Source organism: Tenrec ecaudatus, chromosome X (assembly GCF_050624435.1).
Source record: "Tenrec ecaudatus isolate mTenEca1 chromosome X, mTenEca1.hap1, whole genome shotgun sequence".
In the NCBI taxonomy this organism is placed as follows: domain Eukaryota; kingdom Metazoa; phylum Chordata; class Mammalia; order Afrosoricida; family Tenrecidae; genus Tenrec; species Tenrec ecaudatus.
This window is the reverse complement of record NC_134548.1, coordinates 77750300-78715870: the sequence shown is the minus strand read 5'-3', so window position 1 is coordinate 78715870 and position 965571 is coordinate 77750300. Positions and strand designations below refer to the sequence as shown.

Here is a 965571-nt window from a genome sequence, read left to right as displayed (position 1 = left end):
TCAACTATCTCTGGTGGCCAAAACATAGTGAGGCCCAGAAACCTTGGTAAATGGTATAAACTAGGGGGTACCATTGTTTCTTACCCCATTGGTTGGCGGGGGGCTGTATTAATACTCTTTTTCCTGAATTCTGATCTGTAGTATAAACTAAGGGAGGAGCTTGAATACATTTAGTTTTAGAGGCCGCAGTAAAAAATTGGTTCCCAATTTCAAACTTGTAGGTTCTTATTAGGAGTCCTGGTGGCCTAATGGGTTATCAATTAAGCTGTTAACTACAAGAAGAGTAGTTTGAAACTACCAGGCATTCCACAGGAGTAAGATGAGGCTTTCTACTCAGTTACAGCCTCAGAAATCCACAGGGGCAGTTCTACCTTTCCTATAGTATCACTGTTGTTTAGAATAGACTCTAAGGGACTGAGTGTGGAATTCAGTGTGAGATTATTATTCCCTGACTGCGAACTACCTGTTTTCTGTACTCCCCCCCCCCATCAAATAACCTGCCATGTTCTTAGAGTTTTTGTTACTAATCCACTACGTTGCAGGCCACATCACATGCCATCTCCATTGGCTTGTTCAAAATACCCATTTAGAGTTGAAGGTTTTCTAGTAAGATAGGGGGGCTAAAAAATAAGCAAAGACCTCCCCCAATAAATAAGCTCACAACCATCGAGTTGAGCCTGAATTATAGCAACCTTGTGGAACAGACTAGAACTGCTCCTATGGGTAGCCTCATCTTTCTCCTTGGAGTGGCTGGCGAATTTGAACTGCTGGCCTAGCAGTTAGCAGCCCAATGTCTAACCCACTATACCACCAGGGTGCCTATGGGGTAAAACTACCCCTATAATGCAGCTCCCAAATTAAGGACTAGATATTTATCTTCTGTCTAGTTTATTTATAGTTTATTTATATTTATCTTCTCCTGGATAGTGAAACTATTAGTCGGAGATCGGGCTTAGAAATCAGAATTTTAAAATATACAACTAAGGCACGTCTTCAAACAATGGTAGATATAGTTGTAAACAGTATAACATCTCTAGTGGAAAGATTTGCCTCTCCCTATAAATCCCCCAGCTCTCCTATGGTACCTCTTCTACAGGCTTAGTGTCATTTTTGGATAGCAACAGCTATTGTGAACAGAACTGGAGATAGTTAATTTAGCTGTATATGCTTCCTGAGCAGGAGGAAAATGAACCTCTCTTCCATAAAGAGTTGAAGTCTTGGCCCATAGAGGCAATTCTGTTCTGTCCTATAAGGTTCATATGCGTCAGAATCAACTCAATGGCAGTGAGTTTGGCATGGATACTTCCTGCTCTATCCGTTCCCTACCCTCTCCCCATGGCCCTCAGAGAAAACAACAATAAAAAAAAAAAAAGAGTAGAGGTTTAGGCACTTCCAAAGGTGTATGGGCTCAGATTCTCTTCCTTTGGTAGAAGTGATTGACTTGAAAGGAAGGGCACTAGCTACAAAGGAATAACTTGTGGGTTAGGGTTAGATAGTACTGAAACACAAAAGGAAAAAAAGAGATTATATTCAAAGGATGAAATGATTCGGGGCCTTTGGGTTGCATGATGAGATGGATCTTGCTAGTGCTCCTAGATGGAACAAAGGGAAATTATGGAAGAGTAAGAGGACAGTAGCGGTGTCGGAAAGGGGTATTCGTTTTCCATGCAACTAGTTTGGTGCTGGTCTCAAACATGTCGAGGTCTGAACAAATGAGAAATGATGAAAAAGGTAAAATAGTGGTAGCAGACCACTTCTGACCCAGAGTTACTGATGGCTTTCTCTGCTATGAAGATGCTTCTCTGAGATTAAGGCCCAAGAGACCCTGAAGCCGTGATTCTTCTAACCCTCTTCCCCAAGTAAACAGCACAACAGATTGGCCAGAGAGATACAGCTGTAGGTATGCAAAAGTTCTCCTTTCACCTTACCTTTTGTTCTGAGCAATCTTGTTATGCACTAACATGATGGCATCACCTTTTTTTTGGTTTGTTTTAGAGGCATTTAGACAACTAAGAACAATTAGATGGCATTCAGAAGCAGTGTAAAATGGAAAATTATCAAACCAATTACTTTATAATGTATTCCCCCATTGTAATTGAAGCAAAAAGTCTGTTTTAAGGGAAAAGTCAGAAAAAATAGGCCATTATATATTTTTTCCTCTATAATAAGAAACAGCTATAAAAATCTAATTGTAATGAATTGGATGTTGGCTTGCATATATTAATGCTTAAGGACAATAGGCTGCCTTCTTGAGTTTTGCTTACAAGTTAGTTCCAGTGCTGCAACTAATTCAGATTCCCCTTTATTTATTGCTCTTGTTTGTCTTCAAGAGAGTGGCTCTGGAAAGCTGTTTTTCTCTGCTTGCTTGTTTTAGTCTGTAGATTGTATACTATCTGGCATATGCCTGATGGTCAGGCTTCAACTTCAGGAGTTGAACTATAGGTGGAATCTGAATTCTCTGAAACAATTTCGAGCTCCTCTTCTGTCTCTGGAACACTGACTTTTGGCTTCACCAGCTCACCACTATCCGCAGGAACCACCCATTGCCAAAGGCCATAGGTTTTTCCTACAACAGTTTGCCGTCGTCCCAATGTTCCATCTTCCGAACCACTGGCTTAGAGCTCTCCATCAGGACTGAATCTCACACAGTGAAGAGGACCACAGTGTCCTTTGTAGGATTCTAATTCTCCACTATTATAAGCATACTTATCAAGTTTAAAATCCTCACCTCTTGCAACAACAAATTCTCAGGATGCAGAATTGATGGTTGCAGGAACTTCAGAAGATTTCACTGGATCCAAATTTACTGCACTATGAAAAGCAATAGATTGTCCATGAGGTATTACCAAGAGCTTTCCCTCAGGAATATGCTCCATCCTGCTAACAGACATATTAAAATTGAGAGATTTTGCTTTTGCCATAGTAACATGATCCCAAAGGTGAACAGTTTTACCATCAGCTGGAAGAACTTGTTTATCCTCACTGACCGTAGCCCAGTGGTTCTCCACCTTCCTAATGCTGTGATCCATTTTAATACAGTTCCTCAGGTTGTGGTGACCCCCCAACCATAAAATTATTTTCGTTGCTACTTCATCACTGTAATTTTGCTACTGTTAAGAATCAGGTAATCCCTGTGAAACGGTCGTTCGACTCCCAAAGAGGTTGCGACCCAGCTGCCAGGAGCCTTTTTAATACCAGAAATGTGGCCACTGATTTCCTTAGGCTCTGCTTCAGGTTTGTTCAAGTCGTATATGCGTAAAAGTTTATCTTGTCCTCCAGTTAACAAACAATTACTATCCTGAGTGAAATCCACACTCTTGACCATGTGTTTATGGGCCAGGGTCATCAGGTCATCTCCCGAGACAGCATCCCACACTTTGGCTGTGAAATCTGCAGTTGGTGTAGCGGCTTTAGTAGCATCCTTATTCAATGTTGCACCCCAAATAGCTCACTTATGACCCCCCAAATGTACCCATCCAGTCTCCCCTATCTCCCTGACATAGCCTAAGCTCTAATTAAGAAATAGCCGTAAGGTGTGATGTTACTGAAGGCCAAATCCACCACCAGCCGCTTGTGGTCAGAGCAGGTGAGCACTATCTGCCTCAGAGCCATGACGGAGTGTGATCCCCCTGCGGAGCTGAGGATTGAGGTGTTTTCTCAGCTGTGGCGCCTCTAGTTCCTCCAGACTCCCGCCTAGGCACTGGGACTAAGCCAGGAAGCAGGAAAAAGGAGGCCGTTTGGATGGTCTGAAGGGGTCAGGTAGTATACCACCTAGGGGAGCGATAGCCACTGAGGGAGGGAAAGGAAAGAAGGGGGAGTATTCGCCTGCATACCAGCCACAGGCGTCGCCTTTTGATGGCTGTACATTTATCTGTTTCCTTGAAAGAACTCACCTGTAAGAGCGAACATTGCAGACTTAAAACATTTAGTCGAGGTTTAGAAATGATGATGTACATGCCCATCCTCTGCTAGTCTTAACCAACCGACCTATTGCTTCCTTCGTAGTCCCCTTTCAAATAGAACATCATATAGCACCCACTTGTGATAGAAGCCACCACTGCAATAGTTAAATCATGAATGTAGCTGGGAAGTAGACTGCAAAAGCCCTCCCAGCCATATGTGTCTCAAAGCTGCAGCTGAACTTGTGCATAACAAATGTTTAACAATGGGGAAAAGAAAGAAACTGGCCCATAAAGTCCTATAGCTTAATTGAGCAGAATAGAGAGGCAAGGGGCCTGGGTCACTGGAAGGGAGTGTTTTGGTCACTCTAAGTGACCTAGAGCCCTAGGACAAATCTTTCTCAGTGTACTGCTTTGATAAGGAAGACCCTATAGAAGCAGAGTGAAGGATTGAATAATAACATTGTGTATGTTATAGGTGGAAATTGAAGAGAGAACAAGAAATATTACAGGGCTTGGTGATTTGGGGAGACTATCTTCAGGTAATCTGGGATGGTGCTACACTACTGTGATGAATAGGCCAAAGAGATTGAGATATAAAGTTAGTAGTATGGAAGTTAACGTTAACTGTTCTATTCTCCAAGTACATGGTCAATTCCAATGGTTATCTGCAAGAGGGTCAGATATTTACTCTATCCCTAATACTAGAGAGCCTAGAAGAATGGGGCAGGGTCCTGAGGAGGTTGCTCTGGCCCAAATTGCCAACCACTACAATAGGTAACTGTCCTCAAAAGGAAATTGACTTCTATTCCTTGCCACATCTCCTGGCCCCCAAAGTCCAAGGCAGACCCCCCCACTGCTATGTTCTTCAGGCATAGAGTTTAAATTTGTACAGGGCATGCTGGTATTCTGGTCTCTCTTTGGTTTCCAGGGATCAAAAACATACATCAGTGGCTGCTGTAGGCCTTTAGATAGCTGAATGGGTTCAAGCTCTCTGCTCCCTACTTCATGCCAGTCTTATGACTAACTGCTGTTGGGCACCATTAGCTTTGCACATAGGCTCCCCAGCATATGAGTGACAGCCATGCCCTCTGGGGCCCTCATAACTCCTGCAGCTTACACAGTGATAGGAGAGGGTGACTGCCTAGACGTCAGGGAGAAAGTGGAAGGTAAGTATGCCACAAAGGATAAGCTTAGGGCAACTGAGGGAAAAGCACATGCTGCAGTATAAGCCAATAACACAGGATAGGAGGAGCACGAAACTGCAATTTCAGTCATTCCAATACCCTCCTGGAAGAAGGACTATCAGAGGAAATTCCAAGTATATCTGTATACACTTATTAAGAATGTTAACCAAATATAGACATGCAAGTCTTTTTTGAATCATTTTATGAGGGGCTCATACAAATCTTATCACAATCCATACATACATCAATTGTGTAAAGCACATTTGTACATCCATTGCCCTCATCATTCTCAAAACATTTGCTCTCCACTTAAGCCCCTGGTATCAGGTCCTCATTTTTCCCCTCCCTTCCCGCTACCCCCTCCATCATGAACCCTTGATAACTTATAAATTATTTTGTCATATCTTGCCCTGTCCGATGTCTCCCTTCACCCACTTTTCTGTTGTCCGTCCCACAGGGAGGAGGTCACATGTAGATCCTTGTAATCGGTTCCCACTTTCCAACCCACTCTCCCTTTACCCTCCCAGTATCACTACTCACACCACTGGTCCTGAAGGGATCATCTGCCCTGGATTCCCTGTGTTTCCAGTTCCTATCTGTACCAGTGTACATCCTCTGGTCTAGCTAGACTTGCAAGGTAGAATTGGGATCATGATTGTGGAGGTGGGGGGAGGGGAGAAGCATTTAGGAACTAGAGGAAAGTTGTATTTTTCATCGTTGCTACATTGTACCCTGTCTGACTCATCTCCTCCCTGAGACCCCTCTGCAAGGAAATCTCCAGTGGCTTACAAATGGACTTTGGGTCTCCACTTCACACTACCCGCCTCGTTCACTTGGGTAAGATTTTTTGTTCTGATGATGCCTGATACCTGATCCCTTCAAAACCTCAGGATCGCACAGGCTGGTGTGCTTCTTCCATGTGGGCTTTGTTGCTTCTGAGCTAGCTGGCCGCTTGTTTACCTTCAAGCCTTTAAGACCCCAGACACTATATCTTTTGATAACCGGGCACCATCAGACACTCAAATCTTATCCCCTGCCCCTCAGCTGCCAAAGTCTCTTGGCTGTCTTCATCAGACTTCTGCCACATGGATTCCTGGATGAAGTTCTTTGCAAATGCAGCAGAAGAGAATGGACAATGAAGAACCCCTTTCTAGGCGACCTCCACAACTATACCCCCTCCCCCTTCCTTGATCCTAGAGAAATGATCACCCCTCACTGCTTCCCAGACCACAGCATTGCTCCCCACAAGTGGGCAATGTGCTTTCTCCCCCTCCCTGAACCATGCTAGTTTGTTTCCCTTCATTGCCTCCTAATTATTTCAACACAAAACCCTGAGAGCATTAGAAGGGAAATAAGAATGGAAGGTGAGAAACAAGGAAAGGAATGAAGCAGAAGAAGGCATAAGAGGGACAGAGGAAAAGGAACATAAATGGGAAGAATAGAGGGATATTACCCTAATAAGGGTTCTTGCCCTGGAAGAACTGAGCCAATTTATTAACTCCTAAGTAACAGCAGAACACATAGAATATATCTTTTACTTTAGAATTTAAACTTTAGGGAGTCACATATAGATGTTTTATATTAAGGTTTCAGGATAACCATGGGAAACAGTTGTTTACCTACAGAGAGCAAGCAACAATAAGATTCTTACAGTCTTAGGCCAACCTCAGGATATCTGGTGATTAAGTAGATAACAGTGTCTATCTTTTAATCACTGGTCAGGCAAATAAGAGAAGATTCTCAAAGTTGTCTGGCTCTTCTAGGTGATATCTGTACCCAGCCTGCCTGATTTTGAGCATTGTAGTGAGTTTAAAAAAATTCCATAGAGACTGCATTCAGTACTTTAGGCTAACTGTGTTTTGTAATGGGGATTTCTCTAACTACATTAAGTTTAAGTAAAATAACTTGATACCTTGAACTACCGGGGGAAAGTTGATCCTTAACGAGGAGGGGTGGATAACAAGGAATACATAAAGAAAAAGAGGCCTGTGAGCACAACTAGATGATTAGACGCTAAATCTCATATTTCTTTTTCTAAAAACATTTTATTAGGGGCTCATACAACTCTTATCACAATCCATACATACATCACTTGTGTAAAGCACATCTGTACATTCCTTGCCTTCATCATTCTCAAAGCATTTGCTCTCCACTTGAGCCCTTGGCATCAGGTGCTCTTTTTTCCCCCTCCCTCCCCACTCCCCCCTTCCTCATGAGCCCTTGATAAGTTATAAATTATTATTTTGTCATATCTTGCCCTGTACAAAGTTTCCCTTCACCCCCTTTCTGTTGTCCGTCCCCCAGGGAGGGGGTCACATGTAGCTCCTTGTTATCGGTTCCCTCTTTCCAACCCACTCTCCCTCTACCCTCCCAGTATTGCCACTCACACCCCTGGTCCTGAAGGTATCATCCGCCCTGGATTCCCTGTGCCTCCAGCTCCTATCTGCAGCAATGCACACCCTCTGCTCTATATAGACTTGTAAGGTAGAATTCAGATCATTCAGATCGTGAGAGTTTGGGTGGGGGTGGAGGTGGCGAACTGGAGGAAAGCTGTATTCATCAGTGCTGCATCACACCCTGACTGACTCATCTCCTCCCCTAGACCCCTCTGCAAGGGGATCTCCAGTGGCCGACAAATGGGCTGACAAATTGACTCTGGTAAGATTTTTTTTTGTTCTGATGATGCCTTATACCTGATGCCTTCGACACCTCGTGATTGCGCAGGCTGGTGTACTGCTTCCATGTGGGCTTTGTTGCTTCTGTGCTAGATGGCCGCTTGTTTACCCTCAAGCCTTTAAGACCCCAGATGTTATCACTTTTGATAGCCGGGCACCATCAGCTTTCTTCGCCACATTTGCTTATGCACCCGTTTGTCCTCAGCGATCGTATCATGGAGGTGTGCACCCAATGATATGATTTTTTGTTCTTTAATGCCTGATAACTGATCCCTTCGAGACCACGTGATCACACAGGCTGGTGTGTTCTTCCATGTGGGCTTTGTTGCTTCTGAGCTAGATGGCCGCTTGTTTATCTTCAAGCCTTTAAGACCCCAGACGCTATATCTTTTGATAGTCGGGCACCATCAGCTTTCTTCCCCACATTTACTTGTTCACCCGCTTTGGCTTCAGCAATTGTGTCGGGAGGGTGAGCATCGTAGAGTGCCAATTTAATAAAAGAAAGTATTCATGCCTTGAGGGAGTGCTTGAGTAGAGGCCCAAGGTCCTTCCGCCACCTTAATACTAAACCTATAAATATAGGCACATAGATCTATTTCCCCAACCTTATATATATTTGCATATGTACATGTCTTTGTCTAGACTTCTATAATGCCTTTTGCCTCCCAGCTCTTTCCTCTATTTCCCTTGACTTTCCTCCTGTCCCACTATCATGCTCCCTCCCCACCTAGGTTTCAGCTTTACCCTTGATCATGCCCTACCAGGCCTGCCACACCCACCTTGCCACCAATTTGGATCACTTGGTTTTCCCTTGTCCCTGGGTTTGTTAACACCACTCCCCTTCCCCCCACCCCCCATCCCATGTCCCCCCTGAACTATCAGTCCCATTGTTTTTCCTCCAGATATTTCATCCAGCCTATCTTATTTAGACAGACCTGCAGAGATAATAACATGCACAAAAACAAGACAGAGCAAAACAAAGCAACAATATACAACAAAACAACAACAAACCACTGACAAAGAACAAAACAAAACACAACAAGAAAGAAAAGCTTGTAGTTAGTTCAAGGATCGTTTGTTGGCCTTTAGGAGTGTTTTCCAGTCCAGTCTGTTGGGGCACCACGCCCTGACCCCAAAGTCCACTTTCAGCATTCCCTGGGGATCTTGCCGCTCCATTCCCTTGCTGTTTCACTGAACTCCCCCAGTGCTTTGCCTCAATGTGGTGGGATCAGGTTGAGCACAATTCCCACACTGTGTGTCAGGTGCTGTCCCCCGCAAGGCTATGGGTTAGTGAGGGATGTCATGTCTCATAGTGGGGCTGACCATGTGGCCCTCTCTGTGGACTGGCTGCTCTAATTGGAGTCATCGACCTCAGAGCCTGGTAGACCAGGATGTGCTCCACTCTCTCCTACTCCCCCTTCATTAGGGTTCCGGGGGGATGGGGGTGGGGAAGGGGGATAAATGGGAGCTGATATCAAGGAAGAGCTACCAAAAAAAGATATTTGGAAGACAGCTACGTAACTGATCGATCAATAGAAATCCACCTTTGTGCCTATTCCAAAGATAGGTGGTCAAACAGAATAAAGACATTATTGAACAATTAAAAAGAAAAAAGACTGGTGAATATTACACTGTAAAATGCTAAAATAGCAGCAAGATCATAATCTTTAAAGTAATTATGTGATATGACTTTTCTAGCCACAATCTTTGCAAGTTCCACCACACAACTTTTTCCTGAAGTGTGGGGGTAAAAGAAAGTGGAGGAAGATGCTGATAGGATTATATTATTTCATTGTGATTGATTGTTAACAGAGCTATTTATGATTGTAAAGTCTTAGAACTCTAATGTGGTGATTGGTCAATTTTACCATTCTGCTATGTATAAAATGAGCCATCTTATCAGCAGAAGGGGCTAGATAGATCTCATTACCATCAAGAAAGAAGAGCCAAGAATGGAGTGCATTCTAAGATCACACATTGAAACTCCTCAATCCATGACCAGAAAGCTGTGACGCTGGAGAAGTAGCAGAGAAATGGCAGCAGGAGGGCCACAGCATGAGATAGATTGGTAGGCTTCTCAGCCCACTAAGTGACCAAAGTTAGCTTTCATGGTTTGGTGCCTCTAGACACTTCATCAAGGAAGTTGGGTTTGCTGATTCATCTAGCAAGAACAGAGTGCTGTTGAGCTGGGGCTTATGATAGTGTGTCCTTTGGATATTTACCAGCAGTACTAGAAGAATTTTGTAATATTGCCCAAGCAGGGCAGAGACTGGACCAAGGGACAAAGGGACATAGAGAGGCCTGCCTGCAAGTCTGGCAGAAAAGAGGCTGTCCTGACTAAAGAACTATATCATAAATATTTCTCATCCTGAATTGTAGCATGTTAACTTCCCTAAGAAACAACACTATCATGTGTCTGGTTTGTGAGTTCTGTGTAGCCAGTACAATGAATTAGCAAACCTAGCAGAGTCAGAGAGTACGGTAGGAGGAATGAATGATGACAGAATTTATAAAGAAGGTTGGACAGTAGAGGCATGTCTGACTTCTGCCTTGTAGGAATTGGCCTTGACCTGATGTTGAGTTTGATTATCCTTCTTCCTTGTGATATTGAAGTAGGTCAGAAATTTTGAACAAGGGGTTAAGCCTTTTTAAACAAGGGGCTATCCTGGTGGGCCAAGTGTAGTGTTTTTCACTTGTGTGATTACCTTATAACTGCTTTTGTTCTTTCTCTTGGATCTGTAGAAATGATGGGACAATTTGCCTCTCTGACAACAGCCCCTGAACATCAGGGAAATCTTGCAGCTATCAAATGCAAAAACCCAGATGATAGAGGTATTCCTCTAAAACTGGATGATTTGGGACAGTTTGAGAGCTGTTAAAGGTAGGAAATGTGTTGCAGTGAATACTGAATGCTGTACGTAAACACCAGACTGCCATCAGGATATTATTGACTTGTTAGGCCACACGAAGAAGCAGGGAGAGGCCCTAGAACCACTTGATGGCTGGTTTCCTTTGGCCGCCTGGATTTCCTCCTTTTCCTATGACTGGTGACAATTTTTACTGGTGTTCATCCTTTCCTTGGCAATGGGTTGTTTTGTTATGTTTTCCTGTCTTGCTGATGTGACCCTTACCTCCAATTTCCAACAGTCTCTAAGTACCTAACATTGTAACACCTAAACTTGTAACACCTCTCCTCAGGGATCTCAGGGAGAGAGTCAGATTGTAAGAACCAGACTCAAGGGGTGGATTGTAGGAGAATGGGCTTTTTTGGAGGCTGTCTATCTCTATAATCCTTTTTGTTTTCTTAAACTTAGGTGGAGGTTTATATTTCAGATTGTCAACTTTGTCTTCCACAGTCTAAACTACTAGTCAAACCCCTCCACAGTTTCCCCCTCCACAGTTCCCCCCTCCCTCACTCCTTGATTTCCCTTCTCCCTCCTGTGGATTCCCAGCTTTCACTAACCCCCAAGTCAACACACATTCATTGTCTAGTCCATAGCTTTCTCTTCTCTTCCTGACCTCTCGACTTTGCCAAAAACCAAAGGATGTTTACTTCCATGTGAACGTCTTTACCTTGGTTTGTGAGTGACTAATTTCACTCCACGCAATGTTCTCCAGGCTCATGCATATCATGAGGTGATTCATGATTTTTGTCATTGCTTTATATGAGTGCATATTATTTCATTATGAGTATGTGCTAAAGTTTCTTTGTCCATTCTTCTACTTGTAAGCATTTAGGTTGTTTCTATCTCCTTGCTATTGTGAACAATGCTGTGATGAACATAGTTGTGCATATATATGTTTGTGTATGAACAACCCCCGCTCCCCCAGAAAATGTTAAAAACCAGATCAGGCCCAATGTGCCCTGGTGCTATAGTGGTTACTAGGTGGGCTGCAATCCTCACAGTCAGCAGTTCAAAACCACTATTTGCTCTTCATGAGAAAGACTGGGCTTTTTACTCTTGTAAACACTACAGTCTTAGAAACCCCCAGGAGTCGCTATTAGTCAGCATGGACTCAATGGCAGTGGCACACACAGGTAAATTCCTCAGAAACACTCCTATTTCTTGGGCAGAGAAGGAAGGAGCCTTTGGACGGGAGTGAAGCAGATTAATATGTAGTAAGGGAAGCAATCTAAATAGCTTCAGGTAAGTCAAGAGTGAGTCTAGATCAAGTCAATGGGCAAGGATAGGAGATAGTCACAAATGAAGAGGACAGGTGTAGTCACAGCTACCTGAGTCAATTCCAACATACAGCAACTCTGTATGTCAGAAAGGAACTGCCTTAGGCTATAATCTTTATTGGGAGCAAACTACCAGGTCTTTTCTCCTGAGGAGTTGCTGGTGGGTTGGAACTGGCAGCCTTTCAGTTAGCCACCTAGTGATTTAAGGTATAAAACAAGCAAACAAACAGACATAAAGATTTAGTGAGCTGTTTTGCAGCAGGTTTGCTGCCAAAACACAAGTGTTGGTATAAATCTAAGCCAAATGGGAAAGGAAAAGACCTTCATCTGCATCATCTTTAGACACACAATTTTGGGCACGTTCACCACTACCTGAGCTACACATTTGAAACCGACAAAAGAATATTTGAGGAGGAATCTGCTGAGATGAGAAAGGGTTCTTTCAAGTATGCCTTGGTCTTGGATAAACTGAAAAGTGAGTGGACGTGTGGTATCTCCCTCCTGGAATTTTGAAACCAGCAGGTACTAACTGCATGACCATCACTGACGCGTAGGATATAGAACCTTTATCAAAAAAGTGATTATGTGACCATCACAGACTGACTGTGCTGTCCTGATTGTTATTGCTGATCTTGGTGAATTTGATACCAGCATCTCCAAGAAAAAGAACCCCTGTTGGGTAAGCGCCCTTCTAAATTTCAATTTATAAGATTAATGGTTCAAACCCACCAGTTGCCCTGGGGAGAAAGATGAAGCTATCTCTTCCCATAAAGATTTAGAGCTTTGGAAATCCTATATAAAGGCTTGACTCTGGATTGACTCTGTGGCAGTGGGTTTTTGATGTGTCTCCAATAATGGACAGGCACAAAAACATGCTCTTTGGGCTTAAACATGCCCTTCTGGTTGTGAAACAGCTAATTTTTAGTATTAACAAAATGGATTGCACTGAGCTGCTACATACCCAGAAGAGAGATGAGGAAATGGGTGAGGTAGTCTGCACCTACATTAAGAAAAGATGAGTTAACCAGGGTGCAGTTAAGCACCGATGAAATACACAATATTTCTCTGGTTCCTTAAGGCTGACTCACCCCCCACTATCATGACCCCAGTGCTGCTTCTCAATTCAGACCAAATGGGAGCATGTACACAGGTATAGATAAGAGATGGGAACTCACGATGAATCCAGCATCAGGAGTGGGAATAACGATACCAGAAGGGTAGGAGGAAGTGGGGGGGAGGAGGGGCGAAAATGGGAACTGATTGTAGTGATGGACACATACCCCCTCCAGGGAGGAGAACAATATAAAACATGGGGGAAGGGAGACAACTATTGGTATAAGATATGAAAATAATAATAATTTGTAATCTATCAAGGGAGAAGGATGGGGGAGGGAGGGGAAAAAAGAGGAGCTGATACCAAGGACTCAATAGAAAGTAAATATCTAGAAAAGAATGATGGCAACATATGTACAAATATGCCTGATGCATTCGATGTATGGATTGTAATATGGGTTGTAAGAGCCCCCAATAAAATGATCTCTTAGTAAAAGGAAATAGAGGAAAGAACTAGGAGGCACATCAGCATTTATAGAGGTCTAAATACAGGCATGTACATATGTAAATATATTTATATGTGAGGATGGGGAAATATATCTATGTGCATATATTTATATACATAGGTGTAATATTAAGATAGCAGATGGACATTGAATCTCCACTCAAGTACTCCCTCAATGCAAGAACACTTTGTTCTATTAAACTGTCATTCCATGATGCTCATCTTCCCGACACGATTGCCAAGGACAAAGCAGGTGCATAAGCAAATGTGGTGAAGAAAGCTGATTGTGCCCAGCTATCAAAAGATATAGCATCTGGGGTCTTAAAGGCTTGAAGATAAACAAGTGGCCATGAAGCTCAGAAGCAACAAAGCCCACATGGAAGAAACACACCAGCTTGTGCGATCACGGGGTGTCAAAGGGATCGGGTAACAAAAAATCATATCATTGTGAATGACGGGGAGTGCAGATTGGGGACCCAAGGTCCGTCTGTAGGCAACTGGACATCCCATTACAGTAGGATGGAGGGGAGGAGATGTTGAAACATACAACTTTCCTCTAGTTCTTAAATGTTTCCTCTCGTCCCCACCTCCCACTATCATGATCCCAATTCTACCTTACAAATATGGCTAGACCAGAGGATGTACACTGGTTCAGATAAGCACAGGTAATCCAGGACAGATGAACCCCTCAGGACTAGTAGTGATACTGGGAGGGTGGAGTGACGGTGAGGGAGAAAGGGGGAACCTATTACAAGGATCTACATATAATCCCCTCCCTGGGGGACGGACAACAGAAAAGTGGGTGAAGGGAGACATTGGACAGCGTAAGACATGAAAATAATAATAAGTTATATATTATCCAGGGTTTGTGAGAGAGGGAGGGTGGGGAGGGAGGGGTTAAAATGAGCTGATATCAAGGGCTCAAGTAGAAAGCAAATGTTTTGAGAATGATGATGGCAACAAATGTACAAATGTGCAGGACACAATGGATGCATGTATGGATTGTGATGAGTTGTACAAGCTCCCAATAAAATGATTTTTTTTAAAAAGATCTTTTCATTAAAAAAAAAAGTTTGATGCCAACAGCTGTTCCACAGGAGAAAAATGTAGCTTGGTACACCTAAAGATGTAGAGGTAGAGTCTTGGTTCCTCTTTGATTGGAAATTTTCATTTTATTGAAAGAATGCCTTAGTTTGTCACAGTTCATTTGGAATTACTGAAAGTGAAGAAATAGTCTACATTCCATCTAGCAGGTTCTTACATGTTTATTGGCACTTGCATTTGCATTCCAGTTATGTCTTTGTTTCTTAATTTACCTGGGAATTTTTAGATCCCTGTAATTGATTTGTGTGCGCACATGTACAAGTGTGTGTGTTTTAGTAGAAAATAAAACAAAAATATAAAGCCAAACCTATTGCCATCACGTTGATTCTGATTATGGTGCCTCCAGTGTTACCAAGTAGAACTGTGCCATAGGGCATCCCAGGCTATCCTCTTTATAGAATCGTTTGCTAGGCCTTTCATCTGTGGAGCTGCTGGGTAGACTCAGATTGCTAACTTTTAAAGTGGTAGCAACTGACTTGTGAGTTTTAAGAGAAAATAGGTTGTGGCTGTTCATCTAGTTCTTTAGCGTATGTTGAGCTTCTAATGTTACTTTTCCCCAGAACCTCAAGGCTTTGTCCTAGTTTCTGGCACCAACCCTTAAGAGCCGAGATGGGAGGTTTTCTGGCCCACCATGAGAGAACCTTATCATTCCTCTACAAGCTGACCTGGTATCTCACTCTCTGCTGGTAACCTCATTGCTGCCTTATTGAGGTTGCCTTCTTTTCTTCATATTCCAGATCTGTTCGTGAAAATGAAATTGATCTAGATAATTATAGCTAATATTCTGGTGGAAATCACTGGCTATCAGGTACTATCTTAAATGCATTATGAATGCCATCTCACTTAATTCTCCTAATAAGCTTATTAGAGGGTCTTCACCAATGAGAACGTTGAGGTTCATACATGGTAGCAAACAATAGCAGTGTTTCCCAAAGTGGGCAATGCCGCCCACCTGGGTTATGCTGGAACCGTCCATCAAGGCTGCAAAAGCAGATGCCTGCACTTTACCCTGGATTGTGGGCCATAGAGCAAAGGTTTGCACTGAGTGATTTCTTTTTTCTGAAGAGAGGAGGCCAAATAAGTTTGGGAACCTGTGCAATAGAGGCAGATGCACATTGTTCTCTGTATCCGAGTCCCTGCCTAATAACCACTCCATTTAGCATATTGAGCTCCCTTTTGGTAATCAGTATAGTCGCGTGTACTTAGCCTAATTAATGAAGAATATTGGCCTGAGCATAGCATTCATATAAAGAATTCTCTATATGGGCTAAATCTGACCACTGAACTCCAGATGAGAGCGAGGGTCCTTGCAAAGGCAGGTGGACTCACTGAAGGTAACTGGGTCTCCTGTTACTGTGTTCATTAGCTGTGGCTTCCTGGGTGTGACAGTCCTCTTCATTCTCCTTCATATTCACCCCATGCTAACTTCACAACCACAAGATCTCAGGTCTGTTGCCTTGTCCTCCAGTTACCCAGTTTTACAGATTGGTGTAGCCTTCTCTAACAATTGGCAGGTGGTTTTTTCATGCATAACTCCATCACCCTACACCTCTCCCATCTTTACTCCACCAGTGACTGTTGACCGCCATGGGACTCTGTAACCTATTCTAGTCACTTATTCCCTGAAATGAGAGGCAAAGACTGATTGAATCCCAAGATTTGACCAAGTTCTATAAAGAAACTAGCCTCAACTCCTATACAATTATTAGAATGTATAATTTGCCCATTTTCCGTTAAATAGATATTTATCGAGCAGAAACTTGGTTTGTGCTTTCTAAGAACCTAACATCAAGTAGGATATGGGGAGTAGGTGACCAAGAACAGTGAAGGGTTTGAAATCTGTGTCCTCCTTGCAAACCAACAAGTTAATGTGCCACAGTGTAAAGGATGCTAGTGTAAGACTCCTGGATCGGACAAAGGGCTCCATGCCAGCCCAGCCAGCAGCATATTCGCATCCACTTCCCTTGCCTCTAAGCTCGCAGGATGGCCTGGATGGACTCGGATGCCTGGACAAATAAGCTGAATTACAGGAAAGCAACTAACCCTAAGTTTGTGTTGTTGTTATTGTTAGGTGTCCTTGAGTTGGTTCCGACTCATAGCAGCCCTCTGCACAACAGCATGAAACATCACCCGGTCCTGTGCCATTCTCATAATTGTTTTTATGGTCGAACTTGTGATAGTTATATAATTTGATGTTGACTAGACACACCTATTATGGGTATCTGGAGGACAAAGAAAATGCAGCAATGAGAGACGGGTTGAGTTTGGCCACTGACACCCAAGGATCTGGTTCACAGGCACTGGAGGTAAGATGAGAGCAGGTTGGAGGTTTGAAGTTTTAAGAGTTGTGTACAACTTGAGTCCATGGCACGACCTAGCCCAAGGGTGCTAGGGTTCTTGAGAATGTGTGAAGGGGGCAGTGGTGAAGAGGTGAGGAGGCCAATGGGCATCTTGCTAAGGCTAAGTGAGATTGAGTTGAGTTGACCAGAATCTGACCAGATTAAGTTAAGATTTTGGGGCCTGTGTATTGGTTCATATTGCCTGCTTACTTTATGGATGATGTAGCCTGATTTGACTTTCTTTCTTTCTTTCTTTCTTTCTTTCTTTCTTTCTTTCTTTCTTTCTTTCTTTCTTTCTTTCTCTCTTTCTTTCTTTTAATCGTTTTATTGGGGGCTCATACAACTCTTATCACAATCCATACATATATCGAATGGTGTAAAGCACATTTATACATTCATTGCCCTCATCATTCTCAAAACACCCACTCTCCACCCAAGCCCCTGGCATCAGCTCCTCATTTTTATCACCTCACTCCCCGCTCCCACTCTCTCATGAACCCTTGATACTTTATAAATTATTATTTTGTCATACCTTGCACTGTCCAACATCTCCCTTTACCCACTTTTCTGTTGCCCGTCCTCCAAGGAGGAGGTCATGTGTAGATCCGTGTAATAAGTTCCCCTTTCCAAACCACCCTGCCCCCACCCTCCCAGGACCGCCACTCACACCACTGGTCCTGAAGGGATCATCTGCCCTGGATTCCCTGTGTTTCCGGTTCTTATCTGTACCAGTGTACCTCCTCTGGTCTAGCCAGATTTAGAAGGTAGAATTGGGATCATGATAGTAAGGCGTGGGGAGGAGGCGGGGAGGAAGCATTTAGGAACTAGAGGAAAGTTGTATGTTTCATTGTTGCTACATCGCACATTGACTGTTTCATCTCCTCCTCGAGACCCTTCTGTAAGGGGATGTCCCGTGGCCTACAACTAGGCTTAGGATCTCCACTCTGCACTCCCCCTCTCATTCAAAATGATATGATTTTTTGTTCTGATGATGACTGATACCTGATCTGTCGACACCTCATGATCACACAGGCTGCTATGCTTCTTCCATGTGGGTTTTGTTGCTTCTCCGCTCGCTGGCCGCTTGTTTACCTTCAAGCCTTTAAGACCCCAGACGTTATATCTTTTGATAGCTGGGCATAATCAGCTTTCTTCGCCATATTTGCTTATGAACCCATTTGTCTTCAGTGATCATATCAGGGAGGTGAGCACACAATGATATGATTTTTTGTTCTTTGATGCCTGATAACTGATCCCTTCGGCACCTTGTGATCACACAGGCTGGTGTGCTTTTTCCATGTGGGCTTTGTTGCTTCTGAGCTAGATGACTGCTTGTTTACCTTCATGCCTGTCAGACCCCACACGCTATATCTTTTGTTAGCCAGGCACCATCAGCTTTCTTCACCACATTTTCTTATTTACCCGCTTTGTCTTCAATGGTTGTGTCGGGAAGGTGAATATCATAGAATGCCAATTTAATAGAAGAAAGTATTCTTGCATTGAGGGAGTACTTGAGTGGAGGCCCAAGGTCCTTCTGCTACCTTAATACTAAAGTTATAAATATATGCCCATAGATCTATTAACCCATCCTCATATATAAATATATTTACATATGTACATGCCTTTATTTAGACCTCTATAAATGCCCTTTGCCTCCTAGTTCTTTCCTCTATTTCCTTTGACTTTCCCCTTGTCCCAGTATCATGCTCAGTCTTCAGTTGAGTTTCAGCAATTTCTCTTGGTTACATTACCCTTGATCACACCCTACCAGGCCTCCTATATGCTCCTCATGACAAATTTGGATCACTTAATACCACTACCTTTCCACCCCACCATGTCCCCTTCTCCCTGATTTGATTTTCTTATGGATGTAAATACACAGGGTTCCAACTGGCATGATGTTTCTTCACATCAAAGAACATGTTTGTCTCCTCAGAACACTGGATTGATAGAAATGGGCATTTTAAAAATTGGAAACCCAAAAATGTAGGGAGACAAAAGCATGAAGTGGCTGGCTTACAAATGTTCATAGGTAGGGGAAGATGTTGATAGGATTATAGGATTCATATGTGGGTGTTCACATAACTGTACTTGTTAGGCCAAAATATTTTGTTTTATTCACTTACAGCATGTAAGCTTTAAATGGAGCTGGTAGTTTCCATATATATGTGTGTGTGTGAGGTTTAGCCTGTTGGCTGCAAATATGATTTTTATTGTTTCTGTTTAAAAATTATGTATAGCTGAAAAGTTATGTAATAGTGACTAGTTAACAAAAGGTGGTCTGTGGTAATTAGATGATTTTTCATCAACTAGGCACTCCTGGAGAGCCCTGGTGGAATAGTGGTTACATGATGCACTACAATCCTTAGCAGTTCAAAACCACCAGCAACTCCATGGGAGAAAGACTGGGCTTTCTATTCCCATAAACAGTTACACTCTTGGAAACTCACAGTGGGTTGCTATGATTCAACAAACAAGCCTAGTCCTTGGATTTAGAGGTACAGTTGGAGGACAGTGAGATGGACTCAATGGCAGAGAGAGACTCGGCTAGGAGCAGAGTCAAATTTATCAATCAGCCTGATGCTGTCTACTTAGGGGTGTGCCTCCCCCCAACCATCAAAACACACACACACACACACACACACACACACACACACACACCTAACTTCACCTTCCTGCTTTGTTATGTTTCCACAAACCATGGATCCACAGAACTCTGCATCCACTGGCCTGTGATCTTCCTGCATTTTGCATCATTGCATGTGGCTGTGTGAGTCTAAAGAGGGACATATGAACTATTTTTGACTTATGGACTTATGAACTGGACTGGGATGCCTTCTTGATATAAAATTTTGTTTTGATATAAAGTTCTTTCTTATACATCTATGAGTGTCACTGGATCTGTTTCTCTAGTCACCCCAGCCTAACACAGAGTCCAATCAATGCAAACACTCTGTCAATTCATCTTGTTGAAGATCTTCCTCTTTTTTGCTGCCCGGCTACTTTATCAAACATGTCTTTCTCCAGAGACTAGTCTCTCCTGACAACATGTCCAAAGTATTTGAGGTTAAGTCTCACCATCCTTGCCTCTAAGGAGCATTCTGGCTGTACTTTTTCTAAGACCGATGGCTTTGCTACTTTGATAGTCCATGGGATTTTCAATATTCTTTGCCAGCACCATAATTCAAATCCATCGATTCTTCTTTCATCGTCCTTATTCAAGGAAAGCTAAGGCAACCTACATCTTTTAGATGGAATATTATAAAAGCTTACCTAGGTAGTTGTGTCCTAATGTTAATGTTTTGGAAAAGGGTGTAGAGTGGTATGTGGACGCTTTCTGTGCTGCACTACTTTCTTAACATTTTTGTACATCTAAAACAATTTTTGAAATAAAATGTTTAAATATTTTTTAAAAGCTTATCTAACCTTTGCTTTGGAGGTAGACGCTGTATCTTCCAACCGTATTTTCATGCAAGCATTTTTCAAAAGAGAGCCCTATACAAAAGCAGTTAGTGCCTTTGCTGACAAGCCACATAGCAATGTAAGAAAAACTGTCTCCCAACATCACTTGCCCATTTCTACACTGTAGTTTTTTTTGGGGGGTGAATTTTCCTATAAATATTCCAGGGCATTGACTGTCATGATTAGTTTACCTGACAGAGGTTGGGGCCAGATCAATTTGCTTTGCTTCATACATCTCATGAAGGCCACAATCAAAAGGAATACAAGCAGATGAGGCGAATATACTGCAGTACTAACCTTAACCACACTTTTGCGCATCTCAGGGTCTCACAATCAGCCTGTTGAACAAGTCCCATAAATCACCAGGGTCTAACAAGAAAAAGCAGGTCTCTTCTAAGTGTATGCACTGACCTTTTCCCTTGACCTTAGTCATTAATGGAGGTTAAAACAAGACATATTAGTAATTACACAGACTCTCTCTTGGCCTACAAGCAGGAAATCCCAAGCACTTATGTCATTTGTAACAACCCGGGCCAGCAAATTGAGACTTACTTGAATGTCTTTCCAGGGCCAAAGGACAAATTTTACACTGTTTTTTTTTAATTAATTGGATGACTTTCTTTTCTTTTTATTAATTGCATGACTTTCATTGTAGCATAGCTGACCACAGATTAGGCAAAAGTAACGAGTCATTTAGCCCTTGGGGAAGCTTCACCTGAATCGTGAAGGGATGTTTCCTTTTGGCGAAATCTCCACATTTGCCTGAAGGCTATATACTCGATTGGTAATGTTTCTGTAGACGCTTGAAGGTTTCTTACCATCACCTCGAAGGTACAAGTCACCATGTTTTTGGGACAGAGTAAACATAATGCCTGGCTTCCAGACAAGAAACACACATAGTATGCCTACAAAGAAAGTTTGTTAACAGTTTTTGCCTCCCCGCTCACCTTCCCGTCACAGCTACACCATGCAGTGGGCAGTTTGACAGTGTCTCTGATGATGGTCTCAATGCTGGCTGGTCAACTTTGATTAATTAAGCCCAGTTCTTGGTTTTGGAGGTATGCGCTGATGGCAGTCAGCTTAGGCTCTCCTGCTGGTCTCTGCCACCTGCCAGATGGCATTTATCTATCCCACAGAATGATTGGGCAACAACTATGGGAATAGGGCTGGGGGAGAAATGTTGACCTATTTTGCATGGGAGGTGCAGGAATCAAGGTCACCCCCTGCTATTTCAGCATGAGTTCTTTATAAAATTAAGGCCAATAGTGATCCAACCATGGTCAGAGTTATCTGGCAGGAGATGGCAAACCCAGCAGCATTGGGTTAAATTGAAAGCGCTGGCCTCCATTTAGGACAGCCAGGTCAGGATGTTTCCCTCAAGGGGAAGATGTTCAGGATGAAGATGAAAGGCAAAAATCAGCATGGTCCTTCCTTTCCACACACCTGGGTGTTACTTTCCAAAATGGTGGTCCTTCCTCTACTGGGTAGTAGTTCTCCCTCTCATGTCACAAAATCCATGTGTCCTATTCCATTACAATCTTAACTCCTCTCCTCATACCACCATGTCCTACTCACAACCAGACTTTTCATCTAGAACAGCCTCCTAGAGGACAAAGGCATTCCTCCCCCCGCCCCCCCCAAACCTCACAGACTCCTTATGTCTCCCTTTGGCCTATAGAGGGGGACTTGTAGGGACTTGTAACTGAGCCTTGGTGGTGTACTGGTTATGAGTTAGGCTGAAATACATAAGGTCATCAGTTTGAAACTATCATCTATGGGAGAAAGATGACGCTTTCTGCTCCCGCTAACATTTACAGTCTCAGACACTCACAGGGGACAGTTCTATCCTATTATATAGGGTCACTATGTGTTGGGACCCTGTAGGAGACTTGATAAGTTGTGTGGTCAAATGAGTGACTCATATTCTTATGAACTTTGGTACTGTTGTTAGATAGGGGGTGGAACTTTCTGACTATCCAGGATAAATGCTGGTACTAATCTTTACAGTGGGCCAGACCTAGATTGACTTACAGAGTAGTAAGGAAGTGCCACTGCCTGTCGGGGGGTTCACAATAACCATTGCACTATTATGGCTTGCAGCCACCTCTCCAATTCTTCTTCATCAACAACAGTAAAGTGGGGAGTCATTTATTTCTCAGTTGATACAGTGTAACCTCACACCAAATCACAACGGTCATACAATTTGGCTTTCTAACTACTCTTGTGGGCTTTCTTCAAATTCCGTTAATTGGCACATGGTATCCTTATTCCTCTTTCAGAAAGCGATGCTTCTGGACTATCTCCTCCATGTCACTAATACTATTGATAACTGTAAAGAATCTGAGATTTTACTCTATCCCAGTCCATAACAGTTTCATAGGTGCTGATTAGAAGATACAGAGACAGCAAACTTTATTTTTTACCACATAGCAATACAGAGGGAGTAGGTTCACATCAGTTTCCCTTGTCTTCAGTTCCCACAGGGAAGGCGTGGATGGATCCACCCAAATCGTTCACAGCCTAGAGTATGTTGTTCTAGTGGAGACCTTGTCTCTATTTTCTGATGTTGTTTGCTATACAAACTACGGGAAAAAATAGTCTAGGGGTGCATAAGCAAATGTGGTGTAGACAGCTGATGGTGCCTGGCTATCAAAAGATCTAGCATCTGGAGTCTGACAGGCTTGAAGATGAACAAGCAGTCATTTAGCTCAGAAGCAACAAAGCCCACATGGAAGAAGCACACCAGCCTGTGTGATCACAAGGTGCCAAAGGGATCAGTTATCAGGCATCAAAGAACAAAACAATCAGATCATTGTGTGCTCACCTCCTTGATACGATCGCTGAAGACAAATGGGTGCATAAGCAAATGTAGCGAAGAAAGCTGATGATGCCCGGCTATCAAAAGATATAATGTCTGGGGTCTTAAAGGCTTGAAGGTAAACAAGCGGCCAGCTAGCTCAGAAGCAACAAAGCCCACATGGAAGAAGTATACCAGCCTGTGCGATCATGAGGTGTTGACGGGATCAGGTATCAGGCATCATCAGAACAAAAACTCATATTTTGAATGAGGGGGAGAGTGCAGAGTGGAGACCCAAAGCCCATTTGTAAGCCACGGGATAGCCCCTTACAGAAGGGTCTCGGGGAGGAGATGAGCCAGTCAGTGTGCGATGTAGCAATGATGAAACATACAACTTTCCTCTAGTTCCTAAATGCTTCCTCTCCCCCCACTATCATGATCCCAATTCCACCTTACAAATCTGGCTAGACCAGAGGATGTACACTGGTACAGATAGGAACCAGAAACACAGGAAATCCAGGGTGATGATCCCTTCAGGACCAGTGGTGTGAGTGGCGATACTGGAATGTAGAGGGAGGGTGGGTTGGAAAGGGGGATCTACATATAACCTTCTCCCTGTGGGACGGATAACAGAAAAGTGGGTGAAGGGAGACGTTGAACAGTGGGGAGTGGGGAGAGAGGGGAAAAATGAGGAGCTGATGTCAGGAGCTTGGGTGGAGAGTGGGTGTTTTGAGAATGATGAGGGCAATGAATGTACAAATGTGCTTTACACAATCGATGCATGCATGCATTGTTATGAGTTGTATGAGCCCCTAATAAAATGATTAAAACAATAGTCTAGAACAAAAGCAGTGCTTCTGCTCTGAAGACACTCAAAAAATGGAAAGTGCCGTGAAAAATTGCGTACCTGTGGGAGTCACAGAAATAAATTTGTAAAGGCTGAGATAAAAGACCTCAAAGACCTAATCCAAATATCAGTTTGCATGATTTATTTTGATAACTTTTTGGCCTGTCACCCTCTCGCTTGGAGACTCCCTTGGAGTCAATTACCTAATGGATTAGGTGGATTGTGAAAGACATTTGTAAATTCAGAGAATTTAGGAATTGGGGGATTAGAGAGAAGCGGCTTATATTTAGTAACTATTTGAGTTTTTATTAAACTGATGGGTACATTATGTCTACCAAATACTAACTTTCTGGGATACTATCTTAAGGCACTAAGTGGAAAGGAGATTAAAGTAAATAGATTTCGTACGGAGCAATGATTCCTTTGTGCAGAATAATAGTTTTTCAAGATATTTCCTACTGTGCCACAGAGAGCCATATTGGTAGATTCAACAAGGCAGAAGCCCTAGTGGTATAATGGTAATGACGTTCAAGAGCCACAGTCTCGGAAACCCACAGGGGCAGTTCTATCCTGTCCTATAGGGTCGCTGTAAGTTGGCATAGACTCGGTGGCAGCGAGCTTGGTTTTTCCATTCGTTTAGGGACCAAAATTCATGGAATAGCTGCTGTCAGGTAGACGCGGATAACATAGCATCTGTTCTCTTCCCCTCTTGGTCAGACAACGTTTGAAATGTGGCCATTCCTTTGGTTATAAAATTGGTTCTGCCAGATGGATGACCTTATTTCTCATTTGGGAGGTGCAAATAGAGATAGATAGTTTACTGGAGGCCAGATTTACGCTCTCTCCCTGTGAGACATTCCTGTTGACTAGCCACATGGAGCGATGCTGATGGCAGCCAGAGCTTTGGCGCTGAAGTAGCCACGGGGAGACCCACGCCAGCGCTGATATGCTTCCACCGCCACTGGGTCCGCAAGACTTTCCACCCACTGACCTGTGATCTTTCTTCCTGCATTAGATGTCATTACATGTGGTGTGTGAGTCTGAAGAGGAAATTATAGACTGGTGATGGACACCATAAGGGCTAATATTGGATTTATGGCCTTAACTTGGACTAAGCTGGGATGTTTTCTTAATGTAAAATTGCTCTTTGATATAAAGTTCTCTCTTACACCCACAAAAATTGATTCTGGTATTATCTGTTCAATGCTTGCTACTCACAATGCATACTCAAGACTCTGTAGTAAAATATAGTCCTAGTAAGGTTGGTAAAAAGTAATGTTTGAAATTGCTAAGTATTTTGAGAATGCAAGGATATTTCCAAATTACAAATTTTGTTTCATTTAAAGAGAATGATTTTGTCTAAGAAAGGCAGCAATGATGGACTCAAACATAGAAACAATTGTGTGGATGGCCGAGGACCTGGTGGTGTTTCTGTTGTCCATATGGTCTCTATGAATCGGAACCTCAGCACCTAAGAACAACAAAGAACGGTAGTGTGAGGCTTTATGCTGCAGAGGTTAAAAGCATGGGCCCTGGAGATAAACATCATAGGCTCGGGACTCAGATTTGTATTTATTAACTAACTGGTCAAATGACCCTGTGTTTCAGTTTCCTTATGTGTAAGATAGAGATAATCCCAATCTCACAGTGGTGTTTGACAATGAAATGAGTTAATTCATGCAAAATTCAAAGAACAGAGCTGGCACATAAATGTTAAAAAAAACAAAAGGAAAACATCTTGCCCTTGCCTATGTTACCATGTTACATGCTTATTTACCATGTATGGTCTTCCTGTCATTTCAGTTATCTCCATCTCTCATCTGTAAACTTGAACATTTCCTTGTGTACTTTCTCATCAACTCATTTATAAAGCTATAAAATATAGTTGGGCCCTGGTTTTCGAATTTGTACAATGAGTGGGTTGGACTAGATAACCTCTAAGGGACTTTCCAGCTCTGACAATCTCTCAGGGATGGAAGGAGGGACAGGCCCCTTCCCAGCACCGCCCCCTTGTATATGCCCTCTGACTGCCAAAGGGAAAGGTGTTAGAATCAGCTGTGCTCGTCTTAAAGGGGACCAGGTAAGAGATGTGTCAAGGTTCTTAGATAAGGGTGGTAATGAAACTCTTGGGTTACGGGCAGGCAGGGGAAGGGATTAGAGGTAAATATAGTATGGAGACACTGGGACCAGGGTGAGAGGAAATACCTTATGGGGAAACACTCCTCTTCACGGGGATAGACAGCTGCTGGAAGGCATTAGTAGAAAATCTGGGCACCCTCCACTTTGGGTGGCCCTACTAGGCCCCCACTCACTTCAGCTAGCCAAGCTCTGAAGGAGTCAACTGCAATAGGAGAGCACCTCATACCCACCCTTCTGAATCTCAGAACTGCTTGCTCTCCACTCTTACCTGGGTTGGACCAAGGGAATTCAGACAGGGGCCAGGCTGGCCTCCGTTGCATTCAGATGCACTGGTCTTAGCCACCACTTAATGCTTCCACTATCAACCATCCTATTCTATTTTTTTTTTTGGCGCTTCGGGGAGGGTCAGGAATATTAAGTACTCTCACTTCTGCCCTTTTCACCTCTAGGAGGCCATGACCAGTGCACCGTCTTTGTCGCTCAAATCCCTAGGCTCCCGCCCAGACCCAGGCAGCAATGAAATGGAGGTGGACTGCTGGTTTGATGAGGAGTTCAAGTTTATCCTGCTTCCTGTGAGCTACACAGTTGTGTTTGTACTGGGCCTGAGCCTTAATGCCCCAACCCTCTGGCTCTTCTTCTTTCGCCTCCGACCCTGGGATGCAACAGCGACCTACATGTTCCACTTGGCACTGTCAGACACGTTGTATGTGCTGTCACTGCCTACCCTCATCTATTACTATGCAGCCCGCAACCACTGGCCCTTTGGCACTGGGCTCTGCAAGTTCGTCCGTTTTCTCTTCTATTGGAATCTCTACTGCAGTGTCATTTTCCTTACCTGCATCAGTGTGCACAGATACTTGGGTATCTGCCACCCATTAAGGGCACTACGTTGGGGCCGCCCACGCTTTGCAAGTCTACTCTGCCTGGCAGTTTGGTTGGTTGTAGCTGGCTGCCTTGTACCCAACCTGTTTTTTGTCACAACCAGCACCAAGGGAGCCACCATCCTGTGCCATGACACCACTCGGCCTGAAGAATTTGACCATTATGTACACTTCAGCTCAGCCATCATGGGGCTGCTCTTTGGTCTGCCCTGCTTGGTCACTTTAGTCTGCTATGGTCTCATGGCTCGGCGCCTGTTTCGGCCCCTACCAGGAGCTGCCCAGTCATCTTCTCGCCTCCGTTCTGTCCGCACCATTGCTGTGGTACTGACTGTCTTTGCTGTCTGTTTCGTGCCTTTCCACATCACCCGCACCATTTATTACATGGCAAGGCTATTGGAAGCTGACTGCCGGATGCTGAATATTGTCAACGTGGTCTACAAAGTGACTCGACCCTTGGCCAGTGCCAACAGCTGCCTGGACCCTGTGCTCTACCTGCTTACTGGAGACAAGTATCGACGTCAGCTCCAGCAGCTCTGCTGTAAAGGGAGGCTTCAGCCTCCCATAGCTGCCTCCTCACTAGCACTCATACCTACACCTGAGGATAGTAATTACAGGTGGGGAACCCCCCAGGACAGTGTCTGCCCTACTCCTCGGGCAGGGAGATTGTAACACTGGAAGCCAGGAAATGAGAGAAACGGGGATGAGTGCAGGGCCGAGAGGAGGGGAAATAATAGTGACACCTGATATAAATGTTTTCTCCTCATTTGCCAGCTCTGGAAAAAGGCTCTGCCTCTGAGGCATAGAAAGAGGTAGGAAAATCATGTGTGACACCCATCTCCCCTAAGTCCTTCAAGTCACCTCCTCCTTTTAAACTAAAGGCAGTAGCAGTCGCCTGTCCGGTCGTACTTCTTTCTCCTTGTTCTTTCCCCTTGGGGAGCCATTTGCCTTGTTTCTTGCTCCAAAAAGGCTTCCCAGAAATTTACTTCAGTAATCCTTTTCCATTCCTTTTTCCTCTCACACCCGTGTATAGAATTCCCTCTCCCTAGCCAGACTACAGCATTCAACTGGACAGGTGGAGAAGGTGGGCGATCTCAGGATTGAGCTAATTTATCCCATGATCGGGGAATCAGCAGCGCGTCACAGGTGCCAAGGATGTGACATACTTAGTACCTACATCCATTTCCCAGTTCCCCCTTTAAAAAGGCTTGTGTCATCTACCGAAGTGCTGCATTAAGATGGAGTCCCAGAGAGCCAGTATGCCAGGGTCCCCGCATGCAGCTGGAAGTTTGGCACTGGGTGAATGAGCCCCGAGCACTACCATGGTGGTGGCGGCTCTAAGAAGTCTCAAAGGGCAGAGTCTAAACTGATAATGACTTTTGGAACAGGAAGGGGATGACACTGTCTTTATGATGCTTGCTGAAAGCTTATTTAACAACTCTCTTGTATTTAATGAAGGGGAGAATGATAGTGCAGACTGGGAGAGAGGGCCACTCACATCTATGGTTGTAAATTGCTGCACAGAGATATTGCTAATTTGTGCAGAGCATAGGGTAGGGCCAGGAGCTGACGCCCAGAACAGGCTCTTCACTGGGTCTCTCTCGCTTCTCTAGCTCCTGCCCTACATAAATACTAAACCAGTCCTCTTAGATTAAGTTTGAGGACTTTAATGTCAAGGCTGAGATCTGAGACTAAGATGATTCCTCTTAGAGTTTCCTATGCCATCATTCCCTCATCAACAGTATCATCTCGGTACTTAGGGCTTTGGGGAATATGGAGTATGGAAATTAGGGTACTAAGAAGCAACCCTGGGTGGCAGGCAGGTCCTCGATAACCAGGGAGGAACAGGGGCCGGTTTAAAGAATGAAAATAATTCGAGGTCACAAATGTTCATCCTATATTGTGACCACTTAAGGAATATTTTGCCTGCTGCAAAACTCAGAATATCTACTACCTCAAATTCTTCCTGCTTCACTTCAAGATAACTTCTAGGTCCATATTGTCTTTCACCCTCTGTTCTCTACAGTTCCAGGGTAGGAGGTAGTCCTCTTGTTCCTTCATATATCTTCCTTTAGTATTTTCATTCTCTCCCATCACTGACTTCACCTCATCTTAAAACACACACACGCACACACACACACACACACGGCAAAAGACAAAGCATTACACACATACATATTACATACAACAAAGAGCCCAAACATCTTGACCCTGCTGTCTCTTTTACTATCATTCTATCAATCTTACTCACTTCACTGTCAAACTTCTAGAAATAGTACTATAAGCCCCATTTCCTCACCACAAAATCACCTCTTAGCTCCTCAAATCTGGCTTTTACCTTCCTAAAATTTCCTGAATCTACAAAAACATACATTACCTCCTAAGAAAGACGTTCAATGATATTCCTCTACTATTATCCTCTTTGATTTCTCAACTTCGCTTGACGTAGTTGCATGTCCTCTATAGACTGTTTATCGTAGTAGTTTATTAAATGCTCTACCATGACAACATAAAAGGGAAATTTGAACAAAAATGCTCTATACTTTCAAACTCTAGAAAACTATTTTCATTTTTCCATGTTCTATGTTTTGTCAGTTTGTGTACACAAGTACATCTTACATAAAATTCTACTTTAAAAAATTTTTATTGTAAATATTTTCTTTGTTACTTTAGTCTGTTATACTTATCATTTAAATGGCTATATATAATTTAATCCTTCAAAAGAGTACAATTGATTTGACCATTCTTTTATAATTGGACACTTACGTGACTCCACTTTTTCGGTTACTTGAAGATCTGAAAGTCTGTGGCTTTTCCTTGATTGCAATTCTGTCCCTAGGAGAATTTTCCAGAAGTGAGATTACCAGACCAAAGTGCATGAACATTTTTATTGATTGTTATTTCCAAAAGGACTGTACAAATTCCCAATGCTACCCGATACATAGTATTTCAGTTCTTTTTCAGTTCTAACATTGAATGATATAATAAATATTTTAACATGGTCTAAAAATTATTTTGTTAATGTCATTTCTTTGATTACTTGTAGGATTGAAGTTTTCTATGTGTTTATTATTTCTATTTCTTCTTATGTAAATTGTCTGTTCATCTTTTCCAATTGAAATCTTAGTAGCATTTTTAGTGGTATTCTTATATAAGTATTTCCTTTATATAATATATTTATACATATGTAGGTTAATCCTTTGTCACATTTGCTATATATAGTATATATATTTATCAAATTTGTTGGTATATTTTAAAGTTTTTAGTTCTTTACTTTATTCCATGATTTCATTTATTTTTTAAACTTTTTAGTGTGAATTTGTTGAAGGTTAATAGAGCAAATCAGCCTTCCATTCAACAACATATACGCATTTTGTATCGCGTCACTAATGGTAATCCCCACTGTAGCATCACTAATCTCACTTCTTTGTGTCTCCCACCGCCATTCTTCCTTTCCTAACCCTTTGGAAATTGATCCTGAGGTAAATTCGGTCCTTTGTTCTCAAATGGCTAATTATTTAAAGTGTGAGTTACCTTCCTAGTGTAATTGTTCTTTATAGACCGGTCAATTGTTTGCCTGAAAATTGAACCATTGGGGAGAGTTCATTTGTAGACCTCAAGGGTATCTAAGGATCTCAGATTCTACCAGTCTCCCTATCCAACCAGTAAGCCTGGTCTATTTTTATGATTTTGAGTTTTGTCCCTTTTTTTCTCAATGTATCTAATGTGATCTTCTAATCTAATCCCTATCAGAACAGTTCGGGTAGGTGGGCACACTTCGAGTCTCATAGAGACTGATAGTTGAGTTCGCTGGATTGCTTGTTTCTATGGGTCTTCAATTGTCTTTCTTTTTTTTTTTTTGCAAAATGATCATGTTTATTCTTTTTTTCTTTCTTAAATCATTTTATTGGAGGCTCATACAACTCTTATCACAATCCATCCATCCATCCACTGTGTCAAGCACATTTGTACATTTGTTGGCATCATCATTCTCAAAACATTTGCTTTCTACTGGAGCTCTTGGTATTAGCTTCTCATTTTCCCCTCCCTCCCCTATCCTCCTTCCCTCATGAACCCTTGATAATTTATAAATAATTATTATTTTGTCATGTCTTACACTGTCTGACATCTCCCTTCACCCACTTTTCTGTTGTCCATCCCCCAGGGAGGGGGTTATATGTAGATACTTGTGATCGCTTCCCCCTTTCTACCCCACCTTTCTCTTCTTCTCCTGGTATCACTACTCTCATTATATAAACCCTAAGGTGTTTATCTGTCCTGGATTCCCTGTGTGCGGTCTTCAATTTTCTTTTCTTTTATTTTTTTTTCAATTTTCTTCACTCATTCCCTCAAGATGTTTGTCTATATTGAAGGTATTTTCTTAAATTTACCTTCTGTGTCCTCCACTATATTCATGGATATATTTGCAGCACCTATAGAAATATCTTCTGTAAAACCTATATATATTTGTGTTGTGTATAGTCCCACTCCCCATTCCACATCTGTTCAGCTTGTGTGTTATCCATGCATGCACTCATAGATCACCTTTATTGCAGGATTATGCACATGACAATATTTACCTCTGTGGCTTTTAACTCTTACACTCCTCCCAGTGTCTTCTCCTGCCTGCCTCAGTTTTTTTTTTTAACTGAACTTCCTTTTATTGTATATTCACCCAAGTTAATATGTGGCTATCCTCTAGTAATTTATCCTTTCTCCCACCCCCCAGTAGTAAACATCAATCAATGTTTCTTTTAGTGTGAAAATATTTCTTGAACTTTTATAATTCATACATATATTTCCATTTGTAATTATCTTATTTTTAAGTTTTATTGACACTTCATCCACATAGCATACAATTCAATAGTTCAGTCATATCAAGAAGAGTTTTATGTGACTGTCTTACTTAACTTAGCATAATGTTCTTTAGGTTCATTCATATTGTGAAGTGTTTCATGGATTCATCGTCATTCTTTAAGTTTGGGTAGTATGCTCTTCTGTATATGAACCAAAGCTTGTTTGTCCATTATTCCACTGATAGACATTTAGGTTGTTACCATCTTTTCCCTATGTTATGGTGAACATGGGTATGCATATATCTGTTGATGTCATGGCTCTTCTTATTAATCTTTTAAAAAATTAAAGCAATGTATGTGCAATGTGAATTTTTACGTTTCTTTCTAGAAATTTTACAAATTTATGATCTACTAGCACAAATATTTTCTATTGCATTCTATGGACTGCGGTTGATTATTTTGCATATGAATAACCAACATACGAATACAGGCAGTCCCAACTTACTCCAAAACCAAACTCACTGTCATGAAGTCAATTCCGACAGACTCATAGCAACCCTATAGGACAGGGTAAAATTGCCTCTGTGGGTTTCTAAGGCTATCAATCTTTATGGGAGAAGAAAGCCTTATCTTTGTTCTGCGGATCAGCTGGAGGCTTCAAAGTGCTGACCTTGAGGATTCTGACACAACGCATAGCCCACTACACCACCAGGGCTTCCCTGCTACTACTTACTAAACTTTTTTTTTTTTTTGAGAACTTGGCCAGAAGTCAATTCTGATAGTGTTAAATATTTCTTTCCTGTTGGGTATTGGAAACATTACATTTAAGTGTACAGATATGTTTTAATACATATATACCAGAGGCTTTAAAAGTTTGTGGGGAAAATTCGTTATATAAAATTTCTATTTTCCACAAATTTTTGAAGTCCCCTCATACATACATAAAAGCACACAAGTCATAAAAATTCTCCCTGATGATGAAAAGGAGTTGGACAATGTTGCATTTTATCAGTTGTATTGATAATTTCTTTGTGAAAAGTTCTGGATTATCTGAGTTATCTTTGGGAATGTGGATGGTATTTCTTATCACTGAGAGTTGTCTGTATAGCTCTTTGTTTTTTCTTCATTTTGTTCATGGTAATATCTCAGCATTTGGGCCCATATTTTCAAACAAGAGAAATCTTTGATTTTGTTTAGGAAAAAAAATCTCTTTTTTTTTGTACACTTAAAAAATCATTTTATTGAGGGCACTTACAATTTTTATAACAATCCATCCATCCATCATGTCAAGCACATTTGTACAAATGTTGCCATCATTTTCTTTTTAAAATTGCATGTTGTGCTTTTAATATAATTTATTTTATTAAAAAATAATTTTATTGGGGGCTCTTACAGCTCTTCTCACAATCCATCCATCCATCCAATTTGTCAAGCACATTTGTACATATTATGCCATCATCATTTTCAAAACATTTTCTTTCTACTTGAGCACTTGGTAGCAGCTCATTCCCCACCTCCTCCCTCATGAACCCTTGATAATTTTTATATATATTTTTCATGTCTTACACCAACCGCTGTCTCCCTTCATCCACTTTTCTGTTGTTTGTCCCCCTGGGAGGGGGTTACATGTTAATCATTGTGATCATTTTCCCCTCCCCCTCCCCACCTTCTCTTTCCCCTCCTGGTATCGCTACTCTCATTCCCTGTGTTGCGAGCTCTTCTCTGTACCAGTGTACATGCTCTGTTCTAGCCATTATGATAGTAGGGGTGGGGGTGAGGAGGAAGCCTTAAAGAACTAGAGGAAAGTTGTATGTTTTGTCGGTGCTATACTGCACTCTTTGTGTCTTCGCTCTGCCCTCCCCCTTATCCACATTTATATGATTTTTTGTTCTGGGTCTTTGATGCTTGATACCTGATCCTATTGACACCTCATGATCACACAGGTAGGTGTATATCTTCCACGTGGGCTTTGTTGCTTCTCATCTATATGGCGGCTTGTTTATCTTCAAGCCTTTAATACCCTGGACACAATATCTTTTGATAGCCAGGCACCATCAGCTTTCTTCACCACATTTGCTTATGCTGCGGCCGGCCGTATGGTTCTTTCTGTGCATTGTCTGCTCTGAGCAGGAATATCATCCCTGTTTCTCTTCATTATGAGGGCCTTTTTCTTCAGCATCTCTTCCCTGCTACATGAGTGTTATGATAAAAAAAAATAAAATTGAGCATCTGCAAGTGAACATGATACTAATAATTTGTACTGAAATTTTGTATGCAGTCAATCTTACTAATGATGAAATATAGTTCAATAAAAAATGAATTGTGTGATTGATTGTAATTGAATACTTCATGAATCAAGGGCTACCATTAATTAACAGTTAAACAACATTAGTTGAAAAGACTATCATTTCTCCTCTGAATATCCTTTGAAATATTGTCTGTTCTTTCTTTAAAATCATTTTATTAGGGACTCATACAAATCTTATCACAATCCATACATACATCAATTGTGTAAAGCACTTTGTGCATTCATTGCCCTCATTATTCTCAAAACATTTGCTCTCCACTTAAGCCCCTGGAATCAAGTCCTCATTTTCTCCCCTCCCTCCCCACTCCCCCATCCCTCATGAACCCTTGATAATTTATAAATTATTATTTTGTCATATCTTGCCCTGTCCAACATCTCCCTTCACCCACTTTTCTGTTGTCCGTCCCCCAGGGAGGAGGTCACACATAGATCCTTGTACTCAGTTCCCTCTTTCCAACCCACCCTACCTCTACCCTCCCAGTATCGCCACTCACACTACTGGTCCTGAAGGTACCATCTGCCCTGAATTATCTGTTTCCAGTTCCTATCTGTACCAGTGTACATCCTCTGGTCTAGCCAGACTAAAAAGGTAGAATTGGGATCATGATATTGGGGGGTGGGGGGGGGAAGAAGCATTTAGGAACTAGAGGAAAGTTGTATGTTTCATCGTTGCTACGTCGTGCCCTGACTGGCTTGCCTCCACCCTGAGAAACTTATGTAAAGGGATCTCCAGTTGCCTACAAATGGACTTTGGGTCTCCACTCCGCACCACCCACCTCATTCACTATGGTAAGATTTTTTGTTCTGATGATGCCTGATCCCTGATCCCTTTGACACCTTGTGATCACACAGGCTGGTGTGCTTCTTCCATTTGGGCTTTGTTGCCTCTGAGCTAGATGGCCGCTTGTTTACCTTTAAGCCTGTAAGGCTCCAGATGCTATATCTTTTGATAGCCTGGCACCATCAGCTTTCTTCACCACATTTGCTTGTTCACCTGCTTTGTCTTCAGCGGTTGTCTTGGGAAGGTGAGCATCATAGAATGCCAATTTTTTTTCATAGAATGCCAATTTAATAGAAGAAAGTATTCTTGCATTGAGGGATTACTTGTGTGGAGGCCCAACGTCCTTCTGCTACCTTAATACCAAATCTGTAAATATATGCACAAAGATATATTTCCCCATCCACACACATAAATGTATTTGCATGTGTACATGTCTTTATCTAGACCTCTGTAAATGATCTTTGCCTCCCAGCTCTTTCCTCTATTTCTGTTGACTTTCTTCCTGTCCCACTATCATGCTCAATTCCCCACCAGGGTTTCAGCAATTCCTCTTGGTTACGTTACCCTTGATCATGTCATACCAGGCCTACCACACCCTCTTCACCACCGATTTGGATCACTTGATGTTCCCTTGTCCCTGGGTTTGTTAACACCACTACATTTCCCCCCACCTCCCCCTCTACCATGTACCCCCGGAACTGTGGGTCCCATTGTTTTCTCCTCTAGACTGTTCATCCAGCCTGTCTTATTTAGACAGACCTGCGGAGATAATAACATGCGCATAAAAACAAGACAGAGCAAAGCAAAGCAACAGTATACAACAAAACAACAACAGCAACAACATACCCTTGACAAAAACAAAACACAACAGGAAAGAAAAGTTTGTAGTTAGTTCAAGGATTGCCCATTAGCCTTTAGGAGAGTTTTTCAGTCCAGTCTGTTGGGGCACCATGCCCTGGCCCCAAAGTCCACCTTCAGCATTCCCTGAGGACCTCGCTGCTCCATTCCTTTGCTCTTCTGTTGTACCACCACCCCCACCCCCCGTGTTTTGCCTCGGTGTGACGGGATCAGATCAGATGCAATTCCCACACTGTGTTTCGGGTGCTGTCCCCCGTAGGGCTGTGGGTCAGCGAGGGGCATCATGTGTCATAGTGGGCCTGGCCATGTGGTCCTCTCTGTGGACTGCCTGGTCTAATTAGGAAAATCATCCTCAAGGCCTGCTGGGCCAGGATATGCTTCACTCTCTCCTCCTCCCCCTTCATCTGCTCCCATGTGCGCTGATCAGATATGTCCCTCTCCCAGATCTGCAGATTCAATGCCGTCCTTTGAAATAAATTTTTCTGGGGGGAAGGGCAAGTGTCCACTTAGTAGTTGGGATTGGTTCCAGCCCCCTAATCCTCTCTATTGGTTCCCCTTCTCCACGCCAGCTTGTTGCATTCACATCTTGGAGCACTGGTTTGAAGTCTGGTCCCTCTTTCCCTGGGGAGCTATCAACAATACCCTCCCCTTGGGTGGGTTAGTGCCCTGTGCCCCTGCTACCCATTTCTTTTAAATATATATATTTTTTCCTTTCCCCACTTCCTTTTTAGTTGTCCATCATGTGTATCCCTCTATTTGGTCTGGTCCATGCCATATTACCTGGTCCTCACCCCAGGAATGTTTGTATACAGTAGCTTTATCCCTATGCCCCTTTTGCATTTTTTTAAAAGCTTACCTCAACGGACTCATGTTGTATTTGTTCTTTTGTGCTCAACTTACTTCGCTTAGCATGATTTCCTCCATTTCTTCCCATGCAGCGATGTGCTTCATACGTTCATCACTGCTTTTTAGCGATGCGTAGTGCTCCATTGTATGTATATACCACAGTTTTTAATCCAATCGTCAGTTAATGGAAATATGGGTTACTTCCAATTCCTTGCAATTGCAAACTGTGCCACAATCATCATTGGAGCACAGGTATCTGGCCTTGGCTTGTTTCTTGCCTCTCACCCACTTTTCTGTTGTCCATACCCCAAGGAATAGGTTATATGTAGAACCTTGTAATAGTTTCTCCCTTTCAACACCACCCTCTCTCCCTCAACCTTCCTAGTATCGCCACTCTCACCACTGGTCCTGAAGGGATCATCCACCCTGGATTCCCTGTGTTTCCAGTTGCTGTCTGTACCAGTGTACATCCTCTGGTCTATCCAGATTTGTAAGGTAGAATTGGGATCATGATAGTGGGGGTGGGGTGGGGGAGGAAGCATTTAGATTGGAACTAGAAGAAAGTTGTATGTTTCATCATTGCTACACTGCACCCCGACTGGATGGTCTCCTCTCCACCACCCTTCTGTAAGGGGATGTCCAATTCCTTACAGATGGGTCTTGGGCTGCCACTTTGCACTCCCCTCATTTAGAATGATTTCATTTTTTGTTCTTTGATGGCTGATACCTGATTCCTTTGACACCTCGTGATCACACTGGCTGGTGTGCTTCTTCCACATGGGCTTTGTTGCTTCTGAGCTAGATGGCCACTTGCTTTCTTGCAAGCCTTTCAGGCTCCAGACACTATATCTTTTGATAGCCAGATACTATCAGTTTTCTTCACCACATTTGCTTATACACCTGCTTTTTCTTCAGCGATTGTGGCGGGAAGGTGAGCATCATGGAATGCCAGTTTAATATAACAAAGTGTTCTTGCATTGAGAGAGTACTTGAGTGAAGGTCCAATGTCCATCTGCTACCTTAATATTAAACCTATAAATATATGCACATAGATCTATTTCCCCATCCTCATATATAAATATATTTACATATGTACATTACGTATATTTAGACCTCTTTTCCTCCTAATTATTTCCTCTATTTCCTTTTACTTTCCTCTTGTCCCACTATCATGCTCAGCCTTCATTTGTGTTTCAGTAATTTCTCTCTGTTACATTGCCCTTGATCAAGCCCTACCAGGCTTCCGATACCCTCCTCACCACCGATTTTGGATCACTTGTTGTCCCTTGTCCTGTTTTTGTTAATACCACTTCCTTTCCCCCACCTCCCCTCTCCTATGTCCTGCTGGAACCATTGGTCCTTTTTTTTCTCCTTATGATTGTTTATCCAGCCTATTTTATCAAGATAGACCTGTAGAAATAATAACATGCACAAAAACAAGACAGAGCAAAACAAAACAACAACAAGCAATGACAAAAAAGCATGTAAATAGTTCAAGGACTTTTTGTTGGCCTTTAACAGTGTTTTCCAGTAGAGTGTGAATGTGGTGCCATGCCCTGGTCCCAAAGCATAATTTTGGTACTCCCCGGGACTCCTTGCTCTGTTCGCCTTGCTGTTCTATGCATGCCCTTAGTGTTTGGACTCCGTGTGGTGGGGTCAGATTGGGCTCAATTCCCATATTGTGTCTCAAGTGGTGTGCCCTGTAGGGCTATGTATCAGTGAGATATGTCATGTCTCATAGTGGGGCTAGTGATATGGTCCTCTCTGTGCATTCGCTGCTCTGTGCTGCAATATCATCCTCAAGGTTTGATGGATCAGGATGTGTTTCACTCTCTCTTCCTCCCCCTTCATTTGCTCCCGTGTGCTTTGATCAGACATGTTCCTCTCTCTGAACTGCAGCTTCAGTGCTGTTCTCTGAAGTAAATTATTCTGGGGGGAAGGGGCAGCTGTCCTTATAGTTGGGATTGGGGCCGACCCCTCAGACCTCTCAACTAGTTCCTTACTGTATGCTGGTATGTTGCATTCACATCTTGGGGCACTGGGTTGAAGTCTGGTCCCTCTTTCCCTATGGAATAGAAACAATACCCTCCACTTGGATGGGTTAATGCCCTGTTCCCCCACTACCCATTTATTTTCTCCCCCCCCCCTCCTTATTAGTTGGCGACCAAATGTATCACTGAATTTGGTTTGACCGCTGCCATACTACCTGGACTTCACCCCAGGAATCTTTGTATACAGTAGCTTTTTCCTATGACCCTTTTGCATTGTTTTTAAACTTACCTCAGTGGACTCATGTTGTACTTGTCCTTTTGTGCTTGGCTTACTTCAGTTAGCATAATTTCCTGCAGTTCTTCCCATGTGGTGATATGATTCATGTGTTCATCACTGCTTTTTAGCAATGCATAGTACTCCACAGTATGTATATACCACAGTTTTTTAATCCATTCGTCAGTTGATGGAAATTTGGGTAGTTTCCAACTCTTTGCAATTGTGAACTGTGCCGCAATATTGGAGCACAGATGTCTGGACATGGTTTTTTTCTTGCCTCTTCTGGGTATATGCCCAGTAGGGGGATTGTTGGATCATATGGTAGCTCAATTTCCATTTGTTTTAGATATCGCCAGATCGATTTCCATAGTGGCTGTACATACTTACAAGTCCACCAGCAATGGAACAGAGTTCCTGTCTCTCCACAGCCCATCCAACACTTGTTGTTTTCTGATTTTTTGAATTGCGCTACCTTTGAGGGTGTTAGGTGATACCTCATTGTTGTTTTAATTTGCATTTCTCTTATGGCTAATGATCAGTAACATTTTATCATATGTTTGCTGGCCATTCGGATTTCTGTCCCTGTGAAACTTCTGTTCAGGTCCTTTGCCCACCTCTCGAGTGGGCAATTAGTTTTGTTTTGTTTTTTTCCTTTTTGGAAGCTAGTAGAGTATTGTAGATTTTAGTAATGAGGCCTTTGTCTGATGTGTCATTGCTAAAGATGTTTTCCCAGTTCGTGGACTCTCTTATTATTCTCTTGGTGAATTCTTTTGACGTACACGGGTGTTTTATCTTCAGTATATCCCATTTGTCAATTTGTGCCTCCTCTGTGTTTGTGTCCTTCCCTATTTCTGATAGCCTGTATATTCCCTGCGCCAAAGTTCTCAAGTTGGTCCCAATTCCCTCATTGATGGCCCTAATAGTTTGGGGGTTAACTTCAAGGTCTGTTATCCACCTTGAGTTTATTCTTGTGCATGGAGTGAGATAAGGGTCTTGCTTCATTTTTCTGCAGGTAAATATCCATTTTTTTCCAGCACCACTTGTTAAAGAGGGCATCTGCTTCCTATTTGATATTTTGGAGCCCTTATCAAAGATCAGGTGTCTATATGCTGATGATTTTATTTCTGGGTTTTCAGTTCTTTTCCATTGGTCCGAATATCTGTCATTGTACCAATGCCATGTGGTTTTGACAACTGTGGCTGTATAGTATGTGCTAAAGTAAGGTAAAGCAAGCCCTCTCTCTGTGTCCTTCTTCTTGAGGAGTTCTCTGCTAATTCTGGGCTTCTTCGCTCTCCATATGAAGTTGGTAATCAGGTTTTCCATTTCTTTGAAGAAAGATGAGGGTAATTGTATCGGGATTGCATTAAACTTATATAGGGCCTTTGACAGAACCGACATCTTGACTATATTGAGTCCTCCAATCCACGAGCATGCGTTATTCTTCCATTTGTTGAGGTTGCTCTTGGTTTCTTGTAATACTGTTCTGTATTTTTCCCCATATAGATATTTTTTCTTTTAGTCAAATATGTCCCTAAATACCGTATATACTCGAATAGAAGCCAACCTGAGTATAAGCTGAGGTACCTAATTATTACCTGGGAAACAAGAAAAACTGATTGACTCGAGTATAAGTCTAGGGTGGAAAATGCAGACACTATTGGTGAGTTTCAATAATCAAAACAAATGAAAATAAAATTACTAAAAATTGAGACATCAGTGGGTTAATGTATTTAAATATTTATTTTAAATAAAAACATAAATAAAAGGACAACAAGTCATTTAACATTAGTAAACCAGCACAGTAAGGGGGAAATAGGTTCAACAAAAACAATAAGGTATCAACAATGATACCTTAAGAGTACTATTCCCTGAGCTCAATCAGCAACCAAGCTAAAATGTAAAGAGTTAAAATCCTTCAAAACTGGATTCCTCATCATCATCCGTATCCCAATGCAGAGCTTCAGCTGGTGTGAGGTCATCATAGACGCTGTCCTCACTGAGATCGCCGTCATCACCATCACTGCTGTCATTTTCATACAAAGCGCAGTCTTCACTGCCATCCATAGCGTTACTAATATTACATTTCTGGAAGGCACGTCACACCATGTCTTCTGGAATGTCTTCCCATGCATTTCGAACCCATTTTGCTATTAACTCTATGTCAGGCTTCATGAGATTCCCTCCTTTTGTTAGTTGGGCTTGACCAGATGACATCTATTCATGCCACTGACCTGTGTATAAGCTGAGTATACACGGTATTTCAATTTGTGCTTGATTATTGTGAAAGGTACCACCCTTTTGCTCTCCTCTTCTGTGGACTTATCCAATGTGTATAGCTGTCCAATACACTTCTGTTTTTCGATATTGTATCCTGCCACTCTGCCATACTCCTCCATAAAATTGTTTTTGTTGCTTCTTCACAACTGCAAGGTCGCTGCTGTTATGAATCGGGTACCCACTGTGAAAGGGTCGTTCCACCCCCAAATGGGTCACAACCCACAGGTTGAGGACTGCTGATCAAACTAACAGATTGGGGAAAAATGGAAAATCAAATCAGTGAACTCAAAGATAAGCAAGTAGAAGATAGCAAACAAGCGAAAAAATAAAATAAAAAGGATGATATGGGATACCATGAAGTGAAGCGCCTGAATAGGAGGAAACAAGCCTACATTTAAATAGTAAGGGAATTTTTGGAAGAAAATTTCCCCAATATCACAAAGGAGGAGATGATGACCATTCAGGAAGGAGAGAGAACACCAATTAGATTGAACTCCCCCAAAACACATTAAGACATATAGTAGTCAATTAAGGAAAATGAGAGAATCAAAGCAGCAGCGAGAGAAACAAAGCTGTCACATATAAAGGTAAACAGATAAGAATAAGCTAAGATGTCTCTGCAGAGACCGTGCAGGAAAGAAGAAATTGGAGTAACATGTTCCATTAGTTGAAAGGCAACTACTGCAATCTAAGAATCATTTTTTCACAAAGCTCCCCATCAAATTTGAAGAACATATAAAGGTTTTCTAAAATAAGTAAACATTTAGAGAATTCTTAACAATACAAAACCAGCATTACAAAAAATACTTTCCAGTTCTTTATGGTCAGAAAACCAACAACTGCAGCACACAAACATGAGACCACCATATGGTATAACACCACCCAGAAACCAACACACTAACAGTACCCAAAACATTACAGATCCAGTAGAGAAACAAAGACAAGCATAAACTCTCACACAGATACCACCGTATAAAAGGGGAAGAAAGGAAACTATCAAACACAAATAGTATGAGTTGGCAGTGACTAATCTACTTTTAGATTTAATTTCACTGAATGTTAATGATCTAAAGCACCAATTAAAATACATAGAGTAGCAGACTGGATTAGACAATTCAAATCCATAATTCTTCAAGAGACACATCTCAAACTCACAGAAAAAAATAGACTGTGAGTCAAAGTTAGGTGAAAAATTTACCAAGCTAATGGAATTTTTTTTAAAGAGCTGAGGTGGCAATATTAATCTCTGACAAAATAGACATCAATGTACACAATATAACAAGAGATAAGAATGGACATCACCCTGATCTGACCCCAACACAATGGGGTGCCATCATCCCAGTCTGACCCCACCACACCACACTAGGGGCGTGAAACAGCAGCAAGGGGAGCAGAGCGATGAATTCCTTGAGGAATACCAAAAATAGACTTTGGAGCCGGGGCCTGGCACCCCATCAGACTTGATCAAAAACACTTATAAAGATCAACACACAGACCTGGAACTATTTATAGCCTTTTCTTTGTTTTTTTTTTGTTGTTGCTTTGCTTTGTTTGGATTTTGTGCTTATTATTGTTTTTGCATATCTATCTCGATAAGATAGGTGGGATAAACAATTCTGAGGAGAAAACAATTGGACTGATGGTTCCAGGGGGACACAGAACAGGGGTGGCAGGGGAAATGAATGGGGTGCCAACAAACCCAGTGACAAGGGACCAAATTATCTAAAATCAATGTTGAGGAGGGCGTAGGATGTCTGGTGGGGCTTTATCAAGTGCAATGTAGCCACCAAAAGGAATTAATGAAAGTCGAATGAAAGTTGAACACGATAATGGGACACAAGGAAAGTAAAAGGGAATAAAGGAAAAAAAACCTAGGAGGCCTAGGACACTTATACAGGTCTAAATACAAGTATGTACATATGTAAACATATTTATATATTACAATAGGGAAATAGATCTATGTACATATATTTATATGTTAAGTATTAAGGTAGCAGACAGACATTGGGCCTCTACACAACAACTCCCTCAATGCAAGAACATTTTGTTCTACTAACCCACATTCTGCAATGCTCACCTTCCTGACATGATTGCTGAAGACAAAATGGGTGCATAAGCATATGTGCTGAAGAAAGTTGATGGTGCCTGGCTATCAAAAGATGTAGCATCTGGAGTCTTAAAGGCTTGAAGGTAAATAAGCAGCCATCTAGCTCAGAAGCAAATAAGCCCACAAGGAAGAAGTACACCTGCCTGTTCGATCATGTGGTATTGAGGGAGGCCGGTGTCAGGCATCAATGACCCAGAACAAAAAATCGTATTGATGTGAATGAGGGGCATGGCGGGGTGGAGACCTAATACCCATCTGTAGACAATTAGACATCCCTCCAATAGAAGGGTCACAAGGAAGAGACTATCCAATCTGGGTGCAGTACAGCACTGATGAAACACACAACTTTATGAGAGTAGTGATACTCTGTTGGTAGGTGGATAGTGGGGGGAGAAAAAGGAAACCAATCACAATGATTGGGGGGGATGGGGGAGGAGACATTTAGGAACTAGAGGAAAGTTTTATTTTTCATCATTGCTACATCGCACGCTGACTGACTTGTCTCCTCCCAAGACCCCTTCTGTAAGGGGATGTCCAGTAGCCTACAAATGGGCTTTGGGTCTCCACTCCACACTCCTCTCCTCATTCACTATGGTAAGATTTTTTTCTGATGATGCCTGATACCTGCTCCCTTCGATACCTCGTGATCGCACAGGCTGGTGTGCTTCATCCATGTGGGCTTTGTTGGTTCTGAGCCAGATGGCCGCTTGTTTACCTTCAAGCCTTTAAGACCCCAGATGCTATATCTTTTGATAGCCGGGCACCATCAGCTTTCTTCACCACATTTGCTTGTTCACGCTCTTTGTCTTCAGTGATTGTGTTGGGAAGGTGAGCATCATAGAATGCCAATTTAATGGAAGAAAGTAGTCTTGCATTGAGGGAGTACTTGAGTGGAGGTCCAACGTTCTTCTGCTACCTTAATACTAAACCTATAAACATATGCACATAGATCTATTTCCCCATCCTCATGTATAAATATATTTGCATATGTACATGTCTTTATCTAGACCTCTATAAATGCCCTTTGCCTCCCAGCTCTTTCCTCTATTTCCTTTGACTTCCCCCCGTCCCACTAGCATGCTCAGTCCCCACCAGGGTTTCAGCAATTCCTCTTAGTTACAATACCCTTGATCATGCCCAACCAGGCCTCCCACACCCTCCTCACCACTGATTTGGATCGCTTGTTGTCCCCTTGTCTCTGGGTTATTTAGTACCACTACCTTTCCCCACCTCCCCTCTCCCATGTCCCCGCAGAACTGTCAGTCCCATTGTTTTGTCCTCCAATTGTTCATCCAGCCTATCTTATTTAGACAGACCTGCTGAGATAATAACATGCATAAAAACAAGACAGAGCAAAACCAAGCAACAATATACAACAAAACAGCTACAACAACAAACCAATGACAAAAACAAAACAAAACACAACAAGAAAGAAAAGCTTGTAGTTAGTTCAAGGATTGTTTGTTGGCCTTTAGGAGTGTTTTCCAGTCCAGTCTGTTGGGGCACCATGCCCTGGTCCCAAAGTCCACCTTCAGTATTCCCTGGGGACCTCGCTGCTCAATTCTCTTGCTGTTCTGTTGCACCTCCTTAATGTTTTGCCTCAGTTTGACGGGATCTAATTGGGTGCAATTACCACACTGTGTCTCTGGTGTTGTCCCCCTATAGGCTTATGGGTCAGTGAGGGGCGTCATGTCTCATAGTGGGCCTGGCCATGTGGTCCTCTCTCTGGACTGGCTGCTCTAATTGGGAACATCGACCTCAGGGCCTGGTGGACCATGATGTGCTCCACCCTCTCCGCCTCCCCCTTCATCTGCTCCTGTATGCTCCGATCAGATAACTGAATGTATATTTAAATGAGAACTTTAATTCAGTTTAGAAATTCAAAGATAAAATTCTCCACATTTTGTGTGCATACAGTTTGCCATATTACTTAAAGTTTCTACTAAGGATTTTACAAATAGACAAGATAGGTTTAAAGTGTTTATCTGATTTGATTAAACTGTATACGTCACTAAACAAAAACAGTGAAATGCTAAGTGGTTTAGCTGGCTGCTATTAAATATTAAATTGGAGTTTATGCATGCAAGCACACACTTTTATATGGTCCTCATTTGTTTTCAAAGATAATGTGTGACTATAAAATAGTATGACATATTTTAGTAGCCAACTCCGTTTAACTACTTTTTAGTCAAAATTGGGTTCTTAATATTCATTGATGAGAATCATAAAGTTCCTTCTACTGGAAAGCCTGAATCACAGAATAAAGGATGAAAATTGTATTTGCTGACATTCTGTACTAATTATAAATAATTTATGATTTCTTTAAAATGAATAATTAAAAGAACACAAAAGGAAATTTCAGAAGTAGTTTGCTGCTAATAAATACATATACTATATAAAAGGGTGCGTATTGGTCTTGTTAAAACCCTTCTTGACTTTTCTAAAGTAAACATTTTAACTTGTTTTAATAAAAATGTTCATTTTGGAAAAACGAACTGTCCCTTTTTTCTGTTTCTGAAATAGAAAAGCCAATCTTCAACTTCATGTGGAATTTCAAGGAGCTACTAGTAGTCCCATCCCCAAATAAATAACAACAACAAAATGAACAAAATTGGAAGACTTATGCTTCCTGTTTAAAAGTTACAGCAATAAGAACATGTATAAAAACTGGTATAAAGATAGACAAATAGCAATGGAATACAACTGAGGATCCAGAAGAAAGTTAATCTATGGCTAATTTATTGATATTTCATTTATAATCTTTTAAATAATTATTTTGTATATTTGTAACCGTTTCACCAACATGCAATCCCCATATCATTCATTTTAATAGTGCAATGCACTCCAGAACATGTCTTCTTCCTTGTACTTGTTGGTAGCTTCTCATTGCCTGCCAGCCTCCCCTGCCATGTCCCTTTAAATCTATCAGTCCAGTTGTTGTCTCTATTGGTCTACATAGTCTGGGTTTCAGATACATGAAAACATTCAAAATCCAAACAAAATTTTAAAAATGGCCCAACAGCAATGACAGAATGAGATAGGAAGACCTCAATTAAAACAAAGCAGAAAACATTGCAAACTGGAACAAGACAAGTAGTCACATTTTGAACTAACTGCAACTTCAGTAATCCACCCTACAATGTACTATCTCTGTTAACAAGTCCTTTCCCATCTTTTGTCCATAGTCAGAGTGGATTTGTCAGAGGCTTCAACCAAATGGGGCACTCTGGGAATGGGTTTGGGGCTTTCACCGACATGTATAGCCTTTTGCAAACTAAGTGTTCAGAATTTAAGCTCTAATATTCCCTCTCCGGGTTTGGATTTTATTATTTACAATCCTTGGATCATACAGGATGCTGTGCTTCTTCTGTGTGGACTTAGGCAATGTCTCACTTAGATGGTTGTTTGCTTTAAGATAAACTTTTATGACTCCAGACACTAATATTTCTGATAGGTGGGCACTATCTGCTTTCTTCACTACACTGTTCTGTAGCACACATATCTTCAGTGATCATAAGAATGAATTGTTCTTAGTGTCTAATTAATTTTTTATAAGAGTCCCAAGAATTGTCGTCATCAAATGGTGCTGGAGCAACTGGATTTCTCAATCAAAAAAGAAGAAAGAGAAGAAGCTGGATCCGTACCTCATGCCATAAACAAAATTCAACTAAAAATGGATTAATGAGCTTAATATAAGAGCCCAAACCATGAAACTCTTAGAAGAAAACATAGGATCGATATTTATGACTTTAGACTTGGTAAAGAGTTCGTAGATATGACCCTAACATCATCAACAATAAGGAACAAAAGGTGAAATGGACTGTGCCAAAATTATATATATATATAATGTTATTATTAGGAAATTGAAAAGAAAAGCTACAAAAATGAGAGAAAACATTTGGAAACCACATATCAGATTTATAAACAAATAAAACTAATTTCATTGCTATTAATTCCATTCTGGCTCAAAGGGACCTTATGTGTTACAGAGTAGAACTCCATTGGACTTTCTTGTGTGTTTTAAATGAGGGATTAGTATTCAGAACATAAAAGAACTATGACTCTGTGGTAGTTATAGAATCTGTTGTCAATTTGAGAGGATTAAGAGTGAAGGGGTGGAGGTTGATCGGTCAAGCAGGTCGCAGCTTGATGGTCTCATTTTCTCAATATCCAATTGCTCTTGTTTATAAAACTCTTTCTTATACATATGAGAGTGGCTCTATGACATATATTTGTTCCTCTAGTCTACCCAGACTAACACAGACTCAATACCAAAAAGACAAACAACTGAAACAAAAAATGGGCAAAAGGCTTGAATAGACATTTATCCAAAGAGGATCTACAAATGGCGAACAAGCACATGAAAAGATGTTAACATCATTAGTAATTAGGTAAATGCTCATTAAAACCACAATGAGACACCAGTTCACACCCACTAAGATCCCAATGATCAATAAAACAGAAAATACTATGTATTGGCAAGGATGTGGACAATTTTGAACGTTTACACCTTGCTGGTAGGAATGAATACTGGTACAGTGCCTGTGGGTTGCAGTTTGATGGTTTCTCAAAAATGTAAACAGAATTACTATATGACCTAGCAACTCCACTTCTAGGCTTACGGTATTTTGGGGAACCCCCTTGTATACTCCTTGGTACATAATTGAAAGCAGGAACTCAAACAGATACTTGCATATCAATGATCACTGAAGCATTGTTCAAAAACCCAAAGGTGGAAACAGCCCAAGTGTCCATGAGCAGATTAATAGATAAACAAAATATGATGCATAAATACATACAATAAGCCATAAAAAGAAATTTAATTCTATACATGCCACATTATCAATGAACATTGAATACATTATATTAAGTGACATAAGTCAATCACAAAAGATCACATGATTCCACTTATATGAAATGCCCAGTATTGTCATAATCCACAGAGATAGAAAATATATTAGTGGTTGCCAAGGTCTTGGGAATGGGTGGTGATGGGAAGTGTATACCAGGGTTTGGAAGTGATTAAAATATTCTGAAATTAGATGATATTGGTGCTTGCATGATTGTGAATATTTAAGTATCACTGAATTTTATACTTTAATAGGTTAAATTTATGGTATGCAAATTATATCTCAATTTAAAAGCACAAGAAAACTAAAAATAAGAAAACAGTGCAGTGGCTACTCAGGCTTCTTCATTGTCATTTCGAATCCTCAGAAGTTCTTTAAATGTCCTGTAATATCAGGCTGAAATAGGCAAACCCGTCGGGAGCAGAGCAGGAGCATGGCCTTGTATTTGGAAGAATGAATAAGTGAAGGTCCTCAGGAAGAACGCCTGCGAGAGCTCTGTGGCAACAAGGGAGTTTAGAATGGTCCTTTCCCTGCCACCTCCCACAGCCCTCCTTAATCATTATTTTTCTCCCTCCCACCTTTCTTTGATTATCTGGCAGGTCTCAGTCTCTCACTTTGAAGAGGGTGGGTTTGCAGCCTCTTCAATCACAGGAAAGCCAGTTCTTGTGTCTTTGAGGAGCCAAACTGGACCTTATGCTGCTCAAACAGTTTGTGCAAGGCATCCATATAGAGTGCGTGGTATTTATCCACGATCTCCTGGCTTGGCTTTTCAATATGGGGCAGGGGAAGAGGCTCCCCAACTGGCAAAGGAAATGGGAAAAGGAAAGTGTTAGAATCCTGTTAACTTCCTTCTACTTCCCTGGACCTGATGCTCTCATATCCTGTCTGACCTTCTCACATCCTAAATCAGAATCCGGTCTCCCTCACTCTCATACTCTCTTCTATGGTAGGGCTAGGCTGAAATTGAGACAGAGTTGGCTTTGGTAACAAATTTTGCACTCACCCACTGTAACGATAGGCAAAGGGTATGGCAGAAGTCCAATGGTGCCTTGGCTGAATCCTTGTCCATAGAAGACACAAAAATAGAAACCCACACAATGCCGAAAGTAGTTCTGAAACTTGTACATCCAGCTGTTTTCAGGGAATATCACCTGTTCATAAACCTCGGTCTCTCCGAAAGTGAAGGTAGGAACCAGATGTGCCCTGTAAAAAAATCTGATTAATTTACCAAACACAGGCTAGGGAGGGAACTACCTAGAAGAACATAGTTTACGTCTATGCGTCTATCTTTTGTAATACACTCCTTGTAGCATAAAGAATTTCTTTCTACACCAATTAGGGTTTGGATGTTGACTTTCTCTTGTCCTGAAAATTTCAAGTCCAGGGAGAATTTTGTCCGGACCAGTATCACATGCATAGGCTATGAGGTATTGGGAAGGAAGATGAATTCAGACAGAGATCATCATGCAGGAGCTTAACCATAAGGTATTCAATCTTGGTTGTTGGGACTAAAGCAGAGAAAAGTTGCTCATCTTCATTAACCATGAGAATCCACTCTGGCAGTGCCTTTCATAGAGAATAAGGGTCCTGTTTTCCCGTGCGAGAGAAGTATAACTTCATATAACCTTTGTGAATTGTGAATACCAACCTCTTAGCACTTTGAAATGTTTTCTTACTTGCTCCTTACAATAAAGATAGTAGAGGACACTGTGGAGAATTTTCTTTTTGCCTACAGCATCCCAAAATTCAGGTGGACAAGATCATGTAAACAGTCAGTAAATTTCAGAATTTAAATTGGAGTCAAGGACTCTTCTTCTAGCTTAGGCCTCTCATCTATATTATGCTCCAAAATAATGAATAGACCACTCAGGCAAGGTCCTTATAAGAAACTTTTCTCTTATCTGAATCTTCAATAAGGCAATTTTCTCTGGGTCTGGTAAGCTGGTCTACTGACCTGATGATCTCTTTACTGTATGCCAGGCACATAATGTTTTATGTGGCTGAATTAACTTGTGCCCCTTAACAACCTTACAAGCAGATATAATTAGTAACCATGTAGCCATGTCATAAGGGTGAAAAACCCAAGACATAGTGACCTGAATATTAGAAATAAAGTAAGATAATAAATTAGGCCCCTGAATGTAGATCCTAAACTCAAGATCACTCTACTGTATTACCTCTTACACATACCATTACCAGACAGATATAGATATCAATATTGATTTGTCATGTGCTCACGAAGCACTAGCCGGATTCCCCTCATATTGAGCTTGGTTTTGCTCCCTGGGAACTGGTTGAACTAGTTCAGAAAAAGTGGATCACCCAAAACTTGGAAAAAACAAACCAAACCGATAACTCTCTCCCCTACTCACTAATCAAGTCCTAAAAAGAAAAACTAATGCCTGGATCATCTTGGCATCACCTCACAAACAAACAAACAAACTCTGCCACTGAATCAATTCAGATTATAGTGGCCCTATAGGAGGGGGTCACTGGACTTTTGAGACGCTAACTTTTGGACCTGGAGGTGAGCAGCCCAGCATGTAACCACTATGCTATCCGGATTCCTGGCATCACCTCCAGGGCCCTACTTCTCAAAGACGGCGAGCCCGTCCTCCCATGGGAGGAGCACCTACCCGTGCTGGAGAGCTGTGCGCACAAATCCTTTATGCTTCTGGAGAATGAGGTTGGTGGTGTTGGGCACACTTTGCAGGGCTTCTCCCACACCTCCCACTACAATGCCCACGAGGTTGCCAGGGCCATGGCTCAGCAGGTAGTCAATAGTTGGCTGACTCACAGAGCACACACCTGAAAAGCATTATGAAGCAAAGAGTGAGAAGAAAATTAAACAGGACAATGGCTTAGAGGAAGCTCTCATTTTGGCCCCAAAACTAGTCTGTGTGAATGATCTCGGTTTCCAGGAATCCTAGGAGGGGCTAAACAAGACAGGACTAAAAGTGTGGAGAGAAGCAGCCTGTAGGCAGACATAACAAGCTTCACTTTGAGGCACTATCTCTACTTTGTAAGGGGTATTGGGTGAAAACTACAGTCGGAAGGTTTTTAGTGGGATAATCAGAACTTTCTGAATCCCTACTGTAATTCTACCCCTTTGTTTCCCTCTATTGCCTTGAAATCAATAACTATTATTAATGACCACATGTTTTCTGACAAGCTGAATATTTGCATTACCTCTTTTAGTCATACAGTATCTGAGATGAGATTATTATCAACCCCACTTTTCAGATGAGGTAACTGAGGCAAATAGTAGTTTGCCCAAGACCGCAAAGAAAATGACATAGCCAGGAGTCAAATCCAGGCTGTTTAGCTCCTGAACTTATGCTTTTAACTATTTTCCTATGATGATTAGAGGTGAAGGGTAGGGAATTTTGGTGTATAAAATTGCATCGCCAAGCACAGAAATCAACCAGAAGCTCCAGGAATTATGGTTAGAAGCACCTTTGGCCATGAGGTATTCCCTAACAAAGGGAATCTTGAAGAACCAAGACAGTGTAGCCAAGTGAGGCGTGATGCCTGGAAAGATCTTTGAGAAACCTGTGGCCTCAGTGCAGAAGTTGCAGAAGGCACCGAAGGTCAGGATGCCGTGGGGGTGTACCCCCATGATGTAGTTGTGCTCAGGTGGCAGGTCTTTAGTCTTCAGGATCTGTAGCCACGGAGAGAAATGCCAGAGGGGTGAAGTGAAATCACATTCAACAAAGGTGACGGCACTTTAGGAATTAGAGTATTATCTAAATACAAAATGTCAAGCAGGTATGCTATGAATGTGTTTGCAGGGCCTAGGATATTGGTCCCTTCAGTCTTTGGGAATCAGGTAGTATGGGGACATCCAGAATCCCCAGGTTGTCTCAGATAGTTATGTTAGTGGTGATATGTGAAAAAGATTAGGAAGTTCTGTTTTAGAGTTGTCTGGTGACAAATGAGTAAAACTCAGGACAAACGTGCTGTCTATTCCAGAGTACCCAAAAGATCAGCAGAGTAGTACAATTCTACAACCTCTTACTCGTATTTTCTCCTCTCTAAGTTCCTTCCAAAGACTGCCTCAATAATTTTATATTCAACTTTAAAAATTACATTTACATATCACCATGTCTGCGAATCTTTTCCTCACACCCTAGAAAGAATTTTTTCTTCCTATGAACTATATCTTTTATCAGTCAATAATTATATACTTGTCTATCCTGGTGCGTTGTGAACTTCATGATGACAGAGGATCATTCCCTATACAATCTCTATGGTACATAGTTAGCTTTCAATTAGTTTTAAACTGCACTGTATTTGTATTCTGCCCATGGAATTTTGCAAGTCATGCTGATGGTGTCCAAAGTCTCCCGGTATAGTATAGATTGCCCAAGAGAAAGGTTGGATCTAGCCTGGACTCAGCCTTTTTAAAAATGTTTATCTTCCTTGACATAAATGCTAATATTTGGGAAACTGAAGAATACTAGGGAATAGACACTTACTGTGATGGGAAAATAGTCCCTGATGTGGGTCCAGACAGGCCAGTTTCTTACCCAAGTTGAACGCCTACCACCTGAGAAAAAATAACAGCAGGGGATGATGTCAGTGTGCCACTCGACACTTCCCACTCACCCAGGGTTTCCTAACAGCATGGAGGCTATGGCTCCGCTAGAGAGGTGAGAAAGGAAATGACTCCAGGATAACCTTTTCTGACTGATCTAGCGCCAATGGCTCTGAGAACTTGGATGAGAGGCTTGTAGCATGAGGAGGTAAAATGGAGCATTCTTATAACCCGTTCTACCTAGATTTATGAGTCTTACCTTGTTCAGGCGTCTTCCAGTCCAGGAACAACCAGGCAAAATAAAGGGCCGGTAGTGGCCACAAGGATGTAAACAGCAGGTAAATGAGCAATGGCTGAAAGACCCAAACTGACAACAGAACAAGTCAGCCCAATTTGTGCTCCCAGCAGAACTTAACCATGCCCAACCCCATTCCAGTCCTCCAAGCTACTCCAGTCCTTCGTACCGTTTGCACAGTCCAGTTCCTGCCTATCCATCATCCATGTGCAGTTACCCTTCAAATACTTCCTCTGTTATCTACTATGCACCAGTCTTATTTCTCTGCCTTTCTGTCATTCCTTTCAACTTACCTCCCTACCCGCACACTATAGCTATATTCTTGTTCTCTGCCTGTCACTTGCCTTTTCTTACCTAGTCTCATTAATTCCCATATTTTCCCTCATGTTTCTTGTTCTCTTGTCTTTCTACCTATCCATCATCCCTGAACCCTTATTAAATCACTAGACCACCTTCTGTGCCTAGAAATTATCCATATCTCCTTACGCCCTACCCAACCATCTTTGGTATATATTTACTGTTTTCTATCTACCATTCGTGTGTTTTTTCTCATTCACTGTTTCTTCCATTACCTCTCTTTCCCCTCATGTTACCACTAGCCCCTCCCAGAACAGAAAACGCCATGGTTCAAACACAAGCTATACTTTCCGAAGTTTGTAGTCTGCTAATACTTTTTTTTGTTGTACTCTGCATGCTCCCCTATGAGCGTGGACATATCATAGCAATTTTCTAGGCCTCATTTTCTCTCTGAATGGTGAAATAAAATCAGTTATCTAGATATTCCATGTATTTACATTTTTAAGTATATGCTATAAAAATAGCATAATATATTTATAAAAACTCCTCCCAAGGGGAGGGAGTAGTTGGCAAGCATAGAAGGCACATGTTATTTGTTTATAAATATGGTATTCAAATACATTATGATCCTGTTTTATCCCTTGTATGGTTCCACTGTTCTCTGGGGCTCTATCTCTTTCTTCTCCGGGGCACGCATAGAACTTAAGATTCCTTTGCTTTAGTCTATAGCACCATCTCCGATGACCAAAGGCCAGAGATGCAACTTTCCATGGCCTCTGACTCTGACTTTTTGCTGTTCACTTTGGGGTTGGTACTCACATATGGCAAGATAGCTCAAGGGCCACTGCAGAAGCATCAGGATCTGGAAGTGAGTAGGCTGCTTGGAGCAAGACATGGTGCCCAGAAACCTGAGAGAGATAAAGTCCCAGAAGAGTATCCCAACTAATGTTGCCGCCAGCCTCTGGAAGCTCATTCACTGGTAAACACATGCGACTATGAGCAGTTTTTACCTGCCCTCTCTCCACCTTGTCTTACCTCAGACCCACCCACTGCCAGGGGCAGGTTCTTATGTACCAAGGATTGTCTCATCAGACTTGAGCCCTAGGCCCAACCCTTTTTCCCTTTGACTTTATTTCTTGGAATTAAGACATCAGGTTGGAGAGAGATGAGCATGCCTGCCATCCAGTCCTAAGGAACCAGAGACGCAGAAGGGAAAATCTCCTCACAGGCAACTTGGGGATCTCAGGGGTTGTGCTCTTAGGTAATTGTTTGTGGAAGGGAATTGTGACGGTTGTAGTGTAAGGAGCATCTGGAATTAGGTCTCTGTTGAGACCAACTGTTGGCCTTTTTAACATTCTATTTTAAAAGTTTCTAAGCACACAAAAATCTAGAGAATACAACAAATTTTCATGGATCTAGCATTTTTCTTAAATGATTAGCATTTTGTTTTCTCTGTCTCCCCAGCCTTCCCCCTTTCTAAATACTTCCCTATGCATCTACAAAAATAATTGATATTTTTTACATAACTACAATACCATTGTCATATTTAAGAAACTTAATATCCCCAGTGATACTCAGTTCATACTTTAAAGTATTTTTATAGTTTGGCTCCTTTTATTTGGGATTCAGATGAGACATTTGGTTTCTCTAAGTCTATCTTCTTCTCTTTAATTTTTCATTGTAAAACTCAGAAAGAAAATCACCTAAAGCTAATACATGGTTTAATTATTATAAGACAAATACCTTATAACCAACACTAGGTCAGGAAACAGAACTTTTTCATCTACCCCAGAAGTCTTTCCATGTGACTTGTTTTGATCAAAACCCGCTTCTTTATCCTAAAATAACCAAAATCCTGACTTTTATAGTCATCTCCTCTTTGCTTTGCTTTATGGCTCTATTTCCTAAGTGTACTTCCCTACTGACTATGATTTAACTTTGCTTATTAAATTTATTATGTCTTTTAAGTTTCTTCCCTTAAAAATTATTATTAAAAGTCTACATAGCATAAAACATGCTATTTTAACCATTGTTAAGTGTACAATTGCATTAATTACATTCATAATGTTGTGCAACTGTCACCACTATCTATTTCCAAATGTGTTCATCATTGCAATAGAACCTCTATACACATTAAGCAATGACCCCTCACCCCGCTCCTCTCTACTCTTCCTCAACTTCTGGTAACCTCTTATGTCCTTTCTGTCTTTATGAATATATCTAGTTTAGATATTTTATACAATTGCTTCTGGCTGCTTCCATTGGGTATGTTTTCAAGGTCCATTTCTGCTGTAGCAAATGCACTTTTATAAACTTTTATTTTGGGATAAATTTTGATTTATGGGAGAGTTGCAATGACACTACAAAGTTCCCTATACCTTTCACTCGGCCTCTTCTTATATTAACATATTAAACAACCATGTAATATTGATACCAACTAAGAAATAAACATTAATACAACACTATTAACTAAACTCTAGGCTTTATTCAGATTGTACCAGCTTTTCCACTATTTTCTGTTGTAGGATCCTTTATAACATTTAGTCATGTCTACATAGTCTCACCAAATCTGTGAGAGTTTGTTGGTTTTCATTGTTTTCCATGATCTACCAAGAATTTTGAAGAGTTTACTCTGAATCTATAAAATACATGGATATTTTCCATCTATTGAAATTCCATGAATATTTTTATTTATAGAAATTGTTCTGAAATAGAGTTCAGGTAAACTTTTCCAAAACAGAGTTCAAGTCTTTTAATTGACAGATTCCTCTTCCATATCTTTCTTTACCTTATGATTTATCTTTTGAAGAACTCATGGTATTTGAACTCATCCAATTTCCCAGTCTGAATGCTACTTATTTCATACTTATGATGAAGTTCAGCGTGTTCCTCTGTACTTTCCACAGGTTGTCAGCTGAATTCAATGACTGGATCAGAATTGGGTATGATTCTTTTTTGCAAGACCTTAATTTGCTTTTAATATAGCATAATCTGCCTTCCTACCCCCCTTTTATCTCCATTCATTAACATACTGAAGTAAGCCAATCTCTGAGGTTTTAGCACCGGCTTCCGTGATCAGGGATCCTGTTTCCTAGTTGAATTCCAATTAAAGGTCCAAGTGGGAAGAAGGAAGCAAAGCCCTCATTCTTCTCTCCAACTCCCATCTCTTACCTTGCTGTAACTTTATGCCCATTAAAGCAATTTTGATAATGATTTTTGTTTGTTTCACTTTTTTCTACCAGAAGACTGTATACTTCTAAATGGATAGAGACCGTATCTTAAATTTGTCAGTATTTGTCCCCAATGCCCAGAAAATCCTAGGCACTCTGTGAATGTCTTGTTTGAGGTCTGAACTAACATGGTTTCTTACATGTAATGAGATCACTGAAGTCTTATGGAGGAGTGTGTCCTGACAGGAGGACAAGAGATTTCCATAAACAGAGGAAAGGGACACATTACAAAAGGGAAGAAGAAAGAATGAGAGAAAAGAAGGCAAGTGCTGGCCTTTGAAGCAGTTTGGCAAAAGAGCAAGTTCCACACACTTTGCTTGCCCCACATCCAAAGAGCCTCTTACTTCCTATATTTCTGTTGAGTGAACACCAACTAGGTCCTAGAGCAAATTTCAGCACTCAGGTATTGCAGCCCCATTCTACCTATGTGTTGACACATCCTTGTGCTTGAAGATGTGAACTAGCCCCTGGCAATAGTGGAGGGATTAGCACTGTCTTTTCATAATAGCACTTTGTAGGCCTATATTAATTTCCTGTATGTCCCATCTATCATTCTTGTAAATTCTTTTCTTCAAGAAGTATCATTCCTAGGTTAACATTTAATAATGTGTACATTTTCAGCCGCCCCCTCCCCATTTCCTCATCCTCCCCTCAAAAAAGTAGGTACATTGTTAAGAAGACATTCAAGCTAAAGAGTTGATATTTTTCTCATTTACTGGCAGATCTCATCCTTTGATTTAGTTTTTAATATTTAAAATGTCACAAAACTCTACATAACAATTATATTTTAAATATTCATTAAGTGAAAATACATAATAAATTAAAGTCACTATGTGCATACATTACTACAGTATTCATGTACATTTGGGAAAAAAACATGTGCAAGGCATATTTTTTATTCATTCTAAATAGTACTTGGGTCTTACATCAATTTCCAGAGCCACTGTAATAATTAGGCTACTTTCTTCCATCTTTAGCAGTCTGTTGCCTACAGGATGAGAATGAGGTTTTTTGCATTGCTTTTTTCAAACTGAAAATTATTGTTTTCATTATTGTGTTAGACCAGGTTGACTAAAGAAACAAATCCAGAGATACTTATATGTGTGTAAGAGAGACCTTTATACAAAGGGTAATTGTATATTAAGAACACAACCCAGTCTAGCCCAGATCAAGTCCATATGTCTGATATTAGCCCATATGTTCAATACTCGTTTTTAAAGTTCTCTTCAGACTCACACAGCACATGTAATGATGCCAAATGCAAGAAGATCACAGGCCAGTGGTTTAAAAATATTGTGGATCCAGTGGCAGTGGAAGCATCTCAGGGCACTGGCTGCCATCAGCATGGCTCGAAGTGGTGTTTCAACAGGAAAGTGAGGCAGAGAGTGTGTGTCCTGCCTCCAGGGAAGAAGAGAGGAAGTTCCCAGAATCCTCATGAGAAGGCCAAGGCCACATGGAGGCATCAGGCTATGACATGATTGACGGGCTATACTTCAGTCCTTTCCTCTTAACATCTTCAAGTTGGCATGAGATGATGCAACTACCAAGATTACAAAAAAAATCTATGTAAACTATGAAAGTTTTTACTACTCAGGAAAGTAGTAAAAACAAAAAAATCTAAACTAAAAAACTCACTGCCTGTGGTAGTTGCATAGTCTGTTATCAATTTGAGACTTAAGAGTGAAGGGGTGGAGTTTAACCTGTCAATCAAGTCACAGCTTGATGATGTCATTGGGAGGTGACAAGGATATACATAGCTGGAGGCAGGACACAGGATCACTCCCTGGGAGACATTCCAGCTGACAAGACAGATGGAGCTAGGCTAGTGCCCTGAGCTGGAGAAGCCATGTAGAAGAAGCCCTGCCAGCATAGAAATGCTTACACAGCCGCTGGATCCACAAGACTTTCCAACCACTGGCCTATGATCTTTCTACATTCGGCATCATTGCATGTGTTGTGTGAGACTGAAGAGGAATTTATAGATTGGTATTAGACATATGGGTTAATATCAGACTTATGGGATTGATCTGGACTGGACTTGCATGTTTTCTCAATATTCAATTACTCTTGTATATAATGCTCTTTCTTATATACATATCAGTCTGTCTGGATTTGTTTCTCTAGTCAGCCCAGGCTAACACACTGCCATTGAGTCAATTCCTACTCATAACAACCCTACAGTCCAAGACTATAAATCTTTATAGGTATAGAAAGCCTCATATTTTTTCTGTGGGGTGGTTGGTGGCTTCAAACTGCTGACTTTGTGGTTAGCAGCTAAAGGCATAACCCTGTGCCACAAGGGAGAAAAAAAATAACTCATAATCTCATTACAGGGACCTTGCCATTTCCTTATCTTCTTTGGTCAACCTTAGTTTTTCTGTCAGGTCACCCTACCCACCTTTTAGAACTATTTTGTTTGCTTAACAATTCGAGGAATTCATGATGTATCATGGGTACAGAGGTAGCCAAGTTGGGGGGATTTGTTTAAGTCATTGTGATAGCTGCAGAAGTGAAAGCAATGATTTGCCATAAAAGAACTATGGTGTCCTATATGGTTGCTATATCACATTCTACTCAGTGGCAGTGAGTTTATTGTTGTTGTTTTAAGTTAATACTTTCCTGAGTAGTAAAAAATAGGACTTATATAGACTTATTTTACAAATTGCTGAATGTGACTAAGGGATCACTAACTACAAAGACACTTCCCCAATATGATTGGGCTCTGGAAAATTATTATCAGTCTGAATAGGAACAATTCATTCATTGTAATTTCTCTGGTACCTTTACACCCTCAAGGGATTATTTCTAACTCAGAATTACAGGAACCATCGTTTGTATACACCAATTAATAGCTATTCATCTTTCGCTGAAGACAAAATGGGTGAATAAGCAAATGTAGTGAAGAAAGCTGATGGTGCCCAGCTATCAAAAGATATAGAGTCTGAGATCTTAAAAGCTTGAGGGTAAACAAGCGGCCATATAGGCCAGAAGCAACAAACCCCACATGGAGGAACACACCAGCCTGTGTGATCACGAGGGGCCAGAGGGACCAGTTATCAGGCATCAAAGAAAAAAAAAACCATATAATTGGGTGCACACCTCCATAATACGATCACTGAGGACAAATGGGTGCATAAGCAAATGTGGCAAAGAAAGCTGATGGTGCCCGGCTATCAAAAGAGATAGCATCTGGGGTCTTAAAGGCTTGAAGGTAAACAAGCGGCCATCTAGCTCAGAAGCAACAAAGCCCACATGGAAGAAGCACACAGGCCTATGGGATCACGAGGTGCCGAAGGGAGCAGGTATAAGGCATCATCAGAACAAAAAAATCTTACCATAGTGAATGAGGGGTGAAGTGCAGAGTGGAGACCCAAAGCCCATTTGTCCACCACTGGAGATCCACTTGCAGAGGGATCTAGGGTAGGAGACGAGCCAGTCAAGGTGCCATGTATCACCGATGAGAAATACAACTCTTCTAGTTCCTAAATGCTTCCCCCCACCACTATCATGATCCGAATTCTACCTTGTGAGTCTGGCTAGACCAGAGGATGTACACTGGTACAGATAGGAACTGGAAACACAGGGAATCCAGGGCAGATGATACTTTAAGGACCAGTGGTGTGAGTGGCGATACTGGGAAGGTAAAGTGAGAGTGGGTTGGAAAGGGGGAACCGATTACAAGGATCTACATGAGACCTCCTCCCTGGGGGGCGCACAACAGAAAAGTGGGTGAAGGCCAGGGAGACGTCGGACAGGGCAAGATATGACAAAATAATAATTTATAAATTATCAAGGGTTCATGAGGAAGGGGGTAGTAGGGAGGGAGAGGAAAAAATGAGGACCTGATGCCAAGAGCTTAAATGGAGAGCAAATATTTTGAGAATGATGAGGGCAATCAATGTACAGATGTGCTTTACACAATTGATGTATATATGGATTGTGATAAGAGTTGTAAGAGCCCCCAATAAAACAATTATAATTTTTTAAGTGGAAAAAAATTAAGTGTTATACAGTTTTAAAAAATAGCTATTCATCTTATATTTTCCTGTTTCCTTGTATTATGCCCTGGCTGCAGTAGTTTACTCCACTGGCTTTTTGATATTGCTGTAATATTTTAGTGTCCCTTTTTGTCTTTGGTGTCAGAGAAACAACCAAAGTCGTAAAGAATCATAAAATTCGTCAACTTATTTTCTGGAACAGGCCAGCTGGTGTAACTTTCCTTTTCTTAGTCCCGACTCTTATTTTATAAGATAGTTAAAAACCCTATATGGAACAGTTCTACTCTGCCATATGGGGGTCAGAATGAGTCAGAATCATTTCTGTGGCAACTAGCAATGACATTTTCTAAAGTTATTGTAAGAACTTTGGGAGGCATCTCTTCTCTGAAGGGTAGTGGAAAATTGCATCAACTTTTATTGTCCTTTAATTTGTTCAAAAACTAAGCTTTGTGTATGGATTATTCAGTTTATGGAAATGAGAAAAACATCTGTGATGCCCCAAATACCATAAACTGTTTACATGTGAGAGATAAGGAAATTTAGAAGAGGTCAAGACCTACAAGTTGAGCCAGAGGTTGTAAACTCAAATGTTTCTAGGTACCAGAGTAATTAATACAAAATAGGAAATCAAGTTGAGAATTATACAATAGGGACAGTAGGGATTATGGTGAACCAGAGAAAGCATGCCCCCTTTAAAGCATTACAATTTAATTTACTCAACTTTTAAGTGTAAAAATTTTCAAACATATGGGGAAATTGAAAATTTAATAGGATAAAACTTAATAGCATATTTTAATAGTATATATCACTTACCTCTTAGATTCAACAACTATAAATATTTTATGTATTTATCTTTGTATGTGGGTATTTTTATCAAAGAATTCAAATTTTAAGACAATAGCTGTGCTGTGTAAAAAATAAACACACACACAAAAAACAGATACACACAGCTGCACAGCTGAAAAAAGCTAAAGCCCAAGGACTGTTTATTTATGATAACTTGGAAAGGGGTAGAATAAGGAATTACTTCATATAGTTATTCTAATAAAAATAATCAAATAGTGGGTGTGGCCATGGAAATAGGGTGTAATGAATCATATTGTGGAAATTGGTCACTTTTGCCATCCCACTGGGTTTAGAATGAGCCATCTCAGAAGCAGGAATGGGGGATCTCATAATGATCAAGAAAGAAGAGACAGACTGGAGTGCATCCTTTGGACCCTGAGCTCCCTGTGCACTGAGCCTCCTTGATACAGGAAAGAGAAAACTGTGACAACAGAGGAATGGTAGTAGCAGAACTAAGACCGGAGCATGAGAAAGAACAACGGGCTTCCCAGCCCATGGAAGGAATAAAGATGAGTGCCTTTGGGCAGAAGGTTTGCTTGTAGTGGGAGCTGCCTCCAGGCACTTAATTAGGGGAGCTACATTTGCTCATCTAGCGGGGCTAGCACAGAGTATCTTCAGACTGAAGCGTATCGTAGAGCAGAATGTCCTTTGGTCATTTATCAGTAATGCTAAAGGTGCTTTGTAGCAGTGCCCAAGCAGGGAGAGGAAAAGGGACCACATACCTGAGAAGGCAAGGACCAGAGAAAGATATGCCCATGGGCATGGCTAAAACGAGGCACTCTTGAGCAGAAGAACTATATCATGAGCATTTCTGATAGTAAATTGTAACCTGTAACTTTCCTAATAAATCCCATAGTTGTGAATATTGTCTTTTGAATTGTCTTGTGAATAATGAATTTTGTGTGACCATTACAGTGAATTTTTGACCCCAGCAGAGAAGTGGAGGGTGTAATGATAGAGATCGTTGGTGTCAAAATTGTAAGTACAATTTGCAGGTCTGACCTCCATGTCATAGAATTTGGGCCAATGTTGAATTTGATTTTCCTTATCTCTTGTGAAATCAAAGGAAGTCAGATATGGTCCCCACACCATTCTCTACAGACATGGACCAAGTGTCTGTATCAGAGAGGAGTTCTGGTAGTCCAATGAATATCAGAGAGAGATGATATGGCATAAAATGTGGACTGGCAGAAACAAGAATGGTTTTCCAACTCTTCCACTACCTAGTTCGTTTTAAGATATGATAGAATTTTTAATTTTTTCCTTTGAGGTATTAGGAAATATTCAAATAAGAAAATAAATATAAATATACAGTGTAGAAAAATAATGAGAATATATGTGCACCTACTGACATCCAGAAATAATATGGTACTAATACCCTTGAAGGCCCTTGTGTGCCTCAGTCCCTCCTACAAGGCTATACTGCCATGTTTGTCTATAATCCTCTTCCTTAAAATCTGTAGTTTACCACATACGTATAATCACGTATCACACATATCTTCCTAAACAAGTTCTTATTTATTATGACATATAATGCAATATGATATGATGAAATATAGTATATTATTCTGTGACAGGATTGTTTTCCACACAACACTGAGGATTTTGAGATTCATTCTTATTGGCTATGTATTTTATGTTCCCTCGTGGTATAGTTGTTACATATTGGGCTGTCACCCATAAGGTCAGCATTTCAAGTCCACCAGTGGCTCCATGGGCTAAAGACAGAAACTCACAGGGCAGTTCTACCCTGTTTTATAGGGTCACTATGAGGCGGCATAGACTCGATAGTAGTGAGAAAGAAAGTTAATTGTATGAATATGGAAGCATCACAAGCTATTAAACTATACTCATTTGGGTTGTTCAAAATTCATGTTTTATATGATAATCTTTATTCCCATAATTACCTTCTGGTACTCACAAAGGTTCTCTAAGATATACTTGTGTAGAAGCCGAGATTTTCAGCACATTTTAATGCAGTTTTTGTGGTAAAATTAGGGCATCCAATGATATTCTGGTTCGCTTATACACGAGTATATACCTAGGAGTCTAAATGCTGGGATATATGATCTGTGAACATTCTGTTGTATTGGGAAATGCTAGATTTTTTTTCTGAAGTCATTTTATCAATATATACTCTCACCAGAGTATGAGAGTTCACATTGCTTTATGTATTTTCTAGCATATGCCTTTAGCTGACCTTTAACGTTTGCCAACCAGTTTAATGTGAGCTAATATCGTGGTTTCAATGTACATTTTCTTGTTTACTAATGAAGTTGTGTGCAAATTAATAAGTTTATGAGCCATATGTCTTCTGGGAAGTAATTAATTATGTATTTTGATCATTTTTCTGATAGTTGATTTCCTCATTATTGAATTCTAGGAGCCTTGGTGGCCAGACAGATGCTGCAAATGTCAATATGCCGTCTCTGTAATCAAGCATATAGTATGTACTCATTATTTCCCTAACGAATGGTCTTTGTGATCGTGTTATATGTCAAATTCATTCCTAGAATTTTGTAACTGTCCTCCATTTTTTGATCTGATGTAATTATCCTCTATTTTATGTGTTGTAAATCCTACTCTGTATATGTCAATGAGATAGGATTAATGTGAGGTATATCTTGAGTCACAATTACAAGTTGCACTGTTACTCAACTCATACCCTCGGGTATCTACTTTGATGTAAGAGGAATTTCCTTGGGTGTTTGACCTACATCCAATATATGAATGTTTTGACAAGGCCTATTCTTACTCTGGATCCTGCATCCAAGTTGTCAGCATCTGACCTCTGGATCTTGGGACTTGAGCTTAACATCCTGTTATCTGACCTGTTGATTCTGGGGTTCCCCAGCTTTTGTAGCCCTGTGAGCCAACAAACTATCATTTGATCTAACAATTGTGTGTTCCTCAGCCTCTGAACCATGTGAGTAAGGAGAAGCCTCCAGCCTGATATGTAATCCACAGATTTAGGACTTACCATATTCCACAATTAGATGAGCCATGTTCTCTCTCTCTCTCTGTATGTATATGTTTACATGCATATATATATATATAGTTTGTGGAAAAGTGGCCTCATGTTTACATATACACAAATACACACACAAGGGTAAATCAAAAAGTACTGTACATAATCATACCACTGACACTGCCATCAAGTCAGTGTTGACTCATAGCAATACCATAGGTCAGAGTACAACTTCCCTGTTAGAATTACTGAGATTGTAAATCACTATGGGAGCAGACAGCCTCATTTTTCTGCTATGGAGCAGCTGTTGGAAATGAACCACTAACTTCGTAATTAATAGCCCAGTATTATACTCACTGTGCAAACAGGGCTCTTTAAAAATCATAGAAATCTTAATTAAACAAAAATATTAAAATAACATGAGTGCTATAGCAAAGGGTGTTAAAGAAAGCAGATGGTGCCTGGCTATCAGAAAGAGCAGTGGCTGGGATCCTAAAGTTTTGTCTACAAACAAGCAGTTGTCATAGTGAGGCATCCACTAAGTCCACATAGAAAAAAAATCCTGTGTGATTCAAGGATTGTAAATATTAAAATTCAAATCTGAAGGACGAAATAGTATCAGAGTTTAAATTATGACCACCCAGTTTTCAGAAGGCTATGGGTGACAATGGAAGATCCACATCCATTTGCAGGGTCCCCACATGGATTAAGCTTCCAGTAAATCTCCTCTATCCATAGTCTAAGGATGTGAATAACCTTTCCATCAGACAGAGACCATTGAAAAGTAGATTAAAATAGATGTAATTAGGTTTAAAATATAATACTTTATGACTTAATCTCCCTTTTGGCTCATTAAAAAAAACTGCTTTCTTTTCAGTTGAGGCTTTGCTCTGGTTTGTCTGATCATTGCTGTTGGTTTTGTTTGTTTGCTTCCTGTTTGAGTTTTTGTATGATTTTCTGTATATGAAACTGAGGATAGGTAAATCTATAAAGACAATAATTGGAATAATAATTACCTAGAGGCATGGGAGGGGAGGGTGGACATCTCTGTAATCCTTCCCTAAATAATTCTGTTCTCTTTCATTTATACCACAGCAAACTGGTAGTTTGATATTTTTAAGGGACTCAAATTGTGTTCCTTTTCAATGGCTATTGAGTTTAGAGATCAAAAAGAAGTCTCAAGGGGCAAGATTATGGCTATAGGGTCATTGGGTAAGTTTTCCCAATGAAATTCTCCTACAATAGTCCTTATTCTCCTAGACCAGAATAAGGAGGTACATTGTTGTTATGGTAAAAAAACAAAACAAACCCAAAACATTAATTGGTGCAACACCCCTGGCGTTTTCTCACCAATGTAGGTATCACATTAATTTGATTTAAACTTCTTTTTAAAAAATCATTTTATTAGCGGCTCATACAACTCTTTTCACAATCCGTACATACATCATGTATGTCCAGCACATTCATACATATGATGCCATCATCATTCTCAAAACACCTGCTTTCTACTTGAGCCCTTGGTATCAGCTCCTCATTTTTCACCTCCCCCCGAACCCTTGATAATTTATAAATAATTATTATTTTATCATATCTTACACCAACCGACATCTCCCTCACCCAGTTCTCTGCTGTCCATTCTCCAGGGAGGAGGTTGCATGTAGACCTTGTCATCTGTTCCCCCTTTCTCCCTCATCCTCCCTCCACCTTCCCGATACCGCCACTATCACCACTGTTCCCGAGGGGCTCATCTGTCCTGGATTCCTCATTATTTCCAGTTCCTATCCGTGCCAGTGTACATCTTCCGGTCCAGCCAATTATGTAAGGTAGAATTGGGATCATGATAGTGGGGGGGGGGGGAAGCATTCAAGAACTAGAACAAAATTGTATGTTTCATCGTTGCTACACTGCACTCTGACTGGTTCATCACCTCCCCACAGTCCTTCTGCAAGGGGATGTCCAATTTCCCCCAGATGGGCCCTGGGTCCCCACTCTGCGCTCCCCCTCATTCACAATGCTATGATTTTTTTAACTCTTTGATGCCTGATACCTGATCCCTTCGATGCCTTGTCATCTCACAGGCTGGTGTGCTTTTTCCATATGGGCTTTGTTATTTTTCAGTTAGATGGCCCCTTGTTTATCTTCCAGCCTATGGGACCCCAGATTCTATATATTTTGACAACTGGACACCATCAGCTTTCTTCACCGCACTTGTTCATGCACCCGCTTTGTCTTCAGCGTTCGCGTCGGGGTAGGCTGGTGTGCTTCTTCCTTGTGCGCTTTGTTGTTTCTTAGCTAGATGGCCGCCCAATTGTCTTCAAGCCTTTAAGACCCCAGATGCTATATCATTTGATAGCCGGGCACCATCAGCTTTCTTCAAAACTTTTGCTTATGCACCCACTTTTTCCTCAGTGATCGAGTCAGGACAGACCTTAAACTTCTTTTTAATAAGAAAAGCATCTTCAATGTTTTTGAAAAAATACATGGTGATGATCCCTTAGGAGTCCTAAACAATAATGATAACTATGTGAGACTGGGTCCTCTATAGAAGCAGAATCAGTGATGTGTATGTGTGTGTATATATATATATATAGATAGATAGATAGATAGATAGATAGATAGATAGATAGATAGATAGATAGAGAGAGAGATTTAAATGAAGAAAATGACTCACACAGTTATATAAACAGGCAAGTCCATCTAAGTTCTGCTGGTCAAATGTTAAATTAGAGGCTTCTCCTGACTCTAGTAGGTTTGTGGGCTGATGCACCCAAGATCCTCAGGAACACCACAAGCTGATATCAGGATGCAATGTCAACAGGTCAGGCCTGTGACTGGAGGGCAAATGAATTCAAAGTCAGCAGGTGAGATGATAGCCTTTTGGTAGCTTCTGGTGTGGGCAGGCAAAATGACAAGACTGTCTGCTTAAGTTAAAGAACCAGAGGTTGACAAGGAAAGAGGGAACAGACTTCAACCTAGTGCTCCAAGATGTAAACGCAACATACCAGCACGAAGCAGGGAACCAGTAGAGCAGTCTGTCCCAACTACGTGGACAGCCACCTCTACCCCCAGAAGTATTTACTTCAGAGCACAGCACTGAAGCTACAGAGGGACATGTCTGATCAGAGCACACAGGAGCAAATGAAGGGGGAGAAAGAGTAAGTGGACCACATCCTGGCCTGCCAAGCCTTGAAAATGATATTCCCACTCAGAGCAACCAGTGCACAGAGAGGACCACAGGGCCGACCCCACTATGAGACATGACATCCCTCACTGACCCATAGCATGGGACAACACTGGAGACACAGAGTGGGAATTGCTCCTGATCTGACTCCCACTCCAAGGCAAAACTGTTGGAGCCAGCCGACGAGTCAAACAGTCCTGAAAGGGGGAGTGAGGATTGAGGAAAAAAAGAGAGACAGAAAGTATTGGGAGGGCAGCAGTCTGATGGACTGAAGCACCCGAGTTTATTCTACACACTCCTTACATTCATGCAGAAACAACCCGGGGTTAATTATCTCATTGTTAAACAAGCACATTTGATACACATAGCAACTCTATCTTCTGCCAAGCCAGACATTCTTGAGAAAATTAAACCACCTGTTTTTTCCAGACTTTCCATACTTTCTTGTCCTTGACAGTCTGTTCAAAACGTAAAGTCACAGAAGAAATCAGCAAACACATAGGTCATGAGACTTCTCAGCCGTTTCAAGGCTGAGTCTTAATGGCCTTCAACACAAAACACTAAGGCATGCAACAGAACAGCAAGGGGAGAATAAAATGGAAGCCAGAAGGTACTCAACAGATGATCACATCAAATTAATAAATTGTTCTCCTACTTCGAAAGGTTTAAACATTTTTCTTAATGTGGCAAAAGACAGAGATGCAAAAAAATAGAGAATTTTGTTACTCATAGGAAGTTTTAAAACCTCCATAAAAGTGAATCTTATTGCTTCTCGGTCTGCAAATGGGTTTGGAACAAGATAGTCTTTTAGTTCTTCTTTAGGCTCTTTTTCGAATGTTTTTAGTCTCAAGGCTAATTCCATCCTAACCTCCTCCCCAGAGCTCTCTCACGTATGTATTAGTTAAACATTCAAACTCCTTGAAATACTAATAGAAGGATGAAGAGAAATATATCTTGTAGACCATTCATTCATGTAACAGACATTTATTTTGTGTCAACTGTGTTTCAGCACATTTTCTAAGTATTATGACAACAGCAGTGAATTAGAAAAAGGTTCTCCTGACATAATGCCATCTAGGGAGGGAAGGCAGCAATATGAAAATAAATATAAACGATCATTTGAAGTGGTGATACATTCTGTGAAGTGAAATAAATCATAGTCAGGGGCATTTGTTCTTGAATACAGCAAAGCTAAAGTGAAAGGAAGAATTGGTCAAGTAAAGAGCTGGACAGAAGATTTAAAAGGGTAGCTAGATAACACAAAGTAAAGTATTATAATAAAATGGGCAGAGATCTGGAATTACAACACCAAAAGGGATGAATATACCTGGCATTTCTTAAGCCAAATAACTGAAGAAAAATTCACACCTCAAATTGAAATATTGAAGGATTCTATGTAAAACCTTCAGAGAAGATGGAAGAAAGACACAGTCACTGTACTGAAGAAAATTGGTTGACATTCAATTATATCAGGAGGCAGTATATGATCAACAATCATATGCAATGAAGGAAGAAGTCCAAGATGCACTGAAATCATTGACAAAAAACAAGACTCAAGCAATTGGCAGAATGTCTATTGACATATTTCCAGCAATGGCTGCAATGCCAAGCTATCCATACCAAGAAATTTGAAAGAGAGGTAGCAAATCAACTGACTCAAAGAGATCCATATTTGTATCAAGTCCAAAGAAAGGTGACCCAACAGAATGTACAAATGATAGAACCATATCATTGTTATCATATGCAACTAAATTTTTACTAAAGATCATTCAAAAACTATTACAGCAACACATCAAGAGAAATTTAAGCCAGTTTCAGAAGAAGATGTACAATGTGGTTTACCATTGCTGATGTCAGATGGATCTTGGCTGAAAGCAGAGAAAGATGTTTGTCTATATTTTAATGACTATGCAAAGGCATTTGAGTCTCTGGATCATAGTAAATCATGGATGACGATTTGAAGAGTTGAAATTCTAAAACACTTAATTGTGCTCCTGACCAACCTGTACATAGACCAAAAAGTCAAGGGATATTCTGTAGTGAAAGTAGAACATAGGATTGCATTCTTTCAACATACTAACTCAGTTTGTAAACTGAGCAAACTATCTGAGAAGCAAGACTACCTGAAGAAGAATATGGCACAGGATTGAAGGAAGACCCATAACGACCCGAGAAATACAGAAGATGCAACCTTGCTAACTGAAAGTGAAGAAGACTTGAAGATCAAAGATTACAGCCTTCAAAATGAATTCTACTTCACCAGAAAGAAAACAAAAATCCTTACAACTACACAAATAAGCAACATCATAATAGAGAAAAGATTGAAATTTTGAAAGATTTCATTTTATTTGGATACACAATCAACACCCATGGGAGCATCAGCCAGAAAATCAAAGATGTGCTACATTAGAGGAATTGGATGTATAATAGCTATTTGAAGTGTTGAAAAGCAAAGATGTCACTTTGAAGACTAAGGTGTACCTGACACAAGCTATGGTATTTTCAATGACCTCATGTGTGCAAAAGCTGGACAACCAAAGAAGAATCGATACATTTGAATTATGGTGTTGGTAAAGAATATTGAATATACCATGAAATAATATATCTGTCTTGGAAGAAGCACAACCAGAATACTCTAGAGAAGCAAGGATGGAAAGACCATGTCTCACATATTTTGGACCTATCAGGCAGAACCAGTCCTGGAGGACACTCTGCTTCATAAAGTACAGGGTCAGGAAAAAGAGGAAAGGACTTCAATGAGATGGAGTGACATGATGGCTGCAGTAATAGACTCGACATGGCAGTGTTTGGGAGGATGGCACAGGACAAAGCAATGTTTCATTCTATTGCATATGCCATGCCGTCACAATGAGTCAGAGCCAGCTCAATGGCACCGATCGACAACAGCAAGAGGGATATGAAATGGATTGCAATTTTAGTTGATCAGAGAAGACCTCTGAATATTCATTAGAAGGAAATGAAGGAACGATTCATGTGGTTGTGGGCAGAGCCACTGTAGACAGAAGGAACAGCAGATCCAATGAACAACAAGAAGTCAGTGTGTATGAAATAGATATATCCAAATTTAGAGAAAATAGAATGAACTGGAGAGGTCACGGTGAGGTTAGTCATGTAACTTCGTGGTATTTTTTTATGGAATATTTTTAAAAATATTTTTATTGGGGCTCATAAGGCTCTTATCACAATCTGTACATACATCAATTGAGCAAAGCACCCTTATACATTCGTTGCACTCGTCACTCTCATAATTCACCTTCCAATTGGGTTCCTGGAATCAGCTCGGTTTCCCTTTTTTTCCACCATCCCCCTCCGTCCCCGATCCCACCCCTGGTCCCTTGATAGTTTATAAATAATTATTATATCTTATCTTACACTCCCCGGCATCTCCCCTCACCCGCCTCCCCCTTGCCAATCTCCCAGAGAGGAGGTTACACATAGATCTCCGAGATCGGTTCTCCCTTTCTACATGCCCTTCCCTCCTGGTGTCGCCACTCCCACTACTGGTGTTGAGGGGTTCGTCTGTCCTAGATTCCCTGTGCCTCCAGATCCCCACTGCACCACTGTACATCCTCTGGTACAACCAGGTCCGCAAGGCAAGGTAGGATTGGGGTCATGATGATTGGGAGGGGAGGAAGCGTTCAGGAACTAGAGGAAAGTTTTGAGTTTCATTGTTGCTACACTGAACCCTGAGTGGCCCATCTCCTCCTCACTACCCCTCTGGAAGGGGTGTCCAGCTGTCCACAGGTGGGCATTGGGTCCCCATCATGGACTCCCCCTCTTTCACGGTGATGTGATTCTCACCACCACCCCACCTTTGATGTTGGAGACCTGGTCTCCTCTGTCCTTCATGGTCACCTATGTTGGTGTGCTGCTTCCGTGTGGGCTCGGTTGCTTTAGACCTAGAACTAGGTTTGTATTTTGGTTTCTTTTTAGTTTGGTAAAAATTGTTACAACTTCTAGCTGAAAAAATAAGCAGTTCAAATACCCAGAGGGACATCAGAAGACACACATGGTGATCTGTTTCTGAAAACCCAACAGAACTGCTACAACCACAAGAGTTGAGCAAGACAAACATGCTGCTGTGGACCTGAGATTTGTGCCTGGTTCCTAGACCCACTTCCTAGACATAAGGTGAGGAATCCTTTTGGAGCAGATTGATTAGCGTGAGTAGGAGGCATCCTCCCAGGCACCTGGACCTTGCCATCCTGAGTGTGCTGCAGAATGAAGCCTCAGCCATTGCCACTCTGGAGTGGCAGTCCATATACTTAACCTATAAATATATGTACACAGACCTATATCCCTATTGTTATATATTAATATATTTACATATTAATATATTTACATACCTCTCTAAATGTCTTTTGCCTCCTAATTCTTTTCTTCTATTTCCTTTTATCCACTATCATGTTTGGCTCTCTGTACTTCCTCTTGGCTATTTCACTTTATTGAACCCCATCAAGGATTCTGCCCTCCTCCCCATGGATTTTAGATATCTTGGTGTTCACTGGTCCCTGAGTTTGTTGGCTCCCTCCTCCATTCCCCCCATCTCCTTCTCTCTCCCCTGTGTCTCCTGGAACCATCTGTCCCATTGTTTTCTCCCCTGGGTTGTTTATCCTGCCTATCTTATATAGAAAAACATGAAGAAAAAAGAACAAAACAAAACAAAATAGCCTATGAATACTTCCAGATCTGTCTCCTGACCCTTATTGGATGTTTTCTGATTTGGGGTAATGCAGTGCCAAGCCCTGCCCCACTGAGACCAAAGACTATTTTCAGAATTCCTTGGGGAATTCCTTGCGCTCCCTTTGTGTTACGTCCTGGTGTTGGGGGAGGGGTGTGTGTCAAACCAGGCACAATTCCCACACTGTGTCTCCCGTGCTGTCCCCTGTAGCACTGTGGGTCAGTAAGGGGACATTGTGTCTCATGGTGAGGCTGACCCTACAGTCCTCTCTGTGCATTGGCTGCTTCGAGTGGGCATGTCATATTCAAAGCTTGGTGGGCCAGGATGCTGTCCACTCCCCACTTCTCTCTCTTTCCTTCTCAGTTTGCTCTTGTGTGGTCTGGGCAGACCTGTCACTCTTCCCGGGCTGTATCTTCAGCATTATCCTATGAAGTGCATTCTTCTGGGTGGGGGGTGGGGGTTTCAACCTAGCTGGGATAGGGGCCGGCCCCACAGACCTCTGTTAGTTCACTGCTTCATGCCAGTATGCCCTCAAGTTTGGAGTACGAGGTTGAGGTCTGGTCAGTCTCTTCTTTCCTGTAGAGACATAAACAGTACCCTCCCCATAGTGGTTTAGTGCCTGTTCCCCCAGCTGTAAGTACTTACAGGAGCAGAAAGCCTTATGTTTATCCCCCAGAGTCACTGATTGAATTGAACTGCTGACCTTGAGGTTAGCAGCCCAAGGAGTAACCCACTAAGACACCAGAACTCTTTAATGTGAAGATAGCCCTCCTTAAGTCATTTAAGGTAAATGGAAATCACCATCCCAGGTGGTGCCCTAAGGAACTGCCATGTTGAGGTAAACAGGAAAGAGGTCTTGGAACAGGTGAGAGGTCTGATTAAGTTATTCAGAAGGTCTACAAGTTCTAGCCTCTTATTAATGGGTCATAAAAACACTCAAGGGGAAGAACTACACCTCGCAGATGTTGTGTGCCTAAACTCAAGGTCAACAAGGTATTATGTTTAGAAGGAGATAGTGCTAAAATTGCTTTATTTTTGTGAACCCTACCTTTAAGCCATTTTGGTGTACTTTGGAATGTTGTAGTTTCAACATAGTTATTGTCCTATTTGTGAAACAACTCGAATTTATCTTGTTTGCCTCTTGTATTGCGTATACCCTTGGCAACTGTTTTGATGATGACATTAAGTTCAAATTTTCTTTAAAAACATCTTCACTATTTGTATAAAAAATGATATTTTAACAGCTTAGCCTCTAGAGTTGCTAAAAATTGTCACCTTGAGAATATAAATAGAATTGTAAGTTTAAGTGGTTGGTTATTTCAAGGGACTGAGGGGAAATAGCTGCAATAAAGCTTTGTACAGGTTGCTGTTGGTGTTAGGTGCCATTGAGTTAGCTTCAATTCATAGCAACCCTATGTTCAACAGAATGAAACACTGCCTTGTCCTGTGCCATCCTCACAACTAATCTTATGTTTGAGCCCATTGTTGAAACAATCCATCTTGTCTAGGGTCTACCTCTTTTTGATGCCCCACCAACACCACTATACCAAGCCTGGTGTCTTCTTCTGGGACTGGCCTCTCCTGATAACATGTCCAAAGTACTTAAGATGAAGACTCATCATCCTTGACCCTAGGAAGCATTCTAGCTGTACTTCTAGGCCTGATCTGTTCGATCTTTTGGCAGTCCGTGGTACTTTCAATATTCTTCACCAACATCATAGTTCAGATGCATCGATTTTCTTTTGGTATTCCTTATTCAATATTCAACTTTCAAATACATATGAATAATTAAAAAATATCATGGCTTTGAGGCACACTTTAGTCCTCAAAGCAACATTTTTGCTTTGAAACATTTTAAAAGGGGGGCCTGGAATTATCTACTGTTTTTTTTCTTGTTTGTTTTATTTTGTTTTGTTTGTTTTTCTTTCACCCTATGTCTATCTATTTAGGCAGGATGTTTTCTGAAGAGAAAACAACAGGACTGGTGGTTCCCTGGGGACATGGGAGATGAGGGGGGCAGAGACAAGGAGTGGGGAGCCAACAAATTCAGAGCTAAGGGAACAACAAAGGATCTAAAATTGATGGCAAAGAGGACGGGTAGTGCCGAGTGGGGTTTGATCAAGGGCAATGTAGCCAAGAGGAAATACTGAGAGCTGAATGGAGGGTGATCATGATAGTGGGATAGGAGGAAGGTAAAAGGAAATGGACGAAAAAATAGAAGGAAAATGCTATTTATAGATTTATAGCTATAGGTATGTATATATATATAAATATAATGAAAGAGGTAGAAGCCAATACACATCTATTTATATGTTAAGTATTAAGATAGCAGATGGCCTTTGGCCTCTATTCAAGGCCTCCATTAACACAAGAACACTTTGTTCTGATAATCTGGAGCTCTTTGATACTCACCTCCCAACATGATTGCTGGAGACAAAATGGCTGCATAAGCAAATGTGGTGAAGACAGTGGATGTTGCCTGGCTATCAAAATATATAGCATCTGGGATCTTAAAGGCTTCAAATCAAACAAGCAGCCATCTAGCAGGGAAGGAAATAAGCCCACATGGAAGAAGTACACCAGCCTGTGTGAACATTAGGTGTGCATGGGAGCAGGTATCAGGAATTTAAAAACCCAAAAACAAACAACTATATAGATGCAATCGAGGGGGTAGGAGTGAAGACACAAAGCCCATCTGTAGACAATTGGATATCCCCCCACAGAAGGGTTATAAGGAAGGGATGGTTCAACCAAGCTATAGTATAGCACCAATGAAACACACATCATTCCTCCACTTCCTGAATACTTTCTCCCCCGCTACCTAGTACTACCTTACAAGAAAAACACATTGGTACAGATAAGAGCTCTCAATGCATGCAATTCAGGAAAGATAAAACCCTCATGAACAGTAGTGGGAGTAGCGATATCATGAAGGTAGGGGATTGGTCAGGGAGGGGGAAGGGGGAGAAAAGGGGAACCCATCACAAGATTGGGTATATAGCCACCACCCCCCAAAGGGTACGAATAACGGAAATGTGGGTGAAGGGAGACAATGGACAGTGTAAGATATGAAATAATAGTAATATATTATCAAGGATAACAATAACTATATTATATCAAGGATTCATGAGGGTGAGAGTTGGGGAGAGAGGGGAAAAAAAGAGGAGCTTATACCAAGGGCTCAAGTAGAAAATATTTCAGAAATGATGATGGCAATATATGTACAAATATGCTTGATACAATTGATGTATGGTCCCCAATAAAATGAGTGATTTTTTAAATTTAAAGTGATCTTGAGCAGCAGACTTACTTAATGCAATGTTGATTGCTACTTTATGATCATTTATTGTAGATCCAAGTAATGATATTCTTAACAATTTTAATCTTTTCTCCATTTATCATAATGTTACCTATTGGTATAGTTGTGAGGATTTTTTACTTCTTTACATTGAGTTGTAATCCACACTGAAGGCTACAATCCTTGATATTCATCAGCAAGTGCTTCAAGTCCTCCTCACTCTCAGCAAGGAAGATCATGTTATTTGCATATCACAGGTTGTTAATAAACCTCCAATACTGATTCTGAATTCTTCTACATATAATTCAGTTTTTCTTATAATTTTCTTACCATACAGACTGCATACATATAACAAGAGGATACAACCCTGAGGCACACCTTTCCTGATTTTAAATCATGCCATAGTTCCTCATTCTGGTCACACAGCTACCTCTTTATGCACTTTGTATGCATGAGCACAATACATTGTTCTGGAATTCCCTTTCTTTTCAATGCTATCCATAGTGTGTTGTGATTCACACAATCACATTCTTTTGCATAGTCAATGAAACACTAATAAACATCTTTAAGATATTCTCTGCCTTTAGCCAAGATCCATCTGATATCAGAAATTATACCCCTTCTTCCACATCCTCTTCTAAATCCAGCCTCAACCTCTGGTAGCTCCTTGCCAGTGTACTGTTGTAATAGTTGTTTGATGATCTTCAGCAAGATTTTACTTGCATGTAATATTAATGATATGGTCCTCTACTTTGAGCATTTTCTGGGGCACCCTTCTATGGATCCCTTAGATATAAATATGGATCCCTTTACATCAGTTGGCCAAGTAGCTCTCTTCCAAATTTCTTGGCATAAACAAGTGAATGCTTCCAGTGCTTTATCAGTTTGTTGAAACATTTCAATTGTTATTTCATCCATTCCTGGAAACCTGTTTTTGGCTAATGCTTTTACTGCAGCTTCAGTATCATTGGTTTTGCTTATATGCTGTGCCTTGAAATGGTTAAATATCTCCTAGTTCTTTTTCATACCTCAAATCTCAAAACCAAACTCATTGGCATTGAGTAAATGACAACTCATATCAACTCTATAAGACAGGGTAAAAAAAAAAAGACAGGGTAAAACTGTCCTCTGTGAGTTTCTGAGCCTATAACTCTTTATGGGAGTAGAAAGCCCCATCTTTCTCCTGTGGTTGGTGGTTTCAAACTGCTGACCTTGCACTTAACAGACAAATGCATAATTATTATGCCACCAGGGCTTCTTTCTTTTGATTCAGTCACTCTGTATTTTTTTCTATTTTCTTTTGATACTTCTTGTATCATTAAATATTTTGCCCATAGACTCTTTTAGTATTGCAACTTGAAGCTTGAATTTTTCTTGCATTCTTTCAGTTTAAATATGCTAAGCATGTTCTTTGGGTTTTGATTTTCTAACTCAGTTTGTCATACTGTGGAGGCTTGTGTGTTGCTGTGATACTTTAAACTATGTCACTGCTATTTTAAAGACTGGTAGAGTCACATTCTACTTTTCCTAAGTTGAAAATTTTTTAAATAATCAAATCTCAAGTTACAATATTAAAGGATTACATGGATAGAATATTTAATGGTGTAGGAAGCATCAAAAGAGGATGAACGGAATACAGTCGCTAACTGGTACAAAAGAATTTATCACCATTCAAGTATTTTAAGATCATATGATCAAGAACCAATGATATTGAAGAAGTCCAAGCTGTACTGAGCGGATTAGCAAAAGATCAATTTCCAGAAATTGATGGCATAGTAATTGAAAGGTTTCAACAAATTGGTGAGACATTGAAAACACTCAGTAGTCTATCCCAAGAAATTTAGAAGACAGCCACCAGATTGAAAAAAATCCTTATCTTTGCATGTTCCAGAAAAGGTAACCAAATAGTGTGAGGAAACTATTGAACAATATAATTAATATCATGTGCAAGTAAAATTTTGCTGAAGATAATTTAAAAACAGCTGCTGCAGTATATAACGGATATTCAAGCTGGATTCAAAAGAGAATGTAGAATAAGGCATATCATTACTGATGTCAGATGAATCTTGACTGAAAGCCCAGAATACCAGAAAGATGTTTACTTATGTTTATTGACTATATAAAGGCTTTCAACTGTGTGGATCATAATGAACCATGGATAACATTGAGAAGAATGAGAATTCCAGAACACTTCATTGTGCTCATGCAAAATCTGAACATAGATCAAGAATCAGGCATTCAAACAGAACAAGGGGATGCTGTGTGGATTAAAATCAGGAAAGGTATATAGCAGGGTTGTTTTTTCAGGATATCAATTTGTATGTTAAAAAATAATCAGAGAAGTTCAACTGTATTAAAAAGAATATGGCATAATAATTCAAGGAAGGCATTTTAATAATTTGCTGTATGCAGATGACACAACCTTGCTTGCTAAAATGAAGGATGACTTGAAGGACCTGCTGCTGAAGAAGGTCAAAGATTGCAGCCTTTAATATGGATTGCAATGCAATGTGAATAAAACCCAAAATTCTCGCTACTGAGACAGTAAAGTACACTGTGATTAATAGAGAAAATGTCAAAGTTGTCAAGGATTCATTTTACTTGGATCCACAATGTTCATGGAAGTAGCAGTCAAGAAATCAAATGATGCATGCATTTTGTCCATCAGATAACAAGACCTCCTTCGAGTGTTAAAGGGCAGAGAAGTCGCTTCGAAGACTAAGTTGTGCCTGACTCAAGCACTCAAGCATCTTCTTTCTTTCTTTCTTTTGTTTTTTTAGTGAAACAAAAACAACTTTATTTCACTGGGAGGTGGGCAGCTTGGAATTTCTGAAACTGCTTCTTGGTGCTTGGTGACCTTGAGTGTGTTGAAGTGCCGTCTTACTCCGGAGCCAGCACTTGCCAGCAGTGAAGCTGTCACTCATTTGGATATTCCTGAAGCAGGAAGGACAAGTGGACAGACATGTGGTGCTTCTCAAAGCAATTGTACTTGCAGATGTAGTGGAAGTAGTCTTGGCAGATGACAGTGGCCCTCTGCACCTTCATCTTGGTCACCGCGCCAGCATCACGGGATGCTAAAACCATGAGGTGAAAGGCTAATGTTTAATGTCACCAACTGGCCCTTTCTCATCAGTCTTAGAATCTCCACAAGTCAGAGAGCTCTAATGTTGAGTATCTGCTAATGTTTTGCAATATAAAGTACACAGAACAATCTACAAAGTATTATTCCCCACATTAGTAAAGTTGTTTTATTAATTGTCAGTAGTAAAGGTTAGCAATTTTGCAACTACTTTAGCTCTATTCCAGAATCGAGCAACTAAGTACACACATTGTGCGAAGGGAGGCTGGTTTTATACTAACAGAGAACATATTTTATGAAAATGGAAAGGGGTCAGGATGATTCTTGTTGTGTTGCAATGGGATTGGAAATAGAACTGTGTGAACATGATAAAGGAAAACAATGTCTTTTACAGGGAAATGACATTTGAGTAGAAACCTGAGAACACATGAACCATTCTTTTCTGGGAAAAGAGCATGCCACGCACATGTGTATTTCCTAGCCCAGTTCACTGAGGGAGTCTAGGAGCAATGGTACCCTATAGAAATGAACACGGTGTCCAGAAATGAACACGGTTTCTACATACCATTTTTTCATCCAATAGAACCAAGGATACGAAATTCATGGATAAAGGCCGGTTACAGGGATGGCGCAGAGAAAAGAAAAGATTAACCTGGTACATTTTATGGCAGAAAGTAAGTGCTCCATTGATAAGAAAGGTCACATGGGCAGATACTGAAGTCACTAGCCAAATGTAGGAAAATTTGAGTACCAAAAATCTAGAAACAAATAATAAACCACTGAATAAAATCAGAATGCAAGTTCATCTTGATATAGGTGGGGTGGGTGGAGGGAGCAATTCTTACCTTGGAATGTGAACTTATAAACTAGATTGTTGTTTCTTGCCAACTGTCATCCAGTTTGCCTCCTGGCTCATGGCGACCTCACACACAATGAAAACACACGGGGAAAGACTGATTCAAAATGGTGTGGGGAAAGCAAAGTTTACTCTGGAACACCTTTTTGTGGTGACCCATACACTGAAACAAACTGCTACCCAGTTCGGTGCTGTCCTCATGACATATTGCAGACTACCATTGTGAGACACAAGGTTTTCATTTACTGAATTGTATAAGGAAGTCACCAGGCCTTTTTTCCTAGTCAATTTTGACAAATTTGATTCCAACATTTAAATTTAATCTAAATGAACTCTAGCTAAATTCTGGTTTATAGGAAATAGAAAAACTAAAGGAACAAGTTAGAAGATATTAGAGAAGCCAAGACACATCTATAGTATAAAACTTATGACAGGACAATTGATCTAGTTTTTAAAGAAGTCAGTGGTATAAAGACAGAGAGAGGACAGTTTCAAGGCAATGATGGAAATTTGACTGGACTGAGTATTAGATAAAAATCAAGATATTATCAATTTTTAGATGTGGTAATGGTTAATTATTGTTTTATAAGACAATGGTCACTGTATTATGTGTGGCATATATAATGTGGAATTGGGTTTAAATATTTTAGCAAATTTTTTAATGAAATAGATAAATAAAATGATATTAACCTTCATTTAATTGTAAAAAACACTTATATAACACATCGTTTACCTTTTCAACATTCTTCTCATGTACAATTCCATGACCTTAGTTACGTTTATCATGTTGTTCAACCATTATTCTTAAATGTTTCCAAATCATCTCTCTTAACACAAACTCAGTGTTCTCTAGGCAGTGAGTCCTCTTTTTGCCCTCCCTCCCACCTTCTTATGGTCACCCACAGCCATCGAGTTGGCTCTGATTCCTAGGACCTTTTCTAGGGTTTCAGAGATTGTGAGTCTCTATGAGAGCAGGCAGCCTCATCTTTCACTGGCAGAGCTCCTGGTGGGTTTGAACCACTAATCTTGTGGTTAGCAACTTAACACCTAATCCACAGTGTCATTAGTGCTCCGGTAACCACCAATGAACTTTGGTCTCTATAATACTATCCTAGATATTTCATATAAATGGAATCATATAATGTTTGTTATTTTGTGACTGACTTATTTTACTCAACATAACATTTTCAAGTTTCATCCGTAGTGTAACATGCATTAGAACTTAATTTTTCTTTATGGCTGACTAATATTCCATTGCATGTATATACCACATTTTATTTATCCATTCATCAGCTGATGGACAGGTAAGATGCTTCTATTATTTGCTGCAATGAACATAGTTTTACAAGTATCTATTTGTAGTCTTGCATTTGACTCTTTTTTGGTATATAACTCGGTGTGGAATTGCTGGATTATATGGTACTATATTTAACTTCTCAAAGAACTGAAAAGCCATTTTCCAGTTATCCTATTTTACAATACTAAAATCAATGAATAAGCATTCCAATTTCTTGCATTCTCATCACTACCTGTTACCTCTTAATGGCTAATGATGAGAGAAATGGCTGTCTAGTCCCATAAAGCAGCGGTTTTCAACCCGTGGGTTGTGACCCCTTTGGGGGTCAAATGACCCCTTTCAAATGTGTCCCCCAATTGATAACAGTAGCAAAATTACAGTTATGAAGTAGCAATGAAAATAATTTTATGGTTGGGGAGTCACTACAACATGAGGAACTATATTAAAGGGTCACGGCATTAGGAAGGTTGAGAATCGCAGTCTTGGAAACTCACCCTGCTCTATAGGGTCGTTATGAGTCAGGATCAACTCAATGGCAGTGAACCTGGGTTTGGGTTTTTAATGATTAATGATGTTAAGCACATTTCCATGTGCTTGTTAGTCATTTGTACTTATTTGGAGAAATACCTCTTTAGTCTTTTGGAAGTGGCAAAGAAGCTGTCTTGACTGAAGAACTGTATCCTGAGTCATTCCTGATCGATATTGTAACTTGTTACTTCCTTAATAAACCTATAACTGTGAATATTGTTTGTGAATTCTGTGTAGCCATTGCAAGAAATTACTAAGCCCAGAAGAATAGAGAGCACCATAAGAGGGACAGCTGGTGTTAGAATTGGGAAAAGTTTGGAGAGAGAATTTAGCCTTGGACTAAGGTTGATGGCTATTCTCTACTTTTTGTGAGGTCAGATGTCACCACACCATTTTCTTTTCATAATTTTTTTCTTTTTTTTTAACATTTTATTAGGGGCTCATACAACTCTTATCACAATCCATACATATACATACATCAATTGTATAAAGCACATCTGCACATTCTTTTCCCTAATCATTTTCAAAGCATTTGCTCTCCACTTAAGCCCTTTGCATCAGGTCCTCTTTTTTCCCCTCCCTCCCTGCTCCCCCTTCCCTCGTGAACCCTTGATAGTTTATAGATTGTTATTTTGTCATATCTTGCCCCATCCGGAGTCTCCTTTCAACCCCTTCTCTGCTGTCTGTCTCCCAGGGAGGAGGTCACATGTAGATCCTTGTAATCGCTTCCCCGCTTTCCAATCCACGCACCCTCTACTCTCCCAGTATCGCCCCTCACACTCCTGGTCCTGAAGGTATCATCCACCCTGGATTCCCTGTGCCTCCAGTTCCTATATGCACCAGTGTACAACCTCTGCTCTATCCAGTCTTGCAAGGTAGAATTCGGATCATGGTAGTTGTGGGGAGGAAGCATCCAGGATCTGGGAGAAAGCTGTATTCTTCATCCGTACTACATTGCAACCTGACTGACTCATCTCCTCCCCTAAACCCCTCTGTGAGGGGATCTCCAGTGGCTGACAAATGGGCTTTGGGTCTCCATTCTGTACTTCCCCCTTCATTCACTATGGTGTATATATATTTGGATGATGCCTTATACCTGGTCCCTTTGGCACCTCGTGATCGCACAGGCTGGTGTGCTTCTTCCATGTGGGCTTTGTTGCATCTGAGCTAGATGGCCACTTGTTCACCTTCAAGCCTTTAAGACCCCAGACACTATCTCTTTTTGATAGCCGGGCACCATCAGCTTTCTTCGCCACATTTGCTTATGCACCCGTTTGTCCTCTGCAATCGTATCATGGAGGTGTGCAGCCAATAATATGATTTTTTTTCTTTGATGCCTGATAACTGATCCCTTCGGGACCACATGATTACACAGGCTGGTGTGCTTCTTCCATGTGGGCTTTGTTGCTTCTGAGCTAGATGGCCGCTTGTTTATCTTCAAGCCTTTAAGACCCCAGACACTATCTCTTTTGATAGCCGGGCACCATCAGCTTTCTTCACCACATTTACTTGTTCACCCGCTTTGGCTTCAGCAGTTGTGTTGGAAGGATGAGCATCGTAGAGTGCCAATTTAAGAAAGGAAAGTATTCATGCAATGAGGGAGTGCTTGAGTAGAGGCCCAAGGTCCTTCAGCCACCTTAATACTAAACCTATAAATATAGACACATAGATCTATTTTCCTATCTTCATATGTATATTTGCATGTACATGTCTTTGTCTAGACCTCTATAAATGTTCTTTGACCCCTAGCTTTTTCCTCCATCTCCCTTGACTTCCCTCCTACCCTACTACCATGCTCCGTCCCACCTGGGTTACAGCTATACCTCTTCTTTATGTAACCTTACCCTTGATCATTCCCTTCCAGGCCTGCCACTCCCCCCTCACCACCATTTTGGGTCCCATATTGTTCCCTTGTCCCTGTGTTTGTTAACACCACTTCCTTATCCCCCCCCCCCACCTCCCCCTACCCTAATTCCCCCCGGAACTGTTGGTCCCATTGTTTTTCTCCAGATAGCTCATCCAGCCTGTCTTATTTAGACAGACCCGTGGAGATAATAATATGCATGAAAACAAGACAGAGGAAAACAAAGCAACATTATACAACCAGACAACAAAACAACAATAACAAACCACTGACAAAGAACAAAACAAAACACATCAAGAAAGATAAGCTTGTAGTTAGTTCAAGGATCGTTTGTTGGCCCTTAGGAGTGTTTTCCAGTCCAGTCTGTTGGGGTACCACGCCCTGGCCCCAAAGTCCACTTTCAGCATTCCCTGGGGACCTTGCCACTCCATTCCCTTGCTGTTCTGCTGCACTCCTCCAGTGCTTTGCCTCGGTGTGGTAGGATCAGGTCAGGTGCAATTCCCACACTGTGTCTCCGGTGCTGTCCCCTGTATCGCCCTTGGTCACTGACGGGCATCATGTCTCATAGTGGGGCCAGCGATGTTATTTTCACCCTCAATAATTATTGAATAGAGTTTTATGTTTGAAATGCTTCATAACGAGGAAAAATGTTTAGCCCTCTAATAACTCTTCATCTAACTTATAATAAAAGCCAAAGTAATTGCTTTGATCTGAGATCTACATTATCTAATCCCCATCTACCTCTCTCACCTCATTTTCCCCATTGCTCATTCCATTCTAACCAGTTACCAGGCTGTTTTGCTGTTCCCAAGTAGATTTCACATGCTTTTGTCCCTGTTACCTCTGCTTGGTTTAGTCATCCCCAAGCTATTGGTATATCTGGTTCCTTCACTTTATTCAGGTCTCTATTCTAATAACACCTTACCAGGAAGGCATCCCTCACCTCCCTCTCTGAAATAAGATTACCTAATCCAATCTGAACCCTTATTGATTTTATTTTTCTTCATGGCACGTAACCACTCTCTGATGGTATTGCTTGTTTGATTGATGAACTGCTATTTCTCCAATTAGAATATAATTTTGGTAATGGCAGGGCCTTTGATTTTTATTCAGTGCTGTGACCTTAATATATAGAACAGTGCATAGTGCATAACAGAAATCCTATAAATATCTCTTGAAATAAGGGAAGGAATAGTGTAATGATCTCTTAAAGCACTGGATGATGTGAGACAGTAATTCAAGTGGACACATTTACTGAAATAATCCTCTAGGAACAATGTGTGCTGTAATGATCAGCATATGTCATATGGTGTGATAGATCTTGGGGATAAAGAGTGAGAGCTCCTAGACCTTGCTTGTTTTCAGGGAGTATGTATTTACATAGATGCTATTAGGCTGTGCTGCTTTGGGTTTGCAAAGGAGGTGGAGTTCCCCTCTAGCTACCAACACAACTCTATTTTCTGACTCATCACTTCCTTGTCCTAAGCTTTCACTGAAGTGTTTTCTTTCAGTTACTAAGGAAAACAGAGGGAAACTGGCTATTGAGGATACAGTTCCATAAGACTCTAGGAGCGAGAGATTAGGCCCTGGAAATTTTCTTATTTTATGCTCTAGCATCATGCCTTGAGACTGCGGTAGGCTGTCTTTTGGAGGCCCAAGAGTGAATTCTCATAAGAGAGTTCACAGACTGGGAAAATATCTTTAGCAATGACACATCTGACAAAGACCTAATGATTAAAATCTGCTAGCTTATAAAAAGGAAAAAAAGAATTGCCCACTGAGGAGGTGGGCAAAGGACCTGCACAAGTCGTTGTACAAGGGCAGAAATCCTAATGGCCAATAAACATACGAGAACATGTTCCCGGTCATTAGCCATAAGAGAAATGCAAGTTAAAGCAACTACGAGATACCACCTGACACCCTCAAAGACAGCCCAATTCAAACAATCAGAAAATGACAAATGTTTGGAGGGGCTGTGGTGAGATAGGAACTCTCATCCACTGCTGGTGGACCTGTAGGTATGTAGAGCCACTATGGAAATCGATTTGGCAATTTCTAAAATGGATGGAAATTGAGCTACCATGTGACTCAGCAATCCCTTTACTGGACATATACCCAGAAGAGGCAAGAAGCAAACCACCGCAGACATCTGTGCTCCAGTGTTACTCATAGCACAGCTCACAATTGCAAGGAGTTGGAAACAACCCAAATTTCCATCAACAGATGAATGGATTAAAAATTCATTCATACCTACAATGGAGCATACCTACAATGCAGCACTACACATTGCTATAAAGCAGTGATGAACACATGAAGCACATTGTCACATGGGAAGAACTGGAGGAAATTATGCTAAGCAAAGTAAGCCAAGCACAAAAGGACAACTACAACTTGGGTCTGCTGAGGTAAGCTTAAAAATGCAAAGGGGGCATAGAGGAAAAGCGCCTATATACATGTATTCATGGGGTGAAGCCAGGTACTATGGAAGGGGTCAGACCCAATAACCAGGGACACACATGGCAGCCAACTAAAAAGTAGGGGAAGAGGGAATAAATATGACATGGGTACCTGGGGAACAGGGCACTAACCCACCCAATGGGAGGGTGTTGTTTATATCTCAACAGGAGAGGTAGAGGGGGACCAGACTTCAACCAAGTGTGCCAAGATGTTAATGCAACATACCAGCATGAAGGAGGAAACCAATAGAGAGGTCTGCGGGGCTGACCCCAATCCCAACTATGTGGACACCTGCCCATCCCTTCCCAGAAGAATTCACTATGGAGGACAGCCCTGAAGCTACAGCTCAGGGAGACGGGCATATCTGATCAGAGCACAGCGGAGCAAACGAAGAGGGAAGGAGAAAGAATGGAACATCTCCTGGCCCACCAACCCCTGAGAAGGACAGAGAACCCAATGCACAAAGAGGACCATAGGGCCAGCCCACCACAAGACAAGACATTACACACCGACCAATGGCACTACCAGGGACAATACTTGAGGCACAGTGTGGAAATTGTGCCTGATCTGACCCCACCACACTGGGGCAAAACACTAAGGGCGTGCAACAGAACAGCAAAGAAAGCAAAGCAATGAAGTCCTGGGGAAATACCAAAAATAGACTTTGGGGCCAGGGCATGGCACCTCATCAGACTCGACTGGAAAACATGCCTAAAGGTCAACGAATAGTTGTTTTTGTTGTTGCTGTTTGGTTTTTCGTTTTTCTTTTGCTCTGCCTTATTTTTAAGCTTATTATTGTCTCTGCATGTCTATCTAGATAGGATAAGCGGGATAGGAGTGTGTAGGAGGCCTGGTAGGGTGTGATCAAGGGTAGTAACCAAGAGGAATTACTGAAACACAATGAAGAGTGAGAATAATAGTGGGACAAGAGGAAAGTCAAAGGAAATAGAGGAAAGATCTAGGAGGCAAAGGTTATGTACAGAGGTCTAAACACAAGCATGTACATATGTAAATATATTTATATATAATGATAGAGAAATAGATATATGTGCAGATATTTATGTTAAGTATCAAGGTATCAGATGGACAACAGACCTCTATTCAAGTACTCCCTCAATGCAAGAACAAGTGTTCTAATAAACTTGCATTCCAAGATGCTCACCTTCCTGACACAATCACTGAAGACAAAATGGGTGCATAGCAAATGTGGTGAAGAAAGCTGATGGTGCCCAGCTATCAAAAGTTATAGCCTCTGGGATTTAAAGGCTTGAAGAAAGCCAAGCAGCCCTCTAGCTGAGAAGCAACAAAGTCCACACGGAAGAAGCACACCAGCTGTGTGATTGTGAGGTGTCTATGGGATCAGGTATCTGGCATCACAAACCCAGAACAAAAAATCATATCAATGTGAATATGGGGGAGTGCAGTGTGGAGGACCAAACAATTGGACATCCCCTTAACATTTAAAAACAATTGGACATCCCCTTACAGAAGGGTCGCAGGGAGGAGACAAACCAGTCAGGGTGCAATATAGCACCAATGAAACATACAACTTTCCTCTGGTTCTTTAATGCTTTCTCTCCCCCCCACACCCCCGACTACTATCATGATCCCAATTCTACCTTAGAAATCCGGCTAGACCAGAGCATGTACACTGGTACAGATAAGAGCCGGAAACACATGGAATCTGGGACAGATAAACCCCTCAGGACCAATAATGAGATTAGTGATACCAGGAGGGGAAGGGAAAGGTGGGGGGAGAAAAGGGGAACTGATCACCATGATCTACATATAACCCACTCCCTGGGTGATGGACAACAGAAAAGTGGGTGAAGAAAGACATCGATCAGTGTAAGACATGAAAAAAAATTGTAAATTATCAAGGGGGGGTCGGGATGGAGGGGAGACATGAGAAACTGATACCAAGGGCTCAAGTAGAAAGAAACTGTTTTGAAAATGATGACAACAAATGTACAAATGTGCTTGATACAATGGATGTATATATGGATTGTGATAAGAGCTGTACCATCCCCTAATAAAATAATTTTTAAAAACACACCTCTGTATCATATACTTTAGAAAGGCGAGTCTTATGCTATATTGATTATATATCAATTTTTAAAAATGCAAGTCCTTGAAGTTTGGAATGAAGATATATTAGCTGGGAGCCCCTTATCGAGTAGTATGGGAGCCCATGGAGCAGGTAACTGAAAGAAAATCCTCATGTCCAATAGAAGGTGGGCCATCACTTTATTCAACCCAGGCAAGACAGAAGGGCTGTCTCAGCAGCCAGGAGACTTTCCGCCAGATATATGCATGCTCATTACATGAAAGGTCTTTTGTCATATACTTTTCACGGGCTTACAAAATGGCTACAATATGATTATTAACACATGTGCAATACTAGGAACTTTTATCTTAGTCATTTTCAGCAGAAAAAAAATAACGTTATGCCCCAAATATTTTTCTGCCAAATATTTATTGAATTAACATGTATTCTTTTAAAAACACTTTTATTAACATAAAATTGACATATCAGAATACAATGGTTTCAATATATTTTAAAAGCGTTGTGCAGCCATCACCACAATAAAGTTTAGAACATTTTCTTCATTCTTGTACTCATTAGTATCAACTCCTTTTATCACCCCAACCTCCCTGCCATAACCCTAAGGAACTAATTAATTAAACTATTATTTATCAAATTAATCTAGTTGCTAGCTATATAGATTTGCCTATCCTGGAGCTCATATAAAAATCATACAAAAAACTCCAACAATAACATCAAAATAAACCAAAGAAAAACAGCAATTCAAGTGAAAGCAGAAGAAAATACAAACTATAATAAATTTTAAATGAGTGAAAATGAAAAAAAATGGTAATTTGTTCAATTTTAAACTATATTTTCAGTAATCCTCTTTCCAATGTACTCTGTCTGAGGGAAAGACTGTTCATGGTCCCAGGGCATACATTGGAGGCTTAATCCACATGGGGACTCTGCAAACGGATTTTAGACTTTCACTATATTACCCATAGCCTGCTGCAAACCAAGTGCTCAGAATTTAAGCTATGATACAATTCCCTCCATTGACCTTGCATTTTATTGTTTACAATCCTTGGGTCACACAGACTAGTGTGCTCCTTCCATGTGGACTTATTGGACATCTCCCTTAGATGGCCGCTTAGTTTGAGACAAGCCTGCAAGATACCAGACATTATTCTTTATGATAGTCCTGCATCATCTGATGTCTTAGCCACACTTTGATATAGCATCCAGATCTTGAGTGAAGGCAAGTATTGAGCAGGGCCACATTGTAAGAACTAATTCTGAGATTAACATTTATGATTAAGTGGAAGTTCAAAATCCATTCATATGTCTAATACACACACACACCGGGACCACTTTAGAGATAGCATAATCAGCTTTTTGAGAAATAACTTAAGTACCCTCCATGAGACACTTGGTAATTCTAATTATGGTATCATTAATATGATATAGACTTTAGAGTACTATTGAGAAAAGGGAAATATATGTACATAAGAAAGCTTTTTAGATTAAAATGCATAGAATGTTCACCTATACATTTAAAAAACTTAAGTAACTAAATACTGTTTAAGAAAGCAATGAGGGTTAAACAGAAGGCAAAATTTCAACCACACATGCACTAAGGCAAAACTATTTCTGCAAGACTAACACATATGACAAAAGCAAAGAAAATATGAAAATAGCAAGTATATAGTAGTCATACGTTTCCAATTACTAGGCAACCTCAAAAGCAAGAGATTTGAACCAAAGTCCAGTGACTTCCAAATATACCACCCAGGGATAGCAGTCCTCTGCTTCTTCACACAATAGGGTGTTTCAGCTTAAAGTCCAAAGAAGTATTTATGTTCCTTTAATTTGCAACAGTTGTGTTTAAGGTAATGTCCAGTTTCCTTAATAGGATTTACAATTAACACAATTCTGATATATTCTATAAAGAATTCTGTACACCTCAAAAGACAAAATATAAAATCCAGTAGCCTATAGCATGCTGCCAGTGTCAATGAGGGCTGAAAAGAAACTTGTTCAAAAATGCATGATTAGCAACATAATAATGGGTAGATTCTCCCATTGGGAGTTTATATGGGTAATGGTAAGCATTTTTCTCAAAGACTGGCTGCCACTTTTGGTTTACCCACCAACACATTCTCAGAGACAAACATCTCCCCCCCGCCCGCCTTCTTTGGTCAAAAATTCCCATGGAAATTCACTGATCCCCATTATGTTGTTGTTACTAGGTGCCACTGAGTTTGTTCCAACTCATTGCGACCAGTGCACAATAAAAAAAACACTGCCTGGTCCTGTACCACCCTCACAATTTTCCCTATGTTTGAGACCACTGTTGCAATCCATAAATGAGTGCCAATCCACCTCACTGAAAGCTTAGTCTCCTTCAGTGCCCTACTTTACCAAACAGGATGTCCTTCTGTAGGGACTTGTCTCTCTTCACAATATATCCAAACTAAGATAGATTGTTCTTTTAGCAATTCATGGTGCTTTCAGTGCTCTTCTCCAGCACCAAAATTCAAGTGCATTGGTTATTTTAGACCTGCCTTATTCACTGTCAAAGGTTCTTCTTTAAAAAAAAAAATTATTGGGGGCTCATACAACACATCACAATTTATATATATAAGCATATTAGTACATTGTTGCCATCATCATTTTCAAAACATTTTCTTTCTACTTCAGCCTTTGATTTTACCCCTCATTTTTTCCCTTCTTTCCCTACCCTCCCTCCCTCCCTTATGAACCCTTGATAATTTATAAATTATTATTATTTTTTCATGTCGTATACTGACCGATGTCTCACTTTACCCACTTTTCTGTTGTCCGTCTCCTTGGGAGGAGGTTATATGTAGATCATTGTGATCAGTTCCCCCTTTCTCCCCCCACCTTCCCCTTCCCCTTCCCCTCCTGGTATCACTACTCTCATTATTGGTCCTGAGGGGGTTGTCTGTCCTAGATTCCCTGTGTTTCCAGCTCTTATCTGTACCAGTGTACATGCTCTTGTCTAGCTGGATTTCTAAGGTAGAATTGGAATCATGATAGTGGTCGGGGGTGAGGAGGGGGGAGAGAAAGCATTAAAGAGCCAGAGGAAAGTTGTATGTTTCATCGGTGCTATACTGCACACTGACTGGCTCATCTCCTCCCCACGACCTTTCTGTAAAGGGATACCTAATTGTGTACAGATTGGCTTTGGGTCTCCACTCTGAACACCCCCTTATTCACAATGATATGATTTTTTGTTCTGGATCTTTGATGCCTGATACCTGATCCCATTGACACCTCATGATCACACAGACTGGTGTGCTTCTTCCATGTGGACTTTGTTTCTTCTCAGCTAGATGTCTGCTTGTTTATCTTCAAGCCTTTAAAACCCCAGATACTATACCTTTTGATAGCCAGGCACCATCAGCTTTCATCACCACATTTGCTTATGCACCCATTTTGTCTTCAGCAACCATATCGGGAAAGTGAGCATCATGGAATTCCAGGTTATTAGAACAAAGTGTTCTTGTGTTGAGGGAATACTTAAGTAGAGGCCCAACGTCCATCTGTTACCTTAATACTTAACATATAAATGTATATACATAGATCCATTTCCCTATCATCATATACAAGTATATTTGCGTATGTACATGTCTGTATTTAGACCCCTATCAATGCCCTTTGCATCCTAGTTATTTCCTTTTACTTTCCTCTTATGCCATTATCATGTTCAACCTTTATTTCGGTTTCAGTAATTCCTCTTGGTTACATTGCCCTTCATGAACCCTTACCAGGCATCCTACATCCTCTTTGCCATCAATTATAGATCACTTGTTGTTCCCTTGTCCCTGCGTTTGTTAACACCCACTTCCTTTCCCCTGTCTCTCCCTCTCCCATCTCTCTCTGGAAACATTTGTCCAGATTTTTTCTCCTCCGGATTGTTTATCTTGTCTATCTTGTGTAAATAGACAGGCCGAGACAATAATAAGCACAAAAACAAGACAGAGCAAAACCAAGCAAGAAAAGAAAACAATAACAGAAAAACAAAACAAACAACAACAATAAAAGAAAAGCCTATAAATAGTTCCATGCTTGTTTGTTGACTTTGAAGAGTATTTTCTGGTTGAGTCTGATTGGGTGCCACACCCTGGCCCCACAGTCTATTTTTGGTATGCCCCAGGACTTCATTGCTTTGCTCCCCTTGCTGTTCGGTTGCATGCCCTTAGTATTTCACCCCGGTGTATTGGGGTCAGATCAGGCACAATTCTCGCACTGTGTCTCCAGTGTTGTTCCTCGTAGTGTTATGGGTCAGTGAGGGACGTCGGCCAACTTTTGTTTCTTTCTTTTTTTTTTTTTACCAGCACCAAACCTCCCCTTTCTTAATCAACCCTTCTTCTCGTCTTTCGCTTTCCGGACAGTCCCGTGCCCAGTGACCCTGTTTTGAAGTCTGACCCTGTGCCCACTTCTTCTCTCCTTATGTCCCAGGGCACGCTCTCTGTTCTCTCCTACCACTGCCACCATTACTTTAGCTACTTCCCTAACTACCTTCTTTGTTTCACCTGCTTGGAACCGTCAATCTTCCACCCGCTGTCTTTCTTTCCTCTCTTCCGGGGTTTCTCTATTGTTATAGACCCTTTCTGCCACTTCCAACAAATCCTTCAAAATCTTCTCTCCCAGCCTTTTGTACTCTCTGCAACTTTCTTTTGACATCTGGTGCAGCTTGATTAATAAAAGCCAGAGGCCAATTTTCATATGCATATGAGGCAGTTGAAAATACCATGGCTTGAGTCAGGCACTTATCAAAATATCACCCTTGCTTTTCAATATTCTACAGAGGTCTTGTGCATTAGATTTACCTAATGAACATGCCTTTTTATCTCTTGATTGCTGCTTACACAAGCATGGATTGTGGCTACAAGCAAGACAAAATCTTTGACAATTGCAACCTTTTCTCCATTTATCATGATGTTACCTATTGGTCCAGTTTTGAGGCATTTGGTTTTCTTTATATTGGGTTGTAATTCATTCTGAAGGCTGCACTCCTTGATCTTCAACAAATGTTTCAAATCCTCCTCACTTTTTGCAAGCAAGGTTGTATCAATTGTATATCATAGGTTGTTAAGCCTTCTTCCAACCCAGGTGCTGCATTCTTATTCATATAAGCCAGCTTTGCTGGTGATTTTCTCAGCATACAGATTGAAAAAAAATATGATGAGACGTTATAGACCTGATGCACATATTTCCTGATTTTTGAACCATACATTGTAGCATCACCATTATAGGAGTCTGTATTAATTTGGAGTGACAGTGGGTCAATGCTTTATGGCAGGAATTATTTTTTCCTGTCCATTTCTACCACAAAACAAAAAAACTTACCCCAGCTAATGTGAGGCCTCCTCTGAAGAAGTGGTTTTTAAGGTGTACAAATAAGGTTGAAGAATAAATCATAAGCATCAGACATCACCAACCCAAAGAACAACAACACAAAAAGCCGGAGTGTTAATACTTATCTGCAATAAAAAAGACTTTGTGGTAAGTAAACATCACGATGGACAAAATGAAAAAACGCTAGGTAATGATTAGATTACAACAATAGGACAAGATTGCATAACTATATAATAAACATATATGCACCCAGCAAAAGACCCTTCAAACATGTTAAAACAAATTCCTATAGAACTGAAGAGATAAAGAGATCATGCAACAACAGTAGTATGTTTTAATTATGCCACTCACAAGAAAGGACTGATCATTGGGAAAGAAACTCAATGAAAACATGAAGAAATATAAAGCAAAATTAACTAACTCAACTTCCTAGAAATATACAGAACACTTCACTCAACAATAGTGCTGTATACATGTTTTTTCAGGGTATATGGAAAATTCTCTAGAACAGACTACATAAGGTCACGAAGAAAATCTTAATAAACTTTAAGATATTGAGGTTCTATGCTTCATTTGCTCAAACAACAGTGCCATAAAAGTAGAATTAACAAGGGCAAAAAATTCCACTTATGAAAATTGATCAAGACCCTACAAAAGGTGATCTTTTTAATTCCTTGGGTGGGCGGAATGAGAATGAAAAAAACACAACATAAAAAAACCTTTGGAACACAGCAAAAGTTATTATCAAAGGACAATTTAAAGCTATCAGTTCACACATGAAAAAGGAGGGGAAAACCGAAATCGATTCTGTAGCCCATGACCTTCAACAACTAGAACAAGAGAAGCAAAATAAACATCCATGACTAAGAGAAAATAAATCATAAAAACTAGAACAGAAATAAATGAGTTGAAAAACACTAAATTAAAAAAAGTCAACAAGACAAATTGTTTCTTTGAGAGGATTAACAAAATTGACAATCCACTAGTAAACTTAATAAAGGAAAAGAAAGAATAGATGCAAATATCAAGAATTAGAGATGAAAATGGTAACATCACAACAGAACCAAATTAAATAAAAACAACACATTATTACAACACTGTATTCCAACAAATATAAAAACCTATGTAAAATGAACAAATTTCTATAGACATAACATCTACTCATATTAACACACCATGATATAAGAAACTTCCGCAGATTAATACCAAATGAAGAAACAGATCATTAAAAATCTTCCAACCAAAAAGTCCAGGACCAGATGGCTTTACTAGATAGTCAGACAAGAGCTGAAACCAATTCTAAATAAACTATTTGAAAATATTTAAAAAATGGAAAACTCCCAAATTCATTTTATGAAGGAATCATAACCCTCATGCCAAAACCAGGCAAAGATACCACAAAGATGAAAAACTACAGACAAATATCTCTTATGAATATAGATGCATAAATTCTCAACAAAATCCTGGCCAATAGAATCCATATATATATATATGTGTGTATATGCATATATATATATATAATATGCTCAAAGCATGCGAGGATAGTTCAACATTAGAAAAGCAATCAATATAATCCACCATATAAATAAAACCAAAAATAAGAACCATATAGATTGTATTATATTGTATCACATCAACTGATGCATAAGATACCCATTCCTAATAAAAACACTCAACAAAATAGGCATAGAAGAGAAATTTCACTACAAATATAATTAAAAAATTTAAATTAGAAAACAGAAAATTCTCAACATAATAAAGGCCATGTAGGAAAAACCAATGGCCAAGATCTAAGTCAATGGGGAAAAATTGAAAGCTTTCCTCAAGTGGTCGGGGGCCAGTTAAGAATGGATCCTGTCACTGATCTTATTCAATAATATGCTGCAAGTCTTAGCCAGAACCATTGGGCAACAAAAATAAATCAAAGAAATACAATTAGGTAATAAAAGAGCAAAACTCTTACTATTTGAAGATGATATGATTGTATATGTAGAAACCTCCAAAGATTTTACAAAAGAGTTGTTAGAAACAATAAAAAATCTTTGGAATGTGGAAAGATACAATATTAATGTGGAAAAATCAATCTGATTCTGTATACTGAGAGTTCTGAAAAAGAAATCAAGGAAGCAATACCTTTTAGAGTAGCCACACAAAATATTAAATACTTAGGAATAAACTTAACCAAAGAAATAAAGCCCAATTTGTCTGTTACTTTCTTATATTATGGTGTGTTGTGTCTTACTGTGGTTCTGGAAGCTATGTCATTGGTGTTTCAAATACTAGCAAGGGTCACCCAAAGTGATAAGGTTTCACTAGAGCTTCCAGACTAAGAACAGACTACAGAGAAGGTATAGGCTGTCAACTTCTGAGGAATTAGACAATGAACACCTTATAGACAGAATTGAAACCTGAAAACTTCATAAAAACTTCATAAAAAGAAGTAGAACTTTGTTGGGGATAGAGCAAGATGATGGTCAGAAGGCACTCAAAGTATGATTGAGGAAGACCTGCCTTCTCAATGTAGAATCAACTAAACTGACATGGATGGAGCAAAGCTTATGGGAATAGAGCCTTTGGGACTTTCATTTGCTGGTGGAGCACGATTCAAAATGAGAAGAAACAAGTACATCATGCAACAAAAGGAAATCAAGGGAATACAATTTGGAAAAGAAGAAACAAAGCTCTCACTATTTGCAGATATGATTTCATTGCTTCTTGATCTTTTGGCTAAGATCAAGTGCAGATGATATGATTTTATAGAGAGAGAACCCCAAGGACTACACAAGAAGATTGTTGGAAACAATTGAAGGATTTGGTTAAGTAGTAGGATACAAGATTAACAAGCAGAAATCAATCAGATTCTTATATACCAGGGAAGAGAGCTCAAAAAAATACATCAAGGAAACAATACCATTTACAATAGACACACAAAACATGAAACACCTAGGAATAGACCTAACACAAGAAACAAATGACCTGTACAAAGAAAACTAGAGAACATTATTACATGAAATAAAAAAAAAGATTTACACAATTAGAAGAATATTTCATGTCCGTGGATAAGACTTACTATTGTGAAAATGCCAATACTACTGAAAGTAATCTAAAAATACAATTAAATTATAGTCCAAATCCCAACTTAATTCTTTAAAGAAATGGAAAAACTAATTACCAACTCCATATGGAGAAAGAAGAGGTTCAGGATAAGCAAAGAACTTCTCAAAAAGAAGGCTTTCTTTGCACCACCCACCCTCAAAACTGACAGCACAGCCACGTTAGTCAAAACAACCTGGTATTGATTGTTACCAGTACTTATATACACATACACAAGTGGAATAGGATAGAAAACCCAGAAATAAAAGCACACACCTGTAGGCAACTTATTTTTTCCCCTGGCAACCTATTTTTGACAAATGACTAAAAAACATTAAATGGGAAAGGGACACCCTCTTCAACAAATTGTGCTGGAACATTGGATCTCCATCTTCAGAAGAATTAAACAGGACCCATACGTCACCCCATGCACAAAAAAACAAATTCAAGATGGATTAGAGACCTAAATGTAAACTCCAGAGCTATAAGGATCATAAGTGAGAAAATTGGGAGAGACTAACAGTCCCTATTGCAAAGCATATATGGACTGCCAAATATTATAAAGGAAGCACAGGAAAAGGAAAAATAGATGGCTGAGATCTCTTAAAAACAAAACACTTATGTACATCAGAAGGCTTCATCAAAAGAGTAAAACAAGAGCACATGAACTGGGGCTATGGCATAATGATCAAGAAGCTAATTTTAAAAGTCTGTAGAATTCTGCAACACATCAAAAAGAAAAAAAAATCCAATTAAAAGGTGGGCGAAGGACATGAATAGACAATTCACGAGGATGGAAACCCAAATGGTTAGCAAATACATGAGGAAATGCTCATGATTATTTGTAATTTAAATGTTTTTTTCTTTTTAAAACATTTTATTAGGGGCTCATACAACTCTTATCACAATCCATACATATACATACATCAATTGTATAAAGCACATCTGTACATTCTTTGCCTAATCATTTTCAAAGCATTTGCTCTCCACTTAAGCCCTTTGCATCAGGTCCTCTTTTTATTTTCCCCTCCCTCCCCGCTACCCACTCTCTCATGAGCCCTTGATAATTCATAGATTATTATTTTCTCATATCTTGCCCTATCTGACGTCTCCCTTCACCCCCTTCTCTGTTATCCGTCCCCCAGGAAGGAGGTCACATATAGATCCTTGTAATTGGTTCCCCCCTTTCCAACCCACTCACCCTCTACTCTCCCAGTATCACTGCTCACACCCTTGGTCCTGAAGGTATCATCCACCCTGGATTCCCTGTGCCTCCAGTTCCTATATGCACCAGTGTACAACCTCTGCTCTATCCAGTCTTGCAAGGTAGAATTCGGATCATGGTAGTTGGGGGGGAGGAAACATCCAGGATCTGGGGGAAAGCTGTATCCTTCATCGGTGCAACATCGCATCCTGACTGACTCATCTCCTCCCCTAGACCCCTCTGTGAGGGGATCTCCAGTGGCCGACAAATGGGCTTTGGGTCTCCACTCTGTACTTCCCCCTTCATTCACTACGGTATTTTTGGGGGGATGATACCTTATACCTGATCCCTTTGGCACCTCATGATCGCACAGGCTGGTGTGCTTCTTCCATGTGGGCTTTGTTGCTTCTGAGCTAGATGGCCGCTTGTTCACCTTCAAGCCTTTAAGACCCCAGACACTATCTCTTTTTGATAGCCGGGCACCATCAGCTTTCTTCGCCACATTTGCTTATGCACTCGTTTGTCTTCGGCAATCGTATCACGGAGGTGTGCAGTCAATGATATGATGCTTTGTTCTTTGATGCCTGATAACTGATCCCTTTGGGACCACATGATCACACAGGCTGGTGTGCTTCTTCCATGTGGGCTTTGTTGCTTCTGAGCTAGATGGTCACTTGTTTATCTTCAAGCCTTTAAGACCCTAGACACTATCTCTTTTGATAGCCAGGCACCATCAGCTTTCTTCACCACATTTACTTATTCACCTGCTTTGGCTTTAGCAGTTGTGTCGGGAGGGTGAGCATCGTAGAGTGCCAATTTAATAAAAGAATATATTCATGCATTGAGGGAGTGCTTGAGTAGAGGCCCAAGGTCCTTCCGCCACCTTAATACTAAACCTATAAATATAGATACATAGATCTATTTCCCCATCCTCATGTATATATTTGCACGTACATGTCTTTGTCTAGACCTCTATAAATGCCCTTTGCCTCCTAGCTCTTTCCTCTATTTCCCTTGACTTTCCTCCTGCCCCACTATCATGCTCCGTCCCCACCTGGGTTACAGCTATACTTCTTCTTTACGTAACATTACCCTTGATCATTCCCTACCAGGCCTGCCACTCCACCCAGGGACAAGGGAACAACATGGGACCCAAATTGGTGGTGAGGGGGGAGTGGCAGATTATTTGTCATTTTGACAATGCAAATTAGAAAAAGGATAAGCTATCACTTTACACTTACAGCAATAGCCCAGTTAAAAAAAAAACAAACAGAAAACAACAAATGCTGGAGAGACTGCGAACAAATTGAAACTCTTATACACTGCTGGCAGGCTTGTAAACCTGTGCAGCCATTATGGAAAGCAATATGGCCCTACGAAAACAATTGGGAATAGAAATAATATATGAGCAAGCAATATCTATTCTTGGAATATATGCCAAAGAAATAAGAGACAGAACACAAAGAGATGTTTGCTCTCCCACGTTCAGCTCAGTTCACAATAGATAGAAACTGGAAACAGCTCAAATGTCAAATGTAAGGCAACGGAAGAATGGATAAAGAAACTTGTATATACACACAATGGATTACTACTCATATGTATTCTTAGAAACTATTATTCTGAGTGAAGTTAGTAAATAACAAAAGGACAAATACTGTACGAGTCCACAACTATAAGGATAAACACCAAGAAGAAGGCTGGCTTCTGCTCTCAAGTTATGCAATCTGTTAACCCAGTCTTCCAAGCAATGAGGTAAAGAGCCCGCCTAATGTCCATGAACCATATGCCACCTCCCTTTATATGTGCATCTTAAAAACTCTTTGACAGAGAAAACCTCACCTCAGTCTGGGGCAGTTTTTCAAGATGAAGGAAGAAGAAGACCATTCAATTGCTGCCATATAATATTGTGGTAAAGCCACCCCAAATCAACAGATACAACAGTGATAAACAAACCTTACTGGAAATTTCCGTCAAGATGTGGGGAGAGGAGAATATATGTCTCAAAGAAAAGGAATACACTCCTGTTGGTTGGTAAATTGGGTTAAGAAATCTCCCAGGGGGAAAATATGCTTAAAATACATATAGAGAACCCAAGGGGAGAACACAGCCAGTACTATATTCCTAACTGGATACTTGTAACCTAGTTTCTATCCTGCCTTTGGTAACCCATGCCATGTGCTATAGACTACCGGGACTTTGGACTGTTCTCTCGAGGTGCACAACATCCTTCATAGGCCACATCGGAAGGGTTGGATGTAGAAGCCCCACTAAGTGAACTGGGCTTTACTTCCAACTCACCTGTAGCATATTTAAGGAACCAATATACTCCCTTGGACTAAAGGCGGAAATACCCTAGCTGTGAGAGGAAGCAGATTATTGCTATCCCAACATTATGGAATTGGCAGTCATTGGATTTAGGGTTGGATCTCCTGCATTGAAGGTGCCCAATGAATGGAGGCCCAGTAATACAATAAATTTACTATTTTAATGCTCTCCTTGCTTTCTTATGGCATATATTAAACTGATAGGCATGGTTCTGCCTTTGTGAATGAGAATTATTGACACAACCCCATGGTTAGTGTAAATAGTTTCCATTCACTTAGGAGTTTAATCTGTACAAGTCAACAGTTCATATATTGTGGTCTGAAGGTGGACTATGCCTGGATAATTTCCTTTTCTCAACAATGTTTTCAATTATATATCATTGGCTACATTAATGACACTATCAACAGAATTACCTTATGCCCCAGGGAGATGAATCATAATGTTCTCTATCATAAAATAATGATGTCTCTAAAGTGAATCAGAGACATACATAAACCATAGATATATGAATGGATTTTGTGATTTCATTTAATTCTTGCCCCAATCTGAGAGCAATTATTTCCTATGACCTTGCCCTGCTCAATGCTTGCCTTCATGGAGAGATCACTGAAAATATAAGTGCTATAGCAAAGTGTGATGAAGAAAGAAGATGGTACCTGGCAACAGAAAGAATAGGGTCTAGGGTCTTAAAAGTTTGTCTTCCAACAAGCAGCCATATAAGTGAGGTGTCCACTGAGTCCACATGTAAGAAATACAACAGCTTGTGCGATACAAGGATTATAAATAATAATATCCAAATCTGAAGGAGGGAGTTGTATCAAAGCTTAAATTCTGAACACACAGTTTGTAGAAGGCAATGAATGACAGTGGAAACCCAAAATCCATTTGCAGGGTTCCCACATGCACTAAGCCTTCAGTGAATCCCCTTTGAACAGAGTCCAGGGATGTGAATCGCTTTGTTATCAGACAGAGAGCATTGTAAAATCAATTGTGGCAGATGTAGTTAGGTTAAAACATAACACCTTATCATTTGATCTCCATTTTGCCGCATTTTAAAGTTGTTGCGGTTTAAAATATTTTCTGCTTTATTTATGATTGATTTTCTTTGTATTGAAAAAGTTTATATTTAACATTAACCAGCTGAACTCTATTTAGATGATTCTGATTTTGTTGGCAATATTTAAAGTGTCATAGTCAGGAACCATTCAAACATATGTGTCATAGGCTTCTTCACAACCTGTTTGATCTGGTGTTGTTGGCATTGACATCTACAATGAACACAAGTGTGTTGTAATCTTTGATCTTCTTCAAGGGACTCTGTGGTCAAGGAGAAATTTGGCATACTGGTTAAGCTTATTTTTCCTGTGGGTGCTCTTCTGAGGGATTTGGGCTGCCTTCTAAGCCTCAGGTGTTTGGGCTGCCAGAAAGTAGGAGAGGTGCGGATCTTTTGTGTGTGTGTGGCTGTGTACACGTTTCAGGATAATTTTCTTGGCTTTAATGCCTTTGCTTTGACTTTCAATGTGGTAGGGGCAGGAGCGTCCTTCTTTGCGTTGGCACCATCTTAGTAAAAAGCTGATTGAATTTTTCCTGTTTCTCTAATCATTGTGGTTGTTTATTTTTGTTTGCTTCCTTTTTGTGTTTTGTATGATTTTCTGTACATGAAATCCAGGATAGGTATATCTTTAGAGACAGTAATTGGAGTGATAATTACCTATGGGCATGGCAGGGGAGGATGAGGGAAAATAGGGAGCTAACAATGAGTACAAGAAGAAAATGTTCTGAAATTGGTTGTAGTAATGATTACACAAATATTCTTAATATGATTGAACAATTAAATTGTATGATATGGGACATATATACCCAAAAACTATTAAAAACATGATGAGCTATCACTATATACTTATCAGACTGGCTAAAAAATTTTTTTAATAATGAGAACACCAAGTGCTGGCAAAGATGTAGAAAAACTGGATCACACGTATTTTGGTGGTGGGGACCTAAAATGGAACAACCATTCTGGAAAGTTAAATGTACGATTACCCTACAGCCCAGCAATTTATCTCAAAGAAATAAAATTTATGTTCACACAAAACCTGTGTATGAATGTTTATAGAAACTTTATTAATAATGATCAAACATTGGGGGGGGGAAGTAATATCTTTCATTTTTAAACAGATTTATTGGCACACAATCCAATAATATACAATTCAATAGTTTAATCATATCAAGAAGAAAAAAATCATATCTTTTAATGGGCAAATAGTTACCAAAAGAGCCCTTAGGTCACATTTGACCTCCTCTGGCTTCCACATTTTCATGAGGCAGAGGTGTACCATGTCTGTGCCCTCCATTTTATTTATTCTGACACCAAAATTTCCTTCCATGGCACTCTAATTCTAGGCTGGTTTGATAATTCCTTGCAGTGGTCACATAGAATTCACAGACTATGCTCACAATTAGCAGGATTTATTACAGAACTTAAGAGGTTACCACAATCCAGGATCAGAAGAAATAATACAGTTATTAGTCTACAGCAGGAAGCCCTTCCCCATAGTCTTTGCATTTAGCTTTTCAACTTACTTCTGCTCTTCTTTCTCTTTCTGTTTGAAAACCTTATCTTCCTTGTCCATTTCCTTGATCTGATTCTTGGGTTGTTTCAAGGACTTTTTCTTGCCACCTTAACAGTCCAACTTGGCACCTGTCACCCTTCCCCAGACCTGCCATCCCAAAACAGAACTCCCATCCCCCATCGCTTCTATGTCTAGTCAGTGAAAAAAAAAGGGAGACCCTCCATGAGGTGGACTGTAAAAATGAGAGTGGCTATGAAGATGAGCCTAAACATAGCTGTGAGTATAGTGTAGGTGTAGACAAAGTTTCATTCTCTTATACATAAGGTAGCTATGAGTTTAAGCAGACTCCAGGGCACCTAGCACCAATACACAGGTGTAAAACTGTTGAAAGTGGAATAAGGCATGTCGTTTAATTAATGGTATTGTACAAATGTCAATTCCCTGTTTTATATTGTTTTATAGCTGAATACAATATCATCATTTGGGAAAACTAGGAAAAGAGTTCATTGAAGTCCACTTTTGTAAACTGTGAATCTACAAAAATCTCAAACTAAAGGTATTTTTAAAGCTTTTGTGATAAAAAGACTGTCATATACCTTATATTTTCAGGTTAACTATTATTCCCCACCCCAACATTTTTTATTGACACACAATTTACATATCATACAATTGAACACCTCAATTGTTCAATCATATCAAGGGGAACTGTGCAATCAGGACCACATCTATCTCAGAGATCCCTCCAATGGTTAAATCTTTAAAATGAGTTGTGCAACTACTATCAATTCTAGTGCTCCTCGTCACTCCCTCCTTCATTATTTACTACTGAAATCGCCTTAAACTGTTCTTAAACATTACTTTTTTATTGAGATATAGTTTACATGCTATAAATATTTAAAAGTATAAAATATAGCAATTTTTAGTATATTTACAAGGTGTATAACCACTATCTAATTCCTGAATATTTTCATCATCCTAAAATGAAACTCCAGAATGACTGACTAGACAGATATCTATGTAGATCCTTGACAGCAAAGACATAAGAGACCAAATGAAACGGATATGGATGATAATTCAGGAAACCCGAGCTTCAGAGGAAAAAGAAGTGGATTGAATACTGACTTAGAAAATAAATTGAACAAAAGAGTCCAGAGTAGACAGACAGGTGAATAGTTGGTTGCCCAATTAATAACAATCATCTTGAAATTTTGCAAGTAGCATTTGACCAAGATAGTGGCCTGTCAACACAAATGTACACCAATGACTGCTGACCGGAAGCGGAATCTTCCCTTCTTTCCTACATTGTCCTAGTGATCAGAGCATGGCCAGCCTCCACCCTAACCCATTTAGCAGCTGGTAACACACCCACCCTTGAACAGCCTCTGTTCTACCCAATGTTGGGGTCTGGCCCTCTGGCAGTTTCTAGTCTGCCACTCCTATGTCTGGAAGTTCATGAAGTTTGCCTCGTAAGGCTAACAGAACCTGCAGTGCTAGACAGGCAGCCTGGAACTTGCTACCCCTGGTTGACTACCTTTTGTAACCAACTGTCCTGCCTCCAGTTGCAGGAACAAGCACCCTGACCTCAGCCATGCTCTAAACTGGCATGAACTACTTCTGGATTAGGTGCTCTTACTGATAAAGGGCACCTAATGAAGGGAACTGATGAAGTTTCTTTTAAGCTCTCATTGACCCAGACAACATCTAGGCTAGCAGAATTGAGCACCATACCCTTTCTCCCATCTACTCCCACTCTGGGAGCTCTTTGGAAGGCAGATGGTTCAGTTCCATACCAGAGTCTCTGACTCCTACAATTTATTCTTTCTGTGTCCTAATCCTGCCTCAATTTCCTTTCTTTGTTTTTCTTTTCTATCATTATATCTACTTTCCCTTTTAAAAATATTCTTGTTTATCTGCCTTAATATTTTGTTTTTTCTTTTATTTCTTTCTTTTTTCACTTCCATTGTCTTTGTTTATTCCTTTTCTCTTAGTTTTAAAAACTATTTTCTATTCTGTTTTTCCTTTACCCCTCCTTAGTTTTGCTTATTATAATTTTTATATTTCTCTCTTTTTTCTTTGTTCCTTGTTTTTATTTCCCTTAACCTCCTTTTCTCTGTATTAAATTGTTTTCTTGCTACAATTGGCCTGCTTTTCTCGGCTTGTTTTTTTCCTTATTTTCTTTCTTTCTTCTTTTTTTTGTTCCATCCAACTGGAGGCAATGAATCATGCCCACATAGACAGCCATACTCATATTTCCTGAAGCCCCAACCACTGGGAGGGGACCAATACTCACCCCTGAACTACCTGATTATCCATAGGAGGCAACTTTAACATAACTTATCCTTAACTGTCCTTAACAAATAACCAACAGGCTCTACATACATACAAACCATATGCACATTTGCTATTACAGCCACCAGGAGACAGGTGGTCAGTGCCTAAGCACACACTGCAAACTATTTTCAATTAAATACAGATGCAACACCCCCAAAGCATCTCAGAGACAAAAGATACTTTCAGTTCAAATGAAGAAACAAGATGCCGTGGCTCACAAACAGCAAGCACCCAAATTAATATCCATTCTAAAAATGGTGATCAGTGAGATTCAGGGGAATTCATGACCAGAGAAGGGGGAGTGTGTCTCTCTGATAAGGTGATTTCATTTCTGTTGGTGAGTAAACCAAGGAGGGGCAGCTAGCTTATAGAGAAAATATTTAAAATTACTTATATAGATTCTCAATGGGAGTATCTACCCAGTATTATATTGCTGATTATGAATGTTTTTCAAGGCCACACAGGTCTGCAAGCTTCTAAGAGAGACTGCATCTCCCTGGGCTACCTGGAGCGAGGTGAAGGGAATTCACACTCCAAAGCCCTCTGCCTGAGGGCCAGAGTACCTACAACCTGGCTTCCTAGTCCGAAAGCATTCAATGGAGAGTTACTCTCTGTGGGACTCTGCCATCTATGTGAGGACTTAATCTATGCAGGGATTTGGGCCTAGCACCACTATGGTACCCTTTTGCAAAGGAAGGTATTCAGAAGTTAGGTCTAATACAGACTTCGGTCATCAGTGGAGTGGCCTGATGACTTCAAGGCTGGCCTCTCCTTTCAGTAAAGGCCACACTGGGGTCACCTGCTCTCATGTCCGAGACCTGACTTAGAGGGAATGCGGCCCAGGCAAGAACCTACCCTCAATGGGGCCTTTCTGGAATGAGGGGTGAGGGTGAATGAGGGACTCTGATCAGGAAAGGAGGACAGGAGTATTCCTAGGGCCATGGGCAGAGAGGCTTGTAATCAAGCTCAAAAAGGATTTGACTGGAATTATCCCAGGGGGTCGTGGCAACCTGGAACACGGGCAGACACATGTACAGGAACTGTAATATCCCTGGGGATCCGGACACAGCTGGGGATGCCAGGCCTGGAGGGGACTCTGAGCCTAGGACCAACATAGAAACATAGAGACTCATTCACCCTCGCAGGACGCTCATGCGAAACCTTCTCAGTCAGAGGAAGTGAGCTAGACTGAATATGCAATTTTTATGGAGTTTCTTTTAAGTGCTCATTGAACCCTGGATGTGTGCTATAGCTTTTAGGATTTTATAAGATTTTTAGATTTTGTCTTTTTGAGGTGCATAGAATTCTTCACAGAGTACATCAGAATTATTTGATTTTGAAATCTTACTAATGGAACAGGACATTACCTTAAACATGCCTGTTGCAGACAAAAGGAATGGAAATATTCCTTTGCACTGGAAGCTAAAACACCCTAGTATGAGAAGAAGCAGAGGACTGCTATCCAAGGGTCATGGATTTAGAAGTCAGTGGCCTTTGGTACAAATCTCTTGTTTTTGAGTTTTGGTTGCCTAATATTTGGCAATTTATGACTACCATATATTTGCTATTTTCATACTTTCTTTTCTTTTTGTCTCAATTTCTTACAGACATTGTTTTGCCGTAGTGAATGAGCATAATTGAAAGTTTTGCCTGTGTCTAACCCTCAAAGCTCTTAAACAGTACTAAGTTACTTAAGTTTTTAAGCCATATAAGTGAACATCCTATGCATTTTAGTCTAAAAGTATTCCTATGTATGTATATTTTCCTTTCCTTCATAGTACTCTAAATTGTATACCATTGGCTAGATTAATGATACTATATTTATAATTACCAAATGTCTTATGGATGTTTCTTAAATTATTTCTCAACAAGCTAATTATATTGCCTCTAAGGTGGCCAAGGAGATTACACACACACACACACACACACACACACACACACACACTTTAGATGTATGAATGGATTTTGAGCTCACACTTAATCATAAACCCTAATCTAAGAACAATTAGTTTCTTATGATGTGGCCTAGCTCAATATTTTCATCACCACAGCAGATATGGGTGCTATAACAAAGTGTGGTGAAGAAATCAAGTGTTACCCAGCTATGAGAAAGAATAGGGTCTGGGGTTTAAAGGCTTACATTAAAGTAAGCAGACATCTAAGAGAGGTGTCAGCTAACTCCACATGAAAGGAGCACATCAGCCAGTGTGATTCAAGGATTGTAAACAATAAAATCCAAGATCAGAGGAGGAAATTGCATCTTAGCCTAAATTCTGTGCACCTGGTTTGAAGAAGGGTATGAATGATAGTAAAAATGCAAAGCCCTTTTGCAGAGCCCCCTTTTGGATTAATCTTCCATTGAATTCTCTTACATCATTGACAAGGGATGTTAATAATCTTGGCCTCAGAGTGCATTGGAAAGTGGATTACTGCAAATGTAGTTAGCTTAATATTTAAAATTTAAAAGTTGTTTTTCCTTTGGACCCATTTTAATTTTGTTCTAATTTTGAGTATCTCCTATTTTCATTTAGATTAAGGTTTTCTGTGTTTTATTTTGGTGTCATTGATTTTTTTAATTAGAAGATCATTTAAAAAAACATTTTATTGGGGGCTCATACAACTCATTACAATCCATACAGCAATTTCATCAGGCATATTTGTACATATGTTGCCATCATTCTTTTCTAGACATTTATTTTCTTTTTCTTAATTTTATTGGGGGCTCACACAACTCTTATCACAATCCATACATACATCAATTGTATAAAGCACATTTGTACATTTGTTACCCTCTTCATTCTCAAAACACTTACACTCTATGTAAGCCCCTGGCATCAGCTCTTCATTTTCTCGCCTACCTCCCTGCTCTCCACTCCCTCATGAACCCTTGATAATTTACAAATTATTATTTTGTCATATCTTACACTGTCTGACATCTCCACTCACCTACTTTTCTGTTGTCCATCCCCCAGGGAGGAGGTTATATGTAGATCCCTGTAATCGGTTCCCCCTTTCAACTTCACCCTCCCTCCACCCTCCTGGTATCGACACTCTCACCCCTGGTCCTGAAGGGATCATCCATCCTGGATTCCCTGTGTTTCAAGTTCTTATCTGTACCAGTATATATCCTCTGGTCTAGCCAGACTTGTAAGGTAAAATTTGGATCACGATAGTGAGTGGGGTGGAAGCATTTAGGAACTAGAGGGACGTTGTATGTTTCATCATTGTTAAACTGCAACCTGACTGGCCCCAAGACCCTTCCGTAAGGTGATGTCCAGTTGACTATAGATGGGCTTTGGGTACCCACTTTGCATTCCCCATCATTCACAAGGATATAATTTTTTGGCCTTTGATTCCTGATACCTGATCCTATCGACAACTTGTGATCACACTGGCTGGTGTGCTTCTTCCATGTGGGCTTTGTTGCTTCTGAGCTAGATGGCTGCTTGTTTACCTTCAAGTCTTTAAGACCCCAGACACTATATCTTTTGATAGTCGGCCACCATCAGTTTTCTTTACCATATTTGCATATGCACCCATTTGTCTTCAGCAATGGTATCAGGGAGGTGAGCACACAATGATAAGATGTTTTGCTCTTTCATGCCTGATAACTGATCCCGTCAGGGTGTAGTGTAGCGAAGATTAAACAAAACTTTCCTCTAGTTCCTAAATGCTTCCTCACACCGCCCCCCCCCCAACTATCATGATGCCAATTCTACCTTACAAATCTGGCTAGACCAGAGGATGTACACTGGTACAGATAGGAATTGGAAACACAGGGAATCCAGGACAGATGATCCCTTCAGGACCAGTGGTGAGAGTGGTGATACCAGGAGGGTGGGGGGAGGGTGGGATGGAAAGGGAGGACCAATTATAAGGATCTACATATAATCCCCTCCCTGAGGGATGGACATCAGAAAAGTGGGTGAAGGGAGACATCGGACAGTGTAAGATATGACAAAATAATAATTTATAAATTATCAAGGTTTCAATGAGGTGGGGGGAGTTGGGAGGAAGGACGAAAATGAGGAGCTGATGCCAGGGGCTTAAGTGGATAGGAAATGGTTTGAAAATGATGAGGGCAACAAATGTACAAGTGTTCTTTACCCAATTGATGCATGTATGGATTGTGATAAGAGTTGTATAAGCCCCCAATAAAATGCTTTTTTAAAAAGAACAAAAATATGAATACATACAAAATATCAAAGATAAATCTAGAGATTAATGCTAATATTTTAGAAATAAATAATACATTAATTTAAAAGACAAAGAATGGAATAAATGGAAGGCTGAATTAGTGAGCTTGAAGACAGATCTCTCATTACTAACCTGCTAGAGGAATGTTCACCAAAAAAGATGTGAAAAATCCAAAGAAAACCTAAGAGTTATATAGGATATCATCAAGAATATAACATTCTGCTAGAGATTCCAGGACTGGAAGACACACCAGAAAAACGGCACAGAGAAAAATGTCAATGAGCAGGGAGGTGGGGGGGAGGGGAATACCCTCATCGTGGAAGATGCTTCTCTTCATGGAAGATGAGAAGACATGCATTCAAGAAGTTGAATGACCCCTATAGAGGATAGCTCCCAAAAGAAAATCACCAAGTAAGATATAGTCAATTAATATGACTCTTCTAGCTATAAGTCCCTCTGTGATGTACTACAATTTTAGACTCTCTAGCTGTAACTATGCAACTATTCTGTTGCAGGATTATGCTCAATCGCTGCCATGGAGTCAATGCTAACTTGTAACAAACCCTTGTGGGTTTCTGAGACTGTAACTGAGACTGTAACTGTTTATGGGACTAGAATGCCCAGTCTTTTCCCCATGGAGCACCAAGACTCCTACGTTTAAGGTGGGGTTAAGTTCTGACCTTAGTAGTCACACCCTTTTTTTGTTTAAGGGCACCTTTAAAATACCATCTTTTGTTTTCCTTGAGAGTAAGCTTGGCTAAAAGAAAAAAAAACACACCACACATTCATAAAAGCTATTTTTCAGTGTATAAAAGTCATCCTGCACACAGAGAAATCTTTGGACAATTGGAAGAGCATATCCATGATCTCTGTCTGAAGTAGCAGAGGCTGCTGAGACCTGACGCACCAGAGATTGTGGCACAGAGGCTCAATGGCGTAGCACCTAGACTATGGGGTACTCTCTCCTCACGTAGCCCAAGACTATGGGACTGTGAGACAGTGTGATGGACAGGCTAATTTCCTGGACCAAGAGGTAGAATCCAAGCGACTGACAGGTTAAGGGTCAAAGAGAGGTCAGATATGTCCACAGCCACGCTATTAATAACTGCACCAAGACATATCATAATCAAGCTTTCAAAAACCAAAGACAAGGAAATAATCCTTGTCTTTCCAGAGCACTATGGAAAAACAACGAGTTACCTACAAAGGAGAACCAACAAGACTAATTTCTCATTAGAAACAATCCAAGCAGGGAAAATTGGGATGCCACATTTAAAACTCTAAAAGAAAAAAATGCCAACTAAGAATTTTGTATCCAGGCAAATTGTCCCTCACGTATTATAGTGAAGTTAGTAGAGTCTCATATAAACAGAAGTTAAAGTAATTTGTAAAAAAAAAAAAAAGCAACTCAAAACAGATTAACCTTAAAAGAAATGCTAATCAGAGTTCTTGGAACAGAAAATCAACAGCAGCAAACAATGTGAGAGCAGCATATATGACAACAAAATCCAGAAGTCAATCCAGATGGAGAAGTATCCAAAGTAAAATAAAACTATAAGACTGAAAATAGGGAACCAGGAATGTTCATTTGTAATGAGGATATTTATAAAGTAAAAAAGAAGGAATAGTGTAGCTATAGAACGTCCAAATGGACAGGAAGTCAAGTAAATTTAACATAGGTGAAGAGGAATGCAATGTACCATAGGAGAGCTTGGGAAAACCGTGATAAAGGGAAAGGTACTATGAACAGTGCAATAATGGTGATCTGCAAATAGATGCAAGCATAGGTAAGATGATTGCTGCAAATATAGCCACAAATGTGGTGAAGATACAAGGAGATATGTTATAAATACTTCTTATATATAACCAAGACACCTGTGGAAATTAGTCATTGGGCCTTGGGGCTGAGGAACTAAGGTCAGTTGGCATAACATAATCCACAAAGACAATGCTCTATATATTTCGGTTGAGTATCAACTGGGGTCTTAAAAATGTGTGAGTGGCCATCTGAGGTGCAAATGTTGATCTTTCCCTGTCCAGAGGAAAGAAGAGTGATGGAAATCAGACCATGGAAACAGTCCAGTGTACTAATGGGCCATGTGAACATCAGTCTCCATGATTCTGAGAACAGAAAGCTATGTGGTACCCAGCTATTGCTCTTAAAGGTATCACATTAGAAGTTCCTATATAGAGTGAGAGAAAATGTGGAACAAAACTCAAAACTGTTTTTAAAAACTAGAAACTAGTGGAAGCCCTGAGACTATGGCCCTTAGTGACCCTCTATGTCTGGAAATGAACTCACCACCTTGGCTCAATTTTCAGCCAAACAATATACTGGTCTACAAGAGGAACATTAACACTAAAGAGGTACACACACCATACAACAATAAACCATTTGAGACGTTTAAAAGGCAGCATTTACTCCAAGGACAAGTTTCAAAGAGGTTATGACGGATAAAAACAAAAAACAAGGGAGAAAGCAAGATAAGTGATGTTACATTGTGCAGATTGCATTAAAATGAAGATGAAACAAAATGTATATGAATTGTTGAATGTAAAAGCAATTATCTACTTTGTAAACCCTCAATTCATGATAAAAGGTTTAAAAGAGAAGAGAAACCTCATGCCCCTTAGCATTCATACCCTGTTCCTTGTAGAAACCACTTGCTGCTTCTAGAGATTTTTTTTTTAACATTTCATATAACTGGAATGATAAAATATATGATCTTCTGCGTTTGGCTCCTTTCACTTAGAATTATGATCCTGTTATTATGCTAAAATATATAGTGAAACATTTGACCATTCTTTCACATGTACAGTTCAGTGGTATTAATTATATAATCAGCGCAATTGTTCATTTCTAAATTTTGTTCCTTCATAGAAACTCAGTGCCGTCTTAAGCAGTGACTCCTTTCCTCTTCCCTCCTGTTCTTGGCAAACATTTGATTACTATATATATGACAAATTCTACATGTGTAATAAAGTGTAATCATATAACATTTGTTTGTGATGAACTTATTTCACTTAGCATAATATTTAAAGGCTTATTAGTGTTATATGTATCAGAATTTATTACTTTATTGACTGATATTCAATTACGTAGATACCCACATCTTATTTATCCATTCATCAGTTGATGGATATTAGGCTGTTTCCATTTTTTGAATTTTTAAAAATAATTATGCTACATTCATGTAAAAGTTTTATATGAACATATGCTTTAAGTTCTCTTGTGTATATACCTAGGAATGGAACTGCTGGGTCATATATAACTCTGTTTACTTTTTTGAGGAACTGCCAAATTATTTCCCACAACGGTGTCATTGTTCACTCTCACCAACAATGTATGAGGGCTTTGACTTCTCCACCTCACCAACCCTTGTAATTTTCCATTTTTGTAATAATACTCACCCTAGTGGGGGTAAAGTGTTATCTCATTTTGGTATTGATATGCACTTCCCTAATGACTAAGGGAATTAAGCATCTTTTCATTATATCTCTTTTATGAAAAATATCTATTCAAACCCTGCTTCCATTTAAAAATTGGGCTATTTGAGCTCTGTTATATATTCTGAATAGTAGACCCTTATCAGACATGTGATTTTAAATATTTTCTGTGGATTGTCTTTTCGTTTTCTTAATCATGTTTCTTGAAGTATAAATTATTCAATTTTAATAAAATCCAATATCTCTCTTTCTTCCTTTTGTCACTTGTACTTTCAGTGTTTTGCTAAGAAATCATTGCCTAGTCTAGTCATAAAGATTTTCCCCTATCTTTTAAGAGTTTTAGCTTTTTCATTTGAGTCTTTGATTCCCTTTTAGTTAAATTTTGTATGTGTTATGAGGTAGGTGTCCAACATATTTTTTTGCATGTGGATATCCAGCTCAACAACATTGCTTGTTGAAAGGCCATTCTTTTCTCCATTAAGTGGTTTTGACACCTTTGTAAAAAATCAATTGATGAGAAAAGTATAGATTTTTTTCCAGAATATAACAACTATTCTATTGATGTGAAAAGTTGTGGTGTATGTGTGTGTGTGTGTGTGTGTGTGTGTGTGTGTGTGTGCATTAGGCCGGGTAGACTAAAGAAACAAATCCAGTGACACTCATGTGTTTTAAAAAGAACTTTATATCAAGAAGTAATGATAGATCAAGAAAGCATCTCAGTCCAGTCCAAATCTAGTCCATACATCTGATTCTAGTCCAAAGGCCCTCCTCAGGCCCACACAGCTAAAGACAACGATACAGAATGTTAGATCACAGGTGGGTAGATGCAGAGTCCTGTGGATCCAAGGTTGGTGGAAGCCTAGCAGGGCTCCAGCAGTTCTCATGGTGGCCAGCAAGCAGGAAGATGGAAAGGAAGAGAGAGGGATCAGGGTTGAGGGGAGCCACAACGCAAGGAGACAGAATCAGGCTGTGACCTGATTGACTCCACCCCTAGCCAGGAGTAGCTTGTTGATATAAAATCATCTAACCACCACTATGGAGTGTGTGTGTGTGTGTGATTGATTTTCATTTTCCCTGGGACCTAACTTCTAGCCACTCTGAAGAGAAATCTGTATTTTTTCCAGTTATGAGGTAATTTCAGAGGGATGTCAATGAACCTTATTTAGGAAAACAAACTAATACAGAGGTCTCCAGAAAATGAGGAATGGGAGGCATAGTGGGGTATAAGAAAGACCTTTCATTTAAACTTAATAGGTCCTAAGTTTGAATCCAAGCTCTACCCAAAGGTTTGAAGCTTTAGGAAGCTAACTTAATTTCTCTATACTTTCCCCCTTTTCATTGAATTGATTCTAACTCACCTACCGTTGCCATCAATTTGATTCTGACTTATAGCCACCATACAGGACAGATAACACTTTGGGTTTCCAAAGCCATAAAGCTCTATAAGCAGAAAGTTTCGTGTTTCTCCTGAGGTTTGACTGGTAGGATAGAACTGCTGATCTTGCAGTTAGCACTGCAATGCCTACCTGACAACACCACAAGGGGTCTAAGCTTTAGCTACAGTAAAATGGAGATGATAGCAATCTAGATCCTATAAATCCGTATTATGAAGCAATGGATGTGTCTTGAAAATAGATGAGTGAAGATTAAAGAGTCAAGGAAACAGTCTGATAGTTAGCTGCTTTTATGTCAACTTGAAGATGTATGAAATTATAGGGGTGGAAGTCAACCTGTCAATCAGTTCATAGCCTGATAATGGCTCCATCGGGGTGTGGCCTTCCCATAACTGGAGAGAACTGGGAACCTTCCTTTCTCTTGGCCCCTATGCCTTCCTGCTGGTTTCAACTTTGCCACTGACTCTGAGAACTGCTAGTTCCCTACTCTGTTTTCCACCAGCCCTGTATCCACACAACTTTGCACCCACTGGCCTGTGATATTCCTGAATTCTTCCTCATTGCATGTGGCTCTGTGAGTCTCAAGAGGGACTTATGGACTCGTTTCAGATTTATGGACTTGAGTTGGACTAGGCTGGGATGCCTTCTTGATACATGATTACTTCTTGCTATAAAACTCTTATATGTATATGAGTGTCACTGGATTTATTTCTCTAGATAATCTGGCCTAATACACAATCTAAAGGACTATTGCACCAAGTGAACCCCAGCCTTGATGACACTGAGAAAAGAAGAACAAGATGATGCCTAGATATCATGTTGACTCCTTTGAAAGGGTACACAATAGGAGGTCTTACTGTGACAGTTGGAGAAAACATGGGGAAAATGAAAAAACAAAACAACAACCAAAAACAGGTTTACTGGGCTGATAGGGACTGGTGGAACAGAGTTTATGGTCCCTAAAAATCCTTCAAGCTTGGAAGTGAATTCACCCGTTACCAAACTTTCAGCCGAGCAATAAAAGGCCTATAAAGTGAAAAATAGCACTAGGGAGGTATACACCAATGAATCATATGTGATTAAAAGGGCAGATAAAGCTCAGAAGGCAGGAAGGGATAGGAAAGGGTAAAAGGAAATGAGAAACTCAGGGAGGGAGGAACTAAGAAGAGTACTGTTATATTGTGGGGATTATCATTTTTATTTGAAAAGGGAGTATTCTCTTAATTTTATTTTGTTGAGAGCATACATAGTAAAACATAGTTTCTACATTTACAACTTAGTGACAGTGATTACATTCTTGCAGCTGTACGACCATATGACCCCTCTCTCATTAACAAACCCATTACCCTATCAAGTAACTAATCTTTCAAGTATGTATTATAAATTTGAACCCACATACACTGGTGTTAAAATAGCATAATGCTCAGGCAGGCAGACTAACTTTAAGACCACTTCAGGGGATAGTTTTGAGTGAAGAAGATAGTTCATGTGTTAATGTCACCATTTATCTTAACTGAAGAGAAGCTGGTGGCAGGAAAGTGTTCCCCATAATCCTAATTTCTGCATAGTAATTTACATTTTGTCGTGGCAAGGAACACTTGTAAGTTGTTCATTTGAAGTAGCAGGCAGATTGAGAACATGTCTTCCAAATAACTATGTTGAAATAGCCATCACCTGTCTGCTATTCATTCTTTCTACAAAAATGGTCTGTGAATAAAGTGGGTAGGCCAACTCACAGCTCAGTCCCACAGGTGCTTTCTGCAATTAAACCATCAACTTTGGGTCTGCAGCAAAGCACATTAAATATCCTTCCCAATTTGTCACGAAGGCTACGAAAAAGATGTATACTCTAGGATCAAGACTCAATAAAATTAATTATTTTTACACCTTTTACTACATTATTAAAAAAATAATTTTATTGGGGGTCCATAAAATTCTTATCACAATCCATACATACATCCATTGTGTCAAGAACATATGTACATTTGTTGCCATCATCATTCTCAAAACATTTGCCTTCTACTTGAGCCCTTAATATCTGCTGCTCATTTCCCCCCTCCCTACCCACTCCCCCCTACTTCATGAACCCTTCATCATTCATAAATTATTATTATTTTGTCATATGTTACACTGTCCTACATCTCCCCCGCCTTCTTCTCTGCTGTCCCTTCCCCAGGGAGGAGGCTATACGTAGATTATTGTAATCAATTTCCCCTTTCTACCCCACATTCTCTCCACCCTCCAGGCATCGCCACTCTTACCACTGGTCCTGAAGGAGTCATCTGTCCTGGATTCCCTGTGTTTCCAGTTGCTATCTGTGCCTATGTACATCCTCTGGTCTAGCCAGACTTGTAAGATAGAATTGGGATCATGATAGTGGGGGGGGGGGGAGTATTTAAACTAAAGGAAAGTTATATGTTTCATCGTTGCTACCCTGCATCCTGACTGGTTCATCTCACCCCCCCCCCACAACCCTTCTGTAAGGGGTGTCCGGTTGACTACCATTGGGCTTTGAGTCTCCACTCTGCACTCACCCACATTTTCAATTATATGAGTTTTTGTTCCTTGATGCTTGATACCTGATCCCTTCGACAGCTCATGGTCACACAGGCTGGTGTGTTTCTTCCATGTGGGTTTTGTTGCTTCTGAGCTAGATGGCCACTTGTTTATCTTCGAGCCTTTAAGACCCCAGGCGCTATATCTTTTGATAGCTGGGCACCATCAGCTTTCTTAACCACATTTGGTTATGCACACGTTTGTCTTCAGTGGTCGTATCAGGAAGGGGGGCACCCACTGATACAATTTTTAGTTCTTTGATGTCTGATAACTGGTCCCTTCTACACTTTGTGGTCAGCTAAGCTGGTGTACTTCTACCATGTGGGCTTTGATGCTTCTCAGCTAGATGGCCTCTTGTTTATCTTCAAGCCTTCACAACCCCAGATGCTATATCTTTTGATAGCCGGGCACCGTCAGCTTTCTTCACATTTGCTTATGCACACATTTTTCTTCAGCAATCATGTCGGGAAGGTGTGCATCCTGGAATGCCAATTTAATAGAACAAAGTATTCTTGCATTGAGTAAGTGCTTGAGTGGAGGCCCATTGTACATCTGCTACCTTAATACTACACCTATAAATATATGCACACAGATCTGTTTCCCTAAACGCCTATAAATATATTTACATATGTACATTCCAGTCTTTGGACCTCTATAAATACCCTTGGTCACCTAGTTCTTTCCTCTGTTTTCTTTTACTTTCCTCTTGTCCCACTATCATGCTCAGTCTTCATTTGGGTTTCAGTAATTTCTGTTGGTTACCTTGCCCTTGCTGAATCCCCACCAGGCCACTCACACCCTCCTTGCTACTGATTTTGGATCACTTATTGCTTCCCTGTCCTTGGGTTGGTCAGTACCACCTCCTTGCCCCCTCCTCCCCCTCTCCCCTGTCCCCCCGGAATCATTGGTTCCGTTTTTTTTCCTCCAGACTATTCATCCAGTCTATCTTATTTAGATAGATCTGTAGAGATAATAATATGCACCAAAAATCAAGTCATTGCAAGATCGGCAATGAGTAAGAACACAGCTATGACAATAAAAAAGGAAACCAATTACCCATAAAAGAATAAATTAATTAAAAGAAAAAAATTTTAAAAAGAAAAACCTGTAAACAGATCAAGGTCTGATTTTTGATCTCTAGGTGTGTCCTTCAGTCAGGTTCAATGGGGTATCATGCTTTGGCCCCAGAGTCTGTCCTTTGTACTCCCTTAGGGGCTCCCTGCTCTGCTCCCACGGTTGCTTTGCAGCATGCTTTTAGTGGTTTGCCTCGGTGTCATGGGGTCAGTCTGGGCCAGTCCCAGCCCTGAGTCTCCAGTGTTGTCCCCCTTAGGGCCCTGGGCCATCAAGGGATGGTGTGTCTCATAGTGGGATCAGCCATATTGTCCACTCTGCTTTGACTACACTCTTATGTTTCTAATTATTCCTTTTAATTACATCAATAATCCAATGGATTTTTAATTTTAATAGTGTTTAATTTTCATGAATTTATTTAGCTTTCCTTATTCTTTTTGTTAATGACTTGTAGCTTCATTCTATTATGGTTAGATGCTTTCAGGTTTCAATTTTTAAGACTTATTGAAATTTCCTTTTGTGTCTAAAAATAGTCTACACCAAACGTATGTATAATAAAATAGCATGTGTATTGTGCTACCCTTGATTGGTGCGCTCTGTGTATGTTAAGCCCAGATGGTTTATATTATGCAAGTCTTATGTTTCTTTATTCCCTTTTAAAATGGTTCCATCTACCATCAAAAGGTGGTACATATAATGTCTTTCTTTGTTTCCTAATAAAATTTCACTTAAAACTTTTCATAGATTAACATTGCCACTCCTACTCACTTTGTATTGCTGCCTACTTGTTATGTCAAGTATCTCCACCCCCACTTTAACCTATTTATGCACCTGTGTTAAGGCGTGCCCCTTGTCATATAGACATGTCATATTTGTAGTCCAGTCTACCACGGTTTCTTGACTAGAATATTTAATCTATTTATATACACTGCAATTAATTATCCATAGGGAATAATTAACTTCAAACATTTTGTTAAGCATTCCCTCCACCCCCTCTCTTTATGAGACAGATGGCTTCTTTGTTCTCTATCTTTAAAGCTGAATTCTTTTTAGAAATATATGTTTTCCTTTTTTACTATTATTATTTTGGATAACTTTTATTACCATATCACTTAGATTCCCTTTAATGCCTGAAAGTTCTCTTATCTATACCAATCATCTTAATTTTATTTTTATGTTACTGTCAATTACAGTTGTGTAACCCAGATCCCCCATCTCATTGTAAATATATTTTATTATATGTCTTCAGGTAGTTGTTCAGTGTCAACACTTTGGATTGTTGGGTTGGGGGTTTATTGTCTTTCTAGGGAACACCCTTTAATATTTCTTGCAGGGCTGGTCTGGTGGTTACAAATCCATTAATTTCTGTTTACCTGGGAGAAATAATGTTGCTGGGTAAATTATTTCTGGTTGAGATATTTTATTTCAAAACTTTGTTATGTCACCCCATTGTCTTCTTGCCTGCATCATTATTTGTGAGAAATCAGTACTTAATCGTTTTTTGTTGTTAGATCATTGTATTGGGGGTTCTTACAACTCTTGTTACAATCCATACATCAATTGTACCCAACATATTAGTACATATATTCTATTGTTCTTTTCTAGACATTTACTTTCCATTGAGCCCTTGGAATCAGCCCTTTTCCCTCCCTCCTCCCCCCTACTCCGCCAACCCTCATGGCCGCTTGATAGAGTATAGATTGTTAATTATTTTCAAATTTCACACCGACCACTGTCTATATTCCCCTTTGGTTTCTGTTGTTATGAATGGGTGTGTGTGGCTATGTGACGTTCATTGCTATCGGTAGCCCCCTCCCTCCCCACCTCTCCCCTCTTTTCCCCTACCCTTTTGTTATCTCTATTCCCATTCCTGTTCCTGGGTCCCATGTGCTGTGAGTTTTATCTCTTATATATACCTCTGTCCATGGTCCCATCTAGTCCAGAGTGGGAAGTGGCACTGGGGTCATGATACTGGGGGTTGAGGAAGCTTCAAGGGATCAGAGATATATTGCGTGACCCATTAGTGCCCTGATTGACTCACACCTTCCATGTGACCCCTCTGTGGGGGGATGTTCCATTATCCACAGATGGGCTTTGAGTCTCTGCTACGACCTGCCTCCATTCTCACCAATGTATTTTTGTTTGTTTGGTTACTGTTTGTTGTGAATCTTCTGATGCCCATTGTCTGGCCTCAATGACAACTCATGATTGCACCGGCTGGTGGGCTTCTTTAATGTGGGCTTATTGCTTCACTGTTGGATGACCATTTGTTTAACTTCAAACCTTTAATACCCCAGACATTATATCTTTTAACATATTGCCAGACACCATCCTCTGTCTTTACCACATTAAAAAAAATAAATCATTTTATTGGGACTCTTATAGCTCATAACAATCCATACATTAATTTTATGAAACACATTTGTACATATGCTTCAAAACATTTTCTTTCAACTTGAACTCTTGGTACCAGCTACTTTTTTACTAAATTCTTTTTTTTAATGCATTCATTTTGTCTTCAGAGATCATGTAGGTGAGGAGGGGGGTGGTGAGCATCACAGAATGCAAATTTGTTAGAACAAAGTGTTCTTGTATTGAGACAAGATATGAGCCGAGGGCCAAGGCCCATCTACAGCCTTAGTGTATTTCCTTATAAATATATGTGCATAGGCCAATACCACTATTGTTATAGATTAATGTATTTACATAAGTGCACACCTGTTAATATCCCTATCTATGTCTTTGATTCCTAGAGCTGGCCTCTGTTTCCTTTTGCCTCCTCCTGCCTCGCCATCACTTTCCCCCTTCTTCCACCTACTTCCTCTCAACTAGCTTGATATTGCTCTAATACTCACAGGATCTGTACCCTCTCATAGGTGTTGGTTTTGATTCCCTAGTTGTTCCCCTGTCCATGACGCCGTCTGCTCATCATACCCTTCTCCTAACCTCCTTCTTGCCCATATACCTTCTGGGACCATTGGTCCCATTGCCTTCTCCCCGAGATTCCCTCCAAAGACCGACCAATGTAAGTAGGCAAACCAGCAATGTCCTAGTCTGAACAATAAGAAAACATACGGTTGGAAAAAGAAAAGGAGAGAGAAAAAGATGGGGGGAAAGAGAAACAAACCCGACATAGATCTAGGTCTGTTCACTGGCTCCCATGAGTCCCTCCCCGCTGGTCCTGCGGGAGATCCAGGGACTGCCCCTCCTAATCCGAAGTCCATTCTTGGGGCTCCTCAGGGACTCTGTGGATCAGCTTTACTCCAATTGAGAGAAGTCAGCACTTAATCGTATTGTTGCTCCTTTGTAAGTGACATTTCCCTTATCTCATGCTGCTCTCAAAAGTCTTTATCTTGTATCTAATAAGTTTGATCATGATATATCTTTGGGTGTATCTCTTAGGTTTAACCTAAATGGATCTCATTTAGCATCTTGGATGATAATCTCATCTTCCAGATTTGGGAAAATTTCGAGGACTATTTCTTTGATAATATCTTCTAGACTTCAATTCCTCTCTCTTTTTTTTAAACTTCCTATTTTAGGTATATTATTTCTCTTCATGTTGTCCCACAGAGGCCCTATGCCCGGTTCATTTTTTTTTCTACTTGGCCTTCAACCTGAGTCATCTCAAAGTCTTTGTCTTCTAGTTCACTAGTTTTTCCTTCCATGGTTTCTATTCTACTTCTGTATTCTTCTAAGGTGCTTTTAATTTCTGTTAGTTTATTATTAAGCTTCAGAATTTCAAGTTGCTTTTTGTTTAAGGTTTCTATCTTCTTACTACGTTCTTTGTTTTATTCTATTGTTTTTCAAATGCATCTAAAAATTTCCCATATTTTTCTTTATCCCACTGAGAAAACTTAATACTAGTTTTTGGATGTCTTTGTTGAGAATTTCATAGCCACATGTGCCTGAAATATTAGGTTTATCTTTCATTGCTGAATAAACAGAAAGCATCCACTTCCCTGAAGATTCACAAACTTCCATGTCTTTTACCATTCCTTCCACAAGTTTTTTTTTGTATTTCTGCTCATCAGTGCTAAGTGATACAAATGTGTTCTAAGAGACTGCCTCCCTGCTGGTACTGCTGGCTGAGGCTCCAAACTGAAATGAACCCATTGATGACTTCTCTTGGTCTTTGCTGCCCACTCATGGTGCAGATTTGAAGAAATTGAATGGCTGGATGACACCAGAGTGTTTCTGGTTGAGGCATCCCATTCACATCTATTACTACCTAAGGGCTATTGCTCAAGTTGCTGCCATTACCCAGACACACTTCTGGTACCTGGATGTTCATTCCAGCACCAGTCTCCAAAATGGCACTGGTTTTGAAGGAAAAATTGACAAATGGCTAATTGACAGTTAGCTTGCAGAGCAATATTCCAGAGATTGCAATTAATGTCATAAAACAACGTGTATGAATTGTTGAATGGAAAATCAGTTTGCTCTGTAAACTATCACCCCATTAACAATAAAAATTTTAAAGCAAGAAAGGTTGCAAATTCAATGGAATCATACACAGTAGGTGTTTCATAACAAGCAAACCCTCAAGTGATACATGGTTACTTTCCTCCCTGTGGTTAAGTGAACTCTCATTGTGCTCATGTACAGCTAGTACATGGATCAAGGCTGCTGTATGAACAGAATAAGCTTTGTTTAAAATCAGGAAAGGTGTGTGTCAGGGCTGTATCCTCTCACCATAGTTATTCAATCTATATGCTGAGAAAATCATCAGAGAAGCTAGACTATATTAAGAAGAATGTGTCACCAGGATTGAAGGAAGGCTTATTAATGGCCCGAGATATGCAGATAACACAACCTTGCCTGCTGAAAGTGAGAAAAACTTGAAGTACTTGCTGAAGAAGATCAAGTATTGCAGCCTTCAGTATGGATTGCAACTAAATATAAAGACCCAACTCCTCACAAATGGACAAATATGTAACATTGTGATAAATAGAGAAAAGATAGAAGTTGTCAAAAATTTTGTCTTGCCAGATGGACAGTGGGTCCCTACTCAAGTACACCCTCAACACAAGAACACTTTGTTCTAACAATTCTGCAGTCTGAGATGCTCACCTTCCTGGAACAATTGTTGAAGACAATGGGTGAATAAGCAAATGTGGTGAAGAAAGCTGATGGTGCCCGTCTACCAAAAGATATAGCATCTGAGATCTTAAAGGCTTAAAGATAAACAAGCAGCCATCTAACTGAGAAACAACAAAACCCACATGGGAGAAGCACACCAGCCTGTCCTGACTCGATCGCTGAGGACAAAGTGGGTGCACAAGGAAATGTGGTGAAGAAAGCTGATGGTGCCCAGCTATCAAAAGATATAGCGTCAAAAAGGAAAATATATAGCGTCTGGGGTCTTAAAGGTTTGACGACAAACAGGCAACCATCTAGCTGAGAAACAACAAAGCCCACATGGAAGAAGCACACCAGCCTACCCCCACATGATCGCTGAAGACAAAGCAGGTGCAAAAGCAAATGCAGTGAAGAAAGCTGATGGTGCCTGGCTGTCAAAAGATATAGAATCTGGGGTCTTATAGGCTGAAAGATAAGCAAGTGACCATGTAACTGAGAAACAACAAAGCCCACATGGAAGAAGCACATCAGCCTGTGAGATCACAAGGCGTCGAAGGGATCAGGCATCAAAGAACCCCCCCCAAAAAAAACACCAAAAACATAGCATCGTGAATGAGGGGGAGTGCAGAGTGGGGATGCAGGGCCCATCTGTGGGAAATTGGACATCCCTTTGCAGAAGGGCCGTGGGGAGGAGACGAGCCAGTCAGGGTTCAGTGTAGCAATGATTAAACATACAATTTCCCTCTAGTTCTTGAATGCTTTCTTCCCGACCACTATCAATTCCCAATTCTACCTTACAAATCTGGCTGGACCGGAGGATATACACGGGTACAGATAAGAAATGGAAACACAGGAATACAGGACAGATGAACCCCTCAGGACTAGTGGTGAGAGTGGCGATACTGGGAGGGTGGAGGGAGGGTGAGGGAGAAAAGGGGAACCGATTACAAGGATCTACATATAACCTCCTCCCTGAGGGATGGACAGTGGAGAAGTAGGTGAAGGGTGACATTGGATGGTGTAAGATATGACAAAATAATAATAATTTATAAATTATCAAGGGTTCATGGGGGACAGGGAGAGGGGAATGAGGGAAAAATGAGGAGTTGATACCAAGGGCTCAAGTAGAAAGCAAATGTTTTGAGAATGATGGCAACATATGTACAAATGTGCTTGACACAATGGATGGATGTATGGATTGTGATAAGAGTTTTATGAGCCCCCAATAAAATGATTAAAACATTTTTTTGGTCTAGCTTGGATCCAAAATCAATACTCATGGAAGCAGCAGTCAAGAGATCAAAAGACATATCAGATATATCTGCTGCACAAGACTTCATTAGAATATTGAAAAATGATCTCCCCAGCCAGCTTCTGGCAGGCCCTGGCTTCTCTCCCCTCTCCCTTCTCCTTTCTCAAAAAAAAAAAAAAGAGAATATTGAAAAACAAGGGTATTACTTTGAAGACGAAGGTATTAATTATTCAAGCCATGGTATTTCCAATTGCCTCATAGGCAAATGAAAGCTTGACATTGAATAAGGAAGATTGAAGAAGAATCAGTGCATTTGAATTGTGGTGCTGGAGAAGAGGTAGTGTGACCAGAGTGCTCCTTAGAGGTAAGGATGGTGAGATTTTGTCTTGCATACTTTGGATATGTTGTCAGAAGAGACCAGGCCCTAGAGAAGGACATCATGCTTGGTAAAATGGTGGGGCAGAGAGAAAAAGGAAGGCTCACGATGAGATGGATTGACACATTGGCTGCAACAATGGGCTCAGAATAGGAACAGTTGAGCGGATGGCATTGGACAGGGCAGTGTTTTATTGTGTTGTCACTATGAGTCAGAACTGACTTGATGGCTGGGGTAGTTACATAATCTGGTGTCAATTTGGGACTTGAGAGGGTTAAGAGTGAAGGGGTGGATTCTAGTCTGTCAATCAGATCACAGCAAATGAGGACTCTGTGTGGGCATGGCCTACTGAGAATTCTGGGAATTCCTGGATTTCCTCCTTGGAGCGGGGAGACACACTTCCTCCCTCTCAGCTCACTCCCTTAGAGACTCTCTACTGACAGGACTGACTCCTTGAGGAGAAGACACATGACACTACGTTGATAGACCCAATGCCCTGGGAACTGAAGAAGCCATGTAGAGACCCCTGTCAGCACTGAGATGCTTACAACCCTACTGGATCCACAAGACTTCCCACCCACTGGCCTGTGATTTTCCTGCATTCAGCATCATAGCATGCGTTTCGTGAGTCTGAAAAGGACTTTAGAGATTACTATCAGATATATGGGCTAATATTGGACTTATGGACTTGGTCTGGACTGGGCTGGGATATTTTATCAATATTCAACTGCTCTTGTATGTATAGCTCTTTCTTATACGCATGACTGTGTCTATGAATTTGTTCCTCTCGTCTACACAGACTAACACAATAGCTCCTAACAATAATCTTTGAAGCAGAGGCAGAAGCAGAGAAACCCCGAGGACCTTGGGTGAGCAAGTTCAAGACCTTTGTCTGAAGTGGCAGAGGCCACTGAGATCAGACACATTAGATATGGTGGCATGGAGACACAGAGTAATAGTCCTGAGACTGTGGGATATCTTCTCATGTGGCCTGAGACTATGGAACTGTGGGACAGAGTGACAGGTAGGCTGCCTTCCTGGCCCATGGAAGCAAAGGCCAAGGGACCATGTGGCTGAGAGGCTGAAAACCAGAGAGAAACTTGGCTATTGGTTGAGGAGATCAATGACTGTATTCTAACTTGTGGTAACCTATTTATTTTTCTAATAATACTCCTTAATTGTGAGTATTATCTATGAGTTTTGTGTAGCCCCTACAACGAATTAGCAAATCAGCATAGATGCAGAGTGGCAACGTAGGACCTGTTGGTATCAGAATAGGTAGCAAGGATGGACCATGAAGGCATGTCTGACTCATGCCTCATGGCAATAAAGCCAGAGGAGGTCATTTATGTCTACCTCCAATGCTGTTCACCACACTCCCTCATACCTAAGGTAGCTGTGTGGCATCAGGAGAGATGGGTACTCAGTGGGTACCTGTAGCAGTGTCTGTGGCTTTGCTTCTCTTCTACAGGGTACAAAAGCTCTAGTTCCATTCTCTTACCTTTCTGTCAGGAGTTATGTGGCTATAGGGCAATATACCAGGGGCAATGTGGTGGACAGAGAAGAGGAATATAGCTCCCCACAGACTGTATTTCTGGCCCAAAGAGAAAATCTTAGATTTGTGAGAAGCTCGTTCAAAAGCGAACCACAGAGCATTAGGAAATAGTCAATTCTTGTATTTAGTTTTTTAATGTAGAGCTTTATTCTACATTAAAGTCTAGAATCTTATCACTCCTGAGAGAAGCCTAACTGCTTGTGACAGCAGTCCATAGTCAAGGGCTTAAGGAAGTGCCCCAGTTGCAAATAAAGGACCTTGGAGGAAACAAATCACCCTTGGCCCAGACTGAGCTCTAAGCCTAAACCTGGTTTGACTCAGGATTAAGAGGAAGGGACACAGTGTTCTTTGACTTCTTGTTACTCTGATCAGTGATAACTATATAATATAGAGTAATATATTTTTTTTTTCAAAAAGGAGACCTTGCTTTCTAAACTGGCTAACTGCTTAGCAAAGCCAAGGATGAAAGAGCATCTCCTGTGCTAGCCCACACATCCAAACCCTCTCCTTCACCCTGTTAGTTTCTTCTCTACAGCCTATCTCAGACACTTGGAATTAAATATCCTTTCTGGAACCAATTGAGTACTTTCTGACTTCGCTCCTGTCATCTCTTAAGATTCTCCCTGGGTCCTTCCTGCGATGACTTAATGTCCTATAATTTACCTCCAGGTGCTAATATTCTTTGAAATGGTTATACAGAAACTCACAGGACAAAATTCATGATTAGAAGGTTTACTAAGGAAGTTAACAAGTTGTACTGCCAGTTAGAAATATTCGGGTTAGTTGTGTACCAGTTTCAGATCTGCTAATAAATGCTCAAAGGGGCATACCACTCTGCTGTAAGTCTCAACCCGAAGGCATTCAGCTCCACTTCCACAGGTCAGCAAAACCAGCTCCCTGAATTAAGTGTCCAGAGGCACCCCATTCCACAACCCAACCTGCTGCACGAAAGCTCAAGCTTAACTTGCTCCGTGGATTGAGAAGTTCATCACTTTGGGAAGTTCATGCTCTGGCTCCTGGTTCTGCTCCGGATCCCCTGATGGTGTATCTGTTATCTGGATCCAGAAGGTTCACTGCAGAGATTTCACTGGTAATTTCGCTGGCTCTTGCTGGTAATGAGATCCTTCCTCCTGTTTCTCAGAGGGCTCATTTAATACACGGCAGGATGACACTTTAGAGAATCCTGTTCTTAATTACTCACAGGTGAATCCTATCAGTACCTCCCCTCATCTTCTTACCAGACCCACAGAGGGAAAGGTCATTTGGTGGGAATTAGAGACTTGGGTTAGAAGAGCCACATTAAAAATATTCACTTCCCCTGAACTTCCCTATCCCCAAGCATTCCTGCCTGTGACCCTATGTGGATGCCTCCTGATTGTGAGGGTTCGGTCATACGGGAGTCAAGCTCCCGTTATATGATTGTCAGCTCCTGTGTCTCGGGGACTCCGTATTGAACTTTGTGCTGGTCGAACAGCTTACGCAGTGCATTGATGTAGAGTGCGTGGTACTTGTCCACCGTCTCCTTGCTGGGCTTCAGAATCCTGGGGACTGGCACCGGCTCCCCAACTATGAGGAAGAAGAAACAAGGGTCAGCGTCCATGACCTACCTCCCCTCCCAACCTCCGTGCCTATTATCCAAATTATCCATCCCTCGGGTATGAGTTCTGAACATCAGTATCTGGGGACTCTCTCCTTCCTTCTTTCTCTCTGCTCCAGATTCAGCCTGTCCTTTATTCTCCCATCACATAATCCCATGCCTTTTAAAAAGAATCATAGTGAGTTCCAAAGAACACTGAAACAATGTGTATAAGTAATAATGCTGTAATAGCAGCAATTGAACTCACCCCCCCCACTCTTCCAATGGCCACAATCCTTAGTTTTTTAGTTGTTCTCCCACTTTGCCATCAATCACACCCACTGGAATTTCCATTATGATCCTGTCTGCTGGCACTTGATGGATAGCCTGGGGAGGGGAAGGTCAAGGACAAGGTTGGTTTGCAGGTACTGGAAAGCTCACCAACAGTGGTAATGGGACGATTGAAAGGCAAGAGGCCCCAGGATCCATGAGTAAAGCCTTGTCCATGGAAGGTACACAAATTTAGACCCAGGATTTTTCTGACGTTTTCCTGGATGCCTTTTTGGAAGAATCTTATCCATGTGCCCTCAGGAAAAGTCGTCTGATTGTGAGCATCATTCTCTCCAAAGGAGTAGGAAGGGACAAGGTATGCTCTGCAAAGAGTAGGTGAGAGTATGAGCTTTCCAAAGAAGCATCCCAGCAAAACCCTCTCTAAGGTGGGAAACCTGTCCAATCTCCCAATTACAGCATAAGAAACCAAGCATCCAAGCATCTTTAACCTCATGGCTCATTCCTGCCATATCCTATCCTTCAGACTGAACTCATTAAGGGGATCTGCTCCTCCTTGTCCTATGATGTAAAAAAATTAATCTCAGATTATCTAATTGACTTCATTGCATCCAACATCCAAAGTGTTCTTCCTAACTGCATATCATGCTTTTGCTTAGAGCAACTTTGTTATTGCTATTTGTCAAGTTGGCTTAAACAACAACAAGAAAACATTGTTGGAGACTGATAATCTCAATGATCCTTGGTATGTTCTAGCCCCTTGTTGTGGCCACTGTGTATTTTGAGTGCCTTTCAACCTAAGGGACTAATATAGTACTCCATCAGACAATATTCTGTTGTGATCCCTATGGTTTCAATTGGCTAATTTTTGGAAGCCGATCACCAAGTCTTTCTTTTTATTCATTCTTAGCCAGGAGATGGCAAGCCAATCAAAGATGGAGACTTTCTTTGAATTCCAAGGGCCTGTCACAGGGTCGAGATATAATTTTTATTAATATTTCAATTCACCAAGACTTTCTTCGGAGTCTGTCTTAGGCTGAAAGCTGCTCACCATGGGGCCCCTGCTGGTGTTTGAAATACAAGAGGTACAGCTTTTAGCACCACAGCAACATGCAAACCACCACAGTGTGACAGATGCGTAATCTACTATGTTGCCTAGTGTGGCCTTTATGCTCTTGCTCTGTCACTTCTCCTTCCTGCCTATGTTATCTATGTTTCTTTTTATATAAGGCTCTCGCTGCTTGTAACTCCTCCCTCTGTCTCCATGTGGCTAATTCTATTTTGCTGTCCAATGCTCAGTACCTATTTCATTTCCTTGAAGCAACTTACTTTGACTACCTCGAATCTATTTAGTGTAGATTCTCACTCAACTCACTACCATCAGGTTAATTCCAACTCATAGTGACCCCATAGGAGGGGATAGAACTGTCCCTATGGAGTTCTGGGACTGTAACTCCTTAAAGCAGTGAAATGCCTCATCTTTCTCCCTCAGAATGGTTGGTGGTTTCTAACTTCTCACCTGTGGTTAGCAGCCCAATGGTTAATGACCATTATGCCACCAGGGCTCCTTAGTGTGGACTAAGAACCTCTTATCTAGTACTTCCTCTTTCTGACACCAACACTACCATAATCCTCTGTTGCCATTATCGGCTTACATGTTTGACTCACTCTGTAGATGGCAAGCCAATCAAAGCTGAAAACTTTACTTATTCATCTTTGAATCCCAAGGGACTGTCACAGGGCTGACATAATTTCTACTAATATTTCAATGTGCAATTATGACGTCACCTACTTACACATCAAAGTCTTTCCATCAATCAGTGCTCCCATAGCACGTTGAACATATTTCCATTGTAACACTTAATTTAGCTCACAAATATTTGCGTTCTTTCTATGTGCCAGCATTGTATTAGGCCCTGGGAATACGTCAGTGAATACAACATATCAATACAGAACTTCTGTTCTCATGGAGTTTACCCTTTTTTAGGGGAAGATAAGCAATAAACAATAAAGATTAATACATAAATAAAACAGATTATATTGAGCCAGTGGTAAGTGAAATGGGGGCGGGGATAGAGCAGGATGGTTAAGGTAGACTTTATTGAGAAGATGATATTTGAGAAAAGAGTTGAAGAGGGTAGAAAAATGAGCCAAGCAGTTATTTAGAGGACTTGTATTCTAGGCAGAAGAAACAGGGCAGAGGCACTAAGGCAGGATTTTGTGGCTTGTTTGACAGCAAGGAGGCGAGTGTTGCTGTAACAGAGCAGGCAAGGGGGTAATGAGGTCAGATGAGCTGGAGACTAGATCATTTGGGGTCCTGCAAGCACTTGTAAAGAGTTTGGCTTTTGCTCTGAGTAAAACGGGAGTCATAAGGACAGTTTTATTTTATTTGTACAATATGTATAATTTTAATAATTATTTTTTTTCTCTAGGGCCCTTTTTGTTATCTTTTTAATTTTAAAAGGTTTACATTTTGAAATAGTTCGTGCATACAGAAAAGTAGGTAGACTAATATGACAGACACCTTGAATTCACTACTAATAATTAAGACTATGAAATACATTTTTTTAGGTAAAGAAATAAACATGACAGGTTCTGTTTATGTCGTCCTGGCCTTTCGTTTCCCTCCATTCCCAGGGAAAATAGCAAACCTTGAAATCAGTGAAGATCTTTTCTGGCTTTGTTTCCATAACTTACTACCTAAATATTTTCCATAAATAATATATAGTAGTGCTTAAGTTTAAAAGGCATCACATATATCCTTCAGCCGCTCTTCAATATTATTGTTATGTATTTATTAATTATTTTTAAAAACATTTTATTAAGGACTCATACAACTCTTATCACAATCCATACATATACATACATCAATTGTATAAAGCACAGCAATATATTCTTTGTCCTCATCATTTTCAAAGCATTTGCTCTCCACTTAAGCCCTTTGCATCAGGTCCTCTTTTTGCCCCTCCCTCCCCGCTCCCCCCTTCCTCATGAGCCCTTGATAATTTTAAAATTATTATTTTGTCATATTGAGCATATATTCCTCAGATATTAATTCAGCAATGAGTCCATGTATAATTTAGTTACTGATTACATTCTTCCAGTTGTCTATTTTCATCTTATTTTCCAAAATTGTTCCTCCCTCATTAACATAAATGTACCACCTCTTAAGGTTCTGATCTAATCTTTCAACTTCTCTTGTCAATAAAATCCACTGCTATTGATTGCATTTTAACTCATAGAGACCCTGTGCTGGGTTTCCTTCCTAGATTGTTGATCTTTTTTTCTTAAATCATTTTATTGGGGGCTCTTACAGCTCTTATAACATTCCATACATCAATCATATTAAGCATATTTGTACATATGTTGCCATCATCATTTTCTAATATTTACTTTCTATTTGAGCCCTTGGTATCAGCTCCTTTTTCCCCTCCCTCCCTCCCACCCTTGTGACCGCTTGATAAATTATAAATTATTATTGTTTTTATATCTTAAACTGACTGCTGTCTCCCTTCACCCACGTTTCTGTTGTTCATCCCCCCCAAGGGGGCGGATTATGCATCTATCATTGTGGTTTCCCCCTTCCTCCCCTCCTCCCTGCACCTTTTCCCTACCCTCCTGGTATTGCTACTCTCAATTCTGTTCCTGAGGGGTTTATATGACCTGGAGTCCATGTAACCTGAACTCTTATCTGTACCAGTGTACACACTCCTGTCCAGGCCAGAACTGAAAGGCAGGACTGGGGTCATGATAGTGGGGGATGAGGAAGCCTCAAAGAACCAGAGGAATATTGTGTGTTTCATCAGTGCTATATTGCACTCTGGTTAACTCATCGCTCCCTTGTGACCCTTCTGTGAGGGGATGTAAAAGGACATTTTTAGTAGTGACATGATCTAATTAGGCTTTAATAAGATCACCCTGGATGCAGCTGAGAATAGATTATTGAGGTGAAGGAAGTAGGTACAGAAGCCTGGAGACCAATTAGGAAGTACTAATCCATGGGAAAAATAATGGTAGTTTAACTAGGGGATGCTAATCAAATTGGTAAGAAGCAGTTGGGCCCTGGATATATTTTGTAATTATATGTGTGTCCATCTGTTTTCCCCATTGTACTGTGAGTTCCTTAAAATCAGGGATCAAGTTTTATTGATATTTTTATCCTTATTGCCTATACTATGCCTGATGGTTCAATAATTACTGAAGAAATTCATGCCATTTCTCAAACCAGCTTGTACGCTCTTTGAGGGTAATAACCATGTGTTCTTTACCCATGTGATCCCCATTGTTGCAGGCCTTTGGTAGACTAATGGGCTAATAGGTTGATTTAGAGTCAAGTTCACCTACCCTAGTTCCTCAGCCAGATTAATTCGCAAAACGTAAAGGGTCTTCTGTTGTTCTTCCTCCAAGCTCAAGTAAGAAAGGTGCCCACTAAAATGTGTCTGGTGCTCCAAATTCCCTTAAGACACAGTATAAAGACATTAACACTTGCTCTAAATGAAATGACAATTGAAGTGAAAGGGGTCCCCTTTAACAGGTTTCTCAGGAAGGGTGCCATCCCAGAGAAGTGTTACAGTGGGCTTATGACACCCTAGCAAAAGAACATCAGAACGTACCCAGTCTTCAGTGCCAACTTCACAAAGCCTTTGCGCTGTTTGAGGTAGATGGTGGAGATTCCTGGTCGGCAAAGGAGGGATTCGGCAGCTCCACCTACCACAATAATCGCTGCATTGCCTGAGCCTTTCTGGGTCAGCATGTAGGTCAAAGCCAATTCACTTACTGGAGTCAAACCTGTGAAACCGAAGAGCCAAGTGACATAACAAACTTAGTGCCTGAGGATGGGGTAAGGCTTTCCTGTGGATTCTTCCTACTGGAGACAATTCTGCTTCATGACTATTGTTGTTTCTACCCATGAATCACTACTCTCCTCCACTCTGCTCACTGGGAAGCACTAGAGGCCCTCTAGAGTTCACTCTGATCAAAGATTACCAACCACCAACTTGTTTTCTCCCAATGAGAATCTGCTTAAGTGGAGCCATAGCTGGGGCTTCTGGAGTAGGTAGACCTAGGTGAATAGTCAAAACCAAATTGAAGTGCAGGTGAACAATAAAATAAAGGTGGTGTCCTGTTGTTCAACAATAGTTAAGAGTCTTTCTTCATTTCATCTCCCATTTTTGTCCAGTGTGAATGGTCTTCCATTATTTCTGTGATGGTAGAAATAGTCTCATGTCTCAGTCATTAAGAGACCCCTACCCCAGAGCCATGAAAACTTCAGAAAGAAGAAGAAACAAACAACAGCCTTAGGGACTCAAATGGTCTCACCTCGTCTCCCCAGAAACCTGTATCTTGTCTTTACATGTTTGGTTTCAGTTGTTTACTAGTGTCCAGAAAGATGGGTATTCATCAGAAAGAAGGAGATTTGTCACATGCTCTGGCTTAAGGTGTGTCATGAGGAAGCTGTCTTAAACTCTGTTTCCTCTCCTTTATTTCTTGGTGTCTTATGAAAGGGTGAAGGATTTCCCAGGAGATGAAGTGCATGAGCCACAAGTACACAAGTTGGCATACTGTATTTTAAAATATCTTTAAGACATTCTGGAATGACTAATGACTAATCAAAAGAACTAGACTGACATCCCAGAAAAAGTTCCTCTGAGAAGCCCCAGTCATGCTTTATTTCCCTTGTGTTTGGGTTGGACACTTGGATTTAACCTTCTATGTTCCAACTGGCTTGACCTTGGTTGGACTCAAGACTTCTGGTTCCTCCTTTAAAAGGATGCTTTGTGACTCTTAGTAATGCCAATAACTTATACTGCTGCCCAACCCTGCCTCCCAAATCTTGGATAGAAGTTGATACTTGGTACTATACTCCTGGCTCAGTGTTTTTCAGAGTCATTTTCTACTAAGCAGAGAATGAGAGTTGAACTATATGGGCTTATTAGGGCTGGGGCCCCGAGGTGGATCAGAGAATCGGATGAATTTTATACTCACCCATTGACATAACATATTCCCTCACAAGTGGAATCCAGAATATCCCCTCCAAAGTCCCTAGAGAGGGGGTGATGCCTGGGAATATCCGAGAAAAGCCAGTAGCCTCAGTGGCGAAGTTAATGAAGACACCATAAGAAAAAATTCCATGGGGGTGGTTGGCAATAATGTAGTTATGTTTTGGAGAGAGGTCATGAGTCTTCACCAGCTAGTGAAAGGAGATTGAGTCAGAATATTGGATAAGAAGAAGGAAGATTGGAGACGTAGATTCAAGCCCCAGCAGTCAGCCTGTTTCCCTTAACTGCCATCAAGTTAATTCCAACTCTCAGTGACCCTATAGGGAAGAGTAGAATTGCCCTTGTGGGTTTAGAGTCTGCAAATCTTTAAGGGAATAGAAAGCCTCATCTTTCTTCTGGTTTGCCTTGGGGAGACCCAAATCCATGTTAATTGGGATGTCGTCATGATCCAAGGATTGACAACGGTCATGATACTCAGAAAGGCCTCAGCTACAGTTTTCCACTGTGGGGAAAGGCAATTTTCCACATCCCCCTCCACACCCCCGCATGCCCATTCATCTTGAACCTCTGCTTTGATTTAAAACCCTGGGCCTTGACTTTCACTGCTGGCTACCAAAACCTTTTGCAAGCTTGAAGCTTAGAAAGAGGAAGAGTATGGGCAAGAGGGACTGAGCACCCAGAGGAAGGGTAGTTACCTTTATTGGGAAGTAATTTCGGAAATACTTCCAGAGTGTCCAATTTCGTACCCAAGCTGAACGCCTCCCACCTGTGGGTACAGAGAAAAGGAATGAATAGCTGGCCCCATGCCAATCTCTCTATAATCTCTCAGAGGTAAAGGTTTTCCCCTGAAGCCCTTCGGTCATAGAAGGGGCTTCCTTATTACACTTCCCTACTTCTAGGGCTCAAAGATATACATACTCCTTGATGTAGAGTTGATTTCAACTGATAGCAACCCTAGAAGACAGGATAGAACTGTCTCCACAGGATTTCCAAAATGCAGACTGTCACATCTCTCTTTTAGCTATTGGTGGGTTAGAACTGTTAACATTTTGGTTAGCAGCTGAGGTTTTAACTATTGCACCACCAGGCCTCCCTAGAGATACAAGGGGGTACCCCCCATAACCTGGAAAAAGCTCCACCCAGAGGACCTTTCGCAGTACTCATATTTCCCACTAGGTGAGCATCAAGGAACTCTCTCTGAGTTAGTGCGCCCAGTGGCATCACCTGGGAAGCTTCTCTCTGGTCACAGTGAATTTTTTTTCATAAAAGCAGTTTTACTCAAACCTTGTTTTGTTTTGTATTTTTGATGACCAATTTAATAGAACAGCATGCAGCTGTGACATTTTATTCCTGCTCAGGAAAAATGTCCCAGAAACCGTTAGTGTATGAGTAAGTTTTCTTGTTTCTAAAAAAGTAAAATGTTGATTGTTGATTGATGACAAACCTCATTCTGGACATCCATCAACTTCCTGAACAGACAAAAATGTTCACTTGTAGTTCCTTTGGAGTTTTCTATTTAGATGTTCTAAAAAGATTGTGTAACAGTGTACGACAAAAATGCTTGATTTGTGGCAGACAGGGGACTGGTTTTGCAACCATGACAATTCAACTGCTCACAAAGCCATCTCAGGAAGCGAGTTTTTGGCAAAAAAACAACAACAAAAAAACACCAAACAAACAGCATGTCTCTCTTGCCCCAAGCATCTTACTCACCTGATCTCACTCTGTGTAACTTCCTTTTGTTTCCACAAAACAAAAGGGACACGAAGAGGGACATGAAAGGACAGTGAGGTAATGACATAAAAGAAGTGAAAAAAAAATAAGGGAGGTGTTGTCAGCTGTCCAAACAGATGAGTTTGAAAAATGTTTCCAAGAATGGAATTGCAGATTTGACAAATGTATTAAGTTTAATGGAGAGTACTTTGAAGGTGATAAGCTTGTTTTGTTTAAATACATACATACATACATACATACAAAGCTTTGAAATAAAATCCAAGTTTTTTTTTTGGTACCTCCTCATATAGATACTGGCTCTGAATCCAATCTCCAAGGTATAAGGAACCAGCCAGAAATAGAGACAGCCTAAGGTTGGGTCATGTGCCTTAAAAAACCCCACCCCCTGATTTTTTTCTGGGCAATATGACAGAGACCTTTGTCTCTGCTGAGCTTTGCTCTTCTCTTCGTCCCTCCTGTTTTTCATCCCTCTCTCCTCATTTCTTCTGTCTACCTCTCCCATTCTCTTGATCTACCTTTTTCTCACTCTAGGCCCTGGCATGATTTTTATTTGTCACAGACAGGCAGTACCACGGTTCTACTACTTCTCCTTACCTTGACTGTGAGTGTTCCAATCATAGGCAAGCCAGGCTAAGCAGAACATGGCCAAGGTCCAGAACTTTGTGAATATGAGAAGGTACGGCACAAATAAAATAGGAATTATTCCTGAAAGGACACAAAAGGTTTATGTTCTTTAGGGCCCTTCAAGTGTCAGCACAACTTTCAAAACCCTGATCTCTCTGAACGGGTGAATTAAAGCTGTTGTGGGGCTTTTCCTCTTCCTCTTCTCCCATCAGCCTACCTCTTGTGGTCAGAACTGACCTCTGAGCCCTTGGCCTGGTCTCCTCGATGGATGAAATCTTCCTTGATGAAACAGAGAGTTTAGGAAGTTCTCAGAGTCTGCCCTTAGCTGGGATCAAAGAGCAGCATTATTCACCAAGGCAAAAGAATATCTCTGGCTGGTGACAGGCATTCTTATCCTTGGTCTTCAGGAAATCCTTTCTAAAAGCTTGAAACCTTCCTTCCTTTGTTGACTCCATGAGTAATCATAAACCAGTGAAAAGAGGTTGCCTGCAGTGTAAAGGCTAATTGATGTTAAGAATAGGACATGGTTTAGAAAGTGCATTACTGTATTTTGTTTTGTCCTGTTCATAATGACCCAAAGGATCCAATGGGGACAATTTTGTTTGCATAGGGCGACGTCAAGCTGAGAAGTGCAAACATGCTACATCTCACAGCAGTGGGAAGTGAATTTGATTTTTAATCCTTCATTCATGAGAAAGGGGAGCTATGTACACATATTGTGAATTTTAAAAAGACCTAGCAAAGAGAATGGCCTGTTTGGCCAAGGTGAATGAAACCTTCAGAAAATGGGAAGAAACTCAAAAGGGGAAGAAATTCAAGAATGACCTACCAGCAGGTTTAGCTCTTTTATTTTGGACATGAATGAAAAAAGCAAGAAAAAGATGAATGAAAATTTCTTTTTTAAATGTTGCTATGAGGTAAAAGAAAACTTAGTGATACACTGAATTCTCTGAATTGGGTGGGAGGATTGTTCTTAGTATCCTCATTCAATAAGAAATAATGGTGGAAGGAATTTTATTATGAGACATCTGCCAGGACTAAAGTTTTACTACCTCTGATTCCCATTCAAGAGGGGAGCAAATGTCCCAGTTATGCTTCAGAAGGACACTCAGATAAATTTAAATAACAATCATAATTAATCAACAGTAGTCTAAGTGTCCCCTTTCTTTATACCTTGCTTCAAATAAATTTTCTTTTAATCCTCCGTATTTAAGAATAGTGCCTGGTAAACTATAAATGTTCAACAAATGTCTATAGACTGATTGAATACATATATACTCATGTTGTTACAAGATACTGTCCAGTCAGTTCTGACTCATAGTGAACCTATGTATAAGAGAAGGAAACAGCTCCTGGTCCTTTACCATCCTCACAATTATTATTAATGTTTGAGCCCATGTTGCAGCCATGTGCCAATCCATCTCATTGATGATCTTCCTCTTTTCTTTTGACCTTTCACTTTACCAACCATAGTGTACATACATAAAAATGAATATTTTCTCTTTTTAATAATAAACCAACACCAAACTCACAGGCATCAACTTGATTCTGACCCAGAGTAATGCTATTGAACAGAGTAAAACCACCCTTGAGTCTTTCTCAGGCTGTAAATCTTTTGGGGGGCAAAAGTCTCACTTTTCTCTCTCAGAATGGATGGTGGGTTCAAACTACTGACTTTGTGTTTACTGCTCAGCTCAGAACCCACTACACCACCATGACTCCTTATTTTTAATACTAAGTAAACTAAATTATTAATATTTAGTCAATATTTATAAAGCTACTTACATATATACTCAAGTATAAGCCAAGCTGAATATCAGCCAATATTTTACCCTAAAAACTGAATTGAAAATGTGCTGGAAAACTCGGTTTATACATGAGTATATATGGTAAATATGATGTTAGATGGATTAGTTGTGCTTCTTATATCTGATCTTTTTCATTTATCAATAAGTCCTAAAAAAGCCTAACCAAAAGTTATTTATATTTGGATAAACATTGCAGTGATTTATGTGTATGTCTAGGACCTAAAACAAGCCTCTGTACTAGCACATAAACTTTGAGCAATGAATGAATGAATGGCTTATCTCTGCTAAGAGAGAATCAGGCCTGTGCTTGATTCACTGTTGTAGTCTCATCAAGGACAGTGCAAGACCCGCGTATTTGCTCAATAACAGTTGTTAACCACCAAACAAACAAAAAAGCAGAAACAGGATATCAAACATCTAAAAGACTAGGTTCAAATTCCTTATAACAATCGAATGGTATGAACTCTAAGGATCAGATTTTTCCCAGAGATAAAGCTCAGAAGTAAGGAATGAGAAAGGACAAAGGGAAACAGAAATCCCAGCGAAGAGGAGAGGGCTGTTACATTTGGGGGATTGCAATCAATGTCACAACACAAAATGTGAATGAATTGTTGAATTGAAAACTAATTTGCTCTGTAAACTCACCCAAATCACAATAAAAGCTAAAGAAATAAAAATAAAAGACTAAAGAGAAACTAATGGAATTATACTCTGAAAAAATAAAAGAGAGGAAACAAAAGCCAGAATTTGTGGAACACATAAAAAGTGAGAATAGATTTAAACCCAAGTATATTCTAACTGTAAGTACATTCTAAGCATAAGTGCTATGATCAATAGACTGTATTTTTTAAAAATCCAGCCATATATTTACAAGCATATCTAAAACATCAAGGTATAAGAAGGCTTAAAATATAAGGATACGAATAGATAATGTCATGCAAAATTATAACTAAAAGAAAAGTCACAGTAGTTTTTTACTATCAGATAAAACAAATGGAAAGTAAGGACATCAGTTCCTAATGAGCCCGAGATGCTCCATTAGAGAGGAATGTTTTACCTTATATTTAGCCTACAAGTGCATTCTTGGAAGGCCAGGAGAAAGGAAGACGACAAGAGTAAACTGCTTTGGACAAAGACCTCAAACTGCGGTGCTCCTTCTCTCTGCAGCTCAATCACTGCTATACATCACTGGGATAGACAGAGGGAGGCCCGAGACAACTATCTTTGCATGGCCTCTTCCTCCAGCTCGACACCAGGTTCTAGCATTTTGTAATGTGTAAAGTGCTCTACAAATATAAAAGATTAGTCTCCTAACTCCATTCAATTCGGTCCTAGCTCAAAATCCTGTGGAAACCTTTGTTTTCATGTCTCTCTCTCCATGTAATGATCTCAACTCAGCCTCCTAATGTGTTCAGGGATCACAACTCTACCAAACTACCCTACTCTGCAATCTGTTGCCTCTGTGCCAAAACGCAGGTGAAAGAAAGTATCCCCAATGTTCTGTGTTTTCACAAAGCCCTGGTTTCTAGCTGGGCAAATCTTGAGTTTTTTGGCCTGTTTGGCCAGCACTAATAACTACTGGGCTCTGAGTTCACGGGAAAATGGACTAGAAATTCTGTCTAATGAGGCATTCAGGAATCTCGCATAGTTTCCATAATTCTCTTTCCATAGTCTTAATGCTAGCAAACCACCTTACATGTATATCTCTGGCATTTTCCCACTTCCCACCCCCAAGCATGACTCTCTTAAGCTGCTATATAGAGGGCAAGTCCTGAGCAGGATAGGGTGACTTTTAAGCAAGAATGGCCCCAAGCTCATTCTCGGCTTTTATGCTCTCTCTTAAGAGAAGAGAAGTATAGTGGTGAGTGCAGCAGTAGCAATCATTCTGGATGGGGGGCATACTTATTTTTGGAGTCAGGAGACCCACTAGAATAATCTCTGTGGATCCTTCCTTCTCTGGAGATTCCTGGCCTCTTTTTGTACTGGTCCATGTGCCCTCCAGCCCAGAGTTCACTCACCTAAAAATATATAGAATGGGATCCAATGCACAACCGAGAAGGTTTGGAGGATCTCCTGAAGATCCAGTCGAGGAAAGAAGTCCATCGCCACAGTGCTATTGAGCTGTGGCAAAAAGCCCTGACAGAGGCTAGAGCCTTTTAAGCAGAGTTAATTGCATGTACTTTGCTCTAATCACTTATCACCGAGTGTATTTAGCTGCTGGGATTTGACGTTGTCCTAACCTTTCCACCAATCCAAACTGATCTCTGCCCCACTCCAACTTCCTACACACATATATGGAGTTCCAGGTCGCACTGCCTTATCTGCCTGACGCATATGCATACTGTCCTTTGTTTTGTTTTGCAACTGTTGCAAATTCCATGATTAGGTAAAATGTACAGTAGTGTACCTCTCTGTATGATTTTACAGTTTACGATTTTATTAAATATATATTCCAAATGATACCTTGAGATAAAGATATTTATTAATTATTTTGCCCTTCCAGCAAGGGAAGAACTAAAGAATATTTAATCGGGAAAGGTAATATCAATGTACCACTGTAAAGCACCAAAAAGGACAAAGGGGAAGACATCAGGACCTTGAGGCCAACCAAGATAACTAGTAGATGCCTAGAATGTGAAGGATGAGGAAACTCAGGGGTTGCAACACCGTTGGGCAATATAACGTGTAGGCATGGATGCTATGAAAACAGAGAGAAACACAACGTAAGTGTATGTCCCACATTGTAAAACAACAGGAAAAGACTGTAACTGAACTGGTCGAGTTGAACTTGGTGATTTCTCAGAACACATGATAGATGGCCACCAACCATGGTGTCTGAATCAATTGAGTTCAAAATACCATGGGGTGTAACAGAAGCTTCCTTGACATTCTACATTTAACAAAGATTATTTGAGGATATATAATGTTACGTCCTGGTGGCATCCTGGGGTAGCATCTGTTCCATCAATCATGTTTAACATCTTACATAGAAAAGGGGTTTCTGAGCAGGAACAAGCACTACAGGTCAGAAGTCAATACTAGAGTCATCTCTAGGAGATCGTTCTTTAAAAAATCACTCTATTGAGGACTCATACAACTCTTATAACCATCTATATATACATCAATTGTGTAAAGCACATTTGTACATTCATTGCCCTCATCATTCTCAAAACATTTGCTCTTCACTTAAGCCTCTGGCATCAGCTCCTCATTTTCCCCCTCCCTCTCCGCTCCCCACTCCCTCATGAACCCTTGATAATTTATAATTATTGTGTCATGTCTTATACTGTCTTATGTGTCCCTTCACCCACTTTTCTGTTGTCCATCCCCCAGGGAGGTTATATGTAGATCCCTGTAATCAATTTTCCCTTTCCACTCCAGCCTCCCTCCACCCTGCCGGTATCGCCACTCTCACCACTGGTCCCGAAGGGATCATCTGCCCTGGATTCCCTGTGTTTCCAGTTCCTATCTGTTGTACCAGTGTACATCCTCTGGTCTAGCCCAATGTGTAAGGTAGAATTGGAATCATGATAGTGGGGAGTGGGGTAGGGGAGGAAGCTTTTAGGAACTGAAGGAAAGTTGTGTTTCAACATTGCTACCCTGCACCTTGACTGGCTCATTTCCTCTCCGTGACCCTTCCATAAGGGGATGTCCAGTTGCCTACAGATAGGCTTTGGGTCTCCACTCCGCACTCACCCTCATTCACAATATTATGATATTTTGTTCTTTGATGCCTGATACCTCATCCCTTCGACCCCTTGTGATCACACAAGCTGGTGTGCTTCTTCCATGTGGGCTTTGTTGTTTCTGAGCCAAATGGCCACTTGTTTACCTTCGAGCCTTTAAGGCCCCAGACACTATATCTTTTGATAGCCAGGCACCATGAACTTTCTTCACCACATTTGCTTATGGACCCGCTTTGTCTTCAGCTATTGTGTCGGGAAGGTGAGAATCATGGAATGGCAGTTTAATAGAAGAAAGTATTCTTGCATTGAGGGAGTACTTGAGTGGAGGCCCAAAGTCCATCTGCTACCTTAATACTAAACCTATACATATATGCACATAGTTCCATTTCCCCATCCTCATATATAAATGTATTTACATATGCACATGACTTTATTTGGACATGTATAAATGACCTTTGCCTCCTAACTCTTTCCTCTATTTCCTTTCACTTTCCTCCTGTCCCACTATCATGTTCAGCCTTCATTTAAGTTTCAGTAATTCCTCTCGGTTACATTACCCTTGATCATGCCCTACCAGGCCTCCTACACCTTTCTCAACACTGATTTGGATAATTTGTTGTTCCCTTGACCCTGGGTTTGTTAACACCACTTGCTTTCCCCCCAGCTCCCCCTCTCCTAGATCCCCCCGGAACCATCAGTCCCATTGATTTCTCCTCAAGATTGTTCATCCAGCCTATCTTATTTAGAAGACCTGCAGAGATTATAACATGCACAAAAACAAGACAGAGAAAAACAAAGCAACAAAAGAAAACAACACAACAACAAGCCAATGACAAATTTTAAAAACCAACAACAACAAAAAAGAAAAGCTCGTAGTTAGTTCAAGGACTGTTTGTTGGCCTTTAGGAGTGTTTTCCAGTTGAGTTTGTGGAGCTTCAAGCTCTGGCCCCGAAGTCTAATTTTGGTATTCCCTGGGGACTTCGATGCTCTGTTCTCCTTGCTGTTCTGTTCCACACCCTTAGTGTTTTGCCTCGGTGTGGTAGGATCAGATCGGGCGGAATTCCCATACTGTCTCCAGTGTTGTCCCCCATAGGGCTATGGGTCAGTGAGGGATGTCATGTCTCATAGTGGGGCCAGCCATATGGTCTTCTCTGTGGATTGGCTGCTCTGAGCAGGAATATTGTCCTTAAGGCTTGGTGGGCCAGGATGTGCTTCACTCTCTCTTCCTTGCCCTTCATTTGCTCCCATGTGCTCTGATCAGACATGTCCCTCTCCCTGAGCTGCAGCTTCAGTGCTGTCCTCTGAAATAAATTCTTCTGTGGGAAAGGCCAGGTGTCCACGTAGTTGGGATTGGGGCCGGTCCCTCAGACCTCTCCACTGGTTCCCTACTTCATGCCAGCGTGTTGCATTCACATCTTGGAGCAGTGGGTTGAAGTCTGGACCCCTCTTGGAGATTCTTAATGAAAGGACTGCAAGTGTTTTTCCAGAGAAAGCACTGCCTGGGTATGACACAGGCAAGACATAAATTCACATTATGTATTCCTGGTAGGGGAAAACAGAGAAGTAAGCCCAATGAGACACATGATTTTCTAATATCACTTCTTTGTAGAGAGCTCCCTGAACACATCAAGCACCGATGTGGAAAGGTCTGAAATAGCCAATATAGACAACGTATACAAACTGGAGAACTTGAAGGCACTTTCAAGATTGGGTATCTACCCTCTTCCACTTTATTATCCTGGGTCCAGCCTACTCTGGTCGCAGGCTGTCTCCTCATTCTTCAAAGTTTAGTGAACATGTAATTCTCGGGTTCTCGGATTGTACCTCTGGGTTCCCAATGTACAGACTTTGGAAGGAACATACGCGAGGGAATGAGCGTTTGTGAATGTCGACCTCACCTCTACCACCTTCTAAGAACTCTAGGTTATTGAAGTCCTCTTCCCTCTCTTGGCCATTAGCCACTCAGCAACCCTACAGCAGGGCAGCCTCTCTTGCTAGCTTCTCCTTGATCCCTTGTGGGTAATTTTATGTACACAAAAAAGGTAAATTGCTTAGGTTAAATCAAAAAAGGAACACACTATAAAAACCTGGAAACAACAGAAGTGTTTAAACTCTGATAAGTGAGCTGTGATATATCAATGTTATAGACAAAGTTGTGGTCTGTAAAGGTCATTAAAATCATAATAAGGCATGTCTGTAGTATATGATATGTTGTTTTTAAAAGCAAAATGTAAAGCAGACCTCTACATTTAATATATTTCATAAAATTATGATCTCTACTATCATACAATGAAAGGAGTTATGAGAGCAAAATGATTGCTGTTTTAAGGTGAAGGGATTCTGTGTATTTTAAATATAAGGTTACTTGAATATGAAAAGAAATTGGATGGATTATTGTAAAGTTGCCTGAAGAAGTGTGATTCATGATGGGGTTCATTCACATAGTGATTCATTCAGAAAACGAAATGTTTGGTTTTCAGAACAAAAAAGCCAAAAATAATTCTGAGTTACCCAGAATGAGTACCAAGTGAGTGATGGGGAAATAAGAAGAAGTGGTGGGGGAGAGGGAAAGGAATGGGATAAGTTCAGTTGAGTTATGCTTGTCCATTACGAGGCCCTGTGTACAACCTGCTATGGAAAGAGACCTCATAAGCAAAGTGCTACTAGGGAATAAGAACGAGGCCTCACACATCTCAAAATACAGCCAGAGTAGTACAACAGCATACACACAGACCAATGGCATAGACTATAAAATATAAATCCACGCACCTATGGACAGCAGGCAAAAATGTATTCAATAGGGAAGTGATAGTTTTGTTAACAAATAGTGGTGATAAAACTGGATATTCATTCACAGAAAAATGAACCAGTACCCGTATCTCACATAACATACAAAAATAAATTCAAGATGGATCAAAGACTTAAAATAGGGACAGACTTATGGACCCTAACATATGGCATAAATGCACTATGAAACAATGAAAAACACAAAAACAGCAGAAGACAAACTAGATGACTGGGCCCTCCTAAAAACTGAACACATGCAGATATCAAAAAATTTCACCACAAGAGGAAAAAACTCAGATCCTGTGAAAAGTTTTCTGGCCATAGCAAATTAGACAAGAGAATAACCTCTAAAATTTAATACCTCAGTAAGAAAAAGATAAATAAGTCGATTTTAAAATGGGTAGACATTACGAACAAATATGTCATCAAAGAAGATATTCAGGCTGTCAAGAAACATATGAAGAAATGTTCAAGATTATTAACTATTAGAGCGACGCAATGCAAATCAAAACACTCCAACAGTATTGCCCACGCTAAAACAAAACATAAAACAATAGAGGCTGGTGAGCAGTATGTAAACCCTCATACACAGTTGGCGGGACTGTAATATGGTGTAACCACTGTAGAAAAAGTATGATGCGTCCTTGAAAAGTTGGAAATACAAATATCCTATGACAAAGTAATTCATCTACTTGGCATATATCCTACAGAAATAAGTGCTATGCCGAAAAAGATGTATGCACACCCATGTTCATTTCAGCACTGCTCACAACAGAAACAAAGATGGAAATAACCATAAGTGGAAGAATTAATAAACAGACAATGGTAAAGAATAACAATGAATCTGAGAAACACCTCATAACTGGATCAACTTGAAAGACACTATTCTGAGTGAAATGAGTCAATTACAAAAGGTAAATATTGCATGACATGAATATTGTAAACCACCACTTGTCTGTCAGCATGTCGTACCGTGGTGCCTTGTGTGTTGCTGTGAGGCTGGAAGCGATGCCATTGGCATTTCAAATGCCAGCAGGTTCACTCAACGTGAACTGGTGCCAGCAGAACTTCTAGACTATGAACAGACTATGAAGAAATTGACTCCCCACTGCGGAGCAAGTAGCTGCTGAAAACCTTTTGCATAGCATTGCCAAATATTGAAGGTTTAATGAATGGAAGCGGAACACGGTCAAAGACAGTGCCAGAGGATGGATTCCTCGGGTTGGAAAGCACTTAAAAGGAAGTAGTCAGCATTCCACCATTGCAGGAGGTAGCATATGAGCTAGCCCCAATGGTGCTGAAGGAAGTTCAAACTGCACTAAAAGCATTAGCCAAAAGCAAGGCTCCAGGAATTGATGAAATACCAATGGGAAAGTTTCAAGTAGCTGATGATGCCCTGGAAGCACTCACTCGTTTCTGCTAGAAAACTTGGACGACAGCTACTTGGAAGATATCCATATTTGTAGTCATTCCAATTCCCAAGAAAGATAAATCCATATAATGCTCAAATTATAGAATATCATTGATATCACATGTAAGTAGAATTTTTCTGAAGATTATGCAACAATGGTTGCTGCCATACATAAACAGGGAGCTGCTAGAGATTCAGGCCAGATTCAGAAGAGATGTGGAACAAGGAATAGCAGATGGATCTTGGCTGAAAGCAGAAAATACCAGAAAGATATTTACTTGTGTTTTATTGACCTTCCCAAGCCAATCGACTGTGCAGAGCATAACAAACACTGGATAGCTTTGAGAAGACTGGGAATTCCAGAACACCTCATTGTGTTCATGTGGAACTTGTACATCGATCAAGAGGCAGCTGTGCAAACAGAACATGGAAATGAGGAAAGGTGTACTTCAGGGTTGTATCCTGTCACCATACTTATTCAATCCATATGCTGGGCAAATCATCAGAAAAGCTGGCTTATGTGAGGAGTGTGGCATCAGGATCAAAGGGAGGCTTATTAACCCACGATGTGCAGATGACACAACTTGGCTGACTGAAAGTGAGGAGGACCTAAAGGACTTGCTGATGAAGATGAAGGATTGCAGCATCCAGAATGGATGACGACCCAGTGGAAAGTTGTCCAGGATTTTGTCTTGCTTGGATCTACAATCAATACTCATGGAAGCAGCAGTCAGGAGATTAGAAGCCTTGCCTTGTGTAAATCTCCTGCACAAGACCTCTTTAGAGCAGCGAAACGGGCTAAGGTATGTCCAATCCAAATCTTGGTATTTTCATTTGCCTCCTATGCATGTGAAAGTGGGACACTGAAAAAGGAAGACCAAAGAATTGATGCATTTGAGTTGTGGTGCTGGTGAAGAAGATTGAAAGTACCACGGACTGCCAAACAAAAAACCCCACAAAACTATCTTGGAAGTAGTACCGCCAGAATGCTCATTAGGAGCAAGGATGGTGAGATTTTGTCTTGCATACTTTGGGCATGTTTTCAGGAGAGACCAGTCTCTGGAGAAGGACATCAAGCTTGGTAGAGCAGTAGTGAGAAAAAGGCAGACCCTGAACAAGATGGATTGATAAGTGGCTTCAACAATGGCTTCAAGCATAGGAACACTTGTGAGGATGGCATAGGACAGGGCAGTGCTTTCTTCCGTTGTGCAGAGGGTCATTATGGATCAGAACCAACTCGATGGCACTTACCAACACAATAATTATTGTAAAAAGTCAAGAAAAGGCTTTTGCACCAGAAGAAACATTATTTGATGGTTACAAAGAATGGGGGTGGGTGGGAGTATGTTACTGGCTTGAGGTTAAATCTGTGTTATCTGGGGTGAAAAGAAGGTAATATACAATAATAGACAGGCTATTAAAAGATGGTGGAAGCAGAGGGAAGTGAGCAAGAGTTAATGGCAACAGAGGTAAATACTGCTATACACACAATCCTCGATAGTGGTGATCTATGAGTCGATGCATGCATCGACACACAGGCTAAACAAATGGAGGAGAGAAAGTGGGGAAAAATACACACACATGTATATATGGACACATACATAGGTTTGACAGAGGACATTTGTATATCGATATTTATACCTTTGCTGCAAATAGATCCATGTATGTGGTGGAGTATACAGGGGGCAAAATTGTGTAAATTTTTTTTAGATATAGCCATATACCTTGAGAGAATGAGTCCTTGAAGCTCAAGGCCATAATCTCAGGAGACACCAAGGTCAATTGGCATAATGTACTCATAGAAGGTCTGGCAATCTGTTTCCATAAAGACCACAGTAAAGAAAACCTCATGGTTTTACTGCCAAATTCAATACATTACCATGAATTAGAATGAATAGACAGCACTTTGGTTTGTGTTTCCCTTAGGAGCCCTGGTGGCATAGTGATTATGAATTGGGCTGCTAAATTCAAAGTTTGAAACCACCAGCTGCTCTGTGGAAGAAAGCAAAGCTTTCTACTCCCATAAAAAATTTAGTCTTGGAAACTCACAGGCAGTTCTACCCTGTCCTATTAGTGTCACTATGAGTCGGCATCACTTCAATGGCAGTACGTTTAGGTTTTGATGTCTCCCTAATATATAGAAGGTATTCAATACACAATAGCAATTATTATTGTTCCTGTTATCACACTGAGCTAGACTGGCCTATGATATGGCTGCTTTGTTCTTCCTTTGAGAGATTTGCTGCTAGTTCAGACAAGAAGCCAAAATTTAAGACTTTGTTCACCAGTCTTTCACATACATTTGTCAAAGATGGCCTGGCATACATGTGCAAAAAACTGGTTCTCAGTTTCCACTACACAGAGCAGTTTTTCCTTTGTCTATCATCACAGGATACAAAAAAGCATGTCACAAACTTTTGGTTGGTGGCAACAAATGACACTGAGAAAGCATTGGAGGGGTGTGTGTGAAAAGAAAATGAAAAAAATACTGGATTAAAACGGGTATTTCTTTTCTAAAACATCATTTTATTGGGGGCTCTTATAAATCTTATAACAATATCTCATTCAATAGTATTAAGCACACTTTTACATGTTACCATCAACATTTCCAAAACAATTTCTTTCTACTTGAGCCCTTGGTATCAGCTCTTTTCCCCCCTCCCTCCCTCATGAAACCTTGATCAATTATATATTATTATTGTTCTTTCATGTCTTACACTGTCCATGGTCTCCCTTCATCCACCTAAAAAAGGTATTTCTTATTCTCTCCTTAGTCCTCGTAATTTATTAAGACTACTCCCCTTACTCCTCATTCTTGAGTTATGTTTCTACACTTTATAATATGCTTTCTGTAATCATTTACTTCACGGTATGGCCTGTGAGTGGGTGGGTAGTTGTGTACATCTGGGAAAGGATATGACAAAGCCAGTGAACTATAACCCACGTCTCTGTTTTGAAATATGAGTGGGCTGACCAGGTTGACTTGTATGTTAGATGAATGAGTGAGTTAAAAGGAATCTGTGAGGAAATGATACACAAGTGTCAGGGAGATGTGAGGGGCGATACAGTGAGGGTAGAGGGTGAGTGGGTTGGAAAGAGGGGATGGATTACAAGGATCTACAATATGACCTCCTCCCTGTGGGACGGACAACAGAAAAGGGGGTGAAGGGAGACGTCAGACAGGGCAAGATATAACAAAATAATAACTTATAAATTATCAAGGGCTCATGAGGGAGAGGGGAACAGGGAGGGAGGGGGGAAAAAGAGGACCTGATGCAAAGGGCTTAAGTGGAGAGCAAATGCTTTGAAAATGATAAGGGCAATGAATGTAGATGTGCTTTACACAATTGATGTATGTATGGATTGTGATGAGTTGTATGAGCCCCTAATATAACATTTAAAAAACAACAACAAAGAGATAGGCAACAATACTATACTGCTATAGGCTGAATAACAGAGATGGGTGGTGCCCAAGTAGCTTAGTGTATGGTAAAAGAAATACCACAAATAGATTTGAGCAAACAGAAATTTATTTTCTTATAATGTAGAAGAATAGAAGTTCAAATTCAGGGTGTGTCTCCAGGATAAAGTACTTTTTTGTGTATTTCAGGTTCTGCTGTGGACCTTTGAGTCCATTTTAAGTGCTACGAGTCTATATAGCAGAGCAGAACTGTCCCACAGGGTGTCCTAGGCTATAGTCTTTATGAGAGCAGATCACATCACCTGGTCATTTCTTCTGAGTTCTGGTTGGTGGGTTCCAACTGCTGAACTTTTCATTAGTAGCTGAACCACTAGACCATATTTTAGCATCTAATAGCTGATATATATTTTTTGAATTCTTGGAGCTGTGGATTTATCTGCATCTGTCGTATCAGATACTATCTATATATCACCCCCTCTCCTCATTTGTGTTCACTTGCCGGTATTGTCTAGGTTATTCCTTACAACACAAAAGACACTAGATTTAGGGCATTCTTCACTGTTATGACCTATTAATATAATCAAGAAAACCCATCCAAAGGTAATAAACCAAAAACCAAACTCACTACCAACTCACAGGGGTTAGGATTTCCATACATTATTTCAGAGGGTAGGAGACAATTCAATCCATCACAGGTGGCACTGTGCCTACTGTGCTGATGAGAAAGCAGAGGACATTCTGTAGTTCAGATGATACAGAGAGGTGGTGTTAGGTTTTTTAAAAATTCCCTTTTCAAATTATTTTAAACAAAAGTGAGTTTCCAGGGATCTTCTACTTATGGAGTATCAGCACCCTGAGAAGTCAGACTTTAACTTTCTGGGCTTGAACACAGCTCTTTCAGTCCTGTCTTCTTGTTTTCACTAGGGTGTTGAAAAGAACAAGAGTAGAAAGGACAAATCACTGTGCAGAGGCATTACAAAGAAATAGTGCCCAGAATTCATCTTTCCCAAAGTTAACTAGCCTCCACGTGAGAGCCATAGAAGGTAAATACTATGGCTAAAGTGAACTGTTTGCCTGATCGTCACTGGACCTCTACTCAGGACATCATGGAGTTGGGCCCTTCTAAAAGTCATTTGCTCCCCAAGCTAGCTTCTTCTACAGTAAAAGAAAGATATCCTCTGTCTTACAGGCTGTTGTGTTAAATAAGCTGTGAATGCAAAATCACCTTACAAACTATAAATTATTATCTGTTAAAAGCTTTTAAGATGTCTCACCTCCCACAATCCACCAAGCTCAGCTCCTTCTAACACCCTGGAAAGCCCTAGCTCTGGTGGGAGAAGAGAAGGTGGATCGTTTTGGTTTCTCTTGCATTCTAGAGTGAACTGGGGAAGAAAATGGAGAAAGATGAGCTTGTTCACTGCCTCCCTCCTCTTACAACCAGCCCACCACCCACCCGTGGCTGAGTAGGGGAATGAGGGGGAGTAAGCATAACCTTCATTTTGGTGAGTCAACTAAGACTTACTAGAGCTCCAATGATATGACATTTTTTGTTTGAATTATTAAAGCTGTTCCTTCTGAGTAGCTTTGAAACACAGAACAAAAAACAAGTATTCTTACTAGTGCAAACACAAGAAAACCAGCTTCTCTGGGCCTGTTTTCCCATCAATAAAATTAGGATAATGCTACCTATTTTGCAGGTCTGTTGTGAATGTTGAGATCACAGTGTGTGAAAGTGCTAGGTCCAGTGCCTTCTCCTTGAAAAGCCCAACACTTAGCCACTCATTTCCTGTTGTTCTTAGTGGTCACACTGTTGTCACTGAGTTTGTACAAACAGAATACGTTTCTTCTTCAGTTGCCAGAATCTGTGATGATGGTCATCAGTATCCATTTAATTCTACCAACTCCGTAAGACACTTTTATACATTGAGGAAACTGCATTTCAGAAATGTGTGCTCAAGGGCAGCTTGTAAGTTTTAAACCCAGGACTCAAAACTCTTTTGTCTGTCTTGTCTCTTAGCTATCAGAATGTGTGAGGGGGCTTAATCAAACTGGACCTTCTGAAGGGTCCATATTTACGAAGACTTTGACCAATTTGGCCTAAAATTTGGGAATGAACTGACTCACAGAAGATTCCCAAGGGCAAGGAATGGACCGCTGCTAGAAAGCCAGCCTGGCAGTAATAAAGAGCAGAAAATCTGCTTGCTGAACAAATCTTTGGGGGAATTTTATCCGTGCTCTAGCAGTTCCAGGAGTTCATGTTGTAAGGGCCAGAGGAGTCCTTTATCAAGCATATACAAACAGTTTGAGAGCCTTTTTCCCTGTCATCTCCGACTACACACAACTTCCTACTCATCACCTGACAGTCCTCCACTCACCACCCAATGAACAAGAGGAAACTGAGTCTCCTTTTCAAAACCCTCCTAATCTAGACTAGAGACATTAGGAAGAGGTTTGTCATCTTCCTATTAAAAGAAAACCTATGTGTAACAAAACTACATGGTACAATTGTTTTCTTTACACATTGACACATGGCAGCCTTTGAAAGCTATCACCTCAGTGCTGATGACATCTCTACTCCAGAAAGTAGGTTATCTTTCAGTGTCATCTGTTTATCTTCCTCCTTAGCACTCGACTGTGTGACCCCCGGCACCTCTAAACCAGTAAAACAAACACTATTTTGTTTGTTGAAGCCAGGTACAGGCTGTGTAAATGACTGCACAGCATAGGCACATGGGGCCCAAAGTGGTCTACAGGGATAATTCAGGGGTCAGCCTCCAGTCTGAAACTACTGCTCACCCAAAGGACTATGGCAAATATTTCCATGACAAGGGCATGACTCTTCCAGTGCTTATTTGCTTCCCTCTTTTTTTTTCTTCATCTTATAAAGAATACCTAATTCTTTGCCTCCTTTATAGTATTTAGTGCTGTATCTTACATGTAGACTTTCAATAAATGTTGGAATTTGCATAAACCCAGTATGTCTAAGGCACTGTGGGATAGGTATTGGGGCTTCCAACCGCAAGGCTGGTGGTTCCAATTTACCAACAGCTCCAAGGGAGAAATATGAAGTTATTTGTTCTTGGTAGAGATTTAGTCTCAAACCCCAATAGGCTTTGGTAAGCTAAGGCTACTGTTGAAGATAAAAAGGACAAGGTAGATCGAAAGGGAAAATAGTCTAACCATTCACCGTGAATTCACTTACTGCTCTCATTTCTGAAAGCAGTGCTGTGACGCAGGGAAAGTCCTGAACTTGGTGCTCAACCCTTAGAAAGCACTGTTATTGGAGCAGTTCACCTAAACTTCACACCATGTGCTCAGTAGGAAAGAGAAAACCCCCAGCTAATCTGAGTAAATGATTTTGGGCAATTCTCTGCCCAATGTGGGTCCCTACCCACAGGTGAATCCCCGCCACTCCTCCCTAAAAAAAGGCAACCGATTCCCATATTATTTTGCAGAGGCTCGTGTGATAGAAGGGCCTTTATTGTTTTTTACACAGAATTCATACAGCCATTGATTATACAGAGCCATTTCCCAGAGCTCATTTCTTTCCACTTAAGAAATCGTAATACACCATGATGAGAATGATAATGCTGAAACAAGATTATTGGCTTATCTTTAAGGTACAAATACACACTTAATCATTTGACACTTTAATGGACACAAAGCAAGATGAATTGTCTTTGCTTTTGTTGTCGACAGCTGAAGCAGGAGCCCAGGGAGAAAACGGTATAGCTTTCCTTGGAGATGAAGATGTAAGCTCCTCCTGTTCCATCTTGTCATGGGACAATTAACCCATGTTCTGTCTGTTGCCATAGCCCCTAGGATGGGTATCCTTCCAGTCATCCCAACCCCGGGCTCTACGCAAAGTTTGTTCATCATCTTCTTCCTCCTTTTGTTCCTGATCTTCCTCTTGCTGAGCTGCGTTTCTGAACTCTGCTCAAGTGGAACAATGAGAAAGTGGGGTGAGAAAGTAACACCAGTATGTTAAGTAGAAGTCAAGGTTTTCAGCTCCACTCTGAATGAGAACAGGGAATTCACATAAAGCAAGATCACAGGAATCTAGGTTGCTGCCTATACTGTACCTAGAAGTGGGTTGAGCACTTATTGTTTAACACATTGTATGTTAAATAATAGTAAAAAAAGGAAACCGAGCTGATTCCAGGAACCCAAGTGGAAGGTGCATTTTGAGAATGACGAGGGCAAGGAAATATATAAGGGTGCTTTGCTCAATTGATGTATTCATGGATTGTGCTAAGAGCTGTATGAGCCCCAATACAATGATTTATTAATAAAAAATAATAATAGTAAGAAAATTTTACAGAAGGTAAAAACAAGTAAAGTTGTTTTCTCAGAATGAATTCTATTTGGGGATACAAATCATTGCTAAAATGGTAAAAAAAAAAAACCCCAAACCAACCAGTCAAACAGAACCTCAGAAAAACAAAAGCACTAAACTAAATATTTTTATTTGTTTTATTATATTTATGTTAGGGAGGTAGGACTACAAGTGACCCCCCCATTTCCTTTTTTGTAGTCATATAGTTAAATAGGTGTGTAAAATGGAAAATCACATGCCAGTTGGATCTACTGGAAACTACCTGCATTATTTTGCACATGCTTGCAAGTGATCTAATTTTGCCATGTAGTATACAGCTAAAAGAGCTAGTCTCCCTTTTGCATCAAGCTTTTCATTTGTAAGATACAGCAGCAATTCTTTGGACACCCCTGAGCTTGCCCATGAGAGATTCTCATTACTGTAAAATATGACATTATATGAAGATCACATCTAGAATTCTTTAAAAACCAAAAACCTTTTATTATAAAACAGAAACAGGAAACAACACATACTTTATTAACAGACACACTCAAACCTCAAATAATTGAGTCTATTCCAATTCATTGTGACTTTATCTAGGGCTTCCAGGTATGTTAATCTTAATGGGAGCTGTTGGCCTCGATTTTTCCCCACAATGGACATACACACACATTTTATGTGCTTTTAGAAGATAAATACCCCGTCAGTCTCCAATGAAGCCATGACAAAATACTGTATATACTCAAGTATAAGCCAACCTGAGTGTCCGCCAGGGCATATAATTTTACCACAAAAACTACACAAAAAATGTGCTGAAAAACTCAGTTTATACTCGAGTATATATGGTACCTTTTTGACTCATCTCAGAAGCCTATTCCATGTACCTCAATCAAATCAAATTCCCTTTTCCCTCTCCAAAGTAACCTTTTAGAGTAATATCCTTCTGGATATAGCTTCATTACCCTAGTGTGCATCCCCAGACATCATAGCTACCCGCTTGATTTTCTATCACTCCCAAAGGTCCTCTGTGCCATTTACTTCCCATGCACCCCTCTTCCCAGCCCCTGTCAATCACTACTCATTTCCATGCTGTTATTGTTTAGTTGCTATCACATCAATTCCAACTCATAGCAACCCCGAATGTTACAGTACTGCTCCATCGGGTCGTTCTTAGCTCCAATCGTCACAAAAACAGATCACCAGGCTTATCCTTTACAACAATACAGGGTAGGTTTGAGCCACCAGTCTTTAAGTGAGCAGTTTAGCACAAACTGTTTACACCATCTAAGGACCTCTGTCAACAAGCCCTGGTGGGGTTGTGAGCTAAGCATTGGGCTGTTAATTGTAGGGTCAGAAGGTTAAACCCATGAGCTGCTCTGTAGGAGAAAGAGAAGGTTGTACGCTTTCAGAAAGATTTCCAGTCTCAGAAATCCAAAAGAGCATTCTACCCTATCCTACACAGTGTTGATATGAGTTGGAATTGATTTAATGGTAGTAAGTGAAGGAACCTCTGTTGCCATAGACTTGCCTTTTCTAAACATTTCCAACATATTGAGCTATATAATACGTGACATTTTGTGACTGGTTTTTCACTTAGCATGCTTTTTGTTTTTTTATCATCAAATAAAATTTAATGATCATACAAGAAATTATAACAAAGTATTATATATTTTTTCTAGATCTTTCATCCTTACCCCATTGCTGTCAAGTCAATTCCAACTTAGGACAGAGTAGTACAGCCCCATAAGGTTTCTTTTAAACATTTATTTCACTGTTTTATATATTTATTTTTAACAGTTTTATTGACCTATAATTCACGTACCACACAATTCAATGGCCTACTAGAGTTATGTAAGCTTCACCATAGTTTTAGAACATTCTTTTCATTCTTGTGCCTATTATTAGCTCCCCGCTAGCCCCCAATTTCCCTGCCATAACCCTTAGTAACTATAAACCTAGTTCCTGTCTCTATAGCCCTACTTATCCTGGATTTCATCATGTGAGAAAATCATACAATGACAACAGCAAAATAAAACACAGAAAATCCTCAAGCCTGGAGAAAGCGGAAGATAAAAGAAACTGGAACAAATGAAAAGTGCAACACACGGGAAAGCGAGTGATAATATGTTAAATTTTAACCTACCTACAGCTGCAGAGTACTTTCCACCAATGCACTTTCTCTAAGGGCAAGATTATTCACATCACTAGTCAATTGTCTAAGGGAATTCCATGAAGGCTTAATCTGTATAGGGACTCTGCAAATAGATTTTGAATTTTCATTATCATCTATAGCCTTCTACAAACTGAGTGCTCGGAATTTAAGTTCTAATGCAATTCCCTCTTCTGATCTTGGATTTTAATATTTATAATCCTTGGATTATATGGGCTGGTGTATTCCTTCCAGGTTGGCTTACCTCACTTAGATGGCTTCTTGCTTTAAGATAAGCCTTTAAGGCTCTAGAAGCTATTCTTTCTGATAGCCAGGCACCATCTGATTTCTTCACAACACTCTGAGTTGACAAGTTTTACTTATGGATTTATATTTGATCTGTCAAATCCTTTCAGCATGATTATATGTGATGCTCTGTTCTTTCATTAGGACATATAGGTTGGTAAGCCAAACAATAGTGTTAGAAAATCATAGTAACTACTTTAAAAACACCGAAATGTGAATTTACTGCCAGTGTATCCTCTATCTATGTCCATGCACTTCTGATGGGGGTGCTCCCATCTCTGTAACCCTTCACCACAGAATTCTGTGCTCTTCCATTTACATCACATCACAGTGGGAGTTTTTACATCCTTAGGGAACTCCAGTCGGGTTCCTTTCCCATGTTTTGGAGTTTGGGGCACAGAAAGAAGTTCAAAGGGACAAAAGGAAATCTGATGGGACAAAACCAGGGCTGAGGGTTGATGGGGTTTTCCAACTAAATTCTAAATTCCTCAAACTTTCCTGTGTTCTTGCCCATCAAAGCAGTTTTCAATGGTCTTAAAACTTCTTTAATAACCCCCTGTGATCATCCCATGTACTTTGAAAAAAATCTTTGGAATCTGGAAAAAAAAGTCACCAAAATTTGAGCGAATTTAACTGGCCCACCAGATCCCCTTGGAAGCCACTATTTTGATTGGCCTGTTTCTGGAAGCACTCTAAGAAAACTAAGAGAACTTGTCTATAGTCACCCAGTAATCACAGAGACATGGTTAACTATGTTTTTTAAAAAAACAACAATAAACGCATGCATGTATGAATTAGGATGCTAGCAGCAATAATTTTTGGTGTGATGTAAAAGCTGTTGATATTCTGTGCCATGAACCACTGATATATTTACTTGGGGGAGTGGGGATCTAAATGATGATGATCATAATTTTATCATTTCTTTTTTATTTCTTTGCCCAGTAGTAAAAATAAATGATTCTCCCTTCACCCCACTATCATGACCTTAATTCTACCTTACAAATCAGATTAGACCAGAGCATGCACACTGCTACATTTAAGAACCCACAACACAGGGAATCCAGGACAGATAAACCCCTTGGGGCCAACAACAGTAGCATTGGGGGGGGGGGGTGAGGGGTAATCGATCACAAGGATTAATCTAGAAGCCCCTCCCAGGTGGACGAATAACGGAAAAGTGGGTGAGGGGCGACGGAGGATGACGTAAGATATGGAAGTAATAATCTAGAACTTATCAAGGGTTCGTGAAGGAAGGGGGGGGAAGGGGGAAGAAATTGGGAGCTGATAAGGGGGCTCAAGTGGGAAGAGAATGCTTTAAAAATGATGACGACGGCATATGTGCAATTGTGCTTGACACACTGGATGAATGTATGGATTATGGTATGAGATGTAAGAGCCCCCAATAAAAGTATTCAAAAAATACATAAATAAATAAATGATTCTCTTTATTTGCCATTTCTCAAGACAATTGGTTCCCTGTTGAAATTAAGTTGAAGAGTTTATTTTTAAATTTATAATTATTAACCCTTGCATCTAAACATGTTTGATGGGCTTCATCAAAATTATTCCTTAAAAATATTTAAACAAACACTTTAACTTCAGAATAGCTTACAATATATAAAATGTTAAATAAGATACTTCAGAGTTCCCCTGTACCCACTTTCCCTTATTGTTAAGAGCTTATATTACTGTGATTTATATGTTCCAACAACTAATATCCATATTTTCTTTGGGTTTCCTCAGCTTTTACCAAATGTTTTCTTTTGATCCACGATTCCCTCTAGAATACCACATTACATTTAATTAACGCGTCTCCTTAGTCTATTCTAGTCTGACAACTTCTCAGACTGGTTTTCAGTGTCGAATTGTTATGAGATGTCACTGAGTTGGTTCCAACGCCTAGTGACAACTTCCCAGTACTGTGCCATCTTCACAATCTTTCCTATTTTTGAGCCCACTGTTATAGTCACTGTGTCAATCCATCTCATTGAGGCTCTTCCTCTTTGCACTGACTCTCTACCAAGTGTGAAGCCTTTCTCCAGGGACTAAATGACAAACAAAAAAAAATACCCAACTACACCCACTGCCATCAAGTTGATTGACTCACAGTGGCCTTATAGGACAGAGCAGAACTGCTCCTGTGGACTTCCAAGATTGAAACTCTTTATGAGAATAGAAAGCTTCATCTTTTTCCTGTGGGGTGCCTGTGGGTTTTGAACTGCTGATCTTGCAGGTTAGCAGTCCAATGTATGGTCCCTCTTTAAAACATGTCAAAAGTACATGAGACTAAGTCTTGCTAGCCTCATGTCTAAAGAGCACTTGAAGACAGATTTGTTTGTTTTTCTGGCAGTCTATTCAATATTCTTCACCAACACAGTCATTCTAAGACACCACTTCTCCAGTTTTTCAGTCAGTGTCCAGTTTTCAAATACACATGAGGTGACTGAAAATACCATGGCTTGATCCAGGTGAACCTTAATCCTCAAAGTATTATCTTTAACACTTTTTTCCCTTAACAACTATTTATTTTACAGTTTAGGAACCCAGAAGTTCAAATTGAGGGTACTGGCTCTAGGGCAGTGGTTCTCAACCTTCCTAATGCCGTGACCCTTTGATACAGTTCCTTAGGTTGCAGTGACCCCCAACCATAACATTATTTTTGTTGCTACTTCATAACTGTAATGTTGCTGCTGTTATGAATTGTGCGACCCCCGTGAAAAGGTTGTTCGACCCCCAAAGGGGTCGTGACCTACAGGTTGAGAACCGCTGCTCTAGGCAAATGCTCTATAGGTACAGTCTGTGGGAAAATCCTTATCTCAGCTTCTAAAAGTTCTTCTCAGAGATCCTTGGTTATCTACATGTGGCATCTGTCTATCCTCATTTGCTCTTGCTTATTTCTGTATCTAATCTGAGTTTTTTTAAACAGTTTAAAATTTTATTGGCATGCACATATACAATTCAAAAGTTCAATCCTATCAAGAAGAGTTGTACAATCACTCCCTCATTGCAAGGACACTTTGTTCTAATAACCTGGCATTCTGTGATGCTCACCTTCTTGACATGATCGCTGAAGACAAAATGGGTGCTTAAGCAAATGTGGTGAAGAAAGCTGATGGTGTCCAGCTATCAAAAGATATAGTGTCTGTGGTCTTAAAGGATTGAAGGTAAACGAGCGGCCATCTAGCTGAAAAGCAACAAAGTCCACCAGCCTGTGTGTTCATGAGGTGTCGATAGAATTAAGGATCAGGCATCAAAGACCCAGAACAAACATTCATATCAATGTGAATGAGGGGAAGGCTGGAGTAGAGACCCAAAGCCCATCTGTAGACATTTGGACATACCCTCACAGAAGGGTGACAGAAACATACAACTTTCCCCTAGTTTTTTAATGCTTCTTCCCCACCCCACCCCCACTATCATGACCTCAATTCTACTTTAAAAATCCAGCTAGACCAGAGCATGTACACTGGTAGACATAAAAGCTTGCAACACAGAGAATCCAGGACAGATAAACCCCTCAGGACCAATAATGGTAGTAGCAATACCAGGAGGGCAGGGGGAAGATGGGGGGAGATGGGAAGAACTGATCACAATGATCGATGTATAACCCTGCTCCCCAGGGGGACAAACAAGAGAAAGGTGTGTGAAGGGAGACAGCAGCTGGTATAAAATATGAAAATAATAATTTATAAATTATCAAGTATTCATGAGGAAGGGAAGAAAAAAAATTAGAAGCCGATAGCAAGGGCCGAAGTAGAAAGAAAATATTTTGAAAATGCTGATGGCAACATACGTACAAATGTGTTTGACACAATGGATGGGTGGATTGTTACAAGATGTGTAAGAACCCCCAATAAAATGATGTTTTTTAAAAAGTTGTACAATCATTACCACAATCAATTTTTGGACATTTTCTTCTTCCTTGTATTCACTGTTGTTAGTGTAATTATTATTTTTTAATTGTGGCATGAATATATACAAAAGATCTTCCAATCCAACAATTTCTACATGTAAAATTCAGTGCCGTTAACTACACTCTGGGTCGCGCAAACCTCACTGTTAGTCTTTTCCATAGGATTCCACCACTATTAACATACATTCACTCACCCTAAGCAAAAACTCGTCCCCCTTCACCCATGGTAACCTGGGGCAAGTTTGGTTTCTTTACTATTTTCTCCTTGATATAATATTCATATATCATACACTTTCATAGTTAAATCTTGGTTTTTTTGTTTTGTTTATTGCTATTATTAAGAACAAAAGCTGTGGCTTAGAACAACAAATTCGGAGAAAATTAAGTAGCAACAATTCATTCTCTCACACTTTCAAGTGGTCTTTTACTGTGGATTTACCCAATGCAACAACATATCATTTTATTTCTTGACTGCTGTTTCCATGGGCTATCATTGTGGATCCAAATGAAAGGAAATCCACAACAATCTTTTGTGTCCATTCCAAAGAAAGGTAACCCAACAGAATGCTCAAACTATAGAATGTTATTGATGTCGCACACAAGCAACATTTTGCTTAAGATCATCCAACCATAGCTGTAGCAGTACAATGACAGGGAACTGCCAGGAGTTCATGCCAGATTCAGAGGACATGGAACATGGGATAGCATTTGTGATGTCAGATGTATTTTGGCTGAAAGCAGAGAATACCAAAAAGATGTTTACTTGTGTTTCATTGACTGTGTGGACTGTAAAAAACTGTGGATAGCTTTGAGAGGAATGGGAGTTTCAGAATACTTAATTGTGTTTATCTGGAACTTGTACATGGACCAAGAGGCAGTTGAGTGAACAGAACAAGATAAGAGTACATGGTTAAAATCAGGAAAGGTATGCTTCAGGGTAGTATCCTTTCACCATAATCATTCAATCTATATAAAAGAATTGAGTTGTGGTGCTGGAGAAGAAGATTGAAAGTGCCACTAAAAGGACAAATAGATCTATATTGGAAGAAGTAAGGCCAGAATACTCTTCAGGGAAAGGATGGCAAGACTTTGTCTTACATACTTTGGACATGTTGTTAGGAGACACCACTCCCTGAAGCACATTATGTTTGGTAAAGTGGAGGAGCGGGAAGAGTGGCAAAAAAGAGAAGAACTGACACAGTGGCTGCATCATTGGGCTCTGGCATAGGAACAATTGAGAGGCTGGTGCAGGACATGCAGGGTTTTGTTCTGTTGTGCATAGTGTCACTATGGATTAGAGCTGACTCAATGGCACCTAACAACAACAATATGCCATGAGGGTGCCATTTTCTGGCAGTCCATATTCAATAATTCAACACCGTAATTCTTCCTTATCAATTGAGCAACTTCCACATGCTATTGTGTTTATTCATTCTTGTTTCCTTCTAGACCAGTCTTTATTTCTGAAGGGATTCTTCTACTTTGTTTCTCCCCAAGTACTATCATTTCATTGATGAGTTTTTCGAACTCTTTACAGTTGCTTCCATGAGCACTGATTGAAGTGCCAAGCAAGACAAAACCCTTGACAACTTCCATTTATTATGTTACCTACTGGTCTAGTTGTGAGGATTTTTTTGTTTTCTTCAAATTGAGTTGTAATCCATGAAGTTTGCAATCCTTGATCTTCATCAGTAAGTAGTTCAAGGTTTCAGCGAGCAAGGTTGTGTCATCTACACATCACAAGTTGTTAGGAAGCCTTCCTTCCTACAATCCTGATTAACACATTCTTCTTCATACAATCCAGCTTCTCTGATGATTTGCACAGAATACAAACTGAGTAACTATGGCGACAGGAAACAACCCTAATACACACCTTTCCTGATTTCAAACTATACACCATTCCCTTCTTTTGTTCGCTTCTTGATCAACATACAGGTTCTTTATGAGCACAATGAAGCGTTCTAGAATTCCTATTCTTCGCACGGTTATCCACAATTTGTTATATCCACAGTCTAATACCTTGGGACAGTCAATAAAACACAAGTTAACACCTTTCTGGTATTCTTTGCTTTCAGCTAACATCCATCTGACATCAGCAAAGATATTCCTTTTTCAACAGGCTCTTCTGGATCTGAACTGAACATCTGGCAGCTATTGTTGCATGGATCTTCAGCAAAATTTTACTTGCTTGATACTGTTTATAACTGAGCATTCTGTTGGGTCACCTTTCTTTGGAATAGGTACAAATAAGGATCTCTTTCAGTCAGTTGGCCAAGTAACGATCATCCAAATTGCCTGACAGATAAGTGAGTGTTTCCAGTGCCTTACCAGCTTGCTGAAACACTTCAATTGGTAGTTCATCAATTCCTGGAGCCTTGCTTTAGTCTCAAGAAGCCCTGTTGGTATAGTGGTTACAGACTGGGCTGTAAGCCGCATAGTCAGCAGTTTGAAACCACCAGCAGCAGCTGCAAGGGTGACACACTGGGCTTTCTACTCCTGTAAACAGTGATATTATAGTCTTGGAAATCTATGGGGGAGGGTCACTATGAGTTAGCATCGACCAGATGGCAGTGAGCTTCAGTTTTTTGCCAAGGCTTTTTCTGTGCAGTTTGAACTTCTTCCTTCAGCATTGGTTCTTGCTCATATGCTACCTCCTGAAATAGTTGAATGTTGACCAGTTCTTTTTGTTACAGTGACTCTGTAGTCTTTCCATCTTCTTTGGATGCTTCCTAAAACATTCAATATTTTGCCCATAGAATCTTTCAATGTCAACTCAAGGCTTGCATTTTTACTTTAGTACTTTTGGTTTAAGTTTTGCTGAGCATGTTTTCATCTTTTGGTTTTCTAACTCATTGCACATTTCATTATATTTTACTTTGGCTTACTGATCTATTCTTTAAAAGTTACTGTTCAATTCTTTGAGTTCATCGTTTATTCCATTTTCCTTAGTTACTCTACGTTGAAGAGAAAGTCACAAAAATCTCTTCTGACATCCACTTTGGTCTTTTCTTTATTTTGATCTTTCTTCATAAATGATGCACTTGATGTCCTCCCATTGCTCATCAGATCTATCATTAGTGTTTAATATATCAGATCTATTCCTGTGATGTTCTCAACATTCTGGTGGAATACTCAAGGTCAGAATTTGGCTCTCAGGAACTTGTTTTCATTGTCTTCAACTTCAATCTCAACTTACAAATGAGCAATTTTAGTCTGATTCATAGTCAGCCCCTGGCTTGGTTTTGGTTGCTGATATTGAGCTTCTCCATTATCTCTTAAAACAGATATAGTCAATCTGATTCTGTGTATTCCATCTGGAGAAGTCCATGTGTAATTTCGCATTTTGTGTTGGTTTCAGCTATAATTTCTACAAATATTTTTCCTGTCCCCCCTTTCTTTCCTCTCCTCCTGACACTCCAATTGCAAGTATGCCAGACCTTTGTACATTGTTCCATAAGTTACTGAGAATCTGTTTACTTTTTTCTCCAATCTTTTTCTGTTTTTCAGATTAGATAACATCTATTGATGTATCTTTAGTTCAACTGGTACTTTGTTCTGTCATTGCCAATCTAATAAGCCCATTCAGTGATTTTTAAATTTCAACCATTATAATTTTCAGTTATAGAATATTTTATAGATTCTACTTCTCTGCTTATATTTCTTACCTTTTCTTCCATTACAATTATATATTTCTTTCTATCCAAGAGCATAATTGTGATACTTGCTTCAGAGTCCTTTTTTTTTTGATAATTCCAGCAGTGTCATCTTGAGATTTGCCTTCATTGATTTGCTTGCCTTTCTGCCTTTCCTCTTGAGTATCTCTCACCTCCCACGTCTTATAGTTTAGGAGGCACTGGAACCCTGATGGTATTGTGGGTTATGCATTGGGTTGCTAACCACAAGAGCAGCAGTTCAAATCAACAAGTCACTCCATGAGCGAACGATGAGGCTTTCTACTCCAGTAAAGATTTAGTCTTGGAAATAGCCTATGGGGGCATCTGTATTCCATCCTAAATGGTAACTATGAGTTAGAATAGATTTGATGGTAGTGAGTTTTTGAGAGAGAGCTGGTGGCACACATGGTAATGTGCAATTACTAGCTGGAAGGTTGGCAGTTTAAACCCATCCGGAGGTACTTTGAAAGACAGGCCTAGTAATGTTTCAGTAGGTCATAGTCTTGAAAACCCTCTTAGCTAGTTTTACTCTGCACCCATGTGTCATAATCAACTCAGTGGCAACTAACAACAACAGTAGTAGTAATAATTTAGGATTAAATTCTAAACATTTAAGATGAATTCTGTAGCGATTCTAAATTCTATTTTTCTCTTCCAGGAGTGCTGTTTTTTTGTTTTGTTTTAGCAGCAGTTAACTTGGGCAGAACCCAAGCTCTGAATTATGCTTCCTTTGCACTGAGCAACAGGTGACTTCTGCATTGAGTTCTTTTGGCTTTCACATCTATCAAGTACATGACCAGTTTAAGTGTCCCCCCTCTGTGTTTCTCTCCATTAGTCTATTCTCCCTCACTTTTCAGCTACTATAGTGACCCTGAACTTATTTCTCTCATTCCTCAAGAAGTAAGACTGTATGTTTCAGCTATATTACATCATTGCAACTACAGCCAAGCCACAAGGGAAAAAACTATTTAAAAAACAAAACAAAACAAAACAAAACAAACCCAAACCAGAAAACCCTTTCAAATTAGCATTCTTTTCTATTCTATAGTGGAAACAGCAGCACTACAACTGGGAATCTGAAGACCTAATTTGATTTTATAGCCTAGCCTCTCCACTTGTTAGCTATGTAATGTTGGGCCTCGATGGCCTATTACCTTATCCTAACATAAGGAAAAAGAATGGCTGCTTCCTGGGGATAAAAGTATCAAATGAAATAATATATACAATAAGGAAATTGAGGGTTAGTGGCACTAGACGTTGGATCGGTCAGCCAGAACAAAAATGGTACTGTTAGCCGGCCTAACGTCTGGGGTCTTAAAGGCTTGAAGATAAACAAGAGGCCATCTAGCTGAGAAGCATCAAAGCCCACATGGAAGAAGCACACCAGCTTTACTGACCATGAGGTGTAGAAGGGACCAGTTATCAGACATCAAAGAACTAAAAATCGTATCAGTGAGTGCCCACCTCCCTGATACGATCAAAGAAGACAAATGTGTGCAAAAGCAAATGTGGTGAAGAAAGCTGATGGTGCCCATCTATCAAAAGGTAAAGCGTCTGGGGTCTTAAAGGTTCAAAGATAAACAAGTGGCCATATAGCTCAGAAGCAACAAAGCCCACATGGAAGAAGCACACCAGCCAGCCTGTGTGACCCACAAGCTGTCGAAGGGATCAGGTATCAAGTATCAAGGAACAAAAAATCATATAATTGAAAATGTGGGTGAGTGCAGAGTGGAGACTCAAAACCCAATGGTAGTCAACCGGACACCCCTTACTAAAGGGTTGTAGGGAGGAGATGAACCAGGCAGGGTGTAGGGTAGCAATGATGAAACAAATAACTTTCCTCTAGTTCTTAAATACTTCCTCCTCCCCCTCCCCCACTATCATGATCTCAATTCTACCTTACAAATCTGGCTAGACCAGAAGATATACACTGGTACAAATAGCAACTGGTAACACAGGGAATCCAGGAAAGATCGCTCCTTCAGGACCAGTGGTGAGAGTGGCGATGCCTGGAGGGTGGAGAGAATGTGGGATAGAAAGGGGGAACTGATTACAAGAATCTACGTACAGCCTCCTCCCTGGGGGATGGACAGCAGCGAAGAATGTGGGGTGAGACGTCGGGCAGTGTAACATATGACAAAATAATAATTTATGAATGATGAAGGGTTCATGAGGTAGGGGGGAGTGGGGAGTGAGGGGGAAAATGAGCAGCAGATATTAAGGGCTCAAGTAGAAGGCAAATGTTTTGAGAATGATGATGGCAACAAATGTTCTTGACACAATGGATGTATGTATGGATTGTGACAAGAATTGTACAAGCTCCCAATAAAATGATAAAAAAAATAAATGGCACTGTTGTCCATGGATTTCTGGTTGTGCTATCTAGCTGCTCTGTTTCCAGGTAGTGATATGGAGATCAAGTTATGTTGCCACTATCTCATGTTCTCAAATTTTTCTCTTGTCTATTTGACAATAGACACAATACTGCCTAGAATATATTACTCAGAATCCTTGCCCAGGTCACTTCTCCTCCTAAAGGACAATAATACTTGGTATGAATTTAATTGTTAGGTTGTAGAACACCAGTAACATCAGTGATAGTTAGGTTTTTTAGTGCCAACATGGCTCCTATAAGAACATATGGGCAGAATTTAGCCTGTCAATCAGGTCACGGCTTGACTAGACGGCTACCAGGATAAATGGCTCTCTGAGATTAGTCCAGTCCTCTTTCTCCCTGGAAGTGGGCCACACACTCTCTTGCTGCTTTCACCTTTGTTGACAAGCCACATGGAGCCACACTGAGACCTGGGAGGGCCCTGGAGATGCTTCCACTGCCACTGGATCCACAAGACCTTATACCACTGGCCTGTGATCTTCCTGCATTTTGCATCATTGCATGTGTTATGTGAGTCTGAAGAGGGATTTATGGACTAGTATCGGACTTATGGGCTGCTATTAGACTTACGGACTTGACCTAGACTGGGCCAGGATATTTTCTTAATATACAATTATTCTTTGATAGAAAGCTCTTTCTTATACATATATGAGGGTCTCCAGATTTGTTTCTTAAGTCAACCTGGTCTAACACACTACCATCCCTTCATACCTGATTTTGTCTTGGCTGTTCCCTGATCTGGTAATGCTCCATATTTCCGATGCTGATCATACCAGTCATTCACTGTCATAGTTGCCAGGCTTGGATAACCAGCTCCAAATACCCTGTGAGAATCACATGACATTTAGAATATTAAACAGGAATCGCATGATTAAAATGCCTTTTCTCCTTTGTGACAAAGTGGGTCACTTTTATCCTCATTCCCCCAACAGTTATGTCCTACGGAAATTTATACACAAGCACAAGTTTCTGCAAGGATGTAAGTAAAAAGCAGCATCCAGGAGTGGGCGTTAAAGCCAAGAGCTTTAATAAAAGGATAAGCTGTCTGGGAACATCTCCTAATAAGCGAATTTAAAGGTCCCACAGAGCAGTGGTGACACTAATTCTGGTTTCTGGGTCTCAAAGGTATAGGGAGAAAGGAGATTCTCCTGAAACCCTACAGAAAAGCAGCTAAAGAGTTCAGAATGAAACCCAAGACAAGATTAAATTGAGAACTGTAGCTGAATATAGGAAGGGTGGCAAAATCAGAAGAAAAACTTTTAAGTATACAAGGGGGCTTCAAAAAGTGTGTGGAAAATAGAATGAAAAGGTAATGGACGTTTTCCAATTGTTTAAGTTCTTGGTCTATTTCTCAATTAGACTGCTCCTTTCCTTCAGTTTTATTAATTAAAAACTATTAGTTCACATATTATACAATAGTTCAATCATATTAAAGAGTTGCACAATTATCACTACAACCAGTTCTGCATTTTGCTTAGTGCACTCATTATTATTAGCTCCCCGACTTCCCAATCTCCCCTGCCAGACCACAAAGATGCATTAATGTAGCTACTTATCTATATTTACCTGCACTGATTCCATAGAAAGGACAACATGCAAAAAAGCCCCAATAACAGTAACAAAATAAACCAGAGAAAAACCTCAATCAAAAAGTAAGCTGGAATTACTAAAAGGTAGAAAAATTTTAAATGGGTCATAAGGAATATCAAATAAGGTGTTTGTTTAACCTAACTGCATCTGCAACAATCTACTTTCCATTGCACTCTGCATGATTGTAAGGCCAGTCACAGCCTTCGTTGATGGTTCAGCAGAGGCTTAATCCAGGTGTATTTCTCCTTCATTAAAAAAAATTTAAATAAGTTTTATTCGTTTTCGTTGCCTTTGAGCCTATTTTTAGGTTTGAGGATGGCTATAGAAAGCATTGTAGCATGAAAGACAACAATATTTCTTTAAAGAAACCCTCCTTTTAAGTCAAACCATGACTTTTCAATAACACCCTTTCTATCTGTTATTAATGCACTGTAACTAAACTATGAAAAAACAGGGGACCTGCCAAGGTAAGCTATTTTCAGGTGATACCTACTTGGCTTGGGCCCTGTCCCGAGTGAGAATGAAGGGTTTCAATGGTGGTCTGTCCTGACGAGATGAGTGAGAAGTTGATGCCTAGAAAAGAAACGGTACATTTGCCAGGTTGCCCATCTCCCTACATAGGATGTTAAATCTTCAAGAATTTGCAAACTCCTCTGTTAAAATTTCACTAGCCCCCTATAGCAGCAGAATACTGATGGTAGAGGTTGTTTCTGAGAAGATCTGGGTACCTTGCTAAAAAGGGAGAAAGTTCTTACAGCAATTATTTCACAAGTTAAAAATTACTTGGCTTTAAAACACTTCCTCCAAAGGAAGATATTTCACAGCCTCTTCCATGTTGTATCTACTTTTGAGTTGAATTTGAAACCCTTTCCTTTAGCTTGTTTTTTAGTGGAAAAATTAATATCCACATCTACTTCTAAATTCCCTTTCAGTGCAAAAGTTATATTAATGGTCAACAACTCCAAGAATGTTGTAGAACATCCTTGGATGCTCCTAAATGCAAGGGTTAGTATTTTTCCCATAAAAACATTTCAGAAAACACTGGTTTTCTAGGGATTTACTGAAATAACCTAATGTCACAGAAACAGTGTATACTTGGGTCCAGCTCCATTACTTTTAAAGCCAATCCCAACAACACGTGAGAGAACATTAATTTTTTTTAAAGAGGAGGAGGAAGAAAGGGACAGGGACGAATCCAGAAGATTCCAGCCTCAAAATGCTTGAAAACCATTCTAGATTTGTTCAGGGAGCCTTATGGTATTAGAATATTTACTTCTTCATTCTTTGATCTTTAATTTGGAGGTAAGAGTTCCTGAGCTAATTTATTTAGTACAAATCAAATTAGGAAAATATTTCTCTGAAATCTTAAGTGCTTGTGACCAGCTGATAACTTCAATTTGTGATGCACACTGAACAAGTTCAAGTGGTAGCAGGGTCTATTCTTTGGAAGCAGCGGCTCTAAAAGAGGGCACTAATATTCAAATGCAGCCCAAACTATGTTACACCGGGTTTTCTTGATCAGTACAGTACACCAGCATTTTTGCAAGCTGTCCTTGCTGCGTTTCATGTTTGGGTGATCTAAAAGTAGAACGTTGTGCAAAGTTTGTGCCCTAACCGAAACATAGTCTGGCCTTCATTCTCATCTTTTCTCTCTATCCTTCAGTTTCATTTTCCTTCTCCTTTCCCATCTCATTTCTCTTCCCCTTTGTCTATTATATTCAATTAGAAGTAACAACTGCCCACAGCCAAAATCAATGTATAGTTCAGAGAAGTCTCCTTCACTCATGGTAGGCCATAAAAATACAAATGATCATAAGTATATTACAGATGCCCAGGGATTGGGAAATACTACTATAAATTAGTGTTTGCCCCATTTTAATCTTAGTAGGACAGTCATTTTATGAAATCTTAAAATAATTTTAATTGAATCATTCTTCTGTAGAATATTCCAGTCTGCTGGCAGTAGCTTTTTAAGACATATGGGTAATAATGAGGCTTACCTCTTTTGAGTTGTCTTTTTCTCTCAGAATCTTTATCTCTTGGTCAATGCTCTCAATCTCTTCCAAGCTGATCCCAATCCACATCCGAAGATGAAGGAGGTAATATTCCCGAACATGCTCATCATCGGCTTGACCACTTTCCACAGCAGGCTTCAGTGCAGCTAATCTGTGCTCTATTTCCTTCTTCTGCTTGTATCTGTTCCACAGGGGAAAAGCGTTACTTATATACTTAAAAATAGAGCAATAATCCTTCAAAAGGGCACGATAAGTTTTATTTTTCACATGCCCAGGTAGTAAGTAGGTGGATTCCCCACCTTAGCAGCAATGTGGAGTCTATAAACCAGAGCTTGTCACCAAAAGCTTGCTCAGATGAAACGGTAAGAAACATACCAGCAGGGGCTGAGAAATACATTATGCAGACAAGAAAATATAGAAATAACCTAGTCTGAGCAACTCCTGTCATTATCTTTAAGGAAACTAGGCTAGGGGATTAATATCACACATGCTTCCATTTAGGAGTCACCCTTTCAAAGAATCATACAATCTCAGGACCCACTGATGCAGGAATTGCTTGTGGAACAACTTAATGATCATCAATCCTTTTCTTCTGGGAAACAAAAAACATTTCTAGGCCTCAAACATCCTTATATAATTTAAAGACTCACAATCTCCCTGGGTGACAGTTAATTTCTCAGCTACTAAGTGAAAATTTGGAAGTTCAAACTCAGCCAAGGGTGTCTCAGAAAAAAAATGCCTGGCACTCTATTTCAGAAAGATTATAGACAAGAAAAACATTGAGCACAGCTTTACTCTGAAAAAAAAATGGGGGCGTTCATGAGTCACAAATGGCTGTCTAATTTGTTGACTAGCCGGCCTGCCTTTTGCAGGGGGCATTCAATTATGTTAGGCGGCACTTCACTCATTCAGTCCACCATTACTTCCTATGCGACAGGCACTCTTCTCAGTGCTAGAGAGACACAGCGAGGCATACACAAAGTTCTTGCTCTCCTGAAGCTAAAGCGAATAGATAAAAGAAACAGATACGCCAGGTGACAGGTGGTGTGAAGAAGTCAAAAAGCAACAAGTGAGTAAAGTGATGGTGTAGAAGTAGGGGTGTTATTACATATACAGCAGTCAAGAAAGCCCTCTTTGAAGGGCTAACAGCTAAACAAAGACTTCAAGAGAGTAAGGGAGCCAGCCAGGAATACAGAAGGAAGTGTTCTGTGAACAGGGAAAGCAAATACAAAGGACCTTATGGGAGAGTGCCTAGTCTGTCCTATTTGAGAAACAGCAGGAAGGGCAATGTAGCTGGCATGAAGTAAAGATAAGAAATTAGGTGAGATAGTCAGCGCTCTAACTTGTAGAAAGTGAAAGCCACTGGAGACGTCTGAATATGTGGCGAGACTATGAAGGAGGCATGGGAAGACTTTTTATTTTAGCTATTGTGTGGAGTGCTGACTGTGGAGGCTGAAGGCAAGGGTGAAAGTAGGGAAAGCAATAACAATTCAAGTGAGAAACAGTGACTTGAAATAGGTAGTGAAGAAGGTGGTAAGACATGGATGTATTTAAAATATAAAACAAACAGGATTTGCTTGCTAACTGAATGTGATAAATGTAGGAAAGAAAGGGGAAAATACAGGAAAAATGATAAGATTGTGGCCTAAGCAACTGTCAGAACAAGGTTCTATCTACTATAATGAAGGAAGACAGGAGGTAGGAGGTAAAGTCAAGAATCAAGAGTTTGGTGTTGAAACTTAGCTCTGAAGTCTATCCAAGTGCCAGTCTCAAGTGTTTTTGCTGTTGTTAGGAGCTGTTGAGTCAGTTCTGACCCACAGCGTCCTTCCATACAACAAAATCAAACACTGCCCTGCCGACTACCATCCTCCCAGTCATCAATTTCAAATAGTCTAGAGGATATACAAATTTGGAGTTCAAAGAAGGAGCCAGGGTTACTTAAGGTCACCTAGAAAGTATAGAACAGAAGATTAAGAATTGAGCCCTTCACACTGTATCCTAGCCCTAACTTAAGAACAATCAGTTCTTACATCAGGGACCTGCTCGATACTCACCTTCATGAAATGATCACTGAAGGGTGCTGCAGCAAAGTGTGGTGAGGAAAGCAGATGGTGCCTGGCTATCAATTGGAATAGTGTCTGGTATTCAAGACTTACATTCAAACAAGCAGCCATCTAAGCGAGGATTCAACTAAGTCCACATGGAAGAAGCACACCAGCTTGTGATTCAAAGACGACAAGTACAAAACTCAAATATGGTGAGGAGAAAGCATCACAGCAAAAAAATTATGAACACCCAATTTGTGGAGGGCTATGATGGATGGTGAGAGGCCAAAACCCATCCTCAGAGGATCTAGTCAGACTGAGCCACTGGCAGATCCATTCTAGCTACAGGCAAGAGTCTCGAACAGCCTATCAGGCAGAGACCATTGGAATTTTGAGTATGCTGGATCAAACTTAGCCAGTTGACCACCCTACAGACCTGAATTTGTTCTGGATGCAAGTATGTCTTAATGGATCCATGACAGAAATTTCTTCCCTGGCTTTTTGAATATTGTTAGGGGCAGTATTAGTATTTTGTCTGTATACTATTATGTTATTACCCTTACTACCTTACTGTAATTTTGTTTTTTATTGTTTTCAGTTAGGTCTCCCAGTTGTGAAGCACAGGAGTGGATGCATAATGAGAACAATACAAGGATATAAGCAATACAGGGGTGGGGTGGGGGTGACAATAGGGAGGGAAAGGGGATTTGGGGAGTAACTAATGAAGATGGGAGGGGGGAGGGAGCACTAAAATAGACTCTGATTGCCTAACGCATCTTAAAGGCAATTTAACCATTGGGGGGGATGTGGGGGTATTGTAAAATTCTCTTTGATATGACTGAATGATTGAACTATTTCATTATATGATATACAAATTACTTGCCAATAAAACTGTTGAATAAAAGAGAATTGAGCCCTGGGTGAGTTTTGAAATGAGAAGGCAGATATCCAAATCAACACCCTGAGAGGTGGGCTCAAGTGTTGGGTAGATGAAGTAGGAGTTCTGGTGTTTGAAATAAATGGAAACTTGCTCTATTCATCAACTCTGCTCATGTGAGCCCCTCCACTCCCAATAGTGTGGTAAATGCTTCTTGTCCCAGACATTTCAAAAACCAGAGAGACTACACTGCTTACCTATGTTCATGAGGCTGATGCTGAGCATCTAGGTCTCAAAGGATTTTCTTCCACAAACTGTGCCCAAACCCAATGCACAACCATCCAGTCACTTCTCTGCAACACAGATGATTTTCTGATAGCTGAAGACAAGGGTCAACTGTTCAAAGAAGATGCCTTGGCTTTGAGAAGCAAAACAAGTTTCCCAAGACCCATTCTAAAGCAATGGTCCTTAAGCAGGAATAAACATCAGAATCAAGAGATTTTCTCAGAAAACTCTTTGCCGTGGAGCCCTCTCCAGACCTGGAGAATCTGATATCCACGGATAGAATCTAGGTTGGACAAAGGGCTTCAATTCTGTGAAAAATTATACAGAATTCTACATGTATGCCTTTTTTTAACTGGGGGAGGAGAAGCTGAAGTTAATTTTTTCCCCCAATTTTCTGTATCAAACTATAAAAGGGATTCATGGCCCCCAAACACTCAAGCACCAGCACACACATTTCCTATTATAAGAATCGTTGTCCTGCTTTGGGTATGTGTATGAAACATGAGTTTTATTCACAACAATTACTCTAAAAGCAAAGTAGGTCATTCGGATTCCAACAAAAGCAAACAACTTAAAGTAGGCTCTTCTCTTCCTCTTATCCAACAAGCAGTCTGTTTTAGGTGTCATCGAGGCAGCTCTGACCCATAGCAACTCTATGCGCAACGGAACGAAACACCGCAGTCCTTTGCCATCCTCATAACGGCTCAAAGCATTCTACAGGACATTACAAAGAACTGTCACACCTTCCTAAATCTCTCTCCGAATTAAACGTAACAACAACCAATTCCCACATGGTAAATTCTATTAGAATACTTTTAACATATCATCTTGGTACCCTTCCTAACCCCTCTCTTCCCTGAGTGTACCGAATCACAGGAAAAAATAGGTACTAGAGCCTTAGGTTATATATAACTTGGGGTAAGTTCTAAGTTAGTTTAGTGGTGCTCTGAATAAGGTTCATTTGCTTCTTTCCCTGTTCTCTGCATGCATATGATCTAGCCCCTCTCTGTTCTTCCCCCCCAAGAAACGTACTTTTACTGTGAATTGCTTCAACTCTCAAGGATGAAATCACCTTACAGAGAAGCTCCTATTCATTTCATTCTATTTCTATCATGTGGGACTTTCCAATTGTACATAAGTGAGCAGTTTTGTTTCTTAATATCATTTTACTGGTGGCTTTTATAGCTCTTAAAACAGTCCATACATCAATTGCATCAAGCCTATTTGTACATATGTTGCCATCATTATTTTCTAAACATTGAATTTCTATTCGAGCCATTGGTATCAGCTATTTTCCCCCTCCCTCCCCCCGTGACCCCTTGATAAGTTATTATTTTCATATTTTACACCAATTGTTTTCTCCCTTCCCCAGTTTCTTCCCCCCTCCCCTCCTCGTATTGCTACTCTCATTTTTATTCCTGCGGGGGTTTATCTGACCTGGATTCCGTGTGTCGTGAGCTCTCATCTGTACCTGTGTACATGCACTATTCTAGCCCACAGTGAAAGGCAGGATTAGGGTCATGAGATTGGGGGGAGAGGAAGTCTCAAAGGAACCAGATTTCTTTGCTCCTACTAACTTTGCCGTTTGTTACTGTCGACATTTGTAGTTACTAAACTCCTGTTCTATTGGCCCACTGTTTTTAAAACCCTTTAGTATTAGTATAACATAAAATTGAGTTGGTTAAATTGGAAGAGAGTGTCCAAAACTCTATCCAGGCATTGTGATGGAATCCTAGGGCTCTAAGGAACTAATTAAAAACTGTAGGCCTAGATCTTCATTTAAGGAAGCCTGGTGGTATAGTGGGGAAGACCACTAATTAAAAGATTGGAACCCAACAGCTTCTCTTCAGGAGAAAACACCTGGTGATTTGCTCCTGTAAAGATTACAACCTAGGAAATCCTATGGGGCTGCTCTGTTCTGTCATACAGGATTACAGTGAGCCAGAATTGGTTCCATGTCACATCATAGACCTTCATCACTGCTCTGGGTGCCACATGGTAAAACATCACATGGGATTCACCCTATCACCCTAGAATCCCATCCCTGGGATGAGTCTGTAACTCTGGGCAATATTCACTATTCCCTTCACAAACTGGTGAAGATAGTTAACGAATCACAAATTTATGTAAAATGGATCAACACAAATTCATGTTAGCAAACTTTAGCTTCGTGGTCATTTTTGCTCCCTATCCTTTTTAATCTTTTGTAGACTCCATGCCACCATCCACCATGAATCACCCTTAGTCGAGAACAAGTCAGGGACGACTTTAATTACTTTCTTCAGTTAAAATATTTATAGCTTTTACTCTTGTATTCTGACACTTATAGTCTTGTGTTTAAGGAACTAATGTTATCTTCATCAAGGCATCTCCAAGGCAACGTCTTTACCATTTAACTTTTGCTATCAGTCCATTTACTACACATGTTCTTTGATGCCTCTCTCAATCATACTGTCATTAGCAGCTGTTTTTCACTGTAATTTTTCACCTTTTTCCTGTCCTAGAACACATGCCCTCAACCCATTTTATGTCTTTTTTAAGTACCACTCTTTGCTGTACTGTAGTGGAAACAGCACGAGAACTGAGAATCGGAAGATTGAAATTCGACTCTGGCTATTTATTAACTATGGAGCTTAACTTTGGGCCCATTTCCTTAACTCCTAAAAGTGGATAAGCATTCCTGCTTCGTAGCGATAAGAGGATTCAATACAATGCAATAATACACATAAATGTGCTTTGGAAGTGGCGATATAATAGATATTATTAGTGAATGAAGAAATTGAGGCTGAGAGCTAGATGCTGCCCCATCTGTAGTAGAAATTGGATTGTTGACCTCAGGTCTGTTTGAATTTTACTGTTATGCCCTATTGCTCTCATCTTTCTGCATCTGTCCTTCTCAAAGGCATTTCCAATTACTTACTGTGATCAAATTACTGGGTTGAACATCAAGGATACAACTGAAATATCAAGGGTACAATAATCAAAATTTCTAATTTTGAGATGTTCAAAATCCAGACACTGACTAGTAACCTTAACATCAACATGAGCTTGAATATCAAGGATACAACTGAAATATCAAGGATACAATAATCAAAATTTCTAATTTTGAGATGTTCAAAATCCAGACACTGACAAGTAGTTATACCTTAGCAGTAATATGAGCTTGAATATCAAGTACACAACTGAAATAACAAGGATACAATAATCAAAATTTCTAATTTTGAGAAGTTCAAAATCCAGACACTGACAAGTAGTTATACCTTAACAGTAATATGAGCTTGAATATCAAGGATACAAGTGAAATATCAAGGATACAATAATCAAAGTTTCTAATTTTGAGAAGTTCAAAATCCAGACACTGACAAGTAGTTAAACCTTAGCAGTAACATGAACTAAGTGTTACAGTATCTGGAATAGGGGACAAGTAGGCGAAGCTTCAGAGTTTACACCAGCTGTTCTTTTTTCTCCAGGTGTCAATGAGTACTTCAATTTGTAATGTGATTATTCTCTTACCTCGAATTAATTGCTTTCTTTCCTCTTCAATTAACCTGTTTCCAAGGTTTTAACCTTGGCATTCTCACCCCTTCTAAATGCTTCCTTGGCAAACTCACGCACTCGCCAGAACAGAGGGCTCCTAAAAATTTAGCACTAGCCCAAAAATCTTCAAGTAAATTTCAGTTGCACTTTTCCATCTGTCTATAGATGGTGCCTAAGAAGCCCTGGTAGTGTAATGGTTACTCGTTGGGCTGCTAACCACAAGGTCAGCAGTTTGAAACCACCAGCTGCTTTGAAACCATGGGAGAGAGATGAGGCTTTGAATGCTTGCGAATACTTCCAGTGGTGGAAACTCACAGTGGCAGTTCTATTCTGTCCTATTGGGTCACTATGAGTCAGAATCGACTCAATGGCAGTAAGTTTTAAGATGGATGGTGGCGCTTAGGGATAAGCATTAGGTTGCTACTACAAGGTCGTCACTTTAACCCACCAGCCGCTACATGGGAGATGAAGTTGTCTGCTCCCTTAAAGACTTAGAGTCTTGGAAACCTTAAATAGGGTTGCTATGAGATAGCGTCAACTCCCTGAGAGTGGGTTATTTTATTTTAGTAGTTATGGCCATCTAGTTGTCAAGTTAGGACAAATTCAGTAAATTAAAAACCAGACTTATTACTTACCCAACTCCTAACTTCCCTATTTCTGTTGAAATAATGGAGGTACACAGTTAAACAACCAGGCTCATACTTACTCCTCAAAGATGGTAAGAATACATAAGGCAGGAAAAGCAACACGTTTTGAGAGGGAGAAAAACAACAACAAAAAACCCAAATGCATTACCATCAAGTCAATTTCATCTCATGGTGAGTGACCCTGTAGGACAGAATAGAACTGGTCCCTAGGGTTTCCGACACTGCCAATCTTATAGAAGCAATCCTGTGCAGCAGCTAGTGAGTTTGAACCATTGACCTGGCAGATAGCAGTCCAACACTTACCCAAAAGCATCACCAGGGCTCCTTTAACTGCCACATCTCTCTCTCTCACAGAACAGCTGGTGGGTTTGAACAGCTGATCTTTCAGTTATCAGCCAAGTGCTTTAACCACTGGGCCATCAGTGCCCCACTGAAATGGAGTGGATACACCATTTATGAATTTTATATAGGATGGCTTCATAGACTACTGGCCACAGTACTTAATTTCTCTCAACCAGACAATTTCCCATTAGTGCTGCTGGAGGTGAGGCATCAGACTGCAAATCTAAGGTGGGTAGGTCAAGCCCACCAGTCACTCCATGGAGGGAAGATAAGGCTCTCTGCTCCTGTAAAGATTCAGTCTTGAAAAGCTTATATTGGGTCACTATGAGTCAGAACTGACCCACTGGGAATAGATTTGGTTGGCTAGGTTTTGTATATACTTCAAACTACACTGGTGTTTGGGATGTTGCTTACGCAGTTCCTCCTGCTTGTCAACAATGTGTTACGCCAAGTCCAGTACTAGGTATATCACAGTGAGAAATGATTCCTGCCCTCAGGCAGTATACGTTCTAATAGGGGAGAGACATACAAACCCGGAAGACAGATAGATGAAATAATTGCAAATATTTAAACCTTTTGACCTTGCCACTAGTCCTAAATATCTATCATTTGGAAAGGGAAGGATGCGATAAGGCCATGGAGAAAATAAGCATAAGGCTAAGAGAAAATGGCAGCTGCTAATTACCTCGAAAGATTGCTCTGGAAAAGCCTTTTTGAGGAGTGACATTTAAGCTGAGACCTAAGAGATAAAGAACAAGCCGCATGAAGTGCATTTCACTGCATGTACAAAGACCCTGTAGAGAGGAGTCAGATCGAGTTCAAAGAACTGAAAGGTCAGTGTGGCTGGAATCTGATGAACAAGCAGGGGAATGGAGATGGACAAAATAATGAAGCAGGCAAGATCGTGTAGTACTTAGTAGGTTAACTGTCAGATGAAAAATATTGGTAGTTTTGATTAGGTATGACAGCGGGAATGGAAAGAAATAAAAGAACTTAAGACATATCTTTTTACATTTTGTTCTTTTTACATTTGATTGTTAAGAATGAACACGTTTTGCTGATGGATTGGATGTAGAGATTCAGAAAAGGGAAGGAGTTGAAGCTAATTTTTAGGCTTCTGGCTTAACTTCCTGGGTAAATAGTGAATGGTATTTACTGAGATGGTAAAGATTTGGGCACGGGGGCAGATTTAGGGGTTAAAAACACATCAAGGGCTCTATTTAGTGCATGTAAGTTTGAGATGTCCATAAAATACCCATAGCACAAAATGAGCTGATTCCAGGAACCCAAGCGGAAGGCGAATTTTGAGAATGATGAGGGCAACGAATGTATAAGGGTGCTTTACTCAAATGATGTAGGTATGGATTGTGATAAGAGTTGTATGAGCCCCAATAAAATGATGTAAAAAAATACCCAAAGCAGGCAGGATTTTGGAAGCAGAAACTTGAAGTTCAGGAGAGGTCTAGGCTAAGTAATACAAATAGGGGAATTATTAGCATAAAGATAATGTTTATATCCCCACGTACAATTTTTTTAAAATTGCAAAGATCAAACTTGCTAGCCAAAGAAATGAAAATCCTACAAAAGAAACCTAATTGTTTAACCTATTAGATTCTCTTTACATAACACCCAAGATTAGTGCAATGGCACAGTCTCTGAAACTGTTATTATAGAAAGCAATACTGTAACCAGAACCTTAAAATATTTAAACCTTTTGACCTTGTCACTAGTCCTAAAAATCTATCATATGGAAACAATGAAATACAGTTAAAGGTGCTTGTTCACCCATTACTCAGAACAGCAAAACAAAAAAAACCTGTAACTAATTTAAGTATTTGTCAACTATCAGATTATTTCAAATAACTAGGGTATCAAGGAACAACTATAGAATGGAATATTACATAACCATAAATATCAGTTTCACAAACTATACTAAGACAACAGAAATGTTCATAGTATGTTAGGTTAAAAAGCAGCCAGGCTAATACTATCCCCAATTTATTAACTGAAAAAAGTATGTCTATAGGAAGAAATATAACTGAAATTTAACAACAATTACTTGACTGTTAGGATTAAAGTCTATTTAAAAATTTTTTTTCAATGAAGGCAGGTTACGAATATCTAACTTCGGTCAAAGTCAGATCTACATATGATCCAACCTCTGCTATATAAAGCCTACTGTACTAAACATTTGAGTTATATACACCATGGTTCAAAATAAGAAATGGACACTACTTTGCAACTCAGATGAAAAAAATATTATTGTATTTTGTTAAACATATCTTAGTGTATATGGACATGTTCAATACTTTTATGCATAGAAAAGTATCTAATAAACCAAGGCAAATATCGGGTTAACTGATATTAGAGACGAACCATACCTATTTCGATGTACAAGTTCAACTTAAAGACTTTCCACAACGAGCATCACTTTTGCAAAGGGGACGTCAACACGTTCATGGAACAATCCCATTATCTTTGCATTCCATTTTTCTACAAACCTTTTGACTCTCCCTCTTACATTATTAAGCCTCATCTCAAATGCTATCAGGTTCTGAAACATTTTCTTCATCCCTCCAACCAGATGTGAGCATTCCCTCATTTTTCTCTATAACAGTTTAAGGCATTTACAGCAGTTTTTATACAACTTATATATTTGAAACTCCTATTCTTTTTGCCTACCTCCAATTTCTTACAAAGGACATGATGCTGAATTACACGTCCTATTCATTTCACATGCTGCCCCGAAACCACACTTCTCATAGCGCGCTTAGCAACGGCAACTGCAGTGTGCTTTACTAGATGACCTGTTTGCTCCGCCAGAAAAAGCCCTATGAAGGAAACAACTCGGTCTGGTTCTTCAATGCCTACAACTGTTAGCTCCTACACACAGGAAGACTTCTTAAATAAATGATTCGAACTTACAGATCTCTAGGCTAGGCCTCTCCTATGAGCTTCATACTACCCAATGTCTCCTAGTGTAACATGTTTCAATAATGCATTCATACTCTCTCTTATCACCTGATCTGCTCTTCCCCTATTCCCCTCATCACCTATCCATCTAAGTCAGAAGTATGGATTTCTTTCTCGCAGTTTCCTTCTACTTTCTCCCACAACCACGTGATCAGCATTTTCTGCAGATTCAAACCTATGAAAGCAAATATCATTTCCCCATTCCCTACAGCTACAGTGCTAGCTGAGTTCTCACCTCTAGTGGAAACCACCCACTAACTGGGTCAAATCTTTCCCCTCACATTGCTTTCTAATTTTGCCAGAATATACTAATTAAAATGCAAACATGACCATGCTAATCGTTTAACAAGCTTTTAGAAGACTGGAGTTACCAAGAAAATGTCAAGCTTAATGATAGCTAACATTTATAGAACACTTTCACTTTACTATGGGTTTTATCCTAATATCTCTGTGAGATATAGATATAATTTATTATTTATATTTCACTTTTAAAGAAACCTGAGGAATAAAGGCCAGGTCTCCCACAGCACATCTCATATTCTTGTCCACAAAGATACTATAGTAATAGCTGACTCGGGAGTGCTTACTCTGTGCTGAGTGCTTTATCTCTGTAACCCTAACTACTACTTGATGAGAAAGGACTTGTTATTAAGCCAATTTTACAGATGCGAAAACTGAGGCAGAAAGAGAAAACAATTTGTCCAAAGTAAGAGTAATTAAATGGTGAAGCTGATATTTGATCCCCTTACCAGGTTATAAGACGTAAGGTTATGTAGGAGGGGAAAGGGAAGTTGGGGAAGAAAGGGGGAACCAATCACAAGGATCTGCAAAGAACCCACTCCCTGGGGAATGGACAACAGAAAAGCGGGTGAACAGAGACCCTGGACAGTGTAAGACATGAAAATAATAATAATAATTAATAAATTATCAAGGGTTCATGAGGGAGGGGGGAAGGAGGATAAAAATGAGGAGCTGATACCAAGGGCTCAAGTAGAAAGAATATATTTTGAGAATGATGCTGGCAACAAATGTCCAAATGTGCTTGACACAATGGGTGTATGTATGGATTGTGATGAGTTTTGTACAAGCCTCCAATAAAATGATTATAAAACAGAAGTAAGGTTATATATACTCCTTCACTTCCCTTGGTCTGCCCCTACGACATTTTTCAGCACCATTCCTTCCCCTTCCCCACCACCCCGTTATATCACTGTTCTTTAATGTGATGCCTTTTCTCTGTTAGATAATATCCTTTTCTCTCTTCTGTAGGGTACTATTTGCCCTTAAGAACATCAGCATGGGAGTCGCCTCTTCCGGGGGTTTCCTTTTCACACTTCTCTTTGGTTCTGCGTCTTTCCTTCCTACTGTCACAATATCTTGTGCATCTCTCTATTACATCACTTGATACTGTAACCCCTTTCTATGTTTGTTTCCCTCATTTGACTATATGTTCCTCCAAGGTACAAGACACTTATACACGTTAAAAAAACAGTCACACAATTATACACACAAACAAGCATACAGTATATGTAAATCTCCAAGTCCTGGGATTGCTCTTAAACACTGACACTCATCATTTGTGTTTAAGAGAGTCAGTAACATATTTAAGGTCACATCATGAGGCCATGCCAGAACTAAGATCAGTTTAGGATGTTACATACCCGATCTGGTGCTGTTTTAGAACAGAACTTCTCAATCAATGGACAGTTTACACGGACCACAGTTAAGCTATGATGTGAAAAGGGGTGGAAGACACTTTCTTACACTGCATCACGAATGCTGGCACGCATGAGTTAGGAGGGATCTAATGGTTAGGGGGATGATCACCTCAGAAACAAAGGTAGAGGCATCTTGAAAAACTCAGAAACGTTTGCTCTCACCAGGATCTATGCTCAGTAAGAACCAAGAGAGTGACAAGCACCATTCTGTTCCCCTCCACCCAAATTTGCGCCCCTCAAATTTTAGCCACTGACCCACCTCTCTATTTTCGCCTGTCTTTGAGATGCCATAACAACAAGGTTAGGATAGGCCATGGAGGAACTAGCAGTATTATTTTCAGCCAAGTTGTTCTTGGGTTTGGGCAGCTCAAACTCCGCAACATGATAGTGATGGCAGTGGGTTAAGTAGGTTAGAAAGTGTTCTTGAGCCCATTGCAAATGATCTAGGCGCTTGCTGGGGTTGACTTGTTTCATGGCGAGGGCTCCTTGAAATGCTGGCACCAACAAGTACTTCAGGTCAGTGGAAGCGATCTCTTCTAAGTCTTCATTTCGGCTATAAAGAGTAAAGAAGAGGCTGTAAAGCCAGGCTAGCCATTCAAACATCGGCCCGAGCTTGGAGGGGCGGGGGCGGGGGGAGGAGCCAAAGGGTGAGGCAGGGAGAACAATGGCCAGGTTCCCCGCCCCCCAAGAAAGTGGGTGAGTGTTTACACAGCACGTATGCAGCCAGCCCGGGGAGACGAAGCCAGAGTCAAGGGGTTGTAAGTCAGTGGTAAGTGCAGATTACATGTACTAGGTCGCAGTGCGAGCGAGGGGATTAAAGCGCTCCCTCCGCGCCCGCCCCGGGCTCAATGGCTCCTCCCTTAGTAACCATTATTCCCTTCGTTCTCAGCGTCACTGCCTTCTCTCCCATACCTGAACAAGTCGAGCTGCGAGAGCATTTCGGCAGCCTTCTCAAGGAGGTCGAGTCCCTTAAGCACCTTATCCTGGACTATCCGGGAACCAGTAGGTTCCGTCGCTATTTCCACTTCATCCAGAAACTGCTTACTGGTTTCGAAGAGCTCAGGGAGCCTTGGCAGCAGTAATTCGTCTTCGGCAGCTGCCATCTTGTGGGAGGGAGGAACCCCGAAGACCTGACTTCCGGGGTCAAAGGCAACTTTAGTAAAGGACTGAAGGACATGAATGAAACCGGAAGGGGCGTTGAGCTGGCCCAGCTAACTCTTTGTTAGCAGTGGTCAAAAATGGCAAAAAAACAAACCCTAAACCCCACCCCATCCCCAACTTCCGGAAAGAGTTCTCTGCCGGCTCTGGTGATCATTTTCAGGGACTCATTTTACCAGGCAGCGTATAGTAGACATGGTAAAAGCAAACAAGCCAAACTTCCGGCGTGGTTTACTAATTTGGTCTTCTTCGTCAACTCTGAAGTTGCCCGGCCGGGCTGTGTGATGAGGTTGGAGAGTGCAGGCGAGCGTGAGCTTTAGGAACCTGTAAGGCGTGCGTCTTACCTCGCAAGAAAAACCTGGCTAGCCAGCTAGGATGGCAGGAACGCGCAGAGTCGTAAGGAAGTAGCGCCCCCTCGTGGTGTCCGTCTACCCGCCCGCTGCAGCTCCGGCTTCCTCAAAGCCAGCCAATCCTCTTCGGTTTCTTCCCCCTTCAAGCCACCCCGCCCCTCCACATTACGCGTTCGGCTCCAGGCCAACCCTGTCCTGGCAACGAGCTCTCAGCCTGTCGCCTAGGAAACCGATCTGCATAGTCTGAATAGTTTGGTAATCTGCAACTCTGGTCACTAGCGGTGACCTTCCGAGCTAAAAAGTTCCCAGGTCAAATGTTACTTCCTCTGTGATACCGTCCTTGGCCCACCTTATCCTTTCCCTCACCCCAACCCCGGTCACTAAATCAGGGTTTTCTTTGTACATCTCTATCATAGTCCCAACTGTATTTTAGCTAGTGAGTTACAAATCTGCCTTCCTTACCAGAATGAACATTAATCAATTTTGTGACTCTATGATTAGCACTTATTAAGTGCTCAATGCCATTATATAAATTAAAAAATGATCGGTCGGGAAAGCATTCCAATTATGTAAAACGGCACTGCTCACTATGGTGGCCACCAGTCACAAGTAGCAATTGAGCATTTTAATGTGGCTATTTTGAAAACTTTTCCATGCTTTTTAACAGGTTTATATGCATGGAAAAGGTGGATATTGACTAAGGAAAATCAAAGAAATATTCATGCATTTGAACTATGGGACTGGTAAAGAACACTGAAAGTACACGGATTGCCAAAAGAACAAACATCTGTCTTGGAAGAAGTGCCGCAGGAGTGCTCCTTAGAGGCAAGGATGGTGAGACTTCTCGTGTACTTAGGACATGTTGTCAGGAGAGGCCAGTCCCTGGAGAAGGACAGCATGTTTGCTGACAGGGACAGGGGCTTCTGCTAAGGGAATGAACAAGGGGCCCTGTGAAATAAGTTACAAACAGAGGACTGTGAGAATTGGCTTGGTAAACACCAATGTTGAAGACAGGTCCTAGTAAAAATCTTGCAACAAAGTCCACATAGAAGAAGCACACCAACCTGTGTGGTCATGAGGTATCAATGGGATGAGGTATCAGGCATCAAAGAACAAAAAAAATCATATCCTTGTGAATGAGGGGGAGTGTGGAGTGGAGACCCAAAGCCCATCTGTGGACAATTGGACATCCCCTTACAGAAGGGTCACAAGGAAGAGATGAGCCAGTCAGGGTACAATGTAGCACCAATGAAACTTACAACTTTCCTCTAGTTCTTTAATGCTTCTTTCCCCCCACTATCATGATCCCAATTTTACCTTACAAATCTGGCTAAACCAGAGGATGTACACGGGTACAGATAAGAGCTGGAAACAGGGAATCCAGGACAGATAAACCCCTCAGGACCAATAATAAGAGTAACGATACCAGGAGGGGAAGGGGAAGGTGGGGCGAGAAAGGGGGAACTGATGAAAATGATCTACATATAACCCCCTCCCTGGGGGACAGACAACAGAAAAGTGGGTGAAGGGAGACATCGCAGTTCTCAACCTGTGAGTTGGGACCCCTTTGGGGGTCAAATGACCCTTTTACAGGGGTCGCCTGATTCGTAACAGTTGCAAAATTACAGTTATGGAGTAGCAATGAAAGTAATGTTATGGTTGGGGTCACCACACATGAGGAACTGTATTAAAGGGTGGAGGCATTAGGAAGGTTGAGAACTACTGCCCTAGAAGGGGAACCTTCTCACTTTGAGAGAGGAGACCTTGTTAACTCCAGAGCAAAGTGTATCTTATATGTTCATAAGGTGTCCTCAACTTGTGTGAGGGACCTGCTTAATTTCTTTTAAAGTGACTCTATCCTTTAATAAAACTGTGGCTTAACTCTTTGTTGGCGCACACAGCTTATCTCTGGGACCTAATAAATCACACCGGTTTGGAGTTTGCTAGTTTCCCCCATGGGCTCGGGTACCTAACTTCAGACTTAGTAAAGTGGAAGGGCAGAGAAAGAGAAAAAGTCCTCGACAAAAAGGATTGACAGATGACAATTCTGGTCTCAAACATAAAAGCAATTGTGATCATCGATACAGCAGTACTGGGGCGGGGAAGGGGGGCGGCGGGGAGCGGAGAGGTTTCATTCTGTTGGAACCTAACCACAAACATTTTGAAAACTGATGTGTGTTGTAAGTGGAAAATACACACTTCTCATGAAAACTTAAACCGGGAAAAAAGGAACACAAAATACCTCATTAATTTGTATATTGACTACATGTCGAAATCATAATATATTGGGTGTATTGGATGAAATATATTATTAATATTAATTACTTTTTCCTTTATCAACATGCAGGTTGAAAACTGAAAAATATGGCAATGGCTCACATTTGTGGCTTACATTATATTTCAATTGGACAGCAGCTAAATTATAATTCTAGGACTTTGAGAGAAGGGATTGTTGCTTTGAACCGATCAACATAGATTTAATTGGCAGGAAAAAATGCCTTCCCATGAAAATAAACTTTTAAATGGAATATATTTCAAAGTAGAGTTGAGAAGAAAAAACCTCATATTAGACACAACTAGAGGGCAATTCAGACAGCGTATAATTAGCAGACACATTGCATTGCATGGGCTTTAGGAAAGCAAAGGAGGGACAAATTATGCTAGAAGTGGTTCACACTGCTTCTTAGACACGACATACGGGCATCGAATTTCAAAGGTGTAAAGAAACCTCAAAAATCAAAGGGAAAAAAACGAAGACAGGAAAGGCTAAAGGGATTTGCCCCGTTTGTAACAATGGTAGGGGTTCATCTTCAGTTCGTTATTTCTACTCCGTAAGACATGACTGGAACTTAGGAAAGTGAAGATCGCATTTGGGGTAGAATGAAGCCCGCAGGGAGAAGTATGCTTTTCAAAAAGGTTAAGTGTAAAAAGCTTCTCTGATGACTCTGGGGGTGTAGTGGGTTACATATTGGGCTGCTAACGACAAGGTCAGCAGTTTGAAACCCAGCTGTACCTAGCCATTCCTCCCGAGTGAGATGAAGCTTTCTATTCCCATAAAGATTTACAGTCTCAGAAAACCACAGGGCAGTTCTACTCTGTGCTGTAGGGTCACTATGAGTTGGAATTGACTCAATGGCAGTGAGTTTGGCTACCCTTAGGGAGGACACTCATGCACCCTTTCTTAAGGTGCTCTGTCCTCCATTTCATGAAATCCAATTATTCCATAAATAAAATATATTGTTTTATTTTCTAGCAGGTTATTCTAGTTTCCGATAGGACACCAGGATTTTAAAATACCCGCTGCCATCAAGTTAATTCTGACTCACAGTGGCCCTATAACATCTTCTCTTGGAGCAGCTGGTTGCTTTGAACTACCAACTTGGTGGTTAGCAGTCCCAACACTTATCCAACAGGTGGTTAAAAATCATAATAATTACTAGTTATTTATTGTGCTTCTGTGCATAAACACTTTCGCATTAAATCCCTATCACACATGGGAGGCTTTTTAAAAAAAATCCTAGTTTGGGGGATTGGAAGAGCCCCTAGAAATCATGGAAGCATAACAGTAATGAAAATTATTGCTGTAGCAGAACTTTTATTTCCAAACCAAGTTTTAGGCAGATCCACAATTTCTGAAAGGGGTGAAAGTAGGGCTGCTGTCTCAAGGAGATCCACGAAAGCCTGCTGACTATGCTGCTAGACATCTTCTCAATTGCCTGGTGACATCTGAGACACGTTTTAAGTAGCAAGGAAAAGGACGAATCTAGTGTAACTTGCCCATTCTGCAAATGAAGAAAACGAGAGCCCGAGAAATTAGGCCTCACAGCTAAGAAGATTAATTGAGCAATAAATACATGGGGTAAATTGGAATGGGGGGGGACAAACTAGAATCCAGTAGAGTAGTAGAAAATATTTTAAGTAATCTATGCAAGACTATAGAAAGATCATTTTCAAGATTCCCTACCCCCCCCCATCTAACTGCCTGATAAAAATGATGGGTGTCCGTTTGTCATGTGTTATCTGAGAGGTGAAAAATGGGGGAGCAGAACAGAGATAGAATTTTGCCAGGCTTGTGAAGTTGAGAAAGATTTTATTGAGGAAAAGAACTCCCGGGAGGGAAAGGAGAGCAGAGAAATTGACAGGAGCATCTTGAGTTCTGGGGCGGGTTCCACGACCCAATGAATTAAGTAAGGGAAATCGTGCCCCTTGGTGGGGCAGTGGGATATTTGTAGGATTTGGGCCAGGGAAATATGCAAATGAGTTGAAGAGAGCTGCTGGTGCTCCAGCCCATAAGGAGCAGGGAGGCTTCCTGGCGTGCAGCTGCAGAGTCGGAGTCCTTCACGGACCAGCTTCTTGGAATGCGAGGCAAGAGGCTGCACAGTCCAGCTCTGGCCTGTTTATCTGGACCCTGATCAGAGAGATAAGCTCCTTGGAATACTGGAGGCATCTTCTGAGAGGCTGGAGGAAGGGGCTGCCTGGTCCAGACTGGCCCAAGCATTATCTTAACACAGGTTTGATATCTTGATAACAAATCATGTGATTAATGAGAGAAACTGCTCTTTAGATATTTTCCTGCCAGTCTGAATTGAGGTTCTTGGTACTTTAGTTTTTCTTTGGCCTATTTTAGACACTGTTTTGTCTTGAGTGGATAATATTTTATTGATATTCATACCTAATATTTAGAAAAATTACTGGATGGGATTGACCTGTGTGTAGTGTAACCCAAAACTGGATGTAACATAATCTTTCATGTCCAAATTACTTAATCTTTTATATCCAAATTATCTTCACCCAATATTTTTGCAATCTGAATTTGCCTAATGGCAGGAAGTTCATTAAATTAATACATGATGATTGTTTATCCAACTCTGAGCAATGTGATAATGAACTTTTTTTAAAACGTTTTATTAGGGACTCATACAACTCTTATCACAATCCATACATACATCAATTGTGTAAAGCACCCTTGTACATTCATTGCCCTCATCATTCTCAAAGCATTTGCTCTCCACTTAAACCCTTGGCATCAGGTCCTCTTTGATTTCCCCCTCCCTCCCCGCTCCCCCCTCCCTCATGAGCCCTTGATAATTTATAAATTATAATTTTGTCATATCTTGCCCTGTCTGACGTCTCCCTTCATCCCCCCCTTCCCCCTCCCCCCCCCAGAATGAACTTTTAAGGGCTGCCTGGAGACGTGAATGGTTATGCATTGTGATGCAAACCACAAGGTCAGCAATTTAAAGCCACCAGCTGCTCCATGGGAGAATGAGGCTTTCTACATCTAAAAAGAGTTACAGTCTCCAAAACCCACAGGCTCAGTTCCCAGTCTATCCTATAGGGTCACTATGAGTCAGGATTGACCTGATGGCAGTGAGGTTGGTTTTGTTTACCTTCTACTGAGTGGAATCTTTCTAGTCTGATTCCTGGAATCGTTTCATTCTGGCCCTCCATGGATTCTCAAGGTTAGCAGTTTGAAACTACCAGCCGCTGTGAGGAAGAAAGATGAGGTTTTCTTTTCCCATAAACAGTTACAGCATCAGAAACACACAAACAGGTCTACCCTGTCTTATAGGGTCGTTATGAGTTGGCATCAACTTGATGGCAGTGAGTTTTGAGAGTTTGTGGATCCCAAGTTCCACCTTTAGGGACCTCTCCTATTTCTCCAAAGCCCCTTTGTGCGGTCGTTTGTATGCCTGGCAAATTTCTATTCACTACTCATGACTTAGCTCAAAGATCAATTCCTCCAGGAAACATATCATGGGCTTTCTCTCGAAAGTGATGCTCCTCCTTCTCAGCTCTTACAGAACTTTAAAAATCTCTCTCTGATTGTACTGAAGGCGATATAGTGGTACAATGGTTAAGTACTGGGTTCGTAATCAAAAGATCAAACTTACCACTAACTCATTAGGAGAAAAAAAGTTGGTGATCTGCTGATTCAGTGCCTGAAACTAAAAGCCATTTGTTCTGAAGAAGTCTGAAGTCCACAGGCAGAGCCCAGAATGATTCCATTCTGTGCCTTGAAGCACTCCAAAAGCCATCTTGAGTAAGTTACACACACAATTCTGATCAATAAACTGCAAAGGTAGCCAGGCGCAGACACACACAAGATTTAGCCTTAGGGAGCTTGGCCTTAAGGGGTCTGTCCTCAGAACCCCCAAACAAATTCACTGCCATAGAGTCAATGCTGACTCATAGTGACACCCCACCCCACACACACGCCCTGTGGGTTTCTGAGACTGTAACTGTTTATGAGGGCAGAAAGCCCAGTCTTTCTTCCTTGGAGCTGCACATGGTTTCACACTGTTGACTATGCAGATCACGCCCAAAGTACAACCATTGCACCACCAGGACAGTGCTACCTGACCTGAATCTTGAATGATGATAGCATATGCAGGAACTTGAAATATTTTAATATTTTTGGAGCCTACACTTGGAGACAACAAGCAATAGGTGTTGGAATGAATGAGACGGACAAAATCTCTGGCCTTGCGGATAGAGAAAGGCAAGCAAAGGCTACTGTATGCACATTCCACTTGTTATCCACCACGTACTTCCAAAGACCTTAGGGAAATGATTCCTCAACCACTCCCCACCACAGCTCTGAAAGCACCTTGACCCAGGCTTTCCCCAGTGCAGTCTAAGAGAATAATTTAGGTAGCACATGGAGAAACTTAAAACACATTTTTTTTATATTTAAGTCTAAAGGAAACATAGTGGCCATCTACTGTAAGGAACCTTTGGTGGGTTTAAACCCAACAACATCTCATTAGGAGAAAGATGTCTTGGAAATCTTTCATAAAGATTTATATAAAAAGCTCATACATTTTATATCCTTGGAAACCCTGTATAGGGTTAGATGGGTTGGAATTGATTCAACGGCAGTAAGTATTTGGTCTAGCATTAGAGGTAGAAAACCACTTGCAATGATTTCTTGGCTCTATCTCTCCCACACTGGTTGCCATGGAGACGAGCTGCTTAATTTCTTCAATTCCTCTACCCACACCCCTAGGTAAGCCTTAATGAGCCTCTCCATTCCCCAGGAAAGAACTCCGTGCTTTCCAACATTTCTTCGAAGACACAGAGAGTCATTGTACCAAAAAGACATTCCACCATTTCAGGAGGTATCATATGAGTAAGAACCAATGGCACTGAAGGAAGAAGTTCAAACTGCGCTGAAAGCATTAACCGAAACCAAATCTCCAGGCAGTGTTTCATTCTGTTGTGCATAGGGTCACTATGGGGTGGAAAAGACTGACTCAATGTCATCTGAAAACAACACATCCCGCTTCTGAGGTTAGCCTCATAGAAACTGAAGCCTACCTCCTCCACTCATTCCCATGGTGACCCTCAGCTCTACCCTCCACCCTCACCCCACCCAGATGTCACCAGGATCAATCTTTCCTAGAAACTCAGGTACTGCTGAAAGGCCAGGGTGACCTGCTTTCTGCGGTGGTTGCAGTGTGGGACTCTTTCCCTTTCTACAAGCAAAGCCTAGCAATCTCTCTCTTTGAAAAATTCATTATTAATTGGGAGTTAATACATATATCATACTATAGTTCAATCACCTCAAGTAGAATGGTACAGTTGCCACCACAATCAGTTTCTAAACATTCTTTTTCTTCCTGGACTCCTTCACATCATCTCCCCTTCACCCATCCCCATGCCTCACCCACACCGCCACTGTAATCCCCACTTCCTGAAACCCTTATTCTACTTGCTCGCCCTGTAGGCTCATCAGTCCTTAGTTTCATATACCAAAAAGCAGAAAAACATACAACACAATTTCAAAAGGGTGATAAATGTCATAATGCCTATGAGATACACCCTACTAAGAACGAACACAAACAAAACAAAACAAATTTGGAAGCCAGATCAGATCTAACCTGCATCATAGGAGGGGTCTACTGACAAAGTTTTAACTATTCAAGTCAGATGTGTGCCTTTGACCTTGTATATTCCTCTCTCCCAAGCACTCTGTTTAATGACCGCTTTGCTACCCCTCCCCTCAGTTTTAGATAGGAGGACTTCTCTGGAGGGTTATTTCCTATGCAATTCCAACAATGACTCTTGAGCTCTCACTGTTAACGTTGGGATGGATATCTCAAGGTTATCCATCACCCTCTGTGCACTGGGTTCTCACAATTTAGGCTCTGATACTGATTTCTCCTTCTATTTCAGATGATATATATTCCGATCTTTTGGTGACTGATGATAGTGTGTTTTTTCCATGTGGACTTAGTTGACATCTCACTTAGATGACTGCTTGTTTGGAGACAAGCCTTTAAGACCTCAGGTGCTATTTTATCTGATAGCTGGGTACCATCTAATTTCTTCACCACATTTTGTTATAGCACCCATACCTTCTGTGTTTTCTTTCTGAGGGTGAGTATTCAACAGGGTCATGCTGTGAGAACTAATTGTTCTTAAGTTGGAGTTAGGATTTGATGTGAGCCCCAAACCTATTCCTGGATCTGTTTTTCCTTTTAATTTGTTATTACTTCACTTCAAGCATAATTGTACAATTGCTTCCACAATCAGTTTCCAAGCACCTTGTCTTCCTGGGCTCCCTGACATCATCTCCCTTTTACTTGCCCCCCACCCCCACCCCTTCACTCCACCCATCCCCCAAAAGCTTTATTCTAATTGCTGTCACTATAGGTTCATCAATCCTGATTTTTATTTACTGAAAAACAGAAAAAAAACACACCTATAACAAAACTTCAAGAGGGTGACCCCCAAATGATTTAACACCTCGGAGATATACCCTAATATGAACAAACAAAAGCAAAATCAAACAGAATGTCTGTCACAGGTTTGCCGGAATAATACTGCATATAGGGTATTGCTGTAGCAAGCTTGTTGATCCACCTATCAACATTTCACCAATCTTGGTACAGCTGTCCTCTGCTTCCTCAGACACCATGTATTTTCCAACTTGAGTCCTCAAGCTACCAGTGTGTCTGAAGTAGAGTCCAGTTCACTCAGTGGAGTGTCTGCGTGGGATCTTACTGATGCAGCCTTTGGAACGTTCTGTGCACCTTGAAGGTTCAGGATTCAATGTCCCCGCACTTCTCATCACTCGGTCTGAGTCCCCAGGATACACCCAGAAGCCAGGACCAAAGACTCTCCCCCTTTGGAGTTCCCCAAAGCATTTTCAGTCATGCTCCCCAACTGAAGGTTGGTCCTCCTTTTCCTTCCAACAGACATGCATTTGTGTTCCCCCAGATGTGCTTGCTCCCTTTTCCCTCTGCAGCATTGTTTTCTCCATCCCTCTGATAGGACTTTATACATGTCCAGGAGAACTCATCATAGATTTACATGGCAGTCTCTTAGTGGACAATATCCCCTTCCCCTCCCTTGACCCTTTGACCCCAGCTGATGTGAGGCCCCCTCTGGCCAACTGACCTACACTATACTTAGCTGGAGTAGATGTGTGTGGTTCCTTGACACTGATCTGGCTCTTTACCAGACTCTCTGGTCCCCAGCCTGGAGACTGCATGGTTTGCAAGCTTGAGCTTCTGCCCATTCTGCTGCTTGCTCCTACTGCAGTCGACTCACACAGTATTTGTGCTTGACTAACTTCACTCAGCAGAATGCCTTCCAGATCCCTCCGTGTCTTGAGGTGCTTCATGCTTTCATTGCTGTTTTTTTTTAGGTATGCACAGTATTCCATTGTGTGTATGTACCAGAGTTTTTTTTGTTTTATTTTTCATCCACTCTTCTCTTGATGAGAATTTAGGCTGTTTCCAGCTTCTTACTACTGTGAACTGTGCTGCAATGAACATGGGGGAGCAAACGTGTTCCTGATCTGTTTATTTCTTTTGGGTATATGCCCAGTAATGGTATTGCTGGATCATATGGTAGTTCCATTTCCATCTGTTTTAGGCATGACCATAACACCTTCCATAGTGGCTGAAGGTAATTACAAGTCAACCAGCAGTGGTTTAGAATTCCAATCTCACCACACTCTCTCCAGCATTTGTTGTTCTCCATTTTTAAAAATTGGGCTACAGTTATGGGTGTTAGATTGTATCTCATGGTTCATTTGACTTGCATTTCTGGGATGGTTTAGTGAACAGCAGCATTTCCCCATGTGTTTATTAGCCTTTTGAGTGTTGTCCATGGTGAATCATCTGTTCAGGTTCTTTGTCTACCTTCTCATAGGGTTAGTTTTTTTTCTTATTGTAAGCTTGTAAAATACTGTCGATTTTAATAATCAATCCTTTGTCTAGTATGTCGTTACTAAATATATTTCCCCAGTCTGTGGGCACTCTTTTATTGAAATCTTTCAATGGACCCAAGTGTTTTTCTCTTAATAGCTCCCACTCATCTAGTTTGTCTTCCATGGAATGTGATTCCTTTGTTATCTCTGATAGCCTGCATATTCCCTGAACTAGGCCACTCAGACTGCATAGAAATCTCTCTTAACAAAGGGGGAAAGGAGGACGGAAAGAGGATTTTATTTTCACCATTCTCTTTTCCTTTGTGGCCTTGGGAAAACAGCCTTCTGTCTCTGCGATTCGTTTCCCCTGGATGAAATTCGAATGGTGAAGCATTCCCTTCTTTATGTCAGTTCATAAGTGGTTCTGATATCACTCACAGCCTAATTTTCAGATATGAACGCTGGCAAATCCCTTAAGGTTCTCTTTGCTTTTAACATACACAATGGAGGTCTCCAAAAGTTGAAAAATTAATACCCTGGCATATTGTTTAAAATTTCTCATGTTTTCTTTTAGAGTTTTGTTTTGAAACTGTCATTTTGAACTAATTTATAAGAAAGTTGTTGGGAAAATCCACACACCCTTCACCCTACTTCTGTTAATACTAACATCTTGTATAATATAAAAAGGAGGAAATGGACATTGGAAGAATCCACAGAGCTTGTTCAGATTTCATCAGTTTTATGCTCATTCGCTTGTGTATGTCTGTGTGCAATTAACTTCATGCAATTAAAAAAACTTTTACTAGATTTTATTATAAGCTTGATTTACTCCCAAGCCATAAGTTTTTGCTTTTTCAGTTTCTCATGAGAGATCTTTTTCTTCTGGGATACCTCCTCTTCTGATTTAGGAACAATTTGTTCCTTTTTAGTCAGGATCATTTGAAAGTGGCAGGTGTGGCCGTTAACTTAATTTCGTGTCAACTTGAAGTGTAGGGGAGGAGTTTAGCCTGTCAATCAAGTAACAACCTGATGGTGCCTCCTTGCGGGTGTGACCTCCTAGTAAGGAGGGCCCTGGGAACCTCCCCCCCCCTCCCCCCCGCCCCACCCCGTCTGCCTCGCCGTCCTGTTGACAAGTCAGTCCAGAGACCTGCACCAGTCCTGTGATGCTTCCACCGCCATTTGTTCCACAAGACTTTTTCACCCCCTGGCTTGTGATCTTCCTGCATTTTGCATCATTGTTTGTGGCTGTGTGACTCTGAAGAGGAATTTATGGACTAGTATCGAACTTATAGACTAGTATTGTACTTATGGATTTGATCTGGACTGGGATATTTTCCTGATAGATAATTACTTACAAAGCTCTCTCTTACACATATATGAGTGTCACTCTATTTGTTTCTCTAGTCAACCTGATTTAACACACAGGGGGAGCTCATGTGTAGGTTGATCCAACCATGAGCTCTGTAAGTCCGGCGGCGCATCTCGGGGGCTTTGTTCACCTGGATGTGCTCAATGACCAGAGAAATCCACATCTAAACCCTTAAGTTCAACATTACTTTCTGCACTGTTAAGCATGTGCAGCAAAACTTCACTGACCCTGGGTCCAACCCCACTGTTTGGGCGCATCAACCACCTCCACCATTGTAATGTCGGAAGGACACGCACTGCTTCTGCAAAGTGACATGTGTAAAATACTTGGTGGCCTTCCAAATATGCATACCCTTGATGGCCGGGCAGCTTCACAGGTGTTCTTAAAATGGGCTGAAAGACACCACGCTCTTGATTGGCATGATTTTGTGGGGTTTTCTGCTTCAAGTGTGTAACAACCATTTTGGCTGATCACCTCAGTCTGCCATGGGAAGGGAAAGTTCATGCAATTGTATCACATTTATATGTTCCTGTACTTAACCACTACAGTCAAGATACAGTCAAGATCCAATTTCCATTGGATCAATTCTGACTCATAGTGACCAGATGGGACAGAGTAGATCTGCCTCTGTGGGTTTCTAAGATGGTAAATCTTTATGGAACTAGACAGCCTCATCTTTCTCCCACAGAAGTAACTGGTGGGTTTGAATTGCTGACTTTGCAATACACAACCCAAGGAGAAAGCCGCTAAGGCACCTTACCTCAAAGATCCTTCAAGTTGCCCTTTTATAACCGCATTTACCTGCCTCCCTCTGCTCATCTTTCAAACTCACTTCCATTTAGTCGATTCCAACACATAGTGACTCTGTAGAACTGCCCATCTGGGTTTCCATGGCTATAACCCTTTACTGGAGCAGACAGCCTCATCTTTCTCCCACGGAGCAGCTGGTCGGTTTCAGTCGCTGACCTGTGGTTAGCAGCTCACTGGATAGCCCACTGATACACCAGGCCTCCTTCTCTGGTCCCAAGTCCCTAACCCCTGGTAAAGCAAATCTATTTTTATCTCTAATTTTGTTATTTCAAAAATACCATAAAATTGGATCAAACAGTAAGTACTCTTTTGGGACTGATTTTGTTCACTCATAATGATATCCTGGAGATTTATCCAAGCTGCTAAGTGTACTAATACATTTTGCTGTTTTCTTTTATTACTTTCCATACTATGGATAAACAAGTTTGTGTGACCTTATTCATGAGGACATTCTGACTTTTTCCAGCTCCCGATTCTTATAAATAAAGCTGTTATGATTATTCACATACAGATTTTGGGGTGAATGTAAATTATCATTTTTCATAGGATAAATGCTGTGTCATATGGTCATTACATGTTTTGTTTTATAAGATACTGCCAGGGATGGGGGTGGGGAAGCAGGGGAAAAATGAGGAGCTGATACTAAGGGCTCAAGTAGAAAGAAAATGTTTTGAGAATGATGATGGCAACAAATGTACAAATGTGCTTGACATAATGAATATATGTATGGATTGTGATACGAGTTGTACGAGTCCCCAATAAAATGATTTTAAAAATGATTTTAAAAAAAGATACTACCAAACTATTTTCCAGTCTATAATTTTGGGTTTCCTCAACAAGTTAGATAATAAAAATTCCTAATTATTTAAGCCATTTTTCATTATATGGTATTTGAAGCTAATAGCTTTCTGTTACATCATTTATATATTTTTTTGTTTGTTTTAACTCAAACCTCTATTTGTAGTTTCTAAAATGTTGATCCACGGACCACTGTCTTCTTACACATGTGTACCAATGAAAACAAAAGGAAACATTCCCTGCCATCCCTATGAAAGAAATGGTTCCTTTTCTAACATCCTTTAAAATATACATTTTACAATTCTTACATCTCAACAAAGGTGACAATGTAATAAGTACACTTTTTCTTTTCACTCCTTCCTCGCCATTCAGAGAAATGTCCACCAACTACCTGTTGTAAGCTCTCTCTTTTTTGGACTTCTCCTCCAGGGCCTTGTCCATAGTTTTCTCACTTTCCCCTCTGCATTTGGGGCAGTACCACTTGCCCTCGGGTTTGTGATTCAGCCCCACACAGGAGAAGTGGAACCCCTTGATGGGGCACTCCTCGTTGTCGCAGCCGATCATCTCCCCGTAGGAGACCTGGTTGCACAGACAGTAAATTGGCTCGTTCGGGTCGATGGGGAGGTCTGCGGGAGAGGCTTCCCGCTCGGCTTTGGCCTTAGAGCGCTTCTTCTTCTTGGACGTCTTGGCTTTCTTCTCCCTGGGCGTGGCCGAGGTGAGGTCCTCGGGATCGTGATTATTGGACGCATTCTCCCGGTTCTCATTGTTGCCCTGTCGTCGGGAGCGCTTGTTATTGGGCTTCTCCGCTGGAGTGATTGTCTCGTTCTTGGACTTTTCTTGGCTGGTTTTGCCACTGCTGCCCGTGGAGTCGTTGATCTCTTGATGAGCCTCAAATAGTTCCACATGGCTGTCCACTTGTCTGGTCCGGTTCTCAACCAGCTCCACCATCTGACTCACAATAAGAATCTTTTCATCGCCGAGTTCCTGGCTCTGAATCAGGGCTCTCTGAATGCAATGCAGAACGCTCCTCTTTTGGGTACCGTCGGTCTCATGCTTAAATCTCTCGTAATATTCATCCAATTCTTTTAGGATTTGTTTACAGAAGGCACTGGAGCCTGATGACCGCGCGGCCGCCAGGAGGAGCCCCGCGCCGCCCAGCGCGCCGTGGGGCCGGGCCCTGGGTCTGGAGGCAGGCCAGGCCAAACGACGGGCGGGGATGGACTCCCCGCGGGCCAGGGGCCCCTGGGCGTGCCGGCCCGGTCCCTCCGCGAGGGCGACTCTGGCCGCTCCAGCAACCTCGCCCCGGGCCCAAGCCGAGCCTAGCCCCGAGCCACCAGCCAGCGGCGGCCACCCGCCGTTGTTCCGCTACCGCCATCATTTATATTTTACATTTATATTTTACATCCTTAACAGCAATATATAGAGTTATAGTTTCTTTTTCTTTCTTTTGTTCTAAAGAGAAAATCAGTTTTCATGAAAAATAAAGCAATACATTTCAAATAAGACTTTGTGTTTAGCAACGTAAATTGTAATTTGTTGAGAAAAATGGCCTTCCTAAGTGGTATAGTGGAACTAGGTATTTGAATGTCATTAGTTTTTCTTTATGATAACTCAGCTATGAATATTAAAAATAAGTTTATTTTTCATTAAATTAAAAATCGGTGAAGCCTCCATTCTCAATTCACTAAAACAAAAGGAAATGTTGTAAACAATAATTTCATTTTCAGAAATGACCAGGTAAGTCACTAATTTCCTTATGAAAAAAATCTACACGAGAATATGACTATTATTGATATTAAGCTTTATGTGCAACATTTCAAAATACACGTTCATTACTATGATTTTTACCATATAGGTAAGTTTTCTTTTCAACAAGTTCTCAAATCCCAAAAATGGTTTCATTTGACTGAAAGTATTAAATTTTAGAATTATAATTATTAAAATTATTGTCTTACACCAAAAAATTATGATAAAAAGTGTTTAAAATTAATTAAATAACTATTCTTAGAACTGCATTTATGTACTGAAGAACAAACATTCAAGCACAAAATAAATATCACTTAAGAATGACAAAACAAAGGTTTATCTTCAATTAGATATATGGCTCTTTAGCATGATTATTAACACCCATATAAAAATAATTAGTGTTAGATTGAAAATGTATTTTTACAAAATCTACTTTCAAAATTAACATTTTTATTAAATCAAGTTTAAAAATGCTTACTTTAGAAAAGTCAACAAGGTCATACAACTCAACAAAATCCATGCATACATCAATTGTATAAAGCACATTTGTACATTTGTTACCCTCATCATTCTCAAAACATTTGCTCTCCACGTAAGCCCCTGGCATCAGCTCCTCTCCTCATTTTCCCCCTCCTTCCCCGCTCCCCCTCCCTCATGAACCCTTGATAATTTATAAATTATTATTTTGTCATATCTCACACTGTCCGACGTGTCCCTTCACTCACTTTTCTGTTGTCCGTCCCCCAGGGAGGGGGTTATATGTAGATCCTTGTAATTAGTCCCCCCTTTACACCCCATGCTCCCGCCACCCTTCCAGTATCGCCACTCTCACCATTGGTCCTGAAGGAATCGTTCGCTCTGGATTCCCTGGGTTTCCAGTTCCTGTCTGTACCAGTGTACATCCTCTGGTGTAGACAGATTTGTAAGGTAGAATTGGGATCATGATAGCAGGGAGTGGAGTGAGGGGATGGGGAGGGGCTGGGAGTGGGGAGAGGAGGAAGCATTTGGGAACTAGAGGAAAGTTGTATGTTTCATCATTGCTACACTGCACCCTGACTGGCTCATCTCCTCCCCTCAAGCCTTCTATATGGGGATGTCCAGTTACCTACAGATGGGTCTTGGGTCCCCAATCTGCATTCCCCCTAATTCAGAATGATATGATTTTTTGTTTTTTGATGCCTGATACCTCATCCCTTTGCCACCTCGTGATCACACAGGCTGGTGTGTTTCTTCCATGTGGGCTTTGTTGCTTCCTAGTGACATGGCTGCTTGTTTACCTTCAAGCCTTTAAGACCCCAGACACTATATCTTTTGGTAGCCAGGCTCCATCAGTTTTCTTTACCACATTTGCTTATGTACCCGCTTTGTCTTCAGCGATTGTGTTGGGAAGGTGAGCATCATGGAATGACAGTTTAATAGAACAAAGTATTCTTACATTGAAGGAGTACTTGAGTGGAGGCCCAATGTCCATCGGCTACCTTAATACTAAACCTATAAATATATGCACATAGATCTCTTTCCCCATCCTCATATAAATATATTTACATATGTACATGCCTTTATTTAGACCTCTATAAATGCCCTTTGCCTCCTAACTCTTTCTTCTATTTGCTTTGACTTTCCTCTTGCCCTACTATCATGCTCCGCCTTCATTTGGGTTTCAGTAATTCCTCTCGGTTACATTACACTTGGTCATGCTCTACCAGACCTCCTACACCCTCCTCACCACTGATTTGGATCACTTGTTCCCTTGTCCCTGGGTTTGTTAACACCACTACCTTACCCCCCACCTCCCCCTCTCCCATGTCCCGTTGTTTTCTCCTCCAGATTGTTCATCCAGCCTATCTTTTTTAGACAGACCTGCGGAGATAATAACATGCACAAAAACAAGGCAGAGCAAAACAAAGCAACAAAATAAAAGAAAACAAAACAACAATAACAAAAAGCCAATAACAAACAAAACCAAAAAAACCACAACATAACAACAACAACAACAAAGAAAAGCCTGTAGTTAGTTCAAGGACTGTTTGTTGGCCTTTAGGAATGTTTTCTGGTTGAGTCTGATGTGATGCCAAGCCCTGACCCCAAAGTTTATTTTTAGTATTCCATGGGGACTTTATTGCTCTGTTCCCGTTACTGTTCTGTTCCACGCCCTTAGCATTTTGCCTCAGTGTGGTGAGATCAGATCAGGCGAAATTCCCACACTGTGTCTCCAGTGTTGTCCCCTGTAAGGCTATGGGTTAGTGAGGGATGTCTTGTCTCATAGTAGGGCTGGCCATATGGTCTTCTCTGTGGATTGCTTAATCTGAGTGGGAATATCATCCTCAAGACTTGGTGGGCCAGGATGTTCTCTACTCTCGTTTCCTCCCCCTTCATTTCCCCCCGTGTGCTCTGATCAGACATGTCCCTCCCTGAGCTGCAGCTTCAGTGCTGTCCTCTGAAATAAATTCTTCTTGGGGGAGGGGCAGTGTCAACAAGGGTTTTTAACAAAACCAATACACACCTTTTTATCCAATATATGTATATGTGTATATTAGCAGCAAACTACTTCGGAGATTTTCTTTTATGTTCTTTTAATTACTAATTTTAAAGAGACCATGAACAATGTATATTTTGGGTGGAATTTCAGCTAATCCACTCTTCATTCTTTGTTCTGTGAGTTGGATTTTCAAGTACAAGGACATTTATGATTCTCATTAATGAATACTAAGAACACAGTTTTAACTAAAAAGTAGTTGGCTGGTAGAATCTGCCCTATTATTTCATTGTCACACATCTTTGAGGACAACAAATGAGCAGCATATGAATGTGTGTACTTGCATGCATAAACTCAATTTTAAAGGTATAAATAGCAGCCAACTAGACCACTTAGAATTTAACTGTTGTGTTTATTTAGTGAAATACGGAATTCAATCAAATCAAATATACACTTCAATACTATATTGTCCATTTGTAAAATCCTTAGTACAACTTTTAAGTAATCTGGCAAACTGTATGCACACAGAATTACTAAATGGAAATGATGCTCTCATTTAAATATATCTTCAGAATATATTATAACCAATTAAATGAGACACATTTTCTTTGAATCCTCATCAATATTTAGTGTTCCCAACATTTTTAATTTTAGATATTCAGATTCAGTTATCCCTAATGGCATAGTGGGTTACGTGTTGGGTTACTTACCACAAGGTCAGCAGATTGAGCTCACTTGCCATTCCTGGGAAAAAAGATGAGGTTGTCGGTTCCCATAAAAATTTATGGTCTTGGAAACCCTATACAGTGTCACTACAAATCGAAACCAACTCAATGGCAGCGGTGTTTTTAATGCCTATTGAATGATGCAAAAACAAACTCAATTTCATTGAGTCAATGTTGACTCATAGCGACCCCCTGTGCGTTTCAGAGACTGTAACTGTTTGATGGAGTAGAAAGCCCAGTCTTTCTCCCATGGAGCTGCTGGTCATTTTGAACTGCTGACTGTAGGGATTGCAGTCCCAAAAGTACCCACTATACCTCGCCCCCTCCCCCCAAATATGGAAAACTTACTCACTTCCATCCGTTCAATTCAGGCTCATAGCAACCTTATGGACAGAGTAGAACTTCCCTTCTGGGTTTCTCAGGCTGTAAATCACTAAGGGATCAGAAAGTCTCATCTTCACCCCCAGCAAGTTCAAACTGCTGATCTCTTGCTGAGCATCCCAACATATAACCCACTATTCAAAATGAAAGCATCAAAAAATGAATACACAGAAGGAATACGCAGTCATAACCAAATATAATTAAACTATTTTAGGAAGCTGCCTATGATTAAATACCAACGTTGTTTGTTGTACAAATGTTTATGTCAACTTGAAGATGTATAAAAGTGTAGTGGTGTTATCCAAATCGTCCATCAGGTCCCTCCTTGCGGGGGACGGGGGTGGCCTTCTCATAAGGAGGACCCTGGGAACCTCCCCGTCTCTTTCCCATGGACCCTGTGAGCTGCTGGAGCTCCGTCATGTTTCCACCGACCTGGGATCCACATGACTCTGCCTGTGATCTTCCTGCATTCTGCATGAGTCTGAAGAGGGACTTACAGACTAATATCTGATTTATCGACTTGAGCTGGAGCTAGGCTGGGATGCTTTCGTGATAAATAATTACTTCTTTAAAAAAATTATTTTATTGGGGGCTCTTATAACATCCCATACATCATCTTATAACATCCCATACATCATTTGTAGCAGGCATATTTGTACCTTTGTTGCCATCATAATTTTCAAAACATTTTCTACTTGAACCCTTGATATAAGCCCCTCTTTTTCCCCTCCCCCCACCCTCCTACCCTTGTGAATACTCGATCAATACTATATTGTAATTGTTATTTCATATTTTACACTGTCTGTTCTCTCCCTTTATGCACATTTCTATTATCTGTCCCCTTCATGTGTGGGGGAGGGGCTGTATATCCAACCTTGTGATGGGTTCTCATCTTTCCCTCCCTTCCCCCTCCACAAACATCCCCCTCCCCTCATGATATCGCTACTCCCACTATCATCCTGTGGGGTTTATCTGTCCTGAATTACAGGTGGTGAGACCGCTTATCTGTATTAATATGTGTTCTCAAGTCTAGCCAGATTTGTGAGGTAGAACTGTATCATGGTAGTGGAGGGGTATGGGGGGGGCGTGAAGCATTCAGAAACTAGAGGAACGATGTGTGTTTTGTCAGTGCTATACTGCACCTTGGTTGAATCATCACTTCCTTATAACCCTTCTATGTGTGTGTGTGTGTGTGTGTGTGTGTGTGTATTCAATTGCCTACAGATGGGCTTTGGATCTCCACACCAAATCCCCCTCATTCCCATTGATATAATTGTTTGTTTGGGATATTTTGATACGTGATACTTGATCCCATCAACACCTCATGGTTTCATATTTCTTGGATGCAAAATCAATGCTTAGGGAAGCAGGTGTCAAGAAATCACAGAACAACAAAAACGAAGGTGATGGGGAAACAGGCCACTGATACACCCATGGGGAAGGTATTGTTTATGTCTCCACAGGAAAGGGAAAGAGGGACCAGATCCCATCCAAGAGAGATCCCATACAAAAGAGTCAGCAAACAGACCTGGAACTAAATATGTTTTTCTTGTTTTTGTTTTTGTTTCATCTTATGTCTATCTATATAAGATAGGCAGGATGAGCAATCCTGAGGAGAAAACAATGGGACTGGCAGTTCGGGGGGCGGGGCATGGGAGAGGAGAAAGTAGGGAGGGGGAGGGGGAGCCAACAAACTCAGAGATAAGGGAACAATGAGATCTTAAATTGATGGTAAGGGGGGTGTATAATGCCTGGTGGGGTTTAATCAAGTTCAAAGTATCCAAGAAAAATTTACTGAGAGCATAATGGAGGGTGAGCATCACAGTGGAGTAGGAGGAAGATGAAAGGAAATATATGAAAGAAATAGGAGGCAAAAGCTATTTATAGAAGCATAGCTGTAGACATGTATATATGTAAAAATATTAATTTATAATGGAAGGAATAGAAGCCAATATACATATATTTATATGTTAAGCATTAAGATAGCAGACGGATTTGGGGCCTCTACTCAAGGCCTCCCTTAACACAAGAACACTTTGTTCTGATAACCTGCACTTTTTGATATTCACCTTCCCGACACGTTTGCTGAAGAATAATTACTTCTTGTTATAAAGCTCTTTCTGATACATTTATGAGTGACACTGGGTTTGTTTTTGTAGTCAACCCAACCAAACACAATATTTAAGGAAGAAATCCAAGCTGAACTGACCCAAATCAAACTCATTGCCATGGATGGAGTCAATTCCTACTCATAGTGACCATGTATAACAGAATAGAACTGCACTTTGAGTTTCTGAGACTTTAAATCTTTAGAGAAGCAAACAGCCTCTTCTCCCACAGAGTGGCTAGTGGGTTGCTACTGCTTGTGGTTAGAAGCTCATTCTGTAAACCACTACACCACCAAAACCCTTTAGAAGCCCTGAAGACATTGGCAAAACACCAAGGCTCTTGCTATCAAGCAGAATGCCTTGGAAAGTGGGTTGTTGAAGACAGACTAAAATTTAGCATCCTATCATGTGATCTTTCATGATTACACGAATGAAGAAAATGCTCTAAAACGGATTGTGGTGATGATTGCACAAATCCTCTTGATGTGATTGAACTACTTACTAACTATATGATATACTAAACAAACTGTTGGGGGGAAAAGAAATACAAGGCTCGAATTTATAGGGGTCTAAATAAAGGCATCTACATATGTAAATATATTTATATATGAGGATGTGGAAATAGATCTATGTGCATATATGTATAGATTCTGTATTAAGGTAGCAGATTGACATTGGGCCTCCACTCAAGCACTCCCTCAATGCAAGAATACTTTGTTTTATAAAACCGGAATTCCATGATGCTCACCTTCCCGACACAATCCCTGAAGACAAAGCGGGTGCATAAGCAAATGTGGTGAAGAAAGCTCATGGTGCCTGGCTATCAAAAGAGATAGGGTCTGGAGTATTAAAGTATTAAAGGCTTAAAGATAAACAAGCGGCTGTCTAGCTCTGAAGCAACAAATCCCACATGGAAGAAGCACACCAGCCTGCGTGATCACCAGGTGCCAAAAGGATCAGTTATCAGGCATCAAAGAAAAAAAATCATATCATTGTGTGCTCACCTCCCTGATACAACTGCTGAAGATATGTGGGTGCATAAGCAAATGTGGCGAAGAAAGCTGATGTTGCCTGGCTATCAAAAGATATAGTGTCTGGGGGCTGAAAGGCTTGAAGGTAAACAAGTGGTCATCTAGCTCAGAAGCAACAAAGCCCACGTGGAAGAAGCACACCAGCCTGTGCGATCATGAGGTGTCAAAGGTATCAGGTATCAGGCATCATCAGAACAAAAAACCATATTCTGAATGAGGGGATGTACAGAGTGGAGACCAAAAGCCCATCTGTAGGCAATTGGACATCTTACAGAAGGGTCACGGGGAGGAGACGAGCCAGTCAGGGTAGAAACAATGAAACATACAACTTTCCTCTAGTTCCTAAATGCTTCCAACCCTCCCACTACCATGATCCAATTCTACCTTAAAAATCTGTCTACACCAGAGGATGTACACTGGTACAGATAGGAAATGGAAACACAGGGAATCCAGGGCGGATGATCCCTTCAGGACCAGTGGTTAGAGTGGCAATACTGGGAGGGTAGTGGGAGGGTGGGGTGGAAAGGGGGAACTGATTACAAGGATCTACATATAATCCCCTCCTGGGGGACAAACAGCAGAAAAGTGGATGAAGGGAGACGTCATACACTGTAAGATATGATGAAATAATAATTTATAAATTATCAAGGGTTCATGAGGGAGGGGGGAGAGTGGAAGAAGGGGGGAAAATGAAGCACTGATGTCAGGGACTTAAGTGGAGAGCAAATGTTTTGAGAATGATGAGGGCAATGAGTGTGCAAATGTGCTTTACACATTTGATGTATGTATGGATTGTGATAAGAGTCGTATGAACCCCTAATAAAATGATTTTTAAAAAAAGAAAAACTAGGTTCTGAATACCAACTGAAAACTTTCAACATATGAACAGCACTGGAGATGCTCACTCATCTATGCCAAGAAATTTGGAAAACAGTTAGCTGCCCAACTGACTGGAAGATATCCTTTTTCATACCCATTGTGAAAAAAAGGTGATCCAGCAGTATGCACAAATTATAGAACAATATTATTAATATTATATGCAAGTAAAATTTCTCTGAAAATAGTTCAAAAATGCTTGCAGCAGCCCATTGTCAGGGAGCTACCAGAAGTTCAAGCCAGATTCAGAAGAGGATATGGAACTAGGTATATAATTGCTGATGTCAAATGAATCTTTACTGAAATGAAAGAATACTAGAAAGATGTTTATTTGTGTTTTATTGACTATGCAAAGGCATTTACCTGTGTGATTCATAAAGAACGGGAATTCAAGAATCGCTATTTGTGCTCATGTGGAACCTATACATAGACCAAGAAACAGGCATTTTAATAGAACAAAGGGTTACTGCTTGGTTTATCTGGATAGGTGTTGTAACTTTTTTCCATAGCTACTTAATCTTTATAAGACCAAACTCACTACCAGTGACTCAATTCTGATTTATGTCAACAATAGAGAGCAGGGTATAACAGCCCCTGTTGGTTTCTGAAACTGTAATTGCTTATCAGAGCAGAAAACCTCATTGTTCTCCTCTGGTTCAGCTGGTGGTTTCTAACTGTTGACCTTGAAGTCAGAAGCCCAATATGTAACTACTATGCCTGCGGGGCTCCTTTTTACTCAATATGTATACTAAGGAAATAGTCCAAGAAGCTGGACTATATGAAAGACTGTGGAGAAGAAGGACCAGACTATTAAACCCTTATCAGATTTGTTAAAAAGGAAACAGGTCCATTTTAGGAATAAGGTGTGTCTGACCCAGTCAGGGTGTTTTCTATTGCCTCATTTGCATGTGAAAGCTGAACAGTACTAGAGAAGAATTGAATCCTGGTGTTGGTGAAGAATACTGAGTATTCAAAAGGATGAACCAATTTGTTTTATAATTATTACCGCCAGAAGGCTTCTTTAGAAGAAAGGGCAGTGAGATTTTGCCTCCAAATTTTGGACAAGTTATCAAGAAAGAGTAGTCCCTGTATAAGAACATCATGCTTGGCAGAGGATCAGCGAAAAAAAGGAAGACTCTCAATGAGATGGATTGATACAATAGCAGCAACAATAACTTCAAACATAGCAAGATTTATGAGGACGATGCGGGACCAGATAGTGTTTTATCCTGTTACACATAGGGTTGCTGTGAGTTAGAACCACTCTATGGCACCTAACAATAACAACAATGGCTAATAAAGTTGAAAATCTTTTACTGTATTCATTATTGGTGCTAGCCTGTTCATGTCTCTTGCTCATTTTTGAATCAGATTGTTTGCTTGCTCTTTACTATTGAAGCTTGGCAGTTCTTTATATTCTAGATACTAATCCTTTTTCAGCTATGTGACTTACACCTAGTTTCTCCCTGTCTACATAGTATTTTTTATTCCCTTAATAGGTTCTTTCATAGAGCAAATGTTTATAATTTTTATTTAACCCAGTTTATTAATTTTCTCTTTTGTAAAATACCCTTTGAAGGTGAGTCTAAAAACTCCTTGCTTAGTCCTAGGTCTGATAGATTTTTCTCCAATATTTTTATCTTCAAAGAGTTGTATGTTGTTATTGATGCCATTGAGTCAGTTCCAACCCATAACGGCCTTATGCTCAAGAGAATGAAATACTTCCCAGTCCTGTACCATCCTCACAATCATTCTGACGCCAAGGCCATTGCTGCAACCACGGTGCCAGTTCATCATTTTGAAGGGCTTCCTCTTTTTGGTTGCTCATCCACTTTATCAATCATGATGTCCTTTTGAAGGGACTATTCTCTCCTGACAATATATTCAAATTATGGAATGATAAGATATCTCTATTAACTCCCAATAAAATTGTTTTGGAATGAATGCATAAATAAATAAACAAAATGTAAAAACTATAAAAAAATAATAATACTTGCACATGGTCAAAAAAGGAAAGGGAAAATGAAAACATCAAAAGGCATAAAGCACCAGTATAATAAGGAATGGCGTTAAATTAAACGCCAAAGATTTCTGCTCCATCACACTTTTTTACCTAGTTCTTTTTTTTTTCAGAGACATTACCTTCAAGAATTTAGGTTTTTATACTTTCCAATGGTTATTATTCTGGTGGTGCATTGGTTAAGTGCCTGGCTGCTAACAGGAAGGTTGGCAGTTCAAACTACCAGCTGCTTTGCAGGAAGAAGATGTGGCATCCTGCTTCCATAAAAATTGCAGCCTTGGAAACTCTATTGGATAGTTTTATCCTGACAGGGTTGCTATAGAGACCTTATAGATGTATGTGGCGTAGTGGTTATGTGTTGGGCTGCTAACCACAAGATCAGCTGTTGGAAACCACCTCGGAAGACAAGACTTTCTATTGTTGTAAAGAGTTAGTCTTGGAAACTCACACAGGGAAGTTCTACCCTGTCCTATAGGGTCAAGTCAGAATAGACTCAATGGCAGTAAGTTTGAGTTTTGAGTATAGGCTTGCTAAGAATCAGAGTTCAATGAATGGTCATGGATAATGGTTATCTCATCACAAGGAATCTGGGTGACTCAGTGGTTAAGAACCTGACTGCTAATTGGAAGGGCAGTGGTTAGACTCCACCAGTAGCTCTGTGAGATAGAAGATCTAGTTAATCAGCTCCCTTAAAGATTACTGTCTACGAAACCCTATGGGGAGTTTTACTCTGCCCTGTAGTGTTGTTGTGTGTTGGAATCAACCCGACAGCACACAACAATAATAGTTATCATAACTATAATGTGCTTGTATCTCTTGTAGTAGTAGATTCTGTTGGTTGCTTCTTTAGCAACTCTTCACTGCCCTTTACCCTTCTCAGAGAACATAGATTTCATTTGAGTAATCTACCTCATCCACGTCTTGTGTAGATATGTGGTTGCTATCTTGGGAACATGAGGACACAGCTGGAAGACAAAATTCGCATATGAAAGGTGGAAGAGAAAGATGGTTACTGCTTTGGGTCTTGATGACATCCTGGAGTCCCTGAAGCTTTTCTATCTTGGACGTTTCAATATGTGAAATAAATACATTTTGTCATTTTAGTTTACAGATACTTGCTGCTAACACTTTCTGATATATATCTATATCTTTTACTAACATTGGATAAAACCTATTGACATCCTGCTTGAAAAGAAGACCTATTTAATTTACTTCTTCCTCAGGATTTCTAAGGTGATTTTTAAGGTACTCTTGCTATTTTTTAGGCTACCTTTATAACTTTAAGTAATACACTCAAAACACAGTTTCTTGTTTCATCAAATAAAAATAAATTATTTTATATATTCCATAGGGGTGAGGTTTCACAGACAATTATTATTGTCAATAAGTTGTACATCTGTAAAAAGTCGAATTGGGGGAAAAAAGAGTTGCTGAGGTTGCTTATATGAGCAGGTACCCCGAAAAGGAACTGGTAAAAAGCTCTGCTAGGAGGAGCTTTCATAGACCACATTTGTCTCGCTTGCGTTAGTGCACACAGTGGTGTCGCCTGCAAAGGTTCTCTCTGGTCACAGTGGAGTTTTTGGTAAAAGCAGTTCACTCAACCTTGTTTTTTTGTGTTGACCGATTTAAGAAAACAGCATGTGGTTGTGAAATTTTGTTTCCTGCTTGGGAAAAATGCTGCAGAAACTGCTATGATGTTTAACCCAGCTTACAAGTATAGAGTTATAGGGGAAAACCTCAAGTGTGAAAGTAGTTTTCTCATTTCAAAAAAAGCGAAATGTTGATAGGTGACAACTCTTGTTCTAGACATCCTTCAACTTCCTGAATGGCCAAAAATGTAGGCAAAATTCATACACTTGTGCTTGAAAACTGACAATAGACCATTATCTGGGCTATCTTTGAGCTATGTTCAGCAAATTTTAATGGAAAGTTTGCAAATGAGAAGGATCGGGTTTTGACTGACCAGGGAAAAGGGTGTTGAGTGGAAACATGCCGTGCTTTGAAGAACAGTTCCAAAGCAACCCAGCCTTTTCTGCCAAGGGAATTACAGGTGATGAGACATGGTGCTATTGTTGTGACCATGAAAGTAAACATCAATCAAGTCAGTGGAAGATGCCATTGTCATCTCCCCCACCACCCCCAATAATCATCAAGTGAAATGAAAAATCAAGATGTTGCTCATTGGTTTTTTTGGATCTGCATTTGGAGTTCATTCTATCGGGTCAGATTGTTAATCAGACTTTCTATCTAGAGGTTCTGAAAAGATTGTATAACAATGTGAGACAAAAAAGGCCTGATTTGTGGTCGACGGGGGGTGGGGGTGGGTGGGTTTGTTTTGCCACCATGACAACGCACTTGCTCACACAGCCATCTCAGTGTGCCAGTTTATTTATTTATTCATAATAAATTATTTTATTGGAGGGCTCATACAACTCTGAACACAATCCATACGTACATCCATTGTGTCCAGCACATTTGTACATTTGTTGCCATCATCATTTTCTTACTACTTGAGCCCTTGGTATCAGCTCCTCATTTTACCCCCCTTCCCCTCTCTCCCTCATGAACCCTTGATCATTTATAAATTATTACTTTTTCATGTCTTGCACTGATTGATGTCTCCCTTTACCCACTTATCTGTTATAGGTAGGCCATTGTGATCGGTTCCCCCTTTCTCCCCCTACTTTCCTCTTACCCATCTGGTATGGCTATTCTCTGTGGGGGGAGGTCAGAGGCTTACAGACATCCTCCCTGAGGGCAGTTAGTCACCAGACTGCAGGGTAGATCTCTAGGGCAGTTAGTCACCAGACTACAGGGTAGGCCTTAATCCCTGCTACTGGGGACAATAAACTATTTCTCCCTGAGGCCTGCGACCAAGCGTTCACACCCTACCAATAATGGTCTCTATCAGTTGAGCAAGGGAACAGGCCAAACTGGCTCTGTGACATCCAAAGTTAAATTGCCATCCTAAATCTAGGATCCAACTATCTTGTCACATGTATGGCCCCAATCCCTCCTCTCCCTATTGCATTTATGTCCCTAGACCACCCCCTCTTATTACTGTATTACCTATAGCACAACCCCTTCCTGTGATGGTTGTCCTCACCTGTAATTAGGGGGCTTGCATGTCCCCAGAGAATATAAAAAGCCTGGGCTGGCATTAAAGAGAGCTCTCTCCCTCCATGTGGACCACCAAGCGGGGCTGAGGTGAGCATGCTTCCATGAATCGTGCCTGACTCAATTTATTTCAATATTTCTCTTCTATCTCTTATGCTCTCTATAACTTTACTATGATCTTTACTTATTATCGCTGTACAATTGCGCCTTCCGGACCCGTAATGATGTATTAGGGGCTGGCTTCCCCTGACAATTCTCAATATTGGTCCCGAGGAGTTTATCTGCTCTGTATTCCTTGTGTTTCCAGTTATTATCTATACCCATGTACATGCTCTGGGCTAGGCAGGTTTGTCAGGTAAAATTAGGTCATGATAGTGGCGGGGTTGTGGGGAGAATTAAAGAACCAGAGGAAAGCTGTGTTTCATCGGTGCTACACTTCACCCTGACTGGCCCGTCTCCTCCCCAGAACCCTTCCACAAGGGAATGTCCAATTGCCCACAGATTGGCCCTGGGTCTCCACTACGCACTCCCCCTCCTTCACATTCACATTGACATGATACTTTTGTTCTGGGTCTTTGATGCCTGATACCTGATCCCATCGACACCTCATGATCACACAGGCTAGTGTGCTTCTTCCATGTGGGCATTGTTGCTTCTGAGCTAGATAGGCACTTGTTTACCTTCAAGCCTTTAAGACCCCAGGCACTATGTCTTTTGATAGCTGGGCACAATCAGCTTTCTTCACCACATTTACTTATGCACCCACTTTGTCTTCAGTGATTATGTCGGGAAGGTGAACATTTCAGAATGCCAGATTATTAGAACAAAGTGTTCTTTTGGAGCGTTTGATTGACATATTCCACTGATGACTTGTTCGGCCAGTAAAAGTTTAGGATGCTTAGTGGTTCTTGGTCTACGGTTGCCTTGAGCATTATATAGTGTCCCTCCTTATCTCTTTATGGTATTCACTTTGAGATAATTTTTATCTGAGATTAGGATTGCAGCTCCTGCTTTATTTTAATTGCTATTTGCTTGGTATGTTTTTCTCCAGACTTTGATTCTCAGCCTATTTTTATCTGTAATCTTGAGATGTGTCTCTTGTAGGCAGCAGATCAAGGGGTTGCGTTTTCTAAGCCAATCTGTTAGTCTCTCTCTCTTAAGGCCTGAGTTCATTCCACTGACATTCAGGGTTATTACACCTATCTGTGGACTTGTGTTGGGTGTTTTCTACATCCATTTCTTTTCTCTGGGTTGTGCATATGTGTGTGTTTGTTGTTCATTCTCGCCTTCTTTCCATTGTTGAGCCAATGTTATCTTGGGGGCCATTTTCCCTTTGATAGTCTCTGGGTGGAGTTGTTCTGTGTGGCAGTAACTTATAGGTGCTCGGTGAGTGTTGTTCTGCCCATACTGGGTTGGCAAATATCTTTTGTAGTGCTGGGTTCCTTGTAGCATATTCTTTAAGATTTCACTCGTCTAGGAAGACTCAGTTCTCCATCAACCTTGATAGTTAATTTGGCTGGAGAGAGTATTTTTGGGTTTGCATTATTTTCCTGCAATTTTTGGAATATGTTGCTCCACTCCTCTTCTTCATAGTGTCCGCTGATAAGTCTGAGCATGTTCTATCTGCTTGCCTTTATATGTGATTGCTTGTTTTTCCCTAGCTGCTCTCATAATTTTATCTTTTCCCTCACAGTCAGATAGTGTAACAACTGCATGTCTTGGTGATTTCTTCTTGTGATTTAGTCTAGCTGGTGTTCTTTTGGCCTCCTGGATGGTTGCCTGGTTTTCATCCATTAAGCTAGGGAATTTTTCCTCCAAGAATTCCATCACTATTTTTGACATTGATTTCCTTGATGTGTATTCCTCCGGTAATCAAATTATTCTGATGTTGTTCCTTCTCATAGCATCAGACATAGATCTGAGGTTTCTTCAGCTTCTTTGATGGACTTCTTAGACTTTTGCTCACGTTTATTAATTTCTGCTATTTGTCCTCTAGGTCATTGGTGTGGTTCTCTGCCTCCTGCATTCACTGGAAAAAGTCCATGGGATTGCTATTAGTTTTGTTATCTCACCCCTTAGCTCTTGTATTTCCCTTTGATATATGGCCTTTATCTCCTCTATCAGTTCATCCTTTTTCTGTAATGCTTCCCTCATGTCCTGTATGACTCTAAGCAGCATTCTGAAGATTTATTTCCGTGAGAAGTCAACATCTGCCTTTTCTATGACTGCTGTTAGGTCCAGGTTATCCTCTGACACTGGATTTTGTTTCTCTTTTCCTGTTGAAGCTGTGGAAGCAGCTTGCTGGGGTTTTTTTTGGTTGATTTATTGGAACCAGATGCCATTTTCCTGGTTGTCTCAGAGCCCTGGGCTCTCTCTTTGGGAGGTTGGTGCTGGGGTTTCTGTAGGCTGCCTATAGCCAACTTCCTTGAGGAATTGTGTTTCACCTTTTGGGATTTCCCTATTGCCTTGGCCTATGCTTTGTGCTCCAGCCACCCTCAGGCCTCTGTAGGGGCTGTTTGCAACTGTGCATGCTGCAATCTATTATAAAGTGTTGGCCCAAGCCCACGGGCGCATAGTTCAGGTGGGGATTGGGTGATCTGTTCCTGGCAAGGGCCACTTCCCACAGGTAGGCAGGTGGGAAGGAGGGCCCACTACTTCAGTTAGCGTGCAGATCCACAGCTCAGAGCACAATGGTGGCGTTGGGGGGAGAGGATTGTATAAGGAGAAGGCAGAATGCAGTAGGAAAGCCCTGAAGGCTTGGGTCCCTAAGCTGCAGCTGCACAAGCTTCTGCCAGACTTTTGTCAGATGCCTGGCAGGTCCAGAGCTTCATGGCGGAATGGGAACCTCTGTGTGTGTGTGTGTGTGTGTGTGTGTGTGTGTGTGTGTGTGTGTGTGTGTGAGAGAGAGAGAGAGAGAGAGAGAGAGAGAGAGAGAGAGAGAGAGAGGTGGGGAGGTGAGAAGCAGGGGAGGACTGGCTGGTGGGTCTGTGGGGATTGCCAAGATGGGTCAGGCACCATTGGGGTATGGTACTGTTTGGCGGGTCTGCATGGAGTGCCAAGGCAGGGTGGAAGCCTCCACTGTATGCCTGGCTGGCCTGTTGAACTAGTTGAGGCAGAACAGGTGCCCTGAGCACCACAAATAAGGCAGCTGGTGGGCCTGAGACCTCAGGAGTCCACAGGGAGTGCAGGCAATGGCTTTAAAGTCAGCTTTTGGCTAATATTATGCTCTGGACTGTCTCAGGGATCAACTGACATCTTTAACACCCCTACTAGCCCCCCAAATCTCCCCACTCACCAATCTCCACGGAGCTCGGGGTAGGAGATACCTACTTGGTCCCCATTTTGGCCCTTTGGCAGTGTGCCAGTTTTTGAGCAAAAAACCTTCATGCCTCTCTTTCCCCATGCACCTTAGTCACCTGACCTCACCGCTTATGTAGAAGAGGTGAAGAAAAAAAACAAGGGAGGTGTTGTCCACCATCCAAGCACATGAGTTTGAAAAATACTTCCAAGAATGGAAATTCAGATTTGACAAATGTATTAAGTGTAATGTACAGTGCTTTGAAGGTGATCAGATTATTTTGTATTTTTTTAAATACATAGTTTTGAAAAAAAATTCTGGGTTTTTTTTTGGGGGGGGTACCCCCTCGTATACAATAAAAAACCTCGTGGGATTTGATTTTTTGTTTTTAAGACTCAGGGATCATGGTTTCAAGGAACAACCTAGTTAATTGGCCTAATAACATATTTAATGCTTCCATTCTATCTCCTAGTTCTTAGTTTGCAAGCAAGCAACCAAGGCATAACAATTGGTCTCTATTTAACTGGAGAAATAAAAGAAGGAAAATGAGGAATAGGGGGAAAGTAGGAATGTGTGACTAATTGTCTGCATGAACAAGTGCCACCTTTGCCAGGAGACCAGAACTGAATAGTGTTAGGCTACCATTACAGAACATTTTTATCAACGAGTCTAAAGAATAATCTTGATCGAAAGGGGAAAAATGCATAACAGAATTTTCAATTCGTATAGACTCCGGACTTTTTGGAGCCATGAGGCTGGATGCACTCCTGAAACTATTGTCCTGAGAGAATCTATAAAAAAACCACAAAACAAAAATATCCCTTAAAGTCTTTTTGAAACCAAACATTTGTTTAGATTAACTAATAAAGAATATGAGCCTTAAGCATTATCTGTACTTGGGCAAGTAAAAGAATATTGTTACTAGGTCTCCAGTTCATACACGCACAGGTTTATTCCAAACAAAAACATTCAAATATGTCTCCATTATCAATGGAGGCTGCAGATACATTTTCTCAAGCAATGCATTTGTCTTAGTCTTAGTCTCATTAGAACCCCAAACCAAACCCGCTGTCATTGACTGAGTTGATTCTTACTCATAGTGACCCTATAGGTCTGAGTAGACTGCTCTTTAAGATGTCTGAGATTAAATCTTTACAGGAGCAGACAGCCACAGCTTTCTTTCACAGAGCAGTTGGTGGGTCTGAAACGCTGATTTTGCTTAACCCACAGAGCCACCTTGACTCAATATAGAGGTAGGAAACAATAGCAGAATGCAATCTTATAACCAAATTAGACATAATAGATATACAAGAGTAAATAAAATGGTATTGATACTAGGGTTCCAGTTCACACATGTACCAGTTTATTCCAAACAAAACATGTTTAAACAAGCTTCTGCAATCAATATATAGCTTCAGACAACTTCTCTCTGTAATATTGGGATGCCTTCCAAAAATGATACAATCGAAATAATTACATCAGGGGCAAAAATGTCAGCTCAGAAGGTTGTGATAACTTTGGGGGAGGGAGAACTCCTAAGGAATTATGGGTCATCATGATAAATTTTTCTCAAAGGACACAGGGTGGTCATAGGAGGCTTGTTAGAAAGAAGTTTTAAGAAAACTGAATACGACATTGTTGAGAAAAAGGCCAGGAAAGTTGCACTGAGGAATTTTACCCCATCAATACAATACATTTCTCATTCATACATTTCCTATGGGATTTTGGTGGGAAACCTTAACCTACCTTAACCATCATTGCCTCTGCAGACTTCTTTTTGTACCCACAACTCAAAGAACATTGAAAAAAGAATACAGTCTCTGTAGGATGCCAAAACTGTTGTGTTGAAGTGGTCTTAATCAAAGAGCATAAAATTCATTGGGGGAAGGATTAAAGAGATGGACACACTACCATCCGAAGTATATAGATAGACCTAGATGGAGGATATGTTGAGAAACAATTGCTTCACATTTTGATATTTTGTTTAATAAAGGTTTCTATGATTCAGTAGCAATTTTTTTACTTACCTGTGCATAGGATTAAATTGACAACAGCAACCCCCCAAATTAGATAGTAACCTGAGGGGGTGCTAAGAGTGAGAAAATTAATAAAAGGGGGGGTTGGAGAACTAGAAGATTAGAATCAAGGATACTGAATGGTACATGCAGAAATTCTTGAATTGGTGTATGTTTTCTTGTGTATATGCTCAAAAACAACAAAAACTAACTAAATAAAAATTTTCAATAAATGATTTTAATTTTTTTTGTGTTCAAGGACATGCGCTGAGAAGTTGATTTAAGTCTTCCACCCACCTTGACACTCGGCATTCAGTTTCATTTTCTTGAAGTAACCATTGAAAAAGAGAGAGAGAGAGAGAGAGAGAGAGAGAGAGAGGCTTCAAAAACCTTATAGACAATGGAATAAAAAATAATGGATTTTTTCTATGAACTTTTTGAAACCCCATTCTCTGTGTAAAAATACACATTTATATATACTTTTTATGAACATGGTAGCAATTATACAATTTTGTACCTTATTTTAAATGCATTACAGCTATCACTGTATATCAAAATAGCAGGTTTCTTTCTCTTTTTTTTTTTGTAGTTGCATAGTGTGTTAGAGAGGATTCTCTAGAGAAACAAAACCAGGACACCAACATAAGAAATAAACAGCTAATTAGTCCACAGAGCAGCACAAATGACTCAGTTCAACTAATTTCCGTGATACAGTTAATACCTCTGCAGTCCTTCAACTCACGAGGACTGATGGGTACAAGTCAAGGAAGCACACAGCCGAGTCTGCTTTACAAGCAATCCGATCACAGGCAGCAAACAGCAGGGCAGGTCACCAACAGTCAGCTAGATGACAGGATCCGACAGTTCCCAGCTCAAGTGATGTACACATCAGCAGTGTGGTGAAGCAGGTCTCCAAGAAACCTCAAAATATAGCGACACAGTCCATGGATTGGTGTCCCCCAGGTAGTGTAGCTCAAAAATTGAGGCAGAGAACTAGCTAAGGTAGCTGCCCACTGGTCTGATCATCAGAGAGCAAAAGACAGAAAGGCTAGGCTCACCTAGCCATTTATCTTTTCCCTTCAATTAAACTGCAACCTTATTAACTCCTCGCGTGTTTATTGGACAGTTTAGCACAATAATCCTACCTATCACACATAGAATTCCACGCTCTGGATATATCACCACTCCTGTATTGTGCTTCATTACCTTTACACCATATCACTTGGATTCCCACATTCATTAAGAAATGAATGTTTCTATGCTACTCCAAATCTCAGCTGTGCCACAACTTGTATCTGAAAGGACAGATTTACATTCTGTTTCATACCAATGGCTAAATTTTTTGTGCTTTGCCTAAAAACTGAAAGCCAAGTAATATCATTGAAACCAAAGAGAAGAAAATCAATGCCATTTAAAGAAAAATGTTCCAATCACAAGGATAAATAAGTTCCCCCTTTAAAAAAAACCTCTATTTCAAGGACCTGCATTTGACCTCCTTCCTGGGGGACATACAACAGAAAAGTGGGGGAAGGGAGATGTGGGACAGAGCCATATATGACAAAATAATAATTTATAAATTATCATGGGTTCATGAGGGAGGGGGACGTGGGGAGGGAGAAGAAAAAAATGAGGACCTGATTCCAGGGGTTTGGGTGAAGAGCAAAAGCTTTGAGAATGATGAGGGCAATGAGTGTACAAATGTGCTTTACACATTTGATGTATGTATGGATCGAGATGGGTGGTGTATGAGTCCCTAATAAAATGATTTAAAAAAAAAGAAGTGGGGGAAAGTGGGAAGATGCCATTATATTTTAATTCATTTTTTCTACACCTTTAAAAAATCCCCTCACATTATGTTTAACGTTAAATAATAAATTGTTTAATGGTATTTTTAAATATTATATGCCATCTATGTAAAAAAAAGAAAGAAAACGTTTTGAAACCGATTGTGGTAGTAATTATACAATACTGTTTTATGTAATTGATGGAATGCTATGATATATGTAAGAGCTCCCAATAAAATATTTTTTAAAAACTCCATCAGTTGCTTTAAATCTTATCACATATTAGTTGATTTCATATTTGGACCACACTTCTATTTATACCACTACAACCCTTCTCTAATCTTCTATTACAATCGACTCTATTTTTTGGTGGTGCTCAATTCCTTCATTTTATTGCTTTTTTTAGTGCCAACAATGTGGTAAACACTGTGTGCCTTAAAAAATGCCCATCTGTAGACAACTGGACCTCCCTTGCAGAGGGGTAGTGGGGAGGAGATGAGTCACTCAGGGTTCGGTGTAGCAACAATGAAACTCAAAACCTTCCTCTAGTTCCTGAATGCTTTCTCCCCCACCCCCCAATTATCATGACCCCAATTCTACCTTGCAAACCTGGTTAGACCAGAGGAAGCACAGCAGTACAGTAGGGATCTGGAAACACAGGGAATCTAGGACAGATGAACCCCTCAGGACCAATGGTGAGAGTGGCGATACCGGGAGGAATGAGGGGGTAGACATGGGGTACCTATCTTGGGGATGTACATATAACCTCCTCATTGGGGGATGGGCAACATGAAAGTGTGTAAAGGGAGACGCTGGGCAGTGTAAGATAAGATAAAATAATAACTTATAAATTATTAAGGGTTCATGAGGGAGGGGTAAGTGGGGAGGGAGGGGGAGGGGGAAAAGGAAAATGAGTCGATTCCAGGAACCCAAGAGGAAGGTGAACTTTCAGAATGATGAGGGCAACGAATGTATAAGGATGCTTTGCTCAATTGATTTATGTATGGATTGTGATAAGAGTTGTATGAGCCCCAATAAAATGATTTTTTAAAATGACTGTGTAGTATGCAAGAATCATATTACATTTCAGCCACATCAGGGTATCGTGTGAGCAAATTGTACTCCCCAGGTTGATTCTGACTCCAAGTGACCATTCGGACTTAGTAGAACTCTTCCTGGGGGTTTTTGAGTCTTTAATTCATTTTTTTCTTCTTTTAAAAATCATCTTATTGGGGGCTCATACTACTCTTATCACAATCCATACATACATCAATTGTGTAAAGCACATTTGTACACTCATTGTCCTCATCATTCTCAAAACATTTGCTCTCCACTTAAGCCCCTGGCATCAGCTCCTCATTTGCCCCTCCCTCCTGCTCCCCCACTAATGAACCCTTGATAATTTATAAATTATTATTTTGTCATATCTTGCCCTGTCTGATGTCTCCCTTCACCCACTTTTCTGTTGTCCGTCCCCCAGGGAGGAGGTCACATGGAGATCCTTGTAATTGGTTCCCCCTTTCCAACCCACCCTCCCTCTACGTTCCCAGTATTGCCACTCACACCACTGGTCTTGAAGAGATCAACTGCCCTGGATTCCCTGTGTTTCTGGTTCCTATCTGTACCAGGGTATATCCTCTGGTCTAGCCAGACTTGCAAGGTAGAATTGGAATCATGATAGGGGGTGGGGGGAGGAAGCATTTACGAACTACAGGAAAGTTGTATGTTTCATCATTGCTACATTGCATACTGTCTGGTTCATCTCTTCCCCGAGACCCCTGTGCAAGGGGATATCCAGTTGCCTACAAATGGGCTTTGTGTCTCCACTCCGCACTCCTCACCACTCATTCACTATGGTAAGATTTTTTGTTCTGATGATGCCTGATCTCTGATCCCTGGAACACTCCATGATCGCACAGGCTGGTGTGCTTCTTCCATGTGGACTTTGTTGCTTCTGTGCTAGATGGCCGCTTGTTTACCTTCAAGCTTTAAGACCCCGGACGCTATATCTTTTGATAGCTGGGCACCATCAGCTTTCTTCACCACATTTGCTTATTCACCCGTTTTATCTTCAGCAGTTGTGTTGGGAAGGTGAGCATCATAGAATGTCAATTTAATAGAAGAAAGTATTCTTTCATTGAGGGACTACTTAAGTGGAGGCCCAATGTCCTTCTGCTACCTTAATACTTAACATATAAATAGATGTAAAACACCCTATATCCCAATTATTATATATAAACATATTTACATATGTATGTGCCTTTATTTATGCCTATATAAATGTATTTTGCCTCCCAGCTCTTTCCTCTATTTCCCTTGACTTTCCTCCTGTCCCACTATCATGCTCAGTCCCCTCCAGGGTTTCAGCAATTCCTCTTTGTTACATTACCCTTGATCATGCCTTACCAGGCCTCCCACAACCACCTCACCACCAATTTGGATCACTTGCTGTTCCCTTGTCTCTAGGTTTGTTAATACTACTTGCTTTCCCATGTTCCCCTGGAATTGTCGGCCCCATTGTTTTCTCCTCCAATTGTTCATCCAGCCTATCTTATTTAGACAGATCTGCAGAGATAAGAACATGCATACAAGCAAGACAGAGCAAAACCAAGCAACAATATACAACAAAACAACAACAACAAACCAATGACAAAAAAACAAAACACAATAAGAAAGAAAAGCTTGCAGTTAGTTCAAAGATTGTTTGCTGGCCTCTGGAAGTGTTTTCCAATCCAGTCTGTTGGGGCACCACACTCTGGCCCCAAAGTCCACCTTCAGCATTCCCTGGGGACCTCGTTGCTCCATTCCCTTGCTGTTGTGTTCCACTCCCTTAGTGTTTTGCCTCAGTGTGGCGGAATCAGATTGGGTGCAATTCCCACACTGTGTCTCCGGTGTTGTCCTCTGTAGAACTATGGGTCAGTGAGGGGCATCATGTCTCATAGTGGGGCTGGCCATGTGGTCATCTCTGTGGACTGACTGCTCTAATTGGGGTCATCATCCTCAAGGCCTGGTGAGCCAGGATGTGCTCCACTATCTCCCCTTTCCCCTTCATCAGCACCCATGTGCTCTGATCAGATATGTCCCTTTCACGGAGCAGCAGATTCAATGCCGTCTTTTGAAATCAATTATTCTGGGGGGAGAGTCAGGTGCCCACTTAGTAGTTGGGATTGGGGCCGGCCCCCCAGATCTCTCCACTGGTTCCCTACTACACACTGGCATGTTGCATTCACATCTTGGAGCACTGGGTTGAAATCTTTCCCTGGTGAGATATAAACAATACCCTCCCCAAGGTTTCCTGCTTCCACCATTGGCATCTTACAGTCAATTCTCAATAATAATAACTCAATTCTCAATAAGTCAACACAATAATCCAAGCAGGTGAAAATGTAGGGAACACAACAGATCAGCATGGGGAGCAAATCAATGAAGTCCCCGAGGAATCAGACTTGGGGTGCAGGACTTGACACCTCATCAGACTCGATAGAAAAATATTCACAGGGGTCAGCAGACAGGCCTGGAACTATTTATAGGCCTTTTCCTCCTCTTCCTCCTCCTTTTCTCCATGTCTTTCTATATAACATAGGATAAATAATCTCGAGAAGAAAACAACTGGACCAGGGGCCATGGGAGAAGGGGAGATGGGGGAAAGAAAGGCGGTAGCCAATAAACTCAGGGACGGGAGAACAACAAGTGATCTAAAATTGATGGTGAGGAGGGAGTAGAATGCTTGGTTGTGTTTGATCAAGTGCAATGTAGCACAGAAGAATTACTGAGGGCCAAATGAAGGTCAAACTTGATAGTGGGACAGGAGGAAAGTAAAAGGAAATAGAGGAAAGGATTAGGAGGCAAACACCATCTATATAGGCATAAATAAAGGCACGTGCATATGTAAATATATTTATATATAATAATTGGGATATAGGGTTTTTACATCTATTTATATGTTAAGTATTAAGGTAGCAGATGGTCATTGGGCCTCTACTCAAGTATTCCCTCAATGCAAAACATTTTTTTCTAATTACCTGGCATTCTGTGATGCTCACCTGCCCAAAACAATCACTAAAGACAAAATGGGTACATAAGCAAATGTGATCAAGAAAGCTGATGGTGCCCAGTTATTAAAAGATATAGCATCTGGGGTCTTAAAGGGTTGATGTTAAACAAGTGGCCATCTAGCAAAGTAGCAACAAAGCCTACCTGGAAGAACACCAGCCTGTGAGATCACAAGGTGTTGGCAGGTATCAGGCATCAGAAGACTCAAAACAAACAATCATATTGATGCAAATGAGGGTAGCTTTAGTGGAGACCCAATCCCATTTGTAGATAATTGGATATCCCTTCACAGAAGGGTCACAAGGAGGGGAGCAGTCAGCTGGGGTGCAGTATAGCACCAATGAAACACATAACATTCCTCTAGTTCTTTAATGCTTCCCCCACTCTTATGACCTCAGCTCAACCTTACAAATCGGCTAGACCAGAGCATGTACACTGGTTCAGATAAGAGTTCTTGACACAAGAATCCAGGACAGGTAAACTCCTCAGGAACAGTAATGGTAGTAGTGATACCATAAGGGTAAGGGGAGAAGGGGGAGAAAGGGAGAACTAATTACAATGAATGATGTATAATCCAACCTCAGGGAGACGAAAACAGAAATATGGGTGAAGGGAGACAGCGAAGAGTGTAAGATATGAAAATAATACTAATTTATAATTTATCAAGGGGTCATGAGGGTGGGAGGGTGGGGGAGGTGGGGGAAAAAAGGAGCTGATACCAAGGGCTCAAGTAGAAAAAAATGTTCAGAAAAAGAAGATGGCAATATATGTACAAATGTGCTTGATACAGTTGATGTATGGATTGTTATAAGAGCTGTAAGAGCCCTCAACAAAATTCTTTATAAAAAAATTAAAATAGCAACAAAAAAACCAACAAACACACCTCTCCCCAAAGCCCACGTAATCCTTTTAAAATATAAGTGAGATAACACAAATCCTGTGCTCCAACACCTCCTCTCTCCGCCATGATTTCCTATCGCAGTGTATAAAATCAGCCCATGTCCTTGTAGAGGTCACCAGGAGCCTTAGCTGGTTTACTCTTGCCTTTTTCTGTGTGTCTACATTCCCTTACTCTTGCCCTTGTTCACTCTACTCCAGCCACATTGTTCTTACTCACATCACACACTCATGCTGTTTCCTAATCCCAGAACATTCTTCTGGAACATTCCCATGATTACCTTCCTTACCTCCTTCAAATATTTTATCAAATTTTATGTTTTCAGCAGGGCCTTCCCAGACCAATATACTTCAGATAACAGACTCATTGACCCTTCATTTCTATGCTTTTCCTCCCATAGCATTTATCACCATCTAACACACAGTACTATTTATTTATTTATTTTTAATCTGTCTCCTATCACCACTAGAATATGAATTCCACAAGGGAGATTATTTTTCCCTGATTTGTTCATGCTTTTATTCCCAGGTCCTAGACTGTACCCAGAACAACATACTTTTGTTGAAAAAAGTGAATGAAGAAGGATGGATAAATAAACGAATGCATGAATGAATCCTGTGATCCAGGACCTGGGCTCTCTACCCCCCAAATAAATGAAAGGTATGTACCCAATCATGACCCACCTACTTGCCTCGCTAAGGCTGACCACCATGTGGCAGTTGGAGTCTGAATCTCTGCTTGCCATATTTGCTCCAGCTTGCCATTTCTCTGCCACCTTTCAGACCTGCTGGACCTTCTAAGCCTAGGCATTAAAACAAGCTACAAAACACCGTGGTTGCATTGTAGGTTAAGCAATTGACTCCTAACTTCAAAGTTGCTGTCCAAAGTCCACTAGCTTCTCTGTGGGAAAAATATGAGAGGGTATCTTTATCAGATGGAGGAAGCCACAGGGTACTAGCTCCCAAGTCACTTTCTGTAGTCTATAGGATATTAGGGCACATGGTCATAGAGATATTTCACCTCCACATTTGCCCAATTTTATGAGGCAAAATTTGACCTCCCAGAGTTTCTGAAGCCTGAATGGTAAAGACTAGACTAAAAAGGCACTTTAGGGCCATAGGACCTTTGAGTCAGCATTGGGTTTGAATCCTCATTGTGCCCCTTAGTAACTTTGTGTCCTGGGCGATGTTAGGGAAATGGCCTTAGTTTTCTCAGGTATAGAATGGAGGTAATAATGATACCAAACTCAAAGGATGACTGTCAATATTCAAAGAAAAAATGCATGTACAGTATTAGCAGAGTGACTAGTATAGAAAAAAATCTCAATTAAATAAAAATCAGGGGTGATATCAACACAAAACCAAACATGACAGCAAATGGCCAGGGAGTGCAAGAAGGATGTTGCCTAGGTGACTAGAAGTAAATAAAAGGTGAGACTAAGCAAAGGTGTCATGAAAGATATCACATTTTAGCTGTAGCTTATATGACACATCAAATTCTGCCAGAGACAAGATTGGAAAAAGCATTCCGGGAAGAAAGAATGGTGTGTGTCAATAAAGAGTGATGGTAAATGATACGATTATATTCTAATAACTCCAATTAGTTAAGTATAACTGGGATGCAAGTTTCTTGTAGGAGTGAGATAAGAAATAAACACAGATGCTATATCTTTTGACCCCAGACATGGGTGAGTGCAGAGTGGAGACTCACAGCCCAGCAGTAGGCAACTGGACAGCCCTTACTGAAGGGTTGTGGGGAGGAGATGAGCCAGTCAGGGTGCAGGGTAGCAACGATAAAACATATAACTTTCCTTAAGGTCTTAAATGCTTCCTCCCCGCCACTATCACGATCCCAATTCTACCTTACAAATCTGGCTAGATCAGAGGTTGTACACTGGTACAAATAGCAACTGGAAACACAGGGAATCCAGGACAGATGATTCCTTCAGGACCAGTGGTGAGAGTGGTGATGCCTGGAGGGTGGAGGGAATGTGGGGTAGAAAGGGGGAACCGATTACAAGAATCTACGTATAGCCTCCTCCCTGGGGAATGGGCAGCAGAGAAGAGGGCGGGGGAGACGTCAGACAGTGTAACATATGACAAAATAATAATAATTTATGAATGATGAAGGGTTCATGAGGTAGGGGGCACTTGGGAGGGAGGGGGAAAATGAGCAGCTGATATTAAGGGCTCAAGTAGAAGGCAAATAAATGTTTTGAGAATGATGTATGTATGGATTGTGATAAGAACTGTATGAGCCCCCAATAAAATGATTTTTAAAAAAAGAAGTAAACACAGACAGACATGTAGGGACCAGATCACAGAGGGTCTCATGTGTCAGGCAAAAGAGCCTATACTTGATCTTGTGGGCAGTGAGGAGTCATTAGAGAGTTTTAATCAAGAAAGTGACATGCTGATAATGGAAGGCTTGGAGATCCAGCTGCCTAGAAGGAAAGCAGAGACTGGAGGCAGTTGAAAGATAAGGCAGTTTATATCAGAGAAATTGTAGTGGGGATGGAGGGTAGGGATGAAGTCCATTGATGTTTTTTACTCTCCAGAGGAAGAAATAAACAACCAACCTTTTCTAAGATGTTGGCTAAAAAAAGGAAGGTGATAGGGCGAGAGATCTAAGTAGGGTCATGGTACAGTTTCTATGGTTTTGTTTATTTTTGAAATACGGGTGATATTTGTGGATCTTTTGTTTCTCCCAGGGACTGGCACTCTTTAGTGAGTGGAGGGAGGGGTACCAAACACAATATCTCCCAAGTGACAGGGACCTATCCCAGATTCAGTTTGGCATGCACTTCTCAGCCAGAGGCCAATGACAGAGGGGTAGGGAAGTTAAACTTTCTATTTAGAGCTTGTATTCTAAGTAGGGATTCCCCTATGACAGCCCCAGAGAAACATCCCTGTTAGTTAATTTTCTGGTACATTACACTTATTCCAGTTAGAAAAAACCAACAATTTTAATTTGTGTATTTCCTTTTCCTTTCAAAGGCCCCTGCCATCCTTTCCAATCACCTATCCAATACTTCTTCCTTATTTCAGGAAGAATAGTTGGTTTCTGCTTTTCTTTTCCTACAATGGCTCTTCTTATGCCAGCATGAGCTATTTTAAAGTACCCAAAGCCAAGTCCAGGTTTATAATTTGGGGAAAATTGAAGGAGCTTAAAAGTATGGTCCAATCAGAACTTTGCCTGTCTCTGCTGTCTCTGCAGCAAGAGGGGCAGCAGTAGAAATTCTGCCTCTCTATTCCAAGACTAAGAGTCCTGTCAGCCCTGTGGTTAAGTCATCTGTTGCTAATGGTCCAAATCCACCAGCCATTCTGTGTAAGAAAGATGTGGAAGTCTACTTCATAAAGATTACACCCTTGAAAATCTTAGGGGGGCAATTCTACTCTGTACTGTAGGGTCATTATGAATCAAAATCAACTCAAAGAGAGTGGGTTTGGGTTTATGTTTTATTTGTTTATTGGTTTTTTTAATCTCAAGACTGTCTAAGTTTGCAGAGGGGTCTAGGGGAGGAGATGAGTCAGTCAGGGTGCGATGTAGCATTGATGAAGAATACAGCTTTCCTCCAGTTCCTAAATGCTTCCTCCCCGCCACTATCACAATCCCAATTCTACTTACAAATCTGGCTAGACCAGAGGATGTACACTGGTGCAGATAGGAGCTGGAGGCACAGGGAATCCAGGGCGGTGGATGATACCTTCTGGACCAGGGGTATGAGTGGCGATACTGGGAGGGTAGAGAGAGAGTGGGTTGGAAAGAGGGAACCAATTACAAGGATCTACATGTGACCTCCTCCCTGGAGCATGGACAACAGGAAAGGGGGTGAAGGGAGACGCCGGATAGGGCAAGATATGACAAAATAATAATTTATAAATTATCAAGGGCTCATGAGGGAGGGGGGTGCAGGGAGGAAGGGGAAAAAAGAGGACCTGATGACAAATGCTTTACAAATGATGAGGGCAATGAATGTACACATGTGCTTTACACAATCGATGTATGTATGGATTGTGATAAGAGTTGTATGAGCCCCTAATAAAATGTTTTTTTAAATTAAAAAAAAAAGACTGTCAAAAAAAAAAGACTGTCTAAGCTGGCGACATTTCCTTTCTTGGTCCAGTATGAAGTAAATTATGAGGCTTGTGATAGATATGAAAGGAACAGATGAATATTTATAGATAAGTACTTGGCATTATGTGTTTTAAAAATTATTGCATTGAGTTCTCCATCACCACCCCATGAGGGAAGTTAATATTACTATTTTATAGGTGAGGAAACTGAGACTCAGGGAAGTCACAGAATTTTCCCAAAGCTATTAGAGTAGTTAGTGAAGTTTTAACTTGAACCCACATATTATTTCAAAACCTGTTTTTACGCAGTAAGATATGTTCCAAGGGGTAAGAAGAGAAACCCTCTGTTGACTCCTTTCCCAAGGGAAAGGGCTAGACATACATTTCTACTGTGAGGAGTGGGTACCCCATTTCTAAAGAATAAGAACTGTCAGTAGACAGCATCCACCACAAGGAATTCAGAAATTGATCCATTGTTGTCTCTCCCACATCTCTTCATCCTACGTAGTAAGATGCAGAGCATAGAAGACAGGCAGGCAGGTACAGGTTTGCTATCTCTTTAGATAAGCCTCTTCCAATGCTTGAACCTTCTTTCCTCTAGTTTTGAAATGAGAGGATTGTTGGAAAGGAGAGATGGTCTCTTAGATCTCTTCCAGCTATAATATTCAAAAATTGTTTTTGCTGTATTGTGCTGCAATGTTGCCTGATACAATATTGTGTTCTATCAAGCACAGTCTTCTTAATTCCTTTATGGACAGAAACAAAATTCCTGTTGTCATAGGGAACAAGGACTTTGGAAGTGGAAAAGATTTACTCAAGGATGCAAGATAAACAGAAGGCGGGGTTAAAATCCTGTGCGCTGGACAGGGGGCACTTTCCTTCTCTGAGAAGAATATTGAAAATATGGTGTAGTGCTAAAAGGAAAAACGGATCTGTCTTGGAAGACGTACTACCGGAGTGCTCCTTAGAGGCAAGGACAGTGAGACTTCATCTTATATACTCTGAACATGTTGTTAGGAGAGACCAGTCCTTGGAGAAAGACATCTTGTTAGGTAAAGTAGAAGGACAGAGAAAATGAGGAAGGTCCTTGAGGAGATAGATTGACACTGTGGCTGCAAAAATGGGTTTGGGCTTCGGAACAACAGTGAGGCTAGCACGGGACCAGCATGGTTTCCTTCTGTTGTGCATAAGGTCCCTGTGGGTTGGAACAAACTTGATGGCACCTAACACCAAAAATACAGCAGGAACAAATACCCTACAGTCATTATTGTGAGTTAATGCATGTGCCATGGAATATGCTCAAAATTTTTCTTTTTAAATGAATAGGGTTCAGTTCGTCCTTTCCCAATTTACCCTAGTCCTTCTCTTGCTCACAGGACATCTTTGCTCCCATCACCATGGAAGCCAGCGTTAGAGTGTTCCCAGCTTCAACTTTTCAACTTTTTTTGGCAGAGCTACTGTACAAAGCTTCTTAAACTGTTTAGAGTAACTGAATGTCGGGGTCTCAAAAATTTGGCAACAGTAAAAGATTTCTGAATGTGCAATGGCAAAAAAAGAAATTAACTAGCAATTATGTAATGAATCAGATGTTTCAGGCAGAACTTGCCCTTGTTGGATCACACAACCTCACTGTAGCTTTGGTTCTGAACATACAACATGCTCTTGTAGCCCCCCTCCCCATATCCCACCCCCAAATCCCTGGAGTTAGATGGTGTGCATCTAAATACGATCAAAATAATGAACTTCATCAAAAGTTGTATTTCGTTTGTATACTTGTTATATATCTATACACTCGGGTCACGCAAAGATTTCTCAGGTGAAAAGGGGTTGCAGTTGGAAACAGTTTAAGAAGCTCTGCATGGGATATACAGGTGGAAACGAAAATTACTAATTATAAAACAGAGTTTAGGAAAGAGGTCCTGGCCAGAGACAGGTGTTACAGTGACTACAACAAGCAGTCGTGTGTTCAGAATGAAGACTTCACCTTCAGAAACCTTTTACTGTTGCCAAATTTTTCACCATCTCCTACATTCAGTTATGCAATCCCACTGCTTAAACCAGAGTTAAAGAAGCTCTGCATAGAGTGTGAAACAACTTGAGATCTCTTTTTTCCCCTCACAATCTTTTAATAGCCTTTGGGAGACAGTGGACTGAAAGTCAAACCAAGCGTCAACATTTGAATTTGAAAAGCAAATCAACATTTGAATTGTAAGGCAACTAGCTGAAAGTTCTGTGTTTAAAGGCCCTTTGCCAGTGGTAGTGAGTGGTTATGCATTTGGTTGTAATGATCCCAAAAGGTCAGCAGTTCGTAACCACTAGCCTCTCCAAAGGGGAAAGTTGGGGCTTTCTACTCCCATAACAGTTACATCTCGGAAACACACAGGGCTAATTCTACCCTCCCCTGTAAGGGTCGCTGTGAGTCAGCATTAACTTGATGGCAGTGAGTTGCTGTTGTTTTTTTTTGCCAGTTTCATGGGTTCTACTCCTTGATCTTGGCATCCAACCTCCCCAACCATAACTCTCTGGCCAATGGCAGGACTCTCCTCTTCTTATATCACTTCCAGGAGAGGGGCCTCTCAACCAAGCACCTCAACAGTGACATGACTGCTTACTATATAGCCCAACTCAGCTCCATGGTAAGTAAGCCTAAAGCCCCCAGACAACCATATGATTCACCCAGTCCAGTGCACATTTGTGGGTTCCCCTTTACTGTTGGACATCAACCTAAACAACAAATACATTCTGGAAATTAAGCAGGTGCTTTTTAAGGCTAGTCTCTGCTGCAAAATTTCATCTTGGTCAGAGATTCTGTCCATTGCCTCTTTGCTTTCAGTCTCCCCAACTTGTGGCAGTTTAAATCCTACTTTAATGTCTTGTCGTTCAGAAATGGTTTCATTGTTGCCTCTTGAGAGTTGGATGGGCATCATACCAATTTTAGGTACCAGACTTGAATCACAACCAGCTTAGTATCTTCCCACTTCTTTCTCCCTTAAACTATTTCCTCCATCTTAACCTCTCTGACAATTCTGCCTTCTCTAGAATCATGTCCCCTATCTCTAGCTTCAAAGATTGCCGATTGGTACCTGATTCGCAGTGGCCCCGAGTGGCATTATCTTGGCATATCCCACTTGACCTAAGGGAGAACTAATTTAGAACTAATGAAAATACTTTCTGTTCGTTTTAGCACTCTTGCAAGGGTTGGAATTAGGTCCAGAATGTGAGCCAACATTGGCATCACCAGTTCAAGGCCTGTCCCTACTTTTATACTGTCCCTTGTGCCCTTGAAATTTCTACACAGAAGGAACACAAAATCAGGCCCATGCTCACAGTGGGCACTAGGCTGAAACAGCTTTTTGTGAGCAACTGACCAAACAATCAGGGTAGAAATAAGTAATCAACAGGAACATCTGCATTATGTACAAGAATAAAGATACACGCTTACCTAGGAGCACAAAGGTAACCGAAAAGACATAGAAAGCCACTGACCTTTCTAACTAATCAGGGAAGGTTCACTGAATAAGGTGGAATTTCCTATTTCTGAGCATGTCTGCCATCACTGTAATGTGATTAAAATGGGTTTAGAAATGCATGCTATATTTCAAGTGAGTGCCGTGCTTAAAATATAATTGCATTTGGTCATATATTTGACATACTTGAAATTAGAGCAGCTTGCATGAAATAAGGAAATGTGTCCAGAATGGAATTTGGATTTTAAGCCAACATATAGAAGAGCATCTGCAATTTGAGCCTCTCTCTGATGGATAGTTCCTTCAAGGGTGCCTCTCGACTGGCTTGCTCTCTCTGCACTTCCTGTTTAGTCTGGAAATCTTCTCCCACACTCAGCAGGAAGGAAATGTCTTGACCCTCAACTCTAGAAACCACATTTCTCCTGGCATCCCGAGGCAGTCATTTGTGGGCACCCAATTTCAGCCTCATGTATATGTCTTCCAACCTGGAACAGTTAGGGAATCACCCCCAGGACTCGGGATCTTGTTCTGAGATCTAATACTTTGTGCATCCTGGCTTCATCTTTGTTAGAATCCAAAACAACTGTTTGGATTTCTGGCTAATTCCCCCTCTTCACTGTCGTGGAGGTCAGAATGGTTGCTCACAATTCTGTCACCAGGTCAATAAGAATGGCAATGAAAAAGAGTGAGAAAAGGAAGTGGAGTGGAGGTAGAGATGTCACATTGTCAGAGTCATCATGCATTGTATTCCATGATGTATTGTGCCACTTCCTAGACTAGACTTTTGCTGGGAATCTGTGACCTCACAGTTAGGGTGTGGGGAGGGTAGAGAAACAGCCTGCATGTATGACCACAGGGCTAAAAGTTTATGTAGTTAATCAACACATATTATGAGCACATACCACATGGCAGACATTCTGCTAGGTGTTGTGTCATAAAGGTGAATAAAAGAAACATGGTCCTTCCCTCATTAGATCTTCCAGTCACGTGAAAAAAATAATATAGTCAGGTGTATTTGTTTCATTGCCTTTTTAAGTATGCAAAATGCTGAGTCAATAGAATATATCATGGCTTAGTCCTGAAAGTAGCATCTTTGCCTTTCAACATGCTAAAGAGGTCTTGTGCAGCAGATTTACCTAATGCAACTTATTTTTTTATTGAATGCTGCTTCCATGGGAATTGACTGTGGGTCCAAGCAAGACAAAATCCTTGACAATTTCAATCTTTTCTTTGTTTATCATGATGTTACCTATTGGCCCAATTATGAGAATTTTTGATCTTCTTTAAATTGAGTTGTGGTCCACACTGATGGTTGCAATCTGTGATCTTCATCAGCAAGTACTTCAAGTCTTCCTCACTTTCATCTGCACATCATAGGTTAATAAGCGTCCTCCAATCCTATACCACATTCTCTTCATATAAGCCAGTTTCTCTGATGATTTGCTTAGCATACAGATTGAATATGTATGGTAAGAGGATACAATCCTGACACACACCTTTCCTGATTTTAAACCATGCACTATTCCCTTGTTCTGTTTGCACAATTACCTTTTAATCCATGTACAAGTTCCTCAGGAGCATAATGAAACATTCTGGAATTCCCATCCTTCTCAAGGTTATCAATAGCTTATTATGAGCCACATAGTCCAATGCCTTGGTATATTCAATAAAACACAAGTAAACATCTGTGTTGGTCTGGGATGATGTGAGAAACAAATTCATTGACACTCATATGCATATAAGAGAGAGCTTTACATACAAGAGCAATTGAATATTGAGAAAACATTCCAGCACAGCCCAGATCAAGTCCACACGTCCAATATTATGCATATGTCCAATACTAGTCCATAAGTTCCTTTTTAGACTCACACAACCACGCAATAATGCCGAATGCAGGAAGATCAAAGGCCACTGGGTGGAAAGTCTTGTGGGTCCAGTGGCGGTGGAAGCATCTCAGCGCTGGCAAGTCTCCGCTTGGCTCCTCCAGCTCCCAGGGTTCTGGCTGCATCAGCATAGCTCCATCAGGCTCATCATCAATAATGTCTCACAGGGACTGTGTGTCCCACCTCCAGCAAGCTATTTATCTCCTTAGCTCCTCCAAATGAGGTCATCAAGCTCCAACTTGATTGACATGTTAAACTCCACCCTTTCACTCTTAATCCTCAAATTGACAACAGATCGTGTAACTACCACAACATCTTTCAGGTATTACCTGCCTTCAAACAAGATCCACCTGACATCAGCAATGATATTTCATCTGCATGTCCTCTTCTGCATTTGGCTTGAATCTCAGTCAGGTTCCTGTCAAAGTACTGCTTTAACTGTTGTTGAATGACCTTCAGCACAATTTTACTTGCATGTGATATCAATGACATTATTCTATAATTTTAGCCTTCTATTAGGTCACCTTTCTTTGGAATGGGTACAAATAAGGATGTCTTTCAGTCACTTGGCCAAGTAGTTGTCTTCCCATTTTCCTGACACAGATGAGTAAGTGCTTCCTGTGCTTCACCAACTTGGTGAGACATTTTAATTGGTATTCCATCAATTAGGAGCTCTGGGCCTCAATCTGCATGGTCAGCAGTTTGAAAACACCAGCAACTCCACTGGAGAAGGACTGAGCTTCATACTCCTGTAAATTGTTACAGTCTCAAACCCACAGGAGGCCACTGTGAGTCAGCATTGACTTGATGGCAGTGAATTTGGTTTTTTGAAAATCAAAACCAAACTCATTGTCAAATCCAGTGTGATTCATGGAGATTCCATATGTTACAGAGTAGAACTAACTGCTCCATAGGGTTTTCTTGGCTATAATCTTTATAGAAGCAAACCACCAGGCCTTTCTTCTGCAGTACCACTGAATAGATTCAAATCACCTATCTTTAGGTTAGTAGTCAAGTGTACACCATTTGAACTACCCAGGGACCTTGATTTTACATATACCTAATTAAATTTTCACAACATGCTTAGAGATTTATGCACATGAGGAAATATACACAGAGAGGCAAAGTAACTTACATTTACAGAGCTAAAAAGTAAGGGGGCTAGAATTCCAACTTAAACCATATTGGTTAAACTTTCCCTACATTTTCACAGTCTTTCTGCAAGTTATGATGCTCTTACCAAGCAGCAGCCAGGGAGCTGACACCACTGTTGTCGTTAGGTACCTTTGAGTCAGCTTTGACTCATAGCGAGGCTAACGAAACACTGCCCTTTCTCGTGCCATCTTCAGTTATTGGGTTTGAGCCCTGGTTGCAGCAACTGTGTCAATCCATCTTGTTGAGAGTCTTTTTCTTTTTCCCTGACCCTCTACTTTACGAAGCATGATGTCCTTTTCCAGACACCATTCCAAACCCCAAATTCACTGCCTCAATTCTAACACAGAGGCTTTATAGCACAGAACTGCCCTGGTGGGTTTCCAAGAGTCTAGAACTCTTTGAGTGGGTTGTTGCTTGAACTGGAGCACTAGAGCCCATGAAGCGGTGACACCCCCTTGAGATTGTGGTCCTGCCCCGCAGACATGGCAGGTGCCTCTTTATGGGAGTAGAAAGCCTCATCTATCTCCCAAGGAGTGGCAGATGGTTTCGAACTGCTGACCTTGACGTTAGCAGCCCAATGTAAAACCCATTATGCCACCAGGGCTCCATCCAGATATCGTTCTGTTACTCTCCATCCTGGGACTTACCTTTCATGCCCAACAGGAGCTGCTGTTCCTATTCTCATTACTCATGTGAAGAACCAACTGGTAAAGGCCTGGGTTCCTCTAATCAGCTTGAGCCCGGTGCTCATCACAAGGTCAGCAGTGCAAGACCACCTGCTTCTCCAAGGGAGAAAAAATGAGACTTTCTGCTCTTGTAAACAGTTAGTTTTGGAAGCACACAGGGGCAGTTATACCCTGTCCTATAGGTCAGAATCAAGTCAGAGTTGGCTTCATGGTATTGAATTTGTTTTTTGTTCTAAGGCAAACCTTTATTCAACACTATAGCATACCACCTAGCATAGGACCCGAGGATGAGGCTGCTAAGGGATGGGTGTGCAAGAGTCTCATTTGAGTCACCTTTGCAGAACGTGCTCCCCTTGGGGTGAGGTGGGCACAGCCTCTCCAAGTACAGAGAGATAATGCCCTGTTGCCTTAGAAATAGTTCCTCCTTGCCCCTAGGGAAGGCAGCTAGTTCTCTGAACCTGTAGCCTCTTTGGGATCCTCAGTATTCCATTTAACAAGTCATACACATTTTGTTTCATCTCACAGATTGCAAACCCTACAATGTAACACTCCTTATTCCACTTCTTCCAAGTTCCTTTTTTCCATTCTTTCTTCTTTCCATTCTCCCTTCTATCATTGCCCTTGTATAAATGCTGCTGTTTTGATCTCAAAAGATTCATTATACTAGGGGTTTCATACCTTTCTACTCTAATTTTCCCTTTTATAGAGCTGTTGTTTCAGGCTGTCCACACTTAAGGGTCACACAATCCCTCTGCGAAGGCTTTTTGCTCTCCTTATGAAAGAGGACTGGAAAATGTGAGAAAATTAAGCATAAAGCAGTGTTCTGTATGTTCTATAGGATGATCTGGGTCTTAATTTCCAATGTCACTTCCCAAGAGTACCAAGGAAGGTGGGGTGGGATATCTGTATCAGTGACTATTGATTAGGCCTTACCTCTTTTTCTCTGCTGTAATTTTTCTTACTGGATCGGCCTCTTTTATGAAAAGAAGGAACAATTCTTTCACAGAGCATTATGACTTTCAGCATCTAATCGTAATAGATATTAGGCACTGAGATAAAATTTAAAGTACTCACACTCTCTGAAGACCGATTGATACTGAACTGAAACGAAGTTCTTTCCTGATAAGTAAACTTCCTCTTTGGAGGAGAGAGATCACGTGGGAAAATGACAACTCAAATCTACTTGAGGAATAAAGAAGACGTTAAGCCAAAAAAGGTGACAGTGGTGCGATGGACTAGATGACATGTTCTAAGATAAAGCTGTTCCACCGGTGAATGTGGATGCTATGAAAATCAGAGCAAAGACTCCTTTACTCTAACTTGAGTAAGCACCTGACTAAATAGTTTATTCCTTTTCCAAATAGTTTCTCTCCTCAAATCTAAGACCAGATTCTAGGGTTTGGAGTTCGATTTCTAGATTAAAAGAACTTTATCCTGTGGCAAATGCCTGCTTTTCCAACTGGAAATCTTTATATTATTACGCACAGCACCTTTCTTTTCCACGCTGCCCTATGTTTTATCTATGTCTCTGGTTCATCTTAGAGGCATTATTGTCATTTTATGTCAGAGAACACAACCATCTTCCTGGGGGATCACTTCCACTGCCACCAAGTCAATGCTGACTCATAGCAACTGTGTTAGTCTGGGTTGACTAGAGAAGCCAATTCATAGACACACATATGTGTATAATAAAGAGCTTTATATAAAAGAGCACTTGTACATTGAGAAAATATCCCAGCCCAGTCCATATCAAGTACGTAAATCTGATATTAGCCCATATGTCTGATACCAGTCTGTAAGTTCCTCTTCAGACTCATGTAACACATGCAATAATGCTGAGTGCAGGTAGATTACAGGCCAGTGGGTGAAAAGTCCTGTGGATCCAGTGGCGGTGGAAGCATTGTAGCACTAGCGTGGGTCTCCACATGGCTTCTCCATCCCCAAGGCTTTGATTCCATCATGGGTCTCCATGTGGCTTGTCAGCAGGAAGAAAAGCAGAGTGTGTATTTGGCCTCCAGTTAGCCATTTTTCTCTTTTATACCTACAAATGAGGTCATCAAGCTGCAACCTGATTGACAGGCTAGATTCCACCCTTTCACTAGTTGAGAGGAAATTATGTAACCACCACAGTAACCCTGTACCGCAGGGTAGAGCTGCCTCTGTGACTGTCTGAGTCTGCAAATCTTCACAGGAGTAGGAAGCCTCATCCTTCTCCTTCTGAGCTGGCTGGTGGTTTAGACCTTATGATTAGCAGCCCAATATGTAACCACTACCCATTGATAGTGTCATTACTTTAGCCAATGGTACAGAATTAAAAACTCTGTCGAGAAAAGAAAAGTATTTAAATAAAGGTCCGCTATGAACTTCAATACATGATTAGTGACTTGTACAGATTGAACTCTGAAGTGATTCGACACTATTTACACAAACAGTGGGGGCAAATCTTGCAATAATATTCATTCACAACAACAAAGCCACCCTACAGGATTAATATATGTCACAATGTTGCAAGGAGAGCATTATAAGTATATTGTATCCTTATCATTACACTTATAAGTATATGGTAGTTCCAGGTCACGCTCAAAGCAAGAGATTAGAACCAAAGTCTAGTGTCCACCAGTTCTATGCCTTTGGGCTAGCAGTCATCTGCTTCTCACATGGGAATTTCAGCCTTAAGTGGAATGGCTTCAAGGGAGTTTGAGTGAAAGCCCAGTTCATTTCATGGGGTTTCCACATAGAGTCCTTCTTGTTCCCTTTAAAGGATGTTGTGTGCCTCAAAATAACAGCATCAAAAGTCACTGTGGTAAGCCAGGTTGACTAGAGAAATCCAATGACACTCCTAGAAGCACAAGAAAGAGCTTTATATCAAGACATAATTACATATCAAGAAAGCATCCCATCCCACTCCAACTCAAGTCAATAAGTCTGGTACTTGTCCATAAGTCCCTGTTAAGATTCACACAGCCTGCGGAAGAATTCAGGAAGATGACAGGCCAGAGGGTGCAACGTCATGTGGGTCCAAAGCCAGTGGAAATGTAGAATGGCTCCAGCAGCTCTCAGGATCAGTGGCAGAGTCATAGCAAGCAGGAGACTGGATGGGTTAGAAAGAGAGAGGGAAGGCCACAGTCCCAAGGAGGCATCATCAGGCTTTGACCTGATTGACAGGTTGGATACCACCCCTACACATTTATACATCTTAGACAGTCACCAAGGGCTGCATACAAACTAGGTCAAAAGTGTCCAATCAGGAAGCTAGTACCAGGCATATTTTCCCTTTGAGTTCCACCTAAGTATTGTTCAGCCTTTTTTTTTTCCTCAATGGGAGGTTGCTTCTAGGCCGGGCTAGGTTTAATGGAAGATTAAACAACATAATCAATCTTCCTATATTGCCTTCTGATCCCATGAGCCCCTAGCTGACTGCTGACCTTGAATTCATTCAACTTTGTATCCACCAGCCTGTGGTCTTCCTCATTAATCTTCCTGCTTTCTGTTCATCAGCCCCTGCAGGTGCATTAGTCAGGAGAAGCCTCCAACTTAACATCTGACCCATTACTTGAATCAGCTTAGAGTTTCCAGTTTCTATAACAGGGTGAGTCATTTCTTGATATATAAAATGCAAAGGAAAGAAAACAACAACAAAGAAAGCTAACAATACAAAAAACACTTACATTTCAAAGATTTTGCTCTGGGTTCATCGTGTCTTTAGAGCTTAGTTCTGGTGTTTGACAATGTATTATAGTAGGCATCAGGTCTGTGCACAGGTAGAAGAAAGGAATAGAAACTGATCTACAAAATTATGTTAAAATAAAAATTTATTGTGGGATTAAATTCAGGAAAAAAGTATACAACTTTTTTTTTTACAACTTTTAAAATATAAATTTAGCTTGCCTCACAAGAGATAAGAGTATGAAAGGGATGGAATGTTGTGACAGGTAGGTCTATTGTACCAAGCTGGCCAATGGGGACATGTGGGATTAATAAGGTTGCAGTTTGATTAGAGAGCAAAGAGATCAATGTCTTGGCAAGCCCCACCCCTTCTCTCTTGCTCTCTGGTGGATTGGACTAGGATGCGGCAGCTTTAGCTAGTTCTCTGCCTCAATTTGTGAGCTATACTACCAGTGGAACAGCCAACCTGTGGATTCTGTCACTAGAGCTTGAGGTTCCTTCGAGACTTGCTTCGGCACACTGCTGGTGTATACATTGCTTGAGCTTGAGGCTGTCAGATCCTGTCATACTGCATTCCTGAGTTCGATATCCCATCTGGGCCTGCTTCTCTAAGCTCCTGAGCTGCTGTTGGTGATAGGCCTTACTGTTTGCTGCCTGTGGCCGGATTGCCTGTGTTATTTTGGGGAAGACCCAGCTGTCTGCTTCCTTGACCTTGGACCCAGCAGCCCTCGTGAGTTGAAGGGCTTCCAGTATATTAAATGTTCTATGAAAGTGAGTTAAACTGAGCGCTCTGTACTATGCTGTTAACTAATTAACTGTTATATTTCTTTGTGCTGTAATATATATATAAATATATGTAATATAAAAATATATATTTGATATATATCAAATTGACAAGTGGTTGTCTGTGGTAGTTACATAATTGCTTATTAATTTGAAAGGATTAAGAGTGAAGGGATTAAGCATGAAGAATGGAGTATAGCCTGCCATTGGAGGCATTGAAGAGATAAATAGCTCGCTGGAGGTGGGACACATGCTTACTCCCTGTGAGATATTTGCTGCTGACAAGCCACATGGAGAGAGGCTGATGAAGCCAGACACTTGGAGCTGAGGTGTCACATGGAGACACATACCATTACTGAGATGCTTCCACCAAAACTGGACCCCAAAGTCTTTCCACCCACTGGCCTGTGATCTTTCTGCATTCAGCGTTATTGCATGTGTTGTGTGAGTATGAAGCAGAATTTATAGACTGGTAATGGACATATGGTCTAATATAGGAATTATGGACTTGTTCTAGACTGGGATGGGATGCTTTCTCAATATTCAATTGCCCTTGTATATAAAGCTCTTTCTTATACACATATGTGTCCATGAATTTGTTTCTCTAGTCTACCCAGACTAACACAAATGTGTATGTGCCAGAGACTATGAACACAGTAATCAATGATAAACACAAGTTATCTACTTGAGAACAGAGTGGGCCAAGACCTTCATACATCATATTGCTGAAGCTCCCTGTCTTATCATCATTGAGTTATTCTGTGTTGGGGACATTACTGTTAAGGGTTACTACTATATGACCATCAACATGCATTTAACTTGCTACTGACTTTATTTTTAAATTTTATTGTATATGTAAAATTTAAAACTGTATTTATATTTGGGTAAGCAACATATTCCCAAGCCTTTTCCTCAACCACTGAGTATACTTCCAGGAAACTTCTTGTATATACTTTCTAATACATATGCCTATGCAGATACACCTGAACAAACACACACTTCTTCTACTTTATTCCCAAAGCAACAACAACAAAAAAACCAGATTGTCAGCAACTCAATTTCAACTCATAGTTTATATCAGTGGTACTTAGTTTGCACAAGCTGAACCCATGGAATCCAGATACTGTATTTGATGGGCAGTTTAAGGGATTTGTGGTATAGCTAACACATTTGCTGCTAAATGAAAGATAAGTCCACCTAGAAGCCCTTGAGAAGAAAGGCCTGGAAATTTGCTTTGAAACTAAGCTATTGAAAACTGTATAGAATACACTTCTACTCAAACCTATATGAGGTCACCATGAGTAGGAGTCAACTTGATAGCTACTTGTGTTAGTCTGGGTAGACTAGAGTGAAAAATTCATAGATACTCCTGTATATATAAGAAAGAGGTTTACCTACAAGAGAAATTGAACATTGAGAAAATGTCCCAGTCCAGTCCAGATCAAGTCCATAAGTCCAATATGGACTTATGTCCCATAGTCCGATACCAATCTATAAAGTCCTCTTCAGACTCACGAAATACATGCAATGATGCCAAATGCAGGAGGATTACAGGTCAATGGATTGGACGTCTTGTGGATCCAATGGTGTTGTAAGCATCTCAGTGCTGGCAGGGGTCTCTACATAGATTCTCTGACTCCAGAGGTCTGGTTGCATCAGGGTAGGTCCAAGTGGCTTCTCCAGATACCAGTGGCTAGCATCACGTGTCTTCTCAGTAGAGCGTCTCTCAGGGAATGAACAGGAGAGAGAACTGTCTCCCGCTTCCAAGGTGGAAAGACAGGTGTTTCCAGGATTCTCAGGAGAAGGCAATGCCCACACAGTGGACTCATTGGTTATATCTTGATTAACAGGCCAGACTCTTCCCCTTCACTCATAATCCTCTCAGATTGACACAAGATTATGTAACTATCACATTACTGGTTTAGTTTTATCTCAGTTATTCGTGTAATAAAACAGAGAATTACCTCAGTTTCTGCCTTCAGCCTTACTCTCCACAAGAACCAAAAACGTATTGCTATTGGGTTGAGGCCAACCTCCTTGTGGGTTTATGAGAGAAGAAAGTCCAGTCTTTCTCAGGAGGAGCACCTGGTGGTTTTGAACTGCTGACCATGTGGATCACAGCCCAACACATAACCACTACACACATCACCCTGGCTCCTACATAAGTCAAATGTTAATTCTATTCCAAATGTCCATCATCTTAATCTGCTCCTCTCTGCCTACTGCCACTAGTCTAGTCTAGGTCAGCATCACCTGTCATTTATTCAGAGAGAGCCTCTACTTGCCTTTGTGTTGTCATGTTCAACTCTTTCTTTTCTCCAAAGGTTATCAGTTTCATTATCCCTAAAGTGTAGCTCTCATGTTTCATTCTGTATTTGTTGAAATGAATTAGAATAATCGTAACAGCCCTGGCTTATTGTCTATAGAGTAACATTCTAAATCTTCAATACGGATTTTGTTTTTCCCTCAAAGTGTGAGTGATTGCACAAATAACAACTCAGACATTGGCTTGCTGTTGAGGTTGGTCCCTATTGTGATGGAACCTGGTGCAGTTGCCACAGGAGCTGGTCCTCATTATCAGAAATAATATTCCCCATTCCCCCTGTGAGGACTTGTGTTCTTGGAAATGGACAAACACTAACTCAGAATTTCCATTTACTTCTCAGCACAGAAGCCATTCTGTAGAGGTTAGAATACCCTTAGTGCCCCTTTCCTGGAACCAAGATAGCTGAGAAGCACAAATACAGCTATTTGGGGAACATGAAAAATACCTGTTACCACTCACTTCCTTCCTCCTTTCTTTGAAAAAAAGTCCAGATTTTGGTTTTCCACAAACTTTGAATTCATAGTGGGGACTGATTCAATGTGATTTCTTTTTTTGACGCACTTGGGACACCTTGGTAACTGCCACTCTTGTCCCTATCCCCAGTCCTATCTGTTCAAAGGTGCCAGGGCCCCCAGATTCAGTCCCCCTGCAGTTCAAATGATTAACTATGTCCCTGTACTCACTAACCAAGTCCAGAATTCACTGGCTGGACTGCACCAGGGTACAGGCTCACATTGAACCATCACGGTGCCCAGGAATAAGGGCTGCTTTGATAGACAGACCTGAGAGGGAGAGCTTTGTACTCCAAAAGAAAACTAGGGGCTTTGCAGGAATAGAGGGAAATGAATGCTAGAGACAGGACTAACAACTCTTTTCTACATGTATCGTGCACACTGCCACTTGTGTGTGTTTAACTAGTGGGGTTCCCTCTTGCTGGAACATCATTCTTGATAGCGCTGTCCATCTAAGTCTAAGCTGCCTTTTCAAGGCTCTCCATTTTAACTTCTGTGTCCCTACTTCTCCCCAAGCTGGTCCCTGACATTCCCACCTCCTCTCCTCATCTTCTTACTCTAACACAGCACTCATTTATGGGCCTTGGGTTAGAGATAACGTATATATGTGTGGATTTCACTTCTGAGTCTGTGAGACCTCCTTGGAGAGCATGAATCAGGTCAATCATTCTAATTTGGACCTTTCATTCAGCCTTCTCTGGACCCTGCATAGAAATATTGCCTGCTATCAGAGATACTATATTTGATTAGAGTAAATAGGATACGTAAGAAAATAAGCATTTTCAAATCTCAAATATTTCAAAGCACTATTTACACACTCAAGAATGTGTTCTAGTAATTTTAGGATATGTAATAGAATAAATCCCTTCAGGAATTCTTCTCCACTGTCAAAGGCTGAGGTCCATATTGTAATCATTGTATTGCTCCCTTAGGTTGGCCCTTCAGCTCCTTAGGTTGGTAAGTATTCAAACTGACTAAAGAATTGTCAGGATGTCCCTAGAAAAGGACATCATATTTGGTAAAATAGAGGGCCAGCACAAAAGAGGTAGACATTCAATAAGATGGATTCACAGTGGTTGCAACAATGGGTTCAAACATAAAGAGAACTGTGGAGATGGTACAGGATGGCTAGTGTTTCATTCTTTTGAACTTATGGTCACTATGAGTCAGAATAAACTCAACAACATCTAACTACAAAGACTGATTAGGTTCTGAGGGAGGGATTAACATTTATCTGGGTGATTAAATGGGACTTAATTTTCAAAAGAGGTCATCCACATGCACTGGGACTTCTGTGCCAAAAGAAACTTCTGTTTTCTAATTTCTTAAGTTTACTGGCAAGTGTAAAATTCCCACCAAATGTTTGCATGATCTGCAAACCTCTTGTGAGCTGGTGATGATCCAGACAGGGTTTACATACCTCCAGTAACAGGAAGCTCACCTTTATATCTTTAAGTTCGTGTGATTACTGGAACTTTCTTATATCAAACACTCATTAACAACTTGCAATATAGAGATGACACAACTTTGCTTGGTGAAAGTAAGGAGGACTTGAAGCACTTGATGAGGATCATGCATTACAGACTTAAGTATGGATCACAACACTATTAAAGAAGACCAAAACCCGCTTCTCAACCTTTTGGCTAAGATCAAGTGTAGTTACGAAAACCAAAACCCTCACATCTGGAACAATAGGCAGCATCATGGTAAATGGAGTAAAGAGGCCAAGGATTTTTTCTTGCTTAGATCTACAATCAATGCTCATGGATACAGCAGTCAAGAGATCAAAAGACAAAATGCATTAGGTAAATCTACTGCACAAGGCCTCTTTAGAGTATTGAAAACCAAGGCTGCTACTTTGAGGACTAAGGTGCTCCTGACTCAAGCCATGGTATTTTATTTTTTATTTTGTAAGTTTATTTTTTAATCATTTCATTGGGGGTCCGTACAACTCTTATCACAATCCATACATACATCTATTGTGTCCAGCACATTTGTACATTTGTTGCCATCATGTTTCTCAGAACATTTGCTTTCTGCTTGAGCCCTTGGTATCAGCTCCTCATTTCCCCCTCCCTCCCCACTACCCCTCCCTCATTAACTTTTGATAATTTATAAACTATTATTTTTTGTCACATCTTACACCCCATAAAAATACAGGTGTATGTGACAGGGTTGGCGCCGTAATGTACTTATGCAGACCAGTCACACATGTGTAGAGAGCAGCTGCTGTGTAGAAAGCAGCTGCTGTGTTGAAAGTGACAGTATCAGAGGTAAAATGGAACTTTGTGGCCTAACTTGTTATCTCTCTATAACAGCAGTCCTCAACCTGTGGGTTGTGACCCTTTTTTGGGAACAAACGACCCTTCCTTAGGAGTCACTAAGACCATCAGAAAACACATATGCCTGATGGTCTTAGAAACCAAGACACGCTCCTCTACTGGTCTCCAGGCGGGTCTGCTACATGTAGATATGCCCACATACAATTACCCAGCATGATGATATTATCGCGCCAACCCCATCGCATATACCCCATACAAATACATGTGTATGTGACAGAGTTGGTGCCATAATGTACTTAGGCAAACTAGTCACATGTGTAGAGAGCAGCTACTGTGTAGAGAGCAACTACTGTGTAGAAAGCAGCTGCTGTGTTGAAAGCAGCAGTATTGGAGGTAATACGACACTTCATAAATTATCATTACTGGGTAAATGTAAAATTATGTATTGCAAAGTCATCAACTACTGCAAAAAAAGCATATCTATACCATGGGAAATTAATCTGGATGCTGCTAGATCTTTTTATATTCAGCTGTGGTTGAGGTGAATACCTGCCCCCATGTGATAGAAACAGGTATGTAAAAAAAAAACCAACACAGACAATGGTAAATCATAGGAAACTTTAATGAACTGTATTGACTGAACTATGCAATGTATCATCTTTTGTATTATTAAAGCTATTGTTACATTATTTTCATTAGCAAATCATCCAATGACAATGTATAGAGAAGAACGTTGAGAAAAGAAAATATAGTGAGGCCTTTTTTATAGTATGGTTTTACCTCAATAACTGCAGCAGGGATTGAGAAACTGCAATGTGTTATTTGTTGTGAAGTTATATCAGCTGAATCCATGAAGCCAAACAAACTAAAATGCCATTTTTGATAGCAAACATCTGAGCTTTGCCAACAAGGATACCAACTATTTTAGAAGCAAAATTGATGAACTCAAGAAAGCCAGACTTGACACTGGTGGCAAGTACTGCAAACAAAATGTAGCAGCTATTGAAGCTTCCTATTTGATGGCACTCAGAATCACCAGAGCTATGAAACCTCACATCATTGCTGAGGATTTACTGTTGGCAGCGGCCAAAGACATTGTTCGAGTTATGTTCAGAGACGAATTTGTTACAAAATTGAGGGCAATTTCCTTATCTAATGATGCTGTCCATAGAAGAGTAGATGACATGTCTGCTGATAGTCTTGATCAGATCATCCAGGAAATTAAATCTGCTCCACTTCCAATATTTAGCATCCAACTTGATGAATCTACAGACATTGCCAACTGTTCACAGTTACTGGTTTATGTGAGGTACATTAATGATGGCGACTTTAAAGATGAGTTTCTTTTTTGTAAACTTTTTGAAACAACAGCTACCACACGTGATGTATTTGACACAGTTGGTTCCTTTCTGAAAGAGCAGAAGATCTCTTAGGAAAAGGTTTGTGGTGTTTGCACAGATGGTGCTCCAGCTATGCTAGGATGTTGATCTGGATTTCAACGTTTGGTACTGAATGAGTTACCAAAAGTCATCGGAACTCACTGTATGATTCATCGGCTAATATTAGCAAGGAAGATACTGCCACAAGAGTTATAAGAAGTAATAAAAAGCGTCATAATTTCTGTCAATTTTGTAAAGGCAAGCGCTTTAAGCAGTCGACTGTTTTTGCAACTGTGTAATGAATTGGATGTGCCGAATAATGCTCTGCTATTTCACACTGAAGTGAGATAGTTGAGAGGAAAAGTTTTAAAACGTGTTTTGAGTTTGGTGATGAACCCAAAACGCTTTTTAATCAGAAAGCAAGAGCGCAGTATGAAGCACTTTCCAGTGATAAAAGTGAACTGCAGAAAATAGCTTACTTGGCTGACATCTTTGCCATCTTGAATGAGTTAAATTTATCACTGCAAGGATCAAAGGCAACATACCTCGATTTGTCTGAAAATATCTGATCATTTTAAATGAAACTTCAGCTTTGGCATAAAAAATGGATGAAAATAAGATTTACATGTTGCCTACCTTATATATGCTTTCTTTGAGGAACATGACACTGAACCAGGCAAAAAGATTACGATGATAATTTCTGTGAAAGAACACTTGCACTTGCTTGCAGATGAAATTTCATTGTACTTTCCAAATCCACCTGACACCCCATTTGCACTTTCTAGAAGCCCATTCACCCTCAAAGTTGAAGATGTTCCTGAAACAGAACAAGAGGAGTTCATTGAACTTATTAACAGCGATGCATAGAGAACTGACTTTTCTACAATGCTAGTTACAAAATTCTGGATCAAGTGTTTGCAGTCATATCCTGTTCTGTCTGAGATTGTGTTGTGCCTCTTCTTCCATTTCCAACAACATATCTTTGTGAAACAGGATTTTTCAGCTTGTTGGTTATCAAGTCTAAATACAGAAGTAGACTTGTTCTGGAAGATGATCTTCATTGTGCTCTTGCAAAGACTGCCTGAGAATGTCTGATGTGGTGAGAAAAGCTATCGCGAACTTCGAACTGACATTGGCTTTTTATGCATACTGTCTCAAAATGTAGCAATGTAGTTTATTGTTGTTATATTAAGACTGCTACCCATGCTGCACCATGCTTCAAGACAAAATTTCATTCATTTGTAATTAGAAAAAATATTTCACAATATAGAATTACATATTTCTTTGTGATTAATCACTATGCTTTAATTATGTTCAATTTGTAACAATGAAAATACATCCTGCATATCAGATATTTACATTGTGATTCATAATAGCAAAATGACAGTTATGAAGTAGCAACAAAAATCATTTTATTGTTGGGGTCACGACAACACGAGGAACTGTATTAAAGGGTTGCAGCATTAGGAAGGTTGAGAACCACTGCCCTAGGGGGATGATTGATAAGACTCTCTACCATAAATTAACAAGGAGGTTTTGAAAGGGAGCCCAAGGCCGATAAAACAAACATAGATCCTGGAATGGGTTTTGGGCTCACACCAAATCCTAGCTCCGACTTAAGAACAATTAATTAGTTCTTACATCATGGCCCTGCTCAATACTGGCCCTCAGGAAGGGAACACAGAAGATACAGGTGCTATAGCCAAATGTGGTGAGGAAATTAGATGGTGCCTGGCTATCAGATGAAACAGGGGTCTTAAAGGTTGCTCTGCCAACAAGCAAGCCATATAAGTGAGATGTCAACTAAGTCCACATGGAAGAAGTACACCCTCATCAGTCACCCAAAGACTGTAAATTGTATAATCCAAAATCGAAGGAGGGATTAGTATCAGAGCCTAAAATGTCAGAATCTGGCTTGCAAAAGGCTGTGGATGACAGTGGGAGCCCGAGATAAATTTGTGGGAACTGTATAGGAAATTAGCCTGTGGTAATCTATCTCTATCCATAATCGATGGATGGAAGAAAGTGGTTACTAAACAGAGTGCATTGGGGAGATGAGTATAGAAGATCAAAGGGATCAACCTGACTTGAACAGTTAATCTGTATCTTTGGTTTGTTTTTATTTGTTCATATTAGGCTTTATCTCAGATATGTTAGGTAATTTGAGGTCACCCTCTTGAAATGGTGTTACATGTCTTTGGTATAAGAAAATCCAAGATTGGTGAACCTATAAGGACAGTAAGTAGAATAAGGGTTTCTTTTGGGGGGTGGTGTGGTATCGTGGTGGTGGTGGTGGAGAGTGCATAAAAGGGAGACTATGTCAAGGAGTCGAGGAAGGAAAAGAATGTTTGGAAACTGATTATGGTAACAATTGTATAATACTGCTTGACATGATTGAACTATGGAATGATATGATATATGTATTAACTTCCAATTTAAAATATATTTGAAAGCAATACTTCTAGCCTTCCACCTGCCCATATATTTGACCTGTACTACACATTTGACTGGACTTAGATGCTTTCACACTTAGATGATTTCATATAGTCTTCACAGGTACATACTTCAAGATGCCCATGAACAAGAGACACATATTTACCTTGGTATAGATACACATACATAAAGACCATATGCACACATGCACATGAATGGAGAAATCACATTTGTCAATAAGTTGTATACTTGTAGAAATTTGAATTGTCAAAAGTTGTGTGATGGATATATTTCCCAAAATAAATAGCAGCTACTGTGTCTACCTCTGTATAACCCAACACCACATAGAATTTGATTCCTTGATTTCAAGGTTCAGGGTCATTGCTTCATAGGACATACTACTTCATTTGCCTAATAGTGTGATCAGTGCTCCTGTTATACCTCCCAACTCATTGGAAAGTGCCTGGGAACTTAAAAGCTTGCAGGGGGCCATTCAAGACACAATAATTGATCATTGTTACTCTCCTTGAGAAACAGGAATAGGAGGAGGAAACAGAATGTGTGGCTAATTGCCTCTATGAAAAAAAATATCTCATTGGTCCTGAGACCAAAGGAACTGGATAGTGCCTGGCGGCGACCACATTGAATATTTCAAGCAAAGATTCTATGGAAAAAATATGATCAAAAGGAGTTATGCAGAACAGAATTTCAATTCCTTTAAACTGCAGATAAACTGTAGCCATGGAGATTGGATGACCACTGAAACAATATGCGGAGAAACTTTAACCACTAAAATCTTTCACTGAATTTTGACCAATATGTTTTTGACCTGTGCAAGTCAAATTCCTATAAAAATCGAGCATGTTACAACTCTCCCCCACAAATTGCATACTGCTTTATCCCAGCCAATCACCAGAGCCATCCCCGGGCTCTCACGCTCTTTTGCTATAGTTTTATCTGTCCAAGAATTTTATGCACATAGACTAATATGATATATATATTTGTTTATTCATTCAATAACACTTTTATCAGCACCTACTAAATGGAGAAAAGATTGAAGTTGTCAAGGCTTTAATTTTATTTGGATCCACAATCAATGCTCATAGAAGCAGCAGTCTTGAAATCAAATGAACTGCATTGGATGAATTTACTGCACAACACCTCCTTCAAGCTTTGAAGAGCAAGGATACAACTCTGTGGATTAAGGTGCGCCAGACCATAGCCATGGTATTTTATAATGCCTCATATGCTTTCAAAAGCTGGACAATGAATAAGGAAGACTAAACACGATCCAAAAGAATCAAGGCATTTGAATTACAGTTTTGGCAAAGAATATTGAATGTACCAGGGGCTGCCACAAGAACAGCTGAATCTGTCTTGGAAGGAGTCCAACGAGAATGCTCCATAGAAGTGAGGATGATGAGACTTTCTCTCATGTATTTTAGATATTTCACCTGCAGAGAATAGTGTCTGCAAAAGGGCATTATGCTTGGTCAGCAGATGGTCAGTGGCTGCAACAATTGAGGATGGCGCAGGATAGGGCAGTGGTTCGTTCTATTGGACATAGGATCACCATGAGTCAGATCTGACTCCACTGCGACTACAAACACACCTAACAACAATAGCAGCTAACAATAATTGTAAATAGTATTATATTCTTAATTTCTTTTTAAGAGAAATCTCTCTTCATTAGTATTAAAGAATCTGATACATTTTTGTAAGTTGACCTTGTATGCCACCATGTTGAGGAATATTTCAGTTGGTTCCAGTACAGTTTTGTCAAGTCTGGGGTTTTCTATGTATATAACCACATAATCTGCAAATAGAGAGTTTTACTTTTTTGCTACTTTTGATACTTGTGATTTCTTCTTGTTCTCTAACACTGCATCTGCAGACATACTAGTGATTCCCGTTTGCAAGGAGTAGTGAGTTCTCCCAGAGTGACCAAAAGGTACCACATCGTGTCTGAGACACCATGGACAATTGAGTCACAGCAACAGAAATGCAGGCTTTCTGGAACTGTTCTTTGGGTTCCTCTCCATAGAGTTTTCCCTGCTCATACAGACTAGCTTTGAAGGTCTCTCATCAGCTCTACTGTCACTTAGTTCTCACGTCAGGGCCTTATCCACATAGGTCTACCTAAGTGGCATAATGATGTCACATTCTCAGAGTGAAGATGGGTAGGCAATTGAAAGGGCTGGACAGACAGAAGTGATCCTGTGGAGGGGTTGGGGATGAGAGTGTGGACTAGGTAGGGGTTGGATAAGAAAGCATGAAAGAGAAAATATTGCAAGCCACTGAGAAATTAGAGCTAGCACTAACCTAGATCTTATTCATAATATAATGCTTTTTCCCTACAAGAAGGAACTCAAAACTGCCTTGCAAATATTTGCTGTCTTCCAGAACTCATTATAGAACAAGTCCCCAGCCCCCATCTGCCATTTGGAGGTGTGAGAACTCCTTCTGGGAACAGATATTATAACATCTGTTTTTAAAATTGTACTGTGATTGTATTATAATCCCAGTCATCCTGTGAGCCAACATTAACTCCTTCTGGATCAGGCACTTTGCTCCCTGACACATTCTAGATCACCAGAAACTTTGTCTGTGATCTCCTATGTGTATCAGGTGCCCTGGCCCCACATAGTTTTTCTTTCTTTACCCTGCCCCCCTAATTTTCTCCTTTGTGTAATTCCTTTTCTTTCTCTCTCCTTGATTTTATTCCTCATTCTCTACTTTGCTTTTCTTTTTTCCCCTCCCCCTTTTTTTGTGCATATATTCTTTAATTTTTTTCTTTATTTATTTGACTAAGAAATAAGAAACTAACATTTACTGTACCTTACAGTTATGTTTCCTTTGACAGATCTAATCAGTTTAATTCGTGTACATTCCATTTGATAAGACCTAAGTGTATAGTTGCCACTTATATTGTTGAAAATGTGTTTGAAAATGAATAAGCCGTCCTAAACTCACAGAGTTTCGGATTCATAGTGACAATTCCTTGGAAAATGATGTTAGTATTATCCCACTTGTTTAGCTGTGAACGCTGACCTCTGTGAGACTAATTTGGACAAAGTCACAAATCATAAATAGCAGAGGCTTCATTTGTACCAATCCCCTCCCCTTTTTATTCCATTTTAAAACTTACTTTTTGTATTCTTTTATTTTTCTCTATTTTCTCCACCTAAGCTTCTTAATTTTGTTTATTGTGTTTTTCTTTATTTTCTCTCTTCTTGTTCTCTTGCCATATTTTCTTTTCTTTTTTAGTTATTATTTTCTTTTTCTTGCTGTTGTTTGCTTGTTTACCTCCACTTTGTTTTTCATTTCCCCTCCTCTCTTTTAAAAAAAAATCATTGACAAGAGACAACAGCTATGCCTGTATGGCCTAGATACACTCAGGTCTTTTTCAGCCTCATTAATTGGGCAAAGACCACTACCCACTCCTTAGCAACCTGATTATACATATGCAGAGGATAACACTAGTTAAACCCACATTTAATTGTGCAACACAGACACTGAACAGAGAACTGTGTACACATCCAGAAGGAGAGAGTGGGTGGGTACTTAAGAGTGCAACATACAATTAGAAACAACATAAATTTTTAGTTCTCATGAAGAAACAAGACAAAGCATCTAAAAAAAGTGACCAAATATGGAGCCAGAAACCATTTCTGAAAAAGAAATGACATTGTAAATACCTGATAAGGAATTCAAATGAATTCTATTTAGATATTTTCATTAGATTGAAATAAAAATGGAGGAAGTTGAAGATGATATACGGAAAATACAAAACTTAAAATGACATCTGGGAAACACCCAAGACAAAATAAATTAAAGACTAGAAACCACACAAAAATAGCAAATAGATATCCAGAAGACTAATAATATGATTTCAAAAATAGTGTATTGAAAGAACTATTGAGTAGAATTACATAACGGAAAAACAGTATTAATTTGCTATAATAACAATCAGGAAAAAAGATCAAGAACAATAAAATGAAGAAAGCTACTATTTACGTGGGACACCATCAAGAGGAATAATTTATGTGTGATCAGAATTTCAGAATGGGAAGAGAAAAAAATCAGAAAAAAAGTATCAAGCGGCCCTCTAGCTGAGAAGCAACAAGGCTCACATGGAAGAACACACCAGCCTGTGTGATTATGAGGTGCGGAAGGGATCAGTTATCAGGCATCAAAGAACAAAAAATCATATCATTGTGTGCTCACCTCCATGATATGATCGCTGAAGACAAATGGGTGCATAAGCAAATGTGACGAAGAAAGCTGATGGTGCCCGGCTATTAAAAGATATAGCGTCTGGGGTCTTAAAGGCTTGAAGGTAAAAAAGTGGTCATCTAGCTCAGAAGCAACAAAGCCCACGTGGAAGAAGCACACCAGCCGGTGCTATCACGAGGTGTCAAAGGGAGGAGGTATCAAGCATCAAAGAATAAAAAAAACCACCTATCATTGGGGGGGGGCGGCAGAGTGGAGACCCAAAGCCCATTTGTAGGCCACTGGACATCCCCTTACAGAACGGTTGTGGGGAGGAGATGAGCCCGTCAGGGTGCAGTGTAGCAATGATGAAACATACAAATTTCCTCTAGTTCCTAAATGCCTCATCCGCTACTATCATGATCCCAATTCTACCTTACCAATCTGGCTAGACCAGAGGATGTACATTGGTACAGATAGAAATTGGAAACACAGGGAATCCAGGATGTATGATTCCTTCAGGACCAGTGGTGAGAGTGGCAATACCGGGAGGGTGGGGTGGAAAGGGGGAACCGATTACAGGGATCTAAATATGACCTCCTCCCTGGGGGATGGACAACAGAAAAGTGGGTGAAGGGAGACGTCGGACAGTGTATTATATGACAAAATAATAATTTACAAATTATCAAGGGTTCATGAGGAAGTGGAGAGCAGGGAGGGAGGGGGAAAATGAGGAGCTGATGCCAGGGGCTTATGTGGAGAGCAATTTCTTTTGAGAATGATGAGGGCAAAAATGTACAAACGTGCTTTATGCAATTGATGTATGTATGGATTGTGATAAGAGTTATATGAGTCCCCAATAAAGTGATTTTAAAAAATAGAAAGAGCATAGAGTTCTTGGAAGAAAACTTCCCTTAAATCATGAAAGATGAGAAGATATACATTCAGAAACAGAATGAACTCTAAACAGCATAGACCCCAAAGGAACGTCACCAAGATATACCATAATCCAACTTTCAAAAACCAAAGACAAGGAAAGAATTCTGAAAGTAGCTTGGGAAAGTCAAAGGTTACCTACAAAGTGGAACCAATAAGAGATATTTATGATTTCTCAGCAGAAACCAAAAAGACAACGGGATGACATACATACAACTTGGAAAGAAAACAAATACCAACAAAAAAGTTTATGTTCAGCAAGATCCTACCAACATTACAACTGCAAAATTAGGGCATATTCAGAAAAGAGACTATCTTAGTTTGGGTTCATTAAAAACAAAACAAAAGCCAAGCTCATGCCATCAAGTCAATGCCGACTCGTAGAAGCTCGTATAGCACAGGGTGGGACTGCCACTGTGCATTTCTGAGACGGTAACTCTTTACAGGAGTCGAAAACTTCGTCTTCCTTCTACAGAGTTGCTGACAGTTTCAAACTGCTGACCTTGTGGATTGCAGACCAACGCTGCACCACCAGGCTCCTCTGGGTTCATAGAGAAGCAAAATGAGTGAAAAAAACATATAGAGAAATGTATATCCAAAAATAACTTACACAGTTGTAGAAGTGGGCAGGGTTCCAAGTGTGTGAGTTACGCTGAAGGCCTCTACTGACTTGTTTAGCTATTGGGGCTGCAGAGAGGAATGAATCCCGGGTTAGCAAGTCAGACTTGTAACTACAGAGGAAAATAAATCCACATTTGGCAGGTCAGTTGGCAGGTCACTAACAAATCCCAGGATCAACAAGCAATATGACAGGCTGTTGGTTCAAGTCCAAAACACTGGAGGTTAATCAGCCAGATTCAGGATCCAGAATCAGCCCCAAACAAGCAATCTTTCTACAGCATACACCTCTATACTAAGTAGGCCAAACTCTTAAGGAAACTTTCTGTCATTTGTTTGCATCAAGGATTTGATCTGAGTCAGGGTGTTGCATTCCACACTAAGCTTCCTTTAATTGATTTTCTGAGATTACATTGTGTTAGGTCAGGTCATGGCTAGATGTTAACTGCCAAACCATCAAGAATTTTGGCCTAGCCAAGTTGACACAAAATTTTAACTATCATACAGAAATTAAAAGAATTTTTAAAAAACAAACAAATCAAACCAGACCAAACTTACAAGAAATACTCCAGGAAGTTCTGTGGACAGAGGAACCACAGTAGACAACATAAGATACATGAACAACACTATCCAGAAGTCAATGTAAAGAATGCCTACAATATTGAAAACATGGGACCAGAGTTATCACTTTATAATATAGATAATTACAAAGTAAAACGAGGGAATAAATAAATACAGAATTTCCAAATGTAGAGGAATTCAAGGTGATTTCAAGATAGAATCGATTATTTTAAGCCTACAATTATCAGAAGAAAAGAATCTCTAAATAGAGATTAGAACAGAAAGAAATGAAACAGAAAAGAAGAATCAATAAGATTAGAAGTTAGTTCTTTGGAAAGATTAATATACTCAACAAACCGAATGATTGGGGCGGGGAATGTATGGATGTGCTTTATACAATTGATGTATGTATATGTATGGATTGTGATAAGAGTAGTGTGAGTCCCTAATAAAATGTAAAAAAAGAAAAAAAAAATAAAATCAACAAACCACTAGCAAACCTAACAAAAGAAAAGTAGAAGATCCAAGACACATGAGTAAGAAACAAAATGGGCAACGTTATAACTGAAGAAACAGAAATAAAAATTGTAATAGAGCGGGAGCGGGGAGGAAGGGGGAAAATGAGGAGCTGATATTTGAGCTGAAAAGGGCTCAAGTAGAAAGCAAATGTTTTGAGAATGATGAGGGCAACATATGTACAAATGTGCTTGACACACAATGAATGGATGTATGGATTGTTATGAGTTGTACAAGCCCCAAATAAAATGATTTTTTTAAAAGAGAGTTGTATGATCCCCCAAGGAAATGATTTCTTTTAAATTGTAATAAATGAATATTATGAGGAACTGTACTCCAACAAATTTGAAAACCTGGAAGAAATGGGAAAATTTCTAGAAATATATTACCTACCCAAACTAATACAATCTGAGAACACAGTTTTAAAATTCCTATCAAAAAGGAAGAAATTAAACAGATCATAAAATACTCATAACAAAAATTAAGTTCTGGCCCAGACAATTTCAGTGGTGAATTCTATCAAATATTCAGATAAAAACTGACATCAATTATACTCAAACATATGTACACTCATGTTCACTTCAGCACTATTCACAAGAGCAAAAATATGGGGGAAAATAACATAAATGTCAATCCATCGGAGAATAGATTAAAAAGTAAAGTGTGCTGGATACATATAATGGAATACTATTCATTATTAAAAAATAATGAATATGCAAAACACCTTGTAACATGGATATGTTAGATCTCTCATGGGAAAGACACACGTTGGTTCTTGGCTTTGCGCAAGAAGGAATTCACTGAAGCCTGGTTTGTGATCCAAGTGAGTTCATAGAGAATAGAAGTGGTACAAGCGCATGGGACAGCAGCTCAGCCACTCGGGCCGTAGCCCACTCTGGGCCTGCCACCCAGTTCCTGCTGCACTGTGTCAGAGCTGCTGGGAGAGTGCCCTGTTGGGAGGCGTGGCCGACAATACTGATGGGCCCCATTAGCTGAATTGAATTCACCTGTCCCAGATGGGCTAATCCAGGCGCAACGCTCACCTGGATGGATGCTTGAACCTCTGAGCATGTGTAATGGATGCCACAGTCCCTATCCTAAGCTACTAATATTTCCCCCCTGAAGAGGTATGGACCCAAATCTTTGGGGTACTGGGTGATGACATCTCTAACTACTTCCTGCTGACAAAAGGGGTGAAGCAAGCGGGGCTTTGGGTCTACACCCTTCCTACTCTGTTGGTAGTTGGTTGTCTGCTCAGGGCCCAGGATGGATAAAGTTGAGGTGGTCTGGGAGCTGGCACATTGGGTCAGGGGCCTTGGTAACCAGAGAATTTCTGGAAAAACAAACAAATGGACAAACAGTTGAACAGTTTAAGTGAGACCAGGGTAAGATTGCGAGGTGTCAGTGCCTTGGAGTTAGGTTAGTGTCACAGGAAATAAATAAAAATCTTAGGATTAACAGGCATGAGTGTTTGTTCATTGTAAACACAGGAACAGGGTAAAGGCCCCACAGAACTGCCGAGTGAGTAGGGTCAAGGAGGGTTTATGGCTAAGGTGGCTGGCATCGTGGAAGGCTTTCACGACTTTCCACTGTAACCTTTGTGGCAAGAGGAGCTTGTTGTCTTTCTCCCACCATCCATCAGGTCGAAGACAGAATTCCTGAATCTTCACTTGTTCCACTTCAGCTGGCAAGTCATCTGGAAGAGGGAGCTGGTTTGGGGGAATTAGGGCATTTGTGGAGGCTGAGCTGCTGGTGCCCAGGGCTGCTTGTCTGGTGGCCTTGTCAGTGGATCAGATGCTCACAGAGACTTGTGAGTCCCCCTTCTGGTGCCCATGGCAGTGCACTACTGCCACTTCAGCTGGGTTTTGGACAGCTTCCCAGAGTGCCTTGATCTGGCTCCCATACTTCATGGGGCTTCCTTGAGTGGTGCCAGATAGAAGAGTGGGCATGGAGAACCAGAAACTCATATTTGGAGTCAGTAAATAATGTTAATTTCCTCCCCTTTGCTAGTTCAAGGCCCCGTTCAGGTTATGAGTTCAGCCAGCTGGGCTGAAGTTCCCGGGGGCAGGGGATTGGCTTCAATAACTTGGTCAAGGGAGACAATGGCATAACCTGCTTTGCGCACTCCCTCAATCACAAAGCTGCTTCTATCTGAGAACCAGACACAATCTGCTACCGCCAGCGGTTCATTTTGAGGTCTGGTCAAGGCAAGTTATTAGTAGACAGCAGCTCAAAGCAGGAATGAAGGGGTTTAGTGTCCTCCCCACAGCCATGGAGTAATGTGGCGGGATTGACTGTGCTACAAGTCTGGACAGTGATATCAGGGTTTTCTATAAGAAGAACCTGGTACTTCAATAGGTGGCTCTCAGAAAGCCAGTTATAGCCTTTAGCTTGTAGCACTTCGGAGATCCAATGATTAGTCAGGACCTCTACAGTTTCTCCTATGCTGATCTTTACTGACTCTTGGACCAAGAGGGCCACGGCAGCTATTGCTCGTAAACAAGGTGGCCAGCCTGCTGAGGTAGGATCTAACCTCTTTGATAGGAAGGCCACTGGCTGAGGCTGAGGTCCTAGCTTCTGGACCAGCACCCCCAGAGCCACCCCCTTTCTCTCATGAGCATACAGGAAAATCTTCTTTGCAGGGTCTGGGAGATCCAGCACTGGAGCTTGGAGCATAAGAGTCTTAAGTTGGTTTATTGCTTCCCTTTTCTCTGTGCCCCACAGTGGCAGTTCTAGATCGTGCCTCACTTTCAGGCTCTCATATAGGGGTTTTGCTAGAAGTCCGTAGTTAGGAATCCAGATTCTACAAAACCTTGTGAGGCCTAGAAACCCCCACAACTGCTTCTGTGTTTCTGGCTCAGGCAGCTCCACTATTGCCCTTACTCGCTCTGAGGAGAGCCCCTTCTTTCCTTTTGATAAGACTAGTCCCAGGTACGTTACCTCCTGTTGCACTAGCTGGGCCTTGGCCCTGGAGACTTTGTAACCTCTCTCTGTCAAGAAGTTTAGAACTTGTCCTGGATGGGCAATGGACTGTTCCCGAGTGGCCGAGCAGATGAGGAGGATGTCTACATACTGTAGGACCATGCCCCTCTCTAGAGTAAGACCAACTAGGTCCTGGCTTAGGGCTTGTCCGAACAAATGAGAACTGTCTTGGAAGCCTATTAGCAACACTGTCCAATTGAGTTGCTGTGAGTGCCCTTGCTCTAACTTCCATTCAAAGGCAAAGAGGAACTGGCACTGTCCATCCAATGGAATGCAGAAAAAGGCATCCTTTAAGTCCAGGACACTGTACCATTGTGTGGAGCTAGGAATTTCTCCTAGGAGGGTACAGGGGTTTGGCACTACTGGGTGCAGCGGGATCACTGCTTCGTTTATTATCCTGAGGTCTTGGACCAGCAGATAAGACCTGCCTTTCTTTTTAACTGGTAATATTGGAGTGTTACAGGGGGAGTTAAGAGGGACCAAAAGTCCATGTTGGAGGAACTTACTAATAAGGGGTTGTAATCCTTTGATGGCTTCTGGTTTCAAAGGATACTCTTGCTGATGGGGAAAATGGGTGAGATATTTTAGGAAAATCTTTACAGGAGTTGCATACTTAGCTTTGTCACGGAGTTTTGTGTCCCAAACTTCAGGGATTATGGCTTGTTCTCATCGTTCCTGTGGGGGAATCTGCAGCTCCTCTATCGTAAGGAGTATTTGGAAAGCTGTAGAGGGACGAGGATGAGGCCCGATAACTATGCAGGTGTGTAGCTTAGACAGTATATCTCGGCCTAGGAGAGGAGCTGGGCATTCAAGGACTACTAGGAAGCTATGAGAAAAATAGAAAATAACCCATAGGCACCTGAGGGGTTTGGTAAAATGTTTAACAACAGATTTTTCTGACACTCCCAGGATGGAGCAGATGCGGGGTGCCAGGAGTCTGGGGAAGTAGGTAAGGACAGAATAGGTGGCCTCAGTATCTAAAAGGAAATTTACTGACCTACCTGTCATGTCGATGCTCATTCTAGTCTCCAGATCAGTAACAGTTATCTCCTGCTGCTGGGTGGTCCAGACCAGGCACCTTCAATCCTCCACGTCGGTCTGTGGGTGCCCCTCCTCCAGGTTTTTGGCATTAGGGCAGAGTACAGCCATGTAGACGGTTTGCTTGCAGTGGTAACATAGCGCTAGAGGAGGCTTGTACCAGTTAGGACAATTCCTAGCCCAATGACCTGGCCACTGGCAAATGTAGCACTTGGTACCTGATTCAAAGGTCTGAGAAACCTCGGAGGCATTTGACAGGTGTTGGTTAGTAAGTGTAGCCAATACCTGGGGCTAACGGATGTCTTTCCTTACCTCCTTCTCCTTGGCCTGAACCTCACCTTCCTGCTCCCTATTGTAAAAGGCTGAATTATCACAAGTAACCATCGCCTCTAGGATAGCTCCTTCAGGTTTCTGCATTAGTTTTTGGAGCTTCTTGCGAATGTCCGGTGCAGCCTTTTGAGAAACATGTCCCTGAGTAAGACTTGCCCCTCATAGGATTCTCTATATATACAGCAGTATGATTCTCATGCCTCCAATAGCCACTCTAAAAAACCTACAGGAAGCTCCGCAGGTCCCTAGTGAATCGCTGTCACTTTGGGGTAATGAATGGCTTTTTGCCTACCTGACTTTAGTCCATTTGTGATTCACACCATAAAATGTTCCCATGCCCATTTGTCCTGAGGCTCACTGTGATTCTAAGCAGGGTCAAATAAAGGTACAGCCGTTTCCCCTACTGGGTACTTATCATTCATCCCATGTAACTCCTCTGGAAACTTCCTAGCACCTTTGAGCACTCGCTCTTTCTCAAAGTCTGCCATTGTCTGTCCCGGTATGACCATTGCACCTTTCCAGGTGAAATCATAGGCTAGGGTGAGGTGCTGGAAGTGTTCTATGTACTGTCCGGGTTTGTTAGAGTTACCGCCCAGGTCATGTTTAACTTGATTGAGTTCAATTAGAGTGAAAAGCTGGTAGGTGGCCTGGGGACCAAACTCCCCAGCTGCCTCTACTACGGGTAGAACGTTGGCACGTTCAGGGCTAGGAAATATTTGACCTTAAATCCAGGGTCCCTTAGGGGGTCCTGGGTGCACTGGGAATGAAGGTCTCTACTGCTCCTCAAAAGGAAAAAATGCTCTAACATATGGCATCTACGCCCACTTCCCCATCCATCCAAAGAAATGTTCTAACTAAATCAGGGTTGGAAGGGAAAGTGTACCATTCTCTGGCTACGATTCTCCCTTTTCTAAATGATATTATGGCCAAATAGAGTTGCAAAATGAAATCAGCTTCTGTTTGTCCAGCCTCTCCAGATCAAATCTATCCCAATTAGTCAGGATATATCCGAGTGGGGAACTCCTGGGTATCGAGCTGGTAAGTCCCATCTAGAGAACACAAAACAAGGAGCTTATGAGAGCTTGATGCCTCAAGGTCAATAACCGCAGCTTCAGCGCACACTTCTAGGGTGCTGTGAATCTGAGACCTCAGGCAGGTGCCCCTGCCTGAGAGAGGGGTCAAAGGTCGGTCACTGCAGGTACAACCGTTTTCTAGACCACAGGTGAAGAGGGCCACTGATTGTAGTGGCCCCATGGCCTTAGGTTCCTGCTGGCAAAAGGAGTCTCACAAATCTCTGAAGGGTAGGGACATCTGTCCAGCAGCTCGGTGAACCTTTAGGGAAATTGGAATTTCTAGCTGGAACATCGTGGCATCAGAGCTGTAGTAAAAGCTGTCCCAAAAAGTGTTAGAAGCAGTACCACTGAAAGGTGAAAGTTAACAGTCACTCAGGATAGGCTTCTGAATGACTTTGCCCTAGGCCTGGGCTACAGAAAACCAGCCAGTAGGAAAAGAACAAACCTATGTTGGCAAAACACCAAAGCAGCTTATTTGTAAAACCAGGAGAAAGCTAAAGGGAATGGGGGGAAAGGGAAACATTCAGCTCCTGCGACTAGGCGGGACTAACTCCTGGGCCCAAGCAACCAGCTACCTAGGCCCCCACCCCCATGAGTCTGGAGTGGTAGGTGCCATCTTGGCCTGGGTCATGTGCTCCATTTCCCACAGCCTAAATGGCAGATACCAGGTGGTGCCATCTTGCTAGGGAACAGAGAGTCACGTGGTTGGGAAAATGGTGGCCACAGCTTGCAGCCTAGCCGAAAGTCAGCAGAGGGGGAGCCACTGGACTAGAGTCCTGCAGAAACCAACATGGTTTACGCGGATGCACCCAGCCATCTAGAAAGCTGGAACACAAACATAACACCGAGACTCAAAAAAGCTTTGGGAATCGAAATTCTCCAAACCTGTAGGCAACAGCGTCCCAATCCACCCCCTCCACCCCCACCCCCAGAAATCAAGACTGGGGAAGACATGCAAGCTCCCGGGAAGGTAGACACAGAAAGGCAAACGTAAAGTCCCGTATACCAGTAAGGATAAATGAAATGACAGAAGGAAAAGGATGGGGCTGTGGCAATACATTACGTGTGTCCCCGTCAGTCGGTTCCGGGGACCATCCGCCTAAGTGGTGGTGTTTTGGTGGGAGGAGTTGAGCCCGACTTCCTTTCCAGCTACGTGCCATCTCCCAAGGGTGGTGAGGTGAAAGAGTCCAGAAGGTACCAAAAAACCCATGAGACCAGGATGTGAGGGCCTGCTCCAGGGAAATATCTGGAGCCGCTTACCTTATATCTCGGAGTCACGACAGCAATATGTTAACTCTCTCATGGGAGAGATAAGCCTCGGTTCTTGGCTTTGTGTGAGAAAGAATTCATGTCAAAGCCTGCTTTGTGATCCAAGTGAGTTTATAGAAAATAGAACATGCACAAGTGCATGGGACAGCAGCTCAGCCACTCGGGCTGCAGCCCGGTCGCTCTGGGCCTGCAGTTTGATTCCCACTGCACTGGGTCAGAGCTGCTGGGAGACAAGAGCAGAGCAAAGCCTTTGGCTTCTCAGGTGCCCCGTTGGGAGGTGTGGTTGACAATACTGGTTGACCCCATTAGCTGAAATGAATTCACCCGGCCCAGATGGGCCAATCTAGGTGCAATGCCCACCTAGGTGTACCACCTCTTCCTGACCGACAGTTTGAAGCTCTGAGCATGTGTAATAGACGCCCCAGTCCCTATGCTAAGCTACCTAACAGATGAGCCTAGAGGACATTACATTGAGTGAATTTAATCCATCCTAAAGAGATGGATGAAAATGGTATCCAGTTTGATTTTAAGCCCAGAGCTCCTGCTGCCAGACCAGAAACTTGGGAGGTCAGGTGAGGGAGACTGGGAGGCAGAGTCCTAAAATTAGACTCAAGGTACTAGGGTCTGCCATGAACCCTGCTTTTTTTGTTTGTTTGTTTTGCTTTTCATTCAAAAAGCGAACCGAGAATGCACTGAAATGCTCTCGTGCTGAGTGAGCTCTTGGGCTCTGGACCAAGCAGTGACCTATGCCCTAGTCCTGCAGTGAGCAGCAATGTCCCCAGACTTACATCAAAAGGGCCATAATCCCAGACTCAAAGAGAAATTCTGAAAGGTAGTCACAAGACCCCACACCAGAGCTCCCACACTGTTAGCTACCTTGTGCTCATAGCCTAGGGGTTGGGGTTGGCACCGGTAGCCATAGATTTGGAGCAATTAAAAAGACATCAGGGAAATTGCCGGAGATAGATGGCGGTGTGACAGAACATAAGCTGGTAGCAATAGCCCGGGGAGTGGGGGGCAAATTCAGTTCCAGTTGGCTGAGGAGAACACCACCTCTCTGATAAGCTAGATCTCCTCCCCTGGGTGTCAGTGGGACAGACCGAAATCAGGGCACCCCAATATAAAAAAAGAAAAAAAAATTACTCGGTAAAAACTGAAATCCCAGGCTCATTGTTTAACTCCAAGGCTAACTGGTAGAACAAGTTCTTTAACGCACATTAGCATAATAAGGGAGCCTATGCAAGGGAATGCCAGTTAGCTATAGAGTCTGGAAGCTTTCAACATAACAAAGACTCTCTGGAGTAAGCTTCAGTTTCTGTTTCTCACTGAGCACAGACCTAGAGCCCAGAGCCAGGAGGCCAATTTAATTTAATTCAATTCCAGCTGGCCAGGAGCAAAACAAAGCAAAACAAAAAACCTCTGAGCTAATAGGGCATCAGCGGACTTGGCACAGGCTAGGGCAATTCTGCAAGTCCAATGGAGGAGTGGGGGGGCTACTGTCTGACCTCAGTGATCCTACATGCAGCTGGGGAGGTCCTGCCTGTCCTGGGGTCCTACACTTGGCTTAGGAAACTCCCTCCTCTGCTGCAATGCTGCATACAGCATAAGGCAGCTATACCAATGATCTCCAGCACTCAGCACTGCTGTGGGAATCGCTGACTGGCCTCTGCTATAATCTTGCCTTCGAGGGTGTGTTAGTCTGGATACTTTAGAGAACAAAATCCACAGAAATTCATGCATAAGAGAGAGTTTTATATAATTGTTAAGTGCACATAACAAAAAACCATCCCAACCCAGTGCTGTCCAAACCCACAAGTCCAACATTAACCCATTAACCCATATGTCCAACACCCATCCACACAATCCTCCTCCATCTCACAAAACAGACACAATGATGCTGACTTCAGGAGGGAAGCCGAGTCAGTGAATGTGTAAGCATCTCAGTGCTGGCAAGAGTCTTCACACGGATGCTCCAGCACCCAGGGCTGAATTGGGGTAGGATCATGTGGCTTCTCCTTGGGGATGTCTTGTAGGGAACCGGTAAGGCAGCTGCATCCTGGTGCAATGATCACAAAGCAAGAGACCTGAGAACTAGCAATTTGAGGCTCACTGAGCCATTTATCCCTCTGCCCTTCAATTAACACCACATGTGTTTATCGGCCAGGTTGGCACAACAAACTAAATACTTCAGAGGGTAATTCCACCCAGTATCTGTGGGCACCTACACCAAGTGGGCACCACCAGCCCACCACCTTGAGGAAGGGTTGGGAAATGTCCAGCCCCACGGTCAGGCGACCAGGCCTCAGCTATCTTCTCACTTACTATTCTTTTTCTTCTCCTTTATTCTCTCTCCCTTCTGTCTTTCCCATCGCACTTGATATTAATTTTGTTTGGTTTTGTTTTCTATTTTTCTCACTTTTTCCTCTTCTCTCCCTCTCCTTTGATATGCCACTGCTGGCTTCTGGGCCACTACCCTTTGCCTAAGGAAACTCCACCCAAACAGCCGGGGGAACTCCAGTAAGCCCTCTGTGGGAGCACTGGACACCAAATAAGGCGGTTGTGAGAGCCATCTACAGCGCCGCACGCAGGTGAGAAAACCTCTGTCTGGCCTCTACAGTGATCATGCCAACTAGGGAAATTCCACCCAGCACCAGTGGGACCCTGCACTAAAAGGGCACACCAACCTGCCACCTTGGGGCAGTGTTTAAACCCCTCCGGCCTCATGTTCAGGTGATCAGGGATCAGCTATCTCTGTACTCTTTATTTTTTCTTCTCTCTTCCCTACTAAAGTCAGTCCTAGTGAGCACAGTTGTGTTTATTCCCCTTCTTTCTCTTTCTTCCTTTCTCTTCTTCTTTCCTGTTTCTCTGCTCTCCCTCTCTTTCCTTCCACATGTCACTGCTGGATTCCAGACCCCTATCCTCTGCCTAGGGCAACATTGTCCACCCTTTGGGGGGGACCCCTGTGGCAGTGCTGCACACGTCACGAGGCAGCATTATATAGAGTATGAAATGGGGCTCAGCTATCCCTTTATCTATTTTTTCTTTCATTTCTTCTTTTAAGTTTTCCTTTTTCCTTTTCTTCAATCTATTCTCCCCTGTCACAGTCTCAGCACATTCAGCATTTCTTTTTCCTTATTTTCTTTGTTTGATTATTTGTTTTCATTTTTTGTTTGATTTTGTATTGTCTGCATTTTTTGGTGTGTGTTAGTTTGTTTATTTTTGCCCTGTCTTTGTTTTCTCATTTCTCTATTTTTTTTCTTCCCTCCCTCTCCTTTCAAAAGCCAAATCCGGCTTCGAGGCAACTCCACTCCACACTACTTGGGGGAGCTCCCACCTGTACCTGTTGGCTTGACAGCCAGCTGGGTTAATCATGCCCACCTTCCAGCACACGCCAAGCGGTTGGGGGATCTCCCCTTCAAATGGCAGGAGTTAACTCCCACCTATACCTCAATGCCCTACAAATGAGTAGCGCAACTCCTGCCCACTGTCTGTGGTTCTTCATGCTGCCTCAGGAACATCTGCCCAACCTCCATGGCGATCTCCCTGAATTGGGTAATTCTGCCATCCATCCATGGTGCACTAAACAAAGGAGAGTACACTCACACACCCTCCGTGGCACTCCAGTTGCAGAGGAAAACACCACACACCATCTAGGTGCTCCAAACTTCATGAGACACATCACTATGGCTTCCAAGGTTATCATTCAGTGAAACACCATCCTCGTGGGCCCACATCCACCTCACCAGCATCCGGTGAGAGGATTATCCAGCTCACATTCTAAATATTGGAATACTGGATGGATAGGGAAAGAATGAAACATCAGGAAGATACAGCGGTAGCCTGATCCTCCAGTGCAAGTACCTTTGGGTAGTGCATAGAAGCACTCATACAAGTCCCTCAAGAGAGAGCTCAGTGCTCCTCTAAAACAACATGTAAACAGCAACCAGTGCAAAAATCCTCAATAAAAAAGCAGGAGAAACCATACAATGCCAGAGGAAGTCATGAACTTAACGACGTGCATAGAAGAAGAAGCAGACATTGACCTGCCAAAGAAAAACTCCTCAGAATGCTGCTTGGAGTCATACAGGATATGAGGGCTGCAATAAAGAAAAAAGATGAATTGATAGAGGAGAAAAAGACAATGCACAAAAGGGAAATACAAGACCTAAGGGATGAAATAACAAAATCCAGTAGCAAATTAACAGACTTTGCCAACAGACTTCAGTAGGAGGGCAATCACACCAGTGACCTATAGGATAACCAGGCAGACTTCAACAAATGAGAAAAGCAGTCAAATAAGACAAACAGGGAAGCTGAAGAAAACCTGAGAGCCATGTCTGATGCTAAGAATAGGAACAACATCAGAATTATTGGACTTTCGGAACAAGACATAGCAAAGAAGTCAACAGCGAAAATAGTGAGGAAATTCTTAGGGGAAAATTTCCTCAGCTTATTAAATGAAAACCAGGCAACCATTCCGGAGGCCAAAAGAACACTAGCCAGACAGAATCCCAAGAAGTCATGAAGACACATAATACTTAAAATATCCAACTATGAGGAAAAGGAGAAAATCATAAGAGTAGCTAGAGAAAAGCAAATAGTCAATTATAAAGGTACCCAAATAAGAATATGTTCAGATCTATCAGCAGACATGATGAAGAGGAGGGAGTCGGGCAATATATTTCAAAAGTTGAAGGAAAATAACACAAACCCAAGATTACTATATCTGGCCAAATTATCTATTAAGATAGATGTCGAAGTAAGAGTCTACTCAGACAAGGAGAAGTTCAATGAATACATTAAAAGAAACCCAGCCCTATAAAATATCCTTGCCAACCCAGTATGGGCGGAAGATCAATGGTCACTGAGCACAAATAAGAGACCATCACATAGAACAACTCCACCCAGAGGGTGAATAAGAGAAAACAGCTAAGATAGCATTAGCTCAGTAGTGGAAAGAAGGCAAGAATGAAACACACACACACACACACACACACACACACACACACACACACCACAAACCGATAAGATATGTAGGTAGGAAAATATCCAACACAAAAGTTACAAGATGATATCACAGAGTCCACAGATGGATATAAAACTGAACCTAGGCATTAAAATGCAGAGGCTAACAGACTAGCTTAGAAAACACAACCCATTGATCTGTTTGCCATAGAAGACATATCTCAAGCTTGTACACAAGAACTGGGTGAGAATTAAAGGTTGGAAAAAAATATACCCAGAAAATGGCAATTCAAAAAAGTGGGGTAGGAATCCTAATCTCTGGAAAAAAATTATCTCAAGATACAAGCCATAACAAGAGACAAGGCGGTGCACTATAGGGAACAGTAGACCAAGAACCAGTGAGCATAATAAATAAATATGTGCTCAATGAGATACCCACTGAATACGTCAACCAAACGCTCCAAAAGAGGAAAAAAGAAACCACAGCCTCAAAAATTATAGTAGGTGACTTCTATACACAGATCTCTAAAAAAGATAGATCACAGGGAATGAAATTCAACAAGGAGGATAGAGATCTAAACACTACATTGAGAATATTTGACCTGATAGACATTTACAGAGCTCTTTTTTTTCATTTACAGAGCTCTTTACCCAAATAAAAAAAATCCATATTGTTTTCAAGCCCACATGGCACATATTCGACGAGAGGCCACATGCTCGGCCATAAGTCAAATCTGCATAAATTTCAGCACATTGAAATCATACAGACCTCTTTCTCTGAAAATTGTACCATAAGGCTGGAAATCACCAAAGGCATAATTAAGGAAACAAGAGAAAATAATTGAAGGATGAATAACTATATTACCAAATGAGTAAGTATTGGCCCAGATCTAGGAATTTTCTAGAAATCAATGAGAATAAAAATACGATGTACAAAAACCATTGGGACACAGCAAAGGCATATATCAGAGGAAATTTGATATCAATACATGCACACGTGAAAAAGGAATAAAGACTTATGGTTGATATGCTGACACAAAACTTACACCTACTAGAGCAGAGTCAAAAGGACAATCCCACTAATAGTAAAAAGAAAGAAAAAAATCTGGGCTGAGATACAGGAGAGGGAAAACAAGAAAACTATGGAAAAATTAATGCAGCTAAAATTGGTTCTTTGAAAGGATAAACAGAATTGATAGAGCGCTAGCAAAACTAATCAAAATAAAAAAGGAACAAATTTCAATAGCAAGGGTGATGGATGAAATAGGGTTCCTTAGAAGGGACCCTAATGAAATCAAAAGGGTAATTAGACAGTACTATTAAGGCCTGTACTCTAATGAATTCAACAACTTGGAAGACATGGACAAATATTTTGAAAAACAATCCCTCCCTAGACTCTCTCAGATGGACATCAAGAATCTCAACAGAACCACAGCAATGGAAGAAATAAGCAAAGTTATCAAGGGATTACCAACAAAAAATCACCCTGGTCATATGGATTCACAGGAGATTTGTATCAAGCATTCAGTTAAGAACTGACAGCAATCCTACTCAAACTCTTCCAGTATATAGCAAAAGACGGAAAATCTCCAAACTCTTTCTATGAAGCTAGTATAACTGCGATACCTAAAGTGTGCAAAGATCTCACAAGAATCGAGAACTACAGACCAATATCCATAATGAACATCAATGCAAAAATCCTTAGCAAAATATTGGCCAAGAGAAAACAAAAGCATATAAAACAAATAATTCACCATGACTAAGTGGGATTCATAGCAGAGATGCAGGGATGTTTCAACATATGAAAGACCATTAGTTATATTTGCGACATTGACATGAAATATAAAAACCACGTGATGATATCAATAGATGCGGAAAAAGCATTTGACAACATCCAACACCCATTCCACTTTAAGACACTCAAGAAGATAGGACTGGAAGGAAAATTCGTCAATATTATACAATCAATATATGAAATACCAACCTCCAACGTGGTAGTCAATGGAGAAAAGATGAAAAAAATTCCACTGAGAAAGGCGACCAGACAAGGATGCCCCTTGTCCCCACTCCTATCTAACATCGTACTGGAGGTCCTAGCTAACAACATAAGACAAAGAATATACATCAAAGGTATTTGTCTGGGGAAGGAAGAGGCAAAACTATCATTATTCACAGACAATATGATCTTATATATCGAAAATCCCCCAAACTCCACATTGGGAGAGTTAGAAGTGGTAGAGGATTATGGCAGAGTGACAGCGTACAAAATCAACAAGCATAAGTCTATCAGACTGCTATACTCATCAGACAAGATCACAGAAAAGGTGATTAAAAAGGTAGAACCCTTTATAATAGCAAAGCACAAATTGAAATATCTAGGGATATACCTGACTAAGAAAACAAAAGATTTGTACGGAGAAAACTAAAGAACACTATTATAAGAAAACAAGAGCAATCTCAACAAATGGAAGGATATGCCATGCTCATTGACTGGGATACTCAATATAGTAAAGATGTCAGTTCTGCCCAAGGGACTATATAAGTTTAATGTTATTCCAATACAAATATCATCACCCATCTTCAAAGAATTGGAAAATCTGAATACCAACTTCATTTGGAGAATAAAGAAGCCCAGAATTAGCAGAGAACTCCTCAAGAAGAAGGACAAAGTGGGAGGACTTTCTCTACCTGACTTTTGCATGTATTATACAATCACAGTGGTCAAAACAGTGTGATACTGGTAATAACGACAGATATTCAGACCAGTGGAAAAGAGCTGAAAACCCACAAATAAAACACCAGAATACAGACAACTGATTTTTGATAAGAGCCAAAAATATCAAATGGGAAGAGGATGCCCTCTTCAATAAGTGATGCTGGAAAAATTGGATATCTGCCTGCAGGAAAATGAAGCAAGACCCTTACCTTACTCCATGCACAAGAATAAATTTAAGGTGGATCACAGACCTTGAGATAAAGCCCCAAATGATTAGGGTCATTTATGAAAACCTTGGGGCAGAGAATACATAGGCTATCAGAAATACGGATGGATACAAATACAGAAGAGTCACAAATTGACAAGTGGGATATATTGAAGATGAAACACCTGTGTACATTGAAAGAATTCACCAAGAGAGTAATAAGCAAGCCCACAGAGTGGGAAAACATCTTTAGCAATGACACATCAGACAAAGGCCTTATTACTAAAATAAAAAATACTTTGTTAGCTTTCAATAAGAAAAAAACTAATTGCCTACTGAGCAGGTGGGCAATTGACCTGAACAGAAGTTTTACAGGGGCAGAAATTTGAATGGCCAATAAATATTTGAGAAAATGCCCCCAATCATTAGCCATAAGAGGAATGTAAATTACAACATCTATGCGATGCCACCTAAAACACTCAAATATAACCCAATTCAAAAAGTTAGAAATTAACAAGTGTTGGAGGGGCTGTGGTGAGATAGGAACTCTTGTTCATTGCTGGTGGACCTGTAGGTACATACAGCCATTATGGAAATCCATTTGGCGATATCTAAAACAGATTGAAATTGAGGTACCACACGACACAGAAATCCCCCTGCCTGGCATACACCCAGAAGAAGCAAGAAACAAACCATGGCCAGACATCTGTGCTCCAATGTTCATCGCGGCACAGTTCACAATCGCAAGGAGTTGGAAATAACTCAAATTTCCATCAACAGACGAATGCATAAAAAACTGTGGTATATACATCCAATGGAGTACTATGAATTCCTAAAAAGCAGCAATGAACACACGAAGCACATTGTGGCATGGGAAGAACTTGAGGAAATTATGCTAAGCAAAGTAAGCCAAGCACAAAAAGACAAGTACAACATGAGTAGGCTGACATAAGCCTAAAAAATGGGGCATACAGGAAAAACTACTATATGCATACATTCCTGGAGTAAGGTCCAGTTTCTATGGCAGGGGTCAAACCCAATCCAGGGACCACATCTGGAGCCAATTAAATAGTAGGGCGAAAGAAAGAGGAAAAATATACATGGGTAGTGGGGAGCAGGGCACTAACCCACCCAAGGGTAGGGTATTTTTTATATCACCACAGGAGAGGGAGAGAGGGTCCAGACTTCAACCCGATGTGCCAAGATGTGAATACAATATACCCGCATGTACCAGGGAACCAATAGAGAGGTCTTCAGGGCCGGCCCCAATCCCAACTATGTCGACCTCCTCCCAGAAGATTTACCTTCAGAGGATGGAATTGGGGCTACAGCTTGGGGAGAGGGGCATGTCAGAGTAGAGCACATGGGAGAAACGAAAAGGAATGGAGAGGGAGGAGAGGACATCCTGGCCCACCAAGCCCTGAGGACAATATTCCTGCTCAGACCAGACAACACGCAGAATGGACCATAGGGCTGGCCACACCATGAGACATGATGCCCCTCACTAAACCTTAGTGCTGTGGGGAACAACACTGGAGACACTGTGTGGGAATAGTGCACAATCTGAACCCATCATGCTGGGGCGAACATGAACGGCATGCAACAGAGCATCAAGGGGAGCAAAGCAATCAAGACCCCGGGGAATACCAAAAATAGACATTGGAGGCAGAGTGTGGTACCCCATCAGACTTGACTGGAAAACACTTACAAAGGCCAACAAATCTTAAATTATTTATAGGCATTTCCATTTTTGTCAGTGGCTTTCTTTTTGTTATTTTGTTTTTGTTGTTGTTAATATTTTGTTGGGTTTACTTCCTGTTGTTTTATTTGGCTTTGCCTGGTTTTTGCACTTAATGTAGTATCTGCATGTCTATCTAGATAGGATAGGCAGGATAAACCATTTGGAGATAAAAAGAACTGGACTAATGGTTCCAGGGGGATAAGGGACAACAGTAGGTGGGAGAAAGCAAGGGGGGTGGGAAACCAACCCAGGGACAAGGGAACAGTAAGTGAATGAAATCCGTGGAAAGAAGGACATAGGATGCGTAGTGGCTTAATCAAGGGCAATGTAGCAGCGAGGAATTGCTAAACCCAAACGAAGGCCGAACATGATGGTGGGACAAGAAGAAAGTAAAAGGAAATAGAGGAAAGAACCAGGAGGCAAGACATTTATAGATGGCTAAATACAAGCATGTACATATGTAAATATATATATATGAGGGGAATAGAACTATGTACTTATATCTATATGTTAAGAATTAAGGTTGCAGATAGACATTGGGCCTTGACTCAAGTACTCCCTCAATGCAAGAGAACTTTGTTCTAACAATCCAGCATTCTGTGATGCTCACCTTCCTGACACAATTGCTGAGGACAAAATGGGTGGATAAGCAAATGTGGTGAAGAAAGCTGATGGTGCCCAGCTATCAAAAGATATAGCATCTGGGATCTTAAAGGCTTGAAGATAAACAAGTGGCCATCTAGCTCAGAAGCAACAAAACCCACATGGAAAAAGCACACAAGCATGTGTGATCATGAGGTGTGTATGGGATCAGACATCAGGCATCTAAGACCCAGAACAAAATCATACCCAATGTGAATTGGCAGGGGGGATGGGCAGCATGGAGTGGAGACCCAATGCCCATCTCTAGAAAATTGGACATCCCCTCATAGAGGGCTCACAGGGATGCGATGAGTCAGTCAGGGTGCAGTACAGCACCGATGAAACACACAACTTTTCTCCAGTTCTTTGGTTCTTCCTTCCCTCCACTCTCATGATCTCAATTCTACCTTACAAATCAGATTAGATCAGAATATGCACACTGACCATGAAACTTGAGCCCAAACAGATACCTCTGTTTGATGGGTTCAGTCAGGATACCCTATCTCTGCCGGCATACTGGGCCCCGACCATTTTCTAGACAGCATGAGAGTGATTGATGGGTCACCAGCTCCGGTGACCTCACAGGGCTGATGGGATGTCTGTGGGTCTAATCTGGACCAAAGGACGGGTTACAGTATACAAAGCATTCCCTCTGCAAAAGGACTCTTGAATGCCCATCTAGAAAACAAAACAGCAAAGTTAGAGAACCCGGTGTCCCAGGGTCATAACTTGAAGTCCTGGCGTTTGCCACACCCAAGGCACTGTGAAACTTGCGCCTTGAAAAGGTGCCCCCATTCAAGGGAGGGCGTCAGAGGGGTCTGTCCATGTTGATGGATTGGGCCCTAGCTATTTTCTAGACAGCAAGAAAAACATAAGCCACCGGCTCAGGTGACCTCACAGGGCCGATGGAGGGAATTACTGGCATGAGTTATTCACTGGGACCTCCAAAGACAGGACCACTGCTTGGAGTGGCCTTATAATTGCCTTCAAAGGTGACCACTGGCTTATGAGTGGCCTTTTCGCAACCTTTGAAGGGGATGAGACCTGTCAGTTGGCTCACTGTACATTCAGCCACTCTAGGGATATTGGGATCCTTGGAAGGACACATATGGTCACAGCAGAACTGTACCAGAAATGCAAATGGCCTGAAGTTCAGGGGCGAAGGCAGGGAGGCAGCTGTGCTTAAAAGCCTTTCAAGAGAGCAGGGTTAGCAGTTACTTCAGTGGCCGAACTTCCAAAAGCCTTTTGCCAAAGCTTTGCAAAAGGAAAACCAACTAGTAGAACCCAAACAATAAGCTAGCAGAAAGTCAAAGCAAAATACCAACACAGGACCAAGCTACTTGTTGGTGAACAGGAGAAAAGAGTTGGAGGGCATCGGTGGGAAATCTCAGGCCCCAAATCGCAGGGAAGTGGGCGGGGCCAACTCCCATGGGAACTGGGAGGGGTCAACCCCATGGGAACTGGTGGGGGCCAGCCACTAAGTCCCCACCCCCACGTGGTTGGAGCACTGGACACCATCTTGGTGAGGTCGGTAGAAAACGATGTGTTCAGTTGCCTTAGAACAGAATGATGGACACTGGGAGGCACCATCTTGGTGAGGTCCATGGAGTCATGTGTTCAGCTACTCTTAAAGGTGTAGTCCAAAAGTTTTCCTCTGAGCCATTTGCACCAAATGTAAGGTTTCTCGAGTGAGTAATACCTGAGTTCTTGGCTTCGAATGATGAAAGACTTCACGTTGAAGGCCATTTTGTAATCCAAGTGAGTTTTTATGAAGGGCAGGACAAGTTGCAGGTTTTACAGTCTCAAAGGAGTTCACAACGGGGCACAAGCAACCTCATGGAAAAAAGCACCCACGTGTGCAGAACCTGGGGTGTGGGGGGTGCGTGAAATCCAGCGACCAAGAGGTCCATGGAGCAAGGGGCAGGAGGGCGTGGAAGCCAGAGAGTGAGGGGCTAGAGAGAAGGGCAAGAGAACAAAGGGGCAAGAGCATGGGGCATGAGAAAGGCTGTGGAGCCTGAGTATGCCTGGAGCAGGCGCATGTGTGTCTGTGAGGGCCAGGGAGACCCTTATCCTCCCCTGCCACTAGGGGTCGGTTAAGAGTGGCCTTCCCACAGCCAGGTTATTTCAAGCCTCTGGCTGGGGAGGCATGGTTGAAATTATTAGTTGACCCTATTGGCTGGGTTAAGCCCACTTGGGTGATACAATGAGCCTGAGGCTACTTTGGACAGCCCCGGTGTACCTCCCACCTGGCTCAGGGGCTTGAGTACGAGCATGTTCAGTTTGGGGCCTTCATAGGTGTCTAATGGTTGCCTGCTTTCTATTCAAACCTCCCAGGCCTCTGCAGGCATGGGAAGGACACCCACCTGTCCCTAAATCTAGTAATTAGCTTGGGTCTTAAAGAGCTTGAGAGAAGATCCTCACAATAAGTTTGTGAGGAAGCTTAGGCAAATCTTAGCATAGTGCTTATCATTTTGCAGATGAGGAATGGGAATTTAGAGACTTGTATAAGGTTTAGATCAAATGTCTATCATCAGTGGCTTCTGTTTTGTTCCCCAGAGGCAGCCATTTCATCTTTCTTCTGGCATTTACCTTTGTATTTCTAAATTTTCCTATTGTCTATTGATTGTTTGCATGTGTTATTACTATAATTTCTGGTCCACCCCCTTCCCCATCTTCCCAAAGTTGCTATATCATGGTTTTTGGCTATCCTTGACTTTAAGGTTGTTAGTTGTAAAAATATTGATACGAACTCATGGAGACCCTTAGTGTGGAGAAATAAACTGCATGACAGGATTTCCAAGGCTACCACTGTGCGGGTAAGACCTACAAAACTTTTGGCTAGTAGTACAGCTTCTAACCATTTGTGTTACCCAGAGATTCCTTTCCTATGACTAGGAAAATATTATTTACACTTGAGCTATTTGATGTACTAAGATTACAGTTCCTTTTCTTGTACAACTCCTTGCTTTCCCTTGGAATTATTAACTGTCTCATTATTTAGTTAGTTATTTATGTACTTATCACTAACTCAAGTCCAACTCTCCACAAATATGTTAATTGATCAATATATGCAAACACAACAGGAATTGTGTCCCTTTACACCCCCCACCTTTTTTCCTTAAGGACATTTCTGCTAAAACGCCTACCTTCCTGTTACAGTTGGGCTTCATGGATAGCTGTCACCTGTAGAACCTTTAAGACAGCCTGGGTGCAAAATTTAAAAAGGTGCCTGTTCTTAGTGTTGTGCAAGTGTAGGATCAGCTTTTGCAAGATCTTGGAAATGCCTCCTCCAATCTTGTGCTCTGGTCAACTTGCTTGCCCTACCCTAGTTCTGGCCCTTCTCCCTTTCCTCTTTCCTGAAACCAAACTGAAACCCACTGCTATCTAATTGATTCCAAGTCATAGTCACCCCATGGGACAGAATAGAACTTCTAATGAGGGTTTCCTAGGCTGTAAATCTTTGCAGGAGTAGATGGCCTCATTCTCCCATGGAGCACCTGGTGAGTTGGAATCATCATCCCTGTGGTTATTAGCCTAACACACTTCCACCAAGGTTCATTCATTCCTCTTGTGGTTCACTCCCACTTCCACTGTTTTTCCCGTTTTCATGTTATCTTTCTTGACTTGCTTTCTCATTTTGATAGAGTTCATCTCCCAATAGTTTGCTTAGAAAGGGACCCAACCCCAAACCAAATTCACTCTCATTGAGTTGATGCTAACTCCTAACGACCATGTATGACAGAGTAGAACTGCCCCTATTAGTTTTGGAAACTAACTCTTTATGGGAGTAGAAGATCCAATCTTTTTCCCGCAGAATGGCTGGTGGTTTTTCAACTGCTGACCTTGCAGTTAGCAATTCATCAAATAACCACTAAGCCACCAGGGCTCCTCTCGAAAAGGACATGGGAGATTAATTATTTGAGATTGTGTATATCCCAATCTCTGCATGTAGCAAACGATACTCAGTTGCTAGCTGAAAGGTTGGTGGTTGAAATCCAAACACAGGTGCCTGGAAGAAAGGCCTGGTAATCTCTTTCTTAAAAAGTAGTCAGAGATAATCCTTTGATTTTCTACTTTGATATACACGGGATCTCCTTGAACTGAAGTCAACTCAATACCTGACTTGAGTTTGCGTACATTTGAAGCTGTCCTTATTCCATTTTCCCATCTGACTAGTTATTTGGCTGCATATATAATATTGTAAGTATCTGAGTCCAGTTATTTGGTTCAGAGCAGTGGTTCTCAACCTTCCTAATGCCGTCACCCTTTATTTAATACAGTTCCTCATGTTGTGGTGTCCCCCCCAACCTTAAAATTATTTTCATTGTGCTTCATCACTGTAATTTTGCTACTGCTATGAAGCGGGCGACCCCTGTGAAAGGGTTGGTTGACCCCACAGGGGTTGCGACCCACAGGTTGAGACTCTAGAGAACATCCCTGTAATTATTAGGTTGTGTCGGGGAGAGGAGAAGACCTGGAGTGTTAACTATTTCTTTGACAGACCTTATGCTTATTAGTCCTGTGCCTCCTTGTTGCCTTTTGTAACATCAAAAACAAAACAAAACAAAACACAAAAAACTTACTGCCATTGGCTCAATGTTGACTCATAGCAACCCCGTGGGTGTTTCTGACACTGTAACTGTTTCCTGGGGTAGAAAGCCCAGTCTTTCTCCAGTGGATTTGCTGGTGGTTTCAAACTGCTGATCATTTGGATTGCAGCCCATCTACCACCAGAGGTCTCTTTGTAACACCAGGACATCTACATTCTGAGTCTTTATCAGATTTTCCGGTGCAGGCTTATTTCTTGTTGGCATTCCTCTTACTAGGGGGAATCTGTAGAACAAACATTTTTGCAGAATATTTTTCTTTGTTCCACATCAGTTACTTTGCTTCTCCATCTATTTCTTATTATTACAATTTTTCTCTCTTTTTATTTTTTAAAATTTTGATTTGGGTGAAAGTTTACATAGAAAATTGTTTTTTTTCATTCAACAGTTGATGCAGATTATTTTTGTGTGTGACATTGATTTAAATCCCACAATGCAACAGCACTCTTTCCTCCCACACTGTGTTTATTTATAATTTCCCTTCATCTTATGCTATCTCTTCCTGTTCTTTATCCTTGGGAAAATCCTACTCTTTTGTTCACCTGTGGTTGATTGTTCTAATTAGTGTTATTATTCACATTATTGACCTTTCTATCATTTGGCTGGAAGTTGAGCCATAGAGTGTGTTCAGTACCATGCTTGAAGTGTATCAAAAGGTCACAGTCTTTAGGATTCTATCTCCAGAAGTCTATCAGACCAGTAAGCATGTCCTTTTAAAATTTATTATTTTGAGTTTTGCTCCATGTTTTTGTCCCGCTCTATAAAGGACCTCCTATTATGATGCCTTTCAGAATGGTCATTTTGGTAGCTGGGCACCATCTAGTTATTTTGGTCTCAGGGTTGTGGAGATTGGGGGTTCATGTAGTCTATTTATCATTTGGACTAATTGTTTTTTTAATTTTTATTTTCTTCACCATTCTTTGCTTCCAATGGGAAAAGATTAATAGTTGAACTTTAGATGGCTGCTCACAAGTTTTAAGATCCCTTTAGTCACTCACCAAAGTAGGAAGTACGTGAACATTGTCTTTGTAGACAATGTAATGGTAATTGTCCTTGGTCTACAGTCTTGAGCTGTAAGGTCCAGTGATTCATTTTCTCAAGGTGTTTGGCTCGAGCTTAGATGCTTTTATAATTCCTATATGTTCTAGTATATTCATGGATATGCTTATAGTACATATACATATGCAGAAATATTCTCTGTGAATTTTGTACCATTCATCTTCCCACACCTGTTCAGCTTGAATGTTGTAGATTATTGTAAATACTGTTGTTATAGGATTGTGTATGCAATAGTATTTAATTTTATTACTTTTAACTGTTGTGCTCCTACCATTGCCTTGATCATTTTGTGCTGACTTCCTTATTGTATACTGTCTTTCCTGTCAGTCAAGTTAATACATGTCTACCCTCTAGTTAGTGATTTACCCTCTTTTATCCTTCCACCTTTGGCAACCTTCAAAGAATGCTTCTGGGTGCAAACCTTTCCTTGACTTTTTACAGTAGTGCTCTTATACAATATTTGTCCTTTTTTGATAGACTAATTTCACTCAGGATAATGTCCTCTATGTTTATCCATGTTCTGAGTTGTTTCACAAATTCATCATTTTTTAATGTTTCATAGTATTCCATCGTATGAATGTAGTGTAGGTTGTTTATTCATTCATCAATTTATGGACACTTAAATTGTTTCCATCTTTTTGTTACTATGAATAATACTGCATTTAATATGGGTGCGCATATATCTGTTCATGTCATTGTTCTTACTTCTTTTATCATATATATATATGATTGCTAGACCATACTGTATTTCTAACTTTTTAGGAAGTACCATATTATTCTCCACAGCGACAGTGGCATTTTACAGATCTACCAGCAACATATGCAGGTTCCAGTCTCTTCACACCCTTGTTAACAGTTGTTGTTTTCTGTTTTTTGAACTTTGAAATTAATGCTGAAATGTAATGATATCTTCTTGATGTTTTAATTTATATTTCTCTAATGGTTAATGACTAACCACCATGCAGTAGATTCTGACTCCTAGTAACCCTACAGGAAAAGGTGAAAGTTCCCCTGCGGGTTTCTGAGACTGTAAATCTTTATGGGAGTGGAGAGTCTCATCTTTCTCTTGTGGAATGGCTGGTGATTTCAAACTGCTAACCTTGCAGTTAGGACCTGAACATGCAACCCACTGTGTCACCAGGGCTCGACTATGCTTGGGAAAGTAGATGGCCACAAAAAAAGGGGAAAACTCTCAACAAGATGGATTGATAAAGTGGCTGCAGAGATGGGCTCAAGCATGACAATAATTGGCAGGGTGGCACAGGGCAAGGGAGTGTTTTGTTCTGCGGCACATAGAGTCACTATGATTCAGAACCGACTTAATGGAACCTAACAACAAAATGACTAGTGATCCCAAGCATGTCTTCATGTGTTTTTAACTGCCTGAATATCTTCTTTGGTGAAGTGTCTACTCATGTCCTCTGCCTCTTTTAAATTTGGGTTACTTGTCTTTTTGTTGTTGAACTGTTAATATTAAGAATAAATAATAGAGCACAGTCCCTTGTCCAATTTGTCATTGCCACATTTTTTTGCCTAGTCTGTATGTTCTAATTTACTCTTCTAATGCACATAAACGTTTATTTAGGAGGTCTTATTTTGCTATTTTCTAATTGTTGGAGATGTTGAATTAACATTCTGATTTTGGTTCTTTCTTGTGTTAGATGTATGTATTCAGTACTATAAATTGTCCCCAGAGCACTGCTTTTACGGTGTCCCAAAGATTTTGGTATGTTGTATTTCCATTCATATTTGATTCAAGGGCTTTTAAAAATTTTAATTTTTTATTGTTTCTACTACCCAGCAGTTTGTAAGCTTAGTGTTATCCAGTTTTCATGCATTTGATTTTTGTTATTAATTTATAATTTTATAGTATTGGAGTGTGAGAAGATACTTTGTAGAATGATGATGTTTTAAAATGTATTGAGGCTCGCTTTTTTGCCTAACATATAGTCTATTTGAGAGATTGTTTCATGTGCTCTGGAAGATAATGTATATTGTGCTGTTGATTGGGTGGAGTGTTCCGTATATATCTATGAGGTCAATCTGGTTGCTTAAATCTTCTGTAGCTTGAATGAGTTTCTTTGTAGTTATTCTATTCTTCATCAAAAGTGGTGTATTAGTCTCCCGTTATTATTATCTCATCTGTCAGATTGTCATATTGTGGTGGCTTGCCTCCTTTTGTGATGTTAGAATTTATGCCACTGTTATTTCACATACCAGCAGGGTCACCCATGGTGGACAGATTTTGGTGGAGCTTCCAAACTAAGACAGACTAGGAAGTAGGAGATGATTCACTTCTGAAAAATTAGGCACTGGAAACCTTATGACTCCCAGTGGAATATTGTCTGATATGCTGACAGAAGGCTTTGTGCTGAGTAATCACCTTGATATTTTGGCACCTTCACCTGGCAGTGTCCTATGAGTCAAATGGACTCAATGGCAGTGAGTGAGACCTGATGGTGGTTACAGGTTTTGACTGGAAGACCCTTGAATGAGTAAGAACCTTGCTGGAGACTACGTTACCACATATGCTCACGTCTTGTTTTGGGTTTTTTTTTTTTTTTTTGCTTGCTTGCTTTATAATCCCGAGAGACTCTAGAGTGACACTTTCCAGGAGGCGCTTCAGCTGGCATTCTCTGGGCTAGACAAGCTGAGAGAAGGGGCTCTTTTAGAGTAACAGAAAGGCCCATGTTAGAAATGGAGTGAATTAGGGAAGGCAGTTCATGAAGCAGAAATCTAGTTCTGTCCTAATTGGCTCTGACTTGCTGTAGTTCTGTCCTGGTTGTCACTTAAGAAGCAAGGAAAGAACAAGGAAGGGAATATGCTGTGTCAAGTCCAAAGGGCTCAGAAGGGGACAGTTGGGGTCCGGCAACCTTAGCTATATTGTATCTGTTTTCAGGTGGCCACTGGCTTACCAATGTGAGACATTGGTGCCTTTGGAAATGGCACTGTGAATATTTCCCTCTCAAAGTGAGTAGCCCCAGATTCCTACAAAGACCCACCGCCTAGTCCCAACTCTAGAGGTTACAGTGGAGATGGAGGGTGCCATTCACATCAAGGCCTTTGTGAATGATGTGTCCCCTGGAGTTGTGCTTTATCCTGCCTCTCTGGTTGGACACAATAGCCCTTTCTTTCCCTTCCAGGTATCTAGTTAAAAGAGGAAATTCAGGTAGACCCTTGCTGATTCCACTTTCCCTCACAGCTTTTGAAGATTCGTGATAGCTCTTCCAAATACAACTGCACCCTTATCTGATATTGTCACGGAATTATGTCCTACTTTGGCCACTTTTCCACAGAGACCACAGAGTTTTAAAAGATATTTCCTGGCTTCACTCCTCATATTCATAGATCTCCAAATTAATCTGGCCTACCTCCACCTTTCAGGGAAAGAAGTTTACTCAGAACCTGCTGAAAAGTATCAACATTTGTAAAATGGTTCATAATTAAGGGCAAAATATAGACACCTGCTTTGGCAGCCCCCCTGGCTCATCCTAGACCACATCCCAGAGGGTGTTGTTTCCCACTTTGGGAAATACTGTCTTATATGTTCATATTTGGAGCCTTTTTCTGGTTGCCTTTCCTCAGAGACTATATAATGTCTACAGATAAGTTGGCTTCTAGGATATAAAGCCAAAGAAAAATTGGCTCTCCAAGGGAAAAGTTGGAAAAGGATGGGTGAAAGACCAACTCCAGCCTTAAAGAGATACCTTGGGCCACCTGCTTGATGTGAGGCTTCTGGCTCATCCCCTCCTTTCGTAGGAAAGTTAGGGAGCTTGGGACGTGGCTAATGACTTTGTCCCTGCTCACCTACTCTATAAGTGCACCTTTCTTGGACCTTCTGCAAAGGCACAGATCAAATGCTCCTGGTAGTCTAGTGGCCTGGCTGAATACAGAGACAGTGGCCAGGCTTTCCACTCAGGTCTTAAAGTATCAGAGAGACTTTGTGTTCATAGTCTGTCAGCATGGGTCAGACTAGAGGAAGACAGCTTTGGTCCAGACTAGGGGAAGGGTCCAAAAGCCCCACAGAGAAGGAAGAAGGGGTTTTGAGATAGTAGTACCTACAGAGAACGGAATAAAGCCACTTCGGGGTTCAGGGGGAGATGAGGCCAGCATTAGCGGAAGAGCTCTGAGCTTGTTCTTCCGCTCATTATCCTCTCACTGAAGCCAAACCCATTCTGCCTCATTGAGAGAGAATAAAACTGCCCATAGGGTTTCCAAATCATCAAATCTTCACAAAAGCAGACTGCCACATCTTTCTCTCACAAAGCAGCTGGAGGTTCAAATCAATAACCTTTTACTTAGCAGTCAAGTATTTAACCACTGTGGTACCAGGGATCCTTTATTCTTTCACAATTACTCTGTAAAAATAAACTGGCTGAAATCGCATCTCAGAGAGAGCCAAATTGATCATGTTGGTTAAAAGGAAGAAAATTAAACGAAATAGCCCTTAGTTCTTTTCTCCCAAAGATGTAGGCCTGTGGGCTCACAGTAGAATCTGGGGGTGTTTTCATTTAGCGTGTGGCTGCTCTGTCTCCATTGGCAGCCTAATATAGGCCATGGGGATAGCTATGATCACTGATGGTCAATATTTCCGGCTTTCAGAAGGATCCCTACCATTTTGAGCCTCAAAGAACACGACTTTCCTCTGAAGGCTGGCTTCAATCCCAAGCTATTTCGTTGCGAAGGATCAACAAATTTTCATTCCTGAGGACTTTATCAACTCCTTCTAGAGGTGATTCCAGGGTATGGTATATGTCTACTCCAGTGTTTTCTGTGAGTATGGATTCACCAAGAACTACAGGAACCTTCTGCCTCATGCTCAGCCTGTAAGCACCAGCGGTGAGTGGATCCTTCTGTGGGAAGCCTGGGTTTCGGCTGTGTGAATGATCTTTGAGGTCTAATCTCAGCTCCGGCTGAGTCCGGAAACAGCGAGACTGGCTGAGGTAAGTGGCACACTGAGGAGTGAGAACGAAGAGAACCTGGACTTGAGGGTTGGAGCCCATTCTGCCAAGTGTTCTTATGGTCCCCCTTTCCTCCTAGGCTTGCCCTGGCATACGGGGAACCTCTGCCACTGTGCAAATTGAGCATAAACAGCACATGCTTCATATTTACGCTCTACATAATATGCCATCTGACCTGCATTAAACCACATTTGGCATATCAGAGACCCAGGAGCTGGCAATGGTTTGGCAGACATCCCCAGCCACCTCTGAGACTGGCCGGAAGCTATGGAGCTGGTGAATCTACAGGAGAAAACTAACTTGGCCAGGCTTCAAGATGGAGAGGGGCTGTCTGCTTGGTTGTTTTCTGTAGTCCCCTCCCTTCCCCTTCATCTCTTACTTTCTTCCAGCTCTTCTCTGTTTGTTCCAAGGAACTAAAAGTCTTGGGAGATAGACCCAAGGTGCAGGGATAGGCTTAGGTGAGAAGTGCTCTGAAGGCTCACTCACTCCTGTTCATTCAGCACCAGTTTTTGAGGAAAAGAATAAGTACAATAAAAAATACCATCTTCTGATACTGCTTGTGTCCCAACTAATCTGTGTTAAGGGCTCCAGGACTTGTCTTGTCTTCTCTGTCAAACAATCCCATCTCCTGACACAAAGTCTTGCAGGTTTTCTGAGATCCAGTGGGTTTCAGCCATGTGACTTTGGACAATCAATTACTACTAACCCCCAGTTTTCTTCTATATAAAATATGACAAAAAAAACCCCTTATCCAGCTTACTTCAAAGGCTGTAGTGAAAATGAAATGATATCGAATGTGATTGAACTTGGTAAACTAGAAAGCTATACAGCATTATTTTCTTTCCACAATTTTGCCCATTTCCTGTCCTTGAATAATGCCCTAAACTTCATGGCAACTCATTTTAAAAGAAGGTTTAGCGTGTAAGATCTAGTCAGTAGTCCTTGGAAAGTTTAAATAATAAATACCTCCTGTTATCCTTTAATCTACACTTAGTTTTTAAACTCATGTGGTAGTTACATAATGTTGTCAATTTGACACTTAAGAGTGAAGGGGTGGAGTTTAGCCTGTCAATCAGGTAGCATCTTGATGACCTCATTTGGAGGCGCTAAGAAGATAAATAGCTTGCTGGAGGTGGGATACACACATATTACCTACAAGACATTACTGAAGACGAGTCTGATAGAGTGACGCTGATACAGCCAGGACTCTGGAGCTGGAGGAGCCATGTGGAGATCCACACCAGCACTGAGATGCTTACACCACCACTGGATCCACAAGCCTGTGATCATCCTGCACTTGGTGTCATTACATGGCTGCATGAGTCTAAAGAGGAACTTATGGATTAGTATCGGACATATGGGCAAATATCACTTATAGATCTGATTTGGACTGGGCCAGGATGTTTTATCAGTATTCAATTGCTCTTGTTTATAAAGCTCTTTCTTATACACTTGAGTGTCTCTGAATTTGTTTCTCCAGTCTACCCAGACTAACACACCTCATAAAGCTCTAATAGTATGGGTCAGAATAAGAACTAATTTGCTCTCCAGGATACTGGTGGTATCTTCCTCAGTAACTTGTCTGTACATGTTTGGCTCTATAACTCTGCTCTTTTTACAGCTATTCAGACGCTCTGGTAAGGGTGCAAGGGAAGAGTCTAGCTTCAAATAACCAACCATAAAGAACTCATTTAAAACAGCGAGTCTCTCCGTCTCATGGCCCAACAGTTGCTGGCAGCCAAAGGTTATAGAATTTGGTCTACGCCCCATTGTTCCCTTCCTCTTGGGTGGATGGCATGTGCTCTCAGGTATTTACCCGTGCCAAACTTGTGAGTTTAGAAAAACTTGTCAATCGAGAACATTTTATGTGCTCACCACAGTGTGATCTGCTGGATCTTCCCTGGGAACCTGCCCCAAATAATGAGTCAGGGAACTTTTTCGACTTTTCTGTTGTCTCTGTTATTCCCTTTTGCCAGAGATGATATTTTCTGAGCTCTTATAAAGTGTTTTTAAATGGTTTTCAGGTTTCCGGTGGCTGTTTTTCTTTAAGAAAACATCCTGCTTCTCACCTAAGGCAGTCAGAGGAGCAGCTTGAGCTCTAACACACAGGCCATGCCCACTTGGTTATTTCAGATTTATCACAGGCACATTGCTGCATAAGTGCCAAATTCATCACCTATACGATGAGATCAAAGACGGCAGGGTTGTTTACAGTGTCTTGAACTCTCTAAGACCTCAGCTGCATCTAGGTCTTCTCGTCTTCCTAATCTTTCTGTGATCCTCTTCTTTTTGCCAGTCTCCACATGGCTTCTCCATGTATTGTGGTGGAGAGCCAACTGAATTTGGAATCAGAACAGTATGACACATTCTGTAATCTTGAATAAAATACTTAAATTCTTTGAGCATTGATTTCCTCATCTGAAAAATGGAATGAAACCTTATTGAGGAACTAGAGGCTATATCTATCCATACTGTTTGGGGCCCAGGCCTGACATACCTGTGATACAGATCACAGTCTCAAGCAGAGGGTGACTTCATGTTGTGTGTCTCTGCACCAGCAACATGTTCTCTTAGCAGGACTTCTAGCATGCACTTATAGAAGGTCCAAGGTGGTGGGGATGGGGCACAGGGAAGATGTGGGTGCTCTGGTAGGAGATCCAGGCTACTTTTCTTCTGCTATTCCCTCAGAAATGGGCACCTTGACTCTTAGGCCATGTATGATGTCACTTATGAAGAAATAGTATGTAGGAAGTGCTCAAACCAATTTCAAGAACAAGGGGAAAAGCTTTATTTGCAAAGAATAAACCCTTAATTTACACAAACTTACATCACATTTTATATACATTATATATAGTTTATATACACAGTATATCACACTGGATGCTGACCCCCCAAAGCAGCACTGGGCCTGCTCTGGGCCATTCTTACAACAAAGACCACCCTCTATGCAAGCTAAAAGCTTCTGGAGTGGAGAAATGATACCCCTTAATACTTTCTGGAGAGAGCTCTGAAATGGATTAAAAAATGTTTAAGTCAGATTTCTTCTTTGTGTTAATGCAGCTTTAGGGAGCCTCCAGGCAGGGATGGGGCCACGGGCAACACCAGAGGGGTCTACATACTTCAGTTTCAGCCTTGAGCTTGCAGGTAGAAGAGAGAAGTAGGTTTCTGTGGACAGGAACTACCCTATCCTGCACTCTATAGAGACAGAAGGACCAGGCACTTGATCAAGCTTGTTTATTTAATACCTTGGATAGGTCACTTTTCCTCCCTGGACTTAAGTTTTCATACGAGTAGAAAAGTAGAATTCCACATGAGATAAAATGTAAGTTGGTCTAGATCAGTGGTTCTCAACCTTCCTAATGCTGCGACCTTTTAATACAGTTCCTCATGTTGGGGTGACCCCCCCAACCATAACATTATTTTCATTGCTACTTCATAACTGTAATTTTGCTACTGTTATGAATCAGGTGACCCCTATGAAAGGGTCATTTGACCCCAAAAGAGGTTGTGACCCACAGGTTGAGAACCACTGGCTAGATTCTCTCTGATGGCCTTTCCAGCTCTGAATTTCTCTGAATCTATTTGCATCCACCAGACGTTGTATAAGTACATGTACCCACATATGGATCAGTCTTTGTCCACTTCCAAGGCCCTCAGTCCTTTCCTGCTCAGGGAAAGAAATTTGGTTCAGGATTAATGAAAAGGGAAATAAGGCATATACTGCATATTCTCAGGGATCCTCTTGCCAAGCAGTCCTTGTGTTTGCCATTTGTGCCAGTTTTGGCTGTTGTAGCCCAAGAAGCTGGCAAAGAGGTGCTGCTTAATCCCCCTTCAAATCTCTGTACTTTGCTTGCTCTCATGTGTCCTGGTCTCATTTTCTATGCTAGCTTTGATTCTCTAGTACACTCCTGCCAGCATAATTCCACACTGTACATCTATTTCTACATTTTCCTATCAGTAAATCGCTTTACCACTTTACCAATACCTTTGCTGCATCAGGACTCCCCATCTACCTCCTTGCTTCCACCAGCAACACCCTTCCCTCTAGGGTTCCTTTTGAGGGTTCTGAGTGGCTAATGATTCTTGGGGAATCTTATTTCGTTCATACTCTCCTTCATATCGGGAGAATACGACAGTTGTCAGAATGTCCATTAGGGACACCATCAAGAAGGCTTTTCTTTCCCACATCATTTGGCTTTAGGCCCAGTCCTCTCTCATGTCTTCCTTTTATCCCTGAGAGATGCTGGCAGTAAAAAGGTCTCTGCAGGGTGTTCAAAGTGATAAACAAACCATTTAGTAGCTGTGTGAAATGGGCGAGCTTCTTGAAACTTGTCTGTAAGGCAATCAGCAGAGGACCTTTCTACAGCAGCAGATGAACTGTTGGTTTCTTGGATGAGTGAAAAAGCGTGAGGGATACATGTTTTGGTGCTATTAGAAGCCTGGATGATGCACATGGTTGATGTGCATGGCTGCTTACCAAAAGGTTGGTAATTTGAGTCCACCCTGAGGTATTACAGAAGAATAGCCTGGTGATCTATTTCAGAAAAAAAAAACAAACCATCATTCTAAACCATATGAAACATCAGTCTATTCTGATACACAGCGGGTTGCTGTGAATTGGAATCAACTTGAAAGTAACTGATTTGGAAGCCTGATGTTTGGGAGTGATGCAAGAAGATCCTTCTGTCCAAGGACATGAAGGATGATGGTCATTTACAAAGAAATATCCCAATCATCTTTTGCTACAGAGCTCATGGGAATCAAGAGAACAGGTCTATCCATCAAGGAATGAGAATAAGCATATCTGGGTTTCTCTGTTGAATTCAAGGATTTTGACTTCACATTATGTTATTGGATCTCTCTAGAACCCCAAATTCAACACAATGCTGTGGTATGATGGAATAGTACTATCTTTAGAGTCAGATCTGACTTAAGCTCCAGGTCTGTGACTGAAATTAGAGAAAATCTTGGTCAAATCAGTTTACCTCTCTGAAACAATGGGATTTATAATATCTGTCCTACCTTCTTCAAAGGAATAATAGAGATGAAGTACTTTTCAACCTTAGGGAAAGGTTCTCATCAATTCTCGCTACAACTGGGGGCTATCCAAGGTACGTGATAGGAATTGGGGTAGACCAGGGTCAGCAAAGTTTTGAGATGGAAGAGCCAATCCTGTCCCTCACAATAATTTAAAAATTATTCAGGAGCCATAAATATATTTTTACAAACAAATGAAATCACCACTATCTGAATAATATCCTTGAAAAAATTTCCATTTTACTTCAGAGCCACATGTACAATACTGAAAGAGTTCATGACCCACAGTTTGTTGACCCCTGGGGTACACATCTGTCTAAAAAAATGTTGCCTCATCTTGGCTTACAAGTTCATCCTTTGCAAGCAGACAATGATGGCGTATTCCAATATCTCTTCCACCGAGTCTTGATGGCCAAGAGTGTAATGGCTTAGAAAAGGAAGCCACAGATGAGAAATAGGGACTTGTTGTTCTTCGTGGAATTTAGCTGCCTGAGGAACCTATCGCCTAGCTCTTCAAAAGCAAACATGCTTCAGTAGCAAGAGCAGCAGACTGTGCAAGGCTGGCCCTCCAAGCTTTTGTCTGGACCTAGAAGCCAAGCTGGACGTAGGCAGAGTATAAGCCTATAAAGACCACATTAGAAATGATGCCCACCCTTTGAGCTGGTGGGAAGCTTAGGGTTGGGGGCATGCCTTTGGACTGGAACTATGGGTCAGAGCTCCACCCAATGCCCACAAATGGTATTCTCTTGAGTCTGGATTCCAGGGCAGCAGTACTATACTCTGGGGTGACTATGTTTTGTGGTGGCTTTCCAAAGCTAGAGTCATTAACTTCTGTCCTTTCAGGTAAGAACTGAGTTAATAGCCATTTGGGTTGTAGCAAACTTGGAAGCAAGAAATAAGACTTTTGTCCTGTCCCTCACTCTTTTCCCTTTCTAGGCCAAGTAGAAAATCTCTGCCTTGTTTATGTCCTGAGCAGTCTAGGGATTGGGAGTTTTAGTAGGCTATTAAGATTTGCAAATACTAGAATTTGTAGGAGTTTCTGGAGATCATCCAGCCTGATTCTTTCCCTTCCAGACACAAATTGACTAGATGATTATCTGTGTTGTTTATAAATGGAAATTTCTTTCTGTGCCCATGTAAGCTAATGATTATGCCTGACTCACATACACACAGGTCCCAGATTAGACACCTTTCTCAGACAGAGTCAGGCTCTGTGGAGAAACTAGTCAAGAGTTCTAGCCAGGCTGGGGAGGGGGGAAAGTGGGAAGGCACATTGGAGACTTTTCTGAGCATGGAATAGAGCTGTAAACAAGTGAAAAGCATGTGGAGCCAAGTATGGCTTTTGGTTCTGATGTAGGCATGTTTATGGCATTCCCTGCAATTGTTCAAAGGAAGAGCAAGCTTTCTGTCTCCAAAGCCCAGAAAGCTGTTCTCAATATGGCTCTCAGCCTTAGTGGGCAGAGTCACTGAACCCTCTTAGAAGCTGCAACTCAGAGCAACATGAGTGCTTCCAGTGCCAAGGATTCACCACGGGCCGTTTTCTCTTTGGCTTTGGACACAAGCACCTGTATTTCCTCTCCCAGCCCCCTTCTTTCAGCTGCAACACTCGGCCCCCTCACTCCCTACTCTATTCCCAACCAAGATAGGAACCAGGAAGGCTATTTTGTTTGCTATCTTTGTACCTCTGAGGCACCAGCACCCCCAGGATCATATGTTCATCCCAGAGTCTGAAGTGCACTTTTACTTTCTCTTGTCTGCTGCCCCAGGTCCTCATTTTAATGCAACGAAGGATGCATTTGAAAACAAGGACTTTGAGGTTGGAAGAGCCATGCCATAAGCTAGGCAACAAGGAGTCAAAAAATATCCGGCTTCATGTAGGCTCTGGAGCTCCATCAATTGTCCTGTTAACTCAAAGGCGTAGAGGAAAGTCAAGCAGGCTTTATCATCTGGAAGTAACTGGGGGAATAAATAGCACGGGGCATTTCTCTCTGTAGCTGCAACGCCAGTATACCTCACTCCACAGCAGCACTTAGTGGCATTGGGAGTCCAGGCTCCCAAACCTGGGACAGGGGCACGGGGATGACAGAACAGGGGGAAATCTAGGAGGCAGGGGCCTCTCCCAGCCTAATGGCCCCAAAGAAGGTGGTGTGCTTGCTCATATTGATTGAGATGTCGGCATGCACCATCTTGACTGCAATCTTCTGCCGGGCTTTGAGTAGGCAGACACCAGCTGTATAACAAGTGTTGTAGTTGGTCTTGCCTGTCTCGATGCTGCGAGTACACTGAAGGAAGGGCTTCTCATCCACCACCACTTCATAGCTGGCGAAGTCAGTGAAGTTGATGTAGTATACCTGGGTGAGAGGCAATAAGAAGGGATTGGGGCGAGAGGAAAGAGAGCATGGGGGCCCTCCTGTGATCATAACAGACAAGATCTTCTCAGGTGAGCTGCCAGTATACTTTGTGAAGTGGGGGGGGTCCCATTTGAGGGTGTGTCAATGGGAAGGACAGAATGACAGGCACATACAATGTCCCTTCTAATCTCCATGGATCCTAGTGGTTGAGCAAACCATTCTTACAGTACACCTGCTATAAGCTCGGGGAGGGTGGGGACCATTTGTGCTTCCTGTTTCTCTGCCTAGCCCTGGCATGAAGCTCAATGCTCTGTATACATCCTGCGTTCAATTAGGGCTACAGAAACAAATGAACATTGACTTCCAGTTTCAAGTCAACCACAAGGAGATTTTGTTTAAGGAGAAACTTAGGAGTCATTGATTCAGTGAATTCTCGTTAACAACTTGCCATTTCTGTAGCTCTTTAAGAAAAATTCACTTAGCTTAGCTCTAGCTTAGCTTAGATCCTCCCCATTCCAGTCTTGCCCAGCTGAGCTGTTCTCACAGATTTTCACAATGTCCTCTGGCCCTCTATGTGATGACTGAGAAAACACATACAGGAAGGTGGAGAATTATCCACCAAATGATATAAAGAATTTTAAAGGGCGAAGCCCAATTCTTAATTATACTTATTTCCCAGTATGCTCAATAGCCTCATGGGGATTTTTCTCACCTGCACGTTGTCTATAGATTGAAAACTAAAATAAAAAAACCAAACACAAACCTCACTGCCATTGAGTCAATTCTGACTTATAATAATTCTACATGACAGAGTAGAACTGCCCCTCTGGGTTTGCTAGACTGTAAATCTTCAAAGGAGTAGACTGTCTCATCTTGTCCCCAAACAACAGCTCAGCTGATGGATTCAAACTGCTGACCTTGAGTTTACCCAATGTGTAATCCTCCATGCTCCTGAAGCCACTCTTAATTATCTTTGAGATTCAGAAAATGAATTTTTCTGTTCTTCTCAACTCTTATTAAGCTTTGATGGCCCTCCCCTCCCCATCATAGGCCAAATAGAGTTTAGCTGTTGGGAATTTACCACTTGTTCTCTGGGGTTATGGATCTTCAGGCCCCACCTTAAACCACTTTATAAAAAGCCACCACCTCCACAGGCTTTTCAGAAGGGAGCAGAGTATTCAGGTGCCATATAATATCTTGAGTTAGGACCCAAACTATGTCAGGATGCAAATACTTGTTAGCCCACCTTCTCTGTCCTATGAGACCCATCGGCTGGCTTTGCAGTCCTCACCATTACCGGCTTGCTGCCTGCCTCACAAAAGACTCAACATCAAGGCCCATTTACTTCTGGCTCTGAGGAACCACCTCAGTGGAGGCAAATAGCTAGGGACAGACCTGGGGAGTCAGTCCCAGGCATGAAAAAAAGGGCTGGGCAGTGACAGTAGAAAAGAGAAAGTAGTGGAGAGACAGAAAAGAAAATGGGAGGACAGAAAGACAAATCTTTTGCGTTGGAGAGAAAGTTGCAGAAGCACTACACATTATTATATCCCAGGTAGCAATGCTGTGGGGAGGGTTTCTGAGCCAGCCTGGAACTGACTTTCAAAGAATCGACTGAGACCAAATTCAAGCTTGGGAGTAAAACTCAAACAGCTTAGGCAGGGAAACAAGGAGGAACCCACCCAGAACAATGTACGAGAGGGGCTTCTTTTCAGTTTTTCCAATGACATTTGACTAGGGAAAATAATAGAAACCACACCATCTCTTTCCCCCTTTCAAATCCCTCCCTCTGTGATTCTGCCCATCCAGCATCCTCCGCCAAAGCAGGAAGTTAGCTATTGGCTGATTTTGGCTGGCTCCACAATGGCCCTATGTGACCCGCATGGGATCTACATCCTGGACATAAGAAGAGTTAGGCCTAAGACCGTACTCACTTCTACCTGACTATAGACGAAGTAGGTGCCGTCCACCAGTACCTCCAGCTCCCCACTGCGGGGATGTAGCTTAAACACCTTGGGGTTCATAGTGATGCGAGACCAGTCATTGAGCACTCCACCTGAAAGATCTCAGTATGAGAGAAGGGCAATCACTCAGTACATGTCAGAAAGATCTGGGTCATAGAAGTAAGAAATAGCAAACAGTATTTAACTTCCACCTTATCCCAACAGCAACTGGATTAAATCATAACATCTTATCATTTGATCTCCCTTTTGACTCATTTTACAGTTGTTCCAGTTTTTAATATTTTCTACTTTCTCTTAGATTGAGGTTTTCCTCTGTTTTATTTAGTTATTGTTACTTACGGAGACAGTAACCGAATTAATAATATCCTAGGGGCATGGTAGGGTAGGTTGGAAGAAGTTAAGCATCTACAATGATTACCAGAAAGAAGAGTATGTTTTGAAATTGATTATTTTGGTGATTATACAACTCATCTCAATATAATTGAACAATTAAATTTATGATTTGTAAATTATATGACAATAAAAATAGTTTTTTTTAAAAGAAAACACTAATCAAATGGTTTCTGGCTATCAGAAGGCATAGCATGTGGAGTCTTAACAAAGCAGTCACCCAAGTGATACATCGGCTAAATCCCCCTTGAGGAATTATAGCAGCCTGCTGATCCAAAGATTGTAAATAATAGAGTCCAAACCCGGAGGAGAGAATGGTATTAGAAATAATTCTGAATGCCTGGTTTGCAAAGGCTATGGATGACAGTCAAAGATCAAACTCTATTTGCAGGGCCCCATGTGGATTAAGGCCCTCTGCCCAGAGATGGGAATAACCGTGTTATCATCCAGTGTGCATTGTAAAGTGGATGATTGCGGATGCCGTTGGGTTAAAATGCAACACCTTATCGTTTTACCTTCCTTTTGACACACTTAAAAATCGTTCAATTTAAAATTGTTCTGCTTTCTTTCCAATTGAGGGTTTTTGTGCTTTATTTTATCTTTGTTAGATTTTGTTGTTGTTGTTGTTGTTGTTTAAATTTTATAGGGTTTTTAAATATGAAATCCAGGACTGGGAAATCAATGGGGGACAGTAACTGGATTAATAGTTTCCTAGGGACAGTGGCAGGGGAGGTTAAGGGAAAATGGGGAACAAACATCGAGTACAAGAAAGAAGAAAATGTTCTAAAATTCATTGTGGTGATGATTGCGCAACTCTATTGACTATGTTGAATTATTGTATGAAATGTTAATTATATATCAATACTAAAAAAAATAAATCACATTTGCAAGCAGGGACGGTTTTTTGTTTGTAAAGCAGCTGCTAGGAGGGCTGCCTCAGGCCTCCTGGGGTTTGTTTACCTGTCAGTTGTCCCCTCTCATTTCCTGACCATTCCCTTCTGTAAGAGTCTTTAGCCAACATCTTCTAGCCAGATTTTTTTTGACATGGGAAGCGGAAGTTCTAAGGCCTTGAACAAGCAAAATTCAGACACTGAGTGCTAGACTAGCTCTTAGTAAATTTTACTTTCCCAGCTGTAGCTCCTCAATTTCTTTCCTGTCTCATAGGTTCATGGATATTTTTTCTTTTGCTTTATGAGATTCCTTTTCATGGTTTCTCCATATCCACTCCTTTATGGAAAGCTTTCCTAGGCCCCCAGTAAAACTACTCAGCACAATAAACTGTCTATTTGAAGAAACTTAGGGATCAGAGATGATTTAAATTCTGTAGCAGCCAGAATGAGTGCTTACCGGGGACAAGGCACTTGTCCCGAAGGATCTTTGTGAGAGGGATCTCTTGAGACGGATACTTGGGAGGGATTCTTATGAGATTGGGGACTAGACGGCAAAGACACACTAGAAACATCCATGGGGAGAGGGAAGGGTGTCTAGAAGCTGAGACACACTTGGCAAAGCATTTGTTTCTTATCCCCACACTAGTCAAGGGTGGAGGGGCTCATACTTCCTTGGCTAGATGGTGGGGGCCATCATGCACAAGGCCACTGTGTGTGTGTGTGTATTGGGGGGTGGGTGGAGGGAGAGATTTCCTTTTCTACCCAGAAGGGAGAGGGATGTATTTTTCCCACAAAGAGAGAAGAAAGTAAGCATATAGGGCCTTTTCCCCTCTAAATCATCCTTTTGTGATCCAGGGAATTATGTCTTGAATGTCCATACATGGCCAGTTTCAGGAGGTAGGGGGAACAAGGCCTTCTGGAACAGGTGACCATCTTTCCTGGATATTATATATAGATGGGGTAGGAGTCAGGAGGGGATGTGCTAGATCCCATACTACTATGGACTGCTTTGTGTGACATTCTCCTATCCGATTCCCTCACTTTTCTTTCTTTTCGTTAAGCATTTATTGGGGAATCATACCACTCCTATCACAATCCATACATACATAAGTTGTGTCGAGCACATTTGTACATTTGTTGCCTTCACCATTCTCAAAACATTTGCTCTCCACTTAAGCCCTCGGTATCAGCTCCTCATTTCCCCCTCCCTCCCCGCCCCCCTCATGAGCCTGTGATAATATATAAATTGTTATTTTCATATCTTACACTGTCCAGTGTCTCCCTCCACCCAATTTTCTGTTGTCCCACTTTTGTTTCTTGTGGACCTAAAAGGGTCAGTCCAGGCTACTAATAGGGATTGACTCAGAGAAATGGGAAGCAATCTTGTTATGTGGACATGGTGGCAAAATCAGCAGTTGCTGGCACAGAATACATCTTGAAGCCACCCTCCATATATCCAAACAAATCTATTTCCCGTCCTCCCTGGACAGATTGTGATCATGGCCCACCCGATTCCCTGAAGCACATGGCACCTGGCCTCAGCAGGACTCTTGGGTTTTGGTGCTATTCTGTTCCTATTTACGTTTCTGCAGCCATTAGTCAGGCCTCCAGGTATCAGTCAGGAGAATAAAAACTCAAACAGACTGCCATCAAGTCAATTCAGATTCATAGTGACCTTATAGGACAGAGTAGAACTGCCCCTGTGAGTTTCCTAAGACTGGAAATCTCCACAGGAGTAGAAAATGAGTAACTCCGCACAATCACTAGAGAAATCCAAAAAAAGCCAGTGTAGCTCTGACTGGGGTCTTAGAAGCTAGCCTATCGTGGTAGGTTTCTTTGACTACATCTACATTCACAGTCCCTTCTTCCAGTTCCAAAGCTGGTAAGCATCTTACATGTTGGTTTGATCGCTGATTTTCAAGGTTTGGGGGGGGGTTATGGATTTTAGGTTTTGTTTATCCTTGGGAGTGGATATTATTTCAAAATTCTATTCTTTAATTAATGTTTAAGTCTCTTTGAGAAGGAAAACAAACCTAATCATTCAGTGAAGAGTATATACATATCACTGAAGTAGCACAGTGCATTGGGAAGAGCAAGCATTGTTTTTCAATCCTAGCTCTGCCGTTTAACCAACAATGCATTCTTAGACATGTTAACCTCTGTGAGCTCCCGTTTTTGTTTCATTAAGAGGAAGTAATACCTACCTCATAGAGTGGTTGTGAGGATCAAAGGAAATACAAACAAAGCATGTTGAAGAGTGAAGTACCATGCAAATACTTGTACAAGGCAGTACAAGGCAGTACAGTTTATTCAACCTCTCTGTTTCCCAATCTTGTAAATAAAGAAAGCCAAACTTACTATCATCGAGTCAATTCTGACTCATAGTGACTTTTGTAAGACAAGGTAGAACTGCCCCTGTGAGTTTCTGAGACTGGGACTCTTTATAGGAGTAAAAAATCTCATATTTTTCTCTTCGTGCTGGCTGGTGGTGTCCAACTGCTGACCTTGCCATTCGCAGCCCAATGCATAACAACCATACCATCAGGACTCTCTTTAAATGAAAGGATTACAATAAAGCAGTATTTCTGAACCTTATTAAACCTTTTCCCCGTTTGATAGACATTACTACTACTTACTGCCATAGGGTTGGTTACAGAAGTTCTAACATACTCCAACCCTAGAGAGAAGAATCCCTTCTCCATTTTCTGTGTAGACCCATCACACAAGAATAATGTAATTGTATGTAACTTTTTATCTAATTTAGATTGTGAAAATATTATTAAACTATAAATATTTCATGGCGACTGATATAAGCGTTCTCGTTCCCAACTCTTAGGCTACATGATCTCTCAAGTTCCGTCCAGCTTCATCATCAAGATTCTAAATACAATTTGGGTGTTGGCTTTGGTGCAGGCAAATACTCAGGACAGCCAGCAGAGGGCAATATGGAGTAGTGAATGGCCCGTTATGCCAGAGGTACCTCAGGGGCTCGGAAGTTTATTTAGATTATTTAGAGACGTTGTTTAGATTATTTAGAGATTGAACGTGAGAGAGGAGTTCTTCTTAGGGAGAAAGCCTATTTTGATTCTTACCATTCTTGACTTGGATTGCTGACCCTTGGCCCTGTAGATGCACCACCGCTGGCTGGGAGAATGAGAAGGACAGAGAATGGTCACTGTGAATAATGGGTGTTGCTTCACTGCAGGTTCTCAGGTTTCCATTTCTGATTTCAAGCCTTCTTTTGAATCCAGATTCTGATCCCTCTCTCTTGCCAGTGAGCACATTTCTATTAGACGGTAATATGATTTTGTAGCTCTACCACTTCTTAGCTATTTAGCCAAATATAATGCCCAGGTGTTATTTCCCTAACTGGAAAATGGGGAGCAGAAGAATCTACGCTTGGCTTCCCTCACTGACATGTTTGAAGATCAAATGAGGTGATGGATATAAAAATTTCCCTACAAACCATTAAGCGCCATGCAGCTGTGTAGATTTCTCACTGGGAGGAGAGAAGGTTAAGCAAAAGAACCTGCCAATAAAGACAAATGAGGAAGCTCAAAGACTAGGAGCCCTCCAGGCTATTAAGGGAGAAGCTCAGACTAGGCTTGACTGGGGCTGGGTGGTTCTTTTTCAAGGACATACTTTCAAGCATCTAAGCTCCAGATTGCAGGTGGCCGGAGTGCTGAAAAGGTTTTTGTGATGGCAGGGGAGTTGAAAGTCTAGGTGAATAGGCCTGTCTGGCAACTAGTTTCAACTGCCGGTTGAGCTGGGATATTATGACCCTCTATGTCTTATGGTGTCAATAAAAATGGTTTTAGAAAGGTTCAATTCCTTTAGCTGAAGGTGGGCCCTGGAGCAAACGTTTCTAGTCCTACAGATGGGAGGAAACTGTGGAAAGTTTCAGAAATTACAGGGTGTTCTTACAAACTAAGGTCTCAGTCAATTTAATAGCCTATAGCCTTCCTTCTTCCCCAAGAAGAAAGCAATCTCCAGCCAACCTGGTTTTCTCTTGTTCCAGCTTTATCAGCAGCACCTGCAAAACAGGACAGGACAATCAGAGCACAGGCTTTTTTAATTCCCCTTACTCTCCACCTAGGCCACCAGCGCCAGTGAACCTTGCTCACTACAACCAGCCTATTTGAACTTACTCTCCAGTTAAGAAAGTACAAGAGGATAGAGAGCAACAGAGGGGTTAGTTAGAAGACACTCTTTCTTTCCTGACTTATCTCTTTAGTGGATCCAGCCAATTGGGAAACAGGTCATTTGCCAATGCTGGCCCAAGCCAAAACCCACTAGGCGCACATGGAGACAGATGAGATGGCATTCTTATTTCCACAAGTCCCTGGGGAGCCCTGGTGACACTGCCCGGTAAGTGTTGGATTTTTAAGCACAAGGTTGGTGGTTGAAAGCTATCAGCCACCATGTGGTGGAACGATGAGGCTATCTGCTCATGTAAAGATTTACAAGTGCAGAAATCCTATGAGTCAGAATCAACTCAATGTTGGTGGTTTTTTTCTGGGGGGAAAAAAGTGGTTTTTGCTTCTCTACCACCCTGCTGTTAGCCTTTAGCTCTCTTTTAATTGATTTTCTTCATAAAGCCAATTACCAAACAAGGTAATGACCTTGTTTTTAAAATTTTCTCTTCTCCTCTAGCATATAAACTCTATGAGAACAGGGAGCAAACAGATATCTCTTGCACATAGAAAGTACTCAGTGTGGGAAATAGAAATGACCGATGAATAAAACTCCTAATTCCATTTGTTATGCCAAAGACCATGGTGAGATGGATAAGCCCTGTTTGAACTAAAGTTGAGTTCTGCTACAATATTATTGGGTCTAAAGAGATGAACTGTAAAGAGCCCATTTCTTTAAAGCCTCACATCAGAACTGCAGCAAGTGGAAAGATACAACTGACAGAAGTCCGAGTAGTTTGACTCCTGCCAACTCCAATTAGACATGTTTAAATTTGCCTTCTTATCTGTTGGATGCCATTCTGGGATCAAGGGAAAATATATGAAGGGGTTAAATGGCATATGAATGGGCAGTGTGGTGGGGATTAAGATTTAGTGCAAGAAACATTTGGATCCTGGACAGCACAGTCTTGGCACCTCGGTTTGCTTCATGCAAAGGCCGAGTGGCTCATAAATTTCCAACTTTCCAAATTAATGACTCCTTATCTTATCCTATAGAAAAGTACTTCAGAATTAGTGGGATAAAATGGTTCTAGGGCTTGTCATTTTGTCCAGTTCCCAACATTCATCCCAACAATACATTTCCATGCAAACATCAGCATGTGGAGTTAGATACTAAGAATCAGAGCAGACCAAGCCCATATTCCTTGAGAACTCCAATTAGTCCTCAGAGCCTCTGTGTCTAGTTCATATGAGTTTACTATTATGTATACACAGGGAAGTCTAAAGTGAGGGAGAAGGTGTGATGGAAGGGATAAGATGGGACAAGGACAAAAAATGAGAGAAGGCAGGATATACTGGTTTGTTCAATTTACAGCTCTCCACTGGGCTAGGATACATTCACACCAATGCTATAACTTTCATTTGAAATGGTTTTCAGGATTATACATGCCTGTTCTACTAAAACACATGGAAGGAACCTAGATCAGTGAAAAGACAGAGAAACTCACCAGAAGGCCCCTGGAGTCCAGGGGGTCCTTGAGGACCAGGGGGACCAGGAGGACCAGGTGGTCCCATAACAGTTGTTCCTGGAATTCCAGGGATCCCTGGAATTCCCGGGGGTCCCTGAGGTCCTGGAGGTCCTGGAGGTCCTGGAGGGCCATTGGGACCAGGAGGTCCCGTCTTCTTTCCTAAAAAGCAAGGTTCAGGGTTATAGTCAAACACCTTGGGGAAATGAGTCTCTGGGCCTGGGGATGAGGACCATAATTGGGGGACACCAACGTCAATTGGCATAATGTAGTTTATAAAGACAATGTTCTACATCCTATTTTGATGAGAGCAACTGGCATTTTAAAAGCTTATAAGCAGGCATCAACGGTGCTCTCCTCATACAGAGAAAAGAAAAATGATTCAAATCGAAAGACATGTGGAAATATTTTCTCCACTGGGTAATGGAGCACAAAAACATCAGTTGCCATGACCCTGATGTTTTTGTGCTCCATTACCCAGTGGAGAAAATATTTATAGAAGAACTAGATGGTGCCCAGATACCACTACCAACTGCTTTGAAAAGAATCACACTAAAATATCTTGAATAGAGTGGGACAAAAATGTGAAATAAAACCCTAAATCATAAGAGCCCAAGCTTACTGGTCAAATAGAGACTGGTGGAACCTCCAACAGTATGGCCCTTAGTCACTCTTCAGGTCTGGAATGGAATACAAGCCTGATAGAATAATTGACCATTTAAGATAAAAACGGCAGGGTTTACCTAAAGACAAAGTACAGAAAGTTAGGAAAGGAGGAGGAATGGAAACAGAAAACACAAGGAGGAAGTGGGATAAGTAATGGTCCATTGAGGGGATTGTACTGGATGGATTGAAACAAACTATGTATGAACTGTTGAATGCGAAACTGTTGATCTGCTCTGTAAAACATAACCTAATTCACAATAAAAGGTTTTAAAAGATTCAAGGTTAAATTTGCAGTTCTTTACTACTAAGAGTATACTGTCAGGGGTTCTATAGATTCTCAATGTCTGCCTACTGGGAGTTCCTGCTATTAAAGAACAGCACACTTGATACATACACATACACACTTATACCTTTCTATCCTCTTTCACTCAATAGACATTTACTGAGTGTGCTAGTCTGGGTTGACTAGAGAAAGAAATCCAGAGACGCTCATATGTGTATAAGAAAGATCTTTATATAAAAGAGCAATTGTGCATTGAGAAAACAACCCAGCCCAGTCCAGATCCAGTTCATAAGTCTGATATTAGCCCACATGTCTGATACCAGTCTATAAATTCCTCTTCAGACTCATGCAACACAGGCAATAATGCTTAATACAAGATCACAGACTAGTGTGTGGGAAGTCTTTTGGATCCAGTGGCCTTGGAAGTATCTCAGCACTGGTGTGGGTCTGCATGCGTCTCCTCCAGCTCCATGGCTTTGGATCCATCACTGTAGCTCCATGTATCTTGTCAGCAGGAAGACGAAGTAAAGAGTGTGTCTGGCCTCCAGTGAGCTATTTATCGCCTTCGTGGTTCCAAATTAGGTCATCAAGTTGCGACCTAATTGACAGGCTAGACTCCACCCCTTTCTCAAGTTGACAGATTATGTAACTGCCACACTTAGCTAGGTTTTCGGATGTAGAAATATATAGCCCTCAAGGAACTGAGAGGTTAGTGTGGGAAACAGACATTATCACAATATAGTATAAATGCTAAATTATAGTCAGGGAAAAGTGCTGAGGAGGACAGGAAGGCCTCAAAAAGTAGGTTACATTTCAGCTGAGCAAAAGAATGAGAACTACCAAGTAGATAGATGTTTTGGGTCATTGTTTTAAAAAATTGGGCTATTGTTGAAGAGTGGGGTTTTTATTGTCTAGTTGGTAGACTTGATGTGGCTAACAAGAGAAAGAAGGGTAGCCTGGCCTTAGGAACAATATTCCTGAAGGCTCTTTTCTCATCAACTCTGAGAAGATTTCTAAAGGGGTCAGGATGTATAGGAAGCTAATGTTAAGGTTTGTGCTAGTTGAGAATGAAGAACTGGAAGAAGTTTGGGTAAGGAGTAGTGTTCAGATGGACACAGAAACAGATACCTAGAAGAAGGAGAGGCAGAGTAGAAGGAAGTAGAGAGTGGAGGAACCAGCAAGTTTTGTTTTATCAACTATCTTCTCTAAAGCCAATTTTTAAAGACCTCTGGGATAGGAAATTCTGCAAACTTCCTTGGTAACATTCCAATGTTTATCAGTCTTCACTGAAATCTCTCCTATGTCAGCTTAAGCCCTTATTCTATTCTTTTTAAAGATAAATAAGTATAGTTACCATAATATACAAAATAACCCTCAAATACTTAAGGAAACGAAGTTACTGTATCAATCTCCTTTTTTGTAGGTTAGAGAATCCACCCCCCCAGAGATGCTATTCTTAAATGCATTATTAATCAAGTCACCAACACCTCCTCTTTCTTTTTCACCATCCTTCCAGAATTATTTTAGCTATCCTATTCCTATATTCCAGCTCCGCCTACTAGGATTTAATTATGTTTAATTGAGCCATAACCGCGGTCTTCAACAAAAACCTCCAGCTCCCCCTGTTTGCTACTTCTGCTGTGGGTAGCCCTACTGAAGCACAGTAAGTTGTCATATGTGAGTATCTTCTTCTCTTCATCATTTCTTTTGAATTCTTTGGAAGTTCAAGTAAACCTTTTACCAGATTCCATCACAGTGCCTTAATCTGTGATATTTTCTTGCTTTTAAATACAACTATCTGAAGTCTGACTTTAAAGCCTTCTACTAACTCAGATTCTCTGCTCCCCAGATGCTTTGGCAGGAGAATGCTCTCCTAACTTACCAAGTCATCCTTCAGTAATAATGCCTCATGTCTGAGAAACCAAATTATCAGGACAACACCACTCAACAATTAAGTTCTCCACATTTAACCACATATGCACTTCAGATGAAACAACTGGGTCGTTGTGGGATCCCTTCCCCAGTGAGGAAGGAAAGGATATCTAGAGTTCATCTCTTCCAGGAATGCCCTCTCCTTGTAGTCTTAAAGACCTTAAGGAACAAGATTTAGAGTTCTGTTTGCACTTAACAGAAGCAGATTAGATCTGCCCAGTTTCTAAATCTAGTTCAGTTCAAGATGCTGAACCATATCCCTTCCGATTTGGACAGCTTTAAATTCAGCCTTATTTAGTACCCGACTTTCAGTGACATCCACTGTAGTGGAAAGAACAAGGACTCTGTAGTCAAGAGATAAGGATGTAAGTTATCTGCAGCAGTACAATGAAGGCGCTTCGGGTAAATCTTTTCCTTTCCTAGAGCCTTAGGTTCTCCATCTGTGAAATGAGGAGTTTGGCCTCAATGATCCCACTGTTTCTTTCCAAGACTGAGGTTCCATAAAGAGGGCTGATGTAACTCCAACAATCAGGAAATATATTTAGCTTGATTGCAAACTTTGCTTTTACCTAATTATTCTATTGGTGGGGCAGACACAGAAAATGGTGCCTATTATAGGCTGTCCTGTGTCCTAGCATTTTCAAGTTGTGATTTCAAGTTATAGGATGTTCTGTGGGTAGAATAACTTCAGCTTCAAGAATGTGAACCTCTTGTGTTTGCAAATACGAGTTTGGGAGAATTGCAGCCAGAACTCGTTCAGTCACAGAGAATAATGGTTGCAGTATAAACAGAGAATGTCCACTTCTGAAAATGTTAGAAGGTATTTGGCAAAAAGCTCCTGACATGATCCAATACTGGAATTAGTCCTCTATGCATCTCAGTAACCAGATTTAGGCAACTGTGCTTCTCAAACTTGCATACTTACCACAACTTGGACCTAGAGAGGAGCATGCACTAACTCACCACTGAACCAAGAGGATGACTTTTAGAGTATTGGCTTCCTTCTCCAGATTACTTTAACAGGACACTCCATGATGCCAAGTCTCAAAGATTTAGTACTATAGTGTTGGATGAAAGAATATGTATATTCCTTTCACAGCTAAATTTTATGAAAGGACCATTTTTCTAACCTTTTAGCTAGCCCAAATTGCTGGAGAGAAAACACACACACACACACACACACACACACACACACACACACCACGCACGTGCACAAAAGTGGAGCTTCCAGACTAAGAACAGACAATGAAGAAGGACGCAGCTTCCCACTTCAGAGAAAGGAGTCGCCGAAAGCTTCTGCACAGCTTCAAAACATTGTCAAATAGTAAATGCCTAATGAGTGGAAGCAGGAGATGTTCAGAGACAGTGCCAGAGGATGGGCCCCTTGGGTTAGAACACTCAGAATGTCACTGAGGGGGTGCTGATCTCGTGGAGTCAAACATGATGGTGTGAGTCAGGTAAAGCCTATGGGAATAGAGTCTTTGGGATCTTCATTTACTTGTGGGGCAGGACTGAAAGTAAGGAAAACCAGCTACAAAAATTGGCTAATGATCAGAATTTGAATTGTGAAGCACAAATCTAGGAAAATTGGAAATCGTCAAAAGTGAAATAGAATGCATAAACATCGGCATCCTAGGCATTAGTGAGCTGAATAGACTGGGTATTGGCCAGTTTGAATCAGAAAATCATACTCTTTACTATGCTGGGAATAATGCAATCAAGAAGAATGGCATGGCATTCATGATCAAAAGGACGTTACAAAATCCATCATGAAGTACAATGCTGTCTATGGTAGGATTATATCTATGTGTGTTCAAGGAAATCCAATCAATACAACCATTATACAAATTTATGCACCAATGTAAAAAAAGAAAGGGAAAAAAAAGAAAAAAAAAGATTGGGTAGGGCAAAGAATGTACAGATGTGCTTTATACAATTGATGTATGTATATGTATGGATTGTGATGAGAGTTGTATGAGCCCCTAATAAATTTTTAAAAAAAATTTATGCACCAATCACAAAAGATAGTGATGAAGAAATTGAGGAATTCTACCAATATCTTTAGTTGGAAATTGATCAAACATGCAATCAGGAAGCATTGGTAATTACTGGCGATTTGAATGTTAAAGTTGGAAACAAAGGGGACTTGGTGATAGAAATGAAGCTGGATATTGCATGATAGAGTTTTGAAAACCAATGACTTGTTCACAGCAAATACCTTTTTTAAACAACACGGAAGTTGATTATGCACACTAACTACATTTGTGGGAAGAGAGGCTGCAGAAACAAAAGAACAGCAGCTAAAACCAGGCCATGGGCTGACTGTAGAGCAGAACATCAGTCGCTCATATGTAATTTCAAGATAAAATTGAAGAAAATTGAAACAAATCCACAAGAGTCAAACTGACGTGTACTGTGGAATCTCAAATCTTCATAGTATCCTAGTGTTCAGAGAAGGACTGGGCTAAATTTGATGCCAGTCTCTTTGGCATTGTCGGGGTTTCATAATATACTCAATAAAGCTCCAGAAACATTTTTTTATTAAATACTTTTGTCAAGCATATTTGTACATATGTTGCCATCATCATTTTCAAAGCATTTTCTTTCTACTTGAGCCCTTTTTGTCAGCTCCTCATTTTGCCCCCTCCCCCACCGTCCCTCCTTCATGAACCCTTGATAAATTATAATTTATCATTTTCATATCTTCAGTTGTTCATCCCCCTGAGAGGGGGTTATATATTGACCCTTGTGATCGGTTCCCTCTTTCTCCCTCCATCTTCCCCTTCCCCTCCTGGTATCTCTGTTCTCATTATTGGTCTCCAGTGGTTTATCTGCCCTGGATTCCTGTATTGTGGGTTCTTATCTATAGCAGTGTATATGTTCTGGTCTAATCTGATTTGTAAGGTAAAATTGAGGTCATGATAGTGGGTGGGGGAGGAAGCATTAAAGAACTAGAGGAAAGTTGTATGTTTCATCGGTGCTATACTGGCTTGTCTCTTCCTTGTGACCTTTCTGTAAACGGATGTCAAAATGTCTACAGATTGGCTTTGGCTCTTCACTCTGCACTACTACCCTCTGGCTCCATTCATGTTGGTATGATTTTGTTCTGGGTCTTAGATGCCTGATACTTGATCCCATCGACACCTCATGATCATGTGGGTTTGTTGCTTCTCAGCTAGATGGCTGCTTGTTTATCTCCAAGCCTTTAAGACCCCAGATGCTATGTCTTTTGATAGCTGAGCACCATCAGCTTTCTTCACCATATTCGCTTATGCACCCATTTTGTCTTCAGCGATCGGGTCGGGAAAGTGAGCATCACAGACTGCTAAATTATTAGAACAAAGTGTTCTTGCATTGAGGGAGTACTTGCAATGAGGCCCAGTGTCCATTTGCTATCTTAATACTTAACATATAAATATAAGTACAACGACTTATTTGCCTATTGTTATATATAAATATGTTTACATATGCACATACCTGTATTTAGATCTCTATAAATGTCCTTTGGCTCCTAGTTCTTTTTTCTATTTCCTTTTACTTTCCTGTTATCCCACTATCATGTTTGGCCTTCATTTGGGTTTCAGTAATTCCTCGTTGTTACATTGCCCTTGATTAAACCTCACTAGATAGCCTACACCCTTCCCTCCATCGATTTTAATTCACTTGTTGTTCCCTTGTCCCTGGGTTGGTTGACCGTCCTTCCTTTCTCTCACCTCCTCTTTTCCCATGTCCCCCTGAAACCATCGGTCCCATTTTTTTATCCTCCAAATTGTTTACCCACCTATCTTATCTAGATAGACATGCAGAGACATTAAAAAGCACAAAAACAAGGCAAAGTCAAACAAAACAACAAAGGAAGACAAAACCAACAAAAACAAAGAAACAAAAACAAAACCAAAGGAAACAATGACAAAAAAGGAAAATCCTATGAATAGTTCCAGGTCTGTTTGTTGACCTTTAGGAGTGTTTTCCAGCCGAGTCTGATGGGGTGCCACACACTGTCCCCAAAGCCTATTTTTGGTATTCCTCAGGGTCTTCATTGTTCTGCTCCCCCTGCTGCTCTGTTGCATGCCCTTAGTGTTTCCCCCAGTGTGATGGGGTCAGATCAGGCACAATTCCCACACTGTGTCTCCAGGGTTAATGAGATCATTTCAATTAAAGCATTTTAGTGAAAAAATATTAGTTTCACTTTATCTTCCTCTCCGCTTAGAACCCTGAAGCTAATAGGTATTAAAATGGTTTCATAATTGGTTCATCATAATAAGTGTTGGCAGTTTGAACTCATTACCTGCTCTTCAGGAGAAAGATGTGAAAGTCTGCTTCTGTAAAGACTTACAGGGTTGAACCTATACACTGCTACAGATAAGAACCCACAATACAGGAATCCAGGACAGATAAACCACTCGAGACCAATAATGAGACCAGAGATACCAGGAGGGGAAGGGGAAGATGGGGGAGAAAGAGGGAATCGATCACAATTATACTCTATACAGGGACCAATTATACTCTATCCTGTAGGGTCATTATGAGTTGGAATCAATGCAATAGCAATGAGCTTTCTCTCTCTATTAAACTTTTTATTGTAGGTTAGACTGAGTGAAAGTTTACAGAGCAAGTAGGTTTTCCATTCAACCATACCTGCATATTTTGTCTCATGTTGTTGATTGCAAACCCTATTAAAGTAACAAGACTTATTTTAATTCCTCCCTGTGTTGTATATTTACATTCTTCCTTCTTTCCTAATCTTTCCTACTTTCTAAATTTTTACTTGTGCACATGCTGCCCTTCTGATCACATATGGTTGATTATTCTATGAAGTGCATACTTCCCTAGTGTTATAACTTTCCTTACAGACCTGTCTATTGTTTGACTGAACATTGAGCCATGTTATTGAATTCATTTGCAGACCTGAAAAATAATTAAGAGTTATCGTCTTGAGCGTGCCATCATTCTCTATCTAACCAGTAAGCTTGTTCTTTGCGATCCTTGTGAGTTTTGTTCCACAATGTTCTCCCATTCTATCCAGGTCCTTTGAATGAGATCCATTTCAGAGCAGTTGATAATGATAGCTGACTACCATTTACTTCTGGTGTTCTCAAGGTCATGGAGAATGATGTTCACATGGTGCATTGGACTAGTTGTCCTAGGTGTCTTTGGTTTTCCTTGCTCTTTTTCCCTCCAGATAGGGAGAGATGAAAGTTTATACCTTACATGGCTATTTGTGACCTGTTAAAACCAAAGTTGCTACTTACCAAAGTAGAATGTGAAACCCTTTCCGGAATATGTTATGCAAATTGACATTGGTGTTCTCCAAGACTATGTTACTGAATCTTCAGGCCGGTTGACTCAATTTTCCAAGATGTTTGGTTATGTCCAAGAAGTAGTGGGGCAGTGAACAAGAGGAAGACTCTCAACAAGATGGATTAACACAGTGGCTGTAACAATGGGCTCAAACATAAGAACAATTGTGAGGATGGCACAGGACCAGGCAGTGCTTTGGTCTGTTGTACATCAGGTCACTATGAGTTGGAACTGACTTGATGGCACCTACCAACAAGAAGACATTTTCATAACTTTGGTACATGCTCCACTGCTCATGAATATAGTTGTAGTAAAGGCAAATACATATGTGGAAAAATATACTCTGTCAAAACTATATATATCTGTAGGGTATACTCCCAGTCTCCCTCTCATAACTGCATCTACCATCCATGCATGTACTTGTATATCACCATGATTGCAGGGTTGTATACATAAGAGTATTTAGTTCTTTGCCTTAAACTTTTGCACTTCTCCCAGTGTATTCCTCTGCATCCATCCTATTTTATTGACCTCTCTTTATTGTATATTGCCTTTCCTCTCACCCAAGTTAATATGTTAGTCATTTCCCCTGCTTTCCCCTCCCAACCCTTGTAATGATCAAAGACTGTTTTTTTAGTGTGAAAACTTTTTCTTGACTTTTGAAAATAGTGCTCTCATACAACATTTATCCTTTGGTGATTGACTACTTTCACTCAGCATAATGTCCTCCAGGTTCCATGTTGTGAGGTGTATTTCACAGATTTATTATTAGTCTTTTTTCCATTTAAGTGCCTTTGATATGAGATGTTTCACATTTTCATCATTACTCTTTAGCATTGTATAGTGTTCCATCATGTCTATATGCAAAAATTCATTTATCCATTCTTCCATGGGTAGACATTTATGTTGTTTACATCTTCTGGCTATTATGTCATGAACATGGGTATGCTTGTCTGCTCATGCTTTGTTTCTTATTTTTTAAACCAAAGCTTTGAGACATTTTATTATAAAAAGTCAGACTCATATAAACTAATAGGTACTTCAAAATTCATCATACATTTACTTCATTTTTTAGCTTGGCCTTCTAGAAAATCTTTAGCTTCGTTGATTTTGGCTGCTATGTACGGAGATCCTCCCTTATCTGGGTGATTTAAGAGCATAATTCGTCGATGAGCATCTCTTATTTTTCCTTTAATGGCAGTAGGACTTACACCCAGAATTAATGCTGCCTCCCATTTCGTCATTTTGGGTTCAAATCCACCTCGACAATAGCCACCGCGGAAGGCAGATTTTGGTAGACTTTGAAAAACTTGTTTTACTTGAGGCTCCACATGCTTCATGACTTGCAAAACATAACGGCCTGCAAATCCTGCAGCAGCTATGGTCAGTCCAACTGCCACCACAGTGCTGGCCATGGCTCCGCGTCGGCTGCGCTGCCCCCGCTGGGCGCGCGGCTCATCTGCTTCTTATTTCTTTAGGGTATCTACTGGGTAAAAGGATTTCTGGGTCAAACGGCATTACGATTCCTAGTTTAAGGAAACACCATACTCATACTGCATTCCATAGTGCTTGCACAGTTTTCCATGTAGAGCAGTGCAAGAGGGTTCCAATCTCACCACACCTTCTCCAGCACTTGTTATTTTCAGTTTTTTAAAAAAAATTTGCTATCCATGCCAGTGTGAGGTGGTATCTCATTTTTGTTTTGATTTGCATCTATCCAATGGGTAGTGATTCATAAGTCTGTTGGCTCCTTGGACATCTTTGATGAACTGTTTATGTCCTCTGCCAATTTTTAAACAGGATTATTCATCTGTTTTGTTGAAGTGTCATTGCTTTCTATAGATGTTAGAATAATCCCTCATCCCATATATGATTTCCAACATTTCCCCCTTTTTACTCATTTTTCTCTTTTTACATATTTGATGAAGTCTTTTAAGATGTCTGAGTCATCTATTTTGAGGTCTGCTGTGTGTGTTTTTCATTATGTTTGATGATGTGCTTATGCTATATAGTAAGGCCCTTACATTTGTTTCTGTTTTTTAATTGATGACCTTTATAATTCTAGGGTTTACATTTAAGTCTTTAATCTATATTTAGTTCATTTTTGTATATGGAGTGAAGTATGGGTCCTGTTTTATTCATCTGCAAAGGAAAATCCAATTTTGCCAGCACCATTCGTTGAAGAGAGTCTCTCTTCTTTAATATATTTTGGCCCTTTTTCAAAGATCAGTTGTCTGTAGGTAGATGGATTTATTTTTGAGTTCTCTATTTCGTTCCAATACCGGTACCAGACTATTTTGACCTACCATGGCAATATAGTAGGTTTTGAGGTTCAGAAATGAGAGGGTCATCTACTTTGTTCTTAAATTTTTATTTTGGACTATGCTGGACTTCTTTCTTTCTATGTAAAGCTCGCGATTAGCTTTTCCATCTCTTTAAAGAATAATGCTGAGATCTGGATCAGAATTGCATTATATTTACAGATTGCTTTGGGTAGTATCGACATTTTTTATATTAAGTCCTCCTATCCATGTACATGGAACAATCTTCCATATGTAGGTCTCTTTTGGTTTCTTGTAGTGTTGTGTAGTTTTCTTTGAACAAGTCTTTTGTTTCTCTGGTTGAATTTGTTCCTAAATATTTCATCTTTTGTTTGGACATTTTAAATGATATTATTTTCTTTTTCTTTTTACATTATTATTTTCTTTTTACATCTCCATTAGTTTACAGGAATCTGGTTGATTTTTGTATGTTAATCTATTACCCTGCCATGTTGTCAATTATTTCCAACAATTTTCTTGTTGTTTTGGATTTTTCCATATACAGAATAATATTACTTGCAAACAGAGAGTTTTAATTCTTCTTTGTGAAGTTAGATGCCTTTGCTTTGTTGTTATCTAAAATCTCTTGCTAATTTCCAGCACAAGCATGAATAAAAGTGGCACAATAAGACATCTTTGTCTGATTTCTGTTTACAAAGGGAATGCTTTCATTTTCTCCCTATCAAGTGAGATACTCACCATTAGTTTTGTGTATATGGCCACTATTATGCTGAGAATTTCCCTCCTATTCTTATTTTGTTGGGTGTTTTTATCAGGAATGGATGATGGATTTTGTCAAATGCCTTCTCTATATCAATTGATATGGTCATGTAGTTCTTTCCCTTTGTTTTATTTATGGTGGATTATATTGATTATTTTCTAATGTTGAGCCATCCTTGCATACTTAGTATGAATCACACTTGAATATGATATATTTGTAATATTTTGCTGCATTTTATTGGGTAGGATTTTTTTTGAATTTTTTGCATCTGTTTGTAAGGGATTAGTCTGTCCTTTTCTCTTCTGGTAATGTCTTTGTATGGTTTTGGAATCAGGTTATACCCACTTCATAAAATAATTTCAGGTGTTACAGTCCTTTTCTGTATTCTGGAATAATTTGAGAAGAATTGGCATTAACTCTTCTCTGGATGCTTGGGAGACTTCCCCTGTGAAGAGATCTGGTCCTGTAATTTTTTTGTTGCTGTTGGAAGTTTTTAAAAATCATCGTATCTATTTTGTCTTCTGCTATGGGTCTGTTGAGGTTTCCTACACCAGTTTGTGTTAATTTAGGAAGTTAAAAATTTTAGGAACTTGCTCATTTCTTTGAGTTTTTAAAATTTATTTGAGGACAGTCTTTCATAATATTGTGAAATATTATGTCTTTTAAAATTTCAGTTGGTTCTATTGCGATGTCACTTCTTTTGTTTCTTATTTGTGATGTTTCTGACTTCTTTTTCATTTATTAGTTTTGTTAATCCTTTCAAAGAACTACTTTCTTGTCTTCTTGGCTTTTTCGTCTTGTTTTTATATTTTCTGATTCATTCATTTCTGCTCTAGTCTTTATTATTTCTGGTGGCTGTCCTTGTTCAAATTGCTAAAGATGCTGGGTTAAGGCACTGATTTTGGTTCTTTATTCTTTTTTGGTGTGGGTTTACTGCTATAAATTGCCCTCTCAGTAGTAACTGTGCTGTGTCCCAAATATTTTGGCCTGTTGTGTTTTCATTCTTGTTTGTTTTAAGGAATTATTAAATTTTGTTCCTATTTCCTCAATTATCCAATAGCTTTTAAGCAGAGTGTTACTCAATATCTATGTGCTTAATCTCTTCCTTTGCTCTTTCTCTTGTTAATTTATGATTTTACAATGTTATGATTTGAGAAAATGATTTGTAATAGCTTTAAGTTTTTATTTATTAGGGCGTACTCTGTATCCTAAAATCTGGCCTATTCTGGAGAATATTCCATGTACACTGTGTTGTTGTGTGGTAGAGTGTTCTGTATTTGTCTAAGAGGTAAGTTTGATTTATTGTGTGTGTTGTTTTATTCTTCTGTGTCTTCACTGAGTTTCTTTCCAGTTGTTCTGTCCTTCCTGGACAGTGGTGTATTGAAGTCTCTTATTATATTATTGTAGTACTGTCTATTTCTCTTTAACTCTATAAGAGTTTAATTAATGCCTTTTGTGGGTCCTTCATTAGGGGCATAGATTTTTATCATGATTATGTCTTCTTATTCAATTGTCCCTTTAATCATTATATATTGCCCTCCTTTATCTTTCATGATAGACTTTTACCTTGATGTCTATTTTATTAGAGATTAATATTGTACCTACTGCTTTTTATTATTGCCATAAACTTGATATATTTTCTTCCATCTTTTGAGATGTTAATTTTTATATAAATATTAGAGGTTAGTTCTTTGATATGTTGTTACCATTTTTCTTTCTCCAGTTTGAATATTCTCTTGTTATTCTTTTGGTTCAATATTTTTATGTAGATAAGTCTAACTTTTTAGGAGGTCCCAGGAATGTATGTCTTCTGACAGTTGTATATTTTAATTTATGTTTTATGCCATATATTAGAGCTTTAAGTTTGTATTTATTTTTCTTTGATGATCGGTATAGTTTCAGATTTTACATTTAAGACTTGGGCTATCTTGAGTTCATTTTTGTGTATGGTATATGAGATATTCTGCAAATTGATATCCAGTTTTTCTAGCACCATTTAAAAAGGGGCTATCTTTTCTCCATTTAGTGACGTTCTGCCTTTTTTAAAACATAAGTTGTGCAGGGACACCATATGGCCTTGTGCTGATGGTCTCCTACATCTAGATGATTTGTCTTTATTTCATTTTTTGTCCTGGATAAAACTTAATAAATGAGTCTCTATAAATTATACTTGAATTTGATGTCTCTTTCCCCTCATAGAACCATATGGCATAGTCTGGCTTGGCTTCAAAGCCATATTTCTTGGCAGAATCTCCACAGGTGTTGAGGATTGATGCCAGAGAATGTATACTTCCCCCGCCCCCACACCACCACCACATTTTCATGGACCTTGGTGGAACCTGCGAAGTAAGTGTTCTTGGATTTATGAACCTGTGTTTTGGGCCTTTCCGTGGATTAATTTAGCTTTATTACGTCTTTTGTGTGTTTTCTTGTCTGTGGACTTTGAAGCTTGTTCATTTCTGTTTGTCCTATTTGCAAACACTTTTGAGTGTTCTCTTACAGTTTGGTCTGGTTTTGCAGTTTTCCAGGTTTTTTTTTTACATAGGTTGTAGTGACCCGGAGAAAATCTGGAAAATAAGGCTCTGTTTCTGTGTTCAATGGGGGTGGTTATAATTTCAAGGAGCCCTGGGACATTCTATTTGTGTGAGTGTTGAAAATGCAGATGGGTGAGGGCTGAAAATGCATAGTTTCGTTGTTGTTTCTTCTCTCTGATTTTGTGTGTCTATTTGGAATGGAAACACCAGATCATCCAAGAAATGACAAGATACAACAGGCAGCAGGTCCTAACCTGTTATAAAACATGTGTTGTTGACAAATGCAATGGGAAGATCCTTAAAGATTAGGCTAAACCTCTACTCATGCTGTTGATAGTGGCATGTGAGTGCAAAAAAATCTTAGAAAATCAGTGACCACATTTGAAGGAAATTTTCAATAATTTTAAGATATTTTAGCCCAATAGAAGCAGCTTAAAATAATATAGCTACATGTGCAGAGTGGAGACCCAAAGCCCATTTGTTGGCCACTGGAGATCCCCTTTCAGAGGGGTCTAGGGGAGGAGATGAGCCAGTCAAGTTGTGATGTAGCACCAATGAAAAATACAACTTTCCTCTATTCCTAAATGTCCCCCCTCCACTATCATGATCCGAATTCTACCTTGCAAGTCTGGCTAGACCAGAGGATGTACACTGGTACAGATAGGAACTGGAAACACAGGGAATCCAGGGTGAATGGTACCTTCAGGGCCAGCGGTGTGAGTGGCGCTACTGGGAGGGTAGAGGGAGAGTGGGTTGGAAAGAGGGAACCGATTACAAGGATCTACATGTGATCTCCTCCCTGGGGGACGGACAAGAGAAAAGTGGGTGAAGGGAGACGTCGGACAGGGCAAGATATGACAAAATAATAATTTATAAATTATCAAGGGTTCATGAGGGAGGGGTAGTGGGGAGGGAGGGGAAAAATGAGGACCTGATGCCAAGGGCTTAAGTGGAGAATAAATGTTTTGAGAATGATGAGGACAATGAATGTACAGATGTGCTTTACACAATTGATGCATGTATGGATTGTGATAAGAGTTGTATGAGCCCCTAATAAAACGATTAAAAATGAAAAAAAATGTAGCTACTTTTGTATGTATGTTTTACTTTGTTTCATGCTGAGCTGTTTCATGGATGCTATGCTGTTGCCAACTGTTGTAACATAAAATTTATATCATAAGGATGAACACAGTGATCTTAGAAGCCTGTCAGCTTACTTTTGAGACTCTGTGTGTATGTGATCTTTGCACACAATGGCATACATTTTGATGAAATCTATTATGAAGGTAGGTTAAATTTCATTTTGAGAACTTTTCTTTTAATGTGGAAAATATTTGGTGTAGGTTTTATTTTACCCCCTCCATTAATAACTACTTTTGTGAATCTTAATTAGGCCATCCATTAAAAAGTGAACTATAGAAAAATGATTTATTTTTGATTGGTATAACAAGACTGTTTTCAAAAGCAAAAACATTTATGAAAATACAATTTTTGCATCAGGATGGTATTATCAATTTGTTACTACATTTTTCAAGGATTTTATAACACATGCATGCTTATAAATTAAATTGTTTTCATATTGTGAAAGATTAATCAAATTCATTTTAACAGAGTTTTGTGTGTATGACAACATTGGAATATAAACTCTTTATAAGTAACTTGAGTTAGATACTACAGAATGTGTTTCATTTTGGAAGTGATAGAGATTTTAAAGATAAAATTAATTTGCTCAGAAACCTAGGACAAGCCTTGAGCCTGATATTCAACCCGCCCCCGCGCCAGTCCTGTTAAAGAAAACAACTTGCCTGAAATTTAGTCGCTCATACTTTTTCAATCACCTTGGCCAGTTTCAACATATTCAAATGATTAGTTCTAGTCTTTAATTGGAAGCCAAAGCTAAGGCAGGGCCTTAGACTCTATTTCAGCTGCTCCTAGGAAACCCCCACTTTCCCCTTTACATTCTCAGAAACCCTGGAAAACAGTTCTATGTCATCCAAGGTTGCTATAGGTCAGGATCAACTCAGTGGTAGTAGGATTTTAATTGTAGACATTTTCAAGGAATCTTGAAACACTAATTTTAGATTTAGGGAAATAGGTTAAAACATTTAAAGTCTTAAAATAACTAAACTTTATTTTAGCAGCAGTCATGTCTTGTGGCATATAGATAATTTTAAGATCTTTGGGTAATTTACTGGTATTGAATTTGGTTCACACACGTTTGTTATAATTTGAAGTTCAGATACCTTTGTGTGTTTTTTAAGAGAAAAGGTATTTCTTCAAATCTGCTAAATAGTGTGTTCACTTTTTTCCATTTAAAAATTATTATGAGAAATATGCAAGAGGAGCAATGTTTAGAGGATTCATTAAAAATGAATTTATTTTACACTTGACCTTAGCCAAAAGGCCGAGAAGCGATAAAAATGAATTTATTTTATATAGTTGAAGTTTTACCAATTTGCCTAAAGTTTTATTTGAGTTTTGGTGGCATGCTTTAATGTTAAATAACATAAAACAAAGAATTGTGTTTCTTGCCTTTGAAGTAAGAAGATTCCCTTTGATTACTATTTGAAGACAATTAATTATTTGGTCAATCTAATTTCCAGGACATGGGTTGGGGTGGATGGGGTTTACCAAAGAACATATTTTTTGCCTTTGCTGTTAACAGTTTTGTTGGCATATAATTCAAGTGCTATACAATTCAGTGGTTTAAGTTCATTAAAAAGAGTTGATCTATTATCACTACAATCAATTTTAGAATACTTTCTTCATTCTTGTACCATTATCAGCTCCCCATTACTTCCCAACATCACCTGTTATGACATTAAGGAATTATTAATCTAGTTAGTGTCTCTATGGATGACCTATCCTGGATTTCATGTAAAGAAAAGCAGATCAACCCTCCTATAAACAACCGCAAAATAAAATATAGATAAATCTCCATCCAAAAGAAAACAGGAGATAACAGAAACTAGAATGAAAAATGTCCCTAAAGTGAATCAGACATATATAAAATATAGATATATGAATGGATTTGAGGCTCACACTTAATTTTACCCCCAATCTGAGAAGAATTGGGTTTTTTACATGTCCCTGCTTGATGCTTGCCCTCATCGCGAGATCATTGAAGATATGAATGTTAAGCAAAGTGTGAAGAAACTTGATGGTGCCTAGCTATTTGAGTAGTGTCTAGGGTCTTAAGGATTGTCTTTGAACAAACAACCATCACAGTGAGGCATCAAATGGTGCCACACAGAAAAACACACCAGCCTATGTGATCCAAGGATTGTGGATGATAAAATCCAAACCTAATGGAGGGAATGGTATCAGGGCTTAAATTGTAAACACCTGATTATCAGAAGGCTATGGATGACGGCGGAAGCCTAAAATCCACTTGCAGGCTCCACACATAGATTAAGTCTCCAGTGAATCACCTTTGACCACAGACCAGGGATATCAATAGCTTTGCTATCAAGCAAAGTGAATTGACATTTCGTTTTTCCCCCCCTGTATTTTGTTTTCTGTGTTTTTCTGTATAAGAAACCCAGGATGGATAGAGCTATAAAGACAGAGTCTGTACTGATGGTTTCTTGGGAAGTATCATGGGGAAGGGTGGAGGGAAGTGGAGAACTAATGACAATGAGTACAAGAAAAAGTAAATGTTCTGACATTGATTGTGGATATGATTGTACAACTGTTGTTAATATGATCGAACTATTCAATTATATGACATGTAAAATATATGCCAATAAAATGATTTAATAAAAAATGACTCAAAAGGGAAAGCAAATGACAACATGTTAAATTTTAACCTAACTATAACTGCAGTAATCCACTTTCCAATGTTCTCTGATGGCTACTCAAATTCCTAGTCAGTGGCCTTAGAGAATTCAATGGAGGTTTAATTCATGTGGGGGCTCCTCAAGTGGATTTTGGACTTTTAGGTCATCCTTAACCAAACCAAAGCCACTGCCTTCGAGTGGTGACTCATAGAGACCCCTTGTGTGTTTCCCAGACTGTAACTGTTTACTTGAGTAGAAAGCCCAGTGTTTCTCTCGTGGACTATTGGTAGTTTTAAACTGCAGACTGTGTGAATCGCCATCCAACACGTAACCACTACACCACCAGGCCTCCTTAGCCTTCTGCAAACAGAAAATCCTGATGCTTAAATGTTTTGTCTCAGTAGATTCTTATAAATTACTGATAATTCAAAACTGTGCAAAGTCACAAAAATATTTTTACATAATAGGCTATTGTTTTAGTTATTTAAAAATTTGATTTGTTTATTATTCAAAAAAGCTACTTTTATGTTTATTTAGCTTTCTGACTCTGTGCTTGTGCCTTCAACATTTTCACAATGATTTTCAGCTCCTCAGTCAGGAAAAGCTGCTTGATCCTGCCTTGGACACATTTAGCGCACATGGAACTACCAGAGGCCCTGCTGACATGTTTTTGTTTTGGACAACCCCACGAGAACTTTAGGTCTCACAGCAAGGACCCCTTGAAGTAGGCTTGAGCACATGGAACATGCAGATTCTGGTGCTTTATTGATCTTCTTTGTAGAAAGGTAAACAATTCTATTACCAGGGGTTCAGGACAGTCTACTTTTGTTAGAAGCTGTATTGTAGGACAGCCTATGCTGGTAGCGTCCCCAGAAGAGAGTTTTAGTTATTTTAATTGCTACCTTAGTCAAAACTTTGTTTCTTTTGAATCTAGCTGCCTATCTATAGGCTTAATTCAGATGCTCAGCAGCTTGATGGTTAATCATTATATCTGAAGCTTTTAAAAATATGATGAATCATTTTCAGATACTTTTGTCTAACATTTCTTCAGACTGTAAATTATTTGGCTCTGCATTGGTTCCTAATTGCCATCAATGCAGAGCCAAATAATCTAATTGCCATCAAGTCTTTCACTTAAAAATATTATTATAAGGTAACCACAGTCATATTAAGAAGTTTATTATATACAGATAAGCTTTTCTTTTGGGGAAATGCTAAAATGCCCGAGCAAAATTTTCTAATGCAATGATGGATTATATTGGACTTATGAAAATAACTGATATTTTGAGTTTGAAGCCCACCAGATTAAATCAAGAGTTACAGACATCTGGAAGGTGACAGGGTTCACAAATTACAACTGATCCAAATCATAAGTATGGAAAGTTAGCCACTGAATAGTCTAAAATGTTGCCGTGGGTTTTTATAGGGGAATATTGTTGAAATTTTAAGAGTCTATTTTCTGGACATAAAAAAACCACTTAAATCCATTTTTATAAATTCTCTAACACTTGGATTTAAATATTATGACTCTGATTAAAGGGGTTTGTTAGTAAATCTAACAAGAATATATAAACCATAAGTGGAAAAGTGAATAAATCTGTGATTTACAAATGAAATGGCAGTAAGGTTTTCTGCTAAGCCTTCAAAGAGACATTTGTTTTAGACATGGTTCTCTATAGAAACAAAACCAGTACACTTATGATTATATCTATATCCATCTATATATAGATATATTAGATGTTATATTCATTCATGCTATCTATATTAGATACAGATAGCATGAATGAATATAACATCTAATTAGTCCACACCGAAGTACAGAGGGTTCTGTTCAACTCACTTCCATGGAACAGTTAATATACTGGAAGTCCTTGAACTCAGGAGGGCTGCTGGGTCCAAGGTCAAGGAAGCAGACACTTGAGCCTTCCCTAGGACAATGTAGGCAGTCCAGCCACAGACAGCAAACAGCAAGGTGGGGTCACCAATAGTCAGCAAGACGACAGGATCCAACAGCACCAAGCTCAAGTGCTAAGTGCACCATGGCTAAGCAGGTCTAGAAGGAACCTCAATCTCTAGTGCCACGTTCCACAGGTTGGCTGTCCCACAGTTAGTGTAGATCACAAGTTGAGGCAGAGAACTAACTAAGGCAGCCGATCACCAGAGAACAAGAGGGAGAGAGAGGTGGGGTTGCAGAGCCATTTATCTCTTTGCCCTCCAATTAAACTGTGACCTGATTAACCCCACATGTTCCCATTGGCCAGGTTGGCACAAGCCTACCTATAACAACAGTTTTTTGTCTTAATAGATTGATATTTCAGTGTCTGTTTTCATATCCAACACCAGGTTTTACAAAATAAATCTGCTACTGGTGCAGCTTAGGTATAGACAAATACCTCATGATAATTTTTATTCTTGAAACAGAACTTCAGGTCTTGTGGGATATTTCAGACAACTGCCCATTATTGTTTTTAATATTTCTGTTCTACCTCTAACTTCCATGAAAGTTGGGTAACCCATGCAAACCATTGCCCCTAGATGTCACTTTTGAAATTAGAATCTTAAAAACAAACAGAAACTGGTACCTAAAAACCATTCTGAATTAAACAGTAGTCAAGAGAAATGAGTGAGACTGTTTTGCTCTGAACATTATGTTCTTTTGACAAATTCTGTCTGTTTAGAGAAACAGGATAAAAAAATCAGACTAGACATTTGGGTTTAGGGCAGGTCAGTAATCATTTTATTTGCTCTATAAGCCCATGTTATGATATGCTTGTCTAATGGTTGTGACCAAACTGTCATTCCCTTATTACACAAATTAAAGCTAGTTCTTCAGAGGAGACTTTGCCTCAGCTTGAGTCAGCTCTTTTGGAAGGAGAAGGGTGAGGGGACTACTATATGGTATTTTGATTATTGTTTTGCTGGGAAGTTACCCTAATTTGGTAAGATACTCCTACATTGGTAAACAAAGAATTTCCATGGAAATTCATGATGAGAGAGGGGAACATATGTGAAAGAATCCCTTGTTTTGTCTGTCTCCGAAAAAGTGACATCACAACTTTAACATTTAACCTATTTTACATATAGACTCTCAATGGGAGAGTTTGTCCTGTGTTATCTTGCAAATAATGTACTTTTAAACAAGTTTCCTTTTCTTCTGCCTTTGGTGATCTAGGCCTCATGACTTAGGATACTTGGACTTCACATTTGTTTTTGCAAAATGTATGTGTATATATGTATGTATATATATACATATATGTAACTTTATTGGGGGCTCTTACAGCTCTTATAACATCCCATACATCAATTGTATCAAGCCTATTTGTACATATATTGCCATCATCAAAATATTTTTCTTAAGTTAAAGAGGCCTGGTTGTCAGGGTTGCTTGATTTCACCCCATAATACTATATATTAGAGGAGACACTAAAAGGACTCGATGGAACCACCGCAAGAGTAAATTGTACTTTGCTGTGCTTAACTTTAAACACACTTATCATAGATTAAAGGTGCTGAAACACAACTTTGGATCTGAAGTTGAACTGTTTCACTGGGCAGAAGCAGAGGACAGCTACCATAAGGTCGTGGGTTTTGAGATTAGTGGACTTTGTTCAATTCTTTATTGTTTTTCATGTTGCCTGACACTGGCAATTTTAGTTTTTTATACATGTGCTATCTATTTTCATATTCTTTGCTTTTGTATTACATGCCTTAGGTACTGAAAGACTAATAGTTTTACCTTAGTAAATAAGTGTTGTTGAAATTATTGCTTTGTGCCCAACCCTCATTCCTTTTTTAGTAGTTTTGTTCTATTAGTTTGCATAAGTAAACTTTCCCACATATTTTAGCCCTAAAGCTTTGTTTTATATATACATTCTTTTTCCCACTAGTATTTTTAATCTATATTGTTGACTAGATTAATGATGCTGTTTATCAGAATTATCATATGTTGAATGGAGGTTTACGGATATTATGATTTCTCAGGAAGTTAATATCCTGCCTGTAAAGTAGACCATAGAAATACAAATAAGGCAAATTATATAAGCACATTTTGAGTTCTCACCTTAAGGAGTAAGCCCTAGTCTAAGAATAATTAGTTCTTTCAAGATGGCTTTAAGGTTATCACTGATGATATGGGTGCTATAGCAAAGCTCAGGGAAGGAATCAATTAGTGCCCAGCTATCAGAAAGAATAGCTTCATGGTTTCATAAACAGAAAACAGAAAAGCATGTAGCACAGCTTTAAAAGGGTGGCCCCCAATGACAAAACACCTCTGAGATACGCTCTAATATGAGCAAGCAAAGATCAAACAAAACCATATAAACCAAAAATACAGAACATTTTGGGAACCAAATCAGCATAGGGGGAAACCCTGGTTTGATGAACCTCCTGGGACAGGAAGTAGAAAAACATGTTTGGGGGAAGGGGAGTACAGTGGTGGGTGTGGGGTGAAAGGGAGACGGTGTCAAGGAGTCTATGTAGAAAAAATGTTTGGAAACTGTGCTAGCAGTTGTACAAGTCTACTTGATATGACTGAAATATGGAATGATATGATATGCGTATTAAATCCTAATATATATGGCATATATATGGCATATATACATATATATGGCATCTGGGGTCTTGTCCTAACACAATGGACATCTGGAAAATCTATCAACTAGTCCATACAGAAGCAAGAACAACTAAATTTGATCAAAGGATTTAAATAAAATTCATGATCAGAGAAAAGGGTTATTCGAGTTTAAATTTTGACCACTTGTCTGTCAGTTTGTCATAGTTTATAGTGTAATTCTGGAAGATAAATCACTGGTATTCCGATATCAGCAGGGTTAACCAAAGTGAACAGGTTTCAGTTGAGCTTCCATTTCAAGAACAGATTCTAAAGCAGCAATAGGAGGAATTAGCCACTGGAGACCTTATGAATAGCAGCAGAACCTTGTCGAATACAGAAAACCGCAGGAAGAGCAGCAAACATAGCAACAATTGTGAAGTGGCACAGGGCCAGGCAGTGTTTCATTCTGCTGTACTTAGGGTAGCTATGAGTCAGAACCTATTCCACAGTACCCAACAATAACAGGTTTGTGGAAGGTTATGGTCTACAGTGGGAGATCCAAATCCATTTTTGTTTTGTTTCTATATAGATTCAGCCTCCATTGAGTTCTTTCTGACCTTTGACCAGCAATGTGAAAAGGCAGAGTGTGTTTGAAAGTTGACTATTACCATTCCCCCTAGCCAGCCCTAGAAGGCCAGCCTCACTCTCAGGGACTTGTATGCACGTGCCTTTGATAGAAATTGGGGTACTAGAGTCACATGGTCATGAGTCATACCTTAGCTGCTGTAGTTGAAGGCCCTGAACCAACCATATAAGCATTTCCAGTCTATCATAGTGTATGTAGCTCAATCATGATCCCTTTCCTGCTTCTGTAGTCTCACCTACACCTGTGATAAAATGACAAGTCACCTGTCATGATTTTCTGAAAGTTTCTTTTGTTTTCCATGTCCTACTTAAGCAACGATATGACTGAGAATCCTTGGACACCATTATGTGCTCCTATGGATAGTCTCTTTCATCTGGATGATTTGTCTGGGTCTTTTTCCTGCTTAAGACTTAATAAATGAATTTGTCTATAAATTATATTTGAATTTAAGATCTCTTTCCCCCCTAAAACACGTCTTGAAAATAAAAACTTCTTCTTAAAAACCACGCAAACAAATAAGCAAACAGATAAGCTGTGCATAAGGGGATGGATTTACTTCTGGATTCTCAATTCTGTTTCCTTGAGCCATGTGTCTGTTGTTATACCAGTACCAAGCTGTTTTGACAACCTCTGCTGTGTAGTAGATTTTGAGATCAGAAACTGTGAGGCCTGCTACTTGGTTCTTATCGTATCTGGTTTATCTTTCCTTTCCATAGAAAGTTGGAGATGTGTTTTTTCATCTCTTAATAGAATGATGTTAGAACCCAGATTATATTTGGAGACATAGCTGAAGAACTTTTGGCTTTTGGCTATTGACATTTTCACAATGTTAAGTCTTATTATTCATGGATTTCTTTTGGTTACTTGAAGTACTTTTTAATAGTTTCTTTTATAACATTTTTTGTTTCTCTAGTTAGATTTTTTCCCAAATATTTCATCTATGGGTTACTATTATAAATGGTATTGTTTTCCTAATTTACTTGTCAAAGTTCTCTGTGTTAGTGTAAGGAAAACCTACTGGGTTTTATATGTTAATCTTGTACCCTGCCATTTGGTTTAATCTTTCAATTAATTTCCATAATTTTCTTTCTTAGTCTTTAGGATTTTCAATGTATAGTCTCCTGTCATCTGCAAATAGAATTTTAGTTCTTTACCAATTTGGATGACCTAAATTTAGCTTTCTTGCACTATAACTCTGGCTAAGACTTCCACCACAATATTAAATAGGAGTGGTGATAAAGTACATCCTCACCTGGTTCTTGTTTACAAAGGGCTTTTTTTTTCTTTCAGTTTCTCTCTATTGATATGAATGTTGGCCTTTGGTTTTGTCCTTAATAATGTTGAGGAACTTTCCTTTTATTCCTATTTGGTTGAGTTTTTTTAAAAATCAGGAATGAAAGTAAGATTTTGTCAAATGTCTTTTCTGCATCAATTGATATGATTGAGTTCTTTTTCTTTGTTGTATTGATGTGATTGTTTTTGAATGTTGAACCATCCTTGCACACCTCATAAACACTACTTGATTAAAATATTTTTGTTTTTGTGTTTTTTTAATATTGTTGCATTCTGAAGGCTAACCTTTGGTTGAGAATTTTGAATCTATGTTTATGCTATATATCATTGTATAATTTTTTAGCAGCGCATTTGACTTATTTTGGTATCAGATTTATCCTTGCTTCATAAAATGACCCTGGGAGGTTTCCATTCATTTGTAGAATATGCTCTGGAATAGTTTGCGTAGAGCTGGTGTCAGCTTTTTATACCTGACTGTTTGGTAGAATTTATCAGTAATGCTATCTGGCTCTGTTTTTTGTTGTTGCTGTTGTTTTTGTTGTTGGGAGTTTCATAACGATTTTGTTATATGTCTGTTCAAATGTTCTACTCCAGTTCATGCTTTAATTTGGGTCGGTAGTATGTTTTTACGAATTTCTCCTAAATTTTTGAATTTGTTACTGTATAGATGTATATTATTCTTTTTATTTCAGTCGGCTCTGTTGTAACATCACCTATTTAATTTCTTATTATTTCTATCTAATTTTGCTTTGCTAGATTTACCAGTAGTTTTTAGATTATACTAGTCATTTCAAACAAATAACTTCTAGTCTTAATTATTCCTATTTGTTTTCCATTTCATTTCTTTATGCTGTAATTTGCATCTTTTCTTCTCATCTTTTGATTTTAGGTTTATTTTGCTGCTCATTTATTAATTGTTGGAAGTGTTGGGCTAAGGTGTTGACTTGGGTTTTTCTTTTTTGATGTGTGTGTTTATTGCTACAATTGCCCCCTGAGCCCTATTTTTGCTATGTCTTAAAGGGCTTAGTAAATTATGTTTTTATTATTTGATTTAAGATTATATATGTTTTCTACTTATGACTAGTTTGTAGGCCAGGCATGGGTTTTCTTTCCTAAGAAGTGGGGTATATTATGTAGTCCGAACCATGGAGCTTGTTCTTCCTTTGGATCCCTTTTTTCAAGTAAGCAAACACTTATATAATCACTTGTGTTAGTCCCATTGTAAGAACAATGGGGATTTAATTACCAAACAACAGACAATGGAATTGCCTAGCTAAAACTCCTTTGAAGACTAAAAGAATAGGATGATACTTCAGCTGAGCATTGTGTTCTCTTTTAAATTACAGAGAAAATAATATTGAAACTCTAAAGCAAGAAATATATTTCCTGACAATTTGGGAAATAGTGTAAGAAGAGTTTGTTAGGCCAAGAAATGGGGTACTGTCATTTCTTAGTAGTATACATAGTTTCTACCAGCTATCTGATGATTACATTTTTACCTAATTTGATAAAGTTGGAAGGAAAGAAAAGTATAAAAGAGATGGGCAATGGAAAGAGGAAAAATGAAGAAAAGAGACATAAATGGAATTGAATAGAAGTGGGAGCAAGAAAAAAGCAAAAACAAGAACAACTTTTATATGATTGCTATTTTTCATGGGTCATTGCTGAAAAACAATTTTTAATCTTTCTTGTTTTTTGAAAGCAACAATACTCAAGCATACCACCATATTTGATTGGATAAATTATATTAAAAGAATGTAATACAAAAGCTCTACTCCCTTGATATATTCTTCCAATTTAGGAAAGATCACGGGGAACATCTATAGAATTTTAATAAAACCAAGAACTTAACTTACCCTTTTTCTTGTTTTTAACCGGACCTAAGAGAAAGAGAAAACAGAAAATTACATCACTGGAAATTCTTAGAAAACCTTTTATTATTTAAAAATATTTATATTCTTTAAAAATTATTATGACTTTTTCAGGAAATCTTAAGTTTTAAAAATATAGTCAGTAGGTGGGAATTTCAAGACATTGTAAATTCAAGGAAGCCTCAGAGCACAGGGGCAGCCTTTTGGCAAATCAGGGAAAGTCCCAAGTCTGTGGGCCAGTTGTTAGGCTGGAGGCTTCTGATGCATCGTTGCAGGGTCTGTCAAGCCCCAAGTCAGTAGGATTTGGCACATAAGTCATGCAATTTAATAATTCAATTATATCAAAAAGAGTTGTACAATCAATACTGCAATTAACTTTAGAATATTTTTCTTACTTTTTGTACTCATTGTTATAAGTGCTCCATTTCCCCCTAACCTTCCCTGTCATACCACCAAGAAACTTTCAATACAGTTCCGGTCTCTATAGGTTTACCTATCCTGGATTTCATACACAGTAAAACATATGAAAAAACAAAACCCCGAACTAAAAACTAACAACAACAAAGTAAAACACAGAAAAACCTCAATTGAAATAAAAGTAGAAAATATTAAATATAGTACCTAAATTAACAGTTTCTTGGTTGCTCTGCTTTTGCTTGGATGCACACTGCAAACAGAAGGGGATATTCCTCCTATGCATGGGTGCACATGTGCCTGCTTGACTACCCAAGGCACCCTGGGAGGTCCACACTTTCTTGGCCCCTGGGGATTTCCTGGTTCGACATGCGTGGTTTTGTGCTCCTGTGCTAGTATTTTTTCCATGTGTTTTGACCCATTTTTCTTTTTCTCTAGTTTCTATGATCATCTGCTTGCTTTTGAATTTAAGTTTTACTTTGCTGTCTTTTTTTATTTTGGTATGATTTTATTTATATGACATTCAGGATAGATGATACATAGAGAGAGTAACTAGATTAATGGTTCCTTGGGGTTATGGTAGGGGAAGTTGGGGAATAATGAAGAACTAATAATGGGTACAAGAAAGAAGAAAATGTTCAAAATTTGATTGTAGTGATGGTTGCAAAACTCTTCAATATATTGAAAACATTGAATTATATGGTACACAGATGATAAAACTCAAAACTTTTTTATGGATCTCAACTTTAAAATGCTATATTAAGTGATTTTAAGTTTTGTTATTTATGAAATGTGTGGCACAGGTTAAATTCCATGATAAAGGGCAGTTTTGAATAACAATGCTATTTTTATACTGAATCAAATTGCTGGCAGAAACAGTGTTTTGTCATTCTGATTATAATGAACTTTGTGTAGTGAATAATTTTGTATAACAATTGCTTTCCTGGCTTTTGACCCCGTAATTGTTACTCTTTAACATTGCTCTAATCAATTAAAGAACTGTCTTGCGCTTTATTTTTATTGTAGATGTGTTAGTCCGGGTAGACTAGAGAAACAAATTCATAAACACTCACGTGGGTAAAAGAAATAGCTTTATATAAAGAGTAATTATACACTAAGACAACATGTCAGCCGAATCCAGATCAAGTCCATCAATCAATTAAGTCCTCTTCAGATTCACGAAACACATGCATTGACAGTGAATGCAAGAAGATCACAGGGCAGTGGGAGGGAAGTCTTGTGGACCCAGTGGCGTTATAAGCATCTCAGTGCTGGTAGGGGTCTCCACATGGCTTCTCCAGCGCCGAGGCTCTAGCTGCTATCAACCTGCTCCATGTGGCTTGTCAATGTGGATGTCTCACAGGGACTGAACTGAGAGATAGAGTGTCTCCTGCCTCTAAGGAGGAATACAAGAGTTCCCAGAATCCTCAGGGGAAGGCCATACTCACACAGATACCTGATTGGCTATGACCTGATTGAGAGGCTGGAATCCACCCCTTCACTCTTAATCTTGAAATTAACAGATCATGTAACTACCACAGTAGATACAGAGAGGGGAATTTATCCAAGCTATAGAATTTCTTTTTGAGACATTTATGTACAGTTCCATTATTTTAAAACAAAGAAACAAACAAAACTCACTGCCACTTAGTCAATATTGACTCATAATGCTCCACCCCTGTGGGTTTCCGAGACTACAACAGTTTATGGGAGTAGAAAGTTTAGTCTTTCTTCTGTGGAGCTGCTGGGCTGGTGATTTCAAATTGCCAGCCATTTGGATTAGAGCCCAACACATAGGAGAGATTAAGTAATTTGTCAGGGATCACAGAGTTAATAAGTGACAGAGCTTTGAATAGGAGTTTGGATTAGATGAGTTAGAAAACTTAGCGATTTCACTTCAAATTATTTCTCCCAGGTTATACGTAAAGGTGAAATACAACCAAAAGCAGTTATTGGAGAAACTGTACTGTTTATACTTTCCAATTTAGTGAGATGTGTTTTTATTATTATGTTTTAACCTTGCTCTTAATTTCTTTTGATAAACTAGCTCCTCTAATTTCATGGTAACACCAATTCGAACACATTAATGTTTGGTGCAAAACTTAAAGTTTGAAAGTAGAAATGAAAAAGGGAAGTAGAAATAAATTGCATCCATTAGTACTTAAGATAAAAGTATAGTTCTTCACTTTTAATATCAACACAAGAACACTTTGTTCTAACAATTCGGCAGTCTGAGATGCTCACCTTCCTGGCATGATCACCGAAGAAAATGGGTGCACAAGCTAATGCAGTGAAGAAAGCTGATGGTGCCCGGCTGTCAAAAGATATAGAATCTGGGGTCCTATAGGCTGGAAGGTAAAAAAGTGGCCATCTAACTGAGAAACAACCCACATGGAAGAAGCACACCAGCCTGTGAGATCACAAGGTGTCGAAGGGATCAGGTATCAGGCATGAATGAAAAAAAAAATTCATAGCATTGTGAATGAGGGGGAATGCAGAGTGGGGACCCAGGGCCCATCTGTGGGAAATTGAACATCCCCTTGCAGAAGGGCCTCAGGGAGGACATGAGTCAGTCAGGGTGCAGTGTAGCATTGATGAAACATTATTTTCCTCTAGTTATTGAATGTTTTCTTCCCCCACATTATTATGATCCCAATTCTACCTTAAAAATCCGGCTGGACCGGAGGATGTACACTGGTACAGATAGTAACTGGAAACACAGGGAATGCAGGACAGATGAACCCCTCAGGACCATTGGTGAGAGTGGTGATTCTGGGGGTGGTGGTGGTGGAGGAAAGGTGAGGGAGAAAGGGGGAACAGATTACAAGGATCTACATATAACCTCCTCCCTGGGGGACAGACAGCAGAGAAGTGGGTGAAGGAGATGTCGGATGGTTTAAAATATGACAATAATAATTTATAAATTATCAAGGGTTTATGGGAGAGGGGAGGGTAGTGAGGGAGGGGAAAAATGAGGAGCGGATACCAAGGGTTCAAGTATAAAGCAAATGTCTTGAGAATGAATATGGCAACAAATATACAAGTATGTGTGACACAATGGATGTATGTATGGATTGTGATGAGTTGTATGAGCCCCCAACAAAATGATTTTTAAAAATAAGAAAAAAAATCAGTTAACAGGGACAGAAATCTCAACTATTAATATCAAAAGTAAGTTGTTATATCTGTGTTTTTCTCACCTACACATTCTTTCATCTCTTTCCAGGATTTTAACTCGCCTGGAGAATTATATTCCAGAAGTCTCAGCCCATGCCTCTAACTACCAGTATGACATTGCCACTTTAATGTATTCCTATTACTTGGATATTACATGACTCTAATTGGACTCATTTCTAAATAAATGGTTCTAAAATATAGCTATACATTGGAATCATCTAGGAAAAATTTTAAACTATCAATCCTTGAATCCCACAAATTCCAATTCTGGTGTAATTGGTTTGAGATTGGGACTGGGCATGAGATATTTCTTGTGGTGTTGCAAATTAAATATATATTTTGTTGCATTTTAAGTGAAAGTGTTCACTGCAAAATTGATTAACAACATCTATGCATCCTACTCAGTGACATTGGTTATATTGTTCCTACACTCTCATGATTTTCATTCTAGTTGTTTTATTTACAATAAACTAGTCTCTGCCCCTCTAATTTCTCACATGTGCTTTGTAGTGTTTCCAAAGTAGAAAACAATGTCCTCTGGGGTTGGGGTGTGTGTGTGCTGGAATGATCCGGGGGTGGGGACTGCAGAAAGAGATGCCTACACTTTATCTTGGATTCTAGGCTATATTATTAGGGGCTCATACAACTCTTTTCACATCCATACATACGTCAATTGTGTCCAGCACATTCGTACATATGTTGTTATCATCATTCTCAAAACACCTGCTTTCTACTTGAGCCCTTAGTAGAATGTTTTTAATTGTTGGGGAGGGAATTGAGTAATTCATTTTTTCTGAGAAGGGGGAGGTAGGTAAAATATGTTTGAGAACCTAGGCTTAGAGAGTATATGTTGATTATTTGACCTCATATAGATGATTTTGTACAAGCACACAGCACTGAAAGATATTTATTACTTTGTGTGATAATTTGCAATTCAGCTAAGAGGTGATTTGATGGATAGTGTCAGTAAAAAATTTAAAGGCTATCTCAAGGCAGTATTTCTAGGGATTCCTCCAGTTTGAATAGGCCCCAATAATCTAATATTTTTTGTTGAGAATTTGGAGGTCTGTTGCATACTTTCCATATTTGTTGTCACCCTGATCATACAGAGTGGTAGCTTGGCACCATATAGTTTTCCTGTTTTCAAGGTAAAAGAGACTCTATTTCACGTAGACAATTAGTCCTATAAGCCAGTTCCTTCTTCCTTATTTTTCTTTTATTCCAAATGAGTAAAACCAGTAGTTTTATGTTAGATGTGTCTTGAAATCTTTTAAGACCCCAGATGCTACCCAAGCAGGATATAGAACACAAACTTCATAAGCTATATTGTGCCAAGTGATTTGGTTTTCCCATTAAGATCCTAAGTCTTCAAACCAAGAAAACTAATCTCGTGAAGTAATTGGCTATGTCTAAGAATGATCAATTTCTATGATTTTATTATATCTGTAACAATATATTATTACATATGTGCACACAGACTTATAGGTACATATAGGTACACTTATACATGTCCATAAACACATGTGCATTTTCATAGTTGTGACAAAATTATATGCAACATACCATTTAAAAACCGCCTTCTATGTGTGTTTACAATTTAATGGCATCAGTTACATTCATCAATTTGTGTACGAGGGGGAAGTCCCCCCAAAACTGGAATTGTACTGGGTAGAGCAGAATTTTCATAGTACACATTTTTCCCTTCAGGCAATTATTGAGCAATTTGATCTGAGTTAGTGCACCCAGTGGGGTAACCTGGGAAGGTTCTCTGTGGTCACAGTGAATTTTTCGTAAAAGCCATTTCTCTGGGAATCTTGTTTTTTTTTTTTGTGATGGTCAATTTAAAAGTACAGTGTGTGTTTGTGAAATTTTGTTTCCTGCTGATGAAAAATGCTGTAAAAACTGTTGTGAGGTTGAACGAAGCTTACAAGGGCAGCACTGTGGGAAAATCTCAAATGTATGAATGGTTTTCTCATTTCAAAAAGGGTGAAATGACAAACCCTGTTCTGGACATCAATCAACTTCCTGAACAGATAAAAATGTCACCGTGTAATGCATTTGGAGTTCATTCCACCAGGTCAGACTGTTAATCAAGCTTTCTATATAGAGGTTCTGAAAAGATTGCATAACTGTGTGCGACAAAAAAGGCCTGATTTGTGGCAGACATGGGACTGGTTTCACCACCATGACAATGCACCTGCTCATGCAGCCATCCCACTGAGCAGATTTTTTGGCTAAAAACAGCATGCCTTTCTTGTCCATGCACCTTACTCATCTGACCTTGCTCCGTAGGACTTCTTTATGTTTCCTTAAATGAAGAGAGACATGAAAGGACAGCGATTTGATGAAGGAGAAGAGGTGAAGAAAAAAATGAGGGAGGCACTATCCGCCACCCAAACAGATGAGTTTGAAAAATGTTGCCAAGAATAGAATTGCAGATTTGACAAACATATTAACTGTAACAGAGTACTTTGGAGGTGATAAGGTTGTTTTATATTAAAAAATTACAAACACAGTTTTTGGGGAAAATTCCAATTTGGAGGGTACTCCCGCAGATAACCACCTACATTTGGTAATAACTTTTTATTACCCTAAAATAGGCACCTACTATCTAGAGAACAAATCCCTGGTAACCAACAATGATAGTTGTTCTCTGTATATGTGCATGTCACAACTATCATTATATAAAAGTGACATGAGAAGGACTCCAGGAAGGTGGCCGCCAGATAGATAGCTCACACCTGGAGTCCTGAGGAGATCGGTGATTGACGAGTTGGGGGTGGAGTAGGGGTATCAAATCTGTCTGTTTGATTCCCAAGACCACTCAGAGCAACTCTTGGACACAGAGGTGGACCCCCACCTGATCGCCAGGGCTCCGTGTGGACACCTGTGGTCTCTGGTGCGGCACTTTGAGCATCCACTTTGCCAGGACCTTCGCCACAGGGCAGCTAGGTGCATGGCTGAGGCTGCGTCCCCCTCATTGCTCCACGCAAAATTGCCAGTCAGAAACCCCACCGCGCCTCAGGGTGTCCGGGGTCCGTGTGAGTGCTCCAGTCAGCATGACCTCCACCCCCTGCAGATTAGGGCCCCACCTGGGCACTCCTCGCAATCCAGCAGGCCAGAAACTTCCCCCTTCTTCTGGGAGGAGCATGACCAGCTACACAGCCAGGCGGAAGGCAGAGGCTGCGGTCCTGCCTTAGTACTCCGTGCGAACCACCAATCAGACCTGCCGCATGCTCAGAGGTCTCAGCCCAGAGGTGCCTGCCCCATCACCTTGCTCCTCGCAGATCCACCATACAACCCCCTCCCTGGGCCTCCTCCCCACCCCCTATACATGCGCACGCCCATGCGTGCCCAGGGACACACGCATGCAGAGATTCCCATCCTGCCACACCACTTCAGGCCTGCCAGGCAGAGGACCCCAGTCTGGCAGAACTTTCTGCAGCTGCGGCATAGGAACCCAAGCCATTGGGGCTTGTTCACTGCAATCTTCTTTCTCCCTGCTCACTCTGTCCCACCCTTTGGGCTGCAAGCGGTGCGTCTGCACACCAGTCATGGGCCCCCCTCCCACCTGCCTACCTGAGGGAAGTGCCCCATAACGAGAAATAGATCACCCAATCCCCAACCGATCTGCTAAATACTCTCCCCAGCACTGGGGCCAACACTTTCTATCAGACCGCAGCGCGCACAGCTGCAAACAGCCCCTAAGGGACAACTAAAGGTGACTGCAGCACAAACCATAGGCCAAGGCGAGAGGGACTCCCCAGCAGGACAAAGGGGAAACACAACACCGCAAAGACACTTGGCTAAAGGCCACCAGTTGAAACACCAACACCAACCTCCCAAAGAGAGAGCCCAGGGCTCTGAGACACCCGAGAAAATGGCACCAATTTCCAAAAAATCAACCAAAAAACAGCAAGCAGCTTCCACAGTTTCAATAAGAAAAGAGAAACAAAATCCAATGCCAGAGGACCACTTGGACCTAACAGCAGTCATAGAAAAGGCAGAAGTTGACCTCCCACAGAAAGAAATCTTAAGAATGCTGCTTGGGCCAGAGACAAACGGATGCATAAGCAAATGTGGCAAAGAAAGCTGATGGTGCCCGGCTCTCGAAAGAGATAGTGTCTGGGGTCTTAAAGGCTTGAAGGTGAACAAGCGGCCATCTAGCTCAGAAGCAATAAAGCCCACATGGAAGAAGCACACCAGCCAGTGCGATCACGAGGTGCCAAAGGGACCAGGTATAAAAGGCATCATGCAAAAAAAAAGAATATATATATGTGTCTGTGTGCGTACATATATGTGTATGTATATATACGTATATATATACCATAGTAAATGAAGGGGGAAGTGCAGAGTGGAGACCTGAAGCCCAAGTGTCGACCACTGGAGATCCCCTCAGAGGGGTTTAGGAGAGGAGACGGGTCAGTCAGGGTGCGATGTAGTACCAATGAAGAACACAGCTTTCCCCCAGATCCTGGATGCTTCCTCCCCCCAACTACCATGATCCGAATTCTACCTTGCAGGACTGGATGGGCAGAGGTTGTACACTGGTGCATGTGGGAGCTGGAGGCACAGGGAATCCAGGGTGGACGATACCTTCAGGACCAGGGGTGTGAGGGGCGAGGTTGGGAGAGTGGAGGATGAGTGCGTTGGAAAAGGGGAACTGATTAAAAGGATCCACATGTGACCTCCTCCCTGGGAGATGGACGGCAGAGAAGGGGGGGAAGGGAGACTCCGGATAGGGCAAGATATGACAAAATAACAATCTGTGGATTATCAAGGGCTCATGAGGGAGGGGGGAAGCAGGAAGGGAGGGGGAAAAAAAGAGGACCTGATGTAGAGGGCTTAAGTGGAGAGCAAATGCTTTGAGAGTGGGGCAAAAGAATGTACGGATGTGCTTTATACAATTGATGTATGTATATGTGCGGATTGTGATAAGAGTTCTATGAACCTCTAATAAAATGTTTTTTTTTTTTTAAAAAGAATGCTGCTTGGAGCCATACAGTACATGAGGGAAGCATTACAGGAAAAGGATGAAATGATAGAGGAAATAAAGGCCCTGTACCAAAGGGAAATACAGGAGTTAAAGGGCAAAATAACAAAAACTAATAGCAAACTCACGGACTTCGCCCAGAGAATGGAGGAGGCAGAGAACCGCATAAGAGACCTAGAGGATTCGCAAGCAGAAATTAATAAACGTGAGAAAAAGTCTAACAAGTTCATCAGAGAAGCTGAAGAAAACCTCAGAGCTATGTCTGATGCTATGAGAAGGAACAACATCAGAATTATCGGCCTGCTGGAGGAATGCACATCAAGGAAAGCAGCATCCAAAATAGTGATGGAATGCTTGGAGGAAAACTTCCCTAACTTAATGAATGAAAACCAGGCAACTATCCAGGAGGCCGAAAGAATGCCAGCGAGACTGAAGTCCCAGAAGAAGTCACCAAGACATATAATTGTTAAACTATCCAACTTTGAGGAAAAGGAGAACATTATGGGAGCAGTTAAGGAAAAACGGACAACCACATATGAAGAGAAGCAGATAAGAATATACTCAGACCTGTTAGCAGACACGATGAAGAAGAGGAGACAGTGGAAAAGCATATTCTAAAAATTGCAGGAAAATAATACAAACCCAAGAATACACCTTCCAGCCAAATTATCTATAAAAATTGATGGTGAAGTGAGAGTCTTCCCGGACAAGGAAAGCTTCAAACAATATGCTAAAAGGAACCCAGCACTACAAAAGATCCTCACTGTCCCAGTATGGGCAGAAAAACAACACTCACCAAGCACATACAAGAGACTGCCACACAGAGCAACATCACCCAGAGACCATCAGAAGGAAAACAGCCCCCAAGATAGAACTGTCTCAATGATGGAAAGAAGCCAAGAATGAACCACAAACACACATATGCACAACCCATAGAAAAGAAAGGGAGGTAGGAAAACACTCAACACAAGAGATGTACAGTGACATCACAGGGTTCAGAGATAGATGTAATAGCCCTGAATATTAGTGGTTTGAACCCCAGCCTTAAGGGACAGAGGCTAATAGACTGGCTTGGAAAACACAAACCCTCCATCTACTGTCTACAGGAGACATAGTTCAACATTACAGATAAAAACAGGCTGAGAATCAAAGGCTGGAGACAATCATACCAGGCAAACTGTAATTCAAAAAAAGTCAGCATTGCAATCCTAATCTCAGATAAACTTGACCTCAAAGTGCAAACCATAAAAAGAGATAAGGATGGACACTATATAATGCTCAAGAGAGCATTACATAAAGAACCAATAAGCATTCTAAACATTTACTCGCCAAACAAGCATCCAGCAGAGTATGTCAAGCAAACACTGCAAAGGATATTAAAAGAAATCACAGCCTCAAAAAGTATAGTAGTTGACTTCAATACACCTCTCTCTGAGAATGATAGATCACTCGGACAGAAACACAACAAGGAGGCTAAAGATCTAAACACTACAATTAGACAACTTGACCTGATAGATATCTACAGAGCTCTCCACCCAAACAAAAAAGAATACACTTTCTATTCAAGTCCACATGGTACATTTGTGAAAATAGACCACATGCTAGGGCATAAGTCGAATCTACATAAATTCAAGCACATTGGTATCATAAGACCCCTCTTTCTGACCACTGTGCCATAAGATTGAAAATAAACAAAAGGAAGATAAAGAAATCAAGTGCAAACCATTGGAGAATGAATAACTCACTATTTCAAAAGGAGAGTGTGCTGGCTCAGATCAGAGATGAAATTAAGAAATTTCTAGACACCAACGAGAATGAAAACGCGACATACCAAAACTTATGTGACACAGCAAAGGCAGTCATCAGAGGAAGTATCATAGCATTACATGCACACATAAACGAGAGGCTTATTATTAATACACTGGCCCAAAATTTACAGAAACTAGAGTAGAGCCAGCAAGAAAATCCAACTAACAGAAAAAGAAAAGAAATAATAAGAATTAGATCTAAGATTCAGGAGAGAGAAAATAAGAAAAGTATGGGGCAAAAAATCAATGCTGCTAAAAGTTGGTTCTTTGAACAGATAAATTGAATCGACAAACCTCTCGTTAATTGAACAAAGAAAGGAAGGAACACATTTCAATAGCAAGGACAAGGGATGAAAGAGGGAATAGTACAATGGACCATAGTGAAATCAAAAGAACAATTACACAGTACTATGACTGTACTCCAATGAATTCAAAATCTTGGAAGATATGGATTAATTCTTGGAAAAACAATCCCTCCCTAGATTATCCCCAATGGCGATCAAGGACCTCAACAGACCCATATCAATAGAAGAAATATACAAGGCTATGAAAGAATTACAAACCAAGAAGACACCGGGACCAGACAGATTCATTGGTGAATTCTATCAAGCATTCAGGGAAGAACTGACACCAATCCAACACAACCTCTTCCAGCCCATAGAAAAAGATGGCAAACTCCAAAATTCCTTTTATGAAGCTAGTATAACTCTGATACCTAAACCGGGCAAGGATCCCACAAGAATTGAGAACTACAGACCAATTTCCCTAATGAATATCGATTCAAAAATTCTTAACAAAAATACTAGCCAAGAGAATACAAAAATATATAAAACAAATAATTCACCATGACCAAGTGGGATTCATACCAGGGATGCAGGGATGGTCCAACGTACGGACAGCTATTAGTATTATTCATCACATTGAAACGAAGAAATATAAGAACTGCATGATAGTATCAGTAGATGCAGAAAAAGCATTCGACAACATCCAAAACCAATTCATGTTTAAGATACTCAAGAAGATAGGAATGGAAGGAAAATTCCTCAATATAATACAAGCTATATATGAAAAACCAACGGCCAATGTGGTAGTCAATGGAGAAAACACCAGATCAATTCTTCTGAAAAAGGGGACTAGACAAGGATGTCCCTTGTTCCCACTCCTATTTAACATTGTGCTGGAGGTCCTAGCTAACAATATAAGGCAAAGAAAGGACAACAAAGGTATTCATCTGGGGAAGAAAGAAGTGAAAATATCGTTATTCAAAGATGATATGATTTTATATATGGAAAATCCTAAAAGCTCCCAAAGAGGAGTACTGAAAGCAATAGAGGAATACGGAAGAGTAGCAGGTTACAAGATCAACAAACAGAAGTCTATCGCACTACTGTACACACCGGACAAGGACACAGAAGAGGGCATCAAAAAGGGGGTACCCTTCACAATAGCCAAACACAAATTGAGATATCTAGGGATATACCTGACTCAAAAAACAAAAGATATGTATGAGGAAAACTATGAAACACTATTAAAAGAAACTAAGGTTGACCTCAACAAATGGAAGGAGATCCCATACTCGTGCATTGGCAGACAATATTGTAAAGATATCAATTCTACCCAAGGCACTATATAAGTTCAATACTATCCTGATCCAAATTTCAGCAACTTTCCTCAAAGAGTGGGTAAAACAGATTACCAAATTCATATGGAGAGGGAAGAAACCAAAAATTAGCAGAGAATTCCTCAAGAAGAAGGACAAAGTCGGAAGGCTTGCTTGACTTGACTTTAGCACCTACTATACAGGCACAGTGGTTAAAAGAGTGTGGTACTGGTATAATGACAGATATTTAGACCAATGGAAAAGGATTGAAAACCCAGAAATAAAATCATCAGCATACAGACAACTGTTCTTTGACAAGGGGTCCACAAATATCAAATGGGAAGCACATAACCTCTTCAATTCATGGTGCTGGAAAAAATGGATATGTAGCTGCAGAAAAATGAAGCAAGACCTTTACCTCACTCCCTGCACAAGAATAAACTCAAGGTGGATCACAGACCTTGAGGTAAAACCCCAAACTATTAGGCCCATCAATGAGGGAATTGGGACAAACCTGAGAACCTTGGCACAGGGATTACATAGGCTATCGGAAATCGGGAAGGACACCAACACAGAGGAGGCGCAAATTGACCAATGGGACATATTAAAAATAAAACACTTATGTACATTGAAAGAATTCACCATGAGAGTAATAAGAGAGACTACAGAATGGGAAAACATCTTTATCAATGACACATCAGACAAAGGCCTTATTACTAAAATCTACAACACACTGCTAAACTACAACAAGAAAAAAAACAATTGTCCACTCAGGAGCTGGGCAAAGGACAGGAGTTTCTCAAGGGCAGAAATCCAAATGGCCAATAAATATATGAGAAAATATTCTAGATCTCTAGCCATAAGAGAAATGCAAATTAAAACAACTATGAAATATTACCTAACACCCTCAAAGATAGCCCAATTCAAGAAATCAGAAAGTAACAAGTGTTGGAGGGGATGCAGAGAGATAGGAACTGTTGTCCACTGCTGATGGACCTGTAGGTATGTACAAGCATTATGGAAATAGATTTGGCGATATCTAAAACAGTTGGAAATTGAGCTACCTTATAATCCAGAAATCCCCCTACTGGGCATATACCCAGAAGAGACAAAAACAAACCACGGCCAGACATCTGTGCCCCAATGTTTATCACGGCATAGTTCACAATTGCAAGGAGTTGCAAACAGCCCTCATTCCCATCAACAGAATAATGGATTAAAAAACTCTAGTACATACTTACAATGGATTATTATGCATCCCTAAAAAATAATGATGAACACATGAAGCACATCGCTGCATGGGAAGAACTAGAGGAAATTATGCAAAGTGAAGTAAGCCAAGCACAAAAGGACAAGGACCACATGAGTTCGCTGAGGTAAGCTAAAAATAAAATTCAAACGGGGCATAGGGAAGAAGATGCTGTATACATATGTCCCTGGGGTGAGACCCAGGTAATATGGCAGGGCCCAGACTAAACTCAGGGATACATATGGGATACATTAAAAGGGAGAATGGAAAAAGGTATGGGTAGCCGGGGGAACAGGGCTCTAACTCACACGGGGGAGGGTGTTGATTTTGTTTCCACAGGGAGAGACAAAAGTTCAACCCGGAGATCCAAGACAAGAACACAACACACTGATATGAAGTAGGGAACTGATAGAGAGGCCTGAGGCACCGGCCCCATTACCAACTAAGTGGAGAGCACCACCCTCCCCCCAGAAGAATTCACTACAGAGGCAACACTGATGCTACAGCTCAAGAAGAGGGGAAGATGGACTGGTCTGGTGCAGAGAACACAGGAATCAACGAGGGGGTATAGGGGGAAAAAAAAAGAAAAGAGTGACGCACATTCTGGCTCACCAAGTCCTGATGACAATGTTCTTGCTCAGAGCAGCAATGCACAGAGATGACCACAGGGCCGGCCCCACCATGGGACACAGCATTCCTCATTGACCCATAGCACCATTGGGGACAACACTAGAGACACAGAGCGGGAATTGTGCCCGCCATGAGCCCACCACGCCGAAGCCAGCCTCTGGGGGCATGCAGCAGAGCTGTTGGGGAAGCAGAGCAATGAAGTCCCCAGGGATAGAGGCGGTGCCAGGGCATGGCACCCCATCAGACTTGACTGGAAAGCACCCGTGAAGGAAAACAAACAGACACTGAACTATTCATATGTTTATGTGTATATGCGTGCGTGTTGTTGTTGTAACTTGTTTTATTTTCTGTTGTTGCTTCTGTTGGCACTCAATCTTGTGATAGTACATAGCATGTCTACCTGGAAGGGATAGGCGGAATACACAAGCCAGAAGAGAGAACAACAGGATGACAGTAGTAATACTTCCAGTCTTGCTTAAATGTGGTCTCCTGGCTACCCTTCACTGGAGAAACGTGCATCTATGACATAAATGGTATTACACTGAGAATCACAGTATGTTAGGTTGGGTTTTCTAGAAAAGAAAAACCAGTGATGCCTGTATGTATTGTATATAGAATGAGATTTATTTTGAGAAATGGCTTACAGAGGTGTCAAAATAGGTAAATCATTTTAAGTCAGGCTTCTTCTGACTTGTGGAAGCTGATGGACAAGATAAAGGATAATGAAGCAGAGGTAGCAGGGGGTACAGGCTGGCAATACAGAGGTCTGAATAAATGGAATGAATCCACGAGCTGTAGTTCACTGATGGCTCCTGGAATCTGCAGGGAATTGAGGAACCACACACCAGCTCCAGCTCCAGTAGAAAGCAAAGGGCCAAAGGGGATTCCACTCTGTTCATTATCTCTTTCTAACACAAAGAAAGGTTTATGACATGAAGGAGATGTCCTTAGGCTACAACCCAATTGATAAGTTGGGCCCCACAGCACACTTACTCAGGAGTGTCTAGTTGACATAATCCCTAACCAACATGGCTCTAAATTGGTCCTAGAATAGCAATACTTAAATAGAATCCAAAGAGTGAACACGCCCAGTACTACGCCCCTAATTAGACACTTTTGGCAGTTTCTATTCTGCATTTGAAAACCCAGGTTATGTGTTACAAAGTACTGTGACTTTAGGCTTTGTACTTTTATGGAGTACAACATCCTTCATAAGCCACACTAGAAAGACTTGATGTGAAAACCCCATTAAATGAACTAGGCTTTACCTCAATCTCACCTATGGCCCATGGACTGCAGACTGAAACTCCTCAGTGTGAGAAGAAATAAATGACTGCGACACTAAGGCTATGGAATGGGCATTCATTGGACTTTGGCTTGGATCCCTGGTTTTAAGGGTGACCAATAAAAGGAGGCCCAGAACCACCATATATTTACTATTCTAATGCTCTCCTTGCCTTAGTATAGCATTAATTAATGTGACTGAATGTTATTGAAAATTTTGCTCTATTAACAACCTTCATTGTCCATTGTCGGTGTAAATAGTGCTCAATCACTTGAAAGTTTAATCTGTACAAATCAACAACTCATGGAATGCAGTTCAGGGCCAGTCTATACTTGCATAAGTTCCTTTTTGAAAATGAGTTAAATTCCATACCCCACAAAGTGACATCTTATTTTTGTTTCTTGCCTCATTACATTTGCTAGAACTTCCAGAACAATGTTAACCATCAGTAATCATAGTGAATATTTTTGTCTTATTCCTGATTTGGGCAGAAAATTCTCTAATATATTTACTATTATACTGTTGTTTATTAGGTCAAGATAGTCTTTATTAAATTAAAGAATATCCTTTTAACCCTACTTTACTATAAAAAAAGATGTTAAACTTTTATGAAATATATTTGTAGCACCTGAGATGATTTCATGATTTATATCTTTTGAGTAAATCACGTGGTGCGATATTTAGAGATTTTCTATTATTGAATCATCCTTGAATTCCTAGGACAATTCACTATATTACATTTCACTATGTTTTCTAATATATCACTGTATTACATTTCAAATATATGTCAGGATTTGAATTGCTCTATTTTTAAGGGAGATTAACATTTGACTTCCTTTTTATGTTGTTTCTGCAGGGGTTTGTTACTAAGGTTATGCTATTTTCATAAACTGAAGTCGTATGCATTCCCCAAAAGCTTTAGAATAATTTATAGAATATTGGAACTGTTGGCTCCCTAACATTTTCATTGTGCCTCTTTTTTATTTCAGGGTGTTTTTTCTCTCTTATAGAAAAATATTTACATTTTAAACAAGTCACAGTTATTTCTAGTTTGTTGTTTATACCTACTTTGACAACTGGTAATTGATTTCAACAGTGCATCCAGGAAAGCTAATTTTACAAAAATCCATGATATCTTTTTCTACGTACTTTCATGTAGACTCTAGTGTTATCACCTCCAGAGGAACAGAAGTAGGAAGAATGAAAGATGAGGGTGTGGAATGATGGAAGAGAATGGCTAGGCTCAAGGAGCATGAGTGACAAAAGCTGGTTAGTTTACCGTGGAAAGACTTTATCCTGAGGATAAAACTTTTAAGAATTTTTTGGAGGAGGGATGATTGCTGACCAAAGTGACTATTGTAGTTATTGGGGAAGGAAATATCACTTTAATATTTATCACCATCACTTAATCTTTGTATTTACATTGACATATAGTTTACTTTCATGTTTTTGATAAACCAGATAAAGGAGAATTTATTACTAAAACGCAGTGCTTGCTTTCTTTTTTGAATAATTTTTGTTGTACTTTAGGTAAAAGTTTACAAAGAACATGTGGTTCCTATTTGACAATTTCTGTACATATTTTTATAATGTGTCACTACTTTTTTCTTTTATATAGTAATATTGACATAAAATTTACATATTGTACACTTCCATAGTTAAATCGCTTTTAAAGAGTTGTATATACATCATCACAATCAGTTCTAGGGTACCCTTCCCCCTCCCACATTCATTACTTGCTTGTTTAAATACAAGACTTTAAGCCCAGACACTATTCCAATTGATAGCCAGGAACCATATGCTTTCTTTACCACACTTTACTGTAGCACCCATATCTTCAGTGATCACTTCATGTAGGTGAGTATGGAGTAGGGCCATGTTATAAGGACTTTAACATGTTATAAGGACTAGAATTAGGAGGGAATCTGGATACAGCTGCTTGTCCCAGGTTATAAAGGACTCTGGTTTACTTTAGAGTCTTACTATCATTTTATGATAATGTAAAAATTATAAATCACCCCGTTATATATGGAGATTCCAATGATAACATCAATAATTTATCCAATGGCATAGAGTTTAAGGTCCTGTTGATAAATGGAGGTTATGCGAGTATAGTTGAACTGCCAAATGAGCTATTGCTTTATACAGATTAAACTCTTAGATGAGTGACCTCTGTTTACATCTCACATGGAGGAAATTTTCCTGTAACATTTTTTACAGGGGAAGATCCTTACCCTTCAGATCAATATGTGTCATATAAGTGCAAGTTATACCTTTTTAATGCATAGCTATATATGAAGCATACCACTTATGGGTTAGTTCAGTAACTTTCCTTAGATACTTCAATTTATTTTCTCTAACCTCCATGTTTATTATAAAGATTAATTGAAATCTAGGTTGTGAGTCAGTTGGGTCTGATACACTGCCTAGATTTAGCATCTGGAAAATCCCAAGTTTCATCCTTCTATAGTAAAATCTGTCACGCTGTCATTAACAAACAACTCAATGGAAGTGTCTGTGCTATGTGAGGGCTGTGCCTCCTGGGTTAACAAAACATAGCAACAAAATACATTTGCCTATTTTATTAAAAATATTTTTAAAGCTGAATACATTAAGAAAATAATTTTTAAATAAAGCCCTTACCCCATACACTACCTCAAAAATCTACTGCTAGCATTTCCCATTCCAGTGAATGAGGTCATGCTTTATGGGAGACATCTGCAGCCGAGAATATTACTGCCCTGAGCACAGAACATGACTTCATTAGAGCAATAGTGGACCATAGAGATTAAACAAGAGATTTACACATGTGACAGTGAAAAGAAACAGATAAAATGAATTGAGATTCTCCTCCAGTCTCTAGTCTTCAGAGCAGAACTAAGACCTGGTGATTTCACCCTCATATTACTTTCTTGCTTGGAAATCATCAACTATGTATGAAAACATCCAGGAAATTGTAACTCATAATAACACCACCTGTATTTGTAAATAGTGAAACTGTCTTTGCTCATGGGATTGGATGGATTGCATTGTGGGAAGAGGCCAGGTGTCTGAGAATTTGAGAGTAGCTACTGAATGCTCACTCACACAGAATGAACTCGGTTTCAAAGCATAGCTTCAAACAGTGCTGCAGATATATTAGCTGTCATTTTCAGTTTAGAAAAGAAAATTCAGAACATTAGCAGGGATTTGGGGTTTCCAGAAAGTTGATTTCCAAAGTGGGTTTATAGGATTTTTGACATGGTATTTTTTATAACCTCAATTTTTAATATGTGTAAGTCCAATAAGTCTGTTACCAACTAACCAAAATATATGCATGTGCTCTAATTTTATTTGATACTGTAATAACATTTGAAAATGCAGTTAAATATTTTGCTGTTATTCATAGTTTGTACTCCTATTGACATTAAAAAAACCCCAAAACAAAAACCAAACCTTAAAATTATCAGAATTTAAAAAGGCAATAATTGGTGGTTTACTTTACCGGGTTTTGCTCCTAAGGACCCATGTTGCAACTGGAATCCAGATGTGAAAGAGATCAAGTGGTTAGGACTTCGCCCCCTGTGAAAAACTTGTCTGTGCTTCCAAAATAGGCCACTATAGAATAAAGCAGCCATAAAATGTCCAACTTTCTGTGGTCTCATGTACTCTAGCTTCTTTTCCTCTCTTCTCTTGACTCATTTTTTCTTTTTAATTATATAAATGTCTCTTTTCTATACTCTTAATTTAACAATTATTTACTCATGGCTGGTGACCTTATATGGACAGTATGAGTTGGAGCAGATAGATGGTCATGTGTAAAGTATCTCAGTGCCAAAAAGTTGATTCTGATTTATAGTTACTCTATAGTACAGAGTAGAACTGCCCCTGTGGGTTTCCAAGACAAAATTTTTATAGGAGTAGAAAGCCTCATCTTTCTCTTGTGGATCAACTGGTGGTTTTGAACTGCTAACCTCGTGGTTAGCAGCCCAATCAGTAACCCACTATGCCACCAGAGTCTGTGCAAAGTACACTGTTGCTAGGTGCCTTCAAGTTGGATCTGACTCATAGGAGCCCTAAGTACAACACAATGAAAGACCACCTGGCCTGTGCTATTCTCAAAATGTTTCTAATGTTTGAGTCCATTATTACAGCCACTGTGTAAGTCCTTTTTGTGCAGGGCCTTCACCTTTTCCACTATGCCTATACTTCACTACCTTAATGTACTTCTCCAGGAATTGGTCTCTCCTGAAAACATGTCCAAAGTTCATGAGATGAAGTCTCGACAGCCTTGCCTCTAAATATCATTCTGGCTGAATTTATTCAAACACAGATTTATTTTGGCAGTACAAGGTACTTTCAATATTCTTGGCCAACACCATAGTTCAAATGAATCAATTTTTCAACAGTCTTATTCAGTGTATAATTTCCACATTCTTATGAGACTACTAAAAACACCATGGCTTGGGTCAGGGGTATCTCAATCCTCGAAGTAATATCCTTGCTTTTTAACACTTTAAAGAGGTCTTGTACAGCAGATTTACCTAACTCAATGCGCTATAGGATCTCTGGGCTGCTGCTTCCATGAGCATTGATTTGGATTCAAGCAAGATGAAATGGATGAAAATTTCAGTCTTTGTCTCTGTTTACCATGTTGTTACCTATTTACTGGTCAAGCTATGACGACTTTTGTTTTCTTTACTTTGAGTTGTAATCCGTAAAGAAGACTACAGTCCTTGATCTTCATCAGCAAGTGTTTCAAGTCCTCCCCACTATCATCAATCAAGATTCTTGTTATTAAATAAACAAACCTTCCTCCAACATTGATATCGCATTCTTTTTCATATATTCCAGTTTCTCTAGTTATTTTCTCAGCATACAAAATGGATACGTGTGGTGAGAGGACACAACCCCAAGGCACATCTTTTTGGATTTTAAGCAGTATTCCCTTGTTCCATTCCACTTTTAATGACTTTAAATTTCCCAGATTAATACTTTGTGTAACGTGAAGTGCTATATATTCCAGGTGGAAAATAAAACAAAATAAAATTTAGTTGCCACAGAGATTATGACAGTGAATTATAACAGCATGCATGTTAGATTAGAACTGTATTCCACAGTGGTTTTCTTTGATTTCTTTAGTTATTTTGTGAGTCTGCACAGCAAACCCCACAAATTCAACAATTGCTGCATATACCAAATCCTCACTCAGTGACATATCTAGGATTCAAAGACCAGACATTTATGTGAAATTGAAATTATGCAAGCCATAGTAGGATGAGGAAACAACTCCTAAACCAAGACCCTAGGAATTCTTATTTCCTGAACCCCAAGGTGTTCTATTGGACCTGGTGTTTGGTGGGTGGACTATAGGAAGATTTGGCTGGTCTGGAGCTTGGGTAATGGTGCCATCAGGGTCAAGAATGGTTGGTATGGATTTTTCCCTGCCTGTGTCCTCTCATATCTGTTGCCTCTGTAACCCTAGCCAACTGGACCTCATGAAAATGAATGATATGCTACCTCCTGGAGAGCTGTGATTCAGATGTCACTTTGACAGACAGGGGTGGCTCTATGAGCTCGGAGCTAAATGTGGGGAGGAAATCCAGGTTAATGTACAATAACTGAATAGAATTTTTACTATTGTAAATGAGGAGTAAGTGTATATAAAGGAATACTGATAGCATAGTGAGTTGTGCTTTGGCCTGCTAAATGTAAGGTCAGCAGCTTGAAACTCATCTCAGGAGAGAGATGAAGCTTTACATTTCCATAAAGAATTATAATCTCAGAAACGCACAAGGGTAGTTCTACCCTGTCCTATAGGGCTGCTGTGAGTCACATGCAACTCCATAACAGTGAGTTTGGTTTTGGCTTTGTGGGTATATACACTTCAGTGCCATTGATTACAGTTTATTACATGTACAACTATTCTAACCTTCTGTTCTCAGTTTTACTCCCCATTAATATTAGGATGTTTTTAAAGTGTTGCTATCAAAGTGAGCAATAATATCAAAACGTGAGACCATTATTTCTCAACATGTAGTGTATTTTTTCCATTTATTTAGTCCTTCCCTGAAAAATTATGTCCTATCCAATTCACACCATGTCAAAAAGACAAGTTTTGGTACTTCCAGGGGACTCATACTGTATTCCTTGTAAATATTCTTTGACATTTGGGGGAAAAAACGTGTGAAGGGGTAAGACCAGGGCTGTATGGTAAATGAGGAAAGGTTTTCTAACAAAATTCACATAGAACAGCCCTTGCTACCGTCATAGAATGAGCAAGTGCATTACTGTGATGGTATAAAAATCCTTCATTGCAGCTTTCATGGCCCCTTTCTCATCAATGCAATTTTCCATTTTCTTTTTCTGTTCTTTTCCCTTCCTTCCTTCCTTCCTTCCTTCCTTCCTTCCTTCCTTCCTTCCTTCCTTCCTTTCTTTCTTTCTTTTTTCTTACAATTTTCCATTTGCTTACAACTTCTTCCTAGTAAACCCTCATGACTGTTTTGTTTGCTCTGAGAATATTTATCAAGATGATCCCTTGGGAATCCCCAGTCACAATAATCTTTTGAGCTGGCCTTCTGCCTTGAATTGAACTGATCTAGCAGATTCCTTGGAAGCCACCACTTTAACTGGATCTTGATCTCTGCATCATATTGGTAAATCAAAGACTTGTCCCTGGCAATAATTCATTTTATAAAATTATCTTCATTGGCTTTGTTCTTGCTTAAAAGACTGATGGAGGCTCAGCTCTTCAAGCTACCTAATGTTCACGCAATGCTCTTGGCATGCACAGAGCCCAAAGTGTGCTGAGGCCAAGATGTTCACTCAACATTTACAATGCAAAACCACGAGAAATGTCAACTTTAGTGGTTATTGAATCAATGGTAATTAAAAAAATATTTTATTAGGGGCTCATACAACTCTTTTCACAATCCATACATATACATACATCAATTGTATAAAGCACATCCATACATTCCCTGCCCTAATCATTTTCAAAGCATTTGTTCTCCACTTAAGCCCTTTGCATCAGGTCCTCTTTTTTTTCCCCTCCCCCCCTCCCCCATGAGCCCTTGATAATTTATAGATTATTATTTTGTCATATCTTGCCCTATCCGGCGTCTCCCTTCACCCCCTTCTCTGTTGTCCAGTCTTCACCCCAAAAATGTTTGTATACAGTAGTTTTTTCCCTATGTCCCTTTTGCATTTTTAAAATACTTACCTCAGCAGGCTCATGTTGTACTTGTCCTTTTGTGCCTGACTTACTTCGCTTAGCATGATTCTCTCCAGCTCTTCTCATGCCGATATGTGCCTCATACGTTCATCAGTGCTTTTTAGTGATGCGTAGTACTCCATTTTATGTATATACCACAGGTTTTTAATCGAATCAATGGTAATTTTATGGTCTTCCACTAGCTTCTGGGCTTCAGCAACAGTTTTGTAATTCATTGAGGTTGGTGGTCTTCCCTCTCTTGGCTCATCTTTGAGGTCTTTCTGACCTTCCTTAAAATGCTTGGTTCATCTAAAATCTATGTTTTTGTATGAGGCAACATTCCATAAATTTGTTGCAAAGCTTCAGTGATTTGGGAAGGTGTCCACTTGAGTGTTGTTAAAAATTTGGTACTTTCTTCCATGGCACAAAAAGCATCCTTCTACCTTTTTTTGAAGGCACCCTAATCAGGCTAATAATATAAGTGTATTACTGAGTTACCGTCTTTGAAACACACAGAGGCAATTATACCCTTCCATAAATTGTAGCTATAAGTTTGAATTGATTTGATGGCAGTGATTTGGTTTTGGGATAATTGTATAAACCCGTTGTCCCAATGGGTTGCTATCAAATCTTTCAACTTCCTATTGTCAACAGAGAGCTCTCAAATGAGTATAATGCTCAAGGCAAACTTTTAAAAAACTATTTAAGCAAAACTATTTTTTATTTTTAAGAAGATCTCAGAGGCTTAAGGTTTAAAACCATAAGGTTTTCAATGGTTGATACTTTGGAAGTCTTCTAGGTGGATTCATATTTCCAACCATTTATTATTCACTACTTATTTTTCAAAGTGGTTATTTAAAATGGCAAATTTTGTTATATTTTAATCACAATACAAAAAATTTTAAAGCGGGATATAAGGCATCATGCAAAAAAAAAGATATAAGTGTGTGTATGTATGTGTATATATGTGTATATGTATATATGTATGTGTATATATATATTATATTAAATGAAGGGGGAAAAGCAGAGTGGAGACCCAAGGCCCAAGTGTCGGCCAATGGAGATCCCCTCATAGAGGGGCTTAGGAGAGGAGATGGGTTAACTAGGGTGTGAGGTAGTATCGATGAAGAACACAGCTTTCCCCCAGATCCTGGATGCTTCCTCCCCCCAACTACCATGATCCGAATTCTACCTTGCAGGGCTGGATAGGACAGAGGCTGTACACTGGTACATATGAGGGTTGGAGGTACAGGGAATCCAGGGTGGATGATACCTTCAGGACCAAGGGCGTGAGGGACGATGCTGGGAGAGTGGAGGGTGAGTGGGTTGGAAAGGGGGAACTGATTACAAGGAGCCACATGTGACCTCTTCCCTGGGAGAGGGACAGCAGAGAAGGGGGGAAGGGAGACCCCGAATAGGGCAAGATATGACAAAATAACGAGGTATAAATTACCAAGGGCATATGAGGGAGGGGGGAAAGGGGAGGGAGGGGGGAAAAAAGAGGACCTGATGCAAGGGGCTTAAGTGGAGAGCAAATGCCTTGAGAATGATTGGGGCAGGGAATGTATGGATGTGCTTTATACAATTGATGTATGTATATGTATGGATTGTGGTAAGAGTTGTTGGAGTCCCTAATAAAATGTAAAAGAAGAAAAGAGAAAAAAAATGATTAGGGCAAAGACTGTACAGATGTGCTTTATACAATTGATGTATGTATATGTATGAACTGTGAAAAGAATTGTATCAGCCCCAATAAATTGTTAAAAAAAAATAATAAAAGAATAAAATCAAGATACAGGTTTTCATATCAAAAAAAAAATCAAATAGAAAAACACCACAAACCAAAATTCAGAACAAAATACACTTCATATTATGGAGTGGGGTAGGGAGGGAAAAAAACTACTATAAACCAAGCAGAAGCAGACTGAGAGGCATCAGTTCTCACCCATATTCTTGATTCTCATTTGTTGTCATATGCAATATTTTCCTTAATTTTAAGCTAGTTAATTTTTTCAAGTAAACTTTCTTATAATAATAAGTAGCTTAAAAAACTCATTAAAATTTTCATTGTTGTAATTCCAGTTTTTTCATGAACTTTTAAAAAAGTAGCTTTGTTGTCATACACTTCACATATCATATAATTTAATCATTCAATCATATTAAGAAGAGTTGTGCAATCATCACTACAATCAATTTCAGAATATTTTCTTTTCATACTTATTAATGTTAGTTCCCCATTTTCCCTATCCTCCCCTGCCATGCTCCTAGGTAATTTAATTATTAATCCAGTTACAGTCTGTATTGAATTACCTATGCTGGATTTCATATACAAATCATCACACAAAGCAGAAACAGAAAGCAAAAAACAAAACAAAACAAAACAAAAAACCAAACAAACCCAAAACAGAACAATGATTAGACAAAACACAGAAACACTTCAATTCAAAAGAAAGCACAAAAATATTAAAAATTGAAACAACTTTAAAATGGGGAGAGGAAGGGAGAAAGGAGGAACCAATCACAATAATTGACACATAACGATTACATCTCTCGACGGAGAAGAACAACAGAAAAACACAGGGGAAGGGACAGCGGTCGGTGGGAGAGATGAAAATTAATAACAATGCACAATCTATCAGGAGCTTATGAGGGTGGGGGGTTAGGGGAGTGGGAAAGAGCTGATACCAAGGGCTCAATAGAAAGTAAATATCTAGAAACAATGAGGGCAGCATATGAACAAACATGACTGATTCAATTGATGTATGGAATGTGATAAGAGTTGCATCAGTCTCCAATAAAATGATTTTTAAAAAATGGGCCAAAATTGAGATCAAATTATAAGGTATTACATTTTTAACTAATTACAACTGCCATAATCAATTTTATGTCTTGGTAAGGCTATTCACATCCCTTGAATACGGTCAGAAGGTATTCACCTGAGAATTAATCCACAGGTGGACCCTGAAAAGGGATTTTGAGTTTCCATTGTAATCCATAGGCTTCTGTAAACTGAGTATTCACAATTTAAGCTTTGATACTATTCACTATTTCAGATTTGGATTTTATTATTCACAATCCTTGGATCATACAGGCTGATGTTCTTCTTCCATGTGGACTTATTTGATGTCTCACTTAGATGGGCTGCTATTTTTAAGCCAAGCCTTTAAGACCCCAGACACTATTCTTTCTGATAGCTGGGCACCAAATGGCTTATTCACCATACTTTTCTATAGCACCCATATCTTCAGTGAGCTCTTCATGAGGGCAATTATCAAGTAGGGTCATGTCATAAGAGAAAATTATTCTTAGGTTGAGGTTAGAATTAACTTTGTGCCCCAAATATTCCAACCACTTAGTTAACAGTGGAATGTTTACACCATCCAGGGAGTTAATTTCACACATATGGGACCAATATTTGGATGTGTTTAAAGAATCATCTAGAGATAATTTTATATATATATATATTTTTCTAGACTTCATCTTAGATCCAGTAATTAAAATATAGTGTAGGGTCAGAAAATTTGTATTTAAAATCAAGCCCTATGTACTATTATGTAGTCAGTCTGGTATCAGTTTGGGGATCAGAATTTTAAAACAAGAGCATTAGGGTTCCTGTATTAAGTAAGGTGCTGCTGGTACAGATATGGCAAGAATAGAATTTATTATAGGGAATAGCATATGAGTAACAATAGTGCTATTTCCCTTTGCACAGGATTTCACAAAGTGAATTTTGATTATTATTCTTTTCATCAACTCTATCATTGGGTGTGTATGCTCACTTAAGAGAGAAGACATTTTAAGCTCAAGGGAGAGGATATTGCTAATCTAAGATCGACCAGCCAAAATCTGGGTCAGAAAATTTTTGGGCTGACTTTAAAATGTTTATTCTTTAAAACATTACTTGCTTTTTATACAGCATACAATGTTCTTAATGTGTCTTTGGCAGTGGATACAATGGAATTTTACAACTAAATAAAATGTTACCTTTGCCTAAGAAACAGTATTTACTGTTTGTATATAGTTGACAGAATTCTCTAACATCCAGCACCCTAATTAATTGAGCTATTTCAAAAGGGACATTACAGGATTTCTGAGAGAGAGAGAGAGGAGAAAGACACATACAAACCTTCTCAAAACACAGTGTCAAAGCCCATTCACAGGCAACTTGCAATAATCGCCAGATACAAATTAGTGATAAGAAAAATCCACTCAGTAATAAAAAATTCTTATAAGTTCTACTGAATTACTGCTTTAGTTTAATTGTACATAAAAATCACTTATGTGCAATCTGCTATTACAAATATATTTAATGTTAATTTTTAGAGATAAACTTTCTTCTCCCTCCCCCAAACCAATTGCATTATTCAGTAAAAATAGCGAAAGCTGGAAACTGTGTAAGCCCTCCCTGAGCTATCTGATACCAAATCTCTTGCTTTTGCCACTTACTGAGGACTTCAAAAGTTTGTTTAAATAATGATCATTTTCTTTATTTTTTAAAAATAACCCTGAGAGAGGGCTTGCTTTACCTGACTTTGGCACATACTACGCAGCCACAGTTCTCAAAACTGCATGGTATTGGTACAATGACAGATACTCAGACCAATGGAAGAGAACTGAAAACCCAGAAATAAAAGCATCAGCATACACACAGCTGATCTTTGAGAAGGGCCCCAAATATATCAAATGGGAAGCCAATGCCCTCTTTAACAAGTGGTGCTGGAAAAAATGGATATCCACATGCAGAAAAATGAAGCAAGACCCTTATCTCACTCCATGCACAAGAATAAACTCAAGGTGGATCATAGACCTTGAAGTTAAACCCCAAACTATTAGGGCCATCAATGAGGGAATTGGGACCAACTTGAGAACTTTGGCGCAGGGAATACACAGGCTATCAGAAATAGGGAAGGACACAAACACAGAGGAGGCACAAATCGACAAATGGGATATACTGAAGATAAAACACATGTGTACATCTAAAGAATTCACCAAGAGAGTAATAAGAGATTCCACAGACTGGGAAAACATCTTTAGCAATGACACATCAGACAAAGGACTTATTACTAAAATCTACAATACTCTGCTAGTTTCCAAAAAGAAAAAAAACCAATAGCCCACTTGAAAGGTGGCCAAAGGACTTGAACAGAAATTTTACAGGGACAGAAATCCGAATGGCCAACAAACATATGAGAAAATGTTCCCGATCTTTAGCCATAAGAGAAATGCAAATTAAAACAACAATGAGGTACCACCTGACACCCTCAAAGGTAGCCCAATTCAAAAAATCAGAAAGCAACAAGTGTTGGAGGGGCTGTGGGGAGACAGGAACTCTCATCCACTGCTGGTGGGCCTGTAAGTATGTACAGCCACTATGGAAATCAATCTGGCGATACCTAAAACAGATGGAAATAGAGTTACCATATGACCCAGCAATCCCCCTAGTGGGCATATACCCAGAAGAGGCAATGAACAAACCAAGACCAGACATCTGTGCTCCAATGTTCATTGCGGCACAGTTCACAATTGCAAGGAGTTGGAAGCAACCCAAATTTCCATCAACTGACGATTGGATTAAAAAACTGTGGTATATACATACAATGGAGTACTACGCATCACTAAAAAGCAGTGATGAACGTATGAGGCACATAGCGGCATGGGAAGAACTGGAGGAAATCATGCTAAGCGAAGTAAGTCAGGCACAAAAGGACAAGTACAACATGAGCCCGCTGAGGTTAGTATTAAAAAAAATTTAAATTAAAAAAATTAAAAAAAAATTTTAATGCAAAAGTGGCATAGGGGAAAAGCTACTGTATACAAACATTTCTGGGGTGAAGATTGTGTAGTATGCCAGAGACCAGATCAAAACCAGGGATGCACATGGTAGACAACAGTGGAGGAGGTGGGGAAAGGAAAATAAAAGGATGAATATAAGGAAGAAAAGGGTAGTGGGGTCATGGGGCACTAATCCACCCAAGGGGAGGGTATTGTTTATATCTCCACAGGGAAAGTGGGACCAGACTTCAACCCAGTGCCGCAAGGTGTGAATGCAATATCTCGGCGTGGAGTAGGGCCCAGCACCAAAAATTAAGTGGATTCCTGCCCCTCCCCCGAAAAGAATTTGTTTCAAAGGATGAAATTGACTCTGCAGCTCCGGGAGATGGACATATCTGATCAGAGCACACGGGAGCAGATGAAGGGGCAGGAGGAGACAGTGGAACACAGCCTGGCCCACCAGGCCGTGAGGATGATGTTCCTGATTAGAGTAGCCAGTCCACAGAGAGAACAACATGGCTGGCCCTACTATGAGACATGATGCCCCTCAGTGACTAAGGGCAATACAGGGGACAGCACCGGAGACACAGTGTGGGAATTGCACCTGACCTGATCCCACCACACCGAGGCAAAGCACTGGGAGAGTGCAGTGGAACAGCAAGGGAATGGAGTGGCAAGGTCCCCAGGGAATGCTGAAAGTGGACTTTGGGGCCAGGGCGTGGTGCCCCAACAGACTGGACTAGAAAACGCTCCTCAGGGCCAGCAAACGATCCTTGAATGAACTACAAGCCTTTCTTTTGTGAAGTGTTTTGTTTTGTTCTTTGTCAGTGGTTTGTTTTTGTTGTTTTATTGTCTGGTTGTATACTGTTGCTTTGTTTTCCTCTGTCTTGTTTTCATGCATGTTAGTTTCGCCACAGGTCTGTCTGAATAGGACAGGCTGGATGAACTATCTGGAGGAAAAACAATAGGACAGACAGTTCCGGGGGGACAGACAGATCTGGGTGGGGGAGGGGAGGAGGGTAAGGAAGTGGTGTTAATAAACACAGGGACAAGGGAACAACATGGGACCCAAAATAGTAGTGAGGGGGGAGTGACAGGCCTGATGGGGAACAATCACGGGTAAGGTTGCGTAGAGAAGAGGTATAGCTGTAGCCCAGGTGGGGACGGAGCATGGTGGGGGGCAGGAGGAAAGTCAAGGGAGAGGGAGGAAGGAGCTGGGAGTCAAGGGGCATTTATGGAGGTCTAGACAAAGACGTGTACATGCAAACATATATATGAGGATGGGGAAATAGATCTAATTGTCTACATTTATAGGTTTAATATTAAGGTGGCGGAAGGACCTTGGGCCTCTACTCAAGCACTCCCTCAATGCATGAATACTTTCGTTTATTAAATTCGTACTCTATGATGCTCTCTCTCCCGACACAACTGCTGAAGCCAAAGCGGGTGAACAAGTAAATGTGGTGAAGAAAGCTGATGGTGCCCGGCTATCAAAAGGGATAGTGACTGGGCTCTTAAAGGCTTGAAGATAAACAAGCGGCCATCTAGCCTAGAAGCAACAAAGCCCACATGGAAGAACACACCAGCCTGACTGAGCGAGTGATCCCAAAGGGATCAGTTATCAGGCATCAAAGAACAAAAAATCATCATGTCATTGGCTGCACACCTCCATGATAGGATCGCTGAAGACAAATGGGTGCATAAGCAAATGTGGCGAAGAAAGCTGATGGTACCCGGCTATCAAAAGACATAGTGTCTCTGGTCTTAAAGGCTTGAAGGTGAACAAGTGGCCATCTAGCTCAGAAGCAAAAAAGCCCACATGGAAGAAGCACACCAGCCAGTGCGATCACGAGGTGTCCAAGGGACCAGGTATAAGGCATCATGCACACACACAAAAAAGAATATGTGTGTGTATATATATACATATATACCACATTGAATGAAGGGGAAAGTGCAGAGTGGAGACCCAAGGCCCAAGTGTCGGCCACTGGAGATTCCCTCATAGAGGGGTTTAGGAGAGGAGATGGGTCAGTCAGGGTGCAAGGTAGTACCGACGAAGAACACAGCTTTCCCCCAGATCCTGGATGCTTCCTCCCCCCAACTACCATGATCCAAATTCTACCTTGCAGGGCTGGTTAGGGCAGAGGTTGTACACTGATACATATGAGGGCTGGAGGCACAGGGAATCCAGGGTGGATGATACCTTCAGGACCAAGGGTGTGAGGGGCGATGCTTGGAGAGTGTAGGGTGAGTGGGTTGGAAAGGGGGAACTGATTACAGAGATCCACATGTGACCTCCTCCCTGGGAGAGGGACGGCAGAGAAGGGGGGAAGGGAGACTCCGGATAGAGCAAGATATGACAAAATAACGATGTATAAATTACAAAGGGCACATGAGGGAGGGGGGAGCGGGGAGGGAGGGGAAAAAAAAGAGAACCTGATGCAAAGAGCTTAAGTGGAGAGCAAATGCTTTGAGAATGATTGGGGCGGGGAATGTATGGATGTGCTTTATATAATTGATGTATGTATATGTATGGACTGTGATAAGAGTTGTATGAGCCCCTAATAAAACGTTTAAAAAAATAACCCTGAGAAAGAGATGATTATAATTTCCAGTTTATAGGAAAAAAAACCACGGAACAGCAACAACTTCTAGAAACGTGAAAGATTAAGTTGCCTTGGGTCACACAGCACAGTGGTCAATGTTCAAACACAGGTCTGCCTGATTCTAAGGAGCTTGTTATTGCCATAAAACTAAAGTGCTTTCTTGGGAAAGCTGATTAAACTTAACCTAGGAAGCTCTGACATGCCTGTTATGAGTAAGAGATATATTTCTGGCAATTCAGTGATTTAACCAAGCAAGTATTCTCACAGTGATTGCTTTGTTCGTTGGTACCCTTGACTAGTAAAAAACATCAGTCTAAAGTAAATTCTTGCTTCCTCTCTTCCCCCTTTCAATTTTTATACAAGAGGGCTTAAAAAATTCATTGAAAATGTAATTAAAATGTAATAAAAATTCCAGGAACTTTTAGAAGCCCACTCAAGAAAATGGAAGAAAGGACTTTTCAAGGAATAGTGTTGATCAATGAGTAGTGTTGGGATAATTTGCTTTCCAAAAGGAATAAAACAGAGTTCTTTTCAAACAATGCACACAAAAAATAACAGTGATGTACTCAAGACCTAACTTGAAGAAAAATATTTTAATTGTGTTAGAAACAAATATCAGAAAATATTTTTATTACCTCAGTGCATGGAATGGTTTCTTATAGACACAAAAAAATTCATGAGAGAGAAGCTGAATAAAGCTTATTATATTGATACACATTTTGGTGATGATCTTAGACATAGTTGGTGAGGGTATCAATTTGTACAGCAATTTTGAAGAGCAATTTTGAAATATCCGATTAAAACGAAACTTGGCATATTCTAAATTGAATGAAATTGAAATTGGATGATCCAACAATTTCACTCTGGAGATAGACCTAAATAAATCCTTTCACATTTACACAAGTAGGCATGTATAAGAACATTCATTGATTTGTAAGAGAGGAATGGAAACCTAATTTTCTACCAATTAGACAATGAATAGAATGATGTGGCATATCCACAGAATGGAAAATACAATGGCATATTACTTAAAATGAATAAATTGTATTTTTATTAAAATGAATGGATCTCAAAAATAACATATTAAGTGAAAAAAGAAAATGGAACAATAATCAAGCCAGCATAATCTCGTTTATTACTATTTTAAAATATAGAAATAGGGCTTCCAGGACAAGGTAGTTACTTCCCTGTAAATATAATTTAAAAGCCGGAAACAATTCAACAGACATCTATAAAAGGATTTTGAAAGATAGAAAGAAAGGTATGTACTGGTTCAGGACTTGAGGATATACATAGGGGCAAGGTCTCTGGGTTTTCTTTTTAACTCCCATATATCTTATACTGCAACTTGGAACCACCAACAGACTTAGATAAAACTAAAAACAAAGAGAGTAGTTTTAACCCTGCCATGTACAGTTGCCATGAGTCAAAATCAACTTGATGGAAGTGAATCTTTTGGGAGAATGTTGGCTTTTTGGTTATGACAACAGTAATGTAAGGTATGACCAAATTCTCTGTGTTATCATTGCAATTCTATTGTACATTAAAATCATTCTAAACTTAAAAATTTAACAAAACTGTTCAGCTACAAAAGTTTTCACTACTCGTTAAAACAAAAATCTTGGAGCAACCTCAATATTCAACTATTGAGGATTGTGTAAATGATTATGAAGTCTCATAGAAGGAAACACTAAGTTGTTATTTAACATAATATTTATGATCAAGCAAAGATGTACATATGTTATGTAAAAAGATATGTACAAAATATTTTATTATAATAAAATATATTATTATGTTCACTAAAATATCAAGAGTGAATAGGATTAAAGGAAATTAAAAAAATAATCCATTAATTAAAAACAACAAAAAAAGGAAAGCCAAGCAAGGATTACCCAAGGAGACTCAAACCCAGTGACCAGAGCACCTGGTCTTCTTAGTCGGTACAAGTACAACTGGAGAAGGTCAGCTCATGTTCTGCTGCTTCAAGTGGGAAAATAAGCACACACTTCCTACTGAACTAACAGTCCAGCTGGCAAGATGCCTCCCACTCCTCCACCTAGACTCAGTAGCTCTTCGGCCTCCACACAGAAACACAAGGTGATGCAGGTCATGTATCCTCAGACCACACATAACCCAATGATTAAAGGTAACCTAAGCCTAGAATCTCCTGGGCTTCTATAGTGACCAAGAGTTTTTTGAACCAAGTGACATAGACTGTAGACTTTTGGTGTAGCCCTTGACCTAGTGATATAAAGTGGCCCAGTTAGGTGATTTCCTTCTCTGGATGAGCCTACAGAATTAGAATGGAAACTCCATGGGCTCTCATGACTGCAGACTAGACCAGGGAAAACTTTCTTTGTCCAGCAAGTCTGTCGTGCCTGGTCCCCTACCTAACAATACTGGGTGACCTATGGAACTATCTACTTTCTATGTAGGTGGTATCAGAAGTGGTCCCACGGGAGTGAAAGTGTATCCAGAACATCAATCAGACTGGAATAGCATCAGAAGGATTAATATAATCTCAGCTACTTTGAGAAGATAAAAGAAGGTCTGATATGATATACTATATCTAAACAAATATGAATGGGTACAGGTCCAGATTAGAGAGCATATTAGGAAGTTTCTAAAAACTAATGAGAACGAGAATACAATGTATCAAAACTTATGGGATACTGTGAAGGCAGTTATCAGAGGTAACTTGATATCATTAAATGCATATATGATAAAATAAGAGACGCTTATGACAGAAACATTAATACAAAACCTCCAACAACTAGAACAGAGTCAGCAGAACAACTCCTCCAATAGCAAGAGAAAAGAAATAATAAAAATCAGGGCAGAGTTAAAACAGTGGAAAGACAAATGAATGGTGCAAAAGATAAATGCAGCTAAAAGCTGGTTCTACAAAAGGATCAACAAAATAAATAGCCCACTGGCAAATCTGCCAAGGATCGAAAGGAGCAAACATCAATAGCCAGGTTGCGGGATGTAACAGGGGAAATTACAAGAGACCCCAATGAGATTAAAAGGATAATCACAAAGTACTATGAGGGTCTGTATTCTAATGAATTCAGAAACATGGAAGACATGGATAAATACTGGGAAAAACATTCTCCCCCTAGATTATTTCAGACAGGGGTCAAGAACCTCAACAAACCGATAGTGAAAGAAGAAATAGAGAGGGTCATCAAGAAGCTACCAACCAAAAAGCCCCCAGGCCAGGTGGCGTCGCAGGAGAATTCTACCAAGCATTCAGAGAAGAGTTGACACCGATCCTCCACAAAGTATTACATAGCATAGAAAAGGATGACAAACTCCCAAACTCATTCTACAAAGACAGCATAACTTTGATAGAGAAACGGCAAGGATCTCACAGGATAGAGAATAAGAGACCAATATCTCTAATGAACACATATGCAAATATCTGTAACCAAATATTGGCCAATTGAATACAAAAGTGTATAAAACATATCCACCACGACCAGGTATGATTCACTCCAGAGATTCAGGAATGGTTTAACATTCAAAAATCCATCTATATTATACACCACATCGAGAAGAAAAAGGATAAAAACAATATATTATCCATAGATGCAGAAAAAGCATTGGACAACATCCAACAGCCATTCCTAGATAAGACACTCATGAAGATAGGATTGGAAGGTAAATTCCTCAAGCTGATACAAGCTATCTTTGAAATGCCAATGGCCAACACCATAGTTAATGGAAAAAATACAAAAACAATCCCACTGAAAAAGGGTACAGACAAGGCTGCCCCTTGTCCCAACATCTATTCAATATCGTTCTGGAGGTTCTGGCTAACAACATAAGATAGCAGAAGGACATCAAAGGAATCCAACTGGGAGAGGATCAGGTGAAACTATCACTATTTGAAGATGACATGATCCTATACAATGAAAACCCCAAAAGTTCCACAGAGGAATACTTACAGTGATAGAGGAATATGGAAGAGTGGCAGGATACAAGATGAACAAACAGAAGTCTGTAGGTTTTCTATACCCATTGAACAGGGCCATGGAAGAAGAGATCAAGAAGGAGGTACCCTTCACAGTAGCCAAGAACAAACTGAAATACTTAGGAATATATTTACCAAAAAATACTAAAGACCTTTATAAGGAAAACTTTAAGACCCTACTACAAGAAACCAAATGTGACTTCCACAAATGGTTGAATATCCCCTGCATTGGAAGGCTGAACATAGTAAAGTTGACAATCTTACCTAAAACACTTTACAAGTTTAATGCTTTACCAATTCAAATACCATCAACCTTCTTCAAAGAATTGTAAACACTGATCACCCATTTCATATGGAGAGGGAAGAAACCTATAATTGGCAGAGAACTCCTCAAGAAGAAGGACACAGTTGGAGGACTCACATTACCCGATTTTAATGCCTATTACACAGCTACAGTGGTCAAATCAGTGTGGTACTGGCACAATGACAGACACTCAGACCAGAGGAAAAGAACAGAAAGCTCAAGAATAAAAACATCAGCATATGCACAACTGATCTTTGACAAGGGTCCCAAAACCATCAAGTGGAAAGTGGATACCCTTTTTAACAAGTGGTGCTGGAAACAATGGATATACACATGTAGAAAACTGAAACAAGCTGTTTACCTCACCCCATGCACAAGAATAAACTCAAGGTGGATCACAGACCTAGAAGTTAAACCCAAAACCATCAGGACCATCAAGGAAGGAATTGGGACTAACCTCAGAGCACTGGCCCAGGTAGCTCATAAGCTCAGTGCAATAGGGAAGGGTACATACACAGGTGAACTGGAAATCAACAAATGGGATTTAATAAGAATAAAGCAGCTGTGCACCTTGAACGAATTTACCAAGAGGGTGACAAGACAACCTACAGACAGGGAGAGGATTTTAGTAATGACACATCAGACAAAGGGCTCATATCTACAACACCATCATGACCTGAAAAAAGAGGAAAACAGTTAACCCCCTAAGGAAGTGGGCAAAAGATCTGAAAAGAACTTTCACTAGGGAGGAGACCCATATGGCCAATAAGCATATGAGAAAGTATTCCAGGTCATTAGCCACAAGAGAAATGCAAATCAAAACAACCACGAAATTCCACCTAACACCCTTGAGGCTAGCCCAAATCAGCAAATCAGAGAACAACAAGTGTTGGAAGGGCTGTAGTGAAGTAGGAACACTCCTCCACTGCTGGTGGTCATGTAGATTTGTATAGCCACTGTGGAAAGCAATATGGCAATACTTAAAGAAAATGGAAATTGATCTACCCTATGACCCAGTCATCCCTCTACTGGGCATATACCCAGTGGAAGCAACAAATAAAACACGACCAGTCATATGCGCACTAATGTTTATGTGGCACAATTCAAAATCACAAAGACTTAGAAACAGCGTAAGTTTCCACCGATAGATGAGTGGGTTAGTAAACTCTGGCACATACACAAGTGGAGTACTATGCAGCACTGAAAAGCACGGGCAATCACATGAAACACGTCATTTCGTGGGAAGAGTTGGAAGGAATAAAGTTAAATGAGGTAAGCCAAACTCAAAAGGACAGGTATAACATGAGTCCTCCGAGGTAAGTACAATCAGCGTGCCAGGAATAGAAGAATGAACACCTATCTCGCAATAAATGGGTGGAAGCATATATAGTTATAGGGAGGTACATGAGAGTCCAACATAAAGAAGGGAAAGGGGGGCAGGTGGAGGGAGAAGCGGAGTGGGGAGAAACTGAGTTGATAGCATGGGGGAACAGGGCACTAACCCACCCAGGGGAGAATACTGGTTGTGTCCCCACAGAACTGGAACATGCATACCATTCCCACCATGACACGCCAAACCAGGAGGGCAACCTAACGTGTGTAGGAATCCACACAGAGACTGGACCATTTGCCGGCCCTAACCAGAATTAGCCCGACCCCCACCATCGAAGGGAGTACCACAGAAAATGAAAATAGATCGTCTGGTGTGGGAAAGGGACTGACTTACCACACCACTCCCAGAAGGAAGCTGAAGCAAAGAGGAGGAAGAACGGAGCGGAGCACCCCTGGGCCCACAAAGCTCAGAGGATGATAGCCTGGCTCAGAGGGCTCAATGAACAGAGAGGACCATTTAGCCGGCCTCACGGCGAGATGCGACATACTGCACTGACCCATGACCCATAGCACCGGAGACACAATGTGGGATGTGCGACTGAGTTTCCCCAACGACACTGAGGGAAAACACTGGGGCGTGCAATGGAGCAGTGGGGGAAGCAGAGCAAGGAGGTCCCGAGGGAGTATAAAGGATGGACTTTATGGCCAAGACGTGGAACCCCATCAGAGTCGTCTGTAAAACACTCCTAAAGGTCAAGAAACAGACCTTGAACTACTAACAGGCTTTTCTTTCTTTTTTTCCCCACTTTTTTTCTGTCGTTTTGTTTTGGTTTTCTTTTTTTTCCTCTTCTTTTAAAGTTTTTATGTCAGTGGCTTTTTTCTTTGTTGGCTGCTGTCATCGCCATGTTCTTATGTGCCACTTTGGTGCTGTAAAGCCATACCCAATTTTATGCACATATTACTATATATTACTATATCTTCAGGTCCACCTAGATAAGATAGGCTGGACAGATAATATGAAAAGGAAATAATGGGACCAACGGTCCCAGAGGGACATGAGAGTGTGGGAGGTAGGGGAAGGGAGGAGGTGTTGGTCAACCCAGGGACAAGGGAACAAGTGGTTCAAAACTAGTGCCAGGGGGGCGATGGGAGGACTGGTAAGGAGTGACCAAGGGCAAGGTAACTGAGAGGAATTACTGAAACAATAATAAATGCTGAACATGGTAGTTGAACAGGAGGACACGTCAGGAAATTGAGCAAAGGAGTAGAGCATACATGGAAGCCTAAATACAGACATGTACATATGTAAATATATTTATGATTATGGGGGAAATAGACCTATGTGCATTTATCTATAGGTTTAGTAGTAGGGTAGCAAGTGGTCATTGGTCCTCCTCACGCACATTCCCTTAATACACGAGTACCTTGCTCAGCTAAACGGTCATTCCATGATACCCAAATTTCCGACATGATCGCTGAAGACAGACGTGTGCATAAGCAAACGTGGTGAAGAAAGCTGATGGTGCCCGGCCATCAAAAGATATAGCATCTGGGGTCTTAAAGGCTTGAAGGCAAACAAACGGCCATATAGCTCAGAAGCAACCAAGCCCACAGAGAAAAAGCACACAGGCCTGTGTGAACACGAGGTGTTGAAGGGATCAGGTAGCAGACACCAAAGAACAAAAACCATCATTTTGTGATCACCTTCCCCACATAAACACTGAAGATGTGTGTGTGCATAAGTAAGTGTGGCAAAGAAGGCTGATGGTGCCCAGCTATCGAGAGATACAGCGTCTGGGGTCTTAAAGGCTTGAAAGTAAGCAAGCAGGCATCTAGCCCAGAAGCAACAAAGCCCATATGGAAGCAGCACACCAATATGTGTGATCATGAAGGGTAGATGAGACCAGGTTTCAAGCAACAAAGGCCGGGGCGGGGGGTGGGGGTTTCATATCATTCTGAATGAGGGGAGCGCGTGATGGAGACCCAATGCCCATCTGTATACAACTGGACATCCCTTGCAAAGGAGTATTGGGGAGGAGATGAGTCACTCAGAGTTCAGTGTAGCAACAATTAAACTCACAACCTTCCTCTAGTTCTTAAACGCTTCCTCCCTGCAACTTTCATGGTCCCAATTCCACGTTGCAAACCTGGTTAGACCAGAGGATGCACAGCGGTACAGATGGGAACTGGAAACACAGGAAATCCAGGACAGATGAACCCCTCAGCAGTGAGAGTGGCGATACCGGGAGGGTAAGAGGGGTGGGGTGTAGAAAGGAGGAACCGGTCACAAGGATCTACATATAACCTCATCTCTGGGGGATGGGCAACAGAAAGGTGGGTGAAGGGAGACGCTGGGCAGTGTAAGATAAGATAAAATAATGATTTATAAATTATTAAGGGTTCATAAAGTAGGAGGGAGTGGGGAGGGAGTGGGAGGGAAAAAGGGAAAATGAGGGGCTGATTCCTGGAACCCAAGAGGAAAGCGAACTTTGAGAATGATGAGGGCAACGAATGTATAAGTGTGCTTTACAAAATTGATGTATGTATGGATTGTGATAAGAGTTTTATGAACCCCAATAAAATCATTTAACAAAACAAAACACCTGAAATAGTTTTAAAATGAGTTATAATGGAGATTAAATGATTAGTTACTACATTTTAACCTAATTATATCTGTCATAATAAACTTTCCCATGCTGTCTGTCTGATAATGGTTCTATTAACATCCTTCAACTATGATCAGAGGGCTTCACCAGAGGCTTAATCCATGTGTTGAGCCTGAAAATGGATTTTTGGCTTCCACTGTCACTTATGTCCTTTTGCACACCACGTGGTCACAATTTAAGCTCTAATATAATTTCCTCCTATAGATTTAGATTCTATTATTTACAATCCTTAGATTCCACAGGCTGGTGTGCTGCTTCCATGAGGACTTAGTTGAAGCCTCACTTAGATGGGTGTTTGTTCTAAAAACTAGCCTCTTTCTGGTAACCAGACACCATCTAGTTTATTCACCATACTCTTCTATAGCATCTTCAGTGTTTGTTTTTAGGAAGGTAAACAACAAGCAGGGCCATGTCAAAATAACTTGAGGCTAGAATTAAGGTCAAACCGAAAATTGAGTCATGCATCTGTGGTTTATATATATATCTGGTTCATCTTAGAGACATTATTGTCATTTTATGCTAGAGAAAATTATCAGTCATCACCCTGGGGCATCACTTCCACTACCATCAAGTCCATTAGATCTGCCCCTGTGAGTCTCCAAGCCTGCAAATCTTCAAAAGAGCGGAAAGCCTTATCCTTCACTTGAGGAATTGGCTGGTGTTTTAAACTACTAACCTTTCTGTTACCAGCGCAATGCATAATTGCTATGCACTGAAAGTGTCATTATTCTAGCTAATGGTACAGAATTTTAAACACTATTCAGAAAAAGAATTATATGGGTATAGACCAGCTATGAACCGCAATCCATGTATTGCTGACTTGTACAGATTAACGTCCTAAGTGACTGGACACTACTTACACAGACAATAAGGTTGTAAAATAGTAAGTATATTGTAGAACCAGGTACCATTCATTTGGCACCCTCAAGGCAAGATATCTGAACCAAAGTCCAATGTCTGCCAGTTCTCTGGCCCTGTGCTAGGCATTACCTGCTTCTTCTCACATTAGTGTGTTTCAGTCTAATGGCTACAGGTGAGTTTGAGGTAGTCTAGTTCATTCAGTGGGGTTTCCACATTGAGTCCTTTGGGTATGGTCTATGAAGAATGTTGTGTGCCTCAAAAGACCAGAATCTAAAGTACCAGTAGTCCGTAGCACACAGACTGGGTCACCAAGAGCTGCGAAGAAACAATATCAAACGTGCCAAATTAGGAACCTGGTACCAGGCATATTTCTCCCTTGGGTTCCACATAAATAGTGTGTTTTAAAAATCATTTTATTGGGGGCTCTTAGAGCTCTTATCACAATCCATACATCCATCCATTGTGTAAAACACATTAGTTCATCATCATTTTCTTTGTACTTGAGTCCTTGGTATCAACTCAACTCCCTCCCCCACATTCCCTCCCTCATGAACCCTTGATAATTTATAAATTATTACTTTTTTGTCCTGCTTACACTGACTGCTGTCACCCTTCACCTATTTTTCTGTTGTCCATCCCCCTGAGAGGGGGTTACATATAGCTCATTGTGATTGGTTCCCCTTTTCTCCCCCTAACACTCCTGGTATTTCTAGTCTCATTGTTGGTCCTGAGGGGTTTAGCTGTCCTGTATTCCCTGTGTTTTGAGCTCTTATCTGTACCAGTGTATATGCTCTGATCTAGCCAGATTTGAAAGATAGAATTAGGGTCATGATAGTGGGGGGATGGGGGAGCATTAAAGAACTAGAGGAATGTTGTATGCTTTGTTTGTGCTATACTGCAGCCTGACTGACTCATTTCTTCCTTGTGACCCTTCTGTAAGGGAATGTCCAATTTTCTATAGATGGGCTTTGGGTCTGTACCTGCCCTGCCCCTCATTCAAATCCATATGACATTTTTTGTTCTGGGTTTTTGTTTCCTGATACCCGATCCCATCGACACATCATGATCACACAAGCTGGCATATTTCTTCTATGTTGGCTTTGTTGCTTCTCAGCTAGATGGTCACTTGCTTATTTTCAAGGCTTTAAGATCCCAGATGCCCTCTTTTGGGAGCTGCACAACATCAGCTTTCTTCACCATATTTGCTTATGCACCCATTTTATCTTCAGCGATTGTGTGGGGAAGGAGAGCATCACAGAATGCCGCGTTATTAGAACAAAGTGTTCTTGCATTGAAGGAGTACTGGAGGAGAGGCCAAATTTCCACCTGCTACCTTAATACTTAACATATAAATATATGTACATATGTATATGCCTGTATTTAGACCTCTATAAATGTTGTTTGCTCCAATTCTTTCCCTATTTCCTTTTACTGATCTCTTGTTCCACTATCATGTTCAGCCTTCACTCGACGTTCAGTAATTCCTCTCGACTACATTGTCCTTCATCAAGACCCATTAGGCCTCCTATGCCCTCCTTGCCATCGATTTTAGATCACTTGTTCCCTTGTCCCTGGGTTTGTTGACACACCCCTTCCTTTTCCCTGTCTTCCCCTCTCTCATGTCCCCCGGTACCATCGGTCCCACATAACTATTGTTAAGTGTTTTTATCGCTAGGAAGTTGTTCCTCCCTTTTTTCCTACCAAAAAAAAATGTAATTGCCTTTTCGGAGACACGCACACAGTCTCTGGACTTAAATATCCAGTAAGGTTTCCTTTTCATTCTTGTGGAAGTGTCTGTTGGATTGGGGTTACCTTAACACAATTTTGTATGGCAGCAACTGAATAATCTCCCTATCCCCACACCTTGAAAAACTGACCCCAGCTGAGATGAGTTCTCCTCTGTTGAAGTGGCTTTTAAGATGTACACACAGAAGGGGTGATGTATGTTTCATGTATCCTAGGTGGGTGTTGAATTTTATCAAATGCCTTTTATCCATTGATTCAGATGATCATGTGGCTCTTTTCCTTTGTTTAATTGATGTGATGGATTACACTGATTGTTTTGCTAATATTAAACCATCAGTGCATATCTGAAATAAATCCTACATGGTAATGATGCATTTCATTTTTATATGTTGTTAGATTCTTTTGGCTAGGATTTTGTTGATACTTTTTGAATTTATATATATGAAGAATATTGGTCTCTCTTTTGGGTAATAGTGTCCTTGCCTAGCTTTGGTAGCACGGTTATGCTTGTTTCATAGAATGAATTTGAAAGTGTTTTGTCCTCTTCTATGTTCTGGAATAGTTTGAATAGAATTGATGTTAGCTTTTCTCTAAATAATTTACCAATGAAGATGGTTGGGGCATGACTTAATTTTTCCAGTTGGGAAGTTATATTATTTATTTAAATGGACCTGTTTAAATTCTTTTGGGTAAGTAGTGCAATTCTAAATGTTTGTCAATTTCTTCTATTAAAATATTTTTAATGTATACTTTTTCATAGTATCCTCTTATTATTCTTTTTTATTCCATTTGGTTCTCTGGTGATATCACCTATTTAATTCCAATTTGTGTTTTTTTGTGTATTGTTCTCTTACTTTGTTAAATTGTTAGTAGTTTGTCAATTTTATTTACACTTTTTTTTTACACTTCTAAGGATTCAAATTTTAGTCTCGTCAATTCTATTGTTTTTCTGCTTCACCTATTTCTGCTGGAATCTTTATTATTTACTTTTTTAACTTATTGTTTTCTGTTCTTTTAAAAATTAATAGACATTCTGGAAATTCCTGGAATTCCATTCAGGAGATACCAGGAAAGCCACTTAAGCCTATTTTACTTCAGAAATATGTCACAAGGATGGCCTCGCCAGGAAATCTGGCACAGGTGTCTCGAACTATTTTGATTTACTGAACCCACAATGAAGGGATCATGCTTTCTTGCTAAACAAACAAACAAAAAAGATTTCATATAATTAGCAAAAATGAACTAAACATCATGTATACTTCTGAGTTGAGAGGAGCCATGAATTTAAGGTAGAAGTGTAAATTTGGTTTTTCTTTTTAAAGAACTTGTTTTAGAAGAACTGAAGCTATAAAGCACTAAGATTTATATTGCAGGGGCATAACCTTCTATGTTGGATTAAATTTAATCTAATCCAATGCCTTCATATATCAAATAGTTAATATAGATAAACAGATTCGTCCAAACACTTTTAGAAAGTTAGATATGCCTTGGAAATAGTTACTGACTTTCTTTTAATCTCCAGGTGGTGCAACTGCAGTTGATTTTTATTTTCCTTTGTTGTTGTGTGTTTATGATATGCTTCTAATTGATAAATTTAGTAGTCTGACTCACTTCCTTAGTAAGAACTCTTTATTTGCACAAAACAGATTTGGCTCATTACTTTGAGACACAGTGATGTATAGCATATTGATATATTTACTTACTTCTTTAGTATATTCATCTGGTTATTGTATTAGGGCTTAAATTCTGAGCACTATGGTTTGCAAAAGGCTATGGATGGCAGTGACAACCCAAAATCAGTGTGCACATATTAAGCTTCTATTAAATTCTGTATGATCATTAACCAAGAATTGTAGATAATCTTGCCCTCAGACAGAGTGTTTTAGAAAGTGTTTTAGAAATTCCAGGAAGGGGCAGTCTCTCTTAGGCCTTGCTTGGGTGTATCCTTAATGGAGGTCACTGGACTTGGGACAGTAAAAGGGATCTCACAGTCATGAATAATGCCCTATCAGTCTCATCCCAACTGCTTTTGTTTGACAGGCTCTGGACCAATCTTTTAAGATCTTCTATCTGACAATGTATGAGGAGGTAACCCCCAAAAACATGGATGTTTTTTCATATCTATGTTTTTGGGGTTTTTTTGTTGGTAAAACAACCTTATCACCTTCAAAGTACTCTTCATACACTTAATACGTTTTTCAAATCTATGATCCCATTCTTGGAAACATTTTCAAGCTCATCTTTTGTATAGATGGCAGCACCTCCCTCATTTTTTTCTTCACTTCTTCTACTTCATCAAATCACTGTCCTTTCATGGCCATCTGCATTTGCAGAAACAAAAAGACGTCACAAAAATGAGGTCAGGTGAGTAAGGTGCATGGGGGAAAGAGAGGCACAATTTTTTGGGGGGCCCAAAACTGAGGCATGAGCAGGTGCATTGTCATGGTGGTAAAACCAGTCCCCTGTCTGCCAAAAATCAGGCTTCTTTTGTCGCACACTGTTATGTGACCTTTACAGAACCTCTAAATAGAGAGCTTGTTATTTATATAATGATTGATAAAAATGACTATTGGGAAGTAAATATAGAGAGTTTGTAAGCCTACTCACCTTGAGACATTAAATTGGAATTTAAAAGAGTTAGGTCACACCTGTAATGAAGGTTCTGAAAAGATAAACCCCACCCAGTTCTTTGGAGTACTCAGGACATTTGTATTTGAAGAGACTTGCCTAAGGGGTTGTTGTTGACAGACTGAAGAAAAAGGAAACTCTTTGGCTTTTTGAATTTTGAACTAGTGGTTTGTCCTGAGGTTGGAAAAATTTGGAGCCATGCAGGAACTCTCCACTCTAGGACTAAACTGTTAAAAGGAGCTTGTGCACAGACTGAGATGCTTGCTAGCTGACCACCTGGATCCACTTGTTGAGTGAAAGTGGAAGAAATGCAGCAATAAAGAGACAGATTGAGTTTGGCCACTTACACTCATGGACCTGGTTCATAAGGATTAGAGGAGAAAAAAGAGAGCAGGTTGACTTGTCTGAATTCATGACCTAGCACAAGGGGGCTAGGGTTGTTGAGAATTTGTGATGGGGCCCATGTTCTAAAGGCAAGGCAGCCAATGGGCACCCTGGTGAGGTGACCCCCAGTGAGTTGATCAGAACCCCACCAGATGAGAAGATTTTTGAGCCTGTGAACTGGTGCATATTGCTGCTGACTTTATTGATGTCCTGTCCTGATTTGACTTTGATTATGGATGAAGACTCAACAAGGTTTCAACTGGAATAAAGATTCTGCACATCAACGAGCATGCTTGTCTCCTCAGAGCATTGGGCTGATGTAAGTGGGCTATATAGACACTTGCTACCCCAAATTGCGAGTATAAAGGCACGAAGTAACTGGCTTACAAACTTAATAGGTGGGGAAATATATTCATAGGATTAAGGTGTAGGTGTTACTTAACTGAAATTGTTAGGCATAGAATATTGTTGTGTTGTTCATTTATAGAATATTATGTTTAAAAGGGGCTTTGGCACATTTTGAGTTGCGTGCATTTTAATTTACCCTGCTTGGCACCAATGTGATTTTCTTATTGTTTTGTTTAAAATTATGTCTGTCTAAAGAGTTGTGTAGAAGTGTCAAGTTCACAAGGGGTAGTTGTGGCAGTTACATAATCTGTCAACTTGTGAAGGGGTGGGCCTAGCCTGTAAATCAGGTCGCAGATAGATGACCTCATTTGGAGGCGTCATGGAGATAAATAGCTCACTGGAGGACAGATACACACACTCTCTGCTTTGTCTTCCTGCTAACAAAACACATGGAGTTACACTAGAACTCTGGAGCTGGAGGAGCCTCATGGAGACCTCGGCCAGCACTGAGATGCTTCTACTGCCACTGAATCCACAAGGCTTTCTACCCACTGTTCTGTGATCTCCCTCCTTTTGGTGTCATTGCATGTTTTGCGTGAATCTGAAGAGGAATTTATAGATTGGTATCAGATATATGGGCCAATATCAGACTTATGGACTTGATCTGGACTAGGCTGGGATATTTTCTCAATATACAATTGCTCTTTTATATAAATCTCATTTTTATACACATATGATTCTCCCTGAATTTGTTTTTCTAGTCAACTTGAACTAACATAATATCTCACCTGGATTGTTACAATCTCCTAATGAGTTTCCTTGTTACTGCCTTTGAGTCCCTCCATCTATCTACAATATAGCATCGAAGGGAATCCTGTTAAAATATCAGTCAGATTCAATTGATGCCCAGAGGCTTCAGAAGCTCTTTCTCCTGTTTCAATTGTTATTCTGTTATAACTCATGATGAAATGACAAACTTCCAATGCTTCCATTTAGAAATTAACATTAACCCATTTCCATCTGAAGAACAGAATTCAACCAGCAGTACTTACACCTAGAATTCACAGGTGCCCCTCCAAGTAAAGAGAACCAACTGAGAAGCCAATGGCCTATTTCATTGGCTAGATTGCAACAGAAGATCCCTTTCTCCAAGCCTTGTCTCTAAAAATTCCTTAACCTTTTTCTCAAGGAAGGAAATTTTGTTGATAATGGTCCAGCCTGCCTTCTTTGGAACTGCTGTATACTTAGGTGCCATTCAGTTAATTTCACCTTATGGCAAAATTGTGTACACCAGAACAAAACATGTCCTAGTTCTGTGCCATCCTCATAATTGTTCTTATGTTTGAGTCCATTATTATCACCACTGTGTCAATCCATCTTGTTGAGGATCTTCCTCTTTCTCACTGCCCCTCTACCTACCATGATGTCCTTTTCAAGCGACTTGCCTCTCCTGACAACCTGTCCAAACTATGCAAGATTAAGTCTGTTCATTCTTGCCTTTAAGGATCATTCTGACTGTACTTCTTCCAAGATAGACATGTTTGTTCTTTTGGTAGTATTCTTCACCATCGTAATTAAAATGTAATAGTTCCTTGGCGGTGTTCCTTATTCAATCCAATTTTCACATGCATATAAAATGATGGAAAATATCAATGGCTGTGTCAGATGTACCTTAGTCCTCAAAGTGACATCCCTGCTTTTTAGTAGTTTAAAGAGATCTTGTGTAGTAGATTTACCTAATGCAATATGTCGTTTCATCTCCTGAATACTGCTTCCATGAGCATTGATTGTGAATCCAAGCAAGATGAAATCCTCAATAACTTCAATATTTTCTCTGTTTATCATGATGTTACCTATTGTTCCAGTTGTGAGGATTTGGGTTTTCTTTACATTAAGTTGTAATCCATACTGAAGGTTGAAATACTTGATATTGATTAACTTGTGACTCATGTCCTCTTCATTTTCTCCAAGCAAGTGTGGTAGTCATCTAATCTGGTGTCAATTTAAGAATTAAGAGTGTAGGGGTCGAGTCTAAGATGTCAAACTGTGGGCATGACCTTCTCCTGAAAATTCTGGGAAATCTGTTACTTCCTTCTTGGAGGCGGAAGACACTTCTCTCTCTGCTAGTTCCTGGGAGGCATTGCAGAAGACAAGGCATATGGACGCAACGAGACTTCAGAAGCTGGAGAAGCCACAGAGAGACCCCTGCCAGTGCTGAGATGTTTCCAATGACACTGGATCCAAAGACTTTCTACCCACTGACCTGTGATCTTCTGCATTCGGTGTCATTGCATGTGTTTCATGAGTCTGAAGAGGACTTTATAGATTGATATCGGAATCTGGGTTAATATCAACTTATAGACTTGATCTGGACTGGGCTGGGATGTTTTCTCAATGTTCAATTGCTCTTGTATATAAATCTCTTTCTTATACACATATGTGTGTCAATGGGTTTGTTTCTCTAGTCTACCCAGACTAACACAGCAAGGTTGTATCATCTGCATATCACAGGTTGCTAAAAAGCCTTAATTCATTCCTGGTGCCAAGAGTCCTTCTTCATATAATCTAGCTTCTTTGATTATCTATTCAGAATACATATTAAATAAGTAGGGTGAAGAATACAACTCTGACACACACACATCTTTCCCAATTTTAAACCATGCAGGATTCCTTTATTCTGTTCACTCAACTGCCTTTTTAATCCATATACAGATTTAACATGAGCACAATGAACTATTCTGTAATCCCCATTCTTTACAAAGCTGTCCATAGTTTGTTATGATCCACACAGTCTAATGCCTTTGTATAGTCAGTGAAACACAAGTAAACATATTTCTGGTATTCTATACTTTAAGCCAAGATCCATCTGACATCAGCAATGATATATCTTGTTCCACGTCCTCTTTTAAATCTAGCCTGAAACTCTGGCAGCACACTTTTAATGCACTGGTGTTCATCAGAATTTTACTTGCATGTGGTAGTGATGATACTCTATTAGAATTTGTACATTTTGTTGGGTCACCTTTCTTTAGAATGGATAAAAATATGGAAGTCATATTATCCAAATTTATGTATTCAATAAATACTCTTCTTTTCCAGCACCTGTCTTTTTCATTGTCTCATTAACAGGTTGTGACAGGCTACCTGAATCATCCAATATTTATGAACACTGTCACGTCTCTACTCAAAAATTTTCTGTGGTCCCCCATCTCACACAACGTAAAAGTCGTAACTTGGCCTACAAGGTTTTAGACTGCATCTTGGTGTTTTATCTCATCTTATTTCTTTACTCTCTTGCTCACTCTCCTTCCACCCATGGGGATCTTCCTGGAACATATTAAATATTTTTTTGCTTCAGAGTGCTTGCATTTATTATTTCTGCTCATCCAAAACCTGCTAAATATTTATATGACCTATACCTTCATATGTCTTCTTAAATGCCCCTTTATCAAAGAGGCAGTCCTTGCCCACCTTATAGTATATCTAACATTCTCCTACCTTACTATTTTTCTTTCACAGCACTTATTACCACTAACCACCACTTGTCTGTCAGTTTTTTGTACTGTAGTGGCTTGCATGTTAATATGATGCTGATAGCTCTGTCACTGGTATTTGAAATTCCAGCAGAATCACCCACTGTGAACAGTTTTCAGGCAGCTTCCTGATTAAGAACAGAAAAAGAAGAAACCAGCCCTTCACTTCAGAGGAAGGAGCTACTGAAAACCTTATGCATAGTTTTGATACACTGTCAGATACTGAAGGTTTAATGAATGGAAGGAGAACATCATTGGAGATAGTGCTGGAGGATGGTCTCCTCAGGTCAAAGGTCACTCAAAATGTGACTGATCAGGAGCTGATTTCTCAAAAGGTAAGAAAAAAACAGTAGCAACAATTTGCTAATAATGGGAACTTGCAATGTGTGAGGTATGAATCCAGGGAAAATGGAATTTGTCAAAAATTGAAATGAAACGCATAAAGATCACTATGCTAGACGTTAGTGAGCTGAAATGGATTGGCATTGGCCAGTTAAAATCAGAAATCCTAGTGCTTACTATGCTGAGAATAACACAAGAGGAATGTGTGGCATTCATTGTCAAAACAGACATTGCAAAATCCATCATGAAGCACAATGCTGTCTGTGATAGGATTATATTTATCTGCCTTCAAGGAAACCCAATTAATATGACTACTATTCAAATTTATGCACCAACTACAAAAGCTAGTAATGAAAAAAATGAAGAACTATAACAATAACTTCAATAAGAAATTGATCAAACATGTAATAAAGACGCATTGATAATTATTGGTGTTTGGAATGCAAAAATTGGAAACAAAGAGGAAGGAACAGTAGTTGGAAAATATGGACTCAGTGATTGAAATTAAGTGGGAGATCACATGATAGAATTTTGCAAAACCAGCAATTTGTTTATAGCAAATATCTTTTTTTAACAACACAAAATTATTTCTCCAGATTGAATACGCAGAAATAAATTCACTACATCTTTGGGAAAAGATGATGGAGAAGTTCCATATGAGCAGTTAAAGCAGGGGCTTACTATAAAACAGAATATCAATTGCTCATATGTAAGTTCAAAATAAAGCTAAAGGAAATCTTAAAAGTCCATGAAAGCCTGAATATGATCTTGAGTTTATTCCACCTGAATTTTGAGAACAACTCAAGAACAGATTTGACACATTGAACACTAATGACAGAAGACATAATAAGCTGTGAGAGGACACTAAAAATATCATATGTGAAGAACACAAAAGATCATTAAAAAGGCAGGAAAGAAAGAAAAGATCAAACTGGATAACAGAAGAGACTCTGAAACTTGTTCTTAATTGTAGAGTAGATAAAGTAAATGGAATAAAGGATGAAGTTAAAGAGCTGAACAGAAACTTTCTAAAGGCAGCTCCAGAAGACAAAAACCAAATATTATAATGAAATGTGCAAAGAACTAGAATTAGAAAACCGGGAAGAACATGCTCAGCATCTTAAACTGAAAGAATTGAAGAAAAAATTCAAGCCCCAAGATGCAATATTGAAAGAGTCTATGAGAAAATGTTGAACAATGCAGAAAGCATCAAAAAAAAAAAAAAGGAAAGAAAACACAGGGTCACTGTAGCTCAAGCAGTCTACATTCCACCATTTCAGGAAGTAGCATATGAATATGAAAGAACTCCATGTTTCATTGAAAGCATTTCCCCAAAACAAGTCTCCAGGATTTGATGGGATACCAATTGAAATCTTTCAACAAGCTGAAGAAACACTGGAAGCATTCACTTGTTTATGCAAGGAAATTTGGAAAACACCCACTTGGCTAACTGATTGGAAGGTAGCCACATAATTATCCACATATCTGTACATATTCCAAAGAAAAGTAACCCTACAGAATGCTCAAATTATAGAACAATAAAAGAGATAATACAATATCATAAATAACGCAAATAGAACTTTGCTAAAGATCATCCGATAAGTCACAGCAGTATATTGACAGTAAACTACCCAAAGTTCAGGCTGGACTTAGAAGACAAGGGACAAGGTATATCATTGTCTGGTGTCAAATGGATGTAGACTGAAAGCAGAGAGTACCAGATGGATGTTTACTTGTGATTTATTGACTATAAATGTAAGGCATATTGACTATATTGACAAGGCATTCGACTGTGTGGATTACAACAAACTATGGATAACTTTGAGAAGAATTGGAATTCCAGAATACTTCATTGTGTTCATGTAGAACTTGTACATGGATAAGAGGTAGTAGTACAATCAGCATTAGGAGGTATTGCATGATTTAAATCAGGGTTGTGTCTTTCATCATTTTTATTAAATAAATATGTATGATGAGCAAATCATCAGAAAACCTGGCTTATATGAAGGAGAATGTGGCATCAGGATTGGAGGAAGGCTTATTAACAAACTGTGATATACAGATGAAACAACCATGCTTGCTGAAATTGAGAAGGAATTAAAGCACTTGCTGATGAATATCAAGGATTGTGCAGCCCTCGGTATGGATTACAAATCAATGTAAAGAACACAAAAAATCCTTACAACTGGACAAACTGGTAACTTCATGATAAATGGAAAAGGTTAAAGCGGTCAAGGATTTTGTCTTACTTGGATCCACAATCAATAGTCATGGAAGCGGGTAAGGAAGTGGTGTTAACAAACCCAAGGACAAGGGAACAACAAGGGATCCAAATTGGTGATGAGGTGGGAGTGGCAGGCATGGTAGGGAATGATCAAGGGTAAGGCAACGAAGAAGTATAGCTGTAACCCAGGTGGAGTATAGCATGATAGTGGGTCAGGAGGAGAGTCAAGGGAAATAGAGGAAAGAGCTAGGAGGCAAAGGGCATTTATAGAGGTCTAGACAAAGACATGTACATATGCAAATGTATATATATGAGGATGGGGAAATAGATCTATGTGCCTATATTTATAGGATTAATATTAAGGTGGAGGAAGGACCTTGGGCCTCTACTCAAGCACTCCCTCAATGCATGAATATTTTCTTCTATTAAATTGGCATTCTATGATGCTCACCCTCCCAACACAACCGCTGAAGACAAAGCAGGTGAACAAGCAAATGTGAAGAAAGCTGATGGTGCCCGGCTATCAAAAGAGATAGCGTGTGGGGTCTTAAAGGCTTGAAGCTAAACAAGCGGCCATCTAGCTCAGAAGCAACAAACCCACATGGAAGAACACACCAGTCAGTGTGATCAAATGGTTCTGAAGGGATCAGCTATCAGGCATCAAAGAAAAAAAATCATATCATTTAGTGCACACCTCCATGATACGATCGCCAAGGACAAACAGGTGCATAAGCAAATGTGGTGAAGAAAGCTGATGGTTCCCGGCTATCAAAAGAGATAGGGTCTGGGGTCTTAAAGGCTTGAAGGTGAACAAGCAGCCATCTAGCTCAGAAACAACAAAGCCCACATGGAAGAAGAACACCAGCCTGTGCGATCACGAAGTGTCGAAGGGATCAGGTATAAGGCATCATCAGAAAAAAAAATCTTACCATAGTGAATGAAGGTGGAAGTGCAGAATGGAGACCCAAAGCCCATTTGGCAGCCACTGGATATCCCCTCACAGAGGGGTCTAGGGGAGGAGGTAAGTCAGTCAGGGTGCGATGTAGCACCGATGAAGGATATAGCTTTTCTCCAGTTCCTAAAAGCTTCCACCCCCAACTACCATGATGCGAATTCTACCTTGCAAGTCTGGATAGAGCAAAGGTTGTACACTGGTGCAGATAGGAGCTGGAGGCACAGGGAATCCAGGGTGGATGATACCTTCAGGACCAGGGGTGTGAGTGGCAATACTGGGAGGGTAAAGGGAGGGTGGGTTGGAAAGGGGGAACCGATTACAAGGATCTACATGTGACCTCCTCCCTGGGGGACGGACAACAGAAAAAGGGGTGAAGGGAGACGCCAGACAGGGCAAGATATGACAAAATAATAATTTATAAATTATCAAAGGCTCATGAAGGAGGAGAGAACGGGGAGGGAGGGGAAAAAAGAGGACTTGATGCAAAGGGCTTAAGTGGAGGGCAAATGCTCTGAAAATGATGAGGGCAAAGAATGTACAGATGTGCTTTATAAAATTGATGTATGTATGGATTGTGATAAGAGTTGTATGAGTCCCTAATAAAATGTTAAAAAAAGAAGAAGAAGATAGGATTGGAAGGGAAACTCCTCAATACAATAAAAGCCATATACGAAAGCAAAAAAAAAAAGGAAAACAAACAAAAAAATAGTCATGGAAGCAGCAGTCAATAGATCAAAAGAGGTATTGCATTAGGTAAATCTATTGCACAAGAACTATTTAGAATATTGAAGAGCAAGGATATTACTTTCAGGACTAATGTATACCTGACCAAGGCCATGATATTAAAAAAAATCATTTTATTAGGGGCTCATACAACCCTTATCACAATACATACATACATCAATTAAGTAAAGCACATTCATACATTCATTACCCTCATCATTCCCAAAACATTTGCTCTTCACTTAAGCCCCTGGCATCAGGTCCTCATTATTTCCCCTCCCTTCCCCTCCCCCTCCCTCATGAACCCTTGATAATTTATAAATTATTATTTTGTCATATCTTGCCCTGTCCGGCGTCTCCCTTCACATACTTTTCTGTTGTCCGTCCCCCAGGGAGGAGGTCACATGTAGAGCCTTGTAATTGGTACCCCCTTTCCAACCCACCCTCCCTCTACCCTCCCAGTAGCCAATCACACCACTGGTCCTGAAGGGATCATCTTCCCTGGATTCCCTGTGTTTCCAGTTCCTATCTCTACCAGTGTACATCCTCTGGTCTAGCCAGACTACCAAGGTAGAATTGGGATCATAATAGTGGTGGGAGGAAGCATTTAGGAACTAGAGGATAGTTGTATTTTTCATCGTTGCTACTTCGCACCCTGACTGGCTCATCTCCCTGAAACCCTTCTGTAAGCAGATGTCCAGTTGCCTACTAATGGGCTTTGGGTCTCCACTCCACACTCCCCACCTCATTCACTATGGTAAGATTTTTTGTTCTGATGATGCCTGGTCCCTGATACCTTTGACACCTCATAATAGCACCGGCTGGTGTGCTTCTTCCATGTGGGCTTTGTTGCTTCTGAGCTAGATGGCCGCTCATTTACCTTCAAGCCTTTAAGACCCCAGACGCTATGTCTTTTGATAGCCGGGCACCATCACCTTTCTTCGCCACATTTGCTTATGCAACCATTTGTCTTCAGCGATCATATCATGGAGGTGAGCACACAATGATATGTTTTTTGTTCTTTGATGCCTGATAACTGATCCCTTCGACACCTCATGATCACACAAGCTGGTGTGCTTCTTCTATGTGGGTTTTGTTGCTTCTGAGCTAGATGGCCACTTGTTTACCTTCAAGCCTTTAAGAACCCAGATGCTATCCCTTTTGATAGCCGGGCACCATCAGCTTTCTTCACCACATTTTCTTATTCGCCCGCTTTGTCTTCAGTGGTTGTGTGGGGAAGGTGAGCATCATAGAATGCCAATTTAATAAAAGAAATTATTCTTGCATTGAGGGAGTACATGAGTGGACGCCCAATGTCCTTCTGCTACCTTAATACTAAACCTATAGATATATGCACATAGATCTATTTCCCCATCCTCATATATAAACACATTTCATATGTACATGTCTTTATCTAGACCTCTATAAATGCCCTTTGTCTCCCAGCTCTTTCCTCTATTTTCTTTGGCTTTCCTCCTGTCCCACTAACAATGCTAAGTCACCTCTAGGGTTTCAGCAATTCCCCTTCATTACAGTATCCTTGATCATTCCCAACCAGGTCTCCCACACCCTCCTCACCACCGACTTGGATCACTTGTTGTTCCCTTGTCCCTGGGTTTGTTAACACCACTACCTTTTCCCCAACTCCCCTTCTCCCATGTCCCCTGGAACTGTCAGTCCAGTTGTTTTCTCCTCCAGATTGTTCATCCAGCCTCTCTTATTTAGAAAGACCTCCGGAGATAATAACATGTGCAAAAACAAGACAGAGCTTTCTATTATCATATACGCTGCTTTACTTACCAAATATTTGAGAAATTTATTGAATAAATATAACATTTACTCAGAAAAGTAACAGATATGGTATAAAATAAAGGTGATTTTGACTTTATAATACCCACAACATCTTAGAGTGTGGTTTTGTAGCCTCCCACGTGAAGGGCTAGAAATCTAATTACATTTCTGGATCCTTCGGTTATTCTATGCTCCTAACTCTAAAGGTTCCAATATTTCTCCCAGCTAAAACATTTTTTTAATTAAAGGATTGCAAAAAAAACACTTGGAATTAACACAACTTGACGAGTCTCCAAAAAGTATTACATAAAGAGGGTATTAGACAAGAAATGTTAAAAATTGATGAATAGTTCTGGCCTTGACTGAAGAGAATACTATTTTGTTTTAAGACAGAATAAACACTCTAAGGAAGATCAGTAGCAAATAGGCTCATAGCCTAATATGGTAAAGTATTTTGGTGAAGGAAAGGAAGCAAGTTTGTTTAAGAGAAAATCTAGGAGGCTAAATGAAGAGGTAAATTTAAAGAAGCTATTAGACTTCATATCTAGAGAGGAAGGTGAGGTAGTTAGTTTATTGTGCCAAACTGGCTGATAAACACATGTGGGATTAATTGAAGGGGGAGAGACAAATGCCTTGGCAAGCTTCGCCTTTCTTGTCTCTTGCTCTTTGATCACCGGACCAGTGTGTAGCTGCCTTGCTTGTTCTTTGCCTCAATTTGCAAGCTATACTACCTGTGGGACACCTGACCCGTGGACTATGTCGCTGTAATTTTTCCTTCAAGGTCTGATTCACCACACCATTGGAATTTACATCTCTTGAGCTGGGGACTGTCGGACAGTCTGGCTGACTGTTGGTGACCTTCCTTGCTATTTGCTGCCGGTGCCCGGATAGCCTGAATTGCTCTACAGAGGACTACCACGTGGCCCTCAAGATTTGAAGGACTGCCAGTGTCTCACAACTGTCTCACGGGTGTGAGTTTCACTGAGCCATTTGCACTACGTTATAATTTAATTAACTGTTTATTTCTTCTGTTATCTATCTATCTATCTGCTTAAATATAAATGAAATTATTAGTATTCCTGTTTTGTTTCTCTAGAGGACTCTGTCTAACACAGAAGGGAAGTCCATGACAATTATGAAAAGTGACTTTGATCATACCGCCTTTACTTTTCTTAGCAATCAGGGATTATGAAGTATTTGGTGGTACTGGGAGAAAGCTCTGAGAAAGAGAGAGAGGTGAAGAGACCCAAATGCGTCAAAGGCTGGAGAATTAGGAAATGCTCACAGCTTCCACACATCCAGAAGACTTCCAGGAAGTTGGCTATAATTAGTAAGAGGGAAGCTTTTAAAAGTTTGTGGAAAATTGATGTAAAGGATTTTGGAGTTTTTCCATGAATTTTTGAAGTCCCCTTATATGTGTAAAATACATGCCTTTTATTTCACAAACCACTTGTCCTATACTTGAATTTAGTCATCAAACACATGCAAAGTTTCTACTCCAGAGAATGTCCCTTCTGGTCCAGTTCTCTATTCAAAGGTTCGGTGCTGCTGCCATATCCATGGGCCAGAAAGTGTCACCTATCTAATTATTCTTCCTTTAAAATGTTTTAATTACATTTTAATTACACGAGGGACCTTGTTTTGAGCTCCCTTTCAGACTTCAACTGATTTTACTTCTTTTTTGCCCTATCTCTTCAATAGTACAGGCCTTCTAGAACTGCTGCTTTACTCAGTGACAAAAAACAACTTTAAAAAATCTCATTTCCTTCCTTGTAAATGTAATATGCTTTATAACCTCTCAGGCACATATCAGTCACCGTCAGATGTAGCTAGAGACACACTGTCTTTGAGTCTAGATGGCTTTTCAGTAGCCAAGCACTATGCATTCTAGAAACTCTTGTACCAAACTGATAGCATTCCGTCAATCAGCAGTGACATTGAAATATTGGAGTGATTCAAAGACCCTGCCAGCACAACAGTTTGTTATATCCCCACAGACTGCATTGCTAGTTAGATCTGTTGCATTTGCAATAGCGATGGTTTCTGTTGGCACACCATAAGCTAGGTGAAGGAGTGAGATACATCATCAATTTACATTACATATACTAATGTTGTTCTTGAAATTAGGCTAGATTCTGTGGATAAGAAATAAAAACGAATCCGTTCCTTCAAGGAATTTACAAACTAGTTCCAGAATTTCTAGTTCATATTTGGGCATGGTAGCTGATACCAAAATCAATACCATTATCACAGAAAATAACACATCATGTAAGTGCCAGCATAGCATAACACTGCTAATCCTAAGAATAAGACTGAATGCTCTAGGTGGCCTTGAACGGACAGACAAAGATGGACTATTCCTAGGAGAGATGATGTCCATGCAAAAAATAATCTTGAGAGATAAAAATAGCACCATGGCTCTCAGACAGACTGAGAAAGCGCAAAAGGTAGCTGAGATTAAAGGAGAAAGAATCATAGTCAATTCTATGTCAAAGGACCGCTTGGTAATCTGGAAAAACCTTCTGTGACGTTGGGCCCACAGATAACTGAGAAGTGATAAAGGAGGAATTACTTGAGTAGACTTACCATCTGTTCCTTCGCTGCTTTTGCTTCTTTTATTGCGGCGAACACTCCTACTTTCCTCTTCTGTATATGACTTTTCTTCAGGGAAGAAGAAATTCAGTAGCGTCATCTGTAAAAGTAATGAGTAAACAAGTCACAGGTTGATACCAGTCAGTCATAGCCAGCATAAAAACCAGTGAGCTGTAGACAGTTTACCTTCCTTTCCAATTTAATATGTCTAAAATCTGAGCAAAGGCCCTTGGTGGCACAGTGGCTATGTGTTTGGCTGTGAGTGTTGTTCTGGAAAATTAATGTGACAATCTGCTTTTGATATGTACAGCCTTAGAAACTCTATGGTACAGATCTACTTTATGAATTAGGGTCATTAGGAGTCGAATTTGGATGGCAACAGAATGGTGAGTTTTTTGTTTGTTTTAAAATCTGAGCTTATTTCCCTCTCCAATGTGTAAATCCTTTATTTTTTAATTAAATACTTTTATTGGGGACTATTACATCTCTTATCACAATCCATACAGTCATCCATTGTGCACATTTGTACACATGCTGCCATCATCACTTTCAAAGCATTCTCTTCCTACTTAAGTCCATGGTATCAGCTCCCCATTTCTTCCCCCTCTTCCCCGCATGCCCTCCCTTGCAAACACTTGATAAGTTATAGATTATTATTTTCATATCTTACATCCTCCTCTGTCGCCTCTCACCCACTTTTCTGTTGTTTGTCCCCCTGGGAGGGGTTTTATATTTTTCATAGAAACAACATAGTAAAGTCTGTCTAGGTTTACAGACAATCCCACTGAAGGTTATTTAACCCATAATAAAAATATAAAGTACAGTACTAATGATGGTACAAATGTAAACTGTGCTTTGCAATAAAATTTCAAACATGCAGCACAAGTATTCTTGAGAATTTCAGCTATTTTGTATTGAAACTACTCTATATTATTCAACTCAGAAGTTACTGAGTATAGACATTTAAATGCATCAAGGCTTTATGAAAAGTATAAAAGGAGAAAAAAAGAGAAAAGTATAAAAGGAGAAATAGAGTGGGAAAATTATACAGTGGACAAAGAACTAATCTCTAATATATATATATAATGGGACTTCTGGGGTAAATGGATTGTTAAATACATAAATACATATACAATTGGATCACTCTCCAATAACCAGGAAATAATTGGCACAAAGGAAAAATAAGTGACTGAAGAGAATAACTTGAAAGGTCACCAAAAGCCTCTAGGTCCAAGAATGTGTGAGAGCGAGTAAGGTATAAGGTGGAAGGAAGAAACTTGCTTGCCATGTGCCCAGCAGTCCTTCCCACCTCACCCTGGCTCCAAGCCAGCCTAAGACCCTATAACAAGCAGAACCCTGTTAAGCATGCTAACCCTGCAACCAGGCTCAGCTCCTGGTCTAGCAATGTCAGGGTTCAGCATGGCTCACATGCTCTTTCCATGCCCCACCAGCATGAAGTCCTAGCCTTGGCCTGCTGTTCTTTCCATGCCTCACTAGTATGCAGCCTCTGGCTTCGCTTACATGATCTCTCTGTGCCCTGTCAGCAAGCAAAGCCTGGCCAAACTCCATTAGCAAGAAGGCCCAAGCCTGGTAATCCCTCATTTCCATGCCAGCAAGCATGGTTTAGCCTGATTTCGGTGCTCTTTCTGTGCCTCACTAGCAAGCCCAACCCTCAACATGGCAATCACTCTGTGTCTAGTCAGAAATCAGGGCTTGGTCAATCTAGGGACTCTTTCTGCAACCCATCAACAACTGGGCCCAGACCTCAGCCCAGTGATCTTTCCATGCCCTTCTAGCAAACGGGTTTTGGTTCAGCTAAGCACTCTTTCAACACCATGCCAGCAACCAGGCCCTCTTGCTCTGTTATTGCCACCAAACTGGGCCAGGCTTTGTACAGCTCTTTATCCACAAGACCAATACCAAGCACATTCCTGATGTTACCTTCTTACTGTAGCATACATTCTCCGTTTGTCTACAACCACAAAGGGAATAACCCACCCAAATAGAGTCCTCTTTTTTCGTCCAGTGTTTTTGCCAAGAGGTCATTGTTTCCTCTTTATTTATTTATTTCCCCTTCCTCTTCTTTTATATTTTCTACTTTTCTCTCTTTTGCTACACACTTTTCTCTTTCCTGCTTTCCAGTTCCAATACCACAAAACAAAGTGAATAACTCCACTCAACCCAGAAAACCTCTCAACACAAGCAGCTGAACCATGATACAGTGGAAAGAGCATTTAATCACAGTCTACAGAAAGAAAGAATAAAAGGTAAAACAGGCACAAAATCCTGGACAACATCCAGATCCGATGGAATTTTCTGAGAAAAAACAGTCCTGGAACTACCAGAAACAGAATTCGGAAGAATGATGTCAGGTATTTTTAAAGGATGAAGGAAATGTTCAAGAGAACAAAAGAAAGAGTAGAAAACTAGAAAGACTACACAAAATAGAATTGCAGAAGATAAATAATAAGATAACAGAATTAGACAATACAGTAAGGAACAGAGTAATAGAACTGAAGAAATGGAAAGTAGCATTAGTGAGCTAAGACGCAATTCCCTTGACTACAACTGACAAGAAACAATCAACAAAGAGAGCAAAGGGATCCAAAGAAAGCCTATGATTTATGCGTGGCACTATAAAAAGGAAAAAATATATGTCTCATTGGGATCCAGGAACAGAAAGAAACAACAACAAAACGACAGAGAAAATCGTACAAGAATCATGGAATAAAACTTCCCTAACATGATGAAAGAGGATAAAGTATTCAAGAAGCTGAGAGAACTCTAAACAGAAAAATTCCAAAAGAAAAATATCATGACATAATGTACTCAAGCTCTCCAATATCAAGGACAAGAAGAAAATCCTGAAAGTAGCTAGGGGAAAAAGAACTGTTATCTACAAAGGAAAACAAATAAGAATAAGCTTGGATTTTTTAGCAGAAAACATACAGGCAAGAAGACAATGGAGTGACAAATAGAAAATCCTGAAAGAAAATCAGAATCGTATATTTCGCAAAACGATGTCTCATTGAATACCAAAATTAGACTTTGGGGCCAGGGCCTGGTACCCCATCAGACTCAACCGGAAAACAATCCTAAAGGCCAACAAACAACTCTTGAACTAACTACAAGCTTTTCTTTCTTATTGTTGTGCTGTGTTTTGTTTTGTCCTTGGCTTTTTGTTGTTGTTGTTTAGTTTTATTTTGTTGCTTGGTTTTTCTCTTTTTTGTGTGCATGTTATTATCTCTGCAGGTTTGTCTAAATAAGACAGGCTGCATGAACAATCTGGAGGAGAAAAAAATGGGACTGACAGTTCTGGAAGGACATGGGAGAGGGAGCGGTGGGAGGAAAGGAAGTGGTGTTAACAAACCCAGGGACAAGGGAAAAACAAGTGATCCAAATTGGTGATGAGGAGGTTGTAGGAGGCCTGGTAGGGTGTGACCAAGGTTAATGTAACCAAGAGGAATTGCTGAAACCCTGGAGGTGACTGAGCATGATAGTAGGACAGGAGGAAAGTCAAAGGAAATAGAGGAAAGAGGTGGGAGGCAAAGGGTATTTATAGAGGTTAGATAAAGACATGTACATATGCAAATATATTTATATATGAGGATGGGGAATAGATCTATGTGCATATATTTATAGGTTTAGTATTAAGGTAGCAGAAGTACATTGGACCTCCACTCAAGTATGCCTTCAATGGAAGAATATTTTCTTCTATTAAATTGGCATTCTATGATGCTCACCTTCCCAACACAACCACTGAAGACAAAGAGGGTGCATAAGCAATTGTGGTGAAGAAAGCTGATGGTGCCCAGCTATCAAAAATATAGCGACCGGGGTCTTAAAGACTTGAAGGTAAACAAGTAGCCATCTAGCTCAGAAGCAACAAAGCCCACATGGAAGAAACAAACCAGCCTGTGTGATCACAAGGTGCTGAAGGGATCAGTTATCAGGCATCAAAGAACAAAAAAAATATCATTGTATGTTCATCTCCATGATAAGATTGCTGAAGACAAATGGGTGCATAAACAAATGTGGCGAAGAAAGCTGATGGTGCCCGGCTATCAAAAGATATAGCGTCTGGGGTCTTAAAGGTTTGAAGGTAAACAAGCGGCCATCTAGCTCAGAAGCAACAAAGGCCACATGGAAGCAGCACACCAGCCTGTGTGATCACGAGTTGTTGAAGGGATCAGGTATCAGGTATCATCAGGACAAAAAAAATCATATCATTGAAAATAAGGGGGAGTGCGGAATGGAGACCCAGGGCCCATCTGTAAGCAAATGGACATCCCCTTACAGAAGGGTCATCGGGAGGAGACGAGCCAGTCAGGGTGCAGTGTAGCAATGATGAAACATACAACTTTTCTCAGGTTCCTAAGTGCTTCTTCCCCACGCCAAATTATCATGATCCCAATTCTAACTTGCAAATCTGGGTAGAACAGAGGATGTACAGATAGGAACTGGAAACAGGGAATCCAGGGCAGATGGTACCTTCTGGACCAGTGGCGAGAGTGGCAATGCCAGGAGGGTGGAGGGAGGATGGGGTCGAAGGGGAAAACTGATTACAGGATCTACATATGGTCTCCTCCCTGGGGGATGGATAGCAGAGAAGTGGGTGTAGGGAGACGTCGCATAGTGTGAGATACGACAAAATAATGATTTGTAGATTATCAAGGTTTTGTGAGGGAGGGAGCATGGGGAGGGAAGGGGAAAAGGTGAGGAGCTGATGCCAGTGTCTTGAGTGGAGAGCAAATGTTTTGAAAAGATGAGGGCAATGAATGTACAAATGTGCTTTACACAATTGATGTATGTGTGGATTATGATAAGAGTTGTATGAGTCCCTAATAAAATTATTTTAAAAAACCCAAGCAAACTATGTCTGATCTATGAGGGAAAATTAGGGATATTTCTAGACAAGGAATACTTAAAGGAATTTGTAGTTAGAAGACTAGCAGGACAAAAAAATAATAAGGGAACTCTTTGGACAGAAAATAACAACAGCAGATAAACTCAAGACCAACAACAAGACAACTCTCAGAAATCAACACACTGAAATCACAGAACCCAGAACCACACAGAAAAATAGGAACAGCAAAAAAAACCAATAAAACGACACACACACATGCACACGCACACACAACTACACACAGAAAATTTCAGCAACAAGCCCACACATATCAATAATAACACTGAATTTTAGTGTATTTAATTAACCAGGCAGGAAACAGAGTAACTTATTGGATAAAAAATAAACAAAACAAAATTCATTAAAATGCTGCTTACAAGAAAAGCATCGAGGACCAAGAAAAACATAGACTAAAAACAAAGGATGGAGAAAATTAATGATAACGGGTAACCCAAAGATAATGGGTTACACACTGGGCTACTAACCACAAGGTTTGAAACCATTAGCTGCTCTGTGGGAGAAAGGCAAGGATTTCTACTCTTGTAAAAAGTTACAGTCTTTGAAACCAGTTAGTCTCAGAAACCCACAGAACAGGAACACAGAGGGATAGAAACCCAGAGGGATAGAAACCCACAGGGATAGAAACCCACGGGGATAGAAACCCATGGAATGGACTTAGTGGCAGCAAGAATGACTACCCTCCAAAAAAAATAATGGAAGGAGTAAAGGAAAGGGAGAGTGGCAATATGAATGACAGATAGAGTAGACTTCCAGGCAAAATCCATCGTGAGAGAAAAAAAGGACAGTGCGTAGTGACAAAAGGAACAATAGAACCAAAAGATATAATGATAATAACCATATACACAAACCCACCAAAAGATGTTCAAAATCAAATTCTTATTAAAAAGACAAAGAGATAATTCCAAATAAAACAGTAGGAGATTTCAATACATGATTCTTTAGGAAAGACAGATCATCAGGAAAGAAACTCAATCGAGATAAAGAAACACTAAACAATCCAATTAACTAACTGGACTTCCTAGACATATAAGGAGCATTCTAGCCAAAAGCAGCACAGTATACATTCTTTTTCAGTGAACATAGAAGATTCTCCAGAATAGACCTTATATTATAACACAAAGCAAGTCTTTAAATTTGAAAACATAAAGATTCTCTGCTCCATTTACTCAGACCACAATGCTATAAAATTAAAAATAAACAACAGAAATAACAAAGGAAAAAAATCAAATGCATAGAAACTGAACAACATACTGCTTACAATCTACCGGATCATATATGAAATAAGAAAATTAAAATCTTCCTTGAAACATATGAAAATGGAAACAAAATATCAAAATCTTTGGGACACAGAGAAATTAGATTTCAGAGAGCAATCTATAGCAATTAGCATACTAATAAAGAAGCGAAAACTGAAATTCATGCCTGAATTCAGCATCTTCAACAACTAGAATAAGAGCAACAGGGAAAACAAAAACAAAAGGAGAAAATAAATCATAAACATAAGAGCAGAGATAAATTAATTAGAAACAGAAAAATCAACAAGATAAGAAGTTAGTTCTTTGAAAGGATTAACAAAACCACTGGCATTTCACAAAGGAAAAGAAAGAGGAGATGCATATATCAAGAATTAGAGGTAAAAAGGGTGACATTACAACAGAACAAAATGAAATAAAAAAGAATAACATTTTCCAACAAATTGAAAAACCCAAAACTGATGAAATGGACAAATTTATAGAATCACACTATTTACACAAATTAATTCGAATTAATGATATAGAAAACCTCAACAGACCCATAACAAAAGAAGTAATAAAAACAACTTCCAGAAAAAAAAACAAAAACGTCCAGGAACAGAGGGTTTCATTGGAAAAGTCTACCAAGAACTGACTATAATTCTACACAAACCATTCCAGAATATAGAAAAGGACAGCAATCTAATGAGCTAATTTTATTTTCAGCATAACCCTGATAGTGAAACCAGGCAAAGACATCAAAACATGGAAAAACAAAAAGCAACAACCTTTGTGAGCAACATGAAGAATTTCTCAACAATAGAATCTAGTAGGACATTAAAAAAACAACTCTATGACCAAGTGTGATTCAAACCAGCTATGTAACAGCCATTCTTGATAAAAAAAAAATGCTCAACAAAAAAGGAATAGAAGGGAAATTTCTCAACACTATAAAGGGCATATATAGAAAACCATCAACCATCTCACACAGTGGTGCAAAATTGAAACATTACCCCTGTGACCAGGAACCTGAGAAGGATGCCTTTTATCACCACTCTTTTCAACCAGAAGTACTGAAACTCATAGCCAGAGTTTATCAAAATGGTCAAGGAAATGAGGTTCACATGATTCACAGATGATATGTCTTCATATGTAGAAAAAAGGACAAAGATTCCAAAAAAATTACCGGAAACAATCTAAAGATTCAGCAATATAGTAGGATACAATATTAACATGCAAACATCAATCAGATTCTTGTGTACTGATGAAAAGAATTCTGAGGTCTTTTTCCGCATTTTGAAAAATTAAACGCCTGTGTAAGAAAAAGAAAAGAAAAGAAAAGAATTCTGAAAAAGAAATCAAGAAAACAATATTATTTATAAAAACCATATGAAAGATTAAATACTTAGGAATAAATCTAACCAGAGAATTAAATGCAAATCCCCACAACTTGAACAAAAGGTAACATTGTGCTTAATGGAGAAAAGGTTGAAGTTGTCAAGGATCTCCTCTTGCTTGGATCTGCAATCAATGCTCATGGAAGCAGCAGTCAAGAGATCAAGTAATGAATGGCACTGGATAAAACTGCTGAACAAGATGTCTTTAGGGTATTATTGAAAAGCAATAACGTTACTTTGAAAACTAAGGTGGGCCTGATCCAAGCCATGCTATTTTCAATAACCTCCTGTGCATGTAAAAGCTGTACACTGGAAGAAGAATCCGTGCATTTGACTTGTGGTGCTGGCAAAGAAAGTAGCATGGACTGCCCAAGGAACCAACAAATCTCTCTTGGAAAAAGTAAAGTTTGAATGATCCTTCGAAGGCAGGATGGCGAGACTTCTCACGTACTTTAGATAGGATTTGGAGGGATCAGTCCCTGGAAAAGGAGAACATACTTGGTAGAGGGGCAGCTCAAAAGAAGAAGACCCTAGATGAAATGGATTGCTACAGAGACAGTGGGCTCAAACATAGGGACAATTGTGAAGATGGCACAGAACTGGACAGTGTCTCGTTCTGTTGGACATAGGGTCACTATGGGTTGGAAGTACTCGGCGGCACTTAATAACAACACAGAATTAAAAGATTTGTAGGTAGAAAACTACAGAGCACCACTACAAGACACCAAAATAAATGGAAGAATTTGCGTGTGTGTTGTTGAAAAAAGGTAATTTCTCTGAACAAGTCACTGGTCTTGCAAAGTTCCTTCATGTGATCACCAGTTTCATTTCTATCGCCAAGTCTATATTTTCCAACTACTGTTCCTTCCTCTTTTCCCCAAACTTTTGTATTCAATCCCCAATAATTATCAATGTATCTTGACTGTATGCTTGATCAATTTCTGACTGGAAACATTAGAATTCTTCATCACTAGTTTTTGTGGTTGCTGCATAGATTTAAATAATAGTTGTATTGATTGGATTTCCTTGAAAGGGAATAGATATAATCCTATCACAAATAGCATGATACTTCAAGACTGATTTTTAAATGTCCTTTTAGACAATGAATGCAATACCATTCCTGTTGATTGTGTCATTCCTGTCATAGTAAATGCTACGATTTTATGATTCAAAATGATCACTAGCTGACAATTCTAGTTGACTAATATCTAGGATATCAATTTTTATGCATTCTATTTCATTTTCTATGGTTTCCAGTTTTCCTAGATCTATACTTCGTACTTTCCAAGTTTTGATGCTTAGCAGTTCTTTGCAGCTGTTTCCAAAGTTTTTTTCCAAAGTGGGCAGCTGAGTCCACTTCATTCTCTGTTCTTCCTCTGGAAGCTCCATTGAAACCTGTTCATTTTGGGTGACCCTTATGGCATTTCCAATACCAGTGACACAGTTTCAAGTATTACAGCACCTCACAAGTCACCACAATACCACAAACTCTCAGAGGAGGGGGGGAGAAATCCCATAAAACCCCACAATACCTGTAGTAGACATATACCTCAAAGAAGTAAAAGACAGAACACAAGCAGATGTATGCTCGCCCATGTTCATTGCGGCATCGTTCCCAATATCAAGAAGCTGTCATCAGCCTAAATTCCCATCAGTAGGAGAATGGATGAAGAAACTCTGGTGTATACGCACAATGGAATACTTTGCATCCCTAAAATGCAGTGATGAAACTATGAAGAATCTCATGAAATGGACAAACCTAGAGTATCTTATGCTGAGTGAAATTAGTCAGTCACAAAAGGATAAATATAGTATGAGACCATTACAATAAAAACAAACACCAAGACAAAGGCACATCAAACACTTGTTCTCAGGTCATCCAATCTTCTCTTCCAAGGCAGTGTGTCTGCTTAGTGCTCATGAACCACCATATACCTCCTCCTTATTTGTACATCTTCGAAACTATTTGACAAGGGAGTCCTTACTTCAGCTGGGTCAGTTTACCAGGTGCAAGGAACATTGTTTATTATACGATTCTGTGGTCCCCCCAAATTAATGTGCGTTCCTACAAGAGTGATTAGTGAACTTTACTGGAAATCAGATTCTATAGATGGTGGGGTAGAGAGCATATCTGCCTCAGATATATATATGAATAATATATATTCATATATATTATTCATATATATATTCATATATATATATATATGAATAAGCTGGGTATCATGCCTCTAATTGGGCACTTATGACCTAGTTTTATTCAGCACTTGTTGATCCAGGCCATATACTATAGACAATCAAGACTTTAGATTTTGTCCTTTGAAATCTACATCCTTCATAGGTTACACAATGAGGTCCCAATTTGGAACTCCACTAATTGAACTGGCCTTTACTTTAAACACACCAACAGATTAAAGTAACTGAAATACCCCCATAGGCCTATGGCTGAAATGTCCTAATGTGAGAAAAAATAGACAACTACTCTCCCAAGACTATGGATGAGGAAGTCATTGGACCTATTGAGATGATAACTGTATTAATTGTTTCAAAGGGACATGTCAGGGGAGGTTGGCAGGAAATGGAGAGCTGCCAACAAGTACAAGAAAGAGGACATATCCTGACATTGATAGTGGTGATGGTTGCACAACTGTTGTGAATGTGATTGGACTACTGAAATGTATGATATATTAATTGTATGTTGGTGAAGCTGTTAAAAATAAATAATTTATTTTAAAATTAGGTATATACCATGGACTGCTAGAAGAAACAAGACATTTGTGTTGAACGAAACAACTAGAAATTCCTTAGAATCAGGGATGGAAAAACTTCATCTTATGTATTTTGGACATGGACTGACAGTGATACAACAATGGCCTCAAGCACAAGAATGGTTGTAAAGATAACTGAGAACCAGCCAGATTTTGATCTGTGGTACACACTGTTGCTGAGTTGGAAACAAATTGACAGCACCTAACAACACCTGAGGTGGCACCCTAGAATCACACTTTTTAACTTGCTCATTAGGGGATTCTGGTGTGCCATTTGAGTTCTACGCAGATAGAAATGACTAAATTCTTCTTTTCTCCAGTTTTTTCCCTGCTGTCACCTAAAGGTTCATTTGCTTATAGACATTGGTATTTTAACTATCACAAGAGGAGTTAGACTTTCTAAACTTGACAAATCACTTATTTAAAAATATATATATTTTAATATTCTTGAATAAGCCATTTTTATTGCAACCAAAAATCTGCTGCACAAGACCTATTGAAAGTGTCACTTTGATCCAAGTCATGGTATTTTCAATCACTCATTTGCATGTGAAAGCTAAAGAATGAATAAAGAAGACCAGAGAAGAACTGATGCATTGGAATCATGATGTTAGTGAAGAGTGTTGAAATGGCATGGACTGCCAGAAGAACAAACATATTGGTCTTGGAAGAAGTACAGCCAGCATACTACTTAGAGTTTAGAAAGACGAGACTTCATCTCATGCACTTTGGATATGTTGTTAGGAGAGACCAGTCGCACAAGAAGGACATCACTCATGGTAAAATAGAGGATCCATGAAGAAGAGGAAGATTCGAAATAAGACAGACTGACACAGTGCTTCAACAATGGGCTCAGGCGTACAAATGACTGTGATAACGGCACTGAACCAGGCAGATTTTCACTCTGTTGTACATATGGTCACTATGAGTTGGAATGGCATCAACAGCACCTAACAACTGCCATCAGTACCAGCACCCAACAGCAATAAGCCGGAACTGTTAAGTAAAATAAAAACATTAATATCATGAAACATTAAGCAAAATCTCCCAGTGATTCTACTGCTTGATATATACCAGAAAACAAAACAGATCCCGGCAGTAAACACATTGCTAATATGATAAGAACCCTTACCACTCTCATACTACCAACATAAGGCTTACAGAGGGTCATTTAGGATATTGTTGTCTGCTGAACAAATAATAAGTACTTATCACTGAACTATCATTAAGACACAGCGACAACATGTACATGATACTTATTTTTTATAGTGCAATGATAACACTATATAATATGAAGTAGCAAGCTTTCAAAAGTAATGTGACAAAAATGAAACCATAGTAATGCTGATTGCTGAACGTAATGTGCCCACTCCTGAGAATTAGTGAACATTCAACATTGTTCACAGTATCCCAGGGGAGCTGTGACCAGTGAGAAGGGAAGTTATGGCAGCAATAAGCTCAATTGTGAAATAACCTGGGTCATTTAAGTTGTGAGCACCAGGAATTACTGTCCTCTGTTGTAAAGATGGCTGAAGATGATTGAAAGTATATAGTAACATCTGCAGGTAAACAAAATCAACATTTTGTCTAATACACAGCAAAAGTAGACACCGAATCTTGCAATTTGACTTAAAAATCACTGCCTATCAATGCAAGTGACTACAAAGCAGAAAAAAATGGTATCTTCATTTGGGTAAATTACCATGTGTGGCATCAGTATCAAATTGCACTGCAGACCAGCTTTATCTTTGGTTTTTCTTAACTCCCAGTTTTAGGTTCTATGGATCATCTAACATTTATCAAATCTTATGTGTAAATATTTATTACTTCACTGTACAGTAATATATTCAAAGGTAGGTATATTTATGTGTTCCAAACCTGTGTGGACTTTTCTTCTGGATAAGTGAAATCTGTTTAAAAAGTATATAAAAGGGAAAGGAGTTATTATGAACACACAACTTCCAACACAAAGGGGAAGAACAGACCATTGTCTGACTTGCTATGCCCAAGGTCTAGCTCTCTTCCTAACATCCAGAACAGAGCCAGAAAAATAAAAGCTTATTGAATACAATTTCATTTTAATCAATTAAAGTTATATCTAGCTTTTGTATGATTTAAAAAATTACCCACCACAGATGCTACATGCATTTCATTGAAATGTTTATCAGAGTTACGCTTCATGTGCCATAAGTGAAGGCCTCCACTACTGGAGTTCTGGAAATCAGCTGGTTTATCAGCATTAAAACAATGTTCACTGCTGACATGTGCAGAAAAAAGATGCAATGACAGAAGTACACCCAAGCATATGTGTTATAGTATAACCACTAGCAGAGATAGCATAAGGAATACTCCAAAGGATGCCTAAAGCATAATTTCAAATAGCATGACATAGCTGTGGACTGCTGGGGGAAATAGCAGTAAAGAATGCCTTGCAATTCATCAATGTGGAATTTGGACACTCTTTTTAAGCTAAGGCATTTAGATGACGACCACAAGTCAATACAGACAATAACAGATTCTACAAAAGCACACACACTGTTTGTATACCATGTAAAAGGTTTTTTGATTGGACATTTCATTTTTGTTCCCCTTGAGTGTGTGGAATTAGCGATGATATCTTTGAATAGCAATAAGAACAGCAGTATACACGGAGTCTTACTCCCTTCCCCTCCCTTGGTAGGGCTTGCTTTTTCAAATTTGTAATTCCCCATACCTCTAGAGTGAAAAGCATTTTGGCAGAGGAGAGAAACATACACTTCCACATGTAATACATGGAAAGTACTAGAAGCCATCATCATTTGAACAGAATCATCTTATAAATTATAACATACCTAGATAATCCTATACAGGAGTTCTAGTAGCGTAGTGGTTACCTGATGGGTTGCTCATTACAATGTCAACAGTTCAAAACCACCACCAACTCCATGGGTGAAAGAGGAAGCATTCTACTCCCATAAAGAGTCACAGACACCCTGAAGGTGGAAGTTCTACCCTGTTTTATAGGGTTGCTATAAGTTGGAATTGACACCAAGGCAGTGAATAGAGTAGGAGGGAACATAACATTGCAAAAACTGATCCCAGCATATTTTGACCTCTGAATTCAGAAAACATTAGCTCAAATAAATGAATCTTGAACATTTTATGACATTCTAGTTTACCTGTACAAACTGGACTAATGCAGGGTAGAGTGACAGTATGACCAAAATGAGATTGTCTGAGTAATTAATATAGATTAAACTAGTTTTTCCCCCTTGCCTAAAATGTTTCCATCATTAGTATTTTCAGTGTAGACTTAAATCACATAAGCTATCTTTAAGCCATATTTAAGATTAAGAATGGAAGAAGTATAAAAGTGAGATGCCTAATGACAAAATAACAAGTCTTAGGGGTGGAGTGGGGTAGGATACAGGTAATAAGTAAATTAATTAATAACATATGATTATTGATTCTGAGGAGACAATAATTTTCTAAACACCGTAGAAAATTAGAAAATGAGTAGGATTTTAGGGAATGATGAGTTACTCATATTTAGTTGATGTGCAAATATATTATAGGCTCAACTGTTATAAACAGGACTCACGTGGAGAAACAAATGCTAGAAACAATGATCCAGACAGATCTGCTGAGTTTGGGGGATAACAAGCATCTGAGTATAGGTATGTGACCATTGGGAAATTAATGTGGGACGCACTCAATGAAATATTAGAAAGTAGGTCAGGCAGGATAGAATATAAATACAAACCAAACCAACTGGCACAGTGGTTTATATATTGAGCGGCTAACCACAAGTTTAGTAGTTAAAACCCACCAGTTGCTGAGCGAGAGCGAGAGCGAGAGCGAGAGCGAGAGCGAGAGCGAGAGCGAGAGCGAGAGCGAGAGCGAGAGCGAGAGCGAGAGCGAGAGCGAGAGCGAGAGCGAGAGCGAGAGCGAGAGCGAGAGCGAGAGCGAGAGCGAGAGCGAGAGCGAGAGCGAGAGCGAGAGCGAGAGCGAGAGCGAGAGCGAGAGCGAGAGCGAGAGCGAGAGCGAGAGCGAGAGCGAGAGCGAGAGCGAGAGCGAGAGCGAGAGCGAGAGCGAGAGCGAGAGCGAGAGCGAGAGCGAGAGCGAGAGCGAGAGCGAGAGCGAGAGCGAGAGCGAGAGCGAGAGCGAGAGCGAGAGCGAGAGCGAGAGCGAGAGCGAGAGCGAGAGCGAGAGCGAGAGCGAGAGCGAGAGCGAGAGCGAGAGCGAGAGCGAGAGCGAGAGCGAGAGCGAGAGCGAGAGCGAGAGCGAGAGCGAGAGCGAGAGCGAGAGCGAGAGCGAGAGCGAGAGCGAGAGCGAGAGCGAGAGCGAGAGCGAGAGCGAGAGCGAGAGCGAGAGCGAGAGCGAGAGCGAGAGCGAGAGCGAGAGCGAGCAAGCTTCTTGCTTCCATGTAGGGGTAAAGGAACCTCAGGGAGGAGTTCTACTCTAGTCTATAGACTGGAATAGACTCAAAGGCTTTGTAATTTGGTATGCTAAAGTATCACCAGGGTCTCTCTGGAGGTAAGCAACTGCTTATGTGATATCATGTAGAGCAACACTGCTTCAGTAGCTGTGAAATACAGAGGAAAATATTTTAATATGGTTGTTTATTAGAGTGTAGCCTTAGTGTATTGGAAATGTTATTTTCTCGAAGGAAATGCCTGACTCTTGACTATGATCATGGCAGTGAATTTCTTAAACCTTTTTGATAGCATCATAATAGAGCTACCCAATCAAAATGAAATTAGGATAAAATAAAAAATGAACTTAAGTACAGCAAAACACCCGGTTCACAAGACTCAATTTTATGCATATCCATTGTAAATTGTTACTCTTAGGGACCAAAGTCATTTTTTCCATGTAACAATGGGGAACTAAGTTTCATCACTGTCTGCTAATCTCTTTCACAGAGCTTTAACCCTAATGAATCTTATCATTTCTACTAATAAGTAAACAGTGTAGTTTTGTACAGTTTGTAACTAATCAATCCTAATTTTAAAAAATTAAAGGGAAATGTCAGAGGGAATTTAAAGCCTGGGAGGATTCTGGTCTTCCTTGTAGACCTCCAAATAGAAATTGGGAATGCTAACTAAGGCTGAGTGAGAATGGAATGTGAGAAATTCATTACATGCCTACATATTTAATAATCCTCTGTCATTCTCGTGTATAGAATTCTCAGTATTCATTATTCCCAAGAATTCTCAGTATACATTATTCCCAAGGCATAAAATAAAAGTTGTTTTTTTTAAAAATAGAGATATTTTCTCTCAAGAGATTAAACAAGTAGTCTTAGAGGAATTCAGATAGTCAGTGTGGACACTAATGCCCTAGATATTCTGAGATTTAATGGCCTCCCCCCAAATGCCATTATATACATGAATGGAGGGTTGTTGACTGGCAAGCCTCATATTTGGACTAGCTGTCCATTTTCTTCAACCCCTAGGCATATCATAAAATTTCAGAATATCAAAAAATGAGAGGATCCTAAAAACTCCCCCCAAAAAAGCATTAACAATTAAAGAAACAAGAATTGGAATGGATCACAAGCATAACACACAAATTCCCAAAGAGTTCCCTATCTTTAAGTGTGGGTACAGGAAACACAGACAGCAGTGGGATAAATGATGACACATTTAGGAGATAACAGTGAATATAATGAAGCAAAATGCATAAAAAATTTAAATGCAAAAGTGATAATCTGTTCTGTAAACCTTTTACCAATTCACAATAAAAGAATTTTTAAAAAGAAAACATGGGGGGGGGGCACAATTCCCACCACGTGTCTCTAGTGTTGTCCTCATGGCGCTTTGGGTCAGTGAGGAATGCTGTGCCCCTTGTTGGGGCCGGCCCTGTGGTCGTCTCTGTGCATTGCTGCTCTGAGCAGAAACATTGTCCTCTGGGCTTGGTGAGCCAGGATGTGCTTCACTCTTTTTTTTCCACTTTCCCCCCTTGTTGGCTCCTGTGTGCTCTGATCAGACAAGTCCCTCTCCTTGACCTGTAGCTTCATTGCTGTCCTCTGAAGTGAATTCTTCTGTGGGGGGAGGGTGGTGCTGTCCACTTAGTTGGTAATGGGGAAGCTAGCCCCTGGGGGAGAGCAGCAGGGGAGCAGAGCAATGAAGTCCCCAGGGAATGCCACGGATAGATGTGGGGCCAGGGCATGGCAACCCAGCAGACTAGACTGGAAAGCACTCATAAAGGACAACAAATAGACACTGAACTATTTATAAGGGGGTTTTATTGTTGTTGTGGATAGTGTTTTATTTCCCATTGTTGCTTTGTTGTACTCAGTCTTGTAATGGTGCATATTGTTGTTGCTGCATGTCTACCTGTAAGGGATAGGCGGAATAAAAATGCTGGAAGAGAGAACAATGGGAAGACAGTTGCAGGGGGACATGGGAGAGGAGGAGGCAAGGGAAGGCAAGTGGTATTAACCAACCCAGGGACAAAGGAACAACAAGTGATCCAAAATCAGTGGCGCGGAGGGTGTAGGAGGTCGGGCAGGGCTGGATCAAGGACAATGTAGCCAACAGGAATTCCTGAAACCCAAATAAAGGCTTAAAATGATAGTGGAACAAGAGGAAAACACAAATAAATAGAGGAAATAACTAGTAGGCAAAGGACATTTATAGAGATCTAAATACAGGCATATACAGATGTAACTATATTTATATACGACCAGGAGGAAATAGATTTATATATATATATTTATAGGTTTAGTATTAAGGAAACAGATGGACAGTGGGCCCCTACTCAAGTACTCCCTCAACACAAGAACACGTTGTTCTAACAATTCGGCAGTCATCACTTTCCTGGCAAGATCACTGAAGACAATGGGTGCACAAGCAAATGTGGGGAAGAAAGCTGATGGTGCCCGTCTATCAAGAGATATAGAGTCTGGGGTCCTATAGGCTTGAAGTTAAACAAGCGGCCATCTAATTGAGAAACAAAAAAGCCCACATGGAAGAAGCACACCAGCCTGTGTGATCACGTGGTCCTGAAGGGATCAGGTATCAGGCATCAAAGAACAAAAAATCATATCATTGTGTGCTCACCTCCCTGATATGATCGCTGAAGACAAATGGGTGCATAAGCAAATGTGGTGAAGAAAGAACAACAACAAAAAATCATAGCATTGTGAACGAGGGGGAGTGAGGAGTGGGGACCCTGGGCCCATCTGTGGGCTATTGGACACCCCCTTGCAGAAGGGCCATGGGGAAGAGATGAGCCAGTCAGTGTGCAGTGTAGCAATGATGAAACATACAATTTTCCTCTAGTTCTTGAATGCTCCCCCCCCCCCACCCTACTATCATGATCCCAATTCTACCTTACAAATCTGGTTGGAATAGAGGATGTTCACTGGCACAAATAGGAACTGGAAACACAGGGAATCCAGGAGAGATAAACCCCTCAGGACCAGTGGTGAGAGTGGCGATACTGGGAGGGTGGAGGGCAGGTGAGGGAGAAATTGGGAACAGATTACAAAGATCTACATATAACCTTCTACCTGGGGGACAGAAAGCAGAGAAGTGGGTTAAGGCAGATGTCAGATATGACAAAATAATAATAATTCATAATTTATCAAGCTTTCATCGGGGAGGGGAGAGCGGGGAGGGAGGGGAAAAATTGAGGAGCTGATACCAAGGGCTCAAGTAGAAAGCAAATGTTTTGAGAATAATGAGGGAAACAAATGTACAAAAGTGCTTGACACAATGGATGTATGTATAGATTGTGATAAGAGTTGTATGAGCCCCCAATAAAATGATTTAAAAATAAATAAAGAAATGAGAAAATAATTTTAAATCATCAAATAAACACTATGAATTGCTTTTCAACTTTCAGAAACAACCAATATACAAAATCACAAGATAATTAATTATATATAGAACAAAACATAAATATCATTTTCCTCGGCAATATTGAAAATAAAATCACAAATGAAAAAAATCTGGTGCTCTTTGTATACTCGGTCTGTGATCAAGCACTCCATTGTGAGTCAGGTCTGCTCTGCTCCCTTCAGAATCTGGGACCAGATTCCACACTGAGAATGCAGGCTTCCATCTTCAAAATTGCTGCCAAACTGAAGTGGGGTGGGAGCAAAGTTCAATAAACATGCCGCAAAGCTTTCCTTCTGTTTTAAAATAGTCTTTTTCTTGAATCAGCATGTTCTTAAATAATGTCATTGTGACTCTTTTCTAGAATTCTGACAAAGTTGGTTCTGACCATTTATGTTTGTTTTTTAAAAAACAGTTTTGCTCGCACTTGATCCACATATCAAATAATTCAATACTCAAATCATATCTAGAAGAGTTGTATAATCATTGCCAGTCGATTTTAGAACATTTTTCTACCTTGTAGTCATTGTTATTAGCCTAATTATTTTTTTAGTTGTGGCAAAAATTATATGCAACAAAACATACTCCACTTCAACAACTTCTATATGTATCATTCAGTGCCATTGATTACACTCTTTGTGTTGTGCAATCATGGTTGACATCCTTTTCCAAATTATTCTACCACCATTAACATGGAAGTCTTTCATTTTCCTTTCCTGCCTTATATGCTTGACTAAGATTTCCACCAAAATAAAGAATAGGAGTTATGCCAAAGAACATCCTTTTTCTTGCTTCCTTTGACAAGGAGAATGTTTTCATTTCCTCTCCATTGAGAGTACAATTGGCTGTTGAGTTTGTAGCTATAGCCTTTACTGTGTTGGGAAAATTTCCTTATATTCTTATTTTGTTGAATGTTTTTTTATGAGGAAAGGGTGTTGGATTTTGCCAAGTGTCTTATTTTTGCTTTAATTGATATGATCATGTAGTTTTTTGGCTTTATTTTATTTATGAATTACATGAATTGTTTTCTAGTGTTGAACTATCTGGGTATGAATGTGTTATGTGTTAGTTTTCTGACATATTGTTGGATTCTACTGGCCAGGATTTTGTTGAAAATTTTTACATGTATGTTCATGAAAGATATTAGTCTATAATTTAATTTGTTAGTGGTATTTTTGCCTGGTTTTGGTATCAGAGTAATGTTTACTTCCTAAAACAAATTTGGAGTTTTCCATCCTTTTACATGATCTGGAATAGTTTGAGTGAAATTGGTGTCAACTCTTTTCTTAATGTTTGGTCGAAGTTACCAGTGAAGTTATCTGGACCTGGACATTTTTGGGGGGTGGGGGAGGATAGGGTTTAATGATCAATTCAATGTATTCTTTTGTTATGGATCTGTTCAGGTTTTTCACTAAGTCCATGTTCATTTAGGTAGGTAATATATTTCTAGAAATTTGTCCATTTACTCCAGGTTTTCAAATTTATTGGAGTATAGGTTTTCAAATTCTTTTTTTTCTGATATCCATCTCATTTTAATTGGTTCTATCCATTTAATTTCTTAGTCATATGATTTGCATATTCTTCTTTTCCTTTGTTAAATTTGCCAATGGTTTGTTAATTTTATTAATTCTTTCAAACAAGTTTTTTGTTGTGTTAAGTTTTCCTTCCTATTGTTGTTTCTGCTCTAACATGTATTTTTTCTTTTCTTCTGGTGGTTGTGGGTTTATTTTGCTATTCTTGTTCTAATTGTTAGAGATGTTGATTTGGATTATATTTTCTTTTCAGCTGTGTGTGTTTAATTCTATAAATTGTATTCTGATCACTGCTCTATTAGTATCCATCTATTTCTGTATGTTGTGTTTTCATTCTTGTTTGATTCAAGGAATGTTAAAATTTCATTTATCATTTCTCCTTATACCTAGTATAAGCTGGGTGTTATTAAATTTCCATTTTTTGTTTTCTTTCCTTTATTTCCCTGTTGTTGAGTTCTAATTTTACAGTATTTTAATCTGAGAAAATGCTTTTTAAAATTTCAATATTTTAAAATTGATTGAGGCTTGCTTTGTGGCCTAATGTATGGACTGTTCTGAAGAAAGCTGCATGCCTCTATATGTTTTCAGGAGCAGGCAGCTTCATCTTTCTCTGCTGGAGTGGCTGGTGGGTTTTAACCCTCAACCTTGTGGTTAGCATTTCAAACACTTGTACCACAGCATCACTAGGGCTCCTTTTATGAAGAACAAAGCACTTAGTTTTGCTAAGTTCAATATATAATTTTTTCTTTAATAGATCATGTTTTTAGTGTTATGTTAAAAAACAGTTCCCTGATACTTTTAGAATTTAGGTTAATGTCTACTATTCATTTTGAGTTAAATGTGGAATAGTTTGAATGGTATTACTTGAGGGTTTTGTTTTATGTTCTTTTTTGTATAAAGATGTCTAAATGTTCTAGCATAGTTTTTTACTTTTAAAAGACTATATGCTCTATCAAATCACCTCATTCTTGTTAAATACCCACTGTTCTTATAGGAGGGCTTGAAAAGTACCATTATTTTCCAAAACCCACTTGAAGCCCCTTCCGATGTGTAGGTATTTTTTCTGGGCTCACTGTTCTGATTTGTGACTTCCATATTTAAAACAGAATTTCTTGATTATTGTAGCTTTATCATAAGTCTTAAGATTGGGTAATGCAAGTCTTCTAACTTTATTTCTTTTCAAAGGTGTTTCGGATATTCCAGGTCCTTTGTCTTTCCAGAGAGGTTTTAGAATTAACTTGTCGATTTCGACAAAAAGTCCTCCTGGAAAGTGTGTGGAAGAAAGCAGATGGTTCCCAGCTATCAATTGGAATAGTATATGAGGAACACTCAATTTTGGAGGACTATGGGAGACGGTGAGAGTCAAACACATCTCTGCAGAGTATCTGGTCAGACTGAGCCACTGGTAGTTCCGCTCTAGGCACACTCAAGTCTTGACCAGTCTTACTATCAGAGAGATGCCAAAGTAATCTTGATTATGCTGGATTGAACACGACACTTGGCCAATTGACCACCCTATAGACATAATCTGGATGTGTTCTGAGTGCAAGTATCTCTTACTGGTTCTATGAAAAATTTCTTCCCTGACTTTTTTATTATTGTCGGGGGTCGTTTCCTTCTTATGCATTTATAGTATTTTTGTCTCTGTACTATTAAGTTTCTATCTTTACCACCTTGGCATGATTTTGTGTTCTATTGGGTCTACCCACTAGTAAGCACAGGCAGAGTGGATGCATGATGGCAATTATGGATACAGTGAGGAATTGGGAAAACAAGGGAGGGAATTGGCAGGGAGGGGGGATTACAAGAGTGACTTGTGAGGACAGGAGGTGGGAGGGAACACCAGAATGGATTGCAAATGAATAAATCTTCTTGGGACCGATTTGACCATAAGGGAGAAGGAATGCACTAAACATGATGTGGGGGCGATTATACATTTCTCCATCTTATGATTGAATTATTGAATTGTTGAATTATATGATGTGTAAGTTACTTGCCAATGGGATGTTGAAAGAAAGAAAACTTTGTAAAAATGAATTAATTAAAATGGTGATTTAACCGCAGGGGGGTAGGGGTATTCTCTAAGATAATGTGGTGCTGATTGCACCATTCCACTTGATATGATTGAATAATTGAACTATTCAATTGTATTATATGTAAATTGTTTCTGAATAAATCACTGGAGGGGGGGGGGAGTCTAACAAAAAAGACAAGCCATGGACAATTCTAATAAAGGAAAGAATGAGAAGATTCAAACAACATGAATAAGAAATGAAATGGGCAACACCATAACAGAACAAACTAAAATTAAAAGGTTAATTATAAAACATTATGAAGATCGAAGGGGGCATGTATGTCTCAGAAAAGGCAATTACATTTCTGTTGGTAGGTAAATAGCCCTTTTGTGTTGTTGGAAAAGGTATTTGGGATGAAGTTTTTGGCCTGGCAAAATTTGAACTTATGACATCCACCTTTGTTTGTATCCCTAAGACCATATTTTTCAACTACTTCTTTGTTTCTAACTTTTACATCCCAATCACCAATAATTATCAATGTAACTCCATTGCATGTTTGATAAATTTTAGACTGAAGATGCTGGCAGAATTTTTCAATTTCTGCATCGCTAGCTTTAGTGGCTGATGTATAAATTTGAATGGTACTTGTATTGATTAGATTTCCTTGTAAGCAGATAGACATTATCCTATCACAGAAATCATTTTACTTCAAGATAAATCTTGAAATGTCCTTTTTAATGATGAAAAAACACCACTCTTCTTAACCGTGTAATTCCTGTCATAGTAAACCATATGGTTTTCTGATTCAAAATAGCTAATACTACTCCATTTCAGCTCATTAATGCCCAGAATGCAAATTTTTATGTGTTCCATTCCATTTTTACAACTTCTGTTGTTGTTAGATTCATACTTCAGATATTCCAAGTTCTGATTATTAATTGATGTTTGTAGTTGTTCCTTCTCATTTTGAATTGGGCTCTATCAGCAAATGAAAGCCCCAATGGCTCTACTCCCACAAGCATTACTCCATCCCCATGATTATGGTTGAATCTACTTTGAGGCAGCAGTAATATTTTGAGTGCCTTCTGACCTGACGGGCACTAATTCTTACAATATTCTGCTCGTATTCATGAGGTTTTCAGTATCTGACGATGCTTTGATGCAATCCATAAGATTTTCGGTAGCAACCGCTTCAAAAGAAGATACCATATTTCTTCTTTGTAGTCTTTTCTGCATCTGGAAACACTACTGGAAGCTGTTCACTTTGGGTGACTCTGCTGGTATTTGAAATACCAATGACATCGTTTTCAGCAGCACAGCAACACACAAACTCCAACCGTATGACAGAGAGACAAATGGTGAAGAAACTAAAAGGTCATTCAAAATACATGAAAGTGTGAAAAGATCATAGTGGATGTTAGAAGAGAACCTGAAATTTGCTCTTAATTGGGCAGTCTCTAAAGCAAATGTAAAAATTGATGAACTCATATAGCTGAACAGAAAATTTCAAAGGCAAATTAAGACAAAGTAAAATCGAATGAAATGTGTAAAGAGAGTTAGAAAACAATAATGGAAAAAATGCTTAGCATATCTTAACTAAAAAATTGAAGAAACAATTCTAGCCTCACTGTGCAATACTGAAATAATATATGTGCAAAATATAATCAATGCTCTTGGAACCAGTGGTCAAGAGAACAAAAGATGCACTATATTGGGTAAATGTACTGCACATGACAAAATTCTTGGAAAGCAAGGGTATTAATTTCCAGACTAAAGTGTTCTTGACCGGAGCCATAGTATTTTCAATTTCTCAATATGTATGTGAGAGTTCAATATTTCATAAGGATGATCAAAGAAAAATTGATGTACTTGAATTATAGTCCCGATGAAGAATATTGACTGCCAAAAGAACAAACAAATCTTTCTTGGAAGAAGTACAAACAGAATGCTTCTTAGAAGCCTGGATGGTGAGACTTTGTCTCACGTACTTTGGACATGTCTCCAGGAGAGACCAATCCCTGGAGAAGGATGTCATGTTTGGTAAAGGAAAGGAGTAGCAAAAAAGAGGAAGCCCTTTGACAAAATGGATTGACATGGTGGCTGAAACTATGAGCTCAAACACAAAAACAACTATGAGATTGGTACAGGATTGGGCATTGTTTCACTATGTTTTACATAGAGTCACTATTAATCATAACTGACATGAAGACTGACACCAGGATGAATAATGAGAGTAGCGATACCAGGAGAGGCAGGGGAAGGTGGGAGGAGAAAGGGGGAACTGATCACAATGATCTACACATAACCCCCTCCCAGGGGGATGGACAAGAGCAAAGTGGGTCAAGGGACTCATAGGTCAGTGTGAGACAGGAAAAAATAATAATAATTTAAAAATTATCAAGGGTTCATGAGGGAGGGCAGGCAGAAGAGGGAGGAGAAAAAATGAGGAGTTGATACAAAGGGCTCAAGTAGAAAGAAAATGTTTTGAACATGATGATGGCAACAAATGTACAAATGTCTTTGACACAGTGGATGTATGATGGTGATAAGAGACCCCAATACAATGATTAAAAAAATAGGTGACATCTTTATTTTGTTCTTGATTTCAAGGGAAAACATTCATTTTTTCATTATAAAGCTTGATATTAGCTGTAGGGTTTTTGTAGATGTCCTTGTCTAGGTTGAAGAAGATATCTTCCATTACTAGTTTTCTGAGTTTTAATTTTTTTTAATTGTGAATTGGTATTTGATATTGTTGAACTCTTTTTCTGCATTAATTGATGTGAACATGTGTCTTTTCTTCTTGAACCTGTTAGTAGGGTGAGTCTTATGATTTTTTCCCTCAAAATTAAGACATAACTGACATGAATAGTGACGACATCCCGGTCAACATCACGCTTCACATCCAGCAATGTCAACTAGATTATTAGTAGAAGATATCAGAATGATTGCTCTACCCAAATACTTTGTAGGATACTTTGAATACATAGATTTTGTTATTTAGAGACTTTTAATCCATTTGTTGGTGAGATAGCAAGCTAATCACATCAATGGGATAAATGCTATAGTAAGGACAAGGAGTAACATCGTAGGAACAATAAAAAAAGAAGAAGAGAGAGGGACTTATGCTTGGGTTAGGGGCTTAGGATGATGGTGTTTGAGCTGACATTTGAAAAGGCAAAAGGAGATTAATGGAGAGATAAGGGCATTCCAGAAAAGTGGACATAACTTGGAGTAGTGCTTTGTAAGACTTTAGCCACACTTTCCAACCACTTTCACTTCAGGCTTAAAATGTCTTTGAAGTCTCCCACTTGGAGGAATTTTTCCTTATATAATATATTTATATATGATTAAAATATTATGAAATGTTTTCTTTCAATTCTGAGTAGAATATTCACTCCAGGACTATGTACCCCGGATTCTGGTAGAATACTACAGTATGTGGAGCATACAGCTCTGTATAAGGAGATTAGGGTAACTAATAAACAATTAACTAGGACTCTAGTTTTGGAGTAGTTCCTTATTCTCAGAATCACGTCAATCGGGTATTAGGAATACAATTAGAAATACTCAAGTTTAAAAGCTTGTACATTTGCCTAAGAACCTAAATAATCATTTGCTTACTCTTTGATTACCCCAGCTCCATGATGAGCCAAGTTCCACCTAATATTGCTAAAAATCAGGGGGAAAATGCTCGTAATATCTTTAATCAAGTTTTAAAATTTCTTTGCCGTATTGATTTAGCTCTATTGTGTTTTGTTTGAGTCTTGAATGAACATTGAACTGGAGTCATGCCGAATCCAGTTCTATGAAAGAAATAAAGAATATATACCAGCACTGAAATCCTTGAGTACTTGTCAGTCAGAATTTTATTTCATTGTGTACTACAGTAACTGTTAATGTAATAAACATACATCAATGGGCAAGAAACTCATTGAAGAAACTGAAGGGCTGAACAACACAATTGATAAACTAGACCTTCTAGATATTTACAGAGCTCTCTAACCATAAGTATATAAAAAAATACACATTCTTCTCCAATACACATGGTTCATATTCAAAAGAGACCACATGCGGAGACAAAAAGCAAGCTTGAGAAAATTCAAACACATAGAGAACATTCAATCCATCTTCTCTGACCACAGTGCCATTAAGCTGGAAATCAACAATAGAAATAGTAGAAAAACAAACAATCACTTGGAGAATCAACAACACACTTCTCAAGAAAGATTGGTTCATAGCCCAAATAAGAGAGGAAATTAGGAAGTTCCTAAAAAATAATGAGAATGATAACACAACATAGCAAAACCCATGGGACACACCAAAGCAATTATTAGGGGTCATCTTGTTGAAAATGCACACATTAAAAAGGAGGAGAGAATCATGGTAAGGACCTTAACATAGCAGCTCCAACAATTAGAACAGAGTCAGCAGCATAATTCTTTCTATGGCAAAATCAAAGAAATCATAAATATTAGAGCAGAAACAAATGAACTGGAAAACAGAAAATCAATGGGAAAAATTAACAAAATGAGAGTGTGGTTCTTGGAAAAGATGAACAAAGTTGACAAACTGCTAGAAAACTTAACAAAGGAAAAGCAGGAGCAGGTGTCAGTATCAAGAATTAGGGATGAAACCAGGGGAAGTCACAAAAGACTTAAATTTAAAAAAATGCAGTACTATGAAAGACTATGCTAACAAATTAAATAATTTGGATGATATGGATAAATACCTAGCAGAGAACTCTCTCCCCAAATTAATGCATATGGGCATTGAGGACTTGAACAGACTCATAGAAAAGGAAGAAATTTATAAGGTAATCAAGAAACTTCAAACTAAGAAAAGCACTGGTCCATATGGCTTTGCAAGAGAATTCTACCAAGCATTCAGTGAAGAGCTGACATCAATCATACACAATCTCTTCTAGAATAAAAAGGGACAGCAAACTCCCAAACTCATTCTGAGGCCAGTGTAATCCTGATACCAAAACTAGGCAAAGACCACACAATGATAGAGAGCTACAGACAGACCTCTCAAAAAAAATTCTCAACAAAATCTTGGTTAATAGAATCCAACAACCTAACTAAAAAAATACATCATGACCAAGTAGGATTAATACCAGTGATACAGGGATAGTTCATAATCTGAATAACAAAATGTCTAGGACTGAATGTTTCAGCAAGCATTCAGAATATCAAGTATTCAGAGAAGAATTGATTCTAACACTACTGAAAATATTCCAGAATATCAAATAAGACAGTAAATTGCCAAATGCATTTTATGAATTGAGTGTAAATCCTAACACCAAAACCAGATAAAGAATTTACCAGAATAGAAAAAAAAATCACTATCAATGAGTCAATACTAACTTGTAATGACTCTCTGTGACAGTGTAGAACTGATCCTGTGGGTTCCTGAGACTGTAACTCTTTATGGGAATAGAGAGCTCTGTCTTTCTCCCATAGAATGGCTGGTGGTTTCAAACTGCCGGCCTTGCAGAAAGTAAGGTTCCACAGAATAAAAAAGTATAGGCCAATATATTTTATGAACATAGATGCAAAAAATCCCAACAAAATCCTAGCCAACAGACTGCAACAAAGTGTATGCAGTAGAAAATATACCATGATCCAGTGAGATTAATACCAGGTATGAAAGGATGGTTCAACATTAGAAAACATGTAATCCACAGTATGAATAAAAAGTTCAAACCTCAAGTTGTAATATTAAAAGATCCTATGGGTAAAAAATTGAACCATATAGAAAGCATAAAAAATAGATGGATGAAATATACAGTCATTATATCAAAAATACTGGCCGACATTTAATTACATGATATAGCATATGATCAAGGACTGCTGATAGTGAAAGAAGAAGTATAAGCTACAGTGAAAGCATTTGTTAAAAAACCAGGCTCCAGAGCAGGGAACAGAGCAGGGAGCTTCCGAGGGAGTGCAAAGGATAGACTTTGGGGCCAGAGCATGGCACCCCATCAGACTTAACTGGAGGACACTCCAAGAGGTAAAAAATAAGACCTTGATCTAGTCACAAGTTTTTCTTTCTTTTTTAATTTTTCTTTTTCTTTTTAAAAAATTAATTTATTCTTCTCGGTGTCATTGGTTTTCTTTTTGTTGTCATCGTTGTGTTCTCTTTTGTAGCTTTGTCTTACTATGCCTTGTTTTTTGGTGTATATTATTATCTCTGCAGATCTGTCTAGATAAGATAGGCTGGATGAACAGTCTGGAGGAGAAAACAATGGGACCGATGCTTCTGGGGGGACATGGCAGAAGGGGAGGTGGAGAAAAGGAAGTGGTGTTGACCAATCCAGGGACAAGGGAACAAGTGACCCAAAATTAGTGGCAAGGAGGGTATGAGAGGCCTGGTAGGGATTCAGAAAGTGCAATATAACCGAGAGAAATTACTGAAACCCAAATGAATGCTGAGCATGATAGTGGGACAAGAGGAAAGTAAAAGGAAATAGAGGAAAGAACTAGGAGGCAAAGGGTATTTATAGAGTTCTAAATAAAGACATGCATATATATATTTATATAGGATGGTGGGGAAATAGATCTATGTGCATATATTTATAGATTTAGTATTAAGGCAGCAGTTGGACATTAGATCTCCACTCAAGTACTTACTCAATGAAAGAACACTTTGTTCTAGTAAACTGGAATTCCATGATGCACACCTTCCTGACAGGATCACTGAAGACAAATGGGTACATAAGCAAATGTGGTGAAGAAAGCTGATGGTACCCGGCTATCAAAAAATATAGCGTCTGGGGTCTTAAACGCTTGCAGGTAAACAATCAATCATCTAGCTCAGAAACAAAAAGGCCACATGGAAGAAGCACACCAGCCTCTGTGACCACAAGGTGTAGAAAGAACCAAGTATCAGGCATCAAAGAACAAAAAATCATATCAGTGGATGCCCACCTTCCCAATGTGGTCACTAAAGACAAATGTGTGCGTAAGCAAATGTGGTGAAGAAAGCTGATGGTGCCTGGCTATCAAAAGATATAGCCTCTGGGGTCTTAAAGGCTTGAAGATAAACAAGCAACCATCTAGCTCAGAAGCAACAAAACCCACATGGAAGAAGCACACGAGCCTGTGTGATCACGAGGTGTCAATGGGATCAGGTATCAGGCATCAAAGAACAAAAAATCATATCATTGTAAATGAGGGTGAGTGCAGAGTGGAGACCCAAAGCCCATCTGTAGGCAACTGGACAACCCCTTACAGAAGGGTCATGGGGAGGAGATGAGCCAGTCAGGGTGCAGGTATCAACGATGAAACATACAACTTTCCTCTAGTTCTGAAATGCTGCCTCCCCCACTATCAAGAGCCTAGTTCTCCCGTACAAATCTGGCTAGAGCAGAGGATGTACATTGGTACAGATAGAAACTGGAAACACAGGGAATCTAGGACAGATGATCCCTTCACGACCAGTGGTGAGAGTGGCAATAGAGGGAGAGTGGAGAAAAGGTGGGGTAGAAAGGGGAAACTGATTACAAGGATCTAGATATAACCTCCTCTCTGAGGGATGGACATCAGAAATATGTGTGAAGGGAGATATCAGACAGCATAAGCTATGACAAAATAATAATTTATAAATTATCAAGGATTCATGAGGGAGGGGGACGGGGGATGGAGGGGAAAAATTAAAAAACAATATAAGGAATATCACATAGAAGTAAAATTTTGCTAATGATCACTCAACAATTATTGCACCAGTACACTGACAGGGAGATCCCAGAAATTCAAGCCAGATTCAGAAGAGAATGTGAAACAAAGATATCATTGCTGATATCAGATGGATCTTGGCTGAAAGAAGAGAATGCCAGTAAGATTCTTATATTTTATTGACTATGTATAGACATCTATTGCGTGCATCGTAACTAACTATGGATGATATTGAGAAGGATGGGAACTTGAGAACACTTCATTGATCTCCTGTGGAATGTGTGCATGGATCAAGAGGCAGTGGTTTAAACAGAACAAGGAAATACTGAATGGCTTAAAATCAAGAATGATGTGTGTGAGGGTTCTATCCTATCATCATACTTATTCAACCTGTTTGCTGAGTAAATAATTCGAGAAGCTAAATTATATGTAGAAGAACTCAACATCAGGATTGAAGGAGGGTTTATTTAACAATCTTCCATATGCAGATGACACAACTTTACTTGCTGAAAGTGAACGAGGAAGACTTGAAGCACTTGAAAATGAAAATCAGGAACTACAGACTTCGGTATGGATTACAACTCAATGTAAAGAAAACAAAAGTCTTCACAACTGTACCAATAGGTAACATTATGATAAACAGAGAAACGTTTAAAATTGTCAAGAATTTCCTCTTGCTTGGATCCATAATCAATGCTTATGGAAGCAACATTCAAGAGATCAAATTATGCTTTGCACTGGGTAAATCTACTACACAATATTGAAGAACCAGAATATCAGTTTGAGGACAATGGACAATATTTTCAATTGGCTCATCTGCATATGAAAGTTGGACATTGAATACAGAATACTGGAGAAACACTGATCTATTTGAATTATGGTGCTGGCAAAGAATCTTGAAATACAGCCAGAATCCTCCTGAGAGGCAATGATGATCAGACTTGGTCGCATGTAATTTGGACATGTTATAAGGAGAGGCCAGGTTCTTGAAAAAGCCATCAAGTATGGTAAAGTAGAAAGGCAGGGAAATGAAAGGAAGACGCTAGGCATGATGGATTGACACATTGACAGCAAAGAAGGCCTCAAACATAACAATTTTGAGGATGTCACAGAACAACGCAGTTGTACTTAGGTAGAAATGAATGAGAACCAACTTGATGGCACATAACAACAGCAACATATAAATAAGACAAAGGAAAATAACTACCTGGCTATATAAATTGATTCAGAAAAATAATTCGACAAAACACAATACCCATTCCTGATGAAAGCACTAAACAAAACAGGAACAGATGGAAAATTATTGAACATAATAAAGGCTTTATACACAAAATCAATGGCCAATATCTCACTCAATTGGGAGAAAATGGAAACATTCTCCATATGAATGAAAACCAGATAGTGATAACCTTTACTACCATTCTTATCCAATATTGTGCTGAATGCCTTAACCAGTGCTATTAGACAACAAAAAGAATTTAAAGGCATTCAACTGGCAAAGAAGAAGTAAAACTCTCTATCTGTAGATAATATAATTCTTTACACAAAAACAAAAAACACCCAATGAGAGATTTGTTGGAAATAATGGAAAGATTTAGGAACATGGCTGCACAGAAGATCAACATACAACAATCAGTTGGATTCCTGTACACTAACTAGAAGATATCTGCAGAGAAATCATGTAAACAATACCATTTACAATTAAAAATGAAACAAATCAAAATTCACTGCCATCAAGTCGATGCTGACTCATAGTGACCCTACAGGACAGAGTAGGACTGACCCTGAGAGTTTTTGAGACTGTAACTTAAAAAAATCATTTTATTGGGGGCTCATTCAACTCTTATCATAATTCATATGTACATCCATTGTGTCGAGCACATTTATACATCTGTTGCCCTCATCATTCTCAAAACATTTGCTTTCTACTTGAGCCCTTGGTAATAGCTTCTCATTTTTCCCCTGCTTCCCCACCTCCCATACCCCACAAACCCTTGATAATTTATAAATTATTATTATTTTGTCATATCTTACACTGTCCGACTCCCTTCACCCACTTTTCTGTTGTCTGTCCCCCAGGGAGGAAGTTATATGTAGATCCTTGTAATTGGTTTTCCCTTTCTACCCCACCTTCCCTTCACCCTCTTGGTATCGCCACTTTCACCACTGGTCCTTAAGGGATCATCTGTCCTGGATTCCCCGTGTTTCCAGTTCCAACCTGTACCAGTGTACATCCTCTTCTCTAGCCAGATTTGTAAGGTAGAAATAGGATAATGAGTGTTGGGGAGAGGAAGCATTTAAGAGTGAGAGGAAAGTTGTATGTTTCATCATGGCTACACTGCACCCTGACTGGCTTATCTCCTTCCCGCGACCCTTCTGTAAGGGGATATCCAGTTGGCGACAGATGGTCTTTGGCTCCCCACTTCACACTCCTCCTCCTTCACAATGATATGATTTTTTGTTCTTTGATTCCTGATAGCTGATCCCTTCAACACCTCATGATCACACCCACCGTTTGGTGTGCTTCTTCCATGTGGGTTTTGTTGCTTCTGAGCTAGATGGCTGCTTGTTTACCTGCAAGTGTTTAAGACCTCAGATGCTATATATTTTGATAGCAGGGCACCATCAGCTTTCTTCACCACATTTGCTTATGCACCCATTTGTCTTCAGCGATTGTGTTGGGAAGGTGAGCATCATGGAATGACAGTTTAATGGAACGAAGTGTTCTTGTATTGAGTAAGCACTTGAGTGGAGGTCCAATGTCCATCTGCTGCCTTAATACTAAACTTATAAATTTATGCACATAGATCTATTTCCCCATAATCACATATAAATATATTTACATTTGTACATGCCTGTATTTAAACCTCTATAAATGCCCTTTGCCTCCTAGGCTTTTCCTCTATTTCCTTTTATTTTCCTCTTGTCCCACTGTCAAGCTCAGCCTTCATTTGGGTTTCAGTAATTCCTCTCAGTTACATTGCCCTTGTTGAATCCCTACCAGGCCTCTTATACCCTCCTCGTCACCGATTTTTGATCACTTGTTGCTCCCTTGTCCCTGGGTTTGTTAACACCATTTCTTTTCCACCACCTACAGGAGTAGAAAGCCCACAGAGTGGCTTATGGTTTCAAACTTCGAACTTTGCGGTCAGCAGCCTAATGTATAAACACTAAGCCACTAGAGTGGGGGAAAAACACCATAATGTACCACTACTAAAAAGCAAAAGAGACCTACATATGTGGAAGATGATACATTGTTCATGAATAGGAAGAAATATTCATGATTACTAGACATTTGAGAGATGAAATTCAAAACTACAATGAGATACCGCCTCATTCCTGCATTGACAGGAAAATTCCAGGAAAAAAAAGAGAAAATAACAAATGTTGGTGAGGGGTCTATAATATTGGAACTGCCATGCATTGCTGGTAAGGCTGTTAAACTGTGTCATGGCTGTGAAAATTGGTCTGGTGCTTCCTCAAACAACTGCAGAAACAAATATAATGTTGTTGTTGTTGTTATGTGTCATCTAGTCACTTCCGACCATTGCAACCCTATGGATAACAGAATAAAACACAACATAACAAACAGAGTAAACACCATTCTCATAATTGTTCTTTTGTTTAAGCCCATTGATACAACCACTATGTCAATCCATCTTGTTGAGGGCCTTCCTGTCTACCAAGGATGATGTCCTTCTTCAGGGACTGATATGTAAAAAGTACATAAAATGAAGACTCACCTTCTTTGCCTTTAAGGAACATTCTGGCTGTACTTTTTCTAAGACAGATCTGGTTGTTCTTTTGGCAGTCTATGGTACTTTCAATATTTTTCACTAACACCAGAGTTCAAATGCAACGATTTTTCTTCGATCTTCCTTAGTCAAATTTCAGTTTTCACATGCACTTGAGCTGATTGAAAATGTCATTGTTTGTGTCTGGTGTACTTCATTCTCAAAGTAGCATCCTTGCTTTTCAATACTTTTTATTGCTGATTGAAGTTTTTCTTTATTCATTGTACCATTGTTTTTTTCCAATCATTTTATTGGGGGCTCGTACAACTCGTATCATAATCTATATATACATCCATGTATCAAGCCCATTTGTATTGTACATTTGTTGCCATCATCATTCTCAAAACATTTGCTTTCTACTTGAGACCTTTGTATCAGCTCCTCATTTTTAAAAAAAATCATTTTATTAGGGGCTGATACAACTCCTATCAAAATCTATACATACATCAATTGTGTAAAGCACATTAGTACATTCGTTGCCCTCATCATTCTCAAAACTTTTGTTCTCCACCAAAGCCCCTGGCATCAGGTCCTCATTTTTTCCCCTCCCTCCCGACTACCCCCTCCCTCATGAAGCCTTGTTAATTTATAAAATATTAATTTGTCCTATCTTGCTCTGTCCCACATCTCCCTTCCCCCACTTTTTTGTTGTATGTCCCCCAGGGAGGAAGTCACATGTAGATCCTTGAAATAGGTTCCCCCTTTCCAACCCACCCTCCCTATGCCCACCCAGTATCGCCACTCACACCACTGGTCCTGAGGGGATCATCCGCCCTGGATTCCCTGTGTTTCCAGTTCCTATCTGTACCAGTGTACATCCTCTGGTCTAGTCAGACTTGCAAGGTAGGATTTGGATCATGACAGTGGGAAATAGGAGGGGGGGGCAGGGAGGAAGCATTTAGAAACAAGAAGAAAGTTGTATTTTTCATCGTTGCTACATCACACCCTGACTGTCTCGTCTCCTCCCCAACACCCTTCTGTAAGGGGATGTCCAGTGGCCTACAAATGGTCTTTGGGTCTCCACTCTGCACTCCCCCACTCATTCACTATGATATGATTTTTTTGTTCCAATGAATCCTGATACCTGATCCCTTGACACCTTATGATCGCACAGGCTGGTGTGCTTTTTCCATGTGGGCTTTGTTGCTTCTGAGCTAGATGGCCACTTGTTTACGTTCAAGCCTTTAAGATCCCAAACACTATGTCTTTTGATAGCCGGGCACCATCAGCTTTCTTTGCCACATTTGCTTATGCACCCATTTGTCTTCAGCAGTCGTATCAGGGAGGTGAGCACAAAATGACGTTTTTTTTTTTGTGTTTGTTTTTTGATGCCTGATAACTGATCCCTTCAGCACCTCTTGGTCAGACAGGCTGGTGTGCTTCTTCCATGTGGGCTTTGTTGTTTCTGAGCCAGATGGCTGCTTGCTTACCTTCAAGCCTTTAAGACCCCAGACGCTATCTCTTTTGATAGCAAGGCCCCATCAGCTTTCTTCACCACATTTAGTTTTTCACCCAATTTGTCTTGAGCGGTTGTGTCGGGAGGGTGAGCAGAAGTCATGTGCGGCAGATTTACTCAATCCTCTCAAAAAAAAAACCACCATGAAAACAAAAATCCCCCAAACAAACGTTTGCTTCTATGAGGGTTGATTGTGAATCCTAGTAAAATGAAATCCTTTACAATTACAAACTTTTCTTTTTACCCTGATATTGTTTATTGGTCCACTTGTTAATATTTTTGTTTTCTTTACATTGATGTCTTGTCCATACTGAAAGCTATAGTCTTTGATTTTCATTATACGTAATCCAAATCTTAGCTTTTAGAAAGCAAGATTATGTCATCTGCATATTGCAAGCTGTTACTACACCTTGCTCTAACCCTACTGCTGTGTTCGTCTACATTGAGTTAAAGTTTGTGGATAATTTATTTCATATACAGATTGAATAGTATGGTGAAATGATATAACCCTGACGCATACCTTTCTTGATTTTAAACCATCCTCTTGTTCTGTTTGAAGGACTGCCTCTTGGTCTATGTACAGGTTCTGCATGGACAAAATTAAGTGTTCTGGAATTGTATTCCTCACAATGTTATCCATGGCTTGTTATGATCCACACAGCAGAGTGCCTTCACCACACTGAGCAAAACACAGGTACACATATTTCTGGTATTGCCACTTTTCAGCCAAGGTGATCTGATAGCAATGATATCCCTTGTGCCCTGTCCTCTTTTGAATATAGCTTCAATTTCTGGCAATTCCATGTTGTTGTATTACTGTAACCATTTTTAAATTATCTTCAGTGAAATTTTGCTTGCATGTAATATTACTCATATAGTTTCATGTTTTCTGCATTCTTTTAGGTCACCTTCATAATGGACACAATACGGATCTCTTCCAGTTGGTTGGTGGCAAATTTCTTGGAATCGACTAATGATTGCTTCAAGGTTTGCATCATTAGAAACAAAAACAAAAAACATTTCAATTGGCATTTTGTCAATTCCTAGAGCTAATGCCTTCAGTTGAATTTCAATTTCTTCCTTCAATACCATAAAAATGTTGATGAATTATTTTTAGTATTCCAAAAACTCAATGGCTTCTAGTCCATTCTGACTTATGGTGAACCTATGGGGCAAGGTAGAACTGTCCCTGTGGGTTTCCAAGACTTTAACTCTATCAGAGTAGAAAGACCCGTCAGTGACTGTGTATTGTTCTCATTTTATTTTGATGCTTCCTATATCATTCAATATTTTGTTGCTAGAAACCTTCAATATTTTTTTCAGTGAGGTGGCAGTTTGATATTTGTAAATCACTTTAAGAAAAGAGAAAATTTCCCTAATTTTATTTTGTTGAGAGCATACATAGTAAAACATAGTTTCTACATTTATAATTCAGTGATTACTGAGTACATTCTTGCAGCTATATAGCCTTTTGCCCCCTATCTCATTAACAAAATCATTACCCCATATAGTTTCTATCTAATCTCTCAAGTATATATTGTATATTTGATCCCACATAGTTTGGTGTTAAAATAGCATAATGCTATTAAAGTACAAACGAATAATATTAAATAATACCCAACAAAAATAAAACTGTCATTTAAGATATGTCCATACTGCTTCTTGATTGGTGTTCTGACTTGCAATATTCTTCGCTTTATCTGAGCACCATTGGCTGTGTGATTTATCCTTAATCATCTTTTCACTGTAGGAGTGGAATTCCATTTCTTTAGGGATACACCAATTATACAATAGTCATTGTGTTTGATATATTAGAAAAATTAGGGGACTTCGCTATTTTGAACATATTATGTTCATCTTTGACAAACCCCTTTCTGCTTCTGCTGAACTTACAGTAATTGTTATGACAATATTTTTAGCTCTTAATAGCTCATGGGCATTTGGGTGTAGCACAAAGCTAAAAGGAAAGAAAGCATGTCATCCTCTGGTTCTATGGAACTTTTCCCTGTACATTATATGTTTGTTTATTATATTTTATGAAGTAACAAACACAAGGGAATAAAATGTAGCATTTCATCAGAAGTATAATGAAATTTATTAAATGAATAAATAAATATTACAAGCATATTTCCCTTTAATTTTTTATACCTACGGGTAGAATGGCAGTATGGTGGTGTATATGTTATGCATTGGGTTGCAAACCACATGGTCAGCAGTTCCAAACCACTAGCAGCATCATCGGAGAAAGACTCCTATCAACAGTTAGAGTTTTGGAAATCTAGAGGTGGTCACTATGAGTCAGCATTGACTTGATGGCAGAGTGTTTGTTTTTGTTTTGTTTTGGATGGAATGAACAGGAGTGCTTAGAATATGCTGTTGTGCAGATGAATGTTAAAAAGGAGTAAGAATTGTAAATTTGTGATTTCTACATTGTGCATCTGCCCAGCCATCCATGCTAGAGAGAACCCTGATTACAAGTGTCATTTTAACAACTGGTTCACAGAACTCGATAAAAAATTAGATATTGGCTCTGCCAAACAGGTGGAAACCAGTTAAGTCACACCACTGCACTATCCTCTCCATAAGAGACAGTGAAGGCTGTCTGTTCCTATAAAGACACAGTCTCCCAAAACCTAGGAATCATAATAAATTCAATGGCAGTGGGTTTGGTTAGGTAAATATATCACACTCTAGTTTTGAAAACTCTTTTTTTACACATGTAAGGCTTATTGGTAGCTTATTAATTAGCTCTGCAACCCTACCTTAAATTAGTGTAATTTTTCCATTACTCTAAGTCTATTCTCCTAATTTTTTAAATATGCTTTTCTAAAACCTAAAATAGATGTGGGACCATAAATAATATTTCCTTCTATAGTTATTGGAAACTCTAAGATGATGTGTTCACTCTTTCCTACATTTCCTATCATTACTATGTCACCAATAAGTTCTTCCTTCCTATTCAGACTTAAGACCACAGTAGCAATTCTTTGCTTGAATTTGTCTATATCTGGAGAAATAAAAATTTATCAAGGTAACAATTTTATATTGTCATATACTTATTTATATTTTAATAAGCATTTTAAGAGTGGGAAAGTAAAGAAATATTACTTCTAGAAATAGTAAGAGAGTTGCTGGACTGTAGTCTATGCAAAAACATAAAACTGAAGGCTGTAGAGGACTTAGCTATATATTAAGTTATGTGTGGACATATGGCAAAGAATAAGACATTACGTTTAGTTAAAAGTATTTCTTTTACCTTTTGCATAAATACTATAGAACTTAAACTCCAACAGCCTGTGTAATTTTTTTTCAATGAACCCGACTTTATGGCACTGTTGTGAATTTGCATTGGTGACTGGGAATATAGACATCCCCACTGTAATATATCCCATCATTCTAGCTCTCAGGAGGGAAGAATATAAGCAAATTTCCTAAGTCACAGAATTGTGACTTACAATTCAAAAGAATCACAAAGTCAATTCAAATGGCAGATGTGTCAGTGTGATAGCCAAAGGAGAGAAGAAGGCAGACACTTACAAATTTAACTTCAGAAAAGTACTTTCACACCATCACCTCAATGTAATATTTTTAAATTGCCCTTATAAAAATGGAATTTATTCTGCCTTTTTTGTCCTTCTGTATAAAAGATCCTCTTTAGCGTTTATGACTTGGTTAGTGTTTCTTTTATATAAATAATATATAGGTATAACTTTTTACTCTGTTGGAAATCAAGCAGTAGATTGACTACAAAGACTGCACACTGCTCAGAATCTTTTGAAACCAGACAAACTGCAAATAACCGTGAATAACAAATAGACACATGAAAAAGGATGGTTAGTTAGGAGCGAAATCTGGTGTGAGAGCATTTCAAGGGTGGGCAAGTAGAGAAATATTACTTCTAGAAATAGTAAGAGAGTTTCTGGACTGTAGTCTATGCAAAAACATAAAACTGAAGGCTGTACTTTGTTTCATCAATAACAAAACAGAGTTGACCCCTAGAATAAATTAGAATAAGAACTGTGATATAACTACAGACTAGTTAAAGTAGTCAATAAATATTTATTGAGTACATTCTGTGTGCCAAGTATTAAATTAGGCATATGAGATATACAGATTACAGCAGTTAATAAGATTGATAGTTTTCCCCCTCATGTATCTTATGGTAGGTCTATGGAAATCATGCAAAATAAATAAAAACCAAAATCTTGGCCTTAAAACAGCAATAAAATCTTGGCTTAGTTCATCATCAGAGAGAAACCAAACCAAACTCACTGCCACGCAGTCAATGCTGACTCATAATGACCACCTAGGGGTTTCTATAACTGTAATTGTTTATGGAAAATAGAAAGCCCAGTCTTTCTTCTGAGGAGTTGCTGGTGGCTTTGAACTGTCCACCATGTGGATGACAGCTCAACTCATAACCACTATGGCACTGCTAACCCTATTCTGTGAATCTACACTTTTGTAACGGCTATAATTTATGCTCTGCAATTCCTCACATTGTAACAGTGCTTGCTTTTCCAATGACTAGATGTTATTTATCTAAGAAGGATATCAAGGGAAAAAAAGAGGCTAGAGTTACAGCCTTTAAGGTACAGCCTAAAGAAGAGGTTGAACTTAAGCTTAGTGAAATAGAAAAGGAAATGATTAGTAGCAAATATTTGGAGCTTCTTTGGGAAGCTTCTGGGTTTTATATACTTTTCATTTCAGAGAAAGAACACAATAACTGAAGCAGTAACTGGCTTCATTTCACAACATGGCTGTCTTATACCAAGTTCTGGAAAGTTAGGGTAAAGGCAGAAACAGGTACTGAAAACCTGAATACGCCCAGCACTTCTTCCCCTATCTTAGCGAATGTTCCTCCTTCATTCAGTTAGCTGATGGCTACCTCATTTATTCTTTGATTTTCCATTGCAAGGATAAAGTATAGACTACAAAATCTCATCTGGCAGTGCTGTTTAAAAACAGAAAAACAAGTGTCTAAATTTGCTCCCATAGGCTCAAAATGTGTGTCAGAGAGGGGGCAGAAAGGGAAAATATGAGCCAATATGTAGCATGTTAGTGTTGTGGGTTGTAGGCTCCAAAATTCCAAGAACTATGCCCTTTTTAAAACAAAGTGCTTCAGATTGGGTTCATCATGTAAGCACTTAATAAATATTTCCTGATGGGAATAATTCAAAGGCTATATAACACAGAGCACAGACTAGCACTCACTCAGCTCTCCTCTAAAAGCATTTACAAGAGGTTGGACAAGATGACCTTAGAGTACCCTTTCATTTTGATAGCACTTTGAATGTACGTAGGTCCCCCGCCCCCAGAGAATTCAAATAGCTAACTTCATACATGTAAGTAGCATGCCAACAAAGCATTCCATTTGGTTCTGGAAGTCTATTTACAAATAGACATATAAGTAACTATGCATTTCTTGAAAACATATCTTTCAATTGTGCATTTGTTTAAATTAATAGTGATTTAAAGTTCTTCTTTCATCTAGAACAAAGTGGAGTCACAAAAGAAAAAACACCTCCTTCAAATTGATTAAAACAATAAATGATTGCTAGTACCTCAGGAACAGATGACTCTTCAGGAAAACTGCCAAGTTCCTCAGCAGGGTCTTATGTTACCAGCTCCAACAATTAATGGATTTTACTCTGAAATCTTGCCGTGGTAACTCACTTGCCAATGTGCTGGCTAATATTGACATTCTTTCAGGGTAAAATAAATCTAGAAATGTAGATGAAACTCTTTAAAGAAGCAATTAGAACATCAACAGTTATTAAGCTGCCAGATCAAATAACTCTGAATATCAAAACCATTGTTTTAATGCTATACTTTGGAGCAAAAGGAACTCTGCTTTGTCCCAACATGCAATATTTCAAATTTGGAGCAGGTTGTTTCATTTCAGACTGCCTTCTCTGTTTCAGCGTATGACTTCGTATCAAATAGGAACACCAAGGAAGAGGTCAAACAGAATAAAACCAACAGAAGAAGGAAGACAGAGTCAATAGTCCAACTCTGCACCACCTCTTAGGAACCAGGTTTCACTATGTTACTGAGGGAAACTGAAATGTGCATCTGCAGAATGCTTCATCAATCATGGAGTTCCCAAAGCTCCATGTTCAGTGTTCAAAAAAGTGTTTTGACTAGACCCCCTTACAAGGCAAGGAAATGGTGAAATAAAAGCGGAATGAAAATTACCCTCCATGAAATGGGGGAGAAGAGAATATGTCTGCATCCAAACATATAATTTATGCAAGGATTCTCTGGTCTGTATTTGTGCTATCAAAATTTTGAATCCAATGCCGGCAAATAATATTATAATGGATCGCATGCAAGTTGAGGGGAAAAAGCTATATGCTTTTTAATGCCCTCATCAAATAAAAAGATAATGAGATTGTATCCGATTTCATTTTAAAATATAATATGTTCAACATATACTGTGAGGAATTGTTGCAAGTGGAGGGGTGAACAAGAAACTCTCCAAAAACTAACATAGCCTGAGGAAATAGGGCATATACAAAGAACTGCAGTGTAGAAAGAATATGTGAATGAAAGTTAAGAAATTTCTAGGGTAATAATAGAAATGTTTTACTGTCTTTTGTTCCACTGGAATCTGATACACAAGATATACTCCCTGTTTTTCTTCTTTGAAAATCTATAGTGGTCAGTTCCACCCTAAGCAATCACATAACTCTTACATGGACCTATACTTCTCTTGACACTGTTTATTCTTCCCCCTTTCTCTTTCCCAGTCATTTCAAGATGACCTCTCTTGGTCCTTTTGTTCTACTTGTAAACCCAAAATAACTATAATCATTGTTGATATTCCTAAAAGCAATGTGAGTGAGATACCTGTACCACAGAAAAGTAAAGCACTCTTCATTGAGTTAGACGTAAAAATCTGCAGCATTAACTTCTAATATTCATTGAAAATGGTCAGAAATATGCAGAAGGAATAACCCAAAGCCTCTAAATGCACTCCTACCAAGGAACTATCATGACTATTAAATCACTGGTTTGCTTAATTAGACTATATAAGACTGATGAAATCTATATGCTATATACAGTAAAGAACTGCCATGCAGACACCTTCTGATTCTGAGATTGTAGCCAAGATGCTATGAATAAACAAAATGAGGGCTGGTGGCTTAGTGGGCTATGAACTGAGCTGTTAACCATGAGGTCAGTGGTTTGAACCCACCAGAAGATCCACAGGAGAAAGTTGAAAGTGTTTACTCCTGTAAAGACTTAGTCTTGGAAAACCAAAGAGGACAGGTCTACTCTGTCCTATAGGGTCACTAAGAGTCAGACTAGACTTAACGGCAGTGGCGGTCACACATACAGCATTGAGTCCAACATGTTGCAATGGACTAATCCACTTCATAGTGTATTAGAACCTAAGTTCTAAGGACTAAACTTGCAGAAAGCTTGGGTCTACAGTGGGAGCCCCACACTTTTTATTCTCCCGAAAGATTCAGCCTCTATTGAGTTCTTTTGACTACTGACCAGCGCTGTGAAAATCTTTGACCCCAGGCAGAGTATTTCAAAGCTGATAACTGCTACTTCCGTAGACAGCTGGGTAAGGGGCAGTCTCACCCTCAAGTACTTGCCTGTGTGTGCCCTTGATGGATATTGGGATATTAGGACCACATAGTCATGACTGCCTTGACTGGAGGGTCCTGAATCAATATTGTAAGACTTTCTAATCTATCCTAATGTATGTAGCCCAATCGTGATCTCTGTCCCTCTTCTGTAGGCTCACCTGCAATTATGATGAATTGATCTGCTGCCATGATTCCATGACAATTTCCTTTGTTCTCCATGCATTATTTAATTGGCCACATTAACTCTATGAATCTTTGGATAACAATATGGCCTTGAGCTGATGGCCTCTGCAATTTGGATAATTTGTCATTATCTTGTCATTATACTGTTCAGACTTAATAAATGTATCCATACATTATATTTGAATCGGAGGCCTCTTTTTCCACTAGAAAAACAATCATAGCAGGTTATATGGTTAGGATTTTCTGTATGAGGAAACAACTGCATAAAGATATTAAGTAATTTGTTTCAAATCACAGTTAGTGAGTGGTGGAGTCTGGCTTGAATTTATGAAGACTGACTTCAAAGGCTGAACTTTTACCCACTATACTATGTAATACTATTGCTATTGATCATGCCAAGGATGATAAATATAAAGTAATAGTAGCAACAAACACTAACATAACACTGACTATCGAAGACATTATTCCAAGTGAGACAGGGTAAGGGAGTAAAAAATGGAGATTTGGACAGATCATGTGCAGAACCCAGGACAACATCTTGGGCTGTTACCCAGACCTCCAAGAAACTCCTGCATGAGAGGACCCTTAAAAATGTTTGGTGTGCACCAGCCTGTGTGATCATGAAATGCCCATGGAATCAGCTATCAAGCATCAAAGACCAGAACAAAAATTCATATCAATGTGAATGAGGGGGAGTGTGGAGTGGAGATTCTAAGCCCATCTGTAGACAATTGGACATCCCCTTACAGAAGGGTCGCAAGGAAGAGATGAGCCAGTCAGGGTGCAGTATAGCACAGACGAAACATACAACTTTCCTCTAGATCTTTAATGCTTCCTTCCACCCACTATCATGACCCCAATTTTACCTTACAAATCTGGCTACACCAGAGCATGTACCCTGGTACAGATAAGAGCTGGAAACACAGGGAATCCAGGACAGATAAACCAAATAATGAGAGTAGCGATACCAAGAGGGTAAGGGGAAGGTAGGGGGTAAAAAGGGGAACTGATCACAATGATCTATATATAAGCCCCTCCCTGGGGGATGGACACGGAAAAGTGGGTGAAGGGAGACATCGGTCAGTGTAAGATGTGAAAAAAATGATAAATTATCAAGGGTTCATGAGGGAGGGAGGGTGGGGGAATGAGCTGAGACTAAGGGGTCAAATAGAAAGAAAATGTTGTGAAAATGATGTTGGCAATATATGTACAAATGTGCTTGGCACAACAGATGTATGTATGGATTATGGTAAGAGCTGTATGAGCCCCCAATAAAATGATTTTTTTTTAAAGTTTGGTGTGCATGTGGCAGATGGGAAGAGGAAATGCTGAGGCTGATCATACTGGCTGGCAAGGTTTTCTTCCTCCTGATGTTGTAAGGTTCCATTAAGTTGGTTCCCACCCATAGCAACCCTGTGTACAACAGAATGAAAAACTGCCCTGTCCAAAGCCATCCTCACAATTGTTTCTATGCTTGATCCTTTTGTTGAAACCTTTCTGTCGATCCATCTCATTGAAAGTCTTCCTCTCTTTTGCTTTCCCTCTACGTTACCAAGCATGATGCTCTTCTCCAGGGACTAGTTTTTCTTGATAACATGTATGTAAGCTGAATTTTTGCCATTCTTGCCTCTAATGACTTCTTCTGAGAGAGATTTGTTTTTCCTTTTAGCAGTCCGTGGTTCCTTGAAAAGTCTTTGCCAGCACCACAATTCAAATGCATTGATTCTTCTTTGGTCTTCCTTATTATTCTTCTTAAGAGTCTCCAGAGGATCCCTGGTGGTGTAGTGGTTACTCGCAGGACTGCTAACCATAGGAAAAACATTTCAAACCCTTTCAGCCACTCCAAGAGGGAAAGATGAGGCTTTCTACTTCTGTAAAGGGATACCATCTCAGAAATACACAGAGGCCATTGCACCCTGTCTTATAGGGTCGCTATGAGTTGGAAATGACTTGGTGACAGTAGGTTTGAGGAGTTTCTAAATAACACTTGTGATTCCTTATGCCATCCAAAAGTAAATCTTACTCTTGGTAAGACAAGAACCGAAATTCTCGTAGTGTATCTGGTGAGCCAAGCCAGGAGAAAGAAGGGGCACTGGATGAAAACAGTGCTGTTCTTTGTCATGATGGGATTGAACTGGAGCCTTACCCAGGCCACCAGAATTCCTTATAATTCTGCTAAAGAATTTTCTTCTCTCACTTTTGACTTGCAGTCTATCTGTCTCTTTTTTTTGGGGGGGGGGTATTGGAGTTTCCTCTAACATACCTCTATAAGGACTGGTAAGGATGAAAACTATTTTCTTTGTCTCCATCTTCAGTTTCTGTCTTCACATTGAAGACTAGGTTGCTTTATTTCAAGGTCTTCTCGTTCTTTTGCCCTGTAGTGAGAATGCTGTGAGTCTGAAGTGGAGAAGAGAACATTGAATGTGAATGTTTTTTTTTTTTTTTAAGATTTAGTTCATTGTATCTTTCGGTATAGGGAAAAGCAGATGGTACGTGTGGTCTGTTTAAATTCTGTGAAAAACAAAACATGAGCTTGACCCTTAACCCAAGATGGCATCCATCAGAATGCAACACACGACTCTGCCTTTACAAGATGACGACAACCAGGATGTCACATGTGCTTTCTCCACAGGGTAAATAAATCTCCATCTTGAAGTCTCCTCTGATTTTGAAACCATTTTCTGGGTTCTTCCATGGTGGTGTAGTGTTATGGCTACCAAATGAGTCAGCAGTTTCAAACCACCAGCAACTCCTTGAGAGAAAGATGATGCTTTCTACGCCCATGAAGAGTTAGAGGCTCAGAAACCCACAGGGGTAGGACTACCCTGTTCTACAGGGTCACTATGAATCAGAATTGACTCAATGGCAGCGAGTTGAAGGTTCTTACTTCCTCTGTTATCAAATTAACTTATATTTTTTTAACCAGATGGTCTTTCTAAAGAGTGCACTATTCATTTCCATTGGTATAACAAAGTCTTCTAAAACAAAATATTGGTAAAAGTATAAGTTATACTTCTGGATGATAATTAGATGGAGAGTATATGGATGTTTTCTTTAAAAGCTTTAATTTTATAACATGCATATACTTACAAATCAAGCTTCTTATATGATAATATTTTATAACATGCATATACTTATGACTCAAACTTATTGTATTATGATATTATATGGAACCAATTAAGTTATATATACATATACATATACATACACACACACACTGTCAAGCTGAGTTATCTGCTGATGTTAAATTGAGTTAGAAAATATTTGCTATAGTTGCAAGTTCACATACTTTTTTAAAGAAAAGATGTTCAGGTCTGCAATAGTATGTTATTTTTTATGTTTAAAAGGCTAATCTAATATAAGAGCTATTTAGGACAATGAAATCTCTTAAAATTTTTATTCTATTATATAGATTTTATGGTTTTATTCATAAGATATAAAAAGGGTAGTGAATCTATTAATTTCCTAGATCTAAGGATATCACCTAGCATTTGCCTCTCAAAAGGCCCAGCAATCCAGATGTTAGTTAACATAAGAATATAGCATCTCAATCAGATTTTAGCCAAAATTGGCAGACCTGTTTGTTACATACTTACATAGTTTAAAATTTATAGCTTTGGACCTTCAAATCTTTCACAATGAGGCTTTCTGCTCCCATAAAGATTTGAAGCTCTGTCTTGCCCTCTGGTGTTGCTTTAAGTCGACAATTGACTGGGTCCCCAGAATTGACTCAGGGTCAGTAGCTAGAAGTCATTATGAAAAAGACGTGGGATTATATCTCAGGCACTTACTGTGCCCCCACCCCCGCCCCAGCTTTTGGAAAGACGGAGCCAAGGCATGATTTTACTTTGTGGGTTTTAGGAGAATTTTCCAACCCTCAAATGCTCATCTTTACTGGGTTGACTTTTTTTTCAATCCCAGAAGCCATATGACCTTGCCATCTCCCTTCTCTGGTAACCCTTCATTCAGGGAATTTAGCAGTAAACCAGAACGAAAGCTCTTAACTTCTGTGAAACCCAAACCAAACTTACTGCCATTGAGATAATGCTGACTTATAGCAACCCTATAGAACAGGGTACAACAATGGGTTTCTGAGACGGCAATTCTTTATTGGAGTAGCAAATCCCACCTGTAGTTCAGCTCCTGTGAGGAGGAAAGGAAATGTCACCCAGAGAGAGGGGTCTGTTGAAGAAGTTCCCTAGGAGTGGCAATGGTTAGGCCTCATCAGAAGGAAGTGAGGTAGTGGAGATTACCAAGTAAAGACCAATTCATTCTGAAAACCCAAGTTTGTAGTGGGGAACACTTTCTCCCCAAAGAGGCTTATAATATGATAGGGATAGTGGATGCTAAAGGACTCTGCCATCATCTCCTCTGTTCTTTCAGATGGAAAACCAAGGTTTAATACCTCCAGGAACATTTCTGGGATACATCCTTAAGAACTGGGACATGTTTAATGCGCAGGCCCTAAATAAAAATCAATATTCTTTTTTAATAAGTTAGAAAATGAGGAAATTTAGCCTGAAAAATTAGTCTACATCATGATAGCAAACTAGCTACTATTAACGAAGGGTCTTTGGAGAATTTAATGGTATTTTAAAAGTTACAAGAGGCTTCAATAAAACCTACTGATCTGGATCCTAAGAATTGTATAGGAAAAAATAGTGTTAAGAGATAAAGTTTATAACTCCATGCCACTTTATAGCTCTTCCCCTAGATAGCAAGAAAAAAATTACAAGAGTTAAATATTGGTCTAGCAAACCTAATAGGTCTCTCTCTCTAATCTGGGGGTAGAATGGGAGGCAGGGGTGGTCTGCCCACATGAAAGAAGAACATTGTCCATTTGTCATTAAATCAGCTGTTTTTAGATTAGGGAAACTGAAGTAATTCTTTAATTTTTTTAGAAGCTAAAATGCCCACTGCATCCAGAAACAAGGATATTCCCAAATCTTCTAAAATCACTCTGGCAACTGAGGTCTATCATTCATTTGCCACCTGATGATATAATCCTTGCTTAGCTTCAGCTCTAGTCTTGCAGGTTATGTTTGCCTTAGTAGATAAATTCAAAAACTCTAAAATGCTGCAAAATTACCAGGCATAAAAACTTCAGTATATCTTTGTCACCTAATGAAGGCAAAGTTCCAGATTTAGTGGTCAAACCATCTAGAGCAGTGGTTCTCAACCTGTGGGTCGTGACCCCTTTGGGGTTTCAAATAACTCTTTAACAGGGAACTCATGATTCATAACAGTAGTAAATTACAGTTTTGAAGTAGTAACAAAAATAATTTTATGGTTGGGAGCTCACCACAACCTAAGGAACTGTATTAAAGGGTCATAGCATTAGGAAGGTTGAGAACCACTGATCTAGAGGAATGAGCCTGCAATTTAAGGGCCCTCTCGAATCAACAACCTAGATGAGCCTTCTTTCTAATGGATGACTACATGCAAGTGCAATGTGATCATCCCTATATGTGCTACTTGTTGCACCATGGAATCTAAAATTATGTTAACTATCTGGAGCCCTGGTGGTGCAGTGGTTACACATTGAGCTGCATTCTGCAAGGCCAACAGTTCAAAACCACCAGTCACTCTGCAGGAGAAAGATGAGACTTTCTACTCTTATAAAGAGTTACAGACTTGTAAACCCACATGAACCTCTCCTATATGGTTGCCATTGGTCAGAATTAACTCAATTGCAGAGAGTTTGGTTCTTATCTATTTCATTACCTTTTGGGAGAAAGACAGGGTTTTCTAACCCCATAAATATTTACAGTCTCAGAAACTCACAGATGCTACCTTACAGAGGCTACTCACAGAAACTGTCTTATCCTATAGGGGAATTATGAGTGAGCATCAACAAAATCAGTGACAGTGAGCCTTTGCTTTTTAGCGGGATAGACACTTGGATTAAGAATGCTTCTGTTGGACTATAAAAATCCATGAGAGGAGGGCACTGAAGCTGCAGCTAGGGGAGAGGGGCATGTCTGATCAGCACAAATGGGAGCAAATGAAGATAGAGGAAGAGAGAGTGGAACACAACCTGGCCCATCTGGCCTGGAGGATGATATCCCTGCTCTGAACAGCCAGTGGACAGAGTGGACAATATGGCTGATCCCACTATGAGACACACTGTCCCTTGATGGCCCAGGGCCCTAAGGGGGACAACACTGGAGACTCAGGGCCGGGACTGGCCCAGACTGACCCTGTGACACTGAGACAGACCACTAAAAGCGTGCAGCCCAGCAATGGTGGGAGCAGAGCAGGGAGCCCCTGAGGGAGTGCAAAGGACAGACTCTGGGGCCAAAGCATAGTACCCCATTGGACCTGACTGAAGGACATGCCTAGAGATAAAAAAAACAGACCTTGATCTATTTACAGGGTTTTTTTCTTTTAAATTTTTTTCTTTAATTAATTTATTCTTCTATGGGTAATTGGTTTCCCTTTTTATTGTCATAGCTGTGTTCTCACTTATTGCCTATCTTGCAGTGACTTAATTTTTGGTGTATATTATTATCTCTACAGATCTATCTAGATAAGATAGACTGGATGAATAGTCTGGAGGAAAAAACAATGGGATCAATGGTTCCGTGGGGACATGGGAGAGGGGGAGGAAGGGGCATGGAGGTGGTGCTGACCAACCCAGGGACAGGGGAGCAATAAGTGATCCAAAATCAGTAGCAAAGAGGGTATGAGTGGCCTGGTAGTGATTCAGCAAGGGCAAGGTAACCGAGAGAAATTACTGAAACCCAAGTGAAGGCTGAGCATGATAGTGGATAGAGGAAAGTAAAAGGAAATAGAGGAAAGAACTAGGTGACAAAGGATATTTATAGAGGTTCAAAGACTGGAATGTATATATGTAAATATATTTATATGAGTGTGGGAAAACAGATGGACATTGAGCCTCCACTCAAGCACTTACTCAATGCAAGAACATTTTGTTCTATTTAATTGGCATTCAAGGATGCACACCTTACCGACACGATTGCTGAAGAAAAATGTGTGCATAAGCAAATGTGGTGAAGAAAGCTGACGGTGCCCGGCTATCCAAAGATGTAGCATTTGGGGTCTTAAAGGCTTGAAGATAAACAAGAGACCATCTAGCTGAGAAGAATCAAACCCCACATGGAAGAAGCACACAAGCTTTGCTGACCACGTGGTGTAGAAGGGACCAGTTATCAGACATCAGAAAACTAAAAACCATATCAGTGGGTTCCCACCTTCCTGATACGACCACTGAAGACAAACGTGTGCATAAGCAAATGTGGTGAAGAGAGCTAATGGTGCCCATCTATCAAAAGATACAGCGTCTGGTGTCTTAAGGGCTTGAAGATAAACAAGCGGCTGTAGCTGAGAAGCATCAAAGCCCACATGGATAAGCAAACCAGCCTGTCTGAGCACAAGGTGCAAAAGGGACCAGTTATCAGACATCAAAGAATTAAAAATCATATCAATGGGTACCCACCTCCCTGATACAATCAATGAAGACAAACGTGTGCATAAGCAAATGTGGTGAAGAAAGCTGATGATGCCCAGCTATCAAAAGATATAGCATCTGGGGTCTTAAAGCCCCAAAGATAAACAAGTGCCCATCTAGCTCAGAAGCAACAAAGCCCACATGGAAGAAACACACTAGCCTATGTGACCACAAGCTGTCGAAGGGATCAGGTATCAAGCATCAAGGAACAAAATATTCCATCATTGAAAATGTGGGTGAGTGCAGAGTGGAGACTCAAAGACCAATAATAGTCAACTGGACATTCCTTACTGAAGGGTTGTGGGGAGGAGATGAACCAGGCAGGGTGCAGGGTAGCAATGATGAAACATATAACTTTCCTCTAGTTCTTAAATACTTCATCCCCCCCCCACTATCATAATCCCAATTCTACCTTACAAATCTGGCTAGACCAGAGGATGTACACAGGCACAGATAGCAACTGGAAACACAGGGAATCCAGGACAGATGACTCCTCTAGGACTGGTGGTGATACTGGTGATACCTAGAGTGTGGAGAGAATGTGGGGTAGAAAGGGGGAACCGATAACAAGAATCTCCATATAGCCTCCTCCTTGGGGGATGGACAGCAGAGAAGAAGGTGGGGGGAGATATTGTACAATGTAATATATGACAAAATAATAATAATTTACAAATGATGAAGGGTTCATGAGGTAGGGGGAGTGAGCAGGGAGGGGAAAATGAGCAGTAGATATTAAGGGCTCAAGTAGAACGCAAATGTTTTGAGAATGATGATGGCAACATATGTACATATGTTCTTGACACAATGGATGTATGTATGGATTGTGATAAGAATTGTATGAGCCCCCAATAAAATGATTTTTAAAAATCCATAGAAACTACTCGTAATCTAATGCAATAGTAAATTTGCCACAAGAACCCATCTTAAACTGCCATTTAAGTCTGCTGCCAACCACTGTAAACTTCAAGAAGCTTTGCCCCCATACACTCAAATTGTGAACTCCCTTTCAGTAACTTCTTGTACTTTTAAAAAATCTCATTTGGAATCTAGTTAAGTAATTGTTCATTGTGACACCCATTTACTAAAACTTGCCTATCAGGGAAATCGATATTTTATAGCAATGTACCAAGACTTTCCATGAGATTTAGGTGGGTGGTAGTGAAAAAGTTATGAAAAGCAAGTTGAAGCGGCAGCACTGCATGTTGTAAAGTGAAAGTGAAAAGGAAACCCCTTAGTCCAACACTCAGGCTGGGGTCAAGAACTTTGTAGAGCTTTAGCCCTTAATTATGTTGTAATTGAATTGGAACAGTCTTTGAGAAATGTATCAATCACTGTAGAACAAGTAGCAAGCAAAGCTACCGAGTACAGCAGCTATTCTTAAATTCTTTGGCTAAAGGATCCCTGAATAAGAATAGCTTTGCAATCATTTTACTAACCCAGCAAAGTAAAGCCTGTGTAGTAGTCAACACTATTTGCAGCACACATGTAGATAATAGAGGGAATATAGAACAGGACATACAAAAAATTCGACATTGGACTATACACTACACTACAACAGCCCTACAGGCATCAAACTTGTTTGAGTAAGAATAAGGAATAAACACATAAGTTAACTTTACAAGGAATAATAATTCTAATCTGCATTTTACTCAATATAATCATTCACTGCTGCCTCACATGTAGTACAGGAAAAAGAACAGCTTGGGCGAAGGTGATGAACATAGACTCTGATCAACACTATGGAGTTTCCTGGTGAAGACCGATTACATGGTATCCAGTGGCTAACCAATCTTATGAACTTAAAGAGCATTCTCAAACCCAGTAAAAGCCCAGGTTAATTATCAGTGTGCTATCTTCAACCTCTAATCAAGAGGAAGAAATGTACCAGTGCCAGAAGCCGAAATACAGGAAGCTTCAGCCTGAACACAGCACCCTGTCTCTATGCTCTTCTTTGAATAATTTCAAAAAGCCATCTTTAGTACTCTATCTACAAATATATTTCCAATCACTAAACTATACAGGTAGCCAGGACACACATACACTTTTCATTTAAGTCCCTTAGTCCAACCAACTCCTTACACACACATACATACACACACGCACGCGCGCACACGCGCTCGCACACACACACTTTGCCTAAAAGTGTCCTCAAAGTTATAAGGTAAGAAAAACGTAATTATCCTTCTTTGTCTTTTCCTTTCAGCACATTAGAACAACTAACCCATATGTGATGGCTTTTACAATAAAACTTACATTAAGAATGTTTGAGAGTAAATAAGACGAGGGAGAAACATATAGTAATATGTGCTTCTAGTCTGGTATTGTTCTTAGATAGACATAACATTGATGGGTGTCAATCTGTTCCTCACCGCCCTTTTCTTTTGTTACATTACTATGACTGAGAATTTCCCCTAGGACAAACTTGGATGTGACTGTAGCAGAATTTTCTGAAACAAACCCAGTCAATCCTGAGGAAAACTAGACTGCAGACCATGAACAAGCCTGTGCTTGTGAATGACTCACAGTCTTAAGTCAAGCATCTCCACCTAGAAAGGATAGCTCCTTTTAATGTAGAGTATATTAGGAGATACTCATATAGGCAGGGTGATGGTCCTCTATGCCCCACATAGGCAGGAAACAGCAACTGATCCCTCAAAGAAATTATGTGTATAAAATCTCTCAGGAAGGGGAATGAAACAGGGCAATGAAGCAAAATTGGGTATTTGGACAGTGTCATGTGTGGAGTCCATGACAATATCTTGGGGACTACATTTCCCAGAACTCCTTGAAACCCCCCTCTGGAAGTTCCAGAGGATCTCATGTGCACAGGAACCTTTAAAAATCTTGGGACGTATGTGGAAAGAAGCAATCACAAGGCCTTTCATGCTGGACATAAGGTTATTCTTCCTAAGTGTCTAAATAAAGTTCTCTTGTTATGCCCTATGTATTCTAGAATTAAATATTTCTCCAGGTAAGATAACAACCTGAATTCCAGTAACACAAGTACCTCCCATATATCAACTCATTTAACACTTTCAACAGAAGTTGCTGGGTGGTATGACTGTTATGCACTTGAATACTACTTGAGAGTTCAGTAGTTGGAACCCATCCAGAGATACCGTGGTATACAGGCCTGGCGATCTCCTTCCAAAAGTTCACAGTACTGAAAACTCTATGGGGTAGTTCTACTCCACACGCATGGGTCACATCATAAGTCAGAATTGACTTGAGGGTAACTAGCAAGAAAAATGCTCACATCATTCCTCAAAAGTAGCTACTATTATTATCGCTGATTATTCAGATGAGAAACCCTTGGAACAGAGACTTTTAATAATGTCTCTTAGAGCACACCACTGGGAAATAAAAGGACTGGGACTCAAACCAAGATAGTCTCGCTTCATTATAGCATAATCCTCTGTTAAAAATAGAACTATGAATAGCAAAAAGTAGTAGGCTTAGAATTTAGAAACTCACAGTATTGTATGAATTAAGAATGAATGAAAGCATTTTGGAGAATGTAAAAATTCTATCGAATTGTAAGGAATTAATGAAAACAGCAGATAATGACATTTAAACTATTTTATATGTGTAACTAAACACTACAATAGTTGGAACTTCCAATATTCAGACTGAAATTATGATCTTCTTGGTTGCAATATGTTAGGTGCCATAGAGACCCCACACATAACAGAACAAAACACATCTGGGTCTTAGGCCATCTTCATAACTGTTCCTCTGCTTGAGTCCATTGTTGCAGCCACTTTGTCAATCCATCTCCCTGAGGGCCTTTCTCTTGTGCACTGCTTGCCCACTGCACCAAACATGATATCCTTCTCCAGGTACTTGTCTCTCCTGATAACCTGTACAAAGTATGTAAGACAAAGTCTTGCTATCCATGCCTCTGTTGAGCACTCTGGTTGCATGTACACCTTCCAAGACAGGTTGGTTTGTCCTTTTAGCAGTCCATGGTATTTTCAATATTCTCCAGGATCACAACTCAATTGTAATAGGTCTGGCAGAATGTAAGATGGTGCCTGGCCAATTCAAGTGGCCCCCTTCCAGGCTTCTCGTTCACTGACCCTCTCCACTTTCACTCCCTTCTGCATGCTCAAAAAGCCTCCTGCACACACCAAAGCTTCTTCACCCCTACCTCAGTTAAATTTTCCAATCAGGAGTTCTCCCACCCCTAGCTCTCCTACCCCTAACTACCAGTCTGTCCTGCTCCTAGCTACCAGTCTCCACCCCCTGAGAGTATATCTCTATGTGCCTCCTTCATATTGACACTACTCTTGCCATTTTTGGTGTAGCCTGGAAGAATTTGCTTCCCAATAAAGCCTGTTACATGATACCCTTGTTTTGGCCCATTTTTTCCTATTATTTGGTGTCAAAACTGGGGAGGGTGCATGTCTGGGACTACAAGGACTATTTCGGGTCGATTGCCCTCCTGGCCTCCCCTCCTGGGCCTGCCAAAGCAGGTTGATTTGGGGTGTTTACTTGAGTTCCCTTCCTTGAGTCCTCTGCCATCTCTCTACGGCCTTTCAGAAAGGTCCCTGTCTGGAAATCCTGGTATCAGATTGGTGGATTCTTAGCCCCCCGGGCTTGGGTTGCTCTCAGCTGGGGGACACCATCCTGACCTGCTTCCTTTTCTCTACTCTGGAGTCTAACAAACTCAATGAAGATGCTTTTTGTGCCCGTTTTTCTCCTTAGGAGGTGAAATTTTACCTGCACTCTCACCATGGGAAATAATCAATCCCAGCCACTTCGAACTTCACCTCTAGGGTGCCTACTCACTAACCTTAAACCTCTGGATCTATACCCAGACATTGAGCCTAAATGTCTAATCTTTTAATTCAATTAGGTTTGACCTTAATACAAACTATAAAATGACTCAAAATGGACAGAAAATGGCTTTTTAGATTTCATCATCCTCTGAGACCTTGATAAATTTGTCAGCATAACGGCAAGTACCTAGAAATTTACTATGTGCAGGCATTTTCCTACCTCTGTTCCTACCCTCTCTGTGCCCAAACTGCCCCACTTCCCAACTCCTACTGGCTAAAGAGAAGTCCCCTCTCCCAGACAATGCATCTTCCTTAGATCTGTCTGATCATGTCCCTCTGCCCATACCCACTCCTGCTCCTCCTCCTCCTTCCCCACCTGCTCCAGCTTTCTCCCTTCCTCCTCTTTATAATCCTCCTCCAGTCTCATCCTTAACCCCTCTGGCTCCTCTGATCTGTCATCTTCTCTTCCATTTTCCTCTTCCACCACCTGTGACCCTCCATTTTCTGATCCACCATCTTCTCTTCCATTGTCTCCCCCTTCTTCTTTATCACCATCTTCCCTCTTGTTGCCATCTTCTATGCTATCTACATCCCCACCATTTTCTCCACCCCACCTCATTCGTGCTCAGCCCTTCCCTGCTCAAATGCCTCTATATATCTAAAAATTTCACTTTCAGACCCTGCCTCCCTTCTCCCTCTCCGTGAGGTGGCAGGGGCTGAGGGACTTGTTAGAGTACACATCCTCTTTCTCTTTCTGACCCGTTGGCTCTCAAAAAACATCTAAGACCCTTTTCCTCTAACCCGGACATTTATATGAAAGAATTCAGATATCTCAATCAGTCTTATGACCTTACCTGGCATGACATTTATATTATTCTTACAACTACATTATCCCATGAAGACAGGGAGAGAGTTTGGGTAGTGGCCCAGCAGATAGATGATGAAATTCATGCCCAGAACTGGAATATACTGGTGGTCTCTGATACAGTTCCCTGACTAAACCTTACCTAGAATTATCAACTCGGTAATGGGGACCGACACTTTCCAAGATGACATGATTATGCACTTCAATGAAGGCTTACAAAAGATGGCAAAAAATAAAACCCAGTCAATTATGACAAGATTAGAGAACTCCTTCAAGACCCGAAAGAAAATCTTACCCAGTTTTTATCCCGTCTCTTGGAGGCTTTCCATAAATTCACCAGGTTTGATCCCTCAACACCAGCTGGTATCACTTTACTTTATTCACACTTTATCTCACAATGAACTCCCTACATTAAGAAAAAGCTATAACAATTTTAGCAAGGTTCTCGACCTCTACAATGAAACCTTCTCAATGCGGCCTTTAAGGTTTTCAGTAATAGGGGGGAACATGAAAAATTAGGTAAACTAGAAAGGGACAAAGCTAAATATCAGATAATGGCTAACACCCTTCAGGACAAGATAGATAGGTCAAAACCAATAAACAATGGGCCACAAACAGGTAAGCCACCTGGCCCCTGCTACAAATGTTTCCAGATAATTCATGCCTCAATCCTCGTCCCCCACTAAAACCTTGCCCACACTGCAAACAAGGACACTGGAGAGTTCACTGCCCTTTTCACCCCATGGCTGGAATGATAGTCTCTTACATAACACCTCTGGAACAACCAGCTCAAGAGCCCTCACTGTCAGGGCTTCTGGGCTTGGCCATAGAGGATTGACAGTGCCCACAGTCAACAGCTCCCATGGAGATAACCTATGACAAGCCCAGAGTAGCGATCAATTGTCTCAGGTAAGCCTATTTCTTTCCTTTTGGACACAAGGCCCATTTATTCAACACTACCTGCACATTCAGGAAGAACTTCCTTAGGCACCAGGACTATTTTGGGAGTCTCAGATATAGTCTCATGACCCCTCATTAAACGGTCACTCTTATGTAGCTTTTACAATGTACAATTCTCACACCAGTTTCTAGTCATCCTCAAATGTCCCATCCCCCTACTGGGCAGAGGTATTCTTACGAAATTCAAAACTTTTCAAAAGTAGTAACTTTTCATTTATTGGGGGCCTCTTGGGCTTCAAAATTGTTGCTTCCTTTAAAAGCCACACCAGTCCCTTTCCCTGCCTCCATCTCCCCTCCAAATAAATCTAGTGTTCTGACACCCCCCACCAGTTCCCTCTTATTCCACATCATACTAGAAGTCTTAGCCAGAACCATCAGGTGGAAAAAGAAGTTAAAGCAATACAAATAAGCAAAGAAGAAGTGACATTCTTGCTATTTGCAGACAATATGATTCTACGAGGGGGTAGCCGCCCCCCAAGCAATGACTTTTTAAAAAAGCTATGTATTTAATTTTTTTTTTTTTTTACAAAATAACCTTATCACTTTCAAAGTACTCTCCATTACACTTCATACATTTGTCAAATTTGTGATTCCAATCTTGGAAACATTTTTCAAACTCATCCATTTGGATGGTTGACAGCACCTCCCTCATTTTTTAATTAACCTATTTTATGTTATCAAATCACTGTCCTTTTCTGTCCCTCTTCATTTGCAGAAACAAAAAAAAATCGCATGGAGTGAGGTCATGGGATAAATGAGTGCGGGGCAAGAGAGGCATGCAGTTTTTTGGTTTTTTTTGCCCAAAACTGGCACATTGGGATGGCTGCATGAGCACGTGCATTGTCGTGGTGGCAAAACCATTCCCATGTCTGCCACAAATCAGGCCTTTTTTGTCGCACACTGTTATCTAATCTTTTCAGAATCTTTAAATAGAAAGTTTGATTAACAGTCAGACTCGGTGAAATGAACTCCAAATCCCCCTCACATCAAAAAGCAAATGAACATTGTCTTAATGTTTGATTTCACTTGATGAGTTTTTTTTAGGGGGCGGGGCGGGGAGGTGACGATGGCGTCTTCCACTGGCTTGATTGATGTTTGCTTTCGGGGTCATAAGAATAGCACCATGTCTCCTCACCAATAATGACCTTGGGGAAAAATGTCTGGGCCATTTTGGAGCTGTTTTTTCAAAGCACAGAATGCTTCCACTTGACGCTCTGCTATTTTCAGTCAGTCAGAACCTGAGGCACAGATTTTGCAGTCACTGCAAATTCCTTCTCATTCTCATTCCCCAATCTTCTGTTAAAATTCACTGAACTGAGTTCCAAGATAGTCCAGAAGTTTCCCTATCCCTTCAATGGTCCATCATTGGACTTTAGCACACGTGACCAAATTTTGTTGATATTTTCATCTGTTTCGCAAGTCCATGGACATCCAGAATAAGATTTATCATCAATCAACATTTCACCTTTTATGAAATGAGGAAACCACTTGCACACTTGCGTTTTTCCCTTAGGGCTGTCCTTGTAAGCTATGTTCAACAGCACAACAGTTTCTGTGACATTTGTCCCAAGCAAGAAACAAAATTTCACAGCTGCCTGCTGCTTTCTTAAATCGGCTATCAGAAAACACCAATTCAAGTGAAACTGTTCTTACGAAAAAAAATCACTGTGACCAGATGACGCCACTGGGTGCACTAACTCAGAGCGAGTTGTTTGATGCTTGCCTAGTGGGAAAAATGCATACTACAAAAGCTCCACTGAACAGAGCTTTTGACAGTTTTTTTTGTGGGGGTACCCCCTCATAATATAGCGTGAACCCAAAAGTCTCCACAAAAATCCTGCTGGAAGCCATCGAGGAACTCAGAAAAATAACAATAACAAGCTTAACAAGATTCTTGTATACAACCGAAGAGAGTACAGAAAAGATATTAAGAAAACAATACCTCTCAGAACAACCACAGAAAAGATTAAATATTTAGGGATAAACATAAGCAGAGAAACAAAAGCCCTATACAGAGAAAACTATGGAACACTATTACAAGAAATTAAAAACAACTATATAATTGGAAAACTATCCGGTTTTCATGGATAGGCAGACTAAATATTGTAAAAATGTCAATACTACCTAGAGCAGTCTATAAATACAACACAATTCCGATCCAAATCCAAAATACATTTTAAAAGAAATTACCAACTTTATATGGAGAGGGAAAAGACCTAGGATAAGCAAAGAACTTCTTAAAAAGAAGAACCAATTAGGAGGCCTCACATTTCCTGACCTAAAAACCTATTACAATTAGAGTGAACAAAGCAGCCTGGTATTGGTACAGAAAACCCAGAAGTAAATGCATCTGCCTTCAGGTAACTGATCTTTGACAAAGGACCAGAAACTCTCAGATGGAATAAAGAACAGCCTCATCACCAAATTATGTTGATTACACTGAATCTTCATATGCAGAAAAATGAAACAAGACTCTTATCTCTCTTCATGCACAAAGGAACTCAAGATGGATTAGAGATGTAAATATGAACACCAGAGCTATTAGGATCATCAAATAAAAAATATTGCAGCAAACTTAAGGACCCTATTTCAGGGCTTACATAGACTACCAAATACAAGAAATCAAGCAACTTTATGTCAAATGCATATCGCAATTTGTTAATAAGCCTTCTACCAATCATGATGCCACATTTGTCTTCATATAATCCAGCTTCTCTGATTATTTACTCAGTACATAGATTGAATAAATATGGTGAGAACTTACAACTCTGAAGCACACTTTTGCTGATATTAAACCATGTAGTATTATTCCCTTTTCCTTTTTGTCCAACTGCCTCTTGATGCAGGTACAAGTTCTGCATAAGCACAAACAAGTTTTTTAGAATTCTCATTCTTCTCAAGGTTATCTAGCTTGTTATGCTTCACACAGTTGAGCATCTTGGCATAGTCAATAAACCACAGGTAAACATTTTTTTCTGGTACTTTCTACTTTCAGCTAAGATCCATCTGATACCAGAAATGATATCCTTTATTCCAAATCCTCTTCTGAATGCAGCCTGAACCTCTGGCCGTTCCCTGCCAATGTGCTTCTGCAAACGTTGTTTGATGAGTTTCAGAAAAATTTTATTTGCACGTGATATCAATGATATTGTTTTATAATCAGGGCATTCTATTGGGCCACTTTTCTTTATAATGTGTATAAATATAGATCTCTTCCAATCAGTTGGCCGAGTATCTGTCTTCCAAATTTCCTAGCAGAGATGAGTAAGTGCTTCCAGTGCTTCATCACCTGGTTTAAACATTTCAATTGGTATTCCATTGGTTTCTGGAGGCTTGTTTTGTTTGTTTGTTTGTTTTTAGTTAATGCTTTCAATGCAGCTTGAACTCATTCTTTTAGCAGCATTTGTTCTTGCTTATATGCTACCTCTCGCAATGTTGGAATGTGGGCCAGTTCTTTTTGCTACAATGGTCTTGTGTCTTCTTTTCATCTTCCGTAGCTGCTTTCAACATCATTCAATACTTTACCCATAGAATCTTTCAATATAAGAACTTTAGGCTTGAAGTTTTCTTGAGTTATTTCAGTTTAAGAGATGCAGAACATGTTCTCCCCTTCTGGTTTCCTACTCATAGTTCTTTGCACATTTTCTTGTAATATTTTACTTTGTCTTCTGGAGCCGCCCATTGAAAATTTCTATTCAACTCTTTAACTTCCTCATTTTTTCCATGTGCTTTCACTATTCCATGATTAATATCCAGTTTAAGAGTCTCTTATGATATACACTTTGATGGTTTCTTTCTTTCTTGCCTTTTTAAATGACCTTTTGCCTTTTTCATGAATGATGTTCTTGATGTCCTCCAACAGTTCATCAAGTGTTCTGTCATTAGTGTTCAATGTGCAAATCTGTTCTCTAAATTCAGTTGGGATAGACTCAAGGTCATATTTTGGATTTATTGTATGTAACTTTCTTCAGCTTCAACCTGAACTTACATGTGAACAATTAATAGTCTGTTCCACAGTTAGCCTAGCGTTAGCTGCTGATATGTTCCCACAGATGTCATTAATTTTATTCCTGTGCTTTTAATCTGGAGAAGTCCATGTGTATATTAACCTGTTGTGTTGTTAAAAAAGGGTATTGTCAATGAACAAGCCATTGGTCTTGCCAAATTCTATCATGCCATCTCCAGTGTCATTTCTATGACAAGATCATATTTTCCCACTACTGTTCTCTCCTCTTTGTGTCCAACTTTTGCATTTCAATCACCAATAATTATCAATGAATCACGATTGCATGTTTGATCCAGTTCAGATTGAAGACAGTGCTAGAGTTCTCCAATTTCTTCATCACTAGCTTTGTGATTGGAGCATAAATCTGAAAAGCACTTGTATTGATTGGATTTTCTTGAAGGCGAATAGATATAATCCTATCATAAACAGCATTGTACTTCAAGATTGATTTTTAAATGGCATTTTGACAATGAATGCAACACCATTCCTCTTGAGTGTCAATCCTGGTAGAGTATATCATATGATTTTCTCAGTGAAAATTGTCAATACCAGTCATTTAAACTCATTAATGGCTATGATGTCTATATTTATGTGCTGTATTTCATTTTGACCACTTCCAGTTTTTCTTGATTAACAATTCACACATTCCAATTTCCGATCATAGCAGATTTTTCCAGCTGTTTCTCTTTACATTGAGTTGAGTCCCATAAGCAAGTGAAGATCCTGAAATTCCACTCCCAAAGGCTTTATCTGACTCAAGTCACCATGGTTGCCTCCACTCCTAGAAAGCAACTCTCCCGTGTCATATTTCAAGTACCCTCTGACTGGAAGGAACCAGTCTCCAGCACTATTTCCATTCATTAAGCTGTCAGTATCTGACAATATTTCCAAGCTATGCATAAGGTTTTCATTGCCTACTTAATCTGATGTGGGGAGCTGATTTCTTTTTCATTGAAAGCTCCACTAAAACTTGTTCACTTTGGGTGACCCTGATGACACTTGAAATACCAGTGACATGACTTTCAGCATCACAGCAAAATGCAAGCCACCACAGTACAACAACCTGACTGACAGTCAAGTGGTGGATTTTCAACATGGTCTTTTAAAATTTCGTGTTATTCTACTAGGATAAGTTTAATTTTGAAAATGTCTCTTGTAGTAATCAAATCTGAAGCCACCAATTAGGCTACAGGCAGTGCACTACCAAACAATCAAATACTTCTGCACATGGCAGCCTAGAGCAATAGAAAATTTTCTGGTTGCTATGATCAACATAAACCATTTAGTGATGCCATTAGGAACAAATCTAGCCTGCCAAGTGTACCCTAATTGCAAATCTCTCACAAAAGTCATTCTATCCTTGTGATGACCAATCAGGCTGGAGAAAAATTGAAGTGGTTCTCAAATATCTTCCTTCAAAGCAATTTTGAGAGTGGATGCTGTGATCTCACATTAAATGCACCATCTACTAGTACTTAATCATCTAACCCCACAACACAATAGCTCTTCTTTAGGACTGTACTTCATAATAGAGGAAAGCACGTACAAAGATATGGCGCTATATATCTTCCCGGGGTGGGGAGGTGTAGGGTAGAGGAGGAAGGGGATAAAACAGAGCTTAGATCAAAGCGTTCAAGAAGAAAGAAAACTTCAAACTGATGGTGGCAGCAATTGTTCAAGTATGCTTGATCTAATTTATTTAAGGATTGTTATAATAGCTATAATAACTGTCCCGATAAATTGATTTTAAAAAATCACAGTAGAGTGGCACTCACCAAGTTACAGGGGTACAAGTGCTGGCATAAAATCTTAGTAATTGCAAAGAGATGAAAACAAAGTAGTTCTGTATTAGAGCCTGGGACTAGATACATCAGATAACACAATAACAATTGCTATTCTGACTGCTGAAAACAAGGAAAAGTAAAAGCTGATGATGCACATGAACTGTCACTAAATAACGGGAATTGGTTAAAAATTATCATTACATACAGGAATCTATTACATAGGTTATTCAAATTTTAAATAAAATAGAAAAACTAAGGAAGTTCCACATTTATTCTTTTCAATAAAATTACTTAAATATATAATAATGTTTGTTTTTATGCTATATGCAAATTTTTTATATTAATAAATCTTTTTATTGGGGCTCATATAGCTCTTATCACAATCCGTACATACATCAATTGAGCAAAGCACCCTTAAACATTCGTTGCACTCGTCATTCTCATAATTCACCTTCCACTTGGGTTCCTGGAATCATCTCGGTTTCCCTCCCCCCCCTCCCTCCCCACTCCCCCCCTTCCCCCTGGTCCCTTAATAGTTTATAAATAATTATTATATCTCATCTTAAACTCCCCGGCGTCTCCCCTCAACCACCTCCCCACTGCCCATCTCCCTGAGAGGAGGCTACACATAGATCTCCAAGATCGGTTCTCCCTTTCTACACCCCCTTCCATCCTGGTGTCACCACTCTAACCGTGGGTGTTGAGGGGTTCGTCTGTCCTAGATTCCCTGTGTTTCCAGATGCCTACTGCACCACTGTACATCCTCTGGTATAACCAGGTCCGCAGGGTAGAACTGGGGTCATGATAATTGGGAGGGGAGGAAGCGTTCAGGAACTAGAGGAAGGTTTTGAGTTTCATTGTTGCTACACTGAACCCTGAATGACTCATCTCCTCCCCACTACCCCTCTGCAAGGGATGTCCAGCTGTCTACAGATGGCCATTGGGTCCCCATCACGCACTCCCCCTCATTCACGGTGATGTGATTCTCACCACCACCCCGCCTTTGTTGTTTGAGACCTGGTCTCCTCTGCCCTTCACGATCACACATGTTGGTGTGCTGCTTCCGTGTGGGCTTTGTTCCTTCTGGGCTAGATGGCCGCTTGTTTGCTTTCAAGCCTTTAAGTCCCCAGACTTAAAGGCAACAATTTTTAATAAGCATATTCAGATATCCGGAATAAGACCTCTCTCATAGTACTCTAACACAGTATTATGAAAGCTGAGGAACTATTTGCTCAAGTGAAATAATAAACTGAAACTAAAATTTTAAAGTATAATTTTTAGTTTAAATGAGTTCAAGGGAGTACGAGAGCTTTGTGGACAACTTCCAAATCAGGGTCTGATAGAGCTTCTTAAAATACAGTATTAACTGGTGCACATAGGAGCTGGAGGCACAGGGAATCCAGGGTGGATGATACCTTCAGGACCAGGGGTGTGAGGAGCGATACTGGGAGGGTAGAGGGTGAGTGGGTTGGAAAGGGGGAACCAAGTACAAGGATCTACATGTGACCTCCTCCCTGGGGGATGGACAACAGAGAAGGGGGTGAAGGGAGACGCTGGATAGGGCAAGATATGACAAAATAATAATATATAAATTATCAAGGGCTCATGAGGGAGGGGGCGGGGAAAGAGGACCTGATGCAGAGGGCTTAAGTGGAGAGCAAATGCTTTGAAAATGATTAGGGCAAAGAATGTACAGATGTGCTTTATATAATTTATGTATGTACATGTATGGATTGTGGTAAGAGTTGTATGAGCCCCTAATAAAATATTTAAAATAAAAAAAATACAGTGTTAAAATGAAATGACTGCATTTTTTCTCATGTTGTCCTGTTTATTTAAATTATGATCTTGTACATATTTCTACTTCCCTGTTTATGTCCAGTTTGAGGTCACATTAGTCAAATTTAATCTATGTTTCTATTTCATGTTGTCAAAAGTAATTAACGCTGTGGCAGTAGGCTGAAGCTTTGACACACTGCACTAGAAGTAGTAATGGGGTGAATTCCTACCCTCATGTTTCTATAGTGCATGACTTAACGAGATAGATCCCTTAAAGTTTGCTTCCTACAAGGATGACGTTCTTAATGTCATACTAAAACATGGCTAATCCTTAGTATTCCACATGTTCAAATCTGTTTTGGATGTGGGTTAGGGGTGGGAAGGTGGGGACAGGTCCTGCATAACCAAAACAATAGTGAAAGAGAAGAATAAAGCAGGAGGGTTTGCACTTCCTGGTTTTAAAATGCACTATATTGTATGTATGGATTTTTATTAGAGTTGTATGAGCCCCCCATAAAATGATAAAGTAAAATAAAATGCACTATACCGTCACAATAATAAAATAGCCTGATACTGTCACAAAAATAAAGCAATGGAACAGAAATAAAACTACAAATCTGTGATCAGCTGAACAAAACTATTACTGAAATAGACTCTAAATTTAGGTGGGATATATTCAAGCTAGTATTTTGATTCTCATGGACTTGCTTTCATTTTCTTCAGCTTCAACTTGAAAATGCATATGAGCAAATGATATGTTCATTGCTCAGACTGCTGATCCTAATCTTCTCTAGATTCTCTTTCCACACTTGTATTTAATTCCAAAGCATTCCATTTACTAAGAACAACATAATACAGTAACTACTTCTATTGTTGATCAAAAGATATTTGTAATGAATAAGTTACTGGTCATGCAAAATGCTGTCATGTGATATCTGGCATTGTTTCTGTCACTAAGGCCATATTTTATTTCTTTCTTTTTCAAAAATTATTTTATTGGCAATATAGTTCACATATCATAAACTTTTAGTTTAGTCATATTAATGTGCCATGCAATCATTTCTATAATCAGTTTCAAAACATTTTCTTCCCTTTGTATTTGTAATTATCTCATTTCCCTCCAACCCATCCCTCTCCACATCATGCCCCAAATAAGCCCCTAATCCCGTTACTTTGTAGTTTCCATCACCCTGGTCTTTGTATAGTGGGAATTATACATGCAAAAGAGACCAGCAATAATAACAAAATAAACTAGATTTAAAAACTGCAATTGAGAAAAAAGCAGGGAGTATTAAAAACTAGACCCATTGTAAAATGGTTCAAAAGGGAAATAAAATGATCAGCTATCATATTTTAACCTAATTACGCCTGTCATGTTTGTATTTACAGTATTCTCTGACTAATAGCAATGCCATTTACAACCTTGAACTATGTTCAGAAGGGATTTATCAGAGACTTAATTCACATAGGAACCCTGCAAATGGATTTGGTTCCACTCTCATCCATTCCCTTCTATGAATTTGGTGTTTACAACTTAAGCTCTGACACCATTCCATCTTTTGTGGTTGTATTTTATTATTTATCATGCTTGGATCACACAAGCTGGTGTGCCTCTTCCACATGGCCTACATTGATGCCTCACTTAGATGTCTGCTTGGTTGAAGAAAAAGAAAGGCCATATTTTCCAGCCATCAATCTTTCCTTTTTTGTTCCCAATTTTTGCATTGCAATCACCAGTAACAGTACATTTATCTGGATTGAATGTTTAATCAATTTCAGAGTGCAGAAATTGGTAAACAAATTTCTTCATCTTTGGCTATCATAGTTGGTGCATAAATTTGAATAATAGTTGTATTAACGGTTCTTCCTGGTAGATGTAGAGATATCTCATCATTGCATTTCAAGATGCTTAATGCACTACCATCTTTCTTGAACTTACCATTCTTGGCATAGCAACCATATGATTGCCAAATATAAAATTGACAGTAGCAGTCCATGCCAGCTGGGATATTGATCTTTATGGGTTCCATTTCATTTTCGAAAAAATCCAATTGTCCAAGATTCATACTTTGTACATTCCATTGTATGATTATTAGAGAACCTTTGCAAAGGTTTCTTTTCATTTTGAATCATGGCACATCAGCAAATGAAGAGTTAGTCTTCTGGCACTAAATCATTCAATGTTCCACTCCTATTCATAAGGCTTTCAGTGGCTAACTTTTCAGAAATGGACTGACTCTTCCTAGTCTGTGTTAGTCTGAAAACCTTTGTGAAGTGTGGCCACCATGAGTGATTCAACTGACATTTTAATATCAGTAGCCGATATTTTAGATATCAGTAGCACTACAGCAACACACAAGCCACTACTGTACAAAAGAGAGGCAGATGAGTAGTGGGCTCTTTTAATAGGCATGATAAAAGAATGCTAGCACTGGGGCTATAGTACCAACAGAGACTCATGAAAAGAAAGCAATTTGGTCTTAAACACCTGTCTCTCAAGAAACAAATCATTGACATTCAGAGAGGAAAGAATGTTCAATGGTCCATTAAGTTAACAAACTAACTGCTGAGAAAAAAAATAGATTTGCCAGTATTTAAGTAAAAGTAGAACACTGAAGGATAAAATGGAAAAGTGCACATAATTTTAAAATACCTTCTGAATGCAAAGATCCTGCACTTTACCTTATAAGTAAACATGTCTCCCACCTCAATAGTTCACTCAAAGGAGGCACAGTGGTTTCTAAACAGAGGGTGATTTACAAGTTAAGGAAAGATGTGTTTACATTTAGAAATGTCTTCTCTGTAAAATTCCAAGGTTTGAGCTTAAATATCTGTTGTTAAAGAAAGAAAAGTTAGGCAGTTTTTATACCATTAGTTCAATATTAGTATTTACTGGTATCCCCCAAAAAGGTAGCGGTAGCGGCCAGGAGACTTGTGTATGGGTATAATGAGGTCTTTAAAAATCTTAAACTCCTATTGAAGGAAAGAGAAGAAAGAAATATGAGAAAAGGGAAGCAACATAAATTTATGCTAATTTTCTTTCTCTACTACATATCCCAAGATGGTGGTAAATAAAACAACAAAAAAAGAGGTCCCAATGAATTTATTCCTTTGTATATCCTGGCAAGAGCAAGTTCATTTGCTTTTGAGGAAAAACAACCCAAACTTATTATTTCAAAGTAAAGGAGCCCAGGTGGTGCAATGGCTAAGTGCTTGGTCAGCAGTTTGAACAGGCCAGGTGATCTGCATGAAAAAAAGACTTTCCTCCCACAAGGACTCACCTCCTGTAAAGAATACACTGTCTGAAATCCTAACTGGAGCAGTTTTATTCTCTGTTTTATGGGGTCCTTATGAGTCGGAATCTGCTTGATGCATGCACCAACAGAGACATTTCAAAGCAAGGTTTTGAAAATGTATGTATAAAACAGAAAAATGATAAAAATAAAACAGAAACCCCTTAATTTCTGAATTTTAAAAAAATGTGAGTTGTGAAGAGGAATAAGTACTAGAAAAATGTAAGTGGATATAGCTTTAAAAATGAATAATTTAATATTTAAATTAATTTTAATTTAATTATTAAATTTAATAATTTAAAATGTCAATAACCAAGTTATTTTAGTTCTAGTTTTACATCTACCACAAGTTCCAGGTTCCTGGTGTTAGGCATGTCATTTCTTTTTACACAACACTACATGGATCAGTAGCAGCCCTGATATGAAAACTGGATTTGTAGGCTGCTCGAGACATGAATTATGTGGTGTTTTTTAAAAAAAATAATTTTGTTGACATATACTTCATGTATCCTACAATTTAATCATTCATTTATTTATACTAAGACGGGTTGTGCAATTAACACCACATATAAATTTCAGAATATTTTCTTCTCATACTCATTCCCCAAACCTCCCCTGCCATCCCACTAGGTAATTATTAAACCAATTACCCTCTCTATAGATTTACCTCTCCTGGATTTCATATACAGAACATCATACAGAGCACAAACAGGAAACAAACAAATGACCAAAGATAATTACTAGACGAAACGTAGAAAAACTTCAATCAAAAAGAGAGAAGAAAATATAAAAACTGGAAACGACTTTAAAATGGGTCAAAAGGGAGATCCTACAGTAAAGCATTACCGGTTAACCTAACTATAGTGGTTGTAATTGACTTTACAATGACCTCTGTCTCGTAGCAAGGCGATTCCATCCCTATTTGTGGCAGGTAGGGATTCTCTGAAGGTCTAATTCGTATGAGGACCCTGCAAACGGATTTGGGGCTTCTACTGTCATCCATAGCCTTCTGAAAACCAGGTGTTCACAATTTTAGGTCTCATACCATTCTCTTCTTCAGATTTGTATTTTATTATTTAGAATCATTGGATCAGACAGGCTGGAGTGTTTCTTTCATGTTTACTTAGTGGACGCTTCACTTAGATGACTGCTTGCTATAAGACAAGCCTTTAAGACCTCAGACACTATTTTTTGATAGCTGGGCATCATCTGGTTTCTTTACCACACTTTGCTGTAGCACCCATATCTTCAGTGATCTCTTTATGGGGGAGAGTTTCCAGTTGGGCCATGTCATAAGAACTAATTGTTCTTAGATTGGAGGGTAGAATTAAGTTTAAGCCCCACATCCATTCATATGCCTGTGGTTTGTATAGATCTCTGGTTCACTTTAGAGACATCATGATCATTTTATGATAGAGAGCAATATAAATGATCTCCCTGGGGCATAAGGTAATTCTATTGGTAGTGTCATTATTTTAGCCAATGGTATAGAATTGAAAACATGGTTGAGAAAAGGAACTTACGTAAGAATAGGCTGGCTTCAGATCATAATACATGAATTGTTGACTGACACAGATTAAACTCTGAAGTGACAGGGAATTATTTACATGAGCAATGGGGGTTTATGATAGCATAAAACTTTCAGTAACACTCATTCACAAACACAGAACCAAGCCTACCAGACAAATACATATCATAAGAAAGTACGGTGGGAATGAAAATAATAAATTTATGGTAGTCCTGGGCCACCATTCATGGGGTAGCCTCAAAGCAAGAGGTCTGAGCCAAAATCCAATGACCACCAATACCACAAACATGGGGCCACAGTCATTTGCTTCTTCTCACAGCAGGGTGTTTCAGCTTGAAGTACAAGGGAATCTGTTGATGCCTTTAACCTGCTACCAGAGAGTTTTAACTAAAGCTCAGTTTACTTAGTGGTGTAAGCATTATGCGGTTCTTACTTTTAATCTTTTTGTTGTGAATTAGATGATGGTTTACAGAACAGATCATCATTTTTGCATTCACCAATTTATATACATTTTGTTTCAACTCATCCATTTCAATCCCCTCAATGTACTCTCACTTATCCCATTTCCTCTATTTTTCCTTTTTTCCATTCCTCTTCTTTCTTAACCTTCAATGCTGTCCCTTGGGCAAATGCTACCCTTTTGATCTTAAATGGTTGATTACTCTAACAAGAGATTGAGCTCAGTTCCAGATCGGAAGGATGACTAAGGAGTCTGGGTGGAGGAGGTCCTACCAGTCTCTATATGACCAGTAAGCCTGCTCCATCATAATTTTGAATTTCTTTTCTTATTTTTCTCCTACTCTATCCAATATCTTCTTTTTAGAGCAGTTTGGAGCAATAGGCAGGCACCATCTAGTTGTTCTGGTCTCATGGTTGTGGAGGCTGATGTTTTATGGGCCATTTGTCCATTGGACTAATTGTTTCCATGTATTTTTTATTATTGTCCTTTTCTTTCCTCTTGAAAGGGAGAGACTAATAGCTTTACTTTAAATGGCTGCTCATGAGCTTTTAAGATCTCAGGGGCTACTCATCAAGGTAGTATGCAGAAAATTGTCTTTGTGCACTATGGTATGACAGGTGACTTTGGTGTCGCCAGAGACTATGGTCTTGATCTCTGGGGGGCAATGAGTAAGTCTCTCAGTGTATTTGGTTATATCTAGTAAGTAAAAATAACTTTGTCTCATATTTGCAGGAAAGTTAAATACATTTATACAAATATCTTCTGCCAAATCTATATATACTCATAGGCATACTCCCCCTTTTCTCCCCCACACCTATTCAGCTCGAGTTTCTCCACATACTGCTGTAATGAGGTGACATCTCTTTGTTGTTTAGAATTCAATTTCTCAAATGACTGATGATCACAAGCATTTCTTCATGTTTGTTGACTACGTGGATATCTTCTTTGGTGAAGTATCTGTTCACATCTTCCTCTCACTTTGTAATTGGATTGTTTGTTAATTGTTTTAATCATTTTATTGGGGCTTTTACAACTCATATCTCAATCTTATCATACATCCATTGTGTCACGCACTCTTGTACATTTGTTGCCAGCATCATTCTCAAAACATTTTCTTTCTACTTGAGCCCTTGGTATCAGCTCCTCATTTTCCCCTCCCCCCACCCATGAACCCTTGATAATTTATAAATTATTATTATTTTGTCATGTCTTATACTGTCAGATATCTCCTATCACCCACTTTTCTGCTGTCCATCCCCCAGGGAGGGGATTATATGTAGATCCTTGTGATCAGTTCTCCCTTTATACCCCACTTTCCCTCCAACCTCCCGGTATGGCCACTCTTACCACTGGTTCTTAGGGGTTCATCTTTCCTGGATTCCCTGTGTTTCCAGTTCCTATCTGTACTAGTGTACATTCTCTGGTCTACCCAGATTTGTAAGATAGAATTGGGATCATAATAGTGGGTTGGGGTTGGAGTAAGCAATAAATAACTAGAGTAAAGTTGTATGTTTCATCATTGCTACACAGCACCCCGACTGGCTCGTCACTTCCCTGAGACCCTTCTGTAAGGGGATGTCCAGTTGCCTACAGATGAGCTTTGGGTCTCCACCCCAAACTCCCCCCTCACTCACAATGATATGATTTTTTGTTCTTTGATGCCTGATACCTGATCCTATTGACACCTCATACATACAGGTTGTGTGCTTCTTCCATGTGGACTTTGTTGCTTCTCAGCTAGATGGCCACTTGTTTATCTTCAAATCTTTAAGACCCCAGACACTATATCTTTTTATAGCCAGGCACCAGCTGCTTTCTTCAGCACATTTGCTTATCATGTTGGGAAGGTGAGCACCATGGAATGCCAGTTTAATAGAACAAAGTGTTCTTGCATTGAGGAAGTGCTTGAATGGCAGCCCAGTGTCCATCTGCTATCTAAATACTAATCCTATAAGTATATGCACATAGCTCTATTTCCCCATCATCATATATAAATATATTTACATATGTACGTGCCTATATTTAGACCTCTACAAATGTCCTTTGCCGCCTAGTTTTTTCTTCTATTTCCTTTTATTTTCCTCTTATCCCACTATCATGCTAAGCCTTCATTTGGGTTTCAGTAACTCCTCTCGGTTAGACTACTCTCGATCAAGCCCTACCAGGCCTCCTACACCCTCCTCGCCACCGATTTTGGATCACTTGCTGTTCCCTTGTCCCTGGTTTGTTAACATCCACTTACTTTTCCCTGACTATAAATGTTAGAGATAGTCCTTTTTCCAATATGTCAATGCCAAATGTGTTTTCACAATGGGTTCTCTTTTTACTCTTTTGGTGATCTCTTGATGGGCATAAATGGTGAATGTTTAGGAGGTCTCAGTCATGTAATTTGTCATCTGCTGTTTGTGTCATTTTCATTATGCTTCATAGTGTAGGTATGCTACATTTGAAGGCCCCTAATCTGTCCCTAATGTTTCAGTGATGATATTTATATTTCTATATTTTATACTTGATCTATCTTGAGTTTGTTTTGTATATAGTGTGAAATGTGGACCCTGCTTCACTTTTCTCCAAATGGAAATCCAGCTTTTCTTGTACCATTTGTCAAAGTGATAATCCATCACACACACCCTGGATTTAATGCATTTAATCTTTTGTCAAAGTTCAGGTATCTGTAGGTGAATGGGTTTACTTCTGGGTTCTTAATTCGGTTCCAATGGCCTATTTATCTATGACTATAAGACTGTTTTGACTACTGTGACTGTGTAGTAGGTTTTGAGATTGGAAAATGAGAAGTTATGTAAGTGTTTTAAAGTCTATGTACCTTACACTTTCTACCTCCTTCAAAATGAGAAGACTGTATAAACAATATATTAAGTGTCTTTTAGATTTAATAAAGAGGAGCCCTACTGATTATGATTTGGGCTGCTAACTGCAAGATCAGAAGTTCAAGGCCACCAGTTAATCCATGGGAGAAAGACTGGGCTTTCTACTCCTGTAAAGAGTTAAAAGCAAAAAACCAAACGCACTGCCAACCATTTGAATTGCTGCGCAATGTCTAACCGCTGTGCAACCAGGGAAGTCTTAGAAACTAACAGGGGCAGTTCTACCCGACCTTATAGGACTGTTATGAGTTGGAATTGACTTGATGGCAGTGAAGTTCGTTTCATTTGTTTGTTTAGATTTAATAGTTTATATTACATATAGTAGCATGATATAAAATTTGAGTAAAAACCCAAATAATTGAAACTAAGTTTAATTTGGTAATTTTTCAAAAGAAATAGACTTTCATATCTTAACAAATAAACTGTCCTCAGGCTGATTTGTCTACAAACTCAAATTGTTCCATATTCTAAAATATGTAGGCTTCCTTAACTAATCATGTTTTTATTTTATTTTTATTTTGTTCGTAGGTGCTATTTAGTCAGTTCAACTCAACAAAACTTTGGCTGGTCCCATGACATCCTCACAATTGTTGCCATGTTTGCACCCATTGTTGCAGCCACTATGTCATACCATCTCAATGAAGGTCTTTTTAACTGACCCTCTACTTTGCCACCATTTGCCTGTTAATATGATGTACTGTGGTACCTTGTATGCTGTTGTGATACTGGAAGCTATGTTAATGGTATCTCGAGTACCAGCAGTGTTACTCATAATGGACAGATTTCAGTGGAGATTCCAAACTAAAATAGACTAGGAGGAAGGAAGATGCGGTCCAATTCTAAAAACAAGTATCCACTGAAACCTTACACATACCCACAGTGTATTATCTGATATAGTGCTGGAAAATTAGCCCCTCAGTTTGGAAAGCAATCCAAATACCTTGAATAAGAACTGCTTCTGTAAAGTAGAATTGACCTTAATGGGGTGGGTAGACCTACCCCTGGAGCTATCATTTGCTGACTGGATATAATTAAAGGGAAAAGAATTAGCTGCAAACATCCATTAATAATCAGAATATGGAATGTACAAAATATAAATACAGGGAAATTATAAGCCAACACAAACAACACAAACAAAACTGAACATATAAATATCCTAGGCTTTAGGGACAGTCCTAATATGCCCTATAGAGGTGCTAAAAATCAGAAATGGTTTGATGGCAGTAAATTTTTTGAGAGGCATTAGTGAGTAGAAATGAATTGGTATTAGCCATTTTGAACTAGACAATCATATGGTTGATTTACTATGCTGAGGATGACCAAATGAAAATGAATGGCATCACATTCATTGCCAAAATGAACTTTTCAAGCTTTATCTTGAAGTACAATGCTGCTTGTAATAGGATAATATCCATATGTACATTGGAAAAAAGTAAAGATAGATTGCTTCTTAGAAGTGAGGATTGGGAGCCTCCATCTTGTGTGCCATTAATATATTATCAAGAGAAATTAGTTTCTGGAAAAGGCCATATTGTTTAGTAAAGAACAGAGTTGGTGAAAAGAGGAATGTCTTTAAGGAGACCAATTGGTACTGTGTCTACAACAATAGTCTTGAACATAACAATTGTGATGATGGTATAGAATTGGTCAGTGTTTTGGGTACATAGGTCACTATGAGTCAGAACGGACTGGATGGCACCTGACAACAACCACAAGGAAGATCAGTTAATATGATTATTAGCCAGATTTATGTACCAACCACTAAAGCCAATGGAAAGAAATTGAATAATTCTGCCAATTTCTTTGGTCTGAATTTGATCAAACATGCAATCAAGATCAACTGATAATTTGTAATACATTGGGAATCAAGATACTTTGATAACTGGTAGTTGGGATGAGAAAGTTGAAAACACAGAGGAAGTATAGATGTTGGACAATATGGCCTTGGAAATAGAAAAGATACTATCAATGATCAATTCTTTCCACATGTCCCATTTTTACTCTACAAATGAACCTCACCATATGGAATATATAGGAATGAAATAGACTACTTCTATGGAAGAAGAAAATGGAGAAACCGAATATCATCAGTCAAAACAAAGCTGGGGTGACCAAGGAACAGAAGAAATTAAAGTTCAAGTTGAAGAAAACAAAAACAACATGAAAGTCAATATACAACATGTATGTAGAAATAATCTTAAGAAAATACTTGACACATTAAACACTGAAGACCAGAACACTTATGGCGTGATACCAAATACATCATTCATGAAGAAAAGAAAATAATTTAAAATAAAATAAAAATATCAAAGTAGATGTCAGCTGAGACACTGAAATATACTCATGATTATAGAAAAGCTAAAGCAACAAGAAGAAATGATGAAATCAGAGTTGAACGCAATTTTCAAAGGACAGTTTGAGAAGACAAAGTGAAATATAATGAAGAGTACAAAGACCTGGAGTTAGAAAGCCAAAAGGGAAGATTATGTTTGCCAATTCTCTAAATGAAAGACCTGAAGAAAAATTTTAAGTTATGAGTTGAAATAAAAGGATTTAATGTGCAAAATATTGACTGATGAAGAAAGCATTAAAAAAAAGATGGAATGAACACTATAGTCCCTGTACCAAAAAGAGAGTCAACATTCAACCATTTAAATATGTAGCATATGATTAATAACTATAGTATAAAAGGAGTAAGTACTAGCAATAATGAAGGTGCTGGTGAAAAACAAGGTTCCAGGAACTGATGCGACATCAATAGAAATGGTTCAACAAACCAATGCGGTGCTAGAAGCACTTACTGATATCAAGAAATTTGCAAGACAGTTATTTGGCCAATGGACTGGAAGGTATCCATACTCGTATCCATTACAAAGGTGACCTAAAAAATGTGGTAATTTAAAAACAATATAATTAATACTAATATCAAAGTAAAACTTTGCTGAACAGCATTAACAAATGGTTGCAGCAGTACACTAATAAATTACTGCCAGAAATTCAAACCAGATTCAGAAGAGAACATAGAATGTTCATATCAATGTTTATATCAAGTGGATATTGGTTAGAAGTAGAGAATACAAGAAATATGCATACTTGTTTGGACTATGTAAAAGCACTAAACTGTGTGGATCATAACAAACTATGACAAGATTACAACACATAAAAATTTCAGAATAATTAATTGCTCTTATGGGGAACCAAGAAAAACAGGGTGAGAGGATAATGGCCTAAAGTGGTTTAAAACCAGGAAAGGTATGCATGTGTTTTACCCTTTCACCATACTGATTGAGTCTGTATACTGAGCAGATAATTTGAGAGGCTGGTCTATAAGAAGAATAAGTCATCAAGATCAGTGGCAGGCTAATTAACAATCAGATGATATGCAGATAATACAATCTTATTTGCTGAAAGTGAAGACTTGAAGCACTTACTGATGACAATCAAAGAATGATAGTCATACCTTTAGAATGAATTACATCCCAATGTAAAGAAAACAAGAATCCTCATAACCAAACCAATAAGCAATATCACCATAAATGGAGAAATGTTTAAAGTTGTCAAAGATTTCATTTTATTTAGTTTCATAGTAAACATTCATGGAAGCAGAAATCTGGGCAAATATGCTGCAAACAACCTCTTTAAAGTAGTCAAGGACAAAAAAGTCACTTTGAGGGCTAAGGTGTACCTGACTCAGGGCATGGTATTATCAATCATCTCATAAGCATATGAAAGCTGGATAATGAATATAGGAGAATGAAAAATAATCGATACATTTGAATTACAGTGTTGGCAAGGAAAATTGAAAGTACCATGGACTTAGAGAAAACAAAAACAAATCATCCCTAAAAAGCAGCAATGAACACATAAAGCATATTGCTGCATGGGAAGAACTGGAGGAAATCATGCTAAGTGAAGTAAGATGAGCACAAAAGGCCAAGTATAACATGAGTCCACTGAGGTAGCTTAAAAAATGGGTCATAGGGGAAAAGTTACTATATACATGCATTCCTGGGGTGTGGGATAGGTATTATGGCAGGGATCAAACCCAATCATGGAATACATATGGAGGCCAACTAAATAGGAGGGGGGAAGAAAGAAGGGGGAAACAACATGGGTAGGTGGGGAGCAGGCCACAAATCCACCTAAGAGTATGGTATTGTTTATCTCTCCACTGGAGATGGAGAGGGAAACAAGAGTATGGTATTGTTTATCAAAGACCAGCCTTCACCCCAATGTGCCAAGACATGAATATAACATACCGACATGTACCAGGGAACCAATAGAGAAGTCTGCAGGGTTGGCCCCAATCCCAACTATGTTGACACCCACCCTCCCATCAGAAGAATGGAATTCAGAGGGCAGCACTGAAGCTACAGCTTGGGGAGAGGGGCATGTCTGCTTAGAGCACACAGGACAAACAAAGAGGGATGCAGAGTGAGGGGAACACATCCTGGCCCACCAAGTCCCGAAGACGGTATTCCTGGTCAGAGCAGACAATGCACAGAGAGGACCATAGGGCCAGCCCCACCATGAGACACGATGTCCCTCGCTGAACCATAAGAACACTGTAGAAATAGTGTGGGAAATGTGCCCAATCTGATGCCCGACACTGGGGTGGACACTAAGGGCATGCAACAGAGCAGCAAGGGAAGCAAAGTAATTAAATCCCCAGGGAATACCAAAAATAAACTTTGGAGACAGAGTTTGGCACCCCATCAGACTTGATTGGAAAACACTCATAAAGGCCAACAAACAGATTTTCCATTTTTGTTAGTGACGTTCTTTTTGCTGTTTTGTTGGTTTTCACTTCTTTTGTTCTTTTGCATGGCTTTGCCTGTTTTGTGTGTGTGTGTGTGTGTGTGCTTATTTATGTCTCTGCATGTCTATCTAGATAAGATAAGTGGGATAAACAATTCAGAGATGAAAATAATAGGATGGATAGTTCCAGGAGGATACGGAAGGGAAGACGGGAGAAAGGAAGTGGGTGGGGTGGGGTGGGGGGACCAACCCAGGGACAAGGGAGCAACAAGTGAACTAAAATCAATGTAGAGAAGGGCATAGGATGCCTAGTGGGGCTCAATCAAGGGCAATGTAGCAGCAAGGAATTACTAAACCCAAATGAAGGCCAAACATGATGGTGGGACAAGAGGAAAGTAAAGGGAAATAGAGGAAAGAACCAGGAGACAAAGAATACTTACAAAGGTCTAAATACAGGCAAGTACATATGCAAATATATTTATATATAAAGAGAGGGGAATATATATATATAATTAAGTTTGCAGATAGACATTGGGTCTCGACTCAAGTAGTCCCTCAAAGCAAATGTGGTGAAGAAAGCTGATGGAGCCTGGCTATCAAAATATATAGCAGCTGGGGTCTTAAAGGCTTGAAGATAAACAAGCAGCCATTTAGCTGAGAAGCAACAAAGCCCACATGGAAGAAGTTCAGCAGCCTGTGTGATCACGAGGTGTTGATAGGAACAAGTATGAGGCATCTAAGACTAAGAACCAAATCATACCCAATGTGAATGGGGGTGGGTGGGCTTGGAGTGGCGACTCAAAAGCCCATCTGTACACAATTAGACCTCCCCTCACAAAAGGGTCACAAGGAAGAGATGAGCCAGTCAGGGTGCAGTACAGCACCGATGAAACACACAACTTTCCTCTAGCTCCTTAATGCTTCCTTCCCACCACTCTCATGACCGCAATTCTACCTTACAAATCAGATTAGACCAGAACATGCACACTGCTACAGATAAGCGCCCACAACACAGGGAATCCAAGATAGATAAACCCCTCAAGGCCAACAATGAGAATAGAGATACCAGGAGGATAAGGGGAAAGTGGGGGGGGGGGAAGGGGGAATCAATCACAAGGATGAATATATAACCTCTTCCCAGGGGGATGAACAGCATAAAAGTGGGTGAAGGGCAACAGAGGATGATGGAAGATATGAAAATAATAATATATAACTTATCAAGTGTTCATGAGGAAGCATGGGCGGGGGAGAGAGGGGAAAATGAGCTGATCCTAAGGGCTCAAGTAGAAAGAAAATACTTTGAAAATGATGATGGCAGCATAGGTACAAATGTGCTTGACACACTGGATGAATGTATATATGGTGATAAGAGATGTAAGAGCCCCCAATAACAATCTGTGGATTATCAAGGGCTCATGAGGGAGAGGGGAGCAGTGGGGGGGGGGGGGAAGAGGACCTGATGAGGAGGGCTTAAGTGGAGGGAAAATGCTTTGAGAGTGATTAGGGCAAAGAATGTACGGATGTGCTTTATACAATTGATGTAGGTATACGTATGGATTATGATAAGAGTTGTAATGAGCCCCTAATAAAATGTTTTAAAAAAGAGCTGTAAGAGCCCCCAAAAAAATGATTATTAAGAAAAAAAAGCGAGGAAGACCATCCTGGTCCACCAGACCTTGAAGACAATATTCCCGCTCAGAGCAGCCAGTGCACACAGAGGACCATATGGCCGGCCCCACTATGAGACATGACATCCATCACTGACCCATAGTCCTACAGGGGACAACACTGGAGACATAGTGTGGGAATTGTGCCCCATCTGATCCCACCACACCAAAGCAAAACATTGAAGGCATGCAACAGAACAGACAGGGAGCAGAGAAAGCAAGTCCCGAGGGAATACCAAAAATAGACTTTGGGGTTAAGGCGTAGCAGGAAAACACTCCAAATGGTCAACAAACAGACCTTCAACTATCTACAGGCTTTTCTTTTTTTTTGCTTTGTCAGTGGTTTTGTTGTTGTTCTGTTTCCTTTTGTTGTACTTGCTTTGGAAGCACATATAATAAAATTGTTTATTTTGTTGCTTTAAAAAGTATTTAATAAAAAACAAACAAACAAATCTTTCTTGGAAGAAGTAGAGCGCCAGTATGCTTCTTGGAAGTAAGGATAGCAAGACTTCATCTTCTGTACTTTGAATGTATTGTCAGGAGAGACCAGTCCCTGACAAAAGGGCATCCTGCTTTATAAAGTAAATAAGCTCAAACCTAACAATTGTGAGGATGGTGCAGCACATGGTAATGGGTGTTTTGCTTTATATATGGCTTCTGGGTGTTGGAATGGACTTAATGGTACCTAACAACAACAGCATAATTACTTTCATCAACCAGGTATCCCCTCTCTAGTTTGTCCAACAATCTAATTTCTCTTTGGAAATGCTTTATTTCAGGATTTACAATCTAACCTACCCTATTCATATCACAAGTTTTATCTTCCCTGATACAAACTCTAGTGGTCCATAAACTATGGGATCAGGACAGACAGAGATCAGCAGATAACCCCAGGCAAGTGCTAACACAATAGTTTACATAATTTTTTCTGGGTTGCTCCTCTATATTACTGGTGTTTCCTCATTCCTGGTTTTCCTACTAGGCCATCTCAGTCATGTATTTAAAATGGTGGTTTTGGGGATGGAGGAAAAAAATGGTGGTTTTATATATCTTCTTCACTAGAAGAATTCATGTATATATTTATGTTTCTATCATCCTAGATATCCTAAACATATGAAAGAAGGTAAAGACAGATCTTCCTTGATTTTCAGTTCCGCATAATGATAGAGTCACATTAAGTTTTCCCCCCTTTTATAGTGTATAACATGTCCAATGGATACTTAATCCCAGAATGTGGAGGAAGCAGGTCAGTAAATAGCATAGCCAGAACCCCAAGTTTCAGTTTTGCTGGCCTATTGCATTTCGACCTTCCAAACCACTCACTGGCATTGAGTACATTTGGACTCATAGTACTGGGTAGAACTGCCTCGGTGGCTTTCTAAGACTGCAACTCTTTACAAGAGTAGAAAGCCTCATATTTCTCCTGTGGAGTGGCTGGTGGTTTTAAACTACTCACCTGTTGGTTAGCAGCCCAACACATAACCCACTGTGTTACCAGTGTACATCAAAATCATCTGGATGGCTTGTCACAACACATATTACTGATCCCCACTCCTGGGTTTCTGATTTAGTAAGACTGGGTAGGACCTTAATACTTGCATTTGTAACAAGTTTCCAGATGATCTCAATGCCAGCAGTTGACAGACCATAGCTTAAGAATCATGGCGTTGAAATATATGAATATAAGCAATTTACCACTCTTCATCTTACTTCCATTTGAATCACATAAAAGTGAAAAATGAAAGTTTGAAGAACTAGCCAAACAAGTAGGAGGATGGGACTGAAGCAGTTTTATTTAAAAGAGGCACATGATTTACATAATATCTATACTGAGGATTGGGTCTTCTAAATTGGAAGTGATACCAATGTGGACAAGGCACCGTGGTTCAAAACCTAATTAACAAATAAATGAGAACTGAAAAACAACAGGTACACACTTAGATGAACACACCCATTTGCTGCTGGCAAAAGGTAGAATACATATTAAATTGCCTTTCATCTAATTGCCCTTAAAATAGAATTTGGCTAAATTACTATGTTATAACTTATGAATAAGATATATTGTAGCTAGGTGCAGTTGAGTTGGTTCCCACTCATAGCAACACTATGTAAAACAAAACAAAATACCGTCCAGTCTTGTACTATCTTCATAATTGTTCTTATGTTTGAGCCAATCAATGCAACCATGATGTCAATCCCATCCCTCCTTCTAAAGAGTATTCTGGTTGTACTTCTTCCAAGACAGATGTTTGTTCTATTAGTACTTTCAATATTCTTTTCTAACACCCAAATGAATTGAATTGGTTCTTCTTCTGTCACCCTTACTCAATGTCTGACATTCACATGCACACGAGACTATTGGAAATATCAAGGCTTTGGTCAAGCATACCTTAGTCCTCAAAATAACAATTTTACTTTTCAAAACTTTAGAGAAGTCTCGTTCAGCAGTCATCCAATATGATGTGTCCTTTACTTCTTGAATGCTGCTTCCATGATCATTGATTGTTGCTTCAAGCAGGATGAAATCTTTGATGATTTCAAACTTTTCTCCATTTATCATGATGTTACCTACTTGTACAGTTGAGAGGATTTTGGGTTTCATTAGATTGAATTATAATCCATACTGAAAGCTGAAAACCTTGGTTTTCATCATCAACTGCTTCAAGTTCTCTTCATTTTTGGTAAGTAAGGTTGTGTTCATTTGCATATCTAAGGTTTTTCATAAGCCTTACTCCAGTCCTGAGGCAGCATTTTCTTCATATAACCAAGTTTCTTTTATTAGTTCCTCAGCATACAGATTGAATAGGTATGGTGAAATGATCCATCCCTGACGCACACCATTCCTGACTTTAAACCATGCAGTATACCCTTGTTCTGATCAAACAACTGCCTATTGTTAATTGAACAGGTTCCGCATGAGCACAATGTAGTGTTCTATGATTCCCATTTCTTCGGAAGGATATTCAGAGTTTGTTATAGTCCACACAGTGAAATGCCTTAGCACAAGCAAACTTCATTCTGGTGCTCTCTGCTTTCAGGCAAGATCCACCTGATACCCTTGTATGGATAACCCTTGCTCCACTTCCTCTTCTGAATTCAACTTGAACCTCTGGCAGCAGCCTGTCAATGTACTGCTGCAACTGTTATTGGATGATGTTCAGCACAATTTTACTTGCATGTGTATTAATGGTATTGTTTTATAATTTGAGCCTTCTGTCGAGTCACCTTGCATTGGAATAGGTACAAATAAGGCTCTCTTCCAGTTAGTTGGCCAAATAGCTGTCTTCCAAATTTCCTGGCATAGACAAGTGAATGTTTCCAGTACTTCATCAGCTTGCCAAAACATTTAATCAATTCCTAGAGCCTTGTTTTTGGCTGTTGTTTTTATTGCAGCTTTAAGTTCTTCCTTCAGTACCATTGGTTCTTGCTCATATATTCCAACTCTTGAAATGGTGGAAGTTGACAAGTTCTTTTTTGTACAGTTCTTCTTTATATGCTTCCTGCATCATTCAATATTTTGCCCATAGAAATTTTCATTATTGCAACTGGAGGCTAGAACTTTTTCTTGAGTTCTTTCAGTTTAAGATATGCTGAGCCTGTTTCTTTCTGACTTTTTAGTTTCTAACTCTAGATCTTTGCACATTTCATTGTAATATTTTACTTTGTCTTCTTGATCTGCCATTTGAAATTTTCCATTCATGTCTTTGACTTCATCATTTCTTCTATGTGCTTTAGCTACTCTATGATTAACAGCCAATTTCAGAGTTTATTCTGATATCCACTTTGATGTTCTCTTTCTTTCCTACCTTTTTAATGACTGTCTGCTTTCTTCAAGTATGGCGTTCTTGATGCCTTTCCACAGAACTTCTGATCTTCTGTCATTAGTGTTCAATGAGTCAAATATGTTCATGAGATGTTCTCAAATTTCAGGTGAGATAAGACTCAAGGTCGTATTTTGGCTCTCATGGATTGTTTTAATTTACTTCATCTTCAATACGTAATTGATTACAAGCAATTGATGGTCTGTTCTGCAGTGAACCCCAGGCCTTCTGTTGTTGTGCGTTTTAAAAATTATTCTTTTAAAATATTTTTATTAATATAAGATATACATATCATACACTTTCATAGTTAAATTGCTTTTTAAAAGATTTATATGTATACCATCACAATCAGTTCTACAGCACCCTCTTCCCTCTCACATTCATTGTTTGCTTCCCAATTCCCCTCACTCTCCCTAGCCCACCCCCATCCCTGATAAACCACTGCATCAGTTATTGTCTCTATGTATCCACTCATTCTGTGCTTCACCAACCAAGAAACCTAAAAGAAACAATTAAAAAATGAAATAGAAAGAAAATAAATATAAAAATTTAAATAAAGAATGAAAAAGAAAAGACCACTAGCAATATTTTAACAATCTGAAGAGGAAAATTCTGTTGTGGAACCACCAAGAAATATTTAAGGCTAGAACAAATTCAGGTTGGGTCAAGAGGGAGGTCAAATGACCAAGTATCATATTATACTGTATTCTATCCACCGTAATCAAGCTTACAATAATCTCTGTCTGATAGCAAAATGTTTGCGATCCTCAAGAGTGGCTGGAGAGGATCTACCAGAGGCTTAATCTGACTAGATAGTCTACAGGTGGATTTTGGGCTCCCACTGTCCTCCAAAGCATTCTACAAATTGAGTTTTCACAATTTAAACTCTGATACTTTCCCCTTCATCATATTTGGATTTTGTTGTTGTCAACTTTGGATCACACAGGCTGGTGTGCTTCTTCGATGTGGACTTAGTTGATATCGTACTTAGATGTCTGCTTGTTTGAATACAAGCCTTTAAGATACCAGACACTATTCCAAATGATAGCCAGGCACCATGTGCTTTCTTCTCCACATTTTTCTGTAGCACCCTAATCTTCAGTGATCTCTTCATGAAGGCAATTATCAAGCAGAATCATATTATAAGAACTAACAGTTCTTGGATTGGGGTGAGGATTGTGTGGGGAGTCCAAAATTCATCTGCTTGTCCACAGCTTTGTTTTAGCTGCTGATAGTGAGCTTCTCCATCATCGCTTCCCACAGATGTAGTCAATTTGATTTCTGTGTATTCCAGAGAAGTAATGGATATAGTTACCTTTTATTTTGTTGTTAAAAAGTATTTGTGTTGAAGAAATTCTTGATTTTGCAAAATTTATCATGCGATCTCCAGCTTTGTTTTTATCACCAATGCTATATTTTCCTTCTTTTGTTTCCAACTGTGGTAGCTACGTAATTTTGTGTCAACTAGAAGTGGAGGGGTGGAGTCTAGATTGTCAATCAGGTCACAGCTTGATGGTGTCTCCTTGTGGGTGTGACCTTCTCATAAGGGGAGTCCTGGGAATCTCCCCCCTCCCCACCTCTGTCTATCTTCACCTTCCTGTTGATGAGACCTACAGGAGACCTGCCAGAGCCCTGGAGATGCATCCATTGCTATTGGATCCACAAGACTTTGCATTTACTGTCCAGTGATGTTTCTGCATTTCTGCATCATTGCATGTGATTTTGTGAGTCTGAAGAGGGAATTATGGACTACTTTCGGACCTATGGACTTGATTTGGACTGGCTTGGGATATTTGCTTGATATATAAAGCTTCTTGATATAAATATCTTTCTTACACATATTTGAGTGTCCCTGGATTTTTTACTTTAGTCCATTTTGCCCAACACAGCAACTTTTGCATTGCAACTGCCAATAATTATCAATGTATTTTGATTGCACATTTGATTAATTACAGACTGAAGATATTGGTAGAATTCTTAAATTTTTTCATCCCTAGCTTTGGTGGTGGATGTATAAATTTGAATAATATTTGTATTGATTAGATTTCCTTAAATGTGAAGATATTATCCTATTAGAGACATCATTGCACTTCAAGATATATCTTGAAATATCCTTTTTGATGATGAATGCAAAGCCATTCCTTTTTATTATTTCTTCCTAACATTGTAAATCATATAATTTTCTGATTAAAAATTGTCAATACCAGCCCATTTCAGCCTTGGTGTCATAGTGGTTACATGCTGAGTTGTGATGCACAAGGTCGAAAGTTCAAAACCACTAGCCATTCTCGGGAGAAAGACATGGTTTTATACTCCTATAAACAGTTACAGCTTCAGAAACTCACATGGAACGTTTTATGCTGTCTTATAGGGTCAATGTAAGTTGACACCAACTCAATGGCAGTGAGTGAGAAAGCCTAGAATTTTGATTTCTGTTCCATTTAGTTTTTGTTTTTGTTTTTTTTTACAAATTCCAGTTTTCCTGGTTTCAGATATTGTGCATTACAAATTCCAATTATTAATTGATGTTTGCAGTTTTTTCTTTCTTTCTTTTTGAGGCTCTAGAGCAAATCAAAGTCCTGAAAACTTTACTCCTGTAGGCTTTACTCCATTCATGTCATTATGTTTGACTCTACTTTTACAAAGCAGCTCTTCCTCAGTCGTATTTTGAGTGCCTTCAAACCTGAGGGGCTTGTCTTCTGCCACTGTCTCTGATAATATTTTCCTTGTTTTCAGTGTCTGACATTTCTTTTTATGAATTTGTAAGGCTTTCTGTGGCTAATTTCACAAGTGGACAGCTTAAATCTCCATGGACTTGTTCTCAGTCTGGAACTCTGCTGAAACATATTCACTTGGGGTGACCCTGCTGGCATTTGAAATGTTGATGATATAGCTTCTAGCATCACAGCAACATACAAGCCATCATAGCATGACAAACTGACAGGCAGGTGGTAGTCAATAAGATATAGAATATTTTAAATGCATAAGTAGAAAAGAGAATTAAATGGAGGCAGTAACTAAACAGGGTAAAGGCCTCTTATCTCTACTGGCTTCCATTTGAGAATGTCAACTATTTAAAACGATCCTGTTTCAGGAAAATCATTGTAAAAGTTATGAATCAAACTTACTACCAGGGATCTCCAAGCATTAATTCACTCAAAAAATAGTTATTGGTTGCTTACTATAGTGTCTGTTTGATACCATGCAAGTTGGTGAGTGTATAAGAGAAACAGGACATAACCCCAGGTCTTACAGAATTTCTAGTCTAAATTGTGGAAATCAGGCAGGTAAGCAAATAATTCAATAATTATCTTATAGGTATTAAGATGATAGGCATTTATAGGGATACAGAACAGAAATGGGTTACTTTTTAATCTAAGGTGAGTAGCAAAGCTTTAAAAAGGAAACAATGCTTGTTGACAGCCTTTATTAGATAGGATGGTAGGATAATGAAGGGCATTCCAGGGATAAAGAGCAGTGTGTGCAAAGTCATGAAATAGCAAGTAGAAGGCATCTGTAATTCAATGTGGTTATCAGTTGGGCTGCTAATCACGAGGTCAGCAGTTCAAGATCACTAGCTGTTCTGTGGGAGAAAGATGAAGCATTCTACCCTTGTAAAGCGTTACAGTCTCAGAAAAACACAGGGCAGTTCTACTCTATCATAGGGTAGCTATGAATCTGCATCAACTCAGCAAGTTTTGTTTGTTTGCCCCTCCCTTTTTGAGAATACAAATGGGATAATCAGAGATTAATTTGAAAATTTAAGTAGATAAAGGAAAATTAAATCATGGAGGACTTTGTATGCCATGTTAAAGACTGGATTCTATTATATAAGCAGTGAGAACCAAGGAAGTATGATTGTATGATTCCTCCATTGGTAATGTAAGTGATCTATTGAAAGCAGATGAGACTGTAGGCAAGGCAAAACTATAGTAACGGAGAAAGATCAGTGATTATTAGGCAATAAAGAATAAGGGAGAGAAGTGATTGCAAAAAGGAAGTATAAAAGATTTTTTGGGCAATGTAGCAGTTTGGTATCCTGATCATGGTAGTAGCTACATGAATCTATACCTGTATAACAACTCACTGACCTGTACTAAAACAAACAATTAGTAAATTTTATTTTATGTTAATTACATTTTTAAAAGTATTTGCATTATTTCTTCCTTGGTCAGTTCAAGAAGCACCAATAATTCTCATTACAACCCTGAATTCCACTTAATGTTTCCAAATTTTATTAAAAAACACATCATTTAACATAACAGTTCACAAGGACAATGTTCTACATCCTACTTTGGTTAGTAGTGTCTACAGTATTAAAAGCTTGTGAGCTGCCATCTAAAATACAAATATTGGTCTTTTATTGTGTGAAGGATAGAAAAGTGAGGGAAATTGAAAGACATATGTAAACACTTTGTCCAGTAGACTAATGTAGCACACAGACATTAGTCTCCGCAACCATGAGACAAGAATAACTAGATATTACTCTGCTACCACTATCAACTTTTCTAAAAAGGATCACAGTAGAAGGTCTTTGTAGAGGGGGAGGAACATATGGAATAGAATTCAAAACTATAATAGAGACCAAGCTTATTGGTTATAGAGAATGGTGGAACCCCAAGACTAGGAGCCCCAAGACTATACCCTTCAGGTATGGAACTGAACTCACTCCCTTGAAAGAATAATCAAACACTGATCTCTTAAATGAGATAAGAAGGGGTAAGGAAATGGAAACATAAAAAAGAGAGAGGAAGTGATAGACACCAAGGGGACTGAAAAGGATGCATTGATACACAATGTGTAAAAAAATTGTTGAACAAAAAATTGGTGCTGATGGTCTGCTGTGAACATTCACCTAAATCAAAATGAAAAGGTCAAAAAACCAAAATGAGGAAACCAAAGTCATTGTGATCAAGTCAATTCTGACTCACAGTGATCCTATATGACAAAATAAAACTGCTGCAAAAGGCTTTTCAAGGCTGTAATCTTTAAGGACTACTACATCTTTCTTCTTCAAAATGGTTAGTAGGTTTGAATCACAGATTTGATAAGTAGTAGTTGAATGCTTAACATCTACATTACCAGGCTCCTTTGCACCTTATTCCACAGGGAAATTTCTATTTCAATCAATTGTCCAAAAAAACCCAAAAACCTAATCCCTTATTCCTATTTTTAAAAAATCCAAACCTATTTCCACTGAGTCAATTCTGGCTCATAATGACCGAGCCTATAAATATTTTTTGATCCCTTCTTCTTTTTGTGAGGTATATATTTATTTATTAGTCATTTTATTGGTAGCTCTTACAGATATTATAATAGTTCATAATTCAAATCTTTATGGAAGCAGGTAGCCTCATCTTTATCTCATGGCAGAACGCGGGTTTGAACCTCTGATCTTTCAGTTAGCAGTCCAAGTTTACCCAATAGAACTACCAGGACTCCAATTAGCCTCCAAAAAAAACCCTTCTTTAATCTCTACTACTGTCACATACTCAAATGTTTCTGCTCCTTGCTTTATTTTTTATTGTGATAAGATATACACTACACACACTTTTCCATTTTAACCATTTTCAAGTCTACAATGCAGTGATACTAATCCCAATCATGATGTTGTCATCACTGTTTACAAAGCTCTTTCATCACACTAATCAGAAACTCAGAAGCCATTAAGTGATAACTTCTGTTCCTCCCTCTCATTGACTCTTCAAAACTAGTAATCTACTTTCTGTCTACAGGCTTTCTTTCACTATTGCAGTAAATACTATGTAAGAGTGCGCGAACAAAGACTTTGGGAGATAACATCAATGGATCCCAAAGTACAGCGCCACTCGGGTGTTTTTAAAAATAATTTGTTCACCCGTGGAAAAAAATTTGTTGTTGTTGTTGTTGTTGAGGCTATACAGAGCAGACCAAACAGAAATTCTACATATACAATTCAGAAATGTTGATCACATTGTCTGAGATGTGCAAGAATTTTAACCCTCTTTCTTGGAGCTGTTTCTTAAGCATTTAGATAAACTGGCTGCTTCATACACCTAATCTTTAAGAGATGAAAATTGCCTTCTGAGAGCATATAAGATAGCGTACTTTATGGTGTTTTTGACATAGACCCTAGATTTCCTTATAAACCCACTGCCCGCAAATTAATTCTGACTCACATTGACACTCTGTAGCATTTCCCAGCCTTTATATCTTTATAAGGACCTAAAGCCTCATCGTTCTCCTGTGGAGCAGCTAGTAGATTTGAACCACCAACCTTTAAGATGGAAGCCTGTTATGGTTAGATTTTATGTCAGTTTACACCTGTGTGAAAGTAAGGGTGAAATGTTACCATCAATGAGGTCTTCATGGAAGTTACAAGAGAGATACTGAGACTATTTTTCTCTCATGGTCCTCTTCACCTTCCTGTTTTCTTGGATTGAGGCTGGCTCTGAGGTTGGAGGCCCATGAGGGCAACTGATCCTGGAAACTGTGGCACTCTGTGGACCTTGGATGAAGTGACTCAGCACCCACCAGCCTATGATCTCATAACTTCCCACTCCACTTTCCTATTTAATTGAAAGGCAGGTAGCATTAAACAAATGGTCTTGAGTTGGACTGTGCTGGGCTGCTTTCTTTCGTTTCTTTCTTTTTAAAATTATTTCATTCAGGGCTCTTACAGTTATTAGAACATTCCATATATCCATTGTATCAAGCATATTGGTACATATGTTGCCATCATCATTTCCAAAATATTTTCTACTTGAGCCCTTGGTATAAGCTCTTATTTTTCCCTTTCCCTCCCCCAACCTCCCACCCTCGTGAATCCTCAATTAATTATATATTGTTATTATTATTCCATATCTTCCATTGTACATTGTCTCCTTCACCAACATTTATGTTATTCATCCCCGTTTGGGGAGGGGGGTGGCATATATCCATCCTTCTGATGGGTTCTCCTTTTCACCCCATCCCTCTACCTTCATGATATCGCTACTCCCACTATTGTTCCTAAGGGGCTTTTTAATATAAAATTCTTTCTTGATATAAGTCCCTTCCTTATACAGATGTCACTGGTTTGTTTCATTAGAAAACACAGCCTAACACAGAGACCATCACCCAACCCATAGTGACACTAGGGCTCCTTAAGGAGTCAATTAAACATATGTTTCTGAGGATTTCTGCGGTGCCACAATTCCCTAAATAAATGGGGAATTATTTATTTGGTATTGTGGGAAAAAATCTATACTCCTTCTGAATACTAACAAGTGAAGCCAAAGAGGAAATGTACTTTTGTTGTTTCTAATACTGGCAGTCTATTCTCATTTTTGGGTTTGTTTTCTCTTTTCCTTTTTTTTATTACTGCTAGAATGAATAAAAGAAACCATGGTGGCACAGTAGTCAAGCCGTGACTGCTATCTGGCAAGGTCAGCCTCTTGAACCCACCCTCCAGTTGTTCTGTGGGAGAAAAATGCATCATTCTGCTTCCGACAAGATTGATAGCTTTTGGAGACCCATGGGAGAAGTTCTATTCTATCTTATAGGGTCATCATTAATCTTAATTCAACTCGACAGCAATGGGTTTGGTGATGTTAGTATAAGAGCGGATATGCAGATAACAACATAAAGAAAATGTGTTTTCATGAATGATATTTCTATTTCGTCTTCTTTTTTAGAGATAACTTTTTAATAAAAGCTCTCCATAATCATTAAAAAAATTATACCATATTTGAATTTCACAAATTCTGACTCCAGTATTAGTTATCTGTTACTGCTTAACCAATAACCCAAAATGTTAATCCGTAAAACAACAACAACCCCTATTTCACAAAGTTTCTGGGGTTAGAATTTCAGGAGCAACTTAACTAGGTGGTTCTAGTTTGAGGTTTCTCAAAAGGATGTAATAAAAATGTTGGCTGTGGCTGCAACCATCTGAAGACTTAACTGGGGCTAGGAAAGTTGTCTTTATGATGGTTCACTCACATGGCAGTTGACTTCCCTCAGAACAACTTCTAAGAGGAAGCAAGGTGAAATACTCAATGTTTTACACAATCTAGCTGTGAAAGGTTTTCCCACCACTTCAGAGAAGCGGTATTATAGCAGGAATATTGTGGCATCAGGATTGGAAGAAGGCTTATTAACAACCTGCGGGATGCAGATGACACATTACTTGATGGAATTGAGGAGGAATTGACGCACTTGCTGATAAAGAACAAGGATTGTCGCCTTCAGTATGGATAACAACTCATTGTAAAGAAGACCAAAATACTCACAACTGGTACAATAGGTAACACGATGATAAATGGAGAAAAGGTTGAAGTTGTCAAGGATTTTGTCTTATTTGGATCCATAATCAACATTCATGAAAGCAGCAGTCAAGAGATCAAAACACAAGCTGCATTAGGTAAATCTGCTGCACAGACCTCTTTACAGTATTGAGCGGCAAGGATGTTTGTTACTTTGAAGATTAAGGTGCACCTGACCCAGGCCGTGGTGTTCTCCATTGCATCATATGCATATGAAAGTTGGGAATTAAATGAGGAGGGAAATAGAAAATCAACGCATATGAATTGTGGTGCTGGAGAAGAATGGTGAACCATGGACTGCTAAAAACACAAACCAGTCTGTCTTGGAAGAAGCATGGCCAGAGCGCTCTTTAAAGGAAAGTACAGCAAGACTTCATTTTACATACTTTGGACATATTTTCAGGAGAGATCAATTCCTGGGGAAGGTCATCATGTTTGTTAAAGTGGAAGGGTGACCAAAAAGAGGAAGGTCCTCAACAAGATGGATTGATACAATAGCTGCATCAATGGGTTCTGGCATAGGAACAATTGTGAGGATGGCACAGACTATGTAGCTTAAAATATCATAAATGTACTCTCCCACAGTTCTGTGAGCTCTCAAATAACTACACTGGAGTCTGACTCATAGCAACACCATAGGACAGAGAACAGTCTATAAAAGGGATTTCCCAGACTTTAAATCTATACAGGAACAGAAAGCCTCATCTTTCTCTTGCTGAGCAACTGGTGTGTTTGAACTGCTGAGACTGTGGTGAGTAGCCCACCACATCATCAAGGCTCATGGAGGCCAGAAGTAAAAATACAGGTTTTGGAGAGGCGGGGGGAAGGCACACTCACTTCCTTGTCCCTTTTCCAATATCATGTCATTTACAGTAATCGCTGACATCTTTTGGATTTCATCATCACAATTTCCAAATTCCCACTTCACATGTCCTTCTCTTGTGTGCGTCAACGTGTCCACAAAATTGTCCTGGGGTGTACATTTGTTATCTTGTTTTTAAGAACACTAATTATATTGAATTTAGGACACACCCCAATCTAGCATGACCTTGATCACATCTACAAAGATACTATATTATTTTATTTTTAATCATTTTATTAGGGGCTCATACAACTCTTATCACAATCCATACATATATCAATTGTGTAAAGCACATCTGCACATTCATTGCCCTCATCATTCTCAAAACATTTGCTCTCCACTTAAGCCCCTGGCATCAGGTCCTCATTTTCCCCCTCCATCCCTGCTCCCCCTTCACTCATGAACCCCTGATAATTAATAAATTATTTTGTCATATCTTGTCCGGTCTGATGTCTCCCTTTACCCATTTTTCTGTTTTCTGTCCCCCAGGGAGAAGGTCACATATAGATCCTTGTAATCGGTTCCCTCTTTCCAACCCACTCTCTCTCTACCCTCCCAGTATCACCACTCACACCACTGGTCCTGAAGGGATCATCTACCCTGGATTCCCTGTGTTTCCAGTTCCTATCTGAATGAGTTTACATCCTCTGGTCTAGCCAGACTTGCAAGGTAGAATTTGGATCATGATAGTGGCCGGGGGGATGGGGGGAAGAGTATTTAGGAACTAGAGGGAAGTTGTATTTTTCATCGTTGCTACATTGCACTTGACTGGCTCATCTCCTCCCCTAGACCCCTCTGCAAGGGGACTTTCAGTGGCCGACAAATGGGCTTTGGGTGTCCACTCTGCACCCCTCCCGCCATTGACCATGGTAAGATTTATTTTGCTCGGATGATGCCTGATACCTGATCCATCTGATACCTCGTGACAGCACCAGCTGGTGTGCTTCTTCCATGTGGGCTTTGTTGCTTCTGAGCTAGATGACCCCTTGTTTACCTTCAAGCCTTTAAGACTCCAGATGCTATACTTTTGATAGCTGGGCAGCATCAGCTTTCTTTGCCACATTTGCTTATGCACCCATTTGTCTTCAGCGATTGTTTCATGGAGGTGTGCACCCAATGATATGATATTTTCTTCTTTAATGCCTGATAACTTATCCCTTCAGCACCTCGTGATCACACAGGCTGGTGTGTCCTCCCATGTGGGCTTTGTTGATTTTCAGCTAGATGGCTGCTAGTTTACCCTCAAGATTTTAAGACCACAGAAGCTATATCCTTTGATATTCAGGCACCATCAGCTTTATTCAACACATTTGCTTATTTACGTGCTTTGTCTTCAGCAGCTATGTCTGGAAGTTGAGCATCATAGAATGCCAATTTAATAGAAGAAAGTATTCTTGCATTGAGGGCGTATTTCAGTGTAGGCCCAATGTCCTTATGATACCTTAATACTAAACCTATAAATATAGGCACATAGATCTATTTCCCCATCCTCATATATAAATATATTTATATATGTACAAGCCTTTATCTAGATATCTATAAATTCCCTTTGCCTCCCAACTCTTTGCTCTATTGCCCTTGACTTTCCTCCTGTCCCACTATCATGCTCTGTCCCCACCTGAGTTTCAGCAATTCCTCTTGGTTACATTACCCTTGATCATGCCCTACCAGGCCTCCCACACCCATCTCACCACCAATTTTCATCACTTGTTGTTCCCTTGTCCCTGAGTTTGTTAACACCACTTCCTTTCCCCCCACTTCTTCCTTTCTCTCATGTCCCTGTGGAACTGTCGGTCCCATTGTTTGCTCCTCCAGATTGTTCATCCAGCCTATCTTATTTAGACAGACCTGCAGAGATAATAACACGCACAAAAACAAGACAGAGCCAAACCAAGCAACAATATACAACAAAACAACAACAATAAACCACTGACAAAGAACAAAACACAATAAGAAAGAAAAGCTTGTAGTTAGTTCAAGGATCGTTTGTTGACCTTTAGGAGTGTTTTCCAGTCCAGTAAAAACACTATTTTAAACAAAGGTCATGTTCATAGGTTTCAGGTGGACATGAATGTTGGAAGGGCAATATTCATTCCAGTAAGACCCCTGGTGTCACACTGTTAAAGAGCTTAAATTCTAACTGAAAGATGGAAAGTTTGAACCTATCAGTGGCTACGGGGAAGAATACCCACAGCTATCACATTGAGTATGACTCATAGTAAATCTATATTGGAGTAGACAGCCCCATCGTTCTTCTTCAGATAGGATAGTGGGTTTGAACAGCCAGCCTCGTAGTTAGCATTTCAATTGGTACCTTATAGCACCACCAGGGTTACATGGAAGAAAATAACTGACAATTCATTTAAATAATTATCACATCCCAGTCAACTCCATAGAGCAGTTCTTTCCTGTCATATAAGTTGGAATTGACAGGAGTGCACCCAGCAACAACAATCAACCTAGTATGACAGTTAATAACTTTTTTCTTATCTCATATTTCAGTATTGCTTTCAGGTTAGCAATGAACTGCTAATGACAAGGTTAGGGGTTCGAGCTACCAGCTATTCTGCAGGAGAAATATGAGGCTGTCTGCTCCCATAAATATTTATAAATCCAATTTTAGGGGGTACAGAGTTGCCCATAAATCACCCTCTGTGATTGTGCTTTGTAATCATCCTGTCTGCACAGCGATGAACAAGAAATGTAAAACAAGAAAACTTGAGTTCTGAACATCCTTAATAGAACACAGCTTGGCAATTCAGGGTGAGGGATCCCATGCAGGAAGCCCCAACAAATTGTTGAATGCCCCAACAAGATGCTTCCAAGAGAATCCTACCCACCAGTGTTTATGTATGTGGCATGAGGAGGGAAAATGTGAGTTGACAGCTTAATAGATATACACACTTGTGTTTCAAGACTTGATCTGATCCATAGACGATGATGGTATACACTCTGCATACCTAGTGGGGGGCAGTGTGCAAGTCTGCTTTGGGGTAGAGGAAGATTAGGTGAACAGTGTTGGGGAGCGGGGAACTTGGTTGAACCAGTGAGGGAAACGTGAAGTTGCTCAACTGCCTGATTCCCTAGGTTTTAAAGAGATTAATATTGTGTGTTGGCCACTAATAAAAAAGGAGTAATTTAAAGCGCCCCTGAGCCTAACTTTGATTTTGAGGTACAGCAAAGATGGCTCATGTGGGTGAGAAAAGCATATCAGATATTGCTTTATTTTCACTGAAAAAAACATTTTGGCCAATGGCTTACACTTCTTGAAAAAATCAAGGGCTGACTTGGAGACTGGGTCCTTGATGGGAAATAGTATTTATCTTTTTCCTGTCATAAATCCCTGCTTGGAATAGGCTTTGGCACATGACCCAACCACACTTGAATCTTCAAGAGCTACAGCAAGAATATAGGGGACAGTGTATAGTGTAATCATTCTGTTATCACCCAAATAACAGAGAGAAATATGAAAACAACATCCTGTCTCAGAAACAACAGTCAATTCAGTGCACATAAGAAAAGAATTGAGAAGGGCCCAAAGAATTGCTTATACACAAAAACAGTCCCAGGAGATATATCAGATGAAGAAAAGGTGGTTCTCAACCTGTGGGTTGCGACCCATTTGGGGGGTCGAATGACCCTTTCACAGGGGTCGCCTGATTCATAACAGTAGCAAAATTACCATTATCAAGTAGCAATGAAAATAATTTTATGGTTGGGGGGTAACCACATGAGGAACTGTATTAAAGGGTTGTGGTATTAAGAAGTTTGAAAAACACTGTATTAGATCCTCCCATGAGGGAGTATAGAAAAAAGATCTTCAGTGGCTTTAAATTAATAGGGGAAAAATTTGACAGAAAAACAGAAAAAACAAAACAAAAATAGAAGCAAAATGAAACAACTCAGGAAAGCACTACAGGAACAATCGGAAATAAAAGAACGAAAGGAAAGAAAGAAAGAAAGAAAGAAAATAAATTAGAAGTAACTCAGCAATTTCAAACAGAAAGCCAGAAAACAAACACTAAGATATTAGAAAGGAATAAGAATCCAAAAGAACAAAACAGCAGAATTGAAGTAATCGAGGCATCAATCAGTGGACTTTAAGACAAATCTCCTGAGGCCAATAAAACAAGAAGAAAAATGTATTATTAAAAGACTCAAAAAGCAGAAGAAAATCTAAGAATTATATGAGACACTATCAAATGGAAAACTGTACATTTGATAAACATCCCAGAACAGAAAGAAGAAAAAATAACTACAGAGAAAACAATTCAAGAACCATTAGAAGATAACTCAAAGACTTGATTAAAAAATGCTAGAATTAATTTAAAATTTTAGCAACATAGCAGGCTATAAGGTCAATCTATAAAAATCAATAGGATTCTTACATATTAAGCAAGAGGATTCTGAAAAGAAAAAATTTAAAATACCATTTATAATACCACCCAAAAGATAAAATGCATAGAAATAAATCTACTCAAGAAACAAGACTTACACAAAGAAAATGATTTTTAAAATTCTTAAAAGAAACCAAGAGACTTATATAAATGGAAGAATGTTCTGTGTTCATAGGTAGATAGACTTAATAGAGTGAAAATGTCAATATTACTGAAAGTATTTTAAAAATTCAATGCAATTTCAAATGAAATACCAGCACAATTATTCAAAGAAATAGAAACATCAATCACAAACTTCTTATGGAAAGGAAAGAAACCCAGGAGAAGTAAAACACTATTTAAAAAAACCTCAAAAACACTGACTTTTGGCAAGATGGCAAATAAGTGGCACATACCAGAGGGACTCTGCAGACAGCGCAGGAAAGTCACTGAGAGGGGAATTCCACATGCCAGGTTACAGGAGCAGCATTATAAAGATAGGTAGGCACAGACCTACTAGGTTTGAGAAGCTCTGGGTGTTTGGCTTACCATTGTGGAGGCCAGTTAAGCTTAACCTTAGCACTGCCACAGTCTCGCCCAGAGCCGAGCTCCTTAGGCCATCCCATGGGCTTAAATTCAATACATCCACAGCTTGCTGCCATCTCTGGTCAGGGTTTAAACTCCTCCAGCCCCACAGTCAAGCGATGGGGGCTAAGTTGTATCTTTACTTTTGTTTCTCTTTTCTCTATTTCTCCCCCACAGTCTCAAGTTTTTTTCTCCTCTCGTTTCTCTTACATGCCACTGCCAGAGTTCGGGACATTCCCCTTCACGACGGGCAATTATGCCTGCCCTCCACACAGCTTGGGGAGCCTCACCCTCTGCTGAGTAACACATTGCTTGGGAAATCCTGCTTATCTTCCTCTGAAGGGGAACTCATGCCTACTCCCCAAGGCCATTTAAGCAGCTGGGGGAAGTCTCACCCACCCTTTGGGGTGTTCCTCTTAACTGGGAAACATCTGCTGGCTTTCCATGGCACTCCATATGGCTGAAGGAGCCCCTATCTATCCTCCACAGTCCCACGTGGTTGAGAGAATTTCCTACCACTTGCTGTATTGCCTCATATGGCCTAAGACAGCTGTGCCAAAGAATCTCTGCCTGACCTACATGGTGATGTAGCCGATTAGTGAAATTCTGCCCAACATCCATGCTGCTCTACACCAAAGCAGGCACACACACCTGCCCTCTGTGGCACTCCAGTTACATCAAGCACCCCTAACACCCTCTGAGATGTCCAAAGCCACCATTGGCCACACGACCACAGATTCTTGTGAAAGCATCCACTGGAGTGCCATCCTCGTGGGTCCAAAACCACCTAACCAGCATCCCCTGAGATGACCATCCAACTTGCCCTGCAAATAAGAGAATACTGGTTGACTATGGAAAAAGTGAAACCACAGGAGGATATAGCAGTAACCCGACACCACAGTGCAAGTAGCTGCAGGCAGTTCAAAGAAGCATTCCTACAAGTCTCCCAAAGAGAGGGCCCAGGGCTCTGACTTTCTCTAGAAGGGCACTGAGCTACTCTAAGACAACACAATGCAAAGAGCAATCAGGCCAATTACCTCAACAACAAAAAAGAGAGGAAAAACAAAAGGTAATATTGGAAGAAGTCCTGAATCTAACAATGTGCTTAGAAGAAACTGACATTGATCTGCCATAGAAAGAAATCTTCAGAATGCTCCTTGGAGTCACATAGGATATGAGAGAAACAATACAGAAAAAGGATGAAATGATAGATGAGATAAAGGCCAGACACTAAAGGAAAATACAAGATCTAAGGGCTGAGATAACAAAAGGCAGTAGCAAAATCACAGACTTTGCCAGAAGACTTGAGAAGGCATAAAAATCACACCAGTGACCTAGAGGATAACAGGGCAGACTTCAACAAATGCAAAAATCAGTCAAATAAGGTAATCAGAGAAGCTGAAGAAAACATCAGATCCATGTCTGATGTTATGAAGAGAACTAGCATTAGAATAATTGGATGACCTGAACAGGACACAATTTAGTCAATGGCAAAAATAGTAAGGAATTCGTAAAGGAAAACTTTCCCAGTTTAATGAATGAAGACCAGGCAACCATTCAAGAGGCTGAAATAACACCAGCTAGACTGAATCCAAAGAAGACGTTACCAAGGTATATAAGTTAAACTATCTAATTGAGAAGAAAAGGAGAACATCATGAGAACAGCTATGGTAAAGCAAGCAGTATCCCATAAAGTTACCCAAAGAAGTATATGCTCAGACCTATCAGTGGACACTATGAAGAAGAGGGAATGGAGTAACATATTCCATAAATTGAAGGAAAATAACACAAAGCCAGCCAAATTATCTATCAAGATAGATGGAGAAGTAAGAGTCTTCCTAGACAAGAACAAACTCAAAAATATGTTAAAAGAAACCCAGTCCTCCAACAGATCCTTGCCGACCCAGTATAGGCGGAAGAACATCACTCACTGAGCACAAATGAGACCAACACATATAACAACCCCACCCAGAGGTCAACAAAGACAAAATAATTCCAAGATACCAGTGGCACAAGGGTGGAAAGCAAGCATGAGTAAATCACACACACACACACACACACACACACACACACACACACACACACAGTGATAACAAAGGGAGGTAGGAAAACACCTAACTCAGAAGGTACAAGATGACATCACAGAGTCAACAGATGGATGTAAAAACCCTGAATATCAGACAGAACTCAGGCATTAAAAGGCAGAGGCTAGGAGGCTGCCTTAGAAAACACAACCCATCAATCTGCTGCCTACAGGAGACACATCTCAAAAAAAAAAAAAAAAAAGACTGAGAATCAAAGGCTGAAGAAAAATATACCAAGCAAATGGCAATGTAAAAAAAACAGGTTTTGCAATCCTAATTTAAGGTAAAACTGACCTTAAGGTGAAAGCCATAATAAGAGATAAAGAAGGGCACTATATAATGTTCAATGGAGCAGTATACCAAGAACCATGAGCATATAAATATATACGCACCCAATGAGAGCCCCATGATATTCGTCAAGCAAACACTGCAAAAGGTGAAAATTACAAGCTCAACAATTATAATAGGTGAATTTAATAAACCACTCTCTAAGAAAGATATATCACAGGGAAATAAGCATAACAAGGAGGACACAGATCTAAACACAACGATTAGACAACTTGACCTCAAAAATATTTTCGGAGCTCTACATCCAAATTCAATATATTCACACTCTTTTCAAGCCCCCCTGGCACATACTCTACGATAGACCACAGGCTGGGACACATGTTGAATATGTGTAAATTTAAGCATATAGAGATTACACAAACTATTCCAAACACCATAATGCTGGAAATCGACAAAAGGACAACAAAGAAAATAAGGGAAAACAATTTGAGGATGGTTAATTCTATATTGCAAAAGTAGTGGGTACTGGCCCAGATCAGTGATGAAATTAGGAAGTTTCTAGCAACCAATAAGAATGAGAATATGATATACCCAAAATTTGGGCCATATCAAAGTCAGTTATCTGAGGAAGGCTTATAGCAATACATGCACACATAAAAATTAAGAGATTTATGATATATATGCTGACATAAAACATACAACAATTAGAGCAGAATCAACAGGACAATTCTAATAAGAAAAGAAAATAAATAATAAAAATCAAGGCTGAGATTCATGAGAGGGAAAACAAGAAAACTATGGGAAAATTAATGCAGCTAAATGTTTTTTGAAAGGATTTACAGAACTGAAAGACCGCTGTCAAACCTAACCAATGAAAAGAAGGAACAAATTTCAATAGTAAGGATGAGGGATGAAACAGGGGACATTACTATGGACCCTAATGAAATAAAAAGGATAATTACAAAGTAATATGAAGGCCTGCATTCCAATGAATTCAACAACTTGGAAGACAAGGACAAATTGTTGGAAAAACAATCCCTCCCTAGACTATCCCAGATCAATGTCAAGAATCTCAACAGACCCATAACAATAGAAGGAATAGATAAGGTTATCAAGAAAATACCAACAAGATAATTCCCCAGGCCAGGTGGTTTCACAGAATTCTACCAAGCATTCAAGGAAGTACTGACACCAAGCCTACACAAATTCTTCCAGAACATAGAAAAAGACAGCAAAATCCTGAATTCTTTCTATGATGCTAGTATAATTCTGATACCTAAACCAGGTAAGGAACTAAGAAGAATCGAGTACTACACACCAATATCGCTAATGAACCTCTATGCAAAAATCCTTAATAAAATACTGGCCAATGGTATACAAAAGTATATAAACAAATTATTCATCATGACCAAGTTGGTTTCATACCAGGGATGCAAGGATGGTTCAACATATATAACACCATTACTATTATTCACTACATTGATATGAGAAACTATAAGCACCACATGATAATATCGATAAATGCGGAAAAAGCATTCGACAATATCCAACACCAATTCCTGTTCAAGACACTCAAGAAGCCAGGAATGGTAGGAAAAGTCCTCAATACAATACAAGCTATTTATGAAAAACAAACAGCCAAAGTGGTTATCAATGGAGAAAAAATCCCACTGCAAAAGGGGATCTGACAAAAATGCCCATTGTTCCCACTCTTATTTAACATTATAGTGGAGGCCCTGACTAAAAACATACAGCAAAGAAAAAACATCAAAGATAATCACATAGGGAAGGAAGAGGTAAAACTATCATTATTCACCAATGATATGATTTTATACCTGGAAAATCCCAAAGGATCCACAATGGGAGTACTGAAAGAGATTGGGGAATATGGCAGGATGGCAGATACAAGATCAACAAACAGAAGTCTATCAGACTCTTATACATATTGGACAAGACCACAGAAGAGTGGATAAAAAAGGTAGCTCCCTTCACAATAGCCAAGCACAAATTGAAATATCTAGGGATATACCTGACTAAAAAAACCCAAAATATTTGTATAAGGAAAATGACAGAATAAAATGATAATAAATCAAGAATAACCCATGCTCATGGATTGGAAAATTCCATATGGTAAAATATGTCAGTTTTACCCAATGCACTATATAAGTTTAATTCTACCTGAATCAAATACCGTTATCTTTTTTCAAAGAACTGGAATAACTGAGTATAAACTTCATATAGAAAGGGATGAAACCCCTAAATACCAGTGAACTCCTCAAGAAAAAGGACAAAGTGGGAAGGCTTGCTTCACTTGTCTTTAGCACCTATTCTGCAGCCAGAATAGTTATAATGTCAGATAACAAGAAAAATGGAAAAGAACTGAAAATTCATCAGTGTACAGACAACTGTTCTTTGATAAGGGCCCCAAAAATATCAAAAGGGAAACATATAGCTTCTTCAACTAGTGGTGCTGGAAAAAAAATGGATATTTATCTGCAGAAAAATGACGCAGGAACCTTACCTCACTCCATGCACAAGAATAAACTCAAGGTTGATCACACACTTCGAGGTAAAACCCCAAACTACGAGGGCCATTAATGAGGTAATTAGGACCACTCTGAGAACCTTGGCACAGGGAACACAGGCTATCCGAAGTAGGGAAGAACACAAACACAGAAGAGGCACAACTTGATAAGTGGGATATACCTATGATAAAATACCTGCATACATTGAAGAAATTCACCAAGGGAGTAATAAGAGAGCCCACAAACTGGGACAACATCTTTAGCAATGACACATCAGACAATGGCCTTATTACTAAGACCTACAGTCCTCTGCTAGCTTACTGAAAGAAAGAAACCTAATTGCCCAACGAGGAGGTGGGCAAAGGACCTGAACAGAAATTTCACAAGGGCAGAATTCCGAATGGACAATAAACATATGAGAAAATGTTCCTGATTATTAGCCATAAGAAAATCGCAATTTAAAATGACTATGAGATACTACCATTCATAAAAAAAATCAGAAAGTATAAGTGTTGGAGGGGCTGTGGTAAGATAGGAACTCTCATCCACTGTCTTTGGACATGTAGGTATGTACAGCCATTGTGGACATCAATTTGGTGATATCTAAAACAGATGCAAATTGCGATGCCATATGACCCAGCAATCACCATACTGGGCATATACCCAGAAGAGACAAGAAACAAACCATGGCCAGACATCTGTGCTCCAATGTTCATTGTGGCACAGTTCACAATTGCAAGGAAACAACCCAAATTTCCATCAATGGAGGAGTGGATTTAAAAACTGGTACAATGGGTATAGACAAGGGCTGGAAACACAGGGAATACAGGACAGATGAACTCCTCAGGACCAATATTTAGAGTAGCTTTACAAGGAGGTTAAGGGGAAGGTGGGGGGACAAAGGAGGAATCAGTCACAATGATCTACCTATAACCCTCTCCCAGGGGCATGGGCAACAGACAAGGGCGTAAAGGGAGACATCAGACAGTGCAAGACATGAAAAAATAATAATTAAAAAATTAACAAGGGTTCATGAGGGGGAGGGAGGGAAAATGAGATGATATCAAGGGCTCAAGTAGAAAAAAATGCTTTGAAAACATTGATGGCAACATATATACAAATGTGCTTGACACAAAGGATGTATGTATGGATTGTGATAAGGGTTGTATGAGCCCAGTAAAATGATTATTAAAAAAGGAAAAGAAAACCACACACACACAAACACCCCCCCCCCAAAAAAAACACCCTGTGACTCTGCGCAAAACCGCCAGTCAGTAACCCCACCCCGCCTCAGGGTGTCCGAGGTCCGTGTGAGTACTCCAGCTGGCATAACCCCCACCACCTGCATATTCAGGACCATCCCGGGCACCCATCACGGTCCAGTGGGTCAAACCCTCTCCCTTCTCCCGGAGGCATGCACCCAGTGCCACAGCCAAGCAGAGGGCAGAGGCAGCGGTCTTGACTTAGTGATCCGCGCAAACCACCAATCAGACTTGTCTCACACTCAGAGGTCTCAGCCCAGAGGTGCCCGCCAGTCACTGAGATCCTTGTAGATCTGCTAGCCAGCCCCGTCCCAGGGCTTCCCCTCCGACCCGCCCCCTATACACGCACATGCCCATGCGCACATGAGGATACACACACGCACGAATAAATTCCCACCATGCCACTCCGCTTCAGGCCTGCCAGGCAGAGGACCCAAGTCTGGTAGAACATTCTGCAGCTGCGGCATAGGAACCCAAGCCATGGGAGCTTGCTAACTGCATTCTCCCTTGGCCCTGATCACTCTGTCACACCCTTTGGGCTGCAAGCGTGCATCTGCACACCAGTGGCGGATCTCCCTCCCACCTGCCTAGTTAAGGGAAGTTCCCCTAGCCAGAAACAGATCACTCAATCCCAAATTCATCCCTAAATATGCTTGGGTGCACTGGGGCCAGATCTTTCTATCAGACCTCAGCATGCACAGCTGCAAACAGCCCCTAAGAGGACCTAAAGGTAACTGCAGCACAAACCATAGGCCAAGGCGAGAGGGAATCCCCAGCAGGACAGAGGTGAAACACAACCCCGGGAGACAGTTGGCTAAAGCTAACCAGCTGAAACACCAACACCAATCCTAAGAAAGAGCCCAGGTCTCTGAGACACCCAGGAAAATGGCACCAATTTCCAACAAATCGACCCCCAAAACAGCAAGCTGCTTCCACAATTTCAACAAGAAAAGAGAAACAAAATCCAATGCCAGAAGACCACCTGGACCTAACAGCAGTCTTAGAAAAGGCAGAGGTTGACCTCCCACAGAAAGAAATCTTCAGAATGCTGCTTTAGCCATACAGTACATAAGGGCAGCATTACAGAAAAAGGATGAAATGATAGAGGAAATAAAGGCCCTTTACCAAAGGGAAATACAGGAGTTAAAGGGCGAGATAATGAAAGCCAATAGCAAACTCATGGACTTCGCCCAGAGAATGGAGGAGGCAGAGAACCACATCTGTGACCTAGAGGATTTGTAAGCAGAAATTAATAAACGTGAGAAAAAGTCTAACAAGTTCATCAGAGAAGGTGAAGAAAACCTCAGAGCTATGTCTGATGCTATGAGAAGGAACAACATCAGAATTATTGGCCTGCTGGAGGAATGCACATCAAGGAAAGCAGCATCCAAAATAGTGATGGAATGCTTGGAGGAAAACTTTCCTAACTTAATGAATGAAAACCAGGCAACTATCCAGGCGGTCGAAAGAATGCCAGCGAGACTGAAGTCCCAGAAGAAGTCACCAAGACATATAGTTGTTAAACTATCCAACTTTGAGGAAAAGGAGAACATTATGAGAGCAGTTAAGGAAAAACGGACAACCACATATGAAGAGAAGCAGATAAGAATATACTCAGACCTGTTAGCAGACACGATGAAGAAGAGGAGACAGTGGAAAAGCATATTCTAAAAATTGCAGGAAAATAATACAAACCCAAGAATACTCTATCCAGCCAAATTATCTATAAAAATTGATGGTGAAGTGAGAGTCTTCCCGGACAAGGAAAGCCTCAAAGAATATGCTAAAAGGAACCCAGCACTACAAAAGATCCTCAATGACCCAGTATGGGCAGAAAAACAACATTCACCAAGCACATACAAGAGACCCACACAGAACATCACTCAGAGACCATCAAAGGGAAAACAGCCACCAAGACAGAACTGGCTCAACGATGGAAAGAAGCCAAGAATCAACCACAAACACACATATGCACAACCCACTGAAAAGAGAGGTAGGAAAACACCCAACACAAGAGAGAAAATGGCACTACAGGGTCCACAGATAGATATAATAGCCCTCATTATTAATGGTTTGAACACAAGCCTTAAGAGACAGAGGCTAATTGACTGGCTTGGAAAACACAAACCCTGCCTACTGGAGACACATCTCAACATTACAGGGAAAAACAGGCTGAGATCCAAAGGCTGGAAACAATCATACCAGGCAAACTGTAATTCAACAAAAACGGGTGTTGCAATCCTAATCTTAGATAAAATTGACCTCAAAGTGAAAACCATAAAAAGAGATAAGGATGGACACTATATAATGCTCAAGGGAGAACATAAAGAACAAATAAGCATTCTAAACATTCACTCGCCAAACAAGGGTCCAGCAGAATATGTCAAGCAAACACTGCAAAGGATGAAAAAACATCACAACCTCAACAATTATAGTAGGTGAGTTCAACACACCGTTTTCTGAGTAAGATAGATTACTCGGGAAGTAACCCAACAAGGAGATTAAGATCTAAGCACTACAATTAGACAACTTGACCTGAGGGATATCTACAGAGCTCTCCACCAAAAAAGAATTCACATTCTATTCAAGTCCACAGGGCACATGAACTAAAGTAGACCACATGCTGGGGCATAAGTCAAATCTACACAAATTCAAGCATATTGATACCATACAGACCTCTCTCTGACCACTGTGCCAAAAGATTGGAAATAAAAAAAGGAAGATAAAGAAATCAAGGGCAAACCATTGGAGAATGAATAACTCTCTATTGCAAAAGGAGAGTGTACTGGCTCAGATCAGAAATGAAATTAGGAAATTTCTAGAAATCAAGCAGAATGAAAACGCAGCAGACCAAAACTTATGGGACACAGCAAAGGCAATCATCAGAGGAAGACTCATAGCATTACATGCACACATAAAGGAGGAGAGGCTTATGATTGATACACTGACACAAAATTTAGAGCAACTAGATCGGAGTCAGCCAGCAAGAAAATCCAACTTACAGAAAAAGAAAAGAAATAATAAGAATTAGATCAGAGATTCGGGAGAGAGAAAATAAAGATAACTATGGGAAAAAAATCAATGCTGCTAAAAGTGGGTTCTTCGAAAGGATAAATTGAATCGACAAACCTCTTGCGAATTTGACCAAAGAAAGGAAGGAACACATTTCAGTAGCAAGGATGAGGGCTGAAAGAGGGAATAGTATGACAGACCATAGTGAAATCAAAAGATTAATTACACAGTACTATGAAGGACTGTACTCCAAAGAATTCAAAAACTTGGAAGACATGGATGAATTCTTGGAAAAACGATCTTTCCCTAGATTATCCCCAATGGCCATCAACGACCTCAACAGACCCATGTCAATAGAAGAAATAGACAAGGCTACCAAAGAATTACCAACCAATAAGACACCGGGACGGGAAGGATTCACAGGTGAATTCTATCAAGCTTTCAGGGCAGAACTGACACCAATCCTACACAAACTATTCCAGCCCATAGAAAAAGATGGCAAACTCCAAAATTCCTTTTATGAAGCTAGTATAACTCTGATACCTAAACCGGGCAAGGATCCCATAAGAATTGAGAACTACAGACCAATTTCCCTAATGAATATCAATGCAAAAATCCTTAACAAAATACTAGCCAAGAGAATACATAAACATATAAAACAAATAAATCACCATGAAAGAGTGGGACTCATACCAGGGGTGCAGGGATGGTTCAAAATATGAAAGACGATTAGTATTATCCATCACATTGAAACGAAGAAATATAAGAACCACATGATAATATCAAGAGATGCAGAAAAAAACATTTGACAACATCCAATGCCAATTCATGTTTAAGACACTCAAGAAGATAGGAATGGAAAGAAAATTCCTCAATATAATACAAGCTATACATGAAAAACCAACAACCAATGTGGTAGAAAAAACGAGATCAATTCTTCTGAAAAAGGGGACTAGACAAGGATGTCCCTTGTGCCCACTCCTATTTAACATTGTGCTGGAGGTCCTAGGACATCAAAGGTATTTATCTGGGGAAGGAAGAAGTGAAACTATCATTATTCACAGATGATATGATTTTATATATGGAAAATCCTAAAAGTTCCACAAGGGGAATACTAGAAGCAATAGAGGAAGATGGCAGAGGAGCAGGTTACAAGATCAACAAACAGAAGTCTATTGCACTACTATACAAATCAGACAAGAACACAGAAGGGGGATCAAAAAGGGGTAACCTTCACAATAGCCAAACACAAATTGAAATATCTACGGATATACCTGACTCAAAAAACAAAAGAGCTGTATGAGGAAAATTACAAAACACATTTAAAAGAAACCAAGGTTAACCTCAACAAATGGAAGGAGAGCCCAAGCTCGTGGATTGGCAGACTCAATACTGTAAAGATGTCAATTCTATCCAAGGCACTATATAAGTTCAATGCTATCCTGATCCAAATTTCATCAACTTTCTTCAAAGAGTGGGTAAAACAGATTACCAACTTCATATGGAATGGAAGAAACCGAAAATTAGCAGAGAATTCCTCAAGAAGAAGGACAAAGTCAGAGGGCTTGCTTGACCCGACTTTAGCACCTACTACACAGCCACAGTGGTCAAAACAGCATGGTACTGGTGAAACAATAGATATTCAGACCAACGGAAAAGGATTGAAAACCCAGAAATAAAATCATCAGCATACAGACAACTGATCGTTGATAAGGGGCTCAAAAATGTCAAATGGGAAGCAGATGCCCTCTACAGTTCATAGTACTGGGAAAAAAATGGATATGTAGCTGCAGAAAAATGAAGGAAGACCTTTACCTCACTCCGTACACAAGAATAAACTCAAGGTGGATAACAGACATCGAGGAAAAACCCCAAACTATTTATTAGGTACATCAATGAGGGAATTGGGACAAACTTGAGAACCTTGGCACAGGGATTACATAGGCTATCGGAAATCGGGAAGGACACCAACAGAGGAGGCACAAATTGATCAATGGAATGTACTAAAAATAAAATACTTATGTACATCAAAAGAATTCACCAAGAGAGTAATAAGAGAGACTACAGACTGAGAAACCATCTTTAACAGTGATACATGAGACAAAGGCTGTATTATTAAAATCTATAATACACTGCTAAACTACAACAAGATAAAAACCAACAGTCCACTCAGGAGGTGGACAAAGGACCTGAGCAGGAGTTTCTCAAGGGCAGAATTCAAATGGCCAATAAATACATGAGAAAATATTCCAGATCTCTAGCCATAAGAAAAATGCAAATTAAAACAACTATGAGATACCACCTAAACCCCTCAAAGATAGCCCAGTTCATGAAATCAGAAAGTAACAAGAATCGGAGGGGATGCGGAGAGATAGCAAATCTTGTTCACTGCTGGTGGACCTGTAAGTATGTACAACCATTACGGAAATTGATTTGGCGATATCTAAAACAGTTGGAGGTTGAGCTACCTTATGATCCAGCAATCCCCCTACTGGGCATACACCCAGAAGAGACAAAAAACAAACCACGGCCAGACATCTGTACCCCAATGTTCATCTTGGCACAGTTCACAATTGCAAGGAATTGGAAACAGCCCAAATTCCCATCAACAAATGAACAGATTAAAAAACTTTGGTACATACATACAATGGAGTATTACGCATCCCTAAAAAGCAATGATGAATAGCACCATTGGGGACAACACTAGAGACACACAGCAGGAATTGTGGCCGCCATGCCGAAGCCAGCTTCTAGGGGCATGCAGCAGAGCAGTGGAGGAAGCAGAGCAATAAAGTCCCCAGGGATAGAGGTGGTGCCAGGGCATGACACCCATCAGACTTGACTGGAAAGCATCCATGAAGGAAAACAAACAGACACTGAGCTATTCATACATTTATGTGTGTATGCATGTGTGTGTTGTTGTTGTAGCTATTGTTTTACTTTCTTTTGTAGCTTCATGGTACTCATTCTTGTGATAGTACATAGCATGTCTACCTGGAAGGGATAGGCAGAATAAACAAGTCAGAAGAGGGAACAATGGGATGACAGCTCCAGGGGGATATAGGGATAGGGGAGTCGGGGGAAAGGAGGAGGGTGTTAACAAGCCCAGGGACAAGGGAATAACAAATGATCCAAAATCAGTGTCAAGGAGTGTGTGGGAGGCCTGGCAGTGCTGGATCAAGGGCATTGTAACTGAGAGGAATTCCTAAAACCCAAATGAAGGCAGAACATGATAGTGGGACAAGAGGAAAATACAAAGATATAGCACCTGAAGTTGCTGAAGACAATGGGTGCACAAGCAAATGTGGTGAAGAAAGCTGATAGTTCCCAGCTACCAAACGATATAGCACCTGAAGTCTTAAAGATCTGAAGATAAACAAGCAGACATCTAGCTAAGAAACAACAAAACCCACATGGAAGAAGCACACTGGCCTGCCCCAACTCGATCGCTGAGGACAAAATGGGTGCATAAGCAAGAGCTGTGAACAAAGCTGATGGTGCCCAGCTATCAAATGATGTAGCATCTGGGGTCTTAAAGTCTTGAAGACAATCAGGTGGCCATCTAGTTAAGAAACAACAAAGTCCACACGGAAGAAGCACACCAGCTTACCCCGACATGAACACTGAAGAGAAAGCGGGTTCCTGGGCAAAAATGGTGAAGAAAGATGATGGTGCCCAGTTATCAAAATATATAGAATCTGGGGTCCCATAGGCTGGAAGATAAACAAGGGGCCATCTAACTGAGAAACAACAAAGCCCACTAGGAAAATGCACACCAGTCTGTGAGATGACAAGGCATTGAAGGGATCAGGGATCAGGCATCAAAGACACCCCCCCCCCAAATCATAGCATTGTGAATGAGGAGAAGTACAGAGTGGGGACCCAGGGCCCATCTAGGTGAAATTGGACATCCCCTTGCAGAAGGGTTATAGGGAGGTGCCGATCCAGTCAGAGTGCAGTGTAGCAACAATGAAACATACAATTTTCCTCTAGTTCTTAAATGCTTCCTCCCCCCTCTTCCACTATCATGATCCCAATTCTACCTTACATAACTGGCTGGACCGGAAGATGTACACTGGCACAGATAGGAACTGTAAATAAAGGGAATCCAGGACACATAAACCCCTCAGGATCAGTGATGAGAGTGGCGATATCGGGAGGGTGGAGGGAGGGTGAGGGAGAAAGGGGGAACAGATGACAAGGTCTACATGTAACCTCCTCCCTGGAGGACAGACAGCGGAGAAGTGGGTGAGGGAGATGTCGGATGGTGTAAGATATGATGAAATAATAATTATTTATAAATTATCAAGGGCTCAGGGGAAGGGGGGAGCAGGAGGGAGAGGAAAATGAGGAGCTGATAGCAAGGGCTCAAGTAGAAAGCAGGTGTTTTGAGGGTGATGGCAATATATGTGCTGGACACAAATGATGTATGTACAGATTGTGAAGAGTGTATGAACCCTAATAAAATGATTAAAACAAAGAAAATAGAGGATAGAACTAGGAGGCAAATGGCATTTATAGAAGTCCATAATGTAAATTAGTTTATATGTAAACATAGCTAAATATATGTATATATGATTATAGGGAAATATATCTATGTACATATATTTGTTAAATATCAAGGTAGCAGAGGGATATTGGTGCTGTATTCAAGTACTCCCTCAATGAGAGAACATTTTTTTCTAATAACCTGGTATTGTGTGATGCTCCCCTTCTCTACACTATCACCAAAGACAAATGGGTGCATAAGCAAATGTGGCAAAGAATTCTGATGGTGCCCAGCTATCAAAAGATATATAATCTGGGCTCTTAAATATGTGAAGATAAATGAGCATCCACCTCTCTGAGAAGCAACAAAGCACACATGGAAGAAGTACACCAGCCTGTGTGATCATGAGGTGTCGATGGTATCAGGTATGGAGTATCAAACACATAGAACAAAAAGTCATATCAATGTGAATTAGGGGGAGTGCAGAGTGGAGACTCAAAGCCCATCTGTAGACAACTGGACATCCTCTTACAGAAAGGTCATGGGGACAAGACAGGCCAGTCACGGTGCAGTATTGAACCAATGAAATGTACAACTTTTATCAAGTTCTTTAATGCTTCCTTTCTCCTACTATCATAATCTTAATTCTACCTTCCAAATGTGGCTAGACCACAGCATATACATGGGTACCAATTGGAGCTGGAAATACAGGGAATCAAGGAAAGATAGCACCTAGGGTCAATCATGAGAGTAGCAATACCAGGAGGGTAAGGGGAAGGTGGGGGAGAAAGGGGGAACCAATCACAACAATCTACATATAACCCCTTCTCTTGGGGACAGACAACAGAAAAGTGTGTCAAAGGAGACATCGGACAGTGTAAGAATGAAGAAATAAATTATCAAGTGGGAGGGAGGGAAGAAAAAAATGAGGAGCCGATACCAAGGGTTTAAGTAGAAAGGAAATATTTTGAAAATGATGATGGCAAAAAATGTGCTTGACACATGGATGTGTGTATGGATTGTGATGAGCTGTGTGAGCCTGAATAAAATGATTTAAAAAATCCCAACAAACTCAAAAACAAATCACTCCTTGATTTCAAAACCTATTATAGAACCATGATAATCAGAATGGCTAGGTATTGGTACATAAATTGATATGTATAAAAATTAATCAGAACGGAGAACTCAGAAATAAAACCAAGCACCTATAAATATCTTCTCTTTGATAAATGAGAAAAACACATTAATTGGAAAAGAGAAAGTCTATTACACAAATGGTGCTTGAAAAATTAGATCTTCAATTGCAACAGATTGAAACAGGACCATAATGTCACATCAGATAAAAAATGAACTCAAGATAGATTAAAGACTTAAATATGAAGTCAAAACTATAATGATTATCTATAATCTTGTAAAGATCTCAAGTCTCAGAGATCCAAAGGGGGCAGTTCTACTGTGTCCTATAGTTGCATTAAATTGGAATAAACTCGATGCTAGTGATTTTTTTGATGACTTGAAAATGGTTATTTTTCTTTTAAATCTTTCAAAGGACATGAAAATATTTTAGGTTCCTCATAGTCTTTCCAAAACTCATTTCAATTGGATCAAAATTGGGCCTTAGATCTGTCCTAGATGCTTAAGAATTTTACTAATCTAGGTTAAAAATTCATTATAATATGCATTAGTTTCCCCTTATATTTTGCTTCTAATTCTATTAAGCTTCAAACATGCTGTCTCCTTTATATTTTTATTTATTTTAGTCAAGTGTTTATACTTCCATCATACACACAAACAAACACACACGAGGGGGTACCCTTAAAAATGGAGTTTTTTCCAATGCTATATATTTACATTTTTTTACCAAAACAACCTTATCACCTTGAAAGTACTCTCCATTACAGTTAATACAGTTGTCTAATCTACTATTCTTTTCCTGTAAACATTTTTGAAACTCATCTGTTTGGATGTCTGACAGCATGCATCTATCTATCTATCTATCTATCTATCTATCTATCTATCTATCTATCTATCTATCTATCTATAGAAATTGTCAAATTATTTTCCTTTCGTGTTCCTCTTCATTCACGGAAACAAAATGGAGTCACACAGAGTGAGGTCAGGTCAGTAAGGTGCATGGGTCAAGAGAGGCATGCTTGTTTTTGTTTTGTTGCCAAAATGGGTGCACTAAGATGGCTGTGTGAGCAGGTGCATTGTCATGGTGGCAAAACCAGTTACCTGTCTGCCACAAATCAGGACCTTTTTTTGGTCACACAGTGCTATGCAATCTTTTCAGAACCTTTAAATAGAAAGCTTGATTAATAGAAAGTCTGACCTGGTTGAATGAACTTCAAATGCACTATCCGCCTCACATCAAAAAACCAAATGCTTATCATTTGTTGTTGTTTTTTTGTAACCCCTCATATGACACTTAATGGTTTGCAAAGCCCTTATCTTATGTGAGATATACAGGGCAAATCTTTTCATTTTTATTTTACTAATAAGCCAAATTACTTATTCAGTTAATGTTACACAAAGTCAGGATGGATAAACCAATCTCTTCACACCAAATCTAGTATTACTTCTGCTATACTATACTGACCAAGGAATATATATAAAATATAAGATTCATGGAAGAATGCTTAATCTCTAAAGAGAGTACTGTCACGCTGCTAAAATTAAAATCTCTTCAAAAGAATAGGAGATGTGGAAGGTTGAAGGATTGTTCAGGGGATCTGCAGAGGTTACATTTTTTAGTAGAAATTGTATTTCTTTGTGAATTTATTTTTATTAAATGCAGCTTACTAACTCATAGATTTGAAAAAAACCATTGGCTTTATCACATAAATCCCCAATTTTACAATTTCTAGCCTTTCAAAGGGTAGATGCTTAGTAAAAATCAAAACAAAACAAAAACCACCCCAATGACTTCAAAGAAATAAATACAGGCTATATAGTACATGGAAAAATATTTTTTAGTTTTTGAAAATCTGAGAATTAGAATGACAACATGTAAAGAATTCTATGAGAAACTTACAGAATTTCCCTTGTCTTCAGGTTAGGCAACATTTAACAACAACAAAAATCAAACAAAAAATTCACTACTATCAATTTGATTCTGACTCATAGCAACCTCTCCCTACCGTATCATGACCCCAGTTTTACTTTACAAATCCTACTAGACCAGAGCATGTACATTGATACAGATAAGAGCTCTTGACACATGGAATCCAGGACAGATAACCCCCTCAGAGAACAATAATGGGAGTAGTGAGACCATGAGGGTAGGGGAAGGTGGGGGAGAAAGGAGGAACTGATTGCAATGATTGATATAATAACCCCCCCCACACACACACACAGATTCAGGGTGATGAACAATGGAAACATGGGTGAAGGGAGACAAAGGATGGTACAAAATATGACTGTAATAATAATTTATAATTTATCAAGGGACCACGAAGATGGGAAGGGGGAGGGAGGGGAAAATGAGGAGCTGATACCAAGGTCTCAAGAAGGAAATAAAGTTTAGATAAGGATTATGACAGCAAATGTACAAATGTGCTTGGTAAAACGGATATATGAATTGTTATTAGCGCTGCAAGAGCCCTCAATAAAATGATTAAAAACAAACAAACAAAAATTAATCATAGACATAGAGGTTAGGATTTACAACACATATTTGGGGTAGACACAATTGAATCTATAGCAATTAGTACTCCATATTAGGGGACTTCAAAAAACTGTGTGGTAAATCCTACTAAGTTTTAGTTTCTTTTTTCTATAAACTTTAAAAAACGTCTTTGTATGTCATGTAATTATCAAAATGAATAAATTAGAAAACAAATGATCAAACAAAAAAACAAAATGAGCAAAAACATATAAGGCAAATTATAAGAATTATGTAGTTCACTATTAAGAGGAAAAGGGAACAATAAAAATTGTCAAGAAACTGTTTATAAGAAAATTTCTCCAACATAATCAAAGGTAAGATGATGTGCATTCAAGATGCTGAAAACAAAACAAAACCCAAACAGTAGAGACTCCAAAGAATATTACCACAACATATCATAAAGCTTTCAAAAATCAGACAAGATTCTTGAAATTAAGTCAGGGAAAATGTAAAGGGGGACTAATAAGACTAAGCTATAATTTCTTAACAGAAACCAGGCAGATGGAAGCAATAAGGATATATAAGAAACTTGAAAAAAATAAAATGCCAACCAAGATTCATATGTCCAGAAAAATCTCCTTTTAAACACATCAGCAAATAAAAGCATTTCCAGATAAAAAGAAATTAAAGGAATTTGTAAAAACAAGGCCAACATTAGTAAAATATTACAGGGAGTTCCTTGGATAGAGAATCAACAACACAAGCATAAGCCTTACATTAACATACATGACAACACCATTCAGAGCTCAACTCAATTATGGAAATCTCCATAGCAAAACAAACTTACATGATTGAAAACAGGGCACCAGATATATCAATTTGCAATGAAGGGAATTAAAAGTAAATAGAAGGAAGAGTGTAACTACTTTTAAATGTAGAGTAATTTAAGTAGATTTTATGACAGAACAGATTGATTTAACGTAGAAAGAAATGAATAACTATAAGAAAATGAATAAATGTTATCAAAATAAAAATGAGGAAGATCACACAAAATTAAAACACAAAAATATGACAATAGAATCAACTGAAATTAAAAAGTAACACATTATATGAAGGACTGTATTCCAACACTTTTAAAAACCTAGAAGAAAAGAGTGAATTTCTAGAAATACATTACATACTTTTACTAGCATGGGTTGATTTAGAAAACATGAACAGAGCTATAGCAAAAAATAAATAAATTGAACAAGTTATTTAAAAACATTGACAGTAACATATTGAAAATGGATCTATAAAACTTATAGAAAACTTCAACCTTAACAAGAATAAAATCAGCCATTCAGGAGATTCAAATTAAATCAAAGAGATACTACCTCATACTCCAGTTTTGGTAGCAAAGTTAAAATAAAATAAAACAGCCCCTCCCCCCAAACCCAACATTTTTGTGAACTTAAAACTGTAAATGAGACCAGGCCTACTGGTTGGATGGAGCCCAGTGGGACCCCAAGACTATGACCATTCATCACCCTTCAGATATGGAACCTTATTCACCCACATGACCCAATTTTTAGCCAAACATAAAACAGGACTCTAAGGGGAATAACACTAGTGAAATGTGTACATCATAGAATAACTAACCATTTAAGATTAGAAGGACAGTATTTGCCCAAGGATAAGTTACAGAAGGATTAGGAAAAAGGGAAGCATGTAAACAGTAAACACAGGGAGTGTGATGTTAGTAATTTAGAGTGTGGGGATTGCAAATAATGATATGAAACAAAATGCATATGAATTGTTTCATAGAAAACTAATCTTCTCTGTAAATCTTCATCCAATTCTCAATTTAAAAAGTAAGTGACCCTCTACGATGCTCACCCTCCCGACACAACTGCTGAAGCCAAAGTGGGTGAACAAGTAAATGTGGTGAAGAAAATGGATGGTGCCCGGCTATCAAAAGAGATAGTGTCTGGGGTCTTAAAGGTTTGAAGATAAACAAGCGGCCATCTAGCTCAGAAGCAACAAAGTCCACATGGAAGAACACTCCAGCCTGTGTGATCACGTGGTCCCGACGGGATCAGCTATCAGGCATCAAAGAACAAAAAATCATATCATTGGCTGCACACCTCCATGATACGATCACCGAGGACAAACGGGTGCATAAGCAAATGTGGCAAAGAAAGTGGATGGCGCCCGGCTATCAAAAGACATAGTGTCTGGGGTCTTAAAGACTTGAAGGTGAACAAGCAGCCATCTAGCTCAGAAGCAACAAAGTCCACATGGAAGAAGTACACCAGCCTGTGTGATCACGAGGTGCCAAAGGGACCAGGTATAAGGCATCATGCAAAAAAAAAAAGAATATGTATGTGTGTGTATGTGTGTGTGTGTGTGCGCGCCATAGTGAATGAAGGGGGAAGTGCAGAGTGGAGACCCAAGGCCCATTTGTTGGCCACAGGAGATCCCCTCACAGAGGGATTTAGGGGAGGAGATGAGTCAGTCAGGGTGCGATGTAGTACCGATGAAGAACACAGCTTTCCCCCAGATCTTGGATGCTTCCTCCCCCCAACTACCATGATCCGAATTCTACCTTGCAAGACTGGATAGAGCAGAGGTTGTACACTGGTGCATACAGGAGCTGGAGGCACAGGGAATCCAGGGTGGATGATACCTTCAGGTCCAGGGGTATAAGGGGCGATACTGGGAGAGTAGAGGGTGAGTGGGTTGGAAAGGGGGAACCGATTACAAGGATCTACATGTGACCTCCTCCCTGGGAGACGGACAACAGAGAAGGGGGTGAAGAGAGACTCCGGATAGGGCAAGATATGACAAAATGACAATCTATAAATTATCAAGGGCTCATGAAGGGGGGTGGAGCGGGGAGAGAGGGGAAACAAAAAAAAGAGGACCTGATGCAAAGGGCTTAGTGGAGAGCAAATGCTTTGAAAATGATTAGGACAAAGAATGTACGGATGTGCTTTATACAATTGATGTATGTATATGTATGGATTGTGAAACAGTTGTATGAGAAAAAAAAGTAAGTGACCAATTCTCTGTAATGTCTTCAGTGATGGTTGTTTCTAAAATATAAAGTCAAGATATTAAGTACTTATGAAAAATAATGTTATTGAAACTTTCAAATTCATGTATTGTAAGAATAAATTATGCATTGATAAAATGAATAGCAGAGAACAATAAATGCTGGCATGGATGCAGAGATATTGGTACACTCATTCACTGCTAGTGGGATTATACAGTGGTAAAACCACTGTGGAAAACAGTATGGAGCTTCAGCAGACACAAATAAAGATACCCTATGATTCAATAATCCCAATAATAAATATATGTATATATATATAAGAAATAAGAACCCTTACTGGAATAGATATATGCATATTCATCATAGTATTGTTTACAAAAGCAAAGAGATCAAAACAACCTAAATGCACATCAGTGGATAAATACTACACAAGTTAAAGAATAGCAATGAATCCCCCCAAAAATCTCACAACAGGGATGGACCTGGAAGACAGTACACTGAGTAAAATAAGTCAATAATAAATGTACAAATATTATCTGAGACTACTATTATAAAAGGAAAAAATTATTTATTTACAGAAGGAAAAATTCTGTAATGGCTACAATGTGTGGTAGTTATATAATCATTTGTCAATTTGAGGATTTACATTCTGTCTCACTGCTTCACTCCCTAGGGAGATGCTCTACTGACAAGACACATGGCACTATGCTAGTGCCCTGATCTGGAGAAGCCATGTAGAGACCCCTGCCTTCACTGAGATGCTTACAACGCCACTGGATCCACAAGATTTTCAACCCACTGGTCTGTGATCTTCCTGCATTTGTTGTCATTGCAGGTGTTACACAAGTCTGAAGTTGGCTTTATAAATTGGTACTGGACATATAGGCTACTATTGCACTTATGGAGTTGATCTGGACTGGGCTGGGATGTTTTCTCAATATTCAATTGCTCTTGTATATAATGTTCTTTCTTACATACATACGAGTGTCTATGAATTTGTTTCTCTACTCCACCCTGTCTAACACATCATGAATGGTAGGGAGGGAAGGAAAATCATTACATAAATGTTATTATTAAGTTCCACTGGGTCCTGCATAGTGACTCTGTGTACAACAGAACAAAGCAATGCCCAGTTCTCTGCCATCCTCACAATTCTTATGTTTGAACCCAGTGGTGAAGCTACTGTGTCAGTCCATCTCCTTGAGGGGCTTCCTCTTTGTGCTTACCTTCTGCTTTACTGAGCATGGTGTCCTTTCCCAGAGACTGGTATCTCCTAATACCAGGTCAAAAGTAGGTGAGACAAAGTCTTGTTATCCTTGTCTTAATGACCTTTCTGGCTGTATTTCCCCCCCCCCCCCAGAACAATTTTGCTATAATCCATGATATTTTTAACATTCTTTGTATCACTATAATTCAAGTCCATCAATTCTCATGTAGTCTTCTTTATTCACAGTGCAGTTTCCACATATATATGAAGGGAGTGAAAAACAACGGCTTGAGTCAGGAGCACATTAGTCCTCAAATTAAGATCCTTGCTCTTCAACATTTTAAAGAAGCCCTGTGTAGCAAGTCTACCCAATACAATATGTCATTTGATTTCTTGACAGCTGCTTCCATGAGCCTTGATTGTGGATCCAGAAAAAGGAAATAGAATCCTCTCCCCAAAACAACAAAGCCACTGTTATTGAGTTCATTATGACTCATAGTAACCTTATAGAACAGAGAAGAACTGCTACATAGGATTTATAAGGCTGTAAAGCTTTATGGAATTAGATTGCCATATCTTTTCCTAGGGAGAGGGTGATGGACTTACATTTTGGTTCACATCCAAGCACTTTAACTAATGTGTCATCAGAGTTCCAACAAGATATGGGTTGAAAGAAGGGTGAAAGAAGGGGCAATACACAATAATGGAGAGATCATCACAAAAATAACCAAGGCAAATGAAGACACTAGGAAGTACACAAGAATAAAGGGCAACAATAATAAATGGTATTGTGCACACAATGCACCAATAACAGTAATAACCAACAATAATTTACAGGTGAATAAAAATATAGAAATGTAAGTTGAACAAGTATAGCCTGGCATGTGGGAGTACACCCATCAACATATACATGGGTTTGATATAGGATATGTCTTCATATGCTTTTGTATGTGCTGCAAATTAAATCCAGGTAAACAGTAAAACATACAGAGGACAAATTTAGGCAAACTTTTTTTAAATATGAAAGTCACCAACAGGTATATATAGAATGAGTATACTTACCAAGACAAGATCAAGACTTTAAATGTGTCTTGCATAAAATTATACATGCATAACCCAGTGAGGGATGAGATTTCTCACCTTTGGGCCTTTCCTTTTAAGAATATCTTCTATGAATTGTGGTATAAAGGTGGTTTATTGTGTTTGTTTGTTTGCTGTTTAATTATAACGCACAAGAAACGTAATAAACATGAGAAAGTGAAGTAATTACTACTCTAGGGGAAACATCTAATCATAGCACACTCTTTGATCAGAAATGAACAGTGTTCATATAGTTATAAAACTGAAAACAATGAATATGGACTTAACCAAAAATTTTAACAAGACCATATTGGGAAGATGGAAGAAAGTATAAAAGAATTTTAAAAGATGGAGAAGGAATAGAAAAGATTGACAGAATTTTGCCTCAAATTCAATTAGCAATACTTAAGGTTAGAATGTGGCCAGACATCCCCAACCAATCAAGGTTCTCCTTGCCAGTGGATTGCATGGAGTGCATTGCCAATCTCTTGTCTTCTGTTGACTGTGGCTTCTTCTGATATCTAGGTGAAAGAACTGGAGAAGCAGGCCTCCGGCCAGCTTTTGAACTGATGTGCAGCCCCTGTTCAAAATAATACGTCCCAGAATTTCCTCTTTCTCCTCCAAAGAAGAAGGACCTTGCCCAGGAGGAGGTTCAGAAGATTTTAGAAGCTTCAGAAGAAAATGCAAATCCCATGATGCTGAGGTCTTGAATCAGTTTGCTGAGAAAATAGCACGAGAAACAAGTGCTTTAGAAAGCAATAGAGGAGAACAACTTCAATAAGATGGCAGAAGAGAAGTTGACCCACAAAATGGAAGCCAACAAAGAGTACAGAGAAGCACAAATGGTGGTCAGACTAAAGAGTTTGCAAGAAAAGGACAAGCACATTAAAGAAATGAGAAAGTACAAAGAATCCAAAAACCTGCTGATGATACTGAAGCAGATTAATTTCTTCTGAGAACTGACTTTCTCCGCCCACCCACCCCTTCCTAAAGACTGTACTGGCCAATGTCATTTCATCTCTTACTTCCAATGGATAGAGAGAGGTCAACTGGTACACCTTTGATGGGTGCTCTTAAAGCTTCAATCCCTTAGTCACTACTCACCAAAGTAGCATGGAGAATATTGCCTTTGGGAACTCTGTGATACCAAGGAGTTTGGTTATATCTAAGTAGTATTCATAATTTTGTCCGCTACATGTTCCACCACATTCATGAATAAAATTACAGTGAAGGTAAACATACATATAAACATAGATATCTTCTGAGAAATTCATCTCTCTCTATATATATTCATGGGCATACTTTCACTCGCCCTCCCACACTTGGTCAGCCTAAGTGTCTATCCAAGTATCTATGTGTAGATTGCAGGATTGTTACATAAGGGCATCTGCCTCTGCTGCCTTTAACTCTTGCAAGCCTCCCGATGTCTTCCTCTGTCTCCATCATTTTCTCCCAACTGCCATCCTATTGTATATTCCTTTTCCCTTACTTAGGATAACATTTGTCTTCTATTGTGATATGGCTCATCTTAGACATTCAATAAACACTGAAAAATTACCAACCTTGTACAGTCAAATGTCTAATTTTGAGTAGTGGAGAAGTGTAAAATGTCTTTGAGCGAAAACTCATCCCCAGAATGACTGTAACATAATATGAACCCCAGCTTCTGGTGAGAGGGTGTGTACATCTCAGTAGACTAGAGAAACACATGAGAAGGAGCTTTATATACAAGAGCAATTGAATATTGAGAAAACATCCCAGACCAGTCCAGATCAAGTCCATAAGTCCAATATTAGCCCATATGCCTGATACCAATCTATACAGTCCTCTTCAGACTCATGAAACACATGCAAGGACGCCGAATGCAGGAAGATCACAGGTCAGTGGTTTGGAAGTCTTCTGGATCCAGTGGTGTTGTAAGCATCTCAGCACTGGCAGGGATCTCCATGTGGCTCCTCCAGTTCCCAGGTCTATCAGTGTAGTGCCTTGTGTCTTGTCAGTAGAGAATCTCTCAGGGAGTGAGTCTTGTCAGTAGAGAGTATCCAAAGGAATGAGATGAAAGAGAGTGTGTCTCCCGCCTCCAAGGAGGAAAATAGAGGAGTTCCCAGAATTCCCAGGAGAAGGCCATTCGCACAGAGAGGCTTCATTAGCTATGATGCGATTGACAGACTAGACTCTACCCCTTCACTCTTAGTTCTCTCAAGTCCCAAATTGACACCAAATTATGTAACTACAACAGAGGGTCTTTATGAATTTAACAGACATTTACTAGTTCCCACTTCATACATGCAAAGCACTGCTCTAAAATCTAGGAATTTACCTATGAAGAAGACAGACAAGTCTGATGCCCTCACGGGGTATACATTTGACTAAGGGAGGTGAAGTATTAAAAAAATTAATCTTGTACACCAGCTTCCTGGATTATTTGTTCAGCATACAAATTGAGTAAATGTGGTAAAAGGATACAATTCCAATGCACACCTTTCCTAATTTTAAATTATTCAGTGTGCCCTTGTTGTATTCCAACAAATTCTTGGTCTTTGTACAGGTTTGTATGAACAAAATTAAATATTCTGGAGTTACCATTTTTTCATAATGTAATCTAGTCTTGATGACCCAGCTGAATGGCTTCTCATTGTCAACAACGCACAAGTAAACATCTTCCTTCTATTCTCTGCTTTCATCAAAGATGCTTCTGACATTAGCAAAGATGAATGAGATATGTGTTAATGTTACTAATGCACTATATAAATCATAATGGATATGTAAATGCTAGTTGAATTCATACTTCTTACACAAGTATAACTGAAATTAAATGAAAGAGTGATTGAAGCAGTGGATGAAATTTGACAAGATAAGAAAAGGTGTAATAATTATGTGAATGGCACTTCCCTGGTTCTCTGAATCAAAAATGTTTACAGTTTTTTTCCTAGGTATACTTTACTCTCCTTGATCAGCTTCTAAATTACTTGTGTATACCAATTCTGAAAAAAAAAAACCTTATCAATTACCATAAGAAATGTCATACGCACATAGTTCCCATTGGTCTATTTCAAATATTCTACCTCTAGTGTGAGTAGCTGTCAGTTATGATAATGGTTGAATTTCAAAATTGTGTTCAAATACATATGTGGTATTATATCCAAATATCACCACTTTGATCTAGGTTCATCTACTATTATTTATGTGGCACATTCTGCATAAAAGAATGAAACAAATTTTAAAAATTTAAATGATTATTCCCATTAATATAAAGTTAATGTATCTCCAAGCAAGCTCATTGATATTCAGTCGATTCTAACTCTTAGCAAATTCATAAGACAAGGCAGAACTGCATATAAGGTTCTGAGTCTGCAATTCTTTATAAGTAGAAAATTTCATCTTTCTCCCTTGGAGCAGCTGGCAGTTTTGAATGCTGACCTTGAGGTTAGCAGTACAAAGAGTAATCAATGACGCCACCAAGGCTCCTTTCAAATTTAATAGCAATATCAAGTAACAAATTTGATAATTACTTTTCTTTAGTTTATTTTAAGAAGTCCTTTAGTACCACAAATAATTAAGTGCTACTACTAGCTGAAAGATAGACAGTTATAACGCACCCAGAGGCATATCATATTTGCCTAGGAATTTGCTTCCTAAAGGACATAGCCTTAAAAACCCTCTGAAGCAATTCTATGAAACACATGAGGTTATCATAAGTTGGAATTGACTGGAGGGCAAAATAACAGCAACATCTTTAATATTAGCACAGCATTGACAAGCAGTTCATATTCAGTGACAAGATCCTGACTGTGTGTGTGTGTTTGTGTGTATAAAGAATAGGAATAGCACACAGATGAAAATTTGATAGGCTAATAAATGGTTGATAAAATGAAGTAGTATAGAAGTAGTGTCTAGCTCATATGTCATACATTTACTCCTTAACCACACCTGAATTATTATATGACATTTAAGATGCTTGGTCCTTGAATCATGCTCCCCCAGAGTAAAAACTTCTTGATTGCTATTTTAATTTTAAATCTTCTTAGAATCTCATATTATCCTATATGCTTCAAACAGCCAATGCACAGAGTGGATCATATGGCTGAACCCACTATGAGACATGATGTCCTTCAATGACCCATGGCCTTTGGGGGACAACAATGGAAACTCAGTGTCAGGAATGGCCATGTCTGACCCTGCGACACCGAGGCAAAACACTAAAGGCCTGTGACAGAGTAATGGGGGGAGCAGAGCAAGGGGCTCCCCAAGGGAGTACAAAGGACAGATTTTGAGGCCAGAGTGTAACACCCCATAGGACTTGACAGGAGTATATGCTTTCAGGTAAAAAATCAGAGCTTGATCTATTTATAGGTTTTTCTTTCTTTTAATTTTTAAAAATATTTTCTTTTAAAAAATTAATTTATTCTTTTCTGGGTCACTGGTTTTCTTTTTTGTTGTCATTGTTGTGTTCTCTTTTGTCGCTCTGCCTTGCTTTTTGGTGCATGCTATTATCTCTGAAGATCTATCTAGATAAGATAGGCTGGATGAGCAGTCTAGAGGAGAAAACAATGGGACCAACGGTTCAGGGGGGCATGGGAGAAAGGGGAGGCGGGGCAAAGGAGTTGGTGTTGATGAACCCAAGGACAAGGGTGCAACAAGTGATCCAAAATTAGTGGCAAGGAGGGTGTGAGAGGCCTGGTAGAGATTCCGCAAGGGCAATGTAACCAAGAGAAATTACTGAAACCCAAATGAATACTGAGCATGATAGTGGGACATGTGGAAAGTGAGAGGAAAGAGCTAGGAGGCCAAAGGGAATTTATAGAGGTCTAAATACAGGCATGTACTTATGTAAATATATTTATATAGGATGGTGGGGAAATAGATCTATGTGTTTATATTTATAGGTTTAGTATTAAGGCAGCAGATGGACATTGGACTTCCACTCAAGTACTTACTCAATGCAAGAACACTTTGATCTATTAAATTCACATTCTACAAAGCACAGCTTCCAGATAAGATTGCTGAAGACAAATGGATGCATAAGCAAATGAGGTGAAAAAAGCTGATGGTGGCCGGCTATCAAAAGATAAAGCGTCTGGGGTCTTAAAGGCTTGTAGTTAAACAAGTAGCCATTTATCTCAGAAGCAACAAAGCCCACATGGAAGAAACACACCATCTCTGTGACCACGAGGTGTCAAAGGGAACAGGTATCAGGCATCAAAGAACAAAAAATCATATCATTGTGAATGAGGGTGCAAGGCACATCTGTAGACAACCCCTTATAGAAGGGTCACGGGGAGACGAGCCAGTCTGGGTGCAGGGTAGCAACAATGAAACATACTACTTTCCTCTATTCCTTAAATGCTTCCTCCCCTCCACTATCAGGACCCCAATTTTACCTCACAAATCTGGCTACACCAGATGATGTACACTGGTACAGATAGGAACAGGAAACACAGGGAATCCAGGACAGATGATCCCTTCAGGACCAGTGGTGAGAGTGGCCATACTGGGAGGAGGAAGGAAGGTGAGTGGACAGGGGGAACCGAATACAAGGATCTACATATAACCTCCTCCCTGGGGGATGGTCAACAGATAAGTGGGTGAAGGGAGGCATCGGACAATGTAAGATTTGACAAAATAATAATAATTTATAAATTATCAAGGGTTCATGAGGGATGGGGGAGTGGGGAAGGAGGGTAAAAAGTAAGCAGCTTACATCAAGAGCTCAAGTAGAGTGCAAAGGTTTTGTGAATGATGATGGCAACAAATGTACTTGACACAATGGATGGATTGTGATAAGAGTTGTATGAGCCCCCAATAAAATGATTTAAAAAAACCCGGCAAATGAACCAAAATCACTGCCATATCAAGTAGACGCTGACTCATAGCAACTCCATAGTACAACTCTATGTACTGCCTCTGGGGGTTTCCTAGACTGTACCGCATTACAAGAGTAGAAAGCCTCTTCTTTCTTCTGCAGAGCCCCGGGTGGTTTTGAACTGTTGCCCTTGTGGTTAGCAGCCCAAAATGTAACCACTAGGCCACCAGGACTCCTCAAACGCATATAAAGTGATTGAAAATACATGACCTGTATTGGGTGCATTTTAGTCTTCAAAGCATTATCTTTGCTTAAAAATAAAAACAAACCCAAAACGTTTTAAAGATATCTCTTGCAGCAATTTCCTCAATGCAGTATCCCATTCTTGACTGCTGTTTCCATGGACATTGATTATAGATCACAATAATATGAATCCTTGAAAAGTTCAATATTTTCTCTACTTATTATGATGTGATGATTTTTGTCCAGCTGTTATGATTTTTGTTTACTTTATATTGAGGTGCAATCCATTCTGAACACTGTGATACTCATCAGTAAGAGCTTCCAGTCTTCTTTGCTTTCAGGCAAGAAGATTCATCTAATATCAGCAATGATAATCCCTGTTTCACATCATCTTCTAAATCCAACTAAAATTCCTGGAAATTTCCTGACAATGTAGTGATAATTAAATAAATTATCAGTGATTATCTTCAGCAAAGTTGTACTTGCCTGCTATATAGGATGACAATGGATCAGCATTAATTTGATGGAAGTGTCCGTGTGTGCATGTGATATTAATGATATAAAAGTAGTCAATTATATTGGACTACCTTTCTTTGAAATGGGCATGAATGAAAATGGATCTACTCTAGTTGGTAGAGCACGTTTATCTCCCTGAGAATGAGGCATATAGGAAAGGCACTATTCATATGACTGCTTCCAGTACTCGGTGAACTTATGCCAACATCTATAATAACACTAATTGAATTGCAGGCATATATGTCCCTGATAGTCTTTGAACTCACATTCAGTTTTGTAACCTTAGTTACACTTTCACTCCTATTTTATAGAAAATATTTTTAATCCTTTGTTAGATGAACATATTTGCAGATAAAGGATTTAAGGAACAGACTAAGTGGATTGTCCGAGGCAGCACCATTTTTTCCTGTAGAATGCAAATCCACGATCAGAGACCAGAGATCAGAGGTGGCAATAATTGGATTTATTCTAACAACTATTTTGAAACAAAACTATATTTTTTCAGAGTAAATTATAATATTAAAGCTATATAGGATGCCTGAATATAAATTACACACTGAAAGAAAAATAAGTGTTACCTCTACATTGTAATTTTTAATGTAAAAAAAGTAGTCCCAGTAAATGAACAAGAATATTAAATAATATAAACATTATATAGCAATATATTAACAACATAACATAAAACATAGCAATATATTAAAAACATTTGTATTTTAAACCATTTTTGGACATGTTTTCCTTCTCATTCCAACCCCTTTTGTTTAGCTGGCAACTTTCTACTTTATTTTCTATTGATGACATTCTACAGTGTTTTGACAGATTAAAAACTGTATTAAGTGATAGAATCGCTGAAGACAAATGGGTGCATAAGCAAATGTGGTGAAGAAAGCTGATGGTGCCCGGCTATCAAAAGAGATAGTGTCTGGGGTCTTAAAGGCTTGAGGTGAACAAGCGGCCATCTAGCTCAGAAGCAAAAAAGCCCACATGGAAGAAGCACACCGGCCAGTGCGATCACGAGGTGCCAAGGTACCAGGTATAAGGCATCATGCAAAAAAAAATATATAAGTGTGTGTATGTATGTGTATATGTGTGTATATGTATATATGTATATATATACCATATTAAATGAAGGGGGAAGTGCAGAGTGGAGACCCAAGGCCCAAGTGTCGGCCAATGGAGATGCCCTCATAGAAGGGCTTAGGAGAGGAGATGGGTTAATTAGGGTGCGAGCTAGTACTGATGAAGAACACAGCTTTCCCCCAGATCCTGGATGCTTCCTCCCCCCAACTACCATGATCCGAATTCTACCTTGCAGGGCTGGATAGGACAGAGGCTGTACACTGGTACATATGAGGGCTGGAGGTACAGGGAATCCAGGGTGGATGATACCTTCAGGACCAAGGGTGTGAGGGACGATGCTGGGAGAGTGGAGGGTGAGTGGGTTGGAAAGGGGGAACTGATTACAAGGATCCACATGTGACCTCTTCCCTGGGAGAGGGACAGCAGAGAAGGGGGGAAGGGAGACTCCGGATAGGGTAAGATATGACAAAATAACGATGTATAAATTACCAAGGGCACATGAGGGAGGGGGGAAAGGGGAGGGAGGGGAAACAAAAGAGGACCTGATGCAAGGGGCTTAAGTGGAGAGCAAATGCCTTGAGAATGATTGGGGCAGGGAATATATGGATGTGCTTTATACAATTGATGTATGTATATGTATGGATTGTGATAAGAGTTGTATGAGTCCCTAATAAAATGTAAAAAAAGTAAAGAGGAGAAAAAAATGATTAGGGCAAAGACTGTACAGATGTGCTTTATACAATTGATGTATGTATATGTATGAACTGTGATAAGAATTGTATGAGCCCCAATAAATTGTTAAAAAAAACTGTATTAAGAAGCTGATTCTGGAGTGGTTATACTGTGGGCTGCTAACCACAAGGCCAGTAGTTCAAGACCACCACCCACACCGTGGGAGAAAGAATTACAATCTCTTAAATCCCCAGGGACAGTTCTACCCTGTCCTATAGGGGTGCTATAAATCAGAATCAACTTCATGTCAGTAAGTTTGGTTTTGAAATTAAGATGGTTTTCAATACCATCTCCTCCCACATTAGCGAAATCCAATAAAAAAGACTCGGGTACTTTTTAGCATGGTGCCAGCAAAACAGTTCAAATTACTCAAATTTCGGCCAGCACAGGAACTCTCATTTCAGTCCTTCCACTATACCATAATAAAAATAAAAACCACTAGACTCTTTGGCCTAGCCATTTTGTACTGGCTCAGAAGCCAACCTTACTGTTTCCAGAAATCCTCTGTCTGGTGGTAATAAAGTTTTCCATACACTCTTGGTGCATATTTGGTGCCATCGGTTTTGACATTCCAAACATATTTTGGATGAGGAATTATCCCAGCCCTTAAAAGGAAACCACAAGACAATTGGCACTGTGAATAGGATGTCTAAGTGAAAATTGTCACCACCTGGGGGTATTGCTTTTGGCTTGCTATCTGGCTCTGCTGCCTGTTGGCTAGGGTATGTTTTGATTTGTGCTGCTGCCTGCTAGTGAGCTTGTACTTTGAGTTATACAAAGCTGCCCCTACTAAGCCCTACTGAGTCTAACTGGCCCAGATGGTGCTGTGGGGTAGGAGTTGGTCTGCTAACTGCAAAATTGGCAATTTAAACACACCAGCTGCTTTTTAGAAAGAAACAAGAGGCTATCTGCTCTCAGAAAGATTGAGAGTCTTGGAAATCTATATAAGGTCATGACAAGTCAGACCAACTTGTCAGTTCGGACTCATGGTGATTCTATGTACAATAAAAGGAAATACTGCCCAGTCCAATTCACCCTCACAATTGTTTTTATGTTTGAGCCCGTTGCTGTAGTCACTGTGCTAATCCATCTTGTTGAGGGTCTTCTTTTTCACTGACCCTCCCTCTTCTTCACCAAGCATGATGTCCTTCTCCAGGGACTGGTCTCTCCTGATAACATGTCCAAAGTACATGACACGAAGTCTCACCATCCTTGCTTTTAAGGAGCATTCTGGCTGTCCTTCTTCCAAGACAGATTTATTTACTTTTAAATATTTGTTGATATTTTAATATTCTTCACTACTATCATAATTCAAATCCATTGACTCCTTTTTGGTTTTCTTTATTCAATGTTCAACCTCACATACGATGAGATGATTGAAAATACCATGGCTTGGGTCAGGAAAACTTTAATCTTGAAAGTAATATCCTTGCTCTTCAACACTTTAAAGAAGTTTCTAAAGCCCTCTTTAAAGAGCAGAGGGCACCATTATTCCATTGGACAACCCTAAATGAAATAGCCAAGATTTTGAGTTTGATTGAGCACCATTACTTGTCAATATGGCAAAGAGTTAACTCAAACCTGACATAATCCCAGCGCCCTTAAATCCAGTAAAGCAATAATTACAATGGTAGAAAACTTTAACTCTGATTATATGCATTGGGCCTCTTTGGAGGAAGAAATTTGTAAAAATATGAAAAGTAGAGGGAACCCCACCCCCACCAGGTCAGTATATTTAGTAACCCGAACACAAAATACTTTGACATGGGAAAAGGAAACAAAAACTACAACACAGGTCTAGCATTTGATCCAATTTCAAATTAAAATTTTATTAAAACCATGTATTCAACAGAAAAATAAAAGAATTCCAATTGGCTTTCTTATCCCTGCAATATAAATTTAACACAATCTTGGTATCTACTGAGATGTACTGTTTAGCAAACTTTCACTAGTCGAAACTGGGAATGCAGCTACAGTTATACCTGAATATTCTGTTAAATTTAAATGAGATACCCCCTCTTGTACTCTTAAAAGGGTTATCAAATATAAAAGAGAGGACCTAAGTATACCTCACCTTAAGTGGAAAGGTTGGAAGTCTAAGTACACCCAGAAGTCTCTCAGAAGACAAGGCCAATGCTCAAAGTTTAAAAAATTAAATATCAAGTAACAGTGGATTATTTCAACCTTAACACAATGACGAAAGTCCCTATGTAGTACTTGGCTGCTAACCAAAAGTTTGCAGGTTCAAATACAAATAGACCTAGCAATGTACTTTGGAGAAATAAAACACTGAATACCCTATGTAGCACAGTTATATTCTGACAAAAAATGAATTGGCATGAGTCAAAATCAAATCAAGAGTAATTGGTAATGAATGGTATTTCTGATTAATGTCTCCATATTAATATTATTAAAATTACTGACTCCATTATAAAAAAGGATCTGTTGCTTCAATTACAATTAATGGCAAGCCTATGCATCATAGAGTACAGCTGGATTACAAAATATTTTTAAGGCTATAATCCTGCCAAAGTAGATCACCAGGACTTTTCCCGAGGCACCTGCCATAGGTTCAGTTAGTAGCTGATTCTTTAGGTATTTGTGCCTCCCAGGGACTCCTATCCAGACAACAGCTAGAAATACTTTTGCTTTTATACATTTTATTAATGTGTTTTAATAGCTTCTAAATGAAAGATTTCCTTTGCTTTCAAAAGTATACAACACCTCTCTACTAGGCTACCTATGGGAGCCTTATCATGCTACATAATCTTTGCAGGCATGATCATGATTGCAGCCACCTTTCTCTAGGAACATATTGCATCAATATGACTTATTCTGAGCTCATTTGACATACTCATTAAAACATTCAAATCCAACATGTTTAGTACCTTTGAGGTTGGAGGCAGCATATTCCTAATTTATAAATTTTATTGATGTTTCTATTTATAAATCAGTTCACCTGAAATGGGAAGGACTTCCTCTAATAAAAGATTCTAGTATCTATTCAAATTAAAATCAACCAGCACTCCCACTAGTTTCCCCCCCCCCCAAAAAAAAATCTTTTACTGTAGAAGCTTTAGGAAATTCCTCTCCTGCCTCCTGTAGTCTCTGGATCATTTATCCTATTTACAGTTGTACATAGGCCTCTGGCATAAAACAAAACATAAACACAATAAAATTATTTTTTAATTAAAAAAATATCCTGAACAAGATGTCTTTAAAATGTTAAAAAGCAAGGTTGTTACTTTTAGAATTAAGGTGTGCCTGAGCCAAGCCATGGTATTTTCAATTGCCTCATATGCATATGAAAGTTGGACATTGAATAAGGAAGAAAGAAAACAATCAATTTTTAAAAAGTATGGTGCTGGTTAAAAATATTGAAATAACTACGAGCAAATCTGTCTTGGAAGACAGATTTGGAATTCTCCAAATGTACAGTTGGAATTCTCCTTAGAGGTAAGGATGGTGAGACTGCATCTCACAGACTTTGGACATGTCAGGAGAAACAAGTCCCTGTAGAAAGACATACTTGGTAAAGTAGAGGGACAGCAAAAAAGCACGTCCATAAAATTGATTGACACAGTGGCTGCAGCAATGGGCTTAAACATAAGAACAACTGTGAAGATAACACAGTATAGGGAAGTATTTGGGTCTGTTTTACATAGGGTTGCTATGAGTCTGAACCCACCCAATGACACCTAACAACCTATTCCTAAGCCCAAACCTAAATGTAACTGTATCTGTAACGTTAACCCTAACTTTATGCCTAGCATTACCTTTATACTTAATCTTATCTCAAACCCTTTCTTTTACTCTGTCTCTAAACTTAAGCTTAACACTAATGATAATTATAATCTTATACCAAACCCTGACCATACCTCATTCCTACCTCTATGACTAACCTTAACTTTTTAACCCTATTCCTTACCCTTACTTTAGCCATAACCCTAATCCTAAATCAAAGCCATTCCCTAATACTAACCCTAACTCTATACCTATCTCAAACTCTAGTGATAGCCTTAATACTAACCCTAATCTTAGCCCTAACACTTACAAGAACACTGACCCTAACCCTAACAAAAGATATTTTCTTAAGATAATTCAATACACCAAGCAGGTAAAAATTTAAATGAAGCATGCATTTTTTGTACACAATACTGTTAAACAATAAGAAAAAAAACTGTACATGAGGAATATTTAAAGTGAGCAAAATCAATATGTGCTTTTGTCGCACTGTGATAGCTGGTATGCTCCTATGAAGCTGGAAGCTTTGTCCAGTGGTATATCTAATGCCAGCAGCGTCACCCATAGTGAAAAGGTTTCAGCACAGATTCCCAGACTAAGAATAGACAACAAAGAAGGACTTAGCTCCCCACTTTGAAGGAAAAGCTTTAAGCTTTATTGTCAGATACTGAATGGAAGCAGAACATTGTCAAACATACTGCCAGAAGATGGGCACCTCGGGAAGGAAGGAAACTCAGTATGTGACTGAGGACGAACTTATTTCTCCAGTGGAGTTGACCATGGTGATACGAGTCAGGTAAAGCCTGTGAGAGTGGAACCTTCGAGATCTTCATTTGCTGAAGAAATACCTGAAAAAAATCTGCTAATGAATGGTACTTGGGAAGTGTGAAGCATGAACTTAGGAAAAATGGAGATGGTCAAAAAATTAAATAGAACACATATCCAATAGACTGGTATTGGCCATTTTGAATTTAAAAAAACTGTCTAAAAGGATATCACAAAGTCAATCATGCAGTACAATGCTGTCTGTGAGAGGATTATATCTATCCCCCTTCAAGGAAATATAATCAATACAACTTTTATGCAAATGTATGCACCAAACACGAAAGTTAGTGATGAAGAAACTGAGGAATCCTGCCAATGGCTTCAGTAAGAAATTAATCAAGCACGCAATCAAGATGCTTTGATAATTATTGGTGATTGGAATGCAAAAGTTGGAGCAAAGAGGAAAGAAAAGTAGATGAAAAATATGGACTTGATGATAGAAATAAAGCAGGAGATTGCATGATAAAAATTTCCCAAACTAATGATATGGTCATAGCAAATATCCTTTATTGAATTACACAAAAGGCAACTCTACACATGGACTTCTCCAGATAGAATACACAGAAATCAAATTGGTTACATCTGTAGGAACAGATAATGGAGAAGCTCCATGTCAGCAGTTAAAATCAGGCCAGAGCTGAATCTGGAACAGATCATCAGTTGCTCATATGTAAGACTAGGATAAAACAGAAGAAAATGAAAACAAGCCCATGAGAGCCACAATATGTTCTAACCAGATTTGTAAGATATAATTGGGGTCATGGTAGTGGGGAGGGGGAGAAGCATTAAAGAACTAGAGGAAGGTGGTGTGTTTTGTCAGTGCTATACTGCACACTGATAGGCTCTTCTCTTCCTTGTGGACTTCTGACAGGGGGTGTCCAATTGACTACTGATTAGCTTTGGATCTCCACTCTGCCCTCTTCCTCATTCCTATTGATATTCTTTTTGTCTGTTTGCTTTTGGGTCTTTAATGCCTGATAGCTGATCCCATCAACACCTCATGATCACACAGGCTGGTGTGCTTCGTCCATGGGGGCTTTCTTGCTTCTCAGCTAGATGGCTGTTTTTTATCATCAAGCCTTTAAGATTTCAAAAGCTATATCTTTTGACAGCTGGGCACCATCAACTTTCTCCACCACACTTGCTTATGCACCCATTTTGTCTTCAGTGATTGTGTCAAGGGAAGACGAACATCACAGAGTGCTGTGTTAGTAGAACAAATTGTTCTTGCATTGAGGGAGTCCCTGAGAGGAGGTCCAATGTCCACCTGCTACCATAATGCTTCATAAATAAATATATGTACATAGCTCTATTCCCCTGTCATTGTATATAAATGTATTTGCATACATACATGCCTGTATTTAGACCTCTATAAACGTACTTTAACTCCCAGTTCTTTCCTCTATTTCCTTTAACTTTTCCTTCAATTCCACTATCATGTTTGGCCTTCATTCAGGTTTTGGTAATCCCTCTTGGCTATATTGCCCTTGTTCCAGCCCCCCACCCCACCCCAAGCATCATATGCCCTCCTTGCCATCAATTTTAGATAACTTATTCGTATTCTACCCTTGTCCGTGGGTTTGTTGGCATCCCCCTCTTTCCCGCACCCCTGTATCATATCCCATTGGAGCAGTCAGTCCCATTGTTCTCTCCTCAGGATTGTTCATCCCGCCTATCTAGTCCAGATAGACATGCGTAGATAATAATACGCGCAAAACCAAGGCAAAGCAAAACATAACAAAAAAGAAGACAAAAAATAATGACTCAACACCCAATACAACAAAACAAACAAAAAAAGAAAAAACCAATAGCAACAACTAAAATCCCTCAAACAGTTCCAGGTCTGTCCATTGATCTTTATGAGTGATTTCTAGTTGAGTTTACTGGGGTGCCATGCCCGGACCCCAAAGTCCACCTTTGGCATTCCTCGGGGACTTCCTTATTTTGCTCTGCTGTATGCCCATAAGTGTTTCACCCCGGTATGTTGGGGTCGGATCAGGTACATCTCCCACACCATGTCCGCAGTGCTGTCACACTTAGCACTATGTGTCAGAGAGGGTTGCTGTGTCTCCTGATGGGTCCAGACCTGGGATCCTCACTGTTCATCGGCTGTTCTGAGCTGGAATATCATCCTCAGGACTTGGTGGGTAGGAGTGTGTTCCACTCTCTCCTTCACTCTTCGTTTGCTCCTGATCAGATGCTCCTCTCCCCCACTTTCTGAGGTGTAGCTCCAGAGCTGTACTCTGAAGTGGGGTGGGGGCTAGTGGGTACTGACGTAGTTGGGATTGGGGGCCAGCACCGCAGACCTCTCTATTGTTTCACTGCTTTATGCCTGTATGTTTCATTCATGCCTTAGCACGCCTGGCTGAAGTCTGGTCCCTCTTTCTCTGTCCTGTGGAGACATAAACAACACTCCCTTTGGGTGAGTGAGTGCCCTGTTCCATAGCTAGCCATGTCTGTCCTTTTTTCCCCTCCTTATTAGTTGGCTGTCATATGTATCCCTGGGTTGGGTTTGGCACCTGTCATAGAACCCTGACCTCACTCTGGGAATATATGTATATAGTAGTTTAACCCATACGTGCTTTTTTTGCTTGTTTTTGCTTACTTCAGCGGACTCATGTTGTACCTGTCCTTTTCTGCTTGGCTTACTTTACTTATTATAATTTCCTCCAGTTCTCCCAATGCAGTGGTATCGTTCATGTGTTGATCATTGCTTTTTAGGGATGTGTAGTACTCCATTGTATGCACGTGTCAAAGTTTTTTAACCCATTCATCGGTTGATAGAAATTTGGGTTGTTTCCAACTCCTTGAAATTGTAAACTGCCCCACGACGAACACTGGAGCACAGATATCTGGCTGTGGTTTGTTTCTTGTCTCTTCCAGCAGGGGGATTGCTGGATCATATAGTGGCTCAATTTCTATCTGCTTTAGATATTGCCAAATCAATTTCCATAATGGCTGTACATACATATCTCCAGGTCCACCAGCAGTGGAAGAGAGTTCCTATCTCTCCACAGCCCCAACACTTGTTACTTTTTTTGAATTGGGCTGTCTTTGAAGGTTTTAGGTATGGCATAGTTGTTTTAACCTGTATTTCTCTTATGGCTAGGGATCTGGAACATTTTCTCATATGTTTATTAGCCATTTGGATTTCCGTCTTTGAGAAACTTTTGTTCAAGTCCTGTGGCCACCTCCTCAGTGGAAAATTGTTTTTTTTCTTGTTGTAACTTAGCAAAGTATTATAGATTTTAGTAATAAGGCGTTTGTCTGATGTGTCATTGCTAAAGATGTTTTCCCAGTCTGTGATCTCTCTTATTATTCTCTTGGCAAATTATTTTGATGTGCACAAGTATTTTAGCTTCAGTATATCCCACTTGTCAATTTGTGCCTTCTCTGAAAATACCCATTTTAAACAGTAGACTCACCAACAAATGTAATAGAATTGAGAGCCCATAAATAAGCCCACTGACCTGTGACCAACTAATATTTCATAAGGGTGCCAAGTCCATTCAATAGGGGAAAGAAGAGTTCCTTCAATAGAGTACTGAAAAAATTGAATTTCCACAGGCAGGAAAATGCTACATCTTACTCAAAATCAAACAAGAAATTATTTAAAACCACAATATGAGATGAAAAACCATAAAATTCTTAGAAGGAAATTCAAAGGCAATATGGTCAGACCTTTATTTTAACAATAGATTTTATAATATAACAACAAAAGCATAAGCAGTAAAAGGCAAAATAAATAAACAAAAGCTCATAATAATTAAAAACTATGGTGTCTTAAAGGCTGGAAGATAAACAAGTGGCCATTCTACTGAGAAGCAGCAAAGCCCACACGGAAGAAGACCAGCTTGTGTGATCATGAGGTGTTGATGGGATCAGGTATCAGACATCAAAGAGCCAAAACAAAACAAACAAAAAGCTTATTGGTAGGAATGAAGGGGAAGACAGAATGGAGACGCAAAGCCCATCAGTAGTCAATTGGACACCCCCTGTCAGAGGGCCACAAGGAAGAGTCAGTGTGCAATATAGCACTGACAAAACACACCACCTTCCTCTAGTTCTTTAATGCTTCTCTCCCCACCAAACCACTACCATGATTCAAATTATATATTACAAATCTGGATAGACCAGAGCACTCATACTGGTACAGATAAGAGCTTGAAACACAGGGAATTCAGAGCAGATAAACCCTTCAGGACCAATAAGGGAAGCAGAAATACTAGGAGGGCAAGGATTGGGGGGGAAATGGGGAAACCAATCATAATGATAGGCATATGGCCCCCATTCTTGGGGATGGACAGCAGGAAAATGGGTGAAATGAGATAGCAGTCAGTGTAAGACATGGGGAAAAAAGAATAATTTATAAATTATCAAGGGGTCATGGAAGAGGGAAGATGGGAGAGGGAGGGGGTAAATGAGGAGCTGATGTCAGGGGCTCAAGTAGAAAGAAAATGTTTGGAAAAGACGATGACAACAGATGCACAGATGTGTTGACGCAATGAACATATGTATGTATGGATTGTGATAGAGCTCTAAGGTCCCAAAAAAGAAACAAGGAAAATACAGAGTCACAGCATCAAAAAGAATTGGCTGATATTAAACCATTTCAAGAAGTAGCATATGATCAAGAACCAATGGTATGGAATTAAGTAGTCCAAGCTGCACTGAAATAATTATTGAAAAATAAGACTCTATAAATTGATGGTAAGCCAACTGGAATGTCTCAAAAAACTGATGCATTCTTGGAAGCACTCACTAAATTATGCTAAGAAATTTGGACCGATTATTAGGAGAGACAAGTGCCTGGATTAGTACATCACACTTGATAAAGTGGAGGGTTGGCAAAAAAGAGGAAGATTCCTGACAAGCTGGATCACCACATTGGCTGCAACATGGAGCTCAATCATAACAATAATTGGAAGGATGGCATAGGACTGGACAGTGTTTTATTCTGTTGTATATAGGGTTGCTATGAACTGAGCTACCCCAACGACATCTGACAACCAAAACATTTATCCTGAGGATAATTATCTCCTATATAAGAAATAAAATGTTAATTTCTAATAAATAAATAAAAAGGCTGTTTTAATTACTATAGCTCTAGAATATGAGTCCTCCTATTTAGTTCATGTTATACATTGTGGTAGCTATTTGTGGCAACTTTCACTGTTTTACTATTTCTGTATAGAAAGCTGTAAGAATTTTCATCAGAATTATGTTGAATCTAATGATTACTTCTGATAGTATTCACATTGTAACAAAACAGCTCCCTTGGTCTTCTGTAGCCTTCTACTTTGTCTATGACAACCAAAGGAAGTTCAGGAACTTCCTCAGTACAATGACCTTTAGACATGACCAGCACGGGCAAGGTGGAGGCAGTCAGATAGGAGCAAATGATATAGAACTTCTATATTGTGTTAACTCTCTGGTGACGATGACTCCAGGTTTTGGTTGGTGCAAACATGCGACCTCCACAACACATATTTCCTAAAGCACCTTGGATAGAATAGTGTGTCCTACTGTCCTGAACTCTGGGAATTCTCACCACAACTCAGCTAGTACTCCAGGATGCAGCACTGGTCTGATGATGTGCCAATTCAATGACAGCATAGGGTAGCCTGTTGTTCTTGCACAGGTTGGTGTGAACAAAATTCATGATATCTAGTTGGATGGAAGCCTTGAATGCAGCTGGAAAAGTAATATTTTTGCCAGATGATTCACTCTTTTCAGAGTACACTGAGATCAGTGGAGGAGTACACACAATGATGAAGAGAAATGACCAAGCTCCTCTCAACTCGGTGGCACCCACAAGAAAAGGTAGAGTCTATTTTATATGAACAACATGAGTGTGGAAAGCTTAAACCTATTTATGAAAAACTTATAAAATATGAGAGTTGTCTTTTAAATTTCAGTGATTTGATTTTAGGAAAGACTAAAAAAACACTGGAGTACTTCTATGAAATTCAAGTTAATTTCAAAAGATGGTTTAGAATATAGATAAAAACAATGTATTTCAAGTTGAATAGATATGACCTAAAATGAACAAAGAGAATGGCCAAGGTGACCGACTTTAAAAACAACTCCACACAAAACCAACACACTCTAAGCAACATACAAAATATCACAGAAATATAGGAAGAACAAAGAAACTAATAACACCATAGAAAAACATAGAAATGACAGTAACAAAATTACTTATAAATAATGCCAGTGAACATTAATGGACTAAATGCACGAGTCAAGAGACAGAGAGTAACAGAAAGGATAAGAACAAAGCCTGTCGATATGCTGCTTATAAGAAACACACTTAAAGCACAAAGACAGAAACAAACTGAAAATCAAAGCCTGGACAAACAAATGACATGAAAAGCAGGCATGGCTCTGCTAACATAAATGTGGAGCCAAAAAAATCATGAAAGACTAAAAAGACATTACATAATGAATAAAGAAATAATAGAACAAGGAAACATATACACTGAGTGAAATGTGACAAATTATGTTAAACTCACAGTATTGAAGAGAGAAACAGACTCTAAGGCAACAATAGTGGGACACTTAAATATACCACCCTCAAAGAAAGACAAATCATCAGGCAAAAACTCAGTGAAGACACAATAGAGCTAAAAACACAATGAAACTACTCAACCTCTAAGACATATGTAGAACGTACCACTGAACAATGACATAGTCTGTATTCTTATCCAATTCACATGGAACATTCTCAGGAATAGACCAAATGTTTTGCAAAAAAAGCTAGCCATCTAAGTGAGGCATCAACTAAGTCCCCATTAAGAAAGCACAACAGGCAGTGTGAACCAAGGATAGTAAATAATGAAAACAAAATTTGAAGGAAGGACAGTATGAGAGCTTAAATTGTGAGCACCGAGTTTGCAGACGGCTGTGGATGACAATGGAAGTCTAGAATCCATTTGCAGGGTCTCCACGTGGATTGAGCCGCTGGTGAATCCATTCTGACTGTAGTCCAGGGATGTGAATTGGGTTTATATCAGACAGAGAGCATTGTAAATTCAATTATAACAGATGTGGTTAGTTAAAAATGTAATACATTTAATCATGTGATCTCACTTCTGGCCCATTTTAAAGGTGTTTCCATTTTTAACATTTTCTGCTTTATTTTCTATTGCAGTTGTCCTTTGTTTTGTTTTGTCATCATTGTTTGTTTTTTTTTATTGTATGCTTCCTGGTGGCAAAGTGGTTACATATTGGGTTGCTAACTGCCAGGTCAGCAATTCAAAAACATCAGCTGCACTTTGGGTAAAACATGAGGCTTTATATTCCCATAAAGAGTTACATTTTCAGAGACCCACGGGGATGTCCTACCTTGTCCTATAGGGTTGCTATGAGTGGGAATGAACTCAATAACAGTGAGTTTGTTTTTTAGTTATGTTCTTGTTTATGTTTCATATTATTAAAAATATACCATATATAAATTTATAGATAAATTTTTAGAGAGAGTAACTTGATTAATAACTATTTAGGGGCAAGGAAGGAGAGATTGGGGAAGATGGGGATCTGAAAATAATGAATACAAGAAAAAATAGTTTTAAAAAGTTTCTGAAATTGAATGTAGTAATTGTGATGATTGCACAATTTTTTCTTAATATGATTGAATGATTAAATTGTATTATGTATGAATTATATGCCAATTAAACTATTTTTAAAAATTGAGATTCCATAACACATCTTCTCATACAATATCTCCATAAAAGTAGAAATTAACAACAGAAAGAACAAGGGTACAAAACCATATACATGTTAAATGAACAACAAACCACTAAAAATGACTGGGTAATAGTTTAAATAAGGGAAGAAATTATAAAATTCCTTGAAACAAATCTACAGTAAACCTTTGGAAAACAGCAAAGTTTGTTATCAGAAGACAATTGATAGCAATTAACTAAACCAAAATGCCATACTCACTGCCATCAAGTCTATGCCAAATTATAGCAACTCTATAGGACAGAGTAGAATTTCCCCAGTGAGTTTCTGAGACTGAAACTGTTAACAGCAGTAGAAAGCTCTGTGTCCCCCTGGAGTGGACAGTGGTCTCTATCTGATGACCTTGTGGATCACAGCCCAATTAGTAGCCACTATGCCACAAGGGCTCCTAAATAGCATTCACCACACATATGAACCAAAATCAACCCACTAACAGCATCTTCAATAACTTGCACAAGAGCAACAATTAATATAATCTAACACATTGTGTTAGTCTAGGTAGACTGGAAAAACAAATTCATAGACATTCATAGGTATATAAGAAAAATGGTTTATATACAAGAGCAATTGAATATTGAGAAAACTTCTCAGCCAAGTCCGGAGCAAGTATATAAGTCCAATATTAGCCCATATGTCTGATACCAATTTATAAAGTCCTCTTCAGACTCATGAAATACATGCAATGATGCAGAATGCAGAGGATCACAGCCCAGTGGGTTGGAAGTCTTGTGGATCCCGTGGCGTGGTAAGCATCTCAGCACTGGCACGGGTCTTTACATGGCTTCTTTGGCACCAGAGGTCTGGTTGCATCAGGGTAGGTCCATGTGGCTTCTCCAGCTACCAGGGCATAGCACCATGTGTTTTGTCAGTAGAGAGACTCTCAGGGAGTGAGCAGAGAAAGAATGTGCCTCCTGCCTCCAAGGAGGAAATACCGGAGTTTCCAGAATTCGCAGGAGAAGGCCATGCCCACACAGAGACCTCGTTGGTTATAACCTGATTGACAAACTAGACTCCACCACTTTACTCTTAATGCTCTCAAGTCCCCAATGTATACCAGATTATGTAACTACCACACACATGAACAAGAAAAAGAACAATAACCATATGATCATATCAATTGATGCAAGAAAAGCATCTAACACCCATTCCTAATAAAGACTAAAGAAGACTGGATTAGAAGAGAATATCTTCAATACAATAAAAGCCATACATGAAAAACCAATAGCTAATATTACACTCAATAGAGAAAAGCTTAAATCATTTCCACTGAACAAGGAAACCCAACAAGGATGCTCCTTATCCCCACTTCTGTTTAATATTGTGTGTGAAGTCCTCGCCAATCCTGTAGAGAATGACAAGATATCAAGGGTGTATAATTGGGTAAGGAAGAAGTGAAACTTTTGCTATTTGCAGATGAGATGATTTTATATATTGTGAATCATAGAGGGTTCACAATAGGATTTCTGCAAACAATAGAGGAGCTTAGTAAAATAGCAGGATACACGATTAATCAACAGATATCAATTGGATTCCAATATACTATGATGGGAATACAGAAAAAAAATATCAAGGAATCAGTAACAAACATATTAGCTACTCAAAAACTGAAATTCCTAGGAATAAACCTAACTAAAAAACCACAAAAGACCTGTACAAAGAAAACAAAAGAAACCAAAAGGGGGCTACACAAATGGAAGCATATTCAAATGTTCGTGGATCAGAAGACTCAAGATTGTGAAAATGTCAATATTACCAAACACAATCTACAAATTCAAAGCAATCCCCATGCAAATACCATCATAATTCTTAAATAAATGGAACAACTGATTACCAATTTTACAGGGAAAGTGAAGAAGCCCAGGATAGGAAAAGAACTCCTTAGGAAGAAGAAAAAAGTAGGAGGTCTTGTGCTACCTGACCTCCAAACCTACTATACAGCCACAATTGTCAAAACAGCCTGGTATTGTTAAAATGATACAACCTTGGACCAATGGATTAGGACAGAAATCTAAGAAATAAAAGCATCCTCATACAGATAATTAATTTTTGACAAAGGACCCCCAAAATATTAAATGGGAAGCAGATGTCCTCTGTAATAAACAGTGTTTGAAAGGATAGATATCCACGTGTGGACACTTGAAACAAGATTGATATCTTACTCTATACACAAAAACAAACTAAAGAAGGATCAAAGACCTAGATATAAAACCCAAAACTATCAGGTTCATCAATGAGAAAATTTATAAGCTTACAAGGAAAAAACTAATAGCCTTCTGAGAAGGTGGACAAAAGACCCGAAGAGACAATTCATAAAGGATGATAGTCATATGGCTAATAAACACATGATGAAATGCTTGAGGTCATTAGATATCCCAGAAATGCATAAGATACCACCAAGATACTACCTAATACCCATTACTGTAGCCCAATTTTAAAACAACAAGTACTGAGAACAACAAATGTTGGACACAGTGCAGTGAGATAGGAATTCTTATACACTGCTGGAAGACTTGTGGATATATACAGCCACTGTGAAAGATGATAAAAATAGATGTCAATTGAACTACCACATGATCCAGCAATACCATTACTGAATATATACCCAAAAGACATAAGGAACAGATCAACAAATAGATGTTTGCTCCTCCATGTTCATTGCAGCACACTCCATAATTGCAAGAAGCTGGAGACAACCTAAATTCCCATCAATAGAAGAGTGGATAAAAACCAACTCTGGTATATACACACAATTGAATACTATGCATTCCTGAAAAACAGCAGTGAAATCGTGAAATAGCTCAAGACATGGAGGCATATGGAAGGCATGCTGAGTGAAGTTAGTCAAGCACAAAAGGACAAATACTGTATGAGTCCACTGCGGCAGGAACAAGCAATAGAACAGGCACAAGCTCAAGCTTGCAGGCCATCCAGTCTGCTGGTTGGTGATCAGAGCCTGGTAATGAGCCAGACAGTGCCAATGAACCACACATCATCTGATCCAGGTATGTATAGTGTAAGTCTCTTAGCTGGAGGGCATGTCATGACAGGTGGAATCAAATGGTCCGGAGTGGGGGGTGGGGAGTACTGTCTGCTGAGTGGTAGCCATGTGGATCCGGGAGAGGGAGGCAGACCTGTCAAAAGGATGAGGCTTACTTGTAGAGGGAATGGTGAAGTTTGGGTGACCGTAAGTGCATGTTTGTTGAGGGGAGGGAAAGGAGGGCTGAATGCCAGGTTGGGAGTGGGGAGACTGAGGATGCTGTTAGGATCATTAGGTGGGGAGGGTCTTTAGTGGCGTGCAGCTGGAGGGCAGAGTTGACCTAGAGCAGGGGTTCTCAACCTGTGGGTCATGACCCCTTTGGATGTCAAACGACCTTTTCACAGGGGTCAAATAAGACCATCGGAAAACACTTCTTTCCAATGGTCTTAGGAACTGAGACACCGCTCCTCTATCCGTCTCCAGGAGGGTCCATCCCCATGCAGATACACCCACATAAGAGTACCAGCATGAAGACTGTTACCCATGCTACACCATGTTTCAAGACAAATTTTCATTTATTTGTAATCAGAAATAAATATTTCACAAAATATATTTATATATTGTTTTTGTCATTAATCACTATTCTTTAATTAGGTTCAATTTGAAACAATGAAAATACATCCTGCATATCAGATATTTACATTACAATTCTTAACAGTAGCAAAATTACAGTTATGAAGTAGCAACGAAAATAATTTTATGGATAGGGGGTCACCACAATATAAGGAACTTTATTAACGTATCGGGGCATTAGCAAGGTTCAGAACCACTGACCTTGAGTGTCTGGGAACCCAGGCCGGGTACCATAGAATGCTGGGACACTGAATCTTGGAACTTCGGGGTGCACGTCATGCTTCAGAGGGTGCAATTGGGGAGACTTCATGGGAACTCAATTGGTGTACTGGACTTTAACCCAGACATCCTAGTAGTAACCTTATCAGAAAAAAAGGTTTTAAGACTTTTCGTTTAAGTCTTTTTAAAAAATCATTTTAATGGGGGTTCTTACAGCTCTTAGAACATTCCATACATCAATTGTTTCCAGCATATTTGTACATATGTTGCCATCATCATTTTCTAAATATTTACTTTCTACTTGAGCCTTTAGTATAAGTTCCTCTCTTTTTTTTAACATTTTATTAGGGACTCATACAACTCTTAAAAGGCAAATAGAAATCTCACAGAACATCCTCATGGACCATAATATAATCAAAGTAGAAAAGTACCTAAAGTAGAAGGAAAGAAGGAATAATTATTTAGAGAAATTTAATAGAATAGAAAATCAACAGAAAAAAGCAAAGACATAAACAAAAATGATTCTGTGAAAGGATCAAAAAAATGACAACTTTTAGCTATATTGACTAGGAAAAAGAGAGAAAACTCAAATTAAAAGCAGAAACAAAAATGTGGCCATTAATAGGAATTTATGGGAAAGGATGATAAGAGAATACTATGAAAAATTGTGTGCCAGCATATTAGACAACAAGTGAAATAAACAAATTCAAGACAGATACAAACTATCTAAACTGATAAAAGAGAAAATGGATAGTGTAAATAGAATCATAAAATTTAAGTAGTAATTTTAGTACTGCCTGCAAAGAAATCCCAACCCAGATGACTTCACCGGTGAATTTTACCAAATGTTAGAATAATTAACAAAAATTTTCTCAAACTCTTCCAAAACCAAAAAAGAGGAAGAACCATTTCCTAATTCCTTCTGTAAGGTCAATAGTACCCCAATACCAAATACAAACATACCACAAGAAAGTAAAGAGACCAGTTTCTTTGATGACTATCATCGATGCAAATATTTTAGACTGGATTCTCTAAAGAAATAAAATCAGTGAGGCTACATATGTGAATATATAAAGGGAATTCTCTCAAGGAAACGTTTCACACAGTTGTAGAGACTGACAAGTTCTAAGTTCATCAGTTAGATACCAGGTTGGAGGCTTTTCCTGAATATTGCAGTTGAGAGACTGACAAACTCAAGGTCAGAAAGTCAGGTGTCATGCCGTGACAGCTGACAAATGCAAGGTCAGCAGGTAAAAAGTCTAGCTGCTGACTTAAAGGCTGCAGAGGCTAACTAATCCCAGGGTGAGCAGGTAATAGAACAGACCACTGGCTCAAATTCATATAAATGAACTTTTTAATGTAAACTGATATGTTCTGTAAACTTTCACCCAATTCACAATAAAGGGTTTTTTTTAGTGAAGGAGAAAAGGAGTGCAGTATTTATATATACTACAACACAGATGAGCCTTGGAAACATGCGAAGTGGAGGAAGTCAGACAGAATAGACCACACAAGATATTATTTCATTTATAAGTTTTGAATCGGAAAATCCATGGAAGTAGAAAGTAAATGGGTGTTTGCTAGGAGCTGGGAACAATGATGGGTTCAAACATAGCAACAACTTTGAGGATTGCTCAGAAATGTTTAGCTCTATTAAACATAAATTGCTATGAATAACAACAAAAGGGGCCGAAGAGAAGGGAAAATGGAGAGTGACTACTTAATAGATCCAAAATTTCTTAATGAAAGTACTGAAAAATTCTGATGTTATATATGAACATTAGAATTTACTACGAGCCATTAAATTGTACCTAATACTTTCCCTGTCTTTTGTATTAATGTAAAAGTTATCTCATTAAAAATTAGAAAACCAATCTAAAGCTTTATAAAGAAAATTAAACACAACCAAACTCTTTGTCCAGATATTCAAGGATGGTTGAACATTTGAAATCAAAATAAAACAAGAAACTAATGAAAAATATCGTAACAAGTGATAGAAAAAATGATTTAACAAAACCTAGCACCAATTCATGAAAAATAAACCCCTCAGCAAAGAAGGAATAAAGAAGTGGCTAATTTGATAAAGAACATCTAAAAAATGCCTACTATGTGGCAATGGAGAAGGGATACATACGTGACTATGGAACAGAAAAACAGGATATAGACCAACAAAAGAAGCCCAACTAGGTTTTCATTTGAAATAGCATCACATACCAAAAATTTTTACCACTGTAGGCATATAATTCAGTGGAATTTAGTACATTTGTAGTTGTAGAACCATTCCTGATATTTAATTGTAGAGCATTTTGATCACCTAAAAAGGAAACTTTGTACCCATTAGCAGTCATTCCACATTCTCTCCTCATCTTAGACACTTGTAACTCCTTTATATCTTTATGAGTTTGTCTAGTCTGTATATTTCATGAATAGTATCATCCAATATGTATGTAACTTTTGTATCTGGCTTCTTTAGCATGCTGTTTCAACAGGGAAAAAATAAGTCTTTAGAATATCTGTTTAAGGCAATACATCGTTGGATTTCTTGACTATTCCTGAGTGTTGATTATGGATCCAAGTAACATGAAATACTTGACAACATCAATTATTTCTCTGTTTATCATGACACTCTCTAATGGTCCAGTTGTGAGGATACTTGTTTTCTTTACATTGAGTTGCTATCCATACTGTGGCTTAATTCTTTGATCTTCATTAGTGAGTGCTTCAAAACCTCTTTTATCACAAAACGTGTGTTATCTGTATAGTACAGGTTAACAAGCCTTCCTTCAATTCAGATGCCATGTTTCTTGCCCACCGTTCCTGATTTTAAGCCACGCAGTTTACGCTTGTGTTTGAACAAAGGCTTATTGGTCTATGTACATGTTATGCATGAGCACAGTGAAGTCTTCAGGAATTCCCATTTGTAATGTTATCCATAGTTTACTAGAATTTACAGTTTGAAACCGATTGCACAGGTAACGAAACACAAGCAAACATCTTTCTGGTATTCGCTGCTTTCAGCCAAGATCTATTAATATCAGCAATGATATTCCTCATACCATGTCTTCTTCTGAATCTAGCCTTAATTTCTGGTTTGAATTATCTTCAAAAATGTACTTTCATATGGTATTCATGATACAGTTTGATCATTTCCATATTCTGTTGGGTTACCTCTGGAATGGGCACAAATTTGAATCTCTTCCAATTAGTTCCAAGTAACTGTCTTCCAAATTTCTTGGCATAGATAAGTGAGTGCTTCAAGTGCTTTATCAGCTTATTGAAACATTTCAATTGGTATTCCATCAATTCCTAGAGTTTTGTTTTCCACAAATGCCTTCAATTAAACTTGGCCTTTCCCCTCCAGCACAGTGACTTTGTGCTTTCCTTCTGTCTTTTAATGTTTCCTACATCGTTCAATATTTTGTCCAAGGAATCCTCCAATGTTGAAAGTTTGGAGTTTGGATTATTATGTCAGTTTGTTCCGATTGAGATATGCTGAGTATATTCTTCTTTTTTGATGTTCTTATTCCACTACTTTGCATATTTCATGATAATGTTTTACTTTGTTTTCTCAAGATATTTTTTGACATTTTGTGTTCAGCTCTTTTACTTCATTGTTTATTCTTTTTGCTTTAGCTACTCTATCTTAAGAACAAGCTTCAGGGTTTCTTATGACATTCACTTTAATAGTTTATTTCTTTCCCTTTTTAAATGTCCTTTTGTTTCCTTGATGTCATCTCACAGTTTGTCTGGTCTTTGGTCATTCGCGTTCAGGGTGTCAAATGTATTATTCCAATGGTCTCTAAATTTAGTTGGGATATATTTGAGGTCATATTTTGACTCTTACATACTTTGAAAATTTTCTTCTACTTCAACTTGAATTTGTGTATGAGTAACTGAAGGTTTATTGCATAGTTGGTCCTGGCCTTATTTTGGCAGGTGATATTGAGCTTCTCCATCATCTCTTCCTGCAGATGTAATCAATGGGATTTTTCTATATTACATATACAGAGGTTCACATATATAACCACTGTTTATATTTTTGAATGAAGGTATTTGCAATGAAGAAGTTATTGGCTTGGCAAAAATATATCAGCTTCATTCTATCACGATGCACATATTTTCCAAGTACTTATCCTTCTTCTTTGCTTACAACATTTATATTTCAATTACCAATAACTATTAATCCATTTTCATTGCAGGTTTGTCCATTTCACAGAGAAGAAGTTGGTATAATTCTTCAATTTATTAATCAATGGCTTTAGTGGCTAACAATTGTATCAACTGTTCATCTTTGTACACATGTACATATTATTTTATCACAGACAGCATTGTATTTCAAGACGGATCTTGAGATGTTCTCTTAGATGATGAATGTAATATTGTGATGCCATTCCTCTTTAATCTGTCATTCTTGGCATAGTAAATCACATGATGGTCTGATTCACAATGGCTGACACTTATCCATTTCAGCTTACTAATGCCTAGGATATTGATCTTTATGCATTCCATTTCATTTTTGACAACTTCCAATTTTCCTAGATTCATTATTTGTACATTCTATGTTCCAGTTAGTAATGGATATTTGCAGCTGTTTCTTCTAATTTTGAGTTGTGTTCCATCAGCAAATGAAGGTCCTGAAAGCTTTACTCCCTACATGTCATTAAGGTAGACTCTACTTCAAGGAAGAAGTTCTTTCCAGTCGTCCAAGCTGAAAGACTAGTTTTCCATTGCTATTAATAGAGTTTTGAGTGGCGAATTTTTCAGAAGTGGACCACCTCTTTTTTCTTCCTCATTTGTTCTTAGTCTGGAACTCTGCTGAAATCTTTTTTCATAGTTCACCCTGTTGTTGTTTGCAATATCAGTTGCCTAGATTTCAGGTAACATGCAAGCCAACATGCAAACCACAAACTGACAGATGAATAGAGGTATATATGCATGTATAAATATATTACTAAAGGTATGTGCATATATAGACATATGTATGTGCATGTTTGAATAGGGGGCAAAGTTATATGAGCTTTCTATACATAGCTAAACAACTTGAAGGAATGATTTATGTTGTTAAATGGCTTGGGACCATAATCTTTGGGATAACCTAATCAATTGATATAACAGAGTTCACAAAGAAAATGTTACACATCCTAGTTCAATAATTAACATGTGGAGGCTTAATAATTTGCAAGTTGCCATCTAAAATAAAACTACTGGTCTCTATTCATATGGAACAAAAGAGAAAGAAGAGAATCTAAGACTTAATGAAGAAACAAATCCACAGGATAATAGTCTATAATAACCACATCCTTTTCAAACATGAAATGAGAATTACATGGTAAGCACCTACCACCAGCAATAAGTTCTTCCTGCCATCCTCTCTTAGTTCCTTCCTTCATTCAACATTTTATTGTGATTTGAGTGAAAGGTAACAGAGGAAACTTGTTTCCCATTTAAGAATTCATATTCATTGTTTCATGACATTAACTGTAATCTACACATCTTAACAGCATTCTTCCCACTTCTTCCCTATATTTATTGTTTCTATTTGTCCTTCTTTGCTATGCCTTCCTGTCTTCTATGCTTCATTTCTGGGCAAATATTACAGTCTTGCAATTGTATGGTTAATTGTTCAATGGGATACTCACCTGCCTAGTGTTACTGTATATATATATGTGTGTGTGTGTGTGTGTGTGTGTGTTTGAATGTTGTAATCTTATGGAAGCAGACTGTCATAGTTTTCTCCTGCAGAGCAGCTGATAAGTTCAAACTACCCACCTTTTGGTTAGCAATCAAGGGATTTAACAATTGCACCACCAAGAATCTTTGAGGTTAAAGATAGAGTGGTATAAATTACTTGATCTTAACAATAGCAATAAAGCAGCCTTGTAAAAAATGAACAGATAATCAAGAACTTGCATAACTATGACAAAAAATCAAATGTATGTGTGTGTCATCTAAGTTGCAGAAGAAGCAAAAATAAGTGGTTGCAAACGTAGTAAAAATTATGATTGAAAAAATTCTAAAGTTAGTAAAAAACATAAAGCTTCAGAATTATGAATCTGAGAGAACCTCATATAAGGTAAATTAAAAGAAATCTGCATGGGTTACATGATAGTCCGAGAGCTGAAAACCAAAGAGGAATGATATTTTAACTGTATGTGAAAACAAATTCAAATGTCTATGTATTTCATATCAGAAAACTTGGAGGCCATAGGAAAGAGGCACAATATTTTTCAAGGGCTGAAAGAAAAGCATAGTTCACCTGGAATCTTAAATCCTGCAAAAACATACTTCAGAAATTCAAGGTGAAAGAGGAAATCAAAATATTCTTAGAAGGAAAACTAAGAGAATCTTTTACTAGTCCTATTATAATTACTGGTAAAAGACTGGGTAAATAAATTCTGTAAAACAAAAGGTAATGAGATAAAAGCATCCAGAAAGAAGAAAAACAACACAATAAAAATAGGAGAAAGTAAAATAGACATTTTTTCTCAGAAGTCATCTAAATCTTGTTTGATGAGTAAAGAGAGTAAAATTTATAACATCATTTGATATGATCCTTAATGTATTACAGGAAATATTTAAAACTAAGGAGCTCTGTTGGTATAATGGTTAAGTACTCAGCTGCTATCTGAAAGAAATGAGGTTCAAAGCTACCCAGCAGCACTGTGAACCTGGTAATAGGGTTTCATAAATATTACATCCAACAATTATCCATAGGGGAAATTCTTATGAATCACTTGGGGTTTCTATTTGTTAGAATTAACTCCATGGCACCTAATAATAACAAAAAATAATATATTAAAACTAGGGGAGGTAAAAGGATATAAAGACACAAGGTTTTTCTCAAACTGGTAAAATGTTAACACCATTGGATTATGATAAATTATGAAAGGATATATATACTTTACTGCCAAAAGAAATCATTTTAAAAGCTTTAAAGGGTCTATAAATAAATAAAAACAGAATTGCAAGAATAGTTGAAGTAACCCCTATGTATGTGGGAAAAATAAAACAGAAAGCTGAAATACGGTACAAACAGAAAGAAAACAATTAATAGGAAAAAATACCCCAAAAATGGCAGACTTGAGGTCTAATGTGTTAATAATTAGATTAAATTCATAAATGTTCATAGCAACATGTGTGTAATTGTTAAAACATAGAATCAACCCAAATGTCCTGTATAATGTTCACAGGTTTACTCTGATGTAACAGGGTAAACAAACTGATACATCCAAACCATGGAAAAATTACTTAGTTAAAAAAAACTAACTCTTGATAGAGACAATTTAGATAAGTATTTTATGAATACAAAAGTTTAGATAGCATATGAATTCATTTCTATAACATTCTTAAAATGAAAAAAATCATAGTGATAAAAAGTTTAAAAATTGTCAACAGTTAAAATTAGGCGTTGGATAGGAAATTGAGCTGCCAGATATCAAGCACAGGCAGTTCCCCTCAGCAACTACTGGAGAGGTTCCTTTAGAGGTTCCTCAGTTCCTGGCAATGAGAAATTCACCTTAAAAGCTCGGTAGACCCAAGTTTTTTAAAGAGGGAGAGCAGTAACACCTGTTAACAGATTCCCCTTTACCACTGACCACTGACTCCTTCCTGGCACAGCTGAATTTTCCTGGTCCTCGAGGCAACCTGGGTAAACAAATTTCTTATCTTGCTGTCCTCTGAGGGGCCTAGTGGATAGTAGATCATGTGGATATCTTGGTGTCGACATGCTTAATACCAAAGCTTTCTTTTGACCATTTATCCCATCTCTATTCTTTCCTGCATTGTTCACCAGTGCCCCTGATCCTGCACATGCCCCACAGCACATATATACACACAAAAACACTACCAAAGGAACAGGAATCCTCTGATCCACAAAGCAGTCTTATTTTTAACTTTATTTCATTATCTTTGGTTTTTGTACTTTTATTCAATTGTATTATTTTTTTCAACGAGTTTCATACTTCTTCTTCTGGTGTGAGCTCTACAATTATGGGAATACGCAATCCCCGCAGAGAAAAAAAGGCAAGTCTAGATTACAGAATGCCAACCCAAACAAGGGCTTTTTTATCTTCTCCCTGAGTACACATACATCCCACATTCATGTTGCCATAGTAACAAAAGTTCACAACCCACAGCAAAGCCACATCTGAATATTTTTGTCTTTTTAATTTCTGTTTTATTTTATTATTTTTTTAAAATTTTCTTTAATAAACTTCCCCCCCCCAGATATTTTATTTTATTTTGTAACATTTTATTAGGGACTCATACAACTCTTATCACAATCCATACATATGCATACATCAATTGTATAAAGCACATCTATACAATCTTTGCCGTAATCATTTTCAAAGCATTTACTCTCCATTTTTATCTTCTTTATCCCATCTATTCCCTGTGCATCCACCCATTATCTATTTCTGAGCTCTCTATTTTTCCCTGTGAAATGTATTTCCAGGAAATAATAATTCTTATTGCCCCTCTGAAGATACATTTTCCCATTTAACTTTACAAAATCTAGATGGCAGCATATTATAACTCTCATTTTATTTGATCGCTTCTTTGCTACCATTTCCCATATTCCCCAATCTCCCTGTCATTTTTTTCTCATTTCACCATAGTGTGTTTTGTAGCTCTTATTAGGAATTTCCCACATGAAAAGGCAATAGCAAGTACTCCCCAAGACCCAGAAGCACAAACACTACTAATAGCTGTATCATGATGCTGATGAAATAGCAGTAAACAAAAAAAATTAATAAAAACAAACATTTGAAAAGCACAAAAATCCAATGGAATACTCTGAAACAAACAAATATAAAGGCCCTGGAACTACCAGAAATAGAATTCAGAATAGGGGTGTTAGAGTACATTCAAGAAATGTGGAGAACACTCATGAAAACAATGGAAGAAGTTGAAAAAAATAAAATTCTTATGGCAAAATTAATCACTGTGGTAGTTACACAGTTTCATGTCAACTTGATAAATACGTGTAGGAGTGGAGTCTAATCTGTCAATCAGGTCACAGCCTAATGATTACTCCTTGTGGCATGGCCTTCTCCTAAGGACCCTGGGAACTTCCTCACTTTCAGCCTAGAGGCAGGCCACACACTCTCTCTCTTCCTTCATCTTCCTGTTGACAAGCCTTGGAGACCTGCAGAAATCTGATTTATCTTCTTATTGAAGATCAACATTTGGAGAGCTGGAGGACCAACATAGAAACCCATACCAATGCTGAAATGCTGTCACTGTCACTGGATTCACAAGACTTTTCACCCACGAGCCTGTGATTTTCCTGCATTTGACATCATTGTGAGATGCTCTGTGAATCTGAAGAGGAATTTATGGGCTACTATTAGACTTATGTGCTAATCTTGGACTTGTGGACTTGACCTGTACTGCGGTGGGATGCTTTCTTAATATACAATTACTCTTTGATATAAATCTCTTTCGTATTTGCTTTTGTCATCAACCTAGTTTAGCACAATCACAAAAGATATATAACGAGATAACAAGTAGGTATTATATTAAAAGACATGAGAAATACCATGGAAAACAAGCAAAATCAAATCAGTGAACTTGAAGACAGTCATCTGACTACAATAAATGAAAAAAAATCAATGAAAAAAATAAAGGAATCTGAAAAAGCTTGAGAATGACATAGGACACTACCAGGAGAAAAAAAGTTACATCTCATTGGATTCCCAGAACAAGAATACAGCAACAACAACTGAAAGTCTACAAAGAAGATAGTGTCACAATTCAAGGGGAAAAAACTCCTCAACATCACAAAGGGAGACAAAATAATTCCGTGAAATGGAGAGAACATTAAATAAGATAGACCTCCATAAAGAAAACAGCACCTCATGTAGGCAAAGTCTCCAATTTCAAGGAAAAGGAGAGGATCCTGAGGGAAGCTAGAGGGAAAAAAATAACAGTCACCAACAAAGGAAAATTGTTGAGGGTAAGTTATGACTTTTCAGTAGAAACTATGCAGGCAAGAAGACAATGGAGTGACATGTGTACAATTCTAAAACAAAAAACTGCCAATCAATAATCCCATATCTTGCAAAATTATCCATCAAATAGAAGGTAGAAATAGATGTATTTCCAGTCAAAGGAAAACAAAAGGAAATCATAAAAACATGACCAGTATTACAAAAAATATTAACTGAATTGCTATGGACAAAGAATCAATAACAACATAAATAAAGTTGAGAGCATCACACATAAAACACCACCAAGACACCAATACAATGAAAGCAGCACTTAAAAAACACATGGAAGTGAAGGATTACAAAGACAGCAATAAAATCATGGACACCCCCTTAAGAAATGACATGGAATGTCATTAGACTAAATGGACCATCAAATGCTAGAGTAGCATACTGGATTAGAAAAAAAAAGACCCATCTATATACTACCTGCAAGGGACATGCCTTAAACTTTTAAACAAAAGATAGACTAAAAATCAAAGGACAATGAAAAATCTATTAAGCAAATGGCAACTATATAAAGGCAGGACAGGCCATATTAACCTCTGATAAAATAGCTCTTAATGTGAATAATATAATAAATAATGAGAGTGGACACTACATAATGATTAAAGGAAAAATATACCAGGAACACATAACTTTAATAAACATATATGCACCCAATGAAAGACCCTCAAAATATATCAATTTCTTGTAGAGCTTAAAACAGAAATGAACAGCTCAGCAGTTATTGTATGAGACTTCGACCCAACACTCTCCAGGAAAGCTAAACAGGAGAGAAACTCAATAAAGAAATAGATGAATTAAACAACATAATAAACCAGCTCGACTTCCTAGAGATATGCAGAACACTCCACCCTATAACAGCACATTATACATTCTTCTGAAGTGCACATGGTCCATACTCTAGAGCAGTGGTTCTAATGGTCCAAATGCTGTGACCCTTAATACAGTTCCTTATGTTGTGGAGACCCCCAACTGTAAAATTATTTTTATTGATACTTCATAATGATAATTTAGCTACTGTTTTGAATCATAATGTAAATATCTGATATGCAGGATGTATTTTCATTTTTACAAATTGAACATAATTAAAGCATAGAAATTCATTGCAAAAACAATATGCAATTATATATTGTGAAATATTTATTTATAATTACAAATAAATGAAGTTTTATCTTGAAGCATGGTGTAGTATGGTAACAGTTTTAATATAAGAGTAAACTGCATTGCTACATTTTGTGACAGTATACATAAAAAGCTAACGTCAGTGTGAAGGTTGAGATAGATTCTTTCTCACGAGATCAGAAATTCTCAAGGCAGTCTTTGCAAGAGCACAAGGAAGTTCATTTCCACAAGTCTACTTCTGTACTTAGACTCGATAACCAACAAGCTGGAAAACCCTGCTTCACAAAGATATGTTGTTGGAAATGGAAGAAGTAGGCCCAACACGGCTTCAGACAAAACAGGATATGACTGCAAACACTTGATCTGGAATTTTGTAACTGGCATTGTAGAGAAATCAGTTATCTATGCATAACTGCTAGTAAGTTCAATGAACTCATCTTGCACTGTCTCAGGGAAATCTTCAACGTTGACTGTGAAGAGGCTTCTGGCAAGTGCAAATGGGGTGTCAGGGAGATTTGGATAGTACGATGAAATTCTGTCTGCAAGAAAGTGCACGTGTTCTTTCACAGAAATTATCATCATAATACTTTTTTCTGGTTCAATAAATGTCCTGTTCCTCAAAGCCATATGTAAATTTTATTTTCGCCCCATTTTTTTTTGCCAAAGTTGAAGTTTCATTTGGAATGATTAGATCTTTTCAGACAAATTGAGGCGTGTTGCATTTGATCCTTGCAGTGATAAATTTAACTAATTCAAGATGGCAAAGATGGTAACCAAATAAGCTATTTTCTTGAGTTCACTTTTATCGCTGTAAAGCGCTTCATACTGTGGTCTTGCTTTCTGATTAAAAGGTTTTGAGTTCATCACCAAGCTCAAAAACTCATTTTAAAACTCCCTCACACAATCATCTCATTTCAGTGTGTAATAACAGAGCATTATTCAGCACATGCAACTCATTGCATAGTTTTGAAAACAGTGAACTGTTTAAAGTGCTTGCCTTTACAAAATTGACAGAACTTATGACGCTTTTCATTACTTCTTGTATATCTTGTGGCAGTGAGTTCCAAAGACTTTTGGTGACTCATTCAGTACCATACGTTGAAATCCAAATAGACATCCTAGCGTAGCTGGAGCACAATCTGTACAAACACCACAAACCCTTTCCTAAGAGATTTTGTGCTCTTTCAGAAATGAATCAACTGTGTCAAATACATCACGTACAGTAGTTGTTGGTTCAAGAAGTTTGAACAAAAGAAATTAACCTTTGAAGTCGCCATTATTAATATACCTCATGTAAACCAGTAACTGTGAACTGTTTGCAACATATGTAGATTCATTAAGCTGAATGCTAAATATTGGAATTGGAGCAGATTTAATTTCTTGGATTACTTGGATTTAATTTCAAGAATATCAGCAGACATGCTATCTATTTTTCTGCAGATAGTATCATTAGATAAGGAAATTACAGTCAATTTCATAACAAATTTGTCTCTGATCAGAATTCGAACAATGGCTTCGGCCACTGGCAACAGTAAATCCTTAGCAATGGTGTGAGGTTTCATAGCTCTGGTGATTATGAGTGCCACCAAATGTGAAGTTTCAATGGCTCCTACGTTTTCTTTGTAGTACTTGCCAGTAGTGTCAAGTCTGGTTTTTTTAGCCCATCAACTTTTCTTCCAAAATAGTTGGTATCCTTCTGGTAAAGATCAGATTCTTGCTATCCAAATGGTGTTTTAGTTTGTTTGGCTTCATAGATTCGGTTGATAGAACTTCACAACAAATAACACATCGTGGTTCCTCAATTTCTGCTGTAATTATTGAGGTAAAACCATACTGTAAAAAATCCTCACTATATATACCATAGTGAATGAAGGGGGAAGTGCAGAGTGGAGACCCGAGGCCCAAGTGTCGACCACTGGAGATCCCCTCACAGAGGGGTTTGGAGAGGAGACGGGTCAGTCAGTGTGCGGTGTAGTACCGATGAAGAACACAGCTTTTCCCCAGATCCTGGATGCTTCCTCCCCACAACTACCATGATCCGAATTCTACCTTGCAGGACTGGATAGGGCAGAGATTGTACACTGGTACATATGAGGGCTGGAGGCACAGGGAATCCAGGGTGGACGATACCTTCAGGACCAGGGGTGTGAGGGGCGATGCTGGGAGAGTGGAGGGTGAGTGGGTTTGAAAGGGGGAACTGATTAAAAGGATCCACATGTGACCTACTCCCTGGGAGATGGACAGCAGAGAAGTGGGGGAAGGGAGACTCCAGATAGGGCAAGATATGACAAAATAACAATCTCTGGATTATCAAGGGCTCATGAGGGAGTGGGGAGTGGGGAGGGAGGGAAAAAAAAGAGGACCTGATGCAGAGGGCTTAAGTGGAGAGCAAATGCTTTGAGAGTGATTAGGGCAAAGAATGTACGGATATGCTTTATAAAATTGATGTATGTATATGTGTGGATTGTGATAAGAGTTGTATGAGCCCCTAATAAAATCTAAAAAAAGAAAAGGAAAAAAAAAGAAAATGATTAGGGTAAAGAATGTACAGATGTGCTTTATACAATTGATGTATGTATATGCATGGATTGTGATAAGAGTTGTATGAGCCCCTAATAAAATGTTTTTTAAAAAAAGAAATCCTCACTATATTTTATTATTTTAACATTCTTCTCTACACGATCCATTGCCATGGGATGGTTTGCTAATGAAAATAATATATAACAATAGATTTAATAATACAAAAGATGATACATTGCATAGTTAAGTCAATGCAGTTCAATAAAGTTTCCTATGATTTACCATTCTCTGTGTTGTTTTTGTTTTACATACCTGTTACTACCACATGGGGGCAGGTATTCACATCAACCACAGCTGAATATAAAGAGATCTATCAGCATCCAGATTAAGTTCCCATGGTATTGATGTGGGTTTTTTGCAGTAGTTGATGATTTTACAATACATTATTTTACATTTACCCAGTAATGATAATTTATGAAGTGTCATATTACCTCCAATACTGCTGCTTTCAACACAGCAGCTGCTTTCTACACAGTAGTTGCTTTCTACACAGTAGCTGCTCTCTCCACATGTGACTGATTTACCTAAGTACATTATGACGCCAACTCTGTCACATACACATGTATTTGTACGGGATGTATGTGATGGGGTTGGTGCGATAATGTCATCATGCTGGGTAATTGTATGTGGGCATATCTACATGTGGCAAACCCGCCTGGAGACCAATAGAGGAGCGTGTCTTGCTTCCTAAGACCATCAGATATATGTGTTTTCTGATGGTCTTAGGCAACCCCTAAGAAAGTGTTATTTGATCTCCCAAAGGGGTCACGACCCACAGGTTGAAAACTGTTGCTATAGAGAGATAAGAAGTTAGTCCACAAAGGATGCTGAAACAAATTAAAAACATTGATCCTTTATGATCCATTGTACCAGATCACAATGCTATAAGACTGGAAATCAACAGGAACATAAAGATAAACATACAAACAGTTGGGTAATAAAGCAACATAAGGGATGAAATTAAGAAATTTCTTTTAGACACAGCAAAAGCAGTTATCGGAGTGCAATTTATAGAAATCAATGGACACGTGAAAAAAGATTAAATCCAAAATCAACACATTAACAAAAGTCCATCAATAACTAAAACAAAGGAAAGAGCATAAACCCTTCAACAATAGAAGAAAAGAAGTCATAACGTAAGAATGGAAATAAACGAACACGAAAATAGAAAAATGATGGAAAAATTAAATAAGACAAGATGGTTTTTGAAAAGATTGGCAAAATTGACAAACGACTGGCAAACTTATCAACAAAAAATAAATATGCAATTATATAGAATTAGATATGAAAAGGGTGACATTACAATAGAGCTAATTGACATAAAAATGAAAAAATTACTACAATAGTCTTTTTTTAAGTGAAAAAAGTATTTAACGTCTAAAATCTCATTTGGTTATTTTAAATCTAATTCTGGGTAGTCATTTATCACCATATTATCTTTATCTATAGGAGACTAAAGTTAATGAATGCAGCAGACAGAAAATATAAAGGTTAATTCTAAATATGACATACCTATTCATGGATATTTTTACTTAATAAGCTATTTAATTGTTTAATAATTCACCTTCATTATAATATCAAAGCTGAGGTCATGTTAACAGTAACAGAGGAACAGTAACAGCACTCTATAGGCATAATTCATTGTTTATCATTAATATATCATACTTTATCTAGGTACTTCAACTACATTGTGATAATTTCAAATAGATAAATCAGAGTATATTCAGATAGCATATATTTTTCTCCATTCAGAAAACCCTTTTTATTCTCCAATAAAAATCTCATGAGAGACCTTTGAATACCCAAGAAATGTATGTTTCTGTAATAGACACTCAAACACAAAATCCCCCCCCCAAAATAGAAATTAAATTTCTATCCTGAGAGGCCAGTCTAAAATGCATACACTGATATGGTCACATGCAAAGTATGTCAACCAGTAAAGTCTTCTAGGAACTTGGCTTTGTATCCATCAAGGTTTGGTGCCCTATTTCTAGAAAACACTTTCAAGCCTTAAATACACTCATGTAAATGCCCAGATGTGTTTTATCAACCATACCTGCAAATTTTATCTTGCGATATGGATTCTAAAAGGACAGTTCAAAAGGCATCAACTTGAAAACCTCGGAAAGCCAATTCAAAGCCACAAGTGTTTGCTGCATCACAGCTGTATTTTCCACAGACACAATTAGTCCTAGGTCAATTTTTTTGAGGGGCCTAAGGTAACATAGGAGTATTTCTAACTGACAATTCAAGTATCCCCTTGGCCCCAAGCTGCCTGTTCTAAGAAAGAAAAAGTATCCTTCCCACTGCTATAAAGATTATCATTAGCAATCATTGGAAAAGTGAGAGTTTTAGGTATTTATTTTGCTGAATTTTAATATTTATTTTATTAATTACATATTTCAACAGATTTCCATCATCCTAAAATTTTGTATAACAAACACTATCTATTTGTAGATGGACTAGGCACTTTTGAAAGTCTACCTGTCCACAGTACACACATTTGAACTATGCACACTGTGTAAATACTTTGAAATGCTTCATTCAACCAGCTGAAAACATGGGTTTCACCCTGAGGAATGCAGCAATTTTAATAAGAATAATATCCCATGTGAATAATCAGGAGGTGGTTATACAAAACTACAACCACAGAGAGGAAACGTGGCCGAGAAATGGTTGGTTGGAAGCTTCTTAGCTATTTAGGGAAGGAAGACTTATTAGAAACAAAAGGGGATATATGCCACCTTTACAATAGAAGGGATGTGAACCTGAGAGGAGTCAAAGTTATTCTAGATAAAGAATGGGAAATCACTTAAACTCTTTTTTTTAAAGTCACTTTCTTGGGGGCCCTCACAGCTCTTATAATATTTCCTACATCAATTGCATCAAGCATATTTGTACATATGTTACCATCATCATTTTCTAAACCTTTACTTTCTATTTGAGCCCTTGGAACCAGCTCTTTTTCGCCCTCTCTCCCCCTACCTTGTTACCCCTTGATAATGATACATTATTATTATTCTCATATCCTACATTGACCACTGTCTCCCTTCACCCACGTGTTTGTTGGTTGCCGTCCCCCCCCCATTCGGCGGTGGTGGAGGTTATGCGTCAATCATTGTGTGTTAGTCCAGGTAGACTAGAAAAACAAATCCATAGAAATTCATGTGTATCAGAAAGTTTTATATAAAGGGTAATTGTACATTAAGAAAGGATCCCAGCCCAGCCAAGATCAAGTCCATAAATCCAAATATGTCTGATACCAATCGATAAAGTCCTCTTCAGATTCATGAAACACATGCATGCTGATTGATGGCCGACCACAGGCTAGTGGATAGAAAGTCTTTGGATCCAGTGGCATTGTAAGCATCTCAGCACCGGCAGGGCTCTCTACATGGTGTCTCTGGCTTCAGACGGCTGGTTGCATCAGGGTAGGTCCATGTGGCTTCTCCAGTCAGGGCACTAGCATAGTTCCCTGTGTCTTGTCAGCTGCAATGTGTCCCAGTGAGTGAGGAGAGAGAGAGAGAGAGAGAGAGAGAGAGAGAGAGAGAGAGAGAGAGAGAGAGAGAGAGAGACAGACAGAAAGAGAGAGAGTTGTCTCCCACCTCCAAGGAGGAAATCCATGCGTTCCCAGAATTCAGAAGAGTAGGCCATGCCCACAGAGAGGCCTCATTAGCTATGACCCGATTGACAGACTAGATTCCATCCCTTCACTCATAATCTCTCAAATTTACAAACGATTATGTAACTACCACACATTGCAATGGGTTTCCCCTTCCTCCCCTCCTCCCGCCACTTTTTCCCCTACCCTCCTGATATCTCTACTCCTATTTCAGTTCCTGGGGTGATTATCTGATCTGGATTCCATGTGTTGTGACTGCTTATTAGTACCAGTGTACATGTTCTGGTCTAGCCAGAACTGAAAGGAAGGACTGGGGTCATGATAGTGGGGGGTGAGGAAGCCTCAAAGAACCAGAGGAATGTGTTTCATCAGTGCTATACTGCATTGTGGTTGACTCATCCATTTCTGGATGAATCCCATTCTGTGAAGGGATAGACTGTTGTCTACAGATGGGTTTGGGGTTTCTGCTCCGACTCCCCTCATTCTCAACAATATGTTTTTTATTAATTTTTATTTTGGGTGTTCTGGTGCCTGTTACCTGATTCCATCAACACCTCATGATCTCATAGGCTGGTATGCTTCTCCCATGTGGGCTTGTTGCTTCTCTGCTAGATGTCCACTTGTTTACCTTTGAGCCTTTAAGACCCCAGACACTGTATCTTTTGATAGATGGACACCATCAACTTTCCTCACCACATTTGTTTATGTACCCATTTTGTCTTCAGCGATCATGCTGGGAGGGTGAGCATCACAGAATGCCAAGTTGTTATAACAAAGTGTTCTTTCATTGAGGGAGGGCTAGGAAGCAAAACTATGGATAGAGGTATAAACATAGGTGTGCACTTATGTAACTATATTAATTCATAAAAATAAGGTATTGGTCTATGCATATATATTAATATGGCAATACATTGAGGAAGTGGAAAGACTTTAGTTTCAAGCCCTCCTTCCACACTTGAAATCTTTTATAACTTCATTTATATAGAGTGAAAATGCGTACTATGTCCTATCTGTCAGTTTGTTGTACTGTGTTGCCTTAGAAGTTGCTGTGATGCTGATATCCATGCTACTAATACTTCCAATCATGGCATGGTCACACATGGTAGACAAGCTGCACAAGAGATTCCAGACTAAGGAAGACTAGGAACAAGAACTAGTTTTTTAATTTACTATCAAGTATTAACCTATGAAAATTCTATGTATCACAGAACTGGGTAATGATTTTCCCCTGTTATTCATAAGCCTTAGTGAGTTAGAGCCAACTTGATGGCAATTAACAATAATAAAAATTCAGAGAAGTTCTGTATCACTTAAACAGTAAACACAGCAATTGCTATGATCCAGCAATTCCACCCCTATGTAAATACCACAAAGAATTGAAAGCAGGGACCTAATCAAATACTTCTGCACTAATGTTTATAGCAGCATTATTCACAATAGCCCAGAGGTACAAACAACCCAAGAGACCATCCATAGATGAATGGATAAACAAATGTTACATATACTAATACATAAGCCAGTGGCTTAATATGTTATGTTTGGACTTAGCACTGATCCCTGATATTTGAGGGGATCGTTTGATGGTTTTTGTTTGTAAAACACTGTTACATTTCCATGTTTCTGTTTGTAAAGCAGTGTTATATTTCCAAGAGACTATCCTTAGTATCCGTTTTTCTTTATTTATTGATCCAACAGTTTTATTGGAAAGTAATTTATATATCATATAATTCAATAGTTCAATCATTTAATCATAGCAATGAGAATTGTACAATCACCACCACATCAATTTCAAAGCACTCCCCCATGTTTGAATTGACTTTAAAATGAGTTATGCAATCACAATCCATTCTACTGATTTCTCCCACCTTCCATCTTCACTATTTACTCCTGAAATTCCCTTTCCCCCGTCATCCCTCTATTTCCTCAGTTCCCTTGAATTCAGTTATTATCATTACTATAATATCTTTAAAAAAAAACAAGGTTGAGGTTACATACTGGATATATATATACTAACACCTCCCCATTCTAAGTTACATATCCAGCACCACAACTAATAGAATTAGTCAAGAACCTAGAAAAAAAAGTCAAAAAATATATTCTAAGAATGATCAAGCAGAAGGATTTATGTTTTTACTACTAAGAACATAAAATTAGGGTTAAAGTTTTCATTATAAAATTAATTCCATCCTTAGTTAGTGCACATTACTCCATCTAATATTGAATCAATTCCAACTCATAGTGATTCTGAAAAGTAGTAGATTTCCAAGCCTGCCCCATCAAACTGCCCAAGCAGACTGCCCCATCTTTCTCCTGAGGAGCAATTACTTGGTTCAAACCATCAATTATCAAAAAAGTGCTTAATCCACTGTGCTACCAGGGCTCCTTACTCAATGAATATCCAAAACCCAAGCCCAATGACAATAAGCAAAATCCAGCTTATAAGGACTCTATATAAGAGTTTTAAAGCTATAAGTATTTTCTTTACAGGAGCAGGTAGCTTTATATTTCTCCCATGGAGCAGCTGTGAAATTGAACTGATTGTGACACTGCCACTAGACCTTCATTGGATGCACAGTCACTCTTAAAATTTTCCAAGAAGAGCAAGCATGTTGTCAGGAAATACCAGTCCTTGGAGGACACCATGGTTCACACTCAATGGGATAGTTATGCTCAAAAAGGGACAATAACATGTACTGAACGGGATGTGGAGAACTAGAACCTTTGTGCATTGGTGGTGTAAATATGAAATGGTACCATTTCTATGGAAAGCATTTTGGTGGGTCCAAATATTCAAACACAGAATTACCCTAAGATCCAGCAATTCCACCTCTAGATATGTACACAAAATAATTGAGAGCAGGGACCAAAACAGATATTTTTCACTAATGTTCACAGCATCATTATTCACAATAGCCCAAAGGTAGAAACAACTGAAGAGTCCATCAATAGATAAATGGATAAACATGTGTCATGTACATACAAAATCTTAAAGAGAAACGAAATCCTGATGCATGTTGTGACATTAATGAACCTTGAAAAATATGTTTAGACATAAAAGGAAAAAACTATATGATTTCATTTAGATGAGATATCTAGAACAAACAAATGCATAGAGACTGAAAGTCCACTAGTGGTTACTAATCAGTGGGGCTAGGGAGGAAAAGGAATCATGCATTATTGTTTAAGTGGTACAGAGTTTCTGTTTTGGAAATGAATAATGGTAATCGCTGCACAACATTGAGAATGTAGGTAGTAAAAATGGTTACAATGGCTGTACACTTAAAATGGTTACACTTAAAATGGTTACAATGGCTGTACACTTAAAATGGTTACAATGGCTAATTTTGTAATATTTTACCACAGTAAAGTGAAATAAAATGTACATGTGTACACATGCATGTATAGTACAAAAATGAATGGTATCTCTCCATTCTCTTTGTTCTGTTTTGCCCTAACTGTGAATTTCTTAGCTTTTTTCATAACCTTTCAGGCTTTTTACTTTAATGCAACTGCTTGCATTTGCAAGGGATAGAGCGTCATCTTTTTAGTTAAATCTGACCCCTACAGGCATCCTTCATTGCACCCTTTCTACTCATGTTAAGCAACGACTCTGTCTGCCTAACCTTCCTTATGGATTTTTTGTCCTTTCTATTCTCTTTAATATAGCCTCGCCAGACCAATCAAATTCTGACTCTATCTGATTCCACTAAGTCCAGTATCCACCTATTTATTGCAATTTTCCTATGCCTGCTCTAAATACAGATATATTTATGTCATTCCCTGGATCCAAAGCTTACACTGGCTTGCCACTGGCTTCAGGATAAAATCCTTACATGTAAAACTCAATATGGACACCTGAAAAGTCTTTAACTAATATTTCTCTCCTGCTAAGCTCAGTGTCAAACTTATAGCATAACCATAAAGCCTCAATTACTATAAACTCCCCAAACTGAAGCCACTGTCATTAAGTCAATTCTGACTCATAGCAACCCTACATAGGTTTTCACCTTTCTCCTACAGAAAAGCTGGTAGGCTTGAGGCACCAAACTTAGAATTAACAACCTAACACCTAGTCCACACCGCCACCTGGGTTAATAGACTGATATTGGCTTCATTTAGTTTTTGGCAGTTATTTTCCAACTAATCCTGTTTTCTATATAAGAGTGGGTTTCAAAAAGTTCATGGAAAATTTGATTACCCTTTCATTCCTTTTTTCCAATAAACTTTTTAAGGACCCCTTGTTTTTCTCAGTAAATCAACTCAAATCTCTGTTACATAGAGGTAGAGTCTAAAACGATAATGGTGAGATCAGAAAAAGTGACCATTTGAAGAAAAGGGGAAAGAGGTTGGTTAGCACATGAAAGGGCAGGGATGAGAATAAGAATATGGCCACTGATTTAGTTCAAATGTAGGGAAAATAGCAACAGTCCTTAGAATAATATATAATGTGAGAGTTTGTAATGACCTAACACGAAATCAAATACAATGTTTATTATAAATCAGCCCCCAACAATATCTCTGAAAGTAGGAAGTTCTGCTGCTAATCATTTGTGTTAACGTATTTCACAAAATAAACATTTAAGAACTCTAAGGCTAAACAGAATATGACAGTGAATTACATTTGTACTGCCCTACTATTTACAAAGCCCTGTCACATGCAATATTTGATTGGAACCATAAGAAACTTTTCTTTCCTCTGTTGTAGAAGCCATTTATACTGACAAGAAGCTGTTACAAGCAGTCTCTAAATCTGGGTGTCCAAGACATGATAATTGCAGAATTACAATGTTTTACTGTATGTTGCTGTTTTTCTCTCTAAGTCCTATTGTGTTGGCATTTTACCTTGTTTTCTAATCCACCAAGCTCTACCATGCTAATGCCAATCTGATCTCTAGCCATTCTGTATAGTCTCTTTTCAGACGTACTACCCATCCCTCCTTTCTTGCTCCGCATTCCCCAGCTTCCCCCCAAAATCTTTCCACTCTTTGGCACACCTGGACTCCTCTCTTTCCACTTTCATAATTTCAATAAGGCACTTGCTTTTAAAACATTTCAGCCCACCATGGGGCTCAATTATTATTCTCATCCATATTGTTCTAGACCAAGGTGTATATTTAGATTTTAAACTTCTCAGAGAAAGGATTTTTCTCTTTTGCTTAGTGCAATCAACCTATTGTTTAGCATTGTATATACTTATAGACTCACATTAGTGGTTCTTTCTGCATATCACTGGAATTATCAATTGATTCTTGTGACTTCAGTTGGTCATAATTTTTCTTCCCTTGAATTATTTGAGGCTCTCTTCCAGATTTTTTGAAAGAAAAAAAAATTAGGGCTTTCTACTTTCAAAAGTCCTATCAGCCACACAATATACATACTTCTTCCTGTTTTATTCTGTAAGCTACAGATAACAAGATCAAATTAGATACTGTCAAAGATCTGCTAAAAAGGTAAAACACACAGTCTTTTTTTTCTGGCTAATTTTATTGGTGATCCTTTTCACTCCTGCCACACAGAGAAGTGATACTAGGTCATGTAAAATTGAGTAGATCCTAGCTATCACAGATTAATTACTACATCAGCAGAATAATGCTGGTAAATAAATAAATAATCAACAAACCAACTAACTCATCAATTTCCTAACACAAATAGAGAGGTAAACTCTAAAATGAAAATACATGTACTCTGGGAAGATAGTGGCATAAACACTGTTCTGACCCTCCCCCACATGTAAAAGAAGAAATTTAATGATAAAACTGTTTTTAATTGGTAAGGAACAGAAGAAAGCAAAGGGTAAATTGCAAGAAGGCAAGAATCAACAAACATGTTGTATACAGTAGGATAATTTCTCCTCCCATCTTCCCTGCCTCATCCCCAGTCACTAAAGCTAAGAACTGTGGTAGTAGCCCCCAAAAGGAGCCTGCTTCCTTAACCACCATACCCTCCGGACTTCTTCCCCCAAATTAATAAGGAATACCTCTCTGAGAGTCCATATTTATTATACCAGCATTTTCCCTCCCCCGACACTCTAAGTTGCAAGCCTACAATTTCTACAGAAAGCTTGTACACTGGAGTTTGCTCCCGTAGTCAACAGTTTACTTGCCTCTTTGAACACCTGAAAAATCAGACCTCTTAAACCAACAGGACAGATCTCTCTGAGTATCCGCTTGTGTCTAAGGCTCTCTCTTACAGTCAAGCACTGAGGTCTGCTGGCTGAGGCTGCTGTGTGCTGGAAAGCAGACAACTTCACTGCAGGCCGCATCCTTAACTAACATAGCACAGAGAAGGCTCTGGTGTCAACAAAGCAGACCACGTTAGGGGTCATTCTGGAAAGTTACTATCACTCCAGTGTTGCTACAGTCGGCTGAATGCAGTGGAATGTGGACATGGATCACTTAAGTGGAGACTGTGTCTTCAACTATGACAGGGTCACTCAGGCTCAGAAAGCAACAAGACAGATCTCTTAAAGGTCTTCGGAGGAGTACCAGCCCCCACTCCTACCCTAAAATGAGAGAAAATTTGCTACCCCTGAATATATAATTCATATATTCACATATATGAATATATGAATATATAAAGAGCCCCTACAATATAGGAAATCAAAATTTGGGCAATATCCAGGCCCAGAGGGGGCACACTGAGTATGGGTTTTCTAACTAAAACACAATTGCAGAAAAAAAGAGAATGGATGGCATGAAAACCAGAGATAGGTGACTGCACCCTGGTAGACAAATTAAAGAGTACACCGTATCTCTAGGAAGTGGCTGTGACCACTCGTTAACAGACTGATCAGTGTATTCTTTGGTGTTTATGGGCAAGAATGAAAGATGCAAAACAAGATCTGCACCTTTATAATCCTAATTAAGTTGGGGAAGGTGAGGGAGCAATTCCAGAAGGATAGGAAACATTAAGCCAAAGTCAAAGGATATGCCCACATAAGAGTTTCTTACTGAAAGTAATGTGGGCAAAAACACAAAATCCTGGTAAAACTGAGAACACATTTGAAAATTCCAATGCCTCAACAACAATAAACACACAAGCTACATGAACAACTGCGAAACAATGAAACATCCAAATTAAGATGACAGTAGGAGTGAAAATGTATCTAGGAATGACTAAATGATTTTCAAAGCTGGGAGAATACAATACAATATCATTAAGCCCAGTTAAAGAACTAAGAAAACAAAGAACTCTAAGCAAAGAACGAGAAGAAATAAGAGAAACAATGCAAGATCAAAATGAGGATCTGGAAAAAGAAATTAAAACTGGATAAATGAGAAAAAGGGGAAAAAAGACCAGCAGATCTAAATAGGCAAAAGAAAGAATCAGCAAATTATACTATAAAATACATTAAAATTACAGAGATTGAAGATAAATGAGAATGGTGGCTAACAAAGGCTGAGCACAGTTTAGCAGAATTATAGGACAACACAAGACATACGATAAAAATCATGGAAGCTCTAAAAGAAGATAAGAGAAAACAAACAGAAAAGAGGTTTGCAGAAGTACACCAATCTAATGAAGGACATAAATCTACAAATATAAGAAGTTCAAAGAACCCCAATCAGTATAACCCAAAGAGCTCTACACCAAAACACATCATCTTATCATCTCGAAAATTAAAGATAGAGAAATGTGAAAACAGGACCAGAAGCAAGCAATCACAAACAAAGAATGCTGATTTTGCCTCAGAAACAGTATAGACCAGTGGGAATAGCATGATTCACATGTCATCAACACCAGATGCAAATAGCATCTGTGCTGAAAGGCATCTCCTCTACCCCCAACTCTCGTATGCCTTTAAGGCCCACAGAGGTGTGGTGGAAGAATAACAACAGCAATGCGGGGTCAGGGCACTAACCCACCCAAGGGAGGGACTTCTTTATATCTCCACAGCAAAGGAAGAGTGAGAGTAGACCTCATTCCGGTGTGCCAGTTCACAAGGACGATGTTCCTGCTCGGAGCAGCTCATTTACAGAGATGACTGCAGAGATGTGATGTCCTCTCCCTAGATGACATTACTGCAGAGGATAGTCCTGGTGATACCGTTCTGGGAGGGAGACCTGCCTGACCCACCCACCTGGGGTCAAACCATGATGGGAGTACAACAAGCTAGGGATGGGAGCAAAACCACGAAGTACTTGAAGAATCCTGAATGTAGACTTCTGACCTGGGGGGCACACTTGGCACACCATCTGAACTGGCTGTGGATTACTCATAAGGTGGCCACACTGAAAGACTGAAGGGGTAATTGGTGGGTGGTGGTGCACAAAACCACTCCATCCCTGACTATGTGAATAGCAACGTGGTCTTATAGGATGCTCCCTTTCGGACACACACAATGGCTGAAGACTAATAGGGCGTATGTGTTGCTAAGTAAGTGGGACCCAGGATAGGTATCCCTGAAAGAAATGGAGACTGACTGATAGTTTGTAATATGTCCTCTCTCTTAAACATAGAGGTATTCATCTGTTCTAAAACATGGTTCCTGTCAGAATAGTGACTGTCTGTTTTTTATTTTGGTGTTTGTGTATGCAAGATATCCAGGAGAGGCAACCTACAGAGACAGTGAGTAGACTGATGGTTCCTGGGAGTATGAGAGGGGAGGGAAGCGGGGAGCCAATAATGATGGGTACAAGATAATATTATCAGAGGAATTACTGAGAGGTGAAAGAAGGGGAAATATAACAGTGGGGTAGGGGGGAATATATATATATATATATAAATAGATAAATACATGTGTATTTGTTTAAATATGTATATACATGCATATGTAACAATGAAAATGACATTGGGATTCTACTTAAATGTTGCCTCAGTAAAAGAATGGTTTGTTCTACTAATGTGCTGTTGTATGATACTGACCTTCCTGACATGATTGCCAAAGACAAAATGGGTGCATAAGCAAATAGGGTGAAGAAAGCTTATTGTACCCAGCTATAAAAAATATAGCGTCCGGGATCTTAAAGGATTGTAGTTAGTTAAGCAGCCATCTATCAGGGAAGCAACAAATCCCACATGGAAGAAGCACAACAGCCAGTGTGATCATGAGGCATCCCTGGGAAAAGGCATCAGAAGTTCAAAAGCACACAACTAAATAAATGTGAATGTGGGGTCGATGCAATAGAGACCCAAACTCTACCTGCAAGATAATTGGACTGTCCTTCTCAGAAGGGCCACATGGAACGGATGATAAGCATGATGAACCACATCACTATCCTCTAGTTCTTTAAGATTTCCTCCCCTTACTATTAAGGGCTTTATGTGTTTTACCTCATTAATCCTGTTAGATGTGCATATGTTCATTTGTATATTTAAGACCACTAGGTTGATGGAAGTCAGGATAGGTGACCCCTCAGAGATAATGACAGGATTATCTTCAGATAATCAATGGTTATCTGAAGCTATTGGAAGGGGGGAGCAGTGGGGTGAGGGAAAGGGACTTGATAGCATTGATGATTGCATAACTCAACCAGATGTGATTGATCAACAGAACTGTGTGTGAATGGGTATATTAAAATGTATAAGATATGTCAAAAACAATATATTAAAAAGTGCTGTGTGTACTTATATAAATATATTAATTCATAAAATAGAGGTATTGGTGTATGTACACAATAGTTTGGTTTATTGTGCCAATCTGGCCAATAGTAACATTAGGATGAATCAGGTGCAGTTTGACTGGAAGGTAAAGAGATGCATAGCTCTGCAAGGCCTGCTCCCCTCTCTATTGCTCTCTGGTAATCGGAGCATGCTGGAGCGTGCTGCTGCTCTAGCTAGTTCTCGGCCTCAACCTGTAGGCAAAGCCAATCCATGGATCTTATCCATAGAGCTTGAGGCTCCTTTGAGACCTGACCAGCAGGGTCATTGTTAGATGATCTTAAGGAAAATTTTACTTGTACCTACTAAAATAGCAAATAAAAATCCAGAAAATTAATGTTAAAATTTCAGAGATATATAATGCATTAGAAAGGCAGAAGAGTATAATTGAACAAGTGGAAGAAAGAACTAGTGAAATTGAAGACAAAACACAATACTAATCTATTAAGAGAACAACCAGAAGAACAAACATTACATGTGGCCAGTACTAGAAAAAGTCATGAAATTTTTACATGCAGAAAGAAATGTTATTTTATGTTTATTAATAATAGTAAAGGAAGCTAGGGTAAATTACTGAGTAGGGGGCAAATCCTATAGCAGTGAAGTCGATTACAACTCATAGTGACTTGTATGGCAAAAGACCTAACTATTGCCTAGTGGGAAAAGTGTCTGGTGGGTTTGAAATGCTGACATTGTGGTTAGTATTTCAAGGCTTGACCCAGTGTACCACAAGGTCTCCTGCATGTAAAGAGAGATACCAAAATATATAAATGCCAGGATAAAATGTTACAGGGCACATCTAATATAAAGAGGTAATTAATAGGTAACAGCAAAAGGGGGATAGAGGAAAGAAATAGATAACAAATTTCTTGAATGTTACAGAAGTTAAGTTATCAACTTAGCCTACAAGTTTATAAACGTAACTTCTAAATTGTAATCATGGTAAGAACTAAGAAAAGAATTTTAAAACATAAAGAAAGAAAATAAGGGGGAAAAAACTCAATACACTGAACAAAGAGAAGCCAAAAATAAGCAGTACTAAAGTACAAAGAAGGCTTAAGATACAAAAATTAAATTGTAAAATGGAAGAAATAAATCACTTCTTATCAGTAAGTAGAATTAATGAAAATGGGCTAAATGCTACAATCAAAGGCAGAGTATCAGAATGAATATTTTTTAAAAATGATCCATCTATATACTGTTCAAAATATACCTCTTAAACCTAAGAGCAACAAAAAGTTGAGTGTGAAAGATATAAACATATATTCCGTGTAACCTCTCAATATTTGCCTTCATGAAGAAACAATTGAAGCTTCCACCCCCCTGTGCTCCACCTCCCATTAAAGCTGCCACCCTGCAGGTCTGTGTTGAGCCATGGACATTACTTTCTTTTTCATGGGATGGTGTTTGTTAAAGTTGTCAAGAACAAGAGACATCAAGTGAAATTTAGGAGATGACACGAGGGTAAACTAATCACTATGTTAAAAAATGCTTGGTAATCCAAAATAAAATAAGTGCAACACACTCAAATACAGGATGGTGCTTTGTGTAACCAACAGGGATATCATCTGTCAGATTGCTTATGCCCATAGAGAAGGGAATATGACTGTGCAACTTATGCTCTCAAACTTACTAAGTATGGTGTGAAAGCTGGCCTACCAATTATGCTGCATCATATTGTACTGGTCTGTTGCTGGCCCACAGGCTTATTAATAGATTTGACTTGGACAAGATCTATGAAAGCAAAGTGGAGTCTACTGGAGATGAATACCATGTGGAAAGTATTGATGGTCAACCTGGATGCCAGCCTTGCCAATAATACCACTGGAATTAAGTGTTTGGAGCTCCAAGAGGGGATGTGGATGGAGGCTGATCTATCCCTCATAGTACCACATGATTCCCTGGTCTTGATTCAGAAGGCAAGGAATTCAATGGAGAAGTACACTGGAAACACATCATGAGTCAGAAAGTTGCAGACTATGTGCTACCTAATGGAAGAGAATGAAGATGCTGACAAGAAGCAATTTTCTCAATACATAAAGAACAACTTAACTCCGAACATAAAGGAGGAGGGGTATAAAAAATCGCATGATACCACAGGAGAGAATCCAGGTTATTATACAAAGCTTAAGAAAGATGTTAAAAAGAAGAGGTCTAATTTTCTCAAAATGTCTCTAGCCCAGAAGAAAAAAATGTGTACCTCAGAAGAAGGCAAGCTTCCTCAGAACTAAGGAGCAGGCAGATTTCCCACAGAAATATAACAAATGTATTCATCAAGTCCCCCCGCAACAAAAATCACTGAAAATATTGGTGTTACAGCAAAATGTGGTGAAGAAAGCAGATGGTGCCAGACTATTAATTGGAATAGTGTCTGGTGCCTTAAAGGCTTGTATTAAAACAAGCAGTCATCTAAGTGAGGTGTCAATAAAGTCCACATTGATGAAGCATGCCAGCCTGCATGATCCAAAGATGAAGACAACAGAATCCAAATATAATGAAGGGGAAAGTATTAGGACTTAAATTGTGAATATCCAACTTATAGAAGACTATGGAGGGCAATAGGAGCCCAAAATCCATCTGGAGTGTATTTAGTCAGATTAAACCTCTGGCACATTCCCTTAAGCCACAGGCAAGAGATTGGAACATGTTTATTATCAGATAGATGATTTTAAACTTGATTATGGTGGATCAAACCACAATATAATATGATACTTGGTCAGTTGACCTCCCTCTTGACCCAACCTGAATTTTCTCTAGGCTCAAATATTTCTCACTTGTTCAACAACAACATAATTTTCTTCCCTGGCTTTTAAAATATTGTTAGTGGTCTTTTTTTTCTTACTTTTTATTTTTATCTTCATATTATTATTATTTTCTTTCTGTTTTGTTTTAGTTAGCTTTCCCAGTCTATGAAGCACAGAAGGAGTGAATGTATAGATGCATACAGACAACAATCAATTCAATGGTTTATGGGGGAGCAAACAATGAATGTGGGGGGAGGAAGGGAGCACCAGAAATGAACATGACGACATATATATATATATATATATATATATACATATCTTTTAAAAGCTACTTAAAAATGGAACTATGAATATTATATAAAGAAAACTACTTTAGAAAAAGGAAAAGACATGTAGCAGACATCAAGGAACAAAAACAATCATTGTGTGATCACCTTCCTCACATAATCGCTGAAGACGAAAGTGTGCATAAGCAAGTGTGGTGAAGAAGGCTGATGGTGCCCGGCTACTGAGAGATATAGCGTCTGGGGACTTAAAGGCTTGAAAGCAAACAAGTGGCCATCTAGCCCAGAAGCAACAAAATCCACACGGAAGCAGCACACCAACATAGGTGATCGTGAAGGGCAGAGGAGACCAGGTCTCAAACAACAAAGGCGGGGTGGTGGTGAGAATCACATCACTGTGAATGAGGGGGAGTGCGTGATGGGGACCCAATGGCCATCTGTAGACAGCTGGACATCCCTTGCAGAGGGGTAGTGGGGAGGAGATGAGTCATTCAGGGTTCAGTGTAGCAACAATGAAACTCAAAACCTTCCTCTAGTTCCTGAATGCTTCCTCCCCTCCCAATTATCATGACCCCAGTTCTACCCTGCGGACCTGGTTATACCAGAGGATGTACAGTGGTGCAGTAGGCATCTGGAAACACAGGGAATCTAGGACAGACGAACCCCTCAACACCCACGGTTAGAGTGGCGACACCAGGATGGAAGGGGGTGTAGAAAGGGAGAACCGATCTTGGATATCTATGTGTAGCCTCCTCTCTGGGAGATGGGCAATGGGGAGGTGGGTGAGGGCAGATGCCGGGGAGTGTAAGATAAGATATAATAATTATTTATAAACTATCAAGGGACCATAGGGAACGGGAGAGCGGGGATTGAGGGAGAGGGGGAAAAAAGGGAAACCTAGCTGATCACAGGAACCCAAGTGGAAGGTGAATTTTGAGAACGACAAGTGCAACGAATGTATGAGGGTGCTTTGTTCAATTGATGTATGTACGGATTGTGATAAGAGTTGTATGAGCCCCAATAAAAAGATTTATTAATTTAAAAAAAGGAAAAGAAACCAAAGTTGACCAGTGGTTACGATGGGTGAAGGAGGAAGATTTTTCTCCTTATGGGGCATTGAGTTTATGTTAATGGTGATGGAATAATGTAGAAAAGAATATCTATAACTGTTGCAAACCACAAAGTGAATAGTAATGGCACTGAATTATACATGCAGAAATTGTTGGGCTTGAGAATGTTTTGTTGTATATATTGATGCCTGTATATGTATGGATTGTGATAAGAGTTGTATGTGCCCCTAATAAAATGTTAAAAAACCATTAAAAATGTATTATGTAAGGTTAAAAATATGATTACACTAATAAAAATGAATACTAGGAAGAAGAAAATGTTCTAAAATTGAATGTGGTAATGATGTTACAACTCTTCTTGATATAATTGAACCAATGAATTATAAATATCGATGAAGTTCCAATAAAACTGTTACAAAAATATCCTATGAAATGAATGGCTATAGAAGAGCTGAGAGGTGGCAATCGTTTTTTGTTGTTGTTGTTAATCATTTTATTAGGGGCTCATACAACTCTTTTTACAATCTGTACATACATCATTTGTGTCCAGCACATTTATACGTATGTTGCCATCATCATTTTCAAAACACCTGCTTTCTACTTGAGCCCCTGGCATCAGCTCCTCATTTTCTCCTCCCTCCCGCCTCCCCAAGAACCCTTGATAATTTATACATAATTATTATTTTATCATATCTTATACCATCCGATGTCTTCCTCACCCAGTTCTCTGCTGTCTATCCTCCAGAGAGGAGGTTACATGTAGACCTTGTCATCTGTTTCCCGTTTCGCCCTCACCCTCTCTCCACCTTCCTGATATCGCCACTCTCACCACTGTTCCTGAGGGGCTCATCTGTCCTGGATTCCCCGTATTTCCAGTTCCTATCCATGCCAGTGTACATCTCCCAGTCCAGCCACTTATGTAAGGTTGAATTGGGATCATTATAGTGGAGGGGGGCAGGGAGGAAACATTCAAGAACTAGAGGAAAATTGTATGTTTCATCATTGCTACACTACACTCTGACTGGTTCGTCACCTCCCCACAGCCCTTCTGCAAAGGGATGTCCAATTTCCCCCAGATGGGCCCTGGGTCCCCATATTGTACTCCCCCTCATTCACAATGCTTTGATTTTTTTTTGTCTTTGATGCCTGATACCTAATCCCTTCGATGCCTTGTCATCTCACAGGCTGGTGCGCATATTCCATGTGGACTTTGTTGGTTTACAGTTACATGGCCCCTTGTTTATCTTCCAGCATATGGAACCCCAGATCTATATATTTTGACAATGTCTTCAGAATTCGCGTCGGGGTAAGCTGGTGTGCTTCTTCCTTGTGGGATTTGTTGTTTCTTAGATGGCTGCCTGATTGTCTCCAAGCCTTTAAGACCCCAGATGCTATATCATTTGATAGTTGGGCACCATCAGCTTTGTTCGCAACTTTTGTTTATGAACCCACTTTTTCCTCAGTGATCGAGTTGAGACAGGCCAGTGTGCTTCTTTCATGTGGGTTTTGTTGTCTCTCAACTAGATGGCTGCTTGCTTGACTTCAGGTGCTATATCTTTTGGTAGCTGGGTACTATCAGCTTTCTTCACCACATTTGCTTGTGCACCCATTGTCTTCAGAGATCATGGAGAGTTGGCAATCTTAATATTAAAAAAATAATGTCAGAAAAAGTAAAGATGAACATTATATAGTGAAAAGAAAGTCAATCAATGAATATTTAACAATAATAAGTAAAATGAGCTTCAAAATTTTCCTAGAAAATGGAATTGAAAAATTAATAAAATAAGCTTGAGATGGTCTTCTCTCTCATTAGTCTCTCTCCCTTTCCCTCATCATCCAATCTCAAATATTGATTAGTTATTTTGTGTGACTAAATTGCCCAGGCTATTAAGTAGTTATTCTATGCATCCCAGCTGCCTGGAGTTCTGCATTCCTCTTTGTTGCTGACCTTCTACTTTACCAAGCATGCCCTTTTCCAGGGACTGGTCTCTCTCAATAATATGTACAAAACACATGAGGCAATGTCTCATCACCCCTGTTTCTAAGGCGCATTCTAGGTGTACTTCTATCATGGCAAATTTGTGTGTTCTCTTGGCAGTCCAATATGCTTTGCCAGGGCCACAGTTCAAATTGCATTGATTCTTCTTCAGTCTTCTTTATTCAATATCTATTCACATGCATATGAAGCAATTGAAAACACCATGACAGTCAGGCACACTTTAGTCTTCAAAGTGACATTCTTGCTCTTCCACAATTTAAAGAGTTCTTGTGCAGCAGATTTCCCCAATACAATGTACCCAACACAGATGTACCTAACATATCAAACAAACATTGATAGAATTAAAGAGAGAAATTTAAAACACAGAAAAATACAGATTTTAATATACCACGTGTAATATTGAACAGAACATTCAGAAAGATCAATGAAGACAAGGAGGACGTAATGGACATTACAATCCAACTATTTTAAACAAGTATGCTTACACTCTATGCCCAAATAGCACAATATACATTCTCCAAACAGCACAATATCCACAATAAACAGTGCACATGGACTATTGTCCAAGACAGACCACCTGTTAACCCACACAGCAAAAATTGATAAATTTTAAAAACTGAAATCATAGAGTATTTTATAAGATTATAAAGGAGTCATTATCAAAATTACTAAAATGAAACAAAACTTAGAAAATCAAAAAGCATGTACAAATTAAACAATTTTATATTAACCCACCAATAGGCCAAGTAAAAAATCAAAAAAGAAATCATAAATTTCCTAGGGTCAAATGAAACTAAAACATATCAAAACTTATGAAATACAGTGTAGTTACTACTTAGAGGGAAATGCCTACATAAAATAATAAGATTTCAACTGAACACCAAAAAAAGACAACTCGAGGAACCTGAAAGAGAAGAACAAACTAAACTCAAAAATCTAGAAGCAATGAAATAACTGTGATTAGAGCATAAACAAATAAAAGTGAAAAGAGAGAAGAAACAGAGAGACCCAACAAAATCAGATTGATTCTTTAATTAAATCAATAAAATTGCCATTCACCCAGATTCATAAAAAGAAAATATGCAAATATTTAAAAAGTGAAAATAGAGACATTACAACTGACCTGATAGAAATAAAAATAATTGCAACAGAATATTATGAACAACTATATAGAAAAAAACCTAGACAACTTAGATAAAATGGAATATTTGTAGAAGCACACAACCTACCAAAATGGATTCAAGAGGAAACAAAATGTTTTAACAGGCACACAATAATGAAAGGACCACATCAGGGATCAAGAACATAACCAAAACTCAGAGGAAATAAATGTGAGAATACTAATAGTAATTTTAAGAAGGAAAGGGATTTTTAAAAGGATACTATGAAAAACAATATGCCAGCAAATTAGATAATTTAGGTGAAATGAAATAATCTCTAGAAAGATATAAACTACTTCAACTGACTCAAGAAAAAAACATGAGACAGTGAACAAGTAGTTGAAAAGAATTAATACATTGTGCTGGTTAGGTTTTGTGTCATTTGACTTTACCTATGGGAAAATATCTGAAGATTTGCAACAATGGGCTCAGGCATAGGAACAAATTTGAAATGGTGCAGGACCATGCAGTATTTTGTTCTGTTGCGCATAGGGTCACTATGGGTTGGAACTAACTTAATGGCACTTAACAACAACAACATGGAAAGATATGGGAGGAGTCAATCTGGTCAAAGACTGATGACATTTCTTTGGTGATGATGCCTATTTCATAATTCTAAGAGATGCCATGAAAAAAATGGCCCTCTTTCCTTCCTTACGCTGCCATGTTTGCCTAAGTTTGGCTTCCCATGACTTCGGCTGGCAACTACCATGTGGCCTACCAAACTTTGGAAGTTGTTGGCAGCTTGCCATGTTCCCAATCTTGGATCCACTCAACTGTCTCCATTGGACTTGGTCTCTCCACCTGCTGCTTCATTTTCTTGCTTCTGTCAGCAGCTACAAGAGTTGGGAAGGGTACCTAACTAACATCTAACTCATAGACTAGATTTGAACTGGAGAAAATCATATGTCTCAAATTCAAAACTGATTATAAAGTTAGTGTAATTCAATCAATGTACTCAGCATATAGGGCTCAAGTAGAAAGAAATTGTTTTAGAAATGTTGATAGCAATATATGTACAAGTGTGCTTAATACTACTGAATGATGGATTGTTAATAAGATTTGCAAGAGCCCCCCAATAAAATGATTAATTAAAAAAAATGTGCTCAGCACAAAACAGATATAGATTTCAGAGAAATACTATTGAGCATACAGAAATAAACACATACATCTAAAGTTAATTGATATTTAACAAGACTGACAGTAGAGTTGGGAAAACTGAATAGTCACATGCAAAATAATGAAGTCAGTCCTCACGTCACATAGGCATTCGCTCAAAATGAGTCAATGATCTAAATATAAGAAAAAAATGCTTAGAATAAAATATGAAGGTAATGCTTTATGACCTTAGATATAACACCAAAAAACATGAGCAACATTAGAAAAAATAAATGTAATTTCATCAAAATTAAAACTTTTGTGCATCAAAGGACATTATAAACAAAATGAAAACACAATATATGGAACGGGAGAAATATATATTAACTAAATATCTGATAACGGGGCTCTGGTCCTGTCATAGTTATGTGTTGGACTGTGATCTTTATGGTCGTTAGTTCAAAACCACCAGCAGCTCTGCGGGAGAAAGATGGGGCTTTCTACCCCTGTAAACATTTACAGTCTCAGAATCCCATGTGTGTGTGTGTGTGTGGAGGGGGGGTGTCACCATGAGTTGGCATCAACTTGATGGCAGTGAGTGATTAATATCTGATAAGGTGGCATAGTGGGCTACGCATTGGGCTGCTAACAACGTCAACAATTTGAAAACAACAGTCAATGTGAGGGAGAAAGATGAAGCTTTCTGCTCTGGTAAAGAATTACTGTCTCAGAAATCCACTGAATGAGGCAATTCTACTTTGTCCTATATGGTTGTTTGATATTCAGAATATATAAAGAATTCCCAAAACTCAATAAAAATGCTAAACACAAGTCAAACAGAAATGGGAAAAGGGCTTGATGGGACATTTCTCTAAGGAAGTTATACAAATGGACATTAAACATGTGAAAACATGCCCAAACCACTATAAAAATAGAAAGCAAAACTTCAATGCGCTAACACTTAACATGTGCTTTCATGGCTATTATGAGAAAAAAAACTGGAAAATAATAGGTTGGTGAAGATATGGAGAAATTGGAACCCTCATACATTGTTGGTGGGAATGTAAAATGGTTCAGCTGCTATGGAAAACCATTTGTCAATTCTTTTAAAAATTAAACTTAGAATTACCATATGACCTTGCAATTCTACTTATAGGCATGCACACAACAAAACTGAAAACTGGTACAAGTATACAAATAGACTTATGGCACACCAGAACTACCAAGAATAGCAATAAGGGGGAAACAACCCAAATATCCATCAACAAATGAATGGATAAACAAATTGGAGTACATACAACACAACATAATTCAACAATAAAAATGAATAAATTACTGGCACATGCTATATACCATGTGGGTGAACCCCCTAAACATTTTGCTAGGTGAAAGAAGCCAGAGACTAAAGCTCACATATTATATGCCTGCATTTTATGAAGATCCAGAGTAGGTCATCCCATAGAAAGAATGCTGGTGGGTGCCAATTGCTGTGGGCAAATGAGAATAGGGAGAAATCACTCCGAGAAAGTTTTAACTTTGGAATGGTAGAAATGCATAGAATCATATAGTCGTGTAATTGGAAATATTATGAAGATAGTAAATACTAATGAACTGTTCACTTTAAGACAGTTCATTTTATATAATGTATATTTTACTTCATTAAGTCATTAACAAGTTGGAAACGGAAAGAACACCCTGTAGTGTGGGAAAAAATGCAAATTATATGTCTTGTAAGAGTTTAACAAGAACATATACAGAGTTTTTACAACTTGATAATAAAAAGAAAAGCAACACAATTTTAACATCACCAATGCTCATTATGGAATTGTTCATAATAGACAAAAGATGGAAATATCATAACTGTCCATCAACAGATGAATGGATACACAAAATGTGCTACATACATACAAAAATATTATTCAGCCAGTAGGAGAAATTAAGTCTTGATATAAGTTATACTATGGTTGAAGTTCGATGATATGATGCTGAGCAAAATAAACCAATCAAAAATCACAAACATCACAGGACCTCCATTACATAAAAATACAAGAAAAAGCAAATGTTTAGAATAACACTAAAGTTTAGTCGTGATTTCCAGTGATAGAAGGGAAGAAAACAGGAAGGTTTAATGACAGATAAGTCACATTAATTGATTAAATAATTAAATGATTATTATAATTTCCATCAATAAGTTATATATCTATAAAACATGGAATTGGAAAAAGTATGACAGATATATTTATAACAAGGACAGATAAAAAAAGTAGTGTCTAAGGCTGTTTATGGACAACTAAATACCTCATGGAATTTGATTCCTTGGTTTGTATGTTTAGGGCCATTGTTTGCGGAGTCAGTTCATGTGTAGTGCCTGGGGAATTAAAAACTTTCCAAAAACCATCTAGGGTACAGAAATAGTTCTCTATTCACCTAGAAGAATAGAGAAAGAAGGAGAATCAGATGTAAGAAGAGGATATGAAATATGTGGCTAATTGCTTCCTTTGCCAAGAGACAAGAATTGGATGGTGGCCAGCTACCATTACTGAATATTTTGACTGTAGAGTTCAGAGAAGAATCCTGTTCCAAAGGGGGAGCATGAAGAACAGAACTTCAAATACTCATGGATTCTAGGCATTTTGGAATCACGTCAAGTACATGAGATACTGAAACTATTTCCCTAAGACCATTTTTTAAGCTTAAACAGAAAGAAAAATCTCCTGAAGTCATCTTAAAACCAGAGTAATTTAGTTTAGTTTAATTAGTTTAAAAAAATGGTCTGCCTTCGCCATCGAAAGATTGTAGTGAGTTCATGTTAATGAGGAGGGAACAACTCAGCAGAGGGTTAGATTGTTGTAAAACTCAAAGGATATAATCAATGTCTCTGAATTATATACCTAGAAACTATTGAGTTGGTGTATGTGTATATTTCTTGTGTACATTCTAAGGGAAAATAATAAATTAAGAAAAAATGTCAAAATACAATGGTGAATAAACAGATTAGGCAATACCTAAATTTTTATGTGGAACCAGAAGTCAGATAAAATACAAAACCCCTAACCACAGAAATCATCTTAATAATTACCCACGTTAAAAATAAAAGGTGTGGTATCTTTTGTGGGGGCAGGTAGCAAATTTGTGTCTTTTAGTTTCTACTTACTCATTTGTTCAAAAATTATTTGCTGAATATAAATACTGCTCACAAGCCTCAACAGTAGTGAAAAGACCAAACATGGGTAGTAGGAAGCAATGACTGGGACAATCCATAAACCATGATTCTCAAACTGATTAAGCACATAGATATAACACCCAATGCTAAAACAAGCATCTAGTCCACCTCTCTGGAGCATTTTATCCTATATTCCTTTCTCTCACTTTTTATCCTATATTCCTTTCAACTCATATTACTTGCAACTGAAATTTCAGGTCTGTTTTTAAGTATCTGGATGAAATTTTTCAAGCTGTGCCTGAAGTTTACAAGCAGTCTTCTGAAGTTCTAAGACCATATGGTAGTTGTAGAATTGGTGGAATGTGAACATGAATTATTTTAGGAAGGCCTTCATTCACAGATATATTTCAATAAAATATTCTACTTTTAAATGTATGCTTTAAAAATAAAACCAAGCACTTGAGAAAGATGACTCTATACCCAAAAGAGGATGTTTAGTTCATATCTGTAGTCATATTAAAATATAATCTATGTTGAGACTGAGCCCATATGGAGACATTTGCACAAAATACATAAATCCTATTCTACCATCAATACCTAGCAATGTAAATATATCAAAGGAGGTGTAGATTTTTATTATGATCACTCTTAGCAAGCATTTCAGTAGCGTGTAACTATTATAAAGTAAGATAAAATGTGAGGGTAATTTTAGAATTATTAATATTGGGATTATTAAAATGACATATTTACAAAATATCCATAATGGATTTACTAGGAAAGTTTATATTTCTATTCACAATGCTCTATAGTAACCCTGCAAGAAAAATTAAATGAGTAAAATTTCTTCTTCAAGAACATGTAGCTGCTAAGCAATTGCACAGTATCTGATGGGATGAAGTAAGAATATTTAAGAGATTTCCAGGAACATGACCACCAGGGAACAGACCCAGAAAAATCTCCTGAACAATAACCAGTGAAATCCCACCAAGAAAGGAGTCCTGAACTCCCTGAAGCCAGTAAACAAACAAACAAAAAAACTTACAAGATAAATAGATCAAAGTTTCTTAAAGTTGAAGTTTTGGGGAACTGAGGGAGGAAGGAAGAGGGTTGTGTAGTCAATCATCTGAAAATCAGGAACTCATATTCACTGTTACTGACTCCCCTTCAGTTGAATAAGCAGCCAGACTGTTCTGTGCAGTCCACTTTCCCTACACTACTGCACTCATGGAAATCCACTGACCCCCAGCACAGAGTACCTCCTTCTCATCACACTACCCAGCAACACTTCTGACCTCTATATTTGCCTCTGGTCCTACATGGACAGCAGATCATGCTAGACATTTGATGCAGTTGACCTCACTATCCAGGGTGGGCAACCCTCCAAATAATGGTTTCCCCCTTCTAAATTCTTCTCTTCTTATTCCTTTTTTTCCTCCCTCCTTCTCCAGGGCACTGCTCCAGTCTCCACCCCAAACAAGGCCATTGCATACGGCCATACTCTTGCATAACTGACTTGTGCATAGGCCAATATCACCAAAGAATCAGGAATTTCCACCAAAGCTGTGTTTTGCTTTTCTGGTTGTTGTTATTGCTTCTTGCATTTTCCTCAAACATGGCCCTGCCCTCCTATACAAAGACACACCATGGCAGGAGACATGTATGCGTATACCATATATTGCCACAGTTTCGGGCATACACACCCAAACCATTTTTTTTCCTTTCCTCCTTCTTCTGCATGTATGCCTTGAGGGCACAAACCCACACGTATTCACACCGCCATAGCAATAGAACTCTGCATTCACATTCAAGTTGTGCCACTTTATTTTCTCTTCTCTGCATCTTTATATTTTTTCTTTGTTTCTTTTCTTTTCTCTTATTCACCTTTTCCTCCTATCTTCCCTTTTTCTTTCATTTTTTCTCTTGTATTCTTTAGTTCTACTTCCTCAAAAATAAATATGCATGCATCTTTAACTTCTGGCCGTAACGCCACATGTAGATGAACAACTAGGAAATTAAAACCAACAACCAGGAGGTTGTACAGAGTCTGTGGGTATTAGAACAACACTAATCTAGCTGAGAGGAAGTACAATGAGTTGGAAGAAGGGAAAACATGATGGTGGGACAGGAGGAGGCAAAAAGAAACAGAGGAAGGCTCTAGGAAGCAAAGCTATAGTTAGAGGAATTAACAGAGGTGTGTACTTATGTAAATACATTAATTCATAAAAATAGAGGTATAGGTCTATGTATATACATTTATAAGGTAATACAGTGAGGCTGCGGATGGGCCTTGGGCCTCAGCTCATATCTTGCCTCAATACAAAACACTTCATTCTAACAAAATGGCATTTTGTGATGCTCACCACTACTCTACCCCACCCCCGACAGGATTGCTGAAGACAAAATGGGTGCATAAGCAAATGTGGTGAAGACAGCGGATGGTATCTAGCTATTAAAAGATATAGCATCTGGGGTCTTAAAGTCTTGAATTTAAGCAAGCGGTCATCCATCAGTTAAACAAAAAGTCCACATCGAAGAAGCACACCAGCCGGTGTGATCATGAGGTGTCATCAGAACTGGATAACAGGTATCAGAAGATTTGTAGCAAACAACAACGCATTGGTGAGAAGGAGGATGATCAGAGTAGAGACCCAAGGCCTATCTGTAGACAATGGAACATCCCTCCACACAGGGGTCATCAGGGAAGGGATGGGTCACTCAGGATACAGTAGAGCACTGATGGATCATGCAAATACCCCTGGTTGCCTGAGGCTTCCTCATCCCCCATGATCATGATCCCAGCACTGCTTCCCACTTTGAACTGGATAGGAACATGTACATAGGTATCGGCAAGAGACAAAGTTCATGGCACATGGAACCCAGGAACAGGAATGGGAAGAGTGATACCAAAAGGGTAGGGGAAAGGTGGGGGAGGGGAGGAAGGAGGAACCAATCTCGATGAATGGCACATAATCACACACACCCCTCCAGGGGGAAGAACAACAGATACCAGAGAGGAAGGTAGATAGCAATTGGTGTGAGATATGAAAATAAAAGCGATCTATAATCTAAGAAAGGGCCACAAGGGTTGGGAGGGGGGGAGAAGGGAAAAAGTGTAGTTGATCCAAAGGGCTCAATAGAAAGTTAATAGTTTTATTATATCACCCAAAATGCTGAAGAGAGTTACAGTAAAACACAGAAAACATCATTCAAACAGAGATGGCTTGTATGCTCAGGTCAAGATATACAGCAAAACAAAAGGCTTTCTTCAACATATATTACATATATGACTGATAACGCATCATCTGATAGCACATCATTAAGATAAATAAACTTCTTTTAAACACCAAAAGAAGATCCTGAGAACATTATGCACCTTATATACTCGAGTATAAGCCGGCCCAAATATCAGCCAAGGAACCTCATTTTACCACCAAAACTGCATATAAATGTGCTGAAACTCGGTGTTCCAAGATAAGAATGCAACACACTGGCATGAAGCAGGGAACCAATAGAGAGACATGAAAGGCTGACCCCATCACCAACTAAGTGGACAGACCCCTTCCCCCCAGAAGGATTCATTTCAGAGAACACACAGGAGCAAATGAAGGGGAAGGGGAATAGAGTGAAGCACATCCTGGCTCGCTGATATTTCTGCTCAGAGAAGCCAATGCACAGAGAGGACCATTGGGCCAGCCCAACCATGAGACACAACATCCTCCACTGACGCATAGGACTACGGTGGACAACACTGGAGACACACTGCAGGAATTTTGCCTCATCTGACCCCCACACACAGAGGCGAAACACTAAGGGCATACAACAGAACAGCAATGAAGTCCCCAGTGAACACCAAAAATAGACTGTGTTTTGTTTTTTGTCATTGGTTTGTTATTGTTGTTTTGTTTTCTTTTGTTGCTTGGTTTTGCTCTGTCTTTTTTTATGCATATTATTATCTCCGCAGGTCTGTCTAAATAAGATAGGCTGGATGAACAATCTGGAGGAGGAAACAACAGGACCGACAGTTCTGGGGGCCATGGGAGAGGGGGAGTGGGTGGAAAGGTAGTGGTGTTAACAAACCCAGGGACAAGGGAACAAGTGATCCAAATCGGTGGTGAAGAGGGTATAGGAGGGCTGGTAGGGCGTGATCAAGGGTAATGTAACCAAAAGGAATTACTGAAACCCAAATGAAGGCTGAGCTTGATAGTGGGACAAGAGGAAAGTCAACGGAAATAGAGAAACGAGATAGGAGGCAAAGGACATTTCTAGAGATTTAAACACGGGCATGTACATATGCAAATATATTTATATATGATGATAGGAAAATAGATCTATGTGCATATATTTATAGGTTTAGTATTAAGGAAACAGAAGGACATTGGATCTCTACTCATGTACTCCCTCAATGCAAGAACACTTTGTTCTATCAAACTTGCATTCCATGATGCTCACCTTTCCAACACGATCACTGAAGACAAATGTGTGCATAAGCAAATGTGGTGAAGAAAGCTTATGGTACCCAGCGATCAAAAGATATAGCATCTGGGGTCTTAAAGGCTTGAAGATAAAAAAAGTGGCCATCTAGCTGAGAAGCAACAAAGTCCACATGGAAAATGCACACCAGCCAGAGTGATCATGAGGTGTTGATCAGATCAGGTATCAAGTATCCAAGACCCTGTATTAGTCTGGGTAGACTAGAGAAACAAATCCATGGACACACATATGTGTAAGAAAGAGATGTATATACAAGAGCAAATGAACATTGAGAAAACATCCCAGCCTAGTCCAGATCAAGTCCATAAGTGCAATGTTAGCCTATATGTCCAATATCAATCTATAAAGTCCTCTTCAGACTCACAAAACACATGCAATGACGCCGAATGTAGAAGATCATAGGCCACTGGGTAGACAGTCTTTGGATCTAGTGGCAATGAAAACATCACAGCACTGGCAGGGGGCTGCATCTCCCAGGGTGTGAGCAGAGAGTCTCCCACCTCCAAGAAGGAAATATCAGAATTCCCAGAATCCTTAGGGGAAGGCTATGTCTACACAGAAGCCTCATTGGCTATGATCCAATTTACAGAGTAGACTCCACCCCTTCACTCTTAATCCTCAAATTGACAAATGATTATATATCTGCTACAGACCCAGAACAAAATATCATGTCAATATGAATGGGTGGGGGGAGTGCAGAGTGAAGGCCCAAAACCAATCTGTAGGCAATAGGCCATCCCCTTACAGAAGGGTTTCAGGAAGAAGACAGGCCAGTCAGGGTGCAGTGTAGCACAAATGGAACATACACCTTTCCTCTGGTTCTTTAATGCTTCTTTACTCATACTATCATTACCTTAATTCTACCTTACAAATCTGGCTAGACCAGTGCATGTACATGGTACAGATAAGAGCTGGAAACACAGGGAATACAGGACAGATAAACTCCCTGGGACCAATATCGAGAGTAGCCATATCAGGAGGGGAAGGGAAGTTATGGGGAGATAGGGGGAACCAATAAAAAAAGGGGAACCTATAACCCCCTCCCAGAGGAATGGACAACAGATAAGGGGGTAAAGGGAGACATCGGATAGTGCAAGATATTGAAAAATAATAATTTATAAATTATCAAGGGATCATGAGGGAGGGAGTAGGAGGGAGGGGGAAAAATGAGGAGCTGATACCAAGAGCTCAATTAGTAAGAAAATGTTTTGAAAATGATGATGGCAACAAGTGTACAAATGCGCTTGATACAATGGAGGTACGTATGGGTTGTGATAAGTGTGGTACGAACCTCCAATAAAATGATCTTTTAAAAATTACTGAAAAACTTGGCTTATACATGAGTATATACGGTAAGTCTCTATATAAAATATCTCACCCGAGATCTCCATTTTATGCAGCATAAAGTTTAAGTTCATTGATCCACACCAAATTAAATTGCAACACAATTCTAAAAAAAAAAAAATCAGCCATCTTATCTAGTTTCAGAACTTTGTAAAACGGAAGCAGGTCATGGATATTCAGTGAATATCTTAATATTAAACACATCCACCTATTAAGAGTGAGCCGCCCTAAGATTCCACATGGGTAGTTAATACTCTACCTTTGGTTATAGCAGATTTTTAAAAATAAAAAAATTCTAGAAATTCAATAATAAAATTTCCATGTTCATTGTGGTGGAGGAGAGTATCTAGGTTTTAAAGAACCAAGTAGCATCAAGGCATGCATAAAGAGCCTTGGAAGTCATAGATTGCACTGTTATCTTGGCCTTTGGAATCAACTCTTATGGATCCAATTTTATTGAGAATGATTGGGGCGGGGAATGTATGGATGTGTTTTTTACAACTGATGTATGTATATGTATGGATTGTGATAAGAGTTGTATGAGTCCCTAATAAAATGTAAAAAAAGAAAAGGAAAAAAAAGAAAGAAAAGAAAATGATTAGGGCAAAGAATGTACAGATGTGCTTTATACAATTGATGTATGTATATGTATGGACTGTGATAAGAGTTGTATGAGCCCCTAATAAAACGTTTAAAACAAAAAAAATGTGAATTGACACATACAATCTCTTGCAACTCAAGAGTCTCTCATCCTAAATTTGTAAATCAACACATAAAAATAGCGGTTCATACATACATAAATACAATTCCAAAAATGTCTAAAATTTAGTAGTAACTACTAGACTTAAAGTCCAGTCCTTCTCTATAATGGTGCAATAAACAATGACTTAGGCAATTTTCCTAAAGCTAATTGGGTAAGGAAGATAGTAGCAATGATAATAGTGGTGGTGTTGGTGGTGGTGGTTGGTGGTGACAGCAGTAGTAGCTAAAACATATTTCAGCTTCCTATAGTGCATATCTTGCTATAAACACTTAATAAGCATTACTCATTAATCTTCACACCTCTAGAGAGGAGGCACTATTATATCTTCACTTTGTCAAGGAAGAAGATGAGGGACAGAAATATTGACTTTCCTTAGTTACTGAAGAGCTAGAATTCGAACTTAAAGTCTCAGTTCTTAATCAAATGTAAAAAGAAAGGCACAGATGAGCACTCAGTTAAAAATTCCTCTTCTGTCCAAGACCTGGTAAAGGGGGTCAGATTTACCCTCTTTTCTTAAATAACTAAAAAAATCCAAAATGTATAATTCAACATTTTAAAAAAGATATTGTATTACAGGCAGTCCAGGACAAAATCCCTGAAAACAGAAAAAAGCAAGGTTAGCTCAATAATTGCCCAGTTTACTTCCAGAATACAGTTTCCAAGCCACAGTACAAGGAACCCAAAGAGAGGCTGGTGGTCTCATTGGGTTGAAAAGGTAGGCATCAGAGTTTAGAGAGGCCAATGTGGCTTCACTTCGTGGAGGAGAATACAAGAGACAAGCCAATTGCATAGAAATCTGCAGGGGTGTCCACTTGAGTCTCTTTATGAATGTTTATCCATAAGTGAGAAGGAGCTACTGAAAATGGGGAAAGAATTAACAGAAAGAAGTGAGGGGCATGACTTCCACAATAGTGGCCTGAATTGCTCAATGAACTCTCAACCAAGGTAAAAATATAATTGCTGAAATGAGATATATAAAATAATAAACACTTAAGTTACTAGAAATAGCCCTATAAGTATAAAGTATACGAAGAAACAATCAGGAATGTCTAATAAATCTCTTCCACTGCATCACTCTCACTAAACACCAAGTATAATAGAAGTTCTAGTGTGAAATTTTGATGGAAGAACATAGGATTCTGTTTTCTCCCAGTGCACAGCCTAGGATAAAACTAGTACCTGGGTTGGATCAGGAAGCAAACATTTCTCTAAGAGACCTCCTTCTTCCTCCCAGCTGTTACTCATAGGGCAGGAATCACAGAAAACCAAAAATCTAGGACCATGATTGCTGTCATTTCAGCTAATTCATGGAGTGTGGAAAGAAATGCCAGGAAATCCAGAAGCTACTACACTCATTCAGTACCGTATTCATAAAGCAGGCATGTAACTTCAAGAGTAGTCACAGTGCCAGCCTCTAGCTGCAAAAGAATGATGCAGAGATTTTCTGAGGGAAGCAGAAGAGGCACACAACAGAAAATTTGGTAACTCTCCCTATCGGAAGAAAGACTGAGGAAGTTCACGATTAAAATATATGTGTCACCCCAACTTCTAATCTGTACAAATTAACAATGTATGCACTGCAGTATGAAATATATAATTTCCTTTTGTCAACAGTGTTTTAAAGTCTAATATTGACTACATTAATGCCATTGTGGGGATATTTCATAATGTTCTCTATCATAAAATGATAATGATGTCTCTAAGGTGAACCAGAGACATATCTAAACCACAGATACATGAATGGATTTTGGATTCACACTATATTCTATCCGCAATTTAAGAACAATTAGTTCTTATAACATGGCCTTGCTTGATGCTCACCCTCCTGAAGTGATCCCTGAAGATATGGTTGTAAAGTGTAGCAAAGAAATCAGATGGCGCCCATCTATCCCAAAGAATAGTGTCTGGGGTCTAAAAGGCTTGTCTTAAAAAAACAGCCATCTAAGTGAGGCATCAACTAAGTCCACACGTGTCTGGGTGACCCAAAGTTTCTAAATATTTTAATCCAAATCCAGAGGAAGGAATAGTATTAGAGCTGAAATTGAGCACACTGAGTTTCCAGAAGGCTATGAATGATAGACAGTGAAAGCTTAAAATCCATTTGCAGGGTCCCCACATGAATTGAATCACCAGTAAATCCTCTCTGACAATAGTTCAGAGATGTGAGTAGCCTTGCTATAATGCAGAGCATTGTAAAGTTGATTATGGCAGATGTACTTAGGTTAAAATATAATATTTTATTTTTTTGATCTCCATATTTACCCATTCTAAAGTTGTATGAGTTTTTTAATATTTTCTGTTTTCTTTTCTTCTTGATTCAGGTTTTTCTGTTTTGTCATTGTTAGGTTTTTCTTACTTGTTTCTTGTGTTTTGCATGATTTTCTGTTCATGAAATCAAGGATAAGGAAAACCATAGAGCCATTCACTGGATTAATAATTACCTGTACCTGGCAGGGGGTATCGGAGGCAAATGGGGAGCTAACAACAATGAGTACAACATAGAAGAAAATGTGAAATTGATTGTGGTGATTATTGTACAATGTTTCTTAATATGACGGAAATTGTATGATGTGAATTATATGTCAGTAAACTATTTTTAAAGCAATGTACAAAATTACTAAAATTTTGGTCACAAAGATAACCCCTGAAAAGAGCCTGAATTTGATGGGATAAAATGGTGGGGAAATTTACGGTCCAGGATGTTATGAAAAACAAGAGAACAACCAATAGGCTAATATGATACAAATGGGGCAACCAGTTTAAGTGAGAGATCACAGAAAGAAAATGAGTTCTGATGAAGCTACTGTTGTCCCACATAGTCTGTTCTCCCTCCAACGCACATCACAGACTTCACATTATGGGAGACATCCATTACTAAATAAATAACCAAATCCCAGATTTTCTTGGTCAAGCAACATACGTAGACAATATATAGGGGTATATAGAATTGCTAAAATAAGTCATTGAAACTGTCCAATTTTCAACAAAAAATAAATTATAAGATATGCAAAGAAATAAGGAAGTCTAAACCATACAAAAAAGAAAATAGACAATAGAACCTATCTTTGATAGGACTCAGTAACCTTAACAGAGGAAGACTAATTTGTTTCTATGCATCTTCAATTTTCTTCACTCTTCTTTGCACAGGACAGGAAGAGACCTAATAGTTAGTTGCACTGTACATGGCTGCCCATGAGGTTTTAAGACCCCTACTTACCAAAGAAGAAGAAAAAAAATGTCCTTGTGGCCAAAGATATTTTGAGGGAAATGAGAACAAAAGAACAAAGGCTTAGAACAAGGTGACAATTCCATTAAGGACACAACATATATATTATGTAAATAACAGAAAGAGAGAAGAAAAAAAGGAAGAATAGCTGAAAATTTCCAAAATTTATTTGTAAAAATTACACAGGAAGCTAATAAAAAACTCAATGTAAGATAAAGGCAAAGAAAATATATCCAGACATATCAGAGTAAAAATGTTTAAAGATACAAATTTCAAATCTTAAAATCACAAGAGAAAATTATTTACCACACATAAAAGAACTCTAATAAATAATATCTGAGTTTCTATTCAAGGCAATAGAAGCTAAAGGCAGTTGGATGATATATTCAAAGTTATGTGGGAAGAAAATCTTCCACCCCAAAATTACTAACCTGCAGAAATTGTTTACCAAAAATAAAAATGAAACAAGTATATTCATGAAAACAATTACAAGAATTCATTGGTAGCAGATTCAACTTATAGAAAAATCCTAAAAAGAGTTCTTCAGGATAAATGAAAGTAATTCCACACAGGAATTGAGACTTTCTTTTAAATTAATAAATCTTTTAATTGGGTCTCATACAACTCTTATCACAACCCATACATACATCAATTGAGCAAAGCACCCTTATACATTCATTGCACTTGTGATTCTCAAAATTCGCCTTCCATTTGGGTTGGAATTGAGACTTATACAAGGAAATATAGAGCACCAATAAAGATAATTACGTTATATAAAAAGACAAAAATGCCTGTTTTGTCCTTCATTCTCTTCAATTTTAAAATAATTGTGTGTATATTGAATGGTTGGGCTATAAATATAATAAAATTTAAAAACCAGCACAAAGATGATGGATGAGAACAAAATTTTATTGAACTAAAGAAATGGATATGGACCTGGGTCTATGAGGAAATAGATATATATATGTATATGTACATATATGTGTGTGTGTATATACATATATATACCATATTGAATGAAGGGGGAAGTGCAGAGTGGAGACCCAAGGCCCAAGTGTCAGCCACTGGAGATCCCCTCATAGAGGGGTTTAGGAGAGGAGATGGGTCAGTCAGGGTGCGATGTAGTACCGATGAAGAACACAGCTTTCCCCCAGATCCTGGATGCTTCCTCCCCCTAACTACCATGATCCGAATTCTACCTTGCAGGGCTGGATAGGGCAGAGATTGTACACTGGTACATATGGGGGCTGGAGGCACAGGGAATCCAGAATGGATGATACCTTCAGGACCCAGGGTGTGAGGGGCGATGCTGGGAGAGTGGAGGGTGAGTGGGTTGGAAAAGGGGAACTGATTACAAGGATCCACATGTGACCTCCTCCCTGGGAGATGGACTGCAGAGAAGGGGGAGAAGGGAGACTCCGGATAGGGCAAGATATGACAAAATAACAATGTATAAATTACCAAGGGCATATGAGGGAGGGGGGAGCGGGGAGGGAGGGGAAAAAAGAGGACCTGATGCTAAGGGCTTAAGTGGAGAGCAAATGCTTTGAGAATGATTGGGGCAGTGAATGTGCAGATGTGCTTTATACAATTGATGTATGTATGTATGGATTGTGATAAGAGTTGTATGAGCCCCTAATAAAATGTTTATTAAAAAAAAGAGTTGTGAGAGCCCACCATAAAGTGATGCAAGAAAAAATAAAAAGTAAATGAACTAAAAAAATGGCAATAGTAATTCAAATGCTAATGTACTAAAAAAAACTCTCACTGCCTGTCATCAAGGTAATACTGACTCATAGTAACCCCCAGTGGGTTTCCAAGACTGTTACCTGTTTAAAGGAGTAGAAAGCTTAATCTTTCTGTTGCTGAAGAGGTTTTTCTGAACTGATGGCCATGTGGTTCCCAGCCCAAAGCATAACTACGACACCACCAAACAAGACTAATATAATAAAATTTAAATATATAATTGATTTTTTTATTCTTTTAGCTTCTTTAAACTATATGAAATATAAAAGACAACAGATATAAGTATTTGTTGCTTAGGTTGTAACATTAAAAGTAATAATGTAATAGCTATGTAATAGAATGTAATAGCACCAATGATCTATTTAGTAGTTGACTACCTATATCTCACTGGAATTGTTAGTACAAATAGAAGTCAATTGGGCTTGATCAAGGGCAATGTTACTGAGCGGAATGACTGACACCCTAATGAATGAAGGCTGACCATGATAGTGGCACAAGAGGAAAGTCAACGGAAATAGAGGAAATAACTAGGAGGCAGAGGGTAGTTATAGAGGTCTAAATACAGGCATGTGTATATATATGGGGAAATAGAGCTATGTGCATATACGTATAGGTTTAGTAATAAGGTAGCAGATGGACATTGGGCCTCCACTCAAGTACTCCCTCAATGCAAGAACACTTTGTTCTATTAAACTGGAATTCTATGATGCTCACCTTCCCGACACGATTGCTGAAGACAAATGGGTGCATAAGGAAATGTGGTGAAGAAAGCTTGTCATGCCTGGCCATCAAAAGGTATAGCATCAAAAGCTTGAAGATAAACAAGCAGTCATGTAACTGAGAAGCAACAAAGTCCACATGGAAGAAGCACAATAGCCTGTGTGATCATGAGGTGTCGATAGGATCAGGTATCAGGCACCAAAAAACAAAAAAATCATATGATTGTGAATGAAGGGGAGTTCAGAGTGGAGACCCAAAGCCCATCTGTCAACAACTGGAGATCCTCTTACAGAAGGTTCGTGGGGAGGAGAAGAGCCAGTCAAGGTTCAGTGTAGCGGCAATGAAACATACAACTTTCCTCTAGTTCTTTTCCCCTCGCCTCTAGTTATTTAATGCTTCCTCCCTCCCACCCCCATTATCATGATCCCAATTCTAATTTACAAATCTGGCTAGAGCAGAGGATGTACACTGGTACAGATAGGAACTGGAAACAGGGAACCCAGAATTGATGAACCCCTCAGGACCAGTGGTGAGAGTGGCAATACTAGGAGAGTGGAGGGAAGGTGGGGTAGAAAAGGGGACCCAATCACAAGGATCTACATATAACCCCCTTCCTGGGAAATGGACAACAGAAAAGTGGGTGAAGGGAGTGTCGGACACTGTAAGACATGACAAAATAATAATAATTTATAAATTATCAAGGGTTAGTGAAGGGTGGGATGTAGAGGGAGGGTAAAAATGAGGAGCTGATACCAAGGGCTCACGTAGAAAGAAAATGTTTTGAAAATGATGATGGCAACATATGTACAAATGTGCTTGAGACAGTGGATGGATGGATGGATTGTGATAAGAGTTGTATGAGCCCCCAATAAAATGATTAAAAAATGTATGTGTTAAACTCTAGATAAACCACAAAGGAAATACCAATAAAAAGTTGAGAAATCATTAAAGGAATCAAAATACTATTTGGAAAATGTTTATTTAATTCAAAAGAAATTAGTGGGCTGTCAGAAGGAGATGAAGGAAATAGAAAAGGATTATTTAAGACTAATAACCACAAATTACTGATTAATTGAAAATTATAAGCCCAAAGCCTCAAGCAGGATAAGTGCAAATAAAACCACACCAAATCAAACCATAGCATAATCTAATTCTCTTAAAGAGAAAAGGCTAAAAATATCCAAATAAAAAGACATATATAGAGATACTAAGGTAAGAAAATATATCTCATCAGATACTACTGATTGAATGACATATTTAAAGTGATGAAAGAGAAATTTGTAAAACTAGAATGAGCTACCAGTGGAATTATAATTCAAAATTGAGTGCTAAATTAAACACTTTTCAGGCAAACAAAAGCTGAATTTATCACTAGTTGAATTATAACAATATTTTAATATACTATAATAAATTATAATATATTTTAATAGAAGTTTTAAAGTTTAATAGAAGTTCTTAAGGCAGAAGGAAGTAATTGATTTACATTAGTGAGTGAGGAGTTATAAATATCAGCCATATTTGTCATTTATAAATCTTATTAAGAGATAAAAAACTTTTAAAACAAGAATAACAAGAATGTGTATGTAGAAGTAAAATGCATAACAATAACTTAGAGGACAGTTAGGAGAAGCAAAAGGATGTGAAGTAGTTTATTAGTATTTTAAGGTTCCGTGTGATAAGTCCTCAATGTAGTGAGTGCAGCAAGTGAAAAATTAAAACAAAGGAGTAGAAATAATAAATCAAATCAACCCACTGTCATCAAGTTGATTCCAACTCATAGCAACCTTATTCAGGATAGAGTAAGCTGCTCCTTAGGGTTTCCAAAGCTAAATCTTTATGGAAACAGGATGCCTCATCATTCTTCTAAGGATTATGTGTTGGGTTTTAACTACTGACCTTGTAGTTAGCAGGTCAATGCTTAACCTACAATGCCACCAGCAGTGAATATAAAGTGGAAACACAGAGTAAGTAAAATAATATTACTACTAGGATACATGCATGGATTTATGCTAAGTAAATAATGTTTGGAGATATCTTTGTAATCAGGATGGCTACAGAAAAATTCTCTGTAATACACTTGTCTTAGACTTGTCAAGAAGCCTTCAAACAAAAAGTCCAAACAAAAGAGTGGCTTCCAAGGCGATCTACTGGTCCAGTTAACTTCAAGGCAGAAAGGTCTGCTCAGAAGATTATCGCAACTATTATTTTTAATCCCAAAGGAATAATATTGATAGATTATTTTTTAAAAATAGAAGATCATTAGGCCTTCATTTAAAAAACAAACAAAACCCTCCAGACTCACTGCCATGGAGTTGATTCCAACTTATAGTGACCCTATATGACAGGATAGAACTACTTCTGTGGGGTTTTGAGACTGTAACTCTTTATGGAAGTAGAAAGCCTCACCTTTTCCCCAAGGAGTCGCTGGATGTTTTCAATTGCTGACCTTATGGTTTACAGATCTATGCATAACCACTATGCCACCTGTACTCCTTGAAGGCTTATTAGGAAACTGGAAAATTGCATTGGTTAGTAAAAGGCCAGGAAAGTTAGGCCAATTCAGCACAAAAATGCACCTACTCATTCTTCAAGGGTAGCAAAGACTGTCCTATGAGAATTTTGTTGGGAAACCTTATCTCATCCACCCTACAACCCTGATCTTGCCCTTCAGATTCCTTTCTGTTCCTCATACTCAAAGAATATCTATGAAGAACACAATTTAAGTCACTCAAGGGTGACAAAGCTGATATCTTGACATGGTGTAAACCAAAGACTTCCACATCCTCTTCAGAATCTGGCCAGCACCTCTGGCAGCTTCCTGTCCTGTATTGCTGCAAACATTGTTCAATGATGTTCAACAAAATTTTACTAGAATGTGAAATCAGTGCTACTGTCCTATAGCTTGAACATTCCATTGGGTCACTGTCTTCCAAATTTCCTGGCATAGACAAGTGAGTGATTCCGGTCTTTCATAAGCTTGCTGAAACATTTCAATTGGTATTCTTTCAATTCCTGAAACCTTCTTTTTGGCTAATGCTTTCAGTGAAGCTTGAGCTTCTTCCGTCATCACAATCGGTTCTTTCTCATATGCTACCTTCTGAAATGGTGGAATGTCAATGAGTTCTTTTGGTACAGTGACTCAGCATTCTTTCTCCATTTTCCTTTGATGCCTCTTGCATCATTCAATATTCTACCCAGATAATTTTTCAATATTGCAACTCAAGGCTTTAATTTTTCTTTAGTTCTTTCAGTTTGAGTTATTCTGACCATGTTCTTCCATGTTAGTTTTCTAATTCTAGGTCTTTGCACATTTCATTAAAATATTTGGCTTTGTCTTCTTTAGTTGCCCTTTGAAATATTCTATTGAACTCTTTGACATCATCATTTCTTCCATTTGCTACTCTACGATAAAGAGCAAGTTTCAGAGTGTCTTTTGATACCTACTTTGATGTTTTCTTTCTTTCCTGTCTTTTTAATAACCTTTTATTTTCTTCATCTATGTTGTTCTCAGTGTCATCCTACAGTTCATCTGCTCTTCAGTCATTAGTGTTCAAGGTGTCAGACTTGTTCTTGAGATTTTTTAAAATTTTAGGTGGGAAAAAATATTAAGTGGGATAAAATTATTGTCATATTTGGGCTCTCATATATTTGTTTTAAATTTCTTCAGCTTTATCTTAAACTTATATTTGAGCATTTGATGGTCTGTTCCACAATCACTGGTATGGTTTTAGCTGCTGATATTGACTTTTTCCATTCTCTTCCCACAAATGTATTCAATTTGATTTTGGTGTATTTCATCTGGATGAATCCATATGTACAGTCTCCTTTCTGTTGAAAAAGGGTATTTGCTATAAACAAGTAATTGGTCTTACAAAATTCTGTCATGCTATCTCCAGCTTCATTTATATCACAAAGTCCATACTTTCCAACTAGTATTTCTTCCTCTTTGCTTCAAACTTTTGCATTCTTATCACTAACAATTATCAATGCATCTTGATTGCATGTTTGACCAATTTCCCCCAGAACTTGTTGGTGGAATTCTTCAATTTCTTCATCAATAGCTTTTGTGGTATGTGCATAATTTTGAATAATAGTTGCATTGAATGGATTTTCTTGAAAGCAGATAAATATAATCCCATCACAGACATCATTGTACTTCATGATGGATTTTTGCAATGTTCTTTTTGACAGTGAATGCAATGCTATTCTATTTGATTGTGTTATTCCTTAGAATAATTAATCATATTGTTCTTTGATTCAAAATGGCTAACTCCAGGTAGTTTCAACTCACTACTGCCTAGGACACTAATCATTATGCTTTCCATTTTATTTCTGACCACTTCCAATTTTCTTATATTCATATTTTTCACATTCCAAATTTTGATCTTTAGCAGATTTTTTTGGAGCTATTTCTCCTTACCTTAAGTCATTATTCATCAGCAAATGAAGATACCAAAGAATTTACTCCCACTAGCCTTACCTGATTCGTGTCTCCATGGTCAAATGCACTCCTAAAAAGCAACTCCTCCTCATTCACATTTCATGTGCCCTCCAACCCAAGGGGCCCATCCTCTAGTACTAACTCTGACAATGTTCTGCTTCCGTTGATTAGGCTTTTCATATCTGACAATATTTTGAAATTATGCATAAGGTTTTCATTGACTCCTTCCTCTTAACTGAACAGCCAAGGTCTAAGTACTCCATTCTTACTGTGAAAGCTCTGCTGAAACCTGTTCACTTTGGGTGATCCTACTGGAAATTGAAATACCACTGATATACCTTCACACAAACCACCACAGTATGACAAAATAAAAGACAATTCATGGCTTTTGACTGTGTAGATCATAAAAAACTATGCATAACCTTGAGAAAGATGGGAATTCCAGAAGAGATCATTGGGTTCATGCAGAACTTATGCAAGTTCAAGAAGCAATTTTGCATATGAAACAAGGGAATGGGAATAGTACATTATTTAAAATCAGGAAAGCTGTGTTACAGGGTTGTATCTTCTCAGCATAATTATTCAACCGGTATGTTGAGCAAATACTCAGAGAAGCTGGATTATATGAAGAAGAATGTGCCATCATGATTGGAGGAAGGCTTATTAACAACCTGCAATATTCAGATGATACAATCTAGCTTGCTGAATGTGAGAAAGATTTGAAGCACTTGCTAATGAAAAGCAAGTATTATACCCTTCAGTATGGTTTACAACTCTATGAAAGTATGGTAGTTATATAATCTATTGTCCATTTGAGAGGATTAAGAGTGAAGGGGTGGAGTTGAGCCTGTCAATCAGGTTTCAGCTTGATGACCTCTTTTGGCGGCACTAAGGAGATAAACAGCTCATTCGAGGCAGGACACAGGCTCACTCCTTGGAAGACATTGCAGCTGACAAGACACATGGAGCTATGCTAGTGACCTGAGCTGGAGGAGCCATATGGAGACCCCTGCCAGAGCTAAAATTCTTACACCGCCACTGGATCAACAAGACTTCCCATCCACGGACCTGTGATATTCCTGCATTAGGTATCATTGCATGTGTTTTGTGAATCTGAAGAGGATTTTATAGGTTGGTATCAGACATATGGGATAATATTGGACTTATAGACTTGATCTGAACTGGGCTGGGGTGTTTTCTCAATATTCAATTGCTCTTATATATAAAGTTCTTCCGTATACACATGAGTGCCCATACATTTTGTTTCTCTAGTCTACCCAGACTAACACAGTAAGGAAGATCAAAATCCTCACAATTGGACCGATAAGTAACATTATGATAAAGGAAGAAAAGGCTAAAATCATCAATGATTTTGTCTTGTTTGGGTCCATAATTAAAGCGCATGGAAGCAGCAGTAAAGAGTACCACAAGACCACTTTAGTGTGTTGAAAAGCAAGGATGTTGCTTTGAGGACTAAGGTGTGCCTGACCTATACCATGGTGTTTTCTATTGCCTCATGGGCATGTTGAACACTGGATAAAGAAGACCAAAGGAAAATCAATACATTCGAATTGTGATGTTGGAGAAGAATATTGAAAGTATCCTGGACTGGTAAAAGTACAAACGGATCTGTCTTGGAAGAGGTACATTCTGAGTGCTCTTTAAAGATAAGGATGGTGAGAGTTCATCTTACATACTTAGAACATGTTGACAGGAGAGACAAGTCCCTGGAGAAGGACGCCATATTTGGTAAAATAGAGGAGCAGTGAAGAAATAGAGGAAAGCCATCAAGGAAGTTGATTGACACTGTGGCTGCAACGATGGGTTCAAGCTTAGGAACAATTGTGAAGATGGTACAAAACTGGGCATTGGGCTTAGGGTAGCTATGGATTTGAACTGACATCTAACAACAACAAAACAAAGGGTGCAGAATTCTTCTGGGAAAGGATTAGAGAGTTGGAAACAGCATCTTCACAATTATATAGACTGAGATGGATGGTATGTTGAAAAAAATTTTTATTTTTTTACATTTGAATATTTTTGCTGAATAAAGTTTTAATTAATTTTCAACAATATTTTTACTTGTCCTAATGTAAACAGAAATACTCCTGAAATGACAAGAAAATTTAAAAAAAGAATTATGGCACAAATGGAACAAACAGAAAACAAAGAGCAAAATGGTAGATTTAGTCATAAATATAACCATATTTACATTAAATGAATATGTTCTAAACAACCAAATTAAAAGACTAGGATTATAAGATTGAATAAAATCCAAATATATGTTCTCTACAAGACACGATTGCTGAAGACAAAATGGGTACATAAGCAAATGTGGTGAAGAAAGTAGACGGTGCCCAGCTATTAAAAACATACAGTCTGGGGTCTTAAAGACTTGTAGTTAAACAAGAGGACATGTAGCAGGGAATCAACAAAGCCCACATGGACGAAGCACACCAGCCTGTGTGATCATGAGGGGTTGACAAGAAAAAGTATCAGAAGTTCATAAACAAGGAACCAAATCTGTGTGAAGGGGCATTGATGTAGTGGAGACCCCAAACCCACCTTATGATAATTGGATACTCTCTCAAGAAAGGGCACATGGAAGGGATGTTAAGCACAGGGCATGGTATCACAGTAATGAAACACACAGCTATCCTCTAGTTCTTTAATATTTCCTCCCCTCACTATTATGGTTCTTGCTTTACCTCATTAATCTTGTCAGACATGAGTATGTTCATTTGCATAATTAAGATCATTTGATCCATGAAAGCCATGATAAATAACCCTTCAGAAACAGTAATTGGAGTAATGAATCCCTGAGGGTACAGGAAGAAAGGGGAGAAGAGGGAATCTGATAGCACTGATGACTCTATAATCACACATTCGAGTAATGAATAACAGAATTGTAGGTGAGTGGATATATTGGATGCTGTTAAGAGACAGAAAATAATAATATATAACATAACAAAAAGGGTTCCTGGGGGGTATGGCAGGGGAGGGAATAAAGGAGAGCTGATATCAAGGAGTTCAATAAGGAAATGCTTTGAAACTGATGGTGGCAGCAACAGCTTGATATAATTGAATTATGAATTGTTACAACATCTGTAAGAGCTCCCAATAAAATTATTTAAAAGAAGAAAAATAAAAGAAGCCCATTTTCAATAGAAAGATAAAGATAGCATACCGGGGGAAGGGGGGAGTTGGAATTTTGGCAAGAAGGACTAAGTCTATTATAATCTCTCTTCAGTTGATACAACTAAAAATATCGGGCAAATTGAAAAACTTACATACATAAATACTATGAAAAGTAACCCAAATCAGGTGTATTGTGGAGGAGAGTGCAAGCAAATGGATTATGGAGAGGAGTGACATTTTATAGAAGGAATCACAATAGTTATCCTTTAACGATTGACTTATTTCACTCAGAATCAAGACTTCATTTACTATGTTTGTTTTTATTGTTATTTGGGTGAAAGTTTAAAGAGCAAATTGATTTTCAATTCAACGATTAATAAACATTTTGTTTTGAGGCATTCTTTGTAATCCCCCAAATGAAAGAGCACTATTTCCACTTCCTCTCTGTGTTTGCTATTCCTTTCTTTTTTTTTTTACTTCCGTGCGCCCGCCACCTGCTATTCCTTTCATCTTTGCTCACTCCTTTCTACCTTTCTGTCTTTATTCTTGAACACATACAGCCCTTTTGATGACCTATGTGTTTACTTCATTGATGTTATTGTTCATCTTACAGTTTTTTCCTGTGTTTGCCTGAAAGTTAAGGCATAGACTTAAAGGATCATATTTTCTGTATTTCCACTGGTCTCTGAGAGTTATAGTCTAAACTTAGGGTCACAGTCACTGAAGTCCGACCAGTTACTATCAGACCAGTAAGTCTTGCTTTTTTGTGATTTCTAGTTTTGTTCCACACTTCTGCCCACTTTATCTAAGGTATTTTATAATTCTTTATAATGCAGTCCACATGGTAGGCCAGCAGCATTTACTTCTTCTGGTCTCAGGGTCATAGAAGTTGGGGCTCACAAGGTGCATTAGTTCTTTGGAATAATTATTCTTTTGTTCCTTTGATTTTCTTCACTCCTTTGCTCCAGATGGAGAAAGAACAAAAGCTACAACTTAGATAGTCACTCTCATGTTTTTAAGATCCCACTTTTCACTAACGAATAATATAGAACATTATCTTTGTACACTATGCTGTGCCAATTAACTTAGATATTTCACAAGACTACAGTCCTGAACCCTTAGACTCATTTCCTCAAGGTGTTTAACTATAGTAAGGAAATTTTCATAATTTGTCCCCTAAATGCTCTATTATATTCATTAAAGTATTTGCAGCCCTCACAAAAATATGTTGGAATATCCTTTGTCAAACTTATATTCTTGTTTATTGTCACACTTGCCTTCCCAGCCTATTCAGCTTGAGGGTCTATGCACTTATTCCTAGATTATTATTGTTACTGTTATTGCAGGAATGTGATTGTAATAACAGATACCTTTGCTGCTCTTAATTCCTGTACTCCTCCCAATGTCTTTCTCTGCTTTGACAATTTTTGGCTGACCCCTCCCTCATCCCCTTGTTGTTTGTTGCCTTTCCTTTATCCCACATCAATAAGTGCCTACCTTCCTTTTAGGATGGTTCTTTCTGTATCTAAACTTGTTCTTCATTTTTAGAGTAGTGGTCATGTTCAATGTTTTTCCTTTTTTTAAAACATTTTATTAGGGGCTCATAGAACTCTTATCACAATCCATACATATATCAATTGTATAAAGCACATCTGTACATTCTTTGCCCTAATCATTTTCTTTTTTTTTCAATGTTTTTCTTTTGGGAAAGATTAATTTTACTCAGCATATCCTCTAGGTTCTCCATTATAGGAGGAGTTTTACTGATTCATTGTCATTCTATAATGTTGAATAGTACTCTGTTGTGTACATGTACCATAATTTGTACATTCATCTCTTTATAGGTACTTAATTTGTTTCCATCATTTTGCTATTGTGAATAATAATGCTGTAATGAATTTAGGTATGCATATATATTTGTGTCAAGACTTTTATTTTTCTTGGATATATATCTAATATGAAGGTTCTTTTTCTTGATAACTATCTAGCAATGAGATTGCTAGAGTGTAAGGTATTTCTACATTACATTTATAAAGGAAATGCTATAACTTTTTCATAATACTTAAACAATTTTACAAATATTTAATTTATCTTTATTATAAGTAATACTACTTATCTTGCTTACATGAGATATCTAGGATAGGTAAGTATATAAAGACTAAAGTTTACTAATAGATTTTAGGGGTAGACAGATGAGGAAGGAAAAGGAAACCCTGAGGTTCCATTGAGTGGAGTGGAAAAATCGAGAAATGTAATGGCTAGGGTTGAGTAACATGATAAACATAATATCATAGAATTATATATGTAAGAATGCTGAAACAGCATATGTTTTGCTATTCACAATTAAACAAACACCATTAAAAGATTATTTAACCTATAGAAGAAAATATATTAGCATGAGTTTTCTATTTATTATTTTTATTTTCTCTTGAAGATTTTCTTGAAAGTGGATTCTAACTGCAGAACTACAAGCTACAGCAGTGGCATGAGTATTCGAAATTCTAGTAGTAATCTTGCATTACTGGGGATATTATTCACACATTAGAAAAGGCACTGTGAGCTAAAGAATTGGGAATGTGGGTAATATAAGGATTTTTAATAAGGATTTATTTATATAATTTTTAAAATCTTTTTAATGGGGCTCATAAGGCTCTTATCACAATCTTTTTTTTAAAATAGATTTCCCCCCCTCTTTTTTCTAGTGGCTTGTCCAAAAAGTAAGCTTCAGTTTCAGACTTTTTGTTGTTCTTCTTCTTTTTTGTCACAGTCATGGCTATCTGAGTAGATAAAACTAAAAAATCATCCTATATTTCTGGCCAAAAAACCAGGACAGGAGGAACCCAATGACTCAAGAATGAGGATCTGGACAATATAGAGCTAGAGAATGGAATTCTCTAGTCATCTATGTGAACCCACACAACATTAATACTCAGTTCTAAACATGTGCATAACAGACTCAAAAAATCATACCAAAAGCGTTGAAAATAAATACCAATTTAAACTTCCACCAAACACTCATAAACAGTTAAGTAACACACATACAGGGCGGAAATAAAATAGCAGACTTAGTAAACTGAATTGAAATTAGGATCCTAACCATCCATAGAAGGCTTTTTAGAGCTAAAGATCTGGACTTAACTTGGATGTCTGTCTTCTAAAAAATTCTTTGGAGATCTATAGCATGATCAATAGAATTCACAATGCCCATGATATAATCCCAAACTATTCAGCAGAGTATGCTATTCAGTATAATAGAAAATATAATAAATACTCAGGAAAGTCAATAAACATGTGAAATTCAACATGATGCAGAGGTTGGAATTATCACACAAAAACTTAAAAGTTACTTGTGATAGACAAACTCTATGAGAATCTCATTAAAATATCCTGTATTAATTAGACTGTTAATTAAAGGTCAGCCATTGGAATCCACCGGCTGCTCTCCTGCATTAAGATAAGGCTTTTTGCACCCTTAAGATTTACAGCTTAGTTATACTCTAACCTATAGGGTTTCTCTGAGCTGGAATCAACTCAATGGCCTTGGGCTTGGAATTTTGTTGGTATCTAATCTTCTGCCCTTAATTATAGGCAAGCCCTGTGACTGATTGAAACCAAAATATTATGTCAAAGGTAATGGAATGTCACTCAGATAATCCAGTGATATTATGTAGATGTATGCTATAAGATATGTGGTCTATATGATGGAGAACATATAGTATGTGATGAAGTAAAAAACCTGAGCAAAATATTTTAATGGGGAGCTCAAGAAGACAAAGTAAAGTATTATAATAAAATTGTGAAAAAGTTACAAAATTAAAGAGGAAGAATATGCTCAGAATATCCTAAACAGAGAACAAAGGGGGGGGGGACACCTAGCCTTGAGTTGTGATGTTCAAAGATATGGACAAAATATTTAACATATATTTAATACATCAAAAGAAGATGGAAAGAATACACAGTCACTGTCCCAAAAAGAACTAGACAACATTCGACCATATCAAGTGGTAGCATATGATCAAGAACCAATGGTGCTGAAGGAAGAAGTTCAAGCAGCCCATTAGCCTACAACAAGGCTCCAGGAATTGATGGAATATCAAATGAATTGGTTCAACAAGTTGATGAAGCACTGGAAACATTCGTTTGTCTATATCAAGAAATCTGGAAGACAGCTACCTGGACAACTGACTTGAAGAGTTCTATATTTGAACCCATTCCAAAAAAAGATGATTCAACAAAGTATAACAATTCTAGAACAATTTCATTGATATCACATGCAAGAAAAATTGCACTGATAATCATTCAACAATGATTGCAGCAGTACATTGGCAGGGAGCTGCCAGAATTTCAAGCCAGATTCAGAAGAGAACATGGAACAAGGGATAGCATTGCTGATGGCAAGTGGATCTTGGTTAAAAGTAGAGAATACCAGAAAAATGCTTTCTTGTGTTTAATGAACAAACTATATATATCCCTGAGAAGAATGGGATTTCTAGAACACTTCATTTTGCTTGCGTGGAAACTGTAGTGGATGAAGGGATAATTGTGGAAACAGAACAAGGGAATACTGCATGGTTTAAAATCAGGAAGTGCATACTGCTTAGTTTAAAATTAGGAAAGGTTTGTGACAGGGTTATACCCTCTCACTGTACTTACTCACTCTGTATTCTGAGCAAATAATCAGAGAAACTGGACTATATGAAGACGTATGCTGTGAATGCAACATTGGAAAAAACTACGGATAGTAGAATAAACAGAGTGAAACGACTTAGATAATAGAAGCAACCTACTAAGAGCTTTTGAATATCAACTGAACCAAATAGCATGAAAAAACCACATCCAAATATTCTTTTGTGCATTGAGAATATTAGTTGCAATCTATCATTGTCTCTGCCAAATATTAAATTATATTTTTCCCATCATCTACAATGTCAGTCTTACAACTTCTAGATATTAGCATTACCGACAATATTAAAGTAAACAACAGGAAGCCACTGTGTTTCCACAGAGATAAACAAGATGGCATAAGATATTTGGGGAAAATTGATATCCTTGTTGCAAATACATATTTTAAGTGATAAATCAATATAATTAAGGAAAAACCTTCAAAGATGCTTTAAGAATTGGAGTATCTTATTTGGTAGTAGCAATAGTACACAAAATGAAACAGCTATTAAGCCTGACAACATCATGTAGATTCTAGATGCAATAAATGACATTTATAGCAGTGTTTCAGAAAAAAAAGGCAGTGCTACACCAAACACTGACAGTTACAAAGAAATTCCCACAGAAAAGGATGATATAAAACTACAAGAAGTTCTGGACTTACAATCTGAAGATGACAATGACCAAGATGATGAAGACTGGCCATTAGAAAATCTGAGTCACTAAATCAAACACATGTGTTTAGCTAACAGCTCTGGGAAAAATTAAAGCATACAGTTTTAAAATAAGACTATGGATTTAGAATTTTTCACTAATTTTCTAAAAAATGAAAATCTGAACATTTACCACTAGCTGGCTTTATTAAAAATGTAATTTTGTCTATATATTTGTTTGAATAGTATATGCACACTCACTGCCATCGAGTCGATGCTGATTCACAGTGACCCTCTGTGGGTCTCTGAGACTATAACTATAACTATAACAAGGAGCTTCTGATGGTTTTGAACTGCCAACCACGAGGATAGCAGCCCAACTCAACCAGTACACCACCAGGACTCCATTGTATGCACATATCAGTACATAATTTGAATAAAATGTTAAATAATTTAAGATGCATTTCATTCTTTTCCAGTCATTTAAAATACAAAAGAGACACTTTCTGGCTGTTTAGGAGGTCGATGTATTAACAGAGAACAATAGAAGAGTACCTTGACAAAGGTGGAAAAATAAGGAAGTCTCATTTAGTTCTAGCTTTCACAGATTTCACTGTACAAGACTCTGCCTTGGTAGACTGAGAAGAGAGATTTTCCTGCTGGTCTTGAAGATGAAATCTACTATGGTGTGAACTGCCTATGGAGAGTGAACTATAGGGAGACATCAGAAAAAAAATGTTCTAAGACTGATTGTAGTGATATTTTTACAGCTCTTCTTGATGTGACTGAACATTGAATTATATGCCAATAAAACTGTTGGAGCATAAAAGAAATGCAATATTAACTCCAAGTAGATTATGAAATATCTGGTATGCAGATCATACTCTACAATGCAAAAGTTAGAATACAAACATAAGATAAAGCAAAAACAGCATGAGTGAGATTAAAATAGACTATCAAATCCACTCTAATATTCACAAGGAAAGCAGGAAATGGCAAATAAGAACATAAAGCAGAGAAGACAATTAAAAATAAATAATAAAATGGTAGGACAAAATCTAACCATACTAATAATTATAGTAAGTATAAACCATCAACTCTCCAAATAATTTTAAAAGCAACTAAATGTTACATAGAAGAAACTGACTTTACATATATGAGGGGGCTTCAAAAAACAGAAAAAATGGAATTTTCCCACAAAAACGTTAAGCACCCTTGCAATAGTACATGAGCTAAAAGTAAAAGAAATTATGTCTATATAGTGCAAGTTATAATCAAAATATAAGTAACTGTAATAATCCAAGACAAGGTACATTTCAGAGCAAAAAATATTACCAGGTATAAATAGGGACATGACATAATACAATGGTCAATTTACCAAGAAGTTATCACAATTCTAAATGTATGTAGAAAGTAACAGAGCTTCAGAATATGAGAGAGAGAAAAATTACAGAGCTGAAAGGATAAGTAGCTCCACAATTGTAGTTGAGGATTTTAACACTCTTCTCTCATCAATCAATAAGCAAGTAGACAGAAAATCAGGAAAACTATATCAGTTCACAACATTATCCACCAAATTGATCTAAGCCTGAGCAGAACACATTTTTATTTACAACTGCACATAGAGCATTCACCAAAAGGGACCATATTCTGGTTCATAAATACCAACATGTTTTTAATAATTGAAATCATATATATTCTCTAACCACATGGAATTAACGCATAAATGAATGAGAAAGATATGCAAAAGAATCCCCCAAATATTCACAAATGAAGAATATCTCATGAGTCAAAGTCTTGAGGGAAATTTTTAAATATTTTCAACTGAATGCAAATGAAAACACAATATATCCAAAGTTCTGGGACATAGTACTAACTGAGAAAATTATATAAGTAAATGCTTACATTAGAAGAGAAGAATAAAGTTAATAATCTAAGATTCCAGTTGACAACACAAAACAAGAGCAAGTTAAACCCAAAACAGAATAGGTAAAAGCAGAAATAAATTGTATTTTTCTTTTTCAACAAAATAATCTATTTTCAATCAAATATGAAGAACAACAGAATAAATAGAAAGAACAAAGACATAAAACATTAATATCAAGAGTGAAAAGGAGGCTATTAGTATTGACTCCATAGATATGAAAAGGATTATAAGGGAATATTAAAAATCATTCTATGTCTATAAATTTGAGGAGTCAAGACAGTGCCTGGTCCTTTGCTATCCTCGTGACTGTTGTATTAGATAGAGCCTATTGTTAGAGCCACTGAATCAATCCATGTTATTGAGAGACATCCACTTTTTACTGATCCTCTACTTTAGCAAGCATGATGTGTATTTTTCCAAGCATTAGTCTCACCTAATAACATGTACATGGGAAGAAGTCTTGACATCTGCACTTTTAAAAAAATCATTTTATTGGGGGCTCGTACAATTCTTATCACAATCTATACATCCATCCATTGTGTAAAGCACATTTGTACATTTGTTTCCATCATCATTCTCAAAACATTTGCTTTCCACTTGAGCCCTTAACATCAGCTCCTAATTTTCCACCTCCCTCCCCGCTCCACCTCCCTCGTGAATCCTTGATAATTTCTAAATTATTATTATTTGGTACTTGATCTATTTACAGGTTTTTCTGTAGTTTTAATTTTTTTAATTAATTTATTCTTTTCTTGGTCATTAGTTTTCTTTTTTGTTGTCATTGTTGTGTTCTCTTTTGTCGCTTTCTCTTGCTATGCCAATTTTTTAATGCATATTATTATTTCTGAAGATTTATCTAGATAAGATAGGCTAGATGAACAGTCTTGAGGAGAAAACAATGGGACCAATGGATCTGGGGGGACATGGGAAAGGGAGAGGTGGGGGTACGGAGGTGGGGGTAAGGAGGTGGTGCTGACCAACCCAGGGACAAGGGAGCAATAAGGGATCCAAAATCAGTGGCAAGGAGGGTGTAAGAGGCCTGGGAGGGATTCAGCAAGGGCAATGTAACCGAGAGAAATTACTGAAACCCAAATGAAGGCTGAACATGATAGTGGGACAAGAGGAAAGTAAAAGGAAATAGAGGAAAGAACTAGGAGACAAAGGGTATTTATAGAGCTCTAAATATAGGCATGTACATATGTAAATATATGTATATAGAATGGTGGGAAAATAGATTTTGTGCAAATATTTATAGGTTTAATATTAAGACAGCAGATGGACACGTACTTACTCAATGAAAGAACACTTTGTTCTTTTTAATTGGCATTCCATGATGCACACCTTCCCGACAAGATCCCTGAAGACAAATGGGTGCATAAGCAAATGTGGTGAAGAAAGCTGATGGTGCCTGGCTATCAAAAGATATAGTGTCTGGGGTCTTAAAACATCCTCACTTTTAAGGAGAATTCTGGCTACCCTTTCTCCCAAGATAGATTTGTTTGTTCTTCTGGCAGAACATGTTATTGTCATTATTCTCCACAAAATAATACTTTAAGTGCTCAATTCTTCTTTCATCTTCTTTACTCTTTATACAACTTTAAGATGCAAATAGGTGATTAAGTCAGGTGCAACTAAGTTTTCAAAGTAACATACTTGCTCTTATAATGTTTTGCAACAGATTTACCCAGTATTATTAGTTTTCTTGACTGCTCCTTTTCGTGTGCATTGATTTTGAATCCAAGTAAAATGAAGTCTTTGACAACTTCAATCTCTTCTCCATTCACCGAAATACTGTCTATTGATTTACTAAAGATTTTGGCTTTCTTTACACTGAGTTCTAGGTCTTGTTAAATGCTACAATCTGTAATCATCAGCAAGTGCTTCAAACTCCCTTGACTGTAAGCAAGCAATGTCCTGTCACCTGCATATCACAGGTTCTTGATGATTTTTCCTGCAATCTTGATACCACATTTTTCTTCATATAGTCCATCTTCTCCTCAGAATATTTGCCTAGTATACAGATTGAATAATAACGTGAAAGAACACAACCCTGATGCACACCTTTCCTGATTTTAAAGAACGCAGTGTCCCCCTGTTCTGTTTGAACAGCTGTGTCCTGATCCATGTACATAAGCACAACGCAGTGTTCTGGAATCTCCATTCTTCACGATGTTACCCATAGCTTTTTTATGCTCTGCACTGTCAAATACCTCTGAATACTTAGTAAAACACAAGTACGTATCTTTCTGGTACTCTCTGCTTTCAAGAACAAGCCATGTGATGCCAGTAATAATGCCCCTCATTCCATCGCTTCTTCTGGACTTGCTTGAATTTCTGTCAGTTCCCTGGCAATGTACTTCTGCTTCTGTTTTTAAATGATGTTTAGCAAAATTTTACTTGCATGTGATATTAGTGATGATGTTATTGCTTTTGTTAGTGCTATCAAGTTAGTTCCAACCCATAGCCATCCTACACACAATAGAGATAAACACTACAGGGTCCAGCACCAGCCTTGCAATTGTTCTATGACTTCATCAGCTTGTTGAAACTTTTAATTGGTATTCTATCAATTTCTGAAGCTTGTTTTTGGCGTCATTTTAGTTCATGATATGGAATTTCTCCGTTGCCTCTTTCCACAGATGGAGTCAGCTTGAATCCTGTGCACACCATCTGGTGAGGTCCATATGAACAGGCGCTGTCTGCATTGAAGACATAATCGGTCTTGCAAAAGACTATCATGCAATCTCCAAAGATTTTTTTCCTACATTCTAATCTTCAGTAATTATCAAGGCATCTTGATTGCACATTTGATCAATGTCCAATGGAATAAGGCACTAGAAAGTTTTCATTTCTTCAACACTCTACCCAGATCATTAAAGTTGACTCTACTTTGAGTTTCTTTCAACACGAGGGGCTCAGTTTCTGGTACTGTATAAAACAATGTTCCTAGGTCATTTATAAGATTTTCATTGGCCAGTATTTGTAAAAGTAGATTACTAGGTCATTCTTCCCAGTCTGTCTTAGTCTGGAAGTGCTGCTGAAACCTGTCTACCCTGATTGCCACTGCTAGTATTTGGCATAGCTTCCAGCATCATACATGTAAGCCACCACAGTAAGACAAACAAGAAGTGGTGGTTTAATCAGATAGTTTATGGATAATGGCATTCCCACATTGTCAGTCAGATTCAGGGGTAATTTAGTAACAAAAATTTAAGAGTTACAGTCAATAGCTTGTAAATTCAAAGGTAGCATTATCATGTAAACTGTACATTTCTAAGTTTGAGCTAGCTTACTAATTTTATAAGAAAGAGAAATAAAACTACTTCAATAATGTAAAACAGAACTCAAGTTATTTAAAGAATCCAAACTTCCTGGACCAACTGAGTTGGAATGATTCCTTGAACTATCACCCATGAGATACTCTAACCCTTAAAAAGAAACTATCCCTTGAAGTCAAATTTTTTAGCAAAAGAACATATTGGTACACAAAATAAAGTATAGAGCTTTATTTAAAAGCAATATACAAGAGATCAAAAGATCAACAATTAGTCTGAAGCAATGATGAGAAGACAAGGGGGACAGGGGAAGGAAAGAGAATTAATAGAACACAATTAACAAGAATGATACATTGTAAAAATGGTAAATAATTTTATTTTTTAACTGTAACCAAAGTCACTGAACAACTTGTGCTTCACCTCACTGTCCTATAGGCCATTCCAACTCATATAGGACAGAGGAGAATTTCCCTGGTGGGTTAGGAGACTGTAAATCTTTACAAGAGTAGAGAACCTCTTTCTCCCAGAGAGTCTGGTGGCTTGGAACTGCTGACCTTATGGCTAGCAGGCAAACACATGACCACCATGCCGCTAGGTTTCCTAGAAATTTTTAAATAGGAACCTAGTAAACTGTGTAAGCAGTCACAAAAAAAATAAAATGATGGAAAAAGATAACTAACTAAAAATAAAACAATGTTATAGATCCTGCATGCAGTAACTAAAATGTTGATTATCTGTGTCAGGTTTTCTAAGTCTATAAATTCAATTATGTATTATTTCAGCAAGCACCCAAAGGAATTGTTATTGGTGTGAGTTCTCACATTTCACAGAGGCTTTGTCCACCTTTGCTCTAAATCACAGTGCCATTAAAGAGCAATCTATTAAATGCCTACTTACTTATGAGACTGAATTCTTAGTGAACTGGATAGGATCTCTCCCCTTTGTGGATTGAAAAAAATTAAGATGCCAGACAGCCCAGGTAACTACTCCACAACGCTATCCATATAAGAGCATAAAGATACTGAACATCTACAGGAAAAAGTGTTCACATAATCTAAGCTTTAGAGAGCTGTCACTTCAGTGACATTCAGGTCAGTAGAGTTTAATGCTAGAAGTGAGATTTCTACCTCTCTTCAACTGACAGCAGGAACAAAGGTTTTGACAGATGAAACAGAGAGCATTCCACACACAGAGTACAATGAGAACATAGTATACATAATCGGGTCTAGAGCAAACAGAAACTAGAATACATTTCTGGAAGAAAAGCAAAAACACAAGTTGGAGTAATGGAGGAGACAAGGAAAGAAAAGTCGATGTGAATGTCCAGAGAAGGATCATTTGCAGTTCCAGTCACAAGGATTTATAATTTTTATTTATCTGCTGACAAGGACACAATTCCCTAATCAATTCTAAAACAGCATAAATCACCAGTAAACAATCCATTATTCTCAACAACAATGAAAGAACTCTCTCCGACCAGTTACCCCATCAAGTTGATTTTGAATCATGGTGACCCTGTGTATGTCAGAGCAGAACTACACTCCATCGGATTTTCAATATATATATATATATATATGGAAGATCAATAGGACCTTTTGTCAGGGCAACTGTAGGTAAATATAAATATTCAATGTCTTAGTTAGCAGCTGTGACATTTTAATGTTCTGTATTTTATTTCTTTGGGTTCTAATATCTATTACAATGGCTCCACAGAACTCACAAAGTTTATGTTTAAAGGATTTACTATGGAAGTTAATAGGAACCCTGGCGGTACAGTGGTAAATGTTGGGCTGCAAAGCACGAGGCCAGCAGTTCAAAACCACCAACTACTCCATGGGATAAAGATGAGGCTTTATGCTCCCATAAAAAGCTACAGTCTTGGACACTCACAGAGGCAGTTCTACCTTACCTGTGGGATCACTATGTGTCAGAATCAACCCTATGGCAATGATTTTGAGGGTTTTTAAAATATATACATAGGAAGTGAACAAGTTGTAATGTCAGTGAAAAATGTTCATGATAGTTGTGTATCAGGATATGTCACAAAGTTCTTTCAGGTCTGCTAATAAATGCCCAAAGGAACATACCACTCAAATGTAATTCTCAACCCACAGGCATTCACCTCCAGCTCCGTGAGTCAGAAATATGGTACAGATGATGAACAAAGGAGATAAGGAGTTGAAAGCAGTTGAACTGGAATACTTTTAATATCTAGTCCGACTCAGATATTTTCTGATGTGCTTGATGTTTGCTTTATAACAAGGGAAAACTATTTTCAAATAACAATTCTATATAAAATACATGTGTCCATTTTTGTCCTATATTCAAGACCAATAATTTACAGAAATTACGCCTCCCCAGAGAAGCTTTAATGGCACATTGGGCTACTAACTGCAAGGTCATCCATTTAAAACCTCCACTCTGCAGGGCACGCTGAGGCTTTCTACCACCATAAACAGTTTGTTAGTCTTGCTTTTGTGCGTGTGATAATCTGAACTATTTTGATGCACTGCAACATACTCAAGTAAACCAGTTCTTTGAAGTTATACCACAGTAGAAATAATGACAATATTCCCAGTTTTCCTTGAGGTGACTAGCATATTATAGTTTAAAATTCTGAGCATTAGGCTTGCAGACGACTATGGTTACAGTGAAAGCCCCAAATCTCTTTTTGAATCTCCATGAACATTTTATCTCTATTGTATTATTTTTGCTTATTAATCAACAACAAGAATAGTTTTCCCAAAGGCAGAATGTATTTGAAAGTGTATTACTACCACTACCCATGTCATCAAGGGAGAAGCATTCTCAGTCCATAGGGATTTGTCTGAGTATGTCCTTGATGGAAATTGGGGTTGTAAAGAGCCCTGATGTAGTAGTGGGTTATGTATTGAGCTGCTAACCACAGGGTCAGCAATTCAAACCACCAGTCACTCAATGGGAGAAAGATGAGACAATTCCAAAAACTCAAAGAGACAGTTTTACTCCGTCCTGTAGGAAACCTATGAGTCAGAATTGACTCAATGGCAGTGAAGGCAGATACATGGTCATGTGTCATACACTTCGGCCTTGTCAGTGGCCTAGAAAAAATCCTATCAAATCCTGTATCTAGCATAATATACATACCCCTTTCTTGCTTCTGCCATCCTGCCAGCAACTAGTGCCAATCATGCGTTTGTTACAGTTTCACCTTCTAGTTCTCTGTAAATTTTTGGATGCCATGATGTCAGTGTGTCCATAGTCTCCCTCATCTAGATTATATGTCATGGTCTTTTTCCTGTTGAAATTTAATAAATGCTCCCTATATATTATATTTGTAATTTGGGGGTTTCTTTTGTCCCTTACAACACCAGGAAGAGGTTTCTTTATTCCACACTAGAATTAGTCATATTAGAGGCAGAAAGTCTTTAAAAAACCTATACATTATTCTCTCTACCTCATTTACAACCTGGTTAAGGAACATTAGGCCTGAGATTAATTTATTACTTAAAAAATAATTTGAACAAATTTGTGATACCTGTTTAATCACACTCTTGGTCATTTTTTTGTTTAATTGAAGATTTTAACCCAAACTCAAAATATTGTACTCCATGCATAAATTGAGATATTCCTCCATTTAAGTGTTACTCAAAAAAGTAAAACCCAGAGTTGTCCATGGGTGACTAAAATGGAAGCTAAAATATGTGAATGTAATTATCACATTCTCTAGGTAATATACTGACTACAGTCAACTATTCCAACAAAAAAAATTAGGGAGATGGACCAGGATGAGCAGGTATTGGGGGAGATGAGAGAAGTAGCAATAATTATTCTGTTTTCTCAGACTGTTTAAGTATCTTGATCAAAACAATAGTACTTCCAAACACTTGTCAAAATGAATCAGATCTCCAACAAGATAGTTTGGGTGGGTGGTAAGATAGACTCAATGACATACTATAAATGGAAAACAATTTACAAACTGATATAGCAACTGTGATAATACCATCTTAGTTCAACACCAGGTGGGCTATTAACTGCAAGCTCAGCAGTTTCAAACCACCAGCACCTTAGCGGGGGAAAAAGCTGAGGCTTTCAGCCCTGTAAAGATTTATAGCCTTGAAAACCCACAGGGGCAGTTCTACACTGTGCTATAGAATCACTATGAGTTGGAATTACTCATTAAATTACTCTTCTTGATGTAATTGAAATCTTGAATTGTATGATATGTACATTATGTACCAATAAAACTTTAAAAAATAAATCAATAAAATATAACCCTCTTTCTATGAGAGATAAATGAAACTTAAGAGAAATAATTTGGCCGCATTAATATAGCTAGTAAGTTACAGAACCACACTGTGTAACAGTATGCTTTTATATAACTTCTCCTGCCAAGATCTTGTAATTCTCAGCAAAAGATTGAATGTTGTTTCTTATGTTGGTGGTGGTGGTGGTCTGTCAATTTGGGTCTGCCACACAGTGACCTATGTACAGAAAAAAAAAAGAAAAAAGCTGTTCATCTCTGCACTATCCTCACAATTGTTGTTAGGTTCAAGCCCATCGTCACTGCCACTGTGTCAATTCATGTCACGGCTCTCCATTTTTCTGCCCTTCTACATTACCAACCATGATATCCTTTTACAGGAACTGGTCTCTCCAGATAATGTGTCCAAAGTATATGGCATAAAGTCTTAAAATTTTCACCTCTGCGGTAGTTAGTTTATTGTGCCAATCGGGCTGATAAACACATGTGGGGTTAATTGAAGGGTGGAGGGATAAATGGCTTGGTGAGCCTCGCCTTTCCAGTTCTCGGGTCTCTGGCTTTGTGATGGTCGGACCAGGGTGCAGTTAGTTATCTTAGCCAGTTCCCTGCTTCAGCTTGCAAAGTTCATTTCCTGCAAGACATCCCCAAGAAGAAGCCGCATGAACCTACCCCGATGCAGCCCTGGGTGCTGGAGCAGCCGTGTGGAGACCCCTGCCAGTACTGAGATGCTTACACATTCACTGATTCGGTTTTCCACCTGCAGTCATCATCATAGTGTGTGTTTTGTGAGATGGAGGAGAACTTTATGGGTTGGTGTTGGACATAGGGGTTAATGTTGAACTTGTGGGCTTGGGCAGCATTGGGTTGGGATGTTTTTTTTTTTTGGATGTGCACTTAACCTTTATATAAAACTCTCTCTTATGCATGAATTTCTGTGGATTTGTTTCTCTAAAGTACCCAGACTCACACAACCTCCAAGAAACCTTTTGACTGCACTTCTTCAAAGATTTGTTTGTTGTTTGTTTTTTGAAGTCTAGCATACTTTCATTATTCTTCCCCAGCACCATATTTCAAATTCATCGATTCTTCTTCAGCCTTCCTTTTCAATATCCAACTTTCCCATTCTTGGGAAGTGATTGAAAATACCATGGCTTGGATTAGGTGCACCTTAATCCTCAAAATGACATCCTTTCTCCCCCCACTTTATAGAAGTCTTTTGCAGAAGTTTTACAGAGTACAATGCATCATTTGAGCTCTGGACTACTGCTTCCATGACCATTGATCGTGGATTCAAACAAGATGAAACCCTTCACAACTTCAATCTTTTCTCCATTTATCATGATGTGAGAGTTTTCTTTACACGGAGCTGAAATCCATAGTGAAGGCTGCAACCCTTAATCTTCTGCAGCAAGTGCTTCGAGTCCTCCTCACATTTAGCAGGAAAGATTGTGTCATCTGCATTTCACAGGTTGTTAGTGGGACTCCCTTCAATCTTTATGCTGCGTTCCTCTTCATATAGTCTACCTTCTCCAATTATTTGCTCAGCATACAGATTGAATAAGAATGGTTACCAGATACCACAGTGACACACACCTTTCCTGATTATAAAATATTGCAGCATTCCTTTGTTCTGTTGCAGAACTGCTTCTTGATCCATATACAGGTTCTGGATGAGCACAAAAAGTGTTCTGGAATTCTCATTTTTCTTAAGGCTACCCATAGTTTGTTATGATCCACGTTGAATTCCTTTGCACAGTCAATAAAAGACAACTAAACATCTTTCTGGCATTATTTGTTATCAGCCAAGAGTTATCTGACAGCAGCAATGATATCCCTTGTTCCACATCCTCTTCTGAATCTGGCCTGAATTTCCGGCACCTCCATGTAAATGTATCGCTACAACTGTTACTGGATATTTCAGGAAAAATTTGATTGTATCTGATAGCAATTATGTGCTTCTATATTTTGTGCATTCCACTGGGCACAGATGAGGCAGCACATCTTACTTCATCAGCTTTTTGGAACATTTCAAATTGTAGGCAGTCAATTTTTGGAGCCTTATTTTTGGCTAACACCTTTAGTTCAGCTTGAACTTCTTCCTTCAGTATCATTGGTTCTTGGTCATATGCTATCTCTTGAAATAGTTGGATATCAACTAGTTATTTTTGGTAGAATAACTTTGTGCATTCTTTCCACCTCTCTCATTTTTTTGGATCTTGGTCTTTATTTTAAAATGATTCTAGGATTACAGATAATATATAAAGATAATACAGAGAGTTCCAGTATGTTCCTCATATAGTAACCCCAAAAGTTAATTGAAGTTACATTGGTCAAAATAAAGAAACAAGAATCATAGCATTCTCATTATTAATTTATAAACTAAATAAATTTATTATTATTATTATATTAAATACTTTTATTGGGGGCTCTTACATCTCTTACCACAATGCACACAATCATCCATTGTGTCACGACCATTTGTACACATGCTGCCGTCATCATTTTCAAAACTTCTTCTCTCTACTTGAGCCTTGATATCAGCTCGTCATTTTTCCTCTCCCTCCCTGCCTGCCCTCCCTCATGAACCCTTAATAAATTATAGATATTGTTTTCATATCTTACATCGTCCTCTGTTGCCCTTCATCCACTTTTCTGTTTTTTGGCCCCCTGGGAGGGGGGTATGCATTGATCCTTGTGATCGATTTGCCCTTTCTACCCCCCACCTTCCCTCCATCCTCCTGGTATCTCTACTCTCATTGTTTACTCTGGGGGGTATATCTATCCTGGATTCCCTGTGTTGCAGGCTCATATCTAAAGCAGTATGCATGTTCTGGTCTAATTCGATTTTTAAGGTAGAATTGAGGTCATGGTAGTGGGGGAAGGAAGCATTAAGGAACTAGAGAAAAGTTGCGCGTTTCATCGATGCTATACTGCACCCTCATTGGGTTATCTCTTCATTGTGACTCTTCTGTGAAGGGATGTCCAATTTCCTACAGATGGGCTTTGGGTCTCTACTCCATGCCCCCCACCTCCAATTCACATTGGGTATGATTTTGTTCTGGGACTTAGATGCCTCATACCTCGTCTTATCGACACCTCATGATCACATAGGCTGGTATGCTTTTTCCATGTGGGCTTTGTTGCTTTTCAGCTAGATTGTCACTTGTTTACCTTCAAGTCTTTAAGAACCCAGATGCTATATCTTTTGATAGCTGAGCACAATCAGTTTTCTTCACAACATTTGCTTATGCACCCATTTTGTCTTCAGTGATTGTGTCAGGAAGGTGAGCATCACAGAATGCCGGATTATTAGGAAAAAAGTGTTCTTGTGTTGAGGGAGTATTTGAGTCAGGGCCCAATGTCTATCTGCAACCTTAATTATTAACATATAGGCATACCGTAAGTACATAGATCTGTTCCCCTCTCATTATGTATAAACATAATTACATGTGTACACACCTGTATTTACACCTCTATAAATGTTCTTTGCCTCCTGGTTCTTTCCTCTATTTCCTTTTACTTACTTTTCTTTTGTTCCATGATCATGTCCAGCCTTAATTTAGGTTTAATACTTCCTCGCTGCTACATTGCCCTTGATTAAGCCTCACTAGGGATCCTATGCCATTCTTTCCATTGAGTTTGGCTCACTTATACCATTGTCCCTTGGTTGGTTGGTCCCTTCCTTTCTCCCACCTCCCCTTAACCCCTAGGAACTGTCAGTTCAGTTGTTTTCCTCTCTGAATTGTTTATCCCACCTATCTTATCTAGTTACACATGCAGAGACAGTAATAAGTGCAAAATAAAAAAACAGATAAAGCCAAACAAAACAACAAAGAAAGACAAAACCAACAAAACAACAACAACAACAAAAATACAAACAAAATAATAACAAAAAGATGTCAATGGCTACAAAGGAAACTCCTATAAATAGTTCCAGGTCTGTTTTTTGACCTTTACTAGTGTTTTCCAGTCGAGTCTGATGAGGTGCCACACTCTGTCTCCAAAATATATTTTTGGTATTCTCTGAGGATTTCATTGCTTTCCTCCCCTTGCTGCTCTGTTGCACGCCCTTGGTGTTTCACCCCAGTGTGATGGTGTCAGATCGGGCACAATTCCCACACTGTGTCTGCAGGATTGTCCCCCAAAGTGTTATGGGTCAGTGAGGGATGTCATGTATCGTGGTGCAGCTGGCCCTGTGACCCTCTCTGTGCATTGTTTTATCTGAGCAGGAATATCATTCTCAGGGCTTGGAGGGCCAGGATGTGTTCCCCTTATTCTCCATCCCTCTTCATTTCTACTGTGTGCTCTAATTAGACGTGCCCCTCTCCCCAAGCTACATTCTTCAAATATTTTCCCATAGAATCTTTCAATATAGCAATTAGAGGCTTGAATTTTTTTCTTCAGTTGGTTCTATTCAAGATATTCTGAGTGTGTTCATTTTGGTTTTATAACTAGAGATCTTTTCTGGCAGCTATGTCACTGGTATTTTAAATACCTCAGGTCTCAGCAGAATTTCCAGACTAAGAACAGACAACAAGGAAGGGATAAGCTGTCCATTTCTGAGGGATTAACTACTTGAAACCTTATGAATAGCAGTGAAATGGTGTCAGACTGAAAATCTCACAAACAGCAACAGACTATTGTCAGAGATAATGCAAGAACATGAGCCTGTCAGAATGGAAGACACTCAAAATATGACTGAGAAAAAGTTGCTTTCTCAATGTAGAGTCAACAATAACGACATGAATGGAGTAAGGCCTTTGGAACCTTAATTTGCTAATGGGACACGACTCAAACTGAGAAGAAACAGCTGTAAATATCAAGATTTGGGAAGTGAACATTGGAAGCTAACTGACTTGGATTAGATTCACAAAAACTTTTATATCCTTTTTGTAAATATCCTTTAAAAAATGAAGAATCAGAAATAGTCACATTGAGAACACTTTCTGAATCAGTCAATACTTTTAGATAGCTAGAACCTGGTCCTAAGCCTGAAGTGGGTTTGATTGTACAAAGTAAATCTTTAACATTGTCTCAATGCACAGAAACCCTTTTTAAAAAATTATTTAATTTTAATTCAGTGAGTCTAGGAATATTCTTTTTTTTATTAAATACTTTTATTGTGGTCTCTTACATTGCTTATCATAATCGACACATTCATCCAGTGTATCAAGCATATTTGCACATATGCTGCCATCATCATCTCAATTCTGCCTTACAATTCAATTAGACCAGAACATGCACACTGCTACAGATAAGAGCCCACAACACAGGGAATCCAGGATACATACCACCACCACCCCACCAGGGACAACAATTAGAGTAGAGATACCAAGCAGATTAGGGGAGGGTGGAGGGGGGGAGCTAGGGAACAGATTACAAGGATCAACCTATAACCCCTTCTCAGGGGGACAAACAACAGAAAAGTGGGTGAGGGGCAATGGAGGATGATGTAAGATATGAATATAATAATGTATGACTTATCAAGGTTTGGGGAGGGAGGGCATGTAGGGGAGGGAGGGGGAAATAATGGGGAGCTGATATCAGGGGCTCAAGTAGGAAGAGAATGCTCAGAAACCTTTTTTAACATACACACTCCATGAAGTCTTTTGTTCACATGGCCATGCACTGATTATTCAATGTTCAAATATCTAACATGAACACATTAGTTTTGATAACCAAAGTTATTTTTCCTCAACATTCAAAACCTCTACACAAGAACAAGATCCAACCGATCTTAATCTACAGTGTGTGTGAATGAACACTCCCTTTTGCTTCATATCTGAATGCTATACATCTGTTTCCCAAAATCATGAGAACAGGAACTGAAGTACAGTTAAATATTTAATATGGACCTTCTTGTCATAGTCTTTGTAAATTCAATCAAATGACTGTTTCCTAATGGTTATAGCTAAGAGAAAGTGGGGGGATATACTAATAAGATTATATGATACAGATGTGAATAACTTTCCTACAAGGTTAATTGTGATTGTATAAGTTTAGGAATCTGGTGTGTGCTGGATATAAAATGGGTTTATCTCAGATGCAGAAAGGAGGATCTCATTACCAGCAAGAGAGAAGAGCCAGGAGTGGAGTATGTCCTTTGGACCCTGAGACCTCTGCACATTGGACCTCTTTGATCCAGGGACAGCTGTGAAACGGGAGAAGTGGTAGAAAATGACTGCAGAAAACCCAAGAGTCAGAACATGAGACAGAGGGTTGGGATTCCCGTCCCTGGGTAAAGTGACTGAGCGGTGAAAGACGAGAAAGAGTCTGTCCTGCAGGCATGTCTGAGAAGAGGCTTGCCTGTTGGAATAATTGTACTGTGAGCATTTTTAACTTCCTTAACAGACAATAATTGGGATTATTATCTATACATTCTGTGCGGTCACTGCAATGAATTATCAGACCTATCTAAAGAGTAGAGAATACTGTGATGTAGATAGTTAGTGTCATAATTGCTAAGGAATTTGGAGAGTGGAGGCTTGTGTGACCTCAGTCTCATAGGAATTCGCACTGCATAATGCTGATGTGAAGTTTGATTCTCTTTCTCACTTGTGAATTGAGATGAAGTCAAAACACCACACTCGCATCATTCATTTTACATTAATGCTTCCTAATTCATTCTATCAGGTCAACATCACCCTCTTAACAAAGTCAAAAATAATTTAAACAGGGAATAAAATTACATATGAATGCAAAAATCAACAAAATATTATCAAATCCAATAGCATATTAGAGGGATTATCTGATACCATCAAGTTAAATTTAACTCAGAACTAGAAAATTATTGAATCAATCTTTGTAATAGTGAACCAAAGTGAACAGAAAACCTCCTTCTTATGCTATGTAGGAACACTGAATTTCTCTTTTATTTCTTCATAGATGAAAATATGATGAACTCAGAAATTTCTACCAAATAAAGTTCTACACACACGGTGATCTCATACAAAAAATATCAACGTTCTTTCATGATGAACACACTAAGAAAACTAGGAACAGAAGAAAACATTAACATGATACAGAACATCTGTGAAAGACCCGCAGCTAACACAATACTCAAAGGTGAAAAAGTAAACATTCCTCCCTACTATCAAGAATAAGAAAACATTTTTGCTTTCATCACTGAGATATAATAGTCTGCTGTAAGTTCTAGACAGAGCAATGAGGCAACAAAAAGAAATAAAAGGCATCTAAACTGGAAATTATTTAAAGATTGATATTCTAGAATACCGATTAGTGATCTGAAAATGACTAGAAATGGACATTTGAGTTGGAAAATCTTTTGGTTTACTGTGTCAAATTGAAGAGGAATAGCATTGTATTCATCATCAAAAAGAATATTTCAATATCCATCTTGTATTTCAGTGCTGTCTGTGATAAGATATTATCTACACCTAAAAGAAAATTCAGTAATACAACTATTATTTCAATTTACAAACCAATTACTAAATCTATTAAGGAAGAAATTGAAGAAAACTACCAAATTCTTCAGTCTAAAATTGATCAAAATGCATTGAAAATTATTGGTTGTAGGATTGGAAACATTGGAAACAAAGAGGGAATATCAGAAATTTTAATATAAGGCCTTAGTGATAGACATGCAGCTGGAATTGCATGCTAGAATTCTGCAAAACTAAATGATTCTTCATTGCAAATACCTTTTTATCAACAAAATAAATGGGAACAGGTATCAAACTGATTATAATGACTAGAATAGACAATTAAGAATCTCAATATTATCAGTCAAAACATAGACAGGGGCTGACTCTGGAACAGGACATCAATAGCTCATGAGCAAATTCAGTTGGAAGCTGAAGAAACTTAGAACTAATCCATGAGAGCCAAAATACTAAAAGGAACACACTTCACCTGAATTTATAGAACATCACAAGAACATTTTTTCTTGTCCCATTGTATTTTTAACAATTTTGTTGACATACATTTCATGTACTTTACATTCCAATGGCTTAAGTACATATAAAGGGGTTGTGCAATTGTCATCATGATCATGGTTGAAACATTCTCTATATTCTTCTATCCATTATTACTAGCTTCTCATTACCCAATGACCTCCCCCGTAATGATCCCGAGGAACGATTAATCTGTTAACTACCTCTATACTTTTACTTAGCCTGAATTTCAAATTAAAAAAAAAAAACAATGACAACAAAATATAATGGCAGGAAAACCTCAATCAAAAAGACAAAAAGCAAATAGAAACTAAAATTTTAAAATGGGTGAAAAGGAAAAACAAATGATAATGTGTTAAAATTTTAACTAATTATATATGCATTAATCTATCTTACAATGCACTTGGTGCAAAGACAAGACTATGTCGATGGTCCCAGGTAATTTAATGGAGGCTTAATCTATATTTTGGTTTTTCACTATCATCCATAGCCTTCTGTAAACCAGATGCTCAGAATTTAAGCTCTAAATGTAATTCCCTCCTCTGATCTTAGATTTTATTATTTATAATCCTTGGATGACTGTGTCTCAGGTGTTCCTTCTATGAGGACTTAGCTGATATCTCATTTACTTGGCTGCTTGTTTTAAGAAAAGTCTCTAAGAACCCAAATGCTATTCATTCTGAGATCTGGGAAACATTTAACTTTTTCATTACACACATCTTCATTGATCACTTCATGAGGGCAAGTAAGCAAGGCCACATCATTTTAATATATTAAAAAATATAATATATATTTAAATATATCTCCTTGGCTCACTTAAGAGACAGCATTACCAAGTTTTGCGAAGTCATTTCAGTATCCTTCATGATACATTTGGTATCTAATAATAGTATCATTAATCTACCCAATGGTACAGATTTTAAAGAACTATTGAGAAAAGGAAAATATACACATGTAGAAACGATTTTTAGGCTAAAATACATGGGATGCTCACTTATAGAGGTTAAAAACTTAAGTGACTGAACACTGTTTAAGAAATCAAGGACAGTTAGATACAAGGCAAACATATCAATAAAACTCACTCATTAAGGCAAACCAATGACTGGAGAATTAAGACCTGCCACAAAAAGGAAAGAAAGTATGAAAATACTAAGCATACGATAGTTTTAATTTGATTATTATTGGGGAACATCAAAAGCAAGAGATTTGATAAGATCCATTGATTTCCAAATGCAGGACTTTGGGATAGCTGGCCTCTCCTTCTTCTCATACTAGGATGTTTCTGAATAAACTTCAAAGGAATATTTCAGTTCCTTTCACCTGCAACAGGTGTATTTAAAGTAAAGTCTGGTTCCCTTAGTGGAGTTTCCAGATCACATATTTCTGATGTGGTCTATGAAGAATTTAGTAGACTTTGAAAAGACAAAAATCTAAAGTCTAGGTGACATTAGATACTAATGATAGAAGATCCAATGAATTGTAGGATGATATCAAGAACTACATACATGAATAAAATAAAATGTCATTTAAAAAGACATGAAAGACTTTCAGGAATGTGGTGCTGATATAGGGTTACCTGCATGAAGAGTTTTCTCTGTGATCACCAGATTTATGGGTGAGGAGGCCAAGTTGGGGGACTGGGACGTGGAACCGCGTATCAGAGCACCCTAGGGACCTTTTGTCAGTTTTATCAAAAAGAATGCAGCTGTGCTCATCACCCACACATCCCCTTCTCACAGCACTCACCCTAGCCTCCCCTATCAGTGGGGTGGTAACTCTGCACCTCTTAACTCTTCCATCCACCCCCATTGGAAAGCTTACCAGTGTGGGGAGGTGGCCCAGGATAGTCTATCCATTGAGGGCATCCCACAGACATTCTTGAGGACTCCTGGAAGCCCTGGGCACTGGAACCCACAGCACCAGTTGGAGTAGAGTTCCCATTAGGGGTAGTCTCTAGCCAAGGCCCAGTTACCTACCCTGGTAGTAGGAGTGTGACTGAGCCATACAGATAAACAGCCCCATATGTTTGGTAAGGGATATCTGGCACCAGCACTTGGGTGACAAAGCTTAGGCTGGAACCTATAATGCACTCGACTCCAGGACGTTGTTAGAGTTTTTTCCTATTTTCTTTTGGTAAAGGAAACACAAATCTCCTTAGGCCATCAGAGAATATGGAACCCAGCATTTCTGGGTTCATGAGTGACTTTCCTGCTGCTGGGTAGGTCAGCTGTAGAACTGGGGCTGTGCCATAAGCCAGATTGCCCTCTGATTGGTAGCCTCTCTTCCTGGAGGAAATCCACTCCAATAGCCCATTTACACCCTAGGATCACATATAACGAGTGGATTGTTCTGCGTTAGGCAGGAATCCACTGTTATAAGCACAATAACAATAATGGAAGGACTGTATTCTCCCTACATAATATAGAGGGTCCACAAGGGACTCTGGTAGATTCAATAAACCCCTCACTTATACCAACCACCATAAACTCTGGAACCTGTTCATTCCACTTCAGCAACACATACTCTCCTTTAACTTACCAAGTAAAATTGCATGTCCAATAACCCTCTTCCCCACCACATTAAAAATTATGATAATTAACAGGAAGGCTTCCTATGATTAATACCACCACTTAAAACCTACTGGTGAGAACCTATAACCTAATCCTTCTATTAACTGAACTAACACCCTACTCATTTTTTTCCAGCACCTATTGCATCCTCCTGTAACCTCAAGAGCCAGCCCCTCACCCTACACATCAAAGAAGACAATGTAAGATCTTCAGCTCAACCAATATGTGACACAAACAACAGCCACACCAACAGCTACTGTAAAGAACCTAGAGAAACAAAATTCAATTACTGAAGATGACCCAAGCCCAATGGTTTACACATAGGAAGCAGCCCTTCAACTTTGAAAGGCACAATATACGTGAATGCTCTTATGGGTCGTACAAGAAATTAAGAAATCAATCCTGAAAGTTGATGAAAAATTAGAGATACTATAATCCTCACACCGAAATGAAATCCAGGAATTAAAGAATACTCTAGCAGAAATAAAGGAAAAAGTGAACGATCTCATAAACAGAATGGAAGAGGTGGAAAACCAAACCAGCAATATCAAAGATAACCAAGCAGAATTCACCAAAAGAGAGAAACTGTTAAACAAAAGAGCAAACGAATCTCAAGAAAGTTTGAGGATAATGTGGGATTCCATGAAGCAAAACAATATTCAAATTATTGGGATGACACAACAGGATAAAATAAATAAGCCTACAGTTCAAGTAGCAAGGGAATTCCTTGAAGAAATGTTCCATAATATCACAAAGGAAGTGATAATAATCATTCAATACATCAAGACATATAGTAATCAAATTCTCCAATTTCAAGGGAAAGTAGATAATCATGACAGCAGCTAGAGAGAAAAAGCAATCACATATAAAGGTAAACAGCTAAGAATAAGCCAAACTTCTCCTGAAAGACAATGAAGGAAAGAAGAAATTGGAAAAACATATTCCAAAAGTTGAAAGACAACAACTGCAACCCAAGCATCCTTTATCTGGCAATGCTCTCCATTAAATTTGAAGGATAAATATAAGTTTTCTCAAATAAGAAAACATTGAGAATTAATTAAAAACAAAATCAACATTACAAAAAATTTCTCCCAGTTCGTTATGGGCAGAAAATCAACAACAGTAGCATACAAAAATGAAACCCACAGGGTGAAACACCACCCTGAAACAGACATGCTGAAAAACAGCAAACAAAACCTTACAGATCCCATGGAGAAACAAAGAAAAAACTAAACTTCTATCACACACACCATCCTATTAAAGGGGAAGAAAGTAAAATATCAAACATAAATATGAGATGACAGCAATGATCTACATTTAGATTTAATTACACTGCATGCCAATGGACTAAAAACACCAACCAAAAAAACAAAGAGTAACAGATTGGAATAGACAACAAAATCATCAATCTGCCACCTTCAAGAGGCACGTCTGAAACTCACAGACAAAAATAGACTGAGAATCAAAGGATGGCAAAAAATTATCAGCTAATGCCAATAAAAATTTTTTAAGAAAAATCAGGGGTGGCAATGTTAATCTTAACAAAATGTACCTCAAGGTACAGTACTTAACAAGAGATAAGAATGGGTATTAGATAGTGCTCAAAGAATTCATAAAACAAAACCCCATAAACATAATAAACATATATGTGCCCATTGAAAGACCCTCAAAATTCATCAACCAAATCCTCAAAGGGATGAAAAGAGAAATCATATAGTAGGTGATTTCAATACACCGCTCTCAAACAAACAAACAAAACAAAAATCAACAGGTAAGGAAATCGATAAAGAAATTTGAGAGCTGAACAACACAATTGAACAACTCAACATACTAGGCATTTTCAGGGCTCTCCAACCAACAGCAAAAAAATACACATTCTTTTCCAATGCACACGGCTCATATTTTAAAATGGACCACATGCTAAGACACAAGACAAGCACAGAGTTGCTCAAACCACCTTCACTAACCACAGTGCCATAAAGCTGTAAATCAACAATAAAAAGAACCAAAAAATAAACACAGACATTTAGAGACTCGATAGCACGTTTCTCAAAAATGAATGGGTTATAGCTCAAATTAGAGAGGACATAAGGAACTTTCTAGAAAAGAATGACAATACAGCATAACAAAACTTGTGGGACTCAGAAAAGGCAGTTATCAGTTATCAGAAGTCATATTATTGCAATAGATACACACATAAGAAAAGGAGAGAATTATGGTCAGGACCTTAATGCAGCACCTCCAGGAGCTAGAACAGAGTCAAGAACATAATGGCTCCAACAGCAAATGGAAATAAATCTCAAACATGAACTGAAAAGCAGAAAAGCAATGGAAAAAATCAACAAAGCAAAAAGTTGGTACTTTGAAAGGATCAACAAAATTGACAAACCACTAGCAAATTTAACAAAGGTAAAAATGGAGCAGACATCATTATCTAGAATTAGGGATGAAATAGGGGAAGTCACAACAGACCCTACAGAAATAAAAAGATTAATTACTAAGTATTACAAAGACTGTATCCCAACAAATTCAATAATTTGAAAGACTTGGAGAAATACTTGGAAAATCACACTCTCCCAAAATTAATGCATATGGACATTAAGAATTTGACCCAAGGCAAAAGAAGAAATAGATAAGGTCGTCAAGAAACTCCAACTAAAAAAAGCCCCAGTCCAGATGGCTTCACAAGAGAATTTCTCTGAGCACAAACTCTTCCAGAACATAGAAAAAGATAGCAAACTTCCAAAGTCATTCTATGAATCCAGCACAACCTTGATACAAAAACCAGGCAAAGACCCCACAAAGATAGAGAATTACAGGCCAATATCTCTCATGAATACAGACACAAAATTTGGCCAAGAGGATCCAACCAACAACAAAATAAAAAATTATAAACCATGACCAAGTGGGATTCATTCCAGGGTTGAAAGAATGGTTCAACATTAGAAAAACACAATTAACGTAATCCACCACATCAGCAAGAAAAATGACATGAACCATATGATCATAACAATTGATTCAGCAAAAGTATTTGAAAATATCCCTCACCCATTCATAATAAAGACTCTTAAGAAAACAGGATTAAAAGGAAAATCCTCAATATATACAAGCCATATGCAAAAAAGCAATTGTCAGTAGTAAATTCAATGGAGAAAAACTGAAAGCATTTCCACTGAATCTGAATAAGGAAACCTGAGAAGGATGTTCCTTATTCTCATTTCTATTCAACATTGTGCTGGAAGTCCTAGCCAATACCATAAGAAAGAAAACTGCAAAATATCAAGGGTGTGTGATTGGCTAAATAAGAAGTGAAACTTTAGCTATTTGTAGGCAATATGATTTTATGTATTGAGCATTCTAAAGGGTCCACAAATGAATTGCTGGAAACAACAGCGGAAGGTAGTAGAGTAGCATGATGTGAGATTAACAAGCAGAAATCAACTGGATTCCTTTATACAGTGATATGAGTACAGAGACGATATCAAGGAATCAGTACCATTAACAATAAGCCCACAAAAGATGAAATACCTAGGAACAAACCTAACAAACAAAAAAACCAAAAGACCTGTATGAAGAAAACTGCAGAACATTACTAAAGGAAACCAAAAGGGATCTACACAAAATGGAAGCATATTCCATCTTTGTAGATCAGAAGACTCAATATTGTGAAAATATCAATTCTACCTAAAGCAATCTACAAATCCAATGCAATCTCAATCCAAGTTCCAACATCATTCTTCAAAGAAATGGAAAAACTGATTACCAACTTCATATGGAAAGCGAAAGACTCACTCACTCTCTCACTCACTCACTGTCTTTCTCTCTCACTCACTTTCTCACTCACTCACTCACTCTCACTCACTCACTTACTCACTTTCTCAGTCACTCTCTAACTCACTTTCTCACTCACTCACTCACTCTCTCTCACTCACTCACTTACTCACTTTCTCACTCACTCTCTCACTCACTGTCTTTCTCTCTCACTCACTCACTCTCTCATCCACTTTCACTCACTCTCAAAAAAAATGAAGGAAAGGGAAAAAGCCCATTATAGGCAAAGAACACCTCAAGAAGAACAAAGCAAATTATCTTGCACTACCTGATTTCAAAATATAGCCACAGTTTCAAAACAACCTGGTACTGATATAATGATAGCTACTCAGACCAATAGATCAGGACAGGTAACCCAGAAATAAAAATATCCGCATACTGGCAACTGATTTTTGGCAAAGGCCCCCAGAATATTAAATATGAAGCAGATGCCCTCTTTAATAGATGGTGCTGGAAAAGTGCAGAAGAATGAAACAAGACCAATATCTGACTCCATGCGCATAACAATATCACGTTGGATCAAAGACTTAAATGTAATACTCAAAGTTATCAGGATCATCAATGAACAAACTGGGACAAAGCTAGAAGCTCTAGTGCAGGAAATAGATGGGCTATGATAAATAACAAAGGAAATACACTCTATGGAAGATAAAATAGATGAGTGGGCCATATTAACAATAAAACATTTGTATACATCAAAAGACTTCATTAAAAGAGTAATAAGGGATGCCAGAGACTGGGAAAATAACATATCGAAGATAGGACTAATCAATAAAATCTACAGAATTTTACAAGCTTACACCAAGAAACAAACTAATATCTCTGTGAGAAGGTGGGAAAGGGATCTGAACAGATGATTCAAAGAGGACGACACTTGAATGGCTAATAAACACATGAGGAAATGCTTCTGATCATTAGCCATCAGGGAAATCCAAGTCGAAACAATTCAGGGTGGGGTTGTTTTTTTGTTTGTTTGTTTGTTTGTTTGTTTTTTGCCAGTTCCTCTTCTTTTTTGCCTTTTTTTGTTTTTCTATTTTAAATTCAATCTTTTGTTTTCTTTTTGTTTTGTCTCTGTTATTGTTGTGTTGCCTAACTATATAAGATAAGCATGGAAAGGAAGCATGAGGTGAAAGCAATGCGTTCCAAGGGATATGTGGGGAGGAGGAGGGGGGGTAAAGGAGCAGTTAGCAAACAACATCATAGACAGGGGAACATCTAGGGAATTAAAAAGAACAATGAAGAGGACTTAAAGACTCCGATGGTGTTGGAGCAAGAGCAATATAGCTGAGAGGTATTACTAAGAGGTAGAATAGGGATGAGAATGATGGTGGGCAAGAAGAAGGTAAAAGGAAACAGAGGAAAGATCTATAAAGCAAAGCAAAGAGAGGTACAACATAGGTGTGCATTTATGTAATATTTTAATTCATAAAAATAGAGATCTTGGTCTATGCACATATATTTATATGGCAATACATTGAAGAAGTGGACAAACTCCGGGCCTCTGCTCAAGCCCTCCCTCAATGCAAGAACACTTTTTACTAACAACCTGGCATGCTGGGATGTCACCCTCGAACACAATCGCTGACCACAAAGTGGGTGCATAAACAAATGTGGTGAAGAAAGCTTATGGTGCCCGACTATCAAAATACATAGTGTCTTTGTTCTTAAGGGTTTGAAGGTAAACAAATAGCCATCTAGCAGGGAAGCAACAAAGCTGACATGGAAGAAGCACACCAGCCTGTGTGATCACGAGGTGTCAATAGAATCAGGTATCAGGCACCAGAAGACCAAAAATAACAACAGAAAAACCATATTGTTGAGAATGAGGAGAGCTGGAGCAGAGACCCAAAACCCATCTGTAGACAACAGGACATCCCCTCACAGAAGAGTCACAAGAAATGGATGAGTCAACTAGGGTGCAGTTTAGCACTGATGAAACACACAATATTTCTCTGATTCTTTGAGGCTGCCTCACACCACCACCACCACTATCTATCATGACCCCAGTTCTGCTTTCCAGTTCTGCTTAGACCTAATCTGGTACAGATAAGAGCTCATGACACATGGAATCCAGGTCAGATAAACCCCTCAGGAACAGAAATGTGAGTAGTAATTCCAGGAGGATAGGATGAAGATGGGGGAGGGAGGAGGAAGTGGGAGCCATCGCAATGATTGACTCATAACACACTCCAGCACACACACCCCAAGGGATAAACAACAGAAATGTGGGTGAAGGAAGATAGCAGTCAGGGTAAGAAATGAAAACAATAATAATTTATAATTTATCAAGGAGTCATGAGGATGGGAAGTGGGGAGAGAGAGAAAATAGAGGAGCTGATACCAAGGGTTCAAATAGAAAGTAAATGTCTAGAAAATGATGATGGCAACATATGTACAATTATACTGGATAAATTGACATATGGAATGTTATAAGTGTTGTAAGATCCCCGGAAAAATTATTAAAATGATTTAAAAATAAAACACAACACCCATAACTGTATAACTGAGAACAACCACTATTGAAGAAGGTTTGGTGAGATAGAAATTCTTATGCACTCCTGGTGGGCTTGTAAATACATGCAGCCACTATAGAAGCCTATATGGTAATACCTAAAGCAGATGACAATTGAACTACCATATGATCCAGCAATATTATTCCTGGGCATATAACCACCCACCCATACCCCACCCACCCAAAAAGGGAAGAAAAGATCACAAACAAACATGTTCATCGAAGCACAGTTCACAACAGCAAGAAGCTGCAAACAGCATAAATCCCATCAACGGAAGAGTGGATAAAAAACTCTGGTTCGTATACACAACAGAATATGACACATCCCTGAAAAACAGCAACGAAACCATGAAACATCTCAAGATGTGGAGGGATCTGGAAGACATTATGCTGAGTGAAGTTAGTCTGTCACAAAAGGACAAATACTGTGTGTATCCACTGAGGTAGGAAGAAGCAGCAGAAGAGACACAAGCTCAAGTTTGCAAGCCATTTAATCTTCTGGCTGAGAACCAGAGAGCCTGGTAAAGAGCCAGACCAGTGCCAAATAAACCATACATCTTCTGCCCCAGGTAAGTATAATGTAACTCATTTGACCAGAGGTCGCCTCATGACAGCTCAGATAAAATGTTTGGGGGATTGGTGAAGGGCGCACTCTGCTCAGTGTTTGCCATGTGGATCTGGGGTGATAACCCTGTCAGAGTGATGAGGCTCAATGATGGGAGGAGCATCACAGGGGTTGGGGGAGAGGGAATATAGGTGCATGTCTTTTGGGGGGAGGAGAAACTGAGGATGCTTTGGGGAACATTAAGTAGGGAGGGTCTTCAGTGGCATGCAGTAGGTGGGCAAAATTTACCTAGGGCATCTAGGAATATCCTGGGAAACCACGCCAGTTGCCATGGAACACTGGGACACTCAAACCTGTATCTTTTGGGCACGTGGCATTCTACATAGGCTGTGTTGGTGAGACCCCATATGGGAACTCCACTGGGTGAACTGGACTACATTTCAGAAACATTTGTAACCTGAGGAATTAAGTTGGATGGTAAAAGGTGTCTGAGGAAGCAGAGGACAGCTGAACCAATAGTTGTGTACTGTTGGTTGGCTGATAAATAAGATCTTGCTACATCAATGCCCTGCGTGCTGTATTAAGATTCATATTACTCCGACAATCCTGTGAAGCTCATTCTGTTATATGTTGCTTATACTTGCTTATATTAGGGTTTATCTCAGAGGTGCATTGCCATTGGTGGTCATTTTGTTGAAGTCCTTATTGGTTTCTCTGTTTTTGGTAAAAGAAAGCCAGGGACATTAAGCTTACAAGGAAAGCAACTGTAACAAGGGTTTAAGCAAAAGGGGTGAATAAAAGGATGGCAGAGATAAGAGGTAGCTGATATCATTGTGTCCAGGGAAGAAAAGTATATTTGGAGACTAGTTATGAAAGAAATCGTACAATTCTGTCTGACATGATTGAACTATGGAATAGCAAGGCATATATATTAACTCCCAAGTTATAGCACGAAAAAAAAGAAGCATAGATCCATGAATATGTTTGGGGCTTTAACTAAATCCTGGCTCCAACTTATGAACTATTAGTTCTTACATCATAGTCCTGCTTGATACTTGCCATCAGAAGATACAGATGCTATAGCAAAATGTAGCAAAGAATTTCAATGCTGTCCGACTATCAGATAAAATAGTGTCTGAAGTCTTAAAGGCTTTTCTCCAAACAAGCAGCCTTCTAAGTGAGACATCAACTAAGTCCACATAGAAGCCCACCATCATCAGTCATGGAAGGATTGGAATCCATATAATCCAAAATATAAGGAAGGATCAGTACCAGATCCTAATTTGTGAGCACTTGATTTGCAAAAGGCAATGGGTAACAGTGGGAGCTCAAGATCCATTGGTGGGACTACACAGGAACAAAGCTTCTGAAGAATTCCCCTATTTAAAATTGAGGGATGGGAGGAAAGGAGTCACTAAACAGAGTGTTTGGGAGAGAGGACTATAGAAGACCAAGGCATAAATCTGACATGAACATTAAATATGTGTCAGTAGATACCACTTATAATGCAGGCTGGGCCTGATCTGGTTTCCAAAATTTTCTATATTTTTGGTTTATATTGTTTTGTTCATTTTTCTTTTTCCTATGAGAGTGTATCTCAGAGATGTTATGGTAATGGAGGTCACCCTCTTGAAACTGTGTTCTATGATTTTCTGTTTCAGAGTATATGAACCCCAGGATGGACGGACCTATAGGGACAGAAAGTAGAATAAGAGTTTGGTGGGTAGGTGGTACTGGGCTGGTGGGCTGGTAAAAAAGGAGATGATGTCAAGGAGTCCATGCAGATAACAATTGTTTGAAAACTGATTGTGGTAATATATGGAATGATATGATATATATAATCCCTAATTAAAATATTAAAAGAAGGAAAAGATCAAAGTAGATTTCAAGAGTTAATGCAAATGATAGAAATGATTAAAAGTTGGAACATAAAATTTCAATGGTCAGTTTGAGAAGAAAAAATAAAGTATTATACTGAAATGTGAAAGGTTCTGAAGTTATGAAACCAAAAGGAAGAACATATTTAGCACATCTTAAGTAAGAAAAGTAAAAGGTATATCTATAATAGAGCATATTAGACACAATTATATGGAAAGTTCATTTATACAGACTAGAAACCAATGTAACTGAAGACTATTAAAAAAAATAACAAGAGTTACATGCAGGAAATATAAAAAAATGGAACCAATAGGTAGATGAATAACCCACTTCAAGAGGTGACATATGATCAAGAATGTATGGCCACCATTCCAGGGGGATGAACAGCAGAAAAGTGGATGAGATGAGAGAGCAGTTGGTGTAAGACATGATCATTTATAAATTATTCTTTTTTTCCCCAAGGGGTCATGGTGTAGAGAAGGTGGGGGAGAGAGGGGGGAAATGAAGAGCTGATGCCAGAAAGAAAATGTTTTGAAAAAGATGATGACAACATATGTACGGATGTGTTTGGCAAAATGGATACACATATGGATTGTGATAAGAGCTCTAAGAGGCCCCAATAAAGTGATCTTAAATTTCTTTTAATGGAATTAATGGAAGAAGTCCAAACTGCACTAAAAGCATTAGTAGAATACAGTTATACAACTTGCCTGAATAGCAATTGAAATGTATCGGCAAGCTGATGAAGCAATCCCTCTTCTATACCAACAAATTTGGAAGACAGTTATGTGATAATCTGACAGGAGGAGATGCAAATTTTGCCCATTCCAAAGAAAGGTTACCCTATAGAATGAAAATTACTGAACAATATCATTAATATCATGTGCAAGTAAAACACTGAGAGAAACAGCAGTGGAAAACAACAAAAGATGTATTGTGTTGAAAAATCTGCTGCATAAGACCTCTTTAAAGTGTTGAAAAGCAAGTATGCCACTTTGAGCATTAAAGTGCACTGGACTCAAACCATGTTATTTGCAACCACTTCATATGCATGTGGAAGTATCACATAAAATAAGGAAGATTGAAGAAGAATGCGTTTAAATTATGCTGCTGGTGAAGAACATTGAAAGCACCATGAACTTCAAGAAGAACAAACAAATCTGTCTTGGAAGCAGTAGAGCCCAAGTGTTCCTTAGAAATGTGGATGGAAAGACGTGGTTTCGCATACTCTGCACGTGTTATCAAGAGAGACCAATACTTACCGAACGACATCATGCTCAATAAAATAGAGAAGCAGTAAAAAAGAGATTCTCAAAAGAAGGATTCACACAGTGGTTAGAATAACAAACTCAGTTTTTTTGAGGATGGCATAGGACTGGGCAGTTGTATGTTTCATGGAACATATTATTATTTTGAGTTGGAATTGACTCAATTGCACCTAAAAACATCAACAATGAAAATTGGAATGATAATGCAAAAGGATTTTTATTCACAGACATTATATCTACTATATATGAAATCTTAATCCAGAAGATGGCGACTGAGTAACACAAACAAAAGGGACTCGACAGAAATCAGTCCAGGAGATTTACTTAGAGCATACTTCCACACTGCTGGGTTGTAGGAGGAGCATCATAAAGATAAGTAGGCACAGATCCACTAGATTATGAGGGACTGGGGCTTTTGGCTTACCACAGTAGAGGCTGTTGAGGGTTTGACCTTAGCCCTGCAACTATCTCGGCAGAAGCCGGGACCATTTGGGGCTGGTGCAGCGGCTTTATCTGAACACAGACACAGTTTACCGCTAGCTCGGGGTAGGGATTAAACCCCCCCAGCCCTATGGTCAGGGGTCAGGGCTCAGCTATATTGTTAGTTTTGTTTCCCTCACTTCTTTGTATCTCCATACATTCTCAGCAGGCTTAGTTTTTTCCTATTTCCCTTCCCTTTTCTCTCATACCACTGCCGACCTCCTGACCACTGCCGTTAGTCTAAAGCATTTTTGTTTGCTCTCCACCCAGCTGGGAGCACTCTCCACTCTGCAGCAAAACCAGAGCCTTAGGAAAACTGCCCACCCTCTGCCAGGGTATATCCTGCTCAACTTCTTCCAGGGAAATTCCTCCCGCACACACGCCTCAGTGTTTGACACTTGGCTGAGTAATCCGGCCCCCTACTTTCTTTCGGGGAAATCCAGCCTGTGTGCCTGGGGGTGCTCTTATCTGTCCTCTGTGGTCCCATGTGACTTAGGGAACTTTCTCCTGCCTGCCACAGTGCCTCACATGGCCTAAGACAGCTTGGTCAACACTCGCCAATGTTCCGCGTTGCTGTGGGAACCGCTGCCCAACCTCCACAGAGATCTACCTGATCAGAGCAATACCAAAGCAGGCAAACCACCAGCATTCTGCGGTACTCCTGTTGCAGTGGGCACCACTGCATGCTCTCTGCTGCACCCCAAGCCTCCATGGGCTACACTATCACGTCTTCTTGTCAGGTCACCCAGCATAGCACCATCCACATGGTCCACAACAACTCAACCAGTGGTCCCTGAGAGGACCATCTAACTTTCCCTGCAAATAATAGAATACTGGTTGACTGTGGAAAGAATGAAGCCAGAGGACGATAAAGTGGAAGGTCAATTCCATAGTGAAATTAGCTGCAGGCAGTTCGAAGAAGCATTCCTACGAGTCGCCCATAAAAGGCCAGTCCTCTTCGACTCGCTTGAAAATGGCACCTGGAACCTTTAAAACAATGCAATGCCAACAGCAATCAGCCCCAAAGACCTAAACAAAATGACAGTTGAAAAAATTGCAATGGCAGAAGATGTCCTGAACCTAACAACATGCATAGAGGAAGCAGACATTGGTTTGCCACAGAAAGAAATTTTGAAAATGCTGCTTGAAGTTATACAGAATATGAGGGAAACAATACAGGAAAAAGGATGAAACGATAGAGGAGATACGGTCCTTAAACCAAGGTTATCTACAACAATAGTAAGAAAATTCTGGGAGGAAAACTTCCCCAGATTAATGAATAAAAACCAGAAAAACATTCATGAGACTGAAAGAAAACCAGGTAAACTAAATCCCAAGAAGAAGTAACCAAAGCTCATAATAGTTAAACTATCCAACTTTGAGGAAAAGCAGAAATTCATGAGGGAAGATAGGGGAAAAATGCAATCAAATATAAAGGTTCCCCCAAAAGAATATGCTGAGACCTATCAGCAGACACTATGAAGAGGAGAGAATGGAGTTATATATTCCAAAAAATGAAGGAAAAAAACACTAACCCAAGAATACTCTACCCAGCCAAATTATCTATCAAGATAGATGGAGGAATAACAGTCTTTCCAAACAAGAAAAAACTCCAAGCATGCATTAAAAGAAACCCAGCCCTACAAAAGGCCCTTGCTGACCCAATATGAGCAGAAGAACAGCACTAACCAAGCATAAATAAGAGACCGCCCCATAAAACGAGCCGGCCAAAATGGCAACAAAGGGAAAATAGCCCCCAAAATAGCATTGGCTTACATCTGGAAAGAACTCAAGAATGAACCACACACACACATGCACAACACACTGATAAGAAAGGGAAGTACAAAAACACTCAACATATCTTTGTGAATCAGGGGGAGTGCAGATTGGGGACCCAAAGCCCATCTGTAGGCAACGGGACATCTCCTTGCAGAAGGGTCTTGGGGAGGAGACGAGCCAGTCAGGGTGCAGTGTAGCAACGATGATACATACAACTTTCCTCTCGTTCTTAAATGCTTCCTCCCCACCCACACCGCCCAGCACAATCATGATCCCAATTCTACCTTACAAATCTGGCTAGACTAGAGGATGTACACTGGCATAGATAGGAACTGGAAACACAGGGAATTCAGGACAGAGGATCCCTTTAGGACCAATGATGAGAGTGGCAATACTGGGAGGTGGCAGGGAAGGTGGAATAGAAAGGGGGAACCGATTACAAGGATCTACATATAACCTCCTCCCTGGGGGATGGACAACAGAAAAGTGGGTGAAGGGAGACGTAGGACAGTGTAAGATATGACAAAGTAACAATAATTTATAAAATATCAAGGGTTCAAGAGGGGGGGCGGGAAGGGAGGGCGAATGAGGAGTTGTTACCAAAGGCTCAAATAGAAAGCAAATGTTTTGACAATGCTGAGGGAAACAAAAGTACAAATGTGCTTGGCACAATGAATTTATGTATGGATTGTGATAAGAGTTGTACAAGCCCCCAATAAAATGATTTAAAAAACTCTTAATCCACGAAAATCATATTAAGCTAATAAATTGTTTTAGCAAAATTGCCAGATGCCATCCCACCCTATTTTAACTCTTTAAGGGATATAAGTGGAAAGAAGTAGTTGTCTAATGTATAAAGAGTCCTGTTGGTTTTGTGAGTTAGATGTTGAACTGAAAAGCCAGACATTAAAACTCAGCATCTACTACGCAAGTGAAAGATGAAGCTTCTCTTACAAAGATTTACAGTCTTGGAACCTTTATATAAGGTCAATATGAGTCAGAATCAAGTCAATAGCAATGGAGTTGGGCATATCCAATTCACACTACTAAATATGTGTGAACCAAAGCTTCAGAGTTATAGTAATAGAGCACTCAGAGAGAACATAATTTTGAATAATAAAAGAGTACAAAGTATATATAAAGCAATAACCAAAATTGTCCCTCATAAAGTACACCTTGCTCAGGGTGAATCCTCTTCATAGTTTTTTTCCAGTCCTCCAGCTTCTTTCAGAAATATTTGTCAACCAAGACCTTTATGTAGTAAAGAAAAAATTCCATTTAAAATACTAAAAGAAAAATATCATGTTCTTGCATATCTGTAAAAACCATTTTGTTGGGGTGAACAAGTAAATGTGGTGAAGAAAGCTGATGGTGCCCGGCTATCAAAAGAGATAGTGACTGGGGTCTTAAAGACTTGAAGAGAAACAAGCGGCCATCTAGCTCAGAAGCAACAAAGTCCACATGGAAGAACACACCAGCCTGTGTGATCGAGTGGTCCCAAAGGGATCAGTTACCAGGCATCAAAGAACAAAAAATCATATCATTGACTGCACACCTCCATGATAGGATCGCTGAAGACAAATGGGTGCATAAGCAAATGTGGTGAAGAAAGCTGATGGTGCCCGGCTATCAAAAGAGATAGTGTCTGGGGTCTTAAAGGCTTGAAGGTGAACAAGCGGCCATCTAGCTCAGAAGCAAATAAGCCCACATGGAAGAAGCACACCGGCCAGTGCGATCACGAGGTGCCCAAGGGACCAGGTATAAGGCATCATGCAAAAAAAAGATATAAGTGTGTGTATGTATGTGTATATATATATATGTATGTGTATATATGTATATATATATCATATTAAATGAAGGGGGAAGTGCAGAGTGGAGACCCAAGGCCCAAGTGTCGGCCAATGGAGATCCCCTCATAGAGGGGTTTAGGAGAGGAGATGGGCTAATTAGGGTGTGAGGTAGTATCGATGAAGAACACAGCTTTCCCCCAGATCCTGGATGCTTCCTCCCCCCAACTACCATGATCCGAATTCTACCTTGCAGGGCTGGATAGGACAGAGGCTGTACACTGGTACATATGAGGGTTGGAGGTACAGGGAATCCAGGGTGGATGATACCTTCAGGACCAAGGGTGTGAGGGACGATGCTGGGAGAGTGGAGGGTGAGTGGGTTGGAAAGGGGGAACTGATTACAAGGATCCACATGTGACCTCTTCCCTGGGAGAGGGACAGCAGAGAAGGGGGGAAGGGAGACTCCGGATAGGGCAAGATATGACAAAATAACGATGTATAAATTACCAAGGGCATATGAGGGAGGGGGGAATGGGGAGTGAGGGGGGGAAAAAAGAGGACCTGATGCAAGGGGCTTAAGTGGAGAGCAAATGCCTTGAGAATGATTGGGGCAGGGAATGTATGGATGTGCTTTATATAATTGATGTATGTATATGTATGGATTGTGGTAAGAGTTGTTTGAGTCCCTAATAAAATGTAAAAGAAGAAAAGAGAAAAAAATGATTAGGGCAAAGACTGTACAGATGTGCTTTATACAATTGATGTATGTATATGTATGAACTGTGAAAAGAATTGTATCAGCCCCAATAAATTGTTAAAATAAAAAAATAATTAAAAAAAATAAAAAACAAAAACCACAAATCAAAAAAAAAAACAAAAACCATTTTGTTGTTCATTTTTGGCCATGTTTTGGCCAGAGCGGAAGTCCAGCTGCCAGTGAATTTAATCACTACTCTTAAATCTTCTGAATCTTAGAGCCAAAAGAATAGAGTGTCCTTTGCTAAGCTTCTGATATCTCCAATGTTGTATGAGGATTGTTTACATAAATAAATGTGAACTTCTAATACAAAGATAAGAAAAAAGTATTGCTACAAAAATCATAGAAACATTTATTTAAAATTTGAAGCTAATGTTTCTGAGCATATTCTAAAGGTGATATTTCCATCTTTACAACAACCCCCCAAAGAATTTTACACTCTTCAATTTATACCACACAACAACGGTGTAATAGGCATCCTCCAGGGGCACAAAAGATGTTCCTTTTCAGTATTCTTTGAGTTTGAGAAACAAAAGAGATCTGACGGGGGCAAAGTGAGGGCTGTAGGATAGATGGGGTAAAGTTTCCCAATAAAATTCTTCCAGAAGAGCTATGGTTACTCTCAAAGAATGAATAGATAAAGAGTCGTGATTAAAAAAGAAAAAAAAACATTGCTTGGCACAACTTTCCTGGCCTTTTACTAAAGAAAACAGTTTTCCATTAAAAAAAATTCTTGCGATCCCTTCAGGACCAGTGGTGAGAGTGCCAATACTGGGAGGATGGAAGGAAGGTGGGGTGGAAGGGGGAACCTATTACAGGGTTCTACATATAACCTCCTCCCTGGGGGATGGACAACAGAAAACTGGGTGAAGAGAGACGTCGGACAGTGTAAGATATGACAAAATAATAAATTACCAATGGTTCATGAGGGAGGGAGAGTGTGGAGGGTGGGGAGAAAATGAGGAGCTGATGCCAGGGGCTTAAGTGGAGAGCAAATATTTTGAGAATGATGTACAAATGTGCTTTCCACAATTGATATATGTGTGGGTTGTGAAAAGAGTTATATGAGCCCCCAATAAAATGATTAAATAAATCAAAAGGGGTCTTTTTTATTTCATTGTACTAAGCCCCCAGGGCCATTCCATGTAGCTTCAGAAAATTTATCATGATTACACATTTGAAATTCCCCAACCCCTTCTCCCACAAATAAAACAGTCATGGTAGCTGGAGCCGAGAGTCTTGAGTGTCTAACCACAAAGTCAGCAGTTTGAACCCATTAGCAGCTCTGTGGGAGAAAGATAAAGCTGTCTATTGCTATAAAGATTTAAAATCCGAGAAACCCAAAAAGGAAGTTCTACTGTCCTATAGGGTTGCTATGAGTCAAAACCAACTTGATATCCTTCTGAACTGACCTCTCTGCCTTGAATTTAACTGGCCCAACCAATCCCCTGGGTGTACCTGTTTTCATTATTATACCTTTGTTTTGAAAGTACCCTAATAAGTCTAATAAAAATGTATTACTAAGAAAACTGTCTGTAGCCATCCAGTGATAGTAAATACATCTTTACACACATTCTGTTTGGACTTTTTAACATACCTTTGTTTGTTTTTTTTAAAACATTTCATTGGGGCTCATACAACTCATCACAAACCATACATAAGGGGGGTAGAAAGGGGAAACCGATCACAAGGATCTATATATAACCTCCTCTCTGGGGGATGGGCAACAGAAAATGGGTAAACGGAGACACTGGGCAGTGTAAGACAAGATACAATAATAATTTATTAATTATTAAGGGTTCATGAGGGAGGGGTTAGTGGGGAGGGGAAAAAGGAAAATGAGGAACTGATTCCAGGAACCCAAGCGGAAAGTGAATTTTGAGAATAACATATATTTGTATGGACTATTTCATTTTATATATTCACGAGAAAACTATAAATTTATTTTAATAATATTTTTTAAAATCTCATATAAAAAGTTATTACAAAGATACAGTAATTCGAGTTAACTATGGCCAAATGATTTCAACAGGGTTCAATACCATTAAATGGGAAAACAATCTTTTTTAACAAAAGTGGTGCTGTGACAGCTAAACATTTTTTTGCAAAAGAAAGAAATGAACCCTTCCCTCACATCATACAGAAAAATTTACTTAACATATAAATGTAAACTAAATATAAAAGCTCAAATTATAAACCATTATAAGAAAATACAGGTGTATATCTTTGTGAACTTGGTTACACAATGATTTCTTAAATATGACAGTAAAAGCACAAGTAACCAAATAAAATAGATAAAATGGCCTTAATCAAAATTATAAATGCTTGTGCATCAAATAATATCATAAAATATGTTTTAAAACTTATTAAGAGACAGTAAGAGATAAATATTTTCAAATAATACCTCTGATAAGGATCTGCTATCCAGAAAATTTGTATGTAAAGAATTCTTACAACTCAACAGTAGACAAATGAACTCAATTTAAAAATAGGCAAAGAATTTGAGATTGGGGAAGCTGACTTTGGAGGCATCATGACATAACTCAGGGGTTCCATTGGAAGGACTTAACATAGAGGCTCTGCTGAATGAACTTAGTCCTGTCTCGAAGTTGCCAGCACCCTTGGACTGAGGATGGGGGGATACTAGGATGGGAGAGAAAGCAAATAGTGACTGGCCTGGAACTTTGGAAGTGGCGATCATTGGCCCTTGGGGGGAACACCCCCCCACACACACACACACACATGGTGGATGACGAATGGAAAGGGTCCCAGAATCACTATATTTAGTACCTTGATGTCCACCTCACAGTAACATGACAGGTTTTGATCTTCTGGGCAGGGATCTGCACTTGGAAGAATTGAACCAGGAAAGTCTCCCCTGGCACCAATCCCCAGACATAGAGCAAACAGAGCACAATCAGTGGGAGATCAAATTGTGTAGGGCAACAACTCATGGGTTGCAGCTCAGGGTGGAAATGTACTCACATAGAATCCTCATACCCACAGTGTCCAGAGGGCTGTGCCACTGGGAAAATTGACGATGTTGTCAGTGAAATCCCCGTATACCCTATGGGGATGACTGACGATGGTATATTTCTTTGTTTCAATGGGTGTTTATTTTCCTACTTTTAGTTTGTTGGTGGTGGTGGTTTTTCTTCTTTTTTTCTGTTTGTTTGCTGCCTGGTTTGTTACTATTTTTGCTGTAGTTTTGTCTTAGAGATTTTGATTATGTTATATTATGGCTGCCAAAGTAAACCTGAGTCGTGCATATCCCATGAACATGTAGGTGGAGTCTGGGCTTCTAGTTAACTCTAGTCCCAATCCAAGTATACTTCGTTCTGATAACATGGCTCTGTCCAATACTCACCTTCAATAAATGATCACTGAAAATAAGGCTGCTACAGCAAAGTGCAGTGAAGAAATGGTGTCTGGATATCAATCAGATTACTCTTGGGTCTTAAAGGCTTATATTCAAACAAGCAGTCTTCTTTTTTATTAAATACTTTATTGGGGGTGCTTACAGCTCTTATCACAATCCATACATTCATCCATTATGTCAAGCACATTTGTCCATATGTTGCCATCAACATTTTCAAAGCATTTTCTTTATACTTGAGCCCTTGATATCAGCTCCTCATGAACCCTTGATAAATCATAGAATATTACTTTCATATCTTATATCATCCTCTGTCTCACTTCACCCACTTTTCTGCTGTTTGTCCCCCTGTGAGGGGGTGTGTGATTGATTCCTCCTTTCTCCCCCCACCTTCTGCTTATCCTCCTGAGGGGTTTATCTGTCCTGGATTGCCTATGTTTCCAGGTCTTATCTGCACCAGTGTACATGCGCTGATCCTGTCAGATTGATAAGGTAGAATTGAGGTCACGATAATTGGTGAGGTGGGGGGGAAGCATTAAAGAACTACTGAAAAGCTGTATGTTTCATTGGCGCTATACTGCACCCTGACTGGTTCATCTCTTTATTGTGACCTGTGGGAAATAGAAAGAATTCTCCTAAGTCATCTCCTCCAAATATATGTGAGACTTAGGACACTGCTTGCAGCTAATGGTAAATGATTGTCAAGTTACCTCCCTGAAAGCAGTTAGCTGCCAGACTGTCTGCTCCCACCACAGGTAGGGCCCACTCCCTGCTGTTAAGGAAAATGGGCTACTTCTCCTTAAATGTTTGCAACCATGAGTCTGGTCCCTGTGGGTGGGGTTTACACCCTACTGATAATTGTTTCTTTGGAGATCCAGAGAACAGGTCAAACAGGCTCAGTGACATCCAAAGTTAGTTTGCCATTCTGAATCTAGGATCTGCCCTTCTTGACACATGTATACCCCCAATCCCTCCTCTTCCTATTGCTTGTATATCCCTAGATTGCCCCCCTCTCATTGCTGTATAACCTATAGTGCAACCCCTTCCTGTGATGTATGTCTTTATCTGTAATTAGGGGGCTTGTATGCTCCCCCCCAAAGGTATATAAGTCTGGGTTAGCAATAAAGAGCTCTCTCAGGCTCCCCTCTTGGCCTCTAGTTGACTTCCCCCTTCCTCTCCTGTCCTCGCTCCCCTGTTCCCTTTCCCCTTGTCCTCCTTCCCCTCTCTCTCTCCATGTGGACCACCAAGTGAGACTGAGGTGATCATGCTACCATTACATGTATCTGACTCCATTATTTCCATCTCTCTTCTATCTCTCATACTCTCTATGACTTTACTATAACCTTTACTTATTATCACTGTACAATTGCGCTTACTGGACTTGTGATAATGTGTTAGGGCAGGTACCCTGACAGTGACCCTCCTGTAAGGGGACGTCCAATTGTCTACAGATGTGCTTTGGGTCTATACTCTGTGACCCTCCCATCCATTCACATTGGTATGATTTTGTTCTGGGTCTTAGAAACCTGATACCTGATCCCATCGACACATCATGATCACACAGGCTGGTGTGCTTCTTCCTTGTGGACTCTGTTGTTTCTCAGCTAGATAACTGCTTGTAAACAAGCAGGCTTCTAAGAGATGAGCCAACTAAATCCAAATGGAAGAAGCACAACAGCTTGTGTGTTCCAACGATGACAACAAAATTCAAATATGATAAAGAGAAAAGTATCAGAGCTAAAATTATGAAAACCCACTTGGTAGAATGCTATGGAAGACAGTGGGAGCCCAAAACCCATGTACAAGAGTATCTAGTTATATTAAGACACTGGAAATCCCCCACTAGCCACAGGCAGGGGTCGCAAACAGCCTTACTATCAGAAAGAGATCATTGTAATCTTGATTATGCTGGATCAAACTTGATACTTGGTCAGTTGACCTCCCTATTGACCCAAACTAAATTTGTTATAAATGAAAGTATCTCTTGCTGGTATCATGAAAAAATGTCTTCCCTGGCTTTTGATATATTGATGGTGATCTTTTCTTTCGTATTCATTACTTATATATTGAACTTGAAATTATTATTTTATCCTTATCACTTTATTTAGATTTTGGGGGCGTTTTACTGTTTCTTTTGGGTTTCCCAGTTTGTGAAGCACAGAAGGAGTGGATGCATAGAGATAATAACTAATGCAAGGATTTGCAGAGGATTTAAAGGTGGGTGATGGGAGATAAATGAGAGTGAGGGAATTTCAGGAGTAAACAATGAAGGCAGAAGGTGGGTGGCAGCACTGGAACTGATTGTCATTAGAAAATTCATCTGGAAGGTGATTTAACCATGTTCTAAAATTAATTGTGGTAATGATTGTACAATTCTTCTTGTTATGATTGAATGAACGAAGTATTGAATTTTAAGAAATGTGGATTAGGTATCAATAAAAATGTAAAACAAAAAAAAAGGCTACACGAGGAAAGGGAAGGAAACTAGGAAAAGAGTGAGGGAGAGACTTCAGAGTAATCATATAAGACCTCACTGAGCTCTGCAATTTTCATGGCTCAAAAGATTTCCTTTTGCTATTGTGGGTTTGCTCATAGTAATCAAGATTGCTGTGCCTAACTTCAAGGGACATAAAGCAACCCCCACCCTTTTTTTCTGGGTGGAAAATAGAGTTCGGAAGAAGACAGATATCTCAGAGCTCTGCATACTCATAAAGGCAGAAGCTTCAGACACTCATCCTCTGAGCTTCGGCTTTGTTCTCTTCCATAAATGATTGATTTTCAAAAGTACCCAACAGAAGATGTGGGGAGTTTCTCTCCAGCGTTCTCAGGCCTAATCACACAGACATACCTTTCTTTAGTTTCTTCTCTGATTCTAAACACTATGTTAGAAGATTCTTTGAATTGCTAAGAAGCAGGCATATATGAGGCCACCAGGAGCTGTTAGTCAACTCATGGCAACCAAGGAGACAGAGGAGCCAATGCCCTTCAATTCCTAATGTCACAGGCTGAAGTCCAACTTTCTACTTATTAACCAGACCAGAGAAATTGGCTATTCAAACATTGAAGTACTTAATATCAAGAAGACCGTTATGAACAATGTTAATATACATAACATAGCTAAGATTCTCTTCAAACAACACGTGATTTCATATAAACCAAAGCACACTAGTCTGGATAATCAAGTAAGGAGGTTTAGATTTATGAGCATGTATTTGATGTTTTACAGGGTTGAGATCACTGTAGTACTCAATACGCCATAGGTAAAATTATTCCATCAGTCAGTTTAACATTTTGTGTGCTATTGAGTCCTTATGATTAAACATGTGGGGATATTTACATAAAATCCAGTTCCTAGAGAAATAAAAATTTTAAATTTACACTGTTACTGTGACTGAAATTAGCTTAGGAAATACTGATCTATATAGGATTTATCCCATTACTATAATCAGTCTTAATGGAAAGACAGAGATATATTTAGTACATTAACCACCTGTTTCAAAAACTTTAGATATAATGTATCTAAAACAACCTCAGCAATACAAGCATTTAAGGCCAATCTTGTGCATAGTAGGCTATTTGGCAGCATGCCTGCTCTCTATCCACCAAATGTAAGTAGTACCCCCATTAGTTGTGAAAATAAAAAATGCCCCAGATTACAGTCCCTACCTGGGTAAGAAGAGCATGCAAAATTGGCCTTGGTTGAAAATCACTAATTTACTTGTTAATTTTGTGAAGTGTTTTATATTAGGAATATATACAGAACTGAGAATGAATATGGTATATGTGAAAGAGAATAAATTAGTAATTTAATTAAAATGTAGAATTGCCGATATAATTCTGGTTTCAGAATTAAAATTTGAAAAATAATGAGGCTGGGATATCTTGAAATCAGAAGTATGAATGTATCATTTTAAGAAACCTACTTCAGGCAACTGATGTGGTCCTGCTACCAATAGTGATAACCATGTAGAAAGATAATCATGTAGAAGAGAGAAGTGAGGAATCAGAATACCTTCCCATTCCCTCACTCTAAGCAGTATAGGATATTGAGCAATCATTTCCTGGGAAGAGTGAGTGGTAGGGACAAGATCTGATATTTAAATTGACTTTGGAATTAGTACGATAAGACTACAGCAGCCATAAATAAACCAAAAGAGATTTCAAGAGATTTGTCAAAGATATCATTGAGGTGTGAAAAAAGTGGAATCAACATAGTAGAGGTGAAAAACCCTAACATATATTCCAGTGAGATGCTTACTATGTAAAACAGTTACATTAAAAACATACATGGGGAGGGGGAGACACTAGAAAACTGAAAAAGTAATAGGACACATATCCACTTATCTTATGCCTGAAGTTAATAATAATTTTCCTGCTTGTGCAAAATTAATTTTTGGTCTGTTCTTGTTTACTTAGCATGCATTTATAATTTGAGGCTATTAAATTATCTTTTTAAAATATCTGTATAATTTTCACAATGTCCATTAAAGTGAACTGGGTGTGAAAAATTTTTTAAAGAAATTTGAATAGAAATTTCTCCCCCCAAAGTTATATATAAGTGGCCAATAAACAAATGAAAAAAATCACTATGGTAGCATTATGCTATTTATAGAAAATCATTAGGAAAATACAAACCAAACCATACATCTCCTAAACTGGTTATAATCAAAATGACACATAGTAACCAGTGTTGGAAAGAATGTGGAAAATTCTAAATCCCATACACAACTAGTAAGAATATAAAATGATAACGTTGATTTGAAAGTAGTTGGGTAATACAAAGTATTGAATAACCACGCAGAAAAGAATTTGTTTTTGTGTTCTTGATTCTTTTGGAAAACACAATACTTGAGGCTAACGGATGGGGGCTGACCAGCTAAAGAGGGACCACAAGGGGATCCAGTGCTAACTACACTACTCAAGCAATGATACAGCTTTTCCTGGCTACTTGTTAGGGTTAACCTGGGTTCTAATGCTCAGATGGTGCTTTTTCTTTGCTGATCATGCATAGGATCAGTTAGTAAGTTCTTCTTTGGAATATGAAAACTCTGTGCTAGGACTCCTTGAAGACCTCACTCTATGCATCATGCTATTTATTTTCATTTTGTTTATTAGTAAAGCTGTGGCTCCAAGTATGGGGTAGTCTCCATGAGATGCTATGAGTCACTCTATTAACTTGTTGAACCTATGGGACATGTAGTATTAATTTTCAATTATATAATCATACTATCATATGGTCTACATTTCTGTAAATGAGAAATTGCATCAGATTCATTGTCAAAAAGAACATTTCATGGATTCATCATTGTGTTTTAGGGATGCATAGTGTTCCATTGTGTATATGCCAGAGCTTTTTGAAAAAAAAAATCATTTTATTGGGGGCTCATGCAACTCTTATCACAATCCATAAATACATTCGTTGTGTCGAGCACATTTGTACATAAGGTGCCATCATCATTTTCAAAATATTTTCTCTCTACTTGAGCCCTTGGTATCAGCTCTTCTTGTTTCTCTCCCCTCTCCACACTCATTACCCCTTGATAAATTATGAATTATTATTATTTTAATAACTTATACTGTCTGCTGTTTCACTTCACTCATGTTTCTGTTGTTCATCCCCCTGGGAGTTGGTGGTGGTTGTTATATCCATCATTGTGATTGGTTCTCCCTTTCCTCTCCTTCCCCCCTCACCTTCTCCCTACCTTTATGGTATCACTGAGATACGCTCTGATACCTCATGGTATCAGAGAATGCGGGGCAGATAATAATGAGAGTAGCGATACCAGAACTTCTTCATCCAATCATCTACTAATGGGAATTTAGGCTGTTTTTAGCTTCTTGCTATAGTGAACTGTGCTGCTATGAACATGAAGGAGCAAACATCTGTTCATAATCTCTTTCTTATTTCCTTTGGGTATATACCCAGTAATGGTATTGCTGATTTCCAAAGTGCCCTGTATTTGGGATTTGTATTGTTTGGTTTTCTCTTTGTTTGTACATTTTAGGGGGTATCCCAGAAGAGTTAGGCTACTGTGGTCACCATCTTGAAGTTGTGTTGCATGTTTTTTTTGTTTATTGGTATATGAAACCCAGGATTGATGAACCTATAGGGATAGCAAGTAGAATATTGGATTTGGGGCAAGGAGTTACAGTGGTGGTAGCAGGTGGAAGAAGAGATGATGTAAAGGAGTCCATGTAGAAAAGAAATGTTTGGAAACTGTGGTAGCAAATGTACAATTCTGTTGAACGTGATTGAACTAAGTAATGATAATAGTATATGTATTATTAATTTTAAATTAATAATAAGAGCATTTCAAGATCTATCCTAAAGTACAACTCCATAAGTAATTATCTATTAGTCTACAAGGAGTTAGTTAATATGACTTTATAAAAAATGTATGCACTGATCACTAATGCCAAAGATAAGGGATTGAATATTTTTAACAACTTCAGCAGTCTAAAATTAGACAAATAAGTGATTAAAGCACACTGATGATTACTGATGATTAGAATACAAAATTTAGAATAAAAGAAGAAGGATCAACATTTGGAATACATAGGTTTGGTAACAAAAACAAAACGGGAGATCTCATAATAGAATTTAGTAATACTATAGAGTTCTTCATTACAAACACTTTTTCAGCAGAATAAATGGTGATCATCTACATTGGTCTCATCAGATGAAAGAGAACTATCAAACTACAGCTGTGAAAACAAACAATGGAGAACCTCAACCTGTCAAAACAAGGCCAGGGCTTGTTTTAATGCTACAAAAGACCATCAATTGCTTTCATTATAGCTCAAGTGCAAGTTAAATAAAATTAAAATAAATCCCCAAGAGCCAAATTTCAAGCTTACGTGTGTGCTATAAGAATTTAGAAATAATCTCAAGAATGAATTTGATTCATTGAATATTTGTGACTGAAGACCGGAAAAGTCATAGGATCATATCAAGAATATCATACATGAAGAAAGCAAATGATCATTAAAAAGACAGGGGCAGGGAAGAAAGGGCAAAATTGGATTTCAGAAGAGGCTCTGAAACTTAATTTTAAACACAAAATAGTAAAAAACAAACAAACAGAAAATTTCAAAGGGCAGCTCAAGAAGACAAAGTAACGTATTACAAAGTGCAAAGACCTGGAGTTAGAAATCCAAAAGAGAAAGACATGCTCAGCATTATTCAAGATGAAAAAAACTAAAAAAAATTAAGCCTAAAGTCACACCATTGAATGATTCCCTGAGCAAAATATTGAGTGTTGCAGAGACCTCCAAAAGAAGTTGGAACACATGGAGTCAGTACATGGAAAAAATAAAAGATGAACTTTCAACCATTTCAGTAAGGAGCATATGATCAAGAACTTCAATCTAGGCATCACTACTTATGGGTTTGTAAACATGTAGGACGATTGTGGAGAGTGATATAGTGCTTCCTGAAACAACTGGGAATAGAAATGCAAAACCCAGCAATACTTTTGCTAAGCAGAAACCAAAAAGAAGTAAAGGCAGAACACAAACACACATATGCTTCTCCGTGTTCATGGCAGCACAGTTAATAATAGCAAGAAGCTAGAACACAGTCCAAATGCCCATCCGTATACAAATAGATAAAAAAATATTCTGATATATATACACACAATGAAATATTATGTCTCCCTAAAAACAATGAAACACCACACAATATGGATAAACCTGGAAATCACTATGCTAAGTAAAGTTAATCAATCACAAAAGGAGTAATATGGCATGAGACAAAAACCAAGACAAAAGCAGCCTTCAGTTCCCAGGTCATGTAGTCTTCTAATTTGGTCCTCCAAATAATGAAGTACTGTACCTGCTTAGTTCCTTCCCATAAACCATATATGTGCCTTATATTTGAAAATCATAAAAAGAACCTCACAAGAGTGGCCTCACTCCAGATGGAGTCAATTTTCCATGCCGTGGGGAGAGGGAGAAGATCAATCAGTTCCTGCCACATAGCAGTGTTCTATGGCCATCCCAAACCAACAGACATTGCTACAAAAGTAATTAGTGATCCTTTCATGAACTCTGATCAAGTGGGGGAGAGCAGGCATGTCTTTATCAGAGAAGGCAATTAGACTTATGATGGAGGATTGAACAACAGAACTGTATGTGAATGGATATATTGGGATGTGTAATATATGTCAAAATTTTAAAAAGAAAATTAAAACTTTGCTCATAATTAAAACAAAACAAACAAAACCAGGAGAGGCAACCCATCTGTGATAGCTAGGGCTTTGTGCCAACATGGCACCCATAAGAAGATATGGATGGAGTTTAGCCTGTCAATTAGGTTTCAACCTCACAGTGGCTCTTGGTGGGCATGATCTTCTCATAAGGAGGATTCTGGGAACTACCTCTCTCTTTATGCCTTCACCTTCCTGTTGAAGAGCCATGCAGAGATCTGTGTGAGCCCTATTATAAGGCCACCGCCATTGGATACACAAGACTTTTGACCAACCAGTCTGTGATCTTCCTGCATTCTGCATCTTTGTATGTGACTGCGTAAGTCTGAAGAGGAACTTGAGGACTCATTTTGCACTTATGGACTTGAACTTTACTTGGTTGGAATATTTTCCTGCTATGCAATTGCTTCTTGATATAAAGCTCTTACACATACATGAGTGACTCTGAATTTCTCTAGTCAACTCGGCCTAACACACCACTAATGAAAAAAATACTTGATATTATCCTATAAAGACCCCAAGGTACTATAAAAGGTACTACTTTTGTGTATATTTATTTAATCATTTTATTGGGGGCTCATACAACTCTTATCACAATCCATGCATACATCAATTGTATAAAGCACATTTGTACATTCGTTACCCTCATCATTCTCAAAATACTCGCTCTCCACGTAAGCCCCTGGCATCAGCTCCTCACTTTCCCTCTCCCTCCCCGCTCCCCCCTCCGTCATGAATAAGGTACTGCTTATATGTATGTTCTTAACTGGACAGTTTTTACCACATTTTTAACAGTCCCTGGTGATCCAGGAAAGGTAATACAGACAATCGTGACATTTGAATCTGCTCCTTTGATGTGAACAACTCTCTTCATGGACCATACTAGCAGGAATCAAATTGGATACTCTACTAAATGAACTAGACTTTACCATAAACTCATGTGTAGCCATGCTAATCAAAACTACACCAAATTCACTGCCATCGAGTCCTTGCCAAATCACAATAACTCTACAGCACTGGGTAGAACTGCTCCTGTGAGTTTCCGGGATTGTAACTCTTTATGGGGGTAGAAAACCTTTATTTTCTCCATCTTAGAAGATGGTAGGTTAGAACAGGTGACCTTGCGGTATATGCAGCTTAATGATTAACCACTATGCCACCAGGGAGGTGATTGAAAAATTGTCTGGGTCAAGTGCACCTTAGTCCTCAAAGTGACATCCTTGCTCACTTTAGACACATAAGATATTTTAAAGAGTGGTTCTCAACCTGTGGGTTGCAACCTGTTTGGGTATCGAATGACCCTTTCACATGCGGTCATCGATTCATAACAGTAGCAAAATTACAGCTATGAAGCAGCAGCGAAAATAATTTCATGGTTAGGGAACATGAGGATCTGTATTAAAGGGTCGCAGCATTAGGAAGGTTGAGAACCACTGCTTTAAAGGGATCTTAAAAAAAAAACATTTTATTTGGGATTCATTCAACTCTTATCACAATCCATACATACATCAATTGTATAAAGCACATCTGTACATTCTTTGCTCTCATCATTTTCAAAGCTTTTGCTCTCCACTTAAGTCCTTTGCATCAAGTCCTCTTTTCCCCTCCCTCCCCACTCCCCCCTCCCTCATGAGGCCTTGATAATTTATAAATTATTATGTTGTCATATCTTGCCCTGTCTGGCATCTCCCTTCACCCCCTTTCTGTTGTCTGTCCCCCAGGGAGGAGGTCACATGCAGATCCTTGTAATCGGTTCCCTCTTTCCAACCCACTCACCCTCTACCCTCCCAGTTACGCCCCTCACACTACTGGTCCTGAAGGTATCATCCACCCTGGATTCCCTGTGCCTCCAGTTCCTATCTGCACCAGTGTACATCCTCTGCTCTATCCAGACTTGCAAGGTAGAATTTGGATCATGGTACTGTGGAGAGAGGGGGAGGAAGCATTTAGGAACTGGAGGAAAGCTGTATTCTTCATCGGTGCTACATCGCACCCTGGCTGACTCATCTCCTCCCCTAGACCCCTCTGTGAGGGGCTCGCCAGTGGCCGACAAATGGGCTTTGGGTCTCCACTCTGCACTTCCCCCTTCATTCACTATGGTAAGTTTTTTTTTTCTTATGATGCCTGATACCTGATCTCTTTGACAACTCATGATCGCACAGGCTGGTGTGTTTCTTCCATGTGGGCTTTGTTACTTCTGAGCTACATGGCCGCTTGTTCACCTTCAAGCCTTTAAGACCCCAGATGCTATCTCTTTTGATAGCCGAGCACCATCAGCTTTCTTCACCACATTTGCTTATGCACCCATTTTTGCTCGACGATCGCATCATGGAGGTGTGCACCCAATGATATGTTTTTTTGTTCTTTGATGCCTGATAACTGATCCCTTCAGAACCACGTATGGAGCAGATTTATCCAATGCAATGCTTCATTCAAACTCTTGACTGCTATTTCAATGAGCATTTATTGTGGATCCATGCAAGATGAAATTTTGAAATTTTGAATCTTTTCTCTGTTTATCATGATGCTGCATATTGGTTCAGTTGTGAAATTTTTAATTTTCTTTACATTGAGCTTTAATCCATATTGAAAGATACATTCCGTGATATTTATCAGCAAGTAATTCAAGTCCTTTTTACTGTAGTCCAGTTTCTTGGATTATTTGTTCAGCACACAGATTGAATAAGTATGGTGAAAAGACACAATCCTGACCCACACCTTTCCTAATTTAAACCACATTGCATTCTCTTATTCTGCTCTAATTACTGCCTCTTGATCCACTTACAGTTTCCGCATGAGTACAACGAACTGTTCTGGAATTCACATTCTTCAAAATGTTATCCATAGTTAGTTAGGATACAAAGAGTTGAATACCTCTACAAAATCAATTAAACACAAGTAAACATTTTCTCTAGTATTTCCTGTTTTGAGCCAATATTCATCTGTCATCAGCAATGATATCCTTCAGTCCATTACTCTCTTCTTAATTGGACCTGACTATCTGTCAGCTCCCTCTAAATATACTGCTGCAAACATTGTTGAATGACTTCAGAAATCTTTTCCTTACATGGAATGCCAATGATATCGTTCACTAATTTCCACCTTCTGTAGGCTCATATTTCTTTGGAATAGGTACAAAAATGGATCTCTTCCATTCAGTTACTCAAGTAGTACCTGACATTGTTCCCTTGCTGTTTAAATGGTTTTCAGTATCCATTTCCTAAGAAATGGGCAGCCTATTCTTTCTTCATAGTATGTTTATAATCTGGAAGTTCTGCGGAGACATGTTCACTTGGGGTGATGCTGCTGGTATTTCAAATACCAGAGATATAGCTTCAAGTGTCATGGCAACCCATAAGCCACTACAGTACAACAGACTGACAAACTAGTGGTGCCATCCTACTGGTTGTAATATAATCAATCTCAGAAACACTTAGTTGAGGATCTCACTAAGAGCAAGAGAGATGAACCAGGAGTGCAGCACATCCTTTCGACTCTAAGATACCTGCATATTGAACACAAGTGATCCAAGAAATAACTTTAATACCGGAGGAGTGACATAGTTACAGAAATAGAACCAGGAGTGAGAGTATGAGGCACAGTGGGGGACCTCTGAACCCCCAGAGCAAGTAAAGCTGAATGTTTGGTGAAAAGGAAGCTGGTTTGTGGAATGGGGTACCTCTAGCCACTTAATTGAGGGAACTGGGTTTTGCTATCCCACAGAGTCATTTATTGACATCACTAAAAGAATACAGGTCAGGCAGCTGAGAACCAGAGGGGGGCCTGTGGGTAAAACAGACATGAAGCTCTCCTAACTTGATCCTAACTGAACCCTGAACATTTCTCATCTAAATTGTAACTTTTTAACTCCTCTAATAAACCTTATAATGGTGAGCATCATCTTTTTGTTCTCTGTGGCCATTTTGATAAACCATAAAACCTAGCAAAAAAGTAGAGTACATGGAAAGTAGAGTGTCATTGATATTAGAGTCGGTTTAAGAAGTATGAATGATGAAGGTATATGTGACTCCTGCCTTATGACAGTTAGACTTGTGAGCCAGAGGCAATCAGATGTGGTCTCCACACCGTTTCATTATCTCAGGTCCAGGCCGTGTTTCATTTTGTTTTTGTACACGATGTCAGTAAGCATTGAAGCTAACTTAAAGTCACATAGGAAAGACAAAAACAGAGTAGGTGGAGCCAGCAAGGGCTGTCATCTGTCTATTAGACAACCTAAAAGAAGGTGTCTTAATGTGTGAGCTGTAACCTAGCTATAGCTGGTCAAGGTCTGAAAGATATTGCTTGAATAGGGGATCTGAAAAAACATGCAGTCTACTTGGTGAGCTTTGACAAACTCTGGGTGGCAACCTGGAATCAGAGAGAGTATGTGCTGTGGGAGCACCTGGAAATAAGGATGTAAAAGTTGAAAGATGTGAGATGGATCCACTTCAGACTGAAGGAATTGGATTCATGCTGATCTTTACCACACAATTACCAAAAAAGATTTGCCCACTGTGCCCCTTTTTTAGTTCTGGTGGTTCTTCAAAATGTCAAACTGAGTTACCATAAGACTCAACACTTCCACATCTAAAATAATTTAAATGAAGTGTTAAAACAATAATATGTACATAAATGTTCTCAGTACTATTGACAACCCCAAGCAGTAGAACAACTCAATTGCCAATAAAGAGGTGCATGGAAAAAATATTTACATATAATAGATTATGCATCCATGAAAATATAGTAAGTGAAGGAAGTCAAGCATGGCTGTTCACATATTGTATCATTGCGTTTCTATGAAATTTAAGAAAAGGCCAATCAGTAGTGACTGAAAATAGATTACTGGCTTCCAGGGACTGGAGTAGCAGAGGAAATGGGTAGTGACTGCAATGAGTGAGGGCTTTCTTTCTGTGTTAGTAGTGATAGTTGCAAAAATCTGTAAGTATATTTTAAAACACTAAACTGTTACTTTAAATACTTCAACTTTATGTATGATATGTGACCTATATCTCAATAAGGCTATTTTTTTTAAAAGCTAATAATGGTGGGTAAAACTGCTAGTATGCTGACATGGAATAAGGCACATACTCCAGACATTGCTTTCCTTAGCATCATTCACATGCAAAAAAAATCAATTCATTTTCACTTAAGAATGTTCTTCATGAAGCAGTAGAAACTATATTTTAATTAAAACATTTCATTGATGTTAGCATTCAGTATGTTTATTATTATTATTTAAGGTGGATAATTTAGAAACCCTAATATTTATTTATTTACTTTTAATCGTTTTATTAGGGTCTCATACAACTCTTATCACAATCCATACATACATCAATTGTGTAAAGCACATCTGTGCATTCATTGCCTTCATCATTCTCAGAACATTTGCTTTCCACTTAAGGCCTTGGCATCCAGTGCTCATTTTTCCACTCCCTCCCTGCTCCCCCCTCCCTGATGAGCCCTTGATAATTTATAAATTATTATTTTGTTATACCTTGCCCTGTCCAACGTCTCCCTTCACCTTTCTCTTGTCCATCCCCCAGGGAGAAGGTCACATGTAGATCCTTGTAGTAGGTTCCCTCTTTCCAACCAACCCTCCTTCTACGCTCCCAGGATCGCCACTCAAAGTGCTGGTATCATCCACCTGGATTCCTTGTTTCCAGTTCCTATCTGTACCAGTGTACATCCTCTGGTCAAGCCAGACTTGCAAGGTAGAATTTGGATTATGATAGTGGGGGGGGGGGGGTGAGAGGAAGCATTTAGGAACTAGAGGGAAGTTGTATTTTTCATCGGTGCTACATCGCACCTTTACTGGCTCATCTCCTCCCCCTAGACCCCTCTGAAAGGAGATCTCCAGTTGCCGACAAATGGGCTTTGGGTCTCCACTCTGCACTCCCCACCTCATTCACTATGGTAAGATGTACATATGTAAATATATTTATATGTGAGAATGGGGAAATGGATCTATGTGCCTATATTTATAGGTTTAGTATTAAGGTAGAAGGACATTCGTCCTCCACTCAAGTACTCCCTCAATGTAAGAATACTTTCTTCTATTAAATTGGCATTCTATGATCCTCACCTTCCATACACAACCGCTGAAGACAAAGTGGGTAAATAAGCTAAGCAAATGTGGTGAAAAAAGCTGATGGTGCCCGGCTACCAAAAGATATAGCACCTGGGGTCTTAAAGATTTGAGGGTAAATAAGTGGCCATCTAGTTCAGAAGCAACAAAGTCCACATGGAAGAACATACCAGCCTGTGTGACCACGAGGTGGGAAAGGGATCAGTTATCAGGCATCAAAGAACAAAAAATCATATCATTGGGTGCACACCTCCATGATACAATTGCTGAGGACAAACGGGTGCATAAGCAAATGTGGCGAAGAAAGCTGATGGTGCCCGCCTATCAAAAGGTATAGCGCCTGGGGTCTCAAAGGCTTGAAGGTTAACAAGAGGCCATCTAGTTCAGGAGCAACAAAGCCTACATGGAAGAAGCACACCAGCCTGTGCGATCATGAGGTGTTGAAGGGTTCAGGTATAAGGCATCATCAGAACAAAACAAAACAAAAAACCCTATTTTTTAAATACAATAAAAAGAGCTGTGAAGTAATTACCACAATTTTAGAACATTTTCTTCATTCTTATACTCATTATTATTAGTTCCCCATTTCTCTCCAACCTTCCCTGCCATAACCCTAATAAACTATTAATCTACTTATTGTTGCCATAGATTTACCAATCCTGGATTTTATATAAAGACAATCATATTAAAAGGAAAGAGGGAGGGATGGAAGGAAGGAAGGAAGGAAGGAAGAAAGGAAGACAGGAAGGAAGGAAGGAAGGAAGGAAGGAAGGAAGGAAGGAAGGAAGGAAGATTTTAAACCAAAAGAAGAGCAGAAAATAATAAAAACTAGAAAACAATTTTAAAAAATAGGCCAAAAATGAAAACTAATGATAATGTGTTAAGTTTTAACCTGAGTATATTTGCAGTGATCCAATTTCCAATGCACTCTACCTTCTAGCATAACTTTTCACATTCCTGGTCAATGGTCAGCGAGGACTCACTGGAAACTTAATCCAAGTGGGGACTCTGCAAATGGATTTTGGAATTGTACTGTCATCCATAGCCTTCTGTAAAGTAGGTGATGAAAATTTAAGCTTTAAGACAATTCCTTCCTCCAGTCATGGATTTTATTATTTACAATACTTGGAGCAAATAGGCTAATGTGATTTTTCCCTGGAGTTAACTGACATCTCACTTAGATGGCTGGCTTATTTTACAGTAAGCCTTTAAAACCCCAGTTTCTATTCATTATGATAAGTAGGCACCATCTGATTTCTTTACCACACTTTGCACAACCATATCTTCAGTGAATTTTTCATGAGGGCAAATATCAAGGAGGGTCACACCAAAAGAACTGGTTGTTCTTAGCTTAGAACGTATAGTTTACTGTAACCTCAAAATCGATTCATATAGCTAAAGTTTAAACACATACCTATCCCACTTTAGTGGCAGCATTATCAACTTTTTGAGAGCTGATATAAGTCGTCTCCACTGGGGCCTTTGTGATTATAATAATAGTTTAGTTAAACTACCAATGGTATAAAATATAAAATATTATTGACAAGGGGAGTACTCATATATAGGAAAGCTTAAAATTTTTAAGTGACTGAATCCTGCCTTTAGCAAAAAATTAAGATTAGACACTGGGCACAAAAGTCAATAATATTCATTCACTACAACTGAACTGTCTACATAAATAAGAACAGTTTAGAGCCTATTTATAGAGATCAGAAGAAGCTGTATGACATTTCATTGCCATCAGGTAGATTCCAATTCATAGTGGCCTAATAGGACAGGATAGAAATTTCCCTTGGGTTTCAGAAGCCGAAAATCTTTCTAGGTACAGACAGCCTCATCTTTCTCCTCTGGTGCAGCTGCTGTTAAACCTGCTGACCTATAGTCACCATGTAAATCGGGCTGCATAACACACTACATTTATGTAATGGGTCATATCTGGAACTGACTTCAGCTTGGTGGTTTAGCCTTTAGAGGTTAACAACTCCTGATATGCATTGGCCACAACAAAACCTTTCTTCAGCCTTTGCCAAAGAGCCTGGTGCTACTGTCAAATTTTCCAGCTGTTCAGCAGGAGAAATATGAAGCTGTCTGCTGTCATTATATTTACAATATCAGAAAACCTATATATGGTCATTATGAATTGAAATCAATTCAATGAGAGTGGGTATATGTTAGAATGATTCAGTGGCAGTGGGTTGTTCTTTTGTTTAGGAGAGATGTTTACCTTTCTCAGGAGGATAAAATATAGGCAAATGTATCTGTGGGGATGCTAAATATCCTTATATATTGCCCCAAATTATGAAAGATCTTTCTAAAATATTTTATAAGCTCTTAATTTTAAAATATGTATCATTGAATTGTACATTAAGCTGTTAAAAAATCTAAGACATAAATTCTGAATAACATAGTTAATCCAACTTTTGAAAACAATTCTTCCAAATTATCTATGTCCCAAACCCATTTAACCAAATATTTATTAGATTCTATATTTTAAAATGATTTGATTAAAAGTTCCTATGAAATCATTTGATGAAAATTCCCTAAAAGACAAAAAAATATTTTCTAACTGACTTATAGGGGAAATGAAAATTTACTTACATAATTAATTCCAACTACAAAGTTTTCAGTTCTTATGCAATAGTCTGTCAACATTTTATTCATTTCTAGCTATACAATGTAAGAATACAAGTCAAAAATTATTGTTACTATGGGTCCAGTTCATCCATACATGAGTTTATTCCAAATAAGATTTTTTTACGCATGTTTCTGTGATAGTAAATAAGTATAGTTATGTTCTATCAGTAATCAACTTATATTAGTCTCCTTAGGATGACTTAAAAAAAGTCCAATCAAAACAGTAATTTCCAAGGGGTTCTGCTGGTTAATTTCAAGGTACAGAGGTTAGCTCAGAAGATTATGGCATCTGTTTCTCTGGAATCCAAAGGTGCGATCTTGACAGAGTCTTCTCAAAGAGCACAGGACAATCGCAGAGCTCATTAAGAAAAAGATGTATGAAAATTAAAAATGCCTGAGAGGTTGTGGAGAGAATATAATTTTTATTAACTGTTGGTGAACTTGTAAATACATACAGCCACAATGGAAAATAATGTGGTGATACATAAAGCAATTGGTAATTGAAATCCCATGTGATCCAGAAATATCACCATTAGGTATATACCCCAAAGAAATGATAGACACAACATAAGTGGATGTATGCGCTCCCATGTTCATAGCAGCATAGTTCACAATAGCAAGAAACTTGAAGAGCCCAAATACCCAACAGTGGAAGAATGGATAAAGAACTGTGGTATATACACAAAATGGAATATTACACATCCCTAAAACACAGTGATGAAAGCATGAAACACTGCTTGACCTGGAAATCATTATGCTGAGTGAAGTTAGTCAATCACAAAAGGACAAATATTATATGAATCCACTATTGTGAGAAACACTAAACAAATCTTACAGTTCAACTCCCAGTCAAAGGGACAGAACGCTAACTGGCTACAAATCATACTTTAACCCCCTTATACGCAATTCATAAGAAACACCTTGAAAAAGGACACCTCACATTGGGTAAGCTCACTCCTTAAAGAAGGGGAAGAGAGAGAATACTATACACTCTATAACTTACAATAGGCTTTGACAAATTAATAGGCCCTTCACAGGAATGTGAAGAAACCTACTGGAAAACCAAGTTAAAACTAGGGGAAGGGAGTATCTAACTTTCAGAAGAGGCACTTATATTTCTGTTGGTGGGTACAGTGGGTAAATGGGGAGAAGCAACCTCACATCAAGAAGGAAGCAAAATAATAATTGTAGGGAAACTAAGGGGAGAATGAACCCAATTCTCTGGTCTGGATAGACATTTTGAGTAAGTTTTTACCCAATCCTTGGTGAACTGTGCCATGTACTAAGCATTATGAAGACCTTAAATGCTGGTCTTATGGGGAACATGGCATCCCCATAGGGCCACATCAAAAGGACATGGAAGCCTGATTAAACTGGGCCCTACCTCAAAATCCTTGTAGCCCTTAGAATTGAGACTTAAATTCCCTAATAGGAAAGACTGAAAAGGATGTACACGCCAAGACTGTGGAAATGAAAGGGGGTCCCGAACCACACACCATATATTACTATCTCAATGCTCCCCTTGCATTAATCTGACAGGCATTATTCTGATAGGCAAGGTCTGCCCTTGTAAGGAATATTACAGGAATATTTCCCCTAGCACCAACCCCATGCTCAATATAAACAGTGCTCAATCATTTAAGAATTCAATCTGTACAAAGCAACACTGTTGTTTACAGCTGGACTATGTTCACATAAACTCCTTTTATCAACATTACCTTGAATTCTATGCCATTGGATATATTATTGATGCTATCAATGGAACTGCCTTATATCCTAGGTGGATGATTTCATTTTTGTTGTTGTTTGGCTTAGTTTTTCTGTCATAAAATGTTAATAAGACTGCTAAAGTAAAACAGTCGTTCATAACTCCTGGACAAGCAGATGGGTTCTGGACTCCCATTTATTCTAGGCCCAATTCAAGAACAGTTAGTACTGATAACATGGCCCTGATCAACACTTGTCTTTATTAAGGGATCAATGAAGATAAGGGTACTAGAGCAAGGTGTGATGAAGAAAGCAGATGGTGCCCGGCTATCAATTTGAATAGTGTCTTGGGTATTAAAGCTTGTATTCAAACAAGCAGCCATCTAAGTGAGGCTGGAGGAAAGAAAAAGGAAAAGAGGAAAGAAGACAAAAGAAAAAATATATACATTGGTATATTTGTGTATAAATATACACATATAGGTATATTTGTTTATATATGTATATAAATACAAATGAAACAAGGAAGCAGATGGACTTTGGGCCTCTACTTAAATGTTACATCGGCACAAGAACAGTTTGTTCCAATAATGTGGCATTATATGATACCTTCCTGACATGATCGCTAAAGACAAGCTGCATAAACAAATGTGGTGAAATAAGCTGATGGTGCCCAGCTATTAAAAGATATATTGTCTGGGGTCTCAAAGGCTTGTAACCAAACAAGCAGCCATTTGTAGGGAAGCAACAAAGCCCACATGGAAGAAGCACACCACCCTGTGCAATCATGAGGTGTCAACAGGAAGAATTATCAGAAGTTCAAAAACAAACAACCAAATCAATGCGAAGGGGTGGGGTTGTACTGGAAAACCAAAATCCACCTGCAAGCTCATTGGACAATTCTGAGAAGGGCCACATGGAAGGGAGGATAAATCCAGGGTGCAGTATAGCCCTGATGAAGCACATAACTATTCTCTAGTTCTTTAACATTTCCTCCCTTTACTATTATGGTTTTTATCTGTTTTACCTCATTAATCATATTAGACTTGTGTATATTCATTTGTAAATTAAGATCTTTTGATACGTTAAAGCCAAGATATATAACCCTTCAGAAACAAGATTAATGATTCTAAGGGAATGGGAAGCAAGGGAAGGAGAATAGGGGATTAAGGGGGAACAGCTGATACCACTGAAGATTGTATAAACCCACTTGAGGGAAGAGAACAACATTGGATACATTGGATACATTGGATGGCGCAAAATGTGGCCAAAATAAGGATTCCTGTGGGGTGGGGACAGGGCGGGTAAAGGGGAGCTGATATCAAAGAGTTTGAGAACAAAGAAAATATTTTGAAACTGACTGTGGTAGCAATTGTAGAATATTCCTTCACATGATTGAACTATGGAAGATTATGATATCTGTTAAGAGCTCCCAGTAAAATGATTTTTAAAACCTCACAAAGAAGCACATCAACCTGTATGATCCAAAATGACAGCAGTAAAAACCACATATGATGAAGGGAAAAGTATCAGAAGTGAAATTGTGAACATCCACTTTGTAGAAGACTATGAAGGACTATGGAGCCCAAAATCCATCTGCAGAGTACCTAATCAAATTAAGTTTCTGGCAGATCCCCACTGGCCATAGGAGAGGAACTCTGACAGCTTTGCTATCAGACAGAGATTATTGTAAACGTGATTATGCTGGATAGAATTATGGTGTAATACGATACCTGGTCAGCTGATCTCGCTCTTGACCCAACCTGAATTTGCTCTAGGTTTAATTATTTATCACTGGTTCCATGACAGAAATTTCCTGTCTGGCATTTTGTTTATTTGCTTATTTCTTTTAATATAGCTGGTGGCCTTTTCTTGCTTACTTTTTATTTTGATTTTAATCTTTATATTATTTTTTCTTTATGTTTAATTTTTTGTTTTTATTAAGAGATGTCCTGTGAGAATTTCACTGGGGAAACTTATCTCATCCTCCTTAAAGCCCTCATCTTGCCCCTGCACACTTTTTTCTGTGCCTCAAACTATCCCTACAATATGTCTAAACTAATTTTTAGTAGTGCAAATCAAAGTGCACAGAATTCTTCAGGGAAAGGTAAAAGAGATGGGAATACCACCTTTAGAAGTGCATCGTAGGCCTAGAAGTAGGATATGTCCACAAACACTTGCTTTATATTTTGATATTTTTGTTTAATATGATTTAGAGCAATATTTTCTTTTACTTTTTTTCTTACACAGTCATTAAATTTCTAACTTTCTTACACAGTCATTGAATTGACCTTCCTTATTAAATAAACACTAATGTTATTGAGAATACAAAATTTGAACTAGTAAATTTTTGTTCTCAAATTGCATATTCTATATTATAAATGTAAAGAGCAATGACGGCACTGTGGGTTAGGTGTTGGGCTATGAGCTGCAAAGTTGGGAGTTTAAGACCACCAGCACCAAGAGGAAAAATAAAGTTATTTGCTCCCACAAATATTTCGTGTTAGAAGCACTATAAAGAGTATGTACAGGGTCATTTTGAGTCAGAATGAACACAAGGGCAGCAGGTTTGGGGTTAATGTTAAAAATGTTGTATAAATGAACAATCAAATTTTAAGATAATTTATTTTATGCATGCTGCTGAGAATATACACAGCAGAACATACACTAATTCAACAATTTCTACTTGAGCAATTGACCAATATTGATTTCAATCAGTCTATGTAACCATTCTCACCATTCTTCTCTAAAGTTCCTTCCCCACTGCCCCTTAAATTTCCTAAACTTTTAAGATACTGTTATCAAGCTAATCCCATAAAAAAAGATATTGAAAGAGTATAAAGGTGTTCTGGTGGCACAGTGAGGTAAGTGTATGGCCGCTAAGCCCAAAAATCTATCATTTCAACCTATCTGAGGCAGCCTGCCTTGCTAAAGGTTTACAGCCTCAGAAACTCTATGGAGCAGTTTGAGTCTCTCCTGTGGGATCACTATGAGTCTGATTTCAGTGGCTTGGTTGGGCTTGGCTTGAAAGAGCATAACACTCAAGGCAGACATTCTGTAACAGTTGAGCTAAAGCACGGTTTAGTTCTAAGAAAATTTTAAGGGGTATTTTTGGTTTAAGGTTTAAAGTTTATTAAATGACAATAGTTTGTGGGGAACAACTTCAAACTATTTTTCCCATTTATCATATTATCTATGGGCCCAGTTATAAGGATTTTGTTTGTTTGTTTGTTTTACATTGAGCTACAATCCACACTGAAGGCTGGGGTCCTCTATTATAGTTAGAGATCTAAACAGGAAGGTAATATTAAATAAAGAAAAACCTTGGTTATTTAGAATCTATCAGGAATGAGTTAGCTAAACTGCACAGTTATTTAAGAGTTTACCATATTAATTTATTATTAATACAATCCATATTAATTTAATCTTACGGTTGAAAATATAAATACATAACGTTGAATGCCACCAAGTTAGTTTCAATTCATAGAGATCCTATGTACAACAGAACAAAACATGCTGACAGATATGTTTGTTTTTTTGGTAGTGCAGGTTACTGTCAATATTATTCATCAGCACCATAATTTATTTATTTATTTTTAATTTTAACAATTTATTGGGGCTCATACAATTCTTTTCACAGTTCATACATATACATACATCAATTGTATAAAGCACATCTGTACAGTCTTTGCCCTAATCATTTTTTTCTCTTTTCTTCTTTTACATTTTATTAGGGACTCATACAACTCTCACCACAATCCATACATATACATACATCAATTGTATAAAGCACATCCATACATTCCCTGCCCCAATCATTCTCAAGGCATTTGCTCTCCACTTAAGCCCCTTGCATCAGGTCCTCTTTTTTTTTCCCCCTCCCTCCCCATTCCCCCCTCCCTCATATGCCCTTGGTAATTTATACATCGTTATTTTGTCATATCTTGCCCTATCCGGAGTCTCCCTTCCCCCTTCTCTGCTGTCCCTCTCCCAGGGAAGAGGTCACATGTGGATCCTTGTAATCAGTTCCCCCTTTCCAACCCACTCACCCTCCACTCTCCCAGCATCGTCCCTCACACCCTTGGTCCTGAAGGTATCATCCACCCTGGATTCCCTGTACCTCCAACCCTCATATGCACCAGTGTACAGCCTCTGCCCTATCCAGCCCTGCAAGGTAGAATTCAGATCATGGTAGTTGGGGGGAAGAAGCATCCAGGATCTGGGGGAAAGCTGTGTTCTTCATCGATACTACCTCACACCCTAGTTAACCCATCTCCTCTCCTAAACCCCTCTATGAGGGGATCTCCATTGGTCAACAGTTGGGCCTTGGGTCTCCACTCTGCACTTCCCCCTTCATTTAATATGATATATATATACATACATACACACATATATATACACATACATACACACACTTATATCTTTTTTTTTGCATGATGCCTTATACATGGTCCCTTGGGCACCTCGTGATCGCACTGGCCGGTGTGCTTCTTCCATGTGGGCTTATTTGCTTCTGAGCTAGATGGCCGCTTGTTCACCTTCAAGCCTTTAAGACCCCAGACACTATCTCTTTTGATAGCCGGGCACCATCAGCTTTCTTCACCACATTTGCTTATGCACCCATTTGTCTTCAGCGATCCTATCATGGAGGTGTGCAGTCAATGATATGATTTTTTGTTCTTTGATGCCTGGTAACTGATCCCTTTGGGACCACTCGATCACACAGGCTGGTGTGTGCTTCCATGTGGACTTTGTTGCTTCTGAGCTAGATGGCCGCTTGTTTATCTTCAAGCCTTTAAGACCCCAGTCACTATCTCTTTTGATAGCCGGGCACCATCAGCTTTCTTCACCACAGTTACTTGTTCACCCACTTTGGCTCCAGCCGTTGTGTTGGGAGAGTGAGCATCATAGAGTTCCAATTTAATAAAAGAAGGTATTCATGCATTGAGGGAGTGTTTGAGTAGAGGCCCAAGGTCCTTCCGCCACCTTAATACTATTTCCCCATCCTCCTATATATATTTGCATGTACATGTCTTTGTCTAGACCTCCATGAACAGCACCATAATTTAAATGTATATATTCTTCTTCAATCTTCTTCAATTCTAGTCAATGTCCAACTTTCATATGTATATGAGGCAAATGAAAATACCAAAATTTGGACCAGGTCCACCTTAGTCACATCCTTGCTGGTCAACATTTTAAAGAAATCTTGTTTAGCATATTTACCTAATGTGATATGCCAAATGGTCTCTTAACTGTTGCTTCCATGAGCAATGATTGTGAATCCAAGCAATACAAAGACCTGGACAACTGAAATCTTTTCTCCATTTACAATGAGTCCAGTTGTGCGGATTTTGGTTTTCTTTACAGTGAGTTATATTCCATATGAAAGAGTGCAATCCTTGATTTTCATCAGTCAGTGTTTCAAGTCCTCCTCATTTTCAGCAAGGAGGTTGGTCATCTGCATATATGAAGTCGTTAATAAGCCTTCCTCCAATCCTGATGTCACAGTCTTCTTCATATAACCAAGCTTCTCTGATGATTTGTTCAGAATACAGATTGGATAATATGGTGAGAAGATACAACCCCGACACACACCTTTCTTGATTTTAATCTGAGTACAATTAAGTGTTTTAGAATTCCAATTTTTTTCTCAAGGCTATCCATAGTTTGTTATGATCCACGGAGTCAAATGCTTCACATAGTGAATAAAGCACATATAAAGACCTTTCTGGGATTCTCTACTTCCATCTGAGAGAAGCAATGATATCCCCATGCCCCATGTGAATCAGAATCGAGTTTTAGCTTCTCTATGTTCAAGAGCAAGTTCCAGAGTCTATGTTCACCTACATTTTAGTCTTTTTTCTTTTTTCCTTATTTTTGATGACCTTTTGTTTTCTTCCTAATTGATGCTCTTGATGTCATCCCACAACTCATCCGGTTTCATTCATTGATGTTTAATGCATCGAGTCTGTCCTTGAGTTGATCTCTAAATTAAAGTGGCATACAATAATAAAGGGATAGTCTATCAAATTTACCTAAAAGAGACTTTTTTAACATTAAAGAAAATTTATGTAGCTAAAATACATGTCAAAAAGTCAAGAAGCAGATCAATACAAATGTTTAGCACTTTATAAAGCTATATCCCCCAAATTTTCACTCATAATTTATTTACTAGTATTTATGCTGAAATTCACCATTCATTTGTCAGTTTGCTATAATTTGGCAGCTTGCATGTTGCTATACAGTTGGAATCTATCCCACCAATATTTCAAATAACAGCAGGGTTACCCACAGTGGACAAATTTCAGCAGAGATTCTAGACTACACCAACCAGATGAAATAGTTAATACAACTATTATTCAAATTTATACACTAAAAACTAATGCAAAAATGAATAAGTTGAAGAATTTTAACTATGCTATTTAATTTGAAATTGATCAAACATGCAATGGAGATCCATTGATAATTATTAGCGATTGAACTTTGAACATTAGAAACTAAGAAAAATAATCTAAAGTTGGAAAATATATGTCTGGTGATATAAATCAGGCCAGAGATTGCATGCTAGAATGTTGCAAGACCAATGGCTTGTTATCAATACTTTTCTCAACAACATGAATGGTATCTGTACTTAAGGACGTCAACATATGGGCGCAGGATCCAAATCAATTACATCTGTAGAAAAGATAATCAAGAAATCAATATCATTAGTCAGAATAAGACCAAAAGCCAACTGCAGAACAGACCATCAATTTCTCATGTGCAAGCTCTAGTTGAATCTGAAGATGAAAACAAATCCATGAGAACCATGAGGGGTACCCCAAAAAACCTGATGCTCATTTACTTTTTTTTGATGTGAGGGGAATAGTACATTTGGAGTTCGTTCAACCAGGTCAGAATGTTAATCAAGCTTTCTATTACTATGCATGACAAAAAGAGGCCTGATTTGTGGCAGACAGTGGACTGGTTTTGTCATCACGGCAAACCATCTCAGGGAGGTTCCCATAAAAGAACGGAATTTTTTTTTCGAACCTATGTATTTAAATTTTTTGTATTTAAATTTTTATGAAAAGAACGTTATCACCTTCGAAGTACTCTCCATTACACTTAATACATTTGTCAAATCTGAGATTCCATTCTAGGAAACAATTTTCAAATCCCTCTGTTGGAATGGCTGACAGATCCTCCCTCATTTTTTTTTTCCCTTCACCACTTCTACATCCTCAAAATGCTGTTGTTTCATGTACCTCTTCATTCTCGCAAACAGAAGTCACATGAGTGAGGTCAGGTGATTAAGGTGCATGGGGAAAGATAGGCATGATGTTTTTTGCCCAAAACTGGTGCACTGAGATGGCAACATGTCACAGCATCAGTAATGACCTTGGGAAAAAGTCTAGGTCGCTTCAGATCTTTCAAAGCATGGCATGTTTCCACTCAACACCTTTTTCCTGGCCAGTCAGAACCTGAGGCATAGATCTTTGCAGCGGCCCTTCTCATTCCCAAATCTTCAGTTAAAATTCACTGAACCAAGCTCCAAGGTAGTCCAGCTAACTTCCCCATCTCTTCAATGATCCATCACTGGGCTTTGAGCACAAGTGCAGGAATGTTGTCGACATTTTCATCTGTTTGGGAAGTTGACAGATGTCCAGAAGGAGGGTTGTCATCAGTCACTATTTCACCTTTCTTGAAATTAGAAAACCACTCATACACTTGAATTTTTCCCCAAACCACTCATATACATGAATTTTTCCCAGAGTGCTGTCCTTGTAAACTGTGTTCAACATCACAACAGATTCTGCAGCATTTTTTCCAGAGCAGGAAACAAAATTTCACAGCTGTGCACTGTTCTATCTCTTAAATAGACCATCACAGAAAACGAGGTGTGAGCAAAACTGCTTTGAATAAAAAAATCACTATGACCAGAGAGAACCTTCCCAGGCAAAGACACCACTTGTTGCACTAACTCAGAGTGAGTTGTCCGATGCTTGACTGGAGGAAAAATTTTGTACTATGGGGGAAATGGGAATCTGATAACATTTTCCAGTTTTTTGGTGGGGGGCACCCCCTTGTATATATGCAAATGAAACAAGGAAGCAGGTGGACTTTGAGTCTCTACTTAAATTTTATCTCAGTACAAGAATGATTTGTTCTAATAATGTCACATTGTATGATACTCACCTTTCTGACATGTTCGCTGGAGACAAAATGGGTGCATAAGCAAATGTGGTGAAGAAAGGTGATGGCACCCAGCTATTAAAAGCTATTGTGCCTGGGGCCATGTGGAAGATATAATGAATACAGGGTGTGAAAGGGCACTGATAAAGCACATAACTATCCGATATTAAGTTCTTTAATGTTTCCTCCCCTTACTATTATGGTTGTTATTTGTTTTACCTCATTAATCTTGTTAGAGTTGTGTTATGCTCATTGTATATTTAAGATCTTTTAGTACATGTAAGCTAAAATAGATAACCCATCAGGAACTGTAACAGGAGTAATGAGTCCCTGAGGGTACAAAAGAGGTGGGTTAAGGTGGGAAATGGGAATCTGATAGCATTGATGACTGTATAACCCCACTAGATGGGCTTGAACAACAGAATTACGTGTGAATAGTGCATTGTGTAAGATATGGCCCCCCAAAAATTAGGGTTCCTGTGAGGTGTGGCAGGGGAGGCGATAAAGTGGAGTTGATACCAAGGAGTTCAAGAAGGAAGAAAATGTTTTGAAACTGATTGCGGTAGCAATTGTATAATACTGCTTGATGTGACTGAACTATGGAATGTTCCCGATAAATGATTAAAAGAATAATAATAAGGTTTGTGCAACTGTCACCACAATCAACTTCAGAACATTTCTTTTAGTATTCACAGATGTCAGCTTCCCATTTCCCCCCATCCACCCCTTCCATGCTCTTAGGCAATTATAAATCCTCTATGGAAAATAAAGCAGAAAATTATAAAAACTGAAATAACATTAAATTGGGTCACAGGAGAGATCAAGAGATAAGGGATTACATTTTCACCTAATTACATCTTCCATAATCAGCTTTACAACACTCTCTGAGAGCAAGGTTATTCACTCACATCCCTTGACTATGCTCAGAGAAGATTCATCAGCGACTTAATCCATGTGGAGACCCTGCAAATGGAATTTGGGCTTCCACTGTCATCCATAACCTTGTGAAAACTGGGTATTCACAATTTAACCACTGATACTAATCCATTCTTAAAGTTTGGATTTTATTATTTACAAACCTTGGATCACATAGGCTGTTGCGCTTTTCTTATGTGGATTTAGTGGATGCTTTACTTAGATAGCTGCTTGTTTTAAGACAAGCTTGCAAGACCCCAGCCACTGTTTCTTCTGATATTCAAGCACCGTCTGCTTTTTTCACTATACTTTGCTACAGCACCCATATCGTCAGTGATCTCTTCATGAGGATGGGTATCAATCAGGGCAAACTCGTAAGAGCTACTTGTTTTCAGACTGGGGCAAGAATTAAGTGTGGGTATAAAATCCATTCAAATATCTATGGTTTATCCATGCCTCTGGTTCAATTTAGAAACAACATCATAATAATATGATAGAGAAAATTATAAATGATACCTCTGTGATATAAGTTAATTCTACTGATGCTGTTATTATTTTAGTCAATAGTATAGAATTTAAAACATTGCTAAGAAAAGGAAAGCATAGGCTCGCTTCAAACACATGAGTTGTTGACTTCTACAGATTAAACATTTAAGTGACTGGAAACTATTTACACAAACAATGGGGGTTGGTGATAGGGAAAAATTTCATTAACACTCATTCACAAAGGTAGAAGCATGGCAGCTAGACTAACACATGTCATAAAAAAAATCAAACAGAGCCTGAAAATAGTAAATATAGGGTTGTCCCTGGCCACCATTTATTCAACACCCTCTAAGAGACTGCTAGTTCCATAATCTTGAGACAACCGTCATTTTCTTCTTTTCACAGTAAGATCTTTCAAAGTAGTATGTCAGCTCCTTAAATCTGCTACAAGTGAGTTTGAGGTAAAGCCCAGTTCCACATGGAGTCTTTCTGCTATGGCTAAGGAAGGATGTTGTACATCTCAAAAGGGCAGTCTACAATCCACCCAGTAGGTTATAGCACATGGTCTGTGTCGCCAAGGACTGGATAGAAACTAGGTCAAAAATGGATTTATATTTAACAAACAATTGTTTAATGACAGAAAAGTATAAACAAATGATGAAAGCAACAAGATGTACATTAACTGGTTGTCTTTAATAGTAAAATATTGTAAACTACTTGAAAGTATAGGAAAATAGTTTGATAATTTTTGATATGTTAAAATATAAAAATTTTGTTGTACTTTAAATAATATTAATAAATATTAAAATTATAAATTCAACAGAAAGTAGCAAGAGATAAATTTAAAATATACACTACTAATTTATTTAACATTTACTTATAAAGCCCTTCATTATGAGATAGTTATATGAGATAGCTATTAGGTATGAAAAAGATAGATACTAAATGAAAGAGTGGCAAATAAAACATGCAAACCTATTTCCCTCACAGGTGTTAGTCTAGGGGTAAAAAAAACAAACACACACACACATCTATGCAAATAGAGAAATGTAATATTTTCAAATGGCAAAAGCTGTAAGTTATGGTAGTGATATTATGGCTACATTTTCTCTCCAAAATTGCATAACTATTAATAGTAAGGGGGAAAAGTGAACATTTATAACAATGAAAAGAGGAAAAGTGGAGAGAATCTCTCGAGGTTGTAGCAAGGTTGAGGAAATACTTTTTAGAAGAGGAAACTTGGCATGTGTAAGAACAAAACAGAGATTGGAAATCCGTTCATCTTTCTTACTGCAACAAGTAATTTAGCATATCCATTTAAAGAACTCTTTAATGCCTGTCAAGAATGAATTTGAATAGCCTAGAGATTACATAAAATTGTCTTCTATGAGAATTCACTTCAGAGGATAGCACTGAAGCTAAAGCTCAAGGAGAGGGACTTGTCTGATCAGAGCGCACAGGAGCCAACAAGTGGGGAAGGGACAAAAAAGAGTGAAGCACATCCTGGCTCACTAAGCCCTGAGGACAATGTTTCTGCACAGAGCAGCAATGCACAGAGAAGACCACAGGGTCGGCCCCACCATGGGACACAGCGTTCCTCACTGACCCATAGCACCATGGGGGACAGCACTAGAAATACAGCCAGTATTGTGCCTGCTCTGAGCCCAGTACTCCAAAGCCAGCCACTGGGGTATGCACAGAGCAGAGGAGGGGCGGGGGGTGTGGAAAGCAATGAAGTTCCCAGGGATAGATGTGGGGCCAGGGCATGGCACTCCATCAGACTCGACTAGAAAATGCTCGTAAAGGACAACAGATACATCCTGAACTATTTATAGGGGTTTTTTGTTGTAGCTATTGCTTTATTTTCTATTGTTGCTTCCTTATACTCGGCCTTGTGATGGTGCATATTGTTGTTACTGCATGTCTACCTGTAAGGGATAGGCAGGATAAATAGGCCAAAAGAGAGAACAATGGTAAGACAGTTCCAGGGGGACATGGGAGAGGAAGAGGCTGGGGAAAGGAAGTGGTATTAACCAACCCAGGGACAAAGGAACAACAAGTGATCCAAAATCAGTGGCCAGGAGAGTGTAGGAAGTCTGGCAGGGACAGATCAAGGACGATGTAGCCGAGAGGAGTTCCTAAAACCCAAATGAAGGCTGAACATGATAGTGGGACAAGAGGAAATTACAAAGAAATAGAGGAAAGAACTAGGAGGCAAAAGGCAGTTATAGGGATCTAAATATAGGCATATACAGATGTAACTATATTAATATACAATGAGGGGGAAATAGATCTATGTACATATATTTATGGGTTTAGTTACAAAAAAAGAAAAGAAACATGAGGAGCTGATACCAAGGGCTCAAGTAGAAAGCAAATATTTTGAGAATGATGAGGGAAACAAATATACAAATTGGTTGACACAATGGATGTATGTATGGATTGTGATAAGAGTTGTACAAGCCCCCAATAAAATGATTTTTAAGTGCCTTCTATGAACATTAATATAGAATCAATCCTCCACCTAAAAAATGGCTTGATTCAGATAACAAATTTGATAGTAAAACAACTGAGTGTATAGGAAATAGTTGTTAAATATTATTAGTTCTCCTAACTATGCTTGAGACTACAGTATCATCCTAGTAATATTGAATCTTAATTATTTTAAAATAGAATCAATATCGTCTGAACAATGTATTTCATCACTAATTAAAAGGGAGCTAAAAAGGGAGAGAGGGACCAGACTCCATCCCAGAGCTCCAAGCCTTGAGGGCAATATACTGGCATGGAGCAGCGAACTAACAGAGAGAATGTTGAAACCAGGCCTAAGCCAAGAAGGCAATACAGAAGACAATGGGGTGAAAGCCAGGTCTGTCCAGACCACATGGGAGCGAACTAAGAGGGAGAGAGAGAGCAGGGATGTCGTCCCATGTAGCTCCAGGGACGACATCCCTGCTCGGAGTAGCCAGTGCATGGAAAGGACAGTAGGGTCCGCCTATCGCAAGACGAGACGTTCTCTCACTGACCTATAGTGCTACAGGGGACAGTATTGGAGACATGGTGGGGCAAGTGTACATGGTCTGCCCCATACACAGTGGGGTGAAATGTGAAGGGAGTCCAAATGGGTAGCAAGAAGAGCAAAGAACCAACTCCCCAAGGAATCCTGAAAATAGACTTCTGACTTGGGGGACAGGCGTTGTCACCTCATCAGACTTGATCAGAAAACATACATAAGGGTCAACAGAAAGACATGGAACTATCCTTTTTTCTTTTGTTCTGTTTTGTTTGTTTCATGTTTTCTTTTTTAATTTTTGTTTTTCTTTTGCCCTATGTCTATCTATATCAGATAGGCAGGACGAAAAATCCCGGGGAGAAACCTACAGGACTGGCATCACTCTTTATCACCCATCTGAAAACCATTCATTTAATAATACCTTCCTTGAACTTTCCGCGTTGGTGGCTCCCCTCTTCCCACTATCATCATTGTTTCAACTCATCAACACCTTCACTTCACTGGCCTCGTCTCCTTTCTCTTCATTCTTCAGAATTTTTTTCACTTCTCGTCTTATCACTGCAATAACACACTTACAGAAAGAAAAAAAATTTTCTTCTCTCACTATGTTGATGCTGTTGTTGATCTTGATAATAATGATTATGTATTCATCTAACCCAATTCTTTCAGACACTACGGTTCAGTAGTAAAATGCTTGCCTTCCAATAAGAGGGATCCAGCTTCAATCTCTAGTCGACGCACCTTATGTGCAGCCACCACTCTAGCTATCAGTTGAGATGTGCATGTTGTTATGATGCTGCAAGATTTCAGTAGACCTGTTAGGTGGCTAGCATAGGGACTGGGGTGGCCAGTGCGCATGCTCAGAGGTTTGAGCTTCTGGCCAAGAAGGGGTGGTACATCTAGGTGGGCATTCCACCTGGATTAGACTATCTGGGCCAGGTGAATTCAGTTCAGCCAATGGTCGACCACGCCTCCCAGCAGAGGACCTGTAAAGCCAGAATCCAGAGCCTTTTGGTCCTTCTGCTTCTAAAGCTATTCCTTGGTTGCGCAGCGAGCTCCTCTGGCCTGAGGACTCCTCTTGCGGGTGTGAAGTACCCTGAGGTGCTATCTAAACCTGAATCTTCTTTTATCTTTCATAAAACTCACTTGGATCACAAACCAGGCTTCAGCGTGAACTCTTTCTTGAGTGAATCCAAGGACTGAGGTATAGCTCTCCCTATACTAGCTACCTAACAGACCTTCGAAACTGAGATGGACTAGAAACAAAGACCTAGCAATCTACTTAAACATATGAAGCAATGAAAATCCTATGGGTCACAATAGTCTTATGGGGATGGTTCAGTACTGGGCGGTGTCTCATTCTGTGTTTACTGAGCCACCATGATTCAGAAGCAAGCTCCATGGCAGTCAACAATAGTAACAACCAAATTCCAAACAAAGATCATTCCTACTATTCACTTTGTCTGTGTCTGCATCCAGTAATCAATTTTGTGACATAGTTACACAATGGGCAGATTGGTCTCAATATATAAAATTAAACTGATCACCTGCAGCAGAACACTACTCACCAATCTTGCTATGATCCTCTGGTCAATATACCCGTTTTCATTTTCTGCAACAACCACCAGAGAACAATTGCCTATCTCCCTTTAGAAAATAACCTAGTCTCTTACTTGATACAGCAAAAAGACCATTGGCTCATTAGAGTCAGCGCATAGCAAGTATTCAAATATATCCTAAATGAAAAAATCATAAAAATATAGAAAAGGAGGGGGAAACATGACATGGTTACATTAAACAAAGCACTTGCTCTTCTCTACACTTCAATTTCCTTATCTGAAAAAGACGTTACATAATTTAAATGCATTTCCATGTCTATAAGCTATGGGTTATATAGGAAATATAGGTTATATTTCAGGTCATATATGTAATCTGTCCAGGAAAGGATTTACTCAAGAGAAAATAGAGCAATTTTAGCTAAGAAATAAATACCATCTTATGCTTGTCTTCTCAATTGGAGAAATGAGTTGCTAAATTACCTGCTAAATCCAACTTTTAAAAAACAAGTCATTTCCTCTAGAGAAGAATATTGCTGAAACTAGAAATCTCCCAGGAAAGAAGAGAAACAAATAAAATCTGAAAAAGATTGTAAAACAACTCTGTAAACTCTTGAATATTATGGGGAAAAAAGGAATGGAAGTTACTTGAGAGAGATGGGGAAAGTGGCTCTAAAGATTTAATGAGACTAAAACAAAACTGGAAAACCAAATCCAAAGCAATAGAGTAGATTCAGACTCATAGCAACCCTTACCCACTGCGATCAAATCAATTATGACTCACTGACCGAGGAAAACTGCTCCCCATGATTTCCAAGACTAAATCTTTATGGAGATTGCCTTTTTTATTTCCCTTCGAGTAGTTAGTTGGTTTGAACCATGGACATTGCATTAGCAGTCCAACGATTAACACACTGGGCCACCAGGGCTCCTTCTTTGAGGAGAGAAGAGGTGTGAAATTATCTTCCAGAGAAAGGAGGTTTTTAATGAACTGGGAAAGCAGCGTTAAGGAATTTAAACTGACACCTAAGAGTGTCTTCCCATGTTTTGTTCCAGACACATTGAACTACATGGGTACAAGCACCAAGAAGCCAGGAAAGTACCAGGATTGCTATTTGGCCAAGTGAATAAAAAGAAGTGAGAGAGCAGAGACATTGAAGATATATGGAAGGGATTTAAACTAGACTAGAGTCGTAGCAGCAGAAATAGAAACAGATAAGATTGAGAAAGTCCATAAAGAAGACTTTACTAAGAAGCATCAGAGGTTCCAAAGTGTCTCAATGTATGTTTTTGTCATTTGTGCTCAGAATAATACTGCACAAGTGTGATTTGAAAGGTCAACCATAGTCTTAGATTTCCTGAAGTACAGCTCAGCTACTCAAAAGCACACAAGGCATTTATCTGGCAACCGATTAATTAAGGAAATTACAAGTGGAAGACATAGTGCTCTGTTTATGAGAATGATTGGTAATTGGTAATTAGTATGGTGGTGGGCAAGAAGATCAATGTTTTAGAAATAGTTTATCACTTAAAGCAGTAGTTCTCAACCTGTGGGTTGCAACCCCTTTGGGGGTCAAACAACCTTTTCACAGGAGTCGCCCGATTTATAACAGTAGCAAAATTATTGTTATGCAGTAGCAATGAAATAATTTTATGGTTGGGGGGGTCACCACAACATGTGAAACTGTATTAAAGGGTCGCGACATTAGGAAGGTTGAGGACCACTGACTTAAAGTGAAGCAGAGTAGGATCCTATGACAGGATTAATAATAAATATTGGAATCAAGGGACAGAGGAACAAATATTTTGTTGCATGAGTTTAGGTTTGCCTCACTTTCACCTTCCTCACCTTTCGAAGTATAATTTAAACCACAAAGTTTAATACATATTGTAATGGTGTAAATGATTACACTATGCAACTGGATTTATGCACATGGGGGTTAATGAGTTATACTCAACTAATATGGCCCTTCCAGCGATAATACCTTATGTAAATATATAATAACTCTGTCATTCACATACCTGTGACTCAAATCCCATTTTGGATGGCACTACCTGCTAACAAGACAAAGATAATATTAAAATCTGACCTTAGTAGAGGTGTGAATCAGGCCACATTCTTCACTTAATGGTTACTGCTATTAAAGAATATAATATAATATAAAGAATGATATGCTACAGCTGAGAGGAGAAAAGCTGCTTCTGGCTGATTAAGATGATAGGAGGTCAATGCCTACTGAAAACATCTTACCAAAGGCCCCAGGTCACATGTGTATAAATAAGATGCAGTCCAGGTGTGGAAAATAGATTATTATATTTGGATAAAAGGATATATGTTAAATTGATTATAGCACTGATACTCAATGTAATTCCCACCAAACAACCTTTCCCTGAAAAAGTCTGGTAAGAATATGAAGGAAGATACGGACAGGACTCAACTGTGGACAGGACTCAACTGTGCGTAATTGGGAACATGATTCCCTGCAATGTCAACCTGCTCTGTATAAAATACACCCTCTGAGAAGCAAGGGGTGTGATATCACCAGCCCAAGTCAGAAGTGGAGTGCATCCTCTGGACCCAGCATCTGTACTCCTGCTTGACCTTCAGATTTTGGGTTGAACACCCATCACCACATGAAACATTTTTTTCTAAACTTTAATGAGTTTCTGTGAGGCACCAAAGCAATTTGCGGTAACAGGAAACATGAGAGAATATACTCAAGAGAGGAGTGGGGGGAATGGAGCAGACTAGCATCTTGGAAGAGCTGGAAATTTGGAACATTTTCTATATTAATTCCTTAGGGCTAGCTTGGTATTAAATCTTACCAAAAATATTACGATAGATATATGTTCAAAACTCCTTCATATATATTCTGGAGTGATCACTAAAGACAGATATTATAAAGCTAATGATGTAACATAGAATAAAGATAAAACCAGGACTCTGAAATCCTGGCTTCCAATCCAAATTGAATAATCTGAACTTCATTTTTTTATTTTTTTTAAATGTAGTGGCAGTCTCCCTACTCAATCATAAAGTGTGTGCATAGGAACATAAGATTCCTGATACCAGGAACTTTTTCTGTTCTGTTTGGTATTATGTCTCAAGCACTTGGCCAGATGCATAGCCAGAGCTCATAAATATTAGTTAAGTGAATATCAAAAAGTGCTTTTATATCCAAGAGTGGCATGCTTTTGTTGATAGGCGTCACCTACTCCATCTGACTCAGAGACCCTGTGTACAACAGAACAAAATATAGCCCTGTCCTAAGCCATCGTCACAAAGGTTATATTTGAGCCTATTGTTACAGCCACTGTGTCAATCCATCTTGTTGAGGGTCTCTCCCCTTTTTTGCTGTCCTTTGCCAGGACTGGTCTCTCCTTATAACATGTCCAAATTATGTCAAATGAAGTCTAAGCCTTCTAAGGAGCTTTCTAGATGTACTTATCCCAAGAACACTTTAAGAAAATACTCTTCAAAAATGGACTGAACATTCAGAACTAAACCTTGAAAGGCATGGAATTTAGGAGGCATCAAAGCAGTTTTTGTTGCAAGATTGACATAGAATTTGGCCTTATTAAACAGAAAGCCTTGAATTGGAAAGCAAAAGAAATAAAATTTTTAAAAAACCTTCCCAGAATGTTTAAAAGGAACAGGCTAAGAATGAAAAGGTATTAGTAGTAAAATAATTAACTTGTCCAACTACCTCAATGTGACCTAATGTAATATTCTATTGTGACCACTCAGGGAATTTCCTATGAGAATGGTAAAAGCAGCAGCAAGTAGATTTCAACTCAGAGACCCTGTGTATGTAATCATCTTTCATGAGGAGCAATGGGCCCTGGGCTGCAAAACCTGCTCTGTTTTCTCTTCATATCCTTAATGTTGTTATTGTTGGGTGTCAGTTCTGACTCATAAGAACCCTATGTAATACAGAACAAAAAGCTCTACCCAGTCCTGAGCCATGCTCACAAATTTTCTAATATTTGAGTCCATTGTTGCAGATACATTTTACTTCATACATTCCAAGTTCCAATTATTAATAGATACTTGCAGCTGGTTCTTCCCATTTTTTGGATTGTGCCAAATCAGCAAATGAAGGTCCCAAAGCCTATATTCCTGCGGGCTCTATCCCATCCACATCATTAAGATTGACTGTACTTTGAGATGGCAGCACGTCTGACGTCACATTTTCAGTACCTTCTGACTTGAGGGGCTCACCTTCTGGGGAAAATATCTGATATTGTTCTACTGTTAGTCATTAGGGTTTTCATGTATGACAATGTTTTGCTGCTATCAATAAGGTTTTCAGTAGCTAATTCCTCTTAAGTGGACAACCCATTCCTTTATCATAGTTTGCTCTTAGTCTGGAACCTCTGCTGAAACCCGTTCACTTTCGGTGACCCTGCTGGAATACCAGTGGCATAGTTTCCAGCAACACACAAGCTACCACAATATGACAAATGGGCAAACAGTTGGAACTTCCTTGTGATAGGTTGATTTCTCTAGAGAAATAAAGCCACTGGTGCTTTTATGTGTTGTATATAGAAAGAGATTTGTATCAAGAAATGGCTTACACGATTTTAGAAATAAGTGTTTCAGTCTGGTTCATGTCAGGCTTCTCCTGACTCACAGAAGCTGATGAACAGGAAGCAGGATGACAACAGGAAGAGGCAGCAGGTTGCACAGGCTGGTGGATGCAGAGGTCCAAAGTTAGTCAAACATATCCACTGTCAATAGTCTGCTGACCGATCTTGGGATCAGCAGTTAACACAACAGGAGACCAAGGAACCATATCCAACATCCAGCTCTAGCAGAAGGAAAAAGGCCAAAAAAGGTTTGATTCCTCTCAATCTTTCTATCTTACACAAAAAGGTTAATGACACTGAGATATCCTCAGGCTGCAAAGCAATTGATAAGTTGAGCTCCACCCCTACCTTACCCAGGATGGTCTAGTTGACATAATACCTAACCATCATAGGTCTCTGGCTTTTCACCTTGACACCTGTACACAACTCTTTAACTATATATAATCAGAAAAGACAATAATAAAAATCATATTTGTGCCTAACATGCATACAAGCAAAAATGCACTAACCTCATTTTCATCTTATAGTTTATACGTGAACAAAACAAAAATATTTGGCGCACACTTACAAATAAGAATTACTCATGACTATTCCAGTCCTTGTTTCTGCAGCTGATCATGTGGCCATAGCTGGCATTTGCAACTACCTTCTTCCACAAGACATTCCTTATTTCCTTTACCTTCAGTGAGTACTTCAGCTGGGTGGGTCTTTGCCTGATAGGGTGGCCCAAACCATGCCTGAAGAGTCTGGGCTACTAGTAATCATGTTAGAATTGGTGTCCTTTACTTTGCCATTGACTTTAATTCCAGGACATGGTAGTACTAAGAGGCGACCCATTGAGTGTCCTGGATTCCAGATATATTCTTCTTTACCTCCATTAAGTAACAACAATCTAACTTCCCCTTCATGATCAGGATCAATCACACCACTCAATACTGTAACATCCTCAATACTGTAACATCCTTCTTTATCTGTTGATGCAGAGGCAAGAGCATCCCAAAATGGCCATGTGGCATTCTTAATTGCCAGTGCAATGGAATCAGTGCTGAATATCCAGGTGGAAGTATTCCTCCATTTGGATCTTGGACCTACAGACCTGAAGAACATAGGGCCCTGGGGACAGGAAGCAAAAATTCCGCAAGTGGGTCACTAGGAGTAATAGTGTTGTAACACCTGTTTCCATACTTTGGTTTCTGGACCTGTGAAACCTGGCTATTAAGGACACCATACCTTTTCATGGCCACTGGTTTAGAGAATATTCAGCCTCCTGGAGAATGTTACTCAAACCTGCCAGATGTTGCCACCTATTGGGTATCATAAATGTGTCTTTTGAAGGTCATTTCATCATTATATCAAGCTAGTTGTTTCAGGATGATAAGGAAAATGGTACAATCAGTATATTCCATGAGCATGGGCCAATGGACACATTTCATTTGCTATGGAGTTATTTGATCTGAATCAATATAGTGTGGGATACCGTGCCAATGGATAAGATATTCTGTAAATCTATGAATGGTAGTTTGGGCAGAATCAGTACATTCAGGGAAGGCAACTCCATATTCAGAGTATGTGCCTATCCGAATTAAGAAAAAGAAAATGCTACTCTTTCCTTGATGGAAGTGGTCTTATGTTGAGGTAGTTGGTTTATTGTGCCAACCTGGCTGATAAACACAATGGCTTGGCGAGCCTCGCCTTTCTTGTCTCTTGCTCTTTGATCATCGGGCCAGTGTGCAGCTGCCTTGCTTGTTCTGTGCCTCAATTTTCAAGCTACACTACCTGTGGGACACCTAACCCATGGACTGTGTCACTGTAATTTGAGATTCCTTCAAGACCTGCTTTGCTACACCATTGGAACTTACATCTCTTGAGCTGGGGACTGTCTGACTGGCTGACTGTTGGTGACCTGTCTTGCTGTTTGCTGCCTGAATTACTCTACAGAGGACTACTGGGCAGCCCTCAAGACTTGAAGGACTGCCAGCGTCTCAGAACTGTCTCACAGGAGTGAGTTGCACTGAGCCATTTGCACTGCTCTAGAATTTAACTGTTTATTTCTTGTGTTATCTATCTATCTATCTATCTGTATTGTATATATATATATATATATATATATATATGCACAATCTGGTTTTGTCTCTCTAGAGAACCCTGTCGAACACATGTTTTCTGATTGATCAGTGTTGGTCTCTGTTGCTGACAGATGGGGCACTCAGCAGTGTCAGTAGCTAAGTTAGCCTCACTAAGCCTTGCATAGCCTGCATCCCTGCTAACATGTCTACTTTGTTTATGCAATCATTGGCCAATAACAGAAAAGGCTGGGGAAAGAAAGTGACTTTTTTCTATAGAATATGTCATCCTGTCGACTTGATTGTTAAAGTCCTCCTCTTCAGAGAAAATCCTTTAGTTAGCATTCATGTGAGATACAAAATCTTCACTTTTTTTTAGCCCATTCAAAAAGGTCTATCTATATACCTCTTTCCAATACCTCATTGTCACCAATTTTCCATTCGTGCTCCTTCCAAGTCCCTGATCATCCATCCAAACAAGAAGAAGGAAAGTACTTTGATAGCAGTGGATACTATAGTCATTTAGGCCACTTTTTCATGTAGCTTACTTGTACATATCACTTTCATTTAATTATGGAATGTTGCTTTGCATGATAGTGTGGGTCAGACAACACCTAGTTCATGATAGGCAGTTCAGATTACATGGTGCCTGGGTGATCCTTGGTGAGGCATTCAGTCTCCACGAAGGGTCCATTAACAGGCCAAAAGCTATTTCTCAAAAAGGAAGTAGCTGTCTGCAGAGGATGACAGCACTTTGCTCCTAAGTCCTAAGGGCCTACACTCTAATTCTCCAAAGATTCCAAACAGCCCTCCGATCTGCCACGAAACCTCAAGCACCATTTTATCAGCTGGATCATATGGCCAAAGTAGCTAAATAGCCTGCATCGCAGCCTGAACGTGTTGAAAAGAATTCTCTCATTCTGGGCCACACTCAAACCGGTAGCTTTTCGAGACACTTAACAGATAAGCTAGAGGGTTTTCTTTTGTTGTTGTTGTTAGGTCCCATGGGGTTGATTCTGACCCATATCGACTTTCCATACAATAGAACCAAATATTTCCTTGTCCTGCACCATCCTCACAATTGTTCCTATGCCTGAGTCCATTGTTGCCCCCATGGCGTCAATCTCTTACCTGGAAAGTCTTCCTCTTTTTTGCTGCCCCTCTACTTTACTAAACATGATGGCCTTCTCCAGAGGCTGATCTCTCCTGACAATATATCTAAGCTATGTAAGAAGAAATCTTGCCATCCTTGACTCTACGGTTTGCCCTTTTAGCAGTCCTTGGCACTTTCAATACTCTTCTCCAGCACAATTCACATGCATTGTTTCTTCTTTGATCTTTATTCAGTAGCTAACTTTTACATGGATGTAAGGCAATTGAAAACATCAAGCCATTGTGTAGACACACCTTAGTACTCAAAGTATTGTGTTGTAAGGATAACCCTGATGCACATCTTCCTTGATTCCAAACCATGCAGGACTCCTTTGTTCCATTTGCATAACTGCCTCTTGAACAATGTACAAGCTCCACACAAGCACAATGAAGTATGTTCTGGAATTCTCTCATCTCAATGGTATCATAATTAGTTATGATCTATACAGTTGAGTGCCTTGGCATAGTCAATAAAACACAAGTAAACCAATTTCTAGTAGTCTGCTTTCAGCCAAGATCCATCTGATATCAGCAGTGGCATACAGCTGTGGTAGTTATATAATCCTTCATCAATTTGAGAGGATTAAGAGTGAAGGAATGGAGTCTAGCCTGTCAATCAAGTCATAGCCAATGCGGTCTCTGTGTGGGCATGGTCTTTTGAGGATTCTGGGAACTCCTGTATTCCTCCTTGGAGGTGGGAGACACTCTCACTCTCTGCTCACTCCTTGGGAGACATTGTAGCTGACAAGACACATGGAGACAGGCTGATGACAGCCAGAGTGTTGGAGCTCAAGAAGCCATGAGGAGATCCCTGCCAGCACTGAAATTCTTACATCATCACTGGATCCACAAGACTCCCCAAATGGCCTGTGATATTCCTGCATTTGGTGTCATTGCATGCATTTTGTGAATCTGAAGAAGACTTTATAGGTTGCTATTGGACATATGGGCTAATATCAGACTTATGGACAACAGTCTCTTCTGAATCTGGCCTGAACTCCTGGCAATTCCCTGTCAATGTACTGCTGCAATCATTTCTGGATGATCTTCAGTAAAATTTTACTTGAATGTGATATAAGTGATATTGTCTATAATTTGAGCACTCTGTTGGGTCACCTATTTTAGAATGGGTAATAATATAGATATCTTCCAGTCAGTTAGTCAAGAAGCTGTGTTCCAAATTTCCTGGTACACACAGCGAGTGCTTCCAGTGCTTTATCAGACTGCTGAAACATTTCAGTTTGTATTCCTAAAATTCCTCAAGCCTTGTTCATGTCTACTGTTTTTAGTGTAGCTTGAACGTCTTTCTTCAGCACCATTGGTTCTTGCTTGTATACTATCTCCTAAAATGGTGGTCAACTAATTGTTTTTGGTACAGTGACTCTGTATAGTCTTTCCATCTTCTTTTGATACTTCTCACATCATTTAGTATTTTTCCCATAGAATCTTTCAATATTGCAATTCCAGGCTTGAAATATTTCTTAAATTCCTTCAATTTGAGATTGCTGAACATGCTCTTCCATTTGGTTTCCTAATTCTTGGGTTTTGTACATTTCATTATAATATTTGGTTTTGTCTTCTGGTGCTGCCCTTCAAAACTTTCTTTTCAGCTCTTCGACTTCATCATTTATTCCATTTACTTTAGCTACTCTACTATGATATTCAAATTTCAGAGTCTCTTCTGACATTCATTTTGATCTTTTATCTCTTTCTTATCTTTTTAATGACCTTTTTCTTTTTTTCATGAATGATGATCTTTCTGTCCTCCCACAGCTCAACAGATCTTCTGTCATTGGTGCTTAATGTGTCAAATCTGTTTTTGAGATATCCTTGAAGTTCGGGTGTGATAGTCTCAAGGTCATATTTTGGGTCTTGTGAGGTTATTCTAATTTTCTTCAGCTTTTTCCTGAATTTATATATGAGAAAGTGATGGTCTGTTCTACAATCAGACCCTGTCCTAGTTTTGGCTGTTCTTAGTCTGGAAGCTCCACTGAAACATGTTCACTTTAGGTGAACTTGCTGGCATTTGAAATATAAGTGACATAGCTTCCAGCATCTCAGCAACACGGAAGCCACCATAGTACAAACAACCTGACAGACAAATGGTGTGTTAGTCCAGGTTGCCTAGAGAAGCAAATTCAGAGATACTTATATATGTGTAAGGGAGAGCTTATATCAAAGAGCAATTGTATAATGATAAAAACAAGTCCAATATTAGCTCATATGTCTGATACTAGTCTATAAACTCCTCTTCAGACTCATGCAGCAAATGCAATGATGCCGAATGCAGGAAGATCATAGGCTGGTGGGTGAAAATTCTTGAGGATCTAAGGGCAGTGGCAGCATTTCAGCACTTGTGTGGGTCTCCACGTGGCTTGTCAACAGAAAGGTGAAAGGAGAGAGAGAGAGAGATCCACCTCTTCTAATGGCAGAATCAAGAAAGAGGAAGTTCTTAAAATCCTCATGAGAAGGCCATCCCCACCAGGTAGCATCATCATGCTGTGATCTGATTGACAGGCTAGACTAGCCCCCCCCAACTCTTAATAAATTCAAATTGACACGAGATTATGTAACTACCATAGGCCACCCCTTGAGCTGGAGTAGCACAACCAAATGAGGGATGTATTGCCTCCCAAATCTAAAGCGGCATGCACCTCTTTGTAAATTGTGGATAAGATGCAATAATATATCTCTCACTTTAGTAGAGATATATTGGCATGTTCAATACCACTGGTGCCTTAGAAATTTCACTGAGGTGGAAGGCATCTGAATTTTTGTCAGATTAATCCCCCATCCTTTACCAGAGTCTAAAGTCATTGATATTTCTTCTATACTGGGTTCAAGAAGTATAATGTCATCAATGTAATGGACCAGTGTGATTTTTTGTGGAAGGTAAAAATGATCAAGGTCCTAAATTATGGCAGAGGCCTAGAGAGTTGATATAACCTGGGAAGGAGTTGTATAAATGCATTGTTGCTTTTGCCTGCTGAAGGCAAACTGCTTTTGGAGGCCTTTTGAAATGGAAATTAAATAAAGGTAATGGTAATATCACTAGCTGCATACCAAGTTCCAGAAGTATTAATTTACTCAAGCATAGAAATGACATCTGGAACAGTAGTTTCAATTGGATTCACCACCGAGTTAAGTTTACAATAATGCATAATAATTCACCAAGATCCATATGATTTTTACACAGGGCAAGTAGGCAAGTTAAATATAGATTAGTAGTAATCACCAACCTGGCATCTTTCAAGTCCTTGATAGTGACACTAATCTCTGAAATCCCACCAGGAATGCAGTATAGCTTTTGGTTTGCTATTTCCTAGGCAGGCACAGTTCTAATGGCTTCCACTTGGCTCTTCTTGCCGGAATAGTCTTTATTCCACATTTCAGTGATATAATATGGGGGTTCTGCCAGTTGCCACATCTGTCTATTCCAATAATGCATTTGGGAACTAGGAAAAATACTGCAGGATAGGTTCATGGGCCCACTGGACCCACTGTACAGTGGACCTGAGCTAAGAAGCCATTAATAACATGATTTATGTATGCATCCATTCTTTTTTATATATAATCATTTTATTAGGGGCTCTTACAACTCTTGTTACAATCCATACATCAATTGTATCTGACATATTCATACATATATTCCATCATTCTTTTCTAGACATTTGCATTTCCTGAGTCCCTGGGATCAGCTCCTCTTTTTTCCCTCCCTCCTCCCCTCCCCAACCCTCGTGGCCCCTTGATAGATTGTAGATTGTTAATTATTTTAAAATCTCACACCAACTGCTATCTCCTTTCCCCTCTGGTTTCTGTTGTTCTTCCCCCTGAATAGGGGTGAGTGGTTATGTGCCATTCATTATGATCAGTGACCCCTCCCTCACCACTTCTCCCCACCTTCCCCCTACCCTTTTATTATCTCTATTCCCATTCCAGTTCTTGAGTTCCATGTGTTGTGAGTTTTATCTCGCCTAAACCTATGTACATGCTCTTGTCTAGTCTAGATTGGGAAACGGCACTGGGGTTATGATAGGGGGAGCAAGTGGGGGATGAGGAAGCCTCAAGGGATCAGAGGTACATTGCATGACCCATTAGTGACCCAACCCCTGCCTGCGACGCCTCTGTTGGGAGATGTTCCATTGTCCATAGATGGGCTTTGTTTCTGCGCTACAATGCCCCTCCATTCTCACCAATTTATTTTTGTTTGTTTACTGTTTGTTGTGAGTCTTCTGATGCCAGTTGCCCAATCTAGAAGATACCTCACGATCACACCAGCTGGTGTGTTTCTTCCATGTGGGCTTGTTGCTTTGCTGTTGGATGGCCGCTTGTTTAACTTCAAGTCTTTGAGACCGCAGACACTATATCTTTAATAGCTGAGCACCATCCTCTGTCTTCACCACATCTGCTTATGCACCCATTTAATCTTCAGCGATCGTGTGTGTGTGTGTGTGTGTGTGTGTGTGTGTGAGAGAGAGAGGGGGGGGGAGGGCATCACAGAATTCCAATTTGTTAAAACAAAGTGTTCTTGTATTGAGGGAAGGTATGAGCCAAGGCCCATCTGCAAATTCAGTGTATTGCTTTATAAATATATGTACACAGACCAATACAACTATTGTTATGGATTAATGTATTTACATAAGTGGACACCTCTGTTACTCTCCCTCTCTCTATGCTTTTGCTTCCTAGAGCTTGCCTCTGTTTCCTTTTGCCTCCTCCTGCCCTGCTATCACTTTCCCCCTTCTTCCAGCTCTTAGTGATTCCTCTCTACCAGGTTTGTGTTGCTCTAATACTCACAGGATCTCTACCCTCTTCTTTATGCTGGTTCCACTTCCCTAGTTGTTCCCCTGTCCATGACGCTGTCCGTTCACCACACACTCTTCTCCCCACTTCGTTCTTCCGCCTCTATATTCCAGGACCATTTACCCCATTGCCTTCTCCCCAGGCTTCCCTCCCATAGTCCGAGCCATATAATTAGGCAAACCATCCATGTCCTAGTCTGAACCATAAGAAAACATACAGTTGATAAAAGAAAATAAAAGAGAAAAAGATGAGAGGAAAAAGAAAGAAAGAAAAGAAAAACCCTACATAGGTCCATGTCTTTTGCTGGTCCCCATGAAAACCTCCCCAATGGTCCTAAGGGAGATTTGGGGCTGCCCCTCCAAGTCCAAAGTCCATTCTTGAGGCTCCACAGGGTCACTGTGGCTCAGTTTTACTCCTATTGCTGATCTGTTATGCTCCATTCCCCCACTATCTCCTCACCATGTGTCCCCATTATTGTCCCCTATCTCCATATGCTCCAGTTAGGGGACAGCATGTCTTAAGTTGTTGGTAGTCCCACAGTCCTCTCTGTGCTTTAGCAGCTCCATGCAGGGACCTCATCCTCTGGGCTTGGTGTGCCTATATGGAGTCTAGGATGACTGCCTCTTTCTCTTTTTCCTTCTTGGTTTGTTTCCATCTTGGTATCGTAGGTCATTTCCTCCCCCACCCCCTAGTGTTGTTCTTTGTGGCACACACTTCCAGGGTGGGGGTCAGGTTGGTTCTGGTTGGGGCCGGTCCTGTAGTCCAGTCTTTTTATGCATTCCTTCACGTGCTACGTTGCCCTCCTGGTGTGGCACGCCATGGTGGCATCTGTATGCACGCTCCAATTCTGTGTAGACACAACCAATACCCTCCCCCTGGGTGGGTTAGTGCCCGGTGGGCCTTCAAAATGTTTTGGGTCTCCTGAGATTAATGTCAATTCAGATCTGGTGTCCACTCATCCATGGTAAGTCTGATTATTTCCTTTAACAGTTTGCCTGCTGTAACAAGTTCGACCAATCAACTTCTCTATACTTCTCATCATTTCAAAATTGTAGAAAGATATCGAACACACAATTATTCAGAGTTTCATTTCTCAGCAACTCCATGTCTCTTCTGACATGCACTCTGCTCATTTCTTCCTTTCCTGTCTTTTTAATGACTTTTTGTTTTCTTCATGAATGATGTTCTTGACGTCCTTCCACAGCTCAATAGGTCTTTTGTCATTAGTGCTCAATGCGCCAAATCTGTTCTTGAGATATTCTCAAAATTCAGAAGATATAGACTCAATGTCATATTTTGGTTCTTATGGGCTTGCTTTCATTTTCTTCATCTTTATCTTGATCTTATGTATGATAAATTGATGGTGTGTTCTACAATCAGCTATTTGGGGTATTAGTTTTGCTACTTCACACATGGATTAACAGTGCCTTCTTAGTAGTAGTATCAGATGTATCTGTACTTTCAAATACCATGTTCTCAGTGACTTCAAGCCTAATTAAACCTAAGAAGCAATATAGAAAACTTCTATTTACAATTTTGTTTCTCTAGAACCACTCTTTATATGTGTTGTTAGGTTGGGTTGTTAGAGCTTTCAGAAGGAAAACCAGTGATGCTTGTACATCTTACATATATAAATAGATTTATATCAAGAAATAGCTTACACAGTTGTAGAAATAGGTAAGCCTAATCTAGTTCAGGCCAGACTTCTGACTCATAGAAGATGATGAACAGGAAGTAGGATGATGAAGCAGAGGTAGCAGGGGACATCCGATGGTGGATGCAGAGGTCCAAAGTCAGCCAAATGTATCTTCCCTCAGTAGTCCACTGACAGCTCCTGGGATTGGCAGGTTTTGCAACCGAAGATCAAAGAACCAGATGCAAGATACAGCTCCAGCAGAAAGGAAAGGGCCCAAAAGGGTTTAACTCAGCTTGTTCTTCCTTTCTTTTACCAAAAAAAAAAGGCTTATTTGAAGTGAGGATCCAGTTGGAGGATTGGCAGATAAGTAATAGTACTAATAATAATAAGTATTTTAAAAAGGATAATGGGGCAAGGTAAAAGTAAACCTGAAAATTATGGTATTACACTTATTCACGTACTGAAAAAACAGGGCATAAGAGTAACAAACAAAAAGATGAAAGGTTTTCTATAAGTAGTATAAAAGTATAATCCATGGTTCCCAGAGAAAGGAACTTTATATCTAGAAACTTGGGAGAAAGGCGGTACAAACTTAAAGAAATCATTAGGAGATAGGCAGAATATACCTGTGAAGACATGATATCTATGGGGTCAAGTTAAGGTGGTTTTAGAACCTCTGCAGGAGGAAAATAAAGAAGATTATTAGTCTAGTGAGAAGTCTTATGTGCTATCCAAATCTAGAAAAGCAAGCTAAAATCTCTGAGTATGAATCAGGTGATGAAGCTTTAGGAAAAAACTGAAGAAACAGGGACTGATTTGTTGTCTAAGGCCTGGATTCTAAACAAAACCTCAAGACCAAAGCCTCTATGCCTTCGGGGGACTACAGCCTCTGAAGGCATAATGCATTAGAGGAAGGTAATTGTAAAACCAAAAGCTAGGCTATTAAACAATGCCAGGAAGCTCCTTTGCTTTCAAAAGTATGGAGAGAAGTAGCAGAAAAGGAAAAATTAGAAACCGAACCTAAGGAAGAATGTTTTGTTGTGGGAAGATCAGACATTTTCCAAAGGAGTGCTGCAAATGTCTTGAGGTAAATGGTGGGTCCAGAATTGGCTTTCCAGAGCCCGGCCTATCTCGGTATAAAGTTCACTAGCCAAGAAAAGGTTAAAGGGTGCCCAGAAGCTTGTTAAACGAACACTCAGGAGTTTCTGATTGAGAGTGTAATACAGCTTTTATCAGAGAAATTTAACCAAAGCACTCAAGGCATTCAAAGTGATACTGGAGTTATTGATCAAAGTTATGAGTTAAAGCGAAAAGCTGTAATCAAACCAGTAACTATTAAAACTTGTATTTGGGGGTCCAACCTAAACTCTCAAGGTGTTTATGTAGTTACTGGAGTCATCGATTCAAATTATCAAGAAAAAAATTAGGGAAGTGGCTAAATCTAGACTATCATGTTTAATAATGAAGGAAGATTGGTTAAGCCAGTTAACTTGCTTCCTTATATTTCTATTGGTAAAATAAAAGCCACTTGGGAAAGAGCTTCTGAGCAATCTGATCTCACAGATCATGCAGTATTTGGGGACGCCATTGTGGTCAAGCAAAAGTGTCCCCACATGGAATTAGAGATTGGGGAAGAAAGGTTTTTAGGATTTTGAATTCTGCAGCTAAGGTCACAACAATGAGCCATCAACAGTGGCCTAAGGAGTGGCCACTATTTTCAAAACGGCCTGCTGATTGCAACATGGAGTGGGAAAAGTTAACCAGGAAAAAGTATGACAGAATCATAAAAACCTACAGGGTGTAGGGCCTGAATGGCAGTCCAGTTTAATTAAGCCTGTAGTTGTGCTCATTACCTCTCATTTCAACATGATAAAGAAAATAGGATATAAAGAGGGAGGCTTCTGGAAAAAAAAAAGGAGATCCTCCTCCAATTGAGGTTGCTTCTAAACGTAACTGTTATGTGTTAGAAAATTCACATTTTTAATCAGGACTGCTGTTATGAGGCCCACACCTATTAAACCATCTTGGAAATACAATGACCTGTTATGGGTGGAACAGCGGTTCCTCCTTCAAGGGAAATTCCACATTTTGCATGTGTTAGTTCAAGAGTTGATAAGAGAAGGTCATAAGGAGGAAACTCTCAGCTATTGGAGCTCCCCTGTATTTGTAATTAAGACGAAAACTGGTAATTGGTGTATGCTCATAGATTTATGAGCCATTAATTCAATTGTACAGCCTGTGTGATCCCTCCAACCAGGCTCTCCTTCACTTAGTATGATCCCAAAATGGTAGTCTTTAATAGCCATAGATTTGAAAGGTTGTCTTTACACTCTCCACTTAGATCTTGCTGTGATAAATTTGCCTCCACAGTCCCCAAGTTAAACAATAGGGCCCCAACTAAAAGATTTCAAATAAAAACCTCAATTCAGGACATGGTTCATAGCACCACAATGTGTCAGTTTTTCATACGCAAAGTTCTAGAGCCAGTCAAGGAAAGTTTTTCTGAGGCACACATCATCCACTATGTGGATGATAGCTTAAAAGCAGCGCTTCATAATGAAATGCTACAACAAGCTTATATTCACACCAGAGACGCTATCTCTCAGGCAGCATTAGTAATTGCTCCTAAAAAAATTTGGACCATCAGCCCTTAAACATATCTGGGGACAATTGTAAATAGGATGACTATTAAATTACAGAAACTTGAAATAAGGAAAGATCATCTAAAAACGTTAAATCACTTTCAAAAGCTACTAGGAGACATAAATTTGGTAAAACGTTTCAGTATTCCCATAGAAGAGCTCAGAAACTTTTTTGACACATTAAAAGGTGACCCACAGCTAAATAGTCCTAAGCGTTCATCCCTGAAGCTCACCGAGAGTTGCTGTTTGTAGAACGCATCAGTCAGGGAAAGGCTTACCATGTTAATCCAGATATAAGTGTTAATCTTGTAATTTTTCACCCGCCTATGACCCCCACTGCCATGCTAGCACAAAATAATAAGCCTCTAGCATGGTTACATCTAGGCAATACTGGCCACAAAGCTGTCTGCCTTTATTGAAAACAAATAGTTCAGCTGATTGCTAAAGGTCAGCATCATTGCCGACAACTGAGTTGATATGATCCGATAGTCATAATGTTGCCATATACCCGAATTTTCCATAACTTTTCAGATAGCATTAGCTGAATTTTATGGGAAATTAGATTGTCAGTACCCTTCAGGAAAGCTCTGGGAGTCCCTAAAAAGAACTCCGTGTATCTTAGTCTCATCCCATAAGCAGCTAGAGGGAGCCTCACTTGCGTTACAGATGCCTCCAGTAATTGCATGGCGGCCTACTAGGCTCCTTCTTCTCAACGCTCTCAAACTTGTTATACCTCTGCTCAGAAAACAGAAGTTTTCCAACTCAAAGATGCAAATCACCCTATCAATACAATCAGCGATTCATTGTATGCAGTACAAATGTGTTCTTCCATTGAAGCAGTGAAGCTGAAGGTAGATCTGCACTCTGACACTGGTAAATTCATTCATCAATCTACAAACTCAAATAAGGTCATGTCTACATACTCTCTTTATTGGACACATGAAGGGACACACTCAATTGCCAGTGCCAATTTCTATGGGAAATTCCAAAGCAGAAAACTTAACCCAAAAGGCATTCACTACTCTTACACTCCCAAAATCTGAGCATCAAAGTCTGCACAATAATGCTGCTAGCCTAAGACAAAGGTATCATCTAACATGGACCCAAGCCAGACAAATCGATAGAGAGTGCACTCACTGTCAGCAATAACCTCACTTAGCAAGAGACCCGATGGAGCATTCACATGGACATCAGTCAAATGCACTCTGGCAAATGGATGTCACTCATATAACCTCAATTGGATGTCTAGGAGCTGTACACATTACTATAGATACTTTCTCAAGATTTTTATGGATGTCAGCCATGACCGCTGAATCCACAAAACATATCATCATCCATTTACTGTCCTATTTCACCATGATGGGCACTCCAATACATCTAAAAATGGACAATTGCTCTGCTTACAACAGCAAACAGTTTCACAGTTTGTGTTAGTCTGGGTAGACTAGAGAAACAAATTCATAGACACTCATATGTATATAAGAAAGAACCTTAAATTTTTTTTAAAAAGAGCCTTATATACAAAAGCAATTGAATATTGAGAAAACATCCCTGCCCAGATCAAGTCCATAAGTCCGATATTAGCCCATATGTCCAATACCAATCTATAAAGTCCTCTTTGTACTGACAAAACACATGCAATGACAATAAACGCAGGAAGATCACAGGCTAGTGGGTGAATAGTCATGTGCATTCCGTGACGGTGGAAGCATCTCAGTGCTGGCGTGGGTCTCCACGTGGCTCCTCCAGGTCCAGGGCTCTTGCTGCCATCAGCATAGATCCATGTGCCTTACCATAGATAGTCTCTTGGGGAGTGAGCGAGTGTCATGCCTCCAGCAAGCTATTTATCTACTTAGCACCTCCAAATGAGGTCATCAAGCTGTGACATGATTGACAGGTAAACTTCACCCTTTCACTCATAAGTCTCCTATTGACAACAGATTATATAACTATAAAACATTTTTTGATCAAGATTGGAATACTCATCACTAACCAGTATCCCTTAAAATTCAAGGGTCAGGCCCTTGCTGACGGGCACATGGCACTCTAAAATCTCAATTATTAAAACAGAAGGGGGAAAATGCAATTCTGTACATGACAAGTTTCATCTAGCTCTATTAACTCAAAATTTTTTTCTCCCTAGCAATAGTTTCTAACATTAGGTCTGATAAACACATTTCTACGCCTACAGAGAAAGCTGATCAGAAGAAGAACTGGTGAGAGGATGACAGTGGAGTCTGGGGTCTGAGTTTTCTAACAGTCTTTGGGAGGGGCTATTTGCTTTGTGTTCAGGTGAAGGAGTGAGTAAATGGATACCCCTTGGCAACAAGTTCAGCCCAGGACCAGGAAGGAAGGAGCAGCTGATGGAGTGATATGGAGAATCGGAAGACAACCCAAGACTTCGTTTCCTGTTGCTGATGTTAACCAAAACATCAAGAATACCTCGCAGTTTCATGAGAATGACAATTGCTGCCATCCTGATACTCAGAATCATTCCTGACATTGTTGATGCTGCCGAAGAGACATTCTAAAACTCTCTCATAACGGAACATTTTTATGCAAAAATGATTGTACTGTATACAAGAGACTGTTCATTTACTAGAAGATCAAACTATGGACTGGTAACACCAATTATTGTTAAAATGTGATTGGAATATAACTGATTTCTATGCAACCCCTTACCCATATATGAGACATTTCCTGACTGGGATTTGATTAGAAAACATTTGCAAGGGCTTAAGGGAAACATTTCATTAGATGTTAATCAGGTAACAATGATATTTTCTATACATTCAAAGATAAACTTAAAGGATTCACTAGCTCAAAGATAATAAAACAATTGATGGATGGTACAGAAGGGCTGGATCTGCATTGTTGGATTCAAAGTATTCCACATAGCTTAAGTTCTAGTTTGACTGTGTTGTTCATTATCATAATTTTGATACTCACAGTCTCATGCCGCTTCTATAGAAAGATAAGAGACATCAAAAGAAACCATGTAGCTTCTGCACTATTAAATTTTTAACTAAATACAGAAAGGGTAAATGTGGGAAACTAACACTGAAGGAAATATGACTATATTCCCTAAATTAGAGGGAAACTGGAAAGCTGGTATTCCACAGTAGGAAAGCCTCCACTTTGGTAAATTAGAGGTAAAGTCAAAGTACATTAGCCTTCTATAAATACTGTTCCCACAGATTCTCCCTTAATAGCTATGCTGCTTTAAAGTGAGCACATGGTTGATTATATCTCCCTATGAAGGAAGACATTATCCTTTTCTCTTCTCATTCTCTGCTCCCCACAGTGACCCCCTGTGGGTTTCTAAAACTGTAACTGTTTATGGGAGTAGAAAGCCCAATCTTTCTTCCACAGAGCTGCTGGTGGTTTCAAACTGACAACCATGTGGATCATAGCCCAATGAGTAACCACTATACAACTAGAGCTCATGGATAGGAAGACTTAATATAGTGATTGTGGACTTGTGTTCATGGATAGGAAGACTTACTTGGTATGGTACCACAACAGATACATAAATCAATGGAATGGATCAGAAAACCCAGAAATATAATGAATAACTTATAGACACCTGATCTTTGATGAAGGGCTCAAACTGAAAACTAAACTCATTGCCATCGATTTGATTCTGACTCATAGTGACCATATTGAACAGAGTAGAACTGTCCCTGTGAGTTTCTAAAACTGTAACTCTATATTGAAGTAGAAAACTGCCTTTCCTCTGCAGAGCTGCTGGTGGTTTTGAACTAATGCCCTTGCAACTAGCAGCACAATTCATAACCACTATACCACCTGATGTTGTTTAAGTGGGGGAAGAGATACTCTTTTTATTAGATGGTGCTGTCAAAATTAAATTCCCACCTCCAAAAGAGTGAAACAGGATTCGTACCTCACACGATGTACAAAAGCTCAAGATGGATTAAACTAAGAAAAGAATCATCTAAGTCCATATTGAAGAAGCATACCAGCCCGTGTGACCAAGGATGTAAATAATAAGATACAAACATAGAGGAGGAATTGGTGCTAGTCCCTAAAATCTAAACACCCAGTTTGTGGAAACCTATGGATTATAGTGGTAACCGAAAATCCATCTGCAGGATCCCTAGGTGGATTGATTCCCAGGTGAATTCCCACTACACATAGACTGGTAGTGATAACAACCTTAATATCAGACAAAGAGCATTTTAAAGTGAACTTTAGCAACTGTACTTAGGCTGGGATGTAGCACCTTGTTATTTGATCTTCCACTGGATATAATGTGAATGTATTCTATATATTTTTAAAAACTTTCTCTGCTTTGTCTTAGATTGAGGTCTTTATCTGTTTTATATGGCCATTGCTGCTGGGTCCTTATTGGTTGTTAGCCCTTGTTTTATATATTTATCTGTATAGGGGAATCAGGATATGTTTGAAGACAACTAGATTAATGATTTCCTGGGGGCAAGGAAGGGTAGGAGAGGGGAAATGGGGCATCAATATCATGGGGCATAAGAAGAAAGTAAATGTCCCAAAGTTTATTTTGGCAATGATTGTACAACCCTTCTTGATATGTTTGAACTATTGCACTGTGATAGGTTATTTATACAATTATAATTATAGGATAATTATAGACAAAAAATTTAAATTTAAAGGATCAAAAGATGAACCATAGAACCATAAAGAACATCAGTGAAAGCACAGGGACAAATGTAAGGACCTTCATACAAGACATAAATATGCTATGAAACATAATGAAAAATACCAAGAAAATAGAAAACTGCAACCTTCTAAAATATGATATCTATATATATCAAGAGAGTGAAAAGAAAACTCACAGATTTGGAAAAAAAATTGGCAATGATATATCTGATTAAGGACTAATTTCAAAAATCTATAGAAAACTAGAATACCTTAACAACAACAAAAAATAGAAATAACTAAATCCAAAATGGTATAAAACATGAATACACAATTTACTAAAAATGACATCCAACTGGCCAACAATCACATAATGAAATGTTTGTATTCATTAGCTATCAGAGAAATACAAATTAAAACAGTGGTGAGATACCACCTCACACTGAGACTCTTAAGGATTGTTTTAAAAGAGATCATGCTAGAGAGGATGTTGAGAGAATGGCATTCAATGCTAGTGGGATTGCAGTATTATACAACCACTCTGGAAATCAGTATGGTGCTTCCTTAAACAAATGCTAAGTACAAATATATTATGACCCTGCAATCTCTCTACTTGGTATATACCCTAATGAAAGTGCAAACAGACATATGCAAACCCATGCATATTGTAGTAATTCCTAGAGTAGCAAAATGGAAACAATAAAAAAATCTGTAGAAGAAAGGATAAACTCTGGTACATGCACACAATGGAATATTATGCATCCTTTTCAAAAATGAAGAGGCTGTTAAATACCTCAAGACATGTACAAAAGTAGAAGACACTATGTTCAGCAAAGTAAATATCATAAAAATGCATATTTTATTATATCATTTGGGGTAGGCGTAGGGCAGGTTAACTAAAGAGAAGCATAAGAAAACATTTTGAGAAGACATAAATATTCTATATCTTTAGGGGTTACATGACTTTTGTCAATAATCATAGAACTCTACACCTACTCCAGGAAAAATCAAAAGCGTTTAAGATAATTCTGTCTCACAGCCACCCTATAGGGCAGAGTAGACCTGCTCCCGAGGTTGTAAATTCTTATGGGAGCAGACAGTTTCTTCCTTCTTTTTTAACAGTTTTATTGGCACTTCATCCACATATCATACAATTCAATTATTCAATCATATCGAGAAGAGTTTTACAACCTTTACCACAATCAATTTTGGAAAATTTTCTTCTTCTTTGTACTCAATGTTTGTTGTGAAATATTTTTTTTTCATTTGTGGCAAAAATATACAAAACAAAACATTCTCCAATTCCACAAATTCTGCATGTATATTTCAGTGCCATTGATTATACTCATCGTGTTATAAAACCACTATTGATAATTCTCCAAATTGTTCCACCACCATTAAAATAAACTCAATGTCCCCTAATCAAAAACTCTTCTTCTTCCATTCATGGTAACCATAGGTCAAATTTTGTTTCTTTTTTCTCCTCCTTCTTCTTGTTCTTCTTCTTCAGTAGTTTTCTTATTATAACATTTAACTATCATACACTTACATAGTTAAATCACTTTTCAAGAGTTCTATATACATAATCAGTTCTAATGCTCCCTCATCCCTCCTGTATTCATTGATTGCTCCCCAATTCCCCTCAAACTCTCTCCCCAGCCCCTCCCTCATTCCCAATAAACCATTGCATCAGTATTTTCTATATGCATCAACTCCTTCTGTGCTTCATAGATGGAGAGACCTAACAGAAACTATAAAAACAAATGAAATACAAAGAAGCAAACAATAATAATATAAAGATTAAAATAATGAGTAAGAAAGAAAAGACTGCTAACAATATTTTAGAAGCTAGAGAAAAGGTTTCCCTTGTGGAACAAGCGAGAAATACTTGTGCCTAGAGCAAATACAAGTTAGGTCAACTGACCAAGTTTAATATTATACCATGATTCAATTCAACATAATCAAGTTTTAATAATCTCTGCCTAAGAGTAAAGTTATCTGAATCCCTCCCCTGTGACTAGAGGGGATCTGCCAGAAGCTTAATCTGACTGGATACTCTGCATATGGACTTTAGGTTCCAACAGTCCACCACAGCCTTTTACAAACTGGGTGTTTACAATTTAAGCTCTAATTCTTTTCCCTACATCATATATAAATTTTATTATACTCATTTTTGGATCACACATGCTGGTGAGCTCCTTCTGTGTAGACTTAGTTGACTCCTGACTTAGATGGCTGCTTGTTTGACTATAAGCCTTTAAGACCCCAGAAACTTCCAATTGATAGCCAGGCACATCTTCTTTTGTAACCCTTATCTTCAGTAATCTCTTTGTGAAGGCAAGTATGATGCATTATAAAAGAAAAATTTAAATGGTTTTCACACCAAAGATAAGACTTTAAAGACCATAATGAGGTTACAGGGAGAGGGGAGGAAGGCGGGTGGAAGGGACAGAAAGGTAAAGAGGATGGATGGGTGTGAAAGGAAAAAGAGAAAAGAGAATCACATAAATGGTGGGGGGATAGTTAGTGGGATTCTGCCACTGTTTTGATGAGATGTGCTATACAACTATACATAGTATGGTTTTCTGTATATGTGTTATTTTATACATACAAAAAGGAAAATAAATAATAAAATATAAATAAAATTTTGAAATCCTCCGGATCACTTACCCATAAAAAATGGCAATAGAATGATAAAAGCAAAACTCTTAAAAAGTTGCAAGCCAAGAATCTAGATCCAGTAAAATTGTCTCTTAACTATAATATAGATGTAAGTATATATCCAGATAAGGAAAAATTAGAAGAATTTGTTCTCATAGAACTAGCTTTACAAAAATTTCTAAAAGGAGTTCTTTGGGCAGAGAATAACAACAGCAGATATAAACCTGAGATCAACATACAGGATACCGGGACCTAGAAATCAACTCCCTTAAAGAAGCAGACTAAGAACAGACTACAAAGCACTCAGCTGCACACTTCAGACAAAGTAGTCACTGAAAAGCTTCTGCATAGAAACAAAACATTTTCAGATGTTGGAAGCCTAAGAAATGGAAGCACAGCATTGTCAGAGATAATAACAGAGGCAAGGCCCCTCAGGCCAAAGAGCACTTGACATGTGATTGATTAGGAGCTACTGTTTGAAAGGAGAGTGGACCATGCTGACATGAACGGAGTAAGCCTTGTGGGAGTGGAACCTTTGGGATCTTCGTTTATTGATGGGACACAACTCAAAGTAGGCATAAATAGCTGTAAATATTTAATAATCATATCTCGGAATGTAAGAAGTATGAATCTAGGAAAATTAGAAGTTGTCAAAAATGAATTGGAAAGCATAAAGATCAATATTCTGGGCATTGGTACGTAGAAATGGACTGATATTGGCCATTTTGAGTCAGAAAACCATACAGTTTGCTATGCTAGGAATAACACAATCAAGCTGAATGGAATTGCATACATTTTCAGAAAGGACATTTCAGCATCTACTCCTAAGTACAATGCTGTCTGTGATAGGATTAAATGTATCTACCTTCAAGGAAATCCAATCATTACAATTATTAACCAAATTTCTGAAACAACCAGGAAAGCTAGTGAAGAAGAAATTGAAGAATTCTACAATTGTGTTCAGTAGGAAATTGATCAACCATACACTTAATATACATCAACAGTTACTGGCAATTGTAATGTAAAAGTTGGAAATAGAGGAAAGAGCAATAGTTGGAAAATACTGGCTTGGTGATAGGAACAGAACTGATAGAGTGATAGAATGTTGTAAGATCAACGGCTTGCTCACAGCAAATACCTTTTTACAACAACACAATACATGGACTTCTCCAGATAGAACACACAGAAATCAAACTGACTACATTTGTGGAAAGAGAAGGTGCCCTGGTGGCATAGTGGTTATGAGTTGGGTTGTGATCCACAGGGTCAACAGTTCAAAACCTCCAGCCACTCCTTGGCAGAAAGACAAAGTTTTCTACTCCTGTAAAGTTACGGTCCTGAACATTCACAGGGGAAGTTCCGTAGGGTCCCTATGAGTCAACATTGACTTGATGTCACTGAGCTTGGTTTGGAGTGTGGTGGGAAGAGATGTTGGAGGAGTTGAGTATCAGCAGCTAAAACTGGGCCAGGGGATGATTGTGAAACATACCATCAATTGCTCACATGTAAGTTCAGTATAAAGCTTAAGAAAATTAAAACAAGTCCACAAAAATACAAAATACAACTTTGAGTCTATCCCACCTGAATTTTGAGAATATCTCAATAACAGGTTTTCCACATTGAACACTAATGAAAGAAGGTCTGATGAGCTGTGGGAGGACATCAAGAACATCATTTATATAGAAAGTATAGATCATTAAAAAGATAAGAAAGCAAGCAAAGATCAACGAGGTGTTGGGACACACTCTGATACTTGCTCTTAATTGTAGCGTGGCTAGATGAAATGATCAAGTTAAAGAGCTAAATAGAAAATATCAAAGGGCAACTCCAGAAGACAAAGCCAAATATTATAATGAACTGTGAAAAGACATAAAGTGGGAAACAAAAAGGAAAGAAGATGCTCAGCATATCTTAAACTGAAAGAACTCAGGAAAATTTTCAAGCCTCAAGTTGCTATCTTGAAAGATTATATGGGCAAAATATTGATTGATGCAGCAAGCATCAAAAGAACAGGGCACTGTACCAAAAACAACTAGGTGACATACAACATTTTCAGTAGGTAGCACATGAGCATAGCCTAAAGTAAGTGCTGAAGGCAGATGTTCAAGCTGCTCTGAAAGCATTAACCAAAAATAGGGCTCCAAGTTTGATGGAATACCAACTGAAATGTTTCAACAGTCTGATAAGCACTGGAAGTACTTATGCATCTATGCCAGGAAATTAGGAAGATAGTTACTTGGCCAATGACTGGAAGAGATCCAGATCTGTAACCCTTCAAAGAAAGTTGACCAAACTGAGTACTCAAATTGTAGAACAATATAATTGATATCATATGCAAGTAAATATTTGTTGAAGATCATCCAACAACTGTTATAGCAATACTTTGACATGGACTTTCCAGGATGGATTCAGAAGAGGTATGGAACAAGGGCTATCATTTCTGATGTCAGATGGACCGAGGTTCAAGGCAGAGAATACCAGAAAGATGTTTAGTTGTACTTTATTGACTGTGCCAAAACATTCCATTGTGTTGATCAGCGCAAACTATAGATAGCCTTGAGAGGAAAGGGAACACTAGAGCACTTCATTCTGCTCATGTAGAAATTGTATATGGATCAAGAAGTTGTGTGAACAGAACAAGAGAATGCTGCATGGTTTAAAATCAGGAAAAAATAGCATCAGGGTTGAACCTTCTCGCCACACTTATTCAACCTGTATGATGAGCAACTCATCAGAGAAGCTGAATTATATGAATAAGAATGTGGAATCAGGATTGGAGGAAGGCTTATTAACTTACAAACTGTGATAAGGAGATGACACAAACTTTCTTGCTGAAGCTGAGGAAAACTTGAGGCATTTACTAATGACGATCAAGGATTGCAGCCTTCAGTATGAATTACAACTCAATGTAAAGAAGACCCAAAAGTTCACAACTGGACCAATCAGTAACATCATGGTAAATGGAGAAAAGATGGAAGTTGTCCAGGATTTTGTCTTGCTAGGCTCCACAATCAATATTAATGGAAGCAGCCATGAAGAAATCAAAAGGCATGTTACATTTGGTAAATCTGCTGCACAAGACCTCTTTAGCGTATTCAGAAGTAAGAATATTGCGTTGATTATTAAGGTGCATGCCTAACCCAAGCCATGGAATTTTCAATTGCCTCATGTATATATGAAAGTTGGAAATTGGATAAGAAAGACTGAAGAAGAATCAATGAATTCAAATTGTGGTGCTGGAGAAGAATATTGAAAGTACCATGGACAGCCAGAAGAAGAAACAAATTTGTCTTGGAAGTAGGGCCAGAGTGTTCTTTAGAGACAAGAATGGCAAGACTTTGTCTCACATACTTTGGACCTGTTGTCAAGAGAATTTAGTCCCAGGAGAAGGAAATCATGTTTGTTAAAGTAGAATGGTATTGAAAAAGTGGAAGGCCCTCAAAGTGATGAATTGACACAGTGGCTGCAAGTATGGACTCACGCATAGATATAATTGAGAGCATGGCACAGGACCAGGCAGTGTTTTGTTTTGTTGTCCATGGGGCCACTATTGATTGGAAACAACTTGGTGACAAGTAAGGACAATCTACCAGGCAGCATACTAAATGCTTTATATTTGTTATTAACTCTTACAACAGCTTTCAAAAGATGTATTCATTCAACAATGAATAAATTGATTGTAGTCAGTCAATGATTTATGTTGCGAATACGAGGAATATAACACTACACTAAGGAAACAAAATTTCTTGCCCCTGTAGAGCTTATATTCTACAATGAAAAGTTGTCAGAGGAGTTTAGTCACTCATATATTATGTCTAATAAGAGATGAAATCAAGATTCACAAGCAAGTTTGTTGTTACCCCTCTTCTTTTATGCACAATAGTAGTTTCTGTTTATATTTGAGAAAGGTTTGTTTAGCATATACAAATGCAAATGTAAAATTGTAGTGAAGCCATAGAAAGCACACACTGTTCTTGCATTACAAAGCTATTTGAGAAAATCAGTTATACAGCTGTCAGTCCCCAAATGTATTATCAAAGACCAATTTCAAATGAGCCAGACAAATGAAAAACCTATACCACAAATGGGAAAACAGTTAACTATGGATAATTACCAGCAAGGCTTTTTCATAATCATTTAAATTATTTCCTGTGCTAATTTCAACAATCAAGAAATACAAGTTTAGCACAAAATACTTTCTGTATATTAATATGAAATATTGAGTTCAAGTTATAAATGATAATAAAATGTACAATATTGTTTATGCCAACATTCAAAATGTGTTTTGCACAATTCTTTAATCTTTCCCCTTTCTAAAATATGAGAAAGTATTCATTATAAATATGAAACCCAAAATTCTTTAAAAAAACAACGAATTTGAGTTGTATGATTCTCCTTATATGTACAATCTACTTTCTATCAATCTATTAGCCAGTGAAAATGTAAACCCATATCCAACAACAAAAAAAGCCAAACCTCCCTCTGAATGGGAAAGGGGTGTCAAATATGCCCTTATACGGTATGCTTCAATTATGTAGCAAAGAATCTGAAATAAATCAGTGCTGTACAGAGATCTGGATCATTCAAGGAATACGGAAGCCAATGCCCAGGAATGGCACAATATTTTCAAGGCCATGCTTGTGGGCTCATTGTACATGTTCCACTTTGCTATCTGTCAAAAGATGCCACTTAGAATTCTTCCCATTGCCAAATTTTGCAGCCTTCTGGGTTAACAATAATCTTCCTTGTCACTCTATTGAAAACAGTTGTAATCATAAACATCACTTTCAAAGGAATAATCATTGTACAAGAAATAAAGGCTACAAGTACTTCATTCTCTGCAAAGTTGGGGGGAAATCAACTTTTCTTTCTTTCTTTCTCTCTTTCTCTGCAATTGTGAATCCACAGAGAGAAAATTCTTTTAAAAACAAGTCCCTCAGGCTTCATCACTGTTAACAGAGGTAGCCTGTTCTTGTCTGTGAGAATGTACTTGCAAGAACTTTGCTTTCAGTCATAAACTACTGTGCTTCTGCTTCGTGAATATTTTCTACACCAAGAAGGAAGAACAGGAAAAAAAATCTCATAACCGAATATATTTGTGACTCAGATGTTCCTCCTGATTCAGATAGCCTTCCAAGGTAAGCTCCCCAGGCTTGAGACAACGTTTTCCTATCCCTAGAGCCAGACAATAATCTCTGTTTCCAGTCCTGTTCACTTTTCTTCTTTTCAGAACTCATTTATCCCCTCTTAAGTTGAAGCAGAGGATTCCTAGTGGCTTAGTGAGTTACCTATTGGGCTACTAACCCAATGTTCAGTTTGAGATCACCAGCTGTTGTACAGAAGAGAGATGTGGATTTCTGCTCCTGCTAATAGTTACATTCTCCGAGGTCCACAGGGGCAGTTCAACCCTGTCCTATGGAGTTACTATGAGGCAGAATTGATTCAGTGAAAGTGATTTTGGTTTTCAGAGTTTAAGTAAAAGCACCCTACTCTTCTGGGAAGCATATATAAAGATTTTCAGCCCAGGGCTCTAACAAAAAGGTTGCTCTGGTACTACATCCGACCACCCACAACCTTTCTACTCCAGTGCAATTCATTCTTTCATGTTTGGAAGTCTGTGCATCCTGGAGTTTCCGTCTCTCATATGCCATAGGAAAACACGTTGATTGTGTGGCTACCATGACCCTGACCCTCCATTCCTGAGTCTTTCTGCAAGCTTTTTTTTTTTTTCTTTCCCTCCATTTTGGCTGCCTCCTTTTCCACTTACATAACTGTCATTGGCCCATGCCATTTGATCACTATCATTTTCTCTGTGTAAGTCTAATCAGACCTCCACCTTTTATCTCCTGGCCTTACTAAAAGTCTGCAAGAAAGCTAGGTGCATAATCTTCTATGTCATCATGAAAATGAACTCCTTTCATCGAGGGAGGGTGGGGTGGAAAGGGGGAACCAATTACAGGGTTCTACATATAACCCCCTTCCTTAGGGATGGACAACAGAAAAGTGGATGAAGGGAGACATTGGACAGTGTAAGATATGACAAAATAATCATTTTTAAATTATCAAGGGTTCATGAGGGAGCGGGGAGCAGGGAGGGAGAGGGGGCGAATGAGGAGCTGATGCCAGGGGCTTAAGTGGAGAGCAAATGTTTAGAGAATGATGAGGGCAATGAATGTACAAATGTGCTTTACACAATTGATATGATTAGTGTATGAGCCCCCAATAAATGATTTTTTAAATGAAAAAAATGCCCTCCTTTCCCCATTGATAGCCACCCAACAGTTCAGCCACATGTCCATGGGAGCTAAATTTATTGGTTATCTAACCCTTTTACTGACCCTCCAGACATATTACCTCCAATTTATAGAATAACCAAGGGAGCCCTTGTCTTTTGCCAAGCATTGGCCCACAAGCCTTTGGAAAGTCAGGTCTTTAGACAATTATTCACCCTGTTGTTCCAAAGAGCATTCAAGAGTTTTCAAAAGCATTTATTGTGTTGACTTTCTCACTACATAGGGAATGACACCATACATTGGACTATTTACATCTTGGTTCTAATTTTGTTGGGTTAACAAGTACTTAACTTGGGATCCCAACTTCTCCAATATGAGACTACATTCAGAGTTATCTGGAAGACAGGTCCCACAGTTCCTGAATAGCCAACTTTTACCCGCTGCACTAATCTGTGTACCACCATCATTGAGCCAGTGGTCCCCAAACATCTGGCTTGCTGTCTAGAAAACAGTCACAGCTTGGTCAAAGGTCTAAACCTGAGTCCTGACTCTCGACGTCTGCCTTGGTTCCTTAGGTTCCAAGACACTGGAAAGCTGGATAATATCTTTGGATATAAGTCTCTCTAACCTGTTGTTTTTGTTTCCTGGATAGGCAATCTGGTTTCCATTCTTGGGGGAACGTCTTTGTACTGCATCCTGTCTAACTGGTCTAGATATGACCAACAAAGACTAAAGAAGTGAAAACTAGTGTTCTTCTGCAATACCACCTAGACCCAGAATAGACTATGAGATGAGGAGTCCTGACCAGAACATAGAAAACTCTGCCTCCCACCCTTAGTACAGTTGGATCTTTTCTGCAAGAGGCTAGAAAAATGGGCTGAAGTTTCTTGTGTCCAGGCATTTTTCCTCTTGGGGGACAGTAAATACCTTTGTTCCAAATGTACAACACACCCTTTAAAGGAGCCAGAGCCAAGGGCCAAGAACCCCTCAATTCCTGGACCAATTGTATTCTCCGCCCTTCCCCCACACCCTGCCCCAGGCCCACAGATCTCATACAAAACAAACAAAACCAAAACTTTAAAGAAATCTAAAAAGGAAAAGGGCTCTTCCAGAGACCTACCTCTAACACAGACAGCTGGAAAATTCTTCCCCAGAATGATTTCTAAACCCTGCACTCTAATTTAACTTAGAAGAAACAGCTGTGCTTCACACTGATACTCGCCAATGAAGGACTAACAATTCCACTGAAAGGTGAGCATGGGAGCACTTTTTAGTATGAATTAAAGTCAGGGCAGCTAAAGGGCATCAGTTACACTAAAGTTACAAGCATAAACTACAAACCTAATGAAAGTCCTGCAAATTTCTTGGAATGGGTGAAAGGAGGCCTGATTAAGCATACCAATTTAGATTTGGACTCATATGAAGGGTAAATCATGATGAAGGATAAGTTCCTTACACAGGCTACATCAGATATGTTTCAGAAGTTAGTCTAGGAGTCTGGTGGAGCTGTCTTAGACCAGATTGTTCCTGTTGCCAATGCTACTTTCTACAATTGAGACAGTAAATGAAGCTTGGGCCCAAGCGAGGAAGAAAAGGAAAGAAACTAACTATGCCAAAGTCGTGGCCACCACAGCTGGTCAGCACTCATCTACTGTCTTCCTACTTCCAAAGACGCAACACATCGGGCACTTGATGTAAAAATTTTCACTTTAACCAAATTGTCCTAACTGGCTATGACACAAACACTTCAGGAGCCTTGGCCTATTACAGAGGGAGATCACCTAGAGAAATAAATACCTTTCTAAGCAAGGGCTCTGGGACCTCCAGGTGTCTTACCATATTAAAGACACCTTAATAGGCAGTACATTTTTAGTCCTATTATCAGGTGCTTCTTCTTTATGAAATACATCAATGCCTCCACCAGATTTTAACATTGGTAACGCGGGACACCATTGATAAAACTCATAGCCTGGTGAAAGAGCCACATGGCAGCCGAAAGCCGCATACCCTAGCTTGTTGTGCATTCTTTCCAAAAAATCGGGACTTTTTGAAAATACTATGGGACTCAGGAAAAATTGTTAAAAATCGGGACTCTCCCTAGTTTCAGCCACTTCTCCAACCCAATGGCTACAGTGGTAGGGAACAAGTTTTAAAACTGGAAATAGAAGACATACCACAAGAGAAAGTGCCCCTGGACAATTTATTAATCTCTAGGTGGGTGACCAAATAAGGCTTGAGGACAGAGTGTACTGGATTTGTGGTTTTCAAGATTATTAGGTCTTACTTGCAGGATGGAAAAGCACCTGCTCACTGGGTTTTAGCTTGCCCGATATCAGGGTCACCTGGGATAACACCTCTTTGCCTTTTCTCACGTGATCTAGGAGGTCTTTAGTAAAAAAAAGCTGTGCCCCTAATGCCCCTCCTTACTCTGTTTAACCTAGTGGCCACTGCTGTCATAACAGCAGGAGGAACCTCCTTAGGATTACAAGAAAACATCACTAAAGAAACCACAAGAAATTCAGTAAAAACTAGTGGCACTTTAGCTTTACTCTGGAAAAAAATTGGATTCCCTAATCAATGTTGTGTGACAAAACCAGAGAGCTGCGGACTTATTCACAGCCTCGGAGGGAGGAAATTATCTTTGCCTTAAAGAGTAATGTTGTTTTGGCCAAAAAATCAAGGCAAGCTCAAGACAATAGCAATGAAATTCTAGAGTCGGTAACAAACCTTAGAGGACTCCCCTCTTGGCTGTTGTCACTACTCTTACCTTAGCTGTGCCCTTAGTAATCTTTATTGTTCTCATAGCTCTTGGTCCAGCTTTGAACTGCTCACCCACTTTGCTTTTCCCAGAATTGAAGCTATTAGATTACAAATGATATTAAACCAAGGATATAATCCCCAACAATACCAACATGTGAATCACACCTCAACCTTTATTTATCATGGAACCCTGGACAGATGACTTCTTCCACAAACAGTAGGAGGGAATGGATCCAATTTCCCAAAACCCACATTTAGCAGAAAGTTGTTCAGAATGACCCATGCCCCAATGATTTGGGCCCGCACTTCTGGAGTAAGGAATGACAAATAAGAAGCTCGGAAGTGTGGGAGCGGAGTTTCCCCCCAAAGGCTCACCAATTAGCAAGGAAGATCTAGCCAAGCCAGAAAGGAAAGTGGAATTTTCTGAGATCAGGCATTTACCATAACAGCAGTCAGCAAACTGAAGTTCACGAATCATATTTGGCTCTTTAGTACATGACACTCTGCAGTATAATTGAAAATTTGTAATGGCTATTACTCAGATCATGTTGATTTCATTAATTGGTAAAAATATACTTATGGCTTTCAAATAATTTTTAAATTGTTTTGAGGGACAGTATTGGCTCTTTTGTCTCAAATGTGTGGCAATCCCAGTACTAGAAGGCTGTGGCATTTACATAATCTGTCAATTTGTGAAGGGGTGGAGTCCAGCCTGTCAATCAGGTCACAGATTGATGACCTCATTTGGAGGCATGACAGAGAATCCAGGATGGATGATCCCTTCAAGACTAGTGGTGAGAGTGGCTATACCGGAAGGGTGGAGAGAAGGGGGGAACCAATTATACATTACAGGGATCTACATATAACCTCCTCCTGGGGAATGAACAACAGAAAATTGGGTGAAGGGAGACGTTGGACAGTGTAAGATAAGACAAAATAATAATTTATAAATTATCAAGGGTTCATAAGGGAGGGGGAAATGGGGGGGAATGAGGAGCTGGTGCTAGGAGCTTACATGGAGAGCAAATGTTTTGAGAATGATGAGGGTAATAAATGTACACATGTGCTTTATACAATTGATGTATGTATGGATTGTGATAAGAGTTGTATGAGCCCCCAATAAAATTATTTTAAAAAAGAAGCACAAGATAAATAGCTCACTGGAGACTACATACACTTGCTCCCTGCAAGACATTCCTGTTGACAAGCCACATAGAGCTATGCTGATGGCAGCTAGAGCCTTGGAGCTGGGAGAGCCATGTGGAGACCCAAGCCAGTGCTAAAATACTTCTAATGCCACTGGATCCACAAGACTTTCCACCCACTGGCCTTTGATCTTACACTCAGCATGATTGCAAGTGTTGAGTAATGTCCAAAGAGGAATTTACAGACTGGTATCAGACATATGGGCTAATATCATATGGACTTGATCTGGACTGAGCTGGGATGTTTTCTTAATATACAACTACTCTTTTCTATAACTCCCTTTCTTATACACATATGTGTCTCCTGGTATTTGTTTCTCTAGTTAACCCGGACTAACACAAAGGCTAAGGGAAGAACATGCATGGTAGGAATCAGTTATGTCACATACACACTTACATACAACCACTCAAAGCCTGAACTTGTATGGCAAGGACCAGTTATGTCAAATGTCCCACACACACACTTGAGCACATCTACTAAGAACACAATACACAAAATCATGCCTTCTGAGTAGATGTGGGAAGAGACCAGTAGGGGAGGAACTGTATAAAGGTCAAGACTCTTATGAACACATACCTCTCCATACTTTCCATAGGTGATCTGTTCCTGTCTATGAGAAAATGCAATAAAAAATATTGCTTTCATTCATAAAAGCTTAGTTTAAGCAAATAAATAAATAAGTAAAACAACTCATTAAAACTAGAATTAACATAAGTTATTTATGAGTTTTCCAAATCTAACAGTCAGTTTCCAAATAACAAAATCCTATCCCCTGGGTACTAATGAGATCCATTCCTGTGTTTTAAAGTCTATAAATGGAATCTGTTAGTAAGTTAGAACAAGTGCAAACAGATCTAATTTAGCCTTACTTTAGCCCTGGTGGCACAGTAGTTATTAATTTAGCTGTGATCTGAAAAGTCAGCAGTATGAAACCACCAGCCATATCCACAGGAGAATAACAAGGCTTTCTAATCCCATAAAGAGGTATAGTCTCAGAAATTCATAGGAGCAGGTCTACCCAGGCCTTTAGGGTGGCTATAGGTTGGCATTGACTCCATGTCAGTGAGGTTGGTTTGGTTTTTGGTTTTAGTCAACAAGAGAAAGATGAGGATATCTGGTCCCTTAAAAATTTAAACTCTCCTAAACCATATGTAGGGTTGCTACGAGCCAGGACAGATTCTATGGCAGTGCGTAGTGTAAGACCCCTAATGGTGCAGCAAATTAAGTGGTGAACTGCCAACTGTAACATCTATAATTCAAAACCATCAGTCACCCAACAGAAGATGAAGCTGTCTGCTCCAATAAAGATTTACAGTCTCAGAAACCCCACAGAACAATTTTACATTCCTACAGGATTGCTGAGTCAGAATCAACTCAATAGAAATATATTTGGCATAGTGCAAGTGTACAAGGAATAAAGCTGAAGCTGTCTGCTCCTGAAAAGACTTACAGTTTCCATTTCTAATTTTTTTCTAGGTGCCTCACTACCACTACCAACTGCTCTGAAAAGGATCAGTTTATAAATTCCTGAATGGAATAGGAGAAAAATGTGGAACAGAACTAAAATGCATTCAAGATACAAGGCTTACTCATCAGATAATCATTGATTAGACCATCGAAGATGTGGAGCTGAACTTAACTCCACATTAGAATAATCAACCACTTAAGATCAAGAGTAGCATTTACTTACGGACAAATTATAGAGGGTAAGGAAAAGAGGAATGGAAACTGTAGGCATGGGAAGGAAGTGGGTTAAGAGATAGTATATTAAGGAAATTACAATGGATGAGTTGAATCAGAATACGTATGAATGTAAAACTATAATCTTTTCTGTAAACAGTTCCCTGTTGTTGTTAGGTGCTGAGTCAGTTTAGACCCATGGTGACTTTTTGAACAAGAGAACAAAACACTGCATGGACCTTCACCACACTCACAAGTGTTCCTTTAGACCACTGTTTCAACCACTGCGTGCATCCGTCTCCCTGAGGGCCTTCCTCTCTTTTGTTGCCCTTCTACTTTACCAAACATTATATCTTTCTCCAGGGACTGGTCTTTCCTAACAACATGCTTAAAGCATGTAAGATGAAGTCACACCATCCTTGCCTCTAATGGGCACTCTGGCTTTACTTCTTCCAAGACAGGTTAGTTTGTCTTTTGGTGATTTCAATATTCTTCGCAGCATCACATTGCAAATGGATTCTTTCAGTATTCTTTATTCAATATCCAGCTTTCACATGCATATGAGGCATTTTAAAATATCATGGCTTGGGTCAGGCACACCTTAGTCCTTAAAGTAACATCCTTGCTTTTTAATACTCTAAAGAAATCTTGTGCAGCAGATTTAGCTAATGCAATTCATCATCTGTTCTCTGGACTACTGCTTTCATGAGCATTGATGGTGGAACCAAAAAGGACAAAATCTTTCACAATATCAAGCTCTTCTGCATTTATCATGATATGACCTATTGGTGAGGATTTGGGGCTTCTTTACATCGAGTTGTAATCCATACTGAAGGCTGCAATCCTTGATCTTCATCAGCAAGTGCTTCAAATATTCCTCCCTTGTAGTAAGCAAGTTTGTGTCATCTGCATATTGTAGGTTGTTAGTAAGCCTTTCTCCAATCCTGATGCCCCATTCTTCTTCATTTATGCCAACTTCTCTGATTCTTCGGTCAGTATACACATTGAATAATTATGGTGAGAGGGTACAACCCTGTTTCTCACTTTTCCTGATTTTAAACCATGAAGTATTCCATTATTCCCTTCCTATACCTGCCTCTTGATCCATATACAAGTTCCACAGGAGTACAATGAAGTGTTCTAGAATCCCCATTCTTCTCGAGGTTATCCATAGTTTGTTATGATCCACACAGTTGAATACATTGACATAGTCAATAAAACACAAGTAAACATCTTTCTAGTATTCTCTGCTTTCATCCAAGATCCGTTTGACATCAACAATATCACTTGTTGTACATACTCTTCTGAATCAAGCCCGAATCTCTGTCAGCTCCCTGTCAATGTCCTGCTGTAACTGTTGTTGGATGGTCTTCAGTAGAATTTTTTACTGGAATGTGATATCACTGATATTGTTTATACTTTGCGCATTCACATTTCTTTGGAAGTGGTAAAAATATGGCTGTCTCATAAATTCCCTGGCATAGACAAGTTAGTACTTTCAGTGCTCCGTGAGCTTCTTGAAACATTTCAGTTGATATACCATGAATTCCTGGAGCCTTGTCTTTGGATAATGTTTTCAGTACAGCTTGAACTTTTTCCTTCAGCTCCATTGCTTATTGATCAGATGCTACCTCCTGAAATTACAGAATGTCAACAAGCTCTTTTTGGTACAGTAACACTGTATTCTTTCCGCTTCCTTTGGATGCTTCCATCATCATTCAATATTTTGCCCGTAGAATCTTTCAATATGTCAACTTATGGCTAGAAGTTTTCCTGAGTTATTTTAGTTTCAGTTATGCTGAGTATGTTCTCTTTTTGTTTTCTAACTCTAGTTCTTTGCACATTTCATTATAATATTGGTTTTCTCAAGCTACCCTTTGAAATCTTCTATTCATCTCTTTTACTTTGTCATGTCTTCCATTTACCTTAGATATTCTTTTTTTTTTTTGGCAGGGAGGAGGGCTTTATTCTCGTTTTCGTTGACATGGGCTCAGAAGGGGCAGAAAAGCGTGCATTTCAGTGGCTCAGTGTGAACAAAAGTATAAACAAAGTCCCGCACATCAGTTATTTCACATTAACAGCAGGTTTAAAAAAAAAAAGTCAGTGCTGTGCTGGAATGCCCTGATGGCCCAGTGGTGACAACGTTTAGCTTCGACCTCCAAGGCCAGCCGTTTGGACCCCGGCAGCCAGTCGCTCCCAGCGAACGACAGCCTTGAAGACCCTCCGACAGGGTCGCTCGGAGTCAGAAGTGACTCAGCACTGGGCTTGCGGCTGGCATGGACTGTAAGATACGCATTTATTTCCATTCAATAACCAACCAACCAAAATAAATACCCATAAGCTCTTTGTAAGCACAAAAGTGTTTCAACAGGGGTGGGGTGGGGGCCCTGTTCACGGACAATGTAAAATAGCAGCACGTTCAAAGCTGAGATGAGACACGTTCCGCACACGCCTGCCCGCCCGTCACCCTGCCTGGAACTCTCGACCTCACACTGCTGCAGGAGAGCCCTGCCTCTCTGGCTCACAGGAACTCCGCGGAGTCTCTTCAAGACCCCAAACCTTCACCGTCCCTAGGCCCCGAGCTAGACAAACGTGTTTAGAACAAAGGAGACCAGTGTTTGAACCAGGGTGGAGAGCTTTCTCAGTGGGGTTAGTTAGCTGGCCACATTTCCAGTTGAATGCCCACGGAACGGTGGCCCGGGCCTCCCAGACGCCATTGAGCCGGCTCTGCAGCCAGTGCCTTCAGGTCTGCTGAGTGGGGGCAGAACATCTGTGGTTCATGCCCCATTGGGCAGAAATGAGCTCTTACCCCACTGGGACACAATGGTGCCTAAGCAGGGCGCCCTCACGGGTTCCGTCCCCTTTGGCACACGTTGGTCGCCAGTCCTTCCCGGTGCATCTGACAGATGCACCAGTTTGGTTTCTTGCGGACACTTGACCTGGACACTGGCACTGCCAGTCTTATTCTTAACAAGTCGAACCAGATACATAAAAAAAGTCAAGCATGGACGAGCAGACCGGGCAGTTACTGGCGTTACAATGGGGGGGGGGGGGAGAATCATTGCTAGTACATTTTCTGTTTGGTTTTCTCTGAGCCATGAGTTTACCAACCGTCCAGACCATCGGTCCTTTCCAAGTGGGGATGTTCTGAGTCCTGCTCGTCCGCCAGCCAGCCTGGGACTGTCGTCCTGTTTCCAAGTCCTCGGAAGAGTGCCCGCCCGTTCCCGGTCACCACCGCCGAATGGGCTTGTAGACACAAAATGCCACAAGGACCATGATGACCAGCAGGATGCTGAACACGGTGCCCATCAACACCAGGTTCTGCCCGCGCAGCACGGCGTACGGCCGGCTCCGCTCCGGCGGCTGCACCGCACCCTGCGCCTCCGCCGGCCCCGCCAGGAGGACGCTCCAGCCGAGCCCCAGCCGAAGCCACGGCCACGGCCACCGCCACGCGGAGCGCCGCATCCTCCAGCCCCGGCCCGGCCCACCGCCGCGGGAACCGCACGCCCCGCCCCGCGCGCCTACCTTAGATATTCTATAGGATGAGTGTCTTCTGACATCCCTTTAAACTTTTCTTTCCTTTCTTTTTAATGACTTCGCTTTCCTGCTGAATGACGTACTTGATGTCCTCCCCACAGTTCATCATGTCTTCTGACATTAGTACTCAATGTATAAAATCTGTTTTGGGGATGTTTTTGAAATTCGGTGGGAGAGACTCAAGGTTGAATTTTGGCTTTTGTGGACTTGTTTTAATTTTCTGCAGCCTTATCCCTAATGTTACATATGAGCAACTGATGGTCTATTACACAGTCAGCCCATGATCTGCTGCTGATATTGAGCTTTTCCATCATATCTTCCCATAGATGTAGTTCATTTGATTTCTGTGTATCCCATCTGGAGAAGGCTATGTGTATACTCACCATTTGTGTTCTTGAGAAACAAGGTATTTCATATGGTCTTATAAAATTGTATCGTGCTATATTCAACTCCATTTCTATCAACAAATCCATATTTTCCAATGACTGTTTGTTCCTCTTTATTTCCAACTTTTGCTTTCCCATTGTCAATAATTATCAATGCATCTTGAATGCATGTTTGATCAGTTTCCAACTGAAGACATTCTTCCATTTCTTTATCACTACCTTCTGTGGTTATTATATAAATTTGAAAAATGGCTGAATTGATTGACCCATCCTCTGGCAATATCTCCAACAATGTTTTGTTCCATTCATTAGATTCTCAGCATCTGACAATATTTTGAAGTTATGCATAAGGTTTTTAGTAGCAACTTCCTCTGAAGTGGGGACCCGAGTCTTTCTTCATTGTTCTTAGTCTGGAAGCTCCACTGAAACCTGTTCACTTTGGGTGACACTGCTGATATTTCAAATACAAATGGCATAGCTTCCAGCATCACAGGAACCCACAAGCCAACACAGTATGACAAATCTTCACCTAATTCAAAATAAAAAGGATTTTTGCTATTGTTGTTCAGTCATGGAAACCCTGTCTTTTTATAGGGTTGCAATATGTGAGAATCAATTCAATGGCAATGAATTGGGTTTTGAGGACATTTTAGTGCAAGAATAAAAGACTTAAAAATCTACACATGCACCAAATGATGGGGATTGTGATGAAGAATTTGTGGCAAAAGGAAGGCGAGATAGAACATATCGTATTAAGACAATGGACATTTTGTCGTGACCCACATATAAATGGGCAAATGTTACACTTTAATACACCACTCTTGATAAAAGGAGGAAATAGCAAGAAACTTTAAAAAAGAAAACAAAACGGACAGAACTAACGAATATAACCAGCCAAATTGAACTCTAGACATATATAGAATACTCCATAGAATACTCTGCCTAAAAAATAATCAAACAATATACATGCTTTTCCAGGGCTAACAACAATACTATATAGACAGAGAACAACAATAGATAAAAACCTAGGTAATAGAACCAAACAACATATAAAAAGGCAATAAATACACTAGGATCAAGGGGATTCATACTAGGTAATGCAAGGATGATTCAACATTAGAAAACATGTGCTTGAGCACATAAATAAAACAAAGGAATAGAACCACACAATTACATCAACTGATGCTGAAAAGGCATTGACAAAATCTAACGCTCATTCCTAAAAAAAAAATCAACAAAATATTAATATAAGGGAAATTCCACAACACAATTAAGGGGATATGCAAAATCAAGAAACGACATTCGTTGCAAGGCAGAGAGACAGAAAATACACCCATTGTGTACGAGAATCAGACAAAAATGCCCTTTGTCATCACTCCTATCCAGTATTATGTTGGATGCCTCAGCCAAAGATATTAGGAAGAAAGGGAAAGGAAAGTCCTCCAAATTGGCAAAAAGAGTAAAATTATTATTTGCTGATGATGTGATCCAATATGTAAAAAATCGCATAGGCTACACAAGAGAATTACTGAAACTAATTGAAACTTACAGAAAAGTGTCAGGATAAAAGGTCAGCATTAAAAAAGCAGTCAATTTCCTTTATATGACCAAATAAATGAGAAAAACAGTACAAAATGGTCACCCAAACTATGAAATGCTTAGGAACAAATCTGACCAGAAGAAAAAAAGGTAATAAAATAGAGCAAGAAAATTCAATAAGCTACCAAGAGATCTACATAAACAAAAGAATATACCATGCTTGTGAATAGGAAGACTAACACTGTGAAAAAGTTAATACTACCCAAAGAAGTCTACAGATATAATGCAATCCTGATACAAAATCCAACATCATTTATTAAAGAGATAGAAAACTAATTACCAATTTTATTTGGAAAGGAACGGAACCTGGGATAAGCATTATGAAAGAAGTAGAACAAAGTAGAAGACATGCCCCACTTCCCAGTCTTACAAAACTACTACACAGAACTCAAACAACCTTCTACTGGTATAAGAGACACATACATGACTGGAATAGAATTGAGAACCCAAGTGTCTGGAAGATAACCACTATATAGCAGGCACTGATGCAATCTCTGAGAGTCCCAGAGAAATTTCAACAAGTAGAAATGCTTATTCTGGAAAATCAGACCTGTGACCTGAAATCAGGGTGCTCTAAGATTTCCCCCAACTTTTCCATATGTTTGCTTGCTCTCTCGCATGTGTGTTCTCACTCTCATGAACGCTCTTTTCAATAAATATATCAACTTTATTTTTGCTCCCTATTTTAAGAATTTCTTTTCCTTCTGGAGAATACAGAACTCAGCAAAACAGTCAGAAACTTTCTGACTATTTCTCTCCAAACCCAACAACTGCCAACATCCAATCACACCTCCCTATAAGCCAGGGAAATGACAGCCAACAATTGAGAGATGCTTCTTTATTTTGCACATTTCCTTTTGGAAACGACCAGTATGTTCTCCCTCTATTATATAGTATATAGATTAATGACACTTTCAGATTCATCAGGACTCTCATCTTGAGATAGCAGCAACCCAAATAGTTCCTTGCCCATCTGTTCAGGCAGACCACATCCACTCCAGGCAGACTCATTTCTATGGGTCAGAATTCACAAGTATCTTACACACCTACCACTAAAGTAACAAGACCTGACTAAAATCAGGGGAATGCTCTTGATTCCTGGCCTCCATATCCCTTTATTATTCTAAAAACTTATCTGTGTCCCTCTGCAGATGATAAATCTCTCACACATAAACCAGTGATTGTGACCTTCTCTACTTTCTGAGACAAGAGAAGATGGGCCAGATAGTCATTACAACCAATAGACCAAAAGTCCTGCTCCTGAGGAAAGAAATCCAAAGGCAAACTGAAAGAGTGGCCCTTGGACAAGGACTTTTAGCTATCAGAGGTCCCAACTCTAAACAGACACGTATCTTTAATTCTTTTTACCACAGCCTGGGCACACTTATTTCAATCTATATATCAGTAGCTGATTACTGTACAATATTGAACCTCAGACATGCCACCAAAAGCCCAGGGTTGCACTCAACTCAGGAAGAGATGGGACAGAATCTCCAACCATACTCCTTTCTGCTTCCTTTATTTTTGACCAAAGAAACTATTTTTATTGTGAATTAAGTGAAAGTTTCAGAGCAGATCATCAGCTTTACATTTAAAAATCCATATACATTTTTTGACCTGTCACTTAATATGCCACTTCCTCCCCGTCACTTCCTCCCCATGTAGAGTAGGATAAAAATGTGGAACAAAAGGTAAAATCATAAAACAGATCAGGCTTCTTGGTGGGATAGAAACTACCTGGACCCCTAAAATTATTAAGATTATAAGATTAATAGGGAAGTCCAAGCGAGCTCTTTATTGCTAACCCAGGCCTATATACCTTTGGGGGGCATGCAAACACACTAATTACAGGTAAAGACATACATCACAGGAAGGGGTTGCACTATAGGTTAGACAGCAATGAGAGGGGGAAAATCTAGGGATATACACGCAATAAGAAGAGGAGGGATTGGGGTGTACATGAGACAAGATGGGCGGATCCTAGATTCAGGATGGCAGCCTAACTTTGGATGTCACTGAGCTGGTTTGATCTGTTCTCTGACCCACCATAGAAACCATTATCAGTAGGGTGTAAACCCCAGCTACAGGAACCAAGTTAATGGTTGCAAGCCTTTAGGGAGAAGTAGCCCATTGTCTTTAACAGAAGGGAGCAGGGCCTACCTGTGGTAGGACCAGACAGTAGTCTGGCAACTGACTGCCTTCATGGAGGTCTCTAAGCATTTGACCTCCCACCTTATACTGGCAAATAGCCTCTAATGTTTAACATGTCTTTTGGTGAGGCAAAGCTAGGGAAAAGTCTCTTTATAATCCCATAATTCCCCCTTTAAAAGAACCACAGGGGAGACATGGTTATTTTCTATATATTAAAAGCTGTCAAGGCAAAACTTCACGATCTAATTAATATAGCCAAAAATTCAGGCTTATAGCAAACATTTTAAATCCAGGCACTGGGGATAAAGACCTGCTATGCCCTTCTGCTATTAGAGGAAGGTATGAGAGGGATTGGATGCCACAGAGCAAAGAAATAGAGCCAATAGGAAGGTCTGCTTTTATAGGGAGATAGAATCAACTGCTTGCTCACTTTAAAGCAGCACAGCTTAAAGGGGAGAAACTGTGGAAATGATAGACTACTGCAGGAAAATGTACTCAGACTGTATCTCCAACTACCAGAGTGGCGGTCTTCCTGGCATGGAATACTAGTCTTCCAGATTCCCTCTGTACCAGTCAAGGGGAAATTTCCAGTTTTATTTCCCTCAGTGTTAGTATCCCACACTTCCCCCTTGTGCATTACATTTAAGATTTAATAGTGTCTCGGAGGCACCATGGTTTCTCTTCATATCTCTTAGCTTCCTATAAAAGCAACAGGAGACTGCAAACATCTTGATTATGATGAAGAAACAGCACAGCCAGACTGGAACTTAAGCTAGGTGAAATACTTTTAACCCAACCGCGTTAGATCCAGCCTCTCTCTATGCCACCCACCATTTGTTTAATTACCTCAGCTAGTGGAATGCCTTAAATCCACCCTGAATGTATGGAAAAAATCGTTTTAGCTGAATCATATCTAATGAAATATTTCCCTTAAACCCTTGCAAATGTTTCCATCCCAATCATGCAATGCCTTATTATATGAGTAAGGGGTTATCCAAAAATCAGTTACGCTCCAATCACGTTTTAACATTAATTGATAAATCCAAAATCTTGACCTTTCAGCAAAACAATAGTTTATAGTAATGGTCGACACTATTGTATAAAATGTTCAGTTATGATAGAGTCCCAGAGTGTCCCTTTGACAACATCAACAATGGAAGAAATATCTCTGCAGTCATTGATCACCATTCTCAGGAATCTGTGAGGTCTTCTTGATGTTTTGAATAACTTTAATAGCAGGACAGAGTCAGGTCAAGCATCAGCTTCTCTCCTTTCTTCTGGGCCTTGGTGGCTGAAAAGAAATCTATCTATCTCCTTTGCCTATGGAAACATAAACAAACAGCCCCTCCCTTCAGGGCATCACTAACCTAAAAAAAGAACTATGATTAAGCTTTTGTGGTTCTTTTGTGTCCTTCATCTTTCGCCAAACATGGTTCCATCCTTCTAAAGGGAGACCATCAGCTTTATTCTGCAAAAACATAAATGCATAGCCCTTTCTCCAGGTGACAAATGGACCTGGATTCCAAACTCGACTCCTGTCTTCCTGGGACTCATTAGGATCAGCTTTCCCTGTAGAAGTGAAAGTGTTTATGTGCTCTAATTTTGTTACAAACTTTTAGTAAGCAGCACAATTTTTTAGTTAAAATGACCAAATGAAATTTGTCACACATAAGATTCCTCTTCTCCCCCTTCTGTTTTAGCAATGCAGATTTTAAAGCTTCTGCTAGCAGTCTCACTTACCTTGTTTGGTTTTAAACCAGCATAACTACTTAGGTAGAATTCATTGTTATGTAAATTTCTGCTTCCAGCTCTCAGAGAATCCAGAGAGCTAACATGTAAATTTTGGCTCCCAGCTCTCAGAGAATTGAGAGAGCTAAATTGTGAGAAAGTCTTACCACATCCTGGATGATTTGAAAGACTGAAAAATTCTTAATAAATTTGTTCAGCTGCTCTTGAAGTAACTTACCAAACAGACATTTTTTCCTCCAAGTTTACCAATAAGGTTATAGGCTCTTTACACTGTATGATTTTACCCTTTTGCAATATTCTGTCTTGGTTGACTTCTCCCATTCCTTCCAAGCTGGGTTTAGAGGAAGTTCGTGGGCAGGTTTTAGGCCCTTGTGAATGCCCTAAGGAAATGAACCCATATCTAGAGTTTAAAAAGCGTTTTCCTTCAATATCTAATTCCATGTGGGGGAGCTGTTTTTTCCCCCACAACAGCACTCCAAAAGGCGCCTTGATTGAAAAGGTGGTCAGACTTCTCAAGTACTCTTTCCAGATACCTGTGGTCAGACTTCTCAAGTACTCTTTCCAGATACCTGTGGTCAGACTTCTCAAGTACTCTTTCCAGATACCTGATAGGTATAAGTGTTTACTCTAGAAATGCAAGGAAGCAAAAATTTATTTAAGTGAGCTTCCTTTATAAACCATGGTATATCAGATTTTATCACTGCCTTAATTTCTCCATAATCCTGACCAATAATTCCAGCAACAATCTGAACACATTGAGAATTTAGGTTGAACTTTCCTAGTAAACATCCCATACTTCTTTTAGGTAGCGGACCCCAGTTACCACTCTTAATAATTTCTTATTTAATCACAGCTTTTGGTTTTTGCTCACAACTCTGATCAACTCCAGTATCAATCTGAATTCCTTGAGTACTTAGGTTAATTCTTCCAGATAAAAACTATATTACTCTTTCAATAAGAGGCCTTTTGGAATCAACAAATTCCTGTGAAGACTTCTGACCCTTTTCTTTTTTTGTCAAACTTACTGCAGCTGGAGTTTTATGAGTTGGGTTAGGTCTGGTCTCCTGCTGTGAGGCTGGGTGATACCTGCAATTTCTGCCACTCAAAGATCCTTTTGCCGGGTTAGGCAGAGGCTTTGCCTTCTGAGCTCTCTTAGGAGGTACTTGGATCATGCTCCTTTCTCCATTTTCCCGCTGGGAAGCCTTTGCTAATGGCAATCCTTTACTGTTGAATCTTGAGTGACATTGATTTGCCCAATGGATTCCTTTCCTGCAGCGGGGGCCAAAGTTCGGGTTCTTTTAAAAACAATCTCTGTGGCCCCGGGCCCATTCTCGGACACAGGCCACACCTTGTTCTATATGGCCAGGCTGATTGGCTTGCGCTGCCTACGCTCTCTTTGAAGATGACCTATACAGCACTTTCTTCTGATTCTCGTGTAATTTTCCAAGGTAGCAGCCATAGGCCTTGTATTCCTCTGTCTCTACATTCCTGCATATCCTGTGTTAATCTAACAGTTTGCCCTGTTCCCTCTAGGGACACAAGGCATTTTTACAGTGTTCATTAGAGAAATCACAAGATAGCTTATGCAGTAGGTCTCTTACTGCCTGAACATTTTTTTACACACTTGGAAATAGCATTTTCCAAATGGGACACAAATCAGCATAGGATTCATCATTCCACTGTCTTATAGCCATGGAACTTGGCTGTCTCTCTTCTGATGGAATTATGTTTTCCCAGGCACTTAGGCAAACTTTTCATATCTGTGCTAGTGTCTGTTCAGTAAACTGTAGTTGAGACTCAATGTGATATAATTCTCATCCCCTAGCAATTGATGAATTCCTATATCTATCCCATCGTCAGCATTCTTCCGAGCCAGTGAATAGGCTGTAAAATCCCACCACATAGGATATTATAAAAATTCTGAAGAGTAAAGACAAATTTTTGCCACAACTCTCCAGTCCATAGGGGTCCAGCTCTCAGACTCTGCTAAAGTCCTTGTCATGCTAAGTACAAAATGTGAGTCTGGGCCATAAGCATTGACTGCCTGCTTGAGATCTTTTAGCACTGTGAATTCCTAGTGGGTGCTTCCAGTAAGGCTGTCTGTTAGAATTCTAACAGGATTAGGCGTTCTAAATTCTAAATCTCCTTCTTCTGCAATCCCCCTTTCTACCCTTGACAGTATAGGTGCTTTCCTATACTTTGTTTCTTTGCTTCCTATTCTCTGAGCTGGTCTTCTGACACTGTTTATCTTGAACTCCACTTCCTGAACTTCATTGTTAGCTCTCTTACTTTGCATTTCATTGGAGCTATCTCTCTACCCCCAGCACTGGCTTGGTTAATTGTTTTACAATCTCTAGTCTTTCTTACACTACATTCCCGCAGGGGAGCATATGATTTTACTATGCGGTCCCCTCCTGACTCAGGCTTAGTTTTTTCAGCTCTGCCTGAAATCTTCTCATTGCCCTGATACCCATTCTGCCTGCCTTTCACCTGATTTGTTTGAGTATCTCCGAGGTTTTTCACTACCTTGCTGGTCTTTGCTTCCCCTTTACTTTGAAAGCAAGGGATCTTCCTGGGACTGGTTAATAACCTTGCTTTGGGTCTTGGAATTTGCTTCCTCTAATGCTTTATCACCTTTAGACCTTCAGAGGCTGCAGTTCCCCCCCACCCCCACCCCCCAGGGCATATAGGCTTTGGCCTTGAGGTTTCCTTTAAAATAGAAGGCATTAGATAACAAATCAATCCCTGCTTCTTCATTTTTTTGTAAAGTTTCATCACCTAAATCATGCACATTCACAGACACTTTAACTTGCTTTTCTAGATTTGGATAGACAACACAAGACTTCTCACTAGACTGATAATCCTCTTTCTCTTCCTTCTGCACAGGTACTAGGACTATCTTAACTTGAACTCACAGAGACCATGACTCCATGGGGACACTCTCCTCATCTCTGTTTACAATGACCTCCTCCTAGGTCTTTAGATCAAAAGTTCCTTCCTCTGGAAACCATGGATTATACCTTTTTACTACGTTTAGAAAACATTGCATCTTTTTCTTCATTACTTTTACACACTGACTTTTCAGTAAGTGGATGAGCGTAGTACAATAAGTTTCAGGTTTACTTTTACCTTGCCCCATTGTCCTCTTTAAAATACTCATTCACTATTTCCACTACTTATCTGCCAATCCACACACCGGATCCTCACTTACACAATTTTCTAATTCACTCTATATTCTGGTGGTATTGTACAATTGTTACATGGCGTATAGAGTTCTTTTCGTACTGCCCTGAAATGGGCAACATTTGTGGGGGGAAATACCAGCCCCCCCACAGCTAATTGTGGGTTTGATAGGTGCAATTGTATGGTTGAAATATATATATGTAAGTCATAGAGAGCATGAGAGATCAAAGAGATTGAAATAATGGAGTCAGACATATTTCATAGTAGCATGCTCACCTCAGCCCCACTTGGTGGTCCACATGGAGAGAGAGGGAGGGAAAAGAGAACAAGGGGAAAGGGAACAGCGGAGCAAGGAAGGGAAAGGAGAGGGGGAACTAAAGAGAGGCCAAGAGGGGAGCCCAAGCGAGCTCTTTATTGCTAACCCAGGCCTATATACCTTTTGGGGGCGTGCAAGCCCACTAATTACAGGTAAAGACATACATCACAGGAAGGGGATTTACTATAAGTTATATAGCAACGAGAGGGGACAATCTAGGGATATATACGCAATAAGAAGAGGAGGGATTGAGGGTATACATGAGAGAAGATGGGCGGATCCTAGATTCAGGATGGCAGCCTAACTTTGGATGTCACTGAGCAGGTTTGACCTGTTCTCTGGCCCACCATAGAAACCATTATCAGTAGGGTGTAAAGCCCACCTACAGGAACCAAGCTAATGGTCACAAGCCTTTATGGAGAAGTAGCTGATTGTCCTTAAGAGCAGGGAGTGGTGGTACCAAACAGTAGCCTGACAACTGACTGTCTTCATGGAGAATGCCTCTAAGCATCTGACCTCCCACTGTATGCTGGCAATAGCCTCCAATGTTTGACATGTCTTTGGGTGAGACAAAGCTGGGGGAAAATCTCATTATAATCCCACAACAGAAAAAGGACCTGAATAGACAATTCGAAAAGGATGCCAATCAAATGCATAACAAACACATGATGATATGTTCTTGTTTACTAATCATCTGGAAAATGAAAATCAAAACATGGTAAACCCAAGCCATAGTCCAATTGAAAAAAAAAACAGCATAACAAATGGTGGAGAGGGTGTAGAGAAACTGAAACTCTTATATAGTGCTGGTGCGATTGTAAACATGTACACCCATTGTGGAAAGCAATATGGAGATAATTAAAACAACTGAAAATAGGAATACCATATAATCCAGCAATACTATTGCTGTGTATATACTCCAGAGAAATTAAGAGACAGAATACAAACAGATGTGTGCTCTTCCATGTTCATTGCAGCACAGTTCACAATAGCAAGAAGTTGGAAACAGCCCAAATTCCTATAAATATGAGAATAGATTTTTAAAAATTGGTACATGCACACAATGGAATACAACACATCCTTGATACAAGGGCTAAAATTGTGAAACACTTCATGACATGGAGATATCTGGAAATCATTATGCTGAGTGAAATTAGTCAACCACAAAAGGGTAAATATTGTATAAGTTCACTACTATAAGGATAATCACCATGATTACTTGTAGGTCATGCAATTCGCCAGTCTGCCAAATAATGAGGGAGAGATCCAGATTAGTGCCCATGAAGCATACAGCAATCCTTCTATATGTCATACCTTAAAAGCCACTTCAAACGAGAGGATCTCACTTCAGCTGGATCCAGCTTTTCAAGATTGGAGGAGAAGGAGATGGCCATTTAATTGCTGCTGTAATTGTGCTAAGGTCACCCCAAATCAACAGACACTACTATCAAAGGGATAAGCAAAACTGACAGAAAATTCAAGTCAAGATGAACAGGTGTGTAGTGTGGGTGGGGGGTGGATAATGCAGGTCAAAGAGAAGTCAACTGCATTTCTGTTGGAAGTAAAATGGGGAGGACTAACCAAAAGTGCTTAGCAATAATTATATAGGCTCCAAAGGAAAAGTATGGTGCTATGTTCCTAATTAAACACTTTAAATCTAGTTTCTATTCAGTCTCGGTATTCCATGCTATGCCTTATAGACTACTGGGACTCTAGACTCCGTGTTTTCAAAGTGCACAACATTCTTCCTAGGTCACACCAGAAGGATTCAATATAGAAACCCCACTAAGTGAACAGAGCTCTATCTCAAATGCACCTGTAGCCCTTGGACTTAAGGCAGAAACAACATGGTATGAGAAGACAACAACAGCTAAACCAAAAGAACAAAAATGGGTTATCAGACCACTATTTCAATGCCCTTCTTGTTTTATTGAGATATGTATTAATCTGGTAGGCCTGGTTTTGCCACTGTCAATGAACATTATTGACATTTTTGTCTTATCACTAAGCCCTATTACTTGTGTAAATAGTGCCCAGTCACTTGAGGATTTAATCTGTACAAGTCAATAATTTATGTATTGCATTTTCTAGTCAGCCTATATTTGTATAATCTCCATTTCTCAAAGGTGTTTTAAATTCTTTACCAAGACTAAATTAATGACACTATCAACAGAATGGCAATGACACTCCAAGGAGATGATTGATAATGTTCTCTAACATAAAACTACAATTATGCCTCTAAGGTGAGCCAGATAAATAGATATAGGAATAGATTTGGTGCTCATGCTTAATTCTAGTCCCAAACTAAGAACAATTTGTTCTTATGACACAGTCCTTGCTTAATAAGAGTCCTCGTGATGAAATCACAGAAGATAGGGATGCTACAACAAAATGTGGTGAAGAAACTAGATGGTGCCTGGCTATCACGGGAAGAATAGTGTCTGGGAATCGTGTCAGAGCTTAAACTGTGAATACCTGGCATGCAATCTATGTCTGACATAGATTGAGCCTCCAGTGATTTCCCTCAGATCATAGTTGAGGGATGTGAATAACCTAATTATCAGACAGAGAAATGTAGAATTATAATAGATACAGCCAGGATAAAATGTAACATCTGATTTGATCCCCTTTTTGACCCATTTAAAACTTCTAATAGTTAAAAAAATGTGAGTATGAAAAACACATGGATAGAGCCTCTGGTAAATCCTCTCTGAACATAGACCAGTGATGTGACTAACCTTGCTATGACACAGAATGCTTTGGAAAGTAGATTATGACAGATATAACTAGGTTCAAATATAATACCTTATCATTTGATCACCCTTTTGATCTATTATAAAGTAGTCTAGATTTTAATATTTGGTGTTTTATTTTCAACTGGGATGTTTCCTCTATTTTATTTGTCATTATTGTTAGTTTTTTTTTAACTCTTGACTTTCGTATGTATTTTGGTATACAAATCCAGGATGGTGAATCTATAGAGACAGTAGCTGGATTAATGGTTCATTAGGGGTACATCAAGAGAGTTGGGAGGAGTGGGGAGAGTTAATAACAAGAGGAGCAAGAAAAAGGGAAATGTTCTAAAATTGATAGTGGTAATGATTGTTCAAGTCTTCTTGATATTATTGAACCATTGAATTGAATGATGTTTGGATTATCTCCCAATAAAACTGAAAGTAAAAATAGAATTGATAACCCAGAAGTAAATCTATCTAACTATGACAAGCTGATCTATGACAAAGGCAGAAATTCCTTAAAAAGTATCTTTAACAAAGGGTGCTGCAAAAATTGGATATAGACTTGCAGAATAATGAAACTGGATCTGGATTTCATACCATATACAAAACAAACAAGATAGTTCAAAAACTTAATGAAAATCTAAAATTATAAAAACCATGAAAAAATAGGAACAAACTTAGTGGTTCTAATACATAAATTTCCTTTCAAACATAACTTAAAATGCACAAAGAGAAGACAAAATAGATGACAGGGAACTCCTAAAGATTAGACATTTATGTGCATCAAAAGCTTTCATCAAATGAGTAAAGAGAGAACTCACAAAGTTAGAAATAAATGTTGGCAATGGCATATAATACATGGTACAAATCTGTAAATTTTATTGTAAAACAAACTTCAGCACTTCAACACCAAAAAGACAAATAGTTGAAATAATAAATAGGCGCAGAACATGAATAGAAACTTTTCCAAAGAAAGTATGCAAGCAGTCAGTGAACATATGAAGAAATGCTCTTCTACATTAACTGTTAACGAGTAGTGAATAAAAACAATAATGAGATGTTATTTTAACACTAGCATTAAAAACGAAGTTCACCAAAACAAAAAACCACAAATGCTGGTGAGAGTTAAAGAATAACAGTGAATCTTAAAAAAAATCTCACAACCTGGATGAGTGATATAAGTGACAAATCACAAATAAGTAACAATAAATGACAAATCATAGAACGACAAATATTGTATTTGATCACTATTATATAAAGTCAGGGAAAGATTTTCACACTAGAAGATAAGGGGATGGTAAATTATAAATGTTTTTACAATAGGTGAAGAGAAAAACAAAACACAATAGGAAGGGCAGCTAAAAATGATTGATGGAGGAGATCAAGAGTTAAAGCCAACAAAAATAATTACTGAGATAGTTAAGGTTTATAGGGCAGAGAGATAAATGGCTCAGTGAGCCTTTCCCTCTAATTCTCTGCTCTCTTGCTCTCTATTTATTGGACCAGAGTGCAACTGCCTTAGACAGTTCCCTGCTTCAGCTGTCAATGCTCATTTCCTGTGAGACATCCCTGAGGAGAAGTCAAATGGACTTACCCTGATGCAGCCCTGGGTACTGGAGAAGCCGTGTGGAGACCTCTGCCAGCGCTGAGATGCTTACACCACCACTGGATTCAAAGACTTTCCTCCCACTGGCATGTGATCCTCCTGCATTTGGCGTCATTGTGGGTGTTTTGAGAGTTTGAGGAGGACTTGTAGATTGGTGTCAGACAAATGGGCTAAGTCAGACTTATGGGCTTGGACTGGACTGGGCTGGGATGCTTTCTGAATGTACACTTACCCTATATATAGAACTCTCTCTTATACATACATGAATTTCTATGGCTTTGTTTCTCTAGTTTACCTAGACTAACACAATTACTGTTATGTATACACAATACTGCAATAATTGTGACCTATGAGTAGAAATGTGGATACTAACAAACCTTGAGAAGAAAGGGAATTCCAGAACACTTTATTATGTTCAGGAGGAACTTGTACACAGTTAAAGACTTAGTTATGTGATCAGAACAGGGAATACTGGATGGTTAAAAATCAGCAAAGATGTGCACCTGGGTTGTATTCTCTTACCATCTGTTTGTGGAGCAAATAATTAGAGAAGCTGGCTTATATGAAGAAGAATGTGGCATTAAGATAGGAGGAAATGCAATCTTGTGGATTAAGTCTCCATGTGGCTTCAGACTCTGGAGAATCTCCTCTGATCATTGACCAAGGATGTGACTAGCCTTGCTAGCAGACAGAGTGCCGAATGGAAAGTAGATTAATGCAATTGTAGCTAGATTAAAATTAAACACTTTATCATTGTTCTAAAGAAAAGGTTGAAGTTGATCAGTGATCCTGTCAGGGAAGGTGAGCATCACAAAAGTCCAGGTTATTAGAACAAAGTGTTCTTGCATTGAGTAGAGACCCTATGCCTGTCTGCTACCTTAATACTTAACATTTAAATATATGTACATAGATCGATATCTCTATCATTATACATGAATATATTTACATATGTGAATGCCTATATTTATACCCCTATATTTATACCCTTTTGCCTCCTAGTTCTTTCTTCTATTTTTTTTTACTTTCCTCCTGCTCCACTATCATGTTCAACTTCATTCAATGCTCAGTACTTTCTCTCGGTCTACACTGGACTTGATTAAACCCAATCAGGAATTCTGCACCCTCTTTGCCAATGATTTAAAAATCTCTTATTTCTCCCTTGTCCCTGGGTTTGTTGGCTTCCCCCTCCCTTTCTCTACCTCTTCCTTTCCCATGTGCCCCTGGAGCTGTCGGTCCCATTGTTTTCTCCTTGGGATTGGTAATCCTCCCTATCCTATACCGACAGACATAAGAACAATAAAAAAAGGAGGGTGGTGGGGGAGAAAGAGAGAGAGAGAGAAGCCTATAAATAGTTCCAAGTCTGTCAGCTGACCCTTCTGAATGTTTTCCAATCAGATCTGGCACAGGTTCTTAATAAGCCTTTGCCCTATCCTGATGCTGTGTTCCTCTTCAGTTTCTCAGGTTATCAGCTTAGCATATAGATTGTACCGCTGTCTTCCATGTCATGTCTTCCAGGTTCATCCATGTTATGTTTCAGAAACTCATTTATCTTTGCTACTAAATAATATTTCATTGGGTATGCATACTATATTTTACTTACCTATTTATCAACAGTTTAATTAGTTTGTTCCTTACAACACTCTTAACAATAACAAAAAGATGGAAATAACCAAAGTAAAGTGTCAGTAATAAAATACTATTCGGGAGAAAAGAAAAAATGAGTTCCTGAAATAACTTACAACTCAGATGAAAGCGGAAGACATTATGTTGGGTGAAAAGAAAAGTTAGTAACAAAACAGCACTATATATGTTCTCATTTTCAAGAAATGGCACAAGTAAGTAAATATACAGAAACTAAGACCTTTAGTGGTTACCACATTTCATTTACAGAAATGGAAAAGATTTCACTGAATGAGTAAAGTTTGCACAGGACAGCTGATATAACTGATGACAATAAGGTAGGGAAAAGAGTTGAGTGGACAAATCCTAGGTACATAGGATTTTGCAAAAATAACAAGGGGGGGGTGCGCTGTTACCAATGCTGATACTAATCAGACAAAACCTATCTTCTCACAGAAATAATTCTCTTTATTTGATGGCTTACAGCTGTAAATCCATGAGGCAATCGTCAGTGTATAATGCAAAGGGCTTCAAAAATTCATGAGTAAAGAAATTAAAAGATAATGAAAAATAACCACAAATTTTAGTTCTTTTTTTTTGTTTTGGGTTTTTTTTAAATCATTTTACTGGGGGCTCCTACAATTCATCACAATCCATACATGCATCCATTGTATAAAGCACATTTGTACATTCATTACCCTCATCATTCTCAAAACATTTGCTTTCCACTTAAGCCCCTAGCATCAGCTCCTTATTTTTCTCCCTCTCTACCTGCTCCAAATTTTAGTTTTTAAGTCTTGGTGAATAGTATCTAGAATCTTAAAAGCTTATGAGAAGCAATTTAACATACTATAATTGGTCCTTATCAATCTGAAACAAAAGAGAAATGAGGAAATTTAAGAATCAGAACAGGATGTAAAGTACAGGACTAAATATTTACATTAACTACTGCCTCCTCCACCTTGAGAACAGAAGAATTATATGGTGCCAGTTACAATTACTGAAGGTTCTGCTCATGAACAAAAGACATGAAAACTAGAGATAAAAAAGAAAATAGAATCCAACATCATATTAAAAAAAATAAAAAACATGCCAAGTGGGATTCATTCCAGGGATACAAGGATGGTTCAAAATTCAAAACACAATCAATATAATCTACCACATAAACAAGGTAAAGAAGAAACCGACATGATCATATCAATATATGCAGAAAGGGCATTTGACATTGGTATCTATCTATATAGATACCAATGGATCAGAAAAGAATACCCAGGCATAAATGCATCAGCCTACAGGCAACTAATCTCTGACAAGGTATCTGGAAATATCGAATGGGGCAAAGGCAGCCTTTCCAACAAATGGTGTTGGACAAACTGGATTTCCATATGCCGAAAAATGAAACAAGACCCATCTCTCCCTATATGCAAAAATCAGCTCAAAATGTATTAAATACATAAATGTGACCCCCAGACCTATCAGGATCATCAATGAGAAAGCTGGAACAAACTTATGGGCTCTTTTGAAGGACATACATAGAATACCAAGTATAATGAAGGAGGAACACACAGCAGAAAAGAAAATAGATGAGCGGGACATGCTGAAAATACATCATTTATGAGCATCAAAATAATTCATCAGGAGAGTAAAACGAGAGCTCACAGATTGGGATTTTTTTTTAACCAAGGACACATTGGACAAGGGTCTAATTATCCCAATATAAAACTCTGAAACAGTTTAGTAAGAAAATAACAAGTGATCCACTTAAGAAATGGGAAAAGGACATCAACAGAGATTCACCAAAATGAAATACACATGGCTAAAAAAGTACATAAAACAATGCTCACGATCACTAGTTATCAGGGAGATGAAAACTAAAACCACAATAAGCTATCATTTTACATTCACAATGCTAGCCAAATTGAAAAAGCAAACCAAAAAAAAACAATAAATGCTGGAAAGGATGTGGTGAGATTAGAATTCATATACATTTTTGGTGGACTTGTAAACACATACAACCACTATGGAAAAAGATATAGTTATACTTAAAAGCAACTGATATTAGAAATCCCATACAATCCAGCCATGTCACTATTCGGTACATACCCAAAAGAAATAAGAGACACAACAGGAGCGGATTTATGCTCTCCCATATTTATACCAGCACAGGTCACAATTGCAAGAAACTAGAAGCAGCCCAAATGCCCAAAAGTGAAAGAATGGATAAAGAAACTATGGTACATACACACAATGGAAGATTATGAAACCCAAATAAAAGTGACAAAAGCATGAAGCCCACATGACATGGACAGACTTCGAAACCATTATGCGAAGTAAAGTTAGTCAATCACAAAAGGGCAAATATTGTATGAGTCCACTACTATAAGAAGAAACAATGATTAAATAAATTTTAGAGACTAAGGTAGAAAATCTGCCTACCGGCCATGACCATACATCACCCACCCTTATATGTACTTCATAAGAATCACCTCAAAGGCGGAGGCCTCACATTGGCAGGGGTCACTCCTTCAAGAAGGGGAAAGGGTGGGGAATCATACACATGATGCTATACAACACTGAGACAAGGCTGTTATAAATCAACAGGCCGTCCATAATAATGAGAGGAGAACTTACTAGGAATTCAAGTTAAGACCAGAAGAGGGGGAGCATCTACATTTTGGAGGAGGTACTCATACTTAGGTTGATTGTAAGGGTGGGTAAATGGGGAGGAGAAAGGCTCACATCAGGAAAGAATAATTGTAGGGAGCCTAAGGGGACAATAAAACCAATTTTATGTTCCTGGGTACATACTTTGAATATATTTCTACCCAACCCTCAGTGAGCCATGCCATAAACTAAGCACTAGTATGACCTTAGAAGCTAGCCTTACAGAAAACATAGCATCTCCACAAGGGCTACAACCAGAAGGACTCATTGTGGAAACCTGACTAACAAACTGGGATCTACCTCAAATCTGCTTTTACTCTTTGATTAGGGACTAAAATACTCTGATAGGAGAGGAAGCAAAGGATGGCCACTCCACGACTGTGGAAAGGGTGGTCATTGGCCCTTGGGTAGGAGTCTTGGCTTAGTCGGCATCCAATGAAAGGGGACCCAGAACTGCCATATATTTAGCACTGCAGTGCTCTTCTCACACTAATGTGACAGGTTTTAATCTTATAGTCAAGGATCTGCACTTGTAAGAAATGATACACGGAATCTTCCCCTCCACCAAGCTAAATGCTCAGTGTAAAAAGAGCTTAATCAACTAAGAAAAGATCACTGAAACTATGTGTGCTACAACAAACTGCGATGAAGAGAGCAAATGGTGCCTGGCTATCAACTGGAATAATGTCGGGGGTCTTAAAGGCTTGTATTTTAAAAAGCAGATATCTAAGTGAGGCATCAAGTAAGTCCATATCAAAGAAGCACACCAGCCACTGTGATCCAAAGCTGACAATAACAAAATCCAATTATGATGAAGGGAAAAGTGTCAGAACTTAAATTGTGAACACTCAATTTGTAGAAGGCTCTGGAGGACAGTAGAAGCTCAAAATCCATCTGAAGAGTATCTAGATATTAAGACTCTGATTAATTCCCTCTAGCCTCAGGGGAGGCACTCAAACAGCTTTATGATCAGATAGAGATTATTGTAAACTTGATTATGGTGGAATGCACCATGATAGAATATGTGTGGCAGTTACATAATCCGTCAACTTGAGGAAGGGGTGGAATCTGGTTTGTCAATCAGGTTGTAGTTTAGTGACCTCATTTGGAGGCGCTAAGGAGATAAATAGCTTGCTGGAGGTGAGACACACGCTCACTCCCTTGGAGACATTCATGTTGACAAGACACATGGAGTTACACTAGAGGCCTGGAGCTGAAGGAGCCATGTGGAGACCCCTGCCAGCACTGAGATGCTTCCACTGCCACTGGATCCCCAAAATTTCTACCCACTGGCCTGTGATCTTTCTGCATTTGGCATCACTGCATGTGTTGCGTGAGTCTGAAGAGGAATTTAGAGATTGGTATCAGACATATGGCCTAATATTGGACTTATGGGCTTGATCAAGTCTGGGCTGAGACGTTTTCTTAATGTACAGTTACTCTAATATATAAAGTTCTTTCTTATACACATATAAATCTCCCTGGATTTGTTTCTCTAGTCTACCTGGATTAGATACTCCGTCAGTTGACCTCCCTCTTGAAGCAACATGAATTTGCTCTAGGCTAAACTATTTTTCACTTGTTCTATGACAGAAATTTGTACTCTGGCTTTTCAAATATTGTGCATGGTCTTTTTTTTCTTATTCTTATATTTTAAAAAAATATATTGTCTTTTGGTAAGAGTTTACATAGCAAATTAGGATCCCATTAAACAATTTCTATACATATTTTTCAATGGCATTGGCTGTATTTTTCACATTATACCAACATTCTTTCTGGGTTTTTTTAGTGGTTTTATTGATATAGTATTCACAAATCATATAACTCCATGGTTAAATTGCTTTTAAAATGAGTTGAATATACATAATCACCATCAGTTCCAATGCTCACTGGATTCCTTGTTTCCCAAATACTCTCACCTTCTCTATCCCCCCACCGCCACCCTACCAACAACCTCAATAACCCATTACATCAGTTTTATCTCTTTGTATCTACTCCTTTTCTGCTTCACAAACTGGGAAATCCAGCAGTAAAAATAAAAAACAACAAGATAAAATGGCAAGGATTAAATAATAATAATATACAAATAAGAGTAAGAAAAAATGCCACTCTCACTATTTTAAAAGCCATGGAAGAAATTTTTGTCATGGAACAAGCAAGAAATATTTAAGCCTAGATTAAATTCAGTTTGGGGCAAGATGGGGATCAGCTGACCAAGTGTCAAATTATACCATGTTTGAGCCAGCATAATCACATTTACAATAATCACTCTGATAGAAAACCTGTTTGAGTTCTCAGCCTATGGCTAAAAAGGATCTGCCAGAGGCTTAATCCAACTGGATTAATCCAACTGCAGATGGATTTTGGGCTCTCATTGTCCCCCACAACCTTCTATAAATTGGGTCTTCACCATTTAAATTCTGGTACTTTCCCCTTCATCATATTTGGATTTTGTTGTTGTCGACTTTGGATCACACAGGCTGGTGTGCTTCTTCCATGTGGACTTAGTTGATGCCTCACTTAGATGGCTGATTTTTTGAATACAAGACTTTAAGGTCCAAGACACTATTCCAATTGATAACCGGGCACTATCTGCTTTCTTGACCACACTTTGCTATAGTACCCTCATCTTCAGTGATCCTTTCATGAAGGCAAGTATCAAGCAGGGGCATATTATAACAATTAACTGTTCTTGGATTGGGGTTATGGTATACTGGGAGCCCAGAATCCAACTGTTTGTCCATGGGTTATGCAGAACTCTGGTTTATTTTGGCAGTCATATTATGACAACAATAAATCCCCACAAGACTAACAACAACAACACCTGTGATAGGTAGGATTATTGTGTCAACCTGGCCAATAAATAGGAACATGTGGGATTTATCAGGTCATCGTTTGATTGGAGGGCAAAGACATAAATGGCTTGACAAGGCCTGCCCCCCCCTCTCTCTTGCTCTCTGCTGATTGGACCAGCATGTGGCTGCTTTAGCTAGTTCTCCACCACAACTTGTAAGCTACATTACCTATGGGAAAAACCATCCCATGTATCATGACGCTAGAGCTTGAGGTTCCTTCGAGACCTGCTTCAGCAAGCTTCTAATGTGTACATCTCTTGAGCTTGAGGCTGGTGGATCCTGTAGTCTTGAATTGCTTGTGTTTGATTTCCCATCCGGGCCTGCTTCCCTAAGCTCCAGAGCTACTGACTGTTTGTGACCCGCCCAGCTATTTGCTGTTTGTGGGTGGATTCTGCCAGCATCACCTGAAGGAAGATTCAGTTGTCTGCTTCCTTAACTTTGGAACCAGTAGCCATAGACTTCCAGTATATTAACTGTTCCATGGAAGTGAGTTGAACTCTGTACTGCTGTGTGGAATGAATATATATATATATTCATAAGTGTCGTGGTTTTATTTCTCTAGAGAACCCTGCCTAACACAATTGGTACCAGGAGTGGTTCTAGAGAAACAAGATCATAAACATGGGCTTCTCAAATTGACTCTCCAGCCTGATAAGGCTTAACAGCACTGAAAATGCTGTCTCTATCCCTAAAGACATGGATCTGTCCGCCACTATTACTAGACAGGGTGGTGTGAATCCATGGTGTGAAGTCACAGAGCTAATATCCACAGTATCATCACCAATAGATGAAGTTCTGGTGAGAGGACAGACTCTGGATGACAGTGTGTTTGATATTTTCTAGCAGTTTTGCCAGGATGAGAAGTACGGGGAAGCTGGTTGGTTGGTCCTCCTTACAACAGAAAATGTGATCAAGGAAAAGGATACTCTCAGAACCTCAGAAGCACATCACTGGTGCCAAATAATAGACCTAAAACCTTCTACAAAGGTGAGCCTTCTCTCCCTTAGTAATAGAGTTGACATTTCCGAAAACCAAATCCAGAGTCTCATCATATGAGTAGCTGAATTACAGTGTCAGCTGAATAACAGTGTCAGTTGAATAACAGCATCAGCTGAATTTCAGTTCAAGAACAATGTCTGATATTAAAGTAATGGCATTAAATGGAAAGAAATGGGACCCTGAAACATGGGATGGGAACATATGGGCTGATGATCCAGAAGAGGAGGATATTGAGTCCCTAGAGTCAATTGAGCCACCCCAGTCAATAAGTCCAATCCTCCCACCTGAGGAGATAAATCCAATATCAGTAAAACAACTCACACTTGAGCAGATTAACCAAACTGTTCAAGCTGAAATGCCAGGTGGGACTGCATCTGTAGCATTGCATGGGGGAGATGCCTTACAAGATATTGCTGAGAGCCCCCAGGAAACACCACCACCACCAAGTATTTCCTCTAGACCTGTAACTAGAATTAAATCTCAGAAATTTCCTTAAGGTGAGGTTCAGATGAAGACTCAAGAAGAAGTGTGCTATATTCATAAAGATCTGCTCGGTTTTTCGAATACATACAAGCAGACGCCTGGGAGTTATCCATGGGAATGGTTACTAAGGGTGTGGGTATAAGGAATGCAACACTAGATCAGTCTGAGTTCCTCAATATGGGGTTACTAAACAGAGATTCTTCTTTTAATGTCTCAGCAAGAGAAGTTAAGAGGGAATATAATTGCTTATTTGGTTGATTCACTGAAGCATGACCAACTTGAGATACCTGGTCTACCTTGGTACATTGTAGAAGAAGGCATCCAGGAGCTTAGGGAAATTAGAATATTGGAATGGATCTATCAGAATAACCCCAAAAAAGGAGTGCCTCGAGGACATACCTTTCACTAAAACCACATGGAACAAGTTTGTAAAGTGGGACCCAGCACCTCTGAAGACTTCTGTGATTGCTATTTTATGTACACCAGGATTAAGAAAGGGAACGGCCCTAAGTGAACTCTGACATTTGCTTACAACGGGGCTGATTGGGTCCTCTGGTAGTAGAGGGCAGGTGTCAGCACTGAATCAACAAAGACAGGGTGGATGTGGTTATAATATGCAGCAAGGTTTCCATAGTAATCAAAGCAATCAGTCTCGTGTGGACTTATGGCACTGGCTACTTAGCCATGGTATCACTAGGAGTGAAATACATGAGAAGCCTATTGAGGTAGTAAGCTTATTGTGCCAACCTGGCCAATAAACACATGTGGGGTTAATTGAAGAGAAGAGAGAAAAATGGCTTGGTGATCCTCACCTTTCTAGTTCTCGGTTCTCTTGCTTTGTGATGGTCGGACCAGGGTGCAGCTGCTTTAGCCAGTTCACTGCTTCAGTTGGCAAGGCTCATTTCCTGCAAGACACTCCCAAGGAGAAGCCACATGGACCTACCCTAATGCAGCCCTAGATGCTGGACCAGGGCTGATTTGTCTTTCCTCCTGCAGTCAGCATCACAATGTGTGTTTTGTGGAGTAGGACTTTGTGGATTGGTTTGGGACATATGGGTTAATGTTGGACTTCTGGGCATGGGCAGCACTGGGTTGGGATGCTTTCTTGTTGTACACTTAACCTTTATATAAAACTCTCTCTTATATACATGAGTTTCTGTGGATTTGTTTCTCTAAAGTACCCAGACTAACACAACTACTAAATATTTATGTAAGTTATACAAGTGGAAGAATGCTAGATCAGGTGAACAGCAGAATAGACAGTCACCATCACTCAATTAATTCCCAGATCTGAGCCAGTTTACAGACCCACAATCCCTTGAATGAAGGGAAGGCCAGGTCCCTTAGAAGGAGGACTCTGCTACATCACCAAAGGTTTATACTGTTAATATTTCTTCTAGCCTTCCCCAAAGGGATCTGAGCCTTTCATAAGAGTGACTATTTATTGGGGGAAAGGAAGTAATCAAACTTTTCAGGGATTACTGGACACTGGCTCTAAACTGACACTAATTCCAGGAGACCCAAAGTGTTTCACAGGCCCATCAGTCAGAGTGGGGGCTTATGGAGGTCAGGTAATCAAAGGAGTTTTAGCTCGGGTATACCTCACTGTGGGTCCAGTGGGCCCCAGAACCCAGCCTGTGGCTATTTCTTCAGTTCCAGAATGCATCATTGGAATAGACATACTTAGTAACTGGCAGAACCCTCATACTGGATCCCTGAAATGTGGAAGAAGGGCTATCAAGGTAGGAAAGTTCAAGTGGACACGACTAGAACTGCCACTACCTAGGAAAATAGTAAACCAAAAGCAATATCACATTCCTGGAGGGATTGCAGAGATTAGTGCCACCACCAAAGACTTGAAAGATGCAGGGGTGGTGATTCCTACCACATGCCCATTGAACTCACCTATTCAGCCTATCAAGAAAAACCAAACACACAGATGGATCCTGGAGAGTGACAGTGGATTATCTTAAACTTAACCAGGAGGTGACTCCAATAGTAACTGCCGTTTCAGATGTGGTTTCATTGAGCAAATTAATTCTTTTCCTGGTACCATAGTATGTTAGTCTGGGTTAACTAGAGAAACACACCCAGAGACACTCATATGTGTATAAGTGTGGTAGTTATATAATCATTTGTCAATTTCAGGATTAAGAATGTAGGGTTGGAGTCTAGCCTGTCAATCAGATCACAGCCAACGAGGACTCTGTGTGGGCATGACCTTCTCCTGAGAATTCTGGGAAATCCGGAATTTCCTCCTTGGAGGTGGGAGAATCTCTGTTCACACCCGGGGAGACATAGCAACTGACAAGACACATGGACCCACCCTGATGCAGAGACCCCTGCCAGCGCTCAGATGTTCCCAATCACACTGGATCCAAGGACTTTCTACCCACTGGCCTGTGATCTTCTACATTTGGCGTCATTGCATGTGTTTCGTGAGTCTGAAGAGGACTTTATAGATTGGAATTGGACATATGGGCTAATATCAGACTTATGGATTTGATCTCAATGTTCAACATTATGGTACCTTGGGCATCGGATACTGGAGAAACAAATCATAAAAATGGAGAGATGTTTGTTTGACTTCTGCCTCATAGTAGTGTTTCTTCTTTGACTAATAAGAAGTCACATATATCCATGCAGTTTACTGGATTGTTTTCTAGAAAGAATATGGGAGGTTAAAGCTTTGATTATTCTGCTTGGTTGTAGTCTTTGGTTATTCCTGTGTGAAATGGTAAAAATGAATTTTGTTAATGTATATTTTGAGCTCGGGTAGAAATCACCATTTGAATTTCTCAGAAACCGTACTGCTTAAGGAAAATGGCTGACCGAAAGCATGGATCTGTTTTGATGCTCTCAGAAGCTTAATCTGATATTTTTGTATAAATAGAATAGTTTAGATAAGGCTTTAGATAAGCTAATAAGGACTGAACTTGACTGTTTAAAACAATTTATAAATTATCAAGGGCTCATGAGGGAGGGGGGCGGGGAGGGAGGGAAAAAAAGAGGACTTGATGCAAAGGGCTTAAGTGGAGAGCAAATGCTTTGAAAATGATTAGGGCAAAGAATGTACAGATGTGCTTTATACAATTGATGCATGTATATGTATGGATTGTGATAAGAGTTGTATGAGCCCCTAATAAAATGTAAAAAAAAAAAAAAGAACTGAGTTTAGTGTCAGATTCTACTTTGTTTCCTCTGTTTATTATTATTGATATAATGATTGATAGAATTGTTTATTGGGAAATATGAAAATAGAGAGTATGTAAACCCACTTGTTGTCAGCCATTAAAATTGGATCTTTACATGGGTTTAGGACACACCAGCAGAGAAGGCTCTGAAAAGATAAGTCCCACCCAGTGCTCTGGAGTACTCTTGATGTTTGCATTCCAAGAGACTTGCCTGGGAACAGGTTTCGGAGATTGAAGATTTTTTTTTTTTAAAAAGGAACTCTTTGGATTTGAAGTTTGAACTCTAGTGGTCTTTGTCAGAAGCTGAAAAAAAAAAATCTGGAACCATGAAGAAAATTCCTCTGTTGGACTGAATGTTAAAGGGAGCTGTGGGCAGGCTAAGGTGCTTGCTAGGTGACCACCTGAATCTACTTGTGAAGTGGAAGTGGCAGCAATAAAGAGACTGGTTGAGTTTGGCCACTGACACCCATGGACCTGGTTTACAGGGACTAGAGGAGAAGACAAGAGTGGGTTGATTGGTCTGAAGTTCATGACCTAACACAAAGGGCTAGAGTTGTTGAGAATTTGTGATGAGGCCATGGTCTAAGGCAAGGTAACCAATGGACACCCTGGTGAGTCTAAGAGAGGCAGCCTACATTGAGTTGACTAGAACCCAAATAAATGAAGAGATTTTTGAGCCTGTGAATGGGTGCATATTGCTATTGACTTTATGGATGGCCTATCCTGATTTGCCTTAGTTTATGGATGCAGATTTCACAAGGTTCCAACTGGAATGAAGGTTCTTCACATCAAAATATGATTGTCTCCTCAGAGTATTGGGTTGATGTAAGTGGGCAGTATAGAAATTGGATACCCAAAATTGGGGGGATAAATGCATGAAGTGGTTGACATACAAACTTTCGTAGGTGGGGGAATATATTCATAGGATTATAGGACCAAGGTGTAGGTGTTACTTAACTGCAATTGTTAGGCATAGGATATTTTTGTTTTGTTCACTTATAAAATGTTATGTTTAAATGAGAGTGGCACATATTGAATTATATGCATTTTAGCTTTATCCTGTTAGGTACAGATGTGATTTTATTATTTGTTTGAAAATTATATATGGCTGAAGAATTATGTGAACATGTCAAATTAAAAAGGGGTGATCTGTGGTAGTTATATAATCATTTGCCAATTTGAGGATTCAGAATGTAGGGGTAGAATCTATGCTGTCAATCAGATCACAGCCAATGAGGTCCCTGTGTTGGCATGGCCTTCTCCTGATAATTCTGGGAAAATCCAGAAAAAACATTGTCAATCATCCCCATATTGTATGTTAGTCCGGGTTGACTAGAGAAACATATTAAGAGACACTCATATGTGCATAAAAGCTTATAAAAGAGCAATTGTCTACTCAGTTAACATCCCAGTCCAGTCAAGATCAAGTCCATAAATCTGATATTAGCCTATATGTATGATAACAGTCTGTAAATTCCTCTTCGGACTCATGCAACACATGCAATGATGCCAAATGCAGGAAGATCACAGGCCAGTGGGTAGAAAAGTCTTGTGGACCCAGTGGCGGTGGAAGCATCTCAGCACTGGTGTGGGCCTCCATGCAGCTCCTCCAGCTCCAGGGCTCAGGCTCCATCAGAGTAGCTCCATGTGGCTTTTCAACAGAAATGTCTTGCGGAGAGTGTGGGTGTCCCGCCTCCAGGGAGGAAGACAGGAGTTCCCAGAATCTTCAGCAGAAGTCCATGCACACATAGAGATATAATTAGCTATGACCTGATTGACAGGCTATACTCCACCCCTTAATTCAAGGTGACAGATTATATAATTGCCACCCATTGATGCCATCAACAATTTTTCCACTGACACAGATCTCAAGCCATTGTCAATATGAGTAGCTTGTGGGAGGGCAGTTCTGCAGGAAGACGCACCCCATGGGTTATTTCCCTGCACAGTTCAACCTCCCAATGGATTGAGTTCTGTTTACATTGATCATGAGGATTGGTGCCAGGGGGAACTTACTTTATCAATTCTTTCAAGTGTAGATCCTGCCCAACAGTGCAAAACCAGCCATATCAATGCAAGGGGAACATTGAGGTACTAAATATATGGTAATTCTGAGTCCCTTGCCATTGGACACACACCCAGACAGGGGGTCTACCCAATGTCCAGTGACTGCTACTTCCACAGCCCCGGGGCATTCCCTCTCTAATTCCTATCCTATCAGAGTATAGCAGTCCTTTGAGGCAGGTCTCAGTTCATTTAGCCAAACCTCTATGTGGAGTCCCTCTGGTATGGAACTTGGGGGTTGCCATGCTGCTTGCAAGGTCAGCATCCAAGGGAATCCTTATTTTTGTTTTTCTCATTAATTTTACTTTCTTTCGGTTTTGTTTTATTTTTTATGGTTTCTATTTATTTCCCAATTTGTGAAGGAATCAATGCCTAGAGACAATTAACTGATGTGATGGTTTATCGGGGATGTGGAGGGAAAGGTAGGAGATGGGATTTGGGGAGCAAACAATGAATGTGAGAGGAATGAGGGTGCAATAAAACTGTGATGATATATATACAACCCTTTTTTCAAAGAGATTTAACCATAGAAATGTATGAAATATGAATACTATATCACAAAACTACTAAAAAAGGAAAACATACTTGAGTAATGGTTAAGGTGGGTGAAAGTAAAACAAAATTTGGAAAATGATATCAATAATGTTTGTACATGAACAGTATAATCAAAGGCACTGAATTAATTATACATGGAGAAGTTGTGGGACTGGAGAATGGTGTGTATACTTATGCCACAATTATAAAAGTAATTGCATGAATAACAATGAGTAAAAAGAAGAAGAAGATATTCTAGAACTGATTGTGGTCATAATTGTGCAACTCTTCTTGATATGAATGAATTATTGAGTTGTATGAAATATGAAAGAAGTGTCAATAAATTTGTTTAAGAGAGACAAAGAAGAACCTCCTATGATAAAAGGATCTATCTAACAAGAGAATATAATCATAATAAAAATCTATGAATACAACAAAAGTACCTCAAAAGGCATAAATCAAACTCTAACAGACAGAATAACTGGAAATAAATTCAACAAAGACCAAAAGAACTAAACAGTGCACTCAACCAACTTGACTTCATATACATATACAGAACACTCTACTCAACAACAGCACAATACAATTCAATTTCATTTTCCACAAACTTTTTGAGGGCCTGTGTATGAATCTGCACATGAATCAGCACATCTAAGATGGTCAATGCATTCCAAGAAGAATAAATATAAAGAGATACAAAGGGAGACCAAATATAATGAAACCCTCAAGAATAAAAGATAGAGAATCCTAAAAGTAGCAAGGGAGTAACAGTCATACACAATAGATCTACAATGAGACTACGTGCCAATAGAAACCTTGGAGGCCTAAAGACAGTGTAAAGATATGTTTTAAGTGTTAAGAACACTATAATCAAAAAAACTATTCTTCAAGCACAAGGGAAAAATTAAGACATGCCTCAAAAAGCAAAACTGAGAAAATACTTAAGTGTTATATATGCACTGCAATAAATGTTAAAGGAGTTTTTATACTAAAAAGTCAAATTATGAAAAGGAAATCAGGAACACTATACCATTTAAAATTACCTCCCCATCCCCCCGGAAATGATAAAATACCTAAGAATGACTCTAACCAGGTATTAAAAATATGTTGTTGTTGTTGTTGTTAGGTGCCATTGAGTTGCTTCCAACCCATAGTGAACTTATTCACAGAATACAACAGAATGAAATTCTGCCCCATCCTGAGCCATCGTCACAATTATTCCTATGCTTGATCCCACTGCTGCAGCCACTCTGTCAACATATCTCCTTGAGGGCCTCCCTCTCCTTTGTGGCCCCTCTACCTTGCCAAACATTATGTCTTTTACCAGGGACTGGTATCTCCTAACAACATCCCCAAAGCATGTAAGATGAAATATCACCATCCTTGTCTCTAAGGGGCACTCTGGCCCTACTACTTCCAAGGCATTAGCTGTGCATGGTACTTTCTTTTTTTTTTTTTCAAAGCCAGCACTGTAACAGCCATCAGATTACCAAAGATATGTGTTTCATCTCTCAGTGGTCACAATACAGACTATGTCCTTGGGAGCCCTGACCCTCATCACCCCAACCTGCCTTGTCCCTACTCTCTAGCTTTAGTTACCATTTTCTCCCGGCAACTAGAAGAGTCCCCCATTGAAGAGGGAGCTCAAAAGTAGGGTCAACTTCTTGTTGGTCTGCCCTTACAGCGAACGCACACAACTCTGTATCGCCCACCAAGATTACAGACCTGGTACTTTCAATATTCTTATGCAGCATCACAATTTAAATAATCTGCTCTTCAATTTTCTTTATTCAATGTCCAAATTCCACATGCATATGAGTCAACTGACAATGCCATGGCTTCAATCAAGAGGACCTTATTCCTCAAATTAACATCCTTGCATTTCAATACTCTAAAGAAGTCTTGTAGAGCAGATTTTTCAAATGCAACTAGCTGCTTCCATGAGCATTGATTATGGATCCAAGTAAGACAAAATGCTTGATAACTTCAACCATTTCTCCATTTATCATTATGTTATCAATTGGTCCAGTTGTGAGGATTTTGGTCTTCTTACATTGACTTATAATTCATACTGAAAGCTGACATCTTTGGTATTCATCAGCTAGTACATCAAGTCCCCCTCAATTTCTGCAAGCAAGGTTGTGTCATCTGCATATCATAGATTGTGTTTAAGTTTTCCTCCAATCCTTAATATTATACAAGCTATATATGAAAAATCAACAGCCAACGTGGTAGTTAATGGATAAAAGATGAAAATAATTACACTGAAAAAGGGGACCAGACAAGGTTGCCCCCGTCCCCTGTCCTATTTAACATTGTACTGGACGTACTAGCTAACAACATAACAACAAAGAAAAGACATCAAAGGTAGTCATCTGCGGAAGGAAGAGGAGAAATTATCATTATTTATAGACTACATGATTCTATACATCGAAAATCCCCTAAATTCCACAAGTGGAACATTGGAAGCAATAAAAGAATATTGCAGTGTGTCAGAATACAAGATGAACAAACAGAAGTCTATCAGGCTGCTCTATATATCAGACAAGACCACAGAAGAGACAATTAAAACGGGAGTACCCTTGACAATAGCCAAACACATATTGAAATATCTAGGGATACACCTGACTAAAAGAACAAAAGATTTATATGAGGAAATTTATAAAACACTACTACAAGAAACCAAGAGTGACCTCAATAAATGGAAGAACATCCCATGCTGGTGAATTGGCAGACTCAATATAGTAAAGATGTCAGTTCTGCCCAAGGCACTATATAATTTTAGTGCTACCCCAATACGAATTCCACCATCCTTCTTCAAAGAATTGGAAAAACTGATTGCCAACTTCATATAGAGGAGGAAGAAGCCCAGAATTAGCAGTTAACTCCTCAAGAAGAAGGACAAAGTGGGAGGGCTTTCACTACCTGATTTTAATGCATATTATACAGCCACAGTAGTTAAAATGGGCGGTACTGGTATACCAGTACCAATGGAAAAGAGCTTAAGACCCAGATATAAAAACATCAGCATACAGGCAGCTTATCTTTGATAAGGGCCCCAAAAATATCAAAAGGGAAGCAGATACCCTCTTCAATAAATGGTGCTTGAAAAAATGGATATCTACCTGCAGAAAAATGAAGCAAACCCTTACCTCACTCCATGCACAAGAATAAACTCAAGGGGGATCACATATCTTAAAGTAACCCCCTCCTGAATTAGGGATATTAATGAGGGAATTGGGGCAAACCTGAGAAACTTGGCACAGGCTATCGGAAATAGGGAAGGATACAAACACAGAGGAGTCACCAATACAAGTGGGATATACTGAAGATAGTCACCTGTGTACAATGAAAGAATTTACCAAGAGAGTAATCAGTGAGCCCACCAACTTGGAAAACATTTTTAGCAATGAAATCTGAAGACTTTGCAAGCTTACAATAAGAGAAAAACTAACTGCCTACTGAGGAGGTCGGCAAAGGACCTGAACAGAAGTTGCACAGAGACTGAAATCTGAATGGCCAACAAAGACGAGAAAACGTTTCTGGTCCTTAGCCACAAGAGAAATGCAAATTAAAACATCAATGAGATACCACTTAACACTTTCAAAAGAGCCCAATTCAAAAAAATTCAGAAAGCAACAAGTCTTCGAGGGGCTCTGGTGAGATAGGAACTCTCATCCCGCCTGGTGGACCTGTAGGTATGTACAGCTACTATGGAAATCAATTTGGCGATATCTAAAACAGATGGAAATTGAGCTACCACAAGACCCAGAAATTTCACTACTGGGCATATATCCAGAACATTCAAGAAACAAACCAAGACCAGACATCTGCACTCCAATGTTCATCATGGCACAGTTCACAATTTCAAGGAGTTTGAAACAACCCAAATTTCCACGAACAGACGAATGGATTAAAAAATGTTGGTGAGGAGATGGGTCAATCAGGGTGCGATGTAGCACCAATGAAGAACACAGCTTTCCCCCAGATCCTGGATACTTCCTCCCCCCAACTACCATGATCCAAATTCTACCTTGCAGGACTGGGTAGGGCAGAGGTTGTACACTGGTGCATATGGGAGCTGGAGGCACAGGGAATCCAGGGTGGATGATACCTTCAGGACCAGGGGTGTGAGGGGCGATGCTGGGAGAGTGGAGGGTGAGTGGGTTAGAAAGGGGGAACTGATTACAAGGATCCACATGTGACCTCCTCCCTGGGAGAGGGACGGCAGAGAAGGGGGGGAAGGGAGACTTCGGATAGGGCAAGATATGACAAAATAACAATCTATAAATTATCAAGGGCTCATGAGGGAGGGGGGAGTGAGGAGGGAGGGGAAAAAAAGAGGACCTGATGCAAAGGGCTTAAGTGGAGAGCAAATGCTTTGAAAATGATTAGGGCAAAGAATGTATGGATGAGCTTTATACAATTGATGTATGTATATATATGGATTGTGATAAGAGTTGTATGAGCCCCTATTAAAATGTAGAAAAAAAGGTGGTACATACATACAATGGAGTACAATGCATCGCTAAAAAGCAGTGATGAACATATGAAGCAAATCACTGCATGGGAAGAACTGGAGTAAATTATGCTAAGTGAAGTAATCCAAGCACAAAAGGGCAAGTACAACATGAGTACTCTGAGGTACATTTATACTAGAAAAAGAAAAAAGAAATATTCAAAAGGGGCACAGGGAAAAAGCTACTGTATACAAACACTCCAAGGGTAAGTTCCAGGTAGTATGTCAGACACCAGAACAAATCCAGGGGTGCATATGGTAGCCAACTAAAAAGGAGGGTGGGGTGAGGAAAGGAAAAAAAAAAGAGATGTGTGGCAGGGGAATAGGGCACTGACCCACCGAAGGGGAGGCTATTGTTTGTGTCTCCACAGGAAAAGAGGGACCAAACTTAAATCCGGTGTTCCCGGATGCAAATGCAGCATGCTGGCATGGAGAGGGAAGCCAGTGGAGGGGCCTGAGGGCTTGGCACCCATACCAGCTACGTGGATAACTGCCCCTTCCCCCAGGAGAATTTACTTTAGAGGACACCACTGAAGCTGCAGCTCAGGGAGAGGGACATGTCTGATCAGAGCCCACGGGAGCAAATGAAAGGGGAGGAAGAGAGAGTGGAGCACATCCTGACCCACCAGGTCTGGAGGATGATATCCCCTCTCTGAACAGACAATGCACAGAGTGGACCATCCCACTATGAGACATGATGTCCCTCACAGACCTATGGCCCTAAGCAGAACAACACTGGATACTGTGTCGGGATTGGCCATGTCTGACCCCGCGACACCTAGGCAAACACTAAAGGCATGCAGCAGAGCAAAGGGTGTGGGGAGCAGAGCAGGGCACTCCTAAGGGAGCCCAAAGGATAGACTCTGGGGCCAGAGTGTGGCACTCCATAGGACTTGACTGGAGGACACACCTAGAGGTCAAAAATCAGACTTTGATCTATTTACAGGTTTTTCTTTCTTTTTAAATTTTTTTATTGTTTCTTTTTCTGTTTTTTGTTTAATTAGTTTATTCTTTCCTAGGTCTTGGGTTTCTTTTTTTGTTGTAATCATTGTGTTCTCCTTTGTCTCTTTGTCTCGCTATGCCTTGTATTTTTGGTGATGATCATTATCTCTGCAGATCTCTCTAGATAAGACAGGCTGGAAGAACAGTCTGGGAGAGAAAACACTGGGACTGATGGTTGCGGGGAGACATTGGAAAGGGGGAGGCAGGGGAAAGGAGGTGCTATTGACAAACCCAGGGACAAGTGACCAATGAGTGATCCAAAATTAGTGTCAAGGAGGGTGTGAGAGGCTGGTAGGGATTCAGCAAGGGCAATGTAACTGAGAGAAATTACTGAAACCCAAATGAAGGCTGAGCATGATAGTGGGACAAGAGGAAAGTAAAAGGAAGTAGAGGAAAGAACTAGGAGGCAAAGGGAATTTATAGAGGTCTAAATACACGCATGTACATATGTAAATATAGTTATATAGGATAGTGGTGAAATAGATCTATGTGCATATATTTATAAGTTTAGTATTAAGGCAGCAGATGGACATTGGACCTCCACTCAAATACTTACTCAATGCAAGAACACTTTGTTCTATCAAATTTGCATTCCATGACGCACACCTTCCTGACACGATCGCTGAAGACAAATGTGTGCATAAGCAAATATGGTGAAGAAAGATGATGGTGTCCAGCTATCAGAAGATATAGCATCTAGGGTATTAAAGTCTTGAAGATAAACAAGTAACCATCTAGCTGAGAAGCAACAAAGCCCATATGGAAGAAGCACACCAGCCTGTGTGACCACGAGGTGTCAAAGGGACCAGGTACCAGGCATCAAACAACAAAAAAATCGTATAATTGTAAATGAGGGTGAGTGTAGAATGGAGACCCAAAGTCCATCTGTAAGCAACTGGACATCCCCTTACAGAAGGGTCTCGGGGAGGAGACCTGCCAGTCAGGGTGTAGGGTAGCAACGATAAAACATACATCTTTTCTCTAGTTCCTAAGTGTTTCTTCCCCTTCCATTATCCTGATCCCAATTCTATCTTATAACTCTGGCTAGACCAGAGAATGTACATTGGTAAACATAGGAACTGGAAACACAGGGAATCCAGGACAGATGATCCCTTCAGGACAAGTGGGTGAGAGTCGTGATTCTGGGAGGGTGGAGGGAAAGTGGAGTAGAAAGGGGGAACCGATTACAAGGATCTACATATAACCTGGTGGATGGACAACGGAAAAGTGGGTGAAGGGAGTCATTGGACAGTGTAAAATATGACAAAAGAATAATAATTTTTAATTTTTCAAGGTCATGAGAGAGGAGGGAGCAGGGAGAGAGAGGGAAAATGAAGAGCTGATATCAAGGGCTCACATAGAAAGAAAATGTTTTGAGAATGATGATGGCAACAAATGTACCAATGTGCTTGACACAATGGATGCATATATGGATTGTGATGAGTTTTACCAGGCCCCAATAAAATGATTTTTAAAAAACACTAAAGAACACAATTAGAAAATGGTAAAGGACATAAATAGACATGGTAAAGGTGATGAAAAGAATTAATTATCAGAAATATTAAATCATAAATACAATATCAGTCCATACTGAAATGGAACCAATTAAAAAAAAACAGAAAACAACAAATGCTACTAAGAACATGGAGGGAATGTTATACAATAAATTAGGAAGACCTGAGAACTGGTTGATACATTTGAGTTATAGCATCATGAAGATTTTTAAATATGGCAATGGCCATCAGAAGAACAAACAAATCTGTCTTGGAAGAAGTACTGCCAAAATGTTCCTTGGAAACAAGAATGGCAAAACTTCATCTTGCACTCTTTGGACATCTTATTAGTAAAGATCAGTCCCTAGACAAGGCTATCATGTTTGACAAAGTAGAAGGTTAGCAAAAAAGAAGACCCTAATTGAAATTGATTGACACAAGGACAGCCACAATGGTGAGGATGGTATAGAATCAGGTCGTGTGTGATTCTTCTTTTCAGATAGGGTTGTTATGAGTTGGAATCGCCTCAATGACACCTAAGAAAATATGGACAATTGATGAGATTATATTATTGAAAAACGGTATAGTGTTCTATCAGAAAAAATACAATAGAACTACCTTGTGACCCAGCAATTCCACTCCTAAGTATATGCTCTTTATTATTAGGTGCTATCTAGCTGCTTCTAATTCATAGTGACAATATGTACAACAAAATAAAACACTGGTATATGCTCTAGAGTTCTAATATAAAACATATTAAGAAACATATGTACATTGCACTATCTGCAAAATATGGCAAAAACAACAACAAAAACACTTCAAAATAGTATGAAACCACAAAAAAAATAATAATGAGTTCTCAAAACATAATAGGAATGCATCTGGGTGAATGCTGAGTGAAGAACGTCAACCAGAGAAGGATAAAATAGTATGATTCCTTATATAAAAAGACAAAAATATGCATTCCTAAGAAGTCCTGGTGGCATAGTGGTTACATGTATGTAAGGTTCTACAGTTCAAAACCACCAGCCACTCTGCGGGAGAAAGATGGGGCTTTTTATACTCACGTGAAGAGTTACAGTCTCGGAAACTCACAGGGGCAGTTCTTCCCTGTCCTATAGGGTTGCTTTATGTTGACATTGACTGATGGCAGGTCATTTAAAGAAACCAATGTTCATTGGTGGTTCCCAAGGAATGAGGTGGGGAAGAGAGCTATCACTAGTAAGTACACTAAAGAAGAAAGGAACTTTTGTTTATGCTATGACATTATTAACAGGAGAAAGGGGAGGTTATCGGTTCCTGTAAAGATTTACAAATGTCAAAATCCTATATCCTTAAGATTCCTATGAATCACAATCAACTCAATGGCACTGGGGGCTGAGTCCCAGGAAGGACTGTGAGTTACAGGAAAGATCTGGAGAAAGTGAATTGGATGCAGAGGAAGCCATCAAGGCTGATCATTCGCACCATAGAGACATCTTTGAACGATTTAGACATTTGTGACATTTAAAAGAATAAGCCTTTCTAAAACAGCATTGTAATAAATTGTTCCTTCAAGGAAAGCTTTTTTGTCCTTTGCATTGAGAACCTCAAAATCTGGGGGTGAGAGGATTGATTTCTTTTTCATATGTAGGGAGAGGATTGTGGTTGACTGATAGAAAGACTTAAATTTTTTTTCATGTCTGGCAACACACTTTAAAATACATAGCAGAGGATCTGATTTCTCAATCTCTTGCATGTGTTAATTATAAATATCGCTATTTGACATTCATTTTGTCAAAGTCATGCCATACCATTTAAAGTTTGTGGTTCTGATTTAACCTTTGCAATGAATAATAGTTTGGTTTCAAAATACTACAGTAAAAGGAAAAAAATAGTGAGAGACTTCAACATAAAACTCTCAAAAAATTACTCCCTTAATTGTATAACTTAAAAGCTACTTCTTCAGGGGAGGCCTCAGCTCAGCTGAGGTCAATTTTTTTTTTTTAGTCATGGAGAGGGACAGGACAAAGTAGTTCTTGCTATATAGCATTCTCCTCTTTTTTACTTATATAATTTGCCCTCTAAGAATTGCATTTGCTCCACCCTGAAGGTTTCACATATTGTGTTTTCATTCTCATTTGATTCAAGGAATTCAAAAAATTTCATCCCATTTTATGTGGTATGTAGTTGAGTTCCTATGCAATTGATTTCTTGCCCCTATTGTTTCTATTTCTGATTTTTGTTTTATGGTGCTGTCTTGTGAAACAAAAAGTTATGGAATCACAATATTTTTTTTAAAAATCATTTTACTGGGACTCATACAACTCTTATCACACTCCACACATGCATCAATTATGTAAAGCACACTTATACATTCGTTGCCCTCATCATTCTCAAAACTTGCTTTCTGTTTGTGTTCTTGGAATCAGCTCCTCTTTTTCTTTTTCCCTTCCCCCTCCCTCCCCACTCCCCCCTCCCTCATGAACCTTTGATAATTTAAAAATTATTATTTTATCTTACACTGCCTGGCGTCTCCCTTACCCACTTTTCTGTTGCCCATCCCGCAAGGAGGTGGTTATATGTAGATCCTTGTGATTGGTTCCCCCTTTCTACCACCCCCTTCCCTGCCAGTATCGCCACTCTCACCACTGGTCCTGAGGGGTTCATCTGTCCTGGATTCCCTGTGTTTCCAGTTCCCATCTGTATGGCTGTGCATCCTCTGGTCTATCCAGGATTGCAAGATAGAATTGGGATCATGATGGTTGGAGGGAGGAAGCATTTAAGAACTAGAGGAAGGTTGAGTTTCATTACTGCTACAATGAACCCTGAGTGACTCATCTCCTCCCCACTACCCCTCTGCAAGAGATGTCCAGTTGTCTACAGATGGGCATTGAGTCCCCATCATGCTCCCCTCAGTCATGATGAAATGATTTCCCCCCACCTTTGGTGCTTGAAACCTGGTCCCCTCGGCCCTTCATGATCACACACATTGGTGTGCTGCTTCCATGTGGGCTTTGTTGCTTCTTGGCTAGCTGATCACTTATTTACTTTCAAGCCTTTAAGACCCCAGACGCCATATCTCTCAATAGCCGGGCACCATCAGCCTGCTTCACCACACTTACTTATGCACACATTCATCTTCAGTGTTTATGTGGGGAAGGTGATCACACAATGATGGTTTTTGTTCTTTGGTGTCTGCTACCTGATCCCATCAACACTTCGTGATCACACAGGTTTGTGTGCTTCTTCTCTGTGGGCTTTGTTGCTTCTGAGCTAGATGGCCGCTTGTTTGCCTTCAAGCCTTTAAGACCCCAGACGCTATATCTTTTGATAGCCAGGCACCATCAGCTTTCTTCATCATGTTTGCTTATGCACACATTGGTCTTCAGTGATCATGTCGGGAAGGTCGGTATCATGGAATGACCGTTTAGCGGAGCAAGGTGCTCTTGTATTAAGGGAACATGCCCGAGGAGACCTAATGTCCACCTGCTACTCTACTACTAAACCTATAAATATATGCACATAGGTCTATTTTACCCATAATCATAAATATATTTATATATGTACATGTCTGTATTTAGGCTTCTATATATGCCCTTTGCCTCCTACTCCTTTCCTCTATTTCCTTACGCTTTCCTCCTTTCCCACTATCATGTTCAGCCTTCATTCTGTTTAAAGTAATTCCTCTCAGTTACCTTGCCCTTGATCACTCCCTACCAGTCCTCCCATCCCCTCCCTACCACTGGTTTTGAACCATTCATTGTTCCCTTTTCCCTGGGTTGACCAACACATCCTCCCTTCCCCTACCTCCCACACTCTCATGTCCCTCTGGGACCATTGGTCCTGTTATTTTCTTCTCACATTGTTTGTCCAGCCTATCTTATCTAGGTGGACCTGCAGATATAATAATATGTGCATAAAATTGCGGATGGCTTTGACAGCACCAAACAAAGTGGTACATAAGAACATGGCGATGACGGCAGCAACACCAATAAGCTAACAAACAAAAAAGCCACGGACACAAAATTTAAAAGAGAGAAAAAAAACAGGAAAGAAAAGCCTGTCAATATTTCAAGGTCTGTTTGTTGACCTTTAGGAGTATTTTCCAGGCGAGTCTGATAGGGTGCCACATCCTTGCCCCAAAGTCCATCCTTTATACTCCCTCGTGACATCCTTGCTCTGCTTACCCCACCGCTCAATTGCATGCCCCCAGTGTTTTGCCTCAGTGTAGTGGGTTAAGCTCAGTCACACATTCCACACTGTGTCTCCGTTGCTATCCTGTGTAGGGCCATGGGTCAGTCAGTGCAGGATGTCGCATCTTGCAGTGGGGGCAGCTATATGGTCCTCTCTGTACATTGGGCCCTCCAAGCCAGGCTATCGTCCTCTGAGCTTGTTGGGCCCAGGTGTGCTCCACTCCGTTTCTCCTCCTTCTTTTGCTTCAGCTTCTTTCTGGGTGTGGTAGGTCAGTTCCTTTCCCACACCAGCCAATCTATTTTCATTTTCTGTGGCACTCCCTTCCGTGGTGGGGGTCGGGCTGGGAATCTCAATATTTTTATTAATGCTTGCTTGTGTCCTAATATGTGTTCTATTCTGGAGAATGTTCTGTGTGCACTGTAGAAGACTGTATACAGTACTAATGTTGGGGGAAGTGCTGTATATGTGTCTGGGATGTCAACTTGGTTGTGTTGTTTAGTTCTCTTGAGTATTTAATTTTCCTGATGATCTTGAATAAGTAGAATACGAAGACTCAACCTTCCCAATCTCAAAATACTATAAGGCTATCATAATAAAGAACAGCCTGGCCCTGTTATGTTTGAATTATGGACCAATAGAATTAGATATCTAGAAACAAGCCTGTTCATCAATGGTCAACTGGTTTTAACATGAACAGTAAGTCCACGCAATGAAAGAATAGTTTCTTTAATATATAATGCTGAGACAGTAGGATTTCCATGTTCAAAAAAAGAACTAGATTTAAACTTAACACAATACATGAAAAATTACCTCCAAGTGGATCATGGACATAAATGCAAGAACAAAATCCATTGAACTCCTAGAACAAAACATTGGGGTAAATCCAAAATTAGGTATATAAAAAAGCAAGGAAAGGTGAAAGAAAATTCATAAAAATCATCGGCAATAAAAATATATGCTCGGGACGCACTCCTCACTCACTCACTCACTAAAAGAAAAAAGAAAAAAATATGCTCGGGTACTCAGATAATGAATTTACTAGATATATATTTTAAGTAATTGTGTTTAAAATGCTCAAAGAGAAGAAAAAATTGTCAATTTTGACAAAGACTTCACAACGTTGATAAAATAACTGAGAATTCTGGAAATACAAAAGATACATAATTACTAAAGTTAGGGATTCGATGAATGAGTTTTAAAAGAGTTGTAACTGAGTCCCAAAAACACAGGGAGATAAAAATAGGTAGGAATATTTGAATAGCTAAAGGCTGAGAATTTTATAAAACTAGCAACAGACATCAAGCCACACATTTCAATTACCACACACTACAATGAACATAAGTATAATAAAACTACTCTCAAGCACATCATAGTGAAAAGAAAAGCCCAAGGAAAATGAAAAATCAATAGCAGTGACAGAAAAGGACACATCACCTACAAAGAAGCAACTATCAGAATAACAGCTGATTTCTCAGCAGAAACAATATAATCCAGTAAGCAAAGGCATATGTTCACATTTTTTGAAGAAAGATATCCAAAAGGATATCCTATGAATCTATAACCAGTTATAATGCCCTTCCCAAAAGAAATAGACATATTTTCAGAATATAACAAAAAAATTTATCATTAACACGTGCACATGAGAGTATGTTTGAAAGTCTATTGTTCAGATTGCTAAAATCACACAATACCACGAGCATGTTCACTTGTGTTTTACTGAATATCCAAAGACATTTGACAGTACAGATCATAAGACTCTATGGATAATATTGTGAAGAGTGGAAATTCCAAAATACTTAATTGGCTTATGCAGAACCTGTACATAGACCAACAGAATAGAACCAGGTGTGTTACAATCAGAAAAGTTATGCATCAGGGTCTTATTGATTCAACATATTTATTCAATTATTCTGCTCAGCAAATAATTCAGGAACTGAAATCTATGATGCAGAATTTGACATCAGAATTGTAGGAAGGCTTATAACAGCCTGTGATATGCAGGTGACACAACCTGGCTTGCTGAAAGCAGGGTGATTTGCAGCACTGGGTGACGAATATAAAAGTATGGATGATAGCTCAATGTAAAGGAAACAAAAGTCCTCACATTTGGACCAATAGACGACATCATGATAAATGGAGGAAAGATTGAAGTTGTCAAGGATCTCCTTTTGATTGGATACATAGTCGATGCTCAAAGAAATCAAGAAAATAAGCAACACATTGCATTGGACAAATCTCCTGCACAAGACCACTTTAAAGTATTGAATAGCATGGATATCACTTTTAGGACTAGGTGCACTTAACATAAGCCATGGTATTTTCAATCATTTCAAAAGGATGTGAAAAGTGGAAAATGGATAAAGAAGACTGTAGAAGAACTGATGCATTTGATTTAGGGTGTTGGTGTAGAAAATTGAAAGTGCCATGGAACTAGCAGAAGAACAAATAATTCTGCCTTGGAAGAAGTACATTCTTGCTTCTTAGAAGTGAGGATGGAGAGATTTCCTTTCACATATTTTTGCACATGTTATCAGGACAGAACAGTCCTTGGAACAGTAAATCATGCCTGGTAAAAGAGATCAGCAAAAACAAGGAAGACTTTCAATAAAATACACTGAGACAGTGACTGCAAAAATGGTTTCAAACACACCAACAAGTTGTGAGGATGGCACAGGACCAGGCAGTGAGTATTTCCTTCTCTTGTACATAGGGTAACTATGAGTTGGAATCAACTCAATGGCACCTAACAAGAACATTGTTCACATAGAAGTAAGTAATCTCACATGGACATTTAGAGATGAAAAAATAAATGAAGATTAATGAAAACTATAAACAGGGCTGGGATGCAAATGAGTACTTACTGCACTCAACAAAAATAATAGCATGTTGTGTGGATTTCATTATTGATGTTAGATTGTGTCAGTGAGTTTGACTCATAGGAATATTATGTGACAGATTAGAACTGACGGATAGGGTCTCCTGAGCTGTCATCTTTATGAAATCAGATCATCCTATCTTTCTCCTGTAGACCTGAACCACAAACCTTTGAGTTAACAACTGAACACTTAACTGTTGTACCAACTGGGCTTCTTGACTTTCATTATACATAGAGATAATTAAATTACAAAATAACAGTTTCATTATTGGCAGAGGAGGATGGACTTAAAAGTGCCCTGAGGCCTATGCATTATATAGGAAGAATTCAAAGAATATATATGGTAAATAAAAAAAACAAGTTTCAATCCTTATGGCCTCCAAGAAAAGAATACCTACCAATTTAACAGAGAGTAAAAATACAATTAAATACAAAGGGGAACAATAGAGAAAGGGTACTCATAATCAGCAGCACAAAAAGAATGCAAATAGTATGATGGTAAACATAAAGTCAAATATATCACTAAGTGCATTAGATGAACATGGATTAACTACACCAGTTAAAGGAGATATACTGGACTAAAACACAAAATTGTTTATATAAAATACAAAACTGTTTGTATACTATTTGAATTTACAACAAACATGGTTAAACTTTTAAAGACAAGATATACCATGAGATGTTATTCAAAAGCCAGTTACAAAAGTACCTACAAGAGGGCTTCAGAGAATTTGTGGAAAAATTGAATTAAAGATAGTAGACTTTTTCCATGAACCTTTTAAAGCACTTGTAGCATAGCGGTTATGCGTTGCACTGCTAACATCAAGGTCAAGAGTTTGATACCACCAGCTGCTCAGAGAGAGAAAGAAGAGGCTTACTACTCCTTTACAAGGAAGTTTGTTGCTTTACAGGGCAGTTCTACCCTGGTCTACAGGGTCACTATGAGTCATCTACTTGATAGCAGTGAATGATACTGTATATACTCGAATATAAGCCGACCTGAGTATAAGCTGAGGTACCTAATTATTACCTGGGAAACCAGAAAAACTGATTGACTCGAGTATAAGCCTAGGGTGGAAAATGCAGAAGCTATTGGTGAGTTTCAATAATCAAAACAAATGAAAATAAAATTACTAAAAATTGAGACATCAGTGGGGTAATGTATTTAAATATTTATTTTAAATGAAAAACATAAATAAAAGGAAAAGTCATGTAACATTAGTAAACCAACACAAGAAGTGCAAAATAGGTTCAACAAAAACAATAAGGGATCTAAAATGATACCTTAAGAGTACTATTCCCTGAGCTCAATCAGCAACCAAGCTAAAATGCAAAGAGTTAAAATCCTTCAAAACTGGATTCCTCATCGTCATCCATATCCCAATACAGAGCTTCAGCTGGTGTGAGGTCATCATAGACGCTGTCCTCACTGAGATCGCCATCATCACCATCACTGATGTCATTTTTGTACAAAGTGCAGTCTTCACTGCCATCCATAGCATTACTAATACTACCACTGACCTGTGTATAAGCCGAACCCCAGTTTTTCAGCACAATTTTTGTGTGCTGAAAAACTCGGATTATACATGAGTGTATACGGTATATTAAATTGAGGTTCAAGGTTGGTGATTCAAACACACCAGTCAATCTGAGCAAGAAAGCTAAGGCTATCCAGCTCCTATAAGTATTTACAGCCTTTGAAACCCTATTAAGGGTTGGTTGCTATGAATTAGAATACAGTCAATGGCAGTGGGTTTACAAATAAAGAGAAATGTGTCTCATACTAAATGTTTCATTGAAAAAGAAAGATATAACTTCTAAATGTGTGTACACATGATCACATGATCTTAAATGTATTAATCACAAATTAACAGAATGAAAGGAAATTATAGATTAATATACCATCATTGGGAAATTTTTAAAACAACAATCTCAGCAATTGATAGAATAAGGTAGACAACATAGTAAAAAGATACAAAATATGTGAAAAATATAAACTTTACCCATTTTAATTAGAAAAACACTGCACTGAATAATCACAGAACATTTTTCATCTACACACAGAACTCATTAAAATTGACAAAATTATAGACCATAAAGCAAGTTCCAACAAATTTAAAAGAGTTTAATCATACAAATGTGATTTCTAATCACATTGGAGTTAAGCCATAAATCAACATCAAAAAGAAAACTAGAAAATCACCATATTGGAAAATTAACAAATAAGGTAAAAATAGATTAGAAGAAATAGCAATAGAAATCAGAAAATATTTTTAAAGAATAATGAAAATCAAACACATCAAACTTAGAGAAATGTGCTTAGACAAAATCTGATAGCTTTAAATGTATACACTGAAAAAGAAGAATTATCTTGTCATAATATCAGTAAGCTGGATTTTGTTCAAAAAAACAATTAAATTATCCAGAGATACATCACACATATAACATGCCTGAATCACATATATAACATGTGTGATTCAGGCAATTTTGTGAGTAAGCTCATTTATGAGACTGCGGAAAAGGGAAAGTGAGACTAGTGGGTTATGCATTGGGCTACTAACCTAAAGGACTGAAGATTGAAGCGACCATTGACCCTTTAGGAGAAAGATGAGGCTTTCTGTTCCTATACAGATTTACAGTCTCAGAATCCCAAAGGAACAGTTCTGCTCTGTTCTATACGGTCACTATGAGACAGAATTGACTTGGTGGTGAGTGAGTACCCAAGGTCTGGATTCCTGGAAACGTAGTCGGAAAGCCATGAACTGTTCTGCAGGCAAAAGATGAGTCTTTCTGCTCCCATAAAGATTTACAATCTTAGAAACCCAAAAGGGCAGTTCAACTTGGCCCTATAGCGTTTTTATGGGTCAGAAATGATTTGATGACATTGAGTTTGATTTGGGGAATTTGTACCAAAGGAAGACAGTATGGACATTGTTCATCAAAATTGGCTTCTCTTAGCAACAGGCCAAAGGGAGTTTTATAGGCAAGGAGTAGGGTGGATGGTCTTCTGGAGTAATCTGACTTGAGATAGGCTGTCTGGGTCTCAGAGTTTTTTTCTTTGCTTGGAGGAGTGAGTCTATATTTCAGCTGCAGGTATTGGTAGTGTGTTCTGTCCTTCAAATAGAGATAGTTTAAGTTCAAACTCCTAAATAGAAACAGCAAAATTTGTCAATTTGTGTTGAATTTTAGCAAATTATAAAGTTGAAACAAATGGGAACAAAGTATATGAAATCCCAGGGAGATACTGGTACCACATCATTATCATCACAATGTATCCTTTGTACTTCCATTTTATATTCATGCTCCTCACTATACCTAAATCTTGGCAAATAAGTGTGTCTCACTCTTTATACTTTTATCATTATGAAAATATTATATAAATGGGGTCATAGAATATGTAGCATTTTAAGATTGGCGTTTTGTGCTTGTGGAAATGTCCGTGATATTCATCCAAGTTGTTACATGTATCTTAGTTTGTTCCTTTATATTACAGGATTATATTTACTGCATGCACTAACTTCACTTCACCTTATCTTACTGTCAGGGAGTAATTTCCAAAACATTCAAACTACTGATTTTGTGGTTAGCAGCCAAAGGTATAACCCACTAAGCCACTAGGGTTCCTCAGATGTACTATAATTCATTTAAATTATTATCGTTTCATCTATATGATCCATATTTCCCCTTTTATTGCTTATATTGTTTATTAGTGCGCAATCTGTCTTTCCTTGGTTAATCTCCATTTTATTAGTTGATCCTCATTTTAGATTGCTTATTTTCTATTTCATTAATTACTGTGATCATTTATTTATGAGATTTTCTTAATTGTGCTTATTTTGGATATTAAATCATCTCTGGATAATTTCAAGTAAATTCAGTAAATAAAAACGTAAAATTTACCATTTTTCACAGTGTGCAGAAAATCTAAAAGAACATACAGATAAGGCATTAGAATTAATAAGCACCTCCAAAAGTGACTAATTAATAAATTAATATATACAAATGTACCTCTAATCATCAGCAAAAAAAATTAGATGAAGATATTTTTATTTTATATTTTTACATTTATTAGGGGCTCATACAATTCTTATCACAATCCACACATATACATACATCAATTGTATAAAGCACATCCGTACATTCTTTGCCCTAATCATTTTCAAAGCATTTGCTCTCCACTTAAGCCCTTTGCATCAGGTCCTCTTTTTTTTTCCCCTCCCTCCCCGCTCCCCCCTCCCTCATGAGGCCTTGATAATTTATAGATTGTTATTTTGTCATATCTTGCCATATCCGGAGTCTCCCTTCCCCCCCTTCTCTGCCGTCCGTCTCCCAGGGAGGAGGTCACATGTAGATCCTTGTAACTGGTTCCCCCTTTCCAACCCACTCACCCTCCACTCTCCCAGTATCGCCCCTCACACCTCTGGTCCTGAAGGTATCATCCACCCTGGATTCCCTGTGCCTCCAGCTCCCATATGCACCAGTGTACAACCTCTGCCCTATCCAGTCCTGGTAGTTGTGGGGAGGAAGCATCCAGGATCTGGGGGAAACCTGTGTTCTTTATCGGTATTACATCGTACCCTGACTGACCCATCTCCTCCCGTCTGTGAGAGGATCTCCAGTGGCCGACAAATGGGCTTTGGGTCTCCACTCTGCACTTCCCCCTTCATTCACTATGGTATATATATATTGCATGATGCCTCTTTTGATAGCCGGGCACCATCAGCTTTCTTTGCCACATTTGCTTATGCACCCATTTGTCTTTGGCGATCGTATCATGGAGGTGTGCAGCCAATTATATGATTTTTTGTTCTTTGATGCCTGATAACTGATCCCATCGGGACCACGTGATCACACAGGCTGGTGTGTTCTTCCATGTGGACTTTGCTGATTCTGAGCTAGATGGCCACTTGTTTATCTTCAAGCCTTTAAGACCCCAGACACTATCTCTTTTGATAGCCGGGCACCATCAGCTTTCTTCACCACATTTACTTGTTCACCCGCTTTGGCTTCAGCAGTTATGTTGGGAGGGTGAGCATCACAGAGTGCCAATTTAATAAAAGAAAGTATTCATGCATTGAGGGAGTGCCTGAGTAGAGGTCCAAGGTCCTTCTGCCACCTTAATACTAAACCTATAAATATAGACACATAGATCTATTTCCCCATCCTCATATATATATTTGCATGTACATGCTTTGTCTAGACCTCTATAAATTCCCTTTGACTCCTAGCTCTTTCCTCCAAGATGATGATATTTTTAAATGATGTGACGTTCCAGTATTATATGTAAAGAGCTTGGCAATCACCACTTCTGTCTTTAAAATTAGGAAAAAGCAAACAAATTGAAAATCAACTCTTCCACACATCAGAGAATTGTGGTCAGAGTAAACCATCATCAACCCACCAAAAAAAGAGACAGAAATAAATACAGATGCTCATGACTAGTAGGAAAAGCTAACACTGAAGCCAGAATAGACAGGGGGCAGAATAGGAAGGCATACTACAGGAAACCTTGACAACAAAAACATAAGAGATAAAATGAAACAAATATGGATAGTAATCTTGGAACCCTGAGTTTCAGAGGAAAAGTTATAGAAATGTATTGAAGAAAAGAGACAGAATTGTCACCTGATTGAACAAGATGTAGCATTTGAATGAGATCTGAAAACACAAATGAATATTGGTCGCTGATGATGAGAAAGAGTCTACCTTCCCCTCGTTCCCCATACCCTCTTGGAAACCAGAACTGTGGCCAGTGACCACCCTTACTCATTCAGAGGCTAGTAACACTCCTACCACCCACCACACACACACACACACACACACACACACAGAGCCCCTACTCTATCTAAGTCAGAGTTACACCCTTGGGGTTGAGCTCCAGGTGCATTATCCCTGCATATAGAGGCCTGTTAGTTCCACCTCATCAAATCAGCATGTGCAGTGCCAAGCCCCTGGGATGCCTTTCATAACCTGCTCCTAGCTGCTGTCTGGAGCTGACAAATTCTTCTGGGAATAAGCACCTTCTCCTAAACCACTACCTGAGAATCCACGAACTATTTCCAGATCTGATGTCATGACAACATCTAATCCTACAGGAACTCCATCTAGAACCAGGTATCCTATGCCCTCAACCTTCTATTCCCATCCTGTGAGCCCCTTGGCTGACAGAAGTTGCCTGCCTCTCAAAGTTTTCTCCTTTACTTATTCTATTTTTTTCTTTTATCTCTTGCTTCTTCATTTTCCCTTAGTTTTTATTACTCTCTTATCTCGTTATCTTTTATTCTGCCCCATCCCTTATTTTATATATTGTATTTTTTATTTTCCTTTTCTTTTTCTCTTGATTCCCTTTTTTTGCTTACTTATTAATTCCTTTTTTTTCCTACTTGTTTGCCTACTTTCCCCAACTTGTTTTATCTTCAATAGTTCCTTTTTTGCCATTGTTTGTTATGTATTTTCCTCTTTTTTCCTCACACCTCCCCCCAACAGGGGGTAAACACCATACCAACCTGGCCAACCCCTATCCATACCTCCTGCAGCCCAATCTACTGGGAGAGAACCATTGCCTACTCTTGTAACACTTGATCATCAATCAAGCCACGAAACCACCCAAATCTTCCCTCGGCTGTGCTGCATGAACAGCTAACAGAGAACTGCAAAAACACTCCCATTTGCAAGCACATCCATTGAGAGAGGCAGTGAGTGCCTAAGATCACATCAACCAAAAATTATCAATTAGATACAAATAGATCAACATCAAAATATCTTGGAGACAAAAGGCAATTACAGTCAACATGGTAACCAAGACATATTGGCTCTAACAAGTTCCCAAATTTGAAACTCAGTAGAAATTAGGAGGAAGAAATAACACTAAAATGACCAGATAAGGAATTCAAAAGAATGGTATTTACATAATTTCAATAAATTGAGTGAAAGAGTAAGAATACTGCAGATGAAGTATTACACAGACAAAATTTAGAATTCAGAAAACATTGCAAGAACAAACTGACAAAATAAACAAAAATCTAGAAACCATACAAAAACAGCAAAAAGAAATCCAGATTAATACTAATATAGCAAATTGTAAAGATATATAAATTTAGTTGAATCAATGGAAGGCCAAATTAGTGAGATTGGAGATAAATCTCTCAATGATAATCTAATTGAACAATCAAGGAAAAACAAAACAAAACACAAAAAGAATATAATGTAAAGCACTAAGTAAATTATCAATCGTTTTGAGAAAATGGCTGGACCTACCTTCATGAAAGACGAGAACCTGTACATCCAAAAATTTAAAAAAAACACAAATATGATAGCCCTCTCAAGAAAATCACCAAGTCATTAGATAGGTGAGCACAATACACTCACAAACACAGCAGTTGGGCTATGGCAACCCCCAACTCAGTGACTAGGGTGTGTGTATGTACTCTGGAATTACCGGTGATGGTGTGGATTTTTTTAAAATCTCTTTCTCTTCTCTTTTTAACACTCTTGTCTTTTTACTTTTCTCTTTGTTTTGTTTGATTGGTTTGACAAACCACCAGAGGAAAGTCACAGGATACAAGAGAGATAGAGTCATTCCAAACTTCATATAAGCTTCTGGTGTCTAGAAAATACCACTCTCATAAATTTATGGCTGAACACCAACAGTACACACCAGAGTAGGACCTTTATAAGCACATACTATGCCATATCATAGTTAAACTTTCCAATATAAAAACAAGGGAGAAATAATGTAAGAGCAGCTTGAGGGTGGATGGGGTTCTCTACAAAAGAGAACCAATAAAAATAAGCTCAGGTTTTCTTAGCACAAACCATGGATACAAGAAGACAGTGGAAGGAGATACATAAAATTATGAAAGAAAAAATATGCCATCCAAGAATCTTATATCCAGCAAAATTATCCCTCAAATATGAGGGAGAAGAAGTAAGGGCATTTTCAGATAAAGAGATATTGAAGAAATTTGTAAAAATGAAACCAACATTACAAAAATTACCAAGGAAAATTCTTTGGAGAGAGAATCAACAACAGCAGGCATAAACCTGAGAACATCATATGAGACACTACCACTCAGAAATCAATCCCCTTAAAGCAGTTTTCAAAAATAAAGCAAACTTTATTTTAAGACTGAAAATAGAGAGCCAAAGATACCATTCTGCAAGGAAGACAAGTACAAAAGAAATACAGGGAATAGTGTAGGGAAAAGACGTTAAGTGAGAGGGAGTCAAGTAGTTCACAAGAGAGAACAGACTATCTTACATAGGGGAAGAAAATAATAAGTACCATGATAATCCCTAAGAAAATTAATAAGCTTTATCAAAACAAAATTGAAGAAAACCACAAAATTCTAGTAAACATTAAAATAACAAAAAGGGATGGAAATGCCAAAGAAACACACAAACAAAACAAACTCAGCATAGACAATTATGAAAAACAAAGAAACCAACAACACAAACAGAAAAATATAGCAATAAATTCAAACATGATGAATAAATTCACAATAGTGAATGAAAATGAATTAAATGCATCACAGAACAGATAGAAAATAGCTGAGTGGATTAGAAAGCAGCAGGCCTCATAAATATACTGCTAACAAAAGACACACTTTGGATGCAAAGACTAAAAATAGACTGAAAATCAGAGGATGCAAAAAATACATAAAACTAATTGCAGTAAAAAATATAAGTGGCAGTATTAGTCTCTGATAACATGGACTTCAAGACAAAATCTATTGAGACAAAAAAAGTCACTTCATAATTATTAAAAGCACAATGGAATAATAAGACATAATAAATATCTATGCAACTAATGAAAGACACTCCAAAAATCAAACTCATAAGATTGAAAAGAGAAATAAAAAATAGTATACTAATGACAGGATACTTCAGTACAATGCTCTCAAAAAAGAACAACTGGAAAGAAACTCTTTAAAGACAAGAACTAAACAATATAATGAATGCACTTGACTTCATAGCCATAGAGAACACTCTACCCAACAACAGCACGATAAAGATTCTTTTCCACTGTACATGAAACATTCAACAAAATAGAACATATATTAGATCAAGAAGCAAGCCTAAATAAATATTAACACATGAAAACATTACAAATCATTTCCTCAGATCACAACATAAAATTAGAAATCAACAATTGGAAGACTAAGGGGAAAGTTGTATACATGAAAACTGAACAGCACCTTCGTTTAAACTACTGAGTAATTGAAGAAATAAGGAATGTAATTTAGAAATTCCTTGAAACAAATGAGAATGAAAATACAGCATACTAAGACCTTTGGGACATAAAAAGCAGTGCTCAGAGAACAATTTATAGCAATAACCACACACATCAGAAAAGAAGAATCAAAATCAATACCTTAACCCAACATCTTCAACAATTAGAATAAGAGCAGGAAAATAAATCTTCAGTCACTAGAAGAAAAGAAATAATATAGATTATGAGAAATAAATGAATCCAAAAGCAAAAAGGCAATTTTTTAAAAAATCTACAAGACAAGAAGTTGGTTCTTTGAAAGAATTAACAAAATTCACAAACCACTAGCAAATTTAAAAAATGAAAGAAGAAGATGCAAACATCACCAATAAGAAATGAAAGGGGGGTAATAACACTAGAAAATCGACTAAACACAAAGATAAAAACACAATACAATGAAGGACTGCACTCCAAAACAAATTTGGAAATCTATGAAAAATGGACAAATGGCTGGAAACACACTGCCTACGTTAGCACAAACTGATGTAGAAAATCTCAGCAAATCCGTTACAAAATAAGAAAGCAAGGCCATTAAAAAACTCCCAACAAAATGTCCAGAATCAGACAGCTTCACCAGGTAATTCTACCAAGCATTCAGAAAAGAGTTCATCCGAATCACAGTCAATATATTCCAGAATATAAAAAAGGATGAAAACACTCCAAAACTGATTTTAAATAGTGAATATAACCCTGATACTAAAGCAGGTAAAAGAATTGCCAGAATAGGATTTTAATGACCAATATCTCTTATGAACATAGATGCAAAACTCTCTACAAAATCTTAGTTAATTTAATCTGACTAAATATTATTTTTTTAAAACATCATAAACAAGTGGGCTTCATACAAGGCATGCAGGCTTGGTTCAACAGTAGGGGAAAATCTATATAATCCACCATTTAAGTAAAATACAGAAAAAGAAATACATTGTCCTACCAATTGATGCAGAACAGGCATTTGACATAATCTAACACCTAATCCTAATAAAAGAACTCAACAAAATAGGAATAGATGGGAAATTCCTCACATTATAAAGGGCATATATGCAAAATTGACACACATCTCATCCAATAAAGAGAAACTAAGAGAATTTCCCTTGTCAAGGAGAAACAAACGAAAATGTTCTTTATCAATCTCTGGGCCAAGTTATGGGCAAGCAAAACTGGCTGACAACAGAATTACTTTTCAGACAAATGCTATTGATTGCAAATCTTAAACATCAGGAAAAAAAATACCTCAAAGTACTAAATTTGGATACTGTCAGTTGAAATTTGATTCGTTTGCTCGTCAAGGAAATTGACTAAACTGATGACAGGGAAAGATGGAGACCAGATAACAAGCACAGAAGACTTCAGTAACTACGTAAGAAATTGCACTAGAAAAAAATTGCAGTGCCTAGCAGCGAAAAATGAACTCAAAATATGAGTAGATCGAAGTTTTAAAGTGGAAGAGAAGCAACGCCTGGCAGTCTGCCTTTTTCCACTGACTAGTGGCATAAACCAATCCTATGTGTCTGATTCCTTCTCAGTAAAGCAAATTTTGCATGGTTTCTGCAGCAACCTAACCATCCAAACCACTTACTTCACTGGTTTCTGGGGTCACTAGTGGATAGCAGATTGCTTGGGTAGCTTAGTACAGATATAAACAGTACAAACCATCAGTTTTCAACATTTTTCTTTTCTCCTTCGTTTGTGCTTTGTTGTACCGTGCACTCCCCACACGTGTCCCCCATGCAACAGGTGTGTAAACACAATAACACGATCAATGGAGTAGGGATTCTTAGTCACAATGCAGTTTATTTTTTAATTTATTTCTTTTATGTGTGTTATATTATTATAATAATTTTAGTGTTTTTTCTAGTTCTTTCAAACTTCCTCTTCTGGAGTGACTCCACCCTCCTTGGAATATATATTCTCACAGGCAAAATCAGGCAAGCCTATAGAGTCCAGCAAATTCGCCCAAACAAGGGACTGTTCTCTCTCTGAGTACACAAAGATATCCACATTTATACTGCCTGACTGTGTAAGTCTGGGTTGACTAGAGAAGCAAATCCAGACGCACTCATATGTATGTAAGAACTTTATATCAAGAAGTAATTATGCATCAGTAAACAAACCAGCCCAGTACAGATCAAGCTTAGAAGTTTGATATTTGCCAATTAGTCTGTTATTAGGCCATGAATTCCTCTTCAGACTCACACAGCATATGCAATGATGCAGAATGCAAGAAGATCAAAAGCTGGTGGGTGGAAAGTCTTGTGGGTCGAGTGGTGGTGGAAGCATGTGCAGGGTTTTGGCTGCCGTCAATGTGGCTCTACTTTGCTTGGCATCAGAAATATGTAGTAGAGAGTGTCCTACCTCCAGGGAGGAATAGAGGTGTCAGAAGGCCATCCCCATAGGGAGGAATCAAGCTGTAACCTGACTGACAGGCTAGACTCAACTTCATTCTTATTTATCAAGTTGACATGAAATTGTGTAACTACCACAGATCACCCTTTGTCAATTTGACACTTTGCACAACTCTTTAGCCATATATAATTCCTGAAATAAGGACAATAGTAAAATATGTGTGCCTAATAGGATAAAACTTAAATGCATACAATTCAATATGTGCCAGTCTCATTTAAACATAATATTGTATACATGAACAAAACAACAATATTCTATACCTAGAAATTGCAGTTAAGTGAAGACCTACACCTTAATCCTATAATCCTATGAATACATTCCCCACCTATGAAAGTTTGTAAGCCAGGCACGTCATAAATTTATCCACCCCATTTTGGGCAACCAATTTCTATTGCCCACCTACATCAACCCAGTGCTCTGAGGAAATAATCATATTCTTTGATGGGAAAAATCTTCATTCCAGTTGGAACTTTATTGAGTCCTCATCCATAAGCAAAGTTTAATCAGGGAAGGCCGTCCATAAAGTCAGCAACTATATGCAGAAATTTACAGTCTCAAAATTCTTCTCTTTGTCTGCTTGAATTCTTGTCACCTCAATATGAACTGACTCACTTAGCCTCACTAGGGTGCCCATTGGCCCCCTCGCCTTTCGACCAAGGGCTCCATCACGAATTCTCAACAACCCTAGCCCCCTTGTGCTAGGTCATGAACTTCACACCAGTCAACCTGCTCTCATCTTCTCCTCTAGTTCCTGTGAACCAGGTCCACAGGTGTCAGTGACCAAACTCAACCTGTTTCTCTATGGCTGCATTTCTCCCACTTCCACTCAACAAGTGGATCCAGGTGGTCATGTAGCAAGCATTTCAGGATGCCCACAGGCTCCCTTTAATGTACAGTCCCAGAGAAGAGAGTACATCCATGGCTCCAATTTTTTCCCGCTTCAGGTACAACCCACTAGGTCAAAATTCAAAAAGCCAAAGGGTTCCTTTTTCATTTTTTCTTCAGTCTGTCAACAGCCCCTAGGCTTCTCTTCTAACACAATTGTCCTGAGTATTCCAAAGCACTGGGTGTGGGGAGGGGTGGGGCCTTATCTTTTCAAAGCCTTCTTTGCAGGACTGTCCTAACCCATTTAAAGATTCAAATTGATGCTTGAAACCATGAAATTACAAACTATTTATACTTCACAATAATCATTTATATCAATCATTATATCAATAACAATAGGCAGAAGAAAACAGCATAAACCTAGTAAAGCCATATCTTAAACTCAATATTAAAACAGCCAAGTTCCCTTATCTATCTTCTTTTAATCCTTATCTAAACTGCTATATTGGTACAAAATATGGCATTCGTTTCTGACTAATCAAGCCAGGACCAGGCTTTCTGTCAGCCATTTTGACATTCTGTCAAACATTTTCATTAAGCAGCATGGACTCTGAGAAATTCAAGAAATTCATGGTCTCAAGAAATTCATAATTTCACCCCATGAGCTCAAAATACGCATTAATTGCATTAATTTCCACCATTTCAAATAGGAATAACCAGACAACAACCAATGAAAAAAAATCAAAACTTTAACTTCCCATACTCTTTCCAGAAAGCAACCCAGTAAACTGCATGGCCATATCTGACCTCTGACTAGACAAAGAAGAAACACTACCCTGAGGCAGAGGTCAAACAAAAAGCTACTCCCCATCTTATGAGTTGTTTCTTTAGTACCCATTCTTGGTACCATAATGTGTTAGTCCGGGGTTGATTAGAGAAACAAATCCAGACACTCATATATGTGTAAGAGAGAAATCTATATCAAGAAGTAATTATGCATAAATAAAACATTCCAACCTAGTCCAGATCAAGTCCTTAATTTCAATATTAGCCCACAAGTCTGATATTAGTCCATGAATTCCTCTTCAGACTTACGCAGCACATGAAATGATGCCGAATACTGGAAGATCACAACCTGGTGGGTGGAATGTCCTGTGGGTCTAGTGGTGGTGGAAGCATCTCCAGGGTTCTGGCTGCCATCAGCATGGCTCCATTTTGTTTGTCAACAGGAATGTTTAGCAGAGAGAAGGTGTGTCCCATCTCCAGGAAAGAAGAGAGGCATCAGAAGGCCACGTTCATAGGGAGATATAAGGCTGTGTCCTGACTGACAGGCTAAACTAACTCTCTCTCTCTCTCTCCTCTCTCTCTCTCTCTCTCTCTCTCTCTCTCTCTCTCTCTCTCTCTCTCTCTCTCTCTCTCTCTCTCTCTCTCACACACACACACACACACACACACACACACACACACACACACACACACATTCTTACTTATCAAGTTGACCTGAAATTGTGTAACTACCAACAGAAATTCAGCAGTCACAACCAAGTCATACTCAAGTCTTATATCTCTCTGGTGTCATTTGTTCCATGTTTTTCCTGCATATGCACATATTATTTCCTTCTTCTCTCTCTCTCTTTCCTCATGATATATATTACCGAGAAATGTATTAATTTTGATTAGCTTTCTTAATATACATTTCCACATTATTCTTATAAATTCATTGGTCTATACAGACAACTGCTTATTATTATCATTACTTTTATTTTATTCTCTAACTTTTTCACCCCCACTTTCCAAACTTACCCATCTCCTCCTTTTCTCCATTTCACCAATGTATGTTTTTTGCTATTATTAGACCTTTCTCATGTTACTAGACTAGCTTTCCAATTCCCCACATGTTTAAATACCATGCCCCTAGGCAATTATCAATCTAGTTTGTGTCTCTATAGACCTACCTCTTTTGGATTTCATATACAGAAAATCATATAAAACAGACAGGAAGCAAACAAACAAACAGATTTTTGTGAACTTGAATATTTTGGACTAAACCATAGTATAATATGATATTTGGTCAGTTGACCTTCTTGACCCAACATGAATTTGCTCTACACTCAAGTATTTCTTGCTTGTTCCGTGACAGAAATTTCTTTTCTGGTCTTTTAAATATTTATGGTGGCCTTCTCTTTCATACTCTATTTTAATCTTTATATTATTATTATTATTATTATTATTATTATTATTGTCTTGTCATTTGGTTTTTGGTTTCTATCATTTTGGTTAGGTTTCCCAGTTTGTGAAGTACAGCAGTGGCTGCACAGAGACAATAATTGATGGAATTGTTTATCAGGATGAGAGAGAGGGGATTTGGGAGCAAATAATGAATGCAGGAGGGGGGAGGAGCACTAGAATTTATTGTGATGATGTATATACAACTTTTTAAAAGCAATTTAGTCATGGAAGTATATGATATGTGAATAATATATCAACAAAACTACTTGAAAAAGAAAATAAACCAGGTTTGACCAATGGTTACCATGGGTGAACGAGAAAGAGTTGTTGTTTAGGGGCATTGAGTTTATGTTAATGGTGATGGAATAATTTGGAAAAGGATATCAATAATGATTGTAAAACATGAAGAGTATAATCAATGGCACTGTAATTTTACATGTGGAAGTTGTTGAATTGGAAAATATGCTTTGTTGTGTATCTTTTTTGCCAAAATTATAAAAATAATAATTACATAAATAACAATGAGTATAAGGAAAAAGAAAATGTTCTAAAATTGAATGTAGTGATAATTATACAACTCTTTTTTATATGATTGAATTTTATGGATGTGGATGAAGTGCTAATAGAACTGCTGAAAAAAACAATTTGGAAAAACAAGATGTCACAAAACAAAATCATCATGACCAAGTGGGATTCACACCATGGATGCAATTCTAGAAAAACTGCTTAACAATATTTATATAGAAGCCAAGGGGAGAATGTACTGGTATTATGTGCCTAATTGGACAGTTTTGGCCTAGTTTGTATCCAGCACGTAGTGAGCCAGGCAAGGTGTTATATGGACTACTAGACCTTTAGACGCTATGCTTTTTTTCTTTTTTCATTTTCTCTTTTTTATCTGAAACAATTTTAACGTAGGTAAAGTGATCAAATGATAGGGTATTGCATTTTAAGCTAACTACAACCGCCATAATCAACTCACAATGCTCTCAGTATGATACTAAGGCCATTTCCATGCCTTCACCTTTCAAATGAATTTTGGGGATCCACTGTCATCCATAGCCTCTGAAAGCCAGGTGTTCATAATTTAAGCTCTGATGTTGTTTTCTCCTTCAGATTTTGGTTTTATTATTTATAATCCTTGGATTACACATGCTAGTTCACTTCTTTCATTTGGATAGACTCGGTCTTTTCCCAGAATAAAGCATCCTTCATAAGCCACAGCAGAAGGATATGAATTGGATACCCCACTAAGTGACCACGGCTTTACCTCAAACTCACCTGTAGCAGATTTAAAGAACTGACATACTCTCCTTAGTTTAAAGCTGAAATTCCCTATGTGAAAAGAAGCAGATAACTGCTATCCCAAAGATATGGAATCCGCAGTCTTGGGCTTTGATTCACTTGCTTTGAGGACACCCATATGTTTACTATTTTAATAACCTCTTTTCTTTTTTATGGCATGTATTAATCTGGTAGGTATGTTTCTGACTTTCAGAATGAGTGTTAACGAAAGTTTTGCCCTATCACCAACCCCCATTGTGTTAATAAGTATTGTCCAGTCACTTAGTTAGGAGTTTGATCTGTGTAGGTCATTTATTATTCTGAAGCCAGCCTCAACTCAACTCACTGCCATGGAATCAATGTTGACTCATAGCAATCCTATAAGAGGAGGGTAGAATTTCCCTTGTGGGTTTTTGCGACTGTAACTCTAGGGGAGTAGAAAGCCCCATCTTTCTCCCATGGAGTGGTTGAAGGTTTCTAACTGTTGACCTTGCGGTTCGCAGCCCATAGCATAACCTAGTACTATACTTCCAGAGCTCCGGGAGCCATCCTGTACTTGTATAGTTTCATTTTCTGAACAGTGTTTTCAATTATATACCATTGGATAAGGTAATATGACTGAATGACTAAATTATATGATATGTGAAGTATGTGCCAATATATCTTTTTAAAAAAGGATGCTCTGTATTATCACTCCTATTCAATATTGTATTGGAAATCTTAGCCAGTTATTAAACCCAAAAAGAGAAATCCAAAGCCTCCAAATAATCAAAGAAGAAGGAAAACTTTCTCAGTTTTTTAAATAATGTGATTCTATACATAGAAAATCCCAAATAATGAACAAGAAAACAGTTGAAAGATACAGCATGTGGCAGAATAAAATATCAATATACAGAAACCAATTGGATACCTGCATACTAATTAAGAGAGCTCTGAAAAGGAAATGATTAAAACAATACCATTTAAATGGCCATATAGAAGATGAAATACTAAGAATAAACAACAAGAGAAACAAGACTTGTACAGAGAAAGCCACAATGTGGAAGATTACATCTTCACATTGCTATGACATTGCCCAACTTGACTGAAAAAGATCTAGATCTGAACCCATTCCAAGAAAATGTGTCCCATTAATGCACAAATTATAGAACAATAACATAAATGTCATGTGCAAATGAAATTTTATGAAGATCATCCAACACCAACTGCAGCTTTACATTGCCAATGGTATGTCAAAAATTCAAGCTGATTCAGAAGACTACATGTAACGAGGGATATCACTGCAGATGTCAGATGGATCTTGAAGAAAACAGAAGACCAGAAAAATGTTTATTAGTGGTTTACTCCCTATGCCAAGTCATTTGACTCTGTGGATCATAACAAACAATGGATATCCTTGAAAAAAAATTGGAACTCCAGAACACTGCACTGTGTTCATGCATATCCTGTACATGGATCAAGAGGCTATTGTGCTGATGGAAGAAGGGAATACTGCATAGTTTAAAAGCAGGAAAGGTGTGCATCAGGATTGGAGTCTCTCATCATACATATTCAATCTGTACACTAAGCAATTAATTAAAAAAACTGAACCATACAAAGAAGACTGTGGTATCAGAATTGGAGGAAGGCTTATTTTTTTAATGTTTAATCTTTTTTAATTAATAAATCTTTTTATTGGGGCTCATACAACTCTTATCACAATCGGTACATACATCAATAGAGCAAAGCACCCTTATACATTCGTTGCACTTGTCATTCTCATAATTCACCTTCCACTTGGGTTCCTGGAATCAGCTCGGTTTCCCTTTTTTCCCCCTCCCCCTCCCTCCCCGCTCCCCCCCTTCCCCCTGGTCCCTTGATAGTTTATAAATAATTATTATATCTTATCTTACACTCCCAGGAGTCTCCCCTCACCCACCTCCCCATTGCCCATCTCCCAGAGAGGAGGTTACACATAGATCTCCAAGATCAATTCTCCCTTTCTACACCCCCTTCCATTCTGGTGTTGCCACTCTGACCGCTGGTCCTGAGGGGTTCTTCTGTCCTAGATTCCCTGTGTTTCCAGATTCCTACTGCACCGCTGTACATCCTCTGGTATAACCAGGTCCGCAAGGTAGAATTGGGGTCATGATAATTGGGAGGGGAGGAAGCGTTCAGGAACTAGAGGAAGGTTTTGAGTTTCATTGTTGCTACACTGAACCCTGAATGACTCATCTCCTCCACACTACCCCTCTGGAAGGGATGTCCAGCTGTCTACAGATGGCCATTGGGTCCCCATCACGCACTCCCTCTCATTCACGGTGATGTGATTCTCACCACCACCCCACCTTTGTTGTTTGAGACCTGGTCTCCTCTGCCCTTCACGATCACCTATGTTGGTGTGCTGCTTCTGTGTGGGCTTTGCTGCTTCTGGGCTAGATGGAAGGCTTATTTTTTAAGTTTCATTGTTACTTCATCCACACATCATACAATTCAATGGTCTAATCATATAGAGAAGAGTTGTATAATTATTACCATAATCAATTTTAGGACATTTTCCTCTTTCTGGTGCTCACTGTTATTCATATAATTATTATTTTAGGCTTTTCCAAATTATTTCATTACCATTAACATAAGTTCAATGCCCCTTAAGGAAAAACTCTTCCTGCTTCACCTATGATAACTCATAATCAAGTTTGGTTTCTTATTTTTCTTTTTTTCTGTTTAGTATTTTTCTTGATATAATATTCACATATAATACACTTCCATGGTTAAATCGCTTTTTAAAATAATTGTATATACATCTTCCCATTCAGTTTCAATGCTCCCTCCTCTGTCGTGTATTCATTGTTTGATTCCCAAAGCCCTCCCCACACCTCATCCCCGATAAATTATTGTATTGGTTATTGTCTCTGTGCATCCAGCTCCTTCTATGCTTCATAAACTGGGATACCTAACAGAAACAATAAAAAAATGAAACAGAAAGAAAAAATTATAGTAATAGAAAAAGTGAGAGTGAAAAAAAAGACCACCAACAATATCTAAAAGGTCAGAGAAGAAATTTCTGCCATGGAACCAGCGAGAAATATTCAAGTCCGGAGCAAATTCTGGTTGGGTCATGAGTGAAGTCAAATGACCAAGTATCATATTATACCATGGTTCAATCCACCATAATCAAGTTTAAAATAATTTCTATCTGATGGCAAAGCTACTTTCAACCCTCAACCACGGCCAGAAAGAATCTATCAGAGGTTTAGTAGGACTAGATACTCTGCAGTGGGATTTGGGGTTACCACTATCCTCCCTAGATATCTACAAATTGAGTGTTCACAGTTTAAGTTCTGGCACTTTTCCCTTCATCGTATTAGAATTTCATTATTGTCATCTTTGGGTCACACAGGCTGGTGTGCTTCTTTGATGTGGACTTACTTGAAACATCACTTAGATGGCTGCTTGTTTGAAGACAATCCTTTAAGACCTCAAACACTATTCTAATTGATAGCTGAAATCTAATTGATTTGCTTTTTTACCACACTCTGTAAGAACTAACTCTTCTTAGATTGGGGCTAGGATTAAGTGGCAGCTCAGAATCCATCTGTTTGTCCACTGGTTATGAAGGACTCTAGTTTACGTTGGCAGTCATATTATGACAAAACCAAAAAACAGCAAAACTAAAACAAATAAAAATCTGAGAGAGGAAAAAAAAACATTGTCAATCATCCCCCTGGGGTATAAAGTGATTTCATTGATATAACATCAATATTTTATGCAATGGCATAGCATTTAAGGTATTGTTGATGGAGTTTATATGAGTATAGTCCAAAGCAATTCATGAGTTGTTGCTTTGCACAAATTTCTTTCTTAATCGATTGAGCCCTATTTATATTGAGCATGGGGGTGTTAGAAGACATTTTCCTGTATTATTTCTTACAAGGGAAGATCCTTGCCCTACAGATTAAAACGTGTCATAGTAATGCAGGGGGAGCATTTAAGTAGTAAATATATGGTGGTTCTAGGTCTTCTTTCATTGGACACCTATTAAGCCAGATGACCCACTCAAGGCCCAACGACTGTCATTTCCACAGACTTGAGGTAGCCATCCATTGCTGAATAAGGCTTATTAATAACCTTCGCTATGCAGATAACACAACTTTGCTTACTGAAAGTGAGGATGCCTTGAAGCACTTGCTGGTGAAGATCAAGGATTGCAGTCTTCAGTATTGATTCCAACACAATATAAAGAAAACCAAAATCTGCACAACTACACCAATAAATATATGATGAATGGAGAAAAGATGGAATTTACCAAGGATTTTTATCTTGCTTAGATCCACAAGCAATGCCCATTAAAGCGGCAGTCAAGAGATCACAGGATATATTGTACTGGGTAAACCTGCTGCACAAAACCTATTTAAACTGCTGAAAAGTAAAAATGTTACTTTGAATACCAAAGTGTATGTAACCCAAGCCATGGTATTATAAGTAGTCTCATATGCATGTGAAAGTTTGGCAATGAATAAGAAAATCAGAATAAGAATTGATGCGTCTCCCGACACAACGGCTGGAGCCAAAGTGGGTGAACAAGTAAATGTGGTGAAGAAAGCTGATGGTGCCCGGCTATCAAAAGAGATAGTGACTGGGGTCTTAAAGGCTTGAAGAGAAACAAGCGGCCATCTAGCTCAGAAGCAACAAAGTCCACATGGAAGAACACACCAGCCTGTGTGATCGAGTGGTCCCAAAGGGATCAGTTACCAGGCATCAAAGAACAAAAAATCATATCATTGACTGTACACCTCCATGATAGGATCGCTGAAGACAAATGGGTGCATAAGCAAATGTGGTGAAGAAAGCTGATGGTGCCCGGCTATCAAAAGAGATAGTGTCTGGGGTCTTAAAGGCTTGAAGGTGAACAAGTGGCCATCTAGCTCAGAAGCAAATAAGCCCACATGGAAGAAGCACACCGGCCAGTGCGATCACGAGGTGCCAAGGGACCAGGTATAAGGCATCATGCAAAAAAAACAACAACAACGATATAAGTGTGTGTATATATGTGTATATGTATATATATACCATATTAAATGAAGGGGGAAGTGCAGAGTGGAGACCCAAGGCCCAAGTGTCGGCCAATGGAGATCCCCTCATAGAAGGGTTTAGGAGAGGAGATGGGTTAATTAGGGTGCGAGGTAGTACCGATGAAGAACACAGCTTTCCCCCAGATCCTGGATGCTTCCTCCCCCCAACTACCATGATCCGAATTCTACCTTGCAGGACTGGATAGGGCAGAGGCTGTACACTGGTACATATGAGGGCTGGAGGTACAGGGAATCCAGGGTGGATGATACCTTCAGGACCAAGGGTGTGAGGGGCGATGCTGGGAGAGTGGAGGGTGAGTGGGTTGGAAGGGGGGAACTGATTACAAGGATCCACATGTGACCTCTTCCCTGGGAGAGGGACAGCAGAGAAGGGGGGAAGGGAGACTCTGGATAGGGCAAGATATGACAAAATAATGAGGTATAAATTACCATGGGCACATGAGGGAGGGGGGAAAGGGGAGAGAGGGAAAAAAAAAGAGAGGACCTGATGCAAGGGGCTTAAGTGGAGAGCAAATGCTTTGAGAATGATTGGGGCAGGGAATGTATGGATGTGCTTTATACAATTGATGTATGTATATGTATGGATGGTGATAAGAGTTGTATGGGTCCCTAATAACATGTAAAAAAAGAAAAGAGGAGAAAAAAATGATTAGGGCAGGGACTGTACAGATGTGCTTTATACAATTGATGTATGTATATGTATGAACTGTGATAAGAATTGTATGAGCCCCTAATAAATTGTTAAAAAAAAAGAATTGATGCGTTTGAATTATAGTGCTGGCAAAGAATATTGAAAGTATCACATACTGCGAATAGAATAAACAAATCGATCTTGGAAGTACAGTCAAAATGTTCTTTAGAAACAAGGACAGTGACACTTTGTCTCATGTACTTTGGGCATGTTATTAAGAGATACCTGTCCCTAGAGAAAGGACATGCTTTTTCATGTTTGGTAAACAGGTATTGAAAAAGAGGAATACCCTTGACAAGAGGAATTGACACTGTAGTGGCAATAATTGGCTCTAAGATAACCATTGTGAGTATGATACAGGACCCAGTAGTATTTTATTCTGTTCCACATAGTTTTGCTATGACTCGGAACTGAATGAATGCCAGCCAACAACAACATACCATACAAGGTACTAATTTCTAAAATATTTATTTATTTATTTTAAACATTTTATTAGGGACTCCTACAACTCTTATCACAATCCATCAACTGTGTAAAGCACATCGGTACATTCTTTGCCCTCATCATTTTCAAATCATTTGCTCTCCACGTAAGCCCTTTGCATCAGGTCCCCTTTTCCCCCCTCCCTCATGAGCCCTTGATAATTTATAAATTATTATTTTGTCATATCTTGCCCTGTCCGAAGTCTCCCTTCACCCCCTTTTCTGTTGTCCATTCCCCAAAGAGGAGGTCACATATAGATCCTTGTAATCGGTTCTCTCTTTCCAACCCACTCACCCTCTACAACACATCAATGAGTTAAATAATCCACTTAAAATGGGAAGTGGGTATGAGTTGACTAATACACTTAAAAGTGGGAAGTGACTATGAATAGAGATTTCATTAAAGAAGATATCCAGACAGTCAATAAAAACCATCTAACACCAGGAAATTGAGATACTACCTGACAGAGGCACTGACAGAAAAGTTCAAAAAACCAAAATAACAAATGCTGGAGAGGGTATCATGAGGTTGAAATACTGCTGGTAGGGGCTATCAAACTGTAGAACCCCAGCAGAAAGCAGGTGATTGCTTCCTCAAACAACTTGAATGATAAATACTATATTATCCAGCAATCCTTCTATTTGGTATATAGCCTAATGAAAAAAGGAACCAAGTATGAGCATATATATGCATACCTATGTTCATTGCAACACTGTTCACAATAACTAGAAGACAGAAACATCTGAAATGTCCATCAGTGGAAGAATGGTTAAATAAAATTTGTTATATTCACACAATGTTATATTATGCATTTCTTAATAATAATTGTCAAACAACTTCTGACATGGATAATGTGGAGGATCTAATGCCCAGTGGTTTACTAACTCGATGGCATCAAGTCAATTCTGACTCATATGACCCTATAGACAGATTAGAGCTGCCACTGTGGGTTTCCTAGCTTGCACAGTTTTACAGGAGCAGAAAGCCTCATTGTTCTTTTCCCCTGTGGAGCAGCTTGTGGGTTCAAACTGGTCACTTTGTAGTTAACAGCCACAAAAGGACAAATATTGTATGCGACCACTGTTATTTTTTAAAAATTCAAAAGTTATCCTGCCAAATGACATAAACTTTGATAAATACCTAGGGTGAGAGGGAAAGGAAGGTATGGGAAAGAAGGTGGAAGGTAGACAGATGTTAACATGATGAAGGGAAAGATTATATCTGACAAAGGGGAAATGGAAAAAGGGAAGGATGGGTAATCTATTGGTAAGGTTGATAAATGTTACAGTTGTAGATATGAAAGTGATAATCTGGTATTTTAATTTTCACCTAATTCTCAGTAAAAAGTTTTTAACAAATTAGTGGTATTATTATCTGATAGCATATATTTTGGGGAAAATCAGCATAAAATGCAGGGAAAGATAGTTTACAATGACTACAGGGTCAATAAAAACAGAGGATAGGCATAATAAATGGATATACCAGTGAAAGATCCTTAAAATACATAAATAAAATTGTTACAGAATTTAGGAGAGGAACAATCTATAATGATAATAGATTTTAATATTCCTGCTAGAAGGAAAGGCAAAACAACTGAAAGAAGAATAATTCAATGCAATCAACCAACTTGACTTCATAGATATACAGAACAATCCAGCTAAGCAATAACAGAATAGACATTCTTTACCAGTTAGCAGGGAATATTTTTCAGAATAGAACATATGTTAGGCTACAAAGTAAGCATCAATAACTTTTAAGAGAAATACTACAAAGTGTCTTAAAAGATCATGCTTCTATAAAATTAGGAATAAACAATAGGATGATCAAGGGAGAATAACATATGTGTAAACTAAATAACACCATATTTAAATATTATCAGGTAATAGAGAAATAAAAATCAAATTAGAGGGGGGGGGAGTGACAGATCACACACCCAGTGCTTCCATTGTTAGATCAGAAAATTAAGAAGTAAGGATGCCAGTTGCAATAAATAGAATCCCACTGTACTAGGGTCTGTGGTTGTAACATCCCCATGCGATTTTTGCCCACGGAGCAATTTGAAAGTTCACTGTGGTGCTCTAAGTTTACCACAGCATCTGGTGTGAGAGATCCTAATCCCTCGCTACTTGCAGTTGAATGGTATCCCCTGCCTCTTCCTGCACCCGAGATCTAAGAACTGCTAGTATGTAGTAAGTTCTCTAGATTGCTGTCTAAAGATGGTCATAATGCAAAGCCAGCAGTAAAATTTGGAAAACTAGCTACAAGAACTCACGCCAGAGCTCCCATCTTGGCTCCCCTCTCTATTAGTGCATTCTTAGGTTTGTACCTCCACTCATTGCCTGGAAACTGAGCAACCACATCAACCAGCCCCTTTCCCCTTCTCCACAGCTCTGATTTTAGACGGTCAATGTGGGTAAAGATCTATAAGTAGACACTAATTTGCTGCAATCACAGAGCCCCTGGATTGTTCACTCACACATCACAAACCCCGGAGTACAGTCTAAAAAGCTGTGTTGGAAATAAGGGAGAGGAAGTGAATTAGAAATAAGGGAGAGGAAGAGAAAGTGGAACACATCCTGGCATACCAAGTTCTGAGGACAATATTCCTGCTCAGAGCAGACAATGCACAGAGAGGACAATAGGGCTGGTTCCACTGTAAGACACAATGTCCCTCACTAAGCCATAGGGCCACAGGAACAACACTGGAGACACAGTGTGGGAATTACCCCCGATCTGACACCACCACAGTGAGGCAAAACACTAAGGGTATGCAACAGAACAGCAAGAGGAACAGTCCAACGAATTCCCCAGAGAACACAAAAATAGACTTTGGGGCCAGGACGGCACTTCATCAGGCTCCACCAGAAAACACTCCTAAAGGAAAACAAACAGACTAAACTATTGACAGGCTTTTCTTTTGTTGTTGTTGTTGGTTTATTTAGTTGTTGTTTTGTTACTTTGTTTTTCTTTGTCTTGTTTTTTTGTACATATTATTATCTCTGCAGATCTATCTATATATGATAAGCTGGATAAACAAGCTGGAGGAGAAAACAACAGGACCGATGGTTCCAGGGGGACATGGGAGAGGGAGAGGCAGGGGAAAAGAAGTGAGTGTTAACAAACCTAGTGACAAAGGAACAAGTGATCCAAAATAGATGGCAAGGAGGGTGCAGGAGGCCTGTTAGGGCTTGATTAAGAGCAATGCAACCGAGAAGATTCACTGAAAACTAAATGAAGGCTGAACATGATAGTGGGACAAGAGGAAAGTAAAATGAAATAGAGGAAAGAAGTAGGAGGCAAAGGGCATTTATAGAGGTCTAAATACAGGCATGTGCATATATAAATTTATTTCTATATGATATTGGGGAAATAGATATATTTATAGGTTTAGTATTAAGGTAGCAAATGGACATTGGGCCTCCACTCAAGTACTCCCTCAATGCAAGAACACTTTGTTCTATTAAACTGGCATTCCATGATTCTCACCTTCCCAACATGATTGCTGAAGACAACTAGCAGGTGCATAAGCAAATGTGGTGAAGAAAGCTGATAGTGCCCAGCTATCAAACGATATAGTATCTGGGGTCTTCAAGACTTGATGATAAACAACCGGCCATCTAGCTGAGAAGCAACAAAGCCCACATGGAAGAAGCACAGGAGCTTGTGTGATGATGAGGTGTAGATAGGGTCAGTTATCAGCCATCAAAGAACAAACAATCATATCACTGTAAATGAGGAGGAGTGCAGAGTGGAGACCCAGCATATCTGAAGAAAACTGGACATCCCTTACAGAAGGATCGAGGGAAGGAGATGAGCCAGTCAGGGTGTGATGTAGCAACAATGAAAAATACAACTTTCCTCTAGTTCCTAAATGCTCCCCCCACGCCCCACTATTATGATCCAAATCCTACCTTGCAAGTCTGGCTAGACCAGAGAATGTACACTGGTACAGATAGGAACTGGAAACATGGGGAATCCAGGGCAGATGATCCCTTCAGGACCAGTGGTGTGAGTGAGGATACAGGGAGGGTAGAAGGAAGGTGGGTTGGAAAGGGGTAACCGATTACAAGGATCTACATATAACCCCCTCCCTGGGAGGTGGAAAACAGAAAAGTGGGTGAAGGGAGACGTCGGATAGGGAAAGATATGACAAAATAATAATTTATAAATTACTAAGCGTTCATAAGGGAGGAGGAAGCAGGGAGGGAGGGTAAAAATGAGGACCTGATGCCAGGGGCTTAAGTGGAGAGAAAATGTTTTGAGAATGATGAGGACAATTAATGTATAAATGTGCTTTACATAATTGAGGTATGTATGGATTGTGATAAGAGTTGTATGAGCCCCTAATAAAATGATTAAAAAAATAAAAACAAAGTATAACAAAAAAAGAAAAATTTCCCCTAGTTCTTTAATGGTTCCCAAACCCCACTAGCATGATCCCAATTCTACCTTACAAATCTGGCTCTACCAGAGGATGTACACTAGTAAAGACAAGAGCTGGAAACACAGAAAATCCAGAACAGATAAACCCCTCAGGGCCAATAATGAGAGTAGCAATATCAGGAGGATAAGGGGAAGGTGGAGAAGAAAGGGGAAACTGATCATAAGGATCTACATATACCCCCCTCCCTTGGGGATGGACAACAGAAAAGTGAGTGAAGGGAGACATTGGACAGTGTAAGACATGAAAAAATAATAATAATAAATTAATTATCAAGGGTTCGTGAGGGAGGAAGGGAAAAAAATGAGGAGCTGATACCAAGGGCTCAAGTAGAAAGAAAATGTTTTGAGAATGATGATGGCAGCAAATGAACAAATGTGCTTGACTCAATGGATGGATGGATGGATTGTGATAAGAGATGCACAAGCCCACAATAAGATGATTTAAAAAGAAAAAAAGAACAAGGAGGCTGGGAGTGACCCAGGAGGGCAGCCATGAGAACTCAGACCCAGTGAATCTCAAGCCCACTCAGCCAACCTGATCCCCCTTTACTGGGGGACAGAGCGGCACAGACACAATAAAAGGACAGCCTATAAGCACCCTAAAAAAATAGTGATCATTCTGAGACTGTTTTTTTTCTTAACATTAAATCTAAACCACCACAATTCCGGTTCATTAACAAAGCTTTAACATAACAAAACAGGGAAAGTCACCAGGAGCTAAAGTCTGCTGCCTTGGCCAAAAACATGCTTTAACAGTTTGGGAATTGACAAAGTCTTTGAAAGACTGTCAGCAAAACAAGCCTTCAAGAGAAGACACTAGCATGTTGAGTAAGACATTGCTATACTCTACCCCACTGGGCTACTTAGGTAGGCAACAGGAATAGACCCTATCCTCACTTGGCCAAGTCCACAATCCCTATCACCTCTGACCGATTCACCAGTGGTACATTCTCTTAAGATAACTAAATCAGTAACAAGAATACGGGTATTGAAGCCATATCAGACACCAAAGCATCTCCCTAGCCTGAATCTCACACTCTATCAGACACCCTACAAGATCAAAAGGCAGTAAAACATCACTATCCCTACATAATATGCAGAGTTGACAAGGGACCCTGGTGAGGTTCACTATACTCCTCCTTTACCCAAACCTTGATAACGTCTGAACCCTATTACGTTTGTGTCAGCAACACACAACCTCCCTTAACTTACCAAGTAAAATTTCAGCTTTCTAGGGATAGAACTAGCCCCCAGGGAGACAGAGATGCAACTTGAACTCACAGTATATCTAGCTCCAGATAGTTGTTAGACCTATTAGAATTAGCTTCTGAGAAAGAAAACACAGGGCTTCTTTCACCACCACAGGAATTTGAGACTCACTATGTCAGGGACCTTTCTCACCCCTTACTCAGGGACCTTTTTCACCCCTGGTAAGGTAGCCACCGAACACAGAAGCCCCACCTCACAGAGGCAACCTATAATAGCCTGTATCTACTTTGGGTTTTTATGTAAGGAGAGGAGAACTTGCAGATATGCAGCAACCTACAATAAAGGGGCCTTCTGTTGTAAACACAAATAATTAAAGGTCTGTACTCCCCTTTCACAATTTACAGGGTAAAAAAGGGAGATTTAACCCATCACACGCCCGAACCACCACAGTGTCTAAAACCTGCTTCCCTACACCTTGACAATACCTATTCTCCAACAAATTACCAACTAAACATGGATACCCCATAACCCTCTGTGCCCAGGTCCCTGTGAACCCTGGTCTGCCTGTGTGTGATCCACCTGCTCAGTACAAACCTCACTGTTCGCAACCTGGTGCTACTTCTAGCAATCAGAGCCTGTGACTGGTCTATACACAGGTCTTTTGAGTATCTCCCTCCCCTGATATGACCCGTGAGCACCAGCCTGAGCTGCATGAGATCAACCTGAACTGCACCACCTTTGCTGCTCACAATCACCCCCAAACCCCACCCTTCGTAGGACAGTTGTCTACGTTTCATCCAAATAGATACCTCCTGCTCTATAGGAAGATTCAACCCCAGTAAGAGACACAGCTCCAGTCCACACAGCTGGCTACAGATAGTATTTAGAATCTTTCCTACTAGCCTCTAAGAAATAAATCGCATGGCTCCAAGACTCACAGGAAAATGGTGTGGTGGTCCACCAAAATGCCATGCAGACAACAACCCACATCAGAAACCACTACAAGAAAACAAGAGAAAGAAAATGCAATGTCTGAGGAGGACCTGAAACTTCTTTCATAGAAGCAGAATTTGAACCACCACAGAAAGAAATCTTCAGTATGTGGCTTAGAGTCATATAGGATATAAGGGTATCAATACAGAAAAAAAGGATGAAAAAATAAGGAGAATAAAGTCCACTTACCAAAAAGAAATACAAGAATTAAGGGAAAACACAGCAGAAGGAAAACAAATGGTAAAATACCTTACCATCAGGCTGGAGATGTGGAGAATCAGTGACTTCAAAGATGGCTATGTAGAATTCAACAAACATGAGAAAATCAACCAAGATAATCAAAGAAGATGAAGAAAACCTGAGGACAATGAGCAAAGTTATAAAGAGAAACAATATTAGAATAACTGGGTTACCAGTGCAAGATGTAACAAACAAACAAAAAAATCAACAGCGAAGATAGCGAGGGAATTCCTGGAAGAACACTTCCCCAATTTAATGAAGGAGAATGAGACAATCATACAGGAAGCAGAGAAAACACAAATTAGAATGAACCCAAAGAAGAAAACACCACAGCATATAGTACTCAAATTATCCAACTTTGAGAACAAGGAGAAAATCATAAGAGCAGACAGACAAAAAGTAATGGAGTCACTTAAAAGGATAATCAGATAAGCATATGCTCCGACTTATAAACAGAAACCATGAATAAGAGAAAAGAATGGAATAGCATCTTCCAAAAGTTGAAGGAGAATAACAGTAACCCAAGAATCACCTCTCCTCCCCCCCCCCCCCCCAAAAAAAAGAATCACCTCTCCCAACAAACTCTCCAGTAAAATAGACAGGGAGGTAAAGGTTTTCCCAGATGTGCTAGTCTGGGTAGACTAGAGGTGAAAAAAATCAGACACTCATATGTATATAAGAAAGAGATTTATATACAAGAGCAATTGAAAATTGAGAAAATGTGCCAAACAGGTCCAGATGAAGTCCGTAGTACAATATTAGCCCATATGTCCAACATCAATCTATAAAGTTCTATTCAGACTCACAAAATACATGCAATGATGCCGAACACAGGATGATCATAGGCTAGTGGGTTGGAAGTCTTGTGGATTCAGTGGCGCTGTAAGCATTTCAGCACTGGCTCTCTACATGGCTTCTCCAGCTCCAGAGGTCTGGTTGCCTCAGGGTAGGTCCATGTGTCTTCCCCAGCTCCCAGGGCATAGCGCCATATGTCTTGTAAGCAAAGTGTCTCTCAGAAAGTGAGCCGAGAGAGCTGTGTCTTTTGCCTCCAAGTTGGAAATACAGGAGTTCCCAGAATTTTCAGGAGAAGGTCATTCCCACACAGCGGTCTCATTGATAATATCTTAATTGAAAGATCAGACTCTACCCCTTCACTTATAATCCTCTCAAATTGATACCAGATTATGTAACTACCACACCAGATCAGGAAAAATTTAGAGAATACATCCCAAAAAACCAAACAATAAAAAGATTACTTTCTAACTCACTTTGGGCAGAAAACAAAACTTTGGGCAGAAGACAACATCCATAGAGTACAAACATTAGACCACCACATAGTGTAACACTATCCAGATGCCAACACTGAAAGCAGTGCCCAAGACATCTTCAACCCAACAGTGAAAAAAGGCAAGCATTAATTCCCAAACGCATACATAACACACTGCTAAGGAAGGAGGGATGAAAATATCTATCACAAAGGTACAAAATGACAGCAGAGTCCACAGATGGGAGAAAGGCAATATGGCATCCAGGTAAATAACCCATTCAGGGAGCTACGGGGAGATCAGTGATCCCGGAGTCTAAGAGAATGACTGGGAGGATTCTAGTAAATGAAAAGACTCCCATGACAAAAAGAAGGGCTTCCTCTCTCTGGAAGCAGCCCTCCCCTACATCAGCCATGCTACAGAGTACCAGAGATCTGTAACCTAATCCCAGGGATTTCCCAGTATGTGCCATTATGCTGCTTCTGCTCAATGCCAGGAGCATCAATTTCCCACCCCCAACCCCTTGCCGGGTCTCCACACCAGGAGTAGGACAGCAGCCTTGCTAAGTTCTTGAAAGCCACAGCTGGACCACCACACAGCAACTGTCTGCTCACTGTACCCCACAAGGGGAGCTGCTCCCTTCTCCTACAGTTCCCCTTTCCATAAGGCAGCAATCCCACTGCCAACCTCTGGTCCCTCTCACTACCCACTCAGGGCCCCAGGGCCTGACCTACAGTAAGTTTGTTCACCTGCAGCTGAGAGGGCTTTCCACACCAGTGCCAGGACTCCCTCCACCCTTGAAGCAGCCACACCTGCCATATCCACAAGGCACAGTCCCAGCACCTCCTGCTCTAAATAGTGCAACACCTGCCACACTTCCCCACCAACGCAAATCATCGCCTTTCCCGTACCTCCTGGTCTGCACCGTGTGGCACATGCCACTTCTCCAGCAGCACCACTCCTTGCCATTGCTTGAATACGTTTTCTCAGTACAACCTTGGCCCAGAGGGCGTCCTTCCCCCACACCTACCCTAGCTTTGTAACCAAGGGGATCAGCAACTGGTTCCCTGGAGCTCCTGGGCCCAGGCTGGCCACAATACCTCAGACACGAACGTGGCCACCACACAGCCATTGACTCCCCCACAGCCATACCACTGCACCTGGAGCTAGCCAGCACTCATATTGAGTTCCCTGCAACTGCGGGAGAATCCACATGGAACTCTGCTCCCTCCTCTTGAGGTTCGCTTCTCTTAACATGGCAGCAAGTCCCATTGACGAGGAGATCCCTCCAATCACCCATCTGTGGACCAGCAGCTGTGGCTTAACCCTGTCTGCAATCCACCTGCAGTAATTATAATGACTTGCAGCTGTGGCAGCTCTCCCCAACATTGCCTGACACCCACCCCCAGTCTTGGAGAGTGGCAGCTCCTTACATCCTGCCACCCAAAGCAGCAGTGGCCTGACCCACTCCCCATGGCGCTCCCCACTCCCAGCAGCAACAGCTGTTCCCATCGGTGCCTGGAACCTTCACTCTGTGGAAACCTTCCTCTGGTACATGCACCACTGGCAGTGGTCCCATCTTCATGCAGCACCCCCTCCTGTGTCAATGAGGCCTCCTCCGTTGTCTTCTATTAAGTGCCTTTATAAAAAGCCTACAAAGTGGTGTTCCCTGACAGACCAGACCAACTCGGCCCAAGGGCATACATACATTCACCAGCCTCACTCTAGTCTCTGAGGCCCCTTATATGAAACTGCCATATAAACAATAGCATACCTCATCACTCCCATCAAGAAAACAAGAAAAACTAATCACAACATCAGAGTTAATGACACTCATTGAATAACCAGACGTGGATCTGTCCCACAGTGAAATTTTGGGGCGGCTGCTTGAAGTAATACAGGAGATGAAGACAGCTATAGAGAATAAAGATGCAATGATGGAGGAGATGAAGTCCACAATAGAGGGGATGAAGTCCAAGCGCCAGACAAGAGCTAATGGATGAAGTAACAGAAGCTACACACAAGATCAAGGATCTCTCAAACATACTAGAGGAGGCTGAGAATCTTATCGGTGATCTCAAAGAAAATCAAGCAGACTTCAGCAAAAGAGAAAAACTATGAAACAAGATAATAAAAGAGATAGAAAAAAACTGAGACCAATGACAGATTATATGAAGAAGCACAATATTCAAATAATTGGTCTACCTGAACAAGACACAACCAAGAAGTCGACAGATAAATTAGGAAAGGAATTTCTGGAAACAAATATTCCCACGTTAATGAATGAGAATCAGACACTCATACAGGAAGTAGAGAGGACACCAATTATACTAAACCCCAGGAAGAACTCACCAAGGCATATAATACTTAAACTATCCCACTTAGAAGGAAAAAGAGAAAATTTTAAGAGCATCGAGAGAAAGGAAGACAGTCACATACAACAGTTCTCAGGTAAGAATATGATCACGCCTATCAACAGAAACAATGACGACAAGAGGAGAGTGGAGTCGCGTCTTCCAAAAGCTGAAAGCACAAAACCTTTACCAAAGAATTCTCTATCATGCCAAATTATATATAAGGATAAAAGGAGAGATGATAGAAGGAGAGACAAGGGTCTTCCAGGACAAGGAAATACTCAGAGAATACATCGTAAGACAACCAACCCTGAGGAAGATCCTTGCCACCTCACTACGGTCAGAAGACCAGCAATCAACAAGCACAAGCAGGAGACCACCATACAGCACAACTCAATCCAGAAGCCAACATTCCAATAACAATTACCAAGGCAACATGATCTCAGAGAGAAAATAAGGCAAGAATAAAGCCCCCACACAAACACAGCACACTTACATGAAGGGAAATAGGAAAATACTCAACTCAAAAGACATGAGATGACAGCAATGAATCCACAGATAGTGACAATAAATCTAAATGTTAACAGTCTCAATTACTACACCAAAATTAAAAGACTTTAAGAGTGGCTTGGTAAACATAACCCCATCAATCTGTTGCCTGCGGGAAATACATCTTAAGTTCACAGACAAAAGTAGACTAAGAATAAAAGCTGATGGGAAATATACCAGGCAAACGGCAACTTAAAAAATGCAGGGGTTGCAATCCGAATCTCTGAGAAAATTGATCTCAATGTTCAAACCATAAAAAGAGATAAGGAGGGGCACTATATAATGCTCAAAGGGTCAGTAAACCAGGAACCAGTTAGCATAGTAAATATATATGCACCTAATGAGAGACCCACAAAATTTGTCAAAAAATACTCAAAATATGAAAAAAAAAATCAGACTCAATAGTTATAGTAGGTGACTTTAATATACCACTTTCAGATAAAGATAGATCACTTGGAAGGAAGCTCAAGGAGACTACACAGCTAAACACTACAATTAGGCAAATGATTCTGATAGATATATATAGAACTTTCCATCCAAACGTAAAAAAAAAAATCACATCCTTTTCAAGTGCACATGGCATATTTAAAAAAAAATAGACCTCATGCTGGGACCCAAGTCAAGCCTGCATAAATTCAAAGATACAGAGATTACTCAGACATCCAAAAGAAGCAATAATGCAGATTAATGAACCAAAAAGCTGGTTCTTTGAAAGGTCAGCAAAATCGACAGACTGCTGGAAAACCTAACCAAAGAAAGGAAGGAGCAAACATCAATAGCCAGGATGAAGAATGAAATTGGCAATCACAACAGCCCCCAATGATATTAAAAGGTTAATCACAAAGTACCATGAAAGTTTGTATTTTAATGAATTCAACAACATTAAAGACATGGACAAATACTTGGAGAAACAATCCCTCCCTAGATTATCTCAGATAGAGGTAAAGAACCTCAGACCCATAGCAAAAGAAGAAACAGATATGGTTATCAAGAAGCTACCAACAAACAAACAAAAAAAGGCACCGGATTAGACAGCTAAGCATGAGAATGTTACCAAGCATACAGAGAATAGATAACACCAATCCTCCACAAATTCTTCCAGAGATAGGAAAGGATGGCAAACTCCCAAACTCATTTTACAGAACCAGTATAACTTTGATATCCAAAGAGGGCAAGGATCCCACAGGAATAGAGATATACAAACCAATATCTCTAATGAACATAGATGAAAAATCCTTAACAAGATATTGGCCAATAGAATACAAAGTATTTAAACATATCATCCTCCATAACCAGGTAAGATTCATCCCAGAGACACAGGGATGGTTTAACATGTGATAACCCATCGATATTATACACCACATTGATAAGAAAAAAGAATCACATGATAATATCAATGGACACAGAAAAAGCATTTGACAACATCCAACACCCATTCCTAATTAAGACACTCAAGAAGATAGTGGAAGGAAATTTCCTCAAGTTAATACAAGCTACCTACGAAAACCCAACAACCAACATCATAGTCAATGGAGAAAAGAAGAAATCAATCCTAGCGAAAAAGGGGACCAGGGTGTGCCTTGTCCCCACTTCTATTCAATATTGTACTGGAGGTGTGAGCTAACAACATAAGATAGCAGAAGGACATTAAAGATGTCTCTCTGGGAGAGGAGGAGGTGAAACTATTGCTATTTGCAGATGACATGATTCTGAATATCGAAAATCCCAAAAGCTCCACAACAGGAGTACTGACAGTAATAGAGTAATATGGAAGAGCTGCAGGATACAAGATCAACAAACAGAAGTCGACTGGTTTGCTATATACATTGGACAAGGCCACAGAAAAGGAGATCAAGAAGGCAGTACCCTTCACCATAACCGAGAAGAAATTGAAATATCTAGGGATATATTTAATGCCCCCCCCCCCAAAAAAATGATCTGTATAAGAAAAACTATAAGACCCTGCTACAGGAAGCCAAAAGCAACCTCCACATATGGAAGGATATCCCATGCTTGTGGATTGGAAGATTCAATATAGTAAAGATGTCAATCTTACCCAAGGCACTTTATAAGTTTAATGCTATATCAATTCGAATACCAACAACCTTCTGTAAAATTGAAAAAAATGACGACCAAATTAATATGAAAGGGAAGAAGCCCAGAATTAGCAGAGAACTTCTCAAGAAGAAAGACAAAGCCAGAGAGATTGCTTTTCCTGACTTTAACAACTACTACACAGCAAAAATGGTCAAAACTGTGTGGTACTGGCATAATGAGAGATACTCAGACCAATGGAAAAGAATAGAAAAACCCAGAAATAAAACCATCAGCATATAGACAATTGATCTTCGACAAAGGCCCCAAAAGAATCAAGTGGGAGGCAGATTACCTCTTAAACACGTGGTTCTAGAAAATGGATATCCATATGTAGAAAAATGAAAATATTTTTACATCACCCCATGCACAAGAAGAAACTCAAGGTGGAGCACAGACCTGGAAGTAAAACCCCAAACTATCAGGACCATCAATGAAGGAATCAGAACAAACCTAAGAACCTTGGCCCAGGGAATACATAGGTTAACTGCAACAGGGAAGGATACACACACAGGTGAACCTGAAATTGACAATTGGGATTTATCAAGGATAAAACACCTGTGTGCTTCATCAAGAGGGTAACAAGGCAACCCACAGACTGGAAGAGGATTTTTAGCAATGACATACAGACAAAGGGCTTATTACTAAAATCAATACTCCCCTGGCATGAAAAAGAGGAAAACAGTTAACCCCCTGAGTTAGTTTATTGTGCCAACCTGGCTGATAAACATATGTGGGGTTAATTGAAGGGTGGAGGGATAAATGGCTTGGTGAACCTAGCCTTTCCAGTTCTCAGGTCTCTTGCTCTGTGATGGTCAGACCAGGGTTCAGCTGCCTTAGCAGTTCCCTGCTTCAGCTTGCAAGGGTGACTTCCTGTAAGACAACCCCAAGGAGAAGACACATGGACCTACCCCAATGCAGCCCTGGGTGCTGGAGCAGCCGTGTGGAGAGCCCTGCCAGCGCTGAGATGCTTACACATTCACTAATCTGGCTTTCCTCCTAAAGTCGGCATCATAGTGTGTGTTTTGTGAGATGGAGGAGGACTTTGTGGATTGGTGATGGACATATGGGTTAATGGGTTAATGTTGGACTCGTGGGCTTGTCCAGCACTGGGTTGGGATGTTTTCTTGATGTGCACTTAACCTTTATATAAAACTCTCTCATACATGAGTTTCTGTGGATTTGTTTCTCTAAATTACCCATATTAACACACCTCCTGAGGAAGTGGGCAAAAGAACTGAAAAAAAAATTCACTAGGGAGAAGACCCTTATGATCAATAATAATATGAGAAAATGCTCCTGATCATTGATTATCAAAGAAATGAAAATTAAAACAACCATGAGATACCATTCAACACCCTTAAGGTTAACCCAAATCACAAAATCAGAGAGCAACAAATGTTGGAGGGGATGTGGTGAAATATGAACTTTCCTCCCCTGCTGCTGGTCTCATAGATATGTACAATCTTTGTAGAAAGCAACCTGGTGATAATTAAACAAAATGCAAATTGACTACCTTATGACCTTGATATTCTTTCTCAGGGCATACACCCAGAAGGGGTAAGAAATAAATCAGGACAAGTTGTCTGTGCTCTAATGTTTACTGGTGCACAATTCACAATTGCAAAGAGTTGGAAACAACCTAAATTTCCATTGATAGATAAGTGGATTAGTAAATTCTGGTACATACACACAAATTGAGTACTACACATCACTAAAAAGCACAGATGTTCACATGAAACACGTTGTTTCATGGGAAGAACTGGAGAAAATTATGCTAAGTGAGGTCAGCCAATCACAAAAGGACAAGTACTACATGAGTCCCCTGAAATAAATATAATCAGCACAGTAAGTAAAGAAGAGAAGCCACTTATTTCATAGTACACAAGTTGAGGAACAGGCAGTCGCGTGGAGGTTCGACCAAACCCAAGGAGGTACAAGGAGGTAATCCAACACAAAGAAGGGGAAAGGGGAGGGAGAAAAGGGGGGAGGAAAGTGAGATGGTGGCATGTGGGATTAGGACACTAACTCACCTAGGGAGAGAGTATTGGTTGTCTCCACAGGATTGGGAGTGTGCATGCAGACCCCACCACGGTGCACCAAAACATGAGGGTAATGTAACCACGTGGAAGAATGCCTGAAAAGAGTGTGCTACAAGGCTGACCCCAACCAGAGCCAAACTGACTCCTTCCCTAGAAGTATGTGTGACAGAGAACAACACTAAACCTACAGGTGGGGGACAGGGACCGGCATGCCATGCCCACACAGAAGCAAACGTAGAAGGAAAAAGAGAAAGGGAGAGTTGGTCCAGACCCCATATCCGCACACCAAGCCTAGAGGACGATGTCCCTGAATGGAACTGCTAAGGCACAGAGAGGAATGTAGGGCCAATAACAGCTCATGACAAGTTGTGCCCTTACTAGAGATTACTGCAACAGAGGACAATACTGTGTGCACACAGTGGGAAGGTAGGGCGGTCTGAACCTCCTGCAGCAAGTCAGACCAAGAAGGGAACATAACGGAACAACTGGTGCAAAGCAAAGCCACAAAGCCACCAAAGAGCCCCAAAGTAGACTTCCAGCTAGGCAAGGCAGCTCCCGGAATTCCCCCAGGGTCAGTTGGGAGATAGTTTTAAAGGTCATGGACAGACCTGGAATTGTGTATGTATTTTCTCTTTTTCCCTTTTCTTTTTTCAATTTTTGGTTTTATTTTAGTTTTGTCTGTGTCATTGTTGGTTTTCCTACTTATATAAACTATCCATGGGAAGCAAGCTCGAGGAGATAGCAACAAGATCCATGGTTCTGGAGGGACTTGGGGAGAGAAGGTGGCGGGGGGGAAAATCGCCATTGACAGAGAAACAACTAGGGAATTAAAATCAACAACAAAAAAGTGTAAAGTTCCTGGGGGTGTTGGAGTAACAGAAATCTAGCTAAGAGGAAGTTCTAAGAGGCAGAAGTAGGGGAAACGTGATGGTGGGGCAGGAGGAAGGTAAAAGGAAACAGAGGAATGATCTGGGAAGCAAAACTACGAATAGAGGTATAAGCATAGGGGTGTACATATGTAAATATATTAATCCATAAAAATAGAGGTATTGGCCATGTACATATTATATGGCAATACACTGAAGTCGTGGACGGACTTCAGACCTCTGCTCATACCCTGCCTCAAAACAAGAAAACTTTGTTCTAACAAATTGACATTCTGTGATGCACACCCTCTCAGTACAATCACTGAAAACAAAATGGGGGCATAAGCAAATGTGTGAATAAAGTGAATGGTGCCTGGCTATTAAAAGATATAGCATCTGGGGTACTAAAGGCTTGAAGTTAAACAAGTGGCCATCCAGCAGAGAAACAAGCTCACATGTAAGAAGCACACTAGGTGATGTAATCATGAGGTGTCATTGGGACCGGGTACAGGTATCAGGAGACCCATAGAAAACAAACAAACAAAAAAATACTGTTGAGATTTAGGGGGTTCAGAGCAGACACTCAAAGCCCATCTGTAGACAATGAAACATGCCCCCACATGGGGTCACAGGGAAGGGATGAGTCAACCAGAGTGCAGTAAAATATCGATGAAACACAATATTCCTCTGGTTCCTTGAGGTTTCCTCATTCCCTGCTTTCATGACCCGTGCTGCTTCACCATTTACAATAGACCGGAGCATGTACACAGGTATAGAGAAGAGATGGGAGCTCACAACACACGAAATCGAGGAACAGAAATGGGAATACTGATACCAGAAGAGTAGGGGGAAGGGCAGGATAGGAGACGAGGATGAGGGACCCGATCGCAATGATTAACACAATAAAACACACCCTTTCAGGGGGAGTAACAATAGAAACCATGGAGGAAGGGAGGCAGTGGTCAGTGTGAGATATGTAAATAATAATAATTTACAATCTATCAAGGGGTCACAAGTGGGGGAGGGGATAAGAGTTGATTCCAAGGGCTCAATAGAAAGGAAATGTCTAGAAAAGAATAATGGCAACATATATGCAAATATGACTGATACATCAGTGTATTAATTGTAATAGGAGTTGTAAGAACCCCAAATAAAATGATCTTTTGATGAAAATAAATAAACAGATGAACAAAAATAATAAACTCTCTCAGGCAAGTTAAAATATTCTTACATATTGAATCATTTTTTTTCTGAATCTCTAAAGGTAGTATTTCTATATTTTGTGAAGAAATTTACATTTTAAAATTAACATATCAAGTTTTATTGCAATCATGACAAAATAAGTTTCATTCTTATATAATTTTGTTGTATTTTCATGTTGGTCTCTAAATATTAAAAAATATATGTTCTTTTGTCTGAAAAAAAAAAGAATCCACACACAAATTGATGTAATAACTCTGAACGTCAGTGGTCTGAATTCCCCCCAAAGCTAGCAGACTGGATTAAGAAAGAAAACCCAGCAATCTGTTGTCTGCAAGAGACACATCTCAAGCTCACTGACAAAAACAGTTTGAGGATCAAAGGTTAGCAGAGGTATATCAAGATAATGGCAATCTAAAAAACACAGGAGTTGCGATTCTAATCTCTGACAAAATTGATGTAAACTAAGAGCCAGTGAACATAATAAACATATATACACCCAATGAGAGCCCCATGAAATACATCAATCAAATCCTTCAAAAGGCGAAAAAACAAAATCACAAGATCGACAATCATAGTGGGAGACTTCAGTATACCACTCTCTGAGAAGGATAGATCAGCAGGAAAGAAGCTCAACGAGGCTACAGAACTGGACTCTACAATAAGATAACTGAACCTAATAGACATATACTGAGCTCTCCACCCAACTGTCAAAAATTCACAATCTTTTCAATTCATGTGACACATTTTTGAAAATAGACCACATACTGGGACACAAGTCAAGTTTGAGCAAATTCCAACATATACTGGCCACCCAGTCTTCCTTCTCTGACCACTACACCATAAAGCTGGAAATCAACAAAAGAAAGATAAAAAAACATGGGCAAATACTTGGAGGATAAATAACTTACTTCTTCAAAAGACGAGGGTATTGTCCCAAATACAAAATGAAATTAGGAACTTTGTATAAACCAATGTGTATGAGAATACAACATATCAAAACATATGGGATACAGCAAAGGAATTTATCAGAGGATACTTGATAGCAATAAATGCACAAATGAAGAAGGAAGAGAAACTTATGGTGAAGATTTTCTCATAAAACCTTCAGCTATTGGAACAGAGTCAACAGAATAATCCTAATAGCAAATGAAAACAAATTATAAAAATCAGGGTGGAGATAAATGAGTGGGTAAACAACAACAACAAAAAACTATGGAGAAAATTAACCCAGTAAAAAGTTGGTTCTTCTAAAGGATTAACAGAAATGACACACCGTTGGCAAACCTAAGAAAAGATAGGAAGGAACAGACAGCAATTTCCAGTTTGAGGGATGAAATGGAAAATTATGATGAACCTAATTAAATTAAAAGACTAATTCCACAGTACTATGAAAGACTGTACTACAAGAAATACAGCAACTTGGAAGACATGGACAAATATCTGGGGGGGCGGGGGGAACCCTCCACAGATTATCTCATATAGACATCAAGAATTTGAACAGATACATAGCAAAAAAATAAACAGATAAGGTTATCAAGGAATTACCAAGTAAATACAGCCCTGATCCAGATGGCTTCACAGGAGACTTCAACCAAGCATTCAGGGAAGACCTGACACCAATTCTACACAAGTTCTTCCAGAACATAGCAAAGGATTTCCACTCCCAAACACATTCTATGAAGTTAGTATAACACTGATACAAAAACTGGGCAAGGATCCATCAAAAACAAAGAACTACAGGCTGATATCTGTAATGAATATAGATGCAAGAATTCTGAACAAAATCTTGGCCAATAGAATACAAAAGTAATTAAAAAAATAATTCTTATGACCAAGTGGGATTCAAACCAGGGATCCAGGGATGGTTCAAAATTTGAAAATCTATACACATTATCCACCACATTGAAAACAAAAAGGACAAAAACCACATGATAATTTCAATAGACATAGAAAAAGTACTTGACAACATTCCACACCCACTTCTAATTAACACGCTCACGAAGATAGGACTGGAAGAAAATTATCTCAATATAATTAAAGTTATAGATGAAAATCCAATAGCCAGCATTACAATCAATGGAGAATAGATAAAAACATTCCCACTGAAAAAGGGAATGTGACAAGGATGCCCCTTGTCCCCACATCTATTCAATATCATCCTGGAGGTCCTACCTAATAACATAAGGCAACAAAGGATATCAAAGGTATATGTCTGTGGGAAAGAAGTGAAATGATCATTATTTTCAGATGCTATGATTTTATATGTTGAGAATCCCAAAGGCTCCACAATAAAAATGCTGGAAGCGATAGAATAATATGGTATAGTGGCAGGATACAAGATCAAAAAGCAGATGTCCACTGGATTTCTATATAAAATGGTTGGAATGACAGAAAAAGAGATCAAGAAATTAGTACCCTTCTTCAATTAACCCCACATGTGTTTATCAGCCAGGCTGGCACAATAAACTAACTATCTCACCTTCAAAAGAGCCAAGCAAAAATTGAAGTGTCTAGGGATATACCTGTGATACTTATGGTTTATTGTGTCAATCTGGCCGATAAACACATGTGGGATTAATTGAAGGGCAGAGAGATAAATGGCTCAGTGAGCCTCACCCTTCTAGTTCTCTTGTCTCTTGCTCTCTGATGGTCACACCAGTGTGCGGCTGCCTTAGCTAGTTCTCTGCCTCAGCTGGCAAGGCTCACTTCCTGTGAGACATCCCTGAGGAGAAGCCACATGGACTTTCCCTGATGCAGCCCAGGGTGCTGGAGAAGCTGCATGGAGACCCCTGCCAACACTGAGATGCTTAAACCACCACTGGATTCAAGGACTTTCTACCCACTGGTCTGTGATCATCCTGTGTTCAGCATCATTGTGTGTGTTTTGTGAGTTTGAGGAGGACTTTGTAGATCGGTGTCAGACACATGAGCGAAGTCAGATTTACGGGCTTGGACTGGACTGGGTTGGGATGCTTTCTGAATGTACACTTACCCTTTATATAAAACTCTCTTTTATACATATATGAGTTTCTGTGTATTTGTTTCCCTAGTCTACCCAGACTAACACAATACCTAACCAAAAACCAAAAGATCTGTACAAGAACATTATTACAAGAAACCAAAAGGGACCTTCACAAATAGAAAATGTTCCCATGCTCATGGATCGGTAGACTCAATATTGTAAAGATGTCAATCCTGTCTAAGGCACTTTATAGATTAAATGCAACCCTGATACAAATACCAGCATCATTTTTCAAAGAAATGGAAAAACTTACTACTAACTTTATATGGATAGAGAAGAAACACAGAATTGGAAAAAGAAACCTCCTCAAGAAGAAGAATAAAGTGGGTGGGCTTGTATTACCTGACTTTAAAATTTATTACATAGCCACAGTTGTCAAAACAGCACGGGAGTGGTATAATGATAGATATTTGTACCAATGGATAAGAACAGAAAATCCAGAAATAAAAACAGCAGAATACAGACAACTGATCTTTGACAAGGGTGCCCAAAAAAATCAAATGAAGCAGATGCCCGATGGAAGAAATGGTCCTGGAAAAATTGGATATCAACCTGTAAAAGAATGTAACAAGATCCTTACCTCACCCCATACACAAATTTAAGGACAAAGGACAAATTTAAGGTGGATCACAGACCTCAAGGTAAAATGAAAAGTTTTAGGATCATCAATAAAAAAATTGGGACAAAACTGAGAACCTTATCACGGGGAATACATGTACTATCAGCAATAATGAAGGATACACACCAGGGAAATAAAAAATAAATGTGTGGGACATACAAAACTAAAACACTTGTGTGCATAGGAAGACTTCATCAAGAGTAATGAGAGAGCCCACAGACTGGGAAAGATATTTAGTGTGTTAGTCTGGGTACTTCAGAGAAACAAATCCACAGAAACTCATGTACAAGAGAGTTTTATATAAAGGTTAAGTGCACATCAAGAAAACATCCCAACCCAGTGCTACCCAAGCCCAAAAGTCCAACATTAACCCATATGTCCGACACCAATCCACAAAGTCCTCCTCCCTCTAACAAAACACATGCAATGAAGCCGACTGCAGGAGGAATGCCGACTCAGTGAACGTGTAAGCATATCAGCTCTGGCAGGGGTTTACACACGGCTTCTCCAGCACCCAGGGCTGCATCGGGGTAGGTCCATGTGTCTTCTCCTTGGGGTTGTCTTGCAGGAAGTCAGCCTTGCCAGCTGAAGCAGGGAACTAGCTAAGGCAGCTGCACTCTGGTCTGACCATCACAAAGCAAGAGATCAGAGAACTAGAAAGGCCAGGCTCACCAAGCCATTTATCTCTCCGCCCTTCAATTAACCCCACATGTGTTTATCGGCCAAGTTGGCACAATAAACTTTAACTATATCATTTAGTAATGACATATCAGACAAATGTCTTATTACTATAATCTACAGAACTCTGCAACCTTACAATAAGAAAGAAAAAAGAATAACTCTGTGAGGAGGTGGGCAAAAGACTTAAACAGGAGATTCACAAAGGAGAGCACCAAAATGAGCAATAAACATATGAGAACATGTTCCTGATTATTATCCATCCGGGAAATGTAAATCAAAACAACCATGAGACACCACCCAACACCCACAAGGATAGCCCAGTTAAAAAAAAAACAAAAACAGAAAGCAACAAATGTTCGAGGGATTGTAGTGAGATAAGAGCTCTCATTCACTGCTGGTGGTCTTGTAGATATGTACAGCCACTGTGGAAAGCGATTTGGCAATATCTAAAACAAGTGGAAATCTAGTTACTGTATGACGCAGCAATTCTATTACTGGGTATATACCCAGAAGAAATAAGAAACAGACCATGACCAGACATCTGTGCTCCAATGTTCATTGCTGCGCAGTTCACAATGGCAAAGAACTGGAAACAGCTTAAATTTCCACCAACAGAGGAATGGATTAAAAAAAAACCTGGTATATAGACACATCCCTAAAAAAGACTGATGAAATGATGAAGCACCTCATCTTGTGGAAAGAGTTGGAGGATATTATGCTGAGTCAAGTTAGCCAAGCACAAAAGGACAAGAAAAGCACGAGTCCACGGAGGTAAATTCAAACAATAGAATGGGCATAGGGGAAAATCGCACAATTCCTGGGCTGAGGACCAGATATTCTGGCAAAAGGCAGATCAAACACAATAATGCATACATCATCAAAAAAGAAAGAAAGAAATGAAAAAAGATGTAGATAGCACCTGTCGAGAAAAATATCCCCCCCACCCAACACCCATATGCTTTTACGGCCCACAAAGGGGTAAAGAAAGAAAAAAATATGGCAATGGAGTAATAGGGCACCAATCCACCAAAGGGGAGGGTATTGTTTATGTCTCCACAGGAATGGGAGAGAGAGAGTAGATCTTATTCAGGTGTGCCAAGCCTTGAGGGGGATGTTCCTGCTTGGAGCAGCTTGTTCACAGAGAGGACTACAGGGTCAGCCTCAGCTTCAAACATGACTTTCTCATTCATAGAGAATAGCACTACAGAGAAGCCCTGAAGATATAGTTTGGGCCCATCCACATTGGGCAAACCAAGAAGGCAGTGCAACAGACCAGCAATGGGAGCAAAACCATAGTCTCTGAGGAATCTTGATTGTAGACTTCTGACTCAGGAGGCAGTGCTTGACCTATCATCTGAAATGGTTGGAGGATATTCACAACAGGGACACACTGAAAATCTAAAGTTGTAACAGGGTGGGGTTGGGGTACTAGACTGCTCCATCCTTGACTGCAGGAAGAGCAGTGGAGTATTGTAGAAGGCACGCCCCTTGGACACGAACGCTGAGGACTAAATGTGTATAAATGTTGTTAGGTAAGCGAGTCCTGGGATATAGATCCTGGAATGAAAAGGGGAATGGACCAATGGATTATAACAGGGTCTGCTCACTATTTAACAGAGGGATACTCATCTACTCTGGATCAGGGCAACAATTAGACTTGGAACTATTTGTATGGTCTCTTTTTTCCTTTTCTTTTCTCTCTCTCTCTCTGTCTATCTATATAATATAGGTAAAATAAGCAATAGCAAGGAGACAGCAACAACAACAGGACCAATGTTTCTGGGGGGGGCATGGGAGAGGAGGAGGTCGGGGATTGGAAATTGATGAGCCAGTAACAACAGGGTTAGTGGAATAGTAAGGGATCTAAAATTAACAGTGAGGAGAGTGTAGTGTTGCTGGTCATGTTTGATCAATTTAAATGTATCCAAGAGGAATTACTGAGAGGTATATAATGGGTAAACATGATAATGGAGCAGGAGGACTGAAAAAAGAGGGAAGAACAAAAAAGTAAAATATTATATATAAGTATAAATATAGATATGTATATGTAAACATATAAAGATAGGCATAAATATGTAAATTCAATAAGGAAGCAGATAGACTTTGGGCCTCTACTTATATCTTAGCTCAATACAAGAACAGTTTGTTCTAATAATATGGCAATGCATGATGCCTTCCATACACAGTCACTGAAGACAAAATGGATGCTTAAAAAAATGTGGTAAAGAAAGCTGATGGTGCCCATCTATTAAAAGATATAGCACCTGGGGTCTTAAAGGCTTGAAGTTAAGCAAGCAGCCATCTAGCAGGGAACAACAAAGCCTACATGGAAGAAGCACACCAATCTGTGTGATCATGGAAGAAGCACACCCACCTGTTAGATAATTGGACAGTCCCTCGCAGAAGGGCCACATGGAAGGGATGATATATCCAGGGTGCAGTGTGGCACTGATGAAACGCATAACTCTCCTCTAGTTCTTGAATATTTCCTTCCCTTACTAGATAGTCTTATTTTTACCTCATTAATCTCATTAGGCCTATGTATGTTCATTTGTATAATTAAGACCATTTGATGCATGGAATCCAAGATAGATAAACCCTTCAGAAATAGTAATGGGAATAATGATTCCTTGAAGTTACAGGAGGAAATTGGGGGGCAGGGGGAAACCAATAGCAATGATGATTGTATAACCCTACTCGAGGGGAAAGAATAACAGAATTGTAGGTAAATGGATACATTGGATGATGTAAAATATGGCAATAATAATAGTAATATATAATGCAATAATAAGTGTTCCTGCGATGTAAGGTGGGGGAGGGAGGGAGCTGATATCAAAGAGTTCAAGAAGAAAGACAATGTTTTGCAAATGATGATGGCAAAAATTGTACAATGATGCTTGATCTAATTGAATTATGGATTGATATAATACCTGTAAGAGCTCTCAATAAAATAATTTTTAACTAAAAATTAAATTTCAAAAATTAAAGTATAAATAAGTAAAATGAAATTGTAAAAATTCCCTGCCTCAAACACAATTTGCCGGAGCACTTAGTGCTCAGAGTGCAGTTTATGGCACTAAGTGCACATATAAGTAAAGAAGAACTAGAATCAATACCTTAAGCCAACATGTCCGACAATTAATACATCACCAGGAAAATAAGCCTAAATCTTCAAAAGAATTTTAAGAAAGATTAGAACAGAAATGAATGAAACAGAAAATAGAAAGAATCAATGCTAAAAGTCTGGTTTTTGAAAGGATTGATAAAATTGATAAACCACTGGCAAGTTAAACAAAGATACAATTAACAAGAATAAGAAAGAAAACGTAAAAAAAAAAAAGAAAGAAAATGTGCACCATCACAATGGAACCAACTTATATTTCAAAAGACAACTTTAAGACCAATTTCTAGAAACACACTTCCTAGCCAAATGAATACAACCAGAGATAGAAAACATGCATGCAAAAGAAGAAATTGAACAAGACATTAATAAATTCCCAACAACAATAGCAAAAATGTCCTGGCCAAGATAGCTGCATTCAAAAATTCTACCAAACATTCAGAGAGGACATGACACTAATTTGACTCAATTAATTCCAGGTTATAGAAAAGGGTGGAATACTTCTGAATTCATTTAATGACATGAGCATAACCTTGATACTAAAAAACAGGCTAAGACACTAGTAATAAAGAAAAGTATACATCAACATTCCTCAAGAATGTAGTCAAAAATCCTCTACAAAATTCTAATTAAAAGAACTCAACAACAAATGAAAAAATAATATATCGTGGTCAAATGGGGTTCCAACTAGGCATGTGAAGATGATTCAATATTTGGAAACGAACACTTAAATAAGCAATACATAAATAATCAAATTGAAAAATGGATATAAGATATAAATAGACAATTCACCAAAGATGACATCCAGGTAGCCAACAATCATATGAAGAAATGCTTGCGGTCATTAACTATAAAAGAAATGCAAATTAAAGCAATGATGAGATATCTAACGGCACTGATAGCAAAATTTTCAAAACAGAAAATAGTAAATTCTGGAGCGGATGTGAAGAGATTTGAATTGCAGAATTGCACAGCCATTATGGAAAACAGTTATGTGCTTTCATCCATGGAATTTCATACATACATACATTTAAAAAACCTATATGATCATTTCAATAGAGAAAAGACATTTAAGAAAGTCAAACAACTACTTCTGATTAAAATGATTCACAAATTAGGAATAGAAGGAAAATTATTTGACATAATTAAGAGAAGATACTGCAAATTAATGGTCAACATTATCTTTAATGGAGAGTCAAAGGCATTTTTCTTGTGATGAATGACACAAAGATGCCCTTTATCACCATTCTTATTTAATAATGTACACGTCTTTGCCAGAGGAACATGGTAAGAAAGGGAAATAAAAGGCATCTAAATTGGCAAAGAAGAAGTAAAACAATCTCTATTTGCAGTTGGTATGATCCTATACACAGAAAAGTTACTAACACTTAGCAAGAGAATTACTGGAATTAATTGAAAGATGCATCAAAGTAGCAGAGTACAAGATCAACACACAAAATTCAGTAGGATCCTTGACACTAACAATGAAAACTGTAAAAAAAATCAGAAAAGCTGATTTATGATAGCCAATAAAAACACGAAATACTTAAAAAATAAATCTAGCTAGAGATACAAAAGACCTATACCAAAAAACTTAGCAAATACTATTACAAGAAATGAAAAAGCACCTATTGAAGAATATGCTGTGTTCATGGTTAAAAAGACTAACATTGTAAAAATGCCAATACTACCCAAATGATCTACAGATATAATGAAATCCCAATCCACAATTAAACATCATTCTTTAAAGAGATGGGAAAACTAATTACCAATAAAAAAAAGACCAAAGTAGATCTTTAATTTCCCAATAATAAAATCTACAGACCAACCACAGTAGTCAAAACAGCCTGGTCCTGGTACAACAAAAGAAATATACACCAATGGCAGTAAACTGAGAACCCATTCACAATGAAGAGTTGACTTTTGAAAAAGGGTAGAAAGCTATAAATGGACAAGAGATATTTCCTTTAACAAATCGTGTTGGGAAAAACTGGAGATTCATTTGTAAAAAAAAGAAAAATGAAATAAGACCCAAGATGGATCAACGACCTAAATGTAAAACCTAGACCTATAAAAATCATCAAGGAAAGAATAGAAACAAATTAAGGACTGTGTTAGTTAAGTCTTATGTCAACTTGGGTGGGCTACAATTCTCCAATGATATTATTTAACATAGTGTGGTCAACTTTATGATGGGATCTTCTGGGAAGCAGCTGTGGGGAAAATAGATCTCTTGAATCTTGTCACAGACTTGATACAATTGAAGGAGGTCTCATTCTAAGTTTGTCCTACGCTTAGTACAAACTGATAGTGTAGGAAAGCTAGCTGACATCGACTGCTCAATGTTGATATTTCATCTGGTTTGTAGACCTTCTGTTATATCGTCTGCCAAACCCAGGAACCATCAGCAGACTGCAGATGGTGGATTCATTCAGCTGATCTCAGATTCATTCAGCTCAGTGTGCACCAGTCTTCCTGCTTCATTTTCCTGCTTTCTGTTTGCCAGCCCTTGCATGTACAAGAGGCAGGAGAAGCATTTGCTTACCTCTGACCCACAGACTTCAACCCAACTGGACCTACCCACTGCTATAACCGTGTGAGCCATTTGTTGATATAAATCTCTTTTTATATACATATACATACTGGTTTTACATCACTGGTTTTGCTTCTCTAGAGAACCACGCCTAATACATAGCATAAATACACTACCAACCATAACTGAAAACACTCAGACAGTAAAAGACAAACTAGATGCCTGGGACTTCCTAAAAATTAGACACGTATGTATATCAAAAGACTTAACCCAAAGAGTAAAAATAGAAGTCACAGGATGGTGGGAATAACATATGAAAACAATATATCAGCAAAAGATATATAATAAAACTTAAAAAATGAACAAAACAGAAGAGTCAACACTCATCAAAGACATTCAGGAAACCAACATCTACACCAACAAATGCCTTATTATTGTTGTTGTTGAGTGCTGTCAAATTTGTTCCAATTCATACTGAGACATGGAACAGAACAAAGCACTACCCAGTCCTGTGCCATTCACAGAATTGTTATGTTTGAGTCTATTCTTGAAGCTACTGTGTTAATCCATCTCATTGAGCGCCTACTTTTTCACTGACTTCCTAGTTTATCAAGCATGATGTCTTTTTATATATGTGGAGCACATAGGGTACAAGTAATGAAAACTTCTTAGATATAATCAAGCACCTTGAGGGAACAAGTCACTGCACCTGGGAAATCAGGACCATAGTGTCACGGAAAACTAAGGTCTGTGGGCACAACAGTCAACAAAGATAAATTCTACATGAATAGTGCTGGTTCTTAACAATTTTATGAGCAGTCATGTAAGGTGAAACTATTATTTTCCCTCTCTCTGGAGCAAAGTAGAATGAAGTTACTTCAGCCTCCACCACCCTGAGACTAGATGAACTAGATGGTACCTTGCTACTACTACTAACTACTCTGACAGGGATCACATTAGACTATCCTGGACAGAATGGATGAACAATATGAAACAAAATAATAAAAAACACCAGGTTTATTGGTTGGATATGGACTGGTTAACCCCTGAGATTGTGATCCTTAGTCACTTTTCATGTCTAAAAGTAAACTTAACCAAATAGACAAGTCCAAAAGGGGAACAATAACAGCGGGGAGGCAAGCACTCCTCACACTAATCAACTCCTTGAGATAAAAAAGGGTAGCATTTGCCCAAGGACAAAGTTCAGAAAGGTTAGGAAACAAAGCAATGGAAACAGTGAAGACCTAGGATGCGTTGTGTAGATTATAATCAATGATATGAAACAAAATGCATATGAATTACTGAATGGAAAATGGATTGTGCTGTAAATCTTCACCCCATACACAATGAAAGGGTTTTTTTTTCTTTTAAGTAACCTTAATCTTTATTTCATTTAACAATCATAGTGTGATTATTAATGTAGAGAGCAATATGATGTAACTAGTCATTAGGCCCCTCTGCAACAAGTATCTAGATAAGACTACAGGAACTCAGCTACTCTGCCAGAGGACAGGGTTATATTCCATAAGGTCTGATATAACCCTCTCACTTGTTATCAAAACTGGAAAGGCTAGATGCACATTGCCCCTGAAGAACTTTGGTGATCTCTGTGCTATGTATCCTAGGTATCTCTGTGCTATGTGCCCTTTTGTATCCTTTTAATTTTATTTTTTAATTAAGGGATCGTATACACGTCTACAGTGATTTCTAGGTTCCTTAATTAAGTTGCAACTGAGAACCCCTAATCTCATAACCATAGATATGTTTAATTTTGTAGTTCATCTCTCAAGAATTGATGTGTTTACCTTTGCCTACCTGTATGGCCTATATATGTTTACAACGAAGTGTCTCTGGCTGTTCTCTCCTGATACCTTCCTGCAGTTTATTCTGATGAACTTGCCTTCACTCCTTGCAGATGAACTGGTGAGTCCTTCTCGCCAGTACTGCCTATTGAAAGTTGCATTTTTTTTGTTTTTCTTTCTTTCCACCCAAGAGTTATTGTAACAGCAGCTATTTATGTTGAAAGACTAAAACATAAACATGTGATCTATATGGCCAAATTCCACAAAGCTGTTAACTTCCTTATTTATTAATCAAAATCTCTCTGTCAGCACAACTGTAATAGAATCTGTCATATCAGCAGATACTTTAATTAAGTGTCCCTGCAAAGCCAGCAGAGGGTGCACCATGGCTCTAGAAATTTTACCCAAGATACAGCAATATCAATTTTACTCAAATAGCTAATACTTTTTGTTCTGTTTTTCTCTTTGTAAACTAAAGCTAACAGCCTCAAAATAAACTTAAGTTGAATCTGTGTTGAAATTCCTTCAAAGGCATTTTCATTTTCCTGAAATTAAAGGAAAAAATGAGGAATACATGATTAAATTTAGCTTGTTTCAAATGTAGGTAGAGTAGGGAAAATGGTGCAGATCTGAGCCCTACTTGGTAAAACATCTAAGAAGCTCTAATCCCCATATCAAAGAGTCTCCAGGAAACAGGATGCTATATGGGGATGCACATTGAACTGGGAATCAGGAGACTAACTTTCATGCTGATTTTTACCTTAGTTGGGTGTCTTTGAGCAAACCATTCCTCCCCCTCCCCCTTCCTCCAAGAGGATAAAACAAAATGAATTCATAGAGCACCACACAACTCAAAGAAACAAAAACAGCAACAAAAGCGATGGACTCAAACTGATAACAAATGTAAAGAGCCAGTGTGCTTGCATCTACTGATTAAACTCATTGAAATAGAAAGGACAAATACAGAAGACAGGAATTTGTGTTTAAACTTAAGAAAACAATTTGAAGTATCATACAAAAGGCAGGCAACAAACTCCTATGACAGAACTGTCACAGTCCCATGCCATCTCAGAAGCCCTAAAGTGCACCTATTCTGTTAATCCTGTCTTTAAAGATGGGTGTCTCCATCCTGAATGCCAAAAAGGCTTAGCCAATGCCATTTGACTAAAGAAGTTGAATGTAAATGTTCAGCTGCTAAACGTTTCTGCTGGGCATGGGGGCGGGGGTGGGGGTGGGGGGGAGATAAAGGAGCCAGAATCCTAGTTAATTATCATTTAGCCACAGTGTTTAAAGTTTCAAGTATAAGAAGCATGTCTGCTGATTCGCTTTTTTGATAAGCTGTTATATAAGTTGGGGTGTGTGATCAAGTCATTTTAAAGCTCCGGGCAACTTCACAATGTACATGTCAGTTTTAATGTTATAGTATTATGAATATGATGCTTCTATTGAGTTCAACTTGGGAAAAGTGGTCAAATTAGCACAAAGCTATTTCCAGAACATAAAACTTATTTGGATATGGAAATAAATATTGAAGAGCTGGATCCTAAACATCAAGAAACTTATTTATATAGCATGTCCTTTTTCCTAAGAAATACAAATTCATTATTGTTTAATCACTTCAAAAAGATTTTTGGATGGATGCTTTCTGTAAGTTTCACATATAAGACAGAACATGGCAGTCACAAAAATCCTTATTTTCAATGCCCTAAATTTACTTGAAGAAAGAGCTAGAAAAATGAGATAACAAACCCCAAACTAACAAGGGCAGAAACATCAAAAAGGTTGAAAAACAACAAAGTGCTTTTGAGAAACTGTTGTGTGTGTGTGTGGAGTTCATTAAGACCGTACTTCTGAGAAATTACTCCATCAATCGATTCATGTTCTCAAGCTAGCAATAGTAAAGACACTTCATAGGCACCCTCCCCATTCCACCACCCCCCCTCCCCAAATAACTAGAACCAACATGCAATGGATGAGTTTTACTTCCATTGATTTTTTTAAATTGCTGCTCAAAAGTAGTCCAGCAAGACAGCATATTTCTACCAGAATTCCTCAGGGGCGCTGTTCCTCACTAGAGCATTGAGGACAATCAGTCTCATATTGCAGGTAAGTGTGAACAGACTATGTCTGGTCAGTGCCCAAGGAACTTGAACCCATGGGAATAATAAGGTGAACTGTGATTTCAACCAACGGACATGGAGTGTTTGTTACAGCTGTTTACAGCTCCAGTTCTAAAGGAGAGTCGGATAGTACTGGCATTAGTCCTGGCCTGAAGAAACACGCACTGTGGGTAGAAAGAACCTCATCCGACCAGAGGGCCAAGCTACTTGCAGTTAATCCACCAGAGAGGCAGCGCAGGCACCACCTCTCCACCGGCTGGGCCAAGTGTTGCTAACTTTCCCGGTGGTAGTCCACAGCTGGGGGTGGAGAGGAGACAAGCACTGGCCAGAGTTGCCATTTCAATGGGTCCAGGGAGAGTTAGAGTGACCTGAGCCAAGGACCTAGCACAACCTGCTGTGGGGCAACCCCTCCCAAGTCCTGCCCACTAACTTAGCTGGAGGTGGCAGAGTCCTCTCAGGGCCCTGTGCTGGAGGGCCCCCACCCTACACACAAGGGAAGGGGGCCTCTGCCACCACCTACGAGATGACTCACCTGGTGCCCGTCCTGAGTGTCCAGGGGGAGTGTGGCTTCTCCAGGTTCCACAGGCTGCTGCTGAAAAGAAGGCTTCCCAAGGGGGTGAGTGATGGGAACTTCAGAGTCCAGGCCACTGGAGCTGGTGCCGGAGGTGCCAACAGTGCTGGGGCCGCCAAGGCTGGACTCGGCTCCCCGTTCCCGCCGCAACTCAGAGCGCAACTCTAGGTAGCAGCACAGCGTCAGCAGGTGGAGGGCCAGAGAGAAACCAAAAAAACCCAGGAAGAGCCGGCAGCTGTTCCCTTCGCCTGCCCGGGCAGGGGCCCCGCGACAGCCGCAGCCTTGGCTTCCCTGCTCCCGCGGGAGTTCCCTGTGTTCTACCTCTGGGTAGCCCATGGCCTTCGGAGACACAAACTCTGAGGCCCGGGAGCCGTCCGTCTGCCTCGGCCGTTCAGGACCCCTGACAGGCGGCTACTGTCCTGCCATCGGCTGGGGACTGCAGGGACCCGTTCCTGTGCGATGGTGGCTGGGCGGGACAGAGCAAGGAGCAGCCGCATGTGCAGCTCCACTTCTAGGGGTGGGAAGAGAGGAGGAGGGGCGGGCGAGAGGGGCGGCTCAGCCCGCCGAAGGAGCGAGGGAGGAGGCCCTGGCCCGAGCCCGCCCCTTCTCTCCAGAGGCGGCTGCGACGCCCAGCTCTCGCCCGCCAAGTCTCCGTGCCCCGCCCCCTGCCTTTCCACCCGCGCTTCAAACCGCGGGGCGGGACCTGAAGGCGGGTGGGTTCGTCTCTGTCTGGCAACCCCACCCAGCTCTTCCCGCGTTCCGGGTACCAGTAGGTGACTGCCGCTGTCCTTCACCCTTGGACTCCGCCCCTATTTAACCATTGAGCGCCAGTGTGAGGGAGAGGGAAAGTGGAGGCTGAGAAAAAATTGGGAACGTGGGGGGGCGGGGAGGACGACGCATAGAGCAAAGAATAGGAGGCAGAAACTATTATTAATAGAAATGCTAGCAATTAACTTCACTTGTTATTAACGTCATTCAGCATTTATCTACTACTTTTAAACTTCAAAGAGTTTAACAGACGTTAAACTAATTAAAACAGTTCTGGGTTTGGAATGAAACCATGCCTGCTATGTTTGTAATCCAACAGCATGCCAGAAAAAAAGAAGACCTAGGAGCCTGGGAGCCAAAGGAGTGTGACTCATGCAGTCTCCCTCCTGGACTCACTCCGGGGGCTCAATCTAAGTGAGGAAGAAGCAGACCTCTGCCAGGCACGACTAAATCATGTTACTCCCGGAATGGTTAAACAAATTCCCTAGGATTCTTACATAGTAATTCAGCAAATATGTATTGACCCTTTTACAATGTAGAAAGAGCTATGTAAGAGAATTGACAAACAGAATCGTTTTTCTTCCCTTGCAGCAGACTTTTCAGCGGAGAACATGCGGTTTCCATGAGCAAATGTGGAAATTGAGATCCAGAATGAGGTTAGTTTTTACGAGTGGCCCACATAATTGCCAGACATTATTGCCATCTCTATTCTCAAGCAACTCCTCTGGCCTCTCCACCCCTCCTTTCCTTCCCCTGAAGTTGTTCTAGGGGAAGTTCAACAAGTCAGCCAAATGTTCCAGATGTACTTGCTGCAATTGCCATATCTTTAACAGCTGTATCAATCAGAAAATGATTCAGAGCAACAACAACAAAAAGTGGCAATAGATCAGAATAATAGATTCTGATACCAAGGCTGTAAATGATTAGTTAAATCAAAAGTTACAGTTAACAAGCATTAGCCTGAGATTATAGAGTGAAGTGACTATAGCAGGAAAAATGTATGCACTCGCATTCCCATGTTATTAACTGAGATGGCGACATTAACTGTGATGGAGACTTTAGTACCATCAATAAGGTTCAGCAACGCTCAGGAGTATTTATGGAAAGGTCTATGTCCTTACCATAGTAGGAAAAAATAGAAGTAAAATAGAAAAGAAGGAAACAAACCCAAAAAGAATCTGGTGAGAGGTCAGCTTGGAAAGCAGAGACCATAGGCCTTAAATATATTAGTCAAAGCCAATTTATCTTCCACACACTTTGTGAATGGCTTCATAGTTTCAGTAACTTCTTTGTGTCCTCTCATTTATCCTAACCCACGAAATACAATGTTTTCCTGAATACAGTCATTATACAGATGGGGAGAAGGCTTGTCCAGGCCAGGAACTCCAGCTGCTGGGGAAATTGCCAGATTGCTTTACCTTAATTATCACAGCCCAGGATTACTGTAAAGAATGCTAGACTAGGAGTCAGGACACCTGCCGTTGCCACTAATTTGCAAATTGCTGCTTTTTTTAAGGAGCCTTGTTGGCGTACTGAGTTATACATTGGGCTGCTAACTTCAAGGTCAGCAGTTTGAACCCAGCTGTTCCTCCACAGAGAAAGATGAGTTTTGCTGTTTCTATAAAGGTTTACCGTCTCAGACATCCAAAGGGTACTCTGCCTGTAGGGCCACTTTGAGTCAGAATCAAGCGAATGGCAGTTAATTTGGTTGTGATTTGGAGGGGCGTGGGGCTTAGTTTCTTTGATTTAAACGGAAGATTTTGAATATTAATGGCTATTAATTATATCACACTTTTTTGTGCTATCACTCACTATAAAGGAGCCCGGGTGGCTCTGTAAGTTAGGCATTTGGCTAGTAAATATAAGGTCAGCAATTCAAACCCACCATACACTTTTCAGGAGAAAAATGAAGTTGTCTGTTCTCATAGAGATTTACGGTCTCAGAAATCCTATGTGGGATCACTATGAATCAGAAATGAATAATGGAACTGTTTTTAATTATTATTTTTTAAAATTTATTATTAATTGGGAGTTAATACATATATCATATCATGCCATAATTCAGTCACATCAAGCAGTATAGTACAATTGCTACCACAATCAGTTTTCAAACATTCTTCTTCTTCCTGGAGTCCTTGACACTCCCATTTACACACACACACACACACACACACACACACACACACACACCACCACCACCACCACCACCACCACCAGTGTACTGTCTCCAACCCCCAAAACCCTTATTCTACTTGCTGTCCTCATAGGTTAATCAATTCTGGGTTTCATACACTGAAAAAGAGAAAAACACATAACCCAACTTCAAGAGGGTGACTCCCAATGGCATAACTGTGACTTGGCTGCATACACAGTTCAAAGGAGGCTGTCCCTTTTCCCCCCAAAGGAAAAAGGAACAAATAAAACCTTCTTGAGTGGTGGTGTGGTGAAGAGAAATTCCATAATATGGCTCTTCTACTGAAGTCTCTGTAACTCCCACCGAATGATTGCGGGGGTAGTGGTGGGGGAATGCAAACAGGGCATGGGTAACCCTAATAGAGGGTATTGGTCATCTTTAATTACCAGAACCACCATCCCCAGGCTCTATGGATGAAACATCTTGGAAGATACAAGAAATAAACACTGAAGACCTGGGAGGAGCATGTTCAAGATCTCTGTCTGAAGTGGCGGAATAAGCTGAAATCAGATGCATCACAGACTGTGGCATGGAGACTCCAAGAAGGAGCAGTGAGACAAAGGGCTACCTTTTCCTTATTTGACAGGAGACTATGGAACTGTGGGACAGAGTGGTAGGTGAGCTGGCTTCCCAGTACATGGAGGCTAAGGTCAAAGGCTCATGTGTCTGAGAGACTAAGAACCCAAGAAAGCCTTGGTTGCTGGATAAGGAGATCAATGACTACTTGATCTTTACTGTTTGCTGATCCTGATTTGGGGAACCCATTGACTTCCATAATAAACTTCCTTAATTGTTAGCATTGTCTATGAGTTTTGGGTGGCCATTGCAATGAATTAGGTAGAGTGTCGTGGGAGGTATGACTGGTGTTAGAATAGGTAAAAAAGGATTGACCTTAGAGGTTTGCATGACCCTTGCCTCGTGGCAAGATGGAAGGCAGAGGAGGTCAGATATGGCCCCCTCATTGCCAGTCACGACAGGTACTCAAGTTCCATACTCATCTCAACTTGCCTTGTTTTTAGCAGCTTCACTGAGATCCTGAATTGTACCACTTGTCTCATAAGGCCTCAAGCTGCATTTGCTCAACTCAACAGCCCACCCAGAGAAAGAATATGTGGTTTTATATGCAATATAATTGTTGGTGTAGGGCAACCAAGTGAGGAGTGTACATAGCATTTTAAAATATTCTGTCACTTGGAATTTATGCTCCCACAAGTATCTTATTCCCTGTAGCACTGATCCCAAAACAACAGCCTGTAGCCTACAATCAACAGACAATTGTGTTGTGCTTGATGCAGTGTTAGTTAAAACTTTGAATTTTAAAAATTAAACAGGATTTCACATTTTTAAAAGCCCATTTTCCTTTTTACTCTGTTTTTCAAAATTGAAGGGCCCACATTCCCATGTAACTACAGTCAACTAAAACTGTTCCCCTTAATACACACATAAATTAAAAACAAACAATAAAAAACCTCACTGTCATTGAGTCAATTTAGACTCAGTGATCCTATGTGTGGACCAGCCCTTGTGAATTTCCAAGCCTATAACTCTTTATGAGAATAGAAAGCTTCATCATTCTCCCACAGAGTGACATGATTTTGAACTGCTGACCTTGTGGTTAGCAGCCCAAATTTTAAGCGCCACACCAAGGCAATATAACATAGACACTCATATTCCACACAGTCACCGCCTGCCCCCAATTCCGCTATTCTCAATACTATCCTTGTCTTTTATTTACATTATCTATTTGACCTGTGTACTGCAGGACATAAAATATGAACTCCTTAGTGTGATATTAGAAAGTCCTTCATAATCTACTCTCAAACTGCCTATCCAACCTCAGCTTCCTCTATTCTACAAGAAACCAATGTTCCCACCATACCAAATAAGTTGATTATTTGTCACAGTTGTGAAAACTTTTCACAGTTCACAATCTTTTTTTTCATTATGAAGGACCCTGGCTTGGAAACCTAGTATGTTCATCAGAGATCAATTCACATGTTCCTTCTTGTATTACTCCACAGTCCACTCCAGACAGATATTTCTTACTGCATTCATTGCTCTCAGATCATAGCTCAATGATATCACTTGCCACATTATATTTTTAATTATTTTACATGGTTGTATTAACACTAAATTGTCAGCATCTTAGGGGTAAGAAATGTGTCCTTTTTATGTTGGCATCACATAATACAAACTCAAAACCAAACTCACAGCCATCGAGTTGATTCCAACTCATAGTGACCCTATAAGTCAGAGTAGAACTGCCCCTGTGAGTTTTTGAGATTGTAACTCGTTATCGGAGTAGAAAGTCCCATTTTTCTCTCTTGATAGAGCTGGTGGTTTCAAACTACTGACCTTGAAGTTTACAGCTCAACAATGTAACCACGAGGCAACCAGCTACATAATAGAGATCAATATTGTTTTTCAAATGAATGGGGCACAAATTTGGCTATGGTAACTTAGAATATCTATCCAAACACAAAAGGCATGACCATGGAGTTGAATCTGACCCATATAAGCTTTATATAGTGTTTCTGATACTGTAAATCATAGGTTTCCAAATTTATTTGGCCTCCCACATTCTTCAAATAAAAACAAAGTACCTGTCCTAGCAATCAAAAAGTTTTGTGCGATAGCCCATAATGTAGTTTAAAGTATAGGTATCTGCTTTGAATCACCCCTGGATTGTTTCAGTGTCTCCCAGGGGTCAATACCTCCCGTCTGAGGAAGCACTACAAATCTTAATAGGAGCAAACAGCCTCATCTTTTCCCCACAACGTATTTGGTAGATTTGAATCAATAACTTTGAGTTTAGAAATCCAATGCTCATCCCACGGTACCACCAGGGCTCCTTAAAATTCCAAAAAGTGAGCTGAGCTAACAGATATCTCTCAAGATCACTTAAGAAGCACCTGTTCTGTAGAGAACTGTATGATGATTTATGGAAGGATTCAAAGGAAATAGAACCAAATGAAAATTGTGCAATTATCCCCATATTTGTGCTCAATAGGTTAAGAGTAATCCAGAAACATATTCCAGAAATCCAAATACAATCGGTTTGTAGTAACTCAGGGGCCTTTCTGTCCATCAAGTTTTCCTTTCTAACCTTATTTTTCTGAGCCTAATATAAGGAAGGAGAGCCCTTATGACATAGTGGTTACACATCAGCCTGGTAATTATAAGGTCAGCAGTTCAAAACCACCAGCCACTCATCGAGAGAAGGACAAGGCTCCAATAAAGAGTTAGTCTCAGAAACTCACAGGGGCAGTTCAACTCTGTCCTATATGGTTGCTATGAGTCATCAGAGACTGGACAGTGAGTTTGTTTTCTTTTGCTTGAATATAAAGAACCCTGTTGAGGCAGTGGGTTAAGCATTTGGCTACTGAGTTAGTTTATTGTGCCAACTTGGCTGATAAACACATGTGGGGTTAATTGAAGGGTGGAGATAGAGATAAATGGCTCGGTGAGCCTCACCTTTCAAGTTCTTGGGTCTCTTGATTTGTGATGGTCGGACAAGGGTGCAGCTGCCTTAGCCAGTTACCTGTTTCCGCTGGCAAGGCTCACTTTCCTGCAAGACATCCCCAATGAGACTCTGCAGAGACCTACCCTGATGCAGCCCTGGATGCTGGAGCAGCCATGTGGAGACCCCAGCCAGCGCTGAGATGCTTACACATTCACTGACTCGGCTTTCCTCCTGCAGTTGGCATCAAAATGTGTGTTTTGTGAGATGGAGGAAGACTTTGTGGTTTGGTGTCAGATATATGGGTTAATAGGTTAATGTTGGACTTGTGGGCTTGGGCAACACTGGGTTGGGATGTTTTCTTTATGCACATTTAACCTTTATATAAAACTCTCTCATCCATGAGTTTCTGTGGATTTGTTTCTCGAAAGTACCCAGACTAACACAGCTGCTAACTAGAGAAAGGTAAGACAGTGTTCCATAAAGATTTACAGCTCTGAGCAGGAATATTGTCCTCAGGGCTTGGTGGGCCAGGATGTGCTCCACTCGCTCTCCTTCTCTCTTCATTTCTCTTGTGTACTTTGATCAGACGCGTCCTTCTCCCCAAGCTGTAGTCATATAACCCCCTTCCAGGGGGATGAGCAACAGAAAAGTGGGTGAAGGGAGACAGTTGATGACATAAGATATGGAAATAATAAGTTATAATTTATCAAGAGTTCATGAGGGTGGGAGGGTGGGGTAGGGAGGGAAAAATGAGGAGCTGATATCAATGATGATGGCAACATATGTGCAAATGTGCTTGACACAATGGATGAATGCATGGATTGTTATAAGGGCTGCAAGGGTCCCCAACAAAAGTATTTAATTAAAAAATATTTACAGCATCTGAACTCTTATGAAAGCAGTTCTACTTTGTCTTACAAGGTCTCTCTAAGTCAGAATCAACTCAACAGCAGTAGGTAAGGACTAATATTAAAATAAATCAACTAAATTGGTAACCTTAAAAGCCCATCAATTTAGTGATATATTCTAAGGAGATGGCAGGAGCTGTGTGTTAGTCTAGGTTGACTAGAGAAACAAATTCATAGACACTCATATGTGTATAGAAAAAGAACTTTATACACAAGAGCAGTTAAATACTTCAAAAATATTCCAGCCCAGTCCAGGTCAAGCCCATAAGTCTGATATTAACCCATGTGTCCATTACTATAAAGTCTTCTTCAAACTCATGAAACACATGCAATGACGCTGAATACAGGAAGATCAGAGTCCAGTGAGTGGGAAGTCTTGTGGCTCTAGTGGTGTTGTAAGTATGTCAGCACTGACAGGACTGTTCACGTGGCTCCTCCAGATCCCAGGGCTCTGGCTGCATCAGGGTAGCTTCATGTGGCTTCTTGTCAGAAATGTCTCATAGGGAGTGAGCCTGAGTCCTCCCCCTAGCGAGCTATTTGTCTCCTTAGTGCCTCCAAATGAGGTCATCAAGCTGCAACCTGATTGACAGACTAAATTCCACCCCTTCACTCTTAATCCTCTCAAATTGTCAACAGATTATATAGCTATCACAGACTACTTTGAAATGCCTCTTAACTATAGTTAATCTGTTGAAAAATAGTTTACATGTTGATCAGAAAGTTGACTCTCTAGCCTACTTAGTAATAAGCAGATAGATAGTTGGAAGGAACATGCACTTTGGATTAGATGCTGATTTGAAACCAGCTGATTCGCTTACTAGCTCTGTGACCGAAATAAAAGTGCATTCTATCTGTCTTGTAGAGAGCCTTAGTTTTCATATCTGGAAAATTGAGAGAACAGTAAAAAGGTCTGCAAAAAGTTCATGGAAAATCTTCATTTTTTTAATTCCATTTTCTCATACTTTGAAACCTTCTGTATATATTATATATCTAGCTGTGATTAAATGAGATGTTAAAGTGTTTAATATATAATGAATACATAGTAAACATTAGTCTCTGCTGTTCTGGAGACTTTCATGCAAAGATGATAAGAGGGAAAACATACAATAACACTCAAGAATATGCCAGAATTTTAGAAAATCATCTACCTATTTTGCCCTCTCCAAATACCTTCCCCTGTTTTATATTCTTAAGGTTTGGTATAAAGTCTATATGTTCATACTATCCTCCTGTAAACTCTTATCTAATATATTCAGTTCCTCCTCTCCATGTCCCTGGTACATCTCATAAATATTCTTTTGTCATTCCATATAATGTAATGTGGAAAAATATCCAGTTAAACATAAAAAGTTTACAGTTTAACCCTACCAGGAACTTTGGGAGAAAAGACCTGGAATCTGCTCTTGTTAAGATTATATGTAGCCTAGGAAGCCCTGTCAGGCAGTTCTACTCTGACATATACATTCATTATGACTTGGAATCTACACAACAGAGGTATCCTATTAAAATAGTAGTCAGCTCCTACTCCAGGTTCTCTAATAATTCTAATAACCTTTCCTACCAATTTTCCCCTTGTTCACTCTACTTCAGCTATATTGGCCTCTTTGTTGTTTTGTTGTCATTGTTTTGAAAAAGTTTTTTCAGAACTATGTCATGAATGGTTTTTATATCTAGGCATATATTTAGATACTAATGGTATATAATTTAGAATTTCAGAGTTCTGATTGTTCTTAACTCTAGGTTTCTTTCCTCATATAGCTTTTTTAATCAGTAAACTTATTTTAAATAATTTCACTTTCATACATTTCACATATCATATATTTTAATAGTTTAATAACATTCATAATTTTAGTGTAGTGCAGCTATATTACTACAATCAATTTCAGGACTTTTCTTCTTCCTTGTACTCATTGTTATTAGGTCCCCATTTCCTGCTAGCCTCCTCTGCCATGTTCATTTGAATCTATTGATCTCTATAGGGTTATCTAATCTGGGTTTCATAAACAGAAAATCATTTTAAAAAATCAAGAAAGAATACAAGCAAACAGCCCAACATCAATGACACAATGAAACAGAAAATTTTCAATTGACAACAAAGTAGAAAATACTTAAAACTGGAGCAAGTATATATTGAATCAAGAGAGAAATCAATGACAAGGTGTCATACATTGACCTAACAAAGATTTCAGCAATTACTTAAGATGATCCAACAGTGGTTAGAGCAGCACATTGACAGGGAACTACTAGAAGTTCAGGATGGATGTGGAAGAGTACATGGAATAAGGGATATAATTGCTGATGTCAGATGTGTCTTGGCTTAAAGCAGAGAATACCAGAAAGATGTTTATTTGTGTTTCATTGACTACGTAAAGGCTTTTGACTGTATGGACCATAATAAAGTGGGTATGACCTGCAGAAGAATGGTAATTCTGGAAGACTTCATTGTGCTCATTGAAAACTTGTGCATGGATCAAGAGGCAGTTGTGTGAACAGAACAAGAGGACATGGCATGGTTTAAAATCAGAAAGGATGTATGTCAGGATTGCATATTCCCACCATGCTTGGTCAATTGATATGCTGAACAAATAATCATTTGTTCAGACACTGCATTATATGAAGAAGGGAATGGAATCAGAATTGGAGGAAGGCTTATTAACAACCTTCACTATGCAGATGAACACAGACTTGCTTGCTGAAAGTGTCGGGGAATCAAAGCACTTGCTCTAAATCAAGTATAGTAGCTTTTGGTAGGGATTAAAATGCAATGTAAGGAAGACCAAAATCCTCACAACTAGACCAGTAGATAACATAGAGATAAATGGAGAAAAGATTGCAATTGTCAAATATTTTTCCTTACTTGGATCAATGCTCATGGAAGCAGCCGTCAAGAGATAAAATGATGTATTACATTGGATAAATATGCTACACAAATCCTCTTTAGAATGTTGCATAGCAAAGGTGGTTCTTTGAGGATTAAGGTGTGCATGCCCCAAGCCATGGTATTTTCAATTGCATCATGTGCATGTGAAAGTTGGACATTGAATAAAGAAGACCGTGGAAAAGTCATTGGATTTGAATTGTGGTGCTGGAGAAAAATATTGAAAGTATCATGGACTGCTAAAAGAACAACCTGATCTGTATTGGAAGAAGTAAGGCGACAGTGCTCCTCAGAGGCAAGGATGGCAAGACTTTGTCTTATGTATTTTGGACATATGGTCAGGAGACACCAGTTACTGGAGAAAAACATCATGTTTGGTAAAGTAAAAGGGCAGTGAAAAACAGGAAGGCCTTTTGGGAGGTGGATTGACACATTGGCTGCTTCAATGGGCTCTGGCATAGGAACAATTGTGAGGCTGGTGAAGGACTGTGCAGCGTTTCATTCTGTATGACTTGGAACAAACTCCATGGCACCTAACAATAACAAAAACAACCCTTCAGTGTATTTCGGTAGCAAGATCTTTCCCATCCCTGGACCGTAGTCAGAGAGGATTCATCAGAGACATACTCATCATGAGGGATCCCACAAAGGAGTTTTAGGCTTTCAATGTCATTCATAGCTTTCTTTACACCAGGTGTTCAAAAGTTAAGCTCTAATACCATTCTCTCTTCCAGGTTTGGATCAGACAACCTTCCACTCTCCATGATTTGTTTTTCTATCACCCCACTCCTTAGGTACCATAATGTGTTAGGCCACTTTGTCTAGAGAAACAAATCCAATGACACTCATCTATGTATAAGAAAGAGCTTTATATCAACAAGTAGTTATATCTCAAGAAGGCATCCCAGCCCATTCTAACCCACGTCCATAAGTCCTATGCTAATCTGTAAGTCCTTCTTCATACTAATGTAGTCACAAACAGTGACATAGAAGGAAGGCAGATCACAGGCTAGTGAGTGCAGAATCACGTGGAAACAAAGTTGGTGGACACCTTGGAGGAAACAGGGCATCAGCAGCTTTCGGGGTCAGTGACAGAGTCCCAGCAAGCAAGAAGGTTAAGGGGCAGAGATAGAGGGAGTTTTCCCCAGTTGTAAAAAAGTCACAACTCTTAAAAAGAGGTTATAAGGAGGTTATCAGGCTGTGACTTGATTGGCAGGATGGATTCAAACCCTACACTTTGTATACATCTCCAAGTTGACTAGGTAGTCAACTTTATGAATTGTTTTTAGGATCTTGGGTTCTATTGATTTATTCTACCTACCTAATCATTTAACTACCACAGGAAGTGATTGAAAATACCATGACTTGGGTCAGGTATACCTTAGTCCTTTTTGCTTTGATATTTTTAAAATTTATTTTTATTAATTTATTGGGAGCTCATACAACTCTACTGTGTAAAACACATTTGTACATTCATTGACCTCGTCATTCTCAAAACATTTGCTCTCCACTTAAGCCCATGGCATCAGCTCCTCATTTTCCCCCCTCACTTTCCACTCCCCCCTCCCTCATGAACCCTTGATAATTTATAAATTATTATTATTTTGTCATGTCTTACACTGTTCGATGTTTCCCTTTGGCCACTTTACTGTTGCCTGTCCCCCAGGGAGGAGGTTATATGTAGATCCCTGTAATCAGTTCCCCCTTTCAACCCCACCCTCCCTTCACCCTCCTGGTATCGCCACTCTCAGCCTCAACCCTGGATTCCCTGTGTTTCCATTTCCTCTCTGTACCACTGTACATCCTCTGGTCTAGCCAGATTTGTAAGGTAGAAATGGGATCATGATAGTGGGTGGGGAGGAAGCATTTAGGAACTAAAGGAAAGTTGTATGTTTCATCGTTACTACACTGTACCCTAACTGGCTCATCTCCTCCCCGCGACCCTTCTGTAAGGGGATGTTCAGTTGCCTACAGATGGGCTTTGGGTTCCCAACCCGCACTTCCCCGCATTCACAATGATCTGATTTTTTGTTCTTTGATGTCTGATATCTCATCCCTTCAACACCTTGTGATCACACAAGCTGGTGCGCTTCTTCCACGGGGGCTTTTTTCCTTCTGAGCTAGATGGCTGCTTGTTTACCCTCAAGCCTTTAAGACCTCAGACGCTATATCTTTTGATAGCCGGGCACCATCAGCTGTCTTCACCATATTTGCTTATGCATCCACTTTGTCTTCAGCGATTGTGTCTGGAAGATGAGCATCATGGAATACCAATTTAATAGAACAAAGTGTTCTTGCATTGAGGGAGTACTTGAGTGGAGGCCCAATTTCCATCTGCTACCTTAATACCAAACCTATAAATATATCCACATAGATCTATTTCCCCATCCTCATATATAAATATATTTACATATGTACATGCCTTTATTTAGACCTCTATTAATACTCTTCACCTCCTAGCCCTTTCCTTTATTTCATTTCACTTTCTTCTTGTCCCACTATCATTTTCTACCTTCATTTGGGTTTCAGTAATTCCTCTCGGTTACATTACCCTTGATCACACCCTACAGGCCTCCTAGACCCTCCTCTCCACCAATTTGGATCACTTGTTGTTCCCTTGTCCCTGGGTTTGTTATCACCATTTCCTTTCCCCCCACCTCCCTCTTTCCCATGTCCCTCAGGAACCGTCAATCCAATTGATTTCTCCCCCAGATTGTTCATCCACTCTATCGTAGTTAGACAGACCTGCAGAGATAATTACACGCACAAAAACAAGACAGAGCAAAACCAAGCAGCAAAAGTAAACAAAACAACAACAACAACAAGCCAATGACAAAAAAAGAAAGAAACAGAAAAGCTTGTAGTTAATTCAAGGTCTGTTTTTTGGCCTTTAGGAGTGTTTTCTGATCGAGTCTGGTGGTGCCAAGCCCTGGCCCCAAAGTCTGTTTTTAGTATTCCCTGGGGACTTTGTTGCTCTGTTCCCCTTGTTGTTCTATTCTATGCCCTTAGTGTTTTGCCTCAGTGTGGTGGGATCCAATCAGGCAGAATTTCCACATTGTGTTGCCAGTGTTGTCCTCCATAGGGCTATGGGTCAGTAAGGGATGTCGTGTCTCATAGTGGGGCTGGCCATATGGTCTTCTCTGTGTATTGGCTGCTCTGAGTGGGAATATCGTCCTCAAGCCTTGGTGGGCCAGGATGTGCTCCACTCTCTCTTTCTCCCCCTTCATTTGCTCCCATGTGCTCTGATCAGACATATCACTCTCCCTGAGCTGCAGCTTCAGTGTTATCCTGTAAAATAAATTCTTCTGGAGGGAGTGGCCGGTATCCACGTAGTTGGGATTGGAGCCAGTCCCTCAGACCTCTCCACTGGTTCCTTACCCCATGCTGGCAAGTTGCATTCACATCGTGGAGCACTGGGTTGAAGTCTGATCCCTCTTTTCCTGTGGAGATATAAACAATACCGTCCCCTTTGGTGTGTTAGTGCCCTGTGCCCCCGCTACCCATTACTTTTCTTCTATTTTTTCCTTCCTCCCTCATTTTTAGTTGGCTACCATATGTATACCAGGATTTGGTCTGGCCCCTGCCATACTACCTGGTCCCCACCCCCGGGATGTTTGTATACAGTAGCTTTTTCCCTATGCCCCTTTTGCATTTTTTTTAAAGCTTACCTCAGTTGATTTATGTTGTACTTATCCTTTTGTGCTTGGCTTACTTCACTTAGCATGATTTCCTCCAGTTCTTCCCATGCAGCTATGTGCTTCATACATTCATCACTGCTTTTTAGCAATGTGTAGTACTCCATTGTACCTATGTACCACAGTTTTTTAATCCACTCATCAGCTGATGGAAATTTGGCTTGTTTCCAACTCCTTGCAATTGTTAACTGTGCCACAGTGAACATTGGAGCACAAATGTTTGACCGTGTCTTGTTTCTGGCCTCTTCTGGGTATATGACCAGTAGGAAGATTGCTGGGTTGCATGGTAGCTCGATTTCCATCTGTTTTAGATATCACTAGATCGATTTCCATAGAGGTTATACATACCTACAGGTCCACCAACAGTGGATGAGAGTTCCTGTCTCACCATGGCCCCTCCAATACTTGTTGCTTTCTGATTTTTTGAATTGGGCTATCTTTGAGGGTGTTAGGTGGTACCTCATTGTTATTTTAATTTACATTTCTCTTATGGCTAAAAATCGGGAACATTTTCTCATATGGTTATTGGCAATTTGCATTTCTGCCCCTGTGAAACTTCTGTTCAGGACCTTTGCCCATCTCCTCAGTGGTCAATTAGTTTTTTTCTTTTTGGAAGCTAGAAGAGTATTATAGATTTTAGTAATAAGGCCTTTGTCTGATGTGTCATTGCTAAATATTTGTTCCCAGTCGGTGGACTCTCTGGTTATTCTCTTGGTGAATTCTTTTGATGTACACAGGTGTTTTATCTTCAGCATATCCCATTTATCAATTTGTGCCTCCTCTGTGTGTGTGTCCTTCCCTGTTTCTTATAACCTATGTATTCCCTGAGCCAAAACTCTCGTTAGTCCTTATTCCCTCTTTGATGACCTTAATAGTTGGGGGTTTTACTTCAAGATCTGTAATTCACCTTGAGTTTATTCTTGTGCATGGAGTGAGATAAGGGTCTTGCTTCATTTTTCTGCAGGTACATATTCACTTTATCTAGCACCACTTGTTAAAGAGGGCATCTGCTTCCCATTGGGTATTTTTGGGGCCCTTATCAAAGATCAGGTGTCTGTATGCTGCTGTTTTTATTTCTAGGTTTTCAGTTCTTTTCCATTGGTCTGAGCATCTGTCATTGAATGAATACCATGCACTTTTGACAACTGTGGCTGTATACCATGTGCGAAAGCCAGGTAAAGCAAGCCCTCCCATTGTGTCCTTCGTCTTGAAGAGGTCTCTGCCAATTTTTGGCTTCTTCCCTCTCAATATGAAGTTGATAATTAGTTTTACCATTTCTTTGAAGAAAGATGAGAGTAATTGTATCAGGATTGCATTAAATTTACTTAGTGCCTTGGGCAGAATTGATATCGTTACTATATTGAGTCTTTACTATATTGAGTCTTCCAATTCAAAAGCATGGGATATCCTTCCATTTGTTGAGATCACTCTTGGTTTCTTTTAATAGTGTTCTGTAGTTTTCTTCTTATAGATCTTTTGTTCTTTGAGTCAGGTATATCCCTAGATATTTCAATTTGTGCTTGGATATTTTGAAGGGTACCACCTTTTTGATCTCCTCTTTTGTGGTTGTGTTAGTCTGGATACTTTAAAGAAACAAATCCACAGAAACTCATATGTATAAGAGATAGTTTTATTTAAAGGTTAAGTGGAAATCAAGAAAGCATCACAACCCAGTGCTGCCTAAGCCCACAAATCCAACATTAACCAATATGTCTGACAGCAATTCACAAAGTCCTCCTCCATCTCAAAAAACAGACGCAATGATGCCCACTGCGTGAGGAAAGCTGACTCAGTGAATGTGTAAGCATCTCAGCGCTTGCAGGGTTCTTCACACGGCTGCTCCAGCACCCAGGACTGCATCGAGGTAGGTCCATGTAGCTTCCTCTCGGTAATGTCTTGCAGTAAGTGAGCCTTGTCACTTGAATCAGTGAACTAAGTAAGGCAGCTGCATGCTGGTCCGACCATCACAAAGCAAGAGACCTGAGAACTAGAAAGGCGAGGCTCACAGAGCCATTTATCCCTCTGCCGTTCAATTAACCCCACACATGTTTATCAGCCAGGTTGGCACAATAAGCTAGCAACCACAGTGGGTTTGTCCAATGAGTATAGCAGTCCGATGGATTTTTGTTGATCTTGTATCCTGTCACTCTGCCAAGCTCCTTTATTGCTTCCAGTACTCTCCTTGTGGAGATTTTGGGATTTCTCATATATAAAATCATATCATCAGCAGTTTCACCTCTTCCTTCCCCAGAAGAATACCTTTGATGTCTTTTCTTTGCCTTATGCTGTTAGCTAAATCCTCCAGCACGATATTAAATAAGAGTGAGAATAAGGGGCATCCTTTTCTGGTACCCTTTTTCAGTGGGATTGTGTTTGTCTTTTCTCCATTGACTACCACGTTGGCTGTTGGTTTTTCATATATACCTTCCATTTCTATCTTCTCAAGTGTCTTAAACAGGAATTGGTGTTGGATATTGCCGAATGCTTTTTCTGCATATATCGATATTATCAAGTGTTTCTTATAGATTTTCATGTCAATTTGGCAAATGATACTAATGGGCTTTCATATGTTGAACCATCCCTTCATCTGTGGTAGGAATCCCACTTGGTCATGGTGAATTATTTGTCTTATATACTTTTGTATTCAATTGGCCAGGATTTTGTAAATGATTTTTACATTGATGCTCATTAAGGATCTTGGTCTGTAGTTCTCGATTCTAGTGGGATCCTTGCCTGATTTTGGTATCAGAGTTATACTAGGGTCATAAAAGAAGTTCAGAGGTTTGCCGTATTTTTCTATGTTCTGGAAGAATTTGTGTGGGATTGGTGTTAGTTCTCCCTAAATCCTTGGTAGAATTCTCCAGTGAAGACATCTGGTCCAGGGGATTTTTTGTTGACAATCCCTTGATAGCCTTGTCTATTTCTTCAAATGCTTTGAGTCCATTGAGATTCTTGATGTCCTTGCGGGTAGTCTAGGCAGGGATTGGTTTTCCAAGAAGTTGTCCATGTCTTCCAAGTTGTTGAATTCATTGGAGTACAATACTTCGTAATACTGTGTAATTATCCTTTTGATTTTATTAGGGTCTGTTGTAATGTCCCCTCAGTCTTGCTATTGAAATGTGTTCCCTCCTTTCTTTGGTTAGATTTGCCAGTGGTCTATTGATTCTGTTTATCCTTTCAAAGAACCAACTTTTAGCAGCATTAATGTATCCATAATTTTCTTCTTTTCCCTCTCCTGAATTTCAGCCCTAATTTTTATTATTTCTTTTCTTTTGCTATTAGTAGGATTGTCTTGCTGACTCTGTTCTAGTTGTAAACTTTGTACCAGCATATCAATAATGAATCTCTCTTTCTTTTTCAGGTACGCATGTATTGTTATGAAACTTCCTCTGATAACTGCCTTTGCTTTGTCACATGAGTTTTCGTATGTCCTGTTCTTATTCTCATTGGTTTCTAGAAATTTCCTAATTTCATCTCTAATTTGTGCCAGTATGCACTCCCTTTGCAATAGAGAGTGATTCTTCCTCCAATTGCTTGCTGTCATTTTCTTCGTCTTCCTTTTGTTGATTTCAAGCTTTATTGCACAGTGGTCAGAGAGAGGTCTGTATGATCTCAATGTGTTTAAATTTATGGAGATTCACCTTATGCCCCAGCATGTGGTCTATCTTCGAATATGTGCCATGTGGACTAGAAAAGAATGGAAATTCTTTTGTATTTTGATGAAAAGCTCTGTAAATATCTATCAGGTCAAAATGTCTAATTGAAGTGTTTAGATCTCTAGCCTCCTTGTTGAGTTACTTTCTCTGTGATCTGTCTTTCTCAGAAAGTGGTGTATTGAAGTCAATCACCGTAATTGTTGAGGCTGTGATTTCTTTGTTCATCTTTTCGAGTGTTTGGTTGACATACTCAGTGGGTCTCTTGTGTAGGGAATATATGTTTACAATGCTTAGTGGTGCTTTGTCTACCGCTCCTTTGTGCATTATATAGTGTCCCTCCTTATCTCTTTTCATGGTTTGCACTTTGAGGCCAATTTTATCCGAGAATAGGATTGCAACCCCTGCTTTTTTAAAAATTGCTGTCTGCTTGGTATGCCTTTCTTCAGCCTTTCATTCTTAGCCTATTTTTGTCTGTAGCATTGAGTTGTATCTCCTGTTGGTAGCAGATTGATTGATTGTGTTTTCTAAGGCAGTCTGCTACTCTCCGTCTTTTAATGTCTGGGTCCAGTCCATTGATATTAAGGGTTATTATCTCCATCTGTGGACTCTGTGATGCCGTCTTATACCTTTTGTGTTGGGCATTTTCCTACCTTCCTTTCTTATTAGTGTGTTGTGCATGTGTATGTGTATCATTCTTGACTTCTTTCCATCCTTAAGCCACTGCCATCTTGGGGTGTGTTTTCTCTTCCTTGCCCTCTAGGTCAGTTTGTTCTATGTGGTAGTCTCTTATTTATGCTCAGTGAGTGTTGCTCTTCTGCCCATACTGGGTCGGCAAGGATCTTCTGTAGCATTGCTTTTCTTCTAACGTATTCTTTGTGTTTTTCCTTGTTTGGGAAGACTCTTACTTCTCCATATATCTTGATCGATAATTTGGCTGGGTAGAGTATTCTTGGGTTTGCGTTGTTTTCCTTCAATTTTTGGAATATATTACTCCACTCTCCTCTGTTTTATTGTTTCTGCTGGTAGGTCTGAGCATATTTTTATTTGAAAAACATTATATGTGATTACTTGTTTTTCCCTAGCTGCTCTCCTGATTTTCTTTTCCTCAAAGTGGGATAAGTATTATGTGCCTTGGTGGCTTCTTGGGATTCAGTCTAGGTGGTCTTCTTTCAGCCTCCTGAATGGTTGCCTGATTTTCATTCATTAAGCTGGGGACGTTTTCCTCCAAGAATTATCTCACAATTGTTGTAGATTATTTCTTTGTTGGTTCTTTCTCTGGTAATCCAGTTATTCTGGTGTTGATCCTCTTCATAGCATCAGATAAAGCTCTTAGGTTTTCCTCGGCTTCTCTGATAATCTTATTTGATGTTTGTTCACATGTGTTAAACTCTGCTTGGCTGTCCTCATAGTCACTTGTATGGTTCCCTGCTTCTTCCAGTCAATTCTCAACATCCGTGTGTCTCCTACTGGTTTTTGTTATCTCCTCCCTAAACTCTTCTATTTCCCTCTGGTGTATGGACTTTATTTCCTCTGTCATTTCATCCTTTTACTGTATTGTTTCCATCATATCCAGTATGACTCCAAACAGCATTCTGAAAATTTCTCTCTGGAAAATCAATGGCTGCTTCTTCTATGCATGTCATTGGTTTCAGGACATCTTCTGCCATTGCCTTCTGTTTCTTCTGTTTTTTTTCATTGAGGTCATTGGGCTGATTGCTGTTTTCAAACGGCCTACAGCTAATTTCACAATGGAATTCGCCTACCACTTTTTATCCTCCTGTGGCTTCACTCTCAAGGGGAGTGCCCCAGAAGGTTGGTGGGTTGCCTGCTTTCATGTAGAACACTGTAAATGATTAAAGGAATTTCCCTGGCCAGGTAGATCACTGCAGAGGTTGGGCAGTTTTCTGCAGCAGGTTGGAACTTTGCTCAGTGTTAGCCGAGCTACCTTAGTCCATGTGAGACACTAAGGTATCCGGGAAGAAGTTCCCTCAGTCACATGGAACAACAGAGGAAAAATAGAAGCCCCCCTCCCCGCCCTAGCCACACAGGCAGGAATTCCCCGGTAATAAATTGGGCACAGTATCCCCTGATGAGGGCTGCCAGGCTTTTCCCAGCCTAGGGCTATGCTGTACTGGGTGGAGTTCACCTAACTGGGTGGGTGGGGGGGCAGGCTTAAATGCCCTAGGCTAAGGGGAGTGTTCTGGAGGTCAGCAGTGATGTGTGAGAGAACAGGGAAGAGACAAAGAGGAGGGGAAAAAAACTAAACTGGCTGAGAATGTGGGGGGATAGAGAGAAGAGAGGGAAACAAAAGTAACAACATAGCTGAGCCCCAATCCCTGCCCGTGGCGCTGCAAAATGTAATCCCTACCCTGAGGCGGTGTCAATACTGTGGCTGTGTTGAGATTAAGCCTCTTCACTGGCTCCAAATAGTCCCGGCTCCGGCCAAGGCAGTGGTGGGGCAAGGGTCAAACCCTAGCTGGTCCCCAGTGTGGTAAGATAAAAGCCCCCAGCCCCTCAAAATCTTGTAGATCTGTGCCTACTTATATTTATGATTCTCCTCCTGCATTCCAGCAGTGTTAAATTTCCCTCTTAGTAACTCTCCTAGCCTGATTTCTGCGGAGTCCCGCTCTTATGTGTTACTCAGTCGCCATCTTTCTTCTTATCAGTTCCTTGTGCTTTTCAACATTTTAAAGTGCAGAAGATTTATTCAAGACAAGGAATGTATCATTTTATCTTGTGAATGCTCTTGCCATGAGCATTGAATGTGGATACAAATAAGACAAAATCCATGACAATATCAATGTTTTCTCTATTTACCATGATTACTAGTCCAGTTATGAGCCTCTAGGTTTTCTTTAAATTTAACTGTAATCTATATAGAATGCTTCAGTCCTTGACATTCATTAGCAAATGCTTCAAGTCCTTCTCACTATCAGCAAGCAAGTTTGTCATCAGTGTATAGCAGGTTGTTAATAGGCTTTCTACATTCCGGACTCTGCATTCTTGTTCATAAAATCCAGCTTCCTCCAATCCTTGATTTCTTGTCTCCCTCTTGTAGATTATTATCTTCCACTTGACTGAAGTTAACACACATCAATGTATTCAATTGTTTTATATCCACCCCACCCCCCATTCTCCAAAGTCTTTTCCCTTTGGTATGATAAAAATGCCTTTAGATAGACTCAAAACACCAACCTTTCAGTTAATACCTGAGTACATTAACCATTTGCACCATATAGGAACTTCTGGACCATAATTAGCTCTCATTAAATGACCATTGATAGAATGAATGGATTCCTCACCTGGTAGAACAAAGAGAACTGGTCAGATGTTTTCCTGCTTAGGCCAGGTCTTCCTTTCCTTTTTAGTAAAGTAGGAAATGAAGACCTTCTGGTTTTACATACAGGCAATTCCTCCAGAGAAAGAAATACTCAAGGTCAAAACTAACTAGAAGCTGGAGGGAAGAAGGGAAGAAGGAAAAGACTATTTGTTGAACATTTTTAGTCTTTCTTATTAACTTCACTGTGAGGGATTAATCACATTTCACTGATGAGGATACTGAAGTTTAAAGAGGTTAGCTGATTGGCCCAAATTTATGTAGCAACTAAGGGGTGTGCCCTACTCTTACATAGGTGGATGCTATGAAGAGCTTCTTTGCTTCTTACTGGTCTGGATCCTGAATATGGCTCAGTCTGAATTTCAGTGAAGGTCTGACTGGTTCAATAATTATATGCTCTGTTATCATCTTTACTTCCCTGCTACTTTCAGATAGATAGGAAAGCCTCCGAATCTCAGATTCATGGATCTAGACACATTGTGAGATACCTGGAGTGATAGAATCAAAGACATAATTTATTCTTCCTCTCACCTGGTTGCTGTCACCACCATCCTATGTTCTATTTTCAAGGTCATTGTGCACAGTATGATTAAGTAAATGTATTTAAATCTGGGTTCTATCAGGTCATCCTCCTGTATCTCAACTGCCCTTGAGTAAATTCTGATTCTTAGAAAATTTGTAGGAGGGAGTAGACTGCTTCCTTGGGGCTCCAAGGCTGTAAAAAAATTTTAAACAGTTTTAATTTTAAATTTTGTTGTTTATATTTTCTATCATTTGTATTCAACAGTTTAAATGACTAATCAAACCCGTAATAGTTTACCCTTCCTTATTTCTTGATTTTTCTTCTTCCACTTGTAGATTACCATATTCCACTTCGCTGAATTTAATACTCATCACTATCCATCCTATTGCTTCATATTCCCTCCCTATCTCACCCTCATGTCAATCACCAAAGTCTGTTCCTTTTCGCATGAGAGGTTGTAAATCTTTACAGGAAGAGATAACATAATTTTTCTCCTATAGATTTGCTGATGGGTTTAAACTGATGACCTTATGATTAGCCCAATGCATAACCCATTGCATGGCCAAGTCTTCTTATCCTCCTATATAGTAATCATTAAATCCCACCATTTACTGCAGATGACTAGCCTAACTCCTTAGCCTAACATCCAAGTCCCTACAATGTGATCCCAAACCACCTAACCTTTGTATAACTGCAACTCTCATGATCCAGGAAAAACATCCACAGCCCTGCCTCTGCCTTTTCTGACCTTGCTCTCACTCTTCTTTTTCAATATCCTTTCCCATTCCATTTGCCTATTTAAAATCACCACATTCCTCAAGAACCACCTCATTTTCCCCATTCTAACCTTGCCTGTGCACCGCATTCTCCATCGTGATACTCATTGCCCATACAACACAACTAAAACTCAGTATATGCTTCTCAGATTTGCTAATCTTTCCCTCCCAATCAGTGTGGGGGGTTACATTTCTCAAGATTATAGCTAATGCTCCTTAGAAGCCAGACCTTGTATCACCTCCAGAAGGGCCTACTTCAAGCAGGCAATTACCAAATCTTTGTTAATGAATTGAAGAATGCAGAGATGATTTTAAGCAGAGGTTTGAAAACAGAAACTACTTCCATTTGATGGGACGAAGAAAACTGTTCTAGGTGGAAAGTAAAGTAAAATAAAATACTAAAGCTGCCAGGAGTATTTAAAACACATGCTGAAGAAGGGGGGAAAGTATATGACTTATTATGTGCTGGAGGATATGAATATAGACATGGTGTACATTGAAATATTTGCAGAAATACATGAAGCAATGTTTTGTTTTGTTTTAATTTTCTGCCAGGGAGCAAAATAGCTCAATATTTGTGTGATACTTACATTTTGTTTCAACTTGGCTGGGCTAGGATTCTCAGTATTTTGGCAGTTGAGGCTTCTTTCATTATCTGAGGTAATATAATGTAGTCAACTACATGATGGGAGTATAAGCAATTTTTAGAATATTCAGGCAGAGTACAATTAAAGGAACTAGACTCAGGGGTATGGCCTACTCCTATATTGGTGGATGCTATGGTGAGCTTCTTTTCTTCTTACTGGTTTGTATTCTGCATCACCAGTTTGTTAGACTTGAGCTAGTGGTCCACCATATTGCCTGCTGACTCTGGGAGCCATCATAGCATGCTTTCTGACCCTGCTGACCTTGGATTCATCTGCCTCTGTATCCACCAGCTGTGGTTTTCTTGCTTCCTGGTTCATCAGTTACTGCACTTATGTAAATCAGGAAAAGCCTCTAGCTTAATATTTAACCCAGGGACTTGAAGAGGATTAGACTTACCCACTTCTACAACTGTGTGAGTCACATTATTGATATAAATTAATATTAATATACATGTGTATATATAGAAGTAAATAAATTCATATATTTAAGTGTCACTGGTTTTGTTTCTATAGAGAGCCTAGCTACCAAAGATAGTCATTATTTAAATACAGTTTTTGGCTACTCATGAGTGGCTGCACATATAGTATGATTCTTATTTCATTTGATGACTTTTTCATTCAAAACAAGAAAATTGTGTTGCAGGCATAAGGTCATCTATAGACTTTGCAATGTATGCAACTGCCCTACTGTTTGGACCACCATGAAACCTGAATACACAGATTGCATATTCCACAAAGGTATTGTGATATGTCATTGGAGGACCAGAAGGAGATTGTGGATTCAGTTTTGCCAGAATAAGACTTTAAGAGAATCCTTGGCAGTGTCATTACATGTTCTCACAGCCTCTAAACAACCGTGTGCATTGGGTAGAGTGGTTACATTCCCTCATTTAACACAGGAGGAAAATGAAGCCTAGAGAAGTAGAATGATTAATCAAACATCACACAGTCAAGCTACTGAATTCTTAGCTTAGGGTTCTTTTTCTTACTAAAATGGTGATGCTTATCCATGACATTAAGTTTCGCCTAAATTGGTCTGACCAAAGAGTTTATCTACTCTGCTCATAATATGCCTTTCATGGTCATGAGCTAGGAAATAGATCCTAAGGATCTGAGCCCTGGAGAGGGAATCAGTCACTATTGGGCTCCAATCCTGGCTCTTTAATAAGTAACCATTGACAGAACTTGAAAGACTCTAGAGCAGTGACTCTCAACCGTCCTAATGCCACGACCCATTAATATAGTTCCTCATGCTGTGGTGACTCCATGACTATCTTGTATTGAATGCTTACTATATACCCAGCACTGTGATAGGCAAGTTACAGACATTATTCTAATTTAATCTAAAGGAAAAAAATCTTACAGGTAAATTTCACATTTTCCTATATTCCCCATCAAACAAATGAAAACAGGCCCAGGGAAATGAAGTAACATGACTGAGTACCCAGAACTCATAAATGATAGTTTTAGGATTCAAATCCAAGTCTATGTTAGTCTGCGTAGACTAGAGAAACAAATTCATTGGCACTCGTATGTGTAGAAGAAAGAGCTTTATATACAAGAGTAATTGAAATAGAGAAAACATTCCAGTCCAGATCAAGTCCATAAGTCCAGTAAGTCTGATACCAATCTATAAATTACTCTTCAGACTCATGAAATACAGGCAATGATGCCGAGTGCAGGAAAATCACAGAGCAGTGGATAGAAAGTCTTGTGGATCCCGAGGCAGTGGAAGCACTTCTGCACTGGCAGGGGTCTCCACGTGGCTCCATCAACTCCAGGGTTCTAGCGGAGCTCCATGCATTTTCTCCACAGTAACGTCTCTCAGGGAATGAGCCTGTGCCCCGCCTCCAGGGAGCTATTCATTTCTTTATTTCCTCCTAATGAGGTCATAAGGCTGTGATCTGATTGACAGACTAACTCCACTCTTCACTCTTAAGTCTCAAATTGACAACAGATTATGCAACTATCCCAAAGCATATCCTGATTTTTTAAAAATAAAGAAAATCATTATAGTTTGTAAAAAAAAAAGAATGGCATCAGGGTGCTATATAATGTTTTCAGGTTACACACAAGAGGAGAGAAGAATCACCACTAACTGCAGAAGGCTAGTTTCTCTGAGACTGAGGTCAGACGTGCTATTACCCTCTAACCTGCTTAATGATTTTGTCACCAGCCATCCTTCCCTTCTACTCTCTGTGCTGAGTCCAACAATTGATTGCAATGACCACACAGAAGTCAAACAATATTCACAATTATGTGGTTTATTAGGGAAATTCAAAGATTAAAATTTAGGTGAGAAATACTCCAGATTCAATTATTAATTTAGGATAGTGCTTTTTCAGCCAGGCAGCTATGTAGCCTTCCCTTTGGTCTTAGACCAAATGATCAAATTTATGATCCCCTGGGCTCTGCCCTGCTTAGGCAATGTTATGAAGCTCTTTTAGGGATGCCAATAAATGCACAAAGGGCAACATACTATGCCATAATCTTCAGCCCGAAGGTGCTCAGCTCTAGCACCAGAGGTCAAAAATCATAGATTCCTCAATTAAGTGCCTGAAGGCAACCTACTCCCTAAGCCAGCCTGCTGCCCACAGATATTCAGCTTTACTTTCTCCATGGGTTGGAAAGTCTATGGTGCTGTCTCATGCTCTCATTGTTGGTTCTTCTGCTGCTGTCACTCCTCTGTTGCTCTTATGGTGTCGCAGCTGTCTCCTGAATCAAGGAAGTTCAATACATGGGGAGCTGAAGGTCCAAAGAGTGCACTCCACTTTTGGCTATTCTCTTTGATAGTAGTGGGATTCCCATTGCAGCTTCTGAATTGGCTCCATTTATACCCAGAATGATAACATTAACAATTAACTCTGTTAACTAGCAGTCATAATTGAATCCTATCTGTATCTTCTTCCATTTTCTCTTACCCAGATCCATCAGTTAAAAAAATAATTTTTTGTAGGAGTAACAAAGACTATGGCCAGGAGAGTCATATTAAATAATCAACTTCACTGAATTTCCATTAAATCAATATGCTCAGCTTATTTTGCATACCTGGAAAGCCAAGGAATAAGGGATTTTTCACAATTTTCAAGTTAGGAGTATATTAAATGTTAAATGGTTGTACTCTTTCCTCATGTCAGTGGGATTTTACAAATTTATTGAGAGGCCAAAAAAAAAAACCCATTGCTGTTGAGGCAATTCTGATTCATAATAATGCTATAGGAAAAAGTAGAACTGTCCCAGAGGGTTTCTAAGGCTGTAATCTTATTTTAAGTTTTATTGGCATGTTTCATATCTCACACAGTTCAATAGTTCAATCATATTAAGGAGAGTTGTACAATCATATCCACAATCAATTTCATATAATTTACTTCTTTCCTGTAATCATTTTTATCAGTTCCTCACCTACCCCCCACCTCCATGGCCAGACTCTCTAAGAAACCAGCGATACAGTCATTGTCACTATAGCTCTACCTATCCTTGTTTTCATATACAGAAAAATATAGGGGAAAAAACAAAGAAACAAAAAACACCGACTCTGCATGGATCTATGGTCATTTGTCATGGGAGTCTTAACCCATATGTGAATCTTGCAAATGGGTTTTGGGTTCCCACTGTCATCCATAACATTTAAGAAATTGGGAGTTTACAATTCAAGCTCCAATGCCATTCCCTCTTTCTAATTTAGATTTTATCATCCACAGTCCTTGGATCACACAACCTAGTATGCTCCTTCTGTGTGGTTCCAGTTGACTCCTCACTCAGATGGCTGCTTGTTCAAGACAAGTCTTTAAGACCCCGGACACTATTTTTTTCCTAATAGGTGGGCACCATCTAATTTCTTCACCACAATTTGCTATGGGCCCCAGATCTTCAGAATTCTCTTCATGAGAGTGATTATCAAGCAGGGCCATGTCATAGAACTAATTGTTCTCAGATTTGGGGCTAGAATTAAGTGTGATCCCAAAATTCATTCATGCATCTACGGTTTACATATGTGTACAGTTCACTTTAGAGGCATCGTTATAATTTTATGTTAGAGAAAACTATCAATTATTCTTACTAAACTAAGTGGCTGATGAATTTGAACCATAACAATAAAACTAAATAAGAAAAAATTCCCATCGCTGAAAGAGATACCAAGAAGATTACATGAGGTAGAGCCATGGAGAAATAGTATACAATGTATACTACACATGCTCACAGAGGGAATACCTGAAGTACTACTACACCGGAAAAGTTTCAATGAAATTTTTCAAGCAGGATGTGTTAGGACAGGTTGACAAGAGAAACAAATCTAGTGGCACTCATATATGTATAAGAAAGATCTTTATATCAAGGAATAATTGGATATTAAGAAAACACCCCAGTCCAGTCCAAATCAAGTCCATAAATTTGATAGTAGCTCATATATCCCTCTTTAGACTCACACAGCCAAATGCAATGATAGAGAATGCAGGAAGATCCCAGGCTGGTGGGTGCAGAGTCTTGTGGCTCCAATAGTGGTGGAAGCATCACAAATCTCTGGCAGGTCTAAGCCATAAGGTTCGCCAACAGGAAGGGGAAGGGGGGGGGCAACTTTCAGTGAGCCATTTATCTCGGTTCACCCTCTAATCACCCTGCAACCTGATTGACAAGCTAAACTCCACCTAAATGTTCCTACAAGAGTCATATTGGCACAAAAATCTATCACAAAGGACTAATTTCCTTCATGTGCTCACATTCATTTGTGTAATTTTTCAATAAAAGTTGAGCACTAGCTACAGACACAAAATTAGTTCACAGAATTATGTGAGCCAATGAATATATATCCAGGAGGCCAAATTCAAAGTCATACACCTACAGCAGTCCTGACCACCATCTTTACCCTTTTTTCATACAAATATAATTCAATCCATCTAGAGATTTTCTTTTAGATAATACTGGGCATATAGGCTTTGCTGGACTGAAATGCACTTTACAACAATAGGTACTAAAGAGCAAATTTTCATGACTCACTCGTGTCAGGAGATTAGAAGTTAAACTTTACCTAGTCACAGAAAGTGGAATCCATAGAAACTGAAGTTGAGCCTCCGAGTCATGCTTGATTAAAATAAAAGCTGTCTTTTAGGAATATGTCAAGTGGTTCAATCAATAAATTTGATTGAAAAAAAAGCTGTCTTTAGGAATATGTCAAGTGGTTTGGGAAAGGGGGCTGACTGCTGAGAAGAAAGAAGCTGGAAAACTAGAGGAGTTATATGAATCTAGTTTCCCTACTACCCAAGCAAAACAAGCCTTGGGCTCAAAGGCCTTATCCCCAAAGGCCAAATGTGATACCCCCTAAACAACAACAATTAACTCACTGCCCTTGAGTTGGTGCCAAATCATAATAACCCAATAAGACAGGGTAGAACTGCTTCTATGTTTCCAAGGTTGCAACTCTTTATGGGAGGAGAAAGCCACATCTTTCTCTCTTGGAGAGACTGATGGTTTTGAACTGTTGACCTTGTGGCTCCCAGTATAATGTGTAACTACTACGCCACCAACTCTCAGAACCTAATAAACAAATACATCTTATTTTCTCAGCCTCTACAGTTGACCGAAAAGGTAAAAACTGGAATGCCTTTTGGAGATCACTTAGTCCAATCCATCCATTTTTCAGATGACAAGATTGAAGCAGTGTGGTAGTTATATAATTTCATGTCAACTTGGATAAATAAGGGGTAGAGTCTAGCCTGTCAATCAGGTCACAGCTTGTTGATGCTCTCTTGTGGATGTAGCCTTCTCATGAGGATTCTGGAAACTTCCTCTTCTTGTCCTCTGTGTCTACACACTCTTTCTGCATGACATTCCTGTTTACAAGCCACATGGAGCAATGCTGATGGCAACCAGAGCTCTGGAGATGTGTCCACTGCCATTGGATTTTTCCACCCACTAGTCTGTGATCTTCATGCATTCAGAATCATTGTATGTGCTTCGTGAGTCTTAAGAGGAATTCATGGGCTAATATTGGACTTATGGGCTAATACCGAACTTAAGGACTTGATTGGGTCTGGGCTAGAATGTTTCATTAATGCATAATTACTTCTTGATAGTAAGATCTCTCTTACATATACATGAGTGTTTCTGGATTTGTTTCTCCAGTCAACCTGGACTAACACAAGCAGAGAAAGACATACCTGTGAAGTCAATGAATGATGTCTAGACCATTTGTTTCTCTTTCTTCCAAAGCCACCAGGACTATATCTATGTAGAAACATCTTATAGCACTTACAAAAACACAAATGTTACTTTTGTATTCTATCTGCTGAGCCAACAATATGAAACATAAAATTCACTAGAAATGACTGTACTTGTTTCTGATTTATAGTCTCATTCCCTACCATTCCCTGATCCCAATCATTTTGCTATTTGTACTTTTTCTTGAATATTCCTCCAAATCTCCTTAATGTATTCAACCTGTTAAGTAAAAATATTTATCTTGATTATTACAGAAGCCTGTCATCAAAAGATTTTGTGCAACTCAACTTGATTCTTTCATCAGAAACATTTACTTTTTTTTAAAGGAGCTGCCAAACTGTTTCAAAAATACACGCTTCAGATTCTGAAATTTGAATGAGAAAGAAAAACTTCTAGGACAACTGGTTTCTACACAAACCTGTACTATTGGAAAGGTACACACTACTTGACTTATCAGCAGCTTCAACCTCTAAACATATACTGGAAAAGTAATAGAGCTCCTTTTTGCAGATTCTGAATGGGTCAAAATCTTGCTGTCCAAGTAAATTGCTCTTTTCAAACTTGTCTTTTGTCTTTGATACCATTCCCTCTATGTTAGACAGTGTTTTCTGGAGAATCAAAATCAGGAGAGTTATGATTTTTGTATATATATTTATACAATGAGAAGGAATATAAAAGCTAATTAGTTCACACAGAAGTACAGAGGGCTCAATTCAACTCCCCTTGGAGTCCATCAACCCACCTGGGCTGCTGGGTCCAAAGATGAAGGAAGAAGACAGCAGAGTATTCCCTCAAGCAAGGCAGGTAGAGTCTGTCAGCAGGCAGCAGATAGCAGGGTGGGTCTGCAACTCTTGGTAACTTGGGAGCTTAGTGAAGCAGGCCCTGATGGATTCTTGAATTCAAACATGGCGACAGTATCCACCAGTCTCAAGTTCAAGCAATGTACGGTGAAGCAGGTCTCTAAGGAGCCTCAAGCTCTAGAGACATTATCTGTGGGTTGACTTGGCCCTCAGGTAGTGTAGCACAGAGGCTGAGGCAGAGAGCTAGCTGAGGAAGCATCACGCTGTTCCAATTACCAGGGCGCAAGAGGGAGATGGGATGCCAGCTGTCTTTATTTGTTTCGGTCATCCTCCAGTCAAGCTGTTACCTGATTAAACTCTGCCCACATATTCCTATTGGCCTAGTTGGCACAATAAACTTATCACACCTTCCTTTCAATTTGGATTATATTATATACAATTCTTGGAGCATACAGGCTGATGTTCTTCTTCCATGTGGCCCTAGGTGATGGCTCACCTAGATGGCTGATTATTTTAAGGCAAGACTTTAAGACCCCAGGTGTCATTCTTTCTACTAGTTGGACACCATCTAGTTTCTTTTCCACACTTTGCTGTAGCACCCATATCGTCAGTGATCTCTTCGGGAGAGCATTAAGCAGGGCTTTGTCATAAGAACTATTTGTTCTTAGATTGGGGCTAGAATTAAATACAAGTCCCAAATCCATTAATATATCTATGGTTTTTATATGTATTTGATTTACTTTAGAGCTATCAATATCATTTTATGTTAGAGAATATTTATCAGTCATCTATCTCCCTGGGATAAGGTAATTCTATTGATAGTGCCATTAATTTAGCCAATGGTATAGATTTTAAAACACAATAGAGAAAAGCGAATTATACAGGTATAGGCTGGCTATGAACTACAATGCATGCATTATTGATTTGTACAGAATAAATTCTTAAGTGATTGGACATTATTTATAAAAACAATGGCAATTGGTGACAAGGAAAAACTTCTAATAATTTTCATTGACGGTGGTAGAATCACTGCGAGCACATGGTTTACAGAATATTATTAATGAAAATGGAAGCCCAAATCCATTTTCAGAGTCTTTACACAGATTAAGTCTCTGGTGAATCCCCTCTGACCATAGTTTAGGGATGTGAATAGCATTGTTGACAGACAGAGAACATTGTAAAGACGATAATGATAGATATGGTTAAGTTAAAAGTTAATATCTTATTTGGTCTCCCTTTAGACACATTTAAAGGTTGTTTCTGTTTTTGCTTTTTTTTTTTTTAACGTGAAGAAGAAATATCCATGGATCAAGCCTCTGGTGAATCCCCTTTGACTATAGACACCCTTTGGAAAGCAGATTATTGCAGATTTAGTTAGGTTAAAATTTAACCTTATCATTTGATCTCCCTTTTGATCCACTTAAAAGCTGTTCCAGTTTTTAATATTTTTTACTTTCTTTCAGTTGGGGGTTTTCTCTGTTATTTTATAATGGTTAGTTTTTTGTTTTGTTTTAGCATATGAAATCCAGGATAGGTAAATCTACAGAGACAGTAACTAGATTAATGATTCATTGGGGTTTTGTTGGAGGAGATTAGGGGAAATGGGGAACTAATAACAATGAGTACAAAAGAAGAAAATGTTCTAATATTGATTGTCATAATGAGTGTACAGTTCTTCTTGACATGATTGAACTATTTTATTGTATGATATATGGATTAAGTGCTAATAAAAAAATTTTAAAGAAAAATATGTCTTTTGGGATGATCAGAGAACAGAATTCTGGGAAGAGCTGACTTGAAATTATCAATAATATACTTAGCATTTTTAATTCTCTCTCAAACTATTAAACAAGCAAACAAACAAAAAATTTCAATTGAAAATACCACAGAGAACAAAGTCAAAACGTAGGGTTCAGACAAGTCAAATGGAGAAACCCATTGGCACTTAAAAATCACTACAAAAAGACAAGCTAGTATTAAATAACTATATTTTAAAGTAAAATCATGACTCTCATATAAATATAAAAAAAGAAAACATGTCAAAGGTTTTATCTAACTCAATTAATGAATGGAATAGGAAGATGTTACAAACAGTTCAAAGGAGAATTCACAGAACTAATTTTTTACAGGCAATTTTGAATGCTGAAAATAATATTCAAATAGATGCAAAACTCTCACTTTTCAACAGGAAATATTTGATTACATTCCACTAGAAAAAATTGTTTGAACTTATATGGATAAAAATCTTCTGCATTATTGTAAAACATCAATTTTTACAACTTATGTAGTTGTAAAATAGTTCAAAGCCAATGAGAGCACTGATAACCCAGATAAGATAGGAATCAATATACCAACAATTTCTCTCTCTTTTTTTTTTTTTGGTCTATTCACCATCTTTCAGAGTTTTCCTTGATACTAAAAGAACTGTTACAATCAGACTACTTTAAGTTCCAGTAGGTTTCTGGTGGCACAACAGTTAAGTCCTCAGCTACCAACTGAAAAGTTGGTAGTTCCATCCCACCCACTGAATCCTTGGGACAAAGATCTGAAAATTTGTTCCAATAAAGATTACAGCCTAGAATGCCCTATGTGGCAGATCTTCACTGTTATGTAGGTTTACTGAGTCAGAATTAACCTGATGGCACCTAACGATAAGGGGTCCCATACACCTTGAAGTCCTGGTCAGGGACGTGGAAAACTGCTGGAAATGTAATTTGACCCTTAGCCTCAGCAATGTACAGAAATGAATTAAAGAAACCAAGGGTGACTTGTCCAGTCTTAGAAGCTAAAAAACATGACAAGTGGGGAGATTCATCTATAAAACTAAAAGCAACTGGTGATGGCTTGAGAAAGTCTGTATAAAGGAAACCATATGTCAGTTAGGACATCTGATTGAAATAAAGCACCTTGATTCTTGCCTTGCAATAAAATATGAGTAAAAACAATTCCTATGAGCAGGTCCACTAGGAAATTTCAGGAACACATGAAGGAGGATTGTGATTTGCCAGTGTTTTTTTGCACTTCACATATTGTATAACTGACACTCTATTTAGTGTCTGAACACCTTTGGTTTTATGTATGCCTGAAAATCAGTACAAGTGTTGAGGTTAAAGTTTTTGCACTAACTATTTTCTCCATCTTTTGCAGTATTCACTAGTTTCCTTTTTTTCTCAATCTTATCTTGACTAGTCTAGTGTCCTGGCAGATTTTTTTTTTTGGTGCCAGTGTATTGCAAGGATAACCTGAATCCTTTGGGACTTTTTGTACTCATCCATTCTCGCATCCCTTGAGTGCCAACACAACCTATACAACGACCTATACCATTAGGCAGCTGGGAAAGGCACAAAATATACAAGTCATACATAATAAAACAGTGAGTAAGATCATTTCTTTTGAAAAGCACTGGATTAGAAATCAGGAGTCATCATTTCTAATCCTAGATCTAAGATCCCTTTTGGTACTTAGATGTTATGATTTAACTAAAGAACAATAAAAAGAAATTACTTTATATTTAATAAAATAGCAAAATGATCAAATACAATATTGGCTTTTCTCCGCACTAGAATCAATTAGCGTAATTATATTTCAGAGTAATTGGCAATATAAATCACAAGTTATAAAATATCTTCACACCCTTTCATGTAGCAATTCCATTCCTGAAAAGTTACCATAAGAAAATCATTCAAAAGAAGGTAATATTACATATGCAAATACATATTATAATGTCATTGTATATAATCTCAGAAACAGTTAATAATCAAACACTCAGCAAGGAATATTTAAGTTAATTATGACACCTATGCTAAATGGAACATTATGTGGATAAAAATAATAACAGTTATGAAGACTCCTAACCTCATAATTAGAAAATAGAAAAGCTTAACCATGATAACCTAAAGAAACAAAAATAGAACACACAATTACAAAGATTTTAATTTTTTTTTTTAGTTCAAGGATGAAATTAAATATTTTTTATTTTTTTTAATTTTTTTTATTTTATTTATTTTTTTAATTTATTTTTATTTTAACAATTTATTGGGGCTGATACAATTCTTTTCACAGTTCATACATATACATACATCAATTGTATAAAGCACATCTGTACAGTCTTTGCCCTAATCATTTTTTTCTCTTTTCTTCTTTTACATTTTATTAGGGACTCAAACAACTCTTACCACAATCCATACATATACATACATCAATTGTATAAAGCACATCCATACATTCCCTGCCCCAATCATTCTCAAAGCATTTGCTCTCCACTTAAGCCCCTTGCATCAGGTCCTCTTTTTTCCCCCCCTCCCTCCCCATTCCCCCCTCCCTCATATGCCCTTGGTAATTTATACATCGTTATTTTGTCATATCTTGCCCTATCCGGAGTCTCCCTTCCCCCCTTCTCTGCTGTCCCTCTCCCAGGGAAGAGGTCACATGTGGATCCTTGTAATCAGTTCCCCCTTTCCAACCCACTCACCCTCCACTCTCCCAGCATCATCCCTCACACCCTTGGTCCTGAAGGTATCATCCACCCTGGATTCCCTGTACCTCCAACCCTCATATGTACCAGTGTACAGCCTCTGTCCTATCCAGCCCTGCAAGGTAGAATTCGGATCATGGTAGTTGGGGGGAGGAAGCATCCAGGTTCTGGGGGAAAGCTGTGTTCTTCATCGATACTACCTCACATCCTAATTAACCCATCTCCTCTCCTAAACCCCTCTATGAGGGGATCTCCATTGGCCGACACTTGGGCCTTGGGTCTCCACTCTGCACTTCCCCCTTCATTTAATATGATATATATACACATATATACACATACATACGCACACTTATATCTTTTTTTTCCCATGATGCCTTATACCTGGTCCCTTGGGCACCTCGTGATCGCACTGGCCGGTGTGCTTCTTCCATGTGGGCTTATTTGCTTCTGAGCTAGATGGCCACTTGTTCACCTTCAAGCCTTTAAGACCCCAGACACTATCTCTTTTGATAGCCGGGCACCATCAGCTTTCTTCACCACATTTGCTTATGCACCCATTTGTCTTCAGCGATCCTATCATGGAGGTGTGCAGTCAATGATATGATTTTTTGTTCTTTGATGCCTGGTAACTGATCCCTTTGGGACCACTCGATCACACAGGCTGGTGTGTTCTTCCATGTGGACTTTGTTGCTTCTGAGCTAGATGGCCGCTTGTTTCTCTTCAAGCCTTTAAGACCCCAGTCACTATCTCTTTTGATAGCCGGGCACCATCAGCTTTCTTCACCACATTTACTTTTTCGCCCACTTTGGCTCCAGCCGTTGTGTCGGGAGAGTGAGCATCATAGAGTTCCAATTTAATAAAAGAAGGTATTCATGCATTGAGGGAGTGTTTGAGTAGAGGCCCAAGGTCCTTCCGCCACCTTAATACTTGTCCTATAAATATAGACACATAGATCTATTTCCCCATCCTCCTATATATATTTGCATGTACATGTCTTTGTCTAGACCTCCATGAATGCCCTTTGACTCCTAGCTCTTTCCTCCATCTCCCTTGACCTTCCTCCTGCCCTACTATCATGCTTCATCGCCACCTGGGCTAGAGTATACCTCTTCTCTAAGCAACCTTACCCTTGATCATTTCCCACCAGGCCTGCCACTCCCCCTTCTCTACCATTTGGGGTCCCATGTTTTTCCCTTGTCCCTGGGTTTGTTAACACCACTTCCTTACCCCCCCTACCCCCCCACCCCAAGTCCCCCCGGAACTGTCGGTCCCGTTGTTTTTCATCCAGATTGTTCATCCAGCCTGTCCTATTCAGACAGACCTGTGGAGTCACTAACAAGATTTTAATTTTAACTGCATAAAATTTATCTCTAATTGAAGATTATAAGAAAAGAATATAAATTAATTGTTTAGTAGATTTATATATGAATATGGTTACTTTTTTCTCTTCCTTCATATAGTACAGTTACTAGAAGAAGTTAAAGTATATTTCAAAGCAAATAAATTGATGAAACAAATTCTGACTTAATATCACAACTCAGTTCACTACCAATGAGTTGCTTCTGTCTCATTGAAAACTTGAATTCTAAATAACCAAACTCACTTCCATCAATTGATTTCAACTCATATGAATCCTGTAAGACAGAGTAGAACTTCTCCTATGGTTTTCTCAGGCTGAAAATCTTTACAGAAACAGAAGTCTCATCTTTAGAAGCAGCTGGTGGGTTCGAGCTGCTGACTTTGCAACTAACAGCCCAACACATAACATCCTATGTCAGCAGGGTTACTTCATAGTGACACTCGGAGCTAATATTAGAATCCCTTCTTTCCTTGGACTGCCCTCTCAGATTTACCAGCTACTGCATCTATTTCTAACCCTAGAGAAGAAAAATGAGGAAAAAAGAGTGTTGCTAAAGGAGGTGTCCAAGGAAATGTATCTGTGACAGCAGAAGATATGAAGGGGTCTTATAAATTCATGGAATTTTTTAAAGTTCCCTACTATATTACTTCTGAAACCTCTGTTTACTGAGCTGAAGAAGCTGAATATTCTAATGGCCTAGCATACCTCTATACATCCATTTAAGTTGTTGTTCTTAGGTACCATGTTAGATATCATAGTGGTCTTAAGTACAACAGAACAAAATGCTGCCTCGGTTTGCACAATCAGCATAATCCTTCCTACTGTTGTAACTATTGTGTTATTGCCATTGTAATAGCTACTATCTCCATCCATTTTATGGGGGATCTTCCTCTTTTGCTGGCCAAGAATGATGTTTTTCTCCAAGAACTTGTCCTCTCTGATAAGATGAAGTCTCACTTTCCTCACTTCCAAGGAGCATTCTGTCTATGTCTTCCAAGATAGATTTCATTTTTTCATCTGGAAATCAATGGTATATCCAATATTCCTCACCAATACCATAATTCAAATGTGTGAATGCTTCTTTAGCTTTCCTTATTCATTGTCCAGCTTTGAAATGTATATGGCGTGATTGAAAATACCATGACTTAGGCCAGATGTACTTTATTTTTATTTTCTAAACTATATTTACTGTTTACAGTAGTAAAGGATAATGGAAATTGGTGAAAAAAAACACAGCAGGCCCAACAAACACTTCACACAGCAAATTGAAAAGGAAATAAGAATATTTTTCAGCAAGATTTTACATCGTCAGGTGACTACAAAAATCAGAGAATGGCCACCAAGCAGCAATGAACCCTTACTTAAAGATAACAGGTGAGATTTTGTAATTTGTATCAATTCCCAAATAGTTCACAGAGCTGAAATAACCATAGTAATGCATAAAAATTGAATACATATTTGGAATACAGTGTCACAAAAATTTGTGATAATAACATGAAGTCATCTTTCCTTGGGTTTCATTTGTCACTATACTCTGAAGTAACTCTTAAATACAACATAACTGCAAATTCAGCAATCCTTAATCTTACCTTTTCATTTAGAGAGCATGATTACTCATCAGAAATAACACCAGAGGAACTGATACCACAAAACTATTACCAAAAGTGAATTACGATCATTATTTTCTCCTAAGTGAATAAAAGAGAAGTCAAGTGAGTTTTGAAGTTATTGAGCACTGTATTGATTAGCAGGCACTGAGCATCCATGGTGGGAACCCTAAGACACAGTGCCCTAGGGGACATACTAGGAAAGACCCTCGTGATTTTGCTTCTTTGCTTTTTAAGCAGCATCGTAAGACCTTCCCTTTGAGGAATCCATGAAAAGACTAGAGTACAGGGTCGGCCCCATCCAGAACTAACCTGACCCCCACCCTGGAAGTGTGTGCCATGGAGAACGAAACTAGACCTTCTGGTGGGGGAAAGGAACTGACCTACCATACCCAGACAGAAGGAAAGAAGGAAAAAAAGAAAGGGGCAATGGGCTTAGACTCCATATGGGCACACCAAGTCCAGAGGATGAGGTCCCTGTATGGAGCTGCTGAGGCACAGAGAGGACTATGGGACTATCAACAGATCAAGACATGTTGCTCCCTAACTGGAGCATATGGAGACAGGGAACAGTAATGGGGACACACGGTGGGGAGACAGTGTGGGAATGGAGCATAACAGATTAGCAATTGGAGTAAAGCTGAGACACAGAGCCCCCAAGAAGCCCCAAGAATGGACTTTGGGCAAAGGGGCAGCCCAGTGATCTCCCTCAGGACCAGAGGGAGGGCCAGATGGAGACCAGCAAAAGACCTGGACCTATGTAGGGTTTCGTGTTTCTTTTCTCTCATCTTTTTCTCTGCCCTTTTCTGTCTTCAACCATATATTTTCTTATTGTTCAGACTAGGACATGGATGGTTTGGCCAATTATATGGGTTGGACCATGGGAGGGAAGCCCGGGGAGAAGGCAATGGGCCAATGGCCCCAGAAGGTAGATGGGGAAGAAGGAGGTGGGGAGAATGAAGGTGAGCAGACAGCATTATGGACAGGGGGACAATTAGGGAAGCGGAACTAGCATCTAGGAAAAGGTGGAGATCCTGTGAGTATTAGAGCAACACTAACCTAGTGGAGAGGAAGCACCAAGAGGTGGAAGAGGGGGGAAAGTGACGGTGGGGCAAGAAGAGGCAAAAGTAAACAGTAACAAACTCTAGGAAGCAAAGGCATAGATAAGGAGAGTAATATAGGTGTGCACTTATGCAAATACATTAATCCATAACAACAGTGGTATTGGCCTATGTACATATATTGATAAGGAAATACACTGAATCTGCAGCCAGGTCTTGGGCCTCGGCTCATACCTTCCCTCAATACAAAAACACTTTGTTCTAACAAAGTGAAGCTTACTGTCCCACCCCTTCCCCCACGATTGTTGAAGACAAAATGGGTGCATAAGCAGATGTGGTGAAGACAGAGGATGGTGCTCGGCTATTAAAAGATATAGTGTCTGGGGTGTTAAAGGCTTGAAGTTAAACAAGCGACCATCCAACAGTGAAGCAACAAGCCCACATGGAAGCAGCACACCAGCCAGTGCCATCGTGAGGTATCATCAAGACTGGGCAATGGACATCAGAAGACTCACAACAAACAGCAAACAAAGAACGAAAATACATTGGAGAATGGAGGGGGGTTGTAGCAGAGACCGAAAGCCCATCTATGGACAAGAGGTTGCAGGGAGGGGTTGAGTCAATCAGGATGCAGTAGAGCACTGATGGGTCATGCAATATGCTTCTTTTCCCTGGAGGCCTCTACACCCTCTGATATCACGACCTCAATGTCACCTCCCAATCTAGACTAGATGGGAGCATGTATAGGTATAGGCAAGAGATAAAACACAACACATGGAATCCAGGAACAGGAATGGGAATAGATATACCATTTTATTGGGGACGCTTACAACTCTTGTTACAAACCATACATCAATTGTATCCGACATATTTGCACATGTAGTTCATTGTTCTTTTCTAGACATTTATTTTCCATTGATCCCTTGGGATAAGCTCTTCTTTTTTTCCTCCCCACTCTCCCCTACCCAACCTTAGTGGCCCCCTAATAGATTGCAGATTGTTAATTATTTTTAAATCTCATTCCAACCATTTCAAAACAGGCCCCCAAATTGGTGTCCAAGAGAAGCACCCACAACAGTGCGATGAACACATGAGCCACTACATGAATGAATGCCACAGAAGGGGAGGAAGATCACATTTCTACCCACAGACTGAAAATGGTTGGGTATGCCACACTTTGGGAGCAAAAGTGTTACAGCAAGTGGACATGAGAAAAACAACCGCCCCCCCCCCCAAAAAAAAATCACAATTACATTTAAGTTACCTTTGCTAAGCAAAGGTAGCAATTTATATTGGGCCATTTTCAGTTGTAGATTAATTCCTGCAAAAGTAGTGTTGAGTGCTTTCTGAGTACAGCAGGGAGAGACAATGTAGTGTGATGACCATCCTTGAGTTTCTGCAGATTGCTTTGTGTTGGCTTGTTCACGTGTTTACTACTGGATTGCAAATGCAAGGACAAGTGATGCAGGTGTAGGGTGGTGCCTAGATATCACATCCTGAAGGCTTCTAACCACCTACATATCGCCCATCAGCTACAGAAACACATTGATCGTGTCTTCGTCCTCCATTTCTAGTTGGACTGGGGTGTCAATTTTGTTAATTTGCCGTCCAGTAAACCTGAATCCAATCTGTCTCACTAACAAGCCCTGTGACTTGCAGTAGGCCTTCATCAGCTTGCTCAGCAGCATGTGCCTCTAGAATTTGAACTGGACAAAGGAGTTATCCTGCCTGACAATCTTCAGGTTAATGTGGTTGTTCTCAGTCTTCACTCCCTTCTTGGGCTATTACTTGGACATGGTTGCATGGGTGTAAGCAGTGGCGATGGCAGGGGCAATTCCTGAGCAGATAAGTCTTGGTATCAGATCCTCTACTCTCCCCTAGACTAGGTGAACTTTAGAACTCAAAGTGATATCTTGACGTTTTTAACACCTAAAAAAAAGATTACTCCTCTTATACATTTTCCCACTATTTTAAAAAAACCTGCTGACCTACCCAGATAGATGCTTATTAGTACTATCATTACTTTTATTATATATTCTCACTTATTTCCTCCAAATTTCCCCACTTACCCATCTCCATCCCATTTGTTCCCATTTCAACAATTTATGTTTTCTAGATACTATTATATCTCTCCCATTTTATTAGAGACATGACCTAGCAGCTCAATGAGCTTAAATACAACCACAGTGACAAAATCCATTGATAGAAACAATCAATAACAAAAAAGGAATCAGAAGAAAGCCTGAGAATTATATATGACACTGTCAAGAGAAACAGCCTGTCTCATTGGGAATCCCAGAATAAGAAGAAACAAAAAAAAAATCTGCGATGAAAATAGTAAGAGAAATCAAGGAAGAAAATTTCTCCAACATTACAAAGGCAGAAAAAATTACTGTTCAAGAACTCCAGAGAAGCCCCAAAAGGATAGAACCCAAAGGAGAAACATAACAATATACCCTCCAAGGAAAAGGGGAAATCCTGGGGGCACCAAGAGAGGAAAAAAAACCAACTACAGAGGAGAGTTGCTCACAAGGAAATTCAATGCTGCTGGAATGCAGTAGGATCATTATAAAGATAAGTAGGCACAGACCCACAGGGTTTTGAGGGGCTGGTGGCTTTTGGCTTACCTCAGTGGAAGCCGGCCAGGGCTTGACCTTGGCCCTGCCACTGTCTCTGCCGGAGCGGGGACCATTTGGAGACCATAGGGGGGCTTGGTTTCAACATAGCCACAGTTGACCACCTCCTGCCTCAGGGAAGGGACTGGACCCTTGCAGCTCCATGGGCAGGGATCGGGGTTCATCTACATTGTTACTTTTGCTTCCATCTCTTCTCTCTATCCCCCCACAATCTTGGAGGTCTGCGCAGCGGCTTTTTCTCAACACAGTCACAACTTGCCACCATAGCCTTGGGGCAGGGACTAAACACAACTCCATGGGCAGGGATTGGGGTTCAGCTACATTATTGCTTTTGTTTCCATCACTTCCCTCTATCCCATCATGGTCTTGGGGCGCTGCACAGGGGCTTTTTCTCAACAGAGCCAAAGCTTGCCACCACAGTCTCGGGGCAGGGACTAAACCCTTGCAGCTCCACAAGCAAGGATCGGGCCTCAGCTACGTTGTGGCTTTTTTTCTCTTCTCTTCTCTATATCCCTGCACAGTCTAAGTGGTCTTACTTTTTAATTTGTTCTCCTCTTTGTCTCCTTCCTGTTCTCTCACACTGCACTGCTGACGTCCATATCACTCCCCTTCGCCTAGGGCATTTATGCCTGAGCTCCACCCTGTGTAGCGAGACAGAGGCTTGGGAAAGCCCTGCTTACCTCCACCAGGGGATGCTCTGCCAAAATTCTTACCGGGGAATACCTGCCTGTGTGCCTGGGGGCATAAGGCATCTTGGCCATCACTTGTCAACATTTCAAACTGCTGTAGGAACCTCTGTCCAACTTCCGCAACACCAAAGCAGGCAACCCACCAACCTTCTGGAGTACTCACCTGAGAGAGAAGCCACAGGAGGATAAAGTGGAAGGTTAATTCCATAGTGAAATTAGCTATAGGCAATTCGAAGAAGCATTTCTACAAGTCTCCCAGAGGGAGTCAGTGCTCTTTCACTCTCTGGAAAATGGCACCTGGCTCCACTAAAACAACGCAATGCAGTCATCAGCCTCAACGACCTCAACGAAAAAAACAGGAGAAACAAAAGGCAATGGCAGAAGATTTCTGGAACATAACGAAATACATAGAAGAAGCAGACATTGAGGTGCAACAAAGAAAATTTCAGAATGTTGCTTGGAGTCATACGGGATATGAGGGAAACAATACAGGAAAAGGATGAATGATAGAGGAGATAAAGGCGGTGCACCAAAGGGAAATACAGGAGCTTAAGGAGGAGATAACAAAAAGCAGTAGCAAAAAACACAGACATCGGGAATCGACTGGAAGAAGCAGAGAAGTGCATCAGTGACTTGGAGGGCAGCCTGGCAGACTTTAACAAACACGAACAAGAATCTAATAAGATCATCAGAGAAGCTGAAGAAAACCTGAGTTATGCCTGATGCTATGAAGTGGAACATTAGAATTTTTGGCTTACCAGAGGAAGAAACAACAAAGAAGTCATCGGCAACAATAGTGAGAGAATTATTGGAGGAAAACGTCCCCAGCTTAATGAATGAAAACCAGGCTACCATTCAGGACACTGAAAGAACACCAGCTAGACTGAATCACAAGAAGAAGTCACCAAGGCACATAATAGTTAAACTATCCAACTTTGAGGAAAAGGAGAAAATCATATAAAGGTTCCCAAATAAGAATATGCTTAGCCATATCAGCAGAAACTATGAAGAAGAGAAGAGAGTGGAGTAACATATTCCAAAAATGGAAGGAAAGCACTCTACACAGCCAAATTATCAATCAAGATAGATGGAGAAATAAGAGTCTTCCCAGACAAGGAAAAACTCAAGGAATATGTTAGAAGAAACTCAGCCATACAACAGTTCCTTGCCAACCCTGTATGGGAGAAGAACAACACTCACCAAGCATAAATAAGAGACTGCCACATAGAACAACCTCACCCATAGGGCAACAAAGAGAAACCAGACCCCAAGATAGCATTGACTAGAGGATGGAAAGAAATCAAGAATGATACAAACACATACACACACACACACATTCAGTAGACACTAATAAGAAAGGAAAGGATGAAAACATCCAATACAAAAGGTATAAGGTATCATCACAGAGTCTGCAGATGGAGATAATAACCCCGAATATCACTGGCCTGAACTCAGACATTAAAAGACTGAGACTAGCAGACTGGCTTAGAAAACACAACCCATCAATCTGCTGCCTATGGGAGACACATCTCAAGGCTACAGACAAAAATAGACCGAGAATCAAAGGCTGCAGAAAGGTATACAAAGAAAACAACAATTGATAAAAAGCAGGGGTTGCAATCCTAATCTCAGATAAAATTGACCTCAAAGTGCAATCCATAAAAAGAGATAAGGAGGGACACTATATAATGCTCAAGGGAATGGTAGTCAAAGATCCACTAAGCATTATAAACATATATTCCCCAAATGAGACACCCGCTGAATACATCAACCAAACACTCAAAAAGATGAAAAAGAAATCACAGCCCCAACAATTATAGTGGGTGACTTCAACACACTGGCCTCTGAGAAAGATAGATCACAGGAAAAGAAACTCAACAAGGAGGCTAGAGATTTAGCACCACAATTAGACAATTTTACCTGATAGATATTTACAGAGCTTTTCATCCAAATAACTCACATTCTTCTCAAGCTTGCATGGCACCTATTTGAAGATAGACCACATGCTGTGGCATAAGGCGAATCTACATAAATTTTAGCACATTGAGATCATACAGACCTCTCTCTCTGACCACTGTGCAATAAGGCTTGAAATCAACAAGAGGAAGATGAAAAAATGAGAGCGAACAATTGGAGGACGAATAACTCTCTACTGCAAACGGAGTGTGTACTGGCAAAGATCAGAGATTAAATTAGGAAATTTCATGAAACCAATGCGAATGAGCACATGGTGTACCAAAACTTATGGGACACAGCAAAGGCAGTTATCAGAAGAAGTTTCATAGCAATACATGCACACCTGAGAAAGGAAGAGAGACTCATGATTGATATGCTGGCACAAAATTTACAACAATTAGAGCAGAGTCATCATGACAATCCTACTAATAGCAAAAGAAAAGAAATTATAAAAATTAGGGCTGAGATTCAGGAGAGGGAAAATAAGAAACTATGCAAAAATTAATGCTGCTAAAAGATGGTTCTTTAAAAGGATAAACAGAATTGACAGATCGCTGGCAAACCTAACCAAAGAAAGGAGGAAACAAATTTCAATAGCAAGAATAAGGGATGAAAGGGGGGACATTACAACAGACCCTAATGAAATCAAAAGGATAATTACACAGTACTATGAAGGATTGTACTCCAATGAATTCAATAATTTGAGAGACATGGAAATATTCTTGGAAAACCAATCCCTCCCTAGAGTATCCTCGATGGACGTCAAGAATCTCAACAGAACCATAGCAATTGAAGAAATAGACAAGGTTATCAAGGGATTACCAACAAAAAAAAATCCCCTGGACCAGATGGCTTCACTGGAGAATTCTACCAAGCATTTATGGAAGAACTAACACCAATCCTACATAAACTCTTCCAGACATAGGAAAAATGGCAAACTCCCGAATTCTTTCTATGGAGCTAGTATAACTCTGATATCAAAACCGGGAAAGTATCCCACAAGACTTGAGAACTACAGACCAATATCCCTAATGACCACCGAAGCAAAAATCCTTAACAAAATACTAGCCTACCAAATACAAAAGTATATAAAACAAATAATTCACCATGACCAAGTAGGATTCATACCAGGAATGTAGGGATGTTCACGATATGAAAGACCATTAGTATTATTCATCACATTGACATGACAAACAATAAGGACCACAAGATAATATTGATAGATGTAGGAAAAGAATTCGACATCCAACACCAATTCCTGTTTAAGACACTTAATAAGATAGGAATGGAAGGAAAATTCCTCAAGACAATACAAGCTATATAGGAATAACCAACAGCCAACGTGGTAGTCAATGGAGGAAAGACTAACAAAATCCCACTGAAAAAGGGGACCAGACAAGGATGCCCTTTGTCCTCACTCCTATTTAATATCATGCTGGAGGTTTTAACCAACAGCAAAAGGCAAAGAGAGACATCAAAGGTATTCGTCTGGGGAAGGAAGAGGTGAAACTCTCATTATTTGCAGATGATATGATGTTATATGTGGAAAATCTCAAATGTTCCACAAGGGGAGTACTGGAAGCAATAGAGGAGTTTGGCAGAGTGGTAGGATACAAGATCAACAAACAGACGTACATTGGATTGTTATACACATTGGCTAAGACCATAGCGGAGATTAAAAAAAAGGTGGTATCTTTCACAACAGTCAAACACAAATAGTAATATCTATGGATATATCTGACTAAAAGAACAAAAGATCTATATGGGGAAAACTACAGAACACTATTACAAGAAACCAAGAACGACCTCAAGAAATGAAAGAATATCCCATTCTTGTGGATTGAAAGACACAAAATAGTCAAGATGTCAGTTCTGCCAAAGGCACTATATAAGTTTAATGCAATCTCGATACAATTACATCATCTTTCATCAAAGAAATGAAAAAACTGTTTACCAACTTTATATGGAGAGGGAAGAAGCCCAGAATTAGCAGAGAACTCCTCAAGAAGAAGGATACAGGGGGAGGCTTGCTTTACCTGACTTTAGCACATGCTATACAACCGCAATTGTCAAAACTCATGGTATTGGTACAATGACAGATACTCAGACCAATGGTAAAGAACTGAAACCCAGAACTAAAATCATCAGGATACAGACAACTGAATGGAGCAGTGAGGTCTCCAGGGAATGCTGAAGGTGGACTTTGGGGCCAGGGCATAGTGCCCCAACAGACTGGACTGGAAAACATTCCTAAAGGCCAACAAACAATCCTTGAACTAACTGCAAGCTTTTCTTTTTTGTTGTGTTGTGTTTTGTTTTTGGTATGTTGTTGTGGCTGTTTTGTTGTATGTTGTTTCTTGGTTTTGCTCTGTCTTGTTTTTGCACATGTTATTATCTCCACAGGTCTGTCTAAATAAAATAGGCTGGATGAACTATCTGGAGGAGAAAATAATGGGACCGAGAGTTCCCGGGGGGGGGGGGCGCATGGGAGAGGGGTAGGTGGAGGGGAAAGGTGGTGGTGTTAACAAACCCAGGGACAAGGGAACAACAAGTGAACCAAATCGGTGGTGAGGAGGGTGTGGGAGGCCTGGTAGGGCATGAGGAATTGCTGAAACCCTGGTGGGGACTGAGCATGATAGTGAGACAGGAGGAAAGTGAAGGGCAATAGAGGAAAGAGCTTGGAGGCAAAGGGCATTTATGGAGGTCTAGATAAAGACATTTACATATGCAAATATATTTATATATGAAGATAGGGAAATAGATCTATGTGCCTATATTTATAGGTTTAATATTAAGGTAGTAGAAGGACATTGGGCCTCCACTCAAGTGCTTAATCAATGCAAGAATACTTTCTTCTATTAAATTGGCATTCTATGATGCTCACCTTCCTGACATCACCACTGAAGACAAAGCAGGGGAATAAGCAAATGTAGTGAAGAAAGCTGATGGTGCCCGGCTATCAAAAGATATAGAACCGGGGTTCTAAAGGCTTGAAGGTAAACAAACATCCATTTAGCTCAGAAGCAACAAAGCCTACATGGAAGAAGCACACCAGCCTTTGTGATCACGAGGTGCTGAAGGGATCAGTTATCAGGCATCAAAGAACAAAATATCATATCATTGTGTGCTCTCCTCCCTGATACGATCGCTGAAGACAAATGGGTGCATAAGTAAATGTGGCGAAGAAAGCTGATGGTGCCCGGCTATCAAAAGATATAGTGTCTGGGGTCTTAAAGGCTTGAAGGTAAACAAGTTGCCATTTAGCTCAGAAGCAACAAAGCCCACATGGAAGAAGCACACCAGCCTGTGTGATCATGAGGTGTCAAATGGATCAGGCATCATCAGAACAAAAAATCTTACCACAGTGAATGAGGCGGGAGAGTGAGGAGTGGAGACCCAAAGCCCATTTGTAGGCCACTTGATATCCCCTTACAGAAGGGTCTTGGAGAGGAGATGAGCCAATCAGGGTGCGATGTAACAACCATGAAAAATACAACTTTCCTCTAGTTCTTAAATGCTTCCTCCCCCCCCCCCCCCACTATCATGATTCCAATTCTACCTTGCAAGTCTGGCTAAACCAGGAGATGTACACTGGTAAAGAGAGGAACTGGAAACACAGGGAATCCAGGATGGATGATCCCTTCAGGACTAGTAGTGTGAGTGTTGATACTGGGAGGGTATAGGGAGGGTGAGTTGGAAAGGGGGTACCGATTGCAAGAATCTGCATGTGACCGCCTCCCTGGGGAACGGACAAAGGAAAAGTCAGTGAAGGCAGATGTTGGACAGGGCAATAAAATAGTAATAACTTATAAATTACCATGGGTTCATCAGGGAGGGAGGTTAAAAAATGGGGACCTGATGCCAGGGGCTTAAGTGGAGAGCAAAAGTTTTCAGAATGATGAGGGCAATGAATGTACTAATGTGCTTTACACAATTGATGTATGTATGGATTGTGATAAGTGTTGCATGAGCCCCTAATAAAACGATTAAAAAAAACAATAAAAATCACATGCAAAGGAAATCCATAAAGGACAAGTTCAAACTTCCAGCATAAACTATGTAGGTAAGAAGAAATACATAAAATTTTGAAATAAAAAACTAGCAAACAAGAATCTTATTGTTATTAATTGGTGGGATCCAGTAAGTTCTCACCCATAGGGACGCTATGCACAACAGAATGAAACACTGCCTGTTTCCGCATCATTCTCACTGTTGCAGCCACTGTTCCAATCCATCTCCTCGAGGCCCTTTCTCTTTTTTTATTGTAAATGAATCATTTTATTGTGGGCTCTTACTGTTCCTATAACAATCCATGCATCAATTGTATCAAACATATTTGTACATATGTTGCTCTACCCTTTTTTCACTTTAAATTATATCTATATTACTAATTAGTAATATTATTAATACATTTTATTGTATTAAATGCATTACTATTTAGATTCCTTCTTGTTTGGTTGGTTTTTAAAATCAACTTTAATTGGAAACTCATGAAACTCTTATCACAATCCATACATCCATCCATTGTGTCAAGTAGATTTGTACATTTGGTGCCATCATCATTTTCAAGTCATTTTCTTTCTACTTGAACCTTTTGGATCAGCGCCTCATTTTTCCCTCCCTCCTTAACCCTCTCTTCCTCATGAACACTTGATAGTTTATAAATTATTATTATTTTTTCATATCTTACACTAACCGATGTCTCCCTTCACCCGCTTTTCATTCTGTTTTAGCCCTTGGTATCAGCCCCTCTTTTCCCACCCACATCGACCGCCCTCTGATAAATTATAAATTATCATTATTTTCGTCATATCTCTGCTTTCTCCCTTCGTCCATGTTACTGTTGTTCATCCCCTTTGGGGGATTATACATCATTGTAGTTGTTTCCCTGTTTCTCCCCTTTGTTCCCCCACCTTCCCCCTACCCTCATGGTATCACTACTCCCATTGCTGTTCCTGAGGGGTTTATCTGTCCTGGATTCCATGTTTGGAGAGCTCTCATCTGTACCAGTATACATGTTCCAGACTAGCTGGATTTGTAAGGTAGTAGTGGGGTCATGATAGTGGAAGGGCCTTCCTTTTTATCACTACCCCCCCACTTTATCAAGAATGATATCTTTCTCCAGGGACTACACTCTCCTGACAATATGTCCAAAGTATTTATGACAAAGTCTTCCTATCCTTGCCTCTAATGAGCCTTACTGGCCTTACATCTTCCAAGAGAGGTGTCTTCGTCCTTTTGGCAGTCCACACCTTCAATATTCTTCACAACACCATAATTCAAATGCATCAGTTATACTTTGGTCTTCCTTAGTAAATTTCCAAGTTTCACATGCATATAGGCAATTGAAAATATCATTGATTGGGTCAGACACACTTTAGTCCTCAAAATGACCTCTTTGCTTTTCAACACTCTAAAGAGCTCACATGCAGTAGATTTACCAAATGCAATTTATTCCTTGATCTCTTGACTGCTGCTTCCATAAACATTGATTGTGGATCAATCAATACAAAATTGTTGACATCTTCAACATTTTCTCCATTTATCATGATGTTGGTCCAGTTGTGAGGATTTTGATCTTCTTTATACTGAGTTCAAATCCATACTTAAGGTTGCAATTCTTGACTTCACCAGCAAGTGCTTCAATTCCCTCTTACTTTCAGAAAACAAGGTTGTGTCACCTGGCTAGCTAAGGCTCTTAATGAATCTTCTTCCATTTCTGTTTCTATCTTCTACATCTAATCCTAATTTTCTGGTGCTTTTCTCAGCATGCAAGTTACATATGGTGACAGGATTCAACCTGGATGCACACCGTCCCTGATATTAAACCATGCAGTAATCCATTGTCATGTTCTCACAACTGCCTCTTGTTCAATGTACAGGTTCCACATGAGCACAATGAAGTGTTCTGGAATTCCAAGACCTTAAGACTGTCCATAGGTTTATTTTTATGAGCCACACAGTCCAATGCCTTGGTATAGTCAATGTGTTAGGCAGGGTTCTCTAGAGAAATGAAACCAGGACACTCATTGTATATACAGCAAGAAGGAATATAACAGCTCATTTGTCCATACAGCAGTACAGAGGGTTTAGTTCAATTTACTTCTGTTGAACAGTTAATATACTGGAAGTCCTGCAACTCATATGGACTGCAATGTCCAAGGTCAAGGAAGCAGACAGCAGACTCCTTCCTGGGGCAAGGTAAGCAGAGTCTTCCCACAGGCAGCAGGCAGCAGGGTGGGTCACCAACAGTCAGTAGCTCAGGAGTTTAGCAAAGCAGGCCCGCATTGGACGCAAGCAATGCAAGGTGGTGGAATCCAATAGCCTCAAACTCAAGCGATGTATGCACCAACATCATGAAGAAGCAGGTCTCAACGGAGCCTCAATCTCCAGTGACACAATGCTGGGATTGGCCTGGCCCAAAGATACTGTAGCTCACAGGTTGAGGCGGAGACCTAGCTACAGGAGCAGCATACATGCTCCAGCATGCTCTGAGCACTAGAGAGCAAGAGAGAGAGGGGAGGGTATTGCAGTCATTTATCTCTTTGCCCTCTAATCAAGTTGCAAACTGGTTAATCCCACATGTTCCTATTGGCCGGGTTGGCACAATAAAGCTACTTGTCACACACAGTCCAGCCTTTGCCAACTTGGCACCTGTATACAATTCTTTAACCATATATAATTTCCAGACATTAATGAAATCACACTTACACCTAACACCTAACATCTATCATACATATAAATGAAAACATGCTGAATCTAATTATATCTGGTACATCATACATGAAAAAAGGAAAGATATTCAACAAGCACATATAAAGACAATCTGACAATCACAAACCTCTCGTTTGCAAATTATCACATGGCTTCTTATACTACCCATTCTGTATTACCTTTGTCCTCGGCCAGCACATCAGCTGGCTGTGGTTCTTTGCCTGATGGGGTGACCCAGACCATTTATCCTGAGGGGTCTGGGTCATTACAGGTCCTGTCAGGATTGGTTTCTAAAGTTTACCATTTACTTTAATCACATGGCATGGTAGTACTAAGAGATAGCCGACGGGATCTCCTGGATTCCGGACATAATCTTTACCTCCGCTATGTAGCACCAGTCCAATTTCTCCTTGGTAATCAAGATCAATCACACAACTCAGTACAGTGACACTCTTCCTGACCTGGTGATCCAAAGGTATGAGTATCCCAAAGTGCCCAGGGTGCATTATCAGCTGCCAGTTCAGTAGAATCAGTGCTATTGTTTCCAGGTGGGATCGTTTCTTCTTTTGGAAATAGGACCTATAGGCCTTAAGCACACAGGGTTGCTGGGAAAGGAAGCAAAAATGCTGCAAGTAGATCACTAGGAGTAATAATGAGTGGTGCCATGCCAGCGTCCACCCCTTGGTTCCTGGACCCATGAATCCTATCTATTGGAGACACAGCACAATATAATGGTGGCTGGTTTAGAGCATATACGGCCTCCTGGAGAACATTGCCCCAGAACTGCAAGGTGTTGCCATTTAGCTGGGACCATACTTGTGTCTTTACGAGGCCATTCCATCATTCTTTCAAGCCAGCTGATTCAGTACGATGAGGAACATGATATGACCAGTGGATTCCATGGGCATGGGCCCATTGCCACATTTCATTTGTTGTGAGGTTAATTCCTTGATCTGAAGCAATGCTATGTGGGATGCTATGCCGGTGAATAAGGCATTCTTTAAGTCTACAAATGGTAGTTTTGGCAGAAGCATTGCGTGCAGGGAAGGAAAATCCATATCCAGAGTAGGTGTCTATTCCAGTAAGAACAAAACGCTGCCCTCTCTATGATGGAAGAAGTCCTATGTAATCAACCTGCCCCCAAGTTGCCGGTTGATCTCCCCAAGGAATGGGCCCATATCTTGGACTTAATGTTGGTTTCTGCTGCTGGCCAGTGTGGTACTCAGTAGTGGCAGGGGCCAAGTCAGCCTCGGTGAGTGGAAATCAATGTTGCTGCACCGATGCATAACCTCCATCCCTGTCACCATGTCCACTTTGTTCATGTGTCCATTGGGCAATAACAGGGGTGGCAAAGTAAAGAGAAGGACCAGTGTGGCAGTTACCTAATCTGGTGTCAATTTAAGGATTAACAGTGTAGAGGTGGAGTCTAGGCTGTCAATCTGGAGATATCCAATGCGACTTTTGTGTGGGCATGGCCTTCTGAGAATTCTGGAAAGTCTGGTACTTCCTCCTTGGAGGTGGAATAAGCACACTTTGTCTCTACTACTCCCTGGGAGATATTGCAGAAGACAAGACACATAGATACAACCAGACCTCGGAAGCCAGAGAAACCACAGAGAGACCCTGCCAGTGCTGAGATGCTTACAAGGCCACTGGACCCAAAGACTTTCTACCCACTGGCTTGTAATCATTCTGCATTTAGCTTCATTGCATGTGTTTCATGAGTCTGAAGAGGACTTTATAGACTGATATCAGACATATGGGCTAATATCAGACTTTTGGACTTGATCTGGACTGGGCTGGGATGTTTTCTTCATGTTCAATTGCTCTTGTATATAAACCTCTTTCTTATACACATATGCGTGTTTATGAATTTGTTTCTCTAGTCTACACAGACTAACACAACCAGTCTCCACAGTGCGTGTCATTTTATCTACTTGATTGTTAAAGTCCTCCATTTCAGAGGTAATCCTTTGGTGTGCATTCACATGAGACATGATTATCTTCCTTGACTGTGTTAGTCAGAGTAGACTAGAGAAACAAAATCAGAGAAACTCATATGTGTATAAGAGAGAACTTTATATCAACGATCAATTGTACATTAAGAAAATATCCCATCCCAGTGCAGATCAAATCCATAAGATAGATATTAGCCCACATGTCTAATACCAATCTATAAATTACTCTTCAGACACATGAAATACATGCAATGATATCAAATGCAGGAAGATCACAGGCCAGTGGGTGCAAAGTCTTATGGATTCAGTGGTGGTGGAAGCTGTTTTGAGAGTGCCCAATGAATGGTGGCATTGGATTACCATATATTTATGATTTAATGCCTTCCTTGCTTTCTGATGACCTGTATTAATCTGGCAGGCATGGCTCTACCTTTGTGAGTTAGTATTTTTGAAAGTTTTACCCTATCACCAACCTCTATGGTCCAGTCACTTAAGAATTTAATCTGTGCAAGCTAGCCTTTACTTGTATAATTTCCTTTTCTGAATGAAGTGTTCTCACTTTTACACAATACTAAATTAATGACACTCTTCATAGAACTACTTTATGTCTCAGGGTGATGACCAATGATGTTCTATAACATAAATTTACAATAATGTCTCTAATGCGAACCTGAGGCACATATTAAACTATCGAGATTTGAATGGGGTTGGGGCTCACACTTAATCCTAGCCCCAATCTAAGAACAATTAGTTCTTATGACATTGTCCCTCCCCATACTTGCCCTCATGCTTCCCACTGAAGTTATGGGTACTATAGCAAAGTGTAGTGAAGAAAATACATGGTGCCTGGCAATCAGAAGGAGTAGTACCTGAGTTCTGAAAGATTTGTCTTCAAACAAGGAGCTATCTAAGTGAGAAATCAGCTGGGCCCACATGGAAGAAGCACACCAGCCTCTGTGATCCAAGGATTACAGATAATATTATCCAAATTTCAAGGAGGGAATCTTATCAGAGCTTAATTGTGAGCACCTAGTTTTCAGAAATCTATGGATGAAAAGAGAAGCCCCAAATCCATTTTCAGGGTCTGCACATGGATTAAGCCTTGGGTGAATCCCCTCTGACCATAATTGAGTGAGGTGCGTAGCCTCGCTATCAGACAGAGAGCATTGCAACGTCAATTATGGCAGATGATGTTCAGTTGAAATATACTAACTTATTATTTGCTCTCCCTTTTGACCCATTTTAAAGTTGTTTGATTTCAGTATTTTATGCTATCTTTTTGATTGAAGTTTTTCTGTTTCATCTAGTTATGTTGGCTTTGTTTGTTTGCTTTGCTTCCTGTTTGTGTTCTGTATGACTTTTTAAATTTGAAATCCGGGGTAGGTGGATCTATAGAGACAGCAACTGGATTGATACTTGCCTAGGGGCATGGCAGGGCAGGATGTGGGAAAATGAGGAGTTAGCAATGAGTACAAGAAAATTTTCTGAAATTGATTGTGGTGATGATAGCACAAATCTTAATAAGATTGAATTACTAAAATATATTATATGTGAAGTATATGACAATAACATTAAAAAAATAAATTCAAGTAGAAAGCAATATTATAAAGGTTATAAATGCACATCTTTTAGTAGTTGCACAAAAACCATTAACATATGCACTAGCTATTATGATAGATATTATTATTAAGTGGAAAGATTATAGGTGATTTACATATTTTTAATGTTTAAAAATTTTTTTGCATTCTTTGTGCGAGTATTTTCCAAATTTCCATAAAAGCATGTATATCTAAACTGATAAAAGAAATTATAAAGAAAAATTTTAATTGGAGATTTACAGAGCAGATTGGTATCCCATTAATAATTCAGACATTTTGTTGAATCTCACTTTTAACACTTTATAAAGGACCTTTGCAGCAGATTTGTCCAAAGCAATGAATCATTTGATTTCTTGACTGCTTTTTCCATGAGCATTTACTGTCCATCCAAGTAAAAGGAAATCCTGACATCTTTTGTGTTTATCATGATATTGTCTACTGATCTTGTTGGGAGCATATTTGTTTTCTTTATGTTGAGGTGTTATCAATACTAAAAGTTGTTTTCAAGGTTTAAAGGTTGTTTTAAGCAGTTGTGGAAATAATACTTGTCCAGAAGATATAATTTACTTTTTAGTTATTTAATGCTTATTTTATTGTTATATAACAGCAATAGCCAACATTTAAAAATCACAACACCTATAATTCCATTACATGAACAGATTTCCATTTCAGAATGTTACTTTAAATAGAGAGAAATTATTTTAAAATATTTATAACAGTATACATATCATTTTAACTTATACATTTCTTATATTACATGTTACATTGCAAACACATTTTCATTTCTGTTGTCTTCATAGATATTTTAATGATTGAGTAGTGTTACATGCTGCTAATATTGCCATTTCTTAAACCATATCACTAATTTCACTTTCCTATTTTTGCTTCCTATTTTTTGCCAGCCTCCATTTCACTCTGAAGAAAAAGAAAAGCTCTTTTGGGAAGTGTTGCTGAAATGATTAAGATAAAAGGCTACCAATCCTTTTTTGAAAGCCTATGCTTACCTTTCAAATATTCTCACCAAGATGACTCATTGAGAAGGCAGCCAACATGTAGGTTTTGATTAGTGCTAGCAGATGGAATAAAGCTTTAGCTCAGTCTTGCCTTGCTCTATATCTATCTCTGTCTAGACAAGTGGAATTCTCTCCCTAGGGACAGAGTAGACGAGCATTAAAGTGCTTTCTTTTTCTTGCCTGTGTTAAAATCCCAGGTTTATCTCATAATAGTTGCATGATATGATGTACTTTTTGTAGGCTATAATGAAGAATTGGACTAGATAATGTGATAGCCCTGTCTCATCTGACAATAGTGCTCCAGTAGTTTGCTCTGCAATTTCATTGACATCATATCTTAATCAATTCAAACATTCATTTTCCTAAAGCTCCTGATCCACTTTTTCTCTCTTACTTTTAGCAAATGACCCCAACTTTTTACTTGATTGAAACTTTTAAGTCATCTACCAGCCTGAGTCACTTTAACCTACTTTTTTTTTAAAGAAAATACTTTTATTGGGGGCTCTTACATCGCTTATCACAATCCATACTTTCCTCCAGTGTGTCAAGCACATTTGCACATATACCACCATCATCATTTTCAAAGCCTTCTCTTCCCACTTGAACCCCTGATATCAGCTCCCCATTTCTTCCTCTTCCCTCCCTCATGAACCCTTAATAAGTTATAGATTATTTTTTCCATATCTTACATTGTTCCCTGTCACTCCTCACCCAATTTTCCATTATTAGTCCCCCTGGGATGGGGTTCGAATTGATCCTTGTGATCTATTCCCTCTTTCTCCCCTCACCCTCCCCTAATCCTCCTGGTATCTCCATTCTCCTTGTTGGCCCTGAGGGGTTTTTCTATCCTGGATTCCCTTTGTTGTGGGTTCTTATGTGTATTAGTGTCTAATCCGGTTTGTAAGGTAGAATTGAGGTCATGATAAGGGGTGGGTGGGGGGTGGGAAGGAAGCACCAAAGAACTAGAGGAAAGTTGTGTGTTTCATCAGTGCTATACTGCACCCTGACTAGCTCAACTCTTCCCTGTGACCCCTCTATGAGGGGACATCCAATTGTCTACAGATGGGCCTTGGATCTCCATTCCATGACCCCTCTCATTCACATTGGGTATTGTTCTATTCTGGGTTTCAGATGCCTGATACCTAATCCCGTCGACACCTCATGATCACACAGACTGGTGTGCTTCTTCCATGTGGACTTTGTTGCTTCTGAGCTAGAAGGACACTTGTTTATCTTCAAGTCTTTAAGACCCCAGACACTATATCTTTTGATAGCCGTGCACCATCAGCTTTCTTCACCACATTTGCTTATGTACCAATTTTGTCTTCAGCAATCGTGTCGGGAAGGTGAACATCATAGAATTCCAGATTGTTAGAACAAAGTCTTCTTGTTTTAAGGGAGTACTTGAGTTGAGGCCCAATGTCCATCTACAAACGTAATTCTTAACATATAGATTTGAGTACATAGTTCTATTCCTCTCTCTATGTATACATATACATATACACACACACACATGTACATGCCTATATTTAGGCCTCTATAAATGTCCTTTGCCTCCTGGTTCTTTCCCCTATTTCCTTTTTACTTCCCTCTTATTCCATCTACCCAAATGAAGGATGAATATGATGCTGGGTCAACCTACTTCTTTACTTAGTTTCTTTTCTTTCTGTCCTGAGAAAGGCAATATTATTACTCCCAGCTTTAAATTTCAAGCCCTGCCAGAGACTGTGCTCTATTAATTATGTTTCAAAAATGTGTGTACATTCTCCTTTTCTTATTTCCTTCTTCTGGCTATAAACATACTCAGGTATATTTCATTCTAAAAACCTTCCAGGGGAGGCCTTCTTCTGAATACAGCCTGAGCCTCTGACAACTCCATGTCAAAATATTGCTGCAACCATTGTTGGATAGCATTCAGCAAAAATTTTACTTGCAAGTGATATTAATGATATTGTTTTGTAGTTTGAGTATTCTGCTGGGTCATCTTTCTTTGGAATTGGTAAAAATAATGGATCTTTTCTAGTCAGTTAGCCAAGTAGCTGTCTTCTAAAATTTCTGGCATAGGTCAATGAATGCTTCCAGTGTTTCATCAGCTTGTGAAAATATTTTAATTTTTAGTCCATCAATTCATGTAGCCTTATATTTGGCTACAGGATTCATGGTGGCATAATAGTTACTTAATGTGGTAAGTTAACCGGAAGGTCAGCAGTGAGTGTGAAAGCACCAGCCAGCTCCTCCAGACAAAGATGAGGTTTCCTACTCCCCTGAAGAGTTAGTCTCAGAAATCCACAGGGATAGTTTTACCTGTCCTACAGGATTGCTATGAATCAGAATGGACTCAATGGCAGTGCATTTTTATCTTTGGCTAAAGCCTTCAGTGCACCTTAGAATTTTTCCTTCGGTACTATCAATTTTTGTTTATATGCCACTTGTTGAAATTGTGGAATGTCAACTAGTTCTTTATGGTACAATGACTGAATTCTTTCCATCTAATTTTGATGCTTTTAAAAAATTGTCAAAACTTGTCTGTCTGTTGTACTGGGCTGACTTGCCTGTTGCTGTAATGCTCAAAGCTATATCACAGGTATTTCAACTTACAACTCAAACTGAGTAAGTTTACACAGACTTTCCAGACTAAGAACAAAATATGAAGAAGGAATAAGCTGTCGAATTCAGAATAATTACCTGCTGAAAACTTTATGAATATCATTGAAACATTGTCAGATACTGAAGATTTGATGAATAGAAGCAGAACATTGTCAGAGATAGTGCCAGAAGATGAGCCTTCAGGTCAGAAGTTACTCAAAATATGACTAATAAAGAGCTGCCTTCTCAAAGGAGAGTCAACCATAATGACGTGGATAGAGGAAAGCTTGTGGAAGTAAAGCCTTTGGGAGCTTCATTTGCTGATGGAGCATGATTCAACATGAGAAGAAACAGCTACAAAAATTTACTACTAATCAGAGCTTAGAAGACATAAAGTATAAGTCCAGGAAAATTAGATTTGTGAAAAGTGAAATGGAACACATAATACATGATTTTTTAATAAATTATCAAGGGTTCATGGGGGAGTAAGGGTGGTGGAGTGAGGGGGAAAATGAGGAGCTGATATCAGGGGCTCAAGTTGAAAAAAATGTTTTGAAAAAGATGATGGCAATATATGTACAGATGTGCTTAACACAATGGAAATATGTATGGATTGTGATAAGAGCTGTAAGAGCCCCCAGTAAAACAAAATGGCATTCTAGCCATTAGTGAGCTGAAATCAATTGGTATGGGCCACTTTGAATCAGAAAATCATATGATAGGAATTGCACAATCAAGAGGAATGGCATTGCATTTATCTTCAAAACACAAATTTCCAGATCCATCTTAAAGTATAATGCTGGCTGTGATAAAATTATATCAACATTTAATGAAATCCAATCAATACATCTATTATTCAAATTTATGCACAGACTACTAAAGCTAGTTATGAAGAAAATGAAGAATTCTACCAATGGTTTAAATCAGAAACTGATAAAAATATAATCAAGATTCATTGATAATTATTAATGATTGGAATGCAATAGTTGGAAAATATGATCTTGATAACAGAAATCAAGGTGGACATCACATGATAGAATTTTTCAAGACCAACGACTTGTTCATAGCAAATACCTTTCTTCAACATCACAAATGTTGATTGTACACAAATACTTCTTCAGGTGAAATAAACAGAAATCAAATTGACTACATCTGTGGGAAGACATTATGGGGAAGCACAATCAAACCAAGGGCTGGCTGTAGAACAGACCTCCAGTTGCTCCTATGTCGGTTCAGGTTGAAGAAAAACAAAACAACTCCACGAGTGCAAAGATAGGACAGTGAGTACATTTCACTTGAATTTTAAGACCATCTCAAGAACAGATTTGACTAATTGAACATTAATGGCAGAAGACCTACTGAGCTGTCAAAAAGTGTAGGGGTGGAGTTTAGTCAGTTAATCAAGTCACAGCCTGAAGGTAACACCTTGTGGGTGTGGCCTTATCATAAGGAGGGTCCTGGGAACATCCCTCTCCTTGTCTGACTTCACCTTCCTGCTGCTGAGTCCCTTGGAGAGCTGCCAGAGCCATCACCATTGGATCCACACAACTTTGCACCAACCTGTGATCTTCCTGCTTTCTGCATCATTGTGTGAATCTGAAGAGGCTATGGACTTGTATTGAAATTATGGACTCGATTTGGACTGGCTGGGATGTTATCTAAATATATAATAACTTCTTGATATAAAGCTCTTATTTATGCATCTATGAGTGTCACTAGATTAGTTCCTCTAGTCAACTCAACCTATATAAAGTTTTATATCAAGGAATAAATATATATCAAGAAAGGATTCTAGCCCAGTACAACTCAAGTCCATAACTCTGATAATCGCCCATAACTCCCTCTTCAGAATCACACAGTCACATGCAATGATGCAGAATACAGAAATATCAAATGCTAGTGGGTGCAAAGTCATGTGGATCCAAAGTAAGGGGAAAATATCACTGAGCTCTCACATCTCTCCAGGTCAGCAAGCAGGAAAGTCAAGCCGAAAAAAGAAGCTGGCCTTCAGTGAGCTATATACTTTGGTTGCACCTGCAAGGGAGGTGATCAGGCTGAAACCTGATTGACAGGCTGGCCTCCATGCATATATGTGCCATGCTGGCACAAAAACACCTTATCACAACTTTGATATGTCTCAGTGAGGATCTGTTTGTGTTAATCCTACTTTGAGCTCAGTGGATCTCTTGAATGTGTAGATTTATGTTATTTCTTAAATGTGGGAAAGTTTTGACCATTATCTCTTCAAATACTCTTTCTGCCATTTTTTCTCTTACTTCCTTTAAGATACCCATAATATATATATATATATATATATATATATATTTGTGTCTCACAGGTACTAGTTTCTTTTACTGATTATTTAAAAAATTATTATCCACAGACTGGATCATTTCAATTGTTCTTGTTTCAATGTCACTTATTCTTTCTTCTGGCAGATCAGATTTGCTGTTGAACCCCATAGTACTTAACTTATATGTCAACTTTGCATTTTCATTGGTTTGGCAGCTAAGATCTAGTCATCACCCATGATGTTATCTAAAACAATGTAATCATCTCTGTAATGGGATCTGTTATGAGTACTTAATCAGTTATAAGACGATTAGAGTGAGGTGCAATACCTTTACAATACCTTTACTTAGATCACAGCCATGATCCAATCAGATGAAAGAAAGTTTTCTCAGGGATGAGGACTACTCTTGCTTTTTGTTTGCTTTTTAGCTGGTCTGGTTCCTGAATTTGCTTCATTGGCCTCTAGTCCTTTGGATTTAGCCAATGACTTGCCCTATTACCTGCTGATTCTGGGAGTCATTGGTGGCTTGCCATATGACCTACTGCCCTTGGACTCATCATCCTTTGCAACCACACACCTGTTGTCTTCCTGATGACCTTGGGTTCATAGAACCCACAGCTATGTAAACCAGGAGAAAATCCCAGCCGAACATCCAACCCACAGGCTTGGACATGGATATCTGACCTGGACATGGACTTCTTCAACTGTGTGAGCCACTTTCTTAATATATACATATATAAGCTTTACTGATTTGGGTTCTCTAAAGAACCCACGTGTATTATACTGGGTCCTCTAGAGAAGTAAAACCAGGACTCTTATGCATGCATTTAAGTGAAAAACGTTATATTGTGAAAAGGAATTATAACTTGAAAGCAACCCCCTCAGCTGTTGGAGAGAGCTCAGTCGGATTCATTTTTGTCGGTCAGTTAATGTGTTAAAGGTCTTTCCAACTTATATGGCTACTATGTCCAGGGACCAAAGAAGCAGGAGGTAGCATGACAAAGGGTGATGAAGCATAGCAGAGGACAGTAGCATGGTGTGGTGAAGCAAGTCACAGTAGAACCTCATGGTGTGGCAAAGTGAAGCAGCCATTGAGAGGCATAGAGTGATGCTGCAATGTACCTAGTTCAAGCAGTGTAGTGTGGCTATGTGAGGCAACTGACAGGCAGTGCAGCATGGCGATGAGAGGTGGACAACAAGTGGTGCAGTGTGGCAATGCAAAGCAGCTGGATCACACAGCACACCAGTGTAAGAAAGAAGGGAAGAGAAAAAAGGGGCGGCCAGCCCTCCATAGTGTCTTCTTATATCACCTCCAAGGGATCTCACCAGCCTCCAAACTGATTGATAGGCTAGACCCCCCCATATCTTCTTAAGGTACCATATTAGAATAACAAAACCCCCAATCATCATTAAGACAAACCTCTATAGCAATATTTTATCTAGTTATTTTACATTTTCCACTTCATAGTATCTATTTGATTTTTAAAATAATTTCATTCTCTTTACTGATTTCTCATTTTTTCTATACATCATTTTCTTGATTTCATTTACTCCTTTGACCACGTGTTCCTTGATTTCTTTGAGAACTTAAGATATGGTTTTAAATTTTTTGTCCAATAGGTTCATTGTCTGGGCTTTCTTAAAGATTATTTCTGTAATTTTATTTTCTTCCTTTGAAAGGGCTATCTTTGCTTTTTTCGCGTATGATTTTTGAGTTGGACATTTGGATAATATAATGTAGTAACTCTGAAATTCATATAATACTCTTTTCAAGGTTTTGCTGTGTTTTTTTCCTTTAATGTTTTATTGTTAAGGTTATAGATAGTGACCGGTTTAGGGTTTAGTAAATTACAAATTATTCTTGTTAAGATTGTATTCTTTGATGTAGGTAGTCTTTGATGCCTCTGGTCCTTTCGCTTATATTCAGCTAATGTTTTGACAGAGATTTAACTCAATATTTTCACTGTTTTAGTTTCATTTTTATTGATTAAACATTTTCTTGGTTCTATAAACCTTTGAGTATTCTCCATTGTTCTGACAAGGTTGGTTATGATCATCCCTGTTTTTAAAATTTTTTTTTCTTTTTCAACTAAGGGAAAGAAAAAAGAAAATTGGAGCTACTTTTCCCTGCCATTCAGCTGATTTCCATTCCCTGTATTATATTATACAGCTGTATGTATTTTGTACAGCTAACATGATCTTAATAAGATTTTCAATAAAAATCATATGGAAGAAAATATAACCTAATAAAACTCCGAGTGTTTGGCACATTAGATCTAAATAAAATAGAAATTCAATTGACAAGGTAGTAAAAAATAGAACATGAAGATTACAAAAAAATACTGAGAATCAAACAAGATCATTTTAGAACCCTGATAGGTTTGGTTTCCTAGAGAAGCAAAACTAATGATGCTTGTATGTGTCTGTATATAGACAGATTTATATCAATATATGATTTCCGCAGTTGAAGAAGTAAGTCATGCCCAGTTCAACCCAGGCACCTCCTGACTGTGGAAGCTGCTGAGCAGCAATCAGGATGACAAGGCAGGGGCAGGAAAGAGGTTCATGGATTCAGAGGTAAATGAATCTGAGTTCAGCTGAATGAATTCACCATTGGTAGTCTGCTGATGGCTCTTGGGATCCGCAGGCAGTACAACAGGAGACTGACGAATCAGTTTCAGGATCCAGCTCCAGTAGAAGGTGAAGGACCAAAGAGGACTTGGTACCCATGGTCCTCTCTCTCATACAAAAGGCCACAACTCCAAGGAGGTGTTATCAGGCTGCCACATAAGGAATAAGTTGGGCTCCATCTCTATCTTCACTCAGGTGTGTCTACTAGATCATAGACCCTAATTATCACAGACCACCCATTTTTAAAACAATTTTATTGGCACATTATTCACATATCATACAATTCAATAGTTCAATCACCTCAAGCATTGCACAATAATCACCACAGTTTTAGAACAGGTTCTTTGTTCTTGTACTCATTATTAGCTCCCCATTGCCCACCGCCAGCATCTTTTGTCATACTCCTATGAACCATTAACTTAACTACATCTGCCATAATCCACTTTACAATGCTCTCTGTCTGATAACAAGACTATTCACATCCCACAAGGAGATGAAAATCCAAGGGAATCCACCAGAGGTGTAATCCATGTGGGGACACTGCAAACGAAATTTTGGGCTTCCACTGTAATCCATAGCCTTCTGAAAACCAAATGTTCACAATTTAAACTCTGATCCCATCCCCTTCTTCAGATTTGGATTTTATTATTTACAATCTTTGAATCACACAGACGTGTGGTTCCTCCATGCAGACTTAGTTGATGGCTCACTTAGATGACTGCTTGTTTAAAGACAAGTGTATAAGACCCCAGGCTCTATTCCTGCTTATAGCTGGGCACCATCTAGTTTCTTCACCACTCTTTGCTATAGCACCCATATCTTCAGTGATCTCTTCATTAGGGTGAGCATCAAGGAGGGCCATGTCATAAGAAGTAATTGTTCTTAGATTGGGGTTAGAATTAAGTGGAAGCCCCAAATCTACTCATACATCTATAGTTTATTTATGTCTCTGGATCATCCTAGAGACATCATTATTATTTTATGTTACATAACATTATCAGGTATCCCCCTGGGGCATAAGGTGATTCGATTGATAACATCATTAATTTAACCAGTGGTATAGAATTTAAGTGCAATCGAGAAATATAAATTATATGAGTATAGGCAAGGTATAAACTGCAAGATATGAATTGTTGACATTTACAGATTAAGTGATTAGACACTATTTACACTCAAAAATAGGGGCTGGTGATAGGGCACAACTTTCAATAATGTTCATTTACAATGGCAAAATAAGCCTACCAGATTAATATATGTCATAATCTAGCAAGGAGGGACATTAAAATAGTAAGCATATGGTAGTTCCAGATCATCATTCATTGGACAACCTCAAGGCAAGAAATTAGAACCAAAGTCCAACTTCCACCAGTTCTATGCCCTTGGGGTAGCAGTCATCACACAGAGAAAATTCCAATCACAATAGGGAATTTCAGCCTTAAGTCCAAGGGCTATAGATGTGTTTGAGGTAAAACCCAGTTCACTTAGTGGAGTTTCCACATCCAGTCCTTCTGGTGTGGCCTATGAAGGGTGTTGCATACACAACTCTTTAACCATACATAATCTCCAAACTAATAATAATAAAGGCATGCTTTGGCCTAGCATGAAACAGTTAACATAGGTACAACTGAAAACACATTAAACCCATTTTCATCTTATATTTTATAATAAACAAAATAAACATATTTGGCTAATATATACAAATAGGATGTACTCATAACAATTGCAGTCCTAATTACTGCAACTGATCACATGGTTAGAACTGGTCTTCTTGCACTACCCTTTCCATATTTCCCTTGTCCTCAGCAAATACCTTGACTGGCTGTGGTTCTTTGCTTAGTGGGATTACTTAAACCTTTATTCTGAAAATTTTGGGTTATTAGTTGTCATGTCAGAATTGAAGTGTTGTAGCTTATCCTTTAATCACAGTACCTGGTACTGTCTAATAGATAACTTAAGAAATTTCCTGAATTCCAGACATTTTCTTTTTTACCTCCATTATTTAATATTAGTCCAATTTCCCCTTTGGTATTCAGGATCAATCACACCACTCAATACAGTAATACCATTCTTTCAGAAGTATGAGGAGTCCAAAATGGCCAGGAGACAGTCTTAAATTCCAATTCAATGGAATCAATGTTGTGTCTCTAGGTGAGAGTACCCCTCCCTTTGCAACTGAGACCTATAGACCCAAAGAGCAGAGGATTGCAGGGACAGGAAGCCAAAATGTGCTGAGTGGGTATTTATGAGTAATAGTGAGTAATGCCACTTCCATTTCCACCTATTGGTTCCTGGGTCCCTGAATCCATGAAATTGGAGAAACAGCACTATATACTGGATGCTGACTTAGAGCATATACAGCCTCCTGAAGAACATTGCTCCAACATTGCAAGGTGTTGTCACCAAGTTGGTGTCATAATTGTGTCTTTATAAATACATGCCTTCGTTCTATCAAGCCAGCTGCTTTAGGATAACGGGAAGCATGGTAAGACCAGTTGATTCATTCCATGAGCATGGATCGATTATCTCACTTCGTTTGCTGTGAAGTGAGTCTTTTGATCCGAGGCAATATTATGTGGGAAAACATTTCAGTGGACTAAGCATTCTGAATTCCATGAATGGTAGCTATGGCAGAGAAATTACATGCAGGGAAACCAAGTGTATATTCAGAGTTAAAGTCTAGCCCAAAAAACCTTTGTAAATTGATCCCCCTCTGATGCATGCTGGACCTGATCTGGTCTTCAACATTTCCTGTATTTTGTTTTGTTTGCTTATATTAAGATTTATGTCAGAGGCTTTATGTCATTGGGGGGTCACCCTCATGAAGTTGTGTGTTTTTCTATTTTTTGGCACATGAAACCCAGGATTGATGAACCTATGGGAACAACAAGTAGAATAAGGGTGGGGGTGTGTGTTTAAAAGGGAGACATTGTCAAGGAGTTCAGGAAGGAGTAGAATATTTGGAAACTGACTGCGGTAGCAATTCTACAATACTTCTCCACATGATTGAATTTTGGAATGATATGATATACGTATTAACTCCCTATGAATGATTTAAAAAATATAACAAGATACAGCCTATTTAAATAAATCCAGGGAGACTCATGTTTATATAAAAGAGCAATTGTATATAGAGAAAACATCCCAGACCAGTCCAGATCAAGTCCATAAGTCTGATATCAGACCATCTGTCTTATACCAGTCTATAAGTTCCTCTTCAGACTCATGCAACACATGCAATGATGCCAAGTGCAGGAAGGTCTCAGGCCAGTGGGTGGAAAATCTTGTGGATCCAGTGCCAATAGAAGCATCTTAGCACTGGTGTGGGTCTCCATGTGGCTCCTCCAGCTCCCGAGCTCTGGCTGCATCAGTAAAGCTTCATGTGACTTGTCAACAGGAATGTTTCACAGGAGACAAATCAGACAGAGTTTTTCCTGTCTCCAGGGAGGAAGATTAGATTTCCCAGAATCCTCAGGAGAAGGCCATGCCAACACAGAGGTCTCATTGGCTATGGCCTGATTGACATGCTAGACTCCACCCCTTCACAAGTTGACAGGCGATTATGCAACTGCCACAGAATTGGTCCTATGTAATCCACCTGTCACCAGGTTGCTGGTTGATACCTCAAGAAATGGTCCCTTATTTTGGATTCTGTGTTGATCTCTGCTGCTGGCAGATTGAGCATTAAGCAGTGGCACCATTTAAGTCAGTCTTGGTGACTTGCTGAGCCCATGTATAACCTCTATCCCTGACACTATGACCACTTGATTCATGCACCCATTAGGCAATGACATGAGGGGATAGGGGAAAAATTATGACTGGTTTCCTCCGATCATGTCATCTGTGTTAGACTGGGTACTTTAGAGAAACAATTCCACAGAAACTCATGTATAAGAGAGAGTTTTATATAAAGGTTAAGTGTGCATCAAGAAAACTTCCCAACCCAGTGCTGCCCAAGCCCACAAGTCCAACATTAACCCATATGTCTGACACCAATCCAAAAAGTACTCCTCCATCTCACAGAATACACATTTTGATGCCAACTGCAGGAGGAAAGCCGAGTCAGTGAATGTATAAGCATCTCAGTGCTGGCAGGGGTCTCCACACAGCTGCTCCAGCACTCAGAGCGGCATCGAGGTAGGCCCATGTGGCTTCTCCTCAGGAATGTCTTGTAGGAAGTTAGCCTTGGCAGCTGAAGCAGGGAAATGGCTAAGGCAGCTGTACCCTGGTCCGACCACCACAAATCAAGAGACCCGAGAACTAGAAAGGCGAGGCTCACTGAACCATTTATCCCTCCACCCTTCAATTAACCCCACATGTGTTTATTGGCCAGGTTGGCACAATAAACTAACTACCTCTTCATTCTATCCATTTGATTGTTAAAATCCTTCACTGCAGAGGTAACCCTCGGTGAGCAATCATATGAGGCACAAATATCTTCATTTTTAGGCTGATTCAGTGATCATCTATCCACTTTCCTCTTTCTCACAACTATTTGTGACCAATTTTCTAATAATGCTCGTTCCAAGTCTCTGACCATACAACTAGACTATTGGCGACAGCCCATAAACCAGTAGACAGTGTTCCATCTTGTCATTTCTCCTTCCAAACTAAATGAGCAACCAGGTGAGATGCTCAAAGTTCTGCCCATTGGGAGAATTTTGTTTGCTTATATTGTTGTTCACAATAAGCAAGCGCCACTGAAAAGTGGAAATCCCACTAAGCAAACTGGGTTTTATTTCAAACTCACATGTAGCAGATTTAAGGAAGTGATATACTTCCTTGGACTTAGAGCAGAAATGCCCTAGTGTAAGAAGAAACAGATGCATGCTAACCCAAGGCTATGCATGCTGTCCCAACAGATGCATGCTGTCCCAAGATGGGTGGTCATTGGACTTTGGTTCAGATTTCTTGCTTTGAGGATGCCCAAAGAATGGTGGCCTGTTGCTACCAAATATTTACTATTTTTATGCTCTCAGATTTCTTATTATATGCATTATTGTGGTAGGCATGATTCTACCTTTATGAATGAGTATTTTGAAATTTTTGCTCGATCACCAAACCTATTGTTTAGGTAGAAAGTGTTAAGTCACTTAAAAAATTAATCTGTAAAAGCCAACAATTCATGTATTGCAGTCTGAAAAGCTGGTCTACTAGTATAATTTACTTTTCCCAACAATGTTTTGAATTCTATACCTCTTTGTTTTGTTTTCTCTTTTTTCTTACCTTGTAAATTTTGTATGTTAGTGGCTTTTTTGTCTATCAGCATGTTGGTGTTGCTGCTGTCGAGCCATATTCTTATGCACCACTTGGGTGCTGTCAAAGCCACCTGCATTTGTATGCACATATTACTATATCAGCAGGTCCACCTAGATAACATAGGCTGGACAAACAATGAGAGAAGATAAAAACGGGACCAACTGTTCCGGAGGGACATGAGAGTGTGGGAGGTAGGGGAAGGGAGGAAGTGTTAGCCAACCCAGGGACAAGGGAACAATGAGTGGTTCAAAACCAGTGGCAGGGAGGGGAAAGGAGGACTGGTAGGGAGTAACCCAAGGGCGAGGTAACTGAGAGGAATTACTGAAACCACAATGAAGGCTGAACATGGTAGTGGGACAGGAGGAAAGCATAAGGAAATAGAGGAAAGAAGTTGGAAGCAAAGGGCATACATATAAGCCTAAATACAAACATGTACACGTGTAAATATATTTATGGCTATGGGGGAAATAGACCTATATACATATATTTATAGGTTCAGTAGTAGGGTAGCAGGTGGACATTGGGGCTCCTAATACACACTTCCTCAATACAATAGCACCTTACCCAGCTAAATGGGCATTCCATGATACCCACCTTCCCGACATGATCACTGAAGACAGATGTGTGTGTAAGCAAATGTGGTGAAGAAAGCTGATGGTGCCCGGCTATCAAAAAGAAATAGCATCTGCGGTCTTAAAGGCTTGAAGGCAAACAAGTGACCATCTAGTTCAGAAGCAACAACGCTCACAGAGAAGAAGCACACAGCCTAAGTGAATACAAGGTGTTGAACGGACCAGGTAGCAGACACCAAGGAACAAAAACCATTATTGTGTGATCACCTTCCTCACATAAACACTGAAGATGAATGTGTGCATAAGCAAGTGTGGTGAAGAAGGTTGATGGTGCCCAGCTATTGAGAGCTATAGCGTCCGGGGACTTAAAGGCTTGAAAGTAAACAAGCAGCCATCTAGCCCAGAAGCAGCAAAGCCCACATGGAAGCAGCACACCAATATGTGTGATCATGAAGGGCTGAGGGGCCAAGGTCTCAAACAACAAAGGCAGGGGGAAAAAAATCACATCACCGTGAATGAGGGGGAGTGTGTGATGGGGACCCAATGCCCATCTGTAGACAGCTGGACATTCATAAATATAATGGGGGAAATTTCGCTGAAATGAAGTAAAAACAATATATAGACAGAAAGACTCCACTGTGAGTCAGAAGAAATTAGCAAGAACAACATTTTGAACTCTACCTTAAATAAACTTATAAGCTCCAAGGATAAAGAAATAATTCTTCCAATTTTATAGAAACAATAGAAAATACTTTTATGAAGAATAAATCAGTCTGTTAACATTCACAACTATATTAAATACTAAAAGAGGGTAGATATTTGAGGTTAGGCATTGAGTTGCTAACCATAAGATCAGTGGTTCAACCACCTGCCTCTCCACAGGAGAATGATAAGGCTATCTTCCCCCATAAAGATTTACAGTCTCAGAAGCCCTATTTAGGGTAGCTATGAGTTAAAATTGACTTAATGGCATTGAGTTTTTTAATATGTTCAAGAAGTTCCCATCTAGTGGGAAAAAGTGGGCATTTATAATTCTCAATATTATTCAAGGATACCTGCTATCAAAGTATATAAACAGAGTACAGCATATTTTGATGAGTGAAAAACAGCTTTCCACAAAGTTACTCATACTTGAAGAACAGGGATGGAGGTAGAATGGGAGGTATTTCAGAAGACAGAAAGTAATAGATTTTTAAAAACACACAGCTACTATACTGTCCCCGAGATAACAATTTAAAATATTGCTCCCTTGACACCAAAAATCCCAGAAGGAAAAATGTAAGTGTGATCTTACTTGCTATATCTATTAAATCATTTTGGAAAAAAGAAATAACTGTAATTATTATGAAATTCTAAGTATTTTCTCATTTCTTCATGCTTCACCTCAGGTAATACCCTCAAAGCTTTTTCTTAAACAAAAAATATGAACCAAGACATGATATTTTTCAATTGTTTCCTATACAAACAAAAGCTAGAGAAAGAATTAAAAAGCTGGAAGAAGTGATGCATTTCAATTGTGATGTTTGTGAAGAATATTGAGAGTATTATCAACTTCCAGAAGAATAAACAAACCTGTTTTAGAAGTATAAGCCAGAATACTCTTTAGAAGAAAGGATAGTGAGTCTGATTTACTTTGGACACATTATCAGAAGGGACCAATCACTGGAGAAGGATATCATGCTAGGTAAAGTAGAGAGTTAGCAGAACAAAAAAGGGAAGACGCTTAATGAGATGTGTTCACACATTAATATTACAATTGTAACAATGGGCTGAATCAACATTTGCAAGGGTAGTGCAGGATTTGGCAGGCTTTAGTTTTGTTCTACATATGGTCACTATAAGTTGGAACCAACTCTACAGTGCCTAATAAAAACACCAAACAAGGTCTTGAAATATTAATTTATACTTTTGCTTCACCTGAGTATGTAGTAAGGGATTTTGTGCTGTGTAGGGAACTGTGTCCCCCCACCCTGGATTTAAGCCATGTACAACCTTTATGAATTTACTCTGTTTTCTGCCATACCAACTGCCCTGTGATTTTACTGCCTTTGTTTCAATTCCCGCCAGATGGTGGCTGTCTTGATCCTTGCTAGGATTGGTGTTCTTTCACTAGCAGCTGCTATGTTCATTGGTCAATACATGACTGGTGGCATTCCCCCCCCAGGTGCCAGGTATGCTTCATTAGAATACTTACCTGTTTGATCAGTTGCCCGCCATTTCTTCCTTATTTGGAGATGCACGACTATTGGCTACCTCAGCTGTACCTTATTTACATGTGACATTATGATGCCTGCCCTTCACTGGCTATTTAAACCTCTGCTCTCAGCTCAATAAATGAGGCTTGATCAGATTCCTGTCTTGCCTCCATCTCTCTGCGCCCTTGCCCATCTTCATTCCCAGTCCCTCTTTCAGGTATCCCCATTGTTGATGTCCTGCGGGACGGGACAGTGCTGGGTCATTAAAAAAAATCATTTTATTGGGCCCTCTTACAACTCTTATCACATCCATCCATTGTGTCAACTACATTTGAACATATATTGTCCTCATCATTTTCAAAACTTTTTCTTTCTACTTGAGCCCTTGCTGTCAGCTCTTTTTACCCTTCCCCCAACTTCCTTCCCTCATGAACCCTTGATAATTTATCACTTTCCCCTTTGTCTTACACTGATTCATGTCTCCCTTCACCCACTTTTCTGTTGTCCGTACCCCTGGGAGGGGGTTATATGTAGATCATTGTGAACAATGCCCCCTTTCTCCTCCCACCTTCCCCTTCCCCTCCTTGCATTGCTACTCTCATTATTGGTCCTTAGGGGTTTGTCTGTCCTGGACTCCCTGTTTCCACCTCTTTTCTGTACGAGTGTACATTCTCTGGTCTAGCCAGATTTGTGAGGTAGAATTGGGATCATGATAGTGGGGTGGGAAGCATTTAGGAACTAGAGGAAAGTTGTATGTTTCATCGTTCATGCAACTTATTTTTGTTTCCTCAAATGAAGAGGTACATGAAAGGACAACACTTTGACGGCATAGAAAAGGTGAAGAAGAAAACGACGGAGGTGCTGTCAACCATCCAAAGAAATGAGTTTGAAAAATGTTTCCTTGAATGAAATCACAGATTTGACAAATGTATTAAGTGTGATAGAAATTACTTTAAAGGTGATTATCGGTGTTTTGGAAAAAATTATAGAATAGATCCCTTTGAAAAAAAATCCAGTTTGTTGGGGGTACTTCCTCATATTTCTGAACCCTTGTTAATCATTAGCGTACCTACTCATTTACATGAATGTTTCCCTCATAATCTAAGACCTTTCATATATCTTATCCATTTCTGAATCACAATCACCTAGTATAAACCAAACTCAAACTCACAACCATTTGATTGATTCGGACCTAGTGAAATCCTATAGAGGGATTCTGAGACTATGGATCTTTACTGGAGTAGATACCTTCATCTTTTTTCCCTCAGAGTGCTTGGTGTGTTGAACCACCAATCTTGTGGTTAATAATCCAATACTTACCAGACAATGACACCAAGCACTTGATCTTTGATGAGTGAATAGAGGCATGCTCAATCTATAAGTTCTACTCTTCCTTTAAAACTTAACTCTTCACTTAAAAATAATTCAATATTTGTTTTACCTTAGTATATCTTACTTTTTTCAAAAGGAATTTTACTAAAATTTGGGGGGAAATGATCTTTTTATTGTTAATTGTGGGGGGTATATTTCAGACCATCAACTCTATATTCAATGATTCAAATCACTCATCAACTCACCCCATCTTCTATCCCACCCCCTCCCATGATTTCTCTTCTCCCTCTTTTGTATCTCTATCCTCCTTTTCACCCAACTCAATACCTGTCAATATTCTAGTCCTGTGCCTCATCCTTCCACACTTGTCCTCCCTTTGTTGGAAAACTCTGAAGTCTGCTATGTATGTTTTCGCCTTGTTTTTAAGTGGTCATCTCATATAATATTTGAACTTTTTGTGGTTGACTAGCTTCACTCAGCAAGATGATCTACAGTTATACCCATGTCATGAGGTGGTTTATAGTTTCATCATTGTTTAGAGATGCATAATATTCCATTGGGTTGACATACCAGTTTATCCGTTCTTCTACTGATTGTTTTCAACTTCATGCTACTGTAAATAGTGCTGTAATGAACATGAAGTGAATATGCCTGTTATGGCTTTTATTTATTTAGAACATATACCCAGCTTACTGGCTTGTATAGAATTTTTATTGTGAGCTGTTTGAAGTAGTGTCACAATGGTCATATATATTTATAGTCCCACGTTAGTGTGCAAGAGTTCCAATCTCTTGGCACCCTATCCACCATTTGTTGTTTTCTAATTTTTCAAACTGGACTGTCATTGTCATTATAAGGTAATATCTCATCTTGTTTTAATTTGCATCTTCCAGATGGCTAATGATCCTAAGAATTGTTTCATATATTTCTTGGATTTATGGATTTTGTGTGTGTGCTAACTGTCCCTTGTCCACTTTTAGTTGGACTATTCTGTTTTCTTATTGAGGCATCCTAGTTTTCTATAGAAAAATTAGCTGTTAGTTTGTCATACTGTGTGGCTTGTGTGTTTCTGTGATGTTGGATGGTACGCCAGTGGCATTTCAAATGCCAGAAGAGTCACCTACAACGAAGAGGTTGCAGCAGAGCTTGCAGGCTAAGAACAGACTCTGAAGAGGTTGTTCACTTTTGAGCCAATGAAAACCAGTGGACAGAATCAAAACATTGTTGGACACCTCATGAAAAGAAGCAGGACTTGTCAGAGATATTGTCAGAAGATGAGCCCTTCAGGTCAGAAGGCACTCAAAAGATAACTACGGAAGAGCTACCATCTCAAAGTAGAATTCACTATAATGAGGTGGGTGGAGTAAAGTCTGTAGGAGTAAAGCATTCGGGACATCATTTGCTGGTGGGGAATGATTCAAATTGAGAAGAAACAGCTGCAAGCATCAATTAATATTCAAAACTTGGAATGCACAAATAATGAATCTAGGAAAATTGGATTTGTAAAAATGAAATGGAACACATAAAAAAAGACATTGAAGCTATTAGTGAGCTGAAGTGGATTAGTATTGGCCATTTTCAATCAGAAAATCACATGGTTCACTATGCTGGAAATGACGCAGCCAAGAGGAATGGTGTTGTATTCATCTTCAGAAAAGACATTTCAAAATCTATCTTGAAGTACAATGTTATTTGTGATAGGATTATATCTATCTGCATTCAAAGAAATCCATTCAATAAAAATATAATTCAAATTTACACAAAAACCAACAAAGTGATGTAGAAGTTGAAGAATTCTATCAATGTCTTCAGTCTGAAATTTATCAAATGTGTAATCAAGATGCATTGAAGCCATTGGAGATTGGAATGCAAAATTTGGAAACAAAGAGGAAGGAATAGTAGTTGGATAATATGGTCTGGTGATAGAAATGAAGCTAGAGATTCCATGACAGAATTTAGCAAGACCAATGACTTGGTCATAGAAAAATACCTTTTTTTTTGTCCCAACAACACAAAGGCCAAGTATCCATATGGAATTTTCCAGATTGAATACATAGAATTCAAATCGACTATATCAGTGGGAAGAGACCACAGAGAAACTCCATATGAGCAGCTGAAACCAGATCAGGGGCTGACTGTGGAACAAACCATGAATTGCTCATATTTAAGTTCAGATTAAAGATTAAGAAAATTAAACAAGTCCACCAAAAAATTAAAACAAGTCCAATATGACCTTGTGTCTATCCCTCCTGAATTTTGAGAACATCTCAAGAACAGATTTGACACATTGAACAGTAATGACAGGAGACCTGATAACCTGTGAGAGGATATCAAGACCATAATTCATGAAGAAAGCAAAAAGATAGGAAAGAAAGAAAAGCTCAAAGTGGATATCGGAAAAAATTGAAACTTAATATTAATCATAGAGTAGGCCAATTAAAGTAATTATTATTTATAACATAAAGTCAGAGAACTGAGTGAAAAATTTCAAGGGCAGCTCTCGAAAACAAAGCAAAATATCATAATGAAATGTGCAAGACCTAGAGTAAGAAAACCAAAAGGGAGAACATGCTCAGCATATCTTAAACGAAAGAACTCAAGAAAAATCCTAACCTCCCGTAGCACTTTGGGTCAGTGAGGGACGTCATGTCTATGTTTCATGGTGGAACCAGCCCTACGGCACTCTTTGTGCATTGGCTACTCTGAGCAGGAATATCATCCTCAGAGCTTGGTGGGCCAGGTTGTGTTCCACTCTCTCTCCTTCCCTCTTCATTTGCTCCTGTGTGCTCTGATCAGACGTGCCCCTTTCCTGGAGCTGGAGCTTCAGTGCTGTCCTCTGAAGTATATTCTTCAGGGTGGGGAGGAGGGTGTTGGGATTGGGGCCTGCCCTGCAGAACTCTTTATTGGTTCCCTCCTACATGCTGATATGTTGTACTCATGTCTTGGCGCACCAGTTGAAACCTGGTCCCTCTCTCCCTCTCCTGTTGAGATATAAACAATACCCTTCCCTTGGGTGGGTTAGTGCCCTGTTCCCCTGCCACCCATGTTTTTTTTTTTTTTACCTCTTTTCCCCACCTATCTAGTTGGTTGCCTTATGTATCCATGGATTGTGTTTGGCCCCTGCCATAGTACCTGAACCTCACCCCAGGGATGTTTGTATATAGTAGCTTTGCCCCTATGCCCCTTTGACATTTTTAAAGTTTACCTTAGTGGACTAATGTTTTACCTGTTGCTTTTTTGTGTGTGCAAGGCTTACTTCATTTAGGATAATTTCCTCCAGTTCTTCCCTTGTGGCAATGTGTTTCATGCATTCATCACTGCTTTTTAAGGATGTATAGTACTTCCTTATATATATGTACCACAGTTTTTTAATCCATTCATCTGTTGATGGAAATTTGGCTTGTTTGCAACTCCTTACGATTGTGAACTGTGTCACAATGAACATTAGAGCACAGATGTCTGGTCATTGTTTGCTTCTTGCCTCTTCTGGGTACATGTCCAATAGGGGATTTCTGGGGCATATGGTAGCTCAATTTCCATCTGTTTTAGATATTGCCAAATTGATTTCCACAATGGCTGTGCATACCTACAGGTCCACCAGCAGTAGATGAGAGTTGCTGTCTTGCTACAGCCCCTCCAACACTGGTTACTCTCTGATTTTTCTTAACTAAGCTATCTTTGAGGGTGTTAGCTGTTAGTTATCTCATAGTTGTTTTAGTTTGCATTTCTCTTATGGCTAGGGATCTTGAACATTTTGTCATATATTTATTGGTCATCCATTTGGATTTCTGCCCTTGTGAAACTTCTGTTCAGGTACTTTGCCCACCTCCTTAGTGGGTGAGATAGTTAAGGTTTATTGTGCCAACCCGGATGATAAACACATGTGGTATTAATTGAAGGACGGAGAGATAAGTGGCTCAGTGAGGCTCGCCTTTCTAGTTCTTGGATCTCTTGCTCTCTGATGGTCGGACCAGTGTGTGGCTGCCTTAGTCAGTTCCCCGCTTCAGCTTGCATGGCCCACTTCCTTCGAGACATCCCTGGGAGAAGCGACATGGACCTACACAGATGCAGCCCTGGGTGCTGGAGCAGCTGTGTGGAGACCCCTGCCAGCACTGAGATGCTTACACATATACTGATTCTGCTTTTCTCCAGCAGTCGGCATCATTGCGTGTGTTTTGTGAGATGGAGGAGGACTTTGTAGATTGGTGTTGAACATATGGGCTAATGTTGGGCTTATGGGCTTGGACAGCACTGGGTTGGAATGCTTTCTTAATGTACACTTACCATTTATATAAAACTCTCTCTTATATACATAGGAGCTTCTGTGGATTTGTTTCTCTAGTTGTCCCAGACTAACACAGTGGGCAATGATTTTTTTTCTTATTGTAAGCTAGCAAGGTATTGTAGATTTTTGTAATAAGGTCTTTGTCTTATGTGTCATTATTAAAGATGTTTTCCCTGTCCATGGGCTCTATTATTACTCTCTGGGTGAATTCTTTTGATATACACAGGTGTTTTATCTTCAGTATGTACCACTTATTAATTTGTGCTTCCTCTTTTTAAAATTTTTTTTTACATTTTATTAGGGACTCATACAATTCCTATCACAATCCATACATATACATACATCAATTGTATAAAGCACATCTGTACATTCTTTGCCCTAATCATTTTCAAAGCATTTGCTCTCCACTTAAGCCCTTTGCATCAGGTCATCTTTTTTCCCCCCTCCCTCGCCGCTCCCCCCCCCGCTTCCTCTGTTTTTATGTACTTCTCTATTTCTGATAGCCTATGTATTCCCTGTGGCAAAGTTCTCAGGTTTGTCCCAATTCCCTCATGGATGGCCCTAGTAGTTTGGGGTTTTGCCTCAAGGTCTGTGACATACCTTGAGTTTATTCTTTTGCCTGGAGCAAGGAAAGGGTCTTACTTCATTTTTCTCCTGATAGATATCCATTTACCCCCCCAGGACCACTTATTGAAGAAGACATCTGCTTCCCATTTGATATTTTGGGGGCCCTTATCAAAGTTACCTGTATGCTGAAATTTTTATTTCTGTGTTTTCAGTTTATTTCATTAGTCTGAGTATGTATCCTTATACCCATACTACACTGTTTTGACCACTGTGTCTGTATAAAAGGTGCTAAAGTCAGGTAAAGTGTTAAAATCAGCACTGTACCCTTCTTCTGAGGAGTTCTCTGCTAATTCTGGCCTTCCTCCCTCGCCATATGATTTTGGTGATCAATTTTTCCAATTCTCTGAAGAAAGACGGTATTTGTATCTGGTAAGCATTACATTTATATAGTGCCTTGGGAAGAACTGACTTCTTTACTATCCTGAGTTTTCCAATCTACGAGCATGGGATATTTTTCCATTCTTGAGGTCGCTCTTGGTTTCTTGTAAGAGTGTTCTGTAGTTTTCCTCATGGAAATCTTTTGGGGATTTTTATTCAAGTATATCCCTAGATATTTAAACTTGTACTTTTTATGCCCTCTTCTGTGGTCTTGTCTGATGTGTATAGCTGTCTGATAGACTTCTGTTTGTTGCTCTTGTATCCTGACACTCTGTCATATTCCTCTATCACTTTCAACACTCCACTTGTGGAGTTTGGGGGATTTTTCAATATATAAAATCATATCATCTGTGAATAACGATAGTTTCACCTCTTCCTTCCTCAAATGAATACCTTTGGTGTCTTTCTTTGCCTTATGTTGTTAGCTAGGACCTCCAGTACAATGTTACATAGTAGTGGGGACAAGGAGCATCCTTGTCTGGTCCCCTTTTTCATTGGAATTGCTTTCATCGTTCTCCACTGACTACCACATTACCTATTGATCATTCATATACAGCTTGTATTTTATTGGGGGAATTTTGCTTCCATTCCTCTCTTGTTGAGTGTCTTAAATAGGAATGGGTGTTGGATATTGTTGAAAGCTTTTTTCCACATCTATCGATTTTATCATATGATTCTTAAACATTTTTATGTCAATATGGTAAATAATACTAATGGTGTTTCATGTGTTGAACCATCCCTGCATCCCTGGTATGAATTCCACTTGGGCATGGTGAATTACTTGTTTTATACACTTTTGTATTCTATTCACCAGGAGACACAGTGCGGGAATTGTGCCTGATCTGACCACATCACATTGGGGTGGGGGAAACATTAAGGGTGTGCAACAGTGTAGTAAGGGAAGAAAAGCAATAAAGTATCTGGGGAATACCAAAACTAGACTTTGGGTCCAGGTTGTGACATCCCTGGAAAACATTCTGAAAGGTCAACAAACAGACCTGGAACTATTTATAAGCTTTTCACTTTTGTCCTTGGCTTTTTGTTGTTGTTGTTTTGTTTGTTTTGCTCTGTCTTCTTTTTGTGCTCATTATTTTCTGCAGATATATCTAGATAAGATAAGCAGGATAAACAGTCCAGAGGAGAAAACAATGAGACCCACGGTTCCAGGGGGACACAGGAGAGGGGAAGAGGGGGAAAGAAAGGGGTGGGGTGTCAACCTCCCAGGGACAAGGAAACAATAAGTGATCTAAAATCTATGGTGAAGAGGGTTTAAGATGCCTGATCAAGGGCAGTGTAGCAGAGAGGAATTACTGAAACCCAAATAAAGGCCGAATATGATAGTGGGACAAGAGGCAAGTAAAAGGAAATAGAGGAAAGAACTAGGAGGCAGAAGACATTTATAGAGGTCTAAATACAGGTGTATACATATTTAAATATATTCATATATTATGATAGGGGATATATATATATATATATATATATATACACTAAGTATTAAGGTAGCAGTTGAACAGTGGGACTCTACTCAAGTACTCGCTCAATGCAAGAACACTTTGTTCTAATAATCTGGCATTCTGTGATGCTCACCTTCCCTGACAGGATCACTGAAGACAAAATGGGTGGATAAGCAAATATGGTGAAGAAAGTTGATGGTACTCAGATATCAAAAGATATAGTGTCTGGGGTCTTAAAGACTTGGAGATAAACAAGCGGCCATCTAGCTGAGAAGCAACTAAGCCCATATGGAAGAAGCACACCAGCCTGTGTGATCATGAGGTGTCAATGTGATCAGGTATCCTACATCACAGACGCAGAACAAAAAAATCATATTAATGTGAATGAGGGGTAGCATGGAGTCGAGACCCAAAGCCCATCTCTAGATGATTGACCATCCCCTTACAGAAGGGTCCCAAGGAAGAGACGAGTCAGTTAGGGTGATGTATAGCGCTGATGAAATATACAACTTTCCTCTAGTGCTTTAATGCTTCCCCTCCCCCTATCAAGACCTCAATTCGACCTTACAAATCTGGCTAGACCAAAGCATGTACACTGGTACAGATAAGAGCCCCCAACACAGGGAATCCAGGGCACATAAACCCCTCAGGACCAATAATGGGAGTAGAGATATCAAGAGAATAAGGGGAAGGCGGGTGGAGAATGGGGAAAGTGATCACAATGATCTACGTAAAACCACTTCATAGGGGGATGGACAACAGAAAAGTGGGTGAAGGAAGACAGTGGTGGCTGTAAGACATAGAGGGAGAAAAATTTTATAAATTATTAAGGGTTCATGAGGGAGGGAGGGTGAGGGAGGGGAGAAATGAGGAGCTGATATCAAGGGCACAAATAGAAAGAAAATATTTTGAAAATGTTGATAGCAACATATGTACAAATGTGCCTGACACAATGGATGTATGTATGGATTGTGAATAAAGCTGTAAGAGCTTCCAATAAAATTATATATTCTAATTCAAACCTTGAGTTTCATACTTGAATGAAGTATGGGTGAAATATTGAACAAAGGGGAAAGATCCAAGGAAGATGGTAAGAATACTCAGAGTCACTGTATACAAAGAACTCATCAATATTTCACCATCAGGAGATAGCATATGAAAAATAATCAATAATGCTCAATGAAGAAGTCCAACTAGCACTGAAAGCATTAGCTAATAACAAGACTCCAGGAACTGATGTACTACCAACTGAAATATTTCAACCAGCCGTTGAAGCACTACCAGCGCTCATTCATCTATTCCAGGAAATTTGGAAGGGGGCTAATTGTCCAACTGACTGGAAGAGTTCCATATATGTACCCATTCCAAAGAAACATGAGCCAACACAATGATCAAACTACGGAGTAATATAATTAGTATCACATGGAAGTAAAATTTTACAGAAAATCATCCAACAAGGATTACAGCAATACGTTGACAGGGAACTGCCAGAGGTTCAGTTTGAATTCAGAAGAGGCTACAGAATGAGGAATATCATTACTGAAGTCAGTTGGAAGTCAGTTGGAATACCAGAAATATTTTTACTTGTTTTTTTTATTGACTATGCTAAGGCATTGGTCTGTGTGGACGATAACAAACTATAGATAGACTTGAACAGAAATCCCAAAATACTGCATTATGCTTAAGTGGAACTTGCACATGGATCAAGAGGCAGTTATACAAACTCAAAAAAGGCATAATGCATGATTTAAAATTTTAAAAAGTGCATGACAGGGCTGAATTATTCCATCACACTTATTCTATCTGTACGCTGAGTAAATAATTAGAGAAACTGGATTATATGAAGAAGAATGCATCATCAGGTTTGGAGGAAGGCTTATTAATAAACTCTGATATGCACATGACATCAGTTTACTTGTTGAAAGTTAGAAGGACTTGAGGAACTTGCTGATGAACATCAAGGATTGCAGTCTTCAGGATGGATTACAACTCAATGTAAAGAAGACCAAAATCCTGACAACTATACCAGTAGGTAACATCATGGTAAACATATGAAAGTTTGAGGTTGTCAAGGATTTAATCTTGCTTGGATCCACAATCAATTCTCATGGAAGCAGTAGTCAAGAGATCAAAAGATGCACTGTATTGGGTAAATTTGCTGCATAAGGTCTCTTTAAAGTGTTATTTATAAGTGGTGTGTTGATCAGTTTCAATGCATTTGGTTTTGCCATTGTCCTTTCTATTGTTGATTTCTAGTTTTATAGAATTGTGTTCTGAGACAATGGTGTATAGAATATAAATATTTTTAAATTTATAAAAGACTTACTTTGTGCCCTAACATATGGTCTTTTCAGAGGATGTTTTGTATGTACTGGAAGGGAATTTATACTGTGCTGCTATAGGGTATGTCTAGGTCAAGTTGCTACTTGTGTTGCTTAGTTCTTCAGTTCTTGAATTTCTTTTCTGATGACCTGTCTTTTTCCTCAAGAATGATGTATTGAACTCACCTACTATAATTGATGTCAGTTTCTCTCTTCAACACCATAAGTGTTTGATGAAGATACTTTGAAGGTCTTTCATTGGATGTGTATATGTTTATTGTGGTTATAAATTTTGTTCCATTTCTCTTTAAATTACTACGTAGTGTCTTTCTTTTCTTTCAGGATGTTATTGCCTTCAAGTCTATTTTATTGGTGATTAATATCGCCACTTCTGCATTTTTGGATACAATTATCTTGGTAAAATTTTGAACATCCTTTTATTTTAAGTCTATTTTAGTCTTTATACCTTTGGCTTGTTTCTTTTAGGTAGCATATTGATGGGTAATGTTTATCCAGACTGCTACTCTCTGCTTTTTGACTGCTGCATTTAATCCAATAACATTCAGTATCTTTATGGATATCTTGGGGTTGTTACTGCCATTTTGCTGTGTTTTTTTTGTATGGTTTTACCAGTTTCTTTGTTCTTCCTATCTTCCTATGCTATTTTGAGAACTGCTTTCAGTGTCATGATTTCTGAGTGGTTTTGTCTTTTATGTTGCTCTCAGATTTGTCTACGGTTGTTGATTTTCTGTCCAAAGTATTCCCTTCAATATTTTTTTTTAATGTTGGTCATGTGTTTACAAACCCCTTTAATTTCTTCTCTTCTGGAAATACTCTTTTTTCTCCCTCAAATTTGCTGGATATAAAATTTTTGGTTGGAAGTTGTTTTCTGCAGGGTTTTATACTGAGAAGCTCCAGCTTTATCTTATTGATTTTCCTTTGTAGATGACTTCTTTTTTTTTTCTTAGTTGGTATCAGAATTCTCTCCTTTTTATATTTTATAGAGTTTGACTGTGATATGCCATGATGTTTTCCTTTTGGGCTCTATCCTGTTTGGGCTTCTCCCACCTTCTTAAATTGTTATTTTCTCCTCCTTTATGATGCTATGAAAATTCTCTTTCATTATTTCTTGTAATCTTTTCTTTGTACTCATTTTGTTTCTTCCTACTCTTGAATCCCAACAAGACATAGATTGTTCCTCTTAATAGTGTCCCAAATAATTCTTAGGTTGCTTTTCAGATTCCTTTGTTCTTTTTGTTGATTGTTTTTATCATGGGTTCTAGTAGAGGGAATTATCTTCACGCTCACTAATTAAACTTTCCTTGTCTTTAATTCTATTACTCTGCCTCTTTTACCATGTTGTGTAATTCTATTTTATTATTATTTACTTTCTAGAACTCTATTTTTGTATGGTTTTTAAAATTCTTTTCATTGTTCTCTTGAACATTTCCTCTACCTATTGATGTTATCTGAAAATCATTTTTCTGAATTCTATTTCTGATGGGTTTCAGTGCCTTTTCTTCAGATTATTCAATTGGATATAGATGTTTATGTTTTTGTGTGCCTGTGTGTGTGTGTGTGTGTGTGTGTGTGTAGAGGGATTGTGATTGATTGCTGTATTCCCTGCATCTTTGTGCAAATTTTATGTTTAGGAGGCCTGATGGGTCATGTGGTATTAATTGGCTTTGTCTTATAGGGGCACAGAGATGGCCATGGCTTCCTTTATGGGCTGTCGGGTGCTTGGGGGCTTTTTTGCCAGGTCACAAGGTCATACATGGACTTTCTTGCTGTACTGATGGGACTAACCATGGCCTCCTTGCTGGGTCATATGGACACTTGGAAATTTTCTTGTTGGGTTGCACAGATTATTGAGGCCTTTCTTGTTGGGTCATCAGTTGCTCTTGGTGTTTTTCTCATGATTATTGGAGAGGGATTCATTCACTGTGTAATCAGTTGGTCACCTTGAACCAGAAGCCTCAGAATTTACTAAGGCTTAAGGGAAAATAGAAAATAATGACAGAAAACAAATCACTTTCAAAAAAACAAGATTGTGTCATCTGTATATTATTGTTTGTAAATGTGTCTTCCACTATTTTTAATGCTACATTCTTCTTCATATAATCAAATTCTCAGATTAATGATTCAGCATATAGAATCGATAAATATGATGAAAAGATACAACCCTTATACATACCATTCCTTATTTTAAACAACATTGTATCTCTGTTGTTTTTCCAACAACTGCCTCTTTGTATATGTACAGGTACTGCATGAGCACAATTAAGTATTCTGGAATTCCCATTCTTTTCAATGCTATCCATAATGTGTCACGATCCACACAGTCAAATGCTTTTGCATAGTCAGTAAAACACAGGTAAACATCTTTCCTGTATTTACTTTCAGCCAATAGTCATTGGATATTAGCAATGATATTACTCATTCTGCAACCTCTTCTGAAACTGGTTTAAAGTCATGGCAGTAATCTATGCATTATTTTTTCTTATCATCTTCAGCAAAATATTATTTGTGGGTGACCTTAATGATATTGTTTGATGACTTCCAAATTCTATTGGCATATCTTTCTATGGATTGGGCACAAATATTGATCTTTTCTAGTAATTGGCCAGGTATCTAGGTGTCTTCCAAATTTCTTGGTGTAGATAAGTGACTACTTTCATTGCTTCATTGGCCCAGTGAAACATCTCAATTGGTATTCATTAATTCATGAAGCCTTGTTTAACTTATCTATGTTCTAGAGCAAGTTTCAGGGTCTCTTCTGCTTTCCATTTTGGTCTTTTTCATTCTTGTTTTTTTAATCGTCTTTTGTTTTTTTTTTTTCATGTATGATATCTCTGATGGCATTACTTGGTTTGTCTGTTTTTAGATCTTTAGGGTTCTAAATTCAGGTGGGATATACTCAAGATTGTATTTTGTTCTCATAAACTTGTTTTAATTTTCTTCAGCTGCACTTTGAACTTGTTCAGGATATGTTTGAAGTTAGTCTCTAGCCTTGCTCTCACTGATGATGTTGAGATTTTTTATAGTAATCTCCATGGAGAATAAATATTTGCTGAGAACTCTCCTTTCACGTTAGAATTATTTTCTCATGAAAGTTGAAAATTCATGATCTGCTGTAGAGACACCCTTACCAATGCTTGTACAGAAGTAAAAGCAAAAATTAAGAGCACAAGCCTAGAGGAAAACATGACCAATGCACTACAACTTATTTATCATGGAAGACATTGGTAATCTACTATGGTACTCTACAACTGAGACCATTTGTGGCCTCAGATTCCAGAGCGTATCACTCAAAAAAGCACTGTTATCCAACTAAAGTGCAGCATGAAATGTATTTACCAAATCTTGATTGAAGTCCCCTTTTAAATGACTACAGAATCAAAAAGATCATTAATTACATTTGACATTAATTACTTATATGAATGAAAACTTGAATTTTATCAGCAGTAGGATTATTCAAAGATCTTTCTTTATATTCTCCAAACAAGGAACAGTCATGTATATGAGGTACAAGAGATTTTCCAAAGGAAATGCACAAACAAATGTCTCAATTTTTTTAATGCTTACATATATGTTTTTTGGCCCACAAAAACTCTCAACAGCAACCTAAACTTAGTTTTAAATAAAAATGAATTTTTATGCCCAGAGTATTAAAATTAATCTGGACATCTTTAAGGCAATGCATGGATATCATTTAAATATTAAAATTCAAGTGAAAAAAACCCGAATAAAATTAGGAGTATACAAAAAGATCTAGCATTGCGTATCCTCACACTGTGCTAAAATTATTTCCTTTCTTTTATATAGATTATTCAAATTTTCTCCACATACTCGAGTCTATATTATTTCTTTAGAAAGTGTGCTATTATTTCTGAAGAATAAAACAAGAAATTATACTTAGAAAGTGAGTAATAGTATTTAATAAAGTCAGTGATTATATGTATGTTCAAATAAGTTTGACAAAGTAACTGAATACAGAACTTTAATAGAAACGTTTTTTCTTTGGACTATTCATGATATCTCTGTAACCTTCCTTTGGTAAAATTAGCAGTGTTTCTGACCCTCCCTGTCCCCTTGTCTTTTTTCCCACTTGTTTGGAAATAGTTTGTCTTTTCATATATTTTTCTGGTTCATAATTTATAGATTTAATTATGTGTTGTCGTTTTGTATGTGTTAAATGTTGTATGTTTGTGTATGCACTGGGGTGGGGGTAACCATAAACTGAATTTATACCAGTTTCATTTAGGAGATCAGCTTTTCTTTTCTGTAATATAAACTAATTCAGAGTTATTACAATTTTAAAAATGTGTTTAAATCTTTATATGCCTTTCATGAATGATGTTTTTCTTTAATTTTGCTAATGAAGAACTGTAGTGTCCACATTGTGAAACTATGTATGAAGTTCAATTATTTTATGAGTAAATTTGAATTATATGAAATATGGTTTAAGAAGTCACAACGAAGCACATAGTGATGATCATCATGGATCAATTCCTCAACTTTATTTTGTGTAATTGTGCTACTAATAAATCCTAATAAATTTATATTTTAAAATTTTACAAAAAATTTTGTCTGAGTAGGCCATGCCTTGTTATGTTTTTGAGACTTAGAAAATGCTCTCCCACCCAGTTTCCACTAATTTAAAAAAATCATTTTATTGGGGGCTCTTACAGCTCTTACCACAATCCATACATTTATCTGTTGTGTCAAATACCTTGTACATATGTTGCCATCATCGTATTCAAAATATTTTCTTTCTACTTGAGTCCTTGGTATCAGCTCTTCATTTTTCTCCCACCCTTCCTTCCTCATGAAACCTTGATAAATTACAAATTATTATTTTCATATCTTACATCGTCTGCTGTCTCCCTTCACACACTTTTCTGTTGTTTGTCCCCCTGGGCGGGGCGTTACATGTTGATCATTGTAATTGGTTTCCTTTTTTCCCCCCACCTTCGCCCTACCCTCCTGGTATTGCTACTCTATTTATTGGTCCTGAGGGGTTTATCTGTTCTGGATTCCCTGTGTCGCTGGCTCTTATCCATACCAATGTACATGCTCTGGTCTAGCCATACTTGTAAAGTAGAATTGAGTCATGATAGTGGGCATCAGGGAGGAAGGATGCATTAAAGAAGTACAGGAAAGTTGTATGTTTTGTCAGTGCTATACTGCACCATGATTGTCCCATCTCTTCCTTGTGACCCGTCTGTAAAGGGATGTCCAATTTTTTACACATGGGCTTTGAGTCTTCACTGCACACAACCCCTCATTTACATCGATAAGATATTTTGTTCTATGTCTCTGATGCCTGATACCTGATCCTATCGACACCTCATGATTACACAGGCTGGTGTGCTTCTTCCATGTGGGCTTAGTTGCTCTCTCAGCTAGATGGCCGCTTGTTTATCTTCAAACCTTTAAGACCCAGATGCTTTATCTTTTGATAGCCCGGCACCATCAGCTTTCTTCATCACATTTGCTTATGCACCCATTTTGCCTTCAGCGATCGTGTCGGGAAGGTGAGCATCACAGAATGCTGGGTTATTTAGAGCAAAATGTTCTTGTGTTGAGCGAGTACTGAATAGAGGCCCAATGTCTGTCTGTTGCCTTAATACTTAACATATAAATATATGCACATAGATCTATTTTCCTATCATTACATATGAATATATTTAAATATGTACACACCTGTATTTAGACCTCTATGAATGTCCTTTGCCTCCTAGTTCTTTCCTCCATTTTCTTTTACTTGCCTCTTGTTCCACTATCATGTTCGGCTTTCATTCGGGTTTTAGTAATTCCTTTCAGCTACGTTGCCCTTGATCAAGCCCCACCAGGCATCCTACGCCCTCCTTGCCATTGTTTTTAGATCACTTGTTGTTTCCTTGTCCGTGGGTTTGTTGACATCCCCCCTCTTTCCCCTGTCTCCTCCTCTCCCGTGTCCCCCCAGAACTGTCAATTCCATTGTTTTCTCCTCTGGATTGTTTATCCCACCTATCTTATCTAGGTAGACATGCAGAGACAATAATAAGCAGAAAAACAAGACAGAGAAAAACAGAAAGTAACAAACAAAACAACAACAAAACGACAAAAAGCCAAAGTCTATAAATAATCTCAGGTCTGTTTGTTGACCTTTATGAGTGTTTTCCGGTTGAGTTTGATGGGGCACCACATCCTGGCCCCAAAGTCTATTTTTGGTATTCCCCAGGGACTTCATTGCTTTGCTCCCCATGCTGCTCTCTTGCATGCCCTTATTGTTTCACCCCAGTGTGGTGGTATCAGATTGGGCACAATTCCCACAGTGTGTCTCCAGTGTTGTCCCCCATAGTGCTATGGGTCAGTAAGGAATGTAGTGTCTTGTGGTGGGGCAGACCCTGTGGTCCTCTCTGTGCATCATCTGCTCTGAGCAGGAATATCGTCCTCAGGTCTTGGTGAGCCAAGATGTGTTCCACCTTCTCTCTTTCCATCTCCTTTTTCTCCTATTTGCTCTGATCAAATGTGCCCCTCTCCCTGAGCTATAGCTTCAGTGCTGTCCTCTGAAGTGCATTCAAAGATACTTTATATTTTGGGGGGAATGAAATTCCCCTCCCCTATCTTCCTGGTAATTTTTAGTGAACATTTACAATTTAACTCAAGTCGAACCTTCTCTCTGATACCTGACTTCTATTTTTCCAACCCCCAAATAATTATGTGTCTCTAAAATATTATGGTGTGTTATTTTCGGTTTTCTCTTGCTTATCTAGCGTTTTCTTCTCAGTCTCCTTTCATTTACAGAGTAATATTTTTTTACATTTACTATGAGGCTGATCATGTTATTCTATTCACTTTTTATTCTTTTTTGATAGCATCTGAGACATTTAATTTAATTACAGGCATTTAGAACTTGTAAAACATTTAAATGAATTTTATTTTAAAACCAGTAGGCTCATAAGGAAACTCAAAAGAGGTGTGGTGAAGAGAAACAGGCATGTCGGTGCCTTTGGCCCTGGGTGAGAACCTCACCATTCTCAAGACAGCTTCTTCACCACAAGATAGGCTTCTCCAATCTTACTCCTCATTTATCTGTATATATTCCTTTTGGACTATTTTAGCCATCTGTGTGGCTTCACTTATCATTCTTATTCAGTTCATGTTTGCTTCTTTATATTTCTTGATTTTCAATTTTGTATATTCACATATCTACTTGAATGTTTTGCAGACCCTTTAAAACCGCCATTTCCAAAACTCAGTTTGGCATTCGAGGTTGTGTGTCAACTGGGCTAAGCCATGACTCTCAGTGGTTTGGCTCTTATGGTATAGTCTGGCCATTTTATAATAATGTAATCACCTGCACAATGAGATCTGCTATAAGCAACCAATCAGTTGAAAGTGAATTTCCTTGGAAGTAGGGTCTGCATCCAAAATATATGGAAATTCTGGCAAAATTTTACATATTTTTGTTTGATTTGTATCCTGCATCATCTGACCTTCTGTTCTTTTTGCCTGGAACCAGTAAGTTACCATAGTGTCTGAGGTTGGGATTCATTAGTCTCTACAGTCTGTGATCCAGCAGCTTGATGTATTTCCTATTAAACTTGCATTTATTAGTGTCCATAACCACCAGTAGTACCCCATCTAACTTACCTATCTGGGGTATGTAAATTTCAGCAGGTAAGTGAGTCAAGCAAAGTGTATACCAGCTTCTACAATTACATGAGCCATTTTCCTGATATTCAAGAATCACTTAAAAAGGAAGGGACACCAGAAGCACTGTAGTACTTGTTAGGACCTCTCTGAAGGAGGGATATTCTCTCAGTGGGCACAACTTTTTTTAAATGCATGCTGATGTGAAAAACACATGATTGAAAACTTTGTGACAAGGAAATATGGGGAATAGATGTGTGAATAGTAAGGTGAAGGATAAGTTATTCCATCTCATCCCTCCCACAACTGAAAAGGAGGCACAAAACCTGGTGAACCTCTGGATTGTAGAAGCAACCTAGTCCTTATTGGGTTTGCTGCTCTGGCTCATATATCAAGTGGCACAAAAAGCTGTTCATTTTGAGTGGGCCTGGAACAAGGGAAAGTCTGAAACAGTTTCAGGTTGCCATGAAAGCTGCTCTGCCTCGTTCACCATATAATCTGCTTGTTCAATGGTGTTCAAAGTTGGATAGCAGCAGTACTGTTGTTTCTTTCATTAATCTCCCTGATGGACAATGATGAAGGGAAATCCTAATGGGCAGAATTTCATGAAGTGCACCTGGTTGTTCACTTTGATTGGGTGGAGAAAAGGCTAAATAAATTATTGTATCCAGATTTATGATACTTGGTCAATGGTTTGACTGAATAGTCACATATTGGAAGTAACATGATTGGAAAATTAATGAGAAGGAGTTGTAGGGAAGGGATGTGGATCTACTTTTCTGAATGTGCTAAAGAAGTGAAGATGTTTGTATATCATGCAAATGTTCACCAAAGAGTGATCTGACAGAGGATGATTTTGACAATCGTGTGGATAGGGTGACATGCTCTGTAGAAACTGGTCATTCCTTTTCTCCAGCCACTCCTGTCTTTTCCCAATGAGCTCATGAACAAAGTAGTCATGGTGGCAGGGATGGAAGTTTTATATAAAAGGTAAGTGCATATCAAGAAAACATCCCAACCCAGTGCTGCCCAAGCCCACAAGTCCAACATTAGCCCAAATGTCCAACACCAATCCACAAAGTCCACCCACATTTCACAAAAAATATGCCATGAGACCGACTGCAGGAGGAAAGCCAATTCAGTGAATGTGTAAGCATTTCAATGCTGGCAGGGGTCTCCACATGACTGCTCCAGCACCCAGGATTGCATTGGGGTAGGTCCATGTGGCTTTTCCTCAGGGATGTCTTGCAGAAAGTGAGTCTTGCCAGCTGAAGCAGGGAGCTGGTTAAGGTAGATGCACCCAGATCTGACTCTCAGAGAGCAAGAGACCAGAGAACTAGAAAGGCAAGGTTCACCGAGTCATTTATCTCTCTGTCCTTCAATCAACCTCACATGTGATTATTGGCCAGGTTGGCACAATAAACTACATAAATCCACCCCTTGTCAACTTGGCATGTGTACATAATTCTTTAACCTCACAAGTACAGTTAAATAACAGCTAAACCTTGATCCTACAAGCCTGTGAATATGTTCCCTCACCTATGAAAGTTTGGAAGCCAACCACTTCATTTCTTTATCCCCGCAATTTTGGGTATCCAATTTATATACTGCCCACTTGCATCTACCCAGTACTGTGAGGAGACAATCCACTTGGAACTTTGTGAAGTCTGCATCCATAAGTAAAGTCAAATCCAGACAGGCCATCCATAAAGTCAGCAACCATAGGCACCAGTTCACAGGCTCAAAAATATCCATCTGGTCGGGTTCTGGTCAACTCAATGTGGGCTGGCTCATCCAGCCTCCACACGGTGCCCATTGGTTGCCTTGCCTTTAGACCATGGGCTGTCAACAATACTCAACAAGCTAGGTCATGACCTTTAGACCAGTTCACTTGCTCTTGTCTTCTCCTTTTTCCTGTAAACCAAGTCCACAGGTGTCAGTGGCTAAACTCAATTGGTCTCTTTATTGCTGCATTTCTCCCACTTCCACTCAACAAGTAGATCCAGATGGTCACCTAGTATGAATTTTAGCCTGCTCTCAGGCTCCCTTTAACATTCAGTCCCAGAGAGGATTTTTCTTCATGGTTCCAGATTTTTTCCCAGCTTCTGACAAAGACCATTGATTCCTGAGTACTCCAAAGCACTTGGTGGGACATATATTTTCAAAGCTTTCTTTGCAGGCATTTCCTAAACCCATCTAAAGACCAAATTGTAATGGCTGAAAGCAAATGGGCTTACAAACTTTCTATTTTCATACTTCCCATATTTTCTCCAGAAAACAACTAAGTAAATAGCGTGGCTTTATCTGAGCTCTGGCTAGATAAAGAAGAAAACAACCATGAGGGAGAGGTCAAACGAACATCTTATGATTTGTTTCTCCAGTACTCCACTCTCGTTACCATAATGTATTGGTCTGGGTACATTAGAGAAACAAATCCACAGAAACTCATATGTATAAGAGAGAGTTTTATATAAAGGGTAAGTGCACATCAAGAAACATCCCAACCCAGTGCTCCCCAAGCCCACAAGTTCAATATTAGCTCTTATGTCCGACACCAATCCACAAAGTCAGCCTCCATCTCACAAAACACTCACTGTGATGCCAACTGCCAGAAGAAAGTCGATTCAGTGAATGTGTATGCATCTCAGTGCTGGCAGGGGTCTCTACACGACTGCTCGAGTACCCAGAACTGCATCAGGGTAGGTCAATGCAGCTTGGGGTTGTCTCACAGGAAGTGAGCCTTGCCAGCTGAAGTAGGGAACTGGCTAAGACAGCTGCACCCTGGTTTGACCATCAGGAAACAAGAGACCCGAGAACTAAGAAGGTGAGGCTCACTGTGCCATTTATCTCTCTGCCCTTCAATTTACTCCACATATGTTTATTGGTCAGGTTGGTACAATAAACTACCTCAGAAGAGTATGTCTGGAATACAGATTTCTTTGGACGTCTTTTAGTACTACTATGTGTTACATTTAAAGCCCATGGAAAAATTTAAACAACAAAATTGTGAATACCAATGGCCCAGATGCTTCAAAAACAAAGATTTGGGATACCCTAACAGGCAAAAAGAATCATGACTAGCCAAAGTACTTGCTGGGAGAAAAGGGCATGGAGAATGAATGGTGGAAGATGTGGTTCTAATGTCAACTGTGACCACATGAGCCGTTGCAGAAATGTGGATGGTAATTGTTGAATATTCCATCCCTGTATATGTGCTAGTGCAAAGCTTCCTAAACTGTAGGTCATGTAACTGAATGTGAGTGGTTGCAAGAAATTGGCAACGACAGAATATTTCTGAATGCACAGTAACCAAAGCTAATTCAAAATCAAATGTCTAATTAATCCACGGTACTTCTAGCAGTGCTTTTCTGTGTTGCAATTTTTTCCCGTTTGAATTTTTGTGATATATTTTCTGGGTTTTGGTATATGAAACCCAGGATTGTTGAACCTCTTGAGAGAGCAATAAGTGTTCCTGTGGGATACAGTAGAGGAGGGAAGGTAAAGGGGACCTGATATCAAGGAGTTTAAGAATGAAGAGTATGTTTTGAAACTGATAGTGTTAGCAATTTTACAATACTGTTTGATGTGATTGAACTATGGAATGGCATGATGTCTATATTAGCTCCTAATAAAATTGGTTTTTGGGAAAAAGATCATACATGGAAAAAAGTTTATGAAGTCCTGTAGATTGTGTAGTTTTGGTTGTATATATGTTAGTTGTATTATGTGAAGCACAAAATAACTATACTTATATTTTCTCAGAAAATATGTTAAGGAAATGTGTGTAGATGCTAAGTTGACAATGGGTTTATTTTAGTTATTTATTCATTTGGTTGCATAATTTATTGATTATCTTTGCCAATGCAAACTTATTTAAGAGACTTGGGAAGATCAAATGATGAAGGTGCTGGCCATTGAATCCAGAAGAGGAAAGACCCTTCAACACAGGTCTTCTAAAGAAGAGTCAAGAAAATAGTACCTTGAACTTGAGTGGTCATGGGTTGTCTCTTGACTTCCTGCAGCATCTGGAGACCTTGTGCTTGAACCTCCAGGTCCATGCTTCCCCCTTCTTGACAATGGGTGTACGTTAATGATTAGGGTTGTGTATCAATATGGCTAGTGTATGACTCTCAGTTGTTTAGTAGTCATCCGGTAGTTTGGCAATTGTATAATCATGTAGTCATCTCCACGATGATATCTGCTATGAGCATTCATTCAATCAAGTGAAAGTGATTTATTCTCAGTGGTATACTCTGTATTTCATGTATATGGATGTTCTGTAAAAGCTTTGTGACTTTCTGTTGGATCTGGATCTTGCATCTGCTTAGTCATCATTTGGCCTTTGGTCCTTTGGACTGGAGTCAATGGTCTGCAAATCTTAGGATTTATTATCTTCTCCAAACAGTAACATGCAATCTGACAGACTGGTCTTGGGTTCATCAGCTCCTACAGCTATTGGGAGTCAGGGGAAACCTCTAAGTTGACACCTGACTCACAAAGTAGTCAATAGCCAGGATAAATCTCTCTATCCATCCAACATGCATAATTTCAGTAGTTCTGCTTCTCTAGAGAACCCTGCCAAAGATACCCTACTTCAGTGCTCTCTAGCTCAGTGCCTAGAATCCCTATCCTTTCAGATTACTGGGTTGACCAGTAAATTCCTTCCTTTTGCCTAGTAACCATATCCTATCAAGCACAAATTCCTGTTGATTTTACCACCTAATGTTCGAGGAAATGCTATGGGGGCCACATCTGACCTCTTCCAGCTCTCAGGGCTAATTACCATAAGTCAGAATTCAGACATGGCTCCACCCTGCCTCCCTTACTCCCCTATTCAGACACCAGCCACTCCTCTAACAACACTCTACTTTCCCTACACTCTACTTTTCTGCAATGAGTTTGGTGGTTACAAAAAACTCACAGACAATGCTCACATTATGGGGTTTATTAGAGAAATTAACAGATTACAATTCACCTGACAATTGTTCATGATACAGTCAGGAAAGCTTCTCTGTTGTGCCTATAGCCAGGCCTCTCTGTGGTCCTTAGCCTCTTGGCCTGGCTTGTCTTGCTCAGGTAATGTCACAAAATTCTTTTAGGCCTTCTTTATTGAAAGGACATGCCATTCCCCCATAAGCATAAACTGAAAGGCACTCAGATCCAGTTTCATGGGCCAGCAAACCCAGCTCCTCCTGTTAAATGTCTGGAGGCATCCCACTCCACAGGCCAGCCTCCTGCCCCAAACTTCTGTGTGTTGGAATATGCACTGCTCTGTGTCCTGTTCTGGCTTCTGGTTCTGCTGTTACTTCACCTCTGTCACTCCAACCAAGGATGTCTTCTGGATCAAGGAGGTATAAAACACAGGGATCTCAGTGCCCAAAGGATTCTTCTGCTGCTGAAATTACTGATTTTATACCAAGCAGGCCAAGGGATAACAATCACAATCGACTCTACTAACAATCACTCATCGTTGAATCATACAATCCCATTAGGAAAGCAAAGGGGGTGGGGGAGTAACAAGGACTATGGTTATAGGAGATGTATTAAGAATTCATTGCATTGCACTATTTCACACACTCCATGCCCTATAGCCATTACCCTATCCAAACCATCTTTATCGCTCATCTGTATCTATGAACCAGACTTCCTACTGGTCCGATTGCATCCAATTCCTGCACTCTTCCAGTCTGTTGCACAAACAACAGTGAAAAATATTTTCTTTTATGCAAATACACGATGTAACTTGGAAACTTCAGTGACTTCCCATTTCCCTGGGAATTAAGTGAAGGTATAGTTTAGAATAGGGACCAATATAATCAAACTGCTTCTATTTTTGCCTGCCCTATTTTCCATTACTTACCACCCCACAGCTCCCCTCACATTGAAAGCCCCTGACATACTAAATTTCTTTCAGTCCCTCCAGAATATATGCCATTTCCTTGACTTACAATTTATCCTCATTCACTAAGCTCCATCTTAGATATAATTTCTCCTCAAATGTCATTCCTTCTGGGAGATCTCTCTTAAGTATACCCACTCATAGAATTTGAGTATGTTGGTCCTTCATTGGATTCACCAAACTTTATGTGTTCTTTTTGTAATACTTTCTCATTAACTTGGAACTATTTGGTTAGTTGTTCCTTTCCTTCATGGCACTGTGAGCTCCCTGATGACAGAGACTAGAGCTATCTTATTCTAACTTGTAATCCCAGTGCTTAACACAGTACCTGGTACATAGTAGCTGCTGAATTAGTGTCTGTCGATCAAATGAGTGACTGGTATTCACTACAGAAGTTTGGTCTAGATTAGATGTACATTTAGAAGGCTAATAAACAACTCCATTTGAAGTAAAGTTTCTCTAGAAATAGGTGTCTTTAAGTCTCTTCCAACTCATTGCTATCCTGTGTACAACAGAACGAGGCAATGTCTGGTCCTGCACCATCCTCGCTATTGCTGTTATGTTTGAGTCACTGTGTTGTTATCATTTCAGATATTGTGTCCATCCATTTCCTTGAGTCTCCCTCTATCTCACTGCCCTTCTACTTTACCAAGTATGATATTCTTTTCCAGTGACTGGTCCTTCCTGATAACATGTTTTAAAGACACGAGACAAAGTCTTTTGATCCTCACTTCTAAGGAGTAGTCTAGCTGTAGTTCTTCTAAGACAGATTTATTTGTTCGTTTGGTAATCTGTGGTAGTTACATAATATTGTGTCAGCTTAAGGATATTAAGGGTGAAGGGGTGGAGTCAATTAGTTCACAGCCTAATGCCTCCTTGTGAGTGTGACATTCTCTTGAGGATTCTGGGAACTTCCTCTCTTTCTCCCTGGAAAAAAGCCACACTCTCAGAGTCACCTTTCTGTTAAGGCAGTGGTTCTCAACCTTTCTAATGCCGCGACCCTTTAATACAGTTCCTCATGTTGTGGTGATCCTCAACCATAAAATTATTTTTGTTGTTATTTCACAACTGTAATTTTGCTACTGTTATGACTCGGGCAACCCTGGTGGAAGGGTTGTTTGACCCCAGGTTGAACACCACTATATTAAGGAGCCACATGGAGATCCTCACCAGGGCTGAGATGCTTCCACCACCACTGAATCCATAAGACATTTCACCCACCATCCTGTGATCTTCCTGCACTTGGGATCTTTGCACTTGCTGTGTGAATCTGAAGAGGAATTTATAGACTAGTATTGGACATATGGGTTGATATTGGACTTATGGATTGATTTGGACTTGTCTGGGATGTTTCCTCAATATGCAATTGCTCTAATCTTTATATATTATCGCCATACAGTTGTGCCCACCGACCTGTGATATTGTCGGGGGCTGGTTATCCTGACAGTGTAGATGTTCACATAGCTGAAATTCTTAAGTATAGATATTCATAGAATTAAGGTGTAGGTATTACTTAAGTGAAATTGTTAGGCATAGAATATTGTTGTTTCATTCACTTATAGAGTATTATGTTTAAATGAGGCTGGCACATTTTGAGTTATATGCATTTTAGTTTTATCCTGTTAGGCACAGATATGATTCTACTATTATTTTGTTTAAAAATTATGTATGGCTAAAGATTTGTGTGAAAATGTCAAGTTGATAAAGAGTGGTCTGTGGTAGTTACATAATCTCCTGCCATTTGAGTATATTAAGAGTGAAGGGGTGGAGTCTAGCCTGTCAATCAGGTCACAGCCAGATGATGCCCCCTTGTGAGTGTGACCTTCTCATGGAGACTCTGGGAATTTCCCCTCTTTCTCCCTGGAGGAAGACCACAGTCTTTCTTTGCTTCATCTTGATATTAAGGAGCCACGTGGAGACCCTCACCAAAGCTGAGATGCTTCTACCGCCACTGGATCCACAGACTTTCACCCACTAGCCTGTTATCTTCCTGCATTCAGCATCATTGCATGTGTGCCATGAGTCTGAGGAGGAATTTATAGACTAATATCAGACATATGGGCTAATATCAGACTTTTGGGACTTGATCTAGACTAGGCTGGGATATTGTCTCAATATGCAATTGCTCTATCATATAAAGCTCTTCCATATGTGTGTGTGTGTGTATTCAGTGATATATGTGACATATATATGATATATATATATATAAATGTGTCATGTCTTCTTCAGTCTTTCTTATTCAATGCCCAACTTTTACATGTATATGAGGCCATTGAAAATACCATGGCTTGGGTCAGGTGCACCTTCGCAAACGCTCACTGTGAGCTCCGAGAGTGGCCCGAGATAGCACCTACTTCACCCCCTCTGCATTCTCCAGACGCCCACGCAAGACCTTCAATGTAGTTATTTGGGTCCCATCTTGTTTCCCAAGATGCTGACAGCCCCACCCAAATCCCAGAAACACCCCTGAAGAGTTGCTCTGTGTTATGAATAAAGAGTACAAATATTTTCTCCTGTTTTGCAGTTTGTTTCCCTGCTCTACTAGGCACTTTGGTGGTGAATACATTCTTTATTTTGATGAAATCTGATTTATTGATTTTTTCTGTAATAAATAATATTTTCCACTTCAAGTTTAAAAATATTTCATGAATTCCCAGGTCCTGAAGGATTTTCTCCTGTTTCTTTTAGTAATAATTTTACTTATAAATCTGTGATCCATTTTATATGAGTCCCCAATAAAATGATTTAAAAAAAACCTTCTGCTTTTTTATCTCACAGTTCTTTAGGTCTGAAGTCTCATGGACTCTTTCGGGTTCTTTGCTTGGGGTATCACAAGGTCAAAAACAAACGTTTGACTGGCCTGGGCTCTTATCTGGAGGCTAGGGGTAAGAATGTATTTCCAAGTTCATTCATGCTATTAGCATAATCTAGTTCTTGGTCCCAGTTTCTTAGCCAGGGTCCCAGTTTCTTCGCTAGGCTGTTCACTGTTCCTAGAGGTTGCCTGCCTGCATTACATCTCACATATGCTTCTCCATCTTCAAACAAGCAACAGGATGTCAGTTTCTCCTCAAGCATAAAGTCTCTCTTTTTATTCCTGCCTTTCTCTTCTTTGATTATATTAGGCCCACCCAAATAACCTCCCTTTTGAAAGTTGGCTGGACAATGTAATGCAACATAACCACAAGAGTGCTATCTCATCACTTATATAGGTTCTGGAAAAGAGTCAAGGAAACTAGGCCATTTCTAAAAATTCTATCTACTACAGTTCAACTCAGGGATGATGAGTATTGTTTTTCTCTCAGAACAAAGGATTTTAGTGCAAGTAGTAGCCAGAGCATGCATTAGACCTTGAAGGGATAAATGGTATGGGAACTGGCCTGACAAAACCAGTAGTGAAAGGCACTTATGTTTATTGAATATGCTGATAGGTGCTGTGGCAGTTATACAATCTCCTGTAAACTTACAAAAGGGTGGAATCTAGCCTATTAATCAGGTCACAATATGATGAACTCATTTGAAGGTGTGAAGAAGATAACTAGCTCATTGGAGGCCAGAGACACTCTCTGCTTGTCTTCTCATGAGATGTTCCTGTTGACAAGGCACATGGAACTACTCTGATGGGGCCAGATCCCTGGAGCTGGAGGAGTCATATGGAGACCCACGCCAGTGCTGGGATGCTTCCACCATCACTGGATCCACAAGATTTTCCACCTACTGGCCTGTGCCCTCCTGCATTCGGTGTCATTGCATGTGTTGAGTGAGTCTGAGGAGGAATTTGGACTTATGGACTTGATCTGGACCGGGCTGGGATGTTTTCCGAATACACAATTACTCTTTTATATAAATCTCTTTCTTATACATATATGAGTCTCCCTGGATTTGTTTCTCTAGTTAACCTGGACTAACACATTATGTTACCTTAGGTAGGAGTGGGGTACTAGAGAAACAAATCATGAAGATGGAGAGTGAATGCTTGTTTGGCTTCATGGTAGTTTTTCCCTTTTTTGACTAGACCAGTGGTTCTCAACCTGTGGGTCACGGCCCCTTTGGGGGTCAAACTCTTTCACAGGGGTCGCCCAATTCAGAACAGTAGCAAAATTACAGTTATGATGTAGCAACTGTAATAATTTTATGGTTTGGGGTCACCACAACATAAAGAACTGTATTAAAGGGTTGTGGCATTAGGAAAGTTGAAAACCACTGGGTTAGACAGAGGTCAGATATGGCCATGTAGCTTACTGGGTTGTTTTATGGAAAGAATATGGGAAGATAATTTTGGTTATTTTATTTGGTTGTTGTCTTTGATCATTCCTGTGTAAAATGATGAAAATGAATATGATTTATATATGTTAAACTCAGAAGACAAAATCAACCCTTAAATTTCTCAGAGACCATGCTGCTTAGTGAAAATGGCTGACAGAAAGCCTGGCCTTGGCTTGATTCAGTCAGAGGCCTAAGGTCATATTTTGAATCATTTGAATAGTTTAGATAAGGATTAAGATAAGGTAGATATGGATTGAACTTGACTGTTTTAAGAATTGAATTTCAGATCTGGCTATATTGGGTTTATACTGTTTTACTCTCAATATTGCAATTGCTATAATGGTTGATAGATATGATGATTTGGAAGTAAAAATAGAGAGTTTGTAAGCCGACTTCCCTTCAGCCATTAAAATTGAATCTTTAAATGGGTTAGGATATGCCTGCAAAGAAGACTCTTAAAAGATAAGGCGCACCCAGTGTCTGGAGTGCTCAGGACATTCAAAGGTGAAGAGACTTACTTAGGGGGCTGTTGACAGAACGAAGAAAAAGGGAACTTTTTGGATTTTTGTATTTTGAACTAGTGATTTATGCCAGAAAATGGAAAAAATCTGGAGCCCCGAAGAAACTCCTCTGTAGGACGGAACGATAAAAAGAGACCCTGTGGGCAAGTTGAAATGCTAGGTGGCCACCTGGATCCACTTGTTGAGTGGAACTGGGAGAAATCCAGCAATAACGAAATGGGTTGGGTCTGGACACTGACACCTGTGGACCTGGCTCACAGGACTAAAGGAGAAGACGAGAGCAGGTTGACTGGTTCATGACCTAGCACAAGGGGGCTGGGGTTGTTGAGAATTTGTGACAGTGCCCATTATATAAAGCTGAGGCAACCAAGGGGCATTCTGGTGAGGCTAAGTGAGGCAGCTCACATTGAGTTGACAAGAACCCGATCAGATGAAGAGAAGGTTTTTGAGCCTTTGAGCTGGTGCATATTACTTACTTTAAGGATGACCTGTGCTGATGTGATTTTGCTTACGGATATTGATTTCACAAGGTTCCTACTGGAAAGGAGATTATTCACATCAAAGAATATGATTGTCTCCTCAGAGCCCTGGGTTGACATAAGTGGGCAGATGGGGTGGATAAGGCATGAAGTGGCTAGCTTACAAACTTTTATAGGTGGGGAATATATTCATAAGATTATGGTGTAGATGTTCACTTAACTGCAATTTTTAGGCATGGAATATTGTTGTGTTGTTCATTTATAGAATATTTATGTTTAAATGAGGCTTTGGCACACATTGAGTTGCATGCATTTTACTTTTATCACGTTAGGTACAGATATGGTTTAATTATCATTTTGTGAAAAATTATATAGAGCTAAAGAGTTGTGTAAAAATGTCAGGTTGACAAGGGGCAGTCGGTGGCAGTTACATAATCTCCTGTCAACATGTTAAGTGGTGGACTCTAGCCTGTCAATCAGCTCACAGCTTGATGACCTCATTTAGAGGCCTGAAGGAGATAAATAGCTTACTGGATGGCAGACAAACGCTCTGCTTTTCTCCCTGGGAGGGATTCCTGTTGACCAGCCACATGAAGCTTCGCTGATGGAGCCAGAGTTCTGGAGCTGGAGGAGCCACGTGGAGACCCACACCAGTGCTGAGATACTTCCTCTGCCACGGGATCCACAAGAGTTTCCACCCACTGGCCTGTGATCTTCTTTCTTTTGGTGTCATTGCAGGTGTTGTGTGAATCTGAAGAGGAATCTAAAGACTGGTATCAGACATATGGGCTAATATCAAACTTACAGACTTGATCTGGACTGGGCTGGGATGTTTTCTCAATGTAAAATTGCTCTTTTATGTAAAGCTCTTCCTTATACACATATGAGTTGCTATGAATTTGTTTCTTTAGTCAACTCGGACTAACACAGTGCTTTTACATGCATTATTTCATTTAATCCTGGTAACACCATTGATAAATATGTATTATGATCTACACTTGAAATATAAAATAACAAAATCTTAAGAGTTTAAGGTCTTAAACAATAGAAGGAAATATTTGCTTAACACCAAAATCTATGTTCTTTCTGCTATACCATATCACCTTCCAAGTTTGAGAAATGAGTTTAGTTAAACCTATGAGTGAGGGCATAACAAGGTGGCTCTTGCTCCACCTCTCTCCAATCCTGTCCACATGAATTACAATAACATTTGTGAATGCTGGCAAAACAGAAGGTGAGATCACACTGCTGCAGAAACCAAGATTGAGACAAAGGTTCCAGTTACTTGTATAATCTCATTCTATATCTTTGATTTTCGGGTACTCACTGAACACCAGCCTGGATACCCTGCCAACCTTTGTGAAAGTCTAGAAGAAAGGGATAAAGGGGACATTTCTGAGGCTCAGGCTGACTTGATGAAGTTGCCTGTGAGCTGGATAAGGCTGCTGAAGTAGCTGAAGCACTGGGTGCAAGGCTGCCTCCTGAGATGGAGCCAGGCAGGCTACAAGGAGAATGAACAAGGGTTAAAAATATGCAGTAAGAAATGGTTCAAGTCCAAAGAGCCAAAAATGTACAATTCATTTGTGATTGCCAACAGCATACTTGGGATGTTACAGCAACAGTCCAAGCAGCCAGCAGAGTTGGGTTGGTTTAAAGGCAGTTCAAAGTTCTGATCGGAAAAGTCATACTTTTTGGCAAAGACCATGAATATCTATAGCATCTCCCTCCCTATATTGCTGATTTCTTTTGTCAGAACATGAAAGTCTGAACTCTGACCTCTGAAAACAAAATTCCCATTTGTTTAATGGTATCTCACACTTGGACTACATATTAGTTATCTATTGCTGCATAAAAAACTCCTACAAAGTTAGTGGCTTAAAACAGCACATTTATTATTTCATGATTTCCATGCACCAAGAGTTTGGGTACAACTTACCTGGTTCCTCTGCTTAAATCAAGATGTCAGTCAGGGCTGTGATTTCCAAGGTCAAGAGTGTTGGCAGAATTCATTTGCATGCAATTGCAGGACAAAAGTCCTCCATTTTCTTCCTGACTGTCAACAGGGATTAATCTCAGCTCCTGGTGGCCACCATCAAGTCATTGCCACATGTCCACTTTCATAAGCACTTTCTCTTATTAAAATTTTAAAATTGCTATTTGAGTTAAAGTTGCAGAGATAATTCATTTTAATTAAATTATTCATACATATATGTTTTGTTTTATGATATCAATTGTGATCCTCACAAAGTAACATCACTCTTCCCACTTTCTCCCTGCATATTGTTTACCTTTGTCCTTTTTTCTTATTTCTCTTTTACCTTCTAAAATTTATCCCTGGCAAAATGTTCCCCTTTTGATCTCATACAGTTGGTTGTTCTAATAATTGTATATTTCTCTAGTGTTAATGCTCACTTTATAGGCCTCTTCTCTATAGTTTGGCTGAAAGTTGGGGCGCATGGATGAGTTCAATTTCAGGACTGGAGGGTGTCTAAGAGTCATAGTCTCAGGGGTTCCACCACTCTCTAGCAAACCAGTGAGCCTGGTCTTTTTAATAAAATTTATTTTCCCATTCTTCTCCTAATTTACCCAGGACCTTGTATTTTGAACCCTTTCAGAGCTAGTCAGCAGTGATACCTGGGTATCATCTTATTCTTCTGGAATCAGAGTCATGCAGGCTGAAATTCAAGTGATGAAAATCTCTTCGCCATAACCAAAAACCTTGAAAAAATGAGCCATTGAGACTGGGGGCTCAGTAACATAGAATTGGCAGGCATCAAAGTCAATTGGCATACCTACTTCATAGAGATGATATTTTACATTCTACCATAGTAAGTAGTGATGGGGTCTTAAAAGCTTGAGAGCAGCCATCCAACTACTGATATCTTTCATGGGAAGCAACAATGAGTAAAGAAAATCAGAGATGCAATAAAACAATTACTTCAAAGACTATTGAACTAAGTAATCACCATAAATATTTTATAACATGGTTTTCACTTTTTCAAGACCAGAAAGAGAGGGTCTGTTGTGGTTTCTTGTATCTCTCTTTTTTAATGTTTAACTTTTTATTATAAATAATTACAGAATCAGTAGGAGTTGCAAAGATAGTACAGAGAGCTTCCATATAGCTTTCCTTCATCCATTAATAACCAATGATTGCATCTTATATAACTATAGTAAACTATCAAATTCCAGAAATAGACCTTGACACAATTGTGTGTATAGTTTCATGTCATTTTATCACACAGAGAGATTTGTGTTAGCATCAGTTCATTCAATATGCAAAACAATTCCATCAACAAAAAGATCTCCCTCTGCTAATCCATTATAGTTACATCCATTCTTCTTCTCCTCCCCAGGCATAACCCCTAGGAACCACTATTCTGTTCCTCAATGTTACAATTTTGTCATTTTGAGACTATTATATAACATTTACTTATATAAGCAGAATCATACAATATGCGATTTTTTGCTTGAATTTCCCCACACCCAACATAATGCACTTGAGATCTACTGAATACTTATATCAATAGTATATTCCTTTTTTATTGCTGAGTAGTATTACGCAGTGTGAATGAACTACAATTTATTTGACTATTCATCTAGTGACGGATATATTAATTATTTAAAATTTGGTCTATTACACATAAAGCTGCTATGGACAATAATGTGCAGATTTTTATGTGATCATAATCTCTGAGGTAAATGTCCAAGATTTCAATCTCTAGGTCTTATGGTAAGTGTAGGCACAGTTTTGTAAGACTGCCATAATTCCAGAGTAGTTGAACCATTTTTTATTCCCACTAATGTGGCTCAGTTTTTAATATCCGAATCAGCATTTAGTGTTTTCATCATTAAAAAAATTTGAACATATGGATTGGTGGTTTTAATTAAGAATTACCTAATGAGCAATAATGTTGGCTATCTTTTCATGTATTTACTTATCATTTGTACATCCTCTTTCGTGAAATGTGTCTTCATGCCTTTGATTATTTTCTAATTAGATTTTTTTTAATCGTTGAGCTTTGAGATTTCTTCGTGTGTTCTAGATACTTGTCCTTTGTTGGATATGTAATTTGCAAATATTTTCTCCAACTCTATATTTGTCTTTTTATCCTTATGGTAGGCTTTTTTTCCACAGAGAAAACATTCTTAATTTTGATGAAATACAATGTTTAAAAAATTTCTGTAATAAATCATGTTTTCATGTCAAGTTTAAGAATACTTCATCAATTTCTAGGTCCTGAAGGATTTTTCTCCTGTTTTATTCATAATAGTTTTACATATAAATCTATGATTCATTTTGAATTAATCTTTTTTTTTCCCGCCCATCCGCCATCGCCGTCCTTGAATTAATCTTTATGAAGATGCCATTTAGATCAAGTTTCTTGTTTTTTTTGGTTGGGCCAATCCAGTTGCACCAGTACAATTTGTTGAAAAGGCTTCTTATTCATTTTAAGAGGTCACTTGATTAAGTCAGGCCCATCCGTCTCTTGATGAACTCCAAGACAACTGACTGTGGACCTTAATTACATCTGGAAAAAAATTACCTTTCCATATGGTGATGTAACTATGGATGTGATAACTCATCATATTACAGACCCAACCCAGATAATTCAAGTAAGTAGATCATTGGAAGCCATCCTAAAATTTTGCCAACTACAGATTGGGAACTATCCACATTACTTTCTTCTTCTGTGCAGCTCTAGAATTCTATCTAAATAAAGATTTGTTGGTTTGGGATATTCTAGAGAGAGTTGACAGTGGGCATGGGTGCATGCAAACTATGATTTGGCTATTTCTTCTCAGTGTTGAGGAGCCCTGGTGGTCCAGCAGGTTAAACATTGGGTTGCTAGCCAAAAAGTGTGTGGTTCAAACTGACCAGCCACTTTGCTGGAGAAAAATGGGGCAATCTATTTCCATAAAGAGTCACAGCCAAGGAAATCTTATGGTGGTATTTCTACTCAGTCCTACAGGGATATTGTGAATTGGAAGCGCCTTGATGGCAGTAGGTTTGGGTTGTAGTGTTAGGGCAGATTTTGGCCATCCTGTACTGAACAGCTCTGATTCTACAGTGAAGAATGGATGAAGTGGGAGGACATTCGCACAGGAGATTTTGTTTGACAATTGAGGTCAAATTAACCAGTTTAGAATAGAACATTTGTTATAGACCTAATTAGTGTAGGAAAAAGGCTTTTTCTTTTGATCTATTTAATAATTTTTACCAGAATCTGGGTTTTGTCACTGATTCAGCAAATAAGCATTGTTTTTACCTAAAGGTGAGAAAATAGCTGTGACTTCATTTAGATTCTGTTTTGTCCCTCTGCCCTTTCCTCTCAGACTTCTACCACATCTTTTGTGCATGAAAGGATTAGGCTTACAGAAGAGAACACCCGACTGGAGCATGTAGCTGAAAGGTTCTAAACCGCCTCCCTGAATCTGCAGACTAGCCACTACTATAGATGATCTGCGTTGACTCTATCATGGTGAGCATCAAGTCCAAGGTTTATTCTTTCCAATTAGATCACAATAAGAGATCATAATGAGTGAGTGGACAAGAAGGTTGAGAAAAATTCAAGAGAAAAAATGAATTAAAAATGCGAGGGGTACCATTATAAAGAGGCAACTTAAAATGAAACCTAAAGCCTATTTGTTATACAACTTTTTATGGAGACAAAGAAAAACCTAAAGCAAGAAGAATAAGGAAAACGTGGACGTCTCATATGGTCACAAGAAGTATCTTCCTCCCTCACTCACCCCATACTGTTGTGTACTTTCTTCTTCAGCAACTCCATCATTCCTAATGCGAATGGCACTCTTGGAACCTTGACTCTATTATGTACTCTGGGCATGCAGCTCCATGGGAAGTAAACTTCTTCCCTACACTCTCAAAAAGGGTGTCTCAGAAAGCACTCGTCACCTCCAGCAATAACTACTAATATCAGGCTCTTTGTGGATACACTTCCCCTAACTTTGAGCTCCCTTCCTTTACCCCACTGGTACGTTACCTTAAAGTATAGTTATTATATAAAGTAAGTTAGCATTACCTAAATCTCTGTGACTACACCCAGACAATTGCTCCACACTATTATGTAAAACTCTTTTCTCTTTCAACTTTGATTTCACCCCTGATTCTCTTCCCCTCACCATCACTGTGATTTATTTGCCTACATTCTCAGAGGACTTTGATCCTCCCTCTCGCCCTCTCAGCCTCTGCAGTCATATTAGCTTATTTCAACATCCATGTGCATCATTCTACCCATTTCTGTAGCCCAGTAGTTTATCTGAAGTCACTTGGGAAGCTTTAAGAAAGGACTGATACCTGGGTCCAATTCAAACCAACTAAATTTAAATATCTAGGTGGTTGGGGCTGAGAATAATATAATTTTTAAAAACTTTTTTATGTGAATTGGATGAAAATTTTCAGAGCAGATAAGCAATTTTACATTCAATAATTTATACACATTTGATCTCACTGATTGCATTCTTCTCAGTGTAACATCACTTCCTATGATTTCTGTTTCCAATCTTTCTTCTTTTTTTTCATTACATAAACTTTATTAGATTGAATCAAAGCATCACAGACAAGTCTAAAGGAATCATCCTGACTGTTGCTGGACACCTCCTAGAGCTACTCATCAGCCTGCTGAACTGTTCCTTTTTCAGAAACATAGATACCATCCAAAAACTTTCGGATATCCTTGTTTTTAACTGTCGTGGCTTGCTGAATTAAAGCAGCTGAATTTGATACAAGCTCAATGTCGTTTCCTTCAAGAATTAACTTATCTTTCTGGGCTTGAGAAACAGAACAGGCAACACCTGTCCTCATGCGAACCCTCCGGATGTATTTTTCACCCAAGAAGTTACGGATTTCAACAAGAGACCCATTCTCCTGAATAACCACGTTGATGGGGAAGTGTGCATACACAGACCTCATCTTGTATCAGAAGCCCAGTGTCACTCCCTTGATCATGTTCTGTACATGACTACAGATCGTGCGGACTGTAGCCAGTTCCTTTCTATTTCCCCACCATTTGTCAACTCGAAGCCTCTTCTTCTTCTTCCCAAGGAGGCTGAGTTCTACGTTTATGTGATTGAAGTCCCTCCGCAGGGTTCCTCGGGAGCCCTTCACGATGACCGTGCGCCCCTTCAGGGAGATGTCCACATTCTCCGGAATGTCGACAGTCTGGTTGCTGAGAATGGTCTTCATTCTCGCAGTAGATGCGGCAAAAAGCCCAATCTTTCTTCTTTCTGAACCCTTCTGAGCTAATGGTGGCAAGAGCAGATCTCACAGCAGGTTTTCTGATTCCAAGTTTGGGTGTTCTTTCAATTCCTGCCCAGTTGCCTCCCTTTCAGAATTATTTACTGGAAGTCTTAGAAACATTCTGTTTAGGAGAATTTAAATGCAGTCCAAACTCAGGCAAGAGGATCGACAATATGACTCCCTAGTGTTATTCCCCAATTGCAAATCCTAGGATGCTAACTCCACAGAGGGAGGAAGAAAGTAGATTCTATAGAAGCATGAAAGAATTAATACCATGGTTACTACATTCATTACTTCATTTGTTAGCTCAGCAGACATTTAGTATGTATCATCAGCACATCCGTCAGCTTGTTAATAGGTTGCTTTGTGTGTTGCTATGATGCAGGGTGTTATGTCACCAGTATTTCAAATACAAGTAGGGTCCATTATGGTGGGCAGGTGCCAGATGAGGAAAAAAATCTGGAGATCTGCTTCTAAAAATAAGTGATTGAAAACCATATAAACCCAACATGAGTCTGCTGAGGTCTACCTAGATAACATAGGCTGGATAAACAGCATGGAGGAGAAAACAAAGGGACCGATGGTTCTGGGGGGACATGGGAGAAGGAGAAGCGATGGAAAAGAAGTGGTGTTGACCAACCCAGGGACAAGGGAACAACAAGTGATCCAAAATCAATGGCAGAGAGGGTGTAAGAAGCCTGGTAGGGATTGATCAAGGGCAATGTAAATGAGAGAAATTACTGAAGCACAAATGAAGACTGAGCATAACATTGGGACAAGAGGAAAGTAAAAGGAAATAGAGGAAAGAATTAGGAGGCAAGTGGCATTTTTACATATACAGGCATGCACATATGTAAATATGTTTATATATGATGATGTGATAATCAGGAAATATATCTATGTACATATATTTATAGGTTTAGTATAAAGGTTGCAGATGGACATTGGTCCTCCACTCAAGCACTCCCTCAATGCAAGAACACTTTATTCTATTAAATTGGCATTCCATGGTGCTCACCTTCCTGACACGATTGCTGAAGACAAATGGGTATAAGCAAATGTAGTGCAGAAAGCTAGGGGTGGCCAGCTATCAAAGATATTGCATCTGGGGTCTTAAAGGCTTAAAGGGAAACAAGTAGCCATCTAGCTCAGAAGCAACAAAGCCCACATGGATGAAGCACACCAGCCTGTGAGATCACAAGACGTCGAAGATATCAGGTATCAGGCATCAAAGATAGAAAAATTATGTCATTGTGAATCACGGGGAGCACGGATTGACAGATTGGGGACTCAAGACCCATGTGTAGGCAACTGGACATCCCTTACAGAGGGGTCACAGGGAAGAGATGAGCCAGTCAAGGTGCAGCGTAGCAACGATGAAACATACAACTTTCCTCTAGTTCATAAATGCTTCTCTGCCCCCCCCCCGCCACACACACAACTATCATGATCCCAATTCTACCTTATAAATCCGGCTACATAAGAGGATGTACACTGGTAAAGATAGTAACTGGAAACACAGGGAATCCATGGTGGATGATCCCTTCAGGACCAGTGGTGAGAGTGGCGATACCAGGAGGGTGAAGGGAAGGTGGGGTAGAAAGGAGGAACCAATTACAAAGATGGGGCATGGACAATAGAAAAGAGGGTGAAGGGAGACAGTGAAAGAACAGTGAAAAGTATAACAAAATAATAATTATTTATAAATCATTAAGGGTTCATGAAGCAGGGAGGAGCGGGGAGAGAGGGGAAAAAATGAGGAACCGATACCAAGAGCTCAAGTAGAAAGCAAATGTTTTGGGAATGATGAGGGCAATAAATGTACAAATGTGCTTGACATACAATGGATGGATGTATGGATTGTGATAAGTTGTGTGAGCCCCCAATAAAACAATTTAGAAAAAGAAAACCGTATAGACCACAACAGAATATCATCCAAACCACTTGCTTTGGACATATCATAAAGAAGAATCAGTCACTGGAGTAGGACATATCATGTATTATGGGAGATTCTAGTGAGATGAACTGGCATGGTAGCCAAGTAGTATCAGCAAAAATATCATTCTATTGTAAAGTCATGAGTTTGAGTCAACTTGATGTCAACTAAAAATATGCCCGGTGATAGGCCTAAAATATATGGGCTCCACACCTCCTGGAGATATAGAAAGTTTTGACAAAGTGAGGATTGAAGGAGGGTGAAATCATGGAGCATGACCTTGGTGGTGGCGAGAAGGCGGCATTTCCCTTGGCCATGGAGAATGGCTAAAGGGATGCTATAGGATGTGCTGTGGCCCACTGTGGCACAAGGCAATGAAGAATAGGGATGGGGTCCTGAACTGGGAGCAAAACATTATTGTCTTAAGCCTTTCACTCCTTGCTCTAACTGTCCCTTAGAGCAGTGGTTCTCAACCTTCCTAATGCTGCGACCTTTTAATATAATTCCTCATGTTGGGGTGACCCCCAAGCATAAAATTACTTTCGTTGCTACTTCATAACTGTCATTTTGCTACTGTTAAGAATCCTAATGTAAATATCTGATATGCAGGATGTATTACATGACCTCTGTGAAAGGGTCGATTGACACCCAAAGGGTGGCGACCCACAGGTTGAGAACCACTGCTGTAGAGTAATAATTGCTCCATCTCTCTGGACACCAAGTATGTGACAAATCAACATTATAAGCAATCCCCAAGACTGGTAAAAGCATCCATTTCTCGGTGATGGTGTTATGATGTGGACACATGTTCCCTGAGATAAAAGCTCCCAAGTCTGATGTTGTCTTATAATAAACCCCTAACTTCTCACAAGTGACTCACTTGGGTGCCCCCAAGGACCTAAGTGCTTCTTTGGCAATATTTGAAAAATCACTTTATACAAGGGTAGGTTAAAAGTTTTGCTACTAGGGATTCAGTTTATACATACCCAGTCCCAAAGAAAATGTGTTTAGAACGGTTTCTGTAATTAAGGGATGGCTGGAGACAAGTTCTCTTGGGAATATAATTGCTTTAGTCTCTTTGCTGTTTTTGTGAAGTACCATCGAGTCGGTTCTGATTCACAGCAACCATGTGTACAAATACTGCCTAGTCCTGCACCATCTGCACAATGGTTCTTTTGTTTTAGCCCGTGGTTGCAGCCACTGTGTCAATCCTTCTGTCAAATGCCTTCCTCTTTTTCACTGCTCTTCTACTTCTTCCAAGCCTGATGTTCTTCTCCAGGGATTAGTCTCTCCTGGCAATGGGTCTAAAGTACATGGAACAAAGTCTCATCATCTTTGACTCTAAGGAGCATTATGGCTTTACTTCTTCCAAAAAAGATTGGTTTGTCCTTTTGGGTCTCTTTAGGGTGCCCAAAGCAAAGGTACACTACAACAGTGACTGATAAAGGGGATCTGCTGAGCCAGGTAAATCCAAGTCAGAGAGTTCAGCTCAGAATGTTATGGCAACTGTTTTGTTTTGTTGGTTTAAAAAAAAATTCTACAGGAGTAATCTTGATGCAATTTCTCAAAGGGCACAGAATGATCACAGGGTCTTATTGTGAAGAAGTTTTATGAAAATTTAAATCTGCACTAGTCAGAAAAAGGCCAGGAAAGTTGCACTGAGGAATTTCCTTTCATTACAACCATGCACTCGCTCATTTTCAAGGGTAGCAAGGGTTGTTCTGAGAATTTTCTTGGGATACTGTACCCCTACCGTCTTGATCTTGTCCAATTTAGACTTCTTTTTGTTTCCCAACTCAAAGAACAATGAAAAGAAACATAATTTGAATCCCTAGTGTAAGCCAAAAATGTTGTTTTAATATGTTGTAAATCAAAGAGCACAGAATTCTTTGGGGGAAGGGTTAGACAGATGGAAAGAGTGCCTTCAGAAATTTACAGACACAGGGAGAAAATGAGATCATTGATGGTAACTGAGGAGGTTGTCATGAATGGAATGCAACAAAATGTGTATACATTATTGAATGTAAATCTGATGATCTGGTCCATAACATTTTAGCCAATTCACAAAAATGTCTAAAATATTTTAATGGGAAAACCAATTGCATAGACCTAGAGAGATATGTCAAGAAACAATGGATTCGGCGGCTGGGCGGCCGACTCTGCCGCGCTGCTTTCCCGCCTCTTTCAGAGTGTTTGGAAAGGAATGTGCGTGCGCTAACCTCCTTCTCCTCTGCGGGCACCGAAGGACTGGGGGTCCGGACGCTTCAAGTTTTAAGTGCCCCAGCTCATCCGCGTGGTACAATCGTGGGAGACGGAAGAGGCTCGGTTTGGATACTTTTAAGGGTCCCAAGATTAAAGTTGGCACACCAGATGAGAGTCGGGATATGGAGGGCTAAGTGAAAACCACAATGACCCAGACATGAATGGGCATTGGCTCATGATTAAGGACGTTCACAGGCTGCAGTGCAAGTGAGAAATGCTCAGGTGCATCAGGACATGTGACAAAGTTCTTTCAGGGCGCCTAACAAATTCCCTAAGAGCATACTGCGGCGGCGTAAACCTCAGTGCATTCGGGTGAAGCTCTGGGTCAGCAAAACCAGTTCCTCAGATGAAGTGCCCAGAAGCACCCATCCAGTAAGCCACAATCGGAAGGCACTCAACCCCACTATAGTGGGTCAGCAAGCTCTTCTTATTAAGTGCCCAGAGGCACCCAGCTCCACCAGCCAGCCTATGCCCCCAAAGCACTCAGCTTTGCTTCCCCGGGAGGAGCCGTCCACCACTCTCCTGATCTGGCTCCTGGATCTGCCACTGCTGCTCTTCGGACTCCCAGCTGTCTTCTGTAGCAAGGAGGTTCCCTGCCCAGGGATCTGCGTCCAGAAGACATTCTTCATTCCTGACACTTGCTGGGAGTGAGCGTCTCCTTTTATATCCAGCAGGATGGTAATCGGTGAATCCTACCAGTGTCTCCCCACCTGACCGATGCCAGAAAAGGTGAATTTGGTGGGTGTTGCAGAGACTCTGGCTAGAAGAGCCACATCTAATAACTCGCTGCCCCGACAGGTGGGTGCAAAGACGGAGTAAGAGACGGTCTGCAGTGACCTGAGCAAGTCTCCTGAATTGCCTTAATTTTTTTCACCTGTGCGGGGGAGGGGAAGCTGTGAAGATTAAACCAACATTTTCTTGTTTATAATTCTTTGTAAGCTATAAAAATGCCTTAGGGAAAAATGCCTTAGAAAATTGTTACTGATGTCTGAGTCAGTGTGGTGGGGAAGATGTTAAGGGTGCTTGGGATTGTGAAACTGAGCTGTGAAGAGACTAGTGATAACAGAAGGCAATGGAACCAAGAGAAGCTTATTTGGAGAAAGATGTATACATTCTATATGCTTTTTAAGCTGAGGCCAAACATCAAGCTTAAAAAGTTTGCTATTCTGAACAGAAGTCAGAAATGGTGATGTCAAACTAGAAGTTACCTGTATAGGAGTAATAACTATAGCCAGAGGAATAAATAAGGTTGTTGGGGTGAAAAATAAAAACTATTTTTAAAGACAGAAAAAAAACCCACAAAAAAACCAATGGATTCACATTTTGATAGCTTTGTTTAATAAAGCTTTCTATGACTTTGTAGCATTTTAAAAGTTATACTAATAAATCAGACTACACCGGCTAATATTGTTGGTGGGGAAGAATTAGTCCATCTCTTAGCATCTGAGCTATGAGGACCAGAGCAGGTAGCAGAAACCATTTTTTTTAATCTTGAGAGTAAAGGTTTGTCTGAACTGTGATCTTGTACCTTCTTTCCAGAGTCTGAATCCGAGGCTGGCTTCATCGGTTTCCCTCCACCGGCCCCCAGCCCCCACCAACACACACACACTCCACCCCTTTCAGGACAGGGCTGTACTAGACCAAGAAGATATTGCTCCAGGGGCTCATAACCAGAGATATACAGTTAAATTAACTACAATTTATGGAGCTCAATTGGAGTGAGTTCAAAAAAGCAGAGCCTCAACAATTAAGGGACCCGTGGACTCAGATTCTGGGGTAAGATAAAAGGCAAGAGGTCTGAGGTAGCAGTAATGGTTTCAAGCAGGGTTGTGACTAAGGAGGCGGGTTCACGAAAATGCCAGCAAATAAGTGTTTAAAAGCTGAACATGTGGGTGGGGGAGGGAGAGGAATAAAGCATGAGAGCCCCACAAAGGCCAAGCAAGAGGCTCAGAGCTTAGACCAGGCCTTTGAGAGTGCAATCATGTTGAGTAAATGATACAGTCTGTCTCTCCTGGCCTAGGCCCTGGCTTTATGGAATCCTAGGAAGTCCTAGAGAATAGAGAAAGCAGTACATGCTGTTTCTGACAAAGAGAAGCCTAGATCGGGGGCATGCTGAAAGTTCCGAACCCATAAGGTCATATGAGAAAATGGTGACTAAACACCCAAGGATCCTGGGATATGTGTTTGCCCACAACAACTTGATTCAGACTTCGAGTTCAATGCTTAGGAGGCACATGTAATAATTACAGCAAGAGTTCTGCTTCTGAGCCATCATCTACTTTAATTAGACTTACAATCTTGGCCAGTTCCTTTTCTTTCTTTAAGTTTATTTCTTCATTTGTCAAACAAAGGGACCTGACATAGAATTCTACCATGAAAGACAGATTAAAAGCGGTGTTTTTGTTTGTTTGTTTTTAGTATACATGTGCTTTGTGCATTGAAATTTATGCCATTTATCTAATTATAAAGAAAACGTATGAGAGTTTAAATATTTTATAGGGCTGGTTTGATAAAATCAGTGGTTGGAGATCAATGGCTCTTGGTTGCTATCTGAAATATCTCAATGCCCCCAATGTTTACACGACTCCTGAATCTCCTTTATAAACTTGAGAACTCTGAGCCAAATCCATCACCTCAGTTATCTCCCCAGATTCCTTCCAAGTCAGGCTTTCTCCAAATGTTGACTGTGCATTGCACCACGTATCCTTCACCTAGCATCGACTGAGATTCTGGGTATTTACATCTGAATTGATTGGAGCTTGTTTGAACGATGCATGGGGTCCTTTGGTCAGATAAGAAGCCCTCTGGGTAGTGGTTGCGTGTTGGGCTGTGATAGGCATGGTTGGCTTTCTAATCCTGTAAACAATTATAGTCTTGTAAACCCACAAGGGGGTCAATATGAGTCAATATCTACTTGATAGCAGTGAGTTTTGGGTCAGATAAAGGGAATAGGACTCTGTCTGCTTTGGAGCTTCCTCCAAAGATGCCTAAAAGAAAACCTTTGGTGAGTAAGGGTGGGTTTAAGCTTGGTACTTAGGTCTTAGGATACACACACACACACACACACACGCACACACGCACACACGTATTTATGCTGTTTAATTCTATTTATTAAAAAGTTTAAAAATAAATGAAATGGATCCATGGCATTTGAAATCAGGATAAAATTGTCTTTTAAGATTGAGGCAGGTAGTGATTTGGGGGAGGGGTGGGTAGGAGGTTTTGTCATCACTCTTGTCTAACTGCTTTTCACTTCAGCTGAAATCCTCAGAAAGTTTGACATCTGGATGCTAAGGAGGCAATCTAAGGCAGGATTTTCTACACTTTAAGTGAAGTCCAACTTGAGCACAGTAGAGGAGGGACCTTGGGTAAGAAAGCACAAGGCAAAACAGATTTGAGCATAATTTGGACATGAAATTATTACTATATAAATGATTTAGTAAAGAAGATTGGCAAGAGTTTAGGTACTGAAGGAGCAAACTTTATTTCCTATGTAGTTTTCTTTGGCTGTCTTAAAAGGGATTCTGGAGATAATGCTTACCATTTTGATCTAAAGATATTTTGTTTCTTCAAATGAATTTTTAAGAGGAATACATATTTCCTTTTTTTTCTACTGTCATCAGTCATATCATTCCTTCCCCAAGAAGCAACCATTGTGACAAGTTTCCTTATCTAACCATCTATGGAAAATTTACATTGCACCATATTCATGCATAAGGATCCCTAGTGGCGTAGTGGTTATGTGTGGATGCTACCCACAAGGTTAGCAGTTTGAAACCACCAGTGCCTCTGTGGGAGAAAAAAAGATGCTTTTTACTGCTGCAAAGAGTTGCAGTTTCAGAAATCCATAAGGGAAGTTCTACCCTGTCCTGTAGGATCACTATGAGTCGGAATCAACTCAATGGCAGTGAATTTGGTTTTGGTTTATATTCATGTATTCTTCCAGAAATAATCTATACAAATACAAGCAAACATGTTTCTGTTATTACATTTATACATCTCCCCCAAAGGGACATATACTGTACATGCTGCTCTTTTTTGCTTTTGTATGTGTACATATTACCCCATTGTAGAGCTACATCAAAATTTATTTAGCTCATCTTCTGTTGATGAATATTTAGCTTACAGTTAACCATTTTATTATGCACGATGCTGCAATAACTATTCTTATACATACATAATTTGGCAGGCATATCGTTAGGTTTTATACCCAATTTTGAGGCTATCAAAGGGCCATAGTGGTATAGTGGGGTTAAGAGTTGGCCTGCTGATCATAAGGTTAGCAATTGGAAACCACCAGCAGTTTCTCAGAGGAAAGATGAGGCTGTCTGCTCCTTTAAAGATTGACAGCCTCAGAAACACTCTGAGGCAGTTCTATATGTTTATTATATGTTGGACTCAATTAGAAGGCAGTGGGGGATATCTTGGAATGTTACTCTTTACCCTCTTTGCTGTTGTCTTTGATCTTCAAGTTATTACAAGTAAAGGCTTCAGAAAACCACAGGGCTTTTTCTACTCTGACCTATTGGGTCAGTGTGAGTTGGAATCAACTTGATGACTGTGAGTTTGGTATTTTGGTTTAACTCATATTGAAACACTACAATAGACTAACACTGCCAAGTTAAACAGCATGTCTCTGGAGAGCCCTGAAGGGAAAGTTCTACTTTAGAAAAGTACTAGCATGAAGCTGGTGGTTAATCTGATGGTCCATTAAGTCTCAACATCGAGGAACAATTCAGACCCAGGCTACATGTCAGTCTGACCCAGGAGCCAGATGAAAACCCTATCTTCTTCAGTCACAGATTTTTAATTGTTCTTGAGAATTTTTGAGGTTACAGGACCACTGCCAGTTAGCCTAACTTTGAGTCAATGGGTAATAAAACTAGGTAGAAAAGTTGGGAACTGGCCTTGGCATTGGAATTCTTGGTTTCTGGCCATGACCTTCTGCTCTGTGCTTTTTTGTTTTGTGCATAGATCTTTTAGCCTCTCAGAGTCTCCATCTCATCATCTCTAAATCCAAATTAATAATCCATATCCATAGGATCATTGTGAGGATCAGAAGGTACTGTTTGTAGATGTGTGGTACAAATAGAAGAGGATAGTCTTACCAGTCGAGTTTGTTGGGGTTAGGGATGGGTGGAAGGTATCTTTTCCCAGGGGAGCCAGGAAAAACAAGCTAGCTTTTTCTCCTCTTAGTCCACATTTCCTTGGGTTTTGTCTTTTACCTCAGACTCTTTCTTCACCAAGCCATATCTGAGGCCATGGGTGAGCCTTGTCTTACTCTGGGCATTGATACTTGGAATTCAGTGACACAGGGCATTCTGAAACTAACCATACATGTTTCCTTGGTCAATAAATCTGCCTTTTCCCCCATTTTTCCTGTTCACATGCATCTTTTTCCATATAATTTATATGCATGTATGTTGAGTTTAGCAATGCTAAATTCAGTATTAATTGCTAATCTTTTCCTGATGAAAATCTACCTATAGTCTTATTATTTGTGAATATTAGGCTCCCCTGGGAGAACAGATAACTAAAACATAGTTGCTAAAAGTGAAACACAAACATTACTGAGAAAGCTGGTCATGCATGTCATCAACCATTTTGTGAAAAGATGATTGAAAATAATCTTCATATACTCACTCAGCAAGAGGGGCTTAGGGAGAGGGAGTCAAGGTGGATACAGAAGGCAGAGCAGGGAGATGGAGGACTCCCAGACCATAATGCAAATGAGTAGGGCAGATCTGGGGAAGAGGGAGGGGATGAGAAAAGATGGAGCAAAAGAATAAACATGGATGCATTCCAGTGGTCCAGTGAGGGTAGTTGCTGTGTTCCCTGCACCTTTCCAGTCTTGTGGTAGTCAGTACTCATGAGTTAACACTGCTAAAATACATGCCAATGAGCCCAGTAGAGATCCTCACAGAGTACCACTGGTTTCCTGTTCTAACTCCTCTTCTGTTCAGGACAGCCTACATTGGTCAAATTGTGAGGTCAGAGCATGGAGGGCTTTAAAAACTGACTTTAGATATTTCTAAGGAAAGGGAACAAAGGCAGGATGTCAATCCAGTGCCTCGGGAGGCCCCAGAATTTGTATGAGGGGGTTTGGGCTGCAAAGGGATGAGGTCAGAGTCAGGATAGTCAGTTGGGTGGTCATGAGGATCTGGGTAGATAACAGCAGTGAGGATGAAGGTATGAGTATGGGGGGAAATATAGAATGTCTGTGGAAGGAAATAGAAGGGGTCACAGGAGGAGTGCTAGATTAGGAGCTTCTCGCTCTGGGGCAAGGAGGAAAGGAAAGGATATTTGCATAATTAGTGTAAATTGTGAATTGGCCCCTTAATGTAGTTGACCCCTTCCCCAAAAGGCTGCCCTTACAGCTTCCACTTCCCTTTGATTTGGGCCTGGCACAAAGGGACCTCAGACATGGGAACTCTGTCTCATCCCTGCACTACCCAGCCTGTCCTTTTCCAGCCCCAACTTCTACCCCATCCCCTGGCACCCTTTGGACATTTGACTCCCTATAGCAGTTCAAGTGAGAGGGAAGCATTGGGAGTGGAGTAAAGAGAGAACTTGGAAGAGCCCTCTTAGCATACACAAATGGACCCCTGTGCCAGACCACTTCCAGGGGTAGTGCCTCTACTCCTTGGTGCCTCCTGCCTGGGTAGGAAGAGCCACAGCGACACCAAGCGGCTAGTAGTAGGGTCTGGCATTCAAGGGTTTTTTGCTTCCAAAGAGTGTAGGAGGTGAGGAAAATGAGCGTGAAAGGTGGGACAGGACATAGGGCCCAATGAGCTCTTAAACCAGGCCCTTCATTCACTTCGTCTGCCTATTTATCTGGCATATGACACAAGATGAATCTTATTCCAGGTTAATTGCTAATTTTCCTCTCAAGCACAACAATCATCCATGACTACTAATGGGTCATTATTTAAAGTCCAAATTTTCTAAACTGACATTCAAGTCTGCTCTTTTACTTTGGGCTGATTTTCAAGCTTTATACCTTGTCACCCATTCTACACATTGCTGTCCTGTGGGAATTGAACTGCCAATCACAAAGTCATCAGTTCCAATCCATGAGATGCTCCTCAAGCAGTCTTGGAAACCCTATATAAGGTGGCTATGAGTTGAAATTTACTTGATGAAATTTTCTTGTTTTGTTTTTCCTGGTTCTACGCATATTATACTATTCACTCATCCACATCCATTTATTTAGTGAATATTTACTGAGACATTGTGGAGATAGTGAACAAGACAGTCAAGATTTTTATCTGTTCAAAGATTACATTCCAATGAAGAGAGAAGCAATACATAACAAATGTATAAGCATTATAACTTCAGATTGTTGTAAATGTTAGATAGTATAAAAAGTAGGGTCATGAGCTACAGTATCTAGGGCAAGAAGAGCACTGAAGTACATAGTCAGGGAAGACCTACTTGAGAAATTAACATTAAAATTGATACCTGATAATAAGAAATCAGCCTTGCAAATATCTGAGGGAAGAAAGAACATTTTAGGCTTAGGTACAAAGTCCTAAGGCAAAAGCAAGCTCAGTATGTTAAAAGAAAATAAATAAGTCAGGGTGCATGGAGGATGATGAAAGTATGGTATTGAGTAAAATTGGAGTGTAGGCAAGTGGACAGTCATGTTGGTCATGATAAAATGTATTTTATTCTGATTGAGATGGTAAATTATTGGAAGGTTTCATTAGGGGCAAGATATGATTTTCTTCATGTGTTTTCTTCCCAACCAGCTCAGGAACTTCTTGAGGGCAGCTTCCATGTCCAAGCAGTCTCTGGATTCCCATCTCTTATCTCTAAGTACCCAATCTACTAGCTCAATGCTTTATGAATAAATCTCAGTGGCTATCCACAATGAGTGTGGCATAAATAATGATACTGGACAAAACGTTTGGCCTGGGGCAGAAGTTTTGGGTCTTCTCTCTAATTGCTCTGATTGACTTAAATATTTTTTCCAATATTTGTTTCTCGGTGTGTCTTAAGTTAAGCCAGATATAGAAAAATCATACTAAAACAAACCTATAAAATTTAAAATAGAAACCAGTGATATCAATTTGCAATAAAGACAATATAAAGAGGGAAGTAAATGTTTGGTTAAAGAACTTCCAAAATGGAGATGAAATCTAGTAGATTTCAAGAAGTTTGTTAAAAGGAAAGTTGATATACTAAAATATGGAAGCTAGCAAAAAAAAAAACGACGGAGGCAGGGGAAGCACTAGGAGGAATGAGAGAGTTAGAGAGAACAGAGGTAAATAGAGTTATATACTCAATCCTTCAATAACAGTGATATAATAGATGTAATCATAGATGCATTGATTCTTCTTCAGTCTTCCTTATTCAGTGTCCAACTTTCATATGCATACAAGACAATTTCAAATATCATGGCTTGAATTGTGGTGCTGGAGAAGAATATTGAAAGTTTCATGGACTGCTAAAAAGACCAACAAATCTACTTTGGAATAAATACAGTCAGTGTGCTCCTTAGAGGCAAGAGGGACATGACTTTGTCTTATGTACTTTGGATATCTTTTCAGGAGAGCCCAGTCCCTGGATGATATCACACTTGCTAAAGTAGAGTAGCAGCGAAAAAGAGAAAGGCGCTCAAGGTGATGGGTTTCCATGGTGGAGACAAATATGGACTCAAGCATAGGAGCAATTGTGAGGATGGAGCAGGGTTGGGCAGTGTTTCATTCTGTTGTACATTGGGTAAGTATGGGTCAGAACTGACTTCATGGCACCTAACAACAATAATAAATAGATCATAGGTAGATAAGCAAGCTGAATGGGTGTGGGAAGGGTAGTGGGGATGTATACTCAAATATATATATATATATGATTAACATGGGGCTTTGGAGTATAGCTATAAATATGTTAGAGTATAAAGGGGGGAAATTATGAAAACTTAGAACTAACTAAGTTGAAGGAATGAATCTCTGGGCCTTCAGGTTGAGGACCATGATTTCAGGGACACCAAGTTCAATTGGCATAACATAGTTCACAAAGACAATATTCAGCATCCTTGTAGTGACTAGGGTCTTAAAAGCTCATCTAAATTGCAACTATTGCTCTATATCTAGAGGAAAAAAGAGTGATGGGAATTTAAGATACATGGAGACAGTTAGTCCAATGGATTGTGCCAACATCAATCTCCATGAGCCTGAGAACAGAAGAACTAGATAGCACTGATTGACCACTGACAACTGATTTGAAAAGGATCACATTAAAAGGTCTTAGAATGAGAAAGAAAACATAGAACAGAGCTCAAATAATTAAAAAGACCAGACTTATTGGTCCTTAGTTACTCTTCAGGTCTGAAACCAAACTCACCCCCACAGCTCAATTTTCAGCTAAACAATAGACAGGTATATAAAAGGAACAATACCTCTTATGAACTATGTGCACCTTAGATAATTAACCAGCTAACATTGAAAGAGCAGTGCTGACCCAAAGAATAGCTTCATGAAAGTTAAGAAATACAGAGGGATAGAAATAGAAAACACTGGGAGGACATGGGATAAATTATGTTGCACTGAGAAGGTTGCAAGGAATGAAATAAAATGTATATGAATTATTGGATATAAAACTGATGATTTGCTTTGACAACTTTCACCAAATTCACAAATAACAAAAAGAACCCACAAATATTTAGGAGGGAAAGCAAAGCAGCAATTACAGAGTTTCTTCTGTTCCAGGAATCATGTTCATTGGTCAAAACGTTTACATAGTCATATATTCACTTCAGTTCATTTATTTAAGTGTTATAATAACATCAAACACTGTACTTTCATTCAAAAGATTAAAACATATAAAAACCCAAAAAGTAAGAGGGACTTGATAAACTTGAATTGAAAGGCCAACTTTTCATGGTATAAAACATTCACTGACGAGTTCCTACAAAACCCCTTTCCCTTATCATATAAACATCTCCGTTGCAATCAAGTCTGTTCTGACTTAGAGTGGCCATGTAGAACATAGAACTTCCCCATAGGGTTTTGAAAGCTATAATCTTCATAAAAGCAGACTGACTTGAACACTTTTTGGATAGCACTGAGTTGTTTAGCCACATATGCTTCCCACACTTAACATGCAAATTAAACTTAGTTGTTCATAACCCATTTTACCAAGGTCTTTTTTGGAGTCTTGTTAGCGGCTAATATTACATCATGCAAATAAATTTTAGAATGAAACGGTAGTTATTGAAAAAATTCAGAGTTGTATGGAGTCAGTGAAAATGAAAATGATGGAGACTAGCTCTAATGGCATGTAAAACCTTTGTTAGAGAGGGATTTGTAGAGATAAACCTTAGCATACACCGAAAAAAGAAAAACTTGATGAGGGCAATAAGATCAAGGCTTCAAAGAGAATTATTTAACTCTCAAAGGATTACAAGAGGTCCTTGGAATAATTGAAGAAGCTCTCTAATTTTGGAAAAACAAAACAAAACAAAAACCCTGTTTAGGATTGTGCTAAAAAAGTTGATAATGTGTTTGCTCTCTTGTACTTTAGTCAGGAAAATTATAATGTCCCCTCTTGATTGACTCATTCTCAGAGTTAGCACATGTTTGTAATTATTATTATTATTTTTGGTAATTATTATTTACACACTGAATTTCCCCCCAAGAATTACCATTTTGTTCTAAAATTTATTTGCACGATATAATACTAGCAGCTAAATTTAAAATATTTTTCACAGTTTCAATTTTATTTTTCAAGATAAAGTCCCAAGTAAACCATTCTCCTCCTTACCTTTGACTGTTTTTTCAAACGTTACTTCATTTTTAAGTCACACATTTCTAATATCATTTATACCCAAATAATAAGGAGCCCCAGTCATCTTTTTATTTTTTAATCATTTTATTGGGGGGCTCATACAACTCTTATCACAATCCATACATACATCCATGTGTCAAGTGCATTTGTACATTTGTTGCTCTCATCATACTCAAAACATTTTCCTTCTACTTGAGTCCTTGGTATCAGCTCCTTATTTTTCCCTTCCATCCCCACCCACTTCACTCATGAACTCTTGATAATTTATAAATTATTATTATCTTGTGATGTCTTACACTGTCCAATGTCTCCCTTCACCCACTTTTCTATCATTCGTCCCCCAGGGAGTGGGGTTATATGTAGATCATTTTAATCGGTTCCCCCTTTCTCCCCTCAGGACCCCAGTCATCTTTTCAACAAATGATTGTCATTTCCTGATGCATGCTAAAATTAACGGTGGAGTTTGTCAAACAGCTCTGAAGCTGGGATCCTGTGTTAGAACTACCTGCTTTCACCACCCATTCTATGTTCCCTTTGTCCTCAGCAAGTACATTGGTTGGCATGGTTCTTTGCCTGGAGGCATGATCTAAACCTTCACTCCTAAAGAGTCTGGGTCATTAATAGTCATATCAGAATAGTGTTGCTGTAATTTATCCTTTAATTACAGAACCTAAGGAATCTCCTGGATTCTAGACATATTCTTATTTATTTCTATTATGTAATACCAATCCAATTTCCCCTTGGTAATTAGGATCAATCACAGTACTTAAGACAGAAGCACTCTTCTTTGCCTGTTAATCCAGAGGCATGAGGAGCCCCAAATGGCCAGGAGACAGTCTTAACACCATTTCAAAGGTCTCCAGGTAGGCATTTTTTTGCGGGGGGGGGGGGGACTAAGTCTTCCAGACCCAAAGAGCATAGGGTCACAGAGACAGGAAGTAAACGTGTTACAAGTTGTTCAGCAGGAATAATAGTGAGCAGTGCTACTATCTCTTCCTTAGGTTGCTGAATCTTGGTTATTAGAGAAACAGCACAATAAATTGGATGCTGGTTTAGAGTGCATACAGCCTCCTGGAGAATATTGCAGCAACCATGCAACGCATTGCCATTTATCTGGAATCATAGTTCTATCTTTAGAATGGCTATTTTAATTTTCGATCAGGCCAGCTTCTTCAGGATAATGCAGAACATGGTAAGACTAGCAGATCACATAAGAATGGGCTTGCTGTCATGTTTAACTTGCTGTGAAATAGTCTTTTGGACTGAGGTGATGTACCAGATACAAAGCCTGTGGATAAGACATTGTGTAAGCCCACGAATGGTAGTTTTAGTAGAAGCATTGAGTGAAAGGAAAGCATATTTGTATCCAGAATAAGTGTCTGGTCTACTAAGAATAAAATACTGTCTTTTCTATTACAGGAGTAGTCCTATGTAATCAATCTTACAAAAGGTTACTAGTAGATTTCCCTCAGAAAGGGTCCCATATTTTTGGCACATTATTGGTCCTGCTGCTGGCAGACTGAGGACTCAGTTGAAGCAATAACCAGGTCAGCCTTGGTAATTGAAAGTCTATGTTACTGAGCCCCAAAATAACCTCAATCTCTGCCACCTTGGTCACATGTTTATGTGTTCATTGATCAATGACAGGAGTGGCTGGGGAAAGAGGATGACTGGTTTTCACCGAACAAGTCATCCTAGCCACTTGATTACATCTTCACTTTTTGGGCCCATGAGAGAGGTCTGTCCATATATTTGCCACCCCCCACCCCCATCCTTGTCATCAATTTTCTAATCATTGTCCTTCCAAGTCCTTGATCATTCAGCCAAACCATTAGCCTCAGCCCATTAATCACATACACACACATTTGGCCATTTCTCCTTCTAAGCAAAATATACAACCAGGTATACTGCTTGAAGTTCTGCCCATTGGAAGGATTTCCCTTCACTGCTGTCCTTCCAAGAAGTCCCCGTGAAGATTGCAATGATGCTGTTGCCTATTTTGAGGTGGTACATGCAGATCACGTTAAACCATCTATAAACAAGTCCACTGAGGAACTCCACATGAGGACATAGGTGCAGACAGAAGTGGAGATCATTTGGGACACTTCTTCATGTAGCTTACTTGTACCTTCCGTTCCAGCTCGAGTCTGATTGCACATATACCCCTTTAATTTAATGATAGAGTGCTTTTGTGCACATCCACGTTTATAAGGCGGTGGGTCAGACAACACTCAGTTCCTGACGAGTCAGTCGTGCAGGCCACACAGTGACATGGTGACTCACGGCGAGGCGTTCCAGCTCTACTAAGGCCCAGCAAAAGAACAAAAGCTATTTCTCAAAAGGAGAGCAGTTGTCTACAGAGGATGGCAGAACTTTACTTCAAAATCCTAACGGTCTGCACTGTGATTCACCAATAGGGGCCTGTCAAAAAATTCCAAACTGCATCTCTATCTGCCACTGACACCTCAAGCACCATTGGATCAGTGAAATTATATGGCCCAAGTGGCAGAGGGGCAGACCAGTCCAAATAGCCCAAGGGCAGCCTAAACCTGTTATAGAGCCTTCTGTTGTTATAGGTTTTACTCAAAGATAGTAGTTTTTCAAGTCATTTGATAAATAGGCCAGAGTACCATACTCAAATAAGGGATATGTTGCCTCCAAACTTGAAAGAGGCCCACCAGGTGATGTGTCTCTTTCTCGGTTGTGGAGGATTCTCACCAGATGTAGTAATATATCCTTCGCTTTGGTAGGAATAAATTAACACTTCCCACACCATGAGGCCTTGAGAAATTTAACTGAAGTGAAAGGCGCCTAAACTTTTGTTGGATTAATTTCCCCCCTCTAGAACACAGATATTTTACCAATAAATCTCAAGTTAGTAATATTTTTTTTCTTACTTGGTCCAAGAAGCATGTTATCAATGCATTCTGGAATTGAGAAAATTACGACAGGATTGGTTCAGGGGCTGACTGAACCCACTGTGAGATGAACCTGACTAAGACTCCTTTAATAACTTGACCTCCATATGTCCCTACTCGGATTGGTGGGCCTAAAAATGTTTTGAGCCTCCTGGAATGTGTTTCTATTCCAAGCCAGTCTCCAATAATCCCTGAAAATACTGAGTACAAGTTTTTTCTTATGAGCAGTCATTCTTATGAAGGTGTTATCTTGATTTTAACTTGACTTAGTGTAGGTCATCTTGCAACCCACACTCCATCAAGCCAACCAAATAAATAATTAGATCCGTTCTCAGCTTCTCAAACTGAAACGCTGAGTAAAGAAATTATGCTTAGTGGCCCTATATCAACAAACTCAGACTGATAGAACCTTATGCTCATTGCACCCATATTCTACACCCTTAATAACCACCCCCACAAATATTTTTCAGGTTTATATCTGTACTACAAAATTCTTGTAGTTCTTTAGACATGTACTACATTTCTCCATGGGTCACCATCTGTACTTCGCCTTTGGGGACCCACTGTAAGTCTAACCATAGGTCTAGAAGCAATACTGGTGGTGAAGCTGTTTCCTAGGAACTTGAAGCAATATTTTGTAAGGCATCTGCCTTAGACAATCCTCCAGATTTAGCCTGAGGTAACATAAAAACACACACAGTTGGGTTACTTTCATCACATGTGGGCAGGAGGAACAATTGTTTTACTGATAGTGGATCAATCTCTTCAGATGGGAGGACTGGTGCTGGTGGCTAGAGTAGCTCAATGGTATCCCCAAACTCCTGATTATTAGCCCATACAAGGGAGTACCCAAAAAACCTGGAATTGCACTGGGTGGAGCAGAGCTTTTGTTGTATACATTTTCCCCACTAGGCATGCATCACGCAACTCACTCTGTGCACCCTGGGCATCACCTGGGAAGGTTCTCTCTGGTAACAGTGAATTTTTTGGTAAAAGCAATTTCACTTTAACCTTGTTTTATGGATGGCCCAAAACAGTGTGTAGCGGTGGAATTTTGTTTCCTGTATGGGAAAAAATGCCGCAGAAACTGTTGTGATATTGAACAGAGCTTACAAGGACAGCACTATGGGAAAAACTCAAGTGTAAGAGTGGTTTTCTCATTTCAAAATGGTGAAATGCCGATTGATGACAAACCTCGCTCTGGACGTCAGTCCAAATCCGAACAGATGAAAATGTGAACTTGTAGTGCATTTGGAGATCATTACACCAGGTCAAAAAGTTAATCAAGCTTTCAATTTAGAGGTTCTGAAGAGATTGCGTAACAGTGTACAACAAAAAAGGTCTGATTTGTGGTAGGCCAGGGACTGGTTTTGCCACCACAACAATGCACCTGCTCATGGAGCTATCTCATTGTGTCAGTTTTTGGCAAAAAAATGGCATGCCTCTCTTGCCCCACACGCCTTACTCACCTGATCTCACTCCATGTGACTTCCTTTTGTTTCTGCGAATGAACAAGGACATGGAAGGACAGCAATTTGACGACTTAGAAGAGGTAAGGAAGAAAATGAGGGAGGTGCTGTCAGCCATCCAAAAAGATGAGTTCGAAAAAATGTTTCCAAAAATGGAATAGCAGATTTGGCAAATGTATTAAGTGTATTGGAGAGTGCTTTGAAAGCGATAAGGTTGTTTTGTAAAAAAAACCCAAACAAATAATTAAGCACATAGCTTTGGAAAACCCCCACCATTTTCTTTCTTTCTTTTTTTTTTAGTGGGAGGGGATACTGCCTCATATATCCCCATCTCAAGTTTCAGGTCCCATTTCTGCCCAATCAACGTCCTCACTTTAACATAATTTTAAGTTGAGAATTCAACTGGTGCTGTAAATCACCTACTTGTTTGATAAGATTCTGGATTTGATTTTTATGGCAGGTGGAAGCTCTGAAATATTTTATATGCCATTTGAGCCATGTCTCCAACACTGTGAGCAGTTTGTCTATTATAAGTAGTACCAAGCAATTAGCTTCCCCATACATCTCATCCTGACAAAAGTGCTGAAGACAATCAAACATATGATTACACAGAGCCTCACTTCTCACCAACAAGTCGTCTATTGGTGGTGCTATTTTAGGGACTAATTTTACCACCTCATGCCATGGATTAATAGTAATCTCTTTACTAATAGTATTATTGCAGGCTTATCTGTACTCACAGAGGCAGGAGCTGAGTTTGAAGTGCCTTGGGACCTAATCAGTTTTGAGAGTAAATTTATAAAACTCATCTTGACTATTTTATTTCTCTAGAACCACTTCTGGTACCAAATGTATTAAGCTGGGTTCTCTAGAGAAGCAAAATCAGTGATGTTTATATATGTATAGAGAGGTATTTATACCAATAAATGGCTCACACAATTGTAGTGGCAGGTAAGTCCAGTCTGGTTCAAGTCTATGGGCCAGATGATTAGCTGGAGGCTTCTTCAGACTTATGCAGCTGCAAAGGTGGATGAAGCAGAATGCAGGAAGATCACAAGCTGGTGAAAGCAAACTTGAATGACTCCAAGGTCAGCAGTCTGCGGAGGGCTCCTGGGATCAACAGGCAATACGGCAGGAGGTCTATGAACCAGATGCAGGATGCAGATCCAGCAGAAGTAAGCTTTCCCATGGAGTCTTCTTAAAAAGAAGCAAGCCACACCCCAAGAAGTCTTTCTTCCAATTGCATCAAAGCTGTGACCTAATCCACACTTACATTCCACCACAGCTGCTGGCTTCTCACATTAGGTGAGATCACATAATGGAGTTGATTCCATTGTGTTAGATCACATCATGGAGTATTACTGCTAAACTATTGAGAATTCTGGCAGAGCCAAGTTGACAGAAAACCTAATTATTATAGACACCCAACTCAGACTTAGCCAACATCTTTGTTAATGGGGCTAGAGTAAATAATTTCCAGGTGATTCAGAGGTGTGAGCCACTGCCAACATCCCTCCTTGCATGGGCTGAGACTGGGACTCAGGCTGTCTGCAGTTGGATTTGACTTGTAGTGAGGGTATGGGCCTGCATTGAGATATGGAGCCAAGAGGGGCAGCTGCAGAGCAGTATTAGCTTAGTCCAGGAATCAAAGGGTAATGTGTGGTTGGTGGGACCATGTCTTTGGCACAGCCATTGTGTCCTTCGCTCCCTTAGCACTGTGAACATGTAGCACCTTTGATCTTCTGTGCATCAGGTTGGTGGTGTCGGTGTCTAATTTATTAGCTCTGTTTCCTTTATCTGAGGCCAAGAGAGCGTGGATCCCTCCTCCTGGGCAAACACTCTTATCTGAGAACAAATTATCGATGCCGAATCATGCATCAGGTCATACATACTATATTATGGATCTATAATGTATCTGCCATTTACTGCTGTACTTCCAAAACCCAGAACAGTGCTTGGTAGAGCAATTGCTCAGTAAGTATGTTTGGAATTGATACAAAAGTAATGTGTAGGTATAATTCAATAAGTGCAACTAATGTGTAAAGTGTCATAGAAGTAGGAGGAAAATATCATTTCCAGCTTGGGAAAGGAGGAGTATGAAAGTCTTCATAGCAGAGGTGGCATTTGAGCCAACGTTGAAAACGAGGTAAGGCAGTGATGGACAGAGATAGAGGATCTTCCCGGCAGGAGAAACAATGTGAGCAAAGTGGAGAACTGAGGTCTAAAGCTCATTTAGTTAGCAGTCAGTAGTGACATGTGAGTGGGGCATGAGTGCATAACAGACTATAGTGGAACATGAGACTGGCAAGATAGGGTCAAAATCAAAGAGCCTTGAATGTCATGCTAAGAAGTGTACACTGTTCAACAGGCAATGTGGAACCATCTAATGTTTTTGAGCAGGACTGCAGTATGTTCATTTTAGAAAAATTAGATGTGTTATTTAGGAAATTCAAGCGTGGAAGCAGTTCTTGGGGGGGGGGGGAATGGGAGGCCTGTTTAAGTGCCTCCTAAGATCCCGAGACTAGGTTAGATAGATTGAGGTCAGAATAATTTGATCAGGATATGACTTATTAGGCTCTTCTAGTAGTCCAGGAAAGAGCTGCTGAAGGTATGAAATAGCTTTGTAAGAGTGGGGTTGAGAAGGAGGGGAAAGGCTTTGACAAAGAATATGAAAATAAATAAACCTGCTGCCATCAAGTTGATTCCAAGCCATAGCAACCCTGTGTAGGGTTTCTGAGGCTAGAGATCTGTATGGGAGCAGGCAGACTCGTCTTTCTTCCTCAGAGCAGTTGTTGGGTTTGAACCACCAACCATAGGGTTAATAGTCCAATGCTTATCTGACAGCACTACCAGGACTCCTTTACAGAGGTAGAATAGACAGAATTTGGTAATCGTTTTAGTCAGGGGTGAAAGAAATAGAAGACAGAGTGGCTAACAGTAAGAATAACAATCAGCATTTGAGTGGCTTCCTTATTCCACATCTTGTGCAAAATGCTTTACAAATATAATTTGATTACACCAATAACTCTTTTGATAGATGCGGCACTAAGGCTCAAATAAGTCAGGGAACTTGTCCAAGGCCATACAAATGGACCTAGTGGAGTTAAACATTGAACTCAAACAGTTTGGTTTCAGAGTCCATGCCCTTAACCTTTATGCTATACTGATTTTGGAGAAATTGGGGAAGCCATATTTTCTTGGCAGAGTAATTCAGCAGGCCAATCTGGACACTAGATTCCCATGTAACTCTTTCTCTGTCCTTTTCCATATTCATTTATGTGGGGAGTGGTGGAAGGTTCTTCCTGCTACCCCTCCAGCAGTTCTTCCTAAGTGCCCTTCACTCCTGTGGTGGGAAGATGGAGCTAGTAAAAGGGTGTAGGATAGGTGAGACTGATATATTGGAACCATAAGATGCAAAAGGTGAAAAACTGGCAATCCTTAAGGCCACATGGAGTCAGCAGACATGTTTACTCCACAGTCCACAGTTTTTTGGTTTGTTTTTAACTTGAGCCAATATTTAGGAGTTAAGTAGATTTCACATAAAAATCCGGAGTCCTGTGACTTTCCTTGATGAAGGAGTAGATCTGGCAACATTGAACCCACATCCCCACAGGACAACACTGGGATTGAGCTTCACCCTTTCAAAGGGGTACGTGCTGTGCAGTTCTCAGTAAAATATATTTGAGTCTGCACTTCCCCCCATCTTGGTTTACTTCACTCATTTAGTTACTTGCCTGATCCTTGCAGATGGTTAAGTATGCAATCCTTTGTTTAGAATGGTCTACTACTGAGGTTACTATTTCCCGACCGCCTCCCGCCTCCCTTCTTCTGTGATTGAAGTTAACAAGGGGAATGGCATAGGGCATAGAGTAAGCATCCTTTGGTCACACCCACTCCTCAAGTCATAAACTATTCCCTAGGGCAACAAGTTCAACTCCACAGAACAAAGCCATGAAGGAAGGGTTATCATCAAGTCTTACCATTTATTTCTTTATGGGATTAAAGAAGAACAGAGAGGACTCTGCTCCACAATGCAACAAAACAGAAAGCAGTACACATACAGACTCTCACTGAAACACAGAGGCAGAGGATGGGCAGAGACAACTGAATCATAGCTGGGTGAGGGAGAGAGGGATGGGGGAATACTTGGAGACCAGCTTGGAGACTCAGTCATAGAAACTAGTGCAAGAAATTCCTACTCGTGAAGCACAGTGTAGAAAATGGCATAAGAAAGCTGCCCAGCTCTGCTGCCTGTGACTGAGGGGAAGGGCAGCTGGACAAATGGTGATCTGGGTGGTGGGCTAGATAGGGGCAGTCATATGACTTAGAGGTGGAGTGTGTGCCCCTCTCCCCTGCCACTGGGCAAGGCCCTGGGCTGGTCTGAGCCAGGGGTCTCCTGGGCACTTGGTGAGGGGTAAGAAAAGATGGGAGTTCAAGGGTCCATTCCCTGGGGCTATCTAGGTGTCCCTTTACTTCCCAATCCCTTTGTGGCCTGCCCCCTCCTCCCACTGTCCCGCTCCCCGAGGGGAAATGAATTAGAAGGCAGTACTTAGGATCTCTCCAGACCCTAAGCTCCTTCACTTATACAAAAGTAAGTCAGAAAGCATTGCTACCACAGTTCCAGTTTATACATGCATGGGTTCACTCCAAATACAGTGGATTTGAACATATCTCTGTGATCAGTGCATGGATAGAGAAAAATTTTCCTATTAATACATTTGTCTTAGTTTCCTTAGGGAGCCTTCAAAGAAAGGTTCAATTAAAACAATGGCTTCCAAGGGGATCTGTTGGGCCAGTTAAACTTAAGGTAGTACGGTCAACTCAGAAAGTTATGGTGATTGGGGGAGGGGGGACTCTAAAAGCGTAATCTTGATAGATGTTCTCAAAGCACATGGGAGGATCCTATGGGCTTATTATGAAGAAACTTTAAGAAAATAGGAAAACACATTGGTAAGAAAATTCCAGGAAAGTTGCAATGAAGTGTTCTTTTCCTATCACAATGTATCTGCTCCTTCTTCAAGGATAGCAAGAGTTGTATTACAAGAATTTCATTGAGAAACCTTACTCTATCCACCCGACCGCTCTGATCTTGCCCCTTCAGACTTTTTTGTTCAGCATACTCAAAGAACAGTGAAGAGGAACGTGATTTAAAACCCTCAAAGATGCCAGAACTGCCTTATTGAGGTGTTATCAATAAAGCACACAATTCTTTGTGGAAGGATTAGTGAGATGAAAATAGTGCCTTCCTAGATGGTGAATATGTCAACAAAAAATAACATCACATTTTGATTTTTTAATACTAATTTCTATAATTTTTAGCAATACTTTTTGACTCATTCTTGTATAAAAACATCTCCATAAAGGAACTAGTACTTCTTCCCCTCCCCAGCTTAAAAAAAATAATAAAGTACTCTAGGAATAGGGTATGTGGCTAGGCCCCAAGTGCTGAGGGCTAAAAATCGGGGCTATCTGGGCAGGTCATAGGGATAAGGGAGTGGGGCACACTCTGAGAAATGAGAAAACTGGAAAAAAAGGATTCCTCACGCTCCTTTGGGACCCAGCTTAAGACCTTGGATGATCTTTTTACTTGGGCGGTCTTCCAGCCATCCCTTGGCCAACCGAATCCAGCTCTTCCCTTCTCATCCCCTTTTTGGCTTTACTCTAATGCAATTCCAGGGCTACATTCTTCCCTCAAGTCCACTGGCATCGCATTCTAGAAAGACACAAGCCCTTCTGGTACAAAAAGACCCTAGGCCTGTCCCAGGAACAGAGTTCCAACTCTCTTTCTTGTTTGCTTCTAACTTACTGCTATAGAGTTGATTCCAACTCATAGTGACTTTTTTGCTCCTACTGGCTTTTAAATATCTCAGGTAATGTGGTCTCTTCCTCCCAGTACACCAGGGCAAGACTAAAGGCCCCAAAGTTTCCTTGATGCCTCATCTCTTGTACAGTCCTCCAGCCTAAAAAAAATTCAAGTCTCTCAAGGGGCATCAATTTATTCTTGGGTCCTCTTACCAGTGTCTGAACTTTCTCTAGCAATTGGGATGGTAACCCATGGGCTAGGGATGGGAGGGAGGAATTCTCTTTGGTAGGCTGGGGACAGGGGCAGAGGAGGCTCATTTCTGGAGAGCTCTGGGATAATGCTACCAGATTCTCCTTCATGGAGGCCTGGGCTAGAACAAGACAGGGGACTATGGAGACCCAGGCCAGGCCTGATCCACTTGGGCTTAAGTCCCTCTTCCATATGGAGATCAGAAATGGAAACTTCTTTGGCCTCAAGGCCAAGATCTCCCGGGAAGTAGAGGCCCTTGGGTATATGTGCACCTTCTGTAAGATATGGCCCTTCAGACAGCGGCAGTCTGACCATGTAGCCTCAGCATTCTACATAAAGGCCCAACAATTCGGTTTCTATACTGTTTCCCCAGTGGACTCCTATGCATCTTTCTGTGATGGGGAGCTCTCCTTGAGCCTGCTTGATTCAACACTAAACACCACTTAATCAAAGCCAGGAGGCAAAAGCCCATTTGGCTATATAGCCCCTCTTTCCAAGACCTCTGTCCACTTGTCTCTGTTTCTCTCCCCATTCCTGACCTCCATTTTCTTTTACCATTTAATCACACGCCATTTCTATCCTTAATTAATAGGAAGGTGGGGCACAGTTTAACTAAGACCCCAACCTAGCTCCAATTGGGCACACCTCATCTCCTATCCACTCAGGGCCAGATGTGCTGAAGTAGGAGCATGTGCATTGCACTGTCTGCCGGTGCCTGTAGGGATATGGGCAGGAGGGAATTAAGGATCTTGGCAACAAAAGGAATGTGGAGGAGGGAAAGTGTGTCTCCCCTCTGTGCCCCCTGACATTCTCTTCAGGGCCAAGGCTGAGTGAGCAGCCTCCTTTCCCAGGATCAGGGCTCTCAGCAGGGGCGGGCGTTTCCAGGCCCTGCTCACTCCCTTTTTTGCTAAGCCCCATTAATGGGGCCCTGGGCCGAGGCGCCTGCTGCTCTTGCATTTTTCTCCCAGATGGGTTTTGCAACTCCCTGGGCCCCTCTGTTCATTCTGTTGGAGCTGCTTTGGGGGATAGGTTGGGGGATGTGTAGTCCCCCATTTCCCCCAGCCCCCTCACTTGTTCTTACGCCTCCCAAGGGAGGAGCCCCCTCCCTCCCATCTGGCGGGGGGGGGGGAGGGTTAGAGCTGATTTCAGTGTGTGGTGGTCTGTTCTCCCTCCTCGCTGTCACTCTTCCCTTGTCAGGCCCTCTTCTAGGGCAGGTAGTGCCTCCAGCCTGAGTCCCCCACCACCCTGGTTGCTGGAGAAGGACACCATGGTGTGGAGGAGCATGAGAACAAGGACACAGAGCCGGATCCTGCTGGGGCTCAGGTGGGAGCCTCCAGAGACTGGCAGCAGGGAGGGCTTGTAGCTGATACGACCTGGGGGATCGTGGCGGGGGTGGTAATGGTGGTACTGTTGATGGTAGTGGTGGAAATAAGAATGGTGGAATTGCTGGTGGTGGGTTTTTGGGGCCTCTGACTCCTTGAACTTCTTCTTCTCCGACTCACATGAGACCCACTGCACGTCACAGCACTTGGTTTCCGGCTGCTTTGGCGAAGTATCCAGCAACCCTGCCAATGGATAAGGGAGGTGTGGTAGGGTGCTCAGGGGGTGATGGTTATTCCTTACCTGGAAAGGAGCTTTTCAAAGCTGTGACTGTTCAGGTAGCCCTGTCTAAAGTTCCTCCCCCAAGCCCCCTCCCTCCTTTAATACCTTTCTTTTTGGGAAAGGTTACCCTGGGACCCTAGCTAACCCTCCATGATAACTATCAGGCTTGGCATGTTCTAGGTAGAGATAGCCACTTTGGCCTCTTCTGTATTCCACTTAGCCCTCCTTGCCCACTCTTCCAAATACTTAACCTTCCAAATACTTAACCTATTATCCACCCTGCTCCCACTCCCTTGATTGGTCCCTGCCTTGAGTCCCCAGCCTCCTCCCTCTTCCCCAGTGCCCTGCCTTTACCTGTACAGATAAAGCCAGGGAGCCCTCCGTACACCATTTCCTCATTGTCAGGGAGTATAAAGGGGCACCGGGTCTGTACCTCCAGGCAGTATTGCTTGCAGGGCACCCAGCGCTGGCATTCCTGCTGGGTCACGCTGAAGTATTCTGAGCACAGCCAGGCCTTGTAGACAGCCTGTAGGGGGTTGGAGGGGAAAAGACCATCAGACCAGATACCAGTCCTTTCCCACCTCAGGGAAGAGGGATGAGAAAGGAATGTACTTGCAACTTCTCAGTAGGCCTCGCCAGCCCAAGCCCAGGATCCTGTGGGTGGATATCAGAGAAGGTTTAAGTCAAGGTAAAAATCTTTTACTGTCCTGAAAGAGCTCCCACCTCATATATGGCCTCTGGAGCCCAAATCAGTAGTCACTCAAGATTTAGAATCAGTTCCTTGGCAAAATCACAAAATTTGAGATATCTCTGAGCTGGAAGGGGTCTTACCAATCACCCACCTCAACCCTACAATTTTACAAATGGCCCAAAGAGATGTCTGGACTTGTGTGTGGATATCTACAATGAGTTGACTTTCAGTTCCATTTAATTCAATAAACATTTATTTGGCTAATGATGCTAATTTTCCAAAATCAGTAAAGGGAAAGGGAGAATAATCCTTGCTTTACCTGATTAGAATATTATGTGAATCAGATAGTAAGACACATTTGAAACTGTTTTATAAACTCTGAAATGCAATTAAAATGTGAGGGATTATTTTTTTACCAAAAATAGTAATCTGCTTTATCAGGCACCACATGGGCCTTCAAGCTCTATTTGATTCATACTCTATTCTGTTGGTTTCAGCCCTAGCGTGGAGCAGACATCACCAAACCCAACCAAACTCATTGCCAGAGTGACCCCATAGGGCGGGGTAGAACTGCCGCTTGAGTTTCCAGGACTATAACTCTTAATGGTCGTAGAAAGTCCTGTCTTTCTCCCTCGGAGATGCCAGTGGCTTCAAACCACTGACTTTGAGGATCATAGCCCAGCACATAATAACTATGCCACCAGGGCATTTGGAACCTTCCCTTTACCTTTTCACAGGTATGCTTCCTGTCTTTCATATATCCCATAACTACCAGGCACTGGCACATGGCTAAGTAAAGTTCCCTGCCCCATATTCTTTAGCTCTTATCAAACTCATGGTTTTTAAACAGCGACCCTATTAACATATTGGACTAGAAAAATCTTTGTTGTGGGGGCTAGCCTGTGCATTGTGGAATACTAAGCAACATCCCTGGCCTCTATCTACAAGATTTCAATAGTATCCCCACCCCAACAGATGTCTCTAGACATTGCCAAATGCTCCCTAAGGAGCAACATCTTTGAGAACCACTGATCTAGTCCATTGTTACTCAAAGTATGGTTCTAAATCAAAAGCAGCACTTAAGCTCTTTTTAGAAATGTAAAACTTCAGGCCCTAGTAGACCCTGTAAAGTCAGTATCTGCAGTTTAACAGGATGTCCAGGTGTTCTGATGCATGGAATTAGAGCCCTACTCATATCCATTCTTGGTATCTTGAGGGCTATTTCATAAGTCTGCAGTCGCTCCGCACAACAATGGTTCTCAAAATCCTCTGGGGTGTTTGTTAAATATGCAGATGTCTCCCCCAATTCAGCTCCAAAATGATTGAATGGGCCAAGAAATCAGCATTCTTAACTAAGGTCCAGGTCATTCGGTTCAGGAGATATTCTGAACACTATGATCTACGTCACCATTTCTTAAACTACATTTAAACATCTACCCTAAAATTCAGATAATGTGGATTTGGGCAATGAAAGCCTTCCCCAAGGTGGGACAGGTGATGAGGGGGAGTTGCATGGGGGTAGGATGAGGGTACAACTGTACCTTTTGGTATCTCAAAGGCTTTTCACATATAACATAATCAAAATTTCAAAATTGACTTCTTGACTTTTATCTCAAATATGCTCCCATCCCCAAGTCTTGACCATATTACCACTATCCACCCAAGTATTCAAGCCAGAAACCTAGGTGTCAGCCTTCATTCTTCCCTCTAACTGTACCCCAACATCTAATCTATCAGCAAGACCAATCAAATCTAGCTACAAAATAAATCTTGAATCCTCTCCTACTTCTATCTTTACTTTTCGACCTCTGTGCAGGGTACCATCATTTCTCTCTTGGACAAAAATCTCCAATTTGCCACCTGGAGGCCCCATTCTTGTTCTTTCCAAACTACTCTCCATATAGTAGTAAAATTGATCTCAAAATGCAACCTGGTTAAACTCTTTAATGTATTTAGAGTAAAATTCCAAGTTCTTTCCATAGGCATAAAGTCCCGGGGTAACATGAACCTTCTTTCTCTTTAATCCCATTTTATACCTCTCCTTTCAAATGCTACACCCATACAGGTGCTCTTTCTTTGCCTTGAACTTGCTCTATATCTTCCCACCTTAGGATCTTGGCATTATCTGTTCTCTTGGACTGGAATGTTTGTCCTTGAATTGTTAGCATGGCTGGGTCCTTTCCATCTTTCAGATCTTAATTCAAATACTACCACCTCAGAGAGGATTTCCCTGACCATCCTAGCTAGAGGACCTACCTCTTCCCCTATTATTGTCCTTTGCCTTAGTAATTTCATCACGACAGATATTCATTTGTCTAAATTATTGTTTTTCTCTGTTGACCTGACTAAATAAAAGCTGTATAAAAGCAGATACGGGTCTGTCTCATTGACTACTGCATGATTAGTATTGAATACAGAAAACAAATCAATATATGTTGATTGAAGAGCAGGAAAAATAAATGGGGATATGTTCCTACTCTCAAGAAGATTCCAGTTTTGTGAGGAGACACGTATAACTTGAATCTGTGACAGAATATAATCTATAAGAGAGGTTGAACCAAGGAGCATTGAATGGGAGCAAGAAGAGAAGCTGAAAAGGGCTTCACTAAGGAAATAATAGTTGAACTAGAAATCTAAGAAGATTGACAAGGGGGCATTACAGGCTGACATAACAGTTTATGTGAGGCTATGGAGGTAAACAAATGCACAGCGTGTTAAAAGAACAGAGAATGATTTTTCACGAATGGGATGGAAAGGGTATCAATCTCCTATTGATGGACATTTCATGTTTTCAGTATTATAGACAATGCTTCCTTGAACATCTTTGTACAAAACTCTCGCACACTAGCTGAACTTTTATTTATATACATGTAAATTCCTAGAATTTAAATTATTGGGTCAAAAGAAGTATGTGTAAAGGAATAAGAAATGAGTGAAGAAGAGAAAAAAATGATGGTAAGAGGCCAGATACGAGAGAGCTGGATGGGGTGGCAGGAGTTAGTAAGAGAGGAGTAAGTGGTAGAGGCAACAGTGAGGGAGGAAGAGAGTAGCATCAGGGTAAGGGGGTAAGAGAAGCATAGGAGTTTGGGAATGTAAGACATGGTGGTAATAAGGGTATAAAATAAAACAGGATTGGGGAGAAAGAGCAAGTAAATGAGAGATGGAGGATCCAAAAGAAGTAAAGGGGTAAGCTGCTCCATTGTAGATGAAGTTGTTTGTTCTGGTAAAGATTTATGGCCCCAGAAACCTTAGGAAGCAGTTCTACTTTGCCCTATAAGGATCATTATGAGTTGGAATGGCTTGATGGTGGTGAAATTTTTAAAGCAATAAGGGATTAGGGTGGGATTAAATGAAGACAAAGTTAAAAGGGATAGAGGAATAAGAGAGGTGAGGGCATATAAAAGAGGAATAAATTAGAAGATAAGAAGAGGCTGTTCAGAGGAGGAGTTAAGAAAAGGGAAGTAATAAAGATGGGGATTAGAGTGAACAGGGGTAAGGAAACACGGAATGAGGGTAGGGGCGAAAGATAGGTGTAGAAAAGCAGGGCTAAGAAAGTAGAAAAAGAAACACAGCCCCTGTACTTCAGCACTCTGACCCCTATCCCCAGAATACCAAGATGGGTCTCTGCCCACAGCCTTGTCTGAAGTTCAGCAGCCTGGCTCAATCCTTACCCTATGCTGGGTGGAATCATCCTCCTTTCCACTGGCAGAACTCACAGGCCCCTTTGGGCTTCTCCCTGAATCTATCAGTGTAATATTCTTGTTCCTAGATGAGGAGGCCCCAGTGAAGTTCCCACCTCTCTCCAGGCATCTGCTAAGCAAGGGCTAAAAAAAAAAATAGAGGGGATAGGGAAGAGGAGATGGCTGGCCTGATAGTGAGAGAGCAGACTTTCTCCTTAATTAGACGACCCCCCTCAGTCCACACACCCCCAGTCAGAGTCACCATGGTAACAAGTGGGTGAGCAGATTGCCTGGAGAGGACACCAGGCCTGTGGGTGGCGAATCAGGAACAGGCAAGGAGCTAATGCGGGGAATGGAGGAAGAAGAGAATTACATGGAGCTGGGAGGTAATCCAATTTCTTGACCCCATGAAGACTAGCTGAGGCCATTACTGGCCTACCTGCTTCAGAGGTGGTCTGGAATCCAGAGGTGGCCTGGATTCCTTTATTGGGTGAAAGACCTGGCACACAGTGAAAGCTCGCCTTAGATTCTGCAGCCTTGTTCCCTGGAAGGGCCTAGGTACCTTGCCCAGGCTCAGCATTAGGACCAAGCCAGAAGTCAGTGGTTTGTTTGGGGATTTACAGAGAGCTTTGTACTCATCTGAAAAATCTGGGAAGATCCATGATAGGCAGGATTAGGAGAGCTGTGGGGCTTGCTGGAGCTGGGGTGTAGAGAGAAAAAAAGAAATGTCTCAAAACCAGGTTACAGTCACAGTTATGAAACCCTTGGAGAGCTCTTGCTCTACAGTTCCTCAACCCTGGCTGCAGACTAGAATCACTCAGAGAGCTTAAAAAGTCCTTGCCTGATCATATCACACCCCAAATCAACTAAATTATAATCCTTATGGGTGAAGCTTACTCATCTATAATTTTTTTATATATCGCAGGTAGTTTTAATATGCAACCAGAATGGAGAGCCATCTCAGTCCCACTTCATAATTTTATAGATGGAGAAACTGAGGTCTAGAAGAGGGAAAACTTGTCTTCATATACATGAAATAGTGACAGAGGGAACACTGAAATCTAGTTTTCCTGTTCCCAACTCCAGAGCCTTTCCTATTAAACAATCCTATCAGCTACTGTAATGTCTAAACTGAGAGGCAGGATCTAGGATGTGGGTGGGAGACTAGAGTTTAGAAGAACCAGGTTTGCTCTAGTGTTTCAGTCTCTCTAGATGCCCTGCATTTCCATTCATGTTGTCTGAGCTTAACCACCCTTGAACCTGGAGGTGTGTCAGTGGGGTGGGCGCCTCAACCTGGCAGTGTTCTCCTTTCCCTACAGGACCTCTTTCCCCACTTAAGTCCAGCTACTGCTGAGCTTAAAATCAAGTTCTCATTGCTACAGCCTCGTTCCTATGGTAACTTGGAGGGTACCAAAAATGGAGTAACTAGAGGGATACCAATTAACTCAAATAGGAAGCTAGGAAGGCTGGCCCATCCCTCTTAGAGCTGGGCTGTTGAGCAACTCCTGAAATGTGAGAGGGCAAAATGAAAGGGATTCCCAACTCCTTCTGAGATATGCATCTGCTAGATTAGGGAGAAGTGGGAAGACCTGTAAAGTCTCACCCTCCACCTCCTTGGTTTATAGCCCTGGCCATGATGTTCTTATCCCTAGCCTCCTTGGGAAAGAAGTGGCTAACATCTGACCCTCTGGGTACTATGTGCCCACATGATAAGACATACACACACAGACACACACACACACACACACACACACACCAAAACACATACACACTAAAGCCAGAACTCAGAGCTACTGATTAGAAAGAGAGGTGCATCCTTAGGCCCTTGGTTTTCAAAGAGTTAAGCTTCAATTTTCCACACCCAAGAAATAAGTAGTTTCCTTCTTGAATTCTAATGTGCTTTCTTCCCTAGGGCCTGTTTCCCCATCCAAATCCTCCCCGTAGGACTCTTACGGGCTGCTTGTCTTTTTAATATACCGCTGGGACCTTTGGTCAGATCCCACAGCTTCTGAGCTTGTGGAGGCAGAGCAGTTATTTGGGAAGGAAACTTTGCTTGGTGATGAAGTTACCAGATGACACATCTCGTAACTTCACCAGCGTCTGACTTTTACAGATGGGGACACTGAGGTCTATATTGAAGAGGATTGACTTAGCCAAGTCAGAGGTGTGCTGGAAATCAACTACAAAGCTAGAAAAGGAAGGGAGATGCTTTGCCCTCTAGTTCAATACTTCCTTACACAGAATTCATCAACACACCTAGAATTTGTATGAGAATCTTCCTTTGGTAAGGCTTGAAAGGAACCACATGGACCTATTCTCAACTGGATTTTCAAAGAGTTGGATCAGAACAGAGCAAGGTTAAAGTTAGTCTCCCCATCCCAGGGGAAGAGAACCATGGACATAAATCTACAGTCAGCAATCATTCATTGGGTGTGCAAAGTCAATAGAGGTATTACAGGGAAAATTCAGGTGGATGATTGCTTAAGTGGCTATGAAAATAAGCAACAGCCAAATGAACAGTCATTAGTTGAAGTGGCCTGGCTTGGAGGAAAGGTAAGAGGTATGGCTATAGATAGTGCTGGATGGCTCTAGAAAGTATGGATCAGGGAGGTTTTATATTTGTTACAAGTAGACTTGAAATTTGACCTGTTTGAAATGAAAACCATTTGACCATGTCTAGCCACTGTATATGCTACTCCCCTATTATCACCTTCATGGATCTAAATTGAGGCTCAGGGAGGGTAAGTACTTTGCCCATAGTCACATATCAAATTTGTGATTTTCTCTCTGTCTCTGTGCAGATAATTTACCAGTGCCAGATTACCCAATAAGCAAGGTAAGTATGGGGTTACTTGTGCTCGCTTATCAATCTGTGGTGAAAAATTTCATAGTTTTCCACGACATCAAATATTCTGCTTCTAGGTGTGGTCCTATGTGAAACTGTTCACAACAGAGTAGTAATAAAGCCCAAGTGAGCCCGGGTTTGCCTTGCTCATTGGATAACTCACCCCTAGCTATAGAAGAATGAATATAGAATCATCATGGCACTAGACGACCTCAACTCCAGGTCTCCTAGAGAATCTACTCAAAAACCAGTGAGCAGGTGAACTAGACTGGGGTAGGCAAAGCCTAGTCCAGGAATAAGCAAACTGTAGCTCCTGAGCCATATGCGGCTCTTTTGGTATATACATTTGGCTCTGAAGTAATATAGAAAAGTTTCAACAGATATTATTCAGTTAATGTTGATTGCATTTGTTTGTAAAAACCTATTTATGCCTTTAGAATAATTTTTCAATTGCTGTGTGAGAGAGGATTGACTCTTCTATCTCCAAAGTTTGCCAACCTCTGGACTAGTCTGTGGAGAAGCAGTGCCCTTAATGCACGAGCAGCTCCTGATGGGCCTAAATAATCGATTTCAATCGGGTGAGCAGAGTAGATTGTTCCAGAAGTGAAAAGTATTTAAATGTGAAGAATTCTAATTCCAAGATCACTACCAAGTATTACAAGCTTCTGGTTATATACTTCTTGTAATAATGAGTTGAGTTTTCCCAGGGCAGCTTCAATCTTTATACCGAAGTTTCAAAGCAATATGTTTCCATTTGAATCCCTTGCTGAGAATTTGCCTTTCCATCCCAGACATAGTGAATTTATAGTTTAACAAGATCTATAAGAATTACTTGGGAATTTGTTATAATATAAATTTGGATACAGTAGATGTGGGGTTGAAAGACAAATGCTCAGCAGGGAGTCAAATTGATTGAATTGGTTCAAAACCCTGCCTCAGAAAATGCTATAACCATTAAAGAAATTTTTTCCTGATTTTGAGCTAAGAGAACATATCCCATAGCTTCATTCATACTTCTTACTGGCTCTGTGGGAATACAGAAAAATATGCTTCCTACCTGCTATGCTAGTCCTTCAAGCATTTGTAGACTTCGCTGTATTTGGTCTTCCCATTCATTTGTTCATGCAACGGACACTTTCTGAGCATTTTAAGAGTGACTGGCAGTATGTTTGGGGCTACAGATAATAGAAACAAGTAAGACAAAATTGCTGTCATCAAGAAGCAGGGGAAGCAACTATGTTAAAAGTCACCATGATTAGTATTGGGTACGTCAGGCAAAACCCACAGACCTAAAAATGATTCTGACTCAGCAACCCTGTAGGACAGAACAGAACTGTCCCCATAGATTTCCAAGGCTGTAAACATTTACAAGAGCATATTGCCATCTTTTTCCCATAGTACATCTGGTGGGTTCAAACTGCTTACAGCTAGCAGCCTAGTGATACCAGGGTATTTGGTAGAATAGTATTTGATATAGTGGTATTATAGGTATTTGGGTCAGTTTTGTCATAAAGGAAGGGGCAATTAACTATGCTTTGCAGACCATGTGGCTGAGAGGCCGAGTGCCAGAGAGAGACTTGGCTGCTGGCTGAGGAGAGGTGCTGTCACAGATAAAAGACTACAACCTAAGTGTTTTTTGATTCTGACATGTGGTACCCTGTTACTTTCCTCAATAAACCCCAATAATCATGAGTATAATCTGTGAATTATGCGTAATCATTGCAGTGGATTGTTGAACCCCAAAGAGAAATGGAGGGTCACGGAAGACTGATGTGAGAATAAGGTAGAGTAAGAAATAGAGTAGTAGTAAACAGGGTAAGGTAAGTACTATGCTATTGTTGCTGCTGTTAGGTGCCAACACCATATGCATATATTAGGTGCATAGCCAAAAGCACAATTTCTCTGGAATTGGAGGAGCAGTGAACCCAATGGTATGGGTCAATGGAGTACTTTCCTGGGCCCGGCAGGTGTCTCCAATTAAACCTGGAAGTCTAGTTCCTCACAGGAAACAATATACACTGAAGAAAGAGGCTCTGGAAAGCATTCACACCCTGACCAGAAGAAACTCTCCAGCATGGGTAACTCTGGTATTGCTGCTACCCATACCATATCCCAATCCTCCTGGTAAAGAAACACTGAACTAGTAAGTACCACTTGGTGCAGGACTTGCAAGCTATAAGTGAGAATGCATAAGACACAGACTTTAATCCTGAGACCCTGGCTCCCTGAGCCCAATATACCAATACAGAGACTCACCTACATTATTATGTAGAGACTACTGAACAAGTGTTCTTGAGCCAACCTGTTCTGCAGTACCGGTCTTGCGAAATCTAGATTGGACTTTGAGTGTGGATGGAAGCAGCTTAATGGAGAATGGAGCCTGGAGAGTGGGATATATAGTAGTCACCTTTCAAACCATAGTGGATGCTTCCACTAAAGCTCTGGATAACAAAGAAGTTCTTGGCTCCCCACTTTGAAGGAAGACACCACTGAAACCTCATGTATAGCTTCAAAATATTGAAGGTCTAAAGATTGGAAGCAGAACATTGTTGGAGATAATGCCAGAGGATGGGCCCCTCAGGACCAAGGGAACTTGAATTGTGACTGAGGAGGAAGAGATTTAGTGGAGTGGAGTCAACCATGGTGGTATGAGTTGGGTAAAGCCTATGGAGTCTTTGGAACCTGCATTTGCTGATGGGGCATGCCACAAGGTAAGAAGAAACAGCTGCAAAATTGATAATGATAAGAACTTGGAATGTACGAAGCATGAATCTTGGAAACTTGAAAGTTGTCAAAAATGAAAGAATGCATAACGATCCTTACAAGCTAGCGAAGAAGATATTGGTGAATTCTATCAGTGACTGCAGTTGAAAATTGAGCAAACATCTTGATCAGTCAAGATGCATTGATCATTATTGGCAAATGGAATGCAAAAGTTGGAAACAGCCTTTGAAAGGAACAATAGTTGGGGAATATGGTCTTGTTCATAAAAAGTGAAGCTGGGATTGCATGATAGAATTTTGCAAATCCAACTACTTTATCATAGGATATACCTTTATCAACATGAAAGGCGCTTACACCCATGGATTTCTCAATGAAATACACATAAATCAAATTGACTACATCTGTGGGAAGATGCAATGGAGAAGCTCAATTATCACCAGGCAAAACCAGACTAGGGACTGGCTGTGGAACAAATCATCAATTGCTCATATGTAAGTTCAGGATACTGCTGAAGAAAATTAAAACAAATCTACAAGAGCCAAAATATCACCTTGAGTCTATCACACCTGAATTTCTAGAACATCTCAATAACAGATTTGATGCATTGGACACTAATGACAGAATATATAATGAACTGTGGGATGACATCAAGACTATCATGCATGAAGAAAGCAAATGGTCATTAAAAATATAGGAAAGAGAGCAGTTAATTTATCAACAACTTAGAGCTGTTGATAATCTTTCTTATGGTTTAAAAAATGCAATATCAGTTTTCATTCTCTTCTTCCCCCTCCTGTTAACCACTCTTTCCTGCCTTTATATCTTGGGGTGTTCTGCCCGGCCCCCCCCTGCCCTTTCCAGGTATCTAAGGCAGAGAGCCTGGATAGCTTTCCCATCAGTCATTGTTCACCCCGCTTGAAAATTAAAGCTAGAAAACTTTACTGAAAACCTTTCACCTGTGGGAACCACAATTCCTGGTTGCCTTGCTCATGTGTATGTGTAAAATCCTTAATAAACATTGCAGAGGATATATATATATATATATATATATATATATATATATATATATATATATGAAAAGATCATATATATATGAAAAGATCAAAGCAGTTGTCCGAAGAGACTCTGAAACTTTCTCTTAATCATAGAGTAGCTAAAGCAAATGGAAGAAATGATTAAATAAAAGCCTTGAATAGAATATTTCAAAGGGCAGCTAGAGACTAAGGGTAAAGAAGGAAGGAGGAAAGAGCATATTTGACCTCTTGTGGCAATCAGCCTTGGGCTGGTGTGGAATTGGTTTTTCCTCCCTACTGAAGTTGGAAGAGGTCAGACATGGTCCCCAGCCCATTTTCCCTTAGAGTAAAGAAATAAGTCCATATCACACAAAGAAATCAGCATAAATGAAGACTTGGCAATGTGAAATACTGCTGAGTTCAGGCATTGTCGGTAGTTATAGGTTGCAAAGATAAACATGATGGTAGACAAGGACAATGCGGAAAGCGATGGCTAGATGAAGGTATGATTTGTGTGCTGAAGAAAACAGGAATTCATTTTCTAGGCAATGAGAAGCCTTGAAAGGGTTTTATGTAACTCCTTATTTAAAGATCACTATCACTTTCATGACTAAATTTTCAGGGTTATGTCTGCAAGTATGGATGATGGAACACAGGCACCACAACTGGAGGTAGACCATTTAGAAGACTTGCAACAATCTGAGAGATGATGGGGATTTCAGCTAATGAAGTAGTAGTAAAGAACGAAGATAAATGAGTCAACGTGAGAAGACATGTTAAAGAGGTAGAATCACCTGAAGCACTTATGATATGGAGAATGAAGTTGAGGGAAGGGTCTAGGATGCATCTCAGATTTTTGATGAAGGAAGGGATTATAATGAATATAGAGTAGAAGTGACTTAATAGACTGCAGAGAAGTAGAAGAGAACATGTCCTGAAAATGAAGGGGAGAGTTTCAAAGAATAGGGTGTGGATAAAAAATAAGGATTTGAACTGGACTACACTGGTTTGGGCAATTAGGAGGCAATCTAATAATGTTAAAGCAGACGGGCAGCAAAATAAAGGAAGGCCTTCAGTGAGATGAATTGACACCGTGGCATCCACGATGGTGGTGGATATACCAAAAGTTCTTGCAAAGTACTTGAAAACCCAGGCTCCGGCAACTAAACCAGACTGGAGTAAGGTAAAGATTCTAACAAAAAGAGGAAGTGGTGAGTTGTGTAATGTATTTGCATAAAGTTTTATAGGTCTTATGGAGAAATAGGAGGTGCATTAATGAAAAGCACATAGAAAATGCAGTAAACAGGAAAAATAGCAATAGTTAATTTCAGAGAAAATAAGCTATCCAAATATTCTACATAACTTAGATGTGAACAGTTTTGAAAACCCTAATAAGATTAATGTGGAATAGTGCTAAACCTGGACATTGTGATAGGTCATTAGATGTGTATGGAAGAAGGGAAGTATGTATCCATATTGTGCTGCTCATAGTAAGAAAGCTAAATCCTCTTCTAATAAAATTAAAAGGCAATTGATATTTACAAGAGAAAAATCAAGAAATAGAATTGGCCCTTTTATTTAGAAATGTGGAAGTAAATATGAGATGAAACAATTGAAAGAGTTTAAATGCTGAAGAATGCTTAAATGTTTAATCTCTGAAGAAGGAGACTCCAATGTCTTCTAGGTTGCAAGATGAGGTCAATTACTGAAAGTGAAGAGCCAGTTTCCGGGGAGCTGGTGTCTGTGTCAACTTAAGGCAACGATCCTGACACTGAGCTTACTTGGGCCTGCAAACAGTGTGGCATGCTGAAATCTACTACAAGCTGATTTCATCAGTTGATCCACAGTTCCTGAAACTCACTGGAGTGGATGACCAAATCTACTCTGAGTTCTGAAAACATTTTGAGAAACTCAGAACAGATGTTTTGGACTCCGGAGAGCTCAAATCAGAATCAGTTAAAGAGAACTGGAGGCCATTCTGCTTGAAGTTTGATGGGATTGTAGAAGATTTCCGCTATGGCACTTTGCTACAACTAGATTGTTCTCAGGGGCTACACTGAGGAAAAGACCATTTTTGCCCCCAGAATACAGTTTTTGTTGTCATCAAAATTGCTAGGAACCGGGAATTTCCATCCATAACAAAACAGTTTATAGCAGTGTGCAGGGCAAAGGAGGAGAGAAAAGAGCTGACAAAGGAGGAGTGAAAGGAAGCAAGACTGGAGAAAGCAAAGGAAGAGAAAACAAGAAAGCTGACAAAGGAGAAAAAGCATAAAAAAACTGATAAAGAAATTAACAAAGGTGATATAATTGCTATGTAAGGTAGACATGGAACAATGGCTCAACTGCGCCCACAAGTACCGCAGTACCATATGGACAGACTATTTTGGTGAAACGTATGTCCTTCCTGCAATTGAAGACCTACAAAAGGACATCTTTCTAGCCTGATAATCAGAAGTGCCTCTTGTTTACACTGTCTTATATCTCTAGTTGTATGACTTTACTAGTGGGAGTCTTGCTTATTAGTGTTATATCAATTTGTTGTTCTTACAAATGGTCAAGTAAAACACGTTGTAAATAAATTTTCTTTAATTCTTATGATTGTCTATACCAGTGTTTGACTTGGACAAGGTATTACGATTATTTGATGTTTCAGGATTTTTTTCAGGTATGTTATGTCTTCAGTCATGCTTTGCATATAATATTTATGACTGTTTTTAAATAAATAAAAAGAATGAAATGGGTAGTATAGCATACTATGTCTATCTGTGTAAATATATTTACGTATTCATATATTTGTATATTTATCTATCTTTGATGATATACTTTGATATACTCTTGTCACTGGAAATGCTTTCTAAAATTAAAATTTGGAGAAAATGAAAAAAGTAAAACAAAACATAATCCAATCAGCAGGCACAGACCTTAAAAACTAGGGAATGATTTGATATATGAACTAATCTCAATTAAAACAATCAAAAATTTTAATTTCAACTTTTAAAAACCAACAAAATAAAACCCCCAAGTTTTAACTTAACCAATTTCATCAGACTCAACCCCATACTGTAAAGGATAAAAACAAAGGGAATGAGAAGAGGGAAATTTGGAAACCTCTGTGCCATGGCTCTGTAAGCTACCTCAGGATTGGTGCCACTGTGAAGGCGACAGCCACAGCTTCCTTTGAGCTGCACAGAAACATGTACAGCATGAAAGCTCACTCTTCCCTTTCCTCTTATTGCCAGGCACATCTGTTTGCCACACACAGCCAGTTCTAGACCCAAGCAGAGGGAATATTTTCTATCCTTCTACAAAGATCACCATGAAATAAGCTCCAGGAACCCACCTTAACTCCTTCCTAAATATCATGCTTTGATGTACAGATGTGAACCTGTTGAGAACAGGAACTTGATGAAAAGGTGACTGTTAGCTGTGCTGGGTCTCTGGGGATGAGGTGAATCAAAGCTTTGGAGTCCTTCCATCTCTCTCTCTCTCTCTCTCTCTCTCTCTCTCTCTCTCTCTCTCTCTCTCTCTCTCTCTCTCTCTGCCTCTCTGCCTCTCCCCTCCCCCATCTAAGCATGACTTTATGTCTTCATTCACTAAAATTTTTTTCAGTTGCTTTCTAGATGCTCAGACAATTGATTTCCTGCTCCCAAAGGACCCAAGAACCCTCCTTTCTAGTCTCCAGGGGGTCTACTCTAGTGTTATCAATCTCAGATGGGAATTAAACAATCATTTGGATTAAGCACTCCTAATTAAGATGAGGATAATAGGTACTGTTCAGTGCTTCAGGAAGTCTGGTGATGTAGTGGGTCAAATGTTGGGCTATTAACTACAAGGTCAACAGTGAGAGGACATCAGCTCCTCTGCAGGAGAAAGATGAGGCTTTTTACTCCTGTAAAAATTTAGTCTCAGAAACCCACAGGGACAGTTCTATCCTGTCCTAGAAGGCTGCTCTGGGTCAAAATCTACTCTCTATCAGTGGATTTTTGTTTTGTTTATCAAATGCTTACTATATACCAGTCTCTCTTCTAAGCACCTAATCTTTATTAATTCATTGAATCCTCAGAACCATTGCCTGAGATAGGGACCAACTATCACAGATGATTTTTTTCCCATTGAAATGTTTCAGCAAACTGAAAAAGCACTGAAAGCACTCACTTGTCTATACCAGGAAATTTGGAAGACAGTTACATGGCCAACTGACCGGAAGAGATCCATATTTGTGCCCATTCCAAAGAAAGGTGACCCAACAGAACGCTCAAACTTTAGAATGATATCATATATATCGCATGCAAGTAAAATTTTGCTTAAGATCATCCAACAATGGTTTCAGCAGAACATTGACAAGGAACCACCAATAGTTCAGACCAGATTCTGAAGAGGGTGTGGAAGAAGGGGTATTATTGCTGATGTCAGATGCATTTTGGCTCTAAGCAGAGAATACCAAAAAAGATTTTTGCTTGTGTATCATTGACCATGCAAAGGCATTCAACTGTGCTAACCATAATAAACTGTGGCTAATATTAAGAAGAATGGAAATTCAGGAACATCTTACTGTGCTCACTGAGAATTTGTACATGGACCCAGAGGCAGTTGTGCAAACAGAACAAGGGAATACTGCATGGTTTAAAATCAGGAAAGGTGTGCGTCATGATTGTATCCTCTCACCATACTTGTTCAATCTCTGTGCTGAGAAAATCATCATAGAAGTTGGATTAGATGAAGAAAAATAGGGCATCAAGATTGTTTAGAAAATTTATTAACAACCTATAATATGCAGATGACTCAACCTTGCTTGCTGAAAGTGAGGATGAATTGAAACACTTGCTGATGAAGATCAAGGATTGTACCCTTCAGTATGGATTACAAATCAATGTAAGAAAGATCAAAATCCTCATAGCTAGGCCAATAGTAACATCATGGTAAATGGAGAAAAGGTTGAAGTTGTCAGACTTTATCTTGCTTGGTTCCACAATCCCTCATGGAAAGCAGTCAAGAGATCAAAATACATGTTGCATTAGGTAAATGTGCTGCACAAGACCTCTTTAGAGTATTGAAGAGCAAAGATGTTCCTTTGAGGATTAAGGTGTGTTGACCCAAGTCATGATATTCTCCATTGCATCATTTGCATGTTATTATAGTTGGGCATTGCATAAGGAAGACAGAAGAAGAATCAATGCATTTTAATTGTGGTGGTGGAGAAGAATATTGAAAATACCACGAACTGCTAAAAGGACAAACTGACCTGTGTTGGCAGAAATAAGACTAGAGTACTCCTTAACGTGTTTCTATGATGATGGCAAGATTTCATCTTCCAGACTTTGGACATGTTGTCAGGACAGTCCAGTCCCTGGAGAAGGAAATTGTGTTGGGTAAAGTGGAAGGGCAGCAAAAAATAGGAAGGCTCTCACTGAGATGGATCGACACAGTGGCTTCACCGATGGACTCAGACACAGGAACAATTGTGAGGGTGTCCCAGGGTCATGCAGTGTTTCATTCTGTTGTGCGTAGGGTTGCTATGGGTTGAAGCTACCTCGATAGCACATAACAACAACAACAATTTACAGATGAAGTTAGGGAGACTCAGAATGAAAATAACATGGCCAACGCCACACAGCTAACAACAATAACTGTGGCTAACTGTGCTCTCGAGAGATTAGCATTGGGCATGTCATTAAAGCTTTCTAAAGATCCTATTTTTTTAGTCCCATAAGTGAGGAGAGGAAGGTTCCATGTGATGTCTCAACAACGATTCCAGGAAGAAGACAGATTCCAAAATGGAAGTTGAAACCAGGTTGATCTGACTTGAGGATCTAAGCTCTTATACACCATGGTACCTTTTGGATGGTTCCTCCAATTAAACAACACTACCAAAGTGATTAACTGGTTTCTCAACCAAATCTCTTTTTGATGGAATTTCTGATCAAGTTGGAGAAGATTTCTAAGTCTGGAGAGGGGATGCCTGTCTGAATGAAGTATTTTCATCCCACCCTCCATAAGAATACGGCTTTTCAAGAGAGGGTGGGGATAGGAAGAACATTTGAGCTACTACCAACCCACTGCCATCAAGCCCACTTAGACTCATAGTGGCACTATTTAGGATTTAGGAGGCTGGATGTTTTTACAGGAACAGGTAGCTTCCCTCATTCTCCCATGGAGCAACTGGTGGTTGAACCACAGACCTTTCCGTTTGCAGTCCAAATGCTTAACAAACATCGCACCAAAGCTCCATTTGAGTCCTCCTACCAACACCACTCAAACATGGCTCCACACATAAGAATAAGTGTGATGACAGTGTAGGACTGGGTCATGTCTCATTCTGTTGTCTATAGGGTCGTTATGAGTTGAGACCAACTGGATAGCACCTAAAACAACAACAACCATCTCCCCTGCCGTTGAGTCATTTCTGACTTGGAGCTACCCTAAATAATGTTTCTGAGGTTTTAAATTTTTGCAGTTGCAGATAGTCTCAATTTTCTGTCATGGAATGCCTGGTGGGTTTGAACTACCGACCCTGTAGTTAGCAGCCCAATGCTTACCCTGTAGTGTTACCATGGCTTTTTCATTTGGGAACTTCAGCCTACAAATAATCATTTCCATTCTGCCATCACTTTTTCACTTTTTAAACACACACACACACACACACACACACACACACACACACACACACACCCCTTTGAATATGGAACATTGGAATGAGATAAGGAGATGGCCATTGCTTTGCTTCTTCCAAGTACACCTGCTTCTACTTGGGTCCTGAGATTCAGCAATTCAGGCTCTGGTCTTTGACAGTTATTGAAGTCAGCTGTCTCTAGTAGAATTGGCTTCTTGCTTTAAAATAAATCCTTCTCCATCAAGCTGATTCTGGCTCATAACAATCCTATAGGACAGATAGAACTACTCCCTAGGGTTTTCTAGACTGTAAATTTTCACAAGAACAGGCACTGTCACTTTCTCCCATGGAATGGCTGGTGGATTTGAACTGCTGATATAGTCAGTCACTCAGCAAGTAACCCACTTCATTACCAGGGCTTCTTATTTTTTGCCTTGGGTCATGAGCTAGCCCATGCCAGCTGCGTCTTGATACCTAGGTGATCCTGAAAAAGCCTTAGCATGGAAAACTCCAAAGCCAGAGTCTGTTACTTCAGGAAGGTCACAACCCAGCTATGCACTTGACCTAATTGTTCCTTCTCCTCTCTTACTTCAAAAATGCTCTTAATCACAAAGCTTTCGTTCTAGCTAGAGTTGGGTTCAGATTCTAGCTCTGCTACTAACTAGTTGTGTGACTTTGGGTAAATCACAGGGGCAAATTACCCAACAAGCAAAGCAAGCACAGGCTTATTTGTGTTTACTTACTAATTTGTAGTGAACAATTTGACATAGTTTTCACGTCTTTTTTTCCTACTCTTCTTGACTAGTTATTGTGTTCCTGTCAGAGATTGCAACTTTGAAAAGGACTTTGATTTTGCAGGAAGGTGCTGTGGGGTTGAAAGAGTGACCGATGTCAACCATATTTAGAAGCAGAATCTTTGAGGTAGTGAAAAAAATGTGAAATTGTTCACTACAGATAGGTAAGTAAGCAAAAGTGAGCTTCTGCGTACCTTGCTTATTGAGCAATCTGACAGTGGTAAATTGTCCACACTGAGGCCACTGATTTGTTATGTGACTATGGGCAAAGTATTTCCCCTCCCTGAGTCTCAAGGAATCCAAGAATATAGTCCATGGAGAAAGCATTTATAGTGGGGAGACAGGGTCAAATATCTTTAAATTCAACCAGCCTTTGGCCAAATTTGAGGTCTGCTTGTATCAAATATGAAGCTTCAGGGAAGTTAACTTCTCTAATTCATACTTTACTCATCTGTAAAATGGAGATAACAAAAGTACCTATCCTTACATTTGAAGCCCAGGTGGTGCAGTGGGCAGAGCTAGAATCAGAACCCAACTCTAAATCATGCCTGAGTTAGGTTCAGATTCTAGTTCTGCTACTAAATAGATGCTTGAGTTTGGGTAAATCCCAGGGGTGGATCACCCAATAAACTAGATAAGTATAGGCTTACTTGTGTTTACTAATCTGTAGGGAACAATTTCACATCATGTCTTTCACCATGTCTTTTCTTACCTTCCTTACTGGGAATTCCATTTCACAAATAATTTCTGTAAGGCAAATAGCACCAAGGTTTACCCATAGTACCTTTATATCAGTACAGATTGAGTAGTACGATTGTTTGCTGGCATTCCCTGGATTGGCCTTGACTTCAAGCTCCAGCTTCAACTCTTACTAGTTGGATAGATTGAGTTAACCACTCAACTGCGCTGAGTCAGTCTTCTCCTTTGTAAAATGGGGCTAAATAAATTCACCTCACAAGATGGATGTAATAATTAGTAAAGATTGATGTATATATAGAACCCTAGTCGCACATTATGTAAGCACTTGCTGACTACCTAAAAGGTTAGTTGGAACCCACCAAACATTTGTTATGGAGGAAAAAGAGAATAGCCGCCTGCTTCTGAAAAAGATTTACCGCCTTGGAAACCCTATGTGGCAGTTCTAATCTGTGCTACGGGGTTGCGATGTGTGGGAATCAATTCATAATCAATGTTTTTCAAAATTATTTATTTTTAAAATCATTTTAGTGGGGGCTGTTTCAGCTCTGATAACGATCCATACATCAATTGTATCAAGCATATTTGTAAATATGTTGCCATAATCACTTCTAAACATCTACTTTCTATTTGAGCCCGTTGTATCAGCTCCTATTTTTCCCCTCCCTCCCCCCTCCTACCCTTATGACTCCTTGATAAATTATAAATTATTATTATTTTCATATCTTACACTAACCGCTGTCTCCCTTCACCCATGTTTCTGTTGTTCGTCCCCCTGGGGGGGGTGTTATGTGTTGATCATTGTGATTGGCTCCCCCTTCCTCCCATCTGACCCCCCACCTTCTCCCCACCCTCCTGGTAGCACTACACCCATTTCTGTTCCTGAGGGGTTTATCTGATTTTTTTTAATAATGAATATGTATGTAGAGTTCCTGAGATAGTCTCTTTCTTTTGCATTTCCTCCTTTTAGCTCTACAATTTAAAGAATGATTTTTTAAAACCTGTCACAAATATGACTAGAAAATGGCTAATATCATGAAGACATTTAATAGAGTTCATATAACTCAATTAAAAATAGGACACGAACAAGCCATTCATAAAACAGAGACTACAATTGTCTCAAATGAGAAAACAATACTTAACATAAAGGATGCAAATGAAAAGCCATTTTTCAACTCCAAAATTGATAAACTATACAAAATATGATAATAGTCAATGCTGCAAAGCCTTACACTATTGTCAAACTTATAAACTAGAATAATTCTTCTGGAAAGAAATTTCGTAATATATGATGAGACTTCAAAATGTTTACGAAAAATGTAATTAGAAATAAGGGAATCTTTCCATAAACTTTTTAAAGCTCTGTCATATAGCAAGAGACTTAAAAAGATTAATGACCTTTGATTCTATAAATGTAGCAACAAAAGTTCATTCTGCAGAATTATGTTTTGCTCTCATTGGTATGAGGACAAAAGAAAGAAAAAATAATTTTGGTCATAAAGATTTACATTGGCTCAGAGAAACGGTGGCAAGATCTCCACAAAATGCTAACATCAACATTGGTCACCTTAGAGCAGAAAATGGGAGGAGAGGGAATAGAGATTATGTTTTCTTTATAAATCTTTATATTGTTAGATTTGGTACAATGAGCATACCTTGTTTAATGGTTTCAAAGCTCAGTAAAATGAACAACAATGTTAACAATCCAAATATACGCCCAATGAAATAAAAGTAAGTGGAACAATCAGAGTTAGATCTGAAAATAGGTATTCTATGAAATCGCAATGATACCATTCCTAGAACAAAAAAATGAAGCAAAAATAACCAAGATGGGAAAAAAAACCTTGTAGACCTATAAAGAACCAAATATAAACCTGATAACGAACAACAGACAATAAAACTCAATAAATCACTGTGGTAGCCATGAAAATGCACTACTCAGATCCTCTGCCAGGTGCATAACTGACAAAGGGCCAAGCATAATGTCCTCGGGGATCCGCCATAGTGTTCGAAATACACAGGGTACTAATGCAAGCCCATTCCTGAAAGACTTGGAATGCCTTTAATGGATGACTTTGGATAGGAGAAGGAGCCCTGGTGGCACTGTGGGTTAACCATTGGTTCAAACCCACCAGCCACTCAAGAGAAAGATGAATCTATCTACTCACATAAATACTTACAGTTTCTGTAAGATCGCCATGACTCAGAATCAATTCAAGGGCAGTGGGTTTGGATTTGGGTTCAGGGACTTCCCAGGGGCTTGGCCAAAAGTTTCTGAGGACAGAGCTGCTATCAAATAATCTTCTAACATAATCCTCCCTTTCTTCATCCTCTCTTCACAGGCTCATACCTGCATCACTGTTTGAAGATTCTCCTTATCTTCTTTAGCAAACTTCGCTTTATCTTTCATAGACATTTCCCCCAATAAATCTCTCATGTGAGAAAAAAAAACCTCATCAGGAAAATTGCTGAAGATATTAGGAGGGAGAAAAGAACCATAGATTTGACCAAACCATAGATTATGATAACCATAGATTATGACCAAACATTTATCACCACCTAGTTTAAAATAGTAAAATGTTTGAAGTAATTTAAATATCTAATAACAACCCAAACCAAGCCCATTGCCAACAAATATATCCCAACTCACAGCAACCCTATATGGGGTTTCTTAAGCTATGGATCTTTAAGAGAGCCCATAGCCTTATCTTTCTCATGAGGAGTATCTAGTGGGTTTGGAACTGTAGACCTTGGCCAAGGCCTATTCCAAAGCACCATACTCACGTACATTCATCAAGAATGACATTTATGAATATCTAATTACATTACAATACACAGTGTAAGAAAGCATGTTACAAAAAGCAGCATAAGTCAACCTTCATGTCTGGAAACAAACTCATTCCCACGGCTCAATTTTTAGCCAAACAAAGATAGGCCTATTAGGGAGGCATATGCAACTTAAGAATAATCAACCATTTGAGATCAAAGAGACAGCATTTGCCCAAGGACAAAGTTCGAAGGGGTTAGGAATGGAGGAGGAATGGAAACAGGAAAGCCAGAGTTAAGTGCTGTTACATGGTGGGGGTTGAATCAATGAGATGAAAAAAGTTGCGTATAAATTGTTGAATGGGAAAAAAACCTGATCTGCTCTGTAAACTTTTGGTTAATTCACTATAAAAAGTTAAAACAGAGCCCCCAATAAAATTATTTTTTAAAGTTATAAAAGGAAGGGAGAGGAAGCAGAGAGTGGCTGCCTCGGGGCAGAACTTGGGCAAAATCCCACCCAGCTTGGTGGATGTCCAATGGAAAGGGACCAAGAATCACTATATATTTAGTACCTAGACGCTCCCCCCCCCCCCGCCAGCTTGCATCGATGACAGGTTTTGTTCTGTTGGACAGGGATCTGCACTTGTAAGAATTGACCCAGGAAGTTTCCCCCAGGCACCAATCCCCATGTTTAAGATAAATAAAGCTCAATCAAATAGACCGAACTGTGTAGGGCAACAACTCATGACTCGGGTCAAGGTGGAAATATACTCCCATAGAATCCTCATACTGTCCATGTCCAGAGTGCTGTGTAATTGGAAAAAAATGTTGATGTTATCAGTGTAATCACCTTATACCCCAGGGGGATGACTGATAATGTTTTACTTTGTTATTTATGTGAGTTTTTGCTTTACTGCCTTTTTTGCTTGTTTGTTTGCTTGTTTTCTGGTTGGTTTGTTGCTGTTGTTGGTGTAATTGGTCTTAGGGGGTTTTGATTCTGTCATAATACCACTGCCAAAGTAAACCCGAGTCATGCATATCTTGTGGACAAGCAGATGGATTCCGGACTACCACATAACTCTAGCCCTAATCCAAGAACAGTTAGTTCTGATAACATGGCCCTGCTCGATACTCACCTCAATGAAATGATTATTGAAGACAAGAGTGCTATAGCAAAGTGTGATGAAGAAAGCAGATAGTGCCTCGTTGTCAATCGGACTATTGTCTGGAGGTTTTAAGGCTTATATTCAAACAAGCAGCCATTTAAGTGAGAAGTCAACTAAGTCCACACGGAAGAAGTACATCAGCTTGTGCGATTCAAAGATGACAATAACAAAATCCAAATTTTATGAAGGGAAAAGTGTCAGAGCTTAAATTGTGAACATCCAATTTGTAGAAGGCTGTGGAGAACAGTGGGAGCCCAAAACCCATGTGCAGACTAACGAGTCAGATTAAGTCACTGGCAGATCCCCTCTAGCTACAGGTAAGGGTCTCGAACAGCTTTACTATCAGATAGAGATCATTGTAAACTTCATTATGCTGGATCGAATTTGATACTTGGTCAGTAGACCTCCCTCTTGACCCAACCTGAATTTTTTCTAGGCTCAAGTATGTCTTCCATGACAAAAATTTCTTCCCTGGCTTTTTACATATTGATGGTGGTCTTTCTTTCTTACTCATTATTTGTATTTTTATCTTCACATTACGATTTTATCCTTACCACGTTGTGTTTTTTTGTTTTTTATTGTTTCTGTTGAGTTTCCCAGTTTGTGAAGCACAGAAGGAGTAAATGTATAGAGATAATCACTGAAGCAAGGGTTTATAGGGGATGTAGGGATGGGCAATGGAAGAGTGAGGGGTTTGGGGGAACCAATAATGTGTTCTGGAGGTGGGGAGGAGCACTAGAACTTATTGTGATTACACAACTCATTTTAAAAGCGACTTAACCAAGGAAATATATGACATGTGAATACTATATCAAGAAAACCATGGGGAAAGAAAAGAAATCAAGCTTGAGCAATGGTTACCGTCAGTGTAGGAGAAAGAGTTGTTGCACAGGGACATTGAGTTTCCATCAATGGTGGCAGAATAATTTCTAAATGGATACCAATAGAGGCTGTACAGCAAGAAGAGTATAATCAATGACACTGAATTATACGAGTATAAGTGGTGGACTGAAGAATGTTCTGTTGTATAAATTTTTGCACAATTAGATAAAAATAATAATTTCATGAATAACAATGACTAAAAGTAAGAAGAAAATGTTCCGGAATTAAGCATGATGAAAATTGTACAAAATTGATATGGTTGAATTACTGAATTGCATACCATGTGGACAAATTGCTAATAAAACCGTTTTTAAATATGTAGAAAATAAACCCCTCAAATTCCTAAAAGGTCAGACTTGCTGGATTGATAGAATCTAGAGGATCCCACCTCCCCCAAGACGATTGCCCAAATAATAATGCGAATGTGGACTCATTGTGAAAATGTTACCAAGGTCACAGAATAGTTTGCATAAAATGTCCTAAATTGGAACCTATTTTGCTGTGTAAACTCAGCTAAAACACAACTAAATATTATTCTTTTAAAAGAAAAAAAGTTAAATGAACCAAAAACTATGGTTTCAACTAACAATGTATAATCACAGAGAACCATATTATAAGGAAATACATTATAATGTTAAGAGTGTGTCTATGACTTTTTTCTTGTTATATTTTTGTTGTTAATTGAAACAAAGAGTATTTTTTAAAGAACGCGTTTGTAAGTTTTAGTGGAGCTCAACATTAAACAGCTCACCTTTCATAGGTCAGCCAGGCAGCCATGCTATCAACTTAAAACCAAAGGTAGGAGACATTGCCACCAAACTTTAAACTTTGACTCTGAAGCAGAACCTGATAGGTTAGCACTTCTACAGCCAGAAGAAGTCTAACAGTTCAAGAACAGGGTATCAACAAAACACTGACTTGGGAGCTGGTCTGTAGTCTCCAGGCCAGGCCTCATCGGGCTCTGGAGGGGCAAGATGTCACTGCATTTATTTTCTCTACCAGGATGCGCCAGACCAGGCTCAAGTCTGGACTAGCTCTTCTGTCCAGGTTAATTCTTCTTTATATGCTCAGAATAGGGATGAAATAGCTTACCTCAGGGCTGAAGGGAGAAGGCAAGCGGAGGCTAGCTCCTTCTATCTCCTTTGTTGAAACATGTAGATAAGGAGCAAATACCTATTGATAGCCTAGGAGGATACAGATGATTGTCACTGGATCTCAAGATCAAAAGATCCATATTGTAAAAAGAAGATACTGGGAGATGCCCACTTTGGAACTGAGTCACACCAAGTGGTCTCTACAAGCTAGCAACAGGTTCTGCTGCAGCTCTCTTTCTGTTAGTATAGCTTCTCACCTCCAAATAAGCCAAATGGTATTGCCTCTGACAAGTGGAGGCAATTAGTAACATTTGCTTTATACATCTGTGCTTTGGGGAAATAACAAAGGCTGTGGGATCATACAGACCTCGACCTGAATTCCAGCTCTCCTTTTAGCTATGTGGTGTAAGTAATCACTTCCCCTTATTGAGCCTTGGCTGTAAAATGGGGCTAAGACTAGTACCTTCTTCTAAAATGGTAGTTAGGACACATATAAAGCCCCTGGCTTCTCTGAGGCATACAAAAGCATGCAGTTGTGTTTTTCCTTCCCCTTTCGTCTTGAAGAAAGCCCGCCTGGTCTTCTGGCTTAGCAATTTGTGGCTCAACCTCTAGCTCCTTTCTCAAAATCCATTCAAGCCAGCACTTTAGTCCTGGCGGTACCAGTCATGCTGCAGGAACTCTTAACCCTCAGCTCACTCTTCTTTCTTTCTTTAAAAAGTTTTTTTAATCATTCTATTGGGAGCTCTTACAGATATACCAATCCAAAGTTAAATCACATCAAGCAGTGTTTTATAAATACTGACAGAACCAATTTCAATACATTTTCTTTCTCCTTGAACTCCTTGATATCCACTCCCCTGTATCCCCTCCCTCTCTCCGCCTACCTCTCAGGAACCCTTGTTATATTTTTCCCTATAATAGTTTTTCTGGGCTTTTTGGGCCATTTGTCACATGATCCATTATATCCAATCAAATACAATTCTGTTGTTGATCTCGGTGAGTGGATTTATGCAATCATCAATGCTATCCGCTCTCTATTGCCTCTGCCCCCTACCTCTTCCTATACCCCCAGGGAACCATTACACCTATAACTGTTTCTCAAGGGTTATTTATCATGGCTTTCATATACCTAGCAACCTTAAATGTGCAAACGAACACATGCAAATCTAACATAATTAATGAGGTAAAACAAATAAAATCCATAATAGTAAGGAGAGGAAATATTAAAGAATTAGAGGATAGTTATGTGGTTCATAAGTCTCATACCACACCCTGGACTTTTTATCCCTTCTGAGAGGGACTGTCTAATTATCTTACAGGTGAGTTTTGGGTCTTCACTACAGTCACACCCCTTCATTCACTTCAATTTGCTTGTTTGTTTTCGAACTTCTGATACCTCTTCCTATTGACACCTCACGATCACAAGGGCTGTGTGTGCTTCTTCCATGTAGGCTTGTTGCTTCCCTGCTAGATGGCCACTTATTTAACAAGCCTTTAAGATCTCAGACGCTATATCTTTTAACAGCCAGCCACCATCAGCTTTCTTCACCATGTTTGCTTATGCACCCATTTTGTCTTCAGTGATTGTGTCAGGAAGGTGAATATCATACAATGCAGCATTATTAGAAGAAATCATTCTTGAACTGAGGTAAGATTTAAGTAGAGGTCCAAATTCCAGCTGCTTCCTTGTTGCACTTGCATATACACATAGATATAAACAAATACACACATATTTACATCTATTAATTTCTTTCCTCCTATCCCATTATTATGTTTAACCATCATTCACCTCTCCATAATTCCTCTCAGATACAATTCAATTAATTAAACTGGATCAGAATAGCTACTCCCTCCTCACCATCAATTTTAGAAAACTTACTGTTCACCTGCACTGGCCTTGTTAGGTTCCCACTCACCTCACCCCCTCCCACCCCATGGCCCCCAGGAACTGTTGGACTAGTCGCTGCCTCTGTAAGATAGCCTATTCTGCCTATCTTATGTAAACACCAAACAGAAAAAAATACAAAAGTAAATCAACATACAGATAGTCACAAGACTAACAAAGTCAGCTAACCCTTCTAAGCAGCTTTTTGACTCGGGACTTAAACATTTAGGCTTTCTGGAAGTCCCTCTTGTTCCCATGGAGAAAATGTTGGTCCAACATCCCTGACCACTGGTATAAATTCTAATTTGTGGGTTTATTAGCACAAGAACACAAACGTATTCATTCTCCAGAGACTTTCCAAGGCAACATTGGAGAACTGTTTTTCTGTGGGCCCAGACTTGTTCAGACTCAGAAGCCCAGGCTGCTCCTGGCTTATCAGCAAACACCCTCCTGAACTGCTGGTCTAGGTGGCTATGAACTGACTCCAGAGTCAGCTGCAAGAATTAGAGAGAGAGTTGGGTCAGAAGCTCTGGCTTTCTTGGGACTGCAGCTGGATTTTGTGCGTGACTGTGAGATGTGATAAGGACGGCATGGTTGATACCCAGTCTGCATGTGCACACAATAAAGAGCTTAGGAGAGTGAGAGCACAAAAGAACTTCCTTCAGGAAGAAGGTTTTCTACGTATAATTTCAAGTCCCTAGCCTGAGGTGTTGATCTACATTCCCACCAACATAGTATAGATGAATGCTTTCCCTGAGGTACCAATTCATGGGGAGGGTGCCCACCTTGGCTTAGAAGTACCCTTTCATCTCACAGAACAATGTCCTATGTTGACCCTCCTTTAATCTTACACCATCAACTCTCTCTATTTCCCTCTCACTGTCTCTCATTATCAGCCCCTCCACCTCCATCTTGTTCAGCAGACTATTCCATCCAGACTATGATATTTAATGGGAAGGCAATGGGCTCCCTTCCTCCACCTGCCTTCTCCCCCACCCTAACACACACACACACACACACACACACACACACACACACACACACACACCAGGAGACACTAGCATATCATCCCTGGGGTTGTATTGTTATGCTGAGTATAGTTGTCAGGTACCACCAGCCTGTGTGAAGGATGGGAAGTAGCCATGAAGAAGACTGAGGAATGTATGTCTGTGAGTGGGTGTCTGTGTTTCTGGACATGTTTGCACTCAGAGGGTGAAGGATAAAGAGTGTAAAAATGGGAAAGGGGGAGACAAGTAGGAAGGGGTTGACAAAAAAGAAGACTAGAAGACGAAAGCGGGCAGGAAGAGGGCAAGGGGATAAGGGACATAGTGTGGGTGGTGAATGAGGCATGCGAGGGGAAAGGGATGTGGAGGTGTTATTGGAAAGAGGTGCATTACTTACCAGGGGGATAAAGAGGGAGGAGAACAGAAAAGGGTACGGGATATGGGTGCTGGGATGGATGGAAGGTAAGAGATAAAAGGTGAAAAAAGTGGAGTTGGATGTGAGATGGAAAGAGTCCAAATATTAGATAGGAACAGGTTGGGGAGTGGATATAGGTGAGTGAATTGAATAGGATGAAAGTGGGGACGGGTTGGGGTAGGGGCGGACGGAGTGCGGTCTGAGATGTGTGAGGGAGTGAAGTAAGAGAGGAAAAGGTGTGGGCTGTCAAGAGGGAGGTGGTGGAAGGAGTAGGGAAAGAAGCTTGGGCTAGCAGTAACGGGGAATGGGAATAAGGGTAAAGGGAGTTGAAAGAGCATTGTAGTACATGGAAAGGAATGGATATGGTGCATAAGGGAGGGCCGGGAAGATAGTAGGATAAGAAGGAGGTAGGTTGAGAGGGGCAGAAGTAAATAGGGAAAGGCAAATTGCCTTGGAGAGGGGCAGTAGAGAATAGGCAAGCAGAGGGACTTGGGATGAGATGTGGGAAAGGGGAATGGGAGAGATATGGAGAATGCAATACAGATTGACAAGGATGAGGGGAAGGGACAAGAGAAGTGGACGGGTGACAAGTAATGACACAGGTGAGTGAAGTGGAGGGTGTGCAGTAAGAAAGGATAAGGTTGAAAAGGGAAGAGTTATGCAAAGTAGGGTGAGGATTTGGAGTAAGAGGAGGTGTAGGTGTGGGTTGGGCAAGAGGTAATATCAGATTTAGGATAAAAGTTAAGAGATGGCTGTTGCGAGAGGTGGTGATTAAAACGAGTGTAGGTGAGGAGTAAGGATTAGAGTGTGTGGTGTGGAGGGAAGTGTGGTAGGGTGATCAGTAGAAGATTGAGAATGTTATGGTGTTATTGGTGTGTGGATGGTGTTGGCTGTGGGCTATAATTGGAGGGGAAGATGAGAGTAAGGGTGGAGATAGGTTTAGGATGGAGTTGGGAGTGGTGTGGACACCGTGGAGCTATTTTCCCACTATATCCTCTGCCCCTGCTTCATGATCTCATTATTTCCCCTTACCAGAATCCAATCCTTACATTCCTTGGTAATAAGGAGATAAGCTTATGTGAATCTGGAGGCCCCTACCTTAGGGAAGGCTGTGCCAGGGTTCTCGGGTGGTTATCTATTTATTGTTTCTTCCACCCTCTAGCAGCAGGGTACCTTGTGTGTCGATTGAGCGTTACTTCCTGTCTTGAACATAGATGACAACAGGGGCCATTGGCCCACTTGGGTCTCCTGCCCTATGTCCAGTGCCCCAAACTCCTTACTCTCAGCACCCCGTATACACAGTGGAAGCTGAGGAATTTGGCTTGGCAGGAAAGCTATGGAAAGTGGGAGGAGAGAGGAAAGCAGTGAGGAAGAAACAGCGGCCAGCTTGAGTGGAGGAAGAGCAGGACCCAGTGAGTCTGTGCATAAGGGAAGGAACCAGCTCTGGCATAATGGAGAACCCCTCTCCAGTGTGTAGATGTTGGGCTCAGCCTTCACCAGTGATCCCCCATCCAGTCCTGCTACTCAAGGTGAAGGCTGCTTACAGGCCTAAATTCTGGCCTGAAATAGGCCCCAGAGACCACCCAGTCCTACTTCTCCCTTAATCTGGTGTTAGAGTGATCTCGATAGCATTTCTCCCAGGGATCTGCCCGTATCGGTCCAGACATGTCCTGGAAATAGGAGCACACTCCCTCCTAAGGCAATTTATTCCCACTCTGTAAGAGTGTGTAGGAAATAACTGTTAACTCAGCAACTTTGATATGATAGACCTAGGTACAGTACAGACTCTCATTAACAGTGACCTCATGTAATCAGGGTGCAGTAAAGCACCGATGAAACACATAATACTCCTCGGGTTCCTTGAGGCTTCCTCACCCCCACTATCATGACCCTAGTCCTGTCTTCCACTGTGGGCTAGACTGAAGCATGTGCACAGGTACAGATAATACACAAGAGCTCACAACACACGAAATTCAGGAACAGGAATGGGAGTAGCGATCCTAGGACAGAGGGAAGGTGAGGAGAGGAGGGGAGGAAGGGGGAACAGATCTCCTTGATCAACACATAACTTCCTCCCCTCCCGCGGGGGGACAAACAACAGAAACCATGGAGGAAGAGAGACAGCAGTTGGCATAAGATATGAAAATAATAATAATTTATCACGGGGCCACAAGGGATGGAGGAAAGAAGCTGACACTAAGGGCTCAATAGAAAATAAATGTCTGGAAGAGCGGTTCTCAACCTGTGGGTTCCGACCCTTTGGGGGGGCCGAACAACCCTCTCATAGGGTTCGCCCAATTTGTAACAGTAGCAAAATTACCGTTATGAAGTAGCAACAAAAATAATTTTATGGTTGGGGGGGTCACCAGAACATGAACTATATTAAAGGGTCGCGGCATTAGGAAGTTTGAGAACCACTGGTCTAGAAAATAATGATGGCAACATATGTACAAATGTGCTTGATACAATTGTATGGATTGTTACAAGAGTTGTGAGAGTGCTCAATAAAATGTTTAAAAATATATATAGTGACCTCATGGAGATGTTGTTATAAATTAGTCCCATTTTACAGATGACAAAAGTAAATCTCAGGGAGTTGGAGTCCCTAGCTCAAGGTCACACAGGTAATAAATAAAAGACTTAGGTTTGAAGCCAGGATTTTCTGACTGAAGTCTCTGTGCGGCCAAGCAAGACATACCTTTTCTTCTATAACATGACAATTATTCTGAGATCTGAAGTCAGAGACCACATCCTTCCAAGTCTCCTCTTCTTATTACGAAACAGCCTCGACTCTGTCAACTAGCTTCTCTGTTAAATGGATCCCAGCTTCTTCTCCAGCATAGTCAATAGGAGACATAGAATCAAATCTCAAGCAGTCTGCTGGGTGGGTTTGGACTAGTACAGAATGTAGCAGGATTATCACATCCCTACTGAGCTTTAACCTGTACTGATGAGACCCTATGCTAGTAGAGTTGAGAACTGTTGTTCCCTTGGGCATCTACCCCTTCATGCTGTTAAAGAGGACAAAGTTTTGTTCCCATATCCACCACTCTCTACAGTCGAAATGTTCTGAATTTAGAGCAGGACAGAGGCAGAGGGGAGGAGAAGAAGCACTCCGAACCAAAGTACAGCAGGTTGGAAAGATAGAGAGCTATGGGAGAGAAACCATAGTGGTCCAGTAGTGAGGGGATGGTCCAGTAATCCTAGGCAGGGTCAGGAGGGTCATGGTGGAGGTGGAACTATGCATAGAGCAATAAGAGAGGACGGAGGCTTGAACCCAGGGTTTGCAAAAGGCAGGGGAGGGGGGTGGATATTGGGCCTGCCTAAGTTAACTGCTGTGTGAGAGGAAGTCAGTCGCACTTCATGGAAATATTGCAACTGATACTAAATTGGGAGGTGTCACAGGCAGCAGCGAGGGCAGGTATGATTCGTGGAGCCCTGTGGGGCCCAAAACAGGGGCATAGATTGCAAAGGAAGAGAAAAGGGTTTCTGAGGCTCCCCAGAAAGGACATGACTGAGACACTCAGGACAAGTGTCTAGAAAGAAGTGGTCACCTGGTCCTGGAAGTGGGAGACACTAGGTTAGGTTTCTAGAAGTAGACGAAGCTTCCATATCTTGGCCTGTATCTGTGCACTTTCCACCCAAGAGCAGCTCTGAGGAGGGGCTTCATCTCCAAAGAGGCTCATGTGGCTGGACAGGAGGGCTTGGCATCCAGAGGCAGGTTTAGGAATGTACAAAGAAGGCAAACGTGTCTGAGACGAAGGCGAAGTTAAGGGCTGAAACGAGAAGGAGCTGCATGACAGAAGAGAGCAGGAATCTATTTCTCCATAGTGACCATAACACAGCTGGACTGGAGAGTCCTGTGTGTTTGAGCCTGTTGAGGGCAATAACACAGGATGGGGGTAGGAAAGATGAACGAGAGCTGTAGAGATGGGACTGCCTTTCTCCTGGCACGGCAGTCACTGAGAGCACAAGAAGCTCTCTAGAGTGAAGCACAGGAGACAAGGGGGGCTCTGGCCACTGAAAATTTGCACATCAACTTTTTCATCTGTAAAAACGACAACCATCTGGAGCAGTAGCGATCTCAAAATGTATATGAAAGTGCTTGAAAACCGCAAAGCATTCCAATCAAAACACCATCGACGCCAGGTGGTATTTTATTCTTGTGAAATACTATCAACTACCCCTTCTCATTTGAAGCTCACAAAATCCAGGGTGTAGGCAGAGCAAATGAGGAAACCAAAACTGTTTTACGGTTTTCAAGGCGGTTTTCCTGTTTTATAAGTGAGGAAACAAAACCTGAGAGTCGTGAAAAGACTTGCCCAAGGTCACACCCCTAACATGTGGTCGAGGAGAAAAAGCCTCCTGATTTGAGACACGGTTTTCTCCCACCGCATATGACTTAGTAAGACCAATGTGAAGGATTCTGACTTAAGTGTGGGGCCAGAGCAGTGGAATCTGACAAAGAATAAATCCCATGGAGAAGTCGCGTTGTGATCTAGCATTCATTCTGGTGATCAAGAAAATATACAGTGAGGGCCATGGAGCTGGCTGAAGGCGCATAAAAGAAAAAAATCCTTTGTTATCTGCTAGTAGACAATGTCTCTGTTCTCACTGGGTGTATGTGTGTGGGGCTGACATCAAGAGTGTGTACGTCTAAGTCTATAGGACAAAATGTGTCTTTCTTTGTGGTATACCACCTCTGCCTGTATAAGAAGGCATGCATTTGTGTGACAAGGTGCCGGCTTCTATGGCACTATTTATTGGTGTTGTCACCTCTCTGTTTCTCTGTGTGACTTTGCCCGGGGTGGAGGGGGGCGGGGGGACAGTTGTATGGCGATGTGTGTCCGTCTGTACACCTTTAAGAAATGGAATATCTCCTTTGATAGTGTGAGTGAGGCAGTGAGTCAGCTGAGGCTGAGGGAGGCGGGAGGAAGACTGCTAGGTTATGAGAACAGAAAAGGGAGAAGGAGAAAGTGAAGTCAGGAATAGGAGCTACCACTTTTCGGCTCAGCCTTCTGTCCCCAATCCCTAGGAGTTCACCAAGAGCGTGGAGGCCCTACAGAAGCACACAAGGGTTTTACTGGACAGGACGGGGAATTTTCTGCCTACCTACCCCCCCCAACACTTTGGACAGAGATGAACTAAGCTTGGAGGCAATTGTGTCCCTCTCCAATTCTCAGTCCCCAGCTCCAGGATGTGTAAGGTCACTCACTGCTTCACCTGGTCTCCTTGTCACTTGACCCTTTGACCTTGCTGTTCCCTTTTCTGCCAGAGGAAAAGCCACATGGACTGGCTGGGTAAACAGGACAGTAACACCACATCCCCAATTGCCCTAGCCCCCATCAACCTGCTCTTGAGAATGACCCCACTGAGGGTCAGGAAGTTTCTCAACACATATCTGTGGCCTAAACAGGCCATGCTGCAACTCCCTGTCCTCTCCTCTGGATCCCTGTGCCCCCAGCAGTCAGAAAACTGCCTTTTCCTTCCGGTGACACCCTAGGGCACTGAGGATCACTGGAAGATTTGCACTGTATCATTTAATGGCCCGCCCCCCACCCCCACCCCCAGGCCACTATCCTCTATCCCCGGCTTCTTCCATTGTCAGGGGCTAAGAACCAGCAGGTTCTCTCCTTGGAGAAAGATGTCCTGGTTTTGCAAGCCTGGGCACTGCCCAGTCAATCTCAGGTATTGTAAGGTCAATGGTGTGCTGTTCCCCACCATCAGGAGTGCCCCTCCTCTCACCCCTCTTTGGCAGGGGGCAACTCAGTGAGTGGTAGGTTGCCAAATAGTCTTTCTCCCATTGACTTTCCCCCTGCACCAGCTAGACACTGGGCCCCTACAAGGTTCCCAATCCCCCCCCCTTTGCCACTGCTGGGCCCTATTATCCCTCCCCCTCCTGGCGTGTGGGGACAGGGTGGCACAAGCTCTAAGGCACCCAAACTCTGAAGTCATAGAAGTTGATGAGGTGGTTACCTAACTTGAATCCCTGAGGTCCCTTCCCTGGACAGGGTCCCAGGGTGGCACGCTTAGCACTGCCCACAGAACATCAGGGGAAGGGGGCTTGGGAGAAGGAGAAGCCACCTTCGTTCCCCCCAGTCCCACCACCATTGATGGCACTGCCAAGGCGGTTGTCTTGGCCATGGACTATGTCCCTACCTTACAACCTTTCGTGCAGGACCGAATTGAGTACTCTTCAGCTTGTAAGTATTTATGTAGCACGAGGTCGAACTCCTCATATTTTTCCTGAGCATGTCGGTCCAGCCGCTGGTAGGCCTCGATACAGTTGCTACACGCCTCCCAGGGCCCAGAGCCTGGACTGGCCACCATAGCCAGTAGGTCCCCCAGTAGAGTGTCCAGGCTGCAGTCCAGACTGTCTGGGCTATCCATACCCAGCAGTAAGTCCCAGACACTGTAGGTGTCACAAAAGGAGAGAGTGAAGTTCCGAAAATGGCCTTTGAGCAAGTTTTTTTGGGCGGAGGGGAACTTAGCCTGGGCACGGGAAACAGAATCCGGGGGCCGCAGAGGAGGGGCTAGGGTAGTCGGTTCAAAAAGTCTCTGCAAAGGCTGCAATTTGGTGCAAGCTGCGTCCAGCCCCGTGGGCTCTGAGCCGCCACCGCAGTCCGGCCCGCTGCCGCTAGCCGGGGCAGCTTTGGTCAGGTTGCTGTATCCGGGTCCGCAAGTACCTGGTGGTGGCGGTGGCGGCAAAGGCAACACAGGGCGAGGGGGCATTGGCTCCTGCTCACTGCCGGTCCCCCAAGTCGGCTGCACGGCGCTGCTCAGCTCCCTAGCCCGGGGCCGGGCCCCAGCGCACAGCCACAAATGGTCAGCGAGCAGCACGGTAAAGAAGAGCAGGGACGCTAGGGACAGTCGCCATCTCTGCGCCCGTTCGGAGTCAGCGCAAGGTTTGTCGCTTGGCCTGGGAGCCCAGCAGCAGCAGCAGCAGCAGATAGTCAGCGCGGCGGCGTCTTTCCCCGGCCACATCCAAGCGCCCCTGAACATATTTCAGGGGAATCCCGGGCTGGAGAAGGCAAGCGGGCGCGAGGCCGGACGGCCGGCTCCGCGGGCAGGCTGTGCGCCACTTTGCGCTCCTCCCCGCCGTCCAGGTTCTACCTCCGGGGCCGCATGGCCAGACAGGCCGACCGGCCCGGGGTCCTGCGCTGGCCGGCCCCTTCCACTGGTCCCCACGCCCCTCTGGCTCTCCCTGGACCACAACCCAGGCACTGCCACCCGGCCCGCTAGGCGCTTCCCGGCGTCCCAGCGGGAGGCGGTGCAGGGCCCTCGGGCGGTGGCCGCTGTGGTGCAGCACTCCTCATCGTGTCAGGCCCCGCGGCTCCTCTGGGCTCCTTATCACTCCACTCCGTGCCCTGGGGGCCCGGCTGCCCCTCCGCTCCGCCCGTCTCGGGTGGGCGGCTCAGTGCGGGCCCGGCCTGCGCTCGCTTCGCACCGCTCCTCTCCCGCCAGTACGCCCGCCGGCTGCCCACTCCACGTTGTTGCTGGACTCCCTCGTGCCCACCTAAGCCGGTCAGGGTCAGTCAGTCCGCTGGCCAGCCCGGGCGCCTCCACTCACTCCTGCTGGAGCAGGGAGCTGGAGTCAGTCTGGGGAGGCTCCGCTCTCTGTGCCGGCTGCTCGCGGAGTTCCGGCTCCGGAGAGCCACCTGGCTCCCAGTGGCGCCACAGGCGCCGGACCCTGACTGGGGCTTTTACTTAGTGCGCCTCTCTCGTTTCCGCTTCTCTTTCACACCACGGTGATGGCTGCTGAGCGGCATGGATCCGCGGCTCCCGCTGGCCATGCCCCCTCAGTCTGTCGCCATCTTCCGCTGTGCAGAAAACACCTTGAGAGCCCGTGTGAGAGTGTGTTTAGGTGGGAGCAGGGTGAAGAAAGAGGTGCTGAGAGGAGGAGGGAGTAGGGTTTGGGCCCCTACTGCGCCTGCGCCTCAAGACCTCCCCCACCACCTCCCCCGCCTCCTGCCCCCCCCCCTCCATTCCCATTGCAGCCTGTGCTGTTTGGGGATGTTTTCAGTCCACCCCTAAATCCATTCACTTCGGTGCGTCTGTTCTTCTGCCTGCGCCCCTCGTGTGCACACACTGAGTCCCAGGGTCCTGCACTTCTGCACCAAGCCAGGAGCCAGCTTCCCTCTGGAGCGCTGTCTCTCAGTCGGCAAAGGGTTAGG

The 965571-nt window shown here is 39.6% G+C and overlaps 6 protein-coding genes, 1 non-coding gene and 4 pseudogenes across 12 annotated transcripts; 2 read left to right on the top strand and 9 right to left on the bottom strand.

Annotated features, from left to right (window-relative positions):
• Positions 1-2411: 2411 nt before the first annotated feature.
• Positions 2412-3612, bottom strand: LOC142434831 (serine-threonine kinase receptor-associated protein-like; annotated as a pseudogene).
• Positions 3613-26645: 23033 nt separating this feature from the next.
• Positions 26646-27905, top strand: P2RY4 (pyrimidinergic receptor P2Y4). The gene has a single exon (XM_075539307.1). The coding sequence runs from the start codon at positions 26646-26648 to the stop codon at positions 27738-27740; it is 1095 nt and encodes a 364-aa protein (XP_075395422.1). The 3' UTR covers positions 27741-27905.
• A 20899-nt stretch (positions 27906-48804) lies between these two features.
• On the bottom strand, positions 48805-54183 carry AWAT1 (acyl-CoA wax alcohol acyltransferase 1). The gene is made up of 7 exons (XM_075539503.1): positions 54108-54183; positions 52956-53063; positions 52638-52708; positions 51616-51820; positions 50796-50967; positions 49163-49362; positions 48805-48959 (listed from the first exon to the last, which is right to left on the bottom strand). The coding sequence occupies exons 1-7, from the start codon at positions 54181-54183 to the stop codon at positions 48805-48807; spliced, it is 987 nt and encodes a 328-aa protein (XP_075395618.1).
• A 72006-nt stretch (positions 54184-126189) lies between these two features.
• DGAT2L6 (diacylglycerol O-acyltransferase 2 like 6) lies at positions 126190-135759 on the bottom strand. The gene is made up of 6 exons (XM_075538905.1): positions 135651-135759; positions 134018-134088; positions 133309-133513; positions 131937-132111; positions 127477-127688; positions 126190-127025 (listed from the first exon to the last, which is right to left on the bottom strand). Exons 1-6 carry the CDS (start codon positions 135697-135699, stop codon positions 126871-126873), a joined length of 867 nt encoding a protein of 288 aa, XP_075395020.1. The 5' UTR covers positions 135700-135759; the 3' UTR covers positions 126190-126870.
• Positions 135760-152255: 16496 nt separating this feature from the next.
• IGBP1 (immunoglobulin binding protein 1) lies at positions 152256-182820 on the bottom strand. Of its 2 annotated transcripts, XM_075538713.1 has the most exons (6): positions 182487-182817; positions 181834-182127; positions 169136-169331; positions 167629-167708; positions 166257-166369; positions 152256-152726 (listed from the first exon to the last, which is right to left on the bottom strand). In XM_075538713.1, the coding sequence occupies exons 1-6, from the start codon at positions 182675-182677 to the stop codon at positions 152581-152583; spliced, it is 1020 nt and encodes a 339-aa protein (XP_075394828.1). In that variant the 5' UTR covers positions 182678-182817; the 3' UTR covers positions 152256-152580. The 2 variants fall into 2 exon arrangements, with proteins under 2 accessions (XP_075394828.1, XP_075394829.1); XM_075538714.1 differs by lacking the exon at positions 181834-182127 and having other exon boundaries at positions 182487-182820.
• Positions 182821-284618: 101798 nt separating this feature from the next.
• Positions 284619-795832, bottom strand: EDA (ectodysplasin A). 5 transcript variants are annotated; one of them, XM_075538230.1, is made up of 8 exons: positions 795145-795818; positions 381141-381246; positions 324001-324024; positions 298099-298278; positions 296456-296490; positions 295550-295601; positions 291148-291269; positions 284619-289216 (listed from the first exon to the last, which is right to left on the bottom strand). In XM_075538230.1, the coding sequence occupies exons 1-8, from the start codon at positions 795517-795519 to the stop codon at positions 288965-288967; spliced, it is 1146 nt and encodes a 381-aa protein (XP_075394345.1). In that variant the 5' UTR covers positions 795520-795818; the 3' UTR covers positions 284619-288964. The 5 variants fall into 5 exon arrangements, 4 of the variants coding, with proteins under 4 accessions (XP_075394345.1, XP_075394346.1, XP_075394343.1 ...); XM_075538231.1 differs by having other exon boundaries at positions 291154-291269; positions 795145-795817; XM_075538228.1 differs by having other exon boundaries at positions 291148-291278; positions 795145-795815.
• Positions 307323-307714, bottom strand: LOC142434425 (mitochondrial import inner membrane translocase subunit TIM14 pseudogene; annotated as a pseudogene).
• On the bottom strand, positions 728607-728915 carry LOC142435508 (small nucleolar RNA U85). Its single transcript, XR_012781552.1, has one exon. It is a non-coding gene; the product is annotated as a small nucleolar RNA U85 (small nucleolar RNA).
• Positions 795833-901472: 105640 nt separating the features above from the next.
• On the bottom strand, positions 901473-902068 carry LOC142434008 (large ribosomal subunit protein uL6 pseudogene; annotated as a pseudogene).
• A 23384-nt stretch (positions 902069-925452) lies between these two features.
• On the bottom strand, positions 925453-965296 carry NALF2 (NALCN channel auxiliary factor 2). The gene is made up of 3 exons (XM_075538922.1): positions 963557-965296; positions 929487-929658; positions 925453-929095 (listed from the first exon to the last, which is right to left on the bottom strand). Exons 1-3 carry the CDS (start codon positions 964397-964399, stop codon positions 928710-928712), a joined length of 1401 nt encoding a protein of 466 aa, XP_075395037.1. The 5' UTR covers positions 964400-965296; the 3' UTR covers positions 925453-928709.
• Positions 941778-942357, top strand: LOC142434692 (protein PBDC1 pseudogene; annotated as a pseudogene).
• Positions 965297-965571: the final 275 nt, after the last annotated feature.

Coding starts and splice junctions, on each gene's coding strand:
- P2RY4 (XM_075539307.1), top strand. CDS start 26,646: ATGACCAGTGCACCGTCTTTGTCGCTCAAATCCCTAGGCTCCCGCCCA.
- AWAT1 (XM_075539503.1), bottom strand. CDS start 54,183: ATGTCTTGCTCCAAGCAGCCTACTCACTTCCAGATCCTGATGCTTCTG. Junction 53,064..54,107: donor CTTGAGCTATCTTGCCATAT/GTGAGTACCAAC, acceptor TTCTGTTGTCAG/TTTGGGTCTTTCAGCCATTG. Junction 50,968..51,615: donor GGAATACCTCATGGCCAAAG/GTGCTTCTAACC, acceptor AATGCTTTTCAG/GTGTGTGCTCTGTGAGTCAG.
- DGAT2L6 (XM_075538905.1), bottom strand. CDS start 135,699: ATGTTCTGCTTAGCCTGGCTTGCCTATGATTGGAACACTCACAGTCAA. Junction 132,112..133,308: donor GGAATATGTTATGTCAATGG/GTGAGTATAAAA, acceptor TCGGTTTCACAG/GTTTGACTCCAGTAAGTGAA. Junction 127,026..127,476: donor TCGTCCCATTACCACTGTTG/GTGAGCTTTCCA, acceptor TCTTCCTCATAG/TTGGGGAGCCGGTGCCAGTC.
- IGBP1 (XM_075538713.1), bottom strand. CDS start 182,677: ATGGCAGCTGCCGAAGACGAATTACTGCTGCCAAGGCTCCCTGAGCTC. Junction 167,709..169,135: donor AAAAAGACAACTCAAAAGAG/GTAAGCCTCATT, acceptor TTTCTTTTCTAG/GCATCAACTTCTCACTCATC. Junction 152,727..166,256: donor AACAGCCAAGACAAAATCAG/GTATGAAGGGAT, acceptor CCACTTGAGCAG/AGTTCAGAAACGCAGCTCAG.
- EDA (XM_075538228.1), bottom strand. CDS start 795,519: ATGGGCTACCCAGAGGTAGAACACAGGGAACTCCCGCGGGAGCAGGGA. Junction 296,491..298,098: donor TGGACTCCAGGGGCCTTCTG/GTGAGTTTCTCT, acceptor CCTGTTTTGCAG/GTGCTGCTGATAAAGCTGGA. Junction 291,279..295,549: donor AGCAATCCAAGTCAAGAATG/GTAAGAATCAAA, acceptor TCTCATACTGAG/ATCTTTCAGGTGGAGTGCTC.
- NALF2 (XM_075538922.1), bottom strand. CDS start 964,399: ATGTTCAGGGGCGCTTGGATGTGGCCGGGGAAAGACGCCGCCGCGCTG. Junction 929,659..963,556: donor CCTGCACGAAAGGTTGTAAG/GTAGGGACATAG, acceptor AACCCCCTACAG/GCTGTCTACAAGGCCTGGCT. Junction 929,096..929,486: donor CCCTGGCTTTATCTGTACAG/GTAAAGGCAGGG, acceptor ATCCATTGGCAG/GGTTGCTGGATACTTCGCCA.